The sequence below is a fragment of the Prionailurus viverrinus genome, chromosome A3 (genome assembly GCF_022837055.1).
Source record: "Prionailurus viverrinus isolate Anna chromosome A3, UM_Priviv_1.0, whole genome shotgun sequence".
In the NCBI taxonomy this organism is placed as follows: Eukaryota; Metazoa; Chordata; class Mammalia; order Carnivora; family Felidae; genus Prionailurus; species Prionailurus viverrinus.
In genome coordinates, this window is record NC_062563.1 from 63,952,006 (window position 1) to 65,011,107 (window position 1,059,102).

Sequence of the window (1,059,102 nt, forward strand, 5' to 3'; positions counted from 1 at the left end):
TTTCAATTTATAGCAATATAAACCTGTAGTGTCCTGTTTTATTCAGTGGGTTATAATCCCTTAGTCTCATGATTAATTTTCACACTCAAATTGTCCCTGTTTTGGCCCTGGGGCCCATTCAAACTGGTTTCTGCATCCTTTTGATATGTCTCTATCATTGTGTGAACATTTTCTTTCACAAAAAAGTGTTTCAGGCTCATTTTGTTCTTTTCTACCCCCCAGTCCTTAGTCCCAGTGCTTGGAAATGCAGACATTTGTCTAAGAATTCTTTGTTCCTTTTAGTGGAAAATGGTATTTAGAAGCAAAGATCTGAGTGATAAATATGCCCATTGCTATTGCAGCATCACTGCCCCCAGATCCTCTCAGGAGGCAAAACAGGGAATGCATACATGTGGATATGTGTACACAGGTCTGTATATATGTGTATGTACACACACACAAACACATCTACCTGTACATGTGAGTTCACATTAATATATCCAATTCCCAAATACCAGCACACCATAGAGTTGATTCTAATTTTCTCCCTTTCTGCATTTGTATCTGGGTTTTGTTTTGTTTTGTTTGAGAGAGAGAGAAAACACAAGCGATGGAGGGGCAGAGAGAGAGAGAATCTGAAGCAGGCTCCAGGCTCTATTCTGTCAGCACAGAATCCAATGTGGGGCTAAAGTCACGAACCATGAGACCATGACCTGAGCTGAAGTCAGACACTTAACCAACTAAGCCACCCAGGTGCCCCTGTAACTCCCTTTTCCAATTGTGACAAACCTGGCTTCCACTGTCCTTCATATTTTCACTCATTTGGTTAATCCCCTGTATGTAACCAATCTCCCATCTGCACCCTACTCACTCTGCTGGGGCTGTGTTACCAAGCTGTCCCCTAGTCTGCACAGATGCCATTCTCACCCTACTGCAGCCTACCCCACTCTCAGTCCCACACCCATACACAGTCACCTAATGGCTTTAGGCCTGAATGGAGGAGGTAGAGGACACTGGGCTTTTTAATGAACTCCACAGTGATTCCAATGTGCAGTGAGGGCTGGCAGCCAGTGGGGTACATCATCTAACTGAGTTATGGCCACTCAGTCTACAAGGGGCTTTAATGATTCAGTGGACTCTGGTGCACAGGGCTGTGGGGGAAAGGGGCAATGTGCTGAGGCAGGAGAATTGGAGAAACTCCAGCAGCCACCATTTCTTTCTTTCTTTTCTTCTTCTTTTTTTTGTTACAGCATCCTGGTTCTCCACCCCACAGCTTTAACAAATACCACTATGGACCCCAATCCCAGAGATTCTGATTTCACAGGTCTGTTTTTTGAAACCAAAACAACAACAACAAAAACTGCTCCCTGGGGCATGCAGGCTGTCCACTCAGCCCCTCCCTGCATTGAAAGGGAGAGAGGTTGGCTTGTGAGTAATTATCAAAAGCAGGGGATGCAAACTCTTCTGGTTAAGAGTCAGACAGTATTTCAGGCTTTGGGGGCCAGAGTATCTGTTGCGACTACCCAACTCTGTTGCAGCGTGAAAGCCACTGCAGACAATTCTGAAACATGGATGGTGTGGCTGTGAAACATTATGTACAAAAACAGGCAGTGCATTGGATTTTGCCCAAGGTTGTAAGCTTTGCACACTCTTGATCAGAAGGCAAAGGTTTTGAAATTTGTATTTTAAGCCCTCCAATTTCAAATTATGCTATTGACAGGGACATTTTAATTAAGCAGAAAGTAATTACCTATATGGACTCAAATATTTCCTGATGTGATTTTTATTTTCCTGCTCTTGTTCTTACAAAAATGATTTAAGACCTAATCTTGCCCCCTGGTCAAGCTAATCTCCCGGGTCAGGTTCACAGAGATCTTGCATTTGCTGTGTTCCCCGCCGCCCCCCCCCCCCCCCACGCCCGACTTGTCTTCTTGTTTTGATTCCAGATTAAACAGCTAGCAGCAGGCATATTTAAATGGACACCAAATCCAAGCGCTAACTACAGACCTGGTAGACACAGGGGTTCTACTGAGACTCAAGTATGTCATTCACAGAGGGGTGCAGCACAGCCACCATGTGCCATTTCCTGCTTCCCTTGGCCCAGCCATAGGCCTGGAGCACCCATCAGGCTCCAGAGGAACAGGGCAAGGGACTGGGAAGCCGAAAGTGAGGAAGCATCTTGCTGACTGACCTGTTCTTTGGAAAATACATCCAGTGCTCACGCCTGAAAGTAAAGGCCCCTATTTTCATAGTCTAAACTAGGTCATTCAAATCTCAAGTTATCTGTCACTTGTTTTTTTTATTTTTCAAATTTTTTTTAATGATTGTTTATTTTTGACAATGTGAGCGGGGGAGGGGCAGAGAGGGAGACACAGAATCTGAAGCAGGCTCCAGACTCTCAGCTGTCAACACAGAGCCCAACGGACCTGAGCTGAAGTCAGATGCTTACCCCACTGAACCACCCAGGAACCCCTGACACTTGCTTTTGATAGTAGGATAGGTTCTTCCTTTAAAATGGCCAGGGTATACAGCAATATCCTGGTCCCTATCACATGGTGTCTGCCCAAGACACTAGGGCAGGGGAGGTGAGAGGCAGGTGGAGCACAGCCCATTTCTGTTGGCAACCGGGGAACAGCAGCAGCCATGTGGTATCAGCAGCTAACAAAACAGTAATTTTTAAGCAGCAGGTTGAGATTTTTTAGCACACACCAACTCAAAGACCAGAAAAACACTTCTCAGCTTTCTATGTAATAATAGTGCCGTTTATCGTATGATAGTCTTGCCATTTTGTAAAGTTGGAGCAATTCCTTGTTTCCCCAAACCGCCAAAAAGCTCCACTGTCCCTCTTTTTGTTGATTCCACTCTTACAGTGAGCTGCACCATCACACATTTGAGAGCCCTCCTCATGGCAATAAAGTTGAGTGTGTTTTCATTTGGGCACATGGGTTTTAAAGAACTTGTTGGGCCTCAGCCCCCAGTATCCGAGCTCCTAGCTACCGAGTGGCATCTTTGATCTCCTGGGAAGAAGTGTGAGGAAACCCACCAATGCATGCAAGGCACACATCTCAGAATAGGACTTGAAAAGCAGGACAGGTGCTGTGTTGTTCATTGTCATTCAACGATGCTCACTGGGTTGTCAGTGCCAGGTTCTGGTTCTAACTGGTCGCCCTGCAAAGCGCCAGGAGACCTCAGTTTAGGGGAGGAAACGACAAAAGCAAGTAAATAATGAGAATTTCAGTAAGTGTATGCCTGGGGCAGGGTTGGTGAAGATACTACTTTCAAGAGATCTCTGTAAGCATGGATCCCAACAGCCAGCCATTGTCCAAACTAATGTGCAGGGATGGTTAAGTATGAAGTCAGTTAAATGTTTTTGCTCTGCCTGAACCGGATGATGTTTCTTTTCTTTGTGCAAAAAAGAAAAAGATAAGTGCCTATTTTGAATTTGCAAATGCAGCCATTTCCTTTATTTGTACTAAGGCTGCATAATGTGGGCTTTGTAAAGTCCGCAGGTCTGAAAGCAGGATACATTTCTAATAGAAAGAGCAAAGCGATAAATTACCATGATTTTGTACCCCCTGCAGCTATTAGCTCCACCATACTTCAGGAATGTTGCTTTCATTTTATAGAAACTCTACAAATATTGGCTTGTCAGAAAGACAAATATTAAATGAAAATTGTCCTCAAACACGAGAAAAAGTATGCAGAGTACACACATGGCAGACTTGTGGAATAAATTGTATGGGGAAGAACAGTGTGCAATACAATTTACTGGAATTCACAAACTCGGGTGATTATGCCAGAAACTGAGTATTCGACTAAATGGAAGAAAATAACTTTACAATGTAAAGCTGTCCAGACTGGGAACACTTGTGTTAAATGTGAAAGCTTGCTTTTTAAAAAACAGAATACCCTAACAGTTTAGAGATTCTGATTTGACTTTTAACGGGATTTTTAACTGAATTTAAAATTTAACTGGATTCTTGTTTTTTTGAAAGTCAACCCCAGCCATATCACAGCACTGTGATACCGGGGGGTACATGAACTTCTGTAAGCCCCAACTTTCTCATTGTGAAGGTCAGGTAAGAGGAGCGTCCAATGCACAGTAGTGGGTACCCATGGTTAACCCCACAGAACACGTGGCCCTGACAATGGTACATGGGGGCTTGCAGCCAGGTCTGTGTGAGGTCCAGGGACGCAAACACGACACAGAGAACTGGTCCTCAAGGAATTCACGAGCTGCCTGACACCTGCTCTTTTAAGTGGCTACAGGAACCCTGGAGAGACAACGAATGTGCTGGGTGGGGAGAAGGGCCAAGAAGCTGCAAAGAGAAGACCCCGATGCTGGCCACAATGAGCACGCCCAAGAAAGGAACAGGAGGGTAGGGAGGAGGGAAGTGTGCCCGGGACTGATCCGTGGTGGTCCCAGTCACCTGCACGGCGTGGAATGCTGCTGACACTCAATGCAGATAAAACCCCCTTCATTTTCAGTGTCCACTTACCATGCGTCCAACTCTACTAATTCTTGCCAACTTTGTACCTCAGAGATCTCAAATTAAATATCCACTTGTCCTTACAACAGAGAAGCTATGATTTCATTTGGTTCTCCACACACAAACCATACACCTTTAACAAAGAAATTCTGGTCGCAACAGAGGCCACCACACAATTTTTAATTTAAAATTTTAAGACTACAGGGCACCTGGGTGGCTCAGTCGGGTAAACGTCCAGCTTCGGCTCAGGTCATGATCTCACAGTTCATGAGTTCAGGCCCCGCATCGGGCTCTGCGCTGACAGCTCGGATCCTGGAGCCTGCTTCAAATTCTGTGCCTTCCTCTCTGTCTTTGTCCCTTCCCTGCTCACACTCTGTTTCTCTCTCAAAAATAAACATAAAATTAAAAAAAAAATTTAAGACTAAAGTCCTTGAAATGATAAAAGTGGTTATACAAAAATTTGATAAAATTAAAAATGAGGAAGCTCACAGGTTTTTGGGGTACAATTTATTCAAAGCATTTCACAATAAAATTATATTAGGTTCAAATACATGAACATACAATTACATATAAAACACTGTACTTTCCAAAAGTTTACAATGATGTTTACTTTTTAGACTGTTTCCTTGTAATTTTAGTCTAAAACATTATTGAGTTCTAGAATTGGGTCTGCTCTCTATTTGTTTCAGTTTTGCAATTAGACATTTAGAAAGCATTTATTAGCCCACCTGGAATATACAATTATATTTTAAATATTTAAATTCGAGGGGGAAGCAGTTATAGTGCTGTTCAGAGTGCTAATGATAGATAATAGATAATAATAATAGAATGCTAGATAATGCTATTTCCTCTGTACTACCCTGCGTTTTATCAGAGTCCATATACAAGGCTGGCTTAGAGTCACTTCATACAAGTGAGACTATATTCTGTACTCTCAAGTCTCTGGCCCAGGCAACTGAGAAGTCCAGGGTAAGCCCCAAGGCCGTGCCTCATCTGAGAGACCTGTTTCAATGGAGATCAGTAAAAAAATATTGCTCAACTAACTTTTGGTTAGTGTAACTGCAAAAAATAAGGCCAGTGGAATCACTGATGGAGTGAGGCTCTTGGCAAATCTGACAATATCAAAACCACAACAGGTACGGGTCCTACACCTGGAGCAAACAAAGGAGAGCTTCATTAAGTCCTCTAGGCCAGGACTCGACATTGGCTGAGGCCTCTGATGCGTTAGGTCTAACTGCACAAAACAGAGACAAAGGAAACAATGCCACGATGACATTTACTTCTTGGCTTCCTTCCTTCAGCCTCCTCTTTCATGCTACTTGCAGGCTCTAGATGAAGGATGGTTGGTTCCATGAAGACTCAGGTTAGCAGCACAACCAGCATGAGGCCAGCTTACTTCCTGCAAGGCAAGGTCTCCCCTCATGTAGATAGTGGGAACCACTGATTTCAAACGGGAGAAGCAATATGCCAAAACAAGGATAAACCTCCAATAAAACATTTTCAGCTTTCTTGGTAATCAACTACCTCATCCCCAAATAGGTCACTGTTACATATTAAGATACTTTTGTAATGGTAAACTGTTTCACAACCCAGCCTGCATTCTTTTACAGTAATTGCTAAACGATTTGGGGATAACTTTGACAAAACTGAATACAAACCACAATCTCCTTCCTATATAAGATCACATATTCATAGGATGAGTATGAAGTAACAAGCCTGGTATGGGATGTACCTATGCTGACAAACACCCGAAACCAAGACAAGAGGAAATGCGCTGCTCAGCTTCATGACCAAAGTCATGGCTAGGACTCAGAGGCATCTATGAACAGAGGCCCTCGGAATTCTTCGCGATAGAAGGGAAAGCATAGTGGGGAGTGTCCAGGCGTTGGCAAATAGCACCCCGACCAAGAGCAAGCAACAGTCTGAGTTTCTGCTTTCCACTGGAAAACAAGTGCTAGATGACTTACAACATGGCTGCTAGTGCCAGCATTTTACAAAATTGGAAAATTATGCAGGGTTTCACACATGAAGAGAATTTCCTATCATAGAATAGTAAAGCCTTAGAAGGCGCACTGAGCATCATTTTGTCTAGCTCCAAAATTTTCACATAAACAATATTAACAAGCAAGTCTTAAATAAGGGAATAACATTTTATGAAAATAATGAACAAAACAGAGCAGGGGAGACATCAAGAGTGTTTGAGAGAAGAACCTTGAAAAGGTACAGCTTCAAACGTCAGACACCATGAAGAAAATGCCGTATATTTATGTCGTAGGCAAAACCCCAACAAAGCCTAGTGACTAAGTGAACGCCATTGCTGTCAATAAGGTGTTGAACATGTACTTTATGAATAAAAAAAATACACAAAGTAACTTTTCATTTATTCTGTCCTCTCAAATATATTTAAAAAATAACATTTTAGACACTGAACCACAAATACACACAAAATAAAGTAGTGACTGCTTATTTCACAGAGGATTTCCCCTTGATTCCTTTAGCTGCTTTGCATAAAATTCAAAGCTTTCCTGTTGAGACAAAAAGGGAGGGAAGTTACAGGTACAGTTTCTAGCAAGAGCTGATGGCACAAAACTCAGAAGTCATAAAATGCTGCAAAGTGATAGCAAAGACCACCGGGCCCGTGGCAGCTGCTGTCTTCTCAAGCCTCCGCACTCCTTTTTATTCATGAAATCACCAGTTCAAGGGCCCCAAGTCCAGAGTTAAAGCCAGCACCAAGAGCCTCCACTGTGTGGGCACATAGGTATTTACACCTGGGTACGGAGGGTTCAAATAAACATGGTGTACTAACTTGCAAATTAATGACACAATAAAGAGGAATTTGGCATGTATGATTTCTTATTAGAACAAAGCAAAACAAAATTTACTGGGCAACCGATTAAAAATGGGCAGAGGACCTGAACAGACATTTTTTCCAAAGAAGACTTCCAGATGGCCAACAGACCCAAGAAAAGGTGCTCAACATCACTCATCATCAGGAAAAAGGCAAATCAAAACCACAATGAGGTAGCACCTAATACCTGGCTAGTATCAGAAAGATAAGAAGTTAAGTGATGGCAAGGATGTGGAGATAAGGGAACCCTCGTGCACTGCTGGTGAGAATGCAAACTGGTATAGCCAGTGGAAAAGGCAGTATGGAGGGGTTCTTCAAAAAACTAAAAATGGAAATACCATATGATCCAGTAAGTCCACTACTGAGTATTCACCAAAAGAAAACAAAAACAGCAATTTGAAAAGACATGCACCCTCATGTTCACCGCAGTATTATTTACGGTAGCCAAGCCACGGAGACAACTTAAGTGTGCACGAGCGGATGAATGGATAAAGAAAATGTGATGTACGAATCATTATATATGTATGACACATACAACGGATTATTATTCAGCCACAAGAAGAATAAAATCTTCTCATTTGCAACAACATGGATGGACCCTTGAGAACGTTAAGCGAAACGGAATAAATCAGAAAAGGTAGATAGTATATAGCCTCACTTACATGTGGAATATAAAAAACAAAACAAAAATCAAAAAACATAAAGCTCCAAGCTCATGGATATAGAGAACAGACTTGTGGTTGCCTCAGGTGGTGAAGGGGGTCAAAAGGTATAAATTTCTGGTTATAAAATGATTAAATCATGGGGATGTAATGTATAGGGCTAGAATATTGTAGTGCATGTCTTTTTTTTTTTTTTTTTTTTTTAAATAGGCTCCACGTCCAACATGGGGCATAAACTCAAAACTCTGAGGTTAGGAGTCAGATGCTCTACCAACTGGGCCAAACAGGTGCCCCACATATTTTAAAGTAGCTAGGAGAGTGGATCTTGAAAATTCTCACCACAAGAAAAAAAAATTTGTAACTATGTGTGGTGTGGATGTTAATGGATTTACTGTGATCATTATAAAAAAATACCGAATCATTACGTATACTTCTGAAACTATTATAAGGTTACGTCAATTACACCTCAATAAAAAAAGAAACCTTCCTAGATGAAGAAATAAAAACCAACTTGTTTAAAATGAACAAGTAATTAATAGGGACACAATATACTAGGCTATTGAAATACAGGCCATTAAATCCTATTTCAAGTTGAAATGATGAGAGAACTGCCCCAAGGACATTTGATAAATCCATACCTATAGTTGAAGGTCTGAGACTGACCTTGTGTTTTAAACCTCAGCCCCAGAGTGCTACATTCTCCCACAGCCAAACTCACGGCAGGACTATTCAGTTCCTGAAGTTCTCCCCTGAGGGTTCTTCACAGAGATCTAATCCTCATGTAATTAAGTATTCAACTTATTTTTTTTTTACACATTAATATGAAGCATACATAAATCTGTAGAGGTATTTTTTCTCCTTAATTAAGAAATACTCACAGGGGGTTCGGTGAAAGGGACAGGCTCACCAGCATTCTTCAGCAAAACTGCATAACGCTTTAGAAACAGATCATTCAATTTTATATTCCTTGCAGTCAAATTTTCATACAGTGCTTTAGCAGACGCAGCATCCTTGTCTAAGACTGAAAAAAAAGATATTAATCATAGATAAAGACCACCTACCTTACTCTCTTCTCAAAACACAGCCGTTCAAGGACTCCCGAATCCCTTTATCCCAAGGCAAATGAATAGTTAACTACTTATAGCAAAAAGCCACATTCAGAAACTACCAGCTCCCTCCCTCGCTCTTCCCCACACCTCTAACTCAGCATTATTCAGTATAAAAGAGAAGATGATAAATAAGGCTATTAAGAGACCCAGGATAGTTAAAGTGGCCATAAACCAAAGTAAACATACACCATTCAACACTCTTCTGCTTAAAACCATACTTAAAAAAAAAAAAAATTTTTAACGTTTATTTATTTTTGAGAGAGACAGAGACAGAGTGTGAGTGGGAGAGGGGCAGAGAGAGAGGGAGACAGAATCCAAAGTAGGCTCCAGGCTCTGAGCTTGTTAGCACAGAGCCCTACGCGGGGCTTAAACTCAAGGACCATAAGATCACGCTCTAAGCCGAAGTCGAACACTTAACCGACTGAGCCACCCAGGCACCCCTTAATCCACACTGCGAAATCAAGCCAATTCAAGGATTGTTGTGGGGAGGGTCATGTAAATTATGTGGAAATCTAGATCTACATCATGGTGAAGATCATCAGCTAAACACCACCAAAAAGACTTTCAATACATTCTCCTATTGTAAACTAAGCAAATATGAGGGATATATAGTTAGCTACAATGACAAAAATAATCTAAATATGTTAATCAATCTACATAAAAAAAACTACATACATCTACCTAACATTAACGACTTACACTAATATTTCACTTAAATGGATGATGAAGTAGCCTAGGAGCTAAGTTTAGCTGGCTTTCCAGTTGTAGCTGATGTGCAGAAATTTTACTTTGAGGTTTACTATTGGGATCACAAGGTCTCTGGTAACAATCACTGTTGGTAACTCAACTCTTTAACATTTAAGCACCTAACAATCTCCTACCCTACACCAGTGCTGTATAACCAATCCCAACTCCAGCACAGCCAGGGCAAGCCTGCAGGATGGATAGGAGAAGCCTAGGGATCAATCTCAGGATCTCCGAAAAGGGAGCGAGTGTGGGTGACTCATCAGCTCTCACTGGGCTTGAACAGATCTTTGCAGTTTGGGTGAAGTCAATTTCCTATCTATAAATCCTTTGTTATCCTCCCTCAGGGACCAAATCCTTTCCCTGACACTGTCAAGGGCACAGCCCAAACTCTACCATCTTCCAGGAAGCTATTCAGAAAACTCTTCCCTCTTGCCTTTCACTACCTTCCTGGTCTCCCTGCTCTTTCCTGTCTCAATTCCCAAGTGGGATTACAAAAGTTAGTAGCAGTTTTATGCTGTTTGACACTATTTTGTGGTATTTAGTCATTATTTAACATCTCCCAATCCCCCAAATGGAACTTTGAGAAATTTTGTGATTATTGCCTCTATTTTGAAATAGATCACGGTCACCTTGTAAGGTGGGGAGAAACGAAGAACCAGTTGACTAATTCTGATTGCAGTTTGTTGTCCTGACAACGATAAAATCAACAAAGCAATTCTTTATTTAGCCTTTGCCTCATGTGAGCAAATCAGTTCGTGGCAGGTGGATAGGTGATCATCACTTAGAAATGAAATGCTTACATTTATCTTGACTACTGAGGAAACTTTAGCATGGCTCCCTTTCATGTGTGATAAGCTGGCAATCAGGGAGCAAAGTGCTTAAAAGAGTAGAATTTCAACTGTGGTTTAAAGTAAAATCTTGAGGCCCACTTTTAATGAAGAGGTCTGTTATTTCAGAAATGTAGGCAGGTGGGGAGGGTACTGAAGAGGCAAGAAGGCAAGTCACATGACAGTCTCAAATATGTGCCTATCTCATGTTTTGTTTCAGGTGGCCTTGGGGAGACTGGATTGGTTCCCAGTGTGTGCACTCAAGTGGATTTCCAAGTCTTGCCAGGAGCCCGGGATCCTATTCAACAAAGCTGGGCTCCTCTGAAGATGCCCAGTGATAAAATTAGATGAATAATTACCTATTTTTCTTAAATGTGCTTTTAAAACATATTCTGAAGCTAAGTCAATTATTTATATCATGATTACCTGATATTTAGGATTACTGTCTTTGAGCCAAAGACTTAGTTGACAACACTACAAATATCTAAATGACTTAAATATAACATAGTCAGATTAAACTTATTACCATAGCTTTTCATGATAGAAGTGTATGCTTCTTCCTTTTCAATTAATTCAGGAATCAATTCTAACAAAGATTTCAGAGTTGATGCCTAGGAAATTAAATACAGGAAATGTTACCACAGCTCAAAAGAAGAGTGAAATAAAACACTGGTATACGTACATTATATCAGAGAATCTTCACAACAGTTAGAACAGAACTGCCTATTCAATTTAATAAACTTTTTTCCCTTCTAGTGTATCTTAGTATTTTATTGTTGATTGGATAACTGACAGCCAAACAAACATTTTTCAAAAGTTAGTGCAATTCCACTTACACTTCTATAAACTGTTTTCTAAAATATCATAAAGACTGCTTCTTTTGTCAACTAGTAACCTTACCAAGAAATTAGGAAATCCTAAAGAGCAGAAACAGATATCAACGATGTCTCAAGGTGCCAAGATTTTTAAACAAAATGTGAAGAATTCAGTCCTTCTGAGTTTTCATGCTTTGAATATAAACAGAGCATTTCCAGATATCCCTGGAATGTTTACTTGGTTACTTTCAGAGGTATCTAGACACGCCAATGGGTTTGGCTCCTATAGTGAAGACAGACCTGCCATACTCTAGTGAGTAACCAAACACATTCCAATATTGCTGGATAAACAAAGGATGGGTTTTATATACTACCTGGCTTAATTATTCTACTGTCAAACAGGCAGACACTGTAACTGGAATTTTTAAAAATCCTAATTCACTTTTTACATGTTTTCTCAACCTATATATCTGGACCTGCATCCTTCCAGGACTTCCTGCAATTTAAAGTCTCCTGGGAGGAACGTCCTCAACAGATGTTTTACTGTACATTTCCTGTCCATCTTCCAAGCAAGGCAGTAGGTACTTGGCATGTGGGCGCAGACCCGTGTGTAGAGCGACAAATGCCTTTTAGATTCCTTATACTTTTTAATCCACAAATTAAAAAAAAAAGGCTCTTTGAAAGGAAAAAGAGCAACTAATAAGTACTTCTGAAAAGCTGTTTGCTGTAAATAAATATGAGTAAGAGATAAAAAGTGCAACTGGGTAAATTAAAAACACCCCAAAACCAGTGTGTTAGTATGAGGGAAATTAAGGAGAACTAGACAGACTCAGACTAGAAACCTAAATATTTTGCATAAAACAAACATTACAACTGGCACTTGGTTTAAAACTTTGTATGTGCCCAAATAAACTGACAATGAGGTTTATGTTGCTTCAGAGGTAAAATCAGACCTACTAATATTTTTTGGAACTGTACTTTTATTTTTTTTCACATCAAAAATAGGACTTGGCTTTGTTTTATACACACATACACACACGAGCTTTTTAGTGTGAATGAGGTAACCACACAAATTGAGAACATTAATTTGCGGCACGTGCCAGTTTTAAAGCCAAGTGGCTCATCTACCTGACGGCTTGGACCTGAGAAATGGCTGGCATAGCCACCAGCACAGAGACGCTCTGCAGGAGGACAGCTCCCTCTGTAGGGCTTCCCCACTGTTAAATGGACCAAGTGACCTAAGCAACAGGATTTTTATCTTCCTTTCTAGGGCCCTGTCTTTCTTCTTCTTTTTTTTTTAAAAGTAATCTCTGCTTATAACGAGGGGCTCAAACTTACAACCCTGAGATCAAGACTCGCACGCTCCATCGACTGAGCCAGCTGGGTGCCCCTGTAAGGGCCCTTTCTTGAGGCTCTTCACACACAACTACATGAACGGGCGATTCACTGCATGAACGTGTTTTGCATTTCCAGGACAAAAGGAGCCTGGACTGACTCTGTCTCAGTATCTAAAAAAGTGAACAAGTATAGACAAGCAAAATCTTCGGTCTCTGTAGTGTTTTTATGTAAGGCACTGAACCAACAAGCTCTTCTGTGAAACTCAGGTCCTGGCTTCTAGCCTCCCTGACTGGCCAGCAAATCCCGCACAGTACCTTTCCTGGTTTCCGAGAACTCCTAACGCAGAACACCAAGAAAATTGCAGTTTGTTCAGCAATTGCGCCGCATCTCTAAAAATTGAAACGTTATTCAGTAAGCGAAGGTTTTTGATAAACAAGGAGACCAAGGTGAATATTTCCAATTAACAAAGTTCACAATAATACAGTAATGTGTCATTACCAACAGGAAGGCCTAATTGTCAACCACTTTTTTTAAGGCAAGAAAAAGAAAACAAACTCCAGCTATGCCAAGCTTTTGTGAGTGGAGTGCTGTCCTTGGCACCGCGAGTATGAAGTTTGTTTAAAAAGAAAAGGGAAAAATTAAACTGATGCTTCAACAACCACAGAATAAGGTTTAGGACTGCAAAGAAAGAGGGGAAAAAAGAAGCACTATTCCTCTCCAATTATTCTGCCAAGCATTCACAAGTGAGCTAGGGATCATAAGGTTAATTATACATTTAATAAGGTGTCAGGGAGATAACTGCTCGTTTCTTTATAAAAATTAAAATGTACAAAGCAAGTTCTCTTTAAAGTATAATTACCTACACTTATGCATACAAAAGGACTGATTTCAATCTCTCTATTTTATAAAAGGCTTTCATTGCAACAGACAGCCAGCGCTTGAGAAAGAGACAAAAGTTAAACTCAAAAAAAAAAAGTTTATATGACAGACCAGAGAAATCAAGTGTCTATCCCATCTTAGATGCTATAGTAAAATCAAATATGGCAAGACAATATTTTAGTTTACACTCATCACAGATGTCATTCTCTTAAGTTTCTAAGAGCACACTGTTCTTTCAAAGCTTTAAAACATTGTCAATACTAAAACGGATAGTATAAAAAGAACTTTTGGGGACACACAGAGCATTTACATTATAAACTGATGTTTTCGACATCTGTGAATAAAATATTCTTCACCGTGGCAAGAATAATCTTTTACTGCTTGACAAGCAGGTAAAGGACAGGTGAAGGGTTTATCATCCAAAGCATCTGTCTGCTGAAGGGGCTGACAACGAAGAGACCGTGGCCGATGTCTCAACGCACAGCTGCCACCAAGAGCCTTGCAGAGGCCGCCGTGTGAGTGCGGCTCCGAGGGCACAGGCACCCACCTCACCCGCTGGCCGCTGTGCACGCTAAGAGCCAGGGCGATGATGGCTCAGGACAAGCTGGCAGATAAAACAGCAAGTGCCACTTTCTGAAGAACTATCAAAATAGTGTGTTGAAATGGAGTGAATACTATCACATGTATAATTAGAGACACGTAACCCCCCCGGTAGGTACACTTAGATACGTACAGATACATACACATACACGCAAAGATAAAGCTTTAGTTTATTTCTTTTAGGTAGAACTTTTAACACTAAAGGCAGCAAGACAAAACCACGAAAAGATTCCTGAAATCCTTATGTATGATCAACTGCCTTTGCTGTTTAGTTAAAAAAAAAAAAAAAGGCGGGGAAGGGGAGAGGAGAAAAAAGTAACCAAACCAAACAAGAACATTCCCAATTAACTAGAATTTCTCTCTGTCCAGGAACAAAAAGTAAAAAAAACAAACAAAACAAACAAACAAAAAACCTCAGAGGCACATGCCAATTTCCACCTTTTGCAAAACTGTTCACACAGGAATTTCTCAAGAACTCCTTTTAAAAATGGCTTAGGTTCTGTTGTCAAACTAGCTGAACTTCAAGGATTAAAACTAGGGCTCCAGCACAGGGGTACGGTTTCCCCTTCCCCATCTACCACTTAATATGTTTCGCAGCTCGTAAAAATGGAATGGAATATAGTACTATTTACTATCAGAAATTGGTCCCAGGCCTCAATTTGACACAGGGAGTCTACACAAACACTGCTGTTGGCGGGATCACGGTGACTGTTTGACTGCCACCTGCTGGGAAGGGCTCCCCAGCGGTGCCTGTTTGTGTACATTGCCAGTGGCAGCTCCGATCACCCACCGTTCTGTCGGCACTTGGCACAGCTTTATATTTAGTGCTGTTAAAATGGCATGAATGCAGTTGTCTCCTTCCCTGAAGATTGCTAATTTAACTGCAAGTGCGGGCCACAGAGACCTGCATTTGTCATTTAATGTGTCTGTGACACACAAGTGAATAGAAAGCAAATTCAACTCTTAATAAACCTTGAATAAGGCACTGAGAATGTTTGAGTATTCAAGTGAGAAGCTGTACTTGAAAAGCAAACATTTCCTACTTTTTGTTTGCAAACTGTGTTGCCATGGTGATGCAGTCTTTAGAGCATTAGAGAAATTAAAGTAGGAAATCAAAGGAAGGGCTTTGCATTACCTATCTGCACAAAAGCATTTGTCTTTAAATCGTTCAGCAAAACACATCTTCCCTCACTCCCCCTTAAATCTAAGGGCAGTTCTAGTCCAGTCTGGCATCTTTCAAACCAACAACCTCCCGCTTACAAGCCAGTCTTTGTCATGTGACCTGGATCCACAGTGAATTTAAATGTACTAGCACCACCATGCTCTATTTCCAGTATGCTACCCTATACTTAGGTCTAGTAATTTCTCAGTTTATTTCCCATAAGCCACAAGCCCCACTGTCCAGATGTGGTGACTCGTTACCTGTAGGAGAGCTCTGGCGTCATCCACTTTGCCTGAATCCAGAAGCTGAAGGAAAAGATCAGTGACAGGTTTGTAAACTGCAAACTGATTGGCCAGTCTCTCTGCCATGATGCTTACTGAAAAAATAACAGGTAAGAAAACTCTTTTGTTTAAACTGTAGTATAACTCATCCACCAAAGAAACCTGGTCCAGCCTCACCAGACAGAAAATGTGCTTCTGTGTTCTTTTAGCAAGAACAGCTCACTTACTCTTTTCAACTGCTGGTTCCAACTGCTCCTCTATTACTTTTCTGAATAAGTATGTCAAGCCAAAGTACTGGGGTTTCACGGTTTCATTTCCAGAAGTAAGCATATTTTCAATGTTTTCAATTGCAACATCTATGTTATTGCTGTCAAAGAGTAAAACAAATTATTAAAGAAGTATTTGCTTTTGTATTAATCTTGTAGGCAGTTTCAGTATAAGACCTTAAGAGATTGACACATACAAATACTTTAGGAAAAAGGGAAAACAGATTTACAACTAACCAGATAAAAACCACTAGGCAAAGCTGACCTGCACATTTAGGTCACAAAAGCAATCGCTAGGCAGTTTATGCTACAATAATCGAAGTAGTTGCTTATTGTAAAACACTGCCCTAGAGACAAGATCAAACAGCTAATTAATGACAGTTCCTTAAGAAAATAGTTTACCTTAAATATTTAATTTGATTTTGTAGCTCTTTGGGTATCAAATGAAAACTTAAGCGCTCTAACTTCAGCTTTCTGATCTACAACTGCTTCCTGCTGCATGAGGTGAAGATAATAATTGCATAACACCTCAGGATTCTTCAAGCTGCTGCTGAGGTCTTCGAAGGTCTATTTGCATGTCTTTCAACCAGTCACATCAATTTGTTTTTGTCAGGTATCATACATTTGAAAAATAATTAATTTATACTAAAATTCTCAGAAAAAAGTACCTTTACACTAAAAAAAAAATCAATTACATGGCCCTATTTAACAAGTTATGATAAAAAATGATCTGTATGACTATCTTTTTGGCCAAGGTACTCCTAACTGATACTTTACAGTCATGATATGGTACTCAGAATCCAAATAATCAATTTTTTGTTGGAATTCTTACCTAAAACATAAGAATCCTCTAATAAAAATGAACACCCTGTTACAGTAAGTTTTTCTCATGGGTTTCAGTGAGATAGTTCTTTAATAGTGAATAAAATCACATTCTCTACATCATATAAAACTGTGTTTAATATGGTAGCATTTTAAAATTCATCCAGATCTTACTTGGATAATTTCCTTGATCTTCTAACCTAAAATAATCACATCCTCTTATTAAGGAAAAATTCAAAGTTCTATCTGGCAGGGGATGGGAACCATTTTAAAAGGAAAAAACAAAACAAAACACAGCTTTTCTGCCCAAAGAAATAGAAACAAACAAAAGACCCTGCAAAAACAAACATTATATTTTGATTATCGCAACCCATCAACTGTATGTGTGATTAACTAGTCAAGAACAAAGCACGCAGAGTGTCAATTCCATAATTATCCCATGAATCTTTAACTTAGGCAACGTACTTTGCTAGAGACGTTAATAAAAATCAAGTTCTGATTTACTGCTACAGTGGCATGTCTCCATAAGGAATCTAGAGGTGATGGTAAAAGAACCACCTCTAAACACCTCTTTTCCTATGCATGTGTGTTGACAGCAGGGATGGGAAGGACGGTGGGGGAAACAGAAATGCCTATTTTTAACAAGCTTGCTTGCCCCTCCGCACTCACAATGTTCTAGCAGAGTGTCACCCTCAGTGTTGCTGACAATCATATGAACTCATTTTTCACGTTCGTAACAGTGTTTCAACACAAGGGCCTGGCATGCACATGAAGAAAGTTACCACCATGGAGAAAGTTTCACAATTTTGAAAAATTCGATAAATGTCATTCGTTGGTGTAATTTAAAGCTAAAACACATTTTGTAACACATAATTATTCCCTAATAGTTCGAGGACAATCAGCAACTGACATCAATATTTCCTCTGTGTTGATACGGCTTCTAATAGCCTAAGAAAAGTTTTTAAAGGTGGTATTTGAGATAATGCTCCTTCTGGTATCCAGTGAAAGAAAAGAAACTTGAAAATACTCACTTCTTTATTTGTGCCAAAGCAATGTTATTGATGAAAACCATATTTGAAAGTCCAATTGAATCTTCAAGTCCATTTACCATCTTCTGAATCTCCTGTATACTTTCTACATCACCCTTCAAGGCACATGCCTGAATAAGGCGGGTCACTGCTATCCTAGAAGGTGTTTGCTCCAGATCTAAGGCGGTTTTTAGCGTTTTTAGAGCCTCTACAACAGAAAAGCAGGCGACAGAGTTCTTCTTTTATGAACCGTACTGACTAATGCATTTTGAAAACCAGCTTTTAGATACGAGTACCAAATGGCTACACACAAAAAGCTATGAATAATTTATTCTAGATTACAGAAAACATTAATACTTTATGAGAAACCTAAAAAAAAATAATGATCTATTTGGCTATCTATAAAATATCAGAGGCCAGAGAAATTTCTTCTTTAAATCTCAGAGAAAACACAAATGTTACTGACAGAATATGGGTTCCCTTCAGGGATAACATTTAGTGACCAATTTTAAGGAAACTGACAAGTTCAGAAAAATAGAAATAATTTTAAAAATTAAAGAGTCTCCATAAATACTGTAACTTCTACCACATTCATACTTTACCAGATTTTATTACATTCAAACATTACCTGCTTATCCAAATCTAATATCCCAAAGATTCATCTTTGGAAACAATGTCTCTCTCTAAACAGGAGCGATTACACAGAAGCAGCCAAACTAGAACATTCAACTTCCACACTAACAAATTCATTTTAAATGACTGAACACTTGGTAGCTATAGAAAATAAAGATCATCAGATTCCCATGGATATAGCCACAGGTTTTTTTTTTTTTTTTTAAGTATCATACTTGTAAGTACTTGATTACGGATAAATATGAAATATCTTGATTTACTGACTCATGTGCCAGTGTAGCGAAATCATTACATTAAAGTAAAGTGGTACACTTAGCCTAACAATCACTACTGCTATCAAGAAAAACTTCACGGCTTTTTAGAATTAAAGCAATGTAACCTAGAAAAAATGGAGACTCTGAAGGCAGCTTCCAAATGAGAACAAACCTATCTTTTACAGAAGAACGAGGGAAAGGGAATAACTAAACAGTCTATTAAAAGTGCTACAATAAAAAAAAAAAATACGCTCAGTGTTTATTATTGAGGAAACAATTTTTAACTACTACAAACAAAAAATCCAAATCCGTGATTCTCAAATGGGAAAAATAGGTACTTCAAAAGGCACATTCTCTAATATTTTGTAAATACACACGTATAACTAGGAAACAAAATGTTATTGATATTGTTTTAATAATATAATCTATGAAACAAGCTTGATAAAATCTTCTTTAACTGGTAGTCACACATAGATAATCAACTTAAAAATATTCTTTTAACTAAGAATACAGGCTGCTAGGGAGGATCTTCCCACGACTGGATCAAAACAGTACCAAAAACAAGATAACAATAGTGTTGAGCATTTACTACACGTAGACACAATAGTCAGCAGCTACAATCACAACCACCCTTCTGAAGTAAGTACCAATTTTATAAGTGAGAAACTGAGACAACAGAGTTTAAATAATTTGCCCAAGGTCATATTGCTAGACAGCAACCCAAGAATCCAACACCCCCACACCTGCATCTACGGGTGCATGTGTGAGTGAGAGAGAAGGACTGGGACAACAGACCATTGTATGTCCACTCAAAGGGAACGTGAGACCTTAGAACCTAAATCAAATTCCCAGAAAAGGAATTGCCTTCCATATAGTTTAGGACCCAAGAGACACTCAAACGGTACCCATCCACACTCTCCCCCTGAGTCCTTTTCACAGTCTCCTTAATTTACTAGTAACACTGATTATATTGCCAAGATGCCATATAAATCAGCTATTAATATTCCAGAACAGTATATGCTTATAAAATTAGATTAAGATTGAACTGGCTTTATTTTTCTGCTTTAGATGGCGTTGAGAAAAAGAAACCTGAAAAAGAGAAGGGAATTTTAAAAACTGGGAGCCCTAGTCAGCCATGGAGCAAGATAAGGAGATGGGGACTGTACCAACACCATTGCCATCCTTGCCGACGACCACAGGACTCTAACAGGTTAGCTGACGGCGACGGTGGCATGGGGGCTGGAGGCGGGAGTGTGGCAGGGCTCCCACTCTCGGCCAACTTCCCGCTGAACTGAACAACTGAGAGGTGTAGACGTGAAATCACATCGTAAAGTTTCTTGTAGTTTTCATAGGGTATCTAATATACAAGCGAAGGACAGTAGTCAAGTTAAAAAAATTCAGTTCAGATTCAGCTCAAAAATTAACCCCTCAAAATTAAAAAAATGTTGTGTCTTTATCTCCATGTCTACAGAAATATTTATATGGGGAGCAAGCTTACAATGTTTTAAAACTCTTTTTCATTCTACATTAAATGTCAACTTGACAAAAAGCCTTTTTTTTTTTTTTACATTGAAAATGAAATGACAGCTTTTAAAGTTTTAGTAACAAGCCCTGTCCAAAAGGACTGTCTAGATGGGCTGGCCCTGCCTGTGGAGTGCTGTGATAGAAATTTTGCAAAAGAGAAAAATCATCATTTACCTACTCTGTCCTAATCAATGAGAAGACCTCTAAAGACCAGCGTATTTAAATATTACAGGCCAACATTAAAGATGCACAATTAACAACTTTCTCTCAGGCATGGGAAATTATTTTATAAATGTGCAAGTGAAGAATCACATCATTACTACAGAGCGAGGAATAAAGGAGACACCATACTGAACAGTGAGAGTTTTTTCAACGTTCCTTAAAGATTTCCTACGTGGGTTTTGTTAGATTGGAAAACTGTGGTTTTAATGGTTTTACTGTATTGACTAAAATTCAAACGTAAAGCCTGAGAGAGGACGCTTACCTACATTTAAGAGAGTCATCGTTTTCCTCCTGGGGAGCTCACTCATAAGATCTCCAGATCCAAATCCATCCACAAATACCCTCTACCAAACAAACGGCCCCCTTTCCAGTCTTCCCCAAAGTCCTCTCCGCAGCTTTCTGGGGTTATTTTCTTAACGTTAATTTAAAAACACTAAACTCTAAACTCCAAACACTGTATTTTATTGCTGTTGGTATTATGAACTATTGAAAAAGTATTAGATTAAGTTTTAAAAATCAATATTATAATCATTTGGTGCACAACCCCACACATTTAACACTCAATTTAACTCATTTGCTATCTCACACACAACCAACACAATATGCAAGAAACAACTGCTGGGAATTGTTTCAGATGCTCTAAAGTATGTTAATTTCCAAAGCAAAATGACTTGTGCTGTGAATTTTAACGCATTTGAAAGCCTGTACTTTCTCTCGTTCTGGAACACAAATTTTGCATGTCTGAAGAGCTGTGATTCATCTTAAGAAAACCCATCTTGTGTTAAATGGAATGGAAACTGGACTAAGTGGTCAAATGACAAGTACATTCATATTCAAGCTGTATTATAAATGCATGTACAGTAATTTACGTCTCTCAGCTACCACAAAAGGCTCTTGATAAGCAGGTAATTTGCTAAATGGACTCCTTTATCCAAGTATTCGAAGGGCGTTACAAGAAAAATCTGCAGAGGCATTAATGTGACGTAAAGGTCAAGCATTGTGACATACCTTTCAAATAATCCCGCCTAACTTGCGTTATGATGAGGAGGCTGTTGGCAGCATCGTTCAGTGTGAAGCCCTTGATGTGGGTCTCAGCGCTAAAAGAAGCAGACATTTAGAAAGGAATTACTGACATGCTTCTGATACGATAATAAATGGTTGAGCACCAAGGTGAAATTATAAAAACTACTGTTCGTATGTTAAAAATATTGCTGCAAAATATCGACCTGGAGACAGCTTTTGTGTTATCCTGTCAATGGTTATAGAAGGATAATTTTTTTTTGCATTCTGACAGATGACAAAGTTGGAAATGAGCAACAAAAGAAACAAAGTACAAGATTTTTTTTAAACAATCGGTTCAGATTCTTGAATGCTGACATATTAGATGACTAAAATAACTGCATGCCCTGCATTGTTCGGCTGTATCCTAAGCTGGATACTTTTTCCTCTTTTTTCTACATTCACCATAATTATAAAATGTAAAACTATTCTTTCGGCAACAAAAATGAACATTTATTTCCAGCGCTGTATATTTTAAATATAAATGAAAGCATATTACTAACACCGTATCATTTGGTTGATTAATTTTCAAATTTCTGTCATCTAGATACATACAGGTTTTAAAGGTGAGCATACTGCACAACTAAATCCATCGTGACATTAAAATTGAAAATTTCACTCAATAATCTTGTCCCAGCCTTTTAATTTGGCACCCCCCCCCCCCAACTTTTTAAAACTCAAGAGCAAAAATCGCTTGACTTCTGGCTAAAACCGACATGATTAAAAAACCCTAGCCTGGGATGATTTCTGTTTGCTACACTGTTTGCACATCTCCTGTGATGAAATTTCAGTACCCTTAATGCCCCCAAGGGTTCATCTCCCGATGAGGAAATCCCCACAGGTCACGAGGAGCAAAAGCAATCGCCGCCATTTGCCTTAGCAAGCTCGGTGCTGATCTTGCTGCCAACAACCTCAGCCTGTCGACGTGAACATCGAAGCTGAGCAGATTGCGAGAAAAGCAGGGTCACTCCTAAATTATTCTCGTCAATCCCAAGAAAATCCTCCAAAGACACGGTGACGTGCCCAGCCTCTCAGTCACTTCCAGCCTCTGAGATTCACCCCTGCAGTCCCCGGGCACAGGATTTTCTTATCCCCCCCACCCCCTGCCTGACCAATCCTCTTAATCCCACCAAAGCACCCATTGCTCAGTTTGACTTTTTTCCTTTGTCCCATCTGTCAAAGCTTTTAAGTCAACAACTCGTGCATGAGACTATAAACTGCATAAAGGATTTACTTTCTCATTCTTTAGCATGATTAAATAAACAGAAGACACATTAAAATTAAGCTCACTTCTTAAGTCAACATTATTACATGTATATACCATATTTACATGAAAATATTACCTAAAATTCATTGAGACCATGCAGTAACAAAACTTCCCTTTTAACTGACATTAAGTGTGAACTATCAACCTTTCAAAAACCTCAGAACACAGAACATTTTCTTTCAATAATTTCTTTCAATCTCAAGAAACTGCCTTTTCTATACAAATATGAAAGTGGGGATCAACAGAAAGACAGAAACTCTCCTCAGTTCTATAATACACTGAGCATCTATATTTTACATATGTACAAACTGACCAATCACAATAAAAATATATTCCAAACTGGCAAAAGGAAAAAAAAAAAAACTACAAAAAGTTACTGGCAGAGATCTTTGTGTTGGACAATAAAAGTTTACTTCTGACCTATACTTTGGATCTTTCCTTTTATAAAAAAAAAAAAAAAAAAAAAAAATCTAGTTCAGAGCCATCAAATCAAACTTCCTGTGATGATGGGAATATTCCTTATCCATGTTGTCCAGCACGGTCGTTAGCCACCAGCCACACGTGGTTATACGGCTACTGTGATGGAGGAATGGAAATGTCAATTTCCTAAAAATGCAGTTTAGTGTTATCAGAGATTTAAAACAATAATTTATCTCCCTTACTGCTCTTTGGATAAGCACTTCTCCTCCCTTGAAAGCATTCATTATATCTAAATTTTTATTTTGAAACATGAGGAAGTGTAATTCTAACTAAAAATGAAAGAAAGTTGACTTCTTTAATTTTTTAAAGGCTGCTGTCACTGTTGAGGTGACATACTTTTGAGGTGCCATTATTTGTGGGGAAGGTTTAAATGACCTTCTGAAAATGAAGAAATCTCATTAGAGGTCAAGTAAATGCAACGTATCAGAGGGTACAGCAAAAAAGACTGCATTCTTTAGTTCACAGAGAAAACTGCTCTGAAGACTGAACAAGAGGCATCATGCAGGTAGAGTAACAACAGGTTGCTATCTATGGACTGCCAATAACAGTGCCAAAATACATGGGGGCACTGCCACTTGCTCATTTGGTCACGCTACATCACAATAAAGAAGGCCATTTAAAAAAAGCAACCGTTCTTTTTTACTCAGAGCACTGGTACGGAACTGGAAGAAGTGATGACCTCATTAGAAACGTGAACTTCAACTACCATTTCTGAAGTTCCAGGCCAGAGTTATTTTCAAAACAACCCAATGTAGATCTAACCCAAGGTACAATTCTTCAGAGTTCGATATAACATCTTCTCAGTTCAAGGGAAAGGATGTGCATCCAATCCCCAGATTAGGTGCTTATGGCATGGTAAGGCTTTGCATCTAGGATTCTCTTAGGTGCACCCAGCTGCATGTGGAAGGCAGCTACAAAATCCTCCTGGAAGGAAACACAGCTAAGATAAAAGTGCCCTCAGAGTACAGAAAGGCTTCATGGAGATCCAGAGAAGGAGGAAAAATCAACGTACATTTTACACGTTGTACACATAAGGGCAAACAGGAGGGCTGTGATTGCAGGCATCTTCTACCATCTTCTAGATCAGCAGCTTTCACAACAACTTGTTTGATCAAGATCCCCATCATACAGGGTAAGGAACGTTTCACACAACCTACTAGTGTACGTTTTACTAAATAAAACTCACAAAACCATCTTTATCACATGGAGTGCTTCGATATTTTCTATTCTATTTCATTTACACAAAATGTTGGTCCTGTCTCACTAAAGAGATCCCATGACCCTTACTGGTTACAACTGCAGTTTGAAAAACCACTTCAATGAAAGATGTGCACACTGCATGAGCAATCTAGGGGGGAGACAAGAGGCTGTTTAATCCTCTATTTTTAAATCTTATCCTCTGAAAAGTGTCTATTTTTTAAAGTTTATTTATTTATTTTGAGAGAGAGTGAGTGCATGCAAGTGAGGGAGGGGCAGAAAGAGAGAGGGAGAGAATCCCAAGCAGGCTCTGCGCTGTCAGCACAGAGCCCGACATGGGGCTTGATCTCAATGAACCATGAGATCATAACTTGAGCCAAGATCAAGAGTCAGATGCCCAAAAACTGAGTTACCCAGATGCCCCTCTATTTTTTGAGTATGTTTTATAATATACTTAACATGTGCTACATTAGTACAATTTGTTACTAATGGATATGATCAAAATGTTTATGACATGTGATTATTGAATCACTTGGGGTGTTTAGTAATTCTGGGCCCCAAACCATTGCTGGGTGGATGGACTGAGTCAGATGGACTGAATCAGAACTTTTGGAGTGGGCTGTGGGGAATCTTCATGCTACCAGAATGTGAGGCTTGCAGTTCTAGAACAAACCCAATTAAAATGAGAAAAAATTACAATCTGTGCTTTGGGGAATTTCAGAGATCTCTGTGACCAACCCCAGAATTAAAAGTTTAAAAAAAAAAGTTTGGGGGCGCCTAGTTGGCTCAGTCAGTTAAGTGTCTGACTTCGGCTCAGGCAGGTCATGATCTCACGGTTCATGGGCTCGAGCCCCACGTTGGGCTCTATGCTGATAGCTCAGAGCCTAGAGCCTGCTTTGGAATCTGTGTCTCCCTCTCTCTCTCGGCCCTTCCCTTGCTCATGCTGTCTCTTTCTCTCTCTCTTTCTCAAAAATAAATATGTTTTCTTTTTAAAGTTAAAAAAAAAAAAAAAACTTTTCTTCTTTGCTTCTACCCCTTCACTTAATCACACCCAGTTCACAACACAAAATGCTCTTCTCTTTACGCTGCCTCCCTTTCCTCCTAAATCACTATTGCTTCAGAATGCCTTTGATTACTATGGGCAGTGTTAGGATAGAGAGTTTAGGTAATAATTTTCTGAGAAAAGTAATTTTAGGAAAATGCCACATCCCCTTGATGACTTCAATGATTACAGATGGCAATAGGCTGTTCAATGTAAAATTTTCCAAGTCACTAATGGAGCATGTCTCGAGTATTCTAGAGATACGTAATTTAATTAGCAACTGAGTAAAAACACAAATGGGATACAGAATACATTAAAAACCTGAACTTTCAAAAAGTCTTAGTGTGACTGTCCTTGATATAGGACATACAAATGATGGTTGAAGACCACAGATATATATGGTGTGCATGTGTGTGTATAAGTATATATTATACTTGTATATATACATCTATATATACTATACGTATACACACTGTACATGGGTGTGTTATGTATTTCCAGACAAGTACAGTCAGATACATTTTTCAAAATGTAATGAAATACAAACAGTAGGGGCGCCTGGGTGGCGCAGTCGGTTAAGCGTCCGACTTCAGCCAGGTCACGATCTCGCGGTCCGGGAGTTCGAGCCCCGCGTCAGGCTCTGGGCTGTTGGCTCGGAGCCTGGAGCCTGTTTCCGATTCTGTGTCTCCCTCTCTCTCTGCCCCTCCCCCGTTCATGCTCTGTCTCTCTCTGTCCCAAAAATAAATAAACGTTGAAAAAAAAATTAAAAAAAAAAAAAAGAAATACAAACAGTAAATATGACCCTATGGTGCATAACTTTTTTTTTTTAATTTTTTTTTTAACGTTTATTTATTTTTGAGACAGGGAGAGACAGAGCATGAACTGGGGAGGGTCAGAGAGAGGGAGACACAGAATCTGAAACAGGCTCCAGGCTCTGAGCTGTCAGCACAGAGCCCGACGCGGGGCTCGAACTCACGGACCGCGAGATCATGACCTGAGCCGAAGTTGGCCGCTTAACCGACTGAGCCACCCAGGCGCCCCTATGGTGCATAACTTTAACATAACACTAGCATTAACACCAAATTTTCCAGCAAACTGCAAGAATGCCAAGCACCCACTTTCTATTCAGGATTCTAATATTCCAAAAGTACTGTGACTTAAAAATTCTGAAGGCCAACGTTGAGCCAAGAGAGATTATTTAAGAATTTGTAATACGTTAGGAAAAGGCTGACCTTTGCCACTGAAAATTAGGTTATTGATTCATCACCAGAACAGCTCTATATTCCCGGGCAGGTGACTGTGATCTATTCCTTTCTAGGCCCTTTCTGGTTAATAACTCAACTTTTCGCATTAACTTCTTGGGGATAAGACAACAGAGTCCATTACCTGACACACCAGGTACGAAAACTTCACTCTTGTTCTGATTAACGAAGTATTTTACTCTGAGGAACTAGCCAGAGAAACAAAACCCCTACCATGACCACCACACAGATTTTTTTTTTTTTTTTTTTTTGTAAAAAGTCCAAAATCAAACAAAAAACACAACAGAAGGGCAAAGAGAAAGGCATTTAAAATGTGCTGAGGGGTGCCTGGGTGTCTCAGTTGGTTAAGCCCCTGACTTGATTTCGGCTCAGGTCATGATCTCGTGGTTTGTGAGACAGAGCCCTGCCTCGGGCTCTGTGCCGACAGAGATTCTCTCTCCCTCCCACCCCCCAAATAAACATTTTTTAAAAAATAAGTAAAATCAGTCATTCAATAAAATGTGTTGAGCACCTATATTTTCTCTACTTCACTCTATGTTCTTCAACACCTAGAAGAGATCTCTAATGTAAGTCTTATTATCATCTCCTCATCACATAAAAGAAAAAATGAGGCTCCCAGATGGGAGGCAATTTCCCCAATAGAAATTTCAAGTAAGATTCGAACCCTTGCCTAAGTTCAAAGCCTTTGGGTGTTTTCATTATATTAGGGTCCTCCCACCAAAAAAGGTTCACAGATCTAGCTGCTGAACAAGAAACAGAGTATGATGAAGAAAAAGCAATTACTTTTCTGTATATGGACATGATAAATGAGTGGCAAAGTTATATTAGGCAAATAAAATGTACTGCACTGTGCAGGGCTAGTAAAGGTGTTTTTTTTTTTTTTTTTTTTTTTTTGTAGGTTAAAAAGAAACCCATAAAATTAGAAAACCATTTCATAGGATTTTTGTGTGTAGTTGAGGATAATTAAGCAGCTGCTACCAGTACAAATCATTAGAAAAATTCTAATGAGAGCTGATACTTTTTTTTTAAGTGACAGGTTTAATAAAGAGACTAATACTTACACATCTTTCACTTGCATTGCTTGTAAGAAGCTATCCTTCTCCAAAAGTAATTTTATAAGACTGCCATAAGTTTCATTGTTCAGCACAATGTTTTGCTTGTGTGCTTTCAGGAAAATACTATATGCATCTATGAAGGAAAAAAACATAAAATGAGGTGACATTACTCTGAAATGGCAAAAAAGGAGGGAAGAAACCCTAGAACACGGCCCCCAAACCACATTATTATTTCTCCTTGTTTCAATACTCAGCCACCATACCACTCTCCACACACACACACTGACCCTAAACAGCAGATGCCGTCACCCTTCTCATCTTTGTAAACACAAAGTCACAGCTTTGGAAACTCTACTTAATCCACATGGAAGGTACCTGAAAGGACTTCCTTTTAAAATGACTTTTCATACTAGTTTTCTGAAGTCAATAAATTATTCTCATGCCAATAAAAATGAAAAAGAGCTCTTCTGAATTTGTTTGTCAAAAGATGATACCAGTTTCAAAATAAGCTGCAAAATGTGTGTTAAAGTCCAAATAAACCACAGTTATAATTTAGATTGAGGGGAGCAAAAGATGCATTTTAAAGCACTCTTTAATCTATAAGTGGGTGGTTACAATGGTTAACATTTCAACACAATAGCATTAAAATGAATATAGCCTATAATTCTAAAATTAGGAGATCAAATTATTTGGCTACGACAGGACTTATACAAAAACATACAATTTTCAAATATACAGGTATCTAACAAGTAAACTAAGCAACATTTGTTTGACTGATTAACAGTTTTATTTCACTTGTTCACAATAACTGTCAGTGAATGAAAAGATGTTACCAAAAGAGAAGTAACTACACTTTTCAGTCACTTACTTTTCTGAAATAAAATTGCCTGGCTATAAACATCCAACTGAAACTATAATCCACTCTCTGGTGTGTATAAACAAACCACAAAAGAGAGGGCATAAGTGAACTACACGTACGAACTTCTATAGGTATAAAGCTCAATGTAAGGAAATGCAGTACATACAATTAGGAGGGAACACGATATTAATGCTCAAAAAAACATTCAGAGCTACTTTAGAGGTTTCTGAACAAGCAGACATTACACTTGTATTTCTAAGTTAGGGGAGTTTGTAGGAGCCCTTCAATTTAAACTGAAGTGACAATGTGAAAAACCCTCTTTCAAGGTAAACTCAGAGAAAACAAGAGAGAAAAGGTATGACATTAATATCTGCGTCTTAACCAAGGAGAACAGATAAAATCTGTCATTCTGTACACAGTGCTCCCTTTTAAGGGAGCTAAGAGGTTAAATGCAGTGCAATTTTTGTTTACTCCCCAACAAGCATGGTTTCCTGAATGGAAATATAAGTATAATTCGAATATTTAAGATTGACAAAACAATCTAGAAAATCTTACTGTTTTCTAAAACTATAGGCATTGTAAGAAATCGGTATGTCTGTTTATTATTCTCTACTAGTTGAAGGAAGGAAGGATTGAAAGAGGGAAGGAAGGAGGGAAAAGAAGGAAGGGGCTATCATTGTAAAGTGCCACACTCATTCACCACAGGTTTCTGGTGTAAAAGTTGGTAAGGATGCTAAACTACCAGAAATTCGATAAAGTGCTATCATGCAAAGCATTCAAATTCCAAAGTATTCATATTTTGCTAAGCACTCAAATCCTGAGATTTGTGAATAAAAACTCTGAAGAATTAACAGGATAAAACAAGTACAATAAATGTAAGTTGCATACTAAAACCAGAATTGGGGTATATATCCACGTTTATAATAAACACTACATTATATTTATCTAGTTAACTAGTTAAGGTTTTCATTTAAAAACAATTTTTTAAATTAAATGTTTATTTAATTTCTGAGAGAGACAGAGCGTGAGTGGGGGACGGGCAGAGAGAGTGAAGGAGACACAGAATCTGAAGCAGGCTCCAGGATCTGAGCTGTCAGCACAGAGACTGATGTGGGGCTCAAACCCACCAACCACGAGATCATGACCTGAGCTGAAGTCAGATCCTTTAAGTGACTAAGCCACCCAGGTGCTCCCCAAAACAACAATTTTTAAAAAGGTAATATATGAAGGAGCTCTAGAGTCTTCAAAAAGTAACTATATACTAATTTCATATTTGTTTCAGTCAAATAAAAACTCCACTGGAGTATTTAATTGGTATTGATGATCATAATTAATTTTATATTTAGGTTTACCATATATAAGATAAGGACTCAAGGATGTATAGGGTGAGTATGCAGCAAAGGAAAATGACACAAAGGATAAAGTTACTCTTCGTGACCCTGTACACTTTACGTCAGTGTCACAAAATTCAGTTAAGAAATAAGAAGAAATTATAAATTTCTAAATTGATTCCTTTCTATTGAACAGAGCTCAAAATGATCAATACTAAAATGAATAAAAATCTACGTTAATGGTTTAAGTATCATAAAGCATACTTGAAAATCCACACAAAACTGAAAGAATTAAAGAGCATGCTAGCATGCTATGGAGAAAAATTAACAACAAAAAAAGGGAAACAACAGTAATGTATGATTCTGAAAGAGTACAATGAAGTCTAAATGGAAATGTCTACAACGTAATAGGCAAGCTGCTATCAGAGTGTTCAAGATGGTCATAAAATTTTTAAAGTAGTCATAAAGGTGGTAGGCACGTCACGTCAGAAGTTTACTGCTAGAAAACAGGAAGATGAGCAAGACACAGGGTTCACGTCCAGCCTCTAACCTTGGAATGGTGCTTGATCACTTTGGCTTAGATATTTTAAAACAAGTTATAGATATCTTGATTTTTTTTTCATCTCTCAGTACTTCATTATAGATCTCAACATTTAAGGATATTGTCCCTATAAGTCGTAAATTCCACTATCATACCTAATAAAAATGAGATGGGGCAACTGGCTAGCTCAGTGAGAAGAGCATGCGACTCTTGATCTCAGGGTCATGAGTTCAAGCCCCACACTAGACATAAAGATTACTAAAAAAATAAACATAAAAACAAAATGAGATAATTCCTTATTATTATCTACTATTCAGTTTATATATAAGTTTTCCCAACTATCCCAAAATATCTTTGTTAATTTAAAAAATGAAAGAAAGTAATTTATACAAGTTCCATCTCTGTCCTAGAGCACTTCTAATTTGTTAAATGGACTTGGATCTCATGCTACTATTAGATCCCTGTGTACAGGTTTACCTTTGCTTTTCTTTCGTTGGCAGGCATTCAACAGATCTTTCTGGATATTTGCTTCTTCACGTGAAGGTGGTGATGAACTCAGGGAATGCTTTTCATCCTCATACCACAACTTAAAAACAAAATTCTTCAGTTAAACAAAAACTGGTATACACAGTGATTTTTTTAGTATAAAACCGGGCTCACCTATGCCCTAACGTTATACTGACAACAAAATCTGTTATGCTTACAGTTAAAAACAAATTACCTCAGGTACATCAAATGGAACCTCCTGATTATTGTTTCTAAGGATTTCTGCTAATAATCTTAAGGTCTTTGCACGAGGAATAATATTTTCTTCTTGCATTTTATTCCAGACAGCATCAGCTCTTTGCCAGTCACCATTTATTTCTGTAAAATTTGATTAGGCAGAAATTAATGAGCATAACGAAGTAGAATTCATAAAAATGTTTAGAATTTCCTCCTATTTGATGTTGAATTGTAAGCATTACCCCCAAATTACTGCTACCAGGGAAAGGAACAGGATGATTGTGGACCAAAGATGAGAAGACTTCTTTATGTATACCTTTTGAATTTTCAAATTCAAATAGAAATCCCTAACCTATTAAAAAATAACAACAAACCTCCTACCCTTTACTACATACTCTGAAAACCTTTTTAAAGTAACTGAGAAGTTGCCCATTTCTGAAATCAAAATCAGAAATAGCTAACAATTCAACTATGTCCGTGAAACTCTGGAAAGATGATGGGTACATGTATGCAGTAGAATACACAGCTGAAGGTCTAAAGGGAGTGAATACGCGCAGATGTATGATTTTCTTCAAAGGGGACGAATCGACAAATGCTTTTCACTTAGTCAAATAGGGAGAATTCTGTCTCTTCTGCTGACTTGAAGAATGTTTGTGACATTGTGTGACAGATTTCTCATCCCAACAAATAATGCCACCAGACTATAAGTATTATAGGGCAAGGGAAGTTTACTGGAAGGAAATAGGCAGATTCCTTCATACTGAATATGTGGTATTCCTTTTATGTGGTAACCTAGTCTTCACAAATAGCAAAAATTTAATAATCAAGACGTTGTTTTTTAAAACCTTCTAATGGGTTTTAAAAAGAGAAAAGCTTGGGGCGCCTGGGTGGCGCAGTCGGTTAAACGTCCGACTTCAGCCAGGTCACGATCTCGCGGTCCGTGAGTTCGAGCCCCGCGTCGGTCTCTGGGCTGATGGCTCAGAGCCTGGAGCCTGTTTCCGATTCTGTGTCTCCCTCTCTCTCTGCCCCTCCCCCGTTCATGCTCTGTCTCTCTCTGTCCCAAAAATAAATAAACGTTGAAAAAAAAAAAATTTAAAAAGAGAAAAGCTCAAAGTCATTTAATATAATAAACTTTTACTTGTGAAAAACTAGACCAAAATATGAAAAATATCATGACACTAATTAAGTTCAATATAACTATTAAGCACAAAGAAATACTCCTTTAAAAGTATTTTTTGAATTTTCAAATATGAATAAAGAGTATCTTCATTGTGTGCCATCAGCTCTAGGAAAGGGGTTATTTCAGAGCACAAAATGTTCCAGAAAACATAAATAAATGTTTCTCAGGAATTCCAAAATATTAAAACAAATGGGATTTTCCTAGATTCTCCCTGACCCCTCCAACTGAAAAGCTAAGTTTTTTGATAACTAATGACTCCTAAAAGTAAACAACTCAAAGAAGAAAAACAAAACACATTCATGCTCCATCAGAAACCTAAGTAAAAGGGTAGTAAGTAGGAAAATTTCACCAGGTCATACACAGATTGCAGTGATTTTGTACACACTTTGATAATAAAATCATTTGTATATAAAACGCTTAAATTTACAATCTATTTTCAAAACAAGATTCACATAAGCTAATTATGCTTATCCTTCATTAGAATGTTCTTATGTAACGTAAAATTCAGCAGCAACTTTTCAATTATGTGAATATAGAAAACTAATTGAACTAAACACATTAAAAGCAAAACGCCAAGCTCCAGTATCTTTAATCCTGTAGAAAAGGTGGAACACTTCTGTTCCCTGCCAGAGTACTATGGACTATACAAGACACAGGAAAGGTTTCCAAGAACTGGAAACAGCACTGCTAAGGGGCTTTCTAAAGAGATTCATTTTTACACTAACATAAACTATTCCAAACACTGAAGAGAAGATGGGTGGAGGATGTACAAGTCTGTGCCTTCAACTGTAAGAATTAGAGGAAGACAATTTTCTTCTAAAAGAGGCACATGTATATGGAAGCTTCCAGTTTGGGGGTACAAGATATTACAGAGATGTACCTTTAATTAACTAGCAACTTATACAAGAGAATATTTCAAAATACATGAAAATTAGATAGTGTTTATACCATGAAACAACTCAGTCATTTATATTTACGCGCGCGCGCGCACACACACACACACACACACACACACACACAAAACACAGACACTTTTTTTTTTGTTTAAAGGGAAAAAACTTCTTGGAAATATGCCTGGATCACAAAATACATAACAAACCTTTGAGGCAAACTAGTCAGCGTGCCAACATTTGCACCTGTGTACAAAAACTCACAAAGGCACAGAAAGGCCATGCCTTTCTTGTATAATATCCCTCTGGGGCTTAAAATGCCTTCTACCAAGACAACAACAATCCTACTCGTTGCCTGGGCTGTGGCCAGGGAATGGACACTCTGCCTCTATAATCCCATCACCACCCTCCTGGCACTCTTGGTTCCCCCTCTTTAAAGAATGAGAGGACTGACCACTACACAATCTCTGAGGATTGTTAAGCTATACAACCAACGATTCTGGACACCACTAGTGATTTTACCAGAATACACACTGTTGTGGGATTGTAATTTATGGCAATAGGATCAGTGTGTAACAAGATGTCACTATATGCGTAGCCGCTATGGTTATGAACTAAGAAATGAAAATGTCTAGTTTGGGGTTTTGGTTGAAATCGAAAGTTTTTACATATTACTGATCAGAGGGGGTAATTTCCAAATGATGGTTCCACTCTAAAATAACAAATCTAGGGCTCGGACAGGGATCTCGCTATGCAAGCCTGCACAGTCTTGCTTTGCCTGAATACAATCCAAGACTAGCAAGGGGTGTTCTATGACCTGGGAGACAAGGTAAAGGAGTTCCCACTGGTCAAAGATGGAACAGTGTGAGCACCTAGAAAACAATGATCGCAATAAACTGAAACACAAATAAATTTTTAAAATATGAACTCAAGAATTGAAAAAAAAATCAATGTTCAACTTTGGAGATTCCAAGGACACCAGCACTTAAATATGTTAATTAAAGAGAAAAGGCACTGATCTTTCCCTGTGAATTTATTTCACATTAAGTAAAAAAGGAAGCCACAGACCATAACATAGAGTATGAAACATGTAGAGGATAAAATAATCAAGATAATAGGTGTATATGTAAAAACTATATGGATACAAATATACAGAAAGAAGGCTGGAAGGCTGGCCAATTGACAAGTTACTTCTGAGGGGTGGACAAAAGGACATTTCCACATTTTGTTATGTATACTACACTACTGCATTGCTTGACTCTTTAGTAATTTGGAATATACTCATGCCTTAATTGTATAATAAATACACAGTGTGAAAAGAAATGTCAATGGAAGTATCTGAAAAAAAGGAAAAAAAGCACATAAATAACTTCAGAGGTAGAATAAATGCTAAAGTGTAAATGTTGGCTTTTTAAAAATCGATTTGTAAGTCATATAGAGAAGGACAGATTCCATATGTTTTCACTCCTATGTGGATCCTGAGAAACTTGACAGAAGACCATGGGGGAGGGGAAGGAAAAAAAAAAATGGTTAGAGAGGGAGGGAGCCAAAATATAAGAGACTCCTAAAAACTGAGAACAAACTGAGGGTTTATGGGGGGTGGGAGGGAAGGGTGGGTGGGTGATGGGTATTGAGGAGGGCACCTGTTGGGATGAGCACTGGGTATTGTATGGAAACCAAGTTGACAATAAATTTCCTATTAAAAAAATAATAAATAAAAATAAAAATCCATTTGTAACATTTTAAGACAAAATTACAAACAAACATAAAGCAGTCTGTCTCCCAATAATGTATACAAATAATAAACTATCTGTATATATGTAAAAAGAAATTGACATGTTTAGAATATAAGAAAATGTTCAATAAGAAGGTAAAAATACTATATCAAAATAACAGTATATTCATTATGCAGATGAGGGGGCTGCTTCATTCATGTTTGTTACAGGTCTTAGGAACTAATTTTGCAAGACTATCACCATGAAAGGTGATATTAGAAAGTGTATTAGAAAAGATAGAGGGGCACCTGGGTGGCTCAGTTGGTTAAGCGTCCAACTTCGGCTCAGGTCATGATCTCACGGTTTGTGAGTTCGAGCCCTGCATCAGGATCTGTGCTGACAGCTTGATCAGAGCCTGGAGCCTGCTCCAGATTGTCTCCCTTTCTCTCTGGCCCTGCCCTGCTCACACTCTGTCTCTGTCTCTCTCAAAAATAAATAAACATTAAAAAAAAAAAATTAAAAAAAAAAAAAAAAAAGAAAGAAAAGATAGTTCAAACTAAAATTTGAATTGTGACAGATTCTTTTTAACAGATCACCTATGGACATCATACTGTATACAGTAAGTAGAAAATGAAATGCGTTTAGTACAACTAGTATTTAAAGATATGAAAAGTTTCATTTTCTATTTCTTCATCTAGATTACAGTTACATGAATGTTGGCTATCATAAACCACTGAGCCATGTGTATCGTTGTTTTGTGCCTGTTTCTGTAGTATGCTGTAATTCACAACCTGAAGGGTGTGGTGGGTGGGGGATACTCTTTTAAAACAAAACAAAACAAAACCGCTCTTTGACAAATACCCCAAAATAATCAGGCCAATCGCTTTTAAAGGCTAAAATTACACCATGAGAAAGAATGAATTCATAAAAAGTTCTGGTAGGTCAAACATATTACTTTTTCAGAAATCCACAATCCAAGATAGGGATTTTTCAAGTATGATAGGATCACATCTCATACATCATTCCATATTATATGTTCCTTTTCAAACAAATGGAGTCCATAGTGCTTTATAAATTATTTAACACGTTTAAGTAGTGGTCCAAGTCAGAGGGCAAAAAGAAGAGCACTGGTTTATTCGGCAGAAAGGGAAGGATTAGGATTATCACAACCATATTATCTGTTTTTTTTTTAATTTTTTTTAATGTTTTTAATTTATTTTTGAGACAGAGAGAGACAGAGCATGAACAGGGGAGGAGGGTCAGAGAGAGAGGGAGACATCTGAAGACATCTGAAGGAGGGTCAGAGAGAGGGAGAATCTGAAGCAGGCTCCAGGCTCCGAGCTGTCAGCACAGAGCCCGACGCAGGGCTCGAACCCTCGGACTGTGAGATCATGACCTGAGCCGAAGTCGGATGCTTAACCGACCGAGCCACCCAGGCGCCCCCCATATTATCTATTTGTAGCACTACAAAGGTTATGAAGTACACCAACTGGGTTAAAAAGTATACTTCAATATAACGATTCCTCTGGCTTCCAGCCTCACAAGAGGCTACTCTCACATGACTGTGCTCTTCAGACTGCTGGCTCAAATATACAGCAAAACACTGGAAGGAGGTGTCCAACAGAGCAAAGAGAGGGTGAAGGAGAAAAAATGGTGATAAACCTCAGAGACTGCTTATCCCTAAAGGAAAGTTGAACTTAGAAATTGTTTTCTTTTCTTTAAAAAACAAAACAAAACAAAACAAAACAAAACAAAACAAAACAAAACAGCAAAGGTCATCTGGACAGGGAAATAGAAGTCTGTGAGGCTGGCTACTTCCACCTTCCCCGGACTAGTGCTGTACCTCGTACATTCTTTCAGTTGTTCTTTCACTCTGTATAGCTAGTCTTTAGTCTTGGTCACAGGCCTAACTCTTTCCACAGGGCGCTACCTTTTTATCTGCAGGGCCCTCCTCAATGTCTAGCACAGTAAGGGATTAGGGTCTTCTATGGGGATGACTTTAAACGCTGGGACTTGTGTGGAAACATAAATTCAGGGTTTTTTTTTTCGTTTCCAGTTTGCATAAAATTAAAATTTAAGTGTGAAACTGTTCCTCAAAAAGAAGAAAAGGGGGGTGGGGAAGGGAAAGAATTAGCACCTGAATGAATACAGGTTATAATCCACCGACTGAGGACTAAACTCCTAAAATGTAAGTTTTCTAATTATATATTCAATAACAACAACCTCAGTATTATAGGCCAGAATTCATTCAAACCAAAGAATTGAATTTTAAGAATTTTGAGACTTTTAAGAACTACATAGTGAAGTGTGTACTTCAATGCAGCCAACAAGTGAAATGTAAATTTTATGGAAAGTCTTATTTATACCATCAACATAGAAGACAAAGCTTCTAAAGATAATAAATACAAATTCAAAAAGACAAATGAACTAACTTATTCACTGCTGTCTATGGTGTTTGGTGAAGGAAAATTTCCCATGAGAAAAAGAAAATAATCTAGAACAAATATCTATGAAGTGAAAAAGGGAGGGGAGGGAGAGGAGGGGATGGGAGGTCAGGTCACTATTCTTTTTTTTTTTTATTATTAAAAAAAATTTTTTTTTATGTTTATTTTTGAGAGAGAGAGAGAGACAGTGAGCAGGGGAGGAGCAGAGAGAGTGGGAGACACAGAATCTGAAACAGGCTCCAGGCTCTGAGCTGTCAGCACAGAGCCTGATGTGGGGCTCGAACTCACAGACCGCGAGATCATGACCTGAGCCAAAGTCGGACGCTCAACCGACTGAGCCACCCAGGCGCCCCAGGGTCACTAACTATTATAAGTGTTGTTCCTCTCTACCCAAATACCTTAAAAGAGACTACCAAGTTCCCAGATGTATAAACTGGAATCAACACACTAGAGCAATGTTTGGTAATAGAGATCAAAAGTTTCAGAACACAGGGGAGCCTGGGTGGCTCAGTCAGTTGGGTGGCCGACTTCGGCTCAGGTCATGATCTCATGGTCCATGAGTCTGTGAGTTTGAGCCCCACGTCGGGCTCTGTGCTCACAGCTCGGAGCCTGGAGTCTGCTTTGAATTCTGTGTCTCCCTCTCTCTCTGCACATCCCCCACTTGCACTCTGTCTCTCTCTCTCAAAAATAAATAAATATAAAAAAAAAAAGGTCAGGACACAAATATAAATGCAGTACAAGGAAACAACTAAGAGTATGCGCAAAGATTACGGCACACAGATGGTTAATGCAGCGCTATTTTATAACACGGGAAACTGAATTCTATTCCAACGTCTAGCATTAGGAGATTGGCTGGGTAAATCTAGTACATCATTCAATGAAGTTATTTGTAGGTAATAAAATATAAGAAAATGTCTATAGTATAGAAGCAGTCAAAACCGTATTATAACATAATCACATTTTAAAAACTAGCAACGAGTTTGTACATCAATATGCGTTCTTCTGGAAAAGGATCTTATAGACATGAACAGGTCAATGATTATGCTATTTATAGAAGTGACTGATTGATAAGTCTACTAGAGCACTTAAATAAAAAGAAAACATTAGTCTCTCCTCAAAAAGTCCCATTACATTCTGTGGCCCTGATGAAGATTTTTCTCATCTTCTGATTACTGCAGTAAGATTGTCAGAAATTATGAAACTTGTATGGTATCTAGTGATACAATGTAACATTCTGTGATAAAACTCAATCTGGCCTCTACTTAAACCTCGGTTAAAGGCTACACATTTAACAATCCCTGGACCTTCCTGATACTCCTTTCTAGCACCTGCCTTCAACAGAATAAATGTCACAAGATGAAAACATGAGGAATGGTCAGATTACTTACTATATAGTTTTAGCAGACTGTAGTACAGCTGGTCTCTATCACATTCAAATAGCTTCTGCGTTAGCTCCACTAATTTTTCTAGAGTTTCAACCTTAAAAATAAGAGTAACAGATGGATCTAGACTGTGTAAAGGATATATTTTATAATTCACAAATGTCCGTTGAATAATCCTTCAAATAAGCTTTACCCAAAGGGCAGATTAACTTCATTTAAAAATTTAAAGAGCCAAACAGAACAATGTGAATGTAATTAATGCTTAAAAATGGCTAAAATGATAAATTTTGTTAGATGTATTTTACCACCATTAAAAAAAATGTTTTAGGTTGAAAAGCTGAAGGACTCTGCAGTCAAGAACAAAACATGAACAATCACCTAACTGAGGGAATCTCCATGAACATGCATTTTGAAGAATTCAAAGATACTTGGGGTAGAGGGTAGAATTAGCACATCCTCTATTTATTTATAAGAATATTCCTCCACCCAAGTGTTATACTCCTCTTCCCCTGTGGCTTTTACTTTGCAGGATATGAACAAATATCTGCACTGGAGGAGACAGAAAGTAGAAATTCGACTTGGGCTCCCATCAAGCGACTCCTCTGGTCACTAAGAACTGAAGCAGATTTAAACTGCCAAGGAAACAAGGTTAGCCTGCTCAAGCCAACAACTAGGATAAAGCAAGTGAAAATCTTCAGGGCCCTAATTAAAATTTTTTGGGATTCTACGGCACCTCAGAAACAAGAATTAAGCTACCGCTTACCTGGAAAACAACCAAGATAACGCTGCTTCTATTAATAATGCTGTATGTCCCCAAATGCTCATATGACATGGAGGACACTTGCTTTCTACTCACAGTTTTAGGTGCTTGAGACCAGAAATTAAACACAAACCTGATTACTTGAAATGCATCTATCACAAAACCACTGAAGTCTTGAAGATCGAGCTCTAATGCCTGGAGTCTATAAAATAAAATAATCATACAGCATGTGAGGTAAAACTTAGCTAAATGTTAATTTTCCTTCAAAGTTTTCCTTCTACTGAATATGCAACTTCCTTCCCAAATATATATCATAATAAAAGAAACCTGTAACTTAATACCATAGTTATCAAAGACTTTTAGGATTAAAACAGCATAAATGGTAAGCAATATTTAACCAGTATCTAGAAGATTTGATTTACATCAAAATGTTGCTTTGTAGGTCAATTCTCATTCAATAAATCATTTTTTAAATATTAAAATGGTTAAGCTTTCTTTAGTTCAAAAAGAAACCTTGACTCGAACTAAACTCCAAAAGATGTCAAATCAAATACACACACACACACACACACACACACACACACACACACACACACACAGTTTCTCTCTCTCTCTCTCAGAGATCCCAATGGACTCAAGAAGCAAAAACTATTGTTACAAAAACTTATTAACCATTATCACAACCATAAACCAATGGCTTTTACTTTTTCCTTTAACATGCTTTGTGAAGTTTAGTGATCAAAAAGTACTGACTACCACAAATGTCTGCCTAGTATCTAAAACTAAATGTTTAAAGAGCTAGGTACTTAAAACAAACTAAGTACTTTAAACTAGCTCACAGTCTTAGTTTACTTTAATTACTGAGACATAGGTTATATCCTCAATCAGAAATTACTAAGGTTTAGTCAATAACTCTGGCTGTAAAGCAATTATTTTACAATTCTCATACTGGAATAAAAGGAAAACCAATTCACACATAATTCCAAGGATTTGTCATTCTAACTATAGTATTTTCATCATCTGTAAGAGGGCTTCACCATTAAATACTACATTTCAATCACAGCATTATGATAAGAAAACTACACACTCATTAGCCCTGGCTGCTCCAGTCTAGAGGAGGTACCTTTACTGCTTTCTCCACTCCGCTTTGTTGACTAAACCAGGTACCCCTCCAATCTGATCTCTTATTTATAAGTCTTCATTATTTTTTACCTCTTAAAATAATATTGTACAATGTTAAATTAAGAAACGAAGCAGACACTAACACCTCAGAGTTTTGGCAGAATGACAGAAAAGCTGGTACAGCAGAAGCTGTTTAAGTGTTCTCATTCTAACTGTGCAAGTATGCACATTTGGGGATACAAGAACGAAATGCTGAATAAATTACTTGTTTAAATATATTCTCAAATATCATTAATATTTACATTTGCACACAATTTCTACTCAAGGGTTTTCTCATCTAATTACCTGTTTTGTTTCACGTGCATTACACTGAAAATGAAACCAAATGAAATCTAACATATCCAAAAAGCCCTTGCAAAAATTCTGGACAGTCTTCATTAGAAGAAGGCAAAATGCCAGGACTGTTACATTCATTCACTTATAACTTTCAACGTTAACGCTGATCCAAATGCCAACAATCTAAAGAGCACAACTTCTATGGTAAACTCTTCCTTTTTGTGGCTGATTAATCTGCCTGTCACTGGCAGGACAGCTTATACAGCAGATATTCCTATGTTTCATTTTGAAATTGAGAACTGTTTTCACATTATAAATCTCAATCATCAAAAGAACATCTAGGTCAGATTAACTAAATCTCCTAGGCTTCTGTAATAGTCTACATTTCTGGCTTATCTCTTAACATCTTATTGAATTTTAAACACTACAAGTTGAAAGCAAAAATAGAAAATGTAATAAAAATATGGAGAAGAACAGAATTCTAATTGGGATGTTAAATATAACTTATCAAAAAAACTGGTTAACACTTAATTAAAACAATGAACTTACCTAGTTTTTTTTTCTCGTTTTGCGACAATCTAATTAATGGACAGTGAGGATAAAGTAATTACTGTAATAAAAAACCTGGCATGTTTGTTTCCCCCTGGGTTACTGGGCTTCAAAACATTCTTTGTGATGTTCCAATTTAGTAGTAAGTTCACTTGTATAAGAATAATAGTAAGCCAAAAGAAAAAATAATTTTCATTTAATTTCATTACATTACTCTGATATAAATTTCCTGTTATCGTAATAGGCTTCTATACATACTAGTAAAAATACCTATCAAGTAATTATTGTCTTTAAAGCAGAAAGAGATGAAGATTCTTCTACTTCAAATCGATCTCAAGGAAAACTATCTTAAATTTGACTCAAATACAAGTTTTTACCTGTTTTGATTTTTCCTGCCTTTAGTGCTAGAAACATGAAATGGAAAACAAACAACTACCCTAGCCCCACACCCTCTAGGCAGCATGGGAGGAAAACCAAGTGCATGAGAGGGACCGGAAGTTTATGTCCAACTATTTATGTCCATAGCTAGAATAGCAAAGGAGGAAAAGGGTATCATGGAACTTACTAAATCTTCCGATATTTGTCCTTTTCTCTAAAATCTTCAGAGATTGACATAAAGACCATGTCTAGAGGAGTAAGGAAAATATGGCTGAGCAAGTCAAACTAGCAAACTGACTATGGTAAAGTAAACATGACCCATTTAACTAGGCATTACAGGAGATGCTAAAGAGAGGGGGTATGAACTGGTATGAGAACTGACATCCATCTCTTGAAATGTGGGAGGTCACGGGGGAAAAAACTAGCTCTAAAAATCCTTCTGAGGGGCGTCTAGCTGGCTCAGTGGGAAGAGCATACAACTCTTGACTTCCAGGTTGTGAGTCTGAGTCCCACGTGGGGTGCAGAGATTTCTTAAAAATAAAATCTTTTTTAAGATTTGGTGCAGAGCCCAATGCGGGGGGCTCGAAGTCACAAACTGTGAGATCATGACCTGGGCAAAATCAAGAGTCAGACGCTTAAGCAACTGTGCCACCCAGGCGCCCCTAACCTTTTGGTTCTAAACACAAAACCATAAAAAGAAAAAAGGTTTTACCCCTGAGAAGATAGCAAAATTACTCTGGCTACAATGTGATGGAAGAGTAACAGCAGATAAGAAGAGGGAGAAAAATCAAGAGAATAATTCTGGAGAAAGGATAAGTTCTTTTGATGGTTTAGATTACTAAGGGGTCAAGAGATCATGGAGGTCATACTGCAATATATAAATGCATCAAATCAACATGCTGCATGCCTTAAACTTATGCAATGCTGTATCTTATCTCAATTTTAAAAAGAGAGAGAGATCACAGAGATAGGAACTGGTGTAAAAGAACCAAGAGAAAATGTGAAATCAGGACCCGATTTCAAATTCCATGCCTACTACTAACTAAACAAGCTCCACATGGACACTCCAAACTAGTTTCTTTGCCCTAATTACTTCTCAGAGTTGTTTTGTGAGAGAACCCCAAGCAGGCGCCGCACTGTCAGTGTAGAGCCTGATGTGGGGCTCAAATTCACAAACCGTGAGATCATGACCTGAGCTGCCACCAGGAGTCAGATGCTTAACCAACTAAGCCACCAGGTGCCCCCATAATAAAGTCCTTTCTTAAATGAGAAAATACCATTACACTATATGCCAACAAATTGGAGAACCAAGAAAAAATGGATAAATTTCTGGAAACATACAACCTTCCAAAAACAAATCAGGAAGAAATAGAATATTTGAACAGATCAATTCCTAGCAATGAAATCGATTCAGTAAACAAGTAAGTCCCAGGACCAGATAGCTTCACAGGTAAATTATACCAAACATCGGAAGAAGAGTAAATACCTATTCTTCTCAAATTATTAAAAAAAACAAAAAAACAGAAAAGAAAGCTTCGAAATTCATTCTACAAGGGCAGCATTACCCAGATTTAAAAAAGTAAAACCATTTTAGTTTATGATAATTTCTAGCTATGGGACTAGAAGTCAGGAGGCCTGCACTTTAGACCAAATCTCTGCTAAGATAATCATAAAAGAGGTATCATCTATAAAGACAGAACCGGGGCACCCAGGTGGCTCAGTTGGTTAAGCAGCTGACTTCGGCTCAGGTCACGATCTCACAGTCTGTGCGTTCGAGCCCTGCATCGGGCCGGGCTCTGTGCTGACAGCTCAGAGCCTGGAGCCTGTTTTGGATTCTGTGTCTCCCTCTCTCTCTGCCCCTCCCCTGCTCACACTCTGTCTCTCTCTCTCAAAAATAAACAAACATTAAAAAAATTTTTTTTTAAATAAATAAAATAAAGACATAACAAAGTTTCTGTCTCTGTGTATCAGGGGCCTTAATGGTAATAACATTTCACCTACTTCTAAGAAATGGTCCTATGTAAATAATCTGAAAACCAAATATACCTGCATCTATAGCTTAAGATGTGAGTTATGATTTCTTTGTAATAGTAAAAATTTTTCTCAAAAGAAAAATGGGCAAATAAACTTTTTTATTTAAAATTTATATAAAAGTTTATATAAAAGTGGGCAAATTCACTTATATAATGGAATGATAAGGTCATTAAAAATAATGCTTAGAAGAGTTCTTAATTACATGGAGGGAAATGCAGAAGCAGTGATGTAGGGTAAAGCTATGGTACGATTTATTTCAATTATATATAAAAGAAACAGGCATTGAATAAAGTACAGAAAAACCACAGGGATGACTAGACGAGTAGTGAGATTAATAGTGTGCCTTCGGACTTGGAATATTTTAAACAGTAACATGTAGAGTAAATTTTGTTTGAGTCTATTCACAGGGGAAAAAACAAACGTCAGATTGATCATCATCACTGGTACAACACAGAATACAGTTCACAAAATATTTACCTGATATTATTAAATAAGTTTGTAAAAATAATTTGTGAACATTTCCCCAATTTCATTCCAGAATGTGCCAGAAGAACACTGAGAGGAACTAGGGATAGTTAGCCTGCAGAGGATGAGACTGCAGAAGAGAGACAAAAGGTCTGACTTCAACACAGGGAAGAAGGTCACACAGAAGGAAGGGAATAAAACTAACATTTATTAAGTGTTTGATAATGCTGCCCCTCACCTGCTTGTGCTCTCTCTCTCTCTCTCTCTCAAAATAATAAATAAACCTTATTTAAGGGGGGGAAAAAGGCACCTGGGTGGCTCTGTCGGTTAAGCGTCTGACTCTTGACCTCAGTTCAGGTCATGATCTCACAGTTCATGAGTTCAGGCCCCACATCAAGCTCTGAGCTGATGGCTCAGAGCCTGCTTGAGATTCTGTCACTCTTTCTCTCTGCCCCTCACCTGCTGTGCTCTTTCTCTCTCTCAAAATAAACAAATAAACTTTATATTTAAAAAAAGTGTTTGATAATGTACCACTCTTTGAGTGTTATCTGATAGAGTCCTGAGAGACAGAACAAGGATGAAAGATGGAAGCACTTTCCTACCTCAGAGCCTTTGCACAGGGAGTTCCCTCTACATGAAATGTTTTTGCCGCCACTCTACGTGGCTGGTTCCCAATCCATCCTTTAGTTCTCATCCCAAACATCACTTTCTCAGAAAGACTGAGTCTGGAACAGACCCTTTCTATGTCAATTACTACATTATATATAGACTCATTTTTTTTAAGGTCTTTCTCTAGGATTAGATTGCAAGATGTCATCAGTAATTATTTGTTAATGATATAAAGAAGAAAGGGAAAGAGGGAAGAAGGGAAGAAGGGAGGGAGGGGAAATTGGTCTAACAGGATTGACCCGGAGGGCATTATGCTAAGTGAAGTCAGGCAGAGAAAAGACAAATACAGTATAATCTCAAACTCCTAGAACAGTGGTTGTCAGGGGCTCAGAGAAAATGAGGAGCCGTTGGTCAAAGGGTACAAACTTCCTCTATAAAATGAACAGGTTCTGGGGACCTAATGTACAACACGGTGATAGTATAATATAATACTATGTTATAGGGGTGTCTGGCTGGCTCAGTCAGAGAAGAATGTGCAACTCTTGATCTTGGGATTGTTGAGTCTGAGCCCCACACTGGATATTACTTAAATAAATACAACTTTAAAAAATGTTATTAATTTAAAAAATATATCCTTGAAAGCTGCTGAGAGTAAATTGTAAATGTTCTCACCATAAAAAAGAAATGTAATTATGTGAGGTGATAGAGGCGCTAACTAACATTACTGAGGTAATCATTTTGTACAACATAAGCAATCAGAGGCACCTGGGTGGCTCAGTTGGTTAAGTGTCTGACTCTCGGTTTCAGCTCAGGTAATGATCTCATGGTTCGTGAGTTCGAGTCCTTCATCGGACTCTGCACTGACAATGCAGAGCCTGCTTGAGATTCCTCTCTCCCTCTCCTCTCTCTCTCTCTGCCCCACTTTCTCTCTCAAAATAAATAAATAAACTTAAAAAATACAAGTAATCAAATCAACATAATGTACACTTAAACTGACACAATGTTATATGTCAGTTATCGCAATAAAGCTGGGGAAAAAGAACTATTTAGAGATTTCCCTTTCTACTTCTTTGCTCTACCTCTAATACCTGTAGTAACCTTCCCAGACCCCATCAGACTCTCAAATGTTAAAGTACTACTATATTCATCAACCCCTACCTCATACTCTATTTTCTCCAGAAAGTCTTGCCTAATTTCCTTCACTGGGAGTAAGTTCCACCCTTGAACTTTCAGAACGATTCATACTTTTCTTGTAGCAGTGAACATTTCTCAGTCTCATATAGTAATTATCCTCACACGTTAATCTCACATTCAAAGAGCTTCACATTAGTTCTTAGTCTGATTTCCTTTTCTCTCTTACTTTCATTTGGAAGAGAATACTTTCTCTGAGTATTAAGAATATGTATGCTTGTTATAGAAAACTCAGAATATATGGAAAAGTATAAAGTAAAATAGCTATAAATCCAATCTCCTGCAATAAACTATGTGTAGAAATAAAATATAAAGGCTATGTTAAAAGGTATTCTATATGATATATGTACATGGGCTCATTTAAAAAACAACACAAGTTGCTGTTACACTGAATACTGTAATACACACTGAATCCTGCCTCTTCTTTCTTCATTTAATGTGAACATTTTCATAACTGGTTTATCTGATCTCTCACAGTCCATGGAATACAAAGAAGCTTCACCGTACATTCTGCTTTGAAAACTCAATGCCAGCAAGTCTACCCATTGATAAGACACTATTGGCATTTTTGGAAATGATAAAAAATGTTGCTCACTGTTTACAATATTCTTTCATACACTGATATAGTCATAGTTGATTAATTTTTATTATTTTTTATATTTCAACAATTCTGAGAAAACTATGAGAGAGAATTCCAGGTCTTGAATTTTTTATTTATTTTTTTTTTGGGGGGGGGGAGTATGTGAGCAACAGAGAGAGAGAGAGAGAGAGAGAGACAGAATATCCTAAGCAGGCTCCCTACTCTCAGCATGGAACCAGACGCGGGGCTCAATCTCACCAACCATGAAATCATGACCTGAGCCGAAATCAAGAGTCGGGCACTTAACTCAGCCACCCAGGTGCCCCTGGGTCTTGGATTTTAATAGTGAAAAAAATAAGTAAGTTCCCACTTTAATTCAATTCCAACTAACCATCAAAAAAAGAAACTAAAAATGTGCTTCAGTCTATTCTCATGTATTACACACCTGCTGTCCTACCCTACAACACGGCAGGGGTTCCACAAAGCCATTCTTTATCCTTTAAGCAATTTTGTACACATCCACTATGAAAATTCTGTCATCAGTAGACAGCCATCCCTAAATGATTATGCTCAATGATGTGGCATTTGGCAAAGCTTTAAAGTAATTAAGAGGCAGTTTTCTCTTGCCTACTCATGTGACAACATGTACCTTTCTGCTGAGCATCATATTGTGAATTGCGCAGGGTAAAGAAGATAACACAATCCCTACTTGAGGGGCAAAGAGAATTAATATTATTGATTACTACCATAATCCAGGAAACATGCAAGCTGCTTTACATACATTATGTGATTGAATCTTAAAGAAAGATACTATATTCCCTTTTACAGATGAGGAAGCTTAAAAAGGTTTAGTAAACTGTCCATTACCACACTAGCAAGTAGATGGCAAAAGGCAAACTCACTCTTATGCCTTTGGCTCTTCCTATAACATGTTGCTTATTCCATAAAGAGACACGCATGATTTCCTACCGTAGAGCCACTCGCCACTATTATCTGAATACCTGAGCTTCATTTCTCCTCTGATCAGTGCCCTGCTAATACTGATACCATGCATACAGAGCAGAAGAACTCAAAAGACTTCTGAAGAGGTGAATCTTAAGAGCTTCCTGCATTTTCAGATACACTGTGCACTTTCAATGAAAGAATTTGTACTATTTTCTAGAAAATTCAAATGGACTACTTGAGCTACAGAAGCACCTGTCCAAGACAGCACATCCCACTTCCCTCTGACAGGAGGACAGATTGAGTTGTAAGACAGACAGACAGACAGGGAGGAACATTCTGAATCAGTATCACAGTCTTCCCTTTTCATATTTTTCTGCGAAAAACATCAAGAGAAACTAAAGATTTTTCTGGGTTATATAACTACATTTTCAATTTCATGATAAGCAGTCATCAATATACAAACAAGGAAGCCACACATCACCTTTGGGAAATTTTGGAAAAAGACACAGAGTAATGGCAAAGTATGATCTGACAGAAACATGATTAAGGATATGTTTACAAGTCTATTCTATTTATTTCACATTAAGTATTTTTTTCATAAGGTAATGGGTCTATCCTCTGTGGAATGTTTTATGTAGAGGAAACAGAATTGTTTAATAGTGAAATTAATCATAATTTGGACAGACTTTATATAGTTGCCCTTTGACTTATCAATTTCAGTAAGCAAAATTTCAATCAAGCCTAGATAAAATACACTAATCCTAAGTAGGCCAGGTTTGTCACCTACCATTTCCCATAAGCTGCTTACCATAGTTTAAAAAAAAAAAAAAAAAAAAAAGGAGAAGAAGAAGAAGAAATTTTAAATTAAATGCCAAACAGTTGCAGACAGCACTTGTTTGGCTGATTAACTTGTAGACAAGCATTACAAATAAATCTGAGCATGGTCTGCAGCAAATTAAATTCCACTGCTTTTAAGAACAAAGAATTCCTTGGCAAAGAGGATTAGCAACTTTACACCCAGGAATGCCAGTTTAATTTAATTGTTCCACAATCCAAGATTTAATATGCAAATATCATTTTGATACATAACAGTGAATTTAACAAAGTGAGGAAACAAATTCAATATACAACCAGGCTGCCTTTTCTGAACTGTAATTACATACAATAAAGAAGCTGGCCGAGTACCCCCCAGCCCCCATTACTGGGATTGAATTATATTAACATGAATCAGAACAACTGTAATTAAAGGTTAAAATTCTTAAACATATTCCAATTAAGAGTCTAAATAGCTGTCCAATTAGAATACTGTAGTTAAAAAATCATACCTCAATGATCTTCTTGGCCTCTTTGTAATTTCCTGTTTGTAGGAAGGCGAAAAAGAGATCATACAGCATTGTCATTTCACCTTGTTCTTGGCTCACAAAGTTCATTGCTAGAGAGGAAAGAAAAAAACAAAGCAGAGGAAAAAATACTAAAACACTTGAAGTTCTGGACAAATACAAGAGAACTTTAAAACAAATACTTAGAATGACTTAAAGACTGATGCTGTATCAACCTATTTTCTGTCACATTCCTTATCTAAGGGTATACATTTATGACAGTGAGGACCTAAGACTAGCTTCACGGAGGACTGGTGAGGGTGAGAGGGAAAAACTCCTCCTAAAGGCAGATTACCAAGAAGCAGAGCAAAAAATAATAGAGGGGCAAGTTTGCAAAATGAACAGTTATTACAATCAAGGACATTTATAGCATTGAAAATCTACCTTTTTAATTTAGAATTTAATTTAGAAGCACAACAAAGTTTCTCTGGATGTGCTTCCCTTCCTGTTAAATTTTCTCTTCACAGCAATGCATTAAGATTAAGCAAGCAAGAGGGGGAAAAGAATACACCAAGATACTGGAGGTGACCAACCTTTCTGAATTAGATCAGTCTCGCCTTTCTCTATTAGTTTACATAAGACATCATGAATCCTTGGTAATACTTTATACTTTTCATAGCAGTCAATGGTGACTTCAAGAGCGGCACTTAAGTCATCCCTTGGAAACATCAAAATATTAACAATGAATACACAAAATGTACAAGATCAGTCAAAATGTACAAGATGAGCTTTACTCAATAAAGCCAAAATGGGGAGGGGGGAGGGAGAGAAAATAATCCTTGTATAGTATAAATAAATGTTCAGAGTACAGACATCATGAGCAGTTCCCTGTTGTCCCTCCTTTATCTTTTATTATTTTGTTTGCTAAACAGCACTCTTAAAAATAAGTCCAGGTGCACCTGGGTGGCTCAGTCGGTTGACTGTCTCAATTTAGCTTAGGTCATGGTCTCACGGTTCATGAGCTCGAGCCCCACGTTGGGCTCACAGCTCTCAGCACAGAGCCAGCTTCAGATCCTCTGTCCCACTTTCTCTGCCCTTCCCCCACTTGCCCTCTCCCTCAAAAATAAGCAAACATTAAAAAGAAAAAAATCCAAATGGGGGAGCCTGGGTGGCTCAGTCGGTTAAGCATCTGACTCTTAATTTAGGTTCAGGTTATGATCCCAGGGTTGTGAGACCAAGCCCCACATTTGGCTCTGTGCTGGGTGTGGAGCCTGTTTAGATTCTCTCTGTTTTTCTATCACACATGCACGCGTACTCCCTGTCTCTCAAAAAAACCCAAAAAGTCCAAATAAATGAAGGCATTCTCTGAGATTATTACAAATAAAACCTGATTTCACATATTAAGATGCTATAAGAACACATTATTTCTAAAAATAAGGACTACTATCAAATATTTTTTCCAAATACTTATGTATGTTCATGGCCCTTAATAATTCTAGATTCGGGAAGCTTTATGAAATGTCCAGCAATAACTACCAAGGAATTTTTGAGTACTTTTTTCTTTTTTTAAGTAATTTCTACAACCCCGTATGGGGCTCAAACTCACGACCCCAAGATCAAGAGTTGCACACTCCTCCGACTGAGCCAGTCAGGTGCCCCTTGAGTACTTTCAACTTTATCATCCTAGTTTTCATACTGCCACCTCTCCAGACAAGGAGAAAATAACTTCAGGACTCATAATACAGAAACCTTACTGTGGGTAAAAACTAGGACATTCTTAAGATCAGTGAATTCTAGGAGAACCCTGAAGAAATTTCTCATTAGAGGGTGAGGTTTTTAAAATTATTTCCAGGAGTACCTGACTGGCTCAATCAGTGGAGCATGCAACTCTTGATCAAAAAGAGTTGTGAGTTTGAGACCCACAGTGGGCATAGAGATTACTTAAAAATAAAACCTTAAAAAAACATTATTTCTAATTGTAAAGTTAGGGCTTCTTTTCTGTGGTAATAAATTAAAATGAAAAGATATTTTCTAAATCATAGTTTCTTCAATTTTTTTTTTAATGTTTATTTTTGAGAGAAAGAGAGACAGAGGGCGAGCAGAGGAGGCAGAGAGAGAAAGAGAGAGAGAGAGAGAGAGAGAGAGAGAGAGAGAGAGAGAGAACCCAAAGCAGGCTCCAGGTTCTGAGCTGTTGGCACAGAGCCCAACACAGGGCTCAAACCCACAGGCTGCAAGATCATGACCTGAGCCAAAGTCGGCCGCTCAACCGACTGAGCCACCCAGGTGCTCCAAGCCAGAGTTTCTTAAACAAGAGTGTGGAAATACATCGTTAGGAGTCCTCAAAAACCACTTTTTCCTTTAAAAGGAAAATGACAGTGTGAGAAATGTGTAAGACCTTAGAAAAACTGTAGAAATTGTGTGATCCAATTCTACATCCCATCCTCCTTTATTTTAAAATAGATGAGGAGGGGCGCCTGGGTGGCGCAGTCGGTTAAGCGTCCGACTTCAGCCAGGTCACGATCTCACTGTCCGTGAGTTCGAGCCCCAGCGTCGGGCTCTGGGCTGATGGCTCAGAGCCTGGAGCCTGTTTCCGATTCTGTGTCTTCCCCTCTCTCTGCCCCTCCCCCGTTCATGCTCTGTCTCTCTCTGTCCCAAAAATAAATAAACGTTAAAAAAAAAAAATTTTTTTTTAAATAAAATAAAATAGATGAGGAAATGAAGGCATGTACAGACTGAATGATTAGCCTAAGGCTACTAGGTAAACAGAGGAAGGCACTGCCTTCGGGTCCCTAGACTTCTCACTTTCAGCTAACTACCTCTACTTATACATTGTGCTCTATTTAAAGCACTGCTGTTTGTTTAACCTTATAATAAGGTGGTGCAATTTGGAAGAGGAAATTAAGGAGTTTTGAAGAGAATGTATGAAATATAGACAGACAGGCATGGTTAGTGACAGTTCATAACAAGCTCTGTGGAGAAAACACCTTTCTCTCACACATGCAACAGTTTTCAAAAGGAAGAAAGCATTTTTAAATTTTCTGTTGAAGCCCTAACGTTTTGGTCCATTATACAAATGTGCTGTTGCCCGAGACTGAATTACTATTTTATCTAGATTAAGATTTTAAGCTCTACTGAAAGGAAAATACCACGAAGAAGTGTTAATTTTACTGCGATAATACTGACACAGTGAAAACGAGCCGATCCTGAGGGAGCTCTACCTTCTCCCCTTCCTAAGCCCTGTTTACAGTGCATCTTCTGGCACCCCACAGAGTCATTTGAATTTTTGTCATTTGGGGTGAAGACTAAATTACAGGTTAATTTCAAAACTGCAAGTAGATGTTGCAGGCTAGATTACTGTCATACAAGGGAAATGCTACAGTAGCTACCACATACGCTATAAACCTTTATATAATCAGTATTTCCCCTTGCTTCAGACACAAGTTCAGTTACTAGCTTTCTACAATTCCATTTAACGGAAAACCACTAAAATATTTTCAAGAGAATAACTAACACATACTGATTTTTCGAAAGCAGCACGATCTGCTTTTTCAGATCAACTCCCAAACTAGAATAGTACGTCTCAATTGTATTTCCTCTACATTAGGTCAAAGCTATCAATAAATGAATGAATAATTGCTCTGTCAATCAAAGAGACATGTTAACAGTCTTTGGTCTCCAAATACATGCTTCTGAAGATTATACATACTCAGAACAACAACAGAAAAGACAAGAATACCAAACTGGAAATAATTCATATATTTGTTAGTAATTTTAAGTACCACTGTTACTGTTCTCAGGTTGCCAACAAAATGAGTTAGAAATCTATAATGAAACATTTCATACAAAGTGTACTCATGACAGAAATGAACTAATGTAATGACCTGGGGTGGGGGGATGGGGGGAGGGAGGAATGAACTAATAATTAGCCGGCTCTTTTCAATCCCTATCATCTACATTCTGACTTGTGGCTGATTATGTCATTTTAAAAAGAGATAAAAATATCCATGTTTCATATGATATGATGTCATCATTAATCTTTCCTATTAAACCTTAAAAACTTGGGTGATAAAAATGAAAAATACGAAAAAGTATCTAAAATCAACACAAATAGTTGTATACTCACAGGACTTTTGAATTTCAATCCCACTTGGTAAGTACTACATGCAGCTTTGGCTGTAGCCATGTGATAAATTTCCAGAAGTGGTGATGAAAGGCAGATTATCACAATGGCTGAACTCAAGGATCTATGGGTTCCCTCCCAGTTCTAATTCTCTAATGTGAGGTTCTGTGAATTTGAGCTTATTAGATTAGATTCATCAACTCAAATGTTTCACACCACCAGAGAAAATCATCACATGAAAGTACGACTTTTATTAGACAAGATGAAATCAGTAAGAACAGCAAAACATAAAAAGGAAAAAGTGGAACTACTTTATACCCAAGATGTGGAACAGCACTTTATCAGTGTGCCTCGAGGTTCCGTGACCTCAAATGATTCCATGATCTCCTTTGCACACTTTAAACCCTAGAATGGATTTAGGGGCGCCTGGGTAGCGCAGTCAGTTAAGCGTCCGACTTCAGCCAGGTCACGATATCGCGGTTCATGAGTTCAAGCCCCGCGTCAGGCTCTGGGCTGATGGCTCGGAGCCTGGAGCCTGTTTCCGATTCTGTGTCTCCCTCTCTCTCTGCCCCTCCCCCGTTCATGCTCTGTCTCTCTCTGTCCCAAAAATAAATAAAAAAAACGTTGAAAAAAAAATTAAAAAAAAAAATAAATAAACCCTAGAATGGATTTAAAACCCTACTCTAAAATAACAATAATGCTTTGAAGAAATCTTGTTGGTAACATTAATTCTGGATCCAAAGCTTTTGATTCTATGCTTACTTCAGCATATATTCATAACTCTGAAAGCTTTATGTACAATTGAATCACAAATTTTTAAAAGCCCATTCCTGATAAAAATTTAGCCACCGCTGTCACAAACCTCAAATAATGCTAAAAGAAAACAACTCTATAACGTATCAGTATCTCTAAAAATAGGGGGGGGGGGTGGCCCCAAGGTGGCTCAGTCTGTTAAGGTTCTGTCTTCGGCTCAGGTCATGATCTCACAGTTCATGGCTTCAAGCCCCACATCAGCTTACATGCTGCGAGTGTGAAGCCTGCTTGAGACTGTCTCTGTCTCTCCCTGTCCCTCTCCCACTGAGGCTTTCTCCCTCAAATTAAATAAACTTGGAAAAAAAAAAAAAACAGAAAAAAGAAAAAAAAAACTGTAACTAAGACTTTTTTTCAATGCCTAGACCCTCCCCCCCAAATATTTCAATGAAGTACATAAAACAATTTTCATGAATGAAACTATATATGCCAATAAGCAATCATTTAAAAACTTTTTTTCATTGATGCAAACATAAGGTTTATCAAATTCTGTGAGTCTATGAAATGAGGCAGAAGAGAGGAAAGGAATATTCTAAATTCTCAATTTTAAGAACAAGTATCTAAGATAGGTTGAGTCCAGTAAGAGTCCAGTAAGTAATTTGAACATTTAAAAGAGAGTTCTGGGGCACTGGGTGGCTCAGTTGGTTAAGCCTCCGACTTTGGCTCAGGTCATGATCTCACGGTTCGGGAGTTCGAGCCCCGTGTCAGGCTCTGCCCTGACAGCGCAGAGCCTGGAGCCTATTTCGGATCGTGTGTCTCCCTCTCTCTCTCCACCCCTCCCCTGCTCAAGCGCTGTCCCTCTCTCAAAAATAAACATTAAAAAAAATTAAAGAAAAAATAAAAGAGAGTTTTATTTATCAACGTGAATGGACTTGGCCCATATTAAAATTCACTCTAGAATCTCTAATTCACTTTTTAAGGGAACATGACTGAACATAAAACTACTACAAACTGTAATTTTCCATTATTACATGGAGGAATATCCAAAATGGCAAGCTTGAAGCTCAGATAGCAAATCTGTTGCCACCTTTTGTTTCGGTCATTATTATGAAATTAAAGTATGTTATGTCACTGACGGAAAAACAAACACTGGACATACATCCATATGAGGCATCCACTGAACACAAAAATACCTTCTCAAAGATACTAGGAAACAAAGCACTTTTAAGTCAAATTCCTCACTATACATAACTGTAAAAACCACAAATGCATCTCACAGAATCTCATGTTGTTAGAACTAGTGACAACAATCTATTCACCTATCAGTAGCCTCAAACTTAATCTCCTTACTTATCGTAAATAACTTTCCAATCCAGAGAGTATACTTGATTTAAACAACGAAAAAGGGACAAATATTGATTTTTAATTGGAATAAGGTGCTTCGACATTATGCATAAAGTGTTCGTGAAGTGGTAATTTACCTAAAGGGCATACTGCCTGAAAAGCTCTCAAAATCGGAAATCACTAGAGAAAAGGGGAGTCTGGGGGAGAAAAAAGTTTAAAACAAGAAAAAAAAAAAACAATTCACTCTAAGAACAAACTATTCTATAAATCTTAAGCAGTTGTTCAGTGTGGAAAGAAATCAATTCAAGAGAAACCATCGTCCTCATAAAAATTATTCTGTAAGGAGAACCAGCCTTTGAAAGAGCTAAATGTTTTTTTTCTGTTCATCATCTATAAATGAGGAATCTTCAAGTAGACTGGTGTTGCAATTACAACTAATCCTCCCCAAAAAATTAACTGTGTTGAAGGCTTTGTAATTTCCCTAGGTACAATTTAGCTGTCACTTACTTTAAAATTTACTCAAACATGCGTTCGGAACAGCACTAACTTCACATGTCAAGAGCTTTCCAGCCAATTGAGTCTAAACTGGAAGTCGGTGTTAAACAACTGAATGATTAGACAAGATAGCTCATTTCCCTGCTCTTTTGTTCAGAATAAAATGCCACATTTACATTATCAGGCTCAACAGGATTTTCTGACAGAGGGAGAAAAAACCCTACTGAACACTGTCCGTACTAAGCACATGAAGCCTGTCATTTACCAATCATCCTTCAAAAAGCAATAGCCATGAATGTAACTTAATTACGACCCAATGATCCTTGACGAAAAATCATCTTATCACTGTCCTGTCCCCCTAGGGCAAATGAACCACTTTTGTCCTTTGGCACTGATGATGCTAAATTCTTAATTGCAATAATGGAGTAAAAGAGCCAAACCTCCTTAATTTCCTTTCAGCACATAAAGAGTTTTACTCTAGAAGGCAAGCATTCCCATAAATAATAAAAGTATCTAGTACAAATGAAGATGCTAAAATTGAAGGGGAGCAAATATGACAGAATAACCAGCATTTTAAAAAATATATTTCCCATTTACATAACATTCTAAAGTGCTACAATGAGTTTTAAAACTTTTATTATTATAGGTTCATCTTACAGAAATTGTGACCTTTATGAAGAACTCAAGATTAACTTAGCAAGAGTTCTGGGATGATTAAATATACAAAGTCCATGGTTCACTTAAATGAAATGCATGTGGACATATACAGATTATAGCACAAATCAGCACAGAAAAGTCCTTAATGGAAAGCAGAAATTAAAGCTTCTCTGATCATTTGCACTAAATAATCCAGTTAAACAGCTTCAGATATTTTTTTCACATGCAATGAAACCAAAATGGATAAGCTGTAAGACAAGTGAATCTGAAACTACATCATACAAATTTTTATGCTTTTAAACCTAATGGCCCAGATTTTATTAATTTCATTTCCTTTACCATGGCATAAAGACAAATCAAAAGCTCTTTTAACCTATTTTAAAGCATTTCTTTCTTCCTTAATATGGAGGGCCCAGATCATCTTCCAGAATCAGGCATGATTTCAATGAAAAGAAAAAAAATTTTAAGTAGTTACCTAAAATAAAGTAGCATTCATTTGGCCTATAGGTAGACACGTGGCTTATAAAATAATCCTAACGTAAGTGAAACACCTGAAAGTTTTGTTCAACTCGGCCTATTTTTCCATTCAATACAAGTATTATAATTTTGATAATACAAAAACAGATTAGTTAACCAACTTCTTTACAATTTTCCAAAAGTGTTATTACTTTGTATTTCTATTTGCAAATAAATGAAAACAAAGTGTATTGTTTTCCACACCCATAAACTTTTTATGCACTTTCCAAGTAACAAACTGACACAGGATTACTTTCTCCTGTGTTTTATCTAATGCTGGAAAAGTCAGCATTATCTTTCAAAATTAAGATATTACAGAATCCGAAACATCATCTTTCTAAAAAACCCAATCTCGGGGCGCCTGGGTGGCGCAGTCGGTTAAGCGTCCGACTTCAGCCAGGTCACGATCTCGTGGTCCGTGAGTTCGAGCCCCGCGTCAGGCTCTGGGCTGATGGCTCAGAGCCTGGAGCCTGTTTCTGATTCTGTGTCTCCCTCTCTCTCTGCCCCTCCCCCGTTCATGCTCTGTCTCTCTCTGTCCTGAAAAAAATAAATAAACGTTGAAAAAAAAAATTAAAAAAAAAAAAAAAAACCAATCTCACAGATTTGTTCCAGAATTACAGTATCTAAGTGATAGTCTCTTTAGAGTCTTTGCAGTGGCATTCCAAAATGATGCTTGTCTTTGAATGAAAAGATGAAGATTTTATATGATGTTCTGAAACGTGTTTCATAATTTTATCTCAAGTCTGAATAAGGCTCATTCTCTAGATGAGCTCACACCTGCTGAGGTCAATTACATGATATTATTGAAGATTAAATATATTTAATCAAATCAAATACATGTGGACTTTTTAGCAGGCTAGTGTAGTTAATCCTTGTACTGCTCTTGTCATGATTCTGAATTAATTAGTTATGTTCCACCAGTTACGGAAAACACAACAGAAAAAAAGTTTCAAAGACAATTTTTTCCTCCAACTTATCCCAGACTAGAAGTGCAACTACTGTTTTCTGCAATTCTATAAAAAGGAAATCTCCTTTGTCTTCTCTTTATTACTCTCATGACTTATCTAAAACAGTCAACAAAACCTTTTTATTAAGATAAACTGAAAGATTCTGTCATGGAGACTGCCTCTGCAAAGATACTAAAAAAAAAAAAAAAAAAAAGACTAGGCAAATCAAAATAGTGGGTAATAATTTCTCTATGTATCTGAAAGTAGTAAGAAATCAAAAAGCAAAGATACTAATTTAGATTTCTCTAGCCCAATTAAGAGAGACAGCCCAATTTTCCTGAGATCTACAAATCTCTGAGTGTCCTCTATAATCAGAAGCACAGAGCATGCTCTAGGTTAACATGTAGATTCCATGTTATTTCATTTTCCTGTGGATAAGCTCTCCTTGGTTCATGAGCCCCATCTGCAGACCTCTTTCAGAAAACTTTCTGTCTTGTCTGTATTCAAAGTATTTCTATTTGTAAGATACTATTCTACCATGGCCTCGTTTTCATTGTTAATTATTTTATTTTTGCCCAGTAGTGGAGGAGGGCCTAATTCTTCTGGGCACTGGGCCCATTTCTTTCAAATCCCTAAGCAGAGCTTCACATGCAATTTGCAGAGATGGGTCTCTCAAACAATCAAAAAAATTCTAGTAGGAAGCATATTAATTATAGGATTTCGATATAAAGTTGGCTGTGAACATGAGAACTCAGTAACACAGTAATTGTTTGAATCACTATTTCTTTAAAAGGATGTAATGCTGAGATTGTAGAGGTTAAGATGTGGCCAATCATCTAACTTGATAAGCTTTTTTTTGATTGGATGACAAATTGTTTCATCAAACATATATATGTATGTATGTATCTGTGTGTGTATAAATATATATATATATATATATATATCTACATTTCCTAATATGGAGCCAAGATGATTTTTATTCCCCATTTTGAATTCAATACTAGGGACACCTGGCTGGCTTCAGCGGGAAAGCATGTGCTTCCTGATCCTGGGGTCGTGAGTTCGAGCCCCACGCTGAGTGTAGAGATTACTTAAATAAATAAAACTTAAAAAAAAAAAATTCAATAATAAACCATTCATTATATTCAATTAATTATACCCTCTAATTAATAAAGGAAAACTACCAGAAATTTGGGAAGAATATGAGAACGATTAAGATGTATCTTTTATTTTTCCTGGCATTGATAGGGCAGTATCTATACTAAAATCAGAAAAATCCCTACACTTATCTTGATGAGCACTGACTAACATAAGGAACTGCTGAATCACTGTATTGTACACCTGAAACTAATATAACTCTATGTTAACTACAGTGGAATTAAAATAAAATCAGAAAATCAGAAAATCCCAATCACAAAACAGGCAAATTAAAAACTGCATTAAACCATGAAAAAGATGATAAAGAGGAAAGATGTAAGAAATTTTTTTTAAAAAGGCAAAAAAAGGGAAAACAAATGCAAAAGGAAAAGAAGATATAATAAAGGGTGCATAGTGGTCTTACTAAAATGTTTTACTCACTGCAAGAGAGCAGGGTTGATTTTTATGATTTGTATTGCAAATAATACCTTAAATTGGGCATATTAGAGCATATCAGTTGCTATCGAATGTAAAAATTTTCAAACTAAGTAAACCTCACCCTATCTACAAAATTCATCTTCCTCCTCCAATGCACAGAGACATCCTCTACAGCATTTATCAAAGCTAGAAAACCTGTATTGGCACATACTATTAAAATCAATTACAACATGGAGAAAAGGAGCACCAAAGAGATGCTGCTACATTACTACTCGAATAACAATCAGGATGCAGAATCAAAAGCCCCAGAGAATCCTTCCTTCTTATATTAATAATTAACACCTCTAAGGCTCATAACTGGGAAAAATTAGATTCAATTTCATGTGATATCATCACATGCCCCACAAAAAAATTCAGCGCACACCAATCCATTGAGAAGTAAGCCATAGGGCCACAGAGCTGCTGGTCATTTTCAACGTCATCTAGCCCATAAAAGTCCTCTTATTTGTGGTAAATAACCTCCAAGGCTTCCATAGCACCACAGAGTATTTACAAAGTGTAATTCCCAAATGATTAGCCTCATTATTTGAATACCAAGATTTAAAATTCATAATTCACTTAACTTACTTTTCCAGATACAGAGTGACCAGTGGGGAACTTAAGGCAGTAGATGGTTTCGCTAACCCCAGAGTCATGATGGCTTTGTGCAACTGTTTTACTGTTTCAGTTTCACCTCTTAAAGCTGCGCCATTCAGGATGTGGAAAAAGGACAAGACTGTTGCATCTTTGATAAGAACATCCTTCTCTTTCATCTCCTTTAGAATGTTAATAGCATCTACAATGAAGTAACACAAAAGACCCTTAGGTAATTTCATGTAGGGAAAACAAACTGCTATTAAAACAGCATTTCAAGCCCAGCAGGAATGTAAATTCTAGTGTATAATGCCGATTTCAAGTTAATTACTACTTGCATTTCTAAACGAGACTACAATTATAAATCCACAATAGCATGGTTTTATCATTTCCCTGCAACTTTGACTACAAATTATAGATAGGGACTGTGTGCCCACTCTGCACCACATAACCCTGTACGGTCTGCCCTATAGCTGTAAGATCCTCCTAAATGGAGGCTTTTATCGTTCAAAGCTAACATCTGCTAAATCACATCATTGTTTCTTCAGCAGATGGCTTGTCAGGAGGCCAGATAATAAAGATGTGTTTACACTGTATATACAGCCAGACTAATGGTCTGATACCGATAGGGCCTGTTTGCTATGTCGATACTAATTAGCCAAGCAGAGCCAATGAAAGCTTTCCAAAAGACTGCATGTTAATACATTAGATTCATTAAGCTTCATTAGGAAGGCAGAAACAAACATTTTAGGATATGGAATAAGTGCATTTTTATAATGTTGTTCTTAATTATTGCCCAGACAAAATGTTTTGACCGTTTTACAAAAAGTGATTTTTAAAAAGCAGGCTAATGCTTATAAAGAGTTTTCTGTATTAGAAGGACGTCCCAAGAAAAAATTCAACGTTCAGATCAAGTATTTCCTCCTTACATTTTTCACTGTAAAAATTTTCTTTAAATATCTTCTCTAGAAATAAAAAGGAGAGGAAGGCTAAAAAGGAAGTTTCAAAATCAAGCCCAATGAGAAATTTAAGAAACAAGCAAACAGTAAGAATATATGATCAAGTGTAAGTAATTAGGCTTAGTATTATCTCAACAGTGAGAAAATTACAGCATGCATCTCAGTTGTAAAATCAGCAAGGTTTTCCCTGCAAACTTCTAAATGAAAACTTATTAAGGTATATACATTTTTTGTTAATGTTATTAAAAGTTAAGACACAGACTACAACAGAAATCATATTCTTAAATAAAGGGTATGTTTATAGGTTTTACGTTCAGCCTTCAGATGTTCTTAAGCAAAAACAAAGCCATTAGTGCAGGCATATAAGCAAATTGTGCCATAAGTCATGATCTTCAAACTCAATCCAAACAGCAATGCTAATAAAAACTAGCTGTAGAAATGCAAAAAGCACTGAGCTGTGCAAATGTAAATGACAAGCTTGCCAATCCATTAAAACTAATGGCCTACACTGTCCACGCAGCTCTGGATGGATTCACATGCAAATTTGTATGCAAAGTGTTCAAGCACTTTGCAGGACATGATATACCATTAATATCAATTCACATGTTACTCCAGTGGCAAGATACTTGCATCACCTATTTCCTTTATGTGCCGAGGCTTACCTTGGAGCTTGCCGTGTTTTCCCAATACTTTTACAAGGCCTACATACTTGCTGGTGTCAAGGACAGCAGATGGATCTAAACGGTCACTAAAAATTAAAGGCACATTTATGTTATGTTAAAAGTTGACTGTGAAAAGAACTGCAGTATCCATGTTATCACTTTTCAAAACTCATCAGTTGTTCTGAACTGTTATTAGCGTAGGCCTCTACATTTCTGTGAAGGTTTATTTTTGAAGCCATATTCAAATTCACATGTAATTATACTCAAAGTGACAAAAGGGTAAAAACCTAACACTACATGTTTATTGCATCACACCATCTGCAAATGTTACAAACGAAGGAATTCTTTGCTTCGTGGCACTTTACGTGATTCTAACTTTGTGATAAACATTGAAATACTCAAAGACATTATTTTTAATTAAAAAATCTATCAGGATGGGAAACCAAAGATACCTGAGAAATGGACAGAATGTTGTTCACACTACAGAAGAGAAAGGGGAATGTTAAGCCTTATAATCACCCCTGTTGTGATATGCAGTTGTAGAATAATCAATGGGGAAAAATCCTTGGCTTTCAGGCACAGGATGTCTTATCATACTTAAACAAAGACTCTTTGCTGAAAACAAGCTGCAATTAATCAAAGGGAGTCATTTTATGAAATTTCAAAAAACACTGACAAAAAAGATTTTTTAAAAATTACATTCTATAAGAGGAATATTCAATTTACACGATCCATGAAGGACTGACTATCCGCATAAATGCTGATGATTTGTTCCAGTGCCAGGGTACTCACAATTCTTGTTTCAGGTTCAATGCATCTTCTGCATTATCATGTCGACAGCACAAATTTATTAAAGCTGCATAGCCACCAACAACCATGTCCGATTCATATTTTGCTTTCAATTCAAGAGCTTTTTGCATGTTCTAAAATAAAGGACAGAAGTAAAAAAGAAAGAAGGAAGATGGTATAAAATGATATAAAAGTAAAAATGTAAAATCTCTAAGTTTAACACTCGGAGTGTAGAAAAAGTTAATAGCACTTTAAAAACAAATGGATCCGGTGTTAATAATTTCACCTTTCTCCTTGGGGTGTTTTTATTCACCTTTCAAAAGCAGCCAAGATACAGATGTAGGGTTTAAAAGATTTGTCACATGTAACGCAACATGAGCTGCTATGCCAAATCTGATGTTTTAGCTTTGTAGGTACTGTATTGTAAAAAAAGATGTCCAAATTAAATGTGTACCAAGTCAGCTCCTACTCGCAGTCCAATGTCCACACAGAGAAATATGTATCATCGCAAAGCTCCTCACAGTCTACTTTAATATCCGAGTGAAGAAATATTTTACAATTCAACAGTACCATGTTATAATCTTAAACTCAGTTATGCTTTTTTCCCCTAGAAACACAGACATACAACCAAATCATATTGAACTAGAAACTGAAAAAGTCTAGTGATATACCACAAATTGCAGACACACACTAAAACGAACACAAAGTACAGCTGGACGCCTGCTGAAAAAATGCAAGAGACCCTTTATCTCAGAAAGAGCTTTTTTCCAGCAGGAAAATGGAATTTCAATCCCTGCATTAACAACCTAGTAATATTTGACTTGCAAATGACTACTGCATGTATCAGTTGCTTGACAATCTAGATATAAGAGACCGGAGCCATGGCTTGAAAGGACATTTGGCATGTATGATAAACCTATCACGGCTGTTACTATCATTCACTTTGCAGATTATCGTAAACAAACTACAGCAACCCGAAAACATGCCATTCAAGGTGTAGCTGAAATTAGTTAACCTTTCATTTAATTGCACTCTTCACACATGATGTATAATAATCAATTGTGAAAATCATAAATATTATATTTGGCTTTCTTACTTTTATCTATAAGAATTTTTTTTTTTTTACCTTAATGGCATATTTGAAATACTTAAACAAATATTACCTCTTCTGAACAAAGCGCTAGTATGAGTTGTTTTAGGACATCTCCTATAGGTTGATTTTCAGCTTTTAGTTTTTCAAGTGTAGACTCCAAAACAGATGATGTAAGCTGCGTAGTCTACAGGAATGGAAAGAAAAGAGAAATTTACTACTAAAAGAAAATGTACCCCTTGTCATTCTTCCCTTTAAACTGACCTTTCCTAGATGTCAAAAGTGCTATCAAGGATATTAATCTGGGGAGCCGGATATGGATACACTCCAAGGGTTTTTGAAGTTCCTGAGATACATATGCGAATTTCTTAGATATGCTGATTTTTCTAAGATAGGGAATAGCTGTTACTAACTTCTTAGATATGTACTGATGACAAAAATGTTAGGAATCACTGGTTTTATAAGGACACAATCTAGAATTCTCATTAAATGTGGTGGTTATATAGCATCTAGAATCTACTCAAAAAAACCTACTTACTTTTCGAGAGTCTATCTTCTCTCTGTCAACCAACATATTAACATCCTAAAATTGAGATTTAAATTAGAATTAAAAAACATATGGAAAAGTATATCAGCAAATGTCAAAAGCAGATTTTAGGAGTTTCAGCTCATTTTACTATGTTTTCATCTTTTCAAAATCTTCCAGAAATTTTATTCATACTTCATTAACCATTGTAATTAATGTTTTAAACACATTCTTTGAGATATATAAGCAATATTTACCAACCATCAATGAAAAAAACCTTATTTTCATGGTTGCCACGTAAACTTTTTTTGCCCAAAAGCATCACACTTAAGTAAAATTTTAACATGCTTTTATATACAAATCAAGCATTTTTAAAAAGTTTACTATTTCACACACCTTAATCAATTCAGGAACGTGGTAGCTATCCAGGAGATTACGAATGCCTCTGTAGATATTTTCAGGAATTTTTACATTCTGTGCAAAGGGAAAGGAGGAAGAAAAAAAAAAACATCCTGAGTTTTAGACAACCAAACTGAAATTTGTCTAACAGAAATTATCTCAGACATAATTTAAGTCTCCAACTCGTGTATGTCATTGAGAAGTGGTCTGGTTGTACTTAAAAGCAGCAATTTCAAATCTAATAGATACATGTCAGACAGGACAGGCATTATATAGCAAAAAATGAAATGGTACCATCTCCTTCAGCTGATGGAAGTATTGTCTCAAACGCTCCTCCTTGGCCTGTACCTCTGAGTCACTCATGCTGTCAATCAAGTTATAAAGAAAATAGCCAACAGCTTCTGTGGAAAAAAACAAGAGAAAGCATTCCACTAAAATTACTGAGACTGTCATGTTATCAAGATTAATTTATAAGAAATCATTTTGGTGTGAGATGTCACCCTGATGAGAGGCTCTGAAATGGCAACAATGATCACTGAGGCATAGAGATTATGTGGTTTGGGAGCACATATCTAACTGGTGAGTGAAAGGAATATTAATTATTTTCAGACCGAGTGACAGCTTTTCAGTACTGAATCTTACTTCAATCTATTTTTTTCCACCACTCTGTGACAGAAGTGGTCCTGCCCAAGGCCTTACCCCTTTCCTGTCCAAACCATGAGTAGGAAGAATAAATAAATGCCTTGTACACATTTCTGTACTAATTTTTTTTTGTGGACAATATTTGGGGAACACGTAAAATTAGAAATGGCTGCTAAATGTTGAGTACAGAAAGTTAAATAATTTTAATAAGCAGATGCAGTAATCCTGTGGAGAGCTGCCTATTAGCCAATGAAAAACCAAGATTAACAAAGATGTTTTGTAACAACAGTAATTTTCCTATGCGTTCAAGCATAAAACGTAGAGAGCCATATGTTAATACCTAGAATAGAAAATCTGAACTTTCAAGAAGGATACCTTCTTAAAGAAAACCATATAGGTTTTCTTTATAAACCTTCATAAAGAAAACCATCTAGGCTTCATTAGGTGGAAAACAAAAACCATTAAATGTCAAAATAAGGCATTTTGGATAATAAATTATATTTACGTAGGAATAAATCTAAAGATCTCTTTTACTATCTTACAAATTTAAAATTAACTATACCTCCAAAACATTAAAATAACAAACACTAAGAATACTGGTTTGTAAGCCTATTTTGGTAGGTGCTGTAAGAGGCATTTCTTCAATATCTAAGAAGGAAAAAGCCTCCAACCCTGTCTTTAAAAAAATTATAATGATAAAACCAAACGCCTCATAGATCTCAAAATGTTGTAGTTATCAATATAAAGATTTATAACCAAATGTTTTCAAATTTCACTTTCAAAAAGAAAATGTTTACTGCCGTAATCCTTCTAGCCCATCATTACACAGAAGAATGGATTTGTGGATAAGTTACAATCATCGAAATTGAAACACTACCCGTTGGTCCTGGAGGCTCCTGGCAATAACGTCCATCCTTGTACAACAGTTCTGTTATCTGGTAAGACAGAAAATGCGCGCATTGCAGCAAGAGAAGCAAACAAGAACAAATACAATCTGAAATTGAATTCTTGAAATAATAAAACCTCTCCCCAGTAAGGTATTATTCTATATCACAGTTATTCAACACTACCCCACCTGCCAAGGAGATTGTTTCGTTTTTAAATAATAGGTCTTTAAAAACAAAAACAAAACAAATCCATGTCGAAGAAAAACTACAGTGTTTCATGAAATGTCACTAAACCGATTTGTTTATATATTGTTTTAAATAAATTGTTAGAAACAGGACAGAGCTTATAGGAATTACCAACCAGTATTATTTCTCATCATGTTTCCACCTTTAAATGAAGTATTACAGAAGTAATAAAGTAAAAATATCCTGGACTCGGAAATAGCTTAATTTTTTTTTAGTTTAGTTTTTTTTTTCAAACGACATTTTCCCAGTCATTTCAATGGCATTAAAACCAAAGGGGTCAAGAGCTCTAATGTGCTTGTTCTCAAGGATTCTTAGCAAGGGAATGCACAAATACTCAAAGACATACACACCACCAATTCTTCAACATTAATTCTGCAAGCCAATTTTAACAAAAGAAATCCAAATACGTATTTCATGATGAAAATGATTACAAAACCTATAGTACTGACTTGTAACTTTTGGACACAGTGTTTGACTATGTATCCTTGGGCTGCAGATAGTAAGAAGGGAGTTAAGAATTCTAAACTACTTTATGGGTATTCTACGACTGAATTTATTTGCTCTTAAAATACTGCCTGGCACATATTACAAGTGTTGACAACTCAAAATGCAGTTACTTCTACTACTATTTATTTGCTAATATAGAAAATTAGGCAAAATTGGCCACATCCCACTTTACTCCACCATGTAAATCATGCTGCAGTTAATGGCAATTCAAAGGATAGTTAAGGTAGACAGTACTTAAAAGCAAAGTAAAATGAAACAGTTCTTACCTACAAACTATTTTTCACTAACACAGACATGTACAGAAGATAGACAATATAATCCTACTAGAAGTTGTAATTTATAGCCATCTAATAGATGTAAGATAGCCACATTTAATACTAAATTTTGAACAAAAACACATTTCATGAATAAACCAATAAAAAAATATTTCTAGTCAAAAAATCATTTCTAAATACAGATATCCCAAGCATAAGTTATAACTGACTGTATAGTTTGGCAGTATAATACTTAAAACAGAATTAAAGGAAATTTAGATTAAAAAAAAATTTTTTTTAATGTTTATTTATTTTTGAGAGAGAGAGAGAGAGAGAGAGAGACAGAGAGAGAGACAGAGCGTGAGTCGGGGAGGAGCAGAGAGAGAGACACACACAGAATCCGAGGCAGGCTCTAGGCTCTGAGCTGTCAGCACAGAGACCAATGCGGGGCTCGAACTCACAAATTGTGAGATCATAACCTGAGCCGAAGTCAGACCCTCTACCAACTGAGCCACCCAAGCACCCCTATGGAAATTTAGATTTTAAAAAATATACAAATTGGAAATTCCTGTTAACGATGTATGTTCTGATTTTATTTAGCTACAAATGTTTCCTGCAATTCAGCATAAGGGTAATGGTACTTCTTGCATAAAAGCAATTAACTTTTTAAAAAACTAGCAATTTAAAATTGATCTATACATCATTCATATACAGAGACACATAAATGTCCATATGTATATATAACTTAAAAACGAATTATTAAATTTTATGCCAAACGTCACTGCAATAATGTTAACAGCTGTCCTTTGGAAAGATGAAAACCTTACGAAGAATTTAGGACGAAGTCAAGGATCACTGCAATAATCAATTTCAGGCTCTAGGAAGACAGTTTGAAAACTACCGATTTCAAGACTCTAAAATTCATTAATTTATAATAATATATCATAAATGTACGAAGCTACTATAACTTTTGCTCTTAAAAGCATTTTAGAAATCACCTTATGAATTGCATTATGAGGAGTACTTACCTTGCTCCAAAGATTTATATCCATAGACCTGCAGAGGGCAGCAAAGGATTAAAAATAAATCCAGAGGCTTAAAAAACATTGTAAGTTACAACACACTGGCAACTATTATATGCAATGCAGATAAAAGCCATAAAAAAAGTAAGTAAATAAATTTTTCCAAAGTTAAGTTGAATTTTTGGGATAATCTGGAAAGGCTGACTCTTTGAACTCAATCAAAATAATGATTAATTTAGGGGCGCCTGGGTGGCGCAGTCGGTTAAGCGTCCGACTTCAGCCAGGTCACGATCTCGCGGTCCGTGAGTTCGAGCCCCGCGTCGGGCTCTGGGCTGATGGCTCAGAGCCTGGAGCCTGTTTCCGATTCTGTGTCTCCCTCTCTCTCTGCCCCTCTCCCGTTCATGCTCTGTCTCTCTCTGTCCCAAAAATAAATAAACGTTGAAAAAAAAAATTTTTTTTTAAATGATTAATTTAAACAAGAATCATTAAGAATCATCCCTAAATCTTTGCGTCCAAGTTTGAAAGAGCAGGATATATATGCATACTCTCGAAGCATCTTCCCACAGACTGTTTATTACTTGTCTTAGTAAAGATAGAAACCATATAATGGAGAAATTGAACAACATCTTCACTAGGTGATCAAAATTAGACTAATGGACATTGCTGATGGACAATGTGTGATTTTTAGATTTAACTCCCTGAGGGCAGAATATCACTCCAGTGCTATTCCTCCAGGCAGGAATGTAAAACCTAAAGTTAATCATGGGGAACCATAGTAAGGAATATTCTATAAAATAACTGGCTTGTATTCCCCCAAAATGTTAATGTCGTAAAAGATAAAAGCTGAAGAAACATTCTGGATTAGAGAAAATTAAAGAAAAAGGACAACATCCATCCATGAAGGAGCTTCTGGAAGAGAGGGGGGGAAATACATACATACACACACACACACACACATACATACATACATACATACATACGTAAATCTATCTATCTATCTATCTATCTAGAATAAAAAGAGCCATATTAGATAAAAGTATTCCATCAATGTTAAATTTTCTGAATTTGTAAACTGTGCTGTGGTTGTGTAACAATATCCTTGTTGTGTAGCGGGGCCCCTGGTTGGTTCAGTCAGTAGAGCATGTACCCTTCTAAGTTCAAGCTCCTTTTAGGGTATACAGATTACTTAAAAATAAAACCTTAACAAAAAAAAAAAAAAAAAAAAAAAGAATATCCTTATTCTGTAGAATAACACCCCCAAAATCATAAATTTTATTATGTATATGTGTGTACATTGATTGATACATGTACACATGCATACACACAATAAGCATGGGTGTATATTCATTGATAGAGTGAATGAATAATAACAATGTAGAAAAATAATGTCGAAAAATGCTAAAAGTTAGTAAACGGGGCATATAAGAGTTCTTTGTACCATCCTTCCAATTTTCTATACATCTGAAATTACTCCAAAGAAAACAAAAAGAATGTCTCACCTAAATTTCTCCTATTTAAATGAAAAGCCATTTATGAAACAGGATAACCAGTGAACCAGTGTAACCAGTCTTACACTATTTTTAAGCTTCATAAATTTAATGTCTACAAGTTCTGTACATTTAATTTAAATATATCATCTACTTTAAAAAGACTGTGTTTTAATGGTAATTTTATTTTTTTAACGTTTGTTTATTTTGGGAAGAGAAAGCATGAGTGGGATAGCAGCAGAAACCCAGGCTGCACACTGTCGGCACAGAGACTGACATGGGGCGCAAACCCACTAACCGTGAGATCATGACCCAAGCCAAACTCAGGAATCGGGACACTCAACCGCCCGAGCCACCCCTTAATGGTACCCCTTAATGGTAATTTTATAATGCAAATATAATTTACTAAAACTTACAGACTATATTTACTACATATATTTACATTGTAAAATACCCACAAAATCTACAAGCCTTTTTAAATCTATACCTTTTTAAACTTGATGTTGGGCAGCTTTGAGTGGACTGAATTTTGGTATATGGAGTTAACAAGGCACTTATTTTTTATTCTAAAAACATATTCAGAATGGGGGCGCCAGGGTGGCTCAGTCAGTAGAGCATGCAACTCTTTATCTCAGGGTTGTAAGTCTGAGCCTCATGCTGGGTGCAGATAGATGTTATTTAAAAATAAAATCTTAATCCCTCTCAAAATAACACCAGGATTCTTCACAGAACTAGACAAATAATCCTAAAATTTGTATGGAACCAGAAGAGACCCTGATAGCCAAAGCAATCTTGAAAAAGAAAACCAAAGCAGGAAGGCATCACAATCCTGGACTTCAAGCTATGCTACAAAGCTGTAATCATCAAGATAGTATGGTACTGGCACAAGAACAGACACTCAGGTCAATGGAACAGAAAAGAGAACCCAGAAATGGACCCACAAACGTATGGCCAACTAATCTTTGACAAAGCAGGAAAGAATATCCAATGGAATAAAGACAGTCTCTTCAGCAAGTGGTGCTGGGAAAACTGGACAGCAACATGCAGAAGAATGAACCTGGACCACTTTCTTACACCATACACAAAAATACACTCAAAATGGATGAAAGACCTAAACATACGACAGGAAGCCATCAAAATCCTCAAGGAGAAAGCAGGCAAAAACCTTTTCGATCTTGGCCACAGACACTTCTTACTCAACAGGTCTCTACAGGCAACAGAAACAAAAGCAAAACCAAACTACTGGGACCTCATCAAAATAAAAAGCTTCTGCACAGCAAAGGAAACAATCAGCAAAACTAAAAGGCAACTGACAGAATGGGAGAAGATATTTGCAAACGACATATCACATAAAGGGTTAGTATCCAAAATCTATAAAGAACTTCTCAAACTCTACACCCAAAAACAAATAATCCAGTGAAGAAATGGGCAAAAGACATGAATAGACACTTCTCCAAAGAAGACATCCAGATGGCCAACCGACACATGAAAACATGCTCAACATCACTCATTATCAGGGAATTACAAATCAAAACCACAATGAGATACCACCTTACACCTGTCAGAATGGCTAACATTAACAACTCAGGCAACAACAGATGTTGGTGAGGATGCAGAGAAAGAGGATCTCTTTTGCACTGTTGGTGGGAATGCAAGCTGGTGCAGCCACTTTGGAAAACAGTGTGGAGGTTCCTCAAAAAGTTAAAAATAGAACTACCCTACGACCTAGCAATTGCACTACTAGGCATCTATCCAAGGGATACAGGTGCGCTGTTTCAAAGGGACACATGCACCCCCATGTTTATAGCAGCACTATCAACAATAGCCAAAGTACGGAAAGAGCCCAAATGTCCATCGATGGATGAATGGATAAAGAAGATGTGGTATATATATACAATGGAGTATTACTCGGCAATCAAAAAGAATGAAATCTCACCATTTGCAACTATGTGGATGGAACTGGAGGGTATTATGCTAAGTGAAATTAGTCAGAGAAAGACAAATATCATATGACTTCACTCATATGAGGACTTTGAGACAAAACAGATGAACATAAGGGAAGCAAAAATAATATAAAAACAGGGCGGGGGACAAAACATAAGAGACTCTTAAATATGGAGAACAAACAGAGGGTTACTGGAGGGGTTGTGGGAAGAGTGATGGGCTAAATGGGTAAGGGCATTAAGGAATCTATTCCTCAAATCATTGTTACACTATATGCTAATTTGGATGTAAATTTAAAAAAATAAAATTAAAAAAAAAATAAGTAAAATAAAATAAAACAAAACAAAAAATAAAATAAAATCTTAAGAGGTGCCTGGTGGTTCAGTTGGTTAAATATCCAACTCTTGATTTCAGCTCAGGTTGTGATGTCTCAGTTTGTGAGTTCAAGTCCCCCATCAAGCTCTGGCTGACAGTGCAGAGGCTGCTTGGGATTCTCTGTCCCCCTCTCTCTCTGTCCCTCCCCCATCTCACGCGCATGCATGCACTCTCTCTCTCTCTCAAAATAAATAAATAAACATTTAAAATATAAAAATAAAATAAAATCTTAAAAAAATTATTTTTTTCAGAATGCACTATCAACACACACCAAAAACTTAGATGAATTTCAGGGGCATTATGCTGAGTAAAAACAGGCCTGTCTCAAAACATGATTTACTTTGTGTGTCTATTCATATTATCTTTGCAAAATAACAGAATTATATAAATTGAAAACAAATTAGTGGTTGCCACAGGTTAAGGATGGGGTGGGGGCAGGGGTAGGACTACAGGGGGAGTCCTGGGGGGGGGGGTATGCAGGATAACTGTGGTAATGGAGTAGTTCTTTATCATCACTGCAGTGATGGTTACGCAAAGCTACACACACAATATAATATGTCAGAACTATACACACACATTATACCAATGTGTTTTGATAATGTACTATAATTATGTAAGATATAACCAGTGGGGGGAAATGGGTAGAGAGCACATAGGCCTTCTGTGTCCTATCTTTGCAACTTCCTATGATTCCATAATTATTTCAAAATAAAAACTACAAACATGACCATGCATGATGAAATCATCCCTCCCACTGATGCACATTAAGGAATTTTGGAAAAAGAAGATGGACTCTTAGCTATAGGTGTAGAAAAAAATGTGTATGAAGCCCTGTGTTTAGTATAGTGTTTGTTTTCATTTGGGAAAAATTCTTTGAGAAATCAGTTAACAGAAGAAATGATAAACTGACCTAAAAATCATAGCTTAGGGCTGTAGCAGAAAACAATGTCTCAACTATTAATGAGAGTTTTCATCTCGCCCATCCACTGACTACAGTGCAGCCTCCTTGGACTACTTGACGTTTCCATATGCAAAAAGAAAAGAAAAAAAAAACTTTTATTTTGCCAAATAGTTAACTGAAAGAAGGGTGAGAACTCAAGATATGAAAATATAATGCCGCACAGTGAATGTAAGATACAGTAAAGTCTATATTGATAAAAATAAGGCATCTTTTCTGACCAGGCCAGAAACAGCTTTGATTTAATTCCAAGGAATCTTAACCTATGGGTACCTACCACATCTAAGGAATTGGTAGGGGTGCAGGGTGGTGGGGGAGTGAGAAGCAGGGAAGTTTGCAGGCAAGTTAGAAGCCAATGCCCCAAAGCACACAACAATAAGTGGCAAGACTTAAGAGCGGTTTGTCACCTTTTTGGTATCATGGACCCCTTTTTGGGAAGCTGATGAATCCCTCTTCTCAGGTACTGCTAATTTTGTCAGGTGTGATAATATTATAGTGGTCATGTTGTTGTATTTAAAGTAAGTTCTGAGGTGTATACTGAAATATTTTAGGTAGAATGACAAGAGGTCTGTAATTTAAACAGTCCAAGGCGGGGGTGGGGTGCAGGGGAGGAAACAAATGAAACAAGATGGTCTAAATCTTAACTGTTTGCTAATGGGTACTTGGGAGTCTACTTTTGTGAATGTTTGAAAACTCCATAGTAGAAGACAAACATTAAATAATTTGGGTGTAAATTTTTAAAAATAAAAAATAAAATAAATAAAAAATAAAAAATTCTTATTAATAAATAAATAAAAAAAAGACAAACACTATCTCTGGTCTAAATGTTGCATCTCTATTCCAATGCTCAACATTAATAAGCTGGGCTTCCTTTTTTAAGAAAAGCTACTTAATCATATCTCTCACCAAACATCAACGTACATAAAATAAAAAATATTAAGATACTAAACTGCCCTCCAACCTGGCAATAAGTACCTAGGAAAGGCATAGAAATAAACTTTCAAAACTGTACATTTATCTAAAACAACTGACAATGACTAAAAGCACTACCTTGAATGTGAACCTTCATGATGGATGGCACAGGTTCAAAGAAAAAGTGCAGAATCTTTTAAAACTAAGTTTTTGTCAAGAAAAGGCAACACTTCTTCACTGAATGTTCACTGCTATCTGGTCTCTGGCCTCAAACCTCCACTGAAAGTACTCTTGCTAAAATAACCACTAATCTCAATTCAAATTTCAACTAACGCTTTTTAATCTCCCTTGACTAAGTTTTGAGATTTGTGTTGTTGATCATTCTCCACCAGTCTCCTACTGATGCTTCTCCTTTCAAAGGACTCCTTTCAAAAATTTCCTTCCTATCTGCTCCTTAAGCAATCCTCTGTACTGGGTTCCAGGTACCTCATATTTTTTTACTTATTTTTAAGACAATCCTGTAGGTTTTAAAATTCCTTACGTTTTATAAGGAATATAAAAATATTCCTTATGTTTTATAAGGAATATAAAAATATTCCTTATGTTTTATAAGGAATATAAAAATATTCCTTATGTTTTATAAGGAATATAAAAATATTCCTTATGTTTTATAAGGAATATAAAAATATTCCTTATGTTTTATAAGGAATATAAAAATATTCCTTATGTTTTATAAGGAATATAAAAATATTCCTTATGTTTTATAAGGAATATAAAAATATTCCTTATGTTTTATAAGGAATATAAAAATATTCCTTATGTTTTATAAGGAATATAAAAATATTCCTTATGTTTTATAAGGAATATAAAAATATTCCTTATGTTTTATAAGGAATATAAAAATATTCCTTATGTTTTATAAGGAATATAAAAATATTCCTTATGTTTTATAAGGAATATAAAAATATTCCTTATGTTTTATAAGGAATATAAAAATATTCCTTATGTTTTATAAGGAATATAAAAATATTCCTTATGTTTTATAAGGAATATAAAAATATTCCTTATGTTTTATAAGGAATATAAAAATATTCCTTATGTTTTATAAGGAATATAAAAATATTCCTTATGTTTTATAAGGAATATAAAAATATTCCTTATGTTTTATAAGGAATATAAAAATATTCCTTATGTTTTATAAGGAATATAAAAATATTCCTTATAATTTATAAGGAATATAAATATATTCCTTATATTTAAGACAATCCTGTAGGTTTTAAAATTCCTTGTTTCACAGAAGATGAAACAGACTTAGAAAGGCTAGGTACAGTAGAAAGAGAAAGACTGAGAAAGGCCGGCTCAGCTGGTACAACATGTGACTCTTGATCTCAGGGTCATGAGTTCAAGCCCCATATTGGGCACACAGATTATTTAAAACAAAACAAAACAAAACAAAACAAATCCATCTGGGGCGCCTAGGAGGCTCAGTGTGTTAAGCATCTGACTCTTGATTTTGGCTCAAGTCATGATCTCAGGGTTGTGAGATGGAGTCTTGCATCGGGCTTCACACTAAATGCAGAGCCTACTTGAGATTCTCTCCCTCCCTTTCTCTCTGCCCCTCTCTGTGCTCTCCATCTCTAAAAAAAAAATTTTTTTTAACAGCTAAATAAAGTTTCACAGGTCCCTCAAAAGGCAACTCAAAGGACCCCACAAACTGTGGATCACCTTCCCTTACCTGCACCCATTTCTCTCCTCTTTGAATATCCACTGTCAGCCTTACCTTCATTACATAAATCTTTCAATGGCTCAAAGCCATGACTCAAAGTCCAAACCTCACAACTTAGAAGAGATCATTGGAATGCACTTCCTTTGCCTTAAACAAATTCTTACTCATCCTTTAATACTCAGCTCAGCACCTTTTCTGCACATCTTAGCCTGGACTCATCCCTCCCTTGACCTTGGTAGAAGACATAGTACCTTCTCCTCTACACGTTGGTAATGATCAAGACCAGTTTGCAGGTGCTTTCTTACTTTCTGGTCTCCCAACTATGAACAACTTGGTGACGGTAAGTTTCCTGTTCATCCTTGGATTCAAGGATGAACCTATTATCTTGTGGTCCCAGCATTTGGCACACACAAATAAGTTAAAATTTCTGAGCACTTAAACCATAGTTCATGAAATACTTCCTCTGCTCCTATAAAGATGTCATGAATGGGAGCATCTTTTCTGACCGAAAAGAGGGCCTTACAATCCGGCATATAACTTGGTGAATTCAATAGGGTAATGCCAGAAACTTCATTTTTTTCCCCCAACACATGGAAAGGAGCACCACTTCAATGGAATAAACAAACTCCTACTTGCCAAGTTTAGACTATTGCCATTGGGTCAGGAAATCCCTCCTTCTATCACAGAACTCTGTTTCTGTAGCAAAAAAGACTTAAATACTGGCATGCCAATTTGGAAACATTTATCTTTTTGACATGGTATATTTTTGACATGGTATATTCCCAGCCAAGTTGTGAACTAGCTTCAGTGACATTTTGTGTCTTAGAAGTGACTCAATATTTCTGGTGGTAGGTTTCAGTAATATATAATATGTATACTGCCCTCTTTCTTATTTGAACTTTGTTCAGCTAGCACTATTATTAGGAGGAAAGAAAAGTCTTACTCATACTTAATGTCAGCCTGCCTTGAATCTGACATAGGAATTTACCAACTTTATCAGTCAGATCTAAAATGCCTTTTAAAATAGTCTTAAAAACAGCCTTATTTTTTAAAAAAAGTTTAGAGTTAAGAATTCCCTAATAATCTTAAATAATCTTATCTTCACTAAGCAGTATTGAATTTAAATAGTTTTCTACAGGTGACTTTGCCTTCAAATGTTAACAGACAATTTATAAACTGGAAAATTTTAGGAAGGCATATACTTCTTTTTCTTTCAAAGAGAGAATGCGAGAGGGAGAGAGGGAGAGAGGGAGAGAGGGAGAGAGGGAGAGAGAGAGAGAGAGAGAGAGAGAGAGAGAGAGAGAATCTCAAGTGGGCTCCATGCTCAGCACAGAGCCCGATACGGGGCTCAACCCCATGACCCTGGTATCATGACCCGAGCCAAAATCAAGAGTCAGATGCTTAACCAAATGAGCCACCCAGGCACCCCAGAAAGGCATATACTTGATTGGTAATCAATGACCAGGTCTTGAGATGATCAATTTACAGAAATACTAGCTCACCAAACACTACTCTCAGAAGACATGGAGAAAACAGTATTGGTATTTCAAAACTATTGTGGGATAGCATAAAAAATTAATCTGGGCCAACAGGTTACAGAACACATGCTAGGAACTATTTCCTCACAGACCCTGGACGTACTACTAGAAGGCAGTTTATTTGGTTTTTCTATTTTACTTTTTTTAAAAAGCAGTTTATATTAAGGGTAGAGAACTATCCCCAAATTGCATTCCAGTATTGAAATGCATATTCAAGTTTCCCTTATGATTAGCTAAAGTGACTACAGTATCTCATTTAATGCTCTAGAATTTCTTACATTTCGAATGACTATGAATAATCCTTCATAGTCTTTACTTTTGGTAAGGAGTAACTAAGTGAATCTCTTCTGTGTTCATCCTCCCGGCAGTTGCTGAGGGTTAATCTGGACTCTATTGGGAATGCAGATGAGCACCCAGTTGTCTTCTCATTCAGCCAATTCTAAACTAGAGTACAAGACCCTGGAGAAGCATGGGATAGGTGACTGTTTTAATAGTTGTATTAAATGTCCTGCAAAGGGATTTTAAAATATACATACTATTTGATTCAGCATCAAATAAAATAACAGAAAGCTACATTAATCCTAAGATACTAGACTGTAACAACATTGATTACATTCTGAATTTTTAATAGTTTTTGTGGTGGGAGAGAGCGAAAGAAATCACCTAGTTACAAATGCTTAAAAATATGCTATGAATAATGCCAAATTACCACAGGCTGAAACTTTTCTGTATCTACAATAAGACAAACTCACCAATGTAACAGTTTTGAACCTGAAGACTTAAAAACACTTTCCTGGAAGGGACTAGTTACAACTTGTTGCAGTGTAGACTACCAGAGAGAAGAGACCCTGGCCGAGAGCTCTGGAGATCTGCAGAGCTGGCCTCAGTCTTTAGCGGAGTACTTACAATCACATCTGAGTGAGGCAACAATCTGCAGCCTAGGGAACTATCCAAGACCTTTTGAGAGACTGAAAAAGACAATTGGCAAAACTCACACAGGGGTTGTAATAGCTCACATTCCCAATGATCTCAAAAATACATGGTCTAGGGGTGCCTGGCTGGCGGAGTTGGTGGAGCATGTAACTCTTGATCTCGGGGTTGTGGGTTCAAGCCCTATGCTGTGTGTAGAAATTATTTAAAAATACTAACAACAACAACAACAACAACAAAAACATGGGCTAGCAGGCAAAATACTGACAAGAATACTGCCTCAATAATGGAGCTGGATTAATTTACTGGGAATAATCCTAGACTGAAGGCTGATCTAGTCCTGCGTAAAGCATAAAAGCAACAAGCACTAAGAAAACCGTTCCAATAACTTAACTCAAAACATCAGAACAAAAGCTCAAAAATTTTTAAAGGAATAAAAAAAAAATCCACATTTAACAGAATAAAATCTACAACTGGCCTCCAATCAGAAATTACAAAGAAACAGAAATGTATGATGTATACTGAGAAAAAATTTAACCAATAGAAACAGACCAGAAATGATACAAACAATAGAATTAATAGACACATCGAAACACCTATCGACAATATTCCATTTAGTCATGAAAGAAGAAAAAAAAAAAGCATAAGCATGTCAAGGAGATATGGAAGATATGTTTAAAAAATCCAAATTGGATTCCTAGAAATTAGAAATATATCCGAGATTAAAATACATTCTAAATGTATCTCTGCCTCAGCCAAGCCTCCGCACTGCACAAATTAAGTCTACTTTCTTCAAGATAAAGGACAAGTTCCCATATGTTATTCACCACATTTCAGTCTGATCCCAACCAGCACCTCCAATCTCCACAACAAATACTTGCTGAATTACAGGGAATGCCTAAACACAGAGGCAGACAAAAAGGCCTCTGTAATTAATTCAACCATGTGCCAGGTATTAATCTAGAACTGGAGATAGCGCAATAAACCAAACAAACAAAAGGTGATGTTCTAATAATCCAAACAGCTGCCACAAAATCTGTCACAAAATAATAACAAAAAGATACATACCCATGCCCTTACTTAGAACTGTTTATTTTTCCAAATTACAACAACTTAGTTTACCTAATTTCCCAGCCCATAATAAATCAAAAATAGCAAATTACTGAAGGATGCATAGGTTACTTAAATACACTGAATGATGTCAAGAGCAAAGCAAAAGCTCTTACAGCAAAGATGATGACACAAAATTAAAAAGCAGAAACAGAGAGGTGCCTGGGTGGCTCAGTCAGTTAAGCATCCAACTTTTGATAATGGCTCAGATCATGATCTCACGGTTTGTGAGATTCAGCTGCACTGCCAGTGTGGAGCCTGCTTAGGATTCTCTCCCTCTCTCTCTGCATCCCCCCCAAATAAACAAACATTTTTTAAAAAGCAGAAACAGAAAACACAACAAATTTAGTGTAGAGGCAAGCAACTCTACATACTTCAATCACTGAGGCACTCCCAGCTCAATGACTGACCTAGGTATATACCAGAACGTACAGTGTGGTTTTTTTCCGTCACACTGGACCAACTTTACAGTCCAAATACCTTGTTTAAGAAGACTAGGACATGTGAAATGTAACAACTGCCATTCAAACGGACTACAAAAACATAACATCAGCCAAGTTCAAGAAGGAAATACACAGGCCTGGAAGTTTATACAACAAACTTTCAAGGACAAACAAATGACAATGTTACTATTTCACTTCATAATATTATGGGTTTTTAAGTTTACTTATTTATTTTGAGAGAGACAGAGCGCAGAGGAGGGGAAGAGAGAGAGGGAGAATCCCAAGATATGGGGCTCAAACTCACGAAACTGTCAGATAGTGACCTGAGCCGAAATCAGGAGTCAGATATTTAACCAACTGAGCCACTCATGTGCCCTGGTTCTTACTTAGTTTTATGGGTTTTTTAAAAATCTGGCTCTACTAGCATTTTGATCCACTTAATTATGTATTTTGTATTTTTAAACTTTAAAGGTGCAGCCCTTGGTTTGTGTTTTAACCTAATTCAAAACTATGACTGAAAAGAGTGGAACCACACTGGAAATGGTAGCAACACAGAATCCCACTGACCTGTTCTACCTCTCCTGGCCTGCAAGGGAGGTGCTAGAGAGGTCTACAAAAAACCCTAGTGTTCCCACCGATGAAACAGGCTAAAAATTACTGAGATTAGTATCAGAAATTAGAAATTAGAAAACAAAATTAGAAACCTGTCCTTTTGTAATTACCACTGTGAACAACTGATTCAACAAGGATTACCAACGACTGCTAAAAAACACTGAATGAAAGGTTCTGTGAAAGAGGACAGACCCACTGTCTCAAAGTATCATCCCACAGACTTCTCACTAATCACAAAGGGAGTGAGGTTCCTTTGCAAGAGAGACATGGCGGCCACCACCATAACCAAGTGATCAAACTCAGCTGATGGCACCAACATTGTATCTCTTGCTGCAATAAGAAATGCCATCACCTATCAAGTATTCTTGCTAAAAATATTCAACCTGAGTCTGATTATGAGAAAGAAACTGGATGAATACAAAATGTGGGAGGGACATTCTACAGATCAAGTAGCCTGGGACCCTTCAAAAAAATTAATGTCATAAAGACAAAAAGAAGGTAGGGGAATTGTTCTGGATTAAGAGAATATAAAGAGGCAGCAACCAATGCAATGCATGCGCTTACTGAATCCTCAATCAAAAAGTAAAATAGCTATAAAAGAAATATTTAGAACTAGGGACAATCTAAACATGAACTATGTATACTAGATGATATTATAATATTATTAAATTTTAGGAGTGATATCGGTATTGTGATTATATAGATGATGACCTTATTTTTTTTTTTAATTTTTTTCAACATTTATTTATTTTTGAGAGAAAGACAGACAGAGTGTGAGCAGCAGAGGGACAGAGAGAGAGGGAGACACACGATCCAAAGCAGGGTCCAGGCTCTGAGCTGTCAGCACAGAGCCCGACATGGGGTTCGAACCCACAGACCGCAAGATCGTGACCAGAGCCGAAGTCAGACACTTAACTGACTGAGCCACCCAGGTGCCCCACGATGATGACCTTGTTCTTTTTTTTTTTTTTAATTTTTTTTTCAATGTTTTTTATTTATTTTTGGGACAGAGAGAGACAGAGCATGAACGGGGGAGGGGCAGAGAGAGAGGGAGACACAGAATCGGAAACAGGCTCCAGGCTCCGAGCCATCAGCCCAGAGCCTGACGCAGGGCTCGAACTCACGGACCGCGAGATCGTGACCTGGCTGAAGTCGGACGCTTAACCGACTGCGCCACCCAGGCGCCCCGATGACCTTGTTCTTAAAGAGAAAAAAGCTGAAGGATCCAGAATCACGATGTGTACAACTTCAAGTGGTTCAGCAAAAATGGAAAAAGCATATATACATATGTGCTTGTGTGTACATATATGTTTGAGAAAGCAAATATAGCAAAATATCAAAAATGGTGACTCTACATAAAGGGTATGTGGATGTTTCCTCTGCTATTCTTTCAACTCATTATGTTTGAATTATTTTGAAAATAACAACACTAAGAAGGAAAAAGGTCATTAACATCCCCTGAGCACACAGAGGAAGACCGTAGTATTATCCTCACTAAAGTCACCTTGTAATTAAATATTCCAAGTACCATTCAAACATACATACAACTTTGGAACTCCAACCTGCCATTTTCAAACAGTGCTTTCTTCTCTGATACAAGACGTTTACCAAATCTGTGTGTATTTCTTGGAAAAGATGATATAAAAGACTGCCTGCACTCAAGTCAACTACTTAACAGGAAGAAGAAAACAGGTAAGGTTATTTCAGGTAACTAGTGAATGGAAAGATTTGGAAGACAAGAATATCTGTATGTTTCCTTACACAGCAGGTCAAAAAAACAGGAGCAATCAGGCATAGAACATTATGTAAGGCAATCATCTTACCTCCTAAAGCCTAGAATTAGGCTGCCTCTCAAAGAAGCAAATGAGAAAGGCAATGTATTTGATTCCACTGCAAAAGAAAGTGATCATCATTAAATCCCAGACCAAACCCAGAAAACTTAAAAATTATCACCTTATTTGGAAACACATTTATAGCAATACTTTTTCATTTTCATTTTGGAAATTGTTTTTAAAATGGAAATGTTCTGATACAAAATTAATTAGATAATGCAGTAATATATACCTACAACATAAGCCATCCTTTAAAAACATTTTTATTCCATGTTCATGAATATATACAACTAATGAATTTGTGGTTTTTTTGGTATAAATGGTAATAAGTAATCTACCAGCACACTGACAGTCAGTCTGGTACGCATGCCAAAACTGTACATTACTAGACAATGTGGCCCTACAAAGGAAGAAACTGTAACTACCCATAGGACTTCTGTCCTTTAAAGGAGAAAAGTTCTGGGGCACTTGGGTGGCTCAGTTGGTTAAGCGTCTGACTTCGGTTCAGGTCATGATCTCACGGTTCGTGGGTTTGAGCCCCGTGTCAGGCTCTGTGCTAACAGCTCAGAGCCTGGAGCCTGCTTCAGATTCTGTGTCTCCCTCCCTCTCTCTCCCTCTCTGCCTGTTCCCTGCTCAAATTCTGACTCTGTCCGTCTCACGCACGCTTGCTCTCAAAAATAAACATTAAAAAAAAATGTAAGGAGAAAAGTTCTTTTCTCAGAGTAGCACTGGGTTCTGTAGAACCACTTACACTTTGTCATTCCATTTTCCACTATGATCAATAACCTCATACACGTAAGAGTGACAGCCTAAAGTCATAATAAGTCTTCACCTCTGTTAGATAACTGATTTATATTCACCTTCCACTTTTCTAAGTATTTGCTTGTTCTATTATTCATTTTATCATTTAACAATTTACAACTTTGTATGTTTCAAAGATGACATCGTAAGCCTGATTGCCTTACCACATAAGGCCTGATTCTTCACATAACCCTTACTAGCAAGGGAGGAAATCAAAGTAGGTAACTCCTGAATTTATTTTTCCCTGCCACTGTATTAAAATGGTGCCATGTTGCAAGTAACTGATTTAATCTTTTCATACATAACGTGACTACTGAATGATCCAAGATGGACAGAATTAGAGAGGAGCTCATAGTCGAGGTAAATTCTGAAAACAGAATTAATAAATACAGTTTAGTGAAGATTAAGATACCTGGTTAACTTAAAAACAAAAACACAACTCATGGGAAAGTCACATAAGATTTTAAGAGTATTTGCCCATCTCTTCTAAACATGAATTAAAATTTAACTCACACACATAAGAAAACTATTTTAGATCAACTGTTATATGCTTCAACAGGGAATATAAGTTTCTCAATGGTTTTACACAGAACTAAAAAATCTGAAAATCATTTTTTAAATGACCAGCATTTAGTCACTCAAGGAAGTTTTAAAGTGGACATAACTACATGCTTTTCAGCAACCTTTAATAAAACTGCTTGATGAAATTAATTTTCCACGGCTACAAACACAAGTGGGGAAATGTTTCCTACTACTACACAAAGTAGATCAAGACAAGCCACTTATTCTTCTCTACTACTTGCTATTCTTTTTGATGTAGTAACCAAAAGTGCCTACCTCAGAGCTGCCTACAGGGAATACCAGCAATTATAGAACTAACTGCTTTTCAAAGACCTGTAAATCAAAGCAGGGAGGGGAGGGCACTGACAGGAGTGGCCTGAAGTACTTCTTAAGTTCCTAGAATTTTTCTTTTTCAAATTTAATAGCCTCTTGAAACGTTATTTTTATACTATTCACACTAGTATTTTACAGAATATTGTCAAGTTTTTATTCATTAAAAAGTGACCAGAAACGTCTTAGCAAGATGAAAGCTGCCGACAAAAAGCATCTAGTTTCCTTAGCAACAAACAAGTCTTAAAATCAGGTGGCTGACAACAAAGCGGAATGGATGCTACAGGGAAAAGGCAGCTCTCGTGTATACACCTCGTGCACCCAGATTCCTCTGCTAACGCTTCTGTTTTTGACCTGTGAGGAAGGCAAATTTTTATATTATACTGAGTAGAAGGCAAAATCAATACCCTCAGATAGCAGCTAGCATTAACACCCAACCTTAAACTCAAATAACTACACCTCCAGGAGTCACCATTCTTCATACTGAACACCTTCCCTTTCCCTTATGATATTACGATGAACTATTTTCAATACCAGTAATATGGTTTTTACAATGTTTCCACCTATGCAGTCTGGGTACACATTAATCCAAGATGGACTTCTAACATTTTAGGAGTATAGAAACTGATGTTTGTGCGTTTTCTTTTTAAACAGCATCTTTATCACAGGATTAGAAAAATGGTCAAGTAATGTCATAGATAAGTTCAAAAATGAAAACTGTAAGAAATGTCTTATTCATCAAAATGTGGGTAGGGTGAAAGAATCAGGTCAAATGAGACAATCTTGGTTCCAGCTCAATCACTAACTTTGACCAAATCATTTAACATCTCTGCCTTTCTTCATCCATCAATGCAGGTAATTTTATTAACATGTGATGAACACTGTAAAGCACCATAGCATTTGTTAAGTGTGTAGTAAACATCTGCTGTATTTTGGTTAATGAGGACTAGGAGATGGGCTTCATGGAACAGTGGCTATAATATGCATCAGTTTAGAAAACACTTTCAGAAACAATATCTCCTATGATTTTCACACTGACTTGCACAAGGCAGAGAAGTAACACTATCCCCATTTCAAGAAATTGAAGCAAAAGGACTGTTCCAGGTCCCATAATCAGTGGCTTAATTATAAATAGAACCAAGTCTTCTGGGTCCTAACCTACTACCAAATAATCTCCAAGGTTCTTTTAACTTTAAAATTACTTTCAAATTGTCCATAAGTTAAACTCATAAACTGTCTTATCAATCTCGCTTAAGCAAAACATATTAAAAAAACACAGAAAGTTACCTTGACCTTCCCTGAGGTATGTATCAAGGGCATGAACTACCCTGTATGCCCTCAATAGTAACTGAAATCAATACCTGTCAAGTTTACAGCCAATGTTGCATACTTACAAAATGATAAAACATAGGATAAATTCCCAGTAACTGCTTCACTTCTGAATTCAGCTTGTGAAAATACATTATTTTCAGGTAGACATCCATTTTCCTAGGGATAAAGCATATCTCAATGACAACATGCCTCAGCTATAAATATGTTGATATGCCATTCAAATTTCCTGTTTTCCCATTTCTTTATATCAACACATTCTTTGATAATCCTTCACCCAAAACAATCATTTTCTAGAACAATACGTAAACTGAATAAATGAACTTTAACAAAAACTATGAGATAGAGTTTCAACATTCCAAATTAAATACCTAATCTTCAAATTCAAATATGTGTTACCCTTAGGATGCCTTCCTTCTAGAAAGAATTTATTATTGAAGGCATGAGACCAATTCTCTCATTCATAACAAAATAAAAATTCAATGCACTTGGATTTAACACCAAATGGTTAATCATGTGGCCCAATGCCATCATTTGTTTAATAATTTAATATCTGAGCCAAAATTCAACTCCAATACATTTACTGACTCACTGTATACTAGCACAATATTGAAAGCAACCTAATCAATAATAAGCAATAACTAGAAATAAATTAAGGTATATCCATACAATAAAACAGCACTCAAGCATAACAAAACTGTTGGAATTACACACTGGAATCGAAAGTGCCAAGTGAAAAAAGTAGGTTGGGGAAGTAAGACCCTGTGGGGAAATGAATTTTTAAATATAAATTTTTTAACAGTAAAATATGTATACCACAGGCTCAAAATACTCTGCTAAATAGGGAAGAGAGGTAAAGACACTTAAGATATAAACTCTGCCTTTAAAAGGACTGTAGTTATGCAATTATTTCAAAGAAAGAAAAGAACACTAAAATTATTAGAAAAATCTAGGCATTATGGGAATAACCACCTAGGAAACAGACCTTCTAAACAAAGTATTTCTTATTAAGGTGGCGGGTGCTCTGCCATAATGTTCCTAACTGCAGACCACTTTGTTCTGAAAACGCAAAGTACAGCCCTTGCTGATCCAATGCACTATCCAAGTCAATTACTTCATTTGCCCCTTCATAAATGCCTTGCCTCTTGTGATGGGAACAGGAATTACTGGGTAGGAAAATAATGCTTTGCAGTCAAACAAAAGATTATTTTAAAAAAAGAATAAGTGTACTATGTATGGTAAGTATACTAAGACTGTATTATGAAAATTCATATACAAGTGAAAAGTAATGGTCAAAAGCTGAAAACTTGTAGTTACACTGTAAAGCAGGATTAAGGAGCGTCTAAATGTTTTATTTACATTTTTCTTGATATTGACATATTGCCTTTTAACACACAAGAAAATTGGTGTTTTACCTTTACAAGTTTTTTAAGTTTAACCACTATAGATGTTACACTAACTGGTGTTTTTACAAAGCTTTTAGAAAATTGTATACAGACAATGACCATTTTTAGTACTAAGCTTAATGACTTTTCTTTTTTGGGGGTTACTACTAAACAATTAGGGAGGAAAGAAATCTCTTCAATTATGAAATTAAAACCACACTTACTTGTACTCACCTGCAAAACCCCACGAACTGACCTCATGCTATCAAAGGATGGAAACACGTAATTTATATAGGTCTCCTGATCAGGATTTACTCCCACTTCATTCATTGCTTTGAGAACTTCAATTATACCTATAAGATAAAATTTAGAAGCACAGAAATGAAATACTTGGAACAAATTAACAAAAGATCAGAAAGTTCAGTTTATTTACTTTCTGAATCCTAATGTATGAAAGAATACTCATTTTGTCTAAAAAGAGAAAGCAGAAAAGCAAAAGAACTGGGAAATACGATGACAAATCTATTAATCCAGTGGCAAGTTCTAAGGGAATATCCCACAAATTATAACTGTAAGAAAATTTAAAACAATTGAAAAATAAGCCTAATACTTCTGGTATTATACAAATGAACACAGATCATAAAATAGCATTGCTATTACAGCAGTGATGGATCAACACAATAAAACTTGACCAGAATAAACACTGCAGAGGGAAGGGATGAGCGGGGCACAGGGCGAGGGGATCTGTCAAGGACAAAAGTGTTCTCTCAAGCCTTTATATTAAAAATTCCCTAATTGTTAACTTAAAAAAATTTTTTTTAAGTTTTTTTTTTTTATTTTTAAAAAATTTTTTTTTTCAACGTTTATTTATTTTTGGGACAGAGAGAGACAGAGCATGAACGGGGGAGGGGCAGAGAGAGAGGGAGTCACAGAATCGGAAACAGGCTCCAGGCTCTGAGCCATCAGCCCAGAGCCCGACGCGGGGCTCGAACTCACGGACCGCGAGATCGTGACCTGGCTGAAGTCGGACGCTTAACTGACTGCGCCACCCAGGCGCCCCATGTTTTTATTTATTATTCTTGAGAGAGGGAGAGAGCGAGCAAGCAAGCGAGCACGAGTGGGGTAGGGGCAGAGAGAGAATTCTAAGCAGGGTCCAAGCTGTCAGCTCAGAACCCAATGTGGGGCTTGAACTCACGAAACAGGAGATCATGACCTGAGCTGAGATCAAGAGTCAGACACTCAACCAATTGAACCACCCAGGCACCCCTTAACTTCCGATTTCCTATTTTATAGGAGTAAAAAGGAAAAAGGAACAACAGATTCTAAGAAATTATTATCTCGATATAGCTAAAAATAAAAATCTACAAGATTGTTTCTCCCTTCTCCCACTTACAAAAAAATCTTTTATTAAAGTCTTAAAAGTCACTGCATGTTTTCCAAAGCTATAGTTAGGTTCAAATAGTGTAAACGGATTCCTTTTTTTAAATTTATATTTTAATGTTTATTTATTTTTCAGATAACGCGAGAGACAGAGTGTAAGCAGCAGAGGGGCAGACAGAGGGAGACACAGAATCTGAAGGGGGCTCCAGGCTCTGAGCTGTCAGCCCAGAGCCCAACGCGGGGTTTAAACTCATAAACCGTGAGATAATGACCTGAGCGGAAGTCAGACACTTAACCAACTGAGCCACTCAGGCGCCCCCAAACTGATTTCTTTATACAAGACCAATTAATCTGGAAAATTACCAAACTACTCAGGTGTCACCTACCTTGACACACAGTTTAATAAAAGAAAGGACTCTTTAAAACTTATTTTCTTTAGTTTCATTACTTTCACATTAAAACTTCCCCTAAAGATCCCTGTGTTTGCCCTATCACATCATCTACAGAAAAATTACATTTCTACAGGGGCGCCTGGGTGGCTCAGTTGGTTGAGCGTCCAATTTCAGCTCAGGTCATGATCTCGCAGTCCGTCAGTTCACACCCCATGTCAGGCTCTGTGCTGACAGCTCGGAGCCTGGAGCCTGCTTCAGATTCTGTGCCTCCCTCTCTCTCTGTCCCTCCCCACTCATGCTCTCTCTGTCAAAAATAAATAAACATTAAAAAAAAATTTTAATTACATTTCTACAAATTTGTTATATAATGTGCTCTAGCGCAATACTTGATTGTAAATTCCCACCGAGTACAGAAATACATAGGCAAGTGTGATAACATTATGAATATCTGCACATTTATTTACTTATTTTAATGTTTATTTATTCTTGAGAGACAGACAGAGACAGAGTATGAGTGGGGAGGGTCAGAGAGACAGGGAGACACAGAATCTGAAGCAGGCTCCAGGCTCTGAGCTATTAGCACAGAGTCTGATGTAGGGCTTGAACTCACAAACTGTGAGATCATGACCTGAGCCGAAGTTGGACACTTAAGCGACTAAGCCACCCAGGCGCCCTGCACAATTCTTTTAGATAAAATTCAGATTATTATTCAGATTAAACAGTTTATTATACTTAAAATCACCTAATGATCTTCAAAACCTTAAATATTTAAACGTACAATACTTAAAAAACCCTCAAGGTAAAGCATGTGCTTAGTTCTAAGTTTAGGAGAACATGCATGTTGGTCCATAGAGCACACAACAGGCATAACAATATTTGTAAGCAAAATTTAGGAGAAGTATTCCTCTAACAATTCACTAGGAATTACTACTAATAACATTGATAACTATCATAAAAAATGGCAAATCACACTATGCTCTTCTTTACATGCAAAGATTACTAAGCACTTGAGAGGAGGGCATAGCTAGTTGCCTTTCAATTACTAGTAACAGACTTGTGCTAATCTAATGTCCTCAATGTCCTTTCTCACCAATAGGGATTGCTTTCATGACCACGGTTTAAAGTAAATAACTAAGTTTCTAGTAAGACTCTCCAGTGAAATGACAAAACAAAAACAAGTTCAAAGTTTAAAGAGACCTTTAAGTTTAAAGAGCTTTCAACCCTGTTCTGGCACTTAATGGTAGTGTAAATCTGAGCAAATAACTTCCCCTCTCTGAGCCATAATTTCTTTTTTTTTTTTTTAATTTTTAAATGTTTATTTATTTTTGACAGAGAGACAGAGCATGAGTGGGGGAGGGGCAGAGAGAGGGAGACACAGAATCTGAAGTAGGCTCCAGGCTCTGAACTGTCCGCACAGAGCCCGATGTGGGGCTCAAACTCATGGACCGCGAGATCATGACCTGAGCCAAAGTCGGACGGTTAACCAATTGAGCCACCCAGGCGCCCCTCTGAGCCATAATTTCTTAGCTTACCCATTAGAAATAACAATATGCCAGGAACCATGCCTTTTAGACACTTCATCAAAAAACACTTGGCTTAATCCTTCCTAACTACCATCCTTGTTAGATTCAGCAGATTGATATGTGTCAAGGCACTCAATGAATGGAAAATTTTTCTGACTTATAGAGTCTAGGCCTAGTGAATAAATAGAAACAGTCTCAAGAACTGTAAGTACTACCCACAGGCATGGAAGAAATTCTTGTGGTCTAGGCCTAGAGGAAGACTGAGAACAGGAAAAAGAGAACACACTGAACAGAAAGAATCCTAGTACTTAGTTTTGATCAATCTATCAACAGCTGACTCCTGACCAACATGGGTTAGGGGCGCTGGCTCCAGTGCAATTGAAAATCCGCACATAACTTCTGACTCTCTAAAAACTTAACTACTAACAGCCTAATGTTGACCAGAAGCCTTATCAAAAACAATCAATTAGTACATTATTTTGTATGTGCTATGCATTAAATACTGTATTCTTACAATAAAGTAACCTAGAGAAAAAAATGTTATACAGAAAGTGTAAGTTCTCTCTCTCCCTCTCTCAAAATAAAGAAAGAAAGAAAGGAAGGGGCTCAGTCAGTTAAGCATCCAACTCTTGATTTTGGCTCAGGACATGTTCTCACGGTTCTCTCACGGTTCATGAGATCAAGCCCTGCGTCCAGACAATGCAGAGCCTCCTTGGGATTCCTGCTCTCCCTCTCTCTCTCTGCCCCTCCCCCGCTCACATGCACATTCTCTCTCAAAATACTAAAAAATAAACTCAAAAAAAGAAAAAAAAATCGTTAAGGAAGAGAAAATACATTTTCTTTTTTTTTTTTAATTTTTTTTTTCAATGTTTATTTATTTTTGGGACAGAGAGAGACAGAGCATGAACGGGGGAGGGGCAGAGAGAGAGGGACACACAGAATCGGAAACAGGCTCCAGGCTCTGAGCCATCAGCCCAGAGCCTGACGCGGGGCTCGAACTCCCGGACCGCGAGATCGTGACCTGGCTGAAGTCAGACGCTTAACTGACTGCGCCACCCAGGCGCCCCGAGAAAATACATTTTCAATACTGTATTTATTTAAAAAATCCGGGGGCACCTGGGTGGCTCAATCAGTTGGGTATCTGACTTCGGCTCAGGTCATGATCTCACAGTTCGTGAGTTCGAGCCCTGTGTCAGGCTCTGTGCTGACAACTCGGAGCCTGGAGCCTACTCCGGATTCTGTGTCTCCTCTCTCTCTCTCTCTGCCTCACCCCTGTTTACAATTTTTTTTAATAAATAAATAAATAAATAAATAATAAAAATAAAAAATCCATGTTTATGGGAACCTATGCAGTTCAAACCTGTTACCTGTATTTTCAGGGGCCAACTGTATTAACAAGGCTTTCAACTCAGTCTACTGGGGGCAAGGGGGGGGGGGGTGTACTTCTCTATGTAAATAAAGCTGGAAATGTCTTCAGAAGTCAATCTTTATTTTAACCAAAGTGTTAAACTGAATGATTTCTCTAAGATCAAAGGCATATCTTGAATAAGATACCAAGTCTCCTAGGGCAGGTGGGTAGTTCAGGCAGTTGAGCATCCAACTCTTAATTTTGGCTCAGGTCATGACCTCACAGTTTGTGGGTTTGAGCCCCATGTCAGGCTCTGCGCTGACAGTACAGAACCTGTTTGGGATTCTCTCTCTCCCTCTCTCTCTGTCCCTCTCCAGGTCGCATGCCCTCTCTCTCTCAAAATAAATAAATAAACATTAAAAAAAAAAAAGTTTCCTAATTGCTGGCAGGTGCTCGTAACACCACAAAACTGCAAAAACCTACACTTTATCCTGGAATCAGAAGAACGTGGGATCAAGTCCTTGCTCTGTCACCAAAAACTGATTTTTAGCAGTTCTTCGTCTATAAGAATGATGATAATAAAACTTTCCACTTAGCTCTCAAGGTGGTCATTTAAATTAAAGGAAAAAATGTGTGAAACCCTAAAAATACTAAATAAATGTTACTAGTAACAATAATGATTTCGTTTTTTTAGCTGTCTTAAAATACCCTAGTAATTTTTTAAATTTTCTTAGTGATACCCAGAGTAAATGCAGAATAATGTAACTATATATTTGATTTTCTGATGTCTGAAAATAGACCAACAAATTGAATGTAAACAGAAGATTCTTATTTCTGTACAAAACACTTCACTGTGATATCTAGGATCCAAAGACATTTTATTCTCTTAACTCATTGTTCTTCCAAAAGGTACATTAGGGGGAGGAGTGTATTCTGCTCATTTAGAGGATGTGTGATGCCAGCATTTTTTAACATGTATTTTTCTAACTGAAATTAAAGTTGGTTTAAGAAAACCCAGGTCCAGGGGCACCTGGGTGGCTCAGTCGGTTAAGCGTCCGACTTCGGCTCAGGTCATGATCTCGCGGTCCGTGAGTTCGAGCCCCGCGTCGGGCTCTGTGCTGACAGCTCAGAGCCTGGAGCCTGTTTCAGATTCTGTGTCTCCCTCTCTCTCTGACCCTCCCCTGTTCATGCTCTGTCTCAAAAATAAATAAACATTAAAAAAAAAATTTTTTTTAAAAAGAAAACCCAGGTCCACACCTGCCTGATCAGTTAAGTTCAGTCACTCCCTTAGGCATTCTGAGGGAGGATACAAAGATATTCACTTCAATAACTACAGTCCGATGGGAGGACAGAAAAACTTATCAATAAGGAGAAAAAAACATGATTGATCTCACATACCCACTTACCTCCTCCTAAAAAATACAATTCATATATTTTTTTAATTTTTTAAATATTTATTTATGTATTTTGAGAGAGAGGGGACAGCAGGGGGGGAGGAGGAAAGAGAGAATCCCAAGTAGGTGCCTTCGTATTTCTCTTTTACTTATTTTTACTTTTATCTTTTTTTTTTTAATTTTTTTCTACGTTTATTCATTTATTTTGAGAGAGAGAGAGAAAGCACGAGTTGGGGAGGGGCAGAGAGAGAGGTGAGAGTGAGAATCCCAAACAGTCTCCATGCTGCCAGCACAGAGCCCAACACAGGGCTTGAACCCACGAACCGAACCATGAGATCATGACCTGAGCCAAAGTCAGATGCTTAACCAACTGAGCCACCTAGGTGCCCCTCGTATTTTTCTTTTAAATAAAAAGATTAAAATAATCATATATTAACCTAGGGAAACATAGATTCCAAACCTCTGTGAACTTAGAAAATCGAACTAAGACTAAGCAATCAAATACAAATATTTAAGGAGCACCTGATGGCTCAGTCGGTTGAGCCACCAACTCTTGATTTCGGCTCAGGTCACAATCTCAACAGTTGTGAGATCTGAGCCCTCAGCAGGGCTCTGTGCTGGGCATGGAGTCTGCTTAAGATTCTCTCTCCCTTTCCCTCTGTCCCTCCCCTACTTGTGCACGTGCTCTCTCTCTCTCAAAAAAAAAAAAAAAAAAAAAAAAAAAATTTCAAAGATAGTCACGACAAAGTTTATGAATCCAGAGGAAAGCCTCCATTCAAAAAGCTTTGTAGAATTAAAATAGTTTATACTTTTGGGAAAGATAAATGGTTGATCTGAACAACTTCCACAAACTATGACCACTTACTCCACGTGATTTTTGACTCTTATGTAGGGCACTCCCTCTACCAGAGGCAATATCTTATTTCTTGAAAAGTATTTTCTATTCAACCAACTTTACTCAATTGGCATTCAAGCTTCTGTATGGCCCCTTCCTTATAGATCTTATCCCTTCTATACTCTTAACTTTTCGGTTTTCTAAATATACTCAGGGATATAAATCCTCAATCATTTTGGGTTATTCCCTCTCATTCAGGCCAACTTGCTAAAATTCTAAGTGGTGACTTTTCCATTTGTGCCACAGAGAAAAATACTAGTAAGATGAGCTATAAGGAAATCACTGTGAGAATCTTCCTTAGGGGTTGGTGATGGCTGAACTGGCAGCCAGAAATATTCTAGAATTCAATAATAGTATGAATGATTGTAGTATCGTTGAAAACTCTTGCTTCAGTTTGATCTGATCTCTAAATACCTTTCTTTGATTTCATGAAGGGTTTTATCTATTCCTTATGAAACGCTCCTCTACATCTTCCAACACTACAGCTGTTATTTTCTTCTGTTCTTTCTACCAGTTTATATAGGACATTTTCCTGGACAAGAACAAGTTCATTGCACTGATAAAAATGTGACTTTCTTACCTGACCCTGAAGAAACCATACAAAGTATGTATAGCCATTTTGTTGTCACATGAAGGACAACTGGAGAACACATACTTTACTATATTTCTGGACCTCCCACAAAGGGAGAAACTAGTTTTTAAAAACTGTAACACAACTGACAGTATCTTGTACCTCAAGTTACCTTTCTCAGCTTTTATGTTTTTGCAGATAAAACCATCACTGATTAAAAAACTTACACCACTTTTTTAAATGTCCTAATGTAAAAACTGGCATCTAACTTTTAGTTAATAGCTAAGAATTTTTATAAAATAAACACAGCATAACACTTACAAATGTCTAATACGGAGGTGTTATGATATTTAAAAAGAGTGTTTAAAATAGAACAGAAATCCTCAGTTCTAAGCCCAGCAGCATTGACAGCTAGGTGTGGAACCCAAGGTCAGTCATGGAATCTCTCTGCTGCTCTCAGTTTCTTCGTTAATATAAAGCAGTCTTTCAACAAGGCACCTTTGTGATCTAAATTATAAGCTTCTAAGAGAGGATGGATTCAAGATAAAGCCCATTTTTCTACTAGTTTGAGCTACAACTATCAAAAGAAATCACCTGAATTCTTCTATGCTTACTAAGTTGTTAAAGTGTGGTAACCAATTCAAGTCTAGACACACTGATATGGTTGAAGAAAGCAAATTTTCCTGATGATCAAACATTTCAACAGGGGTATTTTCTTATCTGTGTAGAGGTGGACAATATGAATATGCCCAAAGATTTTCATGGAATGATGTAAATTTTCTCTGGTTCAAAAATACTGTGTTAAAGGTTACTTCTTGGGAGCTTTCAGAACTGGAGGATGTGCAAAGAGTTAATCAACTAACATAGTGTTTTCATGAAGATTTTTCTAAAAAGGATTTTGAGACTTTTACAGCCAGAAACAATTAGGGAATACTTGTTTCACTATTTCCTTTAGACCAGAAGATGACTATATATTTAAAATAAAATTGCAATATGAAAGTCTGCTAAAAGCACTTTTTTTGTTGTTTGTGCATTTTGTTTGTCACCCAGTGTCATACTAACAACTCTGCATCTCATTCTAAAGCACATTATACTGCGAGATAAAATGAAAAAGACCATTTTTTGTTTCCCCAAGGGGGAAGTACTTCTGTTAAAAGCATCTTTTTATGAGACTACTCTTTCTGAATTACCAATAATGCAAACCAAAGAATTAGATACTGTACTCTAAAATTTAATATTTGCTCAATTCTTATTCATATCCTATAGGTATCCCATGTGTACAAGGAAAAAGTATGCTAAATGCGTAAGCGTACTTAAGAACCTGAGAGATTGAACATTTCTGTCCTTCAATCAGCAGGCTGTCAGGTCATGAGCACTCATTTTGCAATAAAAGTTTTCCTGCCTTTCCTATTATTGTAACTCAGCTCAGTTAAGGAGACTGGTCCACAAAGAAAATGGCTTGATTATGTATAACTTTATCTTGGATAAGGCTAGACAAATTAATTTTGAACGGTATATGTAAAATCAAAAACTAAGGAGTTTTTCGAAAAACTTAAAAATAAAAAACTGTTTAAAACTACACTGACAAGTCTGAATATCAAGATCAGAGACGAAGTCAGAATGAAATTAAGACGAAAGAAATCCACTATGTTTTTAAAAATGCTTACCCAATTCTTGACTCTGACTTCAATCAATTCTATTTTCTCAGAAGGTCTACTACTCAGAGAGAAGTTTGCCTTCCCAAAGAATCCAACTAGATGTGTGTAGAAACTTACACTGGATCTCTGGACCATTATGAATCTGTAAAAGGCAAAACCTAACCTTGAACATTTTTCTCCTTCTGATGTCCAGCTAGCAATGGCCAGAAATAATGAGTTCTGACAGGAAAACCTTCTTCCTTCAGAGCCTTCATTAGAGCTTTTGCCAAATCTGAAAGAGATATCATAAAATATTACAAAGCTACTTCAGCAAAACTTATTTATGTCAGTTTTAATGATGAGAATATCATACCACTTTTATTGGCTTGTAATGCGCAGTGGAGTGTGAACTGCAAAGGAGACGTATGCATCTGGGATTCCTTTAACTGCTTGCAGTAATCTTTCAGCTTCTCTGCAGGCTAGGGGGAAAAGGTACCACACATCAGCTGGGTCTGCAAATATCCTACCATTTGACCTTCTACAGATATGCTACCACTCCTGGAATGAAAAATTTCAACCTCTTGTCCTCTTTCTAACTGATAAACTTATAACACAGAAACAAAGTTTTCATAATGTTTGCAATTGGTCTCATCTCATAGTATGTTCTTCTACTTTATAGACTTATTTCACTGCCTATTACACTGTCAATAAAGTAAAAACGGACAGGATACCGTATTCATAGTCACACAGTGTCGTAAAAAGAAACTGCCAAAGTCATTCAGATTGTCTTCCCTTGATACAGGACATGCTAATAAAATTTGGAATGCTGTATCTTCCAATTTTTCAGTGACTAAAAGCAGAATGAGGTTCATTGCATCTGGGAAGAAAAGAAAAGAAAGACATATTCTGTTACTGAATTGAATAATATTTTTACACTGCAGCCACTCTGAAAGACAAACTTATGAACTACAAAGGCCAAAAGGATATATCTCCCTAGATAACAGTGAAACACTTCCAAATCAAAACATTCCCATCTGCTCATTAACTCAAGTTGTTTAGTTCATTAATCTGACTTCTAAGAGTCCTGTGTTCATCTACTACAATCCCCTATCGTTAGAGAATGCCCTTTCCATCATGTAAGAATAGTAATTCAGATTTTTAGAAAAATCATAAAAATAAATTTTTAAAAACTACCTGGAATATATCTTCTTTCATATGTAATTTTTTCCAAAATTTCTGGGACATATTGAGAATACCCAGCTTTACTGAAACTAAAAATAATTTGCAATAAATCACGGTCCATAAGGTAAAGATCAGACTTCTTCACCTTCTCCAGAGTCTGTAGACAGTTTCAGAAATTAGAAGAACGAGTTAGAAACCAGCATTTTTAAATTATAGCCAAATAAATTAAAATAACAAAATTTAAAAAATTAGGAACATACACCATCTAAAGGTTTAGGGCTTATATTATAAAACAGAAAACATTACATTTCAGCAATAACTAAGATCAACACCAAGGTACCAAACTTTAAAAATTCTCCATCAATACTAATGTCTACAAGAAATACCTTTAAAAACAGATATAAGCTACACTTTTCTGCTTCATGCAAAACATAACACAATCTCACACAAATGATTTTTTTTTATGCAATAGTTTTAAAGTATTATTTACATGACATAAGACATACCTGCTTAACATGATCAATGTCACCCTTTTCAGCATACGCATTCAATAATGCTAAGTATGTGTCTGGACCAGGCTCAATTCCAGCCTCTCTCATCACTGTGAGAATATTTTCTGCATTCTCTATATCTCTGGAAGTTATTCAAAGAAAACAGAACAGATTATTATAATACTGGCAAATGTAATACTATCATTCTAAAATATATTAGCCTGTACTTATTAAAATTAACAACTCTTATAAAACCATTTAGCAAAGGACATCAGAAAAGAGCAAATACACATGAAGCCAGCTATAGGTTTCTGAAACAACAAAAATAATAAATGTTCCAAATTTTTACAGGTAACTATTCCAAAAGAGAAACCAAACTGCATAATAATCACATAGACCTTAAATTAATGTGCCCTCTTTCATCAAGTGTGCTATGACTCAAATTTACCTTTTTAGGGAAGAATAACATTTAGTAAATTATTCTTCAAAAATAAAACTGTTTTCCAAGAGCATCAAGAGGGCAATTAAAATACAAAGTCAAGGGGCGCCTGGGTGGCTCAGTCAGTTGAGCGTCCGACTTCAGCTCAGGTCATGATCTCACAGTTCGTGAGTTTGAGGCCCGCGTTGGGGCCTGTGCTGACAGCTCGGAGCCTAGAGCCTGCTTAGGATTCTGTGTCTCCCTCTCTCTCTGCCCCTCCCCCACACATGCTCTGTCTCTCTCCCTCTGTCAAAAATAAACAAAAATTTAAAAACAAACAAACAAAAAGTCAACTAGTTTGGATCAGGCCCAATTTTTAAAATTGAGTTATTTTCAAATAAAAGTTTTATGAAACAGATAAATTTAAGAATAAGTTCTTAAAAAATTGCATGTTCTACTTCACACGCTCAAAATTTTTGAGGGGTTAGATAAACATGGTTTAAGAATTTTCTACAATAATTTCCTATAATTTAAACCTCGCTCGAGAACAAAACCTTAAGTTGAACATTACCCGGCTCTTGCATGCCCTGTAACAAGAGCACTGAAAACTGCCTCCGTGATTGGCAGGTCCTTAGTTTTCATAAATCCAAGAATCTTGCTGCAATAAAAGAGAAATGAAAATACTTTTTGGAAACATACATCAGAACCACTTTTTACAACATACAAACACAAAATCTCACTCCCTGAAATTATATCAATTATATCAAATTATAGATCTTGAACTACCCTTGGTAAAAATAGCAGGTAAGTTTTTAAAATTTGATTGTTTCTTCTATACGAATTAACCTTTAAAAAGCCTATAAAGTTTAATAAAAATCCATTCAATTAAAAATGAATTATACATTTCAATTTATTCCTTATTTCCTAAAGCTGCCATCCAAAAGTAGTACTAAATTTTACAGAGAAATAAACGTCACAACTGATTTTACAGGAATCAGCAAGATAGAATATTGCAAGTTTTATAAATGAATACAGTTTAAATGGCTAAGAACATTTCCTTTAGGAAATAATCAATTTAAAAGGACTAAAGCCAACTTTATACACCTCAGCAATTTTAAGCCTCTGTTCCAGTAAATCAAAATTTTAATTAAAATAGCAATACTCATTTGTCTTTCTCCTCTTACACAATTTTATATTTTACCTAAGTCAAGTCATATTACCAAATTTGCTAGATTAAAATCCTTATGAAATAATTTCCCTAAGAAGAAGCTTAAAAGAAAAAGAAAGACAAATGAACGTATCCTAGGTTTACAGGACTTAACAAATTTGTTTGCTTAAACATACATTTATAGAGCTCCATACCTGGCACCTTCAATATCTCCTACATTACAATAAGCTGCGATCAACCTCTGGTATGTCACCTGTCAATGAAATGGGCTAGTTAATATTTTTTTTAATACTATTTTTTCCCTGGGATTGAAAAAAAAAGTGATATAACAATAAACATTTACGATAGCAGCTACCTACTCGATTTGGTTGAATGTTTGCTTCCTCCATTTTTGCCAAGAAGTCAGTTGGTGAAAATTTATATTCATTTTGAAGATAGACTTTAAGTAAAGCATTATAATGACTTACATCATACACAGTACCTACAAATAAAATTTAAATCAAATTTTTAGAAAAGGACCTAAAATCATATTCTTTATCACAACTAAAATATGCATACTTAAATTTAACAAACAAAAGGGGTAAAATGGTCACTTCAGCATTTCACCCCATACTTAGGCCCAACTATACAGAAATCTTGTCAGAACAGAGCAAGTTAAGCATTTAAGACAGTAATTAACTGAATTACTATACAGTCACAAGTAACTGCTTATTCAGATGTTAAGATGTAAAGTGACAAAGATTTTCTTACTTATGAAGCATAATATCCCTTCCTGTTAGAAAATGTTGACAATACCTCTGTATTTAAAGTGACAAACATTTTTGATAGAAAGTAGTCCCTGCCACAGAACAGACACACCAAGAGACGGACTGTGACTGCAGTTGTTCTATACAGGGAGGACTGTACTAGCAGACCTGGTTATTTCCTCACAGTGTTTGTTTGAAGGCTCCATTGCCAGTTACAGTTTCTAGTCTGCTATTGTTAATTACCCCTATTCCAAAGCTCTTTGTTTTCTTCCAGGTCCTATCTTGCCTAAGGCCACATCAATCAAGGTAACCATTCAGCCTTCCTCAACCCACTGATAACGTCTTGGTCATCGTATCAATCTAATGCTAATGTTTTACTAAATTTGCATGAATTAAATTTTGTATCTAAACTGCCTGTAGCAACACAGGCCTCTGGTCAGTCAGTTTGAGATTCTAGACCACACAGGACTTATTCTATTAATATCTGCTTTTATCTTACTAGACTTGTACATACTGTGCTATGTTTCAGAAACTGTGCTAAGTGCTCTGCATCTAGAGGCTCTGTTAGTCTTCACAACGCTTTGAGACGTACTCATCCCCATCTTATGCATGAGGAAAACTGACTCTTCCACTTGTCCAAGGCCACATGGCTAGTAAGTGACCACAGATTTGAATGTAGGTGGTCTGCCCTGAGTGCCCAATCTGTTAACCATTGTAACACTTTATATAAGGCCTTAAGGGGAACCATGTACAATTCAACATCTGCAATGTGACTGTGCATCAAGGTTACCATACGGCGTCTGAAAACTTCTAAAAAATCAAGTTGAACTCTAATAATGGTTGGCTAAAAAGCGGCTCTAAGGCTGAAAGAAAGAACGTATATCCTTTTTCACAAAAATTTCTCCCAGTTCAACATGTATTTTTAAATCACATGACTTACTGACATACAGAAATTTCTAGTTTTTTTGAAGTCAATTCTTTATTTTCACTTTCCTGCTGCTTTTATACCTAGAAGACTATTTTCCATTCTGAAATCCATTATTCATCTATTCTTCTCAAAACTTTAAACAAATGAACTTGTCATCAAAATTAGTTCTAGATGAATTCAAAACTGAGGTGAGGCTCTGTGTTTATTGTATAGTTTTCTTCCATATAGGTACTACATGTTTCTTGAAGGATATTCATAGATATTTTATATATTTGTGACTAAACTTAGAACCTTCTACCCATTTTATTTTCTAACTAGGAAAAGTTATAGATTCCTGAACATTTAATATTTCCTACTACTTTACTGTAAGTTGATTTTCTGGGATTTTACAGGTAAACAAGTATATCATCTAAAGAACCGTAATTTCTCATATTGTTTCACAACTTATTTCACTGCATGATATTAGTTGTTGGCTTTAAATTTAACATGTTAAAGAAGTATCCTTCTATTCTTTGTTAAGGTTTTTAAAAATCAAGAATGAACATTGGATTTTATCTAATGGTCTTTTAAACTATGTTATTTTCTGAATAGATACTATGTTCACGGTTCAAAATTTTCAAAGCATAAAAAGGTACAGAGTAAAAGTGTATCTGGTATTTATTATCCTTCAAGAACTATTTTAATGTTATATGCATATACAGATATAAATATTTTTCTTCAAAATAGTAGCATACTATATACACCATTCTGCACCTTAATTTTTCCTTCTATTTTGGAGAACACCCCACGTTAGTATAGAAGAACTCCTTTTTTAACGGTTGCACAGTATCCCATTTCATGGACACCCCATAATTTATCTGATCCCCAGTGAGAGACATTAGAGTTGGTTCCAATTCCTAACTATTACAAACAAGCCACAATAAAGGATATCCCTTTGCACATTTGAATGTATCTGTGATCTAAATTTTTTTTTTTAATTTTTAATGTTTATTTATTTTGGAGAATGGAGGAGAGGGAAGGGAGGGTCAGAGAGAGGGATACACAGAATTCGAAGCAGACTCCAAACTCTGAGCTGTCAGCACAGAGCCTGATGCGGGGTTCGAACTCATGAACTACAAGATCATGATTTGAGCTGAAGTCAGATGCTTAACCTGCTGAGCCACCCAGGTACCCCTGTTATCTAAATTCTAACAAATGGAACTGCTTGGTCAAATGGTATGTGCGCTCCCAACTTTGACAATACAACTGCCTTTTTATCCTGTCCTTTTTCTTTTTAACTTACCATAAAAGTAATAATTGTTATGAAAATTACTTTATTTTTTCATTTGAGTATAGTTGACAATTATTTTATTCTCAATGCCTCTAGATGTCGCTATAACTCACCAGATAAATATTACCAAGTAGCTCTTCCATAAAATTGAATTATAGCATTTATGTAAACAAATTCTTATTTACCAAAAGAAAAAAATATCTACACTTTTTACATATACACATATTTTTAAACAATCATACCCAATTTCTGAAGTTTGTCCCATATCCTATGAGCAAATTCGGTTCTCTCTGATAACTGTAGTTCAGGCAAGAGAGAACCACAGCTGCGCAGGAGAAGTAAGGCTTGATTACCACCTGGGCTCCCTGGGAAAAAAGGTAACATATCATTTAACACAACAGCAATATCATACAGGTAAATATCAAAACTTAAACTGAAATCCGTAAATAGTCAAAACTCTCCTGCCTCACTGAGATGGTAAGAGTACCCACAAACTAGAAAAACCCTACCCAAATCCACAAGTAACATTTACAATGTTACTGAAAATTATGTTTTTAAAATTAGTCTGCTTTTAAAAAGCTAAGGTTATGAATCCATGTAATCTGCAAGGCTCTATACCATATAAAAATACACAGAACTTAATTTATAAGCACTACTTACTACAATTCAAAGGCTAAGCTTCTCAGTATCTTATGAAAATAGTACAGAGCAGTACAATTAAAACCCATGAATACCAAGTTTACAATCAATTACAAAATAATGTAAACTTCCTTCTCCCTTTATCCATGGCCTTTATCTACATGTCTCTGAAAGATGACTTTAAAACCAAACAAAAACAAAAACCACTCACTGTATGATTCCACTTAAATAAAGTATCCAAAATAAGAAACCTGCAAGGCCAAAAAGTACACTAGTAGTCGTCTAAGGCTGGAAGGGATGAGGGGTTGGGGGATAATGGCTACGGGTTTGGAGATTTCTTTTTGAGGTGATAAAAATATTCTAAAATTAACTATGGTAATAGTCATTCAACTCTGAATAAATCAAAAAGAGAAAATGATACAATAGCTTTTAAATACACACAATTATAACTGACACTTCTTTGATATCCATCATCATTAGATTCCATAGCTTCTTAATGTGAATGAAATCCACAGATGGGCTTTAGGAAGCTGGTGCATATTCTGTAACTACATGCAAAATTATGTGCATGTTTGCATGCTCGGCTTGTGGGTGGTGGGAGGTGGTAAGAGGGCCTACAGCCTTCCACCAGATTATCAAAGTAAGTGATTCAAATGGATTATAATAGCTAAGTGAAAATGAAAGGGAAATAATGATTATTGGTCCTTCTGGGAATCTATCATATGTAAGCATCTTAGGGAAAGTTGACACCATACAAGGCAAGATAAGAAACGCTTCCAAACGATTTACCACTGAGTGACTGTTTTTTATAAAAAAGTGGAAAGCAAGAAGACAATTTTTATTTGCTGATTTTGGAAAAAATATCTAATACAAAAATGTTTCATGCAAAACTTTGCCCTGATGAGTTGGAAAGATCAAAAGATCACAATCATAACATAAAATCATGATCAATAGAAATAACAAAATTAAAAGTATCAAATAACATGTTTTTCAGTGATCTTGCCCCGAAACAAGAAAATATACAAAAAATTTGAAATACCTGAGTGACAGGTGTTATCAAAGACTTTTTGTAGAAGAGTCTTTGGGATGCGGCCAGTTCTTCGGACAGAATTATCCAGTCTCATTAGAGCCCAGTCAAATTGACTGGCATTCTTTCTATGAGAGGAGGGCTCCTCTTGAAGATAATTCTTTTTCTCAACAGCAATGGCATATAGCCTGGCTTGGCTCAGCAGCCCTCTATAAAATGAAACACAATTGGTAACTAACTAAACTCACTTATTATCCATATAAATTCTTTTATTGAGCAAAATTTATACAAAGTTTATTGGTTACCAAATACCTGAATTCTGGTACAAAACCAGAAATGCTCAGAGAAGTGTAAGATGGTAGAAAAGAAAAGTTCTGCCTTTTACTCTAAATAAAATCACAAGCACACACAAATTGTATGCAAAGTAAATCTCCTGAATAACTGTGTCTGGATAACTTTCCACATGGAATCTTTTCAAAGTAAGACAATAATATGATGTGGTTTAAGTGTGTGTGTGTGTTTTATTTTCCTTAAGTAAAACCAGCTTAATGAAGGAAAATGAAGCAGTTTATGCTACAAAGTTCTTCTCACCTTTACAGAGATCTAAAATGTACTTAAAATTCTGATAACTGCTTTCAAATGTTTTCTAGGTGTAATCTCATTATGAATCTAAAAGAAGACCAATAACCAAGTTTAAATTATGCAATTTTTTAAAGAATCGTTCAGGACCAAAGAATTTTCAATCTCTCTAAATAAATTTGAAACATTTTATAGTGACTGTTTCGGCTCTCAATTCATAGCTGCTTTCCATCTGTCAAAATACTAATTATATAGTACCTTTCTAGTTATTTTAACAACTTCAATCATTGAAAATAAAACTAGATTTCTGGTTTTAAACATCATTAATTTTCAGGGGCTCCTGGGTGACTCAGTCGGTTAAGTGTCCGACTGCGGCTCAGGTCATGATCTCACGGTTTGTGGGTTCGAGCCCTGCCTTCGGCTCTGTGCTCACAGCTCAGAGCCTGGAGCCTGCTTCGAATTCTGTGTATCCCTCACTCTCTGCCCCTCCCCCGCTTGTGCTCTGTCTCTCAAAAAATAAATAAATAAATAAACATCATTAATTTTCAAAAATTAAAAAAAAGTTTATAAATTAGATAAGGTCAGATTAATACATGTAGGTTTATAAAGAACAAAAAAACTTTTTTTTAAAAATTTTTTTAAACGTTTATTTTTGAGACAGAGAGAGACAGAGCATGAATGGGGGGAGGGTCAGAGAGAGGGAGACACAGAATCAGAAACAGGCTCCAGGCTCTGAGCTGTCAGCACAGAGCCCGATGCGGGGCTCGAACTCACGCACCGTGAGATCATGACCCAAGCCGAAGTCGGCCACTCAACCGACTGAGCCACCCAGGTGCCCCAACAAAAAACCTTTAAAGCATTCAATATTTTAATAATAGGAGAACTAACACATAAGCCAAATGCTCTAAAACATGAAATCAGAGGTATTCCATACTGCAGAAATATAGGCTATGCCTGATTTACAAATAACAGACTTAAAAATAATCCTTATGTGTGAGAAATACCCTATCATGAAACTTTGAATTGAATTTAAACTTTTGCTGCATTCAAACACCACTTTTTAACACAAAATTTCTAATGCACAAAGATTTACATTTATTCCAAAATATCTTAGAGTTTCCAATAGCAGCTAGTTAAGTATAACTAAATAATATATACAAAGTACATATTAACAAAGTGTGATATAAAAAAATACTTATTAATCCAGGGACACCTTCATGATAATCCCATTTTTCTTGCAGGTGCACATTTTTACCCCAATTACCAATAAACATTTACATAGTAGTAAGTTTAAAAATAAAGCTGTTGGTTTCCTACCCTATGTTCTCTACCTGGAAAACCAGTCACAAATTGAATGATTAAGTATATGATACTACATTAAAGAAATCTACGCCAAAAGTTTCACCACAAGGTTATGTAAAATACAGAGGCAGTAACAGATACTAGACTAGAAATTCTATTACTGTGATCTGGGACAAATCACAAGCACTCTGGCCATCAATGATTCTACCTATGTAAACAAATTGGAAAACAGTGGAAAAAATCAGGATACTAATTAAATAAGACAATGTTTTCTTACCTTTACAAACCTAATGATCAGCACACTGTAGATGGCTAATTGATTAATTTGTAAATGGCTCATTTGTTAAATGAGCTGAATTAATTAAATGCTAATTACCTATGAACCATAGAAGATACGCTCTTACTTATTTATTCATTATTTTCAAAGGTTTTCTCTGGCCATTTGCCTATCTACTGGATCAGTTGTTACTAAACTATGCCCTTGTTAGGCAAACACAAAACAGCATTATTTTAAATCACCCAGAACATGTCAAGTTCAGGTGAATATGCAATAAATAATACTGTTCAAAACAACCAAAGCTAATTAATACGGGAATTTCAAAATTGTAGTGAAGTACATTTGCCAAGATTTTCTTATACAACCCAAATCTTATAAACTGTGAAAAAGCACAAAAATAAAACCTTTGCTAAAAGGCAGTTTTAAGACGTAAGGTCAAACAAACACAAAATTCAGAGAGAAGACAAAGTACACTATTCTGAACATTTTAAAGCTAATTTTTCCACAAATAAATCTTTAATGCAGCCAACTCTCCTTCACACAAGTATACTCAATTTCATTTTTTTTTTTTAAGTTTATTTTGAGAGAGAGAGAGAGAGAGAGAGCGTGCGCACACACGTACAAGCAGGGAAGGAACAGAGAGAAGAAACAGAATTCCAAGCAGGCTCCGCACCATCAGTGCAGAGCCTGACGTGGGGCTTGAACTCATGAACCCTGAGATCATGACCTGAGCTGAGATCAAGAATTGGACGCTTAACTGCACCACCCAGGTGCCCCAGTATATTCACTCAACTTTCGTTAGATAAGCTGAACTATGGACCCACCATAGAATGAACTGGGGTGAGGGAAGTGTTACACATTTAACCAAAAGATTCTTCACTCTTCAAAAAGTCTCCAGTGCTTCCCTACATGGTAGTGCTTTCTACATTTATTTAAAAAAATTTTTTTTTAATGTTTTTATTTATTTTTGAGACAGAGAGAGACAGAGCATGAACGGGGGAAGGTCAGAGAGAGAGAGAGACACAGAATCGGAAGCAGGCTCCAGGCTCTGAGCTGTCAGCACCGAGCCCGACGCGGGGCTCGAACTCATGGACTGTGAGATCATGACCTGAGCCGAAGTTGGACGCTTAGTGACTGAGCCACCCAGGCGCCCCATATTTATTTATTTTTTAATGTTTATTTATTTCTGAGACGGAGAGAGACAGAGCATGAGTGGGGGAGGGGCAGAGAGAGAGGGAGACACAGAATCTGAAGGAGGCTCCAGGCTCCAAGCTGTCAGCACAGAGCCTGATGCGGGGCTCAAACTCACAGACCGCGAGATCATGAGCTGAGCCGAAGTTGGACCCTCAACCCACTGGGCCACCTAGGCGCCCCTACATTTATTATTTGGCCCAAAATTTATTTTTAAATTCCTCAGTAACAAGAATTTCATGCCTGAAACAACAGGTATGTTGTGATAGAAAGTAAAGGAAAGAACAAGTCCGGGGTGGAGAGTCTATGTAGTATAGGCACCTACCCATCAAGCTTGCACAAGCTGGAACGCACTGCCTCCAATCTGATGACCAAAACTGATGTAACCACATAAGTGAAAATTTCATCATCTCATCAACAAGTCATAAATGGCTCTTTTGAATTTTTGAGTTAAACATCTTAGGTTCCCTCCAGAGACTCTGGCACTCACCACTAACATTCAGATTACCCACGAATTTCCTCTGGTAAATGTGGCATTGTTTTTATCATTTTTTTTTTTTTAACTGGTGGTGGTTTTTATTTCAACTCTTTAGTACAAAAAAATAATGACTTTATAGTTAAGTGTCCATATTTCAAAAAGGTACAAGGACCTATTATTATAAGCAGGCTTCCGTAAGATTCCCCTCTTTAAGCCTGTACTTTTTTCTAATACTTTACTTTTTTCTAATATTTTCTAATTCTAATATTATTTCTATTTAGAAATAGAAATATTTCTAATATTTCTAATATCTAAACTTTACTATATTTCTAATATAATTTTCTACTTATTTCTAATACTTTTTCAAGGCATTTTTAGGTTTACAGAAAAAGTGTGCAGAGTACAGAGTTCCTGTATATCCTCCTCCCCTTCACCCAGTTTCCCCTATTTGCATCTTGCATTAGTGTGGTAGATGTGTTATAAATGATGAACCAATCATGATACATTAACTAAAGCCTATAGTTTACAATAGGGTTCACTCCGTGAAAAACCTATGGGTTCTGACAAATCTATGATAAGCACTACAGTACTACACATAAGAGTTTCGCTGCCCTGAAAATGCCCTATGCTCCACCTATTCATCCCTTCCCCCCCTCCTCCTGAACCACTGTTAACTACCTTTGTCCTTCTCTATAGTTTAGCCTTTTCCAAAATGTCTTACAGTTGGAATCACACAGTACGGAGCCTTTTTCAGACTGGCTTCTTTCACCTACCAAAATACATTTAAGGTTCTTCCATGTCTTTCTGTGGCTTGATTAACACATTTCTTTTTAGTGCTGAATAATACTCCATTTTACAAATTTACCATAATTTGTTTATCTGTTCACCTAATGAAGAACAGACATACTGGCTGATTCCAACCTGGGCAAATATGAATAAAGCATCAATAAACATTTGTGCGCAGACTTTAATGTGGATGTAAATTTTCTATTCACTTAGGTAAATATCTAGGAGTGTGACTGCTGGATTATAGGGTAAGCTTATGTTTATTCAGCTTTGCAAGAAACTGACAAACTGCCTTCCAAAATGGCTGTACCACTTTGCATTCCCACCAGCAATAAATATGAGAGCTCCCTATTGCCCCACTCCTCACCAACATTTGATCCCGAAGATGTTTTGGATTTTAGTCATTTTAAAAAGTATGGTATGTAATTGTGGTTTGAATCTGCAATTCCCTAATGACATATGATGGTGAACATCTTTTCATATGCTTACTTGCCTCCTATATGTCTTCCTTTGTGAACTTTCCAAATCTTCTGTTCATTTCCAATTGGGTTATTACGTTTTTCTTTTTCTTTTTTAATTTTCTTATTGTTGAGTTTTAAGAGATCTTTGTATGTTTTGGGTAGTCTTGGTGTTTATTTTTTCAAATAAACTTTTTATTGAAGTGTTACTCATTCTTTTTAAACTTCAAATGTACACCAAACAAACACACATTCTCAAAACATCATCTTCCCTGTTACTGTCATCATTTTGCTATTATAAGTCAATCCAGCTAGCACTTTGGAGCTACTAGAGTTTAAAAAAAAGATATAGATATGCAATAGAATAGGTATAACCAGTAGTTAATGTATATTATGCATTTAATGATGCATGCTAAGTAACAAAAAATTATTACTATAATCCTCATTTTACAGATAAAACTGAAGCAACTTGCCCAGAGTCACAGTAAAAGCTAGTTAATGACAGGATGACAGGTCCAGGATTTGTACTTGGGTAGTCATCTTCTGAAAGGAGTTCAACATGGCAGAAAGGCATCAAGAAAATGAATGTGGCTGCAAAGGGGGTTCACAATGGAAAGTGGTAGCAGTGGGGATCTCAAACTTATCTCAAGTTCTTACTGATCCCCTATTTTAAACTCGAGTTTTCTTTAGCCTATTGATATGGCTGACTACATGGATTGATTTTCAAATGTTGAGCCACCATCGCACACAGTTATAATTCTTTTTATACATCTTATATATTACTGATTCCACTTAAGTTTTAACATGTTAAAAATTCAAAAAGACAATGCCTTTTTTTTTTGGTAGGCTCCATGCCCCAAGTGTGGCTTGAACTCATGACCCTGAGATCAAGAGTCACATGCTCTACTGACTGAGCCAACCACATGCCCCAGCAGAGAAAGTTTTTAAATGTTTATTTATTTATTTAGAAAGAGAGAGAATGAGCACACATGTGGGGAGAGGCAGAGAGAGGGTAAGAGAGAATCCCAAGCAGGCTCCACACTCAGTGTGGAACTCAGTATAGAGCCTGACTTGGGGCTGGTTGCCACAGCCACCATATCATGACCTGAGTCAATATCAAGAGTCACTTAACCCACTAAGCCACCCAGGCACCCCCAGAGAAATGTTTTTTAAAAATACTAGTTGTTCACTTCACAATTCAGATTGGTACCCCAAACCATAAGCTGTATCGTGACTTCAATAAACCCTATCTTTGAGGGTCAAGGAGTATAATTTCTATAGTAGTCCACACAAGAAAAAAATACACAATGCCTCCTTTTAAAAGTGGTTGGTGCTCCTTTCAAATTTCTCTACTGCTACTGACTATACCACCACTACGTGGGTTCCACAACCCTGGAATCGTGACCGGAGCTGAAATCAAGAGTCGGCTCCACCGATTGAGGCACCCAGATGCCCCCAGAATACATGGGTTTTTTGCAACAAACTCCTTACTTTCTTAGGCTTCAGCTTTTATTAATACAACTGCCAGATCAACCATCCCCCAAACCATCTTCATGTCATTCCCTCTTTAATATCCTTTAGTTGTTCTTTACTTTTATACAACAAACCTAAGTTCTTTGATTTATTAATTCAAAAAATATTTACTGAGCACCTTCTATGTCCAAGGCACCATGCTAGGATCAGCCCTTCTAATTATCTAGTAAGTAAATCTGATAATCAATTAAACTTCAAAAAAATTTAAAAACTGCTGTTAAGCTCTAGAAGGAAATAAGGGACTTCAATGAAAGAGTAACAGCAGGGTTCTATTATGAATAAAATGTTCAAGAAAAATGGGGATGCCTGGCTGGCTCAGTTGGAAGAGCATGCGACTCTTGATCCCGAGGTCATGAGTTTGAGCCCACACAGGATGTAGAGATTACTAAAAAATAAAATCTTTTAAAAAATGCTCAAGATAAATGTAACTTTAATTTTTTAGCTGAGGATGAAAAGAAGCAGCCATAGACAAGAGGGGATAAGTATTCCAAGCAAGCTAGAACAGTCAGCAGGCCAAGCAAGTGAGCAACAGATGGGATGAGGTTGGAGAGGGAGACTGTGCTAGATCATGAAGGATTATGAAGATAAAGAGTCTGGATTTTATTCTTGGTACAGATTTTATGCCAGGTACAGAACTGTATCAGAAACGTATTGAAGGTTTATAAGCAGGGGTTATGGCTTATTTCTGTTTTGAAAAGATTAGTCTAACTGCTGGGTGAAGACTAAATTAGACGGCACCAAGAATTAAGACAGAGAGGGCCACCTGAGTGGCCCAGTCAGTTAAGCATCTGACTTCGGCTCAGGTCATGATCTCAGTTTGTGGGTTCGAGCCCCACGTCGGGCTCTGTGCTGACAGCTCAGAGCCTGGAGCCTGCTTTGGATTGTGTCTCCCTCTCTTTCTGCATCTCCCCCACTCACACTCTGTGTCCTTCTCGCCCACAAATAACATTAAAAAAATTTTTTTTGAAATAAAAAGTATTAAGACAGAGATACCATTTAGGAAACCACTGCAGTAGTTGAGGTAAAAGGCCAAGGGAAGCTACACCACAGTGGGTGATAGAGATGGAAAAGAAATACCTGGTACCAAGGCCCCCAGCTGATTTTTTTTTTTAATGTTTATTCATTTCTGAGAGAGAGAGAGAGAGAGAGCACAAGCCGGGGAGAAGCAGAGACAGAGAGAGGGAGACACAGAATCTGAAGCAGGCTCCAGGCTCTGAGCTGTCAGCACAGAGCCTGGGGTGGGGCCTGAACTCATGAACCATGAGATCGTGACCTGAGCCGAAGTTGGATGCTTAACAGACTGAACCACCCAGGCATCCCGGCCCCCAGCTGATTTAACTGCAAATTCCAAGCAACAAGTCTCACCAATACAATTTGTTAATTCTCACTTCCTTATAAATAACCAAGAGAATTTCATGTAAAAGTGCCTTAGAGAGGCTTCCTTAATCCTCCGTATACATCCTACCCTATTGCGTATCATTTTCATGAACACTGGATAAGGACCATCTTAGACACAAAAACAGAAGGCTCCACGGCATGGTGGAAACACAGGAGCTCTGAGCTTAAGAGCATGAGTCTGAGTCCTACAGTCCAGCCTGAATTCAGGCACTGCCATTTATAAGATGTGTGACTTGGCCAAGTTACTCCAACTTTCTCTCAGTCTGTAAATTCTGGGAGTATTTACCTCACAAGGACATCACAAAAGATTAATGGAGATAATACAGTGTTTCCCAAAATATCACCCTTCTGCTAGGCAGGATGATTTTAGATAGCATTTAGGCAAAAAATTTCCATTTCAGTACTTTTATCTATTTTAATTAATATTTAAAAATAACCATCACATCAAGCTCTTTATTTTACTAACATTTTTCCTTAAGATGAAATTAAGTTATAAAAAGATCACTTTAAACCTAAAACCAATGAAAAGAAAAATATTAAATATAATTAATGGTTGCAGTTATACTCAGATTTCACAAAAAAATCTGAAGGCAGTACACAAATGCCCGAAGTTTGAGCAACACTGAGACAGTGTACATAGAAGACCCGGCAGAGTAAGCATAATAAATATTAACTACGCATTTCCTAGAGCATTTTCTTCTTTTAAAAATGTATTAGCAGAGGTGCCTGGGTGGCTCAGTCGGTTAAGCATCCGACTTCAGCTCAGGTCATGATCTCGTGGTTTGTGGGTTTGAGCCCCACATCGGGCTCTGTGCTGACAGCTCAGAGCCTAGAGCCCGCTTCAGATTCTGTGTCTCCCTCTCTCTCTGCCCCTCCCCTGCTAGCTCACTCTCTCTCTCTCTCTCAAAAATAAACATTAAAAAAAAAAATGTTTTGTAAAGCTACTTCAATGAACTTTCTCACTCAACTATTTTGCAAAACCTCAATTCTCCAAAAAGTCTTGCTCAGTTCAGCTGTATCCCAAACACAGTTCTATGCTTTATGGTAAGTCACAAAATTTTACACTAAAAAAGCCAGTTGAACTCTTCTACACTTAAAACGTCTCCTGGCTTGGGCCACCTGGGTGGCTCAGTTGGTTAAGTGTCCGAGTTTGGCTCAGGTCATGATCTCATGGTTTGTGGGTTCAAGCCCTTCATCGGGCTCTGTGCTGACAGCTCAGAACCTACTTCGGATTTTCAGTCTCCCCCTCTCTCTGCCTCTCCTTCACCTGCACACTTGTGTGCTTGCTCTCTCTCTCTCTCTCTCTCTCTCTCTCTCAAAAATAAATAAATATTAAAAGAAAAAAGAAGTCTCCCGGCTGGAAACACCAATTCCGTTTTACCTATCCAGACGTCCCCTCCACCTTAGGCTCTCCCAGTCCAAAGGTACATCTCCTTTGTCTCAGCTATGACAGGAAGGGATGAATAGTCAATTACCCCAGTTGGGACCTATGATATAATATGGAACAGGATACTCTCTAGAATCTATGAAGGGAGAATCTGGACGGACAAGATTACTCTAAAGATCCCTTGCAGAGTTTACATTCTAAGATCATATCATATGCTTACTCATTTAGGATAATCTTTAATTCCTAAATTTATGATGTATCATATCACCTTTTTAAAATGGTATACCCACAGGTAATCCATATTACTTACGTATATAAGTAACCTAAACACCTAAAGCACAACACATTCAAAACACTTCAAAACTGGGCATCACAGTGTCTGTAGTAAATCCCAACTAGAGATTTCAGATAAATTACTTTGTTCTTCTAAGCTTCTTTCCTAATTTGTAATATGAACCCACAAGAGATGAAATGCATGTGTGATGTATTCATACAAAGCTTGAAAACAGTAAAGATCTAATCTGAAGGTACTATTTATTCTCATCTCCAAATCTATTATGCGTAATTCCGCCAAGTTGTTGACCAACTTCCTGTTCTCAATCTCTCAAGAAGAAAAGGAAGTGTTTGTTTTTTGGTCTGCAGTTCTGCACCACCTAGCTGAGGTCCTATTAGCCCAAATCTGTGGTACCAATGTTGTTCCTACTGGTCTATCCATCCCTAGCCTCTATCTCTCCTATAGTCTGTGTTAACTTTGTCAAGACTTATACCTCTCAAAGTTCTCCAATGGCTTTCAACCATCAAATGACCAACTTTTTTTTTTTTTTTTAACATTTACTCATTTTTGAGAGTGAGAGAGACAGAGCATGAGTGGGGGAGGGGGGGAGAGAGAGGGAGACAGAATCTGAAGCAGGCTCCAGGCTCTGAGCTGTCAGCACAGGCCCCGACGCGGGGCTCGAACTCATGGAGTGCAAGATCATGATCTGAGCTGAAGTTGGAAGCTTAACCAATTGAGCCACCCAGGCGCCCCTCAAATGACCAACTTCTAATCAACCTTAATAGCTACAAGAAATCAACCAGCCTTCACAGTATCAACCCCACATAGCCACATAGGATAAAAGTATGGCCTCGAACAAGTCTCCTCCTCTTCTCTTCCCCTGGAACACTTTGGCTGCTCATTACCAAATGTCCTCTTAAGCTCAAGTGAACCCCTAACATAAACAAATGTGACTGTTCTTCTATCTGAAATACTACAGTATTATATTTCTTTTTTAATGTTTATTTTTGAGAGTACACAAGCAGGAGAGGAGCAGAGACAGAGGGAGAGAGAGAATTCTAAGCAGGCTCTGCACTATTGGCGCAATAGCCCCAAACGGGGCTCAAATTCATGAACCATGAGATCGTGACCTGAGCTGAAATCAAGAGTTGGATGCTTAACCGACTGAGCCACCCAGATGCCCCAGTATTATATTCCTCTTTTATGAACAGCATATATGAGTTGTACATGTGCCTATTGTAGCCCTCTGTAATGGATAAATTTATATACACAGAAGTTGAATGATAATGCCAAAAGGACCCAGACTCTTAATATTTGTTAAGATTCTTGTCTTATTAAAAAATAAACAAGGGAAAGTTTTCTTTCCTTCCAAGTTGAGAAGTCACATCTTTCTGTCACAGGACAATATGTGCTCTTCACCTTTAAGCCAAACATCAATCGAGATCCACTTCCAAACTGATTTGATTCAAAGCTTATCTTTCCTCTGAAGCACAGAGGTCTAAAAAAGTCTCACAAGAAAATATAAGCAGTTTCTGATCCAGAAGTGTGAGAAAAAGAGAGTCTGTGGGAAAGCAACAGGGTTTGCCCCTCAAATTCCCTAAAAAGATAAGCTAAGAGCTGGTTTTTAAGAAAACAATTGTCTAAAAAAATGAAAAAAAAGTGCTGAAATGGGAAATGAAAAGCAAGGCTAAAGAATATAAAAGTATATACTTTTTGGCACTTGAATTTTGAAAACAAATTAATAAATTCTAATAATTTTACTCAATGATACTCATCTATCCTTCCCAGGACATTCTAGGAAATCAAGACTGGGGTGAACATGTGGAGGTTTGCCACACTATATGCATGGATTAAATATCCCTTCAAACTTCTCTGCATGTCATGGTATTCCTTCCTCCATGTCTAAGATTTTCACTGATTTACCCAACAAATATCTGACACCCATACTACTATGAGCCATGAAGTCAGCCACTAGAGGAGGCAAATAGAATAAAACAAAGTCCTTACCTTCAAGGAAAGATGTCAATGAAATAAGAATGAAAAATCTCTAGGAAGCAGATAGAAATGGCAACATTCACTAAAACAGGGAATACACAAGGAACAGATTTGAGAGGAAAGATGAGTCCAGCTCGAGATTTGATGGGTTTGAGGCACAAGTAGTTTAACCACTGGAGGTGTCTATATCCAGGAAGAGAAAAAAACACCATGATCAGAGAGGTAGGTAGGGGCTGATAAACCCAACACATCAGCATTTAAGAGATGAAGTGAAGAAAAAGGAAGCAACAAAGCAGGTGAGAAAAATCCTAAAGAGAAGAGAATCATGAAAGACTCATGCAAAGCAAAGGGTCTCATGAAGGGCAAAATGGGACACAGGGTAACATGCCAGAGCTCAAGGCCTTAAAAGTGGGTCTGGTAATTAAGAAGTCCCTGGGGAAAAAAATAAATGAAATAAACTTTCATCTAAACATACATAAATTTTGTATACATACATACATACATACAAACATCGATACACAAAGGACATATATATCTCAATGGCTCTCTCTGGGTGACAGAATTAAGTATAACTTTTTTTTAAGATTTTATTTTTAAGTAATCTCTATACCCAATGTGGAGCTCAAACTCACATCAAGAGATCAAGAGCTGCACACTCCACCGACTGAGCCAAGCGCCCAACAGTGACTTTTAATTTATAACTATTCCCTCTCTATTTTGCAATTGCTCCTCAAGGCACATGAGTTTTATAATTTAAAAATATACAAGAAAAAAGTAATAAGACAACGATAGCTTTTACCAGTAGTGTGACTGCAGTGGGTGAAAGAGTGAACACAAAGAGAGGAAATAAAGGAGACAGGAATACGAACAGGGAAGGAAAGCTGGTAAGCATCTACAGTTAAGTCCAGAGTTCTAGGAAAGGTTTTGTTTTCCAGGAGGGAAAGATGTGGGCATGCTTACATGAGACTGTATAAAAGGATTGTTAAGAGTGCAAGAGAAAGAGGGAATACTTCTTTATTGCTTGCTATAAGCTCAGCACACAGTGGGGAGCAAGACAAAGTCCTGCTCTTATGCAATTCACTTTCTCTACTAAGGAAACAAACAAGTCAGACACACCACCTAAAACAAAAACAGGAGTTTTTTAGAGTGAATGTTGAGGTAAGCCTTCTCTGAAGAAACAGTGTTTAAGTTGAATCCTGAATGACAAGAAATCAGCTTTGCAAAGAAGGGAGAAAAGCCTTGTTACCTTTACTTTACAGATCATGAAATTGAGACTCAGAGGTTAGGTAAGATTATGTAGCAAGTAAATAGAATCCAGGTCTGATGAACACTGAGACCAATACTCTTTCTACCGATTGTGTTCTATTGTTTTCCACAAATGCAACAGTGAAGATGAAAGATAATATCGACCCTCCTCTGGCCTCACAGGAATAGTTAAGGATTAAAAAAATTAAGAGTAATTGGCACAACTTTCTCAAAATAAAGTCTTGGAAAGCAAAGAAATGCAGTTCTGTGGAAGCAGAGGCATGGCTCCTGAGGTTAGCTGTTGCAGGCCTAATGAGAACAACTCAGGCAGGCCATAAGTTACAAGTAGGCTACACTCCAAAGATCTGTAACTGACTCCTTAAGAAGTCATAAAATGTTTCCTCCATATAATTTTATGCAGAGAGTAAGTTTCCAGGCTGCTTCACAAAGATCCATGTAATCATAGTTATTACTAGTGTAATAACTATTAAAGCACTAAGTACCAGGTCCTATGTTAGGTGCTTTTTATAGATAATCTCATGCGGTACCACCAATGTTATTACCACTCCGTCTAACTAAGGAAACTGAGGTCTAGAAATGTTGAGTAACTTGTCCAATAGCAAATCCTTAGCACTTAGTCCTGTTGTCTCCCAAAGTACTTTTTATCTATAAACAGTCTTTCAAAATCACTTTTTCTCCTATTTTAAAAGCTCAGTGCCCATCTCCCCTTCTTAGGTGGGTCAGAATACTACTCGTAATACTTTTCCATCAAAGTTCCTAATCCCCCCTACTTCCAAGTCTATGTCTGACCTATCTCCTGATAAACCCCAATCCATCAGAGCATCCATTCACACACTGACACCCACTGGGAATTTAACTTCCCTTCCACGTGTTCACTTATTCATCCATTGACACTTTTACAGAGCCCTGCTGTGACAATTCCCAACTCATACCACACTCTTGTAAATAGCTAGGGGAAAACCCCACTCCAGAAAATGCATGCAAGAGCCCAAGCTGGTAATAATTAAACGTCCCTCTCTAAATGATCCCTAGCTCACCCAAGTTCCCAACCTATTCCTCCCGTCCCCCCACAATAAACCTCTCGAAATACACGTCCTAGCTGATTACTGATCACCGATAATGTTCCCACGTGGGACAGCACACAAGCCGGGTCAATCCCAAGGAGAAGAGTAACACCCGATCCCAGCAGCCGCGTTCAAAGCCCACCCCTCAGCCCCCAGCTTCATAGGCCGCTGGTAGCCGCAGGGTAGGACGACCCAGTCCTAGGCGAAGAGCAGAATCCATGCCGGAAGCAAACCATGCACACGGCCATGACCTTCCGAAGTCGACCGACCCTGTCAGCAGTAACCCCCTCTGGGGAAGGGGGTCTAAGACCCCAGGACGCTCGGCCCCTAGAGCGACGGAGAGGGACAGGCGGACCTGGCCCCCACCAGCGTCACGATCCCGGGGGACGCCCGCGCTGCAGGCGGACGGGGGCAGAGCATGGACACTCACCCGGCGACCGGCCCGGCGCGGGCGGCGGGCAGAAAAGGGGCGGCGTGCAGCCGGCTCGCGCCACCTGCCAGGAGGCGCAGGGATAGCGGGAGGCGCGGGGCCGCCCCGGCCCGGAGCAGCCAGCGGGCGGATCTCAGCAGGGCTGCCATGGCTCGGCCGTCCCCAAGGCAGAATGCACGCTCGGCGAGAGGGAATGGGGGAGCACGTGATCGCGGGGTCGCCCGGCGCGGAAGAGACCAAAGGCTGGGCGCGCCAGACGTAGGGGGAGCCACGCGTTGTTTTCACTTGGAAGGCGGATAAACCTATTTCTCTGAGGACAAATGAGCCCCATGCGATATGCTATTAATAATGAGACTTGACTGATTATTTGGGAGAGGTTCTGTTTTCGTTTTCTAGCCTTCCTCCCAGCATGCTCGGTGCGTCCACCCCTGCGCTTTTCAGTTGGTAGAGTCAGAAGAGGTCAACTCCTCCCAGGTTAGCGCAGGGGCTTGCGGGGGGCCAACTAGCAAGGACACCCGGGAGCTCTAGAGGAGAGCCGACCGTGAAAGTCCCAGAGTGTGGGACAATTCGCGGGCGTGCGCCGACGTCGTCGCCGACGTTCAGCCGTCTTGGCTTGGCGCCGACGGGAACGTATTGTTAGGAAAGCTCTGAGAAATGCGAGACGGAAAAAACGTTGAGGACCTTTGCGCTGTGCTAAGGACCTCTAAGGTTAATAGGATGAGATTTGTGTTATTGGGGCTTGAGAACAGTGTAAAAGGATACGCATGTCCGGGCCTAAGTCCATTAGCAGTGCCTCGCTTTATGAAAGAGGGGTTGCTGACCAAGGTCGGATAGTTTTAAAGCCGGAACTGAACTCTCTACCCCCAACTCCCACTCCGCTTCTTCGTTCAGTAAATGCACCAGCATCGGAGGTAAGGTAACGATAGGATTAAGAGACTGGAGCCAAATCTGGGGATTTGGAGGTCCTAGCCTTTACCAGGTTTAATCTGGAAGGGTTCCCCATGCACACGTGGGAAGCCAGGAACAGGCTTCCACTCCCTCTTCACGTAACTGAATCCTACCCATTCCCTGGTGAACACTCAGAAGTTTTCGCTGGAAGCCCTCCATGGTAATTCCCCGTGTGGCTGGTTATCCCACTCAACATCCATCTCCTTGACCGCAGGGACTGTGACCTTTCCTTGTAGGTGAAGCACCTACTCAGTGCCAGGCACACAGTAGACAGCATTAAATATTTATTGAGTAAATGAGCATTTTGAGATTACCTAGATTATCTCTCTTTTGAGAGATGAGGAAAATGAGGTACAAGAAAGGCTAAATGATTTACTCTGGGTTATACTACTAGGCATTAGTAGTATAATTAACTCACTCAACACTGGTTTATTGAACACCTATTCAGTGCTATGCACTGTTTTGAGATGGGAATCCAGCAGGGAACAAAACAGTCCAAGTCTGAACTCTGATTTAAGGGCTCCAAAGTTTAGTTTGGAAAGATAGATAAGAACTGCCATGTAAAATAAATCAGCATAGGGGCACCTGGGTGGCTCATTCGGTTGAGCATCTGACCTCGGCTCAGTTTATGATCTCGTGGTTTGTGGGTTCGAGCGGTGCATCCGCCTGGGTGCTGACAGCTTGGAGCCTGCTTCACATTCTGTGTCTCCCTCTCTCTCTGCCCCTTCCCCACCCACACTCGGTCTCTCTCTCAAAAATAAGATGTTTAAATAAATAAGTAAATAAATTAATATAAAGAGATTGAAGGTGGCATATTCAGGCCCTTCAAAGAACAGCAAGGAGGACCATGTGGATTAAAGGAAAGACAAAGGCAGGGAGGGGAGGGAGGGTGAGCCTGGAGATCTGAGGTAGTTGGGGGCCGGATTATGCAGGATATTATAGGCTTCTGTAAGGACTTTGATTTTTATTCAGAAAAAGATGGAAAACCATTGGAAAGCTTGGTGTCTTGCTGTGATATGAGTTCATTTGCATTATTTATTTACTTAAAACATTTTTTAATGTTTATTTATTTTGAGAGAGAGAGAGAGAGCAGGGGAGGGGCAGAGAGACAAGGAGAGAGAGAATCCCAAGCAGACTCTGTGCTGTTTGCACCCAGCCAGATGTGGTGCTCAATCTCACTATGAGATCATGACCTGAGCCACCCAACAGACCCTACATTTGCATTTTTAAAGGATCACTCTGGCTGCTGTTTGTAGAGGTGATTTTAAGGGGGCAAAGGTAAATAAAAGTAGGGAGACCAGTTAGGAGGCTCTTGAAATAATCCAGACTAGCCCTAGTATGCTTGAACTAGGGGGTGGTAGCAGGTGAGACAATGGGAAAAGGTCAGGTTCTTACTTTATTTAAATAGTAGGACAAAGAGAATTTACTGATGGATTGGCTGTAGGATATCAGTCAAGGATGTCTCCAAAATTTGGAGCCTGGCAATTAGAAAGATGGAGATGGCACTGATTAAAATGTGAAAGACTCGGGGAAGAGCAGATTTAAAAGCTGAATCAAAAATGATCTTACAGAATATGAAGTTTGAGGTGCCTGTTAGACATCCAAATGTAAGGTTTCAGTAGGGGGTTTGCTATAGGATATGCAAGGAGTTCAGAGCTAGAGATATGTTTTGGGCATCCACCGCTTATAATATTTGAAGCCATGGAGGTGGATGAAAGCATCTAGAAAGAAAATATAGATGAGAAATGAGGTTTAAGGACTGAGGCTTGTGACATTTCATTATTTGGAGGATGCAAAGGTGACAATCCAGCACAAGAAACAGGAAGAATAGCCAGAGAGGTAGGAGGAGAACTGAGAGAGAGAGAGAGAGGGAAAGAGAGAAAGAGAGGTAAAATCCCAAATAACAGACAGGCAAGTCTTTCAAGAAAGGAATTAACACCCATGTAAAATGTTGCTGTTAGTTCGGGTAAAATGAAAACTCAACATTGACCATAGGATTTGGCAACACAGAGGTCCCTGGTGATGCTGAGAAGAGCATCATTTGGGTGACATGTTGAGACAAAAGATAGATTGAAGTAAGTTTAAGAGTACACGAAGGAAGGGGGCACCTGGGTGGCTCAGTCGGTTGTGTCCAACTCTTGATTTTGGCTCAGGTAATGATCTCACGGTTTGAGGGATTGAGCCCCATGTCAGGCTCTGTGCTGACAGCGTGGAACCTGCTTGAGATTCTCTCTCTCTCCCCCTCTCTCTGCCCCTTCCCTGTTTGCACGTGTGCTCTCTCTGTCTCTGTCAAAACAAATAAACTTTTAAAACATACATAAAGGAAGGGAACTTGGATACAGGGAGCATAGACAAACAGTTTGTAGAATCTGTTGTGAAGGAGGGAACAGAGAATGGGATATCTAGAAGTAGTGTGGAGTCAAGAGAGGTTATATTTTTTAAGATGGAAAAAATAACATGTTTGATGTTGACAGAAGTCATCTGTATGTAACTATTAAAGTTTGTTTAAATTAAATAAACTTTTTTTTTTTTTTTAAGTTTTTAACTTCATTAAAACCGGCTGAGACACCCAGGAGCGTAAATTAAATAAACTTTTCAAAATTTAGTTCCTTGGTGATTAACCACATTGCAAGTACTCAATACCTATTCAAGTACTCAAGTGGGTAGTAGCTACCATACTGAACAACACAGCCCACCAGAGAACATTTCCATCATCTTAGAAAATTCTATTGGATGGGGCTGCAGGAGGGAGTGAAAATGTGATAATGCATGAGAAAAGAGAATGAGTACATTGAGGAGGCAGGAGGGAATAGGATCCAGTACAAAGTGAAGGGGTTGACTTTAAATTTTTTTTTTAATCTTAAATTTTTTCTTTTAAATTTTAGAGTGAGAAAGAGCACACATGTGCAAGTGGGGAAGAGAGAAAATCCCAAGCAGGCTCCATGCTCACTGTGGAGCCTGATGTGAGGCTTGATCCCACGACCCTGAGATCATGACCTGAGCCAAAATCAAGAGTCAGACACTCAACTGCCTGAGCCATGAAGGGGTTGACTTAGATAAGAATCCAGACGTTCCAGCCATTGTCACAGAAGGAAAGACAAGGTATGTGGTTAACAGATGCAGCAAGGCTGGTAGAGGTAGTGGCGACAATGGATGATGTTCTCTTCTCATTGTTTCTAGCCCCCAAACCCTTCATTCCGAACCAACATTCTTTGTGTTGCTGTACCAGGCTTCCTCTTAAAGTATGAAGCAACTACTGATGAAATTTGCCTAGGCATTTATTCATTCGTGAACATATTCCCTATTTATTGAACACCTGAGATCTGTCAGGCAGCAGTTAAGTGCTAGAAAAAATATGATGGGCCAAAACAGTAGTCGTCCTTATGGTGTAGGAACTTGTATCCAAAAGGGCAAAGCAGTTATTAATCAAATAATCACACTAAATGAGTTACACACTGAAACAGGTGTTCTGAGGGAAAGAGACATGTTTCCATGAGAGAATATACCTCACCTGGAAGTCAAAAAGATGACCAGAGAAAGGATTGTTAGATTGTGGTCTGAAGGATGAATAGCTAACACATGCAAGGTGCATGCACACACGTATGTGTGTGGCTGTGTGTGTGTGTGCGCGTGTGTGTGTGTGCATGCATGTGTGTGTAAGAGGAAAAGAGTGGTGTTTGCTTGTTTTTCAGTTCAAACTTGCCTAATTCTTCTCCAAATTCTTCAGACTCCAGAAACTGGCAAATTGGAAGAGAAGTCGAGGTTGATCATCCTTGGTTTTGCCCTTAGTTTATCCTGAACTATGAAATGGATTCAAATGTTGGTTAAAAATTGAGAGTCCCTATCCCAGTGAATGGAATAGCCTCAGAACAGAATCTTATTAGGAAGGACAGCTTAGGGGGTGCCTGGGTGGCTCAGTTGGTTAAGCGTCCGACTTTGGCTCAGGTCATGATCTCACGGTTGGTGAGTTCAAGCCCCACATCAGGCCCTATGCTGACAGCTCAGAGCCTGGAGCCTGCTTTGGATTCTGTGTCTCACTCTCTCTGTGTCCCTTCCTGCTTGCTTTCGATCTCTCTCTCATTCTCTTTTGAAAATAAGCATTTAAAAAAAGAAAGAAAGAAAAGAAAGGACAGATTAGGTGCTAGACTTTGCAAAAGTACTTAACTGCTTGGTTTCTTTTGTTTATTTTGAGAGAGAGAGAGAGGGCACAAGTGAGCAGGAGGCAGAGAGAGAGAGAGAGAGAGAATCCCACGAGGGGCAGAGAAGGGGGGGAGAGAGGAAAAAAGAGAGAAGCATGGCTCACCCAAAGGGGGAGGCTCATACTCCCCAGAAGCGGGGTTTGAGCTCACCTGACACAGGGCTCAAACTCACAAACCGTGAAATCATGACCTGAGCCAAAGTCCAATGCTTAACCAACTGAGCCATCCAGTCGCCCCAATTGCTTGGTTTCTTATATGTAAGGCTGGTGATACCCTTCCAGAATTTTTGGGAAATATTAGATAAAATAAGTGAAGTTCTTACAGTAGCAGTCATATAGGAAGCTCTGAAGAATGATGTAGCTACCATTGTTGTTGCTTCTTATGATCTAGTCTAAACCTCATAAGTTTGGGTTCCTCTCTGGTCTCTCCTTGGGGTCTGGTTTTTTGACACTGCCTAATATAGCTCATGTCTCAAACTCCTAACTCAGTTTATTCAGTTGTTAAGTGCTTAGCGTTACAAAGCACAGAGCAAGTAACATCTCAAGGCAAAGACGTTCTGCATCATACACGTAATGAGCTTAATTTATATGGTAGGATAAAACACATATTGTATCCAGATAACCATTACCAAAGGCAGTGTGATGAGTGCAAAAAAGAAGAGGCAAGCCAAGTGACAGCTGGGCAGGAGAACAGAAAAAGGCTCCATGATGGGAATGACATTTCAGCCCTTGGAGGCTGGGGAAGATACGAAATGGTAGACATGGTGGTGAGGGGAGTTCTAGGCAGAGGGAACGGCAGGAGCAAAGATACAGAGCTCTCCTTCTTGTGCATACATCCTTCCTTAAACTACAGAAAGTGTTCTGGATACCAAAATCTGCAGAGGAGAGGAACACTAAACGAATGGCTTTCACGCTTCTGGTGACCAGGGCCAGTGGTAAGGAAATACGTTTTACAAATGACACAAATATACACATACAAAAAGAAATTCCATAAAACAATAACGAGCCTTACTACATATGATGCCCTTGGATATTCACTCACCTGTTTTCTCCTATTTTGCCTGTTTAAAAAATGCTGATTGATCTAATTTGAACAAACCAGTTCAAGAAAACATTATTTAGACATTCGAGGTATATTGCACAATACCAGGAATTATTGCTAACTTTTTAGGTGTGACAATGGGCTATGTGGTTATGTAAGAAAATATGTGATAATGTCTTGATAATCATTGTATATGGCTGATGGGTGTATGGGAGTTCATTTTACTTTATTCCCTCTACTTTTCTATGTTTATGAATGTTCCTAAAGAAAAATCCTAAATGCTGGTTGTATCTTGATTTCACTACTCACTAGTACAGCATGACTGGAATTTTGAAAGACACTTTATTCAATCATGTTAATATAAATGCAAAGTAAATAGCACCTGAAAGGCAAATGTATCTGCGAGAGCTGGAGACCTGTTCATAGGGGCGATTGACTTCTCCAGCAAATAGTTTGCTCGGACATCAAAATTTGCTATTGTTGGGGCACCTGGGTGGCTCAGTTGGTTGAGCATCCAACTTCGGCTCGGGTCATGATCTTGCAGTTCATGAGTTCAAGCCCCACATCGGACTCGCTGCTGTCAGTGCAGAGCCCACTTTGGATCCTCTGTCCCTCCCCTGCCCACACTCTCTCAAAAATAAACATTTGAAAAAAAAAAAACTTGTTGTTGCTAAATCATTTTTACACATAATATGAAATACCTAAGGTTGTGGCCATTACAATCTACGACAAAAATTTTCATTTAAGACCAAAGTGGGGTGTGTGTGTGTGTGTGTGTGTGTGTGTGTTTAAAGAAACATTTATCTTCAAAATTTGAGCTGAAAGTATGGTACTCAACACCCTAAGTGGAAAATTTATAAGGCAGTGGACATTAATCTCATTTTATTTTGGTCAATTAACTTTTTTTCCCCCTCATAACAACTTATGATGGATCACAAAGAATCAGAAAATAGTACTGATCATTCACAACTGTTTGTTGGCCTTTTTGGAGTCTCCAATTTTCACACAAATACATTCAAAATAGTGTGAGCAAAGGACCAAGTGATTGCCTTGAGTTTAAAAGCCTGTTTTGCTTAAAAGCCTTAACATATTTTAAGCAGCAGATTTAATGTATAGCTATGATTGTATTTTCTCTTAAGGCATTTGTCTGATGAATCAAGGGCTTCCTCCATCTGACTACATTTTTCATATCCAAACGTATTCATGTGTGTAATTCTCAATTATTCAAAAAATATTCTGCTCAAACCTTTATTTGCACATAGCCCCCAGATTCTCATTATAAGTGGAGGTCCAATTTGTCATTGTTACACCCTTCAGCAACACTTCTGTCAAACAGTAATTGATTCATAAACACACAAACCAGGAAGACAGGTGCAGGGTCATTTACTATAAGAAAGTAACCAGCACTGGCAACAAGGGGTTGTTGCTGATATTTTCCCAGTGTTACCATGTGTGAAGGCTGAAAGTTTAAGCATTTCCCACAGGGCTGATAGTGTCTAGATAAATCAATACAGAAAAGTAGTCAAACATAATTGCCATTTCAGTGTACTATAAACCCTTCAGACAGAAGACCATTATAATCCTTGTAACAGCTGAACATAAACTTGAGAAAGTTTTTTTCTTTGAGAGAGAGAGAGAAAGAGCATGAGTGGGGGAGGGGCAAAAGGAAGGAGAGAGAGAATCTTAAGCAGGCCCCATGCTCATCGCAGAGCCTAGTGTAGGGCTCAGTCTCACAGCCGTGCAGTCATGACCTGAGCTGAAATCAAGAGTCAGACACTTAACCGACTAAGCCACTCCGGTGCCCCAATTAACAGTCATTGTTAATTCCTAAAATGTGGCGTAGATTTTTTAAATTTCTTGGTTAATTGAAGTTTATTGTTTTGTTTTTAGGGAACTAGAAAATTTATTTAATTTTCTTGGAGCAATAGATAATGTGGAGTTTTTGTTTCAGTTTGTGTCTCTCTAAGGGTTGAAAAATAATTTACCTTTTAATAGTTGGACACTCTGGGGGTGCCTGGCTGGCTCAGTCAGAAGAGTGTGCCACTCTTGATCTCAGGGTCATGACTTTGAGCCCCATGTTGGATATACAGGTTATTTAAATAAATAAAACTTTTTTAAAAAGTTGGACACTTTTATGCAACTGCTTTCTGATAAGTTTAGTTCAGTTTGGAGAGGGAGATTAATAGCATTTACTTGGGCTCAGTAAAGAGTATATGGATTTTCTGGGGAGCCCACACCAGGCTCTCGGCTGTCAGCACAGAGCCCCCTTCGGATGCTCTGTCTCCCTCTCTCTCTCTGCCTCTCCCCTTCTCTCAGAAATAAAAAGACCAAAAAAAAAAAAAAAAAAGAAAAAGAAAAAGTATTTGGATTTTCCATTGCATTAAGTTGCAAAGACACTAATATAGTTCTTGTTCCTGGCTGCCTATCTTGCTTTCCAAGCCTGTTTTGGAGGAATGCAAATGGCCTGGAAATATGGTACACAGAACGGAATATAGAAATGTTATGTGTCTTTGAGTTGTCTCCCACTGAGGAGTGAGTAGTGTGTTTTCAGGCAAGTGTGGGACAGTTGAATTATGTTAGATTGAAACACTTTGTATATAGGAAGAAAGATATGTGTCTGTAATGCACGTTAGAAGGCTTGTTTTAGTCAGCATTCTGAGTTACTCTACAGTGTTTCCCCTACATACATACTTTTGATTTTTTTTTTTTTTTTTTTAAAGCTTCATGCCCAGCACAGAGCCCAGCATGGGGCTTGAACTCACAACCCTGAGATCAAGACCAGAGCTGAGATCAAGTTGGACACTTAACTGACCGAGCCACCCAGGTGCCCCCATACTTTTGATTTCTGATATCACCCTCCCCCCCCACTTCTGGTCACTGGGATCAGCACATGACCCAGGCCCACCCTCTGAGACAATCCCATCTTTTTGGCCAGAGTGATTATTTTGGGGATCCAAACTAAGGCAATTCGTGTAATTCATTGGATTTTACTAATTGTGGCTGGTAGGTGAGAGGTCTCATCCTAGAGTCATCAGCCCTGAGAATGTAAATTAGTAATTGCTGGTGGCCATTCTTCCTGCCCCATGAAGACACCTGTATTTGGTTGAGAATAAGAACGTGTGGAGAAGCAGAGCTAAGGAATGGAGAAAGGCCTGATGACTTCATTGACTTCCACTTGTACTTGAAGACAAATTTACCCCTGGACTGCCCAGTTACTTGAGCCAACAAATCACCTTTGTACTTGAGCTAATTTGAGGGGTTTTTGCTGTTGCACTAGAAACAGGCCCTACTTAATGTTAACTTCAGATAGGAGCCCTATTCTCCCTAGTTTTAGGTTTTGCCCTTTAATAGTATCCTTCCTTTTTTTAAAAAAAAATTTTTTTTAACGTTTATTTTTGAGACAGAGCATGAATGGGGGAGGGGCAGAGAGAGAGGGAGACACAGAATATGAAACAGGCTCCAGGCTCTGAGAAGTCAGCACAGAGCCCGACACGGGGCTTGAACTCACGGACCGCGAGATCATGACCTGAGCCGAAGTCAGACGCTTAACCGACTGAGCCACCCAGGCGCCCCAGTATCCTTCCTTTAAACATGAATAAGTGTTGGTTTTTTTTTTTTGTTATTATTTAAATGTTTTAATTCATTCTCTGTGTTCTCATCATTTCTTTTATCACATTGTTGATTGTAACCCTTTCCGCTTTTTTTAAAAGAAAATAATGCACTGAAAATGCCGAAAGAGTAAAATATAACCAAGCTATCCTCCAGAGTCTCAAAAGGAACAAGGGTGACTGCATTTTTTCTTTTCTTTTATTATTTTTTTCAAAATGTTTATTTACTTTTGAGAGAGAGAACAAGAGCAGGGGAGGGGCAGAGAGGGAGGGAGACAGAACATCCAAAGTGGGCTCTGTGCTGACAGCAGAGAGCCCTACATGGGGCTTGAACCCGTGAATTGTGAGATCATGACTTGAGCCAAAGTCAGACACTTAACTGACTGAGCCACTAGGTGTCCCTGCATTTTTTCTTTTAAATCAGATATACTCCTAATTGAAACTAACACACTGGGGCACCTGTGTGGCTCAGTCATTTTAAGCATCCACCTCTTGGTTTTCAGCTCAGGTCATGATCTCAGCGTTCCTGAGATCGAGCCCCACATGGATCCCCACATCAGGCTTCACACTGACAGTGTGGAGCCTGCTTGGTATTCTCTCTTTCTCTCTCTCTCTCTCTCTCTCCCCCTCTGTTTCCCTCTGTCCCTCTTCACTTGTGTGCATGCTCTCTCTCCCAAAATAAATGAAAGAAAGAAAGAAAGAAAAAGAGAGAGAAAGAAAGAAAGAAAGAAAGAAAGAAAGACACACCCAAAAGTATTTCACAGCAAAATAGTGCAAGAGGTTGAGGAGAACTACCCTAGGGCAAAGGTGGAATGGCCCGCTGACCAAGTGGCCTGGAAGTAAGACTTTCAAACAAAGTCTTAATTAAATTCTACACTACATGCTACCACTGTCTCCCCAGATATATTTAGGTGCCCTAGGGGGCATCATTTCTTCAACTTCTACAGACCCCATAACATAAATATGTTACATAAACTTCCCAGGTGATTCCTATGCACACCAAACTATAAATGTATTGAGTGAATTACATCAATTAACTCACTTAACTTTCATAATGGTTCTGTCAGGTGGATTCTATTATCAACTACATTTTAAAAGTGAGGAGGGGTGCCTGGGTGGCTTGGTTGGTTGAGCATTTGGCTCAGGTCATGATCCCAGGGTGGTGGGATAGAGCCCCACATGGGGGTCCATGCTCAGCATGGTACCTGCTTGAGATTCTCTCTCTCTCTCTCTCTCTCTCTCTCTCTCTCTCTCTCTCTCTCCCTCCCTCCCTCCCTCCCTCTGCCTCTCTCCCTTGTTCATGCTCACTCTCGCTCACTCTCTCAAAATAAAAAATAAATTTAAAAAAATAAAAATGAGGAAACGGAGACACAGAACGGCTAAGTTGCCTAAAATCCCACAGATAGTCGATGGTTGAGCCAGGTTTGAAACCCAGGCAGGTTGATTCCAAAGCCAGTTATTTAACCACTATCCTGTACTGTTTTAAAGTAATGGCCTTCGCGGCAATAATGCACAGCAGTAATGGTGACTGACAATTGTAGGCAGGCCAGGGCGAGACATGTTTGGATTCATTTGGGGTTTTCTGCCTCCCAGGAACTCTTCCACCCAAGCCAACACTAGTTTTTCTCATTTCTGAACTTCTTTTTTTGAGAGAGAGAGAGAGCGTGCAAGCCAGGGGAGGAGCAGAGGGAGAGGGAGAGAGAATCTTAAGCAGGATCCAAGCCTAGCATAGAGCCTGATGCAGGGCTTGATCTCATGACCGTGAGATCATGACCTGACCCGAAATCAAGAGTCAGACTCTTAACCCACTGAGCCACCATGTGCCCCTGAACTTCTGACACTCAAAATCAGCATCATACAATTTGGTATCGAATTCTATCCCTTTTGTGCTGTTAGTCTTGCCTTTTCAACTGTATCAGAAATTAAGTGGGGTGCCTGGATAGCTGAGTCGATAAAGAATGCCATTCTTGGTGTTGGGGTAATGCGTTCAAGCCCCATGTTGATCGTGGAACCTACTTGAAAAAAAAAAAAAAAGAATTGACCATGAACTGAGGTCCAGTTTTGTCTCCCCTTGCATGTAGCACCTAGTATGGTGTACCATTATTTGCTGACCAGATTTGGAAGTGGTAGACTGACTTTCGAAACCTGCTTACTTGTGAATTTTAGATGCATTTAGCACTGAACTCTTGAGATTGACATTACATTTTTTATCAGTTCCTGCCCTTTTGTAGTTTTAGATGTTCAACCAGATATTCCCTTCCTTCGGTCACATCAGATATCCTTTTGTTGATACCACTCAAAGCCCACATTTCTTTTGCTAATCAAATTGGTGTGGGAACATTCCTTTCCTGCAGCTGAGAGCAGTTACTTGAAATTTTTTGCTTTTGAGCATGCTTCCAGCAAGCTCTTTCCTCTTTGACTTTTCTTTGCTTCCTAGAAATGCTCATGCTGGGACAAAATTACTTTATCCAGATGCCAGTGATTGAAAAGACATTCTAATTTTCTGTCGATGGTAAATCATAAAACTTGTTTGGGAACCGATTTGTTGAGCTTGTGAGTGTTCAGGGCAAAGAGTGGTTTACCTAGTGCCACCAAAATAAGCTTCTATTTGGAAAGGCTGTGGGCTTGAATACATTGAATTATAAATTGAATCATTACTAACTTAACCTCTGGGAGGTTTTCAGTGATTGTTTTATTCAGCTTTGCTGACTACACTGCCCACAGCAACTCTGGCAATGATTCCCCTCGCGGCGCTAAGGGGCTGCCCAGCTGCAGAAATTCATGATGGCTGCATTTGCCTGCAGAGTTTGGAAAGATCTAAGGTCTTTGGAGACTAGAAATGTGTTTTTTCCTTGTCTTAACTGGCAGCATGAGCCTCTGGCATTTCAAAGTGCAAGTCATTAGTGTCCACCGGGGTGATGTTAATCTGTCTGTATTTCAGTCTCAGGACATTTTCCAGTTGCTTCTGCCACAACGATCTCTGCCATCTCAGTGCTTCTGATGCCCCTTGTGAATTCAGAAAGCTCTGCGGTGCCAGCAGGACTTCACAAAAACCCGTTGCTAACCGATCCTCATTCTCTTCTTTCTTTCAGTCATCGTTCAAGGAGTCTCAAAGCTTGTCTGAAAGGTGGGGCTTCTGCTTGGCATTTTCAAACATGAGCTGAGAGAAACCTGTCATTTTGTTTTTGTTTTTGGTTAATTTTCAGTAGGAAGGAGACTTCCTTTTATTTTGAACTTAGGGCTTGAGTCATGCAGTCTGGGGAACTTAAGCTGATGTTGATCATGTTCACATTCAGGAGAACATAAGACTATCGGATGGGGAGGAGGGAGACGTGAGAATTACCAGAAAGCAAACAGAACAAGGCACTTGAATGGTTGGAAGAGACTTGGGAAAGCCAGAGGGTCCCAGGTGATGCTTGAAATGGGTGTGAGGGGTCAGAATTGTCAGGACATCCTATCCTCCATCTCCCTAGAGTGACTAAGCTGGACCCCTGCTGTCTGAGCTATAGTTTGGTGGAGAGCCAAAAGGGGGAGGGTGTTCTCCTTTCATCAGATCGGTCCAGACTTCCCAGTGTGTTAATATGACATGGAGCCAAACCATACCGAAGAGCTAGTTGACGGCTGTTAAGAGCCTTGGCCTTTTATTTAATCATCAGAAAAACCAAGGCTCGTAGGCGCTGGGAAGGTGCCAGATTAATTATTCAGAAACAAGTGTCTGGGATTGGACCAAGTATTGTCTCATTAGCATGCAGTGTCCATGCTGGAGGCTGGTTAGAAAAGCCTCAGAGCCAGCAGGAGGGGTCGATGGGAGAGAACCAGGAAAAAAATGAAAAATTGACTTTCCCTATATTGTGCTGTGAAATCTATTGGTATAATAGAACGCCACCCTTTCCAATATAGGATACTCTTCAGTAATGTGCCCTGGCCCAGGCTTCTGGAATATGCAAGACAATTATTCTACCAGCCTCCTGCATCTGTGCCCATAAACCTGGCCTTCTTTCCTCTTATGATCCATTGTGTCGAAGGTTAATCCTCCCACTTATATTCAGATCTCATCTCCTCTTGCCTCCTCAAGGACTTCACTCCTGACATTCTGCCTTCTTTTTCCTTTTTAAGTTGCCCTGTCTGCTAAATGATTCCCATCAGCATGCATTCTAATGTATTTTCCATCTTTAAAAAACCCTTCAGGCTAAATTTCTCCTTCCAGCAACTCCCTGGATTTTTTTCCTCTTTACAGTAAGATTCCTGACAGAGTTGTCTATACTGGTCTTCATCAGTTTCCATTCAGTCAGGCTTTTGTCCCCACCATTTCACTTACATTAATACTTAATGTTGCCAAATCCAGAGGTGAATAGTCCTCCCAAGCCTATTTTTACTGGGTTTCCTCCTTTTTCCAACCTCCAAACATTGCAGTAACATGACCTCAGTCCTTGGATTCCTTCTCTCTCTGCCTTGGCAATCTCCTCTAGTCTCGTGGCTTTATATACCATCTTTATGATGATGGCACCCGAAGTCCAGTGTCCAATTCCCATTCCCACTTGGATGTTTACTAGAAATCTCTGAACCCAACTTCTTCTTCCAGTTTTCCGTGTTTCATTCATGGCAGTTACATTCTCCTAATTCCTGTAAGCAAAAACCTAAAAATCAGGTTTTTCCTCCTTTCTCCATGCATCCAATTCATCAATGAGCCCTGTCAACTCCACCATCAAGGCATATTGCGCTTAAGATCACTTCTTGTGACTCACACCATCATCTCCCTCTACCATCAGCTCTCACCTGGACCATTAGAATAGCCTCCTGACTGTTCAATTGCAGTATATTTTCCACACAACAGCCAAAGTTGTATTTTTAAAACAAATCTAATCATTTTATTCCCCTGGCCAAAACCCTTTATGGCTATTCTGTCACACTTAGAACAAAAATCCAACATCCTGGAGCACCTGGGTGGCTCAGTCGGTTAAGTGTCTGACCTTGGCTCAGGTCATGATCTCACGGTTTGTGAGTTTGAACCCTGCGTCAGGCTCTGTGCTGATAGCTCAGAGCCTGGAGCCTGCTTCAGATTCTGTGTCTCCCTCTAACTCTGCCCCTCCCCTGCTCATGCTCTGCCTCTGTCTCTCTCAAAAATAAATAAAAACATTTTTAAAAATTAAAAAAAAATCCAACATCCTTGCCATGGTTGCATGAGATCCTATGTGATGTGGCCCCTGCTCCTTTTTCCAGCCCCATCAACTTGCTCCCTCTTGGTGCTTCTTTCCACCCAGTACCCTTCCTGCGGTGTCCCCAACACCTAAGTTTGTCTCTCAGGTGTTGTAGTCTCAGGTTTCACTTATAATAACAGTGTTACCACTTACTGAGCTCCTACTACAGGCAAGCCAGTGTGTAGGTATTTTACATAGGTGATTTTTTTTAACCATGCCACCTCAGCATAGATGATATTATCTCCTCTTCACAAAGGAAGAAACTGAGGCTCAGGGAGGTTAGGTATTTGCCCAAAGTAGCAGAGCTCAACAGTGATAGAACTAGGATTCACGTTCAAGTGTGTCTTGTTTTAAAGTTTAAGCACTTTCCATTGCATAATGGCACATCTCTATGACCAGGACTTCATGCCCTTAGTAAAATGTGTTTTTTTTTTTAGGGTATGTGTGAATGTGTATGTGCTGATGTCCCAGGGTTCATTCTAAAGCTGACTTTAAGCTTTTGAAAGAGGTTGCTGAGGAAATTGATCCTGTTTGTAAACTCCTTGGATCTCCAGAAGAGAAGTGCATGGTGGAGTGGGGGTGGAGGAGATACAGCATCTTCCCACCTGAATGATGGAGCCCATAGTGCTGGGGAAATGAGCCCTGGGGGAACGGCTGCAGTGAAAACTCTTTTGTTTCCAAATGCTAATAGTTCTGGATTCAAAATCTTTTCTCTCTTTGACTGGACCCAGAGATAATAAAACAAAAAACTTACAGCATATAATTTGGCATTTTACTCGTATAGTAGGCTCACAAAATTTTGTTCTCCCTGACAAGGCTCAGATAATTCTATCAAAATAAATCTCTGAAGGAAAAAAAGCTTTCTTTTAAAGTCTATGAGAAGCCTTTTCAAGAACAAAAATAACACTTAAAAACCGATATTCTGTGTATCTTCTTTTTCTTCTCTTTTTCAGAAGAAATTCTGCCCTTTCTGATAATAGAAAATAAAAAATGTCAGTGGGGAAAATGTCAAAATTTGGCATGCCGTAGAGAGTGGAAATTTCTCCAACACTGTACTTTGAATTTTAAAGAGTTGGGGCGCAGGTTGTTCAGGAGTCAGTGTTCCACATCCATTTGTATTCTTTGCCAGCGCCCATGTCTGTGAATGGCTTCACAGTATTTGCATTCATTCATCAGACCTTGACTGAGAACATGACTGTATTAGGGTTCTTCAGAGAAACAGAGCCAATGATATATTGATCAGTAGATAGTAGATACATATGTACGCACATACGTATGTATGTACATACATACGTCCAGATATATGTAAGAAGAGATTTATTATAGGAATTGGCTTATAGAATAATGTAAGTTCAATAGTCCCACAAACTGTTGTCTGCAAGCTGGAGAACCCATAAAACTGGTAGTGTAATTCAGCCTGGATCTGAAGGCATGAGAACCATGGGAGCCAATTCTAATCTCAGTCCAAAGACCCAAACAAGAGTCAGGGGGCTAATGGTAAGTCCTGGTCTGAATCCAAAGGCTTAAGAATCAGGAGCTCTGATATCCAAAGGCAGGAGAAGGTGGATGTCCCAGCTCAGGTAGAGAGCAAATGCACCCTTCTTCTATCTTTTTGTTCTATTTAGGCCCTCAGTGGATTGAATGGTGCCTACATTGGTGGGCTTTATCTTCTTTACTCAGTCTACTGATAGAAATGCCAACCTCTTTGGGAAATACCCACACAGACACATCCAGAAATGTTTTATCAGCTATCTGAGCATCCTTAGCCCAGTCAAATTGACTCATAAAATTAGTCATCCTAATAACCATTTCAAGAGCCAAGTATTTCAACATCTTCTCCAAATGGTCTCTCTTATGTTTGCTCTCTCAGGTTTTGTGGACACTTCTCTGCCCAAAATGTGCTCGATCAGAGATGGTCAGTTTTTGCAGGTGGATCATATAGCAAGGTTGAGTAAACAAGCTGAATTTTGCATGCATTTCAGTACAGCCACATTTACCATGCATTTAACATGTGGTAGGTGGTATGAAGGTTACAGTGGGGAAGAAGAAGAGAGCTTTATATAGGGTAAAGATACCTATATACATATTTACCTATAAATAGGTAAAGATTGTTCTTCACAGTTAGAGAAGTGAGGCTCTGAAAGGTAAGGATCTCACTCAGCGAGGCAATGGAGGGGCTAGAATTGAAATTGAGAATTGTCTGATACTAAAACGCCCTTTCCATTGTACTACAGTGGCACAGAATTGAAGTTGAGATTCCCTTCTAAATGTACTATGGTCCAAGATGAAATGTCACATTTGTCAAATAATAAATTCTAAAGAAATTTGGAGAGGAGGAACAACTGAAAGTACTTGGGTTATCAAGGAAGGTTTCACAGAGGAGGCAAGGTCGGAGCTAGAACTTGAAATCTGGGTAGGGTTTTTATGAGTAGAAAGGGAGATCATAACAGGTGAGAGGAATTACAGTCTGGGAACCAGAATGAGCTAAGACGTAGAGGGGAATGGCAGTGGCACATAATGAGGGAAGAGACCATTGCTCTTGCTATTGCTGAAAGTAGGAGATAGGGATGTGCAGGTATTGTGATCAGATTGTAGAGTAATTTCAGAACCAGATAGAATTATAAATGGAGAGATGTGAGGAAGGAGGGACAGACCACGTGCCTTCCAGGGGGGAAATTTTGTAATTAACTGACACATGATAGAACTCACTGTATGTGAATTTACTGCATATATTTGGATAGGTAAATGATAATTTAGTTCTGCAGTATAGTAAAAATGAAAGTTATTCTTCAGATAGAAAATCGACTACATACAACTATGCCCATTGTGGCATAAATGCTCACAAGGACTTTAATTTCACCATCATTATTGTCTCAGAGTTCAGAGAAACAATCATGTAGTACAGATGTGTCAGCACCATGGACAGCGATGCCGTGGCCGCATGCGGCATCCACCCGCAAAGGAATTTAGACTTGGTGTAATAGATCTGTCACACCAAACCAGTGGAATGGAATCTTTTAGTGAATTTCAAAGACTAATTTTTCTACCGAATTTCCTTTTATTTGGATTCCAATCAGAGGCAAGAGAGCCCCACATGTATTCTCTTTAGAGAGTTGGTGTGCAGATGTGTGCCTATGTGCATGCGTACACTCACAGAGAAAACTCAACGCTTTCAGAAAATTAAAACTAACTCTTTTTATGAAGAATGAGGACCCTAGAAGAAGAAAATAGGGAGATTTTAAAGAGTCACTTCTCCCGTTCTCAACTTTTCCTGCCATAGAACTCAATTATCCATTATATTGAGCACCCTAAGACCAGCCAATTATCCCTAGTCTGTGCCCCCCAGCTTGCTTCTCGCTAAGGCCCAAGACAGAAAAGGACAAAAATCTGCAAAGTTTGGGTGGCCTGATTCTAAGAGTGTATTTTGAGTTTTTTCCACTTTCTTAATTCTCATCTACAAACTTGATCAGGCTTAGCTTGAGGTTGAGCCTAAGTGACATCTCAGGATAGAATGGTATTCTTTGCTTCAGAGAGAGAGAGAAAAAGGATGGAAAGAGAATTGTAAAGGGATTTAGAATCCATAAAAAGCATTTACAACACATCTCCTCTTTTAAAAAGGGGGACAATTCTGTCACTGAGGGACATTGCTTTTTTTTTCTCTCTCTCTCTTTTTGGACACAACACAACTGTGATGGAACTACTTTCTGATGACAAACCTTGAATAGAAAATGCAGTCTTATTGTTCTAAGTCTTTAGCATGGATCTATTCCAGGCTGACCTCATACTAATGCCTATATCACACATTGGAAGGTTCTGCTTCTCTTTGTCTAGTGCTTTGCCGATTTAGACCTTATGGGCCTCTGAACCATAGTTCTCACTGTTTCCTATGCCAGACATGCCAAACACACCCCACTTTGTCTCTTTCTGAAGATTTTACCCATCCTGTAAGCCCTTTGTTTTCCTAGGTTTGTTCTAATTCCCTAACTAAATAAGGTGCCTTAAGCCCCAGCAGCACCTACAGTGTGTAACTTTGCATATTGGTACTTTGTGTATTTGGATTATCTCTCTTCCACTAGTTTGTATGTTCCTTGAGAGTAGTGATTGTGACTTATGTTGTATGTACCACATGGCAATCCATAATGATTATTGAGTTTAATGATTTGAGAAAATTCTGTCAGTCAAGATATACTTGTGTACCAGTCCTTCAATTGACCTTTAGCATAAATTATGAAGGCTGAGAATTGCTCAGAAGTTAAGGTAAAGCAGATAGGACCTGAGTGGATTGCCACAAGTCACCCCTTCCTCTCACCTCCCTTGAATTCCTTTGTAGCAAAGAGAGTGCAGTGTTGGCTTCTTCACTTAATCATCACTGTGGTTTTCAAGGCTCAGAAAAATTAGCTTTACCCTAATGCTTTTCTAAAATGCCACTTGACAACAGTGTATGGGTATTTTACATAACTACTGTATACTGGAGGTGTCTTCAATAGAATGTAGTGATCAAAATCCAGATCATAATTATATCTCATCAGTGTTTCCATTATAAGCTTCTCTCCGCAAGGATTTGTTACTCATTTGTTTAATTTGTGCCAGGGTTCAACCTGACATGTAAGTTCTCAGTTCTACTGTAATGTAGAGAATCTTTTTCTGCTTCAAAATATACATGTTAATCAGTATAGTTAATCAGTATAGCGGTTCTGTGTGTGGAATTCTGTGTTTCTCTATCAGGAAGCAGACTGAAGTGTCCACACCAGACATGCATATCAACACTGGATATTCGTATCATTTTATCTTCCTGGGGCAACTATGAAGGTCAGGCTGCTGCACTGCAGTGTTCCACGTGAGCCATCCTGTGGATTGGGTGTCATCCCTAAACACATGACACAAGGGCTCTTGGGCACATGAGCGAGTGTTTGTCACTCTTAATCCTCATGTTAAAATGCTAAAGACAAAGGGAACTCAAAACATATGTCAGCCAGGATGCCTGGCTTCCTCTTACCCGCTGACCCAAGCCACCAGTGGGTCCTCAAGAGAACTGGAGACTCTCTGATCCCCCATCCCAGAAGTCAGTCTTGTTTTCATTCTTCCAGGTTTGCCTCAGCCTTTGGAGCCCCAAGGGTATTGCCCCTTCACTCGTCCTAATTCTGAAAACTTTGTACCTAGCAGGGTTGAGGGTTAAGGAGGGAAGTGCTTGCTCTTCACAGGTTTACTTTAGGGAGGATGACATTTCCCACATCTGGTCTCCCACCACGGCCCTCCCCCAACCCCGGCCAATCCCTATTCTTCTTGATATTCTGTTTGTTTTTGGACATCTATAGTGGGCTTTTATTTTCCTTATCTTTACATTGAATTTTCCTGGGACACTTATGTGATGTTAAAGGGTGTAGAGAAGGAGGGATTGGAAGAATGGAGAGAAGGTAAAACCAAAGCATGTTCTTTTGATTCTCACAAGTTTGCTATGAGAATTCCTCCTAGAAAACTTTCTATTTAGAAACTTCCTGCTTTGAGAATTCTACCAAAAGACTTGCTCTGTAGCTCATGTCTTGTTTCTTTAGGTGGTGTGGGAGGGGATTCATTATTTAATGCAATAACTAACACTTATTGAGCCAGCAAGAGGAATACAAACCATATCCTTATGCTGCTCACAAACTAGCCATGGTAATAAACAGTTAATAAGCACTGGCAATATCAAAAAGGAAATACATATATGTCCACAGGGGGCCCTGACAAGGGAAGTTTTAATGGTGGTTTTCCAGAAATATCATTTTGGCTAAGGGCTGAGGATGAGTAGAGGTTGCCTGGCAAGAGAAGGATAAAATGCAATCCAGGCAGAAGTCTCGAGTAATAAACATGGTCTAATTTGAAGGCTATATGTATTTTATTAAAGCTCAACAATAGCCATAGCCATTGTTCAGAAGTTAGACCTATAAAAGAGATTCTTCATTGTATCAACACCCTTCACCCAAACACAAACAGGGACACACATGTAGTGGAATAAGTTATGTTTACTGTTGTTGCACTGAGGGACCATGGGGAACTATGGGATGTCTCAGTAAGAGGGTGTTGGAAAGAACCTATTTGGTTTGGATTTGGGCTTTAGTTGGGTAATCTGGGGGAGCAAAGAAGGAAGTTCTAAGGAAAGAAGGGCTCATTCTGAATTGGGTGCTATTAGAAAATGGGGCAATTCTGTGATTGGGCATCTCAACAAATCTTATCATGAGGAGAGTGGGTACTGAATCAAAGGTAAAGCTGTAACTGGTAAAGCAGTCAATCATATTAGCCAGGAGAGTGAGATATGTGGGATTGGGTGTTGCACAGTGACCATGTCTGAAGTGGATACTCTACAACATGTTTTTGTACAGCAGGAGAACAATATAGCTTAGCTTTATCAGATCAGTTTGTAATACATTGAACCGACTGCATTAGATCTGTTTCTGGAGATTAGAAGCTGGCTTTTTTTTTTTCTTCTCACTGTCATCATCTAGAGTTGCTAGCATACTGAAGGGGTTCAGAACATGCCACCTCACAGTATGCTGTTTTGACTTATTTTGTGCAGAAGGCACTTGAGGAACAGCAGGTACAGGAAGGGCTCTCTGACCTCTCCCTTTCTGCCTAAATCAAGCCAATAAAATTTCCTCTCCCTGTATCTGGAAGAGAAGAATATTTTTATCACAGGAGACTGAGAATTAGTGCCATAATAAACCTGTGCAAACAAACTGAAAGTAACTGATCTTCCATCAGTTTCCTTCATGTATTTCCCAGCCATTGTCCCATAATTTACTGTCCCCTAACCCAAACCCCTTTGTCTTGTCACCTCTCGACAAATTTATTTTTTATTTTTTAATTTAATTTTTTTAAAATTTACATCCAAATTAGTTAGCATATAGTGCAACAATGATTTCAGGAGTAGATTCGTTAGTGCCCCTTAGCCATTTTAGCCCATCCCCGCTCCCACACCCCCTTGAGTAACCCTCTGTTTGTTCTCCATATTTAAGAGTCTCTTATGTTTTGTCCCCCTCTCTGTTTTCATATTATTTTTATTTCCCTTCCCTTATGTTCCTCTGTTTTGTCTCTTAAAGTCCTCATATGAGTGAAGTCATATGATATTTGTCTTTTTCTGACTAATTTCGCTTAGCATAAAACCCTCCAGTTCAATCCACGTAGTTGCAAATGATGAGATTTCATTCCTTTTGATTGCCGAGTAATACTCCATTGTATTTATATACCACATCTTCTTTTTTTTTTTTAATTTTTTTTAATGTTTATTTATTTTTGAGACAGAGAGAGACAGAGCATGAACAGGGGAGGGTCAGAGAGAGGGAGACACAGAATCTGAAACAGGCTCCAGGCTCTGAGCTGTCAGCACAGAGCCCGACGTGGGGCTCGAACTCACGAACTGCGAGACCGTGACCTGAGCTGAAGTCGGCCGCTCAACCGACTGAGCCACCCAGGAGCCCCTATACCACATCTTCTTTATGCATTCATCCATCGATGGACATTTGTGCTTTTTCAATACTTTGGCTATTGTTGATAGTGCTGCTATAAACATTGGGATGCATGTGTCCCTTTGAAACAGCACACCTAGGGGCGCCTGGGTGGCGCAGTCGGTTAAGCGTCCGACTTCAGCCAGGTCACGATCTCGCGGTCCGTGAGTTCGAGCCCCGCGTCGGGCTCTGGGCTGATGGCTCAGAGCCTGGAGCCTGCTTCTGATTCTGTGTCTCCCTCTCTCTCTGCCCCTCCCCCGTTCATGCTCTGTCTCTCTCTGTCCCAAAAATAAATAAACGTTGAAAAAAAAAAAAAAAAAAAAAAAAAAAAAAAGAAACAGCACACCTATATCCCTTAGATAAATACCTACTAGTGCAATTGCTGGGTCGTAGGGTAGTTCTATTTTTAGTTTTTTGAGGAACCCTTACACTGTTTTCCAGAGTGGCTACACCAGCTTGCATTCCCACCAACAATGCAAAAGAGATCCACTTTCTCCGCATCCTCGTCAGCATCTGTTGTTGCCTGAGTTGTTAATGTTAGCCATTCTGACAGGTGTAAAGTGGTATCTCATTGTGGCTTTGATTTGTATTTCCCTGATGATGAGTGAAGTTGAGCATTTTTTCATGTGTCATTGGCCATCTGGATGTCTTTAGAGAAGTGTCTATTCATGTCTTTTGCCCATTTCTTCACTGGATTATTTGTTTTTTCAGTGTGGAGTTTGAGAAGTTCATTATAGATTTTGGATACTAACCCTTTATCTGATATGTCATTTGCAAGTATCTTCTCCCATTCTGTTGGTTGCCTTTTAGTTTTGTTGATTGTTTCCTTTGCTGTGCAGAAGCTTTTTATTTTGATGAGGTACCAGTAGTTCATTTTTGCTTTTGTTTCCCTTGCCTGTGGAGACCTGTTGAGTAAGAAGTGTCTGCGGCCAAAATCAAAGAGGTTTTTGCCTGCTTTCTCCTCAAGGATTTTGATGGCTTCCTGTCTTACATTTAGGTCTTTCATCCATTTTGAGTTTATTTTTGTGTATGGTGTAAGAAAGTGGTCCAGGTTCATTCTTCTGCATGTTGCTGTCCAGTTTTCCCAGCACCACTTGCTGAAGAGACTGTCTTTATTCCATTGGATATTCTTTCCTGCTTTGTCAAAGATTAGTTGGCCATACGTTTGTGGGTTCTCCACAAATTTATAATTTTTTTGTTTAAAAAGTATATAAACTCTCAGTCTTAACTGCTTCCTTGGGTCTTCATTTTCCATATTCAATCCCCCGTATGCACATGAAAATATTAAATACGATGTATATGCTTTTCTCCTATTAATCTGTCTTACGTAAATTTAATTATTGGGCCCAGCCATAGAACCTAAAAGGGTAGAAGGGAATTTTTCCTCAGTATTTGTTTTTTTTCCAAGTTTTTCCTGCAAAATTGGTTTTCAAACAACACCAGTTTAAACAAAAATATCCCCTATAGACGATGCATCAGACAACCCATTGCTGTCTCCACCCAGAACAGACTGCTCTCATCATTCCACTCTTGCTTCACCATTGTTTGTTGAGAAGGAATCTTGTGAGATCAAAGGTTGAAGGGGATGAGGAAGTAGATGACAGGGGTTGGTCACAAAGGGCCTAGTTAGTCAAGTTAAGACAATTAAACCACATCTCAAAACAAGGCAGAACCATTGTAAGATTTTAAGCTAGGATTACAGATCTATATTTTAGAGATCTGTACTCATTGGGGAGGACATTGAGACTTTTGCAATAATTCCGGCAAGAGATAATGGTAGTTGAACTAAGGCACTGGAGAGGTGAATACAGACTTGAGAGAAGATGAGAAGTAGGATTACCAAGCCTTAGTGGCTGGTAGGATATAGATGAGAAAGTCTCAATGGTGCCTTCTCCTTAAATAGGAGAGTTGTTGGTGAGGCTATTCTCCCAGCCAGGTAGCACTAGCAGTTTGGGTTGAGGTGGGAGAAATGATGAGCTCATTCTCAGATCTTTCTGCCCCTCTCCCACTTGCACTTTAATGTTTTAAGAAACATTTAAAAATTAAAAAAAAGAAATATTTGAAAATATTTAGATTACTCTTCACCTTTAGAATTCTAATTGTTTTTTATTTTATAGTTTTTGAAAAATGGAACCAACCTATTATAGAGAGGAGGGTGGTGATCTTTTATCACTTGTAAGGACAGTCTCCTGATATTTGTGATGTGTTTAAATCTGCCTTCAGTCTCTTTTTAAATCTATGTCAAGTCCCTCTGTTGCATATCTCAGTTATACTTATTCTACTTGTAATTTATTTTATTATTAATTATTTATTGTCTATATTACTTCCAAGACTTTGAGTTCCTTGAGGATCAGAGCTGTCTTTCTACTACTCTGTATCCCCAGTGCCTGGCCTAGTGCCTTGTATATAGTTAGGTGGTCAGTACATATTTGTTGATTGAATAAGTGAATCTTAGAATTGGCACTTAAAAAATACTAGAAATATAGGTAAAGAAGTCAAGAAGTTTAAGTAAATTACATTGCACAGTCAGTAATATTATTACAGTGGTATTTTCCATTTTGGTTTGATTTGATTTGTTTCCATTTTTATTATTGCAGTTTAGTTGACATACAGTGTTATTAGTTTGAGGTATACATTTTGATTTTAAAGTACATAAAACTTAGAATTTTTTTAAATAGGTATTAGGGGCTTTCAAGTGGAGGTATCTACTGGGCAGTGGATAACAGAATCAGGATCTCAGAAGAGAACTCTGAACTGGAGAAACATTCATTAATTCATTAGACAACTATTGTTTTGCATCAGCTGCCTACCACCCACAGTGCTAATGATGACATAGCAGTGAGCAAAATGAAATTCCTATCTTCACCGACAAACAAGCAAACAATATGCCAGATAGTGATAGGTTTTAGGGAGAAAAATCAAGCAGAGACAGGGAATAGGGAGAGTTAGTAGAAGACTCATCAGAAATACAGGTTTAGTTTTAATCCCTTGGCTCCAGGAATTTATGAGAAATGCAAATTCTCAGGCCACTGAAGAAAGGTCAAGATCCAGTCTCTGATGGCATGGTCCTGTCTATTTAGATCCAGAGCAGGGTCTACTCTGGGGTTTGCCAGACTTCCCAGATGATAAGGATCATCTGAGGGTACTTGTTAAAAATATATAAACTTCTGCTTCTCCTACTTAGAGTTTCTTGGGGAGGGGCCTGTGAACTCGAGACTCTTACCATCAGGGAAGTCTGGGAAATATTGATCTTGTCTTTTTCTTTAGAAGGGCAGCTTTTTTTTTTTTTAACGTCTTTTTATTTTTGAGAGAAAGACAGACAGACAGACAGAGCGTGAGCAGGGGAGGGGCAGAGAGAGAGGGAGACACAGAATTTGAAGCAGGCTCCAGGCTCTGAACTGTTAGCACAGAGCCCGGTCTGGAGCTCGAACTCTCAAAGCCCAAGACCGTGACCTGAACTGAAGTCTGACGCTAAACCAACTGAGCCACCCAGGCACCCCTGGAAGGGCAGTTTTTTATGTTAGATTATTTAATAAGTGGCTGAAGGGTAACTGTCCAGTGGATGGGGAAAAGAATAAAGCTGGATCACTCTATCAAGATAAAATTATTATTTTTTAAATTTTTTTGATGTTTTTATTTATTTTTGAGACAGAGAGAAGGCATAAGCTGGGGAGGGGCAGAGACAAAGGGAGACAGGAGCCAAAGCAGGCTCCACGCTGACAGCAGAGAGCCTGATGCAGGGCTAAAACCCACAAGCTGTGAGATCACGACGTGAGCTGAAGTCGGATGCTTAGCCAACTGAGTCACCCTGGTGCCCCATCAAGATAAAATTCCGATGAGTCAAAGATTCAACCATAAAAACACAAATCCATAAAAAGTGAGAGAGGAAAATGGGTGAAATTTTAAAAATATAATCTGCAATAGAGAATATTTTGAACTTTCTAACTTTCAAAATATAAAACCATGAAGAGGGGTGCCTGGGTGGCTCACTCAGTTAAGTGTCGGACTTTGGCTCAGGTCATGATCACAAAGTTCGTGAGTTTAAGCCCCTATCTGGCTCTGTGCTCATAGCTCAGAGCCTGGAGCGTGCTTTGCATTCTGTGTTTCCCTCTCTCTCTGCCCCTCCCCTGCTCTCTCTCTCTCAAAAATAAATAAACATGGGGGAAAAAAAAACGTTAGATAGTAAGAAAAAGATTGACCCAATTATTTAACCAACCACTAATCTAGATGTTGCTGTGAAGATATTTTGTAGATATCATAGCATCTACAACCAGTTGAATTGAAGTAAAGGAGATTACCTTTGATAATGTGGGTGGGGCCTTGCAATCAGTTGAAGGTTTTAAGAACAAAAACTGAGGTTTCTCAGAGAAGAGATTCTGCTTCAAGACTGCAGCATTGGGGCGCCTGGGTAGCTCAGTTGGTTAAGCATCTGGCTCAGGTCATGATCTCACAGTCCATGGGTTTGAGCCCCCCATCAGGCTCTGTGCTGACAGCTCAGAGCCTGGAGCCCGTTTTGAATTCTGTGTCTCCTTCTCTCTCTGCCACTCCCCACTCTCAAAAATAAACATTAAAAAAATTTTTTTTTAAATAGTAGAAAAAGATTGATGTATATGCTTGGATATAATAAATTTCAAAACATGTAAATTCAAAAAATGACCACAAAGTTAAAGCAAACCTGAAAGAAATTTGTAACCCAAATGCAGACAGAAGGTTGTATTAAATTGACAAGGAAAAAAAAAACAATCCTATTAAAATAGGGAAGAGATATGTATCAAAAGGTAGTTCACAGAAAAAGAAATACAAATGTGAACTCTCACTCAGAATGAAAGATAAGTAAATCAAACTAATGAGATCTTAGGTTTTTTCTTTTTTTTTTCTTTTTGTGTTTTGTCTACCAAGTTGTCTCATTCAATTAGAGCTTTAGATATTTTTTCTTTATAAATATATAAATGTTTATTTTTGAGAGAAGGAGAGAGACAGAGTGTGAGTGGGGGAGGGGAAGAGAGAGAGGGAAACAGAATCTGAAGCAGGCTCTAGGCTCTGAGCTGTTAGCACAGAGCCCAACTCGGGACTCCAACTCACAAATCAAATCTCGAATCTCGAGATCATGACCTGAACCGTAGCCGGATGCTTAACTGACTGAGCCACCCAGGCACACCTCTTTATATTTTTAAGACCAAGATGACAATGAGGTTTTCAGTTTTTTTTCTCACTTTAACATTTGTTGTTGCCATTTTGAACCTTTTTTTTCTTTTTTAATTTTTTTTTCAATGTTTATTTATTTTTGGGACAGAGAGAGACAGAGCATGAACGGGCAAGGGGCAGAGAGAGAGGGAGACACAGAATCAGAAACAGGCTCCAGGCTCTGAGCCATCAGCCCAGAGCCCGACGCGGGGCTCGAACTCACGGACCGCGAGATCGTGACCTGGCTGAAGTCGGACACTTAACCGACTGCGCCACCCAGGCACCCCAAACCTTTTTTTTCTTTTTAACGTTTATTCATCTTCGAGAGAGGCACAGAGAGACAGAGCGTGAGTGAGGGAGAGGCAGAGAGGGAGGCACAGAATCCAAAGCAGGACCCAGGCTCGGAGCTGTCAGCACAGAGCCCGACGTGGGGCTCAAACCCATAATCCATGAAACCATGACTTGAGCCGAAGTTGGACGCTTAACGAACTGAGCCACCCAGGTGCCCACTGTTGTTGCCATTAAAAAAAAATTTTTTTTTAGCGTTTATTTATTTTTGAGACAGAGAGAGGCAGAGCATGAACGGGGGAGGGTCAGAGAGAGAGGGAGACAGAGAATCTGAAACAGGCTTCAGGCTCTGAACTGTCAGCACAGAGCCTGACGCGGGGCTTGAACTCACAGACCATGAGATCATGACCTGAGCTGAAGTTGGATGCTTAATCGACTGAGCCACCCAGGTGCCCACTGTTGTTGCCATTAAAAAAAATTTTTTTGATGTTTATTTATTTTTGAGACAGAGAGAGACAGAGCATGAGCAGGGAAGGGGCAGAGAGAGAGGGAGACACAGAATGTGAAGCAGGCTCCAAGCTGTCAGCACAGAGCCCGATGTGGAGCTCGAACTCACAAACTGTGAGATCATGACCTGAGCCGAAGTCGGACACTTAACCGACTGAGCCACCCAGGCGCCCCTGTTGTTGCCATTTTAAATCACATCACTTGAATGCCTTGATTGTTGCATACGTCTGGGTTATGTTATAATTCAAAATTATGTTTTGAGTAGTATTATAGACCTGCAAATGGATGCTCTGTCTGGATAGGTGAGGTAGCCACCTTAGGTTACTTTAAATTTCCTTAAAAGCAGTGTTTCTCTGCGTGTGGTCCCCAGACTGACAGCAATAGAATTACCTGGGAATTTATGAGATGTACAGATTCTCAGCCTCCTTCCCAGGCCCACTAAATCAGAAATTCTGGCAATCTATGTTTTAAGAAGACTCCAGGTGACTCTGATGCCAGTGTAAGTTTGAGAGCCACTGCTTAAGAGGATCCTGATCCCACCTTCAACTTGGCCAATCATGTCATCATCTGGGTCTGCCCTTAAATACCAACTTAGAATACTTGTACATGTTTGGGAATATAACCTTACATTCACTGCTACTTGTTACTAGATTTTATTTGTAAGCAATCTCTACATGCAACATGGGGCTCAAACTCACAACCCCAAGATCAAGAGTCGCTTGCTCTACCGACTGAGCCAGCCAGGCACCCTGAGACTTCATTTCTAGTGAAGCCTGCTGTTAAAGGAGTTTGAAAAGTATTGTCACAAACCAGAGTACCTGGACTACACTGTTTTGGCCCTCCCTATGTTTACTTTAAAAAAAAATCTGGGGGCACCTGGGTGGCTCAGTCGGTTGAGCGGCTGACTTCGGCTCAGGTCATGATCTCGCGGTCCGTGAGTTCGAGCCCCGCGTCGGGCTCTGTGCTGGCAGCTCAGAGCCTGGAGCCTGTTTCAGATTCTGTGTCTCCCTCTTTCTGACCCTCCCCCGTTCATACTCTGTCTCTCTCTGTCTCAAAAATAAATAAACGTTGGGGCGCCTGGGTGGCGCAGTCGGTTATGCATCCGACTTCAGCCAGGTCACGATCTCGCGGTCCGTGAGTTCGAGCCCCGCGTCGGGCTCTGGGCTGATGGCTCAGAGCCTGGAGCCTGTTTCCGATTCTGTGTCTCCCTCTCTCTCTGCCCCTCCCCCGTTCATGCTCTGTCTCTCTCTGTCCCAAAAATAAATAAAAGTTGAAGGAAAAAATAAATAAATAAATAAATAAACGTTAAAAAAATTTTTTTAAATAAATACAAATTTTAAAAAATCTGATTCGGGGTGCCTGGGTGGCTCTGTCAGTTGAGCGTCCAACTTCAGCTCAGGTCATGGTCTCATGAGTTCGAGCCCCACATTGAACTCGCAGCTGTCAGTGCAGAACCCTAACTCTAACTCATCAATATTGAGAGGCATTATTTTTTTTTTTAAAACAACCTGTGGAAAAACATTGTTGTATTCACTGATACACTGTGCGATGCTCCGTAATATAGTGCAGTGTCCCTTATGAGGACCCATAGGACAAAATGCTTCTATCTCAGAACCATACATGTTGTGCTTCTGTGGAGCAAACTGTTTACTTTTATTTCAGGAACACAGTGAAACATATGCATTATTCTGTTTTCCTTTTTGCATCGACTGCAAGAAATCTTAGAGCCAAATTTTGTGTTCTACTTCCTTCCCCTGTCCCATGCCCTTTTGCCTAGATTTTCTGTTAATTTTTTCAATGGATATTTTAGTGACATATCTTAGGTTCATTTTCAAATAGAGTGGAGTGTGAGTAAATAAATAAGTATATAGGAAATTATTAGCATTTGAGTAGTAGTGGAAATTGAGGGGTGAATGAGATAACCCAGGGAGAGTGGGCAAAATAGGAAGAGACAACGGCCAAGGACCCCCCAGAAAAGCAAATTTATGTGGTTGGCTAAAGAAGGAGAAACCAGAGAAAGGGAACTAACAAAAGAGAGCACTTCAAGAAAGAGGAACTGGCCAGTGGTGTCCAAGAGTAGAAAGAAGTCACGTAAGATAAAAACTGAAAAATGGTCATTGGATTTAGCAGCAAGGAAGACAGTGGGGACCTTCACAACAGTTTCAGCAGAGGTATATAGCCCCAGGCTAGATGGCGTGAGTTGAGAGACAGCACGGGTTGGGGAGGGAATGGGAAATGAAGTAATGCTGATGGACCTCACAAAAGGTTGGCTAAGAAAAGGTTGGCCAAATTAGAGAAGGGGTGCCTGGGTGGCTCAGTCCATTGAGTATCCGACTTTAGCTCAGGTCATGATCTCGCGGTTGGTGGGTTTGAGCCCACCTCAGTGTCTGTGTTGATGGCTCAGAGCCTGGAGCCTGCTTCAGATTCTGTGTCTCTTTCTCTCTCTGCCCCTCTCCCACTCACATTCTGTCTGTCTCTCTCAAAGATAAACATTTAAATAAATAAATAAATAAATAAATAAATAAATAAATAAATAAATAAAGTTTTAAAAAAAAGAAAGAAAAAACAATTAGAGAAGAAGGTGGCTAAAGAGAATATAAAATGGAAAAGGAGCAGTTTGTCTTAGTTTTTAAAGATAGGTAGATACAAATATGATTATACGCTGAAGGAAAAGTTCCAGGAGAGAAAGGTTAAAAGTAGAGAAAAAGAGAGCCTGGGTGGCTCAGTCAGTCAATCATCTGGCTTCGGCTTAGGTCACAATCTGGCAGTTTGTGAGTTCGAGCCCCACATCTAGCTCTGTGCTGACAGCTCAGAGCCTGGAGCCTGCTTCGAATTCTGTGTCTCCGTCTTTCTGCCCCTCACAAGCTCACTTTCTTCTTCTCTCTCAAAAATAAATAAACATTTTTTTTAAGTAAAAAAAAAAAAAAAAGTACAGAAAAAAGAGAAGAGACAGCAGTTGGTGGTGCAAGATCCTGAAGGAGAGGGGCGCCTGGGTGGCGCAGTCGGTTAAGCGTCCGACTTCAGCCAGGTCACGATCTTGCGGTCCGTGAGTTCGAGCCCCGCATCGGGCTCTGGGCTGATGGCTCAGAGTCTGGAGCCTGTTTCCGATTCTGTGTCTCCCTCTCTCTCTGCCCTTCCCCCGTTCATGCTCTGTCTCTCTCTGTCCCCAAAATAAATAAACGTTGAAAAAAAAAAAAAAAAAGATCCTGAAGGAGAGGAGAGGGGTGGAATTCTGAGAATCATTTCCTAAGGCTGGTGATGGGTGGAGGCATACAGAGAGGAGTGAAGACGTAGGTCACTGAAGCTAGGGTGTCAAGGAAACATTTTTGCTCCCAAATTAGAACTACTTAGAAAAATATGCTCATGAGACACATGAAAAGTATATCCTAATATTTCAAAGAAGATTAAAAAAATTGAGAAAATGATAGAAGAGATAAAAGAATGGCAACTTCAAATGAGAAAAATTCGGAAATGAAGTGATAGGCCCAGAAAGAATTCGAAATAAAGGGAAAGATTTATTTCAGAAATGAAGACTAAATTAGGAAATCTCAAAAGAGAATAAGCACAGGGGCACCTGGGTAACTCAGTCAGTTGAACATCTGACTCTTGGTTTCTGTTCTGGTAATGATCTCACCATTCATGGGATCAAGCCCCAAGTCAGGCTCTGTGCTGACAGCATGGAGCCTGCCTGGGATCCTTTCTCTTCATCTGTCACTGCCTCTTCCCTGCTCACTCTCTCTCTCAAAATAAATAAATAAAAACTTTAAAAAAAGAGAATAAACACCATAGACAAATGACTGAAGAGAAATAGTAAAAAGGAATAAAGAGATTTTTTTGAAGGAATATGGGCCAAAACAGAGTAAAAACATACAAATACTTCCTGTGAGAGGGGGAGGGACTAGAGTAGGAGGATTAGAGATAATTAGAATTCTCTAGGGGCGCCTGGGTGGCTCAGTTGGTTGAGCATTGGACTTCGGCTCAGGTCATGATCTCATGGCTTGTGGGTTCGAGCCCCGCATGGGGATCTGTGCTGACAGCTCAGAGCCTAGACCCTGCTTTGGATTCTGTGTCTCCGTCTCTCTGCTCCTCCCCAACTTACGCTCTGTCTCTGTCTCTCAAAAACAAATAAAAATTAAAAAAAAAAAAAAAAGAATTCTCTAAATATACATTGTTCTCTGGATTTGCTTTGAAGCCATCTAAGTGTTACACAGCTATAAAACAAAATAATATTTAAAAAGCAATCCTGAAAATAAAAAATAGAACACACACACACACACACACACACACACACACACACACACATACACACAACTTTGACTTAATCTCCCTAAAGATTTCAATGTTCAGTATTGGTAATCCTAGCAAAGTCCTTCCTGTTTCAATCTTGTTTGTTCCTGTGGAAAGTCAAAGAACACTTTCCTCATAATAGACTTTTTGCATTGGAAGGGAGTGAACAGAACTTCCCTTATCCTGGGCCAAATGACCTCAATTCTGCTTCACTTTTCTCTGAGTTCCAGTTTTAGCTTGCTTCCCAAACTTTACCTTGATGCTTGTTAAGATTCTCTAGGTTCAAGCCTAAGATAGAGATGGGTCAGATTCATGGCAAGAACATTTAAACTTGGCTTTCTCTCACAATGACCTGAGGCAAAGGCATCACCAGGAGAGTAAAGAGTAATTAAAATGTCTTGGAAATTGCCAAAGAGTGATTGGGAAGATCCCAGAACATATTAGTTCGTATGGATATTGCTTTTTCTCTGAGCAGTTTGTTTGTCAAGACCCCAAGTAATCTGGCAAAAAAAACCCACTCCCTCCAAGCTAAATCCTCTGGGTTACAAGAGGTGGCATGTGACCTGCCTTCACAGAACTTACAGTTTAGTGGGGGAGAAATGGCCACCACACATGAAACTGAGAACCAGATTTAAGCTGAAACAAACACACTTCAGCACTGTTGACTTGTCCTTCTGTATCCTCCAAGTAGGAAAGGTCATCAGTCCCCAGGGAGTTACTGTGTGGTGTCCCTGACCCCCACTGGGACTAACATGTATAGACATGTAACTATGGACATGATGGACAGAAGATGGGCGGCTAAGCACCCTCCCAAACACCATCAACCTGAAATGGAATCCCCAAGCACCCCAACCCCGGGTAGATGAAATCAAGCAGCAAAAAAGGAAAGCAGTGATTTTCCTGGAATCTGAAAAACAAGATGAGGAAGATGGAGAATGTAGAAGAGAAATAAACCTTTGAGGGGAGTTGGGGTAGGGCAGCTGACCTTCATCATCTCATGTAACCAATAAGCTTGTGAGACTAATTGTACCTTCCCACTTTGCAAATGAGGAAACAATCACAGACAAGTAGCTAGCCTGAAATAAAGAATTTGCTTAAGATCCATCTGCTTTCTAAAGCTATAAGCCTTTCATCTGTGACAGCAATTATCCCTCTCTTCTTTAGGTGATCCTTGCTATCTTGTGGGGCATCTGCTGGCAGGAATACACTTGCTGTAGGAGCGATATGGAGCCAGGAAATAGTAGTTTCTCCACCCCCCTTGAGCTGGGAGGTTTGCCGATCCTCTTTTCCCATCTGCTCTTATAGGATCAATAGTCATTAGAGACCTCTACCTTACAAGTGTTATAGGTTGGGGCCACCAGGAAGCAGATTCCAAGGTGGGTTTTAGCAGTCAGTTTATTTATTAGGGGGTGCTCTTGGGTTTGATACCTATGAGAAGAGAAGAAATGAAGATTGGGTAAGAGAGAAATTGAACTGTGATGCTATCCCAACAAAGGTGTTAGCCAACCCTGTAGGGAACTCTGACACCAGGATGACCTTCACTTCTCCCAAATTGGGCCAGTCTTTGTACCCTGACACTGATCAGAAATTGGATGGGAGCCAGCCCTGTAAGGAAGTGTGGCCTTGTTGAGGAGGGGCAGTTTTTGAGGCTAAGAGCTGAAGGCCAAATTCTAGTAGCTCTCCCAGCAGCTGGGGGAGTAAGTCCTTCCTTCCTGAAGGGGGTCTGGACAACACATTACAGCATTCACTAAAACTCCCCCAAATTGTAGAGATTCAGCCAAAGTCAAGACTTTAGCCCAAATGATTATTATCCCCTTCTGTCCATTTCTTATGACTTTCCAGTTTGTATCTGCCCATCTCTGTCTATTTCAGAGCATGACAAACCTTCCAGAGTAATTGAAATGCAAAGAGAAGAGGTGTTATCTGGAAGAATAAGCCATCTGACTGGAGAGAAGGGCAAAAGAGGAAATTATAGAATCACCCATTGTCATGACTGGTTGGCTTACAGTGGGGATGAAATCAGAACTGAGTGACGGATCCACTTCAGGTCATTGAGAATGGCTGGTGAGCAGGTGCCATGTTAGTTCTGGATCAGATTTAAAGGTCATCCATGGTTCTTCTTCTATCCACTGTTCACCTTAGGTATATTAAGGAATCACTGGGAGGATAAAGAAAAACATGCCCTCACACCTTGACCAGCTATGTTCTCCCCAACTGCTCCTCAGGACCCCACTGTTGTAACCCGAGGCCTCCAGTGCAAGCCGAGAGATAAGAAAGAGGGGGAAAATATCTTTTAAAAATGAAGATAATATTCCCATTTTCTGCTCACCCTGGAGGCTTATTTTGAAAATCACAGTGATTTAACTTGTTAGCAGTTTAATTCACTTTTAAAAGATTAACCAGACTAATTATTCATCAGATTTCACCATCTTTGTCAGCCTCAATAAGGATCCTTTGTTACAATGATTAATGTGTTTTAATTGCAGCTTCTCTCAGAGCAATAATTCGATCGCACAGTATTTGCCGAATCTATGGAAATCTTGGAAATGCTTTGACAGCTGAGCTATTCTTGGGAAATGAAAGTAAAGGAATATATGTAACTAACAAAAAGTGTTTTATAGCATATCATTAATATGGATTTTCCCTCTCTGACAGACCTTGCTCTACTTCAGCATGTGAAGCCACTTGCTGTACACATCAGTTTGCCATCCAGGAACTCTCAGGAGGTAGAGATCTGTTACCAACAGGTTACGACTTTCTCTGAGTGGGTGCCCTCAAACATGCACTAGTCATAATAATAATCACAGCAAATGCATAAGTCCCAGGGAAAGTTAACCAACCACCCGGTATCCATAAATCATCAACCAGTTAAGAGACTGGATCCTGTGTTGGTCATTCTGTTTTCTACACAATGCTTCATCTTCATTCATTTAACTGGTGGCTACTGTCCAAGTTAAGGATATTTACAGTACCAAAAAGATGTCTGTAGAAGCTGGTGAAGAAATTGTATGTGGCCAATACTAATTTTGAACTTAAAATGTATTTTAATGGTTTTTTTCTTTTAAAGTGCAGTGGTTCTAGGACCTTTGGAGTCAGACAGATCTAGAGTTGATTCTTGGCTCTATCTCTTATTAGCTGTGAGAACTTGGGGGGAAATTAGCAATATCTAGCCTCTCAGTTTCTTCATTCCTAAAATAGGTGTAATAATATCCACCTCATAGTGAGGATTAAAATAAGGCCTAATATATAAGACCTAGTACACTACCTGGACTATAGTAAGTTTTCAATAGCATTATGTCTAAAAAAGCAACAGGTCTTTCTATTTTAATAAAATCATATGTATCTGAACATCTCTGGGTCTCACAATCACCCTGAGACAAGCAGGAAATGTGTGCTGCTGTTTTTGTTTTTCATAGACAAGAAAACTGGGCACAGAGGTGTGGTAATCTTGGTAAATACATCCTATGTGTTCATCAGCTAATTCCTCAGTTGAACACAAAGGATGCTTCCAAACCCACAGATGTTGATTCCTATTCTAGTGCTTCTTCTACTGCAACCTAGAGGTATCCAGGCCTCTGAATAAAGGGAGCAGTTGAGCACAAAATGACCAATTCTTTGCCTGTTGACAAATATTAGTCCCTCTGTTAGGATATATCTATCTCAACAATAGCTGACAGAGCCAGGCATTACCTTATTTAAGTAGTATAGCAGGCCTAGGAGGTAAACATCCCTACTATCCCCATGTCATAGCTGAGGATACTGACCACTTAGAGACAGGAAATAACTTGCCTGACAGATTTGAACTTGGGTCTGTCCAACTCCAGTGTCTGGGTTTTAACTGTGCACTATTCTGCCTCCTGCCAATCCCACTTTACAAAATGCTATTTTAAAAAGGAAGTATTTTGAGATGCCTGGGTGGCTTAGTCGGTTAAGCATCTGACTTAGGCTCAGGTCATGATCTCATGTTTTCGTGAGTTCGAGCCTAGTGTCAGGCTCTATGCTGACAGCTCAGAGCCTGGAGCCTGCTTTGGATTCTGGGTCTCCCTCTCTCTCTGCTCCTCCTCTGCTCATGCTCTCTCTCTCTCTCTCTCTCCCCCCGTCTCTCAAAAATAAATAAAAATGTCAAAAAAATAGTAAAGGGAGTGTTTTGAGACCTTTGAAGTCTATATGGTAACCAGTTATCATGCTTTAAATTACTCCCTTAGAGGGTGCCTGGCTGGCTCAGTCAGTAAAGTATGCAACTCTTGATATCCGGATTGTGAGTTCAAGCACCACATTCGGCATAGCTTACTTAGGGAAAAAAAAAAAGATTAAAAAAATAAATTATTGGGGCACGTGGGTGGCTCAGTCAGTTGAGCATCTGACTTTCATCTGACTTTGGCTTACGTCATGATCTTGCAGTTCGTGGGTTTGAGCCCCGTGTTGGGCTCTGTGCTGACAGCTCGGAGCCTGGAGCCTGCTTTGGGTTCTCTTTCTCTTTCTCTCTCTGCCCCTTCCCCACTTATGCTCTGTCTCTCTTTCTCTCAAAAATAAATAAACATTAAAAAAAATTTTTTTTAATAAATTATTGCCTTAGTGGTTCAGGCATCATGACTCAAAAATGTCTTTAACTCCTGAACCAGAGGTTGGGAATACTGTTGTTCCTTCACTTGAAGAACAGCATTGGCTGTACAAAGGGCTTATAAGATCAAATATTAGAAAACAACTTCTTGGGGCACCTAGGTGGCTCAATTGGTTGAGCATTGGACTTTGGCTCAGGTCATGGTCTCGTGGTTTGTGAGCTCAAGCCCTGCATTGGGCTGTGTGCTGACAGATCAGAACCTGGAGCCTTCTTTGGGTTCTGTCTCCCTTTCTCTCTGCCCCTCTCCCACTCATGCTCTGTCTCTCTTCTCTCAAAAATAAACATTAAAAAAAATAAAAATAAAAAAAAAGAAAGCAAATTCTTCCTTAGGTGTTCATCATGCATGCTTACATAACAAAGACACTGAAAGATACCATGGTTAAAAAAATTCTAGGGCACTGGGTGGCTCAGTTGGTTAAGCATCCGACTCTTGGTTTTGGCTTTTGGTCATGATCTCACAGTTCGTGAGTTTGAGCTCCACATCGGGCTTTGTGCAGACGGTGCGAAGCCTGCTTGTGATTCTCTCCCCCTCTCTCTCTGACCCTCCCTTGTTCACTCTTTATCCCTCTCTCTCTCAAAGTAAATAAATAAACATTAAAAAAAATTGTTTAGTTCTGTTAAAGCTGGCTCCTAAATTTACTTGACTGCAGAAATTTTTCTTGTAGTCAGGGTCATTAAGGGCCTATGGAAACCCGTTTAGGTTCATTGAAATAATAATGAATATGGTGCCCTTAGTATAGTCCAGACACTGAACCCAGAACTTCAAATGTATTCACTCGTGATAAGGCTCCTATGATGCAGGTATTTTTAGGATGATCTTATGAGGTAAATGTTTTTATTAAACAACTTTCCAAGACCACAGACTAGTAAGTGGCAGAGCCAGGATCTCAACACAGGGGACCTCTCTCCACAGCCCATGCTGTCACAGCTGCCATGGAAGAGCTGATTCAGCTCACCATACTCAAAGTTATGACTTTTTTTTTTCTAATTTACATATGAAAGAAGTATGCTATGCTAAACTGCCTTTTTTTGTTAACGTTTATTTATTCATTTTGAGAGAGACAGCGCAAGTGGGGAAGGCAGAGAGTGTGCGAGAGAGCCTGACGTGGGGCTCGCACCTGGGAAACCGCAAGATCATGACCTGGGCCAAACTCAAGAGCGCGACACAACCAACTGAGCTACCCAGGTGCCCCTAAGTTGCCTTTTTAAAATTAAATTGACCCCACCAAGGGGAAAAAAACCTGACAGAACCGCCTCTTTGAATCAGACACTCAACACAATCAAATTTGTCTATCTGATATTAATAACTACATTTTTTTCCTGCAGTGCCGTTCGATTCTTAAAATACTTGATCCCATTATAGACGTCTACTTATATTTTGTGTCAGACACAGAGGTAACATCTAATCACCATGTCTCTTCCCAGAGAACAGTCGCTTCCGTTTTCCTTCAGCACTAACGCACCAAGATCAGACAGATGAGATTTCTCCCTTAGAGACAGTCAGGTGATCACCCATCTGAAATAGGAGACACGGTATTTACCCCAGTAAGGCAAAGGCACAATCATTTTCTTTTCTTTTGTCTCCGTTGCTTTTCCTTTCCTTACTTTTATTTTACTCAGTTTTCAGTTTTAGGTGGAGAGTGGCTTGTGCGGTGGGACTCCCTCGCTTAACTGAAGATTCCCCAGTATAGAAAAAGGACCAGGAGAAAAGCCTATGGCCCAAAAAGTACAAAAAGCCCCAAGAAAGCCTCCAAGTACTGTTGTTGCCTTTCTTTCTTTTGATCCTCTCTCCCTATAGAGTGGCTTTTTTTTTAAAGCATACTTTTCCAAGTTGTTACATTAACAAATTTGCACTGATTTCTTTATCCTTGTCATATAAAGACCACCTTGTTGGCGAATGGTGAACTTTTCCTTCATGCCAGGCCTGCTGCACTGTCTAATGTCACAAGTGTCTGCTCACATTAGCTCCCGGAGACTGGAGAAGATTCCGCATGGGGCCTTTCCAGCAAGTTGATTTGACAGAATGAGTCCCCATGCTAGCTCGTGGCACTTATCAGTTAGTCAGCCTTCCTTGGGGAGGAGAATTTAGAGTGCACCATATTCAGTTTCCAAATCAACTGCTGTCCCCTCAGGAAGCTGTGTGTTGCATTATTAAAAGAGATGCCTTTGACCATAGCACCATACTTAAACATTCATCCGCATTAAAAAAAACAAGGTAGAGTTGGGGGACAACACTCCTTCGCTGTGTTAACTCTTTCTCCCCAGGTTTCAGGTCTCCCTCAATGAACAATCCTGTAACTTCTGTTGGTGAGCATGAACACTGGTTATTTTGTGAGCCTTGCCTTTATTTTAAAAGGGGTGCTTTTACACTACTTGGAATGGCTGTGAAACCTTCCCCGAACTTGTAAGATCTTGGGGCTGAGATCACCATGTTCCCAACCTCTTCTTTTCACTGAGCTCCCATAGCAAAGTCAAATCCCCAAATCTAGCCACCAGAAACAGCAGTGACTTTGGTTTATCTGTTACCTGCCTCTCCCAGGAGCTCAAATGAAACGCAAGAATTAGTTTTGAGGTGAAAATGGACAGATCTGAAGCTCACACTTGAGTAATTATAACTTCACATATTTCTAACTTTTTAAAAATGAAGTTTATATCCAGTTTACCTTTATCTTTCCAAAGGAGAAATTGACAAGATTGGTGGAAAAAAAGGAGGGATCCTTTTTAAGGCTGCATGTTGATATAAATATGAAAATGGATTAAACTCTGCTTCCAATTTCCAAACATGTGTACTTCAATGAATATTAAATGGCAGGCCCCTATCACCATCATGACTTATTTACTCACCAGAGTTTTTATCAAAAAGGGACTGGAATTGCCTGTGGAGCGTGAAAGTCTCCTGTAATTGAGTTTAGAGTGGTAAATCCACTAAACAGGCCACGGCCCCAGAGACACCCCGAAACCCACCTGTCAGCTGGTGTTAGATCACAGTGCAAACAAGGCACGGCTGCCTGCTCCCGCTAAACACTGCTGTGGCCCAAAACAAAAAAAAAGGAGAAGTTATTCCCCAGGGGATGAGGAAGGGCTGGGGGCAAATTGTGGGGGTTGGGAGGGCAGACGAGAAACTCTCATCTAACAGCTGCCCAGTGTCAGCTAGAATCATGATCTGAAACTCAGCTCAGGAGGGGAACTGGCTAGGGCCTCATTCGGTAAGGTGTCATTTCTTCATTCTAACATCCATTAGGTAGGAGCGTAATGGAGTGGACACAAAGCTTTTTCATCATAGTTGAGCCATGGAAATCAGAGCTCATAGTTTCTATGAGAGTAAAGATATAATAGGCTTAAGACTGGCGCAGGAAGGTCCACATGTGGAACGGAGAGAAATGTCCAACTGAAGACATGCTGGTCCAGCCAGGGATGAGAATAGGAACATTTTAAGGCAGAGAACCATGAGTCATCCAATAAACATTTATTAATTGTTTACCAGTGCCAATTCCTGTATGGAATCGCTGAATGTATAAAGAATGTATGAATGAAAATTGCTGAATGTATAAAGATAAGTAAGACATAGTCCTTGCTCTGAAGGAAAATGTAAAATGTGCTTGGGGAAACACACAGACAAGTCGACTATTGCAATACAGTGTGTCAAGGGCTATGGAAGCAAAAATATATGCCGAAAATAATAAGTTAGGAAGTCTTCCAGGAGAAAGTGACATTTAACCTGGGTTTTTCATAATGACTAGGATTTGGCCAAGCAAAGGAAAAAGAGCAAGGTGCATATGGGGATTATGGTAGGAATGAGCACCCTTATAGGACTCCCTTATAGGACTCCCAGAAGCTTGATGTGGCTGGGGCATGCGTGATGGGCTAGAGCCTGAGAGGAATGGGCAGACGGAGGGAGAAAGGGAAATCAAATGATCAAGGGCTTTGTCAGCCTAGCCAACCAGTCTGAAGTTTATCCTGAAAGCCATGGAGAGCAATAGAAGGATTTTAAGCAGAGGAGTGATGTGGTCAGGTTTGCATTTTAGAAAAACCAGTTTAGGGGCACATGGGTGGCTCAGTCAGTTGAGTGTCCAGTTCTTGATTTCAGCTCAGGTCATGATCCCAGGGTTGTGGGATTGAGCCCCACTTTGGGCTCCACGCTAAGCATGGAGCCTGCTTAAGATTCTCTCTCTCTTTGTCTCTCGCTCTCTCTCCCCCTCTGCTCTTCTCCCACTTGTGCACACATGCACATGCTGTCTCTCTCTGTCTCTCAAAAAATAATAATAATAAAAAGAAAGACCAGTTTACCTGTTGTGCATAGCATGAATTAGAAGGGGCAAGGCTGGAAACAGGAAGGCTAAGTGGGAGGCAATTGACAAGAGTCTTTGAGAGAGAAGGTGATGGCCCAAACCAAAGAAGTCACAGTGGAGATGGAGAAGAGGGGACAGAATGAGAACTATTATAGAAAAGAATCAGCAGGACTCAGAAGGCAATTGAAAATGGAAAAGGAGGGAGGAATTCAGAATCGCTCCAAGGATTCTGGCTTAGGTGTAGGGTTGTTAGATTTAGCAAATAAAAATATATACAATATATGGGACATATTGATACTAAAATATGATTATCTGAAATTCAAATTCAGTATTTAATATTTAATTCAATATCCAGAAAACCTACTTGGGGGGCTGGGTAAGTGGTAGGTCATTTGTTAAGCTGGGAATTGGAGGACTCACAGTTGGGAACAGAGGCAAAGAACATGATGAGGTTACACTTATTTATATTGAGTTTGAGGTATCCGAGAGATATAACTGAGTTCCCATTGTCCCCCAGTACCTTTCTGCCCTTTTGTAGGGGTAGTGGTAGGTGGCACACAGGCGCTCAGCTAAAGATTTTACTTCCCAGCTTCCCTTGGAGAAAGTAGCCATGTGACCAGGCTGCAGCCTATGGGATGTGAGAAGTGATATGTGTCTTGCTTGCTCTTAGAAGGATCGGGTGTGAACTCTCCTGCCTCTTTTCTCCTTTGGCAGAAAAGATAACCAGCACTGGAGAAGCCACCTTGGGCTCAGAGGTGAAAATGTTGAAGATGCCAGTGCCATGTAACTTGCCCTGGGCCAACTACCTCCGAACTGTTACATGAGAGAGAAATAAGCTTAGTCTGTACCTTAACTACAATGCAGCCTCCTAGAGGAAATGTTCGATAAGCAGTTGAACATACATGTCTGCATCTTAAGAAGGAGCAGGAACTAGTGACTGAGAATTGAGAGTGGTTGGTATCTACGCACTGAATGAGGCTTTAGTTTAGATGAAGTTTCCTAGAGGGAATGTGTGTCGTGAGAATTAAGAACAACAAGGTCAAATGTTGTCTTTTCACTATGGACATTTACTTGCCCTTGGGTTAATCGAGATGTTCCAGTACTACTAGGATGGATGTTTGAGAGTTTTGTTTTCATTTGCCAATGAAAGAAGGTTGCCAAACCTTCTTCCTCTGTATAGCCACGTGTTAATGCTCAGTACTACTAAATTCATTTGTTTGTCTCTGGATTCATATTTCAGCAGCGTCTGTGAAGCAGGTGGATACTCATGCCCTGTGGGTAGTTGGACATTTGTACATATGGGTGTCTGTGCTGGGGTCAGTTTACCTATGTGTAGTCTGTGTGTACCTTCCTGGATGTGTCAGCACACATCTTTGTCTGCTCCTCTGTGTTCTGACTTGTCGATGTGTGCCTTGAAGGTGTCTTTCACATGTGTGTGTGAGAGATGCAGGTTATTTTGGTTTAGTTAGTAGTCAGTTTCCAGTACTGCCAATAAGTAGCCTTTTAGATTCTTCTCACCTAAAAGTCCATTTTGTCCCATTCTGTCCATTTTGGAGACTGTAGGACTGTAGAGTAGCTTTTTTATTTTTTATGTATTTATTTATTTTAAGTAAGCTCCACACCCAGCATGGAGCCCAATGTTGGGCTTGAACTCATGACCCTGAGATCAAGAGTGGCACGCTCTACTGACTGAGCCAGCCTGTCTTCTTTTAAATAGGCTTTATTTTTTAGATCTGTTTTTAGGTTTGCAACAAAATCAATAGGAAGATACAGATATTTCCCATATACCTCCTGCCTTCACAGGTTCATAGCCTTCCTCAATGTCAGCCTCCCCAACTAGAGTGGTACATTGGTCACAACTGACGAGTCTACATTGATACATCATTATCACTCAAAGTCCGTAGTTTACATTTGAGGGTTGATTCTTGGTTTTATACATTCTGTAGATTTGGGCAAATGTGTAATAACGTGTATCCACCATTGTATTATCATACAGAGTAGCTGTAGGATTTTGCACATTGTGTTGTCAGTGTTCTGGATTTTGGCCATTCTAATAGGTCTGTTGTGCTATCTTGCTGTTTTCAGTTGTCTTTTCAAATCCAGAATGATTGAAGGAACAGTCTTCCAAACTTGCCCAGGGGCGTTTTTTGCCTCTTCCACGTGAGTCTACCTGTTCTCCCCAAACCCCAGACTGAGGCTGAGTTTTACATAATATGATACAAACTGAGATCTGCATGGGAGTCAAGGGCACCACAGTGCGTGCGTGCCTGTGTGTGTGTGTGTGTGTGTGTGTGTGTGTGTGTGTGTGTTTATCATGGTGATTTCAAAACATACTCAAAATTAGAATAAAAGGACCTTCCTGTATCCATCACTCAACTTCAATAGTTGTCAGCATTTTGCCAACCTTATTTCATTTGTCTTTCCCTTTTTTTCCTGCTAGTGTACTTTATTTTTATTTATTTTATTTTATTTTATTTTATTTTATTTTATTTTATTTTACTTTATTTTATTGAGAAAGAGAGAGCTCCAACAGGGGAGAGGGCCAGGGAGAGGGAGAGAGAGAATCTTAAGCAGACTCCATGCTCAGCACAGAGCCTGATGCAGGGCTCGATCTCACAACCCTGGGATCATGACCTGAGCCGAAATCAAGAGTCGAACACGCAGGCACCCCCCTGCTCGTGTATTTTAAACAAATATTAGATATCTTGTCATTTCACCTGAAACATTTCAACTTATCTCTAGTTGATAAGACTTTTTTACACCCCACCATGTCATCATTTACCTAACAAATTAACAGTAATTACTCAATATCATCTAACCCCAATTCATATTCAGATTTCTTGATTATTTCAGACATCATGTTTACAGTTGGCTTTTTCAAAATCCACATATTGCATTATGGTTGTGTCTCTTGGTCTCTTTTATTCTGAGGCAGTCCACCCTGGCCATTGATTTGAAGAGGAACCAGATCATTTGTTCTGTATAATGTCTTGTGTTCTGTATTTGATTGTTTCCTTTTCTTCTTTTAATTTTTTTTAATGTTTATTTTTGAGAAAGAGAGTGTGTGAGTTGGGGAGGGGAAGAGAGAGACACACAGAATCTGAAGCAGGCTCCAGGCTCTGAGCTGGCAGCACAGAGCCTAACGTGGGTCTCGAACCCATGAACCATGAGAACATGACCTGAGCCGAAGTTGGACACTTAACCAACTGAGCCACCCAGGCGCCCCTTGTATTTGATTGTATTCTTGTGGAGTTAGGTAACATGTTCCTCTATCCTCATATTCCCTGTAAACTGTAGTTATATTTAAGGCCTCAATTAGATTCAAGATCAATATTTTTAGGCACCAACACTTCATAGGGTGATGCTGTTACTGTGAGGCATGTATCACTTTTAACGCTGGATGTTTCTTGATCCGTAGGTTTAGGTAGTGTCGGCCCACAGAGTTCCCCATTAACCTTTCGCCTGCTGATTTTAGCATTCGCTGGTGGTTGTTACCTAGGTCCGTTATTTCACTTGGAGTGTTAGTGATTTTTGAAAACTTTTAAATTTTTTTCTGTATTTATGAGCTGGGACTCTTCCAGCTCCAGAATACTGCTGATCAAGGGAATAACAGAGTTGCCAGGCACTCGGGGCCAAGTGAGGGCCTTCTTTTCCTGACCTTGTTCCATATTAAAAAAGATTAGTTCACCCTCCTCACCACCTAATGGCCCAGCTAAAATCCCAGGCTTGTTACAACTGAAGTGACCCTTTGTACTCAGATAATGTTGAAGTTAACAAGTATCCTAGGAGAGACGTCTACCTTTGCTTCAGGAAAAGAGGGCTCTAAGTGTTGCAGAAGGGACCTTTTCCAAGACACAGAGAGCTCAGGACTGTTCAGGAGGTTTGCTGGTTTGGGGAGGACTTTCTTTAGCCTCTCCCACCTCAGCCGGCCTCAGTCTGAGGCTCTGACCCTCCTGCTTTTCAGGGAAGTATCTACCATTCACCGACCCCAGGGACCAAATGTCCGAGTCTCTGATGCTCTGAGTTTCAGGCACACCCCTCTGTGTTCTCAGACAGACTGCAGACCCTTTGCCAGCCCTGGCTTGGGCATTGAGCTCCTCACTGTCTTTGAGAAACAAGAATAGAGCTGAAATGCTGCCTAGTGTCCTTCCATTAGCCCTTTCCTGGATCTGAAGTCTTCTGAAGAAAGCTCCATGGTAAACAAGACCCAATTTCTGGGTTCAATACACAGTTCTGAGGGACCAGCACTTGAAGGAAGACTGGGCTCTGTCAGGCTATAGGGATGACTCCCTTCTCAGCAGCTGAATAAATCAAAGAAACCATTCTTCTTATAAAAGATGGGTCTTCACGGAAAAAGCCACACCAACACTCATTTCTGGGGGGGGTGGGGGTAGGGACATGTATTTTAAATTCTCTATAAAAAGTACTTTAGTAGGATTCCATGGTATGTATTGTCGGCTTTAAAATAATGAGACTTTTGGGGCACCTGGGTGATTCAGCTGGTTGAGCATTCCACCTCGGCTCAGGTTGTGATCTCGCAGTTCGTGAGTTCGAGCCCCACATCGGTCGGGCTCACTGGTGTCAGCCTGGAGCCCGCTTAGGATCCTCTGTCCCCCTCCCTTTGCCCCTCCTCTGCTTGTGTGCTCTCTCTCTCTCTCTCTCTCTCTCTCTCAAAAATAAATAAAACATTAAAAAAATAATAATAAAAATAAAATAATAAGACTTTTAATCTCAAGCCACTAATCGAAAGTATATACATTCTTCAAAATAATCACTTGCCTTTAGATGGTTACAAACTACAGAGGAAAATCTGTATTATTTTTCTGTACTCCCATCAATAACCGTTTGGCTTAGAATGACTTTTAGCTGTTTCTAAAAAATCAAATCCACTTTGAAAGCAAAGTGGTTTGCCTTCGTGGAGGGTGGCCAAAGAATATTCCACAGGCTGAGCCTGGCCAACAGGGTGAGGAGAGCCTGATTTGCCCCTGCGCGTCTCAGACTTGGACACTAGATGGCAGGCTTACCTTCCAGATAGAGGTGTCTGCTACCTTGTGGATAGAAGTGTCCCGGCACTGGCAGCCCTTCCTCTGCTTCCAGCTGCCACACACCCTCAAGCAGATCTCAGGGACATCTGGTGGCCTCCCCAGGGAGGGTGTGACTAAACTTTGGTGAGAAGCAAGGGGAAGAGGTGTCCGGTTTGGAAATGCCTGCCTGACTGCAGCTACAGTAGGATCAGGGTCAGGGCTCCTTGGATCCCAAACCTCATGACTTGTGGCTATGGTGACTCCACTGCAGCGCCAGCCATGCCCCTCTCCTACCTGTCTGCGCTGGGTGTGGGGCTTAGGAATGTCTCCAGCTCTCTTGATGGCTCAAGGCACAAGGTCCTTCAGATCTCCCAAAACCAGGGAGTTTATGCTTTTTGCAAGATTCCGTCAAACAGAGGGTCCTGCCCTGAGTATGGGGACTGCTGAGTGCCAGCAAGGAATTACCCAAGCTTGTGCTGACTTTGGGCTGAGGTCTGTGGTTCATTAATATTCAAGCCTTGTGGTCTTCTTGACACTTCTTTTGCCTGATCCTGTCCTCCTCCCATCCCATTCAGGGTTTAGATATCAAGATACAGAAGTCCTTTCTGGCCCTACGACCCAGCAATTGCACTACTAGGCATTTATCCAAGGGATACAGGTGTGCTGTTTCGAAGGAGCACATGCACCCCAATGTTTATAGCAGCACTATCAACAATAGCCAAATTATGGAAAGAGCCCAAATGTCCATCGATGGGTGAATGGATAAAGAAGATGTGGTATGTATATACGATGGAGTATTACTCGGCAATCAAAAAGAATGAAATCTCGCCATTTGCAACTACGTGGATGGAACTGGAGCATATTATGCTAAGCGAAATTAGTAGGAGAAAGACATATATATGACTTCACTCATATGAGGGCTTTAAGAGACAAAACAGAAGAACATAAGGGAAGGGAAACAAAAATAATATAAAAACAAGGAAAGGGACAAAACATAAGAGACTCATAAATATGGAAAACAAACAGAGGGTTACTGGAGGGGTTGTGTGGGGGGTGGGCTAAATGGGTAAAGGGCATTAAGGAATCTACTCCTGAAATCATTGTTGCACTATATGCTAACTAATTTGGATATAAATTAAAACAAAAATTAAAAATAAATAAATAAGTCAGTCCTTTGTTGGGGGCAAGAACCTTCGTGGGTTTAGTTCTGGATTCTTGGTGACTGGCACGTGGTGAGGGCTCAGTGGATGTTTGCCAAATGAATGATTGAATGAATGAATGTCGAGACTGAAAAAAATCATTTCGTTTAACCTCCTGGAAAGGGTCCCGAATGGATGGGAATGTGTATTTTCTGGGATGCCTGCCTTTACTTTTATTCCTTTTTCCTCACCTCAGGTGAGATTCCACCTCAGGATCTCAATTTGGAATATGCCTGAACCTTGCTTACAACTAGCTGAAACCTCCCTCCCTGCAATTTGAGACTGTTCTCTTTGCTATGACCTCAGCACAAATCAATGATAGGATTGGGGGAAAATATTGTTATGGGATGACTTGTGCCCACCCCCAATTCATACATTGAAGGCCTCCCTCCCCGCTGCCCAGTATCTCAAAATGTGGCTACATTTGGAGATAGGGCCTTTAAAGAGGTAATTAAGGTTGGTAGGGTGGGCCCTAATCTAATCTGACTAGTGTCCTTATTGGAAGAGGAGATTTGGACACACAAGGGAGGCACTATGGGTGTGTGCACAGAGGGACGACCATGTGAAGAGGCAGTAAAAAGGCGGCCACCTGCAAGCCAAGGAGAGAGGCTTCAGAGAAAACAAAATCTGATGGCACCTTGATCTTGGACTTCCTGTGTCTAGAACCGGGAGCAAATAAATTCCTGCTATTTAAGCCAACCACTCAGTCGTGTTTTATTATGGCAGCCATAGCAAATGAATACAGATGTGATATGATTAAAATATAACAAACATGATTTGATACATAATGTTTTGCCCCTTTTGTCAGCATGTCCAGTATCTAAAGAACTGTTGCCTAATTGATTGGGTTTCTGCCCCACCTCCAGCCCCTGGCCCTTGCCGGGTGGGCAGGAGGGAGAGAGAAAGAAAGGCCTCCTAAGAAAGGAGAGATGTTGACAGCCTTAGTCACTATGTGGGTTGTTCTCCTAGGTCCTTTTTAGAAAAACCCATCATCTGCTGTAGTGAAGAACTGGTTGATACAGCCCTCAGGAGAGGGGGGTTCCTGGACACCACAAGAGCTGAGCTCCCCAAAGAGGTCAGCACGGCCTCTGTGGCCCAAAGGTTGATGCATCAAGACAAATCAAGTCTGTCAGAGCGAGAAAGCAGCACACGAGGCTGCTTGTCAGAGATTAGATTAGACCAGAGAAGATTTGGGAAAGGCTCCCAACCTGGGAACGAGGACATAGGGGAGAAGGACAGGCACCGGGCTGGCTATGGAAGTATCAACGAGAAACTAAATGCTGAAGAAAAGTCAGCTCAGTGGACGCAGAACACCTTGGGGCCAGAGACCATTGAGAGGGGAGCTGTGTAAAACAAGGCAGTACTCTCTCCTTCTGGAGTCACTTGATAGTGGTAGGATTGGGTCTTGTGAGGACTGACTGCAGGTAATTCACTCTATAAAGTGGAAATTCTGGGTCACGTTATGGGAGGGGGGCCGGGATGGATGGAGGAAGCTCAGACTGAGACGTGGCTCTCCCGGGCACGTGATCGCAAGTGGCTGTGGCAGAGTGAGGCCACTCCTTCCTTACATGGCTGGAGACCTTCCCTCTCCTCCCCTAAATGCCTGTGTGAGTAGACATCACTGGGGAGAAGAGAGACTTGCCCCATTAAGAGCACACATAGAATACATCTATACAGAGTGCCTCCTGCCTTTGCACAGACATACAAGAAGGGAAGTGGGGGAAAAGGGCCTTTTTCTTCTGCCCTAATTTACCTTAGTCTGGCTCAGATGAGGGAGCTAAGAATAAGCCTTGGTCTCTTGGTCCTGGACTCAGAGGATTAGTGCCCCACTGCCCTCCACCTACCCACCTGATGAAGTTTTTGGGACCCAAATGGGGGAAAGGACCTGCCAACAGTCACAGGACTGATCAGATCTTCTAGTAGGTATTACCCAATATAGCCATGTGGGTGGCTTAAAAACACATCCCATAGAGTAATAGTTCAAATGCAGGCTTTTTTTTTTTTTTTGCCTATGTACCAATCTAGTCTATTTTTTTAAAAGCCAATCTTGAAGCACTTTAAATATCCCCCTAGCTACTTTGTGTCAAATAAAATTCTCACACACACATAAAAATAAATAGAGACCACTCCCAGGTAACCGTGTCTGGGTGGGGGGGGGGGGGCGGTCATTTCTGGGCCCTGAGTTTTATAAAGCATGTCAAAATGGTCCGTGAGTGGCAAGCTAACTATGATGGGGAAGCATATGGAAACGAGGCCATACAGAGGAATAACTAGGAAAATTCAGCTCTTAGAAGAAAATGCTGAAGAAAACTATGGCAATGAGCTTCAGAAGGTGAAGGCTGAAAGTAGGAGAGGTGTGAGTCACATAGGTATTTTTCCTCAGAGCAAAACTGGGCCTAAACCTTCTAGAAGTCAGATTCAGATCAAAGGAAGAAAGAACTTTCCAGGTTAGAATGGGATTTTCCTTCCTCCTCAGTCTTCTTGGGAGAGGGTTGTCTTAGCTTGGGCTTCTGTAACAAAATACCATAGATTGGAGGGCTTAAACAACACATGTTTCTCACAGTCCTAGAGACTAGAAGTCCAAGGTCAAGGTGCCAGCATGGTCAGGTTCTTGGCAAGGACCTGCTTCCTGTTTATAGATGGTCGCCTTCTCCCTGTATCTTTACATGTCAAGGAGAGAGAGATGGACCTCAAGTCTCTTACTTTTCTTATAAGGATGTTAATTCCATCATGGAGTCCCACTCTCATGACCTGATCTTCCGTAACTACTTCCCAAAGGCCCCATCTTCAAATACCATCACATTGGGCTTTAGGGTTTCAACATTTGCATTTGGGGAAAACACACATATTCAGTCTATAATAAAGGTCTTTTGTAAGATACAACTGATTAATGAGAGAAAGGCCATTACCTTATAGATGTTTCTCTTTGAAAGTCCCAGAACCCCCTCAAGGACCTCAAGGAACTGAGTGCTCTCTACAATGAAGCCAGCATTCTGTGGAGGGCAGACATATAGGAAAAACCCAAGGAGCTCATGGAGGAGGAAAAGAGAAGTGACAGAAGGAGCTCCTGAATGCCTGGGTGTTGTGGTGCTTCTTAAGTAGTTGGTTGAGCCTTAGCCAGGGATGTGCAGGACAAGACTTCTCTCGCTACCATGGGGTTATGGTGCTTCTTGTATAGGGACCCAGGAGCCATTTTTCTGAGCACATAGGATAGAGCAAACTCACAGTTGTATTGTGGGGTATTTTTTGGTACTTCATGGTTGCAGACCCTGCAGTCAATGTGACATGTGGGACGTTTTTGAATGGTATGGTGGCAGTGGCACATTTAGTACCCTCAGCCCTCTCCATTGGAATGGAGCAGAGAGGGACTCAGTGTCCATAAAGGCAGGACCACTGTTGAAGAAACTCCAAGTACTTGTGCTCTGCCATTCTCCTTCGGGTCCTCCCTGAAGCAGGACCATAATTGTGTACATTGTAGACTTGCACAACTCCAGAAAGCACCATTGCCAACCCATGCAATGCTAACTGGCAGGTCTATGTGAAGTCGGAGACCACGGGGAACCTAAGAGCCAACCCCAAATCATTATTTCAAAAATACTCATTGCCTTGGCATGCCTGGCTAACTCAGTCACTGGAACAGGTGACTCTTGATCTTGGCATTGTGAGTCTGAGTCTCACGTGGGTGCAAAGATTACTTAAAGTTAAAATTTTTAACTATTGAGGCCTGCACAGGTCCCAACCTGTCTGTGGTTTGGGGTTGCCCTCTGTCTCAAAAAGCAGAGTGTTTATTTTCTGGGAAGACAAAGTCGTCTTCACCTCTGAAAACCCTCCTACATAGTTTGGCTTTGGCATCTTCCAGGAATACGGAGGCAGGGATTGAGGCCTCATGAGTCTGGGTTTTCAGCTGAGGTAGAGAGACAGTGAAAGTCCAGAGTCTGATGTAATTACCTCCAGCACTCATTACTGTTAACCCAGCCTGGGCTTCATGACGGTCATAGAAGTGGCTTTCTTAACGATAAAATAATAATAATAATATGGTTAAAAATAAAATAAAATCTTAAAAACCAAAACAAAACACCAAACTCACTGCCTTGAGAGGGGCAACTGACCTTTTCACAAACATTGGTATGAGATTGACAGGATTTCAGCCACACGGCCAAAGAAAGATGAGTGGCCCTCCCAGTTATTTCCCTACTGGAGATGACCTTCAGGAAAATTACAAAATGAATGGTTCTCAAGTTCTCATGCTAAGTTGGATATTTTTATTTTATTTTTCCTTTACGTTGCTCAGAAGCAACTTAACCAGTATAATATGCTGATGGAAAGTGTTGCATATTAGATCTCAAAGTATAAGTTATAGGCTTCATTTTAGCCTAATGTCATTTGAAATGGGAAACCATAGTTGCAAATAGCCTTGAATATGATTAAACCCCAATGGGGGTTGGGAATAATGGAGACATGACAGACCCCTTAACAATAGCTCGCTGTGCGCAATAGGCTAATGAAATTATGTACCTGACACACAGTGTATTTTCCAAAAACTGAAAATACACTTAACATCTCTGCAGTTGATGTGCCAGGTATATACATTTTTTTCCTACGGAGAAGAACGTTACATTTTAAAATTATTTATGTATCTTTTTTAAGTTGCTAGGAAAAACTGACTTGCCAGTACTACTTACTGGAAAATCTATAACTCTCCTGAAAAAGGTCCCCCTGCCTTCCTGAGTGAACATGAGAAATTTGGAAAAGAGTGACAAATTGGCCACGATGTTAGGAGGGAGAGAGGTGGGTGTGGCCAGAGTCACGGGACAAGACTCAAGGAACTCCTTGGTTTTCAGAGAAACTTGGGTGGGGATGCCTTCAGTCACAGAGAACCCAGGGGTGTGCCTTATTCTGGAACAACACTGAAACACCGTCTGTCTCTGGATGAGAAGGACAGAAGGGAGCAGAAGGTGTGGGCAACGGTGTCTTGAAGACAGTATTTGTTTCCCATAGAACAATTCATCTTTTTTTTTTTTAATGTTTGTTTATTTTTGAAAGAGAGAGAGCAAGTGGGGGAGGGGCAGAGAGCGAGGGAAACAGAGGATCTGAAGCAGGCTCTATGCTGACAGCAGCGAGCCCAATGCCAGGATCAAACTCACAAAGCACGAGATCATGACCTGAGCCGAAGTCAGACGCTCAACCGACTGAGCCACCCAGGTGCCCCCCAAAATTCATCTTTGATCCCCCTACTCCACCTCATTGATTTACTTCCCTTTCCTGGAGAACTTCTCAAAAATTCACTATTCCCTCTTGAAACCTGTCAGGTTTGGGCTTTTGTCTCCACTACTTCACAAAACCACATTTGCCAAGGTCTCCAAAGGCCTCCACCATAGGAAATGCAATGGTCGCTTTTTGTCCTTGTCTTCTAGACCTATTAGCTCAACTTGGACATGACTGATCATGGGTTCCTCCTTGAAAGACTTTCTTCCAGGATCCCACCTTCCCCTAGTTTTCTCCTGTTTTACTACTTGTCCTTCTCAGTCTTGGCATCTCTGTTTGGATGTGCAATAGGCACCTTATGCTCAAAGCTGGACTCTTAATATCCACCATCCAAGTTTACTCTTGCCACATGCCGGTTAATACTTAGGCCAAAAATCTTGTAATCATCTTTAACTTTTTTTCTTTTCTTTGGTTTAATATCCCACAACCAGTCCTTGGGCAATACCTTTCAAATGTACTTTCAAGAGGATCTGACCTCTGCTCACCATCCCCACTGCTGTTTCCCTGGTTCAAATCATCCACCCCCCACACCTCATGATCACAATAACCTCCAAACTGCCTTCTGTTTCTGGTCCCTCCCTGCCTCACAGACTGTCCTCAACACACCAGCCCTGGTGAGCTAGTGAGCCTGTTCACGTTTAAGTCAGACCACAGGGTCCAGAAGCACATTCTTTCTCTAATACCCTGCTGCCCTCCTCCTTTCAAGAAGGTCACGGTCACATCTAGGTGGGCAACAAGGAAAGGATTGGTGGAATTAGGACGCGAGTCAAGCCTGAATAACAAAGAGGATTTGAATGGGTAAGAGGGCAACAGTGCAGTCTGGGGAAGGCCACGGGCAGGGTCCCCAAAACAGCAAGGCTCCCATGTATTCAGAGATCAGAGAAGGGCCCAGTGGGATGGCCATCCAACATTCATGTCGGGGAGTGACTGGAAAGATAAGTGGAGGGCCGTCAGTGTCACGCTCAGGAGTTTGGCCTTTATCCTGCATTTTCCAGTAGACTTGGGCATAAGGAGAGTGGGGGCAACTCTGAAATTCACTTAGCATAGTTATCTCAGCTGCCTGCCAAGTCGTCTATTTAGTCCAATTCACAGGCAGAGCTTTGTTGAGCATTGAGAAGTCACTTGCTCCGTGTGAATCCAATCACCACGGCAGGCACACCTCAAAGAGGGAACACACAGCCGCCTCTGAAAAGGCTGCCCCACACTCTGGCAACTCAATTCATGAATATGCTTTTCCAACGTCTGACGCTGCTGCTTAGCAAAGATATTATGGGACAAATCCTTGATTTGACCTTTTGTATCTCTATCCATCCCACTGTGCTAAAAGCAATTATGTGCATCTTGTGTGTGGCTGTTGGAATGGGGAGTCACTTAGCGACGGGTCCTTTTCACACTCCAACTGTCCTCCCGCTCATTCCTTACCCCCCTCACCATGGCCTGCACAGCAGGCTTCCTCCGCTGCTTGGCAGAATCTAAAATGGCATGAAGGGGAGGCGAGCAGGATGTAAACAGGTGGAAACAGTTCCTGTCATGGCGATTAGCATTCCCCTTGGCCAGGCACAGCAATGGATGAAAAATGGGGCTGCAAGGGGGCAGGGAAGAGAAAGCTGGCTGGGGAGCAGGAGGCAGAAGAGGGCTGCACTCATTGTCAAAGGCACAGCCAACTTTCTACAAAACTTCCTACAAAACAAAGCAATCCCAGTGTCAGGGTGAGTGAGAATGGTCTCTGTCTAGGGAGGCTCTGTCAACTCTCTTCTTTGCCTAGAGTAGATTTATGTGTGCTCACATCTGCGTGGTTAAATATGTGTGTGAGTATCTACGTCTGGGTGTGTAAGAATGCACAGCTGTGTCTGTGCGTGCCTGCATGTTGTTGTGTGCGCTCCAGTGCCTGTATGAGTGCCTGTGTGTGTTCTATGTGTATATACTAATAGGTGTGGATGCCTGGGGGAACACATGTACGGTCTGTCAAATGTGTCTGAGGATGTGTATACGGACTGTGCGTGTATACATGGCTGCGTGCATGTCATTTCTGGGTGTGGTATATTCCTCTATGTACACATATATGGAGACACTTGTTGGCATCTATGAAAAAGGGCTGAGTGGGAAAGAGCTCCCCTCTCCTTCTCTCTGATGGAGCAGTTCAGCATGACTATGGAGGCCATTCTAATCCTGGCCAGAGAGGGGAGCCTTCATGTTACTAAATTGCCAAAGGGTTTGTTCTTCGGGAACTTATACCCTTGATTCAGTTCTTCATGTCCCCCAAACTTCAGTCCTAAATGTAGTGGAAAGACAGACACCAGAGCTAGGGAGGATGTCCAGGAGGACAATAGGAGAGAGTTAAAATGCTGGAAGCAAGACCCCAGAGGAACTGGGAAGAGAAGATCAAGGATCTTTTATGAGCCTTTGTATATAAATAATTTACAGTGGAAAAGTGAGCTGGCCTCTTGGGCAGGAGGTAAATGCAGACAATGAAATAATGGTGAGTAAAGTGATCTGCTCCCAGCCCAGGCTCACCCCCTGACTGAATTGAGAAAAGACTGGAGAGGAAATAAAACTAGCAGGTGCTAGAGCGTTATCAGAATTAACCTGGACCATCTCTGCCTTCTGGAGGAGTGCTCACCTCCGAGTCCCAAGTACATTCACCTGATGATGCCGCCGTTGACTCAGGAAACTACGACAGAAAGGAGAGAATTAGCAACACCTGCCATCAGAACTATATGTTATTGTCCAAAAAACCTCCCAAGCACAGCAGATTTTACTTCAGTTGCCAGCTTCTTGCCACTCCAACATCCAATCAGCAGCATGTGACCTGACATGATCTCATCACCCATTCCAGATCATCTTGGGGCCTTTCAAATTATTTGCAAGGTGGGGAGGGGCTGATGAAACCCCAGGGTTAAACTCTCTGCTTTTAAAATCATCCCAGAGACTCACTCAGACCTTTTATGATTGCTCATTGATTGCTTATTGTATGCAAACTAAGAATAGAGATAGAAATCAAAATAAAAATTATCCACGAGGATGCTGCCTGAAATAGCCAATATTTAACATTCTGATGTACAACTGCCCAGGCTTTTCTCCCCCTGTGTATATGGCTCTGCACATATACATATATGTCTACAAGCTGTTTCATAACTTATTTCACTCATATTTTCCCACTTATTAATATATCTTAAATAAATTTTCATGTCAATAAAAATCGACACCATTTTACTTTTTTTCCAAGTGTTTGTTTTGTTTTGTTTTATTTTGATTCTAGCTAGTTAACATACAACACAATAGTAGTTCCAGGAGTAGAATTTAGTGATTCCACGCTTCCATACGTCACCTGGTGCTCATCACAATCACCCTCCTTAAACCTGTTTAACCCATCCCTCACCCACCTCCCCTCTGGGAACCATTAGTTTGTTCTCTATAGTTAAGAGTCTGTTTCTTGGTTTGCCTCTCTTTTCCCCCCACCCCATGTTCATTTGTTTTGTTTCTTAAATTCCACATATGAGTGAAAACATATGGTATTTGTCTTTCTCTGACTTATTTTGCTTAGCATTAGTCTCTCTAGCTCCATCCATGTCATTGCAAATGGCAAAATTTCATTGTTTTTTATGGCTGAATAATATTCCACTGTGTGTGTGTGTGTGTGTGTGTGTGTATACACACACTAATTACGTCTTCTTTACCCATTCTGCTATACACATAGAGGTGCATGTATCCCTTCGAATTAGTGTTTTTGTATTCTTTGGGTAAATACCCAGTAGTATGATTACTGGATTGCAGGATAATTCTATTTTTCACTTTTTGAGGAAACTCCATACTATTTTCCACAGTGCCTATACCACTTTGCTCTCCCACCAACAGTATAATCTACACATTTTTTTTTAAATTTATTTTGAGAGAGAGAGAGAGAGAGAGAGCAACCGGGAAAGAGGCAGAGAGAGAGGGAAACAGAAGCCCAAGCAGTCTCTGTGCTGTCAGTGCAGAGCCCCTTGCGAGGCTTGAACGCACTAACCATGAGATGGTGACCTGAGCTGAAGTCAAGAGTCTGATGCTTAACCAACTGAACCACCCCTAAACTCTACACGTTTTTAAATGGCTGCTCAATATCAGGGTGCCTGGTGGCTCAGTCAGTTAAGCATCTGACTTTGGCTCAGCTCATGATCTCATGGTTCGGTTCATGGGTTGGAGCCGGGCATTGGGCTCTGTGCTGAGAGCGTGGAGCCTCCTTGGGATTCCAGCTCTCGACTTTCTCTGCCCCTCCCCCACTCACACTTTCTTTCTCAAAATAAATAAATAAACTTTTAAAAAAATGGCTGCTAAATATCTCATTGCATGGACATACCATAATTTATTTAACCAGTCTTCATTTGTTACTTAGGTTTTTACTTTTTATTTTTCTTTTTAGTTTAGATTTTAAAATTTTGAGGTAGTGGTAATTGGTAAATTAAAAAAAAAAAGAAGATCTTTCATAGTCCCTTACATGGTCCTGGTGGCAAAGGTGACATTAAAAGCAGAGAACTTGATGCTAGGGTTTTGCCACTCCCTCTCCACTTGAGAATAATCTGCGGGGGCACCTGGTGGCTCAGTTCGTTGGGCGTCCGACTTCGGCTCAGGTCATGATCTCGCAGTCGTGGGTTCGAGCGCCTCATCTGGCTCTGTGCTGATGGCTCAGAGCCTAGACCCTGCTTCAGATTCTGTGTCTCCCTCTCTCTCTGCCCCTCCCCTGCTCACTCTCTGTCTCTCTCTCTTTCAAAACTAAACATTAAAAAAGATTAAAAAAAAAAAAAGAATAATCTGCAGAGGCTCAGAGGTGACCTGGGAAGGGTGATAAAATCACACAGGTCCCACTCTACTGGCTGGCTGCTGGATATCCAGGAGCTGCCAGTAGCCATGAAATCTGTGGTGTTTGGAGGACTTTCTGGAGTGATGTATGTTACTTGATTCCAGGCTCTGCTAACTTTCTCTGGAAAGCAGCCTTCCCACCCAGGTTCCAGATACAAAGGCAGCACCATTGAGGACCCTACAGGGAACAACCACTTTCTGCCCTCAGCCCTTCCAGACAATAAAGAGAGACAGGACAGAGAGCAGAGCAGAGACTTCCAGCAGACTCACTCTCCAACGAGCTGCATGTAGAGGGTTTTATTCCTCCCTATTCTGCATTACTCACTCTGGTTTTATGTCTACCTGGAGCTCCTAAAAGTTTGGTTTGCCTGCATTTGCTCCCAAATTAGAGTTCTTTACAATCAATTCTATAAAATCAGTTCATTCATTCATTTATTCCATATATACTTATTGTACAACTACTACGTGCCATTTATCATGCTGTCACTTTAGGACACAAAGGTAAGTAAAACACTGTCCTGGTTTTTAGGTATTTCCTGGACAGAACCGGGAAGCAAAAAGATAAAGCCAGAATCACAGCTCTCACTCTTCCAGAGCTGGGTGAATGCCTCCTCTCTCCATCAGTTCCCCCAGACAGGGGGCTTCCCCATCTTGACTCCCACATCTCAGCCATTACAGGGACTGAGAGCCTCTCAAGGACAGGGACCGGGTTCTACTTACCCTCATGTGTCCAATACCTGACCCTGTGTCAGACACACACAGCACAGAAGAGGCTAATGAGGACTGCATAGGAGAATACAACGTGGGAACCCCCGCCAGCCAGCCTTAGTCCCATTGGGTCATCATTCCCATTGTCTGCACTGATGACTGGTGCCCTTCTCTCCTGCCAAGGATCTCAGCCAAGACCGTGGGCCCTGAAGCCAGAGGGTATGGATTCAATCTCCTTCTCCTCCACTTACTAGTGCAATCCTGGGTTAGTCACCTAACAAATCTGTGCCTCAGTGTCCTCATTTGTGAAACAGGAGTAAGAATAGGACTTATCACAGAGCATGGTGACGATTAGTTGGGTAATATTTGTACAGCACCAAAATCAGGAAGTGAGCACTTTGTAAGCTCTCAAAAATGGCCAGCTGTGACTATTACCATGATTATTACCTCAAATAGAAAGAAGTGTTCCTTGAGTGAGCCTTTCAGTCAACCTTGGAAGGCTTGGCTTCTTGTAATTATATCTCTTTCAACTCTTCAAATGAGCTCTGCTCTTTTGAGTTCCTCTCTTCCTCCCCCCAGGGACCTGGAGCATGCCTCCCTGGAAGCTATTAAGCATAGCATGACCTGTGCTGCCTACATTACTCAAGGCAGAGTCCTTGTCTCCATTCCTCTCCTGAATCAGACAGAGTTCTTGGCTTCTCTTAGGCACTTGTCTCAGGGATTAAAAAACAGTCTTTGTCTTCCAATCTTCGTACAATTGGGAATCTGACCATTGGCTCCAAGATCACCTTAATAATTTTCCCAAGGACCCTGGAAACCCTATTCATGCTGATATGGTATTGGTGGCCTACGGTGATGTCTAAAGCTTCTGAGGTGGGCACATAGACTTCCAAGAACATTGGCACATTGTCTCCCATCAAAAAAAAAAAAAAAATGATGTGTGCTCCAAGTTGTACATCTAGGCTTGGGAATGGGCCGTACAGAATTATGCACATTCTCAGAATCCTTTGTGATCTATAGTATGCTTTTTAGGAGGGGCTTCTCTGGAGTTAGGGAAACTACATGGAGCTCCAGTAATGCAGGTCCTTGACAACATGTGAGGGAGATGAAATCTGTCACCAGTACTCCTGTCTGCCCATTCAGGCCCAGCTTATTGATTCATTCAGTGGGTGTTCCTTGAGTAACTACAATGTGCCAGGCAGTGTCTGATGCTGGGATAGTGAAAAATCCAATATGGAACCTGAGCCCTTGGAGCTCACAGTCAACCAGGTATATGGATAATAAACGATCATATAGTACAGTGCATAATGTGCTATGATGAGGAAAACACAAGGAGCCATGGGGATACATGGCAGGGCCATGAGATAAGTAGAAAAGGCCTCCTGGAGGAAGTGATGTCTGACTGTAATTGGGAGGATGAATAGGAGTCAGGCAGCCAAAGGAGTGGGCATAGTATGTTGAAAGGCCAGAAAGCAGAAGAGAGCAGGGAATGAAGAAGGATACAAAAGATGTTGGGCGTGTCAGGATTGGAGAATTACAAAGGCAAGGTGATAAGAGAAAAAGTTGGGGAGGCAGGCAGGGACCAGATCCCGATGGGTATCTTGAGCCATGTTAAGGAGTTGGACTATATTCCCTTCCCCCAGGTACTTGTCCTGTGCCCTATTCTTCCTCATTCCCAGTTGTTATGTCTGTTGATAAGGCTTAATACTCATGGGGGAGACAGGGACAGGGTGCATTTTATTTAGAAGGATTTAGAAGGATTTATTTAGAAGCATTTATTTTTGTCTAAGAGAATGAAGCTATGATGGCATAATGGCCATCAATGGGATGGGCATTTTGGAAGTGAGGAATGTTGTCTAACTCTTCTTTAAGCATCAATGTGTAAGTAGCTGCCTGCTTCTGAAACTCAGGGAACATGTTCTTTTGTTTTTGTTTTTCATTAGAATCAGGTAGACCAGTTTTTGCCCCGTAAGGACACAGAAGCCATAATCCTGCGCACTGTGTCAAGAGAGAAACCAATGAGCACATGGGAGCAGTTTAAATAGACTTAAGTGTGGCGACATGTGTGAGAGGGCCTAGCACAGGGTGGACATTAAATACTTGCTAGACTTGGGGTGCCTGGGTGGCACAGTCGGTTAAGCATCCGACTTCAGCCAGGTCATGATCTCACGGTCTGTGAGTTCGAGCCCCGCGTCAGGCTCTGGGCTGATGGCTCAGAGCCTGGAGCCTGTTTCCGATTCTGTGTCCCCCTCTCTCTCTGCCCCTCCCCCGTTCATGCTCTGTCTCTCTCTGTCCCAAAAATAAATAAACGTTGAAAAAAAAAATAAAAGAAAAATACTTGCTAGACTTGCTGACACCATTTCAACTAACTGCTCTCAGATAGATGCTCATTCGTCCTGAGTGCCAGCCATAGTAGGAAGTGAGCGGTGCGAAGAAGTACAAGACCAAGGAGCATGCGGTCCAGCTCAGGAATTCAGGCATCTCCACTACTGATTCTCATGGCAATAAATGCACATGGTGGGGCACAGTGTAAATGTACACGGTGGCACACAGTGATATTGAAGCCTGACAAATGGACGGCTGAGTCAAATAGAACTTTAGGAGCTCTCTTCTGGAGAGTTTCCTGGAGGAGACAGAACTTAGTAGGGCCAGAATGAGAGTATTTTACCTAGGCAGAGAAAACAGGAGTCAAGGGTGGGAGGGAGGGACATGTTTTGCTAAAAGCTGAGAGGACTGGGGGACGGGGGGAATGGAGGTGGGAGTGGGACTAACGTCAGCAAAGGCATGAACAAAAGATGCTATGCCAACAATGGCTAGGTACTGCAGACATCTGGACCAGGCATTGAACCCTGGTGTCACCTCTTATAAGCTGGACAAATCTGGGTAAGTTATTTACCTTCTCTGAGTCTCAGTTTTCCTCATCTTTAAACTAAGACTAATAAGAACCCAACTAACATGAGAAGCAACATGGCCTAGGCCATATGCCACAGAGGTGAAGAGCCAGGGTTTAGCAGTCAGGCAGAACTAGTCTCACCTCACTCAGCAAGCTACTGTTGGTGCAGATTTGGGTAAATTAACTAAGCTCTCCCAGGCTCACTCTCTTGTCGGTAATGGGGATTGTTGTAGTAATACCGTGTTATAGATCTGTCTAGAAGAACAAAGAAGATAACACAGGTAAAGGCCATGGTGCATGGCTCTTCCAGCATGATTGGGTGCCGATTACTAGGTAATAGAGTGGGAGGAATACATCCACAGAAGGAGAGCAATGTGAAATCAGTGCAGGGCAACTTGGCCATTAGCTCTCCAGACCAGAGGGTACAAGCCTAGAGACTCCCTCCCATCCCTTTTACCAGTGGCCAGAGGCTGCCTTAAGCAAACCACACGATCTACCTGGAACTGAAGCAACATGGGAGCTTCTGCCAAGTGCCCCTAGAGCCTGCCAAAAGCAGACGTTACTATGACTGCAAGAACAACAAGGCCCCCAGATTGACATCTGAGTGCTACCATCTGTGTTTCAAAGGACAGGAGGAAGACGCTCTAATTAATCAGCTGGGAAGGGGCTGAATGTGAATGCATATGCATGGGTGTGGCAGGCAGTGTAGAGTAAAAGGAGTGGAGAAAGAGCAGGTCACGTCAAGATTCATTAAGCTTTATTGACCTGGATGCTGGTGAGAGAAGTCAACATTGGCTTCTGGCAGAAAGTTTTACTGTGGATCAAAATCCAAAGTACAAAAGAGTTGTCTGAGGTTTTCCATCACAAGACTGCTCATGGGTGTGTAGGCTTGGCTACAATTTTCTTTGGTCTCTTGAGGCAAAGATTATAACAAGTACACTTGAAGAGAGAAACACATTTCCACCCCCCACCCCTGGGGTAGGGAAGCGGGGGTTACATCAGGTCTGACCAGGTTAGAGGGGGCCTGTTGCACAGGAAATGGACCACATGACAGTCAAGGCCCAGGACCCATCCTCTGCCTCCCCACACCTGCCTCTGTACTGCTCTGAAGTGTCCCCATTCTGGTGGCCTTTATTTCTCTCACTGCAATTTCTACCTCCTACCTGAGAAGGATCTCTTTGGCCATATTTGTTTAGGTTGGTTTGTTTTTACCCTAAATTGTTGAGTGCCTTCTACTGTGTTCATGTTGCATCCAGTTTTCACACTCTGCTGGGGAAGGCAGACACATACACACATACAGGTAACATATACCACAGGTGATCATCGTTTTGGTGGTGGAATGGGCTCTGTGTAATAGTTGCTTAGAGGCTAGGCCAGAACGAAAGTGCACTGCTGATATGCACCGCCTCACTCTGTCCTGAGTCCATCACTGGAGGGGAGGGCAAGGGTCAGTATGGAGAGACTACCCCCTTCAGAGGGATCTGGGAGTACTGGTAGCCCCAGGCTCAGCAACAAAGCCTGGGTTGAATGTTTTAATCATTTGACTACTAACATGTAAGATCGTTTGGAGCACAAGCTCTCCTATCTGGAACAGAGATGTATGCTGGCATGATCAAGGAGTGTAGTTAGGAAAGACCAAAGACTAGACTATGGGAGGTAGAGGGGGGAAATGATATCAAGGTGGTTTGGAAGGGCAAACCTCAGTCATTCGTTTGCTCTGATTCAGTCATTTGGGTTTTATTAGGCATTATAGATTTGAGAGCTTGAAAGAACTCCAAGTGATCATTAGGCCATTCCATTTCCTTTGGGCAGTACCACTCCCAAGTGAAGGTGACCAGATGGCCCAGACCGGCAGTTACTACATAATAGCAGTAGCAATGGTTCCCATTTATTGAGAGCTTAACTCCCTGTCCACAGGACTGTGTTAATCATGTCATGCAATTATTCGGTTTAATTCTCCCCACGACCATGTCAAGGATGCATGAGTTCTATTTCAGGGATGACAAAGCAGTCCAAAGTACTCATTCAAACCAGAAAGCTTCACAGCCAGGACTCAACTCCATAAGTATCTTGACCCCAAAGCCTATTCTTGTAACTGCTCCTCTACATTGCTTCTGATGTACTGTATTTCACTGTTTTCTGGGTAAAAGTGGAATTTTTAAGTGAAAAAATATCATCATCCCTTGACCATGTCTTACGCATTTCCTCTTCCATAACTTTGTTTACTTCTCTTTATCTCTCACCCTTCAAAGTGTGATTCCACTCACCCTTCAAAGGCCAGATCAGGTCCACAGTCTCCATTAAGACTTCCCTTGTCCTCTTAGATCAGAATGGTCTCTCCCACTCTAAATTCCTGTAGCACATTTTTCTTGACATCTTTTTGATAGACTATCGTTTTTAAGTATTAAAGTATATGGGGGTGCCTGGGTGCCTCAGTCGGTTAAGTGTCTGACTTCAGCTCAGGTCATGATCTCATGGTTCGTGAGTTCAAGCCCCACATCTGGCTTTGTGCTGACAGCTCAGAGTCTGGAGCCTGCTTCAGATTCTGTGTCTCCCTCTCTCTGCCCCTCCCCCATTCTCTCTCTCTCTCTCTCTCTCTCTCTCTCTCTCAAAAATAAACATTAAAAAAAAAAGCTGCAGGGGCGCCTGGGCGGCGCAGTCGGTTAAGCGTCCGACTTCAGCCAGGTCACGATCTCGCGGTCCGTGAGTTCGAGCCCCGCGTCGGGCTCTGGGCTGATGGCTCAGAGCCTGGAGCCTGTTTCCGATTCTGTGTCTCCCTCTCTCTCTGCCCCTCCCCCGTTCATGCTCTCTCTCTCTCTCTGTCCCAAAAATAAATAAACGTTGAAAAAAAAATTAAAAAAAGAAAAAAGCTGCAGCATTAACTCCTGAGTTTCTAGCCTGCTGACCTCCCTTATAGATTTTAGAGATGCTAGCCTCCACAACTGCATTAGCCAATTTCTTAAATTTTGATATAGATATATACACACACACATGCACACATATATACAAATACACACACACACATATAAATATGCATATATCTGTGTATATATATATATTTCCTATTCGTTCTGTTTCTCTGTTTCCAGATTTGGGCTACAATGAATAAAACTTCTATGCACATTCTCATATATGTCTTTTGGCAGATAGATGTACTAGTTTCTCTGGGGTATATCCCTAGGAGATGAATGCTGAGTCATGGAGCACCTATTTTCTGAACCACACACATGACGGTTCTTATTGACTGCCTAGACTAATCAGTTACATTTAAAGTGGATTGGTTAGGGCCCAAAGGGACTGTAGAATTTGTTTTGTCCACATTCTTTACTTTCCATAGGAGAAATGTGAGCCTTAGAGTTATCTGCCCAAAGTGGTAGAATTAGTTATGTAAATATTTAGTTACTGCTAATAGAATATTTGGAGCTACAAAAAACATAAAACTTAATTCAAATTAGTTTAAACAATAAGGAAATGTTCTCATGTCATATGAGAAAAAGTTCACTCATACAGGAGCTTCAGACTTGCTTAATTCAGCAACTCCATAATATCATCAAAGATCCAAATTCTTTCCACTGTTCTGTCATCCTCAGGATGTTGACTCTGACCTCAGATTGGCCCTGCTTAGTCACAAATTGAGTGCGCAGAAGTTCCAGGCGTCAGACATGTCAGTGTCCAAAGGAAGAAGAGATTGTCTCTTCCTCTTATGTTCTTTAGAAGAAAAAAAATCCTTCTCAATAATCCTCCAGCATTTCCCACCACTGGCTCTTTGCCAGAAATGGGTCAGCCAGCCACCCCCATGTCAATTACTGTCAAAGGGAATCAGACCCTCATGTATTCCTGGGTCTCTGATAGGGTCTTTCTTCCTGGAGTCATGTGGGAAAGAGGTGGATATTTGGATACAACTAGGGGTCTGCCAGCATGGATATTGTGGAGTTGAGGAATAGTGTTTCCTACATTAGTGCACCCAGGTGGCTTAAACCTACTTGAGGACGGACACTGTGCATTTTCTGGAGTCTTCCATAATACCCATGAAGACAGTCAAGGGTGCTTTAAGCTTTTCTGTGCTAGCAGAGATTTATTTTTTTAAATTTTAAACTCATGTCCAGTCTTACATATATAGGATAAATAATGCATATTTATTCTACTTGAAACATTCTAGAGGTATTTTTTCTTCATGTTTCTTATATTTGGGGTTTATTGAGTTTTTTGGATCTTTGGGTTTATAACTCTTCATCAAATTGAAAAGTTTTCAGTTATTATTTCTTCAAGTAGATTTTTTGTGCCCCCACACTCCCTCTCAGAGACTGCAATTATACATTTATTAGGTTGCTCAAAGTTGTCCCAAAGCTCACTGATCCTGTTATTTATTTTCACACTTTTTATCTCTCTCTATATATTTTTTGTTTAGGTACTTTGTGTCGGGTTTTTTTTTTAGCTGTATTTTCAAATTCATTAATATTTTCTTCTGTAATATCTAACAATCTGCCATTTTTCCTATCCAGTGTACTTTTTCATCTCAGATAGTGTTGTTTTCATTTCATAGATGTTTGATTTGTGTCTTTTTTTATATCTTCTATTTCTTCACACAACTTTTTGATTATGTAGAATATAGTTAAAAGTGCTTTGGTGTCCTTTTCTCCTAACTCTAACATCTGTGTCAGTCTAGATCAATTTTGATTGATTATTCTCCTGTTTATGGGTTGTGTTTTCTGCTTTTTTCTGTGCCTAGAAATTTTTAAAACATTTTTTTTTAACGTTTATTTAGTTTTGAGACAGAGACAGACAGAGCATGAACGGGAGAGGGTCAGAGAGAGAGGGAGACACAGAATTTGAAACAGGCCCCGGGCTCTGAGCTGTCAGCACAGAGCCCGACGCGGGGCTCGAACTCACAGACTGTGAGCTCATGACCCGAGCTGAAGTCGGATGCTCAACCGACTGAGCCACCCAGGCGCCCCTCCGTGCCTAGAAATTTTTGATTGGATTCTAGATATGGTGAATTTTACCTTGTTGGGAGCTGGATATTTTTGTTTTAATTCCGATACAGTTAACATACAGTATTATATTAGTTTCAGGTGTATAAAATAGAGATTCAGCATTACTGAATACATTACTCAGTGCTTATCATGGTAAGTGTACTCTTTAATCCCCTTCACCTAGTTCACCCATTCCCCCACCCACCTCCCTTCTGGAAACCATCAGTTTGTTCTCTATAGTTAAGAGTCTATTTTTTTGGTTTGTGTCTTTTTTTTTTTCTTTATTTCTTAAATCCCATATATGAGTGAATAGTATAGTATTTGTCTTTCTCTGACTCACTTATTTTACTTAGCATTATAGGGAGCTAGATATTTTTGCATCACCTAGTGATGCCAAGCCATTATCTAAGGCTTTCTTCATTGTCTAGAAGCCTATGTTTATCCTCTTTTTGGTAATGTTGCTGGGAATCTACCTTGGAAACCACAATAGTTTGTCCACTCAACTATCTGTATAAAATCAGCAGGGCCTCATTGCTCTGACAACATTTAGAGAGGAAAAAAAATATTGTTCCTTCTACCATTCTAGGTTTTCAGTTAGGGGTTTGAAACAAAAGGCATATTAATAAGATAAAAGCATACACATTTAGTGTAAGTGTTATGTGATATGAGAGCCTTCATAGGGAAATAAGGATCCAAAGAGGTTGTTGGGGCATCTGGGTGGCTTGGTCGGTTGAATGTCCAACTTTTGATTACAGCTCAGGTCATGATCTTACAGTTCCTGAGTTCTAGCCCTGCATCAGGCTCTGCACTGACAGTGTGGAGCCTGCTTGGGATTCTCTCTCTTCCTCTCTCTCTACGCCTCCCCCACTCACATGTGTGCACTCTCTGTCTCTCTCGAAATAAACTTTAAAACAAACAAAACACACACACACACACACACACACACACACACACACACAATAAAATGGCTGTTAAATCTTAGCATTTTTATATGAGGTTTGATGAAAAGTGAGAAGTGGTGGAAAAACATGATGGGAAAAAAAGGGGATGAGCTAAGGGTAGTAAGTTATGGGAAACTTAGCAAGGCCTGTTCATTCATATTCTTCTCTGCATCTCTCTATCTTAGGATATAAAAGTGCCACTTTCCTCCAGGTATAGGAAGTGCACCTCACATGAGGATCTTATGACCTGCCTCAGGGGAGTTGGGAAGAGAAAGGTCAAAAAGACCTGCTTTCTTCTGCTGTTTTCTCAAAATCCTTCAGCTTAAAATATTCGGAGTACCAAAGTGCCATATTTGGGGGTAGCATATCTTGAACCGCACCAAATTCATTTCACCTGACCCAATGAAAATTCAGATTTTCATAGATTTTTTGTTTTTTTTAGGCTTTTTTTTAAATAGATTTCACATCCAGTATGGAGCCCAATGCAGGACTTGAACTCATGACCCTGAGGTCAAGACTTGACCTGAAATCAAGAGTTGGACACTTAACCTTCTGATTCACTCAGGCACCCCTGTAGATTCCTTGTTGATTGGAGAGTGTGTGCTGCTGTCCCATCCATCTGTAGAGGTGGAGAGTCATGATTGGTTTCTTCCCTTGTAGTTAAAATCCAAGAGTCCTCGAACTCTCCCAAGTCCCATGCTATTTTCAGCACATCAGCACTGCCTCACATATATACAGGGAGACAAGACCATGGGAGGGGTGCATACTTTCATTAAAGAGAGAAATTAGAAAAAAAAGAGATAAATTGATTAAAACTATATTTATAATATGACCTTCATCTATTGGAAAACATATTTATACCTGTAAATACATAAAGAAAACACAGGAATGTTCAATGATACATTGAAACAGATGTGAGTTTATAGGTGACTTTTTTCTTTTTGACTGTCAATATAATGTAGGGCAGCACTCACTGTCCAATGGAACTGACTGCCATGATGGAAATGTTCTATATCTGCACTGTCCAATTCCAGCAGTCATTGTGTGTATATTGAGCACCTGTAATTTGTCTAGTCCTAATTGAGAAGTAAGTGTAAAATACATACTGAGTTTTTAAGTCTTAATATGAAAAGAAGAATGTGCAATAACTCATTTAGTTACTTTTTATATTGATTAAATATTGAAACGATTGGATTTTGGATACACTGAATTAAATAAAATATTATCAAAAGTAATCTCACTTGCTGCTTTTTACTTCTTTTAATGTCACTACTAGAAAATTCTACATTATATATGTAGCTCACAGTATATATCTATTGAGTGGCACTGGTCTAGAGTTTAAGAGCATGAAATTTGCTATTGGGCACACTTGAGTCAATTCCCAGTCTTCACTTTTCTAGCTAGGTGACCTTGAACAATTTAATGAACTCATCTTTTGTTCTTTTTCAGTTGTGAAACAGGAATATTCATTTTCCCTAGCTCACAGAGTTATTGTGAGGATTCAATGAGTTGATGATGGAAAGCATCTATAGCAGGGGAGTGCCTGGCACCTGTTAAGTGCTCAGTAAGAATTAGTGGTTATTCTTATTTCTGTATTTTCTAAGATGGATGTGCATCTTATATAAGAAATATTAAAAAGAAAATTGAAACAATTAAATTTTAAAATAAAGCAGCTGTTTTTAACCATGGTCAGAAGCTGAGTATTTATGTTGCTTTATTTAAATCCATCTAGTAATGTTTGCTTTGTTTTAGTGTGTGTGTGTGTGTGTGTGTGTGTGTGTACAAACCTCGGACGCAAGTGGAGTTGGGGACCATGACAAGTGACCGTTTATTAGGCAATCTCATTCTTGCCTTCTGATCCTGGTTCTCCCCCTCCATCGAGGGGAGGGAGTAATTGCATCATGGTTCTCCCTGGCGTGCACAACACGCCAAGTGTTTGCCTATATTTAGCCAACATGAAGTCACTGAAACTCTATGCCCACTAGATGCAATTATGCTTTGTTATTTGTTGTTCACATGGCTTATATCCTGACTGCTCTGCATAGTTTGTGTCCTTAGATGAATTTAAAAGAACTGAAAACCTTTTGTACTGAGAAAACTGCTTGGGGAGTAGGAACTGAAGTCCCAAGTCACTGAATCCCCTGGAAGGGACCCTGTGGTGAATGCTTGCTGCCTCCTACAAACCAAGGATACCTCAATTATCCTCCTTTTTGATGGCAGGGGGAGCAAGCTGGGGAAGGAAGGGTTGTTTATATTCTACCCAACCGGGAGAAGCAGCACTTCTGGTCGGTGGCTCCCGGTAGTGGTCCCAGCTCCACTTTCCTTCCTGCAATCAGAAATGGCACATGGAATGCAAAAACACAGCAGGGTTGACCCTGCAAGTGGACGGGGCAGAGGGAGGGGGCGTGGAGGGGGTGCTGCCCACGGGCCTGGTTTCAGAGGTCCTCCGTGTTGCTCATGCCTCCATTTTACTCTTGGGGACTTCTTCCCTCTAGTTTAAGGCTTTCAAGTGCTGTGTGTGTGTGTGTGTGTGTGTGTGCATGTGTGTGTGACACCGGGAACATTAGCTTATCGTCCCAGTTCTCAAATTTTTCTTTCTCAAACTTTTCCCTCACTTTGGATGGCACAGACTTACTCTTATCAGAGATCCCGGTTTAGTTTAACTCAATATTTCAAAAGTACAGAGGTACTCATAAAAGGGTTTTTACATGGTTAAGGCAAGATATTCCTGAGGCCAAAGATTCTAGACAAAATTTAGAGGCCAGTTGACACATGTTTATACCCTCAAACATTACCCTGCTCTTGTCCCCTAGGTTTTATTCTATCACTCAGACTTTTATTCGAAAACAGATGATTTTATGATGAAAAATATATAAAAATAACATTTAAAGGAATATTAAACTTCATTTTGAAAAGCATGTTTGAAACTATTGTTTTTGTATCACAAATGGTATTAAAAGTGAGTAGAAAAAAATGAGTAAATATCTCAAAAAAGTATAAACAAACCCTATTTCATTTGTTAACCACATAAACACAGATTTTAATGAGTTTTAAATATTCATTCACTTAACAAATATTTACTGAGCACCCAGGGTGAATAACAGTAGAGTACATTGTGTCCTCACTTTATCTGTCTTTCATTAAGTAATCACAATTTTTATAATTTTACTAACAGATATGTTTCTGGCATCATTCTTCCTCACTTGCAATACAGATTCGGCGACATTATTAAAAACCTACCCGTGGACAACACTAAAGAGAAAATGAAAACAAAGATATAAACTCAACTCAGTGGCAGTTTGAAGTGGCCTTGTCAATGAATGGGACATTGTTATCTCCCAAAGGGCTGTGAGAAAGAAGTTACAATTACCAGCACACCTTTCTCTCTCTCTTGCAAAAGAGGTTTGCAAATAACATCAGGGTAATTCATTTCAGAGGAAACACTGAGTCAACCCACATTTATTAAAAAGTGAAGTATTTGAAACTCAGCATTCTATTATTAGTAACAAGTTAATTTCCACATACCTCACACTCTAATGAGAATAGCTGTGTTGGACAGTAACCAGTCATCAACACCTCAGTGTGAATGAAGATCTGAGAGTAGATGCTAAGAGAAGTGAGGTAGAGAGAAGGAGAGAACAGTGGGTACTTGGAGCAGGGAGGGGGCCCCCTGGGGAGAAACATCTCTAACTTCCTAGTTTGCCTGGGAACCCGGGTCTCTGGAATAACCTGCCTAGGGCCAAGTCCTACTTTACCCTAAATCACAGCAACTGAGTTCTTTCCGATTACGATTCATATTTGACTTCTACTAATTGCTATGATTACCATTACTAATTACCATGATGGAAAAGAGAAGTCTGCTCCTTCTGAGAGCTTTTATAAATTAACAGTCATTATACTGGCCATTTATGGTAAGTTTTTAAATGCATTAAAGTGATTGTAGTAAGACTGGAAATAAATATTGTTGCTATGGTTTTAAGATTTAAGATAAAAATAGTAATTCCATTAGTACAATACTTAAAATATGCCATAGTATAATTGATAATAACTTTAACTACTATAAGCATATAACATCATTTTTTAAAAATTTCATAAAGATCATATTTTCAAATATGAAAGAGATTCGTCAATAAATGGGGTACCTATTTGAAAAAGAAAATAAAGAAAAATAAAATCTCAATCTCACTCTTCATATAAAATCCATTTTAAAAGGTCTAAAAATTTAAAAATAAAGTAAGTGAATACATTACAATTCCAGAAGATAAGTTGAGTGTATATTTTTATAATCTTAGAGTAAGGAAGCTCTTTTTAAGTAGAAATTCTCAAGGAAAAGAATGTCAGTTGGGGCTTTTTTTTTTCTTTTGAAGTTAAAACATCTCCACAGTGAAATAAAAATGTCTCCTCATCCTACAGAAACAAGGTTGAAATAATAATAGGGGAAATTTTGCAATATTTAACAAAATTAAAGCTTTCACTTATTTATTTTGAGAGAGACAGAGATAGAGCACAAGCAGGGGAGGGTCAGAGAGAGAGGGGGACAGGACAGAGGATCCGAAGCAGGCTCTGTGCTGACAACAGAGAGCCCAATGAGGGGCTTGAACTCATGAACCACGAGATGATGACCTGAGCCGAAGTAAGACGTTTAACCGACTGAGCCACCAAGGCGCCCCGGAAATTTTGCAATATTAATGACAAAGCGCTGAGATAAAATATGCATAAAACACTTACAATGACCATAATAAATTTTATATATAGGAACAAACAATCCTATAAGAAATGGACAAAGACTTGAATAAGGAGTTCAAAGGAGAAGCATAGTGTCCCCACACTGTTGAGCACAGTTAAGATGTTAAAGGGAGACACGCTCCAGATCACCAGCCCAAGCCCCCATTTTACAGAGGGAAATGTAAAGAAGTTCAGTGACATGCCTTATGTCAGCCATGTAGAATTAATTCAACTTTACCTTGAGAATGGTCTCTAGAGATCTTTATACATCAGAAGTGAACAAAAGAAGTTGCTGCCCTCCACATTCAGACCCATATGTGTGGCTTCTGGAAGATCATCAGGGAAAACGCTTGAGAAGCAAAGGGGGACCCCAAGGTCCTGTTTGTACTCCTGTCTGCAGAAGATGAGGGACCCAGATCATTTGGCTTGGCTGCTCTTGGCAGTGGCTTTCAGAGGCTCAGGATGTGAGACACTGAGTTAAAAAGACAGTCCAGGTCAGCCCCCATTTGTTTGGATGACAACCACTCGCCCAGCTCTGCTAAAGGTCACTGCCTGCAGGGCAAGGCCTTGCCAACGATGGCTGCAAAGACCAGACTTGTCGTCCAGGACTGGATGCTGATACAATCTGAATGGAAACTAAGAGGAGGGCAGAGAAAGCAAATATGTATAATCCCAGTGGCTTTAGTTAACGCCGGGGTCAGGGGTTTCCTAAGTCTGGCTTGCAAATAACTATGGCCATGGGAAATAATACTTTTAGGTAGGATACAGACACATTAAAATTTTTAATGGCCTGGTATCTGTCTCATTATGTATAAACACATAACTGGCACAACAAAGTCATGATCTCACATATATGGTTTATAAAGATGAGGCTGCCGTAAGTGTTTAGGTTTTTAAAAAATGACTTCATTTAAAGAACAATACTAGGGGCACGTGGCTGGCTCTGTCAGCGGAGCATGGGACCCTTGATCTTGGGGTTGTGAGGTCAAGCCCCACGTTGAGTATAGAGATTATTAAAAAATAAAATCTTGGAAAAATTAAGGAAGAACAACACTGAGTATTAATGGTGCAGGTGTCTGAATACAGCAAAGATTGTGAATAAGGTTCGCAAATGGCTGAAGTTTGAGAAACACTGATGTAATCCATTTCGTGTCATTTTTTGGACCAGTTCTGGAAAGAAATACATTTTATAAAGCCTGCCAGCCCATGCATACATACATGTACGCAGCTGTAAGAAAGACTTTGGGAAACCACGTTTAACACTATTTAGGTGATGCACTCTGGTCCCTACATTCATCTTTGACTCCCCCTTGCCCTTTTCTTTCTCCTTCTCATAACTGATTGTCTTTAAGTTCTTCCTTCAATTCTGCTTCTAAAGGCTCTTTATTCATCCCTTTTTTCTTCTCCAGGGCTTCCTTCCTGGTCTATGCCCTCATTACCTTTCACCTGGACTGTATCTAGCTCATCTCCTCGTCTCCAATCCAATTTTTCTCCTTCAATCCACCCTCCACACTGTTGCCAAAAAGCTTTAAAAAAAAAAAAAAAGAACACACAAAACGTCTGATCTGACCCTTTTGTGCCCCAGTGCACAGGATAAAGTCCAAGCTCCTCAGCAAGACGTGAAAGACACCTGGTTTCTTGTTCCTGCTGACCCTTCCAAATTCCAACACTGGCAGAATCAGGACTAGAAACCCAGGTCTCTTGATTCTCAAGTCTAGTCGTCTTCTCAGCATACCACACTGCCTCCGCAAAGAATCTCTTTGGGTTTTCATTCCACAGGTGATACCTACATAGCTAACTCTGCCTTCTGTGGCACAGGGAGTTTTGCGTAAACCCTGTCATGAGACAGAATGTCACGAAGTAGACTAGATGTAGGCAAGGGTATTGTGTCCCTTGTCCATTATGAGCACATAATGTCACGAGCGATAGATGTGAATAAAAAGGAAATTAAAAGCATCTATTAGGCAGGGTGCCTGGCTGGCTCAGTTGGTAGAGCATGTGACTCTTCATCTTGGGGTTGTGAGTTCCAGCCCCACTGTTGGGTGTAGAGAGTACTAAAAATAATAAATAAATAACTTAAAAAGGTTTTCTATCAGGCAAAACTGAATTCATGTTGAGGACCACAGATACTGTATAACGATTATCTAGGCCATCCTCATTTTCCATTTCTTCCACAAGAAGCAAATGGTCTGTAGTGAGCAGACAGTGACCCATTGGTTAAATCCCGGGTTAGGTCAGCTCACTAGAGTAAGCAGAGTATAACCCGCTACCCCTGACCCTGACCTCACCCCCACTGATTAGACTTGCTTTACCCAATGTAATATTAGCTGACGTGACACACTTCAATTGTGCTCCCCTATTTTGACTTGGCCTCTTGAACGGGGCACACCCTCTGCTACAAGAGCATGCCTCAGGTAGCCTTTGTCCTTTCATCCTGGGTCAGGAAATTGAACCACGTGGAACCCGTATCTGACCCTAAGGCTGGAGGCCAGCTGAGTTCACGCCGAGACTGACTTGCAGACCCATTAGCAAGAAAAATAAATGCTTGTTAACCTCCACCACTGAGAATTTCAGGTAGTCTGAAACGAAGCAAAAACCGACTAATCCGAAAGTACAGCGGGTTTGGTTTTGTTTTTGTTTTTATCAAGCTAAAAAGCAACTCCTCATTTTCTTTTTGTGGATCATCTACAGGGGGGAAAGTAATAACGCTCCCCAGCATTGACCTTCTCCTAGCCCCCAGCATATTTCTGGGGCACCTCCCAGCATGCCGGTTGCGTAATGCAGAAAACTCTGCGGCCTCATTCTCACATCGGCCTGACAAGAAAGTAAATTAGGACTGTTACACTCCGGCACTCCCTCCCCCACTTAAGTCACTGCCAAGTCCAGAGTAAGACAGAAAATCCGGTGGCTCTGTGTTTAAATTAGCACAGCCAAGCCACTGTTTCTCCTTTCAGAAACTGCCAACTGTCCTTATCGGGTGGTCTCCAGCGTTGGGGATCCTGTCCCACTAGTTTTAGCCATGATTATTTCCAGCGGCAGTTCACGGTACCCGAGCCCTTTTATAAAAGGAACGTTCCCTTGAAGGACGCCAGCAAGGGTCATCGCCACAAGGTCCAACGGCCCGGCTCACACAGACCTCTTTTTCCTCTGGCTGAGGTCACGGAGGAGCGTCCTTGTCCTCTGTTTGGGTTCCTCCCTGTTTTTCTTCCCCTCCTAGGGGCTGCTCAGCTCTTGCCCGCTGTAACCCAGGTCCTGACCGCGGGCAGAGGTCTGCTTGCCGGCAGCCCAGAGCCTCCGCGCCATTGCAAACGCTCTCCTCCAGGTGGCAGTAGAGAGCCGCTCCCTGCCCTGCAGCTTACGTCACCTTGTTTACCCGGCTCCGGGTCATTTTTAGATCTAAGATCACAGGATGTTAATTGGGCCAATGATTTCCCATTCGTTTTGGCAAAAGGCCCTTCATGTGGGCGTCGGGACAGGCACGATGTCCTTCTTGACAATGAAATTTTGCTGCGGGGAGTTTTTCTTTGCAAACACTTGGAATTTCATCTTCAGGAGATGGGAAAGCTGCGCGTTGGTATGTGCTACGGGCTTGATTCAGGGTCACTTTAGTTTTGGAGCCGAAAGGAGGGTGGTGTGAACTAGGCAGAGTGGGGAGGCCAGATACAACAAGGGTGTCTGGGAGACACTGCCAGAGCCAGCTGGGAGTCCGCAAAAGGAGTCTGCCATTTTACTTCCCTTTCCACTTTATAAAATAATTACTCAGCAGGAAAACATTTGGACTTTGGAACTTGGAGGGATAAGGAAAACAGCTGATTTGGCCAGTCTGTGTCCTGACTCATTGTGGGGAGACACCTTGGCTCAGGAGTACCTGCCTCAGATGCCCTCACCCGGGAATTGGACCTGAATGTCTCATAAATCACACATTTCACAGGCTGGAACTGTTCATGCCAACAACAACAAGCACCACTCACTTATTTATTACTCCTTTATTACTCCCACACTACCCAGTACTGATGAGGACAGGTGAGTCCCAGAGGAGGTAAATGGTCAAGCTCACTGTCTCATCTCCAGGCCTGGGTAGTTTGAGCACAAGTAAAAACATCAAAAGCTCTGGAGTTTCTGCTCTCTCTTGCACAGCTTTGGTGACGAGGGGATGGAAGGCACTGAGTTTGCCAGTGACTGTGCAAGAGGCAAAATAAACAAATAGAGTTCTCCAGTTACGCAATCCTTTACAAGAAGAGGGTAGACACGTCTTATGCTAAAGGAAAGAAAGAGAAAATCTATAATGTTAAAAATAAATGAGCCTCAAGGTTTTTTAAGTGCTTGTGCCTCTCTGTGCACCTCCCATCTCATTCTTTTAGCACTGCTGCTGCTGCTACCGCGTGTAAACCACCTCCCAGAGAAGGCAAAGTCCTCTCCCCCAGGTCACGCGCAGTCCAGTGACATGATCACACTGGCCTGGAGAAATAGACGGTTTTCACGTAGGCAGGAAAGGAAAGGAAATCCAGTTCAGTTCGATTCAACGACCATTTCTTGAGCTCCTGATCTGTGTCAGATCAGATAGCCTCAGACAGGCACTATAGGTTATAAAAACATGAAAAGTCACGGTCACTGCCACAGCAGAACTTTGAGTCTAGTCGTGCTTATAGTCCTACGGGATTTGGGCTCCTTTTGGAAAGCACATGATGGAAGAGGGGTTGAAAGAGATTGCAATACAAGAGGAGAGCGGCAGGTAAATAGTTTGGAAAAGTGTACCTCCACTTTGGGGTCTACTTAAGAGTGGGTTGGGGGCAGGGCCCGACGACAATGGCAGAGCTGTTCCGTGGAGAACAGGAGCCCCACACTGTAGGCACTCAGGGGCTCTAAAGAGACCGAAGGAGGTGGAAACAGGAAACAGGAAGACACTTGCTCAGGGTCAACTGGTACATCGAAGGGCACGGATTTGGAGCCAGTCACCAAGAACCACGGAGTTGTCCAAAGAAAGTTCGGGAGTGGGGAGCATTCCCTATAACTGCTTACCGTAGGACGACCTTTGGACCCGCTTCAGCTTCTTGCATCTGTGAATAGGCAGTAATACATGAATAGAAAGAAGTAAGCAGCCCCGGGTCCACCTGTCACCAGTGAAACTGCCTTTTGAAATGCCTTCTGTCATGAATCTGGTGATAACTCAGATCCATCCTAATCGCGGGGAAGCGCAAACGGAGAGAAAGCAAACAATGACATTTTTTGTATGGTTACATGAAATTTTAAAAAGATTTTCAAGAACCTTCTAATTGTTGACTATAAAACAAATAACAGGCAACAGCATAAAACAAACATACGAATGAATAAATCATAAAGCAAATACTTTAGTAACCTTGCAACCACCCACGAAAGGAGAGAAACATGCAAGCAATCCCAACAACAACTTTTTTTCTTTCTTTTTCTTTTCCAACAAGAACTTTTTAAGCCTCGGTAACTGCTGCAGGCTCCAATGACACACCAGACAGGTCACTTGAAGGATGTTCTGAAGCCTCCGAGGAACAGAAGGGCCCTTCAACCATCAACCAAGCACTATTTATGGAGTGCATCGTATAATCCTGCCACGTACCAAGTATAGGGCCTCATCCCCGCACGCTTTACCTGAATAAGATGAGAGAAGAAAGGGACCAGCATTTATTGAGTACCTACTGTATGCTAAGTGCTTTATTTATGTTATCTCTGAGTGAGATAAATTAAGCATTAATGCTCACTGTAACTTTGTGAGGTTGGGGTTATACTCCCCACTTTACGGAGGAGCAAACTGATGTATAGAGAGGTTAAGTAACTTGCCCAGAGACACTCGGCAAGTAAGGGGCAGTCGGCACTTGAAGTCAGGCGGCCTGTCTGCAGAGCCCCACGCTTTGCCACCGCCTTGACTAAGAAGTTGGTTAGTGGGCAAGATACTTCTGTTTGCCCTGGCCAGAGGGAGTCCTAGGTGGAAGATCAGAGGGAGGGAGAAGCAGGAGGGAGACCCGGGGTGGTGGCACTCCCAGGCTGGCTGCCTCCCTTTTCTCTTGGCCACAGCTCTTGTCAGGTGGCTCTAAGCACACAGGGCGCACTCTCCAGGTTTTGGCGACTGCACCTCCCCTTGCCCCTTCGGGCCTAGGGGTAGTCAAGCAGCTGTTACTTATTGCACTGCCTCTGTGGTTTCCCTACATCCTGCCCACACCTTTGTAAATAGCCCCTTTATTCAACTTTCTTCAAGTTACCCAATTGGAGTGTGCCATCTGTTTCCTGCCCAGGTCTGGCCTGATATAAATAGGGAGGCAGGAAAGTAGCAGCTCTGCGTCTTCCTCCCTGTGTGGGCAGCATTCCTCGTGGGCACAGGACCAGTCACAGGGGAATCAGAATGACCTCTCACTCGAAGGGCTTCAGGATGGTCTCTGCATGTGTGTTAAGGGAGGGGAGGGATGTGGAGGGGGTCTTGGCACTGCAGAGTGAGTCTGACTCCCCCCAGACTTAGGACCTTCTGGGTCAAGACAGGCCACAAGGGTTCTGTTGGTTGAAAGGAGCCTAGGCCTTACTGGAGAAGGGCTGAAGGGAAGAAACAGAATGGAGCGGGGCAGGGGATGGAAGAGGCGGGCTCACAGCCATGTGGCCTGGGTTCAAATCCCAGTTCCTCCACCTACCAGATGTGTGACCTCCGGCAGTTCATTTAACATTTCCATGCCTAAACTTCCCCATCTGGAAGGTTGAATGATAACAGTAAAGGAGTCCATAAATGCAATGTCTGGCCCATAGTAAAGGTTATATTACTTGGGGGAGATCAGTCCTTTGAAAATTTTCGACCTTTGAAAAATGCCGGGCAGATTCACCTGCCCCAGCCCTTGGGGAGGATGCCCTGGGAAATCAGAAAGCCAACCATGCAGCAGATTGCCACAGCTTGGATCCCGAGGCCAGCATGGAAAGCTAAGGGAGGCGTGGAATCCTTCCAGTACCTCTTGGCCCTGTCCTGGATTAGGCTGCTTCTTGAGGGCACACAGAGCAGATGTCCATTAGAAGACCAGAGCAAGTGAAGTTTCCAGAAAGATCTCACTCTGGGAGCACCAGGTTCCCCCACCTCTCCCCTTCCAAAAGGCCCCCCTTGTGTAGATATCACTTCTCTCTCCCACATTGTCAGTTTCTTCCTCTGGAAAGGAATAGTCTCATCAGCAGACAAAGATGCTCTGATATCTCTTATCTTAAATTCTTCTTTGATTCTACATCCTCTCTCAGCTCTCTGATCCCATTCATAGCAAAAATTTCTTCAGAGAGTTGTCTGGAGACACTTCCTCCCGTCCTGTTCTCTCCTCCGTAGATCCATTAGCGTTTCAGGCCCCCATTGCTCCCCTAAACCGCTCTTCTCACCAATAGTTTCCACATTTGCTACATCCACCGGTCACCTTTCTATCTTTTTCAGCCTCTCAGCCACATTTGGCCCTCTGAGACAACACGCTTTGTGTTGACGCATCTTCCTGCCTCTGCTTCCGTGGATGTGTCGGATCCAGGAGGCCTGGATCCCCTCCTGCCTCTCCAGTTTTGTCAGCGTGCCAGGCCAGCAAGCCTGCTCAGGGAGAGCTCTTGGGGTGTATAGTGTGTAGAGATTAACTCCTTTATCGGTTCTTTGCAGCGCCTGAGGAAATGTGAGGAAACTTGCGTCTTTGCCGACCATTGGAAGCATGAGGCTGATGGGCGCTGGAGAGGGGAGGGTTGCCAAAGGGAAGCATTGGATATGGTGCAGGGATGAGCTCCAGTGTGTCCCATACCGCAGCCGTGGGAGCTCACGGCAGTCAGATGCTGGCATCCATCTCTGGACTGCATAGTAACGGGATGGTTTGTGTGTGAGTTTCCCTATGCTCTCAGAGCCTCATCTCTGACATGCAAATAACAAAAATCACCTCATGGAGTTATCGTGAGGATTAGAGTCAACGTTCACACGATTCCGGCGATGTGCATGGTTGGTGCTCAGTAAGCAGTGGCTGATAAAATAAAGTTCCTGCTAGGCCAGCCTTTTACCTAAATCCCTTCTTATAAAAAAATATCTGGTGAATCACTTATATCAGTTAGGATGCTTTCAACCATAATAAGCACAGAAAATCCAACTGAGCCTAACAGGAAGGGAAATGTGTCATCTGCTTTAAGAAATCCAGAGCTAGCTTCCGGGTTGGCTGATCCATAGCTTAACAATGTCCTAGAGGGCCACACATTCTTCCATCTCACTGACCTTCATCCTCAGCCTGTCTGCTTCATCCCCTGACAGTCTTCCTCATGGTTTCAAGATGGTGGGCACTTGATTCTAGATGTCACTTGGAAACACAAGCATGTCCAATAGCAGGAGAGAACTGTCTCTTCCTGTGTATGCCTTTTTAAGCAAGGAAATCTTTCTGAAATCCACCCAGAATGCCTATCATATCTCATCAACCAGAATTATCTTGTGTGGTTATATTTTCTTTGAGTTTATTTATTTATTTTGAGAGAGAGAGTGTGTGCGTGCACCAATGGGGGAGGGGCAGAGAGAGAGAGGGAGAGAGAGAATCCCAAGCAGGCTCCTCGCTGTCAGTGCAGAGCCCAATATGGGGCTTGATCCCATGGAACTGTGAGATCATGACCTGAGCTGAAATCAACAGTTGGACGCTTACCCAACTGAGACACCCAGGCGCCCCTCATGTGCTTATATTTGAATAAGAAGACAATCACTACGAATCACAATTGGTTGTTTCAATCAGGTTTTATTCCTGAAGCAGGAAGAATGGCTATTAGATAGACAACCAACCAATGATCTGCTCCACTATTTGTTTAGCAACATCAAAAAAAAAAAAAAAAGGTTTATGGAGCACCTATTATGTGCTCAGGCTTTGGAGGTACTGACATCATAGTTTAATGCCAACCACTGCAAATTTAGAACCTAAATGCTGGAGATCTTGGCTCACAGAGAGAAGATGCTCAGGAAATGTCCTCTGAAGCAAGGAGCCGAAGGGCAAGGTGGAGATGCCTGGGCTGGGTTCATTCACGGCCAGGAAGCATCAGTCTTGGAAGCAGGGCTTGCCAAGAAGGTGAGGGAGCTCCCCAAGCTTCAAGCTGGCACTCAGCTCCCAATTATGATTCCAGAATTATTAGCTTTGATTCTGTGAGAAAGGAGCACATCAAAGCCAGAATCCTATGAATTAAAATGTTGACTAATCGAGCTAATTATAGTTCAGTCATCTGAATTTTCACACGACAAGCCTGAGTTCTCATGAAAGCCTTCTCTTGGGCAGGAGGAGGCTTTGATGATGAAGCGGCTATTTATGTCCCAAACCCAGTCCTCCCCACTCTGGCCAGGGAATCCTTTCTGGAGTGCCTTTTGCCCACTCAAACCCCTTATGGGTTCTGCTCCAGGTTTCTTGAAAGCTGAAGCAAGCTCAGTTGAGGGGCAGATTATGAAGATGCTTGGAGCAAGATTCTCCTCCCTGGAAAAAGATCTAACCGGAGTGTCAGAATGTCATGATGAGATTCTTTGTGTTTTCAATTTTATTTCAGATTTAAAAATACTTAGGTAATTTACATAGCCTAATTATACTTTCGGGAGAAACTTCTCACTTAACATGTCTCAGTTATCAGATGCAGAATGGTATAATAAATTTTAATCACTGTTTAGATGTTCTGTGATGCAGAGTTAGTAATATGGACTAAGCCTAAATCTTTGATGAGCAACTGAAGACATTTTTTGGTTTTCACAACCAGGGAGGAGGGATGCCACTGGCATCACATTCGGTGTGAGGCCAGAGACACTACTAAACATCTAAAATGCACAGTTTAGACCCCCGCAAAGGAGAATCACCTGACCCAAAACGTTAGTGGTGTTAACCTAATGCTGGTTAGGTGCTCTTCTTAATTGCGTGGACAATTAAAGACATAGATATACAGAATATGATCCACTTCGTATGTCCCCAAACTATCTCTTTTTAAGGGAAGTTTTAATTGATTGTCTTATAAATACTACATAAACAATAGCAAGTTTTAAAATTATGCAAGATTTGGGGTGCCTGGGTGTCTCAGTCAGTTAAACATCCAACTCAATTTCAGCTCCAGTCATGATCTCATGGTTCATGAGTTCAAGCCCCACATTGGGCTCTGTGCTGACAGAGCAAAGCCTGCTTGGGATTCTCTCTCTCCCTCTCTCTCTGCCCCTCCCCTGCATGCTCACACACTCTCTATAAAAATAAATAAATAAATAATAAATAAATAAAATTATGTAAGATCTAGCTATGAACTAAAGACTCTTTTTATTAAACTTAACTGTTATCAAACTGTGCCTAAATCAACTAAGGGAGAGTTAGGCCTTACTCTTGCTTCCTGACTGTCCTCTGTTATTCAGCATATTTGGAGCTTGAAGTTAATTTGTCTTTTCAACATACTTTTAACTGTAAAGATGTTCTGTTCTGTCTTCTCCTTTCAGATAAAGACCATTTAAAAATTGTTTTAATGAACATGTGCACATAATTGAAAAAGTCAAATAATATTAAAAGTCCAATGAACTTCAGCAGTTTCCTTCCTCATTCCCTCTCACAACCCCCAAGTCTTAGTGTTTTGTGTTTTTTTGCCATTTACACATTGCCATATTTTATTCATTCATTCATTCATTCATTCATTCATTGAAAGTAGGCTCCACACCCAGCATGAAGCCCAACACGGGGCTTGAACTCATGACTTTGAGATCAAAACCTGAGCTGAGATTGATTTGGATGCTTAACCAACTGTGCCCTGAGAACTACCATATTTTAAATAATCTACACGTGCTATTCTCTTTTGGTTCAACAATTTAGATGTATTATCTTCCTGTATTGGTAAATGAGGATTTAGTGCTCTTTTTAGCCATCCTCTCCCTCGTCCTCCCTACGTCATGTATTATAATTATTGGTTAGATTACTGTTGGTGTTTACATGATTATATACCTGCAAGGAAAGCAGAGCATTGTAGTGCACTATTATTTTTCTTTGTTACTTTTTGTTTTTCCTGATATTGATAATTGCCTTATTTGTTCACTGGCAACTACTTTAGATTTCTTTCTTTGCAGTGCCTTTGGTCAAAGTATTGCACTTGTGACCTAATTTCTCTTTGCTGAGGCCAAATTTAGCTGACATTCTGGGTTTTCAGCCCCCGAATGCCCTCTACCTCAGGACTTACTAAAAAAGAGACTCTAATCTAAGATGCAGCCCATTTCCCATCATCGGCTTTATTTTCCCCAAATGGGTCATTCTTCAATCACAGCTTTTCATCTCCATTTAAGAACCTAGCTCCTGGGGCACCTGGTAGGCTCAGTCGGTAGAGCACGTGACTCTTGATCTTGAGGTTGTAAGTCAAGCCCCTTTTTGGGCATAGAGTTCACTTGGGGGAAAAAAAAAAAAAAAGAACCTAGCTCCAGCTAACCTTCCGTGGCTTCTTGCTGGAGGCCCTTGACACCATAGTCTCCCTCGTCACACATCTGAGATCAGTTATTACACAGCCAACACTGATTTCTTCAGAAGGTCTTAGGGGCCAGTACCGCTCCAGCACACGTGATCACACATTCAGTAGCTTCTAAAAACTCAAAACACATGGCAGCATTCACAGTTGCGTCTGGGACCTCTGTTTTCTCCTTTTGGGCTCTATACTGTTGCTGCCCTTTGGGTCCACGACCTTTAGGTTAGCTCACTAATGATCTTGGGCTGTGAGCAATCCAAGGGTTTGTTTAGAACGGTGTCAAGTAAGTAGCGACCCTCTCTGGTTTTTGCTTTCACCGAGTGTGGTCTACCATACCCCCAGGATTCATCGCCCTGCCCCTCGTCTTTCTCTACAAGGCTCGATGCTGTTGCCAATACAGGGAGCCCTGGTGTTCCTGCCCCAAGGGTGAGGGGGTCTGTCATAGAAAATGAGGACCCCAATGCTGAGGAGAGGAAACCCCATTAAAACTTTGCATGATTCAATTCATCCAGAGGAAAGGCCTCATTCAACAGGGGATCTCCGTCAGAAGAGCTCTTCTCCCGAAGTGTGCTGGTCTCTCAAGATGCTGAAAGCAGCTTCCGGACTTCGCTGATTCAGCCCTGGCCTGTCTGCTTTTGGAGGATGCTTGATCATGTCAGCTTCCTGGTGATAACCGGCTTTATTTAGCCTGCCCTGCTTCTGCCTATTCCTGTACCCTCTCTTACGGAACCTCTTCCCATCCAAACTGAGCAGCCGGAGAAGGAAGTCAAACGGTCTAGGCCGTAAAACCTTGAAGTATCCACATCTCTCCTCAAACTCAGTGACCCCTACCACTAACAGAAAGGTGGATACTGAAACACTGGCACAGGATCTTTTCCTGAAATACAGCCTGCTTTCTACGTCTGCATCTCTGCTCACTTCTCAACAGAGAACAAAGGGATTTTTATGGAGGCAGACACACCCCGCATTCCCAGTTTACAGAATTTATTTTTAACCAGAACTACGTGTAGAAATATGTGAGCAGCTATGCTCGTAATAATAGACGGAAGAGGAGAAGATGTGTGCGTGTGTGGATTCATCTTCCTAGGTATGTGTGGCTCTGGTTAATATTTAAAATGGTCTCGAGTTCTCTGAGCACACACTGACTGTCTGATGGGGGAGGCGGTGAGGAGAGAGACAGGTGGGGGTGGGAAACTGACCTCGGATTAAAAATTAATTGTGCTCAATTTTTGAATTAGATCGTTGTAGGCAGATGGCTATGAATTTTAATATGATTTCGTATTTAGCTTTTCTTTTTTTTTTTTTTGAGGAGATTTAAATTCTATTATTCACCAACTAGGCAATTTATGAACTCACATTTCAGCTTTAATTCTACCTCATCACAAGTAGAATTATAGGGCTGGAAAAACTCCACCAATCGTTCTCCTTTGGAAAGAACCACACCCAAAGCCAACCAGGGCAACAGGGATCCCTAACACATTTTTTAGGACTTCTAATTTAAGGTATTCCACAGCCAGTCTCCCTTGGGAGCAAATTCTGGTGTTCCACTTTTCCGTGCTGTCAGCCTCTGCTGTGTTTCCTCTCCTCTTGCTCCATGTGGCTGGATAGACGGGGGAACCGCCACCCCGCCCCAGGCTTCTTCATCCGCCTCGGGCTCAGCACCTTCGGGGGCCCGCATGCCTGTTCTGTGGGCTGTGAAGTGAGGCACGCTGGATCAGGCCACAGCCCTGGGCCAAAGGGGAAAAAGAGGAAACAAGGAGGGCCCTTCCCAACTTAGGGTGTAGGAACTAACCTGATTTCAGTGGTCCTAAAATGGTGTTTGGTCTATTTCAGACACAGTGCCCAAAGAGAAAAGAAAGGCTGGGAATGGAGTGGTACCACAGGGTCCTCTTTGGATGGTGTTGGATGACAGGGAGAGCGTCCAGACAGCAGCGGAGGTCAGAATAATTCTCAAGTTCTAGAGGGAAGGTGGGATCCTTCCCAGTGGCCACTGATGATGCAGCTCTTCTCATCGTACCCACTCCCTCTGGACCCCTTACTACATCGTTGGTGTCAGGGATGGTTTTGATGACTTCCTATTTTATTTTTCTTAAGTTTATTTATTTTGAGAGAGAGAAAGAGAGAGAGCATGCTAGCGCATCAGGGAGGGGCAGAAGGAGAGAGAGAATCCCAAGCAGGCTCCACACAATCAGCACGGAGACATACACAGGGCTCCAACTCATGAACTGTGAGATCATGACCTGAGCTGAAACCAAGAGCCAGATGCTTAACTGAGCCCCCCCGGGCACCCCAATTACTTCCTACTTTAGATCTCCAGTCTATAACCCTTTCCTGGACTCCAGACCTTTATATCCAGCTGCCCAGGGGACCCCTACACTTACACGTGGAAAGAAACTTACTAGCTTTCCCCAACCTTCTCCTCTTCCTGTGTCCTTTGTCCCAAGGAGAGCACTTACTCTCGATTCCTTCTTCTCACCAACCATAGTGAGTTTTTTGTCAAATTCAGTTGCGTCTGCCTTCTGAATAGCTCCTCATCTTCTCCCCTCCTTGCCATTTCACTGGTCTTAGTTCTGGTCACCATGACCTCTCACTAGAATTTTCACTGCAGCCTCTTATCTGTGCTGCCTATCTCTAGACATGAACGTCCTTTGCCAATCCTTCCTCCTGAACGCAACGTTCATTTTCTCTCTCTTTTGCTTAAAATTCTTCACCTGGTGCCCACTGTCCCCAGGGTAAACTGCAAGACCTATTAGTGTGACTTAAAGGTTCATGACCTGCCCCACTTGCTGCCTATAGTCACCTCCTGCCCCTTCCTCCGCATCATCTCCCAGCCGTGCTGAACTTCGTGCAGGTCCGTGATTTCTCTGAGCTGATTGAGCTGTATACATGATGTTCTCACTTTCTTCAGCCGAGGAGCTTTTGCTCATCTTTTGGGATTCAATTCAAAGTATCATCTTCTCGGGGGCACCTGGGTGGCTTAGTCGGTTAAACGTCCGACTTCAGTCCAGGTCATGATTTCACAGTTCACGAGTTTGAGCCCCGTGTGGGGCTCTGTGCTGACAGCTCAGAGCCTGGAGCCTGCTTCAGATTGTGTCTCCCTCTCTCTCTCTCTCTGCCCCTCCTGCACTTGCACTCTGTCTCTCTCTCTCAAAAAGAAATAAACATTAAAAACAAAAAACCAAAGTATCATCTTCTCAAGGACTGCTTCTCTGGGTAAGTTCTTCTCCACTTGCTCCCACAGCTCAGTTTCCCTCTGTCCTCCTGCTTGTCTCCTGTATCTTCCTAACCAGGCTGTGAACACTTCCAGGCAGAAAACAGGTCTTTTTCACTAGGAGCACTGCAGCAGTGGGGGGGACTGTGGGCTTTGGAATCAGCGTTTGAAAACCAAACCTGGTGTAAGACACCCAGGCCAAGGGACACCTGGGTGGCTCAGTCGGTTAAGCGTCCGACTTCGGCTCAGGTCATGATCTCACAGTCTGTGAGTTCAAGCCCCACATTGGGCTCTGTGCTCCGAGCCTGGAGCCTGCTTTGGATTCTGTGTCTCCCTCTCTCTCTGCCACTCCCCTGCTCACACTCTGTCTCTCTCAAAAATAAACATTAAAAAAATTAAAAAAAAAAAAGACACCTGGGCCAAGATTTTTATCCTCTCAGAATCTCTGTGTCATTAGCTGTACAATAATAACACTTCTTTCTAAGCTGTTGTGAGGATCAAACTTACAAAGTACTTGGCATTGAGCCTGACACATCATAGATGCTCAATAAATTTCAGGTGAAGGGAGGGTAGGGAGAGAAGCTGCAAATAAGCTTATAGGCTCACGACCAGTTGTGAGAGAGACCTATGTGGGTCACTGTGGCCTTTGCCATCTATGCAGAGAGATGGCTAGGCTGGATAGGATTAAGGCCAGACACCATCTTGAGAGGAAAAGCTAACTGAGCAGGAGTGTGCAACATCCAGGCTGATGGAGATCAAGACAAGGAAGACCAACAGTGAATGCAGGAGGTCTCCGTGAAATTGCATGCGGCATTTGACTATGACAGGGCCATTGCTGAAGGCCCGGCTTAAAGGGTCTTGCCACGTCTTGCCAAGTGCCATAGGTGGCATGAGACAGTGGGAAGCACATTCTCACCCTTACCCTGGGGCTTTGAAAACACACCTGACTGGTCCCCACTTCCAGAGGTTTGGTTTCAAGTACCCTAAGGTAGACCCAAGACTGGGAATCTTTAAAAGCTCTTCAGAAAATTCAGGTGTAGGCACGGCTGAGAATCACTACTCTAAAATGAAGACAGCCCGGAGCAGCTGGGTGGCTCAATCAGTTGAGCATCCAACACTTGATTTCGGCTCAGGTCATGATCCCAAGGTCGTAGGATCAAACCCCACATCTGGCTCCATGTGAAACCTGCCTAAGAGTCTCTCTCTCTCTCTCTCTCTCTCTCTCTCTCAAATAAAAATAAAATAAGGCAAAGAGAGCCCAGTCCAGAGAGGGGAGGGAGTGCCACACTTCCTAGACCAGAAGAGACTGAGTTTGCCCCTAGGCCCCCAGAGTGTCCCCTGGGGCGTAACTGAAGGAATGCCGGGCTGCAACTCTTACCTGCCCTGGTTGGGAGTAGCTTAACATTAGAGCTGGCCCATTCACAGATCAAATGGCAGGGAACAGGGATAGATGAGGGTAGGAAAAATGAGGCTAATGGACACACCTCTCCTGATCTCAAAACCCCATCCCGCCTCTCCAGCTCTTCCCCTAAGGAAACCAGCTGCTCTTTGGGAGGAAGGAAGTCCTTTGGGAGGTGATTGGGTAGAACATCTTCTTTTCCTTCATCTCCCCTCCAACAGCCATTGGGGAGCTGCCTTTCACTTCTCCTGGGGACCAGCTCAGAGATGGCAGTGTAGAGCTCATGGCCATTCTAAGAATGTAGGGAATTTTTTTGGATAAGAAATGAAGCCACAGCCAGCTGCCGCAGACTCTTAGTTTGAAGAGGTCATAGCCAAGAATGAGAAAAAAAGTAAGGGAGGAACTCATTAAAAAATTACAATCAGCTGACATTTATTTGAAAAATGCCTAGTTCCCTACTCTGTGGATTGCCACAATCCGTATACGTAAAAAGTCATCAGGATGATGACACCTATTACAGTTCACAAGAAATAGCCCCACCAAGAAATGGCATCGCAGAATGACTTCTAGAAAAAGTTGTCCTTTATCACGCTGGTCCTCCCTAGACCCTACAAGCATTTGATCATGCCAACCTGATAAAAAATCATTGATCAAGAGTTGCATGCAATGAAAACAGCCTCTTTCTCAGCCTCTGCCTGGAAAAAATAAAATAAAATAAAATAAAAAGTGAGGGCCCTGGATCGGTAAGAAATCAGTTTCCTCCCCTGGACTTTAACTGCAGAGGCATAGCCCGGGGAGGGGGCGGGGTGGGGTGGGGTGGGGTGGGCGAGAGCAGTTGAAATAAGAGTAACAAAGGTTAACCTGCCACTGATCTTGATGTGTCCCCACCTCTCCAGCCTCACCCCACCTTCATCGCCTTCATACACCTACATACGAACCTCACCTCGTCCCACCTTGCTGTGAACTCAGTGCTGTGCAAAACTAAAGCTTTTGTGTCCACGAAGTATTCCCTCCTTCCCCCTCCCCACCCAAAGCAGGAAATTTTGTAAAGTCGTTTGTGATCCTAGAAGGTACTTAATTGTAGAAAGACCTAGAAATAAAGGGTCTCCCATCCCCTGTGGGCAGAGACCCAACGTAGACTATTTTCATTCAATCATCTCTTCCTTTTTGGAAATTAACAACTCAAGTCTCTATTGATTTAACATGCTGTCCCTGGGATGCAGTGGGGATTTCACACAAGTAATGAGGACAGGCTGTTCTGTGATTATTTAACCCTTCTGGTCCTTTATTTTTGTAATTTTCTCCAAAATGAAAACACCGTGGGCACCTGGGTGGCTCAGTCAGTTAAGCGTCTGACTTCGGCGCAGGTCACGATCTCACAGCTCGTGAGTTCGAGCCCCACATGGGGCTCTGTGCTGACAGCTCAGAGCCTGGAGCCTGCTTCCAATTCTGTGTCTTTCTCTCTCTCTTCCCCTCTCCCACTCATGCTCTGTCTCTGTCTCTCTCTCAAAAATAAATAAACATTAAAAAAATTTAAAAAAATAAAATAAAATGAAAACAACCCAAACACATAAATCTATTAGAGGGAAGAAGACCAACTCTTGCATTTCCTCTTGGGCTTTAAATATATATAGTGAAATATACTGTAGCAATAAGGGGATTTTAGTCTATGTCTCTGCAAGGTACTCTGAACCACAGATACTCTTGTGAAGGAGCAGGCTCTGTAATGCAGTAGGACAGTAAGTAAGAGAGAGGACAGGGCAGGGGAGGGGGGGGGAAATGAGCAAGCTCCTTAATTTTCCCTCTCGGGTCTCTGCCTCTTTCTCTTTGAGTAGCCGGGGGGGCTGTGCTTGCTTGTGATGATATCATTGTGCACAGGGTAGAAATCAAGATGGCGGACTAAATGAGGCACCAGGACTTGGGTGTGAAGAGCTGGAGGATGAGGGAGGAAAGGTAGGTAGAGTTGCCGTTTAAAGTACAGTAAATGGGGTAATTGTCAGGATCAATCAACTACTTGATACAAAATTGAATTCTCAGGGAGTATTCCTCCCTCTGCTTTGATGCAGGAAGAAGAAGAGTCCTTAATTCCTCATGATTTCAAGGACAAGGAAGGTCTTCTAAATTGAGGGAGGGGGGGAATAAAAAGAGAAGCCTTCTTACCCAGGCCACTTAGCAAGCGTTCAGTGGGCACACCTGCGAGGCGCAAAAGCCGGAGGTGAGCTGAGGAGAAGCCCCACTTCTGCCATGGACTTGGAAGTTGCACGGGTGGAGAGGTCACCGTGACACCCTGGCTTGTGCCATGCTCAGGTAGTGTCACAGTCTCACACGCTATTACAAGTGAGTCCCATTTGTCTCTGGAATCCTCCTCCCCACGCTTACCTTGTGGGGGGGCCATCCCTGTGTGGTCAGCAAGTTTTGTTCCTGTGGCTCCCCACCTCCACCCTCCCCTTTCATTTCCCCCTCCCTGAGCTTATGTCTTAGTTCCTTGTCTCAGTTAGACTCTGAGCAGGGCCGTGGAAAGAGCGCCCACTTCTGCTCTTACTGGGTGAATTTTGGCAAGTCATTCCATTTCTTTGAGTCTCAACTTTCTCTATAAATAAGGATAATAGTAACACTTGTCTTGTATTGCGAGGATTAAGTGAAATGAGGAATGAGAAATTAACTACAGCGAATTTCCATAGAGAATGTCCCACATGCCAAGCACTGTGTTGAATGCTGTCTGTACTATATCCCACGTCATTCTTCCAACACCCAGTAACGCAGGCATTTTTCTGCTCATTTACAGGTGAGGACACTGAGGCTTAGAGAGATTGAGTAATGTGCCTAAGTCATTGCTAGTTTATGGAAGTGTCCGGATTTGTATTCGATCTGAATAGTCTTACTCTAAAGTCCATGCTGGTAACCAGTGTCCCACCACCTCTATAAATGCCCCTGTAAAATGGTATGTCAGCAGGAGACAATTTTATTAGATACAGCTAGTACACAGTGCTAGCTTCATTAGTAGACAGATCTGAAGGGACCAAAGATTGTATCATTTACACATAAAAAATGCAGAGCAATTAATTTACATAGAACCACAGGCTTTTACAGCTGAAAGGGGATTTGAGATGATCCAGGCTTGTGCTTTGCAAATTCTGCTTCTCAGAAGCCCCATACCAAGCTGTGCTTTTATCTCTTATAAAATTTGTTATTATTTCTAGGTAGCATTTTGTCTGAAGAATAATTCTAGAGCTTACTCTTTTCTAATTCACTATCACTTTACGGTGGCCTTTTTTGGGGGGGGGGCATTTTACCAGAGCCCTAAGAGATAAAAGAGACACAATGATTCCTGAGTTCTGGCCCAGGTCTCTCTTTACTCCTCAATCCTATCTCTTGACACAATGTGTCCAATGTAGTAAAGTTTTGAGAAAATTAAAAATTAACTATATATACATATATATGATCTTATAAAATTATAAAATTATAAAAATCTTATAAAATTAACTATATATATACATATATATGAATATATATACATATATAAATATATATATGTGTGTATATATATATATATATATATATATGATCTTTGTCAAAGATATATCTAAAGAAGGCACATAGGTCTGGCTGATCTAAGCAAAGGTAGTGGTAATGAGGCACGGTGACCAGTATAAAGTAATGAGGCATGGTACCAAATCATTTAAAAAGATTTGGAGGGGCTTGAAATTGATGTCAGTAATGACTATGATGAAGTTGTCTCCTACAGAAGTAAGCAGAAGAATACCGTCCCATGAGGGCCTTAAATTCAAGGATCCATTCGTTCAGCCATCATTTGGGAAACATCTCTCTACCGGGCACTATACTAGACAGAGGGACCACAAAGATGAAGAAGACAGTGTCCCTGCATTCAAGAAGCTGACATACTGGAGTAGGTTGTGAAGTGGCAGATGCTTTAGTGTGGTGAGAATAGTGACAGAGAATTACAGTGAGTCCTGGGGATACTTTGATAACCGCCATCTTATCCTGCCCGGGGTGGGGAGAGTGCCGTCGTCAGGTAATCTTCCTGGCAGATATAACATCTGAGAAGAATTCAGATTCAAGGAGATTGACATCAGAGGGCATTGTTCTAGCCTTAGGTAGAATAGAATTTAGCTTCTTTCTACTTTTTCTGATGAAGCAGAGATGGGCCATTCAGCAAGGCTCCTTGACCATAAGCCACAAACAGATGAACCCAGACCGCATTGCCTCAAGGGTGTTGCTCACTAGAAGTTCTGCTTTCAATTACTATGAATAGTTTCTTAAGATTATTTCTTCTCATAGAGATGAAAACAGCTATTCCTCAGAATCAGAGCTGGTGGCGTTTTCCTCGGTAATTACTTAGATCTCGCCTCTTGTGCAGGATTTCTAAATAAGTGTATGCTACAAGAGCCACACTACATAGCTAGTAGACGCTTGACAAACAATACAAGAATTAACTGTACTAGCTATGAATTTGGACTAGATGAATTTGTACCAGGTCAAATTCCTGAAACAAATGGACTCCAAGATATAATGGATGAAATCCAGCAACATATATCACTCCTGAAACAGGGCGAATAGTCCAAGACATCAACAGCTATCTTCCACCTGAGGAATCACTCCTCTCTCTTAGATTTCATTTCCTGAGGGCCTCTGTCTCTCTGTGTCTAATTAGAGGAAGGGAAAAGTAAGAGTGAACACCTTCTTAAAGAGCTATACCCAGGACTGGCACAAATCGGTCCTCTTCGTGTTTTATCGACAAAGATTTGTCACGTGGTCACATATGGCTTCTGAGACTGGTGGGAAATGTAGTTCCAGGCTGAGCAGATGCTTCCAGCCACAACTCTATTGACACAGATGAGGAAGATTTTGGTGGGCAGCTACTGTCTTCATCACATAAATGGAAAGAAAGTGAACCATCAAAAATATCTAAGAACATAACTAATAAGACTGCCTCTAGCTCCAGAACATTTTATAATTACTTGCTTGCTAATGTCAATACCTGACCACATATTCCCTTAAAAATTTCAGATAGAAGGGGTGCCTGGATGGCTCAGTCAGTTAAGTGTCTGACTTCAGCTCAGGTCATGAACTCACAGTTTGTGAGTTCAAGCCCCACATCAGGCTCTGTGCTGACAGCTCAGAGCCTGGAGCCTGCTTTGGATTCTGTGTCTCCCCCTCTCTCTGCCCCTCCCCTGCTCACACACACTCTCTCTCTCTCTCTCAAAAATAAAATAAAAACATAAATTAAAAAAAATTTTCAGATAGAAGCCGATTCATAAATGGAAAACATGGGACTATGATCAGGTGATTATATATTACTTGTTTGTCAGAACCCTGATTAATTTTTTAAAAAATATTTAAGAAATGTGACAACTAGATAAATAATATTAATAGAAGTTATTAATCAGAAGTTTTCAATCAGAGCAATTTTATCACACCAGCACATTTTTTTCAATATCTTTTTCATGCTAAATACTTTGGGGTAATACAAAAAAAGATACTGTCATTAAAAAAAAATTAAATAGATATATGTAAATATGCAATTAAGATTGAAATAGAAGTGATGCAGTACAATGATACTGTTGACTGACAAATGGATTACGCACAAAAAAGTCTAGGTATGGTCAGAAGGCATGGAGAAACCCTGCTTTGGGTTTGAGCCAAGTCTTGAAGTGTGGGCGAAGTGTTGAGAGACATAATGATTGGGAATGCATTACATGCATAGAAGTTCCTGAGGCAAAAGAGAACGAAGCACATGTGAGGATCAGAGGGGAGATCATCATGAGTGAAGAAATGGATAACAATGATTCATTATGGTGGTGACTTTCCATGAGCAGGACAAGGGAGGGAGGGAGAAAGGATGAGAGAAATAGGGAGTTAACCTTCTGCTCCCTGGGTGGAAATGAGGAATGAGGTAGAAAGTAGTGTGTAGTTTAAAATTTTTTTTTTTTCAATGTTTATTTATTTTTGGGACAGAGAGAGACAGAGCATGAACGGGGGAGGGGCAGAGAGAGAGGGAGACACAGAATCGGAAACAGGCTCCAGGCTCTGAGCCATCAGCCCAGAGCCCGACGCGGGGCTCGAACTCACGGACCGCGAGATCGTGACCTGGCTGAAGTCGGACGCTTAACCGACTGCGCCACCCAGGCGCCCCAGTAGTGTGTAGTTTAAAAAGCTGTGAGTTCAAGCCCCACATTGGATGTGGAGATAGATAGATAGATAGATAGATAAAAATATAGAAAGATAGAAATATAGAAAGATAAAATTTGTTTATTGAAAATATTTGACCTTTTTTTCAAACCCGGATAGACTTCAAGTTTTGAAGCACCTGAAAAACCTTTCAGACTAAAATTAAGATTCCACTTAGCATGACAGTGACTGGTACAATGCACTTAATAAGTGGCCAATAGGTGATCAAACTGATAGACTGATTGATAAACACCTTAAGGCAGGTTCACAGAATAACCACATGGTAGGCAGAATTCTAAAGATAGCCCCCAAGATTCCTGTCTTCTGGTTATTCAATCAAAACTAATCTAGTAATGCTGTGAAGAGATTTTGCAAATATAATTACAGTCCCAAGTTAGTTGACCTGAAGATATGGAGAGCCCTTTACAAGCTGGGTTTTTTCTCTGGCTGGTAACAGAAGAAAAAGTCAGAGAGATTGGAAGTGAAGGAATCTGTGTGCTATTGTTTACTTTGAAGATGAAACAGCCCATGTGAAAAGGAATGTGGGTAGCTTCTAGAAGCAGAGAGTGTACCCTCACCTGCTTGTACTCTCTCTATCTCAAAATAAATAAATAAACTTAAAAAAAAAGGTGGGTGGGGGCGCCTGGGTGGCTCAGTCAGTTAAGCGTCCGACTCAATCCCTGCGCAGGTCATGGTCTCGTGGTTTGTGGGTTCGAGCCCCACGTGGGGCTCTGTGCTGATGGTGCGGAGCCCACTTGGAATTCTGTCTCTCCTTTTCTCTGCCCCTCACCTGCTTGTGCCCTTTCTATCTCAATATAAAGAAATAAACTTTAGAAGCAGAGAGTGGCCTCCAATGACAACCAGCAAGAAAATGGGGACCTCAGCCATAAGATACCAGATTCTACCAACAACCCAAATGAAGAGACATATTCTTTCAGAGAGCCTCCAGAAAAGAGCCCAGTCTGGCCAACACTTTGATTTTGACCTTGTGAAACTCTAAGCAAAGAGCCCAGCTGGGCTATCCAGATTTTGACCTACAGAACTATGAGCTAATAAATGAATATTGTTTTGAGCTACTAAGTTCATGGTGACTTGTTACTTAGCAATAGAAAACTAATATAAATGGGGTGTCTGGGTGGCTCAGTTAAGCATCTGACTCTTGATTTTGGTTTATGTCATGATCTTATGGTTCATAAATTCGAGCTTCACAAAGAATATGGAGCCTGCTTGGGATTCTCTCTCTCTCCCTCTTTCTCTGCCCCTTCCCTGCTCATGCACACACACTCTCTCTTTCAAAAACAAATAAATAAACTTAAAAAAAAAAAAAGAAAACAAATATAAATGGATACCTGAATTCAATTAAGCAGGGGTGGTATATTTCACAACTCAGTTCTAATTATCTATGAAAACTTCTGATCACCCCAGAGTGATTTTTATCTCCTTTCTAATCCTATAGGACTTCATTTCTATCATTCTGGAGATAGATATCACATATTGCCTGGCACTTTGTGTCCTTGACCTTCCTTATGCCCCTTGATGGTGAGCTCCATGATGGAAAGAATCAGTTTGTTACAGTTTCTCCTTCCAAGAGTATGGAATGTCAGAGGAGGTGGCAGGCAAGCCAGGTTTTCAAGAATTTTCTATCAACAAAAGCAAATGAAATGTTCTTGAGAAAGAGCAAATGGCTATCGTTTTCTCTCATAAATAAGACTGAGACAACATTCAGTTGCTAAGATCAAGGTTACCGATCTCCTGTGAGTGCCAGCCTGACCAGGGTACTATCACTACATAATGGGCAAACCAGAATGACTGGTCTGACTCAGAAAGGTATAATTGAGACCCTTCCAATTATGAGTCGGTTTTATTTTTGGTGCCAGTTATTACTCCATAACCATGGCTTCACCCTGCCCCGGGTTGCTGCTGAGGCTATGACCATGGCAGGGTGATGAGGCCTGGCTTACAAATTACAACATTCTTTCCTTAGGTAAGCGTGTGAACAGTCTTCCTAGCCTCTAGATGCAGTATTCTTTATTTCTGAGAAATTCCTTAATGCACGTGTATTTTTAAAATGAGTGGGTTTTATCCTCTTACCTTTATGCATGACCCACTAATGCAAATAATTTATATGTTTTATATACCTGTAGCATGTTTTATATACCTGTAGACTGATTCCATAACAAGTTGGCAATGTGTTCACATAATCCTGAAAGAAGGTGTCAGAGGGCCTGCTCCTGAGCTAAGAATTTCTCCTTCATTCCCCTACAGTGCCAGAAGGAGTGATCAGACAGTCCCTGAAAAATAAGTTTTACTTGGGACCAATGTTTAACCTGAGGTTAGAATGTCCGGTTTTCAGAAATTCTCATGAATCCTAATGGTGATTTTATTTGTTAAGGTTCAGAAACTAAATCAAATGCAGGTTTTGAAAAGGTTTTTCAGATAAAAAAATATTTTAAAATGTACTAAAATTTTATATTTTACAATATTTTTACCAGCCTCTTGTATGCTACAATGCCCCTTTATTTTGAGATTGATCTATCTGCCCCTTTTCCAGTTTTGCAGTAATTCTGAGGGTATCCTGAAGTCTTCCTGCTCAGCACTGCCACCACCACCACATTCCAGTAAAATTTGGGATATTGTACCTTCAAAATATCTTTCAGGGGCTTGTGGGTAACTCAGTTGGTTAAGCATCAGACTCTTGATTTCAGCTCAGGTCATGATCCCAGGGTCATGAGATCAAACTGCACATTGGGCTGGGGCTGAGCTCGGGCTGCTTAAGATTCTCTCTCTCTCTCTCTCTCTCTCTCTCTCTCTCAAAAAGAAAAATAAAAATGTATTTCAGGGGTGCCTGAGTGGCTCAGTTGGTTAAGTACCTGAGTCCTGATCTCAGCTCAGGTCTTGATCTCAGGGTCATGAGTTCAAGTCCCACAATGGGTTACGGTGCTAGGCGTGAGGCCTACTTAAAATTTAAAAAAATAATAAAAAATAAAAACAAAATATCATTCAAAACCCTTCTCAAGGTGCCTGGCTGGCTCAGTCAGTAGAGCATCCGACTCTTGATCTTGGGGTCATGAGTTTGAGGCCCATGTTGGATGTAGAGATTACTTAATATATACGTAAATACCATTCCATTTCTCCATCTTTCTCCTCACTGCCTTGGTTAGGGTCCCTTGTATTCTAGCCTTTCTCTCCTGTAAACCAGATCTAGAATGATTTTTCTAAAACAACAATCCAGTTCTCTTTCACTTAAAATCCTCTGTCCCACTGACATCAGAGGACGCTTCACACTCTTGAGTCAGCCTGGTTGTGCTTTTGCCTACTTCACCAGCCCTGTCTCCACCTTCCCCCTCTTTCTTTATTTTCAGGGCTTCTCAAAGTGTAGTCCTTAGACCATACCTAAGAAAATCACTGCCTACTAAATTTATAGTTTCCTGGGTCCTGTCTGAGGTCTACAGAATCAAAAATTGTGGGAGATGGGGCCAGAAATCTGCGCGGTTAAGTTTTGGGGTGATTCTCAGGCAACATGGCAGTCTTGTAGGTGCCGGCAGCCTTTCCAAACTACTTAAAAAAATTTTTTTTTAATGTTTTTATTTATTTTTGAGAGACAGAGACAGAGACAGAGCATGAGCAGGGGAGAGACAGAGGGAGAGGGAGACACAGAATCTGAAGGGGGCTCCAGGCTCTGAGCTGTCAGCACAGAGCCCCCAATATGGGGCTCCAACCCACGAACCATGAGGTCATGACCTGAGCCAAAGTCGGATGCTCACCCGACTGAACCAACCAGGCGCCCTTCCAAACTACTTTTTCAGTGTTCCACATTCTCTCTTCTTTATATCTTGGTCTCTGCACCCTGCGCAGACACACTTCTTTGCCTTGCTAAATTTGGACTGTGCTTCTAGAATTGTTCTAAAAGCTCTTTAAGGATCACCTTTAGGAAGCCTGCCCTGACTCCCCTAGGCTGCATTGCCCTTAAAGGCAAAGAATTGCAGTTTGTGACTGTTGCCGCCAGTTATCTGTCTTTCCCACGACCAGGTAAGCTGTGCGCAAATAGGGGCTGTTTCTTTCATCTCTGCCCCCGCCCCCCGTCCCCCCCTTCCCCCCCCCCCCGCCCCCCACCACAGCCACCTTCCCAAGCCTGGCAGAGTGCTGGGAATGTAGAGGTCTCTAATAAAGTATTTGTGAATGTGTGACTAAACCAACACATGCACACTTTTCAGATATTATTAGGAAAACAATAATCTGATACAAGAGTTAAAAATTAAAAGGAGTTCTTAAACTGAGGGAATTGTGCTATTCTCTAATAGATGGTCGTATATGGTAAATTGTAGTTTTACAGATGAAAATACTTTCTCCTCTGAACTTTTCACTTCTTCCTGATGGTGTTTTGAGCTCTGATGCACTATGCTATAGATGGATTGATCTGGGAGTTAGACAGTCCTGGGCTCAAACCTCAGCTTTGCCAAGTACCAGCAGTGTGATTTCAAGCAGGCTGCTTAATTTCTCATTATGTGAGTCAGAAAAGTCTTTTTACGTATGCTGAGGAAATAATATACCTACTCATAGAGGGAAAAGAGGATGTAATGAAATAAAGTGTGTAAGACATAGTGGGTGGTGAAAAGTGCTTATTCTTTCTCATTTATCATTAGAAAGGAGCTTAGACTATTATGGAGTTACTACTGTGTGTCAAGTATTTTATTACTTATTGGGGATGGAAAGCAAAAAAATACATAGAATAATGTATAGAATAATATAATAGAATAATGCCTTCTTATTCAAGAGATATTGTTTCAAAACAGCTTATAATGTGTTAAGGATTATAAGCTAATAACTCAACTTTATTAATTTTTATAGAAAAACAAAGAATTCAGCTACCAGGAGATTGCTAGTTGTTTTCTAGAATTCATCTCTCCCTATTCCACTGTGGGTGAACTCCTGATTGTAAGCCAAGTACATGGCTGCTTGGAAAAAAGATTACATTTCCCAGGCTCCTTCACTATTAAATGTGATCATGTGCCCAAGTTCTGACTAATGGGATATGAATATAGCATGAGAAGATTGCAGAAAAGATCCTTTTATTTTTTTTATTTTAAAAAAATTTTTTAATGTTTATTCATTTTTGACAGAGAGAGAGAGACACAGAGCATGAGCAGGGGAGGGGCAGAGTGAGAGGGAGATACAGAATCCAAAGCAGGCTCCAGGCTCTGAGCTGTCAGCACACAGCCCGACGCGGGGCTCAAACTCACAGACCGCGAGATCACGACCTGAGCCAAAGTTGGACGCTCAACCGACTGAGCCACCCAGGTGCCCCCAGAAAAGATCCTTAAGGAGAGGGAGCCTACTGTCTGTCACCATTTTCTCCTTTTGGCTGATGGACTGGGACCTTGATGGTTGGAGCTACAGACATCATCCTAGGCCGTGGTGCAGAAGCTGTATATCGAGGATAGAAAAGCAGCAAAAATCCAGGAGCCTGGTTCCTGATGATTCCATGACCACCACCATACCAGCCCCAAATTGTCTTATGTTTATTTGAGACACAAACTTTAATCCACTGTTGTTTGGCTTCCCTCTGTTCACAGCGAAGTGAATACTAACCAATACAAACTAACTTACAAAACTTGAAGCTGTCTTTAAGTTTTTAATGCAGAAAGGCTTATGTGATAGAAGTGAAAACAATGCTGGAGACAAAATTGTGTATGCAAAAATACATGGAAGATATAAATAGGAAAGAAATACACCAAGTGGTTAACTTTTTGATTTAGGATGAGAGAATACTGGCTAGGTTTTTTTCCCGTTGCATATTTTTCTGTACTTCCTCCCAATTTCTTTTTTTTTTATTATTTTTATTTTTTTCAATGTTTTGTTATTTATTTTTGGGACAGAGAGAGACAGAGCATGAACGGGGGAGGGGCAGAGAGAGAGGGAGACACAGAATCGGAAACAGGCTCCAGGCTCCGAGCCATCAGCCCAGAGCCTGACGCGGGGCTCGAACTCACGGACCGCGAGATCGTGACCTGGCTGAAGTCGGACGCTTAACCGACTGTGCCACTCAGGCGCCCCACTTCCTCCCAATTTCTTAAAAATATTTTCAATCTTTTTTAGTGGATATACATTTGAGTTCAATTGCTAGCAATCACTGTACACATTTAGTGTTTTTTAGTGTTTTTTGCATTATTTCCTATACCTGTAGGAGAGAATAGCATGGTGGTTGAGTCAGTCAGTTCTGGGTTCAGTATCATTTTCTGCCTGTTTGAACTTAGGCACGTTACTTCACTGAGCCCCAGTTTCTTCATCTGTAAACTGGGTATGATAATTTAACCAATGAAAAGAACTATGGCTTGAATTAAATAAGGTAATGGATACAAAATCACTTAGCACCATGCATACAGCGAGCAGTCAATAAACTACGGAGTATTGTCATTATATCTATGTAATATGGTGATAGAGTCCCCTTGCTGGCATTTTCATTAGCTATATAATATCAGTATTGTATAGCTTACTTGGCTATGTATGCCCTTACTACTAGAAATTTATGTGGTCCTCAGTTTTTCGTTAGTAAGTAAGACAGAGTTGAATTATCCAAGACGAGAATCCCTCCCAGGCAGGAGGGTCAAGGATCAAAGCTAAGATGAGCATCTATGATCTAACAGTAAGAAAACTACAGCATTTAGGGACGCCTGGGTGGTGGCTCAGTCAGCTGAGTGTTGGACTGTCGCTTTTGGCTCAGGTCATGATCCCAGGGTTGTGGGATCAAGCCCCACATTGGGCTCTGAGCTAAGCATGGAGCCTCCTTAGGATTCTTTCTCTCCCGTTGCCCCTCTCCCCCACTATCAATCTCTCTGTCTCTCAAAAATAAAGAAAAAACTGCAGCTTTTAAGATATAAAAAGTATTTAATAAAATCTAGAATATTATTATTATTGCTAATAATTTACCAGGTAGTAAAAACAAATGGCACAGCATCCCAATCAATGGTTATTAATTTATTTTACATTGAGAGTAGCTTTGGTGGGGGCAAAAAAAAAAAAAAAAACCAACCCTGTTTTCAAAAAAGAAGACAGTAGCCTAGAAGAGTGTGTGTGTGTGTGTGTGTGTGTGTGTGTGTGTGTGTTAGAAGGGATGATTATTGGGGCGCCTGGGTGGCGCAGTCGGTTAAGCGTCCGACTTCAGCCAGGTCACGATCTCGCGGTCCGTGAGTTCGAGCCCCGCGTCAGGCTCTGGGCTGATGGCTCAGAGCCTGGAGCCTGTTTCCGATTCTGTGTCTCCTTCTGTCTCTGCCCCTCCCCCGTTCATGCTCTGTCTCTCTCTGTCCCAAAAATAAATAAACGTTGAAAAAAAAAATTTTTTTTTAAAAAAGAAGGGATGATTATTGAGGGAGGATCTTTTTTCTTTTTTTATATTTTATTTTTAAATAATCTCTACACCCAACATGTGGCTTGAACTTACAATCCCAAGATCAAGAGTCGCGCGCTCCAGCTCGGCCAACTGAGCTAGCCAGGCTCCCTGAGGGAGAGTTTGAAGGGATAGTCTGTAGAGTTGGGATTTGATACAAAAAGTGTTCTGGAATAGATATGGTTCAAGTAATAAGTTTTTCAGTTTTCTCCAATATTTTCCTAAGTTGCTCAAGAGTTTATTTTCACTGGAAATTATATTCTAACAGAAGTGTAAAGTAACTCCGTGCTCAATGATGAAAGCAAAGCCATAAAAGAAATCTCAAGAGGGCTAAAAGTAACACGAGGAAAGAAGTCAGCATGTATTTCTTAAACAATGGGAAGAATTCCCATTTGTTTGCAATTAAATACTAATAAAGTCCTGTTTTCCACAAAGGGATAAATAGGTCTGTTATTACTCTTACTAAGAGGCAATCTGAGTAACAGGGGAACTACACTTATTCGTCTTAACCAAGTTTTTGAAAAGTTATTTTTGTGTCGGAGGAGGAGTTCACCCAATATCCCATTGCTTTTTTAAATTTCCCAGCATCCTTTGTTGTCAGGTTAGGGCCATGTATGTGACTAGTCCTTGCAGGAGACCAAGCAGAAGCGATATGTTATGTGACCCTTCTGGTCTGAGGTTGGGAGTAGTGGGGATGGAACCACACACTGAGATGGTAGTGTCACAAGAGATGGAGCCTAGATTTCTAAGTCACCAAATGGAGGAGAGTTTCACCAGCCTTCTTTGGACTTTGTTTGTTTGAAAATTTTTTAAATGTTTATTTATTTCTGAGAGAGAAAGAGGCAGACACAGAATCCGAAGCAGGCTCCAGGCTCTGAGCTGTCAGCACAGAGCCTGATGCAGGGATTGAACCCAAGAACCATGAGATCATGACCTGAGCTGAAGTCGGACACTTAAACAACTGAGCCACCAGGCGCCCCTGTTTGTTTGTTTAAAGTTTATTTATTTATTATATGTGTGTGAGAGAGTGTGTATGAGCAGGAGAGGGGCAGAGAGAGAGAGGGAGAGAGAGAATCCCAAGCAGGCTCTGTGCTGTCAGTGCAAAGCCTGATGTAGGGCTCAGTCTCACGAACAGTGAGATCATGACCTGAGCAGAAATCAAGAGTTGGACATTTAACCTACTGACCCACACAGCACCCTCCTTCTTTGGACTTTGAGTAAGAAATAACTTTTTCAGGGCACCTGGCTGGCTCAGTCGGTAGAGTGTGCAAGTCTTAAGCTCAGGGTCGTGGGTTTGAGTCCCATGTTGGATGTAGAAATTACTTAAAAATAGAGTCTTGGGTGGCTCAGTTGGTAGAGCATCTGACTCTTGATCTCAGAGTTGTGAGTTCAAGTCCTATGTTGGTCACAGAGCCTACTATAAAGAAAATCTTAAAAAAAAAAAAAAAAGGAAGTAACTTTTTGTGATGTTAAGTCACTATATTAGTTTGCGAGTTTGGGAATGCTGCCGTAACAAAATTCCACATACTGGGTGGCTTAACCAACAGAGATATATTTTCTTGTGGTTCTGGAGGCTAGAAGTCTAAGCTAAGATATCTGGCAGATTTGGTGTCCTCTCCTTAGCTTGTAGATTGCCACCTTCTTTCTGTGTTTACTCATGGCCTTCTCGTCATGTGGGTATATGATGTCTCTTCCTGGTATCTGGTATCTCTTCCTCTTCTTATGAGGACACCAGCCATATTGGAGTAGGGCCTCACCCTAATGGCCTCACTTTAACTTAATCATCTCTTTACAAACCTCTAAATATGGTACATACAAAGGTACTGGGCATTGGGACTTCAATATATGCACTTTGCAGGGACACATTCATCCCTAACAGTCACTGAGAATCCAGAATTTATTTTGTTAGCACAGCACGCCCTAGCTTATCCTGACTAATACAGTTTCCTGGGAACAGCAATGAAGATGTGTTTGTTTTGAACACATGAACTTATGTTTATATATGTTGATATGTGTGGATGTGTGTGGATGTGATCTGCAGAACATCACAGTCTCTGAATGACTTACAAGATACCAAGGTATTATTCCCCTTATCCTTCGGAATACCTGGGTAGGTGCTGGGAGGTGGGAGCCTCTAGACTGTTCAACCCAGGTCATGAGCAGGCTCCTCATGTACCAGTGTAAATATATTCTTCCAAGTGTGCATGAGTTTTTAAAAATATTTTTTTAATGTTTATTTTATTTTTGAGAACGAGAGAGAGAAAGAGCGTGAGTGGGGGAAGGCAGAGAGAGAGAGAGGGAGGGCAGAGGGGCAGAGAGAGGGAGATACAGAATCCAAAGTGGGTTCCAAGCTCTGAGATGTCCACACAGAGCCTGACGCAGGGCTTGAACTCACAAACTGTGAGATTATGACCTGAGCCGAAGCCAGATGCTTAACCAACTGAGCCACCCAGGCGCCCCACGAAGTGTGCACTAGTTTTTAAAATGGTTAAAAAGTACTTTCATCCACTGTGAATAATTATATATCATGTCAGCATGTATTTTATGAATTTCCTCCATTTTAGAGAATATAGGGAAAATTTATTGAGAAAATAAGTGCCAAGCACTGTTCTAAATTCATTGTTCTAATAAGTATAACTCTACCTGAGTATATAACTCATCATATTCTCAAAATAATCCTACAAAAAGGATAATGGTACCATCCCATTTTGCAGATGAGAAGACTGAGCAGCATTGATGAGTTAAAGACTTTCTCAAGATTCCACAGATGACAAATAATGGAGCCAAAATTTGAAACTAGGCAACCTGACTCTAATCTTTCTGAAGTAGCACTTACAGCTGTTGCCATTTTTAAGCAAAAAAAAAAAAAAAAAAAATTTAATCTGTGAACTTCATGGCTGGATTTGTAATTTACTTTTTTCCCTTTATGTCTCCCATGTAGTGGTTGAGTCAAGTTTTCTCTTTGATGCCTTTCAAGAGTGATTGCGTTGGTTTTGAAACAAATTAAAATCCTTGCTCTGAAAAAATAATGTACCCCAATACATGAGAAAACACCATGGGAGCTGAGGATCAATGCTGTAATTCCAAGCAATTCAATTCAGCAGTGTATTTGCCAAGTAACTACTCAGGCTCTGTGTGGAGTGCTGGGGATACAGTACAGACTAAGATGATATGCCATTCCTTGCCTCGTAGGTCCCAGCCACCATTACTTAGGGGTTTATGGTATGTTAGTGAAGATAAAAGGCTTAAGGACCATGGTGGTTTAGATCTATTCTAAGTTACTAAGGAAAAACTTAGAAATTAAAACTGAAAAAATTTAAATATGTGATCATTCATTTAAAATAATAATAAATCTATTATATGTTAACAAAAATAATATGTCTTATGAAAAATAATTATTTCCAAAGCAAAAACAAATTTTGGAGAGAAGAATGGCATTGGTTTTGTTGTGGTTGCTGTTGTTTTACTAATCTTCATAATGTCATGCTTAATAGAAGACAGATTCTAAGATCTGCTTCTTCATTCAATCTGCTGTGAAATCTTTGCGTTCAAACACATGAAGTCACACAGGGGTGCCTGGGTGGCTCAGTCTGTAGAGCATACGACTCTTGATCTTGGAGTCGTGAGTTCAAGTCCCACGTTGGGAGTAGAGTTTACCATTAAAAAAAAAAAAACGGTAAATACAAGAGAAAAAAAACATAGATATGCTAAAAGGACCATTAAAGTAGTACCTGGCTAGCTCAGTCAGTAGAGCATGTGACTCTTGATCTCAGGGTTGTGATTTTGAGCCCCATGTTGCACCTAGAGCTTACTTAATCAAGTACTACTACTACTACTAATAAAAACCTCTGGCCTGGGGCTCCTGGGTGACTCAGTAGGCTAGGTGACTGACTTCAGCTTGGGTCATGATCTCGTGGTCCGTGAGTTGAAGCCCCACATCGGGCTCTGTGCTGACAGCTGGGAGCCTGGAGCCTGCCTCAGATTCTGTGTCTCCCTCCTCTGTCCCTCCCCAACTCACGCTCTGTTTCTCTTTCAAAAATGAATAAACGTTAAAAAGATTTTTTTTTTAAATCTGACCTCACATAGGCAATTGGAAAAAGTGGAGGATTTTAATAGTCTTTTCAGATTATTATGGATATTCTTATTTGATATTACACCAAAACTTGACAAGTGGTAGTTTCTTAAAGGTTAGTTGTAATCTGAGATCTGACCTTTTCATACTCTGTTATATGAAAATCACAGGGCACCTGGGTGGCTCAGTCAGTTTAAGTGTCTGACTTCGACTCAGGTCATGATCTCTTGAATTCAAACCCTTCATCAGGCTCTGTGCTAACAGCTTAGAGCCTGGAGTCTGCTTCAGATTCTGTGTCTCCCTCTCTCTCTTCTCCCCTGCTTATGCTCTCTCTCTCTCAAAAATAAATAAATATTAGAAAAAATTTTTAAAAAGTCAATTTGCCTATCTCATCCTTTGAATGGATATTTTACCAGTGCATGATTCTATAACATCATGCATTTTCATTCAGACAATATTGGTTCATTGAGTTATGGATATCTTCCAAATGCTGACACATAACATTATACAAAACCCCAAAAAATCACATTCATTAATATCGCCACTGATGTCACTGGGAAGGTCTTTAACTACCAGAAAGCTGTCAAGTTCACAGTGGCAGAAAGAAGATTCCTAAAATTCTAATATTCATGTGAAAGCTCAAATTTTATCACTGGCAACACATACTTTCAATTGTTTTCCTTGAAGTGACAGGCCCACTTTGTTCATTTTTGAGAAAATGTCTGCCAAATACCCAAGTTTGAATACTATAATTTGTCTACCAGTTATTCTTTTAAGTCAAAATAGAGCCCTGTGAAAAAAGCAGTTGGTTCTTTGCAATTCAAAGAACAAGTGTATCCCTCAAGATATCCCCCTATTTAAGTACAAAGCACAGGGACTTAATATCCACTTCCCATTTCATCACACATAGTATTAAAATCACTCAGGGGCGCCTAGGGGGCTCAGTCAGTTGCATGTCTGACTCTTGATGTTGGCTCAGGTCATGATCTCAGGGTCGTGGGATTGAGCTCCAAGTCAGGCTCCTTGCTGAGCGTGGAGTCTGCTTAAGATTCTCCCCCTGTCCCTCTCCTATTCACGCTCCCTTGCCTGTGCATGCTCTCTGTCTCTCTCTGTCTCCCCTCTCACTCTGCCTCTCTCCACCTCCCCCACCAAGCTTGCACTCTCTCTCACAAAAATAAATAAATAAAAATACATGTATGCGAAAATAAAATGTATTACTCAAGAGTCAAGATCAAATAAAATTAGGGACTTTTACTCCTTCACCAAGGACATTCTTTTTTTTTTTTTTTTTTAAATAAGAGACCAGTGCCATATGAAAATAAGCATGCCCTTTTTGCTTTAATACACACAGGGTTATGTGATCAAGATTTTTTTTTTTTTTTAATTTTTTTTTTTCAACGTTTATTTATTTTTGGGACAGAGAGAGTCAGAGCATGAACGGGGGAGGCGCAGAGAGAGAGGGAGACACAGAATCAGAAACAGGCTCCAGGCTCTGAGCCATCAGCCCAGAGCCCGACGCGGGGCTCGAACTCCCGGACCGCGAGATCGTGACCTGGCTGAAGTCGGACGCTTAACCGACTGCGCCACCCAGGCGCCCCCACCAAGGACATTCTTAAGTGTCTTAAATTTAATTTACTTATTTACTGCTAGTGCTTAGCACTGAATAATATAGTGGCTATTAATACACTTTGATACAAATGCTTTCATTTGTGCTAAGACACCAGCATTGTTACCCACCATTGCTTCTGTACCATCAGTGCAAATGTCAACATAATGAAAAAGGCAAATAATATCTTAATATTATTAGGAAAATAGTTTTGACCTCATAGGCCTCTTGAAAGGCTTTTGGTGACAGGGGAGGCAGAGCATTGTTTGAGAACCACCATCACAGAAAATAACCATATTTCCTCATAAAGAATCCTTGATATCTGAAACAGAATGTTGGAGTAGATGACTGATTATTATATATGCCCCTTTAATAGGGTCGCTACTATAAAAATCACAGATGAGAAAACAAAAGGATTTCGTGCTAATTTAGCTTTTCCAATAAACGTGCTTAAAAACAAACTTAGGGTCAAAAGTTCAGAGATTTTATTGTTAGCTTAGTTATTTATATTTTTGTTTTCAAGCATTAGAAAGTCTATTAGATAGTTTTTTCTCTCTCTTGTTATTTATCCTCTAAAAAATAATCACAGGAGTGCCTGGGTGCCTCAGTTAGTTAAGCATCCAATTCTTTTTTTTTTTTTTTTTTAATGTTTATTTACTTTTGAGAGAGAGAGAGAGAGTGGGGGAGGTGCAGCGAGAGAGGAGGACAGAGGATCCAAAGTGGGCTCCTCACTGACAGCAGAGAGCCCGATGCTGGACTCGAACTCCAACTGTGAGATCATGACCTGAGCCAAAGTTGGACACTCAACCGACTGAGCCATGCAGGTGCTCCAAAGCATCAATCTCTTGATCTCAGCTCAGGTCTTGGTCTCAGGGTTGTGAGTTCAGCCCCATGTTGGGCTCCATGCTGGGCAAGAAGCCTACTTAGATTAAAAACAAAAACAAAAACATTTATGGAAGAAGATCGGAATAGACATCTCTCCAAAGAAGATATATAAACGGCTAACAAGTAAAACAAAACAAAACAAATGGTTAATAAGTATATAAAAATATGCTCAACATTGTTAGTCAGCAGGGATATACAAATCAAACCCATGATGAGATATCACTTCACACCCACTAAATGGCTAGAAATCAAAAAGTCAGATAATAACAAGTGTAGGAGGATGAGGAGAAATCAGAATTCTGACATACAGCTCGTGAGAATGTAAAATTGTTCAACTGCTTTGGAAAACAGTTTAGCAGTTCCTCAAACAATTAAACAGAATTAAGGGATAATCCGGCAATTCTGTATCTAGGTATATGCCCAAGAATATTGAAAATATATGTCCACATAGAAACCTGTATATGAATATTCATAGCAGCATTATTCAGAATAGCAAAAAAAGCGAAAAAAACTCAAATGTCCATCGACAGACAAATGGATAAACAAAATGTAGCAATATCTATGTAATGGAATATTATTTGGTCTTAAAAAAAGGAATAAAGAAGCGATACATTCCATCACATGGATGAGCCTTGACTATATTAGCTAACTGAAAGAAGCCAATCACAAAAGACCACATATTAGATGATTCTACTTACACAAAAGTCCAGAATAGGGAAATCTATAGAGACAGAAGGTTAATTAGCAATTACTTAATGGGCGGGGGGTGGGGGAGGCAGGGGGCAGTGAGGAGTGCAGGAGTGGTGGGTTGATAGCTAAAGCATAAGGGGGTTCTACTTGAGATGATGAAAATGTTCTAGAATTGACTGTGATGATGGTTATACTTATCTGTGAATATACTAAAAACCATTGAATTGTACCCCCTAGATGGGTGACTTGAATGGTATGTTAATTACATCTCAATAAAGCTCCCCCCCAACTAATTACATTGTAGAAGAAATTATAACAAAAACTTTAACAGCAATAATTTTGTAGAGGAGGAGACTGAAAGCCCAAAAAGAGAGGTCATTGACCTAAAGTCACATAAAAGCTGGGACAAGAACCCAGGTTTCTGGTTCCTGCAGTGAGCGCATTTCATCCCCCGGAATAGTGATACAATATCCCTTTCACTTCTGAGAAGAAAATTCTAATGATCATACCAGATGAATTCAAACTGGAGTCAGCCTAAGAGGTAAAAAGAAAGTATCTGCAAGAAAAGTGCTCTATCTACTTTGAACAATGTTACCCTTTGTGGAAAGAAATGGGAAACTGGGAGGAATAAGAGGAGAAATAGAATTCACCTTCTTGCTTTTAACACTAGACCATGGGCAGGTTTACAAGTAGTCACTCCAGTTGCATAGGCTTTGCCAACTCCTTTAAACATAGCTATTCCTAAGAAGAGTAAACACAAAATGTAGCACAAACATTTTGGTCGGTCCACGGGCTAGTATCTATCATACCCCCCTCATGGCCAGACATATTGTAGTGGACAGCTTGTTGCTTTTCTCAAAAATGATTTGGTTCCAGTGCTAGGCAATGCTAGGCAGAACTATGGGGATGCCTCTGATTTGTGTAATACTTTGAGTTTCAATCTGTTTTTATATAGTAACCAGTCTGATGCTCAGAACAGCACTGTGAAATCAATAGGGTAGGTATTATTAGCCCCATTTTGCAGATAGGAAATTATTTTTAGATAAGTAGGACAAGGTTTATTATCATCTTCATTTTATGAATGAGTTTTATTTTACACAGTGTTATATAAATAGCTACAAGAGACAACTTAAACCGGTAGCTGGTTCATAAAATTTGGGGAGCTAGTTAAGACTGGAAAACAGGGGTGTCTGCCTGGCTCAGTCGGTGGAGAATGCGACTCTTGATCTCAGGGTTGTGGGTTCAGGCCCCACCTTGGGTGTAGAGATTACTCAAAAATAAAATCTTAAAAAAAAGAAAAGACTGGAGAACAAGGGATCAGAGAGTACAACTGGGATACTCATGGAAATGACAGATTTATTGCTGCTTTATATTTATTACAACTCTATAAACCTCTGTTAGATTAATCAGACCCTGGGCCTGCATGCCCTGGCATGCCATAGAATGATTGACAGTGATGCTTCCTTGCACAGCTCCAGGCGACACCATTCACACGGAGGTGACACCATCCCCGTAGCATTAGATATAAGTGGTGGTTATGCCCCACAATTAGCAAAGCACATTCTTGGCCCTAAGTAAGAGATGCTATGTAGATATCACATACAGGGGGGCCACTGGCTGGTTCACTTGATGGAACAAGTTACTCTTGATCTCGAGGACTCTTGATCTTGAGGTCATGAGTTCAAGCCCCACGCTGGGTGTATAGCTCACTTTAAAAAAAAGATATCACAGGCATGAATCAGATGATCTTGAGACAGGGAGACTGAAGGAACCCCATTAGAAAAGCCATTTTTTTCCTTTGCTCCTTTCCTGGCTTCTGTTCTTGCTAGGCCCTGCACCCCCACCCCACTCTACACGTGCCTTGTAATGCAAATAGCATATGTCCTCCGTGTAAGGGACCAAGAGGAGATGCCATCTTTGGAGTCTTCAGTCTTCTAACACAATAGATAGCATCTAAGGAGTGACCTTACGTGAGTGACCCCACCTGAGGTACGTTGGTCATGAACATTCTCCATAACCACTGGAACCAAAAACCTTGATGCCAAGACCCCTGACTTCAGGGAATGAATGACTTAGAAAGGACACCTGGCCCCTGTCCTTGTGCTGACCAGTTCCTGGATGCCTGAGAGGACATGTGCACAAGACCACAACCACCGATAAAAACCCCAGACCCCAAGCAAAGACAAGATTCACACTCTTTTCGTTTCCGGAATCTCCAGGAAGCTGTGTCCGTATCTCTCTCTCTCTCCATACAGATATAGATATAGATTAGATATAGATATAGATATAGATGATATAGATATATAGATATAGATGTAGATATATACACAATAAAACCTTGGATTACGAGTAACTTGTTCTATGATCGCTCTGCAAGAAAGCAAACATTTCTAGTCAATTTTAGCTTGATAAACAGGCGATGTCTTGCAATGCAGTAGCACGTGATGCCGAATGTCAAATGATCACAGCTGAGCCAATGGTTCTTGAAATTTGCTTTGATATGAGTGTTTTGGATTATAAACATGTTTCCAGAACGAATCATGCCCACAAACCAAGTTTTACTGTGTATCTTCAACGAACTCTGCTTTTACTTCCTGCTGGCTCGTGTCTGATTTCCATCTTTATAGAAGCCAGGGACACCCTTGGCTGTTCTGTGGGACCCCGTCTGGGTGCTCAGACCTGGCTGGCCAGCATCAGTCTCAAGTCGCATTATAAATTCCACCTCCTCCATGAAATCTTCCCCCAAAACTTCTGTCTTAACAGCCCATTATAGGGGCGCCTGGGTGGCACCGTGGGTTAATAAGCTTCTGACACTTGATTTCAGCTCAGGTCATGATCTCAGGGTTGTGAGATTGAGCCAGCCCCCTGTCGGGCTGTGCGGTGAAGGTGGAGCCTGCTTGAGATTTTTTTCTCCCTCCCTCTGCTACTCTCCCCCGCAAAACAAACAAACAAACAAACAACAACAACAAACCTAACAGCCCATTATATGCATTCTGTATTTTGGTATTTTAAAAATACTCCATTTTAACCATAATTTATCTTTCTATATTATTCTTTAATTTTACATCCTTAGGTATTCGAGTCCTGTTAAGTTTTCTCTCCTTCAAATGATTATATTTCTTGGAGTGTAGACATCATATTATTTTCAGTTTCTTTATGATCGAAGCTTTCTTATGCATGGTGATAAGTATAGTCGCTAATAATTCAATTGAATTAGTTGCTTTGACTTCAGTAATTTGAGTCATTTGGTATTATAAGTGCAGGAAAGAATATAAGCAAATCTAGAAATACATCAGTTATTCCATGAATAATAGTCCCTTTTGAAATTACTAACGTGTATTTCATGTGTATAGTTTTTTTTCTGTTTTTTATTTATTTTTTATTTTTTTAATTTAATTTATTTTTTTAATTTACATCCAAATTAGTTAGCATACAGTGCAACAATGATTTCAGGAGATTCCTTAGTGTCCCTTACCCATTTAGCCCATCCCCCCTCCCACAACCCCTCCAGTAACCCTCTGTTTGTTCTCCATATTTAAGAGTCTCTTCTGTTTTGTCCCCCTCCCTGTTTTTATATTGTTTTTCTTCCCTTCCCTTATGTTCATCTGTTTTGTCTCTTAAAGTCCTCATATGAGTGAAGTCATATGACTTTTGTCTGTCTCTGACTAATTTCGCTTAGCATAATACCCTCTAGTTCCATCCATGTAGTTGCAAATGGAAAGATTTCATTCTTTTTGATTGCCAAGTAATATTCCATTATATATATACCACATCTTCTTTATCCATTCATCCATCAATGGACATTTGGGCTCTTTCCATACTTTGGCTATTGTTGATAGTGCTGTTATAAACACGGGGGTGCATGTGTCCTTTTGAAACAGCACACCTGTATCCCTTGGATAGATGCCTAGTAGTGCAATTGCTGGGTCGTAGGGTAGTTCTATTTTTAGTTTTGTGAGGAACCTCCATACTGTTTTCCAGAGTGGCTGTACCAGCTTGAGTTCCCATCATGTGTATAGTTTTTTGAAATTGGGATTGTTGCCTTAAATCTTTGTGCCTGTAATTGGTAAATCATATGGACAAACAAATTTGAATTCTGTTTATTAATGCTATTAAGTTTCAAGAACCAATTACTGGTAGAAAAAATACCCAATCATTTAAATTGTTGAAAGATAGATTGAGGCAGAGTGAAAATTTTAAGACCTTATTTGAGCTAAAATCAATCAGGAGTGTCAAACCAGAAAGTTCTCCACTGACAGGAGCTAGGGGGAAAAATATTTTTTAATATTTTTAATGTTTATTCATTTTTGAGAGAGAGAGGGAGACAGAACCCGAAGCAGGCTCCAGGCTCTGAGCTGTCAGCACAGAACCTGACACGGGGCTCAAACCCACAAACTGTGATCATGACCTGAGCCGAAGTCAGGTGCTCAACCGACCAAGCCACCCAGGTGCCCCTAAGGAAAAAAGTCACATAGAGAAGGGGTGGAAGCAAGACAACAATGCTATTTGATCAGCTATAGCTTAAGCAGCTGCCTTATTTGGGAAAGACTTGTTGACTGTGATTGGTTGCCCTTAGGTTTTGATATCTTAATCCTGCTGCATTTATGGGCTTGGGTTTTGGTTTGTTTACATAATGCCACATAAAGCATTAGAACCACTGTAGGGTAATGGCCTCCCTGTTTAGTTAATTTAACAATTACTGTGTATGTATTGTATTTTCTGAGAAAGAAGATATTATGCAGCTCATAATTCCAAATAGTTAAAACCTAAAATTAAGACTTTAAGAAAAAGTCAAAGTTAATTTAAGACAAATAACTTTTGTTTTCTCTTTCTTTTTCTCTTTTTCTTTCTTTCTTTCTTTCTTTCTTTCTTTCTTTCTTTCTTCTTTCTTATTTCTTAAAAGTGCCTTAGGGGGTGACTTCAGCCGCACGTAGTGGAGCTTTGACTACATTAACCAAATAGGATTTTAATGTTTTTAAATTTTTTTTTTCAACGTTTATTTATTTTTTTGGGACAGAGAGAGACAGAGCATGAACAGGGGAGGGGCAGAGAGAGAGGGAGACACAGAATCGGAAACAGGCTCCAGGCTCCGAGCCATCAGCCCAGAGCCCGACGCGGGGCTCAAACTCACGGACCGCGAGATCGCGACCTGGCTGAAGTCGGACGCTTAACCGACTGCGCCACCCAGGCGCCCCAGGATTTTAATGTTTTTAAATAGCAAGAAGTCTAGAAGCAGGTACGGCTGCCACACAAAAAATACAGGACGTCTAGTTAAATTTGAATTTCAGATGGATAATGAAGTGTTTTTCAGTGTGAGGTGTCTCATGCACACACTTAACTGGGTAAGCTGTATTTGATGTGGCAATCGTAGAAGCTGACTGTCCCGGCAGATGCGGCTGCCTGAAGATGTCTGCTCGCTCCTCCTTACATGGTAGGATGGGATTTTGTCCTCAGGGGTTACAAGATGGATATTCTACTGCCAGGCATCAAATTCATGTTCCAGGTTGGAAGAATGGGAGAAAGGGAAGAGGGAAGGGGAAGACAGTAGTCCTTAGCCAGTTGAGTCTGACCCCTTTGAATCAGGAAAACAGTAGCCTCTAAATACATGTCCCTTAGACTCAGGAAAACAATAGCTTCTCCGGAAAACTCCCATCTAGTAGAAATCACTTATACTTCATTTGCCAGTACTGGGCTGCCTGGCCACCCCTAGCTTCAAAGATGAACGGGGAAGTGAGTATTTTTAATTTGGGTACTCAGACACAGTAAACAAATTATTTCCATTAGGAAGGAGGAAGGGAAGAGTCTACTTGGGAAAAGAGCCTACCGTGAAGGGTAAAAGTAACTTTCAATGTTAATCCTGAATTGTGTTTGACCTCACAAACATGCACTGTGAATTTGGAAGGTGAAAGAAATTCAAAAGAGGGGTGCCTGTGTGGCTCAGTCAGTTAAGCGTCCGACTTTGGCTCAGGTCATGATCTTACAGTTTGTAAGTTTGAGCCCCGTGTCAGGGTCTGTGCTGACAGCTCAGAGCGGGGAGCCTGCTTCAGCGCCTGTGTCTCCCCCTCTTTCTGCCCCTCCCCCACACATGCTCTGTGTCTCTCTCTTAAAAATAAATAAATGTTAAAAAAATTAATAAAAAAAAGAATTCAAAAGATTTTCCCATTGTTAGCCTTTCCCCCCCTTTTGTTAGCCTTAATTAACTACCCGCGGGGTCTTCTACCTTCCTGAGAAATTATTGCCCATAGGTTTAAGACTAGTCTTAACTCTAGAAAATCAGTAGGGAAAGAACGATACTGCTGGTGGGTATGTCTCAAAAATGGAAATAGAGTTCCTAGAACCAGACCTCACAGACTACGGCCAGGAAGGTTGTGTTTCTCAGCCACAAGATGCATAATGATTAGGTGAATTTACTGAAGCCTATTAAAAGAAATTCATCTAAAATAGTGATTCAATAGTGAATCCTATTTCCATAGGCCCCAAACTCTCAGATCTGATAAAATTAATGTCCTCTCATCCTGCACAATTTTATAAGGAGGTTTTTCTCCTTGATCTAAAAGTATTAATGTGCATGATTTTCTTACCAAGAGTAAATTAACACCGGACATTGACCCCTCTCTCAACCTCTCCAAACAATTAGCATCAAATTATTTCTTGTGGAAATTGAAAAGGAAATCACTAACAAGTGGTAGCCAATTACAAGATTTTTTTTCCCCTAGGTAGTATTTCTATTTAGCAGTGGTTTTTACAAACACTCTGGGTTCCTTTTTCAGGAGTTTCAAACATTTGATGGAACATTTTCCGTCGATAACAAAACCAGTTGTTCATCTAATTTCAGACTATCAAAAGCGGTTATGACATGGTGACCTTAGTCATTTTCATTTTCCCGTACGAGTAGAGAAGTATATGTAAAGTAAGATTATAATTTTCACCATGACTAATGCATTTCCAGTAATTATTACTGTACAGATAAATTCTCAAAGAAAAATAGAAACTTAGTTTTACTGAGCTTTTTTCATTTTGTTTTGTTTTTACAACCTGGCTTCCAGTCTGTCTTTATTCAGGCAATATTTATTTGATTCCTAGTTAAAAGATTTATGCCCAACTGAATAAGCAGCATAATTATTTTGTCAGGGAGTAATGAAAATGAACATTTCCTCAATTTTTTTTTTTTTTGAGTGGTGTAGTTTTTACAAGCTCTACCGAGGATATCATTCAGATAAGGTCATACCAGATAGAAGTTTTGCTCATTGGATTAAAAATAGATCAGCTCAGTGACTCAGCAGGTAGCTTACTGCGGCTGCCTACTGAGAACATCCTAATTCTTGTACTACATCACGGTGAAGTACTCATGTGGCTTTACGGGGATTAGTTTATTCAGCTATTAGAAATAAGATCACAGTATTTCTAGGACATTCTGTGAGATACAAGAGCAGCGAGAGTATTATGGGTCAAATTCTGGATAAGTAGATGTAAGCACATTTTCAACATAACTACTTAAATTCCTTTTACTAAGAGTATCATGGGTCAAATTCTAGTTGAGTGTAAGTAAGCACCGATTTGAAGATTTCGGTTCCTTTTAACAAATTTACGGTAATATGGCTAAATTAAAAGTGAATGCTGGAATCAGGTTACCGAGAGTACTTGACTGGGCTCTGATCTCTAGAGCAATGCCAGTTTCGTTATTTCAGGAGCCTTCCTGCCTGACTTCCCCTCCCCCTGCCATATGGGGAACCTGGGGGGTGGGGGCAGGGGCTTCCTGTCTTTCCCTTTTTTATTACTCGCATCCAGGCAGCGACCAAGTCACCTCCAGCCTCAGAACAATTAAGGATGGAGTCGGTAGTTCTCCTGAAAAGGAGATGTGGAGAATGGACGGCCTACCTTCTTCCAAAATATTGGCTTTCAACAGGGAAACACTTTAGGCTACTATCTTCCATTAATCTATATCAACATAGCCAGCATCATTCCTGCACAGCCTCCGGGTGTTAGGTGCTAGAGAAACATAAATGAATAAAACTAGATTTTGACCATCTAAAGGATCCATCAGGCTCTTGATTTATCAGATCCCTGTGTAAGTAGATAGTTAAGCTACGATGTGAAGAAGGCACAAAGTCAGCAGGTGGGAAGGTGGGAGAATTAGGTCTTTCAAGGCTCTGGTACCTGAATCAGCCAGGGTAGCAGGCTGGGGAGAAGCCATGCGAGGGCTCTGGGGCTTTGAAGGGAGGGAAAAATCAATATAGAGCACCCGAGAGGTGAGGAACACAAGTTCCATTCTCATAAAAATTTGGCCTACCACTAACCCTAGACACACTGCCTGGTTCAGACTATTTCTCTCTTAGGTCAGACTCTCAGCAGAGCAGCAATTTGTCCTTGGCAGGCAGGCTATTATCGTCTCAGGTAGCCATCTTTCCTTCAGAATCACTGATTTATCACAACCACCCCACACTCTCGAGTCACGTGAGGACCTTTCCGCTCTTTAAAGCTATTAATTGATAGCAAAAAGTGTTAAGGAAGACTACACTGGTAAAGGCTCAAAGTGAGATCCCCGCCGGAAATGTTTGCATTTTAACACGGGAGCCTGGGACTCTCTTAAGAGTTTTCAGATGAGGGGCTCCTGGGTGGCTCAGTCAGTTAAGCATCCGACTTCGGCTCAGGTCATGATCTCACGGTAGGTGAGTTGGAGCCCCCGCGTTGGGCTCTGTGCTAATAGCTCAGAGCCTGGAGCCTGTTTCGGATTCTCTGCCTCCCTCTCTCTGCCCCTCCCCCACTCGCCCTCTGTGTGTCTCTCTCAAAAATAAATGAACATTAAAAAAATTAAATTAAAAAAAAAGAGTTTTCAGATGAGCACACTAAACTCCAGTCTAATGCCAGCCTCAGGGTTACCCTGAAAGGTGTTACATTGATTAAGCAAGGAGGCCGTTAGACTGAGGTGGTTGTAATGCCTAAGTGGCATTATGTAAACAAACTAAAATCTAAATCTGTAAATGCCTCAAAGTTAAGAAACAGAAACCTAAGGACAACCAGTCACAAACAGCCATCTAGTTCTAAGCTATAGCCAGTCAATAATTTCCTTAGTTTGCTTCTCTCTTTTCTCTATGAAAGTCTCTCCTGGACCCCCAATTGGTAGAGCACTCTAAACCACTCCCAGTTTGATGCTGCCTGATTTTAATCGAAGTTAATTGAAAAAAAAAAAATGTAATGTGCCTCAACTTATCTTTTAACAAAGGTTAAATGTTAGTATCTCAAGTCTCTGTCCTAGGCCTCATGTTTTACCTGTTAAATTGCGTGTTAGTTATCCTTGGAAATGACTTTTCATTCGTTTGTTCAGAGCGAATGCTGTTTTCTTTTTGTCAGTTATTAATCCCAAGGATAGCGTTTAACAGATACATTTATACTTCCTTTATGAGTAGTGCTAACTAGGGATGCCTGGCTGGCTCAGTCAGGAGAGCATGCAGCTCTTGATCTCGGGGTTGTGAGCTCAAGCCCCATGTTGGGTGTAGAAATTACTTACAAAAAGAAAAAAAAAAACTAGAGTTGACTATAAAAAGAAAACAGCAGGTGGATTGATAATATTCTAAGCATTATTTTAAGGTTTACCTATAAACTTAAACCAGTATTAAGACTGACTTGAGGGGCGCCTGGGTGGCGCAGTCGGTTAAGCGTCGACTTCAGCCAGGTCACGATCTCGCGGTCTGTGAGTTCGAGCCCCGCGTCAGGCTCTGGGCTGATGGCTCAGAGCCTGGAGCCTGTTTCGGATTCTGTGTCTCCCTCTCTCTCTGCCCCTCCCCCGTTCATGCTGTCTCTCTCTGTCCCAAAAGTAAATAAACGTTGAAAAAAAAAAAAAAAAAAGACTGACTTGAATATATCCTCTACTCCATATTCCTTTGGGACATGATTGTTCACAACCTCCGAGAGGGCAGATTCCTCTATTATCTTTGGGCCCTGATGCCTAGCTCCTGCTTGATGCTGATCTGGTGGGGGATGGACAATATTCAACAGCTTCGAGGTTGCTCTCAAGTCCTTAGAGCTGACAGCTGTCGATCATTTCACAAGACTTACTGAATTCCTCCTCTTGGCAAAAAAAAAAAAAAAAAAAAAATTGTGAGTTAATAGAAAGGGAGTTTATATCGGTCCAAGAAAATCACTTCCAAAAATCTTCAAAGCAACAGAAAATTAAGTATAAATAAATGGAGTAAAAAATAGTACATAAAATCCAGGTGAGAATATTGACTAATCTTAAATACTAGAAAGGATGAGGTTAAACACAAATTGTCTCCCCTGCTGAAAACTGAAGAAGGAGACTTTCCCCTTCTCCTTTTCTTTCTGAATTTCTTTCTCTGTCTTTTTCAAATGTATGTAAATCTTTCTTTTTTTCAAAGTGTTTATTTATTTACTGTAAGAGAAAGAGAGAGTGAGCAGGGAAGGGCAGAGAGAGAGAGAGGGAGAGAGAGAATCCCAAGCAGGCTCATGCTGTCAGCATGGAGCCTGATGTGGAGCTTCAAACCTACGAACTGTGAGATCATGACCTGAGCCACGCAAGATCAAGAGTCTGATGCTTAACTGACTGAGCTGCCCAGGCGCCCCGGTATGTAAATCTTTTTAATGGCTAACCAAGCCCCAACCTCACAATTAGGGAATGTTTCTGTATCCTCAAGGAAGAGAAAACTCAGTCTCCCCATTTCGTGGAAGGAGAGGGGCTGACTTGTCACCGGACTCCAGATCGCAAAACCTACTTAATAGTAGTGAATGGGTTATACCCACTTAGCTGTACAAAAGAGGGAGATTCCTTTCTGTCTTTGCAATCCCCGTAGTGGGTTACCTGTGTTGCTCATCAGATTCTGATTTACTGTTTATTCAAATTTAGAGTTTCTCTCTTTTTTTATTTTTTATTTTTGTGGAGAGCGTTTCCAGATTGAGGGGAGATTTTGTTTTTAATTACATTTCCCCAACTCAAGCATGGGCTGAGCCTTCTGGCAGCTGAGATATTGGTGCCCAGTAGATTTCAGTCATGACATTAATCCTCTGATTTCTTTAATTGAGAATCGGTGCAGCATGATGGCCAAGAATATGGACTCCGGCGTTCAAATGCTTGCCTTCAAGTTCTGGCTCTGTAATTAACCAGCACTGTGATCTTGTGCTAGTCAATTGGAAATTACACTGAACTTCCCCCAAGTCTGAATTTCCTTATCAAGTTTTCTAAGCCTCAGTTTCCTCATCTCCAAAATGGTGAATGATGAATCAGCCCTATTGAATCTCATGGAAAGGGTCCCCACAATAAAGGGAGGCTGTGTTTCTAGAAGAAGTAGAAGGGGCTAATAGGCAGGCCCAAACAACTGACACCCAGACCATTGTTAATCTTCGCTCTCTATGTTAAACTCCATAAGGGATGATGGGGTGGTGTCTCCCTTTGTAGCTTCAGTGCCCAGCATAGCACTTAATACTTAGTAGTTGCTCAATAAGGGTTTGTTGAATGAATAAAGTTTTGAATGAGCAAATAAATCTTAACAAAGTTTCAGAGGTCACAAAGCTGAAACAAGGAATATAGAGAGTAACAGTGGGAAATATATTTGAGACCTAAGTCAGGGCCATATGGTAGGGTGGCTTAAAGGCTAAACAGAGGAATTTGTGCATTACTCTGTAGGCAGTAGGGAACCACTGAAAATTTATGGGCAGGGAAATAGTATGATCAGAGCGAAAAAATAAGAAGAGTGAACCAGTAGCAATGCCTAGAATGGCCTCTCCTAGTAGATGAGAAGATGTTTCCTTCCTTTTTAAGGTTTTAAAAAAATGTTTATTTATTTATTTTGAGAGAGAGCATGAGCAGGGGAGGGAGAGAGAGAGAGAGAGAGAGAAAGAATCTCAAGCAGGCTCTGTGCTGTCAGCACAGAGCCCTACATGGGGCTTGAACTCATGAACTGCTAGATCAAGACCTGAGCTGAAATCAAGAGTAGGATGCTCAACCGACTGAGTCATGCAGGTGCCCCAGAAGATGTTTCTGATAGAAAGCTATGGCGATCATTTATAGCTTTTATAGCAGTGGTTCTAACTAGGGGTGATTTCGTCCCTCAGGGGACATTTGACAATGTCTAGAGACATATTCAGTTTTCATAAGTGAGAGAGTGTTACTGGCACCTAGTTGGTAGAGACCAGGGATGCTGCTAAACATTCTTCAATGCCCAGGACAACCCCTACAACAACGAAATTATCCTGTCCAAAATGTCAGTAGTATCCTGCTTGAGCAATCTGGGTAAGAGGTGATTAGAACAGACAACAAGAATGGAAAGACTGGGGCAGATACAAGCGGTTCTGTGGAAGTGGAGTACATAGAATTTTGAGCAGGACTGTAGGGCAGAGGAGAAGGTGGGATTAAAAAACCAAAAAAAAAATCCAGGGTGCCTGGATGGCTCAGTCGGTTAAACGTCCAACTTCAGCTCAGGTCATGAACTCACGGTTCATGAGTTCAAGCCCTGTGTTTGGGCTCTGTGCTGACCGCTCAAAGCCTGGAGCCTGCTTCAGATTCTGTGTCTCCCTCTCTCTCCGCCCCTCTCCCACTCATGCTCTGTCTCTCTCTCTCTCTCTCTCTCTCTCAAAAATAAAAAAAGATTTAAAAAAAAAATCCGAAGTGTGAAGCAGGTAACTGAGAAGGTGATGATGCCAGGAACAAGGAAATCAGGAGGGCCAAATGTTAAGGGAGAATAATTTATTTTGAGTGTGAGATGTTACTCAATTCTAGAAGCAGTTGAAAATGTACTTGTGGGGCCTGGCAAGAGGCTAAGACCAGAGATCCAGATTTTTGGAGATATTTACATTGAGCTCTTGGTTAAAGAAAAGGTAGCAGATGGGGGTGCTGACAAAGAGGAACGAGAGCAGGTCTGAGAACAGAAGCCTGAAAGACCCGGGGTGGGGGTGGGGGGGACAAAGGTCCATTACTGTAAGACTTAGCGACTTTTCTGAAACATAATTTTTCAGAATATTTCTCCACTTTCGCATTTAATTTCTCCCGAACAAATCCCACACATTAATTAGACTACCTGAAAGTGAGTCTTTCCCAACTGTTCCTAAAACTCTTGTTAAATCCCTATCAAAGAGCTTCTTGTTCTCTTGTTTTTAAATAACGGTTTTATTAAATTCTTCAAAATCCTCTTATAAATCCCAAATGTACTCTCAGGCTTGGCCTAATAAAGCAGTATTTTGGAAGCATGCTTTCCCTTTTATTCTGTAACTATCTTTAGCCCTTGGGAATGCTTTAAAAATGATTTTCAAGATTGGCCTCTCCAAAACTGAGGAGTAAGTTGCTTGATTTTGGAGTGTGGCAAGCCTCTGGACTTTCGGCTGTCCAGAGAGGAAAAAAAAGTGTGAACATGAGCGCATATCCCAGCTCTGCTACTGGTAAGCTATGAGGCCTTTGGTGATTTTCTTTCCCTCTCTCATTTTTATTATTTTTTTTATTTAAAAAAAAATTTTTTTTTAACGTTTATTTATTTTTTTGAGACAGAGAGAGACAGAGCATGAAGGGGGGAGGGGCAGAGAGAGAAGGAGACACAGAATCGGAAGCAGGCTCCAGGCTCTGAGCCATCAGCCCAGAGCCTGACGCGGGGCTGGAACTCACGGACCGCGAGATCGTGACCTGAGCCGAAGTCGGACGCTTAACCGACTGCGCCACCCAGGCGCCCCCTCCTCTCATTTTTAAAACTTTCTATTGAATTAGGCCATACCTACCAGAAGCTGCATGAGTTTTGTCAGAGGCTAACATGAACATTCAACATGGTGGTTGCCCACAGACCCATTCCTGTATAATTTATTGCTACACCTTCAGTGTCAACTCATCGGCACAATTCAGAAGCATGACAAAATTGCTGAGACTTTCCAAAGCTTTTGTTTTGAAAATGTTAAACCTACAAAACATTTTTCAAGAAATAGTACAGTGAATACCCATATATCCTTTACCTAGATTTACCTATCATGCACTTGGGAGACATTTGCTTGCTCTGTCTGTGTCTACCTACTGCCTACCTACCTACCTACCTACCTATATTTAATTTTTGCTAAATCACTTGAAATAAGTTATAGATGCGGGATGCCGTGACATTTTACCCCTAAATACTTAGTATATATTTTCCAAGAACCACGACATTCTGCTATATAACTACAATAGTATTGTCTCACTCCAGAAATGTAACATTAATATAATATACTGTGTATCTAATACACGTTCCGATTTTTAAAAATATTCCCCAAATACCCTTTAAAAGAGTTTTGGTTTTCTCTTTCCCAAACTAGGATTTCATCAATGTTCATGTTTCTCTAATTTGGAGAAGTCCCTTGCATTCTTTGGCCTTTTATGACATTAATAATTTTGAAGATGAGGCACCTGGCTGGCTCAGTCAGGAGCATCTGACTCTTGATCTCGGGGTAGTGAGATCAAGCCCCACATTGGGCATAGAGCTTACTTAAAATAATAATGACAATAACAATAATAATTTTAGGGTTCCACACTGGATATGGAGCCTACTTAAAAAAAATAATAATTTTGGGGCCCCTGGGTGGCTCAGTTGGTTAAGCATCCAACTTTAGCTCAGGTCATGATCTCGCGGCTTGTGGGTTCGAACCCGGCGTTGGGCTCTGTGCTGCCAACTCAGAGCTTGGAGCCTGTTTCCGATTCTGTGTCTCCCTTTCTCTCTGCCCCTCCCCCCATTCACACTCTGTCTCTGTCTCTGTCTCTCTCTCTCAAAAAAAAATTAATAAAACATTTAAAAATATTTAAAATAATAATAATAATTTTGAAGATTATAAGCAACTTGTCTTATAGAATGTCCCATAATCTGGGATTACCTGATTATTCCCCCAGATTAGTTTCAGGCTAAATATTTCCCAACTATACTACACAGATGATGCCATATCCTTTCATTTTATCACTTCAGAAGACAGGTAATACGAGTTTGGCCCATTATTGGTGATATTAAGTTAGATCACTTAAACTGGTATCTGCCAGATCCCTCCTTAGTAGAAGCAGCTATTCTCTTTCATAGTTAATGTGTAATCCAGGGGGTGGGGGAGGGGGGGAAGCATGTGTGAAATAGGTTAAGGGGATTAAGAGTACACTCATCTTAAATTTTTTTTTTAATGTTTATTTTTGAGAGACAGGGAGAGACAGAGCAAGAAGCCAAAGATAGACATACAGAACTGTTGAATCCCTGTATTGTACATTTATTATACATGCTGCTGATACCTTAACTCTGGCTATCTATCTCATTCTCCTTCCTCTCGCTGTAGTGTTTAAAACTGATTCAATAAACCATATAATTTGAAAACCCAAACCCAAACCCAAACCCAAACTAAAACCAAAACCTGCATGATCTTCCTCTTTTGCCTTAGAAGCAAAGGCTGTAAGGCTCTGGAAGATGCTGACCAGGGAATGGAAGAGACTCGAGAATCTGAGTTACCAAATGGAAGGCCATTGGTTAAATGCTAATTGGTACCTGAGAGAAAAATTAAATTGTATTAGAACATTAAGATTTTAGAGTTTCTCTGTTACTACAGTATTATATCAACAAATATTAACCCAGATATAACACTGTACTTTAACTATGCTAGATTAATAATTACAAAAAAAAAAAAAGTAATCCGAGGAAGAATACTTTTAAGACATGTAGCCTATGTTGTGGTTTTGGAGTTCTCATTAACCTAACTTTCTATAATTCTTTCCAGTTTATACCTTTTTTAAAAAGTTTTATTTATTTATTTTTGAGACAGAGAGAGAGCAGGGGAGGGGCAGAGAGAAAGGAGAGAGAGAATCCCAAGCAGGTTCCACACGCAGGGCTCGAACCCATGAATTGTGAGATCATGACAAAAATCAGGAGTTGGACGCTTCACCAACTGAGCCACCCAGGTATCCTTCTTGCCAATTTACTGAGTATGGTTCACCAGATTGTTTTTTTGAGTCTGTAAGCTATCCTTTATAATTTACAGGTTTTTTGTTTGATTTTTGTTTTTGTTTTTACTTTTTTTTTTTTTTTTTTTTTTTTTTAGAGAGAGCAGATGCTCAGGGGAGAGGGGCAGAGGGAGAGAGAGAGAGAGAAAGAGAGAGAGAATCTTAAGCAGGTTCCACACTCAGCATGGAGCCCAACACAGGGCTCAGTCCCATGACGCTGGGATCATGACCTGAGCCAAAATCAAGAGGTGGATGCGCAACCGACTGAGCCACCCAGGTGCCCCTATAATTCAGATTTTTTGCTGGTTTCTTTGCTTGAGTTAGCCAGAATTAGCTTCTGTTATTTTCTACCAAGTACCCTGACCCATTCAATGTGAGACAATAGTGTGTAAAATTCCTATTTCACTGGAATAAAGATCAAAATGATCTTCAGTGTTTCTAGAGTCAGAGTGTTGTTGTTTTGTTTTTGTTTGTGTTTTTGTTTTAATCAAAAAAATTTTTTTTAATGTTTATTTATTTTTGAGAGACAGAGCACGAGTGGGGAAGGAGCAGAGAGAGAGAGGGAGACACAGAATCTGAAGCAGACTCTGGGCTCTGAGCTGTCAGCACAGAGCCCGACACGGGGCTCGAACTCACAAACTGCTAGATCATGACATGAGCCAAAGTCGGCACTTAACTGATGGAACCACCCAGGTGTCCCTAGAGTCAGTGTTGTTATTTGAAGTTGATTTACCCCTGAGATCAAGAATCGCACACTCCTCCAACCAAGCTAGCCAGGTGCCCCAAGAGTGTTGTTTCTTGAATGGGATTGATACACCACACAAATGCCCTTCCATATGGGACCTCCAGAGTTATTCAGGCTACATGTAGAAACACAATTTTTATCAGTATGTGTAGCTGGCGGACCCTGGCCAGGCTTGCTTAGCTCAGTCCCTCCTTGGCCTCATAGGTAAATGATACACACGCCCATGGACTTACCATTGTTACCTGTTGCAGTGAAACTATGTGTTTGTGATGCTCAGTCATTATCACAACCCTGTGGACAATGTAGCAAGGTGGAAATAGTGACAGAGTAAAGCAGTATATCTAAGTCCTAGTTGCTAGAACCAGATGACCTGGGTTGTTAACACAGGGTCTACAACCGCATGAGGTTTTTGCTGAAATTTCAGAGTGCCCTGGGTTATATTTGTTAACATAATAGCTGTAGTGGCAGAGGCACTCTAACATCTCAATGTCCTAATACAATTTAATTTCTCTCTCAGTCAAATACCAATTAGCATTTAACCAATGGCCTTCCATTTGGTAACTCAGATTCTCAAGTCTCTTCCATCCCCTGGTCTGCTATCTTCTGGAGCCTTACAGCCTTTGCTTCTAAGGCAGAAGAGGAAGATCATGCAGGTTTTGGTTTTGGTTTTGGTTTTGGTTTTGGTTTTGGTTTTCAAGTTACATGGTTTATAGAGTCAATTTTAAACACTACAGCAAGAGGAAGGAGAATGAGGCAGATAACCAGAGTTAAGATAAGATATCAGCAGAGCGGATGGGCCACTTAAATTCTCTGTTATTCAGTGTTCATAAGTCCTGTATCTTCACATCAACCTTCTTGGCTGATGGTCTGGTTGAGCAAAGAGTCTCAGCAGATGGAAAGAATCAACATAGACTTACCTCCACTAGGGAGAAGCAGGGGCAAGGACACCTAGCCAATAGCTGTGGCTCACCAGTCACTAGGCAGGAGAGTTTTATAGGCCAGGCTGAAGGTGCTACATATTCTCCACATTCCATTGGCCAAAACTCAGATGACACCTACCTGTGAGAGAGGCTAGGAAGTGTGGCCCTGGAGCAAAGCCTCCCCCCAGAGGCTGTAGGAGGTTTGCTAACCCTCCACTTGGGGTTGCCTGCAAAGCTGAGACTGTATATACTAGAGAAGGTGCAGTCACTAAACATCCACAGCCTGATTGATGATCTCTGTTGTTTTTGGCTGGTTTGCATGAGAGCAGCAAGTTTTCACTTGTATTAAATATATGTCAGAGAGTACTCCATTTCAGTGAGGCCTCAAACTCACTCCTCTGCAGGATGACTTCAATAGCTTAGAGGCCCTACTACCACTTTTTTTGTGTGTGTGTAAGTAATCCCTACACCCAACATGGGGCTCGAACTCAAGACCCCCAGATCAAGCGTTGCACGCTCCACAGACTGAGCCAGTTAGGTGCCCCAGTGAAGTACTACCACTTTCTTAATGTTTCTTTAGAAATGTTAAAGGCATCCATAGCTATGAATGAAAGTAGCTTGCCCTAGGGGTGCCTGGCTGGCTCAGTCTGTAGAGCATGCCACCCTTGATCTCAGCGTTGTGAGTTCAAGCCCCAAGTTGGGTGCAGAACCTACTTTAAAAGAAAAAAAAAGGTAGCTCTATTTGTCATCACCAGTTTCAGTTAAGCACCCCTGACTGGGTGAAAACTCAGTCATATATCCAGTTACTCTGAGATAACAAAAAGTCCTTTCACCTCTTTCAAACATAGAGGGGTCTTGTCCAGATCTCCAGAAGTATGTGCACCCAGGGGGAAAGTAATATAGGTTTCGTGAGCAAACAGAAGGCTCTAAGAAGTTTGGTAAACCCCCCACTTGAGTTTGAGTTTTAACCTGGAAGAAATTATTGAAAACAATATTAAAAAAATTTTTTTTTTAGTTTTAGAGAGAGAGAACTCGTGAGCAGGGGAGAGGGGCAGAGGAGGAGAGAGAGAGAGAAAGAGAGAGAGAGAGAATCTCAAGCAGGCTCCGTGCTCAGTGTGGAGCCCAACACAGGGCTCAATCCCACAATCCTGGGATCATGACCTGAGCAGAAATCAAGGCAGATACTCCACTGACTGAGTCACCAAAGCTGGCTTAGCTTTAAGGTTTCTGAAGAGCTTTGGTGACCATAGGCTTCCACTTTGATAGCGGCACAGAGTTTGGGGGACAGGAAATAATGCCTAACGCCTACCCAAGTAGAGCATCTACTAGAAGATCTGGATAAAGCTGGGACTGCAGAGATCCCAAAGAGAAACACACTGATCACTCAGAAGTAGACAGCAGGATACTGGCCTGTCTTGAACTTGTCCCTGGTTGAGGACAATACCGTGGAAAAATCTCCCCTGAGCAAATTATAGCACAAACTGGCCTCAAATGGATTTTCAAACCCAGAGCATGTTCTCGGTGAGGTTTGAAACCTCAAATGACCATTGAACTCGAAGTCCTCTCTGGCTGGTAGTTCCCCCAGGCAACAGGCAGGCGGTCTACAGTTTCAACCTGGACCTCAAAGAAATTCCACAGATAAAACGCCAAGGCCAACGGTTCGGCTCACAGTTTAGAAAGTCTAACAACACAAGGAAATAAGGCACTCGGAGCAAGAGCTAGCAGAAACAAAACAGAAAAAACAGACCTGCAAAGATTTCAGAGATGGCAACGGTCGGACCCCACAGAAAAGTACTATTTGTAATGTATTTAAAGAAGTAAAAAAGTGGCTCCAAAATCTGAGTGAGGAACAAAAAGACTACCAAAAAAAAAAGTGAAACAAATTGATAAAGAACCAAATAGAATTTCTGGAGATGAAACTTTTTATAATTGAAGTAGAAAACTCAGTAGACGAATCAAGCATCAGAATAGAAACCGGGGAGGAGAGATTTGGAGAAGATTCCAGGCCGGGCTTATAATCACATAACCCCAGTCTCATCAAGGGCAATTTCAAAATTCCAAACTTGTTCAGAGCTAAACTTCCTCTGCCTCCCCAGCCTCAGAACCTGAGTGGGGGAGGTGCCTTGTCAGAGGCTCCTCTCCTCCCACACTGCTTCCCCTGTGGCTTAGGGCTGACCTCTCCACCCCGTGCCAGGGGGAAAAGAGGATTAGGGGAAAAGGGAAACCGTCTTGCATGCCGGCTGCTGTGTCATCTGGCATCAGTCACCTCTGGGTATGGAGATTCTCCAAGGCTGCCTCTTTTTTCTTCAGCCTTTTTCTCAGAAGTGCCCCCCTCTCCCTCCACAGACTGACTGTAAGCTCCCTGATGCAGACAACATGTCTCTGGCCGTCAGTTTTTAATAACCCCCTCAAACTTGGGCTTCTGGTGGTTCCTTCCCCCACTGCAGGGCAAAGAGGCAAGATTCCTTTGCAGATGATGCCAGCCCAGCGCTTTTTCTGGATTCCACTTTGTTCCCTGGGACCTACTCCCCTTTGCCTCCTGTAAGTGAAAGTCCAGTTTCCATACAATGTATCCTGCAAGCAGGTGAGGCTTCAGACATACTTTGCAACCTTCACATTTGTTGAGGATCAGACCCAAGTCCTTCTTCCTGAAATTCCAGGGGACAAATTCTGGGAGGTCTTGAGGCTCCTCTCATTTAGTTTGAGGTTAAGTGAGTGTATACTCCTCCCTGACCCCATGGGAAGGTGGAGGGAGGAGAAAGCACTTTCCAAAGAAATTCTCACCCCTCTGTCCTACATCAACCTCCTTATACTTTCAAGGTCAATGGTGGGTTCATGAAAGCCAGAAGCGTTTACATACTCTTAGCAGGTCCAGAGTGACTAGGGAGTACTGATCAACCATCGTGTTGGTTTTAGCTTGGGAGCCTAGCCAAAACAGGGAGAGAAGTGCCATTTGAACATCTTGTTTGGTTGGATTTTATCCCTATTTGAAATCATTACCTTTAAAAAAAAGAAAAGGTTTATTTATTTTCAGAGAGAGAGAGAGAGAGAGGGAGGGAGAGGGAATGAGTGGGGGAGGGGCAGAGAGAGAGGGAGAGAGAAAATCCTAAGCAGGCTCCGAGTTATCAGCATGCAGCCCAATGTGGGGCTTAAAGCCACGAACTGCTAGATCATGACCTGAGCCAAAATCAAGGGTCAAATGCTCAAACCAACTGAACCACCCAGGCACCCCAAAATCATTACCTTTTTTAATGAAGCAGAGAAGTGCAAGTAAGATGCTATAATTTCTTTCATGTCAAAAATTCAAGGTTGAAGGGCGCACTTGGCTGGCTCAGTTGGAAGAGCATGGGACTCTTGATCTCAGGGTCATGAGTTTGAGCCCCATGAGGGGTACAGAGATTACTTACATAAATAAAAAACTTAAAAAAAAAGTCAAGATTGAAAATGCAAACTGCAGAGGGGAAGAAGATATTTGCAGTGCATATTGCTGAACATAATACATGTTTCTTAGAACACGTAAAGAATTCTTACAAATCAATAGAAAAATTGGCAAAAGTTTAAATTGGCCTTTCACAGAAGATATCCAAATGACCAGTAACCATAAAAATCTACTCAAGCTCATTAGTCACCACAAAATTAAACAAATTAAAACCACAATGATCTATACTATACACACTTACTGGGATGTGTGTTTTTTTTTTTAAGATTTTATTTTTAAATAATCTCTACATCCAATGTGGGGCTCGAACTCATGCCCCTGAGACCAAGAGTTGTGTACTCCACTGACTGAGCCAGCCAGGCACCCCACCAGAATGCTTAAATTAAAAGTAGAAAACAACAAGTGTCGATGAGAATATGGACCGGCCAAAATTTTCCTCTTCCAGTGGGATGGAAGCGTAAGTTGATACACCCACATTGGAAAACTGCCTTGCCGTAGCCATTAAATTTGAACTTTTGACCTAGCAATTTCATTCCTAGGTATTTACTCAATAGGGCATGCGTGTGGCACACCAACAGATATGCTCATGAATGCTCATAACGGCAGCATCCATTATAGCCCTAAACCAAAATCAAGCCAAATATCTATAGATAATAGGATAGATACATTAAATTGTGGTATACTCATGAAACGAAATGCTATATAAGAATAGAAATGTATGAACTACAGTTACATACAGCAAAGTAGATGAATCTCACATGAGTAAAAAATGTTGAACACAAAACTGCCCCATTCCCACACTGCCCCATTCCATGTGTATAAAGTTTGAAAATCGGCAAATCGGTGGTGTTAAAAGTCAAGAGACTGGTTTCTTTGGGGGAAGAGGGAGGGAATAGATTGGGAGGGGGCAGAAGGAAGTGCTGGTCATATCCACTCTCATGCCCCATTGGTGATTATGTAGTGTGTTCGCTTTGTGATGATTCACCAAGCTCTACACTTATGATTTGTGTACTTTTCTGTACCTACTTAACACTTCAATAAGAAAAAGAATTTTTATACGTGCATGCCTACACACACATATACATACATACATACAAACACACATACATACATACATATGTACACACATCCATACATACATACCCTGGCTGTAAGAAGACCATGCGGGTCAGAAGTATACAAAGACCACTGGTTTTGAGTTTGTGTTGTATCCTTCCTAGATTAGTGATACTGAACAAATCACTTGATCTCTTGGTGCCTCAGTTTCTGCATTTATGAGATAGGAGTGATATTTTTCTCACAGGAACGTTGTGGATGTCAAATAAGGGAATGTGTGTAATTGTGCTTTGAAAATGGTAACAAGCATCCGTTGTAATAACAGACATACAGTAAATGATAAAAAATTTCAAGGCTAATTTTCCTTCATAAATTGTTCTCTTTCAAGATATCATACGGTACCCAACTGAAAATCAGCCTCCCATACTATTTAATCCTCATGAGTCACCAACAGATGTACTCTATAGCCACACAGATATGTGAGTATACAAGATAAATTTAGAAAGCTTTCATGGCAACAAAATATTGGCATCTTAACATGACTGACTTGTCTCAGTGGTAAAGTATAGGAAAGACTCTTACCTTTAATCTGGATGTCTCGGTTACAGCTATTTTGGTTGCAAACAACAGAAACCAACTCAAGCTAATGCAAGCAAAATAATAATAATAATAATAATAACGACATGGAGATGCTTCACAGAACTCAGGAGAAGAACTCAAGTGGGTTTCTGGAAGCGGAAATTGTTTGAGCCTTGAAGAATCAGGCAGGGCTTGCTCCCTTGTCTCGGCCCTGCTTCCTAAGGATATCTGCTTCATTCTCTTTCCTACATATGGAAAGGGGAAAGATGGTCCTAAAACAGTTGAGTCCACAGCCTATCCTCTCAAAAGAGCAGCCTAGCCTGAGGGGCAGTTTCTTGGCCTCAAATCAAACCTCACAGGAGAAAACCAGGGAAGGGAGATCGCCTGGTCAGCGGTCAGCTGACCAGAAGGATAGTGTCCTTTAGTGCAAATGTGTTCATTGCGGCCCCACCCCACAGGGGCAGATAATTCTCAGGAGAAGGGAGTTATGAGCTAGGAAGACACCTACAAAACTTTTGTTGCGATTTCCTGTGGATTTGAACTGTAATTGTTGCACCAATCAAGTTGCCTGCCTTCTGTCTTTCCTCTTCTTTGAAAGTTATTTCCACATCCCTGCTGAGAATAAATGTCAAAGCACATGGTCCTTGATATCCTGGTGGCAGCTGATTGGGCCAGGGAATACTATCTGACCCATCACAGGCCAATTGTATTTTTCTGTCAGAAATTTGGACATGGAATGTGAAGACTGTGTCAGTTACCCAAGGGTCCTGGACTTGTAAGACTATGGAAGGTTGATGCTGGAGAAGCCACATGCCAAGACACATGACAGCAAGGGAAACTGGCTTCCACCTACCGAGTGAGATAGAAGCAGCTAGAGGGAGAAATGGAAAAAAGAGAAAACATGTTCATGTTCAGAAAAAGACGCTGCCTGGTTTCTGACCTTCTAATTTCCCAGTTGAGTCTTAATCACCAATCTGCAGTTGGGCTCCATGAAATTGTCCTGTCTGCTTATAATAGGTATCTAGCTAAGCCAACTAGAGTAGATTTATGTTCACTATAACCAGAGGATCTGAATGAATTTAAAAACATCAGTGCCCAGTGAGTGTCCTTTCTACCCCACACAGATGTGAAGTTTTTTTGGTTTGAGTTCTAGGCATAGTTGCATGAACCCAAAGGCTCTTTTTAGATTTTCCTAGAAGACATTACTTAGTGCCTACCATGTTTAGCATAAAAAGCATTGACATATGGTCCTAGCCTCAGGGACTACAATCTAGTTGACAAAAGAATATATAACACATGTAAAACAATTAAAGACTAACACAAATAAGTATACAATTAGGTATTAAATTGCGTGGCACAGAAACACTACTGTAGTTCGGGAAAGACAGCAAGATTCTTGAGGCTGTCATGATCAGAGATGAGAGAGGAGGGGCGGGGTTTCATAGAGAGCACACCAGCAGGACTAGAGAAGAGAATTCATGTGACTAATTGGTAGGAAATTCGCTTAAAAATAGTTCTCTAATTTCTGATTACTAGCTTCCAGTTGGTGGTGAGTTCTCTTGTAATGTTGGGAAATTACAAAAGCACAGTGCTTTAATTGATGTTGTTCTTCTCTATAATCTTACAGCATGTTCAACACACGGTCTACTTTCACTTATTTCAGTTTGATACAATGAGGCTAGATTTCCTGGGGTCAATCAGCTATTTGTCCTATATGGGGAAGTATTTTGTAGCAAACATTAACAATCGTGTCTAAACCCTGGGGTTGGCTTTTGTATGTTGTCTTGTGTGATGATGATTCATAGCAAACCATACGGTCATCTAAATATGAACAAACCTGTGCATATTCATGTAGTAATTGAAATTCACAAACTGCTTTATGATACAATCAACCTATATTAAGTAAATAGAAGTAATGCTAGGAAGTTACAGTAAAAGAAAATTGTTACAATAGTTGTATGTAATCTTCTAAAACACATACACACAAAATATAGCCGCCATTCAGAAAAAAAAATATACATACATTCCCTTATGACTTATTTTTATAAAGTTGTTATTATAATTCTAGTATTGAACTATATAATTTATCAACAATGACCTTTATTTGGTGTTACCTGTCCTTGATTGCATGAACTTGGTGTTAACAAAACCACCAGAATAGTTGTCCTGTGTGGGTAGATGACTACTATCGTATAGTTTGAAAATGGTGTTTAATTTATTGTTAATGATCAATTGTGTTCCAAAATAATACAATGAAAACTGTACTTGTGGTGCTTGGGTGGCTCAGTTGGTTAAGCATTGGACTCTTGATTTCAGTTCAGGTCATGATCTCCCGGTTTGTGAGATTGAGCCCTGCATCAGGCTCCATGCTGATAGCACAGAGCCTGCTTGGGATTCTATCCCCGCCCCCCCCCCCCCCCTCAGAATAAATAACTAAACATTTAAAAAAAAAAAAAAAAGAGGGCACCTGGGTGGCTCAGTCAGTTAAGCATCTGACTTTGGCTCAGGTCATGATCTTATAGTTTGTGAGTTCGAGTCTCACATGGGGTGAGCACAAGCCCCGCTTCAGATGAGCCCCACTTCTTTCTCTCTCTCTCTCTCTCTGAAAAGAAAAAAAAAAAGAAAACTATGTTTTGTAAGACGGCTCTTTTATCCCCCTCTCTAGCTATTTACTGTGCCAAATTTAACCTTAAATATACCGATTACTATAAGAGATTCTAAGCAGAGAATTTTCACAATCCGTTCTATCTATCCTGTATCTTTAAAAAAATGGCGCTCTGAAAAGGATAATTTCTTTTAATTTTCTTTTTTGTAATCTTTAGTGACTTATATAATCTTTCTACTTCAAAGATAATTAATTAGCTTTTATTTAAATTATTTTTTAGAAAATTCTAATTTTAGGGGCACCTGGCTGGCTCAGTTGGTGGAGCATGTGAGTCTTGATCTTGGGATTATGAGTTCGAGCCCCATGTTGGTATAGAGATTACTTAAAAATAGAGTCTTTATGAGGTACCTGGGTGGCTCAGTCAGTTTAGCATCTGAATCTTGATTTTGGCTCAGGTCATGATCCCAGGGTTGTGGGGATCAAGCCATGTGTCAGGCCTTGTGCTGAGGGTGGAGCACGCTTAAGCTTCTCTCTCTCTCTCTCTCTCTCTCTCTCTCTCCCTCCCTCTGCCCCTCTCCCCTGCTTGTGCACACTCTCGCTCTCTCTTTAAAATAAGTTAAATGAGGGGCACCTGGGTGGCGCAGTCGGTTAAGCGTCCGACTTCAGCCAGGTCACGATCTCGCGGTCCGCGAGTTCGAGCCCCGAGTCGGGCTCTGAGCTGATGGCTCGGAGCCTGGAGCCTGTTTCCGATTCTGTCTCCCTCTCTCTCTGCCCCTCCCCCGTTCATGCTCTGTCTCTCTCTGTCCCAAAAATAAATAAACGTTGAAAAAAAAATTAAAAAAAAATAAAATAAAATAAAATAAGTTAAATGAAAAAAAATAAAGTCTTTAAAAAATTACAATTTTATCTACTATGTATCTCTTTAATTTTTTAGGAATAAACATATATCAAAGATTTATTGATTCCTTAAGAGCAATATAAGCAAGATGGAAAATCTCATCCAAAATGTATCTCTTTAATTATTTTGTTTTTACTTTTAGATAGAGAGAGAGCACTAGGTGAGGAGAGAGGCAGGGGGAGAGAGAGAGAGAGAGAGAGAGAGAGAGAGAGAGAGAATCTCAAGCAGGGAGCAGGGCTGGATCCCATGACCTTTCAATCACAACCTGAGCCAAAATCAAGAGTCGGCTGCTTGACTGACTGAGCCACCCAGGCGCCCCTCTTTAATTTTTAAAGGTAGTTCATCAGAACTGTGTCCACCTTCATGAAAGTAGTTTGAAATTGTTTTCTATTATTTTTTAAATGTCATATTTTAAAGATATAATGTTGGCAGATACTCTCTGTGGAAAACCCAAAAGACTCCACCAAAAAAACCTGCCAGAACTGACATGTGAATTCAGCAAAGTCACAGGACATAAGATCAATGTACAGAAATCAGTTGCATTCCTATACAACAATAATGAATCAGTAGAAAGAGAAATCAAGGAATCGATCGTATTTACAATTGCACCAAAAACCATAAAATACCTAGGAATGAACCTAACCAAAGAGGTGAAAAATCTATACCCTGAAAACTATAGGAAGCTTATGAAAGAAATTGAAGAAGACACAAAAAAATGGAAAAACATTCCCATACTCATGGATTGGAAGAACAAATATTGTTAAAATGTCCATACTATCCAAAGCAATTTACATATTCAATGCAATCCCTATCAAAATAACACCAGCATTCTTCACAGAGCTAGAACAAACAATCCTAAAATTTGCATGGAACCAGAAAAGACCCCGAATAGCCAAAGTAATGTTAATGTTGAAAAAGCAAACCAAAGTTGGAGGCATCACAATTTCAGACTTCAAGCTGTATTACAAACCTGTAAGCATCAAGACAGTATGGTACTGGCATAAAAACAGACACATAGATCAATGGAACAGAACAGAGAACCCAGAAATAGATCCACAAACATATGGCCAACTGATCTTCCACAAAGCAGGAAAGAATCACCAATAGAAAAAAGATGGTCTCTTCAGCAAATGGTGTTGGGAAAACTGGACAGCAGTTTTGTGGAAGAATGAACCTGGACCACTTACTTATACCATACACAAAAATAAACTCAAAATGGATGAAAGACCTAAACATAAGACAGGAAGCCATCAAAATCCTAGCAGAGAAAACAGGCAATGACCTCTTTGACCTCAGCCTCAGCAACTTCTTTTTTTTGTTGTTGTTTAATTTTTTTTAACATTTATTTATTTTTGAGATAGGGGGAGACAGCATGAACGGGGGAGGGTCAGAGAGAGAGGGAGACACAGAATCTGAAACAGGCTCCAGGCTCTGAGCTGTCAGCACAGAGCCTGACGCTGGGCTCAAACTCATGGACCATGAGATCATGACCTGAGCTGAAGTCGGATGCTTAACCTAGTGAGCCACCCAGTCACCCCAAGCCTCAGCAACTTCTTACCTGATATGTCTCCAGAGGCAAGGTAAACAAAAGCACAATGAACTATTGGGACCTCATCAAGATAAAAAGCTTCCGCACAGCAAAGGCAACAATTAGCAAAACTAAAAGGCAACCATTGGAATGGATGAATATATTTGCAAAAGACATATCAGATAAAGGGTTAGTATCCAAAATCTATAAAGAACTTACCAAACCCAACACCCAAAAAACAAATAATCCAGCGAAGAAACAGGCAGAAGACATGAACAGACACTTCTCCAAAGAAAACATCCAGATGGCCAACAGACACATGAAAAGATGCTCAACATCACTCATCATCAGGGAAACACAAATCAAAACCACACTGAGATGCCACCTCACACCTGTCAGGATGGCTAAAATTAACAACTCAGGAAACAACAGATATTGGGGAGGATGTGGAGAAAGAGGAACCCTTTTACACTGCTGGTGGTGCAGCCACTTTGGAAAACAGTATGGAGGTTCCTCAAAAAATTAAAAATAGAACTACCCTACGACCCAGGAATTGCACTACTAGGTATTTATCCGAAGGATACAAAAATGCTGATTCGAAGGGGCACATGCACCCCAATGTTTGTAGCAGCACTATCGACAATAGCCAAAGCATGGAAAGAGCCCAAATGTCCATTGACTGGTGAATGGATAAAGAAGATGTGGTATATATATAGACAATGGAATACTACTCAGTGATCAAAAAAATGAAATCTTGCCATTTGCCACCGTGTGGATGGAACTAGAATGTATTATGCTAAGTGAAATAGTCAGAGAAAAGACAAATATGTGATTTCACTCATATGTGGAATTTAAGACACAAAATGTGAACATAGATAGGGGAAGGGAAGGAAAAATAAAATAAAAACAGAGAGGAAGGCAAAGTATAAGAGACTCTTAAATAGAATAACTTGAGGGTTGCTGGAGGGGTTGTGGGTGGGGGCAATGAGCTAAATGGGTGATAGGCATTAAGGAGAACACTTGGTGGGATGTTCACTGGGTGTTATACGTAAGTGATGAACTACTAAATTCTATTCTTGAAGTCATTATTACACTGTATGTTAACTAACTTGGATTTAAATAATCAAAGAAAACACTGGGAGGAGAAAAGAAATAAATTTTAAAAAGATATAATGCTGGCAGAAATAGAAAACCAAAAACAAAGTTAGATTAAAATGTTAATTTAAAATAGTGATGATTTTGTCTTACATGATTTTTAGAAGTGCTTTTCAGAAATCATTTGCATAAAAACTCAAAAAGAAGGTACACAAACATTACTTTCAAAACACAACCCAAAGCAAAGCAAAGTAAAACGTACTGTAAAACTTAAGTACGGACTTTATGTTTTGCAACTGATTTTGCCACAAAATGTTCAAAGGAAGAATAATACTTGGGAAGTTTACCAATTTGGAAATACCCCATTCTTTGACAACAAATAGGGACTTAGGAGAATGAAACAAGCATTTATTAAGCCTCTCTGCTATGCTAGGCATTCATGTAACTATCTCATGGTAATCCTTACTTTGCAAAGTAGGCATGATCTCCCTCTTATGTAGCAGAAAATGAACCTCATGGCAGCTAAATATCTTGCTCAAGGAGTCCTAGCCAGTGATTGCTGGAACTTATGTATTATCTTGTAAATTCACAGTTTTCTCTTTTTCCTTCAGTGGCTGTTTTATTTGGAACCGTATCAACTGATGATTAGTTTAAGATTTAAAATCTCAGAACCTCGGAACAGGAAGTTCTCTTTTTGTAAACAAGGGAAACGGAAAAATGTCTTTCCTATAGTATTTAACACTATTAGAACTGTTTGTACAACTGCCTCTTTAAAAAACTGATGCTATTAAAAAAAGAAGAGGGACCATTTTAGATTAAAATCATGTAAAGAGATTAATGATGTCCAGGACATGCTGCTCCCCAAATATGGAAAACTTTTTCTTCCCCTACAAAATATAACAACCAAATGCAATGTATAAAACTTTACTGGATCATGGACAGGAAAGAAAAAAAAAAAACAGATATAAGAGATACTCTTAGAACAAATGGGGGAAAACTGAAAAAGAACTGGTTATTAGATGATAATATTGAATTAATTATTAATTTTATGGGGCATGATCATGATATTATAGTTAGGTACAAGAAGCTTCCTTAGGAAAGCATAGTAAAGTATTTAAAGGGTAAATGTTATGATACCTATAACTTATTTTTAAATGATTCAGCAACAGTATAAAATATATATAGGTGGATCAGCGGAGAGTGATGAAATAAATATGGCAACATGGTAACAATTGTTGGATCTAGGTGGAGAGTATACAGATATTCATTGTAATTTTCTTTCAATTTCTCTCCATGTGTTCTCTCCATGTATATTCATACTAAAAAATATGGGAGATAAAAACGTAGTTTGAAAACTTTTGCTTAACCTCAGGGTTCTTTTTTTGTTTGTTTTTTTAAGGACACTACACATTATATAAATTAAATAGATGAATTGTGATCAACTGTCCTACAAGTTAAAATCATCTTATTCAAAAAGTGATTTTCTTTCATTTGTTGAGGATCTATCCAGTTGAGAACATTCTATGTGGACCATGCTGATTCAGAAATGATGTCAAAGACAAGGCAATGTTTAGGGGTAGGACTAGCTCTTGTTAAGAAATTAGCATAATAACGGGTACCTGGGTGGCTCAATGGGTGAACACCAGATTTTCCTGGGTAATGATCTCGTAGTCCATGGGTTTGAGCCCCACGTGGGACTATCTGCCCAGAGCCTGCTTCGGATCCTCCGTCTGTCTCTCTTTGCCCCTCCCCCACTCGTGCACTTGCGCAGTCTCTCTCTCTCTCTCAAAAATAAACTAAACATTGAAAAAAATTAGGATAATAAAATGACCAAGTACTGGAGAATTTAAGAGTAATAGGAACTCTCTGGGGACTGCAGTGAGCGGAATCTTGAGCCTATCCTTTAAAAATGGGGAGGATTCAGGGGCACCTGGGTGGCTCAGTCAGTTAAGTGTCAGACTTTGGCTCAGGTCATGATCTCACAGTTTGTGAGTTCAAGCCCCACATCAGGCTCTGTGCTGACAGCTCAGAGCCTGGAGCCTGATTAGGATACTGTGTCTCCCTCTCTCTCTGGCCCTTCTCCTCTCAAGCTCTGTCTCTCTCTTTCTTTCAAAAATAAATAAACATTAAAAAAATAAAAATGGGGAGAATTTGGTCAGTGAAGACATGAGGTGAGGATGGCTTTAGCATGTTTTATAAGCCAAAGATATAAAACTGTCATTCTGAACTTCAAGTCACTAGGAGATAACTGGTATTTCTTCACTGAGTTGGTATAATTCCAAACTTGAAAGCACAAAATGTGGCCAGTGCCACTTATGACAAGTAAATGCACATTTTCCTTTAGGCTTTAAAAAAAATTTTTTTTAAAATGTTTATTTATTTTTGAGACAGAGACAGAGCATGAGCAGGGGAGGGACAGAGAGAGAGCGACACAGAACCTGAATCAGGCTCCAGGCTCCGAGCTGTCAGCACAGAGCCCGATGCAGGGTTTGAACCCACGAACTATGAGATCATGACCTGAGCCTAAGTCAGAGGCTCAACCGACTGAGCCACCCAGGTGCCCCCCCTTTAGGCTTTTTTAAATATTGAAAATAGCTCTCAGTTTCCCTTGATAATCCTTTTTTTTTTTTAAAGTTTATTTTTTCAGTAATCTCTACACACAACGTGGGGCTCACACTCATGATCCCAAGATCAAGTCACATGCTTTTCCAACTGAGCCAGCCAGGCGGGCCTCCCTTGATAACTTTTCAGCACCATTAGAGAGGTGTGGAGACCCTAAACTGCTAGGTACTAATTTAGCAGTTGGTAACTTTTCTTACTGGTAGGTATTAGATCTTTTAAGTGGGAGAAGATGATGATCCAGACTAATCTGGTAGCAATAACGAGGGGCAGTTAATAAAATAGTCCTGATATGAAGGCTAATCTGGGCCCTCCATGAGGGCCTCCAACATATGAGGGAGATAAACACATGGGCTCTTTGCACATCGTGCTAATCTAGGCAGGCCCCATTGAGGTCATCCTTAGAAGTACGGTGTCTGCTTCTTAAACACATTATCTCAGCCAATTCCAATGACATTCATTTTCACGTAAAACTAAGGCCTAGTTGAAACCTACTGAGTTATTAAGGGTTATGAAGTTCTGGTATTCATAAACTACAATTATGATTTGTTAGAGTTTAATGAGGACTAATTCAGTGTTCTTCCAGGGAGACAGCAGACTTGCACAGCTGCTATAGCACCTGGACATATACGGCTGGTAGAAATTCCCATAATTTTCAGGAAGGACACTTTTATTCTTAGTGCTTCATTAGCATGGTTTTAGGTTGGTTGTGGCTTTAAAAAGTTGCTATTCTTACATTTCATGCCCAGTTAAGTTTTATCATTATTGGTTGGCTCTGTTTTTTGTGTTTTTTTAAATGTTTATTTATATTTTGAGAGAGAGAGAGGGTGAGCAAGGGAAGGGCAGAGAGAGTTGGAGACAGAATCCAAAGCAGGCTCCAGGCTCTGAGCTGTCAGCACAGAGCCCAATGCAGGGCTTGAACTCAGGAGCAGTAATATCATGACCTGAGCCAAAGTCAGACACCTAAATGACTGAGCCACCCAGGCACCCCAGTTTGTTCTGGGGTTTTAATTAATTTACTACATGCAGTAGTATATATTTGCATCAATAGGGTTTTAGCATGGGATTTTCAGGTATTTAGACGGTAGACATTTACACATTATTTAAACAATCAGTAAGCCATACTAGAATTTCAAAAATAGATGCATACGTAATCTCCCCAAATATTCCTGTAGAATGACACTTCATTGTTATGTCCAACTATTTTTTGCAGTGGGAAATGAGAATGAGTAGACAGAAAAGCAATATAGGGTATAGGTTGTTCTAGAGTTTTCTCTTCTGCCTGAAGCCAAAATTGGCAAAAATAGCTTGAGATCAACTCCTGTAGCTATGTTCTGTGGAACTCCAGAAAACAGTGATTTGAGAAAAAATGCCTCTCTGGTCAATGAAGCTGGGATGGCATTGAATAGTAGAGTCACCTCTCTTGATGAATAGAAGCATATTGAAGGCTCTGAGGAGTCCTGAAGCAATTTTGTTTGATGGTTAATCAAATACACAAACTTATTTGGCAGAGGAACTTGTTTTTCTTTCTTTTTTAACTATGCCCAGTGTGGGGCTTGAACTCATGACCCCAAGATCAAGAGTCACGTGCTCTACTGACTGAGCCAGCCAGGCACCTCTGAGGAAGATTTCTTGCTCTGAAAAATTATCCTCTGATAAAATATCTTCAATTGAAAATGCTTCATCCATCTATCCCTCCATCCATTCATTCAACAAATATACACTGAATGTCTACAATGTTCTAGAAGCTATGAACAAGACAAAGTTGGCCATGACCGATGTTTTCACTTTGTTTGAGCCCCTCAGTTCTCATGACGGCTAGTTCAGGGCTTTAGCTGCACTATATTTTCTTTTGCCACTAATGGTAATTTTGCTAATGGAGGGAAAGAAAAAATTAGAAGGAAACAATGACCAAACTGGCTAGATATGGGGAATTATAAAGAAGACTGAATGGGGAAATTTGATGCCTTGACAGAGGCAATAAACTTGGGCAGGCTTAGAGAAGAAGAAATCTGATTTGGGGCATATGTATCAATTAGGCTGCTTTTGTTTGCAAGAAATAGAAAATTCAACCAAAGACATACATATAATAAGCAAAATTATTATCTCAATGAGAAATTCAGGGGTAGGGTGGTTCTAAGGTTGTTTAATTCAGTAGCTTGACATCATCAATGATTAAAGTCCTTTCCACATGTCTCTTCTCTCATGCATAGTGAGCTGGTCTGTATCCTCAAGCCTTGTCCTTTCCTGGTCATAAGATGGCTGCCAAAGCTCCAAGCATCACGCCCTTACAAAATAATAATAATAGTTAAAATAAATAGTGCTAAATAATAGCACTATTGATAGGGCAGATACAGTTGTAAGCACTTTGCATATATTAATTCCTTTGCTCTTTACCACAACCCCATGAATTGCTTCTATCATCTCCATTTTACAGATAAGACAACTGAGGTACAGAGAAGTTAAGTAACTTGCTCAGAGTCACCTAGCTGGTGAGTGGCTCCAAGAAAGGAAGAGAGTACCTTTTTCATATTCCTTTATAAGAGTAAGGAAAACTCTTACCGGCAGAATTTTGTGGAAAACATATGCACGTTCCTAAATCAGTCACCCAAAGAGGGGAAAGAAACTATCATGGACAGTTTAGACTAATGAAGATTCATCTCCAGGGCTGAAAGGTTACTAGACCTCCCCCCGGTGTATCAACTAAGTGAGATTCTATAGCAGGACAGAACATTAAGGTGGGGAGGCCGCTTGGAAGGCAGCCAACAGTATCTGCTACAGACCGAAGTGCAGTGGGACCTTGAAATGGACAGATGCGGTACGCCATTGAGGGTACATCAAAGGATGGGGCTGTTGCTCCACAATTGGGGCTCAGAGGCATTGAGACGGTAGTTGGAGTCACAAGAATGGGGCACAGTTCTGAGGAAGATAGTGTAGAAATCAGAGGGCTAACAGCTGAACCTTAAAAAAATTGAGGGGAGGTTATAGTTGAAGCAGTATAGTCAAAATGTTGAGAATTGTTTAGGCTGTGTGGTAGGTACATGGGTTCATTATATAATATTACTCTGTGTGTGTGTGTGTGTGTGTGTGTATGTGTGTGTCTGAAAATTTCCCTAATAAAATTTTTTGAAAACAAAGCAAAAGAAAAAAGGACTGTGGGGCACCTGGCTGGCTCAGTTGGTGGAGCATGGGACTCTTGACCTTGAGGTTGTAGGTTTGAATCCCACGTTGGGTGTAGAGATTATTTTTAAAATAAAATAATAAAATGTTTTTTATAATGTTTATCTATTTATTTTTGAGAGAGTGCCTGTGAGCAAGTGGGGGAAGGGCAGAGAGAGAGGGAGTCAGAGGATCTGGAGCAGGCTCATTGCTGTCAACATAGAGCCCCATGTGGGGCTGGAACTCATGAACTGTGTGATCATGATCTGAGCCGAAGTGGGGCTCTTAACTGACTGAGCCATCCAGGTGCCCCTAAAAAAATCTTTAAAAAACCATCATGGAGCTCAGGGAAACTCACTATGAAGGTGTTTCCTATCCTTGCTTCCCCAAACCCTCTGCAGCTTTGTGCTTGAACCCTTGTCTAAGGTTTGAACCCACTACCATACTTTGAGAGAAGTTCTGGTCACCCAGAGGGAGAATATAAGAAGCCTTCATTTGGCCCCTCACGGGTTTAGTTTCCAGCCATTTCTGCTGCTGGCGTGCTCTGGCTGTTCTGCTGGGATTCTCTGGCTTCCTCTCCTGTCACCGTTTCTACTTGGCTTCAAAGCCTGAATTTCTCAACCCTGATCTTCACTCTTTCTGTGGCCACGTCTTGATAAGATACCTGCCTCTAGACCAGTTATCTAACTGCTGAGGTCTCTGCTATTTTCCAGAAACATAAGCCCTTTATCTAAAGGACATTATATGTGGGCATTACTATGAAAACTTCAAAAAAATTTTTTAATGTTTATTTTTGAGAGAAAGAGAGACAGGTGAGTGGGAGAAGGGCAGAGAGAAAGGGAGACACAGAATCTGAAGCAGGCTCCAAGCTCTGAGCTGTCAGCACAGAGCCTGATGCGGGGCTCAAACCCATGAACTATGAGATCATGACCTGAGCCGAAGTTGGATGCTTAACCAACTGAGCCATCCAAGCACCTGTATTATGAAGCCTTTTAAACGAATAGCTCTTATCCTGGGTGTCCCTTTCACCATGACTTTTTCATTGAGAGTTTTCCTACAACTGTATCGCTGCATGCTTGTTTATAGAACACTCAACCTGTGGCTTTACTCTTGTGTTCTCCTTGATGTCTGCTCCGTCGGAAAGTCTGCTTCGATTCTTAAGAACAGCACTCATGCCCAGCTTTAACAGCAGGAGAAAAAGAGCTTTCAGACAAGTAAACAGGAAAGGAGTCATTGCAGATGTGGAAGAAAAATAAGGGAAAAAGTAGCACAAGGTTTCCTTTGGGTTTTTGAAGCATGAGCAAACCACCATATTGCATAAGCAAATGGCAGTGCTGCTAAGAAGCAAAAGCTGAAGAGTTGGCAGAAATGTATAGTTTATTGTAAAAAGAAGACAAAACATAACAAAGCAAATGAATAATGTAAATGAACTTGGGCAAAAATGCTAAAATGCTTACATAAATGGTGATAGTAGAGCTTTCTCCAGCTAAGCACACACTTGCAGCATCTATAGAGTTGGGCTCCAAGTGAAAAGTGTTTCTGATACCACCCACTGTGTTGTAACGTAATCTCAATCATCTCATGTGCATGACACTCGCTTGAAAACACAAAGGAGCATCTGACTCTGAGGCAGCCAGCTTTGGCCTCCAAGGCTGTGGGGATTGCAGGCAGGATGGCGATAGCTTGATCAACTTCCTCTCTCGGGAGGAAGTGGGGTGGGGGCTGGCCCAGCCTTGGTGGAGTGGCACTGAGGAAAAGGAAAACATCCAGTGAACTACTTGAAATCCCCCAAATGCAATTCGGTAAATGCTCTTTGGACATTTACTGTGTGCAATGCACAACAAAAGAAATAATGTCCTTGCTGAATTGAAGATTACCGCCGCAGCAGAGGTTATTACTCCCTATACTTTTTTTTTTTTCTATGTATCCCTTTGGTGAATCCTGTGGCTTCCTTCTCGGATAATGTTTTTAAATACGTAAAGTTCGTGAAAATTTCAAAGGAAACCAATTGTATTGAAATAGTCATAAAACTATTTAAAAAAACAGGCAAATTTGTGATACGGTAATGCATATGTTTCCTTCCCCCCCCCCCCCCCCCCCGCCACCCCAAAGAAGCTCTACATCCAATGTGGGACTTGCACTCAGAGCCAGGAGATCAAGTGGCATATGCTCTCCTGACTGAGCGAGCCAGCTCCTATACATATGCTTCTTTTTCTTCTTCTTCTTCTTCTTCTTAATGTTTACTTATTTTTTGAGGGAGAGAGAGAGAGAGAGAGAGAGAGAATAAGCAGCGGAAGGGCAGAGAGAGAGGGAGGCACAGAATCCAAAGCAGGCTCCAGGCTCTGAGCCATCAGCATAGAGCCCGAACCGGGGCTCAAACTCATGGACTGCAAGATCATGACCTGAGCTGAAGTCAGACCGCTTAACCCACTGAGCCACCCAGGTGCCCCATATATGCTTCCTTATGAATGCTTTAAATAACAGGATATAGGGTCAAGTCTAATAACTCCTGTAATTTCAAAATAGCGTTGAGTGTAAATGGTAATTCCAGAGATCCATGACTTTAATGGGATGTAAAAAAATGTCAATAGTTTCTGTTGGTGATAAAGTCACAGACACTGCTGGTGCTACTGTGGTATTGTCTACATTTATAAGAAAGCAATGCTAACTTTCAGTTAGAGGCTAGTGAAAATAAATGTGTAAGTTTTTTCCTGTCCAAGTTCCTAAACTTGTGAATTCAATCCCCTGGGACGTTGTGGACCCCAAGTTAAGAATTTCTCATCCTGTGCGTGGGTATACTTGTGTGTACACGTGTACTCCTACTCATGTCCTTCAGAGAGGGTAGAAGCAGAAACAAGAAATTACCTAAATAATCATAATATGAGCTATTATAGGATAACTGTTCTAGAATTGGAGCCACAAAGGGATTCAATAGGAAGAGAAAATCAGAAAAGGTAAAGGCTTGGGAAGGAGAGGGCTGGGTGCACTGAAGACCCACTGGTGTCTGCAAAGACTTCTTGCTTTTGCCTCTGCTTGCATTTATTTTCAACTGTGCAGGAATAAAACAGAAATAAAGCCGTTAAGCGTATTTAGAAATGCTAATGTGGCTATGTATCTGGATAGCCACATGCCAATGCCGGGCAATGGATCATGATTAGCCTCAGTCAGTGGTTCTCAAAGTGTGGTCTCTGGACCAGGTACCTTTAAAAAGAAATAAAGGGGAGGGGCGCCTGGGTGGCTCGTTGGTTGAGCATCGGACTTCAGCTCAGGTCATGATCTTGCGGTCTGTGGGTTCCAGCCCCGCATTGGGCTCTGTGCTGACAGCTCGGAGCCTGGAGCCTGCTTCCGATTCTGTGTCTCCCTCTCTCTCTGGCCCTCCCCTGCTCATGTTCTGTCTCTCTCTGAAGCAAAAATAAATAAAAACATTAAAAAATAATAATAATAAAAAAGAAATAAAGGGGAAGACAAGAGAGTAGAGATAAGAAAGGCAGGCATTTTACCTTCTGGGTCAGCCTTTTTGTTCCCTTCCCCCTCTCCCCAGCTCCTTAAACTGGCTAAAGCTGGACTACCTTTGGAGCTAGCCTTATGTGGGGTATGATTTAGAGGAGTTCTCTGAGAGTTTGCTCTCAGAATTCCTCAGTAGCCTTATAAATTGTTAAGTACCCAAAGAGCTTTTGTTTGTGCAGGCTATGTCTATAAACATTTATTGTGCTAGCAATTAAAATTGAGAAATTTAAAAATATTTTTTAATTCATAAAATATAAGCCCATTATGTGTTCACGTCAAGAGAATTTTTTGGTGAAAAAAACTGTATTTTCTGAAGCAAAAATATTAGTAAGGAAGGAGACATTGTCTTCTATGTTTGCAGATCTCTTTAATTTCTGATTTAATGGAAGACAGTTGGACTCTGTATCTGCTATTGCACTATGTTGCAATAGAACATGTTCTATAGCCTCTAGAAAGGCTCTGTATTCTTCTGAAAGAATGAGAGTGAAATAGGCAAATAATGTCTTGCCATTATTGAGAAAATTGTTTTGACCTTGTGGACCCTCAAGGGTCCTCAGACCATACTCTGTTTTGCAATTTGAGTTTTCTTTAACTATGGAAAAAGACTAATTCTAAACCTAGAAATAAATGGTATAAAATTCAAATATGTCTGTGCTGGATATCTCTTGTTGTCCCTCCAGATGTCCCTCCACCTTTCTCCATTCTGTCCTGTGACCTGAAGGGGCAATATCAATAGGCTCTAGTTGGGTTTGGCCGAGGGGTAGCGCTGGCATGAGATCAAAGGGAGGGAGGGGATGAGGTTGGGGTATTTATTCCCTAGTTGGAAAGAGCTCACTCTGTCCTTCAACGGGGATCAGAGTTCTTGACACAGGACTCTGCATGCACCTCTCTGTTCCTGCAAGCCTTTCCAACCAACATCCCTTCAGGCACAGGTGTGATAATGTGCCTCCATTACTAGCCCAAGGGGATTCGACCGTATGATTTATCTCTACCCTGCCTGCACCTTTGGAAATAGTCCCTTTATGACACTCTCCTCAAAATTCCTAATTTGAGTGCATCATTTGTTTCTTGCTGAACTCTGACTAATGCAAGCTGGAGAGCTATTGTACCTTAAGGATAAACTTCAGTTAAAGTGTTGTCCATGGCAGCAGATCCACTTAATTTTAATGGAAGTTAGAAAGCTGTAAAGTTCCAGTGTCTCCGAGTCTAAGATCTTTAATGGCTTGGGAAAGACAGGGCTGGATGCATTGAGGACCAACTGGTATCTGCAAAGACTTCTTGCTCTTGCTTCTGCTTGAGTTTATTTTCCTTCTTTCCTTCTTTCTCTCTTCCTTTCTTTCTTCCTTCCTTCCTTTCTTTCTTTCTTTCCAATGTACATATGTATGTATATATGTATTTTTCAAGTAAACTCTTTACCCAACATGGGGTTCAAACCCACAAACCCAAGATCAAGAGTTGCATGCTCTACGGACTGAGTCAGCCAGGCACCCCTGCTTGAGTTTATTGTTATCTGTGCAGAGATGAAACAGAAAGATACCTGCAAAAATATTTATAAATGCTAACATGGCCATGCATCTGGACAGCCGTGTGCCAATGTCAGGCAGTGGGTCATGATCACCCTAAGTCACTGGTTCTCAAAGCGTGGTCTCTGGACCAGTAGCAGGAGCAGCAGCATTAAGGCACTTGTTAGAAATGTAAATCCTCAGGTCTCACCTGAGACCTACAGAATCAGAAACTCTGGGAGGAGGGACCTAACAATCCATGTTCTCACAAGCCCTCCAGGGGATTCTGATGCTTGGTAAAGTTTGAGGACCTTCACTCTCAGAAACTCATGACATCACAGTTCCCTAAGCTTCCTGGCCTCCCTTACAGCTAGGGGTGGTCATGTGATGTCCTCACACCCTACTGCCTCGAACTTGGGCATCTTATCTGAAGCTGCAGTAACCATCCTGCAATCTTGGGGTGACAAGATAATTGTAGAAGCACTGACCCTGACATCACTGCTCACCTCCAAACTTCTTGTTAAAAAAAAAAGAAAAAATCCACCCACCACCCACACCCTCCAGTTATTTAAGCCACTGTTTAGGTTTTCTATTAGCCAAACACAACTCTAAGTTTATGACATGGTTTATAAAAAAGACTTTTCCCCTCATGATGATAAAAACTTTAAACAATATTTTAGTGTTGAAATAAGAATTAAATGTGGAGCAGAGGGCAACATTCTGATGGATTTTTAAAATAATTTTTAGCATGTGTGGCCTAATTCTTGCTGAATCCCAGATACCTTGGGATAAAAGGGTCTTCGTCGTAAAGGGCTTTCTGGAGCTGTTTGAGACACATTTTTAAGAGAAACTATTTTGGGGCGCCTGGGTGGCTCAGTCAGTTAAGCATCTGGCTCTTGATTTCTGCTCAGGTCACGATCTCACAGTTTGTGAGTTGGAGCCCTGTGTCAGGCTCCAAGTTGTCAGCGCTTGGGATTCTCTCTTCTCTCTCTTTGCCCCTCTACCCACTCGCCCTGGCTCTCTCTCTCTCTCTCTCAAAATAAATAAATAAACTTTTTTTAAAAAGTAAAAAAAAAAAAAAAAATAGAGAGTGAGAGAAGCCATGTTGTGGTTTCATTAAAATCAGGGTTGAACTTTTTTTTTTTTAATGTTTATTTATTATTTTTGAGAGAGAGGCGGAGTGTGAGCAGGGGAGGGGCAGAGAGAGAGAGACACAGAATCTGAAGTGGGTTCCAGGCTCCAAGCTGTCAACACAGAGCCCAATGTGGGGCTCGAACTCACAGACGGTGAGATCATGACCTGAGCCAAAGTTGGACGCTCAGCTGACTGAGCCACCTAGGGTAGAACCTTTCTAAGAAAGTAATAGTGGTCAATGAAAGGGAAAAGTTGTTTCCTACTCTACTCACAACACTTCTGACACCAAATGTGCAGGTTGTTTGCCTCCCCTTAAGCAATTCTGACATTGACTACATGGCGTTAGGGCAGTTTCCACAGGTTAAAGACTCAGTCCCACAAGACTGACCCCTCTTTGAGAGGCCAGTCACAAGTCCCAGGTTGTGACCTGTTCTTCTGACCACCCAGCTACAAATGGGGGATTCCCACAACCCCTTCCTTGGGTCTGATAATTTTCTAGAACCACTCGAAGAACTCAGGAAAGCACTTTATTTACTCTGGTCAGTTTATTATAAAAGATATAACTCAGGAACAGCCAAATGGAAGGGATGCCTAGGGCAGGCTATGTGGGAAGGGGCATGGAGCTTCCATGACCTCTCTGGGCTCACCACCTTCTCAGCTCCTCAGTGTGTATGCCAACCCAGGAGTCTCCAAACCCAGTCATTTAGGGCTTTTATGGGGGCTTCATTGCCTAAGTATGATTGATTAAATCGTTGGTCATGGGTGATTAAATCCATTTGTAGCTTCTCTGCCCTCCCCAACAGTCGGGAGGCGCTGAAAATTCTGACCTTCTCATCACATTGTTGCTTCCTCTGGCAACCAGCTATCTTCTAAGAGTTACCTCATTCGCATAAATTCAAGGGTTCAAAAAGGCTTCTTATGGGGTGCCTGGCTGGCACAGTGGTAAAGCATATGACCCTTGATCTCCAGGTCTTGACTTCAATCCCCATCTTGGGCCTACAGCTTACTTAAAACAAAAAAAAAAGGCCACTTATGAATAACAAAAATGCTCTTCTTACCCCTATCATTCAAAAAATGATAAGGGTTTTAGGAGCTCTGTGCCAGGAACCAGGGATGAAATCAAATATATATTTCTTTTTATATCACAATAACATTGTTAATTAATTTATTTCTTTAAAAATTTTTTTAATGTTCCCAAAAATAAATAAACTTGGAAAAAAAAAATTTTAAAAAAAAATTTTTTTTTAATGTTTATTTATTTATTGTTAATATTTATTCATTTTTGAGAGACAGAGAAAGACAGAGTGTGAATAGTGGAGGGCCAGAGAGAGAGGAAGACACGGAATCTGAAGCAGGCTCCAGGCTCTGAGCTGTCAGCACAGAGCCCGATGCGGGGCTTGAACCCATGAACTGTGAGATCATGACCTGAGCTGAAGTTGGATACTTAACTGAGCCACCCAGGCACCCCAAACGTTTATGTTATTTTTTGAGAGAGAGAGAGAGACAGAGTGGGAGTGGGGGAGGAACAGAGAGAGAGGGAGACAGAATCTGAAGCAGGCTCCAGGCTCTGAGCTGTCAGCACAGAGCCCGATGCGGGGCTCGAACTCATGGACCATGAGATCATGACCCGAGCTAAAGTCAGGCGATTAATTGACTGAGCCACCCAGGCACCTCTCATTGTTAACTAATTTCAAAGGCAGCAGTGCCTATAATCTACCATAATACCTGATTCACAGTGACTGTTTAATAAGTATTTGTAGAGTGGAACTGGTGAAAAAAAAATTAAAGAAAAATTTTTTAATGTTTATTTATTCTTGAGTGAGAGAGAGAGAGACAGCGCCGGCGAGAGTGAGCAAGCAGGAGCAGGGGAGGGGCAGAGAAAGATTCCAAAGCAGGCTCTGTGATGTCAGCAAAAGCCTGACATGGGGCTCAAACCCACGAACCATGAGATCATGACCTGAGTTGAAGTCAGACTCTCAACCAACTGAGCCACCCAGGCACCGCCCCCCCCCACCAAAATTTTTTTAATGAAGAAAACAGGTTTATCACTGGAATATTTCCAGGGCTTAAGAGAGGAGTGGATCAGTCTGCACAAATTGGACTACTTGAAGTTTGACACTGAAGCACCCTGTCAGAGAGGGCATGATGGCTTGCATATAATAGGTGTATAAATATGCTGAATGAATACATGAAACTTCTTCTATGTGACATATAAGAATTATGATTCAACTGTGACAGGCACTGTATTGTTATTGTATACCATATCCCATTTAATCCCCCCCCCCCTTCTTTTTAGAGAGACAGAGAATGCAAGCAGGGGAGGGGGCAGAGGGAGAGAGAGAGAGAGAGAGAGAGAGAGAGTCCCAAGCAGACTCCATGCTTAGCATAGAGCCCAATGCAGGGCTCAATCCCATAACCCTGGGTTCCTGACCTAAGCAGAAATCAAGAGTCTGACATTCAACCAACTGAGCCATCCAGGCACCTCCCATTTGATCTTTAAAATAATTACCTGAAGTAGACAGTACTGGATTATCAAGGATGGGTTTAGGACACCAGCAAAACTAAGGCACCCAAAGTTGTTTGGAAAAAATTGTTATACGATGTCTTACAAAAATTTTTTTTTAAATGTCTATTTTTTTTTTAAATTTTCTTTTTTTTTTTGAACGTTTATTTATTTTTGGGACAGAGAGAGACAAAGCATGAACGGGGGAGGGGCAGAGAGAGAGGGAGACACAGAATCGGAAACAGGCTCCAGACTCTGAGCTATCAGCCCAGAGCCTGACGCGGGGCTTGAACTCACGGACTGCGAGATCGTGACCTGGCTGAAGTCGGACACTTAACCGACCGCGCCACCCAGGCGCCCCAAATGTCTATTTATTTTTGAGAGACAGAGTGCGAGCAGGGGAGGGGCAGAGAGCAAGGGAGACACAGAATCTAAAACAGGCTCCAGGATCTGAGCTGTCAGCACAGAGCCTGATGTGGGGTTCGAGCTCACGAACTATGAGATCATGACCTGAGCTGAAGTCAGAGGTTTAACTGACTGAATCACCCAGAGGCCCCATATCTGATGTCTTTTTTTTTTTTTTAAGTTTATTTATTTATTTGGAGAGTGAAAGAGAGAAAGAGAGAATGTGTGTGTGTATGGTGGTGGTGGGGGGGGGGGGGGACGGGCAAAGAGAGAGGGAGACAGAGAATCCCAAGCAGCCTCCATGCTATTAGCACAAAGGCCAAAGTGGTTTGATCTCACAAACCATGAGATCATGACATGAGCTGAAATCAAGAGTCAAGACTCTTAACTGACTGAGCCACCCACGCACCCCAATATCTCATGTCTTATTTAAAAAAGAACACCGGGGTGCCTGAGTGGCTCAGTCAGCTCAGCATCTGAATCTTGATTTCAGCTCAAGTCATGATCCCCGGGTCATGGGATTGAGCCCTGAGTTGGGTTCTGTGCTGAGTGTGGAGCCTGCTTGGGATTCTCTCTCTCTTTCATAATAATAATATAATAATTATATTATAATTATATAATATATAATATAATTAATGTATAATATATAATAAATAATAAAATATATAATAATTATATAATTATAATTATAGCAATCTCTCTAATAATAATAATAAAATAACAACAATAATAAATAAATAAAATGATTTTTAAAAAGACCACCAGAAAACTGTAGCCTACATTGGGAAAATCAGGACTTTCTCTACATTACATTCACTTTTTTTTAACGTTTATATATTTATTTTGAGAGAGAAAGAGAGAGAGCATGACAGCACGAGTTGGGGAGGGGCAGAAAGTGAGAGAGAGAGAGAGAGAGAGAGAGAGAGAGAGAGAATCCCAAGCAGGCTTCTTTCAGTCAGTTTGCAGAATCTGACTCCGGGCTTAATCCCAGGAACTGTGAGATCATGACTGAACCAAAATCAAGAGTCGGACGCTTAACTGACTGAGCCACCTAGGTGCCCCTCTACATTATATTTAGTATTGTTTTTATTATATTTGGGGGACTGCTTTGCCTTTAATAACATCTAAATCTCAACAAAAGAAAGCTAGGAGAGCTTAGACTAGCTACATTCACATAGCTAGTTAGAATCAGAGCTCTCTATGATGGTACTCAATGTTTATGATGCATTATATGTTTATGATGGTACACACACCAATTTACCTTTTAAATTTGTGAATTGTGTTGGACCTTCTTTATTGGTTTAGTGTTTTTTTTAAATGTTTATTTTTTGAGAGAGAGAGAGAGAGAGAGAGAGAGAGAGTGTGAGCAGGGGAGGGGCAGAGAGAGAGGGAGACACAGAATCTGAAGGAGGCTCCAGGCTCTGAGCTATCAGCACAGAGCCCAACACCGGGGCTCAAACTCGCGAACCACGTGAGATCATGACCTGAGCTGAAGTTGGATGTTTAACTGACTGAGCCACCCAGGCACCCCTATTGGTTTAGTGTTTTAATACAATAAAGCATACAAGAAAGTTAACCTAAATGTGTTTTTATCCCTATTGTATCCTTAACCCCTAGGACAGTATTCAATGTATCTTTATTTTTATTTATTTTTGAGAGAGAGAGAGAGAGAGAGAGAGAGCACGCACAAGTGGGGGAAAGGGCAGAGGCGGCGGGGGGGGGGGGGGGGGCGGGATACAGAGGATCTGAAGCAGTCTCCATGCTGACAGGAGAGAGCTTGAGGCAGGGGCTTGAACTTGTGAACCCTGAGATCATGACCTGAGCTGAAATCAGATGCTTAAACAACTGAGCCACCAGGGTGCCCAATGCATCTTTACTTTTAGTGATTGAAAGAATGAACGATGTGCAATCATCAGCCCACCTAAATGATTGTGCTTTGTATTAGTCTTAGGGTCAACCAAGGGAAAGTGAGAAGGAAATCAATCAGATCAAGAAACTTCTCTGATGTCCTCCTGAGATTGCCTGGATTCTCAAGACCAGGGTCCTCTGATGTTTCCATTTTTATGATCTTTAGATTCGCATTTTGGAAGCTGAGATCCTAGACTCCTTTTCCCCTATATAAAGTATGTCAGACAAAGGAAAGTGATTTAAGGAAATGTATTCTATAAGTTATTTTTTTTTTTTTTTTTTTTTTTGCCTTTTTTGCTGGTATTTTATTTTTCTTTTTTCTTTTTTTTTTTTTTTCTGAAATTTATTGACAAATTGGTTTCCATACAACACCCAGTGCTCATCCCAAAAGGTGCCCTCCTCAATACCCATCACCCACCCTCTCCTCCCTCCCACCCCCCATCAACCCTCAGTTTGTTCTCAGTTTTTAACAGTCTCTTATGCTTTGGCTCTCTCCCTTTCTAACCTCTTTTTTTTTTTTTTCCTTCCCCTCCCCCATGGGTTCCTGTTAAGTTTCTCAGGATCCACATAAGAGTGAGACCATATGGTATCTGTCTTTCTCTGTATGGCTTATTTCACTTAGCATCACACTCTCCAGTTCCATCCACGTTGCTACAAAAGGCCATATTTCATTTTTTCTCATTGCCATGTAATATTCCATTGTGTATATAAACCACAATTTCTTTATCCATTCATCAGTTGATGGACATTTAGGCTCTTTGTATTCTATAAGTTATTTAAGAAATATTTCCTAAGAAGTGATAATGATGACAAGGGAGACAAGGGAAAGGCAAAGTCTAAATGGGCCTACTTCTTTTTTTCTTTATTATTTTTCCTCCCATCATGCAGAAGTGGGGCAAGTAAATTTTAGTTTATGGTGTCTCCATTACCTATGCTAGAGGGTCTCAATCATTGGTGTGTATAAAAATTTAAAAATTCACCTAAGTCTTGTCCCTAGAGTCCCTGATATTATGGGTGTGAGTGGACCCAGGAATCTGCACGCCAGCTGATTATGATGCTGGTGCGCTAGCCACCATACCGTGAAAACCCCTATTATTATGCAAAATTGGGGCATAGATGAAAAAATCTGAACTGCAATTAAGTCTTTATTTTTGCCATTCTCACCATTGCTGGGCCAGCTCCGATTGTCAGTCCAAACCAATTTACACAAAAGTGTGAATAAGGTTTAAATGCTTTATCAGGGCACTTTCATTAAAAAAAAAAAAAAAAAGGTATTCTAAGGTGTTAGAATGCTTTAATTACACTTTAGTTTTGTTTCTTTTGGGGGGAATTAACCTGGCAATACCTGTTAGTCTAATTCGATTGCTGAAGGAATCCTGTCCACTCCCTTCCTTTGCCTCTTGAATCATTCATTCTAGACTGATACTGTTCTTTGTGAAGCCTTCTTCAGTAAACCTATACACAGGGACGATCCCTTTATGTCGCTACCATCCCTTGCATGTTTCAGTGATAGCATGTATCATCTTGTAGTGGGATTGCCTAATTTAGTTTTGTGTCTGCAGTTCTTCGCATAGTGCCTGGCAAATAGCAGGCGCTCAAGAATTGTGGAACGAAGGAATGAATGTCAAAGACTAGGCCGAGTTTTAAAAATCAATGTTGACTAAGAAACAAAACATGGAAATGTCAAGGGCTGAATGCCAGGCATTGCAGGCTTAGAAAGAACACAAATAACCCTTAACAGCACAGAGCCCTCTTGAAGGGATCGCCTGTCCCATTTTCTCAATTCGCTTTCCAGCCTTTCCTGATACCCCAATTTCCCGCTCACTAACTCATTCCCTCCCCTACTGCGGACAGGTCCGGCAGGTATATCAGCTCAGCAGCTCTGATTGGTCGGCGATGATTTCATTGTTGAGAAACATCCGGGCTTTTTCCCTCCCCGCAACACCTCCCCCAGAGCCCAGCGTTCTGAGCTTCTCTCTCCCGCGTATGCCCCTCCCGCTGGCTGAAGCAAAACAACCGCCTCTCCCCGGACCGCTTCTGATCCTCGCCCGCGCCATCCCTTCCGTCTCTACGCCAAAGAGAGGCGTTTATATTCTCCAATGAGGGCCTAACAGGACTTTGTTAGCCAATCGGCAGCCAACCCCCTGCAATTCCGGGTGGGACTAGGCTTCCACACCTATAACTGCACAAGCGCGTAGGCTCCTTTATGGCGCTTGTTTTACGCAAGGCTTAGAGGTTAGAAATAAAGGGGCATGATTCTCGTAGAACGGGAAGGATCCGCACACACTGTCTGGATTTGACCGTTTTCGAAGACTAGCCAATCGCTTTTCGAATACTTCCCCGCCTTTTGCGCGTTCATTTAAAAAAAGCCAGTGTGACGGACTTGGAAATTGGTTTAGTGACGGACACGCAGAGAAAGCCAATGATTGAGGATTCGGGTCACCCTTTGGACCAATAAAAAAAGAGAATCGCTAGGGTTCGGGCTTTGCGAGGCGGAGTGCAGGTGGGCGTTATTTGATTGATGGCGATCTCTACTTATGGCTGGTAGGGTGGGTTGGTTCCTGACGTCCAGAGGCGGGGCTGAATAAAGTAAATGGTAATGAAGGGTTGGGTCTCACTCAGTGGGCGGTGTTTGATGGATAGTTGACCTTGCCAATTGAAGGTGGTCACTGGTGCCCAATGGGAAATTAGGAACTGAGAGGCGGGGCATTGTGGGCGGGGAAAACTGAGTACCGAGGTACGGGGCAGCCGAAGTGGGAGGAGGGTGCTGATTGACGGGACGCCCAGCCAACCGAGTGCAGCCAGAGGCCGCGCCGTCCCAATGGGTGGGATCTGGGGGCGGGGCTGCCCGAGGGGCGGGGAGGAGAGGGTGCGGGGAGGGGGTTGCAGAAGGAGCCGAGCGGCTGCTGCTCAATGGCGGAAAAGCCGCCGGTGTTCTGACCGCCTGGTCCCCCTAGCAGTTGCGGGGGAGTTTCCTGCCGGCGCGGCTGGACTCTCTGCTTCTCAGGGTTCGGTGGCTGGAAGATGCTCCAGAGAGACGAGGCTGCGGCGGAGGAGGTGGCGGCGGCCGAATCGGCAACGGCGCTAGGGTGGAGAGAAGGCGGCAGCGGCGGCGGCGGCGGCGTGCGGGGCCCGACGGTGTAAACAGCCCCGGAGGCGGCGGAGGCGGTGGCCGAGACCCCGACGGGGAAGCGGCGGCTGAGGCAGGGTCGCGCCTCAGTCGGAAGCCTGGGTTGAGTGCAGCAGGGGTTCTCTGCGGCGGGCGAGAACGGACGCCCTAGACCTCGCTTCCCTCCCTCGCCCCAGGTAAGGCCGCTCCGCGCCCCGCCGCAGGGGAAACGGCTCGCGGGCACCGCCGAGGCCCCGGACCGTTTTCGGGGTGCCGCCGGGCTGCGGTCGTGGGCCCTACCTGTCTAATCCTCGCCTTTTTTTTTTTTTTTCTTTCTGCCGTGGAGTCTGGGGGAGCAGAACGCGGAGCCTGGCTCCTGGGTAGGCCCCTTCCCCAGCCGCCGCCTCCGCTCTCGGCCGAGGCTGGAAGAGGCTCGGGGCAGGGAATTTTACTTTGCTCCAACGCCTGGAAGTGAACTGCTTTCCCCCTGTTTTCTGCTTCAGACAGCGAGCGTCTCTTTCACACCAAAGCACTGGGGCTAGGGCTACTCCAGGCTTTAACTCATCCCTTCCTGGATCATGCCTATTTGAAAACCCTTTTACATTTGTTTCCTCATCAGCTTTTGCCCCACTCTGCTCTCCACTTCACTTCCTTATTAAATCTTTCTCGTTCTTCTTTCTCTGCCTCTCACCACCTCCTTCTTAGTAGCTCTTAAATCGCTTCTTTCTCTTCTTGGTGACTCCGGGCCCTTCTTCCCTGCCTTCCCCAGCAGTCCTTTTCGGATGTCATTCTTTTCCGCAAAAAAGTTTTTAAATGAAACTTCTGCCATCAGTACCCCAAATCTTCCAGAGGCCCATTAAGAGTAGACTAACCGGCTTTATATGGAAGATCAGTTTTTTTTTAATAATTTAATTGGGTCTAATGTCCTTTCAAAAGTAGGTTGTATTCATAAACGTTAAATGTGAGAATAACACCAAGGTAATTTAAAAAAGAGGGGCTCAGTGAATGTTGGAAATAAGTTATTTCGTTTTTTAAGTTGCCTGACCTTTATTGTCCGATTTAGCAGATCTAGAACATTTGCCCATCTTACTTGGCAAAACTGCTTCTTAAGCATTTGATAGTCGGCCCAGATTCATAAGTATTCAAGTCGGCTTAAAAACAACGTGGAAACTTTAAAAAGAAGACATTAGATGAACAACTAGGAAGTTGTTTTCATGAAGTCACAGTTAAAGACCTTTTAAAATAGGCTCCACATGTTTAATGTATCAAAATAAAGTTGGCAGGAGACTTGTAAAAGGATTATTTAGGAATTTGAGTAGTCTTAGTGATATGTAGCTATTTTGGGAAAAACATTCTTTTTGTTAACAAACCTTTACAACTGTGATGTGAGAATTACTGAGGTTTATTGTGGGATTAACACAGGAACTCATTTTATTTGAGCTACTGCACGGTCGTAGAAGTGGTAAATTGTAGAGGGCAGATACTGTAAGTCCCTATGTTCTGGGAGATTGAGCAACATACCATCAACACTGAATGTTAATGGACATTATTTCATTTACTTTCTCTGTTGTGCAATAGCAGAGTTCCTATCATTGGCCTGCTTTTAAACAGCATTTCTAAATAGAGACAAGTTATTCTAATTATTATAATAATCTTTTCCAAGTGTACAGGCTTTAAAAAAATACGGTTGAAGTTACACTATTAAGGTGATAACTTTTTTAAAGAAATATTTTTGTAGGCCTCCTGAATGGGCAATGTGTTGTTTCAATTGCACTTCTAAAATTTAGTATTTAGAACAGGTTGGGTTTTTGTTTTTGTTTTGGTTTGTCAACAGATTCCCCCCCCCCCCCCCCCCCCCCAGGGATAACCCTGATTTTTACTGTGCTTCTTTGCTTCTGTCAGTGTCTTCTTTAAATGGTGGTTGTGTTTTCCCCTCTTCATTTATTTTTGCTCTCATAAAGTTTTATCACAGTTTCTGCAGTGGCTCTCCATGTTGCATTGTCAGCATGGAGTTGTGTTTTTATGTGATCTTTTGTACCCCTTGGTTAAGATTTCCTCAGTTTTTGTATATAATCTGTGGAATTTGTACATGTTGCATCAATCTCTTAGAAATGACCAGCAGAGCTCTCGACACCTGTTTTCTCATACCAGGTGTCTGATTTCTGCGAAGACTCCAGGAATAGGTGAAAGCTTTTAAAGTTTGTCTGATAGTCATGGCAATAAATATTATTTTATGTTAGTTGTTAACATATTGTAATTACCAAATCTCTACAAATTACATCATCTGAAGGAATGGTATGTCTACCTAGCTGTGCTTCTAAGAAAAACTAATTCACAAGTTGACAAGGGTCAGAAAAAGTAGTTCATGTTGAGAGTTTGTTTTCCTATAATGTACATTTTTTCCCTGTAATGTACATTTTTTACGAAGTCTTTTGAATTAAAATTTGATGCTGATAGACTGTCTCGTGATACTCGTTGAAGAGTAGAATTTGCCATAGTGTCGCTTAGGGATTGTGGTGATTCATTAAAAATTGAGCCAATGGTGGAACAATTGTAAACATGCCCTTGTAAATGGGTTGGTAAACATTTCTTTTAGCGCACATGACACTGAGAGTGAATTTTCCCCCCACTCTCATTGGTGTTAGTTACACGCATTATCTACATTGTATGAATATTTGTATATTACATGTAACTATTTTAAAGAATTTTGTGATACTATCTACAATAGAGAGTAAAGAAGTATAATTCTAACTCTATAGTGGTCTTTCATAAGAAATTAGTAAAGTTGAGTAAAATTAACTTATTAAAATATAACATGGTATTTTACTTTTTCTGTGAAATATGCCTTTCACAGTTCACTGATTTTAAACAAAAATGAGTTGGGAAACAACTGACAGTGTCAGAGTTAGAATAAACTTATTTTAAATTCCAGAATTCAAATAGCAAAATTTATTCAAGTGATAAAAATTATGGTTAGCAGGAAGAGAATGTTGGTTATTTCTGGATATCCATTCCCCCCTCCCCCACATTGTACTTGATTCTTTTTATTTTTTTTTTCTTAATGAACTAATTTCAGAATGTGGGTCAAAATGAAATAATATATTAGCAGCTTTAAAGTTTTACTGTAGAATATATTTTATATATCATATCAGTAGAGTTGTGGATTAAAAGGACTGATTAATTGGGGATATGAGATAAAATTCTCAGAAACTAGGTAAACCCTGGAAATGTAACCCGACTACTTTCCATCTCACTATCCTGTACTCAGACCAAACAGGGAAGGGAAATAGGGTGGATTTGGAGAATACTGGTTTTTGTAGTTTTTGTATAAACTGTCATACTGATCTAACAAGTATAGATGAAGAAAAGGTACTTCATAATCTTTGTTTTGTGTTTGTTGATACTTGTTTATACCAAAATATTGATTTAAAAGAAAATAACTTTTGATCTTTTAGACTAAGTATGCTAATATCTCTGGCCATTTTGGAATCTTTTTTCAAAAGAAACATTTCTTTTTTTCTTAACTTTTTAAAAGTTTTGTTTTTTTGAGTAATCTCTACGCCTAGTGTGGGGCCCAAACTCAAGATCCTGAGGTCAAGAGTCAAATGCTCCAGGGGCACCTGAGTGGCTCAGTCCGTTAAGCATCGTACTTTTGATTTCTGCTCAGGTCATGATTTCCCTATTCGTGTGTTTGAGCCCCATCTCTGGCTCTGTGCTGACAGCTGGCTTGCTTGGGTTTCTCTCTCTCTCTCCCTGTCTCTCCCTCCCTGTCTCTCCCTCCCTGTCTCTCCCTCCCTGTCTCTCCCTCCCTGTCTCTCCCTCCCTCTCCCTCTCCCTGTCTCTCCCTTTCTCTCTCCCTCTCCGTCCTTCCTTCCTTCTCTCTCTGCCCGTACCCTCTTCGCACATGTGTGTGCTCTCTCTCTGCCTCTCAAAATAAATAAATAAACTTAAAAAAAAAAAAAAAGTCGAATGCTCTGACTGAGCCAGCCAGGCGCCCCTCAAAAGAAACATCTCTGATGTGGTTTAGCCTCTTTGTGTAGATTTGACCTGAATTATACTTTTCAGTGTTTAAGCTATATCTTCTCCTTCCCCCCAAAGAAAATCACCTTTTAGACTAACTCGAGTGATTTGATCAGGTAGTTGAATCAATGTTATGATAAAAAGAAGTTTTTACTAAATTCTTGATGTAAAGAAGTTTTCCAGAAGTGTATTCTATATACTGTAGTTTAATTTTCAGATTTTATAAAGATCATGAGGTTTCGTTTTTAGCATCATCTAACAACCTTAGAAACAAATAGCATAAGGTAGCTCATTCTTCTTCTTTTTAGTTTTCATTCAAACTTCAGGGTGTTTTATTTCTCCCTTGAAATTTAATGTTAAATAACAGAGACCTAAACATTTTGCTGTGAATTATGGTAGGTCATGACACAGAGGAGTTCTCAAGTAAATATTTTTCTTTTTTAACTGCAGCTAACTTGTGGCCACATCTACAATATCTTATTATTTCTTGGCATAACATACACCTTTTATAATGATACCCTTTTAATAATTAAGTTCAAGAACCCAGTAGTTTAACAATCAATAGTGGGATTTTAACTTGTTAATCTATTTAGACAAATTTAACATGGTTTGTTAACATTTAAAGCACAGTTTACAAATTGAAAGCTTTTTTTCATTTACTAAATTGTGGTTGTTTTTTTTTTAAGTTATTCTTTTTAAGTGGGTGCCATGCCCAACATGGGGCTTGAACTCCTGACCCTGAGATCAAGGGTCACAATGCTGTACTGACTGAGCCAGCCAGGCACCTCTCGTTTACTAAATAGTTTAATATTAACTTACTAAAAATGGACTCAAAAGTGCTTTTTTGGGAGTATGTTGAAATATCAATATTACATTTATTGGCTTTAAGTTGATTTCTTTCTGAAATCTAAAGACCTTAAAGTTTGGAAACAACCCTTACTGAAAAATTTGTTTTACATCCCTTTGAACAAAAGACTATTAAATACATGGTCTGATATTTAGAGGAGAGAGAGAGATGAACATTGGAAGACTTCTACTGAAGGTTAAGGAACTTGTCTTACTTTTAGAGATGGGACCAATTATTGGCAGTGGTACAGGCAGGTTAAACCTGTGTCTAGTATTGTGCTTTTCGTCTATATAGACCGTCCCCCGCTTCAAATTACGAGTGGATGATAAGTGCATTTGTATGATAGATACATGAAAAACCTTTTCTTTCCTTCGTGGAAAACTTTTTCTGTTGTTAAGATGTGGTTATGTTATCAGGTATAATCAAATGTGTAATAGAAGAAAAAAACTAAATGAATAGGTTTTGTGTGATAGTGCAAACCTGAAAAGCAGGTTTAACAAAGGATATATAGAGTAATTTGTGAAATTCGAAAGGATTTCAAAGCACTTTAAAGCTTGAGAGTAATGTCACTGATTCTTAAGTCTAATTGCATTTAATTTTCTTGATGTAGATATGTATAAGTACACTCTTAACATTGAAAAAGGGTAGTTAATAGATGTTCTTGGAACTAGGAGAATCTAGGAGTGTCCATATTGCTCATGGGTATTTAACTTATCTTGGCAAAGAATTTTTCTTTTCCCCCTCTTCTCATTAAAGCACTCAAGTCTGAGTTAATGAAGGGTGTTATCTATTAAATACAGGTGGCTCTTCTTAGTCCCTTACAAAGAGGAAGTTGTGAACTCAAAGCAACTCTGAATGATAGAATGTATGGGAGATCAAGTTGAGATATGAGCAGCTTCCCATTACTTTAGGCTACCAACCCACTGAGAAGTAAAGAATTCCATGTAGTTTAATAGTTTTTAGTCTTTGGCCACCCCACCCCCAACCATTATTCTGGCATTCCCTGAGTGCCTTCTAATATGCAAAGCACCCTTCCTGGCTGACAAAATCCCTGCCCTCATAGATTTTACATTCTGATGGCACACACACTTCCTCAGTTTATGTTTCAACTGTACTCCCTTTGTGGATGGCCGAAATTACGAGTGGAAAATTTGGGATGTATGGTTTTCTATGCTACACTTTAGAAGCTCTGATGAGAACTTTACTTTTTTTTTTTTTTTTTTTTTAAAGTAAGCTCTACACCGAGTGTGGGGCTTAAACTCATGACCCAAGACCAAGAGTCTCATTCTCCATTGGCTGAGTTAGTCAGGTGCCCTTATAGAGCTTTACTATTATTAACAAAAGAGAGGGAAGAAAAAAAGGAGGGAAGAAGAGTTTTTCTATAACTAGACATAAACTGATACATGGAAAGAGGAAGTAGAAAGGGGGAGATATTGTACCAAAGATTTTAAAAGGTGAGCCAAAGGTCGAAGAGAGATCCCACCAGAAGCTGGGGCCTTCAGGTGTTTACTTTTACTGGCCAGCCTTGGATAGATAGATAAGTTCCTAGACAGGAAAATGGGAGAAGGTAGGATAATAGGAACAGGGTGAGTAGGACTTGTTAACAAGGTTGGTTTCAGTAACTTGCTATGTACCTATAAAACATACGTTGTCATTTGTGTTTAGAAAAGACCCTGTTGCTCTTTCTTGTGTTCTTTTGTGAGTATATTTGAAAGGTGAGTGATTGGCCTTTATAGTGTCTGGAAATATTGTCACTGATGCATTTTTTTTTTTTTTAAGTCTATTCATTTTTAGAGGGAGAGGGAGAATGGGGGAGGGGCAAAGAGAGAGAATCCCAAGCAGGCTCCACGCTGTCAGTGCAGAGCCAGACGTGGGGCTCAAACTCACAAACTGAGGTTATGACTTCAGTAGTTGGACTGACTGAGCCCCCCCAGGCGCTCCTGTCACTGATTTGTGACTGCTACTTCTGTTTTCTGGTTATTTGACAGTTCTTTTGAAGATAACTGATGGAGCCAATCTGTCTCTTAGTTGATTGCACTAAAATTGGTCTGTATATTTGTTACTGCTTCCCTTAATTCTAGACCTGTGCTGTATAACTTGAAGTTGTGCCTTTGTTTTTCCTGCATTGTAAATTTCTGCATGAGGATTTCTTACTGCACTTAGATATGAATCAGGTGCTTATTTTTCTACTTTCTGTTATGTACCTTTCCTAGTGATGATCCAGTTTGGTAAAGATGTCTCTTCCTGAGTTTACACAACCATTGCACACTTAGGGTAAGCACGAGAGATCTTTGATCTTTGTTTTTATTTTAATACATAATGGTCTTTGGCTTTCATTTGTGAGGCATTGAGCCAGACTCTCATGTGATCTTGCTTGCTGCAGTGAGTTGAGATTTTTTTTAATTTTATTTTAAAGCGAATCAACTTGTGTTTATTTCAGGGCCTGAATATAAAAATGAGCACTGGTTCCATTCAAGACCTAAGAGACTTCATTTATAGCACCCAAATTAAGCCCTCAAATTACTAGTTTCACTGTTAATGTATTTTGGTAACTATATCACTTTTATCAAAATGCTGATGTGCAGAAGAATTTGAACTCTTTGAATGTATTAAATTCAGTGCTGTCAGAGCAGGTTCACTGAGCTGTTCAACATTTGGAAATATGTGCCCATAGTTTAGATTAAAAAACAAGACAAAGCCTTACTTGATGTCTAAATTATCTCTTGTAACTGGTTTCATTGATATGGTACAGAATTTTATTAACACTTTGATGGTTGTAGGTCCAAAGTGTGAGGAAGTGGAGTTTAATTTCTTTCTCGTCATCTGTTCTGGAGTCTTTTGAAGTAAAATGTGGAAGTGAAATGATAACTTTTGGCTTAATACATAGAATAGTTTGCGGTTATACTCTCCATTTCTTTGTTTTCGTTTTGTGCAATCTAACTAGTTTGTAAGGGACTTAGGGGTTTGGAAGGATTAGTGATGATTTAGATTGCATTATTGCTCTTATCCTGGATCTTGAGTCTTTTTCTCAGTGATATGTTTGTGTTTTAGGTTCAGGTTATTTTCTCTTCTCTTGTGCTTTTGTTTTGTGTTGCTTTTTTTCTGCCTCTGTCTGTGCTTGATTTTTATTTAAGTACAGGGTGGCCACCAGGTCTGGAAACACAGATGCGTACACAATAAATGGCTAATTGATGTTACAGTACAGAATGTTAAAATAATATCTCTGTTTTCAGACTTTATGATCACCCTACAGACTGGAATTCTTATAGGCGGGTCTTTTGTTTTTGTTCAGGCATATATTGCCTGGGCAAATTATGGAGTCAAGCATAAGGTATATTTTGAATAGAAAGGAGAAGAGATGCATAGTTAATTTTAGAGAGCCAGCTGGAATAACATTGATACTGTGTTTTCACAAGGACTGAAACCAATCCAGCAAAAGATAAGTGTGATATTTAATGGATTGTCAGATGATATTATGGCTATTACAGTTTGGGAGATGCTGTATAGCAGTGGCTTCAGGAGTATATCAGTTGAAAAATGCTCAGAGGAGTTGGCCAAATGGTGATGACGTTAGGAGACCGTGTTTTTTTCGTTCTTTTCATTTTGTTTTTTTAGGCCTTAACTCTATTATTTCAGAGTAATGCCTTGATAATCATAAAATCCTTCTTAGTCACATGTGAATGAAAACTATACCCACAGATCTAGGTGAGAATTCCTTGTCCACAAATGTGCATGAGACATCTCAACACATTTAGATACATATTTCTGAATTTTTGCTACTTTATGCATTTAGTTAATGCTGCAGAATGCTTAGCACAGTCTACTTGTGTATGTTTGTAAGTGTTTATTAGATGTAAGAAGGCTTTATACTTGGAGCAGATTATGCTTCTGGAAAAAGCTCCAAAAGGAGGATGATTGGGAGCATGGACACTGAAGTCGACTACTTGGATTTGTATTCCTGTCCCACCACTCTGTAGATGGATAACTTAAAGCAAATTACTTAATGTTTCTAAACCTCAGTTTTCTCATTTGTAAAATGAATGATAATATATATATATTTAATTTTTAAAATCTTGTATTATTTTTTAAGATTTTAAGTAATCTCTACACCCAATGTGGAGCTTGAACAAACAACCCTGAGATCAAGACTCACACGCTGAGCCAGCCAGGTGCCCCAGAATGGTAACATATCTTATAAAATTGTTAGCTGAGACAGTCCATGTAAAGCTATTCCTATAGAGCCCGGCACACGTAATCACTGCCATTGGAGTGCCTTCTGTTATTGTTGTCGTTACTATGACTACTACTGTTACTATTAGTACATGATAGGTTGAAAGAGTACCTAACCTAGGCAGAAGACACGGTTTGAGGTTCCCATAGAAACTGTTTTTCTTAATGTTTGTTTATTTTTGAGAGAGAGAGGGAGAGTGTGGGCAAGGGGCAGAGAGACAGAGAGACAGAGGGTCAGAAATGGGTTCCTGCTGACAGCAGAGAGCTGGATGCGGGGCTCTAACTCATGAACCATGAGATCATGACCTGAGCCGAAATGGAGTCAGATGCTTAACCCACTGCACCCAGGTGCCCCACCCATAGAAACTATCAATGGTTCTGTGACTTCTCGAGTTACTTAGTCTTTCTAGGATTTAGTAGTTTTAATCTGCAGTATAATATTTTTACCTGAGTTAAGGCAGAAGGCTGGACCATATGATATCTTGAGGTCCTTTTGATTCTAAAGTCCAGAGTTCTATTGTAAGATTCTCATTTTCTGTTAGAGTTTGTTAGCTACGTAAGGGCAACAACTGTGTTAGTTTTGTATGCTGCTCTGTCCATGTATCTATATTGTGTCTGTAAATACTTGCCGAGTAAAGTTTTTCATAGAAATAGTATCTTGTAATGAGAGTAGACTAGGGAGTAGGAAGAGAGGAGAGAGATTAGCATTCCTTCTCAAGGGCTGAATGCTTAACTTGTTAAAGGTATGAACACAAATCTCTTGCTGTTCAATTTTTATTTACTAAATAAATACTGTCTGCTAGCATTAGGCACTTTGCAGAACAAAGATAATTTGAATCTGCTGTTTGGGGGAGTGAGGAAAGGAGTAAAACGTATGTGGTTAATTATACAAGCTAATAAGTAAAAATGCTATAAAGGAATCAGGTATATGTTATATATTTAGAACCTTTTTAGAATGTATGAAAATCAAATGGCAGTATAGAGTATCTTGTAATTGTTCTGCTTTTAGAAAGCAGGTGCTTGAAAAAACATCAAGGTCATGAACTTTAGAAGAGTTTCTTTTGGGTCAAATTTGATACATAACCTTGAGAACTCTGGGGGAGACTTAAAACTAGTATTTGTAGAGGAGATTGATGAATGCAATTTATTTTTTTTTTTTATTTTTTTTTTTAACATTTATTTATTTTTGGGACAGAGAGAGACAGAGCATGAACGGGGGAGGGGCAGAGAGAGAGGGAGACACAGAATCGGAAACAGGCTCCAGGCTCTGAGCCATCAGCCCAGAGCCCGACGCGGGGCTCGAACTCACGGACCGCGAGATCGTGACCTGGCTGAAGTCGGACGCTTAACCGACTGTGCCACCCAGGCGCCCCTATGAATGCAATTTAATAAACTAACAATCACAATGCATTTTTGCCTTTCTACTATGAAAAATTTTTTTGTAGAAGCATAGTTACATCTTCAAAAAAATTTTTTTTTTAACATTTATTTATTTTTGAGACAGAGAGAGAGAGCATGAATGGAGGAGGGTCAGAGAAAGAGGGAGACACAGAATCCGAAACAGGCTCCAGGCTCTGAGCTGTCAGCACAGAGCCCGATGCGGGGCTCGAACTCACGGACCGCGAGATCATGACCTGGGCTGAAGTCGGATGCTTAACGGACGGAGCCACCCAGGCGCCCCTGAAGCATAGTTACATCTAATGCCGTATTAGTTTATGAACATTTTTAATCCTACAGAACATTGTCATGGTACATTGAGTACCTCTATACCCACTACTTAAATTCAACAGTATTTATATTTTTACCATGTTTGCTTTATATAATCTTTGCTGAACATTTCAAAATAAATTGTAGATACCATGTTACTTCACCCAATACTTAAGTATGAATCTACTCCCCAAATGTCGTTTTCTTCCTACCTACGATATTGTCATCATGATATATAACACGGTTGTCTAATCTCCAGAAGTCATCTAATCCCCGTCCTTATGCAGATGTCCCCAGCTGGGTCAGAAATGACTTACATAGCTTTTCCCTTCCATACCAAGATCCAGTGAAACATCATGCATTATTGTGCTGCATTTGCTGTTGTGTCTCAATTCTCTTTTAAATTTAAGCACCTACTTAAAAAGTGACCATCTTTTTTTTTTTTTTTTAAAGTGACTGTCTTTTTGAAGAGACTGATTATCTTGTAAAATGTCCTGTATTCAGAATTTGTCTGATTATTTCTTTGAGGTCTTGTTTAAAACTTACTCCTTTGTCTTCTGTAAACTCTTAAATTAGAGCTAAAGACTGAGTTAAATTCAGGTTAAACATTTTGGCCAGGATGCTTCATAGGTGATGCGGCTTCATCCTTCACATCAGAAGGCACAAAGTGCCTGATTGTCACACTGAGTGGTGCTAACTTTGATCACAGGTGAAGTTGGTGATTACTAGATAGCCCCATGGACAAGTAACATTTTCCCTTTTGTGATTATCCGGTATATCTTGGCATATTTTGTTACCATGTAAATCCATTTCTTCTTTAGAATTTTACTTAATGGATTTACTGGTTTCTCTTTTTTTTTTTCTTTTAAGATTTTAAGTAATCTCTCCACCCATTGTGGGGCTTGAACCCACAGCCCCAAGAGTTGCACGCTCTACTGACTAAGCCAGGTGCCCCATGATTTTTTTTTTTTATAGATGGATCTAGGGGTGCCTGGGTGGCTCAGTTGGTTAAGCATCCTACTTGAGTTCAGGTCATGGTCTCATTGTCTGTGGGTTCCGGCCCAGAGTCGGGCTCTTGTGCTGACTGCTCAGAGCCTGGAGCCTGCTTCGGATTCCCTGTCTCCCTCCCTCCCTCCCCCCCTCCCCTCTCTCTCTCTCTCTCTCTCTCTCTCTCTTTTTCTCTCTTTCTCTCTCTGCCTGCCCCTCCCCCACTTGCACTCTGACTCTCTCTTTCTCTCTGTCTCAAATAAATAAACATTAATGGGGCACCTGGGTGGCTCAGTTGGTTAAGTGTCCAACTTCGGCTCAGGTCATGATCTCATAGTTTGTGAGTTTGAGCCTCACGTCAGGCTCTGCGCCGACAGCTCAGAGCCTGGAGCATACTTTGGATTCTGTCTCCCTCTGTCTGCTCCTGTCCCACTCGCACTGTGTCTTTCCCTCTCTCTCTCAAAAATAAATAAACATTTTAAAAAACAAAACAAAAAGATGTATCTAGACAGGAGTCACCCAGCTGTGGCTCGTTGGCCAAATTTTCTCTCCTGCCTGTTTTTGTAAATAAAGTTTTATTGGAACACAGCATGCTCATTTTTTACGTATTGTCTACAGCTGCTTTCCCACAGCTGTGGCAGGTTGAATAGTTGTGACAGAAACCATATGGCTCTGCAGAGCCCCAAATATTTATTTTATGGTTCTTCAAAGAAAAGTTTTGCTCATCCCTGACTTAGTATGTATATATTGTCCCCTTTTCTCATCGTATTGGTAGTAGTGGTGTAAAAGTGGTGTTTATGTATTTTGGTGTTCATATAATTGTTTGTAGCTTTTGTTGCATCCTGATGTTGTTCAAGGTATAACTGCTTTTAACATGGGGAGACTTGTGAAATTAATGCTTGTGTTTCCAAATCCATAAAGTATGGTGTTGTACATGGCCTGTACAATCATATGTTAAACACACAGAAATCTATCAGGTATAAAAAGAGTTATAAAGAATAATGAACGCCAGAGTAACCGCTACTCAGCTTCGTTTAGGATATAGGACATTCCACCATACTTGAAGCCCTTCTGTTACCTTCACAGATTCCATCCTTTCTTTCCCACTGTCCTGAATTTTGTGCCTGCCTACCCTCACATATGTGATCTCCATGTGCGTATCTACGTCTAAATAGCATCTACTGTTGTTTTAAGAGATTTTGGAGTTTTTGTGCCTGATTGTATATGGAATGCTTTTTTATACAATTTGCTTTTTTCACTCAGCATGTTTGCAGGGTTTTTCCTTGTTGCTCTCTTCCTCTCTTTTTAATAGTATTGCATATGTATTATATAGTATTCTGTTGGACAGTTATAACACATTTGTGTAATCTCTTTGGATGGACATTTGGATTATTTTTGTAAGTGTAAACAATGATGCTAAAATGCAGTTTACATGTCTTTTGGTACATATGTGTGAGGGTTTCTCTAGAGCCTATACTTAGGGGTGTAATTGCTGAATTGTAGGCTTTTCTCATTGTACAACCTACTTAGGTATTTCCACAATTAACTCCAAAGTGGCTGTAGCAACTTAAGCTCCCACCAGTGGGATACAGAAGTTTCTGTTGCCCTATATCAATGGTGCAGGTGGTGCCTTGTGTAAATACAATATTGGCCATACATGGAACTTAACATTTTCTAGTAACCACTTTAACAAAAAGGAGCAGGTGAAGGTAATTATATTTTATCTAGTATATTAAAAATACCATTTCAGTAAGTAAACAGTACAAATTAATGAGATATTTTTGCATTCTCTTTTATTAAATCTTTGAAATATGGTATGCATTTTTACTTAATAGCATATCTCAGTTTGGATTAGCCACATGTGGCTACTAGCTGCTGTATCACAGCAGAGTTCTATGTCCTTGTCTGCACTTGGTATTGAGAATTTTTTTTCCTTCAATCTAATGAGAGAAACTCTGTTTCGTGACTTTAATTTTATGTTTTCCTCTTACTAGTGTGGGTGAACATTCTCATATGTATAGTGGCCATTTGAATTTCTCCATGTATTTGCTGTTATCATTTGCCCTTTTTTTTTTTAAGATTTTATTTTTTTGAAGTTTGTTCATTTTGAGAGAGAAAGAGTGCAAGTGGGAAGGGACAAAGAAAGAGGACAGAAGAGAATCCCAAGCAAGTGCTGTGCCATCAGTGCAGAGCCTGGCACGGGACATGACCTGAGCAGAAACCAGGAGTCCGACACTTAACCGACCGAGCCGCCCCGGAACCCAAGATTTTATTTTTAAATAATTTCTACGCAGTGTGGGGCTGGAACTTAAAACCCTGAGATCAAGAGTCTGACACTCTGCCAACTGAGCCAGCTAGGCACTCCCATGTTTTTATTGTTTTTTTTTAATGACAAAATCTTGTAGGCATAAATACAGACTTCCTTTTAAATTAGAATGCTGCTGTTTTTCTTAATTGTATTTAAGAGTTTTTAGGGATTAATTAGATGGCGGGTCTGTAAAATGACACAGACATTTTAGTGGTGCCTGACTGGCTCAGGCAGTGGCGTGGCTCTTGATCTTAGGGTGGTGGGTTCAAGCCCCATGTTGGGTGTAGAGATTGCTTAAAACTAAAATCTCTAAAATCCCCCAAATCCTATTTTAACCTCAAGGCAGTTTTAAAATAATTCCCAAAATGCTTGGATTGAAGTACATGCTTGGAAGGGTAGTACTTGAATGGTAATATGGGGGTGGGGGATAGGTTGATTGCTTTATACTTAAGGTAAACAATACTTTGTGTATGTTTTTAAAAAATTTTTGTGTATTTTTAAAAATTTTATAGAGAGTGCACATGTGGGGTGGGGAGAGGGGCTGAGGGAGAGAGAAAGAGAATCCCAAGCAGGCTCCACGCTCAGCACAGAGCCTGATGCGGGGCTCGATCCCACCACCCTGAGATCGTGACCTCAGCCGAAATTAAGAGTTAGAGGCTCAACCAACAGAGCCACCCAGCATCCCTGTGTATATTTCTTTTCCTCTATACATTCCTCCCTTTGCTCAGTTTGCTCCTTTCCTTAACTCTGAGCTCAGAGACCTGTGGGAAGAGCTAAGCTGAATGGATTCTGGTCTAGAGCCAAAGATGTTCTCAAAAAGGGCTTATAGGGCTAGACTGATGTGGGAGTTGGGGATGCTTAATGTGGAGCATCTGGAAACAAACCAAGTGATAAATTCATTAGTGTACCTTCTGTCTGCAGTAAGTGGGTGTGATTGACTGGGTGCTTTAAATGTGAAACACTGAAAGTAGAATTGCTGGAAATCACCATTGAAATGGCTCTGTTGTCGGAGAGTTTACACAGGCATTGGGGACAGTGACAGAAATATAGCTCATTTCTAAAATGGACAGATTCCTCAGGAAGAAGTGCATGAGTGTGTGGAGGTTCTGGTGCATTGTGGTGGCAGTGATAATGAGATTTCCTAACAGGCTGGCCAAGTACACAGTAACATGCTAAGTAGGAACTTAAGCTCCCATGTGTGAGCAAAGCCCTTGAGGAGAAATTTAGTCATCGTGGTGGAATTAGCCATTCCTGGAAATGTTGGTTGATTTGGAAAGTAAAAGCAATAAAAGATAGGAATCATAAACATAATTAATAAAATTACTTTAAACATGGGGCGCCTGGGTGGCTTAGTCGGTTAAGCGTCTGACTTTGGCTCAGGTCATGATCTCGCGGTCTGTGGGTTCGAGCCCCACGTCGGGCTCTGTGCTGACAGCTCGGAGCCTGGAGCCTGCTTCGGATTCTGTGTCTCCCTCTCCCTCTGACCCTCCCCTGTTCATGCTTTCTCTCTCTGTATCAAAAATAAATAAATGTTAAAAAAAAAATTAAAAAAAATTACTTTAAACATTTAAAAAATTGCTGGAAATAAGAGCTGCTTGCACTTAATGTATGTTACAGTAGATGACAAGTTAATCAGAGTTCTAGATTTTTGGGTCTCTGCCAACTTAATATTTTTGTGAACTTTGGAATGGTTGACTAGGATATCTGTCTTGAAGAAGGATTTTTTAACTTCACATGTATTTTACTTAGTACGTGCTAAGTGTCAGAGACACAGGTTAGGGCAGAAAGGATAAGGAAGGCAAAAATGTCAAAAGAAATATGGATGACTGTATAGGGGTGGTGAGAGGCTGGGATGAAGCGTTGCTGATGGTGACAAAGAGGAGGTGTTATTTCTTAGGCACCTTGAATGATTTGGTTAGTTCACTGAAAGAAGATAGGACTACTTCGGTGGGAATGAGAATGATGTTCCTGGCCCATGTAAGGCCTAGGCAGGGCAGGTTATAGAGGGAGGTTCCAGACTGGATATTTTGTACTCAGTGTCACTTGGGGAGTGGAAGGCCATTCAATCTTTTTGGGATAGCTAAAGTATGTTTTAGGGAAATGAGGCTGGTGGTAATCTGTAGGGTCGATTGAAGGAAGGGGAGAGTGAAGTGAGGGGGACCAACTAGGAGGCGGTTAGATAATCCAGACAATAGGCGATGATGTTCAGGATTAGGGTGGAGGATAAGAGAGACACTTAAAGGGAGAGATTTGATGGAACATAATGATTTGGTGTATCTCTGAGTGAATTCATATAAAAGATTTATGATTTCTAGCCTGAGTTACTAGAAGAAGGAGTTTGAATAGGGAGATTAATAGGCAGTGAATACAAATAGAATGGCATATGAAGGTGGTTTGGTGCACAGGTGAAGATTTTGGTTATGTTCTGTTTGAAGAGATATGTAGCCAAGCTTAATGAATAAAGCAGCCAAGCTTAATGAATAAAAATCCGAGAAGTCAATATAGAAGTGATAGCTGAGAGGCACCTGGCTGGCTTAGTTGGTAGAGCATGTGACTCTTGATCTTAGGGTTGTATGTTCGAGCCCCATGTTGGGTGTAGATACTACTTAAAAAAATAAAATATGAAGGGCATCTGGGTGGCTCAGTTGGTTGAGTACCTGACTCTTGATGCGGTCATGATCCCTGGGTCGTGGGATGGAACCTTGAGTCCAGCTCTTCATTGAGCTGGAGCCTACTTGGGGTTCTCTCTCTCCCTCTGCCCTGCTCATGACCGCTCTCTCTCTCTAAAAATTAAAAAATATGTATATATTAAAAAGTGGTAGCTGAAGCAATGAGATTGGATCAAAGGGGAGATACTATATTTTGGGTTGAAGGCTAATTACTATTTGGGGGACCCACTTCCCTGTTGAAAGTTGGAGGCTGGAGGAAAAAGCAGGGGCATGAATGATTGTGAACGTTGTTTTAAAAGTCTGCAGAAGTGGAAAGAATTTCAGGAAAGGGGAGGTGTTATCAATAGTGTGAAGTGCAACAAAATACCTTATCTTGAGAAGCCTACTTTTTAGGACCAGACTGATGAATTAGCTAATTCTATCAAGAAATAGCTAATTCTACCAAAAAGACCTCAGTGTGTGAGTTGTTTTGCCAGGAGTAGTGGTGCTTTTTTAATGATACAGTTACATATTATATCATGAGAAACATTCTGAATATGAAATATTCTATATATGTTGGTCATACTATGACCATGCTTCAGGGTGAAGTAAATTCACTTTTGTGGGTGTTAGGACCATAATGATGCAGTAGAGTCATGTTCTGTCACTACTCATAATCATAGCACTAAAGATAATGAAACCTACAAATAAAATTCACTCTGAAAGCCTCCTGAAACTTTTGCTGTCTGATTTTGTTCTTAATTTGATTTTTGTAATCTGGAGCCATTTATTTGGGAGTGAAGAGAGGACAGAGGACAACTAGAAGTAAATCATGTAGCCCTGAAGTTATTTTATTGTCATTGCCCATTGAAAAACTATTGGGATTAGGGGGCACCTGGGTGGCTTAGTCGGTTTAAGCATCTGACTTCAGCTCAGGTCATGACCTCACGGTTTGTGGGTTCGAGCCCCACATTGGGCTCTGTGCTGACAGCTTGGAGCCTGGAGCCTGCTTCAGATTGTGTCTCCCTCTCTCTCTCTGTTCTTCCCCTACCTGTGCTCTGTCCCTCTGTCTCAAAAATAAATAAACAGTAAGAAAAATTTTTTTAAAGAAAAACTATTGGGATTAGGAAAAGCAATTATTTTAGTTCTGGGCTGCTTTGCAGATGTTAAAAAGGTGTGAATTCTTGTCAGTGTGTTTTAAGTCAATCTTGTAGTAAAACAAGCACAAAATCATGACAAAGTTCAAACTACATTTGTTTCATCATCCACGTAGTCAAAGATAGGACATGAACTCCCTCTGATTTCAACAACATTAGCTAAAAAATTTACTATTAGGGTCAAGGGAAAATAATTCTTTTGTCTTAAAATATTAAGCTTTTTTTATTTTGTTATATTTTGTTTGTTTATATTTGTTTATTAATTTACTTGGAGGGGGGAGGGGCAGAGAGAGAGGGAGGGACAGAATCCCAAGCAGGCTCTGCGCTGTCAGAAGCCTGATGCGGGGCTCAAACTCAAGAACCTTGAGATCATGACCTGAGCAGAGATCAAGAGTGGGACGCTTAACTTACTTAGCTACCCAGGTACCCCCAAATATTAAGCTTTTAATGGACACATGCAGGTAGCTGGTGATACCAGCTTTATATTGGCCTAAACTACTTTCTTTAGTCCTTGCCTCTCAGTCTTCTTCCAAATCTGTTAGGACCCAAAGTTTTTAAAAGCCATGGAAGTAGTGAGGAAGAACAAACTGATCATAAACACAATGTGGATGGATCTTGGAGACGTTATGCTAAGTGAAAGAAGCCAGACAGAAAAAGGCACATACTATATGTTACATGTACATGAAATTCTGGAAAGGCAAAACTATTCTATGGACCGCTCGTTAATGGCTAAGTCTGGAAGTGATGGGGAGATTGGTTTCAAAGGGGCGTGAAGGAACTTTCTGAAGTGATAGAAATGTTCTGTATCTTTTTGTGGTTGTAATTACCCAAGTATCTATATTTAACTCCTCAAACTGTGCACATAGAATAGGTGCATCTTATTACACGTAAAAACAGCCAGGAGTCTTTAGCAGCGGGAAGGAGTTGGATGGCAGAATGGAACTTTGTTGATTGGACTGTGATCTGACATTTTTATAGTGAATTGACCATTTTGACAGTAAAGCTGTCTAACATTGGTGGAAACTCCTTGATGTGTCTGACAGGGAGTGTATATGTAAGAGAACGTAATTGAGATTAACGCAGTGATTTTGCTACGTTTGAGATGCAAGTAAACATATATAATTAACTAAAACGTTTGGGTAATATCCAGTTAACTAAGTTTCTCCCCACCCCATCTGGTTTGCTGGTTTCAGAAGTCATTGAAAGGATTTCAGTAATGAAAAAGCCTTTAAAGGATGTTTAAATACAGTTGAGCCTGGTTGGAAAAACTTGAGAGTTCAAAATGTTATCCACAGGATAGTCATTCTCTGAACACCAGGTATTTTCTCCTCTGTCGATTTATGTATGGATAGTTGATCTGAGAGGTAAACTATAACTTTATTTTGCTGTTTGACTGCGTCTGATTTTATTTATGGCCTAGGTTGGTTATGGTAGACTAAGTTTGATTTATGGTTTATAATGATAATGATAGCTAACATTTTTAAGCACTTACTTTATGCCCAGCACTGACCTACAGTTAACCTGCACTATCTCATTCATTTACTACAACTCTGTGACATAGGTGCTTTTAATACTGCTGTCTTTTAGACGAATATATCACGGCTTTAAAAATTAAATAACTAGGTCAGGGTCATACAGTAAGCGGTTGAGCTGGCATTTGATTCAAGTCTATTTTGTGGTAAAGCCCATACCATTTTTTTTTAATGTGAAAAAAGAAGTCTTGAGGGGAAGAGTGGTGATTTAAAAGAGGGCATAACTTGGTTTTCTGCAGATTCTGTGGCCCACACTAAATGGATCCTGAGTACCAAAGAATGTGGCATTTCTAGCTTTTACAGCCCTTGATGTCAGGCATTGCTTCATGGATCTGAGCTAATGGCAGTGATGGCCATTGAAAATGAGGTTTCTGCCATTGCCAAGGTCATTCATCCAGCAGTCTGTCTTTTGCCCTTAGGAGATCCTTTCTCTTCCTCTTGTCCTCCTCTTCACTCCTGACATCCTTCTAGCATTGTCTCAAGTCAGGTTCCTCTGGAAGGCCTCATGGAAACAATATTCCCTGAGTTCTTGCATGTTTATGAGTTTGCATACACTCTTGTATACTTGCAACTCGTTTTGCTGGGTGTAAAATCTGTGGCAGATATTTTCCTGAATTTCTTCAAGATCATTGTTCTTGGCTTATGGCATTTCTGTCAGAGGTGACGATGTATATATATATAACCCGTATGTGTATGACCTATACATGTATATATATAACCTGAGTGCATGTTATTTGTAGTTCAGATATGCAGGTAGTCTAATTTTTAACACATACTATACATATCCAAACAGTGACAGGTTTTTCTCTCATTAAAATAGCAGCTAAAGCAAAAGGCCATGGTCAGCAAAAGTTATTTCCATTTTATGACCTACCTGTTCCTTATTGAGGGACTAGGGGAGGGATTAACAAATGGTACTATTGTCCCAAAGTTGGAATTTTAGCTATGCTTTTGAATTAGAACAAGATCTAAATTATTGTCACATCTGGCGAACCTTATAAGTTCACAAAATCTGCAGCTTGGTTGATTTGTTTTCATAATATATTCTAATCTAGAGCTATAGTTTCCAACCTTTGGGGTTTTTTGTTGTTGTTTGTTTGTTTTTTGGAAGGCAAGCAAATATTTATTAGAATTAGTTGGAACGATGGGACGCCTGGGTGGCGCTCAGTCTCTTAAGCGTCTGACTTCGGATCAGGTCATGATCTCACAGTTAGTGACTTTGAGCCCCACATTGGGCTCTGTGCTGAGGTGGAGCACAGAGCCTGGAGCCTGCTTCAGATTCTGTGTCTCCCACTTTCTCTGCCCCTCCCCCTCACGCTCTGTGACTGTCTTTCTCTCATTAAAAAAAATTAACAACAACAGAAAAAGAATTAGTTGGAAAGACCTGGGAGCACCGCACGTGTAAATTCCAAATCAAACACTAGTTTTGGAGCCAGATTAATTTATATTCCCATCAGTTACATCTCTGTTACTGGAGCTGGGTGTGGTAAATGCCTAGTTATCCAGCTGTAATTAAAAAATGTTAAAAGTATCAGTTTAGCATTTATTCAGACCCTTTCGAACTTTCCATATCTGTTATTTTTTCAGAAATCTTAAGCAAATGCCACTAACACTACAATTCAGGGTTGATTTGGAAGAAGAGAGAACTTTTGATTTAATTCTGAAAGAATTAAGAATTGGAAAGGAGGGTGAGAGCCAAATGTTCTGTTTCTGTGAATTTAGTGCAGGGGGAAAAAGTATTCTTCCTTTGCTTCCCAGGGAAGCGGAGACTAGTGTTTAGGATTTGAAGCAGATATTTGTGAAGGATACTCTCCGTAAGTCTCTGGTTTGGTATTGGTACCGTGTGACTTCCAAGCATCATCATTTAGAGCGGGAGCTGGTTACGAATTTTATTACTGCGATCACTAATTTTACTATTTATTTTTCTATTTTAAAGTTTTTTTAACCTTTTTTACACCCAACATGAGTCTCAAATTTACAATCCCGAGATCAAGAGTTGCATGCACTACTAACTGAGCCAGCCAGGTGCCCCAGGCTATCATTAATTTTACCAACATATTATACTCGTAAAAGCTGTTAATCTAGGCATTGTGACTAGCAACAGGTTGGTAGTGAAGAATACTTGGCTACATTGTAGAAACATTTCTTGATAATCCTTAGGAGAATATATGACCTCAGTTAACATGTGAAAGTAGAAAGAGGCACTGTTCTAAGCATTTCACCTGTATTAGCTTTTTAAGTTCTCACAGCTCTCTTAGGGTAGGTTTTATTCCCCACATTTTACAGAAACTGAGGCACAGAAAATATTAAATAACTTGACATGATCACCTAGCATATAGGAGATAAATGCACATCCAGATAGTTTGGCTCTAGAGACCTTGCTTTAACTTCAAATACATAGAATAGAGCGCATTGAGGAAATACATTATAATAAGAGATGAAAGCTGAGAATTTTTCAGACTTGTGAAACCTGGATCATCTGACTCAGAAAGGTAAGCGATTCTTAACCTCAAACTGTTTAAAAGTCCAGGGTGTTAGCAGGGATCTAGGACTATAGTACACAACATAAAATTGTATCCTGTTTCTGCTTATTTTTCCCCCCTGCTATTGAATTACACATTTTTAGTATTTAGTTTGAACTACAATTTAGTTTGAACACAATTTAGTATTTAGTTTGAACTACAGCTACATTTAGTTTGAACATAACATACCAGTACTGTTCTTATGAATGCTATAATTACTGTTTGTTTTCAGCAAGAATATTTCTTGTAAATTTGCTTTGCCTTAGATTTCTTCATTTCTAAATGCCATTTTATTACCTTTACAATTGACTTAAAAAAAATTTTTTTTTAAAGGTAGGCCACATGCCTTTTTTTTTAAGGTAGGCCCACGTGGGGCTTGAAGTCATGACCCTGAGATCAAGAGTTGCATGTTCTACCCACTGGGGCAGCCAGGTGCCCCCCCTCCCCATTTTTTCTTAAATGTTTTTTTTTTTTTCTTTTTTAAAGAAAAAATGCTCAACATGGACCATTGACTTTTTTTTTTTAAATTTTTAACGTTTATTTATTTTTGAGACAGAGAGAGACAAAGCATGAATGGGGGAGGGTCAGAGAGAGGGAGACACAGAATCTGAAACAGGCTCCAGGCTCTGAGCTGTCAGCACGGAGCCCGACGCGGGGCTCGAACTCACGGACCGAGAGATCATGGCCTGAGCCGAAGTCAGCCACTTAACCGACTGAGCCACCCAGGCGCCCCCATTGACTTTTTTAAATTCAGAGAAACATGCTTCATATTTAATAATGGAAGGCAATAAGAAAATAACGTTGATTTAACTTTATTTTGGTGATGTATTAGTAGTCTATAAAGCTCAGTAAAGACACTTTTATATATCACAGTGAAAAAAAGGAAGTGATATACGCTCAGTTGTTTTCTTTGTTTTTTTTTTTTTTTGTTTTTTCCCCTAAGTATGTGCTCAGGGTTGCCTGAGTGGCTCAATCAGTTAAGCATCCAACTCTTGATCTCGGCTCATGATTTGTGAGATCAAACCTTGAGTTGGGCTTTGTGCTGTGCTGCTTGGAATCGATTCTCTCCCTCGCTTGTGCATGCACTCTCTCAAAATAAATAAATAAACATTAAAAAAAATAAAGTGCTGTTTAAAGTAAAATGTATGGAAAGCTTATAATGAGGAAAATAAATAGTTTTCTACAGGAACAATTTTTGATATCTGTGAGCTTTTCTGGTAATTCCATTATCTTTAACTAAAATGTTTATACAACTATTTAATGAATTTTTAAATTAAAAAATTTTTATTTATTACTTTTTTAAGTAAGCTCTACGCTCATAGTGGGGTTTGAACTCACGACCCCAGGAATGACATGCTCAATTGACTAAGCCAGTCAGGTGTCCCAGTGATTTTTTTTTTTTTTTTTTTTAATTAGACATAGTTTGATTTTCTGCTATGGAAATTCAAAGGAGTTTTCTGCCATCTAGTTTTGCTGACAAGTCCCATGTTATTTGGACTCTTGTTTTTGTCTAGATGACTTTCCAGCTTCATACCTAAAAGCTTAAATAATTTTTTAAAGTTGTGCTTAAAAAACCCATAAAATTTACCATCAGTTTTAAATGTATACTAGTATTAAGATATGTTCACATTCGTGTGCAGTAGATCTCCAGAGCATTTTCGTCTTATAAAACAAACTCTAGGGGCGCCTGGGTGGCTCCATCGGCTAAGCTTCAGACTCTTGGTTTTGGCTCAGATCATGATCTCATGGTGTGTGGGTTCGAGCCCTGCCTTGGGGTGGAGCCTGGTTAGGGTTCTTTCTCCCTCACTCTCTGCCCCTCCCCTGCTCACTTGCATGCTCTCTCTCTCAAAAATAAATAAACTTTAAAAACAAAAAAACCCACAAAAACAATCCCTGTAACAATACCAACTCCTGTATATCCCCTCCCCTCAGCCCTTGGTAACCACAATTCTTTTTGTTTGTATGAATTTGACTAGTTTGGATACCTCCTATAAGTGGAAGCATGTAGTATTTGTCTTTTTGTGACTGCCTTTTTCGCTTAGCATAATATCCTCAGGGTTCATCCATGTTGCAGCAAGTGTTATAATTTCCTTCCTTCCCTCCCCCCCAATTTTAATTCCAGTATAGTTAACATACAGTGTTATGTTAGTTTCAGATGTACAGTATAATGATTTAAAAAATTTCCTTTTTAAGACTGAATAATAACTAATTGTATGTATATACCACGTTTTGTGTATTCATTCATCCATCTTCGGACACTTGGGTTGCTTCCTCCTCTGAGCTATTGTGAATTAAGCTGCTATGAATATGGGTGTGTAAATATCTCTGAGACTTTGCCTTCAGTTTTTTGGATATGTGCCCAGAAGTGGGATTTGCAGGATCATTTGGTAGTTTTATTTTTATTTTCTGGGGAACCACCACATTGTCCCTGAAAGCTTTTAAGAGATTCTCTTAATTTTTGGTCATATGAAAGTTCACAGTGGTCTATTTGAACATGGGTCCCTCCCCTTCCCCACTTCTTCCCCAAGCAGTGGGCTTTGAATCTGATTACTTCTGTCCTCAGCTCTGAGAAATTGTTTTTCTTCTTTATTCCTTTGATAATTTATTCTCTTATTTTCTTTCTGGAGTACATTGAACCTCCTCTGTGATGTTCACCTTTTTTTTCTTTCTTTTTTTTCCTTATTTTGGTATTTGTTATAATCTGGGAGGTTGCTGTGAGTTCTTTAAACTTCCCCAAAACCATTGAATGAGGTGTGTGGTTTTTGTTTTTGTTTTTGTTCTTTTGGTGGGGTGAGGGGTAGGGGCAGTCATATATTTAAATGTGAGGGGCTGTTTCTCATCCTGTGTTCCATTTTCATAGCACCCTGTTCCTGTTTCATGGAAACAAGATACAGCATTTTTTTGAATTTCTGAACATTCTGATTTCTTATTAAAAAAAAAAAAAATCTCCATTGTTAAAATTCTCTTTATAATGGGATCATCCCAACTGTTTGCCTTTTATGCTGCTGAGTTTCCTCACATGGTTGATTATCCTTGACTTGTCTATTCATACTTCCTCTTAAATATGCACATAGCAGGTGCCTGGGTGGCGCAGTGGATTAAACGTCCATCTCTCGGTTTTGTCTCAGGTCATGATCTCATGGCTCATGGGTTCGAATCCTGTGTCTTTCTCTGGGCTAATGTCTCAGAGCCTGGAGCCTGCTTCAGATGCTTTGTCTCCCTCTCTCTCTCTCTGCCCCTCTCCTGCTTGTGTGTGCATACTCCCTCTCCTTTCTCTCTCTTCTCTCAAAAGTAAATATTAAAAAAATAAATAAGCATATAAAATTCCTTTTAAATTTCTTGAGAAAAGAACACTTCTGGTTTTGTTGGGGGTTAAAGGTCTGGCACATGCCTTTCTGGATGTGGACTGGGGGTGGAATGGTGTTAATGGTTCTTTGTAACTTTCAGTAGTTCCCCCATTTCCATTTTCATGTTCTCTCCCATTTTACCGTGTCCAAACATCATGCTGTGTATGAGCTCTGAATTGGCTAGGAGTCGTTTTCCCAGTTCTCATTTGCTGCTTGCGTATTCCGAAGTGCAGATTCTTCCATTCTGTTCATTAGTTAGTTACCATGCTTCCATCTGCTTTACACCTTCCATAGATTTTTGATATCTGTCCCCAGTGATGCTGTGCCTCTCACTTCCCTCTCCTCCTTCCTAAATTTTCGTTTTTGTTTGTTTTATACTTAAAAATAAATAACTTTACTAACATTTTGATGGTGTATTGGGAGGGGCTAGAGATAAATGGGCTATGTTCCATCTGTCTTGAACTAGAAAATCCTTCCTGACGTGGGTTACTGTATCAATATGAATGATTATTTTCATTATAAAAACATTTCACTAGCTCCTGGCTGGCTCAGTCAGTAGAGCATTTAACTCTCGAACTTGGGGGTCATGAATTTGAGCCCCACATTGGGTGTAGAGCTTACTTAAAAATTTTTTTCACTGAAGAGTAAGCTACCCTAGGGCTTTGTTTGTGTACATATATTTAATAATAGTCTAGAGAAACTTAAATACATTGGATTTTGGGAAAATTGAATCTATAAGTCTCATGTCTTCTCCGCAGTTTTGAAACTTTTCTCCTCTTTGCTTGTTCCCATTTTTTAAAGCTTTTTTTTTTTCTTTTGAAAATAATTTTAAAGAACTCTCAAAATTTAGTAGGGAGATAAATTCAAATGAGTTGATCTTTTATTTATAAGTGTTAGACCAGGCGTCTGTTAAAACAGAAGTGACATTTATTTTGGCTAAACAGTTTCTGTTCTACATATGTGTTTACATAGCATTTTCACACTCCATAAATTGAACAGAGCAAGTACTCATATTTTTAGGTTGACAAGACTTTACTGTGATACTTGTCAAGGAAATGGGTATTAATGACCATTTAATAGTAAAAGAAATTGGTGCAGAATTATTGTGTTGAAATGAAGTTGTATGTATTGAGATATGAATTTCCATGTCAGCGTATGCAGCTTCTGGAACAGCATGACAATTTGATTCATGACAGGAGGATTCATGTGCCTGTCTCAAGATTTAATAGACATTAACATTTTGCTATGTTTGCTTCAGACTGCTCTCAAAAAGAAAGAAAATGTGAACAACTTTGTCTAAACATTATCATCCCATCTCTTCTGACTCTTTTTCCCTGGAAGTTAGCTACTATCAAACTGGTTTTAGTAGTTTAGTAATTTTATTGTATTTTTAAGTTTTATTTATTTAAGTAAGCTCTACACCCAGCATGGGGCTCAAACTCATGACCCAGAGATCAAGAGTGGCACACTCTTCCCACTGAGCCAGCCAGGTGACCCCAGTAGTATGATAGTTTAGTTTTTATACTAGCCAGGCATGTTTTTGATCTTTGTGCTGGCTATTTGCTCATCTAACCTGTTTATTGTTTTTTACATTTTATAACTTGGCGTAAATAGCATCCCACTGGATTTATTCATGGTGATACATGTAGATGGAACCCGTATTTTTAACCTCTGTAGAGTCTCATTTTGTGCCCCTCCTTGTGTATAGAGTTCCTCTAGGGTGGATACTGTATAACCCAGCAATTCCACGGGAAGCTCTGTCAGATACTACTCTGAGATTTCTGATGCCATTGTAGTTCCTGATCCTCTTTGTGTGACCTGTTTTTTTCCCCTCTGGGAATGTTCAGGGTTTTTGTCTTATCAGTGTTTTGAAATTTCAGTTACCTTTTTTGTTGTGGCCGAAGTGGTTCTGCTTTGATATCGGTTTGGCAAGGCACTTTCAGTCTTGGCACTTACGTTTAGTGCCAGGGAACTTCTCTGAATCATTTCTTTGATAAATTTCTTCTATTTGCATTCCTTGTTCTTTCTAGAATATCTGTTAGTTGGATGCTATATCCAGGACTGATCCTAAAACTTGCCTAGTTTTGTTCTCTCCTATTTTGAGTGTGTGGGTGCATGCGCGTGCATATTTTGGGGTGAAGGAGGTACAGAGAATCCTACTTTTGGATTGTGTTTCTGACTTAATTTTGTACCCTTTAATTAAAAAATGTCCATCTTCATTTTAGGTCCTAAAGGACACCTACTTTTTCTCTGATTTTTTTTTTTTTTTTTTTTTTTTTTACATATATGCTAGTGACTTTATTTTCAAAAAATTTGTATTTATTTAAGTAATCTACACCCAGTGTGGGGCTTGAGCTCATGACCCCAAGATCAAGAGTTTCACACTCCTCTGAGCCAGCCAGGTGCCCCCATTTTATCTATCTATCTATCTATCTATCTATTTAAAATAATGCCTCGATCTCGTTTCATGAATTATAATACTCATTTCTCTTGATGGTTTTTTTTTTGTACTCTGTTATTTCTGTTTCCTTTTTGTTTGTTTTGATTTATTCTGTTTTTCACATTGTATGTTTTCCTTCAGGTGTCCATTCATGTTTAAGTTTGGAAGCCTTGTGTGAAAGGGACAGGGACCATCATTTGGTAGACCTGTCCATAAGGTGACCTGACCATTTTGTTGAGTTTTCTGTGTGTAAGTAATCTGTAAATACTTGCTCTGGGACTATTGAATTTCTTCAGAGAGCAGTAGAATTGTTACATGCTTGGAATTTATAACTATATTTCTGGAAATTGAGTTGGGAAAGAAGGCTCAGGGATTCAGCATTCCATCACTTAAATCACTGGTTTCAGTAAGGTTTCTTACCCTGGCTCTCAACTAAATATGCTGTCTCTAAATTCAGAGCCTTTGTAATTCAGCTTTTTTCAAAGTAAACCTCCAGTCTTTTTGCCATGTGTGGTAGTTTTAATATGTCTGTAAATTCTTTTTTGATTTCCCTTTTTGAGAGATGGGGTCTCTGCTATGAGAGTGGGGTCTGTATCCCCTTCCTTTGAATCTGAACTGGCTTTAGTGTATTGTTTCTAACCAGTAGAATGTGGCACTGGTGACACTCCGAAAAGGAGAAATAGCTTCTGCTTGGTTCCCGTGGGACATTCCCTCTGGGGAAAGCCAGGTCCCATGTTAGAAGTTTGACTACCCAGCGATAGTCAAACTGGATAGACTATGTACAGCCGCTCCTGGGGACAATTCCAGCTGAATTCTTACCAGCAGCTCCCATCAACTGCCAACCTTTAAGTGAATTTTTAGGTGACTGTCTCCCCAGCCAATATCTGCTCAATGATGTGAGAAACCCCAAGTGGGAACTGCTCAGTTGAACCCTTAAAATTAGCCAATATCGATATATTATTATTATTAACTAAAACTCATACTTCCTCTGGTTTCCTCAGGTTTTTTTTTTTTAAATAATTCTTTTTAAGTTTATTTTCTTTATTTTGAGAGAGACAAAGAGAGAACACAGGGGGCACAGAGAGAGAGATGGGGAGAGAGAATCCCAAGTCTGCACCGCATTGTCAGTGCAGAGCCCAGTGAGGGCCCGAACTCACAAACCATGAGATCATGGTCTGAGCCAAAATCAAGGGTTGGATGCCTCTCCTCCTCAGCGTTTTTTGTTTTTTGTTTTTTAATGGAAGTACAATTGACAGAGTATATTACTTTTAGGTGTACAACATAATGGTTTGACATTTATATACATTACAAAATGCCATGATAAGTGTAGTTACCACCTGTCACCAAACGGAATTATTACAGTATTACTGATTTTATTCCCTATGCTCTACTTTTTATCCATGTTGTTTATATTATGAAGGCTTCCATAGTTTTTACCTAAAGTCTTTTTCAGTCCCAGGATTGCATTTAGGATATGCTACATTACTTTGGAATCATCATGTATCTTTAGGCCCCTCTTGTCTGTGGGAGCTGCTAAGATTTTTTTCTTTTTCTTTTTCTTTTTCTTTTTCTTTTTCTTTTTCTTTTTCTTTTTCTTTTTCTCTTTCTCTTTCTCTTTCTCTTTCTTTTTCTTTTTTTTTTTTTTTTTGTTTAAATGATCTTGTCAATCTTGAGGAGTACTGGTCAGCTATTTTGCATGATGTTGTTATTTGGATTTATTTAATGCTTTTCTCATGATTAGACTGGGGTTATGGGATTTGGGGCAGAAGACCACAGAGATTCAGTGCTATTTTCATCATGTTATTTATTTTTTTTTCTTTTTAAAAAAATTTTTTTTTCAACGTTTATTTATTTTTGGGACAGAGAGAGACAGAGCATGAATGGGGGAGGGTCAGAGAGAGAGGGAGACACAGAATCGGAAACAGGCTCCAGGCTCTGAGCCATCAGCCCAGAGCCCGACGCGGGGCTCGAACTCACGGACCGCGAGATCGTGACCTGGCTGAAGTCGGACGCTTAACCGACTGCACCACCCAGGCGCCCCTCATCATGTTATTTAAAGAGAACATACTGTGAACATGACTCTGATTGTTGACGTTGACCTTGATCACTTGCCAGAGATAGTGTGTGTCATGTCTTTCCACTGTAAAGTTACTATTTTCCCCCCTTTTCATTTTGTTCTCTTTGAAAAGGAAGTCCTCATGCTCAGACCACACTGAAGGGGTGGAAAGTGATGGCTCACTTATTTGAGTGTGGGGTATCTACATAAATTATTTGGAGTTCTTCTGCACTGGAGATTTATTCTCTCTCATTTATTCAGCCATTCATTTTTATCAGTATGGACTCATGGAATTTTTATTTTGTACTTTGGGTTATAATCCACTACTACTCTTGTTGCACGGATTATTCCAGTTTTGCCCATTAAAACACATTGTTTGATGTACCATAGTGTAATAGTAACAAATTAATTCTGTTGTTTCTGGTTCTTTCCCTTTGCCTTACCTATAGTTTTTACTTACATATTTTGGTTGATGTTACTTGGCTTATCACTATAGTTAAATTTTCTTTGTGGATAATATTTATCTTTTTTTTTCATTTTTTAAAATCTTTGTTTATTTTTGAGAGGTGGGGAGGGACAGAGAGAGAGGGAGACACAGAATCCAAAGCAGGCTCCAGGTTCTGAGCTGTCAGCACAGAGCCCGACGCAGGGCTCTAACTCACGGACCGCGCGAGATCATGACCTGAACTGAAGTCGGACGCTTAACTAACTGAGCCACCCAGGTGGCCCAAGAATATTTTTTTTAAATAGGCGAGTTTATGTTTATTAATATGATGTGTCTTTGTTCTGAATTGTTTTGTTTGCTTTCTCTTTTAAATGTTTGAAAATTTAAAAATATTCTATTGTCTTTTGGGAATGTTTTTCTATGACTTAGACATTTTACAATCTCTGTGTTTCTCTAACGGTTTGTTTATAATTGCATTATAAGATGAAATTCTATCTTAATGATACCTCAAAGATGTGGAAATTAGTTTACTTCTAATATTTGCTACTTATCTTCTGCCACCTGATTTTGATTCTTTAATTACTTCTCTTTGGTTAATATACCTCTGTCGCTTTATTTATTTATTTATTTTTTTTAAATTTTTTTTCAACGTTTTTTATTTATTTTTGGGACAGAGAGAGACAGAGCATGAACGGGGGAGGGGCAGAGAAAGAGGGAGACACAGAATCGGAAACAGGCTCCAGGCTCCGAGCCATCAGCCCAGAGCCTGACGCGGGGCTCGAACTCACGGACCGTGAGATCGTGACCTGGCTGAAGTCGGACGCTTAACCAACTGCGCCACCCAGGCTCCCCTCTGTCGCTTTATTTAATAGCTATAAACAAATGACCCATCTTTCCCATGAAAGCAGAAATTCACACATATGCACTACCTTTTACCTTCATTTCTTTCCAGTACCTTCCAGTCTGTGTCAGTTACTTTATTATTTCAACTTCATTATGATTTATGTTTATCCCCAATTTTTCTCTAGTCCTTTCTTGTTTAGCCAAGTTTGCTCTCAGTAGTTTGAATAAGAAAGGGCCTAGAAGAATGAAATTACGCTCTTGCACAAGTGGGAGGAAAACTTCCTCTGCCATTTCATATCAATGGGTTGGGGGGCTTGTGAATTAAACTGCCAAAATATAGAGTAACAATAGAAAAGACAAAGTTCATTTGTGTATGTACATGGGAACTTAAACAGATAGCTGGAATTTAGAGTTTAGAATTTAGAGTTCCCCTTAATGGGGGAAGGGGAAGGAGAGAAAGGGTTCTCATGGAAAAACAAGACTTAGGAAAGACAAATTAGGTGTTTAGGAGAGAGCAGATGAGAGGTATGACAATGTTTGTTTGATTTCTTATCCCAGTGCTGACTTCCCATTGCAAGGTGATCAGAGTTAAGTCTCTTGTTATTGGAAGCCTCTCTTGAAGGGGGATTTTGTTCTGTTTGGTTCTGTTGGAGGATTCTGCTTTTTAGGCAGAGAAAAGGGGTAGGAAGTCGAGATAAAGCCTTTCTGCATCTGTTGATTTTCAAATGTCTTCAGTGCAAAAATAATTCTTATGCCAATGTGATATAATTTGCATCCCTTGACACGTTTGAAAGAGCAACAGTTTAGTTAGAGATAAAACACTTGCATCGTGCTTTGTTTCTTTGAAGTCTTTAGCGTTATTCTAGCTCCTTCTGCATTGTATCTTGGAAAAACTGAGAATAGCCTGATTTGTCTACTCCTGCTTTAAGTGGCTTTAAGACTGAGTGGACAGGAGTGACAGACTGAATTCCCATGGGATTCTTTATTTGCCTTTAAAATAAATAGCTTAAACATAGTATGCTTTTTTCCGCTAACCTAAATTGTAAACATGTTCCCCCAAATTCTTAGTAGATATGACTGTGTAGTATTTCATCCTTTCGATGAGGTTTTATTAGCCTCAGCACCATTGACATTTGAACCATTAATTCTTTGCTGCAGGCCTGTTGTGTACATTGTAAGATGTTTTATAGCCTACTTGGCCTCCACTCACTGGATGCCAGTATCCCCTCCCTGCGCCACTTGTCAGTCAAAAAATGTCTCTATGGATGGGGCGCCTGGGTGACTCAGTCGGTTGAGCGTCTGACTTCGGCTCAGGTCATGATCTCACGGTTCGTGGGTTCGAGCCCTACATCGGGCTTTGTGCTGACAGCTTGGAGCCTGAAGCCTGCTTCAGATTCTCTATCTCTTTCTCTGCCCCTACCCTGCTCATGCTCTGTGTGTCTTGCTCTCAAAGATAAACAAATTTAAAAAATTATTTAAAAAAAAATGTCTCTATGGGGCCCTTGGGTGGCTCAGTCGGTAAAGTGTCCAGCTCTTGATTTCGGCTCAAGTCATGATCTGAAGTTTGTCAGATCAAGTCCTACATCAGTCTCTGCCCTGGGCACACGTGTGCATGGGTGTTTTCTCTTTCTCTCTCAATGGAGAAAAATGTCTCTAGGCATTATCAAATGATGTCCTCTGGGGGCTAAAATCTCCCCTTGTTGATAACCACTCCTGTAGATTTTTAGAATAAATGGCATTGTAATGAACATCATTATACACAAAGATTTTTCTCTTTTTGATGTTATTAGGGTGAATTACATAACTGATTTCCAAATTATAACCATTTCTCTTTTTTTTTCTTTTGTTTTTTTGTTTGTTTGTTTTTTAAGTTGGCTCCACACCCAGCATGGAGCCCAATGCAGGCCTTTAACCCCAAGATCAAGATGTGAGCTGAGATCAAGAGTTAGATGCTTAACCAGCTGAGCCACCCAAGCGCCCCTCTTCTTCTTTTTTTTTTTTTTTAAGATTTTATTTTTAAGTACTCTCTATACCCCACGTGAGGCTTGAACTCAAAACCCCAATATCAAGAGTGACATGCTCTTTCGACCGAGCCAGCCAGGCTCCCCTAGAACCACTTTTCTATTCCTGTTTTGTTATAGAATGACATTCTTTTAATATGCTAATAGATTCCATTTGTTAACATAGTTAATTTTTTAAGATCATAATACATTCTTTGTGTACAATTTGTACATATGTTTTTAAAGATAACTTCTCAGAAATCGAAGCACTGTGTCAGAGTTTTAAGTTATTATGTAATCTTGATATTTTTAGAATAACATTTCTAAGCTACTCCATCATGATAGGCACAGTCACAGGTGGAAAGATTTTCCATAGCAGTTTTATAATCCTTGCTTTATCCAACACTTTGGTTAGTGTGAGGTGTTCTACTTAACTGAGGCTTACCTGTTATTTTAATTTTTTATTTTAATTTTTTAAAAAACTTTAATTTTGAAATAATTACAGAAAAGTTACAAACATAGTGCAGAGAGTTCCTGCATACCCCTTAACCAGTTTCCTTTAATGTTAATTTCTTCCCTAGCTATGGTGTATTTGTTTAAATTGGGAAACAAACATTGGTACTATTCTATTAATGATGTTCCAGACTTTATTTGGATATCACCAGTTTTTCTAGAGATTCCCTTTTTCTATGCCAGAATCTGATCCGAGTACCACATTACATTAGTACCTCTGCCTTTGGAGTCCCCAAGCATGTATGTATAACTATTTTTGATTTTTTAAAAAGCAGACAAGTTTTTATTTATTTTTTTAATATTTGAAAAAAAATTTTTTTTAATGTTTATTTAGTTTTGAGATAATGCGAGAGACAGAGTGCAAGCAGCAGAGTGCAAGGCAGACAGAGGGAGACACAGAATCAGAAGCAGGCTCCAGGCTCTGAGCTGTCAGCCCAGAGCCCGACTGGGGGCTCGAACTCATGAACCTCGAGATCATGACCTGACCCGAAGTCGGTCGCTTAACCGGCTGAGCCACTCAGGCACCTCATGTTTGTTTATTTTTGAGAAAGACAGAGAGAACAGAGTGCAAGCTGGGGAGGGGTAGAGAGAGGGAGGCACAGAATCTGAAGCAGACTCCAGGCTCTGAGCTGTCAGCACAGAGCCCGATGTGGGGCTCGAACTCATGAACCATGAGATCGTGACCTGAACTGAAGTCGGATGCTCAACCGACTGAGCCACCCAGGTGCTCCAGCAGACAAGTTTTTAATATGTTAATCACTTAAGCCTAGAGTCTAAGAATGCAAGCTCTAAGCCAGTCTACTTTGGTATGAATTCTGACTTGCCATTTAAGTTGTGTTGTGTGGTTATACTAGGGATCTCAATTTTCCCAGTGGTAGACTAGGAACATTAATTGTATGACCTTCACTAAATCATTATTTGATTTAAATGCTACAGTGCATGTACCTCTTGTCATTTAATGTCTGGCATGTAGACCTCACGAAAAAATAGCAAGTTTATTATTCTGTGTTACCTTTAGTCAAAAGAGCAACATGCTAGTCTCCGGAAATCCTTGGGAAAGATTTTGTGCACGGGCCTGAGGCATCTCTGACACGACCTCATCCTTCTGATAGGAGGCAGATGGGATTGGCAGATTGTGCTGTCCTGAGCAAGGCTTGCCAATGTCCATGTGCCCCTCCCCCCCCCCTTTTAAATAGTGTGCCAGCTGTAGAAAGGAGAGGGGAAATTTTGCAGTAGCTGAATGTCTGTGGTTGAAATTTTATAATTTGCTATGTCTAAAGATTTGGGGTTGAAGGTCTCTGACAGTTGTTTGCTTTTCTGATATTCATTCTTCTAAAGGGTAGAATGTTTGTGAAACGTTTAAAACAGTGCCGGCAACAGGATGAGCCCCATGGATGTAGTCGCTTATTCCTTAGCGCCTCAAATGAGATGCCCACATTTTGATTACTTGTTCTAATGAGTCTCTGGAGCAAAAATTAATTAAAATAATAAGAGGTGAGAGGACCATTAACCCTCTAAGATTGGTCACCTGGTTGTCCCTGAAGGGGCTTGGTTTCTGACCAGAAGTCTTTGCCATCTGCCCCCTCATGCTAGTGAGACCCTTGAAGGTTCTTACCTTTGGCTTAGGGTTGGTGTAAGTGTGGGTAATTTCTGGCATCTGTAATTATGAAGGAATAAAGGGAGTATGAAATTGTTTTGGCAGGTTTTCCTCTGCATGTCCTGCAATTTAAATTTCATTACAATCACCAGTATCCCAAGTGTGGTTGTTGGGGAAGAAGTGGTCTTAATTTTGGTCGACCCTAGGGAGACAGCATTAAACTAGTTTGTAAAAATTTGGTTACAGAAAATTTCAGACCTACATGAAGGTAGAAATAATAGTATATATTGAGCCCTCCTTTACCGGTCACCCTACTTCAACAGTATGGACATTAAGATAGTATTTTTTAATTGTGTTGAGCCCTCATAACATTATCAGTCCAATAGCAACCATTTTAATTTTTGTATATCTTATATGTATAAATTTTACATTGTAAAACAAGAGTACAAATATTTTTGTTTTTCTTTGTGTTGTTTACTTTTTTGGTAAGTAGTCTTAGTGATAATCATTTAAGTGGAGATCACAACTTTTATTTTGTTTCTCAGTTCTCTCTCCTTCTTTATTTGCTCTTCTCTCTATAGTCTTTTCTGACTTCAGCTTGGAAAAGACACTGACATTTTTATGTTGCAGTAGACGCCAAGATGATGATACATCTTGGTTTCCATGTATTTATAAACAGGTAACATCTTCAAATAGAGAGGTGCCTTTTTAAAAAAAATCCTTGGTGCGGGGGTGGGTGGGAGTGCACGTAAACTGAATTCTCAATTTTCAACTCGATTGCCTCCTTTCTTTCTGTATCCCTAATAAATAACATAATCTTTTTGAAACTGTGTTAATGTTAACGAGACACCTGTCTTTCATCCGTTGATTCTGGATCTGTCCTCTGGAACAAATGAATAAGCCTTTTCTTCCTCTGCAAGGATTCAGTATCCACCATCAACCCTGTTGGGACTTAATACCTCCTCTTTAGTCTAAGCAGTACCAGCTTCAAATGTTCTTCATTTGTTCTTCAAATGCTTTTTGAGCAGCTATTCTCATTCTTCTGCTTAGGATATATTTAGGTTTTGTCAGTGTCCCTCTTGAAGTGCGGTTCTTAGTGAATGCCGTGCTTTATATGTTTGGCAAGTCAGAATATTGAACCTTGTATTAATCTAGACTGTTGTATTTATGTTTTCTGGCTTTAATGAGCTTGACTTGGTAACCATGGCTCAGCCATTTTCAGCTACAGTAAACCTATAACGTGAGCATCGTGCAATGCATATTACTTATAGCAAGTCAGCTACTCCATTTGGTGCTTACTTGGCCATTCATTCATTCATTCCACAGATATCTTATGGGGTGCTTACTATGTGCCATGTGTAGCTTTAGTCATTTTGGCAGTGAACAAGACAGACAGAGTTTGTCTACTTGTGGAGCTTACGTTCTTTTTGGGGTAAAAAATAAAGAACTTAACGAAAAGCAATTTCAGCAAGCTATGACTAAAATAACACAGTATAACGAGCCATGATGGTGTTTGGAGACTACTTTAGATTGGGTAGTCCAGGAGCGTCTCTGAGTTGACAGGTGGGCTGAGATCTAAATGTCAAGAAAGAGTCAGCCATGCAACTGGGGGTGTGGAATTCAGGGTGATTCCAAGAAGAGAAAACAGTAAAAACAAAAGTCCAGTGATGGGGAACAAGTGTGACGCAGTGAGGGGAATAGAAAAGGGCACTGTGGCTAGTAAGCAGTAAGTGATGATGGAAGAGTTACAGGAAGTAAGGCTGAAGAACTGACAGGGGTCAGAGAGTAGAGTACTGTATTAAGTTTGGGTTTTCTTCTTAATTCAGTGGGAGGCAAGAGTGACGTGATTTCATTACATTTAAGAAAGATCACCCTGGAGAATGAATTATAGGGAGTCAAAAGTGGAACCACTAGTTAAGAGGTTATTGTAGTAGTCCAGGCAAGGGATGATGATGACTTCAGCCAGGCTGGTGCAGCTACAGATGGAGAGATAGGGACTGATTTGGGCTATATTGGGGGATAGAATTGATGGGATTTTTTTTTTTTTTTTTAAATTTTTTTTTTTCAACGTTTATTTATTTTTGGGACAGAGAGAGACAGAGCATGAATGGGGGAGGGGCAGAGAGAGAGGGAGACACAGAATCGGAAACAGGCTCCAGGCTCTGAGCCATCAGCCCAGAGCCCGACGCGGGGCTCGAACTCACGGACCGCGAGATCATGACCTGGCTGAAGTCGGACGCTTAACCGACTGCGCCACCCAGGCGCCCCGATGGGATTTTTTTAAGGGTTTTTTTTTTTTTATGTTTTATTTTATATTTGAGAGAGAGAGAGAGAGAGAGAGAGAGAGAGAGTGTGTGTGTGTGTGTGTGTGTGTGTGTGTGAGCAGGGGAGGGGCAGAGAGATGGAGACAGAATCTGAAGCAGTCTCCAGGCTCTGAGCTGTCAGCACAGAACCCGTCGTGGGGCTCAAACTCATGAATCACGCATGAGATCATGACCTGAGCTGAAGTCAGACACTCAACCGACTGAGCCACCCAGGCACCCTGAATTGATGGGATTTATTAATGATTCAGAATACTGTGTGAGAGAGAAAGCAGAATCAAGGTTATGACATTCAGATATTTTTGTTGATGTGAAGAAACAGATTTGATTCACAAACCGGGTATACTTTTAATATTGACTGTTGTATGTTGGCATGGTGGCTAAGAGCACGGACTCTGGAGTCAGGACAGACTGGGTTACAATTTGGACAACCTGGGTTCCTTACCTTGGACAAGTTACTAAGCCATTCTGTGACTCAGTGCCCTTCTATAAAATGAGGACCATAATGTCTGCCTCATAAGGTTGTTGAAGAGATTAAATGAATTGAATGATATAGATGAAATTAATGTAGATTTAGTGCCTGGTCATATTAAAAAGCCTATATAAAGGTTAGTGTTTATTATTTTAACAGGTTTGCAAGGGTAATTTTGATTCTACATAATGTCAGCCATCTGCTGAGTTTATACACTAACCCCTGTGTAAGATGCAATTCTAGTCTTTAATTGCATCTTTGTAATTTTTGTTTTTCCTCAGAGGTATCTGTAAATGTTTTGTTTTCTACAATTGTGAAAATGTAGAAAAATTGTTTTGTGTTTTCCAGTAGCTGTATGTTGCTAGCTGAAATCTGCATTAATGGGTTTGTTTCAGATGCTTTCAGAATATTATACTGCAGTCCTAGACCGAAGAAATGTCTTGAAAGGGTTATCAGAAATACTGGATTTCTGCTAACATGTCTCATAGGATAGCTTTTATATTCGTGTCTGGTGAAATATATGTTAGTCTTATTTCTATAAAATTACAAAATGCACCATGAGAATTTTGTTTTCATTTGATCTCATACAGAAGTGCAATTCATTTAGGTAGAATTTGATACTTGTATATACAGCATAGCAGCACCAAATATTTGCCCTTGTTCTAAATTCTTTCGAGAAAACAATTTTTCCCTCTGTTTGGTATATGCATTTCTTTATGAATTTATGATATCCTTTAGCAGCTTGATGCTGTCTTAATCGACACCATTACACCTCAGTTTTCATCATGCATTGAGTGTAGTATTCATGCTTCTTATTTATTCTTTTTAATAGTAGGACTCACCAGTGAGTTCATTCTGTCAGTGTGGATGATCATTCCTTTGATTTGCAGAGAAAAAACCTTTGGGTACCAATATATCAATATTGATAATGGTTTTAAACTTTATTTTCATGTTTATTTTGTGTGTGTGAGAGAGACAGTGTGAGTGAGTGGGAGAGGGGCAGACAGAAAGGGAGACACAAAACCTGAAGCAGGCTCCAGGCTATGAGCTGTCAGCACAGAGCCTGACACAGGGCTCAAACTTATAAACTACAAGATCATGGCCTGAGCTGAAGTTGGGCATTTATCTGACTGAGCCACCCACGTGCCCCTATAAATGGTTTAGATTTTTATGGATTAGAGCTTTGATTGCTAAAAGAAGATTCACTCTAAAGGAATTTTCCTAGTTGAAATAATGTTCATTTAATGGCATTAAATTCAAGAAATTTAATTTTATTACACTTATATGTTTAAAAATTTTTTTTTAATGTTTATTTATTTTCGAAGGAGAGAGACCTTGAGTGGGGAAAGAGCAGAGAGAGGGAGACACAGAATCCAAAGCAGGCCCCAGGCTCTGAACTGTCAGCACAGAGCCCAGCACGGGACTTGAACTCGCGAACAGTGAGATCATGACCTGAGCTGAAGTCGGACGCTTAACCGACTGCGCCACCCAGGTGCCCCTACATTTATATATTTTAAAATGGAGGGGCGCCTGGGTGGCGCAGTCGGTTAAGCGACCGACTTCAGCCAGGTCACGATCTCGCGGTCTGTGAGTTCGAGCCCCGCGTCGGGCTCTGGGCTGATGGCTCAGAGCCTGGAGCCTGTTTCCGATTCTGTGTCTCCCTCTCTCTCTGCCCCTCCCCCATTCATGCTCTGTCTCTCTCTGTCCCAAAAATAAACGTTGAAAAAAAAATTAAAAAAAAAAAATAAAATGGAAAGGGCATAGGGGCGCCTGAGTGACTCAGTTGAGTGTCCAACTCTTGATTTTGGTTCATGTCATATCTCACGGTTTGTGAGATTGAGCCCCAAGTCGGGCTCTGTGTGGGGCTCCTCTGCATTGAGCTCCGAGCTGATGGAATGGGGCCTGCTTGGGATTCTCTCTCTCTGTCTCTCTCTGTCCCTCCCTTGCTCATGTGCTCTCTCTCACTCTTTCAAAATAAATAAACCTAAAAAAATAAATAAAATGGAAAGGATACAACGTAGCATATAATAGAGAGCGTCCTTTTCATCCCTGCCTTCCAACCTCTTGTTTTCTCTTCCCCACAGTTTCCTGTGTTCTGTGTATGCTTGCAGAAACAAACGGATATACACATGTGCATGTGTGTATATTCCTTTTAAAAGAATCGTAGGGTATATTTCAGCATATTTTGCATGGAATGTGTATCATGATTCATCTTATTAAATAAAATAATTCCCAAATGAATATGATACTAAGATTATTTCATGTATTTTACTTTTGCTTACAGTGCTGCAGTGAATAGTCATTTTGTACATAAACCTGTAGGTAAATTTTTAGAATTTGGTCAGAGTAGGTGCAAGTGTAATTTTTGATCAATTTTATTAAATTGCCCTCCACTGAGATAGTACCAGTCTGTTGGTACTAGCAATGTGAATATGTTTCTGCATAATCTTGTCAAGAGAATGATTCCCAAACCTTCGGTGTTTGCCAATCTCATATATGAAAAATGATATCTCAGTGTAGTTTTAATTTTCATTCTCTCATGAATGTGAGGTTGGGCATAGTTTAAGATCCATTTGTGGGGTTCTTTTGGTCCATTTTTCTATCAGTGTTTTTGATTATTTTCTTACTGATTTATGGGATTTTCAAAAATTAAATTGACACACAATGTTACTAGTTTCAGGTGCATAACATCTGACTTTGACAGTTGATGGATTTGACAGTTCTATTATTCCTCCCTCACCATAATAAGTGTAGTCACCATCTGTGACCATACAACATTATTACAGTATTACTGACTATATTTTCTATGCTGTATTTTTCTACTCTGTGACTTATTTTTAGAGTTGGAAGTTTGTACCTCTTAATCCTTTTTATCAATTTTGTCCATCCTCTCACCCACCTTCCCTTGGCAACCACTGGTTGGTTTGTTCTCTGTATTTAACACTCTGTTTTGTTTTATTTTATTTAAGTGAAACAATGTGGTATTTGTCTTTCTCTGATTTATTTCATTTGGTGCCTCTAGGCCCATCCATGTTGTTGCAAATGGTGAGATTTCATTCTTTTTTAAGGCTGAGTAATATTCCAGTGCGCGCGCATGTGTGTGTGTATGTGTGTGTGTGTGTGTGTGTACATATATACACACCCCTATCTTCTTTATCCATTCATCTATTGATAGACACTGGGCTGCTTCCATATCTTGACTATTGTAAATAAAGCTACGGTAAACATAGGGGTGCACATCTCTTTTCGACATTTATTTTTGAGAGAGACAGAGCCTGAGCAGGGGAGGAGCAGAGAGAGAGGGAGACACAGAATCTGAAGCAGGCTCCAGGCTCTGAGCTGTCAGTCAGCACAGAGCCCGATGTGGGGCTCGAACCCACGACTGGTGAGATCATGACCTGAGCCGAAGTCAGACGCTCAACCGACTGAGCCACCCAGGCGCCCCGCACGTATCTTTTCAAATTAGTGTTTTTGTTTTCTTTGGGTAAGTATTCGGTAGTGAAATTACTGGATCATATGGTATTTCTATTTCTAATGTTTGAAGCAAGGTCCACACTGTTTTCCACAGTGGTTGCACCAATTTCTATTCCCACCAACAGTGTACAAGGTTTTCTTTTTCTCCACATCTTCACCAACACTTGTTTCTTGTCTTTTTTTGTTTGTTTGTTTTTAAAGAAACCTGTAGTATCATAGCGCATTTATTTATTTATTTAGTAATCTCTATACCCAATGTGGGACTTGAACTCACAACCCTGAGATCAAGAGTCACATGCTCTTCATACTGAGCCAGCCAGGTGCCCCTCTTGTCTTTTTGATTCTAGCCATTTTAACTGGTGTGAGGTGATATTGTGATTTTGATTTGCAATTCCCTGACGATTTTCATGTGCCTGTTGGAAAAAGCTCTGTTCAGGTCCTCTGTCCATTTTTTAAGTGGATTGTTTTTTTGGTATTGAGTTGTGTAAGTTGTGTATATATTTTGGATACTAAGCCCTAATGAGACATTTTTATGTCTCTTTATTAGGGAAATTAGTTTATGATCTGAATTGCAGTTTCTTATTTCATAGTGTGCTATTGTTCTACTTTATGCTGCTTCAGTTTTTTGTTTTTTTTTTTTAATTAAAATAAGCATTTACATGGTTTGAAGAACCAAACAGTTCTGTGAGCTCCTCTTCTTGGAGAAGATTCTCCAGAACCAACTATTTTAAACTTTTACAGTTGATTCTGTTGGAATTTATCTTTAAATCTCTAATGTGCTATTTGATTATTTTTTTTCCAGTTCTGGGAATTATCTGTCCCATTACTGTAGATGAAATCTAGCTCTTTCAATTCCACTACCCTAACCATAACACGTACACATACTCCCTCATTCTTCTTTATTTTTTTCTAAAATAGGATTGCTTTTTATTCCCTGCACAGTTTCTTGTTTTCTTGGCATTAATACATTTTGTTTAGTGTTTGATGTTCTAATTGCTAATTCAACCTCCAGTTGAGACCAGTGGCATTCTGATCCTTCAACTTTTGAATTAAACCTCTTTCTGATAGCTGTAGGCTCATATACCTGCCTATCTCCAGTGTTCTGAAGGTTTTGGTAATGTGCCTTTGTAAATATGTTTCCATCCATTGTGCTTGTCACAGAGTGGGCTTTTTCAGTTTTGAAATTCATGTGTGGACATGGAATGAGCTGGAGTTCATTCAAACTTCAGTGTGGAAGTTTTCTTATATTTTAGGAACTGCAGGCATACCTCATTTTATCGAGCTTCACAGATACTGCGGTTTTTACATATTGAAGGTTTGTGGCAACCCTGCAAATCTCAGCACGATTTTGGGGGCAGCATTTGCTCACTTTGTGTCTGTCACATATTGGTAATTCTTGCAATATTTCAAGCTTTTCCATTATTATAATAATTATTATGGTGATCTATGATCAGTGACTGTGACTCACTGAGAGCTCAGATAATGGTTAGCAGTTTTTAGCAATGAAGTAGTTTTTTAAATGTTTATTTGAGAGAGAGAGAGCATGCGCATGCGTGCAAGTGGGGCAGGGCAGAGAGAGGGGGACAGAGGATCCAAAGCGGGTTCTGTGCTGACAGCAGTGAGTCCAGTGTGTGGCTCAATGAGATTTGTGACCTGAGGCAAAGTCGGATGCTCAACCAACTGAGCCACCCAGGCGCCCCAGTAATAAAGTTTTTTTTTTAATGTTTATTCATTTTGAGGGGAGGGGGGAGGGAAGGAGGAAGAGAGGAGGTGAGGGGCAGAGGAGAGAGAGGGAGAGAGAGAATCCCAAACAGGCTCCTCACAGTCTGTGAGATATGACCTGAGCCGAAACCGAGAGTTGAATGCTTTAACCGACTGAGCCACCCAGGTGCCCCTAAAGTATTTTTTAATTTAGGTGTATACATTTTTTTTACACATACTGCTATTACACACTTAATAGACTACGGTACAGTATAAACATAATTTTTATGTGCACTGGATAGCAAAAAAATTTCACTTTCTAGCTTTATTGCGATACTTGCTTTGTTGCAGTCATCTGCAGCCAAACCTGCGGTATCTCCAAGGTGTGCCTGCATTTCAATTTCCTGTGTTCTCTTACTCCATTTTTTGGCTCTTGAAACTCCTAGGCCGATCCTCTCCTGTTGTACCATCTGTCTTGTGCTCTAATTTCTGGGAATTTCTCTCAACTTTCATTTTCCCAGTTTTCTCTTCTGTGATTATGTTTTCACTTTACAGGAGCTCTTTTAGTCCTCCATTTTATTTTTCCTTTTAATAACATCCGGTTATTCCATGGAATCAAAATCTCTTCCCTTTCTGAAAGGAGTTTGGTTGCGTGCTTCCTTCCTCCTCCTCCTGTGATTAACTTTTCTTTGCCCAACTTAATCCCTTTCTAGGCTTTTCTTTTCCAAGCTGCCCTTTTCTGCTTGTGTTGGCCCCTCTTCCATTAGGAAAATTCACCAATGTTTGGCCATCGACTGTCTGCTTATATTTTAAAATGGACGTTGAATAGATGGTTGGAAGCTTTGTGCCTGTCCATGGGATTGGTTGGCTGTGGGATTGCTGTGGGGTGAATTTGATCTAGCTTTTTGAGTAACCTCCAATGTCAGTACCTTAGATCTTTTCCTGTAGAGCTAGTGAGATTCTAAAGAGTATAAATAAGCCTCTTTTATTAGAGGGTATACATTTGATTGCCAGCATTTGGGGAACTCAGTGTCTGAAAAAGGCTAGTGTATCAAACAATATGTAAACTTCTACTTAATTTTACATTTTAAGGCTAGTTTCCAGCCCTAATCTCAGCCTGGTGTTCTCCTCTTCAAAAGTTCTGTTTTACCTTCTTCAGAAATAAACTTCCATCTCTTTCTGGGGCGAGGGGATGCTACTCCTTCATCCGGCTGCGCAGACCCACAGAGGAGAATTCTGGGAAGTGCACCTGCTGCTGCAGTAGACTTTCCATCAGTCCTCTTGTTAGTCCCGGTTTCACCCCCACTGCCTGCAGTACCTCCACGCTGCAGTTTAAACTAGTGTCCTTGTTTGCTCACAGTTAGCCTAGCATTTAACTTAGCATTCCACTAAGTCAGAGTCTTGGTTCTGCTGCTTCCCCGGCTTCACAGCGTGGTTGCTGTTGACTTCACTCTTGCTAACTTTATCTTCACGGATTTAAAAGTCCCTTATAGGGGCGCCTGGGTGGCTCAGTTGGTTAAGCATCCGACTTCGGCTCAGGTCATGATCTCACGGTCCGTGAGTTCGAGTCCCGCATCGGGCTCTGTGATGACAGCTCAGAGCCTGGAGCCCGTTTCAGATTCTGTGTCTCCCTCTCTCTCTGACCCTCCCCCGTTCATGCTGTCTCTCCGTCTCAAAAATAAATAAACGTTTAAAAAATTAAAAAAAAAAAAAGTCCCTTATAGTTGAGAGGAATTCAGAGATGTTTTCTACCAAAATGTTATTCCCTTCTGTTTATTTAGTCAGCAGTCATTCTTCAAGGCGGACAGTGCCAGCAATGTGGAGAAGCATTGGCTTTCTTTACATAAAGCGTAAAACTAAACTTTTTTTTTTTTTTTAATTTTTTTTTTCCAACGTTTATTTATTTTTTTGGGACAGAGAGAGACAGAGCATGAACGGGGGAGGGGCAGAGAGAGAGGGAGACACAGAATTGGAAACAGGCTCCAGGCTCCGAGCCATCAGCCCAGAGCCCGATGCGGGGCTTGAACTCACGGACCTCGAGATCGTGACCTGGCTGAAGTCGGTCGCCCAACCGACTGCGCCACCCAGGCGCCCCAAACTAAACTTCTTAAAGAGATAACCATGCCAAATTACTGACAGCGTCCTTAAAAAAAAAAAAAAAAAAAAAGTAAAATCCAAATTGGGTGAATAATGAAAATATAACAAACAAGCTTGGTTCTGCTTAATAGTTTCAGTAAGAAGCCTGCTTTTGGTTTGAATAGAAAGTTGAAATGGAAACTTGGTACCATTTGACATAGATACATTTGGAATGATATAAATGTTACCGTTTCACACAAGGATTGCCATAAAGCAGTATACAGTTAATTGCCTTGTGCCTGACACTACTTGTAGCAGTTCAGAAAGGTGGTACTTTCTTTTTTAAATATGCTTTTAAAAAATATTTATTCTTGAGAGAGGGAGAGGGAGACAGACAAGAGTATGGGCGGGGGAGGGACAGAGAGACAGGGAGACACAATCTGAAACAGGCTCCAGGTTCTGAGCTGTCAACACAGAGCTGGACGCGGGGCTTGAACTCAGGAACCATGAGATCATGACCTGAGCTGAATTCAGCCGCTTAACTGACTGAGCCACCCCCGTGCCCCGATAAATACTTTTGTTTGGAGTAGTCTGTAAAATATCATAGGGGAGGACATGCTTGACTTGAGGTTTTTTTTCAAGCTGGAGAAGAGGATATATTTGCTATCATTTTGGGAGCCTTGGGCAATAAGCCGAAGTTCTCCAACTTTCATTCAGAAAGCGAGAAATCTTTTTAAAATCTTTAGTTTATTTACTTGCTGTATTTCACTTTACTTGTATTTATCTGATATTGCAAATGAAATACAGACTTGCTCACTGGTACTGTACTATCCCCTCTTCACTGTATTTTAGTCTCACAGTGTCCTATAATTTTATATTTGTTGTCAGCAGTTGGTAGTTTACTTACTAGTCAGACTCTAACAACACAATTTCAGAACAGGAAGAAATGCTTGATATTGTTTTGTACAGCTTCCCCCATCCCTAGGAAAACAGATACTTGGTAGAGCCAAGAATCAAATCCAATGTTTAGCATTTGGTTCCTTGTTTCCCACAGTTAGTTGTCTTAAGATGGTATGTTTACTGAATGTATTTGTTATTTTAGATGCAAGTTAGTATGCTTTTATTATCAGAAGATATTCTTCTAAGCACTACAGATTTCTTGGTTCTTTTGGGACCATTTCGTTTAGTCTCTTCAGATTTAGATTTGTAAAAATGTAGTTTGTTTTCTAGACTTTGTGTTGCATGAAGCTTTCCCAGATTATCTCAATGAAATATGGCCCTTGGTCATAATAATCTGTTCTAATAGATGTTTTTATAATTCATGTGAGAAAATTTCCATGGCCAAGTTTATAGATGATACTATGAAATGAACTGGTTAATAGTTAAAATGACTTAATGACTATCATGTATGAGTAAACCGTTCTTTAAAAACAAAACTGGTCCAAGCAGGTAGGAGTGGCCAGAATTTTCATTCCCAGCTCCTTGCTTAAGCCAACGTCTCTATCACTTTTGGGAGACTATCCCTTATTACTACTGCCCTTTATTATTACTGACTTAAGGGAGGCAGAGAGCATTCAGTTTAAGTTCAAAGCCCTCTCTAGAACATATGTGTGAGTCTTTCCCCCCTTAATTTGACATAAGATCATTGAGATAAGTAAGAACTTTTAAGCTATATTAAAGATAGAGGAAATCCAAAGGAAAATAAATATCTAATACAATAACCAAAAATATAATTTAATCGATGCCTTGTCTTCTGGAATGCACAGTTTCATTCAAAGATACAATTCCTGGACTGACTTAATGTGGTGGACACCATTTTGGCATTCATTACCCTAGATCCCATACCTGGATGCTGTCCTCCTTGGAAATTTTTTCTCTGACAGAATGAGGCTCTTCTAGGACACTGGAGTGACAAGTTCAGGGGTTTTTTGTTTAAGGCCTTTATCTTTTCAGTGTAATACAAAGGCTTGTCTTTGTCCTTCATGAAATCTACTTCACTTATGAGGGAGAATATGGCCTATGGTAAAGGCCACATAACATTTATCACTTATTGGGAATGGAAGTGTTACTTTGTAAAATAACTTCTCTCAAACTAATTTTTAAAAAATCTAGCATTTATTCAGTACTTGTTTTTGCAGGGAAATAAACATACTATTTGGGGGAAATAGGAGGTTACACAGAAGGGCCATTGATTATGCAGAGTAGCATGCACTAAATGGATGGGAAAGTAGCATTTACTGTTAATGAAGTTTAGTAGAGGGGCGCCTGGGTGGCTCAGTCGGTTGAGCGTCCGACTTCAGCTCAGGTCACGATCTCGCCGTCCGTGAGTTCGAGCCCCGCGTCGGGCTCTGGGCTGATGGCTTGGAGCCTGGAGCCTGCTTCCGATTCTGTGTCTCCCTCTCTCTCTGCCCCTCCCCCGTTCATGCTCTGTCTCTCTCTGTCTCAAAAATAAAAAAAATAAAAAAATTTAAAAAACGTTAAAAAAAATGAAGTTTAGTAGATAGAGCACCTCAGAGAAAGGATTTCTGGAAGAGGTGAGACCCACATCTGACATTTTTGGAAGAATGTAGCTTTGCATAGGTGGAGGATAATTAAGGGCGTGGGGAGGCACGATTTGAAAATAATTTAGTGCCCAAATTATGGTAGATAAAATAGTCCTGCTTTTGAATTGAGGCTCTAGTTACTCTAGTAACTCTAGTCAGTTACTGCAAACGTTTAGTGCGATATGTGTTTTTTTTCCTTCCCTTTTATAAGTTGTTATTTGAAAAACTGAAGGTATATTCTTTGATGACCTATTATTAAGTGTTTCCTACTGTGCTGTCAGTTTTGTTTATAAATGTGAAATATATTTGGGCTTGATTATAAACTGAGGGCAGCTTTGAAGTAAGTGTGCCCCTCTTTGGATGACGTTCTAGTCCCTAGACATGGTTAAGAGAAAAGAGAGGAAAAAGCCTCTGTCCTATGGATCCATTTGATCTAAGGAGTAGAGATGATTTTGAATGAACTAAGGAAGGGTTTAGAAAAAAAGGAACCTAAGGGGCACCTGGCTGGCTCCGTTAGAAGAACATTTGACTCTTGATCTCGAGGTCAAGAGTTTGAACTCTGTGTTGGGTTACTTAAATAGATATTAAAAAAAAGAAAAAAGGAACCTGAAATTCAGTTTTGCAACTGTTTTAATTATCTGGTGATGAGTAGTGTGAGTACATTTTGACTATGTGTATTTGCATGTATTTGATCTGTTTGAACGTTGTAGTAATATTTCATTGGGAGTATTTGAACAGCCCTTCAAAGTCTCTTTTCAATGAAATTTGACTTATTATATGTGAAGGTTGTCTACCCCCTTCACAGGGGGGGATGGGGGGGTAGCAAACTCAAAGGTGGGTTTGTAAGCAAACTCAAAGGTATCACATTTTTTTTTTATGTGGAGGCTTATTCTATAGAAGAATGTAAACTGTAGAAACTCACCTAAATTTTAGGACCTCTAGACCTTTCCCCCAGATATGTTCTTCACACTGAAAAGCACAATTGTCAGATGGGTTTGCTACCTTCTCAGGCAAGAAGAGGTTCGCATGGTTTTGAGTTCTCAAATCCACGATTCTAAGTAGATAATGGACATTTCAGTGGGAAATAATGTTATTCTTAGGATTTCAGTGCTGCTGCTTTGTCCCTTGAAATGCTCACGTATAGACTCACACATACATACATATAGTACATATAGTGTACATACAGTACACATACATACATACCAGCTATACCAAACTGTGCTCTTGCCCTTCTTTGGGTGTTTGTGCTGGCTAATGCCTTCTCCCACTTCCATCATTTAGGTCTCACCTTTGGCTTTTTGGGGGGGGGATTTTTTTAAACCCCATTTTAATTTAATTTTTAAAATTTAATTTTTTTTTAATTTTTTACATTTATTTATTTTTGAGAGACAGAGAGAGAGAGCGTGAGCAGGAGAGGGACAGAGAGAGAGGGAGACACAGAATCCGAAGCAGGCTCCAGGCTCCGAGCTGTCAGCACAGAGCCCAACCCGGGGCCCAACCCACGAACCTTGAGATCGAACCTTGAGATCGTGACCTGAGCTGGAGTTGGAGGCTTAACCGACTGAACCACCCAGGCGCCCCTATTGTTATTTTTATTGAGTGAGAAATAGAGCGCACATGCACATGCCTGTGAGAGCTGGGGAGGGGAAGTGGGGAGAGGGAAAGAGAGAATCTTAAGGTGGCTTCGTGTACAGTGAGGAGCCTGTCACTGGGTTCCACCTTGTGACTGTAAGATCATGACCTGAACCAAAATCAAGGGTTGGACACTCAACTGACTGAGCCACCTAGGTGCCCCATTTTGGAAAAGTTTTAAATATATAAGGCTGTCTTTGACACCTCCTGTTAGCATATCTCTGTTTATCTCCTTGTATCCTATATCACAGTGTGCCTTCTTGATCTGTGTGCTTGTCTTTATCTTCCACTAGACTGTAAGTTCCTCTAGGGAAGGGGACATCTTATTCCTAGTACCTAATACAGTGCCTGGCATGCAGTAGGTACTGAGAAGATACTTGAATGAGGGGCACCTTTCTGGCTCAATTGGTAGAGCATGCAACTGTTGGTCTTGGGGTCATGAATTTGAGTCCCACGTTAGGGGTAGTTTACTTAAAAAAATAGGAGGGGGGAAGAAAATATTTGAATGAGTAACTATTGTACTATTATGTAATTTTAAATTAATTGAACAAAGTTAAAGTATTCTTTTGACAGATACATTAAAAGTATGTATAATTTATTGCTGTATTTTATGCACTGATTATTAATGAGAAATTGTAGGGTTATCCCAGACTTGAATGCTACATATTATATAAACACATGTGCAATCTTTTAGGTAATTTTAAAAATGTGATTACTTGGAGCACCTTGCTGACTCAGTCTGTAGAGTATGTGACTCTTGATATCTAGGTTGTGAGTTAGAACCCCACATTGGGCTTGGAGTTTCCTTTAAAAAAGTAATAAATTAAAATTAAGAAAAATTAAAATGTGATCACTTAAAGTGATTTAAGCAAATTACTTAAATAAAAAAAGACAAGTAGTCCCCAGTTTTTCAGGTCTGAGAACCCCTTTTAAAATATTATTTCTCAGATTCTTATTTCATAGTACAGTTACCATACTGGGCTGCTCTGGGTTCACTAATGTATTTTTCTCAAAGAAGGCAGTGGAAAAGGACAAATGTGTTGTTTTTAGGTAATGCTTTCTGTGTAGACGTTCTTGTAAAAACTCTGTGGCCCACAGAGTTGTATACATCACTGGTTTCTAAACATAGGTATGTAGAACAAACCATTAGTATTAATTTTTTAAAACTTAGAACTTCTGTTTATTACCTTTCATCTTGAAAAAGGCAAATTGCATTTAATACAGTGATTGATTCTGGCTTCCCATGCTGTTAGTATGTCAAATTGGGCTGGTGAGAAAGATCCTAAGGAAGGGAGGAGTTTTCACTTTCTCACTTGTATTTGTCATCGTGGTATCCCATTGAAGTTTACATGTATTTATGTTGATTTCCATATGGCCAGTTTTTAATGAAGCTGTCTTCAAAAAGTGAGTAAATGACTATAAAAGATTCCTATCAAAAAATCAGATTGATTGATTATAATAAAGCACACACAGGCATACACATAAAAAATGTTAGAACTCCTAATTCCAGTACGATCTCTCATTATGTGGTAAAAACCGTGCTATAATCAGATGTGAAATGTCAACTACAAAAAATTTGAGATTGTCAAAAAAGATTGTTTGAAGTGTAGATCTCTATTGTTGAAACTGTACCTTGCCTGTGTGTGCAGTGTTACTTGACATGTAGCTAAACGATAGCATGAAATCACAAGAAATTAGCAAGACATTTAAAAATTGGGGATTCTGAGTACCAAAAACCTTTATGAAGGGCGCCTGTGTGGCTCAGTTGGTGAGCGTCTGACTCTTGATTTTGGCTCCAGTCATGGTCTCAGGGTCGTGGAATCAAGCCCCAAGTTGGGCTCTGCGCTGAGTGTGGAACCTGCTTGGGATTCTGTCTCTCCCTTTGCCCCTCTTCCCCACTTGTGTGCACTCGCTCACTCTCTCTAAAATAAAAAACGAACAAAAACTTTGTGATTTTTTTTTTCAGAGATGTTTGATAAAGCCATACAACATGCAGTAAGAGTACAAAATTTGGGGGCGCCTGGGTGGTTCAGTCACTTAAGCAGCCGACTTCCACTCAGGTCATGATCTCGTGGTTCTCAAGTTTGAGCCTGACCGCTTAGAGCCTGGAGCCTGCTTCAGATTCTGTGTCACTCTCTCTCTACCCCTCCCCTGCTCACGCTCTGTCTCTCTGCCAAAAATTTAAAAACATAAAAAAAATTTAACAACAACCAAAAAAAGAGTACAAAATTTCACCAAATTATAAACGTTTACAAGGCCCTTTGAAGTTTCTTGTTGAACAGTAAACGACAGAAAGCCATATCACTGGAGAAACACTTGTTTTATTTGTCTTGGTCAAAATGACTGAAATAACATGGAACATATGGCAAAAAATTAAAATGCATTCCTTTGCCATCAAATGCCTTTGAAACATGCCTAGTATACAGTGCCGATTTGAAGAAACCAGTATCAGAACAATTATACGTTGTGGAAGGTTTGCTTTGCAGTTGATTAAAATATAGGTGTTGTAACATACCTTCTTCCCCTTAGTGTTTGCTGACTTGTGTTTCAGTAATAATGGGGATGAATAGCAAAAGCAGAGAGATGCTAGGCAAATGTGTATTTTCAACAGTAAATGTTTTCTTTAATAAAGACCACCTTTTGTGGAAGAAAAATCGTAGTCACATAAGGTAAAAATCATTCACTGCATCATTCCTAGGTAAATTTCCACAGCAAAGAAATTGAACCAGGAGTTTATAAGGAGTGGTTAGTGTGTCATCAGTGTAGTTAATTTGATAGAAACAAGACCTTTAACTTTAAATGATAGTAAGTTATTGACAGTGCTTATAAATGAGAAGTAACCAAGAAAGACATTTTATCGCATAGAAGTTTGCTGATTATCTCATAGCAAAGTTCTTTGCTTCTGAAGAACAATAGAACTTAAAATAGGAGTTGCTAATTCCTCAGCAGTATGCAGATATTAAAAAAAATTTTTTTTAACATTTTATTTATTTTTGAGACAGGAATAGACAGCGTGAACAGGGGAGGGTCAGAGAGAGGGAGACACAGAATCTGAAACAGGCTCCAGGCTCTGAGCTGTCAGCACAGAGCCCGATGCAGGGCTCGAACTCACGGACCAAGAGATCATGACCTGAGCCAAAGTCGGCCATATGCAGATATTTTTAGATAAGAGAAACACACACTTTAATGTTCCCATTCAAGATAAAGGTTACTTACCAAGAAGGTATCTATTTTATTTTATTTTTTTTTTAATTTTTTTTAACGTTTATTTATCATTGAGAGAGACAGAGCATGAGCAGGGGAGGGGCAGAGAGAGGGAGAGACACAAAATCTGAAGCAGGCTCCAGGTTCTGAGCTGTCAGCACAGAGCCCGACTTGGGGCTCGAACTCACAAACTGTGAGATCATGACCTGAGCCAAAGTCGGTCGCTCAACCAACTGAGCCACCCAGGCGCCCCAAGAAGGTATCTATTTTAAAGAAGGTAGTGTTACCAAATAAATAAGCATTTGGGGGATAAGTTTAGTTTGGAAATATAATGGTTTGTTTTGTGATTTTTGTTGGAAAAAAAGGTCATGTATAGTAACTGCCAAATTTGCATACTTTAAGTACTTGGGAATTGTGGTATATGTTCTAGGAAAACTCCTACATTGGCATCAAGAGCGTTCACAGCAGAGATGCCTGGGTGGCTCAGTCGGGTAAGCAGCCTGCTCTTAATGAGCTTGCAGTTTCGTGAGTTCAAGCCCTGCATCAGTCTCTGTGCTGGCAGCACAGAGCCTGCTTGGGATTCTCTCTTTCCCTCTCTCTCTCTCTGCCCTTCCCCCCAATCATGCTGTCTCTGTCTCTCTCAAAATAAACAAATAAACTTAAAAAATTAAAAAAAAAGATTATTCACAACAGCATTGTTTTATAGTTCTAAAAAATGAGAAGTAACTCAAATATTCATCAATAGTAGAATGGATAATAGCTCTGCATCAGTGTGGATGGATCTCAGAAATCTAGTGGTGGGCCAAACAAATGATAAAAATAGTAGAGCAACACCTACTGTATTTCACATCAATGTATAATGTCAAACATATAAAACTAAACAATTGCACGTCACATGGTTAAAATACAAGGGATACAATGGTAATACTCAGGATAATAGGAAACTTCAGTGATCTTGGCAATGTGTTATTTCTTAAATTGTATAGTGGGTACATAGGTGTTCATTTTTTTACTCTTTTTTTAAAAAAAATTTTTTTTTCAACGTTTATTTTTATTTTTGGGACAGAGAGAGACAGAGCATGAATGGGGGAGGGGCAGAGAGAGAGGGAGACACAGAATTGGAAACAGGCTCCAAGCTCCGAGCCATCAGCCCAGAGCCCGACGCGGGGCTCGAACTCACGGACCGCGAGATCGTGACCTGGCTGAAGTCGGACACTTAACCGACTGCGCCACCCAGGCGCCCCTCATTTTTTTACTCTTTAGCTATATGTGTACATTATATAAACTCATATGTATATTTCATGTTTAAAAAACTAAATCACTGAAGGACAACCCCAACTTTAGTGTTTATTTTTGAGAGAGAGTGTGAGCGGGGGAGGGACAGAGAGAGAGGAGGACAGAGGATCCGAAGAGGGCTCTGCGCTAACAGCAGAGAGCCTGACTTGGGGCTCGAACTCATGAACTGTGAGATCACGCTCTGAGCAGAGAGTTGGACGCCCAGCTGATGGAGTCACCCAGGTGCCCCAAGGGACAACCTCAACTTTAAAATAGCAATTTGGAATTAAAAAATGACCAGTTTGCAGAAGAATGCAGTTCCTGACAAAGCCGATAGGTGTACTGGTGACCTAAGCTCTGTCAGATACTCATTTCCTGGACTTTGAATCTTGAGCAAGTGACTTTGAAAGGGAGACAGCAGGTAGGAATCATTGCAGTGAGAGCAGCAGCAGCACAGAAGCAAGGCTGTTCTTGGTGTAAATTTCAGTGTTTGGCTCCTTTGTTTGGGACAGGGCTTCTTTGATGATTTTCCAAGTCAGCCTTCCAGGCGCTGTTTGGTTCTTAATGTTCCCTGTAACTTTCTATCGAAGACCCCTTCTTCCTTCCCTCCTTTCTTTATTCCTTAAAACAAATTTGGAAATAGAAATTTCCCAACTATTGTTTTAATCTTCAAAATGAGGAGTTCTTATGAATTTTGAATCTATTTGTTGAAGTGTAAAACAGTAGCACCTTAATTGCAAGAACATCACGATGATGGAAATGACAGCACTTTTTTTCCCCCCATAATTGATAGATGGACTTGAAATGTGGTTTGAGGGGTGCCTGGCTGGCTTAGTAGCTGGAGCCTGCAGCTCTTGATCTTGAGTCATGGGCTTGAGCCCCATATTAGGAACAGAGATTACTTAAAAAAAATTTAAAAGTAGGGGCACCTGGCTGGCTTAGTCAGAAATATGTGCAACTTGATTTCAAGGTTGTGAGTTCAAATCCCATATTGGGTATAGAGATTACTGAAAATAAATAAAAACCTTAAAATAATTTTAAAAAGTTAAATCTAAAGAAAAAAAGAAAAGTGGTTTGATAAATAGTCAATAATTCAGTTAATTTGCATTTAGGTATGATCTAAGTTGTCTTTCTCAGCTGATATAGCAATTAAAAACAAGAATCTAGGGGCACCTGGATGGTTCTGTCGGCTAAGCGTCTGACTCTTGATTTCGGCTCAGGTCATGATCTCATGGTTCATGAGATCAAGTCCTGAGTAGGGCTCACTCTGGCAGCTCAGAGCCTGCTTGGTATTCTCTCCCTCCCTCCCTCCCTCTCTCTCCTCTCTGTCTGCCCCTCCCCCCCCCCCACTCACATGGGCACTCACTTTCTCTTAAACATTTAAAAACAAGAATCTAAGTAAAAATGTACTTAGAAGTAGGCTTTCAGATTGTTGTGTCACAGTTTTAAACCAGTGCATTAAAAAATAAACATTGTATTACATTGCTGTTAATACAGAATATAATTTTGTATACTTGAATGGAAAATAATTTTTATGTTTTTTGAATCTTACCTTTCAAGAATTCCTTTTTTAAATATTTATATTTGTAATTTGTTAGTATAGTATTCTATAACTCATGAAAAATTGTAAAATTGTGTAATTTATAAATATCGTATATGGTGGTTCATTGGGATTTTAGAAATAGAGATAAAATTTTATTGTAAAGTTAGGTTAATGGGCATAGCTGAAAAAGATATGAAAAAGATTTTCATAGCTGTAAGTTATCTAGGGACGCCTGGGTGGTTCAGTCATTTAAGCATTGACTATTGATTTCGGCTCAGATCATGATCTCACGGCTTGTGAGGTCTATCCCTGAATTGGGCTCTGTGCTGACAAGCTCAGAGACTGCTTTGGATTCTCTCTCTCTCTCTCTCTCTCTCTCTCTCTCTCTCTCCTCTCTCTCTCTCTCTCTCTCTCTCTTTCTTTCTCCCTCCCTGTCTCCCCCCCCCCCCCCATAACTAAATACGTAAATAAATAAACTTAGAAAAAAAAGACAGTTGATCTGGACTGGTGTCTTTCAAAATGTGATTCTTCAGTTACTAGCATGCTCTTTTGAATGTCCCTATCTAAGATCTCCTGAAAAAAAATCTTTGGGTGTGTGGATGAGCTGTGGAATCTGCATTTTGAGCAAATAACAGCAAACATTTTATGGTTTGACTATTTTTCAAGTACTGTTCTAAGCACACTACATTAACTCATTCTTCACTGCAACCCTGTGAAGTGTAGGTACTCTTGTTATCCCATTTGACAGAGGGGAGGTAGGGGTGCAAGTGACTAATTCAGAGCAGGAATTTGAGGTAGAAGTGACTAAGAAGCTTACGGTCACACAGCTAACGAGTGTTAGGGCCAGGATTGTAGGTAGGAAACTGACAGGGCATCTCCACGCTTACTTGGAGAACCACTACTCTAGTCCAAGTCCTTGGAAATTAGAAAAGCTTTATTCTAAAATAATAGTAAAGTCAGGAGGGAGGGCGATGCACAGTAGTACTTACCTTAGCACTACCTAGTAGTACTGTCTATGAATTTTAAGTCTTTTGTCAGTCAGCACTTAGTAAAAGTTGTCCTAATGCTACTCCATGCTTACAAAACTCGACAACAGTGAGTATGTTCTGTAGCACATCATTAAAGTTGTGTTGTTTTATTGTTTTTGCCAGAATCCCAGGTAAAGGTTTTCATTTGATACACAGTAAAGCTTTGATAAAATCAGATGTTTGTAGAATGGAGATTTTATGTTTCAATTGAATTTTGAGGTTGTCAGGAACACTGGGGAAAACATAATACATGCCTTTAGAAGTCTTTCTGAAATACAGTCGCATACTTTAGTACCTTAATCTATTGGAAAAAAATGCCACACCAGTCTGAACTTCTATATGAACTCCAGGGTGAGCTTAGTTGCATGTTTAAGAAAACTTAGCCAGGTTTTGTTTCTTTGTTTTCCTTTCTCCTGGAACAGTGATTCTCAATGTACTGCACATATAAATCACCGGAGAGGCTTCAAAAAATTACTGATATCTGGGTCCTACCCCTAGAGGTTCTGATTTAATTGGTCTGATGATTCTAATGTGCTACGATTGAGAAACCGCCGTTCTAAAATAAGGATATGTGGGGAAATTTTCTTGGTTTCTTTTTTGTTGTTCCAGTAAATTCAGATAACACTGAAAAATATACGAGATAGGAGTTAGTAGAGAATAGATAGAATAGTGAAGAATAGAATAGAATATAGATCATTGTCTCACAGACTGAAGCATGTAACACTTGGCAATTTTTGTTTTCTTTCAGATTCATTATTAAACATGGGTGCATTTTTGGATAAACCCAAAACTGAGAAACATAACGCTCATGGTGCTGGGAATGGTTTACGTTATGGCCTGAGCAGCATGCAAGGATGGAGAGTGGAAATGGAAGATGCACACACAGCTGTTGTAGGTATTCCTCACGGCTTGGACGACTGGTCATTTTTTGCAGTTTATGATGGTCACGCTGGATCTCGAGTAGCAAATTACTGCTCAACACATTTATTAGAACACATCACTAACAATGAAGACTTTAGGGCAGCTGGGAAATCAGGGTCTGCTCTTGAGCCCTCAGTGGAAAATGTCAAGAGTGGCATCAGAACTGGCTTTTTGAAAATTGATGAATACATGCGCAACTTTTCCGACCTCAGAAATGGAATGGACAGAAGTGGTTCAACTGCAGTGGGGGTCCTGATTTCACCCAAGCATATCTACTTTATCAACTGTGGTGATTCACGTGCTGTTCTGTACAGGAATGGACAAGTCTGCTTTTCCACCCAGGATCACAAACCTTGCAATCCAAGGGAGAAGGAGCGAATCCAAAATGCAGGAGGCAGCGTAATGATACAGCGTGTTAATGGTTCATTAGCAGTGTCTCGTGCTTTGGGGGACTATGATTACAAGTGTGTTGATGGCAAGGGCCCAACAGAACAACTTGTTTCTCCAGAGCCCGAGGTTTATGAAATTTTAAGAGCAGAAGAGGATGAATTTATCATCTTGGCTTGTGATGGGATCTGGGATGTTATGAGTAATGAGGAGCTCTGTGAATTTGTTAAATCTAGGCTTGAGGTATCTGATGACCTGGAAAATGTGTGCAATTGGGTAGTGGACACTTGTTTACATAAGGTATGTAAGTCTTTTTGTTATAATTATAAATACCCTATTAATTTTGAAAAGGCACGGTAAGTAAAATTAACCAAACTTAAATTTTAAAAACTTTTCCCTTAGGGAAAACCTGTGTATTTTTAAATTATCTTCTTCATCAGAAATGACTTATTTATTTGTTATTATTTAATTTATTTACTTTTGGCCATCCTCGTTTATCTCAGCCTTCTAATTTGAAAATTAGGTTTAATAAGTTTGTGTCATTTGTTCTCATTTAAGGACTTTATGGCTTGTTGATGTGGCAAGGGCATCTATACAGAATTGTGCCTTTTGATTTAAATTCTCAGCACTGGCAATAAGCTGTCTTATGCCTGATTTTGAAGCAGTTTGGTGAACCACGTATATAGTATAATTCTGTATTAGAGCTACAAAAGATACGCCAGAGACCTAGGCTAAGTCAAGTTTTGTGATTTATATCTGAGCCTCCTGGCAGATGAGATGAAAACTGAAGTAAAAGTACAAATTGTGTATATCTTATTGTCTAATAAAAGCAGCTCTTTCCTAGTGATAAAATCAAAAAGGAATTTACATGTGGCTCCATGTAAGTGATGTATGACATGGTGGAGAATATCTTAGCTTTTGCAGAAGATACCAGAGTTCTTTTCCTATAGATGTTTTTGTCAGCAGTGATTCAAAACCAGAGACTAACGTAAAACATAATCCTGTGAAGAATTCCTGTGGAACATGAACGTTTAGTTTTATAATGTTCTGTGAATCTTAACTTGATACAGTAATAGGGAAAGAAACTCCAGACTAACTTATTTAGCAATTCCCTTCAATGTTGTTAAAGTATTCAGTAGTTTCCAATGGGTTTTGACAGTGTCTGTATAGCAATCAGGTAAAATTGGAGTTATCTGGCCAGTGCCTAGGATATGCGTGTATTGTATGACTCTGATTGAAAAGATACTAAGGCAAAACTAATATTTGATTATATGAAAGAAAGGTTTTGACTTATTGTCTAGATTAGAACTGTTCTGTCTCTCCACCATGTAAGTTGCTTTGGGAGGTACAAGCATAGCCAAAAAATTTCCCAGGAGGGATCTCTGAGTCTATGGAAGTACCCAGTTTTTGGTGAAGTGTCTATTTCTTTTCCATAGAACGGGAAAAGGCAACTTCAAATAGACAAAATTTAAGGGCTGCTATTTGTAGCTGGCAGCTTTTTTCTGAAAGGGTTTTTAATGGTGGTTCCTTTAGCTCTTTAGATTTTTTTTTTTCCTTATGCGCACTGTATTCTTTTTTTCTTTTCTGTTTTTTTTTTTTTTTTTAAACCTGGACAAGTTAAGCACTGAAGGTATCGATGGTTGTCAGTGATTGAATAGTCAGTGGCTCAAAAAATGCCTTCTCCTTGGACTCTAAATAGAGAGATTCTGACCTGCAGCTTTTTGAGACAAAAGCAAGCAGGTGTTTTTTGGCCTGACCAGCAGATGAAAACAGAATTTTCCCTGATTATCAAACTAGTATTTACTTGGCTATTGAAAAAAATTCCAGATAATCCAGAACATATAAACACTCAAAAATTTTGCCTCTCACCTAACTTGGCTACATTCATTATTGTGGTATGTATCTTGTCTTTTTTTTGCCTGCCTGTGAATGTGTGTATTTTTATTAAAATGAGATCATTATACTTGTTATTCTACAATATGCTTTTTCATTCAACAATATGCTGTAGAGAGATTGCCATGTCTGTAGGTGTCAGTCTAAATCATTTGTCATGGTTGCATAGCATTTTGTTGAAAGAATGGCATGTAGTTTTGAAGGGAATAGCCAAAATCTAGTAGGTCTGTAATTTGGAGTAAAAAAGAAGTTTGTGTTGTGGATAAACTGCACTCTCCCTTCTGTAGAAAGGATGCTAGTTTTCAGGAATTTTGACTCGACCCTTCAGAATGGAGTTGAAAGGATTCTGGTAGCATATCTTCATATCTTCGCTTGATAGCTTTTATCAGTTTAAAGTGATTAAATATTCCTGTTGATGGCATTAAACATTGTGAATTCCTAGAATCTCAGAAATGATAAATTACTATAGTAATGGGGCAAAAGGTTGGAACACATGATTCATTCAGTTTTAGTGGAAGTTGACCATCATAGTTCCTTTGAATGAAGCTGCATTCAAATTGAAATCAGTTTTGAGAAGCTTAATTAACTTTTATGTTGAAAGATTACAGACTTATGAATGTTTTGAACCTTGCATGTTACTTAATGGAATTAAATATTAAACATCTTATCCATTTCTGTTTTTCTAACTCCATAATTTTGTCATTTCACTCATTTGTATTGTAAAACTAAGGGTTAGCAATATTATAAAAACATGGACGCCTGGGTGGCTCAGTCAGTTAAACGTCCAACTTTGGCTCAGGTCATGATCTCATGGTTTGTGAGTTCAAGCCCCACATGGCGCTCTCTGCTGTCAATACAGAGCCTGCTTCGGATCCTCTGCTCCTGCCATCCTCACATCAAAAATAAATAAACATTAGGGGCACCTGAGTGGCTCAGTTGGGTAAGCGTCCGACTTCTGCTCAGGTCGTGGTCTCACGGTTTTGTGAGTTCGAGCCCCGCATCTGGCTCTGTGCTCACAGCTCGGAGACTGGAGCCTGCTTCAGGTTCTGTGTCTCCCTCTCTCTCTGCCCCTCATACTCTCTCTCTGTCTCTCTCAAAAATAAATACAACATAAAAAAAAAAACATTAAAAAAATTAAAATAATGTGAGTAGGGGCGCCCGGGTGGCTCAGTCGGGTAAGCCTTTGACTTCGGCTCAGGTCATGATCTTGTGGTTTGTGGGTTTGAGCTCTGCATCATGCTCTGTGCTGACAGCTCGGAGCCTGGAGCCTGCTTGGGATTCTATGTCTCCCTTTCTCTCTGCCCCTCCCTTGCTCGTACTCTGTCTCTCAAAAATAAACATTAAAAAAATTAAAAAAAATATATGATTAAAATAGAATATGATTACTTTGAACTTAGTCTGAAAGATTGAATACAAAATTTTAGATTCCGTGGAAAGCACTTTAGCCTTGTGCTTGGCACTTAGTGATTGCTCAGTAAGTGAGAGCTACTTCAAGAGGAGAAAGGGAGAATAGACACAGTTTTTAAGTATTGAAGTTTTCGTGATAATAGATTTAAATGATGTGTTAATATTTTCTAACACTTGTCATGCCGTAATAGTTTACAAGCACTTTTATGTGTTAACTCATGAAATCTTGGGAAATTGTGATAATCATCGTAATCACAATAGCATCAGTAAATTACTGCTTTTTATGAGCAAACGCTATTCTAAGCACTTTACAGGTATTTTAACGCATTTAATTTTCACAACCATGAAAGGTAGTTAGCATTATTATTGCTAATGATAATCTTTTTTTCAGGATTGCCACTTAGCAATATGAAGCTGTAAGTGTTGGATGACTCTGGTCAGGCATTACTCTCTTTAAGATATTTAACTGTAGGAGAGAATAGTCCCTAAGAAAGCACCCTTCCCATTTTATTGCCAGTGCTGGCATCCATGGTATTTATGTTAATTTCAGGTTGCATAGAAAACATAGCGGCTGTTTGCATAGCCTTTCATAACTTATAAGTAACCCTTATTTATCCTCCTAGTAACCTTCTGAGGTGAACAAAATAAAAATCTATTTCCAATTTGCAATTAAGGAAATGGAGGTTTGACATTAAAAGATAGCTGTAAGTCCTGTTTTGGTGAGTGTTGAAGCCAAGAGTAGAATTCACGTTTCCGGACTCAAGTTTGGTGTGTTTATTGCCAATATTTCTCAGAGGGTTTCATGAAAAATTTTTCCTGAAGGATAACACTAAGTACAAGATGAATAACATTTGCAAACAAATACGAAGATGTTTTAAGTAAAGTTACTCATCTTGATGTCCTTTTAAAAAATCTCACCCCCCTTAAGCAACCATATATATTCTTCCAAATAATTCTGTGTTTATTATACAAACATACAGGAGTATAAAAATAGGCGGAGGGTTGGTTTGTTTTTTACTGTTTACAGAAATGGATCATATTATGCATGTTACTTTGCCACCTGCTTCATTTTTCTTAAATTGTAAAACTCAGTGTTCCTTTAAATTGTTCTTTTATTTTTCTTTTAAAATACTATTTGAAAAAAAAATACTATTTGATATTCCTAAATTCAGTTTATATGCTACTTATCAGAAGCTCATTTATTTTATTTTGCTTTTTTTTCTTTTAAGTTTTATTTTTATTTATTTTTGAGAGAGAGAGCATGCACGGGAGGGGCAGAGAGAGAGGAGGAGAGAGAGAATCCTCAACAGGCTCCACACTGTTGCATGGAGCCTGATGTGGGGCTGGAACTCATACACTGTAAGATCATGACCTGAGCAGAAATCAAGAGCTGGATGCTTAACCAACGGAACCACCCAAGCTTATTTATTTTAAAACATGAGATAGTACTTGATAGTTGGATAAAATTGAGATAAGTTAATGACTTATTTTCCAAAGGCAGCATCATTCCAGATTAGTAGTCCAATACGGAAAATGCACTTGTGTATCCCCCAAAATAACTGTTCAGCTCTAAACTCAGGAGTTTTTCCATTATAGTTTTCAGAAAATATAATTCTAAATAATGCAAAGGTAGACCTGGATCGTGTTAGAATGGAGTGTGGTTGTGTATTTTGGGGCGTGGAAGGGAAGGACTGAATGTAAAAGTATAGTCTGTAGTGTAGTGATTCCCAAACTTTCTTGGTCCCATGTTGCCGGAGTGTCTTAGTAATTTTTTCACAGTGCTACTTAGCCATAGTAATATTTAACAGATACAAGTGTTTATGTAGTGAGATGCAAACTTAATGAGTATATATGTCTTAACAAAATAATACACATACATTGAAAAAATACTTTATTTCATTCTTTAAGAAACTACTTTTATACATTAATGAGATATGTGTACCTGTTGGTCACTGCACAACTTCTCAAACATAATTATTGGGCACGGCCATCTTCATTGCCTGTATCACATTACATTGATTTTTTTTTTTTAATGGGGCTTGCTTTTTTTTTTTTTTTTTTCCAACGTTTTTGATTTATTTTTGGGACAGAGAGAGGCAGAGCATGAACGGGCGAGGGGCAGAGAGAGAGGGAGACACAGAATCAGAAACAGGCTCCAGGCTCCGAGCCATCAGCCCAGAGCCTGACGCGGGGCTCGGACTCACGGACCGCGAGATCATGACCTGGCTGAAGTCGGACGCTTAACCGACTGCGCCACCCAGGCGCCCCAATGGGGCTTGCTTTTTATCACACCAACTCTTAAAACCCTGGCTATGAAAAGATAGGATGTCATTGAGAGGAATATCGCATTATCTAATGTTAAAACTGTGAATTACTTCACGGTAGATTGTGGGTGTCCACAGATGTGGAGTATCACTGTATTTCCCCTTATTTTTAATATCTCTTTGAGTACATCACAGCACCCTGGGGCTTCTTGGTGCACCATTTGAGAACCATGGGTTTAGTATTAGAACATAGGCTTTGGAGCCAGACAGCTGGGTTTTAAGTTATACCGCACCACATAGAATGAATTCGGGTGAAGTTGCAGTTTCTACATCTTATAAGATAGCGGTGAATGATAATATCTTTGTGGAGTTGTTGAGGGTAAAGCTCTTGGTAAGTGCCTGAATAGTTCTGTGGTTTATAGACCTCAATAAATTTTAATTCTGTAGATGATGGTTGTGAAACAGGGAGGTGAAGGAAATACAGGTTCAGGGAATAAGGTGATGGTGGAAGGGAGTGTTCTTGAAGTAATCATAGACTCCATCTCTCATGGATAGGTGAAAATTTGGTCTATTTTTGAAGTTTGGCTGGTGTTTGAACATGTAAGTAAGATAAGCACAGTACCAGGCTGAAAAAAAATGGTTAAAAAAATGAGGAATACTGATGGTTTACTTATCAGATACTCATTTACTACTAACCTTGGCAATGGTATTCTGTTCACAACTTACTTTCATATGCCATGTTAACACTTGATCCAGGACACTTCTTTATAACCGGGCAGCATTCAGTTTAAAATTTAACCACATCGGATTATTTTCTGTTTCCATTTAAATGCCCTTACATATGGCAGGGATGCTGGCTGCTTTGACCTAGAACTATCCGTTAGTGGTCTAATTCCTTAGAGTGGTACTGCTGTGCTGTCGTCAAAAAATAAAAAGAAGAGGCACTGAAATGATCAGTTTTAAATATCTGGCTAATTGCTTCAGTTCACCAAGCTGGATTTGTTTTGTTTTTATCATGTTTCATTTCTGAACTTAATGAAAAATTTATACTGATTATGTAAGGATAGTTTATCTCTAGAAAACTGAGGAGGCATAAAGGGAAAAACATCTTTTTAAGTTGCTGTATAAAAATTACTGAAACACACTCATACGTTGTACTTAGGGGAAAGTCATCTTTGTGTAGAAATAGAAGAAGCATCCTTGAAATCACACATGCTTAGGTGTAAATGTAAATTATTTCCTTTATTTTTTGATATTTAAACTTCCTTAAACTATCTTTCAGTTAATTTTCCAATTGGTAGGATTTAATTTTTATAACATAAAAACCTAATGGAAATTGTGTGTGTGTGTGTGTGTGTGTGTGTGTGTGTGTGTGTGTGTGTGTCTTGAATGTCTATGGTATAAAGCTTTTCCTGACCTGAACTTACATGATAAATCCTGTAGAATGTGTTGACTCTTTTTTTGGGTGGGAGGGGGGAGCTGTTTGGAACCATGGTGTGTTTATGTGTGGATGTGTATATATATTCTACAGCCATTGTAGTATTTCTTATATTAAGTCATTGCGAAAGTCTTGGTGGGTTTCATTAAAGAACGAAATTAGTTTGGACCAATCCTGATTTTTTGGAAATCTTGATTTTTTTTTTTTTTTCCCCCTCCCAGATACAGAGAATCTGGTTATATACTCTTGATGTTTCTTCCTACTAAAGCATGCAAGTCTGTGAAAAGTTATTTATTTTGAAGCCTTCTTAAGGCCTGGCCTCCATTGCCTTCACATTTTGCAAGATCTTTCTGTCTTTTTGGCTGTGTCATGTGGGTTCCAAAAAAGTAACAAGTCTGAACAAACAGTGCCTGCCTAGATTCTGGCCATACTGAATGAAAAGACTAGAATGGATGTGGCCTAGGCTTTTTTCACTTGAGTTGGCAAAGGGCACCATCAGACAAAATAGCCTACCACCTACATTGATTTAGTTTGTTTAGAATCATAAATAGAAACCATAAGGGGGGGAGGGGGCGTGGGTTGAAAAGTCACTATTTCAAGAAGTTTTATTCTTTTTTTTTCTTTATTTTTAAAAAATGTTTATTTTTGGTAGAGGAAGGGAGAGAGCGTGAGCTGGGTAGGGGCAGAGAGAGAGAGGGAGACACAGAATCCAAAACAGGCTCTAGGTTCTGAACTGTCAGCACCGAGTCTGATGCAGGGCTGGAACTCGTGAACCGCAAGATTATGACCTGAGCTGAAATCGAATGCTTAACCTACTGAGCCACCCAGGTACCGCCCCGCCCCCCTTTTTTTAAGAGAGTAAGAGCACGTGAGCTGGGGAGAGAGAGAGAGAAGCTTAAGCAGGCTCCACACTCAGAGTGGAGCCACATATGGGGCTCGATCCCACGACCCTGGGATCGTGACCTGAGCCAAAATCAAGAGTTGCATGCTTAACCGAGTGAGCCATCCAGGTGACCCAAGCACTGTTTTATCCTGTTCTAAGAAACTCAGTTAAAGTAATATATCTATAGGAAAAGTAATGAGAAAGTTTTAAATTCATTCTTCATAATCTTATGGTAATAGTCTACTTTTTAAATATAGATCGTTTGTACGTGATAGTGTGATTAACAAGGCAGCAGTAAAATTTGTCCTTAAGTTAGCGGTTTTAGCTCCCCTCTGCAGACTCTGACCCTGTTTGTGATTCTGTTTAACAACATGATGGCTTTTCTTCAAAAGTTCTTATATCTGACTGTATAGTATCTCAGCCATCCAGTTACATTCCATTGTTTGCTATCCTCGGAATGGTTTATAATCTGTTTTCTTCTCTGCTTAATTGTTCAGTATAGTCTCTTGAGTATCCTAATGATCAGTAATTTTCAGCTGTGTCAAATTCAGTGGCGTTTTGCTAGCATTGCTCTAATGCAGGTTAATTAGGTGAAAATTACACACTTGTTTGGGAAGATGTGTTTTGGGCTTGAGCCACTTTGGGAATATGTAGTCTTGAGTGGGAAACAGAGTTTAGAAGATGTAATGCACATAAAGATGCATTTCCTCATTTCCTCATTTGTGGAGTGTTGGTGGGTAAGAATAGGTACACAGAATTAAAAGTCATAAAATAATTACAGATCTACCCCTATCTAGAGATCTTGTTTCTTCAGGGAATGCTTCAAATAGTTCTTTGGAATGGAAATGAATGTGTTGAGTGTGTGCATTCTGGTGATTTAAATAAACTATAATTGCTTAATGTAATTAACTCTGTTTTGAATTAAATAATAGGAAGTTGCTGGACTGTAGAAATATAATTCTTTCTTTTTCTTTCTTGAATATACAGGGAAGTCGAGATAACATGAGTATTGTACTAGTTTGCTTTTCAAATGCTCCCAAGGTCTCAGATGAAGCGGTGAGAAAAGATTCAGAGCTGGATAAGCACTTGGAATCACGGGTTGAAGGTAAGTAAGAAAGGTGCTTTTTTTTTTTTTTTTTTTTTTTTTTTTTTAAGAAGGAAAGGAAAAGTATTCTTCTTGTTTATCAAGTAGTTTTTTTTTTAATTGGGAAAAAATGACTAAGTATTTCTAAACAAGGCCTTAAAAAACAGGCATCTGTCTGTCTGAGATTTACTGTCACATCTTGGACCAGTGAGTGGGAATTGATTGGCAGGGAAAAGAGAGAGGCCTATGATACCCTCAAGGAGAAAAATTCGAAAATACTGTTAAACCTTGCTATTTTATTGTCCCTTTCCTTTGTTATACTTTTAGTGGAGGAGTCCAGTGAAATTTGCCTCCAGGGTTATCATGAACATCAAGTGCTATAATTCCACTAATACTAATTCCCTCCTACCCAGTTAATCATAGGAATTCATTACCGTATGTTTTTATCTTCCCGATTAGAGTTAGCATTGGTGTTGTGAGAGATTATTGATTTTACAGTTGACCCTTGATCAGCGTGGGGGTTGGGGGTACAAACACACCACCATCCCCACCTCTTCCCCCAACACTCCCCACAAGTTAAAAATGCACACATAAGTTTTTACTCCCCTGAAACTTAATTGACTGGAAACCTCACTGATGACATAGACAGTCTACTAACACGTATTCAAAGTAAGCTAGAGGAAAGAAAGTGTTGTTAAGAAAATCATAAGGAGAAAATACACTTACAGTAGTGTACTGTATTGGAAAACAATCTATACGTGAATGGACCCATGCAGTTCAAACCTGAGTCATTCAAGGGTCAACTGTACTTACTTTTTTAATCTTTTATTTTGCAGTAATTTTAAATTTATAGAAGAGTTGAAAAAAAATCAGGAGAGCTCCCATGTACATGTAGTACCTTTTACTTAGATTCCCCATCTTGTTTACATTATAATTCATTTGACTTCTCTCTATATATACTTTCTGTAACATACCCAGTCTTCTCTCTCTGTCTCTGTCTCTGTCTCTGTCTCTCATGGCAATGTCTGGAGACCTTTTTGGTGTCAAACTGAGAGGGTGTCGCCAACTTCTAGTATGGCGTAGAGGCGGAGGATGTTGCTTAACATTTTGCAGTACACAGACGGCCTCTACAACAAAAATTTGTCTAGTCCAGGGCTCCTGGATGGCTCAGTTGCTTAAGCATCCAACTTCGTCTCAGGTCATGATCTCATAGTTTGTGAGTTCGAGTCCCTTGTGGGGCATGGTGCCGACAGCTTGGAGCCTGCAGCCTGCTTCGGATTCTGTGTGTGTGTCTCTCTCTGCCCCTCCTCCACTTGTGCTTCTCTCTCTCTCTCTCTCTCTCTCTCTCTTTCTCAGAAATAAACATTAAAAATTTTTTTTGTCTGGTCCAATATGTCAGTAGTGCTAAGGCTGAGAAATCCTGTGCTATAGAGATGCAAGTATAAGGCAGGAGAATTACAGTCCTGCCTCCAAGAAGCTTGCAGTCTTATGACACATTAACTATCATATGCAGTGGAAGTGTGCAGCGGTGTACCTGCTCCAGGCTTGGGTCAGAGACGCATTTGAGAAAGTGACATAAGAAGTTGAAACCTGAAGAATGAGTGTGAGTGAACTATGCAAAATAGGTTGGTCGGACTGGCAGAAAGAGCGTAGAAGTACATGTGAAGATCTAGAAGCAGGAGAAGGCTGCTCTGAATGGAGCCTGTGGGGATAGAGGGGTCAGGGGCAGAGTCGAATGGGAGTGGTGAAAGTTAAGGTCATGGTGAGGGCCTGGTGAGGCGTGGTGACCACCGAGGATACTGCTTTTTTGTTAACTTCAAGTCAGTTGGCACTGATTTTTGAGGAGTTTATATCATTCTTTTTAAATTTTTTTAATGTTTATTTATTTTTGAGAGAGAAAGAGACAGTGTGACTGGGGGAGGGGCAGAGAGAGAGGGAGACACAGAATCCGAAGCAGGCTCCAGGCTCTGAGCTGTCAGCACAGAGCCCAGTGCGGGGCTCGAACCCGTGAACCGTGAGATCATGACCCGAGCCCAAGTTGGACGCCCAACCAACCGAGCCACCCAGGAAACCCAAGGAGTTTATATCTTAATACTGGCCAAATAATCATGTACTAAATACCTGTTTTCCATAAATTTTAAATGTAAACGGAACATGTAAATGTTTTACTTTGTTCTAAGCTTCAGCAAGTTCTGTGACTCATTTTCCTTTTTTTAAATTGTTGTGGAACATTACTACTTAGGTATCAAAAACCTTATAAAACGACATGGATGGACCTAGAAAGTATTATGCTAAATGAAATAAGACCGAGAAAGGTAAATACCTTATGATTTCATTTCTATGTGGAATCTAGAAAACAAAACAGAAAGACTCCTGGATATGAGGAGCACACTGGTGGTTGCCAGAGGAAGGATAGGCAAACTAGGTGAAGGAGATTAAGAACTACAAACTTCCAGTTATCAAGTCACAGGCCTGAAAAGTACAGCATAGGGAATACAGTCAGTAATATTGCACTGGCGTCGTATGGAGACTGCGCTTGCCGTGGCGAGCATTTAGTAATGTATATAATTGTCGGATCACTGTGTACACCTGAAACGAATATAATACGTCAGCTATTCTTTGATTAAAAATAAGCAATCTTATAAAGTGATTTCTATTTTTTCTCCTTTTCCTTACAATCCTTATCCATCGCTGCTTTTTTTTTTGATAATTATAGTCTTAATAACTTTTGTATTTTTATATGAAATCAGATCAGATGTATATGCTTTTCCACATAGCTGTACTAACAGGGATCATTTTTAGTGATTATAAACCATTTCACTCGGCTTATACCAAAAATTTCTCCACTATTGCTGTATCATAGAACGTTTCCTTTGTTTCAGTTTTTGCTTTTATGTATGCACCTAACTTTTTATATTACTTTTTTTGTTCCTCGTGTGATAGTAAGATAATGTTTGCTTTTTTTACATTTGAAAATTGATACTACCAAATAGTACCCCTTGTTTCACTCTGTGAATCCGGACTTACCACATTAATTTAGGAACTCTGTTTAAAAACTTGCAGAAATTATGGAGAAGTCTGGTGAGGAAGGAATGCCTGATCTTGCCCATGTCATGCGCATCTTGTCTGCAGAAAATATCCCAAATTTGCCTCCTGGGGGAGGTCTTGCTGGCAAGTAAGTAGAACAAAAAGAACTAATTTTGAGTTCATTTATAATTAGTAATTAATTTTGGGTAAGAAGTATATCAGTTATCTAAAAATGAAATGAGTTGACGGTTCTTTTACTAGAGAAGAACTTTAAAATTTCATCCAAAAGAGATTTTTTTTAGGGGAATTATTTATCATGTGCTTTGAAGGTGAAGGTCCTATTTCCTTGATAAATGAGAACAAATTTGGGGTTGTGCTGGATCAGTTTCTGAGTGAGATATAGAAACTATGTTCTTGGCAAGTGTTTAAGTGTAGCAATTAATTTTTGAGAACGGTCCAGATGAAGTCTTATTTTAAATACTCAAGCTTAGTAATTGTATGCAATTTTAATAAACCTGAAGCGTCATTTTTTTTAGGCGCAATGTTATTGAAGCTGTTTATAGTAGGCTGAATCCACATAGAGAAAGTGATGGGGTAAGTTTTATTTCGTTTCTTAAGCATTTTAAATAATTTTATAATGTAAATACTAGATATAATACTTTCACATAATGAAATCTGTAATAAAGTATTAGTACTTCTCATGTTAAGGAGTCAGTTAAAGTTTAAGGGAATGTATAGAAATGGAGGTAGAGATACAGTTCTGTTCTGTAGATAGACTTGCCACTTAATGGGCACCGAGTACCTTTTTGTTGGGCTGTACTTACTTCCTCCCTGTGTGTCTGCCTTTCCTTCTCCCTCTCCCTTAAATCTTGAGGCAAAGAATGTGCTTTGAAGTATCTCAGTTTCTCCTTCAGCAGGCTGCTACCATCACTAGAACGTAGTGATAGAGAAAATGAGCTATTCTTTTAAAGACCTGACTCTCAGTGCCCCTGTGTGCCCAGTTGAATACCTAAGGATAATTTCTTTCTAACCTTAGCGTTGCCGCTGTAGGCATGTGTGTCGAGCTGAGATAACCATTTTTGCTGTCTCTGCTGTGCTTCCTCAGAGCAGAACTCTGTCACTTTGCCTTCCTTACTGCTGTTGATGTGCTGTCAGCCGCGTCTCTGTAGTGTTTTTATCTTGGTACTAGTGCCAGAAGACAAAACAGTGCCTCCTTCTCCTCCTCCTCCTCGTCCCCCTCTTCCCTCCTCCTCCTCCTCCTCCTCCTCCTCCTTCTTTTTTTTTTTTTTTAATTGTCCTGTATTTCAAAGTCAGTAATTCAAATAAGTATTTTCTCGTAGGGTTTTGAAGTTTTCGGACGTCTGTAAATGAATAACTTAATTTTTAACACTTATGCTTGAAAGATTTAAGGGAGCCCAAGTTAGTAATGAAACTCATTGAGAAGAAATAGACTCACCCTCCAAGTCTCCAGCTCCTGGTGACAGGTCTTGAGAGAGACGTCAGCCACTGGTATCCTCTCAATTGCACTGTATTCCTTTTTGTGCAGCAAAATCCTCTTGTTTCTTTTTTCTGAACAATAAAAGTGTCCTTGCAAAAAGGAACATTTTACAATTAATACATTGTAGTGAGTTGAATAAAAGTGACACTGTATACTGCTAATAACAGGATTTATATCTTGGTCTAGAGCAGTGGTCCTGAGTCTTTCTTTGGTGTTCGGTACCTCAGAGTGTTAAGAATTGTATCTAAAGCTATGAAAATTAATTTAAAAATGTCATGTGATACCTTTGAGAACCCTAAATCAAACAAATGAGGACAGAAGTTGGGGCGGCCATGACTGAAAAGTTCGTCGTAAGTGGGTGGTGGAGTGAAGACAGGCTGGTCTCTTCAGCTAGATTATAGGTTCCACACAGCATCCAGTACTATGGTTAGGGGAAATAAACCCTCAAAAGGTAGTTACTGATTCATTACTAGCTGTCTAAGTGCTCCTGTTTCTTCATGTGTGTGAAAATGTAACCCCGGTGTGTAATCTTAGAAAATAATTTTGGGGTACCTGGCTGGCTCAGTCTAGATAGAGCACGCGACTCTTGATCTCAGGGTCATGAGCTCAAGCCCTACATTGGGGGTGGAGCCTACTTAAAAAAAATTGTTTCATTATGCCTTGCCAAATTTCTTTGTCCCTCAAAAAGTTGGCTACTTTTACTCCAGATACGATTTTTAAAATGCCTCAGAACCCTAAATTAACATTGGGGTTAATGTTTTAAACTTTTTTAAAAAATAGAAAGTACTTATACACAGCTCAATAAACAGTGAATGAATAAACAACAGAGCCATGAAACTGAAGAGAAATCCTCAGGATAAAAAACTGGCCTTGAATATGAGTATTCTATGACTGTGTATAAGTTAGGAGATGCATAAGCTTTCTAGTAACTTCAGCAGATGAAACACGGACAGTCTACCCTGAGGTGAAGTGATACAGCGGGGAGACTACAGAACATGAGGCATGGTTCCATCTCTCCTGTCATTGCAGCTTGCCGTGTCCACATAAACACACCAGTTAAAGAATACAGTGTTTCACATCATTTGGTAAAGAATAGAAAGAAGTGACAGAATAGGGAATGTGATTCATTTCCATGTGACCTGTACGCTGATTGCCTGGCAAGTCCGAATTACAGATAAGAGGGGATTTGAAGAGTGATGAGAATGACAAATGAAATGAGGAGGATGGTAGTTCAAGTGGACGGGAGAGGCAAGAACAAAGTATAAGCCAGTCTTTAAAGAAAGGACCTCATTTTGTCCAGAGCATAGAGCTGCTGTGGTTAAAAAAAAAAAAAAAAAAAAAAAAAAAAAAAAAAAAAATTAGGATGTGGGGCGCCTGGCTGGCTCAGTTGGTTGAGTGTCTGACTTCGGCTCAGGTCACGATCTCATGGTTCATGAGTTGGAGCCCCACATCGGGCTCTTTGCTGTCAGCACAGAGCCGACTTCAGATCCTCTGTCCCTCCTGCCCCTCCCCAGTCCCTCTCCTGCTTGTTCTCTCTTTCTCTCAAAAACCAATGACCATTTGGGGAAAAAAAAAAAAAAAGAACTTAGGATGCCAGAAGTACTTTTGGAGAGACTGGAGTGCCCCCCCCCCTTTTTTTTTTCTCGAAGTTTATTTATTTGTTTTGAGAGAGGGGCGGGAGGAAGGGGTGAGAAAGAATCCCAAGCAGGCTCTGTGCTGTCAGTGCAGAGCCCAGTGCAGGCTTGATCTCAGCAACCGTGAGATCACGATCTGGGCTGAAATCAAGAGTCAGACGCTTATCTGACTGAGCCACCCAGGCGTTCCTGGAGAGGCCTTTTGAACTTTATATTTTACAGAGAGGAGCCACCATCTGTTTGGAGCATAAGAATGATAGACCCAAAGGAATATCTCTGGTATTTTAATCTGTTAGAAACATGTGCACATTAGATTAAAGAGATGCTGGCAGTCAAGTAGCGAAATAATTGCAGAGATCAGATGATAAGCGTAAACTCATTATCAGACAGATATGCGGATTAGAGAAACTTCCCTGTTTACTATAAAAAGTAACTTTTGCAGTCCAGAGCCCTCTTTTGGGAAATACCACTTTGCCCTTTCAGAATAATCATGACCTTAGAAAAATGTTGAACCATCATCACTAGTAGCAGAAATGTAATCAAAGAACACAAAGAAGCAGAAAAAAAATGATTATAGGTCATTATAGGTGTTTAAGTTTTTACTTCTTAAGCTACTGTAGCAGTGAGTGAGGCACAGACGTGCTATATAAGTGCTTCTTAACTTAGTTAGATGTGTGCCGTGTGGAAGATGTTGCCGAAGTACAGTGGCAGGAGCCCAGGTTAGTTTACAGAATGGGAAAGACAGCAGAGTGCTGGAAATACAGAAGAGGAGCCAGTTGGGACATTTTATAAAAATTGGGGTTTTTTTAAGTAACAAAAATAAAAATTTTGTTCAGACATTTTAAAAAATGAGGGGGACACCTGGGCGGCTCAGTTGGTTAAATGTCCAACTTCGGCTCAGGTCGTGATCTCACAGCTCGTGGGTTCGAGCCCCATGTTGGGCTCTGTGCTGACAGCTAAGAGCCTGGAACCTGCTTCGGATTCTATGTCTCCCTCTCTCTCTGCCCCTCCCCTGCTCATGTTCTCTCTCTCTCTCTCAAAAATAAGTAAACATTTAAAAAATTAAAAAAAAAAAAAAAGAATGCTAGTCAGAGTTAATTCGAGTTAATCCTAAGATGTCTGCTTCATATCAGAGATAGAATTATCTGGCTGTAAATGCCTATAAGTAATTTGGGGATTACTTATGGAAATAGGGATTCATTTATTTTTCTTATATGAAAAGAAAATCTTGTGGATAATGTATTTCAGAAGGCCCAGTGGAATGTAAGTCAGAAATTAAAACATTTAAAACATATTCAGAAAGTTCATTATTGAGAGGCGTCTTCTGAAGTTGTCTACTAAATTTGTTTCTTAGTTCAACCTGTTGGAGTATGTTAAGACTTCTTAATGCAAGCAGTATTGACATTTTCCCACCTAGTAAAATCTTTGGAAGAGTCTAGCAGGAATTCTTAGGTGGTCTGTGAATCCCCAGAAAGTTTTTGAAAATGTGTTTATGTGTGTACATACGCAGTTTTTAACGAGAAGTATAGTATGTCTGCAGTTTTCATCAGTTCCTCAAAGGCGTCTGTGACCCCCAAAGAACAATCACCTAGAGGACCAGAAAAAGTAAAACTGCATTTTGCTCTAAACTGTTCTTACCTTAGGCAGGGCTCTGAGATCATGGCTTTTTTCTTCTTCCAAAATGCTAGGTTGGGGTGCCTGGCTGGCTCACTAGATGGAGCATGTGACTCCTGATCTTGGGGTCATGAGTTCAAGGCCCACACTGGGTATGTAGATTACTAAAAAATAAGCTATTTCATTGGTTTAGGTTCTAATCTTAAAAAAAAAAAAATGGTAGGTTGCGTCTTATAACTAGAGGTAGAAATTTCTGCGAGATCTGTGACTTCATCTGATTTATTTATGGCTATAGTCCCGGCACCTACAACAGTGCCTGGCATGTGGTGAGAACTCAGTAAATACTTGCTAAATAAGAGCCATTTCTATTTATTAATTTCTAGGTGTTTGCTTCAGACTATCCTTAAGTCATATATTTAAAAAAAATAATCTGAGGTTGCTAATTTGTATGAAAGTACATGTATAGAGTTTTATATTTTCCATGGAAAAATGTTAAGTTCTTCCCTCAAAGAATACTTAAAATGCTTTTTAATTAGTATATTACTGATCAAGTAGCCATATAGGTTGATGATTTTCCAAGGGCAAAGGGGAGACTTGTAGCTGTCCAGTTGTTGGATATGTATACAGTCATAGGTGATATCCTCAACACCCTTCTTTTAGAGGTGAGCCTGAGAGTCAGGGAAAGGAAGTAGTTAGCCTAGGTTGCAAAGCTAAATAAATGATACAGCCAGAATTTCAGTCTAAGGCATGGGGATTCCCAGAACCATTGTCTTTACACCTTTCCGTGTTATCTAAGATATTTAGAGATTACATATATGTCTGTACCCCATCTCTTTACTAGCCATGAAAAATCATTCCTCATTCTTTTGTGAATCTCCTGTTTAATAGTCTTAAGATACTCTGGTTTTGAGGAGGAATATCTCATAAAGTTTTTGAAACTAAGCAGCCAAGCGCGATATCTTATCAGTTATTTTTCTTTTAAATAGTACACATTTTTGTTTGTCTTAATCCAAAATCTTTTTTAAGGCATTTGAATTTTTGAGAAGGGAGGAAAGACCAGACAAAAGCCCAAAAGAATCTTCGTATTCTGTTTTCACATTAAGTTTTATATATAGCCTTTCTGTTGATAATTTCAAATAGATCAGTTACAGTAAACATAGCTGCTTTTACATTTTTATATCACAGTTTCAGGACTGTGTGCGTACTAGTCTTTTGGTAAATTGTTTTCTTTTTTACTTCTCAGAACATATTTATGGAGAAGATCTATACTGTTTGAAAATATGCCAAACTTTAGTCTATTTTTAAGAATGGTACGACATACTGCTTCTCTAAGCTGTGTGGTCTTGATCATTTAAATGACTCTTTAAAATGATTTCAGATTCATTAAATTTTACATAATCCTTGCAGATAACAGCTAATTAGATTCTTCCTTAGTCGTCGTTAATTTTATCTCATGAACTCATAGTTGAGAATTTTTAGCTCTAAAAGTTATTTTTAGCTGAGAAGCAGAGGATAGGACTGTACCAAAAACACAGTAAATATTTATTCTTTACTTTCTTCTCCATTGTTTTAGCTAATCGTTTGAAGAATTTTGCTTATGGCAACTGCATTAACAAATGCTGCAAATAAATACTAGCTAAAGTTTATCTTCTAAATGTGCTTAAAAATTTCCCCCTTCTGTTCACTGTCTATATTCCAGTGTCTTATTTTGGAGAAAGCAGTATTTTCATGAGAGATTTGATTCTTTTAAACTGTGTTTGTCTAGATGACAGTGAAACCTTGAAAATAAAAACAGAGGGTAAAGGTCTATATTCTCATCTCCATAATTGCCTTTAATTTAGTTTGCAGAGTACTTTTAAACCATCCCATCTAATGGAATTTTTTTGTCCTATAATTTCATTAGTCTCTCTGTATCAAGGAAATGCATTGTAGACTTGACTATGAAATAATTTGTGGCCCACTTGTACAATAATTTTAAGCAATATTTCTTTAGTGAGTGTCCGTTTATATGGGGCATTTGCTACGCAAAAATGGTTACCATCATGTATTCAAAAGAACATGCAGGGGGACATTGGTGCTAATTATACCTGTATACAATCTGAACTGTGTCACTTAACTAGCATTCTCACTCTGATAAATAACTTCGGTCTCTCTGAGCTTATAAATTTCCTCACTTATAAAAATAAGGGTTGCAGTACCTATTAGGTAGGGTACCTATGAGGATTAAATGAGATGATATGCATAAAGTTCCAAGTACAGACATTAATTACAGAAAGGAATATGAAATTCTCTTTACCTCAGAGAGCTTACAATCTAATTGGAAAGATTTATTAACAGTTGCAAGGTGAACTGATGGCTGTAATAGATGTGTAATCGTGATGTAATGTATATATGAGTTCAGGTAAAAAAAAAAAACCAAAAAAGTACAGCCAAACAGTAGGTTCCTTTTCTAATATTAATGAAAATCCATAAGAGAGTTGCAAAACAGTATTGTGAAGAGTCCAATGAAATGGCTGGGTAAGAGGTCTCATCCATCTATCTTTTATCGAGCACAGTAGGGAAATGTAATTTGTCTTGAGATAAAATGACTTTTAAATGTGGTCATTAGCTCAAGTTCTTTTCAGTTCAGTGGCTCTGTGATGGCAGCCGTTGTAAATCCATCCCAATTTAACTTACAAGTTTGGTTTTAATGGGTTTTTTTTTTTTTTTGAAAGCAGCTACTCCTCCCCAGCTAGCACTCCTACAGAATCCACAGAGACATAGTAGACACTTGCTGTAGTAACAGGTGTCAGTTGGAGAGCAAGAGGTGCTGTATCTTTCGAACCCACCAAAATTGAAATGCAACTAACATAACATTTTCATCAATAAGTTCCAGTAACAAGAGTCTGTATCACAGGTTCTGTGTATCAGAATCGCCTGGCAGGCTTTAAAAAACTCACCCCACCCCAGTGAATCTAAATATCATGTGATCGAACTTTAGGGGGGGGCGCCTGGCGGGCTAGAAGCGTGCAGCTCTTGGTCTTGGGCCGTGAGTTTGAGCCCCACATTGGGTGTAGAGAGTACTTACATAAATAAAGCTTTAAAAAAAAAAAGTTTAAAAAACTCACCCCAACCCAATGAGTGTGATTATCATTTGCTTAAAACTTCAGTATGTATATGATTTGAAAAGCTCCACAGGCAGTCCTGGTACGAAATTAGGGTTGATCATCACTTCAGAATTTGTTTCAATGTCCTAGAAGGGCTTTTTGTTTTTTGGTTTTTTTTTAATTTAATTTAATTTATTTATAAAAAGGGAGTTGAGTTTTTTTGGGTCAGGGGGGTGCGGTGGGGAGATTCTTATGCCCTCTACTGAAAGTTCTTTGTGATATACTATCAAGGAGAAAATTGCCTTTTGGAAAACTTGATTAAAGACCAATACAGTTTATGATTAGCAAGCATTCACCCAGTTGTTCCTTCGTAACCTTCCCTGAATAGATTCAAATGAGAAACTTTATATAGGGAAACATGTTTATTTAGCACATAAGGAAAGGTAAGGGAGAAAAAATAAGAAAAATCTTAACAGCACATTTTATTATGTTTTCTCCACCCGGTAAATTTTGCAAATTAAGAAAAGCAAAAGTTATTTGGGGCACCTGGCTGGCTCAGTTGGAAGAGTACGCAACTCTTGATCCTTGGGTCGTAACTTCAAGCCCCCATGTTGTGTGTAGAGATCACTTAAATAAATAAAAACTTTTTAAAAAGGAAAAAAAAAATTAAAAGTTATTTGACAGTTAACCTACTTGAGGTAGAAAATTGGAGAATTCAAAGAAAATGAAGCATCTATAACTTCACTATCCAATACCATCACTTGTATATTGCTGTATTTCCTGTCTTCCCAGGCACTTTACATATAACATCCTAAAATGAACAGATAATAGACATATACATACACATAAAACATACACAATGCACAGTATCATCTCTTGCTTTTTGCCACAAGGGCACTTTTTTTTCCCCCAAAGCATTCAGGTGCTCTCATTTTTCTAATAAGCGCTGCTATTTATTATGTGGTTATATCAGCATATCTTTGTTTCTTTGTTGCAGAATTGTAGAGTATCAGTTTCCAGAGATGGTTAAAAGTTTATGTCAGATCATCTAGATCAGTAACCATTTTTTTAGAGTTTTTTTTTCCCAACTTTTTTTAAACGTTTATTTATTTTTGAGAGAGAGAGAGAGACAGAATCCAAAACAAGCTCCAAGCTCTGAGCTGTCATCACAGAGCCCGATGTGGGGCTCGAACTCATGAACTGTTGAGATCATGACCTGAGCCGAAGTCGGACGCTTAACCAACTGAGCCAGCCAGGCGCCCTGATTTTCCCAACAGTTTATGGTAAAAACTCCCAAATATGGAGAATTGAAATGATCACAATGGACACCTACACACCTTCTACCTTGATTCAACAACTGTAAACATTTTACCATATTGGCTTTGTGTGTGTGTGTGTGTGTGTGTGTGTGTGTGTGTATTTTTTCCCCTTTCTTTCACAAACCTTTTAACAGTACGTTGCAGACATCATCTTGGCATATTCTGGCATGAAGCTCTTAAAAATGAGGACATTTTGGGTGCCCGGCTGGCTCAGTTGATAGAGAATTCAACTCCTGATCTTGGGGTCGTGACTTAAAGCCCTACATTGGGCATAGGGCTTAGTTTTAAAAAAAGAAAAAAATGAGGACATCTTTCCAACCATAAATCTAGTATTATAACCATAATACTATTATCATACCTAATAAGATAAAGATTATTATCTAGTGCCAATTCCAGATTTTCCCAGTTGTCCCTAGAATGCCTGTTACAGTAGTTATTTTGAACGATGGTCTAATCAGGCTGTTACGGTATCAGTCAAGCATATTAATGGAGTCTGTAACCAAGCCCCCACTTTCTTTTTTCCCTTGCCACTGAAAAAGAAGGGCCTGAGCCAGCTTTGTATAGCATGTCCTACATTCTGGATCATATGATTGTTTTCTTGTGTCCTTTAACTCAGTCCTCTATTCCCTGTTTTCCTGTAAATTGGGAACTCGCTTTATTAGATTTGTATTAAACATGTTTGGCAAGAACACACAGGACATGGCCCTACACTCCCTAATGCATCACATCAGGAGGCACATGATGTAAGGTTCTTCCTTTTAGACTGTCAGCTTAACTGTGATCAGCTTTGATGTGAGAGCGTGTTCGGCTAACGAGATTAAGCAGCTGCTATTGTAGAAACCTGTAAGTTTTCCAGAATTTAATAAAATAGGAAAGGAGTGAGTAGTTTCCTATTCATATCTTATTATCATGTTTAAAATAACTCGTTTATTTTTATCTAGAAATGTTTTAATTGAAGTATTTAAGTACAAAAAGGAAATAAAATTCTTATCCACAGAAGCATTAAGATTTCCCCAAAATCCAGTCTAAATTTATAGCTTTACATTTTGTGTCTCCTCTCCTACCTGTCATTTTGCAGAAGTGATGAAGAAACTAATGTTCTAATGGCCTGCTTTTCTGTCCTTTCCTGTTGCTTTAAACACTAATTTCCTTTTGTACTAAACCATTATAGCCAATTACTGGTTTTTCTTTTATAAGTAAGTCAGTTTTAGGAATGCTTGTGTTGCTGTCGAATTCCAGTAGCGGAGTAAATTTCAGATGGGGCTTCAAATGACAGTGTGGAATAAGATGTAAACTAGTTAATGGTAATTTGCTAAAGTCGACTTGATATTTCCATTGGAAGTTTTTATTGACACAAGTAAGACTTGATACGTATCTAATGAACTGTTCTCGTGCTTAGCCTATATTACTCGTGGTAGAGAAATGAGTGCTTTGCTGTGATATGTTATGATATACATGTGATATCCTAGTTTGTCTACTGACACTGGGGTCTTGAATCTTAAAAAAAGGCCTCCGAGGAAGCAGAGGAAAGTGGATCACAGGGAAAATTGGTGGAAGCTCTCAGGCAAATGAGAATTAATCATAGGGGAAACTACCGACAACTTCTGGAGGAGATGCTGACTAGTTACAGGCTAGCTAAAGTAGAGGGAGAAGAAAGCCCGGCTGACCAAGCTGCCACAGCTCCTTCTTCGAACAGTGATGCTGGAAGCCCAGTGACAATGCAGGAAGGCCATACTGAATCAAAAAGTGATCTTGCTGAATTAGACAGCTATAATGAAGATGCAGGGACAAAGATGAGTGGTAAACCCATGTGACCTGACTCCGTGGTAATATTTTTGTGATCTTTGATTTGATGGTTTTTACTTAGGAAGTGTAATGTATGCATTTATAGAACCATTTTGTTATTTGAACCCTTGGTCAACTAGTTTTATTACATTCATATAGCCTTGTTTTTTAAAGAAGGCCTTTGCATACACCTTTATCAGTTTAAAGTGGACTATTTCTAGAACTTTGAATTTAATAAAGTTATATGTCATTTCCTATTGTATGCCAGAAATGAGGCTACTAGTTATTCAAATCAATAGTTAAAGTCATACTAGACAGGATTAGAGATTACTGATAAGCGAGATTACATTATATTGTGGAAAAACTTGTTAATGTAGAATTATATTGCTTCACATTATTTTACATACTAGAACACTCATCGTTAGCTTTGTAATAAATTTGTGTTTTCTTTAGTAATTTCAGTTCCTCAAAGAATGGCAGATGCTGGCCTGTACTTTTTTTTTTTTTTCCAAGGATGATGATTTGTGTGTTCTTTGACTTGTTTATATTTTACATCTCTGTAGTTTTATTTTTAGAAGTTCTGAGCTATTGCATATGTGGTTATTTTTCCTTTCTCTGTATTCTTTATTGAAACCTATTTTTTGAAAAATCTATGTATTATTGATACAGCTTTGGTTTGTACATTCTGTATAGCCTAACTACATACATCAAAATGTATGTCAACCAAGTGTTTAGAATGAAATTATAAGTGTTCAAGTCCAAATAAAGCATGTGATGTGGAATAATCTATGCATGTTGTACTTATTTTTAAATCAAAACAAAAATTTTTTTAACAACCAGGTTTGGTATATTGGAAAAATGCCCCTTAGAAATTCATTTGTATTTATATACCATTTAGAAAACTTTTGGCTTGGCTTTTTTCAGTAACTAAAAGAAAACATTTTGAGAAGTCTTGCTTACTCAAATCCATTCTGTTTCTTACCCCTTTTTGTGATACAAAATCTTTCGTGATACTAATCTTTGGACAGTATGGACACACATAGACATGTCGGAAAATTGCCATGATGAGCGTTTTAAAGATTGCAAGACTGTGATCTTTGCTGTAAATATTCATCAGTTCTTAACAAAGGCAAGAATCACAGGATGTTTTACATAGTGGCAGATATGAGTTTTTTGTTGTTGTTGTTATTGTTAAAAATAGGTTTTTAAGATACGGGAGTCACACGGGGAAATTTTTTTTACAGCTAAATTATTTTGTGGATGTAGAACATTAACTTTTCTCCTTCGTGTTTCTATTTGTCACGTATCTAAAATTGCTTAACGTGCGCTAAGGCGAAAATTTGGATCTTCGAACGTAGCTGATGTTTTGATCTGTTTTTCCAATGCCAGAATGTTTTTAAGTGGTTTGTGAAAGAGGAAGGCATTTGGTGGAGAGGGGAGGAAAAAACCCAACCAGTTACCTATCTGTATTAGATAGACCCATGTGTGTACACAAGGTATACACTGCACACAGCTCTCTGTAAAAGTGCCTTTTCAAACAAAGGAAGGTAATTTGTTCATCTAATTTTGTTTTCTTTTGAAATTCAATCCAACCCGGAAGTGGTGTAGGTAAATAATAATAATATTCTTCCTTTTCTCTTCCTGTAGGGTGCTGGAGATCTAGAAGACCCATGGTAGCCTTATAAACCTTCTAAAATGCTTTTGATTCTGAAAATTGGGGGAAAAAAACTTTTAATCACAATTTGCTTCAATACAAGGGAAACATATTCTTGTGGATTCCCACCGTTTTGTGATATGAGCAGAAAATCATTAGCATTTCCCACCATTTGTTCATATTTGTGTTTTCTGATAATTGCCACTTGTAGCATTGCCTGTACTGCAGTATTTTTCGCCAACCTCAGGCATACTGGTTACACCTGTATTGAACTTTGGGCCCTAGGAACCAACGGAGTGATTTCACCACAAATAACAAACTGTGCCCAAGGTGCATGGGAATATAGTTAGCTGTACTCTGAAGATACATTATGTTTTCGTTTTTGTTTTTGTTTTAGACAAGACACACAACATATAAGCATGTAAGAGTAAAGAATTGTATGGGATGCTCCTTTCTCAGTTCACCACGTTGGAAGCCTTTTGCAGCTCTGTGGCTTGAGATTTCCTTTGAGCAATTTACTATAGGATATATATTTATTATTAATTGTTATTTAATTTTTTTTTTTCTAATTTTACCTGTATTACCAAACTGGGTTCTCCGATAACGTCCAAATTGTAATGTTGCCTGCTTCAAGATAAAGTGTATTTGGCAATAATATTATAAGCCCTCACAAATTTTATGCATGTATCTACTACATCCTTCAACTCTCACTAGAAAATCTTTTGAAACCAAATGGGTTAATTTATGGCTATTTATAATTTGCTTTGACATCTCACTGCTGCAAATTTTTTTAAATGATGAGATTTTGCCTTTATAATGTAAATTGTGATTTTTGTTTTACATGTGGGTTTCTATAGTTTTACTTTTTCAGCTTTTAAGATACAAGTTTTGTGTGTAATTTGGTATAATTTTTAATTGTTTACGTTATTTTAAAAGCTCAGAATATCACATTGAAATGACTATAAATACATTTAAAATTATCTATTTTAGATCTAAGGAAATATTACAGAGATATTTTCATGGGTTCAGTAACCTTTCATTTTATAACATTGGGCACGGTACAGAGTGGCTATCACATAAGGTACTTGAAGATTATTTTAATTCTATTTTTACAATAACCTTGAATTCTTGAATTCTTTTGAGTTTTGCATGTAGTAAATCCAATTAATGCTGAACATGAAGAGTAAAATATTTATCTAAAAGAAGCTATTGGGGTAGGAGAAGCAATGAATGTATCCATTTGTACATGGTTTACATGTTGTGGATGCTTTGTAAACATTATCCCTATATGTTTAAATTGTGTTTCAGCAGGATGTAATTGCCCTTGTGTGTAGTTAAAATGAGTCGTCATCTGGTCCTGTGTGAAATGGAATTCATGATATTTTCTGTAACATTTTCCTGAAGCTGTTTCTGGAGAGCCACACCATTTGAATACAGACAGCTTTCCTGACCATTTGATTTATTGTGCACCTGATTTTTGGTCTAAAGGAATTATTGCCACAATATATTTTATTTATTCCTTAGATTTTAGCCTTGTAAGTTAAAGTGCTTTACATGATGATGTTAAAAGCTATCTGTCCCTTTACCGGGTTTGGGGGGTTGTAAAAAGATAGGGAATGAAGAATGCAAAATGGTTTATTGTTCATACTGCCCACTCTGATCCAACCCTGTACTGATAGTACCTTTCCAGTAAGATATTGTGATGTTTCATACAATGCAGTGAACATAACCAACTTGTTACCTAAATAAAGAATTGATAAAAACAGTGTGACATATTACTATTTGGTATGATTTTTAAAAGCAAAAGTCCAGTTTTGAATGTTCTTTTTTAACATTTTACATAGTTGGAATATTTATTGTGAAATTTTCATGCAAAGCCATGTGGGCGATTTATAATCCCAAAGAGGAATTATCCAAACTGTATAGGACAATACTGACTAATTCCTTCTTCACTCCAAAACCATTTTTTATGCCACTTTTTCAAGTGGTCTAGTGGCCCTTGACATACAAATAATGTGTGAATGAGAAAAAAACCTGAATTCAGTCTCCACTAATCTGAATTTTCTAGTCCAGCTGTTTTCAAATATTTTAGTCTTAGATCCCGTTTATATTCTTTTTTTTTTTCATTTATATTTTTGAAGTTCAAAGATCCCAAAGAACTTCTGCTTTTGTGGGTTTTATTTATTGTATTAGAAATTAAAGCCAAGACATTTATATTGTGTACTATTTTTATTCATCAAAAAATGAAATCAATTGACTGTTAACATAAATAACATTGTTTCATGACAAATAATTGTTTTCCAAATTTAGAAAATTACGTGTGGCAAGTAGCACTTGTTTTCGTTTTTGTAAACTCTAATGTTGGGCTGGATTCTCAGGTCTGATTGTGCGTTTTGTTGCAATGTGGCACTTTGAAATATATGAAGAAATCTGGCATCACAAAAATACGTATGTGGAAAGGGTATTTTAATAGCTTCAGGTAATTTTGAATATTTTGTTTGATATACTGTCAGAACTTCAGAGCCGGTAGTTTCTTGAAGGTTGGATGCAGTGTGAAATCCGCAACTTGATCAGCTTCGTACTCTGTTACATTAAAATCCATTTGCTCTATCTTGTTGGAGTTTGAATGGATCTCCTACTTTGGCATGATTTTGTAACATCATACACTGATCTTTTGGAAAATACCGTTTCATCGAATTGTGCTTTCTTTAGAATATTGACACATTATTATGCAGTGTTTAAGATTTTCTTGTGACTATAACTGATCTCCTCAGAAAAAAGTCTTGTTAAGTATTGGGAAGCTGTCAGGCTCACGGTGATGGATACAGATTTTTCAAAATTCTCATTGTCATTTGAAAGGTGAAATTTTGTCACCGGCAACAAATATTGTCAGTTGTTTTCCTTAAGCGACAGGCTTATTACTTCATTTGTTTCGGAGAAAATGTCTGCTGAATAACCATAGTCTGTCAGTCATTCTTTCAAGGCAAAATGGTGCTTCATGAAAGCGGCTAGTTCAGCACACAGCTTAAGTGACAGCCGTCACACTCAAGCATGCTACAGGAGCCGGTACCTCCCTTTCCATCACCTAAGATACTCAAAAGATGTGTACTCGAGGATAAAGGTGTAATAAAAAAAAAAGTTTTCCTGCTTAATCAAGGACACCATTAAGTGAAACAGGTCTCCCCCCGCCCCCGCCCTTTCTCTGCGTGTGGCACGAAGAGAACAGTAGCAGCTGATTAGTTTGTTGTCTGTCTGGATACACACCGAGGGGTCTTCACTATTACCCACTATTTCTTTTGCACAGTCCATGCAAGTGTCAACATGTTGAAAAAATAGTAAGTATTAGTATTGTTAAGGACGTAGTTCTGATTTCATAGACCTCCTTGAAAGCTCCATTTTAGTCTTTTACAAAGTCTCGGGTGACTACAGATTTGTGTTAAATCGTTTTACCACACCTGAGATGTCACGTCACGTTGGCCGGATAAAGATAGGACTTTTTTTTTTTTTTAATGACCATTAAATGGGGGGGGGGGGGGGGCTTTATGAAGTTTTTTTGTTAAGGTTTTTCACTTAGCTGAACATTCAAGCAGAGTTGAGTGAAGTTGCCATGGAAGTGTTAAAAAAAAAAAAAAAGCAAGCACTCGTAATTTGTCTCCTGTTTCTTGCCCAATTATGAGGCTTGGTAATTATAATATTGACTTAAGAGACTTACTGCTTGAGCTTTTGGTTTTAAATGTGTTTAGTTAAAAGTAACTGCAACTCTGAATTCTCCTTAAGTCCTTGGGTCGGTTTTATTTTGGGGATGTGTGGGATTCAGTTGGGTTTTGATGTCTTCACAGTGCTTGTCAGGCTCTCTCCCAACCACATAAGTAGATCCTTGGTCTTCATAAGAAACTGTAGCAAAATTTAAAACTCAGATGAAGTTTCCATATTAATGAGTCAGTCTTCCTATGTGAAAATGATGGTGCTTGCCATGTCCCCTGAGGTGTTCCTTCCCCTCTCCCCCCCCCCCCCCCCCCAAGCTAGGCTTCAGAATGGCTTTTAATGACCAGGGAAATGGTCATCAGTTGGGGAGACAGGTTACTATAATATTAGCCCAACATTTGAGCTGGAAATTAGAGCCTCACCAATTCATATTCTAAACTAAGCTACCTGAAATACTTGATGAAGGAAGACTGTATAGATAAGTATTCTGACGTTATGAACAAAGTTAGTTTTTAGACAACAAATTGGTCATCAGAAAACTGTGTGTTTTCTGGATGCGTGAAAGTATGCGGTCAGACCAGTGCGTCCGCGTATGTTACTGGAGTTAAACTTCAGTTATTGAAATTAACTGGAACTTGGCCATTGAATTTCTTTTACCTGCCAAATCATAGATTGCATTTTTCAATGATTTCAAATTCACATTTCCTCTTCCAAATTGCCTTTATTTGTATTTTGGAACTAATCGGATTTAACTAATAATAAGGGAAAGCATTTGATGAAGATTTTAGAGCACATTTTGTTTTGGGTGGCTAAATAGTAGTAAGTAAAAACTAGCATATTGTGGTTTGTGTCACATGTTAATACAATGCTCAAAGTGCAGAAAATCCATTGTATTTGTAATACAAAAGCTAAAAGTCATTACAACTAGAATTTAAGGTACTTCAAAGCAATTTGAAGAGTTACTTGCTTTTGCAAATAAACTCTTATGGGCATTATAACAATTTGTTTTGCATTGTATTTTTGTGTTCAGTTGCTTTAAGGTTTTGTTTTTTGCTTTTTTGTTTTCCTATTCAACTTTGGGAATTTTCTGTAAGCCCTAATGAGAACGCTAAGCAAGTGTTTATTTTTGTGCATTGTGTGTTACGTTGTGGTCTAGAAGTAAACCAGCTAGCTACTGATACAGAATAAGTTGCTTTTCGGGCTGCGACTACATCCCTGCTGTTCTCACTTGCTGTTTTTCTTGACTGTGGTCTCTTCTCCCCGGCCCCTTATTTTGTTTTAGTTTCATTCTACCTGTCAGATACTTCTGTTAACTAGATACATCATTTCCTGCTTAAATGGTAGCCATGCTCCTCTAATTCAGGAGTGAAGGGTACATGATCTTGGTATTAGGAGGTTAGTAATTCTTTTATCTCTCATATCCACAACTCTAGCAGCACAAAAAAGAACTGTAACTTTCAAGTATGGGTGGAATCGGGCGCCTGGGTGGCTCAGTGGGTTAAGTGTCTGACTTTGGTTCAGGTCTTGATCTCGCAGCTCGTAGGTTCAAACCCCACGTTGGGCTCTGTGCTGACAGCTCAGAGCCTGGAGCCTGCTTCGGTTTCTGTGTCTCCCTCTCTCTCTGCCCCTCCCCCACTCACACTCTGTCTTTCTCTCAAAAATAAATGAACGTCAAATATGGGTGGAATCAAAGTTTTGGGATTTTCCCCCCTTGACTAATAACACTAGTCTATAATGGCAATAGTAATTTCTTTAGTAATTAAATTTGTACAACAAATTCATTTTTCTTCTCATAACATCTACCTCTAATGAAAATACTTGGGCATGTATTTGAGTGAAGAGGACCAGTACAATCTAAGGGCAGAGAGGAGACAGAATCCGAAGCAGGCTCCAGGCTCTGAGCTGTCAGCAGAGAGCATGATGCGGGGCTCGAGCTGGTGAACCACGGCGAGATCATGACCTGAGCCGAAGTCAGACACAACCAACTGAGCCACCCAGGTGCCCCAGTAGTTAACATTTTAAAATGATCTATACTCAACAATAAACTAACAGTCTTAAGAATTTTCATGTAGTTCAAATTCCCTAAAATGTTAGAATGACAAGGGTGCCATTTTTCAACCTCCAGAGCAGTTCTGCTTTTTTCTGTGGTACTTGTTGGGATTCCATAGAAGATTTGATTTGAGTAAAGGTTCTTTGACTTTGAAAAGCTTAAAGGTCACCAGGGTCAGAGTGTATGTATATATGACTTGGCAAATGAAAGTAGACCTACGCTCTTTTACAAGGAAGGAAACTCAGAAGTGTGTGGGCTGAACTGTGAATGAGAATTACAGGTTTTGATTTGTGATCTACCCAAGTATTCAGATTTACATATTTAGGAGGTGGGGAAGGGGAATGGAGTTGTGCCAAAGGCCAAATATCACCCACCACGAGGGGTCAACCACCTCATTACTCCTTCCCTCCCACATCCACCCACCATGTTGGGTGAGTTTTGATTTGGGCCAGGGGTTGGGGAGTGGTATTTACGGGGAGGAAAGTGTGTTATTCCCAACCTCAGGTTTGAATTTATTTGCTCACATTATTACCTCTACATCCCCTCTTCTATAAAACAAGCTAATGGTTGAGAAATACATTGGTATTCTTTTGTGTGACTACCCCACAGTGTAGTCCCCATTTCATCATCAAGGGATATTTAGACTATTTGTAACTCTCCACTAAAAAAACTGATGCAGTGGGCGTCCTGGCATGTGTCCCTTTGAGCACATGTACTAGTGTTTTTCTAGTATTTGCCTAGAGATAAAATCACTAGGTTATTAAGTAGTCATGTCTTCAAGTTAATAATGCAAATGCATTCTACTAAAGGTGTATACTAGTCTCCATTTCCACTAGAAATGTACAAAAATTCCTTTTTCTCTGTCCATCTCCATTCTCAGTTAATGCTGGTATTGCCAGACTTTAAATTTACCAGTTAGGTGAACATGAAATAGTATGCCTTCATTTGCATATCTGGTTACATGTGAGGCGAACATCTGTATGTGTGGCCGTTTGAGTTTCATCTGAAATGATTGCTCATGTCCTTTGCTCATTTTTCTTTTTGGTTTGCCATTTTCTCATTTGTAGTTTTTTTTATATAGTCTGGATATTAACCTTTGCTTATAAGTGCTACAAAACCTAGTATCTCTCTCTCAGTATGTATGTGTATGTGTATATGCATATATATATATACACACACACAGACATATGTGTGTATATATGTGTATACATATATGTGTGTATATACACGCATATACATATATGTGTGTATACATATATGTGTGTATATACAGACATATACATATATGTGCACACGCACTTTGTGTATGGGGTCTTATTATTTATCAGTCTTTTATGGTTTGTACTATTGTCTTTCTTGTTCAAGAAATCATTACAATCTCAAGTTCACATATTCTCTTTGCTTCCAGTAGTTGTAAAGTCTTCATCCTATCTCCCAAGCACATATATTTAGGATTTTAATCCATCTTGAGTTTACTATTTTATATAGCATGAAGTCAGGAATCTAATTTTCGGCAGGCCACTAGCTAATTGCGTCAACACCAGGCTAGCCCTGTCTCGTACCAGTTTCCTACATACATGATGCACTTCTTATTTCTAAATTCTGTTCTGTTGTCTTTTTGCGCAACCCTGTCAGATATCACAACGTTTTCATTACTGTGGCCTCATAAATGCTGATACCTGGCAGGTACGCATTGCCACCTTCTTACATAAACGTAGTTCCCTTTAATAAAAATACAACTAAATAATCCACACTCTACTTCTTAGCAGCCTGCTTCCATTTTGGCATCTAGTATTGAAGAATTTTCACCCTGCTTATGAGAGTTCCTTTGTGTGTTCCTGTTGCACATTTACATGTTAAACTAGCCCAGAGGTCATTCTGACCCCTTTCCTTCCCCTGTAAGGCTGGACCAGTAAAAGAGCCCTGCCGTGCTGTGTTGAAGCCTGAGGCAAATGGAAAATTCAGTGACCGCGATTGTCTTTATTTAAAATTTGATGTTTTGTTCATCATGTTTTTCGCATTAGTTTGGTTCTTTTAAATGTCACGAGTATATTTCTCTCAGTTCCTGAATTTTTTGGCCCCAATTTAAGTGCGTCACTTGATTCACCTTCGGCTCGGCCGATAAGTATGTGAACTTGTGGGCCGTTGAAGTGACTGTCTCTAGACCATTTTCCTGATTTAAGGCAGATGTTGCCAAGGAAGAATAACTCAACCTCCTCACAAGTACCCTTTGGCATAAACCAGTTTCTCCTGGGGTTTTTAGTGAAATGCTGGGAAGGCTGGACGGAGAATCCTCTGCTCCTGCAGCAGCTAGTTGCTCTTGGCTTATCTCCCTTAGGCAGTGAACCCTCTTTTAATACTCTAAAAATGTGATGCTGAGAGAAATGGCAGGTTTTAAAAGGACGTCATTTAAGTAACAGCATTAATCTCCAAAATTTATTCCAAAATGCACTGTCTTAATACCTTTGAGACCGAGAAGCATCTTAGGTCAGTGGCATCTTACAGTAGCCATCTGCTAGGCATCTGTCCTGGCACAGTTGCCCTGACTTGGTAATAGCAATTCATATTTCAGACCCACGGTGGGGCTTTGCATATGGTTGGGACTACACGTGTTAACTCCAATGCTGTTTAAAATGTCTTAAAGATGATTACCTATGATTTAACATAGAAGCAAAGTTATCGTGTAAGCAAAACAAATGACAATGTAAGGTTTGTAAAAAGTCTGTCTTAAAAACCTATTATGGGACACCTGTCTGGCTCAGTCGGTGGAGCGTGCAACTGTTGATCTCAGGGTCATGAGTTCAAGCCCCACGTTGGGCGTAGAGCTTACTGGGGAATAAAACCCTATGACAATAAGTATAAAGTAATCCTAAGTGTTATTAAAGCACCATTTTGTTTAATTTTTTTCTTAATTATGCATTAGAAGAGTGGCACAGAAAATGACAAAATCTTGGAATTTGATATATAATCTATAGGTAAATAATATGTATAAAACATGCATGGGGATGATACACATTAATTTAGGACAGTGTTTATTTGGAAGCATTGGAAAGTGTGAGATCTTTATTTCCACCCCCAGCCCCCCCAAAGACCTATCAAAATGTTAACGTTTGTTAAATCTGGGCAGTTAGATAAGGATATCATAATTCTTTTCTGCAATTTTCTGTATATTTGAATTTTTTATAAAATTTTGAAATAAAAAATAAAATACAGAAACTAAGTGAATTTAGTCGTCCTGGATTGCCTTTTGGGGAGAGGGCACCAATTTATAATCCCAACAGGATACAAAAATGCCTGTGTCTTTTGCTTTCTCTCAACTGTTGCGCGTTGCCAAACTGGTGGGTAAGATAACTGTAATTTGTGATATTTTCTTGACTTAATTCTCAATTATATTTGATTACTACTGAGATTGAACATTTTTTCCTCATTTTGGCTGATTTTTATATCTTTTAATAAAGCCTTTTTCATTTGCATATTTTCTGCTGATTTATTGATTTGTGAGATCTCTATATATTTAGGAAATCAACCATTCTCTTAAATATGCCACAAATTATTTTATTATCATTTGTCTTTTTAAATAAGGATATTGGAGGGATGGAACTAAGAACAAAACACATCTACCAATACGGAAAAGACCTAATTCCTCAAAAACTACTAAGTCAATACCATGGGGTTTTTTTTCCCCAAAAATCTTACATCATGATACCTTATTTCTGTGCTTTTTGTTACACAGTAAATTTTCGTTTCTATCCCGGTTCTTCCTACAGGCAGAATGAAGTCTTTCTGCAATGGTTGGATGGAGAGGCACTAGAGAGCTAAGATGCTCTGATCTGAATAGTATTGGATAGCTATCTTTGGTCAAAAATATATTAAAGATTATCCTTTTATCCGCCATATGCCATTTGAAGTAAAATATAATGGGGTTTATTTTTTGTTGTACTTTTAAAAAAAATTGAATAAAATGTACAGACAGTAAACTGCAAAGATCTTAGGTGTTTCATTTGATGAGTTTTGAGAAGCATCCCTTGGTTATTTATATTCAAAAGTTTTAGAATTTGGGGCGCCTGTCTGGCTCAGTCAGAAGAGCACGCAACTCTTGGTCTCGGGGTCTTGAGTTCGAGCCCCACGTTGGATTAGAGATTACTTAAATAAATAAAGTTCAAAAGTTTTAGAATGTTATCATTTTCTTTAACAGTTTGAACCTTCAGTTGTATACATAGACAATCTTTTCACATTCTGAGTAAGTAAATATTTACATATATTTTCTTTTATGATTTTGCTCTTTTTATTATAAATACATAATGCTAGTTGAACGAACTTTGGGGTAATACTACATGTGGTATTTTCCATTTTCCCCTCACACCAGCTAATACATAAGCCAGTCTTTTCTCATTTATTTGAAAATGCCCTTATACTATATATTCTTGTATAAGCTTGTATTTTTATGGGCATCCCATTTCAGTGTTTTGTATTATGTATCAATATGTCATCTTAAGTGCCATAGTTTATTATACATTTTATCATCTGGTAGGGAAGGTGCTTCTTTATTACCCTGCTTTAACAAAAATTGAATGTGTGTTTCTCCATTTGAGCTTTTGAATAATTTCGCCAAGTTTTCTCTACCAAATAAAAATCCCATGAATATTGAGTTGTCATATGCTTAGATTAATGGGTGGGGGAGGGTCATTGATATCTTTAGCAGAGAAGAGCTCCATTCCGGGAAAATGCTACATCTTTCTATGTATATGAGTGTTTTTATGCCTCCCCCCACTCCCCACTGAAGTCTTACAGTTTTATTCATATTTTTTACCCATTTCTTAAGTAAGTTCCGTGTAATTTTATGTTTCTTACTGCTGTTATGAATGAGACATTCCTCCTTCATATATTTTTAATTCGTACCTTCTTTGTAGACAATGTACTTAACCATTTAACAACAAAATCATTTCAGTTTCTATCATTTCCACCAGATGGCAGTCTCGGGCATGTCCATCTGTAAACCCAACAAGGCTCTGGTGACAAGAAAGGCAGTGGCTGGCAGACCTTCCAAGCCCCTAAAAGTACAAGGACATGAAGGTTTTTTTTTTTTTTTTTTAGCCCGAAAGAAAAATGAACTCAACATTGTGTAATTGCATTATTTCTACTTCTATTAACCTGTAATCTTACAGCCCATTAATGGAGGCAAAGAAAACCTGTCATTGCACCCTTCTAAATCTCTGTCCATGTGATAAACACCTGTGGCTTTGGGGCAGGATTTTGGTTTTATTCCAAGAATTCTCATGGCTAGAGGCAGTCTTGAATCTGTCATTATTGTTTCCCTTCACCTAAAAGTGCCATTTAAATGAGAAGTTCCTGGGTCTCTTAATGTTCATGTAAGAACATCTTTGATTCTGGTATTTGTGATGCCCCAGACCTCTTCTGAAATGAGGTTCAGTGTTTATAGTTAATATAAAGGGAAGTAAGTTTTTAACTGGCTTGTTTTACATGAATACAAAACTTAACCCCCTTAGATTAGATACTTTATAAACTAATTAGATGATGTCAAAGATGTGTTTAAAAATATACGAGGTAGTGGATATCTTGGTCACACAAGAAACCAGCTCAGGTATTTTCTTGTAAATACTTTTTCCAGTGGCCAAAAATTTTTACTTTTGGAAAACACATCACCTAAGTAAGCTCCCCTCTGGTGCCTTTTATTACAGTTCCATTTAACTTACTTTTAGATAATCAGAGAGTAGTAAATGACTGTAACTGCACAGTAACTATGTACATTCCCTTTCTGAGAGATTGTATTTCCACCCTGAGATGAAAGGTGCAAGAAAGTTTGGTAAGAAAAAAGGAACCCCAGTTTGATCCTTGAGCACAAAGGCTGCCACGTTTAATTCTTGCTTTTCCAAAGAACTGGTCTAAATATTCTAGAAAGTAATATGGCAAAAATTTGGAAAGACAATAGATAATTTCTTTTAGGGAAAGCCATGGAAAAGTTCCTTTCATGTTTTGATCTCTGGGTAATCTCATGATGTAGTATGTAGAGTAGCAGATTTCTTTAGTGCATTGCATGGGTTTATTCAAGTTTTGCATAATCTCTGAGAAGAGTGGTGAAAGCGGTTTATGGCAATCTCAGCTATGTAGTAGTTATTTCTAGAGCACGTTTGTAGTGTACTAAGATATATCTTTAAGACAAAATTGGAATTGATTAGAATTAGGTTCATACCATACCACACATTTCCAGGTAGCTGGAGGTAACCTCAATTATATAAATAAAACCATAAGTTAAATGTACCTGGAAGATTGGCTGTGTAAAAGGAATTCCTTTCTAATGACCCATGTTTGTATTGTATGTATGTTTTTTTTAGGGCTTTTTGCTTTTTCAGGGTGGACCATGCATGAAAATAGCAGGTAAGACAGAGTAGCCCCTATTACAGTATAAATGTGTACTATCCTATACTAGTGAAGTTTCTTTCACCAAGAAAAAATTTATACAATGCTGATATATAAGAGGGGGGAAGTGGACAGAATAAATTACATTTTCTAGACTGATTTCCCATCAAAAAGCAACACACACATTTCACTTGTATCTCAGTAAAACAAGGGGGGGAGACACACACACACACACACACACACACACACACACACACACATTTGTCCATTTGGGATAAAAAGTGGCCAAGAAAGCAAATTCTGAATGATTTGTAGTTTTATAGTCTCAAAAGTTATAGTAGTTCTGAAGGATTGTCATTTGTGTGTTCTTGAAAAACAGAGTAACAGATTTTGTACCTGGTCAGATCTTTAAGTGTACATTTATAGGATCTCAAAGTTGGAAAAACCACTTAGCAGTGTCTGGCCTGACCCTCCAGGACCAGAATCTATTTTGTCTTGGGCTCTAGTGGGCTCACTGGTCCTTTGTTTCTCCCCTTCATTTGTCTTATTAGCTCTTGAGACCAAACATTTAACAGCAGCTACTGTGACTCCTAGCATCTACTCTGTTCTGTCGCCGGGTCACTCATCAGATGGCACGGCTTCAATTGTCTTTATCGTCTAAGACCCTTTCCTGCAACTACTCTGGTTTTCTACGTCTTTCTGAAAGCACCCAACCCAGAGCTGAACATTCATAAGTAGCAGAGCTCTCCTGCCCTTTGTGCTAGTTAATACTCTTCATCCGTGTAGCACCCAGGGGCTGGACTAGCTTTGCTGACACCCACACAGTCCTGTGTGAGTCTTCAGAAGTTAACGATTTTTACTGCTGTTAAGCGTTTTTTCCCCTATCCCGCACTTGTACGGTTGGTGTTTTGTTTAATCTGTGTTCATTCTTAGTAAGTTTTCTTGTGTTAGATTCATGAACCTTTTGAGAATTTTTTGGGTTCATGTAGGATCTCTTAGCTATCTTGTCCTTTCCGATCACTCCTAAGTTTCATATGTAAACCTTGTATATTGAATGAAACAAGTCTCTCACAGGCCTTAGAAACTTCTTTTCGGTAGGATCTAAGTTAAACAATGTATTAACCAACCTGTTAGGTAAGGATGTCACGATTTACTGATCAGCCCATATCTCTCCCAGGTTATAAAGGATATTGTGGGATCTTACGTTCCTTGTGGACGTCCTGCATTTCCCAAAACGTTAGTCAAGTAACTGCCCCCCACCAGTTCGTGAGGTCACACCTGTAGATTCATAGTGGATGATGTTCTTTTTCCTGAAGAATTAGAAAACACTAGAAGGATCTAGTCTGGGACCTTTCCTGGGACCGATATCAAGTTGCCATCATTTTTCACCTTTCCCCCCCAGATTGGAATGACCTTTACCCTTTCTGGTATTGTGGCTGCTACCCTACTCCACACTTCTCTGTAACTTAAACAATGGGCCACCCAGAAATATTCTTAGGTTTTCAGTATCGTTTTCTTGTTTTCCATCAGCATAAAATAGGAAATAAAGTTCTTGTCGGCCCTATCTTTTGTGTATAACTCTGCTAATTCAAGTTTTTACTTTGACTCCTTTCCTGTACATACATGCAAATTTCTGGTGGTGTTTTTGCTTATGGTGTTTTTTAAACATCATTTATGCATTTTTTGAAATTCTGAACGTGTTAATATTTCTGTGAACACCGGTGGTTTCTTGTTTTTGTTTATTTCGTTGTTACCGCACTCTTTTTAGGTACATGTCCATTTTCATCCTGTATGTATGTCTTAAAAAAATATTTTAAGGGGCGCCTGGGTGGCTCAGTCGGTTAAGCGTCCGACTTCAGCTCAGGTCACGATCTCACGGTCCGTGAGTTCGAGCCCCGCGTCGGGCTCTGGGCTGATGATGGCCCAGAGCCTGGAGCCTGCTTCCGATTCTGTGTCTCCCTCTCTCTCTGACCCTCCCCCGTTCATGCTCTGCCTCTCTCTGTCTCAAAAATAAATAAACGTAAAAAAAAAAAAATATTTTAAAAAATAACTCTGATGCTAAAATGGTGTATCAACAGCCCTGGCTGGAGTCTCGCATTTGCTCTGGGAAGGGAGATCAGTACAGCTTCTCTCTTTACATTCTTCCATACCTGTATAATATCCTCTTTCCCTTAAAACTAAAAATGGGGAAAGGTGGCTCTGGAGACCGATGCCAGAGGCATTGAGCTGAATGCAGGAAGGGCCTCTCTGTGACCACACTCTGTAGCAGGGGGCCTTTTCTGTCTTGTTTTCTTGACTTCCTCAGTTACCAGGGCTGCAAAAATAGCAAGGGAGAAAGAAATGATGGAAAGGACGAGAATGGCCCACATAAAGACAGCTTTGTAAATATAGAGAGATAGTATTTTGTGCACGTTAATGTATTTATGCTGTACTTCAATAAAACTTTATTTAAAAAATAAAAAGGAACCATGGCTGATGCAATAAACATCACATATATTTATATTCATATGAAATGTTTGTCTGTTAACGGAACACATGAAAGTAGTTGAATAGATGTGGTCGATATGCTTTGGATAGTATGAACTAAAATACAGATTATGTTTTATGAAAAAATTCACTTTCAGGGTAGTGGGGAGACAGGGGAGCCTTAAAAAGATAAGCAGCATTTTAGTTAGGGTAAGGTAAGCTGCTGTAGCAAACAGAACCAAACCCATAATGGTCCAAATCCTAGAAGCTTATTTCTTACACTTATAGACCAGGATGGGTGTTCAGGTAAGTGTGTTTCTCCCAGGTGGTGATTCAAGTCCGAGACCTTTTCCATCTCATGGCTACATCGTCATCCAGGGCCTGGTTGTCAACCGTACCAATCAGCGGAAGGGGAAAGTGAACAAGGAAAAGATTCCCCTACCTTCTTAGAAGTCCCACTAAATTTAAGGAATTGAAATCCTAGAAGACGTATTTTCTGACCACAGTGGAATCAACCTACAAAAGAACGACACACTTCTAAATAAACCATGTACCAAAAATAAGTTACAGGAAAAACTAGAAAATATGTCAAACAATGAAAATGAAAATCACAACATACCAAAAATTTGGGGCTGCAGCTAATGCAATACGCAGGGGGAAATTTATAGGTTTAAACCCTTCTATTAGAAAGAATATAAGGTTGGGGCGCCTGGGTGGCGCAGTCGGTTAAGCGTCCGACTTCAGCCAGGTCACGATCTCGCGGTCCGTGAGTTCGAGCCCCGCATCAGGCTCTGGGCTGATGGCTCAGAGCCTGGAGCCTGTTTCCGATTCTGTGTCTCCCTCTCTCTCTGCCCCTCCCCCGTTCATGCTCTGTCTCTCTCTGTCCCAAAAATAAATAAACGTTGAAAAAAAATTTTTTTAAAAATAAAAATAAAAAAAAGAAAGAATATAAGGTCTCTAACTTTAAATTTCCAACTTAAGAACTAGAAGCGCAAGAAAGGAAGGAAACAAGGATAAGAACAGAAATCAATGAAATACGGCACAAAAAATAGAAAAATCACAAGTTGGCTCTTGAAAATATCAATAAAATTGATAAAACTTCTAACCAGACTGGTCAGAAGGAAATAAAAAGAAGAAATTGTCAGTATGAGAAATGGAAAGGAGAACATCTCACCACAGATCCTACAGACATGTAGGAATATTATGAAAATGGAATATTATGAAAAAGGAATATTATGAAAATGTTGATGCCCATGAAGTTGACAGAGGAAGCATTTGAAAACCAATGTAACTCAATACTGGGAGGGAGTAAAAAAAAAATAACAACAGCAACAACCACCATATCTGATTATATTTAGAAAAAGCATTGACAAAATCCAGCACCTATTTGTGATAGGAATTCTCAGCAAAGTACAGATAAAAGGGAACTTGCTCAACCTGACAAAGGGTAACTATGTGACACCTAACCGTAATCTCTTTGATGGTAAAAGACTGATACTTTCCCTGGAAAACCCCAAACAAGGCAAGAATGTCTCTTCTCACCTTTTGTACTCCTAGCCGCTGGAATGTTGACCAGTGCAACAAGACCAAGAAGGAAATTAAAAACACACAAAATGGAAAGAAAGACCCATAAAACTGTCTATTTGAAGATGATACAATTGTGTAAGTAGAAAATGATAAGGGATCTATAAATAATACAACTAATAAGCTTAGCAAAGTCACAGGATACAAGGTCAATGTACCAGAACATTTCTATTTTCATGTACAGGGAACAAACAATTGGAAATGGAAACAAAAAAAAAATATTTACAGTAATATCAAAAAATGAGGGGCACCTGGCTGGCTGAGTGGGTGAAGCATGTGACTCTTGATCTCGGGGTTGCAGGTTCAAACCCTGCATTGGGTGTAGAGCTTACTTAAACACAAACCAAAAAACTGCTCTTCAAGAAAACTGTTAAGAAAATGAAAAAACAAGCCTTAGGCAAAATGTAACTGATAAAGGACTCATGTGTATAATGGACAGATTTTTTAGATGGGTAAAATATTGAAAAATTGAACAAGCATTGCACCAAGGAAGATATAACAAATGGCGATGCAACAAATTCCTTAGTCATTAAAGAAATGAACATTGTAACACCAGTGTTACTCAGTAGAGGTAAGTTACAAAGACTGGTGTTGCCGATTTTCAGTGACAATGTGGAGCAAATGGAAGGCTCCTACATTGCCTATGGGAGGTAAAAAGATCCCACCACTTTAGAAAACAGTTTGGCACATTATTGTAATTACTATAGCTTTATAGTAATTCTTGCAATCAGAATATTATATAATAAATTATATATATATATATATATATATAATAAATTATATAATAAATATTATATAACTTTAGGACCCAGCAATTCCATCCCTCAGCATTTACCCAAGAGAAGTGAAAACATGTTCACATGAAAATCTGCACAGGAATGTTTATAAAGAAGTTCATTTATAATAGCCCAAAATTAAATACACCCCCAAGTTTCATCAGCTGGTGTAAAGGATAAACCACATATATACGATGAATGCTATTCAAAGTTTGTTCCAAAAGGGAACAAACTACCAATTCATGCAACAACATGGGTGAATCTTAAAGGCATTATGTTGAATGAAAGAAAACCCAAAGACTATATATGGTATGATTCCATTTTTCTAAAATTCAAGGCAGAATTATAGTGCCAACAGATCAGTTGCTGCCAGGGGCTGGGGATTGACTGCAGAGGGGTGTGGGGAGCTTTCCAGAGCGATGGGCCAGCTCTATCTTATTGTGGCAGTGGTTACGTAACTAACCCTGTGTCGAATCTCATCAAATTCTACATCTACAAGTGGTAAGTCTGTGTTCTGTACATGAATCTGATTAAAGGAAAAATGTGTTAATGTAGATTTGGGTTTGTGGGCATTCACGGTAAGATTTTTTCAAATCTGGGGCACCTGGGTGGCTCAGTCAGTTAAGCGTCCAACTTCAGCTCAGATCATGATCTCACAGTTTGTGAGTTTGAGCTGATAGCTGTGCTGAGAGCTTGGTGCCTGGAGCCTGCTTGGGATTCTGTGTCTCCCTCTCTCTCTGCCCCTCCCCTGCTCGTGCTCTGTCTCTATCTCAAAAATAAGTAAATATTTAAAAATTAAAAAAATGTTTTTTTTCCAAATCTGTTTTATGTTTCATAATTTTCATTTTAACGTATTTCAAAAGAAGTGAACTTGAGATGAAATTCGCTAGAGAAGAATACTCCAAATTTTATGGCCTGAGTTATTTTTCACAGGGGTCCCTCTATGTGACCTGCTTAGGGTAAGTAGCACCAGGGATTTACCATCTAGGTATTGATTTAGTAGTTATATGTGTATATGAATGTATTCATCTGGTTAATTCCTTAATGGTTTTCTTAAGCAGCATCTGGGATGATGATAGGGTTGGAGTGTGGAGGAAGCTTTGCTAAGTAATCCATTTATATGGGCTGAATTATGTGATATTGATAAATATAAATTGATGAAGTCCACTTTATTATATAATCCCATCTGCCTCCCCCAACAATCAGGAAGACGTATCAATAGAGCATAACTTTAAAATGTTGTAGGGGCGTCTGGCTGGCTCAGTCGGCGGAGCATGTCGCTCTTGACTTCTGGGTTGTGAGTTCGAGCCCCACATTGGACATAGAGTTTACATTAAAAAATAAATATAAAAAAATATATAAAAATAAAAATAAAAAAAATAAATATAAAATAAAATGTTGTAAAAGTAATTGAAATTGTATTGAAATCCAGCTTTGGAAGATGCCCATGGTTGATTTTCCTCTTTTCGAGAGTCATGGTTTTGAAACCTTTGAGAGCACTCCCTTTGGCATGGCATCCTCACTAATGCAACATTGCCCAAAACAAACCCCCGTTCTTTTACTACTTATAAAAAGTAGAGTGCCTCCATTGTGATTATGACTCTCATTTTGACATCTCCTCATGCTTAGGAATGTGGAGGTCTACCTTTTAAGCAAAGACTATTGCCTTGCTGGTACAAAGGCATATAGGCTTAGGATGGCATCCTTTGAAGCTTTTGGAGTGATAACTTTTTTTTTAGGGATCCCTTAGCATATTTAGTTATTTGTCTTTATTCTACATATCAAGGGTTGACAAACTTTGTAAAGGGCCAGAGTGTTTTAGGCCTTGAGGACCATGTGGTCTCTGCCTCTCAGCTCTTCTGTCGTGGCAGGCAGCCACAGATAACACACAAATGAACAAAAGCAGCTGTGTTTTAATAAAAGTTTATTTACAAAACATGTATTGGGCTGGATTTGACCTGGGACAAAGTTTGCTGGCCCTGGCTGTAGATTATAAATCCCCCCTAAAACAAATCTGCTACTTGTTATGACAAAGTGTTTGTAGTCAAATAACCCAGGTACTTCTATGAAGAAAACTAATGCTGAACGTTAACAGTGGGGTTAAGGAAATGCTACCAGAAAATATGGTAGTTTGGCATATTGCATAATTAAAGCTGGAGGAATTTGAGAAATGGCATGTTCAGGAAGAACTTTCTGACCTTCCTCTGAAGCAGGTCATAAAACCCTCTTCTGACGGGCCGCCTGGCTGGTTCAGTCAGTAGAGCACGCAACTCTTGATCTTAGGGTTGTGAGTTCAAGCCCCATGTTGGGAGTAGACATTACTTAAAAAATAAAGTAAAACTCTCTTGTGAGAGATGCTCCCCCAATACTCAGAGGAAAGGAACATCCTTATCTTGCCAGGCAAAGACACAGAGAAGAATCTGAATAAATTTTAGCTTTGCTAGATTTTCTGCCGCTTACTATATGCTTCCCTTAAATGCTTTGTCCTATCATGCCTTTCCACGACCTTCCACTCTTCATCAGACCGAGCATAAAAACATTGAGATTATCTTTCCTCCCTTACAGTAATGAAGGGTTCATCAGGGAGGCTTCAGATCAGGATATGCATATTCTTGGACGCTATGGTTAACTGGTATACAAAAGTCTCTAGAAAATATGAACATATTTGTTCAAGTTGGTTTACAAAATATTTCAAGTATTTGATTACAACTTTGCTTGGTAAAGTGTACTTTAGTAGGTGTTACTTTTACTTTGTTTACCCTCCTATAAGATTGTATTTTTTTATATTTTTCAAGTCATGACAGATGACCATTATTCTTGTTAAAACACTCCCAACAAACCAAATTCACTCCTGTTGAAGGTTTCATTCTTGGTTGTGAGCAGTACACGAGGACATGACCAACATCTGTGACTGATCCTTATACAATTTGTGGTGCTCCCTGTAATCAGATCATTTCTCCTGATTTAAAGCAGAGTAACTAGATAAGGACTTCCAGATGATTCATGATGTTCAAGTAAAGCTGCCATCATTCAATAGAATTTAGAAGAGCTAAGAGTTCTTGCCCTTAGGGTCTTATTCAAATTAAACAAATATATTTTAGTAAGTGGAAATAGACAAAAGAAAAACAAAGAAGAGATGATGGTAGATATTATTATACTCTATTGCTTCTAGGCTCTTCCTATGCAGTGTTTGCTATCAAAAAGAACTAATTTGGGGGTGCCTGGCTGGCTCAGTTGATGGAGCATGTGACTCTTGATCTCAAGGTCATGAGTTTAAGCCCCATGTTGGGTGTAGAGCTTACTTTAAAAAAAGTAGGGACACCTGGGTAGCTCACTCGGTTGGTTAGGTGTCCAAGTTCTGCTCGGGTCATGATCTCAGGGTTCATGAGTTCAAGTCCCACGTCGGGCTCTGTGCACAGCTCTCTGCTGTCAGCATGGATCCCCCTTCAAGTCCTCTGGTCCCCTCTCTCTCTGCCGCTCCCCTCTCTCTCTCTCTCTCTCTCTCTCTCTCTCTCTCTCTCTCAAAAATAAAACATAAAAAAAATCCTAATATTTATTTCTTATTTAGTGAGAGAAATTTCTAGCTGCCTCTTGGGATAACTGAGAATAGAGTAATTACCCCCAAGCAGATCATTCTTGTTTTGTGAAGAATAATTTGAGATGTTCCCTTTAGTTCTATAAATGTAGTGAGTAGACTGCATTGTTTTGATACTTAATGCTTAATAGTAATTGTTACAATGTTAACAGTAAGTTTTATCAAGGACATTGGACTCACTATGTGCTCTTTGTTGGGGAGGAAGCTAACCAATCTTTACAAGAGGAGCCTCTTAACCCTGGTAGGTAGTTTGTATATGCTATTTAATTTAATTTTTAAATATTGTACTTAATTTTTATTTAAATTTAACTAAATGAATTTAAAATGTTACATGTATTTTGTTTAATCCTCATACACCCCTGTGGAATAAGTATAACAGATAAAAAAGCTGGGATCCATCCAAAGAGGTTGAACCATTGACCCAAGACTACGGAACTTATAAGTTGCTGATCTGAGATTCAAACCCACATCTCTTTGGTCCAAGACTTTGGCATCTCACCAGGCTGAATGGAGGTGAATTATCATAAGATTGTAACCCCCCCCCCCCCCGCCCCAGCAAGAACAGTGGAGAGCACTGGCTATGCCACTAAAACAGGTGGCAATGAGCAAGTCACATGGTTGTTGGGCATCTTAGTTTCCTCTCCTGCAAACAGAAGGGATTACGTAATCAATGGTTCTGTCAAACTAGAACTTGAGTCAAAGTTTGCACTTGTCTCTCACAAAATTAGAAAAACAAGAATGGTATAGTTTTCCCTTAAAAGCTACAATTTAGCCTACTTAAAGAATTATCCTTTGATCTAAGATTTATGTTCTTCCTACATGTTTTGGCATCACAATGTCCTTCATACAATAAGATATTGGGAGTAAACTGTCTTAAAAAAATTTTCTTAACGTTTATTTATTTTTGAGAGACTGGGAGAGACAGAGTCTCTCTACAGAGTCTCTGCGGTGGAGGGGCAGAGAGAGAAGGAGACACAGACTCCCAAGCAGGCTTCAGGCTCTGAGCTGTCAGCACAGAGCCCAATGTGGGGCTCGAACCCATGAACTATGAGATCATGACCTAAGCCAAAGTCGGACGTTTAACTAACTGAGCCACCCAGGCACCCCAGGAGTAGACTATTTTTTAATCTCCTTATTGAACAAAGTGAAGTGTTGGTACTGTTTTTTTTTTTTTTTTTGGTTTCCCCCCATTTTTTGGATTTTTTTTTTTTTTTTTTGCCTAGAAAGTCCCAAAGTTTGGGGATCATTGTTCTAATTATACACAGACTGTCAAGTCAAATATTCATTGTTAGGGCTACAGAGTATTTTTTTCCTTGAAGTAGTTTTTTGAGTTTGAAAAACTGATCTTTACATAAAGGCTGTTACAGAAAGAAAGCTAAAACTTCAGGGACATCTGGGTGGCTCAGTTAGTCACGTGTCTATCTCTTTTTTTTAATTATTTTTTTAATGTTTATTTATTCTTGAGAGACACAGAGACACAGTGTGAGCAGGGGTGGGACAGAGAGAGAGGGAGACACAGAATCCCAAGCAGGCTCCAGAGCCTGACATGGGGCCCGAACCCATGAACCATGATATCATGACCTGAGCTGAAGTCCGACGCTCAACTGACTGAGCCACCCAGGAGTCCCAAGTGTCAGTCTCTTCATTTTGGCTCAGGTCTGATCTTAAGGTTCGTGGGTTCAAGTTGATGGCTTGGAGCCCACTTGGGATTCTCTCTCCTCTCTCTCTACCCCTCCCATGCTCACTCCCTCACTCTCAAAATAAATAAACTAAAGAAAAAGAAAAAGAAAAAGCCAAAACTTCAGACCGAATGAAGACCGAGAGTAGTACTCAGTCACACAGAGGGCCATTTAAAGACATTAGGAGTGGGGCGCCTGGGTGGTTCAGTCGGTTGAGTGCTGGAGTTTGGCTCAGGTCATGATCTTGCAGTCTGTGGGTTCGAGCCCTGCATTGGGCTCTGTGCCGACAGTTCAGAGCCTGGAGCCTGCTTTGGATTCTGTGTTTCCCTCTCCCTCTGCCCCTCCTCCACTTACACTGCCTCTCAAAAGTGAATAAACGTTAAGAAAAAAATTTTTTAATGAAGAGATTAGGGATGTGTTCTACAGATCCTCTCAAACATGGATTTGAGTTAATTGCCCACATATAAAATTGGGGGAATTCTACATATTAATGCAGATTTCACAGCTTCTCGGGAAAGAGGAGATCTGTCAGTCTTGGTTCTTCATTGTCACTTTAGCTGAGTGGCCGCTGCGCCTGTAGGCCGGACAGGAGCCTTCTAATCTGCCACCAGCCTGCTCCTTTCTGCTGTGCCCGATGCTGCCCGATCACCCATGTGCACCACCTCGGTCCTGCAGGTCTCCGCCTCCTGTAGTGTGGTCCAGGCACCACAGCACTGGCCTCACCTGGGAGCTGGTTAGAAAGGCAGAAGCACAGGCTCCACCCAAAAACCACTGAATCAGAACCTGCACTTTCACAAGACCTACAGAAGATTTGTACCCAGACTAAAGTTGGCAGAGGCTTGCCCGAGATGATCCCTAAGCTCCTTTGCCGGCAAGACCATTGACAACGCCCTGACCTGCTCACTGTGGTAACAGGTGCAGTGCTCAGTCATCGGAGTGGGAGGGCCAAATAAAATCATGTGTTAAAATAACCGAAATTATAAGGATGAATATACAAACGAGTAACACAGGGTTCTGGGGGGGGGGGGGCTAGATGAGTGTCCACTGGAATAATACTGATGGTGGGGAAAGCGGACAGAGCAGGGACTCGGGAGAGGTGGGGACAAATGTCCAGGAGGAGGTGTGCCTAGTCTGTGGTGAAGGAACGGTGAACATCACTGATTGACTGGAAATATTAAGAGAGAAGTAAGAGTAGAATGTAGGGTTGGCATAGACTGAAGCTTAGACTTTAGGCCAAGATATTTGGACTTTGTCCTCTTTATAGTGAGAAGCCACTGGAGGCTATAGAGATTCAATAGAAGTGTTATTGAGAAGGGCAATGGTCTGACAGATTGTGCTGGGTCAGTGGGCTTTATTTCAAAGGAACACATTCACAGTGGGTTTGTGTATATGCCTAGCTGTAGGCAAAGCCATTTCCTTAAAGTAGGGACACGTTTTGTGTCTTTTCTACCTATCCTGGCACTTTGTCCTCTGATATATGTTCTCAGAGACCTTGATCCGGCGGCACCCAAAGCCATGCTGAATGTGTCCGGGCTTTGAGCCTGGCTTTGCTAAGAGAGTGTCCATTAAAGGTCCGGGAGACATAGACCCCCGCCCATCCCCAGAATACTGGGTCCGGCCTGGGAATGGAGGAATTCGCTCAACATCCAACAACCACATTCCCCCAGCTTTAAATTGCAGAGAGTAACGTTAGTGTCCCAGTGAAGCTCTAATGCACAGTGTTCTCAGATGCGTGTAGCTCTTGATTTGATTCATGCTCACAGTGTCCCGGTGCTAATAATTACAAGTTTTCTGGAGTCGTTCAGTGTGTCTGAATTTGAAGTATTTGCCACAGGGTGGGTAACTTGGCACTTAACTATTGGGTGATCTTTTTCAATAGAACTTTGTTAAAGACCAGATACTATGTGTCATTATTTCTTTTGTGATTCTGGACTTTTTTTTTGAGAATAGTCTTTAAGCGGTAGAGAATTGAAACACCCCAAGGTTCAAACACTCGATAAATCAGCCCATTATGCTGTGGATGCAATTACATCGTTGCCCAATGATGTCACATTAGGACATTATTAGGGTTTTTTGTTTGTGTGTATGTTGTTTTGTTTTGTAATGTCTGGAGGATAGGCCACCAGGAAGGCACAGTGGTGAAGTGTTATTATCAATAGCAGTTGCTCTGGGTTGACAATGGCCATAGAAATCCCCTGGCTGTGATCATCACCAATTTAGGCCTGAGGTATACACAGAAACACCTCTTATGAGGCCGAAGTATCAGTTCAGGGCTGCACCTGGTGCTGTTAGCAGCCTGTTGGAAATACAAATTAAACATGGTTACAACTCAGCAACAACAAAAAATCAAATAACCTGATTTGAAAAGGGGGCAAAGGACTTGAATCGACATTTCTCCAAAGATGATACGCAAATGCCAGCAAGAATATGAAGGATGCGGGGCGCCTGGGTGGCGCAGTCGGTTAAGCGTCCGACTTCAGCTAGGTCACGATCTTGCGGTCCGTGAGTTCGAGCCCCGCGTCGGGCTCTGGGCTGATGGCTCAGAGCCTGGAGCCTGTTTCCGATTCTGTGTCTCCCTCTCTCTCTGCCCCTCCCCCGTTCATGCTCTGTCTCTCTCTGTCCCAAAAATAAACGTTGAAAAAAAAAATTAAAAAAAAAAAAACTTTCGAAGAATAAGAAAATCATTAAAAAAAAAATATGAAGGATGCTCTCAGTACCACTAATCATCAGAAAAATGTAAATCAAAACCACAGTAAAATATCACAATAAAATGTTGGCGAGATTGCATAAGGGTGCAACTGCTATGGAAAACGATGCGGAGTTTCCTCAGAAAACGAAAGATAGAATTGCCACAGAGATCCAGCAACCCCACATCTGGATACGTATCCACAACAATTCAAAAGTAGGATCTTGCAGACATATTGGCACAACCAATTTCATAGCAGCAACATTCACAATACTCAAAAGATACAAGCAGCCCAAATGTCCCACAGATGAATGGATGGTATATACATACAGTGGAATATTATTCAGTTTTTAAAAAGGAAGGAAATTCTGGGGCATCTGGGTGGCTCCATTGGTTGAGTGTCCAACTTCGGTTCAGGTCATGATCTCGCAGTTCACAGGTTCAAGCCCCACACCAGGCTCTGTGCTGACAGCTCAGAGCCTGGAACCTGCCTCAGATTCTGTGTCTCTCTCTCTCTCTCTGCCCCTGCCCCCTCATGCTCTGTCTCTCTCTCTCTCTCAAAAATAAATAAACTTTTTTTTTTTTAATTAAAAGGAAGGAAATTCTGACACAGGCTACAATGTGGATGAATCTTGTGGACATCATCCCAAGTGAGATAAGCTAGCCAGTCACAGAAAGACAAGTACTGTGTGATTCCACTTATATGAGGAATCTAAAGTCGTCAAATTCGTGGAAACTGAAAGTAGAATGGTGGTTACCAAGGGCTGAGGGGAGGGAGAAGAGTTGTTTAATGGGTATGTGAAGTTTCAGATTTGCAAGATGTGACAATTTCTGGAGATCAGTTTCACAACAATGCGAATGTACTTAATACTGAACTATACACTTAAAAATGTTCAGACACTATATATATATTAAAGATTTTATTTTTGGGGTGCCGGGGTGGCTGTCAGTTAAGTGACCGGCTCTGGTTATGATCTTGCAGTTCATGAGTTCGAGCCCCACATCAGGCTCTCTGCTCTCAGCATGGAGCCCACTTTGGATCCTCTGTCTCCCTCTTTCTCTGCCCCTCCCCTGCTCTCTCTCTCTCTTCCTCTCTTTCTCTCTCTCTCTCTCTCTCAAAAATAAACATTAAGGGGCACCTGGGTGGCTCAGTCGGTTGAGCGGCCGACTTCGGCTCAGGTCACGATCTCGCGGTCCGTGAGTTTGAGCCCCGCGTCAGGCTCTGGGCTGACAGCTCAGAGCCTGGAGCCTGTTTCGGATTCTGTGTCTCCCTCTCTCTGACCCTCCCCCATTCATGCTCTGTCTCTCTCTGTCTCAAAAATAAATAAACGTTAAAAAAAAATTTAAAAAAAAATTAAAAAAATTAAACAATTTCTTTTTGAGTAATCTCTACACTCGGCATGGGGCTCGAACTCACAACCTGGAGATCAAGAGTTGCGGGCTCTACCAACTGAGCCAGCCAGGTGCCCCAAGACGGTATATCTTCTGTGTTTTTTCACCACGATTGATGAAAAAAGAGTTAAGTACGTGATAGATTAATTGCATTAATATCCCAGGCAATGGCTTCCCTGCGTCTATGTACTTTACCCCAGAACTTCACACCCAGGCTCTGGGCTTGTATATAAAGTACAGTCCGAAAGGGGCTATGTGACTTCTGAGGCTGGTCACGAAAAAGGATACAGTTTCTGCCTTGCTTTCTCTCTTCATTTGGGACACTCACGTATGGAAACAAGCTAGAATACTATGAGGAAGCCCAACATGGCCAACATGGAGAGACTACATGGACAGGTCCATCAGCTTCACCAAAAAGGTACATGGATGGCAAATAAACCCTGAAAAGATACTCAACAGCGTGAGTAATTAGGGATGCCCCAATTAAAATCACAGTGAAATACCACTCCCTCTTTACCAGAATTGCTAAAATTAAGCCTGCAGAACATAGCAAGTGCTGGCAAGGATGTTCAAGAACCAGGACTCTCAAACGTGCTGCAACCACTTTCTAAAACGGCTTGGTACTTCCTTGAAAGGTTTATATACCATATACCTGCCATATGATCCAGCCAGTCCGCTCCTTCGTATTTACTCAAAAGAAAAGAAAGCCATATCTTTACAATGTGTACATGGTTGTTCATAGCAGTTGTATTTGTCATAGTGAAAAACTGGGGGGGAAAAGCCCCAAGTGTTCAGTTATAAACAGTTGTATGTTCACACAATGGAATACTACTCAGAGGTAAAAAGGAATGTACTAAGCAACAACGAGACGTCACTGTTCTCCTATCAGAATGGCTAATATCTAGCACAATAGCAACACTCAGTGTTAGTGAGGAAGTGGAACAAGAACTCTCCTTCATTGCTGGTGGGAATGCAAAATGAATGGTACGGCCACTTGGGAAGACAATCTGGCAGTCATGCCATGTTGGACATGTTCCCTATTTAAAAAAATTTTTTTTAATGTTTATTTTTGAGAGAGACAGAGTGTGAGCAGGGGCGGGGCAGAGAGAAAGGGAGACAGAATCCAGAACAGGCCCCAGGCTCTGAGCTGTCAGCACACAGCCCAACGCGGGGCTCGAACTCACAAACCGTGAGATCATGACCTGAGCTGAAGTCGGACACTTAACCGACTGAGCCACCCAGGTGCCCCAACATAGTCACTATTTTTTATCATGGTGATGGGTGTATACACATGTTAAAATTTACCGAATTAAATACTTTATATGAGTACAGTTTATTGTATGTCACTTATCCTTCAATAAAGCTGTTTTTTAAAGGCGAGAACCAAACAGTAATCCAACCATTTATTAATTTTCATGACACAACAATTGATGGGCAGTTTGGCGGACCTGAACTAGGTGGCCTCCACTGGTCACGGCTGGGCTTGCTCAAGCATCTATGGTCAATTGGCCAGCTGCCTGGGGACTGGCTGGTCTAGAAGACCCTGGATGGGAAGATTTTACACTCCTTCACACATGTCCCACATCCCACCCTTCAGCAGACTAGCCTGGACATAATCTCATGGTGATGGCAGGAGAGCAAAAGAAAAGCAGAAATGCACAAGCAATTTTTAAAGCTTCTTTTTGTTTCAAGTTTGTTATTGTGCCATTGGCCAAAGCAAGCCACATGTCCAAAGCCAAGGCTCAGTATGTTAAGGGTCTAAGAAATGATGGGACAAAAGGCATGCATACAGGGAGACCATTATTTGGGCTATTGATGCAATTAATCCATCATGTCCCTTAACATTAAGAATTTTTTTTAACGTTTATTTTTCAGAGACGAGCATGAGTGGAGGAGGGGCAGAGAGAGAAGGAGACACAGAATCTGAAGCAGGCTCCAGGCTCTGAACTGTCAGCACAGAGCCCGAAATGGAGCTCGAACTCACGAACCATGAGATCATTGACCTGAGTCGAAGTCAGTTGCTTAACTGACTGAACCACCCAGGTGTTCCTCCCTTAACATTTTAATTTATATTTCTCTCTTCCCATCAAGTAAATACTTTTTATGCAGTGACTTTTATGTGATGTTAATTTCCTAGATATAATTTGCTATCTCTTTTAATCTTGTATTGAATGTAATTTAGCTATTGATTCGTGTGTTTGCGTTAATTCTTTGTATGTGGAGCGTAGAAAGACTGTCTTATGACATTGTCACACTCTCATGTTCTGTCCACATTTCTTTTGCCATTTTTTGGTTATATTTGATTATAAAAGTGTTTTAAAATAGTTTAATTTTCAGCAGAAACATGTTTAAATATTCTCCTATGATTTCAGTGGTGATATAAGTTTAACTTCCCTCACTAGCTGGGATAAATCTATTTTTTGTTTCCTTCTAATTAGAACTATTAAAAAAAAACATTTCAGGGGCGCCTGGGTGGCTCAGTCAGTTGAAGGTCTGACTTTGGCTCCGGTCATGACCTCACGGTTCATGAGTTTGAGCCCCACATCGGGGCTCTCGGACGTCAGCGCGGAGCCCACATCAGATCCTCTGCGTCTCTCTCTCTCTCTCTCTCTCTCTCTCTCTCTCTCTCTCTCTTTCTCTCTGTCTCTTCCCTGCTCGCACTCTCTCTAGTTCAAAAATCAATGAACATTAAAAAAAAAAGAGAAACATTTTACTCCGGACTGTATTTAGAATAGTCACCCCAGAACCAAGTTTAATATTATAGGTGAGGTAACAGAGGCCTCAGCGAAGCTGGCAGTGGGTCCCAAGATCAGAGAGCACGTGATGCATCTCACTTCCTCTGACTTCCAGTTTCACTCATGAAACCGTTCCAAGGCAGGAACATTTGGCTAGGTGATACAAATCTACATTTTTCTGCAGAGTGTACTTTCCACTTTTTCTCTTCCGCTTCCTCCACATCCTCCTTTTCCTCCTCCTTCAGCATTGAGTTCCGTCTATCCATCTTTAAGTGACTGTTCTCTTATTCATGTAATATACCAGCGTCTGAGCCAGACGCTGGGAACCCGAGAGACAACATTGCAACAGGTCCCACCCTTAGTTCAGAGAGGCTGTAAATAGGTGAATGAAATACAGAAAATCCTTCCTCTTTTTCAAATTTTCACAAGCCTGGCAGGTTATATGTTGCATGTCACTTTGGTGGGTTTGCTGCTGAGATGATATTTATGATATGATGGCTTTAAAATTCATTATATACATACATTTTTCCCCCACTGGTTACTACTTCTGTATATTAGTTTCTTTGTTTAATTACAGGGTGTTTCTGGATCCTGTGGTATTCCCCGTTGTGCTATCTCCTGTTTTCCAGATATTTCATTCGTTTCTGCTTTATGATCGTGATTGTGTAATGCACTTGGGATTTGAATTTACCAAGCAGGTTTATCTTCATTATCTCTGATTCTTTGTTCTGATTATCCTTGTTGGCTCTTAAAGCTTCCTTAGTGTTTTTGTTCCTTAGTCACATTTAAAAGTTTTAACAGTAGTGTGTTTGGCTTTCTACAATCGGTATTTCCTTTTAAAATCTCCTTGCAAGAAAGTGATACTGATAGCTTTGTACTTGCGTGGAATTCTTAGCTTTGTGTACTCTTTTCCAGATTACTGCTAGCTGCCTCTTCTGTCGGTGTTTCAGTACTGGTTCACTGAATTCTTCTCTGTTTTCTTTCTACTTTTTGAAGTTTGCTTTTTTTCTCTTTACTTTAGATATAAGTATGGGGTGTTTATGAACTTGGGGTGGCTGTTGCTAGGAGAAGCCACCTTATTACCGAACTCTACCGCCTGCCTAGGTAGACTCCCAGCTCAGGGTTTCCTGACTTAATATTTTTTTCCAATGGAATAGAAATACATATTAATTATAGAAAAATTAGAAAAATCAAAAAAGTTTAAAGAACAAAATGAGTATCACCCATAATCTTAGAACCCAGATATAAATACTCTAAACATATTTTCTTTTTTCTTTTTTTAAAAAATTTTTAATGTTTATTTATTTTTGAGGGAGGGAGGGAGGGAGAGAGAGAGAGAGAGAGAGAGAGAGAACATGTGCAAGCAGGGGAGGGGCAGAGAGAGAGACACACACACACACACAGAATCTGAAGCAGGCTCCAGGCTCTGAGCTGTCAACACAGAGCCCTATATGGGGCTTGAACTCACAAACTGTGAGATCATGACTTGAGCTGAAGTCGGATGCCCAATCAACTGAGCCAGCCAGGCGCCCCTGTAAACATATTTTCTAGTAGGATTTTGCAGATATACATGCAATTTTTTTCACATAAGTGGGATAATTTCTTTATATTCTTCATTTTTCCATTCAGCATGATAATGTGGGATTTCTTCCATGCCATTAAAAATCTTGGAAAATAGGGGTGCCTGGGTGGCTCAGTTGGTTAAGCATCTGACTTCATGATCCCAGGTCATGATCTCACAGTTTGTAGGTTTGGGCCCCAAGCCTCGGGCTCCATGCTGGCCGTGTGGAGCCTGCTTGGGATTCTCTCTTGCTCTCCCTTTGCTCCACCCTCTCTCTCTCTCTCTCTCTCTCTCTCTCTCTCTCTCTCTCCCTCCCAAAATGGATAAATAAATTTTTTTAAAAATCTTAGAAAATATACTTGATGATTAATATTGTATCACATGGATCTATACTAATGTTTTAGCTAGTCTTGCATCACTGAACAGTTAGCTTGTTTCCAATGTTTGCTCTTAGAAGATTTTATTTATAAGTAATCTCCACACCCAACACGGGACTCAAATTTATAACCCTGAGCTCAAGAGTCTCACATTCTACTGACTGAGACAGCCAGGCACCCCCGTGTTTGCTATTATAAATAGCACGGTAATTTAGAAGCCTCATTATATGTAAATTTTTGTTCTTATCTTGAATTATTTCCTTAAGATAAATTGTTGGGAGTGGAATTGCTGAGTTAAAGGTTATGAACTTTTCCTGCCTTCTATTACAAAAGTTGTATATGTTGAGGGCAAATAGTGAAAAGTAAAAGTGCAAAGGATTATTGACCTCATTCTCTTAGTCTCAGTCAACCACTAGCTGAGAATGAAATATTCACGTGTACATGTGTGTCCAATTTTCTCCACACAACTCTGCTGATATTATCTGTACCGTTCCAAAACATTGTTTTCCACTTCACACCATGTTTTGGACATTTTTCTTTATCAGCAGAGATATATAAACGTGTTCTTTTTTTTCATGCACTTAAGTATTTAGGGCAGTAACTTCTTTTTTCCCCAATGTTATTTATTTATTTATTTGTTTGTTTCTTTGTTTGCTTGCTTATTTATTTATTTTTGAAAGAGAGAGAAAGAAAGAGCAAGCATGAGAACAGGGAAGGGGCAGAGAGAGAGGGGGACAGAGGAACTGAAGTGGGCTCTGTGCTGACCTCAGAGAGCTCAGTGTGGGGCTTGAACTCATGAACCGTGAGATCATATGTGAGTTGAAGTCAGACACTTAACTGATTGAGCCACCCGGGCACCCCTATAAACTTGTTCTTTGTAGGAGCTATGTGATATTTCATTGTCTGAATCAACCATAATTTACTTAAATTATTTTCTAATGATGGATGTTTAGATTGTCTTCAATTTTATTGCAGTGTGCATCCTTGTACATACGTCTTGTTGGTTACATCTTCAAGGTAAGTTTTTAGCAGTGTAATTTCCAAGTCAAAAGTTGCGCAGTTTCTAATTTTGACATAGACTCCCAAATTGTTCTACACAAAATTTGCACTAATGTATGCACGAATGTATGAGTGCCAGTTCCCTCTATATTTTTGGATGCTGGGTATCACCAAAGTCTTTCATTTTTGCCAAAATGATAGTCTAAAAGTAGTATATCATTTTTGTTTTTGTCTCTATTTCTTTAATTTTGGGTGAAATTTACATTGCGTGTTTATTAACCACTTGTATTTTTTTTCCTGTCAACTTTTTATACCCTTTGTCCATTTTTCTATTTTTTGGTGTTAGTTTGTATAATCAATTCCTGTATTATGGATATTAGCTGTCATTTGTGTTTGCCATTTGCCTTCTATCTTTGTGGATTGCTCTGTTTGTTTTTAAATTTTGTAAGGGGCACCTGGGTGGCTCAGTCAGTTGGGCGTCCCACTTCAGCTCTAGTCATGGTCTCGCGGTGAGTTTGAGCCCCCCGTTGGGCTCTGTGCTGACAGCTCGGAGCCTGGAGCCTGCTTCAGATTCTGTGTCTCCCTCTCTCTCTGCCCCTCCCCTGCTCATGCTCTATCTCTCAAAAAATAAATAAACATTAAAAAAAACTGATAAATTTTTTCCTTTATAGGGTCTAGGTTTTATATTTCATATTCTATTTAGAAAGGTTTTCCAACTCCAAGGTTTTTTTTTAATTCACAAATTTCTGTCTAGCATTTTTATGGTTTTACTTTTTACTTGTAAATCTGATCTACATAGAACTTATTTTGATGTAAGGAATAAGGAAAGCTATATAGCTTTATTTTCTTTTTCAAATAGCTAGCTATTTGTCCAACATCCCTTACTAAATAATCTTTCTTCTCCTAATTTGAAATGTTGCCTTTTCATGTTCTAAATTCCCTTCTGAATAGGGGTCTATTTTTGGTGACTCCAATCTGTTCAACTGATCGTTTGACCTATCCCTTCTTTCGTACCAACTCCTTATTTTGCTGGAGTTTATATTTTAAAACCTGGCTTCATTTATTACTCTGAAAATGTTAAAACTCATGATACACATTGCCAAATTACTTTCTAGAGTTATTATGTCAATTTACCCTGGACACTCACCAGCACTATAATCTTTTAGAAATTCTTTGCCAAGGTGATTGGAAATGTTCCTTTCTTTCTCTAATGTTAGCGAATTAATTTGTGTGAAATGTCTTTACATTTTTTTCTGAGTTTTCTATTGACATACATATTTTGTACTTGATATCATGAACTTTCATATACATACGTATAAAGCCTAACAATGTTTATGTCCCTTTAATGTTAAAGACATAGCTCTCTGGCATATTTATTACCAATATATTCCCCAACTTGGCATATGCTTTTTAGTGACTACACTTTATGATATAATAAATTCAAAAATTTTATTCAATCTATTTAAGCAATCTTCTTTTGTGATTGCTTTTCTTATTTAAAGAAATCCTCCCACCAAAGACTAGATAGTCATTCGTTTGTTTCTAAAAGATTCTAGTTTGCATGTCTGGAAGCTTAAAGTATTGTTGCTATCTTAAATAAAATTTAGAGAAGTTGAGGGGCACCTTCCTGGCTCGGTCAGTAGAGCGTGTGACTCTTGATCTTGGGTCCTGAGTTTGAGCCCCATCTTGGGTGTAGAAAAGTTGAAATGGAGCATTTCTGTCATGAAGGCATACTGCTGTGATGTAGAGTTTTCTCTGCATTTATATGATTGCATAATTAGAATTTAAGGATTTATAACTAAAAGCTATTTTGTATAATTTAAAATTATTTTGAAACTATGGGTATTTTTGCACATTGTTTTTTCCCCCAAATAGTAACAGAATTTCAGGAATTAGGTCCTGTTTAGCCAAACTGTAGAAAGAGCCCAAATGTCCATTGACTGATGAATGGATAAAGAAGATGTGGTATGTATACACACACACACACACACACACACACACACACACACACACAGAGGAATATTACTCAACCATCAAAAAGAATGAAATCTTGCCATTTGCAATGATGTGGATGGAGCTTGAGTGTATTATGCTAAATGAAATAAGTCACTCAGAGAAAGACAAATACCATATGGTTTCACTCATGTGGAATTTAAGAAACAAAACAGATGAACATATGGGAAGGGGACGAAAAGAGAGAGAGGAGGGGCACCTAGGTGGTTCAGCTGGTTAAGTGTCTGACTCTTGATCTTGGCTCAGGTGGTGATCTCATGCTTCATGAGATCGAGCCCCACATTGGGTTCTGCACTGATGATGCAGAGCCTATTTAGGATTCTTTCTTTCCCTCTCTCTCTGCCCCTCCCCCACTCATGCTCTCTGTCTCTTTCTCAAAAATAAATAAACTTTAAAAAAAGACAGAGAGAGAAAAGCAAACCCTAAGAGAGTCTTTTTCTTTTTTTAACATTTATTTATTTTTGAGAGACAGAGAGAGCACAAGTGGGGGAGGGGCAGAGAGAGAAGGAGACATAGCATCCAAAGCAGGCTCCAGGCTCCTGGCTGTCAGCACAGAGCCTGATGGGGGTCTTGAATCCATGAACTGGGAGATCACAACCTGAGCCGAAGTTGGATGCTTAACCGACTGAACCACCAAAGCGCCCCTAGAGATTCTTAATGATAGAGAACAAACTGAGGGTTGATGGAGGGACTTGGGTGGGGGATGAGTTAGTTGGGTGATGGGTATTAAGGGGGAGCACTTGTTATGATGAGCCTTGGGTGTTGTATATAAGTGATGAATCACTAAATTCTACTCCTGAAACCTACTGTAATTTAACTACCTAGAATTTAAATAAAAATTTGAAAAGAAAAAAAAAGAATTAGATTCTTCTGTGAAAATTACTATTATGTGTTTGAGAGATAAAGCAATTTCAAGACATAATGCTAAATTCCTTTGATTTTTATTAAAAATTTTTTTTTAACATTTATTTATTTTTGAGAGACAGAGGCAGAGTATGAGCAGGGGAGGGGCAGAGAGAGAGAGGGAGACACAGAATTTGAAGCAGGCTGTAGGCTACGAGCTGTCAGCACAGAGACCGCCATGGGGCCCGAACTCACAAACCATGAGATCATGACCTGAGCCCAAGTCAGACGCTCAACCGACTGAGCCACCCAAGCGCCCCGAATTCCTTTGATTTTTAAAAAAATACACAGTATGCATAATTAATGAGAGAGGCCATGTTGGATGCATTCAATGAGCTAGGTATTGGGATTTACTCTTTTAGAAAAATAACCTGGACACAATCAAATGGTTTATTCCCGTGTACCACACACTGCTTCCAAGCCATTCTATAAAAAAATACAGGAATGTTAAGAATTCATATAGCTTTATTTATTTTATTTAAAAAAAAATTTTTTTTTCAACGTTTATTTATTTTTTTTGGGACAGAGAGAGACAGAGCATGAACGGGGGAGGGGCAGAGAGAGAGGGAGACACAGAATCGGAAACAGGCTCCAGGCTCCGAGCTGTCAGCCCAGAGCCCGACGCGGGGCTCGAACTCACGGACCGCGAGATCGTGACCTGGCTGAAGTCGGACGCTTAACCGACTGCGCCACCCAGGCGCCCCATATAGCTTTATTTAAAGAACCAAAAATTCTTGTTATCTGATCAAATGAGTCATAAGGCTGTTTAAATTCCATTGATTAAATGGTAACCATGAGTCATCACATTCTTGGAAGCCTTGAAGAATCTTCTAGGAAAGCACACCTAACTTTAGTGCAGTTTGCTCAGGTTTGCAAATGTTGTATTTTGCACTTGTCAATGATTAAATCACTCTTAAGTGCGTGTATTAAGTGCATTTATATTTATCTATAGTAAAGCACTTGAACTTGCTAGACATGGAATCCTTTCTCCCCATCTTCTCTTCCCCCACCCTCAGAGGGTACTTCAATGAATGGAAGCTAAGAAATAGAAAACAAGACTGGAGGGGCGCCTGGGTGGCTCAGTCAGCTAAGCGTCCGACTTCAGCTCAGGTCACTATCTCGCAGTTCGTGGGTTCGAGCCCTGCGTCGGGCTCTGTGCTGACAGCTCAGAGCCTGGAGCTTGTTTCAGATTCTGTGTCTCCCTCTCTCTCTGACCCTCCCCGTTCATGCTCTATCTCTCCCTGTCTCAAAAATAAATCAACGTTAGGGGCGCCTGGGTGGCTCAGTCGGTTAAGCGGCCGACTTCGGCTCAGGTCATGATCTCGCGGTCTGTGAGTTCGAGCCCCACGTCGGGCTCTGTGCTGACAGCTCAGAGCCTGGAGCCTGTTTCAGATTCTGTGTCTCCCTCTTGCTGACCCTCCTGTTCATGCTCTGTATCTCTCTGTCTCAAAAATAAATAAAAACGTTAAAAAATTTTTTTAATAAATAAATAAATAAATAAACGTTAAAAAAAAAAAAGAAAGAAAGAAAACAAGACTGGAGGCACCTGAGGTCCAACTGAGTGTACAACAAGCTTATTTATAGGGTTGGCCTGGACTGAGATAAAATAAAGTTAGCCTCAGTTACAAAAGTGTTGTTGCTCCCTGTCTCCAGACACTCTTCCTCTTGGATTTGGAGGAAGAAAAGAGACCTTTAAAACAAAACATACAGAAAAGCCTGTTTCCGCTTGCAAAATTCAGTATTTCTTTTTCTCCTACCTAGCTAAAAAGGACCATTTTTTAAACTTTTTTTTTTTTTTTTTTTTTTTTTTTTACTGTGGTAAAATATACATAGCATAAAATTTGCCACTTTATTTAAGTATACAATTCGGTGGCATTAAGTACTTTTACACTATTGTGCAACCATCTCCACTCTCCATCTCCAGAACTTTTTCCTCCTCCCAAATGGAAGTTCTGTACTTCATAAACAGTGAGTCCCCATGACTCCCTTCTTCCCACCCCCTGGTAACCACCCTTTTACTCTCTTGTCTCTATAAATTCATCTAGGTGCCCCAGACGGGTGGAATCACACAATATCTGTTCTTTTGTGGCTTATTTCACTTAGTATGAGGTCTTCAAGGTTCATCCATGTTGTAGCGTGTGACAGGATTTCCTTTTTATGGCTGAATATTACTCCATTGTTTGCATATATCACATTTTGTTTGTCCATTCATCCTTTGATGGACACTTGGCTTGTTTCCACCTTTTGACTATTGTGAATAACGCTGCCGTGAACACTGGTGTACCCAGTCAAGTAACATTTAAATTGCGGTGGAACCCTGCTTCTTCCTTCCCTTTCCCCTCCTCCGTGCCCCTGTTCCCGTCCAGGTCTGAATCCCTCAGCATTGGGACAGTAGCCACAACAGCCGCAAGGGTTGATGTAGAGAGAATTTTTTTTAAAACCCCTTTTACCTTTACCCTTCCTTCCTTGGCTGGACTTTGTCCGCCCAGGTTTATTTATAAACCACGAAAGCTCATTAACAGGACCAAGCACTTCAGCAAGCCACCTTTTCACCTTTCTTATTGCAGGAAGGCCCTCTGAAGGGATAAGGCTGTGTGGGACATGGATGAGAATAAAGGCAAGACAGATTCCATCAGGATGAGTATGCAGGGATGCCGGACAAACAACGGGTTTGTCCAGAACGAAGACATCCTGGAGAAGGACCCGGACCCAGGCAGCCGGCTGGACGGCGCCGTGGCCGTCCTTGGCCCTGTGGAGCCCGACCTGAAGGACATCAGGCCCTATGCGGGCATGCCCAAGGAGGTGCTGTTCCAGTTCTCTGGCCAGGCCCGCTACCGGCTGCCCCGGGAGGTGCTTTTCTGGCTCACCGTGGCTTCGGTGTTCGTGCTCATCGGGGCTACCATAGCCATCATCGCCGTCTCTCCAAAGTGTCTCGACTGGTGGCAGGCGGGGCCCATGTACCAGATCTACCCGAGATCTTTCAAGGACAGTGACATGGATGGGAACGGAGACCTAAAAGGTGGGTTCGGGAGTGGGGATTAGGGCGGGGCCGGGATGCAGCTGGTTTATGGCTCTCAATCCTCAAAACTGAACTGTGCCTGGCTTGGGCGCTAAGCACACTCCACTGTGACTGGTCACACCGAGCTTCTCCTTGTTTATGATATTCGAAAAGCCATTCAGCACAACCCGGCAGTTCTCGGAACGATGAAAGGCTCCTCACTGCATGCCTTTGAGCCCCCCGTGAGTTGTTTCATTTATTGCCCACTAAGTATATATGCTTAGTTCATCGATTCTGACTTCTTATGTGGAACTCATTTCCTCCTCAAATGCTTCCTGCTTCTGTGCACCTTCTAGTTGGTTATCTCAGAGTGACAGCTTAGAACTGCTTTCCCAGTGTGTGTAGGGGCTAGTTTGGTAATCTAGCCGAGTTTCTTATTTGTGAATAAAGCATACATTATGTTTTTAGAAAAAAATTAAGTGATATCTTTAAAAGGTATAGGCTGAGTCTTTAAAGTTTAAATCCTGAGAAATGAAGGGAAGGAAAAAAGGTATTAGCAGAGTGTTGGGCGTTACTTGAATTGAGGATTGTTTAAAATAATATCCCTATTAGTAAAAATAAAATGAAACACAAGGTAAACATTATTATTTTTTTTATTAAAAAACTTTTCTCATGTTTATTTTTGAGAGAGAGAGACAGAGCATGAGCAGGGGAGGGGCAGAGAGAGAGGGAGACACAGAATCCCAAGCAGGCCCCACGCTCTGAGCTGTCAGCACAGAGCCCGACGCGGGGCTTGAACTCACGGACCGCGAGATCATGACCTGAGCCAAAGTCAGACGCTCAACCGACTGAGCCACCCAGGCGCTCCCCCAAAACTATTTTTTTTAAGTTCCGCCAATAATTTCTGAGTCAAGTGTAGAGCATCTTTATACTTTGTTGCTTAAATCAGGACACTTTTAAAAGTAAAATTTTGCCAGACAGCACATGTAAACTGGAGCTGTCCTGGACAACTTGGTTGATACGGTCGCTCTAGTTCAGGTAACGATAAGAAACAAACAAGGTAATTTTTGATCAGACTTAGTTTGAAAAAAAAAAATAAAAGAAAATGATCTAATAGAGTATGGGAAGTGGGGATGAGCTTAATCTGATGTTAAATGTTTATTTATTTATTTTGAGAGAGAGAGAGAGCACACGCACACAGCAGGGGAGGGCCAGGGAGAGATGGAGAGAGAGAAGCCCAAGCAGGCTCCACCCTCAGCACAGAAACAGACTCGGGCGCTCAGTCTCACAACTGGAAGATCATGACCTGAGCCGAAATCAAGAGTCCATTGCTTAACCGACTGAGCCACCCAGGTGCCCCAGAGTTTAATCTAACTTTAAAATCTAACTTTCAAATAGGATCTTGAAATCTCTAACTTACCTTAATAATTAATGAAAGGCTATGTGATGGGGCACCTGGCTGGCTCAACCTGTTAAGCGTCCAGCTCTCGGTTTCTGTTCAGGCCGTGATCTCAGGGTTTCGTGGGTTTGAGCCCCACATGGGCCTCTGCACTGGCAGCATGGAGCCTGCTTGGGATTCTCTGTCTCCCTCTCTCTCTCTCTCTCTCTCTCTCTCTCTCTGTCTCTCTGCCCCTCCCCTACTTGCACTGTCTCTTTCTCTCTCAAAAAAAAATAAACTTTAAAATTTTTTTGAAGATTACTTTAAAATAATTAATAAAAGGCTTTTCTTTTTCATGCTTGGTATCTTTTTTTGTACCTTCCTGTGTCCTCACTAATTGAAATATTGGGATGCCTGGGTGGCTCAGTTGGTCAAGTGTCTGACTCTTGATCTCGGCTCAGGTCATGATCCCAGTGCTGTAGATTTGAGCCCTGCGTCGGGCTCCATGCTGACTGTGTAGAGCCTGCTGGGGATTCTCTCTCCCCCTCTCTCCACCCCTCCCCTGCTTGAACTCTCTCTTAAAATAAATTAATAAACTTTAAAAAAAATAAATGGGGGGGGGGCACCTGGGTGGCTCAGTCGGTTAAATGTCTGACTTCGGCTCAGGTCATGATCTCATAGCTCGTGAGTTCGAGCCCTGTGTTGGGCTCTGTGCTGACAGCTCAGAGCCCGGAGCCTGCTTCGGATTCTGTGTCTCCCTCTCTCTCTCTCTGTCCCTTTCCCACTTGTGCTCTGTCTCTCTCTCAACAATAAATACATGTTAAAAAAAATTTTTTTAAGTATTAAAAAATTAATAAAAAATTAATTGAAATATTATCTGTCCTTCAAGGTGCAGTTGAAACTCTTTCTGCATTAATATATTTTTTTTTTTCATTAGAGAGTGAGAGAACAAGCAGGGGAGAGGGGCAGAGGAAGAGAGGATTCTGTCTCTTCCACTCAGCATGGAGCCCAATGCAGGGCTCGATCCCAAGATCCTGGGATCGTGAGTTGAGCTGAAATCAAGAGTCAGATGCTCAACCTACTGAGCCACCCAGGTGCCCCTATATTAACCTTTATTTAAGCTTTCAGTCAGAGCATCTACTCCCCTCCCCAGAGCTCATGGGACTTTGGACTGTTTACAGTCCCCTCTGATACCGCCTTGTAACCTATCCTGGTGACTTCCCTTCCACCACCCCTCATCCCTGCGTGGCCTTAGCACCTGCTCCCTTTATGTAGTAAATGCTTACCAAAAGTGATGTTTTGACAAAAAAGAGCTAAAATCCCTAAACCCAAATAAACTCCCCACTTCCTGGCCCTCCCCTTGTAATCTCCTTCTAGATACATCCCGAATTCCCATACACAGGGCCATGTCTCATCAGCTCCTATGTTTGCCTTTTCTAGTAACTTTGCCTTGAGGGACTAGTTATTTGCTTTAATCAATAGGTATTTGTCCTTGAGGTTGAGGGGATTTGCTTGTTACTATCTGAAGGAACCACTGCAGGTTTCAGTTTGTTTTTGGTGATTGCCTTCTGTCCCCTGGCGTGGGGGCCTGGGATCCCTTGTTTACTTTGTATCTGCCCAGCCCCTTTGTTTTTACCATCCTGTTCCTTTCCTTATTCTTAAGATGTCTTGTATTGTTCTGATTGAAATCAAAATCCTTTTGTTGGTGGTGAATAGTCTGTGAGGTCTCACAGACACCCATATGGAGGAACTGAGGTACAAAGGGGACAAAAACAAGCATCCTATAGTCGGGGAAGAGCCCTAATGCCAGGAGTCAGGAGACTTTGTGCTTTGGTCTCAGTGACCTCCAGCCTGCTGTGGGACCTGTGACAGGCTCTGATTGTAGGAAGCCATATAGGGGTCCCACCCAAAGTTACTGGAGATTGAAGTTACTACACTCAAGTCTGATCTGCAATTAGGACTCTGAACTGGGACCGCACACACACAAATACACACTACCTGCTAATTATCCCACAAGGTTCCAAGTACACGGAGTTTCATTCCTGTGTCTCTTCTCAGCCAAATCTAGAATTGTCTTCTGTATAAATGATTGGCTTCAGCATTGTCCAAAGGGTATAGAACGTGAGCCACGTAGATAATTGTGAATTCTTTAAGGAGCCACATTAAAACAAGTACAAAAGAAACAGATGAGAAATTCATTTTAATAATAATTTAATTTTAGGGGCACCTGGCTGGCTCAGGCAATAGAGCATGTGACTCTTGATCTTGGAGTTATAAGTTCAAGCCCCATGTTGGGCGTAGAGGTTACTTAAAAATAAAATCTTTAAAAAAATTTAATTTTAATTTAAATCCATTTAAATTAATTTTAAATTAATTTTAAAATTAATTAAATTAATTAAATTAAATTAATTTTAATTTGAATCCATTTTAATAATATTCATTTAAAGTATTTTGTTTAAGCCAACATATCAACATATCATCAACATAAAATATTACTGAGATATTTTACATTATTACATTCTTACACAAATTTTTTTTTAATGTTTATTTATTTTTGTTAGAGAGAGAGAGACAGAGCATGAGTGGGGGAGGGCAGGGAGAGAGGGAGACACAGAATCCGGAGCAGGCTCCAGGCTCTGAACTGTCAGCTCAGAGCCCAACGCAGGGCTCGAACCCACGAACTGTGAGATCATGACCTGAGCTATAGTTGGACAGTCAACTGACTGAGCCACCAAGGGGCCCCTACATTATCATATTCTTAAGAATCCAGTGTGTGTTTTGCATTTACAGCACATCTCAATAGACGAGTCACATCGCAAGTGCTCAATGGCCACATGTACAAATGGCTGTCGTACTGGACAGTGTAGCTTAGACCGTGTGTTACTCTTCTTTGTCCCTTGGCACTTAGTCCAGCCCCTGGCTTAGATTAGGTGTTCAAAAACCATGTGTAGGATAAATTAGCAATACTGTAGCCTTGATTTTAAATATAATCTATGAACACAGACAGATGTTAACGTTTTCCATTTATGTTAAAGGTCAAAGGTTATTGCTAAAAGACCATTTGATGCTACTGGTAGAACTAGACTTTTCTATTTGAATTTCATCAAATTCAACAGAATTCTGAGTATTTCTGTTTCAATATACATATTTCAATTTTAGCCCTATTGGTTTTGTTTTTAATCCTTCGATCAAAAAGTCAAACTTTATTTCTCATGGCCTTGACTTTTTTCTTCAGGCATTCAAGAGAAGCTGGACTACATCACAACTTTAAATATAAAAACTATTTGGATTACTTCATTTTATAAGTCATCCCTTAAAGATTTCCGACATGGTGTTGAAGATTTCCGAGAAATCGATCCTATTTTTGGAACAATGAAAGATTTTGAGAATCTGGTTGCAGCCATACATGATAAAGGTAAACTGAGTGGTAGGTGGGGGGTGGGGGGTGGGGTGGGGTGGGGGTGGGGTTGAGAAAAGCATTCTCCAATTGCTTACTCAAAGCATTTTTTTCCTTAACAGACCTGTATTTGTCTAATATAATCTCTTCCTAACATTTGAAACATTTTCACTCATTAGGTTTAAAATTAATAATTGATTTCATACCAAACCACACCAGTGATAAACATGCTTGGTTTCAACTGAGTCGGACCCGGACAGGGAAATATACTGATTATTACATCTGGCATGACTGTACCCATGAGAATGGCATAACCGTACCACCCAACAACTGGGTAAGTACCGACTTGTCTGATTTACAGAGAGAAAATCGGCAGATCTTCGGTGATTAAACTGGTTATCTATAAAGTCCTTTTAAGGAAAAAAGTGAATGGGTATAGTTTTGGGGGAGGGGAAAATTTCCCAAATAAATAGAAATAACCTACCCAAGGCTTGTAATCATTTGGATTTGGACTTTTTATTCCATTGTGGAACTGATGTGTTTTAGCACATTAAAGCCTGTACTTTCTGTTATTAGCTCCTTCCTCCCTTACTTCCCATGTCATCAGACTTGGACTCCGTGTCCTATTAGGTCAGTAACGGTCTTGCTGACTCCTCCGTCTTTCTGACTCCAGACTCCAGACTCCTATGTCTTTCTGACTGTGTGACTCCCCTGTCCAGTGAAACCCCAGCCATAAATGAGTCTGACCGTCCACTTTCTGTGTCTGTGCCTTCAGAGACATCACACATCCATTGTCCTCACCTGAACTGAGGCATCCAGTCTTGGAATTTTACCATCCAGGCCCTCTCTCTTCCTCAAACACCCTTCTTGCCATCTCTGCCTCTTATCATGCTCAGCGGCAAGCTCTGCTTCGAAGGGTGAGCAGAAGTCATCAAACCTGCCTGCTCCTATACCCACCCTCTTCCTACTCACCTTTTTTTACGGCAGAGACCGGGTCCGTCTTGTCTGGGGTTACCAGACTTATGAGTAAAAATCCAGGAAGCCCAGTGAAATCTGAATTTGCATAGTTTCTGAGTATAAGATATTTCATGGGACATACTTACACTAAAACTGATGCACTGTGTATCTGAAATTCAGATTTAATCGTATGTTTTGTATTTTATCTGGCAACTCTGCCCCTGTCCTGGGCTGGTCCCCCCACCTGCTCTGGTTCATGTCTGTCCTGCTTTCTGCAGAACTGTTTACCCTGGATCCTCTGGATCTCTACCCTCCAGTCCCTCCTCCTCGCTTCCTGACCTTCTCCAGAAACACTTAAAGAGGCTGACTCCTGGGCATCAACTTTTAGATGAACCAAGGGCACTCAATATCAACACGTATCAATGCTGACTGTGTGATCTTCTCCCCGCCAACCTCTTGTACCCCAGGTTTCATGAATAGTACTAGTATGCAGCCTGGTGAGCGGGTTATCAGCAATCCTGGCAGTTTTAGCTCCTAAATTTTTCTTTTCCTCAATCCCACACACTCGTTAAAATGATTACGATATTAACAAGCATTTACTAAATGCATACTATGTGCCGGGCTCTGTGCTAAGTGTGTTATATTCATTCCTTCATTTAATCTGCCCGGCAAGCCTATGGGTTTTAATTCCTGTGTCGCAGATGAGCAATGTTAAACACCTTGCCCTCCGTCACACAGCCAGTAAATGAAAGGGCTAATGATGGCACCGTCCCACCATACAGTCTACTTCTAAAAATCGCTGCCCATACTTCCAACCATATCATCTCTTGCCTGCAGGCCTGTAACAGCCTCCAGTTTCTCCATCCTTCCATCTGTTCTCCACTATAGCCAACATTGTTGGCTTTTTGGGTTGGTTTGTTTTTGGTTTTTTAGTAGTTGATACATGGATACCTGGGTGGTCAGTTGGTTAAGTGTCCGACTCTTGATTTTGTCTCAGGTCATGATCATACAGTTTGTGAGTGAGTTCTGCATCGGGCTCCGTGCTGACAGCACAGAAGCTGCTGGGGATTCTGTCTCTATCCCTCTCTGCCCCTCCCCCACAGGCACTTCTCTCTCCCTCTCTCTTTCTCAAAATAAATAAACTTAAAAAATAGTTGATACATACCAAAATATATGTAATATATGATAGATGTATAAAACATCTTGTGGCATAACCATACAATGGAATACTACTCAGCCATAAAAGGAATGAACTATTGATAACAGGCAACACCATGGATGAATCTCAAAAGAACTATACCGGTGAAAGAAGCCAGACAGAAGGGTACATATTATTCCACTTAACATGAAATTCTAGAAAATGGAAACTCATCTGTAGTGACAGGAAGCCGATTAGTTGTTTAGGGGTGGGAAGGAGATGGGGAGGAGTGGAAGATGGGGTCAGGGGGTCCCAAAGGCTGGATATATTCACTATTTTGATCATGGTGAGAAGTTCACAAACATATACACATGTTGAAACCGATCAGATCGTACACACAATATGTGCAGTTTATTGTGTTCATTTATACGTGAATAAAACTGTTAGAAAATATAGGTAATATGTATCTAAGTAATAATATAGTGAACATCAATGAGCCCATCCCCAAATTAAGAATTGAACATTACCAACACTGCTGAAAATGCCTGCAGGTTCCTCCCTGTCCCTCCCCACGCCTCCTCTTAGGGGTGACCACTGCCTCACATTTGGAGGTTTTCCAAGTCCTTGCTTTGTGTTTTTCCTGTGCTACATATGCTACATATTTTTAAAAGATTTATTATTTAGTTTCTCTTGTTTTGGACTCTATGATAAATGTCCTGGTGCATGTAAATCTCCTGTAACTAGCTTTTTCACTGTTTTTAATGTTCATCTATGTAGAGTCCGGTAGCTGTGGTTTATACATTTTCTTTCTTTTTTTTTTTTTTAACGTTTATTTCTGAGAGAGAGAGAGAGAGAGAGAGAGAGAGTGTGCATGAGCGGGGGAGGGGCAGAGAGAGAGGGAAGAGACAGAGGATCGGAAGCAGGCTCTGTACTGTCAGTGCAAAGCCTCATGCAAGACTTGAACTCACGAACTGTGGTCCTGAGCCAAAGACTGATTGAGCCAACCAGGTGCCCCTATACTTTTTCACCGTTATGTAATATTCCACTGTATAAATATTCCATGATTTACTTATCCACTCTTCCACTGATGGGCAATTGGACTGTTTCCAGGGGTTTATTTTATTTTATTTTATTTTATTTTATTTTTTTACCATTATTAACGATGCCATGGTAACATTCTCATTAGTCTCTTTGTCCCAGGGTGTATGTGCAAGAGCTTCTGAAAGGCAAATGGCTAGGAGTGAAATTTCTGGGTGCACGAGACTGCATGCTGACCTCTGCAAGATAATACCAAACTGATTGTCAAAGTGGTTGTACCAGTTTATATCCCCTCCAGCAGTATAAAACATACATATTCTCCTTAACTTACTGGTACTGCCGGACTCAATAATTTTTACCAAGTGAACCTAAATTGGTATCACCTTGAGGTCTTCATTTTCCATTTATCTAGTTGCGAATGAAGATTTATCTAGTTATTAATGATGTTGAACATTTATTCGTACATTTCATTCACTTGAGCTTCCATTTTGGTGAAACACCTGTTTATGGTTTCTTTCCTCAGTTTTCTTTTGGGTTGTCTGTGTCTTTGAAATTGGTGGGGTTCTTTTTGTATTCTGGATACCCATCTTTTCTTGGTCGCATAGACTGTAAATATCCTGGTTTGTGTCAGGGCCGGCGATGAGGGTGTGTTTCCTTGAAAGGCGGCAGCTGCCACTTAGCTCCACCCACTTGTTTTAGTGGCAATTTGGACCCACCATGACTGGGTGTTCCAGTTAAAAAGAAAAAGATTTGTGCAAAATCCCCCAGTTTGTAAATGTTGTCCAGATGTTTTCCTTTGCATGAAATGAACAAAAGCCCAAGCTAGAGCCCTGAGGAACCGCCCCATTGAAGGAACCAAGCTGACTTAAAAGTAGCAGCGAGAGAGGCAGGAAAGTCCGCCAGGAGAGTCACGCTTTGGAGTCACATTTGTGAGCATTCCTAGAAAGAGGAAATCAGTGCCAGGTGCTTGAGTCTGCTAGATTTCTTTTACTCCTGAGGGCTAGAGGGTTTTGATTTTTATTATTTTATTTTATTATTGTTATTTTTTTAAGAAGAGTTTTAAGTGGATGATTCTACTAATTTTCCAAGGATACAGTTTAAATATCCACTCTGTGGATTCAAACTCCAAGACCAATGGAATGTATCTTTCTCCCCAGTTGACCATCATTTGCATTTTTTTCACAAACAGGAGGAGTCCAGAGCCTGGATAGAAGGTTCAAGAAAATATGTTAGAAATGTCTGTTCTTTAGGTTCTTTCTGGGACTCGACAGCTCCACTCCCATCGCCCGCCCCCTCCCCCCCCCCCGACCTCCCAGGCCCATGCATCACTGCCACCCACCTGCACCCTCACCACCAGCTGCTGTGGGCCCAAGTGGGGAGCAGTTTCCTTTGGTCTTGGTTTCCAGTGACCCCTCACCCCAGGCACATACTTGCCCTTCCAGACAAAGCTGACTTCCCACCTTGCTGCATCCTGCCCCTGCTGCATCCCCACACTCAGCGGTGGGACACTGCTGACTGGGCTCTTGGTTTGGGCATCCCTTCTGCTTCCCCACTCTTCCCTCTAAGGGCTTCCCACTAAGGGGCCCGGGAGGGCTCCCCTGGCCTTAAAAGGGGCTCAAGTCCCATCTCATTCTGATCTGCCCCACTCCATAGCCCTGGCAGCAGCAGATACGGCCAATGGGGAGGGGCGTTCAGCTCCAAGATGCCCCCAGCCGACCTGTGCCTCAGTAGGTGTGGCTCACACCTACTCTTCTTCCTTCCCACCTTGCCTAGTCCTTGCTCAAGGTCAGATGGTCCCATTTGGGGCACAAGAGGGAAGGCAGGAGGGGTCTGAGGCCCCTACCCTCTGTAAATGGGCTCCAGCCCACCTCACCACCACCCTGGAATCTATTGCAGTGAGGGAAATGCAGTCCACCCATTATCCAGGAGGCCCAGGTTCCCTGTGGCAGCCACCTCAGGTGGGCCGCAGCCACTGCCCGACCCCATCCACTTCCACCCTAGGCCTTGGTTTCCCCATGCCTCACACGGGGCACTAATAACAAGGAACTAGCCTTGCTCACTCCCACCCTTCCGCTCCTCCCTACCCCCCAAGGTTCTGGTTCCATCTTTCCTCTGTTCACAAACTACCTCTGGACAGTGTGTTGTTTTTGTTCAATGTTTCCATTCTTAGACACACATCATCGCTGCCATGACCACCACATGTTCGTCCTCATTGCTTCCTGCTGTTCTGCCCGCATCCCCCTCCTCCAAGATGCTCTTAGGGGAAGGGGCCTTGGGCAGAGCAGGCTGGGTTACCGACCACCCCAGTCCCAGGGAAAGTGGGATGCTGTGGCAGAGCGAGGCGGGGGGGCCTTTATTAACCATGGAGGGTGTAGGGGCCACCTCCTCCCCATTCTGCCAGGGAAGAGGTAGCCATTATTTGTCCCAGCCTGGTCCTCCCTCCCCCAATCTTGTTTCCGATTTGTAGTTATTGAATAAAAAAAATATCCTGTTCCGGAGAAAAAAAATGTCCGCTCCTTAAATTGGCCTCATTCTACATTTGAGAGCATTGGTTTGCTATTGCGGTTGTTAGGAACAGCTTCTACTAGACAAATATACCCCAACTACATCTGTGCGGCATCCGTGGGTGACATTTTAAGGAATGAATTTATCCAGTGCTCTCCCTAGAAGGAAAATTCCGAGGATTCGCACACTCCGCCTGCACCGGGCCAGGGATGGCAATGATCGTTTCTTTGCGGGCAATGCCATTACGTGGATGCTAAGAAGGTGATATGCTATTTTCTGTTTGCTAGCTAAGCGTGTACGGAAACTCCAGTTGGCACTTTGACGAAGTACGAAACCAATGTTACTTTCACCAGTTTATGAGAGAACAACCTGATTTAAATTTCCACAATCCTGATGTTCAAGAGGAAATAAAAGTGAGTACAGATACCCCCACAGACTTCTCCATTGCATGGGTGTAGAAGTGGGTACCCGATACACTTTGTGTTGAACAGTAATTGTTGACTTCGGCTCAGGTCATGATCTCGCGGTCCGTGAGTTCGAGCCCCGCGTCGGGCTCTGGGCTGACGGCTCAAGCCTGGAGCCTGTTTCCGATTCTGTGTCTCCCTCTCTCTCTGCCCCTCCCCTGCTCATGCTCTGTCTCTCTCTGTCTCAAAAATAAATAAACGTTAAAAAAAAATAAAAAAAAACAACAACAACCAAGTAATACAATTAAACTCTGGGATTATGGAGTCTGAGGCAAATATTAGACCCTCAGACATGCTGGTCGTTCCTTCCTCACACAATGGACAGGGGAGGGAGGCAGAAATACCTTGGTAACTTAGCCCTGAGGTACCCCTCTGCCTGTGATGATGAGAGGATGCAGTGAGGTGCGACAGAGTGTGGGCTCTAGATCTGAGCCTGCATCTGGACCCAGCGCCACTGCTGCTACTGTGGGCTTCTGGGTGAGATATTTTGCTTTCCGTGTCTCTGACCCCTCATCTGTGAAACACGGTCGAAAGCGGATTTGTCTCACGGGCTGTCTGGAACATTGTGGGACATGACCCATGCACGGCCTTCTGTATCCAGGTCGTGTTCTAAGCACTGGAAATGCAGCCGCGAATAAAACCTGCTCTCAAGGCATTGTCTGCAAACCGAGGGGAGGGCACACAGTGACCAACTAAACGTGTAACGTGTCGGGTAGCCCCTGAGGGTAAGGGACATCAGAGTGCCAGGCACAAGTTGGTTTGGGGCCATCCCTCCGTGGAGGCCCTGTTTGGACAAAGACCTGAAGTTTGAAAGGGAGCCCCGTGGATGTTTGGGGGAAGAAGGTTCCAGGCGGGAGGAAGAGCCAGTGCAGAGACCTCGAGGTGAGAGCGTGCTTCGTGTGTTTCAGGAATGACGTGGAGGCTGGTGGATCCAGTGACCGGAGGGAGCAAATGGAAATGCAGGACACCAGCTAAATTTTCATTTCAGATAAACAACGAGAGAGATGGTATCTGGGACCCGCTTCTGTTAAAACATTACTCGCGGCGCATCTGGAATGAAAACTTAGCGGGGTGTCCTGTGTTTTATCTGGCAAGCCTGCCAGTGCATAGGAGTGACACGAGAGGGAGGGTTAGGGGCTGAGATCCAAGAAGTGGAGACGAGGGGCGGATCCCACGGGGTCACGAAGGCTGCTGTAAGGGATTCCTGCTGAGCTGCTGAAGATCCCTCCGTGGCCCCTCATAGGAGGCTTCCTGTCGGCGGTCACCACACAGTGGTAATTCCAATACCCAACAAGACAGATATCAGCTGTGTTATTGCTGCTGCTGCTGCTGCTGCTGCTGCTGTGGCTGTAGTGGGCAGGGATTCAGGTTAGTGGGGGAGTGTTCTGAGGTCGGTAGGTGGGGAGGGGACCCGAACAGAACAGAGAGCTGTGGGTCCCTTTCTATAGCTCTCACCCTGTCAGCTGAAGGGTGAGAGTGCAGGTGGCCACGCTGGAGCCACCGAGGGTGCCCACAACCCTTAAGTTTGTTCTTGTTTTTTTTTTTTTTCTTTCCTCTTATGTTTATTTACTTTTGAGAGAGAGAGAGAGAGAGAGAGAGAGGCAGAGAGAGAAGGAGACAGAGGATCTGACTTGGGCTCTGCGCGGATAGCAGTAAGCCCGATGCAGGGGCTTGAACTCACAAACTGTGAGATGATGACCTGAGCTGAAGTCGGATGCCTAACCAACTGAGCCCCCCTGGGCGCCCCTCTTGTTTTTAAGTACTACCTCTAGGGAGATATAATTCACATAAACATAAAATGCACCCCTTCAAGTGTATAATTCAGTGGTTTTAGTCTCTTCACAGAGTCGTAAAGCTATCACCACTGATTTCACAACATTTTCTTCACCCCCTAAAGAAGCCCTATATCTATTAGCAGATACTCTCCGTGCCTACCCCCCCCCCCACCCCCCATTGCCGGCAACCGCTAATCTACTTTTTGTCTCCGTGGATACGCCTGTTCTAGACATTTCATATAAACAAAGTCGTACAATATCTACCTGTATGTCTACGATATGTATCTGTATTTATAATCTACATTTAATAAGTTGAGAAACTGCCCAGCTCTATTCCAAATCAGCTGCACCATGTTTAGTCCCGGTAGCAATGTGTGAGGGTCCCGATTTCCCCACATCCTTCCTTGCCAGCGCTTGTTACCGTCTGTATTCTTGAGTACCGTCATCCTAGTGGGTGTGTAGTGACATCTCACTGGGGTTCCGATTTACGTTTCCCTGATGGCTAATGACGTTCAGCATCTTCGCATGCGCTTATGTACTTTATTTTTATATCTTTGCTGGAGAAATGTCTGTTCACATCCTTTGCCCATTTTAAAATTGTGTCATTCGTCTTTCTGTTGTTGGTTTTAAGATTCTTTTGAAGTTTATTTATTTTGAAAGAGTGTGAGCAGGGGAGGGACAGAGAGAGAGAGAGGGAGAGAGAATCCTAAGCAGGCTCCACACTGTCCAGAGCAGAGCCCTACCTGGGGCTTGAACCCACAAACTGCAAGATCATGACCTGAGCCAGAGTCAGATGCTCAACTGACTAGGCCACCCAGATGCCCTGGTTGTAAAAAAATTTGTATAGGGGCGCCTGGGTGGCTCAGTTGGTTAAGTGTCTGACTCTTGATTTTGGCTGACAGGGAGGAGCCTGCTTGGAATGCTCTCTCTCTCTTTCTGCCCTTCCCCCGCTCTCTCTCTCTTTCTCTCTCTTTCAAAGTAAATAAAATAAACTTTAAAAAAGAATTTTAGGGGCGCCTGGGTGGCGCAGTCGGTTAAGCGTCCGACTTCAGCCAGGTCACGATCTCGCGGTCCGGGAGTTCGAGCCCCGCGTCGGGCTCTGGGCTGATGGCTCAGAGCCTGGAGCCTGTTTCCGATTCTGTGTCTCCCTCTCTCTCTGCCCCCCCCCCCATTCATGCTCTGTCTCTCTCTGTCCCAAAAATAAATAAACGTTGAAAAAAAAAAATAAAAAATAAAAAAAAAAAAAGAATTTTATATGTATTCTGGATACATGATTTGCAATTTTCTCCCATGCTGTGGGATGTCTTTTTGCTTTCTTGATGGAGTCCTTTGAAGCACAAGTTTTAAATTGTCCAATTTGTCCGTTTTTTTTTTCTTTTGTTGTTTGTACTTTAGTGTCATTTAAAAACCATTGCCTAACCCAAGGTTATGAAGATTTTTTATGTTTTCTTTTCCTAGTTTTATAGTTGTAGCTCTTACATTTTAGGTATCTGATCCACTTTTTAAATTGCCTCTTATATATGGCATGAGGGGTCCAACTTAATTCTTTGGCATGTGGCTATCCAGTTATTCCCACAACATGTGTTTAAAAAAAAAGTTATTCTTTCCCCATTGAACTGTCTTGGAACCCTTTTGAAAATCAACTGGCCATAAATGTCAGGATTTATTTCTAGACTCAATTCTTCTCTATTGATCTGTAGGTCTGTTCTTGTGCCAATACCACAATGTCTGGATTAGTCTAGCTTTATGGGAAGTTTCAAAACTGGGTCGTGTGAGTCCTACAATTTTGTTCTTCTCTTTCAAGATTCTTTGGCTATTTTGGGTCCTTGTATTCCTTTCTTTTGGCGATCAATTATTATTATTTATTGGAGTATAGTTGACATACGATGTTATATTAGTTTCAGGTGTACAACATAGTGATTTGACAATTCCGTATATTACTCAGTGCTGCCCACAGTAAGCGCAGTCGCCATCTGTCACCATACAACGTCACTAGAATATTATTGACTGTATTCCCATCGCTGTACTTTTCAATCTCCATGACTTGTTCTGCAACTGAATGTTTGTACCTCTTAATCCCCTCTATCTCTTGTGCCCATCTCTCCACCCACCTCCCCTCTGGCAGCCGCCAGTTTATTCTCTGTATTGAAAAGACTGTTGTTTGTTTTTGTTTTGTTCTTTAGATTCCACAGATAAGTGAAATCACATGGTATTTGTCTTTCTCTGTTTGACTTATTTCACTTAGCATAATCCCCTCTGGGTCCATCCATACCGATGTAAATGGCCAGGTCTCATTCTTTTTATGGCTGAGTAATATTCCGGTGTGTGTGTGTGTGTGTGTGTGTGTGTGTGTGTGTGTACAGACCACATCTTCTTTACCCATTCATCTGTGAATGGACACCTGGACTGCTTCCATAGCTTGGCTATTGTAAATAATGCTGCACTAAGCATGGGGGTGCATGTATCTTTTTGAGTTAGTACTTTTGTTTTCTTTGGGTAAATATCCAGGAGTGGAGTTACTGGATCATATTCTTTCCATATGAGTTTTAGGATCAGCTTGTCAATTTCTTTTTTTTTTTTTTTTTTAACCTTTATTTATTTTCTTGGCACAGAGTGCGGACGGGAGAGAGTCAGACGGCAGGCACAGAATCGGAAACAGGCTCTGAGTGACGGGCATGGAGCCTGATGTGGGGCTCGAACTCGCAGACAGCGAGACTCGACCTGAGATACAGTCAGACGCCCAACCAACTGAGCCACCCAGGCGCCCCTCAGCTTGTCAATTTCTGCAAGCAGCCTGCTCCTGGGATTTGAATAGGGATTGCATTGAATGCGGGCATCAGTGTGGGGCAGCATTGCCACTCTAACAATATTAAGTCTTCTGAACCAGGAACACATGATGTCTTCCCACTTGTTTAGGTCTTTAATTTCCTTCAACATTGTTTTGCGTTTTCAGTGTGCAAGTCTTGCATTTTGTTGCTGTTGCTGTGAAATATATTCCTGTAGACTCCTTACTTCTACGACTGTTTTTACTACACACGTTTAATGTTTCCCAGAATTTAGATGAATTTAGATGGTCTGTTCCAGAGGTAGGCACCTTGTCAGTGCAGCCTTGTCTCTTTGAGGTTGGGGAGAGGGGGTGGGGCAGGGTGGCAGACACAGCTCCCAACTAGGGTTAGTTTTAACCTTCTTTGCTGGAGGGTGGACACTGTCTTCCTTCACCAAAGATCATTTACACACCCCCACCTGTACCTTTCCCCGCCCCACCCCGCCCCCACACACTTTTGGGCATTTACTTTGTGCCAAGTGCCTTACCTGGATCATCCCATTTATGCTCTGACCAAGCCTTATTTAGGAGACTGCAGGATCATTTTACAGAGAAGGAAACTGAGGGTGAAAGAGGTGAAGTCACCCACCTGGGGCGGATTGATCCAGAGCAGGATTCAAACCCAGAGTCCATCCTCTTACCCACAACCCCACTTCCGACTTGAGGCAAACCCGTTTCTGTCTCTGTGCGTCACTTTTCCTACACAGTTTTTCAAGGGCTTTCAGTTGGAAATTCATAAACGTGGCGGGGCGCCTGGGTGGCTCAGTCGGTTGAGCGTCCGACTTCGGCTCGGGCCATGGTCTCGCAGTTTGAGAATTGGAGCCCCGCATCCCGCGTCGCGCTCTGTGCTGACAGCTCAGAGCCTGGAGCCTGCCTTGGATTCTGTGTCTCCCTCTCTTTCTGCCCCTCCCCTGCTCACATTCTATCTGTCTGTGTGTCTGTTTCCCTCTGTATCTCAAAAATAAATAATAAACATTAAGAAAAGAAAAAAAGTAGAAATTCATAAATGTGAGTATAATCCAGTTGGTTTATCAGGCAGTGGATTTCTCCAGGCTCCTTGTGACAATAGAGATGGATTGTCTGGAGATGTTTAGACAAGTGTGATCAATTTTGTCCAAAGGTGCCAGCCAATACATTAATTATTTTTTTACTGTTCCGGCCGTTCCCTTGCAGGCATCCAAGTAGTGGAACAAGAGCCTTATTTACTAGTCTCAACAGAATGAGATTCCCCTTGGGATGAATCGTTAACTGCCTCCAGTTGAAGGTTAGACATTTTTGTAAGGCTGGTATAGAAGATTTGCTTCTAGAACTAAATAAGAAAGGCCAAGAAGCTGCAAGGAAAGGCTCTTTGCTGCTGAAGAGGGACTTTTCACATGAAGGGGACTTTCCAACACCCTCCTACCCCCCAGCAGCACTTATCTCTGCAGTAGAGCTAAGCAGGTTAATTATTTGCAACCCAGCGAGTTTGTGGTGGGGAGGCATTTGGAATGATTCCTGCTTGCATACCAGCTCGCACTCATGGCGACTTCTTGCTTCTGGCTCCCATCAGATTTCAGATTATCTGCACAGTGGGAGGCAAGCGGGGGGCACACAGCACACAGCACCCTCGTCTCTCCTCTCTGTATCCTCCTTGCACTGGCCTTCAGGGGACTTGGCTCTGCCCTGAACCTCTCAGGGCTTGAGTGTGTTTACCTCGTGAAGTCTAGAAGCCTTCTTGGGAGAAGGTGGAGGCTTACGTTTGTATGGCATTTTGGACGTTTCCAGCCACTTTGGTTTTTACTTGCGATCACGTCTCTTCTTTGCCAAATGAGCGAACAGAAGTCCAGAGAGCTGGGTTAGTAGCAGAGCAGGGAAGAGACTCCACACAGCCCAGCCCTCTGCCTGAACGGTGTCAGGACCCCGAGTCCGCCATGTGGAAATGTTGAGTGCTGGCGTGTGGGATCCTGGGGAGTTAGTATGTTCACGGCCACTGGGGACAGGGAGCCCAGGTACCCCACCTCCACCCACCCCACCCCACCCCCCACCCCACCCCGGCTTACATGTCAGCTCTACTCTGCTCCTACTGAGCACGGCGTTGGTGGTGAGGTGGTGAGGATTTGAATTTACAAGGTCTTAGGGAAATCATTTTCCGTTTGCATTTTGGAAATCAGTGACTGTGGAGAAGGGGCTTGAGTGGGGCAGGTCTGGAGGCAGAGGGGCCAGGGGAGAGGATGGGTCAGTCATCAGGGAAGAAATGCCAGGGGCTTCGGAGCAGTGAGGTGGCACGGGGTTGCAGGGGTATCATCAGGTTAGAGAGGAGTCTGGCATGACTCTCAGATTTCGGATTTGAATGCAGACTGGCGGTGGTGGCATTTCCTGAGATGGGAGACAAAAGATGGGGGGGGGCATGTCTTAATCATGGAGAGTTTGATGTCTGAGATGTCAAAGTATTCAATGGAGACTCGGATATAAGGACATGGAGCTTGGGGGACATGTCTGGCTTAGAGATAAAACTCTGGGATTTGTGGGTATGCAGACAAGGCTTACAGAGGTCAGGCAGGTAGTGTCAGTGAGAGCACCAGGCTGGCCAAGATGGACAAGGGGGTCACTTGCAACTGAGCTTGAGGTGATTGTTGGCATGTGGGAATAGGGGCCAGGAGTTGGCAGATCTTCCAATCGAAAGAATAAAATAAAATCAGAGCAAATGGGTAAGGGTGCCAGAGGTTCCAATTCTGGTGCCACCACTTACTAACTCTGTGACCGTGATCAAGTTACCTCATCTCCCTGTGCCTCGGTTCCCTCGTTGGTAAAACAGGAACAATAATGACACATACCTCGTAGGGGTGATTGGGGATTAAGTGGTTTAACCTCTCTGTATGGCATTTAGGATAGGGTGTTCCTTGTTATTTAAATGCTTGTTAAATAATAAATGGGTAGATAAATGAGTCAATACAATGTTGTGAAATGAACAGGGAGTGTAAGAGCCCCCCAAAGTGCTAATATTTAACGTTTCTTTATTTTTGAGACAGAGCGAGAGCATGAGTGGGGGAGGGGCAGAGAGAGAGGGAGACACAGAATCCGAAGCAGGCTCCAGGCTCTGAGCTGTCAGCACAGAACCCGATGCGGGGCTCGAACTCACGGACCGCGAGATCATGACCTGAGCTGAAGTCGGACACTCAACCGACTGAGCCACCCAGGCGGCCCCCAAAGTGCTAACATTTAAAGGACTGTGGAGTAGACAGAGAAAAGTGGCAAACGAGGAGTGGGTATCCGGGAGCTAAGGGATAGGAGTATTTCTAGAAGGCGTGTTTAGACAGCAGGGCCAAACACGGCAGAGAGATCAGGTAATATAAACACCCAAGTGTGAATTGACTCTAGCAGCAATACCTTATTTAGTCCCTATAGAAACTCTGCCAGGCGGGTGTAATTTTATGGATGAGGAGACCAAGGTCAGTAAGGCCATGCAGATGCGCTAATGCACGCAGCTGGATGCAAAGTGGGGAGCTGGGAAGGGCGCCCGGATGGGTCAGAATCCTGAGCCCGTGATCCTTCCTCCATGCCCTGCTCCTGAAGGAGTTAGCCAAGAGTTTCACCAAGATTTCTGAACAGCACTAGGGTCGATTTTCTTTCCTTTGCTTAAAAGCAGAGAATATAGTTTTCTCTCTGTACTTCTAAAATATCCTATAGTTTGTTATTCCTCTTTGAGATGGACTGAACCTGGGGTTTATGTCACTTTCAAGACGATGTCTTACAGATCGTCACCTGTAAGAGCAGAGTTTTTCTATTTCGCAAACTAAGCTTTTTAGGTAAATGGCCCAGTAACTTTAGTCATCTCAAAAGAAAAGTTTTGCCTCTAGGTCTCGTGAATCTGGATATGAGACTAGTAATGCTGAATTGGTTCCTGTTTTACTCAGCGCAGTGACTTGTTTAAGGAGAAAAGAATGAAAAGGTGCCTGGTAGAGAAACCAGGACTCTGTGATGTCATGGGAGTTATACAGGAATCGGGGACACAATGTACTGTCCCCAGAGTCCCGTGGCGCCTCTGTGGGTCACCCAGACCCAGCAGAACTAGGCTCTGTGCCCATTTCTGCACCAGGCACCCTGGGAGAACTTAAATGGGGTAAAGAGAGGGTTAATGATTAAAATCTAGAGCTCCTTTTTCTCACCTAGTTGGGAGAATAAATACCACAAATATTTTTCAAGAGCACATTTTGGATTATCTGAATGAAGACCACAGCGTTTTTACAATGACTCTCAAAAATAACCATCCAACTTTTGCTGTTTTGTCTCTTCAAATGATCTTTGTATCTCTTACTGGACTGAAGTGAAAACCCCTGCCAGGGCCAGAAACCTTTGCTCGGGTACACATTTCTCATTTTTTATGGCTGGGTCAACCGTTAGCAAGACTAACTATTCCCAAAGGGAATAAGAACCCCATGAAGAAAGCGAGCAGATTTTTTTCTGGGAAATCCGTGCCCCAAAGCTTAATGTTTACAACAGAGTGGTGTTTAATGTTTTCCCACAGCTTTGTCGGAGGTGGCTTGGATGGATTACAACTATTTGTGTCCCACCCCCACCCTGACCCACCTCCCATGTTCTCTCTTGTCAGGACCAACGCCACCTGGCTGTAGGCCTGGGTTGTATGGAATCTGAAGCTTGTGAAAATTTGGGGCCTTCTTAAAATAGTGTAAAGTTAGGTACAGAGTGTTTACTTAGCCCGGGGAAAGAAGGTGGGTAGGAAGGGGCCGGGGTTACTGAGGGGTCCTGAAGCTTCATGCTGAGTTGACCCCTGGGGCCACCGGGATGAGACGGTTCTGCCTCATCAGTGAGGTACCTTTACATCTATTGACTTCTCTCTCTCAATCTCTAACCAATCGCTCTCACTTCCTGCCTTCCTGCTGCGCTGACCTCCAGGACCAATCCTGCTATTTCATCTTCTTGTAAGATCATGTGCCTCTCCTTTAAAGCTTTTTATCCTGGCTGTGACTTAAATATTCTTGCATTACTATTTGCTGTCTAGTTGGGGATTCTAAATAAATTCAGGAGACCAAGGACCACAGCTGTTGTATTTTGCTCATGGTTGTAGGGCTTAGCTAAGTGCCTGGCCCACAGTTGGAACCCGAATACTTATTGAACGAATGCATTTGGTTAAGAGCAAGAGGCTAGTAACAACAAATTTGTGGGTTTTGTGTGGGTAGAACCAGCTTAAGGGTATTTGGTTCAACTGTGTCCACGCTAAGATTCTAAGTCTGCTCTTAGATTTGAAAATGTTTTTCAAGCTTTGTTACTCACACATGTCACTTTAAAGGGACTTGACCTCAGCAGTATTAACCCTTCCAGTTAGCCTGTAAGAAACCCTTGAGACCCTTGAATTACAGCGCCCTAGAGACCCTACATTCACATGTAGACACGAAACACATTTTAAAAAGGACACGTGTTTTTTTGGGTGATAGTCTTTATTTGGGAGCTATGGCTCTGTTCTCCATAAATTAGCTACTTAGTCTAGTACTCCGAGTTGTGGGCTGTTCTGTTTTAATGTGATAAGTACGTTCCTGTAAAACCTGCCACTCAGTAAGGGCTGAGCTGAGAGGAAAGTGGGGAGAGCCACTGTCCCTCTGCAGAAGGGTAGCTTGCGGCTGGTGCCAGAGTAGAGCCAGCTGGCAGGGGTGGAGAGCGGAGACCTAGTTCCTCTGCTCTTCAAGGCCCTGTGGTCCTTCCAGCTGCCCCAGTAGAGGCCAAGTCAGTTCTGCCTCTGTGATTAGCCATGCTGTCCTACAAACAAGTCTGGAATGTTCTTCCTAATCGTACTCCCTGATAAACTCCCACTGGTCAAGGTAGAACTCTAGCTCTTCTTTCGCTGTTTGTGGCCACCCATGTTAAATTTGATCTTCTTGGAGCGCCAACAGCCCTGCAGACAAGAAGTCTCCTCTCATGATGTTGCAGTGCACCCCACCTGGCATTATTAGGTAATCTTCTCATGTCTCATGTGTCCCCAACTATTCTGCAAATGCACCGACGCCTGGGGCCATGCTGAATTTTCGTGTCCCAATGGTATCACAGCATGTTTGACTTATTTGGGCTTTGTACTGTGTACTTTCAGTCCATGACTGGTTCACTAAGGACTTGGTGCTGTGGTCTGAGGCAAGGGAAACAGAAATGAAAGCTGCAGTCTTTCCTTCTAGAATCTCCCACTCTGGTGGAAGAACCCTTCATGACCTGATGCTTATCTGATTGTTTTCTCTGTTTGGAGTGACCTTTAAGGAACTGGGGTTTGGGGGAAGATATGTTCCCAGTTTCTCCTGAGTCCCTTTCACTGTGGTTTCATGCCTTCATTTTGAGTGATTCTTTAAACTTTGGAAGCATGCTCATAACGTTAATTACAAATGTAACATTCTGAATTCAAATTTGAGGGAAGTATGGGAGTCCATAAATGCAGTGAGAGTTCACTACATTAAGCTGCTGCTATGCTCAACAAAAATACACTATAGGAGTGCTGTGCTTCTTTTGTATCTGGAGATGGCCGTTTCATAGTGGAAAGTCATTACAGACAGAAACTTTAAGCATTATAAACATAATGCATAATGTAACCAAAGCATTTTGTTTCTTTGTGTTTAGGAAATCATACAGTTCTGGCTGACAAAGGGTGTTGATGGCTTTAGTTTCGATGCTGTTAAATTTCTTCTAGAAGCAGAGCATCTGAGAGATGAAGCCCAAGTGAATAAGACTCAAATACCGGTAAAGTTTTGTCTTAAACATTATTTTTTCCCCCTTTCTAAAAATGTCATTAGAGCATTTTCTTTTTTTCTTTACGTTTATTTATTTTTGAGAGAGAACGTAAATTCAGGAGACCTAGGACCGCAGCTGTTGTATTTTGCTCATGGTTGTAGGGCTTAGCTAAGTGCCTGGCCCACAGTTGGAACCTGAATACTTATTGAATGAATGAATTTGGTTAAGAGCAAGAGGCTAGTAACAACAAATCTGTGGGTTTTGTGTGGGTACGAGAGTGGGTTAGGGGCAGAGAAAGAGGGAGACAGAATCCAAAGCAGGCTCCAGGCTCCGAGCTGTCAGCACTGAGCCCGACGCAGGGCTCAAACTCATGAGCTGAGAGATCATGACCTGAGCTGAAGTTGGTCACTCAACTGACTGAGCCACCCAGGCACCCCCAGAGGGTTTTCTTTTTTAGCACGAGACACCACTGACCAGAGAGGAATTTGATCCTATCTAGGAAGCCTTTAAAAAATTTAATTTAGTTAAATTTATTAATATATGCCTCTGAATTTTAAAGCATAGTTTTTTTTAAAGTTTATTTTGAGAGTGAGCACACTGGAGTGGGGGAGGGGCAGAGAGAGAAGGGCAGCATGGAGCCTGATGCAGGGCTCAAACCCACGAACTAGCAGATCATGTCCTGAGCTTAAAGCCAATGTTGGACTCTTAACTGAGCCACCATGGTGCCTGAAGCGTAGTTGTGTGTGTGTGTGTTTCCATGCCCAAAAGGGGGCTTGGACTCACAATCCCAAGATCAAGAACTGTATGCTTCACTGACTGAGCCAGCCAGGCGCCCCTATCGGAAATGCTTTGAATTGTTTTCTTCAGAAGAACAGAGTTGTTTCAAATGCATATGCCTAGATGTTTCCTTCATTGGCACCCTCTGATGTAGGGCATCCTTAAGGAGTACTTTGGTGACAAGGGTTCCGAGGGCACGGGCTCCACCAAGGGCTCTGACAACTCACTGCGATTGTATCATCTCACTCAAGCTCAAGTGGGGAGGCTTAGGATTCCTGAGCTGCTTCTGTAATCATTAAAGAACACACAGAAGAGCAGGTAACACACGCCTGCTGAATGTCTGTATGCTAGGTGTTTATTTAGAACAGTCCATTTAACTCTTGCAACAGCTCACAGGAGACATTTCATGATCCTCATTTAGAAAATCTTAGAGAACTGACTTTATCAGGGGTGATGGAGATGATAAATAGAACTATAAACCAAGCCTATCTTGCTACAAAATCTGGGTTCTTTGTGGTTCCACACCAGTGGTTCTCACCCTCCCCGCCATGTCACACCAGAGACAGTAATCAGGATGCCACTCTGCTCTTCTGGTTGACCACCACTCTACAGTCACTCTATGTTCAATGGCTAGACAGGAGTCCTAAAATGGGTTGCAGAGTGATGGATTTGTAAATTTACACAATGGATTATACATTAGTCAAAATAAATGAGTTACAGTGACACACAACAATATGGGTGAATCTTAGCAGTGTAATGTTTAGTGAAAAAAAATAGGGGCACCTGGTGGCTCGGTTAAACATCTGACTCTTGATTTTGGCTTAGGTCATGATCTCATGGTTCATGAATTTGAGCCTTGCATTGGGCTCTGTGCCAACAGTGCAGAGCCTGCTTGGGATTCTCCTTCTCTCTCCCTCTCTCTGTCCATCCCCTGCACGCTCTCTCTCTCAAAATAAACTTAAAAAAAAAAAGAAAAAACCCTAAAATTATTAGAGCATGATACACTTTACATGAAATGCATATAGTTAAATATCAAGTGTCTAGCTTTCGTCCTAATAGATTTATGGGTACTTAAGAATATCATTAAACCAAATCAGTTAACTAAAGAAAAGTTGGCAATGCCTGGACTAATTATGAGAGCATGTCCTGAATCAGAGGCCATGTTTTGGGGAGGTGCAGCGGTGGGAAGCACATGACTTCCAATAGGGAAAATGAAGGGGGGAAAAAGGTGATATATTAGTCCCAAAGAGAAGTGCGTATCCTTGGAGAAGAAATCTCAAAGTAACCTTCCTAATTATGATGAGATGTCATAAGACAGGCATATGCCTCCAGCCACAACAAAAGATCAGAACAATGGGTCTTGTGTGCCACCCAAGACAAACTTAAGGAAAAAGTGATTTCAGTAAGAGATTTAGGACTCCAAAACTCTTCACTTGATCTAGCAAGTTCACTTATTGAAAAGGAGTCCACTGAATGGATGGCAGTGTAGAGCCATGTCCTAACCCAGGATTTATGACCTTGGCTTGTGCCAGACGTAGTCTTTTACTTTGGATTCTAGATCACTGTAACCCTAGGAAGGCATAGAATGAATATCGGGAAAAATTACTGAACCCCTGGCAGTGTTTACTTACCACTTCTATCTTTTATTCTATTACACGTTGGACAATTTTGTAAGCAGATAAAGTCCAGGTGTAATAAGGAGCTCTATGTTTTCTTTGCCTTTAAACATTTAGGACCACTAAATGTCTAGGAAAAGGGTTTTGTTGAATACATTTGCAATCAATACATAGTAAAATTTGTTTTACTTAATAATTTAAGCATCAAAGGAAGTCCTAATAGTCATGAATGTTACTCTCCAGCCATAAAACCCCATGAGCACTTCAAGTCCTCGGATCATCCTTCAGCACGTTTGTCTTGGCTTGAGCCCTTTGAAGAGACCATCTATATTCGCATAAGGCCAGCTATAGGCATCTGACATATGAAATGATGGTAACCATGTTTCTTGGTTTCCTAAGGACACGGTCACACATTACTGGCAGCTGTATCATGACTTCACCACCACCCAAGTGGGAATGCATGACATTGTCCGGAGCTTCCGGCAGACAATGGACCAATACAGCAGAGAGCCTGGGAGATACAGGTGACCACAAGACACACTTCTGTTCTTCACGGGTGTAGGGTGTGATCTATAGCTTATCCTTCACAGCCAGGCATTCTCGAGAGGCTCAAGTTATTTAACAAACCTCCATAACTACAGTGTATTATAATTCAGTTTTGCCAGGACCTGGGATAGTCTTTCATGTTGTTTTAACTTTGCTCATTTTCAGTTTTTTTGTTCAGACAATGCGCATCACAGTCCTTCACAGAATTTTGTGAAGCCACTGACTATTCTTTTAATCATTACTATTTGGCCTGTTAGTGTCCAGTGTCCAGTACGAATCCAAATGTTTAAACTATTAGATCACAATGGTTAGCAACACAGCTTTGGAATCAGATGGACCTAAGGTAGAGTCCTGTGTGTGACCTTGGGCTGGTTTGCTGACTCAAGTCCCACTTTCTCATCAATTAACAGGTGATAGTGAAACCCTTTTCAGGCTTTTGTGAGACTGCAAGAGATAATGTCTATGAAGCACTTAAAACAGGGACATATAAACTCACTAAATCTCTTCCTATGTTTATATACATCACCCAGTAGCATCAACAGGAGTTAAATTTCTCCTCAAAGTAGGTCCTCTGATTGCTATCCCCATACCACAGATAAGGAAACTGAGACTCGAGCACAAAGGCAATGGTCACACAGGTAGTAATGGCAGGGATGGAACTGGAGCTGAAACACTTGGGTTCCAGATGTCGTGCACTTACTTCAAACAGGTGAAGTCAGCACTGATGTAGGTCATTTCAGGCTGATGTCTTTCCCTAAGAGTGTTTGTTTTAAAGTAAGCTCCACAACCAACGTGGGGCTTGAACTCATGACCTCAAGATCAAGAGTCACGTGCTCTACCAACTGAGGCAGCCAGGCACCTCAAGGTTTTTTTTGTTTTTTGTTTTTGAGAGAGAGCAACAGAGCGCACATGCGGGACTGTGAAATCATAATCTGAGCCAAAATTAAACATCAGATGCTTTTAAACTTTTTTTTTTAAATGTTTGTTTTTGAGAGAGAGAGAGTGCAAATGAGGGAGGGGCAGAGAGAGAGGGAGACAGAATCTGAAGCAGGTTCCAGGCTCTGGGCTGTCAGCACAGAGCTGGATGTGGGGCTCAAACCCACAAACTGTGAGATCATGACCTGAGCCGAAGCTTAACCGACTGAGCCACCAAGGCGCCCCTCCGAGTGTTTGGTTTTTAATAGCCAAGGGTCACCCTGATAATAAAGTGAGGCTTTATAGGGATTCAAATAAAACGGGAAGATTTGGGGGGAAAACCCCTTCACATGATATGCAGACACACACTGCAGATTCTAAGTGTGAGGAAGATTGCTAAAGAGTTCCTGGAAGTTACTGAGTTTTAATCAGATTTAGAAAGAAAGAACAGTATTGACTGATATCCAAATGTATTTTATGTTTATTTGGAGAGACAAAGAACATGAGCAGGGGAAGGGCAGAGAGAGAGGGAGAGAATCCCAAGCAGGCTCCGTACTCAAGCCTGACACATGGCTTGAACTGAGAACTGTGAGATCATGATCTGAGCTGAAATCAAGAGTCGGATGCTTAACCAACTAGGGCACCCAGGCGTCCCCAAATGTATTTCCTAACTCTCAGGCACGGCATAGTATTAGGCTAGTCCTTGGGTTTATTGTCCATGAGAAGTGAGAAAGAGTCCAGGTGAGCAGGCATGCCACTACTTGGCCATGTGGCTTGATTCTGCTTCCTAGCGAGCCCAGCTGGATGTGGGTAAGAGTCCAGCAGACGGAAGCAGCTGCAGAACGCTTCTCAGTCCCCTGACGGGCCCTGAGGACACTGCACCCTGCCAACTCTTCCAGGTTCATGGGGATTGAAGCCTACGGAGAGAGCATTGACAGGACCATGATGTACTACGGGTTGCCTTTTGTCCAAGAAGCAGATTTTCCCTTCAACAATTATCTCAGTGAGCTGAACGCTCCTTCTGGGAACGGTGTGTTTGAGGTTATCACATCCTGGATGGAAAACATGCCAGAAGGAAAATGGCCTAACTGGATGGTAAGTCCTCATGCCTGATCAGCACGTCTGGGGCTGTGGTGCCTGTTGAATAGTCACCCCTAACTCGAGGGCTAGGTCTGTAAACAGGCGTCACCCTTCCCTTCATCGGTGATTCTTCAGGGAGCCAGGCCTATCCCAGCTTCTGACCAGGTTTTTGTCATTTTTCTTCATTCTTTTTCTTCTGGTTCTCAGACTAATCTTATCGGTCTTGGAGTTTGCTGATTTCTCTGTCAGTTCAAATCTGTCCAGCCCTTCTCAATGAGTTTTTCCTTTCAGTGCTCATACTTTTCAACTCTGAAATTTCTTTCCGGTTCTTTCTTCTATCCTTTTTATTGACAGTATCTATTTGATGAGACACTGTCCTCACACTTTTCTTTGAACATATGGATAGCAGTTGACTTAAATGTCTTTGTCTGCTAGGCCAGTGTTTCTTCATCCACATTTTCTATTGACTGCTTTTTCTATTATGGGTTGTATTTTCCTGTTTTCTTTGCATTCCTTTTTATTGTTGAAAACTGGATATTTTAAATAATGTAGTAATGTAGGAAAACCCCTTCTCTCCTCCCTGGTGTTTATTGTTGCTGTTTCTTTAGTGACTTCCCTGGATTAATTTTGTAAAATCTGTACTCTTTGTTGGGTGTGGCCACTGAAGTGTCTGCTTGGTCAGATTATCAACTAATGATTTGAAGAGATTCCTGAAATACGGTGAACCATGAAGTCTCCCAGCCTTTGCTGAGGGACTGTGTGTGTTGGGGTGTGCTTTCAGCACTTTGGCAGGCAGTTGGTAGTTCTACCTTAGTCTTCACTTTCTGCTTGCACTGAGTTTCAAGGTTAGCCAGAGATGAGAGATTAGAGCCTTCTCAAGTCTTCCCAGGGTATCTGCACATGTTCCAGATTCCAAAAATCTGTCAGAGCCTTTCAAAGGCTCTTATGGTCACCTCATTCCCCAGCTTTTAAGGTTTTTGGTCTCTGTTTAGCCCCAATTGGCAATACCTCCTCAGGCAGATGTGATGCTAAATAACTGTTGCTGATTATTTCTGGCCAATATCTCAGGGATAGGGCATCTTTCTAATTAAAAAAAAAAAATCCAACTAAAAGCGAGTGCTAGAAAGGTCAAATTGTGACAGTTCTCTAAATGGAGCTTTTGGTGAACTCTAAACCTATTCTGCCCACCGTCCCCCCCCCCCCCCCGCCCCCCACTACCCGGTAGCTCCTGGTTTTCACAGCTACAGTAGTTGCTAGACTGAGGTTTTCAAGGCTATCGTAGATCCAAGGGGCAGGAGTTCAGGACCAGTTAAAATGACACAAAGCTTGCTGTTTTTCTTGAGTAAATACTTCTTAAGATTACTGAAGGCCTTTAGCTAGTTTCCAGAGTTCTGAAACAGTGGATTTTGTTTTCGCCAGCATTCTCCTTGAGATTTTGGAGGTCTTTCCTCCACCATTCCACAAGGCCCTTCTCTATTTTATAATGGAGTTTTAGCACTTGTATTTTTCATATACTGAGAGTCTCCATTAGCTTAGGTGACTGGGATCTCAGCCTATGAGAGGCCCCAATCTCTGTCCACTGCTGTGAACTACCTGCGGAAATATTTCTTGATTTCAGTCCTGAAATTGAAAGTGCCCTAAGTCCAGAAAGTTTGAGAAACCATAGGGTTTCTTATCAAATGCTCTCGAGATAATGAAAATAAACAGAGGTGATATTTGACTTTTCTGACCATAAAAATAGAGAAATAATTTACAGTGGTCTACAAAAAGGTAACTGTAGATAGTTTTTAGTACATCTAAAAAAAAAAAAAAAAACAAAACTCCTTTTTTCGTGAACTGTAACAACCAAGTTCCTATTCTTAGACTCAAAATCAAAGGCTGGTTTTGCATTATACCCTAATTTGAATAAGTGATATAACGTCTCAGAGCTTGTCGTTTCATCATTGTACACTGGAGAGAATACCTGACAGGGGAGGAGGGCAAGAAGATAGAAGGTAGGTGGGAAAGAATTTTTTTTTTAAAGCTTATTTATTTAAGTAATCTCCACACCCAATGTGGGGCTTGAATTCACCCAGGACCGAGTTGCATGCTCTTCCGACTGAGCCAGCCAGGTACCCCGAAAGTACTTTTTCAAAACTGAAAGTCCATGCTCAGCAAATGCACATGAGACCGAGTTGTGGTATATGGAGAGAACTGCTAGGTGATTTAAATAAACTCTTAAGGGCTAGGTAATATATATCATAATATGTAATTAGAGAATTCAGCATAGAAATACCAAATTTAAAAACAGGAAACACATTAGAAAATTTTCTCTTAGACTGTGTACATTTCTCTATAAAAGTTGATTTATCTTTAAAATTTGTTTCGAATAGTTCAAGTCACACACACCAGAAACTGCTCCTACCCCTTCCACCTGTTCCCTCCTTGTTGTGCCCTCAATGGGGTAAACATTTTTGTTTCCTGTCCATATTCTCTCATCCAAATGTGTGAAAATATTAACATGCACCCTCGTACACTTTATCACATTTGCAACATCACTGCGAAGTAAATTGTTAACACCATTCTGTTGATCATAATGGCCAAGACAGTAAATTGGTCAGTTACACAGCAAATAGCAAGCAGTAAGCAGCATTGGTACTCAAAGCCAGGCTTGCTGATACCATGGTACTCACAGCTAACTTTGTTTTTCTGCCTGATGAACTTTTTGTGCAATAGGGTAAGTTTTCCAGACAACTGTATATTAAGCTACGTCCTTAAAAATATCTGCCTTTCAGATCGGTGGACCGGACCGTGCCCGGCTGACTTCTCGTTTGGGGGCAGAATATGTCAACATCATGAACATGCTTGTTTTCACACTCCCTGGAACCCCCATAACTTACTATGGGGAAGAAATAGGAATGAGAAATATTTTAGTCACAAATCTCAACGAAAGCTATGACGTTGTAAGTTAATATAATCTAACTACATGAAACTAGAGAATTTACTTCTATTCTACTGACGAAAACGATTATTTTGCTTTCCTTTCGTACTATTAGACAGTCACCTTTCTTTGTTGGGAGCTAAGAATACTGTTTCCTAAGCCGCACAACTGAATTTCTTGTGTAGAGCCCAGGAATCTACATTTTAAAGATGTTTTCCAGCTGATTCGTAGACATACTAGAATTTGAGAACCTGTGTTCTGAGTTGGGAATATTACTCAGTGCCCTCTACCTGGAACACAGAGGTCTGTACTGCTAGATTCTGACCACAGCACAAAGATTCTTCCTTTCATGTTAACAAATGTAATGCACAGCCCCAGACTTGAGTGGTTTTTGTTTGTGAGGCTATGGATCTCAAAATTGTGTTCTTAGGCGAACCCATAATAATCTGTGTGGTTAGCTTGCAGTGTTGGAGATCCAATTTCCCTAACATTTGGTGTACATTTGTGTGTGTGTGTTCACGTGCAACAACCAGGCTGAATAAAAGCGGGCAGAATTTAGGCTTACTTGTACATGGGTGCATACCTGAACTCATCGCCACTACACCACAGAACGTGTTGGCAATCGCACATTTTGAAATCCTACGTTACTCATTTTTAGGGAAAAGCTGCAAAGATTCTAAGCATGTATCAAAGTCCAGTTACCATAATCTATTCAAACTCAAGATGTCACTGTTTTCCAATTAAAAGTGAGAAGCCGGTTTATGTACTGAATGTTGAAGCTTTTTCATTATGAATGCTAATAAATACAAGTACTAAGAAGTACAGGGAATTAAATAATTATGAAGTAAACCATGACCAAATTATATTTTTTTAATAACTATTGTTTTCTCTTTATGGTCTTTGACACAGGATACCCTTTTCTCCAAGTCACCGATGCAGTGGGACAATAGCTCAAATGCTGGTTTTTCTGAAGCCAGTCACACGTGGTTACCCACCAGTTCAGATTACCACACTGTGAATGTTGATGTAAGTATCAATGAAAATGTTATGCTGATTCCAGAAATAGGAAATGAGTTTCTGTGCTGACAACGAACAGTCACCCTGAGGGTGCCCAAGACCTTAACTGATGCTCTCTTTAAATTAATCACATAGACTTAGAGTTTTTAAGTGATGTTTTTGTGGAAGTACAGGCTGGTACAGAAGTGCACCATGTGGAGTATCCTATGGAATACACAGCTAATCACTGGAATGACTTTGAGAACTCTGAGCTATTAAGGAGATTTTATGGAGGTCTTTCAGCAAGCCCAGCTATCTGTCCTCCTTTCCCGCCTTTGAAAGGAAGGAAAGAAGATTAAGGATAATTACCTGAAGAAACCAAGATGTCACCAAATCCTAAAAGGAGCTGTTCTCGAAAAGCACACCCTTTGGCTTTTGGCTACACTGTTTTCTATCATCGTAGTAGTCAAGGTTGCCAGATTCAGCTGGAGTTGCTGGAATATGCGCATTCCTGTTTAGAAAATCTGTTTGCTCAATTTGGCAAAGGGCTAAGTACATTTCCTTGGACCAGGACACTATGAAATGGCTTCAGGTGGAGTCACGTACTAGTGAAAATGTCATTGTTTAAACCACCTCAGGAGAAGAGAAATTCCTGGCATCCCATGAGACTTAAAAATTTTAAAGCAAAAATCTCCCCTTACCACAATCTACTAAGTATTTTGAAAACAATCTCGTAAGATTTTGAAAAAATTACTGAAATATAGCTGACACACAATATTATATCAGTTTCAGGTGTACAACAGTGATGGGACGATTCTGTACATTACTCAGTGCTCATCACAGTAAGTGCAGCCTCCCCAGGTTATTAATCTGTTTTGAGCTTCATGCAAACCCTCCTATTTCCACAACTCCCTGCTCCAAACTCCACAGAGGCTTCTGGGATAGTATTAGGTCCTTGAAAACAAAAAATATGTGTTTTAACATTTGTGTTTGAGAGTAAATGCATCTATTGGTTTTCAATTTGAGTCCAAGAGGTTAAGAAATCCTACATAAAAATATATACCAGAAAGATGAAAAAAGATAAATGCAAATTAAAACAATTTTTTCTATAACATTAACCAAGTCTTTCAAATGATCAGGAGTAATGCTTGGAGGAATGCTAAATCGTAACACAATGTCTCAGGCTAAGCTATTTAATAAAATACATTCATAAGAGCCCTAGAGACAGGTAAGAATTTAATTTCTAAAAGAAAGTAAAATCAAGCTTCTCATAATGACTAAAGGCAGACAACCAAAGACAAGGAGTATCAAAATGCGAAAGTAAATGGATCGCCAAGAAAGACACATTGGAGAAAAATTAAGAGGATGGAAGAGAACACCACTCTTAACAGAAAACTGTTAAAGTAGAGGAAATATGGCAAACAGAAGACTTTGTTATTGTTATATTGTCTTATGGAGTCTCTTGATTCTCTTAAAAAAGGAATCAGAGGGGAGCCTGGCTGGCTCAGTGGGTGGAGCATGTGTCTCTTGATCCTTGGGGTTCTGAGTTTGAGCTCCACGTGGGGTGTACAGGTGATTTAAATAAGTAAAACTTAAAAAAAAGTGATTAGAGCGTGTAGGTACGTAAAACATTGTGAAAGACTGAAACAGAAATTCTAATTAGGGTGCTGGAAAACTGATCCAGAGACTTCCCCCAGAATGCACTGAAAAAAGGCAAATAACAGTATGAAGAGAAAATTTTTGATATGCAATCAATCTAGAAATTGCAACATGAAATTCTAGAAGAGAAGAGAAACCAGAGGGAACTATATATTCAAAGAAAAATGGCAAGAATAAAGAAAAAAAGTCTAAAAATATGCAGAAACCAAAACCAAACTGCAAAACAGACTGCCCAAGCAAAGGACTGAGAACTGGACTTGCTTAAGCGGATCCTAGAACATATCAGAACTTCAATCTTTAACGCTATGATGGAAACTTGATTCTAAACCTACAATCTTATATCCACTCAAACTAGCGTTCATGAATATAGACTTGGAAAAGCATGCACCCCAATTTTACCATAAATAAATTTTACCATAGCTTGTGAGAGAATAATCAGGGACTGAAACAAAACAAAAAGATGAATCTAAAAGAAAGACAGGATGTGGGGTGCCTGGCTGGCTCAGTCAGTAGAGCATGTGACTCCTGATCTTGGGGTTTTAAGTTGAAGCCCCACGTTGGGTATAAAGATTAAAGATAAAAAAATGTTAAAAAAATAATACATGATGTATAAAACACAGTAAGGAAAGGAATCAACAGAACTTCAGGATATTTTTTGGTACATCATGTAAAGTAAGATTAGTAAGATATTCTGGAACAAAAATCTTAGTGATTGATTTCTATATGGGAAGTGGCAGCAGGGAAGGGGAGAGAAAAGACAGAGAATGTGTGAGCGAGCAGGCTAAAGCACTCTTTTCAGGGCATGGACACAGAGTAACTCAACTGAACAATGCAGAATTCACTTCCTGTGGCACACTAGCACGCGTCAAGTGCAGAGCAGCTGGGGGCTACCACTTTAGCCCAGAGATAGAACACTTCCAGCACTGCAGAAGTTCTGCTGGACAGCACTGCTCCGGATGTTGAGAAAAGTATATTTTAAAACAGGCGTTACAATTTTAAGAGTGTCATTTTCAAAGAATAGAAGGAAAAATATTACATCAAAACAACCGATGTAAAAAGGATGAAAACAATAGTACAAATATAAATAAAAAATAAGGCTGTAGGAGTATGTCCAAACACATGGCAATCACCAATATAAGTGGGTCAAATTCACCTATTAAAAGATAAAAACTCTCAGATTAAGGTAAAGAGACAAAATCCAATATAGAGACATTGCTAAAACAAAAAATGCACATATAACCTTTTAGTAATTTCATTCCGAGAATACTTATATATGTGGAAAATGATAAATATTCAAGGATCTCCACTGCAACATTGTTTTTAATAGCAGAAGACTCTGGAAATGATTTAAATATTTTATCAAGAGAATTAATTATGGTTGACTTACACAATGGACTAGTATGCAGCTTTTAAAAAGAATGCACTGGTATCATGAGACCATCTCTACCCTGTACTAAGAAACAGAGTCCATTATGGTAGCATGCCTCCACTTGTATAGAGAAAAAGTATATTTACATCTATTTGCAAAGGCACAGGATGTAGCATAAATAGCAATAGTGTCTGTTTCTGAGACAAAAGGTGAAAAGCAAGGGGATGGTGTTAGGAAAAACCTTATTTAAATATTCCTCTTATAAATGAATTTTATACTGTGTGCATGGATTTCCTATTAAAAAAAAATAAGGTTACAAAAAGCAGGTGTGGAAATATTTAATAGCAGACAAAATAGAATTCAATATGAAAAGCATTATGAGACCAATGTAATTTTCAAAAACTGTTAAAGAACATTCCACTACAAGTCATGATCTATGCATCTAACAATAGCGTCCAAATATATAAAACAAGTACTATGAGAAATGCCAAGAGAAACTGACAAATCCACAATTACAGAGAGACACTTCAACATACTTCTAGAAAGTAGACACAGATAATAGTTAACACTTACTGGGCACTTCTTATGTGAGTGGCACTGAACTATGCTTTTCCATGCATCATCTAAGGCTATAGAAAATGTTAATAGTAATTTGACAAGTCATATACATATACCATATACATGTACCATAAATACCTTTGTGCCTGATAACAGAGAATAAACATTTTTCAAACATTCAGTAGATGTTCACTGAAGACCACACATTAGGCACCTGCCCCGCAGCAACAACAATGATAACAGCAATGACAGCCACCACCGCCGCAGTCAACATGGCTGGCAAGAGTCCACGGAAATGAACATTACCACTGATTTGGCAACAGCTCTTATGAAGACTAATTTGGCATTATGTTTCAAGTATACATACTCTCTGACGTAGTAATTGTCTTTCTGTCCTAAATAAATAATCCAAATACGGGAGAGGCACTAAAAATATGAGAAAATATTAGAAAGCTGAATGCTGAAATGAGAGGGATGGTTTTAAATTTGGTATATCCATTCAACCAAACATTATCCTGTTATTAAAATGACATTTTACTATAATCACAGGAGAAGGCGCTTGAAATTAAATTATGTATGTTCTATATAGCTGTGAAATAAACCCCAATCTTCTTTAATGAACACACATTAAAGAAGTATAATTTTTAAACTTTCCCTGTAGGCAGCATTTTGCTTTGCGTCCTTTTTTGCAACTTTCTGTTCACCACTGGCTACGTAAGGAACACGTGTCTGCTGAAGTTAAAGAGACCTCCAAACTATTCTACAAAAGAGAACAGGGAAGCCCTCCCAGTTCATGGCCACAGTGGCAGCCTTTCTTCCAGTTACAATGTAGCATAAAGGGACTGTAGTTAGGCAAGTTAAACACCAGGTAACTTAGACAGGGACACTGTTTTGAGATACCTAAAGTGGAGTCAAATTTGGTCTCTCATAACGTCTGGCCAAAATGCGAGCAGAACGCTGTGCACCCAATGACTCCCTGCATTTGCAGTATCTCTCGGTAGTTAAATAAACTACTCTTACCAACCTATCAATACTTACAATTTGGTAGTCATTTTAATGGGCAAAACCGAAGCAAACTTTTTTGGGAAATAAGTTCCTTATTTGATACTAAGACTACTAAAAAAAAAAAAAAAAAAAAAAAACCTGCTAACAACTATTTGAGAAGTGAATAATTAATTTTTTCTTTTTTTTTTTAAAATAGGTCCAAAAGACTCAGCCCAGATCAGCACTGAAGTTCTATCAAGAATTAAGTTTGCTTCATGTCAATGAGCTGCTCCTCAGCAGGGGCTGGTTTTGCTATCTGAGGAATAACAGCCACTCTGTCGTGTACACAAGAGAGCTGGATGGCATCGACCGAGTCTTTCTGGTGGTTCTGAATTTTGGAGACTCCTCACCGCTAAATCTAAAGGAAATGGTTCCCAATATTCCCACAAGAGCAAGCATAAGGTTAAGTACCAGTTTTGCCGACAAGGGCGGTGAGGTTGATACGCATGACATTTTACTGGACAAAGGAGAAGGCCTCGTCCTTGAATACAACACGAAGAATCTCCTTCATCACCAAACAGCTTTCAGAGACAGATGTTTTGTTTCTAATCGGGCGTGCTATTCCAGCACATTAAACCTACTGCACAGCTTGTGTTAAAGAGATGAAGACACTGACGTCCTGTTCCCTCCTAAGCATGTGCAGTAACTGCATGCACCACAGACGGCTGGGTAATACAACGTGAATGTAACAGCTTTAGAAAAGGTTCTCAAATGTTTTTTAAAAATAATAAAACTATCGCTTGCAGGAACTTGTAACTTTATTGAGCTAGCATCAGCGTAAGAGATGATCGGGACACCTGAGGACCCCGGACTAATGAATTCTAATGTGAAGAATGTTACCTCTTTTCATAAAATACAGACGTAGAAACTGGAGGACTTACTGCTGACGTGTCTAAAAGTGTTCATTAGCAAAGAGGCAGGACCTTGATTTGTAAACTTTTCAAAGGAAATGTTAGTTCGGACAGACAGAAACAGAGCTGTTCTGAAGGGGGAGCTGGGAGAGTTGTGTTGTCACCAAACCTTCCTTCACCCTGTCCTCCGTGTCCTTCTGAGGAGCACGGTTTGAAAACCCCTTTCCTAGGTTAAAGGGCACGTGTGCCAAAGGACAGAGCAGTAGAATCAAGTGAGATATACACGAGACAAAATGTGGATGGAGAAGCAAATTTTAAAAAATTACTAACTTAAAAAAAAATCTCACTGTTGCTTACCCAATTGGAAATAAGACTATGAAATATTTCAGTGTGTTTCCAATTCCCATGGAATGCAGCGTTTCAGAATTTTAGGTATTTCTTAAGATTCTCGAAAACACTGGTGCTGTCAAGTCCAAGTTCCTCGTACAAGAATTTAATTTGGGCTGTAATCTAAAAGAAATGCATTTAAAAAATTAGATAAAGGCCTTTGTGGTAAAACTCGAGGGCTACATCTCTTTGTCTATCCATCTTCACCTAACCACAAAGTCAGCCATTTATGGCAAGTCTACTTTTATTTGGGGACAGAGGCAGAAGGTGCTCCCAAACAGGTAAGATTCCATCACTCTCTTTAACAGCACTCACTTATCAAGTATAAGAGGGAACCTTTTCTCGACTCAGCATTCTTCCTTCTGCTCTTGGGCCTCAGCCACAGACCAGACAGTGACAAAGCAGCTGTCATAAACTCTGCTGCAACCAATGAAATGGTGACAGTGACAGATCTCTACTTGGGCATCTGTCAACTGAGAGGGGTTTGAAAACATACCTTTTTGTGAGAATCCTCAATCACATGATTGCCTCCGGGCTGAATATCTAACACAACATTGGGGGCCTGGTAGCCTGAAAGAGTTAACATATGCAACAATTAGAAGGTTTGTTTGAGATTCATTTCTCCCCTTTCCTCTCAAGTACGCTATTAAAATAATAGCAAAGGAAAAAGGCATAAACTATCACCAAGTAAGAGATGGGAGGGGGCAAGCAGCAAAAGACAAATTTCTGAAACAGAGAAAGCAACAGGAGGATGAGTGGCTGAGGACACTGGATGGAAGAGACTTGTTGGGCCACATGGAGAAGGTTGTGAAGCAAGAGGAAGCCAATGGCCCTGTGGAATCAGAGTCTTATGACCTGGAAATGCCAACTTTTGCAATGTGTAAGTGTGAGGCATGGAGGTGAAAACAAGGTGACTGAAACTTGCATGTGGGTCCCTTCCACCCTGAGCTCAGAGGGTCTTGCTAATAAGGAAGAAAAAGGTAAGAGTTCCTGTGCAATGAAATGGAAAGATCTAGAGGAAATTAACACAGCTAGTTTGGACACTGAAGCTCCAGAGCAAAAGCTTTTCTAGAAGTTTCCAGGAATAATGGCTCAATTCATATTGTTAAATGAATGAGTGTTGTATGACAGTATATCTCTAAGTTATACTTTGATGTTTAAATGTATTTTTCTTTGTGCCTTGCCTACCTTATTTTAAGACTGTCCTTTGAAAAAGGGGCAAGTCAGATATAGTTATTAGGTATGCCTCAACTCAGTAGTCAACACAGGAAAACCAACTGTCCAAACTCACGGGCAGATGATTTGGTCTGTGAAATAAAATGTACTAATCTGAGCAGTATGTGGTAGGTAACAGAACATTTAGCTATGCTCCCTGCTTCCAGGTGGTCTCCTACCTTCACCAGTGTCCTTAGCATGCTCCATAATGGCTTCCTTGAGTTTGTCAGTATAGTTTACAATTCCTTTCAGAGGTACACGCTCATCATTTTCATAAGCTGTGATGTGAATGGAAGGATAATGCTGAAAGAAAATAGATGTACAAGATTTGCATTATTCCTTATGGTCCTTTTCTACCTTATAGGTTATGAAAAATAACTCCATTTTTTTGACCTAAGTGCTAGATAATTTCTTCTCATTTCATATTGAGAGATCTACAGTATCATAGTACTAGACCACTTGCTACCTGGAATACCCTTTTCTTGGCTAGTGAGACCATGACCACATCTAACCTATTCTGAACTATTACATTGAAACAAACATGGAGTATGAGCAGAGATGGTGCTGAAAGTTGTTTGGGTATTATAAGCAGAAACAATCTAAAGCCCTACAAAATTCCGGGTCAGCATGGGTAAGTATTCTTTTGATTATCTTTTCTATCATTTTAGGATAGTTTATCAGAACTGTTATTCACTACCTGTGGTTTAATATTTTGATAGGGACAGTAACGTTTTATGTAGTTCTTGTGTTTTTCATCAGATGAAGGATTCCCCCATTCTTCTAATTCTTCTAATGTCAGAGGAAGTGTAGTATCCATCATGGTGTTGAGAACATCCAAGAAAGGTGCCTAAAAAAACAAACAAACAAACAAAAAAACCCCACAAAGCCAAAGAAATTTAAACTTTGACTAACAAATTGGTAGAATGAATTTCAGAAAAATATACTTTATGAATATAAATGCTGACATGAGAGAACAAAGGTCAAGAAGCCACGCTGATTCCCAGGAGGTAGACTACTCAGACCTACTCAGTCCTTAACTAGGGCCTGTGATTTATAACTGGCCTTTAAGGTATTCAGATATATATATATATATATATATATATATATATATATATATATATATGGGTTTATCTTCTAATTTCACAATTTTTTAGTTTGATGCCTTAGTGTACATTTTATATGAAAGTAATAAATGCTACCCCTTACATCCATTAGGATGGGTACTATTAAAAAGAAACAAAAATAACAAGTGATAACACGTGTTGGCAAGGATGTGGAGAAATTGGAACCCTTGTGCACTATTGGTGGGAATGTAAAATGGTGCAGATGGTATGCTAGTTTCTCAAAAAATCAAACTTAGAATTACCATATGATCCAGCAAATACATTCCTAGGTAAATCAGAGTCTTGAGGAGTATACCCATAGTCACAGCAGCATTATGCACAACAGCCAAAAAGGCGGAAGCAACCCAGTGTCCAATGGTGGATAAACGGGTAAGCAAAATATACACAATGACACAACAGATTATTATTCAGCCTTATAAAGTAAGGAAATTCTGACATAGGCTACAATAATGGATGGACCTTGAGGACTTGAGGATATCTCCAAGTGAAATAAGTCAGTTACAAAAAGACAAATATGTAGGATTCCATTTACAGGAGGTACAGGTATTCTAATTCAGAGACATAAAGGAGAGTGGTGGTTCTGAGGGGAAGGGGGAACTGGGGAGTTGCTATTCAATGAGTGTAGAGTTTTGGCTTTGCGAGGTGGAAAGAGTTCTGGAGACTGGTTCCACAACAATGTGAACATACTGGACACTACTGAACTATACATGTAAAAATAGTTAAGATGGTAAATTTTGTTATTTTATCACCATTAAAAATTATTAAAAAAAACCCCAACACATGAGTAAGCCCTACTTTATCAGTTGGACATTTTACCTTAAAATATGGGCAATAAATGTTGATTGAAGAAAGTCTAGATAGTATCCAAATTGAAATTAAGAAAAAAATCACTCACTGGCTTATAACCAGTATTAAAACATTTAGTAAAACAGCAGCTGCTTTTTTTCACTTAGCTTATAGTATTCTGTTAATGCTTTTCAGCTTTCTCTTGTATTGGCATTAACCTAGCAGGCAAATGCAGTTCCTTCCAGCTGCCTAGAATCTGAACTCCTTTTTTGCATTTAGACTATCCCTAACCTTATGAGGCAAAGCCTGCCTCTCACTACGGAGGTACTAAATGCCCCGTTTTTCCTTTCTTAGTTTTCCCTGCAGTTGTGGAGTATAACTACATGGCCTGGGTCTACCAAATCAGACATAATGCGCTCCAAACTTTGAATGGCAAGTTAGTGACTCAAAGAAGTAGGGACCATAGAGAATTTCCTCTGGCAAACGTGCCACATTTATATTGAGATTTTAGAAGCAGCACTGGCAGTATGAGGGGACTTGTACGCAGCAGTGGTGGCAGTGATAGCTTCACTGGGGCAGTTTTATGGTGTATTTTGGACATGTTTCTGGCTGTGGAGCCTCTAAGACTGGTACTATACCTGCTCCTCCCCACTACCTTTTAAAAAATCCCTTTTCTGCTTAAAGTAGAGCTGGTATTTGGTACTTCTAATTAAAACTATGAATTCTCTATTGTTGGATATTTACAGGTTGACTCTAATGAGCAACGTGGGATGAATATTCATATACTTTTTGATTATTTCCTTTCTAATTTCGAAAAGTCACAGACCAGTTGTATTTTCTTTATATTGTAAATAGCTTTGCTATTATTATCTTTGTATATAGATTCCCCCCTCTATATTTAGCATTTCTACTTAAAAAAGTAGATTTACAGATGAGGATTATTTAACACTTATTTACAAGTCCACAGTGTATATAGCCCCATCCTCAAAATAAAAGAAACCTGAAAATAATATGCTCTCTCCATCCCAGTCATTATTTTCTAGAGTACCTAACCAGGAGCACAGTGATGAAGGTGAAATGAACTGCTTTAATAGAACGTCATAATTTTGGACACCAGGAAGACTATACAGTTGCCCCTTGAGTGACATAGGTTCGAACTATGCAAGTCCACTTACATCTGGATTTTTTCAATAGATATACACACAGTACTGTACAAACATTTTTTTCTCTTCCTTATGATCTTAATAACATTTTCTTATCTCTAATTTATTTTAAGAACATAGTATGTGATACATAGAATATACAAAACATGTTAATCGACTGCTTACGTTATTGGTAAAGTTTCTGCTCAACAGGAGGCTATTTGCAGTTAAGTTTTTGGGGAGTCCAAAGTTTATCATGGGTTTCTGACTGCACGGGGATGGGGATGGGTCTGTGCCCCTGGCCCCCATGTTGTTCAAAGGTCAACTGTAGAGACTTTTAAGAATAAAGCAAGATATTTCAATCAAAGTACAGAAAAACTACCCCTTAAAGACCTTTAAGAATGGAGTATCTAAAAAACAGAGAGCCCCTACATCCAGGACTAAAAGGTTGATGGGCAGCACAGGCAACGGATTTCATGAATTCCAGAGTCACAGTGTGCTCTGCCTGAGTCCCTGGAACTGGTGAGTCATATATCCTTTGCCTCTTTTCTACCAACTCTACATGTTCTTAAAAATAAGAAATGGTCAATGAGTATAGCCATTAATATTCTTCAGTGGAAATTCTCAATGATGAATAAAGAACACTGTCCAGGAAGAAGGGATAAATAAAGGATAAGCAGTTAGATTAAGTTCAGAAGTTCTCCCAGAGCTACAATTCTGTGTTTAAAATTTTAAAGTTTTGTTATACTCCCTATGCTAGTGAATATGTTAGCAACTTCTTTAAAAATATTTGAGAGAGAGAGAGAAATGTGAAAAGATATAACAAATATTTTTTATAGAGCATCCTAGGGCTTTCCCACTTTCCCACTTTGTAAATAGAAGAGACAAAGTATACTCACCTCCAAAGTCACAGCTCTTAGGAGCTCTGGATTAGAATTACACAATGCTCCCACAAGCACCCCTCCAGCACTGAAAGCAGTCAAGGCTGTTAGACTTGGCTGAGAAAAGCCTTGGCCATGAAGCGTCTTAATGCAAGCCTCTAAGTCAGCAAGGCCATTGAGTTTTTTAGTTAGACGGCCATCAGCGTGCCACTGGAGGCCTAACTCACCACCACCCCTGAAATTAAAGGGCAAAAAAATTTTTTAGTGGGAAAAAAATATTAATGATATATTTCAGGGTCAGCAAACAATAGCCGGTGGGCAACAACTACCTGGAGGCCTGTTTTGTTTTTTTGTTTTGTTTTTTTTTTTTTTTAATGGCGTTAGAGCTAAGAATGGTTTATTTTTAAAGGTTGGGAGAAAAAACAACAACAAAAAACAATGAGGAATATACAACAGAGACCATAGGTGGCCTACAAAGCCTGAAATATTTACTATTTAGTTTTTCAGAGAAAGGGTTTGTCAATCCCTGATAAGAGACAGTCAAAAATGGGTTCCACAAATATGCTTTTATAAAAAAATAAGAGTCATTTGTCATTTTCTCTTTTCCGCTCACTCATTCACTCATTCACTCATTCAAAGTAAGCTCTATGCCCAACATGAGGCTTAAACTCATGACCCAAGGATCAATAAACTCAGCATGCTCTAAGCCAGTCAGGTCTCCCTCAACAAATCTGTTTTGAGTTGCTGCTTCTGCTTCTCAGGTATTGTACTAAATGTTGGCCTTAAAAATATAAAAAAGCAAAAGGTCCTCAGATGACTGTACACCCAGAGCTGAGAATCATTAGGTTAAATGATACAAGATTACAAATAAACTTTCTTAAAAAAATTGTTTTTAACGTTTACTTATTTTTGAGAGACAGAGCATAAGTGGGGGAGGGGTGGAGAGAGAGGGAGACACAGAATCTGAAGCAGGCTCCAGGCTCTGAGCACAGAGCCCGACACGGGGCTCGAAGCCCACAAACCATGAAATCATGACCTGAGCCAAAGTCAGACACTTAACTGACTGAACCACCCAGGCGCCCCACAAATAAACTTTCTTAAAAAAAAAAAAATCTACACACACACACACACACGCAAAAATCTCCTGCCTGAAGATCATAATTTTGGGGGGAAAGAAAAGAGCTGCCAAGCATGTGGTTGCTGCTTTCACACAAGTGTACTGCAGGTTATCACAGAAACAGTAGAAAGAACATCCACTTATTAGGTTAGGGGTATATACTTCTTAAAACAAATGCTTAAGAAGGAGAGGATACCTAATCCGAGTCTTGGAGGAAGAATATGAGAATATGAAAATATGAGACGCACAAAGAAAGGGAAAACATCAAGACACAGCATGTGCAAAGGCAGAGAGGAGAAAGTGTCATCTGAAAGGATGTAACAGGGCTGGAGTGCAGGGTGTGTCTGGGCAGTAATGAAAGATCTCACTACAGAGATAAGCCAGATCATTAGGACGTTAAATACTATAAGTAAGGAGTTTGGATTTTATTTTGGAGATAGGGAGATGGAGAAGGATTTTAAGCAGAAACATAAAATATTATTTGTGTCTTGAAAACAGCTAAAATAAAATGAAGTCAGAGTACACAGACTGGTACATGAATTCTAAAAATCTGGTGCAACCACAAAGGAAACAATCAACAAAACTAAAAGGCAACTGATGGAATGGGATACTTGCAAATGACATATCGGATAAAGGGCTAGTATCCAAAACCTATGAAGAACTCACAAAACTCCACACCTGAAAAGCAAATAAGTCAGTGAAGAAATGGGCAGAAGACATGGATAGATACTTTTCTAAAGAAAACATCCAGATGGCCAATAGGCACATGAAAACATGCTCAACGTCATTCCTCATCAGGGAAATACAAATCAAAACCACACCGAGATACCACCTCACGCCAGTCAGAGTGGCTAAAATGAACAAATCAGGAGACTATAGATGCTGGCGAGGATGTGGAGAAACGGGAACCCTCTTGCACGGTTGGTGGGAATGCAAGCTGGTGCAGCCGCTCTGGAAAACAGGGTGGAGGTTCCTCAAAAAATTAAAAATAGATCTATCCTATGACCCAGCAATAGCACTGCTAGGAATTTACCCAAGGGATATAGGAGTGCTGATGCATAGGGGCACTTGTACCCCAATGTTTACAGCAGCACTTTCAACAATAGCCAAATTATGGAAACAGCCTAAATGTCTATCAACTGACAAAGAAAGAAGATAATGGTTTATATATATACAATGGAATACTATTTGGCAATGAGAAAGAATGAAATCTGGCCATTTGTTGCAACATGGATGGAACTGGAGAGTATTATGCTAAGTGAAAAAAAAGTCAGGCAGAGAAAGACAGATACCATATGTTTTCACTGATATGTGGATCCTGAGAAACTTAACAGAAGACCATGGGGGAGAGGAAGGGGGGAAAAAAGTTACAGAGAGGGAGGGAGGCAAACCATAAGAGACTCTTGGATATTGAGAACAAAGTGAGGGTTGATGGGGGGTGGGGGAGAGGGGAAAGGGGTGACGGGCATTGAGGAGGGCACCTTTTGGGATGAGCACTGGGTAAACCAATTTGACAATAAATTATATATATATAAAAAAAAGAATAGCTCATTCATAGACTTAATTTCAAAATGTGTTAAATACTTGCTATTCTAAAGTGATCATCAAAGCTGTCGCTTGTTTTACTGTTATTTACCATATACCTACTGCTTTGCTTTCAGGTCTCATTTTTGCCCAAAGTAAAGAGGTCTCAATAGAATTAAAAAAAAAAAAAAAAAAAAAAATCTGGTGCAAGATCCTAAAAATCTACCCTTTTGCTTTCTGGATCAGCTAGTCTGTTAAATCAGCTTCTATCAGCACATGTTTAGGAATACATAAATTCAATAACACAAATGAGAAAATAAACTTTCCTCCCTGATATAGCATTGTTCTGGACATCTGTCACAACACTCATGTGCCAGGTAAAATGTGTTGACTCACCGAACGTGGCAATATGCTAATATCCATCCATCATCCACCAACACCCGTCTTTCAGGTCTGAAATTCATTTTTAAGTCCATTCCGTAAGCTCCATATACATGTACCAGGAGAGGTTTCTTCTGCAAGTCCTCAGAATCCGTTTTGTGGAAAATAGTCATTGGCACTGATTTTCCATCCTGGAAATGAAGAGTTACTACGCAATGTAAATAAAAGTTTTTTAAAACAGTTTATCCCTAATTTTATGCATTGCTTACTGATGTTGAATACAAACTTCATTTAATTGAGACAACGGAGGGGCTCCTGGCTGGCTCACTCGGTGGAGCATGTGACTCTTAAGAGTTGTGAGTTCAAGCCTCACGTTGGGTATAGAAATTACTTAAAAAAAAAAAAAAAGGACAACAGAGTTATGGTTAAGGTCTTTAAAAATACATCATGGTTCATCCCCATTTTTAGCTATTCTGCTGACCCATAATGCTAACTAGAAAAGAGCAGCAAAACTCAGGCTTGAAAACATTTTATGAAATGCAGCTTTCCAAGACAGTGAAGTGATTTTAAAGAGTTATTTACTACCTACTATTACTGTAATTTTTTTCTTTCAAGATTAAGTCAAAATATAGCTACCAAAATTAGACGTACTAGCATAGTTAATTTCCCCACACCTATGGCTAGATACTGACATTTCACATCTTTGCGTATTTACAAATAGGCTGACTAAAGAAGTTTTAACTGCTCAATTTTCTGTCCTCTATAGGCAGAATCCTCAACCATTAAGCGCCAGAATTTCACTTAGTTTCACTGTTCTTTCCACTTAGGATATGATAACTACAACATTTTGATGGATTGGTATATGGTATAGTTACACATTTCTAAAGCAAAACAAAGCCTAAAAATATATATTTTTTTCTTTTCTTTTTGAGTGTAAGAGGGGGAGGGGCAGAGAGAGAGACGGGAACAGGATCTGAAGCCAGCTCTGCGCTGGGAGTGGAGGACCTGATATGGGGCTTGAACTAACGAACCGTGAGATCATTACCTAACCTGAATTCGGATGCTCAACTGACTAAGCTCAACCGACTGCGCCCCTGTAAACATATTCTGTTGACAAAAAACCAAACACAAAAATCTGGAAAGTGATACAATAAATGGTAAACAATAATTATATCTAAGAGGTACAGCAAATGGGACTGAAAAGTAGTCATCTAAACTTTGTACATTCTGCACTTTTGTATTTATTCTAAGAAATGTGTATTGCTCTTGTATTAAAAAAATACACTTAAATAAAGATTTAAAAGAAAATCAACGAAGAAAAAAATTCATAAAGACAAAAAGGCTGTGTCATAATTCATTGCCAACACATATGAAATTATCTGATGTTTGATAGGTCAAGGTCTGAAAATTCCTTAAATCCAAAGGCCACAGTTTATTAATTTGTTCCCCACTTGCACAAATTTTCTTTTATACTTCTCACTCTGCCCTCAGTCTTACCTCTTTTACTCTCCACTTTGGCCATATTGTCCTCCTTTACTTAAAAAAAAATTTATTTAAGTAATCTCTACACCCAACATGTGGCTTGAGCTCACAACCCTGAGATCAAAAGTTGCATCCTCTTGCAACTGAGTCAACCAGGCACCCCTTCCTTTCTACTTCTTGAAAGCACCATTTCTCCCTCAATTCAGGCCTCTACACAAATGTATTCCTCCTGCCCCTTTTCTACTTAGATTCTTAATCATCCTCGAGGTTTTACCTGAGACATCACTTTCTCAGAAGCCTTCAGTGATCCCTCCAGCCTAGGTAAGGTCCCTGTGCCATGTTTCCACTGTACTCAACACGGCGTCCTTTGCAGCAGTCAGTACATTAGCACTTACTCCTTCAACATCAATCATCTTCCCTACTAGATTCAAGCACTCTAGTCAACTGCTTACCACCTTCACAATTTTTTGCCATTACCTAGAAACCAACTTTGACAATTTCTTTAAGTCAACTTTCAAAATTCAAATTCAAAATTCAAATATTAACAAGCCTTGATGAAATCAATGACTTGACATGCTAGCTATAAATTTTCTAAGCCATGTTAAAATAAATACGGGAGTATTTAAAAAAAAAAAAAATCCATGGATCCCTTAAGATCATTTGGGTCTTACTGTGGTATGTGAGATTCACTTCAAAAACCCATGCTAATGTAACACCAGCAGCAACTGCACAATGCTTGACAAGTAGTATGAATGCAGTAGATGGGGGCTCAGAGTTGGGATTACAAAGACTTACCTTGCTTTTGGCTTCTAGACGTAAAACACGACTAGTCTTTGTGATTGGGTCTTCGTGCCCAGTTTCCTCAAACAGTTTGCCTTCTGCAAATTTGTATGTGTAGTATTTTGGGGGACGTATTGGAGAGCAAAGCTGGAAGGGGCAGTTCTTTGGGTCTGAATTTGTATCCATTATGAATCCACAGGCCCAAGGAGGAAGCTAAAGAAATAGAAGTTATTTTTACTCTTTATCTCCACACTAAGTATCATTAATTAAATTTGAGTCAGCTACAAACAAGATGATGTGGACATCAAGTTTACTTTTATCCATTATAAGTAATTCCTCATTTAACTATTATTTCAGCACAACAGAATATATTTCAAGTAACAAATGAACAGGACTCCACATTAATGACCAATAAAATAAGGAAAAATTATAGGAAAATGGTTTATCATGACTCTGGATTTATACAGGATCTCCTTTAATAAAGCCATTTATTTTGGGTATAAACTTGGGAAGTGAATAGTAAAATGGTTACGAATAAGAGCAAATCAAATAATAATTCCAGAACCCGGCAACATCTCCAGATCTCCGTTCTCAGAGAACATGAAATCTCGCTCAGGTGTTTTTTTAATGATTTACCCACCAGCCCTTCCCCTGTGGCCTAGACAGCCACAGTGGTGACAGTTATCATGCCAGGGCTACAAACTCACTCAGCAGCACTAAAGCATTCACAGTTTGTTTCTAACTTCAGCCCCCAGGCTAACTGTCATGCAGAACAAAACCTTTCCTGGCACATACACTCTGAGAAACTCACAGCTATTATGATTAGGATTCTTCACTTTAAGAAAAAAGGAAAGGAATCAAAATTTATTCTCTCAGAGCAGCAGGGTCCAGTTTCAAGCCTGCCACTAACATCCCTCTTACACCTTTCAAAGAATTGTGGTAAGCAGGCTGGCAGAATATAAGAAATGGTACCGAGAGTCAGAACATTAAAAGAAAATTGCCTTTCCTTTCCCGAGTAATTGTAGAAAGAAAATCAGAGGTCTTGGCACAGCAATGTCACGGGTTGGCATTATTCAAAAAGGGTAGGTGGGGGCTGTGTGCATAAAGAGTGCATCATCTGACCTGTAGAAACTACAGCCAGAGTTTATGTTCACAGAGCATAAGTCTTACTATTAGTCCAAAGAATCTATCTTCCTGAACACTCCAAGGATATATATTCAAAATATCTCTCAAAGAGAGTTCCTAATTTACTGTCCTCAGACTGAGAATTATGTTCAAGGATAATCTGTCTACTTAAGTGAAAGCCATAAAACGGAAAGAAGCATGTGGCACATCAAAGTTGTGAAGTCTGGAAGCATAAATGGGAGCAAATGGAGACCTTGCTGGGAAAAACCACCACCGCTTCTCACTACTCATGTTGTAACCAGGTCTCAGAAAGAGGGTACATAATGCCTAAGTCCACAGAGGCACAAATTTTTCTGTCCTTTGGTGAAACTTTAAAAGAGTTTCCATGTGCCCCATGTGGTAAGTGGTCATAGTTTCAAACCAAGTGGTTCCAATAAATAACTCTTTTGGGTGTATTTCTTAAAGTACTGGGACCAAGGGTAAAGTTTTACCATAACAAAAACTGTTCTAGTTTGTCTAGTTCTAGTTGTCCAGAAATAAATGTTAACCATCTCAAGGATATCTTAAACCGCATTTCCTATTGAGAAACCTGCAGTACTATCTGGGTATGTTAATGGACAGCACCCAAGAATAATGATAAATTGGGTAGGTGATATGGAGATATTTCTTTGATACACGAAAGAAACAGGTTCAGCGCTAGCATCCTACCAGCAATCGTAGTCATCTATCTCACTGAAAGAAAACTGGCCCAAGTGTGCAAATGCCTCCATGTGAACTGATATTAGTACAAAGCAAAAAATCTCCCCAAGATTTGCTTAAATTAAGTATCATAACCAATTAAATTATCATAGCTTCTTTTTGTGAAAAAAAAAATTACCAGGAAAAACTGGTAATATGATGACCAAAGATAGGAGGCAAATATATTAAGGATTTTACATTTCTGTTGCCCAGATGGAGTTTAAAAAGATCTTTTAGTGAAGTGCCTACTAGGCGGAGATGTTACATACAGAAATATTTTATAATATAGTCTGGCTTAAAGATTTTGTCCTTTGTGTATGCCATTGTCCCTGCATATTAATCAGTATTATCCAGTTCATGAAAGGCTCTGGTCTATAAAATTTTCTTTAAGTAGAACCTAATATATAATGTAGTATTGATTCTATGTGTTGATGACTCAAAACACTGTAACAAAGCCCAAAAGGGTCAGGGAATAAAGAGAGGAATAAAGAGAATAAAAAATTACAGATATGATGTTCCACTGGAGACATTCCTGGAAGCATCAGGCCCTGGAGAACAGAAGACATTATACTGCAGGACACTACAGGACCTCTTCTTCATAAAGCCATTACCCTCAAGAACAAGAGATGTAGTTGACTTTCCTCACACAGAAATAGGCATAGAAACTTAGACAAAATGAGAAGACACTCTTTGTCTCAAATGAACAAAAAGCCAGAGATTTAAGTGAAACATAGAAGTAATATGCCTGATGAAGAATTTAAAGCAATGATCGTAAGGATACTCACCAGACTTGAGAAAAGAATGGTGGACATCAGTGAAACTATTAGCACAGATAAGGAATAATATACCAGAGATAAAGGGTTCAATAAACAAAATGAGAAACGTGCTTGATACAATGAATAGCAGGCTGGAAGCAGAGGAACGAATTAATTACCTAGAAGACAGAGTAATGGAAAGTAATCAAGCTGAACAAAAGAGAGAAAAAAGAATTATGGAAAATGAGAATGGAGGGAACTCAGTGACTCCATCAAACATAATAACAGTTGTATTCTAGGAGTCCCATAAGAAGATAAAGAAAAGGGGGCAGAGAATTTGAGAAATAATAGATGAAAACTTACCTAATCTGGAGAAGGCAAGAGAAAGAAATCCAGATCCAGGATGCACAGAGAACCACCACCCCCTCCCCGGATAAAAATCAACAAAAGCAGATCCATAGCAAGGCATATTGTAATTAAAATGGCAGAATATAGTGATAAAGAAAAAATATTAAAAGTAGCAAGTCAAGGGGTGCCTGGGTGGTTCAGTCAGTTAAGCGAATGACTTCAGCTCAGGTCATCATCTCATGGTTTGTGGGTTCAAGCTGCACATCAGGCTCTGTGCTGACAGCACAGAGCTTGGAGCCTGCTTTGGATTCTGTGTCTCCCTCTCTCTCTCCTCGTTCCCCACTTGCACTCTGTCTCTCTCTCAAAAATAAATAAACATTAAAAATAAATGAATGAATGAATGTAGCAAGACAAAAGAAGACAGTTATATACAGAGGAAACCCCATAAGGCTATCAGTGGTTTTTTCAGCGAAACTTTCCAAGCCAGAAAGGAGTGGCATGATGTATTCAAAATGCTGAATAGGAAAAACTTGTATCCAAGAATACTATATTCAAGAAGGCTATCACTCAGTATAGAAGGAGATACAAAGAGTTCCCCAAATAAAAACTAAAAGAGTTCATGACCATAAAACCAGCCCTGCAAGAAATATTAAAGGGGATTCTGAGTGAAAAGGAAAGACCAAAAAAAGATAGTATGAAGCTAGGAAACACAAAACCAGTAAAAATAAATATTTCTGTAAAGAATCAGTCAAGGAACTCACAAAATAAAACAATGTAGAATATGGCACCATATATCTAAAACTTGGGGAGGGGAGGAGTAAAGAACTGGTTCAAACTTAAACGACAATCAAATTAATATAGACTTCTGCTATAAGCAGAAGAGGCTATATAAAAACCTAATGGTAACCACAAATCAAAAACTAATAAATATGCAAAGAATAAAGAAGAAAGAAATCCAAATATATCACTAAAGAAAACCAGCAAACCCTGAAAGAAAGAGAAGAAAGGATCAGAGAAAAACTTCGGAAATAACTACAAAACAAGTAAAAATGGCAATAAATACATATCTATCAACAATTACTTTAAAACTAGATGGACTAAATGCTCTAATCAAAAGACACAGGGTGACAGAATGAATAAAAACCAGGACCCATCCATATGCTACCTACAGGAAACTCATTTTAGATCTAAAAACACCTGCAGATTGAAAGTGAGGGAATGGAGAAACACTGATCATGCAAATGGATGTCAAAGAAAAGCTGGAGTAGCAATATTGGTATCAGACAAAATAGATTTTAAAACAAAGATTGTAACAAGAGACAAAGAGGGACACCATACAATCATAAAGGGAACAATACGGGAAGATATAATAATTATAAAATGTATGTATCCAACACAGGAGCACCCAAATACATAAAACAGTTAGTAAGAAACATAAAGGAACTAACTGGTAATAATTAACAACAGTAGGGCACTTTCACACCCCACTTACATCAATAGACAGATCAACTCAACAGAAAATCAACAAGGAAACAATGACTTTGAATGATGCACTGGATTAAATGGATTTAACAGACAGACCTATTCAGAACATTCCATCCTAAAACAGAATACACATTTTTTTCAAGTGCACATGGAACATTCTCCAGAACAGATCACTTATTAGGCTACAAAACAAGCCTCAACAAATTTTAAAAGATCAAAGTCATACCATGCATCTTTTCTGACTGTAACACTATGAAACTAAAAGAAAAAAATCTGTAAGAAAAAAATCTGGAAACACTACAAATACATGGAGGTTAAATAACATGCTCCTAAACAATGGGTCAACCAGGAAATTAAAGAAATAAAAAAAGTACATGGCAACAAATGAAAATGAAAACACAATGGTTCAAAACCTTTGGGATGCAGCAAAAGTGGTTCTAAGAGGGAAATTTACAGCAATATAGGCCAACTGTAAGAAGCAAGAAATATCTCAAATAAACAACCTAACCTTACACCTAAAGGAGCTAGAAAAAGAACAAACAAAACCTAATTACCAGCAGAAGGAAGGAAATAATAAAGATTAGAGCAGAAATAAGCGATACAGAAACCAAACAGCTACAATAGAACAGATCAATGAAACAAGGAGCTGGTTCTTTGGAAAAAAAAATCAATAAAGTTGATAAACCTCTAGCCAGACTTCTCAAGAAAAAAAAGAGAAAGGACCCAACTAAATAAAACTACAAATGAGGAGAAATAACAACAAACACCATAGAAACACAAACAATAAAAGAATATTATGAAAAATTATGTCAAAAAATTGGACAACCTAGAAGAAATGGAAAAATTCCTAGAAATAAACAACCTACTGAAACTGCAACAGAAAGAAATAAAAAAATTTGAGCAGACTGATAACCAGCAATGAAATTGAATCAGGAATTAAAAAAACAAACAAAAGGCCAGGAGCAGATAGCTTCACAGATGAATTCCACCAAACATATGAAGAACAGTTAATGCCTAAACTATTCCAAAAAAAATAGAAAACTTCTAAATTCATTCTATGAGGACAGCATTATTCAGATACCAAAACCACACAAAGACACCATAAAAAGAGACCTACAGGCCAAAATCCCTGATGAACACAGATGCAAAAATCCTCAACAAAATACTAGCAAACCGAATCCAACAATACATTAAAAACATCATTCACCATGACCAAGTGTGACTTATTCCTGGGTTGCAAGAGTGGTTCAATATTCACAAATCAATCAACGTGATATACCACATCAGTAAGAAAAAGGATAAGAACCATATGATCATTTTAGTAGATGCAGAAAAAGCATTTGACAAAGTAAATTGTCCATTTATGATTAAAAAAAAAAAACCTCAACAAAGTAGGTTTAGAAGGAACTTAGCTCTACATAATAAAGGCCCTTTATTAAAAACCCACAGCTAACATCATCCTAAATGGGGAAAAACTGAGAGCCTTTCCTTAAGATCAGGAACAAGATAAGGATGTTCACTCTGACCACTTTTATTCAACAGAGTTCTAGAAGTCCTAGCCACAACAATCAGGTAACAAAAAGAAATAAAAGGCATCCAAATCAGTAAGGAAAAAGTAAAATTTTCACTATTTGCACATGACATGATACTATAAATATAAAACTTGAAAGACTCCACCAAAAAACTGCTGGAACTAGTAAATGAACTCAGTAAAGTTGCAGGATACAAAATCAATCTACAGAAATCTGTTGCATTTGTATACACCAATAATGAAGCAGCAGAAAGAGCAATTTAGAAAACAATCCCATTTACAATTACTCCCAAAATAATAAGATACCTAGGAATAAACCTAACTAAAGAGGTAAAACACCTAGACTCTGAAAACTCTAAATTATAATACTGATGAAAGAAATTAGAGATGACACAAATGGAAAGACATTTCATGCTCATGGATCGGAAAAAAAAATATATTGTTGAGATGTCTATACTACCAAAGCAATCTACACATTTAATGCAATCCCTATCAAAATACTAGCAGCATTTTTCACAAAACTAGAACAAACAATCCTAAAATTTATATGGAGCCACAAATGACTCCAAACAGCCAAAGCTATCTTGAAGAAGAAAAGGAAAGCTGGAGGCATCACAGTTCTGGATCTGTAGTGATCTAAACAGTAGGTACTGGCACAAAAATAGATACATAGATCAACAGAACAGAAAAGAAAAACCGGAAATAAACCCACAACTATATGGTAAATTAATGTTTGACAAAGCAGGAAGTGATATCCAATGGGAAAAAGACAGTCTTTTCAACAAATGGTGCTGGGAAAACATGCAAAAGAATGAAACCGGACCACTTTCTTATACCATATACAAAAACAAATTCAAAATTGATTAAAGACCTAAATGTGAGACATGAAACCATAGATATTCTAGAAGAGAGCACAGGAGGTAATTTCTCTGACACTGGACATAGCAACTTTTTTCTAGACAAGGGAAGGGAAAGAAAAAGCAAAAATAAACCAAAGGAAACAACAAACTAAAAGGCAACCTACAGAATGGGAGATGATATCTGCAAATGATATATCCGATAAAGGGTTAGTATCTAAAAGATATAAAGAAAATGGGGAGCTGGGGTGGCTCAGTCAGTCAAGAGTCTGACTCTTGATTTTGGCTTAGGTAGTGATCTTGCAGTTGTGAGACTGACCCCTATGTTGGGCTCTGCTGAGCAAGGAACCTGGTTGGGATTCTCTCTCTCCCCCTCTCTCTCTGCCCTTCCCTATGCTCAAACTAAATCTCAAAATAAATAAAAAAGAAAAAAGGTAATGATTTCAATTATTTGGGATAAAATTTAACCAAACAAGATGTTCAAATGGCATTTCTCTCTCCATTTTGGCTAGGTCTTCAAACTAGGTATAAGTGGTCAACTGGTTTAACAACTCTTTCCGTATCAAGTAAAATGGAGGCCTTTCCCATTCCCTTTAGCACCTGTTTTCTAACCTACATGTTTTAAAAAAAATTTTTTTTAATGTTTATTTATCTTTGACAGAGAGAGACAGAGTATGAGCGGGGGAGGGGCAGAGAGAGAGGGAGACACACAATCTGAAGCAGGCTCCAGGCTCTGAGCTGTCAGCACAGAGCCCCATGCGGGCCTCCAACTTACAGACCATGAGATCATGACCTGAGCCGAAGTCGGATGCTCAACTGACTGAGCCACCCAGGCGCCCCTAACCTACATGTCAATGCTGCTTTAAAATGGGGTTGTAAGGCTGGCATTCACCAATTTTAAGAAGTTCACTTGTGGAGGCAGATAATCTTTTCCGGCAGCCACAGGTAATATCAGCAAGTCAGCCTGCCAGGCAGATGTGCCACCGTTCACAGCTGTGCTGCAGTGGAGACCACTGCCACTCCTTACTGAAAGAGACCAAAGGTTTCTTGGTCCCCTCCGCAACCCCCACAGGTAAGAAAACGAACAAAAAGAAGAGGGTATTTCTGCAAAGGCAGAAATATGGTGGGCATGCTTCCTATCCCCAAGGAGGTGTGGGATGGGAGCAGCAGCAGTGGGTCAGGCTGTAGCCGGCAAGTTGGCCTGAGGGATTAGTATACGTAAAGTTGTAGAGATGGATGATAATATAGCGATAGGTAGAAAGAGGAACATGACACTGAACTCTACTTCTGAAGTTCATGTTTTAAGACAGCATTTTAAGTAAAACTTTACTAAAAGTGAGGTCCTCCAAGTAATTTTAAAATAAACCCCCTAAACATGAAAAGATCCAGTATGCCAAGTTTCATTGAAATTAAATTCCACTCAAGAAACAGTATGTTGCTATCACTCAAAATGTGATGTTCTATTACACTGAACTGGATGTAGAATTAAACTTACCTTCAGAGACCGAACCGAGTCATCAGCCAGACCAATCACATTAACGTAAAGTAGATTGCTGTGCTTCAGGAATAGAACGCAGTGGTCCTTAAACATGTCCAAGTCTACAACTTTGGTATTTCTCTTCATTGTGAAAAATAAATCCCAATTCATAATGGCAGGGGTATCAGCTGCTGTTCTCATGAGCTGTGTGGAACAAAGTCAGAAGAGATCCAGGTAACAAAATGTGATAACCACGGCATCCAGAAGAGCCAAAGAACACATCAGGGCTGCAGTGTGACCATCACTGTGTGAAGGAGCCTGCTGTGTGGTGAGATAGCACGGTCTACTGCTTACCTCACAACAAACCAATGGATGTTCGAGTGAAGGCATTTGCTAGCCAGCTAACTGTGGATGCACTAAGGAGCCTGGCTGGGACCAGCAGAACTGCCTAGCTGAGATCAATACCAAATTGCTAAGTTATAAGGTCATGAATTTATAAAAGTCTGTTCTTTTGAATCATTAAGTTTGGCTTTCATAAATGATATAATCAGGATAAAGTAGGTTTCATTTGCTAATCTTTTTAAGTATAATTACAAAGTGTAGAGACATTATATCTAAGGGAAGAGAAACGGGATTGGTTATGCATGGAAAGGTAGCATCAATTTCTACAGTTTACCAAAAGTCTACGAAAACAGTTAACTCTCAGCGTAAAGAATGTTGTTGATGGAAGTGTGATACTTTTGAACAGACCACATAGGGACAAGGAGAATCCAGGATTACCTTGAATTCTGTAGGCTCGCCAACATTAGTGAGAATGTATAATTCGTCATCTCTGTGTTCAACGTAGTAAAGGACGCCATGTATTCGCTTCTGGATAAGTACTGGTGGGTCCCAAGGGCTTAGGCCATCTATCAACCACACTTCAGAAGTAGTCTTGTTCATAATGTTTATGGTGAGGAAACGACTGTCTTTTGTAAGATAAAGGAAAACAAAATAGCTGTGTGCACACACACACACACACACACACACGCACACAGAAAGAGACGGGGAGAGAGAGAGAGAGAGAGAGAGAGAGAGAGAGAGAGAGAGAGAAATCCAGTAAATTTCAGTGGCATGTTACTTTGTTAATGACAGTATTTCACTGCCTGCTATACATATGTTGATTTATAATGCAGACAGAAAATAACTCCTTAGTGAACACTGCTTGTAAAATAAAAAAAATAAAACTATTATTTTTCTCATTTCCCCCATGGAAGTATTCAAAGGAATTTCTTCTCTAACATTTTATTATGAACATTTTCAGAACTACAGAAGTTGAACATGTCAGGTGAATACCCATACACCCACCACTGAAATTCAATTATTACCAATGATTTGCTTATATTTCCTTTATTACATTATTTGCGCATCCATCAATCCATCTTTTTCTAAATGCATTTTCAGGTACACAAAAGGTATCCTCTCTCACTTAATCACATTAATAGATTATAGGCTTTTTAGTGGGAAGAGGAAATAAATTTCCTAGAGGAGATATGTAATTATAGGAAAGAAGAGGGACACAGAATTTACTTTGTTCTTCCTCTGTATGCTCCCCATCCCCCAGTTTTATAACAAAACAAAATAGAAATAACAGAAACCCAAACAGGAAGAAAAATGCTTGCAATCTCAACACATTTTAAAAATTAATGTTAACTTTTAATTTTTTCTATTTTTCCTTCTCCTTTATTTGTATTTCATGCATGTGTTTCATTTTTTTAAAGTTTATTTAAATATTTATTTTGTGAGAAAGAGAGAGAGCATGTGCACGACTGGTGGAGGGGCAGAGAGGGGGAGAGACAGAATCCCAAGCAGGCTTCACATGGAGCCCAATGTGGGGCTCGATCTCATGACCGTGAGATCATGACCTGAGCAGAAACCAACAGTCAGATGCTTAACCAACTGAACCACCCAGGCACCTCAATATGTGTTTTTTGTTTGTTTTACTATTTTTTTTAATGTTTATTTATTTTGAGAGAATGTGCACACCAGTGGAGGAGAGGCAGAGAGAAAGAGAAGGGTGAGAATTCTAAGCAGGCTCTGAGCTATCAGTGCAGAGCCTAACAGGGGGCTCAGTCTCACAAACCATGAGACTGAGCTGAAATCAAGAGTTGGATGCTTAATTGACTGAGCCACGCAGACACCCTTGTGTTTCATTTTTAAATTAAAAAACGGGGGCGCCTGGATGGCGCAGTCGGTTAAGCGTCCGACTTCAGCCAGGTCACGATCTCGCGGTCCGTGAGTTCGAGCCCCGCGTCGGGCTCTGGGCTGACGGCTCGGAGCCTGGAGCCTGTTTCCCATTCTGTGTCTCCCTCTCTCTCTGCCCCTCCCCCGTTCATGCTCTGTCTCTCTCTGTCCCAAAAATAAATAAACGTTAAAAAACGTCTGACTTTGGCTCAGGTCATAATCTCACGGTTTGTGAGTTTGGGCCCCACATCAGGCTCTCCACTATCTGCAGAGTCCACTTCTGATCCTGCCTCCCTTTCTCCATGCACCTTCCCCGCTCAAGTGTGCGCACATGCTCTCTCAAAAATAAACATTAAAAAAAATTTTAAAAACTTTAAATTACTGAAGTACAGTTGATATATAATGTTATACTAGTTCAGATACACAATATAGTGATCAGGGAACTCTACCCATTACTTAATGTTCATCACAGCAAATGCAGTCATCATCTGTCACCATACAACATTATTACAATATTATTGACTATATTTCCTATGTTGTACTTTTCAGCTCCAGGACTTCTATAAAACACAGATGCAATTTTGGATTCTGCATTTGTGACTTCACATAATATTAGTATTCCCCCCATATTAATTACAATCTTTTATGGTCATTTTAAAAAATGTTTATTTTGAGAGAGAGTATGTGCACACGAGTAGGGGAGGGGCAGAGAGAAGGAGAGAATCCCAGACTCCATGCTGTCAGCACAGAGCCTGACGTGAAGCTCGATCTCATGAACCATGAAGACTGGAAATCAAGAGTTGAAATCAAGAGTTGAAAAAAACCAAAATTAAGAATTGAACACTTAACTGAATGAACCACCCAGGTGCCCCGTGATCATTATTTTTAATGGCTACCTAATATTCTATTAGGTTGAATTATTATAATTCTTAAAACTTAAGATTTTAATGTTTCATTGTAATAAAGAATATAATAGGGAACGTATTCATGAAGACAGTTCCCCCTTCCTCACCTTTACAATTATTTCCCTCTGATAAATACTTACCCATTTCTTAGGAATGGAAATATGAATTTAATGATAAGCAGTATCTTTTTTTAATCTTTTTTTTTTTTTAATGTTTATTTTTGAGAGGGAGAGACACAGCACAAGCAGGGGAGGGGCAGAGAGAGAGGGAGACACAGAATTTGAAGCAGGCTCCAGGCTCTGAGATGTCAGCACAAAGCCAGATGTGGGGCTTGAACCCACAACCATGAGATCATGACCTGAACTGAAGTTGGAAGCTTAACCAACTGAGCCACCCAGGTGCCCCTGATTTGGAAATATTTCAACCAAGTCGAATGAAGTACTTACCACTGGCATCTAGGTGTTCTGGATAGTTTTATTTTTATCAATTGATTCTTTAAATCTTTTAGGAATGTATGCTGATGTATGAAGTGATGAAAATTATTTTTCTACAGTATTAAAAAATTATACCTGTTTTTCATTGGTCTGTGATGCCTTTTACATAATTTTTTATATATATAAATTTTTGAGTTATCTCTTCTGATCTCTATTATTTGTCTATCGGGTTGTATTAACTATTGTAGCTTAATGTGTTTTAATACATGGTTTTAGGACAAATTCCTTACTCTAGTTTGCTATTTTCAACACTATCTTTGCTATTTTCAATATTTTACTTTTATCTATTTATTTTTGTTTGATGATGACACAGGTAATCAAAAGATAAATTACTTGGTCAACTACTTGGCAGATATTTGGTTACAGGAAAGTCAGAATATAACTGGTTCTACAGAAACAGGTAGAAAGAGAAGACAAGTCATGGTAACCACAGAGCAAAAATGTACAACGGATATACAAAAGAAAAGAGAAGGGACTCAAACCAGAACACTATGGAAAATCATAAATTCACAAAGGAAGATAGTGAGAGAGAAAGGAACACGGGAGCCACAAAATAACCAGAAAACATCAATAAGATGGCATTAATAAGTACTCACCTATGAATAATTACTCTAAATGTAAATGGATTAAACTCTCCAATGAAATGGCACAGAGTGGCTGAATTGATAGAAAGGAAGACCCAACTATATACTGCCTATGAGATTCACTTCAGCTTCAAGGACACATACAGGCTCAAGATGAGGGGATGTAAAAAGAAATTTCATGTAAGTGGAAACCAATCGAGCACAGGAGTAGCTATACTAATATCAAAGAAAATACATTTTAACTCAAAAGTTGTAACAGATAAAGGCAGCCATTATATAATGATAAATGGGTCAGTTAATTAAGAGGATATAACAGTTGTAACTGTATACAGACATACCTTGGAGATATGGGTAGGTTCCAGAACCACTGATAAAAGTGAGTCAAATGAATTTTTTGCTTTTCCAGTGCAGATAAAAGTTATGATTACACTATATTGTGAACTGTTAAGTGTGTTACAGCATTATGTCTAAAAACACAATGTACATACCTTAATAAAAAATACTTTATTGCTAAAAAATGCTAACCATTATCTTAACTTTCAGGGAGTTGTAATCACTGATCACAGATCACCATAAACAAATAACAATGAAAAAGTTGGAAATGGTGTGATAATTACCAAAATGTGACAAAGACATGAAGTGAGCAAGTGCTGTTGAAAAATGGTGCCAATAGACCTGCTTCAATATGTTAAAAAAACGCAGTCTGCGAAGTGCAATAAAACAAGGTATGCCTGTATGCACTCAACATCAGAGCACCTAAATATATTAAGCAAATACCAACAGATTCGAAGGGAAAAACAGACAACACCACCACAATAATAGTAGGGGTTGTTAATACCTCACTTTCAGCAATGGAGAGATTATTCAGGCAGAAAATCAATAAAAAAAATTGGGTGTGGACTCTATGTATACTTTAGACAAAATGGATGAAACAGACATATGTAGACCATTCCATTCAACAACAGCTGAATACATTCTTCTCAAGTGCACAAGGAATATTCTTGTGTAGGTAGATCATAGGTTAAGTCATAAGACAAGTATTGGAAAATTTGAGAAGACTGAAATCATACCAAGTATTTTTTCCAATCAAAATAGTAACTATTAAGAAGAAAACTGGAAAATTCACAAATATATGGAAATAATACACCGCTAAATAAGCAATGGGTCAAAAAAATCAAAATCAAAAATATCTTGAAAAAATTAAAGTAGAAATAGAACATACTAAAACTTAAGGGATACATAAAAGTACTTCTATGAGGGAAGTTTATGGGATACGTGTTTACATTAAAAGTATCTCAAATAGGGGTGCCTGGCTGGCTTAGTCGGTAGAGCATGCAACTCTTAATCTCAGGGTCATGAGTTCAAGCCCCACGATGGGTGCATAGCCTACATAAAAAAATAAAAAGGGGCTCCTGGGTGGCTCAGTTAAGCATCTGACTCTTGATTTTGGCTCAGGTCATGATCTCACAGTTTGAGTTTGAGCCCTGAGTTGGACTCTGTGCTGACAGTGTGTGCTTGGGATTGTTTACCTCCTTTTCTTTCTGCCCTTCCCCCACTAACATGTGCACCCACGCACTCTCTCAAATAATAAACTTAAAAAAAGAGGAAAAAAAGAACTATCTCAAATAACGTACATTACACCTCAAAAAATTAGAAAAAGAAAAAATAAGCCTAATGTTAGAAGAAGGAAGGAAATAATAAAGATCAGAGAAAAATAAAGGAGACCAGAAAAACAATAGAAAAGATCAACAAAACTAAGAGCTGCTTTTTGAAAAGATAAAATTGACAAACTTTTAGTGAAATTAAGAAAAAAAAAAGAGGATTCAAAATCGGGAAGGAAAAAGGACGCATTACATCTGATACTGTAGACACACAAAAAAGTATAAAGTTACTATGAAAATTATATGCCAGCAAATTAAACAAACTAGGAGAAATGAGTAAATTCCTAGAAACATATAACCTACGAAGACTGAATCATGAAGAAATAGAAAATCTGAACAGACCAACAGAGTAAGGTAGAGTTGATTACCAATCAGTATTTCTCAGCAAAGAAAAAAGCCCAGGACGAGATGGACTCACTGGTAAAATCTACCAAATATTTGAAGAATTTGCACCAATCCTTTCAAATTCTTCCAAAAAAACTGAAGAGAAGGGAACACTTCTAAACTCATTTTATTAGGCTGGTAGTACCCAATACAAAAGCCAGATAAGGACACTACAAGAAAACTATCCAATATCCACAGTGAATATGATACAAAAATACTCAACAAAATGCTAGCAAACTTAATTCAGCAGGCACATTAAAAAGATTATTCATCATTATCAAGTAGGATTAATCCGAGATATAAAAATGGTTCATTCAACATATGCAAATCAATAAATGTGATACATTAATAGAATGAAAGCTAAAAATCACATGATCATCTTTATAAAAAGCATTTGACAGAGTTCAACATCCATTCATGATACAGACTCTCAACAATTGGATATGAAATGAAAGTTACTTAACATTATAAAGGCCATATATGACAAGTCCACAGCTAACATCACATTGAGTGGTGAAAAGCTGCAAGGTTTTCCTCTAAGATCAGTGGATGACCACTCTTACTACTCCTAATCAACATAGTACTGTCAGTCTTGATTTTATATATAGGAAACATTAAATATTCCACCAAAACACTGTTAGAATTAATCAATGAATTCAGTAAAGTTGCAAGATGTAAAATCAAGATATGGAAATCAGTTGTCTTGATACACTAACAATGAAATATCTGAAAAACACACAAAACAATCCCATTTAAAACAGCATCAAAACTAAACACAGTACTTACGAATATATTTAATCAAGGAGGGAAAAAGATGTGTACATTGAAAACTTAAGACTTTGATGAAAGAAAATAAAGACAACACAATAAATGGAAAGATACGCCATATTCATGATTTGGAAGAATGACTATCATTAAGATGTCCACACTACCCAAAGCCATCTATACAATGAATGCAATCCTTATCAAAATTCTAATGTCATTTTTTAACAGAAAAACAATTCCAAAATCTGTATAGAGCCACAAATATCTAGAGTAGCCTGAAAAAGAAGAACAAAGCAAAATGCATCACTTTTTGATCTCAAACTGTATTACAAAGCTATAATAATCAGAACAGTATGGTACTGGCATAAAAATAGACATGCATGGGGGCGCCTGGGTGACTTAGTTGGTTAAGCGTCGGACTTCGGCTCAGGTAATGATCTGGAGGTGAGTTCCAGCCCCGCATCAGGCTCTGTGCTGACAGCTCAGAGCCTGAAGCCTGCTTCAGATTCTGTGTCTCCCTGCTTCTCTCTCTGCCCTCCCCTGCTCGCGCTCTGTCTCTCTCTCAAAAATAAACATTAAAAAAAAAAAAATCCGACATGCAGATCACAGAAACAGAACTGAGAGCACAGAAACAAACCACTGAGTATATGGCCAACTGATATTTGATAAGGGAACCAAGAATACTCAAAAGGGAAAGGAAAATCTCTTCAATAAATTGTGCTGGGAAAATTGGATAATCATATGCTATTGAAATTGCTATGCTAATGAAATTGGACTCCAATATTACTCTACTCACAAAAAATTAACCTGAAATGGATTAAAAGACCTAAACATAAGACCTGAAACCATAAAATTCCTAGAAGAAAACATAAGGAAAAAGCTCCCTGACATAGGTCTTGGCAATTATTTTTTATGACACCAGAAGTATAAATAGATAAATAAGTGGGACTGTATCAACCTAAAAAGCTTCTACATAGCAAAAGAAACAATCAACAAAATGAAAAGGCAATCAATGGAGTGGGATAAAGTATACCCAAACCATTTATCTGATGATGGGTTAACAGCCAAAATATATAAGGAACTCCTACAACTCAAAAGCAAAACAAACAAACAAAAAATCCGATTTAAAAATGGACAGAAGACCTGAACAGACATTTTTCCTAAGACATACAAATGGTCAACAGATACATAAAAGATGCTCAACGTCACTAATCCTAAGGCAAAGGCAAATAAAAACCATGGTATCACTTCACATCTGTTAGAATGGCTATTATCAAAAAGACAAGTGGTAACAAATGTTAGGATATAGAGAAAAGGAAACCCTTGTGTACTGTTGGTGGGAATGTAAACTAATAATAGCTATTATGGACAAAAAAATGTAGGGTCCTCAAAAAATTAAAAAAGGAACTACTATATGATTCAATGATTCTACTTCTGAACACATATCTATAGGAAGTGGGATCTGGATCACAAAGGGACATCTGCACTCCCAAGTTCATTGTAGTATGAACAACAGCCAAGATACAGAAACAACATACATGTCCACTGATGAATAAATAAAGAATACACACACACACACTGGAGTATTGTTCAGCCACAAAAAAAGGGAAATCCTGCCATTTGTAAAAACGAGGATGCAACTTGAGGGCATTCTGCTAATAAGTCAGACGGAAAAAGACTAATACTGTATGATATCATTTACGCGTGGAATCTATAAAAGCCAAACTTACAGAAACAGAGTAGTAGAATGGTGGTTGTCAGGGGATGAGAGCTGGGTGAAATGGGGACATAAATGAAAAAGGGTACATACTTTCAGTTACATAAGATGAACAAGCTTTGAGGATCGGGTGCCCAGCATGATGACTATAGTTAACAATACAGTATTAACATACTTGAAAATTGCCTCAACAGTATATTTTAAATGTTACCACCATACACACAAAAAAGTGGTAATTTGTGAGGTGATTGAGATATTAACTAAACTTCTTTTGTTATTCATTTTGTAACAGGTGTATGTACCAAATCACCACATACATCTTAAACTTAACATGTTATATATATATATATGTCAATTATATTTTAGTAAAGCTGAAAAAAGTAAATCTTAAAAAAAAAATGCATGTGTGCATTGACAAAAAAAACTCTAGAATGATACCAAATAACTTTCAATTCAGAGAGAGAGAGAAGACAAGGAATGTAAAGAACTAAGGGCAATCTGTTTTCCCATTCAATTGGTATTTATTACAAAATTTTTAATTGTGATTTTAGAAAGAGAGTGTGCAAATGCGGGAGAGGGGCAGAGGGGCAGAGGGAGAAAGAAAGAGAGTCTCAAGCAGGCTCCACGCTCAGTGCAGTGCCTGATATGTGGCTTGATCCCATGACTGTGGGATCATGACCTGACCTGAAATCAAGAGTCAGATGCTCAACTGACTGAGCTACACAGGGGCCCCCAATTGATATATATCTTTTAAACTTAATATATCCTTTACCTCTGATTAGGAAAATAATCCTGCTTACTTTGAAAAATAAGTTGACATCATACTATATATTCACTTTTTTCACCCAGCGGAGTAATACATTTTTACATTAGTTTTAATTTATAATTCAGCAGCAATATATTTTTTTTCTGAACACAGGTGACACACAATGCTACGTCAGTTTCAGGTATACAACAAAGTGATTTGACAAGTTTATATGTTATGCTATACTTACCACAAAGCAACACATACTTTAAATTCTGCTATATCCTGCTAAGAATTCAATGGTTAAAAGGTACTCACAGCCATCACTGGTTTAGGGTTTTAGCTTGAAAGACAGAAACTGACCTAAGTGTACCATTTAACTAATAGGCATAGATGAATGGCAATGATACAGGCCTGGTACCCTACTCATCAGTAAAGATGCAAAGATGGAAATGATTCGGTCTTTGTTCATTATCTAGCAATTCTAGGTTGTCTTTATAGAGTTTACATGTAGGAACCATGGTGTAATGCACAAAATCAATTTCAGTCTTAATAATCAAACGTGTCTTTTTTTCCTTATTACTAATTACACTGGTTGCAACCATTACCCTTGCATGGGTAGCAAACTCCCAACTTCTCATTCTGCAGTATTACTGGATATGTAAGTGAGGGGTTTGAAATGATCTGCATTGATTTTGAATTTGCGTAAATATATATAAAGATAGGTATACTCCAAAGTGTGAAAGAAACACAGAAACACAAACTAAACCCAGAAAGACTTTTGGAATCAATATGTCAATGTCATTATCCAAATCCTAAAGCATTACCTAAGTATTACCAAGGATACTGAAACTGAACAAGAAATGGCTTATCCAAGATCAAACAATCTGTGGAAAAAAATAAAACTAGAACCATCTGCCACATACAGGAAAAGGGGCCATTCCAGGCTAATTCCATTTCTCCCACAAGAATTTAGGTTCTATTGTGAAGAGCAGTGTCAAGTGCTAGAAGATGCAGGTGTCTTTTTTTTTTTTTTTTTTAATGAACTGTATGATTTCAGGTAAATCATTAACTGTTTTTATTTTCAAAAGGCTAATTTCTAAATGAAGTTAAAGGTATACCTCTAAAATTCCCTTTACTTGAAATTTCTAAGATGTCAAGTGTTTGGTGCAGCTTAATATAATCAAGTTACCCTGAGACGGCCTCCCTGGGTTCTTTGGGGTTTGAACCCCTGGTCTTCAATGACAAGGCCTGTTTCAGTAACCTCCCAGGCTTTTCTAATTTAGCCCTGTTCTGGCTGCTAGTGACAGAACCACACTGTACGTTGTATAAGTGAATAGCATTTGTACCAGTTGTGTTTTTGGTGGTTGTGAGGGAGGTGCTGTTTTTCAGTGACTTGAAAAGCAGGTCTCTTAATTTGGTTCAGATCTTTTCCTTTAGAATCCATATAATTCTGTTCTTCCCAGAATTTGTGAATTAAATGGTTCCGGAAGTATTTGAAAATGGAAGAATTAGGGATGTCTGGGTGTCTCAGTTGGTTAAGCATCTGACTTTGGCTCAGGTCACGATCCTACAGTTTGTGAGTTCGAGCCCTGCATTGGGCTCTGTGCTGACAGCTCAGAGCCTGGAGCCTGTTTCGGATTCTGTGTTTCCCTCCCTTTCTGACCCTCCTGTCCTTGCGTGCTCTCTCTCTCTCAAAAATAAATAAACATTAAAAAAAAAAATAAAATAAAATGGAAGAATAAATATTCAAAACGTATCGATCTTTAAGAATAGTAGAGAGGCATTTTCCTTGAACATGACTTTCAGAGGCGCTCTACCATCGAAATCGAAAACTACCTTTGAACAACCAAATTTACCAAAGCACTGCAAACAAAGCAGATGAAGAACCTGGTTGGTAAGGGTTCTTTTTAGGCACATTTATAAGAGCACATCTTTAAAATTTAGGTACCCATGGGGCACCTGCGTGGCTTGGTTGGGCATCCGACTTTGGCTCAGGTCATATTCTCACAGTTTGTGAGTTCGGAGCCTTGCATCAGGCTCTGTGCTGACAGCTCAGAGCCTGGAGCCTGCTTTAGATTCTGTGTCACCCTCTCTCTCTGCCCCTCCCCGCTCATGCTCTGTCTCTGTCTCCCTCTCAAAAATAAATAGACATTTAAAAAAATTAAGGAAAAAAAAATCAGGTCCCCAAAACGGGGCCAAGAGGGGCAGGTAAATACATGCTTTGGTGAACTTTACTTACGAGAACAGAAAACTGAAACCTGAGGATCAGAGCAAACATAGTAAAAAAGCAGCTCTGTGTTTTAGAAGTTCTTTGAAGACCTTTACTCCATTTCTCTTCAGGTATTCTGCTTTTCCCTTTTGGTCTTCCCCTCTGGATTTGGGCATTATAAAGTGTCAAGAATCTACAAACTAGTTTGTATTGTAGATCAGGGTTCTGAGTGTCAAATTAGGCTTAACCATAATTGGTTAGTTCCTTATGGGGCAGAAAAGCATGCTACAAGCCAAATAAGTTTCTACTTAATCTTAGAAATTAGGATGATAACGATATATGGCAAGTGAGTATCTCATTCCAGGGTATAGTTCATTGTGTTAATTTGAGCTTTATTCACAAGATGGCAAACAGTTTGTAATCACAAGTTATTGATATAATAAATTACTACCTTAAACTGTCATCTCCCCAAAAGATAGCCTTAACAAATGACATTTAAAATCACAGGGGCACTTGGGTGGCTCTGTCGGTTAAACATCTCCTGATGTCAGTTCAGGTCATGATCTCACGGTTCATGAGATCAAGCCCCATGTGGGACCTGTACTGATACTGCAGAGCCTGCTTGGGATTCCCCCTCTTCCTTTCTCGGCCCCTTCTCCCACTCGTGCTCTCTTTCTAACTAAACTAAAAATCAAACAAACAAACAAAAATAACAAAGAAGAAAATAGAATACTTCTATCAGACAAACTAGACTTTAAATTAAAGGCTGTAACAAGAGATGAAGAAGGGCATTATATAATAATTACAGGGTCTCTCCATCAGGAAGAACTAACAATTATGAATGTGTATGCACTGAATTCGGAAGCACCCAAATATATAAAACAATTAATCACAAGCATAAGCAATCTTATTGATAAGAATGTGGTAATTGCAGAGGATTTTAATACTCCACTTACAGCAATGGACAGATGCTCTAGACACAGAATCAATAAAGAAACAATGGCTCTGAACGATACATTGGACCAGATGGACTTGACAGATATATTTAGAACTCTACATCCCAAAGCAGCAGAATATACTTTCTTCTTGAGTGCACATGGGACATTCTCCAAGATAGATCACATACTGCATCACAAAATAGCCCTCAATAAATATAAAAGAACTGAGATCATACCATGCACACTTTCAGATCACAATGCTATGAAACTTGAAATCAACCATAGGAAAAGTCTGGAAAACCTCCAAAAATATGGAGGTTAAGGAACATCCCACTAAAGAATTAATGGGTCAACCAGGCAATTAGAGAAGAAATTAAAAAATATATGGAAACAAATGAAAATGAAATTACAACAATCCAAACCCTTTGGGATGCATGCAGCAAAGGCAGTTCTAAGAGGAAAATACATTGTAATCCAGGCCTATCTCAAGAAACAAGAAAAATCCCAAATATAAAATCTAACAGCATACCTAAAGGAACTAGAAGCAGAACAGCAAAGACACCCCAAACCCAGCAGAAGATGAGAAATAATAAAGATCAGAGCAGAAATAATATAGAATCCAAAAAAACAGATCAATGCAACCAAGAGTTGGTTTTTTGAAAAAATAAACAAAATTGACAAACCTCTAGCCATGCTTCTCAAAAAGAAAAGAGAGAGGACCCAAATAGATAAAATCACAAATGAAAATGGATTTATTACAACCAATCCCTCAGAAATACAAGCAATCATCAGGGAATACTATGAAAAATTGTATGCCAACAAACTGGACAACCTGGAAGAAATGGACAAATTCCTAAACACCCACACACTACCAAAACTCAAACGGGGAAATGGAAAATTTCAGCAGACCCATAACTAGTGAAGAAATTGAATCAGTTATCAAAAATCTCCCAACAAATAAGAGTCCTGGACCAGATGGCTTCCCTGGGGAGTTCTACCAGACATTTAAAGTGGTTAATACCTATCCTTCTCAAGCTGTTCCAAAAAACAGAAATAGAAGGAAAACTTCCAGACTCATTCCATGAAGCCAGCATTAGTTTGATTCCCAAACCAGACAGAGACCCAGCAAAAAAAAGAGAACTATAGGCCAATATCCCTGATGAATATGGATGCAAAAATTCTCAACAAGAATTCAACAGCATATAAAAAGAATTCTTCACGATGATCAAGTGGGATTCATCCCTGGGATGCAGGGCTGGTTCACTATTCGCAAATCAATCAACGTGATACATCACATTAATAAAAGAACCATAGGATCCTGTCAATAGATGCAGAAAAAGCATCTGACAAAATACAGCATCCTTTCTTAATAAAAACCCTCAAGAAAGTTGGGATAGAAGGAACATACTTAAACGTCACAAAAGCTATTTATGAAAAGCCCACAGCTAATATCATCCTCCATGGGGAAAAACTGAGAGCTTTCCCCCTGAGATCAGGAACACGACAGGGATGTCCACTCTCACCACTGTTGCTTAACATGGTGTTGGAAGTCCTACCATCAGCAATCAGACAACAAAATGAAATTAAAAGCATCAAAATTGGCAAAGAAGTCAAACTTTCATTTTTCGCAGATTACATGATACTTTACATGGAAAACCTGACAGACTCCACCAGAAGTCTGCTAGAACTGATACATGAATTCAGCAAAGTCAGAGTACAAAATCAATGTATAGAAATTGGCTGCATTTTTATACACCAATAATGAAGCAACATAAAGACAAATAAAGAAACTGATCCCATTCACAACTGCACCAAGAAGTATAAGATACCTAGGAATAAAGCTAACCAAAGATGTAAAAGATCTATATGCTGAAAACTATAGAAAGCTTATGAAGAAAACTAAAGGAGATACAAAGAAATGGAAAAACGTTCCATACTCATGGATTGGAAGAATAAATATTGTTAAAATGTCAATAGTACCCAAAGCAATCTACACATTCAATGGAATCCTAATTAAAATTGCACCAGCATTCTTCTCAAAGCTAGAATGAACAATTCTAAAATTTGTATGGTATCACAAAAGACCCCAAATAGCTAAAGTAATACTGAAGAAGAAAACCATAGTGGGAGGCATCCCAATCCCAGACCTTAGCCTCTACTACAAAGCTGTAATCATCAAGACAGTATGGTACTGGCACTAAAACAGACACATAGACCAGTGGAATAGAATAGAGAACCCAGAATTGGATCCACAGATGTATGGCCAACTAATCTTTGACAAAGCAGGGAAGAGTATCCAATGGAAAAAAGACAGTCTCTTTAACAAATGGTGCTGGGAAAACTGGACAGAAGAATGAAACTAGACCATTTTCTTACAGCATACACAAAAATAAACTCAAAATGGATAAAGGACCTGAATATGAGACAGAAAACTATCAAAACCCTAGAAGAGAAAGCAGGAAAAAAACCTCTTTGACCTCAGCTGCAGCAGTTTCTTACTCGACACATCTCCAAAGGCAAGGGAATTAAAAGGAGAAATGAACTACTGGGACCTCATCAAGATAAAAAGCTTCTGTACTGCAAAGGAAACAATCAACAAAACTAAAAGGCAACCGACAGAATGGGAAAAGATATTTGCAAATGACACATTGGATAAAGGGCTAGTATCCAAAACCTATGAAGAACTCACCAAACTCCACACCTGAAAAACAAATAAGCCAGTGAAGACATGGGCAGAAGACATGAATAGACACTTTTTCAAAGAAGACATCCAGATAGCCAACAGACACATGAAAAGATGCTCAACATCACTACTCATCAGGGAAATACAAATCAAAACCACACTGAGATACCACCTCATGCCGGTCAAGGTGGCTAAAATGAACAAACCAGGAAACTACAGATGCTGGAGGATGTGGAGAAACAGGAATCCTCTTGCACGGTTGGTGGGAATGCAAGCTGGTGCAGCTGCTCTGGAAAACTGTGGAGGTTTCTCAAAAAATTAAAAATAGATCTACCCTATGTCTCAGCAATAGCACTGCTAGGAATTTACCCAAGGGATACAGTAGTGCTAATGCATAGGGGCACATGTACCCCAATGTTTATAGCAGCACTTTCAACAATAGTCAAATTATGGAAAGAGCCTAACTGTCCATCCACTGACAAATAGATAAAGAAGATGTGGTTTATACACACAATGGAATACTATTTGGCAATGAGAAAGAATGAAATCTGGTTATTTGCAGCAATGTGGATGGAACTGGAAGGTATTATGCTAAAGTGAAATAAGTCAGTCAGAGAAAGATAGCATATGCTTTCACTCATTTATGTGGATCTTGAGAAACTTAACAGAAGACCATGGGGGGAGGGAAGAGGGGAAAAAAGTTAGAGAGAGGGAGGGAGGCAAACCATAAGAGACTCTTGGATACTGAGAACAAAATGAGGGTTGATGGGGGGTGGGGGAGAGGGGGAGAGGTGATGGGCATTAAGGAGGGCACCTGTTGGGATGAGCACTGGGTGTTGTATGGAAACCAATTTGACAATAGTATTATATAAAAAAAGAAAATAATAGTGGAATCATATGAATAGTTCTAGTAATTTCTCATCAAAACAATCATCAACAGAAAGAAAAAAAAAGCAAGGGCAGCATCACGAGGCCAACAATGTTAGTTCTATGGGCTGGAAAAATGGAACTTCTTCAGATCTCAAATTTTCAATATAAACTGGGGACTGTACAAGATTTTCATTACATCCCTGTCAGTTTTGACATTTCATGAAATGATGGGTTAATTTTCTTGTTTTGAGTATCAATTTCACTGACATAGATTTGGTGTTAAATCTTTTTTTTTTTTTCTGTTCAGACACTGTCCAAACTGTACCGTTAATTGACATATAAGGTGACAGGACCTGGTGTCAAGCAAAAATCTGTTTCTAATAAGTCATTTGGAAAAGTGTATCTGGGTAAGAATAATAGGATTTTGCCAGATAAACTTACTGTCATTTCCTCTCACGCTTGCTGAGTATAAGACATGAGTCCTGGATTACAAGGAGTAAAGAGCATTACTTTTATAGTTTTATGTATGTATGTATGCATGCATGCATGCATGCATGCATGCACGTTTGTTTGTTTTTGAGAGAGACAGAGTGCGAGGGGCAGAGAGAGAGAGAGAGGGAGACACAGAATCCAAAGCAGGTTCCAGGCTCTGAGCTGTCAGCACAGAGCCTGACGTGGGGCTCGATCTCACGAACTGCAAGATCATGACCTGAGCCAAAGTCAGGCACTTAACCGATTAAGCCACTCAGGCGCCCCAAAGAGAATTAGTTTTAAGAAGCAATTATCAAAATACTGGAGAGAGTAAAATTTAAACACCAGTGGACATCGTGGCTCAAAGCAATAGAAGTTAAATGAAAGATCATCTATATAAAATGTAGTCAATTCTGTGCAATTGACACCATGGCATTCTAGTTTATAGAACCATATTCTATGGTTTATAAGAGATCTAGAAACGCAGTATGACAACCCGATTAAAGACTTAACAACTCTCCTCATATGTCACGGTCCCAAAAGAATGTAAGCAACTTAGCATATGCAGTGTACTGGTATATTTGGGTTAACTCTGGAGTTTGAATAGATCCATATTCCAATTTTGAATCCAAACAACTAATAAAAGAATGATTATGCTTATCTTCCCTATTACACCTGGTTCCAGCTGAAATCAACATCTTATGTCAACCAAGAACCGCACTTTAGATAACTTGGAGATAAACCCTGGAGGAAAAAATTTAATTTCATTGTTCTAGTACCTTGGGTCCTTTTCTGTGTAAAAACGTTCATTACGTTTGTTATCACCAAAAGTTGCTCGATACACATCATGACAGCGAAGGTTCCTCTGGAAGGTGTAGAATAAAACATCTTCCTCTTCTTCATCCTTTACCCATTCTGAAAGAAAATAATTAAAGATTTATAGACATTACATACTACTCGAAGTTGAAAAAAGGGCACAGTGCATTCAAATTTTGAGTTTCCTCAAAAAAGAGATGCACAAGTTCATCCCTGGAAATGTAAATTGAACACAGGTTTGATCGTGGTCACCAAAATAAGTCAGAGAGCTTTCCAGAAAATAAAATACTGCCACATCAATTCCAAGGTTTCAAGCAGTTCTCAGTCCCAGGTTTCTGAATAAGAGTCGAATGTTTAGTATTTTCAGAGTCACAGCTTACATGGGATGAATTGTTTCCATCTACAACCCCTAACTTTAAGTCTGAAGAAATACCAGATCACTTTCTCTCATGCCTCTTTTCTGTCTGCTTTCAAGCCATAGGATATCTCATTTAATACATTTAATGCTGGAGTTTTCTTGCTCTTACCAGAAGCTGTCAATGGAAGTTTTCACACGATTACATCGTGACTGCCACCTGGCTGACAGTAACTGTAAGATATCATTGTATAATATGGATCTTGATTTTTAAAGAGGTTAAAATGTGCAAAATTGTAAATCTAAGAATCAATTAGACTAAAATTTCAATTTGCCGCAAAAGCACTTAGTTATTAAACAATGGGGAAAATTAAAGTAGAAAATGAAAAAGGAAGATAAACTATGAACATATGTATCACTCAATGATAAAAGGTAAAATTAAAAAATTAAAAAAAAATTTTTCATGTTTACTTATTTTTGAGAGAGAGAGAGAGAGAGAGAGAGAGAGAGGGTGAGCGAGTGAGCATGAGGGGAGGAGGGGCAGAGAGAAGACACAGAATCTGAAACAGGCTCTAGGCTCTCAGCAGAGAGCCTGACATGGGGCTCAAACTCAGAATGGTGAGATCATGACCGGAGCTGAAGCTGTACGCTTAACCAACTGAGCCATCCAGGTGCCCCAATAAAAGAGAAAATTTAAAGTTGGTTCTACTAGTAAAAATATGACAAATTCTATTAGTGAGTTAGTTAGCTCAACATCTTCCAAAGTTTCTCGGTAGTGACCTTGGGCAATTTGCTCTAATAGTTGACAAGATAATGTGAAATTAAAAAAATAGATACCTAAAATTAAAGTTCAGTAACATATTAAGATACAACTTATGTGCAAAAATGTATCTGAGTTAATAAATTTGCAAAGAATTATTGATATATCAAAATAAACCGTACAGCCTGGATTCTGGTTGTAGTACTTTAAAACACATGAACATGAATTTGGATATATAGTTAGGAAGGCAAGGTCTCTTGAATGAGAGACACACAGGAAGCTTTGGGTCCATAGGGATAAAAGGATTAGGCATTCACTTTCTTATTCACTCACACGGACAAGTAAAAACGTTTCAAAAGTGCTGACAATTCTCTTACAGTTGTCATAACACAGAAGACTGTTTTGTTTGGTGGCTTACCAAAACTGGACACATTTGGGAAAGAGGCTTCCATTACAGGCTGATCACTTAGCTTCACAACTATACAGGTAGATGCTTCAGAATCTTCAGTTCTTATCTTAGCAGCTACATATTTTTCATCAGGAGCAACTCTGATACAATCAATGAAGGGCTGGTCTAATTTAAGTTCCTCCAAATTGAATAAAACTTCGTAATTATCATTATCTGCTGCATAAAGACAAGTATGAAAGTGATAACTCCACAAGATGTAGTTAAAAAAATCTTTAGTATTTCAATGTTTTAAATTAGCATTCCCCTTCTAGAAGAGGATACAATCCAGCCTCCTTCTGCCTTGATAACAGCTTTATTTGCATAGAAACTGGCATTTTGTTATTTATTATTGTCCTATGCTATTCAGTGTTATTCCACACATCAGCCTATGTGATATTATTTGATATAGTCTAGTATTTATAGATCATATAGAACCTAAAGTGTTATTATTTCAACAGAATTAATATAGGAGATATTAAAAAAAATGCTGGTTCTCACCTCCATTCTCCCCACCAAAGCTTTTGGATGTACCTCTTAATTATATCTTAAGTAAACCCAGATACTAACTAGTTATTTTTTTTAAATGCAGAAATCTAAAAAAATTTTTTTCTATACCTTTAAGAAATTAATACCAAGTTTCCTATGAAATACGTGAAATATAAAAAATCAAAGTATGTTAAAAAATAAAAATGGGAAAACTGTGGTGTACCTTCTTCATCTTTGGAACGAACCAAGCAGCAACCTTCTTGATAATAAACAAAACCACCATGCTTCACCTGACAAAAAAGAAACAAACGATTTATTTAATAATTATTTAAACACAATTTAATTGTTTAATGATCTGACCATTTAAAATGAAGAAATGAAATCTTCAGTAGACCTACTGAAGTCTATGGATGAACACATGACAAACACAAAACGGATCACTTTTAACAACACAGTGGTTAAGATATGGTTTTCATACATCCATAATCACTGAAGTTTCTAACATATAAATGTAGGAGGCAACAAAGAGAAGGTGTAACAAAATCTATGTCGGTTCTTATGACTGTATAAATCACTTTAGGTATATTTGGGAGTATCTGACATCCCTATGGTGGGATTCCATTAATAGAGATTGAATGCAGCTTTAAGGTAATCCAAAATGAGGCAGATGAAGAAATTATGGCTCAGACTACTCTGAAAATCCGGTCAAAAACTTGCTGAGATTCTTTTCCTCTAAGTATGCAGTCACTACCAACTGTCCATGGTTTCGATTTGATTTCACACAAAGCATCTTCCAGGTTGACAGATATACACAATTTGAGATCGAGAGAATATTACTCAATATATAAATAGTGCTCTTGTCTAATACCTACATATTAAATGCAACTGACTGATCGACAGGATTTCAGGTAGCCTAAGATGCATTTATCACCTGCTAGTAAATGGCATATTCTGAATCTGGATTCCTGATTTTTAACCTACTGCTATTTCCATTCTCCTATGAATATGATTTTCATTTATAAGTTGTGGTTCTATTTTCCAGTCTTATTGGGCAATTTGCAACATGCATGTTCAATCTGCTTCAACTGAATATTTATGACTGTGGTAACCATAAAAGATCAAATACTTGGCTTTTGTGGTATTATACTACTTCAAGTGAATTCCTTTTATTAAAAAAAGTGTAGACAGGCAGTCAGATACTTTTCAAATAATAAAAACATGATGGTTTCATATGAACTTTTCCTTGAAATTATTATTATTTTTTAATTTAAAGTTTATTTTGAGATGGATAGAGAGAGAGTGCACGCATATGCACAGGGGGGCAGAGAGAAGGAGAGAGAGAATCCCAAGTGGGTTCTGTGCTGATGCAGAGCTTAAACTCAAGAATTGTGAGGTCATGACCTGAGCCAAAATCAAGAGTCAACTGTCAGATGCTTAGCTCAATTGAGCCACCGAGGTGCCCCTCTCCTTGGAATTGTTAACAACATTTTAAAAAAGAACTGGTTGTTTCCAAAAAATAGAATTAACACAATAGCTTGGAAATTCACTTTGACCTTTGTTTATTTAAAAAATCACACTGATTATTCTCTGTTTAAGTTTTTCAGCATATTTTAAAGGTCTAATTTTGATGTGGGTTTATGTCTAAATTCACAAAGCACTTGATTTGCGGGGTGTCTCGGTGGCTCAGTCGGTTAAGCATCTGACTTCAGCTCAGGTCATGATCTCACAGGTCGTGAGTTGAGCCCCATGTCAGGCTCTGCGCTGACAGCTCAGACCCCGGAGCCTGCTTTGGATTCTGTGTCTCCCTTTCTTTCTGTTCCTCCCCCACTTATACCCTGTCTCGCTCTCAAAAAATAAAATAAACATTAAAAAAAGTTTAAAAAAACCCCCAAAAAACAAAGTACTTCATTTGCATCTTGACTGGTAATATGAGATGTAGGAAAAAAAAAAGTAAGATATCCTACCTCTGCATTGATGATTTCATATTCTTCTTGTGGCTGTGTTTCTAATTTTGTTCTCACTTTTTCGAATGCATCCATGTTTTCTGAAAGTGAGTCTTTGTTTTCTTGTTTAATAGGCAGAAAATCCTGGAAAAAGTTTACTGGTATGATCATAATATTTCAAACTAGAGAAAAAGACCTTTGCTTTTTAGAGCTCGTCCTTACTTACTTTTCTTGCAAGTACTACAATGTTAGGTTTAAACCTATGAAATATGTATTTCATCATAAATGATGTTTCTTAACCTCAATAAACGATCCCCTCTTTTTCATTTAAAGATGTAAACAAATAAAATAAGGTGAACACCTGATGGCTATACTATTAATTTACACGTTATTTAGTCCTTAAGATGCAGAAGCATTAAGAAGCACTGGAGAATGTTCAGAAATACTGTAAGATTTATACAAAATTAAGCAGGAAAGGACATTTACACATTTAGTAGTCAGGTGTAAGAGATAGAAAAATCTGTTTACTGAGTTTTATAAAGTACTATAATACTTCCTAAAAGGAAGGACAGTTCAAAGGGAGAGGAAGGCATTATCTTTATTAGTAAATGTTCACTATTACTCTATTCACAGCAAGTATTACAGGAAATGTGTCTTACTTTATATCTTTATTAGCTGCAATTTTCTTCTCTTGTGGGGATAAGGAATCTCCTAATGTTTATCAGATCAAAAGGTTAATTAATACTTTAAAAAAGAGCTTCTCTTTAAGTTTAAGGAAAAAAATAGTATGTTCACTGTATACAAGAAAAAATAATGGAAAATTAATAAACACGAGCAGAGATACAGATTATAGCTAAAGAAGCATTTAGTGTCTTATTGGAAGTATATATGAAAAGCTAATGGCTTTAGGTGACCTCTGGTGAGTATGTAAATGCCGTATGCATTATTAAAATTTGGATAAGGCAGAAACCTCAGTTATCACACAAAAAAGGTTCACTAATTCAAAACTCCACAGGTTTGCTTTGGTTAAGCAAAAAGAATTCTAGCCAAGATTTTCAACGTCAGCTTTCTGCCCAAGACGACAACTGTACAGTGATTTGTGCCAGAGGGGCACTAAGCCTTTGGGAAGGACCTCTAACAGCTGGTAAATATTTATTGCACAAGTGTGTCCATGATACTTTACCAACACTGTAGAGAATGTAAGCTATAAATACAATTTATGTCACAGTTTAAAATCTAAAATTAAACACACGAATAAAACAGAAATATCACCAAAACAAATTACTGGAAAAATGATCATTTTCTACGTTTTTCTTTTGGACTTTTTGAGATGCTTTATGATTTGGATGAGATTCCCATTAGGAACAATTGTTGTTATGGTAGTCTAAGTCATTCAGTCTCTACTTCAATCATACACTTAATATGCTTGAATAATTATTTGAAATCAAATACTGGAGGCTCATGTTTATTTTTCATTTATTTTTTAGCATTTACACAAAATCTAGAGCTGATCTTTAGAGTAGTGAGGTGAAATATCTGTATTAGTAATTTCCTATTATCTAAAACACAAATCAGGAGATCATTAGAAATCTATCTTCAAACTGTAACTTAGCGATAGGAGCTGTTTTTTTGTCTCCAGATATATTGCTTATTTATTCTGTAATTTCATCAGACCTTCTCAAGTAGAGTAGCTATGAAGTAGAGTTAGGATAGCTATGAGGAGTACCTCTTTCTATCTTGCAGTTTCTAGCACATTCTGCATCTCCTTTTAAATAACCATTCTTCTTTTTCTTAATACCCATTCTTATAGAGCCATGGCCAACACAGGGGTAAAGGCACAGAACTGGGTATACTACCTGTTCTCTTAGTCAATTTTATTCTTGATTAACCTTTTTCTGTGTCAAAAATCCAAATATACCAAGCTTATCTGAACCAAAATAACCCTGAAAGCAGTATGATTTTTAAAAGCCTTAATTTGGAAGAATTCAGAGCTTTGTAAATAATTCCTTAAGAAGAATTACTCCCAGAAAAAATTGAGGTTTTCTACAATATTCATAAAGTATTCCAAGTTGTTCTTGGTTTTAGTTCTGTCCCAACAATACCCATTGGGTGTTTTAAGCTTTCATTTCAATGCCACTTAGCATTATCATTAGGTTACACAGCTAAACCTACCCATTACAGCCAAGTGTCTTAATATGTTAATAGTCTACTGGTCTGAAGGGCATATATACTACCTAATGGAGCTGAGGTGAGGATAGCTTTAACTTAAAATTTTAAGGTTACATATACAGTATCAAGAGATATCAAGAGAGACTCCATTAGTGGAAAAAAGCACTCTTTACCTTCCAGGTAGCCTAGTATAAAACCATTTTAACAATGAAACTTATGAAACAGGAGGATGGAATATATGAACTTCATTATGGCAAAAAATGCGTAATTCTAAAGACCAAAAAATCACACAGTAGAAAAATACTGGACAGCTTTTAGTCAAGATGGTACCATTAATAAATGGTTAATTCCGAGTCCAGGGCAAGAGAGTAAGTCAGAAAGGCTTAGTCAGAAAGCAAGGAAATGCCCAAAGATTAATGGAGCTGCATTAAAAGGGCCCGTCTGTAGAGGTTCCTACATCTGGGACAATTTGAGCATCAAAAAAATAATGATTAAAACTGATATTACCCTGAAAAATATAAAAATTCAAAGTAAGTTGAAAAACCAAACCAAACCAAAACAAAACTCCCCAAACACACTAAAGTGAAAAAAGAGTTCAACAAAAAAGAAAACTCTTCTTTACAAAATAGTATCAGCTAATAAATGTAGAAATAATAGAATTAGGAAAATCATTAGCAACCCCAGTGAAACAACTGATCAGGGTAAAGATCATCAACGGTTGTTAAATGTATTAGGTGAAACGATGTTGGGTAACACAGTACTGAAGTACTACCCTACTGATTACTTAGTAACTGCAAAGGGAATAAGGTCCCTTTATGTATGGAGAACTAGCAATTATTACTGTAACCAAAATTATCAAACTTAACATCATTAATAGTAGGAAAGACTGACATTATAGGTCCTGTGAAATGCAGTATGAAGCATTTCAACTTGAGTAGAGAGTAAACCTAAAGGAAGTAGAAGAAACAAAATAAAGTGGTTTCAGTGAAATTGGTAAAGAAACTAGAGAAGATCAACAAAATAAAAAGTGGGTTCTTTTCGGGGCACCTGGGTGGCTCAGTCGGTTGAGTGCCTGACTTTGGCTCAGGTCATGATCTCACACTTTGTGAGTTGGAGCCCAGCATCAGGCTCTGTGCTGACAGCTCAGAGCCTGGAGCCTGCTTCGGATTCTGTGTCTCCTTCTCTCTCTGCCCCTCCCCCATTTGTGCTTTGTCTCTCTCTCTCTCTTTCTTAAAAATAAAATTTTCAAAAAAAAAAAAGTTGGTTCTTTTCAAAAGAATATTAGAAATGAAAAAGGTGGTATAACTACAGATATAATACAGATTTAAAAAAATCACAATAAAGTTCTTTGTGTGTATACATTTGAAAACAGATAAATGAATAATTTCCCAGAAAATAAATGAATTCTAAAAATGGATAAAAAAGGAAGAGCTGTATAAGCCAATAACTATCAAAGAAATTAAGTGGTAATTAAGTATCCTCTTAAAAGAGATACCAAACCCAGTTGCTTTCAAAAGTTGTTTTCTTGGGGCGCCTGGGTGGCGCAGTCGGTTGAGCGTCCGACTTCAGCCAGGTCACGATCTCGCGGTCCGTGAGTTCGAGCCCCGCGTCGGGCTCTGGGCTGATGGCTCAGAGCCTGGAGCCTGTTTCCGATTCTGTGTCTCCCTCTCTCTCTGCCCCTCCCCCGTTCATGCTCTGTCTCTCTCTGTCCCAAAAATAAATAAATGTTGAAAAAAAAAAAAAAAAAAGTTGTTTTCTTAAATCTTCAAGGATCTTTTCAAATGCTAAGAAAACAATGTCAACTATTTAAAACTATTCATATTATCAGGCAAATAAAACCTTGACACCAAAACTGGACAATGACGATAAAAGACAATTAAAAATCAATCTTATCATAAAATGTAGACTAAAAAACCCAAAAGTATAATGAATTAATGTATTTTTAAAAAGCACAAAACGAAAAATAGTAACATAATAATAAAATCCTACGTGACCAAGTAGGATATATCTTAAGAATGAAAAGATGGTTCAATATTACAAAATCTATTATTGTAATCTAACACAAATAAAAGAGACAAATCTTAGGGCCATTTCAATTAATGCAGAAAAAAAAAGAAAATAATCAAGGCACTTTAAAAAAACGAAACGTTAATTAAGAATGGAGAATTTAGAAAAACTAGGAACTTCTTTGACTTGATAAACAGTCTCTGTTGTTTTACACTGGACCATATGTAATCTGTAATTAACATACCTGAAGTGTATTCATATTAGTACACACCTTATTTAGCATCTGTGAAACACGTCTTAATAATCTTAATTATATTTACTTAAAATATCTAGCTATATTCGCTATTTTGTTATTCAAAAGTGATTGTTAAACGAAGGGAAGTAATCGTTTCCTATGCTCTCTGCCTCCAATTCCTTTCTTCCTTTTCCTTGCCCTTCTCATTCCACTGACTCTCTTGTTAAGGTCACTGATGGCCACAGCACTGCAAAATACAAAGGTTATTCTAGGTATTCATATTACTTAACCTATAAGCATCATGCCACAGTTGATCACTTCCTCCTCCTGAAAACACTTTTCTTCACCTGACTTCCAGAACACCTCATTTTCACTGTTTTCCTATTTCACTGGCCCTTCTCAGTCTCTTTAATGGGTTCCTACTTCCTGGCTTCTTAACATCAGCATGCCCTGGACCATTTCTTCATCTACAGTCTGCACCAATTCCCTTGATGATCTCATCCAGCCTCGTGACCTTAAATGCTATTTTTATATGCTGAGGACTCCCAAATTTGTATCTCTAGCCTGAACTTTCCCCTGCATAAGCTGAACTTCTATATCCAACAGACTTGTTCAACATTTGCACTTTGGATGACTAATAGGTATGTCAAAAAATGTCCAAAACCGAACTTCCAGTCTCCCCATGTATCCTCTCTCCCAAAAAAGTCTTGTTCTTCAATCACTCCCATCCTGATAAATGACAATTCTGTCCTTCCAGTTGCTCAAGCTTCAAACCAGTCTTTTCTCTCTTGATACAACCAAGTGATCTGCAAATCCTTTCAACTTTTAAGATACATCTAGAATCTGACCACTTCTTACTCTTGTACTGGAACTACTCTGGTGGTACTGTTATCCTCTCTCCTTTGGATTACTGCAAAAGCCTAAATGCTCTCTGCTGCTGCTCCTGTCTTCCATAAGCTATTTTCAACAAAAGAGCTAGCATGAGCCTAAAGTCAGATATCATTTCTTGACTCAAAGCCCTCCAATGGTTTCCCATTTTGCTCAAGAAGAAAAGGGAAAATGCTTGCAATGGTCTACAAGGTCCAAAAGGATCTTGTTTCACTACCTTGCTGACTCCATCTACTACTATATTCCTCCCACACCCACTTACTCTGAGTCACACTGGCCTCTTTGATACTGCTTGAACATGACTGGCTTGCTCCCAACTCTGTTTCTTAGAACCTGCTATGCCCTATGCCCAAACATCTCCTTCAAGCTATTTCTCAAATGTCACCTTCTCAGTTGGGCCTTCCCTGACCATCCTATTAAATAACAACTCTCCCTATCTCAGTATGGCCTATTCATTCTTTCCCTGTCTTATTTTATGTTTCACAGTACCTATTGCCTCTGACATACTTTATATTTTATTCATATACTTTTTCGCTCTTCTCTCTTCTCTCAACTAGAATGGTAAGCTTCATGACGGCAGGGATTTTTGCTTCCTCTGCTCACCGCTATACACCCAATTGCTAGAATGGTGCAGAGTAGGGGTGCAACAAATAATTGCTGAGTAAAATGAAACAAAGCATAAAACATAAAAATTAAAAAAACCCATTTAAATAAGACATCATAAGCAAAGTGAAAACACATAGCACAGAAAAGATACAGAAAAGATACCTACAGCACACAAAAGACAAAGGACATGTAAATACCTCTTATGAACCAGTAAGAAAATGAAAACTCATTGGAAAAGTGGTTAAGGGATGTGAACATGCAATTCAAGAAGACAAAAGGGGTTAATGAGCACAGAAAAAATCCTCAACTTTATCACTAATCAGGACACTGAATATTAATGACACACTTGACATACTGATATATTTACCTGTTGGAAGGGGAAAAAAGAAAAGGTCTGATAATATCAAGTGTTACTTGAGATACAGACAGAACTCTCATATTCCTGGTTTGTAAGCTGGTTTTATCAATTCAGAAATTAATTTGATAAACATTAGCATGTGAATGTAATCAGGAATTCTTTTATTTATTTATTTTTAAAAGTTTACTTATTTTGAGAGAGACAGAGCATGAGTAGGGAAGAGGCAGAGAGGGAGAGAGCGAGAATCCAAGCAGGCTCAGCACTGGCAGCGCAGAGCCCAACATGGGGTTTGAACTCACAAAACGGTAAGATCATGACCTAAGCAGAAACCAAGAGTCAGATGCTTAACTGACTGAGCCACTCAGGTGCCCTCCCTACATTCAGGAATTATATAATAGTTAATAGCACAATTAAATGAAGTATGGTTTTTATGGCCTAAACTCAGTACCTATTTATGGATAACTCTTCTCAAATTCCAGACTCAGATATCCAACTGTCTATAGAAATCTCTACTTTAGGGGCGCCTGGGTGGTGCAGTCAGTTAAGCGTCCGACTTCAGCCAGGTCACGATCTCGTGGTCCGTGAGTTCGAGCCCCGCGTCAGGCCCTGGGCTGATGGCTCAGAGCCTGGAGCTTGTTTCCGATTCTGTGTCTCCCTCTCTCTCTGCCCCTCCCCCGTTCATGCTCTGTCTCTCTCTGTCCTAAAAATAAATAAATGTTGAAAAAAAAAAAAAAAAAGAAATCTCCACTTTAGTAGTGAATTATATCTATTTCTTCTCTGTCCTCACCCTTAAGATCTAAGTAACAGAGTATATACTTGTGACTATGACATAAGTCCATCTGAAACGTAATGATGCCTAGATGTGCTTTGGAATGTAATGATTTTGCAAAGTTAACATGGCGCCTATCCCAGTAAGTGTGTGTGTGGGGGTGGGGGTGGGGGTGGGGGACACTATCTTGTAATGAAACACAAAAGATTTTGGAGCAAAACATCTATTAAGTGGGATAAAAACTATAATAGCTTTGTGTCAGTTTGTGGGGGATGGGGGTAGAGTTAAAACAACTTCTGTAAGAGGCTTCTGAATTTTAAAATGCAAACAGAAGAGGGATTATCAACCTATATTCTCTATTCCTCTACTAAGATGTCCACAATAAAATGTAATCATCCTATAATGAAGAAGTTTGAGTGATTCTAGCTCTTTAATCTTTCCTCAAATCTACTTCTCTCCATTCTCATGGCTATGGCCTTAGGTTAGACTCTCATCTTCATGCATCTGAGTTCCTGGCAAGGCCTCCTACTTCCAATCAATTTTCTGCAGTTCTGTCAGAATGATTCTTCTAAAATGCAAATCTGACTGCACCTGATTTTCAATGGCTTTCTGTTACTTTTAGGATGTAGTTTAAACTTCTCACAAGATTTACAAAATTGTCTATACATGTTCTGGCCCCTGTTTACTTCTATTGGTTCATTTTTGACCACTTTGGCTACACTACTTGTACAGATGCCCTCTCTAGATTTGAAGCTTTACACATGCTGCTCCCGCTGCGTGGCAGGACCTTAACTACATCTGAGTCATTTCTTTTTTTGTCTAGCTCAATCCTTTATTTCGGGAGGTAGGTTCAATAATTATATTGCAATCCACAGAATGGCATTCTTAAAACTGACGTAGGCCCATATTTATGGGGACAGGCATTCATTTAATACTACTGTCATGCAATGTTTCAGAAACAGGGAAACAATGTTGAACAAGATAGGAATGGACCAAACCCTTCTGAATGTTACATTTTATTTTTTAAGGTTTATTTTGAGAGTGAGCAAGCATGCATGTGCAAGCTGGGGAGCGGCGGAGAGAGAATCCCAAGCAGGCTCCATGCTGGGTGCGGATGCGGGGCTCGATCTCATGACCATGAGATCATGACCTGAGCTAGAACTGAGTCTGATGCTTAACTGACTGAGCTACCCAGGTGCCCTATGAATTTTACATTTCAGTTAGGAAGACAAAATAAAAAGGGAAAATGACCGATGAAATAATAATTAGAGTGACAGGAAGAAAACAAAGCTAAAGTAGAAAATAACAAAGCAAAGAAGTTACTTTGATCACCATAATTGGAAATGTACTTTCTTAGGAAGTACCATTTATCAAGACCTAAAATAGGACAAGAAACTAGACATGTAGAAGTAAGTGACCTAAAGGGAATGCCACGTACAGGCCCTAAGATGGATGGGAAAGAGCTGTATTCTTTGATCTGGGATATAATCACCGCAGCTTTACCAAGGTGGACGGGGAGCCAAGTGACATGAAATAAGACAGTGTAAAATGCTACGGGCCCTTGGGGGACATGAATAGAAAACTGGATTTTATCTTTATGTAGTAAGAAATTCTGGAAGGATTTTAAGTTGGGTACGGACATCATTTAATTCATATTTTAAGATCATTTTTCCAGTTGTACGGAAAATGGGTTGGAAGGGAAGAAGAGGGCAAACAAGGAGCCTGTTTAGGTGGCTTTACTAGCAGTCCAGGTGAAAGATGACTATAAAGGTGATGGTATGGACAGAGAAAAATAGATGCAATATATATATTGGAGGTCGGTGCAGTGTTTCTGAAAGCATGTCAACATGATGGCATATAGGATTTGGGATATGTGGACATTTTATTAGAAAGAATATAACTAGCACATCAATTTGCACATCATTTACTAAATTTATTCCTTGGAATAAGAGAAGTTGATGAAGCTAAAATAATTAAGTAAACAATAGCCTTGGTGCTATTGAGATATGGCAAAAATCATGAAGCCTGTTTGGGATACAGTATTAAGTGAAGTGATGGCAGGTAAAGGAACAGGAAGAATAAAAACTTCTGTGTTTCCAGTTGTGAACAACTGAGTATACAGCAATGAAAAGTAGAACTGGGTTGGGGAAGTTCAACTGTGGAAAGTTTGTTGCAAGATGTTCAACTGGCAAGTGTTAATTAAGTAGGCTGCAAAATACCGTGTAGCAGAGGGGAGTCTGGGATGTATAACTGCTACGATACTTAAATCCATACGAATGGATAAGATTGCTTGAGAAGAAATTAAAGAGAGAAAAAAGGGGCAGGAGGACTAAGCCCTGGGAAACTCCAAAACGTAGACGTCCTATGAAAGAAAAGTTAGAAAAGAAGACTGAAGACAGGTTTGTAAGGGGGGTTAGAAAACCAGGAAAACATGGAGTCAAGAAGCAAACACAAAAGAGTCTTTCAAGAAGAGATGGTCAAGTGTATCAAATTTACTGAGAAAGCCTGTAAGAGGAGGAAAGAGAAAGGTCTACTGGGTTGAAATACGCTCCATCATTGGTGACACTGACTTGAGATTTTAAAGGAGGAATAGGAGCCATACTCCAGCAGGTTAAAGAACAAATGGACTGTGGAGAAAATATGAAGCTGTACCTACAAGGCAACCTCACTCTGAATTACTACAAAAAATTATGAGACTACAATGTTCACTTTCTTTTCTTGCTTTCCGGAGTTTTATTTTTAAATTAAAAAAAAAATGTTTATTTATTTTTGAGACAGAGAGAGACAGAGCACGAGTGGGGGCAGGGGCAGAGAGAGGGAGGGAGACACAGAATCTGAAGCAGGCTCCAGGCTCTGAGCTGTCAGCACAGAGCCCGATGCACGGCTTGAGCTCAGGGACTGTGAGATCATGACGTGAGCTAAAGTTACGCTTAACTGACTGAGCCACCCAGGTGCCCCTCCTGAGTTTAACTTTAAAATACCCCCTTTCTTCTTCTTTCTGATGATGTTTCCAACCCTTTGGTAATTCCTACAAATCACAGGTCAGAAGTGCTAGTGAGGATATCCACTACCAAATTATCTATCCTAGAACTACTGCAGGATTTGCTATAATCTGTACTGTAGAAACAGCCAACATGTTTAGTCAAAGGATTTAGCATGTTCTCTTTTCTTATTTGGTTTTCTTTTTGTATCTTGTTCAGCTCTGCATGACCAAAGATCTTAGGAATTATTCTTGAAGGCAGAGCAGAATGCTGTAGAAGATAAATGTGGTATTTGGTTTGATGTTGGTCTTTGACTATTACTAGCTGCTGTAGGAGTATAATGGACTAAATTCAACTTGCCTTCTGGTACTGTTGAATGGAAAGCTAAGGGGCACCTGGGTGCTTCAGTCAGTTCAGTTAGTTGAGCATCTAACTTTGGCTCAGGTCATGATTTCATGGTTTGTGAGTTCAAGCCCCACATCAGGCTCTCTGCTGTCAGCACAGAGTCTGCTTCAGATCCTCTGTCCCTCTCTCTCTGCTCCTCCTCCGCTTGCGCTCTCTCAAAAATTAACGGGGTGGAAAAAAAAAAAAAAAAAAAAAAAAAAGGAAAGCTCAGGTACCTGCCAGTAAGAACTTCAGAACTGAATGAATTCAATTAGGTTTAGATCAGTAACAGTTGGTAACCAAGTGTCTCTAGATCCTAAATGCAAGTCTGCTGTCAGTGTCAGGCTGGGAATTTCAGAATTATCTGAGAAACTTAAAGAAAAAAAAAAAAAAAGGAGGAAGAGGAGGAGAGAAAGACCCCAGCCATAGAGATTCTGATCCAGCAGATGTGGGATGAGATCCAGAAGTCTGTATTTTTAAAAAGCTCCCAGGGACTTCTGATACACAGCTATACTGTAGAACACGGTTGGTACTAAAGAATCCCAAATGTATAGGGGATAATCTGTTGTTAAGGTTAATAAGGAAGAGCTACAGGATCATGAGACTATAGCACCTGGAGGACTTTTAGACTACTACGTTGAAACTCCCTTTCTTTTTCCATTCAGGAAGATTAGAATCCTGGCTAGTTCACAGACACACCTGTCATAGACAGACCCCTTGACTTCTGGCATTTCTATTACATATGCTGCCCCTCTTATTCTTTAGTTAACTTAAACAGGTCTTTGCCTTAAGGTAAATATACATATTTATTTGTAATTTGCCTACAGACACCAACAACTCTTTTTTACTTTATTGTACCTGTAGGAGTGAACAAAGTTGGAACTAAGTAGAAGCTTGCTGAAAGAAGAAAATGTGCATTCTTGTTTACAGGTCTCCTCACAGCCTCCCCAGGTCCCCGGGATCACACAAGACAGGGAGCACAGCTTTCAGATCTTATCACTTCTCAGAGAAGAAAACGGTTGATATAGGACACATGAAAGCAGGACCAGTTTTTCAGGTTGAAGAGTTACTAAAAGAGCTACTTTTCTTGCAGTCATTGAGTCAGGTTAAAGTTTCTAGGTGACAGGAATCTAGGAAAGAGAACTGAAAAGTTGCCTCAGGGACAAACGGAGGGAAAAAATAGTCAACCTCCTGTTCAGGGTGTGAGCTCATCTCAGCTGTCACTTCACTGGTAATTCCTGCCTGCTATTTATAAACTAAGACTCAAGAGTACTAGATGACAAAATGTTCTAAGCAAAATGTAAACTAAGATGTTCTATAGGTCCAACATTTTTCCAACAGGTAAAATTTAAAAGTTTATCTTTCTTAAGTAGACTAAAGCTGCACACACAGGCACAAAATAATGAAATGAAAGGCATAAAGAATTTCTGAGTAAAGGAAGATGCAAAATGCTAAACTAAGCCATGATACTATAAAAAATAATTTGAAAGATTAAGACATAAAGAGTAAAAAAGTCTAGGAACTACAGATAAAAAATCAAAAGCAAAACCAAACAAAAAACAGACAAAAAACCAAAACCCACACAAGAACCCACAAGTATGAACTAAGAGCAAATGTTAAATAAAATAAAGGAATTGAGCAAAAGAAGATGAAAAAAAATCATTTCTAAAACGAGAAGCCGTTCAAGTGTCCACCGACAGACGAATGGATAATATGGTATATAAATATACAATGGAACATTATTCAGCCATAAAGAGGACAAAATTCTGATATATTCTACAACAGTTACATGAATTATCTAAAACAGGCAAATTCATAGAGACAAAGTAGATTCAAGGTGACCAGGGACTTGGAAAATGAGGCAGTGGGGAGTTATGGTTTCATGGGTACATTTCTTTTGGGAGATGACAGGGATTTGGAAAAAGTGGTAATGGTTATACAACATTGTGATTGTAATTAATGCCACTGAATTATACACTTAAAAGTGGTTAAAATGGCAAATTTTATGTCATATACATTTTACCACAATAAAAAATGAAGTAGCCAAAACAGACTAAAAAGAAAAAAATCAGTATGCAACAAAACAATTTAAACCGGAAATTAAAATATTAAAATAATATGCTGAGTTACTGCAAGAGTATCACCCCCAAATATAATTTAAGGAACCTATATATATAACATATAACAAGTATATGGTGGGGGAGGTATGTCAAAGTGGCAGCAGCATAAATAGTTTCATCCCAAATGAGTAGGATGTCCACATAACTTACCATCATAACCAGGACATTTTTGAGAGAACACTATTAATAATTACACAGGGACAAGAGGTGTAGATGGGGCCTGTCCCAGGCAAATTGGAATGTGTGGGAACGCTCCCTACAAGGGCTATCAGATCCTCAAGGTTGTGGTCAGGCCCATAGCTTGGGGTCTGGTGAAAGTACAATAGTCTGAGAACATCTTCCTGAAGGACCCAAGTGGTCAAAAGTCCAAGTCTTTTTTTTTTTTTTTCTTTCTTTCTTTTTGTTTACAAAGAACACACAATTACATAGAGTTATGGAAGCTTACAAATTTGGGATTCATAAAGCAATTAGTATATTATTGGATTTTTTTTAAAAGCTATTATGGTATTCCAGGCATTTCGGGAAGGTGAATTATACTTTGAAATGCACGCATAGGCATAAGATTTCCTAAGCTGAACCATTTTTCATTAATATACATCTTTATATATTACATTACAGCTCTATAAATGCATGTTTTCACACTTATATTGAACTATACACAACTGAGTTTTAACATTATAAAAATCACACTAGAATTACTGAGAAAATTAGTAACTGATGGCCTATCCATTCTTTATTATTAAACTAAAATTTATCTTAATGACCTATAAATAGGTTAACTTAAAAAGTCCATACCTTACATGAGAAGCTCCGACTCGGGATGTTCCTTGCTAACTCTGATATCGTGGGTTTATCCTGCAGACACTTGATTAGGTGACATTTTTTCAATTTTATTCTATTGTAATAATGATCAGCGAAGTTATAGTGATTCAAGTGCTGTTTCTGCATGCATTTCCCAAGGCGAGGAATACTATACTTCAAAGCCTGGAGAAATAATTTGCTCTTCTGCTGCATGATATCAGAGCCCCTGGTTTATGCTCCCTTTGGGGCTGTCAGCACATGATTTCACAGTAGTGGGTTCTCAGAATATCTAAGATCCGCAGTTCTTATCCCTCCCCTTCAGGGCCATCCACCCCTCAGGTTATGAATAACTGCAGACAGCTGATAACTCAGGTTAAAAATACCTGAAAACTTGTATAAGTTACAGTTTCATTCAAATGACACCTCTTGGCAGACGTGACTTAAAATGTCTCATTTGTAAAGTCAATCCTATCAGGGTCAAACTACGCAGCACTGATTCTGGTACACATGAGGCAAACTAAAAAACAATAACAAAACAAAACAAAACACAAAAAAATAAAATAAAAATTTGCAAACAAACACATAGACTTAATGGCGTCTCCGGAACTCTTGAGGGCTTTTTACAAGGCAAAATGGCTTTGTCTTACATAATTCAGAACATGTCTCCGGTGTGTATATTAGGAAAAAGCCTAATTACTTAATAAAGGTAGGGGAGTGTTGAGTGTTTGCTACATGCCAGACACTTTTATACACTTTGTCTAATTTAAACTTCATAAGGACCTACCCGATAGAGTAGCTATTGTAATGTTCATTTCACAGGTGAGCCAACTGTGGCTCTGGGCGGTTTTAGCAAAGTGCCTTAGGTCATTTGGACAGTAAGTAGCAGAGCAAAAAGTCCAATCTGGCTGGCTCCAAATGTTAGGTGTAACAATGGACTTAACGTTAAAAAGGTGTTGAGCTCTTTAGTTAAAACAGAACAAAGCACATCACTTTAGGATGAACAAATATAATGTGAGGCCGCCTCTGGTTTCTGTTGAAAAGATGGTTCTTATTAAACCATCAAAGGCTCGTATTTAAGAGAGACACCTGGGTTCAGATCCTCACTCGGGCACTCACCACTTGTGCCTCAGTTTCTTCATCTGCAAAACTGAGATGATGACATCATTTACCTTATGGAGTTGTTGTAAGAATAAAATTACAGAATTTATGTTAAGATCTCAATACAGTGCCTGGCATGTAGCGTGCACTCAATAAATGCTTGTTACTATTATTACATAAAAAAATCTAAGTTTCTTGCACACTGTTGAATATCATCATGGGAGTCTTCCACAAAATGCCCCTCGGTATCAAAGATACACTATTGCGTCAGATTTACTACAGATTTGATCCGCTCCGACGATTCCGTCCCCCCCCCCCCCCCCACCGCCCGTAATCTCTGTGTCGCAGCAAAATAACGGGCGAGTGGGGATAAGAGAGCAGCAGCCAACACTAACCACCTCCACCTCCCCGCCCACCAAGGTCCCGTAACAGGGGCCTGTAAGGCCCTAAGTCATTATATCCATGCCAGAAGCCTCAATCCATCCATCTTTCATCCGCAGGGAGAAGACAGTATGCAAAGATAAGGATGGGGGGGGGGGGACGAAGGGGTGTTCCGGGAGGACCTACTCGTTTTCCCTGTGCAACTCTCCACCCCAGGGATAAGACGGCGTGAATGAGAGAAGGTCAGGGGAGGTGGCAGTATGTGCCACGCAAAGAAGGGACGCCAAGCAAAAAGCGACCAGGGGGGCTGACGGGTGTCTGGGTGAAAGGAAGGAGAGGACCCCGCCCCCGCCACGGTATGCCTTCCGTACGTACGCAAGTTGAAGGACAGTTGGCCGGGCTCTAGACACCGAGACGAAGGAGGGCAAGTCTGAGAACCAGAACCTTTCAGGAAGGAGCACAGGTGTCACCTCAGTCGCGTCCAGCCGAAGTCTGCGTTCCGCAGCCCGCAGAACGACAGCCAATCCAGAGCCGCCCAGAGCTGGTTTGCAGCACGCTGATCTACGTAACCCCAGTCAAACACCAGCGCTAAGCGGATTTCGCCATTTTTATTGTGGTCATGCGTAGGTTTTTTTTTTTTTTTTTTTTTTTTTTTTTTCCTCCTGTGTTTTTTTTTTTTTTTTTTTTTAACTCTCAAAGTTCTAAGACTTTTGGTTCTTTGCTAGTCTTCTGTGATCTAGATGAGGCAGGGGACAGTGGGAAAAGAGGAGCCGGCGTCCCATTAGTTCTGCCACAGATCCTTACCTTTTGGTCTGCCCTCACAAAAGATGGCCACCAGCAAAATGGTGCAATGACGCGCTGCCCCGGTTGCCAAGGAGACACGAATACCGGAAATGCGGAATTCGGGGAGGGCGCGCGCGCTGGGGCGGTCGGAGCTCACAGGTCCTGACTGGGAACAAGTACACAGGTCCTGGCAGGGGAGAGTTGTGGTCGCGACGGCGCGTGGTATAGGCGGGTTTAATGGGATGGAGTCGCGAGTCGCGGATGCCGAGGCCCGCGAGGCTCAGAGTGCTGCGGCCGAAGGCCCAGCAAGCGGCGACGCCTCTCAGAGGCTTCCAGTCTCGGAGCCCTTGGGAGCTGCCCGGTGGAAGCTTCTGCGGCAGGTAAGAGAAAGCCCACTCACCTCACCTTTGCCTCTGGCCACTTCCCTCCCGGGTACGTAGCGAGCGACCGGTAGAGTGTCTCTCCTTTTTGCAACTCTGGGAGTTCGCTCGTAGTTTTGCCGGGAGCCACGTGAGAAGCGCCCCCTTGCTTCGATTAAAGGTCCCACCAAAAGGGAAGAATTGGATTGGGTGGGGCGGGGAGGGGGCAGCCAACACTGAGTTCCTGGGAAACTCAGATGGAAGTATAAGATCTTTTTTTGGACATTTGTTTGCATCTCGGGGACTCTTCTCTGTGCTCACCAATCCAATTGGTGGGACCGCCGCTCCCCATCCTATGCTATTTTCTTTCTTGCTTCTGTTTTACTTCTTTCCCCAGGTTTCTTCTCCTTGCTTCTTATCTCCCAGGCTCAGTCTGGTTCAAGTCTGGCCCCTTCCTCGGAAATCAGCGTGGTTGACTGTGTTGGGACTGTGAAGTTGCCCGCGGTGTCGGTACAGCGGAGAGTGGAGGGTGTATCCCGAAGAGCTGCTTCTGTCTTTGGTGGCATGTGACAGTTTCGTGTTGATCTTGTAGTTTGAAGTGATCAGCAAGATTCTTGGTGCCCAAGGTGGACTAGTCCGGGTGTGTTGGTTTGTTTAACGGCGGTCATTTTCTAGTACTTTAGAGTTGCTGCTGTTGGTAACTTCAGTTGTACACAGGTTTGACAAATGTCTGATTTGACATCGCCGACCCTCTTTCCAAACTGCTTGAAGTAAAATCTGTTTATTGTTTTGCACACCAGTGTTAATCCTCTGCCTGAGCTTTTCTCCTGAAAACTTGACTCGAGGACATTTTCCACTTCTGACTGTTGTATTTGGAGAAGGATTTCCCAGCTACAGCCACTTGGAGATTGTTTGCAGCTGTCTCAAGTCACTTTTTCATATAATGTCATGATGTGACTCAGAGATCATTTCTTTGCTGATGCTTTGAAAGTGTATCCAAAGCATTAATGGTCTGGTTTTGTTACTAATATTACAAAATTATAGGATATTAAATGCATCATTCATAGATCATTCTCATAGGAACTTTCTACGGTGAAATAAAACAGCAGTTAAAGTTGAATTATCAAAGTAGTAAATTAGGGCATTAAATTAATCAAATCTTATTGTGATAATTTCAGTGATTCTTAGTACGGTAAAAACTCCAGCTGACCAGCACATATGTTCATTCTGAATTGCTGTCTACATCAGATCGGGGACAAGCTTCAGCTATGGCTACCATTTGAACTCCCCACATACTTTGACATTTAATGTTTTGGTACACATGTGTATTTTGCTTAGAGTCTTGTCTTCTTTCTTACTCGATGAAGTTCATTTTTCACAGCTACATTTTAACATCCTCTGTGAAGCCTCTCCTAACTCATCTGGGCTGAGTTAGACCCTCAACTCACTCTACCAGTGAACCCCATATCATATCATTTTATGATCATCTGATCAGAGTCCATATAACTTACCAGAATGGGAGTTCTCCCTGGGAAAAGATGATATTTTATTGATCTCTATCCTCTGCACCTTGCACAGTGCCTGGGTGGTTTTTAGTAGATGTTAAGTGTTGTGGAAAGCCTGAAAGTAAGAACAGGCTTTAAGTGGCCCATAGTATCAAGTCCTCAATGCATTGTATCATTTAGATATTAATGAGTAGCAAACAACTACAACATCACAAGGGCGTACAATAGTGAGCATTTATTTTGTGTATCCATGGGACACCTGGGAGTTGACTGACATAGGCTATGATTAGCAGACTTTAATCCTTGGACCAGTTGGCTGACATATTCTCAAGGTGATGGCAGAAGTATAAGAGAGTAAAGCCCAACCACTAAAATTCATTTTGAGGTCTTGCTAACTCCTATTATCCGAGGTGAGATACTTGGCTAAGCTTAAAATCAAAGGGCCGGGAAGTATACTCCTTCCTTGGAGGGGGCAAGAAAGGAAGTGAGTCCTTTTTCCATAATAAATCTAATCTACCATGTGTATTAAACATTTGCAGGTGCTTAGTAAATATGTTTCAAACTAACCGACCATCCACATCTTGTAGGCATCCAGAACTGGAAAACTGAGGAATCTAAGCAGTGATAGAGATAGGCAGTGTTCCCTCTCTCTCTCTCTCTCTCTCTCTCTCTCTTATGGGACATCTTCATGACATCTGCTTATGCCTGCTTGTTTTCTTCTACACACTTCTGTCGCTCTATTACCCCATAGGGCTCCAGTGCTATCTAATGGTCCTTCACTTTAACTGTTCAATAATTTTTTTTTTTTTTGGTTTTGTAATTAACCTTTTTTAGAAAAAGCACAGTTGACCTAGTTTGTCGTTTGATACCAGGTCACACGATAAATTGCTGACTTTTGAGCCTAGTGCTCACTTTAATCAGATGAAGACTATGGATCAATATTGATAGAGGCTTTAGATAGTATTCTGTTTTCCTCTTTGTTGGGTGTCATTACCTGATAGCAAAGATGGCTGCTGGTAACAACAGGCTTTCATCATGTACCCAACTAGTGATCCAGAAGAAATGACCTTTTTTTCCCAAAACCCAAATAATGCCCTTTGAACAACTCTAATAGGCCAAGGTTGGACCAGTTGTTGTGTCTAGGAGAATGAGGCATTTTGGCCCACCCTGTTGCTGGGAAGATAAAATCCCCATCATTAACACGTAGAGTGAGGGAGGGGCAATTCCTAAGAGGAAGGGATGTAGGGCAGATGAAAAAGTGGCAGTGATCATTACACCCATACTCACAAACACCTTCAGAATGAATAATCTTACCTACAGGTCTCATATTTGGCTGAAGAATCTGATTAATGGACTATTTCACAGCATGATTTAAATTAAAGTGCTATGCTGTATGTTTGAGACTATCAGTGCTGAAAGAGATAGCATGATTTCTGGAATGGAATTTAATATAACTTAATTTCAGGCCCAGATCCGCCCTTAACTATTTGTGTGATGGTGAGCAACCTCTTTGGACCTCAGTTTCTCAGTTGTGAATGAGGGAACAGTAGTAGATTTCTCTAAGACCATTTTCATCTCGGATTATTTTGGAGTGAAATTATTTACCAGCGTTAGAAATAAATTCATTTTCTATGTTCTTGTCCTGTTGTTTTATGTTTTCCTAACAAGGATTTGATTGATGTATTTTTAACACTTAAAAACAAAACATTACATATTGGGGGCACCTGGGTGGCTCAGTAGGTTAAGCATCTCATTTCCACTCAGGTCAGATCTCATGGTTTGTGGGTTTTAGCCCTGCATTGGGCTCTGTGCCGACAGCTCAGAGCCTGGAGCCTGCTTTGAATTGTGTGTCTCCCTCTCTCTCTGTCTCTCCCTTACTCACGTTCTCTCTCTCTCTTTCGAAAATAAGTAAACATTAAAAAATTTACATATTGGATAAATGTGCAACACTGCGTATACAAGTGAGATTATCACGGTATTCTTTAAAGTATTAAAAATGATTTTTACAATGTCAAAGACAAAAACAAAGAGTAGGGACAGTATGCATAGTATGAGCCCTTTGAGAATTATTCATGGTTTTTTAGTTTTTTTTAATCTTTATTTGTCTTTGAGAAAGAGATAGAGACAGTGTGCATGCAGGGGAGGGACAGAGAGAGGGAGACAGGATCTGAAGCAGGCTCCAGGTTCTTATCTGTCAGCACAGAGCCCAACATGGGGCTTGAACTCACCAGTCGTGAGATCATGACCTGGGCCAAAGTCTCATGCTTAACTGACTGAGCCACCCAGGCACCCCTACTCATGGTTATTTGTATATATAGGCATGCATGTTTAACAGTGTGCTCTCCCAAAATAGTAGAATTTCAAGTGGGTTTTTACTCTTCTATACTTAAATTTCTTTTACAGTAAACATGATTCTTTTCTTTTTTCTTTTTTCTTTTTTTTAACGTTTATTTATTTTTGAGACAGAGAGAGACAGAGCATGAATGGGGGAGGATCAGAGAGAGAGGGAGACACAGAATCTGAAACAGGCTCCAGGCTCTGAGCTGTCAGCACAGAGCCCGATGCGGGGCTTGAACTCACAAACCATGAGATCATGACCCGAGCCGAAGTTGGACGCTTAGCCAACTGAGCCACCCAGGCGCCCCAACATGATTATTTTCAAATCACTTACCATCTATGCCAAAATGCATAGTTTTAATTTTAACATCTTTGAAATTGAGATATGGCTTTTAGTTGACTGCACGCTGGTTAATTGGCAGTCTATTCTATATAACAACAGAAGAAAGAAATGTTGCCATCTTGTAATCAATGATGTGTTAAATTTAATGAAGTACAGTCATGGGAAGGGAGGACTTTTTTTTTTTTTTTTTTTTCATTTTAAGGTAAAACACTAAAGACCCTTGACTACCAGAAAAACTCCACATGATTGGACAAAATTATTCCCAGATCAAGATGCTTTATACAGTAGAAGACCTATTACCTGGATTGGTTAACTGAGAGAGTTAAAGAGGTGAATCATAAAAATGATACATATTCTAAAGTGAAGCTATAACCTAAGTGCTAAATACTTCTAGATATTTATGATTAGTTCTTTAGACTTTTTACGGTTGGCTTCCCACACCTAAATTGATAGTATAGATTTTGGGGCACCTGGATGGCTCAGTCGGTTAAGTGTCCGACTTCGGCTCAGGTCATGATCTCACGGTTCATGGGTTCAAGCCCTGCATCAGGCTCTGTGCTGACAGCTCAGAGCCTGGAGCCTGCTACAGATTCTGTATCGCCCTCTCTCTCTCTGCCCCATCCCTACCTGCTCTCTGTCTCTCAAGAATGAATAAACGCTAAAAAAAATAATAATAATAAAAAATAAAATATAAATAAATTAATAGTAAGGTTTTAAGCAACTTTTATCAAGCAGACTTGCCTTTACCTTTCCAAAACATTCAACTTAGTTTTTTATTTTTTTTTTAAATTTTTTAAGCTTATTTATTTAGGAGAGAGACAGACAGCATGAGTGGGGGAGGGGCAGAGAGAGAGGGAGACACAGAGTCTGAAGCGGGCTCCAGGCTCTGAGCTGTCAGCATGGAGTCCGATGCGGGGCTCGAACCCACGAACCGTGAGACCATGACCCGAGCCAAAGTCGGACGCTTAACCGACTGAGCCACCCAGGCGCCCCTCAACTTAGTTTTTATGGAAGCAACAACTCGGTTTTAATTACCATTTTGTTTGTTTTTGCAAATTTAATTAATGACAGTAACGAGAACAACTGGTGTAACAAAACTTGTGAAGAAGCACCGTTAACTTGGCAAACATACGGCTCAGTAGGAAAGGGCAAGAACAGTGCTTTGGCTACTACCTTAAAGTCCACTTTGAATATTTAATAGAAGGAATGGAAAGCGTCTGTTAATCCAGAGTCAGCTAACAGAGCTGCTACTTTATAGCGTGCTCTGTTTAGGCCTTCTGGTTCTATGGTTAAAATGGCAAACAGACACCAGAGACCTTGTCTTGGAAATGCTGGTGTGGTACACTTGTAGATTTTGCACTGAGGATTGTGGTTTGGATTTCTACTTAAAGTGAGGGACTGGTGTTTATTGGCATCACTTGACTTAATGGCAGCAGAGGCTGAGCTCTTTCGTGCTTTCTCTCTGTCTCTCTCTCTCTTGTTTTTTGACAGTAATTTATTGACGTAAAGTTTTATACATCATTGTGTTTATAAGGGCTTTTTCACAGTGTTAAGATTAAACTGACATTTCAAGTTCGTATAGAATTTTAAAGTTCTGAGGCAACAGATGACGTAGATTTTTGCGTGCGCTGTGGAGCATGCTTGAGTCTCAAGGATCCGGTACGAGGTTCGCCATTAATCCCTGCTGTTCAAACCATGCTGACATGTATGTCAGTGACTGGAGGAGATTTTGTTTTTTATGTCTGACTTATTAAGATTAATAATTGGTTTCTCTGGATTCCTTAAAAATATTTAGGATTGTACTTTAGGTTAAAAAAGAGGACGTGAATGTTTTCTTGAATTTTAAAAGTATGTAGTTTATCAGTCCCAAACCAAGATATTCTCCTAATACGTTTTTTAAAAGAAATGAACTTTTGGGGCGCCTGGGTGGCTCAGTCGGTTGAGCGTCCGACTTCAGCTCAGGTCACGATCTCACGGTTTGTGAGTTCGAGCCCTGCGTCAGGCTCTGGGCTGATGGCTCAGAGCCTGGAGCCTGCTTCTGATTCTGTGTCTCCCTCTCTCTCTGCCCCTCCCCCATTCATGCTCTGTCTCTCTCTGTCTCAAAAATAAATAAACATTAAAAAAAAATTAAAAAAGAAATGAACTTTTAATTGTGGAGTAAAGGAAAAAAAAGTTTAGAAGGCTCTAGATATAAAAGCTTTTGTTTTCAGTTTCACAGAGCTGTATTAACCAATAATCTTCCTATCAGTAAATGTAGTAACTTTTCAAAGGTTGAATAGTTTAGCTGCCTTTCCTGGAATAATGCTGAATATTTTTATATGCCCGCTTTTGTTTTTTATTTATTAAAAAAATTTTTTTAATGTTTACTTTTGAGAGAGAGAGAGACAGACAGAGTGTGAGCAGCGGAGGGGCAGAGAGAGAAGGAGACACAGAAACTAAAGCCGACTCCAGGCTCTGAGCTGTCAGCACAGAGTCCGACATGGGGCTCAGACTCACGACCTGTGAAATCATGACCTGAGCCAAAGGTCAGATGTGTAACTGATTGAGCCACCCAGGTGCCCCATCACCTGTCTTTTCTTTATGTTACTTTTATGTATGTATGTATGTATGTATGTACATATGTATGTATGTATTTGTTTATTTTCAAATTTTTATTTAAATTCTAATTAGTTAACATAGTGTAATATTGGTTTCAGGAATAGAATTTCGTGATACAACTCTAAATGTAAATCTAAATCTAAATGATTCATCTCTTACACATAACACTCACAGAAACAGTTCCATTTTTGGAAGCTGCTTTCTCCAGTTTCTCTCTTGACCTCATGGTCCTTGGTCAGACCCCAAGTTTTATTTATAAGGTTTTTAACCTTCTTCCTCTGAACTTAGTTCTGAGATGCTTTCTAACCCCTCAGATTTTCTATTGTCATATAATTACTTGTTCTCAAGTTATTTAGTGCTGAAATTACTGAATCTGGTGAGTGGAATAAGGAAAATATCTTACTGTTTTGAAGTCACTTTAAGCATTATTGTGGAACTAAGGAATATTTAAGCAATTTGTTGGCACAGTGGAAAGGGAGCATTGACATTGGACACATGTGGTTCCAATCCTATAGTTCCAGCACTTAGTGTGTGCTCTTTGTTGATCTCCCGTATCAAGTGTTTACTCTTCATGGAATGTACTTTTGTGTCACCGTTACTTCTATCTTTGTTTTTTATCCCTGCCCTTATTTCCTTATTTTTCATTCCCCTCGCGCATCTTTAATGAATGGCATCCTGTGGTATTGTATTTTTCTAAGCCACTTCAAGTCCTTTTGGTAACAGTTGTGACATAAATTATTGTCCTAGAAGTTGTGGGAATTGGGCACCTTTTATTAAAAGGATATTTTTATGAAAAAGATCTCACAATTGTGAGATCATGACCTGAGCCAAAATCAAGAGTTGGACGCTTAACTGACTGAGCCTATTTATTTCTGTTTTGTACTCTCTTGCTTCATTCTTTTGGGGGCTCCCTAACTCTCAAAAGAGAACTATTATCCCTTTGGGGCCCCAGAATTAAGCACCCTTCTGGTTTCAGACCGTCTTGATTGAATTAGTAAGTCTTTACCATAGGGTGATTTCTGCAGTAATTGGCCATTTTGTTGGGAGATCCCAGATGTCAGTATCTACAGGTCTTTTCTCTTGGCCCATAGCCCCCCAAAAGGAATCTTGCAATCTCTTCTCTGGCTGATATAAGACTGACTGCCTGTGATCTAGAAGGTAAGTGAGGGAAAGGGATGTTCATCAGAATGAAGAGCATCTTACACCATTCTAAGCTCTGCTTGATGTTTACGACCATAATTTTATGATACCCTTTCTCTAGAAATTTAGAGAATTCAGAGTGCCACTGTGGGAGAGAAAGGTAGTTGCCTGGCATTGCTGATGGAATCAGGGGATCTAGTAACTTCTTAAAAATATTTTCAACCACTGTTTCTGTGTTTAGTCTTACTTCTGTATCCTCATTGCCATTAGTGCCCCCAGTGACCGAGTCTTTCCTGAGTGTGTGGTAGAACTTTGCTGTTTCTTGGCTTTCCCTTTGTCAGCACTTAGATTTTGGCAACGTGTCGAATAAGTCTCCATTCATCATGTCTCCTCCAGGTCTCTTTGTCCTTTTGTATTTTTGCTAGTTTTACTCTTTAACTGGTATTCTGGGGAGTTTTGGAAGGGATAGGATATAACTGTGTGTGTGTTCGGTCTGCTTCGTTTAACCAGAAGTTAGTTAACTATGTACTGAGTACCTGCTCTAAGCCAGACGTTTTCCAGATAGCGTATATTATTTTAATTAATTTTCACACAAGTCTTGTAGTCAGTCCACAGTTACCGTATATCAGGCATTGTATTAGAAGCTGCAAAGTAAGCATTACTATTCCTGTCTTACAGGGGAAAAGACTGAGCTCAAAGGATAATAAATGTGCTTGCACTCAACTATTGAGGGAGAGGCTCTCCTACTGCAAAACCCTTGCTCATTTTCTGAGTGACATTACTTTTAGAGTATTGGTTAGTAGGGTTCCTACATAGTTATGTTCAGTGTATTTTAGTTCTGGAGTAAACAAATACTTCAGGTAAATTAAATGGGTTTTAGACTTTCATTGTGTTTAGTTGCATACATTTTTTACCTGATGGGTCCAGCAGTCCATGCATTTTTTTTACCCCTTCGGATATTTGATATTTTGACATGAACTTATTTGGTATAACGTATCCTTGATTAAAGAACTCATTGATTTAGAGGAATTAGACAATGTCTTGACTTTGAGCATTTTCCTTCACCTAGATAATGCAATCTGGATTTTATTTAATTAGGTACCTAGGAGCTTTGAAGGTAATATTCTAAAAATGGTAGTTGATAAGATTATACCTCGATGGGAGATTCAAGTATCCTGTCAGCTCACAAAGCTGCAAGTATTATTGGTGACATTAAAATAACTGAATCTTCAGGGACGCCTGGGTGGCTCAGTGGGTTGAGTGTCTGACTTTGGCTCAGGTCATGATCTCATGGTTTGTGGGTTTGAGCCCCGCGTCTGGCTCTGTGCTGACAGCTTAGAGCCCGGAGCCTGCTTTGGATTCTGCCTCCTCTCTCTCTTCTCTTTCCTTGCTTGTGCTTGTCTCTTTGTCTCTCCCTCTCTCTCAAAATAAACATTAAAAAAATTATTTTTAAGTAACTGAATCTTCAAACTAAAAAGAAATGTCAAAAGTAATTGGACTTGATTTCCTATTGTAATTACCTTTACTGAATATAGATTATATAAAGAAGTGTTGTTTTTACCCTAAATGTATTGCCTGTTACTTCCATTGGGTATCAGCTTGTTCATATTGTAGATCATGGGATTTATTTAAACTGTAAAAGCCCCTTCTAATATTATACCTGTGGCAACTTGGTTTTTTGCCTTAGTGCTTTGTGGTGGTGTAATCTTGACATCAGACATGTGGTGCTGTAATCTTGACAACATAATTAATATAAAAAGGTGTTTGAGGGGCGCCTGGGTGGCTCAGTCGGTTAAGCGTCCGACTTCAGCTCAGGTCATGAGCTCATGGTCCGTGAGTTCGAACCCTGCGTCGGGCTCTGTGCTGACAGCTCAGAGCCTGGAGCCTGCTTCCGATTCTGTGTCTCCCTCTCTCTCTGACCCTCCCCCGTTCATGCTCTGTCTCTCTCTGTCTCAAAAATAAATAAACATTAAAAAAAAAAAGGTGTTTGCTTTTTGGACATTAGATGGACAAAATCTACGACAATTTATATCTACATTTTACATTTTTAAAAGTTTAATTACTTTGTTTTTGTCTTAAGAGTTAGCTCTGTTGGGTGGTTTTTCTTCCTGATAACCATGGTTGACATAGTAATAAGGCCCTGTTTTTGGTAAAGACTTTTAAATAATTCATTCTTTAAAAAAAAAAAAGAAACCTTCAACCAAATCAAAGAGAGACAACCTTTTCTGATCCTCCATTAAAAAACCCAACCTTCTAAATCTTATACATAGTGTATAAATTTTAAACAGATATCCCTCAAGATTTTATCTTGATAAAAGATAAAACTGCACCTGGGTGGCTCAGTTGGTTAAGCGTCTGACTCTTGATCTCAGCTCAGGTCTTGATCTCAGGGTCTTGATCTCAGGGTTGTGAGTTCAAGCCCTGCATTGGGCTCGGTGCTGGGTGTGAAGCCTACTTAAAAAAATAAATTAACTAAAATTAAAAAAAAAAGTAAAGATATGTTCATACTGATGTGTTCTCTGGCTTGGTGCTGACCTTGGTTTGCTCTTTTGCATATAAGAATTATGGCATCATTAGAGTCAGAGTTCCTCTTTAGGTAAGAGAAACAACTCTAGCTGTCTTTAGCAGGAAGTGATTTAATATAGTGGATTAAGTACTTACTCTTTGGACGTACCAGAGGAGCAGGCCAAGAATGAGTCCCAGAACAACACAAAGTCCCAGAACAATGCAAAGCTGACCTGCCAACAGAAATGTCACCTCTACCAAAATGAAGAATCTGATCTGTCTCCAGCATTACACTATTTTATCTATTGTCTCTGGTGATGAGGAAGCTGCTGCCAGAACTACAGACTCTGGAAGCACATTTTGCCTACTAGATCTCTCCCAGCAGAGGTGATGCCCCTTGTGCCTCTTCTCACTTCCCGTTAAATTAGGGAGGGAACACTGGACCTCTGCTGAAGATGCTACAGAAGAGCCAAAAGTCTTTACAACTGTTCTACTGGTGAAAATCACAGAAATGTAATTACCACGTCTATTCCTCTTTCAGAGCACACGTTAGTGCATCTTATTAGCTAACAAGATCACATCTGAAACTTTGGTTGGTAGGGACTCTGGGAAACGTGACTTCTAGCTTTCTAGCTTTATAATATCGGTAGGTACCTTAGAAGGAGGTTGGAATGGATGATTGATGTCTACCATATTCTCCACAAGCAGAAATGTTAAGAGTTTAGGCTCTGTAGTCGGTCTGGATTTGCTTTTTCCTAGCTTTCTGACTTTGAGTAAATTAACATCCCCTTGTTTCCTGTCTCATATAACAAGTATCTACCCCATAGGGTTATTTGAAGATTTAGTGAAGAGTGTGGTAAGATAAGCATTGATTCTTTTTTTTTTTTAATATGAAATTTATTGTCAAATTGGTTTCCATACAACACCCAGTGCTCATCCCAACAGGTGCCCTCCTCAATGCTTATCACCCACTTTCCCCTCCCTCCCACCCCCCATCAACCCTCAGTTTATTCTAGTTAAGAGTCTTTTATGGTTTGGCTCCCTCCCTCTCTAACTTTTATTTTTTTCCCTTCCCCTCCCCCATGGTCTTCTGTTAAGTTTCTCAGGATCCACATGAGTGAAAACATATTGTATCTTTCACTGTATAGCTTATTTCACTTAGCATAACGCTCTCCAGTTCCATCCACGTTTCTACAAAAGGCCGTATTTCAGATAAGCATTGATTCTTACTTAGACATTGGGTTGTCTTAGACCAGATTTGCTGGTGAGCAATCTGGGCCTGGAGTTTTCTTTGGTAGGACTTTTATTTATGCATCGCATTTTAAAAAATAGTTTAGGACCGTTCTTTACTTCTTCTTGTGTCAGTTTTAGTAGTTGTATTCTTCTAGGACTTTGTCTGTTCATCTAAATTTTTAGTTTTTTTTTAATGCCTGCTGGATCTATAGTGATCTCTCTATGTCACATTGATATTTATATTTTCTCTCGTTTTTCTTATTAGTGTCATCAAGGATTTGTCAGTTTTATTAATCTCTTCAAAGAACTGGCTTGTGGTGTTTTAATCTTTCTATCTATATTTTTGTCTTCTACTTTATTAATTTTGACTAGGGAACTTAACTTGTTCTTTTTGTAATTTTTGCAGTGGATATTTAGCTTACTGATTTTTAGCTTTTCCACAAATTTTCCTCTTAGCGTGAATTTATCCGCATTTCATGTGGTTTGAAATGTATTATTATTATGTTCAAAATACTTTCAAATTTCCATTGAGTTTTCTTTTTCTTTTTTTTTTTTTGGTTCATAAGATATTTAGAAACCAGTTTTTCAATTTTATTTAGAAAGCAATTTATATTGCTTTCTTTCCAAATATATTTGATGTTTTAGGTATCTTTTTAGTTATTTTTCACTTGTTTATGACTATTAGGATTTTTTATATCTTTTTTTAATGTTTATTTTTTGAGGGAGAGAGAGACAGTGTGTGCATGAGCAGGGGGAGGGACAGAGAGAGGGAGACACAGAATCTGAAGCAGGCTCCGGGCTTGGAGCTGTCAGCACAGAGCCCAATGAGGGGTTTGAGGCTACCAACTGTGAGATCATGACTTGAGCTGAAGTCGGACGCTCAACCGACTAAGCCTCCCAGGCACCCCTGGATGTTTTATATCTTTAAAAAAGCTTTCTACTATGGGAAATTTCAAACATATACAAAACTGGAGATAACAGGATAATCCTCACTCAGATATCCATAAACTTCAACAATTTTTTGAAAAGTTTATTTATTTATTTTGAGAGAGAGAGAGAGAGAGAGAAACAGAGCACATGAACAGGGGAGGGGCAGAAAGAAAGAGAATCCTAAGCAAGCTCTGCACTGTCAGCACAGAACCCCATATGGGGCTCAATCTCACAAACTGAAATCATGACCTGAACCAAAATCAAGAGTCCGATGCTCAACTGTCTGAGCTACCCAGGTGCCCCAACTTCAACAATTTTTAACTCCTGACCAACCGTATTTTATATCTCTTTTCTTTATACCCCAACCTCAGATTATTTCGAAATGAATCTTGAGGTACCTGGGTGGCTCAGTTGATTGAGTGCCCGACTTTGGCTCAGGTCATGATCTCACCGTTTGTGGGTTCAAGCCCTGCATCGTGGGTTCAAGCCCTGTGTCCGGCTCTGTGCTGACAACTCACAGATCCTGGAGCCTGTTTGGATTCTGTGTCTCCCTCTCTCTGTCCCTGCCCCACTCGCACTCTGTCTGTCTGTCTCTCTCTCAAAAATAAATGTCAAAAAACTTTTAAAAAAAATTTCTGAAATGAATCTCAGATATATCATTTTTTCCTATAGATATTTCAGTATGTACCTATACAAGATGACATTAAAAAAATAGCTAAAACATGGGGCGCCTAGGTGGCTTAGTCGGTTAGGCATCCGACTTCTGTTTAGGTCATGATCTCATGATTCGTGAGTTCGAGCCCCTCCTCGGGCACTGTACTGACAGCTTGGAGCCTGGAGCCTGCTTTGGATTCTGTGTCTCCTTCTTTCTCTGCCCCTCCCCTGCTTTGGATTCTGTGTCTCCCTCTGCCCCTCTCCTGGTAGTGCTCTGTCTCTCTCTCTCTCAAAATAAACATTAATAAAAATTTTTTTAAATAACTAAAATACCATACCACACCCAGAGTAATTTCTTGATGTCATGAAATAAATAGCTGGTCAGTTTCCAGATTTTCCCCATTGTCTCTAGATTTTGTTTGCAATTTGATTATTTTGAAGCATGATTCAAATAAGATCTAAACTTTTTTATTATTTGATGTTTTATAAGTCTTTTTTTCTTATAAAGTTTTTATTTTAAAAATTTTAAAAATTTTTGTTTTTTAATGTTTATTTAGTTTTGAGAGAGAGAGAGAGAGCGATCGAGCATGAGTGGAGAAGGGGCAGAGGGAGCCAGAGACACAGAATCTGAAGCAGGCTCCGGGCTCTGAGTTGTCAGCACAAGCCTGATGTAGGGCCTGAACTCACGAGCTGTGAGATCATGACCTGAGCTGAAGTCAGATGCTTAGCAGATGGAGCCACCCAGGTGCCCCATAAAATTTTTATTTAAGTAATCTCTACACCCAGCGTCAGGCTTGAACTCATGACCCGGCGATCAAGAGTTGCACGTTCTTCTGACTGAGCCAGCTGGGTGCCCCATTTTATAAGTATTTTTAATCTAAATGTTTCTTCTGCAGGTATGTCTTTCAACTCTTGCCATTTATTTATTGAAGAAACTGAGTTTCTTGTCTCTTAGGAGTTCTCCATAATTTGAACTTTGCTCATTGTACTTGATGATGATGTTTAATGTGTTCCTGTATTCCTAGTTCCTGTAAGTTCCTATTTCGTAGGTATAGAGACCTGATCAGATTCAGATTTAACGGTTTTTGTTTGGTTTGGTTGGTCAAATGATGGTAGAGTGTGCTTTCATCAGTAATCATAGTCGTGTCTGGTTATTTTTCTTCTTGATGATGATTTTCTAGGTTCATGAATTCATGGAGAGGTTGAAAAATGGTGATATTTTAATTGCATCATTCCTTCTTCATTTATTCCCTGGAATACTGCTATAAGGAGAAATTTCCCCTTCTACTTGGATATTCTCAGTTACAGTTCATATAGGAAAGACAGACAGATACTTGATTCTTTCTCTTTGTTTACTTGTTTTCAAAATAAGTTCATTCTCTAGCATCCTTTAGTGATCATTTTTTTTAAGAAAATACCCCAATGAGCTTGTATGTTTTGATTCTATTACATTTATTACCTTTCTTAATGCTCATACTGTTCCATCTTTGGCCAATGGACCCTATTCAAATAGGCTCTGGAGCCTTTTTGATATAACCCTTAATTTTTTATGGCTTTCTTTTTTTCTTATATGCAGGACATTCCAGGTGCATTTGTACAATTTGTGCCGTTTCTCCAAGGGACCTTACTTTGTTTTAGTAGAAAATGATATTTAGAGACAGCAATGTGGGCATTAAATGTGTTCATTGCTTCTAGTTTGGTCATTGTTTCTAGAACTTTTTTGTTTTTAATTAATTTGAGAACGAGAAAGAGAGTACGCATGCAGGAGAGGGGCAAAGAGGGAGAGAGAATCCCAAGCAGGCTCCATGCGGTCAGCACAGAGCCTAACATGGGGCTCGAACGTATGGACCATGAAATCATGATCTGAGCTGAGATCAAGAGTCAGATGCTTAACCAACTGAGCCACCCAGGAGCCCCTGTTTTAGAACTTTTAAGAGGTCTGATGTAAGAAACATATACATTTTAAAAAATGTTTTAATAAATACATCATTTGTTTCTATTATATTTTATTCAGATTCAGAGCTATAGGGTTTTTGCTTAACATCATTAGGCTTACAGCTATATTTGGTTCTCCCATAGTTAAAAACCCACATTTCAATGTCCCCAACAAAATTACTCATTTGATTTATCTTAAAACCGACACACACACACACACACACACACACACACACACACACACACGAGACAGGCTTGGAATAACATACCTGCCTCTGCCTAGGTAGCTTTGAAAATCAACCTTTACCCCCTAACTCTACAGGCTGCAAAAGGTGCTGCTTATCTTCTTAACTCTTTCTTTTGAAATTGGACCTGTGTTCCCCCCAAGGAAAGTGATTGCAAAGCCAGGCTCACCTCTCTAGATTTATTTCCTTTCTGAGTTGAGACTGGTAAATCTTCACTATCTTCTTTGTTCTCTGATACCATCAAATAATGTTTTAAGATATTTTGCCCATCTTCTCTAGTCGTCTCCAGTAAGAGTTTGGTCTCCATTATCTAATCTGACTTTATTGGAAATGAAACTCCCCTTCCCACTTAAACTTTGAACACTTGTGTTTATATAATATGAGCACAATATTTGGTTTTATTTCAAAGGTTCTGAAGCAAAAACACCTGGATGACTGTCTGCGACACGTATCTGTGAGAAGATTCGAATCATTTAATCTGTTTTCAGTAACAGAAGCCCAAAAAAGGACAACCGAAGAGGACGTCGGTGCATGGATCCAATATACAAGTGTCTTCTATCCTGAGTACAGCATTTCTTTAAGGTGAACATCATTCTGGTTAAGATATTTTTAAAAGTATTTTTCTCTTGTAGAAGAAAAGCAGTCTAATGAGAATCTCATTATGCATTCTGTTGAGTTTGCAGGTAATCTTGATCAGAACTTCGGTTTTGCAGCATTGTATTAGGAAATCCTGCTGCTTTAACTGGGTTTTGTTGTATCCTCAGAACTGAGGGAAAAAAAGTCTCAGGAATGTAGTGGCATTTGAGGATAAAGTGGCTTGCAAATCAAAAGGTTCATTTAACCATTCTCTCATAGCATTTGATTATGACAGAAAGCCAAGTTCTTTTTGAGGCTGAAAGTGGAAACAGAATTTTCTAAACTACTCTTCAAGGAGTAGTTATCTGAAAAATCAAGCTTTGGTATTTTTCCCATTCATATTTTGTCGCTTTCAGAATGGAATCTTAAGAATAGGAGGAGAAAATCCAGCTGAAAACACGGAGACTGTGAGAAGCACACAGACTGTTCTGGCTTTAAAAATCGTTTTAAAAGAGACAGAAGAGTTGCACACTGAAGTAACAAGATACCATTTTTACCGAATTAATTTTCTCTCACAGTTACAGTCTAGCGTGTTGCAATATTACTGTAGGTGTTTGATTTTATAAAATCTGCCTTTTTTGACAAGATTTCACATCTTGAAAGGGAGGGAGGAGCACATTTACAGTAACTGTAAGAAGAGCAAAAAACATTTTAAGTGGAATGTGACTGAATAAGGTTTAGGTGAGGCGAGGAATAATTTTCAGAAAAAAAGTTTTCACAAAGGGTGTCTATTTATAGTATATGTTTCTCGAACCATTTTAGTTTAAAATATCTAAGCTTTAAAAGACATCATAATAGCTGAAAATTTGGGATCTGGATAAAAATTGACGAGGGTGGGCAGGGAAGAACCATTAGGATCTGGTTTCACAATACTGCTTTGTTGCAAACTCCAAAAAGAAGATAAAAACCTAGGGATTTGTGAGCTTGCCTGGATATTCATTATGAGATTCTAATTAGAATACCTCAACTGCCCCGTGTTCAGATGGAGATAATTAGTTTAGTTCCTGTTCCGGAAGGGAAGGAAAATGCATGGAATGTTTACCGTGTGCCAGGTGCCAAGCGAGGTGCTTTGTTGTATTCTGATTCTTGTAATCCTTCCGGTAACTCTGCAAAGTAGGAATGAAGATGATTACACAATTGGAAGATAGCATCTGTAAGGAAATTAAAGAGAAGGAAGAACAGTGATCCCATAGGGGTCTTCAGGTATAAAGTTCTAAAACTTAACTTCTCCATCTGCTGGTAGACCAGACGCAGTAAGTGTAGTATGTACCATGAACGATTTCCTGACATCTTCCAAGTCCTGGTAAGGGTTAGCTAGAGAGAATGGGAAATCTTCCGGTTCGTGCGAGTTTTCAAAATAGGGCATGGTTCTCCACCTGCTGGAGATGACTCTGGTGTGGCAGGAACCCAGGCTCCAATGTAAACTGAGACTCCTTTCCGGTGGCATGGTTCCTTGTGATATATCCATTTTTAAGATAAATAAAATAAATAAATAAATGCAAGTCTGTCTATATAAATACGACATTGAATCCTAATTTATGGAGAGAAGACAGGTGACCGAGCTAGAACATTGGCTGCGATGGCTACCAAGATTTTTTTCTCTTTTTTCACACTAGTTCTTTTCTCTCCACATTAGTAATACAAAGGTAACAATAGCGTGCACCTATTCTAGAGCTGAACACAATCTTAGAATAATTTTAAAAAGATCACAACCACATTAATGATGGCTGACTGCTGAGTGACTACTATGTCACAAGCACTGTCGTGAGTGGTTTACATGTATTAGCTTATTTAATCCACGCGACACCTTTTGAGGTAAGTACTGTTATTATCCTCATTTTACAGATGAGGAAAGTGAAACCCAGAGAGGTTAAATGACTTGATTGAGGTCACACTGCCAGTGATCGCGTCTGTATTCAAACCCCAGTGGTCTGGTTCCACAGCCTGTACTTTTAAAAACTTTTATTTCGAAGTAATTACAGACATTCAGGAAGTTGCAAAAATAGTACAAGGAGTTCACATACCCTTCATCTAGCTATCTCCATTGGTAACATTTTATGTAATGACAGCTACAGTCTGCACTTTTAACTTCTGCACATGCTGCCTCTCGTGAGGCAATCATGTATCCACTTATTCATTTTACAGATGAAGGGATTGAGGCCCAGATAAACTAATTTCCTCATTGATTATTCTGAGCGTTCTATTTCTTACTCTATAATTCTGTTACCATATAGAAAATCGCTGAAATTACTGCAGTTGCTTAGGGAGGGGAGGATTTCTGCCAAGAATAGTTCATTCCATTCCATTGTCCACTTTGTTCATGTTGATTTCTCTTACCACTTCTTGTTTTCTGTTAGTTGCCCAACATGGATGGACCCCCGTTTTTGTTCCTTTAACATCTTGTATCCGCTGTTTTCTCAACCTGCTTCCGTTACATTTCTTTAGCTACCTTTATTGTCTTCAGTATTGTTTGAATTGTGAGCATTCTAGAGTTAAAAAAAAAATTACTTGCAGTAGCTAAAAGCAGTGGTTTAGAAGGTAGTTTTGGAATGACGTACCATTACTTTCACGTACATTTTTTAAAGTTTGTTAAATCAACACAATGGAATGATTTACAAGAAGTGATGAATTATTTTATCTTATTTTTTTAATGTTTTTTAAAAATTTATTTTTGAAGGAGAGACAGAACATGAGCAGGGGAAGAGCAGAAACAGGGGGAGACACAGAATTCCAAACAGGCTTCAGGCTCTGAGCTGTCAGCACAGAGCCCGATGCGGGGCTCGAACTCACATGTTTCCCTCCTTTTCAAATAATAATCTGCCCCAGTGACTTGTTCCTTAGTCTACTTACTCCATAGGCCATTCGTGGGAGAAACTCAAAAATCATCAATTATAGGTTAGCTTAAAGTGCTTGATGAAAAAATGGGTTGGCTTTTAGAAGAGACTGACTATGGGGGTGCCTGGGTGGCTCAGTCGGTTGAGCGTCCGACTTCGGCTTAGGTCACGATCTCGCGGTCCGTGAGTTCGAGCCCCGCGTCGGGCTCTGGGCTGATGGCTCAGAGCCTGGAGCCTGCTTCCGATTCTGTGTCTCCCTCTCTCTCTGCCCCTCCCCCGTTCATGTTCTGTCTCAAAAATAAATAAACGTAAAAAAAAAAATTAAAAAAAAAGAGACTGACTATGGGTAATTTCCCCCCCAGCTTTATTGAGAGATAATTGATATATAACAGTATGTAAATTTAAGGTGTACAATGTGTCGATTTGATACACTTACATATTGTCAAATGATGATCACCATAGCATTAGCTAATACCACTGTCATGTCACATAGCTACTATTTCTTTTTTGTGATGAGAACATTTACAATGGCTATTGGTGTTAAGGGTTTGGGAAAGAAGTTAAAGCTTTGGAGTTTAGGAGAAAGATAGAGTGAACTTTTTATACCTTGATATGTTGGCAAAAAAAAAAATGTCATTTTTCAGTAACATTAATTGCTAGTGTAATGCTAAGATTGAAGTTTTGGGGTCCCTTCCTTATAAGTATTTTTATCTAACCACATTGTCCAGGCAGGACCTAGGTAAACTGTTGAAAGATTAGGGTTAGACAAGATGTTATACAGTTGACACATTAATAAAGTAGACGACTCTGTTAAGAAAAAGCTGTCCATGAAGTTGGGACAAGTGATAGGGAACTTGAAATAATCGAACTGAATCTTTACCGCATTATGTTCGTGAGAGTTTTCCTATAGTTAGCACTAATTCTTACGCTGTTGAAAACAGTGATTGCTGACATTATTCTTTCATGAGATGCCTTCTTTTAGGATGTCTAGACTTCATAGATAAGCGATTTTCATTTTTGTAAGTTATTTAGAGGGATAGAGTCAGTTTTACACTTTCCCTACTTCTTACCCCATTTTATTTTATTTTTTAAATGTTTATTTTTGAGGGGGTAGGAAAGGGCAGAGAGAGAGACACACAGAGTCCGAAGCAGGCGCCAGGCTCTGAGCTGTCAGCACAGAGCCAACATGGGGCTCAAACCACAAACCGCGAGATCATGACCTGAGCTGAAGTCAGACACTTAACCGACTAAGTCATCCAACCACTTCCTACCCCATTTAAAAATGTCATAGGCTACACTCTGTTTTTTTTGGCTTCCATAGTTAACATTTTTAAGACTAGACAAGTTCTGCTTCAGTGATAATTTTGCCAAATCACACTTTTTGTTTTGAATAATGCTTTTTAATTTTTAAACATGAATTTCACTTCAATTATCCCAGTTTCTGGTTTTTTTTTTAGAAATATTTAACATTTTTCAAAATATATATTTAATTTCAAATATATATCCATCCTGAATTGAGAAACTTTTAGGGATTTATCCTCAGGAAAATGAGAAATGGGCTCAGTGATGTTTCTGCAAGGGTGCTCATTGTAACAATATGCATAACAGCATAACACTGGGCACAGACTAAACATACAACAAATAAAGTGTTGGTTCGGTAAATTAGGGTGCCAACAATCATTCACTGAACTGCTTGGCAGCCATTAAATTCATGTTGCCAGAGAATACTTAGTGATGTAGGAAACTGTTTTATAATATCTTAAAACACAAATTTCAAAACAGGAGAAATATGCTCTTAGTTATTTAATGAAAGTATGAGCATGGAATAAAATTCTATACCAAAATATGAATAGTGGTTGTCTCTGCATGATAGGATTATGAGCATTGTTTTTCTTGAAGGAACCGTAGATTGCTTTTCTATTTAAGAAAAACTTTTTTGAGTTCTGTGCCATGTTGCTGATCACTTTTAGAGCCTCATCTTGCATTTTAGGTATTAAATACTTTGACCTTTTTCTTTCTTTTTCTTACATGTATACTGTAGTTTTCCATGTTAGGGCGTATAACCTCATCTCTACCTAGAATCACGTATACAGAGAAGGTACAGAATCACTGTGTTATTGGTAACACTTTGGTAGCTTTGTCTTCTTAGATTATGATACTTCTGAGCCCAATGCTTATTTGGCCTTGATGATTGCACATAACTTCTTCCAATCTCAGTCACTCTGTCCAAGAACTGGGTCTGTATGACAGAAATAAGAAGTTCTTCTGCAAAGGCTAGTACAGTTTACGTGTATTTTCTTACTAGATGTACTAGTTTGCTAGGGCTCCCAAAAACAATGCCACAGACTGGATGGCTTATACAACAAATTTGTTTTTTACAGTTTTAGGTCTAGAAGTCTGAGAGGAAGGTGTTGCAGGTTTGGTTTCCTCTGAGGCCCCTCTCCTTGACTTGCAAGTAGCTGCCCTCTTGCTGCCTCTTCACACGGTTGCTCCTCTGTGCGCATGCTCTGTTTTCCCAGTCTCCTTTCCTCGTAAGGACAGCAGTCATATTGGATGAAGGCCTACCCTAATGACCCCATTTTGACTTAATCACCTATTTAAATAAGGCCGTTTCTCCAAATACGCTTTTATGCTGAGGTACCAGGGGTTAGGGCTTCAACATGTGAAATTTGGAGATACAGTTCAGTTGGTAACAATATATGTCAGATATGATAAGTTTAATGACAAAGTGGTGTTGATGAAGTAAATTGTAATTAACTGCTTATGAACTGTTACAACATCCTAGAGAACTACAGCTGTAAATGAACTCCGCTTATATAGGGGAGAATATGGAAGATTGTGGACGCATTAGCAACAATTTTTTGTGTTTAATCACCCCTGGAAAAGTGTCTCAAACTCTGTGACCTGTTGACAATAAGGCCCATTTGTATATGTTTGTATATGAAGAAGAGTATCTTTTGTAAGTATTAATGAAATATCAGCAATCAAATTAGATATTTCAGGGGTTGCCAAGTGAAGAGAGATTAGAATTAAAAGGGAGTGGAATTAAGGTTAGTGGGCAAAAGATATGAAACTATTGGCCCCCTGACATTTAGAACTTTCTGTAGGTAGATCGTGCAGATCTGAAGGTGGGTTAGTTCTTTGTGACTGAAGTTCTGAGTTTGTTGGGCCGGTATGGAGGAAATCTGTATATTGTTGAGTGTGGTTGTGGAGTTGACAGTTTATTTCTCTTTTGAGATTCTTAAAGGTATGGTTTTGTTTTGTTTTCTTTAATAATATACCTTATCTTTATATAACTAAAACAAAAATGATAAAAAATATTTATTAATACTTTAAAATGTAGATTACTCATCAAGAATATCATCACATTAAATATCCTGAGGAATGTATTCTGTTACTTCTTTTCCTTCTCCCTCTAGTGGGCAGAAAATATTTTGAAAATATAGCAGGGAAGGGTTTATTAGTGTTGAGTGGGTGCATCACAATACAGTGTCTCAGCTTTTAAAAACATTAATAAATGTTAATATTTCAGAATCATTGACTAAAATGTTTTATTCCTTCCTAGGCATAATAATGGATCTTTGAATGTTGAAGATGTTCTTACCAGCTTTGACAATACAGGAAATGTTTGTAAGTTGCATGTTCCCTTTGTGGAAATATTTTTAGTGTTTTAAAATGAATTTATAATTAGTGTTTTTCTCACTAAGGTTTATTGTTATGATGTGTGTGCATATGTGTGTGTGTGTAATACAAACTTTTATTGTTTCCTGCTGCAAAATCAGCATCATGTAAGATGCACCTACTCAGTAGGATAAGGGTGTCTTTACACTTTGCAGTTGTGTGAGTGTGTGTGTGCGTGTGTGCGTACATGCATGTGTGTGTATAACAGAATGTAGGTCAAAAGGAACACTGGACTGTCTCTTTTTCTTGTTTCCATTTTGACCTTCTCAGTTAATCCAACAGATGGGCTGTCTCTTTCTTCTTTGCTATATCTTGGGTACTTTCGTTTCCACTTCCTGCTTTCCTTTTTCATTACAGAATAAAACCATTTGTTTCCCTTGCTGTGAATATAATGCCAGAAGGTTTTTGTTTTATGCAGTATTATAATATAGAACACGTTGCCTTTTCATCTAAGCTGATTGTCAGGATAAATTTCTTCACTGAGAGAATTATCTAAATAATTATCATGTTGGGCTGCCTGGGTAGCTCAGTCAGTTAAGCGTCCGACTTTGGCTCAGGTCATGATCTCAGGGTTCGTGAGTTCAAGCCCCGCGTCGGGCTCTGTGCTGACAGCGCAGAGCCTGGAGCCTGCTTCAGATTCTGCGTCTCGCTCTCTCTCTGCTCCTCCCCTGCACTCTGTCTCTCTCTGTCTCTCAAAAATAAGTAAACGTTAAAAAAAATTAAAAAAAATAATTATCATGTCATATGATGAAAGAAATCAGCCAATAATATATTTTTATCACCATGTTAAACAACATATGATGAAGAGCTGCGTACCCCTCCTTCATGTGTGTTGCCTAGGATATTTCTCTTCAGATAGTGAATGATTTGTGTAATATGACCTTTTCAAATGTAAAAATTGTACTCAGATACTTTTTTCTCAAAGGAAATTTTGTTGCTGTAACTTTTCTCTGAACTAAACTAATGTACTTTGCTAACAGCATTACTTTATCAGATGCGCTCTAATTTTGCCTAAGCAATACTCAGGCCATAATTTTGTTTTTATGCTCACCTATGGCAAGCTTTTCATAATATAGACAAATATTTATGTATTTTGTCACTAAGGAATCTAAAAGTATCCTAAAATTATCCAAAAATATTCAAATAATATGGGTTCCTTTTTCATAGATAGTGACAGGTTTGCCTTTTAGTTTCTACATGTTGGCACTTGCTGAATTCTTTCCCACTTAGGCGTATCTCCATTTTATCGGGGGTTAGGACAAGGGATGCTAGTGATGTTTGAGGAGACATTCTCCTTTTAATGTAAAATATCACTAAGTCAGGTTTATGCATATATAATTTAGGAACATGGTCCTAGAATGTTAAATGTGGAATTTTTTGATTCAGTAATGTAAAAATGAGGTATTGTTTCTAGTATGAAATAGGGCCACTAGCTGGCAGCATCATGTAAAATAAAAATATTTTCATAAAGGTCTACGTTATTATTTTATGCACGAATGCCTGTCTTGTCCTCCTCTGACATTTTTTTCTCATCACCTTACTCCACACCGCCTTCATCCACCCCCAGTTGTTGCATTGACAAATGGAGAAATTGCATGCAAAAGGTACTTTTTTACTGATGTTGTATTGTTTGGTGGAAAGGTTTGAGTCTTTGAATGAGACCCACCTACGTTTGAGTCTTGGCTCTGAAATTCATCTTGAGCAATTTACATTATGTCAATTTATATGAGTTTATATTATCTCTTAGAACCGGATATAATACATAGAAAGTGTATAACACATATTCCTCATAGTTGACGTTCAGGAAATGGAAGCTATTAATTATTACTTGTGATGAGTACCTCTAGAACATCTTTCCATCTTTTTCTAATAATGAAGAGAATATTAAGGGTTGTTCTCATGTTTTAAAGTAAACTATTTTGATTGAACTAACAAGGTAGGAAAAGAATACATCAAATTACCAAAATAGCAATTTATTAAAAAGTCTTGTCACAAATGTTGTGTTAAAAATGTGAATATATTGCCAAGGGATGGAAGTAGTGACAAAAATAAGACCTATTAAAACATGTTTAGTGTAATTTTTATATTATCTTCCTATTTTAAAAGAAAAATCTGTACTGATATTTTACTTAATGATAAATTGGTAAAATCCTGTTATGGTAAAATGGATGTTGATTATATAATCTTTTATACAATCTTTGCCAAGGCTTAAAATGGTCAGTGACTGAAAAAGTGGTTTATCACTTGATGCCTCAAATGTTTGATTTTAACCTGATTCGGATATTAGGTTGAGTCTGTGACTAGAAAACCCAGCAGAGGGCGCCACAATCATAATTCTGTCTCACAGCACACTATAATTTGAATAAGTAACTTGAATAATAACCCTAAGTTTTCATCATGTAAACATATGAAGATGTAAGCTGAAGCATTTCCATTTGATTTATTTTTCATGTATTTAATATATTCAGCAATCCATCAATACAAAAAAAAAAGATTTTCCTGAGTTATTTTTGAGTTAATTTTTTTGTCTTTTGTTTTCAATATCAGTTTAATTTTTGTACTTCTAGCTTTAAAAACAGGAATATTTTTGGTCTTGTTAATCTTGATAGAGATCAGAAGTTCTATATAAGAATATCTATTGCCAAATGACCGCCATGGTAGTAAATACATTGATGGTACACTGAAAGATATTTAAAATAAGGAAAAAAGTTTCTAATAGTGTGAGAGAACCAATAGATGGAATTATTCATTTGTGTCAGGAATAGTCCAGGTTAACAGAACTTCCAAATAATAGAAAAAATGACTAACATATTTTAAAGGTATAAAAACCTGATATGTGTATATGTATAAAATGTGTGTGTGTGTGTGCGTGTGTGTGTGTGTGTGTGTGTGTGTGTGTGTATACAAAATATATTCATGGCTTAATGGAACCATTAATCTCCATTTTAAGTTAATTTTTAAAACCAAGTAATGATTTTATTGTAAATTTTCAAAGATGAGAGGATTAGTCTTCGTTCCCGAATTTGTTCTCTAATAAAAAAGATATGGAAATGTCTTTACTTTTGGAAAACAAATGAAATTTCTGGGTAGTTCCTTATTTCCTGAAAGATTAGAAAAAAAATTCTATTTACCTTTATTAGTTTCAAGTGTTTTGTGTTTCTAAATGTGTGACCTGTGAAGTGTTTTATATTTTTGTGATATCCTCTCAGAGTTTGAATTCCTTTGAATGCTGTAGGAAAAAATTAAAAATGAATCTCACACAGTCATCTTGGCATAATGATTCACTGCCCCAAAGAATATATTTGCTATTGTGGAGAACACATTATTTTGAAAGTCAAGCTCCCTTTCTGCTTTCCTCTATTTTGGGATAGGTATGTGTATTTCATTCTTTGGGTCTACTACTTGAGAACCTATTTCCTTTGCAAGTATCAAAGCTGCTATGGAGGGGTTATGTCTGCTATCGATTCCTCATGCCTGGAAAGAGATGCCATCATGCTACCTAGGGAAAAGTATAGGCTGGCATCCTTTACCTCAGGTGGGGTACTGGCTGCTTCTGTGTTTCATGTAACATGTCTCTTGAATACGCTGGGTAACAAGAGTACCCTGCCAAGCACTGGAGCAGATCACTTGCTTCTGTTTTCCCTGTGGGCAGAGTCTCCTTTCTAGCAAGTCCCTGACCTCTAATCAAAGAAGTCCCACTATGCCGTCTCTTCCAAACCCACTTCTCTTTCTCCAAAGTCATCTCTTTCCTCTACTAAAACTAATTTTTTAAGAATGTGATCCTCTCCAAGGCTTAATTGATTCAAATTTGGTTGTCATATTACATAATATAACTATTTGGTATTTGTAAAGTCTCATCAGTGCTTGGGGATATAATAGCTTCATTTTTTACTTTTTTAGCACATCATCCTTCATTTGACAGCTTGAATAGATGAGGTAATAATACTTTTCATACAATTTATTGTGCATGATATATGCAATATAATATGTATAAGCTTTTAAAGGATAGGAAATCAATAATAATATATCCCTACAGTAACCTTGTGTGGCTCAGGATCTTTGGCTAACACTGCAGCTTAAATTGGGAGAATGTATTGGTAAGACCCCTTCTACCATTCTTTGAAATTTTTTTTTTTTCTACTGGCTGGGCTACATGACATGGTGGTTGGTATACCATAGTCTCCCAGGGAAATTTGTAGACCCTCTGCCTTATATACTCTCACATTTGACGATAGTCATTTTTTCCCCCAGTGAATCTCAGGGCTGATCTGGGTTTTTAATATACACAGCTATAGTCTCCTGCTTTTAGATCCTTCCTGGTGGTCTGATAGTGGGACCTGTTTTATTAGGTATCCAAAACGGATCTTTTTCAGTTTAGTAATAATTACTACCTGAGGAAATATTCTTACTAGAAAATGAAAATATTTGGGGTGCCTGGGTGGCTCAGTCGGTTAAGCGTTCAACTTTGGCTCAGGTCATGGTCTCACAGCTGATTATGAGCCCCGCATTGGGCCCTGTGCTGACAGCTCAGAGCCTGGAGTCTGTTTTGGATTCTGCGTCTCCCTCTCTGCCTCTCCTCCACCCATGCTCTGTCTCTCTCTTTCTCTGACCCTCCCCTGCTTGTGCCGTGTCTCTCTCTCTCTCAAAAATAAATAAACATTAAAAAAAAGAAAATATTTTGTATTTTAACTGCATTTTGGAAACCAAGAGAAGGTAACCATCTCTAAGGAAATATAGTCCCAATTTTTAGTTCTTGTTTCATTGTTTTGTGTTACATAGTTAGGGTCTGTAATATTGGTGGAATTATCAAAGCTTCAGGAATATCAGCTTGGATTTAAAAATTTTTTCTTCATTCAAATAAAGGTATGTGTGTGCATTCACATGCACGTGTGTGTATGTATGTGTATAGGTGTATAATACCTATGTGTAGTTATATGTGTGTGTTTATATATGTGCGTGTGTATAGAATGTATACTTGGTAAGATAGTTTGCTTAAAAATAAGAAATTTGGGGGGCGCCTGGGTGGCTCAGTGGGTTAAGCATCCAACTCTTGGTTTCGGCTCAGGTTGCGAACTCATGGTTCATGGGTTCAAGCCCCACATCAGGCTCTGTGCTGATGGCACAGAGCCTGCTTGGGATTCTGTCCCTCTCTCTCTCTCTGTCTCTCCCCTGCTCGCTCTCTATCTCTCTCTCTCTCTTATAAATAAATAAACATTAAAAATTTTTTTGAGCTTTTATAGGTAATTGCTCTATTTTTAACTTAGTGGGTTCATGGAAGGATCATGGAATATGAAGTTCAGGTTGTAGTTCTGCCATTTACTATGTGATCATAGGTGAGTTAACAAATCTGAGTTCCTTATTATGATTGGGTAAGGAACAATAGCTTCTAGTGTGGTGGACATAGTGTTAGGTAATGTGAAAGCACTATGTGAACTGTAAATTATGTGTGTTCCTAACATGTGTGTGTTAGTTTTTATTGTTAGTATTCATATCATTTGTCTCATTTGTTAATCTTGAACCTTTGCAGTATTTTAATATTGTAAAATAACACAAGTTAGGAAATATTTTTGGTGTGTGCCATCCTGTTTTCATATTTTGCGTTATTTTGTTATGTGAAAACACAGTGCAAAGCTACATAATTAAAACAGTGAGTATCAGTGCAGAAATACACATATAAAGCTGTGTTTTAGAAAAGAGTTCAGAAAGATATAAATATATGCGATTTATCATATGATGAAGATGGAGTGTCAGTAAGAAAGGAAACGATGATTCTTCAATAAATGGTGTTGGGAACCATTGATTAAAAATTTAGAAAAAATATCAAAACTGAATCTCTCCTTTATGTTATGTACTGATACAAATTTAAGCTGGATTAAATATTTAATTAAAAATCCTAGCGCTCCACTTTGAGATATTTCAGATGAATAATTTAATAATAAAAAAAAAAGGAAGGGCCTTCGAATAGTGACCCAAACCCCATGAATTTAAAGATGAATATATTGACTAAATCAAGATTTTTTTAATTTTTTTAAAAAAAATTTTTTTTTTCAACGTTTATTTATTTTTGGGACAGAGAGAGACAGAGCATGAACGGGGGAGGGGCAGAGAGAGAGGGAGACACAGAATCGGAAACAGGCTCCAGGCTCTGAGCCATCAGCCCAGAGCCCGACGTGGGGCTCGAACTCACGGACCGCGAGATCGTGACCTGGCTGAAGTCGGACACTTAACCGACTGCGCCACCCAGGCGCCCCGACTAAATCAAGATTTTAAAAGTAACTTTATTCAAAAAGCATCAAAAAAGTTGAAAGACAAATGGCAAACTGGTATTATTTGTGACATAAATGCAGACAAAGATGTATTTCCTTTATTGAGTGAAGAGCTCCCACAAAGCAATAGCAAAAACAGACTGCAGATCCATATGAAAAGGGCAGAACATAGCCAAAGATTAGGACAAGTTATTTCACAAACACGCACAAAAACAAAAACACCCCCAAAACCAATGCTCTATAAACACATCAAATAATTACTTTACCAGAAATGAAGTAACGAAACAATTAAAACAGTGAAATAAAATTTTTGTTTATCAAATTGGCAAAGATGAGAGAAGATAGGCAATAACCAGTGAATTATAGGGAAATGGGCCTTTTCAACTGCTATTGGTTGGAGGGTAAATGATTCTACTTTTAGAGGTGATCTGCCAGTATCTTTTATAATTTTAAGTATCCGTATCATTTTGACTAATAATTGCTTTTCTAAAAACTGATGAAACCATTATGCAAGCCTGGAATGTAAGAGAGTTCATTGTAGCACAAAGAACAACTGGAAAAAGCATAAAACTTTAATTTTAGATGACTGGTTGATTATGGATAATCCATGGACATAAAATATTATGTAGCTGTTCAAGATTTTTAAATCATATTAGGTTAAAAAAATCACTTTAGGGAATATGATCTTCTGTAAAATACATAGATATCCATTAATTATGTGTGTATGTATGTATATGCGTAGAACTATGTCATAATGCCCCTCATGTTTTGTTGGGGCATTAGGGTTATGGTTGATTACTACTTTCTTCTTTATCCTTTCCAGTACTAATGGATTTTTTTATGACACATATTTATTAGTTTTATAACTGGAATAAACAATGTTCTTTTCATTTTGAAAAAGCGTAGATATTCTTTAACTTCCAAATTGAGTATTAATATTTTTGACAGAAAGCTGTGATAAAATCTTGAATTGCTAAGTACAGCACTGTGGAAAAAAAAAGGAGCAATTCATTTTACCAGTGAACAAAATATAAAATATTTTGTTTTAAAATTGCACTTTTCTCTAGGGAGCTCACAGCATGTTCCACATTAATTGTCTTCATCTCCCAATGGACTTACGAGATGATAAATCAGAGATCAAATCATCCTCTCCCTGTATTAGGTCGGGGGGAGTACCAAAGAGGCTTAAGAGCTCAGGTGGTGGCAGAATATTGAGCTTGGGCATTGATAATTTTAAGTTTTGTTAAAAAATAAATTTTAAGTTTTAGTGCATTACATGGTTATTATGTGTGGGTAATGGTCAGGGGCCCCTAGACTGTGGTAGGCCCCGTGTCAGTGGGGAGCTGGTGATAGGCCACACTGACATTAGGTTTGGCTCTTAGCCCTTCTTGAGAATCACAGTGTTCATGTACTATGTAGTCTTTGTGGGAGAGAGGTTTTTTGTTTCTTGTTTTTTTTTTTTTATAATGTTTATTTTGAGAGAGCGAGAGCAAGCGCACATGCAAGCAGGAGAGGGACAGAGAGAGAATCCCATGCAGGGGATTCCCAAGCCCTGATGTAGGCCTTGATATCATGTCTGTAGATCATGACCTGAGCGGAAATTAAGAAGTCAGATGCTTAACTGACTGAGCCGCCCAGGTGCCCCTAAAAAAAAATTTTTTTTTGTTTGAAATAAAAAATTACAGAGTTGAAATGATTCTTTTTTTTTTTTTTTTTTTAAATTTTTTTTTTCAACGTTTATTTATTTTTGGGACAGAGAGAGACAGAGCATGAACGGGGGAGGGGCAGAGAGAGAGGGAGACACAGAATCGGAAGCAGGCTCCAGGCTCTGAGCCATCAGCCCAGAGCCCGACGCGGGGCTTGAACTCCCGGACCGCGAGATCGTGACCTGGCTGAAGTCGGACGCTTAACCGACTGCGCCACCCAGGCGCCCCTGAAATGATTCTTAATAGTAGGTGCTGCTATCATGAGAAAAGAGTGAAATAAACCCTGTAATCCTTTCTAGACTCACCAATGTGTGTTATGTTTCGTGACCGCAGTAACACTGGAGCATAGTTCACATCATTGTCATAAACCTGCTAGTTTTTCAACCTCCTTTAAGTAGTTGCAGGGATGTTCCTAATTTTTTTTTTTTTTTTTTAAATTTTTTTTTTCAACATTTATTTATTTTTGGGACAGAGAGAGACAGAGCATGAACGGGGGAGGGGCAGAGAGAGAGGGAGACACAGAATCGGAAACAGGCTCCAGGCTCTGAGCCATCAGCCCAGAGCCTGACGCGGGGCTCGAACTCACGGACCGCGAGATCGTGACCTGGCTGAAGTCGGACGCTTAACCGACTGCGCCACCCAGGCGCCCCGGGATGTTCCTAATTTAAGTGCCTCCAAGTTTTAGCAGAAGAGACCTATGCCAAACAAGTCTTTTTTTCTTCCCTCCTCTGAGCAAATGCTGAGTAATACCACTTCTTTCTCCATCTTCTTTTAAATAGCTACTGTTTTATTTGCACCCTCCCCCTCCCCCCCCCCCCCCGGATTTATCAGGAGCTTTGTGACTATTATTCCCATTTAGTTTTCTTTATGTGGCAAGGGATGAGGAAACCGATACTCAGATAAAGATAACTTGCTTAAAAATTAATATTTATGAGGTTGTTACACAGGAATTTAGAGCTATTCTGTATTTCTTGAAGGTAGCATTTCTCCAAAGTGGCGAGAAATGAATTTTAAAAGTTCACGGTGGGAATTGGAACTACAAGTGGTAACTTGGAGTGCTAGAAAATAACTTTGGCAAATGGAAAAGAATTCTGTCCAGTGGATTGTGTCTCAGAGGAGACTGATTAAAGGTCACTGGAAATGGGCTCTGTAGGGTTCCTGCAAGGTAGTTGACAATCTAATGGAGCGGGGATTTGGGGAGTGAGGATGGGGCAAGAGAATGCATTTTCTTTTAATAGTCTGAAACCTAATGTGGGTTTTGTTTTATGTCAGGGTTTTGTTGTTTTTTTTTTTTTTCCTCCTTTTTGGGAAGTCCTGCTTTTTGCACAGTAATATAATAGTAGAGTGATTTGTGTTTTTACATAGCCCTTTCTCTGAGGTACTCAAGTGTTTCTCAAGCTTAGGACTATAATGATATTTAAAAATTGCTTAACAGAAACAGAAGTCACACAGAAAGCTTGACAGAAAGGATATTCTTGTTTTTACCAAAGTTGTTTGGATTGTGGCCAGCCTTTCCACAGGGAATTATGGATATCTGGATACTTGTGTGGCCTGTGTATGTTGTATCCCTCAATGAATGCTTGATGTGGACAAAATATTTGGTGATTCAATGAATTTAGTGTCTGTATATATGTATCTCATTTTTCTTATGTTCTTCCCTCTCACCCTTCACCGCACCCCCCCCCCCCCCCCCCCACCGCCTTTCCCTGTATCTGACTATTGTCTTTTATCCTGGGGAGGTGGGGAAGGTCCATGGAAGGAATGAGGAAAAGTTGCAGATCGTTCTGTGTATATGGGCTGGAAAATATGGATGTATTCTGTGTGGTGTAGATGCCCCCCATGCTCACAATCTGCCAACTCTATTATGTTGGATCAGGTAGAGTCTTTGTTCCTGGTGGTAAATTCATGGTGTGTTTGAAGCTTTGGCCCATCCATGTTGTTGGAGGCCAGACTTCTGTGTCATTGCCATTTACCAGGGGTCCCTTAGTTTCTGACTGAAAGGTGTGGTGGAATCCAGAATCACAACTTAAAGTATCATTTTTGATAGTGTGATAGTCAACGGGGGGGGAAAAACCCAGTATTTTGATTAATCCTGGATTTTGTTTTTATTTTAATATTTGATAACCCAATCAGAGCTTCGGGGGGATAGGTTGGACTGTCATTACGTACACCTGAGAACTCCTCTGCTTGTGCCTGTCCCCTGATCCTTTTGAGGAGAAACGAGAACAACAAGAAGGGGAGATTGATTCCTATTGCTCTGTTCGATCTTTCTCAAGTCCTACAGGTTTGCAGTTCCTATGCTACAATTGAGCACTCAATTTTGTATCACACTGTATTAATTCTTTGTTAGTCTTTTTCTCCCCAAATAAAATTTGACCCCGTAGATTGCAGGACCATGTCTTCTACTTCTGCCGCATTCATAAAACCATGTCCTCTCTGGTTAAGGATGGTAGTCCAAGTCTGTGCAACAAAAGGATTTCAGCTAGCTTGAGTGTTTTACCTCTCTTGATTAAATGACATGAAGGCAACATGCAGTCTCTAGCAGTTTTTCTTTTTTTCCCCTCACCCATCTGTTGTCATTCCACACTGCCGCTGATTGTGTACCTCTTAAATACAAAACAAAACAAAAATCTTAGGAAACAATTCTAACTCTTCCTATCATAAGACAACTCTCGGCTTCCTTTTTACCCCCTTTCCTTCTAATTCTCTGTTACAGTCTGAAGAGATAGCCTGGCAAGGCAGGATTTTCCTTGGACTGTGTGAGCCTGGGTAGGCAGAGGGGAGGAGACTGAAGCAGACTGGTTTCTGTTAGGTAGGGTGACTGTACAGCCTGGTTTGTCTGGCAGGGTCCCAGTTTACGCCTGTTGTTCTTAGCCTAATTATTTTGTTGGTAAAGTTTATTTTATTTATTTTGAGAGAGGCAGAGAGTACATCAAGGGAAGGGCAGAGAGAGTGGGGAGAGAGAGAATCCCGAGCAGGCTCCGCACGGTCAGTGCAGAGCCCGACACAGGGCTCGAACTCATGAACTGCGAGATCATGACCTCAGCCGAAACCAAGAGTCAGACACTCAACTGAATGAGCCACCCAGGTACCCCTCTCAGCCTGATTATTAACACAGCTGTTTTCACTCCCAGAAGTGCCTTGGTTTGGATGATAAATTATTCGCCCATTTTTAGAAGACAGAGAAAGATCGGAAACTTACATTAATTACTAATGTCCAGTCACCTCTTTATTCCACCATAGTGACTTGTACAAGGTCTGGCTCAAGTGGTATTAAAAAGTGTGCATTGAATCATTTGAATCCTTAGTCACATTCACATGAATTCATTCATTCTATGCAAGTGTATTTATATCTGATACACTATTATATCTAACACAGAAGTAAATCTGATACACTATTCTATCTAACACAGAGGTAAATCTGGGTCTCAATTTTAGAGGGCATATACTACAAGCCCCATAAAGTCTAGAAATTGAATTCAGAACACATACCTGTTTTGATGAGCTGAAAAAAATTAGCTAAATGAAAAAAATGAATTACTATCAAGATTTGACAATAGGAAAATTCACAAAGAGTTTTCTCTTAGAGAAACGTAATGATCTAGAGGTCCGAGTCTGTGCTCACGTGGTAATGATTATCTGGAACTGAGCACATTCTCCGTTTTGTACCCTCACCACTCCACCCATGTATGTGTGAATTCGCAACTTCTATTATGTATTCTGTACCCGGAGAACTTTAAGCCATGTTTGTTTTCATGTATTTTTCAGATTGTTTCGTTATCTACTTAAGAATCAGTTCTGGGGCGCCTGGGTGGCGCAGTCGGTTAAGCGTCCGACTTCAGCCAGGTCACGATCTCGCGGTCCGTGAGTTCGAGCCCCGCGTCAGGCTCTGGGCTGATGGCTCGGAGCCTGGAGCCTGTTTCCGATTCTGTGTCTCCCTCTCTCTCTGCCCCTCCCCCGTTCATGCTCTGTCTCTCTCTGTCCCAAAAATAAATAAACGTTGAAAAAAAAAAAAAAAAAAGAATCAGTTCTGATTAGTCAACTTGTTTGTCAAAGCTAATTAAATACTTGTAAAGTCTTTTGGAATAAGTCTTTTTAAAAAATTATCTGAGTATAGTTGACACACAGTATTACATTAGTTTCAGGTGCACAATAGCGATTCCACAAGTTTATACATTTGGCTATACTCACCGCAAGTGTAGCTACCATCTGTCACCATACAACCCTATTAAGTATCATTGACTATATTCCTTATGCTGTGCCTTTTATTCCTGTGATGGACATAATAAGCCTTTTTGAATTCAACAGGTAATCATTCATCCCTGGGAAATATCCTTTGCCCATACTATCTAAGAAGGACAACTCTTGCAAAAATACTCCTGTTGTTCTATTTAGTAAAGGCGATATTGTTTAAAATTTCTTTCAACATCCAGTCTCTTTAAGAAAACACGTTTTTGAAGCTTACTCATTTGAGTTAAAATTGTAAAATATATTAAAAAATGAAATTGAAAACTCACATAGAGCTATGGGAGAAATTTTAAATATTTGTGAATGTATGTTGTGTGTGTGTACATGAATGTGTGTTTATGTGTATATGTAAAATACAGAGTTAACTTTATCTTCACTTGCCTTTTCTTGTTTATAGATTGGAAAAGAAAGAGCAATCTCAGCAAGTGTTTGTATTAAGGGCCTATTATGTGCTCTCCTGCATTTTCACTTCTCAAATGGTTTCTCAGCTTTGAACTACTACAAAGGAGTAAAACATTCTTCTCCACATGTTGAAGAAACTACTGTGTATTAAAATATGGATAAATATCTCAGTGTCTGATGCATCCAGGTCCTTGGATGATCTGTGAATAATGTCTTAAATCTCACCAGCAGACATCTTTTTAAAAATAATTTAAAAGAGCTACATTGCTTCATCAATGAAGGATTGAGCCTGATAGCAGTTTTTAGACTATTGGCAAGAATATGGCTTGACTTACTCTAACTACATTAAATATAAATCTAACGGTGTGAACATATTGTCTCAGGACACAAAATATTTGTCTATTTTTAAAGCTTCGTATATTCTCAGTTAAAGTTATTCATACGTAGACCATCAACTTCATGTTTATGAAGTCTTTTTTGATGCCTTCTGACCTGCTGTCCTCTCTAGGCCTGCTACAGACCTTTCATCCTGAACGCTCCCTTCACGATTATCCTGGGGATTGTCTTCACCTCTTTTTTGTTGGATCTCATTTCCCAAATCCCATGGCTTCCTCTTTGTTTACTCCGATCATTTTGAAGATTATAAACTCTATTTATAATAGAAAGTAAAGGAGAAAGAAAAGGAAGTAATTTTTGAGAACTTGGGATACTTTGGTTGGATATAACTATTTGAAATAGTTCCTTTTTCACAGCTTTACATCCTTTTTCACAGCTTTACAGCTACAGTATGTGGTAGTTTCAAGTGTTGCATTTTAAAAGTTTAATATTATTCTAAAATTCTTTATCTTTTTAAGAAATCTGTTCTCTCTGGGGCGCCTGGGTGGCGCAGTCGGTTAAGCGTCTGACTTCAGCCAGGTCACGATCTCGCGGTCCGTGAGTTCGAGCCCCGCGTCGGGCTCTGGACTGATGGCTCAGAGCCTGGAGCCTGTTTCCGATTCTGTGTCTCCCTCTCTCTCTGCCCCTCCCCCATTCATGCTCTGTCTCTCTCTGTCCCAAAAATAAATAAACGTTGAAAAAAAAAATTAAAAAAAAAAAAAAGAAATCTGTTCTCTCTCAAATTTGACAGAATCTTCTTTTTTCAGTGTTCTAAAAACCTTGGTGTGGCTCTGTTTTTAAACATCGTATTGAACATTTGACAGACATTTTCAATTTAGAAAGTCATGGTTTTTCGGTTCCAGGAAATTTTCTTGAATTATTTCTTCTTCTAAAAAAAAAAATGTGGGGGTGCCTGGGTGGCACAGTCGGTTAAGCGTCCGACTTCAGCCAGGTCACGATCTCGCGGTCCGGGAGTTCGAGCCCCGCGTCGGGCTCTGGGCTGATGGCTCAGAGCCTGGAGCCTGTTTCCGATTCTGTGTCTCCCTCTCTCTCTGCCCCTCCCCCATTCATGCTCTGTCTCTCTCTGTCCCAAAAATAAATAAACGTTGAAAAAAAAATGTGTATTTTTGAGAGAGAGAAAGAGAGTGTGTGTGCACACACGCACAAGTTGGAGAGAGGCAGAGATAGAAGGAGAGAGAGAGAATCCCAAGCAAGCTCCATGCTGTCAGCACAGAGTGCGATGCGGGGCTCAAACTCACGAGCTGTGAGATCATGACCTGAGCCAAAATCAAGAGTTGGATGCTTAACCAGCTGAGTCAGTCAGGCACCCCTTGAATTATTTCTTTAATGATTTCCTTCCTTTTGTTTTCACTGATGTTTTTCCAGACCTTCCATTTCCTGGACAGGTTCTCAAAATTATCTTTTCATCTTCTGTCGTGTGTGTATATATATACGTGTTTTAATGTTTTATTTATTTTTGAGAGAGGTGGAGAGACAGAGTACGAGTGGGGGAGGGGCAGAGAGAGAGGGAGACACAGAACCCGAAGCAGGCTCCAGGCTCCGAGCTGTCAGCACAGAGCCCGACGCGGGGCTCGAACCCATGAACTGCGAGATCATGATGACCTCAGCCAAAGTCAGATGCTAAGCTGACTGAGCCACCCAGGCACCCCTTCTGTTTGCGTATTTTTGTCTTTTTTTCTTTACTCTCAGGGATATTTCTATAACTGTATCTTTCAACCTTTCTGTTAAATTTTTCATTTCTAATTTTTATACTTTGTAATGACCTTTTTCTTCTTAGTCCTCCCCCTTCCCCCGTTGCATTCTTTTCATATTTCTTGATTGCTTCTCTTAGTTTCTCAGTTTTTAAAATATATTACTGGAAGTTCTTTTTTTTTTTTTTTTTTTTTTTCTTTTAATTGTCTCTGTTTCCTTCAAGTTACTTTTTCCATTTGTTTTCTTTGGCCTCTGTCTTTTATAATAGAGGCCATCGTCAAATATCTGGTGATCTTTAAGAGTTGTACTACACAGCTAATTGGGTACCACTGTGATGCCATGGCTTGTTGGTTTTTTTTTTTTTTAAGAATTTATTTTTAAGTAATCTCTATACCCTAGGTGGGGTTTCAACCCGCAACCCCAAGATCAAGAGTTGCACACTCTGTTGACTGAGCCAGCCAGGTGCCCTCCTCCTTGTTTGTTGGTTATGGGTTTAACTATGGGATGATCTGGCTGGGCCGTTTCTTAGGGAACTCCGGATGTCTGTATGTTTAGGTGTTTTCTTTTGAGCTGATCTGTTTCCCAGAGAACCCTCTTTTGAGTCTGCTGCCTTGGAGAGTGTGTGTACCTTAGCAGCTAACATGTTAGGAGTTGGGTGGGAAGAAGAGTCTCAACATTCAGTTACTCAGTCTCCCTTTAAAAAATATTTTACCTTACCCACCCCCCCCCCCATACCCTCCCTCTACTGTGCTAATGCCCTACAGTCCAGAGACTCTCACATTTATACTCTAGATAAGATTTCAAGGTCTGTCTTGTAATACATTTCCGACAGATCCTGTATTTCACTTATTCTTCCCTCCATTCACAGAATGGCTTTTCTCCCTGCGATTAAGGATTCAGCTTTTTGCTGTCAACTTCGTGTGCCTTTATGAACCCTTGTTTTATTTTCAAATCTACTTATTTTGTAGGTGGGGTATCAGGAAGGGTGTGGAAGCTAATAATGTAGATTCACTCTGATATCTGTAACCACCATTTTTAACACATATACATATAAACACATGCCTACATACATCAATCTCACATAAGTGCTGTAACAGCTTAACAATAACAGTAAAATTTTTAAAACTTCGTATCAGTAGGCCACATATGGTTCTTGTCAAATCTGCACTAGAAATATATTTCCAGCTTAAATGCATTGAGATGAATCACCAAGCTTTGCACAATCTTTGTAGAGATTCTTTTCTCTTTCATTTCTGAATTACTCTTCAGCCTTTAAGATTCAACTCCTATGTCGCTCACTTCCTCTGTAAATCCTTTCCTGACTCTCCTTAGCTATAGTTCAGTGGTCTTTCTTGTGTTTACCCGCAGACTTAAATGAAAAAATACACCATTAAAATATATGACATCGTATCCTAATTGTGTCTAAATCACTCACTAGATTGTAAACTCCTAGAAAGCAGGACTGATGTTTTGTTCTGTATGTACAGTGCCTGGCATATAGTGAACAACCAGGAAATGCTTTGTGGGGTGGTTTAGTCGGTTGAGCATTCAACTCTTGATTTCGGCTCAGGTCATGATCTCAGGGTTTGTGAGTTTGAGCTCCAGGGCAGAGCTACCTTGGGCTCCCCCCCCCCCCCCCCCCCGCCCTTTATTCTGTCTTTCTCTCTCAAAATAAATAAGCTTAAAAAAATCTTTAAAAAATAAAATGCTGTGTGGATTAGGGAATTTAATATTTTAAAAAAGAGAAACCACACTTTAAATAAATTACGATATGATTATTATATAAAATGTTCACTGTACAAAATAATTTACTTTGGGGTTGCTTTAAATAGCCCCTGTCTTTGGTGCATTTGAGATTTCATTACTTTTTTTTTTTTTTTTTTTGAGGAACACATTTTGGTGTAGTATTCCTTTTGCATATATGTGTACATATGCATACATTCTATATTGTTCTTCCTTAGTAGGGATGTTACTTATATTTGAAGAGAAATAAATGTTATTTTGTTACACATTAGTGATATTTTTCCCTCCAAATTCCCTTTGCTGGCTGAGCGCTAAGTGGCTATTCTCCTAGCTTTCTGATGAGTAGTGCAATAGATTTTAAGCAGCTAGTTCTAAAATACATTCAAAAGCATGTCCTATTCCTCATGAATTGCTCTTTCTTTGCTTAAATTTCCCATTCGGACCACCAGCAATCCCTTAAGTACTTTCCCCACCAGCTAATGCTAGCTTTTAAAAATCTACTTAATGTTACTCCTTTCTTTCTCTTTGTTGCCTCTGTCACTTAATATACCTCTATGCCTGCCTGATATTTTCCTTTTCAAGGTCTTTGTATGCTTTTAGGATGATCTTTCCTAGTCTCTTTTTCTACTGTCTTAGATGCTTTGATTCTGCTGTTTCTCCATTGCGAAGAGCTTAGTAGAGGGAGGAAGTGACTATTATGGGTGACTTTTTTTTTTAGGTTGTTATGTACAGTACTAAAGAAGATACAAACACTGGTGGTTACTATGTAACTACTGTTCCAAAAGGGATTTTAATAAACTTTCAGAGCCATTTATGGAGACAAAAAAAAAATTTTTTTTTTAACGTTTATTTTTGAGAGAGAGCGTGAGTGGGGGAGGGACAGAGTGAGAGGGAAACAGAGGATCCAGAGTGGGCTCTGTGCTGACAACAGCCAGCCTGATGCTGGGCTGGAGCTTACAAACCATGAGATCATGACTTGAGTCAAAGTTGGACGCTTAACTGACTGAGCCACCTAAGCACCCTGAGACAAAACTTAAAAAAATTTTTTTAAATATTTTAATTATTTTTGAAGGAGAGAGAGAGAGAGAGAGAGAGAGCATGAGCAGGGAAGAGCAGAGGGAGAGAGAGGGACACAGAATTCGAAGCAGGCTCCAGGCTCCGGGCTGTCAGCACAGAGCCCGATGCAGGGCTGGAACTCACAAACTGCGAGACCATGACCTGGGCCGAAGTCGGACGCCCAACCGACTGAGCCACCCAGGCGCCCGAGACAAAACTTTTAAAATGAGACTTGTTTAAATTTTTTAGAGAAGGAAAAAAACAATTGAACATTAATATTTGGCAGTTGTCAAAGTTGAATGATAGGTAAATGGGAGTTCATTATTTCATATTACCTTTATTTTTGTGTATACACACTCTTTTATACGTACAAGATTTCTAAAAAAATGAAAGTATCATTTTTTATTCCTTTTGACCCAGCAATCCCACTTTTTGGTATCTGTCCTCTAGTATATCAGGACACATGTACATGGATATTGATTAGCATTATTTGGATTGGAAACAGTCTGATGAGTCTGATAATTAATGAAATTATTGGATAAATTATGGTGTATCTATACAATGGATTATTATGGAAAAATTTAAAAGGATGAATTGAGTTATATGCTATATACTTTGGAGGGATGTCTGAGATGTGTTGTTAAGTGCATTGAGTAATGTATATAATGTCATTTCATTTTTATAAAAAGAAACTGGTAATATTACAAAAAGCTGTGAAAGCATATATAGCAAATTATCAGTTTTGGTTATTTTAGTAAAGTGGGACCTGAGGGAATGAGGTAGAGGAAAAATTAACCTTTTCTCTATCATTATGTGTATTGTTTGATTTATTTCAAGTATGTGTTACTTTTGGGAGAAATGTAGTAAAAATTTTAAAAATAATATAAAAATAAAATATTTTCAAACTGAGTGTCAGTTCATCCATGATAATAAAAACTCATTTTTTAAGTTTTAAAGAGAAGTGGGAAGTGATGTGCATAGGAAACTAAATGGTGCATTAGATCACAGTTTGCCTTCAGAAGGAAAAATAAATCGATAGTTGTGTCTATATATTGAACTCTGACCTTATACCCAGATTTCCAACAGAAATTTCCTGGTGACAATTAGAAACAAGACTTTGACCTTCTCTATATTAATTCAGTAGACCTCCTGCCCCTGTTCAACTGTACCTGAAATTAAAGCCTTTTTTTTTGTTATGATTTTGAACTATTCTATTTCATAAATAAAGATGTCCCATTAAAAATTTTTTTTTCATGTTTATTTATTGATTTTGAGAGAGAGAGAGAGAGACAAAGAGCACGAGCAGGGGAGGGGCAGAGAATTCCAAGCAGGCTTCGCCTTGTCAGTACAGATCCTGGTAAGGGGCTCATTCTCACGAGCCATGAGATCATGACCTGATGACCTGAGCCGAAATCAAGAGTCAAACGCTTAACCAACTGAGCCACCGTGGTGCCCCAAGATGTCCCATTTTTAAGAGGCCACATTTAACTTAGAACTAGGGTACCTAGTTATATCAGTTAGGGTTCTTTGATTGCAAGCAAAAATCCCCTGACTTTGGCTAACTTGGGTAAGAAGAAATGTATTAGAAGGATACTAAGCAGTAATAGAATTTAAGTTTCACTTGACAATTGGACATTTTGCTTTATGATTTAGTATGCCTCTAATTATATTTCCTGCTTTTAATTAGAGCATTGCATTGAAAGTTCCTAGCCAGACACTTTTTTTGGATTAAATTTAGTTAAGTCTTAAAAAATGTGTCATTATTTAAAAGGGAAACTTATATAGAATCCATTGTTTAAATTGTTCTCTAGTAAATGGTGAGTTTGGGATTATAATTAGTTTCATTTATTATAAGAGGTATAGCCATTCAAATACAGATAGTCTCAACCTATATATGTTATTTTAGAATGTCATCTTTGAGTTTCTCTTAAATGTCATATCTGTGTGTGGGGGGGGGGGACATAGTTTTTCAGTATCTTTTTTTTCTTTAATTGTAAATTTCCCAGGGAGATTCTTGTAAATGCCACCTGTAAAATTATTTTATTCCTATGCTTTTCTTTATCATTTCTGTCTACTTAACTGGAACACAGGAATTTTATATTATGATCTTTTTAAATCTGTGCAACAGATTGTTCCAGAAGTTTCTTACATACCTTTTAGAAATAACACATTAATTTTGACTGTATTTTTCAAGGGAATTATCTGGCTTTGTTTTACAGAAGACTCTTCTAAGAGGCTTAACACCATTTTTATTATAAACTATAAATCATGATAACATACAAATTTATGTAAGTATATAAAGGCCAGCTTAATGTTTTTTATTTTGAGAAGCATGAAGTTCTCCCTATGTACTAGATAAAGGCAACACTTCTACTTACATAGGGTATACTGGACTTATTTTAGAATCTGGCTCATTTTTCTCCTTATCCCTCTTTGGGGTCAAGCTTTCAGTTGGCAGTAGGAGTGGAGGTTTGAGGGGCAGATCAAGGCCAAACTTTCTAACTAGCCTTTCTTCCTACCCATTTCTCCCTTCTCTTTTGTTGGAGTCAAGGTTTAGGTTCAAATATGGGCAGAGACTGGGAGGTGGGAGGGTAGTGGGTTGGGACATCTGGGGTTAAGTCTTCTGCTTTACAGCTGAGAAATTGTTTACAATCGAGAGATGGAAATAAGCAAATACATTGAGGGTAATGGGAGCTAAGTTTCTCAGCGTCAACAAAGAGAATTGTACATATGGAAAGGGGGGAGCCTAAAACCAACTCTGTGGTGTTGAATTAGAATTAGAGGTATCAGTATGATCTCATTGCTTTGCTAGCTAGGTAGGTAGGGGTGTGTGTGAGTGTGTGTGTGTGTGTGTGTGTGTGTGTGTGTGTGTGTGTGTGTATGTGTATTTCCTAGCTGTGTCTGGGTATAATAGCAGTGAGCACACCTAGCACCCAGACCTTGGTTTCTAAATATCCTTCACTAAAAAGACCTAGACCAGGGATCTTTGAAGAAATGGTTGACTCTCTCACTAGGCATCTTATATCATGAAGTAAGGAAGCCCTCAAATAGTAATTGACACATGCCCCAAAGGGCACAGTAACAGGTTTGAAGGATTAGTGTTGACCAATTCTGAGACCATCTGAGTATCAAAATAAATGTTATAAACAGATTGTAACCTTTTGAGTAAAGTAGAACTCCAGAAATCCACACTAATATTAAATATATAAATGAAGAACAGAAAATTCTGAATGTCATTTAGTAAGTCTAGAACCTTGGCACTAATGACATTTTGGGAAAGATAATTGTTTTGAGTGGGAGAGTAACGGTCTGGTGTATTGTAGGATGTTTAGCATTATCCTTGACCTCTACCTTCTAGATAGTAGCATCCCTCCTGCCCTCAACCTCTAGTTGTGAAAAGCAAAAATGTCTTCAGGCATTGCCACATTGCAATGAGGAGGCACAATTGCACCCTCTGTCCTCATTTGACAACCACTGATCTGGAAAGAATGATGGAATTAGAAAATTACCATTTGGTAACTATCACAGTAATAACTGACTTCAGCATGGATTATCAGTGGATACTAAAGTAAGTGAACATATGATGAGTAAGATATTATCTTAATCTCAAAATATCTCCGCGAAGCACTAACTACTTAGTAACTGATAAATACCATATGCTTCTAATTAACTTTACAGTGGGAAAGCCCAGCAGCACCACTTTAACCAAGAAATAAAAATTAATATCACGTGCCTCCTAATATATTGCAGTGACAGAAGAGAGCATTGCTTCTGTGGTATTCCTGCTGAAAATCACAAATCGTGAGGAAAATCCTACAAAACCAAACTGGGAGACATTTCACAAGGTTAACTGGACTGTACTTTTCCAAAAAGTTAAGATCATGGAAGATAGAACTGTTCTAGATTGAAGGAAAAAAAAAAAAGAGAGACATGATCACTAAATGTAACATGTGATTATGGAGTGGATCCTGGACCTATAAAGGACATTATAGGCATGATCAGAGAAATTTGAAGAGGTTTTGTGGATTAGATGGTAATGTATCAGTGTTTATTTCCTGATTTTGACAATGTAACTGTGGTCATACAGATGAGTTCCTCAAACACACTACGTTTCCTTGAGAATATTTCAGTTTCTGTTCATGGTGTCTTTTGTCAGTTCTTCTGATGGGTGGCACTATTTCATCTTTTGGGACTCATGTTTTCACCTTCTCAGAGAGGCCATCCCTAATTGCCTTATCTATTGTACCTATCTTTCCCAAATCCCTGTCACCCCATGTTGCTTATTTTATTCATAACCTTCACTATTACCTGTTATGACCTTCTTATTTCTTTGTCCCTCTGCGGAAAGGAAGCTCATGAGAGCAGAAGCTTTCTCTGTGCTGCACCCTCAGTCTGAACCAGTGCCAGATATCTTAGTGGGCTTGTAATAACCATTTCTCGAATCAGTAACTCTACTGTGAAATCTGGCCTTCTACATTAGCCACTTGGTCATGTAACCAACCTGGGTATGTTAAGATGTTGTAGGAATTAGTATGTATTGAAAAAAAAAAAAAGATAAAATGGTATGGTTTGGGTGTGGCAGTGGAAGAGGAGAGAGAACTGGAAGGATAAACAAAAAAGAGAAATACAGTTGTTTGATAAATCTTAAAATAGCTCACAGGGATTGCTTGGATGTGCTTAAAGACTTGAACTGAATATGATTTCTCTACGGCATTTTTAAAATTGTTTTTATGTTTTATTTTTGAGAGAGAGACAGAGACAGTGTGTGAGTGGGGGAGGAGCAGAGAGAGAGGGAGACACAGAATCTGAAGCAGGCTCCAGGCTCTGAGCTGTCAGTACAGAGCCCAGCGTGGGGCTCGAACTCACAGACCTTGAGATCATGACCTGAGCCGAAGTTGGACGCTTAACTGACTGAGCCACCCAGGCGCCCCTCTCTGGGGCATATTTTGAATTCAGACCCAATGAGCTGTTGGGACCCAGCTCCTTCTGCTGTCTTAGCCAGCAGGGCTCACTTGAAGGCTGCAATTAGTAAAATCCTTTTAAAAAGTAGAGGCTATAGATTTTGGATACTAGCCCTTTATCCGATATGTCATTTGCAAATCTCTTTTCCCATTCTGTTGGTTGCCTTTTAGTTTTGTTGACTGTTCCCTTTGCAGAGCAGAAGCTTTTTATCTTGATGAGGTCCCAATAGTTCATTTTTGCTTTTAATTCCCTTGCCTTTGGAGATGTGTCAAGTAAGAAATTGCTGTGGCTGAGGTCAGAGAGGTTTTTTCTTGCTTTCTCCTCTAGGATTTTAATGGTTTCCTGTCTCACATTCAGGTCCTTCATCCATTTTGAGTTTATTTTTGTGTATGGTGTAAGAAAGTGGTCTAGCTTCATTCTTCTGCATGTTGCTGTCCAGTTCTCCCAGCACCATTTGTTAAAGAGACTATCTTTTTTCCATTGGATTCTCTTTCCTGCTTTGTCAAAGATTAGTTGGCCATAATTTTGTGGGTCCAATACTGGAGTCCCTATTCTATTCCATTGGTCTATGTGTCTGTTTTTGTGCCAGTACTATACTGTCTTGATGATTACAGCTTTGTAGTAGAGGCTAAAGAACTCACCAAACTCGACACCTGAAAAACAAATAATCCAGTGAAGAGATGGACAGAAGACATGAATAGACACTTTTCAAAGAAGACATCAGATGGATGGCTAACAGACACATGAAAAGATGCTCAACGTCACTCCTCATCAGGGAAATACAAATCAAAACCACACTGAGATACCACCTCACGCCGGTCAGAGTGGCCAAAATGAACAAATCAGGAGACTATAGATGCTGGAGAGGATGTGGAGAAACGGGAACCCTCTTGCACTGTTGGTGGGAATGTAAACTGCTGCAGCCGCTCTGGAAAACAGTGTGGAGGTTCCTCAAAAAATTAAAACTAGATCTACCCTATGACCCGGCAATAGCACTGCTAGGAATTTACCCAAGGGATACAAGAGTGCTGATGCATAGGGGCACATGTACCCCAATGTTTATAGCAGCACTTTTGACAATAGCCAAATTATGGAAAGAGCCTACATGTCCCTGACCTGATGAATGGATAAAGAACATGTGGTTTATATATACAATGGAATACTACTTGGCAATGAGAAAGAATGAAATATGGCCTTTTGTAGCAGCGTGGATGGAACTGGAGAGTGTTGTGCTAAGTGAAATAAGTCATACAGAGAAAGACAGATACCATATGTTTTCACTCATGTGGATCCTGAGAAACTTAACAGAAGACCATGGGAGAGAAGAAGGGAAAAAAGTTACAGAGAGGGAGGGAGGCAAACCATAAGAGACTCTTGGATACTGAGAACAAAGTGAGGGTTGATGGGGGGGTGGGGGAGAGGGGAAAGTGGGTGATGGGCATTGAGGAGGGCACTTGTTGGGATGAGCACTGGGTGTTGTATGGAAACCAATTTGACAATAAATTTCATATTTAAAAAAAATTAAGAAAAAAAGTAGAGGCTAAACATTGTTCAACACAGAACTAGAAGATGGGAATAGATAAATTTGAGTAATTCCAATCTCAAGTTCCCATGCCTTTACGTCTTAAGGAATACATATGTATCTTTTCCCTGTGAATTAATTTGTGTATAATCACCCCAAATTACTTTTGATATTGTAGTGACCCTAGACTACTGTGAATTGAGGCACTCCCCCTCCCCACCAATGGCAGGTGAGCTGCAAAATTACTTCCAGATCGACTGACCAACAACATGTAATTTTGTTGCTTTTACATAGGTATTGTTACATCTTAAAATTTTTTTTTTTAATGTTTATTCACTTTTTGAGAGAGTGTGCACATGCATGGGAAAGGGGCAGAGACGCACGTGGGGGAGGGGCAGAGAGAGAGGGAGACAGAATCCGAAGCAGGCTCCAGGCTCTGAGCTGTCAGCACAGAGCCTTATGCGGGGGCTTGAACCCATTGACTGTGGGATCCTGACCTGAGCCGAAGTTAGATACTTAACCAACTGAGCCACCCAGGGGCCCCATTCTTTTGTAGTTTCTAATAGGTAGTTAATCTCACTCAGAACTTTTTTTTAATTTTGGATACTGTATTTTTTCTGGAAGTTCCATTTGGTAACTGTGTCTTCCATCTCTCTACGTTCAGAAAACATTCTCCCTTCTTGAACATGTGCAGCATATGAACTGTTTTGCATCTTTGCCTGCTAATGCCATCATCTCTGTCATTTTTGGTTCAGCTTCTATTGATTGACTTTTTTCTCCTGTTTATGGTCATCTGTTCCTGTGCCTTTGCATGCTTGAGGATTCTTTATGAGATGCCAGATACTGTGAGTTTTATTTTGCTGGATTGTGTTATGTTCCCTTAAATTGTGTTGGACTTTGTTCTAGGTAATTAGAATCAGTTGGAGCCTCTTCAGGCTTGCTTTTAAGCTCTGTTAGGCTGAGAGCCAGAGGAGGCTTTGGTTCTAGGACTAAATTAGCCCCATTTCCAAGGTGAAATCTTTCTGAACAGTCTAGTCAATGTCACAAGGTTTTTTCAGATTGGCTGGTAAGAATGTGAATTATTTCTGGCCCTGTGTGAGTCATGGTAGTTGTCCTACACTCTTTTTTGGTGCTTTTTTTCTCTCCTTTGTGTGTGTTTGTGTGTGTGTGTGTGTGTGTGTGTGTGTGTGTGTGTTTCCCTCCTTTGGAGACAAGACCTCTGCAGCTTTCTAGAGTTTTCTCTGCGCAGCTTCCTCCTCTCTGGTACTTTTGTTTCACAAATTCTAGCTCCTTTGGCATCCTCAAAATTGAATGTCTATCTTCTTGACTCAGAAAGACTGTTGGGCTCTGTTTAGGCTGTTGGGCTCTGGGCCCCCACTCCCTGCATTGTGGCTTAGAAACTTCTCTGGGCAGTAAGTTACTGTAATTGTAAGGATTGCCTTGTTTCTTTTTTCTTTTTTTTTTTTTTCCCCTTCGGGATCATAGCCCCATGCAACCAGTTGTCCAATGTCTCAAAAATATTGCCTCATATAGTGTTATATGGTTTTCTAGTTGTTTAAGTTGTTTAAGGAGGGAGTGTACATTTAGTCCCTGTTACTCTAATCCAGAAGCAAAAGTCTCTTGCCTTCATTTTATTTATTTATTTATTTATTTTTTTTTTCAATGTTTATTTTTGGGACAGAGAGAGACAGAGCATGAACGGGGGAGGGGCAGAGAGAGAGGGAGACACAGAATCGGAAACAGGCTCCAGGCTCTGAGCCATCAGCCCAGAGCCCGACGTGGGGCTCGAACTCACGGACCGCGAGATCGTGACCTGGCTGAAGTCGGATGCTTAACCGACTGTGCCACCCAGGCGCCCCATCTTGCCTTCATTTTAAAAGACATTTTCAGAATGCATGGTTGGCTCAGTTGGTAGAGCCTTGATCTCAGGGGCGTGAGTTCAAGCCCCATGTTGGGCATGGAACCTACTTTAAAAAAGAAAAAAAAACAACATTTCACAGTATAGAATGCTATACTTTTTTTTTTTTTATTTCAGTATTTTAAAGATTTTGCTCCATTGTTTCCCAGCTTGCATGGCTTCTGATGAAAAGCATGCTCTGATTTTTATATCGTTCTTCTGTTTGTAATAGTCCTTTTTCCCCTGTCTGCCTTCAAGACTGTCTCTTTAATGTTTGATTTTCAGCTCTTGATTATGATGTGTGTAGATATGCTTTTCTTTATGTTTATCAGGCCAGAGATTCCGTTTGTTAGATTCTGTGGTTAGTTGCCTCATTCACTTTGGAAACTTCTTGGCTATTATCTCTTCACATGTACATACTGCTTTTTTCCCTCTCCTCTCTTCACTGATTCCACTTATACACATGTTAGCATTGTTTGATGTTATTCCACAGCACCTGAATGCCCCGTTCGGTTTTTGACTCATTTTGTGTGTGTGTGTGTGTGTGTATTTCAGTTTGGGTGATTTCTATTTCCCTATCTGTAGTCAAATTCATCTTTTTTTTTTTTTTCATCTGCTGTGTCCAGTCTGTCAATACACTTGTTGAAGGATTTTTTGTCTCTAAAATCACATTTTTCATGTCTAGCATTTTCATTTGACTTTTTAAAAAGTTAATTTCCTTCTCGCTACTGACATTTCCTTCTCGCTACTGACTTGAGAGGGAAAAAACACTCTCGAGAGACAAAATAATCAACAAAATAAAGATGTATTTTCCCATGTATTCTTTATTTTGTTGATTATTTTGTCTCTCGAGAGTGTTTTTTCCCTCAATTTTTATGTCTCTTATATTTTATAATTGAGAACTGAACACTGTGTGTAATGGGACAGCAGGGACTGAGGTAATAATATTCATGCCCAGAGGTGGGCATGCCTCTTGTTCTATTGGATGCTGGCTTAGGGGTTCAGTCCATCTCGTTGACAGTTGAACTGGGTTTGGGTTTTACTGTTGCCATAGCTATCTTCAGTATACCCCAGACTTCAAGTTGTGCCAGTGGACTGCCATTTACCTTGTGCTTTGTTTGAAGCCTAGAGAGTTTTTCTCAGAATTTCTGCTCTATGTACAGCTTTTAGAAGGCTTTGCATGCCTGTATGACAGAGAGGGTTTCGCTCTGTGCTCTTGAGCTGCCCTAGCAGTAGACTGCTCTAGTTTGTTAATTGGTTCAGGTGTTGTGGTGGGCCCTTAGAAGGCTTAGTCTTTGGCAGGTCCTGCGCACCTGAACCTCAGGAGTGGGGCTTTTTCGGTGCCCCTGCACTTTTCCAAGTGGCAGCAATTTTTTGCTTTGTATTAGTGCAGGGTCCTAGGCAAGAGTGGGTTTTCTCCCCTTTCCTGACGGCAGGTGGCTTTTGCCTAGTGTCTATGCAGGTGGGGTGGGGTTGCCTTGTTGTCTAAACTGACCAGAATCGGGGCACCTGGGTGGCTCAGTCGGTTGAATGTCCAACTTTGGCTCAGGTCATGATCTCACAGTTCGTGGGTTCAAGCCCCGCATTGGGTTCTGCTGACAGCTCAGAGCCTGGAGTCTGTTTCAAATTCTGTGTCCCCCTCTCTCTCTGCCCCTCCCCCACTCACAGTCTGTCTCTCTCTCTCTCCTTCAAAAATAAAGAAACATTAAAAAAAAAAATTGACCATAATGAACCTTGTTAATAAAAGGGAAACAGTATTGCTGTCTACCTCACGAGGTATGGCAATGTAATGTTTTATGTGCTGTAAACTATTTGGTTCTATACAAATATTTGTTAATTAGGTAATATTCAATGCAAAAAGTATAGATTGAGCCATCACTTGAAAGAATTAGGAGGACTTAGATGGGCAGACTGAAGGCAAGAGAGCATCTTGGGTAGATTGCATAAAGACAATGATAGCCAGCCACATTTTGACTTGAAAGTTCTTTTTATTTATTTATTTTCCAGTTTTATGGAGATACAATTGATACATAGCAGTGTATCAGCTTAAGATGTACAGCATAATGATTTGACTTCTATGTCATGAAATGATTAGAAAGTACTTTTTCTTAAATCAGTCTTCTGTACCTGAAAGATGCCTTCGTTCATTCATTCATTCATTCATTCATTGTTTTTTGCTGTACTCTACCAGAAGATGGTGTTTCAGAGGCATGTTGCTTAAATGTATCAGCAGATAGTACCTAAGACATTTCCTGATACCTTGGGAACGATCAGGGAAATTTAATTGAGGCCTTGGTTGGTTTGGAGTCAGAGGACAAAAGCAGCGCGTCTCCCTCTCTTTGTAGAGACCTTCTTTATCTGTGGATTCTAAGATAATGGAAATAATAACAATTTTGGTTTCTAGAGAAGTTTGGTTTTGCTGTGGGCAGACATTGACTAGATACTCTGATCACATTCTCTCTAATCTTTATGAGGGCCTTGCGATATGTGGATTATTCCCTATTATTTATTTATGTACAGAGGTGAAAAAATTGAGTCTCAGAAGGATCAAGTGAGTTGCCCAAGGCTGCTTCACGAGTTTAAGCTAGAACATGGCTTTGACCAAGGCCAGCATGATTTTAAAGTCGGAACTCTTTTCATTACATCACTCTGCCTCCCAAAAACGAGAGATGTAGTGAGGAAAGGCAGTGTTCAGAAAGTCCTATATGTTTTGTTTTTAGGTGTTTAGTTTAGCTGATAACCTTTTATTGCTAGATACAAACAGCTAGCCAAAACGCAGTGAAGTATCTGTTCAGTGCTTATTAAGTGTCCAGCATTCTTGTAGGTATGTATTCTCTCAATAGTTTCCATCTGATCCTTCAGAGGCAACCATGACCTATTGGTTATGCCCAGTGTGACATTTCTTAAATTCTTGTGGCCCAGAAGCATTTAAACTTTCATATCACCCTGGGTTAGATGATTTATAAATTAGTTTTTGGTCTGTTTTTATCTCCTCTTGAAATTTTACCTGAATCTTGGTTTGATTTGATTTGATTTTTTTATTTACTTATATATAAGTAAAGAAAGAGACAGAGAGAGAGCGTGCAAGCAAGGGAGGGGCAGGGAGAGAGGGGGACAGAGGATTGAAGTAGGCTCTGCACTGACAGCAGTGAGCCCAATGCAGGGCTCGAACCCATGAACCACGAGACCCTGGGATCATGACCTGAGCCGGATCCAGAGCCGAATGCTCAACCGACTGAGCCACCCAGGCGCCCCAGTTTTTTTTTTTTTAACACCAATTTTTTTTTGTAGAAAAAATTTTTTTTGTAGAAAAAAAAAACTTGTAGAAAAGTCTGAATCTGTTAGAGAACACGTTTTAGCAGTTTCACATCATGTATTATCAAAGAAGCAGAATATAAGAAACCAGCAATCCTGCAATAATGTGTGTATGCTGACAAATTTAACATAATCTCTTAAGTGGACATGTTTTCAGTTCCATAAACATGTGGACACCAGTTAGATATTAGTATTTCACAAGCCCCTCTACTTGATGTATAAGGATATTTTTAAGCCAGTGTGAAATGTGGAGGATCGTCTTAAAATTGAGAGTTGTAATCAACTCTGAAGTCGAAGTTCCAAGGCTATCCACAGTGCAAGGTAGGCTTTCATGACTCATTTCATCTAAATGAAACATACTCTATTTGGAGCATTATTTCAGTTGCCTATTTAATATGCCAAAAGACTAGTGTAGTAATTTGGAGAAACAACTTCATTAACAAGTGGAGGCAATTGCTTGATAACTAATTCGGGTCGCAGTGTATCCAGAGACTAAAGGAGAATTTTAAGAGGTTAAAAACAACAGCTGTGTTTAAGGATAAGTGAATTTTAGCTCACCTGCAGTAAATGAAGCAATTAGTTTTTTGGTGAAATGTATCATTATGTATAATATTAACTTTAAAAAAGAAATTGATAGTTCCAAAGTGTTAAGGAACTTTTGGCTAAGAATTTCCTATTGGAGTTATACACCTTAACAAAAGAAACCTAATCTTTTGAATACCCATCCTTGATTGCTGAGTTCTCAGAGATGGTCTTTACTGTTGTACTCAATAGTTCCTGCTTGTAAGAACTTCTAAAAGTAGGAAATTGGATTGTTTTGTTTTATGAATGCTTCTTTTGTTTGAGCAAATATCATTTATAATCTTTGGAATTTTTTTTTAATGTTTATTTTTGAGAGAGAGAGAGAGAGAGAGAGAGAACAAGCAGGGGAAGGGCAGACAGAGAAGGAGACACAGAATCCAAAGCAGGCTCCAGACTCCAAGCTGTCAGCACAGAACCAAAAAAAGCAAAAAAGATACTATTCTATAGGAAAACTACATTTGGTTTTCAAAGTTTCTGAATATTTAGAATCCAAGGAAATATACATTTTATACTCACATTATATTAGAAATAATTGCATTTTTTAGATGATTTGACTTTGAGCATATAATTTCATCTTTCTAGATTTTAGTTTCCTCACCTATAAAGCCATGCAATTGGATTATATAATCTATAAATCCTCTAATGAGAATTTTAGGATCCTTCATTGTTAAGGGTCTTAAACGCTACCTTATAGAAATAAATTCTGGGTAGCAATTTTTTTGCATTTTCTTAATTAGCATATTGAGTATGCAAATGAATACAGCCTTTGACAATGTCATATGGCTACTTTTATACATTGTATCTGCCACTGGAATAATCTTTCCCCAAGTTTCCCCCCCCAAGTTCTTTTTTAAAAATTCCATGTATTAAACTCTGTATTTTTCACCTCCCTTGCTATTACACGAGTGTGACATTTATGGGTTTTTTGCCAGTTACCATTGCTTTTTTGAATTGTTATCATTTGATGTGGTCTTTTAAATAATTTTTTTCATTGTCATCCAAGCCTCTTAGATATCAACTGACGCTTTTAATATCACTTTCATTGTTGATTTACTGCCCAAGGCATCGTTAACATTATTAAAGAAGCTTTGGCTTTGGATATTGATTTGTAACTATATATTGGTGTAAAAAAATTTAATGTCTACTCTGGCTTCATTAGCTTAGCCAATGAAGATTTACATGAAAATTCTTTTAAAATTGTTTTCTTCAGCAGACAGTTTAGATTTGCACTGAATCTTCTTTAATTCTTCAGCCAGGATTCTCTGAGGGTAAAGGCATGTAGATGAGAGAAGACAGCATATAAAGGTAACCACAAAGAGATGGAACTGATTGTCATAACATTATGTCCAACCATGAGCAACTGAATGAAACAGCTAGAGGTAACTCAGTCTGTCCATTTATTCTGTATATCCCCTGCAGCACCTACTATAGTCCTGTACATACAGTGGAAGACCAAATATGTGTTGAATGAATGAATGAATGAATGAATGAATAATCAAAATAAAGGAGAGCGTAACTTTGCCACAAATTGTTTTTGGACCATCAGTATTTTGTTTTTAATGTTTATTTATTTATTTTGAGAGAGAGAGAGAGAGAGAGAGAGAGAGAGAGAGTGAGCAGGTGAGGCACAGTGGGAGGGGGAGAGACAGAATCCCAGGCAGGTTCCACCCTGTCAGCATGGAGCCCTACGTTAGGCCCAGCCTCACAAACCATAAGATCATGACCTGAGCCAAAATCAAGAGTTGAACACTTAACCAACTCAGCCACTCAGGCAGGCACCCCTGGACCATCAGAGTATTATTTAAGTTATAAACTATGTGAACAGAAGTATGGAGATGCTGAAGAAGAGGGAATTTATGTAGAAAAAAAAACTGTCGCTGTTTTTTCTTTTCCATTCTAATATCCCTCATTTTTAAGCTTCCTTTATATAAAGTTAGCTGTTCTTATTTTCAACATTTATGAGTTATGAACTATTGCAAGTACACAGAGTATTGAGAAGATGAGAAGCATGCATGTAGCCACCATCCTGATTTAGCCAGAGTAGATCTTGAATTTTTTATAACAATACATAGTTACAAATCAACTTGACAGTCCTATATTAGTTACTTGCACTGTCTCCAGACTCTATGGTGGTAGTGATACAAATTAAAAAGTCACACAGGTAAATTGATGGTTATACTTTCTTTTGAGTCTTTTTCTTTGGCGTTTAAATTGGTCACTTTGCATTACTTGTAGGAATTTCTAATGTAAACAGAGCAAATTGTGTGTGTGTGCATATATATATGTATATATATATGCATATATATATATGGCCATTCATATATATATATGTGTATATATATATGCACACACATATATATGCACGAGTGTGAAATCTATAATGAAATCACAGTTTAGAGAAGGAATTATACGTTTAAAGTCTTCAATTTTGTGAAAACAATGATTCCACATTTCTTCAAGTGGCTGCCATAGAATGGAAATTGAAATCCCTGGGTGGGAAGTGTGCTAGAAATCATAGTATTCCTTTTCAAAGTATTTTGCATCCCCTTATACGTATATTCAGTACTTCATTTCTAACCCCTACACACTGAATCATGCTGTGATTCATAATACTGTGTTATGTTTTAAATTCAAATATTGTTTTTAAAGGGAAATTGCTACTAATGTTGGCTAAGCTGCGCATAATAGTTTCGTAAATGGTTGTAGGTTTGATTCTTCTCATGTCAATCTAAATGTGAACTAATATTACTCAAAATCCTTTCAAGACATTGAATAATTGTTTCAGTTAACTAAATGCTTCACCAAAGAATATCAATTTATGAAGTATAGTTGAGTTTAGTGGATTTATTAAAGAAAAAAGTAGTAGGTGCATAGTTACATAATTAAATATTAATGGCTATCTTTTGTTGTTGTTAAACGATATCTTTTAAGTGGCCCTGTGTTCAGAGGAGGAGGCAATTTAGTATCTTAACAGAATAATTAAATTATATTGAAAATTTTCAAAAGTAACATATGACTTAAGATTGCTCTTTTTTCATTTAAAATTTTAAAAGCAACTGTATTGAGACATAGTTTGCGTAAATAAAATGTACCAATTTTGATGTACATTTTGGTGAGTTTTGAAAATGTTATATATTCATATAACCGCTATCAAAATCCAGACAATAGAACATTTACATCAGCCCCAAAAGTTGCCTTGGTCCTTTTTCCAGTCAGTCTCCGGTTCTCCTCCCAGACAACTACTGATCTATTTTCTGTCACTGTAGTCACTGTAGTACTCTATTTTTTTCTCTAGTTTCTTTCACGTAGCATAATGCTTTTGGGGCTCATCTATCTATAGTGTTGTGTGCATCTGTTGTTCATTTCTTTTTTATTGCAGAATAGTATTGTATGAATAGACCCACAATTTGTTTATCCACTCATCTGTTGATGGATATTTGGATTGTTTCCAGTGTTTGGATATTTTTAATAACACTGCTGTGAACAGTCATGCATATGTGTTTTTGTGTGGACATATGCTTTCATTTCTCCTGGGTAAATACCTAGGAATCAAATTTCTGGGTTGCATAAGTGTATGTTTAACTTTGGAAGATAGTACCAACTGTTTTCCAAAGTTTGTACTCACATTTTTACATTGCCTCCAGCAATGTATGAGAATTCCAGTTCCTTCATATTCTTGTCAGTGCTTAGTATTGACTTTGTAGCCATTATACTGGGTATGTTGTGTATCTCATTGTGATTTTATACAGTACCCGATGACTGTGCTGTTGAGTGTAATTTCATATGTTTATTGGCCATTTGTATATTTTCATTCATGATGTGCTGTTGAGTGTCATTTCATATGTTTATTGGCCATTTCTGTATTTTCATTTGTGAAGTATATGTCAAATCTTTTGTCCATTTTAAAATCGGGTTGTCTGTCTTCTTACTGATGAGTTGTAGGAATTCATTATATATTCTGAATACAAGTCCTCTGTCAGGTATGCATTGAGAGCACTTTGTCCCAGCTGGTGGTTAGCTTTTGCATTTTCTTAATGGTGTTTTTCAAAGAGCAGAAGTTTTTGATTTTGGTAAAGCTCAATTTATGAACTTATTTCACAATGGTGCATACATTTTATATCCTAAGAAATCTTTGTCTGCACAAAAGTCATGAAAAACTTCTCCTAAGTTTTCTTTTAGAAATTTTATAGCTTTGCTCTTATTTTTGGTATATGGTCCATTTTGAGTTAATATTTACATATGGCATGAGATTGTGGTCAAAGTTCCTTTTGTTGGTGTTGCATATGGATATTGAGTTGTTCCTACACTATTTATTGAAAAGATTTTTTTTTCTTCATTAAATTATTATTGTATGCTTTTTGAAAATCAGTTGACTGTACACACGCACACACATATATAAATGTATGTATTCCTATTTCTAGACTCTTTATTCTGTTTCATTGATCTATCTTTTATGCCAATATTACATTGTTTTGATTATTGATTATTGTGGCTTCCAATGATTCTGGAAATTGGGTAAGTCCTCCAACTTTGTTTTTGTTTCTCAGAATTCTTTTGGCTATTCTGGGTTCATACATTTCCATGTAAATTTTATAACCAGCTTAATAATTTCTACTAAGAAGCTTACTGGAATTTTGATTGCAGTAGTGCTAAGTCGACGGATGGATTTGGGGAGAATTGACATCTAAACAAATTTAGTCATGCAAGCTATGAATATGATGTGGCTCTCTCTTTATGTAGGTACTCCTTAATTTCTCTCAGCAAAGCTTTATAGATTTCATGTGCCAGGTCTTGCACAGATTTTGTTAAATTTATTCCTAAATATTGCATGTTTTTAAAATCATGTTTTAGATCACTTTTTTTTTTTTTTTTTTTTACATTTGAATTTCTAACTGTTGCTGAAAATGAGTTTATTATAATCTGGAAGTGTATTTTAATTTCTTAAAAAGTTTTATTTATTTATTTTGAGAAAGAGCACAAATGGGAGAGGGCAGAGTGAGAGAGGGGAGAGAGAGAATCCCAAGCAGGCTCCGCACTGTCAACACAGAGCCCCATGTGGGGCTTGCACTCACAAAACCATGAGGTCATGACCTGATCTGAAACCAAGAGTCAGACACATCACCAATTGAACCACCCAGGAGCCCCAATCCAGAAATATATTTTAAATACAAGTAAGGTAAATTAATAGAAAAAGGTCTCTCCTTATGAGAGCTAAATAATTTGGCCAAGGCAAACAAAGTTTACCAATTTCTATTTGCACCTAACTGAAAAGATGTAGGTAGTTTTTAAGAGGGTCAATTTAGTATCATTTTATGGCATATACCTTTCTTTCTTATTTTTATTTATTTTTAACAATTTTTTAGCATTTTAATTTATTTTTGAGAGACAGAACATGAGCGGGGAGGGGCAGAGAGAAAGGGAGACACAGAATCTGAAGCAGGCTCCAGGCTCTAAACTGTCAGCATAGAGTTCGACATGGGGCTTGAACCCATGAACTGTGAGATCATGACCTGAGCTGAAGTCGGACGCTTAACTGACTGAGCCACCCACGCACCCCTTCTTTTTTATTTTTTAAGTTTATTTATTTATTTTGAGAGAGACCGAGAGAGTGTGAGCAGGGAAGGGGCGGAGAGAGAGGGAGAATCTCAAACAGGCTCCATGCTGTGAACTTGTGAGTACAGAGCCCAAGGCCAAGCTTGAACTCATGAAACTGTGAGATAGTGACCTGAGCTGAAATCAAGAGTTAGACGCTTAATGGACTGAGCCACCCAGGTGCCCTGGCATATGCTTTTCAATAGACGCATTATTTTTTAAATTTGTGTATCTTAAATGTAATACCAACTCACAAATTTAAAATGAATTATTGGTTACTTTTGTGACTTTTATAATCATTAAACCAGACATGGCAGCTAGAATGATTATATCTAGGTACATTATTGCTTTTAACATATGTCTTATAAGTTCTTGATTGTATTTGTCTTCTTGTCTAGTGTATTACTATATAAAATGTTAACTTGATCTACCCTCAAAATTTATAATAGTTACATAATTATAAAATGATATAAGTCCTAATAAGTCACTTTTATAAATATACCAATATCTTTACTAATAGTAAATGATGTAAAGATATTCAAATGTAATCTTAATGAAAAATCTATTGGTTATATGTCAAACTATAATGACAAAAACAGATACTTTCTGAAAATCATTAGCATAGTATCTGGTAATGGTAACTGTTAGCTCCTCCCTCCTTTCCCTCATTGCTCATTTTTAACCCTGAAATAAAGTTTACATGGATCTTTACTTATTTATTTTGAGAGAGAGGATCCCAAGCAGGCTCCATGCTGTCAGTACAGAGCCTGATGTGAGGTTTGAACCCACAAACCATGAGATCATGACCTGAGCCGAAATCAAGAGTCGGACGCTTAACCAAATGAGCCACAAGCACCCCTTAAATGGATCTTTCTTTATTCTCAATTGAATGTGTCTATATAAATAAGACAATGGGTTCACGTAACAGCCGTTGCACTTCAGATTCTTTGCCAATTAACTTTGAGGTCTGTTTCTAAAGTCTGAGTGCATATAAAGATTTGAGGTTTGCTTCTTCAATATTTAATTTATTTAATATTTAATATTTAATTTAATGAATATTTAATTATTCATCTTGTACTAACTGGCCCTTAGAGCACATGACTAAAACATTTGACCAGGCAGTGCCATGCGTGAATTTTGAATTCAACAGGTTCTCTGGAATATAAACCACCTGTTTACAAATGTTCAATTTTAACCCATTATTTTATTTTCATTTTAAATTTAATTTAACTTTAATTTTAACTGTATGCTTGTTTAAATTTTAACTGATTATTTTATTACTATAGCCCTTTGTGAGACATTAGTGCTGCATTGTTTTGCTTTAGTGAGAAATAATCTGAACATAAACTGCATTAAAGTAATATAGTTTGGGGCGCTTGGGTGGCTCAGTCGGTTAAGCATCTGACTTTGGCTCAGGTCATGATCTCGTGGTTCGGGAGTTCGAGCCGCACATTGGGCTCTGTGCTGTCAGCTTAGAGGCTGGAAGCCTGCTTCAGATTCTCTGTCTCTCTGTCCCTCCCCCACTCACACTCTCTCTCTGTCTCTCAGAAATGAATAAACGTTAAAAACAAAATATAGTTTGAGTGGTCCAGTGTATTTAGAGAGAATATTGAATCACTTCCATCAGAGTTAAGATATTACCACATCTGGCTAAGATTTAGAAATGGTATATCCAATGATTTATATTTAAATTCCATAAAGATTATAGAAATATTAATACATAGATAAAACTGATTGTATTTATTAACTTATTTAAAAATGGAATATATTACTTCTTTATGTAATACACTGTCACTGAAAAAAAATCCAGCAATATAAAAATATGAAGGTCCCCTTGAAATTCTGTCCTGTAGAGATAGAATTGGTTAACGTTTAATGGACTTCTTTCTAGGCTTTTTAACGTATCTATAGACACAGTTTTTGAAAACGTTTATTTATTTTGAGAGGGAGCACAAGTTGGGGAGGGATAGAGAGAGAGGTAGAGAGAGAGAATCCCAAGCGGGCTCCACGCTGTCAGCACAGAGCCTGATGTGGGGCTGGGTTTCACAACCCAGGAGATCATGACCTGAGCCAAAATCAAGAGTCAGATGCTTAATGAACTGAGCCACCCAGCTGCCCCTAAACAGGATATTTAAAACATATATTGAATCATGCTGTGTATATATTATTCTGTACTTAACTTTTTTCTTCATTCTCTGACTTAACAGTAAATATTAAATATCTCACCAGATTAAGTCATCAAACTTGTAGCTCATCTTTTTAATGGTTGCATAGTACTGCAGTGTTAACTGCTCCTTAGACTCCTCATTGATGGAAAGTTAACTTTTCCTTGACTTTGATATTTTAAACAGTGCTACACAAGATAGACTCTGTACTGATGTTTTGTTGCTGGCCTAACAAATTGTCACAAACTTAGTGTCTTGAAACAACATAGATTTATTCTTATTATCTTACAGTTCTATATAGGTCAGAAGTCTGACACAGGTTGCACTCGGCCAAAATCAAGATGTACACAGACTGCCATCCTTTCTGACATCTAGAGGCAAATCCATTTCCTTGCCGTTACCAGCTTCTAGAGTCTTCCCACATTCCTTGGCTTGTGGCCCCCTTCCTGCATCTTCAGGTTGGGGAGTCAGGGGGTTACCACCAGAACTGTTGAATTCAAGAATACATACCTGAGATCTAGGGATTAGAAAGGTATACTTTCCTCTTTCACCCATGAAGCAAATGGCTGAACGCTGGAGTGGTTTTTCAGAAAAACCAACATGTCTATCATTGTGCTTTATGATAGCAGCAGCTAGTCAAAGCATTGTCTTCTGTCCACATTTCAAATCTGGTGTAAGTGCATCTAAGTGGTGCAGCCTATTTCACATTGAGAACCTTAGCTGTAATGGAATGTGGGAACGTAGGTTTCCTGCTTCTGTGGTTCAAGAAGTCAGTCTAGAAGAAAGTTGGAATGTATGCTGAGTATTTCTATTTCACCATATCTCGCACTATAAACACCTAGCTATGCACTGAAAGGTTGCTGCAAAGTGAGTTCGCAGCCTGGAGTTTGGCCAGGTGTGAAGCAGGAGGGTCCTTTTATGTGAGTCAGGGTCCTTTGCAAACAACAGAATCCACACTGGTTGCTTTAACTGAAAAGGTGTTTATGAAAGTGTTAAGAAACTTATGGAATCCTAAGAGAGCCAGAAAGTCAGGCTTGGGGGAGATGCATCAGGTACAGTACCCAAATCACATTGGGAAACCACTTGGCACTAAACCCACAGTCCGTGTTGAATACCATCGGATGTTTGCTTCTTCAGTTTGGTCACTAGTAAATTGAGTGATGTGCAGGTGTGTTTGGCTGAGTCTGCTCTGTTAGCAAGGTAAGATGACAGAGTGAGTTCTGGCTTTTACCCTGAAAAGAGGAATTCACAATGTGTGAAAATTTCCAGACCTTAATGGATGCTCAGAAGGTATAGGGCATTCACAGATAAGAAGATGTCCACGGTAGGAAACAATAAGTTGAAGACATCTGTGTTCTAAACAGAATGGTCTGTTTTCACATTCTATCTAAAATCCTAACTCCTAAGTTTTTTGTAGATCTGATTTAAACAGTTCAGCCTGTGTCAGCGGGATGATGCAGAACTGTTTTAGGACATTTGTAGATCTTAGGAATTCTTATTTTTGGAGGCAAACTCTAGCAAGGCTGATTACAGTGCACCCATAGCTCCCATTAAATACAATTTAATTGCAATCACATGTGTTAAGCTGAAGTTTACTGCTTATGTTTTGCAGACATTTGTTTGAACCTTTGTTAATTTTGATCCTACAGTTACTGTTACGTATGTTGGCACAATATTTATTTTAGGTTTTAGATATTTTCACAAGTTTTTGGAAAGCATATAGGCCCTAAGCAGTGCAACTGTATTGCCTAATGCATCAAAATACCTTAAGGCACTGTGTGGAATCCGGTGTCCAAACTTGGACCCAAGGCTAAAATTGGTAGACTCTCCCACCAAGACAATGTTGTAATAGCGATGATGGTAAGTGATGAGATCCCCAAGGGGAAAGGAGGAGATAAGAGTCAGGCTTTTAGGTACCTGTATGTGTACAGCATAATAAAAGGAACACACTGCCAGTGCCTTTTGTCATGGCTTAGAAGATGTAACTCTTATGAGAATTATAGAATTAACAACTAATGTGCCATAGAAAGAATGTGTAGACATCTAAAATAGTAAGTGCATCACAAAATCAAATCAAGCCAACGTGGATATTTCTAAACAGGTAGCAAGTGATAAGTGATCTTTGTTTACTATGGAATGCCTTTGAGCAAGGTTCTGTTCAAAACAAGCAAATCATCCTTTGATCAGCTCTGTTAGTCTAATGTGGCAATTTCATTAGAATTTATTTTTCTATGTGTTTTTTTTTTGATGGTTAGTAATAATCATTTTTTAAAGTGCAAAGAGTGGGGCGCCTGGGTGGCTCAGCCAGTTAAGCCGCCGACTTCTGCTCGGGTCATGATCACCCGAGTATCACCCGGGTGATGATCTGCTCGGGTCATGATCACCCGGGTCATGATCTGCCCGTGAGTTTGAGCACTGCGTCAGGCTCTGTGCCGACAGCTCAGCGCCTGGAGTTGCTTCGGATTCTGTGTCTCCCTCTTTCTCTGCCTCTCCCCTGCTCACACTCTGTCTCTTTCTCTTCCTCAAAAATAAATAAACATTAAAAAATAAAGAAATAAAGTGCAGAGTGTCACATTCATCAGATACGATACATGATGTAATGCCATCATTCTCTATTTTAGTATGTAGAGCTTTTTGCTGTCTGAGAAGTACTCAGACAATGTCACTGCTCTTCCAAGTTGAGGTGACTACTCAGAGGAAATTGCACAATTTTGTAGGTAATATTATATAAAAATTTATTTATTTATTTATTTATTTATTTATTTATTTATTTAAACGTTTATTCATTTTATTGAGACAGAGAGAGACAGAGCATGAATGGGGGAAGGTCAAAGAGAGAGGGAGACACAGAATCTGAAACAGGCTCCAGGCTCTGACTCATCAGCACAGAGCCTGACGCGGGGCTCGAACTCACGGACCACGAGATCATGACCTGAGCCGAAGTCGGACGCCCAACCGACTGAGCCACCCAGGCGCCCCAAAGATTTATTAATTGTATGAGTCCAGCGTGAGTTTAGTAATGATGGGATATAGCTTAAATCTCTGATTTGTATTTTAAAAATTTCCAAGGATCACGTCCAGGCATATGAAACAAAAGGGGACCTGTTCATCATGTGCAATTTGCATATTTCTGTGTAAGTTTTACAGTCAAGTCTCTGGCTGTTTTCTAACTAATATTTGCTGTTGCTTTCATGATTTTTTTTCTTTCTTCAGTTTTAGGACCTGCAATACTTTCCCTTAAGTTGTGAGAGAGGGAATATATATATGCGAAGAGAAAATATATAAAAAACCTGGTGCAGTGAGATGCATCCGAAACATTACCTGGATTGTTTCTAGGCCCTTGAAGGTTTTGTAGGGAATTTGGAGCTAAAATCATTTAATTACATCTTAAAAAATATTAGTGTGTTGGAGTTGTTCCCAGGACAGAGGATCATGTATTTCATATCCTGCATCCTGCTGGTGGAAGCTTACCTTTTCTTCCCCTTTGGTAAAGTTCTTCTTGAAAATTGTGTAAGGGATTAACTGTCACCTCGTTATCTTTGTTAATCGCTTCCAGAGCTTTTGCATTATCCATCACAGTGGTCAGGAGGCTCACAAAGAAAGTGCTCAATCTTTATTCACAAAGGAAGTTGATATTGGCTGCTCTCTGTATCTGCTGTATATTTCCTTTGAGTATTTGTGGGATAATTTAGTGAGAATTGACTCTTAATACTGTGTTTGCGGGAAATTTGATGTTTGAGCAGTACTGAATATCCAAAAAATAAAACCATAGAAGATAGAATGCAAACCATTAAGATACAAAACTAATGTTTCTTCAGAATGGTTTAAAATATTCTCCTATTCATATTGTTCTTTCAAGCCGTTTTCTGGAAAATTTTAAGGAAGGACTTTTTCTTTATTTAAAAACTTAAAAAATTTTGACCATATGAAGAAATTTTATTTACATTTTTTGTTCTTATAAACACTTATATTTCATGTGCCCCCCCCCAAATTATTGAGATATAATTGACATATAACATTGTATAAATTTAAGCTGTACAATGTGATATATCTATATTGTGAAATGATTACCAAAATACATTTTTAGATATCATCCATCACTTCACATAGTTCCCAAAAGTTTTTGCCCTTGTGATGAGAACTTTTAAGATTTACTCTCTTAGAAACTTTCAAATATATAAAACAGCAGTGTTAGCTATAGTTATCATGTTGTACATTATATCCCTAGAACTTATTTATCCTATATCTGGAAGCTTATATATTTTGACCACTTTCACCCAGTTTCTTCTCCCCCATCCTCCAAACCCCCATCCCTCTCTTCTGGCAACTGCAAATCTGATCTCTGTTTCTGAGTTTGGTTTCTTTAGTATCCACAGATAAATAAGATCATAGTGTATATTCATCTTTCTCTGTCTGACTTATTTCACTTAGCATAATGTCCTCAAGGTTCATCCATGTGGTCACAGATGGCTGAATAGTATTCCCTTCTATATCTGTACCACATTTCCTTTATCCATTTATTCATCCATGGACACTTGGGTTGTTCCCATGTTTTGGATGTTGTAAATAACGCTACAGTAAACATGGGGGTAAACAGATGTCTTTTTGGGATGGTGATTTCCTTTCCTTCAGATACACACCCAGAAGTGGAATTGCTAAGTTATATGGTATTTCTATTTTTAATTTTAATTTTTTGTTAACGTTTATTTATTTTTGAGACAGAGAGAGACAGAGCATGAACGGGGGAGGGTCAGAGAGAGGGAGACACAGGATCCGAAACAGGCTCCGGGCTCTGAGCTGTCAGCACAGGGGCCCGATGCGGGGCTCGAACTCACGGACCGCGAGATCGTGACCTGAGCCGAAGTCGGCGCTCAACCGACTGAGCCACCCAGGTGCCCCTATTTTTAATTTTTTGAGGAAGCTTCTTACTGTTTTCCATAGTGGCTGTACCACTTTATATTCCCATCAAGAGTTCACAAGGGTTCCTTTTTCCAGCATTTGCTATTTCTTATCTTTTTGATTTTGATCTTATTGAGACTTTGATTTACATTGCCCTAATGATGAGTAATGTTGAGTACTTTTTCATCTACCTGCTGTCCATTTGAATATTTTCTTTGGAACAATGTCCATTCAGGCCCTTTGCCCATTTTAGTGGGATTATTTATATTTTTCCTATTGAAGGGTATGAGTTCCTTATATATTTTGGATATTAATCCCTTGTCAGGTGTGTGGTTTGCAAATATTTTCTCCCATTCCATAGGCCGCCTTTTTATTTTGCTGATCATTCCCTTTGATGTATAGGAGCTTTTTAGTATGATATAGTCCAATTGTTTATTTTTGACTTTGTTGGTTGTGCTTTACATGTCATATCCAAAAAATGATTGCCAGGACCCAACGTCAAGGAGCCTTTCCCTATGTTTTCTTCTAGGAGATATATGGTTTCAGGTCTTATGTTTAAGTCTTTAATCTATTTCAAGTTAAGTTTTGGGAATGGTATAAGATAGGAGTCTAGGTTTATCCTTTTTTTTTTTGAGAGAGAGAGAGTGTGTGAGTGTGGGGGAATGGCAGAAGGAGAGAGAATCTTAAGCAGTTTCCATGCCTGGTGTAGAACCCAATAAGGGGCTCGTTCTCACAACTGTGAGATTCATGACCTGAGCTGAAATCAAGAGTTGGACACTTAGCTGAGTGAGCCACTCAGGCGTCCCTATACTTTTTCATATGAATATATTTACATGTTTGATAAAAACATCCATGGGCCTTTCTTTCAAAGATAAAAAACTGTGAAAGTTAAAGTTATTGAATATGCTCTCTCAGCTAAGAATAACTTTTTCGAAATATATAAATGCAATTATCCTCTAAGAAATAAACACATCTTCAAATTTTTTAGTAATGTGTCACTGAAAAATATTAAAAGGTGACATTCCTACTCACAATACAAAATGAAAACAATTGTAACAGATCCAGGATGTTGGAGATAAATGAAAAATTATCTTGCTTTTTGTAATTAAAGTTTGCTAGTTTAATATTCATAACAGGCTTGTAGACTTCTTAATTACTCAGGTGAAATATTTCCTTTGTTTTGAAAGCATTCTCTTTTTCCTACTAAATCAAAAACAGAAAATTTAAAGCACATGACTCCGTTAAAGTTTTTAGAGCAACGATGGTTAAGAATATCTTAGACTTAGGAATCCTTTAATTTCTCTGACTTTTCATTGTTTTTGTGCCATATCTAGTTTCTGCTTGCAAAACAACTGATACTGACTAACTTGAGTAGAAGTAAAATTTATTGGATGTTGGGCAGTTCCTAGAACCTGTGTTAAAGTCTGGAAAGTGGGGCTTGGGGCTTGAGCAGGAAACAGGGCAGGCTGGGTCCAGTCCCCTCTGCCCCAACCAACCCAGAGGATAAGTCTTCAGTTTTCTAAGAGGTGAGCTGCTTTTTGATGAAAAGATATGCATAGGAACAGTGAATTCTCTGGGTTGTCAGCCCCTGGCTTTACTGTTGTCGCCGTGAAGGGGGCTCCTGTTTTCAGAATCACTGCTGTGTAACACACATCCATAACACCTTCGGTCTCAGCGTTTCTTTCCTCCTCCTCTTCTCTCTAGTCATAACAGTATCATAAATGATTTTTAATGGATTTTTCAAGAGGAACAGTATTTTTTTCCACGGGCTGTCCTGGCTTTAACGACTCATCCCAGGAGTGAACCTAGATGAGAGGATGAGTAATCGTATGCTCCGGTTCAGACTCCACGAAAAGCTCTTAGCTCAAATAGCATTTCGCACAGGGTGTCTGGGTGACTCAGTCTGTTAAGCATCTGACTCTTGATTTCAGCTCAGGTCATGGTGTCATGGTTCCTAGGATTGAGCCTCATGTTGGGCTCTGTGCTGACAGCATGGCTCTTGCTTGTGATTCTCCGTCTCCCTCTCTCTCTCCCCCTCCCCTGCCCACGCACTCATGCTCTCTCTCAAAATAATAAGTAGACAGTTCAAAAACCCAGGATTTCCCATATTAGTTCCCCATCTCTTGCCTTCCTCTGTGTTCCTGTGCTGCAGAGATGCCATCTTGTAAATATTCTATAAGTGCAGTTATCACTCTGAAGTTTAATGAAACAAATATATATCTCATCTTCCCCATGGACTATGAAATCCTGGAGAACAAGAAACAGGCTTACTTTTACTTAACATTTATTTATTTATTTATTTATTTATTTATTTATTTTTAACATTTGTTTCAAATTTATTTTATTTCAGATTTGTTTTCTGTACCTAACATTATGTTTGGGATATAGTAAGGGCTCAGTTTTTAAAAATCAAAGTGATATATACCTATGGTTAGAATCAAATATTTTGTATTCAGTTTGATGCTATATTTGATGTATTTGATACTACTCAGGAGAGCTTAATGATGAAAATCAACAGTCCCTTTTCCTACCCTGTCTTCCCCCTGTCCTGCTTCTTGAGGCCAACACTTAACTTTTCTAAGTATTTTTTCTGTTAGCTATTTCCGTATTTCTTTAAAAAGATACTTATCCTGGGGCGCTTGGTTGGCTCAGTTGGTTAAACATCCAGCTTCAGGTCATGATCTCATGGTCCGATTCGAGCGCCATGTGGGGCTCTGGGCTGACCGCTAAGAGCCTGGAGCCTGCTTTGGATTCTGTGTCTCCCTCTCTCTTTGCTCCTCCCCTGCTCACGCTCTTTCTCTCCCAAAAATAAATAAATATTAAAGATTTTTAAAAAAATATATACTTATCCTAATATTTCTTGATTCATCAATTTTGCACAGCTTATTGACTGCCCTCCACCATTATGAGATACAGATCAATAATTTTTGGTTTTATGAATAATCAGCATGTACATTATTTTAACTGTGTAAATAATATTCAATATAGAGCCACGTTGGAGTCTTTAATTATATTGTCTCTCATACATTTTTTTCTCCCTTATCCTTTTGCAAAATTTCCTTTCTATAATTATATTTCCTTTCTTGTACAGCTTTTCTACTGCTTCTGTACTGTGTATATTTAATTTTTTTTCCAGTCCTCCATCAGTTGTCTCCCCATTGTCTTCCTGCGTTAGTCTTTTAAGCTCACGGCGTAGCTGGCAACGAGTACTTTCTTTTACTGTCTAGGCTGAATCTCTTGTGTTTTTGATCTGTGACTTCCTTCTTGGTATACTTTTTTTTTGTTTTGGGGAAACATATCTTCATGTAACTTCCTAAGAAAGGAAGGGGATTTTTCTGAGCCCATGTATATGGGAAGAATTATTCTACCATCACACTTTGTTGTTTCGTTGATTGAGTGTAAATTCTAGTCAGAAAATAATTGCCTTTAATAACATCAGGGTCTTGGCTGTTGCCTTCTAGCAGCCAGTGTGGCTAATATAAAGTCTGTCATTCCTTTTGTGAGAAGCTTTTAGGATTTCTCTTTGTCCTTAGTCTTCTGAAATTTCTCAAAGAAAAACCTAGATAGGTGTCTTTTTGTAAAAAAGAGATATGTGTCTTCTGCTTGTGGACAGGTCCTTTGAATCTGAAGACCCATATCCTTCAGTCTGAGAAATTCTTTGTATGATTTCCTTGATCATTTCCTCATTTTCATTTCCTCTCTTCTCTAGTTTGGAACTCCTGCCTTAATCTTTTATTTTTCTCTGTCTTCTATATAATTATTACTTAAAAATTAAAATAATATAAAAGGGTTCACCGTGAAAAGTAAACTTGCACCTCTGCTGCCATATGCCCTGGTTCCCTGAGGTAACCCTACATTACCAGTTTATTTCCCCCTCTGATCTTTCTAGAGGTATTCCATGCATATTGTGGCAGAGATTATACACCAAAACACTTGTTTTCTTCTTTCTGGGACCACAGGTGAACTATAAGTTTCCAACTTCCCTAGCAGTGAGATGCAATCACGTGACCAAGTTCCAGCCAATAGAATATGAGTAGAAGCGATGTATGCCATTTCAGGATTAAGGCTTTTAAGGAGTGTTTAGGTCTTCTCTTTTCCCCTCCCACTGGGAAGATGCAGAAAATAACAAGGTGTCTAGGGGAATGGTATGACCACAGATAGAAGGATCCTGAACCTGTAAATTATTGCTTGAAAGAAAGCAGCCTATCAGGAACAGAAATGAATTTCCATGTATTTGAGCTCTTATACACTCTTGGGCCTGATGGTGATACCCCCTAATATTACCTAATACACATATGCAGTCATTTCTCGCCCCCCCCCTTTTTAACCTTTTGTGTTAATTTCTTCTTTTTATCACCTACCCTGTTAAGCATATTATTTCTAGGAACTCTTTAATGTTTTGTAATTGTTTTCTTTTTCACGCATCCAGTTCTTATTTTATATATGCAGTATCTTCTTCCAATTTCTCTGAGGCTTTCAGAATATTTTTTTTCCAATCTGTTTCCCAAATTACTTCTGTCTTCTGTAGCTCATTGTTTCGTTTCATTTGCCACGGTCTTCTCTTACATTTTAGCTTTCTCTCAATTGTTGAGCCTCGGTTGTTCAGTCATATGTAAGAATGAGACACCAGAAACCAGTTGAGAGTTCCGTGCATACATATGAGTAGCGGTTTGTTTTAGAATGACCAAGCGGAGAACTCCCACTAATGTGTGACTGCCAGAGTCTCTTCTCTGTGGGCCGTTCAATTTCGTTTTCAACTGGGTAGACAAAAATGGCTGCCGGGGGGGATCAACTACCCTGTAGACAGACTTTCTGTTAGTGCCTCAGCGTTTAGCTCTGCTCTTACATCTTTCGCTTTCTATCTGGTGCTTCCAAGCCTGGAAGGTCTCTAGGATTCTGATGGTACCTTGTTTCCCTTCTCCATGTTTGGGTTTGTCTGCCCTGCTTCACTAATTGCTACTGTTCCATTTGCTTTCCATCTTCCATAGGAACATAATGGGGCCAGTCTTTTTCCCTATCATGCAACTTCTTTCCTTCTCTTTGTTGTTGTCGGGTTTGTGCTCTGTGGTCATTTTAGTGGAGCTTCTAGAGGAAGAAGAGATAAGTGTGTGCTTTTCGATGTTCCCAGTTCTGCTCTTGACCTGCTGCTGCTTTGTAAGCTTTGCAGCTTGTGCGAACCGGCCAGCTCTGCTTAGAAAACTGAGAACGGGATAGGAACTAAACGAAACCTTTAGGGATTTGGTTTTTTAAATTATGTGATCTAGAACACTACACGAGACTTTTAATCTAAAAAAAATTACCCCCTTTGGTAAAATAGTAAAATCTCACACCGTCCTTTAATATTATTCAAAATTAGAACACATTCAACATCATGACTCCCGATTTAAGGGACAAAGTATTGCTTTGTTTTCAAACTGCACAGACTCTTTTAGAGACTTTGATACAGGATCTACTCCCTACTACCATTTCATCCTATGCTTAGAGCATTGCTAATCTGTTCATTCATCCATCCATTCATTCATTTATTTTATTGAGAGAGCATGTACATGCATGTGCATGCAGGGGAGGGGCAGAGGGAGAGGGAGAGAGAGAGAACCTCAAGCAGACTCCCCACCAAGAGCATAGACCCACATGACTGTGAGATCATGACTTGAACCAAAATCAAGAGCTGGATGCTTAACTGACTGAGCCACCTCAGCGCCCCAGAGAGTTGCTAGTTAAAAACAATTTTTTTTAATATTTATTCATTTTTGAGAGAGAGAGAGAGAACGTGAGTGGGGAAGGAGCAGAGAGAGAGTGAGACACAGAGTCCAAGGCAGGCTCTAGGCTCTGAGCTGTCAGCACAGACCCCGATGTGGGGCTCAAACCCACGAACCATGAGATTAAGACCTGAGCTGAAGTCGGTCGCTTAACTGACAGAGCCACCCAGGTGCCCTGAGAGTTGCTAATTTAAAGACTGCATCATATATTGTAACCTTTGCTTCTTTAAAGAAGCAAATGTTTAGGGGCACCAGGCTGGTTCAGTTTGAGGAGCATGAGACTCTTGATTTCGGGGTTGTGAATTGGAGCCCCATATTGGGTGTAGAACTTAATTGAATAAAAACTTAAAAAAAGAAGTAAATGTTTAATTTCACCTCATGAGAAAAATTCAGCACACATTTCAAGGCAATTTTTGAACAATATTTGTAAGCAAATGATATAGGATTATAAAAGTAAGGATACTTAATAGGTCAAGTTTTTAATGAATTCAAGAAAACTATTAGTTATCCTATGTATCGTCTATTAAATTTGCTTTTGTGCTATATGAGACTTAGAGAAAACCTACTTTATGTATTGATTCACTTATTTTGGACCTTTGTCTACCATAACTGAAATAGTATTTTTATTTTTAATTTTGGCTGCCTTCTCGATGGGCATTAAAGAGGGCACTTGTTGGGATGAGCACTGGATGTTATATGTAAGTGACGGATCACTAAATTCTATCCTTGAAATCATTATTACGCTGTATGTTAACTAACTTGGATTTAAATTAAAAAAAAAAAGTAAAAACAAAATTTTGGCTGCCTTCTAGAAGCAGGAATCCTTTTAAAAATGAATATCAAAAAAATAATTTGCTTGGAGAATCTTTCATCCTCATTCCTTTATTACAATTTTTGACTCTGATTTGACCTCCTTTCTAACTGTATTCATTTGCTCTCTTTTCTTCAGTCCCCTTAATAAAATAACAGTCATAGTAGTAATGCTAGGATATGTCATCAGGATTACATATGCCTCTGTACTTGGTCTCATAAAAAGGGATTCAATCTAAAGTTGATAAAGAAAATGATGCTGATATTTTTATAATGACTTCATTCATATTAGTTATAAAGACTAATTAAAAATAAAAGAAAGCTACTTAAGTATAGATTGTGGCCAGGTTTTCAAATGAATACAACTCATCTTAACAAAAGACAGCAATATTTCAAATCTAGCTGAGACTAATGATCTGCCTATCCAGCATCTGTTAACCGTTGTTATAACACCCATTTTGATGGAGAGGATTTACTGACATTGTGAGAAGAAGAATATCATGACTAAAAGAAGAGACCAGTGACTGCAAATTATCATAAAGATATAAAGATGAGGTCATTATAGACTCTTTGATAGTTAATAGAGCAATCAAAAAACAATGACGTTTGATATGAACTATTTTGATTACAGAAGAGGCTATGACTCATCTTTACATTCATACATCTCCAAGAAAATTTACAGATTTATGAGATTGACCCTTCAATTACTAATTTTTTTTGGTAACATACAATGAGTAAATGAGGTTACAATTTTGAAAGGGCAAAAGAACTGTTAAATCAAAAGCCATATGTGTAAAATAGAGACGATTTCAGGGAGACTGATTTAATTCTCTCTCTGAGTCTATCTAGGATTAAATCCATTAAGCAAAAAACTTAATAGCTTTGTCCATGACTTAAAAAAAAAAAAAACCATGAAAATCATTTTACCAAGTAATTTGCTTTGCAAGAATAATTTGAAATTATGCCAATTCTAAAGCATAGTTTAAAAATTTTTTGAAAAATAATTTTAGTGTTTGTATAAAACAGAACTAAGTTAAGGCAAGGGCAACTCAACATAACTGTTAAAAGGAAAATTTACTTAGTGGAGGGGTTGCTTGGCTCTAAGAAAAATAAATATTTGAATGTCTGTACCAGTAGAAATTTGTAGTTGTACCATTGAGAATGACTTCCTGGCCACTAAGAAAATCTCAATACATAGTGATTAAGAGTATCTGGGAAAATATTCATTGTGGAGAAAAATGTGAAGAGTTTATGTTAGTACAGATTATAATCAAATATGTTCTGAAGGTTAGTAGTTTGGTGAGACTGAGGAGTACTCGTGGTTCAGAATACCACCACATTCAGAATACCACCACATACACCAAAATGAGATTCTTCATAGCCCTTTGGCATAAAAATATTGACTGCAAAACATTAACAGCTAGGCTTCAAACATAAATTAACATGGAGCCCCAAGATGCCAAGAGCCACCACAACATATACTAGATTCATGTTGTAATGAATATGTGACCCAAAACAGACTGTATATTTTCCTTTTTGATAAAAATGTGTAAGCATTTGTAGATTGTAGCTATTTCTTTTGGTAGACACAGTACAAGATTTTTCCAGAATTCTTGTGTGTGTGTGTGTGTGTGTGTGTGTGTGTGTGTACCTAATTTTCTTCACACCAGTTTAGAGGTATGGAGTCACATAATAACTCAAATTCCACTGGCTCTTATAACTACTCCTATTGAAGGACCTCAGCTAATGTGCCCTGAAATATTCCTGAAAGTCCCCAAGAGTATCTATCACAAGTGCTCACACACAAGGCGTCTTTCATATGATATTCCTATGCCTGTCGGGAATTATCTGGGTATATCTAGTGCTCTTCTAGTAGTGTGGTCTCTTGCCCTACCCTTTCTGGGCAGTATCCTGAGGAGTATACCATGGCGGTGTAGAACATGGTGTGATTAGTGGTGAAACAGAGGAGCAAGAACTTCTCCCTTTGGTATTTCTCTTCATTATTCTAAAACAGTGCTGTTGGGGCGCCTGGGTGGCCCAGTCGGTTGATTGTCCGACTTCAGCTCAGGTCATGATCTCGTGGTTCGTGAGTTAGAGCCCCATGTTGGGCTGTGTGCTGACAGCTCAGAGCCTGGAGCCTGCTTTGGATTCTGTGTCTCCCTCTCTCTCTGCCCCTCCCCTGGTCACACTCTGTCTCTCTAACTCTCTCAAGAATAAATAACAAGGGGCGCCTGGGTGGTTCAGTCGGTTAAGCATCCCACTTCGGCTGGAGTCATGGTCTCGCAGTTTGTGAGTTCGATCCCTGCATCGGGCTCTGTGCTGACAGCTCAGAGTCTGGAGCCTACTTCAGATTCTGTGTCTCCCTCTCTCTCTGCCCCTCCCCTGTTCACACTCTGTCTCTCTCTTAAAAATAAGTAAATATTAAAAAAAAAAAGAATAAATAATAAGCATTATAATTTTTTTTGAAAAAAACAAAACAGTGCTGCTTATGTCTGTCTTGTACAGAAATGATTCTTCCAGTTTTTTTTCATGAGTCCCACAGAGGGTGCTCAACAAGCTCTTGTCCTGTCCAGCAACCCTTCAGGGTCACATCAGTGTGTCTAGTTTCCACTTTCCACTACTTTGTGTTTATCTATTTAGGACAGATTTCTTAGAAGTTTACTCAGTGACCGACCCTCATCTCCCCACCTTGCCCCTGACACTTTGTTGGCTTCTACCCACTAATGTACTAGCCATGCCAGCAGCTGGCAGAATGTGTGTTCTTTCCCATGAGGCTCCATTAACTACCGTGGTGTCAGCCTGACAAGTAACCTTGTTATTTGTATTAGTTTTGTTTTTGTTTTGTTTTCCTTAGAAAGAATTTAATGGCTTTAGTTTGTGTAAGGGAGCCAGAAATTTGGCGGCTACGACTCCAGATGCAAGTTGGTCATGACTCTGTGAGTTTGTAAAACTCTTGTAGACTTTCGAGGATCTCAAAGCAGGGGCAGCAGGCATTTGGTCCTGTGCAGTGTGCACTGTCTGCTGTTGTGACAGTCTGAACCCGGGCACTGTAGGAGAGGAGGTTATTTTGCCTTTTCCTGTCTTTTCTCCAATTACTGGGGCTTTAAGAATGCTTCGAGTCTAAGGAAGAGATTTGAAAGATAGGTTGTGAGAATCTTTGTTGCAGCCATCTTGAACTTAAGGTCAAATCAAAGAGCCTAGCTCTTTTTATAGGACCCTTTGAGCCCTTGACCACAACAGGTCTTGTCAGATGGGTTTGTTAACCTTAAAACGAAAACTGTTAAGTTGCTTTACCAGCAAAAAATGGCTCTATTTGGGAATAGCAGAGAATTGCAATCTGGGACTTGCACGTTACAGCAAAACCATAAGTAAGTGTGGAAAACAAAGGAGAGAACCACTCTTATAGGGCAAGGAGTGAGTTGGAAGGGACTATTCTAAATAAAAAGAACATTGCAGTAAACTGAGAGTTAGAAGTATAGTGGCTTTTGATTGGCAGATTTCTGAGTCTCTCATTGGTAGGCTGTTTCCGCGGAAGGAGAAAACCATTCTTCCACCTCCCCCAACCCCCCTGCGGTTGTCAAGTAGTATCTACTTGCAAGGTACTGCTCTTACTGTTGGGGCATGCAATTTACTAGGAGTGGTAGGGAGTTAGAGCTCCTCCTTCTGGCCTCTCAGCTCAATTGTTGTGAGGTTTCCCTTTATTAATTTTCACAGGCTCACCTTATCAGCCCAGAAATGTTTGCTTCCGACTCAGACTCAAGCTGGAATCCCCACCCTCCAAGCTGTGCAGCTGATGTTGAAGCAATGTGTAATGTGTTATCTTGGTGTGTTGGTAACTTTAATATATTAAAAGAAATTTTCAATTATTATAGATATAGAATTCTCATAGATTATTAGTTCAAACTAATATTTCTAGATATTTATCATATTCCAACTATAGTTTTGGATGGTTGTTCAGTCTGAAGTAGTCTTAGCCCGTATCTTTGCCTCTTGGTCCCTATTTTATCATATTTTCTTCCGCATCTTCTATGGGTGGGGGGGGGGGGTACTAATGACTTACTGAGTTTCCTTCCAGGGTTTGGGTTTTGTTTTGTTTTGCTTTGTTCTGTTTTTGAGAGTATAGTATTTTAATGAGTGTAAAAGAGGAATATGTCAAACAAAATAAAACCTACCAGAGTTAGGTTAACTTACTATGATTAGGTAGACTTTCATTAAGTAGGGTTAGAGTTTGTGATAGATACAGATAGATGTATTATGTGTGTATATAAATATATTAAGACAAAATTCCCTAAATAATCAAAACAGTAATTTACCAAGGGAGAAACTGTCCATAAAGTGAGAGCATCGTCTCGAATTGTGACCTGAATAACCGAGCGGGCTTTCAGCTCCGAATGTTTGAAATTTTCATGTTGTGAGATCAAGTCAAAGTGTTCCATTTAGAACAAAGATACTCTTGGTGGGGCCTGAGGAAAACCCTGCCTTGTAGTCTCTGATGTTAACAGAAGAATCTGCTCAAACATAGGATCTCCATCAAATGTAACGTTAGGGCTTGGAAACACACCTTTCATTTTCTTTTTTTTTCTCCTTTAGCAGCGCTGAAGAGTTTTCACCAAATTGCAAACTGGAGTCAGGTAATGTTTGTTTCTGAGCTTTCAGAGGAAGCTGTTTATTTTAGTAGGCAATTTTCATGTGTGATGAAGTGAAATGTTGAGAAGGCAGCCTCTCATCAGTGGACAAACAATGCCTAAGAATTTAGCTAATGGCCCCCCTTCAGTGCAGAGAATAGATGGCAACAATTGTACTTGCAGACCAGACCCCGAGCTACTTGTTTGGCTGCTAGGTGTTAATGCAAATTTGTTCTTCAGCTCATTCAACCCTGGGGCTCCCATCCTTTGATTTAATTAAATGTAATTGGTTACATTGCTCCTCCCAGGCCCCTGAGGTGTTTTTGTTTATTGCTTACTCTTTGCAATAAAGCTTCGATTCATGGCACAAAAATGCTGGATAAATAAGACTCTTTTTTTTCCCTATGTTGGATTTGCAGGGAGATTATTCCCTTCAAATAGTTTGGCTTTCCTGTTAAAAGTAAATGACCAGTGAAATAAACTCATTGGGTGGCAAATGTAGCATATCCAGAAGCAAGGAATTAAGTAGGGTAAATTACATGAGATTAGGAAAAGATATGAAGTTGTAATGTTAAATTAGTAAAGATTTGCAAGAGTACTCTAAGAGATACCGACATTGTAAATAAATAAGGCTCTGATAAGTAAAATTATCATTGTTGTAGCACATAATAAAGATTATTAAAAATTTACTTTAAAATGCCAGCTCTGAAATTCAGAGCTCTGAAATTCAGCTCTGAAATTCAGCTCTGTAAATTCACTCGTAGCCGTCCAGAATTCTCTTACTCATAAATATGCAAGTGACATTGTTGGGGACAAAAGCGAGAATTATGTTGACTTAAATTAGATGGGCACAATTAACCTATTCCTTTTTAATGAAAAAAATTTTTTTCTTATTGCATAAGTTTTGTTTTTAACCTGAAGATACTGTAAATAACATTTTTTGGTAAACTACTTTTTCAAGTTTTCATTTTTGAGAAGTGGGATAAATTATCTTAATGTATTAATCTATAATGTAGTAGCATCTGTAATGTGTTGACTTCTGAGGAAGAGCTCGGAAGCTTAGGGAAATTAGAAAACTAGCATTAGCACTTCCCAGTTCCATTTTAAGTGCCAAACCGTGTAAATGACTTTTCCCGTTGTTGCCCTCGTGAGCTGGATAAAAGGGCCTGCCAGAGGGTAATATTTATCATGGTGTTGCCTGGTTAGTTCTTTCATTGCTTTCTTCTTTTCCTTGCCTTTATTTTTCCCGTTTTTACTATAGAGGTATAAGATACGATGACATTTTCATTAATGCTCTAGATCTTCTAAATCTTGCCGTGTCACAAGCCTAACTCGTATCTCTTCTGATGAAAAATATGAAAAATCGACGATAAGAACACGGGTGTTCTCAGCACAGTATTTTTACAGCTTCATTTCCTCACAATAGGATTGTTTGGCAGGAATTTTTTGTCTAGGCTCCTTTCATATTCAGCTGCTGCTGAGGTGCTGGGGTTTTATGCTAATCATGTTGTGCTATCAGAAAGTTAGGTCTTAACAGGAGAGAGAGAGAGAGAGAGAGAGAAAGAAAGAAAAAAGAAAAGGAAGGAAAGAGAAAGAAAGAAAGAAAGAGAAAGAAAGAAAGAAAGAAAGAAAGAAAGAAAGGAAGAAAGAAAGAAAAAGAAAGAAAGGAAGAAGGAGAAAGAAAGGGAAAGAAACAGATCTTTCTTCTGGAGGGTGGCCCTGACTGAAAACCAGCAGTAGTTCTAATAGAAAACTAGAAAACACTTCCCTGGAAGGTGGAGAAATGGCCTCAGGTGGCAGCTCAAAGTTCAGAGAAAAGATGGAGCACCATAGCCACAGGTTGGAAGTGTGCTGTCAGAGAGGCTGGCCTTCACTTCGAGAGGGTGTTTTAGTTAGCCTCTATCAGATTAGGTGTAGGCAGAAAACCCTGTTGTGGCCCAAGGTGCAGGAACCTTTAGTGGGAAGTACAGGCTTTGTCACTTGGCTTCAGGATGATTTAACTTCTCACCTAGTTTACATGAAGGAGTCACAGTTTAAAATAACTCTTGACCCACAGACTGGGAAATAAGAATGTTTAACATGATGTGGTGGCTACTGAGTGTAAAGGGAAATGTAATGTCATTGACAGAAAGAAGAAAGGGAAGTATTCCAGTGATCTTTTAGATAAAACCAGATACTCTTGTACTTGAGTAATTTTCCTCCCTGTGGGCTGGTAATAATAAGCCCGGTGCCCGTCCCCTGACTGTGACTCTCCTGAATCCGCAGCTTTGATTGGAAACTCTCAACCCCTGACTGGCCTCAGGAGCACTGATTACTGGAGGCACCCCACACACTTCCCTCGTAAACATTTGGCAGATCAGGAAGTGCTGAAAAGCGATGCCCCTGGCTCTCAGAAGAGGGTACTGGTGGGAGAAGAAATAGAACATTTTCCCTCTTGCAGCTGTCAGAGAGTGATTATGTCAAATGGGTTTTCAAGGAGCCACAAAGTAATTACAGGGTAACTTCTTGACGTTATTTTCCAATGTTTGACTCAGCAGATGATGATGATTAATTGATGTGTATTATTTTATGGCTCTCTGAAACTTTGTTTGATACTTTAGATAGAAGTCAGACTAAGTCTTCATTTAGACTAATATAGCAAGTCTGCCTTCAATGTTAACATGTTAACGCTCCCTCGGTGACATGATTCCGTAAACTTTGGTGGTAAGAGAGACTGTGTTTGGGCTGCCTTTTCCCTATAGGCTTTCTTGTGCTTTCAAAGCAGCATTTTATACTTTTACTAGGATGATAGTGTGAATTTCTGGGGCTATAGTGAGACAGACTCACATGAGCTAAATGATGAAAAGTAAAAGTACTCAACTACCTGGCCTGTAGTGAGTATCATCTATATTGAAACATGATGTAGTTGTCATTAAACTTAAGAGGTATTTTCTTGTGTGCTTGCTAATGTTTTGGTCAAATTAGCGGGGAAGATGCTGCCACCCTGCTGATTTTCTTCTGTATTTATGTCATGTTAGAGCTGGTCTTTTGGTTTATGTCTTATTATTAATTTTAATTCAGTTTAAAATAGTTGAGAGTACCTAAATACAATGGACTTGAAATACATTTATATTTCCTGTCCCTTTCCAGGGTACACCCTGTATATATGTCTGTAATTGATTGATTTCAAGCAAATGAGTGATTCAGATTGGCCAACATCTGGACATTCATGACAGGTGTAAGAGAAATTAAGACACATTAAAAGAATGAGTAATGAATATAATGGAGCTTTTATTATTTTAACGTGCGTAAATTGTAAACATACGTTTTTCAACTCAAAGTTGTCAATGATATGAGAAATGTTTGGTGATCTGAGACTTTCAGAAGCTCTTCTACTAAACGATGTTTCATAGGCAGAATGTTTCTTATGAGAAAAATGGAAGTGTCTGATACAACACTTTACGTTAAGCCTGGATAGAGAAAAACTGTCTGAAGTTTCATCTTTGCCTTTGTTCTGTATGAAATAATTTCTATTGGCTGACCCCCCAAACTGTTCACCAAAAAATAAATACTGTGCCTATGAATGTTGGATGAATGACTTGGTTATGGCATAAATGCTAACATTTGATGAACTTTTGAAAACATGCTTGAATACAGTTATGTAAATAAGTGCTTTTGAGTAGATTTTTAAAAAGTTTTCAGGCATCGGTGTTTCAAAAGTATTATTTTCTCATAAATTGAAGAGAAATACCTTGGGATTAGATATCTTGCTGTAATAGGACCCTGGTATGTCTTTTTACACACCGAATGCATTCACTGGTGTGGTGGTTGTCTGTGTGCTGTGTTTGTGTGTGTTTTGTAAGTAAATGAAGTAGGTGAGCTATTTATTGGCCACCCTGCTTCTGCTTGCCGACCGGATAGATCGTCATTCCAGGTACAAACAAAAGATCTTTAACCAGTTCAACTGAACAGTCTTCCTTTGTCTCCACATGTGTTTCACAAAGAAAAGATGTTGCTCTCATGGTAACAGAAGGATGGCAGGCTAGGGTTTGCACTGCTATCTTTATTATGTGTGTGCTGAATGAAAAGAAACCAAGTATTCGACTGTGGGCCGTGTAGTTGGGAGGGATTTGTTTGTTTGTTTTTTTCTTTGTGGTGGGGGTGGGGGTGTTGTGGTCTCCACTGGTAGGATATTGTAGACCTTGAAAAAACGATCTGTTTATAGGAAGCACTGGGGGTGCACCCATCTATTGAATTTATTATGTGTTTTGCAAATAACAGATGGCTCAGTAATAGATTTACCCTTCTGAAGGAATCTGTTGCTTCTAAAAGTAACGAATCTTCGTTTTTCAGTATTTGCACATTTTAGGACATTGGAGGTTTGTTTTCCTTCTAAAATAATGTTCTCCCTGGCAATATGATCTCCGTGTCTCTCATCAATGGACTGAACCTTGCCTGGTTACTCTGAATCGTCAGCTTCCTTGCCTTACTCAAGTTCCACCTTTGATATGTTTGATATTTTTTTTTCTCTACCAGAATTATTATTCGGAAACATTAAGTGCCCAGGATTTTGCCAGGTCTTAAGGTTGTAAATATTTACCCTCCGTCTCTGTGATTGCAGTTATAGCAAATCGACATGGATTACTTATAAAAAAGATTATGACACATAGGCAACTCTGTATTAGTGTGTATACAACTCAGCTTACAGTGTTTCCTTTATTTAAATTTTCTACAGCTCTTGAACTTTTTTCTTTCTCGTGGAGTATGCTGTAAGGTCCTTAATGATGCCCTTCGTTCTTTTCTTTCTGTAAACCTTTTTAAGTATAGTGTTTTTAGTTAAGATGGTGAATAGATACAAAATAATCATATATATAAGAGAGATGAATAGAACAACATACATCCATGAATACTACATTGAGGGAGTGAATTATCCAGGATAAGTAAGAAGGTAGCATATGTACGGATGTTTAGGGGCAAATGGGATAATATGTTCATCTGGGCTGGGACCAGAACCATCTTTCATGGAAATGGGTACTCGTCCAAAGCCCAGCTGGTAAAGTTTTTAGAGGGAACATCCTTTTTCTCTGAACAAAGGTGCTTTTTTTTTTCTCTTTTAAATGTTTATTTATAATTTTTGAGAGAGAGAGAGAGAGAGAGAGAGAGAGAGAGAGAGTATGCACTCGTGAGCAGGAGACGGGCAGAGAGAGAGGGAGACAGAGAATCCCAAACAGGCTCCATGCTGTCAGTGCAGAGCCTGACACAGGGTCAGAGCTCAAGAACCGTGTGATCATGACCTGAGCTGATGCTAAGAGTAGGATACTTCACCGTCTGAGCAACCCAGGCGCCCCAACAAAGTTTTGGGCCCTGGCAGCTGGGCAGCAGTCTGTCAGCTAAATATGATGGTTACAAGCTGGCTGGCCAACATTTCAAACATTGAACCAATTGCAGGCACTTTCCACAGCATTCCGTGTACTCAGACATGTGTGGTCAGTAAATGCTGTTTGCTATTTTGATGGTGATGTAATTGTATATGATCATTTTAATCCCTATTTCTCTAGTTCTTGCTTCTGTAAGACTTTTATATAAAAAAATTTTAAAGTTTTTATTTAAGTAATCCCCACATCCAACATGGGGCTCAAACTCACGACCCCAAGATTGAGTCACAGACTCTTCTGACTGAGACAGCCAGGCGCCCTCATATCAACTTAAAAAAAAAAATGTTCGGGCATGACTCAGTCAGTTAAGTGTCCAATTCTTGGTTTTGGCTCAGGTTATGATCTCATGGTTTGTGAGTTTGAGCCCCACACTGGGCTTCACACTGCTGGTGCAGTGCCTACTTCAGACGCTCCCTCTCTCTCTCTCTCTCTCTCTCTCTCTCTCTCTCTGCCCTTCCCCCCTCCTGTGCACGCTCTTCCTCTCTCAAAATAAATGAATAAACTTTTTTAAAAAGTTTATTTATTTTGAGAGAGAGAGTGTGTGCATGTGTGTGAGTGAATGGGGTAGGAACAGAGAGAGGGGGAGAGAGAGAATCCCAAGCTGACTCCACGCTAAGCACGAAGCCCAATGCAGGGCTTGATCTCAAGACCATGAGATCATGACCTGAGCCAGAATCAAGAGTTGGTTGCTTAACTGAGCCACCCAGGCACCCTTCAGCTTTTTAATGTATACTCTAATTTCCTAAGTTTTTGTTTCTTCTATCACTCTTATCTTAACATCTCCAAAAATCTTAAAGGAAAAATATGGTTTAATTCTTCTATATGATGCATCAGTATTCATTCCAAGTTTACCTCTAGGCATCCAAAATTTCTTACTTTTCTAGCATATATATTTTTAAGTCTTATAAAAATTGATATTTGAATCTGGGTTCAACTAATTAGAATTTTTTTTAATGTTCATTTACTTTTAGAGAGAGAGAGAGAGAGAGAGAGAGTGGGGGAAGAGCAGAGAGAGAAGGAGATGTAGAATCTGAAGCAAGCTCCAGGCTCTGAGTTGTCAGCACAGAGCCTGATGCAGGGCTTGAACTCACAGACCACGAGATCATGACCTGAGCAAAAAGTTGGACACTTAACCAACTGAGCCACCCAGGAGCCCTGGATTCAACTGATTGTTTACATTTGAAGTTCCGTGTTTAATCAAGTTTTCATTCAGGTGTTTTTATAATTCAGTTTTTGCTTTTTACCCCCTGTCTTTCCTTATCTAGTATTTACTGAATACAAATGTAAGTTATTAACATTAAACTTCTAATAAAAAATAGTTAATTCAATGTAGCCTCAATTTTTGTAAGTCTCGCATGATTTTTTCATTTTCTTTAAGGTTTTTATTTATTTATTTTTTTTAATTTTTTTTTTCAACGTTTTATTTATTTTTGGGACAGAGAGAGACAGAGCATGAACGGGGGAGGGGCAGAGAGAGAGGGAGACACAGAATCGGAAACAGGCTCCAGGCTCTGAGCCATCAGCCCAGAGCCCGACGCGGGGCTCGAACTCACGGACCGCGAGATCGTGACCTGGCTGAAGTCGGACGCTTAACCGACTGCGCCACCCAGGTGCCCCGGTTTTTATTTATTTTTGAGAGAGCGAGAGAGAGAGACAGACAGACAGAGCATGAGTGGGGGAGGGGCAGAGAGAGAGAGGGAGACACAGAATCTGAAGTAGGCTCCAGGCTCCGAGCTGTCAGCACAGAACCTGAGGAGGGGCTGGAATTCATGAACCATGAGACCATGACCTGAACTGAAGTCGGACACTTAACTGATGCAGCCACCCAGGTGCCCCAAGTCTCACATGATTTAAATGAAATTTGAGTTTTGTTTTTTTTTTTTAAAAATGGAGGAATATATAGATACAGGCCCGTGGACTTCACCTCTGCCCCATTCTCTACTCTCACTGTTTCCTGCAGGAGTTGTTCTGTCCTCTCAGGTAACAGGAACTGGGAACTGTTGTGTGTGTGGCGTATCCCTTGTCCCCTAGCAGAGTTGGTGGCTGGCTTCTGTTTGTGCCCAGAGCTCTCTGTTTGTACCTTAATTGTAGTACTTGTCCTGTTACATTATAATTAGCTGTTTACCTGCCATCTGTTCAGCAGACAGGGCAGTGGCTTTGTCTTATTTTGCCTCCTAAGCTCAGTAAACACAAGTTTATTGAATGAAGTAGTGTGTGTGTGTGTGTGTGTGTGTGTGTGTGTGTGTGTGACAGAGAGAGAGAGAGAGAGAGAGAGGGAGGGAGGGAGGGAGGGAGGGAGGGAGGGAGAGAATCCATTACGGGACATCCAGAAATGCTGTTAATGAACCTTTTTTTTTTTTTTTTTTTTTAAATAGAGAGAGAGACACAGTGTGAAAATGGGGCAGAGGGAGAAAGAGAGAATCTTAAGCAGTCTCCCCACTCAGCATGAAGCCTGACATAGGGCTTGATCCTATGACCCTGGGAACATGACCTGAGCTGAAATCAAGAGTCAGATGCTCAATGGACTGGGCCACCCAGGCGCCTGCCTTTAATACACCTTTAAGGATTTGATAAAATTCAGCTGTTTTGTGAAAGCTCTCCTCCCCTTTTTAGAGAAAGGTTGCTAATAGGCTTCCGACGAAAATGGCAGAAACCTAGACTGCTAATTTACTGTTTACGTTTGCATATATTAAACTAGGACCCCAAATGAAAAAATTAGAGTAGAATGTTAATCACAATTTGAGGTCAAACCAATTAGAAAACATCCTAAGTAAGTTTGTTGTTCTTTCCGACTTCGTATAATGGCATCGCGTTGGCATCGCGTATGTTTTGGAATATGAACATCGTTAGGTCCCTTTGAACAACTGTACACCATCTCATGAATTTACATATATAAATACTACTCATTAACATTTGTTTATTATTTTGCATTTCACTGCTATTTACTAACAGATTTCAAGACAATAGACAATTTTGTAACCTCAGTGTTGTAAAAACCACTAGTATTTTCGGTCCCTAGCAACCATTTAGTATGTAAATTAGGTATTCTCAGGCTTAATGTACTTCATTTTTATAAAACAAATACATCATTAATCTGATTAAGTTCTTGGATGGGAGTGCTGTCCTCAGATCATTGTGGATCATTTATTGTTGGGCACGCATCCAAAAAAAATTCAAGCATGGCACTTACAGTCTGGGTTTAGGAGAATTGTTGAAGCCTCCTAAATGACATTTTCCAGAAGAATAGAAAGGCACTGCTTACTTACAATTGCAAGCATTACCTAAAACTTAATGATGTTCTTATCCTTAATTGCAGCTCAGTTTGATGATGATTCAGTGCCTGAAATTATGCCATGTTTTGCTTTGATGTTATAAAATGTATAATGAAATAAAGGTGATCCAAGTGAATCAAAAATAGATTCTGGCTTTCCAGTAGTGACTTAATCACTATGTTTCTGAATTCAGAAGTTGCTTGACTGTCATGGCTATTATTTTGTATGTCTTTAGCTTTTAGTCAAATTTACTCCTTAAGAACTGAGAATGTTTAATATTAAGGTTAAAGAAAGTTCATGATGTGTGAATTTATCTAGAAGAAGGACATTTTCAAGAAAATTTAAAACCAAGTTTATCGAATTCTGCCTTTTTAGTTCATTTACAAAGTTGTCCTCCGTTTGGAGGTAGTCTTTGTATAATGAAGCACAATTAGAATAGCTTTCATTTATTGAATGTCTACCATTGTACCTCATTCATTCCTCTAAAAGTCTTGTGAAGTTATGTTTATTCCCATTTTGCAGATGATTGAACAAAGAGGCACAGAGGTTGAATAGTGCCCAAAGGCATACACGTGGCATGTGATTAATCTGGGACTCAAACACAGTTCTCACTCCAGAGCCTCTGGTTCCTCAGATAGAGGAGAGAAAGAGGACAAGATAACTTAACCAGGCCCACGAGGTGGGGATCACTTTGGGCAGGGGTTGACAAACTTTTTCTGTAGCAGGTCAGATAGTAAATATTTTAGGTATTCTTTATCACATATTCTCATTTTAAATTTTTTTTTTTTTTTTACAAACTTTTAAAAATGTAAAAATAATTCTTAGCTCGAGTGTCATCTAGAAAGAGGCCGAGGGCCAGATTTGACCAAATGTCCTTAATTTGCCAATCTCTGATTCAGGACAGTGTCACTAAGCCCTATATATTCTCTCAGCCCTTATGTGATTACTCTGTAATTATAGTCAGCAATAAAATAATTTATAACAATGACTTTTAAACATCAACAGAATGGACAAATTATGTTCTCAATGTCTTATTTAAGAAGGCATGAAAGCACAACATCTTAGATTTTATCAAAGAAATCAAAATAAAGTTCTGGTATTTATAGTGGTATATTTAGCTATCTGGAAGATTAAACTTTTTGAAGCTATTCATTTTAAAACAAAAAAATGAAAAATTATATTACAAGTATATTTTGACAGATAATTTATAACATACCATTTTAATTTCATCCTATATTAAAAGAACCTCACCTTGATATTTGAGTGCTTACTATTCTGTCCTGTATTTATATATTTTTTTATTTTTAGAAATAGAGCATGAACAAGGGATAAGGAGCAGGGGGAGAGAGAGGGAATCTTAAGCAGATTCCACCCTCAGCACAGAGCCAGATGCGGGGCTTGATCCTACAACCCTGAGATCATGACCAGAGCCGAAATCAAGAGTCAGATGCTCAACCGGCTGAGCCACCTAGGTGCCCTGGTCCCTATATTTTTGAAATTGCAGACAACTCGTTCCCTTTTCTCACAGTACGCATTTTATATATTTGTTTTTGTTTTTATTAATTTTTTAAAATTGTTTATTTTTGAGAGAGATACCCAATGTGGGGCTCAAACTCATGACCCCAAGATCAAAAGTCACATGCTTCTCCAACTGAGCCAGCCGGACACCCCTTTACTTTTCTTAAGGAAAAGCATCTTTTAATTGTGGGTGCCGGGCATCTCAGATTTTTGTTGGTAGGTTAATGTTTACCTAGATGTGAATGTGTCTTTCTTCAACTTTTTAATTTATGTTCTAGTTTCAACTGGCTTAGGGGACACAAACTCCAAGCCCTTCCTTAAAGAAGCCCTAGGCAGGGTCACTGGGGGACAGCTGTCCTCCTGATGGGGCATGGGGAGTGGCAGTAGACCTGGGGCTGTCAAACCTTTGTTTGGAAACTTGTTTTAATCAACTCCCTGGTATCCATATTTTCCTAATTTCTTTGTTTTTATTCAAGCCATTAGTAATGTTGCTTTTGAAAAATTTAGTATTATTTTGGTCAAATGGTGAAGGGAAAGAGATATTTGTATCTTTTAGCAGACTAGGTCATAGATGCCTAGGAGGCAAGAGTGCTGCTAAGCACAGTAGCCTCGGTGGGCTTCTAGTCCTTCCATTTTAGAGGGTAGCCTTCTCAGAGCTTTTCCTCTAGCCCTCAGATGGCTACCAGGACAAAACCACTCCCACAGATCCTCCTAAATGACTTTACAAAAGATACACACACACACACACACACACACACACACACACACGCACACACAGTATCAAATTATAGAGACAAGAATTTTGAGTCATTATTTAGGTAGTGAGGCTGGCTTTTTGTTCCTATTTTCCTGTCCTTTTTATTTTTTTTAATTTTATTGTTTTGTATTTTAACTCCAGTCTAATTAACATACAGTGTTCTATTAGTTTCAGGCGTATAATACAGTGATTCAACAATTCTTTATATTACCCCGTGGTCATCACAATAAGTGAACTCTTTAATACCCATCACCTTTTTCACCCATTCCCACCCACCTCCCCCCAGTAACCATCAGTTTGTTCTCTATAGTTAAGACTGTTTCTTAGTTGTGTCTCTCTTTTTTCCCCATTTGTTCATTTGTTTTGTTTCTTAAATTCCACATACAAGTGAAATCAAATGGTGTTTGTCTTTCTCTGACTTATTTTGCTTAGCATTATACTCTCTAGCTCCATCCACGTCATTGCAAATGGCAAGATTTCATTCTTTTTTTATGGCTGAGTAAATATTCCAATATATATATATATATATATATATATATATCTATCTCACATCTTCTTTATCCATTCATCAGTCGATGGACACTTTGGCTGCTTCCATAATTTGGCTATTGTAAATTGCCCTTCCTTTTTAAAAAAAGTAATATCCAACTGACCAAACATACAGTCTTATAGTAGTGGGGATATTAAATGACTTGACTAGTTCAATCAGTAAACTAAACTGCCAAAGTCTGACATACAGGTGATTTTCAACTGATGTTTACTGAGCACTTAGCGTGTACCAGGTTCTATCCCAAATGCTTTACATTCATCATCTCATTCAGTCTTCACAGCCACTTTAAGAGCAAACTGAGGTTGGGGCAACCTGGGTGGCTCAGTCAGTTAAGTGTCTGACTTCGGCTCAGGTCATGATCTCACAGTTCATGAGTTCTGGAGAAGAAACAAGGTGAGGCTGGAGAGAGCAGAAAACCCAGATGGTGAAAGGCCTTTTGTACCCAATGCCAACGAGAATGAACTTGATCCTGAAGGCAATAGGGAGCTAACGGAGTGGTGTGATCAAATCTGTGCTTTAGAAACATTTTTCACTCTTGCTGCAGCATGAAGAATGGGCTGGAGGAGAGCAAGCAGGGAGAACAGTTAGGAGGCTGGTGATGTGGCCATGGGGAGAAATGCGTGGGTGGATTCCAGAGATTGAGAAAGTACAGGTGACAGAATTGGTGAAAGAGGAAACCAGACGTGGGGAGAAAGGGAAGAGGGAGCAGTTACAGATGGCATCTTGGCAACTTGTTAGAAAGGAACAATAGAACTGAAAAAGGAGAATGGAAAAAATATATAGAAATTAGTAGGAGTTTAGTTGTCAGCAAAAGGTTGTAATGGTTTGTCTCTAAAACTGCTTTTCTACCCAAATCATTAGCTGTCATTTGTTTCCAGTTTTGTATTGTACTACTCATTCACACAGTCAGTTTTACAGTGTAGATTCTAGAAAAACAATATTTTAATTTGTTGGGGCATTTTTTAGGTACAACGCTTTTATGAGCCAGCGTTTCTAAAATGCAAGATACAGACTTTGTTAGTTTAGTATTTCAAATACCATTATGTAATTATTTTTTATGGGATGAAGTTTTAAAATATGGCCCTTGATAATAGTGGTATTACTTGCGGTTAAAGTTATGCTTTCTCTTTAAATTTCCCCAACCAAATATGTATATAAGTGTGTGTGTGTGTACACATGTTTTTGTATTAAAACAAAATCCAAAATCCAAAATGCAAGGTTGTTGCGGCAGAGTGATGGTGATATTTGGTAGTGTTTATTAAAGCAAACCTCTAGAATTTTTAAAGCTCATTTATCTTTCTTTGTGTTTTGTTTTTCTGGGACTTGACAACATAGTGGTTCATGTGCAACTCATGGCAGTGTATAGCCCGGTACATCATATGAAACTTTAAAAGACTGACCTACCCTGGGGCGCCTGGGTGGTTCAGTCGGTTAAGCATCTGACTTCAGCTCAGGTCATGATCTCATTGTTCGTGAGTTTGAGCCCGGTGTCGGGCTCCGTGTTGACAGCCCAGAGCTTGGAGCCTGCTTCGGATTCTGTGTGTGTGTGTGTCTCTCTCTCTGCCCCTCCCCCATTCACACTCTGTCTGTCTCTCAAAAATAATAAACATTAAAAAAAAAAAAGACCTACTTGAAATTGTATTTCGGATTCATATACTTTATCATTGTTAGTTGATACAGTTAGGAGGTGTAACCAAATAGGATTCAGAGAACTACTGCCTTCTCCAAATTTCTGGTTTTGTGGACTTCTGAGTCTTTTTTTTTTTTTTTTCATGTCATCTGGTCCAGATATCCACCAATATTTGGTTTTATTGAAGTAAAAAATATCGATAGCTAAAATTTAAGTGCTTACTGTTACCTTGTTCTAAGTTTTTTACATGTATTAATTCACACTATCTTGGCAGTAACTCCATGAGGAAGGCACTTTTAGCCCCATGAGGAAACTGAGGCATAGACAGGTTTAATAATTTGTCCAAGGCCACTCAGCTAATAAATGGCAGGCTGAGATTTGCATGTAGGCAGCCTGGCTTCAAAGTTTGTCCTCGTAACCATTCATTTGTACATTGTTTCAAATTAAAGATAACACTAGATTTACATCTTCCTACTATTAAATCTGGTTTCAGTAAAACATTATCCATCACAATAAATGGATGACTTCAGTTTAAATTACATGGCCTTGAACTTGAATTTGTAAATTTGTTTTGGTTTTGTGATTATTTAAAAGCTATAGGGGCGCCTGGGTGGCGCAGTCGGTTAAGCGTCTGACTTCAGCCAGGTCACGATCTTGCGGTCCGGGAGTTCGAGCCCCGCGTCAGGCTCTGGGCTGATGGCTCAGAGCCTGGAGCCTGTTTCCGATTCTGTGTCTCCCTCTCTCTCTGCCCCTCCCCCGTTCATGCTCTGTCTCTCTCTGTCCCAAAAATAAATAAACGTTGAAAAAAAAAAAGCTATAAATATAAGGTTATATTTATGTCTGTACATATATAATTAAAATTACAAAAATAATTCAGTGAACAATTAGAGTAATCTTCAAATCTTTTCTTTTTAAAAAAAATTTTTTTTAATGCTTATCTCAGAGAGAGAGAGAGTGTGTGTGCACGTGTGAGCACAAGTGGGGTAGGGCAGAGAGGGAGAGGGAGACACAGGATCCAAAGCAGGCTCCAGGCTCTAAGCTGTCAGCAAAGAGTCCGATGCGGGGCTTGAACTCACAAACCGTGAAGTCAGATGTTTAACTGACTGAGCCACTCGGGCGCCCCTCAAAATTTTTAAAGGTTTTTTTTTTTTTTTTTAAAGAATAATTGTGTTTAAGAAACACTGTGACATAAAGTTAGGTTTCTAATATGGTATTAAAGGTATGTACCTTACCTGTGTTTTCAGTTTTATTTCTTACATCTAGCTTTATACTTTATACTTCTGGAATATTAAATTCCACTCAGATGCAATTTTTTTTTTTGCCTCATTTGTTGCCTTTACATGGGATTGTTTATTTTTCCCCAGCTAAACCTCCTGTCTAACTCAGATCAGATACTACCCCTTCTAGGAAGACTGAACAACATCCCCTCAGTGCCTCCCTAAACTTGGTTGGTGCCCTTGTTTTTGTAACCTCACAATGTTCTGTTGCAGCCTTCTATTGTTTCATTCAACAGATTGTTTTAAAGTTGTTGTAGCTAGGGGCACCTGGGTGGCTCACTCGGTTGAGCATCCAACTTCAGCTCAGGTCATGATCTCACAGCTCATGGGTTCGAGTCCTGCATCGGGCTCTGTGCTGACAGCTCGGAGCCTGGAGCTTGCTTCAGAATCTGCGTCTCCCTCTCTCTCTGCCCCTCCCCCGTTCATGCTCTGTCTCTGACTCTCTCTCAAAAATAAACATTAAAACAAATTTTTTAAAGTTGTTGTAGCTGTTTTCCATTGGCCTGATAACTGGAGCAAAGGGGTAGGAGCTGAATAAACAACTATAGTTAAAGGTATACTTGTTTGGCCCAATTGGTTCATGTTCTTGAAGCCACAATCTTTTTCTCCCAACTGCCTTTTGGAGCCTCCAGTTGAAACCACCATCAGCTGTCATCAAAGCATTAAAAACTCTCGTTTTGGGGCACAGTTTGCTGGAGTACATTCTTTCTTGCATGCCTAGATCTTTCTCCTCTTATCATCCCAATGACTTTATCCTGCAATTAATCTCTCTCCCACATCCTTGTTTCTCCTTCTCTATAGAATCATTCTCATCAGCACACAAACAGGCCATCGTACCTCCCTTGTTAAAAATAATTCCCTCTTGACCTGATTTCCATCCTAGAGACTGTTCTAGTCCCCTGGCACCCACCTCCTTTTTGGTTCCTTGTCACAGAAAAACTTCTTGGTAGAATAGGTTCTAGTTGTTTCCCCTCTCTGCTGGTCTGGATTTAAGAGATGTCAGCATACTGGGTCCATCTGAAAACTTTTCCAGTCTTCCTAAATACTGTAGGTCAGGAGGTGTCAGGCATCAACAACGAAGTTACTGAATAAAAACCCTGAAATAAACATTTTTTGATTGGAGGCAAAGTTCTCATTGGCAGATTCAAGGTTCAAGATTCTCATTTTTTCTGATAATGTCTCCATGCCCTGGGATAGGGCTTCTTATGGTACAGGGCGGGGCTGGTTGGAGATGAAGGCGCTGATGTGGGAGGGAATGGAAAACGGTTTTTGACTTATCTAGGTCTCATCAAAATGTACTCGTTTCAGCTAGGGCTTAGGATGGCGTATCCTCTGGTCCCATGTATATAGTTCAGCTTCTGATTTCCTTAAGGAAATCTTAAGATTCTGAAAGCTAGACTGTGCTATCCTTTTCTAAAAAAAATTTTTTTAACGTTTATTTATTTTTGACACAGAGAGAGACAGAGCATGAATGAGGGAGGGTCAGAGAGAGGGAGACACAGAATCTGAAACAGGCTCTGGGCTCTGAGCTGTCAGCACAGAGCCCAACGTGGGGCTCGAACCCACGGACCGCGAGATCATGACCTGAGCTGAAGTCAGCCGCCCGACCGACTGAGCCACCCAGGCGCCCCTGTGCTATCCTTTTCTAAATTATCTAAAGGTCTCAGGGAAGATGTCACAGAGAGGGTGTTGGTAGCAGTAATAGAAAATACAGTATTATTCTTATTTTTTGGAATTAAGAACCTGACATTCAGATTGCCCCATGATACAATGCTAGTAAATGCTAGTAAATATTAATGCTGGGATTTGAAATCCAGGTCTGATTTCAAAGCATGTACTTGTTCCACTGTTACATCTGTAGCTCTTTTTTTTGTTTTAAGTAATCTTTCCGCCCCCTGTGGGGCTTGCATTCATGACCCTGAGATCAAGAGTTACATGTTCTACCAGCTGAGCCAGCCAGGTGGACCAACAAACTCCTTTAAGTCTTTTTTTTTTTTTTAAGTTTATTGATTTATTTTGAGAGGGGGGGGGGAATGGGCAGAGAGAGAGAGGGGGGGAGAGGGAGAGAGAAGGAGAGAGAGAGAGAGAGAGGATGGGCAGAGAGAGAGAGAGAGAGAGAGAGAGGGAGAGAGAGAGAGAGAGAGAGAGAGAGAGAGAGAGAGAGAGAGAATCTCAACAGGCTTTGCACTGTCAGCACAGAGCCCAGTGTGGGGCTCAAACTCATGAACCATGAAACCGTGACCTGAGCCACAATCAAGAGTTGGACGCTTAACAGACTGAACCACCCAGGCGTCCCCAAACTCTTTAAGTCTTAAATTGCATTACCCAGTGTGGTAGCCACTAACCCCATAGCTTTTTAAAATTAAGCTTAATTAAAAATTTAAAACCTTAAATTAACAATTCATTTCCTCAGTCCACTAGCCACATTTCGTTTGCTCAGTGCCATATGTGGCTAATGACTACTATATTGGGCAGGGATCATATATGTCTATCAGAAGGATCTGGTAAGCAGCACTTATTTCCAAGACATTCGTTTTTCACAGAAGAATCTCACATTCTGACAATTCGATACTACTTGTGTTGATTCTAATCGTAGAACCTTTGTTCTCTGATTTTTTTCTCATTGTCCGTTTTGAATATCTTGGCATTATTTTTCACAGAATCTCTCTTTTATTGGGGGTGTACATCTATCTATACATCTTTTAGCCCACCCTTGTGTTCTCAAAATGGCCGATTTTACGTTAGTCTTGCCCGTTCCACTAATTTGAATTCCACGTCATGAGATGAACATTAGCGTTACACTTTGTGCTTACCTGGCCAGCACCTCAGGGATTCATCTGTTAGGTCATGTCCTCTCCTTTGAAGTAGTGCTTTGGTCTTGCTTTGTTAGGAATTTTCCCCTTGCTTGTTTGTTCCCTGTTACATATCAGGATACTTTTCTTGTGTTGTGACTCTTTGCATGTTTATATTCAAGTCTCTCTTTCGAGCTGAGATTTCTGGATACTTGAGGTTCAGGCCTTTTGATTTGGCTTGCTGGAAAACAAGGGGTTACTCTTTCTCTGTATCATGAGTTTTCAGGATCAGACAATTCTTTGGCCTTTAAATTATGACTCATAATTTACCTAAATCAGTGCTGTTGGCTGATAAGATCCAGGCTAGATCACAATGATGACAATGAGGTCTTAATCCTCACCCCGTATCATTAAGCTTGCGAATAGAAAAGTCTTGAGGGCCACTTGGGTAACTCAGTAGGTTAAGCATCGTCATGACTTCAGCCCAGGTCATGATCTCACAGTTTGTGAGTTTGAGCTCCCCACTGGGTCTTGGGATTCTCTCTCTCCCTCTCTCTCTGCCCCTGCCCCACTCGTCTCTCTCTCTCTCTCTCTCTCTCTCTCTCTCTCTCTCTCTCAAAATAAATAAAATTAAAAAAAAAAAGATTTTGGAAAACTCTTGAGATCTAAAACTCTGTCTTTGCTTTCCCCTATGGTAGATGTCATTTTGTGTGTTCAGTAAATATAGATGATTAACTGTATAAAAAAGGCAAGTTGTCTGGTTAACCCATTTCTTGTGCTTTCTTCTTCTTCTTCTTCTTCTTCTTCTTCTTCTTCTCTCTCTCTCTCTCTCTCTCTCTCTCTCTCTCTTTTTGTGCCTTTAACCCAACACAGAGTGAGCAATATAATGCCATTGTATACTTTTTAATTTTAGTGAATTGTTATAGAGATAACTCGAATTTAGTGCTAGGCCTTCTGCCTTGTAACTCTGTACGTATATATTTCCTTATACCAACTAGTTTTACTGCAGAAGGTGACAGCTGCACCTCATTCTTGCCTTTTTATGTCTATTCTATATGCCACTGTTTTCTGTGCATTTTGATATGGGAGTCTTTATATTTGAAATGATATAAAGGGAAGGAAAGTATTCTCTTTATGTAGACCTCTAAGACAGTTGTTTTTTTCCCCCCTTTCTTTCAGCACCTTCTGTGGGCAACTATATATATAGGATTGATGAGGAAGCAAAAGAGGCCACCCCATGGCACTTTAAAGAAAAGATGTTGGGCTGGCCTTCAAAGCTGGCCCTTGGGAAGCAGGTAGTGTCCTTGTTTCTGGATGGACATGCTGGTAGCAGCTTGGGGATAAAGAACATCAGCAGAGTCTGGCCTGGATATTCATCTTCACTTGAGAGACTTGAATTTAAGAGAAGAAGGAGTTGGGTAGATGAGGTGAATGAGGGATAAGATGTATGTGACCCAGCTCTTCCAGTTGCCTTACAATAGCTTCAGCGACCCTAGTGGAGCATGGATCGGAAGCCCAATAGCATAGGTTATAATTCCCATAGAGCTGCCTGTATGCATGTGTGTATATGAATGCATATATTTGTTACGTGTGTGTGTGTGTGTGTGTGTGTGTGTGTGTGTGTGTGTATACACACATTGGGTCTATATATATAAAACAAATATATACTTAAAACTATATATGACACGTACATATATAACCAATACATATAATACATATACACATATAAATATGTATGTAATAAAATCATGTATTTTAATATAATGTATAACTATATATATGTGTAGTTTAGATCTATTCACTTTTCTTTGATTAGCGCCAAGGTTTTCACGATTACGGCGTTCTTATAGTCTGTTCCTAGTACAAAGTTGAAGCCTGTGATTTCTAGGCACATCTAGAAATGACATCTCTAGGTCATCTCTTGCCTATAAGCCATGTTGTATTTCTCAACTTTCTGATGAGGGCCACGCTTTTTGATGACAGCTTGTGTTTCAATGTGATATTACCTCTGCCTTGAAGATGCTCTTCTCAATTTGCTGACAGACTTTTACTACTCTTTTCTAGGTACAGTTGAAATGCTGCCTACTTGCCTTTCCAAATTCCTTCAGGCCAGGGGTTCCTTCCCTTGTACTTTGACAGTACTTACTTTATCCTTCTGTCCCAGGACTTAGCGCCCATTGTCATTATCACTGTATGTGTGTCATGCCTCTGTCTGGAGAGCGTCTGTAGCTGGGGCGGGGTGAGGTTATATCCTTAACGTTTAGCACAGACCTAGACTTAAAATAGGTGCTCAATAAATGTCTGAATGACTGAAAGAAGAGAAGAATGAATAAAATCTACCACCTCAGGTTTCAGACATGCTTGAGTTCTTCCAACTCCCTTTTCTTTTGTGCTGCTTTTCTGTATCTTCTTCCGTGCCACGTGTTCTTCTGTCCTACCTGGTAGATTTTAGCGCTTAGGAAATATGTGTTGGAAGGTTTAAAATATAGTGCCTTGAATTCCTTAGAGGAAAAGTCTATGAATAAATAATTAGACTCATTTCCCATCAAAATCTAAAGTGTGAAAAAATGTTCGCTATCATTTGGTGCTTTATTCACTTGTATGGTAATCTAATGGCATATCCATTGTTATCACAGAACTATACTGAAATATTTTACTCTTGGGGCTTTTCATCTGACAAAAGGAAGCTTTTCGAAAATGAAAAAGCACAGTTCCCGTCCCTGGTATGCCAGGGGGCAATTTATTAGTTTTGTAACGCATGGGTTAATATTACCATGTTTTATATTGAACATTACTTGAAAAAATTACTATTAATATCGCTGCAGCATGTATGTATATAACTGCTGTCATCTTGGGGGTATGTAAATCAGGAATGTTGCTGAAGAACTACTTAGCATTTTCTTGGGGGTGAAGTGCTTAGTTTTGGAATTTAATTGTAGGTTTTACATTTAAGCTGTTCAGTATTACTCGTATAAAGGTTCTATAAATTTCTTGCTTTGTAGTTTAACAGATTTAGTCACCACAGTTGAAAGGCATCATCCTCATAATGAAGCCAGAAAAGAATAAAGGTTGATCATGCAGGGCTGGCTGGCTGTGACATTGAACAATAGAGCTTGACTTCTTCATGTCTGTTAAATGAGACTATGGGGTGTGCTTATCTTGCTGCAATGATATTGAATTGTAACAAGAAAATGTTATGTTGTGCTGCTCTGCAAAGGGGGTGTGCATCTATTCTCACTCCATATGTACGGGAAAGGCTTTAAAACACTATGGAAGCAGCTTGAAGTCTAGCTTGAAGTCTAACGGCACAGACCGGGTATAATACTGAAACAAAAAATAAAGAAAGAAAAAAGTAACAAGGCTTTGAAATAGCCCCGAAGTTTTTCTTCCAGTGCAGTCTTTCTTTAAAGGGCTGAAGGCGGCTCAGGAAGGGTGTGCTGGAAAAATTTGATTTTGAAGAGGTCTTTGTGAAGGAGATAAGTGATGTGGTGTGAGGGAAAAACAAGAGGATGTTGTGTTGCCCAGATGACAGATTTATTCTAAACTTTTCTACGTTTGTACTTGGTACAGTTCAACTCAAGTCCCTAAATATCAATGAAATACCTTCTGTGTTCCCAACACTGTGATGGATACCATAGGAGGTTTTGAAAAAAGTGTGTGATTCAATCCTGCCCCCGACGAATTTAGTATCTTTTTTGAGGAGACGAAAATGAAATCCGTGAAATAACTTCTTAGAATTGTTGGATGTATGAATGACAGTATTGTAAGCTGTCAGGATCATTTAAAATTTTGATTCTGTTATTATATGTATCATTCCCAGATGTGTCACATGAGCATTTGATAGGCATCCCTTTTGTGTCTTAAGTCACTGCTAAAAATATTGAAAAGTCAAGGGCAAGATTGGGGGCAAGAAAGAGCAATCTGACACTCCCACACTTGTTCTTAGCATGTGTTTTGGTCTACTCTTGAACATGGCGTCATTTTCTAAACATATATAACTTAGTTAAGTCAGTTACAGAATTTTATCATGGATGTCAAACTACTGTTCAAGTTTGTGTACTTATTTTTTTATGTGTACTTATTTATCTTTCCCAGGAAATCAAAACAGCACATCCATTCCCGTTCCCTTCTTTTCAGTCATTTGTCATGGTTCCTCAGTGTGATTCCTGACAGCAGATTATAGATACCAGTTTTAAACTTAGTTAGTATGGTGAAATATAGATTGCTTTTTCTGGAGATTCAAACTCTCCTAAGGCAGCTACTAGATATTCTGTTGTTTCCTCACCTATTCTGGCCTGTGTTTTCTTTTTAAAAATTTTTTTTTTCTCAACGTTTTTATTTATTTTTGGGACAGAGAGAGACAGAGCATGAACGGGGGAGGGGCAGAGAGAGAGGGAGACACAGAATCGGAAACAGGCTCCAGGCTCTGAACCATCAGCCCAGAGCCCGACGCGGGGCTCAAACTCCCGGACCTCGAGATCGTGACCCGGCTGAAGTCGGACGCTCAACCGACCGCGCCACCCAGGCGCCCCCTGTGTTTTCTTTTTTATGTTGCTCATCTTTCCCTTCCTTTCTGAAGACTGATTTTTTTCTTCCAGGAGAAGACTGAGTTGAAGTAGAAGGTGAACCGCTGCCTGCCTATTGTCCATTGCCTTTCCTTTCTTCCTTAATAACAGAACCAGAACTTAGATTTTTTTTCAGGAATTTTTTTAAGTTTATTTATTTTGAGAGAGCGAGGGGAAAGTGGAGGCGGGGAGGGGAGAGAGAGAGAGAGAGAGAGAGAGAGAGAGAGAGAGAATGAGAGAGAGAGAGAATGAATCCCAAGCAGGCTCTACACTGTCAGTGCAGAGCCTGATGTGGGGCTCTAACTCTTGAACCGTAAGATCATTATGAACTCTACAGTTGGATGCTTAACAAGCTGAGCCACCCAGGTGCCCTGGGAACTTAGATTTTTTTTTTTTTTTTTTTTTTTTTTTAGGGCGGGAATGTGCCCAGTGAAAATACTATCTGCACTCCCTTGGGTGGGTGACCTTGTGATAGATTCTGGCCAGTGAGAAAGAAGGGTACATTGTGGGGTGCAGGATATTAATTAGCTGATGCTGCATGACAAATTACCTCAAAATCCAGTGGCTTAAAACAAAAATAAAAATGTGTTATCTCACAAATTTTGGGGGTCAGTAATTCAAGAGAGCTAAACTGTGTGGCCAAGGGTATCAGAGATTGAAATCAAGATGTCAGGTGGGCCTGCAGTTATCTCTGAAGGTGTGACTTAGAGGATCTTTTAACCCCTATGTTCTCTTGCCTAATAATTATAATAACAATAACATCAACAAAATTAATAATATCTGCCCCAGGAAGGCAAAGGTAAAATATGCAGAGCACTATTATAGGTCAAATGCTACTATGAATTTAAAGATGCTGATTAGAACTAAGTCTATGTTATTTTTTTTTATTTTTTTTTTCAACGTTTATTTTTTATTTTTGGGACAGAGAGAGACAGAGCATGAACGGGGGAGGGGCAGAGAGAGAGGGAGACACAGAATCGGAAACAGGCTCCAGGCTCTGAGCCATCAGCCCAGAGCCTGACGCGGGGCTCGAACTCCCGGACCGCGAGATCGTGACCTGGCTGAAGTCGGACGCTTAACCGACTGCGCCACCCAGGCCCCCCAACTAAGTCTATGTTATTAGTCCCATTCACTGATTTCTTTTCTTTTTGAAGTGTTAGGATACTCTGAATCCTCTCTCACTCCTATAACTTGTGTTCTTTCGTAGAACTTTTGTAATCTGTCTGAGAAAGACATCCCTTGCCCTCCACGTGCCCAAGTAGCCATTGTATACTCACTATTTAACCTAAAACAAACAAACAAAAAAATATTAAATGCTAAACTGATGACCATCAAATGTAAAATCTTCCAAACAAAGACTACATATGTTAGGAATGAGAGAAATCAGTATGGCTAGAGGCAGGGAAGGACATAGCATCGTGGTAAGAGTAGACTGAAACATGACTAACCCTAAAGCCAGAGATACCTGGATGATGGTGAAGACACTAAAGAAAGAAATGATAACAGACTGCCCATTATTACATGTAATTTTGAGGCCAGAATTCATTTGCTGAACTGTGAATAAGAGCTTAACATGCATAGATTGCTTTTCCTTTAAGCAGAATTTCTCTTATTTTCTTATTCCCAAGAAGCTATACATGTAAGTGTGCTATGAGGCTGCTAAGCTTGGTGTGTAATTAGCATGATAGTTATGGGCTAGGGTTAGGGATGGCGTGAGACATGGGTAGGCAGGCATGATAAGGCACATGAGGCATTAAGTAGCTTGTTTCTCACACATTCTGTTCTTCGTCTGGTGGTAGAAAAATCCCGAAATGATTTATTTGGGGTCTTAATCTTATGGGAGGTGATGTTTACTGGAAGAGAAAGGGTCTTGGTAATATGATTCATCAAATAAATTGGTCATTGTGTTTGGTGTGGAAATATTTCGGAAAAGTAAAATTTCTTTTTCTTTTTTTTTTTTTTTTAATGTTTATTTATTTTTGAGAGGGAGAGAGTGTGAGCAGGGGAGGGGCAGGGAGAGAGGGAGACAGAGAATCCCAAACTTCCAGCGCAGGCCCTGTGCGGGGCTTGAATGCATGAACCTCAAGATCATGACATGAGCCGAAATCAAGAGTCGGATGCTTAACCACCTGAGCCACCCAGGTGCCCCTAAAATTTCTTCGCTGGAAGTTGCAGGATCTGTATCCAGTCAACGAATATTTTTCGAATGTCAATTATGTCAGGTTCAGTGGTGATTTATTCTCAGAGTCTCCTGGATTTGTTCTTTCCCTAATATTCTCATTTACTTCAACAACCTAAGTTCAGACCCAGTGGCCTCCTTCCACCTCTGTTTTTCACCTCTTGTGTACCCTGCATGCTTTTGGTCCAGATCGAGACCTTTCATCAATCAGTCTTTGCCCTAAAGCTTATCTTCTGCCATTCTTCATTATAACACAAGGAATTATGACCACACCTGTGTCTTTATTTTTATTGTCATGCATATTAATAATTCCCACATCTGGGCCTCTGCTGATTCCTTTTTCATTTTAGCATTTATGAAGGCAGTATCGATACTTGGCTACCCAAATGTTCTTTCTTTAGTGTAACTCATATTCCTGACAAGTGAATAAAATTTTGGTGTGGCATACCATTTAAGACAAGAGTAAAGAATTTTAATTTAACTTCATGTAAAGTTCTGTTTTTATTTAGTGGATATATGACCCATCTAAAATATTGCTTTATTACAGAAACATGGAACCTCAGAATTAGAAAAACCTTGGGGGTTAGAATACACCCTTCCTTAATTTTCATATAAGGAAACTGAGATTCAGAGAGGTTAAGAGATTTGGCTTAAGGCATTTGAATAATACATGGGAAGAGTAGGATTAAAACCTACATTTTATAACTCATAGAGTGTGCTTTTCACTAGAGTAATTGATTCCTCTTATTCTCCTCTTGTTTTATCTCTTTTCTAAAACCTCTAGAGGTAAGGGCTGTATTTCTGTCCCTCCAACCTATATCTGTAACATTAGCACCATGCAGTGATTTTGGATAAATAAACTTAGACGAGATGTAATGATCATGTAGATATATGTGAATGTATCAGTCATAATGGGATGGGTTCTGCTGGAATAACAAATAGCCTATTACCTAACTTCAGTGGCTTAAAACACCAAAGTTTCTTTCGTGTGTATGTTTATCTTGGGTTTATTGTGGCTCTGGTCCATATTGCCTTCAATCTGGGACCTAGGATGATGAAGCAAATTCCGGAACAATTGTCGGAGATAGAAAAGAGACACAATGAATGCTGTGCTGGGCCTCAGACACTTGTTTTCACATCTTATTGCCTAGAGCAATTTATATAGCCAAGCTTGTTGTTAATAGGGTGGAAAAGTATAATCTTTACCAGGTAGGGACAGCAAATATTTTTGAAAAATAATACCCCCAATTTTTTTTACTGTGACCCTAGATACAAAGTGTTGAGTAACTTACACTTTTCAGTTTGTGACACACTGTCAGCATGGGTCCTGCATGGCCGTTTTCTTTTTTTTTTTTATTCATGTTTGTTTCAATGTATTCTTATAAGATGCATTCTGTTGATTGGGTTGTATACTGTGAATTTATATAATGGGTATTATGCTCGAGATTATATTCTGTTTCTTAATTATTTTCATTTAACATTATTGCTCATTGCTACATATTCATCCAGCTTGTTGCCTCTGGTAAATACATGGTATTTCATGATAAGCATCTACCACGTTTTGCCTATCCACTCCCTAGATTGCCTGCAATTCTCTACCACAGTCAATGATGCTGTGTGAGAATTTCTTCGGGCTCTATACTCAGGAGTAGGATTGCTGGGTCATGAGGCATGCCTATATTTAATTTAAGTGATTAAATATTATTCTCTGAATATTTTCACCACCTTTTCAGAGTGATTAATTTTTGGTGTTATTGAAGTTTAGCAATTTTACGGTTTATATCTTATAAAATCGATGTCGCTAATTCTGCAAGTCAATCAACTTCACCCAACTGAAAATGCACAAATAGCTAACATGTAATTCACATCTGTAAGGTGATTTTTCACTAATTATCTATAAGCATATGTTACAAACTATTGTTCTCAGGCGTTGTTTTACGTTGCTATAAGACCCAGTTGTTTCTATGAATGTTTTTAGTGTTTATTTATTTTTGAGAGAGAGAGAGAGAGACAGAGCATGAGCAGGGAAGGGGCAAAGAGAGATGGAGACAGAATCCAAAGCAGGCTCCAGGCTCAGATCTGTCAGCACAAAGCCTGATGCGAGGCTCAAACTCACGAGCTGTGAGATCATGACCTGAGCCGGTCAGACGCTTAACCGACTGAGCCTTCCAGGCGCCCCTAAGACCTAGTTGCAAATGCATAAACAAATTGTGGCATAAATATTAAATGCAATATTTTTCAACAATAAAAGGGAGCAAATTATTGATACATGGTATAGTATGAATGAACCTTGAAAACCTTTTGCTGAGTGTAAGAAGCCAGCACAAAAGCCTACGTATTACATGATGCCATTTATATGAACTATGCAGAACGGGTAAATCTATAGAGACAGAAAATAGATTAGGAGTTGCCTCTAGCAGGGACCAGGGAATGAATGCTAAACAACACAGGGTTTCTTTTTGGAGTCATGAAAACATTCTAAAATTGACTGTGGCAACAGATGGACAACTCTGTAAATCATGTATTCATGATAAACCATTGAGTTGTACATTTCAAATAGATGAAATTTTGTGACCTGTAAATTATACCTAAATAAAGCTGCTAAAAAAAAAAAAAAAAAAAAAAAAAAGACCAAACACCTCAATTGGATCATTTTCCAAGAAGCAGGTTGGAAGTGAGTTCAAGGCTGACCCCTTAGTTTCTTGCTTCCTTTGTGGAAAGAATAGGGGAACATTTTCTTCTCCTGTGGGAACCTAAAGGGGAAGAATCAGGACAGTTTTGTCCCCAAGCTCTATCGTCAAGTTATTTGAAAAGAAACCCATACATGTTATTCAACTAACAGCCTCTGTGCTCATAGAACTCCCATCCCAGATCTTTTGTTTAAATGTTTATAATTATGTTCAGGACATTTTTACATGTGTTACCCACCACTAGTTAGTTCCCTTCTTAAATATCTAATTTTTTCTGTACCCTCAGTTTTTGTATGTTGATATTTAGAAAACTTGGAGATTTTTTCTTTTTCTTTTTTCTCATTTTTAGATCTAATCTTTTATCCTGTCTTATCATCTTAAAAGTATTTTTCAAATATGTCTCCTTTTATTCATTGGATTTTACCCTGCCCGAAAGGTGAATATTTTCAAAAATTTAGAAAAGGTAGGATTTGGCAGAGTTGTGCTAATTATAATTGTTTAAAAACAGCAAAGATGTTTCTTCTGTCAAAAGTATTAGCGAGTGTTTGACTTTACACTTTGTGACTACAACTGGAAAATTCAGTTCCGATTTTTATTTTGTTCTGCATATGGCATTTCATAGTCACGGTAACATTTGTGTTTGTCCAATCAGTTAAACTGTGGTCGTTTTTAAGTAAAGTATCAAAATCCATGATAACCAAGGGGTGCTCAAGTGACTTGAATGCTCCAGCTTGAGATAGGTCAGCTTTTGGGGTCAAGTTGTGAAGAGAAAGCCATCACACACACTTCATCAACACTGTGGAATGAGAGACCAGTGCATTTACTGAGCAGTGGATTTCTAGTGAGCATATAAACTAATTGGTGGATGAACATGCCCCAGGAGCAATGATTTTAAGGTCATAGCAGGCTCAGTGAATAATGCTGACTTATACTGCGTCTCACTGATAGCTGATCTTACCAATGAGCAGTTTAGAAGCATTCAAGCCTGAACTCTCTTCCATGTGCCTTGAATGGCATGTCAGCGGTCACTGTTTTTGACATCCTTTATATTTGTCCAGTCAGCTCTAAATCTTTAGGTTGGGCTTCAGAGTACTCAGGAAAGAAAAGAGAAGCAATTATTTTCAGCCATTGAGTTTTGAAGATCTTAGCGTTAATTATGCCAAACATTGTTGGTTCATCAACAAATAAAAGCGGTAAAAGGCGGTATGAAACATTCCAAACTTGCTTAAACATAGTTTATGGTGATGAAGAATTTCTTGTGTACACTAGCATATTTTCAAATACATTTTTACCCATGCATGTTCATGTATAGTTTCAAAACCAAATATTCAAATTAAAGTCATTTTCAACTTTGGAGAAAAATATTAAAAACTTATTCACTTCTAATTAGCTCACACTTTTTTTTTTTTTAATCATTTGAAAGCAGGGGAAATAAATAGTGCAATTCACTATACCTGTGTGGAGTCAGAATAATTTGGGGTATGAAAAATATTTCCATAAGACAAAAATCAGTGTTCTAGTTTTAGTTAAAAATTAACTGGTTAAAAATTATTTAACTCATAGTGGCCTTTGAGATTTAGGAATTTTTCTGCCACTGAAGTCTTTAATGTATAATAGATTATTTGAGCATTAAAAATGTGCTTTACTTACTGCTTTTCAATCCCTGTGCTCTCTGACCTGTTGAAGTTTTGCAGGAAGTGCCCAATCAAAGGATTGGAGGAAACAGTATTGCACATTCTTTGCAAATGTTCCTCTGAGAAAATGAAAGTTAGGAGCTAAACTGGTATTCTTGTTTGTGACTCAAATTTTAAAGCTCCTTTCCCACCTAAATAAAATAAGCAAAAAGCAGAGGGATATAAACTCCCCAAATCTGATAGAATTTTCGATGTTAATAAAAAAATAATTTTATTGTAGTAACAGAAACACATTTGGTTCCTAGAGAGAGTACCTTGGATGGTATTCTTTTGACAAAGTAGAGATTTGAAGTTTTTCATAATGTACGCATATTATACAGGCATAATTTAAATTTTAGAATAGTTCTGGTTTCTGATATACTGATGATTAGAAAAAAAAATCATCCCAATTCTTGGCTTGTAATTAAAAAAGAAACTGACACGATATTTTGTTTCTTGGTCCATATTCTTTCCAAGTGATGAAATGTGTTCCCCCTTACTGTCATAGTTTGCCCTTCAAATTAAGGTATGGTAATCAGAATCTAATGTAGAATTTAGATTTAGAATTTAGTGACCATAGAACGTGTTTGCCTTTTCTTAAGACCAAGTGGTACCATAGTTTTTAAAAGAGAGCTGACAATTTTTGAGAATCTGGCTGCAATCACAAACAGTAACTTAACCTCAGAGGTTCATTATTCAGTAAAGCATTTGTACTCTTTTTGCTACTCTTTATTTTACTCTTATGAAACATGTTTATCTTTTATTAAAAATTACTTTTTCAGACAGACAGATCTGTAATAATACAAGCATAGTAAAATGTTAATGGTAGTTTCTAGGTGGTGGGTATATGGGTCTTATCTGTAAAATTCTTTCACATTGCTATATATTCAAAACTTTTCATAATAAAGTTTTAAAGAGAGGTTTTCTATTTTGACTGAATGGCATAGCCAACTGGTGAAAATAACTTCATATTTGAAAAGAACATAAATATTTTAGTTTTCTCATGTTTAAGCAAAGCATTGCAGACACAATATAATTTATGTATTGGCATTATCACATATTTGACCAGCAAAACATGAAACTGATTCTTTTTTTTGTTTGTTTGTTTTTGTTTTTGTTTTTTTTTGGTTTTTTACATCCAGGTTTGTTAGCATATGGTGCGATAATGATTTCAAGAGTGGATTCCAGTGATTCATCCCCTATGTATAACCCCCAGTGCTCATCCCATGAAACTGATTCTTAATTATAAATCTGTTCACTATACCCCATTCATATTTGTTTGGTGGTTGAAAAAGCTATTTTAGGCATTTTTAACTGAAATAGAGCAGTTACATCAAAAATGGATTTTTAACCAGAATCATCTTCCGTGTTGTTAAAGGGGCCATGATGAAATGAAATGTTTGGAGAGCTTTAGGAATAAAATGTGGATGTGTATGAGGACCGGAGTTAGTTTAAAATAGAATAAATTTTCTTATTTCCACTGTATCTTGGCGTGTGAAGAGCATTGATGTCAATAAATCATGCTTATCAGGCTTCTAAGTAGGCATGGTTCTGATTATCTCAGATTTTAGGCAGAATATTTTGTCCTTAAAGTAAATAAATGCAATAGCTGCATCTTTTGGGTGTTTTTCGTGTTGTTTATATTCACCTGTTCGCCACACATGTGCCCCATGTATTGGTGGCTCACAGAAGCAACGTTGAAATGTAATGTGTGTATGCCTACTCCCCTTTTCTTAAACATACTTTTTTGTTTGTTTGTTTAACAAAGAAACGTTATTGTTCCTGTCCTAAAATATTTTTGGGGGGGGGGGCAGATTTGGCTTACAGAATTTAATCCTGCTAAATTACTAATGTTTTACCTTCTCCAACAATGGGGTTTATGAGTTTGCAAATCATTATACCTTTGGTATTTCGTGGTAGGAATCTGGAGATGATTTTTTTTTAAAGGTAAGATTTATTTTTTTAATGTCATGACTATTGTAATCTCTTCTCATATGACTCTCCCAGTAGCATCTGTGGATTAATGAAAATAAAGACATGAAAATAAAAAAATAAAAAAATATATTAACCTGGTCCTTGCATTCATTAGAGGTATTTGCAAGTCATTTGTGGCCAGTGGAGTTGCCATCTATTTGATATCTTGTAGCTGTTATTGCATGCCTTTGGGGTTATGATATCATGCTGTGGAAGAATGGTCCAGCTGTGGATTTCATGTGCTTTTTTAGAGTTGTCCACAATACCCCATACTAAATTATATGGTGAATTATTATGCATTAACTAGTTAGAAAGATGTCTAATTGATTCACTATGCTAAAATATCAAAGACTATATGCTTTAGGAGTGATGCTTCCAGTTAACAACCTATCATGTATTCATGGAGGCGACAATGTTTGCTCACATGTTGGCAATATTATCTAATTTGGTGTGCCTGGTGTTGTAATTCAATCATCTATTATTAAAAATAGATATGACTACAGGGAGCAAAACCACATACAAACCCATAAACACATGTATGTGCATGTTTACTTACACTAATATATTCAATGAGGTTTTTGTCTTAAACGTGCTTATACTGGTGAGTCATGAATGGAAAATAGGTATTGGCTTTAAGGTAAAATAAAATAGATTTTGATTTAGTTCAAGTGAACCATCTCATTTAAAATTAGCCCAGGGGCCTCGTAAAGAATGCAAATAATCTAAACATAATAATGCACATTGCCCAATTGCTTCGATGTATGATACAGGTTCAGTGCTGTACTGCTTTGACAGCCCATTACTGAATGTAATGAACAGCTATTTTTAAACAGAAGAAATTCAAGTTGACAGCTTGGCAATGAAATTCAGCTAGTGGGATAATTTTTGTCATCTTTAGGATAGAGCGTGGATTCAGTTTAGTTTAAGGAAATTTGTATCCTGTAGTTTATAAAGCACACATTTTTATTAGAAGTAAATTTGTCCATTCTGGGGGACTGATATCACTGTTAGAGTATAGGATCGTACTCTAATGCATATTTTAATGAATTACTTAGGCATCATCTCTAGGACCTCAGTTTAAAATCACATTTCCTCTTTTTTTTTTTTCCTCTGCCATGGGTGAAAGAGTCAGTCTAGTAAAATGACTTTAAGAGTTACCATAGAATGTGTTTTTCATTGCTGCTTTTTAGTCTTTCAGAGTTTAAAAGAAGTAGCTTTTTAGAAATAAGAGAGTCTTTGGAAATGGACATAAAGCTGGAGGCAGTGTTGTCTTAATGGAATTAACAATTAGAATAGCATGGAAGGAAAGAAGGAAAATACCTGCCGGACTGTATATTTTGGAGAAATTCTTTTGAGGGGATGGTAACATCTGATTTTGGCAACTCAGAAGAGTTGGAGATATTTGTTCTGCAATTCTTAAATAAAATAGGTATATTTAAAAACTCATCAAAATAATAGAGTAAATCACAGTAAATTATTTCTTTTTTTTTCCTGTTTATAGCAAAACTTGCCTGAGAAATTTAATTGCTGTTTTTTCTAAGTGCAGCTAATTATTAGGGCTTTTAAGATAGAAACTTTAGGTTCAACATTGAGGGTTTGTGTTAAATGTAATCTGAATAAAGCAGCAATACATTATTCAAAAATTGGGTGAGTTAAGTAAGTAAATTGAATACTTCTCCTTTTATCCGATCATGTTCCAACCCATAAAAGAACCTATGTCTATAGCAGTGATGGAAATTTACAAATGTCAGAGTCATCCCCTTCCAAATACGTTGCCGGGAACCTCCATTCATGGGTCTTCATTGCCCTTCCCTGCTTCCAGGGCACCTCCTCTGGGTCCCCAAAGGGCTAGTGCCTGAGTGCTAGCCTTGCTTAGGGACTATGCCTTAAATTAGGAAAATAAAGCAAATCATCTTTTTTTCTTTTTAAGTTTATTTATTTTGAGAGAGAGAGACAGAGTTAGTGGGGGAGGGGCAGAGAGAGAGGGAGGGAGAGAATCTCAAACAGGCTCTGTGCTATCAGCCTGGAGACTGGGGTTTGAACCCGTGAACTGTGAGATCATGACCTAAGCCAAAACCAAGAGCCAGATGCTTAACCCACCGAGCCACCTAGGTGCCCTGCAGATCATCTTTAATAGTCAGTAGACTTTCATTCCCCATATGTTTCTCTATTTTACTTCTCTCTTGAAAGACATAATGTCCCTGAACATAATGTAGCAATGAATCTATGTACAAGTCAATCATTTTTGGAGAGGCTTTCATGTTAGGTCACTACTGTACTCTCGTTTAGAATTGTATTATATCAGTGAATCAAAGGAATTTCCTGACATGAAAGAATTGGTGCACCTCAATAAACATTTTATTTAAAGCTAGAGAAGATATTTATTGTTCATCTAACAGGATCCAGCTTATTTCTAGCAACTGACATCAGTTTGTAGCCTGAACTTTGAGCTCTTGATTTTGTTGTGAAGTGATCCTCTTGAAATCTTGGTTTACTTGTGGATAGAAGATGTTGTATGAGGCAGAAGGGCATTATCCTATTAGCCCTGCTTCTCTATGGCAACCTGGGGTACTAACCCAAGTACCTGAAGGATATTTTTCTTGATTGAGGAATAATTTGAGAAGGTACCCATGGTACTCAGGTGCTGAATTAATAAAATAATTTGTCACATTTGGGGTGCCGGGGTGGCCCAGTTGGGTAAGCATTCAGCTTCATTCAGCTCAGGTCATGATCTCGTGGTTCGTGGGTTTGAGCCCCATGTGGGGCTCTGTGCTGACAGCTTGTAGCCTGGAGCTTGCTTTGGATTCTGTGTCTCCGTCTCTCTCCGCCCTTCCCCCACTCTCTCTCTTTCTCTCTCTCTCTCTCAAAAATAAATAAACATTAAAAAAATAAATAATTTGTCACATTTGGTGATGTTATTCTTGGGGAGGAAACTAGTGGCAAAATGAAAGCAGGACTAGTGATGTCAAAGCCAAGCCTAGAGAGATGTTTTTTAGGAGGCTTAGTGCTAAAGACGGGCAGGATGAAGGAAGTCACCAGTGATTCTAGTAAGTGCTTTCTGTATTATCTGGCTTAATCCTTTCTGTCCCCTCTCCCTTTAAACTATACTTTCAAGTCTGAGCAGTGCGGGAAAAGGAGAAGAAATTGTGTTGCCATGATACACTGTGGAGGGCTTGAGGAAAATATGATATGGCAGTGGTTTGCAAGATACTGAGAAGGTTTCCAACCCAATTATCATCCATTGCAGCTGGAAGAATTTAATGGGATGTGGGATAATGAAACACACCCATTGAAAAGTTCTCAAAGTAAACTCTAGTGTCTTGAGAGTCAATATTGTGTAGTAGTTAAGAAATATTCTATCTGGAGACTGACTCCCTGGTTTGAGCCTCATCGCTTACTAGCTGTATAACTTTGCCCAAGTTATTTAACTTCTTTGTGCCACAGTTCCCTTATCTATAAACTAATAAAAACCACATCTACCTTCTGGGTATAGTACAAGGATCAAATGAGTTGAACATTTAAAGTTCTTAGACAGGGGCACTTGGGTGGCTCAGTCGGTTAAGCGCCGGACTTCTGATTTCTCCTCAGGTCATGATCTCACAGTTGTGAGATCGAACCTGACCTTGAACTCCATGCTGGGCCTGGAGCCTGCTTAAGATTCTGTCTCCCTTGCCCTCTGCCCCTCCCCCGCTCCGTACGCATGCGTGCACTGTCTCTCAAAAATAAAGTTCTCAGAACAATGCTTGGCATTTAGAAAGAGCTTGATACAAGTAATCTCTTATTTTTGTTGTTTCAAAATTCATTTTCTATTTATATTTACATTTTTATAATTAAAAAGAAATAATTTCAAAATCCATTATAGCTGGAATGCTCTTAAAGATCTGAGTATTTAATTGAAAGGTTAAAGTTATTGGTTATCCTAACTGAGAAGAGAAAGTCAAAGTGAGTACTCAGATTGATTTGACATTTATCAATCATAAATATTAAATAGGATGGGGTCAGATTTATAAAAGGTTGAAATCATGGCTTCTACCCTTTTAGTAAACTCCATGATAGTAGGGGACATGCTGTATATTGCCTATCTTTGTAACCTAAATTGTACCTTGTATAATTCAAATATTTGTTCTATGAAAGTCAGATCAACATGAATCCTAATCTATTGCTAGTACTCATTAGACTCTTGAAAAATGGAACTTGAATGAAAAAAATGTTTATATTTTTGTGGTATATGTGTGAAAGTGTTTGCTATTTTCACTAGTGATGGAAGACTTAAATTTATAACAGAAGTGTTAAGTTAGATATAACTGGCCGCATCCTGATTATAGGGTTGGGAAAACATTCTAGTTCTTTTATTAAGAGAAATAACAGAATCTTCACAGTTGTAAAGAATAGGTTGTTAATGGATATTTAGCTCTTTATTTGCTGTAGAAGAATATTTGGGTCTTTCTTGACCTCTTTAGACCTCTTAACCCTCTCTCTAATTCTCAAATTTGTTATAAAAATTTGTACATGCTTGTAAAAGAAGCAACACTGTCTCAGAATGAAAAGGTTTAACTACAGCCAACTTTCTTTTCTACATGTCATCTCTCTCTCTTTTGGAAGAAATGAACTAGGTGAAAAATAAAGAAATCACCACCAATAACTCTCCTCTTTTTTATTTTACCGGTAAATATGGTTAGGGAGAAGGAGCTCATAAGAAAAAATATTCTGGTTGAGGCACTCTACCTGTCCTTGCCTTCATGATCTTGACTCTAATTGGAGCAGAAATCCTCATGCTAAATATTTTTCTTCTCTGGAAGGTCAGTAATCAGTTATCCTATTTTCCTATTTTAAGATTCCTCTTTCCCCAGCTCAAGAGTGTTTTATACAAAGCTAGTGTCTGGGATGCTATCTCTAACTCATTCAAATAGGTTTCTATGCTGTATTGTTAGAATAAATTCTATTTAAAATGCTTAGTAAAGTACAGGATTCATAAAATAATTATTGCTTTATCTTGCAGCTGCAGTGATACTGATCAACATTCATCATAAAGACAGTTGAATGTGATTTACATATGTTTTTATGTAGATGTATATGTTTTGAGTAGGTAGTACACTCCTATGATTCAAAGTTCACAAGAGCATATACTGTGAAAAGTTTCCTTCCCATTCCTGGCCCTTCATTAGTTCAGTTCACCTCCCTTGGAAGCAACCACAGTGACCAGTTTTTTTTTGTATACTTCCAGAGTCATTTTCTACATACAAGCAAAACCATATATGGTTAGGTGCATTTTCGTATACTTAAAAATGGAAGTGACTTTCCTTTTGCAAATGTACCACTTTCTAGCCAAAAGACGAGAGCCAAGGAAGGTCAAGAGCTCCTTCTGAGAGTGCCAACTTGCCTTAAGTCACATATCTTAAAAGTGCCTATTGTGTAAGAGTCTTTGAAAATGGAGATAAATAAGGAGAGAAACCAAAGAAAGATTAGAAAGTCTCAGTAATTGGTTTCCTCTTGAAAATTCTCTTCTCAGGACAAAAATTCCAGATTTGACAAAGTTGAGATAGGTAGTTCCTCCATGACTTGCTGAAAGATAACGTGGTCTCTCTGAAAACTCACAGTAAGCCCCAAGGTTCCCTTGAAAGCATGAAACAGCATGCCCAAAGGTATAACCCAGGAACATGCCCCATTTTGGTCAGATTTATCGGGGTTCGGAGACCCAGCATGAGGATCTGGTAGCTTTGTGACTTTTAGTCAGTGCCTGAGTCACCTCCTGAGATTGTAAATTGGGAGTAATCAAATCTTCTGGTGTGTTTCAGAGGATTAAACGAGATGATTTCAGTGGAATAATGTCAGACACAAAGTAGGTACTCAATAAATGTTAGCTTCTTTCTTTAACCAGTCCTCCATGATATTTAATCCTACTTTCAGTGCGTTGCAGTGTTCAGTCTGATGGTGTTTCTCCAAATTGAAAACGGCATTTAGGAAGAAGTTTTTAGGTGATCATTCATATTGTGAGTGTCAGAACTTTTTTAAATCTACAAACTAGCCCTTGTGTTGTGCTTTAACAATTTGCAAAAGTTAACTTTCTATTCTGTCTAGTCTCTCTTTGAGGGAGATGAGAGGAATGAATGAAAAGAGATTACAGATGAAGACATCTACGGCAATATTTGATAGAGTAAATTATTTAAAGTGTTTAGTTTTTTCCTTTTTGCCCTAGTTGGCGTACTATGAATTTTCCAAAGGCTATAGTGATGGACACAAAGAGGAAAACCAGCTGTGGTAGAAAGACTCTCAGATTAGGTTTTGACTTCCCGTATGGCAATAAAACAAACAGTGAGGCAAAAATATGGTTGAATTTTAAGTGACAGATAAATTGAAAATTCACCATCTACTTTTTGGTTTCAGTTATAACTCACTATGGGATCTAGGCTAGTCACTTCACCTTTGTAGCCCTTAGATTCCTTCTTAAAAAAAAAAAAAAGGTTTGGAAACAGTACCCTTTTCAGATTCCCTTGGAATTATAGCTGTAAGCACTATGTAAATTCATAAAAAATAGTTTTGAAGACCAGCTTTAGAATTTCAATAGTTATTGTATATTCAAAACAGCTACAGAAGCACTTTATTTTCATTTTAAAGATTTACAATTAAAGTGATTTTATGTATACCTCAAATGCCTGATTATATACAAACCCATTACAGGGTTTATGCACACATTAAATCCCTTCTTATTATGGGGTTTTGTGCACATTAAATGCCTGGTTGTTATAGATTGTTGTTTTTCTTGTTTCCGTTAAATGTAACATTTCCCTAGGTGATGAAATGTATTATTACTGGGAACATTTATTTTAGTGTGTGTTCTGTATTTTAAAAAAGAAAGGTATTTAAGCAGGAAAGACATAGCTGTTATGAAATTTATTTTTTATAAATAGCTTTTAGCAGAAATCAGAGCAGTGCTTTAAAATTACAGTTAAAAAAATCATTTAATCATTACACTCCTTGTTGGCTAATAGGGTACTAAGTGACTTTTTCCCCCCCTGCAATAGGCTATTCTTGATACGCTCACTAAGTGGACCTAAGAGTACTAGAGTATTTTATGTTAGCAAGCCTTGATAGCAAAGTGCTGAAAGTTCAGGGGGCATTTGTCTCCTTTCTCACAAATTCATTTAAGTACCAGTCTTGCTGGAGTTTTAACTGGGGCAGACAACCATACAAATGACTTGAGATAAAATGAAAATAATGGACTGAGCTGGGTTCTGGGGGTGGTAGTTACGCTGAACACACATCAATAAGCTTCGAGTGTGATTCTATGCTAATGTAAGCCTGATGGATCAGCTTTCTCTTTTAGCCTGGAGGACCATTAAGCTCTGGAAGCTGGGTCAAACTGATAGAGTCTGCAAATATAGCCCATCGGTTAGCAGCAGTAGTTAACTGACTGTGATTCCTAATGTGGGAAACTAACATTGCTTAAAAACCCTCCAGGATCAGGACATAGATCAGGAAGGAGATAATAGATTCTGTTTTCATTTGCATAATCAAAGCTTCTCATTTTTTCCGCCTATAGATAACATAACAGGGGGAAAAAAAACAGCTGTGACTACTTGTATTATGTTGTTAATCTTCAATCATAGCAAATAATTTCCATAAAAATGTAAATAACTTGTTTCAGAAGAAAAGAGTATAATTGAAAGATTTGACGAGTTATTTCTTTGGAATTAAACTGTAGGCACAGTTATGCAGGTTAGGTAATGAGGATCTTGGGGCTATGAAATGTAAAAAAGTTTTTAAAAAAGATGTCTTTTTAGTGATTTGATTCAAGCACAAAGACTTTGCTGCCTGTGGTAAGTCAGATTTCTTTTAACATGTGAGCTTTGAAATAGATATAAATTAATACTGTGACCAAAGCGACAGGGAAGTTGATCATCTCGTTTTCTCTCAAAGAAGAGAAAATGAATTACTTTGTTTCACGGCAAAAATTATAATGAACAGCACCAGAATGGAAAGAATCCAGAAATACTATTTAGTTTTATGAAGCACAAATGCTAAGAGGACTCTGGTATAAGAACGAAGAGCATCTTCCACTCACATATACCACTCCTGATTCTTTTTAATCCCTTACTTAATTTTGTATCTAAAATACCACAACTATGGCAAACAATCCTATTTTTAACTAATGATTACTTTCATATCAAATCAAGTTCAGTACTTTTTATTTGAGGATATTGGCTCTGCAAACTTATCAAAAACACTTACCTCAAAATTCTATTAGGTTCCCATTTTTGTGATATGAGAACTCTCTTTTGTCATTCATTTAGAAAACATTGAGCACCCATTTATTTCAGGCATTGTCTTGGGCACTAGTAGTACAGTTTTCCTCTCAGAGCTTAACTTTTCTTTCTTCCCTTCTATGTTTCTTCCTTCCTTCCTTTCTTTCTCTTTCTTTCTTTCTTTCTTTCTTTCTTTCTTTCTTTCTTTCTTTCAGAGAATTACAATAAGTAAACAAAGAGATCATTTCAGAGAATGATAGGTTCTTAAGGAGAGCCTTTTCCATCTGGGAGTATGTTTCTGCCAAATAGACCCACATATCAAATATGATGCTATTTTTTCAACCCCTCGTTTTCAGACTGTCTCAAAAATTTTTGAATATAAGGAAAATAAGTATATTTTATTAAAGAAAAATTAAGTGCTTTTGTGTACCTAGTGGTAATCCAGGCTGGTATTTCTATGAAACACCTAATAAAATTCTATATGTATGATTTTTTTCCCATAGTGCTTATTGGATGTGTCGGTTCTTCTAAGCACTATAGTCATTTATTAACTTATTTAAAAAACTCTGGGATGCCTGGGTAGCTCAGTCGGTTGAGCATCCAACTCTTGATTTTGGCTCAGGTCAAGATCTTATGGTCCGGAGATCAAGCCCCGTGTTGATCTGCACTGTGCATGCAGCCTACTTAGGATTCTCTCTCTCCCTCTCCCTTTGCCCCTCCCCTGCTTGCTCGTGCACGCTCTCTTTCTCAAAAAATAAGAATGAATTAAAAAAAAAAACTCTAAGAAGAGGTATTATTATTCCCAACTGAGGAAACTGAGGCAAAAAATGATAAATAACTTGCCCAGAATTGTATAGCTAGTAAATGGGTGAGGTGGGATAGTTTGGCTCCAGAGTCAGTGTTCTTAATCACAATTGCTCTATGGCAACCAGAAGAAATTTATGTGGCTGAAAATGTGTTGCTATATTAAAATGCAAGTTCCAGTGTGGCAGGGAATCCCACTGTCTTGTTCATCTCTATTCTTGCACTTATCACCTAGCAACCTGGGCTATAGAGGGTGCCCAATAAATATTTGTTGAATGAATGAATGTAAATGAGTATTAAGTTTATATCCAAAGTAATAATCAGTATCAAAGTCTGTTAAAAATTTACTTTACTTCTGCTTTGCCGGTGTTCCTAGTATTTGCCTTGTGTGTATAATTCTAGCACCAGTTAGAATGGCAACATGTCCACTTATTAATGGTGAGATAAGGGTAGAGCCAGAGTTCCCTGACCTTGTTTGGTTTCATACCCTGTCTACCCTAGGTATGTGGATTTCTCTGTGGATCACATGAGAATGAACTCATCTTGTATCCTTGCATAATACTTCCTATACTGTGTTCTGAATGGGTTAATTCTTTTCTAAAATATGAGCAGCTTTCTTCTGGAAGTGAATTAACTAATAAGTAGAATGTAATCTGGCTTCCAAATGTTTTGAGTAAAATGGAATAGAAGAGGCATGCATATCTTCACCTTCAATTTATTTCCTTTCTTACTGTGTCTTTGGAGAAGACAATAATATTTTTAAAGTATCAAATTGATATTAAATGAGTAAGTGAATGGAGGATTCTATTCTATGGTTTCTTTTAGAAGATAAAAATAAAACACAATTTCTAAAAATATAGTACACATACACATTCGTGTTGAATTTTGAACAATACAGACAAAGATAACTAATAAAATAAAAATAAATCATATTCTCACAACTCAGAATAGTTCATATTCCCATCACTTAAAGCTGTTAATTCTCTATTAATATTTTGGTTATTATCCTTCCAGAGAGCTATATATATTTAGGCACTTATGCATTATTTGAAATAAATGAATTTATATTTTACATGTCACTGGATAACCTGCATTTTTTTCACTTAATAGTTTTGGATTGTTTTCATGGCAACAAACATTATATGAACATCATTATTACTTTTAATGACTTCTTAACATTCTGTTTGGATTTATCATTCTTTAATTGACTTCCTAAGAATAAACCTAAATTCCTTCCTTTCTTATTTTTGGTATTCCAAAAAAATTGAAGTTCACACACACACACACACACACACACACACACACACACAAATTGTTGCTGGATGAAAGATTTTCTTTTGTGTGTCATTGTATAAAGTCCTTATTTTACTACTGAGGGAGCATTTGTGTGCAAGAGTAACATAATATGAGAGAACAGAAATATAACTTAGGTAGGGGCACCTGGGTGGCTCAGTTGGTTGGGCTTCCAATTTCAGCTCAGGTCATGATCTCACAGCCTGTGAGTTTGAGCCTCACATCGGGCTCTATGCTGACAGCTCAGGGCCTGGCGCCTGCTTCAAATTCTGTGTCTCCGTCTCTCTCTTCCCCTTCCCTGCTCATGCTCGTCTCTCTCTCTCAAAAATAAATAAACATTAATATGTATGTGTATATATATATATATATATATATATAAAAGATATATATATAACGTATATATGTATAATATATATGTGTTATATATATAATATGTATGTGTGTATATATATATATAACATATATATATAACATATATATAACATTTTATATATATATATACATATATATATATATATAACATTTTATATATATATATATACATATATATATATGTATAACTTAGGTATCAAGTATTTTTTAAAAATGCTTCTTAATCTCTTACTCTATAGGTTTCCTTATATTTTTTTTTTTACATTTTCCCCTTACAGTTTGTCAAAGACACTGATATTTTTGTCCTGTAGATTTTCTTAGAGAATCTGAATTTTGCCAATTACCTGTCCAGATTGTCATTTAACATGAGCTTCTGTCTTCTGTATTCCCTGTAAATTGATAGAACTAGAGGCTTGAGTGTTTTGGGCCTTCCTTCCTTCCTTCCTTCCTGGAAAAGGTGGCTGTGATTTCAAATGCATAAGTCACAACACAAAAAACAAAGCACAGGAAGAAACAGAAACATGGTCCATATGGCTAGAATCAAAGGAAAAATATAAATCTCTAGAAATTGACTCTAGGGAAATGGAGATTTGGGGTGCTGCCTGGGTGGCTCAGTGGGTTAAGTGTTCAGCTCTTGGTTTGAGCTCAGGTCATGATCTCATGGTTCTTGGGCTTGAGCCCTTGCATTGGGCTCTGGGCTGGCAATGGAGCCTGCTTGGGATTCTCTCTCTCCTTCTCTGTCTCTGCCCCTCTCCTGTTTTATCTCTCTCTCAAAAATAAATAAACTTAAAAAAAGAAATGGTGATCTATGAATTACCTCACAAAGAATTCAAAATAATCATTCTAAGTTCAGTATGCTGCAAGAGAACACAGAGATCTAAATGAAATCAGGAAAACAATGCATGAACAAAATGAGAATACCAACAAAATTATACAAACTATAGAATAAAGAACCAAACAAATTTTGGAGCTCAAGAATACAATAACTGAATTGATAATTTCACTAGACAGGGATCAATATCAGACTTGATCAAGCAGGAGAAAGCACCAGTGAACTTGAATACAAGTCATTTGGAATTATCAAATGAGAGGGGGAAAAATGAAGAGAAGTGAAGAAAACTTGAGGGACTTAGGAGACAGCATTACATAGACCAGTATTTGCATTATCTTCTCCTAGAAGGAGGAGAGACTGGGTCAGAGAGTTTATTTGAAGAAATAACGGCTGAAAACTTCCCAAGGCTGAAGAAGAAAATGGACACCTAAATTGAAGAAGCTGAAGGGACTCCAATTCAGATTAACTCAAAGAGGCTAACAGCCAAGACACATTATAACCAAACTATCAAAAGACAGAATCTTAAAAGCAGCAAGAGAAAAGCAACTTGTCATGTACAAGGGAGCTCCCATAAGATTATCAACAAGTATCTCAGGAGAAATCTTACACACTAGAAGGGAGTAGGATAGTATATTCAAAGTGCTGAAGGAAAAAAAAATGTCAACCAAGAATAATATATCAGGCAAAACTGTTCTTCCAAAATAATAGAGATAAACAAAAGCTGAGGTTGTTCATCACCACTGGATCTGTCTTGCAGGATTGCTCAAGGGACTCTTTCAAGTTGAAACAAAAGGACACTAGACAGCAACACCAAAGCATATGAAAATATAAAGCCCTCTGATAAAGGTAAATATGTAGACAGATACAGAATCCTGTAATATTATAATGGGGTATGTAAATCACTTTTAATTTAAGTATAGAATTTGAAGATAAAAGCGTAAAAATATAACACTTTGTTACTGAATATAAAATATAACATATATAATTTGTGACATCAATAACATAACATGTGGGGGATACAAAGGAGGAGTAGTGTTTTTGTATGTGATTGAAGATATCAGTTTAAAATAGATTGTTATAACTATGATATGTTTTATGGAGGCCCCTGGGTAGCTCAGTCAGTTAAGCATCTGACTTTGGCTCAGGTCATGATCTCATGATTCATGAGTCTGAGCCCCATACCGGGCTGTGTGCTGACAGCTCAGGGATTAGAGCCTGCTTCGGATTCTGTCTCTCTTGCTCTCTCTCTACTCCTCCCCCGCTAATGCTCTGTCTCAAGAAAAAGAAAAAAAAAAGATGTTTTATGTAATCCCCATGGTAATGACAAAGAAAATACTTATAGAAGATGCACAAAAGAAAATGAGAAATGAATAAAAGCATGTCACCACAAAAAAAATCACTGAAATACAAAGAAAGGCACCAAGAACTGAAAAGAGAGACAAGTATGAGACATACAGAAAATAGTAAACAAAATGGCACTAGTCTTTTCTTATCATTAATTACTTTAAATGGATAAACTCCCCAGTTCAAAGACATACTGTGGCTGAATGGATGAAAAAGACAATCCAACTATATACTGTCTATAGAAGACTCACTTTAGATATGAAATATCTATAATGTAGAAATAGATATGAAAGTCATTTCATTTTTTATTTTTTATTAATTTTTTTAATGTTTATTTATTTATGAAGGAAAGAGAGACAGAGCATGAGTGGGAGAGGGACAGAAAGAGAGGGAGTCACAGAATCCAAAACAGGCTCCAGGCTCTGAGCTGTCAGCACAGAGCCTGATGTGGGCCTCGAACTCACAAACCGTGAAATCATGACCTGAGCTGAAGTCTGTTGCTTAACCAACTGAGCCACCCAGGTGCCCCTATGAAAGTCATTTTAGATTGAAAGTGAAAGGATGGAGAAAGATTTTCTATGCAAATAGTAAGCAAAAGAGAATAGTTGTGACTATACATATATTAGACAAAATAGATTTTAAGTCTAAAACTGTCAAAGAGACACAGTAAAACATTACATAATGATAAAAGTTGTTCAACTCTCCAGAAAAATAATTATAAATATATATGCACTTAACAGGAGAATTAACACCAATTCTTTTTAAACTCTTCCAAATTTGAAGAGGAGGGGAACACTCCTGAACTTATTCTGTAAGACCAGCATTACCCTGATATCTAAATCAGACAGAAGACACTGTGAGACAAGAAGACTACAGGCTAATATCCTGATGAATATTGATGCAAAAAATTCTCAACAAAATACTAGTGAACTGAATTCAACTGCGTATTAAAAGGATTGTACATCATGACCAAGTAGGATTTATCCCTGGAGTTCAAGGATGGTTTAACATGCAAAAATAAGTGCAATATACCACACTAATGAAGGACAAAAATGACATGACCGTCTCAATTGACATAGAAAAAGCATTTGACAAAATTCAACAGTCTTTTATGATAAAAACACTCAACAATCTAGGATTATAAGGAAAGTATCTCCACATAATAAAGGCCACATATGTAAAGCCCACATCTAACATCATACTCAATGGGGAAAAAACTGAAACCTTTCCCTGTAAGATCAGGAAGAAGGCAAAGATGCCCACTCTTTCCACTTCTACCCAGCATACTACTGGAAGTCCTAGTCAGAGCAATCAAGCAAGGAAAATAAAAGGCATCCACATCAGAAAGGAAGAAGTAAAATTATCTCTGTTCAAAAACGGCATGATCTTATGTGTAGAAAACCCTAAAGATTCTACAAATAATAGAACTAACAAAGAAATTGAGCAGACTTTAAGACACAGAATCAACATGCAAGCATCATTTGTGGTTCTATACACTAACAATGAGCAATATGAAAATAAAATTTAGCAAATAATCCTATATACAATAGCATCAAAATACTAATATAATTACGAATAAACTTAAGGAAGGGAAAGACTTATACACTGAAGGCTATAAAATATTGTTGAAATAAATTTTATTTGTTTATTTTGAGAGAAAAAGAGAGCAAAGGGGCAGAGAAAGAGAGAGGGAGAGAGAGAATCCCAAGTAGGCTCTGTGCTGTCAATGCAGAGCTTGATGTGGGGCTCGATCTCATAAACCTTTAAATCATGACCTGAGCCAAAATCAGTTGGACATTTAACTCTCTGAGTCACCTGGGTGCCCTGAAAGAAAAATTTAAAGACAAAATAAATGGAAAAATATCCTGTGTTTATGGATTGGAAGAATTAATATTGTTAAAATGTCCATACTATCCAACATGATGTACAAATTCAGTGCAATCTCTATCAAAATTTCAATGGAATTTTTTTAAGAAAAAAAAATCCTAATTTATATGAAATTTCAAAGGACCTCAAATAGCCAAAACAACCTTAAGAAAGGGAAGCAAAACTAGAAGTCCCACACTTTCTGGTTTTTTATACATTACAAGCTACAGTAATCAAAACTGTATGGTCCTAGCATAAAGACAGATATAAAAATGAATGGAAGAGAATAGAGAATTCTTGGGTGCCATCCCAGAACAAACCCTCACATAAATGGTCAAAATGATAACTGGCAATGTTTCCAAGGCTACACAATGGGGACAGGATGGAACCTTCAACAAATGGTGGTGGGAAAACTGGATATCCACATGCAAAAGAATGATGTTGGACCCTTACCTTACACCATGTACAAAACTTCATTCAAAATGCGTTAAAGATTTACATGTGAGACCTAAAACTGTAAAACTCTTAGAAGAATACATAAGGGAACATCTTCATTATATTGGATTTAGGAATGATTTCTTGGATGTGATAACAAAAGTACAGGCAGTGAAGGCAAAAATAGACAAATGGGACTATATCAAACTTCAAAACTTGTGTGCAGCAATGAAACAATCAGGAGAGTGAAAAAGCAATCTATGGAATGGGATTTTCAAACTGTATATCTGATAAGGGATCAGTATCCAGAATATATAAAGAGTTTCTGTACTCAACAACAAAAATACAATCCAATTAAAAGTGGGCAAAGGAGGGGTGCCTGGGTGGCCCAGTGGGCTAAGCATCTGACTTCAGCTCAGGTCATGATCTCATGGTTCATGAGTTTGAGCCCTGCGTCAGGCTCTCTGCTGTCAGCGCAGAGCCTGCTTTGGATCCTCTGCCTGCCTCTCTGCCCTTCCCCCACTCATTCTCTCTCTCTCTCTCTCTCTCTCTCTCTCTCTCTCTCTCTCTCTCTTTCTCTTTCTGTCTCTGTCTCAAAAATAAATAAAGCTTTAAAAAATGGGCAAAGGACTTAATAGAATTGAATAGAATTTCTCCAAATGAAGATATACAAATAGGCAACAAGCTGATGAAAAGCTACTAAGCATCAGTAATCATTAGAACATTGCAAATCAAAACCACCATGAGATATCACCTCACACCCATTAGGATGGCCAATATCAAAAAAATAGAAAACAATAAATGTTGGTGAGGATGTGGAGAAATTGGAACCCTTGTGTGCTGTTGGTGGGAGTGTAAAATGGTGCCAAGGCTATGGAAAACCATTTATAGAGGGCCCTTAAAAAACAGAAAATAGAATTACCATATTATCCACCAATCCGAGTTCTGAGTATATATACAGAACAATTGAAAGCAGAGTTTTGAAGATATATTTGCATACTCTGTTCATTGCTGCATTATTCACAGTAGCAAAGAGGTAGAAGCAACCTAAATGTCCATCAATAGGTGAATGGATAAAGAAAACATGATATATTCATACAATGGAACATTTTTCAGCCCTAATAAAGAAGGGAATTCTGTCATTTGCTGCAATATGGATGAATCTTGAGGACATTATGCTAAATTGAAATAAGCCAGTCACAGAAGAGCAAATACTGCAAGATTCCACTTACATGAGATATCCAGAGTAGTCAAATCTTAGAAATAGAAAGTAGCATGGTGGTTTCCAGGCCCTAGGGGGAAAGGGAAATGGGGAGTTGTTGGGTAGAGGATTTCACTTTTGCAAGATGGGAAAGTTCAGAGATCTGTTGTACAATAATATGCATAAAGTTAACACTACTGTACTGTACACAATAATGGCTAAGACAGTAAATTTTATATGTAACAAAGGCTTATCACAGCAACAGGTTTTATATATTTCATCAATTCTGCAGTTCATGTAATTCAGGCATGGCTCAGGTGTTCTTCTGCTCCTCCTGGTATTGATTGAGGTCATTCAGCTGGTGGGTAGAGTGGTCTGGAGGAGCCAAGACTCCTATGCCTTTGTTCCAGTGTCTTGTGTTTGGTTGGGCTTGGCTAGAAGGTTGAATTCATCTGAGGCTGTTATCCTCAGTGCCTACATGTTGTTTTTTTCACATGATAGTTCTCAGGTCAGTCATCAATCTTCCATGATGGGTAACATCCCCAAGAACAGACATCTATGGTCGTTTCTAACTTAGCCTCAGGAATCTCACAATATCACTTGTGCTTCTTTCTGTTGATTATGAAAATTCAGAAGGCTAGCCCAGATTCAGGGGGACTGCATTTCTACCTCAGTGGAGGAGAGTCAAGGTTACATTGTAAGAAGAGCATGTAGAGTGGAGGATACCGTTTCACTAAAACTCAGTTGGCCTCTGTTGCCTAGAACTTATTTTCTAGTAGTTTCCTCAAGAAGAATTTATGGAAATCCTGAGTTCTTTCACGTCTGCAACAGTTTGAATTCTTTGTATTTGAAAGTTATTTTGGCTAGATAGAAAATTATTGGCTCATTTTTTTTTCTGTTAATTGTTTTAAAACTATGTTGCTCATTGTATTATGGCATAAAACCTTGTTTTTGAAATCTGACAACAATTTGATTTTATTTCTTTTGTAAATGACTTAGTTATTTGTCTGATATCCAAAGATTAGATACAGGGTGTGCCTTATTTTGTTTGTTTGTTTGTTTATTTATTTAAATTTACATCCAAATTAGTTAGCATATAGTGCAACAATGATTTCAGGAGTAGATTCCTTAGTGCCCCTTACCCATTTAGCCCATCCCCCCTCCCCCAACCCCTCCAGTAACCCTGTTTGTTCTCTATATTTGAGTCTCTTCTGTTTTGTCCCCCTCCCTGTTTTTATATTATTTTTGTTTCCCTTCCCTTATGTTCATCTGTTTTGTCTCTTAAAGGTCCTCATATGAGTGAAGTCCTATGATATTTGTCTTTCTCTAATTTCACTTAGCATAATATCCTCCAGTTCCATCCACGTAGTTGCAAATGGCGAGATTTCATTCCTTTTGATTGCCAAGTAATACTCCATTGTATTTATATACCACATCTTCTTTATCCATTCATCCATCGATGGACATTTGGGCTCTTTCCATACTTTGGCTATTGTTGATAGTGCTGCTATAAACATGGGGGTGCATGTGTCCCTTTGAAACAGCACACCTGTATCCCTTGGATAAATGCCTGGTAGTGCAATTGCTGGGTCGTAGTGTAGCTCTATTTTTAGTTTTTTGAGGAACCTCCATACTGTTTTCCAGAGTGGCTGCACCAGCTTGCATTCCCACCAACAATGCAAAGTTGTTTTAAACTTTCTTTCTCTGCATCCTCGCCAACATCTGTTGTTGCTTGAGTTGTTAATGTTAGCCATTGTGACAGGTGTAAGGTGGTATCTCATTGTGGTTTTGATTTGTATTTCCCTGATGATGAGTGATGTTATTTACCTTTTTATTAAAATTTTTTAAAGTTTATTTATTTGAGAGAGACAGACAGTGTGAGTGGGGAAAGGGCAGAGAGAGAGAGAAGGAGACAGAGAATCCCAAGCAGACTCCACACTGTCAGTGCGGAGCCCTATGAGGGCTCAAACCCATGAAACTATGAGATCACATGACCTGAGCTGAAACCAAGTGTCAGACACTTAACTAACTGAGCCACCCAAGCTCCCCAAGTCATGTGTAAATTTAAAGATAATGAGCAATATAACCAGGAGCAATTAAATATCCTAAATAATTTAATTTAATTAAGTTAAATAATTATAAGATTAACTCAGAAACTGAGGTGTTATGGATGGTACACATGAATAATGCTTAAGGTATAGAATATAGAATAGGTTGGTAAAGTAAATGAGATTTAGTTTAACTGATACACATTTATGTACACACACACACACACACACACACATATAGGCACACATATACATATACCCATACATACATACACATACATTTATGTGTATCTGTGTGTCTAAGAGCTAATAAACAGCAGGTAAGAATAATATAGACTTAAATAAATAAGGGATGTAGGTACACATATGCATATATATGTATTATATATATACATATTACATATATAATACATAAAATAGATATTTGGGTATTTGTTAGGTATTATAGATCCATGAAGCAATAGAATCAGGTGGGTGATGAAGGAAGAAAGCTAATATATATAGAATGTTTACTCTGTGGGCAGCCATCATGTTTTCACATATTTTTTAAAAGTAAGCTTTACAACAACTCTGTGTGGTAGATATTATTCCCATTTTATAGGCATTGGGAAAGTGAATTGGCTTATTACAAAGAACATGGACTTTGGAGTAAACTTAACCACTGGCTAGCTGTGGGAATTTGGTCAGATTGCTCCTCTCGGAGTATTGACTGTCTCATGGAAAAAGGAGATAAAAATAGCACCTTTTACTTCAAGGGGTTGTTGTGTAGATTTTCAAAGGAGTTATTTATGATTTTTCCCAAAAGAATAACATAAACAATCCTATTTTAACAGCGCATGAAAATTTGCTTTTGAAGTTCATTTGAGTGGTTATTATTTCTTTTTGTGAAGTTTAAATATGATAATGTTTATTAAAGTAGATACCATAATAGTCATTTAATAAATGGTAGCTCTTACTACTGACTGCTGTTGTGAGGCTTAATCTGGTAACTTGTCTAAGATTTGAACTTGTATATCAGCCTTCAAAAACCACTCTGTACTAAAATATGCTACTTAAAAAATTCATCGTACAGATATTCCATATCTCCTCTTTCGTTTTAACACGTATTTATAGATGATGCAATGTAAACTAGGCCCTGAGGGAATGCAAAAGTGAGACATGGTTGATGTCGTGCAGGAGCCATAGTTGGTAGAGAAGGCAGGCAGTTGTTAGAAGAGACTGCCTTCTGGAAATTACACAAGCCAGAGAACAGCATTTTGGAACCTGGTTTTTAACAGACTTTGATTCTCCAGATGAAACAAAGGTTATGTGTTGATGAGATTGAGTGTTGGAGTCAAATAATCAAAGTATACTTATTTATATACGTTTAATACTTCCCTGTGTAATCATCAGGTTGTACTTTTCCCAGCTGGCTTGCAATCTGTACACATTTCTTTCCTACTTCTTCTGAGATTGATGTGCAAGCAGCCCATTTCAGTTATCGTCACGAGGGATAAACGTGAAGAGAGGAAAGGTGGGGGGGAGGACAGCTGACAGGACATTCGCTCACTCTTCCAGTATAGTATATCTAAATGGATAGCTCTATCATGATGTTTTTTTCAGTTCCTCCTGAATTTGGGGGAGGAGGCAGAAGGAATGCTTCCATTGGTCAGATAGTGGTACTGCCTGCCATGTTGTACGTTCTACTATCAATTATTACTAAAAAGAAAACCAGAGACATGGATTGTTCCTGGCCAAAGTATATGTGGTTTTGTGCACGTTTCCTTTGTTTTGCTTTATGAAAAATTATATGCCTTGTATTTAAGAAACCAAATAGTTTATATAATTGAAAACTCATTAGATTTTACCTTTTATTTACCAAAAGGCTAGTAACCTGTGTTTGAAAAGTTAAACGTTGAACCACTAACAAATCAGAACTAAATAAATAATTCCATTATTTATCTCCTTGTTGGAGAAGGACCGACAGTGGTGGATTACCACTGACACACTAGAGCTTTTTTTTTAAAGAGCACATTTCAGAAATAATTTAACAATACAGTTTGAATTTAAAAATGTGATTTAGAGAGAGAAATTGTCTAGAGAAAATTTAAGTTATATACAATAAATTGCATCTCAAATGGAAGATCCCACTTTCAGACAGGGAAACATTTACATCCCATGATTTTTCTCTGTGTAGAATTTTTGAGTGGATACTCTGAGGTTACAAACTATAAAAAGAATGCTCTATCCTTGGGGAATTTACAGTTTGCTTGTTTGTTTGTTTGTTTGTTTGTTTGTTTATTCTCAAGTTCGTTAACATGCAGTGTAGTCTTGGCTTCAGGAGTGGAACCCAGTGATTCATCTCTTACATATGACACCCAATGCTCATCCCCAAAGGTGCCCTTCTTACTGTTCATCACCCATTTAACCCACCCCCCCCCACCTCTATCAACCCTCAGTTTGTTCCCTATGTTTAAGAGTCTCTTATGGAATTTAGTTTTTTTTTTAATTTAATTAAAGAAATATATTTGAGAGACAGAGAGACAGAGACAGAGACAGAGACAGAGTGCGAGCAGGGGAGGGCAGAGAGAGATGGAGGCTGAATGGCACGCAGGCTCCCGGCTCCGAGCTGTCAGCACAGAGCCCGACTGGAGGCTCAAACCCACGAGCCCTGAGATCATGACCTGAATCAAGTCAGAGGCTCAACTCACTGAGCCACCCGGGTACCCCTGGAATTTACAGTTTAAAGTGGAATAAGTAAACTGTACGGTAGAAACCCAAATGGCAAAAGCTAAAAGAATTCATGAAGAGAAAACCCAACTACCCAGGGAGGTGGTAGACTTGCTAGGATCATAGTCCTTTGCGGCTGGGTTTTGGTTAATGGGGTCCCCATCATTTATTAGTGTCCTCCTTTTACAACTGCCTTTTATCTAGCAAACTGGACCAACTGTTCTCTTTAGAGATTATCTGTGAGGCACCATCTAAATCAAATACAATCCAGCAGCAATTACGTGAATTCTGTAACAGGTTTTCTGTATACTTGCAGCACAGGGCAAAAAGAACGATGTTTTAACAACTCCATCAATCTCATCGCGCGATGCATGGTAGATGGACACCTTAATAAACATCATAGTTCGTTGGAACTATGAAATACCCCTTCAACTGAATAGAAATTTAGAGTACAACAAGAACGTAAGCATTTAGACAGAGAGAGAAAGAAAGAACTAGTCATATGCTAGGGTAATTTTTTTGGAAAAAATATAACCCGGTTAACATGTTCTGTTACTGTTTAATTCCTGTATGTCTGTCAACCGAACGAGATCTCAAATCTTTAAGGCAGTGAATACCTCAGATTCAAGTTCAGCAGACAACTGAGCTGGGTTTCTTTCCTCATCTGCCTGTCCTCATTATGCCAAGTGCTCCTCCTCTGTGTTCCAAACAGCATTGTGTGTTATTTCTATCAATTGCATCAACACCACTATAGATGCATTGAAACACTCCCAATTGAAATGTTGTATTTCCACGTTTTCTCTTACATTGCTAACGGACAAGCTCCTCAAACTAGTAATTCTGCCTTATTCAGTACCTGGTACATGGCTCTAAGTTAACTGAAGGCTGAGTGATCCAAATACAATCAACAACATAGACACTCAGTGTGAAATACTGGCTAGGAATAAGAATGATAAGACCTGAGGCATAGCGATAGACATGATTCAGGTATATTATTATCTGAACAAACTTGATTCTAATTATTTACCAAAATATGTATCTACATAGTTGAAAAGACCCAAAATGTAATCTTTCTATGGCATGTGGCATTAGTTTAATATTCGTTATGTTCTATATTTCTTTTGTATCCCCTTGAGCATTTTTTTTTAAAAGTTTATTCATTTATTTAAGTAATCTCTCCACCCAGTGTGGGCCTCGAACTCACTCCCCCGAGATCAGGAGTCACACGCTCCTCTGACCGAACCAGCCAGACGGCCCTTCTCTTAAGCATTTAATAAATGTTATTAATATCCGATTTAAAATTTAAAGTAGTAAAAACAAAAAAGGAGTCTTAATAATGGTAGGAACTTGTTATATTGAATGAGGAATAGAAGACTGGGTTTTACTTGAAAAGTAGGGGTTTATAAACATAGTTAAGAGTAGGTGGAAATTTTGGAAAGAATCAACTGGTGTGCCCAGAGCAGCGTCAGCAGCATCCGGTGTGCATTGCAAAGATAGCCCCCACCGGGAGGAGGACTGTTAAGAGAGGGGGATGGCCCACTATTTTAAGGGGAAATTTCATTCAGAGAGCCTCATGCATGATCTCATTTTCATCCCGATTTACTAGAGGCATATGGTGGGCATATCAACAGTACCCTCCAAATCAAAGTGCATCATCGTTTAGGAATTTGTGAAGGGGAAATAGTCTGTGACTGCACCATCTGCTCACCTACCTATGTCCCTCAGAACCGAAGCTTTGGGATATCCTTCTAAACCTTTTCCTTTGTTTCTCGCTATGTAATGTGTGGGGACTGATGTTAACTGCATTTGAATTTTTGTGTAAAACAAGATTAAATCACTGTCTTAAAAAATGAGGTGACTTTACTTGATGACTTAAAGAACAGGCTTCTTTTTAATACATTTAAGACGTCTAAAATGCCTTTTATCCTCAGACTAGCACTGTAGTTCTTTGGTGCTTGAGTCGATACTGCATTTAATACCGCACCTACAAAGAAAATTACAGTTTTTAAACTGTTTCTCCCAAGTGCTTTCAGAATGAAGACACTACAAAAGTGGTAAAAGTATGTTGTTGAAAAAAATGAGCTACGAGATTATTAATTCCTTAAAGACCACGAATATTGTAAATTCAGATGATCCCACTCATTATCGATATGGGGTCCCTTTATGGGTTTGCATATTGCAATGTGTTCTTAAAAATGGGGTAGATAATGACTTTACAGCATCAGCTATTGACGCTTTCCAGCTGCTGAATCCTTTTTTTTTTTTTTTTTTTGCTGTGAGATGTGTTCGTTTCATTGTGTGATAATATATGTCAAGAAAACAGTAAAATTTTAAATCTTGTCATGTTCAGGTTTTTATAATACTTTATGCATTTTTAAGAATTTTGAGTGACCCAATTTTGTAAAATAAATTATCTTATAAAAAAAATGTGTTTCCATCACATGTTCCATGTAGCAGTTGTTCAATAATTTTCTTTGGGTTGAATTAAATTATATCCACAGTTGCTTAATGCAAAGAGCACTTAATTTGTAATTCATAGGCCTGGTGGCCTTGGGCAAGTCATGTAATTTTCCTGTCCTTCAGTTTCTTCATCTGTGAAATGGGGATAATATCTCACAGTGATGGTTTAAGGATCAATGTTTATGAATAAAAAGTTCCTAATACAGGACAAACGTTGGATACAAACTATATCACAGCTATTGTTATTATCCAGGTGGCTTATTACTGAAGTAATAAAAGAAGTTTTCACATAATTACATCAAAGATAGTTCTGGGACATAGACTCTGAGAAAGCATTATAGTGAGGACATAGAGAATTGAGGAAAATAAAAAAGAATATGCAAATAAAATTTGAAGAAAACTTTGAAAAATATATTTCCACATATAATTATATCTGTCCATATATCAAATCACCTTTTAAAAATTACATGGTAAAAGTCCAGTTTGAAACAGTTCATTATTGAGTTAATAGGAACTTGGAATTTTGATCTAATAAAGCAACTGGAAATTCAATTTCAATTTGGAAATTGAAAGAAAATTAAAGTTGAAACTATAATGATTACATAAGCAATTTAAAAATGGCTTGTGTAGGTAGCTGGGGGGAAAAAAAAACAACTTGTAAAAACTTGAAAATACAGATGTAAAGCCCAGTATCTAGAATTCTTAGGTGCCAGTACATTTTTGATTGAGCACTTAAGCTTTTCCTATTTCTCCACTTTGCCTAGCTGCCATTTTTCAACTATGAAAGGGATTGAAAGTCCGTGAGAGTTTCTGTCAGCAGCACAAAAGTCATTTGAAGAAGATGGTGGCAGGTTAGACATGCAAAGAAAAAAATGATGTGATAGGCCTCAATTCAGGACTATCAGCATATTCACAATGGTGGAGGTATGGGCTAAGCCTCATCACAGGTGAAGGATGGTAATGTGAGAACTCATGGGCTTATTAACAAGCTACCTCACCCACAGGGAGGGATAATACTTCTGTGTACAGGTCTACATGGCAAATACCATGTATGTGAGGCCACAGTGGCAATTTATGTCAGTGGCCTCAAAGAATATCTATATTCTGTACCATAGATTTAGTGTGTAAAATTAACAGCAGTGTATATTAAGTATATTTTAGGAATCTGTGATTCTGTGACCAAAGATCCGAATGATACTCAAAAACAGATCCCAAGTTTTTTTCTGTAGAAACATGATGAACATCTGGACAGGTGGTGATATTTGTCAGTATTCACCCGTCTCATATTTCAGGAATAGTCCATATTTTGATGATCATTTTATTTGCTTTTTCATAGCCCCAGATTGAGTATTGTTTTGTTTCCTTGTTTTGTCTTGAGTCTACTTTTTTTCTTGCTATTTGTGGGGATCACAATGGGAGGTTTAGAGTTTAGCAGTTGTGGTAACTTGCTGTTGAATTCAACTTGTCAGTTCATAGCATGTCTACGGCGGTATGTGGGGCAATATTTTCATAGCACGAGTGCTACTTGACTGAATGTTTTCTGTTACAAGATTTTCATATATAAGCTTATTTTACCTTGGCTTCTGAATATGCTGACATCCTTCACCTCTGCCCTTGGTTATAATACCTTTTATTTTTGAACATTTAAAAATGCTCCCAAATCTTTAACATTAATAAAAGCATTGGCTATTTTAATTAATATGGACAAAATAAAAACAAAGGGAAACTTTTTGTTTTGTCCTTCGATGATTACAGTAAAAGCACAGAAAAGTTAATTTGCTTTTCTAGGAAAAATTATGCAGGCCCTCCTTGGTACATAGTACTACCCATAAGGGTTTGAGTTTTGGAGTCCTTAACAGTAAATGACTTTTAAAATGTATACCCTGCTGTAAATCACCTGAGAATTTCACAAGAAGCTGTCAGCTTTCTGGTTATTTCATTACAGAGTACCTGTTTAATAAATTCCAGGAAGATGGGACTAACTCTGGTAACTGGCATTCTACACTCTAAAAACACTTCTTTCATCTTACCCCTTTGCAGTGACTCTCAGCAGAAAGTCTCTCTCTTTTGTGGCCTTGTTGGTACAGCGTGGCACTAAGTGACATCAGATTAGCAACTGGAGAACGACTTGGTAAAGCTGTTTATGGATGTGAATTTGTAGAGTTCAAGACTGTGTTTTTTCCTTCTCAAATCACCTGGCAACTTTAGATTCAGGCAGAAGTTGGAGTTTATTTTACAAAACACGAAAAAGCTTTTAAACCAACGTCTTTGAGGTAAATCTGTAGCAAAAGTGAGGCCACCTGCTGTTAAGAAAAGTGCTTACACATTCAGCACATTTCTGTCCCCAATAGAGGGTACTGCTGAGTAAAACACTGCCATTATCGTTAGAGCCTATAGGTGGCAGCAGTTCCCGCAGATTCAGAGCAGAACAATGGCTTGATTTGTGGGTCTAAGAATAAAGCTGTCATGAACTCATGGGATCCTTATACTGTAAGGGCTCTTCTTTGAAATGTGATACATCAGAAAATTACCATTAGTTTTTAGTTTCTCTTTTAAGATTTAGGTAGCTTATCTTTCTTCTAAGTTCTAAATAATTTTATATTTTAAATTGTGTCCGCAAACATGTGTCCACAGCCTTAATTTTATGGTGTTACATTATGAAGTATAAATCTTTAGGTAATCTGAGGGAAAGACATGATAGAAACTATTTTTTCCTTTTCCTTCCACTGCTCCACCACCCCCACCCCCCCCCCCCCCCGCATACAAGAATAATTCATTGTTAATTTTTACTGCCCCTGCAATCTTGGGAGGGAAATCTTACTTGCTATACAAGCGTAATTTTCCTCACGTTCAGGAGCTGAGTGGTTAATGGTTTAACATTGCCATTCAGCTTCTAGGAGGCTTTGAACCAAATTGTAGCACCTATAAAAGAGTGATTTTGTAACTGTCTTTAATAAAAGGAGTTTTGAATAATACTGTAGTTTCCTATTAGTTGACTGAGAACTCAGCAACTAAGTACTCTTCGAGCAATTCAGTCACCTCTTGTGTCTGAGAAGAAGCAGTCATTATTAGTGTGGCTGGTCACACACACACACACACACACACACACACACACACGCCCCTCCACCTGTCCCAAATAAACCCCATATTTGGTAGAAAGATTGTTATTCATTTAATTTTAATGGTCAAAGAGATTATTTAAAAACAATTTTCCCTGACTGTTTTTTTGTTTAATTCACACTCGCAAAATCTTAAGTGAAACTAGTTTTTGGTTCAAGTTAAAATAGACTTAAGCCTGCCTCTGGAATGTTTGTTGAGAAATTTGGCAACCTTTTTCTTATTGTTCAAATTAGTTATTCCAGAACTTAAAAAGGATAATTTATTCAAATTAACATCAAAGTCTGGGAATCCTATCTTCTTTTTAATTTAGGAAAGACTAAGTTCTCTGTATTTATCATTTGAGATAACAGAATAGTAAATTAACTGTACTATATAAGTATCCAAATATATTTTGAAGGGAATAGGTTAAACTTATTCTTGGATATTGGAGCTCATCTATTTTTATTAATTAGATACCTTTTAACTCTGTTGAACCTTAGTTTTTGGAATTAATCTGCTTCTGCTAGGTAAATAGATTATTGAACTCTTAAATTAGAACATACAGATCTATAGGCATTGTACATATACACAGACATGCATATGTGCGTTTCTTGTAGATAAAGGCAATGTAGCTTTATGAGCTATGGAATATTTGGATCATACAAGAGATATATGCCTATAATGTTCATCCATATATCAAAACATTTATTTATCTGTATGTTCAGAGTGGTGTTTTTCATAAAGAATGATGAGTGTTATGTATACCTACATATCCCATTTGATGGGTTATGAAAGGAAACAATGGTAAAAGCAAAAAGTTTGCTAGGAATCTTCCATGATATGAATAGTTACATTGTGTGTGCATTGTCTGCTACATAACAAACCTAAGTTGTTTTTAAAGCAGCTCCTAGGAGCAAAAATACAAGTCAATTTATTTTTGAATACTTTTAATATGTGCTCATATAAAGCTGATTTTGGTGGCATAGCAATTTAATTATGTGCAAATATATCTCTTTTGTCCTTGTTGTTTTTAGCATATTTAAACCAGCTGGCTGCATAACAATGATCCATCATTTAAGACAGGGCTCTCTCGGTTATCTGGAAGCACTATGTCCTCTCCAAAAATATTTCAGCCAGATATACACCAAGATATTATAACATAAATTCCATATTTTGGGCAATTCTTATTTAGAAACTTAGTTAAAATCAATCCCAATTTGTTAGTTTCTCATATAGTGAACATGTAAAGCTGATCACTTTGCTCTAGTTCATAAATTTTATGAAGTATTTTAATGAATTTATATTGCTACTTAACAAGATATTTAACATTGATTTTACTTTTTGAAAGTAAAGTTATTTTGGCGAATAACAAAGCTTTCTATGAGTGCGATATTATGAATTCTTGGAGTTGTTTTCAGCATTTAAAATGTATGTAGGCTTTAAAAATATAGCAAAAATATTTTAGGCATCATAAATGTGGAAAATGAGCTATTTGGTTAAGCTTGACTGATTTAGACTCATTTAAACCCACGTATTAGCATTTCTTTTTACTTCCTTATAATTAAAAATCTTGCCAATTTATTTCAAAATTAATTTGTATTTTATTTTCCCATATTCAATGATAGTGAACTTTAATATTAATAAACTATCACCTAAAAAAGATGTTCATAGAAACTACTTAAGGTTTGAAAGGACAGGATAAGATTAACTCACATATTTTGAGGGCAATTTTAGGGCTTACAGAACAGTGTACTACACTGATAGGGAAAGATTTTTAAGGGAGGAAGCACAGCAACTGACAGTCTGACTTTGAGAAAGCAGCAGGTACATTAAACCCTTGATTCCATGTAATGGTTGGTGAGTGGAACTTCTCATCAATTGAATTGTTCTGTTTAGCCAATTATCCATGTGTATAGACTATACATGTGACCAGCTTTATAATCATTAGAAGATAATCAGAGAAACTTAACTTTAACATATACTAAAAGTAATTGCTTCTAAAAAAATTACTCAGGAGGCCTATTGTGATCTTTAGTCTCATTGATTACCATCCTGAGCATCTGTTGCTATTTTAGCATCTTGTTTTATGGGGAAAGAATTTGATCATGATTGCACTTTCTGATTGCTTGGGTTACAGACAAATGAGAGTTTGTTAATATCAATTCTGTAAATTTAAGTAAGGGTATTTATTATCAACATTTAGCTAAAATATTATGTAAGCATAGTTATTTTCTGAGTCATATAATTTAAAAGAGTAGGACCTCAAGAAATTTTTTCTCTGAGTGGCTTCCTACAAATTCCTGGACCCTCAAAAATGGTTTTATTATTTACTCTAGGAGAGCCTTGTTCTTTCACAGGTCTGACACTCCATAGAATTCACCTTGGGTATTACTAATGGACATGTTTTGTTTTTTTCTCTGTATATGGTAGAATGATGGTTGGAAAGGTCAATTAGTACCATAAACATGCCAGATATTCCAGTATTTGGGGGAATTCTCTCCCTTCATGGATGGCACATTGTCTCCATATGTATCTGGTCCCACGGCCCACAAAAGGGCCATTTCCAACCCATGGGCATATAGATCAGGCTCTGCTTAAAGTTCATATTTCAGTTTTTTTTCTTTTTAATGTTTATGTATTAATTTTGAGCACGCGTGCAAGCAAGTGGGGGAGGGGCAGAGAGAGATGGAGAGAGAGAATCCCAAGAAGGCTCCGCACTGTCAGTGTGGAGGGGCTCGAACTCACAAACCATGGGATCATAACCTGAGCCAAAATCAAGAGTTGGACGCCTAACCAACTGAGCCACCCAGGCACCCCTAAAATTCACATTTTAAAATGTACCACCGATATTATAAAGAATTACGATATTAGCGCTCTAGGTTTGAATGCTCTCACATCAACTCAACATGTGTACATAGCACAGACACCATGGGCAGAACATGCTTACACTGGATGAAGATAGAGCGAAGAACCCTGCAACTGACATTTTCCCCTTCAGGCGTGACTGACCAGCCCCATCTACTCACTCATCTAAATGGATATACCACCCGTCACCATGGGGAGAACAAAACCCAGTGTGAAATTTGGTTTCCCTACTTGACATTTTAAGATAGTTCCCATTCAGTTTAAGTATTTTTCTTAGTCTCACATGTTCTTTCAGAAAAACATTGATGAGATAAAATTAATTGCTCATGAATTCAACCACAATTATTATGTTTTACTATTTGTACTGTGTAGGGATTCAACTGTCCCTTTCCTGAAGTCCTTTGTAGTCTAATGGATTGCGCTAGCCTTAAAATCATCACCCAGTTAATATAATAGATGAAACACAGGCAATACAGTTGTTCTTTCATATATAGAAAATCTGAGTAGTTATAAACACTTGATGGCATAGTTCAAACCAGAATCCTAAATTCTTGACTTCTAGTTTTACACTGTTTGTACTTCTAAAGTTTGCTTGTAAGTTGGGCATTGAGAATTCAAAGCTATAAGAACGGAGGTGCCTGGCCGGTTCAGTCCGTAGAATCTTGAGTCAGAGTCTTGATTGTAGAGATTACTAAAAAAAAAATGAATAAACCACTCCCCCAAAGCTGTCAGAACATATGAAAGTCATTATTCAGTCGAAGTTCTAAGGGAGAATAATGCTGTTGCAGTTCTTATAACAATATAAAACAATAATGATTATGTGAGAATTTCACTTTAAAATCTGATATTCAAGTAAAACTGGATTTAATCAAAAGAGGAGTAATCCCAGAAAACCCTTTGCCTTCTAAAATTCTAAGAACTTGGTGATTCCCCATGTTTTTCAAGGGTGATATAATTGGAACTTCTGAATATACCCTGAGACTTTAGAAAGTACGTGATACTGGCAATTATCATAAAAGTGTATTTCGAGAGAAGTCTGGATAGCTGTCTCTTTAAAAAAATCTCTAAGGGACACAAGCACATTTCTAAGAAGTAAGGGCTTGCTCCTCAGCCTGTGCCATGAACCTCCAGTCTGAAACCCCTCATACTGGTACCTCATGCCTTCTCTGCAGAACTTAGTACTCCTTATTACACCGAGTCCTCACGAGAAGAAAGTGGTCTGGGCAATTGGGAGGGAGACTGTTGAGGTACTTTTAGCAGAAATTGACCAATGAGTCTAATATTTATACAGAAATGCAAAGGACCAATGATAGTCAAGATAATCTTGAAGAAAAAGAAGGGCGATTTACAATACCAGATATCAAGGCTTATTATAGAGCTATAGGAATTAAGAAAGTGTGGTGTTGCTTTAAATGTTGATGATGTCTAAGACGACGAAGTCTAATGGAATAGTGTGGCATCCAAAAACAGACCCATATGTATCTGGAAGCTTGATTTATGACATAGATGTCACTACAGAACAATAGAGATAGGTGGAATTTTCAGTAAAACATTCTATGCTTGAGCAATCAATAAGGAAACAATCGATCAAGCATTCTGAGCTAGCAGGATAGCCTTAGAGGAAAAAAAATCATGATCCCTTACCTCACATCATCTACAAATATCAATTCCAAGTGGATTAAAGGTCTAAAGTGAAGCATAAAACAATAATGCTGATAACAAAAATATGTAAGAGTATCTTCATGACCCTGAGGTAGGCCAAGAATTCTTAAACAGGATGAAAACAACCACATAGAAAAAGATTGATAAATTGGTCTACATGATAATTAGGAGCTTCTCTTACTGATGAACACTGTTCAGAAAGGGAAGAGGTAAGTTATAGAATAGGAGAGAATATTTGCAATACATATAGCTTACTAAGGACTTGTTTTCAGAATATATAACAGATTCTTACAAATCAATGGAAAAAGAAAACCTAATTTCACAAATGCAGAAGATGTGGTCAGGCACTTCACAAACGGGATATCCAATGGCCAATAAACACAGAAAAAGATACTAAACCTAAATAGTCACCAGGGAAATGCAAATTAAAACCATAATAAGATAGCAATACACCACTCCCAAGAGAACGGCTAAAATTTTTTTGAAAACTGACAAAAGCAAGTACTGATAAGGACGCAAAGCACACAAAACTCATACAACTGATAGAAGTGGCAAAAACCATCTGGAAACTCTATTTACTAAAGTTGAACCTATAAGCATCCCGTTACCTGTCAATTTCCCTCTTAAGGATAATAGACCGTATAGAAATGTGTGTATATGTGCACCAAAAGACATATAGAAGTATGTTCGTAACATTATTAATATAGCAAAACACTGGAAATAACACAAATGCCCATCAACACTGAATACATATGGTGGTTCATTCGTGCAATGGAATACTTTATTATAAAAGCAAAGAAAATGAATCAGCTACTTCTGCACACAACATCCTCAATGACTGTCACAAACATAATGTTGAGCAAACGATGCCAGACTCAGAGTCATGCCCACTGTGTGATTCCACTTGTAGAAAATTCAAAGGATGGCAAAACTGTAATGTTGAGATCAGAGTGCTGGTTACATCTGGGGAGGAGAGAAAGGGCACAAGGGAAGCTTAAAGTGTGTGGGGAATATTCCATTTCTTAAACTGGGTGATGATTATGTGGGTGTGTTCAACTTGTGAGGATTTTTTCATCAATGATTTTATTGTTTTTTCATGTTTCTGCATGTAGGTTGTACTTCAACAAACACGTTTAACAAAAAAGAGAGGTGACAGGAGTATTTTTGCAGGTTTTTAAAGTAGAGAGCAGAGGGGAAACAGGCCAGGGAGTGGAGAAGGAGCTCTGGATGTTCTTCTTCTGGTTTGGGGGAGGTGGCTCACAGATGAGATAAATCAGTGTCATTCACTGAGCCAAAAACTCATAGTGTGTGTTGATGTTGTTCATAAAACAACAGTGCTGTAACATTCTGTATTCTGTGGTTCTTTTTTTTTTTTAATTTTTTAATTTATTTTATTTATTTTTGAGAGGGAGAGACAGAGCATGAGTGGGGGAGGTAAGAAAGAGAGGGAGACACGGAATCCAAATCAGGCTCCAGGACTCTGAGCTGTCAGCACATAGCCTGCTGTGGGGCTCGAACTCACAAACCCTGAGATCATGGCCTGAGCCAAAGTCAGATGCTGAACCCACTGAGCCACTCAGGCACCCCTGTGTGCTGTGTTTCTTAACCTATATAGGATAGTGTTTATAAAGTACTTGAATGCTGTCCGAGGCTAGGGGTCTTAGTCGTAGAACTTAAAGCTGTTGAGCCCTGAGCGTACATTGCTCAGCTGAGATACAATTTCCCCCTAAAAACCTTTCCTGACTTGTCAGTTTGGGCCAGGCACCCTTCTTTATGCACCCACAGTACCAGTCCTTGTGTCCCCCACGTCCCTGCTCCCCAGACACTGTAAGCTTCTTAAGGGAGTAACTTTGTCAGGGTGCCTGGGTGGCTCAGTTGGTTAAGCGTCCGACTTGAGCTCAGGTCATGATCTCACAGTTCGTGAGTTGGAGCCCCGCATGAGGCTCTGTGCTGACAGCTTAGAGCCTGGAGCCTGCTTCAAATTCTGTGTCTCCCTCTCACTCTGCTCCTCCCCCACTCATGCTCTGTCTCTCTCTCCTTCAAAAATAAATAAAAACATTAAAAACAACAACAACAAAAAAAAGGGAGTAACTTTGTCTTGTTTCAAATCCCAATGCCTTACATGATGACTGGTACTCAACCATTCCACGAATGACTGGAAGTCACCAGTTCATAACGGGATGGGTGTCTGTGTTTAACTATTTTATTTTATTTTCTTATTTTTAGATTTTTTAAGTTTATGTATTTTGAGAGAAAGAAAGAGCATGAGCGGGGGAGGGGGAGAGAGAGAGAGAGAGAGAGAGAGAGAGAGAGAGAGAGAATTCCAAGCAGGCTCCGCATTGTCAGTGCAGGGCTGCACATGGGGCTCAATTTCACATCCTGTGAGATCATGACCTGAGCTGAAATCAAGAGTCGGACGCTTAACTGACTGAGCCACCCAGCGCCCCTGTGTTTAACTATTTTGTAGATAGATTTGATCAGTTCGAAATACATTAATTCTTGTGAGCACTAAATATTAAGATGAAGAATTTGGGACTCTTTTAGGCACCTGCCTTTGGTCGTTACAGTTAAGTTTTACAAGAAAGTAGAAGCTTGAAAAAGTCTGGTATTCCCGGTTCTAAAATAGCATTTTTCTCAAAGCAACAGCGTGACCTTCTTGAAAGTCTCTGCTTACTTTATGAAGATGTGAAGTCATTTCTTTTTCCTGATAACATGGAGTTTAGTGATATTTTCAAATTGCTCTTGAATCACAACTAAAAAAGAACCTGATAGCAGAGTTATTATAGATGAGAGTTTCTCAAATGTTTTGAGTTTGGTGTTTTCTTTTTTTTTAATTGTACGAAGTCGAAATATGGACTATAGTCATAATTATAATCAAGTAGTGAAGCCAGGCTTGAATTTCATATTTTAGCCATTGGTATGCTTTCTCTCAAATTAACTGTGTTTTTAACAAGTGTAATTTTCACATTGGAGTCATAGGAACGGATGTCTATGTCATACCACAAATAGAAACTGTTTGATTTAACGACAATGCCAAAAGCAGCTAACTAGAGTGAAGACAAATGAAATTCTCCCTTTTGTATTTATTGGTTGTTGTGTGAAGGCAATCACAGACACAATCTGTGTCCTGGGATGTGGTATGTGAAATGGATGCAAGTCCTTGAATTTCATCATTTTGTGCATTCAAATGGATAGACAGAAGACCATGAGGCCCTTTAATTTAGAAATTCCCACAGTTCTCAATACAGTGGCTCACCTGTGGTTTCGGTTGTCATCTTTTCTAAGGGCTTTGACATCATGTCTTCTTCAGTGAAGTAATTCTGCTTCAGCACGTAGATTTTCATATTTATGACCTATAGGCTAGACTCCAAATGCTCTTTGGCATTTTCTTTATATCATGGCACAGTCGGCTTTTGCGTGGTTTCTGCCTTATATTCGTGGTAGCTTTGTAAAGCTTTCTGTTGTAGATAAGAGAACTCTAAAATTCAGGTGTCTTATCTGTAATTGTATGAGAAATATTTTAAACCTGTAAAGGAAGGGAATGAAATACACATCTCATACCAACATTAATGGCATTAGGTCTCCAAAAACCGTGTGTTTTGTTTTGTTTTTTGTTTTTTGTTTTTAATATGTATCTGTTGTCTAGCTTTAGGGCTATGAAATGTGTAAATTTACCTGTATATAATCCTGTAATATTTTACTATTATTTTAATAACTTACTTATAAAGTTATATTCAATTGTGTTTCTATAAAATATGGAGTCAGGATATATTTTAAGCTCAAAGATAGTTATTATACATTAGAAAAAGCCTTTGTTTTATTATATATGTTTAACATTTTTATTAATGTCTCTAATTTTGATTTATTTTTCTAAATTTGAGTTGATTTCACTAGGCAGTGTTGTTTTATTTGGCTGTACTATTTAATTTTGGAAGTTTATCACTCTTCCTTTAGCTTAAAGATTTCCAGATCTATTTATCCATGGAATACTTTCTACAGTATGATGTCATGGCAGAACTTCACAATGTATTCATGAGCTATAATAGTAGATTGCAATACTTGGATTAAAATTATGGAAAAATAAAAACTTTGCAAACTAATTGCTGTGAGAACTAAAAATTGTGATTCTTAGGCTCTGAAAACTTTATAAGGGGTACCTGGGTGGTACAGTTGAGTCTCCAACTCTTGATTTTGGCTCAGGTCATGATCCCAGGGTTGTGAGGTCAAACCCTGTGTTGAACCCCGCTTTGGGCTCCGCACTGAGGGTGGAACCTGCTTAAGATTCTCCTTCGCTCTCACCCGCTACCCTTCTCCCCTTCTCATGTTCTCTCTCAAAAAAGAAAAGAAAACTTTATAACAGAATGGGAAAAATAATGGTAACATAATAGAAAAACTGGATTATTATATGAAGAACAAGAAAAATTCAATTTATTTATTTTTCATTTGAGAGAGAGCATATGCACAAGCAGGAGAGAGTGGCAGAGGGCGGAGAGAGAGAGTATCTTAAGCAGGCACCACCCTCAATGTGGAGCCAGATGTGGGCCTTGATCCCAGGGTCCTGGGATAATAATCTGAGCTGAAATCAAGAGTCAGATACTCAACTGATTGAGCCACCCAGGTGCATCTCTGTCACTGTATCTCTTATGACTATATATATGACCTCCTTTTGATGTTCTTTGTCACTGTGAGGACTGGAACATATACTTTTCTTACTGCTGTTCCTTTACCCATTACACCCCCCCACCCCCCAACTAGAATGGGCCTTGTTTAATTGGTAACTAATTGCCTTAAAAGTACCTGGAGAATAAACATTATTTGGGACACCAACAAATTTATAGAAAAATCTTGGAAAGCATGAAATTCAGAAAAGGCTTTCTCTTTCTTTCTTTCTTTCTTTCTTTCTTTCTTTCTTTCCTTCTTATTTCTTTCTTTCTCATTTATTTTATTTTATTTTATTTTATTTTATTTTATTTTATTTTATTTTATTTTATTTATTTATGTTAAGCCCCACTTTCACCCGTAGTGCATGAACCAGGTACCTCCCTACTGCATTGCCATGGCAACTCAATCACTACCTACACTGGAACAGGACTGCTTTCTTTTTTAAATAAATTAAATATCCATACTTAGTTTTAGTAACATTATTGGTTCATCTCCTCCTCCCCCCCCCGCCAGCTTTACTGAGATATAACTGACATATAATTGATTCATCTGAAATCCAGATTCCAGCTGACCAACTCTTTGAAATGTGATACACTAGTTAGTTTGAGTACTGCAGATACTGTTATCTAGATCTCAATTATGATTTTATTACTTATTTGATTTTGAGAGACAGAAGAAAACAGGTAGGGATTAAATATAAACCTCACAGAGACTATATGAAGAGTAATGAACTTGTGTCTCTTATAAAGCATTTTGGTTTTCATTTGTCTACAGAATGCTGGCATGTGAGAATAAAGGAGGATATTCACTAATACTCAACATTTATTTGAAATGTTGACAGAAACAGATCATATTTGCAAAGGAAGGTTAGTCTATGGTTAAGAGTTTATTGCCTCCTAAAATTGTCAGCTTACATAAACTTTTTTTTTTACCTTGTATTAAAAAAAATTTTTTTTGATGGTCAGTCACTGCTTCTCCCCAACATGGACAATATTAAACCGAAAGTTTCTAAAGTGCTCTAAATTTCTTAACTCCTCTTATTTCTAGATAAGAATGCAAATGTAACGTGTTTCAGAAATTTTTAAAAAATTAGGGGCGCCTGGGTGGCTCAGTCATTAAGGATCCAACTCTTGATCTCAGCTCAGGTTATGATCTCACGGTTTGTTAGACTGAGCCCTGTGTCGGACTCTGCATTGACAGCGTGGAGCCTGCCTGGGATTCTGTCTTTCCCTCTCTCTGCCCCTCCCCTGTTTGCACTCTCTCTCTCAAAATAAATAAGTAAACTTAAAAAGATAAATTAAAAAAATTGAGGGGCGCCTGGGTGGCTCAGTCGGTTGAGCGTCCGACTTCGGCTCAGGTCATGATCTCGCGGTCCCTGAGTTCGAGCCCCGCGTGGGGGGCTCTGGGCTGACAGCTCAGAGCCTAGAGCCTGCTTCCGATTCTGTGTCTCCCTCTCTCTCTGCCCCTGCCCCGTTCATGCTCTGTCTCTCTCTGTCTCAAAAATAAATACGGGTTAAAAAAAAATTGATAACGGTAAGCAATGTAATATAACATGATGTAATGTGTTTTGCATCTGGATGTATACTGCTGTGCGAAAGCGGCGATTGAGTATGATGATCCCATTTTCCTTGACACATTTCTTGACACATTTTCCTTGGAGCCCACGTCACTGATGATGTTGGTTTGTGGGTCAGCTCCTCTTCACCACTTGGTCCATTTTTATTGCCAGTCGGTGACAATGATGATGTAATGCGTGACAAAATATTTTCATCAGTGTTTGGGGTGTGTGGCTGGCTTAGTTGGAAGCGCGTGCAATTTTTGATAGCGCGGTTGTGAGTTCAAGCCCCACGTTGTGGAGATCACTTATATAAATAAATCTAAAAAAATTTATCGGTGTTCAAAATGGGCTACAATTCCTTATATAGTACTTGAAGACCAAAGCTTTATCTTTTAAGGCAATCGTGCCTACTTTAAGGATTTACTGTAACCAAACATGCTTCCCTGATTGTATTTATTAGAGCTAAACGATGTGATCTTTTTTTGTAGATATACTAGATCTTATTTTGGCTATATTAAGCAATGGTCAACAGAAGAGAAAAGCGCTTTGAATCCTAAATAGGTTATAGAAAAGAACATGACAAGAAAGTCACCTATGCAAGGGACCTTAGGGCTAAGAAACAAATGCTTTTGGATATACTTTATATTTAAAAACCAAGCAACAAAACTTCAAGTTTTGGCTCTGAACTTCTAATCTTCCAGTCCTGTTTTGAAAACCTGTTCTTTCTGTCTCTAAACAACTCAAGAGTATGTACGCTTTCTTGTTTTTATTTGCTTTGCAAAGCGCTAATCAAACTCTTGGTGGTAAAAATAATTTATTTAATAGTAATGATTTTTGCTTTTTGTTGATGTTGTTCTTGATGAGATTTTTCCCAGGGCCAGCCGATGAGGACATTTTGACCACCGGATTTTTACTTGCTGCCATTGACTTTTCCTTTTTGAAGTGAGACTAAGCTTTTGACAGCTCTTTCTTTGGTAATTGGTAGAAGAAAAAGCCTTCAGGAAAAAAATATTTGTACTTGATTTTAAGGGGTAAATGAATTTCTTTGTTGTTTGTTTTTTTGGAATTGTGTTAAAATTGTGAAACTGTAATGACTGAGTGCACATTTTTGAAGGTTTTTACTTTATTTCCTTCATCAAGAAACAAAACAAAACAAAAAAAAACAAGCAAACCCGTAACTGTTAACCCTAATTTATTTTTACTCTTCAAGTGACATTACTTTTAAATGGCTACATTTGGATAATAAAAGCCATAGATTTTAAACCACTTAGTAATTTGGTTTCATTTTTAACACAAATAACACCTTTTCATCCATTTTATATAAACTTCAAACAACATATGTTTTAACTTACTGCCAAATAAGAAGAAATGTGTTACATTAAAGTGCATGTTGTTTGCTTGCGCATTTGGAAATACCATTCATTTTATAGCAATTTTGAGTTATTTTTCTGTCACTTTGTATTCCTATTCAAAGAGACATACAGAAACCCTCACTCAAAACAACTCCCTTAGGGTTTACTCCTGGATGTCAGCAGACATGGAGCGGGAGGTACAGTATACAACAAGCTTAGGTCATGGAAATGTCAACTCTCGGTGACCTGCATTTATTATTATCCTTTGAATTGTGTCCTCTTGAAATTCTGTGAGTGGTATTTTAATACATTTCTTTTGTGTTTAGGTGGGCAAGAGAGGGATGCCACATCAGTTTTTTTTTTTTCTTCCCTCTGTTGATATAAAAAATCCAGATGCTCTCATTCTCTAGGATTTGGTTCAAATTTTTAAGACGTGTGTTGCCACGGGGTAATGCATACAGAATGTGAAATGTTAATAACATCAAAGACTAAGACATAAAAATGGAAACGTTTTCAATGTTAAGATGCAGTTCCAAGTGTTAGATTGTCTTAAATTTGATGAAGTGAAACGCATATTAGAGAAATGCAGAGCAAATCGATTTTGTTGTGTTCTTCTTCTTATGTTTAGGAACGGGAGGCAGTTTTTTGGTTGAGAATTCTAAGGAATAGAGAAATCAGCAGGTGTAGATACCCATACCTGTTTTGGTTCTAATTAGCTGTGTGACTGTGGGCGAGTCATTTTATTTTCTGAGCCACGGGGGCCCAGTCTCTCTCTGTGAGAGTTTCAATTCTGGTATGACACCAAAGACTAGGAGACGCTCTACAGGATGGTGTGGTAATCTCAGGTGCCGGGAGGGATGAAGTGCATAAGAAGGACTGCCCCAGATTTAGTCTCTTTGGGTAGCATAAAAATATTGGGGGCAAGGGAGTTATTAAAAATAATTGATACTATGGAAGTTCACCTCCCCACCCCTTTACATCCCTTATAAACTGAAGGAAACAACAGCAGAGCTGTTCTATGGACGGGTGTACCCACTACATGCATTTTACATCAGTTTCTGTAAACCGAACAGTTTCCTAAAACTTGAACAGTTTGTTAAAGAGTGATTCAAATTTTCACCGGTGTTTTGCAGGAGATTGTTTGGCAAGATCTTTGTCTGGAAAGGGTGTGAGGTGTTCTGTAACCTAAGTGCTCAGTTCGTCAGTTGACTCCCCATACTGCCTGTTTGTCTGTCTTCTATATTTAAAATGGTTAAAGAGTATCACAGGATGAGATATAGAAGAATAATAGAAAACAGCTCTCCTGGAGCTTTACTGTGGTTCTAAGACAATAGTATGCTGGGAGGTTAGAAAAGGAATCCCTTCCTGAAAAAAAAAAAAAAAAAAAAAAAAAAAGAATTATTTTTAGTTGCTTTTCTTTACCACTTTAAATTGTAACAAGAGAATATGGTTTCTTTTAAAGAATGTGGATTACAGTTACCTAAAACATATCAACTAATATAGGGGAGAGAGACTCTTTCACAACAGATAAGGTTTACATAAAATTTATAACTAGTAAATTAAAAATGAAAACGTCCTCTGGAAGCGTTCTCTGACCTATCTCATCTCCTGCACCTGTTGGGTCAGGTACACCTCTGTGAAGCTCTTGTAAGCAATACTCGTCTCGTTTTCTCTGTGTGAGACATACCTCATGCCTAGCACATCATCACTAGTCAGAAAGCTCCTTAAAGGCAAGGACTGTATCTTATTTGGCTTCGTGTCTCACCCGTGTCACACAGTAGTTGCTCAGGAAATATCTGTTGAATGAGTATCAGGTGTAGAGAGATGCTGGACAGACCCTAATTACGTCTACATCCTTCCATCAAAATAAGCTGCATGTGTGGGTTTGAAAATACTCTCATTGCCTTTTCATTAAGAAACAAATGTCTCGGGGCGCCTGGGTGGCGCAGTCGGTTAAGCGTCCGACTTCAGCCAGGTCACGATCTTGCGGTCCGTGAGTTCGAGCCCCGCGTCGGGCTCTGGGCTGATGGCTCGGAGCCTGGAGCCTGTTTCGGATTCTGTGTCTCCCTCTCTCTCTGCCCCTCCCCCGTTCATGCTCTGTCTCTCTCTGTCCCAAAAATAAATAAACGTTGAAAAAAAAAATTAAAAAAAAAAAAAAAAAGAAACAAATGTCTCTGCAGTCTTCCAGAAGAGTTGGTATTTATTATTTTTTGAGGACTGACGATTAAAAATCATGTATATGTAAAAGTTGGTAAAAATATATTGCCAAAAATATCATCACTTGATTTTGGTAACTTGACTGCTTTGGGGTTTTGAAAAGCCTTTGTAGGGGCACTGGATGGCTCTGCCATCCAGGCTCGTGGGATGGGACCAGGTTGGGCTTGTGGAATCGATTGTGAGTTGGGTTCATGGGATCCAGCCTCTTGTCGGGCTCCACGCTGAGTGTGGAGCCTGCTTTAGATTTTCTCTCTCCCTCTCTCTATCTCTCTCTCTCTCTCAAAAAATAATCCTTTGTAGTGTTAATTTCAATACTATTCCTTTACTGGTGGCCAAGGATGTCAATTGAAAGTGATTCTTGAGGCAGTGGAGACGGGAAAATGGGTGATGGGCATTGAGGAGGGCACTTGTTGGGGTGAGCACTGGGTGTTGTATGTAAGTGATGAATCATGGGAATCTACCCCCAAAAACCAAGAGCACACTGTTTACACTGTATGTTAATCAACTTGACAATAAATTACATTAAAAAATAAGCAAATAAAATAAAATCTCTAACTTAAAAGAAAAAAAAAAAGCAGTTCTTCCTTACTACTAGTTGTTGGCCAATGATGTGAACCAGATTTGGACCCAAGCTGGAGCTGAAATGTCTAGTCAGGCCCCCTTCTTTAACAGCGGTCACAGGGTGTGCACACTTCTCGTTCCCCATCAGGAGGCCACAAAGAATGCGTCCAGTGAACATGGATCAGCCAAAAGTTTTGCTATCGTTCTGTTGGGCTGTTGTTGAGTTTCATTTTTATTAACGATTAAATTAGATTCCTCCCATCTCTAATCACTTTTTTGGCAGGATCTCTTACTTTCTTATGAAATCTAGAATTTCCAAGTAAAGAGCCGTAAATAATTTTACACCTTAAATTCAGCAAAGTTTTCCCCCTCTTGCGTGCAGAAGAAAGCTATGGTTGCACTGGGCCATAACCAAGTTTGTAATTTTCAAAACGTCAAGGCATTTGAAGTTTTTCAGATTTCTGTGGTAAAGTCCTCAGTACAATTTTACACTATCCTTTATATTGACTGATCTAAAGATTTGACTATTAATTTAACAAGCACTATTACACTTTTCCCCTAACATAAACCAAAGCTCTTTAAATAAATTGATCCCTTACTGTCCTATAACAATAAAGAGTATTCAGTAGTCCTATTTTCCAGACACTATTGCACAGTATTGTCAATACTTGAAGACAAGAACAGCTGTTGTCTGGTGAGTGAAGGCTGAAAGGTGAACACTCCCTACAGATTGAAAGAAACAGGCACCCTACTTTATTATGTACGCATAAGTAGAGCTCAGTAGAAAATACGGTCAGCTTTCATGTATATTTCATAGAGTAACAACAGCATTTTCCACTGTTGACTAATACAGCCTTTAGAGCCCGCCCTTGTAGGTGACTTGTATATTGCCATATACCCTGCAGGCACTCATTAAATATTAGCTGCTGATGAGAGTTGAATATCCCTGCTTTTCAGTACTGCATGTGAGATAACCAAGCCTTCTAGGTAGAGTTAATTAATGTCTGGTGGTCTTCTACATTCCAAAGAGAATAGGACTTTGAATTACCTCTCTTCATCACGGATAAATTTGTAAGGTCACAAAAGCGGTTTCCCAGTTAGGGACTTGGGGAATGACATTTAAATGAGTAATGGCAACCTATAGTCATGTAAATGCTTCGTTCTACTGGCCATCTGAGTCTAAAGTATAGGCACCTAGGGACTCTGATATACTCATTTGCTTGTGAGAACCTTCGTTGCTCCTGGCAGTCATATTTGTTGGCATCATATGTTGCATTATTAGTGTGACGGTGGATTTAGAAGTTAAGTGTCAGTCTTTGGCTGGAATTATTTGCTAGCCAAAGCTAGCCAAAGAACCTTAGCCATTTTCAGGTATGAGTTGTTTTTTTTTTTTTTAATTGGAAAAGGGAGAATATCCTCATTTATTATTCATAGATGCAGTACATTTGTTATGACTCCTTTGTTAAAAATGAGACAATGTGAATTAAAACCAAGTACAGTTTTAAAGGCTCCAAAGTAAATTAGAATGCTAGTTTCATATATCTTCATAGAGAAATCATGATTTTAAATTTTATTAGCTGATTGAGTATTTCACCTCAGTTAATACGGGGGGATATTGACAAATAACTAGACATTTCTGTTTCAGTGGGGATGCCTTGTCTCTATTTTTCATAATCATAAAAATAAATAGCATAGAATTGGACACTTTATTTTTCATAAATAGAAAAGGAAATGGTATAGTATTGCACATGGGGGGAACAAAGTACTTGAGGTAAGAAGTACAAAGTGGGTGTGTACAGCTCAAGGTGTGGGATGGCATGGATTCAGGGAACCCATTCTTTCATATTTGATTTTTTTAACTCAAGTTTCTCCGTGTAGGCATGACAAAGGGTAGGAGAAAGTGAGAGTAACAAAGACCCCTCTTTGTGAAAAAAGAAATTTTATATCGATGTAGAAAAAATATACCCGAAAGTTGCACCCCAAAATTATTAACCATGACTGCCTCTGGGGAACAAGCCTCTAACCAGAAGGCCTTTTCTGTTTTTTATTTTATATACCTCCATAGTACTGCAGTTTACTTTGAATAACATGTATTATTCCTATAATTAAAAAAAAAATTATGAAATAAGCAAAAAGAGAGAGAAAGAGACACACAGAGACAGAGAAAATGTGAAGGGCCTTAGGAAGTCAGAGGATGGCAAGAGGGGTGAAGATTGTGGTCATTAGAACCTGATCATGACACAGGTCAATTCAGATACTTGCTGGCTGATGGAGTCTTCTTGCCAAAAGAGAAATCTGCAACCCAGGCCAGTGGTGGCCAACTGGGAGCCTGTGTGGAGTGGGAATAGGACTGTAGAGGGAATGTGATAGTGGAGAAAGATTGGGAAGGTGAGGGGACTGTTTATGGAGATAGCTTGAAATAATGAAATCAGTGATCCTGGAGTGTAGCTAGGATATAAGCATTTTGTGGCAAGAGTGTTAACCTGGAGAGCCACTGGGAGTTTAGGTATGTGTCTCTATTGAGTGAGATCAGTCATAGTGAGCCTTTACTAATTTTATTATTTTTATTTTTATTTTTTAATGTTTATTTATTTTCGAGAGAATGTGATAGAGCACAGCGGGGAGGAGCAGAGAAAGAGGGAGACCCAGAATCCGAAGAAGCTCCAGGCTCCAAGCTGTCAGCACAGAGCCTGACACAGGTCTCGAACCCATGAACTGTGAGATCATGGCCTGAGCCGAAGTCGGACACTTAACCGACTGAGCCACCCAGTTGCCCCTTATTTTATTTTTATTTATCAGAAAATGAATGATAGTTGCCCTCTCCAGACAACCTTAATGCAATGACATGACTTCAGTTGGTCAGGTTCTATCAACATTCAGGAATGAAGCTATTCATTTTTCTCCGTTTTGATAATGACACATGTAAAATATTTTTTAAATTGTCTAACACGGGGTCAGACTCTTACATCTATAAATTGAAGTATAAGAAGCTATTTATGGTGTGCCTGGTGGCTCAATGGGTTAAGCCTCCCACTTCAGCTTGGGCCATGATATTGTGGTTCTTAAGTTCAAGCCCTGCATTGGGCTTTGCTGACACCTCAGAGCCTGAAGTCTGCTTCAGATTTTGTGTCTCCCTCTCTCACTGCCCCTCCCCAACTCGTGCTCTGTCTCTCTCTCAAAAATAAATAAACATTAAAAAATTTTAAAAAAAGGAGCTATTTATTAGCTAATGGGGTGGGTTGATTAATAGTTAGCTATGCTAGACATCTGGAATTACATCAATATATATAGACAGAAGTACATACATAATACATTCTCTATGTCAGCTTAAAATCTAGAAAGCTAAATATATTCATTAGTATCACTTAGGAGATGCTCTCTTTTGTCATGTTTCTTTGGCAAAAGCTAGCAGTTCTGTTAGCGGTGGTTTTGATGATAAAATCCTGCAATTCAAGAGGTTGGCTTATTCAACTAAACTGCTACCTTGGGCAATGCTGGACCAACTGTGAGGGCTCTGTTTTCTTGAGACCTGGAAAGCTGTTCTGTTTGCTAAACAAAGGAATTGTTGATTTCAGTGATTTAATTCCCCTTTTGGCTAAAGGCTGCTGAATGAAAACAGTGCTTATTTGAGAAGGAATCTGTTGCTAGGGCAACTGATATCTCCTTAATTATTGGCCAATATTCCCATATGAGATTGGTCTCTTTTGATTGTTGGAAATAACCAAATTATCCAGAGCACTTTCAAGTCTTGAATTTGGTGTGGATGATGGGGGGGTGGGGGGGGTGGTGGGGAAAGAATTTCTCTCAAGTTTCTAATCAGAAATCTCCCATTTGGGTTGGCAGAGTGAAGGTAATATGTTCAGGGTGGTGGTGGTGATAAAGATACAGGTCACATGTCATTTTTGCAAAATCTCCTGCATGGTAAGAGATCTTGTTACTTAAGACTAGTTGCAGTTATGAGATTAATGACCTCTGCTCGGTCTTTTTTTAATTGAATTCTTTGATGTCTAAGAAAATACATCGAATCAGTTATTTATCCTTAAGAATGGGTAGATCTGAGGAGAAACTTGTAAGTACTATTTGAGTAATTATGCCAACAAGGACTGTCTTCGGAAGTGTCTGCAGCCATTTATGTGAAGTTCTTTTCTTGAATGTATCTAGTGGTGCATATGTTGACCTTAGAGAGTGACCTCTTTCTGCCTGTTACTTTGTAGGATCATGTAAAAGACCTATGGTTTCTTGTGTCTCGGCAGTGCAGTTGTTTGATCATTTAAAATTAATTGAAGCTTTGAATATAGTCAGGCTAAATTCTGGTGTGTTCCTATCATACTTCATGATTGTTCTCCTCTGGTGTGAAGGACATACTGAGAAATCAGTACAATTCTTACAAAATGGGAGTTTGTCTTTATAATTTTATTGTATGTCTTTCTATTTTTTTTTTCAACGTTTATTTATTTTTGGGACAGAGAGATACAGAGCATGAACGGGCGAGGGGCAGAGAGAGAGGGAGACACAGAATCGGAAACAGGCTCCAGGCTCTGAGCCATCAGCCCAGAGCCCGACGCGGGGCTCGAACTCACGGACTGCGAGATCGTGACCTGGCTGAAGTCGGACGCTTAACCGACTGCGCCACCCAGGCGCCCCTGTATGTCTTTTTAAATACTTATTGTGGATAATAGAAATCTCACATTATCTCATGTCTTTACAACAAAATGGGAATTCACTGTACTTGTCCTCTCTAAGCCTGGTGAGCATTGACGGGATGCTTCTAAGATCACTCAGAGCGTCCCAGGTCTTCTAGCCAAGTGAATGTGAAGTTCTGAAATGAGATTGTGATTTTTATGCTGTGGAACCATGTGGATTTTCAGACTCTCACATGAAAGGCTTTTGGCACAACAGTGCTGAGTCAATCTGTTTTGTGATCCTTTTGGATGGCTATAGTTCTTACTCAGGATTAGTCTTTCCATGTTTCATTCATGGGGATGACATTGGTTTTACACCTTGGGTTGAATTGAATATGAAAAGCTTGCACTATGTATTGGAACAATCCTTGAGTTGGATTTTATGTACATATTTATTATCTATTCTAGACATTCAGAATTTCGCTCTTCATTTTACTCTTCAAGAAGTAAATACAAATAAGATTCACTTGATGAAAGTATTAAAATACATGAACAGGGACAATAGCCTGCAACGCTGTTGACTAAAACATAAGCGCAAAGCCACAGAATATAGGTTCAAAGTGGTTGCTGTCCCCACATGTGCCTTCAACATCATTAATCTAGTTCTTACCTGTGGGTTTTGCAGCATCTACTGAAGTTCTTCCATCTAAGGCTGCAAATATAATTACACAATTAAATCCATGATACATTTTGAATTGGCCTCCTTTTAAGGAACCTTTGAGCTTATGTCTTATTTAAATTATGTTGAAGTATGAACTATCAGACATTATTCTTTAAAAAGCATTTTGTGCTTTCTTTTTCTTTTTTTTTTAAAGTTTATTTATTTTGAGAGACAGAGACAGAGAGAGCAGAGGAGGTGTAGAGAGAGAGGGAGAGAGAGAGAGGACTCCACACTGTCAGCACAGAGCCAGATGCAGGACTCGACTTCACCAACTGTGAGATCATGACCTGAGCCGAAGTCACGAGTTGGACACTTAACCGACTGAGCCATCCAGGTGCCCCTGTGCTTTATTTTTCAATTTCATAATATTTATAAAATTATAAAGATATTGTTTTAGTCATTTATCTTAACAAATTACTTTTTCAGATTATTATATGAAAAAATAAATTTTCCTAAGATTGTACAAAGAGAATTGATACTTTGTGTTGATTAGATTATAAAAACTTGACCAAAGGGGTGCCTGAGTGGCTCAGTTGGTTAAGCATCTGACTTCTTCTGCTTAGGTCATGAACTCATGGTTCCTGAGCTCGAAACAACCCCTCTGCCCTGGCCCCACCTCCTCCTCCTTCAGACTCTGTGATGACAGCTCAGAGCCTAGAGCCTGCTTCAGATTCTGTGTCTCCCTCTCCCTCTGCCCCTCCCCTGCTTGTACTCTGTCTCTTTCTGTTTCTCAAAAGTAAATAAACATTTAAAAAAAAAGAGCCTGACCCAAGTTATGGCATATGTCTATTATGTCAATCTATTAGTTTGTTTTGTCACATAATATTTGATTCCGTTTTCCAACCAAAATATAGCATTTTACCATTTTCTTATATTCATTAAAGATCAAAGATGTAGAGAATATTTTGTTAGCATTTTCTTACCTTTTTTATTTTAATTTTTTATTTTTTTAAATATGAAATTTATTGTCAAATTGGTTTCCATACAACACCCAGTGCTCATCCCAACAGGTGCCCTCCTCAATACCCCTCACCCACCCTCCACTCCCTCCCACCCCCCATCAACCCTCAGTTTGTTCTCAGTTTTTAAGAGTCTCTTATGTTTTGGCTCCCTCCCTCTCTAACCCTTTTTTTTTTTCCTTCCCCTCCCCCCATGGTCTTCTGTTAAGTTTCTCAGGATCCACATAGGAGTGAAAACATATGGTATCTGTCTTTCTCTGTATGGCTTATTTCACTTAGCATAACACTCTTCAGTTCCATCCACGTTGCTGCAAAAGGCCATATTTCATTCTTTCTCATTGCCACATAGTATTTCATTGTGTATATAAACCACAATTTCTTTATCCATTCATCAGTTGATGGACATTTAGGCTCTTTCCATACTTTGGCTATTGTTGAAAGTGCTGCTATAAATATTGGGGTACAAGTGCCCCTATGCATCAGCACTCCTGTATCCCTTGGGTAAGTTCCTAGGAGTGCTATTCCTGGGTCATAGGGTAGATCTATTTTTAATTTTCTGAGGAACCTCCATACTGTTTTCCAGAGCGGCTGCATCAGTTTGCTTTCCCACCAACAGTGCAAGAAGGTTCCCGTTTCTCCACATCCTCTCCAGCATCTATAGTCTCCTGATTTGTTCATTTTAGCCACTCTGACTGGTGTGAGGTGGTATCTGAGTGTGGTTTTGGTTTGTATTTCCCTGATGAGGAGCAACGTCGAGCATCTTTTCATGTGCCTGTTGGCCATCTGGATGTCTTCTTTCGAGAAGTGTCTATTCATGTTTTCTGCCCATTTCTTCACTGGATTATTTGTTTTTTGGGTGTGGAGTTTGGTGAGTTCTTTATAGATTTTAGATACTAGCCCTTTGTCTGATATGTCATTTGCAAATATCTTTTCCCATTCCGTTGATTGCCTTTAGTTTGGTTGATTGTTTTCTTTGCAGTACAGAAGCTTTTTATCTTGATGAGGTCCCAATAGTTCATTTTTGCTTTTAATTCCCTTGCCTTTGGGGATGTGTCAAGTAAGAAATTGCTGCAGCTGAGGTCAGAGAGGTTTTTTCCTGCTTTCTCCTCTAGGATTTTGATGGTTTCCTGTCTCACATTTAGACCTTTATCCATTTTGAGTTAATTTTTGTGAATGGTGTAAGAAAGTGGTCTAGTTTCAACCTTCTGCATGTTGCTGTCCAGTTCTCCCAGCACCATTTGTTAAAGAGACTGTCTTTTTTCCATTGGATATTCTTTCCTGCTTTGTCAAAGATTAGTTGGCCATGTGTTTGTGGGTCCAATTCTGGAGTCTCTATTCTATTCTATTGGTGTATGTGTCTGGTTTTGTGCCAATACCATTCTGTCTTGATGATTGCAGCTTTCTGGTAGAGGCTAAAGTCTGGGATTGTGATGCCTCCCGCTTTGGTCTTCTTCAAAATTACTTTGGCTATTCGGGGCCTTTTGTGATTCCATACAAATTTTAGGATTGCTTGTTCTAGTTTTGAGAAGAATGCTGGTGCAATTTTGATTGGGATTGCACTGAATGTGTAGATAGCTTTGGGTGGTATTGACATTTTATCAATATTTATTCTTCCAATCCATGAGCATGAAATGTTTTTCCATTTCTTTATATCTTCTTCAATTTCCTTCATAGGCTTTCTATAGTTTTCAGCATACAGATCTTTTACATCTTTGGTTAGGTTTATTCCTAGGTATTTTATGCTTCTTGGTGCAATTGTGAATGGGATCAGTTTCTTTATTTGTCTTTCTGTTTCTTCATTATTGGTGTATAAAAATGCAACTGATTTATGTACATTGATTTTGTATCCTGCAACTTTGCTGAATTCATGTATCAGTTCTAGCAGGCTTTTGGTGGAGTCTGTCAGGTTTCCCATGTACAGTATCATGTCATCTGCAAAAAGTGAAAGCTTGACTTCATCTTTGCCAATTTTGATGCCTTTGATTTCTTTTTGTTGTCTGATTGCTGATGCTAGAACTTCCAACACTATGTTAAACAACAGCGGTGAGAGTGGACATCGCTGTCATGTTCCTGATCTCAGGGGGAAAGCTCTCAGTTTATCCCCATTGAGGATGATGTTAGCTGTGGGCTTTTCATAAATGGCTTTTATGATGTTTAAGTATGTTTCTTCTATCCCGACTTTCTCGAGGGTCTTTATTAAGAAAGGATGCTGAATTTTGTTAGCATTTTCTTAGCTTTTTGAAAAAAAAAATTGTGTTTTCTGGGGATTATACTTAGTACTAACTTTCAATTTGTATAATATATATTAATATGTGTGATGTAAATATTATATATATATTTATGACAAGTCTTAATCTTTGTATACAAATATATGACAATGTTATTTCTTTTCTTTCTGCAAAGGTAGTCTTTTCACCCCACTCCCACCCCCACCCCCCACACCCCAGTCTAAGTCTGGGTAATTTGTTAGTAGTTTATTTCTCTTTGTTTATAACCATGTGTGGTATCTTTCTTTTGAGAAAGCATTGACACTCTTTTACTACTAGACACTTTCTGTGGGTGAGGTAGAACCACTAACTGTGTTATGCATGTGTACACCAGAGAATATATAAGAACAAAAGAGAAATGTTCCATCACACTTTTGAAGGGTCTATTGAAAGTGCTACATATTTCTGTAAAATCTAGCACTGTAATTTGGATCAGGAGTAAGGAAAGGGACTTGTATAGTTTACGTTTTCTATTGCTCAGTGCGTATGGCACATCCTAGTCTGTCTTTCTTGATACTTTCTCCCACTGATAGAATAACTACTTCATAAGCTTTAGCTCAACCAAGACTTGGACAAATTTAAACACTGGTTCTACTCAGGGAATAGTTTTAAGGCACAGTTCAAATGTCTGAATTAGATCATACGTTAGAAAATATAAAGGTGATAGAAGGCTTACTTCTGGCAAAAATCATCAAGTAGATAGATACGCGTTTATCTTTGATGTTTCTAAACTTACCAGCCATACCTCATCAATTGAATAGTCTTTTTCCTTTCATAAACTCTTCCTGGTGCTCTCATGCACCCTCTGATAAGAATCCTTTGCCACAGCCTGTGCCCCTGTTCCCTTTCTGCATTACCAGCCTTCCCATGTCCCATGCCCTTAGGTCAAACTTCCTTCAAACATTGCCAAGCCCGTATTTCAGTCCCTCTGTATTCCATTGACCTAGGAATTAGTTCTGTGCACCAATCGTTGTTTAATTGGTAGTAGTTGATGATGTGATAGCCTTTTCTAGTTTGCCATGGTAACGAAAAATTGTAACTTACTCAGTTTTTGGTGAAGAACCCTTCAGGGTACACCCCCTTGCTGGCTGGACTTTGATGGTTTCGACACTCTTTCAAGCTGGTTTGTTTAGGTATTTATTTGGAAGGAAAAAGAACACTGATAGACTATCAATGCATATCTGCTTTCAAGATTTGTTAATTTAAGTATAAGACTGTGACTGTTCCTTAAGGAAAGCTGATTTTAGAAGAGAGAAGGCAAAACTTTATTCAACAATTATGATCCATAATAAAATACCCTCTAGTTGCATACTCTTAGCCAATTAAATGAAAATATTTTATATTAACAGGACACACAATTTGGAAGATGGAAAGCATTTCCGTTTTTAATCATCTATTTTTAATCTTTGTGATGATGACTGCTGATTTGCCCTGTTTTATAATTCTCTGTTAGAGTTGTTTAGTATTTATTATAGGTAAACTCTCATTTGTTAAACTATGAAGGGGGCATTTTTATTATGTTCGTGTTATTTTTCTTGACAAAAAACTGCAACAAAGAACAAACTAAAGTGTATTCATAGAAAGATTATGTCATCATTAAAAAAATCCCTTTCTCGGGGTACCTGGGTGGTTCAGTGGGCTAAGCATCTGACTTCAGCTCAGGTCATGGTCTCATGGTTTGTGAGTCCCAGGCCCACATCCGGCTTTCTGGGTGTCAGCACAGAGCCTGCCTCAGATCCTCTGTCCCCACCGCCCCCCTCTTTCTGCCCCTTCCCTGTTCGTTCTCTCTCTGTTTCTCAAAGTAATTAAATAAAAGCTTTAAAAAAATCCCTTTCTTAGGTTCTATACTTCTTTTTGTTAGTGTAATGATCAAACCTTTTCCCCCAGGTATTTTTTACCCCTCCCTTGCTTGTGTCATTCGGATTTCATCCAAGAGCGAGCAACTGAAGCACTTCTGGTCTACCCTTGGTAGAATCTCTGCATTTCCAAGTCTATACTTGTAGGAGTGTGAAGAAAAGCAAGAATAAAGAGAATGTAATATAAGATAGAGTTCTTTTTCATAAGACACTTACGGTCTATTAAGAAACCATATGAAGCAACCTATTAGCAAGCCAGGGTAATTTCTTGTTCTAAGATATGTGATAAAGTTAACATTATCAGGCATCAGAGAGGAAAGAGAAATTACAACAAGCTTGAGATGCCAGAGAAGTTTTAAGCTGAACTTTGGACAGGTGAAAGGGAAAAGGACCTTTGAGATGGAAATGTTAAAATGCTCCTGTAGAATTCTGAGCCTCAAAGGTGGTACATGTACCAAACTAAGGAAAAGAGCAAAAAAGATTATTAACTTCCAAGTTTCTTCATTGGTCCACAGGAAGCCTGTCTAAACCCACTGGGCTGGCCCCTCCTATTTCCAAATACCTGGTGCTGGTCAGCTCTGGCTGCTATTACAACATAGATTGGGAAGTTTGAACCAACGAAATTTATTTCTTACTGTTCTGGAGGCTGACAAGTCCAAGGTCAAGGTGCTGCCAGATTCAGTCTCTCATGAGGGCCCACTTCTAGTTCATGGAGGCCATCTTCTTGTTATGTTCTCGTGTGGCTTTTCTATAGTGCTTGCATGTGAAGGGAGAGAGATTTCAGGTCTCTCTCCCTCTCTCTTTGGCTTTATTGAGGTGTAATTGACAAAGTTATAATATCTTTACATGATGTGATGATTTGATACACATATACCTTGTGTAAGGTTTCCACAGTTGAGTTAATTAATACATCCTCACCTCACATATTTACCTTTCTTTTTTGGGGGTGAGAACACTTAAGTTCTATTCTCTTAGCAAATTTCATGCAGCAATTTTAGCAAATTTATACCATGCAGTGTTATCAACTGTAGTCACCAGGTTACACATAAGATCCTCAGACCTTGTTAATCTTATAACAGACTTTCCCTTTTTATAAGGACACTAATCCTATCATGAGGGCAACACCCTCATGATCTCATCCAAACCCAATTACCTCTCAAAGGTCCCAGCTCCAACTACCATCACTTTGAGGTTTTAGTGATTCAACATGAATTTTGGGGGTTACTAACATTCAGTTCATGCACTTCCCATAACTCATATGTGCTATGTACAGTCCCATCTCTGCTTTGACTCCCTGTCTTCCTTCAACACCCTGGGAGATAAGATGCACAGCAAAGACAGTCCAGATTTGGTTCAGCACTAAGTCCTGATTTAGTTCAGATTTGGTTCCCTTTACGTTTTTATGGTTGTACTAATGCTGACTTCAAATATTTATAAATGCTTTTAGATTCATGTTCAACTGTTTTCTTTCCTTTTTTTTTTTTAAGATTTTTCAGTAATTTCTACACCCAACATGGAGCTGGAACTCACAACCCTGAGATCAAGAGTTGTGTGCTCTACCGACTGAGCCAGCCAGCTTACCCCTTAACTGTTCTCTCAAAATTAGCTTTTTGGAGAAATTGGGTCACCTTATAACTCCATAAAAGTGAATATTTGGCTTGACATAAATGTGGTTTGTTTAATTATTTAACAACTACTTAACAGATGCCTGTTAGAGGCTTCTTTCTGATTTCTGACCTAGGAGTTTGTTCAGTGTGTTGTCCCTGTACTTACAAGGGCAGAATTGAGGTGGGCATAAAGCACTTGCTGTGAACTTGTTATAATTATTACTGAATACATATTTTTAAAGAACCTTTATATACCCTTAATCTCCCCCAAATTTGTATCGTGCACATATTATGTGCAAAGTATTGCGCTAGGTCAGGGGTTTCTGAACTTTTCCTTAAAGGAGCAGATAGCAAATATTTTAGGCTTTGTGGGTCATAGGGTCTTTTCATAACTACTCAACTCTGCCTATAAGACAGAGTAGCTGTAAACACTATGCAAACCAATCAGTGTGACTTTATTTCCAAGAATAAGCATCCAGACTGTGGGCTTTAGTTTTCCAACCTCTGTGCTAGGTGATGGGGCTACACAATGGATATGATGTGTGAGGCATTGATAGTGTAGCTAAGGAGACAGAGTCATAAGGGATAATTTCAGTGTGTTGATAAACGCCAAGATTAAGGTAATGCATAGGGTTCTCTGAAGCACAGGGGAGGAGCACTTAGCCAGTTTGGGAGGTTCAAGGAAGGCTTTCTGGAGGAGCTGAAGGAAGGATAGACATGAACCAAATGAAGCAAAATGAGAAGCTACAAGGGGCGGCATGAGCAGTGACACTTTGGAGCTGAGTGGTGGCGGACAACTGCTAGAAGTGTGCCTTCACAAAAGGGTCAAGAGCCATTTGTCAAGTAACAGGATTGAAGAATTAGATGGGGCCAAGTCATGGGAGAGCCTTGTATGGTATACTCAGAGCTTATGACATTAGGTTGGAAAATTATGAATTGCCGGTACTTCTGGGACAGCCAAAGTGACATGCCTAGCTTAGGTGGATTCCCAGTCCTATTATAGACTGGGAATCATGAGCATACACATGATTATTAAAGCCACGAACATGGATGAGATTGTGTTGGGACAGGGTAAAAAGTGGAGAGAAGTGACCAGGGAGCAGGACAGAGACTTGGTGAACAATGTTTAAGGAGTGTGCAGGAAGGATAAGCCCAAGGAGGGAGCAGAAAGGGAGGAGATAATTAGCGGAGAGTATTGTCATAGCAGCCAAGTACTCTTCTGAGGGTACAGTGCTAAGCTACAGTAACAACAAAAACCACAAACAAGTAACAGTGAAATGGCCACACGCAAAGGTTGATTTCTTCTCATGCAGAGTCCTATGCAGGTCTAGCCCTCACCTCCTTCCTTTAACACTTGGTGGAACTTGTGGGCTATGAGCTTGTCATTGGTAGGAGGAAAATGAGATGAAGGGGGGGTGGGACACCAGTTCTTTGCTGCCTTGATCTGAACTACTTGAACCCGAGTAGTCAAATGGGCCCAGCCTAAATGCAAGGGAGGCTGAGAAGTACAGAGGACTCCAAGAGTACTAACAGTCTCTGTCTTATCCATAAAGTAATGAGTTTCAAGAAGCAGTGGGCAGTCAGCTGTATCAGTACAATAAGGAGAGACTTCAATAAATTTTAAGAAATGTGAGACTATTCCAATAGGCACACCGTTAATGTCTCCAGACCATTCCTATGTCCAAATGAGAAGTTGTGGTACTTCTTTCCATTTAGCCTATGAGGGCATCTCTGGAAGTTTTTTTTCTCCCAAATTTAATTTTTTTTTTTTTTTTACCTCCAGTTTTCCTGCAAAGCTTCTTATTATGTCAGAAAGAGCTTTGTGAACAGACAGAAAAGGAGGCAGAGATGAATGATCTCCCTACCAAAATGGCAGCATGTTCTTCTCTGTTTAGACAATGGAAAGTGACTTGTGCATCAGTTTTGTTTGTTTTGTAAGGGTCAACATTAAAAAAATTTTTTTTAACATTTATTTATTTTTGAGAGACAGAGAAAGACAGAAGAGGAGAGCAGGGGAGGGGCAGAGAGAGAGGGAGACACAGAATCCGAGGCGGGCTCCAGGCCCCGAGCTGTCAGCACGGAGCCCTCTGCAGGGCCCGAACTCACAAACCATGAGATCATGGCCTGAGCAAAAGTTGGACACTTAACCTACTGAGACACCCAGGCGCCCCCATAAGGGTCAGCATTTTAGATCGCTAGTATCTATTCTTCTTCCCTTATAGAAGAGGTTGAAGTGCATAATTTTCGAGAAGGTTATCAATAGGAAGATATGGGGAATTTTTTCTTTCCATAGTGTAATCGCTATGATACCCTCATTTGTCTAAGGGGAGAAAAAGAAAAGGCAAAGCTCTGGCCTAGTGGCTGAAAGATTGGGTTCTAGTAAAGACTACGATGAATAGAATGGACTACTGTGATAGGATAGAATATACTGGAATCAATCACATATAGTAAGGGTAAGGATTGTCTGTTGAAACTTGTCTTTCAATTACAGGTGTGTGTGTGTGTGTGTGTGTGTGTGTGTGTGTGTGTGTTTATATAAAACACGTTTTTTGCTGTGGATCATCAATGAAAAGAGGTTTAAAAACACTAGACTGGACATCTTGCTGGGATTCAAGGGTTTAGGTTAACACTGCTTTTAACTTATAACTAGATGCATCCCTCAGACTAAAACCTGGAGCTGAGTGACAGAGGACTCCAGGAGAAAGAGACTAAAGTTAGAAACAGAAAAGAAGAGGAGGAAATTAATATTTTGGTAGAAGGCATGTGGATATCAGGAAAGAAGATGGTTCCATTCCTCTGGAGGCCAACCTACTGAGGGAAGACATCTAGGCAAAGTGCCTATGGGCCCTGTCAGCTATTTTGGCCACCTGTTGCCTACATAACAAATTGCTCTAAAACTTAATGGATTAAAGCAACCATTTTATTTTGCTCATGATTTCGTGGGTTAAGAATTTGGCAAGGCTCAGCTGATCAATGATGATGGCTGTTTGCTCACATGTCAAATGCCTTGGTGCTCTTTGTCCAGTCTGTGTCCACGTGTGTTGTCATCCTCCAGGATGTCCCCAGGTGGCTTGATCATTTTTTCTGGGTAGTCACATTTCTTTCATGGCAGTTGGCTTACAATAGTGAGTGTTTCAAGAGACAGGAAGTAGAAGTTGCCAGTATGCTAGGGACTGAGTTCAGAAACAGGTAAAGTGTCATTTCCACCATATTCTATTGGTCAGAGGAATCACAGAGCCTGTCCAGATTCAAGGTAAAAAGAAATAGACCTTACTTCTCAGTGGGACCATTAGCAAAGAATTCAAGGCCACCTTTAATGTGCTGCATCGGCCAATTTATGGTGATAGTTTTAGAAGGGTAGCCCTGTCATAAAATAGCATGGTAAGGTATTGTTTTGTTTGTATGCTACTTTTATTGGAATTATTAAATCAGAAATAATTATGTTGTTATTTCAACTATTTTGAACATTGTTTTAACTGATATCCTTTTTCTTTTCACTTATTTTATTTAACTTTTAAAATAGTTGTAGATTCACATGCAGTAAGGAATAATACAGAGATATCCAGTGTACCATTTATCTAGTGTTTCTTCTAAATATATATATATATATATTTTTTTTAATGTTTATTTTTGAGAGATACAGATAGAGAGCGAGCACAGGAGGGGCAGTGAGAGAAGGAGACACAGAATCCGAAGTGGGCTCCAGGCTCTGAGCTGGCAGCACAGAGCCCGAAATGGGGCTCGAACTCACGAACCATGAGATCATGACCTGAGCCAAAGCCGGACGGTTAACTGACTGAGCCACCCAGGTGCCCCTACCTAGTGTTTCTTCTAATGGTAACACTTGCAAAATAATAGTATCATATTACAACCAGGAAGTTGACATTGATACAATTCACTAACCTCACTCAGATTTTCTAGTTTCCCATGTGTTCAGTTGTGTGTGTGTATGTGTGTGCACGTGTGTATGTGTTTAGTTCTATGCAATTTTATCATGTAGGTATGTGTATCCACCACCACAGGCAAGAGACAGAACAGTTCCATCACCTCAAGGATCCCTCATGTTGCCCTTTCATAACCATATCTACCTCTTCTCGTCCTTAATCCCCGGCAACCAGCATAATTCCCTTAAATTTCATCCACATTGCTGCATGTACCAAAAGGTTTGTTCCTCTTTATTGCTGTCTGGTGTTCCGTGGTATGAACGTACCACAGGTGGCTTAACCATTCACCAGTTGGAGGACATCTGAGTTGTTTTCCAGTTTGGGGCTTTTATGAATAAGGCTGCTATGAACAGGCATGTACAGTTGTTTTTTGTTTTTTGTTTTTTCTGAATATAAGCTTTTATTTCTCTGGGATAAACACTAGTGTAATTGCTGGATCATATAGCAATTGCATTTTTAGCTATAAAACCGTTTTCCAGAGTGGCTGTACCATTGTTCATTCCCAGCATATGAGTGATCCAGTTTTTCCTCATCCTTGTCAATATTTGGTGGTGTCATTATTTTTTATTTGACATTTTGGTAGGTGTATAGTGATATCTCATTATGGTTTTAATTTGCATTTCCTTAGTGGTCAGTGATGTTGAAGGTATTTCATGTGCTTATTTCCCCATCTGTATATCTTCTTTGGTGGGATATCTGTTCATGTCTTGCTCATTTTCTAATTGGATTATTTGGCTTTTTTCATAATTACGTTTGGAGACTTTGTATATTCTGGGACTAGTCCTTTGCTGCATACGTAGTGTGCAATTATTTTCCTTTGGTCTGCGGCTAATGTCTTCATCCTCTTAGAGACAGGGTCTTTTGCAGAGCAAAGACATTTAATTTTGATAAAATCCAATTTATCTATTTTTCTTTGTGAATTGTGCTTTGACATCAATTCTAAGAACTCTTCTCCTAATCCTGATCCTGAAAATTTTTCTTCTATGTTTTTGTCTAAATTTTATAGTTCTACGTCTTACATTAAATTAAGTCCATATTCCATTTTGAGTTGACTTTTGTATATTGTGTGAAGTTTTAGTTGAGATTCTTTTCTGTTTTTGTTGCTAATGAATGTTGTTTTAAAATGCCAGTTTGGGGGCACCTGGGTGGCTCAGTCAGTTAAGCTTCCAACTTTGGCTTAGGTCATGATCTCAGGGCTCATAAGTTCCAGCCCCGCGTCCGGCCCTGTGCTGACAGCTCAGAGCCTGGAGCCTGTTTCAGAGTCTGTGTCTCTCTCTATCTGCCCCTCTCCGCTCACACTCTGTCTCTCTTTCAAAAATGAACATTAAAAAAATAATAAAAAAATAAAAATAAAAATAAAAATGCCAGTTTGTCTCAGTTAAGGAAAAACAGAGTTTTAATGTGTGTTTGCTTCAAGGCAAAGACAGAGTGGAAAATGACTAGTTGCTGAGTGATCGGGATATCAAAGCAAGATAACTAAATAAGTAAGGAAAGTTGAAATTCAAGGAGAAAGAGCTTATCCCTTCTGCAAAATGTATTTATTTCTATTTAAGAAATTTTCTCATTCCTTAAGGATTTTGTAATATAAAGGGATGATTCTCTTTCTGGTATATGAGACAGTTTTCAGAGATTTTTTATTTAAACATAGTAAATTATTTTTCTTACTCTTTCCTGATTATAATTGATTTTTGACACTCGGGGATAATAATGGTTGGTTTTTGTCAATATTTATGTAATTTATTCTTTATTTGTTGGAGTTGAAATTATGTTAAAATCCTGATTATAATCTGGTCAGAATTAAACCTTATTTCTCATTGCAGAGGGACTCTATAAATACAGATACCCACAATCCCAGAATTTTAGTGCTGATAATGACTAATAACACAAAGTATTTCTTATGGTATCAATATAGTTCAAGAAATCCGTCACCTTACACCAAATTGAATTTCTGTAATAAGTCTACTGACTAATTTTCCTCCAAAATTAACTCTGTTTAAACCATTCTTGCTTTTTGTCATATTTCAAAATGTGTTAGCTAATATTACTTTAAATAATCAAGGTATCATTTTTATCTTGCAAATTTATGCTGATCAAAAAATCTTCACATTTGAAATGTTTATAAAAATGACTATGTGACAGAATGGCAAACATACTCTTTAAAATATTTTAATTTTAAAAGCTCACAAGGCATTTAGAAAGGTAGTGCCTACAAGAAAAGTATTATCTTCAATATTATTTACCTGTTCATTTTTGAATTCATAAAATTTGTTCACTTTTTTTTGGAGAAATTTGAATATGTAGGTCCTTATCATCAGAAAGGAATAGAAAAATTGAAGGCAGTTTGAAGCTGAATAGAAGTTATTAATGAGCTTAGCTTTGACTGAAATGACAGATTAATGGCTAAATTTTCCTCTATAGCAAGTCTGTTAAAACTTCTAGCTTGCTTCAGTAAATTCTTTTTGTCATTACAAATTGAAGGCAAAAGGCAAAGTAGTCTTCATTTCAATTTTGAAATTCAGACCTTAAATCTTCAGTGACCTTCATGCAGAACAAGGACTGGTGGTACTTCTTTGGAGCTCCTTAAAAAAAACCAAAAATCTGATGGACATTATGAATCATGTAACACATAGCATTTTCTTCTTTGTATTGACTACAAAAACCCACTGAACCAAATCTGCAGGCTACCTTTAATTAGTATACCATAACAGGTGGTATGCCTTTTCCCATTTTTTTCTTATGCTCTTTGCCCTGATCTCCTCTTCTGTTCTGATAATAGTAATAATTATCATCATAATTTATATTTATTTAATGCATTTGATAAGCACTTTACGTAGATTACATTAAGCCTCATGTTTACTATCCCTTTGCGATAGGTATTTTTGTTACCTGCCTTTTATTGATGAAGTGTAGAGCAGTGCTGGTCAAAGTACCAGTCTGCAATGAAATTAGGAGTTTATACCAGAATTAAGTCAACTTCCTTCTTCTTTCATCAAGAAAGTTATGCTCTAGGGGTCCCTGGCTGGCTCAGTTGGAAGAGCATGCGACTCGATCTCGGGGTTGTGAGTTTGAGCCCCACGTTGGGTATAGAGATTACTGTTTTTTTTTTGAAAACTTAAAAAAAAAGTCACACTACAAACAAAATTTCTCCCTCTATTGTGTGTGTGTGTGTGTGCGTGTGTGTGTGTTTCCTCTTTGAAGAGGCAGTAGTGTAGTGGTTAAAAACACAGCATAAAGTTATTAGCTCCTCTGTTAACCCACATTTTGACTTTGGGCAAATAATTTCGCCCTTCTGTGTCTCGTTTTTTTAATAAAAATAAATGGAGGCTAATAAAGCACAGGTTTCCTGTAGGGATGCAATAAGAAAACACACATAAAGCACTTAGCTTGGCACCTGGCACGTTGTAAGCATTCAATGAATGGCAGCTATTATCATTATTATCTAACTTTTATGGATGCGTTTTAAATATGGAACAAAATTGTACTTTCATTTACCTCATTTTGACACTATACTTCTTCTTCTGACCTACATGTACTTAAATTTAAAGAACATTCTTCCTACCCTTTCATTATTGCTAGCCTTTCAAGGGTCCCCTACCTTTTTTGCACTCGCAATTCCTGGACTATGATGTATGTGAATTATAATAAAATAAGCTAGTGATTTTTGTATATTGGAAGGCCAACTGGCCAAAGGTAACGTAAAACATATAAAAACCTAAATCTGTGCCTGTATAAAATTTTGAAAGGCGTGATGTAAAGCTAACTTAAAATGGTTTTATCATACTTGCTTAAAGTTGAATTTTCATTTGATTTCTATTTTTGTTTTTTCTTAAGATAAATGTAAGCAAACTTCCTTTCTCAAAGCAGATAATAAAATGAATGTCAGTATTCCTGGGGTCTCCAGAGGGACTTGCAATGATATGATACATGCTGTCCCCCATCTATGTATGTGGAGCCAGTACAGAAAAAAAAAAAATCCTGTGTAATTACATTGGTGTTAATACTATTCACAAGATGCCATGCATTTTCATGGAATTAAAACACATTCTGATGAGAGTTTTAATAACTTTTTATATGTGTTTATTTTCATGGTCAGTACTAGTGGTGCTCGTAATTTCCAAGCCCTGCAGAGGGAGAAATGCTCTCAGGCAGCTCTTCTTTGTGGTTCACCGCAGACAGCCAGCTCACCCCACTATGCACCCAACCCCCTCTGTTTTTCACACAGAGTTAGATGGGGGCCAGAGGAGAGGGATCCAGAGCATAGGAGTATGACTAGTACATAGTAGTTACCCAATAATTGTTATCGAATTAATGAATGCACAGATGATATAGGCACGATGTTTCCATGTTCCCCGTGACTGCTAGAAATGTCAGGCTAAATTTATTATTCAGTTGTAGCAACTAGGCGAGGTGTCTGATACATCGTATGTTTACTCCCAATTATTTAAAAATTTTTGGTAAAGCAGGATGCGTTAATATTATAAGCGACCTCCCATATTTAGACTAGGGTACTTAAGAAAGACTGGTGTTGGGGTGCCTGGGTGGCACAGTCGGTTAAGCGTCCGACTTCAGCCAGGTCACAATCTCGCGGTCCGTGGGTTCGAGCCCCGCGTTGGGCTCTGGGCTGATGGCTCAGAGCCTGGAGCCTGTTTCCGATTCTGTGTCTCCCTCTCTCTCTGCCCCTCCCCCGTTCATGCTCTGTCTCTCTCTGTCCCAAAAATAAATAAAAAACGTTGGAAAAAAAAAAAAGTTTAAAAAAATAAAAAAGAAAGACTGGTGTCAAGTGCATGGTGCACATGCAAGGGGAGGTCCTCTTGGGACTCTGGGCCGGTTCCTATCATGGCTTCCTCTCATGGCAGCCTGTAGTGCTCACTCCTCCCTCCCTTCTTGGGTAGGGGCACTGGAAGGGACACACTCTGGTTACTGTGGACTTCGATTTATTCCGACGGTATAGAAGAGAGCACCGTGCAAGATAGGGCAGACATTCCTCACCGCCCCCCCGCCGCCCCGCTTCCAGGACAGAGGAAGAAAGGTTGAAAAGAAAATCAGCGCTTAAAGAAAGCAGAACATGAATGGTTATGTAGAGACCAGCATAAAAAGCACCATAAGAGGAATGAAGAAGCTGAATTAGTTGCCCAGGGTTAGAACCTGTATCCAAGAAAGGCAAATGTATTTAGGAGTAAGACAAAGTTTACTTAATGTTTGTGCCAGGCAAGGTACTAAAAATACCTTTGGCCAGACCTTGGTGACTGGCTAGATGGAGAGGTTGGTAGAAGGGCCAACTTGCTGAGATGAAGCTTTTTTAGGGTAGCATGCCGTAGATGGCCCTGAATGTCCAAATCGATCAAAAGTCTCTCCTCTCTGAGGACTAAGCGAGCCTAGAGCTAGCTTGCTCTGAGAGCAGGTGACACTGGTCTGTGGGAGTTGCTAGTCTGTACTAGGTAGAAGGTCAAAAGAGGGAGGTGCTGTGCAGATTAATCAAGGGTGTCTAATTCCAAAGCAAGGGATGCCACGATGATAAGAAAGGCAGAGGAAGAGCTAATGAGATTATAAATGCCATGGGAGCAGGGACCTTGTCTGTCTTATTCGTTGCTCTATTTTCAGCTCTTAGACGAGGGCCTGACACATGGCAGATGCTCAGTAAATAGTTTTGAATGATTGTATTAACAAGAGAAACTTCTGACAGATTAAATGCAAGGTCGATTTTATGTAAGTGTTATTGCTCTATCAATGATAACCGTGCCTGGATTTCTCCTAATATCCATCCCAAATACGTTAAGATAATTAAGTTAATATTGAAGGAATATGTTAGGTAATCATAGGATATAGTTGCTGTGACTTATGGAATGGGGCAAGAGATGGTTTAGTATATTCACAAGGGAGGATGCTATTGGATATGAGGCCTGCACAGCCTCTGAGAAGTTGGATAGTCTGTGTAAACCACTTGCTTATCTGCACCAGGTCAAGTGACAAATAGAGCTGGCCCAATATACTTTTATGTCTTAATGTCTGTATAATATAAGGGATCGAGAAGGGAGTGGCCAGGGAAAGGCAGAGGATTTGGGGTTTAACATCATATGATCATCTACAAAGATTATACCTAGAAGTGAATGTGGCCTCACTTGTGATTCGAATTTCTGTTGAAGAGGAGCTTTGATCTACCGCTAGACCATTCTTCGGATGCTGGCTTTGGTGTCTGAAAAGCTTTTTGGGAGAGTGGCTCTAGTCACTAATAGAGGCTTTTCAGGGGGATGGGGAGGGGGTTAGAGGAAATTTGGGTTGGGTACAAAGAGACTTATGACACTGGGTCAAAATGCTCAGAGCCTAACAAAAATAGCGCTTCAGGCTCTGGTGATGGATCTCTACAATATCTACAGAATATCCTAAAACAAAGGGGCGTTTAGGGGAGAAGATGACCAATGGAACAGGCAGTTCATTCACCTGTCAGTTACAGAGGTCTTACTTCTAAGGAATATCTGAAATTGAGGAATCTACTGTGGTACGTGAACCAGAGATGTGACTTGAAAAATTGGGGGAATAATGTCACCAGTGAATGGGTCAGGGAATTTGGAAGTAGAAACTGGATTGGGTGGAAGGATCATCATTTTGGTTTTAGAAATTCTGAGTGGGAAATGACAGCACGGCATGTTGAAATTTGTGGTAGAGAGCTGGGAAGAACAGAGGGAAAGCTTAGGAGAGAATCAAGTTAGGGATCATTTGCTTTTTGTTCAACTCCTCCCCCCACCCCACCCCTGCCCCGCCCCCGGAAAGCAATGAACCACAGATACCACATTTAGCCTGTTGCCGTGATAGGTGTTAGGTCCTTTGCCTATGTGTAGTCTAACAGCATTAGGACATCGCTAATGACATGTTGAAAACACAAAGCAGTGACTTCTATTTATTAGAGTGAGAATCTAAAGAACAAGATTCACAGATAAGCAGTTTTCTTTGCCATTTTTTTTTTTCCTTGAAAACTTAACTATTATCGAGGTCTATCAGGAAATACATGCTCATTGCCAAAGAAGAACATCTCATTGCTTGTGTTGAAACACACCAGGGTGACTGATGGGTGAAAAAGAAAGCCTCGTATAGAAAACAACTGTTTCAGTAATCCTGCTGCAAACCATGACGGTTTACTTAAAATTTCTTTCCTAGTCTCGTTAGACTCATGCAGTAAATAAATTAAGTACCTTTCCCACTGGGAGTTTTTTAGAAACACTTAATGAAGTAAATGCCACAGTGTTAGGTTAGAGGGGAACCCTGCTATTGAATTATTTTTAGCATGCATTCCTAGTTTAATTTTTGTTGGTTTCTTTTGATGTGGGCTTGAGTCTTAGCCAGCTGGTGTGGTTCAGAGGACAGAGTGAGGGAGAGATTTGGGTTTAATGTCCAGTACACGTGACCAAGCAAAGCATCTTTCTCAAAGGTCAAAAAATTTAATTTGGTAAGAATGCCTCTGTATTGAAATGGCTGTATTTGCGACAGCTGAAGAGACATACTATTAACTCATTACCCTTGAATATTTGAAAAAAATTCTCTATGCTTAATTTTAACTATATAGCTTTTCAAGAAAAGTATTATTATGTACTATTTTAAAAAATAAACGTAGTTACCAATGAAATTATTTTAAAATTTTTTTTAAGGCTTATTTATTTTTGAGACAGAGAGAGACAGAGCATGAACGGGGGAGGGTCAGAGAGAGGGAGACACAGAATCCGAAACAGGCTCCAGGCTCTGAGCTGTCAGCACAGAGCCCCACACGGGGCTCGGACTCACGGACTACGAGATCATGGCCTGAGCCGAAGTCAGCCGCTTAACCGACTGAGCCACCCAGGTGCCCCCAGTGAAATTATTTTAAATGCAGCTTAATCTTTATGAGTAAGAAAGCTTTGGGGGATCTTGAAGGGCTTTGAATCATTACGATAATTAAATTAGTATTATAGCAACAAAAGGCCAACAGGTGTGTGGAAAGATGCTCAACATCACTAGTTATTAGGGAAATGCAAATTAAAACCATAAGGAGAAATCACCTCACACCTGTTAGAATGGCTAGTATCAAAAAGACCAGAGAGAACAAATGCTGGTGTAGATATGGAGAAAGGGGAGCCCTTTGTACTGTTGGGGGGATTGTAAATTGGTACAATTTATAGTGTGGAGGATCCTCAAAAGATTAAAAATAGACTACCATATGATTCGACAATTCCATTTCTGGAAATATATCCAAAAAGAAACAACAGTACTGATTCCAAAAGATCTCTGCTTCCCCGTGTCCACTGCAGCAATGACTTACAACACCAAGACATGGAAACAACCCACGTGTCCATCAGTGGATGAATGGATAAAGAAGGTGTGGTATATTTATATCCTACCACTTGCCACAACATGGATGGATCTTGAAGGCATTACACTAAGTGAAATAAGTCAGGCAGAGAAGGACAAATACCATATGATCTCACTTATATGTGGAATCTAAAACCAAACAAAACTCGTAAAAGAAGAAATCAGACTTGTGGTTACTGGGGACGGAAGGTGAAGGGGGAGGGGAAATTGGAGGAAGGTGGTCAAAGGTCCAGACTTCAGTTACAAGGTAAGTAAGTGCTAGGAATATAATATCCAGCATGACGACTCTAGTTAACACAGCTGTATGGTATATAGGGAAGTTGTTAAGACAGTAAATCCTAAGAGTTCTCATCACCAGGAGGAAAGTTTTCCTGTTTTTCTTTTTTTTCCTTTTTATTGTATCGAAATGAAAAGACTGATGTTAGCTGAACCGATTGTGGTAATCACTTAATAGTATATATAAATCATCCCATCATGCTGTATGCCTTAAATGTATACATTGATGTATGCCAAGTATTTTATTTTATTTTTAATTTTTATTTATTTTTAAGAGAGAGAGAGAGCATGAGCAGGGGAGGGACAGAGAGAGAGGGGGACACAGAAACTGAAACAGGCTCCAGGCTCTGAGCTGTCAGCACAGAGCCTGACGCGGGGCTTAAACCCACAAACCATGAGATCATGATCTGAGCCGAAGTTGGACACTTAACCGACTGAGCCACCCAGATGCCCCAATGTATGCCAAGTATTTTATTTTATTTTATTTTATTTTATTTTATTTTATTTTATTTTATTTTATTTTATTTTATTTTTTATTTTTTCAATATATGAAGTTTATTGTCAAATTGGTTTCCATACAACACCCAGTGCTCATCCCAAAAGGTGCCCTCCTCACTACCCATCACCCACCCTCCCTCCCTCCCACCCCCCATCAACCCTCAGTTTGTTCTCAGTTTTTAAGAGTCTCTTATGCTTTGGCTCTCTCCCACTCTAACCTCTTTTTTTTTTTTCCTTCCCCTCCCCCATGGGTTTCTGTTAAGTTTCTCAGGCTCCACATACGGGTGAAACCATGTGGTATCTGTCTTTCTCTGTATGTATGGCAAGTATTTTAAAATAAAACTCAAAAAAAGTATTATTACAGCATAAATGTACATAAGTGTTTGTTAATCAAGTTTCTGATTAATAAAATTTGTTGAAAAAACCCTAACCACATTCTTTGAATAACTAAAAGGAGTTGCTAAAGAGATTGCAGCTAATATAAAAATATTTTTTTGGAATAAACAATTTACAAAAATGCATCACAGAAGATGCATTGTCTGGAAATACTCTGTGTCTAGAGGGAAGTCTTCAGTTTTGATTAATTGAAAATTACTTTCTGAGTACCTTAAGAATTAATGAAATGTGGAGTTAGATAAATTACAGCAATAATTTTCTAATGCTGAACTGCTCAACAGACTCTTGTAATTTTCCAGTGGCGTACTTTTAGAAGGATGGGATTTTCTTCTGGAGGAAAGAAAACCCCAAAAGACAGTTTTCTTTTTGCACAGAGCTCTGTAATACCTCCATACACTGTCTCAACAGGGAAAGTGGTGCTCTTCGTTTTAACGTACAGCCTATTGTGAGCACGATCCAGCCTTTCTGCCGTCCCCAGGTAGTCAGAAAGTATTGAAAGGTGTAATGGGGAACAAAGTGGAAAACGGCAGTATCCCAAGTTACAGGCCAAATGGGTAACCCCAAGAGAAAGATTTTGACAGCCATAAATACTTCATCTCCCAAGGCCCCGGTGCTACTGTGTGAGAACAATTTAGCTAGAAAGATCATCAACAATTAGGTGACATCTCTATCACACCTATTACTGAGTTGAAATTTCGCTGACATGAATAATAAGGGGTCTTGTTTGACATTTAACAGTTTAATTAATTTGTTTCCTAAAGTGAATGATGTTTTACACTGTGATTTTTCAATACGCCATCTCCATACACTTGAATTTTTTTCTTTTGCTTTTCTCAGGAAACCACTTAGTTTTCCTTTTCACTTAATAAATTACCTACCCATCTTGGGTCTGGTGCTAGCTAGTGTTTGGTAGGGCTTGGGGGTGGGGCTAGGGTTTAGAAAATTAGGGAGGTGTTACAGATCTTCTGCTATTCAGTTTTGTTTTTTTTTTTAAGTTTATTTTGAGAGAGAGACAGAGTGGGGGGTGGGGGCAGAGAGAGAGGGAGAGAGAGAATCCCAGGCAGGCTCCATTCCCACTGTCAGTGTGGAGCCTGATGCAGAGCTTCAACTCACAAAACATGAGGTCATGACCTGAGTTGAAATCAAGAGTCAGACTCCTGCTTAACCAACTGAACTACCCAGGTGCCTCTTCTGCTGTTCAGTTTGAAATGAGAGACCGTGGAGGAATATGGAAAAGGAAAAAGAAAACACCTTTTTTCTCTTTTTTTCTTTTGGAGAAAATGTAGTGCTTTTTTGTTGCTGTTAGACCAAAACATGAGTGTTGTCTCTGGTCCTGGAGTCATGGGGGATCGTCAAGGGACCATTATGTGTTGTCACACTGTCATGTAACATGTCTGGTTGCACTGCACCTTGTATGTTACTGATCTTATTGTTTTCTGCACACCTTCAAGATATGTTGTATATTAATGTGATATCTGTAGAGCTATTTTTGAAAATAAAACACGTGAAGGTCACTTCTAAAACAGCTGCTATGTGGAGCGCCTGGGTGGCTCAGTCGGTTAAGCATCCGACTTCGGCTCAGGTCACGATCTCGCGGTCCATGAGTTTGAGCCCCACGTCGGGCTCTGGGCTGACAGCTCAGAGCCTGCAGCCTGCTTAGGATTCTGTGTCTCCCTCTCTGTCTGCCCCTCCCCCGTTCATGCTCTGTCTCTCTCTGTCTCAAAAATAAATGTTAAAAAAAAATTTTCAAACAGCTGCTGAAGCAGGTGGAATAATTCAATGTGACAATAGAAAACATGAACCTACTCTGTGTTCTTGAAAATAGAAATAGACTTTTAAAAATTAGTCAACTCCATTAAATGATTTACTCTAATTGCTCCTGTACAAACCTCAACCCCCCTCCTTAATCTATTTACTTTAGCAAAGAGGGGTTTTTTTTGTTTTGTTTTTTTAAACCCAAAGATGTCTGGGATAGCTCCTTCTCTCCCACTTGAACCTGTAGGACATCAAGGTAAATGATCCACGGGTATTCTCCAGAGTACGAGTGTCCTGAACCGTCTGATTACGATGTATATTTCTGACAGATGGAGCTTAGCCAGGTAGACGTGCCCAGATGAAATCAAAGTGAGAGTGCATGTTCATGACAAATGTGAGTGGGAAGAATGTCTTAGAACATGTCATCCTGAAGAGACAACGCTGAAGTGTTGCCAGTTGAATACTGAAAGGTAGGCTCCAGCTTTCGGAGAGAAAAATAGTCCGGGACATACCTCCCATGTGATACTTCTTTCCTGGTTACCTTCTTATTTTATAATGGCACCTACAAAGTAAAACAGATGCCTCCACTTTTCTGAGCTGTTTTAGGGCCAAATGTGATGAAAGTGATATGGAGCTGATTTTTAACTATTAATCCTCCGGGATGGATAAACTTTTAATGCTGTCACAAAATACCATGAGATGCTTCAGCATAATAGAATGCTAGGAAGAGTTGACATTGCCGCTGTTGTATATCTCAGACTTGTTAAAACCGTTCCAGACCCATGGTGAAACAGATCGCTTCCTTCCACCGATGGAAATTGAACTCTCCCCGCCCCCCACCCCCCGTACATGTGTTTTTAAATAAGCTGGGACATAAACCCTTCCTTCGGAATATACTTTGAAGCAGAGATGTATGTTTATAGAGAGTATTATGTATATTATTAAATATTTCTTTTTTCAATACAGCTGGTTTCCAGTTTGTAATTTTGAACCTGTATAATTTTCATCACGATTTTCTCCTCCTGTGAACTGAAAGGCCATCTAATAAGTGAAAACATTTTATATTCATTTAAAATAAACACTTTATTAAGTACTTTTCCCTCTCCACCTTACTACATGCATAACAAAGTGTCAAGTATAATTTATGAAAGATAATTAACCACAAGCCTCGAGTGACTTTCTTTTACCACAAAGACTTAAAGAAATGAAATGACAGACTTGAGTCAGCACAGTTTGGTAAAAAAAAAAAAAAAAAAAAAAAAAAAAATCTGTGACACAGGGCATAGGAGATGTGTATTTACTAAATACTTATACTATGTGCTGGGCACCGTGCTTAGAACTCAAGACACATTATCTCATTTGGTTCCAACAACCCAGTGAGGTAGTGATTGCCTTCATTTTGTACGTGAGGAAACCAAAGCATTTTTTAAAAAATTATTTATTTAAATTCAAGTTAGTTAACATACGGTGTAGTATTGGCTTTAGGAGTAGAATCCAGTGATTCATCACTTACATACAACACCTAGTGCTCATCCCAACAAGTGCCCTCCTCAATGCCCATCCCCTGTTTAGCCCACCCCCCCCACCTCTCCTGCAGCAACTCTCAGTTTGTTTTCTGTATTTAAAGTATATATATATATACATATATTCTGTATTCAAAGTAAATATATATGTGTATATATATATATTCTGTATTAAAGTATATATATACACACACACACACACACACACACATATACACATACACACACATACTACATCTTCTTTATCCATTTGTCAGTCGATGGACACTTGGGCTGTTTCCATACTTTGGCTATTGTTGATAGTGTTGCTATGTTGGTATATTGGGGTGTATGTGCCCCTTCGAATCACTATTTTTGTGTCCTTTGGATAAATACCTAGTAGTGCAATTGCTGGGTCATAGGATAGTTCTATTTTTAATTTTTTGAGGAACCTCCATACTGTTTTCCAGAGTGGCCACATCAGTTTGCATTTGCGCCGACGATGCAAAAGCGTTCCCCTTTCTCTGCATCCTTGCCAACATCTGTTGTTTCCTCAGTTATTAATTTTAAGCCGTTCTGACAGGTGTGAGGTGGTATCTCATTGTGTTTTTGATTTGTATTTTTCTGATGATGAGTGATGTTGAGCATCTTTTTATGTGTCTGTTCACCACCTGGATGTCTTCTTTGGAAAAGTGTCTATTCATGTCATCTACCCATTTCTCTTCCATTCATCAACCCATTTCATCATAGGTGAATTATTTTGGGGGGAGCAATTTCTTTACCTATTAAGTGTTGGTTTTAGTACCTGTCCCTCTTATTTCAAAGTCAACCTGGTACCACGGAAAAAGCAGATTTAGAGTCATAAAATATGGATTCAAAGACTAACTCTAGTAGTTATTAGCTGTATGACTCTGGATTTATTCACCCAATCTCTCTTGTTTCCTTAGTATGTAATGTGGGGATAATGATATCAGTGCAACCTATCTCCACAGGCTTGTTGGAAGGACCAAATTGAAAATGACATAAGGTAGGTGAATTTTCTTTGTGGTAAACTTTATTACATTTATGGACTGCTCGCCCCACATAGTAGGTACTATTAAAAATATTTGGACTTTATGTCTTATTCTCCACAACAGTCTTACATGGTCGGTGCTGTCACGATTCCAACTTAATAGATGATGATCCTGAAGCATGGAGAAGTTAGGCAACTTTCCTAGGATTACAAAGCTACTAAGTGGCAGAGCCACTTGATTTGAGTTTAGTGATCTGTCTCCAGAGTTCATGCTCTCAACTACTTTTTATGTAGCCTTCCATAAAGCTAAGTTGTTTAGGAATAGCTCTCATTATTCACATGAGTGGCTGAAGTAATGTGGGACTGCTTCTTTTGAGGGAAAAAAAGAAGGTGCCCAGGAAAGAAACAGAAGGGAGAAAAGCCAAAGTCAGTGAATCCTGGAGTAGGAGTCTTCTCAGCTGGTCAAGGCCAATGATCCTTAGTGGATTTGAGAAACTTTAGAAGTTAGTAAAATTCTATGGGCCTTCTTTGTGTTCTGGAGGAGATCTTGAATCTCAGTCCTTAGAAGAACACCACTGGAGAGAATCACTGGAGAGGTGTCCTATCCTCGGCTGAGCTGGAGGCAGAAATTATTTACAGTCCCCCTTTAAATTAAAATAGACTTATAATGCTCCCCTATGTTCTCCTATCTTCCCATGATGACAACTGGAAGTCTAGGAACTTGTCATCCAAATCAAGTTCGTGAGGTCCTCAGCTATACGACTCCTTGAGTATGGTTTCTCTTCTCTAGTCCTGTGAACCAGAGAGATGCTATCTGTCCCCCATGCATGGCCACACACAGTGGTGGGATAGGCACTGGGTAACTGCTGAGCATATTCCTACTCAGAAAGAGGAGGAATAGGACACGTGATAATGACTGACCCATAGCTATACATCCTGGCACATGTTGCATGTTCTATGTTCTCTGTGACTCTTGGCTCTGCTCCGAAGGCTCTAGGTTCTAGGTTCTGAGTCATCCTTTATTTCCTGTAAGAAATGGCCTGTTTACAACTGAGTAGTCTTATTCTCTTGCTTCCTCTTCGTAAAAACTTAGCGGTCCAAAAGCCTCTTTTCATTTTGTACTCTATCTGCCCTTTCAACGTAAACTAATACAATTCCTTTAAACACTTTGTCAACTTACTGTATAATCATTTATAACCCCTTACATTAGACAAAAGCCATACTTACTAATCAGTCCTTCTCTCCCTTGGACTCCCTGTGAGGCTGCTGTAGAATAACACCTTTAAGATGTTTAGAAGCTCTGTTATTTATCAGAGAAAGTCTTCATCTTAAGTGTGATCTTAGGAGATTTAGAAGTTGTTTAATCTGTCCAAAGGGCTTATGATATATCACCTTAACAAAGGTCCTTTTTCTTCTTTTTTTATTATAGGGTAATCTCTATACCCACTGTGGGGCTTGAACTCATAACCCTGGGATTAAGAAATGCATGCTCCACCGACTGAACCAGCCAGGGGCCACTTAACAAAGGGCTTAACAATGGGTTTTACAGTCATTCACAGTCTGTGGTGTTTTCTTCACATCACCCTAGATTTGATCTTACCCTGAAGACATTTCTTTTTTTTTTTTTTTTAATGTTTATTTAGTTATTTTGAGAGAGAGAGAAAGAGAGAGAGTGCCTGCGTGTGTGTGTGCTCACACACACACATACACACACACGTGGAGGAGGGGCAAAGAGAGAGGGAGAGAAAGAATCTCAAGTAGGCTCTGGCTTACTCCAGCTCCATCTCATGAACTGTAAGATCATGACCAGAGGCAAAATCAGGAGCGGGACACTTAACCTAGTGAGTCACCCAGGCACCCCCTGAAAGTGTTTCTTAATTTGAGAAGTGTTTGCTGTGAGACTGGGAATAAGAAACAAATTGGGTCTGTCAACCCCACCAAGTCCTGGCTGCTTTATGGCTCCTGTAAATTTTGCCTAAAAACCAAACAGTTCATCTCTCTGCTTTCCCATTTTATCATAGGCAGCAAGAAGAAGGCAGGTAATACTTGTAGTGTTCTTTTCCCAATCTCCCTAGCTAGATCACCAAATGAATTATGTTTCCTATTTCCCATGCCTCTGCAGCCTAAGTATTGCCACATTTTAAGCCACTGTGCAACAAGGGCCTGCTTTCCTCCAGGTTCCAGTAACATCTTTCTTCCTTTAAGCCCTCACTTTTAGCCTCTAGATTCCTGTTCCAAAACTAAGACCATGTGTTGTAGATTTTGATATAGCAGCATCATGCTTCCAGTAACCAAATCTGCCCTGGTTATCTTCGTTACATTAAAAAATCAAACCAATCTTAATGCTAGTGGTGTAAAACCACAGCTGTTTTATAATGCTCATAAATTTGATGAATCAAGAATCTGGGAATGGCTCTTCTCCATTCCATGATGTCTGGGACTCCGCTGGTAAAACTGGAATGGCTGAGAGCTGGAGGATCCATTTCTAAGATGGTTTCTTTGCTCACATGTCTGGTACCTGAGTTGGGATGATTAAAAGGCTGGCTTAATCGGTATTGTTGATTAGATTATCATGGTATGGCCTCTCTTTGTGGCTTGGGCTTTTTGTAGTTTGTGCTAGGTTCTGAGAGGGTGTTCTGTGAGGGGGGCTCCAAGCATTCCAAGAGCAAGGATCAGGCCCAGGTTGTATACTTCTCCTTACTTAGCTTCAGAAGTCACATAGCATCCTTTCCAGTGAATTCTATGGGTTGAAGCAGTCACAAGTCTGCCCAGATTCAAGGGAAGGGGACATAGAATTCACTGCTTAATGGGGAAAGTATCAAAGAATTTTGGGTTCATGTCTTTTTTTTTTTAATTTTTTTTACATTTATTTATTTTTGAGAGACAGAGTGAGACAAAGTGAGAGTGGGGGAGGGGCACAGAGAGATGAAGACACAGAATCCGAAGCAGGCTTCAGGCTCTGAGCCATCAGCACAGAGCCCGACGCGGGGCTCAAACCCACAGACCGTGAGCTCATGACCTGAGCCGAAGTCGGACGCTCAGCTGACTGAGCCACCCAGGCGCCTGGGTTCATGTCTTAAAACTGCCACAAGGATGGTAAAATTCAGGGGGCAGGTAATACAGTTTGACTCCATGGCCCAGTAACCTGTCTCTAATCCCCCCATTCCTCATCGAGGAATTTCTCCTACTAGTCAGATGGGAGGTTTCAAGATATTATTTAAAAAAAAATTTTTTAATGTTTATTTATTTTTGAAAGAGACAGAGCATGAGTGGGGGAGGGGCAGAGAGACAGGGAGACACAGAGTCCAAAGCAGTCTCCAGGCTCCGAGCTGTCAGCACAGAGCCCGACGCAGGGCTCCAACTCGTGACCTATAAGATCATGTCCTGAGCCGAAGTCAGGCACTCAACCGACTGAGCCACCCTGGTGCCCCTCAAGATATTATTTACTGGAGTACTTGGCTGGCTCTGTCGATAGTGCATGTGACTCTTGATCTCTGGGTCATGAGTTCTAGCCCCAGTTTGGGCATAGAGATTACTTTGAAAAAATTTTTTTACTATTTTATTGAAGATGGAAGTGTTTCTGTCCAAAGATGGTGTTTTTATTGCCTCTCTTTTGCTAATGTTCTAATCCTATTTATATTTTTCATCATCCTCTTCTTTGTTCTTTTCTGTTTCTCCTCCTTCTTCTGTGCCTTTCTTTCCCTCCTCTTCCTTCTCCAACTTTTCTTCCTCCCTACTTCTCCCTCATCATCATCTTCATCATCGAGTGATGTACACCGGACATCCCTTAGTATCTGTTTTCATTTGGTTGTTGTTCTTGGGGGTTTTTTTGGTGGGGGGGAGGGGAGGTTGTTAGCTTCAAGGACAATCTGAAATCTTTAAAATATCTCAAGCTGTAAAATTTGAAAAGAGGACAAGAGCACAACGGAGAAAATAAATAGAATAAAAAGGTAGAATGAATGTTGGAGAGCATTTTCATCCTGTGAGCACACTGTATCAGTACGGAGTAAAGTTGAAGGAAATTCTTGTAAAATAAAGTAGAGTCTCTTGTTTGAACTTCCAGGGAGATAAAGTACGAGAAGCCATTTGGACTCTCTAGTTCCCCAAGGGTGGCCAGTAGACAATATTTTTGGTACAAATGAGAGAATGAAATTGCTAACCTTCTACAGAACTCCTTGCCCTGTCAGTGCAAATCACTTAAAATGGGAATGGAATTGGGGGAAGTGAATTGGCCAGAAGAATCTGTGAGTATTTCATGAATATACAAAAACATGTTTAGGGTATGAATTTCCTGAGCTCTTAATAAAGTCACTTGTCAGACATGCATGCTAACGGAGGAGTAGAATGATACTGATACTCAAATATCATTAGGTTAGGGTTGCTTACTTCCAGTTATTTGAGGTTGTCCCAATATATATGGTAAGACGTAAACTAGGGACTCATCTCAACAGCAGGTAGGTAATCAGTAAACTGTTTAAGTCGGTAATCCACTAAGTGGACAATGTCTTTGCAGAAAGTAGGAGAAATTTAAAAAATTGGAAGTGAACTAGGTGAGTCAGAATGGCTCATGTGAAATTAAGCAGGACTTTTAAAATATCATTTCTTGTAACTCAAATAGCTTGTCTCACAAACCTCCACAACAATTAAAAATGTTAACATAAACTTATTGCCTTGACATTAAGAGAAATGGCATTCTTGACATTACTCTTAACACCCATTATGTGCCCCACTCTACTACTTTGAAGACATTAATGTAATTATTTACATTGTCTACTTTCCCTGTTAGACTAGAAGCTTCTTGGGGGAATGGTAGGTCTACCTTGTTTTCCTCTGTATCCTCAACACCTGTACATATTTGGTGAATATTTGGTGAATAAATGAACTAAACAATAGGGCTGGAGAAATCTTGGAGTCCTTATTTTTGCAGTCAGCCCCGCCTTACCTTATGCTCCAAAAATACTTTGTATGTCCCTCTTGTTAGCATTTATTTTATTCTATTGGAATTATTTGCTTACTTAAACCTGTGTGTGACAACAGGTTGGGAACTCCTGGTGGGCAAAGTCTTCATTAATCCACCAGGTCTGGCATGATGGGTAGAATCCAGCAAATGTTTGTAGAATGATTAACTGAATGAATGATTTTCCTTTTCTGCTTTTCTTCTAAATGATAGCCAGTATGCTTCCAAAGATCTTTTCTTTTTACTTTGAACAGTTTAAGAGCCTCAACACGAGTGCAAAGTATTATAATAAGATAACCAATGTAGCTTGTTAAGCAACGCTTTGTATTATTTTCATCAAATATTCATTTAAAACCCTTTATTTTATATGAGAATAGGTGGGATTAAGATGTCCAGCATATATGAGTAATTATACTAATAGTAATAGTACTGGAAATATTTTTAGGCGTTTATACAAACGTCTCGGGCTAGATGATACAGATGTATATTAAATTATATTACTGCTATTAAAAACTGTCCATGTTTAGCTTGTTGATGGCTAAAATCCAATTACAACCATTAGAAAAATTGTCCCAATAAATATTAGAAAGATATTATCTCCTTTAAAAATTTCACTGCACATTTTCACAGGAAAATTATAATTCTATTTTTTTGAGCGCTAGCCACTTTCTAGCATCTTATGTCATGCAGTCCTTATCATAATGTTATTAGGTAAAAATCATTCTACTGATAAGAAACTGAGGCTGAGAGAGGATAATTCATTTGTCTGAGGTCAACAGCTAATAAGTAGCAGAGCCTGGGCTCCAACCTGGGTCTGTCAGATCTCAAACCGGTCGTGTTAAGCAATATGCTTCTTCCCCAATATTTCACACTGAAATTTTGTGCCAATAAATTGAATACATATGCTGATAATCTTATGACATTAATGGCTACTGCCTTAGAAAATGCATAACGCTAGGACATTCACAGATAATTTTCAATTTTTTTTCTACATGTGGATACAAAACCCCTCAAAATTTTAAATAAGAACTTTATGAGGGTATAATTGACATATTATACAATTTACCCTTTAAATTGTATTATTCAATAGTTTTTAGTATATCCACAAGGTTGTATAACCACACCCGCAACCAATTTGAGAACATTTTCATCACCCCAAAAGAAACCCTCTACCCATTAGCAGTCACTTCTCATTTCCTCCCAATCCACCTATCTCTAGACCAGCTCCCCAATTCATTTTTAACGTCCTAAGATAGTTTACGATTATTTGTACTTAGAGTCAATCATACATGTGTAAGAGCAGCAGTATTCTGAGTTTGTACAGCCTGTTGATGAATGTCTTATAGTTCCTCTTTTTTCTTTGAAATAGATTATTTTTTAGAGTATTTTTTCATGGCAAAATTAAGCAGAAATGTACAGAGATTTCTCATATTCCATCTGCCCTCACATATGTACAGTCTCCCCCACTACCCACATCCCGCATCAGAGTGGTACATTTGTTACACTTGATGAACCTGCAACAACATGATATTGTCGCCCAGAAGTCCATAAAGGTTTACATTGGGACTCACTCTTGGTGTTACACATCCTCTCGATTGTGACAAATGCATAGTGACATATGTATCCGCCATTACAGTATTATACAAAGTAGTTTCACTGCCCTAAAAATCCTCTGTGCTCTGCCTTTTAATCCCGTATAGTTCTTTTTAAAGCCGTCGAATTATAGAAATTCATAGTGGAAAGGGATTTAGAGATTATTTAGTTCAACCAACCAGTTGGGAAGGATCTAGTAAGAATTTTGTCTCTTCAGCTGAATTTATTCTTTCCTTTCTTGTTGAGTGTCACAGGTAGAATTTTCTTCTTTTTTTGTAGCTTCTGCCCCTTCCTAACTTCCCAGTTTATAGTTAGTCAGGCAATAAATTTTAGAATTTAACAAGAAACAGTATTTCCTTAGTTTTTATTTTATGTGCAATAAAGCATTTTTTATAATACAACATTTCAAAAATACACAATAGTAGAGAGCATAACATATATAATATTATATATATATAGAGAGAGAGAGCACAGTTACCAATACATGGTCAGTCTTTTTTTTTTTTTTTTTTTTTTGGTCAGTCTTTTTTATCAGTCCTTCTATCCAATGCCACCTCCTTCCAACTGAATCATTTCTGATTAACAGACATCACTAATTTCATCCGTACATACTTTAATATGTATTTTAAAAGATACAGACTTTAAGAAAAAAATTAACACAGTACTGTTATCATACCTTAAAAATGATCAACAATACCTTAAAATCATCAAACATCTAACCATTGCTCAAATTTTCCCAAATTTCCCATCTTTTTTTTCTTAACTGTCAGTTTGTTTAAATTGGGAGCAAAACAGCATCACCCATTGCATTAAAAAAAAAATTTTTTTTTAATTTTGATTCTTGAGAGACAGAGCACAAGCTGGGGAAGGGCAGAGAGAAGGGGAGACACAGAATCCAAAGCAGGCTCCAGGCTCCAAGCTGTCAGCACAGAGCCCGTCATGGGGCTCGAACTCACAAACAGTGAGATCATGACCTGAGCTGAAGTTGGACGCTTAACAGATTGAGCCACCCAGGCACCCCACCCATTGCATTTTAATCTATGGTTTTAATCTATAGTTTCCTCTCCCTTCTTTATTTGTTCAAGAAATTGGGTCCTTCTTCCTATTGTTTCTCACATTCAGGATTTGCTCATTGCATCTCTGTGGCGTCGTCTAATACATTTGTCTCCTATAAACTGATAGTTAGCTTAAGAAGTCTTTTTGGGGTGGGAGGGGGGCGACAAGAATACTTCATTGGTCGTACTCTGCATTTTTATTTCAACCAAGTATCTGATTGTTTTTTGATGTTAGTGGCCATTATTTCATTAGAGGCTTCCAAAGTGGTGATATTCTAGTATGTTTATCTTTCTTCCTTTATTAGCTGGAATACTTCTATTAAGAGAAAATTTCCTTGTCAATAACCTGAGGTACAGTTCTTATAGGAAAGGCAGATTAAATGCTTGATTTCTTTCCTTTTATCTACCAGTTTTCAGAATAATGAATTTGTTCCTTAGCATGCTCCGAAGGAGACCAGCCAGGTTGTATTTGGCTTGTTTTTCTTTTCTTTCTTTCTTTTTTTAACTTTTTAAAATGTTTATATATTTTTGAGAGAGAGAGAGAGAGAGAGACAGAGTGTGAGCAGGGGAGGGGCAGAGAGAGAGGGAGACACAGAATCTGAAGCAGGCTCTAGGCTCTGAACTGTCAGCACAGAGCCCAACATGGGGCTCGAACTCACGAACCACGGGATCATGACGTGAGCTGAAATCGGACGCTTAACTGACTGAGCCAACCAGGCACCCCTGGCTTGTTTTTCTAGTATCATTATGAACTCACAGATTTTTAACCTATTTGATGTGTTTCAATCCACTACAGTTTTTATTCTATTGATTCTCAAACCTGAAAATGCATATAAAATTTGAAAATTAGATCAGTAAAGGGTGATTGCATTACAAATGGCTTTCCTTCATAGAATTTATTTAAAGAAAAAGCTTCCCTGTGTTGTTACACTTGATTTTTCGGGAATATAGCTAATACACAAAGTGGGTCAAACCTGCACGGGGGCCTTAACTGGGCATATACACTTGAACGAAAGTGTTTTCATGGATCTCGGAGATTGTGTATGGTATCCTAAGGAATGACTACGTGTTCGCCTTTATCAGAAAGATCCCAACTCCTCTGCTTTGGGCCAGCATTGTTTCTGAGGTGGCAGGCATTCTGCAATGGCTCTTCAGGGCATTAAAAACAAACACAGCCTCCTCCCCGTAAGTTCTTTGGCTCTGACCACAGGAGGGAAGCCAGGCTAATGCTCAGCCATTTGTCAGGTTTACCTGCATTTTCATGGTATTCCTATCAAAGAAATTTGTCCTAAGTGTCAAATTGCTGATTTTTCCAGTGACTGAAAGGTTTCATGGGGATTTCTGTTGTTATTTACATGTATATGGAGAAAATTGCAATCTGTGAGTAATTTGAGAAATTTCAACGGTTTCAGCAGTAGTGATCTAGAAATTGAATGGGTTTCACATACAATATTCCAGTGCAGTGCTGCATATATAATGTATGTGCCGCATATGCTGAGGTCTTTTTCAAAACATTTACATTAAACCTGTCAGGTATTTATGAATAGCAAAAATTAATTTCCCCTAGTTCTGTCATCAGTTAGAGAAATGGATTTTAGCACAGAAGACTGTCAGTGTTTCCCACATACCAGAACAGCTCCTTCAATGTCACAGTATTACACCAGGTGGCCTTCTAAGAGTCAGCTTAATGTGATTTCAAATGATAGGGTAGAGAATGTGAGGGAAATTAAAATAGTATCATACTTATGATTTAAAAGCAAGTTAATTACAAGGGCTTGTTAATAAACAAAGAAAAATTCAGAATGTATTATTTGTCATGTAGCATATCAATAACAAGTGTGATGCTTTGAAAACAAAAAAAACGTCCACTACATGACTTTGAGATGACTTAAAAATATTTCATTAAATTGTTGACAAATGTGTTCGTCTACTAATGGCCTTATAGCATTTAAAAGAATTTTTAGATATTCATTTTCGTTCTTAAGGCACTTCTAAAAGCATTGTTTAACCAAAAAGATTAGCCACACTGTTGGCATTCTTCTCTAGAAAATCACCGATGATGTGTTTGATGTGAATGATTCTAACAGTACTGTACTTTGTCAATGTTCAGTCAGTGTATTTTCTCCAACTGAATACCTTTAAAGTTCTTAAAGGGCCAAAGCACATGCGGTCTCACTATTACTAAAACAAGACACATTTCACTTGATGAATGATTTAATATTTTTGATGGTCATAAGTGACATGCCTCTTCAGCGCTCCTGTCTTACATATTAGAGAAAAGGAAAAGAGTGGGTATGTGACATATTTTAAGACATTATTTAAATTCTAATTTTAAAAAGTCATTCTGAAATGTTAATGTGTAGAAAGTTTTTAAAATATCCACCATTTGTTTAATAGCCTCAAACAGTATCACAGTACTTGCAGGTGTATGGTTTTTTTTTTTAATTTTTTTTTTTAACGTTTATTTATTTTTGGGACAGAGAGAGACAGAGCATGAACGGGGGAGGGTCAGAGAGAGGGAGACATAGAATCCGAAACAGGCTCCAGGCTCCGAGCTGTCAGCACAGAGCCCGACGCGGGGCTCAAACTCACGGACCGTGAGATCATGACCTGAGCCGAAGTCAGCCGCTTAACCGACTGAGCCACCCAGGCGCCCGTAGGTATATGTTTTTTGTAAAAAATATTATTAATGGTTTAATAGTGTAGTGGCCTTAGAAGAAACAAGAGATGATGACAAGGACATTCCCCGTTGTGCATGTGAACTTGCTAGGAGTGCGATATCTTATAAAGAACAGAGACAGGGGCGCCTGGGTGGCGCAGTCGGTTAAGCGTCCGACTTCAACCAGGTCACGATCTCGCGGTCTGTGGGTTCGAGCCCCGCGTCAGGCTCTGGGCTGATGGCTCAGAGCCTGGAGCCTGTTTCCGATTCTGTGTCTCCCTCTCTCTCTGCCCCTCCCCCATTCATGCTCTGTCTCTCTCTGTCCCAAAAAAATAAATAAACGTTGAAAAAAAAAAAAAAAAAGAACAGAGACTGACTTTTAAAAATGTATGACTTATGAAAAATCTCATTTTCTAGTCTCAAGATAAACTGAAGATAAATTTTTCCCTTTCTGGATTATACTGTTAGGGTAGTTAGCAAACCTATTTTTTTTTTAATATTGTTCTAAGGAATTGTAATAGTTCTGTTCCACTCTGTTTTTAAGGTTGAGAATTAAGTTCAGGGGCGCCTAGGGTGGCTCGGTTGGTTAAGCCTTTGACTTCGGCTCGGGTCATGATCTCAAGGCTCATGAGTTTGAGCCCCACGTCAGGTTCTGTGCTACAGCTCGGAGCCTGGAGCCTGCTTCAGATTCTGTCTGTCTGCCCATCCCCTGCTCACTGTCTGTCTCTCTCTCTGTCTCTCTCTCTCTCAAGAATAAATAAACATTAAAAAATTTGAAAAAAAAAAAGCACTAAGTCCAACCCAATGGATCTCTCTTTCAATAATGGAGCCAATACAGAGTTACATGGGCTTCAAATCTCGGAAATACATGGCTCTCCTTAACAATGTTTTATATGGTTTTCCTTGTGAGAATTGCGCTGTTTAATATACCATGCTATAATTTAAGACTGCACAACCCCACGATGAAGGATTTCTTTGTAAGATCCAGCTGTTTTAAGGTTCTTTAAGTGTCCTGGCTAACAGCCCACAACTGCTGTGCTGATGTGGATACAAGAAATCTCATTTGAATAAGAAAGACAACTGACATGAGATTCACAGTTTTATCAGAGGCCAGAGCATTAGTAGTCACAGGAGTTAGTGCTTCGGTTCCAGTCATATATACCTTTTTCCACTGGGCTTCCTACTTTCTGATTACTATTCATTCACATCATGTATATCTATTTTATGTAAAATAAAGAGTAGCACTACAAATCTCTCTGGTACATATCGGCGTCTGTTTTACTTGAGGTTTGTCTGTGTCATAGCAATTTTGATAAACCTTTGAATCTCATGATACCGTACTTGTATTTTTTCAGTTACACACATGTTCCCCTAAGAAAAGGAAGCCAAATGTTTTTGAGTATATTTAAAAGAGCATCGTTTCTGCATTTTCTTTTCTCTTCTTCTCTTTTTTTTTCTTTTGGTCTTATCACAATTTTACAGTGTGATGCCATCATTCTAAGGCATCTTCTACAGGAGTTTAAGCATTAGAAAATAAAAGGCAGGAAAGGGTATTTTTAGAGGCTATTCAGGTAACTTAAAATAAATGTATGTCATAGTAACTGAGAGTTAGGACTCTTGATTGTATTCCCAATAGTGCTTTCCTCTAGTCCGATATATAGTACATATGTATGTACATGCATTTTCCAAATCTGGTTTCATGTTGAGCCAGCATCATTTTTTATCAATATTTTAATCAATTAACTATTTAAAAAATGGTACCTACAGCATAGAGAGAGGGTAGCTACTTGCTTTTGAAGTGTCAATATGTTGGAACAGTAAGATGTTTTGTTGATCAAAGTTACAGTGTACAGGGGTGCCTGGGTGGCTCAGTCATTTAAGCATCTGACTTTGGCTCAGGTCATGATCTCACGGCTCATGGGTTTGAGCCCCATGTCGGGCTCTGTGCTGACAGCTTAGAGCCTAGAACCTGCTTCAGATTCTGTGTCTCCCTCTCTCTCTCTGCCCCTCCCCAGCTCACACTCTGTCTCTCTCTCTCTCCTTCAAGAATAAACATTAAAAAAATTTTTTTAAACAGTTACAATGTACAAGTATTTAAGAAATCACAGTTATTAATATCACATATAGATTATGTTGACAAATACATGGGCATATAAATTGAAAAGGGAAGATGACCTGTTGATATGCAAAAAGAAAATAGGTAATAAAATAGGAAGGAATCCAGAAATCCAGAAGTTTAAATATCAGCTTGCATGCAATGGCACTTCGCATTGTATTCTGACTTGTGCCACAAACATTTATCGAGCTCCCACGACATGTCACATTCTGTATCTGATGCATGAGATGAATTTGACAATTTGCCTGCCGTCATGGAGCTTGAAGTATATTGGGGAAACTTGGCATGCAAATAAATAATGGTAATGCGTAGTATATATAATAGGATACCTACTTTCCAATGGGAACACAAAAAGGGGCAAATTCATTTTTTCTGTGGGAGCCAGGGAAGGCATCACTATTAACGTACTCTAGTTGGGGAGGCAGAAAATTCAAGTATTAAAGCTGAAAAAAATTTATGAGGCCTTTGTAAGTCATATTAAAGAATTTTACTTTTACCCTAATTGCACGCCACTGAAAATTTTTTTCACAGGTTGACAGATCACGTTTTTGTGTTAGAGATACAGTTTTGAAGAGGCAGAATAAAGATGGTAGTTACCTCCACATTTACTCTGAGGGGGAAATCAAAAATCTCATTTTTTAAAATCATGGAAATAGATGGATGCATAGACTGACACTGAGAACTTCCCTGAAAATCTTGGCATAAAGTCTTGGAGAAACAAGTAGGGTAAAGCAAGTTAAAGGAAGTAGGCTTTCAGGAAGGTGGAGTTGAGGAAAGAGAAACTATATTATGAACAGCCCTGGAGTGTTAACTTCATTTGGCTCAGGGGAAGGAAAGGCTCAGAGAATTTATTCAGTCTTATGTCCTATTAGAAATCCCAATAGCCTGATTCTTTCTTCTCCCTCTCTCTCTGCCCCTCTCCACCTCTCTCCCTTTCTCTCTCTCTCTCTCTCTCTCTCTCTCTCTCTCTCTCTCAAAATAAATAAATAAAATTAATTTAAAAATTAAAAAAAAAGATGGGGCGCCTGGGTGGCTCAGTCGGTTGAGCGTCCGACTTCAGCTCAGGTCACGATCTCGCGATCTTGCGGTCCGCGAGTTCGAGCCCCGCATTGGGCTCTGGGCTGATGGCTCAGAGCCCGGAGCCTGCTTCCGATTCTGTGTCTCCCTCTCTCTCTGCCCCTCCCCCGTTCATGCTTTGTCTCTCTCTGTCTCAAAAATAAATAAACATTTTTAAAAAAATTAAAAAAAAAGAAAAGAGAAGAAATCCCAATAGACTAATAGCCTGGAGTGTGGCTCTGGGCCTCCCCAACACGAACTTTATGCAAATAGTTGGCCTTGGAAAAACTCACCTTGTTCAAAGATGACTAATAATTTAAAAAAACAACAAAAAAGGAGTCGGCAGGATCAATACAGAAATATCATAAGGAAAAAGAAGAAAAGAAATAGAAAAAAAAAACAACAGTGACAAACTTACCAGAAAAGTGTTGAAATAGAGTAGAGGCAATAACCATATTTGGTCATAATTTAAGATAGATGAAAAGGTAGAAAGATAGGAAAGAAGGATAGTAACAAAACAAACAAAAACTTGATGAAGTAGTTGCTTCTGTAAAATAAGACCAGAATTAGGGAGATACGGAATCAGAGAAGATATGCTGATTCATCTGAAGGAAATGAAACATGACTTGGGAAATTTCAGAAAAAGAGGAAGAAGAAATGATAACAGTGGTTACAAAGATGAAAGCCATATAGTTAATTTTCTGTAAAATGATTTTATAATTTGTCATCCCAACTTGAACACTTTTGGGGCTTACGAATCACATGTCAGGAACACAGGCATAAATTGGGATGTCTGGGACAAAGCAAAATTTATTACTCATTATTTTGCCGTCTTAGAGTTCCTATGAATATTTTCTTCTCTTATTGATAACATGTTTTCAGAGGGACTCCATATGGATGACTGAACATAGGCCATTTGGTCTCCTGGGGTCTCCCTGGCTTTCTTTTCTTTTTCTTTTTCGTTTTGTTTTGTTTTGTTTTCTTCCCACTAAAGTGACCAACATATTCAGTATTTTCTGATGGCTCTCCTTTCATTGGGGATAGCTTGGTCTTTCCTTCAAACTTATCTTCTAACTGACCCTGAGTTTCTCAGGGGGAAATGATCACTGTGACACCCTCCCAAGGAAGTACTTTGTGGGCCATGTTCTTACACACTCAAACACACGTGCAAATTATATATTTATGTAGACACACACTTTAAATACTTCGCACTTACAGAACTCGAGCTTCTGTACTTTTTACTTGAATACATTATTTGCATTTTGCCCCATTTACTTTAACATTTTCTCAATCCATCCATCTATCTCAATAATCTTTATGTCATGTATATAATACTTCTTTGTATATGCCTTTTTATATCTATACTCTCTTCCCTAACCACAGAACAATTGTCAAAATCAGGAAATTTAACGTTTATACAAAGCTGTTATCTAACCCACAATCCATATGCAGATTTTATCACTTATCTTGATATTCTTTGTAGCTGTTTTTCCCATACCAGTATCCAATATACTTGCCATGTCTCTTTAGTCTCCTTTAATCCATAGCAGTTCCTCAGCCTCCCTTTGTCTCATTTGATCTTGACATTTTTGAAGAATAAAGGCCAATTACTTTGTTGAATGTCCTTCAATCTGGGTTTGTCTTCTTGTTCCCTCATGATCAAATTCAGGTTATACCTTTTTGGCAGGCGTATCACAGAGCGATGATGTCTTTATCAGTGCATGATATCAGGGGATAACATCATATTGGTTTGTTCCATTCTGGGTGATACTGTCTCAAACACTTGGTGATGACAAAGCTGATGACTTCTAGATTTTCCATTGTACAGTTACCATTTTTCCTTCTGTAATCAATAAGTAATCGGGAGAGAATCTTTGAGACAATTCAAATATATTATTCCCCAGTCAAACGCTCACCTGCTGATTTTAGCATTCACTGATGAATCATGCTTGAATCAATTATTATTGTATAAATAATTACTTCTGCATTTATTAGTTGACATTCTATCGTAAAGAAGAACTTTCCATTTCCCCTTTCTTATGCATGTATGCATTTTAGTATGGACTCATGGGTTCTTGTTTTAGTCAATAGATTAAAATACTTTGTTTTCATTATTTATTCTGGTGCTCAAATTGCCCCAGGTTTGGTCAGTGGAAGCCCCTTCAAGCTGACCCCTTTGTCTCTTTGACATGGCCCTATGTTTTTTTGTATTCTTTTTTACTCTCTGATACAACTAGATATTCTAGGCTCATTGTATACTTTCTTGGTACAGCCATGGCACCAACCAATTCTCCAAGGAACACTGGTTCTTTTTAGTAGAAAATGTGATTTAAAAACCCAGAAGTGGGTTTTAGGTGTGCTCATTATTATTGGGATGTTATTGCCTTTAGGCCCTCACAGGGAACAAAACTATAAAAATTACACACACACACACACAATACTGATATCTTCAATCCTATTTCTATTTTTTTTTTAAAATTTTTTTTCAACGTTTATTTATTTTTGGGACAGAGAGTGACAGAGCATGAACGGGGGAGGGGCAGAGAGAGAGGGAGACACAGAATCGAAACAGGCTCCAGGCTCCGAGCCATCGGCCCAGAGCCCGACGCGGGGCTCGAACTCATGGACCGCGAGATCGTGACCTGGCTGAAGTCGGACGCTTAACCGACTGCGCCACCCAGGCGCCCCTCTTCAATCCTATTTCAACACCATATTTGTAACCCTCTCCTTTATCAATGAAAAATCTGGTTCCCGTTATCCTCAATATATTTAGGTATTTGCTGAATCCTAGAATATACAGAAAATAGTTTCAGAACTGCTAACCTATAAATACTGCAAAAAACAAACCTATTTACTAGAGTTCAGTATTTGTTTATAGTTCTTTCTGTCTTTAGAGTGAGGTGTAAAACGAATCCCCACCTGCCCCTTCCAACCTCTTCCACCTTCAGTGTAGTTATATTATTTAATTGAAATATAAAGTTCTGTTCACTTGTATTTACTCGTCCTGCATTTTAAGGTTACCCTCTCATCCTTGCTGGCTTTGTGCTATTTTATCTTTTTAATACGTAAAGTATTACCATGGTCCCAAAAGTGTATCACTCAAAGAACTGTCTTTTTGCTCCCTCCCCACTTGACCACTCTTCCACGCATTCTTACCTGCTTCCTCTAAGAAATATTCCTTAATCTCTGATTTATCCTTTCTTGATTTCTTTTGCCAAAGAAATGCAGAGTGTATATTTTCTTATTTTATATTTTTTCTTATACAAAAGATACCTTTCCATATATACTATTGCACTTTAATATATACTGTGAATCACTGTATTGATTTATAGAGATCTTCCCATTCTTTTTTTTCAATTAAAAAAAATTTTTTTAATGTTTATTTTTGAGAGACAGAGTGCGAGTGAGGGAGGGGCAGAGAAAGAGGGAGAGACAGAATCTGAAGCAGGCTCCAGGCTCCCAGCCACCAGCGTAGAGCCTGACGCAGGGCCCTAACTCATGAGCCGTGAGATCATGATCTGAGCCGAAGTCGGACGCTTAACCGACTGAGCCACCTGGGCGCCCCTCTTTTGTTTTTAATTTTTAAAAGAATTTATTTATTTGAATTCAAGTCATCTAACATATAGTGTGGTATTGCTTTCAAGAGTGGAACCCAGTGATTCATCCCTTACATATAACACCCAGTGCTCATCCCACCAACTGCCTTCCTTAATGCCCATCACCCATTTAGCCCATTTCTCCCCCTACCACCCCTCCAGCAACCCTCAGTTTGTTCTCTGTATTTATGAGTCTCTTATGGTTTGCCTCCCTCTCTGTTTTTATCTTTTTTTTCCTTCCCTTCCCATATGTTCATCTGTTTTGTTTCTTAAATTCCACATATGAGTGAAATCATATGATATTTGTCTTTCTCTAACTTATTTCGCTTAGCATAATACACTCTTGTTCTATCCACATTGTTGCAAATGGCTACATTTCTTTCTTTTTGATCTCCAAGTAATATTCCAGTGTGTGTGTGTGTGTGTGTGTGTGTGTGTGTGTGTGTGTGTGTGTGTTTAACATCTTTATCCCTTTGTCAGTCGATTGACATTTGGGCTCTTTCCATAATTTGGCTATTGTTGATAGCACTGCTATAAACAGTAGGGTGCATGTGTCCCTTCGAATCACTATTTTTGTATCTTCTGGATAAGTTGAAATAGTAGTAGTGCAATTGCTGGGTCATAGGATAGTTTTATTTTTAATGTTTTGAGGAACCTTCGTTTTTTGAGGAACCTTTATACTGTTTTCCAGAGTGGCTCTACCAGTTTGCATTCCCACCAACAATGCAAAAGGGTTCCCCTTTCTCTACATCCTCACCAACATTTTTTTTTGTAGCTACTAATTACTGCACTGTGTTGATGTACCATAGTTTATTTAGCCACTCTATTTATTGTTCATAGGCCTTTAGATTGTTTCAAAATATTTTATTTCATTTTTTAAAAGTTTATTTCTTTATTTTGAGAGAGAGAATGAGTGGGGAAGGGGAAGGGGGGGGCAGAGAGAGAGAGAGAGAGAGAGAGAATCCCAAACAGATTCTGCCTCAGCGCAGAGCTGGATGTGGGGCTTGATCCCACAACCATGAGATCATGACCTGAACCAAAATCAAGAGTCAGACGCTCAACTGACTGAGCCACCCAGGTGCCCCTGTTTCAAAATATTTTATTGAAAAAAATTTTTTTAATGTTTATTTATTTTTGAGAGAGAGAGAGACAGAGAGAGACAGAGCATGAGTGGGGGAGGTAAGAGAGAGAGGAAAGCACAGAATCCAAAGCAGGCTCCAGGCTCCGAGCTGTCAGCACAGAGCCCAGCGTGGGGCTTGAACTCACGAGCAGTGAGATCATGACCTGAGCTGAAGTGGGGCACTTAACCAATTGGGCTACCCAGGCACCCCTCAAAATATTTTAAATTTAACAAAAAATGCTGCAATGAATAACCTTGTGTATATGTATTTTTTTGCAATGTTCAGGTGTTTCTTTAGGGTGAATCCTTAAAAGTAGCCATATCTTTGTGGATGTAATCAACTCAAATCTGAGTTTGTGTGTATAAATTATTTTCAGATACTGTTTGGTTCATAACTTCTTTCAACTCTTTTGAATATATTTATCAAATGTAGAGTGGTTAGTATACAATTCCATATAAGGCCCTCAGCCCAAAAAATCCAGAATAAATACTTACAGAGCTATTGCCATGCATAAACACTGCTAGGCATTTGGGGGTTACCAGAAAAAAAGAGGAAGATAATAACTAAGACCTCTACTCAACTTGCTTCATTTCCAAGGAGATAAGGTTCACTTTCTCTCAAGGCTCCTGGGTGGCTCAGTCAATTCAGTGTCCGACCCTTGATTTCAGCTCAGGTCGTGATCCCAGCATCATGGGATTGAGCCCTGTGTCAGGTTCCTCACTGAGCATGAAACTTGCTTGGGATTCTCTCTCTCTCTCTCTCTCTCTCTCTCTCTCTCTCTCTCTCTCTCTCTCCGCTCTCCCTCTGCCCCTGTCCCCCGCTTGTGCTCTCTCTCTCTCTCATTCTCTCTGTCTCAAAAAAAAAGACTCTCTTTTTTTTATACGTAGACATAGCTATACATATACATATGTGCACACATGTGCACAGACATGTGTATATCTATGTAAAAACTTGGTTGAGGTCAAGGAGGCATTACATAGAAAGAAATAAACAAGTAGTTTCAGGAGGGAGGCAGGGGACGGCTCATGGAAGAGGTAGGATCAGTGCCAGGCCCAGAAACAGGCATGGTGTTCAGGATAGCAGTTATGGAAAGCGTAAGGTAAGGACCAAATTAAAGATCATTCCAGCATGGCTTCATCTGATGAGCTGTGTCTGGGAGATGAAACTGGAACTCCAGAATAATGGTCAGATGGTGGGAGGCTCAGGGTACCAGGTTAGAAAGCTGGGACCCTGTTTCTCCTCAGCCTCCATTCCTCACCCTCGGTAGCTTTCACAAGCCATACTTTTTTTCTTATTATAATAGAGAATATGGTTTATGTACTAAACAGTTTCTTTCATGCAGATTATCTCTTGTGAGTTGGTAAATAGGGGAACGAAGTAGGAGATGATGTGGAAATTGTGTTGGTTTTTATTTATTTATTTATTTATTTGTTTGTTTGTTTGTTTATTTATTTATTTATTTTGATTTATGTTTTAAAGCCATCAGGGCAAGCTTTCTTTCAATTGAAGAGAAAACTTTAGCATTTTCTGAAGACCTCAAGAGAGAAGCTGACAGTCTGTAGAAGTGCCTTCCTTTAGTGCAAGTAGTGGGTCACGTAGTGGCTTTAAGAATCTCTGCTCCTTCCATGGTGCTAAGCCGTCTGTGAAGATGGAGGCAAGTGGAGGCCAGAAGGCAACAAGACATTTCCCTCGTTAAAAACATGAATTAGTGAAGAACGCTATGCTGTGGATTGTCCATACGTTTTGTTTTCATGAAAATAGTCTCTTTAAAATCAAATGCCCACCAAGACCTGTATGTAGGAGGAAGCACGAGCCTCAAAGTTTAAGGCTGCAGAGGTTGCCAAACTAAGTGTAAATATCAGCAGAGATGAACCATGCTGGTGTTTTTAATTGGATCGTTACTACTTTCATTTATGCTCTGGTTAACATGTTTTGAGTTAACCCTCATAAGCTCTATTATTATTATTTAAAAAAAATTTTTTTTTCAACGTTTATTTATTTTTGGGACAGAGAGAGACAGAGCATGAACGGGGGAGGGGCAGAGAGAGAGGGAGACACAGAATCCGAAACAGGCTCCAGGCTCTGAGCCATCAGCCCAGAGCCTGACGCGGGGCTTGAACTCACGGACCGCAAGATCGTGACCTGGCTGAAGTCGGACGCTTAACCGACTGCGCCACCCAGGCGCCCCTATTATTTTAAAAACATATTTATTTATGGGGCGCCTGGGTGGCTCAGTCGGTTGAGCGTCCGACTTCAGCTCAGGTCATGATCTCATGGTTTGTGGGTTCGAGCCCTGCATCAGGTTCTGTGCTGACTTCTCAGAGCCTGAAGCCTGCTTCGGATTCTGTGTCTCCCTTTCTCTCTGCCTCTGCCCCGTTCATGCTCTGTCTCTCTCTCTCTGAAAAATAAATAAATATATTTTTAAAATATGTTTATTTATTTGGGGGGTGGGCAGAGAGAGAGAGGAAGAGAGAGAATCCCAAGCAGGCTTTGTGCTGTCCATGCAGAGCCCAACGCAGGGCTTAATCTCACAAACCACGAGATCATGACCTAAGCCAAAACCAAGAGTTGGATGCTTAACTGACTGAACCAGCCAGACACCCAAGCTCTATTATTTTTTAGCACATAATTTTACAGAATGCAAAAATTGTCAGGAAAGATTATGTGGTTGGTTTTATAAGGCTGCAAATTCTAATATTTATCAAGTGTTTACACAATTTAGTTGATCCATGCAGTAATTATGTGATTTATTTCTCTTAAAATTGTATCTTATGAGAATTCAGAATACTGATTTGGTCTAGAGTCTTACATAATTAACTTGATTTGTTGACTGATGTGTTTTAAAATGAAAATCAACATCTGTGAATAATCTGAGTTAGCATTTATTTTAATTTCTGTTCAGAGGGTGGTATCTATTGGTCAAACCAAAGCCAAGGGGCCAAGATAGGCCAGATGAAGTTCATGAGATCCCATAAGTGTGTTAGACAAAATCTGCTAGGCTACTGTTGGTGATCATAATTCAAAATACATGTTTTTCACAAGATTTGATATTTAAATTTAGTGCCCCCTGAAAGAGGAGTATGGTTTCAAACAATTTCAAATTTCTATTACAGGGGCGCCTGGGTGGCTCAGTCGGTTAAGTGGCCGACTTCAGCTCAGGTCACGATCTCGCGGTCCACGAGTTCGAGCCCCGCGTCCGGCTCTGGGCTGATGGCTCAGAGCCTGGAGCCTGCTTCCGATTCTGTGTCTCCCTCTCTCTCTGCCCCTCCCCCATTCATGCTCTGTTTCTCTCTGTCTCAAAAATAAATAAAACATTAAAAAAATAAAAAAAAATTTGTATTACATTAAGTACATTCCCAATTTATTCCCAAAATAGTCAATGAAATTCTTTTATTAAATGATAGTTTTATGATTACCTAGCCATTTGGGAAATTTAGCAATTAAAGTTCAGGATTATTTATTCTAGTGCTGGTTCAGAAATTTCTGTTTATACTCATCAAGAGGGATTTTCAGCAGCGTGAGCCTTCTTTTTCTTTTTCTTTTTAAGCTGGCAGAGTCAATGGCTAAAGGACAAAAATTCTAAATTGATTGAGTTACAAATGAATACAGTGTTAATTAAGCCAGGCCATTGTCTTTAAAGTGGAGTTAGTACATTGGAAGTCAGATTTCTCTTGCTGTTTAGTCAAACTGCCTAAGGCTGCAACTGCTTCCTTATTAGGTTACTGGCTACAGGGAGATGTCATTGTTTGCTGCTGTAGCTGGGCTTTCTGTTAAAAATCACAGCATGAGGCTTACACTGCTGCAACCATTATCCAGTGCTAACATGTCACTAAAGGTCTGCTAATAGAACAAGAGGAAAAATATCAATCTTTAATTTTAGAACAGCTGAGTAACCTGTAGCACCTGTTCATTTTCTCTCATCAACCGATTTAAAACTAGACTAGAGCGATCCTTTGATGGGCAGGCTAAAAGATCCTTATTCCTTTTCTTCCTTTTTCTTTTCTTATCAGAGGGAAATTTAGAATTTAAGCAAGAACGAAGAAAAGAAAAAAATAAACCACATGTAAACTTCTCTTAAAAATTATTTCAAAGGTGGGCTAAGCTGATGTAATCCAATGATGTCTAGGCTATGATAAATAATTTTTGAAAAGGATAGTTTTGTTTAATTTTCTGAAATGCATTTTGTAGATAAAAGTTAATCAATGAGGACACACTACCGTGGTCAAAGGAGCAAATTTTCTTCAAAAAGCAGAAAACTCTTGAGCTGTAAATAACAAATGTACATTTACCTAGTCAAATATAATAAACAATTAGAACTTCGCAGCTGCTAGCTTTCCCTTTATGGAGAGCTCAAGGCTCCATCACAGTATGGGGCAAAATTGAAGAAGTCATTGTGGTCTGCTTTTAGGAGAGGTGAAAACAAAGTATGGCTTCTGCAGACTTCCATTAAGCAATGCAAGTTTCAAAACATTTCCAGTGATACTAGACCAAGTACTACATACTTAGCAAACACATATATAATAATAAAGGCAATAAGAATAACTTAGTAAACTTTTCTCAAAGCATATCCTTCTTTAATTTAGTGAAATTTAAAAGTAAATGATCAGTAAGCCAATCACTAATTAGTGATTAGTGATCAGTTAGCGAGCCGGTCACTTTCCTAGGTATTGAGAACATCAAGATGGGTAATAATACCACATGTACCCTGCTCTCCATTATGGAACTTGTGATCTGTTATTGATCCTCTACCTAAAACCTTTTTGCGGAGCTAGTACACCTATACTTTTTGTTTGTGTTGGTTTTTATGTTTTTGTGGGTGACAAAATTGAGATACAGGAGGTTGTGACTTGCCTAAGGTAACAAGATAAATGGAATTAAAAAAATCTAGGATTCTGACTTCTAGTCTAGAGCCTCTTCCCTCCCTCTCTCCCTTCCTTCCTTCCTTCCTTCCTTCCTTCCTTCCTTCCTATACCAAGATGAAGCCACCAGAGGAGAGAAGGGAATTACAAAAATTACAGTGTTAAAGGACACCTTGTGGACTAATACGAGAGTGGCGTAATAGCATGGGAGGATTTGATTCAAAAAAATTAATTCTAGTGATGGAAATCCAGAAGCCAGTTATATTTTAAGTGCCTTCAAAAAGAGATGTCAATAAGATAACAAATTTCACCTTTTACATAGACAGTTGCCTTTTGTTTGTAACATTCCTTCTGGCATCTGATCATATTCTTTTGGATTTGGCTCTTGGAAATACCTTAGACTGGTAGGAGACACACACACACACACACACACACACACACACACACACCTTTGACCAATTTCACATCTGAGATCTGACATTTAGCCCTAAAATCTCCTTAGCCCAAAGCTGCCGTTGTCCTTGTCCCAGACACTCCAACTTTTAGCATTTTCTTCAGTGGTCACTTGTGTGCTGCATCTGTCCTGAGGTCTACATCAGAGTAGGCTCAGCCTCATTCTGCCACGACCATTTCCATCATCACAAGTACTTGATCTGTTTCACGTTTTATGGAATCGATAAATCTCATCCCTAAAGAGTCCAGCAGGCCTTTGATTCCTGACCTGACATTTGCTAATGCTCTTCCTGATGACCTGCCACCACGGATCTGCAGCCCTGCACTCTGTGTTTGACAACACTCATAATATGAATCAATATTCAGCATTCAGTAAGTGAGCTGGGGAGTCATTTCACTGCTGCAAAAGGCAGCATTGCCCCTGGGCAGCTGTCAGAAATGGGTAGTTATTAATAGCCCTCTCTTTTCACTTAGCATAGTCAGTAGGGGTCAGGCATGAAATGATTTAATCAGTTTATGATATCTGTGACAGAGAGCACTTAAAATGTAATCACAAAATTTAGGTAGAAGTGTCCCTGGGCTGTTGTAATGTTTTTCTCACTTAATTTTCCCTAATGCTGATATAGTGCAGTGTGCGTGGAGACTGACCATACAACACGAAATGACACATGACTTGGTGTTCCTTTCATTTCTGCCTCTGTAAATGTGCCTTTTTAGTGGGATTTGCCACTTTAAAATATAGACTGTAAATCCCCAAGGGTAAATAAGGATAAATCTCTTGGCTTGGCTTGGCTTGGCCGGCTCTGCAGAAATGTGTTGTTTGTTGAGGGGTCTTGTGGGTGGAGAAAAGAACCTGATTGGACAGAAGGAGCTCAGGCGCGAATGTCTCTCTCTGATCCCCAAAGAAACTGTGAATGTACTAGAATCCAGAGAACGTGATCCAGGTTCAGAAACCTCCACTCCATTACTGGTAGTCTTGTTCAACCTTTAGGCAGCCTCTTGGAAATTCGCCCAGCAGAAGCAAGAATAAAATCTGGTCTAGGCCGATGGTTTGGGAGGACGGTGTCTCAGCAGGATTGATCAAGCTGGGAATTCAGGGTTCAAGTAAGAAGAGTGAGTCAGGAAACGGTAGATGAAAGATTAACCTAAAACTTAAAAGACAGTGAGTGAAATCATTACAAGTTGACGGTTAGCAATACATGGAATGAGATTGGGCACAGTGGTTGGAGCTTAGAATCAGAAAGCCCCAGCTTTCAGATCCCATCCCTCTACCTTAATTTCTTCATTAGAAATAATGTCCATTTCATGGGGTTATTATGAGAAGTAAGTAAGGGCTTATATAAAAGTGTCTGGCACATAGTGAATTGTATTACTCCCCCTTCTTATCCATAAAGGGCTAAATTTGGTTAATTATAATGCAGTGTGGAGGACAGGATTAAACTGAAATTCAGGTGGAAAGAGAGCATCCCCACAGCTGCCTGTCCCCGGCTGTCCCTCCTGCAGCATTGTCCTGACACTGGCATACTTGCCTATCAGAGGCACACTAGCCACTCTCACTATCCTGTTGGAGGGGTGGGAAAGAGCCTCAATTTAGAACATTTTCCTACAAATTTAGGGAAATGGAAGAAAGACAGAAGCATAGACACATGCTGGGTTTAGGTGTGTGATTCCAACATGAATTAATGTTTGCCCCCAAATGGGCTTAGTTCTTTTAATTAACAAATATTTACTTAGCACCCTACTCTGTGCTTCCTACGTGTTAGCATAGTTTACAGACACAGCCAGCTCCAGGTCCCCTCCTGTCTCAGTCCTGACTTCTGTTGGATATCACAGAATGAATGTTAGACAAGTACAGGTCACTTCTAGTCCCAGTCTAGAATTTTCTGTGAATCCAAAGCCTTGGAAGCTCTTCCATCGTCTAAGACCATTGTTCTCTGTACCTGCTTTGGCTTTCACTGGTTCTAAACTAGGAGGTCATAGTCTCACATGACCTCAAGCCTCCATAATAGGTGTCTCCTGCGGTAGGGAGAATTCTAAAATGGCCCTCAGGATTCTTGGCCCTTGGTGTGCACACACCTTCTCCCATGTATTCGGTCAAATGCTAATCTAGGTATTGGCTGTGGTAGGGTTTTGCAGTCACAATTCAGGCCCCAAATCAGTTGACCTTAAGGCAGGGAGTTTATCCGGGTAGACTTGACCTATAAATCTGAGGCTAGAGGTCAGAAACGGGAAGTCAGAGATTGGAAGCATGAGAAGGGCTTAACTGACTTGAAGACAAAAGGAGCCACACTTCAAGGAATGCTGGTAGTCTCTAGAGCAGAGAGTGGCCACTGGGTGACAACAGCAAAAAACAGGGGACCTCTGTCTCTCAAACACAAGAAGCTGAATCTTACCAACACGAATGAGCTTAGTAGTGGATTTTTCCCCAGAGCCTCCAGATGAGAAAGTCTCATTGATGCCTCAATTTCAGCCTGTGATACCCTGAGCAGAGGGCCTACCCATGCCATGCCAGACTTCTGACCTACAAGATGATGAACTCAATCAGTGGGTACTGTTTTAAGCTGCTAAGTTTGTGGTAATTTGTTACACAGTAATAGAGAACGAAGGTGTCCTCTCTCTTTGATTCTTGCCTTTTCCATATTAGTTTCCTCCTAGGCCAGAGGAAAGCATGACCTCCTTTTCCTATTTTCACATCCATTAAGTTCTTCTTTCAGCTGGAGGAAAATGTTCCCGGTTCATTTGTAGAAAGAGATGGTTGTGATGTTCTGAAGCTAGAGAATGACTGAGGCTTTCTTTAGTTTACCAGCTCTGTCCACTTCTTTGGGCTCTCTTTGGTGACTGATCACTCAGGCACCCCCGGGGGGATTCCCCGCCAGAGTACTATGATTGTAGTTCTATAATCCCCCAAACACGGAAAATGTACATCGAGTGGCAAACATAATTCACCCCAAGGGAAGAGAAGAATCCTTCGCTCACAGCAGGAAGACTCCATTTTTTCCTGTCAAGCCACCTGCCACAACCTCTTGAGCTACTCATGTATTTTAAAGACATTTCTTGACAGAGAATCATTATCCTTTTGTTTACCAGCTTACCTTAAGGACCCCGAAGCCTCAAGTCCCAGTTAACCTATGTCCTCTGTGATGTCCTCCAACCCCACCCACTGCTGGGCTTTCATCTTAGAAGGACAGAATGGGTCTTCTTGAACTTGTCGAACTTTGGCCATACATTTTGTTTCCAGATCCAGCTCTGTCGTGTTCAAAGTCATGGTGCTATGTGGCAAGCATCTTTACTCCAGCCTTCCCTTGCTTAGTGTGTAGTTCTTACTAGCTTTAGATTCTAGGATTTTTAAAATAGGAGAGATTCACTTTGGTCTGTCAGAATTGGAAGTAACATTAAAAGGTGGGCAGAGAATGGGGAAGGGAAGTGTGTTTAGGGAGTCGTATTTACAGAAATGTCTTGCTAATGAGACAGTGTCAGCACAAAGAACATCAGCATATATATATATATATATATATATATATATATATATATATATATATTTTAAACTGACAGCCGTATAAGAGTGTATTTACATATAAAACACATATATGAAAATTCCACATGTGGGATAGTAAATTATTTTTTTAATGTTTATTATTTATTTTTGAGGGAGGGAGAGAGAGAGGGAGTGGGAGGGGCAGAGAGAGAGGGAGACAGAGAATCCCCAGCAGGTTCCATTCTGTCAACACAGAGCCCTAGGTGGGGCTCAATGCCACAAACCATGAGATCATGACCTGAGCCAAAATCAAGAGTTATGCACTTAGCTGACTGAGCCACCCAGGTGCCCCTGGGATAGTAAATGATGTAAGTCAATTATGAAATGTCTACTGGAAGGTTAACATTAAACAAGGCTCTGGGGAGACAGTGAATACAGGGGATTTATAGGCTCCTCATATCTGTTTTTCTATTCCCATGTGGTGGATATGGGAAGAAGTCAGTAACCAAATGATACCTGATTCACTATCTTCTAAACCAAAGGAGTGCTCTAGAAGCTTGCAGTGTCCGGATGAGTTATATTCTGTGTTTCCCTCTTTTCCACTTGTCTTGTATTTGGGGATTAAGCCAATGATGTATTGCCTCATACATTGCAAGATATGAAGGGAACTGTGGATGTTTTATATATTCTTTGTGTATCTTCACAGGGACTGCTAAGAATGGGGCTTGGGACCAAAATTTTAAACTCCCTGTTCAGTGAATGCCCACCTACCTGAATTCCTGTACATAAAGTAGGACATCTTGCAAGACCTAAAAGTCGATTAATTTTAAAGCAGTTTCTTCAGTGTTTTGTTTGGAAAAAAGCTATCCATTCCCTCAAGCCACACAATTCCAGGTGGTGTTCCAAAGTTCCAGACAGAGTACGCCCCAGTAATCTAATCACAAGATTACATAGTACTATTTAACTTGGGGCAGAAACCCATATCCACAAGATCTTTATTCTCGCTCTTAGATTGCCCAGACAAAGAACTGTTGTGGGGCTTCACCAAGTGTCACACAGTAGTTGGGCATGCCTTAGATGTCACATTAATTGAATTCATAAATTTACTTTAGAAATCTGAGCGCAGAGACCTCAAATTCCCATTGTCCAGGTGACTCTAAGCAGATGGCTTATGCATAGTGTTGGAAGGGTTGCAAGTTCTGGAGGGAATTGTGCAAGTTGCCCTTTATATTCCTCTGGCCATTACTGATGGGCCTTGAAGCTCCCTGGAGTTTTATGCATAAGAAAGAAAGGTGTCGAATTTGCTTACTTGCATAGTTTTATCAGGGTCACCTGTGATCTGTATTTAACATTCAGTTGCAAGAGAGAGTTTCCAACAAAAAGATGCTGGAACACAGCCAGTCCATTAGCATTGAGGCCATGCTTTCTTCAAAACATCCTGGGCTGGGCTTTAAACCAAAGAATGCTTTTTAAATGGCAGCAATGGAAAAGATTTGTTGAAATTTTATGTCACTATAGATGAATTTGTGTGGAAGAATAGAGATCATTATCAGCGCAGTAAACTTGGGGACATCACGGTGAGGCACTGTGCTAAGTGCTTTTGCATGTTATTTCCTTTGATCTTGGTAACAGCACTGGGAATCACATGACCTTACTCCCACTTTACATAAGAGAAAACTGAGGCCCATACACAATCTGCCTCTGAAAAGCTATGGAGAACTTTCCTTAATGGTATGTTGGCATTTGTATCAGAGCCAATGTAACTTACTCTGGGCAAAGTGCACCATGGTTTCTAGCATATAGGATAGATAAGCATTCACGGTGACATCCACTGATATTTTGTCTACAGTCATTGCTACTTCTGACTCTTTAATCGAATTCAGAAGAGAAAAATATAAAAACTCCATTTTACTTCTGGCTTTCTCATTAGCAAGCTGTGCCAACTGAGCCAAGTCACTGACCCGTCTAGGGCTTGACATTCTTCTCTAGAAATGGAGGATCTTACCATAACAACTCTAAAATTCTGGAATTTGACACAGTTGGAGTCCTTCCACACCCAGTACTGTAGCTGTGCTCAGAATCTGGTATGAGGACTGACCCCACTACTCACCCTCATATTTTCCATTTATTCAGCACCTATTTATTATGTTTCAGGAGCCATGCTGAGCAGTTTACAGACATCATCGTGTTTAATCTTCACAACTGTCCCACTAATATTGTTCCCACTCTACAAGTGAGGAAACTGAGATGCACAGAAGCTCAGTGACTTGTCCAGAGTCACACAGTATGTGGTGCGAAAGCGGCGACGTGAAAACTAGTCTGTTTGGCCACAAAGCCCACCTCTTAACCATTGGGCTACTGCCTCCTGTTCTTCTGCTTCAGGGGCAGAGTAAATTTATATGGTTTAGGTAGGACGTTTCTCCCTGATGGTCATTAGACAAATCTGCAGTGATTTTAGAAGAAAAAACTATTTTGGAGGGAGGGAATAGGAAAGTTGGAAAGAAAATAAGCGAAGAAAATAAGAGAAAGAAAATAAGAAGAAAATAAGGAAAGTTCCCCTTTTAGTCTACATCTTCCTCACCTAGCACAAGGAATATTAATGTGTCGTCTGACATTAATATTAATACTGAGCTGAAATTGTTGTCATACCTACCATAACTCTTCAGATTTATTTGCCTGTGTATGATTGAGAATGATTTTCCATTCTTTATTATTCCTCTCGATACACTGAGTGTGATTTGCCTGGTGTCTTACATCCATCTCTGTGCCATCTAATAGACAAAGCATTTTGGGGCGCCTGGGTGGCTCAGTCGGTTGAGCGTCGGACTTTGGCTCAGGTCATGATCTCACGGTCCGTGAGTTCAAGCCCTGCATCCGGCTCTGTGCTGACAGCACGGAGCCTGGAGCCTGCTTTGGATTCTGTGTCTCCCTCTGTCTCTGAACTTCCCCCTTCATGCTCTGTCTCTCTCTGTCTCAAAAATAAATAAACATTTAAAAAATTTTTTAAACAGACAGGCATTTTTAAGATGGCCATATAATGTATCATACAAATAGGGACACTTTTGAGGGCGAAAGGGGGTGCAGTTAATAACTGTGCTCCAGTAATTGCATGGAGTAGGACTGTCCCATGCACACGAGCCTATATAGTCTCACTGGGCTTAGGAGGAGAGGTTTGTGGTTCTTATTCTAGTTGACAGGGCAGAGGTTTTCAAATATTTAGCCTGAAATATACAATTCTCTTTTGGACTCATGAAAATTTATAAATCCGCATGGCAAACACTTGTGGGGCAATGCCCACATGCCAGATTCCCCTTGGCATGAATTTTGCACAAGGTAAAATGATGCTTAGCCAAAGACAAGGTCAGAATGCTCCTTTGTCACAGAAATTAAGTACCAGACACGTGCTATGATTTAAAGCTTCATGGCACATGAAAGTCTTTTGTTTAAAATCAGGAACACCTTCAGCAAGTAGCGGATGGTATCCAAATATCTCTTATTGACCAACACAGTATTACTACTGCCACTCTTGTTGACCATTGAGCCAGAAACTCACATGTGTAGATAGCATGTGAACGTTCTTCATTTTATACTCTCATACAAGGGCTGTCATTCTGGGGTAACTATGTATAAGTACTCCTAAGAAAAGACAAGTTGCCTTTTTTTTTAAATTTTTTTTAATGTTTACTTTTGAGAGACAGACAGACAGGATATGAGCGGGGAAGGGGCAGAGAGAAAGGGAGACAGAGTATCCGAAGCAGGCTCCAGGCTCCGAGCCGTCGGCACAGAGCCCGACGTGGGGCTCGATCTCACAAACTGTGAGATCATGACCTGAGCCGAAGTCGGAGGCTTACCCCACTGAGCCACCCAGGTACCCCAAGACAAGTTGACTTTTTAACCTGTATTGTTTTATCCATTAAAAGGACATGGCATCCTTTTGTCCAGGAGTGACACACGTTTTTATTTTTGCTTTTGTTTTTTTTTTTTAAATGTGCTGAAAGAACGGTATTCCCCTCTTGTGGCCTACCAGAGTTAGATGGTAAAATATTCCACAGTTGTACCCTTTTTTGCTTTATTCTAATGAATGATACTTTGCTCTAGTCTTGCGAATGGTACAATGATTCACACAGCTCAGATAGAGTTTTGAATTATAATTTTACACTGAAATAAAAATAATTTACCAAAGGAAGACATTTTAATGGGTTTAAAATTTAAGACATTCCTCTTACAAATTGTTGTTCATTTAATTGGTTACCTTTATTGTTTGGTTGGGTCCTCTGGTTCTATAAAACACAAACTTTAAAAAAAGAGGCTCTAAGTATTAGAGTCTAAGCGACTTGCAAATAAAAAAGTATGGAGAATCTTAAGAAATGGATACCTGTTTAGGTTTTAGAAATACTAAGCGTACTTATCCATTGTGACCATTTTTGCTACCTTATTCATTCATTGAACAAGTATCTACTATCTGTATATTCAATAGCCATTACTAGGATAACCACTAGACCTTCAAAGATCAGTAAGATATAATTTCTGCCTCCAAGAAATTGTTTCATGAAGGAGATAGACAAGAGAGTAGGAAAATCCAATGGTTAGTTAAGCATTGTGACAGAGGGATGCATTCAGTTGTGTAGGAACACAAAAGTCTTCCTAGTAGTTAAGTAAATGGAAGCTGGACCGAGATCGCTTGGGTTTGAATCCTGTTAACTGTGTGCTCTTGGACAAGTTACTTGGCCTTTTTTGTACTTCCTTTTTTCTTCTGTAAAATGAGCATAATAAAAAATCGGTTAATATTTATTAGGCCTTTAGAACAGCATCTGGTACATAGTAAGTGCAGTATTATAAGTAAAACTGAACAGATGAGTAGACTTTAACGAGATGGAGGTCGTTTTGGTTGGAATGGGAATAGGGGGAGATAGGGAAGTTCAGCAGAGGAAACTGCATATCTATAAGGACTTGACAAGAGTAGTCTTGGAACTGCCAAAGAGAGTGGAAAGGGGGTTAGACAGCATTGAGAGAAGAAACTGGAGAGAGAAGCAGTAGCCATGTTAGATAGTCTTGTATAAAAGCATGGGCATGATTTGCATTTTGAGATTCAGATTTTTACAGTATTTTCATGGAAGATAAATTGGAAGGGGGGTTAATGCAGACACAGGGAAACCAGTCAAAGGTTTGTTGACATTGTTCAAATTTAAAAAAAATCATTGAGGCCTTAAACTAAGGGTATTGATAGTGGGAATGGGAGAGCATGGAAGTGTTTAGAGAGCTGGAAACAAAGTAGAGTTACTAGGATTTGGTGACTAGTTGAATGTGTGGGATAAGGGATGAGGGGGAATCATTTGTGACTCTCAGGTCTCTGGCTTGTGAAACGGGTAATGCTGAAGCAAGGATCACAAGAAGAACAAATTAGGGTAAGAGCTGGGGCAGGAAGGTGAGTTTCATTTTAGGTATTTTGAGTGTGCAGAATCTGTGGGACAACGAGAAGAGTTGTCCCATTAGGCCTTCAGCTGTTCAGAGGTCTAGGGATCAGCAGAGAGGTCTCAGCTGGAGAAATGGATTCGGGAGTCTTCTTCAAGTGCATGTGAGTTGAAGCCATGATGGCATAACAAGAAGAGGAATAAAGAAAGAATAGAATAGAGTTTAGGATAGATTCCTGGTGATCACAGATTTGAAGAGTGGATAGCAGCAAACAAAACCATGGGAAATAGACTGAAAACTAGTGCCCAGAGAAGAGGAAACCCAGGAGAAGGTGTTGTCATAGAAACCAAGGGAGGAGAAACTTTCAAGAGGGAAAAAGTGGTCAACCATGTCAAATCCTGCAGAGACAGTAAGATGAGGACAGAAAAGTATCCATTGAATTTAGCAACAAAGAGGTCATTATTGATTTTGGCCAGAGAGGCTTCCAGCAGGTAATAAGGAATGGCAGCCAGATTGCAGTGGGTTGAGGAGTGAATGGGAGGTGAGGAAGTCTGGCTTGTCTATAAAGGAAATCCAGGGGCGCCTGGGTGGCGCAGTCGGTTGGGCGTCCGACTTCAGCCAGGTCACGATCTCGCGGTCTGTGAGTTCGAGCCCCGCATCGGCCTCTGGGCTAATGGCTCAGAGCCTGGAGCCTGTTTCCGATTCTGTGTCTCCCTCTCTCTCTGCCCCTCCCCCGTTCATGTTCTGTCTCTCTCTGTCCCCAAAAAAATAAACGTTGAAAAAAAATAAAATAAAGGAAATCCAGATGTGAGGAGCAGCAGAAAGGAGAGTGTAGGGGCATACCTGCCTGTGTAAGTGGCATCTCCATTTCAAAGTGAAAGGTTATTAAATATGTGTGTGTGTGTGTGTGTGTGTGTGTGTGTGTATTTGAAGGATGTAATTTTATTTCAGGGAGAAAATGTATAGAAAATATCCACCCCACCCCACCCCCATGAATGCAACAGTATGCTAAGAATTTGTCTTTTTAACTCTCCCCTTATGTGGTTTGCTTTGTCTCTTCTCACAGATGAGATGTCTTCTTTATTAATTTACCTAGACATAAGATTTATTCATAATTAATGGTAATGTGTTTTATAAGCAGTATTTGTCACAGAAATGTCCAGTAGAAATATAATGGTAATAACTGCTGTTTAGTCCTCTTTTTGGCATTGCTTCAATCATGTTCACAGCTCTGCCGGAGCACAGCACTAAAAGGAAGCAATTGGAATATTTTCTGTCTTGTTTCTGTTTTGGGGGTAGGGCTGTACTTAAATGCTAGTACATTCCATCATTTGAGGAAATAAGACTCACACATGAAATAAATAGGAAGCAACACTAAACCGTGTTTAATAAGGCACTTAATTTTGTAGTTCTCTGAGGGCAATCCTTTTGTTTGTTTGGCAATCTGTTTTTGAAGAGGAGGAATACTAGTGGGATGGTCTGATGGTATTGTTTCTGGTCTGGAGTTGACATGCTGGAATACCTTGAACAACTCACTGTATTTCTTCCTCCCCCTTCCATGTGTAAAATAGAAACAGTAATAGTAGTAATAATATCTTTAGGAAAGGCTTGGGAAAAAAATTTCTAAGTAATTAAAAGGATGGTTTGTACCATATTTTTGAGTCATTGTCCATTTGCTTGTAGCAGCAGGTGACCACTTTATGTGGAGAGATGATTTTTTAAAGGCACTTTTAATTATTTTCTGGATGTTTCCATTCCATGTTGATAGACAAATGTTCCTTGTGTTTAATTTGTAATATATAATAATATATTAAGGGAGAATAATAACATATTAAGAGATAGGAGGCAGTTTAAGAATTAGATTAGCCATTACTCTCTGCCTTCTATCAATTTAAGTTCCCCTCCTTCTGTCTCATGTCAGTCAATTTAAAATATCTGTGAGCAGGACCCTACCTGGCATTAAAGGAAAATGTATGTGATAAGTCTCTCCTTGAGATTAGCAACTGTGGTAGTATTGTCAGTTTTTTTTAAAGCTCTTTCTCACTGTCACAAATTCCTCGGTGCTTGCTAAGTTTAGACCAGTTTACATATATGAAAGGATATAAGGAATGCTCATACCTTCTGTTTTAGCCTCAAAGGATGTTTCTCAAGGCAAAAGTCCATCTTAAACAGACAAGGTTCAGAGGGACTCATTAATTAATTCTCAGTACCTATAACAGATGCTTCTTCAAAGGTTTAGACCCACTAGAGGCATCCAACTTGAGAGCTGTTGGATTAAAAGCAGAACCTAGTGATGGCGTTGTTTTAATCAGGACACAATATTTGCCCTGGAACAATAGTGTTTGCTATGGAACAATAGTGTTGCAAGGGGATATACAGTCTTCTCTTCCATCTATTCCCCCCAATGCAGGAACCCCTCCAATAAGCATCTTGACAGGCCTGTGAGCATATTTACTCCTAGGAAGTACACTCCTTTTGAGGGTAGAACATAGTTAGACCATTGTTTAACCGTGTGTGAGGAAGGGTACCCCAGAATGAGCCTAAATCTATCTTTATGTTGTAATATACACTCTTTGTCCTCTCTCTGAAGCACTACCCTATTTTCATGAGACTCCTTCAAATTTTTGAGGACAACTCTAATGGCTTTATTTTTTTTTATTAAACATTTTTTTAATGTTTATTTTTGAGAGAGAGAGACAGAGCATGAGCAGGGGAGTGGCAGAGAGAGAGGGAGGGTCCAAAGCAGGGTCCAGGCTCCGAGCCGTCAACACAGAACCCAGCACAGAGCTTGAACCCATGAACTGGGGGATCAAGGCCTGATCCGAAGTTGGATGCTTAACCGACTGAGCCATGCAGGCACCCCCTCTCATGGCTTTTTAAAGTCTTCATTTCTTCAGACTATGAATTTCTATTTTGTATAACCACTTATTTTTTTTTTTAACAGGGTCTTCAGACTTTTCACCCTCTTCTGTTCTAAATCTGTCATCCCTTTGAAAGACACATCTCACACAGGGTCCAGTATAGCAGACTATTACATCTGTGCATCTGGGCCCACTACTTACTGAAGCCTAATTAAGAAATAGGTAAAAGAATGTCGTATAGTGCCTGAAACAGTTGATTGCATTAGAATTATGTGATTGGTTCATGATAAAGCATTTTATGACTATTGAAAATCACCTTCCTTTTCATTTGAACTGTTAGCAACCAGGGTCTTCTCTAACCTGTATATTTGGCTTTTGTTTGTCTTAGGATAAATAACATTCTTTATATTTCTACCTGCTAGATTTCATTTGAATTTGAATAATACTGGTTTGAAACTCATTTTTACGCCAATCAAAATCCAGTGAAAATTTTCATTTATCATCCAGCTTATCAACTAAACTTCCTGCTTTGGCTATTGGAAAAATAGCCAAAAAGTTTGTCTTTGACATCTTTCCAAGTTGTTAATAAAAATTTTTGAATGGGGTAGATCTAAACACACCATTCTGGGAGTTTCTCCTAAGACAGGTTGACATCCATCAACTAACTTGGCTGGTTTTTCTTGAATATGTCCGTAAGGATCTTCCTGAGGTTTAAATGCCTTCTTGAAATGAAGAGATACTCTGTGACATTCTTCTAATGACAGCCTGATTGTTCTGTCAAAAAAGGGGAAAAAAGACTATGAGATGAGCTTAGCATACTTTCATTTATTAATATCTACAGTTTGAGGAAAGGAGGTATTATAGTTATACTCTTTGGGCTATAGCTTTACCTAATCTTTTACCTTTAAAAAAAATATGAACAAAGCCTCTACTTATCTTCATTCTCCTGGCACCTCCCCTGTTCTTCAGGATGTCTTGAAGCTCCTAATACTGATTCTGCACACTCACCCTTAAATTCTTTCAGTATCCTGGGATGTAGATGGTCTACTCATGTAAACTTGAATTCACTCAAAGTAACTTCATGCAATTTTTTTTTTTTTTTTTTTTTACTATTCTACGTCTTACATGGGGCTTTGAGTCCTTTTTAACTTGTTCTACCCTTCCCAGAGAGCAATTTAAATCAGAGCAAAAAAAAAAAAAAAAAAAAAAAGGAATTGATAAGTACTGCCTTCTTCTTATCATCCTATATTATTACATTGCACACCCTGGACACTTGTACTATAACATTCTTGTTTATCTTCTTGTTCCAAACAACCTTTTCTAATCTTAACCCTTTTTTTTCTTTCTTCTTGCAAACCTTAGCATTCTGGAATTTGGCCTTTCCGACACTATGTTTTGTAAGCTCCTATCAACTTTACAGCAGAAGTCTGACAAGGTGAAGCTCCTTATCACTACTACATCTTAGGAAAATGTCAAGTTCGTTTCTAGATTTAGACATGGATCATCTTAATTCTCCATCTTGATGGTGGTTTCTAATATATGTATTCTCAGAGGACTACCATTGCTGTTTTCCTTTCTTAATCTCTACTTCATTCTTTGTATTATATTTTTATGTAGATAAATACGATTTTACATACAATTTAATCATTACTCATCTCTATGCATTGGTATATAGGCATATTAGTTAAGGTTCTCGAGAAAAACAGAACCAGTCTCTCTACCTCTTTATCTCTATCTTTACATAAGGAGATTGATTAGGAGGAACTGACTCACATGATGATGGAGGCTGAACAAGTCTCCCAGGTGGAGACACCAGAAAGTAGGTAGTGTGATTCCAGTACGAATCTGAAGGCCTGAGAACCAGAGGAGTTAATGGTATAAATCCCAGTTCAATGGCAGTAGAAGACCGGTGTCACAGTGCAGTGGGCAGGCAGGCAGGACAAGAATCCTTCTTTCTCCCTCTTTTTCTTCCATTCAGACCATTACGGGATTGGATGATGCCCACCCACATTTGGGAGAACCATGTACTTATTGAGTCCACCCATTCAAATGCTAATCTCATCCAGAAACACCCTCACAGATGTACCAAGAAATAATGTTCAATCTGGGGATCCGTGGCCTAGTTAAAGTTGACACATAAAATTAACCATCATAATGGGCAAAATAGGCATTTCACTTTGTTTTCCCTCTTGTTTTCTCCTGAGATGACCTGGTGACCTTTCCCAATTATATGGGGAAAAGTCATACCTATAGATCTTTTTAGGAATATTCCTCAGTCGCTTCAGCCAGGTTTTTGTCAAACACGTTCTTCCTCCTTTTTAGGAGGTGAGCGGGATTCCTCTTGAAGGGTTTTTCAATCTGCTAGGTTAAACTGTAGATAGACAGGAAGCAACATATGGGTTTAGGACAAGTGACAACTAAGGCATTAATGATGTGCCTGAAGATCTGGTCACGTTGGGGCCCCTCACTCACTTGTGACAGAAGGTGAAGTAAATCTGATGCTGCTAAATCAACAGCAGGGTGGAATTGTGTGGTGCAAAGCCTCAGGACAGGGATTGGTTAGGAAAGGTCTGGGAAATCACCAGGCAGTGGCCAAGTAGGGAAGTGAGCCCTAGATAAGGCAGGAGAGTGTAAGTAGGAGAAAAAACTAGCCTCCAATCAGAGTGGTGGTGGCTGTGAGGGGGTGGGGCTTGGGGGGGGGGGGCGGTGAGTAGCCGTGGTGGTAGAGTTGCTTTTGTTGGTAATGAGCGTGTACAGAATGAAGATCCAAGATCAAGTGGGTAGGAAATTTTTTTATTTATTTATTATTTTTTTTTTTTTAAGTTTTTTTTTTTTTCAACGTTTATTTATTTTTGGGACAGAGAGAGACAGAGCATGAACAGGGGAAGAGCAGAGAGAGAGGGAGACACAGAATCAGAAACAGGCTCCAGGCTCTGAGCCATCAGCCCAGAGCCCGATGTGGGGCTTGAACTCACAGACCGCAAGATCGTGACCTGGCTGAAGTCGGACGCTTAACCGACTGCGCCACCCAGGCGCCCCAAGTGGGTAGGAAATTTATTGGGGTATTCTGCTGAGGGCTTTGCGATATCCCACCTAGCTGCTACTTTGAGTCCGGGTTCCTCTGACATGTTGAGCTAGCAAGAGGGGCTGACTGCCCTCTACCCCTTCCCGCACCATCCTGGATTGAACCTCAGCCCTTCAGACCCTGAGCAGTTTCACAACAAACTAGGCGTGTTTTTCTTGACGTTGTCAGGCCTCTGTGATGCCTCCTTTCTCTTCTTATGCATTTACTTCGTAGTATAATTATAACTGTTATAATAGTCACGCCAGCTATTAACAACAATAAAAGCTCACACCTTATGAGCTTCTGTTACGTGCCCAATACACGTATTAAATCATTTAATCCTCAAGATGGCCCTGTGGGGTAGGTTTTATTATAGCAAGGTAACTGGTCCAGGGTCATACAGCTGGTAAGCCAGGATTTGGATCTGCCTCCAAAGCCAAACTCTTAACATATCATAGCCCCACCTGCCTGGCCTGCATAAGGGGCTCTGCATCCGGCAGTACTGATGGTAGAGGTGGAAGTGGGGTGTAAAGATAGAGTGATAAGTATGCATCTCATAATATACGAAGACCTAAAACATTTTTAAGTTTGTTTTATTTAAAAAAATTTTTTTAAGTTTATTTATTTTGAGAGAATGAGAGAGAGAGCACAAGTGGGGTAGGGGCAGAGAGAGAGAGAGAGAGAGAGAATTCCAAGCAGGCTCTGCTCTGTCAGCACAGGGCCTGACACAGGGCTCGAACCCACAAACCATGAGATCGTGACCTGAGCTGAGATCAAGAGTCGGTCGCTAACAGACTGAGCCACCGCAGCGCCCCAGAGATTTAAAACATTTTTAAACAGACTTTACAATGGTATTGGCACAAAAACAGACACATAGACCAATGGAATAGAATAGAAACCCCAGAACTAGACCCACAAACGTATGGCCAACTCATCTTTGACAAAGCAGGAAAGAACATCCAATGGAAAAAAGACAGTCTCTTTAACAAATGGTGCTGGGAGAACTGGACAGCAACATGCAGAAGGTTGAAACTAGACCACTTTCTCACACCATTCACAAAAATAAACTCAAAATGGATAAAGGACCTGAATGTGAGACAGGAAACCATCAAAACCCTAGAGGAGAAAGCAGGAAAAGACCTCTCTGACCTCAGCCGTAGCAATCTCTTACTCGACACATCCCCAAAGGCAAGGGAATTAAAAGCAAAAATGAATTACTGGGACCTTATGAAGATAAAAAGCTTCTGCACAGCAAAGGAAACAATCAACAAAACTAAAAGGCAACCAACGGAATGGGAAAAGATATTTGCAAATGACATATCGGACAAAGGGCTAGTATCCAAAATCTATAAAGAGCTCACCAAACTCCACACCCGAAAAACAAATAACCCAGTGAAGAAATGGGCAGAAAACATGAATAGACACTTCTCTAAAGAAGACATCCGGATGGCCAACAGGCACATGAAAAGATGTTCAGCGTCGCTCCTTATCAGGGAAATACAAATCAAAACCACACTCAGATATCACCTCATGCCAGTCAGAGTGGCCAAAATGAACAAATCAGGAGACTATAGATGCTGGAGAGGATGTGGAGAAATGGGAACCCTCTTGCACTGTTGGTGGGAATGCAAATTGGTGCAGCCACTCTGGAAAACAGTGTGGAGGTTCCTCAGAAAATTAAAAATAGACCTACCCTATGACCCAGCAATAGCACTGCTAGGAATTTACCCAAGGGATACAGGAGTACTGATGCATACGGGCACTTGTACCCCAATGTTTATAGCAGCACTCTCAACAATAGCCAAATTATGGAAAGAGCCTAAATGTCCATCAACTGATGAATGGATAAAGAAATTATGGTTTATATACACAATGGAGTACTACATGGCAATGAGAAAGAACGAAATATGGCCCTTTGTAGCAACGTGGATGGAACTGGAGAGTGTGATGCTAAGTGAAATAAGCCATACAGAGAAAGACAGATACCATATGGTTTCACTCTTATGTGGATCCTGAGAAACTTAACAGAAACCCATGAGGGAGGGAAGGAAAAAAAAAAAAGAGGTTAGAGTGGGAGAGAGCCAAAGCATAAGAGACTCTTAAAAACTGAGAACAAACTGAGGGTTGATGGGGGGTGGGAGGGAGGGGAGGGTGGGTGATGGGTATTGAGGAGGGCACCTTTTGGGATGAGCACTGGATGTTGTATGGAAACCAATTTGACAATAGATTTCATATATTGAAAAAAAAATAAAAAGTAAAATAAACAGACGTTACACCGTTTGATCTAAATGGCAATCCTGCTGTAACTATTATTCCTATTTTACAGAAGAGAAAAATAAAGTTGTGATGAATTAAATCATACCAAGGTTACCTTCATGGAATTCTTACAATATTTTTTCTTATTATAAAAATAATCCTATAATCCAACTACTTAGAGGTATTTACTTTTTATCTGGATACATTTCCCGTAAGTGTATAGAAAAATTAGTTATTTCTTTAAAAAAAACCCAGGATTATACAGCATGTACTGTTTTATAACCTAACTTTTTAATTACTTTATTGTAATTCCAGTGTAGTACATATAGAGTGTTGTATTAGTTTCCGGTATACAATATAGTGATTCAACAATTCCATACATTACTCAGTGCTCATCATGATAAGTGTATTCCTTTATCCCCATCACCTAGTTCCCTTGTCCCTCCCAGCCCCTGCAAACCATCAGTTCGTTCTTTATAGTTAAAAGTCTGTTTCTTGGCTTGTCTCTTTTTTTCCCCTTTGATCGTTTGTTTTGTTTCTTAAATTCCACATATAAGTGAAATCATAATGGTATTTGTTTTTCTCTGGGTGACTTATTTTGCTTAGCATCATACTCTCTAGCTCCATCCACGTTGTTGCAAATGGCAAGATTTCATTCTTTTTTGTGTCTGAGTAATACTCCATTGTGCATATATATAACACACCTTCTTTATCCATTCATCCAGTGGTGGACACTTGGGCTGCTTGCATAATTTGGCTATTGTAAATAATGCTGCAATAAATGCATGAGTGCATATGTCTTTTTGAATTAGTGTTTTTGTGTTTGGGGGGTGAACACTCAGTAGTGCAATTAACTGAATACTGTGGTAGTTCTATTTTTAACTTTTTGAGGAACCTCTATGCTGTTTTCCACAGTGGGTGCACCAGTTTGGAATCCCACCGACAGTGCAAGAGGGTTCCCTTTCTCCACATCCTGACCAGACCTGTTGTTTGTTGTATTTTTGATTTTAGCCATCCTGACAGGTGTGAGATGATATCTCATTGTGGTTTTGATTTGCATTTCCTTGATGATGAGTGACACTGAGCGTCTTTTCCGTGTGTCTGTTGGCCATCTAGATGTCTTTTTTGGAGAAAGGTCTGTTTATGTCTTGTGCCCATTTTAAAATTGGATTAGTTGTTTTTTTGGTGTTGGGTTGTAGAACATATTTTTATATACATTTAAGTTTATGAGTTTGTATATTTTAGATACTAACGCTTTATCGAATATGTCATTTGCAGATATTTTCTCCTGTTCAGTAGATTGCCTTTTAGTTTCGTTGATTGTTTCCTCCTCTGTGCAGAAGGTTTTTATTTTGATGTAGTCCCAATAATTTATTTTTGCTTTTATTTCCCTTGCCTCGGGAGACATATCTAGAAAATGTTGCTACAGCTGATGTCAGACACATTACTGCCAGAGCTGTCTTCTCGGATTTTTATGGTTTCATGCCTCACATTTAGGTCTTTAATCCACTTTGAGTTTATTTTTGTGTGTGGTGTCAGAAAGTGGTACAGTTTCATGCTTTTCCATGGAGCTGACCAGTTTTCCCAGTACCATTTGTTGAAGCGTCTTTTTCCTAATCTGCCTTTTTTAAACTTAAAAATACATTTTGAACATTTCAGTGTGATTAAATATTCTTCTACAGTTTTATTTTAATAGTCGTATTGTTTTTCCTCATGTGAATGAATATTACCCTTTGTGCTCTGATACTGTCTCATAGTGGAAAAATAGTAAGGGTAATAATTTTAAGTAGTAGTTTCATAGTATCAATAAGGTTGAGGTGCAAAGCACATTAGTTGACTAGAACTTAATTCAGGACGAATAAAGGCCTACATTTCTATTATTTATCAAGCTGATAATACTTTAATTTTTCATTGGACCTTGTAGTAGCGTTGCTATTAGAGTTGTGTGAGATGGAATCATAGTCCAAAAAACTGTCCCAGGACTATCCATTGCTTCCTCACTTGGTCTGCCCGATGCCAGAGTCATGTGTGTTCTTATCTTAATTTTTCCTACTAGACTGTAGATTCTTTGGAGAGGGCATCATCTTTCTCATTTTGCGCATTGCATTTCCTAGCAGAGTGTAGGTCAAGAGGACCCCTCCAAATGGTTTAACTTTTATATTCACCTAATGTGGCAGAGGTGGCTTAACGGTAATGGCTCCAAATACTTTTTTAATTCATAAATTGGGTGAGGGATGCTCAGAAAAAGAAGTAGAAATTAAAAACAAAAGAAAGTCAGTACTCAGGCAGTGTGGTATCTTGGGGAGAACAGTAGATTGGAGCAGGAAGATGTAGCTGTAAAATTTGCCACCAACTTGCTTAGAGAACTTGGGGAAGTCACTTGACCCCTCTGGGTCTCTATCTCCCCTTCTTGAAAATGAAGACATCACATGAGATGATTATTTTAGATTGTTTCCAGAACGGACATGTGAGGATTCTGTAATTTACTATTGCTATAGCTTCTTACTTTAGAGGAAGAGAAAAAGAAGACTTGGAAATAAACAGATTCTAAAGCAGTTTTTCTAAAATTTGGCTGCACATCGGAATCACCTGGGGAGCTTTGGAGGAAGACCTGATGTCTGGATCTTACCCCAGATCATCTGATTTAAGTGAGATAGAGTGTGGCCCGGGTCAGGAATTAAACAAAACAAAACAAAACAAAACAAAACAAAACAAAACAAAACAAAAACAAAAACCTCAAAACTTCCCAAGTGATTCTACGTTCAGCCAAAGACACCGTTTTCAAACGGTTTCCCCGTTGTCTTAATGACAAGTGATCGAGTCTTGGTCATGCCACAGGTGTTACTGTTTTGGCTTAAAAAAATAAATAGGAAGGCTGGATTCTCGAAAGTTGATGATGCTGGTTTCACAGAGAGGTAGTTTGCCGCACAATATCGTTTTGTCATACAGCAACACGTATTTGTGTGTGAGTGCTAGCGTGGGTGTATGTAGCCTGTAAATCTGTTGAGTAAATTAGATGGGGCTAAAAAGGAATTGAGGATTACAAATTATCTCTACCGGCTGTTGAATATTTCATGTCAATTAAACATTTGCAAAAACCAAGGATAGTGTTATGATCCACTCATAACCATTATGAGACTGGCACATCTCCACACAGCAATAGCCATTGCTAGGGCTACTGTACTTACTCTGGCACAAATCATCATAAATTGGGGTCCCCCTGGACATAATGAACAGTAATATAATTTTGTAGTTATTCTCCTAGCATGATGAAGCAGCAAGCCAAATTGAGTTTCTAGATAAATTTTGACATATGGGTCTTATTCCTAAGGAAAAAGAGCTATTGTTGCTCTGGCTTTGTTCCAGAATTCTGCAGAAATCCGCATGGTAGCTTATTGTTGTATTACAAAAAGGTACTACAAGTATTTTTTTATGAAAAAGAACAAATTGCTAAGTTCAATTAGTCCTTTGGGGCAGAATTTGGAATTTCTTTTCAGTCTGGCTGCTGGATCCTATGTGAGCTATTGTTTGACTCACAGAGGGGCAGTCTTAAAGGCCTATGAACCACAAGGCCGCTGTCGGGGCTTCTAGTTGATGGTGGAAGGATCAAGCAGACCTCTTCGCCACAGCCGTGAAATATGACGTTTAACATTCTTCTTTCTTTCTTTCTTTCTTTTTTTTTTAAATCAGCCACAGGAAAGGAGGTTAAGAAGTTGTGGCAGAATCAAAACAAATCGAGGCTTTTCAGCTGGCAGTCTGAGAACCCCACTCGACATTTCATGAGTGGATGCAGTTTGAGGGATTGTGTAAGAATAACCAGCTAAAGGATGCTTTTCATTAAAAAATTTTAAGATAAATGGAAAACATACATGTTAAAAACATCTCAGTTGGCGCGGTCTCTTGTGCTTTTAACAAGGATTCATGTAAATGTGTACTTAAGAATTGGGCCGCCGTGATCTGTAAATATTTCTCAGTGAGACAAGATTCTAGGATTAGAAACCCAGTGGTGGTGGTGGAGGGGCACCTGGATGGCTCAGTCGGTTAGGTGTCCGACTTTGGCTCAGGTCATGATCTCGTGGTTCATGGGTTCGAGCCCCATGACAGGCTCTGTGCTGATAGCTTGGAGCCTGGAGTCTGCTTTGGATTCTCTCTGTCTGTCTGTCTGTCTGTCTCTCTCTCTCTCTGTCCCTCCCCCACTTGCACTGTCTCTCTCTCAAAAATAAATAAACATTAAAAAACAAAACAAGGGGCGCCTGGGTGGCGCAGTCGGTTAAGCGTCCGACTTCAGCCAGGTCACGATCTCGCGGTCCGGGAGTTCGAGCCCCGCGTCAGGCTCTGGGCTGATGGCTCAGAGCCTGGAGCCTGTTTCCGATTCTGTGTGTCCCTCTCTCTCTGCCCCTCCCCCGTTCATGCTCTGTCTCTCTCTGTCCCAAAAGAAAATAAAAAACGTTGAAAAAAAATTTAAAAATAAATAAATAAATAAATAAAAATAAAAAACAAAACAAAACAAAAAACTAGTGGTAGTGGAAAGCAGCATTGGAGTGTCATTAAATAGCCAAAGTCAGATGCTTGAGGGAGGACAGGTGCCATAGGAACCAGTATTCCAGAAGTAAATTCTGCTTCTGTGTTACCAGTTGATCAAAAGATTCCTGTGTGTATTTGTAAAGAGTCTCAAATCTAGTGGTCTCGGTATGGAATTATTAGATGATGTAATAGAGGAGCAGAAATTTTCCTGCAGCTCTTTTAGTGGTACTGGCTCAGTCTTGGGTTATCCAAAGAGCTCTCAGATTGTCCTGATTAACATGAATTCAGTCCTACTGTCAGGCTTATGTGATGTATGCAACCCAACTATCAGTGGCACATTAAAATGCTCTCCACAGGACCGTGGAGCTGCGGGTTACCTCTGCGTGGACATGATGTTTGTGGAGCAGGAACACTCACATTTCTGCCGCAGCACTGTACAGAGCAGCAGCTGTGGGCTGGAAAAATTATGTTCTCGCTTCTCTCTTGTGCAGATCCTTCGTCACAAAGCCAGGCAAGAGATCAACACAGAGTTTTGAGTAAGAGTGTCTATCTAAGCTAGTGCACTGGGAGCAGTGGGGTTCCATTTGGAGGAAGCTCAGTTTAGGGCTCAGCTTGATGTCTGGGAGGAAAAGATTGCTATTAAGACAGACACAGAGATGGGAGGGATGAAAATTGAAAGAAGATAAAGGGGCGCCTGGGTGGCTCAGTCCGTTAAGCTTCCGACTTCAGCTTAGGTCATGATCACGTGGTCTGTGAGTTCAAGCCCCGCGTCAGGCTCTGTGCTGACAGCTCAGAGCCTGGAGCCTGCTTCGGATTCTGTGTCTCCTTCTCTCTGCCCCTGCCCCCACTCATTGCTCTGTCTCTCTGTCTCTCTCTCTCTCTCTCTCTCTCTCTCTCTCTCAAAAATAAATAAACTTTAGAAAAAAAAGAAGGTAAAAACCGAGGCTTTCCTGCGTCCGATTTCTTCTGTACTTTTGTCTGTTGTCCTGGCACAGCCCTGCTAGCGTGATTCGTGGCGGAGTCCAACATTTGAGTGCCACACCAGGATTCACTGTTTCTTTGACAGCATGGCCATCCAAGCTGATTTCAAAGATGCTGGTCACTGTGCTCTGTGGATCTAGAGTTATTCATTCAGCAGGTGGGTTTGTTTTGTTTTGTTGTGTTGTGTTGTGTGCTTCCCTAGTACTGGGGAAACAGGTGAACGAGAGCAAATTCTTTTCTTGCCTTTATGGAGTTTGCAAGTGAGTCCTGGAAAGGTAATTGTTTGCTTACAGTTGTGGTAAACAGTTGCTGTTTGAGCTTAAAATAAGGAGATCTAACTTGTCCAGGGTGGGGCTAGGGTGATCAAGGAATGCATTCCTGAAGAAGTGTCAGTTAAGCATAAATCTAAAGGATGTACTGGAGTTAGAGACAAAGGGGTGGGGCAAAGCAGACAGCTAGAAGAACATATGCAAAGTCCCTGAGGTAACAAAGAGTTTGGTACTGAAGGAACTGAAAGTCTAAAATGCCCAGCCTAGGGGCACCTGGATGGCTCAGTCAGTTAGGCATCCGCCTTTGGCTGAGGTCATGATCTCACAGTTGGTGAGTTCCAGCCCCGCATCAGGCTCTCTGCTGTCAGCACAGAGCCTGCTTCAGATCTTCTGTCCCCCTCCCTCTCTGTCCCTCCCCTGCTTACTCCCACGTGCTCTCTCTCTGTCAAAAATAAAGAAAAAAAGAAGAAAAAAAGTGTTAAAAAATAAATAAAAAGCCAGCCTAGTTCGAGCAAGTGAGCAAAACAGGAGAGGAAGGAGAAAGAGACAGATTTTGCAGAGCCCCATGGGCCACGGCAGGGGTTTTGGCCTTTATCCTAAAAGCAAATGGGAAGGTGTTGAAGGCACAAGGCCTGGGAATGAAATGCACAGGCTGGTACTTTTAAAGAATTCTCTGGTTACGGAGTGCACAAAGGACTATGTCTGGAATGGGGTATGGGTTCTGAGAGGTCCTGGGGATGCTACTGGAAAAGTCCAGATCTGAAAACTGGAATAAGGGGGACAGCTGTGGAAGAGACAAGTGGAAGCATTCATGATATATTCACAAGGTGGAGTAGTCAGGTCTCGGCAACGACGCAGTGATGGTGGTTGAAAGGCCAGTCCTAGAATTTCATCTGAGTGCTCTGGCCATCTTACCTTAGTTTCTGGATTGCTTAGATTAATGCGAGACAGTTAGAGCCCCAAACTAAGTATGTGTTCTGACACTGTGCCTCATGAATAAAAATCACACTCAAATCACGCGCCTGTGATTTTTATTCATGGAACAATTGTACCTAGAGACAACTCAATAGGAAAACCATTAATAACTGGTGATAATATCATCTCACTGCTTCAAAATAAATGTTTTTCATTTTCAAAAGTTCTAAGTTCAGTTACTTGCAATGTTTCTGCTTACATGGTAAAGGTCTATAAATCAAGATGCAAATATCATAGGCTTCTTACAGCTTATTATAGGAATGGCGATTTTCTTGGAGTTATTTCGCTAAATTTGCATATGTAATCCGATGGAATGTATTCATCGAAATGATTCTGAGTCATTGGCATTTTTTTTTCCTCCCCCATTTTAAAAATGAGTTTTGTTTAGGAACTTCACATTCCCTGGGGCTCCTGGGTGGCTCAGTCAGTCAACTGTCCAACCTCGGCTCAGGTCATGATCTCTCGGCTCACGAGTTCGTGCCCCGTGTTGGGCTCTGTGCTGACAGCTCAGATCCTGGAACCTGCTTTGAGTTCTGTGTATGTCTCTCTCTCTCTCTCAAAAATAAATAAACATTAAAAAAAAAAAAAGAAAAGAACCTCATTCTGAATCTCTATTATTACTGTCCCTCGGTAGTTCTGTAAGATCTCTTCCAACTCTCAAATTCCCTGATTTTCCTGCCTTCTTATCTCTCATCCCATCCTTTCGCTCAGTTTCCCATCGCTCTCTCTTTGTGAAGGTAGTGGCTGGCTGGAGAGGTGTGGGTTAGAATATTCAAGGAGTGTAGTTATCAAGGGAAGCTTGGGCCCTAGTCCTGGCCGATCTTCTTTCCTCAATCTTCTCTGTGCATTAGCTTCAAGTGCAGTCATTACTCATTTAGCCCTCAAATAAAATGCTCTTTGTTGCAATGGCAATTTTTCTCTGGTATAAGGCAAAATGGCATATCAGCCTGATAATGTGAATTTGATAGCAACTGGCAGGTTTTATTTGTGTGGGGAGTTTTTATAGTTGTTGGTGATATTTTTTTTTTCTTTTCTTTTCTTTTCTTTTTTTTTTAAGTTGCCATTTGGATCAGGGAGGATTTTATTTCTTAACTAGGATTATTCCTTTATCGGATATTAATTTAGAAGTGGGTTTTTCCCCCCTCTAAATACCAAAATCATAGAGATGCTACATAGTTAATTTTTTTCTTTTTAACTGGATTAGCCCCATATCAGGTATTTCATAAAGCTAGATTAAATGTATTTAAGAGAAAATATTCATCTTATGAGTAATACTTCCCCCAAATACAATGAGGCCCATTTAAAGGAATACCTGAAATAAAAATAATCCTAATGAGAGATCTAATGCACTCTGTATCAGACCCATTGAGTTCCTTTAAACCGTATTCAATAAATGCCTGATTAATAAATAATCCTGTTAAATGAATAAAACTCCAGTGTGCCAAATGGAGACATGCAAAGCAATCACGATCAGACTTGTTATAGGAGAATGGTAGATGAATAAATCTACTATGCAATTAATTTATGACTGAACTATGATGAAATCCCTGTGGCAATGCTAAATCTGTTAGAGGAATAGATTTATCATCTTCTTTCAAACAACTGCATTCCAGGAATTTAACAAAATACCGTTATCTGAGTCTCCTCATAATGGAGATATATCTATTCATTTACATGGGGGAAGACAGTTCCTTATCTGCAGTCAGAACTAAATAAATGTTTGTTGTTATTGATACGCAGCAGGAACAGTCTCACAAGGAAACTACTATAATGCTGGTAGCTATTCTTATCTGCTTCTGTTTCTTCAAATCTGATCAAAGTTTCCTAATTTTTAGGTAGTTTGGTGTGAATAATTCTACTTTTTAGAAGCCTGTAGGACCAACAAAAACCAGCCACAGACTGAAAATGATCTGTACTACCATATAACATGGTTCCACTCTGCTTATAATTTTTTTTTAAACATCTATTCGTTTTTGAAAGAGAGAGAGAGAGAGACAGACAGACAGACAGACAGACAGAGTGCAAGCTAGAGAGGGGCAGAAAGGGAGACACAGAATCTGAAGCAGGCTCCAGGCTCTGAGCTGTCAGCACAGAGCCCGATGCGGGGCTTGAACCCACAGACTGCGAGATCATGACCTGAGCCGAAGTCAGACGCACGACCGACTGAGCCACCCAGGCGCCCTGATTCCACTTTGCTTATAAAAGTGCAATTTTGGGGACCCTGTGTGCAGAAGTTCATCAGACACTGATAGAGTATCAGAGTGTTGTTGCATGTTTTAATTTCAAAAGACAGCCTGCCATATTTTAGTCCTGTTGTACTATTAGATAGGAGGCACTTATTGGTACAAAAAATTAAAATAAAAAATATCTTGAGCTAAAGGCTTGATCATCTGGAGTGAGAGTCCTTAGATTCAGAGCACAGTGGCAATCTTTGAAGAGACTTAGGACCAATAAACCAAACATAAATATCCTTATAATTTTTGTTGCTGTTCCTGTTTGCCTGTGGCTTCACATAGCATTAAGCCTTTATAGGATCTTATTCAATATTTGATTGTTGGGGAGGAAAAATATTTCCTTTACCCTTCTAAGTTCTTTTGGCTGGTCTATTAATCAAGCTGAAAGAAGACAGATTCATAAGAGAAAAACAAATTTAATTACATATGCATGGAAGCCCCATAAAAAATAGGAGACCCAAGGACAAGTTGGGCAATTGCCGGTTATACACCATCCTGAGTAAGGAATGGGATAGGGGCTTAGGGCTTCAAACAGGAAGAGGGTAATTCACAGGACAATAGGAAGAGCAAATATTTGGTAATTAGACGTTTGCCCTGACTTACAGATAGGTCTTTCAGGTAAAAAGTTATCTCTGGTAATAGCTCCTTCTGGGCCAGGCCCCCTGTACAAATTCTTTTAGGTAGTTAAGGGAGAGGTAAAATTGTTTCTTAAGTCTGCTGGGTCTTGATTGCCTTCAGCTCAACATAATCCACATGCCAAAGTAGAGTATTTTGGGGTCCCGTTTTTTGCTCCCCCTCACAATCATTCGTTTATTTTCCCAGCAAATATTTGCTGTCTATCTACTTATAAAGTGTGCATCAGACTCGCAGGTACCCACCAGGCATCCCCTTTCCTGGGGACCTGCTATATCCAGATCTGGGAGATCTGAGCACTGCTGTGGAGATGTTGCATAGAGGGAAGGCACATGGTAGAATATGTCTCAGAGAAGATGAGAACAGATGAGATCAAAAACACAGGTAGGAGAGGGGAGAGGCCGAAGCAAAAGAAGCCACAGATCTGAAGCAAAGGGCACAGAAGTTCTGGGATGTGGGGCTCAGTGGCTTTGATATATTCGGTAACTTGGGAAGAAACAATCGTCTGCTGAAAATGAAGCTGAAGGGGCAAGTTTGAATGGAGGAGGATATATCTTGTGAGAGAAATAGAAAGCTTGTTGGATTACCCAGAAGCCCAACATGAATGTGGTCAGTGATCCAAGTGAATGTGACTTTATGCCTTGCCCCGATGGCAGTCAGCAAGCGTAGGAGCAGGTGGGGAGAATGGTTGGTGAAATTCCCAGTTCTGAGGGCTAGCAGATTAGGATTAGTGAGAGAGGGATATCAAGAATAATGGTAACAGCACTGTTGAAGCTAGAGAATGCTTACGATTTGCTCAGAAATGGCCTCCTTGCACAATTTAAAAATGCGACTCAAAAGATCATCATGGACACTTAAATAGCGCCACTGCTCATAACCAAGATAAAAATTTTGCAAAGAATTTCATTCATTCGGTTTCTGTGGACAGAACGCTTGTGTTCAGTACCAGAGCTATTTTCAAGGAGTTTATTTCTAAAAGATTCACTTTCTTATTAATACCATTTCTTTAAAGGTATATGTTATTCAAATATGCAGTATCTTCTATAAGCATTCTAGTTAAATATTTCCCCAGAGTGGGCAGATCATTTTGGTGCTGGTATACCAGGGAAATGCCGTGAATTCCCAGATGCTTTTTTAATACAGACGGTTATAACGACAAAAGTGATGAGACTTTTTGAATGTCTCATTTTCTTTTATCGTAGCTTTCCATAAATTCAACATATGAATAATGCCTGAAGATAAATTAACATTGGTAAGAAGGATATACCATAGTATAAAGTACTTTAACATTTATAATGTAAGGAGGCCGTTTATTAAAGAAAATACCATTATATAATAATGAGGCTAATAATTTCATATGGAAATAATACTGTATTAATTTGATGTATTCATACTAACAGTGAACATGATATTTTAAATTTTGCTGTCACATAATTATGCTCCTACTTTCTGAAATGTTATACTGTCACCTAGAAAAACCCTTCTTTGAGTGTAGTTCTGTGATCTTCAGCTTTAGATGGCAGATTGTAATGTGTCACTGAGGTATTTTTAAGTGAAGAGGTGGGAAAAACTCCTGGCTGAGTCATAAAGCTGAGGATTCTTTCTTTCTTCTCTAATCTTCTACCTGGAGCAAGGCTCTGTAGGATAACACTGGCCTTTAGCAAAGAATTAAAGCACCTTCCTAATTCTACAGGGCAAACTGGATAAGTGGGTGTGATGTTAGGTTTGAGCTGAGAAGTAATCTTAAGGCTGTGCGTCATGGTCTGTATAATTGTCACTCTAGAAAAAAGAAAAGGCATTCAAAGGAAAAGTGAGAGCTAGAAGGATTTGAAGACCAGATAATTCTGTTCTGGTCAGCAAATAGCAGTGTTACAATTATGAGTGACTATTTGATACAGGCCTTGTAACTCCTTGACTCTATTAGGTATTTGTACAGTTCCAAGAAGTATGCTTCTGTAAGGGAAAATGAACACATGTTAAAGCAACGGATCAAAAGTGAAAAAGTTGACACATTGGTGCACTGGAATCAATAATGCCTCCAGGTTTGCTCAGGGGTGGCAAGGACACCAAAATACAAAGCTATGCCTTTGATAAAGTTTGTTAACATTTCAGGAAGTAGGGTGCAGTGACAGTGGGCAACACAGAAAAGCAGAACTCTTTCTTGCCGCGATATTTTACAGCTGTCACTGGCAGTGTGTTTTCTTAAACTGATACCAACTACTATTTATACACTTACAATTTCTGGTCAGATTAGGGTAGAAGGTTGTAGTACCCACGTATATCAAATAGTATAATAATGTTCTATTCTTTTTGGAACAAATTTGTTACGTGAAATGTCAGATGAGTCATTTTGCTCATGTCAGATATTTGAAAGTAATGGAAAGATGCCAACGTGGAAGCCCAGTAATTCATGCACTGGTGTAATGGAGCAAATGAAATGCAAAGCTCTCGTACAGGTCCAATTTCAGCACCGAGCGCTTACCTGTCAGTCAGCAAAATTGTCCCTGAATAAAAATGAACCCCATCTGAGAGGCAAAGCATTTTAATATACATCACATTCTTTGACTCTGTTGCGAGGTAGAAGCTGCATGGAAAGAAAGAGAATGCGGTTGAAAAAGACATTTAGTAGCAACCCCTGAGCATGCTGAAAATCTTGCTCGCACTGCTGCTCACAAAAGGTTTTTGGTGTGCCCTTTCTCTCCCGAGCTATTGACAAACTCTTTAGCGGTGCTCCCCACTTCCCCCCCCCGTGTCTCTTATCTACATGGAAAGGCGGCTGATTGACTCCAGACAGAGATTTGGCCACTCAGGATGTGGAGACCAAGTTTTAGACAGGTAACTTTATTGCCGTCTGGGTGCAGCTGGAGGATGTATTTATGGAAGGGACAATTAAAAACGTGTGTCGCACAAATCGAAAGTCAGACATATCCTTGTAGAAATGGTTATTATGGCCCAAAGTGACTGCCATTCTTTTGAAAAGACTTTCATTTTGGAATCGGTTCCCACTTTTCTATATGAGCAAGCGTCTTACAGAAATGAGGTGTCCTAGTTTTTTTTAGACCCAATTCCTTGTGGTTTTTAAAAGGCAAATGGAAAAGTGAGGAGTTTGTGTGCTTCAGTGCCCACACACCCAGGGTTTCTCGAACCCAACCTTTGAAATGTCTGTTTTCCATTTCTGTGTTTTAAGACTCTTAGTACTTATAGGAACCCAAGCAGCTATTGAAAACCAGTAATGACTAGTTCTTCTAAATGTTAATGATCGAGAATGAACTAGCAATCAGGGCTCAAAAATAAAATAAAATAAAATAAAGTGTGCCGTATTAGGAACAGTAATAATTAAATCAAGCCAAGGTGCCCTATACTTATGACTGCACTAATGCTTGAAAAATTAGGAGTACAGAGAAAATTTACATAAATCCTCTTTAAATGACGTATGTGAGAAAAAGGAAAGAAAGAAAACCATGGTCACAGGACTGAATTTATTTTAATCCCCTGGTTCAAGTGGCCCTAGAAATAATCATACTTGTATCAATCTATATTGCATGACTTTTGTAAGATGTGAAAATAGTGTTTTCCACTAAATTGTCACTTATTATTGTTCATTTAGGGCCACTAACATAGAAAAATTTCTCAGCTACAGTGTCAAAAGAATAGGGACAATTTGATGTTTTCTTTTGATGCTGTTTGTTGATATCTAGACCACTGTAGCTTGATTGCCTAACATTAAACCTATAATAACAGTGCAATCATAGCAGTATCATCATGAATGTTGTTACAATAGAAACAACATTTACACGGCTTCAGAATGGTAATTATCAAACTTTTTGTCATGAAGCGCTTATTTGCTAGCATTGATCTGCCCCGGTCAGTTGTTAGCTCTTCTCATCTGAGGTGTATTGATTGTATAATCAGTAGATAGAGGCTGTGGGCAGATGAAATTCAGTGTTGTGGGGCAAATTATCGGCTGCTTGCCTGTTGACCTGGACCCTGCTGGTTGTACCTTAGATGCTGGTGGGATTATTACTCATTTCAGTGACCCTACTTTACGGCAGAGCATTCTGTATTATTATAAAAGATAAATGCCATCCTGCTCGCCATGGCTGTGGTTGACTACACAAATGTCAGACTATAGCTAATACGAAAACTAGGCAGAACAAGCGTGTTCCAGATGAGGTTACAAAGAGAAATTTTCAAAGACTTTACCTTTTCTGTATTTGTCCCTCCATATGAATATACAGATCTTCCTGGACTTTTGACGGGGTTATGTCCCGATAAACCTATTTTAAATTGGAAATATCCTAATTCGAAAATGCGTTTAATCCACCTAAGCCAGCAAACATCGTTGCTTAGCCCAGCCCATCTTAACGTGCACTCACAACACTTACATGAGCCCGCAGTTGGGCAAAATCATCTAACACAAAGCCTCTTTTATAAGAAAGTGTTGACTATCTCATGTAACTTATTGAGTACTGTACTGAAAGTGAGAGACAGAATGGTTGTCAGTGTATCGATTGTTTGCCCTTGTGATGGCGGGGCTGACTCGGGGCTGGGGCCACTGCCCCTACCCCCCGTGGCAAAGAGAGTGCTGTGTATCACTCGCCTCAGGAAGGATCAGAATCCAAAATTTGAAGGATGGTTTCTACTGAATGCAGATCACTTTCGCAGCATTGTAAAGTCAAAAAATCCTTAAGCTGCTGCATTGTAAATCAGGGGCCGTCTGTAATGATACCAGCCTCTGTGTATCTAGCTGATGATAATAATGAGACCTTACGTGGATATAGTGCTTTCTCATGTCTAAAGGCTGTGATGTGTAAGTTAATATTCTTGTTTTGTCAGTAAGAACACTGAGGCCTAGGCATGAATTTGATTTCCTCTGAATATAAGTCGAGTTTGTCTTGTTGTTCTCCCTTATTAAGTTATCCAATCTGACCGTTAAAAATGTCCTGAAAGATCTAATGTTTCATTCAGGTTCATTAAGAAAACAAGGGAGAGGGGCACCTGGGTGGCTCAGTCTGTTGAGCGTCTGACTTTGGCTCAGGTCATGATCTCACAGTTGGTGGGTTCGAGCCCTGCGTCGGGCTTCGCGCTGACAGCTCGGAGCCTGGGGCCTGCTTCGGATTCTGTGTCTCCTTCTCTCTCTGCCCATGCCCACTTATGCCCTGTATCTGTCTCTGTCTCTGTCTCTCTCAAAAATAAACATAAAAAAAAAAGACCTTGATGTTATTTAAATAAATTATTGCATTGGGTAACTTTTGAGACTATCTGGGGCATTAAATATTTACAGCATTTGAAAGACCAAAGTCTAGCAGGGGATTTATATTTTAAAAGACAAAGTCATTTTATATAAAGAGCAATATGAGGGGCGCCTGGGTGGCGCAGTCGGTTAAGCGTCCGACTTCAGCCAGGTCACGATCTCGCGGTCCGTGGGTTCAAGCCCCGCGTCAGGCTCTGGGCTGATGGCTCAGAGCCTGGAGCCTGTTTCTGATTCTGTGTCTCCCTCTCTCTCTGCCCCTCCCCCGTTCATGCTCTGTCTCTCTCTGTCCCAAAAATAAATAAATGTTGACAAAAAAATTAAAAAAAAAAAAGAGCAATATGAATTTTATAGCTGGCGGCTCCTTAAAATCTAGATGTTTCTTACAGAATGTTTTGCTTATGTGGGAAAATTCTTTAAGGTTATTTCTTCTGCCATTTCTTACCTTCCTCAGTCTGACTCCTCTTGCATTTTGGAATCATTCTACCCTTCACAGATAACCGTAGTGTGGCATCATACCTTGATGCCTGGACTGGACCTTTCTGACACTACACAGAAGCCTATTTTGATATTCAAGTCACCCCATACATACATTTATTTAAAACCCAACAGTGTTCACAATGGCATGTTCACCCTTCTCTCTGAAAAGGAAGAGGTGTAAAAAGGGCGCACTTTACTAATAGTGAAATACTATAAAGATGTTAACGTTTTGGAACTGATAGTCGGATTCTCCAATTGGTATTCTAGAGGAAGGGACATTTACACATAGTTCTACATCTCTAAATGTTCTTGGTTGTGCCTAGTAATTAGCTGTTTCATCCTTTCTTGCTGACAACTACTCCTCCATTGTATTCTAAAGGTCAGTGGTTACCTACTCATTGTGTTTTAAAGGCAAACTCACAGCAAGTAGTCCCATAAGCCAAGTGCAGCAGTACCACATTCCCGTTTGGTCTTAAATCTTGCAGCTCTTGAATCATGATTGAGCAATGATTTTTTTCCTTTCTGACAACTATTTTATATTCCTAGTTTCAAAAGACCAAATGACTGATCTCTTGCTTAAAATATTTCAGAAGACAATGGGTGAAAGGCATGAAAGTTACACGCAGAAGTCGCTCAGAGTTGAGATATTTAGCGCTTGATGTCTCTGTGAGGACCAAAGAAAATAGCTGTTTGTATATTCCTCTAACACTTTTCTTACCTAACGTAGGGGGGCATCAGATACAGCAGTCAATGAACAAGACACACACAGTCCCTGCTCTTCAAAGCAGTGAGGAAGGCAGTGAGACAGATGTTAGACAACTAATTACATAATTAATGCAGTTTTTCACTTTAATACTGTATACCTAAACAAACTTCAAGATGCTAGAGGTTTTTCTAATAACAATCAGATCAAGGTCGCCTGGGTGGCTCAGTCTGTTCAGCTACTGACTCTTGGTTTCGGCTCAGGTCATGATCTCATGGTTTGTGAGTTTGAGCCCCGCATCCGGCTATGTGCTATTAGCACAGAGCCTGCTTGGGATTCTCCCTCTCCCTCTGTCTCTGCCCCTCCCCTGCTTGCACTGTATCTCTCTCTCTCTCAAAATAAATAAATAAACTTAAAAATAAGAAAGAAATCAGATCAGGAGCACCTGGGTGGCTCAGTCGGTTAAGGGGCAGCTCTTGGTTTTGGCTCAGGTCATGATCTCATGGTTTGAGTTCAAGCCCTGAATTGGGCCCTGAGCTGACAGTGCAAAGCCTGCTTCGGCTTCTCTCCCCCACCCCACCCTCTGCCCCTTCCCTGCTCACATGCACGCACACACACCCTCTCTCTCACAAAATAAACTTAAAAAAAAATTAAAAATTAAAAAAATAAATCAGATCATTTTTATTGTTCTCCAAGACAGGGATCTTTAAAAATCAACCTTTAAGGGGCGCCTGGGTGGCTCAGTCGGCTGAGTGTCTGACTTTGGCTCAGGTCATGATCTTGTGGTTTGTGAGTTTGAGCCCCGCGTCGGGCTCTGTGCTGACGGCTCAGAGCCTGGAGCCTGCTTCGGATTCTGTGTCTGGCTCTCTCACTGTCCCTCCCCTGCTCACGCTCTGTCTCTCTTTGTCTCAAAAATGAATAAAACATTAAAAAAAAATAATAAAAATCAACCTTTAAAATTTGATTTCACTTTTTAAAAATGCATACATTCAAGTGTATATTTTGATGAGTTTGTACAAGTGTTTACACATACCCGTATGTAAGTATACATCTAAGTATATGCATATCTAAGTGTATATGTATGTATATATGTGTATATATAAGTAATTGTTTGCACATATACATGTATGTATATATGAGTATATATACATATACAGGCATATATGTATGTACACACATATACACCCTTATAATCATCACCTTAATCAAGCTTTAGGATATTTAGGGGCGCCTGGGTGGCTCAGTTGGTTAAGCGGCTGACTCTTGGTTTTGGCTCAGGTCGTGATCTCACAATTTCATGAGTTCCAGCCCCACACAACATTGGCAGTGTGGAGCCTGCTTGGGATTCTCTCTCTCCGTCTCTCTCTCTGCCCCTCCTCCACTTGCACGCTCTCTCTCTCTACCTCTCTCTCAATATAAATAATTAAACTTAAAAAAAAGATTTAGGGGAGCGGCTGGGTGGCTCAGTCGGTTGGGCATCTGGTTATGATCTCAGGTTATGATCTCACGGTGTGAGTTTGGGTCCTGCATCCGGCTCTGTGCTGATAGCTCGGGGCCTGGAGCCTGCTTCGGATTCTGTGTCTCCCTCTCTCTCTCTCTGGCCCTTGCCCTGCTCGCACTCTGTCTCTCGCTCTCTCAAAAATAAATAAACGTTGAAAAAAATTAAAAAATTAAAAAAGATTTAGGATATTTATAATACCCCAAAAGGGGTACCTTTGTGCTCTTTCCCAGTACAACCCACAACTTTCCCCAGGACCTCAGATTTGTTTTAGATAAATGATGCCATACAGCATACACTCTTTGTGTCTGGTTTCTTTGCTCAGCCTGATGTTCCTGAGATTCACTCATGTTTTTGTGTATATCAGTGTTTTCCTTATTGTTGCTGATTATATATATATATATATATATATACATATACATAAAATAGAATGCTAATAGATCCTACAATTTGTTTATCCATTTACCTGTTGATTGACATTTGAGATTTTTTTCCAGTTTAGAGCAATTATGAATATAGGTACTATAAACATTAATGTCGAAGTCTGTTCATTTTTCTTGAGAAAATAAGGAGTGGAATCCCGGGACGGCTCATAGGGGAAGTGTATACTTAACTATATGAAAAACTGTCAGATTGTTTAACAAAATGGTTTTCTCTTTTACATTGCCACAGGCAGTGCTTGAGGGTTCCAACTGCTCTAGTATGTCTTTGCCAGCACTCAGTATGGGAAGTGTCGTAGTATCCTATTGAAGTCAGAAGTAGAAGTGGGGAGAAGTAAACTGCAATCCCCTTCTTGTCCTTGCAAAAATAATCTTCTTAACATATTATTTCATTCCTCTGCTCACCCAGGGAATAGCATATAGAGACCCGGAAGCTGCTTTGTTCTGAGTAAGGTAAAGAGTTTTTATGGGTGGTTGGTAGAGGGAGAGGAAGTAGAGAGAGAGACAGAGAGAGAGAAAGACAGAGAGACAGAGAGAGCACACAGGGAGAGGTGTGATATGGAAGGAGGCCAGGGTTATATTGTGAAGGTTTGGGTATTACTGTTATACTGTTGCACTTGAAAGGTAAATGAGGCTGTTTTTAATAAGGAGAGTGTCAACATCAGGTTCATGTTTTAGATTTATGGTTTACAAGGATGATCCTGATGAGCATATGGTTGTTTGTATGTGTACAGTCAGGGGGAGGAGAGCGCTAATCTTCATGGCTCTAACCCCATAGCTTTTGTTTTCTTTTTCTCTATTCCTTAGAAATTCAAGGAGTCTATTGACTGCATCCATCTTCTTTGGGTCAATGACTTAGGAAGTTCCAGGCTTCCTCGCTTACTTATTCTATATATTCCCAAACACCTCCTGGCATAATCTCTTGGATCCTCTAACTTTACCTCCACCCCAACATATCAGAAATGGAAACACCCAGAGTCACCATGTCTGTTCACCCTCAGTCAAGTCTGTTTCCATCACCATTCTTTCAGTGCCTAAGCTAGAAATCTTGGAATTGTCTTGACTTATCTTATCTTATCTTATCTTATCACACACTATTTCATTTAATTCTGTGAAGCAACCCTCATTAACCTCACTTTGTAGTCAACAAAAACTAAACAGTAATAGAGCTAGAATTTGTGCCTAGTTCTATCTGATTCTGGAGTCCATAGGGTTCCTTCTGCACCTTTCTGCAAAAACCTACAAAGAGTCCCATTGGTCAGCGACTTTAAGTCCCAACATTTCTGGTCTTCAAAGCCCTACAGAATCTTCTCCCTTCCCTTGGGTCATACCCCCCATCTGCATTCTACCCTTCAAGCTAAATTCTTATATTTTCCAGTGTTCCAACATAAGTCCTGTCTCTTCTGGTTAGGTCTGCTATCTTAAAAACTGCAGCTACACACGCTGTTTTGCCCCTGTGTCTTTTCACATAACCTGTGAAATGTTTTTCAAGTAACATTTCTCCCCTAGAATTGTCTCCTTTTGGCCTAGAAAACATCATACTCTGATTCTCATACTGTCCCAAACTGAAGTTGGTTCAGACCATTGTAAAGTCCTCACCAGTCTTTTTGTTTTGTTTTGTTTACTTATTTGATTTATTTATTTTGAGAAAGAGAGAGAGAGAGAGAAATAGAGAGAGAGAATCCCAAACAGGCTCTGCACTGTCAGTGAGGAGCCCAATGTGGGACTTGAAGTCACGAACTGCGAGATCATGACCTGAGCTGAAGTTGGACACTTAACCGACTGAGCCACACAGGCACCCAGTCCTCGCCAATCTTTATATTAGGGAATAAATTTGAGAGGGTAAGTACAGAACATAAAGAGACACATTTCTGAAAAAGAGATTTTAACCTTGCCTTTCAGTTTGAGAAATTAATAGGGAAAAAAAAGTAGTAGTCAACGGATTAAAATTTAGAAACTTTTCTTTTACGATGAACATTAAGAAACACAGAGACCACTGTCCTTGTTCAAATTCTTGTCTGTCAGATTTCTGCCTTCCTGAGTGGGCTATGTGTATAGGTACTGTGGCCTGAGTATGGCAGGAATCAGCTATACCATAAAGTGTCAGTGAGAGTGGAATATTCCAAAGAGAAATGGAGAAAGAGAAAGTAAACTTGTTTTTCAGTTGCCTAATCAACACTGGCTCCCAGAGAGCAGCAGAAAAAAAAAAAAAAAAAACTTGTGGAGGAAAGAAAGTTGGCCTATTACACCTTATTAACATTTTCCTAATATCTTGTTCTTATCTTTGGGTAAACTCACTGCCAAAAGTCCTGGAAATTCCTGTATTTTTTAAATTAAGAATTTCAGACCTCTTAGCAACAATTCTTGGGACAGACAGCATTGTTTAATTAGAAACTCAGACATTGGATCAGATGGACTTGACAGATATATTTAGAACTCTGCATCCCAAAGCAACAGAATATACTTTCTTCTCGAGTGCACATGGAACATTCTCCAAGATAGATCATATACTGGGTCACAAAACAGCCCTTCATAAGTTTACAAGAATTGAAATTATACCATGCTTACTTTCAGACCACAATGCTATGAAGCTTGAAATCAACCACAGAAAAAAGTCTGGAAAACCTCCAAAAGCATGGAGGTTAAAGAACACCCTACTAACGAATGAGTGGGTCAACCAGGCAATTAGAGAAGAAATTAAAAAATATATGGAAACAAACGAAAATGAAAATACAACAATCCAAACGCTTTGGGAAGCAGCAAAGGCAGTCCTGAGAGGAAAATACATTGCAATCCAGGCCTATCTCAAGAAACAAGAAAAATCCCAAATACAAAATCTAGCAGCACACCTAAAGGAACTAGAAGCAGAACAGCAAAGGCAGCCTAAACCCAGCAGAAGAAGAGAAATAATAAAAATCAGAGCAGAAATAAACAATATAGAATCTAAAAAAACTGTAGAGCAGATCAACAAAACCAAGAGTTGGTTTTTTGAAAAAATAAACAAAATTGACAAACCTCTAGCCAGGCTTCTCAAAAAGAAAAGGGAGATGACCCAAATAGATAAAATCATGAATGAAAATGGAATGATTACAACCAATCCCTCAGAGATACAAACAATTATCAGGGAATACTATGAAAAATTATATGCCAACAAATTGGACAACCTGGAAAAAATGGACAAATTCCTGAACACCCACACTCTTCCAAAACTCAATCAGGAGGAAATAGAAAGCTTGAACAGACCCATAACCAGCGAAGAAATTGAATCGGTTATCAAAAATCTCCCAACAAATAAGAGTCCAGGACCAGATGGCTTCCCAGGGGAGTTCTACCAGACATTTAAATCAGAGATAATACCTATCCTTCTCAAGCTATTCCAAGAAATAGAAAGGGAATGAAAACTCCCAGACTCATTCTATGAAGCCAGTATTACTTTGATTCCTAAACCAGACAGAGACCCAGTAAAAAAAGAGAACTACAGGCCAATATCCCTGATGAATATGGATGCAAAAATTCTCAATAAGATACTAGCAAATCGAATTCAACGGCATATAAAAAGAATTATTCACCATGATCAAGTGGGATTCATTCCTGGGATGCAGGGCTGGTTCAACATTCGCAAATCAATCAACATGATACATCACATTAACAAAAAAAAAAAGAGAAGAACCATATGATCCTGTCAATCGATGCAGAAAAGGCCTTCGACAAAATCCAGCACCCTTTCTTAATAAAAACCCTTGAGAAAGTCGGGATAGAAGGAACATACTTAAAGATCATAAAAGCCATTTATGAAAAGCCCACAGCTAACATCATCCTCAACGGGGAAAAACTGAGAGCTTTTTCCCTGAGATCAGGAACACGACAAGGATGCCCACTCTCACCGCTGCTGTTTAACATAGTGCTGGAAGTTCTACCATCAGCAATCAGACAACAAAAAGAAATCAAAAGCATCAAAATTGGCAAAGATGAAGTCAAGCTTTCGCTTTTTGCAGATGACATGATATTATACATGGAAAATCCGATAGACTCCACCAAAAGTCTGCTAGAACTGATACATGAATTCAGCAAAGTTGCAGGATACAAAATCAATGTACAGAAATCAGTTGCATTCTTATACACTAACAATGAAGCAACAGAAAGACAAATAAAGAAACTGATCCCATTCACAATTGCACCAAGAAGCATAAAATACCTAGGAATAAATCTAACCAAAGATGTAAAGGATCTGTATGCTGAAAACTATAGAAAGCTTATGAAGGAAATTGAAGAAGATTTAAAGAAATGGAAAGACATTCCCTGCTCATGGATTGGAAAAATAAATACTGTCAAAATGTCAATACTACCCAAAGCTATCTACACATTCAATGCAATCCCAATCAAAATTGCACCAGCATTCTTCTCAAAACTAGAACAAGCAATCCTAAAATTCATATGGAACCACAAAAGGCCCCGAATAGCCAAAGGAATTTTGAAGAAGAAGACCAAAGCAGGAGGCATCACAATCCCAGACTTTAGCCTCTACTACAAAGCTGTCATCATCAAGACAGCATGGTACTGGCACAAAAACAGACACAGAGACCAATGGAATAGAATAGAAACCCCAGAACTAGACCCACAAACGTATGGCCAACTCATCTTTGACAAAGCAGGAAAGAACATCCAATGGAAAAAAGACAGCCTCTTTAATAAATGGTGCTGGGAGAACTGGACAGCAACATGCAGAAGGTTGAAACTAGACCACTTTCTCACACCATTCACAAAAATAAACTCAAAATGGATAAAGGACCTAAATGTGAGACAGGAAACCATCAAAACCTTAGAGGAGAAAGCAGGAAAAGACCTCTCTGACCTCAGCCGTAGCAATCTCTTACTCGATACATCCCCAAAGGCAAGGGAATTAAAAGCAAAAGTGAATTACTGGGACCTTATGAAGATAAACAGCTTCTGCACAGCAAAGGAAAGAACCAACAAAACTAAAAGGCAACCAACGGAATGGGAAAAGATATTCGCAAATGACATATCGGACAAAGGGCTAGTATCCAAAATCTATAAAGAGCTCACCAAACTCCACACCCGAAAAACAAATAACCCAGTGAAGAAATGGGCAGAAAACATGAATAGACACTTCTCTAAAGAAGACATCTGGATGGCCAACAGGCACATGAAAAGATGTTCAGTGTCGCTCCTTATCAGGGAAATACAAATCAAAACCACACTCAGGTATCACCTCACGCCAGTCAGAGTGGCCAAAATGAACAAATCAGGAGACTATAGATGCTGGAGAGGATGTGGAGAAATGGGAACCCTCTTGCACTGTTGGTGGGAATGCAAATTGGTGCAGCCGCTCTGTAAAGCAGTGTGGAGGTTCCTCAGAAAATTAAAAATAGACCTACCCTATGACCCAGCAATAGCACTGCTAGGAATTTATCCAAGGGATACAGGAGTACTGATGCATACGGCCACTTGTACCCCAATGTTCATAGCAGCACTCTCAACAATAGCCAAATTATGGAAAGAGCCTAAATGTCCAGCAACTGATGAATGGATAAAGAAATTGTGGTTTATATACACAATGGAATATTACGTGGCAATGAGAAAAAATGAAATATGGCCTTTTGTAGCAACGTGGATGGAACTGGAGAGTGTGATGCTAAGTGAAATAAGCCATACAGAGAAAGACAGATACCATATGGTTTCACTCTTATGTGGATCCTGAGAAACTTAACAGGAACCCATGGGGGAGGGGAAGGAAAAAAAAAAAAGAGGTTAGAATGGGAGAGAGCCAAAGCATAAGAGACTGTTAAAAACTGAGAACAGGGGCGCCTGGGTGGCGCAGTCGGTTAAGCGTCCGACTTCAGCCAGGTCACGATCTCGCGGTCCGTGAGTTCGAGCCCCGCGTCAGGCTCTGGGCTGATGGCTCGGAGCCTGGAGCCTGTTTCCGATCCTGTGTCTCCCTCTCTCTCTGCCCCTCCCCCGTTCATGCTCTGTCTCTCTCTGTCCCAAAAATAAAATAAAAACGTTGAAAAAAAAAATTAAAAAAAAATAAAAATAAAAACTGAGAACAAACTGAGGGTTGATGGGGGGTGGGAGGGAGGGGAGGGTGGGTGATGGGTATTGAGGAGGGCACCTTTTGGGATGAGCACTGGGTGTTGTATGGAAACCAATTTGTCAATAAATTTCATAAAAAAAAAAATTAGAAACTCAGATATGCATATTGAAAAGGACGACATTTAGGTTAAGTGAGAGATGAAGGCTAAAGAAAAGAGAAATTGAGATTGAGGATCCCTGAGGAACTATCTTCCCATGGGCAAGTTTTTAGAGAGACTCCCATGAGTTGGGCAGGAATCCCTAGAGTACTCATTATGGATGCCAGATAAGAAAGCCACCTTATAGAGGGACAAAATGACAGCAAAAACCATTGCAATGGGCCATCTTTCTCTTCCCACAAATGTAAGATCCTTGAGAACTGGGACTGTGTCTAATTTGTCTTTTCCTCCTCTAGAGCCACGCTTGGCACATAGAAGGCCCACAGAATGACTAAATAGGATGAAGAAGAGCTTAGCCTCTGTAGTAAGACAGACAAGGATTTAAATCCCTGCTCTGCTAATTAGCCAGCTTTGTTACCTGTTATTTAATTATCTTAAACCTCAGTTTCCTTATCTGTAGAATGGAGATAATCATATCGCCTTACATCACAGAGTTGTTGTGAGGGTTAAAAGAGCTCATGGTGATAAAGAGTTTTAGCAATATGTTTGGCACAAAAATTCTCAATAAAAAAGAGCTATTATTATTATTATTTTTATAAGTAGTTTATAAAATGGCTTATTAAGCTGACCTCAGTTTATTGCCTAAAGTATCCTCAGCAATGTTTTTTTTTTTTATTTTATTTAAAAAAAAATTTTTTTTTTCAACGTTTATTTATTTTTGGGACAGAGAGAGACAGAGCATGAATGGGGGAGGGGCAGAGAGAGAGGGAGACACAGAATCGGAAACGGGCTCCAGGCTCTGAGCCATCAGCCCAGAGCCTGACGCGGGGCTCGAACCCACGGGCCGCAAGATCATGACCTGGCTGAAGTCGGACGCTTAACCGACTGCGCCACCCAGGCGCCCCTCCTCAGCGATGTTTAAATCTTACTTGGATATTATGTAAAATAGAACCTCATCCAATGAGATTATGGATCACTCCTTAACCTGTTCCCCAAAGGATAAGATGAAAGTAATGGCTTAGTTTTAGCTGTGAACTATGGGAATGACCTGGGATATTATGTGGTATTCACCATATATAAATAAAGTTGGCCTACATTGAAATCATTTTTATCCCCCAATGAAAGTCTGTTATAAAGACAAATCCTACCTACAGAAACACAGTTTCACTGATAATTTATGGATAATACTACATGCTCTCTAAGTTGTTGAGTAGAATGCTGAAGTGTGAGACACTAAAATCAAATTAACCCAATACCATTCATTGTGGGGTACTTATGGAACTCAACAATAATGTTTAGAATTAAAATTCAATAAATATTTATGTCTGCTATACACAAAGCATAGTATTGAGTTCTATAAAGTAATAGAAGATAAGCAAGATGGTGTTCCTTCCCTAGAGGTCCTGTGGTCTAAAACTTGGAAATTGGGAATCTGCATCAAATGATAAAAAATAGTAAAAAGGCTTGTTGATTAGACCAAAGCAGTTTTAGTACCCAGCTTTTTAGTTTTAATTTTTTAATTTTACTTCTTAAATTTACATCCAAATTAGTTAGCATATAGTGCAACAATGATTTCGGGAGTAGATTCCTTAGTGCCCTTAGCCATTTAGCCCATCTCCCCTCCCACCCCTCCTCCAGTAACCCTCTGTTTGTTCTCCATATTTAAGAGTCTCTTATGTTTTGTCCCCTCCCTGTTTTTATATTATTTTTGCTTCCCTTCCCTTATGTTCATCTGTTCTGTGTCTTAAAGTCCTCATATGAGTGAAGTCACATGATATTTATCTTTCTCTGACTAATTTCGCTTAGCATAATACCTTCCAGTTCCATCCACATAGTTGCAAATGGCAAGATTTCATTCTTTTTGATTGTTGAGTAATACTCCATTGTATACATATACTATATCTTCTTTATGCATTCATCCATCGATGGACATTTGGGCTCTTTCCATAACTTAGCTATTGTTGATAGTGCCGCTATAAACATTGGGGTGCATGTGTCCCTTCGAAACAGCATACCTGTATCCCTTGGGTAAATACCTAGTAGTGCAATTGCTGGGTCTTAGGGTAGTTCTATTTTTAATTTTTTGAGGATCCTCCATACTGTTTTCTAGAGTGGCTGTATCAGCTTGCATTCCCACCAGCAATGCAAAGAGATCCTCTTTCTCTGCATCCTCGCCAACATCTGTTGTTGCCTGAGTTGTTAATGTTAGCCATTCTGACAGGTGTGAGGTGATATCTCATTGTGGTTTTGATTTGTATTTCCCTGATGATGAGCATTTTGTCATGTGTCAGTTGGCCATCTGGATGTCTTCTTTGGAGAAGTGTCTATTCATGTCTTTTGCCCATTTCTTCACTGGATTATTTGTCTTCTGGGTGTTGAATTTGATAAGTTCTTTATAGATTTTGGATATTAGCCCTTTATTTGGTATGTCATTTGCAAATATATTCTCCCATTCTGTTGGTTGCCTTTTAGTTTTGCTGATTGTTTCCTTCGCTGTGCAGAAGCTTTTTATTTTGATGAGGTCCCAATAGTTTGTTTTTGCTTTTGTTTCCCTTTCCTCTGGAGATATGTTGAATAAGAAGTTACTGTGACTGATGTCAAAGAGGTTTTGCCTGCATTCTCATGGCTTCCTGTCTTATGTTTAGGTCTTTCATCCATTTTGAGTTTTTTTGTGTGTATGGTGTAAGAAAGTGGCCCAGGTTAAAAAAAAAAAAAAAAAGTGGCCCAGGTTCATTCTTCTGCATGTTGTGGTCCAGTTTTCCCAGCACCACTTGCTAAAGAGACTGTCTTTACTCCACTGGATATTCTTTCCTGCTTTGTCAAAGATTAGTTGGTCATACGTTTGTGGGTCCATTTCTGGGTTCTCTATTCTGTTCCACTGATCTGAGTGTCTGTTTTTGGGCCATAGTGCCCAGCTTTTTAAAAGCGGAACAAATTACATCTCTTATAAGCCACTCAGGTTAATTTTGATACCTTTAAAGATTCTGTGCTAGATGAAATCATTGAACAATCAATTAGTCACCACATAGGAGAGCATGAAGTACTGAGTAGTCACTGTCTTGGCTTTGCAAAGAGCAAATTGTACCAAGTCGATTTAATTTTCTTCTCCAAGAGATTGACAGTTTATACAGACATTTAGGAAGCAGGGCATGTAATTTATCTAAACTTCAGAAAGGATTTTGATGAAGTCACATGTGCCATTTTAGCACTAACTCAAAGGATATGATCCAGTCCAGACCATATTCCTCCTGTAGGAAGGCGCCCACCTCTCTGACAAGTCACAATTGAAAATGCTTACTGAGAGCTTGGTGTCAATAATGAACCCTCTCCTATAAATGCATAATCTAATGCTGGAGTTCTATTCTGAGTGTCTATCTGTGTCATAGATAAATAATTGAAAATAAACTCACGTTGGGGTGCCTGGGTGCCTCAGTCAGTTGAGCATCTGGCTTTGGCCCAGGCCATGATCCCACAGTTCGTGGGTTCGAGCCCTACAACAGGCTTTTCACTGACAGTATGGGGCCTGCTTAGGATTCTCTATCTCCCTCTCTCTTTGCCCTTCCTCTGCCCCCTCTCTCTCTTTCTCCGAAAATAAATAAACATTAAAAAACAAAAGAAAAAAACCTCATGTGTTGGCTGAGGAAAGCTCTGATACAAGGACTTGGGGAGATTGTTATGGTTTAAATGACATGATCTTAAACCATAAAAATGAACCATTATGTACTCTGCGAAGGGCAATAGGACCAAGTTCATAATAACATGCTGTGGTGATCATGAACAATACCAAAGATAGATACAAAGTGGGAGTGCTTGGCCATAAATATGGCAAAGAAAGACTTGGTAGTCAATGGCGGAACCCGATCCATGTATCGCTGAACAATTCTGTGTTATTATTTGTAAGTAACACATAATTTTAGACCGTGTAAAAAGGAATATGATTTGCCAGCACAGGGCGCCCAGAAGTCATTACTCTACAATAGTCTGTTTTAATCACAATTCTCAGACTACTCTAATTTGACACTGCAGGGAAGCTAGATGGTCCAGAGAAAAAACCTTCTAAATATGTAAGATGATGAGTGGATATTTCTTTAAAGTTCAGACTAGAGAAGAGCGACCACTCTTCAAATTTTATAGTCATTTGTTGAGTAGAAGATATATATGTCAGATTGTCAAGTTATTTCATGTCAGTTTCTGGAGCAAGTGTTTTGTTTTGTTTTTACAGGGGCAGTATATAAAACAAATCAGCTTAAATGTGGCAAGAGTGTGGGTAGGTAAAGGAAGAACTCTTTTCCTATTGAGTTCATTAAACGCTAAAACATGTTATCAGAGGGTATCTGAAATATTTTTTTCTTGTAAGCTGAAAACAGAATAGACAGCCTTCTGCCTAACGTAGTATAGGTGTTGAAGGCTCTGGTTTAGTCCAATGGTTCCAAAATCTGACAGTGTCAGGATCACTTGGATAGAATTTTTTTGTAAAATAGTTTTCTTGAAGTGTAACTGACCTACTATACATTGCATGTATTTCAAGTATATAACTGGATGGGGCGCCTGGGTGGCGCAGTCGGTTAAGCGTCCGACTTCAGCCAGGTCACGATCTCGCGGTCCGTGAGTTCGAGCCCCGCGTCGGGCTCTGGGCTGATGGCTCAGAGCCTGGAGCCTGTTTCCGATTCTGTGTCTCCCTCTCTCTCTGCCCCTCCCCCGTTCATGCTCTGTCTCTCTCTGTCCCAAAAAAAAATAAACGTTGAAAAAAAATTAAAAAAAAAAAAAGTATATAACTGGATAAGTTTTGACTTAAATATATACCCACGAATCTATTACCACACTCAAGATAACAAATATACTCGTTATTTCCAAGAGTTTTCCCATGCCCCCTTGTAGTTCTTCTTCCCAGACCTTTCTAGACAAACATTGTCTGTTTTCCGACACTATAAAATTGCATTTTCTCAAATTTTATGTAAGTAGAATCTGATGATTTGTACTTTTTTTCATGTTGCTTCTTTCACTTAGCAGGTTGATTTTGAGTTTTATCCATGCTATAATGTATTTCAGTAGTTCATTCCTCTTTGTATTGTATTCCATTGTATGGAGATATACAGTTTGTTGATGTATTTTTCCTTTGATGGACATGTGGGTTGTTTCCAGTTTTTTTATTATTACAAATAAAGCTGTTGTGAAGATTTATGTACAAGCTTTTGTATAGACATAAGCTCTCATTTTCCTAGGGTAAATACTTAGGAGTAGAATGTTTGGATCATTATGGTAGGTATATATTTGACTTTGGGGGAAACTGCCAAATTATTTTCCATTTACAAAGTGATGGTTGCATTTTACACTCCCATCAGCACTTGTCGGTGAGTTCTGCCAACACTTGATGATGAGTGAATGTCTTTAATTTTAGACATTCTAATGGGTGTATAGTGGTATCTCATTACAGTTTTAATCTAAACTGACCCAATGACCAGAGATGTTGAGCATCTTTTCATGTGCTGATTTGACATCTGAGTATCTTCTTTGGAGAAGTGTCTCTTCAGTTTTTTTGCCCATTTTTTAATTTGGGCATTTGTTTTATTTTGAGTTTTGAGAGCTCTTTATGTATTCTGAATACAGGTCCTTTAGCAGATATATGATTTCAAATATCTTCTCCTAGTCTGTAGTTTGCCTTTTCATTCTCTTAACAGTGTCTTTCAAAGGAAGATGTTTTTCATTTTGTTGAAGTCCAATTCATCCTTTTGTTGGTGTGTTTTTTTTTTTTCAGATCATGCTTTTTGTTCATGTCTACAAACTTTTTTTTTAGTTTACTTATTTTGAGAGAGAGAGAGAGAGAGAGAGAGAGAGAGAATCTCAAGCAGCTCTTCACTGTCAGTGTGGAGTCCAGTGCAGGGCTCAAACTCACGAACTGTGAGATCATGACCTGAGCTGAAATCAAGAGTGGGACACAACTGACTGAGCCACCCAGGCACCCCTAGAAACTCTTTGATCACCAATATTTTCTCTTAGGTTTCTTAAAGAAGTTTTATAGTTTAAGTTTTATAGTTAGGTCCATGATCCATTTTGAATAATTTTTTGATATATGGTACAAGGTATGGATCAATGTTTTTATTTTATATATGGATACCTAGTTGTTCCTGCATAATTTGTTGAAAAGACTGCCTTTTCCCACTGAATTGTCATTGAACTTGTGTCAAAAATCATTTGTCTATATATGTTTGGGTCTATTTCTGGATTCCCAAATCAGTTGCATTGGTTTACTTGTTAGAGTGTTCTGAGATCCATTTTCCAATGTATGTGTGAGCATTCTAAGCAATGCTCAGGAGGCCAGTTGGACATTCTATAATTCACCTCGATGCCGATGTTCCCCGAATTCCACAGGCTGAGGACTCTGCATCACAAGGCCAGCTTCTACTTCAGATGCCAGTTGCAAGCCAAGGTTGTTACCTTCTGGCTGACTGGCTAGAAATCCACAACCCCTTCCTTGGGTCCAGTTAATTTGCTAGAGTGGCTTACAGAACTCAGGAAACCCATTTACTCTTTGGATTACTGGTTTATTATAAAAGGATATGATAAAGGATAAAGATGAACATCCAGATGAAAGAGATGTATAGAGCAAAGTATGTGGAAAGGGCTCAGAGCTTCCACGCTCCCTGAGTGGGTCACTGTCCCCAAATCTCTACACCTTCACCACCATAGAAGCTCTCTAGACCCGTCCTTTTGGGTGTTTATGGAGACTTCATTACACAGGCATGATTATTCAAATCATTGGCCAATGGTGATTGATTGAATCTCCAGCCCCTTTCCTCTTCCCAGAGGTAGAGGAGTGGGATTGAAAGTTCCAACCCACCTGTCACTTGGCTGGTTCCCCTGGCAACCAGCCTCCATCCTTAGGTGACAAAGTCACCTCACTGACCCAACAAAAGACACCCCAGTCTCTTTCACCACTTGGGAGATTTGATTCCAAGGGTTTTAGAAGCTCTGTGCCAGAAACTGGGATGAAGATCAAATATGTATTTCTTACTGTAAATCACAACTTCACACTTGTCCAACTTTACCCTGAAACCATGCTATTTTGGTTGCTTGATCATTATAGTAAGTCTTAAAATCAGGTAATCTTAGTCGTTCAACTTAGATCTTCTTTTCAAAAACGTTTTGATTATTCTAGGTCTTTGCATTCCATATGAATTTTAGAATCATCTTACTAATTTTTACTTGACTGCCAGGATTTTCACTGAGATTACATTGAATCAATAGATCAGTTTGGAGAGAATAGGCATCTTAACATCATTAAGTCTTCAAACCCATGAACATGGTATATCTCTCCATTAATTTAAAATTTAAGTTTCTGTCAGCAATGTTTTGTGATTTTCATTGTACCAGTCTTGTGTATCTTTTGTCAGATTTATCTCTAAGTGCTTTGTATTTTTAAATGCTATTGTAAATTTAATTTAAAAATTTTAAATTTCCAATACCTTGTTGCTATTATGTAGAAATACAGCTGCTTTGTGAATTGACCTTATATCCTGCAACCTAACTAAATATTAGCTTTTTTTTTTTTGGTAGATTCCATAGAATGTTTTGCATAGACAATCATATTACATGCTAATAATGACAGTTTTACTTATTCCTTTCCCATCTGAATATCTTTTATTTCCTTTTCTTGTCATTCTGCAACTGACTAGAACTTATACTATAGTGTTAAATAGAAGTTACAACAGGGGATATATATATTTGTGAGAGATATTGGGCTTGTGAATTTTCTCATAATGTCTTTGTCTGGTTTTTGTATCAGGGTAGTGTCCTCATAAAATGAGTTGGACAGTACCCTTCCTTTTCAATTTTCTGAAAGAATTTGAGAAGAATTGGTATTATTGTCTCCTTTGCTATTTGGTAGAATGCACCAGTGAAGCCAGCTGGGCCTAGTAAATCTCAGATCTGTGGGTGAGCTTAGAAATTTGTTTGTAACAAGCTTCCCATCTGATTCTGATTGGATAAAATGTGATTTCTTAAAGGCCCATCCAGTCATCAAGCAGCCAGGGAAGTGGCAGTTCTCAAGAGGTAACAGGGTCATGATCAACCTGTGAGTCTCAGCTTCAAACTATGTTTGTGTCATCACAGACCTGCATCACTGAACTGTAGAACTTTCTCTCCCAGAAAATTCCATGCAGAAAACTCTGTCAGGAAGTCATTCTGGCAGAATTGTAAGAATTGTAACAAGTCTAAAATTTACTTGGTAATTAGGAATATGCATATAGATTCCTATTTCGTAGCCAATAGACAATTGGACATTTGCTCCAATCTGCCATGAAATCAAACTTTTTAAAGTTATGTTTTGATAAGGAAAATAAGTTGTTCCATGTTATTGATTAGATCTTTGCTCTGTTAAAGTTTGGAAAGATTAAAATCCTTATCAGTAATTGTGAAATTTCTACTGATAAAAGTCACCTTAGAGGGTGTTTATTACATAATAAATTCAAGTTAGTTGTTTTCTCTTCCAGAGAACAGCTCTCTAAGGGTGTCATTGCAATTCCCTAAGTGCCTGTTAATTGACTGGTTGATTTATCTGTACCAGATTTGATGAACTGTGATGTTACTGTTTTCACAAAGGTTCAACTTTCACAGAGACTAGTTAACTATCATTGTAACTAAGTTCTGATTCTAGGAAGGTGGTACCAATTTTTGAATAATAGGTTTCCACTGACTGTGTACTTACATACAAACATTTTGTTTGACTAAATGTAGAATCATCAAAAAAATCTAATGTCCATAATTCCTTGTAGTGAATCTATAACCAATAATATTCACCAGCCAGTGATATCACCACTTTATGTAGGAAGCATGTCACTTTCTGGGCTCTTTCTTTTTTTTTTTAAGTTTTTATTTAAATTCCAGTTAGTTACCATAAAGTGTAATATCTGTTTCAGGTGTACAATATAGTGATTCAGCACTTCCTTACAATACCCTGTACTCACCACAAGTGCCCTCCTTAATCCCCATCATTTATTTAACCCATGCCCTCTCCTGCCCCCTTTGGTAACCATCAGTTTGTTCTCTATAGTTAAGAGTCTGTTTTTTGGCTTGCCTGTCTCTTTCCCCCAGCCTTTTCTTGTTTTGTTTCTTAAATTCCATGTATGAGTGACATCATATGGCATTTGTCTTTTGGAGTGACTTATTTTGCTTAGCATAATACTCTAGCTCCATCTATGTCATTGCAAATGGCAAGATTTCATTCATTTTTATGGCTGATTAATATTCTATTGTGTGTATATGTGTACACACACACACACACACACACACACACACACACACATATATATATCACATCTTTATCCATTCATAGTCAATGGACACTTGGGCTGTTTCCATAATTTGTCTATCATAGATAATGTTGCTATAAACATCGGGGGGCATGTATGCCTTTGGATTAGTATTTTTGTATCTTTGGGTATCTGAGCTCTTTTTAAATTTTAATTTATGTTCCAGTAAGGAGTGGAAACGTGATATTATTTGGTAGATGGTGTTTAAGTGTATATATTACAATCCCTCAGAAGTTCTTAACCCTTTTTATTCCATGGGCCCCTTTGATATTAGATGATGCTTATAGATCCTTTCTCAAAATAACGTTGCAAATGTATTAATAAAATTATAGGAATACAAAAGAAACCAATTACACTGAAATACAGTTATCAAAATATGTTTAAAACACAATTGTGGTGTAGTAATATATGTGCTTCCTTATTCATGCAATAAAATAATAAGCTCTAGTTGCAGCTATAATAACTATTGTAATTTGTCATTAAGAATGAGCTACTACTTGGCATTTGGAAATAACTGCAACAACTATAATGTCAATGAAAATATCGCTGTTCATAGCCTACCTTTGTAACTGAAGAAAATGCTAAAATTTCAAGAGTTTAGTAAAAAACGGATTTTTTTTTCCTTCCAAGCTCATGGACCCCTGAATTCACTCCATAAATCCTAAGAAACCCTGCTTACTTTCTGTTCATTTTTAATGAAAATTCGAATCGCGAAAAACAAGTTATGCAAAAAATAAATTATGAAGGAATATGAGAGAAAAAAATGAAGGTCCATTTTTCTTGTGGAATTGGTTGAATTGGTATTCAACATTTTGATATACGTTTTTTTTTTTTACGTTCCATTACTTCCTGCTGGAATTAGCATTGTCCTTTTCAATGAACCACTAATGAACAGCCTGACAAGTATGACTTAGTCATACAGCACTTTTAATCTGTGAAACCTATTTAGAATGTTAGCACAAAATAGAAATATAATGCTATAAAGGAGAGAATTATATACCATAATGAAATCCCAGCTTAGAAGAACCTAAAGGCTGCAAGCTTGGGACCCTTAAAATCAGAAGTCCTTTGGGTCTCACTCAGTTTAGAAACTTGTTGAAGGCTCTGGGTGGTAAGATGATGGTGAGGGAGGATACAAGAGAACAAAAAGAAGGAACAAATAAAGTCCTGTTTGCAAAATATGAGGCTCAGAAGAATTACATCCTATTACAGGTGTTCAGTAGATATGCCAAACATCATATTTGCAAGTCACTAACTGGCATTGCGTGATTAAATTGAGTAATTGCACATGTTGGTAAAAAGCCATAATTACCTAAGAAAAATGTATGCATTTTGTCTGAGTAGGGTTCACCCCTTTATCATGTCTTTTAAATTTTGATCAACTAAAAATCTGCTAGCAATGTAAAGTTCTCCACTTGCGTGGACCCTGGCACATGGGGGTTCTTGATCACTGTTTACTCAACAGTTAGCTTTAACATTTAAGGTGACATGGAAGAATACTTAAAACTGGCAAGAATTGCCTCGCTATGAGAAGCTTTGGGACTTGGTCAGAAATTTCTGTTTTTCTCCATTTCTCCAACATTGTGACAATAACTCATCGTCTATTTACAAATGGAAAGCAACACTTCATGGTACCTGGCAGCTTTCAAAGCTAGATTCTATCTGTCCTTGTGTGAAGGGCTCCAGTCACACTATTGTAAGATATTTTCTTCTGACCATCTGGCAGTTCTTCAGAACCCTTCTCTCTCAACCTTTACAGCTACTGCACTAGTTACAGCTAATCCTTTCAATGAATGAGCTGGAAAATGTAGGTACATCAATATCATATCCTTTTAGAGCCCATTTAATCCATGCCCTATTATTATTTCGTTTAATAGGGCCATTATCTTCTGTGGAAATGAAAAGTAATTTGTCAGAATCATTTCTAAAATTTTAAAGATCAGTCTATGTAAATTTTTTTAAATAAAAGAAACCCTAGATTTTTTTCTTTAAAGAATCTCAAACACACTCATTAAAAATCTCAGAAATGGGAATCTAGGGCTTAGATTTCAAACATGTGTTAGGTCTTATTTTTCAGCCTGGGTTCTAACATGTCTAGTCTAATAACCCAGCTCAGGTTGGGCTGATAGTATTCCTGAGAAAGAGTTTATATTAACAGTGACATTAATTACCCCAGCAAGGCCAGTAAAACAATTTGTATGTTTCTCTTATTGTTTGCTTTAAGAAGCTAAGAAGAGGTTCATTCCAGTATGGGAATTTTATGAATTTTCCTTACTCTATGGACTTTGGTTTTTAAATACCTTATTTTGCGATTTATGAATAAGCTCATAGACGTGTCTAGTGTTCTCATTTTAACCAAGGTTTTACTTCATGAAAAACCCATGTTGGCTGAAAAGTTTTGTTAGAAATTCTGTTAGTATTTCCACATTCTGAAATTTACATTTATAATCGAATCGAAATGAAAAAAGCCTTTTTTTTCCCTCCAGATTCAGAGTTTAAAACTGTATTCACAATACCCTGTCCCCAGCTCACCATTTCATACACATCCCCATCACCATAATACCACGTTTTTGACAGAAACCTTTACCCTAGTGTTTTCCACTTTCCTGTTTAGGTACTTTAGCTTGGGCAAGTTATTGTCCCCATTGTTCAGTTAACACACACACACATGCGTGCCGGTGCATGTTGGCAAACTCTCCCTGAGTTGTAGGATGAAATTGATTTGTTATTCCCAAGGTTTCTTGGTGTTAAAATTAATTTTTAAAATTTCCGTGGAGAGCGTTATGGTGACTTCTGGGAAATTATTCTTTGTTTTTCTTTTTTGTTTTTGGGGTTTTTTTGGTCACATGGGGATTGAAACTGCCCAGTGTTTAGACTCATGAATTTATGTGAGGTTTGGCTAACAATTGAGCTACCTCTGGAGATTAGAGTCCCTCAGCCTCCTCTGTTGATACTGTCTTTTCCTCTAATTGCTGGGTTTCTGTCATAGCCTAAGTTTAAGGAAGGAATAATATACATCTCCAAGTTAATTATAACATCTGGCTCTATTTTGACACCCTTAGACTGACTATAAATATCAGCCATGCTTTAAAAAAAAAAGTCATAGAACTGGAAGAAACCTCAAGAGGTCACTTATGTAGTTTCCTTTCTTAGGGACTATGTTTCCAGAAAGAGGAAAATCTAGTCTCTGTTCTAGGATGTAGTTACTTTTATCATCAAACATTTCAAATATAGTAAGAAACAAACTCTTTCTTACTGTTCTCTAAATTCCATTCCTCATATTTCATTTTCTTCCATTTTAAAATATTGAACACTTCAGTTTTAAAATTTCTTTTTGAAATCTCTGCTTTAAAACTTATTATTAAACAGTTTCCCCATTCTCTTAATTACTTTTTAGTTTTTCCTAATTAAGTAGACAATTTGGAAAACATACAAAATTAAAAAGAAAAAAAAAATAGTCCCATGTCCAGAGGTAATAACTTAGATATTAGTGTATGTCTTTTGGTTCTTTTTTTAATATCTGTGCTTTTTAACTTGTGTTTTGCAAAAGTGATATACTGTACATACTATTTTGTAGTTTGATTTTCAAAGATCTGTCACTCAGTTATGATAATAAACATTCTTCCACCCTCTTATTTTTAATGAGTACCTAGCATTCTATTTTTTGAATGCACCACATGACCCAACCTCCCAACCTGTTTTCCCAGCAATTGTATTAAGAAAACAGACTATGGAAATGTTGAAATAATTTTACAGTGAACACACACATACGCACCACTTAGCTTTTACAACTAACATTTTATTATAGTTGCTTTATCACCTATCAATTGAACTAGCCCTCTCTCTACCTATCAAGACATCTTGTATTTTTTATGTATTTCAGTATACTAGTATACTCCTCCCCCTTCAAGTACTTCAGTGCTCATCACAATAAGTGTATTCCCTAATCCCCATAACCTATTTCACCCATTCCCCCCGCTCAACTCCCCTCTGTCAACCATCCGTATATTCTCTATAGTTAAGAGTCCGCTTCTTGGTTTGTCTCTCTTTTTTTTTCCTCTTTGTTTTGTTTCTTAAATTACACATATGAGTGGAATCATATAGCATTTACCTTTGACTTATTTCACTTAGCATTATAGTCTCTGTATCCATCCAGGTTGTTGTAAACAGCAGGATTTCATTCTTTTTTATGGCTGAATAATATTCCACTGTATAAATATAGCACATCTTTTTTTATCCATTCATCTATCAATGGACACTTGGGCTGCTTCTGTATCTTGGTGATTGTAAATAATGCTACATTAAACAATAGTGCATGGGGGTGCCTGGGTGGCTCAGTCAGTTAAGCGTCCGACTTTGGCTCAAGTCATGATCTCGCAGTTCATGGGTTTGAACCCTGCATCGGGCCCTGTGCTGACAGCTCAGGGCCTGGAGCCTGCTTTGGATCCCGTGTCTCTCTCTTCCTTTGCCTCTCTCTCTCTCTGTCTCTCTCAAAAGTAAATAAACATTAAAAAAAATTTTTTAAACAATAGCACATGTATCCCTTTGAATTAGTGTTTTTATATTTTTTGCACAAATACCCCGTAGTACAATTACTGAATTGTATGATAGTTCTATTTTTAACTTTTTGAGGAAACTCCTGAACCTATATTTAAAAAAAACAAAAATTGTTTTACATTTAAGTTGTTTTCCAATCTATTGGAAAAAATAATGTACTCATTAGTGTAATTGAATCAGCTTTCTGTTGCTGCATAACAAAATACCTCAAAGCTTAGTGGCTTACCAATGCTTTATTTGCTCATGGTTGTATGGGTCAACAGTATAGGCTGAGCTCAGCTGGGCAATTTTTCTGCTGGTCACAGTGGGGATTATTCCTGCCACCACAATCATGTGTCAGCTTTGCTGAGTCTTCTGGAGCAAGATATTCTCACTTGATGAATCCCTAGAATTGGAGTTCGATTATATAAAGTTATACATACCCATAGCCAAATTATCCTTATTAATTATTTAAAATGTTTTTCTTCCCTTAGGTTCTCTTTGCATTTTTTAAATTCAAAGTCATTTTAGTTCAGAATAACTTCTTGAGATGCTGGCTGGATTCATTTTAATCAATATCTTGAGTTAGACATTAAGAACAATACACAAGAAAGAAATATAAGACATCGTCTGTTTTTCAGGAAGTTATAATCTAGTTGGGAACACCAACACTTACAAAATAGTCAAATTGAATTATAAGAACTTGTATAGTTGCCAAATTGCTTACTTCTTTCCCTTCTCTGGAGGATAGACTGGGTTAACTACTTAACATCTAGTAAGCATTCAGTAAATACTTAGTAACTACCATGGAATTTCAGAAAGGGGCTAAATTAAAGTTCTGTAGACTGGGGGTTTTGTTAAGGAGGTAGGACTTCATTTCGGTCTTGGATTAGAGGTATAATTTAGATAGACTAGGGAAGAGTGTATAGATTCATGTATAGAATCATTTTATTTCATTTTATTTTATTTTATTTTATTTTATTTTATTTTGTTTTGTTTTGTTTTGTTTTCTACTGTTCAAAAAAATTATGGTTAGAAATTTACCTTCTTTATCACGAACACAAAACTATCTGCTGAAATATTTGCCACTGAGCTCACAACAGGGATTGCTAAAGTGCTTATTTCACTACCATCTTTAAATTTCTGACCATCCTTTATAATACTAAGTGTGACTAGAAGGGAAACAACCCATTTCCCCAAATTCAGAAACCCTTTCTTTTCTGCAAACCCCGCCTAGTAGAATTCATGGAAATATGTTTGAGGGATTTTGTGGGCAGAAGCAAACCTATGAAAGCTCATCTAATTTTTTTTTTTTTTTACATTCACTAAAATAAAATACTAATTTCAGCAACTGAATACACATATTAAAATAGTTATAATGAGATCCTGAAGAATTAAAGCCATACGCTTTTCAGGCTCTCCATCAGCCTTGACTTCAACCCTATGCTTACAACTTCAATTTGTGCTTGTTGCAGCACATGCTTATACTAACAGTTTGGTGTCTTTTCCCCTGAGTGTAAGTGTTGATCCTCCAGCAAATTTTATGATACAGGGTTGACTTCCATTGTCTAATTCCCACCGTGGTCCCAGAGACGGAGAAAACTGGACTTGTAAGCTGTTTGTGGCTCATTTTGTTCAAACGACCTGAATGAGTGTGCCTTTGCCCCCATTTCAGTAGGAGTGTTAACATTGCCTTAGTTCCAGACTAAGTGCTTTCAGTCCCTGATAAATGTAGCTTCCCAAGGCCTTCGTATACTTTCCCTCAGCTTCCTGTCCCTCACCCCCTCCCTCTCCAAGACATTCATGGTAATACCTCTGTTCTCCTCTACTTTATTTCCCCTTATTTTTCTATCCCTCAATTCCTTTTTTCTTAATTATTTGTGGAGTAGGGAATCCAAAACTCCTGAGGGTAAAAAAGAGCCATAATTGAAAGTGAATTTCACCTCAGGGGAACTCAAAGTTAAGAAACGGATCATCCTATTAGAGCACATATCCATACTTAGCATACACAGAAGTGTTGCCTCCTTCACACTTGTTATCTTAACCTATCTGTGCTGCTGTTGCTCCCAGCATTTTTTTTTAATTAAAAAAAAAAATTTTTTTTTAACGTTTATTTATTTTTGAAATAGAGAGAGACAGAGCATGAACAGGGGAGGGGCGGAGAGAGAGGGAGACACAGAATCTGAAACAGGCTCCAGGCTCTGAGCTGTCAGCACAGAGCCTGACGCTGGGCTCAAACTCACGGACCGTGAGATCATGACCTGAGCCGAAGTCGGACGCTTAACCGACCGAGCCACCCAGGCGCCCCCGTTGCTCCCAGCATTTTTGTTGGGGTCTTTTCAAACCGTTGCATGTTGTCTTGAATATACTTGGTGGTGGCAAATCTTCTTTCTTGAGAGGTGGGTTTTGTTTTGGAAGCAGATATAGGTTATTTGCAATCAATATGGGTGATTTCACTGGAAGGAATCACACTGGGTAACGTGTGTTTACACACAGCACCTTTCCATACACACACAGGTGTACAATCACACGTATATAAGGCAATGAGACTAAGATATGTGTAGAAAAAGTAGTTTCCACAGGTGGCTGTTGCTGTTGTTATGTTTGGTTAAGCACACCACTTTAGAATTTTAAGAAGCAAAAGGTCAGCACTGAAAGAGGCTTAGTGGGCATTTATTTTAATACCCTGAGGAAACAAAGGCACAGAAAGATGTAATGACTCCTCTGAAGTCCCATGGTCAGTGATTCAGAGCTCTTCTTCTTCTGTGAATGCACATCTTGTTCGTCCGAATTCCCCAACACGAAAGTGAGTTCTGATGGAGTAGAATCTTGTACGTTGAGGTTCTTAAGAAATTTTGATGTTAATGATAGAAAGCAGCCATTTCTTTCTTTCTTTCTTTCTTTCTTTCTTTCTTTCTTTCTTTCTTCCTAACTTCTTTAAAATATCCTTTTTTTCAACCCCTTTCAAATATTCTTAACAGCTCCAAACTATTGAAGAATAATCGATTGGTAAATTTCCTTTTTAATTGGAAATATATAAAAGGAAAGAAGATTTCTATATTGCCCGTGATCATTGGAAGAACTTGAGGCTACCCTCAACTGAACACTTCACATGAGTATCGTTCAAAATGAACTACTCCAGGAACCAGTTACCTGTTTTTGTGTTTTATGAGGGTTTGGAGCTGCCTTTTCAAGCATATTATAAAATCAGCTGTCTATACTACTTTCCAAAATCAGGACTTTTTTTTAAAGTTTATTTATTTATTTTGAGAGAGAGAGAGAGCACAAGCAGGGCAGGGTCAGAGAGAGAATCCCAGGCAGGCTCCCATTGCCAGTGCCGAGCCCAATGTGGGACTCGAACTCACGAACTGGGAGATCATGACCTGAGATGAAACCAAAAGTCGGACTCTTAACTGACTGAACCACCCAGGCACCCCCCAAAATCAGGACTTTCAAACTAACTCCTGAAGTATTAGCCAAAAGGGATCCCCACTGCTGTAATAAACAATGTGTCTAAAACACCTGTTTTGTAAAGTGATTTGGAAAGGAAAACAGGTGAGGAAATGAGACAATACTTGATCATCCGGAGAAACAAAGTGGCCGAAAAATTGCCTTTCAAAATGACAAATATCCTTCTCCATTTAAATACCCTCAAAGATCAGCCTCTTTACCATCTCGGGAGTCTGAAGATCTTAGACTCCATGATTCTCACTCAGTGTTGGAAGAGACCGTAGAGTAATGGCACCCACAGCCGGTCCACCAGCCTGTGACAAGCAGTCTATGACAGCACGTTAGCCTCAGTAGTGCAGTGAGGAGGAGGTAGATGATGGGGTGAACTTGTCATAGAGCTAAATATACCCGGCTTACTACTGAAATATCATTTTCGAAATGACTGTAATAATAGATCTTTGCCGTTGTTTATTTTTAGTTCTTGCTGTTATTATTCGTTTTCATAATGATCTTCCTCAGCAAAGTCGGGGGCCCCGAACTTTAAAAAAAAATTGTATCATTCAGGAAATTACAAAAATCTGGGCACCACTGCATTAGAGGTTATCCAGTTCAATTATCTACCCTTCCAGAATATAAATAAAGTGCCTCGTGTAGAATTTCAGTATTTAGCCAAAGTTGAATAGATTACTGAGAAGATTTTTAATATGACCCCCGCCCGACACACACACCCCACGTCCCCCAAGATCACTCTGCTAGACTCGTCTTCTGTAGTTAATATTCAGCAGATTATTGCAGCAGTCTCTAGGCAGTAATTTTTTCCCTTCCATTTTCATGACCATCCTGAAGCCTTCACTGAAGCCCAGCCTGCTTATATAGATCCTGAATTGTTTGTCAGTATTAGTAGCTCGTAATTGTGATGTGTCACGCAGCACCTCTTACTGCTCTTATAACAGTTCTGTGGTTTTAAAGTTATTTTGGTAGCAGTTCCTTTATCATCAGAGGGAACATTTTGCCTCAATAGGAAATTCATTCTGTGCAGACAGGCTGCAAATTCCCATGACATGGTAGGCTCATCTGTCAAAGAATATTTTTTATTCCCATTTACCTCTTTGATTACATTCAGAATGCCCCAGTAATGCTGATGAGATCATTCTGACTCTTAAGAACATTTTCTTCATGTTTTCCATCATCTCCAATAACATAAAAGGTTTAACTCACAGCGGAAATGGTAGCGAAATCTCTTCTTTTCTCTTTGGGAAGCTAATTTGGGGAAAGGAGGTTGATACATGAAGCTTTAAAAATATTTTAAAAATTAGCAGTACCTGTGTTTATTTCTTAACTGAACACCAAATTGCTCTTGCCTGTGTCACATTTGCATACATGTGGGTTCTAGCAGTGAACATAAAAGCTCCAGTGAGTTACACAAAAAAGATATTTTCTGCTTATTGTCAATTCTACCTATCCTGTATTGGAAGAACAGGAGATACTCTGAATTCTTGATACGTTTTCTCGTGAAATGTGGTGTTTTATGTGCCATAATGAGGCCCAAAATAAGTAAACCCTTGGCTGTAGTGATTTAAGAGCAGAGATCTATAATTGATATAATTAGATGCCTAATTGGCATTTTCAATGAAGTCTGTATTTGTGCATATGGAAGTAATTATAATTCAAAACTTTCTGATTTTTTATCCTCTATCCTCCAAATTCTAGCAGTGTATATGGGTTTCTTGTTAAAAAGTATTTTATTATGAAAAATTTTAAACATTTGCAAGAGTAAAGATAATAATATAATGAGCCCAGTATACCCATCACTACTTTAATAATCAAAGCTTACAGATCTAGTTTCATTTATATCTCCTTGCACCACTCTGTCTCCATGAGATTATCTCAAATAAAATACCAGACATCATTCATCCTGAAGAACTTTAATCCATAAATTGTACACCAAGAATGCATCTAAAATGTTTTCTTTAATACCATCAAATATTCAAAGAGTTCAAGTTTTCTTTCCTCTTGATTATCTCATCATATATACATGTTTACAGTTTGTTTGAATCTGGATCAAACTAGAGTCCACATATTTTATTTGGCTAATACTTTTCCTGAATCTCTTAAACTGAGGTTTCCTCCTTCTCCTTTGTAAAAATTCTCTTGGGGCATCGGGGTGACTCAGTTGGTTAAGCCTCCGATTCTTGGTTTCAGCTCATGTCTTGATCTCACAGCTCATGAGCTTGAGCCCTGCATCCGGCTCTGTCCTGACAGGGCGGAGCCTGCTTGGGATTCTCTCTCTGTCTCTCTCTGCCCCCTCCCTGCTCTCTCTCTCTCTCTCAAAATAAATAATTAAACTTAAAAAAAATCTCTTGCCAATCATTTATGAAACAAACTAGGTCATTCGTCGTGTAGAATTCCCCATATTCTGGATTATTTGGATAGTACCTCCTTGGGGGTATTGAGAGAGAGAGTGCATGAGCATGAACAGAGGAGGGGCAGAGAGGGAGGGAGAGAGAGAGAGAGAGAGAGAGAGAGAGAGAGAGAGAGAGAGAGCTCCATCTCACGAACTGTGAGATCATGACCTGAGCTGAAATCAAGAGTCAGATGCTTAACCAACTGAGCCACCCAGGTGCCCCTTCATATTTTATTTTAATATCATCTTTCATCTTTTGCTGGGAATGTAAATCTCAACATGTCTTCATTTCTCTACTTCATTCAAGTAAAGTACTGTATTTATTCATTCAAGGAAGTCCAGTCCCCAAGTCTAACTTATTCTTGCCATACCAATCAATCACATTGGCAGGGTTTTTCTTTTTTATGTTTAAAAAAATTTTTTTAATGTTTATTTATTTTTGAGAGAGAGAGACAGAGTGTGAGTGGGGGAGAGGCAGAGAGAGTGGGAGACATAGAATCTGAAACAGGCCCCAGGCTCTGAGCTGTCAGCACAGAGCCCAATGCAGGGCTCAAACTCAGGAATGGTGAAATCATGACCTGAGCTGAGGTCAAACGCCCAACTACTGAGCCACCCAGGCGCCCGTTTTTATGTTTTCTTTTGAAATTTAAATTCAAGTTAGTTAACATATAGTATAGTGTTGGTTTTAGGTATAGAATTTAGTGATTTATCACTTACATATGACACTCAGTGCTCATCCCAACAAGTGCCCTCCTTAATGCCCATTTAGCCCATCCCCTCCCCCACCACCTCTCCAGCAGCCCTGTTTGTTCTCTGTATTTAAGGGTCTCTTATGGTTTGCCTCCCTGTCTGTTTGTATCCTATTTTATTTTTCCTTCCCTTCCCCTGTGTTTATGTTTTGTTTCTTAAATTCCACATATGAGTGAAATCATATGATATTTGTCTTTTTCTGACTAACTTATTTTGCTTAGCGTAGTACACTCTCGTTCCTTCCACGTTGTTGCCACATTTGCAGGTATTTTAAAGAGAAAATTACATATAAAAAGACTGCTTTCCCACTTGTTCCTAGACCTTGAAAAGAGAGATTAATCAACTTAAAATTTTAGCTCATTCTTACTTGTGGGTGGAGAGAGTTCCACTGAGGTGTACAAAGGCCATTTTAAGCCCTTTAGGTAAGAGTCTTTGTAAGTGACTCCTAATATGGCCATAAAGTCTTCATTACCAAGTGCTTGTTAACCACTGTAATTTTATGGAATTCAGTTTCTGAAATTACAAATTTTGTTCCAATGGGCTAATTCTCTTCTTTTCCAAAATGTTCTAATTTAGTGTTTCTCAGCTTGCTGGGGAGGAAGGAGAGAGAATGGGCTCATTTCCAGAAGGATGGATTGGGAATTATCCTTAAGGTTTTGAATGCCCCCTGATCTTCCCCTCCCTGCCCCCGCCTTATCCCTACTGAATTGAACACTCCCATGTAGTGTTCAATCATCACCACTACTATTGATGGAATCATCAGACATCTGTCAGATGTGCTGGGGATGGAAGAGAGGTTGAAAACCACCGTCTATCTGTGTAAGACCCTCATGAGAAAGTTGCTGTATAAAGTTGCAGTGCGCCTCGTTGACTTTCAAAGTCATCTTACCCTAGGACGTTGACTATTAAGAAAACAGAGGTCAGAGAGTATCATGACCTCTCTTTCTGCGCTAAGGAAGAAGGCTCATTTCACGTACCTAGACTAGATTACGGAGGAAGATACATTTCTGACTAGAGAAATGAGTGTATTCATTTAGTGGGGGTTTACCCAGTGTCTACTTACTATTGCCCGGTGCAAATCTCTGAGGGAGAAAGAAAATAAAAATTTTAAGTGCCCCTTGCCCCCGAGAGCTTTTAGTTTGGTTGAAGAGAAAAGGCCCATAAAGGAGCATAGTCAACAGTATTGATGTGGGAAACAAAGACAAAAGAAAAAATTAAATTTCCTTACTACTTACAGCCCCTGACGAGTCCTTGATACAGGCAGAGTGACATTCCTTGGGAACTCAACTGCCTGGATGATGACACTTTGCTAAGGGCAAAAGGCAATCTTAGTTTAACATTAGCCCGACCCCCCAGGATCCTGTGAGTCTACTTTAAACATATAAACATATAGAAATTCCTTTGGAAACTTTCTTTATCTCTGCCCGCCCAGGATGTATGCTGGCAAACGTACTCCAAACGTATGGCCCATGGATATACATCTGAAGGGTCTCATGACTGAGCTTTTACTAAACTAATAAATGACCTTTTCCTAACTATAGCTAGCCCCCTCAGAGCCCTGGAAACCTTGTTTCCAAAATTCTTTGGAGGCTCCTGCTGTTCCTAACCCCCTCCCAACCTGAAAGTAGATCATTGGCCACGCCTCACCACCCCAGTACAGCTCATTCTGCCCATGGGTCCTGACCCCGTGCTTTAGTAAAACCACCTTTTTGCACCGAAGACGTCTTAAGAATTCTTTCTTGGCCATCAGCTCCGAACCCCAACATTTCCACATCACTATTTTTTTGTTGTTTTTTTTTTTTAATTTTTTTTAACGTTTATTTATTTTTGAGACGGAGAGAGACAGAACATGAACGGAGGAGGGTCAGAGAGAGAGAGAGGGAGACACAGAATCTGAAACAGGCTCCGGGCTCTGAGCTGTCAGCACAGAGCCCGAGGCGGGGCTTGAACTCAGGGACCACGAGATCATGACCTGAGCCGAAGTCAGCCGCCTAACCGACTGAGCCACCCAGGTGCCCCTCCACATCACTATTGTAATAGCAGTGGGTGCGGACAGAGGGTAGCTACAGAGGGTGAGCATAGTATAATGTGTAGACTTGTGGAATCACCACTAGGCAGTACAGTGCTCCTGAAACTAATGTAACATTGTGTGTCAATTACACTCAAATAATAATAATAATAATAATAATAATAATAATAATAATAAAACAGAGAAGGCACACAGACATGAAAGAGTTAAATAAAAATGAAAGGTAATATTTAATTAAGCATTAGGATTTGGGATTAAAAAAAAAAAAAAAGCCCAGGGGCACCTGGGTGACTCAGTCGTTAAGCGGCCGACTTCGGCTCAGGTCATGATCTCACGGTCCGTGAGTTTGAGCCCGTGAGTTCGAGCCCCGTGTCGGGCTCTGTGCTAACCGCTCAGAGCCTGGGGCCTGTTTCAGATTCTGTGTCTCCCTCTCTCTCTCTCTGCCCCTCCCCCGTTCATGCTCTGTCTCTCTCTGTCTCAAAAATAAATAAACGTTAAAAAAAAAAAAATTAAAAAAAAAAAAAAAGCCCAGGAAGCAGAATGAAACCGAGAACAAGTGCCAAAGGATTTCTGAAGGAATTTGGGCCTCTTCGAAAAACTGGGGCTTCTTTGGGAGGTGCTGATTTTATCATGTGAAGTGAGTTGATGACAATTCTCCAAAAGCTCTTAAGTTTCCTCCATATTTGTGGTTCACATAAGAAAATTACCCAAATTACCAAAATCTACAGCTCCAGTGGACAAACACTGTCAGCACAACCAAAATAATGTAACCCTTTCAATGAAACTGGCAAGCTACCCTTGCAACCTATTTGCTAAAAATAAATGAAACATCCCAAAGTAAAAATAAGATATGAGTGGTAAGCCTCAATTGTATTCTGTTATTTAAGCATGGGTGGAAACAAACAGTTCCTAACGTTTGTGTTGAGTCTATGGAAAACCGATGAAAGCTATAGAGCCCTTTCTCTTGAAAATTACTTACATTTACATACAGAATTTTGCACACATTTCACAAAAAAGAAAGTTAATTCATGGAACGATCATTCAGGAAATAGAATAGGTGGCATACATTGCTGCTTTGAAGGGGGATAGCTGTCAACTATTGATAGTTCAAAGTTTCCAGAAAATTTCGAATATCTCCCTGCCAATCAATAAAGATAGCATCATATTCATCACTTTAGTTGTCAGAAATGATGTTATTTACTGACTAAAGGCAGTACTTTAAAAAAAGCAAAGAGGACAGTTAACTTTGAGGGAGTACTCACTGTGGAATTTTAGCAGCAATAATTTCCTCTCACTCTGAAAGGCATCACAAATAGAGATATATTCGTATTCTTAGGATCAAATAGTTTTTTAGTAGTTGCACAGAAGTACAGCAGAATACATTATTAGTTCCTATCATAATAAAGAGCATGGATGGAAAATGTCTGACTTGCAACTAGACCGGCCCACCAAAAAAATCAGTAACAACATTGACCAAGGGTGAACGAAAGGTTGACTCAGGAGTTTAAATTCAAAATTAATTAAGGAGCATGTTTATTGCAATCACGACAGGGCCTCCAAGGTGATATTAAAACTCGTTGGAGTGATAACTAGTAAGACTATTTAAATTACTGTTGAGCTTACTTTTCAATCTCTCCCTCTCTTTTTTCCCTCTCTCCACTTCCTCCCCTCACCCCACTCACTCATTACTATCAGTGGCTTTTAAAGACTAAATCAAGATTTCTTTAAATGTGAACAGATCTTTGCCAATCCACTTTGTCTGCTGCCTGCATATACATTTCTTCCATATACATTATGTGGCAGCGGGGATAGTGGTGAAGAGGGAAAGATGGATGGGAATAAGGCTATAAAAAAAATCCACGGTTCAAAACATTTTAATTTATTTTTTATCTAAAAATATTTTTTTTAATGTTTAATTTATTTTTGAGACAGAGACAGGGGCAGAGAGAAAGGGAAACACAGAATCTGAAGCAGGCTCCAGGCTCTGAGCTGTCAGCACAGAGCCCCGACACGGGGCTCAAACCACCAAACCCTGGATCGTGACCTGAGCCGAAGTCGGATACTTAGCCGACTGAGCCACCCAGGCGCCCCTCAAAAAAAAAAATTTTTTTTTTAAAAATTTTTTTTTTTTTTAATGTTTATTTATTTTTGAGACAGAGAGAGACAGAGCATGAATGTGGGAGGGTCAGAGAGAGGGAGACACAGAATCTGAAACAGGCTCCAGGCTCTGAGCTGTCAGCACAGAGCCCCGACACGGGGCTCAAACCACCAAACCCTGGATCGTGACCTGAGCCGAAGTCGGATACTTAGCCGACTGAGCCACCCAGGCGCCCCTCAAAAAAAAAAATTTTTTTTAAATAAAGAATCCATGGTTCTTCTTTTAAATTTACTTGAGACTTCAGTGAATCATTTTGGGAGCAATGTAAGATTTCTGTATTTGGCATTATTTTGGTAACATAGTAGTGTTACTGACAAAAAAATTTTAACTCATACGTTTGTCTTTTATTTGTATAATTAGTGTTTGGGTGTCTGCTATATACAGTGTGATCCACATTACACAGCAGAACAAATGTACCTTCTGTTAAAATGTTGAATTATTTTTATATTAATTAGGAGATAGCACTGCCCTCGGAGCCATGCTCTGCCTCCATGCTCTGGAAGACCCAGGCTCTCTTCCAGAAACCTCTAGATCTCCCTATGATCCAGCAAATAAAAGGAAAATGAAAGGCACAGCGGAGAGTCTTCAGGACCCTAACCTAGTGTGGCTGTGAAGATATTTAATGTTTAAATCATCTTTGGTTATATGCAGACCACTGTGCTTAACTCACCAGGGAATAAGAAGTCGCATCTCCTAGTGTCAAGGAGCTCACAGATGTGTCAGCAGCAATAATTGGAACAGCAGCTGATAGCACTTACTAGACGCCTAGGCACTGTTCTAAGCATGTTTCATGTTTCATCTCATTAGCCCTCATAATATCCCTAGGAGTTTATTTTCCTTGTCTTATGGATGAGAAAACTGAGGCATAGAGGGATGAAGTCATTTTTCCAAGCTCATGCAAACTGTGAGTGGTGGGGCCCTAACGCATCGCATGTAGTCTGACGCCTGAAAGAAAGAGCATGGAAAGATGCATGGTGTTCTAATTGGTGTCCACCTTCCAGGCACATTCAAGATGCTGGAGATACACCAGAGAATAAAGTGGGTCAGACTCCCTGCCTTCATACAGCCTGTATTCTTATGAGCAAGATAGACGGAAGATTTGTAAAACATAGAGCATAACATGGTGAAAAGTGCAGTAGGAAAAAACAAAGCAGGGGAAGTGGTGGGGTCTGCTGGAGCTGGGAGACATAGCCTGCAGTTTTAAATAGGGAGGTCTGGAACAGCTTCAGGGAGATATTTGAATAAAATGCTGAAAGCCAAGAAGGGAACAAGCCCTGTGACTCTCTACAGAGAAAGAATATTCGAGGCAGAAAGAATACCCAATGAAAAATCACTGGCATGTTCTTGGACAGCAAGGACACCAAATGGCTGGTTGCAGCGAGCAAGGGGACAGTTGTAGCAGATTGATGATGTCAAAGAGAGAAGGGGATATTGTTGGTGTATGTGGAGTCATACTGAGACGTGATTCTGGAAAGGATGCAGAGACCAGATCATCAAAAGGCCTTGCAAATCGTTGCAAGGAGTTTGATTTCATCTTGATTGCAGTGGGGAACCATTGAACTTTAAGCACGGTAGTGACAGATCTGGCCATCATACAGAGAATGAGTTGGAGAGATACAATCCCAAAGTCATAGAAACCGTTTGATCAGTAATCAAGGAGCAGAAATCAAAGTAAGATATGATGAGCACCTGAGCTAGTGCTGCCGCTGGCCAAGGGAATGGAGAAAAGTACACAGAGGCAGAGATTTAGAAGGAAAAGAATCACCAGAACTTGGTGATTGCTTAGATGTGGTAACCAAAGGGGAACGAAGACTCCAGGTAATTCCCAGGTTTCTGTGTTATTGGGTAGCTGAGCGGCTGATGATGCCATTCACTGAGAAAGATAAAGTTTTCGGAGGCATTTAGGCGAGATGATGAAAATGGTTTGGGGCGTGTTACATTTGAGAGGCATCAGGCATGGTCTGGACGAGATATCGCATACAGATTCAAGATGATAATGTCGTCCACTCTGGTTCTTGTTGGTGTTTTAAACTGCTGCAATATATTTTTTACAAACCTACCCTAAGATGCCCAGTCACATACTGACTAACTTTAGGCTGTAAAAAAAACAAAAAGAAAAATTGCCTTTATCTGCCAAGCAATTGTTCCCCACGGAAGAAGAGCTCTGTTGATTGCTTGTTCCTTTATTGTCTCTAATTCTCATATTCTAGAACTCACTTTTTTTTTTTACTATTGTCATTTGATTTAGATGACTTAAAAGCTTTTCCATCACAAGACATATGTATACTAATAGAACAACCTTCAACACTATTTTTTTTTTTGATTCACCAGAAAAGGTGATCCTTTCTTGATCACAAGCAGTAATGTTTCTTGTCCTCAGCTCAACCTCATTATAACTATACATTTGAGCAAACTAAGATATCCTCAGAAATGAGTCACCTCATCCCAGGGTTCAACTGACATGAAGAATTATCTTATTTTAGTTAGAAAACCTTAATTAGATTAGGTTGGCCTTTCTGGACTTTATGTGTTGTGACATACAGGAGTTAAACACCTTGATCTATGCATATCACACAAATCAGGAGAAAGCAGATGAAAGCAGAAATGAACTCATGTTTCTGTATGCAGCTGCTTTGATGAAGACGTTTCAAATAGAAACTGGAAAACCAGAAGCACAAAACTAAGGAGATAATAGCCAGCGAAGGGGAGAAGTGATTAATTCAGATCAGGAAAAAGCTGCAGAGTTCAAAGAGACTTATGATGAAATTATTAGGGGCTGTTGGAGATGTAATCCATATCTCCCTGTCACATATGTCCTATGTGATAGTACCGTGAATGTCATGGGAGAAAATTAATGCCTTACAGAATAAACATGTTTAAACTTGGTGAAGAATACCCACACAAGAGACTGATATACATACATTTCAGAGATGGACACGTTCGTCTTACAGGAAAATTCATCTGCCTCACAGTGAGTGCAGCTGACAATCAGGGGTCACATTCTAGCAGAACCTTTTACTAATATTGAGCCATAATTGTGTCTCTGTGGAAGTTTGTTTTATCTTATTCTATTTATATAATGTTCTTTGTATAATGGTAATGCGTCTCTATTATTTTTTTAATGTTCATTTATTTTTGAGAGAGGGAGAACCTGCGTGCATCAGCGGGGGAGGGGCAGAGAGAGAGAGAGAGAGAGAGAGAGAGAGAGAGAGACAGAATCTGAAACAGGCCCCAGGCTCTGAGCTGTCACCACAGAGCCCAGTGCAGGGCTCGAACCCACAAGCAGCAAGCCAAAGTCGGTTGCCTAACCAACTGACCCACCCAGGCGCCCCATCAATTATTATTGTTGGATTGCAAACAGAATGCATCCTAAACATACACTCCTTAGATAGGAGAAAAGGCCTAAACTAGACTGTTCTCTGCTCTTGGGAAAAAGAGTTCTACAGTTTTCTCTTTCTTAAAACAAAATACCCTTGGTTAAATTTTGAATTCTTTTTACATTCTTCATAAATTTTTTTTATGAAGTTATTTTTTTCATTCTGCAATAGTTTTAACCATCCAGATGGGAAACTTGAGTGTGGGATGTAAACATACACGTTTCTCTACTTTTCCCACTAATTTACACATTGCTCCCTGGGCTCACTGAACAATCTGTCTTCATTTTGAAGTCACCTGGGGTTATCCCTCATCACAGCCTCACCGAAGGTATGTAGGTGGGTGAAGAAAACCACTTAAATAAAAAGAACATTGTGACTTTGAAGAGTACAGTGCATTTTCCCAGAATGCACACTCATGATTTTTCGCAGAAAGGCAGATGACATGGGACAAGAGATTACTTTGTTTTGATTGAGGATTGAATTAATGTTACAGTACATTCCTTGTCCGTACGCAGGCAACAAATAAATAATGTGTGATTCTGAAATGCAAAAATGGGATAAAGGTGGCCTCTATAGGAACCAAATACAGCAGAAGCGTACAGATATCAAACTTTCCTTTATTCAGAAGAAACTATCCGAGCTGTTCTTTTTATCTCCCTCCTGTTTCCCCCGTGCATCGCTCTGTATACACTTTTAATAGTTAAACTGCTTTTAATGGCTGGATTTTCATTTAAAAGTAAAAGACGTTCTCTGCTTCAAGCAGCAGGTGTGTTTTTAATCTTTAATAGGTCACCTTCCCAAGTGCAAGCAGGCAAGCTGTTATTGATCAAAGAGGTTTTGTTGGGTAGCTCTCAGATTATTGAGTGACAAACTTTATTGAATTTGACTTAACAGAAGTCAGAAGACAGCTGAAGCATAAGAGCTCGCACTGCCATCAGAGTCATTTTACGACAGCCAGGGAGCAAAGCTCAGAGATGGATACTGAGCTCTTTGCTGGCCCTTGGAGATTAACTGAACAGCCTTCCTACCAATTCCCAAGCCTGTCAGCAGAACCAATTAGATTTTCAACCAGTAGACAAGAAGGGTGGCACTTGGGGACCTTTTTGCTTTAGGTCGAAGGCTTTTCAGACTGCGATGAGATGACATTGATGATGACACGTTGAGCATTGGTTGGTTTTAAGACAAGTTAAATTAGCAGTCTTGAAATGATTCCAACTGTCTCCTGACTTCTCACTGTTGCCATATTCAGTGGATCCTGTCAGGAGCAAGTTGATGACTTAATAGTCTTTCTTGAGTGGATTTGAGCACTTTGGCTGTGTGTTTATGTGTGGTTGTCATGCTTAAAATATTCATATGAAGGCTTGAAATATTTATTTGAAGGCGCCTTCTGCAGAGTTCAGCAGTAAGGCTCTCAGTGCTTCTACCTCCTTGTTATTTTATTTTATTTTTGCTTCCCTAAGCAGTTATTTTGCACGACTAGCTTTTATTCTGTTTCATATATAATTGATGACAATATTGCATGTAGTTATTGATCACTTCATTTATGATAAAGTTAAAGAGCCTTTGTGAGATCTTCCTTCTCTCCTAGACTACTGTAAATTCAGCTCTACTTACTTCTCAGGGTGGCTTGGGAACCATGGGGATTGGGAAGGACGCCATTGTTTTCGCTCCATGACCTTTTATCCAAAAAGACTGGGGCAGCTTTGAGTGGAAGGGATGGAAACACAGATGTAGTACTAACGCAACCAGTCTCGTCCAGATGGAAACTGGGTATCTTTGGGAAGCTTCATTTTTGACCCGGATAAAGTTATACAGGATACTTGTTTGAGGTGATGAAAGACTATTACTGTTATCAAGTCTGCATTTGTACTTAAAGATTTGCTGAACAGCCTTAACATCTACTAACATCAGTAAACTAGTATGATGTGGACTTTTACATTATGTAGATAATTGACATTTCTAACTTCGACTTTCTGGTATTTGATAGGCTTACCAGGCATATAAATCATTTGCGATAGTTTGCAAGTTGTTGTACCTAACGCTTACATGTTTAAAAGCAAGAATGATGCTAGCCGATTGTATTTGTGTGGGTGTATACATATGCAGCTGCAAACACATGTGCACTTCTTTGTGTATTTCTATTTGTAATTTATGTTTCATAACAAAGTTCTGTAATTTCTACGATTACATTCTGGTGCCATTACTTGGTAATTACTGACCCCTGAAAAGGGTGCAAATGAAAGTATTTTGCATGTGTAAGTTCTTTCAGACTATTAGAGAGTACTCTTCTGCTGAGATACAAAACTAAAATTTTGTCACTAACACCTTGGCAACTTACAGTGGTTAAGTCCTTTTTGTAGACCTTGATTTAGAAACAGGGGATCTTTGGTGTATGTATTTAATGCTGGATTTGGAAATCTAACCCTATGGTTTCGTATGTACACATTGCTCTGGAAAGCAATGATAATACGTGGGAAATAAATCCTTCAACATCAGATCATGTTTTCAAATGGATTATTTTTTAAGATGGCCGTGTTTGGTCAGAACCCCATGTAACCATCGCTCAGTCCCAACAGACAACGATCCCTGGCCAATATTGTTCGTCAAAAACCCCATTCACCCCTTGTCTTGTATTATTTCGAAGCAAATCCAAGATAACCATATAATTTCATCCATACAATATTTCCGTATCTAAAAGGTGACATTACTGTCATACCATTAACACAGCAGATTCAACAATAATTCCTTAATATTATCAAAGGTAGAGTCAGATGTTATTTGTTATTGTTATCCAGGATGACCAATGTTTGAAATTTTGATACATTTCTTTCCTTTTTTCTAAACACACACGTTTCTCCTCAAAGCTATTTTCATGTTGTCCTTTGATGCCTGTTTTTGACTCCTTCTCATCCCACCCAGCCAAGTTGAGCATTTCAGTAGCACTGTCGTCTGTCCCTTGAAAGCTTTCATCCCTTGGCCCTCTTTTATGCTTACTCATTCAATCACCAACTACATATAAAGCTAACAGTTGTTTTTCTCTGCTCCTGTTAATCTCTGCTAAATGCTGTTGAAGAAAAATGTGTGACTGTTGATGGCACCATTACACAAGTGTGATTTCCAGCTTTAAGTGGCCCCTTGGTACCACCTGGTGGCCGTTTTACCCATTCCCCACAGGAGCTATTTTCAATCCACACTTTTCTCCATTCCCCAACCTTGTCTCTAGCCAGTATCTTCAGGCGTAATAGATGACTTGGATATTCACCCTTCGTTCCTATGCTTATTCTCAAAAGAAGGTTCCTTTTTCCAACAAGGTTAATGTTTAAGACCATGGACTCTGAAACCAGACTGCCTAGTTTAGAATTCAGGCCTCACCCTTTCTTGGCTATGTGTCCTTGAGAAAGTTAGTCAGTTCCTCTGTGTTTCATCTGTTTCTTCATCTGTAAGGTGAGAATTATAATAGTTCTTGCCTTTAGGGTTGCCAAGAGGATTAAGTGACTTAATATGTATAAAGTTCTAAGGACAGGGCCTGGCACATAAGAGATCATACACAATACATGTAATAGTTATTATCGTTACTGTTACCTTTCCAAAGCACTACCTGCATTCCTGACTGTTCTAAGTAGCATAAGGAAATGAGCAGGAGGAAGGTTCTTTACCTAAGGTGGTCTGGGAAGGCCTCTCTGAGGAAGTGACATATAAGCTGAGATGTAACGCATGAGCATGGGCCAGTCAAGTGAAAAGCTGAGAAGACTTATTCTAGGCAGGGCACACTAGTGCAAAGGCCTTGAAAAAAGGAAATTGTTTGGTCTGTTTGAGGAATGAAGGGACAGTAATTAAGGCTGAAGTGTGGAAGGAAGGGTGAGAACGGCTCAAGATGAATTTGGTGAGATGGCTGGGGCCAGCACCACAGAGCAGCCTGGTGGGCCACATAAAGGGTATGGGTTTTATTCTAAGTGTGATGGGAGGCCAGGGGAGAGTTTGGGCCAGAGGAAGAACATGATCTAATTTGTATCTTGTGAAGATTGCTCTTTTTGCTTCATGGAGAATAGATTTGTTAGAGGGGCAGGAGTGGACTGAGGAAAGGTGTATAAAAGATTATTGCATTATTCTAATTGAGAAATAATAGTCATTTGGATTGTGGTCACGGCAGTAGTAATGGTATGAGATAGATGAATTTAAGATATAGTTGGAAATAGAAATCAGGACATGGTTATCTACTGGTTGTGGGGGGATAGTGAAGGAAAGGTAAGCATCAAGTTAGGACTGCTAAGTTACTGGCTTGAACAATACGGTGGATGATGAGGTTATTTATATAAGTCATTCTCTAGCAGTCCACAGTCTCCAGACAGACAAAGGTAAAGGTAAGAGTAAGGAATAATTCAAACTACAAAGTTATTCATTTTGATCTCAAAATGGCCTTGGTTTCTCATTTCTCATAGTACAGTAGCTAGCAAGGAAAACTTCTACTTATTTGTGTCTAGAGTCTTTTTTAACTTTTAAAAATCAACTTTATGGGGCACCTGGGTAGCTCAGTCGGTTAAGCATCGGACTTCAGCTCAGGTCATGATCTCATGGTCATGATCTCAAGTCAAGCCCCGCATCAGGCTCTGTGGTGATGGCTCAGATCCTGGAGCCTGCTTCGGACTCTGCGTCTCCCTCTCTCTCTGCCCCTCCCCTGTTTGCACTCGGTCTCTCTCTCTCTCTCAAAAACAAATAAAAATATTTTTAAAAATTTAATAAAATAAATTAAAAATCAACTTTATAAAAGTTCCAATTTACATACAATAAATGCACCCATTTTAAAGGTATATCTCAATGAGTTTTAACAACTCATGTATAACCACTATGCCAGTCAAGTTATAAAATGTTTCTAGCCCTCGGAAAAGTGCCCTCATTTCCTTTGTGATGAACTCCCGGCTCCAGCCCCAGCCCCAAATCCAGGAAACTGCAGATCTGTGTATTGTCACTAGGGATTAGTTTAGCTTGTTGTAGAATTCTATATAAATGGAATTATATAGTATATAATCTTTTGTGGGTATCTTTTCCCCTCAAATCTTTGTGGGCTTTTTGTTTGTTTGTTTTTGTTTGTTTTTGTTTTTGTTTTTGAGAGTCATCCACATTGTTGTATATCAGCAATTCAGTCTCCTTTATTTTGGAGTAGTATTCCATTGTATTAGTATGCTACCCCTATTTGTTCATCCATTCATCTGTTGATTAACAGTTGGATTGCTTCCAGTTTGAGGCTATTGTGAATGAAACTATTAGAAACATTTGTGGTAGGTTTTTTTATGGACGTACATTTTCATTTTTCTTGGATATACCTAGTTGTCAGATGGCTGGGTCGTATGGTGTATGTTTAACTTTTTCAGAAACTGCCAAAGTTTTCCAAAGTGGTTTGACCATTTTACATTTCCATGGGCAGTGTATGAGTTTCAGCTGCTTCACATCCTCACTAACACTTGGTAGAGTCAGTCTTTTTAATTTTTCCGCCATTATAGCGACTATATACTGCTATCTCATTATGATTTCAGTTTGCATTTCCCTGATGATTACTGGTGTTGAATATCTTTCATGTGTTTGTTGGCCATTTGTATGTCTTTTGTGAAGTTTGATGATTCCACTTAAATTTTTTGCGTTGTTTTTAATTGAATTGTATGCTTCTTTTTACTGAATTGTAGTTCTTTATATAATCTGGAAACAGGTCTTCCAGTCCAACTCTGAATAGAAGTGTTGAGAGTAGGGGGCGCCTTGGTGGCTCAGTCGATTAAGCTTCTGACTTCAGCTCAGGTCATGATCTCACAGTCTGTGAGTTCAAGCCCTGTGTCGGGCTCTGTGCTGACAGCTCAGACCCTGGAGCCTGCTTCAGATTCTGTGTCTCCCTCTCTCTCTGCCCCTCCCCTGCTCATGCTCTGTCTCTCTCTGTCTCAAAAATAAATAAAAACACTAAAAAAAATTTTTTTTTTAAAGAAGTGTTGAGAGTGGATATTATTCCCTTGTTTCTGATCTTAGGGAAAAGTATTTGGTATTTTACCATTAATTATGATGCTACGTATAGGGTTTTTTGTAGATGCCCTTTATTAAAATGAGGAAGTGTCTCTCTATTTCTGGTTTGTTGAGAAATCTTGTCATGAATATGTATTTTGTCAAGTTATCTCTCTGCATCTTTTGAAAGTGTTGTATAGTTTTTCTTATTTATTTTAAATATGGTAAATACACTTGATTACGTTTGATTTTCCATGTTGATCCAACCTTTTATTCTTGGAATCAACAGCATTTTGTCATAAGATATTTAGATATTTAGATATGACTATATTTGATTTGCTATTATTTTGTTAAGGATTATGTCATCTATGTCCATACCAGCCATCATGGTTTGTATTTTTCTTCAAGTTTGTTTGTAGTTTCTTTGTCCGGTTATTGCTGAACTCATAAAATAAATTGGTAGCTATTCTTTGCTCTTCCCTTTTTCTGAAAGACTTTGTATAAGATTGATAGTAATTCTTCCCTAAATGTTTGACAGGCTTAACCAATGAAGTCATCTGGCCTAGAGCATTCTTTGTAAAGGGAAAGTTCTTATTTACATTGTCAACTAAATACAGAGGGTGCTTCCAATTGTTTGTTTCTTCTGTGTCAGTTTTGACAATTTTTGAGGAATTTGTATATTTCCTGTAATTTTTCAAATTTATGAGCATAAAGTTGTTTATAATATCCCGTTGTTGTCCTTATCGTGTTCATAGGATCTGTAGCAGTGTCCCCTATTTCATTCCCAACATTTGTGTTTCATATCTTTTTTCTTCCTTAAGCTGTCTACTTAGAGGTTTATCAACTTTATTGATCTTTTCAAAGAACTGGCTTTTGATTTCATTGATTTCCGCTGTTGTTTGTCCCTTTCCTATTTCACTGCTTTGTCCTTTTATCTTTTTTATTTCCTGATTTCTAATTGTTTTGGTTTTAATGTGCTCTTCTTTTTCTAGCTTCCAAATAAATATGAAAGCTGAAGTCGTTGATTCTAAACCTTTCTTTTTGCCTAATGTAAGCATTCGATGCTGCAAATTTCCCTCCTAAGCACTACACACCCAACAGATTTCAATATATTTTAATTAGCATTCAAAATACTACTAGTTTAAAATATTTAAAATTTTTTCTTGTGATTTATATAATGTATGGATAATTTGGCAGTATGTTGTTTGATTTCCAAGTATTTGGAGATTTTTAAGACATCTGTATGTTATTGATTTGTAACTTAATTTTAGTTTGGTCAGAGAATGGATTCTGTATAACTTAATCTTACATCATGGAGACTGGTTTCATGGCCCTTCATATGTTTTCACTTGATGAATGTTCCATATGCATTTGAAAAAAACTATGTATTCTGCCATTGTTTGATATATTGTTCTATGTATGTCAGTTAAATCAAGTTTTTTGGTAGTATTACTCTTGTCTTCTGTATCCTTACTGATTTTCTGTCTACTTATTCTATCAATTGCTGAGAAAGGAGTGACGAAATCTCCTACTATAATTATGTATTTGTCTATTTTTCTTTTCTTTTGTCAGTTTTTACATCATATATTTTAAAGCCCTTGTATTTCTTGCGTATATATTAATTATTATTACATGTTTTCATATTTTGTTGATTCCTTTATATTTATGAAATGTCCCTTTTTATCCTTGGTAATATTCTTTGTATAGAGTCTATTTTGTCTGATATTAATATAACTACTCTAGCTTTCTTATGATTAGTATTTGCATGGTATATCTTTTTCCATCCATTTATGTTTAACGTATCTGTTTCTTCGTATTTTGTGTATATTTCTTGTGGACAGCCATATAGTTGAGTCTTGGATTTTGAGCCTACTGGCAAACTTTGCTTTTAATTGGACTCAATTTAATTATTGATATAGCTGTGTTTGAGTTTAATATCTTGGTATTTGTTTTTTATTTGTCCCATTTGTTATTTTTCTTTTTTTCTTCTTTATTGTCTTCTTTTGTATGAATTATTTCTTAGCATTCCATTTTTCTCGGCTATTGGCTCAGTTACTATACCTCTGTTTAAAGTTAGAGGTTGCTGGGGCGCCTGGGTGGCTTAGTTGGTTGAGTGTCCAGCTCTTGATTTCAGCTCAGGTTATGATCTCGCGGTTCGTGGGTTCAAGCCCCACATCGGGCTGCACACTGTCATTGTAGAGCCTCTTTGGAATTCTCTCTCTCCTGCTCTCTCTGCCCCTCCCTCACTTGCACTGTCTCTGTCTCTCTCAAAATAAATAAATGAACTTTTAAAAAAACGTTAGTGGCTTCTGTAAGGTTTAAACTTTATAACTAACTGATCTACCTTCAAATGGTATTTCAGAAGCTCCCCCCCCCCGACCCCTTATTTATGGTTTCACTTTTCATGGTTTCAGTTACCCATGGCCAATCTCTTTTTGGAAACAGACAATCTTCCTTCTGATGTAGAAGGAAAGAGGATCCTAATGCTATGTCACAGTGCCTACATCATTCACCTCACTTCATCTCATCACATAAGCAATTTTATCATTTCCTCACAAGAAGAAGGATGAGTAGAGTACAATAAGATACTTTGAGAGAAAAAAATAAATTAATTTAAAAAAAGATACTTTGAGAGAGAGAGAGACCACATTCACATAATTTTTATTACAGTATATTGTGATCATTGTTCTGTTTTATTGTTAGTTATTGTTGTTAATCTTTTACTTTACCTGATTTAGAGATTAAACCTTATCATAGGTGTGTATGTATAGGAAAAAACATAGCAGGGGCGCCTGGGTGGCTCAGTCGGTTAAGTATCCGACTTCGGCTCAGGTCATGATCTCACAGTCTGTGAGTTCGAGCCCCGCGTCGGGCTCTGTGCTGACAGCTCAGAGCCTGGAGCCTGCTTCAGATTCTGTGTCTCCCTTTCTCTCTGCCCCTCCCCTGCTCATGCTCTGTCTCCTTCTATCTCAAAAATAAATAAAACATTTAAAAAAAAAAAAGGAAAAAACATAGCATATGTAGGGTTTGGTACTATCCACCACTGTCAGGTGCCCACCAGGGGTCTTGGAACGTATCCACATGGATAAAGGAGTACTATTATATACTGCTTCACATGTAATATTAGAACCATCAAGAATATACTTTCACTCTTTCCATTCTCTCCTCTATGCTATTGGTATCAAGCATTTTACTTCTACATATGTCATAAACCTCACCACACATTGTTTTTATTTTTGCCTAAACAGTTCCTTATCTTTTAAAGAAAAAAATTTTTTAGCATTTATTCATTTTTGAGAGACAGAGAGAGACCAGGGGAGGGGCAGAGAGAGACACAGTCACAGAATCCGAAGCAGGCTCCAGGCTCTGAGCTGTCATTACAGAGCCCAATGCGGGGCTCGAATTCACAGACCATGAGATCATGACCCGAGCTGAAGTTGGACGCTTAACCAACTGAACCACCCAAGCGCCCCAGCAGTTAATTATCTTTTAACACAACTTAAAAACAAGAAGAAAATATGTATACTACCCACATATTTACCATTTCCAGTGCTCTTCATTTGTTATGTAAATCTCACTGTAAATGTGGTGTAATTTCCTTTTGCTTGAAGATCTTTGTTAATCATTTCTTATATTCAGGTTGGCCAGCAATGCCTTCTGTCATCTTTTGTTTGTCAGGAAAAGGTTTTATTTTTCCCTCATTATTAAAGTTTCTTTGCACTGGACATAGAATTTTAGGCTTATGGCATTTTTTTTTCTTTAACACTCTTTTCTGGATAGGACTTTTAGTTTCACAGGTTTTTTTTTTTCTTTAACACTTTAAAGATATCATTTCATTGTTCTCTGGCTTGTATACTTCTGGTGAGAAATCAGTGATAATTCTTATCTTTTTTCTTCTGAATACACTATGTCTTTTTGGAGGGGAGACACTGGTTTAAGATTTTTCTCTTTATTTCTGGTTTTCAGTAATTTGATTATGAGGTGCCTTAATGTGACTTTCTTTGTAATTATTCTGCCTGGGGTTTGCTGGTCACATGGATCTTTGGGTTGATAATTTTCATCAAGTTTTGGGCTTGTTTCTTTGAGTGTATCTCCCTCCCCAGTCCTTTTTAAAGGTTTAGTTATATGTATGTTTTAGACTGATATTGTCCCATATGTCACTGAAGCTCTGTTCATTTTCTTCATCCTTTTTTCTGTCTTTCCTTCAATTTGCTTAGCTGTCACTATCACCAGTCTTTTCACCCATAGATTTATCTGACATTAAACCCCATCTCGTGAATTTTTAATCACAGACGTTGTATATTTTTGGCTCTAAAAGTGTACTTGATTCCTGTTTTTTTTAATAGTTCCCATTTCTCTGTTCATTGTGTTCATGTTTTCCTTTAATTCTCAAATGTTTTTCTTTATGTTTATTTATTTATTTTGAGAGGGAGAGAGAGAGAGGCAGAGACAAGGAGAGACAGAATCCCAAGCAAGCTCCATACTGAAGTGCAGAGCCTGACGCGGGGCTCAATCTCATGAACCTCTGAGATCATGACCTGAGCCGAGATCAGGAGTCAGACGCTTAACCGACTGAGCCACCCAGGCGCCCCCTTGAATGTGTTTGTAACATCTTTTTATAACTCCTAAATCCATCATCTTGTCACTTCTGGGTCTATTTCTATTGGGCAAATTTTCTTCTCTTTTGATCACTTTTTTTCTTCTTTGTAAGTCTGGTAAGTTTTTCAGGATGCAAGATGTGAACATTACATTGTTAAAGGTCTGAATTTTGTTTTCTCTTGGTAGTCAATTAAGCTGCTCGTGGATCAGCTTGTGTCATTGAAGTCTTGCTTATGTTTTGTTTTTAAAATTTGCTGGGACGTGTCTAGAGTAGCCTTTACTTTCTGGCTAGTTTAGCCCTACTACCAAAGGGGATCTTTTGGGATCCTTTCGGGCTCTTCACTGAATGCTTCCATTATGTAATGATATCCTTCCAGTATTAGCTAGCTGAACTGGAACACCATCCAGCCTGGCGTTCTTTGCCCAGCTTCAAGAAGTCACTCTGTGGAAGCAGAGCTTAATGCTTAGGCAAAGATTCAAGAAAGAACCTATTCACGTTTTTGAAGTTCCACTTGTGCATAGCTCCCTCCTCTCTGATATTCTGCCCTGTCAATTCCAGCTACCTCAGCTTCCCCTAATTCAGGCTTAATCTCCTCAACTCAGCAAATCATCCATCTTCTGCCTGGAGTGATCTTCAGGCTCACCTCATTTATTTCCCTTCTCCTGGAGATCACAGTCCTATGCTGCCTGTTGTCCAGTAGCTGAAAACAGTGGTTTCATATATTTAGTCCAGTTGTTTGCAGTTGGAGGTCAAGTCTGGTACTCGTTTTCAGTCCTCACTAGAAGCAGAAGCATTCTAATGCCTTTTAAAGATTAATAAGTAATTGCTTAGAAATTCACTTATACACCCCGTTACACTGATTTATTGAGCGCCTGCAATCTGCTAAGTACCATGCCAGGATTTGAGGATACAAAGGAACGTCAGAGAAGACAAACATGTATTATAAACAATTAGGTATGTGGGAGGCTAAAAAGAAGACATAAGTAGCTGCAGGGTAGGGGCAGAGGTATTGATGAAGAAATTAGTCCTAGTTTCACAGGTGTTGCCCGGGTCGAGAGCTGGCAGAAAGGATATTCCAAAGAGAGAGCAATAAATGGAAAGGTTCAGACAGATGAAATAGCACAATGTGCATATAAAACTAGTTTAATTAAGTAATCATTCATTTAGTAAATCTGTCTTTAGTATCCGTTAGATGCTATGCAATGTACCAAGGGTTGGGCATCTAAGGGGTAAGATGTTCATAATTCCTGCCTTCATAGAGCTTACGGTCTAGCAACTCAGTGTGGAGGAAGTGTAGGGTGCCCAGGTGGAGGTAATATTTGTGGGTGAGGTGACAGGGATGGCAGGTTGAAGGGAGATTTTAAGCTACTTTAATTGCTGCTGTAAGGGGCTAGTCACTGTCCTGAAGGCCACTGTCCTCCAAACATTTTTTATTGCACTTCCCATCTGTAAAAGATTTCTGCATACTACCCCCAACATAGGTATACACATTTATTAATAAACTATATATATGTACTACTAGGTTGAGATATACACTAAAAAATATACCAAAAAGAAAGGAAATGTAAGTGGGATAATATAAACGCAAATCAACATTGCAGTCCTCTTTTCCTGCATTCCATGCTTCGTCTTGCACACCCTAGGTTCATAACCCTCACTTTGTAGACCAGTAGACAGTGGGGATCTTTGAAGGTTCTTCTGCAGGCAATGAAATTGATCAGAATTCGGTTTTAAAAAGGTTCTGAACGTGACTTTGATTCTGAGTAATGGCTTTTAAAGCAGAGGAGAGGCTGGACTAAATATGATTCCTTCCATTCCCAAGATTATATAGCTGGGGCTGCTCCTTAGAAGAGGATAGAAATCTAACCTGGAGTGGTTATTTGTCACATCATCAAGACGTAATACACTAGACCAGCCAAGTGACTTGAAGCAGTGGAGTGTCTAACGCGGAGTCGCCGTTCCCTGCGATGAAAACCGGTGTTGCTACCCGCAGGCCTTCACTCTCCACTTGACATTTCAAACTTCGGCAAATCACTTTTTGATTCACCTGTATTAGGTCCGAAAATGGAACAGATCCAGACTGGGCACACTAAGCAAGAAGTTGGACCATCGAAACAAAACCAGGTAGAATTGAAGGTCCCGGAAATCAATGGTACAGGCTGGGAGGCCAGCCAGAGTTCAGGCAGCTGAAGACATCAGGCACAGTGAGAAGCCAGGTATTTGAGAAGGAAGTAACAAGAAAGACAGAATTACCAGAATTAGGACGAGGTGCCTCCAAACTAAGAAAACAGAATTACCAGAGTTAGGGCCCAGGAGGTCTGCAAGAGCTTGGCGAATGGATGCAAAGAACCAGCCCCGAGGAAAACCTGAACAATGAAGAGGCGGCTTCGGCTCAGCAGAGTCTCTGGGCTTCCAGTGAGGCAGGCTGCCAGGGCAGAGCGGAGAACCTACCTGGAGTGGGCGATGGAGGCGGAAAGAAAGATGGTTTGGGAATAGTCCGTATGCCCCACATTTACCCACTGGTTGAAGCACTTCTATTATTTCTGAACTTTCAACAATTCTATTTATAGTTTTAAAAAATATTATCTCCCAGAACAAAGGGAGCGCTTCCTAAGTTATGTGACAGTGTATCAACCACGTCCTTCTGTACAATACTTTCTATGCAGTTTGAGAGCAAAGGCCTATCAACTTCTTTTGCAAATTGGAAAACCACGTCCAGAAAACTTACTCCTGTCGGGTAGGACAGGGTTCCATTTGCCTCTTCCAACTTTCCTCCAGCTTCGATTTTGTTTCTTGCCTGGAGAGTCGTTGGGGCCACCATGCCTATCTCTTGCTCCGTTTTGCCTGACACCTCTACCTGCGGTAACATCACATCACTCTAAAAACAGAAGCCGAGAATATCCCCTGTCGTGAATTCACCCAGCAGTAGATAGAGTGGGGCTTCAAGCGGACAGGCATTGTGGCAGGTAAGAGGGGAGCACCGAGTTACAAACGTATTTGACACACCGCTGCTGTAGCTGTCCTGAGGCTGGTGGGTGTTCGCTAAAAAAATGGGCCAGAGCCAGGGGCACCTGTAGAACAGTTAATGGCAGTCATTTACCTGTCATTCACTTTTCAGCTCAAATTATTTTAAAATACTTTGTTAGTTCAGAATGTGTTTGCTTAAGTCACTTCGGTAGTAATACTTTTCTCCAGGAGGCAATTAGGTATTCTTCATTTTACAGCTCTTGCATAATAGCCGAGAAAACGGCAATTGCACAAGCCAAGCGCAGATAAACACCAGATTATCATATTAAAGTCCTTATTAGTCTGTCAGAAGGATTTTTTTTTTCACTGAATGCTTTTTGGTTTTTTATTATCCAATTTTTTTCAAATCAGGATTTTCTTCATGTGAGTTTAGTTTTAAGGAAATCATTGAGGTCTCCATTTTTAATAGGAAACTAGTCTTTTCTCTACTCCACCCCCACCACTGTGTTAACTTCAGCCTAAAAATAGCAAGTTGCCCTTTTATATTTTTAAAATATATATAAGCCATTTTAAATAGTTTTCTGAGGTACCCAGTGGACCCTTTTACTTTTTTTTTCTAATGTTTTTATTTATTTTTGAGACAGGGAGAGACAGAGCATGAGTGGAGGAGAGGCAGAGAGAGAGGAAGACACAGAATCCGAAGCGGGCTCCAGGCTCTGAACTGTCAGCACGGAGCCTGATGCGGGGCTTGAACCCACGAACTGTGAGATCATGACCTGAGCCAAAGTCAGATACTTAACGGCCTGAGCCACCCAGGCGCCCCTGATCCCTTTACTTTAAGGCAGTGTATTGGAAAAGGTGGGCCTCTTCCTCCTTCAGGTTGGACTACAGTGGTAAGGAGCCTGTTGATAATCTTAAACCCAGAATGACAGTGGTTACTCAAAATAATAATAAACCTCCCATTTATTTACAGTTTCTTTTTTGAGAAGCCAGCATATTAAAGTATTCTTAAATTTGCATATGCATTTATGTGTTTGTAGGTGAAACTGTACTAACTTTTTGTGTGTGTGCTATGGTTTTATCTCCTGAGAGAGAAACTGCATCTTCCACAGATATTTCTTTCTTTCCTGTGTCTTTCAGCATTCAAGGCAGTGCCGTGAAAGTTAGGGTGTCGGTCAATATTGTTCGATTTCTATTTGGAATAGGCTATTTTTTTCCCCAAGATTCGGGGAGAATACTCAGAACTCCCCTCCCTTCCCCCCGTGAAATCTAAAAGACTACCTTTCTTCTACTTGAGTCGTTACTAGAGATTAAAAACAGGAGGAAAGGAACTAAAGTTCCTTCAGTGTGTCATGAGAGATTGCTGAGAAGTCTAAAATCCTGCCATCTGCTTCGTATGAAATCTTTCCTAATGAGAATCCAAAGCAAAACACTGTGCTTCTTCTAATTCCTCATAGATAGAATGTCTTATTATCTTTCTGATGGAGCCAAGGCCTCTCAAGAGAAAGGAAATACCCCTCTAAAGTAAAATTGTAGGATGCAATATAATTTCTGGGTTTTTTTCTTTTATAAAAAATTGGCATGACATCAAGAAAATACACAAGCAGGAGATATGGTCTACTCTTTCCGATACACGTGACTAATTGCCCCTGCCCTTTCCTGACCTTTGCCTGCTCCAGCACTCGTGGTCAGTGGCACAAGCCTTAGATAGCCAGTTTTGCCTTCTTAGCTGGCAGAGGGATAGATAGAAAGAACTCATTTGTAGTTGCTGGCAAGCCCAAGCCCTCAAGTGGTGGAGAAGATTATCTCTGGGTTGTCTGAACTGCCCAGTTAGCTTCCCAAATGGCTTGTTCCACAACGGGTGTGATCTTTTCGTGATATCCTGAGTTACGCTTATTTCCTTTAGCTTTTTGACATGGAGAAAACAAGATACAAGAAAGCAAATCAAGACTGGTTTTTGATATTTAAGAAACATTCCAATCAAAACTAGGTAGACTGGGTATATTAACAAAGCCAACATGGAACATTAACAAAGCTAATTCAGGTCAGGATACTTGACCGAAACTCCTAATGGGTGAGCGAGCTCTTAGTTTATTGTGTTCATTTGAGTCTCCAGGGTGTCTTTGGCAAGGTGGTAGATACAACTGGATCATGGTTTGCCTGTTGCTCAGGCAGCAGTACCATCTTTCAGACTTCCCAGGGGGTGTTATGTTATTTCAGTTCTTGTGGACAGTTTACTTAGTGGTTGAGAGCACAGATGCTGGACCTAGACCGTGTGGATCTCAGTTGCAACTCTGCCACTCCCTAGTCGAGTGAATGGGCAAATTCCTTAATGTCTGAATTTCAGTTTCGTCATCCATAAGATGGCACTAATAATGGTGCCTACTTCATAATGTTGTCATGGGCTGTAGGAAGTGACTTGATAAATATAAAAGCCCTTGGAATAAAGCCTGCTACACAGAGAGCACTAGACAGGTATGGCTGAAGCAGTGGTATAGTTTCTGGATGACATATGTGTCGTCACAATAATTTTCGACACCAGCTCCTGTCTTCTGTGGCTGGATGTTTGGATACTGATGGTATCCCAAAGCCCCGTGTTCAGTTCCACTCTGTTAGGTTAATCCTGTGTGGCGAAGGCCGGTCACCCGAATGTTAAGTTTAGTTTTTTTTTTTTTTTTCAATATATGAAGTTTATTGTCAAATTGGTTTCCATACAACACCCAATGCTCATCCCAAAAGGTGCCCTCCTCAATACCCGTCACCCACCCTCCCCTCCCTCCCACCCCCCATCAACCCTCAGTTTGTTCTCAGTTTGTAAGAGTCTCTTATGCTTTGTAAGTTTAGTTTTTTCATTTGTAGTCAGTCAATGCTCAATAACCAAGTGACGATCACTCATTTTGAGGACTATCCATGGAGGTATTTCAATTCTGGGCTATTTTGCCCTATTCAACCTGTTTCTGAGGGCACCCCATTTACTAGAAGCTGATTGGGTTTTCTGGAAATACAAGTTAATTTTGTAATTAGGTTAAATTACCTAAGGACACTAGGGTAACTTAAAAGCTTCTAATGCATTTGTAAATCTTTAGGATTGATTCACGTTTTGGACTGTCTGAGCAGCTACCAGGTGGTAAGCTATACAACCAAACAAGCTATACAACCCCAACTTGGTTGACCCAGGGATTGTATGTGATTTTATTGCAGTCTTGGCTTTTTGCCCTGGGCGGGGGTTGGGGGGAGGAAAGGGGGCCATCTACCAAGGACCCAGTGAGCACCCATTTTCCTCCTGTTTGAAAAATGAGTTTTCCTTGTGGAACACACATCCCTCCACTAAATACATAGGTTTTGAATATTCACATTAAGCAACAGACAATTTAAAAGTCATTTTACTATTGATGTGTCATCAAACAGACAATATGACTATATGAGTATCAATAATATGACTTTTGGTAAAAGGGAATAGAAATAGTACTTTAAATAGAACCATCATAAGTGAAATGATCAGTGGTTCTTAATAGTTTTAAAACACCTTTTATAACAACATAATACAAAGAAATATCTTCTCTGATTTCATTCCCCTTTTATGTAGAGTTTTGTTTTGAGTGTTTCAGAGTTTGAATTCCTCTGAAAAATGTAAATACGCACTGGGTTGCACATAATTTAAGAGCATGAGCTTTGGAGTTACACTGCCTGGCTTAATATCCTAGCTTTGCCATTCACTAGTTCTGACTTAGGCAAATTACCTAACCTCTGTAGACCTCAGTTTCCTCATTTATATGGTGGAGAAATCATCCCCATGGCAGTGATGGAGAATTAAATGGCTTCTTAATATAAGTAAAGCACACCATACAGTGCCGGCATCTTAGTAAAAGCTAGTGTGATATTAATCTTGAAAAGATTAGAGATACAGTTGACTCTTGAACAATGCAGGAGTTAGGGCCATCCACCCCTGTGCGGTTGAGATTCCCCATATAACTTCTGACTACCCAAAAACTTAACTACCCATAGCCTATTGTTGACCAGAAGCCTTAACGATAACGTAAACTGTCGGTTAACACATATTTTGTATGTCATATGTATTATCCACGGGATTCTTATAATAAAGGCAACTAGAGAAAAGAAAACTTTACTAAGAAAATCATAAGGAAGAGAAACACTTAGTACTGTGCTGTATTAATCGGAAAAAATCCACGTACAAGTGGACCCTTGTAGTTCAAACCCATGCTGGTCTCTGGTCAATTGTATTTACAAGCTTCCTTTAATATCCCAATGGTAATCTGTCAGCCATGAAGTTTCCCGAAGCCTTCCTGCACTTCCAAACATGTCCAGCTAATGCCATTTCCTGGAGTCACGAGTGCCATGAGCCTATTTTGTGCTATGTAAACCGGACATGGAGCGACCAAGGCTACTTGCTTCAGGAAGTGGGGCCTCCCTCCTTTTTGTGTTATAGATCAGGTGGATGTATCCCTTCTGATCTTCTTCAGATCCCCCGATAGTGATTTTTGTAAATCTCAATTGCCTCCTTCATCTCACACATTATCTTCTCAACCTAAAGAATCTTTCAAATAATAGTATGAAAATATAAATATCTTGTTAATGTCAGCTTTTCCCTCACTAAGATTACATTCAAGAGCAAAGCAGTAGTTATTTCTCTATCGTCACTGCTAATTTTTCTAGATTCTAACATAATTAATTCATGCCTGCCTCTTTTCTTTTTCTAACGTTGATCTTTTTAAGCTCCTCTCAAAGAATTACAGAGGAAGATGATCTCATGAACCCCTTCAGTCTGGTCCCTTCCTGGGGCAAATATGATTTCCCATGTGTCAGGATGAACAGTTTTCTCAGGTGAGAGGATAGCCTAATCTTGCAAAAACAACCCCGGACGTGAACCACTAGACTCAAACACATGCATCTGGCTGTTCATGTTATAGGGTCAAGTTCCATTGTTCTGAATTTTTGTAATCTTATATTTTGTCTGATCCCAGACATGAATCAGGGCTTTAGAAGAGAAATACCATCGTTGTTACCAATATTAGCTATGCATGCATCTACTGAGCTATCCTTACCTATCTTGCCATCTAGTATCCTGACATTTGGGCAAAAGACTTCTCAGGCCTGCTTTTTTTTTTTTTTTTTTTTTTTTTTAGTGTTTTTTTATTTTTGAGAAAGAGAGACAGAGTGTGAGTCAGGGAGTGGCAGAGCAAGAGGCAGAGAGAGAGGGAGACACAGAATCCAAAGCAGGCTCCAGGCTCTCAGCTGTCAGCCCAGAGCCTGACGTGGGGCTTGAACTCACCAACCGTGAGATCATGACCTGGGCCAAAGTCGGACGCTTAACCGACTGAGCCACCGAGGTGCCTCTCAGGCCTACTATTCTTAAAGGCTTATGTTGTCTCCAGACCTCTTACTTTAATCGTAAAGACATAGCATAAGGGTAATGCTGTGGTATTTGTATTTTTTTTCTGCCTCCTATATAAAAATAATTAATGGAAAAAATAAGGGAAGACAGTTTTACTTTTGTTTGCTAAAAATCACCTTCAGTGCCAGCCTGAATAATGTGCTAGGTGGTATAGGCAGGCCTCAGGAACAGATGAGAATGAACTCAAAGGGTAAGCAAAGAATGGGCAGAGAGAAAATAAGGCTGTAGAGGAAAGACAGGCTCATCTGGTGGAAAGGAATCAAGTGGCCTTTGAATTGTCTCAAGTGCTTCCTAGTGGCACTGGTGGCATGAGGCAGCTGTGTTGAGTCTAAGCTGAGTGTCTGCCTGATTTCCACTGTTTCTTGAGACTGAAAAGGGTACTGGTCTTTCATACACATTTATTATAATCTAGGGAATGAGTGTGATCTAGGTCTTTGAAAAGAAGGCTGATCTTCAAGAAGCATTCCTTCTGCTTCCCGGCATTGTGTGTCTGTGATTATGTATGTGACTTTGTGAGAAGTCTCTGGCCTCCTCTTTACACAGATTCTCTTGTTTGTGAAATAAGGTGTGCCCTCATTGCCCCCAGGTGTTGGCAAGCCTGGTGGATGTGTCTAAGCTACTCTGGAGGAGGACTGTGGGGTCGGGGGCGGGCAGCAGGGGCAGAGGGAGTGGAGTGCCCTTGGGTCCAGTCTTCCTGGAACATGAAATGAAATGACACTCTGGGACCCAGCTGCACTGAAGCTTGGAGGAGGTTTGGTGAAGGATTTCATCCAGTGCATGAAACAGTTAACTTTTCTTTGTCTGAATAAACAGAACATACAATTACCCATGGATGACTCTCAAGCAAAGGCTCATGTCGAGCATCTGCTGTGTTCAGGGCATGGGCGTAAGCCTAATGGGTCATCAGATAAGAACACCTAATTCTTAGTCTGAAAGGACTGACAGTAAAATGGGCAGGGGAGACAGACTGGCAGAAAAAACATGTAGAACCCTATGGATATAAATGACCATGGAGGTATCAGTCAACAATGTGTCTTGCTACCTCTTTTTGCTTAGTTTTCAAAAAAATTTCAGTTAAATTATTCCCCATGAGTATATCGACGGTGGCTCTCTATTTAATTTGCAAGATTTAGGCTATTTAATATTCCTTAGGAAACCCTACTGAAAATAAGCTGTTTCCATCAGTCCAGTAGATCTGGGGGCACTGTGTAAAGGCATGGAGAGGGTAGGAAATGAGGGAGCTCAAACTACTCAAGTTACTGGAAAAGCAAAGGCACGTCATAAAAGAGTTAACAAATGATATAAGAGAAGATATAGAATATATCTAATATAAGGAAAGAACTATAATACAATGGACACTACTATAAGGAATGGACTATTATGGAGCTATTCAAAGGAGAGGAATATTGTTACAGGCTGAAAAAATGAGGGAGGGCTTGATGGAGGGAAAAAAAAGCTTCAGTTCGTTCTTAAAAAGATGGGCAGGAGCTAAATGGTAAAAATGAGATGAGAGAGTTTTCCAGCTAAAGGAAATAATAATGAACTCGCAAAATTGTTTTTAAAGGTTTTAGGAAGCCACAGTCATTCGTAGTTGTAACCGCTAATGGTAAGAAGGAGTAAAATATTTCTAAAGGAATTTAGAAATTTTAAAATTGTAGAAATTTTCTGTATTTTTCTCAGGAAAAAATGAAATATCCTCCTATTTAAAAGTAACCTTTCACCTTCCTGGTATGATTTGGAAATGCTTCTGTATTTGAACCTCACCGTGATTCTGTAGTTACACCTTTTCCCCATGAACCCAGAAAGAGAAGACACTAGATGGTACCTGAGATCAGTTAACATTTCCATATCATGTAGCTATGATCAGCATTAACACTTTATGATAAAGTAGACTAACTAGAGACAGTGACAAAGCATTGAGATGGTGGGACCTCTTAAACATTCCCTCTGCCCATTTCAGGAGAAGGAAGCACTAGTCTCACATAGTGATTACCTCTTGTGACAAAAGACAGGATCTTCGTTTTTCTTCATTTTAAGTCAAAGCATAAACGTGGGCAGAGTTGTTTTTAACTAACATGACTACGATCATCTATGCCCCATTATTTAATTATTCATAGGGATCGCGTTGTACTGGCACAGAGGAATCTGAATCCAATCTTGAGCCGTCAGTAGAAAATGTCATTCATTTCAGTAAATCGCCCCTTGACTGTCATCACGTAGAATTCTTTAATTTTAGGCCTGAGAAACTCAGAAAGAAACACTGTGTAAAATATACCAAAAAGAACTATCCTGTGTCATACGCTTCATGTAGCGTTTGGAAATAAAACATGGGCACTGCAACACTTCAGTCTGTAAGTTGATTCCATCGAGGCACTGAGAATGGGAACCGTTAACTAGGCTCATGTGTTCTTTAAAGAAGTATCACATGTTTTCAAATTATGCATTGAATTTAACCTATCTTAACACATGGAAGTTTTGACGTAGTTCCTTTTCTCAATCAATTCCAAAGAGTCAAAGTGATTATCTAAGCTGAAAAGGCTTTTTGTGTTTTCTTCAAATGTTGAAGCCATGTATGTGAACAACAAGGCGGATGGATTTGCCGTTTTATTTAGCTGACATTTTAATTCAAAATGTAAACTGAAGTTTCTTTTCATTTCTTTGCACTATTAATATTATTCTGTTTTTGGTTAGGCTGGGTGAACCATTCACTGGTGTCATTTTTGATAATTAGCCTTTTACATCTTGGGGTTTTGGTAAGCAAATAAATATTTTAAATGTAATTGGTGCAATTACTGTATGTGCATTGAACAACTTTATATTGAGCTTCCTGTCATGTCATTTTTATGCTGGTAGGTTTTTTATGATTTTTTTTTAATTGTATGTGGTATTCTTCTGAAATATGTAATTACCAGCTCAGCCCTGTGTTGGAGAAGCAAGAATTCTGTCGTTCTCTCACACAGACTTGTATTGAAAGATTATAGAAAAGCTTGCTTTGCTCTAACATTCTTTCCCCATCGATAAAAGTAGTTCATGTCTGAATGTTAATGCTATTTTTTGCACCTTTTGCCATCCCAGATCACACTGGTCTAGTTGAGTCCAAGCAAACAGCCCGAGCTTGGCCCACATTTGATTTGGTAGAAACTGGAAGGCTAGGGGTTGGGATGGAAGGTGGTGGTAACTAGGAGACTGGGGGAAACACACCGACATACGCATTAGCCAAAAATGAACTTTTACCCCCAGTCCTGTCTCATGGAGTTGCATCGCGGGGAGAGAAGCTTTATGGTGATAGATCTGCTCCAGGATGACTTCTTCTCAAAAAGCCAGCCAGTGGCATAGTCCGGCCACAGAGCAGCCACAGCAGGGAGGCATGGGGCAAGAGTCAGTGGAAAGGTGGGCACAAGGAGAAGGGAAAACGTAGCATAGGTCTGGGCTCCAGGAAGTTTAGGAGAGCTTTTAGAATGACTGGGCCGACTCTTGATCTCAGCTTAGGTCTTGATCTCAGGGTCATGAGTTTAAGCCCCCGAGTTGGGCTCTGTGCTGGATGTGAAGCATACTTCAGGGGAAAAAAATGGCTGGACCAAAAAGAAAGTGTTAACGAAAACCAAAAGTGAATGGGAAAGTCCACTAGCAAAACAAACAAACAAATGAAAACTGAAAAGCGTTAAGCAGAGAATGAATAGAAAAGATAAGAAAATTCTGCACTCCTTACTAATCCTCTCTTCCAAAGAGTAGAAAGTCTGACTGTGACAAAGAGGAGTGTCTTACCGAAGAGCCAGACTAAGAAATGATCTTTGGGACACCTGGGTGGCTCAGTTGGTTAACTATCCGACTCTTGATGTCGGATCAGGTCATGATCTTGTGGTTCATGAGATCGTGTCCCACATTGAGCTCCACACTGACAGCAGGGAACCTGCTTAGGATTCTCTCTCTGTGCCCCTCCCCTGCTCATGTGCGTGCACACACACACACACACACACACACTCTCTCTCTCTCTCTCTCTCTCTCTCTCTCTCTCTCTCTCAAAATAAGTAAACATTTAAAAACAATAAGAAAAAAAAATGATCTTTGCTTAGGGTCGGACTATCCTGTTAGATGGCATTGTAAACATTGTAGCAACAACTTATGACTGTTAAAACTCTACATGTGCTCCCATCGCATGTTTAAGAATTTTCTACTTTAAAAAGAGATCGAGAACCAGACTGAGAAGGAAACGGATCGTAGAACAGTTAGAGGGGCTTCGTGCCCGGGAACATCAATTATGATATTATACTCTGCCTAAATTATGATGAAATCATAGGAGGCATCAGAGCAAAAAACAGATCGTGAGGAAGCTGTTAACAGTCTAGCATTTCCTGTTTGTGTGAGGGTTATGGATTCCATCTACCAAAGGGAATAATAGTTCGGCTCAGGTTAGAGACGAATAGCAGTATCATGGATTTCAGCTTTGTGTTCTGTGTGCCTATAACTGTACAGAGTTAGGCATTGCTGGATGTTTGGTTTTTTTGGTTTGTTTGTTTGGTTTGGTTTGGTTTGGTTTGTTTGTTTTTGTTTTTAATTAATACGAAATTTGTGATGTTCCAAAGGTTATCCCAGTAGAGTGACTACTTCACCTGCCTTACAACCTTACAGAAAAATGAGGGGCTCAAGGAAAGAGAAGCATCACCAAATTCTTACAGTTCAGCTAGTGATTTAGCTGACCCGGGACCAACTGCAATAAAGCCCAGGAGATAACTTGAAATCTTCACTGCTGAGACGGGTGAAGTCCCGGCCTGCCTGCCTCCCTCAAGTCTCTGCACTCCAATAAACATTTTTTCCTGCCTGCTTTGGAAGCTAGCCTAGAGCATATGCCCGCGACAAAATTTCCACCTTTTTTTCTAAAGCCGTGGAATTTCAGTAACCTTACATTTAGTGTAATTCGGACACATTTTATTCAACTTGCTTTGAAGAGAACCACCACCAAGCCCCAGGCTTCCTCAGTAAGAAGCCAGAGACTTCATAGATACTAGATTGTCAAGAAAGGTACAGTTGTGCCTTTTAAAGAGCATTAAAGAGAGCGCATTGTCCCTCATTGGCAAACTATGCAGGCCGGTTAATGATTTAGATGAAAGAAGGGTAAAGACCAATGGGCCTGTGCTGCTCTCCAGCGGGGAGTTGAGAGTCACAGGCAGACTATTAGGGAAAGGATCTTTCCTGGCAACTTTTCATATAAATGGGATATTAAAAACATTCCTTGAGGTCTCATATACTTAATTGCAATGGAATTGCATCTATACGTATCAGATTACGTCTTCATGCCTGTTACTGTAAAAGTAAATGGCATTTGCCATTGGATTTTAGGTCAGGAGGATTATCACAGCTTTTGCTTTCCATCAAGAGCCTGAGCTTTGGGGTCAGGCAAACCTGAGTTTGAGTCTTAGAGCTGCATTTCACGAGCAAATCTGACCTTGAACAGACACTTAATCTCTCAGAGCCTTACAGTCCTCATCCATCCAAAGGAGAAAATAATACAAACCCAAAATGTCAGAGTTTTAAACTGAATGCCATATATATATATATCTAACACACTGTCTGACTCAAAAGGCAGTGACTTCCTTTCTTCCTTTCCCTTCATCCCACAGGCATTATTGAGCACCTACTCGGTGCCAAACACTGTACCAGACTCCAGACATGGGAAGGAACACATAATCCAGTCCCTTAGGTACTCACAATACAGTGTGAAAAGTGCTGCAACCCAGCAGCCTACAAAGAGCCAGATGAACATAAAGGAGGGTGCAGTGTCCTTTGTTTGGGAAACCGGGGGAGACTCCTTGAGATGATGTACAGGCTGGGTTTTAGGGAGTGAACAGATGGAAAAGGGAAGAGAGGCATGCCAGGCATTGGTACAGACTTAGGAAACATCAGTTCAGTTGGGGGTGAAGCATACTGTCTGGGTAGAGGAGGAGCTAAAATGAGTCTGAGAAGTGATGTGTGGGCCTTGGATGCCTTGGGTTTTCAGTGAAGTGACATAATCAAATCTACACTTGGAAATCTCCTTCCATTAGCCGTATGGGGGACAGATAGATGGTAAGAAAGTTGTCATCTGGTGAGGGATGCTAGTAAGGAGCCACTTACCCTACTCCATAAGGGAGGCTGAGGCCTCACCTGAAGCAGGAGTGATGAGACTGGAAAGGAGAGAGTGGATGGGTGAATGTCTCAGAGGCAGAACCTGTAGAACTTGGTGACTGCCTAGGTATGGTTGGATGAGAAGGAGGTGGGCATCATAGATGACAGCAATTTGGTGGATAGTGATGCCATTAGCTTATAAAAGAGAGTATAAGAGGCTGGGAAGGGAAGTGAGCTCCGTTCTGGACCAGTTAGATATGAGGAGTTCAGGATATACTAGTGGAACTGATTATAAATACTTGGAAGCTCTTGGTCTGGGACTAGAGACAGCTTTAGCCCTCACTGATAAATGAATCATAGTCACATCTTTGGTAAAGGATGTCCTTACTCAGAGAAAAGATATAGAGTGAAAGTTGGGGTCCTGGGAAGCACACCTAGGGGGCCGGCAGAGAAAGGGAAGGAGACTGACGTGGTAACACCTAAGTTAAGAGGAGAATCAGAATTATTTCTGAAGCAAAGGAGGGAGAGAATTTTAAGTGAGGAAGAATACAAAGCAATGTCAAATGCTGCAAGTAATTCAAGAAGAAATAGACTGAAAAGTGGTCATTGCATTTGGGAACTGGGAAGCCACTGATGACCTTAGGAAGAGGTGTTTAATGCAGAGATGAAGGTAGAAAGCATTTCTTTGAGTGAATTAGGAAGCGTAGACAGCAGCATGTTAGCTGAGCCTATGTGAATCATCTTTTAGAAACCTTGGGGGCACCTGGATGGCTCCTTCCTTTACGTGTCCTACCTCAGCTCAGGTCATGATCTCACAGTTCGTGAGTTCCAGCCCCACCTTGGGCTCTGTGCTGACAGCGTGGAGCCTGGAGTCTGCTTCGGATTCTGTGTCTCCATCTCTCCCTGTCCCTCCCCTGCTCATGCTCTGTCTCTCTGTCTCTCAAAAATAAATAAACATAAAAAAAATAAAAAATCTGTAATATACCATGGAGCATAGAAGAGGTGCCCTAACCCAGAAAGTGGGCAAATGGCTTCTCAATTCTCGACAGCTCATGCAAGCTTAGCTGCACTGCCCCTCCCACGGCCTTCGAAGAGGCCTATACATGTGGAGGGCCATGCAACTTGAGCATCATGATCTTCACGGTGAACCCACCTCTTGTCAGAGAAAAGCAAAGACTGCCTGCACAAGAATGTTCGACACACCGTTGTCTGTAATGGGAACAAATAGAGACCAACAACCCAAAAGAAGAGCTAGTTAAATAAAAGTTAGTACATTCATACTGTGCAGCTATCAAAAAGAGTGAGGTAAATCTGCTATGTATTAACACAGAAGGGTGTCCATGATACATTATTGAGTGAAAGAAGCTTTAGAACACCATATAGTATATTAACAGAGGACCATGGGGGAAGGGAAGGGGAAAAAATAGTTTCAGACAGGGAGACAAACCATAAGAGACTCTTAAATACAGAGAACAAACTGAGGGTTGATGGGGAGGGGCAAAGGAGAGAGGGAAATGGGTGATGGGCATTGAGGAGGCACTTGTTGGGATGAGCACTGGGTGTTGTATGCAAGCGATGAATCATGGGAATCTACCCCCGAAGCCAAGAGCACACTGTATACACTGTATGTTAGCCAACTTGACAATAAATTATATTTTAAAGAAGGGAACACTATATAGTATAACCCCATGTATATAAAAAGGAAATGTGAATATACACATGCAGGCACATATAGACACATGCACACATTACGCATATGTATTTCTATATCTAGTTATATTTGACAGCAAAATCTCTGGAAAGCCCACCGAATCGTCAGCAACTGTTACTCTTAAGCAATAGGAATTGGAGACTGGGGCTTGGGGATGGGAAGATTTTCGTATTGTGCTCTTGCACCTCTGTGTCATTTTAATTTTTTGGTCAACAAATGCACAATTCTTTTGTTAATTTTCACCAAGTGTACAGAATTTTAAAACCTCACACGAGGAATAATTTAAGATATTTGGCTTGTACAGAGCCTGTCTCAAGGAGAACATCATGGCATCCTTGAAACATGTAAAGGGTTACCCCTGGAAGATTAGATTTGTTCTGAGGGATCCCTGGAGAAATAGGGCCTGTGGGTGTAATAAAGAGATACATGTTTGAAACTATAAAAAGTTAAAAAAAAAATACTTCTAAAGACCGGACGTTTTAGATGTCATCAGGTTTTAGAAGGCTGTTCATAACTGTACTATCTATGGTGCTGTCTGGTCCTGCTCAGCCTCTTTGCTGGGAGTGGATCTTTCTGCCTCACCTGTGAGAATCCGCTTCAGGCAGTATGTGTAGGAGTTCAAGGCAGGGCTCCGGGTCCACTCCTGCACCATCACTTACTAACCTTGGGTATGTTCCTTAACCTTTCTAGGTCTCCATTTTCGTATGTGTGAAAGGCAGTAATCAAACTAATAGTATCTTTTTTAAACTATTTTTGAGAGAGACAGAGCATGAGCAGGGGAGGACAGAGAGAGAGAGGGAGACACAGAATCCGAAGCAGGCTCCAGGCTCTGAGCTGACAGCACGGAGCCCGATGCGAGGCTCGAACTCAGGAACTGTGAGGTCATGACCTGAGCCGAAGTCGGCCACTTGACCGACTGAGCCACGCAGGCGCCCCTAAACTAATAGCATCTTTGAGAGCAGACACATCTTCAAGATGGAGTTAGAGTTGCATCACATCTTCCTCCTCTGCGGTCTCCATCTGCTTGCTCCCCTGGACCACCTCAAATAAATATACAGCCCAACTGAGAAAACCGTGGGCCAGCTCGGTTAATAGAGCTTTCAGACAAGTACTTCAGTCATTCCACTTCCAACCAGATTACTAACTCTAAACCCTCTCTTTGTAAAAAGAGAGCACCACCACTGCCTGAGAAGGTTGTTGAGGGAATTCAATGAGATGATTAAGACATTTAGCACAATGCCTAGCACAGAGTAACTATTCAAGGAAGTAAAAATTATACATACACATGGATCCCACTAAATCATAATGTTATTATAAGTGAGATGACATTTTCAAGATTCTGGGGGTACAGCTGTCAGGTTTTCCTTTCAGTGAATGGAAAAAAAAATGATTTGATGATTAAAAGCCTGGCACACTCTTGATGCTCTTGGACCTCGTTTCCTTTCAGTTTTCCTGTCCTTGAAGTTCAATGACTTTTCTTATTCCTTTGTTCATTCCACAATTGTTTATTGAGTACCTTCTGAGTTCCAGGTTCAATCCCAGGTGCTGGTAGTACTACGATGAGAAAGTAGGGGCTCGGTGCCCCTGGTCAGAAGGACAAAGAAGTTTGGATCCTTGCAACATGATGTGATTAGGGTTAAAAAATAAAGGCGTGTAAGTGATATTGACGGAGAAAGCAGACAAGTATACTGAAGTCTGTGTGAGGAGTCCGAGAAAGCTTCATAAGAGAGGAAACACCTGAACTGGAGCCTGAAGGGAGGACAGGAGTCTGTTAGGTAGAAATCCTCTATCATAGGCTGGGTGTTTGGAGATACTGCTTGACGTTTGGTGTGAAGTTTTCCATGCCTGTTTATAAAACTGAAATGACAGGGGTGCCTGGGTGGCCCAGGCGGTTAAGCATCCAATTCTTGATATCGACTGCAGTCATGATCTCACAGTTCATAAGTTCAAGCCCTGTATAGGGCTCCACGCTGACAGTGCAGAGCCTGCTTGGGATATTCTCTCTCTCTCTCTCTCTCTCTCTCTCTCTCTCTCTCTCTCTCTCTCTCAAATAAAGAAATAAACTTACAAAAGGTTTAAAATATATTAAAAAATAAAATGAAATGACAATCCGTTTGATTCCTCTTTTCTGTCCTGACAGAAAATCCAACAAGTACTATTTAAATAAATTAGAGATGTAGTAGCTCATGGTAGAGGCTTCAGCTGCCTTCCCACTCCACTATCCTTGCCACGCGGCTTTCATCCCCAGGGTCAAAAGGGCAACTGTACCTTCAGTTGTGAGGCTTTGTATTTCTCCCAGGAAGGAAAGTCCTTCCCCCCGATCTTCCAGTGGACAGGATCTTTCATTGGACAGATGAGGCCACACGGGCCACTGTGAACGGCGAGGGAGGCTGAACAATTTTTCTGGAGGAGGAAGGTGAGGCCAAAGGAGACTGTGAATGACCTTGGCCAACCTGTAGTGTCTCCCAGAGGTAGAGATGTAACTTTTTCATCAGTCGTCATGGTTTGGTCTTACTTTGTAGCTGTTGCCATTTGTGTGTTACTTTCCTGGTGCCAGCGGTAACAGGTACCACAAGCTGGGTGGCTTTAAACCACAGAAATGTATCGTCTCACCCTTCTGGAGGCTACAAGTCAAAAAACTAGGTGTCAGCAGAGCCCTGCTCCTTCGAAATCCGGAGGGGATCGCTTCCTTGCCTCTTCCTAGCTTCTGCTGATCTGTGGGCAGTGGCTGGTGTTTTTTGGTCTTGCTTAGCTGGGGAAGCCCAGTCTCTGCCTTTGGCCTCACATGATGCCCTTCTGTGTCTCTGTCTTCACGTGGCCAGTCATGTTGGAATAAGGGCCCACTCCACTCCCTCATCTTCAGCTAACAAAGACCTTATCTTCAGCTAACAAAGTATGTCTGCAATGACCTTGTTTCCAAAGAAGGTCATACTCTGAGGTACTGGGAGTTAGGACTTAAGAATTACCTTTTGGAAGGAGGAGGGATGGATATAATTCAATCCATACCACCATTACTTTGCCCTTGGTATATAAATGAGAAATGCTCTCTTTCCAAATTATGTTTCTTCATACCTAGGTTTTGTAATAAACTTTTATTTTTTTAATGTTTATTTTTGAGAGAGAAAGAAAGAGGGTGCGAATGAGGGAGGGGCAGAGAGAAAGGAAGAAGGCGGATCCAAAACAGGCTCTGTGCTGCCAGCAGAGAGCCCAGTGTGGGGCTCGAACTCACAAATCACGAGATCATGACCTGAGCTGAAGTCAGATGCTCAGCCGAGTTCCCAGGTGCCCCTGTAACAGATTTTTAAAAGCTTTATTTTTATTCTTACTTACATTCCAATTTTGTTTATTTATTTTATTTCTAGTTTATTCCAGTTTTTTAGTTAAAATAATTCATAATTTTCCTAAAGTAGTTTAGGAAATAATTAAGAGTAATTCCGAAGTATTCCTAAAATAGTTCCTATTTAGTTGAAGTGTATTGGTATGAAAGATAAACAGTATTCAAGTAACTGGTTATACCTTTAGGAAAAATAATTTTAAAATTCATACCTGCACCATATGCCCCCCCAAAATGTGCAAATAGGTTGAAGGGTTAAGTATTTCACAGAACTGTAGATAAAACAAAGAATCTGGTCTCTTGAATATTTGCATGACTGTAAGAATTGTAAAAACTAAATTGTAAGAACTGTAAGATTGTAAGAAATAGTAGAAATAATAAAAGAAAAGGTCCCTGAGCTCTAACTGTATAAAAATGTTAAGTTTTTTGTGCAAGAAAAACTCAATGGGGAGATGATCGATTAGGAAATGTTATGCCATATTAGACAGTAAACATAAACGGTATATTACATATAACTGTTAAGACCCCAATGGGTAGTCAAAGGATGTGACCAGACAATGTGTAAAAACACCATTCATTTTTGTTATGCAAACATGTGAGAAGTTTTAATAATTGTTAAAAAGTGCAATTTAAATCGCAGTGTAACTGATAAATAATTACATTGCCGAGGGTAATAGCAGTTGCTGAAGTCCCTTTGTAAAGCATTTGGCAAATACATCCAGTGTCATCAAAACGTTCCCACAATTAATATTTCTGGAAATCTAACCTCACTAAATAGACCTGAAGAAGAAGAAAAAAAAAAAAAACCTGTGTTCATGCAGTTATGAATTGCAGAATCACTGGTAACAGTGAAAACTTGGGAGCAGTGTTACTTGTCTGACAGTAGAGGAAGAGGTGGGTGAATTATGATGCATCCTTCTGTTGGAAACGCAGCCATCCAAAAGCGTAACAATGAAGTCCCGTGACAACATGAAGAAAGACTTGTTTTAAGGTTACGTGGTTTTTCTAAGTTGTGTACGCAACAAATGAGATGGTGGAGTGTACAGAAGGTGTCCAGGAGCATGGAGTTGTATTAAGGTGATACGATCGGGAGCCATTTTTCTATCATCTTCCAAACTTTCTTATAATTTAAAAAATGTTTAAGCATATTCCGCTTACTATTTGGTTTAAAATCCTCCTGTACTGGGGCGCCTGGGTGGCGCAGTCAGTTGGGCGTCCGACTTTAGCCAGGTCACGATCTCGCGGTCCGTGAGTTCGAGCCCCGCGTCAGGCTCTGGGCTGATGGCTCAGAGCCTGGAGCCTGTTTCTGATTCTGTGTCTCCCTCTCTCTCTGCCCCTCCCCCATTCATGCTCTGTCTCTCTCTGTCCCAAAAATAAATAAACGTTGGAAAAAAAAAATTAAAAAAAAAATCCTCCTGTACTGCTTGCATGTTGATGAAATCATTAGGAGGTAAGGAGACTTTAATGAGCTTTCTGGGAAAAAATTTTTTTGCTCACAGTAGCAGTGTAAATCACACCAGATGTTTTTCTATCATAAATAAGTCTTGTACTAAGTGGTCGGATTATTCTGATATGAAAAAGTGACACTTGAAGAAAGCATTTTAATATGGTATATGTGCATTGTATGATGAATGGCCGTGTTTTTGACTGGTGAAGTAATTCTTTTAATCCTGTCTTGTCATTCACTTTAGTATGGGTTTTGTGACTGAGATTTAAAAGCCATACTTTCTTAAAAAAATTTTTTTTTAATATTTATTTATTTTTGAGGGAGAGAGAGCTAGAACACGAGTGAGGGGAGGTGCAGAAAGAGAGGGAGACACAAAATCCGAAGCGGGCTCCGGGCTCCGAGGTGTCAGCACAGAGTCCCCACACAGGGCTCAAACTCACGACCCACGAGATCATGACCTGAGCTAAAGTCAGACGTTTAACCAGCTGAGCCAACCCAGAGTCCCTAAAAGCCATACTTCGAAGAAAATAACTTGCCCATAGGCTAGAGAAAAATAGTTTTACTTCCATCATGACAAATGATCTCCTCTGACTTTGTCGTTAGGACTAAATAGCACAGGCTTAATGCCAGGTGATCAATGCAGTGAACACTATTTTTAGCAGTCTCTTTATTTGCATTCTTATAAAGAAATTTTGCTCCTCCCTTCTCAAAGGTAGAGTTTATAAGAAGTGTAAAAGCATGATTATTTGCCCCGCTCCTTGTTCCTGGTGAGATGTACCTGGTGTATTCCCCAGGCTTGCTGGACTGCCCACTGTCCCCGAGGGAACACAGGCGGCCAGCTCTCTTTGGGGGTGTGAGAAATAACCAGGGATGACAACCCCTTTGGGCTTGTCCACTGCACAGGCCTGATTAGATTATGAATCTCTGGTTGACTAGTCTTTGAATTCACTAGTCTGAATTCACTACCTGAAGATTAAAGTTAGTGGTAGCGCATCTCACTGTCTCCCAAGATAATACACACGCACACACACACACAGAGGCATGCGCACACCCACACTCACACTTGTGTATAGGCTTAATGCCAAATAACCAATTTATATCCTTTAGGAGAAAAGAAGGAGTCTGGTGGATGGGTGTGGAAGTGATGATGGAAAGGAGTTAATCCCTGTCTCCAAAGTAAAGACTAGACAATGGGGATCCATGCAAAGCAGTGCTGGACAATGGACATCTCCTGGCTCCCTACTGAAACGCAGCCTGCCCTCGGTCATTCAGGGGCCGATCATCCAAAGTGTGGATTATCCAAGCCATATGCTTCTCCTCCTTTGCCATCTGGCTGGTTGCCTGCTTCCCTTCTTCCTAACAGGGGAAATACTCCAAATACCTCAGTCCATTTCTGCCAACCCATTTCTATTACCTGTATCAAACCCTCTCTTTCGGCTGATTTAGTGCAGTGATTTTGATCAAATCTGGTCTCTTGGTATATTTGGATTCCTCACAAGACACATTGGTTAGTTTCTAACGCATAATCTTGTGCTTGTTGATCCTTGCCTCGTAAGTCCTTTCGTGGTCATCTCTTGGATGTTTTATTTATCTTTTCAGCTAGCTAGGGAGTACTTTCAAAATAAAGAGATCTCCTCTGCTTTTCTTTATTTTTATTTTAAGTTTATTTATTTATTTTGAAGGTGGGAGGGGCAGGGAGAGAGGGAGAGAGAGAGAGAATCCCAAGCAGGCTACGCACCATCAGCACGGAGCCCCACACGGGACTCGAACTTACGAGCGGTGAGATCATGACCTGAGCCCAGGCAAGTCATGAGAAAGTCACAACAGTAAGGAGCAGTGAGCAGACATGCCATTTTTATAAAAAAAAAGAAACTGACAGAAAACTCTAGACTTTCAGAATTGGAAGAAGCATTAGAGATACTTTTATCTTGTTGACAGGGAAACTTGGGCCCAAAAGAGTAAGGTAACTTGTCTTTGATTGCCCAGAACATTTGTAGCAGAGTCAGGACTAGAACTCAGATCTCTAGAGCCATTTCTGTTATGTTTCAGATTTCCAAGGATCATGTAAAAGGAGTTACACAGAAGGTATGCAAAAAGAATGGCTTAGATTATACTGCTGGGAAGAAGAAAAATGTTATCCCTCTTTTGTGTACACAGATCTTTTGGAGTTATAGATATCATAGGAAAATAGTAATTTTTTTGGAGTTATTTTTATTTGTTTTAAAGACTGACCTAGGGGCGCCTGGGTGGCGCAGTCGGTTAAGCGTCCGACTTCAGCCAGGTCACGATCTCGCGGTCCGTGAGTTTGAGCCCCGCGTCAGGCTCTGGGCTGATGGCTCAGAGCCTGGGGGCTGTTTCCGATTCTGTGTCTCCCTCTCTCTCTGCCCCTCCCCCATTCATGCTCTGTCTCTCTCTGTCCCAAAAATAAATAAAAAACGTTGAAAAAAAATTAAAAAAAAAAAATAAAGACTGACCTAAAGTAAGACTTGCAAAGGTCTCATCCAAGTGCCTACAGCAAACCTGACATGGTAACAATCAATTAAAATTTGCTGAGTGAAAGAGTGAAACCAAAACTTTCTCATTTTCTAAGGACTAGGAGTATTATTTAGTTCCAGAATTATCAAGTCCGCTTATGAAAAATATTAGTCTTCTTTGAATCAAGTTTCTTGGTTTGGCCATGTATTTTAATTGACTCTCGACAAGTAGTTCAGCCACAAATTACAATGAACTGAAATACCTGTGTGTGAGTGTCATAAATTACCAGAGAAAACTAGTACCCTGTCACTTACAAATGAAATGCCCATTGAACATTTTATAATCTTAGCCTGAACATCTTGGGTATGACTAATGTAAATTTTTAAGGTGAATCTCAAACATCAGATTGCCGTTTCCAATTCCAGGTGTGCGGGGAGGGCTTTATGTAATTTTAGAGAATATATTTAGGTTTATAGTTCTATAACCCATGAACCTTTGCATGAGGGCAAAAGTAATTTATATTGCTGTCTTTAAAAGTTTTATACATTACTCAAATAATACATGTTCATTTTAGAAAAATTAGAAAATATCGGTAATCACAAGGAAGAATAAAACCAGTGTTAACTCCAGGAGCCAAAGATTAACTGTTAACTATTGGCTGTGTACCCTTGTAGACCTTTATTCTATGCATATTCATGGGGCCATACACTACACACTGTTTTATTTTTATTTTTTAATATGAAATTTATCGTCAAATTGGTTTCCATACAACACCCAGTGCTCATCCCAACAGGTGCCCTCCTCAATACCTCTCACCCACCCTCCCCTCCCTCCCACCCCCCCATAAATCCTCAGTTTGTTCCCAGTTTTTAAGAGTCTCTTATGTTTTGGCTCCCTCCCTCTCTAACCTTTTTTTTTCCTTCCCCTCCCCCATGGTCTTCTGTTAAGTTTCTCAGGATCCACATAGGAGTGAAAACATATGGTATCTGTCTTTCGCTGTATGACTTATTTCACTTAGCATGACACTCTCCAGTTCCACCCATGTTGCTACAAATGGCCAGATTTCATTCTTTCTCATTGCCGAGTAGTATTCCATTGTGTATATAAACCACAATTTCTTTATCCATTCATCAGTTACACACTGTTTTAAAACTGAGCTTTTTCGGGGCGCCTGGGTGGCGCAGTCGGTTAAGCGTCCGACTTCAGCCAGGTCACGATCTCGCCGTCTGTGAGTTCGAGCCCCGCGTCAGGCTCTGGGCTGATGGCTCAGAGCCTGGAGCCTGTTTCCGATTCTGTGTCTCCCTCTCTCTCTGCCTCTCCCCCGTTCATGCTCTGTCTCTCTCTGTCCCAAAAAAAATAAATAAACGTTGAAAAAAAAAATTTTTTTTTAATAAAAAAAAAATAAAACTGAGCTTTTTCTTATCTTGTGAATAGTTCTAGAAATCATTCTTAATGGTTGCATAGTATTCCATTATGTACAAGTACCATAATTTGTTTAACTAATCTCCTGGTTTTGGATGTTTAGATCATTTCCCATTTTTTGCCATTATAGACAATGCCTTGGTGAACTTCCTTATTTATACATCTTGACTCACATATTCACTTATATTCTTAGAATAGGTTCTGAGGAGTATGATTGCTGAATTTGAAATATATTCAGTTGTAGGGTGGGAAATGAGTTTTTAGGTGTCAATGAAATTATCTTCCTGTAGACTTTGAAATTGCCTCAGAGACTTAAGATGTTTTTAGGACTTAGTACTTAATTTTGCTTCTTCACAAGAAACACATTTTTTTATTATGCATTGATACAATTGTATTTGACAAATGGTGATCTTCCAAACACATTGTTGTAGATGGTTTGAGATATTTCAATGCTTTAAATGACGGTCTTCTCTTAGGAATAATAATATTAAATTATGCTGATCGGTTTCCCCTCATTATTTTCAAAGCCTGGATGCTTTGTTTAGCTGGTTGACATGAGGCGGTTTCTTGCTGGAGGCAAAATGTCATTGGACCATGCACTAATCTTTTTTCCCCTCTGATTTACCCACTTCCAGGCTGATTATATAAACAATAAGGTGTTGCCTTTTTAATTAAGTGAAAGTGACACATTACAGGTGCTTTCCAGCAATCTGAACTTATCTCCTAAATAGGTCTTGTACTATCTATACCCACAAGAGAACATAAACATTCAGCCAAGGCCACTTTAGAGGAGTATTTAAAGTAAGGAACACTGGAGGCTTCCCCAGTTTTGCACACAATGGGATGTAAGAGCAGCGCTATCCAATTAGGACGAAAGGAGACAAGAGAGAGGCTATGCTTACTGAGCTTGTTCAACTTGATGGCATTATGATTTTCATGATAAAGTCTGCAATAACCTTTATCTTTTTATATTTAATTTAATGGCCTTGGAATCTGGAGATGCCAGCAGGCCTCAGTTATCATGTGGCAAATATCAGCCTCTTCTGGTACGATTTTTTTGGTGCTAACTAAAAGAGACATGGAATTAAAAATAGGTCAGAAGGCTCTTCATTTCAGTTTTGTTGATTTAAGTGGATGCGGGAGGGGGGAGGACAGGCAAAACATTCGTTTCTTTTAAGTGATATTATGGAGAAAATAATCTATAACAAGCAAACAGAGATTAGAGCACAATGAGAACACTGAAGATTATGTTTTATGAAATGAGTTCTTTCCAAAGCATCAGAGAAGTATAATTACAAAAACGATTTCAAGTTGCCTACCAGTGGTTTTTGCTTAAAGTAAGGGGATGTTATTTATTTGAAATATATTCATTTATCTTTCTGTGAGGCCGCGATGGGAGAGGTGAGTATGTGCTTTGCTAAATTATTCATCGTTCATTAGACAATAAATTTATGTCCTATAAGAAATTTCTCTCAAAAAGAATTATTAGTTATTTTCTTAAAAAACTAAACTAAACTCAAACCTGAGCCAAAATGACGGTACATCTAAGAGTGTGTTTGGAAGGCGCTAGCTTGTCACTAAAAGAGAATAATGAATTACACTCTGAGATATGTTTAGATTTATTTAGATATATTTGGATTTAGATGATAATTTTCTCAAAAATATTTTTTGCTTCTGGAAAAAAAAAAGAAGCTAAAAAAAAAAAAAGCAATAGTCCCTCTTTAGGGGTCTCTAGAAGGCCTGTGCTGTATGTAATAGTAAGAGTGGATAAGAAATGTGAATTCTGGGGCACTGTTGCCCATGGCTTTCGTACTGCAGTGAAATGAATTACAGAAACACAAAGAGCTGTTGAAACCCAGGTAAGCATTTCTCCATCCGTTCCGCTGTGACTGTCACTCTGAGTGTCACCGACTCTCTGAAACCTATTATGTCCTTTAATTCTAACACTCAAGAAGGCCTCCAGAAGAAGCCTTGGTTTTTTGGTTTTTTGGGGGGTTTTTTTGGCCACTAACACTCCTTCTTTTCCCTCTCACCATTACCCCCAAAATAAGAGAAAATTCCCATTTCAAATGATACAACACACTTCAGTGTATATTCCAACACGTTGATAGCTTTCACATGTCCTGCGTTAATACTTTGTCCCAGCAAGCAAGAGGGTAAGCAGGCTTCCTCTTCTCATATCCTAATGCCACAAATGCTCTCGAGAAGCAACCGACACTGTTGGCTAGTTGTTGTCAGAGAGAACCACAAAGCCAAGATGATTGATTTTTCACGGAGACATTTTCACATCCAGATGGCTACCGTTCATGTATTTAAAAGTTAACTCTAAGATATCGGAGGATATAGGCAATTTCTAATTTGTTCTCATGTCCTTATTCAGGGTGTAGTCCCGCCCCAAATCCAACATGTGTGAGAGCCACATGAGGCCAGAGGTCGGGATCTCTCAGAGTACAGTGTAGGGCAAGATCCAGACGCCTTTCACATTTTGAGGCTTTAAGCACAGGAAAGAACTGAATAAATGCCAAAACAGGGTTGCAACAATTATTGATTTATCTTCCGTGTTTACATGTAACTGATCAATGATATAAACATGCACACCCAAATGCGATGACTGCACGTCCCACCCAACTCATTTGGAGAGAGCTTTACGCCTTAACCATGTGGCTCCTCGTGAGTGTCACAGATCTGAAGTCTAGACCGGAACTAACCTCTCCATCCTTCCCGTGAAAGGATCTAGCCCGTCAGAAACTTGGTTACCTGTGTCACTGAGCCATTTCTGGCCAGTGTCATGCCTTCCATGATTTATGGTGCATACGTTTGGAACTAAACTGAGTCCATAAGCACATGAGTAGATGAACATGGAGCTTTTCCTGAACAAACCGTACCTCGAGCTACAGGCGTTTCTGAGGCCCCCTCCTGAAGGTGGGTCACCACTTCTTTGAGCAAGAAAGCCAGACAATTCTGTTGTTCAAAATATATCTTTTCCAGCTACGTGCGTATTATTTTGTGGACTCTTAGGGGGAAAAAATGTCTTATTTCAGTCACGTATAAGAATAACTGACAAAGTTGGATTCTCAAGCATTTCTACACACCAAAGAAAGAAGGAACTTGTACTGTAGAGTCAGAGTCCAAATAGCATAGCAGACTCAACATTTAAGATCTTCGGTTTTAGTTTCGAATTTCATATAAGTGTTGTATTCTTCTCCATACTGTGTTTTAATATGAAATAGTGATGTGTCTCCCCTGCACCCCCCAGTCATTGATAAATTTGGTTCCCACGTGCTCCGTTTGATTCTGCGGTGCTGTGTAACCTTGGCACAACACTGTGTACCCCTATGGAATGTACACATTCCTGGAGTGTACCCCAGCCTGACATACACGAACCCAAACGTGTATTTGCTTTCTGCCCCCTCTGATCGTCTAAGCTTTATCGCTGTTAAGTTGAACTGTCGCACACATGGGTAGTCAGAGGTGGCTCTAGAATTGGCGAGGCTCCCAGAAGAGGGGTTCTCGTGAAGCAAGTTCCATTTTTCCAAAGTAATCCAGTTTTGATTTTTAAAATTGATCACGTGCTCCCCTGTATCATGCTAGGCCTGGAGAGGATATCCATGGTGGTCTAATTCACAACCGTGGGAGGCCTATTACAAGGTTCTCAGCCAGTGGTTCTTAAAGGGTGCAGTTTAAAATTTGTGGGGATATTTTTTTTATTCTCACACTATTAGGAGAAACTGTTGGCCAGGGATGGGGACCGAAGAATACTGGAAGAAGAAGATTTTTTTTGTCTTTTTTTTTTTTTTTTTTTTTTTTTTTAAGAAAAATGTGATTTAACGTGAAAACCTTGACAGATTAGCAAAGTGGTTAAGACACATACTCCGAAGTCAAATGGACTTGAATTTGCATCTTGGCTTTATTTGATACTTAGAGCTGATTGCCCTGGGCAATCTTTTTACCCTCTGGTAGACTCCATTTCTTAAATTGTTAAATAATGGAATGTATGAAATTCCTTCAAGAAGGGTACTATTGCCTTCACCCTCCTCCTCACTCTCAGTGAAAAGAGTCGTGTGACAGATTACTTTAAATGTCTCCAGAGTTCAGGTCCCCAAGGAAGATTATATCTTCGAAAGAGCTAGTCTATTTCCTTCTAGACAGTGGGAGCCATTTTCCCCTTTACTTTGACTAGTAGCAAACACGGAGCTAGTACTCAGGCTTAATTGCTGTGGCTTTCTGCAAATAGGGCTTAATATTGTTCGCCTCCACTCCACTCCCTCCTCCCTTCCCCCCTCCCTTCTAAATGTTGGCCTTTCATCCTGCGTTGTTAGTTGTTGGTCTTATTGTTCTGGTGCTTTTATTGGACGTTGTCTCAGATCCTTTTGAAAGTAGGTGGAAAATAAATAAATAAAGTAAGAATGAAATAATAAGGCTGCATTTTCTTTATGGTACTTCATAGTGCTTATTTCTATAGGTGGCAAAGTTTCTATTCTCCCCTTAATTTATACTGTTTGTTAATGATAGTATTAGTCAGATCGTTATTGTATCACTTACTTGGGAAAATATGACAGTCCTAAGCTGATGTTTTACCCAAAATACCCATCTACAGAGTTAGCTCAATGTAAATCATTTAATTATATTTTCCCAGCAAAAATCAAAAGAATAATACACATTCCTGTACCTCATCATGTTACTATAGAACAGTGGTTCTCAAGTTTTTTTGGTCAGGACCCCTTTGCACTTTAAAAAATTTTTCAAGACCGGGGCACCTGGGTGGCTCATTTGGTTAAGTGTCCGACTTTGGTTCAGGTCTCATGGTCTGTGAGTTTGAGCCCCACATCGGGCTCTGTGCTGACAGCTCAGAACCTGGAGCCTGCTTCAGATTCTGTGTCTCCCTCTCTCTCTGCCCCTCCCCCACTCGTGTTCTATCTTTCTCTCTCAAAAATAAATATTTTTAAACATTATTTAAGGGGCACCTGGATGGCTCAGTCGGTTAAGCGGCCGACTTCGGCTCAGGTCATGATCTCACAGTCCGTGAGTTCGAGCCCCGCGTCGGGCTCTGTGCTGACAGCTCAGAGCCTGGAGCCTGCTTCCGATTCTGTGTCTCCCTCTCTCTCTGACCCTCCCCCGTTCATACTCTGTCTCTCTCTGTCTCAAAAATAAATAAACATTAAAAAATATATATATTAAAAAAATTATTTAAAAGTTGTTGAAGACCCAAAGAGCTTTTGTTTATGTGAGCTATTATCTCTCAATGTCTATATTAAAACTGAGAAATTTAAAAAATGTTGACTTACAAATTCATTTAAAAAAGATACTCATTGCACTGGGTATTGTATGGAAACCAATTTGACAATAAATTTCATATATTGGAAAAAATAAATAAATAAAATATATACTCATTATGTATTAGCTCATTATATATCAAATCCACTATGCATTAACATAAATTTATATGAACAATAATTTCCAAAACAACAGCAACAGAACATTTTAGAGAAAATAGTGGTATTGTTTTTGTAAACCTATGTAATATGTGCTTGTGTGCTATTTTTTTAATTGAACTATAATTGACATATAACATTATATTAGTTTCAACTGTACAACATAGCGATTCAAGATGTGTGTATATTGTGGAATGATCAACACAAGTGTAGTTAACATCTTTTTTTTTTAAGTTTACTTATTTTTGAGAGGGAGAGAGAGAGAGAGCGAGAGAGAAAGAGAGAGAGACCAAACATGAATTGGGGGAGGGGCAGAGAGAGAGGGAGACACAATCCCAAGCAGACTCCAGGCTCTGAGCTGTCAGCACAGAGCCCGACGTGGGGCTCGAACTCACAGACTACGAGATCATGACCTGAGCCGAAGTTGGACACTTCACCGACTGAGCCACCCAGGCACCCCAACATCTTAATGTTTGTCTTAATGGAAGACAGCTAGATTCTTAGATCTGCTTCTGCATTCACTCTGTTGCAATATCATACATCTTGTAGCCTAGCGGGTAGATGGAAGTGAAAAAGGCAAATATATATTACTACTACTACTATTAAAATTGCTTGGATTTTAAGGACCCCCGAAAGGGTCTTAGGGATGCTCAGGGCCCCAGACCACACTTTGAGAACTGCTGCTGTAGAACGTAACCGATGAAAATAGCAATATAAGAAATCGAAATTAATGTTTTGCCCACATTTTACTTTTTCATGGTTTCAGTGAGCTGTTAAGGTTTTGAAAATACGCCTCTAAGCCTTCTCCCAAAGTTCGTAGAAACATTAAGGTCAAACTAATGCTTAGATTTTTCCTTCAAGATCTAGACAACGTATTTTGAAAGCTACTAGCGATATATGAAATCAGTGTTATGTTTTTGGCAAGACTTTTTGAAAAATATTGAACAGTGATCATCCTTTTAGTTGTGGTATATAGGAAGGCTTAGCTTTTTTATCCTTCCGATCGATAATAGTAAAACTAGTTTTATTAAGCCATTATTTTTATTTGTATGTGTTCCTTGTTATATTATCTTTATACCGTTCTATAACTGGAGTGGAGCAAATTGATTTGTCTTATTCCTGCTGTGAGGTAGCTCCTGATGAAAGGGAGATGGCTTGCCTTGTTTACAGAGTGGCATTAGGTTCAGAATAAGTTAGTACAGAAGAACAACACATTTATTTTACTGTATTTTATGTCTTTTTCGTCATTTAGGTGATAGCAATCATGGTCGTGAGCAAGACTTTAAGCTTACGTATTGCTCTAAGGATCCTCTAAGGATCCCAGCTCTGCCTTCAGTGTGATGGAATTTCCATTGCAGTATGGTGGTGCTGGTTCCAGTAATTACCTGGGTTCTCCATTTCTCCTTCCATGGGAAAATAGTCTCGAACTTTCAAATAGCTCCACTGGACAGAACAGAGGCTACCAGTGCTTGACCTGCCCAACAGTGGCAACAGAGTCTGGTTTGGATACCTTTGAAGTAGCAGCGGTGATAAACAGAGTTTTCTGCTTATGGGACACATACCCTTCAGGTTTCAGATGGGTAATAAAATAAACATGGTGGAGGAGTGTTAATTACCACCTTCAGCCATACCTTCATACAGCTCGGCCCAGTCCCGACCTTGCACCTTTCATAGAAAATCAGATCATGCCTTCACCTAAAAAAAATAGCTTGGCTGTATGTGTATATATCTATCACTATATGTATTATCTGACACTTGCCCAAGGATTTTCAGAGCTAAGTCAGATAGGTTAAGAAGGAAAAATGTTTTAATGTTTTTATTTATTTTGAGAGAGGGAGAGTGCGAGTGGAAGAGGGGCAGAGAGAGAAGGAGAGGGAGAATCCCAAGCTGTCAGTGCAGAGCCCGGCTCAGGGCTCGATCTCACAAACTGTGAGATCATGACCTGAGCTGAAATCAAAAGGACCCTAACCGACTGAGCCACCCAGTCACGCCTACTCTATTCTTTATCTGAAAATTTTGTCAGCCCCTTTCTTACCCTTCTTCTCTCTCCTGTTGGGCTGCTCTAGTTTTCGGCATCTGTCTTAGAAGTCTCATACCCAGAATGACACTCCATACTCTTGATGCTGAGTGACCATTATAGGGTTGAGTGGGGCCTTATTGCCATTACTTGCTAATGGATCGGAAGATCTTCTAGCTTCTTTGACAGTTGTATCGCATGGACTTGCCCTGTACTCACTATCAATGGAAAGTATATCTGAGCCACACCAACACTACTAAGCTGTATTTTCTCTTGCATTTATATATTGAACGTGCATATTCAAAACTCAGCCCATTAAAGTTTGAAGGGAAGGTGTTCTTTCTTGTTTTTTAGTTTTTGACAGGGGGGATAACTTTTTATTTTAATGCAATTTTAAATCTACAGAAAGACTTCAAGAATATCTCAAAGGATTACCGTGTATCACTTACCTAGATTCACCCATTTGCTTTATCATTCTCTAGATAGATTGATGTACATCACACAGAAATATAAATAGTTGTATATTAATTTTTTTGTGAGCAACTTCAGAATAAGTGGCAGATGTGCCTCTTTAAGTATTTCTTATATTTACCACAAATAAGGACATTTTCTTGAATAGCCACAATATAGTTATAAATCAGAAAATTTAACATTGACATAATGCTATTATATAATCTATGGTCCATACTCACATTTCACCAATTATCCCCATACAGTCCTTTATAGCTTTTTGGGGAGGGACGGAGGGGTTCCAGGATCCAATCCAGTATCATGCATTTCACTCAGGTGCCTGCTGACTTCTCCACCTTAAAACCAGTGTTCTTTATGCTTCAGAAGTTGGATATCTGTGAAGACTCCTCAGGTCTTTGTCCACAGTTTCCATATCACTGATTCAGCAAACACTCAGCTATCATCTCAAGTAAAAAAATAAAGTAAATTACGAAATCTGCTCAGTTTTGAGCTTTCCCCTTCCATTTAACCTTGTTTAGCATTTTGACTGTGGACCTTTCAATGTAGGCATTGGAAGCGACAACTTTCTAAAGGTTCTCAACCTCTCTCCACTCCGGACCGTTTTCATAAGCCTTGTGTTCAGTGAGCCTTTCTTCTTCCTTCAGACATAGCATGACCATTAGCACAGTCTCTCTACTTGCCCCGAACCACAGTCTATCAGTCACGTCCCCATGCCTCTACTCATGGGTTTTGCTTCTCTATAATGTCTTATCATTCACCCCCTTGAGCCATCCAAACTCTATTGATTTCTCCAGGTAGCATCTTCTTTGTGAATCTTTCCATTCATTTATATAACAAATATATATTGATCATCTTCTATGTGACAGGCAGTGCTCTTAGGTGACAGGGATACAGCAATGAGCGAAACAGGCAAATATCCTTGCCTTATGGAGTTTATATTATAGTGAGGCAAGGAGATCAATAAGTAAGATAAATAAATTTCCAGGAAGTTAGGTGATGATAAGCCTAAGGGGAAAAAAATAGGCAAGAGATGCCCCCCCCCGCCTGCAGCTCTCTCAGAAGCTGGAGGTTGCTTCTCTTTCCTCCTCCTCCTACTGCTCCACGTTGCCACCTCCACACATTTCTCCTTCCTTCTCTCTCAAAGTCTGTAGCTCCTTTGAAGCTCATGTTGCTATTACCTGCTGATTTGAGACACTCTCCACTCTGGTGAAGATTTTAGAGTTTATTTATTTATTTTGAGAGAGAAAAAACACGAGTAGGGGAGGGGCAGAAAGCGAGGAGGGAGGGAGGGAGGGAGGGAGGGAAAGAGAGAGAGAGAGAGAGAGAGAGAGAGAGAGAGAGAGAGAGAATCCCAAGCAGGCTCTGCACTGGCAGCACAGAGCCCGATGCAGGGCTCCAACTCTTGAACCATCAGACCATGACCTGAGCCGAAGTCAGACTCTCAACTGACTGATCCACCCAGGTGCGCCTCTGTTGAAGATTTTAGAAACTGCCTCACTCTCTTCTTTGTCACTATTCTCAAAGTCACCAATGTCCATGTAGATAGAAGATCTAACCCTGGTTTCTTCATTCCTCGCCCTCATCTCTCACACTAGTTTTCCTCCACGCCATCTTAGTCATCCCTATAGTCCTAGTACATAGCCTAGACCTTGTTGTCATCACCAGGAACTGCACCACCTCTGAAGTCTCTGTGTGTAGCATCCTCACTTTCTGTTTCTGCAGCCCAGCTACCGGGAGAACTCCATCCCAACAGCGTGGAACTGTTTTGGACCTGCACTCCATTGACCCTGTATAGTTTTCATTGCCTGTCACCCCTCCTTCCTGCACCCCTCCCCCCGCCCCAACCTCAGGCTCTCATTTCTCTTCTTACCTGTTTATGTGGCACACTCATCACCGTATAAGTCATCCTTGATACACATCCTCCACACTCCTCCTTCTCGCTCACTTCAGGAAACTCACCCAGCCCCCCGTTACACTCGGGGCCTGCACCCGAGCAGCTGACCATGGCAATCAGCCAGGCTCACTGGCCTTGCTTTGAATCCATGATCCCAGATCTCAGATCAGCATTTGAGAAATCCTGCTGCTTCATTCCCCTGGGAAATTTGCTCATCAGAGATCTCCAGCTTCTCCTCTCCCGTCCTTCTCAGCCGATGACTTGGCGGATGTTTGGCTGAGAGAATAGAAGCAATTACTCTAGATCTGCTGCTTGTTCTCATCACACATCCTCCTGCCCCCACCCCTGTGTACCATGTCTCTACCTTCCCTTCAGGAGTAGTGATGAACTACCCCGCTCCTTGCCGAGGCTAGCCCTCCCCACTTTTGTTCTGGGTACCAGTTCTCTTCATTAGCTTCAGTATTTCGGTCTGTAATGATTCCCTCTTTCCCTCATTAGCAAATTTCCCTCACTGCTGATGAACTCCCATCACTACAGAAGCATATGGCACGAGCGCGCATCTCAAGGAAAGGAAAGGACAGGAAAGGCCACTGCTGACCGTAGCACCTCTACCTACTTTGTTTCTCTGTTCCCCTTCACAGCAAAATGCCTCGAAAGAGTTGTCTTTATCGGTCAACTCCATCACCTCCAGTTCACTCTTATTTTTCATTACTTTTTTGTGTGTGAAATACATACAGACGAGAGCATGTATGATGTGTAGGTTTCTTTTAAAAGGAAATAAAGGTAATACCTGTGTCTCTACCCCCTGAACTCCTCCTGTGTATGTCCTTCCTCAAGTGTGTTCCCCTCCCTGCACCGCTGAAGTAACCACTGTCACGAATTTTTGTCGTCACTCTTGTTTTTCCTTACAAGTTTACCATATGTGTATGTATCCCTACGTAATACATTTTTGTTTTGCCTGTTTTTGAACTCTACCTAGATAGAGTTACATACTTTGATCACTTGCTTTGCCACTCCCCTTTAGGCTTAAAAAAAATTTTTTTTTAATGTTTGTTGATTTTTGAGAGAGAGAGAGAGAAACAGAGTGCGAGCAGGGGAGGGGAAGAGGGAGAGGGAAACACAGAACCTGAAGCAGGCTCCGGGCTCTGAGCGGTCAGCACAGAGCCTGATGCAGAGCTTGAATCCACGAAGGGCAAGATCATGACCTGAGCCAAAGTCAGACGCCCAACTGACTGAGCCACCAAGGTGCGCCCCCCCCCCCCCCGGCAACTTAGGCTTTTTAAAAATACTATCCTAATTGTGTGTAGTTCATTCATTTTCATTGCAGCATACTATTGTACTCTATAACCATATTACAATATATTTTTCTAGTTTACTGTTGATGGACACTTGGGTCGTTTCTGGATTTTTTGCTATTTCTAGCAATGCTACTATGGACATTCTGATCCTGGGCTCCTGATGTGTGCAGGTGCAAGAATTTCCATAGGGTATATACTGAGGAGTGGAATTACTGGGTCAATTTTACTAGATAGTCCCAAGTTGTTTTCTAATGTGTGTTTTTTTTAAATCAATTTCTACTATACACACTAAATGGAAGTTCCTGTTCCTCCATGTCCTTGCCAAAACTTGGTACCATCTGACTTTTAAAATTTTTGCTAGTCTGGTAGTTAATTAATGCCATCTCATTATGATTTGAATCTGAATTTCCCTATTTACTAATCGGCTCCTTTTCAAGGATTATAGACTTTCGGGTTTCTTCTTCCTTAAAATGCCTATTCGTATTTGGGCCTTCTCCTCTCCTCCCCGCCCCCCGCCCCCCCGACCTTTTGTTTTACTGGACTGTCTTTTTCTTGATTTGCAAGAATTCCTTATGTATTCTGGTTACGAATCCTTCGTCAGGCATGTGTTATCGCGGCTCCCAGTTTTCAGCTTGCCCTTCTACCATTGTTATGAAGATTTAATGAGCGAAATTCCATGGGGCGCCTGGGTGGCGCAGTCGGTTAAGCGTCCGACTTCAGCTCAGGTCACGAACTCACGGACCGTGAGTTCGAGCCCCGCATCGGGCTCTGGGCTGATGGCTCAGAGCCTGGAGCCTGCTTCCGAATCTGTGTCTCCCTCTCTCTCTGCCCCTCCCCCGTTCATGCTCTGTCTCTCTCTGTCTCAAAAATAAATAAACGTTAAAAAAAAAAAAAAAATGAGCGAAATTCTTAATGTTAATGGAATCGGTTCAACTGTAAGAAATCGCTGATAGGTGATGATTTTCTACGACACAATTCCATACAGTTTCTGAGGAGCTTATGAGAACACAGTGCTGGGCCTCATTTGCAGAGTTTCTGATTCAGTACCTCTCTCAAGTGGTAAGTGAGACTTTGCGTTCTCGTAAGTTCCCAAAGTGATGCTGCTGATCCAGGAAGCGCACCGTGAGAAAGTCTGCCTCAGCCCATTCTGTCTTCTCACTCTTACCTTTAGCCAATTCTCCCTCCACGGTTTCTTAGAGATCACACCCTGTGCCTAACACATAGCCCATCTCTCCTGCTCAGCACAGTGTCCTTTTCGCCAAGGACCTGTCAATCTTTTCCCAGCTGAGGGTTGCCTCAGTTGACATTAGTGGGTCTTACCAGTCCTGGGTGCAGATAGCAGCCTAGGCAGTGCTTGCCGTGTTAAATAAATGCCATTTTGTTCAAAGTTAACATACAGCTTTTAATATGTCCCAGGACTATTGATTAACTGACTTTGCCACCTCCTTTAGGAGTATATCGTGTGATGAAGTTATTCTGATACAATATTAAATCACGAATCAAACGCACTGTCTTGTCATGCTCTGGTACCAAGTCTCCTTCTGCAAAACCCTCCTTTTTTTCCTTCCAAATTTCACTTAAAATGCCTACCCTTTCCTATCGTGAGTTAGTCACCCCACATCTCCAGCCCCATTTGTGACACCCATGAGTTTTTCTAGGACATGCATAATAATATCAAACATTTTAATAATAAAGCCTCAGATGGGCAACAGAATACTGAGTAAAGATTAACAACAAATATAAGTCGTCCTTCAAGTTTATTTAGAGCAAGCTTTCTTTTTTTTCTTTTTAAAGTTTATTTATCCTGAGAGAGACTGGGACAGCACAATTGGGGGAGGGGTAGAAGAAAGGGAGAAAGAGAATCTCAAGCAGATTGTCAGCGCAGAGCCCGATGCGGGGCTAGAACTCACGTAACTGTGAGATCATGAGCCGAAACCAAGAGTCAGACGCTTAACTGACTGAGCCACCCAGCACCCCTAGAGCAAGCTTTCTGAACAGTGACACCATTAACTTTTGGGGCTGGGTAAGTCTTTGCTGTGTGGGGCCGCCCGTGTTGGGCAGCATCAGTGGCCTCTACTCAAGATGCCAGTTGCAGCCCATTCGTACCCCGTGTGACACCCAAAAATGTCTACGGGCATTGCCAAATGTCCCCTGAGGGCAAAATTTCCTCTGGCTGCAAACCGCTAACTTAGAGACATCTCATGCTTAACTTCTGGTGGGTTTTCTCGTGAAATACTGTCAGCCGGTTGGAGCCTTAACATTTCAACCCAAACGTCTTTAACCTGTTCCATTTCTCTCCTATTGTATATTTCTCTTTTGTCCACAGCGAAAGGAGAGGGTTATATTTTCGTAATTGTTCTCTTACTGATCCTCGACCACATTTCCCCAAGACAAAAGGCAGCTCCCACCAAACACAGAGGCAGACCCCAGGACAGACTTCAGATTTTTTTTCCTGTCCTTCCTGCAAGTATTAATCTCACCGTAGGATGGTGATAGCTACTGTGATTAATATACTTTTAACTGTAATGCGATTATAGAAAATCATGCCAAAATTGCTAGAGCTCAAACTTGACCTGCCCTGACAGGATGATGAAAACTCAGTACCATTCTCCCCGACCCCCACCCCCAACCCCCACGCTCCCCAAATAGTCTTGCTTCTTAATGAGTAAGAGTAGTTTAAGCTGCAATTATTTCTTCTTACACTGACTGTCCTTTTCACCCTGATTACTCTTTGGATGTATAATGGGGAGATAGTTGCTTGCAGGCTAGCAAGGAGGTCTGGTGAATGGCAGCAATACATACTTGGAAAGAGTGCATTCCGCTCTCAGAACAACCTGCCCAAACTGAATGCAGCTTCGCCAGCGGAGTGCATAGAGCTCTTTGTGATTTCGGTTTGAAACGCCACTTTTCTGGTTTCTGCAGCTAAAACAGTAAATAATTTTGTGGGATTTTTTTTTTTTTCTGTTGCTCATAGTTTGACGTTGGCTGAACCATCTTGATTTACTTTTGCAAAACAAGACAACCATTTGTACCGTGAGGCCACTTCTCTTTTTTAGTTGGGTTTAGGGACCTTCTCCAATTTAGCCTCTTTTGACACGAGCACAGTGTCTATTCATTCAAAGGGAACCCTATGACACAGCTGGAGAATATGCCTTGGGAATGTAGAGGGCATTGTGTCTATGTTTCCCAACTCCAGAAGCTCAGACTTGCTTTATTTGCCAGACTATCAACCAAGCTCTGGGTTACTGGGCACTTTTATACATTTATAGTTTTGTGTTAATTGAGATAATAACAACTCCGAAGCATTATAAGATCTGTAAGTACCTTATGAGTCATCAAAAAAAAAAAAAAAAAAAGAGAGAGAGAGAGAGACTAAACAATAAAGTTTTTGTATCGTTTGTGAGCCAGGCAAATGCTATTTGTAGCTATGTACTTGAAAAGTAGCGGTTCTTATAATTAGGTATTTCATAACTATCGAATAAAAATAAATCCATGCCTCCGTTATCTGTACTTTTTTTAAAGCAACCTTAGACACCAGAACAGTGCCGAAACAGGGAGTAATAGCCTTAATTAATTGTGTGTCTCGGGGGCGCCTGGGTGGCTCAGTCGGTTAAGCGTCTGACTTCTGCTCAGGTCATGATCTCACGGTTTGTGGGTTCGAGGCCCTCATTGGGCTGTGTGCTGACAGCTCAGAGCCTGGAGCCTGCTTCAGATTCTGTGTCTCCCTCTCTCTCTGCCCCTCCCCCGCTCTCTCTCTCTCTCTCTCAAAAATAGATAAACAAAAATAAATTAAGAATAAGTAAATAAATAAATTGTGTGTCTCATGGGAGATGACAAAGCCCCTCTACGTATATGATCTTGTTTGATTAAAAAAATTTGGCGCTAACAGGCAAACATTCACTCGGGGCAGTGAATGGTTAAAATAAATAGCTAAAGACCTAAAGAGTAGAACTGGCCAGCATGATTGGTTGGTTTGCGAATCAAAAAAGAAGGGTTCTGATTTGGTGCTGGTAGCTGTACAAACCAAGGGACTTGCTGCAAAAACCTAGAAACACGGGAGAATGCCAGACAAAGGAGTCAGGCAACACGAAAACAAAGGAAAGGGGGAAGAAGAAAGAATACGAAGGGAGACTGGGGGACAGTGGAGGTCACTGGAAAGAGAAACAGAGATTTAAACACTGGTGTGAGGAAAGGAGAGCATCAGTTACAGAAATTGACACAGGTAGGGGTAAACAGCCTAGCCTAGCTGAGCAGCCTTTTGGGACACCTACCCCTGAGGGCACCGGGCTCACAGAGTGAGACAGCCCAGTGCATGGTAGGTTCCAGTCACCCCGGAGCTCTTCACCTCATACCACTCCAGCACAGTAACTGATCTTCATGGTGAACCCCCTTCATGGTGAATGAAGAAGAGTTTGCATCGCGTCTGTTTTTCACGCACTGAGACCTTAAGTGTTACCTAAAGAAAAAAGAAGTTAACTGAATTTTTTCCCATAAAGGAAGTCGATGTGGAATCATGCATTGTCTGACAGGGCTCACTAAATTTGATGTTTCTATCGGATTTATCGGGATGCCTCATTTCTCCACTGTGCTCTGCAGTACATAAGAGGCAGCGAGGGGGTAGTCACTTCATTATTATATGAACTGTTTAGGATGAGAGGAAAGGTTGATAAGCCAAGATGGTGATGCATCCCACTGGGATTTACGCTTGATTATTTGCATTTGTATTTTGATATTGTGCACTTACCCCTTTGTATTATAATGATCTGTTTACATCTGTCTTCTCTGCGAGACTATCAGTGTCTTGACTGCAGGGATCATATTAGTATCCAAAACCCAGAGCACAGTCTCAGGCATGGAGCTGGGGTTTAATGTTAGTTGAATAAATAATTGAAGAAATAGATATATCTGATCTGAGAAATCACTGCGAACAAAGTAATGCCTCCCTCCGCACAGGGAAAACATAGTAACACCTGGAAAGCTTAACTGCTTGCCTCTCAGACTGCCGCGAAGCCCCCAACCTCAACCCAAGTGCCCTACTGTAAATCTCTCCCCAGAACAACGGAAGTGGTTAAGTGTTCAGGTGTCAAAACGCTACCCCGCTGGGCTGCAGGCCGCATACAAAGTTATATTACACTGAGTTTGAAATGCTAACAAAGCAAGTAATTAAGCTGAGTAAGTGCTAACTTGCTTGAAAGCAAGATTTGAAGCTGATAAACTAAAATGCTGATAATTAAGAGTTGATTATACAGCTTTGTTGTTTCTCTACCCTGCTAATAGCCTCTCATTCTTGGCGTGTAATGATTTCTCCCCCACAAGGTGGGGGGGGGGGGACCCAACCATCAATCTTCTCCACTTCTTCTCTCCCTTCCTAAGACAACTCCTTCCTTCCCCAAGCTCAGCCCTCCACCCGTGGCCTTGATCCTTCTCTCTCTTCTAGCTCTACATCTTTTACCTCTCCCCCTCCACTAATTTCTTCTCTTCTGTCACAAACATGTCCAGGGGTTACCATCCTTAAGGTTGTTTTGTTTTTGTTTTTGTTTTTTTAAAGCGAGCCAGCAAATATGAGTGCAGGAATCTTCTCTTATGCTGCGACCCGGAAGCCTCCACCATCTTTCGCCTCTACATCTCCCTAAGCTTCCTAAAGGGGACCCGCATTCCTTGTAGCCTCAGCTTGATTGCTGATTGCTTCTTACTCCCTTAAGATCTCCTGGTGTCAGCACTCTGATGAAGCTCTTTTGAAAGTTATCGATATATTCTGGATCGTCAGATTCCACATTCTTAAGTTTTCTTGATGTCTGCAGCATTTCACATTGTTGACCTGCCTCTCTTCTTTTTTTTTTTCTAAGTTTATTTATTTTGAGAGAAAGAGAGAGAGAGAGAGAATGCTCGAGCAGGGGAGGGGCCGAGAGACAGGAAGAGAGAGAGAATCCCAAGCAGGCTCAGCACTGTCAGAGCAGAGCTTGACTCGGGGCTTGAACTCACAAACTGAGATCATGACCTGAGCCAAAATCAAGACTTGGACACTTAACCGACTGAGCCACCTGGGCACCCCGACCCGCCCCTTTTCCAAAATGTGCCCGTACATGACTTCCATGACATGTTACCTTTGTGGTTTTCTTCTCCCTCCCCTTATTCTCTTCTCTTCCTCTCCTCTTCCCTCCCTTCTCCCCTTCCTTCCTTCCTTCCTTCCTTCCTTCCTTCCTTCCTTCCTTTCTTCATTCCTGGTAAGAGAGAGAAAAAAAAGGAAACTAGTATTTATCAACATTTAAAACGAATTACATGCCAGGTATTGTGCCAGATTTTCAAACATCTCCTTTTGTCCTCACATCAATCCTAAGATATAAATATTATTCCTATTTAAAATTTTATTCATTCATTCATTCATTCATTCATTCATTATAATTGTGGTAAAGTACACATAATATAAAATTCACCATAGTAACCATTGTTAAGTATACCGTTCAGTGGCATTAAGTACATTCACATTGTTGTGCAACCATCCCCACCGTCCATCTCCAGAACTTTCATCTTGCAGAACTGAAATTCTGCATCCATTAAACATTGACTCTCCATTCTCCCATTACCCCCAGCCCCTGACAACCACGCTTCTCCTTTTTGTGTCTATGAATTTGACTACTCTAGGCGTCTTATATAAATGCACTCACACTTTTTGTCTTTCTGTGACTTATACTTCTTTTGTGACTTATTTCACTTAGCATGTCTTTGTGGTACGTCCACATTGCAGCATGTGTCAGAATTTCCTGCACTTTAAAGGCTGGGTAATATTCCATTGTATGTATATGTCACATTTTTATGAATTTTGAAGAATGTTTATCCATCCTTCCGTTGATGATCCCCATTTTATAATGGTGAAAATGTGGCTCAGACAATAACCGATCAAAGCTACACAGCTTTTCCCCGTGGGAAAGCATTCTTCTAAATTCTATCCTTAGTCTTGTTTCTTCTCTCTCCCTCCCTCTCCCCCTCCCTCCCATCTTTGCTGATCTTATCCTACATTTTAAATTATAATCTCCATATGGATGTTTCTCAAAACGTATATCCTAAATGTAATCTTGGTGCTGAATCTAGTTCCAGATATCCAGTACATCCAACAGAACCTGGGATCTCTGTTGTCTTTGAGTCACCATGCAAAAAAAAACAAGTCAATCCTTGTTTGATCCTCAAAATAAGCTTGTCATTCTGACACCCCTATGTTGTAATGATGCCACAAATTCCGCAGTCACCTGGACCCTAAAACTCCGAGTCATTCTTGAGCCTTTTTCTCCTGCATCCCCCAAATTCACTGCCATAAAGTCCTGTCACTTTTGCCTCCTGATCCTTTTCATACCCATCCTCGCCTCTCTGTCCTTGTAGAAGAGGTTCTTAGTCAGGTGGATCTAAGGGCTTGGGTTGGATTCAAACTCCAGCTTGGCCACTCCCTGGCTTGGAAAGGAGAGGGGATGCTGGGCTAGTCACCTGACCTCACTGAGCCCCAATTTCCTTATCTGTGGAAGAAAGCCCAATTTGCAAGGCATTTTGATCATTAAATATGATAATATTTATAAATAGCCCAGCACGGTGCCCAGTGTTTGGCAGAAGCTAGGTAAATGGTAATTCTTCTGTTAATCCTATCTTCCTACTTCTAGTTTACTAGCCTTCGTCTCTTATAAAGATTTTTCTCTCCCAAAATTTAGTGATTTGCAGGAAACAAACCACTGCATTTTAGCATTATGTTTCATTTTACAATGTCCTTGATTCAGTATAGCAATCAGAGGACAGTGATTGTGCTCAGGGTTGATCCTTCATATTTGTGTTTGGGATTTGATGTGACATTTAGAATTACTAAAAAAAAAAAAAAAAAAAAAAGGGGGGCGCCTGGGTGGCGCAGTCGGTTAAGCGTCCGACTTCAGCCAGGTCACGATCTCGCGGTCCGGGAGTTCGAGCCCCGCGTCAGGCTCTGGGCTGATGGCTCAGAGCCTGGAGCCTGTTTCCGATTCTGTGTCTCCCTCTCTCTCTGCCCCTCCCCCGTTCATGCTCTGTCTCTCTCTGTCCCAAAAATAAATAAATGTTGAAAAAAAAAATTAGAATTCCTAAAACAATCTTGGAGGGGATTTCCATCTCGTAGACTGCCTCATCAAAACTGTTTTACACAAAACAGTTACAACCTGCAAGATTTATTGAGCCCAGTCTCATTTTTTAGAAGATTGTTACAAAGTCAGTAAAGTGAGATTTCCATGATTGGAGAGAACCCAATCCCTCCGTTGGAGGGAATGATGGAGGGGCAGCGTGATCTTATACATAACTTTATTTTGAGCGTGCCAAGAGTTTTAACTAGGATAAGTGGAATCAACGAATATCGCCCCCTACACACATACGCCAAAATACAATTTGGCAGGAAAACAGGCAAACTTGCACATTTTCAGCAGGAGACAAACTTGCACATTTTCAGCAGAAGACACACCTGGGTAGGAGACTGTCTTCAGTTCGTGGAAGAAGGGTACACAGGCATATTAAATCCCAACTTCCTCATCAGCAATCTGCACTCCAGGGAGCTGTCCAGAGTAGCCGGGCCACGTCCAGCTGCATTGAAAATAGGAATTCCACATATGGATCCTGAACGGACAGTGTTCTCTACCCAGCTAGATTGCTGGGTCTCTGAAAACCCATTAACAGCAGCCACAAAACTTCCAAACAACTCTTATGAGTAGTTTGGAGAAAGATTTTAATAAGGAGGCATTGGAAAATTAGACTTCAAGTTGCTATTTTCCTTTGATGTTTTGGAATGGTGAAAAAGTAGGTAGTGAAAGTGGGAATGGTGTTAGTTCCCCATCATGTATTAGACCTTCAGGTATAGCCAGGAGTGTCGTTCTCTAAACTTAACTCGCTCTTCCCTGAGATTGCTGCAGAGGCTACAGTGCTGCTCGGTCATCCGTGAACGGCACGGCCACCCCTGGTACGACACTCTAGTTTCAAGCTAATGGTTCAGACGTGTCTAAGATCGCCAATCTATCCAAATGCTTGGGTTGGGTTCATTACTCCTGTCTCATTCCTGAAGCATGTAATCAAATTCTAAAAACCAATTGCTTGGGTGTTTTTATTTTTCTTTTGCACAGCAGGTTATACTCAACCAAAGCAGACTGCACCCTTTAGTGGATAATAGCAGCTCACAAGCCTACCTTCTGAGGTTTTGTGTTGTATTTTTTTTTTCTCATGAGTAAGATTTTAAGTGTGAATGCTCATATATTGTCTTCTCTTTTTCTTCCGGTAGCCTCCCTTCGCATCTCTTCTTAGCCTTTCTCTTATGAACTCTAAGAATGCAGTCTCTGGAATTTTCTGTTCCTGGTTTATGAAAATGGCAGACTCCACTACTCACTTTTCTTTTCCCACAACTGTCTTGCCACAAATCCCGTTTTTCACTCATTGTCCTTGAGAATTTTGGTTCTCTTGACTCCACGCCGAGTTGAAAGTCTCCAGGAAATCAGTAGCAGACTGGATTTTAAGTTGGTTTGGTCCCAGCAGAACCTTATCAGAGTCCTCCTTCCATTCCTGTGTGAGTAAGATTCCTCAAACTCTTCTGAATAGCCATCGTGGTCTCCCCTAGGCTGGCTGGTAGAGTTGGGGCGTGGGGTTCAGAATGAAAGGTTACGCTCAGAAAACTCAAACTCCAGTTTTTGGGGGTCGGGTAGGTGAATCAACGCTTCGTGAATATTGTAACCATATATCTGGCTGTTCTCTTCTGCTCCTGCCGCAGCACCCTGACATGGTAAAATAAAATTTTATAAATGTGGCCCAAGATCTGGCAGTTACCATGTTTGATATTGGACGGCTGCCACACTCTCAGCCATTTCCTCCCCACCATTTCTTTCCGCTCTGCCTGCCTGCCTCGCCTCGGAGCAGGAGGGTTCAAGAATAAATGTGTTCCCAAAATGAAGGGCAACAGTCTATGAACTTCAGAGTGAAGAACTGTAAAGTGGCCAAGACTCTGATTACCAGTCAGGCTTCCAGATGGTTTATTAATGAAGCAATGCATTATCCACAAGGGGCAAGAAATGCCATTAGTGTTTTTACTCCAGGCACGGAAGTTCCTATTTAAGGAAAAGTAAATGCATAGCATGAGCCATGTCAGAAAACTAATTTTAATGTTAACAATGAGGTGAGTATTCTTGTAGCGACGAGAAAATATTCCAACCTTCATTGCCTTCCACAAATAAGTTGCTGGAAGTAAACGAGGTGTGCTATTTCAGTACCAATTTAGCAATACCTCTGCTCTATTATCAGCAACATGCACAGTTGGTTCATGGCGGAATGCAAGCCACTCTTGTCTGTGAATAAGCATCAGGCTGACTGTGCAGGAAGATAATTGCTCTGCCTGCACTTCCTTTGGCACCTACTGATCTCTGCTAAGTGGTTAGTAAAACATTTTTGTAGGAATGTCAAGCACTTCTGAAAATGTGAAGGAGTGAGTTTTTTGATTGTTCTTTTCCTCACGCTTAAGTTTGAGGAAAGTTCACGCAAAGCCGTTGCACTGCGGCCGTTACTCCTCGCGTGTCTTAAATAGTAGGGTGCCACTGCGTCCCTGCCTGGCATCTGTTAATCAACTGTGCTTTCTGCCGCGTTCTACTGTGACACCGGCTGGATGTGTTGGGATATCAAGTGACTGACTTCAAATGGATGGCAAATTCACTAACGTGAAGATGATTGTGGTAGTTCCCTCATTTCCCCCCACAGTGTATGTAAAACTGACTTTTAAAGTGTTTAGTGGATAATGGATCATGTAAGGTCAGTACTAGCCATGGCGGCCACGGCTATTATTTTCCCTTTTCATGGGAGGGTGCTCAGCAAAATGAGATTGTCACACTCTTTTTTTTTTTTGAGAGGACGGCGACAGACAGTTAAAAGCCTCTTCATGTAAGGATGTTATTTCATAAAGACACCAGCACTGGATTATCCCCTTCACTTTAAACTTCTGCCAGCGTGTACAAAGAGATAAAACAAAATAGCCCTGGTCCCAGGGGTGGGGAAGTGCCGGCCGGCTCAGCCTGGGTCCACGAGCTTTCATTCTGATTAGTCACATGTGAGGAAAATTCACTTAGGCTGAGAGGTAAATTTAATACCAGTTATGCCCATGCTGTTCATATCACAACCATTTTCACATGATGCCACTTAATTCCCTAAGAAGCAGAAAGGTAAATCGGTGGCTGGCCAGCAAAGGTGTCACAATGCATTAAGAACAGCACTCGCTGCAGGGGATAATGGTTCTGATTGCTGTTGACTCATGTCTCCACCAACTGCCTCATGTAAAATAAGTGACATTTAAAAGACATCAAGATGTGAGAAGAGGTAAGGGAGAGAAAAAGAAAGGGAGAGGAGGGTAAAAAGTCCGCGCCGCGAAACTTGCCACCCGAAAGCGCGGTTTCTTTTCCACCCTAAGTGGTATAGGGAATGGTAACTCGACGTGCCACGGTGACCCGTACTAGGCTTTTAACTTCCCGTCCTGGGTTTTTAGAGAAGAATCTGTAAAATTGCTTCTGGGAACTGCTCCAGCGTGTTATCATTTATTTCCAATTTAATTTAATTTTTTTTTTTTTAAGTTTTATTCCTTTGCCCTCCCATATCAGTCCATTCATCTCTTCAAAAGCTTTAGGCTGAATCGAGTTAGGCAGTGGTAGACAACAAGAGGCAGTCTACTTTCTGAAGGCCCATTTATGTCTATTTTTATAAAGAGAATCAAACTCCAGTTTACAGTAAGCATATGCTTCAGTTGACATCTGTTTCTAAGACTTGGACGCTTTGTTTGCATAACAGTCACCAATAAATGGCCTTGTTTTAAGTCTGCTCACTGAGTTGTATGTGGGTTGTTCAGCTGGGGATTTCGGTCGCAGCTGATCCCCTACCGCTCATAGCTGATAGGAAGGGGGAAAATCCGAGAAGCCCAGTCCTATTTATTAATGCAGATTTTAACATTCTCAATGAACCACTTATCCAGTGTGATTCGGCAACCAAATCCTTATTTGCTCAGGCAGAGGAGGGGGTGTTCTTCAAAGTGCTGAATTAAAGCTTACCAGCTTTTTTTTTTTTTTTTTTTTTGGAGGGGGAGGGGCAGGGGGGAAGGGGAGAGACCGAGCAAGGCCTTTTCGTCAGCCGGTCTCTGATAATTCGGAGTACAATGAGATTGAGTCTTTACCCAGGACATCGTAAACCAAGCTTATGCTTAATGAGTTTATTGTTAACTAAGAATATCAGACGTTTATAGAGCTCCAAAATGCAGGCCTTTTGTGCAAAACATCTTGATGATTTTTATTCAGTACTGCTTACACATCAGTTTAGAGTTTGGTAGAACAAGGTTGTGTTTCCTTCGTTCAAGTGGTTTTGTTTCGTCGTAAAGCCTGGCCGACGCCACATGCGTGGGAAACAGGCACAATATTCACATATTTCAAGATGTCCATGTGACTATCTTCAGGATCATTAGTGCTAATTAAAGAAGTTACTACTTGCGTTAAGCTGCTTCAAAAACAAAGCTAATCCGTAGGCTCTGTAAGTCTGCCCGATCTCCCCCTGCCCCCTGGAAGGCATGCCAGCAGTTAAAAATATTAAAAGTCTGATGATAGAGTCTGTGTGCCCTTGAACGTAAACCTGGTCAACAGGGGGCTTTGTTTTGATTCACATCTTTACATAGAGGAGATCTACCTTTAATGTGTTGGAAAATACGGTGTTCGCTAACATGAGCATACTGAACTTTTCCCCCTGAATTATTGTATAATATTCAAGTAATCGTTTATGAAACGTGTAACATTTTTTTGAGGGGATTTACATATCAACTTTTCCTAGTGGAATCAACAACAGTAGCATGAAATGTATCTACTCCATTTACTCTTATCCAGTGCTCCTACTTTCTTTTCCCCTTTAATTTTTATATATGGTAAAAATTTCATTGAAGAGAGATTTCAGATGACAGGACTGTAATTTTAAACCCAATAGAAGAGGTGTAAGCAATTTGAGCTTAGTTGAAGCATAATCTTAGGTTGTCAAGAAGAAACCCATTCTCCCTATGCTAATCAATCAGTGTATCAACCAACCAATCATCTCTTCAGCTTAGCATATATCCTAAGGTTTGATATATCTATTAACTGCCCATCATGCAGCTGGTCTCTGGATGATGAGATTCCCTCTATCTTGGCATTCGGCGGCAGACGACTGAGCTATCACAGCCTCAGATAAATACCAAAGTGGAGATTTCAATCCCGTTTCTGAGTGCAGAGACAATCCAGGAACGTGGAAGATATTCTTAGAAGAGAATACGCAGAAAATTACATTTCTCAACACGGTAGTGTGTGTGAAAATTGTATACATTACATGATTTCCCCTCCTGAGACACAACAAAATAAAATAAAATTACTTTTATTATGATTGGAATGCTGGGAATCAAAAGAATAGCTGGGATCTGCTGCAAACTCTTAATTGCAAGGCAAATTGCATGGGGGACATTTGAGTAAGCGAGAATAATGACTGCGTGGATAATAAATTTCCTGAAAACAAACAGAAGCCCAATTTTATAAAACAAGGCACATAATCATTGTAATTCTGGAGAAAGGGGTCACTATTTCCGAAGATTATTCATTGCTTCCTGGCCTCAATTCAGAGGTTCCACCATTAGGTGGGCTGCAGCTGAATGTTACTATAGCCTCTTCCTCCAGCCAGGATGTCACGGTATGGCTTGGAGAGAGTGCGTATTTCCACAAAACTGTTCGTTGAGAAATACAAACCAACAAGACTCACATTTGATTCCTGAGAGTCTGCGAATATGTTGAAATTGGAAGGAGTGAGATTCATCTCTTCAAATACCGATTTCCACCTGGAAGGTAATATCCTTCCACAAAATGCAAATGCAACCGACGATGTCTTTCCTGCTCTGCTGCCCCAGTTCTTCCTCTGCAAAGAGAACCAAGGAGAGGAATTAGGGAACTGAGGTTCTAACCGAAGCTGAGCCACTGACTAGCCAAGGCTAACAAGCAAGTCCCTTAATTCTCTGGGCCTTACTTCATAAATCGAGATTTCTCTGAAGCTCCCAGGAAAAGTAGTAGCTAAGTAGTCTCACGGTAGGTCAACACTGGTTTATATTCTCCCAAAAGGTTGTTTCCCGTGTCAATTGTGGCATGAATTTAGACCTCGATTATAGCATTTGGTCAGCCAAAATCTCTTCAGTGCTTGGGCAACATGAACACATGAAAAACATTTGCCAGTCTAAATGAAACGGTCTGGGTTTGAAGTCCCTTTTTCAATCATGTGTTGCGGGTGGGGCCTAGGAGGAGGAATGATGGGGTTCACGATAACATGAACTCTTTGCTGCTGGAGAGAGAAGGAAATCTGCTTTCTGTCGTGAGAAGTCCAGCGTGAGTCCAGAGAGACCATGATGACTTCTCCACTCCCAGCAACTCAGCCCGTGCACTTTGATCTCAACTTAAATGCACCGGTTTGTCCTGGTGTGAGAGGGCCAGTGACAAATATAACGGCTCCAGAATTTTGTCTTTTTCCCAACAGAAAGATGATTGTGGTGTCAACTTTAGAGCAATAGTTCAGTTCAAATAGTTTATTTCGAAGGCCCTTCTCCAAGAGTTGTGATTCTCGGAGAAAACACTTTGCTCTGTGGGTTAAGGTTATAAACTTCATCAAAGCAAAAAAAAGCGGGGGGGTGGGGGGAGGTCAAAATAAAATAAGGAGGAGGGAAAGAAAGAAAAGAAAAGAGAACCATTTTCTCTATCTCAAGTCACTTAAAGGGCCCATTCTGGGACTCATTCCAGGCTACTATGATTAGAGACCTGCCTGTTTGTAGATATCCACAGATAAACCCCAGATATGAGCACTCATGACACGTGCTCTGCTGAATGAGGCAAAAGGATTGATTTAAAGAAAGATGGCCTATTGAATGTGGATTCTTTGTTGCTGGCCTGGAACCTTGTAAGCATGTACCTTTCAGGCCCAGGACAGCCTTGCTCCCCAGAGCATCTATCCTGTCTTCTGGTGATAATTGTCCTGCCAGCCCTGCAGATTGTGGATATAGATAAGAAAGCCAGTGAAAGTGGATTGAGTGCAATTAGAAACTTACCCACACAAGAATTGACCCGTGATTGCATTTACAGCTAGACTCAGGTCCTGAAGAGATCCATCATATAAAGCTCAACATTAGATTTTGCAGAAGAAAAGGGATTCATTTTTTTTTTATTGTTGTGATTTCCAGCTTTAGAACATTTGGCTACTGCTGTATACACAATTTCAGCATGCCTTCACATGCATCATGTAAACATGCCACAGAGAGGTAAGAGAAGCAATGAGCTCCCTGCCCTCAAGGAGTTTCTGGGTTTTTTTTGGGGGGGGGGGGTTGCGGACAGAGAGAGACAGAGCATGAACGGGGGAGGGGCAGAGAGAGAGGGAGACACAGAATCGGAAACAGGCTCCAGGTTCCGAGCCATCAGCCCAGAGCCTGACGCGGGACTCGAACTCACGGACCGCGAGATCGTGACCTGGCTGAAGTCAGACGCTTAACCGACTGCGCCACCCAGGCGCCCCTATTATGAATTCTTTTAACTGGAAAGCGGAGGCTAAAACTTTAGTCGAGATTGAAGTGAGAAGTAGGAGAGATGATGAGAGGGATAGAGAGGACACTGAAGGAATCAAGGGAGGGCAGAAAGGACTGGGCAGAGTGAAGGGCTCTACTGGGGCCATGGCTGTGCTCTGTCTGTGCTGTGGGTCCTGTGTATGTTTTAGGGAGGGAGTTCTTTCAGCTTAGAATGTACTGGAGCTAGAGAGGGAGTGTTCACTCAAATATCAGGCACGAACCGTTGACCACTGTCTCAGCCAATGTGTGCTGCCCTAACAAAATGCCATAGACTGGGTGGCTTTCACAACAGACATTTCCTTCTCGCGGTCTACGGCAACCACTCTTTGTAGCTACAGGGTATCTCCCCAAAGGCGTCTTTTCCAACTTGCTGTTGGAGAGACTACCATTAACCAGTATGGAGCCCATGAATCTTTGCAGGATTCTGGAAGCATTGTGCCCAGCCATTAAGCAGTGGAGCAGAGGGGGTACGAAAGCACGCACAGAGAGGAGAGGGTGCGTAGTGAATACTTTATAAACATTCTGAATGGCTGAAAAATAATGACCTCTGACTTCTTTGTGGTTCTTAATTCATGCTGCCACAAGATTGGTTATAAGGTCCATATCACACTGTGATATGAAAGTATTAATTGAATAGGGGCAATCAGAATTTCTATGTGAATAATGACTTAGAAGTAATATTCTGCCCATTCAATAATGTAGTGGGGAAGCTGGGCTACACAGTTCCCTTGATGGGGTCAGATTTTTTTTTTTAACCCTGAGTTATATGCATTTTGTGCCCTGCTTTAATTCTTAAATCTGATATGAATTTCTTTAGAGTAACTTGAGAAGAAGGAAGAAAATTAAGGGAAGGAAACATATGATAGATGCTAGTGTTGTCGTTTAGGCTTAAATTTTGGCTTTCTGACAGACACCTGCCTAGCTCTCCACTTGAATAGTTACCCTCCCATTAAAAACGAACCCATGGATATAGTGTAATATGAACGCACCAGTGTCAGTTTCTTAGTTTTGATGGATGTTAAGATGTTGATAATGAGAGAAACCAGATGAAGTGTATCCAGCAACTCTCTGTACTGTTTCAGCAACTTTTTACTTTTCTGTAAATCTGACATTGTTTCAAAATTAAAACTCTATTTTTAAAACCCAGGTATGTGTGTTTCACAATGCGCACGTTTGAGAACACCCTTAGCTCTCATTTATGGGAGCACTTCCTCAATGTTTCTGCTCATTTAAATTTTGTATCCTGAGAAGCTGATGGCTAACCCTACACTTATGTATACCATCAAACGGGTCCCTAGCCGATCCTGGGCAAATGCCCGCTTATCTGATATTGAATTAGAAGAGGAGGATTTAGAATTATCTGACTTTTTGGAATGCCCCCAGCACTGAAATGAAATGAATAAAATAAAATAAAAATAAAATAAAATAAATCCCTATAGCACGTTCATTAGCCAAAGCATACTGTATCTCATTTTAAGTTACTTGAAAGTTTGTGTTTTCTACTAGGCTTGCCGTGTGGTATACTCGCGATCATGTAAAGGTATCTGGTGGTTACTGTAAAACTAGAGGCTGTCCAAACGAAACTTAAAATCATAAAACTTTTATCCAAAGTGTGGTAATTCTTGGCTACACTCGTAAACAGTTTGACATGTGTTTAAACATAATTCAGTTTCCTTAAAGGAATGTCTAATGAAGTGTGTGACTGTATAATAGAGGAGACAGTATTTGATTTTTAATTTTTTCATGTTCGTTCCCTCTGTGTTCTCTACCCATTTGATTTTTTTTTAAAAAAACAGAGGTGGCAGAAGGTGCACATCTAACATCACTGTGCCTGCGGCATTGTTTCACTTTATGGTTTTTTTGTGCCCATCTTTTCCCCTGAAGGGTGAACTCACTGAGAGTAAGAAAGGTGGCCTCAGTATCCAGCCCAATTCAGTACACAGTAAGGATTCAGTAAATATTTGTCTGAATGAATAAATGAGTGAAATCACATTCAAATGAATGATTCCCATTCTGAAGGGGACCAAATAGCTGCCTCTTGATTTGTTCCCTTAACTACCCTTGTTTTAGGATGGCCTCACCGTTTGGACAGGTTTTTATCGTTGCTATCATTCAGCTATGTATACTAACCTTTCAAATCCGGAAAAAGTATTTAAAAGAAAGGGAAATTGTTCATGTTTCAAAACCTATTATAATGCATTTTCAAATATGTCAGACACATCTTTGTTAAAATTAAACCAGGGATTGGTTTTGAGCGAATAGCCCTATATCCTTACAGATGCTGTGGATGGGTGCATCTAAGCTGCTTATTATATTGATGGGTTTTGCTGCTCTGCAGCAAATGAAAACAGGCAGCTGCTTCCTCCATCAAAGCAAAAAGCAGCCTGAGTTTTTATTAACTGAGCGTTCATTTCTTCTATTGCCAAAATTCTTACACAAAACAAAAGAGCAGTTTTAGCACGTTATTGCTTAACTAGACATGAACAACTGACAGCAAGTGATAAGCCTGTCTGCTTTTCACAACTGGTAATCATTTTTGGAATAGATGTTTTAATATAGTTGAATATAAATTTTGTAATTTACATCTACAATGGTACGTAAATTTATAGATCCAGTTTGTTGCAGGAGAATGAAGGCTATAATCACAAAAGCCTTTCCCGGTGTTGTTTAATTTTTAATGACTATTTGAAAACTGGGGAAGGAAAATGAAATCAAATTCATTTCTTTAAAAAATACACAAAGGTGTTAAAGACAATCGTACAAGTTGGTTGGAGCCATTTGTAGATGGCCCTGACAGAGCAAGACCGCTGTGTTTACAGCCAGGACGTGCTTCGCACTCTATTTCCACATTAGTTGCAGTGAGCTGCCCGAGTTTGGACAGCAGCAGAAATTTCTGGAGAGCAGACCGTCATGTTTCCTTTGTATCAATGAATGAGGATGAGCAGGGAGCCCGGAAGGACAGACCCAGGCCATTTTGCACAGCTGAGATTCTCTGCCAACTCATATATATATGTGTGTGTGTATATATATATATATATATATATATATATATATATGTGTGTGTGTGTGTGTTTGTGTGTGTGTATACACACACACATATATATATATGCCATTTGAACACTGAACACCACACGTTTACTTTCAGGTAGAATGGCAGAGAGCGGTTTGTTTAAAGTGGGTTGAGACCGAACCTCAACACCCTCAGCACACAGAGATGTTGCCATATCTACCGCGTCAATTTGCCTAATGATGTTTTTCCTTTTGGAACTTGCTAATGGCAATTCCTGCCGTAAGAAGGGGGAGGCGGGCTTTCTCTTTCCCCCACCCCCTCGCAGGCCTAAGAGGAAGAACTTGGAACGAAGGCAGTTTTGAAACACTACGATGTGCACCTTCCAAACCACACTGCTCAATAAATAAGTTCTGCCTAAAAAGCCTAATACCAGGGCCGTTTAATAGATGCACTTTGCTTTGGCACCTGTGACACGCACCCCCTGAATACCATTTTCTCTCCAGGGAGGCTTTCATAAATGCGCAGAGCATGTAGTCTGCCTGGAGCACAAGGCTTTCCATTTGTTTGGAATTCAGTCTTAGCATTCACCTAGAAGTGAGATAAAGCCGGACCCCAAGGTAGAAAGCTGCTTCAGAAATCAAGTTCACAAATCATAGGTGACTAAGACGGGGTGGGGGGGTGCCGGGGGGGTCTCACTCTCTACTTTTCTTTGGTGTGCCACGTAAGAAGTGTGCATCTGAGCTGGTGAAGTGACTCAGTGCCTAAGATAAGGAAAAATAACAATTATTTCTAATACTTAAACAATTTTTTTAATCTTTTTTTTTTTTTTTTTTTTTTTTTTTAGTTTGAGAGAAAGAGAATGAATCCCCAGCAGGCTCTGCACTGTCGGCACAGAGTCTGATACGGGGCTTGAACTCATGAGCCATGAGATCATGACCTGAGCCAAAATCAAGAGCTGGATGCTTAACTGACTGAGCCACCCAGGTGCCCCCTAATACTTTCTTCTTTGTTTTACTTTGACACCTTGCTGCTTTCACATGACTTCAAGACACAACACAGTCCTATATTAAAAGGAAAAAGGGTGCTCTCCTTAAAATGATAGCCTGATCACTCTACTCTGAGGACACTGAGCATAGCAAGGTCTTGGTGGGGGGTGTTACTTAAAGTAAAACTGGCAATGAAAATCTCCATTTTATTTCTCTTTCTTTTTCTTTGTGTCTTTCTTTGTCTTCTCTGTCTCTCTCTCTCTTTAACTATGAAGAGAATGTGCTGTTTCTAGGGGAACACAGGCCATGTTTCTTGTCTTGCTAGGAGCTCTCTGGGTGTTCCTTTGCCAGACATGACTGTTCTCACTTTCCGACATCCTCTCTGACCAATGGGGATGGAACGTTTTCTGGTCTTAAGCCCAGAAAGATTGCACTGGGAGATACTGTCCTACTTGTGCTTTGAGACTTCAGGAACATTTCTTCTGCCCTAAGGGTGGTTGGTACCCAGACAAGGAGAAAATAGAAGGAAAAAAATACGGTATTTATCTGAGAACCATGCTCAGTATTGGAGAGGAAAAATTATACTCGAGGAGGTTGTTATTAATATGCTGGATTAACTAAATAAAAAAAAAGCTATTGCCACCAGCATACAATGATAGAGCAGTCTCTTCTGAAGCTATGGGGTTGAATTAACAAAGGCAGTGCTAATTCAATTAAAATAGGTGATGGAGGTTTGACTTCTGAGACCATTTTGAATCCTAACTAAAATATTTCCTGGCAAGGCTTTAGATTTGATACTATAGTACAAATAAAATATTTAAACGAATCGAATTTCTTTAAAATGTTGTGGGCTAGAGCCCAATGACCATTTTACAGGTTTCATTTGGAAACGCACAAATACAATGATCTATAGCCACTGGATTTAAGAGTTGGAAGAAGCCTCAGAAATCAATTTGACCCTTCCATTTTATTCTTGAAGCTAGAGCCCAAACATGATTTGTCCAAAGTCCTAAAATTAGTTATTGACAGCCATGAGAACTAGAAACTAGTTCCCTGGATTTCAGGACCAACCACGAGGGTTCGCGCAATACAGGGTAGTGATTAAGAAACCGGGCCCTTGAGGTTGAGCGAAGCCACTTCAGCTCTGTGTGCGTCAGCAAACCTCATTGTGCTCCTTAGCTGGCCGTAATGATAGTACATACTTTACGGGGCTGTTTTAAGGATTAAATGAGATAATCTATATAAAGCAAATAGCCCAGTGTTTGTGAAGCAGTGAGTGTCCAATTAGTGATGCTGCTAATGAATGGTAATAAAAACTAACACTAACAGCATTCATTAGAGTCAGATTACCTGTGTTCAAATTCTAACTTCATGACAGAATATCTGTCTGATTTGGGGGGAAGGCTTTCATAACCTCTCCGTCCCTTGATTTCCTCGTATACCGCTTAGTATACGAGGATACTTAGCATTCGATAAATGTTGGAACGTCACGGGGCAGGCGTCCACCAGCTCGCTGTACCCGACTACACAGACATTCCCTTTCATCCAGATGGACCCGTGTTCTCTGTGACCTGGCTCCACAAAACAGGGAGGCCTGCACTTGTAATTTATTGTTCAGAACAAGTCTGTTAATGGGTCAGAGCAGGAAGACAATTAAAATTTATTTTAATTTTTTTAATGATTATTTATTTTTGAGAGCGAGAAAGAGCGCGAGCAGGGGAGGAGCAGAGAGAGAGAGAGGGAGACACAGAATCTGAAGCAGGCTCCAGGCTCTGAGCTGTCAGCACAGAGCCGGATGCAGGGCTCGAACTCGCGGACCGTGAGATCATGACCTAAGGTGAAGTCCGACTGAGCCACCCAGGCGCCCACAAGTATTGTCCATTTTTATGGAATTCTATGTACAGTCGTTTTTCGAAGTTCCCAAAGCTAGGGTGAATTTTCCCCCAGTTCAGTTTTGGTTTGATTTTGGGTTGATTTTTTTTTTTTTTTATCGATTTAGGAATCATAAGCCCCCTGAAAGTATTATAAATTATAATCAAGGCTGATAAAATTTCCTGGATAGAAATATGTCAAAATAATAACAATGACAAAAAGCAGCGGCAACCATAGCTAACATTATAAAACAATTTGCTATGTGCCAGGCACCGTTCTAAGTGCCTTACGTATATTATCTCATTTAATCCTTACAACCATGCTGAGTGGGTACTTATACTGCTGGAACTTAATAAGTGAGAGAACTGAGGGATTGCACAATGCTGGCAGAAGTAGCAATACCCCCCCACCCTGTAATTATTTTTTAATTTCATTGATGTTTTATTTTCTTCACAACATTAATCATTATCTGAAATTATCTTGTTTACTGCCTATTGCCCCTATTGAAGTTATTTGGGCAAGGGCTTTGTTTTAATCATTTCTGGATCTCCAGCTTCTAGAACAGGCCTGGCTGCCAATAATTATAAGTTGAATAAAAGAATGAATGAGGCTTAGAAAGTTTGGGGTTTTAAAAGAAATTTTTTTAATGTTTATTTCTGAGACAGAGCGTGAGTGGGGGAGGAGCAGAGAGAGAGGGAGACACAGAATCTGAACCAGGCTCCAGGCTCTGAGCTGTCAGCACAGAGCCGGACGCGGGGCTCAAACTCCCAAACCATGAGATCATGGCCTGAGCCCAAGTCAGTCACTCAACCGACTGAGCCACCCAGGTGCCCCGGGTTGTTGTTTTTTTTAATATAATTTATTGTCAAATTGGTTTCCGTACAACACCCAGTGCTCATCCCAACAAGTGCCCTCCTCCATGGAGGCTTAGAAAGTTTAAGAAGCTTGCCCAAGGTCACGCAACCGTCAGAGCCAGTCCTCAAACTGGACTCTTAAGTCTGGAGCATGAAATCTGGTTTTTTATTACAACTTTTCATAGCTTGAAGTCCTCCTAGGCATAATCTGGCCCAAGCCTAGATTCTTGGGGATGAGGATACTGAAGTTCAGAAAGGCTAAATCACTTCCCAATATCACATAGCTTATCAGTGCCAGAGCCAGAATCAGACTCCAAACCACTAGCTGGTGTTTTTGTACCATGAACCCGGCCTCCTCAGTTCATATGAAATTGAAAGAAAATCCTATATGCATTTGCTGTGCATCACCCACCTACTTACTAATCCATGACACAAACCTAAGTCATATCTGACACTTTCCTCTCTCTTACCATCCCCTCCATCTAATTAACTACTAAGTCTTGTCAGTGTACTTTCTGAATATAGCTCATATCTTCCCACTTTTCTTCATCTCTGCTAACCATCACCCAGGCCACTGTCAGTGCTCACCTAGGTCATTGTGGTAGCCTCCTACCCAGTTTCTCGCTGCCTCCTCTTGCCCCTCTTCAATATGTTTTCTTTAGAGTAATCTAAAATCTTCTAAGATGTAGGTCTGATCGTACCACTCTGCTGCTTAAAATGTATTATTTAGGGGCGCCTGGGTGGCTCAGTCGGTTAAGCGTCCGACTTGGGCTCAGGTCAGGATCTCACGGTCCGTGGGTTTGAGCCCCGCGTCGGGCTCTGGGCTGATGGCTCGGAGCCTGGAGCCTGCTTCCAATTCTGTCTCTCCCTCTCTCTGTGATCCTCCCCCATTCATGCTCTGTCTCTCTCTGTCTCAACAAATAAATAAACATTAAAAAAATTTTTTTTAAATGTATTATTTATATTAAGGCGCAATTTGCAAATCTTAACGTGGCTTTGAGCCTGTGGCATCTGGCCCCCGACCACACCTCCAATCTCGCCTGGTACTGCTGTCTTCCTTTCTCATATATTCTGCAGCTCCACTGACCCTGTTTCCATTCCTAGAATATCGAACTGTTCTCCTCCTCAAAGCTTTAGCTCATGGGGCTTCCTTACTATGGACCATTCCCTTCATCTGTCCCCTTCTTCCTGCCCTACTTGGCTTTTCGTGCCATCTCTGCAGGGAAGTGTTCCCTGATGGACTCCTCCCAACCTCCCTTCCAGCCAAGTCAGATCTCCTATGATAGGTTTTCAGAAGTACCCTCTATTTTTCCAACATAGCCTTTATTATAATTATACTTAGGCACATTAATTGTGTAATTATTTATTTAGTATCTCCTCTAACTAGACGGAAGCTCCAGTTACCAGGCTGTCTCATTCTCTGCTGATCCACAGGGCCTGAGATGTAGGAGGTGCCCCCAAAATATTTATGGAGCATTCTGTAGTCCTCTTTTGGATTTCCACTCTGGGTCGAAATATTAGTGACAAAGCAGAAATGTTTAAGGAAGAGGAGTCAGAGTATAAACACCGAAAACAGTCCAAGAGATTTACCTACCCATTCCACATTAGCTGATTTTCATTTTCGTAACACCTGCCAGTGTGCTTCTTCTTCCAGAAGAGTCAACAGCTTAGCTAAGGGTGTGCTGGCCTCCTCTCAGATTTGAGAGAGGCTTTGCTTCTGACTCCTGTGTAATGGACGTGGCCCTTTCATTTGAGGAGGGTAAAGAAAGCTGCTGCCTGGGTGCCTTATCAGCTGATCGGAGGAAAGCCATCTCTCTGCTTCACGAGCTGGGTGTGTTGTCCCCATGGGCCAAGTACAAGCTGTTAGAGTGAGAAGCAAGAGTCAGCAGTGCTGTGGGTCCAGTGCCATCTGGCAGAGTCTTAGGACTTTCCTTTAACGTGAACTCTGGGGAAGCAAAAAGCTCTCAGATGCAAGTGATCTAGGAGGACCCACGCTCAGTTAGAGACTCCTATCTCTTATCATCCACATAGTTAGTTTCAAGATTTGTTCAGCCCTCAGGTTAATAACGGATTTATTGTTTGTTTCCAGACTAACTATAAAAGTTGGCATTTAAAATAATTCTAAACTAGCTACTTAACCCACAACAAAAAAGTGATTGCATACATAAAATAGATCGCATTGGCAATTTCCCCCCTCATTATTGCTACATGGATAGCTAGTTTTTCTTATTTTAGTGTTGGCTGGCTACAGCTTTCTGAAGTTTGTCATATCCAGCAGGCCCCGTTCTGACAGAAGCATCTGCAGGGAACCAATCCTTTGTTTGAAAGAAAATGGAATGAAATCAAATGACCATGGAAACCCAAGTATAATATAGTATTCTTTTTTTTTCTTCCAAACAGAGCTCTTGTTTAACTAATGCTTTTATGGAGGCCCAGTGGTTGAAGGAAGACTTTTCTCCTATGAGTTAAATGAATTCAATTTATATAGAAAGCACTAAGGTGTAGAGAACTATATGCCTTCAAATAACTTTTAAGGAAGTATCCTAATTCATGACATGTGTTTAGGAAACAAGTTATCTAGAATAAGTCATTAATTAAAATATTTTGTGATGCTTTTGGGGGGATCAATGCTTTAGCTACTCTAAATGCCACTTTGGTCATTCTTCTCTGTCTCAATGGGTGATGTCAAGAATATAGCAGAAATGCCTATAATTGATTGATAGAGTCCTACAGTATTATTAATGGACTATAAAAATCTTGAGCATAAGAAAAACCTCCCCATTCATGTCATTGGCTTGTATGTCCTCCTAAAATTTAGGGGTGCCTGGGTGGCTCAGTCAGTTAAGCATACGACTGTTGATTTAGGCTAAGGTCATGGTCTCGTGGTTCATGGGTTCAAGCCCTGCATCTAGCTCTGCACTGGTGGTGCAGAGCCTGCTTGGGACTCTTTAACTTTCTCCCTCTCTCTCTGCCCCTGTCTCTTTCTCTCTCAAAGTAAATAAATAAACATTAAAAAAAATTTTTTTTCTAATTTGTCCTCATCACTTTTCCAATGAGTTTCTCTCTGTTGTATGAAGTCCTTCTAGTCACTGTTCTCCTGGGATGCATACTGAAACCCCACCACTCAGACCTTAAAGCATTTATACTAAAATGTACCTTATGAGAGATAAGAACCGTTACTATATGTCTTGGGTTCCAGAATTATCCCACAAACAGTTACTTTCAAAAGACCAGACATTTCTGGATTTCAGGTAAACATGGGGGTTGAACAATGCGTTAAAATCACTTCCTTTGAGAAACTGTAGTAAACCACTGTAGAGAGATGTTTTTAAGACCTAAACACACAAGGATGATAGAATGAGGGGACATATAACAACATAATTTTGGAACCTAGGAAGCAGGTGGATGAGAAGTCACTGACTTAGCAGATTTGAGAAAGCCAGCAGTTGAGAAAGCTGAGAAGCAAACCAATCATACATCTGAAACTTTGAAAGGCTCAGAAATTGGGGCAATTGTAAAAGTAGGAGTTGAAGGGGGCTAAAATAAGGAAGACTGATTGAAAGCTGTTTATAAAGCAGTTATATCCCTATTCCAGTCTGCTGAGTAACTTCCTCTTCTGTACCCCCAGGGGAAGAGATTTGTTCTCTGGAGAGGGGTAAACTGAAGGGTTTTAGATTAAGGAACACCAGGCACAGTTGAAATCAGAGAGAGTACCAAAAGCAGGCTGGAAGGATTGGGTGAGCATACACAGAGCCACCCACACTCCACTCCGTGCCCACCCATTCAGCCGTCTTCATCTCCAACCAGCTTTTTATCTTTCTATGACTATGTTTAAGCAAACAGCAAAGAATTACCAGCTATCTGAGGAAACCTTTTAATGTGACAGGTACCCAAATCAATGAACATCAGCAAAAACAAACACACAAACAAAACCAACAGCATGAAGAAAACAGACTATGTAAGGATCAGAAAACCTAAAAGAAACTAATGAATATTGTCAAATAATTTTTTAAAAGATTGCATTCTTGAAACAAGAGTAAGATGTTCTAAAAAAGAAATATTCAGAGAACTACCAACAACAATAGCATAAATGAAAAGAACAATAAAAGGGTTGGGAGATAAAGTTGAGGAAATTTCCAAGAAAGTAGAAAACAATGAGAACTAGAAAGCAGGGAAGAATAGATAAGGAAATTAGGGGCGCCTGGGTGGCGCAGTCGGTTAAGCGTCCGACTCCAGCCAGGTCACGATCTCGCGGTCCGTGAGTTTGAGCCCCGCGTCAGGCTCTGGGCTGATGGCTCGGAGCCTGGAGCCTGCTTCCGATTCTGTGTCTCCCTCTCTCTCTGCCCCTCCCCCGTTCATGCTCTGTCTCTCTCTGTCCCAAAAATAAATAAACGTTGAAAAAAAATTTTTTTTAATTAAAAAAAAAAAGAAGAAAATTAGAGGATGAGTTCAGGAGATTCAACATCCAAATAGCAAGAGTTCCAGAGAAAAAGGACAGGTAAAAATGGAGGTCAGGAAATCATCAACGGAACTTCCCAAAAAACTTTAGAGGATCTGAGAACATCAAGTTTCCAGGTTGAAATTACCCACTGAATCCTGAAAAATTCCCAAACATTTACTCCCCACACACTTTTTCAAAGAAACTACTGGAGGATATGTTGCATTAAAATGAGGAAGTAAACCAAGAGAAGAAGACAAAGGATAGAGAAACAAGAGATGAGATACAGCAAAAGAGAGCCTGGAATGATAGTGAAGACTGATTCTAGGGGATCAGCTGTGCACCATGCATAGGGCACATTCGTTCCAGACAAAGGCAGATCAGAAGGCACCAGGAGAGATTTCCTCATGAGGTTGATAAAATACCTGATGTGAGGGCACCTGGATGGCTCAGTGAGTGTCCAACTTTTGATATTGGCTCAGGTCATGATCTCATGCTTCATGGGATCCAGCCCCATGTCAGGCTCTGCATTGACAGTGCAGAACCTGCTTGGAGTTTTCTTTCTCCTTCTCTCTCTCTGCCCTTCCTCTGCTTGTGTGCTTGTGCCTTCTCTCTCTCTCTCTCTCTCTCTCTCTCTCTCTCTCTCTCTCTCTCTCTTCCCCCCCCCCCAATAAATAAATAAACTTTAAAAAAAAAGAATACCTGATGTGAATGAATGTACTGAGAGGGGAAATTGACAACTGGATTTTGAGATTGAATAAAAATCTTAGCAAATGAGAAAAAAAAATGGACAATTATAAACTCCACAGGAAAGAAGATTGCACATGAGAGGAAAAGCAATCATAGTTTACTACATGGCTCAGTATTATTTCATGGCCATAAGGGAATTGACAAAGAGTAGTGATCTTCCCAAAATTATAATATATCTATGATAGGAAGATGGTGATAGTGGATGGATAAGGAGCATGGTGTGTGTGGCATGGGGAGAGGCGTATAGATGAAAGTGAAAAATGCTTATCTTCCATAGTGGGGGTCAATAGATTTTGCCTGAAACTGAAAAATCAAGAAGTAACAATACACACATATGTAGAAATATGGAAGTAATTGCCAGAAGCATCAACTAAAAGAATTAGAAGTACTAGTTTCTAAGAAAGGAGAAAGACTGGGTCAGAGGGGATGGGTCCTGCTGTTTGTCTTGATCATTCTCATGGAACTCAATGGCTCTTTAAACTCTGAATAAGTTCTTTAAAAATAAAATCCTTTAGGGGCACCTGGATGGCTCAGTCAGTTAAGTGTCCTGACTCTTGGTTTTGGCTCAGGTCATGATCTCATGTTTCGTGATTCGAGCCCCGCTGTAAGCGCAGAGCCTGCTTGGGATTCTCTCTCTCCCTCTCTCTCTGCCTCTCCCCTGCTCACTCTCCCCCACCCTCTCTCCCAAAATAAATAAAGAGGGGTGTCTGGGTAGCTTAGTCGGTTGAGCGTCCAACTTCGGCTCAGGTCATGATCTCACAGTTCATGAGTTCGAGCCCCGCGTCGGGCTCTGTGCTGACAGCTCGGAGCCTGGAGCCTGCTTCGGATTCTGTGTCTCCCTCTCTCTGCCCCTTCCCCGCTCATGCTCTATCTCTCTCTGTCTCTCAAAAATGAATAAATGTTTAAAAAAATTTTTTTTAGCAAAATAAATAAACTTTAAAAATTTCTTTAAAAAAGAGACCACTGTTTCCACAAATAGGAATGAGAAAACTTTTTTAAATAATGACATTATTGAGATATAATTCACATACCACACAGTTCACTCAGTGGTTTTTAGTATATTCACAGAGTTGTGGAACCATCACCACAATCAATTCTAGAATATTTCATCACTGGTAAAAGGTCACTCCACATTTACTCTCAACCATCCCAGCCCTAGACAACCACCACTCTATATTGTGTCTATGAATTTGCCTATTCTAGGCATTTCATGTAAATGGAAACATGTAGGCACATGGTTCTTTGCTTTGGGATTCTTTCACTTAGCACAATATTTTCATGTTCCATCTGTGTTGTAGTAGCATGAATCAACACTTTATGTCTTAATTGCCAAGTAATAGTCCGTTGCATGGCCATAGCACATTTTACTTATGTGCTTATTAGTTGATAGGCGTTTGAGTTGCTTCTGCTTTTTGGCTATTAGGAAGAATGCTGCTACATGTACATGAGTACAGATTTTTGTGTGGACCTATTTTCTATTCTCTTGAGTCCATTCCTAGGAATGGAATTATTGGGCCATATGTTAATTCTATATTTAAGTTTTTGGTGAGCTGCTAGACTGTTTTCCAAAGTGGCTTTACCATTTTACATAGTTTCTCCTCATCTTCGCCAACATTTGCTATCGTCTGACTTTTTGGTTATAGCCGTCCTAGAAGGTGTGATGTGGTATCTCATTGTGGTTTTGATGTGCACTGAGATCACTTTCAAAAACTTAATACATTCGCAAAGATAAAATACGTTGTCAAAATCTCATCGGCAAGGCTTTGAGGAAGTAAACACTCTTATTTGGAGGTATATTTTGGTACAAATTTAGGGGAGGACAGTTTGATATGTCACAAGGTGATATGTACTTAGCTTTTGACCAGATTTCCCATTTCTGGGCATTTGACCTATGGAGAAAAACCACATTTGGGGAAAAAAATCTGTCTTCGTTGTACCACGGTTTATAATCTCATTATATCAAGAACTCAAAATAACTTCTCTCAAGAGGAAACTAGCTAAATAAGTTATGATGCAGACATAAAATCCCTAGGAAGCCTTTAAACACAATGATGTGGGGTGCCTGGGCAGCTCAGTCAGTTGAGCCTCCAACTTCAGCTTAGATCATGATCTCATAGTTCGTGGATTCCAGCCCCGCGTCTGGCTTTGTGCTGACAGCACGGAGCCTGCTTCGGATTTTCTGTCTCCCTCTCTATCTGCCCCTCCCCCATTGGTGCACACTCCCTCTCAAAAATAAACATGAAAAAAATTTTTTTTAATTTTTTTTAACATGTATTTTTGAGAGACAGAGAGAGACAGAACACAAGCAGGGGAGGGGCCGAGAAACAGGGAGACACAGAATCCGAAGCAGGCTCCAGGCTCTGAGCTGTCAGCACAGAGCCTGACAGGGGGCTTGAACCTACCAGCCGTGAGATCATGACCTGAGCTGAAGTCAGACGCTTAACTGACTGAGTCACCTAGACGCCCCCAAATTTTTTTTTTAAATTATGATACAAGTAGATTTTTATTGTCATGAGAAGTTATCCATCACATATTGAGTGGGGCAGAATCAGATTGCCAAATACCTGCACGATTAGATGCCATTTGTGTAAAATATCTTTGTGCTTGGAGAGCTTTTTTTTTAAAATTTTTTTTTACATTTATCTATTTTTGATAGACAGAGAGAGACAGAGCACAAGTTGGGGAGGGGCAGAGAGAGAAGGAGACACAGAATCTGAAGCAGGCTCCAGGCTCTGAGCTGTCAGCACAGAGCCTGATGCGGGGCTCGAACTCACCAGCCATGAGATCATGACCTGAGGTGAAGTCGGATGCCCAACCGACTGAGCCACCCAGGCGCCCCTGCTTGGAGAGCTTTTTATGGAATGATGTCCAAAATGATACTAGGGGTTATATAGCAGTGGTGGAATTTTAGGTGATTTTATTAACTTTGTTCTACATATTTTTGTATTTAATTTAGTTAAAAATCAACCTCTATAATTTTTTGAGAAAATTATAAAACTCTCTTGAAAGACTATGCATTTTAGAAGTCACATTTTTGTATTTAATCAAAGCTTGAATTTTAGTTAAATACCCTTCCCCTATCATTATTTTTTAAAACCTCAAAACCATCTACTAAAGGCATAAAGAAATTTATTATTCTGGTGATTATACGCACATGGTGTAGAATACTGTCTTGGGCTCTTCCTTTGGAAAATTTTATTATGTGCTTTAGTTTTTTATGGAGTTCTTTTTATGTGGAGGTATGCCAGGTATTAAGGACTTTGGGGTGTGGCAATGTTCACGGGCAGGAGCAGGACAAAAATGTTCTCCATCTGTTCTGTCATTGGGATAATTGTCTGGGGTCCACATATTCTCTCTTCTACTCTTTTGTCCCCCTTCTCAGGAGAATAACATTATTTTTTTAATGTTTTATTTATTTATTTATTTATTTATTTATTTATTTATTTTTCAACGTTTATTTATTTTTGGGACAGAGAGAGACAGAGCATGAACGGGGGAGGGGCAGAGAGAGAGGGAGACACAGAATCGGAAACAGGCTCCAGGCTCTGAGCCATCAGCCCAGAGCCCGACGCGGGGCTCGAACTCACGGACCGCGAGATCGTGACCTGGCTGAAGTTGGACATTTAACCGACTGCGCCACCCAGGCGCCCCAATGTTTTATTTATTTTTGAGAGAGAGGGCTTGTACATGCGTGCAAGCAAGCGGGGGAGGGGCAGAGAGAGAGGGAGACAGAGGATCCAAAGCCGGCTCTGCACTGACAGCAGAGAGCCTGATGCGGGGCTCGAACCCAAGAGCCGTGAGATCATGACCTGAGCCGAAGTTGGATGCTTAACCGATTGAGCCGCTTGGGTGCCCCAGGAGAGTCACATTGGACAATGAATTTTTCTTGGAGCACGTTATAAGTTAGGAACTGTTTTACATACATGTCGTGTATTTTATGTATTTAATCCTCACAGCAATTCTGTGAAATTGATACTACAATTACATTATTTTACAGATGAGGAACCTGAGGCACAGAGAGGTTAAGTAAACTACCCAACGTTACTCAGCTAGGGCATGCAGTCCAACATGCTGGGAGTGGAGCCCAACGAGTCTGGTTCCAAAGCACCTGTGGTCTTAACTGCCCTACTCCACTGCCTTTCTGACTTTCCTCATAAATACGACTCCAACGCCTCTTGCTGGGGACCTTGTTCTCTCCCAAACTGTTGTTTCTACTAGAAATACCATGGAGGCTGAACTTGTTGAGCGCACTTGACTGGACTCTCCTGCAGCACATGCTTCTGTGGGGTCACTGTCTTTGCTGTCCCTCTATTTACCCATTGATTCCCTTAGGCTTTTACTTACCATTTCTTTGCCATCCTCTTTTCTGAAATGTTCGGATTTCCCACTCTTTGAAGCTGGAGAGGCAGCTGGGAGAGAAAAAAAATTTAATGCTCATTAGGTGTTTCAGCTTTGCATCCAGACCCATTAGAAGAGCGTTCAGTGCTAAGGTGGTGAACATTCACTGCTCTTCCCCCGGGAAGGCAGAGCCTTCTCAACCTCAGGCAGAGCGAGATGCTGGTGCCCTGCCTGCCTGAGCTTTGAGTCTGGCCCCTTGGGGAAAACATAAGACCATGGTTAATTCTGATCATAGGGGTGATTCACATTCGTTGTGAAAATCTTTGGAAAATATAAAAAAGTGTGAAGGAAACACATTGAAAGCACTTGCAACCCTGCCATCCTGTGATAACCACTAGAAACTGTCATTTCCATGCTTGTCTTTTTATTTTTAGGGAATTCACATTCATTCATGAAGACTATATAAGTCGTCAAAATAAATGACTTCTAAGAGATGATTTTAGAAAATGCCCATACATGGACTTTAGTGGGGAGGATTATTGTTAAATTTAAAGATGTGCCAAAAGTTGGTGAAATTTAAAGTTCTTAATTTTAATCTCCAGTTTGATATTTCTAATTGCAGAAAGGAAATCATTGTGCATGTTTGACAAGATTAGGATGGAATCAAAGAAAAAAGTATAATGACCTCTGGGGTTTTTCTTTGCTCCTTGCAAGTGATTTTTTCATTTATTTTTGCCTCGTATGGGCTGCATAAATAGTAGGTATTCAACTGATGCTTATGGATTGGCTGAGAAGAATGTTCATGTGTACAAGATTAGCTACCTGAAATCCCATTAAAACTGAACTTTTAATATTTGTAATTTGATTGTTATTGTTTTTGCTCTCTTATTGTGATTGAAATGTAGTAAAATCTATTTAGGATATTTTACTGTTTATCTGGGAAGGGAGCTATAATCAACAACAAAAGAAACCCATGTGATATGACATATTACAAGTAATAATTATGTTAAGTTTGGTTCAGGTGGAAATACCTTGTGCTGAACATTATTTTTAAATTTTTTTTTCAACGTTTATTTATTTTTGGGACAGAGAGAGACAGAGCATGAACGGGGGAGGGGCAGAGAGAGAGGGAGACACAGAATCGGAAACAGGCTCCAAGCTCCAAGCCGTCAGCCCAGAGCCTGACGCGGGGCTCGAACTCCCGGACCACGAGATCGTGACCTGGCTGAAGTCGGACGCTTAACCGACTGCACCACCCAGGCGCCCCAATATTTTTAAAAGCAATTTCTTACGAGAATGATTATAGAACAGACCCCTATAATCAAAAAGTGTATCCTCTTGTGTTTTCCAGGCATCTGGCCATCTGAAGAGGTTTTGGCTTACTACTGCCTCAAGCACAGTCATATATTCAGGTACAAAGCTGCACTTAAAAAGATATTTTTTAGCCCCTTGTGGATATTGTATCTGCATGTTAACGATTGCCATGATTGCATTCTTCAAATCAAGTTGTTAGAAACATATAAAAAAGAAAGAGAGAAAGGAAGGAAAGAGGAAAAAAAGGAAGGAGGGAAGGAAGGAAGGAATAAAGAAAAGAAAGAAAAAGAAAGAAAGAAAGAAAGAAAGAAAGAAAGAAAGAAAGAAGAAAGAAAGAAGAAAGAAAAAAAGGAAGGAAGAAAGGAAGGAAGGAAGAAAGAAAGAAAGAAAAAGAAAGGAAAAAAAGTTCATGGTGAAAACATGTTGCTTCTGAAAAAGAAATCTGAATTGCCTTTGGGTACTAATATTGCACAGCAAGCTTTTTGCTATATGTCAAAGGCTTTTGATTTCCACTCAAGGCATTTTATTTCACTTTGATTTTGGGGAAACAAAAGTGAAGCTCCAATCAATCCTTACTGATTGTGAAGGTCAAAAAAAAAAAAAAAAGAAGAAGAAGAAGAAAAGAAAAGAAAAAAAAGAAAAAAAACAAACCACAATAAGGACATTCTTTAAACTTCTGCTAGGGAAATCATTGCAGAATATTTGATAAATATATACCCCACAGCTCTTATTTAAAGATGCCATCCCCCACTGGTTTTAAAGGTATTTTATATACCTAACAATATGTATTTGTAAAATATAAATTACTATTACAGACTCATGCTACGGAAATAACTGTTTTCAATTGTCAGTGTGCACTATAGATTAAACCCATGGATGGGATTTAGGAAAGAGGGGGGAAAAACCTCCTTTTATTTAAAAATTCTGAAGATGTTTGGTAGACCCAGAAAATACAGGTTTTTCATTTTAATTCTCATTTAATAAAAGTCATCTAATATATACTCCCTGAATAGCCCATTATGATTCCAGACAAGTCACTAGAGATCATGGTGTGTGTTTTAACAATATGTACTTACAAGATTGGGTCAATAATATGTATTTTTTGAAGCTCTGTGGCCCATATTTACCAACCGGTCTATAATTGCTTTGAACAACTAAATGCCCATTAAGTGCATTTCAGAATATGAACATCCTCATTTGGCCTCTTCTCTTCCTCTTCCCCCTCTTTGCACCTCTCCCTCCCTTTCAGTTCTCTCTCTCTTTTTCTTTTCCCCTGTGGAGGTGATAAACTTCCCAACCTGGGAAGATGCAACAATCTTAAGGGTTTAAGCATATAAAATAACAGCAGGGCAGTATTGAATTTGGGCCACAAAGCTGCCCTGGGAGTCCGGCATTTGGCTCTTCTCGCTGTGCTTAAGCTTGACTGGAGCTCCAATCATCGAGCTGTGGGCCAGGGCAAGAATGTCACACGTTGAAGGCTAATATGTAGGCACAAAGGGGAAGGTGAGTGCCGAGTGCCACCCTAGACTGTCCGCTTTAACTCTGAACCGCTTTACTTTGGAGCGGCGAAGTCAGAGCCCGGTCATTACTTTAGCCCGGGTTCGCTGGCTTAACCATATTATGCCCCTGCATTGTTTATTCACTGTGTTGTGTTGGGGTCAGTTGTGATTTAAGTGTTAATTGCTAAATGCTCTTTGTGTAATTGTTCTTTATGGGGGCGGTTCGGCTTTCCAAAATGTTTCAGTTTGGTTTCCATTTTTTTTTTCCTTAAATTCCAGATTGCATTTATTTGTGTGTGTGTTGTGTGTGTGTGACTATAACATAGGTATATACACACTCATATATGTTCTTCATTTACTTGTCTAACTGTTTTTGAAGGAATGAATGTGGATTAACAGTGTTATCCTTTCCTAACAATTATCTTTCGCTACTCTAGCTAGTTTAGTTCTAAAAGACAGCGCCATTGACAAGGGAAAAAAAGGGAACCTTCTCAGATTTTTCAGCTCAGCGGTGGTAATGTTGCAGTGAACACTAATGAGGGAACCCCCACTGATTTGCCTGCTTTGTGACTTTTCTATTTCATAATTATTTTTAAAACGCAAAGCAACATGAGGTAGCCTAGTCATGTCTCTACAACTTCCTGGTAGTGCCGTTCTTACTGCAGATGGCAATTTGTTCTTGTAACATATATATCTCTCTGACCATTTTCATCTAATTTGTATGGGTTCTACCATTTCTTTTCTCTCTTTCAGGGACCTTGCTGTGTGTGAGCTAGGGGGTGGCATGACATGCTTGGCTGGGCTCATGGTAGGTCTTTTCTCAATTCCAATCCCATTCAGAGGGAGGAACAAAAGGAAAAATGTTCCAGGGCCTCCAACTGCTGGGTCAGAGAACCGTCAACAGCATCAGCTGCGGTCAAGCTGCCGGGTCTTGAGAGACCTTCTAGATTGACTTACTTTCGGATCATATTGATTTTATGGTTGCCTCGATGAGCAGAAACATTTTACCTCAGTGTAGTCAATATCGCTTGTTGTGACATTCCAGGCCTCGCGCAGTCTTTCTTTGCCATAGCGAAAGCATTTTTTTTTTTTTCAGATTATAGTCCCATTTGCTAAGATACAGGAATAGCCCGGCGAATCACAGTTGGAGCACCATGATATAGCTGCTAATGTTTTGCCTGCATTATTACACCAACAAACATGATCCAGAGCGCTCAGTAATTAGATTCTTTTGAATTAGATTGGCCATTCAGGAACGTCGTTCCCCATTCTCTGGGTTCTGAGTCATGTATTCAGGAGATATTATGTAGCAGCACAGTGCATTAGACAAGTTTTTATGTCTCTACAAATAAAAGCATATTGTTACACTGATTGGCATTTGACAAACCTGTCGCTCTTACACAATGTGTCGAGGTTACAGCCCAATGTGCGAGCATGTCAAAGCTCACAAAAAAATTACCCTCACAAAGCCATCTGCCTGCAATGCAAAGTTATATGAAGGGCATCAGGCAGTCAGACAGAAGCGAGCTGAAAGGCAGAGTGACAGACAGCCTTGTATGATGGCTCTACTAGATAAACAGAAGCCCACAAATGAAAGCCTCTCAGAATACCATCATCCGCTGTCACAATGCAATTACCGAACAGAATGATAGCAAGATAGAGGCTCCCGCAAATGGAATGATAAAAGTATTGACTGATTTGATTGAATGATTAAAATAATGCAGACATAAAATGGAAAAAGATTGAAGATTGTTACAGAGGAATAGGTGAGGAAGCATGATACTGAAGGCTTGTCATTCCTGTCTTCACTTCCACACAGACAAGCATATTTGCTCATTGTTTGCTGTGCTCCTTTTTTTTTTTTTCAGGTTGCTATTTCTGCAGATGTCAAAGAAGTTCTGTTAACTGATGGGAATGAAAAGGCCATCAGAAGTATCCTTATTCAGATAGAAAACGGGTTTGTTGTGCTCATTCCCTTTTCCCGGCTGAGTAACAATTGATATAAAGAAAGACAGCATGGGGTATTAAAAGAGAATTCCCCCCACACACATGATAAGTAATTAAGAAAAAGTAGAGATATATGGGATTCATTGGATACGACTGTTTTTTTTTTTTCTTTTATCTCGATAGATTTTTACAGTCACTTCTTGTTAAAGGAGCCTATGATTTGTGGACCTCTCAAGGCAATAAGAGCATTTGTTTCATAATAATTTCCAGGCATTCTTGTCCTTTTATTTCCACGGAAGTTTCCCAGGATAAAAGAAACAACTGAATATTTATTATATTGGATATTGCTTGCAAAAATTAACATCCAGCTTCATGTTCATTATGACCTTTCTTGCGTTTGATACTGAACGTTATGTGCTAAGGAGCACGGTACCTAACTCTCATTGCTAAGGGGTTACCTGTATCTCCCCATTGGAAACAGCTATCAGTCTTTCATTATTTCCTGTTATTTAGGATTATAAAAGCTATCTCTTTTTTTTTTCTGCTATGCTGTTACAGTTCAAACCCCATTATATTAGATTATGCTTTACCAATATGTACACAGAGTTCATGAAAATTGAACTGTACTTTAACTAAGAAAGCAAGCATAATTTGTGGCTACTTTAGCAATCGAGCTGACTTGTTCAGGAGCAGTTAACAGCCGTTAGAAATTGAGAGGCGAAGTGGAAGGTATATTTGCTTTGAATTTTTTGGTGTGCCTTACATTTGCATCATGAAGGAGGCAATCTACTTACGTGAATTCTAGACCCCTAAAATGCCAAAGCACTTTTGATTTTTGTGGCCTCTTACATAAAGCCTGTTTTCGATTTTCTTTTTCTACCCCTGCTATGTAATTTTTTTTTTTTTTAAACAAAACTTGCAGCAGCTCTATCAGGCTGCTCGAACAGGAGAAAGGGGATGTAAGAAGCACAGTAGCTAATATTGTTCCGCAGCACCTTCTGTGCTCTACAGAGCCCCACCCAGCTAATTGCTTGACAGACTTAAAAAAAAAAAAAAAATTCGGGAAGGAAAAACAGCCAATCACAATCTTGGCCTTTCACACAGGGAAAGAGATCACAAAAGGTGCTTCCTTTTTTAAGATGCAGGATTTTAATCATGATCTTCAGACTGTCGCAAGTTTCTCAAAATATCCCCGGAGATGAGCCTGTGCTGTTTCATTCACTCTGCTTTATTCTGAGTTATGCCTTGCACTGTATCATTTCACTGTGCTCCTCCTTCGCATGTCAGGGAACACAGACAGTGAGATGAAGTCAGGTATGCTGGCTCAGCCCCAGTGGATGTTCCCCCACCCCCCTTGGGGGTGGGGGTGGGGAAAGGAGGATTATTGGACAAGAGAGGGTCAATTTAGCCACAGAAACTTTCAGGTTGGGCCCGGCAACCCAAGGTTTTCCTCCCAAGTCAGCAGGTGCCTCATTTAATAGCGTCAGAAACAAATTCGAACTTTTATCAAACTATAGGAACATCTGTAGTCAGCATGTAAATTTAATCGTGCTAAAATTATTATAGAGCTAAAGTACAGAGCTTCCAAAGAAGGGAAGCAATGCTAATGTCATTAATTAACACACCTTTGCTTTAAACAGCAAAGATGCCATGCCAGCTCTTGAAACCAGAGAGGAAAAATCTTAGATTCTGTATTCACTCTGCTGGCCTTTCAAGGAAATGATTGGTACAGCCCCCTCCCAAGAAAATGGATTTTTAACATTTGGTCCTCAGAAGCTCAGCCCTGAGAGTGCTTTATTGTGCTGGGTTTTACAATGGGTTTAATATAGCGGGGTGCCAAAGGGCAGGAGGGGAAGAACTTTACAATGTAGATAAAGTAGGTCCTTTCAGGATGCAGACCAAAACTCGTAGTGTGTTTTATTTCATCTCTCAGGACTTTCCTGATGGAGTTCAGTTTTTATCATGCAGCTGTTCTGTGTGTGTGCCTTTTTCTTTTGTAACTAGATCTAATTTTTTTTTAATTAAGAGAAAAAAGCATGCATAAAGCCTTAAAAATTGGCAATGTGTTTCTCCTGCTTTTAATACCGATGTTATTCTCGATTTGCTAACAGAGCTTACAATTGGCATTCGTTGTAAGCTGTTTTCCTGAATAGGGTTAATATGAATGAAATTTTTTTTTTCTATTTGTGTGCCCACTTTCTGTGAGAATAACTAATTTACTAAATCACATACTGTTGATACATATAGATCGAAACAAATTCATTTAAAAATTACTGTTTACATCTTTCCTTTAAAATTTTAGGAAGCCTAAATTATATACCAGTTGTAGGATATTATCCAAAAATTACTTTCTAAAAAGTAAAAGTGGATGTCAACAAAAAAAAGGGGGGGGAGAAACATTGCCAGAAGCCAGGAAATCTCTAAGCAAAGCTGCTAATTATTCTTAATGGGCAAGATGAGCACATTAAGAAACAAATGAATACATCAGTGAAATGTAATTGAAAATCGACCTGGCAATCGCACATCACATCTGAGTATTGGCCTGTATATTATTCTCATCATTTTAAAAATTATTTTTGTTGTTCTTGGCATCTGAATTTAATGAATCCAACTGAATCTTACTTTCCAGACTCTTAGGCTTATAAGGTTCTAGTTTTTACCTTTTAAAAAAAAAAAAAAAAACACAGCATGTTTTGATATTTCCTTTTTATCTTCTGTTATTTCTATTTTTTAACATGTAATGAATGGATGACTTCTGAATCTTTATTTCATAGAAGCATGTCAACCAGTTGTGAGGTTATTTATAATCTTCCCTAAGATGTATCAAATGGATTGGCTGTCTTTCAGAGCTCTTTCCCTTGACCCTGGAAAGCTAGATGTTGATTTGAGATCTACTAAACAGAGATATCTGAAAAGAGATTAAGACTTGAGGTATAAGTGAATGTTGTAAGTCCTAAATATTTTCTTAGACTCGTGGGTACGTGCCCCTCAGGTTCTCCTTGGTCCTTAAACTGCATTGCTGGGTCTAACCCAGAGCCCCTCTACCTGAGAGCTCCTTCTCCTTCCAGATGCCATGTGTATCTGCACCCAAAGAGAACAAGAGATAAATTAGAAATGGGATCCTTTGGTTCGTCCACTTCTCAAATTTACCTAAAATAGTTTGAAATGCGTTCCCTCTGCTTTGGCGTGGCCCTTTTGGCGTAATAAAGAAAGAAATCTCTCGGTGCCTACAGATAATAATTACTCACTAAAGTTCATAGCTGGTGATGACAATGACAGAAGAATAGGGGAGGGAAGTGATATACTGAATTACTGTCGATGCTAAGCCTCTTCCAAATCATCATGAATAAAAGTACAACACCCAGAAGTGAGGAGCCCTCTCTGGTATACTCACTAATTCCCCCAACACAAGCACCCTGCCTTGATCCATCCTTAGGAAACATCAAGTGTATTATCTGCAGACTGTGGAAGTGCTTGTTGACCCATTTCTTGTGCTCCTGACTCAGGTGTCTTATTCCCCCAGCGTGCACAGTCCGGACCATGATCTCAAGCTCAGGGTCCACCAAAAATTGGTAAATCTCCTGTGCATTTTAAAGGCGCTACCCCTGGCTTAACATTATTTATTAGCAGAATCCCTGACTTGAGGAATTAATAAATTCAGCTTCGTGTAGACTGCGCAGCCTGTGCTGTGGATGGCTGAGACCTTGGGAATGCCACGCCATCGTCCTGTGTTCAGGTCTCTTCCTCTAATAGCTGTGCCAACTGCACTTCTGTTTGGTGGCTGAGTCATTAATGGATTCCATGTGCCTCATACTGGGTAGGAGCTCAATAAATGGCTTTGGAAATTCAATTTAAATTAAGTAATAAATTAATCTAAGTAATTAATTAAAACTAACCCAACCACTATTAATTGCACGCCATTTCAGGTGCTAAAGACAGCAGTGGACAAGATGAACCAAGTGCCTGTTCTTATGGGACTCGGACTGTGCCTTGGCTGGAGCACATTTATACATAGGAAAGACATTGAAAATCTGCAGGGCAGAAATTCTTTGATTCCTCCCAGTTATTTAAATTCTACAATATAGGGGCTTCAGGGTAGCTCTGTCAGTAAAGCATCCTACTTCGGCTTAGGTCATGATCTCACGGTTCACGAGTTCAAGCCCCACGTCCGGCTCTGGGTTGACAGCTCAGAGCCTGGAGCCTGTGTCAGATTCTGTGTCTCACTCCCTCCCTGCCCCACCCCCCAGCTCGTGCTCTGTCTCTCTGTCTCTGTCTCTCTCAAAAATTAAATAAACAAAACTAAAATAAACAATAATTGTAGAAATAAATTAATATTTATAATTAATATTTATAATTTATAAATAAATGTGAATAAATTGATATTTATAATTTATAATATATTATGAGAAAATAAATATAAATAAATATTGAATATAAATAAATAAATAAATAAAAATTTTAAATGTTTGTTTATTTTTGAGAGACAGAGAGACAAAGCATGAGCAAGTGAGGGGCAGAGAGAGAGGGAGACGCAGAACCCGAAGCAGGCTCCAGGCTCTGAGCTGTCAGCACAGAGCCCAATGTGGGGCTTGAACTCGTGAACCGCAAGATCATGACCTGGGCCGAAGTCGAACGCTTAACCAACTGAGCCACCCAGGCGCCCCCTGCTAATTATAATCAACATTAAAATTTTTTTTAAATAATAAATTCTACAATATAAACGTTAACCTAATTAGTTCTGAGTGGCAGGGAGAGAAAATAAAGCCTAACTGCCAAACCTCATTTTAGTTACTCACCAGCCTCGTCGTCCTTCCAAAGCTTTTGCCTGAACTCTTGAAAAAGATAATGAGTTGGCATGAATTAGGCAATGTGTCAGGCTCATCCTATGGAGTACTCCGTTAAGCCTATAAAATTAAATAAATTAATTTATTATTTATTAGCAGAATCATTATTCCTATTTTTGAGGTGGAGCTCAGAGAGGCTAATTTACCGAAGTTCACACAGCCGTTAAGTATCAACATCAGCTTAGAAGCCAGCCAGGTTCATTTGGCTTCAAAGCTTCCCTCCCCCCGCCCCCATTAAACCATTCTGTTTCACCAAAACCTAGAATGGTTTGCTGAGTGTCATCTTACATTTTCCTCAGCACCCTCAGTAAGAAAAGGCCTCTCATCCAAAAACATAACAGTTGACACTGCTAACAGAGTTCAAAGCATCTCCTGTCATCCTCTCAATTCCTTTGATAACAACCACATTTAAGAATGTTTTGCAGCCTTTAAACTGGCAAATATTGCCACATCAAGCATTTTTAAAAACCAGTGATCAAAATGAACAGGATTTATATTATAACTTCATGGTTTTCGACCCTCACCTTGGATGGTCCAGTGAAAATAAAGGTAACATAAACTCAGAAAGTAATGCTTTCTGAATCACAATGTTTGTTTTATTATTTTATGTTATTTTTTTAAGTAGGCTTTACAGCCAGTGTGGGGCCCAACATGTGGCTTGAACTCACAACCCTAAGGCGAGGACCTGAACTAAGATCAAGAGTTGGACGCTTAACCGACTGAGCCACGCAGGCTCTTATATATACATATATCTATCTATCTATATATATATATATATATATGGATTGGATTTCCTTTGTTACTCTGAAGTGACACTAAAAAATGATAAAATTTATTATTAGATACATGCCAACCAGAGGAACCACCTCAAAATCTGACCTAAAGTGAAGGTTGGGGGGAGCAGAATATCAGAATATATCTCTTAAGATATTTAAATACACTACTGCCATTTGTTTTTCTCTTTGGACTTGTTTTAATATAAAAACACCTCCTAGGGACGCCTGGGTGGCTCAGTCGGCTAAGCGTCAGACTTCAGCTCAGGTCACGATCTCACAGTTCGTGGGTTCGAGCCCCGCGTCGGGCTCTGTGCTGACAGCTCAGAGCCTGGAGCCTGTTTCAGATTCTGTCTCCCTCTCTCTCTGACCCTTCCCCGTTCATGCTCTATCTCTCTCTGTCTCAAAAATAAATAAGCGTTAAAAAAAAATTTTTTTTAATAAAAATAAAAACACCTCCTAAACCATAAAACATATTTCCTTCCCAGTTCTAAAAATAAAGCAGCCCAAATACTGCTGTGAATTCTTTTTCATTATATATAAAAAAAAAAAAGCACCTCCAGAATTACAAATACGTACACTTGCTTCAACCTGACCACCCAGTGCCACGGGTTTATAAATTGTATAAAAGCATAGAGCGTTAAGATGTTTACTAAAAATTATTAATAGGTTTTCAGGCTTATGTAATTTAACTTCCCTGTGACTATTTTATAAGAAGTATTACCTCCACTAACAAAATAATATGTTTGGCTTGATAGATTAGTCATGTACTCATACGACGCTACAGGTGAACCAGGCACATTGTTGCATGCGGTGGGATGTCATGGAAACACCGAGAAGGGTGTGGCCGGCGTGTGGGGGAGCATAACCAAAAAACAGTTGTCAGTTGATTCTTCACTAATTTTGGTCTTCTCAGAATAAAGATGTCAGCTGTCCTTTCTTACAAGACAATTCGTTTAGAAGACTTTCCTGAAATACTTTCTTCCTGAAATAGACAGAACTGTAGGCCGATGTGTCATTTTAGTTAATCAAAACAAGTAGGCAAATTAGTCTCTTTTATTTTTTTAATGAATGTAATTTAACGGTATTTAATTTGCATACAGGAAAGTTCACCCAGAAAAAAAAAAAAAAAGTCTCCATATAATGCACTTTTGTAAACCTCCACAAAGCCCTTCATTAGGAGACCTAATTGATTTTTCCTACCCACTCCTGGGGGGGAGAAAGCTATCACAGTACCTGCTTATTCACTCAGAGAAGAAATGGGTGTGCCTGATGTTTCAAGCAGAGATTTGGGTTAAAAAGTCCTGTGGCTCCGTTCTTACGGGGAGATCTTGGCCAATGCTTGTTTGGAGCATTCAGGAAATCTGTTTTTCTATAAAAAAAAAAAAAAAAAAGAAATCTGTTTTTCTGAGCAATAGGGGAACATCGCTTGTCTGCTTGGTGTCCTCCCCATGGGCCCAATTTAGTTCAGCTTGCAGCCTTCAGTGGAATTATTTTATTTCTTGCTTATTTAAACCTGCCTTGATCCGAAAGAGGGACTTGGAGGCTTTTTACAGTGACGCATAGGATATACCATATGAAATAAATGAGAAAGTGAGGATTATTGAAATCAGAAAGCCAGGAAAATATGATGAAGCCAGGATGAGAGGTCAGTACAGAAAACACATACCATAAGAGCTCTTGTGGTCGATAGAGTTTGGTCATCCGTTTGGCTCTGGATTGCACAGAGACCAGAGCAGGAAAAGAAAGAGGACAGTGGTAAGATTTATAGTGCCTGGAAGTTGAAGCAAAAAGGGTTGATCTCAAGTCTAGCCTTGCCCCGGTGTTGGAATGTGACATGAGTTTTCCCACGGGCCCTCATCAAGATGGCGCTGTGTGATGTAATGGACTAGCTCCTCAAAACATCTCTTCAAGAAATACGGCTTTTCTCGTGCAAGCCCTTATGTGCCAGCAGATGGCCAAAGGCCGCAGCATGAGTCTGTAAAGCCAGTTCTTCAAGGGGCCTTTCCCTGGACTGACTTTCTTCTTTAGTAATTTGTTTTCTCTCGGAGGCTCTCCAAGCTTTTCTGTCTTTCGCCTCTCACTTCCTCCCAAGCCCTTCCCTGCTGCTCGTCCCCCTACTCTCTGCTAGCGTTTACGAGATTGGAAATTCTTCAACCTGGAGAGTCTCCGAAAACTGCCTTTGCCCTCCCCACTGACTGAAAGAGGCTTGCCTTGGGGCTTGTAGCTCGTTTAAGCAAGTGGGGCATGGTGCCCACGCAGGAGTCATCTACACCCACCAGCACTCATAGCCCTGGGCCTTGCCAGCATGCTCCCTGAATGTCCATTTCACGGGTGACAAAACTGCAGCCCAGCAAGTCCAGAGAGCTTGCCTGTGGCAAGCAGTTCAACATGGGTGGTAGAGCCAGGGCTAGACCCTTCTTCTCCTACAACTCTTCTCTTTTCACCGTGCTGATTCCATGTACAGTAAGAAGATCGTCGTTTGTGGACCTTTTGGTTTTGTTTTGTCTTGAGTCAGTTGACAGTCTCTGCAGAAGCTTTCTTAACTGTGTCCTTCAGACGTGAGCGACATCATCACAAGGAATCAGAAGGCTGGTGTGTTTAAAACTCGGAAAATATCAAGCGGGTAAGATACCCTTCTGCATTAAAACACTCTGGTGTTCTCACTACTAGGGATGATTGTTAAAAATAATAATAGCTAACATTTGCTGAGCATTTACTGTGGGTCAGGCCCTGTTCTAAGCACTTTAAAAGTATCTCATTTAATGTTGAAAAGAACTTGTAATGAGGCAGACGGACATTTTCATTGTCTTCAATTAATAAATGAGGAAAACTGAAGTGTATTGAACCCTGGGTTGGGAATGATTTAAGGGTTGAGAGTGTACAGGATGAGGCTGGGGAGGTCCCTCGTGAGACCTCCTTATGAAGGCTCTGTTACTAGGGGCAGTCTTGCTCCCAGGGACTTTTTCATTGTCCTGACCTGGGGAGAGGATTGCTACTGACATCTGGTAGACAGAGGCCAGGGATGCTGTTAAACATCCTGCAATGCACAAGACGGGCCCCTTTGAGAAACCTCGCTCCATTCATGATCGTAAAACGGGCTAGGTGTCCTTTCCCTTTCAGATTCTGTTGATTCCTATTCAAACTGAGAGAAATGCCTCCCCTCAACCAAAACAATAGTGCTTTCTGTGATGCTACATTTCCTTTTGCCCTGATGATAGGAACCAGAAGAGTGAGTAATCATCGTTCAGTACTTTTCCCATGAAATGTCTGTATTTGTGCATTTTTCAGGCATAGGTCAAACCCCAGACATTAGAAGAACAGTCTGATTTTTAACTAACTATTTAATTTATTTATTACTCTTAACCTGTCACCCTTTGATATTTTGAGTTTTCTCTGTGTTGAAGATGCTTTCCCACCCAAACTGCTCAGTTTGGGGGTGTGGGAGGGAGATGAATGAACAGCAACAACGCTTAAAACCTACAGTGGTCAACACATTGGGACGAGGCCATGGAATAGCAATAATTATTTTTCTCTCCTGTCAGCTGGTGAAGATAATGGAGTGTCCACGTATGTGTTTTGAAATTTCGCAGTAGAATGTCAGAGTGGGCTGGTGGCACAGGGGACAATGTGCTCTGTGTTCCTCATATAAATAACAAACCCTTTCTGTTTCCCAGAAAGCCTCAGGCAGGTCAGGATAAAGAGCAATCTGTTACCTGTGTATCCTTCATTCTTAGGACAGCCTTCACTCCGCGGTGTAGACTGCCCTACCCTTCTGGGAAGGCCTTCTTTAGGGACGTGATTTGCAACCTGGTCTTTTAGTTATCAATCAAAAGCACATTTTCTATGTTGTCCTCATTTACATTTATTTAATGCTTAAGGTCATTTGTGACCATTTGAGTGTATTTCAGCATATGGAATCAGGGAATAATAGATTTCAGCATCATGCTGTGAAGTGAGATTGTGTTTTTACAAGACATAATGTTGTTTACTGGGTGTTAATAATCACTAATTAATAAACATATCTACATTTCTAAAATGTGCCATTTTGAGGAATAAAAATGTCAAGTGTTTAACTTAGGGAGTGCAACAGAATTTGCTGTCATCTTTTCATAAAATAATTGTTACAGAAAGAAGCAAAATGTCGTTATTCAACACAGGACGTATCCAAAATGGCCTTTGTTTCTATTTACCTGTTATTAAAAATGCGATCTCTAAATATGTTGTTCTGATATGTACCTGGACATATAACATGGCAATAGTCTTATAGGAACCTCCCAAGGTGAGAGATTTGGGTTTTTTGTCTTTATCTTCTATTCATTGTGGTCAGTTTTTTCTCCTCTGACCTCTGCAGGCATTTTGTCCAAAGTCTACTAAAAACACTTTGCCAGATAACCGGCGGATGAGTCAGACCTTGAAATGCCTTGATCTCATGTTAAGAAGCTACTTGACCACTTAACCTTCCAGAAGCTAAGAGGGAACTGCCAACCAGTGATGTAGTAATCAGCATTTCCCTTCTCTCCACTGCTTTCCCACCCATAACCAGTACAATATGATGAGCACATTAGTTCCATGCGAGAAGAAATAAAAGGAAACTGTTCACAAAAGAGCTAAGATATAGTTCAATGTTCTTTTTTATTGCCTCAATGCCTATGCAGAATTTCTCCTCCAAATTGGAGGTGTGGGATAACAGTAGCGACAGATAACTAAGAGGTATTTACCATAGCTACAAAGCCCACCTGTGAGCCCACTATTTCTGCTATTGAAAAGCACTTCAAAGCTTGACATGAAGTTTGGAACAGCCGAGAGTTGCCTGTGACTTCATTCGCAAAGGAGATGTAACAGCAGAAAGGTGTATCAGGGTATGAGGACACGGGGCCTAGGAAATGGTGTGTTTTTAGAAAGGAGCGGGAAACTGCCCAGAAATGGCAACGGCACCCCAAGCTCCCCTTCCGGCTGCTCCAACAGCATGCTCAGTGACCATCAGCCTCCTCTTGCCTCTCAGCCAGGACAGACGCGGGTGCCTGTGGGGCCCCACATTTTGGGGGCTCTCTTCAGGAGAATGAATTTGATGACATCTTTGGCAAATTTTACAGAAGCATTTGACCATAGTGACACATCACTGGGGCGCCTCATGTGCTTGGAAGGAGCCTGTGCAAGTAAGGGACCCAGATACTTAAGCTCCACTAGGAGCTTCACAACGAACCCACCCCTGCTCTCCTAAACATCACCACCCTTGCCTAGAATAACGCCCTTCCTTTAATAACAGACTTTCTCACTCCCCCTGTTCCATTCTAATCCCAGTCTAATTGTTGCGTAGTGAGACAGACATATCTGTGGAGGCCCGGGAGCTTTAGCCCCGGTGAAGGAAGATCTAGGGTGCCCATTGATGAAGCGTTATATCCATTTCATCTCACAGATCTTAATACAGTCATTTGATGGTTCACGTGTTTGTCCATCCATGTAGCCATCCACTCATTTAACTGATAGGTCCAAGGTATTCTGCCTTTGAGAATATAAATATGGAGTTAGCGAGAGTAACTTGTGAACAAAGGAAATTGTGCTGCTAAATATAGCCGGAGAGTGGTGGAAAGAGCAAGGATATTTACGGCTTCTCAATTGTTAGGTTTATCTGAAGCTGTCTTCAAAACCTTGACTGTCTCATAAAAAAGCATTTGGAGCTTTTGACGTCTACATATTTCTGGGTGTTCTAGGATTAGTGAATGGCGTCATTCTCTGGTTAATATTAGTTAACAGTTACAGTATTTTTAAAAATCTATTAAATATACCCTGCTGTGATATTAAAAGTAAGTTTCTACCGAAGAAAAGAGTTTATCTTTGTGTGAAAATTGCTGGCGAATTTAGGCCTGTGACTTGTATTATTCTTTGATAAACCATTAATTTTAGTAAACTATGGAACTTATTATAACATTTAAGACTTCTTTATAACCCAAATTTCACCTTTATGTGGGCCCCCAGGACTGGCTATTGGCCCCATTGCCCTACTGCTTTTTAAGATTTATGTCTTTTCTGAGGCTCATTTCCTTTTAAAGGTTAAATCAAGGGTGTGAAAAATGATTCTAAAAGTGTAAATGTCCACCAAGTGGGATCCAGTTGCTGATTTTTCTAGGCCTTCTGCAGCCTGCCCTCACTTCCTTCACTCTCCTCATTCAGTCTAGCTCCCTCTGCTTCCCCAGCATACGCCTTCTCCCTTGCCCCTCTCCAGGGGCCTTCTCCCATGGCCACCCAGGCCTCTGCACTCTCTGGACACATTTGGTCTTTCCCATCACTGGCCGTAACCAGTCCTATTCCCTTCCCCCTCGTCCTTCTAAATTCTTCCTTGTAGGATGGCCTAATTATCATTTATCCTGCCTTAATCTTGTCATCCTTTTAACTTCCATTGGCCTTAGACTGATCCCACAGTTAAAAGTGCCATATTCTCTTATTGCTCAAAGCATGTTGACTTTGTCTTTGGATTCATTTCTTTTTTAAAAAATTTATGTAATTTATTTTTTTAATTTACATCTAAGTTAGCATATAGTGCAAAAATGATTTCAGGAGTAGATTCCTTAATGCCCCTTACCCATTTACCCCATCCCCCCCCCCACAACCCCTCCAGTAACCCTGTTTGTTCTCCATATTTAAGAATCTTTTATGTTTTTGTCCCCCTCCCTGTTTTTATATTAATTTTGCTTCCCTTCCCTTGTGTTCATCTGTTTTGTATCTTGAAGTCCTCATATGAGTGAAGTCCTATGATATTTGTCTTTCTCTGACTAATTTCACTTAGCATAATACCCTCTAGTTCCATCCATGTAGTTGCAAATGGCAAGATTTCATTCTTTTTGATTGCTGAGTAATACTCCATTGTATATATATATACCACATCTTCTTTATCCATTCATCCATCGATGGACATTTGGGCTCTTTCCATACTTTGGCTATTGTTGATAGTGCTGCTATAAACATTGGGGTGCATGTGCCCCTTCGAAACAGCAAACCTGTATCATTCGGATAAATACCTAGTAGTGCAATTACTGGGTCATAGGGTAGTTCTATTTTTAATTTTTTGAGGAACCTCCATACTGTTTTCCAGAGTGGCTGCACCAGTTTGCATTCCCACCAACAGTGCAAAAGAGATCCTCTGTCTCTGCATCCTCGCCAACATCTGTTGTTGCCTGAGTTGTTAGTGTTAGCCATTCTGACAGGTGTGAAGTGGTATCTCATTGTGGTTTTGATTTGTATTTCCCTGATGATGAGGGATGTGGAGCATTTTTCCATGTGTCGGTTGGCCATCTGGATGTCTTCTTTGGAGAAGTGTCTATTCATGTCTTTTGCCCATTTCTCCACTGGATTATTTGTTTTTTGGGTGTTGAGTTTGATAAGTTCTTTATAGATTTTGTATACTAACCCTTTATCTGATATGTCATTTGCAAATATCTTCTCCCATTCCTTTGGTTGCCTTTTAGTTTTGCTGAGGTTCATTCATTTCTTGACAAATATTTCTGTCACTTTCTACACACCAAGTACTGTTCTAGGTGCCAGAGATGTAGTGATGAACAAGACTGAGAAAGCCCATGCCTTCTTGGACTTCACACTCTAGCAGGGGAGACGGATAATTTTCTTGAAGGCAAAGATTCTGCTTAATATGTTTTTATATTCCCTGAAGCAATTAGTACGCTTTATCCCCGCCATAGAAAAAGGTTTTTAAGATTTGTAGTTGGGGCACATTTTGAAAGACATGAATCCATAAGGCTTATGGAACCAAATAATTTTTAGTAGGAGGAAAGTCAAGCTCTGGAGACTCAGACATCAGTTTATACATCAGATAGCTGACTTTCATTTCAGGATAGGCTTCTTCTCAGGAATGCCTATGCCGTGTCTATAGACAAACTGACATTGTAAGTAGGCATTTATCTGTCCTTTGTCAGGTTGAAGAGGAAGGTTAGAAGAAGGTAACTGAGATAAGGAGGCTGAAGGCTGTCTTTGGGAAATTTTCTGATAAACTATAGCTGTTAGTGAGTTTTGCTAGAATTATGTAACAGAATCTTGAGAACTGCTGACAATTCTAGAGATGCCACAGTCCTGTTTCCTTCCATTGCTATCTTGGATGTGGGGGAAGGAAATTACTACCTGTACTTTCTATTACGAACATTTTTTATTTGCCTGATAAATTTAAAGAAGGATCCATGTCCCCTACTCTTCAGTGTTTTGCCCTGAAGAAACCAGCTCCCACAGGCATATTATCCAGTTTTTGATTATTTTGATAGAGTTCTCCTTTTTGTATTAAAATGAGCCAGATTTTAACAGTTGGGGACATTGTATTTTTTAAGGCATCCTCTTAAACTGCAGTAAATTAAAAATTAAGGCCTCTTATTCTAAAAAAAAAAAAAACATTATATTAACTCTTTGGACATGCGGTTTCCTACTCCTCACCAAGATCAAAATCTCACTATCCAAATTTGGCCAAGTTCAATATTGATAGCCAGGTGTGCATGTCAGACTACTGCATCCTCTGCAAAAATGCCTTCTAGTTTTAAGAGAAAAATCACTCCTTTATGGAAATGTGTATCACTGAAGTTACATATCAAATAAAAACATCTTCATTTTCTTTATTTTTTAGAAAAAAAATTTTTTTAACATTTTTATTTATTTTTGAGAGTCAGAGCGCGAGTGGGGGAGGAGGAGAGAGAGAAAGAGGGAGACACAGAATCGGAAGCAGGTTCCAGGCTCTGAACTGTCAACACAGAGCCTGATGCGGGGCTGGAACCCACCAGCTGTGAGATCATGACCTGAGCCAAAGTCAGATGCTTAACTGACTGAGCCACCCAGGCGCCTCTCTCTCTCTCTCTCTCTCTTTTTTTTTTTTTTTTTTAGAGAGAGGGAGAGAGCATGTGTAAGTGGGGGAGTGGGCAGAGGGAGAGAGAAAGAATCTTAAGCAGGCTCCGTGCTCAGCACGGAGCCCCACCCGGGGCTCAATCCCACAACCCTGAGATCATGACCTGAGCCAAAATCAGGAGTCAGAAGCTCAACCGACTGAGCCACCCAGGTGCCCGAAACGTCTTCATTTTCAAAGGATTTCTTCACTTTAAAATGGACAAGGGGCAATCTTAAAATATTTTTTTAGAGAATGGCCACATCATAATCCATTGCTAAAAACTAATTGTTTTTTAACTTTAATAATAGTCTGTTTTCAGTATTTTGCCATTACAAACAGTGCTGCAGTGAACACATCTGTACGTACACTGTATATTTGCAAGTATATCTACACAACAGACTTTCAGAAGTGAACTTTGTCTATTCATATGGCTCTACCAAAGGGTAAATTACTACCTCTTAGTAATATATTTTCCTATCTGTTAAGACTAGTCCCTTGTCATTATGCTTTCTTTTTAGAATTTTCTAAAATTATGTTGGTATTTTTATTACACTGGCATTTTCATTGTGATTGAAAGAAATATAATTTACTAAGCCTTGACGTCTTTATGACTGAGTCTTCCTATTCAAGAACAGGACGTTTTCTTTTTATTCAAGTTTTTCCAGATGTTTCACTGGCACTTAAAATCTTTCTTCATGGGGCGCCTGGGTGGCACAGTCGGTTAAGCGTCCGACTTCAGCCGGGTCACGATCTCGCGGTCCGTGAGTTCGAGCCCCGCGTCGGGCTCTGGGCTGATGGCTCAGAGCCTGGAGCCTGTTTCCGATTCTGTGTCTCCCTCTCTCTCTGCCCCTCCCCCGTTCATGCTCTGTCTCTCTCTGTCCCAAAAATAAATTAAAAAAAAAAAAAATCTTTCTTCATGTCTCTTGTTAAGTTTATTTTTGGAAATTAGTTTTGTTTCTCTTGTAAATGAGCTCTTTTCTTTCATATATTTTCTAACTGGTTGTTATATGTATGTTTATAAAGGAAGCTACAGGGTTTTGTATAGTAAATGTTTAGTCATCTCTATGAGTTATTGTTTCTGAAGTTTGTCAGTTTATTTTCTTGAATTTTCCAAATAAACAATCACATCATCTGCAAACGATGACGATTTTGACTTCTTTCCAATTCTTATACCTCTTCTTTTGTATCCCTTGTCTACTTTTATTGGATAAAAATTTCCAGGATGATATTAAATGATAGGCATTTTTGAATATGACTTTGTTGGGACTCCTCTAATATTTCACCATTAGCTATGCATTAGCTTTTGAGTGGAAATATATATGATATTTTTTATCTTGTTAAGGAAATTGTTATTGGTTCCTAGTTTTCAAGAGATTTTATTATAAATAAATTTGGAACTTCAGCAGGTGCCTTTTTTGCATGAACGGAGCTGAGTAAATTGTTTTTTTTAATTTCACCTGTAATTATGACAAGTCCTATTAACCAGTTTCCTAATATTAAAGCATCTCTGCATTTCTAGTCACTTGGTCATGGAGTCTTAATTTGTCCTTTAACATGCTGCTGTATTCTAACGTGATATCTGGAATTATTTTTATAACAAGTTTGTTGAGATACAATTCACATGCCATACAATTCAGCCACTTAAAGTGTACAACTCAATGGTTTTTAGTATATTCACAGAGTTGTGCAACCATCATGATCAATTTGAGGACATTTTTATGTTCTAAAATATAAAAAGTGATACAAATGTTTTAAATTCTAAATAATAAAGTGACCCATTAGCAGTCACTGCCCATTGCCCCCCCCCCCCCACTTTCTCCGTCCTAGCACTAAGGGACCACTAATCTACTTTCTGTCTCTATGGATTTGCTTATTCTAGACATTTCACATAAATGGAATCATACAACGTGTGGTCCTTCATGTCTGGTTTCTTTAACCTAACATAATGTTTTGGCGTTCATCCATGTTTTAGCACATACCAGGATGTCATTCATTTTTATGGCTGAATAATACTCCACTCTATGGATAGACCACATTTACTTTATTTTATTTTAATTCCCACATGGATAACATACAATATTGTATTAGTTTCAGGTGTATCGATTCAACAATTCCATACGTTACTCAGTGCTCATAAAGATAAGTGTAGTCTTAATCCCCTTCATCTATTCTACCCGTCCCCCAATCCATCTACCCCCTGGTAACCATCAGTTTGTTCTCTGTAGTTAAGAGTCTGTTTTTTGGTTTGTCTCACTTTTTTCCTCTGTTTTGTTTCTCAAATTCCACATGTGAATGAAATCATATAGCATCTATCTTTCTCTGTCTGGCTTATTGCGCTTAGCATTATACTCTCTATATCCATCCACGTTGTTGCAAATGGCAAGATTTCATTCTGTTCGTAGCTGAATAATATTCAATCGTATATATATACTACATTTTCCTTATTCATTCATCTACTGATGGACACTTAGGCTGCTTCCATAATTTGACTATTATGAATAATGCTGCAGTAAATATAGGGGTGCATATATCCCTTAAATTAGTGTTTTCATATTTTTTTAATGATTTTTTAAATGTTTACTCATTTTTGAGACAGAGACAGAGCGTGAACAGGGGATGGGCAGAGAGAGAGGGAGACACAGAATCTGAAACAGGCTCCAGGCTCTGAGCTGTCAGCACAGAGCCCGAGCGGGGTTCAAACCCACGAACCGTGAGATCATGACCTGACCCAAAGTCCGATGCCTAACTGACTGAGCCACCCAGGCACCCCAGTGTTTTCATATTCTTTGGACAAATACCCAGGAGTGCAATTACTGGATCATAGGTAGTTCTGTTTGAAATTTTTGAGGAACCTCCATACCGTCTTCCACAGTGGCTGCACCAGTTTGCATTCCCGCCAATAGTGCATGAGGGTTCCTTTGCTTCACTTCCTTGCTCACACTTGTTGTTTCTTGGTTTTGATTTGAGCCATTCTGACAGGTGAGAGGTGATATATCATTGTGGTTTCAATTTGCATTTTCCTGATGATGAGTGATGTTGAGCATCTTTTCATGTGTCTGTTGTCCATTTGTAGGTCCTTTTTGGAGACATGTCTATTCATGTCGTCTGCCCATTTTTTAATTGGATTATTTGGGGTTTTTTGGTGTTGAGTTGTATAAATTCGTTATACATATTGGATACTGACCCTTTATCGGATATGTCATTTGCAATTATCTCCTTCCATTCAGTAGGTTATCTTTTAGTTTTGTGGGTTGTTTCTCAATGTCAGAGAAGTTACTGCCTGTGCTCTCTTCCAGGATTTTTATGGTTTCAGATCTCACATTTAGGTCTTTAATCCATTTTGAGTTTACTTTTATGTATGATATAAGAAAGTGGCCCAGTTTCTTTCTGTTGCATGTAGCTGTTCAGTTTTCCCAGCACCATTTGTTGAAGAGACTTTTTTCCCATTGCATATTCTTACCTCCTTTGTCAAAGACTAATTGACCATATAATTGTGGGGTTATTTCTGGGCTTTCTTTTCTGTTCTATTGATCTATATGTCTGTTTTTGTGCCGGTACGATACTATTTTGATTACTACAGCTTTGTAATATAGCTTGAAGTGTAGAATTGTGATACTCCCAGGTCTGTTTTTCTTTTTCAAGATTGCTTTGGCTATTCGGGGTCTTTGTGGTCCCATACAAATTTCAGGATTGTTTGTTCCAGTTCTGTGAAAAATGCTGCTGGTATTTAGATAGGAATTGCATTAAGTGTGTAGTTTGCTTTGGGTAGCGTGAACATTTTAACAATATTGGTTCTTCCAATCCATGAGCATGGAAATGTCTTTCCATTTATTTGTGTCGTCTTCAATTTCTTTCATCAGTGTTTTATAGTTTTCAAAATATAGGTCTTTCACCTCCTTGGTTAAGTTTATTCCTAGGTATTTTATTATTTTTGGTGCAGTTGTAAATGGGATTGTTGTCTTAGTTTTTCTTTGTACTACTTCATTTTTAGTGTACAGAAATGCCACAAACTTCTGTACGTTGATTTTGTATCCTACAAACTTATTGAATTCATTCATCAGTTCTAATAGTTTTTTGGTGGATGGATAGACTACATTTTATTTATCCACTCACCATAGACATTTGGGTGGTTGCCATTTTTGGGCTATTATGAATAGTGCTGCTATGAACATTTGTGTACAAGTTCTTGTAACAAATTTCATTTCCCTTGGGTGTATATAATCATATACTAACTCTATGTTTAACCTTTTGAGGAACTGCCAGACTGTTTTCTAAGTTGGCTGGACCATCTTATATTCCCACCAGCAGTGTATATGTTATACGGGCTTTTTGCACTGATATTCATCAGTAGAAATGGTCCACAATTTTATTGCACAGTCATTATTAGATTTTAATATCACTGGTATGATGGCTTCTTAAAAGAATTTGGAAGCTTTTCTTATCTTTTGAACCACCTAATCTGGGTCACCCTAAGTTGCTACCATAATGCTAGATCAAAGCAATTTTTACCCCATTATTTTGGAAGCTATGACTTGAAGTTGGCAACAAATAGTGAAATTCTTATATTAAAATTGCATTATGCTTGAAAGTTCATAAGTTTGAAAAAGAAAAAAGAAATGAAAACATGAAAAAACAATAATCAATTTGTGATTTCACATCTAATGGCACATAATTGTAATTTGATATGAAATAAGAGCTAATTCTAATTTTTTATCATCACTTTGTTTTGCTCTTATGTAAGTTAATCAGCTGTCATAATTATGGATTCAGAGATACTTGAAATGGGAAATATAATTAGTAAAATAATTAGTACCTTTCATTCCAAGATTTCAAAACCCTTTACCAGTCCTCCTTAACCAGTGTGGAATATACTGGTCAACAACTTAGGAAGTCCAAATGTTAAGTAAATCTGTCTTCCTTTTGGACTCTGAAGTAACTTTATTTCAGCTGAATTACAGACAAAAACACAGATCCAGAGAGTGGGGTCAGTTTTAAAGCCAGTCCAGAAATATACAACAAGCTAGAGCCATAGCTCTCAAACTTTAGTATCAGAATCATTTGTAGAACTTGTGACACAGAGATTGTTGGGCCTTATCCCCTGAGAGACTGAGGTGGGGGCCTAAGAGCTTGCATTTTGAGCAGGTTCCCAGGTAACCCTGCTGCTGCTGGTCTGGAGACCTCACTTGAGAACCACTGAACTTGCGGTCTCTCTGAGCGTTTCTCATTAAATTCTATAGTGTTTCATTGCTTTAAAGTTGTCCCAATTTTCATTCATTAAAACCAGCTCCATCCACCTTACTCCCATGTTTATTTTATAGATATCATGTATTTACAAAGAAAGTACAAGATCTGACATCCTGGCAACTCTTAATTGTCTGTAATTAATCAATCTTGTAGATCCTCTAAAGTAAAATTTTCATTGAGACCTCATTTTACTTCCCTTTCACCTTTCTCTGAGCCTTCTTTCTTAGTCTGGAAAAGTGAATTAGTTCACTTCGGGATAAAAATCAAAACGTTGGTCGGGTCATCTGTTTCAAGGAATTTATATAAATAAAATCCTGTTTTGGTTAATCTGTGATGTTGCTTCCTTCCCTTAGTGATCCAGGGGGGAGTGGGGTTTATTGTTGTTGTTTTCTTTTGTTTTAATTGAAGTATAGTTGACACACAATGTTATGTTAGTTTCAGATGTACAGCATAGTGATTCCGCAAGTCTCTACATTATGCTATACTCACCACGAACGTAGCTACCCTCTGTCACCACACACTATTACAACACCATTGACTATATTCCCTATGCTGTACCTTTTATCCCATGATTTGTTCATTCCACAGCTGGAAGCCTGTATCCCACTTCCTTCACCCATTTTGCCCATCCCTTCACCTTTTTCCACTCTGGCAACCATGTTTGTTGTCCGCATTTATGGGTCTATTTCTGCTTTTTGTCTGTTTATTCATTTGCTTTGTCATTTAGATTCTACATGTAAGTGAAATCGTATGGTCTTTGTCTGCCTTATTTCACTAAGCATAATACCCTATGGATCCATCCATGTTATCCCAAATGGCAAGACACCATTCTTTTTTTATGGCTGAGTAATATTCCATTGCACACATATATACCACATCTTCTTTATCCATTCTTCTATTGAGGAACACTTGGGTTGCTTCCATATCTTGGCCATTGTAAATAATGCTGCAATAAACATAAGAGTGCAGATATCTTTTCAAATTAGTGTTTTTGTTTTCTTTGAGTAAATACCCAGTAGTGGAATTATTGGATCATAGGATATTTCTATTGTTAATTTTCTGAGGAACCTTCCTACTGTTTTCCAAATTGGCTGCATCAATTTCCATTCCCACCAACAGTGCACGTGGGTTTCTCTTCCTCTACATTCTTGCCAGCACTTGTTATTTCTTGTCTTTTTGATTCTAGCATTCTGACAGGTGTGAGGTGATATCTCATTGTGGCTTTGATTTGCATTTCCCTGATGATTAGTGATGTCGAGCATCTTTTCATGTGTCCGGTGGACATCTGTATGTCTTCTTGGGACAGGTCCTCTGCCCATTTTTCCATGGGATCATTATTATTGTGGTGATGGTGATGATGATGATGTTGTGTTGAGTTATGTAAGTTCTTTATATAGTGTGGAGTGCTCTTAATTCTATTTTTAGGGCCACTATTACTTCTCTGGAACGGCACCCTTTTTAAAATCACTCTTTTGAAAATAAAGACATTTGACACGTGGAACTAAAAGTCTAGACCTTTGGCTAAAGAGTATTCTAAATGCATATCTATACTGGTAAAGATCTTCTGGAACAGGTTTCTCAAAATGATGCATGACCCATTTTCATAGGAATTACCTTGTGGTGCTTATTTTAAAAACAAAAGTTCCTTACTGAACTGGACTCCCCAGGGTTGTGGTTCATGAATCTCACATTTTAACAATCTCCCACGGTGATTGGAATGTATTTGGATCACAGATCACACTTTGATCAACTTGTTTTATCCCTACATTGCTGTTCAGTTTAGCATACCAACTGAAAGCACAAAGGCGAACCTATTGGATATCCCGCTATTTGTCCTTAGGAGAGGTGTTTTGTTTTGTTTTGTTTTGTTTTTACCTTCCATGTGAGGGCTTTATTCCTCATGTTGGACTCTGGATTTCTATGGTGGCATCTTCGTGACGATGTAAATGGCAGTGGGAGGGGGAAAGTTGTACAGAGAAGGGAGAGTTCTGATTAGTTTCTTGTCTGCATCACAGCCTTTCGTTACTGGGATCCAACAAGAAGCACACATCAGAGGTGGAAGAGTCCTTTGAGATAATCCACCAGCTGTTCTCAACCAGAGGTGGACTGTGTGCCCACCTCTGCACCTGTTTGTAATTATGTGGGGTATTTCTGTTTGGTTGTCACAATGACTAAGGGTTGTTACTAGAACCGGAGGGAGCAGAGAGAGTGAACATCCTACAGTACCAGGGACTACAGTTCAGCGTTGTCCTGTCCCAAATGCCAATACTACCCCAGTTGAGAAACACTAATCCTATACTAGTTGAGAAAAATGGAGATCCAGAAATTAACCTTGGATCACTTTTATAGCATTGCTTATTTTCTGGACTTTTTTTTTTTTTTGAATTGCTATATCTGTCTTACATACACTCTTCTTTAATTAAGTTTGTTAGTGTATAACATTTTTACCTAAAATGTTTCACTAAATTAGCTGCTCTTCTAGTTCAACTTGTGTCATTCAGTTCAAGGTAATAAAATGTAATTTAGAGTCTGCTCCGTGTAAAAGCACTATGGTGAGCCCTTTAGGGGTTACCATGAGTAACCCCTAAATATGAGTAAGGTGAGGTTTCAAGATACCCACATGAGACATAAGATACTTGCCCAACTACCAAAACACAAGACTGAGTCTGCTCTAGCTGGGTTACTCGTGTTTTGTAAGTAGAAAAAGAAGATCAGCCAATCCAAGGAAGAGGGATCTGAGAAAGGGTCATGAAGGAGGTGGCCCTTGAAAGGCAAGAGAAGAAAAGCAGTTGAAGAGTGCATTCTAGATATGATAAGCAGGGAGGAAGTCATCAAAGAGGTAGAAAAGATGTGTCCAGGCAAATTTAGTTCTTTGGTGTGATGAATGGTGGCAAGCTAGAGGCCGATGACCAGTTAGAAAGTCATTGCATTGAGGTGAAGGTTGAAGGTGAATGGTAGAGCACGTAAAGGGACTTCTGAGGGATCAGGCAAAGTTCCATTTCTTGATCTGGGTGGTGGTCCCGAGTTTTTTAGCCTCATAACTAATTAAGATGCATATTTGCTTCACATAGTTTTCTGTTTCACTGTTTTATTCTATAGTAAAAAGGGTTGGTTTTTGTTGTTGTTTGGTTCTTGTTTTGTGTTGTTTTTTGTTTTTGTTTTTGTTTTGCTTGTTTCAAAGCCATCTCAGTGGTTCCAGAGAAAGGGAAAGAAGTAATCAGGCCTGAATAAGAGTGCAACCTGATAAGCAAATATGGAGGCCATTCCAGAGAATTGACTGTATGTGGGCACTAAAGAAAATAGGTGGAGTGAGAGAGCAGTTTGGGACATGATGCATTCATGTGGTCATAGAACATAAATGTGTGTTCTGTATGTGACAATACCTAGCAAGCGGTTAAGTAGGAGAGTTCAAATCTCAGGAAATGTCCCAGAAGATTTGGAGATCAACATGAAGAGATAAGAGCGGAACTATGGAAACTGGAAGGTAGGAGAAGATGGCCAATGACAGAATCTTGGAAAATGGCTGTTCTGGAGGCAGAGTAATAGGAGTCAGTTGGGGACACAGAGAAGGAGCTGGAGATAGGAAGGCTGATGCAGGGTGGTATGGCGTAAAACTGCTCCTTGACGGGAGCAGGGTGAGCTGCTGCAGATCGCTGAAGGTCTGGCAAATTGCAGAGCAGCGCTGGTGTCTGCTGGGGGAGAGGTCATATTGCAAGGGCAGGGGAATCAAGGGGAGTAGACTCCTCCTGCCAAACTGTTGATGGCAAAGGGAAAGAGACAAGTAGTATGTATGTCAAGGAGAAGCAGAGTTGAGGACAGCCAAGGAAGAAGAAATAAGTAATATATGAAGTGAGGCGGGGCGGGGGGTGGATTTGACAGAGCAAGGATGCAAAGCGGTGCTTCTCAAAGTATGGTCCCCAGAGCAGCAGCAGCAGCACCAGCACCACGTGGAAATTTGTTAGAAATGTGGATTTGCTGCCACCACCCCCAGACCTACTGAATCGGAAACTCTGAGACTGAAGCCCAGCAATCTGTATTTTAACAAACTTTCTGAGCATTCTGATGCATGCTCAAGTTTGAAAAGCACCGAGCTAGAGGAAAGAGGGAGTGGCTTGACCCTGCGCATAGGTGGAAAGGACGGACTTTGAAAGGAAGGACTACTTCCTTTTAGATAAGAGGCAAAGAGAAAAGATGAAGAAGAGGGGAAAGATACCAGAGAGCCCCAGGCTTGAGATAAGGTCATCTTCGAGAACAAAGACCTAGGATGTTGGGGAGCTAAAAACACAGATGTGTACATCCAGCCTACAAACCCTTGCCTTACACTTTGTCTAAGATATAATTCCTCTTTCTCTTTCCTGTCCAAAACCTGACTTTAACATCACATTCCACCTTCTACCTTCTTTAGCCTACTTTCCCCAACATGGCCTTCTGTAATTCTTTTGTTTCATTTCCAGATAAGACTATATGTTTCCTTTGACTGTTCTAATTTTGGTACTTAGAAACAGGTCCTCCCTGTCCTACCGTTCACAGCCTCCAGACAAGTGCTGAATAACCCTGTGGATGGACCGACGCACAAGTTAGGAAATCAACAAATTGGTGTCCCTCCTCATTCTCGGTTTCTGCTCTAGATTTGGATTCCTTCCTCCGAGTGTCTAAGGCACCATTAGAGAAGCTTCTAGCATATGGCATTTTGAAACTCTATAAAAGATCGGGAGAAATGGAGGGCCAAGTGATAGGGAATGGTTTGAAAGAAGAGAAATGATTCCCCAGTGTAGGTTAATACTATAAATGACTTGAATGGACCCTCCATAAGGGGGAGCTAAGCCCAGACAGTCTTTGAGAAGTAAGATGTAAGAAACCGTGGAAGGGTTCCTGGAGTCTGTTGCAAGGAAGAATGGGTGTAATATCCATGTGAAGAAAACCACTGCCTTCCCCACTGCTGGTAGGACAGCTTGTGTTTTGTTTTGTTTTGTTTAATAAGTCTAAGTTCATTACATTTGGCAAACATCATCAAGAATTGTATCAGTATGGGGCGCCTGGGTGGCTCAGTCGGTTAAGCGTCCGACTTCAGCTCAGGTCATGATCTCACGGTTCGTGAGTTCGAGCCCCGCATTGGGCTCTGGGCTGACAGCTCGGAGCCTGGAGCCTGCTTCGGATTCTGTGTCTCCCTCTCTCTCTGCCCCTCCCCCGCTCATGCTCTGTCTCTCTCCTTCAAAAATAAATAAAAACATTAAAAAAAAAATTTTTTAAGAATTATATCAGTACACTATTGCAAACACACAAGGGACAACAGTTTTAACAGCAGAATTAAAAACTGTGACTCGCTCCTCAACAAGGAATCTACAAATATAACGGTAAACAAATATTAACTGTGCGAATGTGAGAAAAGAAATACCTTAAATCTGTAGAGGGAAGGTTATCTGTGAACACCAGAATGAAATACAAATGAGATTAAGCATGTTTGACATTAGGTTTTATTATAAACTTAAAGCAGACTTTCTGTTTGAGAAATTTTTTTTCTTTTTTTTTTTTTAGTGTGAGTTTTAAATCACAAGGTAGGAGTCCTATCAGAAATTGACTTGGCTTTGCATTTCAGGTTGAAACTCCAAAGTCAAAGCCAGAATGAAAAAAAAAAAAAAATGTAAGTTAGTGCAAGAATAAGGAAGGGAAACTGATATTGAGCACCGATAATACATCTTTCATATATTCTAGCTCATTCGATTCTTTATTGCTGTTCAAGGCAGCTAACGTCTGTTACAGATGAGGGCCATGATACTCTGCATCTCTCAGCCCCACTGGCCTGTGAGTGGCAGAGCTGGTATTTGAACTCAGAGCTTCCTAGCTACAAGCCCAGCATTCTTTCTGCTGTGCTGTACCTGTTAAACTTACTGGGTTTGATATGCCTATAGGTATTCAGATTTTTCTAAAGCATGGGGAGTTCTGTAATGATGATTGGCTTTATATTTCTATCTCTAAAATTGTACTCTGCTTCGTAATGAATTTCAAACAAATAAGATTTTGACATTGTGGTCAAATAAAATGGTGACAACATAAATTTTTCTTCAGTGTCAGTGTAATTCTAGGTAACACGTTGGCATGATTTGGGGATTTGGAAGAACCATCTTTTACTTGTCTTTGCATCTGAATGTTATGCCTTAGATTGTGTAAAGTCCATATAGGTCCAGGGGCTAGTAGTATTTATGAATACACCCTGCTGTCTCAAAAAGCATTTCCCTTTTAGCTTTTCCTTAATAGTTGTATTGAGGTAAATTGGCATCCAGTAAACTGTATGTACAATTTTGTAAGTTTTGAAATTTGTGTATACCCTTGAAGCCATCACCACAATCCAAATACTGAAAATATCTCTCACCCCCAAAAGTTTTCTCTTGCCCTTTAACAATCCCTCCTTTTTGCTTCTTGAAGGTTCCTCCCTCCCCAGAAAACCACTGCTTTGTTTTCCCTCCCCTTATATGAGTTTATATTTTCTAGAGATTTAAATAATGGAATCATCCAGTACGTGCTTTTTTTTTTAGAAAGTCAGTGTTCTTTCAGTCAGTAAGAATATTTTGAGATTCATCTGTGTTGTTGCATGGATCAATAGTTCTTTCCTTTTGGGGCGCCTGGGTGGCTCAGTCGATTGAGCATCCGACTTCGGCTCAGGTCACGATCTCGCTGTCCGTGAGTTCGAGCCCCGCGTCAGTCTCTGGGCTGATGGCTCGGAGCCTGGAGCCTGCTTTGGATTCTGTGTCTCCCTCTGTCTCTGCCCCTCCCCCGTTCATGCTCTGTCTCTCTCTGTCTCAAAAATAAATAAATGTTAAAAAAAAAATTTTTAAAAAATAGTTCTTTCCTTTTTATTCTTGAGTAGTGTGCCATTGTGTGGATACACCACAATTTATTTCTGTTTTCACTCATCGATGAACTTTTCGGCTGTTGCCACTTTGGGGCTGTTACGAATGAAACTCTTAGGAATATTTATGTACACATATGGATATGTGGATATATTCTTTGTATGGGTATGTGCCTTCACTTCTCTAGTGTAAACCACTTACGAGTGGAACAGCTAAATCATATAGAGACACATATGTAATGTTTTAAGGAACCCAACAAACTTTTCCAAACTGGTTCTACTATTTTATATTCCCATCAGTGCTGTCAGAGAGTTCTGTTTTGTCCGCAGCCTCTTCAACACTCGATATGGTCAGTCTTTTAAATTACAGCCTTTCTAGGGCACCTGGGTGGCTCAGTCAGTTCAGCGTCCTACTTTGGCTCAGGTCATGATCTCGTGGTTCGCGAGTTCGAGTCCTGTGTTGGGTTCTGTGCTGACAGCTCAGAGCCTGGAACCTGCTTCGGATTCTGTGTCTCCCTTTCTCTCTGCCCCTCGCCTGCTAACACTGTCTCTCTCTCTTTCTCTCTCTCTCTCTCTCTCTCTCTCTCTCTCTCTCTCAAAAATAAATAAACATTAAAAATATTTTTTAAATTATAGCCTTTCTAATAGGTGTATAGTACTATCCCATTAGGGGTTTAATTTGAATTTCCCTAATTACTAATGATGTTGGGTATCTTTCCATGTGCTTATTTGCCACTTACATATCTTTGGAAAAGCATCTGCTCAAATGCTTTACCTACTTTTATGGGGGGGGGGGTTGCTTGTTTTCTTATTAACATACTCTGAGAGTTCATTACATATTTTTTATATGTTTATATGTAAGCTTACATGATACAACCTTTTATCAGATATATGATTTGCAAATATTTCCACCCAGCCTGTGGCTTCTCTTTCCATTCACCTCATAGCATCTTTCAAACTACAGAAGTTTTCATTTTAATGAAGTCTAATTTACCAATTTGTTCTTTTATGGATCACGTATCTTGTGTCATATTTAAGAAATCTTTGCTCAATCCAAAGTTACAAAGATTTTCTCCTGTACTTTCATCTACAAGTTTTATAGTGTTAGGTTTTACATTTAATTTTACGACCCATTTGGAGTTAATTTTTTAATATGGTACAAGATATGTGTTGGAGATATATATTTTTTTTTTAATTTTTTTTTTCAATGTTTATTTATTTTTGGGACAGAGAGAGACAGAGCATGAACGGGGGAGGGGCCGAGAGAGAGGGAGACACAGAATCGGAAACAGGCTCCAGGTTCTGAGCCATCGGCCCAGAGCCTGATGCGGGGCTCGAACTCACGGACTGCGAGATCGTGACCTGGCTGAAGTCGGACGCTTAACCGACTGCGCCACCCAGGCGCCCCCTAATGTGGATATCCAAATGCTAAAACACTATTTGTTGAAAATACTCTCCTTTATCCACTGAATTACCTCCATTTATTTAGGTCTTATTTCATTTCTCTCATCTTTTGTCAGAATTATCTCCAAGTATTTCATATTTTTATTCTACTAATGGTATGGGTTGTTTAATGTTATTGTGAATGGTATGGAATTGGAAATTACAATTTCCAATTATGTATTGCTTGTATAAAGAAATGCAACCGATTTTTGTATGTTGGTCTTATATTCCATAAGCTTCCTAAACTCACTTATTAGTTCTGCTTGTTTTTTTGTATATTCTATTGGATATTCTACATGGACGATAGGGTTGCCTGCTAATAAAGACAGTTTTACTTGTTCCTTCCCAGTCTTGATGACCTTTTTTTTTCTTGCCTTATTAGACTGTCTAGAACCTCCAGTGCAATGTTCAATAGTGAGAGGAAGCATCCTTTCCTTGTTCTGATGTTTAAAGAAAAAAAAAAATCTAGTCTTTCACCATTAAATATGATACTGGCTGTAGGTTTTCCCAGATGACTTTTTTCAGGTTGAGGAAGTTCCCTTCTGTTCTTGGGTTGCTGAGAATTTTTATCAGGCATAGATATTAGACTTTGTCAGTCAATGCATTTTCTGTACTTATTGAGATGATATTTTTTTTCTTTTCTAGTTCATTAATATGGTGATTTATTATATTGATCAATTTTTAAATGTTAAAGCAACCTTCTTGTATCCCTAGGACAAACCTCACTTGATCATGACATCTATATCTATATATTGATATGTATTTATATACCTGTAGAGAATATATATATTTATTAATATATTTTATGAATACCTGTTATATTCTTATTATCCTCTTACTATCTGTAGAATCTGTAGTGATGCCACTTCACTCGTTCATGATATTGGTGATGTATGTCTTCTCCCTGTTTTTCTAGTCAGTCTGACTAGAAGTTTATTAATTTTATTGCTCTTCTCAAAGAACCAGTGTTTGGTTTCACTGGTTTTCTATTTTGAAATTTTCTATTTTGAAATCTATTCCTATTTTGATTTTTCTATTGTGTTTTTGTTTTCTATTTCAGTTATTTTTGTTCTAATCTTTACTTCCTTTCTTCTGGTTATGTTGAGTTTAACTTCTTGTGTGTGAGGGGGTGCTTTTTTGTTTGTTTCTTTTGTTTGGAATGGAGTCTATTGACTTGAGACCTTTCTTTTCTGATATAGGCATTTTAGTGCTATTAATTCCCTCCATGTACTGCTTTGATATCATCCCACAAATTTTATATGTTGTATTTTCATTTTCATTCAATTAAAAATATTTTTCAGTTTCTGTTTTGATTTCTTCTTTGGATGCTAGGTTATTTACAAACATATTATTTATTTTCTAAATATTGGAGATTATTTATAGAGAATATTGATTTTTAATTTAATTCCATGATGGGCAGGGAACATATTTTTATATGACTGGAAATCTTTTAACTTTGTTGAAAGTTAAAATAAGATCCAGAATGGGTAGGGGTGCCTGGGTGGCTCAGTTGGTTGAGCATCTGACTTGGACTGGGGTCATGATCTCACAGTTTGTGAGTTTGAGCCCCATTTTGGGCTCTCTGTTGTCAGCACAGAGCCACATCAGATCTTCTGTCCCCTTCTCTCTGTGCTTCTCCCCTGCTCATGCTCGCTATCTCTTTCTCTCTTTCGAAAATAAATATTAAAAAAAAAATTTAAGAACCAGAATGGATATATTTTGGCAAATGCTCCATATCTATTTGAAAAAAAAAAAGTTTATTCTGCTATTATTGGGTGGAGTGTTCTATAAATATCAATTAAGTCATGTTGCTCAATAGCATTGTTAAAGTCATCTGTAACCTTGGTTATTTTCTGTCTACTTCAATTAATTATTGAAGAAGGAGTATTGAAATCACTCATTATAATTGTGGTTTTGTCTATGTTTTCTTGCAGTAATACCCATTTGGGCTTCAAATTAGAAGCTCTGTTATTAAGTTCATATACATTTAGAAGTGTTATGTCTCCTTCTTGAATTGGCCCTTTAACATTATAATGTGATCTGTTTTATATCCAGTAATATTCTTTGCTCTGAAATCTACTGTGGCATTCATATAGGCAATCTGGAATTCTTCTGAGTAGTGTTTCTTGGTATGTCTTTTTACGTTTAACCCACTTGTGTTTCACATTTAAAATACACTTATTGGGGTGCCTGGGTGGCTCAGTCGGTTTAGTATCTGAATCTTGATTTTTGCTCAGGTCATGATCCCAGGATCATGAGATTGAGCCCCACATCGGGCTCTGTGCTGAGTGTGGAGCCTGCTTAAGATTCTCTCTCTCTCTCTCTCTCTCTCTCTCTCTCTTTCCCCCTGTGCCCCTCCCCCTGCTCACATGCTTTCCCTCTCTCTCTAAAAAAAAAAAAAAAATAGATTCACTGTAAACCGCATATACTTGCATCTAGCATTTTATTTATTTTTTTACTTTTTATTTTTTTGAGAGAGAGAGAGAATGCAGTATCTTAATCCAACTTGACACTGTGCCTTTCATTTGGGGGCATTTATACCATTTTCACTGAATACAAGTACTAATGTGGCTAGATTTAAATCTGTCATTTTGCTTTTTGTTTTCCATTTGTTCCATCTCTTTCTTCCTCTTTTCATCTTTTTCTCCTTCCATTCTATTTTATCTCCTTTGTTGACTTATTAGCTATAATTTTGTTTAGCTGTTTTAGTGGTTACTTTAGGTTTTATAATACACATCTTTAGGGGCTCCTGGGTGGCTCAGTCGGTTAAGCATCCGACTTCAGCTCAGGTCATGATCTCACGGTGTGTGAATTCGAGTTCTGCATTGGGCTCTGTGCTGACAGTTCAGAGCCTGGAACCTGCTTCGGATTCTGTGTCTCTCTCTCTGTCTGTCCCTCCCCCACTCATGCTCTGTCTCTCTCTGTCTCTCAAAAATAAATAAATGTTAAAAAAGAAATTTTTTTTTAAGATTTACAATATACATCTTTAGCTTATCACAGTCTATCTTCGAGTGATGGACCACTTCATCTACACTATAAAAACCTTATCATAGTATACTTCTATTACTGCCCTCCCAGTATTTATGCTATTGCCTTATATTTTACTGCAGTATATGTTATAAACTCCACAGTACTTATTTGTTTAGCTAGTCCATTACATTTCAAAGAGTTAAATAATTTAAAAAATCTTACATATTTGCCCATATAGTTACAATTTTTGGTTCTCATCATTTTTTTCTGTTGATTCATATTTTTGTCTGGTATGATCATTCTTCTGCCTGAATGACTTCCTTTACATTTCTTGTACTATAGATCTACTGATGATTAATTCTTCGAGGTTTTGTATGTCTGAAAATACCTATTTTACATTTTGGGGGAAAATATATTTTAACTGGCTATATAATTCTAGGTTGACAAATTTTTTTTTCCCATTCAGTCTTTAAGGATGTCAGTCCACTGTCTTCGGACTTGTCCCTTACTCACAAGAAATATGCTGTCATTCTTACCTTTATTTATATATAATGTGTCTTTTTTTCCTTTGGGTGCTTTTCAGATTTTCTCTTTATCACTGCATTTGGGCAATTTGATTATTTGTGCCTTACAGTTTTCTTCATGTTTCTTGTGCTTGGAGTTGGCGCAATCTCTTGATCTGTGGGTTAATAGTTCTCATTAAATTTGGAAACATTTCAGCCATTATTTCTTCAAATAATTTCCACGCATGCTCCTCCCTCGCTTCTGTCCTTTGGAAACTCAAGTTACACATATTTGAGGTCATTTAAATTTGCCCTACAGCTCACTCACTAAACGTCTTTTAATTTATTTCTATTCTTTGTTTCTATCTATATTTCATTTTGGATAGTTTCTATTGCTTTGTTTTAAAATTCACTTACCTTTTCTTCTGAAATGTCTAATCTGCTATTAATTACATCTGATGTATTTTTTCCTCTCAGACATTGTAGTTTTCGTCTTTAGAAGTTTGATTTGGGACTTTGAAAATATCTTTCTTGTTTCTATTCATTTCTTTAAATACAATGAATATCATTATAATAACTATTTTAATGCTCTTGTCTGTTAATTTTAACATCTGTGGCAGGTTTAGACTGGTTTCAGTTGTTTGAAACCAGTTGCCTCATTATTGGTTGTGTTATTTCAATTCCTTGCATGCCTGGTAATCTTTGATTATATGCCAGGTATTTTATATTTTATCTTGTTGGAATCGAACGTTTTTGTATTCCAGTAAATGTTTCTGAATTTTGTCCTGGGTCACAGTTATTTTGAAATAACTTTTGGGTCTTGCTTTTAATATTTATTAGGCAGAACCAGAGTAGCATTTAGTCTAGGACTAAATATTCTCCCCTACCGAGACAAGACCCATCTGAGGACTGTACCCAGTACCCTGTAAACTATGAGGTTGAATTGAAAATAAAGAGTTTAAACAATTTTTTCATGGATTTTTCCTGCAGAGGAGGAATTGGGAAATAGAGTTAAAACTGGAGGGTAAGAAGAGTTAAGATATTTTAGGAGAGAGAAAATAACTACGTTTGAATAGTGATAGAAATGATCCAGAACAGAGGTGGTACTATAGGATAGAGAAGGGAGAATTGCTAGAGCCATATCCTAGAAAAGATGAAAGAGGCTGGACCTATTATATAAGAAGAGGTACTAGATTTAGATAGGGGTATGGCATCTTTTTAAAATTTTTATTTTATTTTAGAGAGGGAGAGAGAGAGAGCATGTGAGTGAGGGAAAAGGATAGAGGGGAGAGAGAGAGAGAGAGAATCTCAATCAGACTCTATGCCCAGCATGGAGCCTGACATGAGGCTCAGTCCCACGACCCTGGGATCATGACCTGAGCCGAAGTCAAGAGTTGGATGCTCAACTGACTGAGCCACCCAGGCACCCCAGGGTATGGCATCTTTAATTCATCTATGATAACAGGCAGGAAGGCAGGGTATATGGGAACAGATGCTGTTAGGAGCATAAGTGTGGTGGTGAGAGTGTGTGGAAGTTCTCATCTGATACCTGCAATTTTGACAGTAAAGTAGGAAGCAAGGTGATCAGCTGAGAGTGAGGGTGAGAGAGGAAGTCTTAGCATTTTGAAAAGAGAAGGTAGTGCAAAATAACAACCTGGGAGACTGGGGGAGTAAGTGGACAAGGGAAGTCTAAGTATAACTGTTAGACATCACCAAGAGTCCACTTGGGGTTCATGGTTATGCATTTAAAGCAAAGACAGTCGGGATGCTTTTGTGCTTTCTCCAATCACACTCAGGTGCACAGGTGCAGTCTCAGAGCAGGCAGAGGGCTGGATTTAACAAACAGGAGGGAGTAAGAAAGGGAAAAGGGAGTAGAAGAATGAAGAATGGTTGAGATTAGAATACCTTCTGGGAGGAGTTAGCTGTGAAAGGGCTGGTCAGAGAGTAGGTCAGGATTGTAGTTATTCATAAAGACAAGGTCTTGAACAGTGTTGCTCAACAAATAGGCCATACGCGGAGCCAATATGTGAACTGCATGCTACTCATCTGCAATGCGGTAAGTTCAGAAACTGAAAGCAAACGTTTAGGAACACTACTGTGCTATCCAAGCATATGATCGGTGGACTTATATTTAGAATGTCTTGGCTTTTAAAATCTCATCTGTCTATTAATTTATATTGTATTTTATAAAAAGGTTGGTCTGCAACAGATTGGGTCTAAAAACCATAACAACAAAATCTGGTCCTTCCCCACAGCTAAAATACTGCTCTAGTGCACATGACCATCCTGTGAGTTATCTGAGAAGGGTGGAGGGCAAGGTCATTGGAAGAGAAGAATTGGAAGGCCCAGCTTCTTGAATATTGACGTCACCATCGTCAGTTTCCTTCCAAGATGGAAGGTCTCCTGATTGCATAGCTCCAGCGGGCACCCTTCTCATCGTATGCTACGTGAACACCGTAACTCCAGAATACAGTGTGAATGGTGTTCTCAAGAAGGTGGCCATTGTTCTCTCCATTTTACAGCTGAGAAAGCAAACTCCAAGTTCACATAGCCAGTCAAGGAAGGAACCAAAATTTGAACCTAGGTGTGCCTGTCACCCCAAAGCTGAACTCTGTCTATACACCACTCTTTTGTCACGTGCTTACAGTTATGGGGATAGCATGGCCATAAGCCTCATGAGAACTAAGACAAATGCCTTTTGGGAATGTGTTGTGGTCCATGTGGCCAAGCCAAGCATTTCAGTTTCTTTTAGAATCACTCGTTACATCTGCTGTGGTAATCCACAGCCAATTGCCATCTAGGCCCCTGTCTCTCCAATTTGTCTTTGTTGAATCAAAGGCTGAAGCACCTCAGGAATCCAACATGCAGTACCCACCACAGGATTTCCTACATTTTCTGTTCATGTGCTTTAGTAACTACTTATGTCTTAGAAGCACTTTCTAAATAATGGTTTACAGAATGGTAAGATTAGGAGTAATTTTCACAGTTCTCTCTTTTTCCTAAAATTTGTGCGATGGGTACGTTATTTTTATGATTTGAAAAGGTCAAGCATAGATCTGTACTTTCAACTAGCTTCTTCATGTAGTAACTTTGTAGGACTCTTGGGTCTCTGATGAGGGCTCAGTGGGCCCGGTTTCCCAGGGAGCTGGAGTTCCAGCTGCACTGGAGGCCTCAGCATTTCCATAAAAGTTGATATCGGTTGTGTCCCACTCTCCTCAGGTGCATGGAGTTTCTGAGGAATTAATCTAAAAACAAAGTAAGCCTTAATCTCTTAGGGCTTCCCTGGTTTTTCCATTCCTTGGCTCTCCAGTAGGCCCAAGTAAGTACAACAGTAGGGTTAATTTAGAAAGCTTGTCCAAGTGTCATGGCATGACACGTTCTTCTGGAAAGCCCTCCCTGGAGCTCTATTATGTCTGTATGCTTACACAACACATAGGACACAGCATCAGAATTATAGGTTTATGTATCTGCATGTCCTGCTAGGCTGTCATCAGGAAGATACAGCCTGTGGCACAGCGCAGGGCCTGTGACACAGTGGGTGCTCAGTAACAACGAGTTGATGAGTGAATGGGGAACTGATGCTCAGTCTGTATAGATATTTTCGTAGTGATGTGTTTAATCTTTTCTGCGTTAAGAAATTCACTACCACTTGTGTATATTAGTGTATCGGGGAAGAACTTTTGGACTTACCGACATAAGACTTGTTTTTTTTATTCAAATATATGGCTTTTCACCCAGGGAAGATGGAGAAGAAATAAAAAACCCACCAGGAAAACCAAATATACCTGGACAGGGTTGAATGTGCTCACTCAGTTTGATTTTAAATCGTAATCAAAGTAGAAGATAGGAGCACAATTTTCCTTTGAAAAATAGCACTGCAAATCACTTTTGATGTGGAAAGAGGAATCATTAAAGTACTTTAATGTGGTAAAATGCTGATTATCCCCATTATTAATTAAAAGTAACTTAAAATCTTTGGTTGGCTTCATAAGCACAACTAGAATTTTTAAATATGTGCTATTAATTATTGTTGCTAATATGAGGTTTAAAACCTGATCCTCTTAGGGAGACTAAGTGGTAGCATGGGTGAATTTTAAAATGTGCCTAAAAACTAGAACTACCAAAAATGAAAGTTGGCTCTTCTTCCATCCTGCCAAATTGCTCATTCCCTCAATCAGAAAGGCAACTGACATGCCAGGCAAGATAGATACACACTAAGTTTCACATCATTTATTTTTATAAATTTGTATTCCAGTCAGACGGGGAATACTTTGATCTCAATATGTACCTCATTGATGTTAAGAGTCTGGACTCATTGTAATGACTATGGTAAAAATAAGATGTTTTTCCCTGGTTCATCTACAAAAAAAAAAAAAAAAACTATAAAAACTAGCACAAGCTTGGGGCGCCTGGGTGGCACAGTCGGTTAAGCGTCCGACTTCAGCCAGGTCACGATCTCACGGTCCGGGAGTTCGAGCCCCGCGTCGGGCTCTGGGCTGATGGCTCAGAGCCTGGAGCCTGTTTCCGATTCTATGTCTCCCTCTCTCTCTGCCCCTCCCCCGTTCATGCTCTGTCTCTCTCTGTCCCAAAAATAAATAAACGTTGAAAAAAAAAATTAAAAAAAAAAAAACAAAAAACTAGCACAAGCTTAACTATTGTATCTAAATAGAGAATTCTTCCTCTTCTAGATTGGAAGACTAAGTAAAATACAGAACAGACAGTTACATCCTTAATTTTTTTATTATACCTTTTGAAATAATTTGTATATACCTTTTAAATAATTTCAAATGCCACAAAAAATAATGTTAATAGCTCAAAATCAAAAGTTAAAAAAAAAAAACCCTAAGTATAATTTTTAAAATCTTTTTCTCCTCAAGCGTTTTACGATGGGATAATGAGACAGATGTCTCTCAACTGGAAGGACATTTTGACATTGTTATGTGTGCTGACTGGTAAGTACATAAAAATCATAAAACTCCTGTTAGAAAAAATAGCTTTGCTGGAGTAATTGGGCTGTGCTGCTTTGCTGACGGCTAAGCCAAGTCAACAAATGAAGCACAAAGCCACCTTAACCTCAACAAATTAATATTCATCTCCATGTGACAGTTATAAGGTAGTCTTCTATCACACAGTAACTTCTACCACATTATTTCCCAAAGATTGATTTTGAGAAGCATTTCCATTTTCTGGAATTGCCTCTGTTTCATGCTTGACGTATCAGTAAATGGACGACTTAGGCAAATTGCAAATAATTATGGCTCGGAGAGGAATAGTCTGGAGAAAAAGGAGTTTATCAACACAAACAGCTCAATTAGCTTACTTCTTAGGAGAGATCTGACTATTGAGATAAGGGAATACAGGTACATGTGTGTACACGCACGTATATGCTCCTACAAATAAACGTATTTGTGGAATATCTTCGGGGAAATATCTTTTCTTAAAATGTATGTTTGTTATCTAAATTTTCAATGTATTCAATCGTGATATTTAATTATACACAAAACAGGAATTATAAAATTACATTTTATTGTTATGCAAATAACATTAAAATCTCTGTCAGGTGCCTGCGTTTTAAAAATAATTTACATTAGATATTTTGTCTTCTCTTTTAGCTCAATCTACTCATTGTTAATGAGAGTCTGATCCCAAGTCGCAGGATAAATATGTATCAAACCTTAATAATTATTTCAAATAATCTTAGGTATTTTCTTCATGCACGTCAAAAAAGAATTATTTCACCGTACGGGGAACGTTGACAGTTCTAAAGTATTTTTTTCCCTGGTAAGAGTAAGATGTTATTTGTCGTTTTATCATGGTTTTATGACACTTTAGATTTGAAAACACAAGTTCGGATTTTGAAGAAGTTCTATTGTATCAATCAACCCAATTACGAGATCCGGAACCTGGAGAAAACTTTCCCCAGAGAGAAATGGGATGAACTTTTCAGGCCGTCATTATTATTATTATTATTCTAAGTAAGATTTTCAATAGGTAACTCTTCTACGTAAGTCACTGGAATTAGATTTGCTTCCTTTTTTCTTCTGAAAAATACTTCTCAAGGGAAAAGAAGGAATTTGTTCTATTTCTAGTTTTCCATGGCCTTTTAGTGTCTTTGCACCCAATTTCAGAAAACCTTGTTCCAAAAGAGGGAGAAACAGATTTTGGACTAATCGTTGGTATGGTGCCTAATGTTATATCCCTCATCTGATCAAAACCAAGGCACTAAAACTTCACCATACGATTTGAGCAAGTAATTTAGTAACTGCCTCTCCTCACCAAATATGAGAAAGGATCCTCCAGGTTTCATTGCACAGGTGAAGATAATGCTGGCAGGATTAGATGAGATTAAGCATGAAAGATCAGAGAGCAGCAGGAAGAGGGAAGCAGGGAGGCATCTTCTTGGAGGTTTAGACAGGGTCGCAGGCGTGGGCTCTGATATGTGGAGAAAGTCAGGTCTGGCTGGGAGATTTAGAGTTAAATGTGTCCCTTACACAAATATCAGAACAGCCTGGCTTTGTCAGACCTTGTGCTATGGACACTCACACCATGTCATCCTATTTGTACCAGAGAGACAAGCAGCGGAAGTAAGATTTAAGCTCTTTTCTGATTAATGTTCTCAGTTAGGTTAAAAATAGCCACACAGCATGTTTGAGAAATAGTCTTTTTTTTCCCCTAGCGAACAACAGGGTCACGTACAACCGATATACATAATGCACATTCAGTTGAGGCTTTCATTGCAAATACATAACATAGCACAATGTTAGATGTATACACACACACACAGACACACACACATCCAGGAGCTATGTGAGTATTTACGGATTCAAATGAACTAAATATACCAAGTTTTATTTTACAAATGGCTTTTCTATGCGTGAGTTGTTAAGTTTTTTTTTCCCCCTGGTGTCGTAAGTGCCAAAATGTCAGCCTGTTTATAATTTCCCATTTGTAAATGTGAAACATTAAGCTAGTCTCACTGCAATGCCGATATTATTTCCAAAAGAAATGCTTTGGTAATGGTCTCTCTTCATATTCACAGGGATGGGTAAGCTGCTTAGAAACTTAGAAAGCACAGTGATATTTTTAATATGCATGTTGTACACACAGCAGTGAAGCAAAGGCTCCGTGAGCTCTTTATGTCCTGACGGTTTGGTGTTGCTCTGTCAGTGATTGGCGTGGGTGATGCTTCTGGGGATGGGCAGGCAGACCATGCTGCATTTTTTTTCCCCACAATGTTACAGAGGAGGGGAAAAGAAAAAACAACTCTCTTTAGACACCACCTCCAAGATGAAACTTGAAATACTCAGTGGCAGAAATAGGTGCCACGCATAAACAGATCACACTGCCGCACACCGTCCTTTAGTTACCATCCGTGAGATCTGGATTAGGCCATAGGAATATGAAGCAAGAGTTGGAGTTCAAATATTAGGTTCGTGGATTAAATCCTTACTGAAGCATTTCCAGCAAGGGTGGCATTGTCTGATTCTCTGAATAGCTAACCAGTGGGACTGCTTGATCCCATTTACATGAAAACAAACCCCATTCACAAACCTATTCCAAACCCACCGTTGCGGTTCAAGGAAAATGCACATGATTACAACGAGCGGGTGATATGTTTATGTTTTTAAATCATTCATATATTCATATATTTACATTCAAACATTCATAAACCTGTGGGCTGTGGGGGAAATGACTTCTTTCCCAGAAGAGACGGTCTCCTTCGCTCACGTCTAAATTTAGGAGCTCCCCAGATTCTAAAATAAAGAGGCAAGCTGCGAAAGCGAGCCAGTATTTCACCATTCAGCATTTTTGACAATGAAATATAGTTTCATGGTTCAACAGTTTCTAAATAACTTGTAAAATGTCAACTTTGCAATAAACAAGAGGAAAAAAATTGAGGTACACCTGCGAAAGGATGCTGTTGACAAACATCACAATATTAGAATATTTAACCACAGGTGTAGAAGAAAAACCTGCCTATTAAGTTCCTCGGTTGACTTGTTTAACATCGAATTTAATGTAAGAGTTCCTTTCTACCCGAATGCAGTCCAGCCTGGTCCTTGCTGAGTTTAGATTAGCACGTGATTGTTAATTTTCAGCCTGCCTTTCCAGACTCCTGTTCAATCACAATAATCTCAGAGTCTGGAAGTAAGATTTTTTTTTTTCACCCAATGAACGCTTTCATTCAGTGTTCGATGGCTGTCCAGTTTATTGTAGCTCTGCAATAAATAAAAATGATTCTGTATGTTTGGATTCTCTAAAGGCTTGGAAAGGAAGTCTAAAATGCCACCCATAGCCTGATGCATCGCGCTAGGTCCGCAGGACGGTCAGCACTGTGCCTCCAAGCGCCGTCTGAGACTTTGTGGAGAAATGGGGGAAGGTTACACCACCCCACTGGCTCTCTTAGCATTTTACACTATGTATGGTGGGTTGTTCCTATTTTCTATTATTCTAAATGATGAAAAAAGTTTGATTTTTAAGGTGTGTTTGTGGCAACAACAAAAAAAATTTTTTTCTCAAAACAGGCTCTAGAGTACCTTTGTTTTCTTCCAGATGCTGTGCTCGTGGATAGTTCTAAATCGCAGCCTTCCCACCTGAAAAACTCTTTAACCCAAATGCGGCCAGCCCTTTTACCTAAACTCAGCCATACCTAAAACTCAGTCCCAAAGAAGATAAACAAATTGTCAAAGATCTGGCACCCTAAGGGGTAGCCCCACGGGCAATCAGACCCCCCATCAGCCCTGGCTGCACAGCAATCAGTTGATAAATATTGATAGAGGCCATTCTCCTGAAAGTTAAATCTTTAACTTAGCACGTGTCATCTTAAAGATTGCATAGAGACCTTCCTTTCTGTGGATACTACTGACTGAGAAATGTCTCCTTGTCCACTGCACTCATTAATTAATTTGTCTATGAGTGGAGGGTTGGGTGCTCTGTGCTCTGCCTAAAACTCTGATTCTAAGGGAGGCCGTGAAAATGGCCTAGCACCTTTCCTTTGTCCTGAAATCAGACCAGATCAGTGGAACAAAGCAAGTGTTGATTCCACAAGTGCATTATATAGAGGGCTGTGTGTGTGTGTCTGTGTGTGTATTTTAATAGCCAAACTAGTGCAACTGTCCATGTATTTTGATCAGTAACAGAAGGGAGAGTTGAAATGGTATCTCCATTCCAATCAGTGACCCACTCAGCCTTTTTTAAATAGATCCACTTAAGCTGCTGTTGTTCTCAGAGCCCATTAGGACTTATTTAAGGGGTGAATTTTCAGGAGATTATACATCACTCCCACTAAAGCACATTGAAATTGCTCATATGACGTATCCTACAAAGCATTGTACATTCTGCCTCAGAGCTAAGTAGAAAGGTGAGCTGCTTGGAATCAAGACTTATTAGAGAACTGTAAGAATTACTTTTGGGAAATTTGACTTGGAAGGATGGAGTAGACAACACTGCCATTCAAATACCTGTGTAGAATGGGTGCTTGGGTGTTAAGGTGCATTTTCCAGTAGGCTGCAATATTAATATCTTTGTCATATCACCAACATTGAGTGGAAACAGGGCTTTATAAGGTTATGTTTTAAGCTCAGTTTTTAAGGTGCTGATTATTTCTGACAGTCTTACCAGTTCATAGGATGCACAGGTACAAACTGAAGAGTGGTCTTTTGCTTAATGTTGCGTATCATAACCAGCCAGCTCTCCTATGGGCCTGAGTAACTGACAGAGATATTGTCCCACAATGATAGTCATTTTAAAAAATAAAACCAGGATGCTTAATTATTAAAATTTAAAATATTATTGGGGCGCCTGGGTGGCTCCATCTGTTGAACATCTGACTTTGGCTCAGGTCATGACCTCACAGTTCGTGAGTTCAAGCCCCACTTCAGGCTCTGTGTTGACAGCTCAGAGCCTGGAGCCTGCTTCAGATTCTGTGTCTCCCTCTGTCTCTGCCCTTCTCCTGCTCACTCTCTGTCTCTGTCTCTGTCTCTCTCTCTCTCTCTCTCTCAAAATAAATAAATAAATAAATAAATAAATGAAATTAAAACAAAATTAAGATATTATTACCTCACTAAAGAATAGGGTATACAGTCCTGAAGAGAAAACTTTATTTTTTTTTTTAATTTTTTTTTTTCAATGTTTATTTATTTTTGGGACAGCAAGAGACAGAGCATGAACGGGGGAGGGGCCGAGAGAGAGGGAGACACAGAATCGGAAACAGGCTCCAGGCTCTGAGCCATCAGCCCAGAGCCCGACGCGGGGCTCGAACTCACGGACCGCGAGATCCTGACCTGGCTGAAGTCGGACGCTTAACCGACTGCGCCACCCAGGCGCCCCATGAAGAGAAAACTTTAAAAAACACCAAGATAGAATTTGATTCCTTTCTTTTTTTTTTTAATTTTTTTTAACGTTTATTCATTTTTTTTTTTTAATTTTTTTTTTCAATGTTTATTTATTTTTGGGACAGAGAGAGACAGAGCATGAACGGGGGAGGGGCAGAGAGAGAGGGAGACACAGAATCGGAAACAGGCTCCAGGCTCTGAGCCGTCAGCCCAGAGCCCGACGCGGGGCTCGAACTCACGGACCGCGAGATCGTGACCTGGCTGAAGTCGGACGCTTAACCGACTGCGCCACCCAGGCGCCCCAACGTTTATTCATTTTTGAGAGACAGAGGAAGACACAGCATGAGCGGGGAAGGGGCAGAGAGAGAGGGAGACACAGAATCTGAAGCAGGCTCCAGGCTCTGAGCTGTCAGGACAGAGCCTGACGCGGGGCTTGAACCCACAAACTGCAAGATCACCACCTGAGCCGAAGTCGGACGCTCAACCAACTGAGCCACCCAGGTGCCCCAAATTTGATTCCTTTCTTATCAACCCTTAATGATTATTAATCACTGATTAATATGACTTATGGGCAAGTTTTTGTAGCATTTGAATTAGACACACCCTAAGCTCTAAGATTTAGTGGGTTTTTTTTGTGTTTTTTGTTTGTTTGTTTGTTTGTTTTAATGGAATGATAGGAACATTTTCCCCTGGCTCACCCTCAGGTTGTCCTGATTGATGGATGGAGCAGGATGAGGTTCCCACTCTAGATATGATTTTAGCTCATCTTGAAAGGATTCTTTCTCCGATGCTCAAAGCATCCTTTTATAGAAGAACCTTCTATTGTACATGTCATGGTGAAACCCAAGCACTGACTTCCTGGCAATTTTTCATACACTGCTTTCCCCCACTCCTTTCTCAAATGAGAGACTTGGAAGAGAACCTAATTGGTGGAACTTTCTACCCAAGTGTTGGTTCTTCCTTAACAATTCCTTAACGATACCCGTAAAGAAGTGCGGACAGCCTGTTTGAGGGTCATTGAAACCAACACCGTACGTAAGTTGCTCGATTTCAAGAACTGTGTTTCTCTACCAGTCAGGCAGTAAGCAGATACTTACAGAGAGTACCTTCTGGGTGCGTATGCTGGTTGTGCTAGAACCTGTAGTGTGTAAATGAAGAGAGACCGGGAGCTCCTTGAGGATGGGAACTTTGTTTTATTCACAGCATGTCTCCAATGCCTAAAACAGCCCCTAGTATGTAGTCGATGATCAGCAAATATTTGTCAACTAATATATATTATTCATTTGATGCCCACCACAGCCACGTAGGTGGGCGTTTATTGACCAGGAAACCGAGGCCTCGTGTGAAGCGACGTAGCCACACATAGTAGAAAGTTCAGAGCCAGAACTCTATTAAACCCTGCACTGGGCTGCCCACTTGCCTGCAGTTTGACTCGGCACAGCAGCCCTCCTACTGAGAGCTGGTAGTCACGCTGAGTTCAGAGGAGGATGATGAGGCAGGGCCCTTGAATCTGTGGTGCTTACTCATGCTATGTGAGGAGCAGGGAGGCCAAATCAGAGGGACCCACACCAAACTGCAGCATTAGAAACGGGAGGACGAGGCTCCACTTAGGCCCCTTATGAGGTGGCTGATGCACAAGGCTGCTCGGTGCTTTAGCCCACAAGTCCCAGATAAGACAAATCTGCCCCAGGTTTCCAAGAGCAGGCCTGGTAAAGAAGGCTTAGCCTGACCCAACCAAAGGGGTGACAGAGCAACAAATGGAAATTCTCAAAAGAGGGGGCATCTATCTGGGCGGCTCAGTCAGTTAAGCTCAGGTCACGATCTCATGGTTCATGAGCTTGAGCCCCACGTTGGGCTCTGTGCTGACAGTGAAAAGCCTGAAGCCTGCTTCAGATTCTATGTCTCCCTCTCTCTCTGCCCCTCCCCTGCTCATGCTCTCTCTCTCTCTCTCTCTCTCTCTCAAAAATAAATAACCATTAAAAAAAAAAAAAAGAAATTCTCAAAAGAGAAGAAAAATGAAAAATCACAGTGAACTCGAAAAAAAATCAACATGGAGGTCAAAGGAGAAAAACCCTGTGTGATACCTTGCCTAAACCTGGTCTTTGTTTCTGGAACTGTTTACTCCTAGGTCAGTGGTTGAGTCTGACCTCAGTGCTGCTCTTAGTCACTAAAACCCATGAGCACCTGAGATCTGTTCTGTGGTTTGGGCATCAGAGGGCTGGTGTTTGTTTCTGGAGGGTGGCCTCATAGTGCCCTCCGTGGGCTGATGGCCCAGGTCTATAGAAACTAGGCTCTCATGACAGGAAGTGTTACATCTCAACCAGATGATCCCCCCAAATGGCAGCTTAGAAATTGTCCCTTTATCACTCACACATGACCCAGTCATGTGTGAATCCTGGCCAGTTGCATGTTGATGACTTGGCTTCGGGTGGATAACACCAACCACAATATCTTTTTTTGTTCCAGTGAGACACATGAATGGAAGGAAACAATTTCTCCTTTTTTAGTGTTGAGTAAACATGTGTAATTAGTCTTGTACTTATCTCCATTAGTATCATTAGACTTGGAACCCAGTTTAATCTGGATTCTGCTCTCTTCTCAATGTCAGCCTGTTTCTGGACCAGTACAGAGCCAGCCTTGTTGATGCAATAAAGAGATTACTCCAGCCCAGAGTAAGTATGTTTCTATTTTCTCCTGAACACTGGCTTCAGAATAATTAGTCTGTGCACAAAGATGGAGAGAGTAATGGAATGGCAGGATTAATGTCATGTAATACTTTAATACTTATTATGTCCAACTTCAATTGGGTCTTCTGATCTATCAGATTCTTTCCTAATCACAACTAGGAAACTTCTTACCCTTGGCCTTCTGATAAGGAACACAGTGGGTAGTAAAATAAATGAAACCGCTTCAAAGATAGTGTGAGATTATTTTTATCAAAGAATTTCTTGAGTCTTTTCCTTTGATAACAATATCTTCATATTAAAGTAGAAGTATGATATTGAAAGTTTTCTGTTGACTTCTGTCATTTTAAATCCCTTCAATGGTAACCTTTGTCATTGGGTATTTATTTATTGCAAAAGAATATTTTTTCTTTTTATTTCTGTTTATATCAAAAAAATAGGACTTCAGATGAATCTGTATATTAAAAGTTCTTTGCTTTAAAAGGAAGCCATTATTTACATATTATAAACATTAGGTCACAATGAAGCCAAGCATGGCATAAAATATTGTGCACATTTTTACATTTATATATCCATTTATGCCTGTGAGTAAATTACAGAGTTTGTAGCCATTCTTATTTTGTTGGGCTGTTCCACTAAGCTAGGAGGTCCTACAGCCTAACCGGAGAGTTAATATACATCTATTTAAAGTAAGAAAACAAGTTTAAAGCTCATGCATTAAAAAAAAAATCGTATAAGTATGTAAGACTCTTGCTGTGCCCTAGGAATTTAAAATAGGTTAACAATGTTAATGCAGTTCTAAGACAGGTACTCATATTTGTCTGAGAAAGGACTGCAGCGCGCGCGCGCGTTTGTGTATGTGTGTGTGTGTGTGTGTGTGTGTGTAAAAGTATTTTCTAAAGTTTTGTTTCAAAAGTCTTTTTAAGAAGGTTTGCTCTAGTTCTCTGACCTCGATGAGACTTATGGACTAATACCTTTCAATCTTTCTTTTATATCTTATTCACATTGAAGGTTCCCAGAGCAATTTGATAATCGTCCTTTGCCTTATGCTGTTGCTTTTTACTTTGTTATCTCTGTGTAGCTCAGAAACTTTAAATAGGCCTCTCAGAGGAGTAACCACAGCTTGGTAAGTGGTAATCAATTAAATTAAATTGGCCTTCTCAATTCCCCCTGTGAGGTGGGTAGTAGGTCTTGAGGCAAGGAAGGGGCATGCTCCAAGCTGTTGATGGCTGCTGCCATGGTTGAGTGAGCAGCCCAAGTTGAGGGTAGAAGAAGGAATTGGGAGCCTCCTCATCCCCCCCACCCCCACCATTAGCCTTGGGTGATTCTTGTGAGCACTTGCAAGGTCAGGATTTTCAGAGAGGGCATGGAGATTCTTGGATGTAAAGGCCTCTGTGAAAATGTATCATACATAAATACAATGCTTTCAAGGACTCTTGGATCTCACACTGCACAGACAGGACTTCACCAACACCCTTCAAAGCCTATTTGTGGCAAATGCTCCATTTGTCAGAGATTTGCATGATTTACCTAGGATCTATTGTAAATCTTTCGAATGATTTCCAATGGAAAACCGTCCAGGCTGTGGATAGTCCTAAATGCGGATTGGGCTGGAATCTCTAGCAGCTGCTTCTACACCCTTCAGTAAACCCTGAACCTTGCCTGAAGTGTGGCTCCACGGAGCGGCCCTCCTAGTGACAGCCGATACTCACCGTTAGCTCGAGAAGGACGAGGCAGGACCCTGGAGTAGGTGGTACTTGCGCATTCTACGTGAGGAGCCGGAAGGCCAAATCAGAGAGGCCTGCCCTGACCGCAGCATTCGAAATGGGAGTAGGGAGCCTGGCTTAGGCCCCTCATGGGATGGTTGATGCCCAAGGCTGCTGGGTGTTCTCGCAAGGTGTCAGAGACCCGCCATGAGAGGGGAAGTCCAAGTTGTGCGTGGCGCACGGATATGTCCAAATTACCGCCCAGGAATCTCCTCCCCGTTGGAAGCAAGGCACTTGCACTTCCTGGGCCTCCATCAGGTGGGTGGTAGAAGGACCACATAGACTTGGCAGTGGCCACCAGGAGCTCCGTATCTTGTACCAGTGGGCTGGTTACCCGGAGGCGGGGGCGGGTAACCAGAGCAAAAACTGACCCCTTCCCCTCTTAGGTCTCAGGACTGGCTGTTCTGCTGCCATAGGCTCTCCTCCTGCGGAAATCACTATCTAAGACTAAGAGAACACGAGAGGTTTATTCCATTACAATTAGAGCTGCTTTTAACGTTCTCTTGAGCCCAGACAACTTCTCCACGGTTTTGTGGCCCTGGTGTTAAAAAGGTGTCGCAAGAGGCCCACCAAGAAACAACCTGGGGGGCTCCATTAGTGGATCCCAAGTTCTGGGTAATTCAAGGCTCAGCAAATTCAGTGGGAGATAAAAGCCAAGTTCTCAGGGTGCTCTGTGAAAACTATTTCAGCCAAATGCTTCCAAATGCCCAGGAGGGCCCCAGTTTCTGCTGGGAAAGCAGGTAAAGCTAGAGGGTGAAGTCACAAATATCTGCATACAAAACCCAAGTCTGCTCTTACTATCAAGGCTGTCTGAGCCCAGAGTTTCATCACCTCCGGGTGAGGGAGAAGTAAGTCTTGCCTCCGGCTGATGTAAAATATTTGCATATGTAAATGCCCAGCCCAGTGCCTGGTGCATGGGACGTGCTCCAGGATGAAAACTGGCTGTTTGTTACTGCTCTATTAGCTTGTCAGGGTTAATACCCATGAGACACTTGTCCGAAGGGACACTTGACCTGGCCGACGGAGGGTGGTGTGGGACGTGAATCTAGGCCCGAGTTCACACTAGCAGGCTCTGGAACTCAATCTCTCTCACCAAGTACTTCTTCTGGAGGGAAGGTATGCTTGTTCTCTGGAGTCTGAAAGCTTAAGGTTCAGATGTGGCCACTTACTGGGCTCATCTCATGAAGCCTCAGTTTCCCCCATGTGTAAAATGGGGAGGGAACAAGCCAACGCATCAGAAAGCTTTAGCACACACACACCACTGGCTCTGAATATATTTTAGCTCTCAAAGAAGAACCAGAGAGACTTTCTGACTGTGGTGAGGACAGAATATTTCCTTGCAGATATGCCGGTGGGAGGGGAATACACCATTCTCTTGACCCAAACTTTGGTGATTTCTGCACATACCTGGACATACAGCGTCTCCCCTGCACCCAGGTCCTGCATGCCTGGCAGCGGGCCCCTCGGTCCCAGGAGGACTGTCCGCATGGATGAAGATGACACTTTTTGCTACAGATAGAGTGAGAGGAGAGAGATCGGTGCTAGATGGCAATAACGGAGGAATTGTCACGTGAGGTTTCAAGGGGTGAGCTGCGGGAAGAAATGAACTCTGCCATTTGCGGGTATGTTCCTTGATTTCTAGCTAAGGCAAATCAGCTGTCTGGAGTCACATGATCCAGAAGCAAAAAAAGGCAGATGGAGAAGAGGAGTTTCCCTGCTTTTCAGATTTTGAATTTTTTTTTTTCTTAACGTTTATTTATTTTTGAGACAGAGAGAGACAGAGCATGAACCGGGGAGGGGCAGAGAGAGAGGGAGACACAGAATCAGAAGCAGGCTCCAGGCTCTGAGCCATCAGCCCAGAGCCTGACACGGGGCTCGAACTCATGGACCGTGAGATCGTGACCTGAGCTGAAGCCGGACGCTTAACCGACTGAGCCACCCAGGCGCCCCTGCTTTTCAGATTTTGTAGTGTGGTCATGAGTGAGAAGAACAGACCCTGGAGAGAGCTGAGCCACCAAGGTGCGCTCCCGGCATGGCACAGTGCCGATGTCAAATCCCAGGGCTGAGCTTCGATCCTCAGCCAGATGGGCACCTGTAGTTGCAGAGTCATTACACGAAGCCCCAAATTTCAGCAGGAAATGTTTTTCGCCGGCCCAAATGGGAACTTTCCTCAACCTGCTGGTTGAGAGAAGCTATAGAACGCTGGCGTCCTGCTAGAATGTACAGGGAACTCTCTAGCAAGCTTAAAAGGTGAAAAGAAAAGAACAGATACTAAAAAGGAATGAAATTGGCAAAATGTACTTATTCTAAGAAGCAATGTTGCTCCAAAGCGTCCCCTCCCCATCTGTTTCCCTTCCATGAGTGGCTTCTTGTTGCTGCTGATTGATAGGTGACCCCCCGTTGTTGTGTTCTTCAAAGAACATCAGCAATGTCTGATATCAGAGGACCAGAATGTAATTTAAAATACAGCCACAGCAACCTGCAAGTTGAACTTTAGCCTGGAAATGACAAGCCACAAATGGCATCTACTAATATTTCTCTGAAATGGCTTTCAGTGCAGGGAGGGACACCAAGCCAGCTAGACTGTCTGAATTTACTCAGAAGCACAAAGAGATGGATGGGGATGCCATGTTGACCGCTCTCCAGCTCGTTGCCGCTAACCAGTTGTCGGGAATTCAGAAATCCCATCTTGGGATTCATTTAACCTTTAAAACTGGCCCTAACTAACCACCAAATTCCTGGAGCCCTGCTTGTATGCCAAGAGTGCTATGCATGTAAATCACGGACATGGTTTTTGAAGAGCAGAGATTTCCTCCTCCTCCTTTTTTTTTTTTTTTTTTTTTTAATCCAACATCTCAGCATACATCTGTACAAACCTCTGTTTTTGCTTATCTCAGGGAAATGCCTTGTGAGTGTGGGTTCAGGGCAATGAACTGAGCTGGTGCTGAAGGGCCCTTATTTTCCTGTCTGCCAGCTGGGTCAGAGACCCAACAAATCCTCCCTTGTTCTTGGTGAGAAACCGGGTTCAGCCATACCTGCCTCTCCCGGTTGTAGGAATAGAGAATCTCCAGATTGTTTTAAGACCCTCAGAGTAGGAGGCTGGCTCTAGAAGTTCTTTCCTGAAGTCTACCCAGGTGCTTGTTCAGCACGTGTAGTACTGAGTCTCTGCCCCCAAAGAATTTATAATCTGGTCGTGGAGATGTACCACACTCACAGGTGGAACCCCAGTGGACAGTGAAAAATGGCCTATAAGAGCCCAGCCTTTGGTCATATATAATGTGATGCTGAGTTTATTTGCTTTGACAGTCTTTCTAATTTACACCTTCATTAGAACGTGATAGTCAAGATTTGGACTCTGTCTTGATGCAATAAACATTTGTTAAGCAACTACGAACTACCCGGCACTCTGCTGGGAATGGGGGTAGGGGTGTCAATATGTATCATGAGCACTCGGAGAATCTCAGTTTAGCAGATGAGTGCCTGAGCCACCAGGAATTACAGTGCAGTGTGATGGGTACCTGGGAGGAGGTACACCAGAAAGAGTGACTGACTGCCTGAGGAAGGTTTCTGTAGAGGGAGTGGCATTTGACTCTGGTCTTTAATAGTAAAGCTTCCTAAGCTTCAAGGGAAGGGGACTGAAAGGAAGCATCCCACATCCCAGGTGGAAGGAACGATGCTCCCAGGTACAGGGCATGAAACAGCATGTTGCATTCTGGGGTCAACAGAAAGTTTGCTCTGGCTGGAGTGTGAGAATCTGTATGGTTTTGGGGTTAGCGTTGGGAGGGGCAGAACATGAGGTTAAAGAGTTAGTTTGGGGTGCCATTTTATGAAAGGCTGAGGACACTATGAGAAGAAACTGGGCTTTATTATATGGGCCATAGAGAGCCACTGAAAGTGTTTGAGCAGTGGGGTGGTCAGATGTGGGTTCTAGAAAGATCGACTGGGCCGCATAGAGGCTGTAGTGGAGTATGAGAGAGCTGGAAAGCAGCAAATCTCCTCAGGTCACCATCGTGGACCAACTTGTACATGAGATTGAATAGTTAGGAGCTAAAGAAGATCTGAAGATGGAAAAGAGAGAATTGCGTTGATATTTACTGAGGAATTATTCAGCAGATGTTTATAGAGTACCTCTCAGATGCCAGATGCTGAGATGCTGTGCTAGGACCTGGGGACAGAATACGGGACAATGGAATCTTGCCCTGAACGAGATCCTAGTCTAGTGTTAGAGACAAACAAGCAAGCAATTACCTGATGGTGTGTTAAGGATATAGCAGAGGTGTGGGTGAGGAAGCAGAGGGCAAAAGTGGCTAACAGGGAGGAGGCACAGCATTGAGGCCAGGGATGGTCAGCAAAGACATCCCAGGGACAGGGTGTCTAATTTGGGTGCTGAAGGAGGAGTAGGGTTTACCAGGCAGACAAAGAACTGGGGGTAAGAGAAGCATTTCACCCAAGGGAATGTTTGCAAGTTTGAAGACACATGGGGTCCATGAAAGGGCAAACTGGGGGACTACGACGAGTTTGGCCTGATTGGAGCTCCAAGTGGGTATGGGGGAGGGGCTAGAGCCGGGGCTGAAGATAGAGGCATGGGTCGGGTCATGCTAGACTTTGCCTGCCTTCCCAGAAAGGTGGGACCCATGTCATGGTCTTCAAACTCTTTTTAAATGGGAGAAGCCTTCAGTCAAAACGTTTTTAGCCATCACCCCAATTGTAAGACAGATAAAAGTGAAGCAGCTGTGGTTAGATTGGATGTGAGAACATTAGCACTTCTGCTCTTGGTCTCATTTTCACCCTCCCATGTCACCCTGGACACAACTCAAACACAGTCTGAAAATCATATACAGCAAATGACACTGATGCAGGTGTGGCATTGGAGGGTTTTACAGGCCATGCCACAATTCCCTGGTTTCCAACTTCATTTTGAAGGTGAAGGGTACGGAAATGCTTGGGGCCTAGTAGGTACTCAGTGTGTTTGGGTGGGAGGATGGGGGTGGGAAGGGGTTTGTGGCCAAGGGTACGAGTTCCATTGTAGACAGAATAGGTTAAAAGTACTTTCAAAAGGCCCTGGCTGGCTCAGTTGGTAGAGCACGTGACTCGATCCCAGGGTCGTGAGTTCAAGCCCGTATTGAGCATGGAGCCTACTTAAAACAAAACAAAACAAAACAAAACAGAACAAAAATCAGCTCCTTTATCATGGGGCGCCTGGGTAGCTCAGTCAGTTAAGCTCTTGATCTCAGCTCAGGTCTTGATCTTAGTGTCGTGAATTCAAGCCCCAAGTTGAGCTCCAGATGGAACCTACTTAAAAAAAAAAAAAAAGTATTTTCAGAACATCCTCCTGGAGAGACCTAGTAGGCACCTGAAAACATGGGTGGGCCCTGGATGAATGCTCTAGATAAATATTTGGAAGTGTTGATGTATCAGTAAGAGCTGAAGTCGTGGACTTCCATACGATTGCCTAGAATCGAGCACAACAGGAAGAAAAAGTAGGCAGATCCCTGGAGACCAAGGGGCAGGTGGAGAAGCCAGGGAAGGGGGTTGAGAGAGATGGAGGGGAGGAAGCAGGCAAAGGCAGCATCTCAGAAGCCAGGTAAAGAAAAAAATAAACATAAGCTTAAACATGTAATCGGTATTTAATAGTTGGTTGCCTGGAAATGAAACAGGAATAAAGGCATTTCACCGGCATAGCATATTCCTTTTAAAAGAAATCTGAAGCATACTTATTTTTTCCAGAAGCACACACCCTTTAATATGTGAGTATAGATTAGTGTAGCAGAATAAGAACAACTGAGCTCACGATGTAAACAATATCATTGTTGTTTAGTGGAACTACTCCTCTCTCCTCTCCAGGGATAAATGAATTCTCTCAAATTTCTGCCCATCAGTCAAAATTTTACGTTCAATTGAGTGTTCATTCTGAGTTTAAGATGATTCTAGGACTTCAAATGCCTAGAAAGTTGGGCTTTGGTAAATTGAAAGTAATTTCTCTAAAGTGATGGGCTAATTTGAAATCTATATCTCTTTTTCTTGTTTTGATTTTTGCAGCCTAAATTGTAAGGCATATTCCTCTGATTGTACCAGTGTCCTGCTCCACTGGGGACAGGGAATTCTAAAATCATTCCTTATGGGGTGGATGCTGGCACTCAGCAGCTGTTTATTGAATGAATGGATGATGTACTATTGTCCCTCCTAAATACTGATTCACACCTCAAAGGTGTCTGTCTGTATTCAATAAAGTGAAAAAGCATTTTAAAACTCAAAACTGAGTAATTAGAGATTAAAACTACTGCTCACCCTTTCTCTTTGTTGTGGGCACAGTATTGTGCACAGAAGGCTGCCCTCTGAAATCCCATCAGAGCTACGGACTCTGTAAAAGCTTCCTGGGGAAGATCATTTTTCAAGAATAAGCAATAGAATGTGGCCTTCGAATTCCCTAAGACTTGCATTTCTCAGATTACTCAACATCTGGATTTCGTTTATTCTCTCGACAAGTATTGACTGAGAGTCTACTATATGCTAGGCACTGAGAAAATGCAGTGAATAAAACATTAGAAGATCCCGTTGTCATGAGCGTCTGTTCTAGCCGAAGGTGACTGGCAGTAACAAACAGGGATATAATGTGTGTTAGCGGTGATGAGCGCTAAGAACAAAAGTGAAGGGGGGAGGGGAGGGGAGCGTCATGGGGAAGCAGCTGCTGTTCTAGAGGGTGGTTAGGGAAGGACAGATAAGCTGGGACCCAGAGAGGGAGAGATGTCTGGGCGGAGAGGAATGCCATATGCTTAGCTGGGTCCCCCTACAGCTCACCCTGACCAGCAAGGGGTGGGGGTGGGGAGCATGTGCTTATAAATGTAAACACCAACCCAGCCAAGAGCCCTGTAGCCCTGTAAACATTATGATATGTAGCTCAGATAATAACTGTTAAAAATCAACTCTTCAGGGGCTCCGGGCTGGCGCGGTTGATGGAGCATGCGACTCTTGATATCAGGGCTGTAAGTTCAAGCCCCACGATGGGTGTAGAGATTACTTAAAAAAAATAAATAAATAAAATCTTGAAAAAAAAATCAACTCTTCAATTTTAACTGTGAGACAATTTTTGCAGGTGACTTGAAAATAAAGCAACTTCCATTATTCACAGATCCAGACTGGCAACCAGCTCTTAGAAATGACTAAAATGACCCACTAGTATTCCTTTTTTTTTTTTAATGGAGACTTTTGCTCCCCTGCCGAGACCATGTATTATATCCAGTTTCACATCAAAATGAATTTTTGCTGCTAAGTTTGAAAAACGCTGAAAATAGCAATTAATATTGGAAAAGCTGACAGGACCTGAAGTGTGGTGGCGTGATTGGTGCTGATATAATTATGTGCCTGAGTGTGCACATGTCTGTGTAAACACAGTATGAAAACACACTTGATGTCCAGGACACTATATCAGTGTATTTTCTTGCAGGTGGATGAGGGAAAGAGAGGGAGAAAGAACTGATAGAATCCCTCTGGCACTGTTAAGTGGTGTAGATGTCTCTAGTCTTACATTGACATAACCTTGATTTTCAGATTATTTTCACATTCGTCATCTCATTCGATCCTCACAACTTACTGGAGTTGGGGCGGGGGCGGGGGTTGCGGCTTCGTTCTTCCCATTTGGTGAGTGAGAAACCTTGGTGGGTCGGCTGGGATGACCGAGGAGACTGGATTACGTCATCCCCAAGGTCCCTTCTCGTTCAACACTTCTACGGCTTTTTTTTTTTCCTTCTTCTAATTTTCCTGAGGTGACAGCTGTGTCATGGTGGAGACTCTCTTAAGCCCAGAACGTTTTCTGCCACGCAGTTCCTCCTCGTCTTCTTCAAGGCCTTCACTGCATGTTTAATCATGTGTGAAGTGTAATGTCTACCACACAAGGTCATTGAGGGTACCGTTGATGGGATGGAAGGGAAGGTTGGTGAAGCACCAAACACACTGGTAGCTATTATTATTATTATTGCCATCGCTATTACTAATAAGGAGGCAGTGTAGTGTCGTGGAGCCAGCATCAGCCCTGGAGTCCGGTAAGTTTCCAGTCTTTTGCCGGTTGTGTCATCTTGGCCAATTATTCAACCATTGGGAGCATGCTGTAAAAATGGAGCTGACAACACCTCCATTACCAGGTGGCGTGAAGAGCAAATGAGGCCAATGGAGCGCCTATCCCAGACGCTCCATAAATAGGTGGCAGTAATAAATGAGAAACCACCTTTCATAAGAAATATTTTCATGACCCCCTCAAAACCTGAAGAAGCATTTCACAGAGGTGAAGTATAACCTTGAAGTTAACAGAAGCGTACGGTCATCTTTTGAACAAAAAGAAAGGATTTGGAAGTTGAGCTCTTCTGTGCATGTCTCAAGAGGGCGCGGAAAAGTCCGCTTGCAGCCAAGGGTCGGCAAACGGACGTCGTGGAGTCTCCTGTCCAATGGCCTTCTGAAATCCAGTGTAGATTTTACTCAAGTCCCTCCATCCTTTCCACGGCAACAAGCTCATGAGGTTGTGCAGTTTATTTGGAAAAGCCCGGCGACCCTCATTATACCACTTTCTTTGGAAAGCAATCATTTGAGTACCTCAAGGAGCTGCTTTGCTCTAATGACGACTATCATGAAGGATTCGACGAAGTTGGAAACCAAGATCTGGTAGCCTTGTCTCTGACAGCATGGTCCCGGAGAAGGCTGTTGGTAGCAAAGAGCAAAATTCTCCAATAGAGATTGCACTTAGCTGTCTCTGTGGAGAATTTCTTGGAACTGAGTTCTCAGGGCACAGTAATAAACCAACGTCCCTAGGCGTCCGTTGCCACACACACTGGAGCTGTGTTGTGGACAAGCTGGTAGCTGCTAAGGAGTCGCAAGGTGGGTAGCACTGCCGTGGACCAGTTACTCTAACATCTGGCTGATGGTTTGAACCACTGGACCCAAGAGAGGTGTGTGTCGTACAGAATACCGACTCTGGGCCACGTTTTATTTATCAGATGCGTCAGTTGAAAAGGGAAAGACAGGGGCGCCTGGGTGGCGCAGTCGGTTAAGCATCCGACTTCAGCCAGGTCACGATCTCGCGGTCTGTGAGTTCGAGCCCCGTGTCGGGCTCTGGGCTGATGGCTCAGAGCCTGGAGCCTGTTTCCGATTCTGTGTCTCCCTCTCTCTCTGCCCCTCCCCCGTTCATGCTCTGTCTCTCTCTGTCCCAAAAATAAAATAAAAAACTTTGAAAAAAAAAAATTTAAAAGGGAAAGACAGCAACATCTGAATGCGAAATACACGTATTTTTTCTTGCTCGATGTATATCTGTCCTCAAAATTATTCTCGCTGTGAATGCCCATCCTGTGTGGATGTCTCCAAGAACAACTGTGTTTTCTACCTGAGAGCAGTACGTTAAATGTTTTACCCAATGTTTGTTGTGTTTGGTTGCCTTCCAGGTTTAAAATGTGTGAATTTCCTTTTTAATGTTCTAGGGGAAAGCAATGGTATTCGCCCCACGCCGAGGGAATACTTTAAACCAGTTTTGCAATCTAGCTGAAAAAGCTGATTTCTCTATCCAAAGACATGAAAATTATGATGAACACATTTCAAACTTCCACTCCAAGGTTAGTTTTCTGCTTATGTTAGATAACACTTTAATCCGCATTGCATTTTGAAGAGATCATGGTCTTTTTGGCAGGTAACCTAAATATTTGATTAAAGCACTCCTTAGGTGTGCTGCTTCTGAACAGCTATTTGTATCTGATTATTTTTGTGTGGTAAAGCCATCTTTTATCTTTGCATGTCTAGAAGGATTTTACAGAAACCATTCCTGTTTACTCCTTTCTCTGAAACAAACTAATCTTTTCATTCATAATGGACTAATTTGTAGGATGCAGGGGAGGTGGCATAGAATGAATGATAAACAAGCATTTATATTTTAATGAAAAACCTTCGGCTTTTAAGTAGGTTAAATGCTCAGCTGCACTGAAATAAATAGAAGGTGAATGTCTAATTGTATCATGTTGGACTGTAAATCTTTATCTCTGCTTGCTTTATGGCTGGGTCAGTTGGCAGTTTGAGACTGTTAAATCTCATACAGAATTTCACAGTTGTGAGGTTATATGTCAGATCGAGGAGCTACAAGATTTAGGTCAAAAGCACTTATCTGAGAGTGATTTCTAAGCTTGCTTACATAAAGCAATGTTATCAGCCTTTTTATTATTTATAAGTATAGAGCAGTATAGGACACTGAGAGGCGAGCGTTCCACTGAAAACTTTTTAGGAATCTCACCTTTGCTAATACATATCACACTTGCTAGTCTAACATGTATTACTTCTGTAATTTTGTGCCTTACAGAAATCTCCCTTCTCTGAGCTAGTCTGACCTTGGCAAGAGACTTTGAACTTGTCATGATTTTGCAAGTTGTGAACGCAGAAAAGTTAAGCCCTGACCTTAATTTTCTCCTGAGAAAATGGGAAGAGCATTCTTTATTATCCAGGACTATGATATAATGTCAAAGTATGTTGACTTTTGAAAAATTATATGCAAAGTGGATCTGATCTTCAGGCACGAGGAAGAAAATCCTTACTCTGTGGAGATGGGTTCACTCTTTTGGGTGTCTAAGGTTTCATTTAGCCCCCCTGGGGGTGGGGGTGGGGGTGGGGGAGGAAACAACCATCCTTTGTGAACTGAAAGGGTTAAATCACCTCCTCTGCCTGGTGGGATTGCCCTTTGCTTACAGTCAGAAAATAAAAAGAGAATGGCGTGTTATTCAAATCTGACCTGCTCTTCCAGAATGAGATTTTTCCCTTTTGCAACCCCTCCCCAGAATAAAAAGGAAAGCCTCTGAGGGCTTTACCAGGTAGGGGAAGGGTCTCTCCTCTACCCAAAGGGACAAAAACAGCCTTCTCTCCTGGATCGGGCTAGAGCTACAGGGATCAGCCTATGGCTGCTTAAATGCCTTGTCATTCACCTTCCCCCTAGAACAACAAATGCTTTCAGTTTCTCAGTCACAGATCAGGAGAGCAAAGGCAAGGGTTTGTCCACCATAGGAGACGGTCAGCGTTGTGCCTGATACCCTCCGTGTCCTCCCTGCAAGATTGGAAGTGTGCTGGGCCACGTGAGTCCTTCGTGGCCACGTCTCCTTTGTCTAGAACTTTAGATTGTCAGCGGCTAGCGGACAGCAGCTGCCTCTCTTTTCAATGCTGTACACTACTCTGCTAAGCATAGCACGGTCCATAAATCGCTAGACATGCCTCTTGTATTTATATTGTGTCACGTACCCACAGGTAGGTAGTACTCCGTAAATAACCATGGACTGATTGGTCCCACGGAAGTAAATTTCCACAAATAACCAGGCGGCCTTAGTTTTCATCTCTTCATGATTGCTCAAAAGTTAAAACTCTCCACTGTGCTGACCCTGGGCTAAGAAACAGTTTCCCTCCGCCTCAGCTTATGAGGAGTTAAGAGTTGCGTGTGGCTCTCAGCAAGTGGAGCCGCCAGGGGAATATTCTGCAGGGTTGGGGCGCCCCTGACTACGCGGTACCAACGTGAACCCAAGATGTGTATTTTTTAAGGAGGGGGGGGCAGTTGCAGCTGGTCTGGTGTTCTAGCAAAAGAGCGCCTCTGGTCCCTTCTGCCCCGGAAGCACAGAATGCCCTGCCCTCCTGCTTCGGGCGGCGGCGCGGATAACCGTGTGCCGCCTGGCGGGTGTGTCGGGGCGGCGCCACCCGGCTCCGGCTCGCACGTGGAGGTCTCCTCTGCAACCGAAGGCCGCCCAGACAGGGCCGCGGGCCAAGGCGGAGGGAGCGGGGAGCGCCCCTGCTCCGCGCCGAGCCCCGGTGCTCTTCTCCCGGGCGCCCCCTCGGGCCCTTGCCCGCCGCCCGCCCCGGGGCTCCGGGGACGCGCTGGGGACCGCGCGGCCGCCGGGAACCTCCACCCTGGCCGCTTTTGTTTGCCGCGTGCTAATAGCCAGGGCTTAAAAGTTTTCCATCTTGCGCGGCAATCAGCTTTCTTCCTCTCCGTCTCTGGCCAAAGCCCCACGGTCCCTGGGCCGAGCCTGCTCGCAAACGGAGGAGCAGCGTTTTCCTTCGGGCTGCGTGTTATCCTCTTAGCCCTACTGTGTTGGAATAGAGCGTAACCAGCTGGAGGACTGTAAGACGCCTGATAATGCCGCTCTTTTCCGCTGTCCCGTCTTAATCTTGTTACACAAATGGTTGTGAAGAGATTCATGAATTTTAATTTCGCCCTCTGCATTAGTGCCTCACGTCACTCATACACAGCTGGCTTCTATGCTGAGTTTTCCACCCCTCCTCTTACAACAGGGGAAAAAATTAGTTACAATCTTGGCAGTAGTGGAAGGTAAAAAAAAAAAAAATCTACAGATTTAGGCAACCACCCATGAAGCTGATTAACAGTCAGTGATCAGGAGGAACAGCTTTGCCTCTTAAACTTTTCACCTCTCATTGTTAACTGTGAAATTTTATTTCCGTTAAAAAGCAAGCCTGTAATCAAAACGGTGCCATTCTGCACTTTTCTGCCAGTGCTTTTGTTAAATTGTGCCCACACCATGCAGCCAGCGTGCTCAGGAACCAGGCGGCCGAAGGTGTGGTGTTTTAAAAAATATTGCCTTTCTGTTCCTCCAGGCGACGGGGAAGAAAAATAGAACACTTCCCTCCTTCCCAACCTCTTGGTCTCCTCCAGGCTAGGAATCCCGTGCCTTGCCCGTGTCTCAAAACCTTTAGGATGTTAAGATAAGCAAATTGTTTCTCAAGGTGGAGACCTCACTTGGAGCTTACCGCTGGCTTGAAATCAGTTGATGAAAATACTCTCATTCATGCAGACAGTCTTTGAAATCTACATGCCACAGGTTTTGGGGTGTGTTTGTTTTTGTTTTTTTAACTTTTGCAAAACCACCGGTGTGTTTATTTCCTATATTTTGTAGACTCCACAGTGAAAACAGCCTTGGGCTCATTTGTGAAGTCGGTACATTGTGTTAAAAGCATGGCCGCATTGCACTTCTGCTTATCTATTCAAAATGCCACTTTACAAGTGGCTGGTGCTTATAATCTGTGTGGTGTGCTGTTGATAATTGTGGATACTGTAAAGGGTAAACAGTCTGAACTCTGTCCCTAGTGCTGCTGCTCGCTCAGCGCCGTGGCGAGGCTGAGGGTGTTACATCCAATTATGAAGTAAAGCATAATGTTACTAATAGCCACTATGTAATTTAGTTGGGTCCTCAAAGACCCTGTTTTAACCGATGAAATTGAAAAATTGTTTTATTCGCAATTTGCTTTTTGTTCATTTTTTTTTCAAGGTGGTTTTCATTTCTTAAAATTGTAATTATCAATTGAGCAGAGAAGTACAGCCTGGGCAAATGGAATTACTCTTAGACCACATCACATTCCCTCGTCGACAGCAAATATTTCCCAACAGCCTTGTGTGTGTTCAGGTGCCCTGACATGACAGACTTGGTTCAGAAATGATCTGGTGCTGGGGGTGTGGTGATGCCTTTGAGGGGCGTTGGTTCTTCCCCGTGGCAGGAAGGGCTCACAGTCAGTGTGGGGCTGGCCCCTGGCCCCTTCTAGCAAGGAAGCCTCTGCTTTGGCCTCCAGAGGTCAGCACAGAATCCAAGTTAAAAGTGATTTCTAACCCATATTTACAGAAGAATTATTTATCCCACATATTACCTCGGGGACTATATAAAGAGCTCATTTGAGTCTCTGTATATTAGTGCATTGTGAGTGAGTAGGTCAGCTGACTCACGCTGAGTAATCAACTTTCCTCCATCCCCAATCCCTGAGGAAGAACGGAGCTAGCCTGACCCCCTCTTCCCTCTGTAATGTATGTCAGCGAGCTCCTATCACTGGGGCGGCTGGCAACAAAGGTATTTACAGCTGGCAGGCCCTAGGTAGTGGGTTTGGATTGGGAAGTTTGTGAAGCCATTTTCTTGGCCTTTTTTTTTTTTTTTTTTTTTTTTTTTTTAAGAGTGATGTTAAGGGACCGTGTGTTGGGGATTAACACTGTCACTACTTTGGAGGTAACAAAATTCCAGGGGATCTTTCTAAGTAGGCAACTAATCATCTGTAAACAAAGCAAAGTCCCGTCTAAGAAAACAGAAGGAAGTTACTTACCTCAGTGACTGCACCACCATCTTTTCTTGTGAAAATGGATTAGAGAGTACAGGCGAGGTTGGCTTTCTGTTCCCCAGTGAGGGAGGTAAAGCCGGCCCGTTGCTCCTGGTCCTTACCGGTGAGGGTGTGTCCCAGTTTGGGAATATGATTTAGAAGAAACATGAAAAAATTCAAGTTAATATGCCCCAGACCTATACTAATCCAGGAAAGTGTCATGTTGGAGCCATTCATGTAGTTTGGGGGGGGTGGGGGTGGGGGAAGGGGAGGTAATCTGATTCAAAACAATAAAAGAATTGGTTCCGTGTATCATTAAAAGAAATATTTATTTCTGATCCTTATCACTTAAAAACTGAATTAACAATTGGCTCAGAAACGCCGATGTCAAAATACTAACTTTTGTCTTTAAAAATAGCAAATTATTTTTTGCCAGGAGACATATAAATATGACCGTCAAAGTCTTCTGGCCGAATGAGGAAAAGAGTACTCTAGATTTGAGAACCCTGACTGGATTTTTAAAACTACCACGGAAAGGCCCTCAGAACTTCACCTGAATGGTATCGAAGCTTGCTGCTCTATTGTTGGACTCTGTTTTCCTCCTCAGAGAAAAGAGTTTTTGAATGATCATTAATATTAACCCCCCCTAAGGAGCAGCTGGAGAGCCTTTGAAATGTCTTAGGCCTGGAAACCTGTCCCTTGTGCCCAGGTGCTGCCAGTCTCCAAGAGATCTGAAATGCCTGGCCTCCTTGCTCCTGGGGCTCAGGTGTGGGACACAGTAGACCCAGAGCAGAAACTTTGATGCCAAATGGCTGGTCTGGTGCAGATGACTGAGCCTCCAGCTTTCCCTTCACTGAAGTGCCTCACAGTTCATAGAGGTCACAAATACTGTCTATTTACGAAAAAAAACCCACCCTGCTCTCCTCCTTTCCTCCTTACCCTGCCCCCCCCCCACCCCTCCCACCCTCCCAGGAAACATCCCAGCCTGGTGCATGGTACTATCATGCCAATGCCACTGAAACTACTTTCAGTTGCTTTTTTGTGATTTATTTTCCAGAACAATATATTCGGGTAAGAAGTCTTCGTTGCATTCGGCATGAAAAACTACTGGCAAACCCATAAGAGACTCTTGAATACAGAGAACAAACTGAGGGTTGATGGGGGAGAGGCGGGGGAGAGGGGAAAATGGGTGATGGGCATTGAGGAGGCACTTGTTGGGATGAGCACTGGGTGTTGTATGCAAGCGATGAATCATGGGAATCTACCCCCGAAACCAAGAGCACACTGTATACACTGTATGTTAGCCAACTTGACGATAAATTATATTAAAAAACAAAAACAAAAAACTACTGGTCAAAATTCCTAATCTGAGTCTCCTTACCTTTTTTGTTCTGTTATTGTTTTCAGTTGAAAAAGGAAAACCAGGATGTATATGAAGAAAACCTTCATTACCCGCTTCTGCTTATTTTAACCAAAAATGGATAGAAGATTAAGATGTTCAAAAGACGAAGAAAACACCAAGTGCACAGGGAATATTTTCACAAAAACAGAAGTCTGGGATGGGATTTTTTTTTAAATCCTCCCTGAGGAGGCTCCCTGAGGCCCCCTGAGATTTGTGAGCCACCCCCCCCCCCCCCCCCACACACACACCACCACCACCACCTTTGCAACATTCCACATGTGGGTTTTGGAGTCCACCTGTCCTCACTCACGTCATTTCCAGCCTTGCTGGACTCCTCCTTTTATCGTCTGCTCTTCCTGTGCCAAACCTTTGTTTGTCTTCAAATATCTATAAACAGCCTGCGATTTGAATTGGACTTATGAGAATCCTAAATATTTTTCCTTTTGAGACAGAATTTCTTTTGGTTGATTCCCACTCCCGCCAGCCCTTTTAGAAAATATCTTGGTCTTTGTTTTACTTTGTGGTGGTAGTTTTTAATCTGTAAACAGCTAACATCATGATTCTTTCCTGGTTGGGAAAAGAAAGAAATAAAGGCATATCTTTCTCACCTCCCTCAAATTAATTGTATTAAATCTGCCATCTTTTTTTTTTTTTCTGTCTCTCTCGTTCTCTTTTTCCTTTTCAACAGGATGTTTTTTTCCCTGTAGATGTATAAGAAATGACTACATCAGCCCAAAGCCTCATAAACTGACCGTTTGTCCTCTGGACACAATAGCGTGGCCAGCCCTCTGCTCCTCCTCTCCAATTATGTGTGATTAGTCTCAATGTGTTGTGTCAAGGAGGAGGAGTGTGCTGAGTGCTTATTATCTGTTTAGGTACAAGAAGAGCACATTTAGGCTCTGACTATGAATGAAAAGTGAGCCTTTATCGGGGCTCACATCTAACTGCTGCTATTCTCCAGGCCTCTTTCAAAATAGGTCCTTTCCAGAGAAATTTTGAATAAATGGTTGCTAAACTGGATTGCGACCAGGGGGGAGTTTTTAAAAACTCAATCACACAATTATCTTATTTAAAGTAAGTACATCTTGTTGTGTGCTGGGATTCAAGTGTGTAATAAACATTTAATAGGTGCTACCTAGGATTAAGAAAGAATGACTTTTCTGCGGGGAACCCAAGCATATCCTTGCCTGGTGCATCCGCGAGAAGCTTTAATGCCTTTTGTGGAAATTCAGATGTTTATCTGTAAGGAATCATCTGTGCCCACGTTAGCAGTAATGTCATTAGCAGGTTAGCTGTATACGCTCATATCTTCAGTGGAGGCAAAGCATGTATCTCGTGTGATACAATTAAAGTGCTAGGTGGGAGACTGGGGGGCAAATCCTTTTGCATGTTAAACAAACTTAGCTGTCATAAAAACAGCCACTCTCACATGTCTCCTCTGCTCACTTCTATCATCAAACAAATTTTTCACCATCAGTTTGCATGTCCTTGTATTCACCACTTTTTCTGCTCCATTAGAGCACCTAGATGGATCTCGGAAGGCATAGGTCAAGTCGCAGTTAGATCATACATTTCTTTCTCACAAAAACTTGAATTGCAATGCCAAGCGATGGGCTAACATCACAATAACAGCAATTTATTCCTCTTTGGATAAAACAGCAGTCTATTCTCAGTGCTAGATAAAGACCAGGGCAATGCAAACCAGCCATTTAGCCGAGTAGTTCAGCTAGTGGCAGCTCTCCTTTGGCGACTGTATAGATTGCACACTGGCTTCACATTTTCTTGTTTAAAAATTAGAATTTGGAATGTTTTAAAAGGCAGCACAGGTAGTTCCATTTATACGGGTGGAAAAACAGCCGGAATTATTTCTTCCATAAAACCTGCAACTAAATCAGCCAGACAAAGAAAGCCCATCCCTACAGTGGCATCTGAGATGGGCTCTTCTTTTTCTTTTTTCTTTAAAGCGTAGAGAATATTGTCATTTTTTTTTCCCATGAGAAGACGTGAATCGGCAAGAATTCCATTTGCATTTGTGTGTTGTGGGTGCAGACATCCACTGTTTATTTCTTTGGGAGAAATTTTACTTTAAAAAGGGACTAGTGATGTATTCTTTAAAAAAAATGTATCTGAGAATGGTATGTATAGGTTCCCAAGCTTGAGATGGGGTGTAAGAATTGGGCTTTTCTTGCCAAGAGATGCCTGGTAAAGAAATAAGCTTATGGTGATTAAAACCCAGAGGGTCTCCTGTAAAATGTTAAAGGCTTCATAGAGCTGATCTTTATGGGCTCCTCACCTGGAGATGTCTCTAGTTCAGGCTCTTGGGAGGTTGGTGAGGAACTCACGTTGTGTGGTATTGAATAATTTTAAGGTGTTTTTATTTCCTGAAATTGTAATGAAATGCCAATATTGAGAAGTAAAAAAATATATAGCTGCTTTAGAAAGGTTACCATTTTCATTTCTTTTGAACTTTATGATTAAGAACTATTTGTATGCCTCATTGTTGGGTTGTATAATTGCAGTTGAAATGCCCCTTCCATAATTGTCTATTAGGTAATTATATATGTGTTTGTTTCAAAAGGAGGCCTGTCCACTTAAGAAATCAGTAGGATTATGATGATATTCCTCTTCTCCGTGTACCTGTATCTCCTGACAAAACTCATGATTTCCCTTTATCATACTAAGTAGATTGGGTTGGACGGAAGAATGTTTTCCACATCACCCGTGGTCAGTCCTGATGCGGTGGCATGAACAGCTACATACAACTTGGTTATAAGAAATATATTTTATTTTATAGCAAGACATATGCTGTGAATTGGGATGAAAGTGCTAGCAAAGAGTACCTAAGAGGTTGATGCTATTTTGTATAAATTGTGTATTTTGTTGGCTTTTTGACTGAGCATGAAAATGTAACTTCCATTAGGGAAGGGTAATTTAGGTGCTCAGTATTCAGCAGAAAACTTGTCGGGGCCATAAAAGCTTTTCTGGCTGGTTCCTCGGGTGTTTTCAGAGAAGAGCTGCCCACCCCTTGCTGATTTTCCCTTTGGCTTCAGTATGGGCTGAATTTACCACGGCATACCTGTTGAATCAATTTGGGGGATCCAGCAGTTAACCGAGTGAATGGAAGGATTAGTGGCCCTCCGGAGCCCTATTTCAACAGCCAGGTGTCTGTCCTGAACTAGTTAACTGCTTTTGACACTTGAAGAAGCTGATTTTAATAGCATAGGCAGGAGGCTGTTGTGGTGGTGGGTTTGTTGTGGTTGTTGTGGTGGTTTCCTTCTTCCCACTGCCAAAGTGGAGCATACCTTCTCCTAAGGGTGAGACTTTCCCTTGTTTAATAGGAATAGACCGTCCCCTTCCCTAAACCCAGCTTCCATGGAGTTTGTCTTAGCATTCGACTTGTTTCCAATCTGTGCCAAACAATTTGGTGGCATCGTCCAGCAGGACCCTTTCATTGGATTCTGGTAGTGGAGGAGGGAGGACACCCACATGAGGGAGGGAATGAAAGTAGATGTAGGTGTGCCCGTGCCCGCACGCGGGTACACACACTCACACACACACACACACACAAGCACACACACACACACACACTTAGAAGGAAGATGAGGCTATTTAGACCCTAGACTGGGGCTCCAGTTCCCAGATTCCAGACCTGCTCCTCACACCAGATCAAAATCTCCTGAGTTCAGACAGCCCGAAATGTCATAATTATGCAGAGTGTATCTCATAGATTAGAAAGATTGATTTGAAAGTTAGTCTCCTTAGAAACTGAATTTAGACAGGGCAAATATGTTTTCCTGGGTGGACTGTTTCCAAATTAGGAAGGAGCTTGTTGGTGTTTAACAAACCATTAAGCCCGAAATGCCACTTTTAATTCTCAGACTTTGTTTTACCCAGGAAGCTGACTGCCTAGGCTGTGGTTAAAAGCTCACTGTGCTCACTGCCCTGGAAGTCTGCATTTGGAGTCTATATTTTGCCTTTTTTTTTTTTTTTGGTCTCCCTGACTTTTCAATTAATACATTTTTTAAATAGATAAAACAGATCATACTGTGACTTTTAAAATGTCAACAAGCTTGTAAACAGAAATGTAATAAAATGGCTAATAGGAGATTCAATAGTTAATAGAGGGCCTGAAGTGTGAGCAAATACAGTAGCTGTATATTGGAAACTGTGCAAGTGAAGATGGCTTTAGTATTGCAAACTGAGGAAGAAAATTGTTTTTAATTAGCACCTTCATAAGAACTGCTGATTAATACTGTTTTGTTTGGTGAAAAGCTTTCAGCTGAGTAATTTGTACAGCCATTACAACAGTTTTGTTAGAGCGGCACTCCTGTTGTTAAACACAAACAGCAGATGATAATGGTGGAAGATGAGTTTGTCATGTAACAATTTACCTTATTGAAAAAAGCTTTATATAAAACCCAATACAGTAGGTACCAGCAGAAATCACATATTTTAAATCTTTCCAAAATTGCAGTGTGCCATGCTTGTGTGTGTGTGTGTGTGTGCGTGCGTGTGCGTGTGTGTGTGTGTTTTCAGGGACTAGAAGCAGATTTTATATCATTTATAAAATTATGTATACAATTTAAAGGTGGTGTAGCATGGACAGACCACTTTTTCAGCAGCGTTTTACATCAGACCAGTAAAGTGGCCGTGTATTCAAACACTTTCGAACTACACAAAGCAGGTTGGAAAATGGAATCCTAATTAAATAATGTTACTCAGATGTAAATTTGCAATGGGATGGGATGTAAGGAAATAAGAATTGGTGTTTCTGCCTTAGGTGGGTTTATCACACATGGGATCTTTTTTTAAAAAAAAAAATCTCAAGTGAAGTTTAATTAACCTTTTTTTTTTTTTCTTCCTTTGGAGGGGTTCTAACCCACCAGGGAAAAGAGTGCCCGTTCAGTGAGACTTGACCAGGAAATCAGACGCTGATTTCAGTGAATTCCTATCATATGGATATTGCCCTAGCCACAAGCATGGGAACTTGTTTTTTCTTTTTAAATAAAATGCAACAGTATAGCACATTTGCATTAAAATATTACACCAACCAAGGCTGGTAAGAACTGTAAATTACTGGAGTGGAGTAATAGAGCATGAAGGTTTTTTTGTTGTTGTTGTTTTGTGGGGTTTTTTTGGTTTTGTTTTTTTTTTTTTTTTTTTAGACAGGCCTTCGGGGTAATAACAAGGGTTGAGGCTCACGACAGTGCCAAATAAGCTTCAGACAGCATAATAGTCTGCAAAGAAAGCCACAGAGCACTAATGTGAAGGAAGAGCTGTCCACCACATGCAGCAAAAATCACCAAAGGTCATTTTATGGTAGCAATTGTGACATAAAATTGGTGGTCATGCTACATGCCTAATACTCGGTACAGCTTTATAAATGATGGGCCCCTAGCGATGGCTGTCATTAAGTGCTTTCATCATAATAAACTTTAAACTGTTGGCTTTATGAATCGCCAGCTAGCTTCAGCTGTTCGTTGGATGGAGCTCGCGGTGCCTTAAGTGTGACAAGACCTATTAGGAATTGCAACCATGTTTCAAGCGTACTTGGCTTCCCCACTCCTGGGGTGATTGCTGCCTATTAAAGGCGTCTGGGAAGATTTTCCTCCAGCAATCTCTGATCAAGAGCTTTTTTGGGCTTTGACCTGCATTTCCTTCAAGACTTTCTCTGAGGAGTTTTATAAGAGCAAAACTCCAGAGGATTTATAGCCACTTCTGATTAATACCTTTCCAGTTTTTCTAGCAACTCTCCCACTGCTGCATAGAGAAAAGCTTTCATTGTTCCTGAGGTGCTTATTCGTGACCTTTTCTCTGCTTCCTGATTCCCTCTAACGTGTTCTATCCACGAAATCCTCGGGGTGGAACCAAGACAGTCAGTGAAGTTGTTACAGCTGGAGACACAGAGGGAAAGGGAGGCTTTTATATTTTTAAAGAATTACATGCCGGGCAGCCTGGCCCCGCCCATGTAAATACCCGCTGTGACGTCACCTGCCGACCCAAACGCATCCTTAATGAGCCCTCGGTGTAAACTGAAGCGACACATAAAGATTTCATGATTCCGATTACACTTTCATTAACCTTTAGCATAGGAAGTCTTTTAGTTTCTATAAATCTTACAGTGGCTTACCGTCTGTCCTACTGATGTGAATAATAGATGTTTGGGGAAATCGCTCTTTAAAAACCCAGGGCATTTAATTTACAAGGGCTCGATACATATTTCAGACTCACTTAGCAAGAACTTTAATTACTTCTTGTTGCTTTTTCTAACTTGGAGGTCTTTCCCCACCCCCTCCGGTTTGCTTCTGCTTGACTCAGATGTTTTAGACACGACAAAAGCTTTCAATGTCTAAGTCCCCGTCTTAGTACTCTTATTACTCCTTCTTTTAAGCTAAGTACTGTCCTAAAGATAGTTAAGGGAATGTCTCGGGTGTGGACCATTACACAATTCAATTAGCAAACCTCCGAGGGATGGGATTAGGACTCGGCGGGGAACACCTGGGACTCTGGGGCAGAGCCGAGTTTCTGAACGGCGGGGCTCTCGCCGTGAATAGCGAGGGTCTGCCTGTTTGGGTAGTCCCCATCACAAACTTGTCCTAACCAGATACGGTATGGCAGGCGAAACTCCTCCCCCCCCCCCCCCTTCCCCAGTAGGTCTCTGTGGCTGTCAGAGGGAACAGGAAAACCATCAGCGAATGTGTCAGGCTGAAGAGGAAACAAGAGTTGGAGGACTCGTGGCGTTTCACGTACAAAGGCATCCGCCCATCCCTCCCCTCGAGCCAGCCAGCCCAGGGTGGACAAGTGCGTTTTGAGTCTGCTGCCCAGGTGCAAGGGGTGGGGGCGGAGCCGCTGCAGAATGCCCCAGAACAAAGGCGCCTCCAGGAGCCTGTGCAGAGGTCACCTGCCGCCTCCAAGGCAGATTAAGGAGGACTGCAGAGGGCATTTGGAGGAAATGGTGCTGTTCTTTGGCAAATCAATTCGTCCCACCCTTAATAGGGCATTTTGCCCTCCCTCTTTGGGAGTCCCAGGCAAATGTGTTTCCAGGTCTCTCGAAATCAGTTATTAACCGGCCCCTGTTTGAAGAGGCGACACCTTTCCCTGCCTGTGCTCCTTCAATAGCCGGTGCCCCCTGAGAATTTCTTTTCTGCTGTCCGCAACGTCTCACTTCCCCTTTCTCGCTCCTTGGGGCTCTCCCGCCCCTCTCTACCCAGGCTTCTTTCATAATTAGGCTGGAAGTGGAACTTTCCCCCACTCCCTTACTCTGAGATTTCTTTTTTCCCAGTGACCTGGGCCGCACTTTGCCCCCACTCCCTGCCTGCCAATCTCTTCAGGGTTAGGGCCTCCCTCTTTCCATTCTTGCGGGCTCCCCCTCCTCGAGAGCCCCGGGAGGCCCAGCCTCCCAGAATCCGATCTCCTTCCAACACAGCAGCCCCCCTGTGGAGGAAGGAAGAGGCCTCCTCGGAATGAATGGCTGCTAAGGAGGTTTTTAATTTGTCTGGAAATACAAGAAAAAGGCCTCAGAGCAGCGTCCCTCCCTCACCTCGTTTGGAAGCCCCTGTGCCTTCGGGGTGGGCGCTGTCACCTCGCCATCCTAGGCCAGGTCCGCAGGGGAGGCTTGGCGGAGGGATGTGCAAACACTGGGAGGGAAAACCGCCTGCTCAACCTCGGATAGGCACACCGCTTTTTAAATTGAATTCTGATTTTTTGTTTGCTTGTTTGTTTGTTTGCAGCCCGGCAATGTGAGAAATTTGGAAGCTTAGCACGGGTCTAGCAGGGTTGGAAAGTGAGCTCAGTTCATCACTTGATGTGGCATCTGCCTCCGGTGGGCCGGCTCTCCTTGAGCTTGGGGGGGAGGGGGGGGGGGAATGTCACCATGCTGTTCCCAGCCCAGAAAACACGACTTTTAAAAGCTTTGCCCACCTGACCTATGGTTTCATCTCCAGGTACATTAGCCTTCATTTTCCTTTATAGGCTTTATTTTTAGGAGCAGAGGGCACAGCCCTGACCGGCCTGTGCTTTGAGTGGAATGCACCCTCTCTGTCTCTTTCTTGGCCAAACCATTTATATAAGTGGCATCTCCTGATGCCAAGAGCTAACCAGAAGGAGGCGGCTCACAGCTCACAAGTTGTCTGAGGTGTTTCCTCACTTCTCAGATACTCTGGGTCAGTCCATTTCAGTAGGACCCCCTGGGCTGCAGGACAGAGGCCTCAGGAGGCCACCTGGCTTTTAATGTCCCCCCCCCCCCCACCTCACAGCTGGGGGTCTATGTCTAGCCTCAGCTTCCTTTTCTGCGCCGCCCCCCTCCCCCCTCCCACCAGACTAGACAAACCATAGGATGGTTCCAATATTGTAAAATATGAATGTGATACTGAAGGGGTTGATCGGGCTCTGCCCTTGTAGTAGGTTGGGAAAAGCACACAAAACAATATGTTCCAGCCTTGCTCATCAAGAAATAGAATCTGTTTCTCCACCCTTGATTCTCACTTTGGTTAAGTATAAACAGAGTATAAACAGAGGTGAGTATAAACAAAGTTTTGAAAATCACCGGCACAATGCTATTTGCTCTCTCTTGATACTTTTGGAACCCAGCTACCGTGGGGAAAAGCCTGGGCTATCCTGCTAACACCCTGGACACATGGGACTTCTTCACCCTATTATTCCAGCCACGCGAGTGAAGGCGTCCAGGACTAAACAGCCCCTAAAAGGCTAGCTGCTGACAATAACTGCATTGGGTGAACGAGGTAAGCCAGCGGAGAAACTGCCCAGCAGAGACCAGCCCCCAATTCTTACTCAGAGAATCATGAGCTAATAAATGCTGGGATTTTCTTTTTCAAGTTTATGTATTTATTTTGAGAGTGAGGGTATGAGCAGGGGAGGGGCAGAGAGACAGACGGGGAGAGAGAATCCCGAGAAGGCAGTGCAGAGCCCAATGCAGAGCTCCATCCCAGAAACCATGAGACCATGATCCGAGCTGAACACGAGAGTCAGACACTTAACCGACTGAGCCCCCCTAAATGGTGGTTTTAAGCAACTAAAGTTTACGGCAGTTTGCTACACAGCAAGGGATAACAGATATAATCCTTGGTCTTTTCTCTCTGAAGCACTTTTCTTTTTTTGTTTTTAAGTTTATTTATTTATTTATTTTGGGAGAGAGAGAGAGTGAGCAGGGGAGTGGGGGAGGGGCAGAGAGAGAGAGAGAGAGAGAGAATCCCAAGCAGGCTCTGCACTGTTAGTACTGAGCTCGATATGGGGCTCGAACCCATGAACCATGAGATCATGCCCTGAGCTGAAGTCAGACACTTAACTGACTGAGCCACCCAGTCACCCCTCCCTGAAGTACTTTTCTTTTCTTTTTTTTTTTTTTTTTAACGTTTATTTATTTTTGAGACAGAGAGAGACAGAGCATGAACGGGGGAGGGTCAGAGAGAGGGAGACACAGAATCTGAAGCAGGCTCCAGGCTCTGAGCTGTCAGCACAGAGCCCGACTCGGGGCTCGAACTCACGGACCGTGAGATAATGACCTGAGCCCGAAGTCAGCCGCCTAACCGACCGAGCCACCCAGGCGCCCCAGAAGTACTTTTCTTTTTTTTTTTTTTTTCAACGTTTATTTATTTTTGGGACAGAGAGAGACAGAGCATGAACGGGGGAGGGGCAGAGAGAGAGGGAGACACAGAATCGGAAACAGGCTCCAGGCTCTGAGCCATCACCCCAGAGCCCGACGTGGGGCTCGAACTCACGGACCGCGAGATCGTGACCTGGCTGAAGTCGGACGCTTAACCGACTGCGCCACCCAGGCGCTCCCAGAAGTACTTTTCTTAAGTGTACCTTGAGGTACCAAAACTTTTGAGATAATGTTTTGCCTAAAATGTGTTGAGTCACATGGTGACTACCATTTTGAAAATACTAAAAGAGGATACAGGCCTCACTCACCCATCAGAAGGCCAGCAAGTGCCACAGGCAAACCACTCTCAGGCTCCTAGGAGAAGACACAAGAGAAAATAAGCTATGGGAGAAAGAACGATGGAGTCAGGATTAGAATAATTAGATGCTGGCCCAGGCTCTACCAGTAACAAACTGGTGATTTCAGGCAAGCTACCCACTCCCTGGGCATCACTTTCCTCCTCTCTGAACAAGATCATTTAATTTCCCATTTTGCACTAAATTCTGAAGGATTCGAGATAAAAACATTCCATTATCAATCAGGGCCAGAGATGTTCATCACCTCAGGGAATTGGAATTCTCTGATGTTGCCAAGAAAAACTTGTTCCGCATTAGCTTGGTCCTAGAGAATATTTAGTCGTTCTTAACTTTTTTTAGTGTTTTTATTTATTTTTGAGAGAGAGAGGAAATTTTTTTTGACGTTTATTTTTGAGAGAGAAAGAGCGGGAGCAGGTGAGGGGCAGAGAGAGAGGGAGACACAGAATTGGAAGCAGGTTCCAGGTCCTGGGCTGTTAGCACAGAGCCCGACATGGGGCTGGGACTCGTGAACCATGAGATCATGACCTGAGTCGAAGTCAGATGCTTAACTGACTGAGCCACCCAAACACCCTGAGAATACTTAGTACTTCTAAGTAGACTTAGCCTGGTGGGGCTCTGGAATAACCCCAGGATCCTACCTTGCTCTGTTGCAGGCTGAATCGGGGGGGAAAGAAAGGAGCAATGGGGACCCTGAGCCTTCATTTTTATCCATTTATCTATAAATGCTTATTGGGTATTGGTCACACTGTTAGGTGCTAGGGATCTAATAGTGAACAAAAAGACCCCATTCTATGCTGCGGTCTAGTGAGAAAGACAGAACTGCTGTCCACACATAGCTTGCATTCTAAACAGTAAAGGTGCCAGTGCATTTATGGAATAATTATGAATTGTGATAAATTCTATGAAAACCCAATAGGGTCCTATTGATAGAGAATCATAGAGAGACTTACTTCAGACAGGATGGATGGGAGAAACCCCCGAGGTTCTCAATTGTGAGAAGGGACATTCCTGCAAAGCAGTGATGGTGGGGCCGAGGAGCTCAGAGGGAGGGAAAGTGGAAGGCAGGCCCCAAGGTAGCCTGGAGCTGTGGCCTCTGAAGAGCGAAAGGGAGGCCAGTGGAGCTGGGGCCTTGGGAAGAGGGTCATGGGATGTGTGAGGGCCAGACTGTGCAGGACTTCGTGAGTTTGGATTTTATCTGGAGTCTGATGAGCAGCCGCTGAATGGTTTGGGGTAGTGAGAATGACGTAATCAGATGTATATTTTTGAAAGCTCACCCCGGATGCTGGACGGAGGACAGTTTGGAGGAAGTGGAGATTCCAGTCAGGAGGCTTCTGTCACGCTGCGGTCTTGGGGGATGAAACGGCAGTGTGGACCGGGGACACAAGTGACCATGAGGAAGGAGGAACAAACCAATTCAAAGTCTGTGCTTAACCTGCAAGTAGCCTGATTTCGGGTGAGGATATGGTTGGTCAGCCTAAAAGTCTGAACCCACTGCGTTGGGAATGTAAGCCCCTTTGCCGCACTTGGCTGGGGATATGTGGCGGTGTGGGAGGACAGACCGTGGATGGGATGGGACCTCCACACACTCCACCCCCAGCTTCATGATCTGCAAGAACCTGGGAACAGGGGTCTTCATATCCTGATGCCTCCTTGGCCCCCCAGGTGGACCTGCCTAACATCCTCTGATATGCTCAGAGTCCGAGGTGGCAGTGACCAGACAGGATGAGGCTATAGGACTAGGAGCTTATTTGTATCCTTTCTGTGGACATAACTCCCAGGATAGAAGAGTTCATTCATTCATACTGTTTTCTAGGCATCCAGCACTTGGGGGTACTAAGGGGAAAACCCAAGGAGGTCAGAGACTAGCCTCTGTCCTGATCATAAGGCCCCACTGAGCTCAACACAGGCAGAACAAGTAATCCCCTATGTGGCAAGATTTAAAGAGCCCAGCAAAGCTCTTGGGTGGGAAAGAAACGAGTCATTGATACTAAAATTCCACCAACAGAACATCTTCCCCTTAGCTCAAGGCAGGAGATGCTGTTAAAATGAGGCTTCTCTGGGCAGAGTGGACACTCTCATGGTCCTTGGTGTGAAATATCTGAGAACAGGCCTCAGTGGGGATGGGGAAGTGAAATGGGTGAGGTGGGTGAGGAGAGGACCCTGGGAACCTAGGGGAAGGAAAGGGGCCCCGAGACCTGGGGGAGGAACTGAAATGGGAAGATCCACTCATCAGCTTCACGATGTTACCTGGGGCCAGGAGGGCTGTCCTGACTCGACAGTGTGGACACCTGACTGTGTGTGCACAGGAGTAAGAGAATGAGGCCCACGGAGCACTTAGAAACTCGTAGGGAGATGGAGCCTGTCCTCAAATAATGCAGATGCATGGGAAAGGACTGGCATAAGGGTTACTAGAGACCAAAGTGGGGAGCAGGAGCGCCATGCAAGAGGAGGCCAGGTTCGCGGCAGGCCTCGAGGTGGTGGCTGTGGAAGGGGAGGCCCTGCCAGGGAGGGCAGCTCATGAGCTAAGGCCCAGCGGAAGATTTCAGAAAACGTTTGACTGGGCAGGATCCTGGGGTTGACTGAGGTACAGATTCGCTCATCCCATCCAGCAGGGAGCGGTGCCTGAGGCTCATCAAAGCCTAACAGGGGCCAGGCACTCAAGGGAGAATTGCAAACCAGACCGACAAATCCCCTGCTCTTGTGGAGCAGCATTCCTTTGGGGGGGAGAAAGGCAATCTACAGGCACACAAATAAGACTGGCTCAAATCAGGACAGGTCTGGTGAAGACAAGAAGATGAGTTGCTATTTTAGAAAGTGACTGGGCCTCCTTTAGATACAAGGTCAAGGAAGCTCTCTTGAAGGAGGCATCATTTTAGTTGAAACCTAAACGACAAGAAAGAGCCAAGCTTTGGAGATTGAGAGGAAGAGGATTCCAGGCAGAGGCAACAACAAGTACAAAGGCCCTGAGGCAGGAGCAAATCTGCAGAGCCAGGGCGGATGGAGCTCAGGGCACAAGTGAAGTGCATGGTGTGAGGCAAGGAACGTATGGGACTTTGTAGGCCACGGAGGAGAAGCTGGATTTTATTTCAGTGGGAAGCTACTGCAGGATCTGAAAGAGTGACATGATCTTGATTTCTCTGTTGCTGCTGCGAGGAGAAGAGGGGGGTGTAAGAGGGGAAGTGGAAGGTACCAGGAGAAGCTGTTATAGTCATTCGGGAAGGAGGTGACAGGTGAGGGGAGAAAACAGGGAGCCGGCTGAGGCCTGGAGAGTCAGCAGAGAGAATCCATCTGGCCAAGAGGGCTGGACTCCAGCTGGGAGCAGTGGGAGACCATCAAGACTGCTGACCTGGTGTGACTTTTGTAAGGAGCCGGAGTGAAAATATTCCTGCGCTGCGGGTCGCAGACATGGAAGCAGAGCCCCAGGTCTGTCTTTGGCATGTGACGACCGCAGGACCTTAGCCCGGCCCCTGAGAGCCCCAGGGCCAGTGCACTGACCCATGCAAGCAGGGAGCGGTGTCTCATTCACTGAGGCATCCCAGCATCTGGCAGGTAGTAGTTGATGGACGGGAAGGCTGGAGGAAGGCGGCTGGACAAGAACTGGCCCAGGACATCTCTGGCCCCAACTCCACCCTCTTTGCTCGGCTACATTCAGGAATTGGCAGAAATGTCACAAACTTCCCAACAGAAACCTCTAAGAGTTGTCGTCCGCGATCACATGCCCTACAGCCATGGGACTTTTTTTTTTTACATTTATTTATTTTTGAGATAGTGCGAGCTGGGGAGGTTGCAGAGAGAGAGGGAGACACAGAATCTGAGGCAGGCTCCAGGATCTGAGCTGTCAGCACAGAGCCCGACATGGGGCTCGAACTCACGGGCTGTGAGATCATGACCTGAGCCAAAGTCAGATGCTCAAGCAACTGAGCCACCCAGGTGCCCCCATGGGACTATTTAAAGGAAAGAAAACCTCCATCAAGGATTTGAAGACCCGAGGGAAACGGTAGCAGCCGCTCACATTCACCGAGCACTTACCGAGTGCCAGGCATTGTGCTAAATAAGTGCTCTGCGTTGTTGCCACATTTTATCTTCACAGCATTCCTCTGACCTTGTTGTTATTATCCCCCTTGTTGTAGACGAGGAGATTGAGGCCCAGACAGGTGAAATGACCGACCATCTCTGGCCTGGTCCCATTTCTGCTGAGGGAATGATGGGCCCAGATGAACCCTGGCCATTCGGCCTGTGAGACCATTGTCCAGAGGAAAGGCTCACCTAGGAAGAAGGTTTAGCGGTTAATCCGAAGGCAGAGGAAAGGAAGAGTGGTGTCACCGGTGCCTGGTTGTTAGCCTGACGGAGTTGTTGAAGCGAATCGACGTCGGAGAGCCACGTCTGAGCCAGGAGCCCTGCAGGGGCTGTGAAGCACATGATTTGGCCAGATGAGGGCCCAAACCACAGACAGATTAGAGGATAGCCACCTCTCAAAAGTCAGGAGCCAAGCCTTCATTCACACACACGCACACGCGCACACACACACGCACACGCACAGCCTGCCTGCAAAGGAAGTTTCTTTGGACTCTGGCCTCCCAGGACTCCAAGTGGTAGCCCATGGCTAGTTGGTTCCGGTGGCCAGTCTGAGATGTGTTCTTTGTCTAGGGATTTGGCTGCTATCGCCCGGAATGGATGTTGGCAACTCGGTTCGAATTTTTCAGACGAAGTCCAACACTGTGGCCACAGCGGTTGCTCCCACGTGAAGTCACTTGTGACCTGCTCACCTGGGCCGAGACTAGGCTCGAAAGCCACCAGGTCAGCAGTGCCAGAGACATTCCTTCTCTGTGTTCCCTTCTGTTCGTCACGGGCAAGGCAGAAGCCACGTTTTTGACGGAGAAATCAACTGTGTCAGAGTGATGATTCACCCCTCACAGTGTGATTCAGTGGCTTCTCATCACCTCTGCTATAGGTAGAGACTATGAAAATTGAGGAAAACAGAAGAGCTGAGGAAATAGAGCCAATGCCTAAACTGGCTAGAACAAAAGGCGTCTCCCCCAGGAAGCAAGAGGCGAAAAGGAGACCAAGGATCCACGGACGTGCCATGGGTAGGGACAGGAAAACCACCAGCGATCCCACAGAGAAATTATTCTTGGGTATTCTCCTCTCAGCACAGGGAGCCCACACACAACCCCATCTCTCAAGTGCCTGTTGCCTTGCTGCCTGGTTGCCAGGTAGAGGAGGAAGACGCAGAAAATTCCACTCTCTTACCGTGTATTTGACGTCAGTATAGCCATTTAAAAAAATGATCAAGCATATTTAGGTGTTTCTTCCTCTTAGAGATTCTCTTTGAAGAAACAAAGAAGGAGGAATTGGGCAGGGTTTGAGGCAGGGCACGATTACTCAGAGGACCTTGGGGCTTGGTCGTGGGTTGTGGGCACTTGGGGTGGGGAGAGCTCTCACCCAAAAGTCTGTAAGACTCAGAACAGACAGCTTTAGTTGGTCACTTATATGATTAGCATTCCCTTCCTGATTTTTTGTGGGAGGAGAGGAGGGAATGGGGGGTGAGGACTAAAGAACATTCTTTGATGTCAATTGAATATTAAAGATTTAGATTTTTCTACATTTGAGTCTGGCAGCAACAGCTGCTAAGCTGGCATTAACAACTCGGGAATCTTCCTCAGATTTTGCTGCAAGGGGTCTCCAGAAAGGGGCTGAGGGGAGAGAGGGTGTTTACTCAGTCCCTTCCATCCCAAATTAAATATTCAAATTGGGTTTGTTCTGAGGCATTGTTAAGGCTTGAGCTTTAAGCTTAATGGAAATGGTATTGTCCCCTGAATAAAGGTTTCATTAGGCCGGCCCGCAAACTTGTCCCATTATCCCCTGCAAGAAACAATCTGGGTGACAGCCTGCCCGTCATAATCCCCTGCTTCAGATTTATGGTGACAAAAGACTCCTAATACTGAAAATGTTCGGGGGGAGGAGAAACACTTCCCAAACAAGGGGTCTCTGCCTTCCAGGCCAGGTAACAAAGGGTCAGGAGGAATTTGGTGGGGCCTCGTGGCCACCTGCCGATTAAGCCTGTGGTCAGTAGATTAACTACAGCTCTGGCTGAGTGTTTGGAAAGGCAAGTTACATGGCAGAGCAAACAAAATTCAGACTGTGCTTTACACATGGTAATCCCAAATTTAATAAAAGCCTCACCACTGGGAAGCCAGAGTCAGAAAGGTAGCTGAGGTGTGGAGCCCCATTGTTCCCAGCTGGGGATATCGCCACTGGTGCTGGGCAGCCCCTGGACCACCCCCTGGGGGTTCTGTGGCCCCGGCTGAAAAGTTCCTCCTGTTCTCTTGGGTGAGTTGGCTATTTTCCCTCGTTCCAGGCTTCAAGGGCCTTGTCTGAGATGAGTCACAATTCTGTCCGTTCTGAACAGAGTCTCTGCAGAATGCTTGGGTGGTCAGAAGGCCATAGAAGCCTCAAATGCTGTGGGCTGCACCAGAACCCACCTTCTTGACCATGGGGCTCACCATGGGCAGAGCTGAGGCTTCAGACAAGAGGCCATGGGAAAACTGTGATTCAGGCTTTGGGCAGTGCTGATGAAAACCTGGATGTCTATGCCTAGTCAGATATCAGGCGTCTGATATGTATATGTGGTATTTACTTTGGGCCCGTGTGAGCTATTTCTCAAACTATGGGTAGCCGAAGGAATGTTTCTTTTGTGGCCACCTTCGTGATCATTCATTGACTCAAGAGATACTTAGTGAGCACCTGCTATGCTCCAGCTCTGTCCTCAAGTGCCTCGGACATCGCAGTGAACAGAAAACAGACGTGGTCTCACTCTACAAATAACTCCTACAGATGGAGTTAAGGGCTGTAAAGGAGAGGAAAAATTGTTCCATGAGGCCATACTATGTTTTTTCTTTTTCTTTTTCTTTTTTTCTTTCTAGGGGGATGCCTCTTAAGTTCTGTGAATGAAGAGAAAAAGATAATTCACATAGTGCCAAGAAATCGATTTGGTTTATTTCTCGAAGGCCAGAGGACCATCTTCATTGTCATCTCTTGGGGACCAAATAAAGGATACTGTATGCTTTTCTCTAAAAGAACTCCCTAAGTAGCACCTGTCCCACTGGCATTTTGTCAAAGCCTACCGTAAATCTTTGTCCGCTTACGGTGAGCTGTTTGTTTAAGTGGTCCACACCAATGCTTGGTCATATGCTGAGGAAACATGATGAATTGACCAAGGGGGGCTTGAAAACACAACGTACAATCAAAATTAAATTGAGGTGCTTGGGAGAGTCTCTTTGCATGACAGTGGGACATTTGGGGGACTGTGGGAATTTATGCAAATGTAGGACTCCAAGGAAAATATGGATGCTCCATTTCAGCTTGCCTGAGATTTGGCCCTTTACCATCTCCCTGGTAAGTCTTTTTTTTTTTTTTTTTCCTCTTAATGCCCTGTCCATATAGTTTATTGTAATCTTTCTCCATGGACCCATGAAATCTAGGTACTTAATAAATAGGTGTGCCCATGTCCACATTTCCAGAATTTTTGGTAAGAACCACCTTTATTTGATTCCTGCCAGTTCTTCTGATCTTACTTTCCATGTCCTCTCCTCAGTTCTTACATCCAAATGGCATTTGAACAAATGTATAAAACCTCTCCCTCCTCACATGTTCCTTGCCCTGTGGCCCAAGACACACTGCCATCCCAAACTTCTCAAACACAGTAAGTCATTTGTTGAGAACCTACCATGGGTCAGGCACTGTGCTGGGCACTTTATGTATATTATCTCACTTAATCCTTCACAAGGAAGGGTTGATATCATTATCCCATTCTATAAATAAGGAAACTAAGATCTCTAATTTCAAATAAATTTCCGGAGGCACATGGCCAGTCTCAAATATTTAAAGTTTTATAATAGAAACATACAATTCATATAATAAATTTATATATATTTTTGCTGTTATTGTCACGTTTTATCTTAGCGTTATTTTTTCTTTTCTTTTTTTTTTTTTTTTTACCCTTTGACCCCCTTTACCCACTTCTCCTATCCCCTGCCTCTGACAATCGTCAATCTGTTTTCTGTATCTTTTTTTTTTTTTTTTCCTGTTTTAGATTCCACATGTAAGAGAGATCATCTTGGTATTTGTCTTTCTCTGTTTGGCTTATTTCACACCTGGTGCCCTCAATATCTATCCATGGTTATGTTGTTGCAAGATTTCATTCTTTTTTTTTTTTTATGGCTGAATCATATTCCATCCTAGATATGGGCCACATCTTCTATACACATTCATCTGTTGATGGAAACTTCAGTTGCTTCCATGTCTTGACTATTGTAAATAATGCTGCAATGAACATGGAGGTGCATATGTCTTTTTGAGTTAGTATTTTCATTTTCCTTGCATAAATACCCAAAAGTGGAATTTCTGGATCAGATGGTAATTCTATTTTTAATTTTTTTAGGAATCTCCATACTGTTTTTCACAGTGACGACACCAATTCACCTTCCCACCAACAGTGCACGAGGGTTCTCTTTTCTCCACATTCTCACCAGTACTTGTTATTTCTTATCTTTTCAATAATAGCCATTCTAACAGGTGTTAGGTGCTATCGTATTGTGGTTTTGATTTGCATTTCCCTGATGATTGTTCCAATATTACTATAAGGGCTGCCAAAGCGAGCACTGTATTTCCCTGGTGATGAGTGGTGCTGAGCATCTTTCCATGTGTCTGTTGGCCATCTGTATGTCTTCTTTGGAAAAATGTCTGTTCAGATATTCTTCTATTTTTAAAGAATCTTATTTATTCATTTAAGTAAAATCTACACCCAGTGTGGGGCTCAAGCTCACAACCCTGAGATCAAGAGTCACCGATTGGGCCAGCCAGGAGCCCCTTCTGCCCATTAAAAAAAATTTTTTTTTAATGTTTATTTATTTTTGAGACAGAGAGAGACAGAGCGTGAACGGGGAAGGGTCAGAGAGAGGGAGACACAGAATCGGAAGCAGGCTCCAGGCTCTGAGCTGTCAGACCGTGAGATCATGACCTGAGCCGAAGTCGGACACTTAACCGACAGAGCCACCCAGACGCCCCTCCTTCTGCCCATTTTTAATCAAGATTGTTTATTTTTTTGCTATTGAGTTATAGGAGTTCTTTGTATATTTTGGACACTAACCCCTTATCAGATACATGGTTTGCAAATATTTTCTCCTATTCAGTAGGTTGCTTTTTCATTTTGTTGATGGTTTTCTTTGCTGTGCAGGAGATTTTTAGTTTGATATAGTCCCACTTGTTTATTTTTGCTTTTGTTGCTTTTGCTTTCGGTAAGGCCATATATGACAAGCCACAGCTACTCATACAGCTACTCAGCAGTGAAAAGTGGAAAGCCTTCCCATAAGATCAGGAACAAGACAGCAATGCCCACTCTCACCACGTCTATTTAACATAGTATTGGAAGTTCTAGCCAGAGCAATTAGGCAAGAGAAAGAAGAAATAAAAGGCATCCAAATTGGAAACAAAGAAGTTAAACTTTCATTCTTTGCAGATGACATGAGGTTATATATAGAAAACTCTAAAGACGCCATCAAAATACTGTTAGAACGATTAAATTCAGGGGCACCTGGGTGCCTCCGTCAGTTAAGCATCCAGCTTCAGCTCAGGTCATGATCTCACGGCTCGAAGGTTCGAGCCCTGCTTCGGGCTCTATGTTGACAGCTCAGAGCCTGGAGCCTGCTTCAGATTCTGTGTCTCCCTCTCTCTTTGCCCCTTCCCTGCTCACTCTCTGTCTCTGTCTCTCAAAAATAAATAAATGTTAAAAAATTTTTTTATAAGAACTAATACATTCAGAAATGGCAGGATACAAAATAAATTCACAAAAATCTGTTGCATGTTACTTAGTAACATGAAACATGAACCATGAAAGTTATTCCATGAAACATGAAAGTTAGTTTCAATAACAATCAGAAAGAGAAATCAAGAACATTGACAACTGCATCAAAAAAACTAAAATACCAAGGAATAAATGAACCAAGCGAGTGAGAAATCTGTATGTTGGAAATTCCAAGAGATTTAATGAGAGGAATTGAAGGAGACACCAATAAACGGAACAATCTGAGCTCCTAGATTGGAAGAATCAGTACTGTTAAAATGTCCACACTACCCAAAATAATCTACATATCCCATGCAATCCCTATCAAAATTCTAATGGAGTTTTTCGAAGAAATAAATAATCCTAAAATTTGTGTGGAATCACACACACACACACACACACACACACCACAAATAGGCAAAGCAATCTAGAAAAAGAAGAGCAAAGCTTGAGGCATCCTGCTTCCTGATTTTACGCTGTATTACAAATCTATAGTAATTATAACAGTGTAGCATGAGCTTAAAAACAGACACATAGATCAATAGAACAGAGAGCCCAGAAATAAACCCACAAATATATTCTCAATGAATTTACAACAAAGGAGCCAAGGATAGATAATGGGGAAAGGACAGTCTCTTCAATAAATGGTGTTGGGAAAACTGGACCATGGTCTTACACCATACACAAAAATTAACTCAAAATGGATTAAATACTTGAACGTCCTTGTCCTAGAAGAAAACATAGGTGGTAAGCTCCTTGGCATAGGTCATGGAGATGATTTTTTGAATCTGACACCAAAAGCAAAAACAACGAGAGATTATACTATGGAGGAACTTGGCTGAGTCAAGAGGGACAGGGAAGACTTTTCTGAGGAAGTGGTGCTAGATCTGGGGTCTGAAGGGCACATAAGGGCTAAGCTAGGTTGGGGATGGGAACAGATGGAATGAAGGACAAAGGGGGGAGCCTGCTGGGTGTTGTAGAGGCTCTTGGACCCGTGGTGAAGAAAAGGATGGTGACTGCAAAGAAAGGCTACCCTCATTCTACTTCCTGGGGCCCCCAAGCCTGTGCAGGAAGACGTTGGGGAAAACCACGCCCTAGTTTATGTGTACCATTGTAAGAGTGAGGGCCACGAAATGCTAAGCGTCTGTGAACAACAATTTCCTGGGGAGCCCCTAAACCTCAGGTGGACCTCCTGGCTTAGGGGTACCAAGCTGCTGGAAGATGAAGCCATCAAAAGTGTAAACACAGGGGAGCCTGGGTGGCTCAGTCGGTTAAGCGTCCGACTTCAGCTCAGGTCACCATCTCGCGGTCCGTGAGTTGGAGCCCCGCGTCGGGCTCTGGGCTGATGGCTCAGAGCCTGGAGCCTGCTTCCGATTCTGTGTCTCCCTCTCTCTCTGCCCCTCCCCCGTTCATGCTCTGTCTCTCTCTGTCTCAAAAATAAATAAAAACGTTAAAAAAAATTTTTTAAAAAGTGTAAAAACAAAAAAAACTAAAAACACAAAAATTTCAGTCTTTTTATAGTTCAAGATGGTGAACCCAGGATACACATTTGCCTCCCATCCTTCCCAAAGTCTCATTGAAATAAATTTTTAGAATTCCAAAATGATATACACCTGTAACATTAAAGAGAGGGGGAGGAGGCCACCAACAGATAAGAGATGTAAGCCAAATTTCTGGAACATGTCAAGTATATGGGAGCCGTTGTTAGAGGAAAGGGCTGAAGGAAACCACGCATAAAATGCTCTTTGAGAGGCAGCAGAGGAGATTGGAGCCAGTTCACTCAGAGAACCTCACAAAGGTTCAGGGAAGCCTATTCAGGCAGGAGATGTGCACGATTGCACAGTAAATCCACACCATCTCGAGTTCTTCCACATTCATCATCAAAGGATAATCAAGGAGGCATATGTGCAGGATGAGAACCATTCATATGAAATAAATACATAAAAATAAGCGAGCTGAAAACTATCACCCCAGGGAAACACAAGAAACGGGAAATCACTTTAAATATTTTTTAGAATTTTCGATTGGGGCTGGGAAGAAAATCCATTCTGAAATGGGATTTTGAGAACAAGAATGAGCTCTTGGAAGTTGAAAATGCAAGTGGTGAAAAAAAAAATGTTCAGCAGAAGCACTAAAAAGCAGATGAGATCTCAGAAAGCATTGAGCAGAAAGACACAGAGAGAGAAAATATAAGAGAAAAAAAGACACCCTGGCATAATCCAATCTCTCACTAATAGAAATTTTTGAAAGAAACCACCAGGAATTAAAGGGGAGAGAATTCTCAAAGAAAGTAAAGAAGATAATTCCCCAGGGCTTAAGAAAGACTAGTCCCAATACTGGAAGGACCACTTGTGTAAGAAAAAGACCCACAACTAGACGCATCCTGGCCAAATATCAACTCACTACACATAAAGAGTTGATTGTGAAAGGTTCCAAAGAGAAAGTTCAGATCTCCTACAAACAAATAGCAGTAAGAGTGGTGTCAGACTTCTCCTCAACACTAGATGCCAGAAGACAATGGAGTAATGTCTTTAAAATTCTGAGGGAAAGTTATTTTCAGTTTAGAATTCTATACGCAAACTATCAGTCAAATGAAAGACGACAGAAAAATTTTCGGGCAAGCGGGAGCGCAGAAAATCTGTCTCCGGCGCGCTCTTTCTTACAAAGTTACTCGAGGCCATACTTCAGGAAAACTAGGACATAAGGTGGTAGAAAGAAGAAAATCTGGGCTCACACCTGGGAGAGCAGTAAAGACAAGTCTCCAGATGACTGTTGCCACCAGCCTGGGAAGCAACTTGCCCACACTGGAGCAGGATGGACAGAGGCCTCTGAGGAAGAGGGGAAGGTTGTTCTCAATAGATTAGAAAACGGGTAGATCCTGAAATAAGCATATGATAGTAACAAGTAATGCAAGAGAAAGGAAAGGCAACTGGAAACACTGGAGGAAAACTGATTTGATATTCAATTCAATTCAAGATCTGAATATGACGCTAGCTAAAAGTGACGTGATATTAAGCTAAAGTGTAAGGAATGAGAATCCACGTGAGCTGGTGCCAGAAACATCCCTTGGACAGGCAGGGTGTGTAAACCTAACCTGATAACTACTATTAAATACAAATTCCACAATAATAACAAAACATATGATCCATTTCTCATTGTAAGAGTCAACCGTTAGACAAAGCTGGGAAGACGAGGGTGTGTATCAGAACAGAATATAAGTCTTTGGTTTTTTTAAAAAAAATTTTTTTAATGTTTATTTATTTTTGAGACAGAGAGAGACAGAGCATGAACGGGGGAGGGGCAGAGAGAGAGGGAGACACAGAATCGGAAGCAGGCTCCAGGCTCTGAGCCATCAGCCCAGAGCCCGACGCGGGGCTCGAACTCACGGACCGTGAGATCGTGACCTGAGCTGAAGTCGGACGCTTAACCGACTGAGCCACCCAGGCGCCCCAGAATATAAGTTTTAACAAGCTTGTGAATGTAAAAGTACAAGTATAGTAGCAGAAGGTGAGACATGGAAAGGGGAAGAAAAATATAGAAGGAAGGAGAGGATATCGGTAATGACTCAACTTATGGCGTAGACAGCCAAGAGGCAATGCTGAAAGTTGACGGATCAATAAATACAGGTTTAAACATTCTGTTAAAGTTACAAAGGCAAACAGAAAAATGGATATAATATAACTATTAAAAATTTTCACGCTTCTGATTCCACGGATACTAACAAGTTGGTAAATGAAGAAATGAAGACAGAAATACATTAGAGGCATACTGTATACAAATCTATACATTAGATGAGGGATCTAATGAAATAGATAAAATACAGTATCTTGGAGTATTTTGGACATATTCGCTGTTTGTCTGAAATTCAAGTTTTACAAGGCGTCCTGTACTTTTCGTCCCTAAACTCGGCAACCCTGGATCCACTGGAAGAACTAAAAATCCAACAGATCAAAGAGGTTGCTTCAGAACAGTGGGCTGATGGTGGGAGAAGATGTAGCATTTTTTTTTAATGTTATTTCTGTTTGAGAGAGCATAAGCGGGGGAGGGGCAGAGAGAGAGAGGGAGACAGAGGATCCGAAGCAGGCTCTGCGCTGACAGCAGCAAGCCCTATGTGGGGCTCGAACCCACGAACCGTGAGATCCTGACCTGAGCCGAAGTCCGACGCTCGACGGACTGAACAACCCAGGCGCCCTGGAGCTGTAGCATTTTTACTCACAAGCGTGCATGTGCTCCTTACTTGATCTGCAAGTATACGTGTGTATTATTTTGATGGGAGCAAAGATGTCTCAAATGTGTTCGGTGCATGTAGTAAATCAATCCCTTACTCTGAGTATCCAGGAAAAGGCAGATAATTTTATTAATAGCAAATCAGCACTGTCCTACCCTACTGCATACGTTTTAAGCAGGTATATAAGGAATACTTGTCTAAGATATTCATATTGTAAATAGTGTAGATATTCGTATCGTAAACCTGTCAGACACCTACAGGTCTTGCGTACTTGGACCAACTTTGTGCCAGATGCTATGGGTCCCTGAGCTCTAGGAGCTTGGAATTCAATTGAAAAGGCAAGATATATATTGTGCACAGAACAGCAAATCCTCTAAGAGAGGTTGGCTTCCACTCCTAGAAGCCAAATGATTTAAAAAAAAAAAAAAAGTGGTAGTTGCTAAATGCTACAGGGGCTCAGCTGAGGGACCAGAGTGAGGGCAAGGCAGGGTTGGTGATGGAGGTGTGACCTGAAGGAGGAAGTGGGATTTGGGGAAAGGAAGAAGCAGGAATTCCAGTGTCTGCTTTTAAAATCTCTGTTTTACCACCATGAGATGTCACCCCACACCTGTCGGAAGGGCTTATTTCAAAAAGGCAAGAAATAACCACTGTTCGCAGGGATGTGGAGAAAAGGCAACCCTTGTGCACCGTTGGTGGGAATGTAAACTGGTGCAGCCACTGTGGAAAACACTATGGAGGTTCCTCAAAAATCAAACGTAGAATGACCACAGGATCTGGCACTTCCACTTCTGGGTATTTATCAGAAGAAAACAAAAACACTAATCTAAAAAGATATGTGCACCCCTATGTTCATTGCAGCATTATTTACGATAGCCAAGATATGGAAGCAACCTCAGTGTTCGTTGATAGATGGATGGATAGAGATGTGGTGTATATATATATATATATATGAGAATGGCAAGATCTCATTCTTTTTTTATGGCCAAGTAATATATATATATACACAATGGAATATTACTTGGCCATAAAAAAAGAATGAGATCTTCCCATTTATGATAACATGGATGGACCTAGAGGGTATTATGCTAATTGAAATAAGCCAGACAGAAAAAGATAAATACTATGTGATCTCACTAATATGTCGAATCTAAAAAACGAATGAACAAAAGACAGAAACAGACTTGTAAATGTGGAGAACAATCTGGTGGTTACCAGAGGGGAAGACTGGGAGAGGGAGGATGGGCAAAATATGTGAAGGAAATTAAGAGGTACAAGTTTCCAGTTATGAAAGAAATACATCACAGGGACATAAAGTATAGCATAAGGAATATAGTTGATAATACTGTAATAAGGTAGGGACAGATGGTAACTAGACTTATCAAGGTGATTTCATAATCCATATGAATGTTGAATCGCTATGTTGCACACCTGAAACTAACATAATATTGTATGTTAACTATACTTCAATAAACAAAGGAAAGAAAAAATAAGAATAAAAATAAAACATAAAGTCTCTGGGTTTTTCTTCTTCAAATTTTTATTTAAATTCCATTATGTAAAGTCTCTTTTTTTTTTAATTTTTTTTAACGTTTTATTTATTTTTGAGACAGGGAGAGACAGAGCATGAACAGGGGAGGGTCAGAGAGAGGGAGACACAGAATCTGAAGCAGGCTCCAGGCTCTGAGCTGTCAGCACAGAGCCTGATGCGGGGCTCAAACTCACGGAGTGCGAGATCTTGACCTGAACTGAAGTCGGCCGCTTAACCGACTGAGCCACCCAGGCACCCCGTAAAGTCTCTGCAAAGGAGCAGGTGTCTGCCACCAACACTTTCAGCATACCCCAAGATGCTTCCTTTTTTCTGGGCCTTCCCAAACTTCAGAAGGGCGACTCAATCCCTAGTGAAATGTCCAAGAACCCCTTCAAAAGGACGAATCGACGGTCAAACGATGATTAGGAACCACTGTTCGCGTCAGGTCTAGGCAAACCCTACCCAGAGGTCCCCTAGCCTTGGCGGGCTGAGAGGACAAGGGTAACCCTCAGGAAAAGTCCCTTCCCTGGATCAACCGAATGCAAGGTGTTGATCTTGATTGGAGCCTGCTTTGCGACAACATCTGTAAAAGTCCATTTGTAAGACAAATGAGATTTTAACCTAGGCTTGGTATTTGATGATGTTAAAGAAATACTATCAATCCTTTTATGTGATAATGTAATTATGGTTATGTTTTTTTTAATTTTTTTTAAATATTTATTTATTTTTGAGACAGAGAGAGACAGAGCATGAACGGGGGAGGGAGAGAGAGGGAGACACAGAATCGGAAGCAGGCTCCAGGCTCTGAGCCATCAGCCCAGAGCCTGACGCGGGGCTGGAACTCACGGACCGCGAGATGGTGACCTGAGCTGAAGTCGGACGCCCAACCGACTGAGCCACCCAGGCGCCCCTGGTTATGTTTTTTTAAAGAGTCTTTATCTTTTAGAGGTGTATTCTGAGGGGCACCTGGGTGGCTCAGTTAAGCGTCCGATTTTGGCTCAGGTGACCATCTCATGGTTCGTGAGTTCAAGCCCAGAGTAGAGCCCTGCGCTGACAGTGCAGAGCCTGCTTGGGGTTCTCTCTCTCCCTCTCTCTGCCCCTCCCCTGCTCATGCTCTCTCTCCCTCAAAATAAATAAATAAACTTTAAAAAATGTATTCTGAAATATTTACAGAGGAAATTACATGATATGTGGGATTTGCTTCAGTATAGTCCAATGTGGGCTGGGCGGAGGGTGGGGAAGGATGAAACAATATTGGCTATAAATTGATAATGGTGAGAGCTGGATGATGGGCTCATGGGAGTTCATCGTACTCTTCTACTTCAGTATATGTTTGAAATTTTCAATAATAAAATTCCTCGCTTAATATCCCTTGCTCTCTCTACAGACAAGGTAACAATAGCTTAGACTTATTTGACACGTCTGGTTTTCATTTACATCAAATAACTCTTTTGATCTCTTCAATACCCGAGTTGGGCAGTTGGGAAATTTTGCTGATGAGGTGAGGAAACAGAAAAAGAGAAAGGTTCCACGGAGGCCTTGACATGGAGAGAGATGTTTCTGTCCGCCAGGCATTTTTGTAATTCCTCCTCAGCATTCAATCTCCTGTCAACCCATCCTTTCTTCTCCCCATGGAGGGAAACACTATTGCCAAAGTCTCTGGGGATCAACGCTGTGCCGCGGACCCATCCATGATGACTGAGTGCTGAGGCAGCCATTTTTCTTATTCCAGCCTTCCCTAACTTGCTTTTTCCATCCCTTTTGATTGTTCCTTTTCTCCTTCCTGTTTTCTCGAGTCAGTACCTCCCCTTTGTCCTTCAGGCTGGCCAATGATTTCAATGTCCCATGTCCTCAGGACTCACTTCAGAAGATCTTCTAACGTCTGAAGGGCTGGCCTCAGGTTTCCTCCAAACTGATGGGCTCTGCACCTCCTGCCAGCCTTGCTAGTCTCTTCCTTCAACTTAGCTTGGGCCAACTCACTGACAGCAACAACCACCTCCAAGTCAGGGCCTCCCCGCTGTTCACGCTTCTCTTCCTGGATCCCACATTTTACTTTTGAGAAGGGTTTATTGAGCATTTACTACATGCCAGGATCTGTGCTAAATATCTCTGTGTGTTATTTCATTGAATCTGCCTAACAGTGAGGTGGGCATTATTATCTTAGGTTCAGAGAGTTTACAGAGCTTGCCTGGGTTGGCAGAGCTAATGTTCAAACCAGTCAGCCGGTCTCTGCAGAGAGCACCGAAGGCTGGGTGAAGTGAGTAGCAATCAGGTTAGGAATAGAACCGTAACCGGACATTAGAAGATACAAGCTCTCCTTTTGAAACAGATGTGTGGTAATTGGCGTCATTTAGCCTCCCTGAGCTTCACTTTTGCCATATTAAACGTGTGGTTTGGAGAGGTAGGGACAGTACGGTCTCTTATGAGAAGCTGTACAACACAGTGATGAAGTGTGTGGACTCAAATGTTAGTTCTGTCATTTATGAAATCATGTGACCGAATCACCTCTGTCTCAGTCTCCTTATCTCTGAAATGGGTGTGATGATACCAGTGTCTATCTCACAGAGTTATGATGAGAACTCATTGGTACAGGTCGAGTATTTCGTGTCCTGCTGGCATACAGCAACATTAGTCATTATCCGTGTAATTTTAAATTATTATTAATGGTCTCTTCCATCAAAATTATATTATTTTAGGATGCATTAGAACTTTTAGAACTGTTGTTAACATAGCCAGGATTTTCACGTTTAGAAAGTAGGAGGTACAGGCTCTTGTCTTTCATAAGGAGAAAAAAAGTCTCCCCTCTTGTACAGTAATTCACTTCTTTCAAAGCACATGCACATAGGGTCCTTCAAAAGATTTTGTTTAAGTTTATTTGTTTACTTTTGAGAGAGAGAGCGCGCGCGCAAGTGGGGGAGGGGGGCAAAGGGTGAGAGAGAGAATCCGAAGAAGGCTCCACCCTGTGAGCGTGACTCAGGGCTCAGTTTCAGAACTGTGAGATCATCACCTGAGGGGAAATCAAGAGTCGCACACTTAACTGACGTAGCCACCCAGGCGCCCCTATGGTCATAATTAGTACCTGATAACTCTGCGAAACTGGTCATGAAAGTACATTTGAACAGCCGCTCACAGCGATCAATGCATTTGAACTCATGTCACGCATTTTGGCCCCACTGTGAGGCAGGCGATGCCAATCAGAGACGGGGGACTTTCACTCAGCCAAGGTGACCTGCTCCAGATCACACAGTCATGGGTAGTAGAACGAGCAATGAAATTGAAAGATCCTGATCCCAGTTTAGAGATCTTTCCGGAAAGAAATCTGTATTCTGCAAAGTACTTTGTGCTTATACATGTGTTGGGCCCCCATAGACCTGAACCGGAACTTGGAGTGGAATTCTCCAGGTGGCAAACATCTTTCTTCTATAACCAAGGACGTAACCGGTCCCCGTCTAGAATGGAATCCCAGTGTGCACATGAAAGTGGGTATCGAGGATCACTGCTACCTCGAAGAGAGTGAAAGAAGTGAGGGCCCTAGGGTCAGAGAGACCCCAGTCCTCATCCCTACTCTGGCACTTAACTAGTTTGATGGCCCTGGGAAAATCACTTAAAATTCTCTAAAACCGTCTCAAAAATGGGGATGAGCATAACCACCTCATAAGGAAGCTGTAAGAATTGGCACTAATATGTGGAGGCATCAAATAGGTGTTGGATAGATGGCAATTTAAAAAAAAAGAAAAAAGAAAAAGCCTTTTTTTTTTCTTCTTCTCCAAAAGGCCGGCATGGCTGACAGTCCCAGCTTCTGGTTTCACTTCTGATTCTCCGGGACGCTGGCTCGAAGAAAGGCAGCAGGCAAAGCAGACAGGTGACTTCAAGTCATGAAACATATATTCTCACCTTCAGCACCCGCTGTTTTTAATGACTAACCCCCCCCCCCCATACAGCCATCATTTAGCAAATACCAGGGCTAGTTATTAATTTAAAAACATGTTCAGCCTGTGCTTACTGAAACTGCCATTTCCCCCTCGGGAATGAGTTTTTAGTTATGTTTTTAAAATTAGCTGGCGCTTGAATTTCATTTTCCATCCAAGCTTCCCTGTTATCTGTAAGGTCACAGAAACGCGTAGGCCACGGACAGTCCAATCCCAGATATTAGGCTCTTGGAATTAAAAGCCAAAATAAGTAAATAAAGAGAGAATGCCCAGGGATTTTTCAGAGCAGAAAGCCGGTCTTGGGCGAACTGAGGGAGCCAGGTTTCCTCCTTAGGAGCTTCTTCCTTTACATTTGGAGGTGCAGGCTGAGGAAAAGGAGGAGGAAGAGGAGGAGAAAGGCCTATGACCTATATCTTCAAGGTCTGTCTCTTCTGCTCTCAGCAACAGGAAAGAATCAGAATGCATTCTGGAGGAAGAAGAAAAACCCCAAGCGCTGATTGTCCCTTTAAGCCATTCCAATCACAGGCTCGCGGTTAAAATAATGCTCACCTACTGCGTTTCCAACTGGGCCATCTACCTTTTTCGCTTGGCGGGGTCAGGCCCAGTCAAGCCTGATGAGGCTGCCACAGGCCCCGTGAGCTGTGCTACAAGGCCGGGCTACACCTGTTTATCGCGGAGTCACTTCATTTCCCTTCCCCTCCTCCCTGCTTGAAAAGGAGCATTAATTAAACCGGTAAACAAGCCGGCTCCCATTCTAAATCAGAGCTGCAGGCAACGGAGAGATAACTTGGGCTCCGGAGAAGAGGGATTTTCAGTTAATTTATGGAATTCACCGTCACTCTCTCTCTCTCTGAGCAGCCAGCTCCCCGCTTAACGGGGGAAATTGAAGCAGACAGCCTTTGTCTAAACACTTCTTTTGCCCAGAATATCTTAATTTTTCTATTTGAATGTTTAATAAGGTTTGGGGTGCTTCTTCTTTTTTAATTTTAATGGTGCAGACGTTTGGGTGTTATCACTCGGCTGGTGGCTGTAGGGCGCGCGTCCTCCTGGGCCGTGGAGGGAAGGACCAGGTTGTTTTTTGTTTTTTGTTGTTTTTTTTTTTTTTTTCAAGCTGGGCTCCGACCGCCTGCGAAAGAAGGACGCTGGGGTTGGGGGGAAATTTCGGGGGGGGGGGGCGTCTCCAAGTCAGGGCAGCCCAGAAACGCTTCGCCCACAGGCACGCCCTTTCCTCCTTTCTGTTCCCAACGCCGTCGGTGCCCGCAGGCGCCCCGGGAACGCGGCCCGGGCCCCGCGCCCGCTTTCTTGCTCTCCCACCTCCCGGAGCACCCGGGGCAGTGCTCCCGGCGAGGCCCGACCACCCCTCGCGCGCGCACGCGGCCCCAGCGGCGTCTTGGGGGATCCCTCTCCGCCCGAGGGCTGGGCCACGGCTCATTTCCGGCCGCTACTGCGAGAACCCTGCGCTGCCTAAATTAATTTCTCCAAGAAGGGGGCTGCGCGCGTGCATTATTCCCACACTGATATCCAGAATTCCACCGTCTAAGCGGGAATTCCATTGAAATTGTCGTTTTCACAAGATTATAGACAGTCCAAGGAAAAACCCTCCGTAAATCTTTGTCATTTCCAATATAAACCTTCGTAAAAAACACAGGAACGTCTTACACATATTTCAAGGCAGCCTGCTTTTCCGGGTGGCATATCCAGTAATCATGTTGACAAATTAATGGTAGAGAATTAGTTGTACATTAAAGATTTAAATTATATTATGCAGCACATTGTCATAAAGTGATATAAAACAATAGGAAAATAAATGTAAATTAATTCCAGTTACTGACATGTAAAACACCAGACTGACATCTGTACACTCAGCGGCGCGCTCAGCCGCCGGGGCGCAGCGCGGAGCGCGGCGGTGCCTTCCCAGAGCAGGGGAAGGGGCCGCGCGGCTCGGCGCGCCAAGGGTTAAGTGGCGCCGATCGCCTCCTCCCCTGGCTCCCCTCCCCTGTGCGCCGATTTTCAGGCCCGCCGAGTCGCCCGAGAAAGTTTTCAATTCGACGAGGCTGGAGCATTTCAGGGGCTGAGCTCCTTAGAAAGCTTCAGGGCCCCTGAGGGCCGACTTGCTGGGAGGGGGCGGCCTGCCCCGTTCTGGACACGCTAATTACAAGGATTCTGTTTCCCGGGTCTGAAGGAATGCATTACCTGCAGCAAAGGAGGCACGGCCTCTCGGGAAGGCCCCGAGAGGAAGCTGAATGCCCCAGTGAATTCCAGCCCCATCCCTAGGTTTATACCCACAACCCCAGCCCATGCTGAGGGACTAATCGCTTGGCCATTGTCAGGGCTGTTGTCCAATCAGCCTCTGAATAGCAAAACTTCACAATGCCGAGTATGAATTAGAGGGGAACAAATGTGGATGCAGACTTTTTTTGCAACAATACCTAACTGAGCCTTTCAGACAGGACAAGGGACGCACAAAAGCTCGACGGAAATTGGAGTAACTTTTGGAGGCCCTTGTAAGCTCCCGTCAATAAGCGCCCGCTCCATAATGGCGGCATGGGCCTCCCCCAGCAACCCCCCTTTTCTGTGGGATGGATCGATTGTTCATGGGGTGGGGTGGGGTGGGGGGACATTGTCATAAAAATTGGGCATTTTTGTTGTCCTTGTCTTGGAAACGGTGGCTGTCTGTTGAACAGGGCCAAATGGATTCGTCTCCTTTTTATGCGAATTGTACATTTGGTCATACGGACAAAGTCCCCTCCCTCCCTCTGCCTACCCCCAAAAGAACAGAACAGCTTCTTGAGCTATACAAATGTCAGGTCTCTGTTTTAAAATTTAGCTTTGTTTACCCAACAGAATGGAATTCATTACTATGTAAAAGTGGTTCCATTTTCTGATCTTTTTATTCAAAATGTTGAGAGTATCAGAAAGCTCATTTGAAGGTCACAGGTTTATGTATCTATTCTCCTAAGTGTTTTAGAAATTCATATGGAGGACACAAAAGGTGGAAAATGTGAAAACATACTGTTCATTGTTTATCCTAACCTTGCCATGGTTATTAGATAAATGAGTGTAGGGGGAAAAAAATGGCATTAAAAGCCACTGTGAACTGGGAATTTTTTTTTCCCCTGAAGACTGTTAATTTTAGCCCTTGATCTGTAAAGGTCAATTTCTAATTCTTTTTACTGTGCAGTTTATATAACTTCTGCATTTGAAGTCTATAAAAAGCTTTTGCAGACTTTTCATAATGTAAGTAGCAATTTATTTCATTACGGTTTGAATTTTTTATGTAATTCCTATGGACATTTTGATGAAATTGTCAGGCTTAAAAGCTGTAGTGCTTTTCATTTGGGGGTGTGTGGACTTTTTTTTTTTTTTTTTTTTTTGCTTGGATCCATTCTTGCTGGATAATTTAAAATTAGTAGATTAATCAGTTCAGTGATTTAAAAGACCACACTTTGGTTGGAACAAGGTCTGAGGCAAAATCATTTTATTTTATTTTATTTTATTAGTAAATGATTTAAAAGGCCTTTTCAACTAGTTATCTGAAGCCGATATTTAACTGTTACTTATTCCACTAATTTCTATCTTTTGTTAAAAGAACTTTCCAGCCTAAATCTCCTCGCTCTGTCCCATGCTAATTGCAGCTTACATTATATAAATGGCTTTGTAAAGAAAACTATAACTCTGAGCCTTGAAAGTTGGGTGTTTCTATTTGCTCAAACTTGATGCACTTGTTTGGAGAGGGTCATTGGAGGGAAAGCTGTGTAGCCTGTAAGAATGTCCTGGATAACAAGCTTAAACAGAACCTTTTGTTGTGCTTAGTATTCTCAGGACTCCAAAATGAGGCCTCCTTTTTCTAACCGCGGGCTGAAGTGGTTCATTACTGCTGTTTCCTCCGCCAGGCCAGGGCTCAGCCATTCCCACTACTGAAGGTCTGTAACTTCCTTAAAAAGGAAGAAGGAAAACATGGCCCAGAAAGGTCTTGTTAGCACTTCCTATGTGAAATTAGCAGCTTTCTAAAAGGTACAACTCCAATTACCTCACATTGTGGAGGCGAGTACAAACTCAACAATACGCACAGCCTAGCAAGTGACATTCTGTCTTTCTAGAGTTACTTCCCTAATTAGGAATGAAGAAGCTCTATTCTGCTGAGTGCATCTATTTACAGTGGCCACAATGCTTTAACTTGAGCATCCTTCTCAAAGCCCAGTGTTAAAAAACACAAGTGCTCTTTTCGCCGAGCAGGCTATGGTGAGGCGACACATTCCTAACGGTTACGCCCTCGGAAAAAAAAAAGTGTAGCCGCTTTGGCAGGATTGTTAACACTTCAGGATTCATTTTCCACAATAACGCCCCTGCCCAGAGAGCTCTGGGAATTACAGTGGACAATGGGGAGGCATTCTTAGGAGGGTCTAATGATGGAATAAAAAGAAAAATATTTATTGCTTTTGACAGTTCCACAAGGGGCAAAAATCCTTGTCGTGGGTAAAGTTTCCCTAGCTGTTGGAGGAAGGCGGCTCACGGGGACTCAAACAGTTCCACTTCCTTTGTTAGGAGGCTGAGTCCCAGGGCCAAGCTGGGAAATTAAAGATTAAGTTCATTAAGGTAAGATAATTGTGCGGAGGCATTGTTGTTGATACAGGTGGAGCGATGGGGGCTGGGGTAGGAAGCCCATTTACATGGAGGGACGACCCATTAAACAGGCTTAACAGATGTGCAACACAAATATGTTTATTATTTGTCTGATGGCTGACCTAGGCTTTCGCTGTTTCGTTAGTCAACAGGCCTCCATCAGCGGAGAGACCGGACTCCCTGCCGGGAAGCAGGTGGAAGAGAAGAGAAGAGAAGGCAGTCTCCGGAAAAGAAAGATCCAGTCCCGTGGGCCCTCCTCTGCCTCCGCTGCACATCCCCACGTCTAAGTTCCCTTCTGTCCCTGTACCCACCTGACGGGACCAGCCCGCCCTGGATGGGTGGAGGGGACAATGCTCTCCCAGCTGAGGTGTGTCTTTGGGTCTTTGTGGAACTGACAGGAGGTGTTGGTGCAGAAGAACACAATGGATGCCCCTTTTAAAGAAGGTGTTGGACTCTCTCTCTGGAATCTGGTGATTGAGTTTCCAGTCAGGGACTTTATCAAACGCTTTCCTTCCCCAGTTACCTCCTCAGAAACTGACTACTTTGGAACTCTGGGTGGCCTTTCAATTCCTTCTTCTGGGGGGAAAAGCAAAACAAAACCAAGCATGACCCCCCCCCCCCCCACTACACACACACACACACACACACACACACACACACACAGATACGTTCTCTGCTTTGTTATTGCAAACCGTGTTTGTCTTTGTGAGGAAGAGCTCCTCCCTGCCCCTTCCCTAACTTGGAGACCCATAAATACAGAGAACTTGAAGAAGAAAACACTGTAAAGCAGCATGGTGGAATTCTTGTGAGCATGGGGTCCACCCGTGCGATTTGTTTGAGGGGAAGAAGGTGGACGGGGAAGTACCCAGAGTGTGGTCAGATGGCTGAGAATGTGTCTGGTGCACTGCTCAAAAAAATCATTCCCCCACAAGCCTCCCTGCCTTCCTTTCCCCGTGTCTTGGGATAAGGAGAAAGATCTTCTTTACTTTTGGTGGGGTCAGTAATTCTGTTTCTGCTGAGGAGCCGAGAAATGCTGTCAGACTTGGAGATGTCTTTGATAACAGATATCCTGAAAGTGGAGCGCTTGTTTATTTGCATGATAGGGTCACTTATTCTACAAAAACTCACCAGCTTTCTTTCCTTTCCCTTCCCCTCCTTTCTCCCTCCAGCCCCCCCCCCCCCTCCCCGAGGAAAATAAACAGGTCATAATGATTTTGGTAAATAGAATTCTTCTTAAAGCCACCTGATCATGGGGAGATATTCTGAGAAGACCCTAGGATTTAGTTTAGTGTTGGTGTGTGAAAAAAGACTTAATTTTAGAGAGGTTTTAATACACACACACACACACATACACACGCACACACATCACATGGTGAAAAGATTTTTCAGGAGTTAAGAATAAACATGTTTTGATTCCTTCAGGCTCCATCATGTTGCTGTATTTATTGTTATTTTCCTTTAAAGGAAAGGTTACAGTAGAGCCTGATTTCCTTCAGGCTTCCAGGCATCTGTAACGTGGAGTGAAATGGAGAGTCTTTTAGTTATTTTCGTAGATCATATCAGAGAAGTTTTTGAATAAAACATTCTCAGTGTAAGGTGTTTATTGGTTCGGACAAAACTAGAAATAATTCTGAAACAAGCAAGCAACACGTCCCAAACGTCTTGGCGGTTTTCTCCTCTGTGCTTATGTCAGGGTTCCTTTTTATTTATTTCTATAAAGTGTCCTTTGTCCTTGAGAATGTTGAATGGACTTCTTTCAAAAGTTATCAGAGACCGGTCTGATAAATCAGACGAGAAATTAGGAACATCTGAGTTATTTTCTAAGATGGGTTAATGAAGAGATGAGGATTTGCATTTTCTTTTAAAGACCTAATGAGCAAGCCAAACGGATGAGGGAGGAAGGCTCGCAGGCTGTCACATTGTGATTTATCAGAAAGCAGAAGGGAAAATTTGATACAGACAAGATTCCAAGCTGCGGCTTACTCGAAATGTGTTAACTTTTTGAAAACAAGTGTGCAATCATTGGCCTTTTACAAAAAAGATACAGCTTGCAAACCTCATGCGATGTCCTCGGAACTGAAGCATTTATCTCCATAAACGGCCCTGTAACGGAAAAGAAAAACTGTTTTGTCTATGATCAGAAAATATTGTTTCCTAAACTAGTGGAAGCTGCATTTGTATTTGCAGCCCTACTGAATCGAGATTACTAAAACCTTTTAAATGAGAGGCTTTTTCTTTACTGCTTAAAAAAAGAAGCTTGTCACATTGTCATCTAAGAAGGGAAGCCTCATTTTTGAAATGATTTGTATGTTTGAGGTTCTCAGAAGGATCACCCTGAATTTGGAACTGAGGTTAAAGTTGGCGAAAGGACAGGCATGTCGGGATGGGGCCACATTTCTCTATGAACTTGGAAAATTTCTCGAATGGGGAAGAAACTCGGGGCTTCTTCACCCTGCCCTTTCCAGCGTGCTGGGGGCCACGAGTTCCACAAACAGGAACAGCCAGGGAGGATGCTGTAAAACCCTCTAGATCCTCCCCCCCAAGCCCTGAGTGCTTCAAATATTTCAGGCTATTTGCATCACAATTTCTGGAAATTCTGTTGGAACTTTTAAACTGTATCTATTTAATAACGATTTTTTATACTTCCTACTCGTAAGAAATATTTATGGGCTCTTTTTATTTGTTGCAAATACTTTATAGTTGTTATGAAAATATGAGAGTATACCGTGTTGCATTTTAAGGAAAGCTGTCAGGTTGCTATTCCCTGGTTTCTGCCGTTAGTGTTATTGTTATTCAGGTGGAATTTCCATAACCCCAAATCAACCACTTCAAAGTGGACAGTGCAGTGGCATTTTGGGCATTCACAATGTTGTGTCTGTAGTTCGTTTTTTAGTTATAATTTCTCCCAGTTGTAGAATCACCGGCAAGTCTTTGGAGAAGACTTATTAAATATCGATATTCACTCAACAAACATTTGTGGAACAGATTTTTCCAAGAGTGGTGCCAGGCTAAGCCCTGTTGTGGGTTACAAAGATGAAAAGGAACAGTCATGCCCTTGAGACATTTGTTTTAAAAAATCATTGAAGATGTGCTGCTGGCACCCACAACTGTAGTCAGGGAATATTTACTGATTTTATTAATAAACTTTATTCAGCCCCACAGAGTTTTAGCATCCTAAATCATCAAGAGTTGCTCATCAAACTATAAGAGGCAGAGACTAGTTACTATACAATTTTTCTCAGAGTGATTTCATTTTCTCTGACATGTTCCAAAGGTTCCAAAACCGGAAATATTTTGTTCAGCATGTTCACTTAGAGGAACGTTTACCCTGAGTGGGTCTATCATTTCAATGTGAAATTCTCTGTGTAGCGTTTCAGCACACTGCAGCCTGGGCAGCGATGGAAGTTTCTGGAGAAGGCTCCACAGGCATATCAATTGCTTCCCCTCGCTGGCAAAGCCCTGTGTGTTTCTCAGGGGGCCTTGAAGGCAAATGGTGACGGTAAACTAAGGCCAATGGCTCAGCCCGCTGTGGGTAACAATAAAGGTCACGAAACCAAGAACGCATGGAGCCTAACCTAGATTTTAAAGATTGAAATTGCTTCGTATAGAAAAACCATGACCCATCTGTTAAAATGTTTCTCGTTTTCTTGAAAAAATATTTCTCCTTCAAATACAACCTGTAGTTTGCCGTGGTAGTGGTGGTGGTGGTTTGGTGAGAGTCAGCTCAGAGGAAACGTGACAAAGAAAGTGTCTCCTTAAGGTTAGGTTACCAGCTTTGGAATGTTTTCTTTGGCATAGAATGTAGGAGAAGTATGACAAATCAACAACCATTTACGGAGCTCCCTTTCAGCCAAGGCGGTACCAAGTTTCCTTTACGAGGAAGAAAGATGGCAGGTCAAAGGGTCCAGTGTTTAGAGCTTAATTGTTGGGGGGTTCCAGTGTCGGTCCGGCCACTTTCTCGCTGTGTGCCTTTTGGCAAGTCACTTCTCTGCTCTGAACCTAAATTCTTTCTGCAGCGGCCACCACAATAGTCTCGCATGGTCCCCTGGGAGGATCAGCAGTGGTGTGATGTTAAATCACATCCTCCGTGCTCAGTAAATCATTAATTGCCAAGACAAATACACACGTCGGTCCTGCTTGCCATGCCTTTCAGCCCAAGAACGGAGTCTGACGTTCTACCAGGGAAAACAAAGTACCCTTTGGTGTGAGTTTTGCAAATCATCGAGCATCAATTTAGTGTATGATTGTGTGTGTGATGTCTGGGGAGATAATTTTGAAAGCTCTCTCTGGAGGGAGGGAGGCTTCAGGATTAGTATTTTGAATGGGAATGTCTAGAATCTGTGGCTTTGACTGTTGAATACCATCTCTTGCTGCCACGGAAAGCTTACAAATATCACCTGAAAAATTATTTCAATTTGCCATCGGACTGGAACTATCAATTTACACCTGAAATGTGTCAAAATGTTGGGTATCTCTATAATGATAAAAATGATTGGAATTGCCATGTTTAATTAAAATGTTAATCCACTGTCATTTTACATGATCTCTATTTATAGAGGATTTTCTATTTGCTGTTAGGACATTTTATTATTAAATGAAAACCCTGCTGTTTAGCCAATGGCTGCTGCTGACTTAAGGGAGAGGTGACAATCTGCTAGAGGTGAGGAGAGGTGACCCTTTCATCAGGAGAATGTCTCTTTTAGTTGAAGGAGAGATTGCACGAGAGAGCTGGAAAGACCTCCCTGTCTCTAAATCTTGCCAGCCTGGTCCCTGATGTTTAAAATCTGTTAACAATAGATCTGGCTAAAATGCAAATGCTTTGGGGGGAAAAGGAACACTCGAGTTCGGATTCACAAAAAGGTGCAAAATGCTTGATACCCCAGCCCTTTTCTGAGGGTGGATGGGAGGAAGGAAATTATCCTCACTGAATTTATAATTTTGCTGAAAATGACCATGAATCAGAGGGACTTCCAAGGAGTGCGGAGGAGGGAAGGAGAGTCTGAATTTTTAATCTTAGGAAATGATATCTCTGCTTTCTTGTCCAGAGTATAAGTACAAGACCAGTCTCTGTTAAGGTACAAGAGCAGATTCCAGGGTCTGCACTCAGGTTCCTTGGAAAGGACTCTGAATAACCACGAAAGTCTCTGCTTGGTGTGGACGTGGTCTTAGATTGGATTCAGCCCATCCTCACTGGGTTACTTGCCCAACCTACCTTCCCAAATGACTTGGGCTTGAGGGATGTCTCCTGCATAAGGCCCCCCTTCCCCCCATCTCTAGCCACCTTGACCCTAACCACAGCTTGACCCTAACACACAGCTTCTGACTCCTCCTTCCCATCCATTGGTTAGCTTCTGGCTCCTCCTCCTCCTCAGCCATTGGTCAGCTTCTAACCACCCCCCCCCCCCCAGCCATTGGTTAGCTTCTGGATCCTTCTCCCCAGCCATTGGTCAGCTTCTAACCCCTCCTCTCCAGCCATTGGTTACCTTCTGGCTCCTCCTCCCCAGCTGTCTATGACCTGCTCCTCAGGCTCTTTGAGCTCCCGATCCTCTAGATACACTGTCTCCAGGGATTTGATTTCTGGGGTAGCAGCTCCACAGCAGACGCATTCCACCCACTTCCCAGATGAGCCTTTGCCCTGGCACCACTCTGTGTATCATCGATGCTTTCTTCCTTGGCCTTCAGGACAACTCCATAGCAGGTGGCATTGAAGCATCTCAACCTTAGGACTGGACTTCTCCTACAGGAGCCACTGGGCCTAGGAAGCTCCTAGAGAGCCCTGCCTTTCCTGTAGTTTCTGTCTGTTCTGCTTAAAGGTTCTTCCTCCATCTCTCTCAGTCCAATTTTGCCTAAGGAATACCTCCTGTCTCATGCCCTCTCTGACTTCCCAGCCTTCTCTGGAGAATGACTTTTTTTTTTTTTAACTGCAAAAACATATAACATAAAACTTACCATTTAAACTATTTATTATGTGTACAGTCCAGTGGCATGAAGTATATTCACAATGCTTTGCAGCCATCACCACCATCCATGTCTAGAACTATTTTGTCATCCCCCAGAGAAACCCTGTATCCGTTCAACAAGAACGTTCTCTCTTCCCCTTGCCCCTTGGAGGCTCTAACTCACTTTGGGTCTTTATAAATTTGACTACCCTCGATACCTCATATAAGTGGAATCATAGTACATTTGTCCTTTAGAGCCTGGCTTATTTCACTGAGCATAATGCTTTCAAGGTTCATTCGTGTTGTATCAGAATCTCATTCCTTTTTGAGGCCGAATAATATTCCACTGTATGCATGTATCACATTTGTCCATCTTTCTATGGCGGACATTTGGGTTGTTTCCACCTTTTGGCTACTGTGAATAATGCCGCTATGAACACGGGTGTATGAGTATCTGTTTGAGTCCCTGCTTTCAATTCTCTAGGTATGTAGCTAGATATAGAATTGCTAGATCATAGATGGTAATTTTATGTTTAACCTTTGAGAACTTGTCAACCAAAAATCACTTTTATGACACATTTATGTGACACATTTATGGTTGACCAAATGCTGGCCGTTTTATTAGCTTCTCAGAGCAAGGAGACAGACACTGTTATGAACATCACCTTTATTCAATTCCAGAAGATGAAGTTCAGAGAGGTTCAGTGACTTGATCAGGGTCACTCAACACATCGATGGGGACTTTGGCCTCAGAACAAAATCGTGTGACTGGGGTGCCCATAGACTTTCTGATGCTGTGGGCCACACCTCAGTGGTCCCTTGTTGCTTTATCCCCACAGCGAAAATGAGCCTTGAGTCATGTTTCTTGACTCCCAGCCTGTCAACCTCAAGGGTGCTATGTCCTGGTTATTTTTGTCTTTCTAGTATATGCAAGGTCTGGTACATGATAGGCTCTCAATAAACGTCAGTTAAATGGATAAATGAATGAATGGGTTCTTGGTGAAAAGAGGGACGTGCCACAACAGAGAAAGGGCCAAGAGGGCCTTCGTGTTTTGCCCCAGACATGCAGCAGAGCTGAGGTTTCTGTACCGGTGGTGACCTCTGCTCCCTCACTCATCTGGAATGTCGCTTCTTGTTCGGCTTTTCCTAACCCTGGACATTCCTGCTCAGGGTGCTTTGATAGTCACTTCCTCTCTACCTCCCGGGCTGGACTGTAGGCTCCCTGAGGTCAGGCACTCAGTCTATCACCCCAGCATGGAACACAGTGCCAGGCACAGAGCACAGGTGCTTGGTATATAATTATAGACTGAATGAATTTTGCAATGAAAGGGCCTCAGGAATTTGCTCCTTTTTCCCTCACTCATGCAGGGATGAGAGGGTGGTCGGATAGAATACAGGATGCCCAGTTAAATTTGAATTTCAGATAAACGATGAACATTTTTCTTTAATGCACTACATGCTCATACTAAAAAAGTATTCGTTGGATATCTGAAGTTGACATTGAACCGGGCGTCCTGTATTTTTGGCAACACTCGTCACTAAGTACTTCTTCCCACATACTGTCATATCACCGACCTCCTCAGACATGCTAAGGAGAGAGTAGGAAACAGGTTTTCCAGAGCTGAATTGCTAATTATCTTTTAGTCTTAAAAGTGTAAACGGGTGCGTTTTTTTCTAGAATGGAGACAATCCTACACCGGCCGCAATTTCATTCCCATTTGAAATCGTAGCTTCTGCATCCTCTCAGATAGCTCTGCTCTGTTGTCAAAATATTTCCAGTGTCTACTCTGGCTCTGGCTAACCCTGGCACCCAAGCCATTTTCTCTGGAGATGTATGTGCCTGTAGTCATTTGAGACATTCCCCGAAGGCTGACATCTAGGGGTCTCACTCCCTGGCAGGCTAACTATCCTGATGTGTGCAATTTATTACACTCATATTTCTGAAGGTTCTTTCGGGTGTGACTGTCCTATAATCCAGAACTTCCTGCCTGCGTCTTAATTGGAGACTTGACTTGGTTTCCCCATAAGCCCGTTTTTGTTTTTGTTTTTTTTTTTTTAATGTTTACTTTTGAGAGAGAGAGAAAGAGCATGCAGCCCAGGGCTGCACGTGAGCAGGGGAGGGGCAGAGAGAGGGAGATAAGAGAATCCAAAGTGGGCTCTGTGCTGACAGCAGAGAGCCCGATGTGGGGCTCAAACTCACAAACCGCGAGAAAGCCGGTCACTCAACCGACTGAGACACCCAGGCGCCCCCCCCCCCCCCTTGCCAAAGGCCTGTTTTTAACTGTGGCACTGGCAGAAGTCACTCCCTAATGTCCCGGAGGGTCCATCCAAGTTCACCTGAGTGAGAGTCCTGGGATCAGTTCTCTTTACCAGATGTACCTCAGACTTCCTGGAATGAGGGAGGGGCAGGGGATCCAGTGGGGAGCAGAGTCCCTGCCTCGTTAATCAGGATGGTATCTGCTGGGGCTGGGGAACTGGAGGCTGAGACCAAACTGAGGTGAAGGTGGGGGGCTGCAAGAAAGGGCCAAGAGAAGACATGAGAATCTTTCATTTGCTGTTTCCTTCTGTGGTTAGCCCCCTAAGTACTGAATTATCACACTCCTTGCTGCTTCTCTGACTCACCTAGTGGAATCTTAGGATGCTGTTACTTATGTGTCTTCTGATTTGGAGAATTTTTAAGCAGACATACAGTGGAGACTGGGGCTGCAGACCAGCTCAAAGGCACTTTCAGAAGTTTGGGGTCTCCCCCAGACAAGGGCAGGGTGGGAGGAACGCAGAGAGGTTGCACAATCCAGAGATGTCTGAGTTCCTTTACCTCCAAACTGGGCATCTTGAACTTGGGAAGTTCTTGGGCTAAGGGATTGAAAGGTCTGTGTCCTTCCAGGTCCTCAGTTTCACTCACGCTCAGAGAGTAGAGAGTAGAGGCTAACCTCTGTCACCAGCTGGCCGGCAGGGAAGACTAGAGAAACTGAGGGTCTAGCACTTTGTATTCTTAGGAAGACAGATGTTGTCCAAAGTCAAGCTGGAATAGATCCAGAGTGAACAGGGCAGAGCACACCCTTGCGGAGACATTTTGGGTTGGGGAGACCGGAATGTGCACTGCTGAGTTATTCTTTGAAAGGTCTGCTCCCCTCTGGAATAGGAAATGGAATTGGCCTTATAACCTAAAATCCCAGGTTTGTGTTGGCTGTCACTCACTTGAAGAGACCTTGTGACATGGGGCCAGGAGGTTCTGGGGAAATCAGCCTACCCTGTGGGACTTGTCACAAAATCCCCCAAACTTCCCAAGCACTAGAGTTTAGGCTGAAACAGAACACCCCGTGGAGATCTCATCACCTGATGCCACATCCTGTCCCATCTATGAGGGAAGGAATTACATGGGGACAAAGTAACCTTAGGTTGTATTTTAGAATTTTGCTTTCAGGAGATACTGGAGAAGAGGTCCATGGAGATTTCATTGTCTGATTACTGCCACTTATGGGATTATATAGACGACATGTGAGTTGCCCTCTGGCCACCCAGTCAACAAGGAAGGGGCTGAGGGTTGGAGTCTGTCGAGGAGATGGCAGGTCAGGGTTTGTGGAGATTGACCCTATCAGAAGGGCCTCCTGGTGGGCCCAGAAAAACCACGTAGAGACTTCTGAACCCTCAGGAAGGACCAGAGAATGTTCCACCTCCCAGGCATCTAGAAACTTGAATCTAAAAGACTGTCCCCTTCCTGGATCTGGGCATCCCCTCCCGGCAGGACCCTCTCAGCCACGATCAACAAAATATGATTATTTTGCAAAGGTCTAAAAAAATCAGATGATACGGTTTTATAATTCTCCATTCTCTTCCCTTATGGAGAGTTATATGCCTTCCAAGTTGGTCCGATGGGTGGGTTTGCTGGGAATAATGCTTTGCCAATGACATATGTGGCAGAATGAGTTGGACTAACATTGGGTGGGGAGAGGGACTATAAACAAACCAAGCCTGTGGTTGAGGGAGCCAACTGAATGAGGTGGGGAGCTCCAAAAACTACCGAGAGCAGAATCAGAGCTGGGGCAAGGAGGCTGAGCAGAGGGAGTGGACGGGCCCCGGAGGGTTCTACTCCTCACTACACTCCACCCAGGCGTCTCTCCTGGGTCCCCTTCTTCCTCGCCATTTGTGTGTTGACAATGTGGGGATGGCCAGAGGGGAGCCCGCATGCTGGCCTCTTGTATAATCCGATAATTGGCTGTAATCCCTGTATGAAATATTTGGAGATCTGCCTCCCCATTAACTCCTACTTGAAGAATAATCACATCTCCACATACAGGCCTTTGGGCCAAGTTCTCCCCTCACATCGCTGAAGCTCTTATCATAGTCTCGGCTGTACCAAAGGTTTTTGTAAATGGTCCACACCCTGTTTGTTACATTTTTAAGTTACCACAAATTTTAAAAAAAACAAACAAACCCTCCATATTCAAAGGGAAGGCCTCCGCTGATGTGTTTGAGTAAACATGGGGGTAAAATTCTTGGAAGCTGACGGAAGTGGGAGTCTGTTAGGCAGAGCATGCAGGTACCCGGGGAGACCATAGAGGGTCTTGACAAGAATCCTGGGCAGAGGGGCAAAATGTTGGGAGGGAAGGAGATCTGTGTTATAGGTGTGAAACTACAGCAAGGCCTCTGGTTGTCATGGAAACAGCACTCGAAGGCTGTTTAGAGGTGGGAAGGCCAGGGTGGGAGGCCTGGTACTCTTTCTAGGAGAGAGCAACAACGAGCCACGGACTGGTATATGTTTGAGAGTCTGGCCCTGGGGTTCGGGAGGCTCAGCGCCTTCTCTGTGAGCTGGTCTGTGACCATGGCTAGGCACCGTCTGCCTTCCGGGTAGAGACCCTCCAAGGAGAGGATGGAGGCCAAGCAAGAACGAGAGCAACTAGAGACTTCAGCGCTCAGGGCCGGTGATGCCTGTGCAAAGAAGGCCTTTCGGCCCCTGTTGCTCCTCGGCGTGGAAGAAGCTGCCCAAAGCAGGACGAGCCCCAGAGAGTTCTGGTTCAGGCTGGAACTTCGTGTTAGGTGTGATACTACGTGCTCGTGTTTCGGTACCCATTCCTTCAGGCAGAGTTGGCAGAAGAGGTGGTCACACAGTTGGTATATTTTGGGGACTACCAAAGGGCGCTTCTGTTCCCAGTCTCCTTCCAACACTTGTCGCAAGGCCTGGCATCTTGCCATTTGAGTTTCCTGCCCTTGGCTCGAGCATATCCTCCTCGAGCTCTTTCTTTCCATTGCAGGTTCTCCTAGGAAGGAGTCCCATGTGCAGTCCCTGCCACCTCAGCGTGGACTCGTTTATGGAATGCTTTGGCAGGAGGCTCGGCACCTCGGGGAGCCTGGGTTAGTAAAGGCATGCCCGGAAAAGGGAGAACACGGCAGGTGGGATGCCCCAAAGGCAAACTTGTCCACCCGTCCAGTTTGTCCATGCTCCCGACAGGGCTTGATGGGCAGCTGGGATGCTGCGCTGACGGCTGTTCCCACCAACCCCTACCTCTGCTGGCTCCCGCCATGCTGGAAGGCTTCCTAGCTCAGATGGTTGAGAAGCAGGTGCTCTGAAAGGAGGCGGCTGCTACATGGGGCATGTTTGTTTGAAGATCCCGGGCATTAGGAGGTGAAGGGAAACACTGCTCTGGTGCTTTTTTCCAGATGCTGCCGATTGTCTCTCCCGGGTCCGGACCCAGATGCCGTGCATGGGAGGTTGTCAGATTACACACAGACACCAGTGAAACTTGGATTTCAGAAGAGCAACAGATGATTATTTAGTATAAGTATGTCCCATATAGCTCATGGGGACATAATTGTGATTATTCATTGTTGGTCTGAAATTCAAATTGAACTGGGTGTCCCATATCGTTAGTGGCTGAATTTGGCAATCCCACCTGTTGTGAGCGGCTGGGATTCCCAGGTGGGCGCTGCCTTCCCTTCCTTCCACGTGGGGCTTCCAGAAGGATCAGCGATGGTTGCTCTCTCTTTCCGTCTCCCCCTCTCTCTTTGGCTCTCCTTCCTCTTTCCCCTCCTGCCTCTTTCCTCTCCCTCTCCCAACTCTATCTCTCTTCAAGAACGGCCATTTTAGAGTCAGACATACCTGAATGCAATCCTGTCCCACTACCTGCCGACTGCATGGGCCTGGGCAAGTAACTCTACATCTGTGAACTTCAGGTTCCTCAAGTAAGATGGAATGATGTCGGGGCACCTGGGTGGCTCAGTCGGTTAGGCATCCGACTTCAGCTCAGGTCATGGTCTCTTGGTTCCTGAGTTCAGGCGCCACGTCGGGCTCTGTGCTGACGGCTCAGAGGCTGGAGCCCGCTTCGGATTCTGTGTCTCCCTCTTTCTCTGCCCCTCCCACCCCCCTCTCAAAAATAAAGATTAAAAAAAATTTTTTTTTAAAGATGGAATGATATCAAGGCTGTGTGATCCCGCTGCCAGGATTGAATGAGGTAATGTATGGAAAGGACCAAGTACAGCACCTGACATCATAAAACTGGCAAACAACTTCTGAGCTGTCAGCTCTCCCCTCAGACTCAGTTGTTGAGGTGCCCCCATGCCAGCAGTTCCCACCCCCATACCAAACCCAGTGCACACACTGGTACCTCTTCTGGGCGTGAAAGAGTCCCCTTAACAAACATCGTTTGTGAGCAACGGAGACTTTCCGCAGGAGAAACACGAGAGGGAAGTTAAACCACACACCTCCCAGCCAGTCGAAAAAGACGTCTGAGATTTTATCCTCCTCCAATGTCACTCTGTGAGGTTTCTTTGTTACCTCCCCCCGCCCCCCCCCCCCCGAACCCGCCGCCACCCCCTCCCCCAGCCCCTGTGGTCCCCTTGACCTACTGCAGCCTCTCTTTCCCTCCCTCTCTGTGATCAAGCAAATCTGGCACTTTGTCCTATGTAGCCAATTAGCTACACACTCCATTGCTCTTGAATATTCCTTTCCTGCTTTACCCTCCTTTCTGTGTTGTTTAGCATAACATTTTCTCCAAGCAGATATAGGGCTCTCCCCAGGAGGGATTCTGGGGACCACAATGTCCTGCTTGTCCTTACTCTTTGTGATATGGCCAAAGACCATGTATATGATACTCATGTACATTAATCCTTCCAGCAGCTCCACGCTGTAGGTGCTGTTAGCGTTCCCACTCACCGATGAGGAAACTGGGGCTACGAAGGTTTAAGTAATCGTCCAGAACAGGTAAAGAACCCCTATAAATTAACCAGGAAATGATAAACCATCCAATGGAAAAATGGGCAACAGGTGTTAAGGGGCAATTCAGGATGGAAGCAACCTGGACAATAAACATTTGGAGACCGCCCCCCTCCCCACCTCTCAGGAAATTGCAAATTAAAGCAAGAATTAGATATCATGCATCGCATTCATGGGTTTGGCCAAACAGTTAAAGTCTGACAACGCTAAGCGTTGGTGAGAATGGGAGGAGCCGGAGGTGGTGCCCGTAGGAATGTAAATGGGTCTGACGACTCTGCGGCAATCGGGCAGTATCCGGTGATGTAAATGCACACCCCGCGCCACAGCAGTTTGACCCCTCAGTGTCTCGTTTGGAGAAGTGCTCGTACGGTCCTCGGGGAAGTGTTCGCAGGAATGAACATGGCAGCATCGTTTGTCACAGGAGAAGAGTGGAAACGGCTCACCCGTCTCTAGGCTGAACCTGGCCTGCCACCTGCGAGCCAAGAGTACTTCGAACCGTTTTAAATGGTTGAAAAAAATAAAAAGAAGAATATTTTGTGACACATGAAAAGTATCATCGAAACATGTCCATGCAAAAACCTGCACATGGATGTTCCTAGCCGCTTTATTCATAATTGTCAAAACGTGAAAGCAGCCAAGACGTCTTGCAGGGGTTCATGGATAAATAAACTGTAGTACACCCAGACAGTGGAATACCACTCAGCGCTAAAAATAAACGAGCTACCAAGCCATGGAAAGACAGAGAGGAAGCCTAAGTGCATATACCAAGTGAAAGAAGCGAGTCTGAAAAGGCTACATACCATAGGATCCCAACTGTGTGGCATTCTGGAAAAGGCAAAACAGTGGAGACAGTAAAAAGCTCAGTGGTGCCAGGGATGGGGTATAGGGAGTAGGGAGGGCACAGAGGCAGAGCTCAGAGGATTTGGGGGGCAGCGAAACTACTCTGTATGGAACCATAATGGTGGATACATGTCATTATACGTTTGTCCAAACCCATCGAATGTAGAGTACCGGGAGTAAGCCCTAATGTAAACTATGGATTCTGGGTGATCATGACATGTCAGTGTAGGTTTACCAGTTGTCACAAATGTACCACTCTGTTGGGGGATGTCAGTAATGGAGGAGGCTGTGCGTGTGTGGGGGGGACATATGGGAATATATGGGAAATCTCTGTACCTTCCCCTCAGTTTTGCTGTGAACTTTACACTGCTCCAAAAAATAAAATCTTATTTGAAATAAATTTTTTATTGGAGCACAGCCAAACTCATACTGTCTATGGCTGCGTTCCCTCTCCAGTGGTAGAGTTAAATCATGGAAGAGACCATATGGCCTAAAAGACTTACTCTCTGGCCCTTTACAGAGGAAGATCGCTGGTCCCTGTTCTAGGAGTGGAGAAATAAAACAGTGGCACACTCTCAGAGCAGAATACCATAGGGGCGTCTGGGCGGCTCTGTCCTTTAAAAGCGTCTGACTTCTGCTCAGGCCATGAGCTCTAGGTCCATGAGTTTGAGCCCTGCATTGGGCTCTGTGCTGACAGCTCAGAGCCTGGAGCCTGCTTCGGATTCTGTGTCTCCCTCTCTCTCTACCCCTCCTCTGCTGTGCACAAATATACCTGTGGGCTCTCTCTGTCAAGAAAAAAAAAAGAATATTAAAAAAAAAAAAAAGAATACCACACAGCCATCACACAAGCATCGGCCAAAGTCAGTCCCAGAATGCAATGTCGAATGCAGAGAAAAAGGAATTTTCAAAAGAATCCATAAAATATGGTACCTATCACGTAAAATTTTAAGCAGCAGGTGTTATTACGGCATATATGTTTCACAGTTACTTATGTAGGTAGTGAACGTTTTAAAAAAATGTGCTGGAAAAATAAACAGCTTCAGGACACTTGTTACCCTAGTAGAGGAAAGAAGGGGAACAATGAGAAGATAGTTTTAACTAATTGTTAACATTCCATTTCTTCTTTTAAAAAGGATGATATGGAGTAAATATGATACAATGTTTATGTCTTTAATGTTAGTGATGAATATATGGGTACCTGTTATATATAAATGTAAAGATTATATATAAGTGCTTGTTTTGTTTTAATGTTTATTCATTTTTGAGACACAGAGAGATAGAGTACGAGCAGGGGAGGGGCACAGAGAGAGAAAGACACACACAGAATCCAAAGTAGGCTCCAGGCTCTGAGCTGTCAGCACGGAGCCTGACGCGGGGCCCCCAACTCCCAAACCACAAGATCCCGACTGGAGCCCAAGTCTGATGCTTAACTGACTAAGCTACCCAGGAGCCCCTATAAGTGCTTGTTTTATATTTGAGATATATTGTAATTAAATTAAGACATTTTGGGAAAAGAAAAGTGAGATTAAATAACTCAGTCAAGGTCACCCAGCTGGGAAGAGGCAGACTTGAAGAGTTTGGATTTGAACTCAGTCTGTCTGATCCCAGAGATTAAACTCTTAACCACATACTGTGCCTCCCTTAACTTACTGACATAAATGCTCAGTAAATGGTCTTTCTCTTTCTGCCTCCCCTAAGAGTTTATAAGTAAGAGTAGAGGTGAGTCCCTCGGCACGAATGGTGCCAAGCAGTTTGGATCGGCTGTCTTATCAGGCTCCCGGGTCCTGTGTATTCTTTTACAGGAGAGGACCCTGGCTTCTCCCCAGGGGTTCACTGACACCTGGGGAGTCTGCCAGGAAGCAGTTCAAGATGCCTGGCGACCAACTGGGACATGGTGAGATGCTGAAATGTTGCCTTAACATCCCAACAGGCTTGGTATGAAGACCAGGGTCTGGGGTCCTATGGAGGGCACAGGCTCCATGGGAATCCTTTCAGACTTTGTAGGGCCACCTAAGAAGGTTCCAGAAATTTTGTTTTCTGAATCCTTGTTGAATGAGAATATTTTTTGTCTCCTTCTCTTCCCTTCGAAATGGCACCCATTAACCATTTCTGTCATCCTTCTCTCCTCATAATAATGGGGAATCAAAGGAGAAAGGGGTCTCCCACAGATGCAAGCAGACGCGAGCATTGGTGCACACAGTGAAGTGTTCCCTCACCACACCTGACCTCCCAGGCCATGGCAGCCTGGGGTGCAAAGGAGTCAGAGTTCCCACTTTTATGCTTCCCTTTCCCCAACTCCTATGTTTCTCTCACCTCCTCTTCCAGGCAGTCTGTTCCAGCCTGCCATGGCCTCTCACCTCAAAACTCCCACAGTATTCGTCATCCAGTTCCTCACGGGTTTCTGAGGTGTTTCTTTGTTAGTTACCCTTTTACCTCAGTTAGTTTGAAATGTGAGTGATTGGAGCTCAGGGTCTATGCCTTATTTGTACTTTCCCATGATACCTAGCACAGTGTCAGGTACGCACTAGGCATTTAATAAGTGTTTGTGAATAAATTAATGAATGAGTGAAGTACATTTGAAAAAATTCCTGGAATTCTGTTCCTAAGGAGGGAGAGAACCACAAAATAAGTCAGGTGAAAGCTGGCCCTACCCTTCCACCTTAGTCTGGCTTTCAGACTCCCTGGGCATAGGGGAGGGGTGGCCTGCCTGCTACGGGCCTTGCTGGGCAGGAGACAGAGAGGGAGAGGAGGTGTCCAGACAGAATGCCGACTGAGTGGGTGCAGGGGTCGCTGTGGGGGAGGGGAGCCTTGGCATTGGCTTTCCTTATGATATTTGTGTTTATTTTTCTATTTGTGCCCAGGAACCTCAAACAATGCCCCACACTGGCTACATAATGTGAAAACAGCTGAAGAAGAAATAAAGCAAAAGAGAAAAACAAGGAAAAGAGGGTAAACAAAGAGAGAATTCACCTTTCATGCTCCTGCAAAGTCCTCGGTTGGGGAACGAAGTTAAGACACAAAAGCTTTGCAACAACAACATTGTAGGGGAAGGCACAAGAGGGGAGCCGAACAGCCATTAAAGCAATTAAGAAAAGATTAAGGTCGCTTGTGGTGGAGAGAGAGAGACCCATTAATCAATAGGCCAGAAATCGCAGCAGGCTACAAAATTATAAGACCAGGCAAACTGGAGAACACACAGGCTCACCTCAACCAAGATGTCTGAGTAACTCAAAGGCAGAAATATTATATTCATTTCTCAGGCTTGGGGGGAAAACGATTCTTAGAGGAATGGTTTCTTTTTAATCAGCTAATGGGGCATCCTGAGGTGGGGGTGAGGTCCACATTGATTTCAAGGCAAATTCTAAAACATCTTGGTAAAAGAAAAATCCCTAACAACGCATGATAGCAATGTTGCTGGGAAGGAGGGGATGGCAGGGCGCGAGCCTGTCTGATAATATTAGGAAGGGTCTTAAAACTCCCTGTGGCGGGGGTATATTATGGTTCACAAATATTTGCTGCCGCTTCCTGGGAAGACCTGTGTCCCAGCTCCACTGGCAGCAGGCCTGGCTGTATGACTTGCTTGGGCCAATGACACCTGTGTCACTTCCCAGCGGAAGTTTTAAGAGCCAGCACAGTTTGCTCTTCCCTTTTTTTTTTTTTTTTTTTGGTCCTTTGCATCAACCCTGAAGTGTTCTAGACGAGTCTGTCCTTGGTCTGGTCTCAACGTGAAGCCCATGTGGGACAGAGGCTCAAGTGACTGGCAGAGGGCATATAAACTTTGTTGTCCGCCACTGAGAAGAAGTAGGGGGGTACCGGCGTGTCCTGATTGATATATGTCCTTACAGTATGTCACCGCTGTGTGGAACCTGTATGGGCTTCCAATACTTACAGGATAAATCTCAAACTTCTGGTCCTGACATGGAGCCCTTCCCCTCTCCCCATGCATTCTAGATATCAGGATTCTCTTCACGTGCTCCCACGGTCCCGCCCGACCTCTCTCCTTATTGGGCCCACACATACCTTGTTTTAGTGAAGAAGGTCTTCTGGTTAAGAGATCTGAATTGCTCAGGCCTTTGGTCACACTCTTTCTGATATCCGCCTTGGGAAGCCATTTCACATAACCTCCCCCCACCCCCCTGCTCAAAGCCATCTCTGGACCATTATAGCTCATGGTCTGTGCCATTGAAACACTTATTTTTATTCAACAAATACATATATAGTGCTTGCTAAGCGTCAGGTACTGTATTCATAGCTATACCTTTATTAGTACATTTAATTCTCACTCAACCTTATTGTTCCCATTTTACAGATGAGGAAGTGGGGCAAAAAGAAGGTACAGTAAATCCATAGAGCTATCTAGTGCAGAGCAGGGACTTACACCCAGGCAGATGGGTTCCCTGCTCTTACCCTCTCCCGCACACTGCCCCACGTACGCCCACGCCATCTTGATGTGGCCTGACTTATCTTCCCACCAAGATTATAGAGCCCTGGAAGGCACAGGCACTTTTATCTTCCCTAGCATTTAGCCTGATAGCTGGCCCACTAGCTCCCTCCCAAGACCCGTCAGTTGATTGAAAATTCAATGGGTCATTTCATTTCATCCATTTCTTTGTCTCCACGTAGAAAAGAAGCAAAACCACGTTAGAGAAAACTTCTCGAGAATGCCTATTTGAGCGTAGGGGAAGCTTCCTGACATCCAGCTCAAGTGTCTCCTCGGGCAACATTGATTCGTTTTCCATTGTTGTAGGTGTCCGTGAAGACAGATAGCGGACGACCAGCTCTTACTTAGGATAATACCTATGATACGGGAATATCATTATTTTATTAATCCCTTTGTCGTTTGAACACTGCCTTGTTTCTTTAAAAAAAATTTTTTTTAATTTATTTATTTTTGAGAGAGAGAGACAGAGCGCAAGGTGGGGGGGGGGTCAGAGAGAGGGGGAGACACAGAAGCTGAAACAGACTCCAGGCTCTGACCTGTCAGCACAGAACCCGAGGCGGGGCTCAAACTTCCGCACCATGAGATCATGACCTGAGCCGAAGTCGGACACTCAACCGACTGAGCCAACCAGGCGCCCCAAACACTGCCTTGTTTCTAAAAGGATACATGATGGCCAGGAAAGAACCATAAAATACAGTCAAGAACACAGAAAGGGTCAGAAGGAATCATCACCACATACTGTTAAATGAAAAAAGCACACTGTAGAATAATGCATACTCTGTGAGCCATTTATAAACTTCATAAAAAATAGGTCTGCCTACAAATTTCTATGAACACATATAAATGTTTATTGCAATTTCAAAAAAAAAAGATCTGAATTAAATTTAAGATATTAGTTATGCTCTGACTGGGAGCAGGGAACAGTCCTAGAGGGGGACAATGGGCACTTCAACTTTGTGTGTCATGTTTCACAGACTTAAAGCAAATATAACAAAATAGTAACGCTTGTCAATTTTGTATGGCAATATCAGATATAGTATTATTGTGTGCACTTTTCAGAATTTTCCAAGTTCCTCAAGTTTTTAAAAAAGGGAAAGAAGCAGAAAAAGATTTGGTAGAACACCTCAAGGCTGTATTTACTTGCTCTGGGGAGCCACAAACTTCTCTCTAAGCTTTCTAAAGGCCGATACAAAGAAAGGTGCCGGGTCAGTTATATAATTCATGGTGTCATGACTGTCCCCAGGTGAAAGCCTATCTGGGCTTTGGAGAAGCCCAGAAGCTAATACTAGAAACCCCAGAAGCAATGGTGGCTCCAGAGTGTCTGTAGGGATCCAGGAGCCTGCAGGCGTATGTGTGCACAGGTGTGCATGTGTGTGTGCACAGGTGTGTGTCTGGTTGGGGGAGAAAGCTATTTGTTAGGAATCTACATTTATGTACTTCTTTACCTAAACTTGTCTGCAAGGATGGGACAGGTGGGGGCCACCCCTGGTCCTGCCATGGGACGTGATGAACGGCCTCCTCACGACAGCCTTGCCACGAGCCAGTGACTAGTTTTTGTTTTTGTTTTTGTTTTTTGTGATTGGCATCACAGCAAGGCCCATTCATAATGTAGTTCCGCAGGAGCCCCACGGCTGCAGGGTAGGCCCCGCTCTCTGCCAACCTGGCCTGGCCCAGGGGTGGGCTTCCAAGCCCCTGGAGGAGAAAAGGGACCATGTGTCCTTCAAGCAAAGATGTCCTTAGAGCAAATGATTCGTGCTCTTGGCAGAATGCAGGGAGGTGAGATGGGGTTTGTGCCACTGGCAGGGGCCTGGCAGAACCATCAGGGTCTTGTCTTTGTGGGGCAATGGCGGCCAGCTGGGAGCAGGCTTGGCTGTCCCCTTACAGAAGCTGCAGACATTGGGGACTCCCCTCTCTAGGCAGCCATCCCACCTCCTCTGGAGGTGAGCCCAGGGGGACTCATTGCTCTGCCAGGTATCTCCTCAGAAAGCATTTGGAATTGGCTCCAACGCATGCGCGCGCGCACACACATACACACACACACACAGAGTGGTACAGGTGTCCAGGGTCCCCTCCAGGCGGTGTGCCCAATGGTCTAGCCTGAAAAATGTTTAAAGCAGGTGTAACCAGATATCCAGCCTCCGCCAACCTGCCAAGAAGGAATTCAAGAATGTTTGCCTAGCCTGCCCACACTTCCTGGCATGTCCCCTGGATGCACTGCTTGAGAAATGATGTCACCACCACCGCATGAAGTGTGAAGCAGGTGTTTTACGATCAGTTAATGTGGCTTGCAGAAGAGCGGCTCTCTTTCCTTTCCTCGGGGCAATAATTAGCCAAGAGAACCAACTGCCTGTTCAGGCCTCTCCAGAATGCTTACTCCCTCACCAGCAGTGCTTTGGAGCAAGACTTCTGCAGCCAGAATCAAGCCCCACCACTTAGTAGGTGGCACATTACTTCAACTTGCTGAGCTTCAGCTTCCTCACCTGCAAAGTGGAGAAAATATTAACAACGCACTTGCTTCACTGGGTTGTCGTCGGGAAGTACATCAGGGTGCTTCCGCTAACTGTAAGCGTTAGTTACTATTATTACTATTTATGTGGGTGGTGGCGGCATTTCTACCCTTAAATTCTGCCCCTGCCCTTTATCCTGCAGACAAATCTCCATTCCTTTGTGACGTGAGCCTCCAATGCTCGAAATGCTTTCATTGATTGGATCCTGAGCAGCGAGCTGTTCCATCTTTTCACGGCAACAGCAGCTTGCATGTATCACGCTTCAGTCTGGGCCTCGAGACGAGTTTCCCGTGTCAGATGGTTCTGAGGATTCTATGGCGTGTGTCGGTTTAGCGGTAACAACACCAGGAACCCCAGCCCTGCAGCTGCCTTCTGGAAAGGACGTGCCCTTCTTCCTCGCTCCCCCTGCTCCCCCTGGCATCTCCAAGGGAGAGTGAAAATTGGGGCTCAGCTAATCCTGAAGGATAGGTCTTGAGAAGCACTCTCTCAGCTCTTGCTTTGGGAAAAGGGCTTGTGAGCTGAGGAGGGCTGGTTGTTGGATTGGTCAAGTTGTGGGGAATGAAACAAGTCATTTATGAGGTGATGAGAGAGACTGATGGGCTTCTATAAAGTGGGGGGTGGGGGGGAAGGCCCGCTGGCCATTGCGTGGGGTGACGGAGAGGGCCCAGGGACCCTCGCTAAGCCCCCTTCCTCACACAGCTGGCCTGTCCTCATTAGCATGCCACCACTGAGGGCCACTGGGAGCCACACTTTGTGGATTTTCCAGAGCAAAGAGTAATCCCAAAATCCACAGTCACAGGCTCCAGGAATAAACGAGAGATGGAAACTGGGAGTGTGTAAGGAGGAAGGGGTACTGACTACCAGACAAGCAATTAATACTCATGTTCTTGTGCAAAGATCCTGAAACTCTTTGGTCTTAAGCCTCTTTTTGGTCTTAAAAATTATTGGGGATCCCAAAGAACTTTTGTTTATGTGGCTTATAGCTGTTGCTGTTAAGTGTGTTAGAAATTAAAACTAAGAAATGCTTAAAATATTAATATTTATTAATAGTATAATATTATAATATTATAATTATAATATAGCTGTTGCTGTTAACTGCGTTAGAAATTAAAACTAAGAAATGCTTAAAATATTTATTAATATTGATTAATTTATCAATGCTTAAAATATTTATTTATTAATAAATATAAAAATATTTATTAATATTTAATGCTATTAATATTATTAATATTAATTATATATTTATGGTGACTTTTGAAGTCACCATACAAGCCCATTACATGTTAACACGTATAGCATATTTTTATGACAATAGCTATATTTTTCAAAGAACAAAAATCAATGAAAAAGGTAGCATTGCTTTGCATTTTTGCAAATCCCTTCAGTGTCTGGCTTAGTAGAGGACAGCTGGATGCTTGTATCTGCTCCTGCCTTCAGTCTTTTGTGAGATCACACACTGTGTAGCTTCTGGAAAACACGAGTGTACCATGTGAGACAACGGGAGGGGAAAAGGCAAATAATATCTTGATATTGTTTTGAAAATAATTTTGACCTCAGAGTCCCCTGAAGGGGTCTTGGGGACCCCAGGGGGCTCCAAACCCCACTTTGAGAACTGTTGTTTTCGTGAACACTGGAAATAACCGTTGTAAGATGACAGAAGCTTCTTTTAACTTTGTAGCTTTTCCCCTCTTTACTCTTTCCCTGACCCTGATCTGTATCTGTTTAATTAATCAGTGCCGGGCACAGTGCTAAATGCTAGAGGCTCAAAGAAGAAAAACGCAAAGGCCCGGCCCAAAGGAGCTGACAGGCGGAGGGAAGGTGGACACGAAACCCCCTTGGGCTCCAGAGAAGCTCTGTGTCTCTCTAGGCTCAGAGCATGTGGCACTCAGCCTACAAGTGAGGGAGAGGCAAGGGCGCCTCCAGAGTGGACTCTTGAGAGACTCCGGTAACATAATTAATGAGTCCCTCAGTGCTGCCCGTCGAGTGCTGTGTAGTCTGAAGCGATCAGAGAAGTCTTCATGGAGGAGGTGGGATTCATGGCCTAATGTGGCCTTCCAGGCACCTGCCACCTGTGAGAAGGCACCGGGGCAGGGCAGAGCATGATGAATGTGAGAGGTAAAGGAGACCGGCCAGACTGATGAGGTGCTGGGGAGAGAAAGCACAGGGGAGGGCAAAGTGAACACAAGGGTTGGGGCAAAGGTGGGGGCTCATAGAGTTGGGACTCCTGCTTAGGCCTGGCCACTTTCTCCAGGGTAAGAACTCTGGGCTGCTGTGAGTCAGCAGAGCCTCACTGGGACCTTCTAAATGGCAACCCACATCCCACCTTGTCATTAAAATCTGAGCCCTGAAGACAGTCACACTTGGGGACCCCAGTATGAGATAGGGTCCTGCACGCCTGGGTTCTGCAAGCCCACCTGGGGCCTTCTCACCTTCTTCCCTGACCCAGTTGGCACACTCCCATGGTAGTGCCTAAGCCCCTGGGTTCTGTGTGCAAGCCCAGTATTTTTTCACTGAGCTACTCACTTCCCTGGATGGCTATGAAAAAAAGAATGGAAGGGAGGAGGGAAGGGAGGGAGGAAAAAAAATAGGGAAAAAATAGGAAAAAAATGAGGCAGTTTGAGAAGAATCATCTTTGAGTCCTCTCTAGCTCTAAAATTTAGCATATCTCCTTTCAAACGTGCTAAATGCCAGCCCAGTGCTCTGGCGAAGCTCTCAGCCATCCTGCCCTAAGCGAAGTGTGAATTTTCTATAGATAAGTCCGGTCCCCTTGGCGGACCTTCCACATTATCCTGCAGAAGAACAGAGACCCCAGAGATGCTGCTAATGCTACATGTTTTCTGAAGATGCAGACGTTTTTAAAACTTCTCTATAATGAAGAAAGAACCGAAAGATGAGAAGGTTCCTTACCCTGGTGAGCCTCTCCCCTACTGTCACTTCTCTTTCTGCTGCTCTGTCCTGGTGTCCCCAGTATGGAGAGAAGGACCCGTATCAGCCCCTTCACATCTCCTAGTACGAGGTGCAGGGGCACATATTATCACATGAGTAGTCAGCGCTACATAAAGGAACACAGTAACGTGTTCTATGTAAAAGTAATCGGATCAGGCAAGTGTGAGGAAGTGGGGGGATTAATGAATTAAGAACCAAACGGGAGTGGCTGAAGAGCCTCAGAAGCGAGAATGAAGCTGATCGAAGATATGGGGGATGGCCCCCATAAATCAACCACCTTCCCCATGGAGACTCGAGTCTGCTTGGACCACAATATGCAGAATGCGGGGAAACCTAGCCTCCTCACGAGCTGGAGGGAGCTGCAGCTTTTGTGGAGATAGACAACAAAGTACAGCATAAAGGAAGACATGGACCAGCAGAAGAGTGGGTGCCATTTTGCTCCTCTGGCTCACTCAGCTTCCTCCAGGTTCTGTGGTCTCTGATGAGCTCCGTGGCTTGCTGAGTGACGGAACAGATTTTCTTCTACACTTACTGATGAAGAAGCTCCAAGCTTTCAATCAACCTGCACAGAAAGCCAGCTGGGACCCATGGAGGGGGCCTCAAGGGTGTTTGTCAAAGCACAGCTCCCTGGAGAAGCTAAGACTCATGCGTTTGACATTCTCACCTTCCAGTGTTTCCTGCTACAGCAGGCCCAGCCCTGACTTAGCCTACAGGGCAATGGGCCTTTGGCCAGAGGACAGAGATGGGGGTGCCAACTGGGTGGGCAGTAAGAGTAATGGCCCGAAACCTGCTCATTGTTAGGAGCAAAACCCCTCGGAGTGGGCCAGATCATGTCCTGGGAGGCCCACGGTCCCAGTCCCACGCTGCCGAAAGACTTGCTGGTTATTGTGCCCATCAGATGCTTTGACAAAAGAGGCTTACACATACACACGTGATTCTTCAACCACTGCTCTGAAGGAGCAGATATGACGTCAAATGTTGCCATGGGTAGGCAGAAATGGGCCCTCCCATTCACTGCTGTAGAGGTGTCAGTTGCTTACCTTTGCGGGGAGGCGGGGGCACTTAATCTGCCAATATGCAAAAGAAGCTTTAAACAGTACATGCTCTTTATCGTGGCAATTACATGTCCGAGAATGCGTTCACAGGAAATAACCAAACAGTGTTCAAAGGGGAATGAACAAGGATGCTTACTGAGCTGTTGTTTACAACAGCATTGGAACACTGGAGAAACCCTAACCAGCCACTGATGGGCTTGGTTAATAAATGAAAGTACAGCCTTGCCTCGGAGGAGGGTACAACCACTCAAAACGATGCTGTCGACCCTTGGATGGCACCATGAACATACAGTCACACTATATCGTTAGATTTTATTTTATTTTTTAACATTTTTAAGTTTACTTATTTAGAGAGAGATAGAGAGAGCATGCGCACGAGCAGGGATGGGGCAGAGAGAGGGAGAGAGAGAATCTCAAGCGGGCTCTGCACTGTCAGCTCAGAGCCCGATGTGGGACTCAGTCCCACCAACCGTGAGATCATGACCTGAGCTAAAACCAAGAGTCGGACGCTTAGCCAACTGAGCCTTCCCAGGAGCCCCTGTATTGTTAGATTTTAAATGGCAGATTACAAACCAGCATTACATAATATGGCTCCATTTTTTGTAGCTAAACATCAAACATGTGCATGAAAATAATCTGAAAGAATATACATCAAAGTGTTGCCAGGGTCCACCCAGCATGTGGGGTTTCAGGTGGTGGTTTTCTTTTTGTTTATTTGTATTCTAAATTTTATATAATTCATAGTATATACTTGTGCAGATTTTTTGAAGGGCCAGGTGGGGGAAACTGGGTGTATGGCCACAGGTGAGCCAAGGATGGGTCTGCTAATGGTCAAGTTCTAGATGGGCTATTTCTCATTGTTCCACTTACCTGCAAGATCACCGGGAGACAGTCTCCTAACACAGCACGGGCAGCTCAGGCAGAGGCTCTAATCCAATTCTAGAAGGCCCTACGGATATCTTCAGGGTCTCAGAGGCCCCCTGCTTTTTCCCCTAGAAAGGGAAAGGCCCACCAGGGCAGGGGCTCTGAAATCATTTGCCCCACTGCCTTCAGAGGAGGCCCTCCTAGGTCCTCATGCTGCCCAGGTAATGTGAGGACAACAGGTGGGCAAAAGAGAATAAACTACATAACCCAAATTTGTCTGATGTCACAGCAGAGAAAATCTTCTGATGAAGTCAACAAACATTAAAAAAATTTTAATCACAGGGGCGCTTGGGTGTCTCAGGTGGTGGAGCATCTGACTTTGGCTCAGGTCATGATCTTGTAGTTTGTGAGTTCAAGTTGGGCTCTGTGCTGACAGCTCAGAGCCTGGAGCCTGCTTCAGATTTTGTGTCTCCCCCTCTCTCTCCCCCTCCCATGTTCATGCTCTGTCTCTCTCTGTCTCTCAATAATAAATGTTAAAAAAAATTTTTAAATAAAAAATTTTAATCACAAAAACAAAACCTTTTTACCCCAGTGCCTGTCTCTTAACTTTCTCATTCTTCCATGATGGAGGAAGGCAGAAGTCTCTAAGGCATCCCACCTTTTAACCTGTAGAAATTTAAGTAGCATGAAGGATAAAATCATTGGTGAAACAAATTAAGTTACTTTTAGATTCTGGGTCTCCTAAGCATATTGGAGTAAATGCCTCCTCCCTTCTCCAAGATTTTTTTTCCTTCCAATTTTATTGAGATATAATTGACACATAACATTGTTTTAGTTTCAGGTGGACACCAGAATGATTTGATATATGTTTATATTGCAAAACGATCACTACAAGTAAGTTTAGTTAACATCCATCACCTCACATAGTTACAAGTGTGTGTGCATGTGTGTGCGTGTGTTTGTGTGAGATGAGACCTTTTAGGATTTACTCTCTACATGTGAGTGAGATCATACAGTATTTGTCTTTCTCTACCTGGCCTTCTCGGAGGTTCTGATGGATTGAGTAGCAGCTCAGAGATCAGTAGCCAACTGTGAGACAAAACACAGCTTTAAAGAGTCTCTGGGCCAATACTGCATAACCCCAAAGCAGGGCTCTGAGAAAAGCAGGGCTGGGGAAGATGGCTCAGGCTTCAGGTCAAAGTGGCAACTGTTCCACTTTCCCAAATCTGCCTCGTTTAGCCCCAGAACCTAAGGATGCAGTGCTACGAAAGGCCAATTTGAAGCTTATTTGTAGATAAAAGAGCAGGACAAAATAGTGAATGTGTCAGTGTCTCCAATGCCCAAGCGAATAGCTGTCTGGGTTGTGAGACCCCCGGGGCCGTGTTGATGTGGAGCAGGAAATAAAAGAGGACGTGGGCAAAATGTTCACGAACTCTTTTATGTACGGTGACCCTTAGGCTCTCAGATTCCCCCCTCCTCCCATGGGGACAGAACCTATAAAGCGGAGTGTGGATGTTCCCCCAACACCCACCAGGGCGAGAAAGAGGACTGTGCCATGTTCTGTCGTCTCCACAGAGAGAAGCAGAAACATGGCGGGAGAGGGCAGGGGAGAAGTTTCTTTCCTCCCCAACAAGGCAGTGCCCAATAGAAAGGAAGAACTGAAAGCTGGCCTAGAAACATGACCTCATCCATCCCCACCTTGAGTCAGACCATCTCTGATCTCTGAGATTCATGTGCCTTCACTTGGAGAACGTTTGGAAAGTCCTCTTGCTACCTGTAGATCAGCACAGCCTTGTCCCTCCATATCCCTACCTTGACCCTGCTGTGCAACAGGGGCTCTGAAACTGCTCCCTGGGAAACCCTCAGCCCACTGGAGCCCTCCCTGAAGGAGACAGTGGTCCTTGGTTGACATTTCTGTCTGTCCTCCTTAAGTGCTGAAGAAAGACAGTGGGGAGATCAGACAGAAGAAGAGGGGTTGAGCCAGAGACTGAATTTCTGTTCCCAGAACACAGTCCTAAACCACAGGATTAAGTGTCATAAATGACTTGCCAACTCTCTCCATTAGACAATGAGGCCACATGAAAGATTAAATAAGAATTCCTAATATCCACTGGAGCATTTTCTCATACATCAGAATATGGTCTGAGTGATGAAATGACTATAGGTAACATATTTTGGGGTTCTGTTCCCTTTTCTGGGAACTGAGTTCTGCCCACAGGATTGCCTACCCTCTAAAAAGGAGCAGGTGTAGATGGCCATGACTCATCTGATGTTCTTTTCCCTCTCCAGCTGCAGCTAAGTGAGCCAGGGGTGGGCATCTGACGTAAGAGGAGCCTGTATTAGCTAGGGAGCTCAGCCAGTCAGATCCTCCCTTCTGTATGCAAACTAATTGTATTTGGGAGCAGGCATTGGAGATAACCATGTAGAGTTGGCTCTGAAATTAATGGCAAGGCAAAGCCAAGCTTCATGTGAGCCAGAATTGGAGGGGAGGAGTGGTCAGAGGGAGCAGAGCAAAATGGTCTGCAAAGAGAATGAGACAGAGCAGGAGAGATAAACCAGGAATGAGAAAAAGTGGGAAAGAAGGGAAGGAGAATGGAAAGAAGGAAAGACAGGTGCATGGAGACAGAAAGCAAGCCAGAGGGGACCGGGAATCTTTCTGGCAGCCCGTGCCCTCTCGTTGCCAGTTTCAGTTCCCAAGAGGTCTGAATTTACTTTATTTCTAGAAGATGCTTCCACACCTTTTAGCAATCATCCTTTTCTTTAAGTAACATTTATGTTTCTTGTAGTCAATGAGCTTTGATTCAACCTATGACCCTAGCCATGGTGGCAGGAGAGAGCTAGAGTCTGCCGGTGGATATGCCCCGTTGAGTGGAACCAGCACTTGGGGGAACATTAAATCAGGGGCAGGTTACCCGTGAGAGCTTGGGCAGACAAGCAATTGGCATCTGGACAGAAAACGGGCAGAGAAATGGATCCCTGGGCTGAGAGACAAGAAAGGGAAGGAAGGGAGAGGGAAATGGTTGAGTCAGAGCAGGATTCTAGTTCTGGAAATCCTGGACAGAGACTCACCCAGAAGGATCCTATAACCAGAACTGAGGGCCAGGATGGGCCAAGATCTTGCGCTTTTCCTTTAAAGACAAGAAAATAACATCTTTCAAAAAAAAAAAAAAACAACAATAAAGAATGTCTTTGTAAGTATTTCCAAAAGCCCCACACAATTTGAGTCTTTATTGAAAGGGGTAGTTATTGCCAGACCACTTCCTGCAAGCTTTGGAGGACTCCAGCTCCAGAGTGCCTGGGACCTCCCTTTAACTCCACAAATGCCTTGTCCTATTTACAGTCAATTCTTGTTATTGGCAGTAGTTACGATCTGTAAAGTCACCTGATCACTGAATTAGCAAATACAGAACCATTACATCCAGGGCAAATACCAGGTTACTTTCCTACAAACCTTTGGCCACATTTTCATGAATGGGTCAATGCATAACCTTGTTTTATATGTATTTCTGTTTAAAGATACCTTATTTGATATATATGGGTGATTCATTAACCTTGGACTCAAGACCAACAGCACTATAACTCATACCTGAATAAAGCTTCTCTAATACACATATTGTCTCCAGAAGGCCTGTCACAGCCTTTTTGTGTCTTAGAACCATTACCACAATGGTGGTATCATTGTTTATGTGTGAGCAGTGAGAGCTCTTTGGGGGAAGAGAGGATAATTACTTATTAATTTTTGTAGCCATAGCACCTAGCACAGTGCCTGGCATCTAATAGTCACTCAATAAATATCTGATGAAAGAATCATAGAATCAGGGAAGAAGCCCAGTTCCAAGAGTCTGTAGTGGGCGAATACAAAGTGTGGACTTTCTCTGACTCTCTCCAAGTTTGCCCGCTATGATCAGACTGGGTCCTTTCTGAGGCTGAGCTTGCAGAAAGGAATTCAGACAAGGAGACAGGAGTGAACACCAGGCAGGGCCTGGAAGCATTCATCACTGTGGACAGGCGAGCACAGGTAACCATCAACTTTTAGTGGAAGAGCATCCATGGCTACTCACAGCATGGGAAGCCAAGTTCTAGGTCCCAGATGATCAGCTGAGCTGGTGAGGAGTCAGGGAGGTGTCTGAGCTGGAAATGGAAGCAGATGCACGTGTGTAAATTGCACTTACTTACATAAAAGTTGCTTCGTTAACATGGCACCAAACCTTCTAGTTGTAACGGGTCAAAAAAATAGCTTAGACGGCAAGCCATGTAGACAGATCCTTGCTTTCCTAACTTTCTATCTCCTTCTTTTTATTAGATTACCCCCTGGGCATGATACTTGAAGAGATACTGCCCATCAAACAAATGGCATCTTAAGTAACTACTGTCTCATGGTGATTAGAGACACAGAACTGCCCATCAAGTTTCTCCCTGCCAAGAAATGCCATGTGGAGTTGCTCTATTCGAGCCAAAGGTAAAGACACTTGAAATTTACTCTGCTTATGGTGGTTAAATCTATGATTTCGACTTTTAAAATATTGAAATACTTTGGCATGCCCATTGCTAAGAGTTTCATCGGCCCCTTTGGAAACCTCAGGTGGAGAGTAACTAAAATCAATGTCTGAATTCACCGGTGCTCATGGCAGCAATATAGGCACAGGTGAACACAGGGAGCCACTGCTGGGGGGTTTTGACCATGACTCGCCCAGCCCAGGTGAAGTGGCTTCTGGCCTCTCTCTTGCGCTCTGTTCTCAACAGACCCAGACAATCCTCCTTGGCCATCCCAGCCCCTGGTATGGTGGGCTGTCAACTTCTGTTCTTCTTTGTGTCTCCTGTGGCCCCCAGCACAGAGCCACATACTCACAAGGGGCTCAGTCAATACTGGTAGACTTCTTACATGTGTCCTAGTCAACTACCATGGCTCCCTGTGGTGAAGCATAAAATTCTCTTGTCCAAGGCTCTTCTTCTGATGCCCGTTGGGGCCTCTGAGCCCTTTCCCCCAACAAGAGATATAAGAAATGACCACGCCTCTGCTAGAGCGTTCAGAGAAAGAATCCAAGGAAAGTGGTGGCGGGGCTGGGATACAGGAGAGATGGGGCAGGCTGCTGTCTCATCAGCTCTGCTCCAGTTTGAGGAGTGAAATGCTGTAATTGTATATTTGGATGCTTCCACAGGCACATGAGATTAAATTCCTTGGCAGACCACTGTTCTGATCAACAGGGACACATCCCCGAGGTACTCCTGCCTGTGGTCCCTGGCTGCCAATTGGTCATTCCCGTATCCTGGACTGTCTTCCTCCTCCCTGCTGCCCACAGCCTATCAGCTCACCCACGCTGAGCCCTATAGGCATGGGGAGGCAGGTTTTCTGAAGATCGTGGAAACACCTTTGGCCAAGAGACCGGTGAGACCTGAGTGCTGATTCCTGGCAAACGGAAAGGACTGCGTTGGGAGGCAGGTTCACCAGGCCTTGCCTCAGCTCCTGCATGAAATTCACTTAACTGTCAGTCCTCAGTTTCCCCACCCAGGATCGAATGCTCTGGATACATGCAATCTCCCTCCTACGTGGTCCCTGCTCCTCGACAGTTGAACGTGGCTAGAGAAAAGCAGATGGGCCACACTGACTGGTCTCGCTTTCAATTTATTGCTGCAAATTTCTAGTGGGCACTCAGCACTGTCTAGAAGTCCTAACCTCTCCCCAGACTATTGTGCTCTCCTCTTCCAGACGACTATTGCCCCCTTCTCGTCTCCCCTCAAACCTTCAACCCCCTCCTCTTGCTCTCATTACTCTCAGCTAATACAATACTCTTTATTTCACTGAAAAAAAAAAATAGAAGCATCAAAAGAGAACCACCTTTTTATCCTGTCACCAATCAACCAATCCACCCACATCTGCATCACCTTCTCTGCCTCCCCTGCTCCCTCACCCCCTCCTCTAGGGTGGTTGCTTGGATCTGAGGGTTTTCCTGGGAGGTGGGCCTTTTGGTACAAACAACAGGCAAGTCTTGGGCAAACCGGGATGAGTTGCTCTCGCCCCCCTCCCCACCTCCCACGGTGCCCTGGATTCTTCCTCCTCATAGAATCGGGGACGCTGGTCCCATACTTGTGTTCCTCTCCTGCACCACCATTTTTTTCTGTCTCTTCGGAATGGGTCTTATCAGCACATAAACATGCTGTGAATTTGTCTCCCTTTTAAAAATCCTCCCTGGGCCTCACGTTCCCCTCAGTTGCTGTGCCATTTCTCTGCTTGCTAAACTGCCAGTTGGCCAAGTCCTATCATTAGCCAAGCGTGTCCCTCCACATACAGGCCTCGGCAGTCACCATTCAGCACTCATGGCTGCATGTCACGGGCCCGAACGCTGATTCCTGACATGAGTCCAAGGTTCACATGCTGGATCTGGGAGTGTCAAGGACCTGATGTATTGGGGTCATTTGGTCGTGTATCTGTCCCTCTTCCCCACCTCCCACTGGGAGCCTCCTGATGGCGGAACGCTGCTCTACTCATCTTTGCACGGCTGGTGTCTAGAAAATAGCGAGGCACGTGGCAGGAGCAGAGAAAGTGTTCGTTGAGTGAACAAATGACTAAAACACTGAATGAATGAATTATGGACCCAGTTTAAAATTCCTGAGCACTTTAACCACATATGTCCCACCCTCCTCAACTCCCAAAGCTCTAGGTGGCTGACACTTAACCACAATTTCATGTCACATTTTCCCTTTTATCACATAGCCATTTATCTCCTGGGGTGCACTAACCCTCGGGTGATAGTCTTGGCTTTGCCCCGTAAGCTTGCGAGTTCCCTGTAGACAGCCTGTGTGCTCTACAACGTTCAATAACTATATTAGTCAGTTGGTATAAATTACGAAATACCTAAGGGAACACTCTTCCATGTGCTGTGGGCCATTCAGACAAAAGACACGGCTCCTTCTGGTAGGAGCTTGCACAATAAAGGAATGGGATATTGAATAACAGGACTACAGAAGCCTATTGCCAGTAGATAAGAATCCCTCTTTTTCAACCATCTCAGGGCGCAGGCAAGATTTGGAGTCCAGGAGAGAGCCAGCAGCCAGGGTGGAAAAGTCAGTGAATAATACTTGGGAGATCGACCCATCCGGGCTGCTGGGAATACCTGGGGAAAAGATAAATCTGACTCCAGAACCTATCACCTGCCTTCGGTGCACACCAGCCCCCTACTGCCCCAAAAGTCTCTTCCTTGTGCGTTTGGAATATTTGGTCTTGTTATAATAAAAGATTTCCCTTCAAGGAAGCATCATTCCTTGCCCAGTTAGGCGGGCTGTCTCTGATTTTGCTCTCTTAAAATACCACCCTCTCCCAGCTGCATCCACTTCCTCCTCCAGTCACCAAAGGAAAACCCACCAAAGCACTTGGGTACCAGCCTGTAGCAGCCTCGCCTTCCCTGCCCTGCCCCTCCCTCCCCGAGAAGGGCACCTGCAGCCCTAGTAGAAATATGGTCGTCAATTTGTGCGGCTGGTACAAGCGTTTTAGCATATTGAGTGGGCCAAATATTTAAATATCTATGATATAGGAACCGTGGAGAACATTAAAAACCATTTTCTCCCTGCTGATTCCAAGAGAGGAAATCTACACAGTCCCTGCTCCCCTGCACAGTTGCAAAACTGCTGGCCTAATCATATTGCCTATGTAAAGTACCTCTCCCGCCTCCTCTAGTCTGGCTTTAGGTTGCATTTACTGTAAACAAAGATGTATTTGAGGGGGGCAGTTGGATTGAGTTTATTGTTTATGTAAATCTCTCAGAATGTGACATAGCAAGATAGCTTCCTATGTTGTGTTGATCCACATTTTAGGCCAACAGCCAAAGTATTTTATCTTTTCCTTCATTATAGTGATCTTCCAATTAGCCGTGGTCTGTAATACCCTGATTTTGGTGGCAGTGGTTTGGACAGGATTGTTTGATAGTTCTGCTCGAGAGGCAAAATAAGGGGCCTTATTATAGAAGTGCAGAGGTTGTGCGGAAGCTGAGTTCTGTTGCAAAGTTTGCCGATAAGGGGAAAACCGGCCCTTAAGCGTCCATTCTGTTCTGTATATTAACACTTCTAATCTGCACTGCTGATAAAACTGCAAGCCATTTGCCTTTGGAGGAATTAGTTCTGCCTCACTTGTGTAACCAGGCGATGGTGATTAACCTTTAAACTGTCCAATATTCCCAGCAGCCTCCTGCTCCAGATTAGAAACTATTTAGTTATGACCAACTAAATTAACAACACTCCCTCCTCCGAAGAATGAGATTTGGAAGGTGGATGCATTTTAAGGTGGAATTGTGTTTTGAATTGGCGATCCATCTTTCTAAGGTGCTTATTTCCTCGCCTGTTATTAGTCCAGGCTGCCACAGTGGGGATGGAGTTCAGCTGGAGGCTGGGGAGAGAGGGAGGGAGACCAGTCGGTTGTCCCAGTTGGGTTTGCAGATCCGAGGTTTCCTGGGCACAAAGGAAACCTGACTTAGGTTTGGATTTCCTTCCCTGTTATTACCCCAGGTTAAAAGGGGACTTAGCTAGCTCTTCTGCTAGACCCAAGCCATGCTCACAGTGGGAGAGAGCTGCAGCTCCTAATGGGAAGATTAAGGAATAAATAAAGTAGCTCCTTCATCACCCGACTCCCAATTTCTTCCTGGAGTTGAATGTCAGAAAAAGATACTAACTAACTTTCATGTTCCAGGCACCGGGATCTGCCCACCGCAGGTGGGTCTCCCCAACTGAACTGTGGCCCCGCTAAACAATCCCGCTCAGCCCTCTCCTATCTGCCCATTTCAAATGTGTAATTTATCAGTGGAAACATACCCTCGGTGGTGAGGGCCAGGCAATTATGTAATCGTGTGTCGTGCCTCAAATCCCCGAATTGTTGGTCCTTCCTGGATAACAAATAAAATGGAACAACAACCCTCACTACCCACACCCCTCCCCGCCGCCCCGCCACCACCCAATCCCAGTAGCAACCTTTTCTGTTTTACTAGTTTCCTATTAGCTGCCTCCTTAAAAACTGCTAATCTAGATACTGCATTAGTGGGATGTCAGTCAAGCCGCAGTCCACGGCGAAGCCTTCTTCATATACCAATTTAAATCATTCATGGTCTTTTCTTTGGCATTATTCAAAAGATCATAATAATTTTCTTGTGCCCACGGCACAAAAAAATCAATTATTTCCCCACAAAGACTTGAAAGTACTTAGCGAGGGCGGCAAGAAAAGCTGAGGGTGATATCAAATTGAAATTGCACTCATTACATACAACACAATTAGTTGCCACTAGCCTGGCCGGGCTTTAATTCTGAATGGCATATCTTTATTATTACAGAAACAAGCATGCAAATGGCATTGTTCGGGATTTGCCGAAATCAATAGGATATAGTGCTGTGTGTTTGGTGGCCACTGTCACTCACGCTGCTGTGGATGCGAGATAATGTGTGTGTTTGAATTAATGAAGGGAGCAGGCAACATCATAAGTGACACCCAAATAAAAGAAATGGGTACATGATATTTGTAATTATTCTACTTGTGTTTTTGTTGTAAATACTTGTGCTTTTTGTTTTCTAATCAAAGGATTAATTGCATTTTAATAAGGCATTATGATTTGCAGAGCTTTAGTTAATTAAAACTTGTAGTATATAATTATGAAGTGATGCTGAGATTTTTCTAAAGATCACCCATATGTTTAGAATATGTATAATTTTTCTGTTAAGCAGTTTCGATCTCTCCCCCACCCCCAGCTTGACTCCTTGGTCCCTCCCCTGCCAACAGAAGATAGGGATGACTTACGTGAAATGGTGAACTGCTGATTCCAGGTGCATTTCTCTAAGTGGCAACTAGAACCCAACTTAGGTTACTGCACAAATTAAAAGGACTTTGAAGCCGCGCTCGTGTGATAAACTGTGGCAGGAAACTTTCTTGTTGACACTTGCTTTCCGGGTAATCCTCCTGAACTGCAGCACTGTAGAGGTCTGGGGAGTTGATGTGGGTTTCAGAGTGCAAACACTGAGATCTTTCCATCTGGGTGAGGTGGTGCCATTGAGAGTTAGACCCTGGTTGCTTCTCTGAGGCTGGGACCAAACCCTGGTGGAGTCACCGAGCCCCGGCCTTGTCCTCTGTGACACATAGGAACTTAGTCGGGAGGGCTGCAGCGGGGAGAGGGGGTGCTGAAAATCAAGGGAGCTAGGCATTCCCGAGTGTTAACACATTAGTAATTCACAGTGGAATCCAGCCCAGAGACGCAGAATCGCGTTTCCTGTAGGTGTGTATTATGTGAAGGCTGATGGATTAATTGCTAGATAGATGGAATCGAGCTCAGGTAAAACATTATTAAGAAGTTTTAAAATCTTAATGCAACATTTTGAAATTTGCTTTGGGGAATTTTTTCATTGCAGTCTCCTACTTTTTCCATTCTCTCCGGGATCAGGAGTCTTAGTTGTCTTTGCAGAAGGAGGGATCCATTTGCTGAGAGCTCACGATGTTCTTTGTTAAGAACATCCAGGTGGCCCTGTGACAGTGGGTGGAGGCAGGAGCTGGTGGCTGGGCCTCGGGTGGCCAGTGATATGATGAGATGAGGTGACTTCGAAGGGCTGAACTCCAGTTACCCTTCCGGGACCTGGTTGGCTGGGCACCCAAAGGCGAATTTTCCTTTCCCTCTAAAGACCCAGACACTGCCATGAGGAGTACCAAGGTTCCCCACTCCCTGCAAAGGCAACGTGAAGAAGGATAAGGTTGAAGGGAAGAGGGTCCTGCGATGCTCGTGCCCCCAACCTGGTTTTCCAGGAGACTCACAATAGTGCTCTAAGTAGGGTGGCCCAAAGCTGATTTAAACTCTACTATTATTAGGTTGGTCATGGCTTCCTATTTTAACTCTGAAAACCTAGGGCTTGAAAAGGTGGTTCATTCAAAGCTTGCTAAAATATTTGCTCAGCAGCACAATGGTGTGTGATGGAAAATAAACTCTTGTGGCTTGCTTCATCCTATCAGCCGCGGCCTGCAGCAGGGAAAGAATGAGGGAAGGTCAGTCAATTATGTGTGGTAATCACCGTAAGCATATTATCTGAGACACAGATGTCTTCTATGACCCCACACGACATGGCTATTAACCTCGGAGCAATATAAAAATGGAGTGGGTTTGGGGGGAGGAGCAGAGGTAAACCAGACTTTCAGCCTGGCCTTGTCCACAGGCTCAGAAAAAAAAACAAAAACAAAAACAAAAAACCAAAAACAAAGTTGTGGACATGAAGACTATTTTCAGGAACCCATCCAACAATCTGACCCCTACTCATGGTGGCCAGGGCCTCATGCCCCTCCTTCCCGGAGACCTCTCTGTAGGTCTGCTCACGTGGGGCAGTACTTGCCTCATCTGAAAACGAGACTGATAAACTGACTCGGGAGATATCTTGGACGCACGATGGCCCAGGAACGCTACTTTCTGTTCACCAGGGGAGAGGAGAGAGGGAAAAGCAATTTGGGAGACTATGTGGGTACTTAAATAAGTTCACCTCCAGTCTTGGACAGTAGTAGGCAGGGAGGACAAGGGGGTCACCAAGGCATGTCGGGGGACACAAGTAGGTTACCCAGTAGACATGGACAGATGGAAGTCAGGGTTGTTATACTTAATGGGCTTTTACCTCCACATCTAGCCCCGATTCTGAGGTCTCCCTGGAGAAGTTGGCATCAGGGCCTGGCCTGAGGGGCTGGGCACGAAAGCTGTTGATGGGTTGTTACAGGGTGGGTACAGCGCTTAGGTAAAGCAACAGCCCTGTGAAGTACCCTAGACCAGAGGCTGAGGATCCCAAAATGAATAAACGAGTTCCTGCCCTCCAGGAGCTTATAGTCCAGTGAGGTGAGGATACAGGAAGACCTGGAACTCAACTCATCTCAGAATGTGTCATAGATGCTAGAGCAGGCAGGGAGAAGGGGTTCTGGGCAGAAATGAAGAAGGGACTCTTCTAGCCCAGGGGCCTGGAAAATCTTCCAGAGGAAGCCATACTTGAGCTGGGACATATGGGCTGCTAAGAATAGCAGCTGTCCTTTGGAGGAACTCACCAGAGCAGGGCCCCGTCCTGGGCACTCTCCTTGCTTGTTGTCTGATTCTCACTACCCTGTAGGACCCACCAGACCCATCACAGACTTGAGACTGGGACAGGTAAGGCTACTCGTCCCAGGTCTCACAGCTGGCTAGCTGGCTAGCTGAGGTTAGAATTCAGACCCAACTGACTCCAAACTCCACTGAAAAGGAGGATGCATTTGACTGTCGGGCCAGAGAACGGCGTTTCAGGTGAAGGGAGACATATAAATGAGGGCACAGGCACATCCAGGGGGCGCAGGGACAGCTGGGGCTGGGAGCAGGTCAGAGGGGCGTGATCAGGAAGCCTGACAGTCCCGGGTCCAGGGCCCATGCATTATCCTGTGCACGACGGAGCCACAGCAGGATCAGATGTGTGTCTCCGAAAGGTCTCTCTTAGAGTTGCAGGGTGAATGAATCAGGGAGGGAGGGTGGCTGAAGATCAAAGACCTGAAGCGGGTTAGGGAACTATTAGAGCAAGACCAGGGCCGGGGAGGCGGTGCAGGGCGCCGAAGGGGAGGAAGGGCTGAGTATCCTGAAGGGATGTGGTGGCGAGGGAAAGGGAAGAGTCTGGGATTACCTCAGCTCCTCACAACAACCCCTTGTGTGTCTTACGGCCTGACCCACCCACCCACCGCGACCCTCTGTGTGTGCGGGTCGGGGGTGGGGGCAGCCAAGGACCCCTTCCAGATGCTTTAATCTAGGTTCACCTCCTCTGTAGATCTCCTCCCTTCTTCCCTTTCCCTAAACTTTTCCAATGAAAAAGAAGTTGACAGATGTGTTACCAAAATTGCAGTGGTGACCCCAGCCACTTCTGTATTTCTAAGCTGTTACGAGAAGGTGACTGGACAAAATGAGCTATGGAAGAGATGTTGTTGCAATATACACACATTTTAAAATGTTTACTTATTTTTGAGAGGGAGACAGAGCACAGGGGAGGGGCAGAGAGAGAGGGGGACAGAGGATCTGAAGCAGGCTCCATGCTGTCAGCACAGAGCCTAATGCGGGGCTCGAACTTGCAAACCTCGAGATCATGACCTGAGCTGAAGTCGGTTGCTTAACCACCCGGGCCACCCAGGTGCCCCTGTATACGTTTTTTTGTTTTTTTTGTTTTTTTTTTAAACTTAAAACAGCTTAATTTAACAGGTATTCATGACACACGTTTTAGTGAGGGCGACAGGGTCATGGTGAGCATGAGTAATAAATGGCCTTATTAAGTGCTATTTTACAAAGTTGCAGCAGACACAGTTGGGTGGCTTTCAGCATCATTTCCACCACCCCTACTGTCCTCACAGAACCTATTTTGTTCGGGTTCCACCCTACTCCACGTGGCCTTCTGCTTCAAGGAAAGCTGGCTCTGGTCCCAGCTCCAAAGGGCAGATCCTGATGGGTCTGAGATGGCCATTATGGTCCCCCTTAGGCACGGGGTAGGGTGTGATGTAACTCTGGTCGGTGAAATGGGGCTAGATGTGGGAAATGTTTCCTCTCTCCTAAGGAAACCCCCTTCTCCCTAGGAATAAATGGTCTCTCTATAATTTATCATGTCTGGATGTCATGTGTCCAACTGTGACCATTCTGTGACCATGAGAAGAGCCAGGTACACATCCAGAAATGACAGGGCAGAAAGATAGAATGGCCCTGCGTCTTCCACGATGTGTCCGAGCCACTGATCACATGCTGTAGAGTTGCTCTACCTCTGGGCTTTGTGTGCTGTGTGATCATTTTAAATTTCTTTTATTATTTAAATTCTTTAATTTAAATTATTTAAATTATTTAAATTTTAAATTATTTAAATTCTTTTATTTTTTTTTTATTGTAAATCACTTTTCGTCTTTTATAAACAGCTTTTATAAACAGCTGTGGCATAACCATGTTATTTATATTTATATAACATAAATAACAGAAAATTTACCATTTTCGCCATTTTTAAGTGTACAACTCTGTGGCATTAAATACATTCACATTCTTGTACAGCCATCACCACCATCCATCTCGAGAGCTTTCGTCCTTCCAAAATGAAACTCAGTACCTGTTAAATATTAACTCCCCATTCTCTGCCGTCCTCCAGCCCCTTGAAACCACCGTTCCACTTTCTGGCTCTATGAATAAGATTGTTCCAGGGTCTCTTACAAGTAGAATCATATAGTATTTGTCCTCTATTTTTTTTTAATTGAGGTATAATTCACCTATAGTATTATACTAGTCTCAGGTGTACAACATAAGGATTCGACATTTCTATACACTGTGAATGATCACTACACTAAGCCTAGTTAATATCCATCACCATACACAGTGACAATTTTTTTTTCCTGCGGTGAGAATTTTTAAGATCTACTCTTTCGGCGACTTTCAAGTATGCAATACTGTGTTATTAACTGTCATCACCATGCTGTACATTACATCTCCATGACTTCTTTATTTTATAGTGGAAAGTTTTTCACTTTTTGACTCCCCTTCACCCATTTTGCCCACCTCCCCCCATCCCCTGCCTCAGGCAACCACAAATTTGTTATTTATTTATTTATGTGTAACGTTTATTTTCATTTATTTTTTTATATTAAATCTAATTAATTGTCAAATTGTTTCCCATGCAACACCCAGTGCTCATCCCAAGGGACACAGGAGTGCTGATGCATAGGGGCACTTGTACCCCAATGTTTGTAGCAGCACTTTCAACAATAGCCAAATTATGGAAAGAGCCTAAATGTCCATCAACTGATGAATGGATAAAGAAGATGTGGTTTGTATATACAATGGAACACTACTTGGCAATGAGAAAGAATGAAATCTGGCCATTTGTAGCAACGTGGATGGAACTGGAGAGTGTTATGCTAGGTGAAATAAGTCAGACAGAGAAAGACAGATACCATATGTTTTCACTCATATGTGGATCCTGTTCACTGTATTTATGCGCTTGTGTTTGTTTTTGTTTGTATGCTTTAGATTCCACATTTAAGTGAGATCATATGGTGTTTGTCTTTCTCTGTCTGACTTATTTCCTTTAACATAATGCCCTCAGAGTCCATCGATGTTGCCACAAATAGTAAGATTTCCTTCTTTTTATGGATGAATAATATTCCATTGTGTTTCCATATACCACATGTTCTTTATCCATTGACCCGCTGACAGACAGATTATTTCCATATCTTAGCTAGTGTCAGTGACGCTGCAATGAACATGGGGGTGCAGATGTCTTTTTGAGTTCATGTTTTCATTTTCTTCAGATAAATACCCAGAAGTGGAATTGTTGGGTCATATGGTGTTTCTATTTTTAATTTTTTGAGGAACCCCCATACTGTTTTCCATAGTGGCTGCACCAGTTTGCCTTCCCACCAACAGTGTAGAAGGGTTCCCTTTTCTCTCCAACACTTGTTGTTTCTTGCCTTTCTTATAATAGCCATTCTAACAGTATTTGTCTTTTGGTGACTGGCTTATTTCACTCAGCATAATGCCCTCAAGGCTCTTTCATGATGCGTGTGTAAGTAATTTGGGGAAGGAGTTTCTGATATTTGCAGTGGTAGGCATTCCAAGTTATAAACCCATTCAACCAAGATTTAAAATTTTTCTTGCCATCATTGATTCTCAAGTGTAGTGGTTAAGAACATGGACTCTTGGGGTGCCTGGGTGGCGCAGTCGGTTAAGCGTCCGACTTCAGCCAGGTCAGGATCTCGCGGTCCGTGAATTCGAGCCCCGCGTCAGGCTCTGGGCCGATGGCTCAGAGCCTGGAGCCTGTTTCCGATTCTGTGTCTCCCTCTCTCTCTGCCCCTCCCCCGTTCATGCTCTGTCTCTCTCTGTCACAAAAATAAATAAACGTTGAAAAAAAATTTTTAAAAAAGAACATGGACTCTAGAACCCAAATCCCTGATTTTAAATTTACTTTTTTTAATGTGTATTTATTTTTGAGAGAGACAGAGACAGAACATGAGCATGGGAGGGGCAGAGAGAAGGAGACACAGAATCCGAAGCAGGCTCCAGGCTCTGTGCTCTCAGCACCAAGCCCACCACGGGGCTCAAACTCACAGACTGTGAGATCATGACCTGAGCCGAAGTCGGACGCTCAACCAACTGAGCCACCCAGGCACCCCCAAATCCCTGATTTTAAATTCTCACTCTATCATTTACTAGTTGTGTGAGCTCAGAAAATTTGCTTGCCTCTCTATGCTTCGATTTTCTCAGCTGTTGAATGTGTATAATAATATTACCTCCTGCTTAGGATTGCTGGAAGCTTAAATGAGTTATTATATATAAGGCGCTTAAAGGATGCCTGGGACACTGCAATTCTTATCATCACTCTCACTGTTATTCTTGGCTATGAGCAGGCAGCAGTTTCGACAGCTTCCCCTGAATGCCATGCATGAGTTTACTCTACACTCGCCTGGCCATTAGACGATAGAAGATCTGGAATGGTTCCCCTCACCCACGATTGTTGGTCTGTTTGGAATGAAGGTTCTGGGTCCTTTCCAGTCTTTCTCAATCTTTTTCTTGCCTTGGGTCTTCCTGCTCCCATCTGAGTGATGTGTCCACCTTCCCCTTGTTCTCTGCTCAGTTCTAGCAAGACCAGCTCCAGGATCCCAGGACCTAAAGGCCCAGAGGCAGCTGGTGCTGTGGGCCAGAAGACCAGGAGTGGGCTGTTAGGCAGCAAAGTCACCCCTGCAAGAGACCTGAGCTCAAGGAGGGAGGCACTTGAGAAGTGGTGTGTTAACTCTGGATAACACGGATGGAGGGAAAAGAGTAAAGTGAGCTTACCCCTGGGTTCGCCGTGTGGGAATCTGAGGAGAGAGGTGCAGCGACGACCCGAGGGCTAAACTGAGGGAGGGACCAGCAGGCACAGAAAGCTCCAGAGTCCAGGACATAGACCCAGACACGGGTGTTTTGCCTTCAGCGGTGTTGAGGGAGTGTCCAGCAACCCCTGCTGTAAGCCCCATGGCTGTCTCTGTAAGGAGCTTTTGATGTGCTTAGGGAAGGAAGAGAGAGGAAGATCACCTGAAATAACAGAAGGTAGAAGTCAATGAAGCAATTCTGGAGACAGAGACAGGTGTGTGCGTGTGTGTGTGTGTGTGTGTGCGCGCGCGCGCGCCCGAGCGCGCGCGCAATGTGTCTTAATCCCCATCTGCATCAATTTCCCCATTCTTGCCTTGTGAAGAGCTTGTCAACAATGAATGAAATATACAGCTGATATCACTGTATTATATAATTGGAAAATAAGGAACAAAGGAAATAATGCAGTACAAAGTACGTTGAGGGGCGCCTGGGTGGCTCAGTGGGTTGAGCGTCCAACTCTTTGTTTCAGCTCAGGTCATGATCTCATGGTTTGTGGGTCTGAGCCCCACGTTGAGCTGTGTGCTGGTGGTGTGGAGCCTGCTTAGGAATCTCTCTCTCTCCGCCCCCACTCTCTCTCTCTGTCTCTCTCTCTCTCAAAATAAGCGTTAAAAAAATACTTATTTAAAAAAAAAGTACTTTCTAAAGAGTAAAGCCTTCAAGGTAAATTGTTATTGGTGTGCCTTTATAAGATGACATTTGGGTCCAACCTCATGATGACAAAAGGAAATGTGTTCTTCTGGTGCAAAAAGGACACAACCTTGGACATGCCATGTTTAGATGCCAGCGAAGAGAGGTCCGAAAAGGCATTTGAGGAGCCCTACGTACTGACTCCCCACCGACCCCTTTACAGAATTGCTCGGGTCTCCAAGTAGGCCCCGGAGTGCAGCGTTAGACTGAGAGTCTCAGGAAACCCACTTGGACAGAAGGGACACAGACTGAGATTTGTATTAGTGGGAGAGGAGCAGAGAGGGGCAAGTGCCACCAGAGGCAGGGAGGCTGCCTGATAAACTGTATATTTGGTGGAGGGACAGGGAGGAGATAAAAGATTAAAAAATGTAATAGAAGATTTGCTTACACTTCTTGGAATGGTAATTAAATTTATTTATAGTTATGGAAAATTTGGGGAAGGGAGGAAAAGCAATTTAAATGCAGAGTTTTCACAGGGCAACTGCAAATGGCTTGCTTTAACGGTGCCTCTGAAGGTTAACAGAATGGCAGGGAGGTCAGACTGAAGTGCATATGATAAGTGACAAGTGTTAACATGGCAAATCATGTATTTAAAATTACTCTGAGCTTTATCAAATGTTTCCTCTTGAAAATAAACTATCCTGGAAGGAAAGGTTAACTGAGAAAAGAGTATTACTCTAATGTTCCCGCGATGACCAGGGGGGAAGGGAAGGGAGTTCTGTAACATAGGAGAGGTGGTGATGAATGTAAATAAGTTGTTATGTTATTAACGGGAAAGAAACAAGGATATTCCAAACTTACATTGCACTAGGAGGAAAGGCAAGTAAGTGTTCTCTGTCCTCTTCATCTCTCCCATCTCCACGAGCCAAGCAGCTTCCCAGTCTTCCTGTGGAGTGGAAAGGGGACACACTACAGAGGGGATGCTAAAGGAGGAGCAACAGCCGATGCCTCCAGGGCTGTAACTATCCACGGTCAGCGTTGGCCCTGGAGAGGAATCCAGAGGATTCTCTGAAACCCCTCACCCCTACTCCCATCACCTGGTTTCCATCTTTCATAGGACTTCTCCTTGACCTTGCCCTGAGGAAGGGTAAGGTGGTCAACTGGGCAAAACAGAAGCATCCCTGCAACCCAGCCCAGCCAATGAGACAGAGCCATGGGCTTTCTGTGAGGGTCATGAACTTTGCCACCATCTTTTCCCTGTGGCCCCAGCTTTCTCCAACTTATTGGAGCAAAACTTCCATTGGCTCGATGGAACAGTAGAAGCAGATGCATAAAAGTGAAAAACAAATCCGCAATGTTCTTGTGGAACACTGTTTTTGAATATTGTCCTAGAAGCACGGGCCCACAAAATGCAGCAGGGAGAAGAAACAAAGTGATGATTCTTCGTGTACGAGGTGATCACTTACCAAGGGAAAAAAACAGTAGGAGACTCAAATGAAAAACTCTTATAATTCAGTGGCATGACTGAGTATGAAATTAATATAAAGTAATATATAGCCCTTGTAAAGAAAGCGGGAACATGTTAGAAGAGATAAAGGAAGAAACCATACTTAGGGAGAAATTGAGCAGGTAATGTCCAAATGATGGATTCTTTCAAATGGTAATGAGCAACAATATGGACCAAAAAAGATCTGGACAAAGGATATTCTTCTACAGAAAGGGTCAACATCATAAAGATGCTAATAGTCTCTAAATTAATCTATAAATCCCAGTACATTTTTTTGGTAGAAGGCGAATCAGACAAGCTGATACTACATTTCACATGGAAAAACAAGCCAGAAATTGCCATAACAACTTCAAAACTGAGATGTGATGAAAGGAACTGGCTCATCCAGATATTCAATTATATTATAAAGCTATAAAATTGAAGCAGTCTGATACTGGCACATGAATAGACAGATCGATACAACTATGAATAGGGACGCCTGGGTGGCTCAGCCAGTTGAACGTCTGACTTTGGCTCAGGTCATGATCTCACAGTTCATGGGTTTGAGCCCCACGTCGGGTTCTGTGCTAAACGATCAGAGCCTGGAGACTGCTTCAGATTCTGTGTCTCCCGCTCTTTCTGTCCCTCCCCCACTGGCACTCTGTCTGTCTGTCTCTCTTTTAAAAATAAATAAACATTAAAAAAAATAGAACTATGAATAAAAATAATTTGTATACCTATCTCAGATCTTCTACCTAAAGAGACTCCAGGGGGTTCAAAGATATAAATAATTACAAGTGAACTTTAAAAGAGCAAGAAGGAATATGGGAGAGTATTTTTATTATTTATTTATTTATATTATTTTTGTAATGTTTATTTATTTTGAAAGAAAGACAGGGTGCGAGGAGGGGAGGGGCAGAGAGAGAGGGAGACACGGAATCTGATGCAGGCTCAGATGCTGACAGCTCAGAGCCTGACACAGGGCTCAAACCCACGAACCGTGAGATCACGACCTGAGCCGAAGTTGGACACAACCTACTGAACCACCCAGGCTCCCCCAGAGTATTTTTAATGGGTCCAGGCTGAGGACATCATCTGTAGTTATGCCATAAGAGCTGGGAGCAAGAAAAAAATTTGGAAAACTTAATTGTATAAAAACCAAAGTTTATTCATGGGAGAAAACATCATAAAGAATGGAAAAAACAAACAAAAAAGGAAAAACTGGGGAAAAATACTTGCAACTCATAACACCTAAAAAAGGAAAAATATTAATATGAAACGTTTCTAAACGTCAATGATAAAAAGACCAACTAACAGAAAAGGATATATAAATTGTTTTTAAAGTTCAAGAATGAATAGGGGCCTAACCTCTCTCCTAATACAAGAAGAGCTAAAACGACAATGAAGTACCATATTTTACTTATCATATAGGAAAAAGATTTAAATGTCTTGGAGAATGTGTAGGGAAAAAGGAAATCTATACTGATGATCAGAGTAAATACTAATATCATGTTTATAAAGAACAATGTCTATCAAGGGTACAAATGGGGGCCCCTGGGTGGTTCAGTCAGTTAAGCATCTGACTTCGGCCCATGGTTCATGGGTTCGAGCCCCACACAGGGGCTCTGTCTGTCAGTGCAGAGCCTGCCTGGGATTCTCTCTCTCTCTCCCTCTGTCTCTGCCCCATTCCCATTTGCTCTCTCTCTGTCTGTCAAAATAAATACATAAACTTAAAAAAATAAAACTTAAAAAAAGCATACAAATGAACATCTTCTTTTACTCAGGGATTTAGCATCTAGGAATTTATTCGACTCATTTATTTGCACGGGCACATACAAGAATATTTACAGAAGCATGCCTGTAACAGCAAACAATGAGAAACAACCTAAATGTCCCTCACTACGCCACCGGATGGATGAATTATTGCTCTTACGTGCGGTGCAATGGAACGATCTCCAAGATGCATTTGTAAGCGGAAAAACAAAAGTGCATTACATTCAACAACATGTCTTAAAAATATAATATTAGGCAATAAAAAGCAAAGACACAAAGGAATATATATGATACGATTCCACTAATATAAAGTTTAGAAACAGGCAAAGCTAAACTCTATTGTTTAGAGATACAATTCAGAGGAGGCAAAACTGTGCAGAAAAGCAAGGGAGGGATGATCACAAAAGTCAAGATAACGGTTCCCTCTACAGGGAGGGAGGGAACGGATATTAAGAAGAGGCTCTGGAGTGTTGACACTGCTCTGTGTCTTGAGCTGAGTGGTGGTTACACAGGTGTACGCTTTTATTGTAACTCCACATAGATGTTCTTTGCTTTCCTATGTGCGTGTTCTTTCCCGCAACAACTTTTCTTCCACAAAAGCGAGTGCAGAACTATGTGCATTGTATGATGCTATTTATTTTCAAAAATAAGATGCATATATGCCCTTGTCTCTGCATAAAAATAACTCTGAAAGGATTGGCACAAAACTGTTAGCACTATTTGCCTCTGGGGAACTGAGCTGCTTGAGGCCAGAGAGGGAAGGGACCGAGGAGGGAAGACCTACTTTTCACTGAGAACCTGTTAGTGCTTTTCGAATGTTTGACAGGTGCATGTGTTACCTTTAAAACATGTCTCAAGCATTGGCTCAGCTTTAAAATGATGATCATACTCAAGATAGGTTAAAATTTTTAAATGGACTTTTACAGAAACGGAACTGAAAACATAATGCACCTAGACTCTAGGGAAAAAGTAACCATAAAAACAATTAATCTGTTGGCTGGGGTACTGCAGGGAACACTGAATCTCTAGAAAGTTCAATAGAAAGGAGTTTCTGACAGGATGTTAAATAGCTCACAGAATCATTCCACCAAAGAAACGGACTCCAGGTTCAGTTTTCAGAAACAGTTGTCCAGGCCACCAATTCTCAAACTAATTGGGCCAACAAGATGGTGGCTGCCCCTTATATGATCTTGAAGCACCACGATCAGGAAGCTCCTGCTATGATCTGCACTAACACAATGGCTATCCTGCACCCTGTTCTCCATCCCCTTGAGACTGGGGACCAGGCCCTCGGACCCCCACTAATGCCACTACAGAAAAATAAAATGGCTCCCCACCTGTGCTTGCTTCTGGATGCAGCAGAGCGTGGCTTACTCCCCGTTCTGGGTTTTTTGTGAGTACGTTCTGTTTGCAGAACTGGATCATATCTGGAATGCTAGGTGCAAAGGAGTCTGGGAAAGTAAATTTGTGTTACCACTGTGCAGAGGGATTTTGCAGTATCTAGTAAAGTTGACATTGAACCTACCCTAGGACAAAGAAACTCTATTTCAAAGTAAATAATCTAAAGAAACTCTTACACATTTGCCCAAGGAACTAAACTACAATAAAGTTTATTCCAACAGCTTTTGTGACAGTGAAAAACTGCAAACAGCCCAAATATCCATCAACAGGAGAATGGATTGTGACGTATTTTTTTCAATAGATACTCTCTAGTAATATTAAAGATATGAACTAAAGCCACATGTGCTATAATAAATAAATCTCAAAACAATAATAGATGATAATACATCATATAATAAAACAAAAGTTGTATAATTATGTATACGGCAAGATATCATTTACGTAAGTTTTTTAAATTGCAAAGCAACACTCTATATTGGACATGAACACATAAATGTATCACATGGATGGAAATGATAATTGCCAAATTCAGATTAGTGGTTGCCTCTGGAGAGAAAGAAGGAGGTGGGGATTAAGGAGGAGTACACAGAGTTTTCAACTGCTCTGTAATGTTTTATTTCTTTATAAAAATCTGAACCAAACATGGCCTATGAAGCTGAATAGTAAGTACACTGATGAATGTACTATTATTTGGTGCAACTGTCTATATATTTTAAATATTTCATAGTAAAAAATTTTAAACTATGGATAACCATTAAAATAATAAAAAATAGGGGCACCTGGATGGCTCAGTTGGAACATATAACTCTTGATCTTAGGGTTGTGAGTTCAAGCCCCAAGTTGGTTAAAGGGATTACTTAAAAATTAAAAAAAAAATCTTTGGGGCGCCTGGGTAACTCAGTCGGTTAGGCATCTGACTTCGGCTCAGGTCACGATCTCGCGGTTTGTGAGTTCGAGCCCTGCATCGGGTTCTGTGCTGACAGCTCAGAGTCTGGAGCCTGCTTCGGATGCTGTGTCTCCCTCTCTCTCTGCCCCTCCCCTGCTCGTGCTGTTTCTCTCTCAAAAATAAATATTAAAAAATTTTTTAATAAAAAATAAATCTTTGAAACAAAATAAAAAATATATGCAGTTTCCAAATTAGCAGAAAAAACAAAAAGAGTGGGGATAAAGCAAACATCCTCAATCTAACAATACAAAAGGAGCAGAAAAAGAAGTCAAGGAAAAACATGGAAAAAAGGGAAATAAAAAGAAGATGCCAGAAATAATTCCATATGTCAGTAATCATCATATATATAAATGGGCTAAACTCAACTACAAAAACCCTGAGCTTATCACTCAGATTTTAGATTTTTTATTTTTTTTTATTAAAAAAAATTTTTTTTCAACGTTTATTTATTTTTGGGACAGAGAGAGACAGAGCATGAACGGGGGAGGGGCCGAGAGAGAGGGAGACACAGAATCGGAAACAGGCTCCAGGTTCTGAGCCATCGGCCCAGAGCCTGATGCGGGGCTCGAACTCACGGACTGTGAGATTGTGACCTGGCTGAAGTCGGACGCTTAACCGACTGCGCCACCCAGGCGCCCCTAGATTTTTTTTAATTATATGTTTTAAATCCAAATATGTAGTGTCTACAAGTACACCTCAAACCAAAATAATCGAAATATTGAAGCCAAATGAATGGCAAAGGTATACAATGCAAATACTAATCAAAATAATTATTCATATCAGATGAAATATAACTTAAGGCACACACATAAATAGAGATAAAGTGGAATATTTCATAATGGAAAAAACAATTCATAAATAAGGTATAATAATCATGAAATCGTATATGCCTAATAAGAGACAGTCTCAAAATATATAAAGTAAAAACTGACATAATTACAAGGAAAAAAGTTTTTCTATTTTTATTTTTAAAGAGAGATTTCATGCTTGTGAGTGGGAGAGGGGCAGAGGGAGAGAGAGAAAAAGAGAGAGAGAGAGAGAGAGAGAGACAGAGAGAGAGAGAGAGAATCCCAAGGAGGGTCCATGCCCAGCATGGAGCTTGATGCAGGGCTGGATTCCATGACCCTGGGGTCACTACCCGAACTGAAATCAAGAGTAGGTGGCTCAGGGCCACCTGGGTGGCTCAGTGGGTTAAGTGTTCAGCTCTTGGTTTTGATTCAGGTCATGATTTCACAGTTCATGAGTTTAAGCCCTAAGTCAGGCTCTGTGCTGACTGTGGAGCCTGCTTGGGATTCTCTCTCTCTCTCTCTCTCTCTCTCTCTCTCTCTCTCTCCACCCCCACCCCCTGCCCTTTCTCCTGCTTGCACTCTCTCTCAAAATAAATAAATAATCTTAAAAAAAAAAAGAGTTGGACACTCAACCCGCTGAGCCACCCAGGCGCCTTGAAAAAAAAAATTTAAACCCAAAATTACATGAGAGATTTTAGTACACCTCTATCAGGTGGATAGATTAAGTGGAAAATATAGAAACTATGTAAGTAATAACACTGGATGGTGAGAGAGGACCTGACTACAGATGCAGTAGAAAATTTTAAATCATAAAATAACCTATAGATGATTTTACTGAAATTTGAAAACTACATTTCTTTAAATCCGAAAAACTTAGATAAATGGATAATCATCAAAACTGACTCAAGGAAAATTGTTACCTTTAAGAGATCTATAATCATTATTAAACAAATTGCATCAGTACTCAAGTCCATCATCAAAACAAACTGTTCCAGAGAATGGAAATTTAGAAAACTTAACCAACTCATTGCAGATAGCTGGTTTAACCTTGGTAGTAAACCCAGACAAGGATAATAGGACAGGGGAAAATCATATGATGAAGGAAGGAAAGATAAAAGACTCATATGGCAATGTTACTCATGAACATAGATGGAAAATACTAACTCAATCAACTTCAGAAAGGTTTAAAAGTAAAAATATGTCCTGATCAAGCAGGATTTATCTTAGGAATGTGTTAATCAATAGCAAAAGATATACCAATGTAAGTGACCACTTATCAGATTGAAAGATCATCTCAGTAGATGCAGAAAATATTTGACAAAAGTAAATACTCTTTCATAACTAAAAAAAAGGAAATATTTATTTAAGTGGAAATAGAAGGGGCCATTTTAATCAGATACAGAATATCATCCAAAAATCTATAATAATATCTTAGTTAATGTTTGAAGTGTAGTTTTAATTTCCTTTGATGTCATAAGACATGGATGCCCTCTTCTGCTCCTCTTATGCGAAATTATCCTGGAGGTTCTAGAGAATGTAATAACGATAGGAAAACTTTATTTATTTACAACAACACAAGAAAAAAATTATCATTTACAGATAACATAATTATCTACAGAGAAAATCCAAAAACCAAGCTCTTAGACCTAATCAGAGTATTCAACAAGGCTGCTGGGTTTAGTCCCAACATACGTAAAGTATTAACACTTCTAGACACTAATAATAACCTATTGGTCAAGAACTTAATATACAGTGTAATTCCAAACAAATTTCCAAGTTATTGTGTGGATGTTGACAAGATGATTCTAAAGTTTACATAGAGAGGTGAAAGATCCAGAAAAGCCAACACGGTATTTTAGTACAAGAACAAAGTCAAAGGAGTGACACTAACCAACTTTAAGACTTACTATAGAGGTACAGTAATCAAGACAGTGTGGTATTGGCAAAAGAATAGACAAAAAAAAATCAGTGGAACAGGACAGAGAGTTCAGAAATAGACTCACATAAATATAGTTAACTAATCTTCGATGAAGGAGCAAAGACCAAAACAATGGAGCAAAGATAGTTTTTTAATAAATGTTGCTGGAACATCTGGACATCCACATGCAAAATAATAAATCTCGACACAGACCTTACACCCTTCACAAAAATGAACTCAAAATGGATGGCAGGCCTAAATGTAAAATGCAAAACTCTAAGACCCCTAGAAGAAACATAGGAGAAAAACTAGATGGTCTTGGGTTGGCAATGACCTTTTAGATATAACACAAAAGGCATGATCTGTGAAAGAAATAATTACTACGCTAAACTTCATGAAAGTTAACAGCTTTTGCTCTGTGAAAGACTTGTCAAAAGAATGAGAAGACAAGCCACAGCTCAGGAGAAAATATTTGCAAAATATACATCCGGTAAAGGACTGTTATGCAACATATACAAAGGATTCCTAAAACTCAGCAATAAAAAAATAAGCAGTCCAATTTAAAAATGGGCAAAAGACCTGAACAAACACCTCACCCCAAAAAATGTGATGGCAAGAAAGCATATGAAAATATGTCATATGTCGCTAAATCACAATTACAAATTAAAACAACAATGAGATATTACTACATACCTAGTAGAATGGCTAAAATCCAAAACACTGATAACACCAAATGGTGGCAAGAATATAGAGCAACTCGAATTCTCATTCATTGCTGGTGGGAATGCAAAAATGTTACAGCTACTTGGGAAGACAGTTTGGCATTTTGTTACAAAACTAATATATTTTAACCATGTGATCTAGCAGTCGTGCTCCTTAGTATTTGCCCAAATGAACTGAAAATTTATGTCTATTCAAAATCCTGTACAAGGGTGTTTATAGCAGCTTTATTCATAACTGCCCAAACTGGAAACAACCAACATGTCCTTCAGTTGACGAGTGGATAAATAAACTGGAACGTCCAAACAATGAAATATTTCGCACTAAAAAGAAATGAGCTATCAAGCCCTGAAAAGACGCGGAGGAACCTTAAATGCAAATTACTAGGTGAAAGAAGCCAATTTGAAAAGGCTACATACTGTTTGATTCCAACTATATGACATTCTGGAAAAGGCAAAACTGGTGACAGTGAGTGAGATCAGCGGTTGCCAGAGGTTATCAGAAGAGAGGGATGAAGAGGCACAGCACAGAGGATTTTTAGCGCAGGGAAAATATTCTGCACAATACTGCAGTGGTGGATACATTCATCATACATTTGACAAAACCCGTAAAATGGACAATGCTAAGCGTGAACCCTAATGTAAACTACGGACTTTGCATGATAACGATAGGTTTATTATTTGTAACAAACATACCACTCTGGTGCTGGAAATCGATAGTGGGGGAGGTTGTGCATGTGCCCGACAAGGAGTATATGGAAACTCAGCGTGCTTTCTGCTCAATTTTGCTGTGAACCTAAAACTGCTCTTAAAATTGAACTTGACTGGGGCACCTGGCTGGCTCAATCGGTAGAGCACGTGACTCTTGAGCTTAGGGTGGTAAGTTCATGCCCCACATTGTGTGTAAAGATTACTTACAAATAAAACCTTTTAAAAAAAAGAAGAAGTTGTTTAATTAAAAAGTAAAAGTAAAACTTTAAATCTATTTGGAGAAAATATAGGCAAACACATTTTTGACCACAAGGTAAGGAATAATGTTTCTTAAAGGCACATACACACAGAACATATACACAGAGAAATCGTAAAGGAAAAGGCTGAAAACATGTGACATCCAAGTGGAAAACTTTGTGGAACAAAAGACACCATGAACAAAATGAATAGCCAAGCAGTATCCTGGGAGAAGATATTTACATCATATATAGCAATCAGAAGATTACTATTTAGAATAAAAAGACTACAAACAACCAAATAGAAAAATGCGTGATTCGTGTAAGAAGAAACCTGAATAGCCTAAAACACATTTTAAAAGGTTCAGCCGAAGTATAATCAAGGAGTGCTAATTAAAATCACAATGAGAGATCATGTCACACACATCAGATTAGCAGAAAATAAATTCTGACTGTTGAAAGGATATGGGGGAATAAGAACTCTCACACAATGCCGGTTGGAATGCAAATTGGTACAAACGTTTTGGAGATCGACCTGGCAATATCCAGCAAAATGTGAAATGTGCATATTCTATGCCCTGGTAGATCCGACTTTAAATACTGTAGAGAAACATTTGCACATGTATTCAAGGAGATGTTACATGAATGTTCATTCCAGCATTGGAACAGCCTGAAATCGGAAACAATCTAAATGTCCATTAGAAAAAGGAATGGGGAGCCTGGGTGGCTCAGTCAGTTGGGTGTCAGACTTTGGTTCAGGTCATGATCTCACAGTTCGTGGGTTCAAGCCCCGTGTTGGGCTCTGTGCTGACAGCTCAGAGCCTGGAGCCTGCTTCGGATTCTGTGTCTCCCTCTCTCTCTTCCCCACTTGCACTCTGTTTGTCTCTGTCTCTCAAAAATAAATACACACTAACAAAAATTTTTTTAAAGAAAAAGGAATAAATAAATTATGTATGCTATGTTTATTCTACAAACTACTATCAAGGGGTTAAAATGGATGGACTGTACTTAAAGGTATCAACATGGATAGATCTAGAAACAATGTAGAAGAAAAAAGAAGTATGTAACTACAATCCTACAAACTATAGGATTTCATTTAAGTGAATTTAAAAGAGCAGGAAGCAATATATTGTTTATGGCTACCTACTTGTAATAAAATACAGTTATTTATGGATACCCTCTCAATTAAATCATTTGAATGCAAATAACAGAAGCCCCAGGCCCTGTCCTCCAGTCTCCTGGCCTCTGTTTTAAACAATTCTAAACCATCCTGACTGCAAAGGTCCAGATTATCAGGCGAGGACCTAGGGGATGGCAAGACACGGACATTTCTCTTGCTCAATCTCCCTCTTTTCTCTGCCTTCGGATGCCTTTAGTCATATCTTCCCCGTAGGATATTACCAAAAGCAGTAAGATAGAGTTAGCACACCAAGATCCTGAACTTCTTCTTAATACTACAGCTTTAGTAGGCAAATGGTCTATGTCCCAAGGAACACTGGGGTTACTTGTCCCCAGCTTCCCAGCCTCTTCTGTCCTCCAACCTCCACTTAGCCAATTCCCCATTTTATTATTTATTTGATTTTATTTTTGCATGCAGTCTTCTTCTTCTTTTTTTTTTTTTTTTTTTTTTTTTTTTTTTTTGCAAGTAGGCTCCATGCCCAACGTGGGGCTTGAACTCACGACTCTGAAATCAAGAGTCTCATGTTCTACTGACTCTGCTGTCCAGGTGTTCCCAACTACACATTGTAGTGTCTGGTACTTGAAGCACCTACTTCCTGATTAAAAAAAAAAAAAAGTAAAGGGAAATAAATAAACACTCTTTGAGCAGGCCAACAAAACACACATGCACTTGAAAAGTATAAAAACACAACCTGGATATAAACTGAATTCATGTTAGTAGTTGCTGGTGGGAAGGATGGGATTGGAGAGGGACATAGGGGAATATGTTGTCTGGAAAAGTTATTTCATTATAAAAAGATCTGAATAAATAGGATCGAATATTTTCCTGTTTGGGACGATGTGGGCATTCGTTATATCTTCCTCTATGCATGTACTTACTATTTTAATTTAAGATTTCAAAAAGAGGGCAGAGCTGAGCCTATGTCCATAGATGAACACTTGGCAAAGTGATCAGTCCGGTGTAACAGTCAAGGAGCTGGCAGCTAAGGCGTTTCCAAAGGGATGGTCTCTCACAGCCAAGGGAAGGCCATGCTTGGGATCAGAGCACATGGTCAGGTTTTGTCTCTGTCCTCCGCTCTGCCCATGCACATCCTGGTGACCTTTCCAGGCTGTGCTGAAGTCCCACTCCTCCGGGAAGCCTTCCTAGACTATTCCAGCTAACAATCACCTCTCCCTCTGTTCAACTATCAGAGCCCCTAAAGCCGCTGCTCACTGTGTATCACTAACTCTTCATTTCAGGAGTTTTCGATAACCCAGAGCAGTCAGGTCCAAAGCCCACGAGGGCCCCTACGAAGTTGACAGGGACTTCATACACCTGGTTAAGTTGGACGCTTAACCAACTGAGCCACCCAGGGGCCCCCAGCTCATTTTCGTCCATGGGCACCTGAGTACAACCCAAGGGTCTACATGGTTTCTTTTCAACAATCATGTATAAAATGTATAAAAACCAGTCCCTCCTCAAACCCCAAGCCCATTAACAGAACATAGCCTCCAATGTTACCCAGCTGACAGTATGTAGCTGGCAGAAAAGGGCCCATCTGTCACAATTCAGCGGGCTCAGCTCTCAGCTCGGATGAGCCTCGATCCCCTCAGAACGCATTTTCCTTTTGTGTGATATATGTAAAACACTCCTAATGTGAGGATCCTCAGCGAGAGCTCACACTGCCCGTCTAAGTGTTTTTTTTACAGAATCGAGCTCTTACCTTTTAAAATTACACCAGGGTGGTATTGTTCAAATATGTCAGACCGACTACTCCAGAAAGCGGCGACAACAGGACACAATGCACTAATTTTATCCCACTTTGACTTAGAAAATATAATCGGTACTTACAAAAATTGTAAATACTAAAGAATCAAGGGAATAGGATTATTCTAAAATAGGGCGCTAATACATCAAACAAAATAGCTTTTGCTAGTCTTAACTGAGGGCCATTATCTATCAGAGAAGATATACCTCTGGCCTTGATAATGTGAAGAAACACAAATGGCGAAAGAAGCTTGCCAATATTTCAGGGAGTGGGAAGAGAGGGAAGCATCTTTAACGAGATAGGAACCTGGGAAAGCTGAGCGATTCGACAGGGTAGATAAACAGCCTCAAGCACGCTGGAGAGGGGGCAAGCCCTGCCTGGTTCAATCACCATAATTTTCCTTGGAGACTCCATCCCTCCCCTCTCTGAATTGCTGTGGCTGTCACACAATCCAGGACTCCCTTCTACCTCTTGGTGCTTGTGTTCCATCACTGTATGTGTCTCCCCAATTAAATACAGCCCCCCTCAGGGTAAAACCATGCCCTATATTCCCCTCCTAAATCCTGCTTCCTGCCCACAAACCCAGCTCAGCCTGGCCCACGCAGCAGCCTTGAATGTCAGGGGCCGAGCCCACTTTCTCCCTCTCTCTGTGTCCCTGCCCATGATAAGTGGAAGGGATGTGAGAATCTGCCGTATGCTTCCTGATGACATGCTTCCTATGACATCGCCATATGCCTCTGCTATGATGTCTTCCTGAGAGTATGCGGAGATTAGTAAGAGGCATTCATTCTGGACAGAATTCCAAGATGGAAAGATGATACGTTTTACAGATAAAATATTTCAGCTGGTGAGCGCTACTGATGTGCATCTGAAATTTGGTGTTTAGAAGATTTTAGTTTGATTTGTGTGTCCCAAGACTGGTGGAGAGTTGAGGGACCAGTGTGGGGTGAGGGGTCCCCAAACACTTTGCAAGAAACCAGAGGCTGTTTGGTAACAATCAAGCAGTGTGCATTATATACTTCAGTGGTGTCTTCACTTATGGGCACCCGATCTTTACAGGGCTCCCCAGTGGCCACCAAGTCCATTCCCTTGCCTCTGAGTTTCACCACACCTAAAGAATTCCAAGAACATGTGGTTAAGGACCAATTCTGATGGAAACCAATACCTGTATATTTGTGCTCTTTATGTTTTGTGTGATTCTCCGTGGAGGAAGCAAAAATGAGTAGAAGACGCCTTCCACTTCATAGGATATACATTTAGCACTTTGCTCCTATTTTCGTTCTCTGTACCAAGTCCAGGTCATTTTTTTAAATGTCCATTTATTTATTTTGGAGAGAGAAGGAGAGTGTGTGTGTGTGCGGGGAAGGGGCAGAGAGAGAGAGAGACAGAGGATCCAGAGGGGGCTCTGTACTGACAGCACAGAGCCCGATGCTGCCTCGAACTCACGAACCACAAGATCATGACCTGAGCTGAAGTTGGACGCTTAACCAACTGAGCCACCCAGGGGCCCCCAGCTCATTTTCGTCCATGGGCACCTGAGTACAACCCAAGGGTCTACATGGTTTCTTTTCAACAATCATGTATAAAATGTATTTATTGCCTCTTGAGTCTCAGAGAAAACTACAAAAGCAAAATTGGTATTTGTTACATTAAATGAATGAATGACAGAAATCTTGATGAGACACTTGATTCCAAGCTCTGCAGCGCCATACTGGTTTTCAAACTATTTTTTATGGGGAAAACCAATGTTCCTAACTCATTACAATGGAGGTGTTCTGGGTGAGCTGTGGTAAAAGAACTAATGCTCCCCTCTGCCTTCAAGTTTCCGGAAGCTTCCCAGAAAGCTCTAGACAGAAAAGAATTTCTCCCAGGATCAAAGGCTTCTGAGAAATACACATGACCATTCCTGGCTAATGGAGCCTTCTGCTTGTCTAACTTTCATCTGTGTCCTTGTAGTAAAGAGTATGATAACAAGTCATAAGATATTCCGTTTCCCAGGGTAAACAATGCTTATCCATTTACCTTTCCCCTCAACACTCATCCTAAACCCATTAATGGACATTGTGTCTCTTCCAACTCCTTCTCTGGTTCTCACCATCTGTCATATTCTGGTGAGAATATAATTGCACAAAGACTGAAACTGAGACCATGACTTGAAATCAGGTCCAGTTTGGTGTCTACTAAAAATTTCTATCTCAGTTCCCATGAAGGATTTACGTTCCCACTTACAGTGTGTGTATATGTGTATGTTTAAAAAATATATATGTATAATAAAATTTTCCATTTAACCATTCTATTTACTCAAATATATACAATATAGTACTTATAGCTTATATCATTATTTGGGGCTTTTGATCATCTGTACTCTGGCTTGGGTTCAAATCCTAATTCAGATACAAGCTGTATGCCCTTGGACAAGTTACTTAACTCCTCCGACTCTTAAGTTTCATCATTTGCCAAATGGGGTTGATAATATATAACCCACAAGGTATGGATTAAATGAGATAATGTGCCTGAAAACAGCAGATGTTCACTCATATTCGCATGTTTTAACTTAGTTATTGCTTCTGACTCTGGTTCTCCTGCTCTTGTCCATCCTTTCTGGTTCCCCATGATTTTTGGTGAACACAGTCAGTAGTCGTTTCATTAACTGATGTTAGTAAGTGATCATTTGAAACATTTATTTATATATTTGATCGTATATTTGTTGCCTCCCTACATATAGATTTTGAGATGTATTTAGATTTATGCCATTTTCCAAAGAGCTCCTTGTGAACAGCTGTAAGATTGACTTGTCTGACTTGGGAATACATTGTCCCAGCCTTGTCAACCGCTCTCAACAGAGTCCTCTTTTTCTTCTCTGTGTCAGAAGTGACATAATGGCGGACATGCATGAGTTCCCTGGAGAACAATGAGGGACTTCACAGAGCTCAATTTGGGAGAATACACAAGTGTTGTTGCTAGAGAGTGATTTTCCCGTGACACTTGCAAGTGGGAAATGAACTGGACAGTAGATGAAGTGAAGGGTGCTTGAAGGGAGAGAAACTTGCTTCCAAAAGGAATAAAAAACAAAAATGCCCCTAGCCAGGCAGAACTGGGAGGAGACTCTGTAGATGAGATGTGCAGGGTTAATTAAGCATTCACCCCTCCATCTTCCATCAACCCCTTGGCCACCATTGTAGCTGATGACTCTGAACTTCCTAGGACAGTATTTGTTTACTGAAATATTCTTCCCCTTTTCCTTTTTATTTCTTTTTCTTTTTCTTTGGGGATAAGGATTAATGAGTACCTCAGTCCGTGAAATCTCTAGTAGCTTTCTAGAGATCATTAATCCTTTCTTCATTCGGCAAACATGCACTGAGTGACTAATGAATGAAATAGGCAGACCCTGGTTCACACAAATAGTCAAGCTTGAGGGTGACAAACTAATCCTTTGAGGATAAGCTTGGAGAGAAACTCTTTTCTTCTATTTTAGACCTCCTTCATTTTCTTTTTCCTCATATGTTGTGGTGAATAATTCAATTCCAAACTCCAAATCAATTCAATTCAATTCCAAACCTTGCATGAGTGTATTTAGTTAGGTAGAACCTAATTCAAATCCAGAACTCTAGCTGCAAGAAAATTTCAGAGATGTCGTTTTAATCTTTCTAACCTCTCCAACTGCAAAGGGAAGTTGAGTGAGCAAATCTAGAGTATTTGGTATATGCAGATGATGAGCTTTGAAACTGGCCTTGAAAATGTATAGGATTTGTTTTAAGAAGGAAATTTTCAGGGAAAAGAATTCCTGGCTGGTGAAGAGGAAAATTGGGCAGGGGGTAATAAGAATATCTTCTCTGGACTGGACTATAGAAGGCATGTGAGAAAGGCAGGATGTGGAGAGGAGCTTGGAAGGCTGGTTAGAGAAGACTGAACCTGATTCTATAGTCAGGGGAGTGTGAGAAACACTAAGGGTCATTAAGCAAGGAAGGAAGTTCTAAGAAAAATTAATGCCACCATTACTATACCATAATCAATATATACCTGCTAAAGAGTGATCTTTTGCCCTTCAACTCTTCTCCAGTTCTCAAAAATCTACTAGTAGGTTATCACTGTGATAGTCACTGATAGTGTCAAGTTGGTTTAATATTTTCAGAATCAGCATGCAATCCCAGGAGGTATAGAAGTGCTTTACAAAGCTGGAGAGAAATTATTTGCACCCTAGAATTCTATACCTAGCCAAACTATCAGTCAAGCATAAGAGCAGAATAATGAGATTTTTGCTTATAAGAGCTCAAAAAGTCACCTCCCCCTTTTTTTACTTATATTTTTACTATGAAACTTCTGAGGAAGTAAACCAACAAAGGGAAGACAAGGACACAAAAATCAGAGAATGTAATGTAAGAGGGAAGCATGTGGTGCCTGGAGGCTCAGTCGGTTGAACGCCTGACTCTTGATTTCAGCTCAAGTCAGGGTCTCATGGACGTGGGATCGAGCCCCACGTCGGGGTTCAAGATTCTCTCTCTCTCTCCCTCTGCCGCTTTCCTTCTCTCCCCTGCTTGTGAGTTCTGTCTCTAAAATAAACAAAGAGAGAGAGAGAGAGAGAGAAGCTAGAAGCTGAGGGGATCATCAAGGTAGTAATAAGAAAGATCTAAGATACTAACTCCACAATAGCTTCAGGAATGTCCAGTCCAGATTGAAGCAGGAGGATAGAGAGCTTTGAGATGAAAGTCTCTAGGGAAAAAAATAAAATGGATAATATTCTAAACACATTGAGAGAAGATTTCAAATATGTAGGGATGAATTAGTGATAAGTATACAGTAAGCCAAGGGAAACAAGGAAAGTTAAGTATAGGAGAGGAAGTGTAACCATAGAATATGTAGAGCTCCACAGCAAATAATTATTTTCATAATCATAGTAATGTAAACACTAAGCACTGACCCTATCAAAAATTGGGAAATAATGATGTTGTGAGCATGGGGGCAGAGAAAGGGTTGGTGGGAGGGAGCATGTGTGAATGGGTTTGGGGGGAAGAGGTGTAAGAGAGCCCAAATCTCATCCTCCTCAGTCAGAAGTTAGTGGACAGTGGCTAAAATCAGAAAACATAGAAGTAACCACATAAGCATGGTATTTAGACACGTGGAACTAAATAATAGAAGAGGCTGCTCAGAGATTGGAAGTCATGGCCTTTGAGGAGGGGGAGAAGGAAACTGGAAGGAAGCCTTGCTGGATTACATTTTTTCTTTTAAACTATGTACCTGTATAACTTTGGTAAAAATGATATTTTATGAGGGTTTATAATAAGTGCTCAAGCTTTGTCCTCTGTTCACGGATTTCCTGTCACCCAATGCCCTCAGTCTCAGACCCTTCTAACTACTGCTACTGGGTCCCGCTGGCAAATGGGTGGTGCAGATTTTGTTGGAATCTATGTTCGCTGCAAAATGGGAAGCACTGGGAATTTCTGAAAATATGACTATTACTAATGGCTTCAGCTTGCCTTGTGTGGCCAAGGGAAAGCAAACAGGGCATGGAGGAAGGCCACAGTGGTAGGTAGCAGGTCCCCTAAAGAGCTGCTTTGGTTGTGGGATGCTCTCGCCTGGGGACAAACAACTGAAGAACATCGTAAATGTGGGGGGAACAATGATGTAACATGGTCGAAAAATTACTTTTTGTTTATGGTTTCGAATTATGTCTTCCACCCCTTTGTAGCAGGCTGCAAAAGGAATGAGTGATTACTCAAGGAAGCCATTAAACAGAGCTGCTTTGGAGTAAAAAATAAGAAAAACACTGTAGGGGCGCCTGTGTGGCTCAGTCGGTTGAGCGTCCGACTTCCGCTCAGGTCACCATCTCACGGTTCGAGTTCGAGCCCCGCGTCGGGCTCTGTGCTGACAGCTGGGAGCCTGGAGCCTGCTTCGGATGCTCTGGCCCCCTCTCGCTCATCCCCTCCCCCACTCGCTGCTGTCTGTCAAAAATAAATAAAAAACATTTAAAAAAAGAGAAAAGAAAAAGAAAGAAGAACACTAATTATTTCCAGACCTTCCCTTGGCTGTGTTATATCTCACCATACTTCTCTTGGGCTGCCTGGTGTTTGGAAGAGGGGGAGATAACCATTATTGTTTCAAGAGGGAGGGAAAGCCATTTGTTCAGTATCAGAAATTTAGAGAGTGTTTCGTTTTCTAAGCTCCCAGTTACTAATGTATTAAGTTCTCTGAAAAATTCTCTTCATCATTTTCTGTGATATTTTTTTTTCCTTTCTAAGCAGCATAAAGCTCCAGCAGAAGGCAAAGACATTTCCTTGTCTGAATTACTACCACCATGAAATAGATTGGAAAAAATATATCATTTTATATCAACCAGTAGCATCCCAGTCCACAGAGGGGTGTCTCCTAAAGCTATCAAGATAGTATCAGAGTATTAATCATTTCTGGAACAGTGAGAGCCCCAACACCAGCCAGCACCCACAAAGGCTGCAACCCCAGGGCCAGCTGCAGCCGCCCATGACAGACGCCGGCTCGGGATTCAATCTCCAAGTTCTGTGACCGAGAGCACGTTCCGGCTGGCTCCTGCTATTTGGCTAAGGGGCTGTTGCCAAGCACAGTGGCCGATGGGCCCTGACCTCCCCAGACCAAGGAATCACAAGGCCCTGTTCATTGCCGTCCAGAGGCCAGGGAGCAGCAAGAGTGGGACACGCGGGATTCAGCAAACACACCCACACACATACAAGTGTGCACTAAATACATGTAATCCAATAGTCCTTGTCGTGGACACGTACCTCATGCAGGCTGGGCCCTGTACGTGTGACATCGTACATCGTAGCGGTTGAAAGCACGGCGTTACAGCAAGAGACTGGATTCAGCGTTCGGTTGCCAAGTACTTAATTTCTCTAAACCCCGATTTTCTCTTCAATAAAATGGGGATGATAACAGTACCCACCTCAGAGGGTTTTATCAGGATGACGTGAAGCCACACGTAAAGAGAGCTATCCCAGTGCTTTGCTTATTAAAAAAAAAAAAAAAAAAATCCCACTGGTGTTAGCTATTGTCACCGATAATAAAAAATTGAAAATTATAAATGGGTACATTTAGTCAGTACTTGATAAATGTTTGTACTGAAGGTGACAATCATTGTGGACCAAAGAATTCTTCCCTTCCGTAGGAAAGAGTCTTTCTGGGAGGAGGGGACTCCCAGTTTAGTTAAGTATCTATTTGCGGATCACTAAGTATCTGACAGGAAGATTGGAACTGTAAGACACAGAGAGGTTCCATAAGAAACTAAATTATCTCTGAGAAGATAAGGTATAACTGCGTGGAGAAGAAGGATTGCTTTATAAAAATTCGTTTCGTGCCCGGCTTGAGGAGAATGCCAGGGAGGTGACGAGAGAGACTATAAGAACACAGGAGATCCAGCTGTCTTGAGCTCCAGCCGAGAAAGCAACTTTCTCCCATAAACACTAGGCCTGCAACAAAAGGCATGCTAGGGGCGCCTGGGTGGCTTAGTTGGTTAAGCATTTGACTTGGGCTCAAGTCATGATTTCATAGTTCGTGGGTTCAAGCCCCACATAGGGCTCCATGCTGACAGTGCAGAGCCCCCTTGGGATCCTCTGTCCCCCTCTCTCTGCCCCTCCCTCACTTGCAGGCACTCCTTCTCTTTCTCTCTCTCTCTCTCTCTCTCTCTCTCTCTCTCTAAAAATAAATAATTAAAAAAAAAAGAATTAAAAAAGAAAGCATACTCATGGGTCCCTTAGGTGGCTTTGATCAATCCTCCTTCTCCTGTGAAGTTGGTGACCTTCCTGGATGGAGCCTGCCTCCACCCCTGGCCCCAGTGGGAAATAGTCCAAACAACCGAGTATCTGACTGGGCTTTTTCTTCTAGAGAAAGGCCCTTGGCACCCCACTCTCCTTGTCTCACACCAGTCCCAGGGAAAATTCTGGAATAGCCCATCCAATACCCCCCCTTTTTTTTTTTAAAGAAAAACAGACTGTCACAGGCATGTGGCACCTCATTTGGGTGTGTCTGGAGTCTTGGAAGCTTGGCTACCCAACATTCCTCTACCAATGGACCTTGAGAGCTTGTTTGGAGGTTCTAGAAGGGGAGCACAGCTACTTGTATACTCTTGACGGAAGAATGCCCTCCTCTTCTGCCCAGTGAGCAGCTTCAGGAAGGACACACATGGAGCAGTGAGGGAGGAAGGGGACACCTGCTCAGCTAGCCGGAGCAGCCAAGTCAGCGCTGGTGATCAATGGGGTGACAGATGCGGCAGCCGGATCGCCCTCGCATCCGTAGCGTAGTATCCTCTTGCCTACCCAGAGCACAGTGTGTGGCCAAGGCCCAGAGATCCCTTGGAAGGTGAGCGAATTTCTTTTTGGTGCCAGTCCAAAAAAATGGAGTTTAAAGGGTCTGGCAGCCCCGGGAGAAGGAGGTAATTTACGAACATGCCATGTTTGTGTACTTCCTGACCAAGGCTTTCTTGCTCTGTACAGTCATTGGATCCAGCTATCCAGATGCCCCACACTCTATAGAATGGATGTCACTGGTCCCATTTCACATAGGAGGAGATCAGGGTCAGTTGATGGAAGGTGACACAGATGAGTTAAGGCTGTGCTATCTATTGGCCCCTTGCCCACAGGTTTTTCCACCACGGGAGATTCAGGTACAAAACCAGCCCCTTTCCCATCAAGGCTCCTCTGGCGAGTCTGGGCTGGGGTTGTAAAAGGAATCCATATACTGTTCTTGCCATCAGGGAGTTTACAATCCACTGGGCAAAATAGAACACACATTCAAAAGGGTAACTGACAGTTATTACTCAGCAAATAGTATTAGAGCCTCAGAGAAGGGGGGGGCAGGGGGTGAGACTAGGCAGCAAAGCAGAGCCACCTCCTGCCTTCAGGAGCTTCTGTTCTAAATGATGCAAAGACAGCAAGTGCTGGAAAAGGGTCAGACACGGGCATGAAGGTGCACAGAGGGGCTTGCGTGGTGGCCAGGAGGGGTCTGGCTTCAGAAGACGAGTTTGAACTGCACCTTGAGGAGCAGCTGAGTGGAGGGAGAAGCTTCAAGGGGGTTCCAGGTGGGGAGAGGGGTATGTTCCTTTCAGCAGCCAGTGAACAGTAGATCAACCCTCCGGGACCGGAAGGAAAGAAGAAGTGGATGGTGAGTGAGGAAAGGTAATCGAGACGAGACTGTGGAGGGGCCTGGGGGCAGGGGTCATGTTGGATTATCATCCTACAGGCAACGAGGGGTCTTTGCCATTTCTGAGCAAGGGCGCAGGTGCAGGGCTCAGAAGGTGATGGGGACGGGGAGTCCAGGTCACAGAGGACCGTCATGGGTGAGGCTTGGTGGCCCGAGGGAAAGGTGGAAGACTTGAAAATGCCAGACTCCCATCTCTGACTTGAAAGCAGGAGAGGTGTGGACCAAGAAGGACCCAGCCTAACCGCACTCTGTGGGGAGGCCACATGGCCTTGAGATCTACAGGCGGGAGTCCTCAGGAGCTACCTCTGCAGAGGAGAAGCCCCTCCTGGCCTGCTGGGGCCCTCCTTTCTTCTCTCCTGTACCCACCTGCCTCCAGCTTCTAGAAATCAGGCTTCATCCCCAGAAAGAATGAGCATGCGGCTTCCTGGGGCGTTGCAGGGCGGACAGGGGTTGGGGGGTGGTATACAGGGGGACGGTGGCGGTGATATCTAATTCTACTCCAAGAGGCTTCACCCTTTCTTCTTCTGCCTCCCCATACGAGGCTGGGGGGTGGCCAGGGAGGGAGGGGGTCGATGGAGCCTGGAAACCCGGGAGCAAGGCAGCCCTCGCCCTCCCTGTGACGTGTCTCTCAGAGGCAGTAGGAACCGCCAGGCCGAGGGCTTTCCCTGTGAGGTTCAGTTTCAAATATGAGGTTGATTTTATTTTCCCCCGTTGCAATTAACTGAGAAAAATATTTCAAAGCTGTATAATTAAAGGCCGGCATTTTATTAGGGTTTAAAATAGTCGCTATGAAATTTGCTCCTGCCACTGGTAATTACAACGTACATCTTAATATCCCCCTGCTTGCCAGCCTCGAGATAACACCGCCGTGCACGCACGCCGCATTTGGCTGCGCAGAGAAGGTAAAATCCTTATCTTATCTCCATCTGCACACAACAACCAGCCTCTCTTCCAATTCAACCCTAATCTTCTTAGTAAATAATACTGATATTTTTCACCATAACAAAATGGAGCCGGTGCCAGATTCTCACTGATAACACCTCTCGCTTACACACCATTCTCTGTCCAAATCGGCCCGGTTTTTCTTAATCTCTTTAACTTATCAAAAAAATACTTTTTACATTCGGCCATAGTTAAGTTCTTTTCTACCCAATAATAATATTATAAATAAATCCCCTTGCCTACAGCTGACTCGTTGCAAGATACCCGGCCTCCTCATTTTCTTCATGAATGGGAAATTGTTCTGGCTCTTCAATTTGCCTCCGAGTTTGGGGTCCACGCCGAGCGAATTGTTTCCAGGCCGGCCCCGAGCCATCTTTGTGTCTCACAGGGGGTCAGCCTGGTCCAGGACGTGCAAGCTTGCTTTTTATTTTCATTGTCCCGGCCGTGGCGGGCTTCCCCCACCCCTACCTCCATCCACCTCCAACTCAGGGAAAACGCAGAGACGTCAGGCAAATCCGGCAGGCTCTTCCCCGGCCTGTAGATGACCGTCTGCTCCCACTCACACGCGTGCTGAGACAGGCCTCTGCTCAGAGCCCCATCCTGGCAGAAACTGGGACCCCACTGCCCTCTCCTGCTGCCTTCCAGTGTGAGTCTCCGAACTGCCGTCCAACCGGGAGAGGCAAAACTGAGACGTGTTCATCGCACAGCAGGTACTTATTGAGCACTTACTGTTTGCCCATTCCAGGCTTAGCCTGGTAGTGATTCCAGAGATGGGGAAGCACAGTTTGGGCCCACCAGGATCACATCACGTATGCAGTAGGCTGTCTCCAGGCATGAAGAGAATTTCCAGTGGAGGAGGATCGGGGTTTAAGAAATGCAAGGCGTTCAAGGAAAAACGGGATTGGGGCAGGGAGGCTGAGAATGAGCCTGTTCGAATATTTGTGTGTTCGCTAAGGTACGGCGGAAAGAAAACACTAGCAGACACTATCAGTAACATTTTACACAGTTCAAATTAATAATAATCGGCACTGTACCGGGGGATTCCAAATTCCATTTCCAATTTCCTTGTTCACTAGAAACTTCCCATGATTTCCCTTCCCTCTCCCGCAGTTTCCATGATATGCTTGTAAATTTGCTTTGCTTTGTCGCCGATAATGCACACCTAAGAGGGGTTTTACTTTCTGTATCTCTCCTCCTTCCAAATGTCCAATGCTTTGTCCATTCTATGACATCCCAGTGGCAGCTGCCACTCCTCCTTGGGGTCTCAGCCCCTCCAGAATGGGGATTCCCCTTCCTCCGCCCCAAGCCCCCAATGAATCCGGATGGTTGAGACTGCAAAGGCTGGGGGTGCCCTGTGTTCAGGTATTTCTCAATCCCGTGTGGCTCATAAATACTTGGGACTGTGGGATGTGGGCTCTGTCCCTGGGTACACGTCTTGCCAAAGCACGTGGCATCAGCTCCTCTGACCCGGGCGCCCCCTGCCCCCAAGCCAAGGGACTCCTGTTCTACGGCTCTGTTTGCTCCTCTTATCTTCCTTCATCTTCTCCAAGGCAGCACTGAAATCCTTCTATTTTTTTCTTCTGACCCATCTGCTTCACATGCCCTTTATATTCCTAATCCCCAATTCCCTCATCATCTAGGAGGCAGGAGAGTAGTTATTAAGAATCAGAATCAGGGGCGCCTGGGTGGCTCAGTCGGTTAAGCGGCCGACTTTAGCTCAGGTCATGATCTCGCCGTCCGTGAGTTCAAGCCCCGCATTGGGCTCTGTGCAGCCTGCTTCTGATTCTGTGTCTCCCTCTTTCTCCACCCCTCTCCCATTCGTACTCTGTCTCTCTCTGCCTTTCAAAAAAAAAAAAATGAATAATTAAAGTCAGACAGACTTGAATTTTTGTCCTAGCTCTGCTATTGCCTACTGTATGACCTTGGGCAAGTTACTTAGCCTCTCCGGATCATAGTTTCTACCTATCTCATAAGATGTATTTTATGATTTGCCTTAATAAGCTATGTATGTACCTGGATCATAGTAAAGGTTCAATAAATGATAGTGACAGTTAATAATAATATTAATTGGAACTCAAAGAAGAGAGATATCAGTGTGAATACACTTGGCTGGAAATCTACTCAGAGTCGCAGGGCATCAGGAGAGCTGATCACAGAAGGCCAGACAAATTCTTTAACGAGAAACCAAATTGTTGGCATTTTGGTTTGGCGACATCTTCAGAAAGTCAGGGTTTGCTGGACCCACCGACGTCTCAGGACCAGCAGGAAGGGCACAGACAGCACCATAAGCAACTTTGTGCCCTGGTTAAAAATAATAAAGACAAACGTGCAGAACTCATTTCCCTTCAAAAGTGACATTCTTCCGGATCATGCCAAGAGGTCAGCTTAACTCAAATGTTGTATGAAGAGCTCTCCAAGATCTCTGCTGTGTACGTGAGCTGGCTAGCAATTTTTGTGCAAAAACAACTCAGTGGAGAGGATCTCGGGGCCGGGTCTGTCTCTTCCCCATGTCCGAGAGAGGGTCCTCCTTCAGCACAGCCACCCCGCTGGTTCCTTCTGCAGCCCTCTCCAGCTTCTCCTCTGGGGTTCCTTCCTCATCCGGGTTACATCCACGTGGTTTGAACAGAAGATAACCCAATGCGTCCGTCACCCCCTAGCGGTTGTGTTGGGACATGTAATTAGCGCTTGCTGTGCACCCGGCACTATGCTAGCTCTTCACGTATTATCTCATTTAATCTTCCAACAACCCTGTTAAGCAGGGGTCCTCTTGGCCCCCTGCCATCACTAGGCTTGTTTCCTCCAACCTGACTCAACCTCCACTGGTCCCCTGGAGATTTGTCTCCATCTTAGAAGGCCGTGCCTGTCCCATGGACTGGAGAAGAGACTTTTACATTTTCTCCAACCCCAACAGCCTCTCCCTGACCTCTAGGTACTGCAGTATTGTTATTTCACGGGAAAGTGGGTGTTGTGCTTTTTCCCGGAGACATTCGGAGGCCCCTTGGGACATAGATCACACCGCCAGTCGCAGAACCCCTAGGGCTGGAAGTCGCAACAGACATCATTTCTTCCAACGCTTCGTTTTATGGACGAGGAAACAGAAGCCGGCAGAGGTGGAATATATTTTCGTCTGTATTCCCCACGACTTCCTGCCCTGGGTGAATACACAGTAAATGATCAGTAAGTACCAAGGCCATCTGCTTGGCTCTAGCTTTGCTCCAGTATTTGCCACAAAATCTCTGGTACAAGCCTTGGTCTCTCACTCGTTTTCATTGACTGTGTTCACAATGTACACAATACATAGGTTTCCCGCTTTAAGAAACTCTACTATGCCAACTTCCTGAGCCGGAGAAGCTAACACGAATTATTCATTCTAAACCACGGGGCTCCTTTAAATAGCTACTATATTTATGCAAAGATTGATTTTAACCCGGAATTCCAACTGAACTTTTCAGCCACGGGTCAAAACTGCAGAGAATAAGGCCCTCTTGTGTTTCACTTGCCTTACAAACAAAATGGATCTCTGAAGGAGCCGATAGCCCAGCCGATTTGCCCCTGAATCTGAACATTCATTGACGAGCCATCACCAAACCCAGGCTGGCTGAATGAAGGGGCAGACAGGTGTGGGTAGGTAGATCCGACAGCTTTGGGAGCCGGATTTCCAGGTAAAAAAAGGTGGGAGGTGGGATGTAGGGAGGAGGGGGGTGGCTGGGTCAGCATCCTGTCCCGCTCAGCAGGGACGCTGTCCTGCTAACCCTGCCACTGCCATTCTCGGGCAGTGCAGCCACGGGATGGCCTCCACCATCAATGCTCAGGCCAGAATGCTGCCCACTGCCTTCCTCGCCTGGCCATCGGTCATCCAGGTCTCTCCTCTCAACCCGTCTTCTCCTCCTCATATCGCCCACCCCAGTCCCCCTCTCCCACTCTGAGTGCACCTGTATGGGAGAGGGGACATAGTCATGTAACAGTGTTAAAAATAGACTTTCTACAGGTGGCTGGTTAGCTCGTTGGGTAGAACGTGACACTAACAACACCAACATCGCGGGTTTGATCTCCAAACAGGCCAAGAAAGAAACACGTTCTCGTGTTTAGTAAAAATCACTTTTAAAGAAATAGACATTTCCGTCATCTGGAAGGCTCTTGAGTGTTTGCATGAAAAGGGCCCTGGCTCCTTTATTTATTTATTTTTTTATTAAAAAAAAAGTTTTTTTTAACGTTTATTTATTTTTGAGACAGAGAGAGACAGAGCATTAACGGGGGAGGAGCAGAGAGAGAGGGAGACACAGAATCAGAAGCAGGCTCCAGGCTCTGGGCCATCAGCCCAGAGCCCGACGCGGGGCTCGAACTCACGGAGTGTGAGATCGTGACCTGAGCTGAAGTCGGACACTCAACTGACTGAGCCACCCAGGCGCCCTGGCCCTGGCTCCTTTAAAAAGTCAGGAGGTAAACGTTGCTTGCTCTTGCAAGCATGGATAGGGAATTCCGAGAAGGTGAGTTGGAAGTAAATGATTGACACAGGACGTTCAGTGCCTCAGTGAATTCTCTGCCCTTCTCAATGATCCGCCCTAGAAGAAAGTCTGTTCTGGGCCCGAGTTACCATCAACAGATCCCGCTGTGGACCTGACTGCATCAGCCCTGGGCATAAGCACGAGGCCTGAGGAAGAAATCGGCCTCCGGAGGCCTCACCACCCTTGCCAGGGACTGCAGTGACTGGCATCCTCTAGGATCTGAAATAGAGAAATTCTCGTGTGAGATCTGCCTCTTCCAGGCAGCCTTCCCTGCTCCGCCCCAACTGCCCTCTGCTCACCTCCTCCCTCTGCCAACCTTTCGACACCTCAAATTTAGTCCATACTTGAGTGTTGTGCACTCACTGCCATGTTGTTCTATTATTCTCTACTATTTCATGTGGTTATACTTTATCTAGAACATCGCTTAAAAATATTAATAGCAGACGTTTATTAAGTGACTCTTAGGGGCCAGACACCTAGCTTAGCATTTGGTCCTCGGACCACCCCAAAGGTAAGTATTATGTTCCCATTTTGCATATGAAGAAACTGAGGCTTAGAGAAGGTGAGTACTGTGTGAGCACTACACCCAGCTTGCATCCCTCTGCAGGCTGTGGCCTCTGTGGGAGCCCCGGCGAGTCTTCCCTCCCTTCCCCCCAGGGCTCTACCCGTCACACTTACCTGGCAAATGCCACTAACACTGATGCACTGTGCCTCCCCATCGGGGGGGTTGGAAACCTGGCTCATGGGTGTTGAGATGTGTCTGTCGTGGGACCTGTCATGGGACACAGAGCGCGGCATCCCTCTGCCCTGCTGCTGCTCACGCACTTGCCTGTGGCAACTTCCAGAAGAGTGAGGATGATAGGGCGATAAGGGTGGGGGCCCAGATGTGCCTGGAAAGCTACACTGAAGAAGCACTTTCCAGAATGTGAGGCTGAAAAGTGGCAGGAGTTGTTGACGTTTGGTTCGTTGCAGCTGCAGCAGCTCCAGTTTGGGAATGCTGGTTAGGGTGCTGGGGACACTCTCAAAGTCAAGGGCAAAACCTCCTAAGCACTGGCTTTCCCTGCCAAGTATGGACCCGCCCTGCATGTGGCAGCCTTAATTGGGCTCTCGTTTATTATTGTAATGAGGATCCCTTTTCTAATGTGTTTTTCTAGCCCTCATGTGGCTGAACTGTTATTTTTCTCACTTGACTTTTTTTTGCCTATGAAATGTTTTGGATAAATATGCAGCTGAAATGGCTTGTTACTGACTGTGTACATTTTTAGTTGAATGAAAAGTAAAGAAATACAGCCTTTCGCATATAAAATATTCTGTTAATGTTATATAATTTGGCTGCGGAGTATCATTTTGCTTTTATGAAAGGGTTTGGCGAAACCCTCAGGAATAGCAGATGGCTAGCACACAGTAATTATCGGTTACTAAATATCACTTATATCATACTGATCTATTCATACAAGTATAACCACATTAAATGTATACATTTTTTTTAAGACAATGTGTAACGTGAGTGCTTGAAACAATGGCAGGACTTGAGTAAAATTCGTCTAAGGTGTAAGGGATTCAAGGGGCCCTGTTTGGGCCACTACAGACCCCCCCCCCCCCCGCCCCATCACACGGTGTCCTCTGCTCTGGGTTTACACAGGGAGCTGGGCTCTGTTGACAAACAGCTGGGCAGGGCGGGAATGCGAGGAGGGATGTTGTGTGGAGGTCAGCACTTGAGCAGATGTTTTGAATTCTCTGCTCCGAAGCTGATGTTTAGAACCAGCCATGACTGCCATTCTAGGCATAATGTCTGTTTGGCTGTGAGTCAATGAGGACTCAGAGGTCCCGCGATGGAACTTGAGTCGGTCCAACAATGAAGCACTCTACAGACTATGAATCACACAGCAGTCCTCTGCCTGATGCAAGGTGATTTTCATTCTCCAAACAACTCTTCTCAGAGTTCGCAGGACTTCCAGGTCCTCTGACCTTCCCTGTCACTCTGTTCCCAGAAAATGGAGACTGGTTCTAGGTAGCTCAAGCAACTGCCCTGTTGGGAAAACAAAACTACTGTATACAGTAAGTGCCTAATCAATGCGGTTGCCTCAGGATCACGGAGAAGGCACTTCAAAGTTACATCCAAGTGGTTTTAGGAGGCCTGCTGGCTTACGATTAGCAAAACCTAGGCAAATACATTTCAATTCTGGTTCTGATTCTGATGAATCCGGGGTAGGGGACTTCTTGGAGCACCTTCTTAAAGAATCTGAAGTTGGGTTCCTAGCTAAGAAAAAGGGTGCTGTAATCAATTAGTGGATGTCTGCCATTGACGCGGGCATAAGGGAAGAGCAACATTTTGTTGCATATTTGATAATCCAGCTTGCTTAGACTGAATGTTTGCATCTCACCAAACTTCATATGTTGAAACCTAATTACCAACGTGGTGTTGAGGCCCTTGTGACGTGATTAGGTCACGAGAGGGGGACCTTCACGAACAAAATTAGTGCTCTTATCAAAGAGCTCCCTGAGAGGTCCCTTGCCCCTTCAGCCAACAGAGAGAAGACAACCATCTAGGAAGCTGGCTCTCAGCAGAAACCAAATCTGCCAGTGTCTTGATCTTGGACTTCCCAGACTCCAGAACTGTGAGAAATAAAGTTTTGTGGTTTACAAGCCCTCCCGTCTGTGGTACTTCGTTACAGCAGCCTGAAAGCAGCTCTACTTCTCCTTCAATCTCACCTCTTTGTCACCTCCCCAAGGAAGCCTGCCATGACTTCTCGGCAACATGCCACAGGGCTTGAGAGTATAGGCTCTGGGACGCACTGTCAGGGTTTGAATTCTGAGCCTGCTACTTACTAGCTTTGGGACCTTGAGCAAATCATATGACTTCGTTATGCTACAGTTTCCTCAATGTGCTGGCACCCACCTCTGAGGATCGTGGTGAATACGGAACAAGCTGAGACAAGAACCACACGTACAGCACCAAGTCCTCCTGAAGATTTCGCCAGCTGTGGCTGTTTCCGGGCCAGCTCAGGTGCCAGTGTGACTCCATTGTCCTAATCCAGTCGTATTTTACACTCGCAGCGTGGGTGTTTAGTTAAAGTCTGCTTTTCCTCCCCACTGTGTGCCCAGGACATAGGAACAGGTGACCTCCCAGGCTGGTTGACTCATCCTGCGTGGCAGAAGGCCCCGATGGCTCTGGGGGCACCTCAGCTCACCTCCAGATGATTTTCTACTATAACTTGTGGTCGTGCCAATGTTGCCGCAGGAGAGAGAGCTGGCAGGGGGAGGCATAGGCAAGAAGAAAAGGAGGAGAGGTGAGAGAAAAAGCTAGGACTGGAGAGGAGAGGAAGGAAAATGCAAGCAGACCCAAAACAAGGGAAATAAGGAGGATGAGATCATCAGATAAGCAAGTGAGGAGTGGAAGGGGCAGGGAACGGAAGGAACGTCTGAACACTAAGGAGGTGAACGTGTTGAGGGAGCCAGGGTATCTGTTCAGGAAGCCTCAGGCTGTCTGAAAATCCCCTTGGCCTTTTGATAGGTTCTCTGTGGGGGGACCTGCTTGGAGGCTAAGAGCATGGTCTCTGGACTTGGACTGCGTGAGTTTGACTCCTGACCCCAGCATTCTGCCTGGATAACCTCGGGCAGGCCATTTATCTGAGCCCCGGTTTCCACACCTGTAACACTGTGATAAAAATTACCCATTTCACAAAATCATTGTATTACTGAGATAACCCATGTAAAAATTTTAAAGTTGCTGGCACACGGTAAGCTGTCAATGAATAATAACAATAGCAATTGTTATTATTAGAGAATGCCAGGCAGGCTCCAGAGTCTCTAATCCATCCTCCCGCTCTATGGTTTCACTCCTTGCTAGAAGCTCAGGAGTACTAAGCTTGCAGCACCACCCGTTCACTCACTTTGACGCCCATTTACTGAGGAGCCCTGGCTTCCGGTCACTTGGAGCTTTCTTGCTCCCAAAGCAAGTCTCCACCTCCAAAGTGGGCAGTGAGAGTCAGAGGCTAGGAGCTGACAGACAGATGGAGGGGGCCGAGGAGTAGGCACGAACAGGCTTACAATGAGAACGCCCCATTCCAGCCTCAGTCCCTCGGCAGTCCCACCGCAGGACCTTGGGTGAGTCTATTAACCTCCCGGAGCTCCTGTTTTGCACTTAAAAAAAAAAAAAGCCTATTTATTTATTTTTGAGAGGGGATGGGGAGGGGCAGAGAGAGAGAGAGAGAGAGAGAAGGAGACAGAGAATCCGAAGCAGGCTCTTCACTGTCAGTGCAGAGCCCGACGTGGGGCTCAACATGGGGCTTGAACTCATGAACCAAGAGATCATGACCTGAGCCAAAGCTGGATGCTTAACAGCTGAACCACCCAGGTGCCCAAGTTTTTTATTTTATTTTTTCATTTTTTTTTTATGTTTTCATCCTTACTGAGGTATAATTGACAAATAAAATGTAAGATATTTAAAGTATACCCTACGATGGGGTGCCTGGGAGGCTCAGTCAGTTAAGTGTCCAACTCTTGGTCTCGGCTCAGGTCACAATCTCACGGTTTGTGACACTGAGCCCCACTTCGGGCTCCATGGTGACAGCGCAGAGCCTGGTGGGGATCCTCTCTCTCTCTCTCTCTCTCTCTCTCTCTCTCTCCCTCTCCCCTGCTTGCACATGTGTGCAAGCTCTCTCTCTCTCAAAATAAATAAACTTAAAAAAAATAAACATAAAAAATACAGTGTACAATGTGACTATTTGATATATGTATATATTGTGAAAGGATCCCCCCATCAAGTTAATTAATGCATCCATCAGCTCACATATTTACCCTTTTCTGGTGAGAACATTTCAGTCTCACTCTCTTAGCAAATTTTAATTATACAACACAGTGTTATCAGCTATAGTCGCCAGGTTTTTATTACTGTGATAACTATTTGTACTAAAACAAATGATACAATTTCCAGACAGAATAGAAAACTCCTTCTGGATGTTGTTTTTTGCTTTCTTTTTTTAAGAAATAAAAAAGCTCTGGCTAGTATTATAAAAACAATGTGAAGGGGTCTCAGCTTGGCGAGGGAATGAACTCTCAGGAGAGACGTGCTCAGGGCAAAGAGGTGGCCGGATGGCCTATAAATGGTGGGACTGGCGTGAACCCCTTGCCTCTTTCTGAACTTCCTCCTTAAGGGCCTGGACAGGAAGACAAGATCCTGAAATACCAGAAGAATGGTGTTTCTCATTTCTCACCAGTCCAAACAAGGAAGCCGGGAAATCTTGCAAGGGCACGTTTTAGTTCAAAGGCCTCAAGTCCAAAGAGCAGATTAAGTTCAACGGGAGTCAAGAGCCAAGGTCTTGAATGCTCATATGGTCAGGCCCTGGGTCTCTGAGTCTCCCAGACACCCTCGCTTAGAGAAGGCTTTGGTTGGACCTCACCTATTGAATCTGCACCACTAATATTTTGGTTGACTCAGGGTCAACCAAATCACAAAGTAGTGGCCTGCCAGCAAATGGCTCATTTCAGTATAAACCTATATAAATCGTTGAAAAGCACTCAACTAGCTATAAATGATTCTCACTACAGAATTCTAGAGGCTAATAACTGAACAGAAATTAGTACAAATGTTGGGCTTCTTTCAGAATTTGTGTTCGTGTGGGGGCGCCTGAGTGGCTCAGTCGGTTAAGCATCTGAGTTCAGCTCAGGTCATGATCTCACGATCTATGGGTTCAAGCCCCGCATCGGACTCTGTGCTGACAGCTCAGAGCCTGGAGCCTGCTTTGGATTCTGTGTCTCCCTCTCTCTCTGCCCCTCCCCTGCTCACACTCTGTCTCTTTCTCTATCTCAAAAATAAACATTAAAAAAATTTAAAGAAAAAAAAAAAAGAATTTGTGTTCATGTGACCACAGTGAAATCTTTTTGAAATGTGAAAGCACAGACTTAGAAAAACTGTTTGGCTACTTTAAATGTATCCCATTTCCAAATCACTTTTCAGAAAGGTGATAATATTTATGAATCGGTACCACACAAGCTTCCCTCATGTACCCTCCAGGTCTGCACTCCCCTTGCCACCATTTGGTGACACCTCTGTCACCAAAGATGCATTTAGCCTGTTCCTGATATTCACACAAGTTAAATAGTGCATCTGGCTTCTTTCGCTCAACACTATGCAGTTTTTTCTTTTTCGTTGCTGTGCAATATTCCATTGCACGAATATACCACAATTTCTTTATCCATTCTACTGCTGATGGACATCTAAGTTGTTGCCATTTGGGGACTATTATGAGGAAAGTTGCTATAGATATTCTTTTGTTCTTTTTTTACATTGGAAAAATATCTTTATTTTATTTTTTAAAATTCATTCTTAAGTTAGTTAGTAAAAAGTATATAGTCTTGGCTTCAGGAGTAGAACCCAGTGATTCGTCACTTACATATGACATCCAATACTCATCCCAACAAGTGCCCATCACCCATTTTCCCCACCCCCATCAACACTCAGTTTGTTCTCTGTATTTAAGAGTCTCTTGTGGTTTGCCTCCCTCTCTGTTTTTATCATATTTTTCCTTCCCTTCCCCTGTGTTCATCTGTTAAGTTTCTCAAATTCCACATATGAGTGAAATCTGTCTTTCTCTGACTGGCTTATTTCACTTAGCAAAATACCCTCCAGTTCCATCCATGTTGCTGATAATGTGATATATATAGATATATATATATATATATATATATATATATATATACCACACCTTCTTTGTCCATTCATCAGTCGGTAGACATTGGGGATCTTTCCATACTTTGGCTATTATTGATCACGCTGCTGTAAACATTGGGGTACATGTGCCCCTTCTAGTCAGCACTCCTGTATTCTTTGGATAAATTCCTAGTAGTGCAATTGCTGGATGATAGATATGATTTTAAATGTCTATTTCAGTATCATAAATACTAATTGCTGTTAGGTATTTACTCAGTCATAATTTTACCAAATTGAAATGGGTCTTTGTGGGCACTTGATTCAAGCAAAGCCTATATTCCTAATTGAAAGTAAACGTCTTCCGATTCCACTAGTTTTGTGATAAGTAGTGAAGCAGCTATTCTCTCAAGACTTTCCACACTGTCTTATGTTCTATTCTACATATCTGAAACCACAACCCACTTTCCTTAGAGGTAATTGCACCCAGCGTACACTCAGGAAAAGCTCACACTACATCATGCGGTCATATGCAGAACTGTGAGTCTGTGTGCTACGTTAAACTCAGAGCAGTTTAAAAATCACAGCAAACGTCACTTTTCCCTTCAAGACCCAACCAGCCTGGCAAAACTAACTTTAGAATGGGACCTGCCACACTCTGAGCACACAAAAGAGGTCAAATCTGAACAAACCCTTACTACGTTGATGCAGGTGGAGAGCCCAGGGAGCAAAGGTGAAAACGTCTACCCTTCTGAAGCAAGGCTCTCATTTTCACTTGCAAATCTGCCCTTATCTTTTACGTTTTATCATTATTACTTGAACTCGTCGTGGCCACTGTCCTAAACAGCTTCCCAAGGGCAGGGGGCTCACAGACGGCTTAATGCTCCTGTGTTATCTTGTGTGCGGTACCCAGCGTGAGTTGATGTGGAAAATCTTTAATTATTAATGACAGACATGTCATTGTGCTCTTCTCTTCTAGTGACCAGGGAATTTGGACCAAGGTTTGAGCGATGGGGAACAGCGGTAGAGAAAGCAGCTCTCACTCACTGAGCACGGGTCATTGTGCACTGCGTGAATCACATTGTTCATTGCTAGTCCGTTACCCCATTTTACAAATGTGAAAACTAAGGCTCAGAAAGGCTAAGTAATGTGCCCAGGATGGAACCGTTGGGAATTTGCAATGCCGGGGTTCAGAGCCAGGAGAGCCTGGCTGCAAATCTCAAGTTCTCTCCTCTACCTCATGTTGCACCCTTGTGCTCCTGTGTCACTTTCCAGTGGGCCAAGTACTTCTGCGTGCATTTAAATCGTTTAGTTTTCATTATGAGCAGAGCTGGGCATTGCCATGTCCCCTCACCAGTGCCACACAGCTCATTAGTGGCAGAGCCAACATTTGAACTCAGCCTGCCTGACACCAAGTCTGTTCTCTTTCCACCCTACCACAGCTACCTTCCAATGGAAGCCCTCTCCCCCAGTCCTTAGAGCAAGCCTTGTTTCATCTGATGGCAATCCAAATCACCTAGAGAGACAGGAGAGAGATTGCTTCCTTCAGAGTACAGTGCTTTATTTATTTATTTTTTAATTTTTTAATGTTTCTTTACTTTTGAGATACAGAGAGAGAGACAGAGCATGAGCGGGGGAGGGCAGAAAGAGGGAGACACAGAATCCAAAGCAGGCTCCAGGCTCTGAGCTGTCAACACAGAGCCCGGTGCGAGGCTCGAACCCACAAACTGCAAGATCGTGACCTGAGCCCATGTCAGACCCCCAACCGACTGAGCCCCCAAAGCGCCCCTAGAGTATGGTGCTTTAGAAAACTCTAGGCTCTCAGGTGTGTCGAAGGCTGGCAGGCAGTTGTACCCCCACTTGGGCCAAGGAGGCCAGAGCAGTGGCATAACCACAGGACTAGACCTGGGAATAAATGAGGTGATCAACAGACTAGATTTCCCTTCCTCAAGAGAGAGATGCAAAACTTCTAAGAAAACAAGCCCAGGGTACAAGTACTGTTACCCACCCTTACCTGCCCCAATCAAAAATTGTTCCTCTGGCATATACTGTTCTGTTCTCATCCTTTGAAAGATATTATGTGTTGTTCATTGAAAGGTGCACCCTCTTTGAAAAGCACAATGTTCCGTGTAAATGCAGGGCGGTGGTGTTGTTATTGTTACCATGATTATTTCTGCAGGGGAAGAAGAGGAGGGGCCGGGGAGCTGAGGTTCCTTCCCTAGCCCCCTCCCTCCTGCCGTGTCTGCTAACTGATCGGCAGGATGCCTCTGCTAGGTGTCGATAGAAGAGTCAGACCAAAAGTATTGTCTGAGGACATCACGAATAACGCAGGCAGAATGATTCAAAAAGAAATCAATGGTCCTAAAAATAGCAAAGAGACGTTACAGAATAACGTCTTAATGGGAAAAAAAGGGGTTGAATGATGTGTTGTATTGTAAAAAATCAAGTGTTTTTAAAATGTCTATACAGAAGTATAAGTGATCAGCTTATAAAAGGGAGAGAAAAGCCTGGTGACATTCAAGCTGAGAAGCCCCTGGACCTCAGACCGTGGCAAAGCCCACTGTGAGAGGACACGCCTTTCCCCTGTTGATTGCAACTTCTTCCTAGTACCCTGGAGGAAAGAGCTGCTGATGAGGAAGGTGGCAATCTTCCCATGGCAAAAATGATCCAGGAAAGAAGGAGCACGCCACTAAGAGAAGGTTCATTCGCGTACATGTGCGCGGACACGCACACGTGTGCATGCACACACACACCTGCTCCAGTCTTGGTCGTTGGGTTCATTGTGCTGTATTACACTGTGCTGTATTGAATAGCATGGGTATTGAATATTTGGGTTCAGCCAAACAGTGGATTTGGCTGAATTGTGCTGAATTCATAATTGTCCTCGGTGTGGGTGTAAAGCAGGTAGATAGTCCTGATTTCAACTTCAACCCAAGGTGGGGGATGGGCCTTCAACCGAGAATCATGAAATTCAAAGAATTGCCAGCTTCCAACGGCTCTTGAGGACTCTCTCTGGCCTTGCTCTCCTGGATAATGACTCAGAACCTCAGAGAAAATGCTGATGGTCGTCCCCAAGAAGAGTGCTCTGGTGGGGCTCTAAGATCCAGTTTTGCATCCTGCCCCACCATCACCGTCTCCCTGTGAGCCCCTGCTGGTCCATTGAAGAAACTGGGTTCAAGTTTATTTGGGAAAGTTACATTTGTATCACGGATCGTGACCATAATGTATTTTTCCAACTCTTACTTCTGAAGATATTCTTGTTTGCTAAAATAATGGAACTTAACTGGTACCAGTCACCTAGTGGCCAAAATAGGGTTGGAATATTTTATTGGCAAGATGCAGGGTATATGGCTGCCTCTGTGAAGAGGCTTTTCAAAGGTGCAACGTGGACAACTTTCGTGTCAATTAGGAAGCTTTTGGATTCAAGTAACAGAAGATCTGACTAACTGTAGTTCACTGATAAGGATAATTGTTTATTTAGAGATTAGTGGTCCCAAGTTTGGTTTAGCAACTCAGTACGGTCATCAGGGGACCAGGCTGTTTGCATTCTCATCCCACTGTCTTGAACTTCTTGGCTTTCGTCCTCAAGCTTCTTGTCTCATGGTTGCAGGATGACTGCCATTGGTCCTTAGATCAAGAACATGCAAGGAAAGATAAAAGGGGGCAAATGGTTTTTTTCCTTGTGCTGCTCTTTTGTCATGGAGAAAATTTTCCCTTAGAAACCCCAGCAGATTTCCCACCATAGAAGGTCTCAGGCTCTGAGCTCACACACAGGCTTCTTCCACTTACTACCTATGTGAGTCTGGGAAAGTTCTGTGTCTCTATTTCAACGCCCATACAATCATAACGGTAACAGTGCTTATCTCTGAGGATTGACTGAGTCAATACATACAAAGGTCTTAGAACACTGCCTAGTACATAGCAAGTATTTAAAACATATTAACCATTATTTTTAGTAATCTTGTCATCATGCTCATTATCATTTCCTTGGCCAGATCTGGGTCATATGCTCAAGAGTGTCTCCCAACTCAGAGGTAATGAAGTTAGTCACCAGCTGGAATTTGAGTCTTTAAGAGTCCTTTATTAACAACCTAACATCACGGGCAAAAAAAGACACCTTAAGCATTTGACTTCTAATAACCTTAGCCCAGGAATTTGCTGCTCAGATAATGTTCCTGGGAACAAGGCTGGAGGGAAAGAGATGAGAGAGAAGTCTCTGGGAGGTCAGGTGAGGACAGCGAAGCTCAGAGGCCCTGTGGTCAAACTGGCCAACTTTACAGTTTTGTCCAGAGTGACAGAAGCATTTCAGAGGGTACACTGTCACATGACTATGACTATTCTCGGCAGTTACAAGGACAGTACAATTCCAACTTTGACATTGATCCAAAAGATCATAGGAGGCCAGAGAGACCCAAAGACATGATTTCCTGGATCCTCACGGGCATAAATCTTATTAAGCCAACCATGTCAATTTCCTTTAAAGCAAAGGCCACCAATTTGACATTCTTTTGCCCACCCCACAGCACCTTAAATAGTACTAGGCACAAACAGCATAAGCTTTCAACATTGACTGGTTGCTTGATGTGCACATTCTTCCAAATAATAGCAGATGTCCTGGGTTTCTAAGGAGGGTAACTGGTGCATTAGAGGCACCCAGACAACAATATCTACCTGGTGGGTGCTCCTTTTGATTCCTTGGGAGTTGAGGGGGAAAAGATAGTGAAGAAACACCAATATGCCAGACGCTGTTCCAGGTTATCTGCTAACATTGTTTGCTCGTTTCTCACAACAATCCTAGAACTAGGAGGTATCATGATGCCCATTTGTAGGTAAGGAAGCTGAGGCTCAGGAAAGTAGTTATCTGACCTGGCAAGTGGTTGATACGTGGCACAGCCAAGGTTGAATCTTGGTCTACCTCACCCCAAACACAGACCTCCTCTGTGCTGTTTTCTGTAGGTGTTCCCCGGATGCAAAGGCAAGGGATCTCAAGTTTGCAGCTGGGATACGAGTAGAAACCTATTTCTCTGTGCTCCGAAGTCATGGGTGTTTCAGCCAGGGAGATGGCGGCCAGGGCACAGGCTGTTCAGGAGCCCCGTGAGCTCAATTTAAAAAAAAAATTTTTTTAACATTTATTCATTTTTTGAGAGTCAGAGAGAGACACAGCATGAGTGGGGGAGGGGCAGAGAGAGAGGGAGACACAGACTCTGAAGCAGGCTCCAGGCTCTGAGCTTTCGGCACAAAACCTGATGCGGGGCTCGAACTAATTGACTGCGAGATTATGACCTGAGCTGAAGTCGGACACTTAGACAACTGAGCCACCCAGGCGCCCCCTAAAATTTGATGTTGGTGCGCCCCTCTCCCCAGCACCAGCCTCATCCATAATCACCAAATGGGTAGTCCTACCCCTGGTGCCCATGCACATGTCTCCAGTTGTTCATGTCTTAGACTCAACATGTGGTCAGTGCACAGCTTGGCTCCCAGGTCTGGAGGATGAAAACCAGCCACTGTCTCTCCAAGTAGACACTGGGTTGCACTCCAGCCCAATCCATCCCTCCCCAGATTGTAGCAAGCAAATCAATTGGGTGGAATTGATTTCCTCCGTAACACAAGAGTTTCAGAAAACAGCAGACATAGACCAGGCCCTGATGACTGGTTTGCGGGTGATTCAATCAGACAGAAACTCAGGATGTTTGAGTGGTGATTTTAGGAAATATCCTCCCTCTTCCCTGGAGTGAATGAAGAATATATTGCCTTCATTGCTTCTGCAGCCATCTTGTGGCCATGAGGGAAGTTGGCCTGTGCCGACACACAGAGGAAGGTAAAGCCAAGAGAAGTGCAGAGAAATACAGTTGATGCCCTAATGAAACTGCACCAAAGCCCACCTTCTCTGGGCTTTATATGAAACAATAAATCCAAGTCATTTTTCAGCTGGTTTGATAGGTTTATGTTTTCTTTTTTTTTTTTTTTTTAATTTTTTTTTTTTTGACGTTTATTTTTTATTTTTGGGACAGAGAGAGACAGAGCATGAACGGGGGAAGGGCAGAGAGAGGGGGAGACACAGAATCAGAAACAGGCTCCAGGCTCTGAGCCATCAGCCCAGAGCCCGACACGGGGCTCGAACTCACAGACCGCAAGATCGTGACCTGGCTGAAGTCGGACGCTTAACCGACTGCGCCACCCAGGCGCCCCTAGGTTTATGTTTTCTGCTTGCAACCCAAAGCATCCTCGCCAATATACCCCTGCTCTCCTCTCTATACTATCCTATCCACTTTGGATAGTAAGTAGGTTCCGTCTGAAGGATGAGTCATTTCCAGTTCGCAGCTACTATATGGGAAAATGGGTAAAAAGGGACAGGCTCTCGGAGGGACAGGGATTCCCTCTCTTTATTACTATGAACTGAAAAGAAGGCAGTTGTAGGCAGTTGTCTGTCACCTGGGATGGTCCAAGAAGCCAGGTGCAGGGAACCTAGGCCAGACATCTGTGAAGAGGCGCTAATCTTTGCAGACAGGGTGAATTTTCCTCACCACTCTGGCAGAAGTGAACAAGATAGCTGTGTCGGCTGCTTGAATTCCACACACTTTTTATGTTTGTTGCCCTTTTGTCCTCTTTCTTTTCCTTTTAATTTTTTTTAATTTTTACTTATTTTTGAGAGAGACAGCGTGTGTGAGAGCGAGCAGGGGAGGGGCAGAGAGGGAGAGGGAGACACAGAATCCAAAGCAGGCTCCAGGCTCTGAGCTGTCAGCACAGAGCCCCACGCGGGGCTCGACCTCACTGACCGTGAGATCACAACCTGAGCCAAAGTAGGATGCTTAACGGACCGAGCCGCCCAGGCGCCCATTGTCTTCTTTCACATTTATGGAAGTCTTTGGGCTCCCACCTATCTCGGCTCTGCCAAGGGGTAGAGCGCGAAGCTATATGGTGAATTGCCCTCAGCATCCATTTCTGTTTCTTTCTTGACAAATTGGAGAGGCCGAAAAGCCAAACAGTATAGACCTCTTTGCAGCTGGGGTTCTGAGGGCCATTCACACCCTGCCAATTACGTGCCCTCTCGCGAGATCTGGCAGGTGAAGCGGGGAGCGATGCATCTTCCTTCCTTTGGCTGTTGCTCCTGGCGAGCACAGTCAGAGAAATATTGGGCTTCTCGGCACAGATCCCCCGTGTCCCATGCGGAGGTGAGAGGCAGATGTGTCAGAGGGGGCTCCCTGATTCCTGGCTTGTACCTCGATCGTGTGTCCTTGGACAGATTCCAGTGCTAGTCTCCCCATCCCCGCCTCTTGGGTAGTGGCAGGAGCAGCTGCTCCCTAGAAGGTCAGTGCTGGGATGATGTTCTCAGAGTTCCTGGAGCCAGCCAGAACCGGTGGCTCCTGCAGCCCTTCTAGTGGCCTCGTATTTAACCCTGTGCGCAATACCTCCCTGCTTAAAATCTGCAAGGGGGCTTATGTCTCCCACATCTCAGCTCTGTCTGACACGGGAAACGAAGGCGAACATACTGTTCCTGCTGAGGACAGAGCATCGAAGGGCAGAAGCACTCCTTGGAGCCCACATGGAATTTAGTGGGACAGAATTTGTGTTGCGAGGTCAGCTGGCCAGTTCTCCTTCTTGGACTAAATCGTTGAAGGTCTAGATTTTACTCACTGAGCGAGACTCCATCCTCTTACACAGAATAGAGTCACTATGTCATGCAGTTTGCTGCCTGTGTAGCACTCTCTGCATGTCCTCAGTCATCACATCCTGTCGCTCTGACGAGAGTAAGAAGCAAGCCTGATATTATAATCCCCATTTTCCCAATGTTCAGAGAGTGTGATCCAACAGACCCTGGTAAATAGTTCACCAGTGTTCCAAAATGTCAGATCTTCCAAAGGCTGCAATTCCACCATTAGAGACTCATTTCTCCCGGATTAAACACTGGTCTTTACTGGTTCTTCTTTCGAAATCAGATTATCTAGGATTGAGGGCCATACATGGAGTTCCTGACATGCCACTATAAATGAGTTTATAGTTTGACTCCCAATAAAAGGGATGTGGCATCATCGGGGGGCCTGGCTGGCTCAGTCAGTACAGCGTGCAATTCTTAATTTCAGGGTCATCAGTTCAAGCCCCACCTTGGGGATAGACTTAATTTATGGGGGGAAAAAACGAGGGACGTGGCATCACGGAGGCACTTGATGCCCACAGGGTGGGGAGTGGGGGATGAGTCTGAGAAGGCACTTGCCAGGGGAAGAGGCAACCGATGCCGGTGATATTTCTTGGACACCATATAATGTTTCTAATGACCACCCCTGCTGTCACACATCTCTTCTCTTCAGGGTGGGAGAAGGTCACAGATCTGCGGTAGGAACAACCACCGCAGCCAGAGGGGTGAGGGGTGGATCTGAGAGTGAAACTGGCACAGGAACCGGCCTCCTTCCTTTGCCAGGAAACTTGGCAGGATCGGGGCCCTAGAACACCCTGTGTGGTCTGGGCTTTGCCAGAGACCCTGGAGCTACAGCAGCAGAATTCCCCGACTAGGTAGAGAGGAGAGGCTAGGGAGGATTTACTTTGTCAGCGGTTTACTGGATGATTTCCCCATGCTCAGACAAGGATATCAATCGGAGCCGGCTCGCCTGTCTCCAGCGGGCCTGACCCTTCCTGCGAGCTGCAGACCAGCGGTGTTTGCCCTGGGCACCGCTGTCCTGCCCCCACCCCCCCACCCCCCAGCACAGCTGACAGAGGGAACTCACGGGAGACAGCCCAGAGCCACCCAGGAGACGCTAACCCAGGCAGATGGGAGTGCGGAACGCATCCCCAGGTTGAAGCCAGCCGAAACTTCCTTCCCCCCTTTGTTAATGCTTTCCACAGGAGGCGCCGGGCTCAGGGGTGGCTCGCAAAAGCATTTGATGGGAAGAGGTGACACCTCATCTGAAATGCCTTCACCGAGTTTCTGAAGTTGACGGGAGCGTCGGGAAGTGAGGCCGATAAAGTCCGCTGTCCCCTCCAAGCGGGCTAATCAGACGTGAAGTCTTGGCGAGAGATAACCAGGTTATAAGAGAGCCAAAATGACATCACATCAACTCCACTTCAGATCCTGTACACACCGGTGCCTATCACCGCTCCAGGTGGCTGACTTTCTCCACACACGAGAGGTATTTTCAGACCGGGACATCTGTCCCCCGCGCGCCCTGTAGCTGTCACTCTGGGGTATGCTGGGAACATGTTTGTCAGCATGTGTAAAGCCACACACGTTAAGGGGAGGCCACTCTGAAGATGAAGTGGGCTTTGTACTCTGCCCTCCTTCCCCACGCCGGTATCGGTAACAGAAAGACCTTGCCCTGGGCACCAGAGACAGAGGCCAGGGCGGTGCCTTCCGGAACCTTCCCCGAGAGAATCGGACCAGGCTTTCCATCAGAAGAGTTGTTCGAGGGGCGCCTGGGTGGCTCAGTCGGTTAAGCTTCCGACTTCGGCTCAGGTCATGATCTCATGGTCCGTGAGTTCGAGCCCCGTGTCAGGCTCTGTGCTGACAGCTCAGAGCCTGGAGCCTGTTTCAGATTCTGTGTCTCCCTCTCTCTGACCCTGCCCCGTTCATGCTCTGCCTCTCTCTGTCTCAAAAATAAATAAACGTTAAAAAGAATTAAAAAAAAAAAAAAAGAAGAAGAGTTGTTCGCATCAGCGACGAATTCCAAAAAAGTGTATTCACTTCAGGAGGAAGTGGCTGGCATAGAACCCTCATCACCGGTTTGTGGAGACCATTGGTGGCCCGTACTTTGAGGATGAGGAAATGAAACAAAGGACAACGGGCGCGGGTTTGGAGGCAGTTGTGAATGCCATATCTGTTTAATTATAGCTCCCTCTTTAGCTGACGTGGGTCCTTTCCTCCTCGAATGAAAACATCCAAGCAACTTGAAATGTAACAGGGAAAAATGTTCTCTGTTCTGCTCCCTACCTTGCATCCTGGCTCAGGGCACGGGCACCAGCACACTTGGAGCCTTTTTTCACCAGATAGTTTATGTGTCATGCAAGAGTTGCCTGCATGACACAGATAACTCGGGGAACAGCACAAAGTAAATGAGATGCATTAGTGCCTGGATGGGAACTGAAGATATAAGTTCTCAGAACTTCTTGTTTAATTTATAGACACGGCTTTCCCTCCTGTGCTTAAGATTTCAAAATAGTAATCATATTCTGAAGAGGAGATATTCCCACTCCAGGTACTAATATCAATATGTAAAAGAAAATCATTAACTCGCTGTACCTCTCAGCAGCACCTATTATATGTCAACAAGCTAACTGAGGTGATAAAACAAACTGTTAGTGGAAATTTAATTACCAGCCATTGAGATTTGGGCAAGGACCGAGGATTCTAGATTCATTACTCTGGCACCGGAGGCTGCTTGAAGCAGCCATCCGCCCGGAACGAACATTTTTAATAGGTGTTTTCCTTCCCACTAAAAAATCAGAGCACCAAAGGCCAATCGGAAACTTTTCAAATCCAGTTCCTTAGGGAGAGCCAGGGTGAGGTGGAGTGGAGGCCCGAGCAAAAAGAAAATAAAACTGTCCGTTTCCAAGCGCTTGCCTGGTCAACTTCAGGGGTGATTGGGGCCTGTGAGGTCATTTCGTAAGCGTTTTCTGCACATTTAATTCTGTCCGATTCTTGGCCAATGGCCCTTTTCAAGCCGGCGTGATTTGTCATTTATAATATGATAAATAAAACAGGGTCCCACTCTCTGTGAAGCCGGCTAAGCTGTGTTCCCTTCTCCAGATACCCGAGCTGGGCTTGTCTTGCCACCCCCCCCACCCAGTCCCACCCCAAAGAACCCCTTAATGGTGCCCTTACCCACCACCTTCATTCACCTTGGGTATGAGCCCGGGCACAGTACCTGGCAAGTGAACGGTGTGCAATAAAAGGTTTAGTGTATGATAGATGCCAGTTGGACTCTGATATCACCTGGAAGCCCCTTGCTCCAAGATCTGGGTACAAAAGGCATGAAGTCACACTGATTCCAAGTCACAAGTCCTCTCACAAAATGTGTGCAGATTCCTTTATTTTTATTTTTAACATTTATTTAGTTTTGAGAGACAGAGCGAGACAGAGCATGAGTGGGGGAGGGGCGGAGAGAGGCAGGGACCCAGAATCCAAAGCAGGCTCCAGGCTCTGAGCTGTCAGCACAGAGCCCTATGCGAGGCTCGAACTCACAGACCGCAAGATCGTGACCCGAGCCAGAGTCGGACGCTTAACTGACTGAGCTACCCAGGCGCCCCTACAAAATGTGTGCAGATTCTTGGAGGGGGTGCTTATCGAGGCGACTTCAAGTTCAGAGTCTTGTCTGCGTCCCATACTATGTCAAGCCTAGAATGAAACTCAGCCACCTTTTCAGTTTTATAAAGAAAAAGTTGTTCGTATCAAGCAATTTTTTAAATGGTTATTTGTTTTTGAGAGGGAGAAACAGAGCATGGTGGGAGGGAGGGGCAGAGAGAGAAGGAAACACAGAATTTGAAGCAGGCTCCAGGTTCTGAGCTGTCAGCTCAGAGCCTGATGCGGGGCCTGAACTCATGAGCTGTGAGATCCTGACCTGAGCCCAAGTCCGACGCTTAACCCACTGAGCCACCCAGGCGCCCCATATCAAGTATTTTTGAATTGGTGGGTTTTCATGAAATCAGAGGGTCATGAAGTTGTACGTCGGGGGGATCGCAGGTCTGAGCCCTCCACCAGCTTGCTTCTTCGTTCCATTACTGCTTCCCACCCCCCAGTTACCCTCCTTTCATTATGCAGAATTGAGCCAACCTGCATTGGGGTGGGGGGACAGGTAATAGAGTGATCAACCTTCCTGGTTTGGCTGGATCTGAAAGGTTTCCTGAGGGGCAGGACTTTCAGTACTAAAACTAGGACCACAAAGTGGATGGTTGGTCCCCTTCAAGGAAACGACCATCCCAGCACAGAGAGTGCAAGCTATTGAGAAATGACACATTCTCTTCTTCCTTATACTACGGTCCTCCTCCTTTGCTCACCCGGAATGGCCCCTCATAGATCACTGTTCTCAATCTTAGCTATAGCATAGAATCGTCTGCAGAGATTTAAAATATCTCGGTGTCCAGGCCACATCAAAGAACACTTGAATCAAAAGCTCTGGGAGTAGGACCTAGGCCATAGCGCTTTTTAGAGTTTTCTAGATGATTCCAATGTGCAACCAAGGGTGAAAACCAATGCATAGGGAGAAATGACTTCAGGGAGCTCTTAAGGTTGGGCTCCTTTGGCTGTGTCTGTTCAGCAGCCTGAACTACCTAAACTACCATGTTTTGGTAAAATGATTGACGTCCAAAAGTGTTGTGAATCTATCTGACTCTACTGTCTACATTTTCTCCAGTCTCATTAAAACAGCTAAACTTGTTTTTATCACTTCCTTTCTCCCTTCTTAAAGAAACTCTTAGGCTTGCAAGTTTCTTGGTAGGTGGCTCGGACTGATTGACATCTGAGGCTTTCCAAATGCAAATGACATGACCCCAAGGCCCTACCACTGGGGACATTTTGTAAAGAGAGGTGAGGCTGCACTAAAAATATGTATTTAGCTACCTAGATGACCTTGACAAGCTCAGGTAACCCTGGCCTGGTTATCCATCTGAAGACTGAGGCTAAATAATCTTATCAGTCCCTTACTATGAAGGACTTCTGAGTTCTGGGTCTGTAAGTTCTCTTTAAGCAATTCCACTTAGATCCCAAGATTTGACATTCCTGCCTCAGGACTTTTTAAGCAGAGAGAAATCTCTACCTTTGGTTCTGTCTCCGAAAACTTCACTAATGTTTCTGCTGCCGCTGCTGTGGTTAGAGGTACCAAGAGAAATTTCTAATCAAGTCAGCTGAGTCTATGTGGAGACTGCAGGTCTCTGTGCCTCAGTTTCCTCACCTGATACATGGAGGTGGGGGACGGGGAAAAGAGAAAAGGGTTGTGATGGGGACAAAGCTGTGTCGCTCATATGTTAATTTCACAAACATTGATTGTATCCTTACTATGTGGGCAAAGATGAGTAAGACAAGGTCCTTGCCTTCAAGGGGCTTATAATCTAGTAGATACCTAGTAAGAGCTATCAAAGGGCTCTGTACGGTGAAGTATACTATATAAAGTTAAGACGTAGTGGTGTCATTGAAAGGAAGCCTTCGGAAGCTGATGTCATGTTCAACCAGACCAACTGAATTGAATCCAAGTCAGTAGAATAGAGTGGCTTATCTTTTTTTTTTTTTTTTAAGTAATCTCTACACTCAAAATGGGGCTTGAACTCACAACCCTGAGATCAAGAGTCATATACTCCACCAACTGAGCCAGCCAGGCACCCCTAGAGCTGTGTTGGTAACATTATTTAAAAGAGGAAATATTTAGCATTCACTAAGTGTCTAAAGAATTTGCAACCCCTTGCTGGTGTCTTGCATGTGGCTAATGCTGCGTAACTCTTCTCTGCAGCCTCCAGTTGAAAGCGTCTAAAACAGTGTCTGACACCATTGTGCCCATTTCACAGATGCGCAATCTGAGGCGAGGAATAAAGAAAAGTTGACAGCCTGAGAAGACAGCTCCAGAGGGAAGTTCTTCTAACTTTCCAGGGCAGCATCCCTGGGCTTTACAGAACTTCCTCTTCCTCAGCTTCCTTTTTCAATCTGGAGAGACCACAGGCCCTTTGCACTATTAATTCACTATTAATTTGCATTTGTTCTTCCGTCTTTCTTCACTATTCTGCCTCTTCCTGACATTCAAGCAACTTCTTGACATTGAGGTCTCAGCTCAGAGGTCACCTGCCCAGAGTGACCAGGCTCCATTAGACGTGCTGGTTCCTTTCTATTAAATTCTTTTATGGTCATCATAGCACCTATTTTCTGGGCTTCGTAGCAATTCTCCTGATCATTCGTTTGTGCATTGTCTTCTTCTCTTGCTAAAATGGAACCTCCATGAAAATAGGATTTGGTCTCAGTAGTGACTCTATCCATTATGCCTGAAACACTGTTTGGTACGTAGCAGGTGCTCAATAAAAATGTGTTGAATTAATCAATATGTTTGCATTCTCTCTGAGATACTGATGATGGGAAGGCTAGCACAGGAGAATGGAAATGTCTCAACTCTCACAGCTAGGCTGGTCAGCTGCTCTCTCGGTACCTTAGCTTTCTTGGCTATAAAACCCAACGGAGGACCCGGGGATGGAGGCATTGTGGACCAAATGAGAAATCTGTGGTGAAAGTGCTCTGATCAGAGAAAACACGAGTTAAGTGGGAGACGTTATTATCTTCCGCCATCTGCTTTACTTTAATCTTTTTTTCCCTCTGTAAGCGGACCTATTGATTGCAGCTTGCTGCAGGAAGCTCTCACTGTCTAATTACTGCCCCAGCTCAGCCTGTCACCGTGTCCTCCACAGTCAGCACGTCCTGACACTGACCCCTGATACCACAGCCCTTTGCAGATCAGCCGCTTCTGGCACTCTGCGCCTGGCACAGAGGAGGCAGGTCTGGCCCCGCCGGCTGTAAGGGGGTCTGCTCTCCTCTCTGGGGGGAGCTGAAGCCCCCAGCGAGGCAGGCAGCTGGGGAGGGGCAAGGATACAGGTGCTGCGGCAGCCAAGGCCAGTGGGAACACAGCCCTTCCCTGGAGCCACAAGCCTGCAGCCGCACAGTGTGTCCGTTGCACACAGTTTTGACCATTCTCAGGTTCTGGGTTCTGAGAGAATGTTCCCTGCCAATTCTTTCTGGCCTGACATATTATTAGTTGCGGCGGGGTGGGGGGGAGGGGGGAGGGGGTAGGACAACCAATCTTTTCTAATGCTGGGCAATAATGATTCCTTTCCCATAAATTGTAGAAAGTTTCAGAACATCCAGGGTATTTTCACATACATTACTTCCCCTGACACTCACAACCCTGTTGTGGTTAATATTTCTTTCTTTCTTTCTTCTTTTTTTTTTTTTTTTAATAGGAATGGGACTGTGGTCTTGAGAACTGAAGGTGTGATTTTCCCAGGTTCAAACAGTCAAGTAGTGAAGAGGGGAATGAGAATTCTGGTTTTCTCACTCCCCATCCAGACTTATAGCTTAGTCCCTCCCAGGGCTGACTCTGGCTGTGCACAAATAACGGGAGTTAAAAACAGTGCTTGAGAAAAACTCCCAGAAGGTATCAGGACTTTTAAAGTGCCTTTAAAGAAGCAAATGCTTTTGGGGCACTTGGGTGGCTCAGTCAGTTAAGCGTCCAACTTGGGCTCAGGTCATGATCTCACGGTTTGTGAGTTCAAGCCCCGCATCAGGCTCCGCGCTGACAGCTTGGAGCTTGGAACCTGCTTTGGATTCTCTGTCTCCCTCTCTTTCTGCCCCTCTGCCAGTTGTGCTCTGTCTCTCTCTCTCTTAAAAAACAAAAACAAAAAAACAAAAACAAAATGCTTTTTTGGCCAGCAAAGGACACGGAGATGTGCCAGAAATGACATCTCAGTTTTGTGTCTGTCATTTAGAAGAGAGGGGGGGAAAAAGATACAAGCAAATAGCACAAGTTTTCTGAGTTTTGTTTTAATTCTTTTCTTTAAGTTTTTTTTTAAACGTTTTTATTTATTTATTTAAAAAAAATTTTTTTTCAACGTTTATTTATTTTTGGGACAGAGAGAGACAGAGCATGAACGGGGGAGGGGCAGAGAGAGAGGGAGACACAGAATCGGAAACAGGCTCCAGGCTCTGAGCCATCAGCCCAGAGCCCGACGCGGGGCTCGAACTCAAGGACCGCGAGATCGTGACCTGGCTGAAGTCGGACGCTTAACCGACTGCGCCACCCAGGCGCCCCCGTTTTTATTTATTTTTGAGGGAGAAAGAGAGGATGAGCAGGGGAGAAGCAGAGAGAGAGGGAGGCAGAGGATCCAAAGTGGGTTCTGCACTGACAGCAGAGAGCCCAACAGGGGGCTTGAACTCATCAGCCGTGACATCATGACCTGAGCCCAAGTTGGAAGCCTAACTAACTGAGCCACCCAGGCACACCTTGTTTTAATTCTTAAATAAACCACAATTTTGTCTTGGATTCAACCCCTGTAGAAATAACTGAATCAAGTAAACCTCAGACTAGGATAGTGCCATATAGAAGGTGCTTGGCAAATACTTGTTGAATGAATACATGAATATTGACCTAGATTATAAATAACCTGTGCTAGCTTTCATCACTGATCTTAATGAAAAAGAAATCATTCTTATCAGATACAGATTCATGAAGTGCTCTAATATAGTGGGGTATTGCTTTACTTTATAGTTTAAAAGATGTTTCTTGGGGCGCCTGGGTGGCTCAGTCGGTTGAGCATCCGACTTCGGCTCAGGTCATGATCTCGCAGTCTGTGGGTTTGAGCCCCGCGTCAGGCTCTGTGCCGACAGCTTGGAGCCTGGAGCCTGTTTCAGATTCTGTGTCTCCCTCTCTCTGACCCTCCCCTGTTCATGCTCTGTCTCTCTCTCTCTCAAAAAAATAAACGTTAGGGGCGCCTGGGTGGCGCAGTCGGTTAAGCGTCCGACTTCAGCCAGGTCACGATCTCACGGTCTGTGAGTTCGAGCCCCGCGTCGGGCTCTGGGCTGATGGCTCAGAGCCTGGAGCCTGTTTCCGATTCTGTGTCTCCCTCTCTCTCTGCCCCTCCCCCGTTCATGCTCTGTCTCTGTCTCAAAAATAAATAAAACATTGAAAAAAAAATTAAAAAAAAAAATAAATAAATAAACGTTAAAAAAATTTTTTTAAATAAAAAAAGAAAAGATGTTTCTTGTACAATATCTCAATTGATCCTCCAATAGCCCTAGGAAATATGTGATTTTATAGATGAGGAGACTGAGGTCTGGAGAAATCGATTGTTTGCCCAAGATCAGAAAGATAGTAGGTGGCCATGTCCATTTCTTACAAGACAGTGGACTAGACCCTCTGATCAACCTTCCCAATGAGAACAGCTATACGTTCTGGATAAAATAAAAAGAAAATTTTAAATGTACTAATGAGGTGGAAAGAAATTAAAGAATATTCAAGCCAAAAACCAGATGAAAGTAAAAATTCAGAGAAATAACTTAAGTACTGATGTTGGCTTTGACCTTGAAGGCATTTGCCAAATCACGTAAAATTTGGTTTCAGTTTTCACAGCCTCACAGAGCAAGGGGGAAAGAAGAAAAAGTCTAGGGCTTATGTAAGGTGGGGGATATAGTAAAGATCCCTGTGCATAAATCTGAGACCCCCAAATTATGCTTCATGTGTAAAGATAAATGAAAAGTAACCTATACTTTATTTCTACTATGGGAACTACAAAGAAAATTACATACATCAAATTTTGACCCTAAACAGAGGGAAGAATTATTCTGAGAATTTATAACTATATCCAGCTTTTTGTAGGCTTGCACACCAAATTCCCACTCCCTGGGTGGCCCAAAAAGCCTCAAGTTAAAATTTGGAGGAAGTGAATCTGAATTATCAATGGTCCCAGGCACCTAGGAAGTAAGATGCTACCTCTCTGGAGGAATTTTAATCCAAACCTCAAAGAATTCCTATAGATAAAATTTGAAAGCAAGAAACTCACAGTCAAAAATCATTAAGCGTTCAAGGAAGCAAAGTACCATTAGCAAGAGTCAGCAAACAGCAAAATTGAACCCACGAAGACATCAGATGTGGAAATGACCAAATATAAATATAAAACATTATGTTTAATGCATTTAAAGAAATAAAGGAAAGGATTAAAAGCATGATCAGAAGTAAGAGGCTATAAAAATGCCCCAGCAGACTGGAAAAGAATTCCAATAGGATTTTTATCAATAGATGGCTTCAACAGAAGATTAGACGCACTGAATATGCTACTAGACAACTAGAATATAGATCTGAAAAAAAAAATGATCCAGAATGCAGCTCAGGAAGACAAAAAGAAGGATGGTGTCAAAGAAATGTAGCTTCATATAGGATTGAGTGAATATGTTTACACATATCTCAAGACAATTTATAGAGGAGGAGGAGAAGAATAGGGCAGAGGTAATATTTGAAAAGATAAGAATTTTCCATAGATTCTGAGCCTCCCAAATGCTAAGAAAGATAAATAAAAGATAATATTAAGTGGCAGTGAAGGGCCCAATACCTAGTATAACTTGCAGAGGTATTTGGGTCCCTGACATTTGTTCTAGGTTCATGTCACAGGTTTAAAACCAAGCTGGGAGTGACTAGTAAGGATTATCTTCATACACAAGCATACTATATTATACTGTACTGAACTTTGTGGTCATACCGTATATTGTATGTATAACACCAACATTGTACATGAGATTGAGCTTAGAAAGGGAAGATATTGTTCCAAAGAGTCTGATGTGACTCTCTCTCACTTAAAACTGCCATCTACGACAAGATACTCTCATGAAAACTAGGGTCCAGAAGCTTACACCTCTGTCTCTCTCTGCTGTGTATTCTCACTGCACTGACTTCCATTCATATATTTTTTTTATTTATTCAAAAATGATTTTTAATGTTTTATTTATTTTTGAGAGACAGAGAGAGACAGCATAAGTGGGGGAGGAGCAGAGAGAGAGAGAGGAAGTCACAGAATCTGAAGCAGGCTCCAGGCTCTGAGCTGTCAGCACAGAGCCTGGCACGGGGCTTGAACCCACAAACTGTGAGATCATAACCTGAGTCGAAGCCAGATGCCCAGCCGACTGAGCCACCCAGGCGCCCCCCCTCCCATCCATATTTTTTAGGTAACCAGACATCTTCTGAATTATCCAAGCCTGTATCTGATTTGTTTATCAATCTGAACCTACTGCTAATGTTTATCAATACAGATCAATACGTGGTCATGCATATATACCCATGCATATCACACTGCAATCACAGGACACAAAAGACAAAGAGAAAATCTTAAAGGCAGTCAGAGAGAAGAAACATCATTTTCCAAAGGATGATCACTGAAATAGCAACTGGCTTCCCAGTAACAATTGGTGCCAGAAGATATTGGGAAAACGATCTTCAATGTATTGAAAGAAAATACTTAGCAACCTAAAGCCCTAAACTTAGGGGAAAAAATACATTTCAAAGCATTTTCAGACAAACGAATTTTTTTACCAACAGGTCCTCACTAAGGAAAAGTAGCAAATACTGAAAGATAAAATGGTACAATTCCAAAAATTGTGGAAATCAGCTAAAGTAGTTCTTAGAAGGAAATGTTTAACCTTACATAATGATGCTAGAGATGGGGAATTAAGAATTAAGGAGCTAAGCATCTGACTTGGAAACGTAGCCAAGGCCAGGGATCCCACTTTAACCTGCTGCGTTGCCATAGTCTGAGAGAACTACGTCAACGTGAATTGTACCTAAGAGCCCTCAGAGAGATCCAAACATAAGTAGTGATGAAATTATCGAATGCCACACAGTCAGAAATGATAGTGTCTTTTCCTGTTCCCTGAGATTTTGGTTCTGGGAATTGGGACGGTAAGGATATAGCCTGGAGTTGGAGAATGGGGCAGGATCAGAACATCTGTTGTTACTCTTTCCCTCAGGGTGGGGAGCCCTTAGCTTCTGCTTGTGTTCTGGCCTCTTTAAGCCCAGGCGTCCCCCTCTTCTCGAGCCAGCAGAAGCCCAGAAGTACAGAGGCAGGATTCAGAAAAGCACGGAGCAAAAACAAATGAGACACAGCCTCTGAAAAGTTAGATTGTCTTTTGGAGGTAGGCATTGCACACAAAGGAAACGAAACATCTTTCCACTCACTCAGGAAAGCTCATATCTCTGGTCCTCTCCAATAAGTATGTAACTTTGCTTTCTGCCTTCGGATGGAATCCACTAGTGGATGAGAACCATCTGACATGATTCACAAAGTCTGGTGGCCAGAGTTGGCAGGGGCTCCTTATTTGTCCAATACGCAACCCCGGACATTGAAGACTTGTGCCTGTCACTGACTGTGTAACTTCCCTGAGACTTCTGGTCTTAATCTAGCTGATGATGTGACCAAAACTGAGCTGGGAACGTGCTTTGGTGAGAAGGTGTTATAAAATGCAAGATGTTGATTGTACCAAAGTCTAGCTTCCTTTAGGAGTCTAGTAAAAGGCCTGTTTCTCTATAGGCATCCTGAAAACATTCCTTCCCCTGGAAGCCAATGGTCTGATCCAACAATTTACGTAAGAGGTCAACTTAGGAAAACTGAATTCTGTGTGATCTTAGATAATTCACACCCCTCTGAGTCTCTGAGTTGTCACAGTTTTGTTTATTTGTGTGTGTGTTTAAAATTTGTATTGCATGTCTGTCTGCCTGTTTTGTTTTTCTCCAGTGAATAAAGAGTTTGGATTAGGAGAAGGATTCTTTTAATTAATTAATTAATTAATTATCCATTCATCACTTACATATAACATCCTGTGCCCTCCTTAATGCCCATCACCTACTTTCCTCACCCCCATCAACCCTCAGTTTGTTTTCTGTATTTAAGAATTCTTTATGGTTTGCCTCCCTCTCTGTTTTTATCTTTTTCCTTCCCTTCCCCTATGATCATCTGTTAAATTTCTTAAATTCCACATATGAGTGAAATCATGTGATTTCTGTCTTTCTCTGACTGACTTAAGTCATTTAGCATAATACCCTCCAGTTCCATCCACGTTCTTACAAACGGCAAGATTTCATTCTTTTTTATCTCTGACTAGTATTCCAGTGTGTGTGTGTGTGTGTGTGTGTGTGTGTGTGTGCGTTTGTGTGTGTGTGTGTGTGTGTGTGTGTACCACATCTTCTTAATCCATGCATCAGTTGATGGACACTTGGGCTCTTTCCATAATTTGACTGTTGTTGATAACGCTGTTATATACACTGGGGTGCATGTGCTAGAGGAAGGATTCTCAACCTTGACTTCATTTAGAATCGCTGGGGAGGCATTAAATACACTGATGCATAGGTCCCTTCAAGCTGGTTGAATCAGAATCTCTGGAAGCAGAGTCTTGGCTCTAGCATTTTTATAAGAGATTTTGAGGCACAGTGAGGATTTGAACTCCCATACCAGATGATGTCTGCAGTCCTTTCCAGTTCTCTGATTCTGTGACCCAAGCATGTACAAGGCTGCAGCCTGTGGCCCCTTGGGATTCAGCACAGATGAGTTGTCTGAATCACACCACAATACTCTGAATACAATCCTTGACCTTGGTCAATCGTCTGAGGGTCATTACCTCATCTCACACCCACAAAACTGCCCACTGATGCTCCACATTTGAATCAGAAGACTGGCCTGTAGGGTCATTCTGATATGTGAAGGCAGAGGAAACCCAGACCTACACTAATAACGGAACAACTACTCTGTACCAGGCACGTACATACGTAATTGCTAATTCTCACAACCTCTTTTCAGTACAGGCTACATTATTTCCATTTTAAAAAAGGAAACAAGAGGCTCAGGGAAGTTAAGCAACTTGTCTAAAGCAATAGCTGGGTGAGAGATTCACACTCACATTCCGTCTAGATTCAAACACCACGTTCTTTCCATTATACTGACTTGGCCAAAGATGAAGCCATGCCCTGGGCCACGAGAGGATGTGCTAAGGCAGAACCACTGGGGTTTGGCTGGGTCACTGGCTATCGGAGTCCCAAGAGAAGACCCTTAACCAGCTGGGAGCTGAGTCCAATGGTCTGCTTAGCTCCAGGCCTCCCTGGGCGGGAAGACAGCGTTCTTGACTAACACACATCAGGCTGCCAGCCTCAGTTTGTATTTTTACAGTCTACTAATTAGGCCATTTTAACTAATTTGTTTGCATTTTGTATGAGCAAGTTGGGCTTTTGGATTGACTAATGTAATTGCAGCTGGTTTCTGCCAAATACAAATTACTCAGTCTAGTGTGGGCTAGAGAGAAAAGCAAATATTTAATAGACATCAATACCCTTGTAGCTTTTTAGTGGAGCCCTTTTTTCCCTATGGAAAGTTGAAATAATTTCTCCAACATCTGATTGAACTTTCATGTTAGGGAATTACTTTTTAATCATTTTTTAAAAAAATAATGAGGCAAAGGCTTTCGTGGCTCTGTTAAGGTTTATCTCTGATCCATTTACCCCTAAGCTCAAGAAACTTACGGGACTTTTCCATTTTCAGGCTGGCTCTCCACAATCTCTTTCTGCTTGGGATATTCCAGTGACCACCAACCAATCCATATCACAGATTGTCACAGCCAGAAGGGGACTGAGAGCTCATCTAGTCCAGTGGTTCTCAAAGTGTGTCCCGGGATGAGCAGCACCAACATCACCTGGGAATATGCTAGAAAGGCAAATTCTCAAGCCTTCTGAGTCAGGAATTCTGGGGGTAAGTAAGGCTGAGAAAACTACATTTTAACAAGCCCTCCAGGTGATTAAGACGCAGGCTGAACTTTAAGACCACTGATTTAGTCTAACATCTCATTCTACAGATGAGGAAACTGAGGCCCAGGAAGAGCCCGAGCTTGTGCTCATGACACGGACTGTGTCTGCTTCACTCACTGCGCATCCTCTGGGTTTAGTCCAGTGTGATAAGCACTCAGTGAATATTTGCTAAATGAATGAACCATGGAATGGATGAGCTAGAGCTAGAAACAAAGTCTCTTGATTCTATGTTACTCCCTCAGTGCCTCTCTGGCTCTGAGGAAGAAGGGGAACCTGGCAGGAACTCCTTCCTGGTTTTTGCTTTGTGAGAAGGGCAAGGACTAGGGATTGCAACATTATATTCCTGTGTCCTGGTCCTTAGGGGGATGGCAGTCCTCCTCCCACAGCCTTGCTCCTAAACCAGGGATAACCTGGCTCCCCTGTCTCTAGCCTGGTGGATGATAGGGCCCAAACCCCACAGGGGATTGTTTCTGTCACTTTCAAAGACCCTAACATTATCTGAGGCAGAACCAGAACCCTTGTCTGGGTGTTTGATTCCCTGGCCAATAACTTCTGGTCAGCTAGTAAATGGGGAGAATGAATTGAGATTGGATTTATGAAAAAGGGGATTTCTTTTTTTTTTTTTTCTTCTTTCAGAGAGAAAGCACAAGTGTGAGTGGAGGAGAAAGGCAGAGGGAGAGAGAAAGACAGAGGGAGAGACAGAGACAGAGAGAAAGAATCTTAAGTAGGCTCTACTCTCCACATGGAGCCTGACGTGGGGCTCAATCCCACGACCTGGGATCATGACCTGAGCTGAAATCAAGAGTCACACGCTCAAATGATCAAGCTACCCAGGCACTGTGAAAAGGGGGATTTCTAAGCAGAGAATGCTACAAAGGTGAGTCCTTCAGATTAAATTACTGGACCCTATGAAGCCAGACCAAAACAAAACAAAACAAAAACAAAAACAAAAAACAAAAAACAAAAAACAAAAAAACCCAAAAAAAACCCCAGTCCTGGTTCTCAAAACTTCTGATTGCAGATCTGCAGAGACGGGTTGAGTAGATCCGAATGAAGTACTCTCTACTGCCTTGATCCCCCCGGCCTGGCCTGCTGACCTTCTAGGAAATGAGAAGAAGGGAAAGACAAACAGTGCCCATAAGTTTTCAAACAGATAAACAAGGGAATCTCCCAGGGCCGTGAGGAACAGGCTTCTAGAGAGGGTGCCTCTGTCCTTAATCCGGTTAAATTCTCCTATGAACTATCTAAGCAACTAAAAGTACCAAGCCATCTGGATTTAGTCACTCAAGGAGTTTATGTTCTTCTAACCTCAAGTTCAAATGGCTCTCATGACACAGCTTCCCAAATCCCTTGCTTCTGCTTGTCTACGTGTCTCATGGAGCCCTAAGAAGGATAGTGCAATCTTTTCAACACTCACAGCATCCTCTTTACCATCCCTGGAGCGCTCAATGCTTTCCTAGTTATTTCCAAATTTCCCTGAGACTTCAAGGAAAACTTTGATAATCTCATTCACTTACAGGTGGCCCCAACTAATAAGAGCTGCTGCCTCCACCCCATAGAAGATTTACACTAAAGATTCCATACCCCGGTGTGAGCTCTTAGATCCTAATTTGTTATAGACAGTCGAACCCACAACATTCTCTTCTGAGAACAAGTCCCACCCACATAAGGAATCAGTCCTCTGGGTCAACTTCTAACCCAATAGACCACAAAAACACTCTCTTTAGGAAGTTTGGAGTTGACCAATAGAAAACTGAAGCAGGGGAGGGTTGCTGCTGGTCACCTGAAGTGAGGGGGAGAAGTCCTAGAGATGTTGAGTCTTGCAGGAGAAGAGTAAAAGCTATTATGGAGAAAGCTGATGGTATAACTGGATTACAAGCCTGCTTGGGATGAAGGGGGGGGAGGGGGGGAGACTTATATTATAGAAATATAAGTTCTAGAACTGAAGGGGTCTTGGTCCACCATGCACACAAAGAAGCAGAGAATGTCAACCAGTAGAGAGGCTTGAACTAAGCAGAGGCAAGACTCAGTGAGCGTGAGAATGGCCACCTCTCTTCTGGTGCCTCATCTACTTCCGGTCCCAGACCTGTCTGAAGCAAATACTCCTTCTGCTATTTGGCCCTGAGATACCGTTGTATCCTTGACTGAGACTCCCCCATCATTTTAGTTATGCTAGCTTGACTGGGTTTCTTTCACTTCTCTTACCAGAACATTCTCGGAGCTTCTGGCAGAGCTGGGTTACTACAGAGGTGCCCAGTGATTTTTTTTTTTTTTTTTGTGAAAACAACAAGTGATGTCAATTCACACAAATGTAGAAATGGAGATTATTACATTACAGATTTTAGACTGTTAGACTATTAGATTCTTGATCCTCTATGTGGCCAAAGACCTTTCTTTACTTGTTGGAAGGGTCCTTGAGGTCTAAGAGAGAGATAAGACACTTATTCAGCCCAAGAGACTGGAGGCTAAGCCTAAGGGAGAAGAAAAGCCAAGGATGATGTTAGAGAAAAAACAGGAGAGCCCAGGAAATGCCCAAATCAAGGAATCTAGAAGCAAATATCAAAGTTAGAGTTTGGGTGGGGCTTTAAGGGACAGGTGTAAAACCAAGAACATCCCAATCTAGCATCTGGCCAAAGATGAACTTGGCCGGTACAGTTGTGGGTGGTACCACTTCTTTTCCTTGGCTTCAGTTACCCCTTTCTCAATTCCTTTGACTTTCAAACACTGATTGTAAAATCAGTGTGAATCGACGATGATGCCCTCATTGGAACACATCCCAAACACACGCAAACCAAATTCTCCCCTGACGACAGTGGGCAAGGGCTGATTCCTCCTTGGAGCACACTCCAGGGACTAGGAAAAGGTAGCACCTGAGCGACTGAGCCATATTCAGGGATGAGTGAGTGTCTGTGGGTTCCTTCCTGCGAAAACGGCATGGTGGTAGTGGAGATCTGAAGGATGACCAAATACGCTGAAAAGGGATGGCTAAGGAGGCAGGAGAGAGGACCCTTCCAGCCAGATGTCTCAGACACCTCTGAACCGCCCCATCACAGCCAACATTTAGGAGCCAGGATTTACGATTCAGAATCAGGTGGAGTATATTTGAGGGGCGAGGTTGGCGGGGGAGAGGGGAGAAGTCCTAGAGATGTTGAGTCTTGGAGGAGAAGAGAAAAAGCTATTATGGAGAAAGCTGATTGTATAACTGGATTACAGGCCTGCTTGGGGTGGGGGGAGGGGCTGGGGGGGGGGAGACCGTCCCCCACTTAGAGTAACAAATTGCTCATACCTGGCATATTCTTTGAGTAGGAAAGGAAGTAGCGAAAATGGAACAAGAGTAAGAATAAAAAAGAATTAGCTGATATCAGATGTTTTCTCCTCGGTTTCTGCTTGCCCAGGTCTGACTGGTACAGCTTGTAATTAGTCTCTGCTTGCAGATGTGTGGTTCCAAAGACTTGTGGATTAAGGAGAAACTCTAGAATTTCTCAGTACCTGACAAGTTGTAACGTGAAGAGCTACACTTAGTCCATTAAAGATTTTTCACAGTGACATTTGAGTGCAGCTTGAGAAATATGCCACCTTGCCATTTATCATTTTCAGGGCACGGGTGTCGGAAAGGAGGTTGCTATGAAGAACAAAACAAAATGGATTGCATGTGTAGAGGTGAGCTGGCGAATACTGATAAATGTACTTCACTGAATGTCAGCAAATGTCACTTGAGAAGCCATTTGCAGCTACCATAACAGCCTCCCAAACCCAACAAAGAGTAGCAAAAACAGGCAAAATGAACTGGGCGTCTTGCTTCCGCATGAATAAGCAATCGGCCCTCTCAGAAGTTACACCAGAAAGTTGTTAAACTTGATAGAAGAAGCTTTCGCACCCATACTGACGCATGCTATAGATTGCTACTGAGGGTTGGAGACCCTGTGAGGACATCAGCACCGTGGCTCAGGGAAGGACCTAATAACCCCTTCTGTCCCAGGTGGGTGCCTTCCTTTTGTGTGCAGACAGACTTGCTGTCTCCTAGACCTGCTGGGTCGGCTCGGTTTTTCCTGTCCCCTCCTCTTGCTGCTCTCGCTGACTCTGCGGACCCCTCCCCTGCTTCCCATCTACCCTCCCTTGTGCGTGATCTGGGAGTCGTTGAAGATCTGATCTGGGTATCAGGACTCGAGGGTGCAGCCCTCACTCACCCCATCAAGAGGAGACACAATGTACCACCGTTGAGCCAGATTTTCCATCTCTCCCTCAAGAAAAGGCTTTTTGGTGCGTCCTCTGGTCAGTCTGAAAATGGGAGTAATGGAGCCAGCTTCTGTTTTATTCTTGGTAATGGGGTCTAATACTTTGCCTACATGTGATTTAGGATTTCTGGAAGCCAAGGCCAAGTTTTCTTCGGAATTCGGCTGGGGTGGAGATGGTCCCCTCTTCCTCCTGGGCTTGGTGAGTCTCCATACTTTACTGCAGAGAGGCAAATGGGAAAGGAGATCATATTCTCAGAAAAGCCCTCCAGGGAAATGTGAGACTAATTAAAACAAAATTCCAGCCCCTGTTCAGTTTTTAATCTCCGGGGGCTCCTCCTCCTTAACACAGACACACAAGGTCATCCAATACTTTTTTCCTCCTTTATACCAAGAGTCTTACCGAGTAGCTGGAATTTGTCCGGCCTTGTAAATACACCACACACACGCACAAGCGCATTGCCCACACAGATTGAGGTCAGTTCAGCTTTCACTAGAGAGATCCTTCGGTATTAGAATGTTTTAGAAGCCCCGTATTAGAATGTTTTAAAGTTTATTTATTTGGAGAGAGACAGAGATAGAGCGAGTGGGGGGTGGGGCAGCAGGGAGAGAGAGGGAGAGAGAGAATCCTAAGCAAGCTTCCGTGCTGCCAGCATGGAGCCTGACGGGGGGCTCAAACTCAGGAAACTGCGCGATCGTGGCCTGAGCCGAAACCAAGAGTCGGGTGCCTAACTGAGCCACCCAGTCGTACCGAGGAGCCCTTTATTGAACGTGCATCCCAGCTTTGCCCTTCAATGTGCCAATGGATGCACTTCTTGCTTCAGACCATTCTGCCGTATGTTCAGCTTGTGTATGGTGCAGCTGAATACATTCTACACCCGGGACAAAAAGGGGCTCTTGGGAAAGCAAGCTTCCCTCGGATGAATTTGGAGAGACAGCACATGGATGTGGGGTGGAAGGTAGAGACCCCTCTTCAGCCACAATCATTGCAGAATGCTCCATAATCCTTAGTGTTTCCTCCTTTTGAATTAGGTGCTCCCGGGGGAAGGGCCTTTACTTAGGTCTTGGGATCGCAAAAGTCATCTGTTTACTGTTGAAACGGAATTGCCCTCAACCCGTTGGCTTCCATGCTTAGTTTAGGAAGAAACAGTGGCTTGCTTAGAAAAAGAAAAAAGAAAAAAGAAAAAAGTAAAAGAAAAGAGGCACCAGAAGAAAGCCAGATTTCTGGAGCAGAAGTGGAGGTGAGGGCGAAGGGGAGGAGAATGGAGATGGAAGTTGTCTTGCTCGAGGCGAGATCTGTAGTAGAGCCCCACACTGCTGTGCTCAGCGAAGCTACTTTCTGAAGAACCAGTCAGTGCTGTGCCCTAATGTGAAGCACATGTCCAGGCCCAAAGACCTAATGAAGCATAAAAACGCATTCTGTAGAGGGGCACCTGGGTGGTTCAGTCGGTTGAGCGTCCGACTTCAGCCAGGTCACGATCTCGCGGTCCGTGAGTTCGAGCCCCGCGTCGGGCTCTGGGCTGATGGCTCAGAGCCTGGAGCCTGCTTCCGATTCTGTGTCTCCCTCTCCCTCTCTCTCTGCCCCTCCCCCGTTCATGCTGTCTCAAAAAAATAAATAAATGTTAAAAAAAAAATTAAAAAAAAAAACGCATTCTGTAGAAAAGACAATATGCATGTAAATTTCCCATCTCGCCAAGATTTATTTTCCAGTTGTTGTCATTTACAACTTGTATCTTAGGGCACCCGGATGGCTCTGTCGGTTAAGCGACCGACTCTTGATTTCAGGTTGGGTCAGGATCTTGCGGTTCGTGGGTTCCAGCTCCACGCTGGGCTCTGCGTTGACAGTGCGGAGCCTGTTGGGGATTCTCTCTCTCCCTCTCTCTGTGCCCCTCCCCTGCTTGTGCTCTCTCTCCCCCTAAATAAAGTAATTAAAAAAATTTTTTTAAACATATTTTAAAAAGTAATTTAAAAAACCAAAATTTATACCTTAACGTTCAAACTAATCAGCATCTGCTTCCGGGAGAGAAAACAAAACAAAACAAAACAAAACAAAACAAAACAAAACTGTTCATACTCGATTAATATCACCCAAATCCTGCCATTGCTAGAGGCCAGAGCTGTGAAAACCCACCTTCTTGTCGTGCCTTTAAAGAACAAGACCAAAAGTCTTGTCACATAGACAAGGGTGGCTGATATTGTCTCCGTCTCTCAAATGAGAAAAAGTGAAGCTTGGTTGGGTGAGCCCCTTTAACCCCCCACTAATTATCAGCACCACCAGCTTTCCTTGTTTCTAATCCACGGGCCATTTTCAGTGGACTCTTCTCTGCTCTGTATATAAAAACCTAACAAGCCCCCTTTCACCATTCTGCATTCCAGGATGTTTTGAACAAAACATTAAATTGGTACCATAAGAGAAAGATTTGTTAAAAATAGGAAACCTCTTAGAATTTCAGTAATCCCCTCATTCTTGCAAGAATGTGAATAGGACTAGAGGGAACACTTGGCCCTTAGAGAAGTATCCCCTGAGTACGAACCCTCACTCCCTCCTATCAACAAGCATCACTTTGTCAGCCCTTGACATCATCAAAATTTCAGACTTTGCTCCCTCAGCCTAATTGAGGAAAAGGTACAACATTAATGGAGGAAAGAAATAAAGAGAGGTTCAGGTTAACAGAGCAGACAGGCCAGCCTAAAAAGAAATGTTTAGAGGAATTTATTATCGGACTTCTAAATAATTCCATTCATTCATTGCATTTAAGTAAGCACTTTTAAATGCCTGTGCTGTGTCAGACTTGTCACTATATCTTAACTGGATACCAGTTTTGCTTGTATGCCATTCTCCTCACCACCTCGAATCATAACTCAACTTTCAAGCCTCAGCTCAAACCCCACCTCTTCCAGGAAGCCTTCTGAGATTTCTCCCATGCTTCTCTCCTATGTGTTCCCAGCCAGGGCATCCACAGAACAGCATTGTTCTGTGCTACTGACCTGTGTCCTGTGTATGTTCTTCTCCCCCAGCAAGTATCAGCTCCCTGAGAAAAGGGCCTCAGTCTTCCTTATCTCTGAGATGGTCTTCCCTAATATGCTCTCGGAAATGGGATTTAAAGCAACTGAAAGCAGGGGCGCTTGGGTGGCTCAGTCAGTTAAGTATCCTACTTCGGCTCAGGTTATGATCTCACAGTTCGTGGGTTCGAGCTCCAAGTCGGTCTCTGTGCCAAGAGCTCAGAGCCTGGAGCCTGCTTTGGATTCTGTGTCTCCCTCTCTGCTCCTCCCCCGCTCACACTCTGTCTCTCTCTCTCAAAAATAAATACACATTTAAAAAAATAAATAAAGCAACTGAAAGTGGGTTATCTTTCACCCACTTGAGATTTAAGCCATCTTGGTTTAAATATATGAGAAACAGCCTTCTCCTCCTTGGCTATTGGTAGTATTCAGCATTCAGTGAGGGGGAAATATGCAGATGAGGGTAAGAGTGTGTCCTGTCTAGATAATATGCGCCCTCTCAGCAGTGGAGGCAAAATCAGACTGGTTAATTTGTGGTCAGTAAAAGAAGATGGATTATCTAAATAATTGTATGAATCTGGTCTTTGCTGGCAGGTGTCACCCTTTTTGATACACTTGGGTATTTATAGCAGTTTTCCCCACCTCTGTATCAAATAGACTTCAGAAACTTGGGGGTTGACTCCTTATCCTGGCATAATGGGAAAGAAATGGGGAGAGTTCACATTTTCTTTTCTAGAACTGCCAGCAGTGGGGCACCCAAGCTTCTTAGTACACTGACTTTCGTTATTTCCCAGAAGGAAAAGTTTGCAGTCTAGGAACTTACACTCTCCTTCCTTTATCTGTGCTCAAGTACTCACAGGGGAGAGAATACCTACCACTTCCCTCAACACAATGTGGCAAAGTTTACTGTTGAAAACTAAGATTTTGAGTGGGGTTTGTGAATGTTAATAACTTTTGATGAAGAGATTTTCTTTTTTAAATCAAGAATTCAAAAATGCCCTTCCTTCCTTCCTTCCTTCCTTCCTTCCTTCCAACACCTGTTGTTTTCATGTAGGCCTTTCAGGGAAGCACCTTTCTTAAAATTTTTCTACCTTTTTAATGCAAAAAGTCCCCCCAAAGCGGGCAGAACGCATCACATCCGAGCAGAAAGTCAGGCCATAAAAAGCTGGACATCCAGTCGCTTGGTAAGTGCACAGAGTTTAACAATCTCGTGTAACTGTTATTTTTTTCCGTGTTGAGCACTTAAAAAAAAAAAAAAACTCACCTAGCATACTTCGAAATAACCTTTCTTACCATGCCAAATGTTTCATTTCAGTGCCTGTAATACTTACTTGTTTCCCTGCCCAGTTAGGGAAAAAAAAATTCTGCCTCGATTTTAAGAAGAAAAAGATCTTTAAAGTTTCTAAATGTAAGAATGGTTAAAAAGTTTTTTTCCCTCTCAAATCGGCATTCGGAAAAACATATTTGTATATTCATTTACGTCTGGTGTGAGAGCAGAATTGCCGCTTTTGCTCAAAGGAAAAGGTCTTTGAAATGACACAGATCTATGTGTGCGTATTTTTAGAATTAAGGCGCTTGTATTCATTGTCGTGGTGGGATTTCCTTCCAGGGGAATCCGCACTGGGGGATGTAGCCCGTCTAGGGAGCATTTAAAGAAATTTTAATATCCAAACAAAAGCGGTATTACCATTGCTATCCACTCCCTCCCCTAGAGGAAAAACAATTAATAATTTGCATATGCTCCTGACACAAATTAAAGACAAAGGGCCCCTCACTGACTGTGGTTACCACGCAGCCCTCAGCAAGCTGCACCGCCCCAGCACTGTTCTTGCTTCCAAATGAATAGCATTAAGCTCGATAACTAAAAATAGTGGTTCTGGGCCCTCTGGCCTATTCCCACTGTAGAATCATGTGTCCCCCATCAGAAACATCTCCCAATCTCTCCACGAGGTTCTAGGCAAAAAGAACGTATAGTTCCAAGGGAAAAAAATACGTATATACTTTGCCCTTTTTATTTTAATGGCTAAACATTGTAATGCTAGCTAAATAGAAATTCTTGTCTGTTAATAGGTTCCTTTAGTTTGTAATAAATAGGAATGCTAATGACTAAAATTTGGTATTTGGTATGCATTAGCTTTTGTGAGCTTTTCTTTACAGTCCTCATTGACATGCAATATGGCAAGCTTCCTTTGAAACATATTTATAAAATAACTACAGTATAATTAAACCAACAAAGCCATCTTTTAAGTAAGCTTAATAGCTTGGTTTTTTTTTTTTTTTCCACCTCGGTAAAAATTTATTTTAAAAAGAAAAATAGTTGTGCCTCAATCCCACTGTATATTTTATTCTGTGCATCTAATATTTCCTTTGCATCTACAATCTATGCATATCTAATTCTTTTTGACAACTATGATTACTAATAAAGTTCTCATGAAAGATATGCTTCATAGCTTCTTCAACAAGAATAATGGTTTTTTGTTAATGGAAATTGTAACATATCTTGACAGATACAATATATAAGATGTGCTTTTTTCTTAATTGTTAATGTTGCTGTGCTGAACACACAGGGAGCAGATCAACAGATATGGCAGGTAATAATCAGAGCGGATGCTATTTTGTACAAAGTGACTAAAAATATTTTAACGATATAAAAGCAATAGATAAATAAAAGCAATTATGTTTAATTTTGCTTTCGGTATGCGAACAATTTTTGGTTGTTGCTGCTGCTGCCGCGGGTGTATTTAACAGAGGAGGGAGCTCGGGGCGCAGTGATCGGCACAGAAGCGGCTCTGCCTTCCTGCAGCGGAAGGGTCCTGCAAGCCGCCCTTTCTCCACCCTCGGCGGCTTCGGCCTCCCAGGGGCGCAGGGCCCGGCCGCACGCCAGTTCGCGACACACAGTGGCTCAAGTTCATCAAGTTTTCCTCAATTTTGCAAACCCTTGCTTTATCTCCAAGCCTCCCGGCTTAAGACCACACGATTTCCAAAAAGGAAAAACTCAGAAGACCCCAGGCGCGGGACCCGAGCGGGCCCGGAGCGGGACTGGAGCGGGCGCTGGCTGCTTCTGCGCCTCCCGGCCCCCTGCCCGCTCCGCTCTGCCCCACGCACCTCGCTCCCTTCTTTCTCTCCGAAACTCCGTCCTCTCCGCCGAGGGGCTGCCGGGCCCCCAACCCACCTCCCGCGCGGAGAATAAACACAGTTGACATCACTGTTATAATCTTTATTTAAAACTGTTTCCAAGGTTACAAATTACCGTGCCTCGTATGCAACAGGTTCCTCCGAAGCGGTATCATTACAGATTAACTGTAATGTGCAGGATTAGAATAAAAGCATAAGGGATTAGGTAAAAGGGGGGACGCTCGAGAAAGAACGCCCGAGCGCATCTCGACCAGCCGGCGCGGGAAACCGCGTAGACGCTCTGTGTCCGCGCGCGGAGGCTCGCCGAGCTGGAGCCCGCTCGTCCTCTCCCGGCCCCAGAGCGGTCGGGGGCGGCAGTGCCGGAAGGGCCAGCGCGGCCGGAGGCTTCGGGGAGACGCTTCCTGGGCGTCAGGGACTAGGGACGGGGCCCCCGGGCTCGGGGAGGCTAGGGGCCGGGAGGCCGCGGAGGCGCGGGGAGGCCTACGGCCGGGCCAGGGGCCGCGGGCAGCGCCGCGCCCGGGACCAGGTTCCACCGCCGTGCGAAGCGGCCAGAGTGCAGCCACGGGGACAGCACGCCCACGCGGGGGTCAGCGGGTTTATCGGTGTGGCTGACCCTTCATTCAAGGTCCAGGCCTGTTGGGGCCCCTTCCTGCGTGCTCGTCCAGACCCACACAGCCGCCGCTCTCCTGTGGGGCTGGGGGCCAGGACCCGCCGGCCGCTTCGGAGCCCAGGACTTGGGCCTGGGCCGCCCGCCGAGGCCGTGCGCCCCACTAGTCCACGTCCCCAGCCCGGCCGAACCCTGCCCTGGAGCTCCAGAAATGCCCCCGAGCTCCTTCGCCCCTCGCTCTGCTTCCTGGGGGGGGGGGGGGGGGGGGCAGAGCTCGGCGCGAGGGCCCCAGCAGGGCTCGGGCCTGCTTTGGGCCACGGCCTCGGGCGGCTGACGCAGCCCCGAGGGCTGTTTGCACATCCCAGCCGAGGGCGCGGGGCTGGAAAAACAAACAGGGCGGGCGCGGAGGCTGGGGGGCGACCGGCTGGGGGCTGGAAGGAAGTGCGCAGTGTGGCAAGAGTGCCGAACAAAGCCCTCACGGGAGCCCCGTCACCCCGCGGTGACCCCGGGCCCGCCCCGCTGAGCCGCCGAGCCCCGGGCCCTAGCCTCCGAGCAGGCCGCGCCGCTCCGCCGCCGCACGCCAGGCCCCCGGCCTCCGGGCCTCCGCCGCCCGAGCCCGGGCTCTCCTTGGGTCTCGCCTGCCGAGCCCGCGGCCCGCCCGAGGGCTTGAAAGGTGGCTCGGCCGGCGGCTAAGCCTCATCCCGCCACCAAAGCCAAAAGAGCGAGGCTGGGGGGGTGGCCCATGCGGAGGTCCTCCGCAAGGAAACAGGGTGACTCTGGAGCCGCTAAAGCCACAGCTCTGCCAGCAACCCCGGAGGGGCTGAGCGGGCTCCCAAGTGGGCCACCAAATTCGCCGAGGCTCCTGCTTCCAGGGGAAGGGCCCCCGGCTGAGGAGGCGGCGGGAGGGGACTGTCGCAAACAGCTGTTCCTCATACATATTTCATTACACAATCAGATAATGCGTCCCACCACCTTCTCAATTATTCACAGATAAACATTTTCAAGACGTTTTGACATCTGTCTTAGTGCCTGCTATTAATTTAGTAATCACTGTAGTTAAAAATGTATGGGATTTTTGCCGTCGGAGCACCTCCTCTTGGGCGCGCGAGCCCAGTGTTGGGCCGCGACGGGAAGCCTGGGCCCTCCGGGGGTGAAGACACCTTTGGAGGTGAGACGGCCCCTCTAGCGCACTGACACTGTTAATGGAAGGGATTAAATGGGATATCTGGTTATTTTATTTTATTGTCGAAGGTGATGGTTGTCCCCTCCCCAACCCGCACACACCGCCCTTCCTTTCCCTCCCCAGCTTAGGACCGGACAACGTTCAGGCCTTTGCCCCGGGCAGCGGAAATGGATAGCGTCTACCTAGGAAGAAGCATTCTTCGGAGGAAGAGGCGGGCAGCCGGGCGGACTCATCTGGGGAGGGGGGAGAGGGGGGAGAGAGAGAGGGAGAGAGGGAGAGGGAGAGAGAGAGAGAGAGAGAGAGAGAGAGAGAGAGAGAGACGGAGAGAGCCTCACACTATCACTAAGAATTCCTTACAACAAAAAAAACCCTAACAACACAGTGCGCTCCACTCAAGAGGTCGCAAACCTCTCCGGTTTTGCCCTGAGTCCTGTGGCTCCGGCAGAGGTGATAAGGACTTTTAGGAAACACAGAGAAAAATAAATTCTCTACAGCGACCGTGCATGGGGCACTTAGGGCTATGAGAGACTGAACTGCTTCTCTGCTTGAGTGATGAATGTTACAACGACTTTAGCTACCTACGTGCGGTTTTCTAAATCATACAAGCAGAGTTTGAAGAATCTTGTAGAATTAATTGGTAAGTAGTAACAAACATCTTTAACTCTAAAATGCTGGTGGTTATGTATTATTGGAAAGGCTCTGAATAAACTACTCAAAGGGGAGAAATGCCCTCAAGGTAAAGGAGTTTGCTTCTTTGTGTCCCGAGTCTCAGCTATGGGGAATGGCAGTGACTCCCGGCTTGGGAGTGATGGTCTCCTTACTCATTTCGCTCTCTGTCATAGTCTCTTCCTGAAGCAAAACAGCAGGTGGACTCTTATTAGGGAATAAGGAAGAACAAACCTGGAGAAAGAAAAAGGTCTTGGAAGAAAATGCCCTTCCAAGGAAGATTGAGTCTAAAATGATTTTCACTCTTTATTGTTTAGAACATCTGCAAGAACAAACACTACAATTTCCAGGAATTAAATGTGTCTTTGGGAAAAATTAAAAGGACACAGTGTTTGTCCCCCAAAGGGAAGAAATCCTTCCCTACTCATACTCCCAGCCCCCCTCCATTTCTAGGGTAACCACATTTGTTTAAAAGTGTCCTCCTGCAGTGTTTTCCAGATGGTTCATCTCTTCTTCAGGAGACAGACCTTCCTCTGCCCCCTTGGAGGGTGGTCATCCGACTTGCTGGCCCAGAGCGTCCTCTTTTTTTTTCTCTTGTTTTGTCTGAAAGAATCTTCCCAAACTTACCCTCTACTTTCAGAGAGACAGTTGGGGAGGGGAGGGCATCATTGCATCCAGTGTGCCTGCCTCTTCTGCAGGGAAACCATGATGGCTACTGTCTGGAAGGTTCACCAGGATGGGGCAGGCAAACAGAGCTGAAACCAAAAACAAGGCTGTGCACTTGCTTGGGCCTTTCCAGGAAAGCGACTCTGGGAATCAATCCCTCCTCTTCAATCCCCCACCCCCAATGGCCTGGACGAGGACTTTCTCCTGGGACAGGGGAGTAGGTGAGGGAGAACTTCTCAATATCTCACAAAGAAACGTCGTCTAATAAACCAAATAATTCAATTTTCTTTGGAGTGCCCTTTTGCAGACTTATTTTACACAAAGGGGACTGGGATGGAAGGGAAAAGGCAGGAAGACGTGGAGATGAGCTAATGTTCTTTTTTAAAGACTAAATTTAGCATAAGAGGAGTGGAAGGGACCCTCCGGATTCTCCAACCTGATTAGAGCCCAAAGTTCCCATTAGGTATTAGGAATCTCCTGGCATTGAAGTGCGCCTCTGCTCTTCACCTCATCCTCCTTCAGAATGCAATCTCCCAAACCAATAATATAACAACAAATAAATGATGCTGATCCAGACGGATCTTTCCTGGATTGCCCTCTTATGGGTGTCTCTGACCCAGAGCAAGGGGAAAGGGCCAGCTTTGGGGTGGAGGAGGTCCAGCTTTGGGGTGGAGGAGGTGCTCTTTGTAGGTAGTCTCCTGGACTTGACCTGAAACCTTTCACGCAGTCGGCGCAACAAAGTTTTTCCCTCGGGAACCAACGTCCCTCTAGCAGGAAGCCCTTGGCTTCACAGCCTGCATCCTCACTCGGTCCACTCTCCCGCTGTGGCCGGGGTCACTCCGCGCGGGCATTGTGGCTTTTGTCTGCATCTGGACAACCGGACCACGCACTGGAAATGTCTGTGGACGTTTCTTTTTTTTTTCCTCAAATTCTGTTTTTAGTGTTCCTCTAATTCCACCGCGTGTACTCGGTTACAATTGCACGTATGTTCCATGTACTTACTGTCAGGTGACTCTGCTCAAGCCTGACGTGCGACCTGCTGGGTCTGCTTGGGGAGGAAGGTGTGCAAGTGCAAACTTGGGCCTTAGGGTGGAATGAGAGGTTAATAGGGTTTCCTAGCCCCGGGACCCTCTAGGCCTCTCTTACATCTTCATGTGCCCAACTTCTCAACTTTCCAAGAAGAGGCAGACCCTCCAAGGATTCTGCCTCCCACTCCCTTCTGGAAGGGTCGAAACAGCCGCTGGGACTGGTCTTGGTGGATTTTGGCGGGGCCAAATGGTGGGGGGTGGGGGGGGAAAGCGGGTTCTCTAGGTCTCCTAGAGGCTGGAGACCCCGCTCCATCCCCGGGCCACCAAATGGCCGAAAGAGCCCCAGGATACTGGGGAAGGTGCAGGACCCAAGAGTGGACGTGACGGTGCCTCTCGGCCAGCGTTACGAGTCTTTGGGGGCGAAGCTCTCCTCCTAGGCCTCGTGAGAGCAGCCGTATTTGTAACTGGGAACTTGTCTGGGCCCGCCCCCTCGGCCCCTCCTCCCGCCCCCACCTCGGAGCTCTGAGCTCAGCAGGCAGCGGGAGCTCGGGGTCCAGCCACCCCCAAGCACCTGGGACCACGCCATCTCTTAAAGCCCTTGGAGTGGATCTAGGGGGCTGGAGTCGGGGAGAAAGGTGGCCAAGGTCGTCCGGTAGCAGTCTTGCGTTGTATACCTCTGCTGGGAGCCGCTTTGCCTGCCCGCCCGCCTTCTAGTCTCCGGGGCCGCTGGGGGTTGGCCTGGGGAGTGCGGGGGTGGGGATGGGGTGTGTGAGTGCTTGCTCGCCTGCTGCTGCAAGCGATGCTCAGAGGGATCCTGCGGGGACGTGTGCGGTCCTGGAATCCTGTGGATGTGTTTTCTCATGAGCGTGAGGGAGAAAGATGCGGACTTGCGTCGAACTTCAGGTCAGTTTGTTGTAAAAGGCCATTGTCAGTCAGTCGGTAGGTCTGTCTCTACTGCGCAATCGCATAAAGTGAGGCCACCTCTCTCCCGCCTTCCACGCAGCCTTCCAAGTCCGGCCATAAGGCTGTGGCCCGGGGACCCTGAGGCCTGGCGAGGCGAGGGCCTGAGAGTGCGCCCCGTGTTTTGATCATAAGACCTAAGATGCCCAGGTGCCCAGGGTGAAGCTATAAAACCTACGTGGGAAAGGGGGACTCAGAGAGCTACCCCCGCACCCAGTGCAGGGTGAAGTTCCAATCAAGGCGCGCGTTGAACCTGCAGACCTGGCATCTCATTGCTGACCCAGCCGGGGATCGGATTGTTGGCGGCAAGGGAAGGAGGGATGGGGAGTTAGGCTGATTCAGGATGGAGGTGGAGATGGCAGGAGTGGGGGGGGGGGGGGAGGAAAGATGACTGGGTGGGGATGTGGGGTGGGGATGTGGCTGTGCGGCAGACTCAGCGGCGGCTTTTCGCCCTGCTTTGAGGAGGTGCATCGGGCTGTGCCGTTACCACCCCCCCCCCTCCACGCCGGAAAATAAAGCTAATGATGTAGTAATTTAGGAGGGGTGAGGGGCTGGGCGAGAGAAGGGAGGGTGGATGGGGAACGCGCTCCCCAAGAGCGAAGGCAAACAGCTGTGGAGGCGCTGCCCAGGGCTCAGGCTTCCCAACAGGTTAGCTAGACGGGGATCCACTCGGCATTTCGCAGGAAAGGGGGGGGGGAGGCTGAGTGAGAGGGGGAGAGAGCCTCAGAAGAGGACAGAGGGAGGGAGGGAAAGAGAGAGAGGAGCGAGAGCGCGCGCCGCGCGGTTTAAAAGGAGACACTTACACTTCCTAATGAATATTTATCCGCCGCTGCTTCCTGCTCCCGGCTTCCCTTACCTTTCCGCAGGTAAGATCCTCCCAGAGCCCCAGCCCTGGGGGCTCTCCCAGCTCCCCCCGTCCTTCTCCGGGCACCGGTGGCCAGGCGGCAGGGCTCTTGACAGCCGGGGAGCTGGGGAAGTAGCAGGGTGGCTCTGCTCGCGGCTCGGCTTGGGCGCGGAGGCTCGCGACCCAGCACTTGCAAGGTCCGCGTGCGTGGGTTACCTGTGTGGAGTGGGTGTGAATGCGTGTGTAAGAGTGGGTGACAGAGAGGATGTGAGCCCGCGAGCGCGCGCGCGCGCCTCTGTTTCCCGCGCGCTCCGAGGACATTTTCCGACTTTTCACTCGGACGCCGGGGATTTCTTGCCTTTGCCTTTCTCATCTTCCCCCTCCTCCCTCCGCTCGCCCCCTCCACCTCCCCCACCCTATCCCTATCCCCACCCCCGCTGCCAAGAACCCCTTCTGCGGGCTATTGTACAGCCGGCGCGGGCTCCCCCGGGCCGGATCCCGGGTCTCGAAGAAAAGAGGGTGTGTAGTTGGGTTTCTGCCTTAACCCCACACACAAAGGCCGCCGGGCCACGGGGTCCCCCGCCCCCTTCCTGTCGTCTCCGCTGGCGAAATGCTGCGGCGTGTCCTCCCATACTCAACCTCTCCCACCCCCTGCCACACACACACACCTTGGGGTATCAGGGCCCACAACGGAGCTAAGAGTGATTGGGACCTGGGGGTACTGGGTGGAGCCTCGCGGGGCCTTCCAGCCAACAATCCTGAGCTGGAACCGGGGGACCGAGGACCCCCAGGGAGAGGGTGCCTCGCATCGCCACTACCACCATCCTCCCTGCCTTCACCCCGGAAAGGAGCACGGGGATTTCGGAGAGGCCCGGGGGTGGGGTGGGGGGGACCTGGGAGGGAAAAAGGAAGGAGGCCGTGGGGGAGCTGATAGTATGACCAGAATTTTTAAATGGACTTACCCGGCCACCTGTTGGGAATCCATTTGGGGTCGGCCAGTTCCGGAGCTGCTCCAAGTGGACACACAAAACCAAAAGCCGAAGTTGGAAAAAGAAAATTCTTTCTCTGGCCTTGCCCTGGAGGGGCCAGTCAGGCTAGCAGCTCTGCGCTAGGGTCAGGGAGCTGCAGAGCCAAAAGCACCCTTGCCACCCCAGTTCCGTTCATCCCATGGCTCCGAGGCCCGGGGTCTCGGAGCCCGCGGACTCGGCGCTCAGGGCCCAGCGCTCGCAGTTCGGCTTAAGCCAGGACAAGCTTTCTAAGCCCTGCTCAGAAGTCAAGAGCAGCAGCGCCGCCGCCTCGGCGCGGCCTTTCATGACGCGGTCGCTCCTTATTCTTGTGCCTCGGCCTCTCTGGTCGCCCCCGGACAAAGCCACCGGAGCCCGGCCGCTCCCTTCCCGCTAAATCCCTTTCGGGGTCAATGCGCTACCAGCACCGGGCCGCGCGCTTCTCCTGCCAGTGGTGTGGCTCTTAAAGAGCCGCACCCCCCCCACTCCGTCCTGCGCGCTCCCCCGACCCCCGCCTCCCCGCCCCTCTCCTCTGGATCTAGCCCCCCACGCCGACGCCTTAGGTCCCTGCTGCCCCGACCGAAGCCTGCGGACTCTTAGCCCCCTCCCTTCACCTCCTCCCCTGAGCAGTTGGTGGGCCTGGCCTTAGGCTTTACCCCGCTTTAGGTCCCCTTTCTCTCCAACATCGTTCATTCCTCGCTTGCCCACTCCTACCTTTGCCCTTTGGATGGATCAAGGCCCGGGCACCATCTTGCCCAGTGCACAGATGATCCCTAAAGATCGTCAGTTTGGGCTTAAGTTAGGGGGTCGTGGGATGGGAAATGGGGCGGGGCATGCCAGCTGAGCTGGGGGAAAGAAAGAGGAGCAGACCAGATGGACTTAGAGGCTCTGCTATCCCAGGGCCTTGCTGGCCTGTCGGCAGAGGGTGAGGACTGGCTGGGTGCCACTCATTCCTAGAGGTGGCCACCCTGGGATAGGGTCCTGAGGCTACCAACCTGGTTAGCCTGCTGTGTATCTGAGGGATTGTGGGCATGTGGTGGGGGGCACCTCTAGAAGTCCCAAGAACGTGCGTCTGCGAGAAGCCTCTTCCCCAAGCCCTCCAAAGTCCAAGAACTGGGTGCGCAAGAAGGGGCCTTTAGTGACAACCGTCCAGGCAAAAGGGCATGGGAAGGGGCAGAGAGGGAGTCTACTCCTTTTTCAGAGGACTGAAACACAACTTGTCCTGGGCCTCCTTAGAGTCGCTGGCTTGTCACTTGCCCCACTGAGGCAAGGGGAAGTAGATGGTGGCTTTGGTCCCCCTTCCTTCCAAAGTACCCCCTTTCTTCCTCCTCTTCGGGCTTGTTTTCGTCCCATCTTGCCCTAGCAGCAAGGTGGTCCTGTACAGGGGGGCCCTGCTTCAAGTGCTTTCTTTAGGCTTCCTAAGGACTGGAAGCATGAGTAAAGAGAGACCAGAGAAGGCATGGTTCTCTGGGGGAAGGGGGGCTGGTTCAAGGTAGGCTGTAGTGCTGTAGTTGCCAGTGCCGACTGTGTTTGATTGTTTGGGGTCTGTGGTGGAGGGGCAATGATGGTTTGAAGAGGAGCGCGCCCACCCCTGCTCAAATTCACTCCCTAGCACATCCGTTCTGGCTCTCCTAAAGAGATCCCTGCAAAGACATAGGCAGCCTCCCGGGCAGTGGAGCCCAAAGGAACGTGGTGGGGAGGAGGGTAGAAAACGGACCCTCCCCTGGACATCTGCCCTCTGCCACCCCAACATTAGTCCAGTGCATCTTAAAGGAACCCGGGTAAATGGTTGGAAATTGGCCTCTTGGGAGAGGGTAGCAGTGCACTCCCTGGACTGGAACCCGAGGCCACAACCCTCCTCCCCAGCCCAAAAGACTCACAACCCCAAAGTCTCCCACCTCTCTCCCTCTTCCGGCTGGGTCACTACAGCCAGCTGGGACCCAGCTTGGGCCCACTCTCCTGGGCCTGGCAGTGGGAGGTGCGGTGGCCCAAGACTGAGCCAAACTTCTCTTGTTTGAGGATGTGGGGGGCGAGGAGGCCTTCAGCGGGCGGTGGGGCTCATTAGGCAGAGTGGGGTGCCGAGAGGTGCGCAGCGCCGGCCCCGGAGGCCGCCTTTGAGCGGTCGGGGCAGCTTCATTAAGCAGCGCTAACAAGGCATACAAATGCCGGGCCCAGCAGCTTTCTTGCAATGCCGGAGCCTTAGCAGGGCGCCAAGCTAATGAGGGTCACTCAAAGGGGCTGATCAAATATTCAAATTTCCCCGCACGCCAGGAACTTTTATGTGCGGAGAAAGTTGAGGCAACTGAGCTGTGTTTACTGTCCCGAGCGACAATTGCTCGGAGCGCGGGTCCCCGGAGGCTAAGGCGCGCGGGGGGGGGGGGGGGGGGGGCGGGCGGAGGCGCTGGGAGGGAGCAGTTGTTGTTGTTGTTGTTGTTTTTCATTCAAAGGAAAGTAATCGGGGTCCTTGAAGGGCTTCTCGGCCTCCCCGCCTACGTGCTGCGCTCCCCTGCGCCCTCCTCCGCCGCCTGCGCCTAGCGCCTCAGTTTGCAGCTTGCGGGGAGGCCCAAACAGCCCTCGCCTCCCGATGTCCTGGGGGCCGGAAGGGCCGTTGCCCCCCGGGACGAACCGGCCTTACAGAGCTGAGCAGGGCCTAATGGGTGCAGTTGCTCCAGCCGGGAGGCTTGCAGACCTCTGGGCTTTCCCGGTAACGCCAAACACGAAGTGAGTCCTCAGACACCTCTCCCGGTGGAGTTGAGACTGCTGGGGTCGGGGCTGATTTTGTAAATAAATGCCCCGCAGGTCCTAGTAATAGAAAGACACTCTCCAGCTCAAACGCCCTTTCTCCCGCACCACCTGTACGCAGTCCTGCCGGTTGCCTGGCCCAAGATTAAAGCAGAGACGATGGTGGCAGTTTTGTGACCTCAGCCTGTATGGGCTCCAAGTCCCAGATCCGAGAGTCTGAGCGGCCAGAGGGCAGGGAAGAAGTATGGGCCCCGCGGGCTGACCCATTCATCCGGATCTCCACGCTCTGAGAGACCCAGGGTGCTGGCGCCCCCCTGCGCGCCACCCCTTCCAGATGTCCCTCAGGCTCAGCTCCCTTCCCTCGCTCTGCTCAATGTCTCGGGCCCCCAGAGCGGCGTGAAAGGCGCCCGGGCCCCGGAACCCGCGGTCCTTCTGCTCCTACGCCCCCTCTCCAACGCCCAGCGCCTGGGAATTTGGGAGGGGAAGCTCGGGTGCTCCACAGTCCCCTCCCCCACACGGCCAGGGGGACCTACTAGACCCGGACCCTATGGAGCCTGCGCTCCCAGCTCCAGCGGGAGCCGGTCCAGTCACCCGCGCGGAAGACCCGCCGCCCCGCCTCCCCCCAACACCCAGCTCTCTGGACTCT

General features: G+C 40.5%; 5 protein-coding genes and 2 non-coding genes across 15 annotated transcripts; 4 read left to right on the plus strand and 3 right to left on the minus strand.

Moving 5' to 3' along the window:
- Window positions 1-6,838: 6,838 nt before the first annotated feature.
- LRPPRC (leucine rich pentatricopeptide repeat containing) lies at window positions 6,839-118,110 on the minus strand. Its single transcript, XM_047852743.1, has 38 exons — window positions 117,922-118,110; window positions 103,516-103,712; window positions 102,080-102,202; window positions 99,253-99,374; window positions 99,088-99,146; window positions 98,297-98,383; window positions 97,323-97,449; window positions 96,829-96,973; window positions 96,366-96,511; window positions 96,008-96,113; window positions 95,819-95,926; window positions 86,729-86,847; window positions 85,175-85,268; window positions 82,080-82,146; window positions 68,228-68,255; window positions 66,183-66,240; window positions 64,958-65,064; window positions 64,661-64,738; window positions 64,277-64,321; window positions 63,812-63,925; window positions 62,652-62,782; window positions 61,860-61,945; window positions 60,233-60,440; window positions 49,795-49,919; window positions 49,208-49,314; window positions 39,807-39,875; window positions 38,920-39,010; window positions 31,301-31,443; window positions 31,057-31,165; window positions 27,855-27,981; window positions 21,495-21,583; window positions 17,857-18,061; window positions 15,965-16,104; window positions 15,717-15,832; window positions 13,130-13,204; window positions 11,189-11,273; window positions 8,858-9,000; window positions 6,839-6,994 (listed from the first exon to the last, which is right to left on the minus strand). The coding sequence occupies exons 1-38, from the start codon at window positions 118,068-118,070 to the stop codon at window positions 6,938-6,940; spliced, it is 4,185 nt and encodes a 1,394-aa protein (XP_047708699.1). The 5' UTR covers window positions 118,071-118,110; the 3' UTR covers window positions 6,839-6,937.
- Window positions 118,111-275,414: 157,304 nt separating this feature from the next.
- Window positions 275,415-372,041, plus strand: PPM1B (protein phosphatase, Mg2+/Mn2+ dependent 1B). 4 transcript variants are annotated; one of them, XM_047851652.1, is made up of 7 exons: window positions 275,415-275,850; window positions 332,870-333,729; window positions 342,302-342,419; window positions 345,462-345,573; window positions 345,962-346,019; window positions 367,966-368,010; window positions 368,738-372,041. In XM_047851652.1, the coding sequence occupies exons 2-6, from the start codon at window positions 332,884-332,886 to the stop codon at window positions 368,008-368,010; spliced, it is 1,179 nt and encodes a 392-aa protein (XP_047707608.1). In that variant the 5' UTR covers window positions 275,415-275,850; window positions 332,870-332,883; the 3' UTR covers window positions 368,738-372,041. The 4 variants fall into 4 exon arrangements, with proteins under 4 accessions (XP_047707608.1, XP_047707609.1, XP_047707607.1 ...); XM_047851653.1 differs by lacking the exons at window positions 367,966-368,010; window positions 368,738-372,041 and adding an exon at window positions 358,009-359,786; XM_047851651.1 differs by lacking the exons at window positions 367,966-368,010; window positions 368,738-372,041 and adding an exon at window positions 356,085-357,150.
- Window positions 291,091-291,175, plus strand: TRNAQ-UUG (transfer RNA glutamine (anticodon UUG)). Its single transcript has one exon. It is a non-coding gene; the product is annotated as a tRNA-Gln (tRNA).
- Window positions 317,001-317,085, minus strand: TRNAR-UCG (transfer RNA arginine (anticodon UCG)). Its single transcript has one exon. It is a non-coding gene; the product is annotated as a tRNA-Arg (tRNA).
- A 6,855-nt stretch (window positions 372,042-378,896) lies between the features above and the next one.
- On the plus strand, window positions 378,897-432,171 carry SLC3A1 (solute carrier family 3 member 1). The gene is made up of 11 exons (XM_047851299.1): window positions 378,897-379,082; window positions 395,482-395,933; window positions 400,526-400,705; window positions 400,867-401,021; window positions 406,613-406,738; window positions 417,983-418,102; window positions 420,886-421,010; window positions 422,847-423,042; window positions 425,802-425,969; window positions 426,857-426,973; window positions 431,731-432,171. The coding sequence occupies exons 2-11, from the start codon at window positions 395,516-395,518 to the stop codon at window positions 432,169-432,171; spliced, it is 2,046 nt and encodes a 681-aa protein (XP_047707255.1). The 5' UTR covers window positions 378,897-379,082; window positions 395,482-395,515.
- On the minus strand, window positions 430,294-488,427 carry PREPL (prolyl endopeptidase like). 4 transcript variants are annotated; one of them, XM_047851296.1, is made up of 15 exons: window positions 488,192-488,427; window positions 486,332-486,854; window positions 473,041-473,163; window positions 471,300-471,366; window positions 470,561-470,764; window positions 468,991-469,126; window positions 452,340-452,556; window positions 451,578-451,763; window positions 443,259-443,456; window positions 440,997-441,172; window positions 437,978-438,194; window positions 434,724-434,873; window positions 434,206-434,329; window positions 433,308-433,381; window positions 430,294-432,934 (listed from the first exon to the last, which is right to left on the minus strand). In XM_047851296.1, the coding sequence occupies exons 2-15, from the start codon at window positions 486,548-486,550 to the stop codon at window positions 432,845-432,847; spliced, it is 2,181 nt and encodes a 726-aa protein (XP_047707252.1). In that variant the 5' UTR covers window positions 486,551-486,854; window positions 488,192-488,427; the 3' UTR covers window positions 430,294-432,844. The 4 variants fall into 4 exon arrangements, with proteins under 4 accessions (XP_047707252.1, XP_047707251.1, XP_047707253.1 ...); XM_047851295.1 differs by having other exon boundaries at window positions 470,561-470,767; XM_047851297.1 differs by lacking the exon at window positions 486,332-486,854 and having other exon boundaries at window positions 470,561-470,767; window positions 488,192-488,424.
- Window positions 488,428-488,769: 342 nt separating this feature from the next.
- Window positions 488,770-904,604, plus strand: CAMKMT (calmodulin-lysine N-methyltransferase). Of its 3 annotated transcripts, XM_047851301.1 has the most exons (11): window positions 488,770-488,979; window positions 504,793-504,965; window positions 511,419-511,483; window positions 839,317-839,377; window positions 841,532-841,586; window positions 842,647-842,710; window positions 850,902-850,968; window positions 879,102-879,176; window positions 887,167-887,230; window positions 898,470-898,601; window positions 904,513-904,604. In XM_047851301.1, exons 1-11 carry the CDS (start codon window positions 488,842-488,844, stop codon window positions 904,588-904,590), a joined length of 972 nt encoding a protein of 323 aa, XP_047707257.1. In that variant the 5' UTR covers window positions 488,770-488,841; the 3' UTR covers window positions 904,591-904,604. The 3 variants fall into 3 exon arrangements, with proteins under 3 accessions (XP_047707257.1, XP_047707258.1, XP_047707259.1); XM_047851302.1 differs by lacking the exon at window positions 898,470-898,601 and having other exon boundaries at window positions 488,773-488,979; XM_047851303.1 differs by lacking the exons at window positions 841,532-841,586; window positions 842,647-842,710; window positions 850,902-850,968 and having other exon boundaries at window positions 488,773-488,979.
- The last annotated feature ends 154,498 nt before the right edge of the window (window positions 904,605-1,059,102 follow it).

Bases quoted from the DNA above. Each gene is read 5' to 3' on its own strand.
- LRPPRC (XM_047852743.1), bottom strand. From the start codon at position 118,070: ATGGCAGCCCTGCTGAGATCCGCCCGCTGGCTGCTCCGGGCCGGGGCG. The intron at 99,147-99,252 runs GTAGGTAGCTGC...TTTCATTGACAG, and splicing joins CAAACATTCAACCAAATCGA to GTGACATACCAGAGGTTGAT. The intron at 18,062-21,494 runs GTATGTCACAAT...TTTCTGTTGTAG, and splicing joins TAGGCGGGATTATTTGAAAG to AGGCTCTAAAAACGCTAAAA.
- PPM1B (XM_047851651.1), top strand. From the start codon at position 332,884: ATGGGTGCATTTTTGGATAAACCCAAAACTGAGAAACATAACGCTCAT. The intron at 333,730-342,301 runs GTATGTAAGTCT...TTGAATATACAG, and splicing joins TGGACACTTGTTTACATAAG to GGAAGTCGAGATAACATGAG. The intron at 346,020-356,084 runs GTAAGTTTTATT...TCTTAAAAAAAG, and splicing joins CACATAGAGAAAGTGATGGG to GCCTCCGAGGAAGCAGAGGA.
- SLC3A1 (XM_047851299.1), top strand. From the start codon at position 395,516: ATGGATGAGAATAAAGGCAAGACAGATTCCATCAGGATGAGTATGCAG. The intron at 423,043-425,801 runs GTAAGTCCTCAT...TCTGCCTTTCAG, and splicing joins GAAAATGGCCTAACTGGATG to ATCGGTGGACCGGACCGTGC. The intron at 426,974-431,730 runs GTAAGTATCAAT...TTTTTAAAATAG, and splicing joins ACCACACTGTGAATGTTGAT to GTCCAAAAGACTCAGCCCAG.
- PREPL (XM_047851295.1), bottom strand. From the start codon at position 486,550: ATGCAGCAGAAGAGCAAATTATTTCTCCAGGCTTTGAAGTATAGTATT. The intron at 470,768-471,299 runs GTACACCACAGT...GTCTTTATGCAG, and splicing joins TCGTTCCAAAGATGAAGAAG to CAGATAATGATAATTACGAA. The intron at 433,382-434,205 runs GTAGGAGACCAC...TAACTCTTTCAG, and splicing joins TGCTAAGGACACTGGTGAAG to GCTACCAGGCCCCCAATGTT.
- CAMKMT (XM_047851301.1), top strand. From the start codon at position 488,842: ATGGAGTCGCGAGTCGCGGATGCCGAGGCCCGCGAGGCTCAGAGTGCT. The intron at 879,177-887,166 runs GTAAGTACATAA...TCTCAATGTCAG, and splicing joins ATTGTTATGTGTGCTGACTG to CCTGTTTCTGGACCAGTACA. The intron at 898,602-904,512 runs GTTAGTTTTCTG...TATTGTTTTCAG, and splicing joins TTTCAAACTTCCACTCCAAG to TTGAAAAAGGAAAACCAGGA.